Source organism: Lycorma delicatula, chromosome 10 (genome assembly GCF_047948215.1).
Source record: "Lycorma delicatula isolate Av1 chromosome 10, ASM4794821v1, whole genome shotgun sequence".
Lineage (NCBI taxonomy): Eukaryota > Metazoa > Arthropoda > Insecta > Hemiptera > Fulgoridae > Lycorma > Lycorma delicatula.
Genome location: NC_134464.1, coordinates 4,670,041 through 5,521,822, shown reverse-complemented (window position 1 = coordinate 5,521,822; position 851,782 = coordinate 4,670,041). Strand labels below are relative to the sequence as shown.

The 851,782-nt window shown below is 32.9% G+C and overlaps 5 protein-coding genes and 1 long non-coding RNA gene across 12 annotated transcripts; 2 read left to right on the top strand and 4 right to left on the bottom strand.

Annotated features, from left to right (window-relative positions):
- Nucleotides 1-51,387: 51,387 nt before the first annotated feature.
- LOC142331485 (uncharacterized) lies at nucleotides 51,388-56,000 on the bottom strand. Of its 2 annotated transcripts, none has more exons than XR_012758005.1 (2): nucleotides 55,854-56,000; nucleotides 51,388-51,767 (listed from the first exon to the last, which is right to left on the bottom strand). It is a non-coding gene; the product is annotated as an uncharacterized LOC142331485 (long non-coding RNA). The 2 variants fall into 2 exon arrangements; XR_012758006.1 differs by lacking the exon at nucleotides 55,854-56,000 and adding an exon at nucleotides 55,313-55,817.
- A 6,841-nt stretch (nucleotides 56,001-62,841) lies between these two features.
- On the top strand, nucleotides 62,842-90,325 carry LOC142331649 (uncharacterized). Its single transcript, XM_075377672.1, has 9 exons — nucleotides 62,842-62,874; nucleotides 63,998-64,175; nucleotides 71,287-71,406; nucleotides 73,926-73,986; nucleotides 78,520-78,650; nucleotides 79,424-79,484; nucleotides 80,978-81,108; nucleotides 85,632-85,768; nucleotides 88,032-90,325. Exons 1-9 carry the CDS (start codon nucleotides 62,842-62,844, stop codon nucleotides 88,191-88,193), a joined length of 1,014 nt encoding a protein of 337 aa, XP_075233787.1. The 3' UTR covers nucleotides 88,194-90,325.
- Nucleotides 90,326-147,541: 57,216 nt separating this feature from the next.
- Nucleotides 147,542-148,011, bottom strand: LOC142331196 (methylcytosine dioxygenase TET-like). The gene has a single exon (XM_075376933.1). The coding sequence runs from the start codon at nucleotides 148,005-148,007 to the stop codon at nucleotides 147,615-147,617; it is 393 nt and encodes a 130-aa protein (XP_075233048.1). The 5' UTR covers nucleotides 148,008-148,011; the 3' UTR covers nucleotides 147,542-147,614.
- Nucleotides 148,012-148,400: 389 nt separating this feature from the next.
- Nucleotides 148,401-194,933, bottom strand: LOC142331648 (uncharacterized). Its single transcript, XM_075377671.1, has 7 exons — nucleotides 194,842-194,933; nucleotides 191,522-191,668; nucleotides 187,066-187,225; nucleotides 181,148-181,337; nucleotides 164,683-166,502; nucleotides 161,312-161,446; nucleotides 148,401-148,508 (listed from the first exon to the last, which is right to left on the bottom strand). The coding sequence occupies exons 1-7, from the start codon at nucleotides 194,931-194,933 to the stop codon at nucleotides 148,401-148,403; spliced, it is 2,652 nt and encodes an 883-aa protein (XP_075233786.1).
- A 4,074-nt stretch (nucleotides 194,934-199,007) lies between these two features.
- On the bottom strand, nucleotides 199,008-628,202 carry LOC142331195 (uncharacterized). The gene is made up of 14 exons (XM_075376932.1): nucleotides 627,918-628,202; nucleotides 385,732-385,812; nucleotides 256,929-257,048; nucleotides 226,133-226,277; nucleotides 223,654-223,782; nucleotides 222,208-222,407; nucleotides 221,521-221,765; nucleotides 219,353-220,482; nucleotides 215,822-217,808; nucleotides 209,334-209,511; nucleotides 207,881-208,104; nucleotides 203,086-203,272; nucleotides 202,745-202,972; nucleotides 199,008-199,328 (listed from the first exon to the last, which is right to left on the bottom strand). Exons 1-14 carry the CDS (start codon nucleotides 628,089-628,091, stop codon nucleotides 199,170-199,172), a joined length of 5,187 nt encoding a protein of 1,728 aa, XP_075233047.1. The 5' UTR covers nucleotides 628,092-628,202; the 3' UTR covers nucleotides 199,008-199,169.
- Nucleotides 628,203-710,052: 81,850 nt separating this feature from the next.
- On the top strand, nucleotides 710,053-844,092 carry Nab2 (Nuclear polyadenosine RNA-binding 2). Of its 6 annotated transcripts, none has more exons than XM_075376949.1 (15): nucleotides 710,053-710,296; nucleotides 713,151-713,193; nucleotides 719,667-719,831; nucleotides 723,376-723,465; nucleotides 735,134-735,903; nucleotides 748,363-748,602; nucleotides 766,143-766,262; nucleotides 787,620-787,713; nucleotides 801,118-801,303; nucleotides 811,349-811,490; nucleotides 817,783-818,033; nucleotides 822,491-822,605; nucleotides 833,541-833,656; nucleotides 841,778-841,878; nucleotides 842,654-844,092. In XM_075376949.1, the coding sequence occupies exons 1-15, from the start codon at nucleotides 710,258-710,260 to the stop codon at nucleotides 842,753-842,755; spliced, it is 2,574 nt and encodes an 857-aa protein (XP_075233064.1). In that variant the 5' UTR covers nucleotides 710,053-710,257; the 3' UTR covers nucleotides 842,756-844,092. The 6 variants fall into 6 exon arrangements, with proteins under 6 accessions (XP_075233064.1, XP_075233063.1, XP_075233066.1 ...); XM_075376948.1 differs by having other exon boundaries at nucleotides 787,617-787,713; XM_075376951.1 differs by lacking the exon at nucleotides 766,143-766,262.
- The last annotated feature ends 7,690 nt before the right edge of the window (nucleotides 844,093-851,782 follow it).

Here is an 851,782-nt window from a genome sequence, read left to right as displayed (position 1 = left end):
CCAAAACCAGAACAAATATGGATTATGTATCTAGCACTGAATGAATAATTCTTTGTCATCGATAGTTCAGAGATCACTGAAGGATCTGAGTACTCTCTTTTTGAATGACAGCTTGTTTAAATTGTCGCATTCATTGTCTAATGAACATTATCAAGAAACTTCTAAGACAGTAGATCACTTCAGAATGTTCATTTGTATTGTACTGAAGAATAATATGGATTATCACTGAGGCAAAGACATAGATGGTTAATGCAATTTTTGGAAGAAACTTTTATTTTGTTTTTATAAGATGTCAGTGTTATTATTGATTTAAAAGAAGTTTGTTTCTTCTAAAAGGCCCATGTTGTAACTGAGAGAGAACCTTGGGTCTGTTTTCAATAGTTGATATTATGTCTGTTGAGTATGGATTATAATAAGCAGTATTCTCTCAAGACACTCTTATGAGATATTTTTAACCATTAATCATGATGTCTTGATCTTTGAACATTTGATTACATTCTTATTCTTGATTTTGCTCAGGAAACCAAAGATGGATATTTTGATATTAATGTAGAAGGTAATCTACCTCTGTAGGTAGTTAATTTGTTAGTTCTTAGATGGCGCCACAGAAACACTGTATTGAAATAATAAAATAAATACAATAATTGAACTAATCTAAGAATAAATTAACCTTGCTCATGTTACAATTATGCGCTTATAATTTATAAATATAATCTAACCGAGCTTAACCTATGCTCGCTCGCTAACCTAGACTAGCCAGCTTAGGTTAAGTTTAATTAGATTGTATTTATAATTTCAGTATTAATAAAAATAATTCCATTTATTCTTAAATTAGTCCATTTATTCATTCTTTTTGTAATTATTTTCTTATTTCAATACAGTGTTTCAGTGGCGCCATCTAAGAACTAACTACAGAGATAGATCATCTACTTCATTAACCCTTTTATCATATGTCATACAGGCCGCTGACATTTTTTGTCTCCCACCCCCTCCTCAAATATTGGATCAACAGTCGATCCACTTTACCTATCTTCCAGTTGTTGTGCATACTACTTGCTGTGAAGGTCGTATTTTCTTTTGTCACATTGTGTGGTGAGTTATTGTGTTTTGTTTTTTGAGGCAGTCTTGCAGATGTTTGATATCAGTTCTGTTGTTACTAACTTAATCGTTGCCGTAGTTCTTTCTTATTTTAATTTTACATTTTTCACAGTGCTTTCAGTGGTTAATTTGAATAGTTTCTGTGCAAATATATTTTTTCTTTCAGTTTTAACTTTTTATACTGTTTATTTATTTTTATCGCTATATTTTATTTATCTTTTTATTCATTTTAATAGTTTGTTTCTGGTTCTGTATAATACTTCTTACTAATACATTTTTTAACAATGGATGATATAAGTGAAATAAGCTGTAATGAGGCCATTGATCTACTACCAGGTCCTTTGTGTCATGTTGTACAAGGTACGTACCCGATTAAATTTCAAAAAGGATTTAGAAGAAATGGTTTCTAATGTTTTAGAAAAATTTGATGGGGATGATGACAATGAAGATAATCCTGATTATCTAGATAAACGAAAGTAATCACAATATAGAATTGGAACTGGAAGCAGAAAATAATGAAGATGTAGAAAACAGGGCTGAAAATGAAATAAACCAAGAATTATAGGGATAGGAAAAAATTGAGAAAGAAGCTGAAAAATTCTTACATGGACAAATTACAAAATTATTAAACGAAAAGAAGAGAAAAGTACAAAAGAAGAAACTTATCATTCATTCAGGATCTAGATATGATTGAAGCTTTCATCGGCTTGTTACTCTATAGTGCTATTTTCAGATCTAGTAATGAATCTGTTGACGACTTATTTGAAACAGATGAAACTGGACGAGATGTGCTTATTGCACAAATACTTAAAAAAGATTTTTAAACAAAAACGAAAAAAAAATTTTTATTTCTTTTGGTGTCTTTACGCTTTGACAACAATTTGGTAGATAGAGAAGAGTAAAAAAAAAGATGATGATATAGTTTCAATGTTTGGAATTTTTAATACATTTTTGGAGAATTCACAGGTTTGTAATACACTGGGTCCTACAGTCTAGTCTTCTTTCTTTTTGCTGTTTAGCCTCCGGTGACTACCGTTTAGATAATTCTTCAGAGAATGAATGAGGATTATATGTATGAGTGTAAATGAAGTGTAGTCTTGTACATTCTCAGTTCAACCATTCCTGAGATGTGTGGTTAATTGAAACCCAACCACCAAAGAACACCGGTATCCATGATCTAATATTCAAATCCGTGTAAAACTAACTGGCTTTACTAGGACTTGAACGCTGTAACTCTCGACTTCCAAATCAGCTGATTTGGGAAGACGCGTTAACCACTAGACCAACCCGGTGGGTTGGGTCCTACAGTCTGCATGTATGAAATGTTACTACCCTTTTGGGGTCGATGGAAGAGTCGCATGTACATGCCATGAAAACCAGCAAAGTACGGTGTGAAAATTTTATGTATGGCAGAGGCCAGGATCCAGTATTTATATAACGCATATATTTACTCAGGGAAAGGCAGTGATGGAAAAACTCTTACAAGAAATTCAGCATTCCAACACAATCTATACTAAGGCTCATCAAACCAATTGAAGGAACATGTTGAAAAGTCACGGCATACAGTTGGTTTAGCTCAATCGAAATAGTAAACAAGCTTTTAAATAGAGAGTTAACATATGCTGGAACTTTAAAAAAAAAAAAAAAAAAAAAGGAAATTCCTCCTCAATTTCAGTCTAGTAAAATGTGAACAGAGAAATCATCTCTATGGTTATAGTTAGAACATTATTCTTCTTTCGTATGTATCAAAAAAGTTGAAAGCTGTTATATTAGTGTCATTAATGCACCGCTTGCAGAATGATGATCGTGACACACTGATTAGCCTGAAATAATTTCATTTTACAACTTAACTAAAGGAGGTGTTGACGGAATTGACCAAAAGTGTGCAAACTATACCCAGTCGAAGGACACGGAGGTGGACAGTGGTAATCTTCATGTTTGTCTACATGGGAAGTGGTATGAATTCTTTCATTCTTCACCAGTTATTTCCCCAATCAGATAAGATAACTCGACATAACTTTATGAAGACTTTGGCAAAGTCACTTACTTACCTGTAAATACACCATAGATTTAACTTGAAAAATTTTCTACACGAACTGATGTTCACGATCAAAAGGATCCTTAAAATTTCGAGTGAGTCAGAAAATTCGCAAGAAATTCCTGAATTTTTTAAAACACGGAAGACGTGTACATTTTGCCCTCCAAAACTGAAGAAGAAAACCAAATATCCATGTCAGAAATGTGCTGCTCCAATTTGCTTGGAATGTTCTAAAAAAAATTTGTGCCAGGTGGTTATGACAAGTGAAAATTATATTTTTTAATTATGTTCTTTAGGGTTATTTTTTTTTCTTAGTTATATTTTTACAGCGAGTAAATAATGTTTATATATATTTTAGATTTTTATTATTAAATAGATTTAAAAGTATGTAGTTTAATGTTTTGCAACAATGAAGACGGGTCTAAAAAATGAAGATCGTTAGAATCAAAATGTAAGTTCTTATTTTACTTTTTCATCATTTTACTATTTAATACTTATTTATGATTATAAAATGCTATGAAAAGCTTAAACAGAAAAAATTATAAAAAACTGTTATTACAGAGAAAGTAACGGAAAAAAGGGTTTTGGCGGGAACTTATATGTTAATATTTTGTAGCTGTATTTTATTTAATGTAAATTTAAGTTTGTATAGTCATATTTAAACAATTTATGTATTATAAATCTCATGAATAAATAATGTGAAAATAATAAAAAAAATAAAATAGAGGTCTCCTGGATCACTGATATCAGTTACGTACTTATTGCTTACGATACCAGGTAAGGGTTAATACTGACATTCCCCTGTGCTAAGTGATTGTTGTGTGTAAAAATTATTTATATTATTGTATAAATGTACTACTCATAATTCATAACAATAAATATACAACCTATTTAAATGTATTATCTTTAAAAAAGTAAAATATGTATGACTGAAATTTATCAGGAGTTTGGTTCACTCCACATAACCAAATCATTTATTGTTATTTTAATTATCATCCACAACTCTCTTACAGGTATTAAAATACATTATTATTTTCACTTTCAATTGTAACCCAGAAAGTAAATAATTCCCTTTTAAGTTGTTTGAATAAGTGATAAACAATCATAACTTTATCAAACAGTCATATCATCAAATCAATCTTTGATAGTGGATGTGGTTTATAAGAATTTATTTTACGTAAAAACAAAATAAATAGAAATAAAAACTCGCTTAATACTATTAAATTCAAGATTATTACAATCTATTATATTCATGTAATTGAAAACAGTGAATCTTTATTGGTTTGGATTATAAAATTCTTTTATATGAAAGTATCTTTCATTTCCATCAGAACTATTTGGTTTATTAAATTTTTAAAAAAACTGTAATTGCATGTAAATATCATTTTAATGCAATAATTAATAATCATAATGCAGTAAAAAAGTAAGAATCTAAATTTATCTTCAAATTAAATGTTTCACAGCTCTTTGTTGGCAGTGATAAGCATGTAGTATTACTTATCTTATCAAGAAGAGTAGTTTCTGATCTTATTGCTCAATCAGAAGTAGAATGTTTTTGCTTTTTTTGTAATTAAATCTAGAATGGAATTTAATTTTATTAAAAAGATTCTAAACTATTACTTATTATAATAACGCTAAACTGCCATTAACAACTATGTAACAGGTATAATATTTTGTAACATTAAAGTATATATTTTTAAATTTATTTTGATTTTTTCAATTTTTTTAAATGTAAAAGATGTTTATTTTATAATGCTGAGAATATTTCACTTTGGTCTACATACATTGAAATATTAAAATGTGTAACTTGAAAATGAACATTCTGTTTGAAAAATCAAACTCAAATAACACATTAATGAAGATAATTCTTAATATGTATAAAATACATATCAAAAAATAGTTCATATATTAATTTCTTGAATGACTACAACATACAAGATGTAATAAAATGCTTAATGGCTGCTATATTGAAATCACAGATGATAAATTTTATTATAAATCACAGTTTATTCCCCTAGGATTTTTCTTCCCTCTACACCGGTAGGAAATCTTATTTGTACTGCTAGTAGTTGGCAGGGTTGCATAATCTCATCTGTTAAAAAAAGAAATAGATAATAATCGTGTAAAAAAGAGATTATAGTCGTTAAATACGGATGATAAGTCTCAATTACTAGTTATAAGATAATCAAGGTAGCTGTGTTTGATGTGCAGCAGGTGATGTTACATAATATTTTCACTATTATGCAAATAATTGAAAAAATACAACAACAAAAAGGTAAACTATAAACTTTTATAAACTATAAAAAGGTATTTTACTACTTAGACAGAAGCAAATTAGGCTTGTTACTCAAATAGTTTGATATACCAGAACGTTTAATGATAAAATAGCTGTACTTCAGTACCAGGATCAACCTACTAGCAGTTTGAAGCAATACTTTATAGGAAGTCTAGTGTGTGTGGTTTGTCATTTTTTTTCAAGATATTAGGTCAAAGGTAATAAAATTGAACAAAGTTATATAAAAGTATTTAATCATTTTATTATTAAACATTATTAACTGAAAACAGATTTTATAAGATACATATATATTTTATATTTTAACTTTATAACTTCTCTTTGATGGCTTTTATTTTTAAATAGAAATTTTCTTACATTTAAAAAAAAAATGCTCAGATAATCATTACAGTAAAGGTGCGGTAGCAAAAAATAAATAAAATAATTTCTTTTCATAATTATCATAAAATATAAAAGGAATGAAATAGATCAACAAAAACAATATCTGAATATTATTTTTATGTTTTACAATACAAAAAATCTGAGGTTTTTGCAGAGCAAAATTAAATTTTGAATTTTTTTGTTTAATTTAATAATAAAAGAGCGATTTCATTTTTAATCGCTAAAGATATGAATAATAAACCATCAAATTATTAATAAAATATGAAAAATTAAAGAAACATTTTTCAGTATATTACAATTCAAATGATCCCTTTTAATAATATTCACTATTATTAATAAGTAATAAATATTAGTAAAACACAAATTATTTCAGTTAAAGATACTACAGAATATTTAAAAGAATATTTTCTGCTAAATTATTATGGTGCAACTCTTTTATTTTAGAAATAAATAGCGATACAAAACTATTTAATTGAATAAAAATTGGTATAATACAATTATACAAAAGTATACAAAATAATATGTTGTATCAAATCTAGAAAAAATAAATCAATGAACATTTCAATATTGCCAGATTAGGTACCTCATATGAACAACTATGGTACAGATTACCCTCAACAAAGTAATTTAATGTATCATAATTTAATAAATAAATATATTATTAAAGAAAACAGTATGTGTTATTTTAAATATATATATATTTGCAATTGAAAAAAAGATTAATAGTTTATCCACTCCTATTAGCCTAATACTGACAAACTAATAATACTTTTATAATGAAATTCTTTATGTTTATACTTATCTAAGTGTTTACATGTCATTAGTTCCATAATATTTAATCACATAATAATTGTCTGAGGAAGTTTATATAGACATGTTGAACTAAACATTCCCTGACTGTGATGAGAAATGCTAGTGTAACCTTATTGTGCGGGCAAAGTCGCAATGGGTCTGCTAGTTACATTAACAATTTATAAAACTAGCTTTCTCTTTTGTATTGCATGTTTTACTTTAATTGTATCGGATAACAAACTACTTAGTGTAAGAGTAAGAGTATGGAATCTGTTATTTCATAAAATAACTAGGTGTTTCCTGAATTACCTGACCGATTCACTTAAGTGTATAAAACTATTGCATACTACAATTTAACTAGTTAGTAGAATAACAATTGCCATATGGTTAAAGTTTTAAAGACTGTACATGATGCTGTTTTAACTGGTTTTGGCTGATTTGCAATCAGTATGTATGCTGAATTTCCTAACCCTCTTAGTCCATCGCTAACTGTCTGTCAGAGTGCATGTTTGGTGATAATTAATTTATATGCTCATAAATTTGTTACTGGTGTATTTGTGTTAATTGATTTTAATTTGTAATTCTTGTGCAATGTTAACATGTTACGTAAGTACTACCGGTGAAGTTTACATTCTTGGTGGTTTTTTGAGAGTTCCACGGTGTAAAATTTTATTTTATTTTCAGCACAGAATTTTGATTCGATTTCTCTAAATTTATTTCTTTGGTTTCAAGCAGCTCTCATATCTTGGGCTAACAATTATGTGTCGAATAACATTTTGAATTATTTCTTTGGGTGTTTTTGTGACAGGAGTATGCTGTTCTCTTTTGTATATTTCTATGATCCCTCCAGGTTCATGTTTTTTAATTGTGATAACTACCATTGTAGTAGATATAGTTTGCTAGTGTGGTTAAAAACCATCACTTTACACACCCTTATTTTTATATCATTTTATGTTTAAAATATAATGAAAGGAATTTTGTTTGTTTTGTACAATCATTACCTCTTCAATTTTTTCTTTGGTGCTTTATTTTAAATACAGTATGCGATGAACTGTATTTTTAATTCGTGACCTTTTCTTGAAAACCAGTAAGCCGTAAAAATTTCTTCCATTGTGATTCAGTAATTTTTTGGTAACGATAATTTTACACACACATGGTAGCTTAATTTCTTAATAAGGTATTTTGTATAAAAAGTTATGGAAAGATTGTGATGAGCAAAGGAAATTAGAAAACGCAAATTTCTAAACTTCAGATAGCGCTTATATAAAATTGAATCAATTAGAATTGAAACAATACATATCCGCATAAGTTTTTTATTTATTTATTTCTCAAAGAATGAAAAATTTCATGTTAACCAAACTGCATGCACAGATACCAATAACATTTGGTAAAAACGTTGATAAACATGTGATGTTGCAATTCTAAACAAAATTTTTGTTATTAGGAAATTTAAGAAAAATTAATTTGGTTAGTTAATGATGAAGTTCATTTTATTCACTACTTTTACTTATTTTATTAATAAATTTAAAAAATATAATAAAAACTTATTTTCCTTGCATATTATACATTTTCTTATATAGTATTTTACATATTATCTACTAAACTTCATCATCATTTTCAGCCGTATCCCATGCCAGTATATTGATTTTTTTAATTTATCAACAACAGTGTATTATTGCACTTAAGATATATCCAACAATTTTTTTGAGTTATTTATTGACCCAATGGGGAAGGCTTTTTCAGTTGGTATTGTGATTGATTTTAAAATATCAATGGATTTTAAAAGTTTGAACATATGCTTCAGTAATCCATCAATGAATTCTCTGGCAATCACAGCCCCACCTTGAAAATATTCAAAAAACCACCTATTTTGAAAACAACTTTTGATCTTTTGGAACACTTTTCTACTAAGATTCTGCAGATAACACATGTTGTTTAAAGTAAGTCTTCCACCGCTTCATTAATTCATAAATTTACGGTAACTATACAAACTTTTCGATTGGAGGCATGATTTTGGTGTATTCCTTGATTAAGTAACTGCGATCTGTTTTCTTTATTGTTCGTTTAACGACTCCAAAATGCCAGTCACAAGGCAAATAACTGTGACCCCGAAGTGTGAAAAAATTGTGGATATTTTTAAATCTCTTCATCAATGTTAAACTCAAAAGAAATAGTGTTGCAGCATGATTACGGTTTTGACTTCCACATGCATCTGCAAATACATTTAATTCTTAAAATTTATTACTTCAGTTGAATGTTTTTACATATACTTTCATGGTATACATAAATGTGACAGTACCATGTTTTAAATTGTGTATGCCAAAAACAGTTGACTGATAACAGCCGATAAAATATTTCTTGTACCAAAATTTGTGGTAAAGACAAATTTTGCATAATGTATATGCCAAGTCACTTTCCTTACATTTCACCTCTACTTTTTTTGTCTTTAGCATAAAATTTATCTGTTCTTTCTAAGTACAGGATTTTTTCACCAGCAGTAGCTCTTAACATTTACTGCTGATACAGTATTATTAATTTTTAATTCTAACTTCTCACAAATGGAGCAAACCATCAACTTGTGGCCTACCAAACCGCAAGATAAAGTTCTTTTAAATATGTATAATAATACAAATAACTAACTTTACTATTTGGAAATGTTCCCTTAAATAAACTGTGCATAATTTTTACATATAAGTGAGCATCTTTGTTTTTGTATTTCTGTAATGACTTTTTTGACCGGAACAGAAGATATGTGATTATGGATTTGTTCACATATCTCAGCTGGCATAGCATGCAACTTGGGATGAAGTCCCCTTTCATCAATATGTATATATCTCACCTGACAAGAGAAGAATACTTTGAAATCTTTGAAGCCTAGATTCACCAATGTCAAAAATGTTTAAAATTGCTAACTTACATACCTGAATCAAAGAATTATTTTCCTTATTTAAATAATATTTGAAAAAACACTCTTAGCTTTTTGACTTTTTGTCACCATAACCCAATCTAGACAGTTTCTTGAAATATAATGATTTTCTTTAATGTTTGCAAGTATAAAACTATTGAATGTATAAAACCTTTTAAACAACTTTTTCCTCTCGTGATTCTTTTTGTTTTTTGCTTAAAGAGTTTTTTCTTTTTGATTAATGTGCTCATGGACTGCAAATTTTTCCTTTTTTTTACATTTGCTTTCCATGAACTCTAAACAAAAGAAATGAGTTCATGACTCATTTCTTTTGTTTTTTAGATTTATTATTTTGATTTACCCCACAAATATCACTGTCACTCATTTTCTTAAAACTATCATATCAAGATAAAAAACAACATATGGACAGCTTCATCACATGAAAAGCAGAAAAGTCTAACAAACTAGAGAAATGTTAATTTAAATAATTATTCACTGATTATTACATGGTTTAGAATCGTAACAAAAAAGTCCAGGACATGTGCTGTTTCAATTCTAAACAAAATTATTTAGTCTCCATAACTACATATAGAGTGCATAGGGACATGTGATATTTCCTTACTCATCTCTCAATATTTATCAAAAAATGAAAAAGGGGCAAAGTGGACATGTGATGTTAATGTTCTTTAGAACAGAACAATCTGTTTGGTTCCACTGATAATGAAAACTATATGATGTGCCTAGAACTGATCGATAGAGTTTGACAAACTATTTTTAATTTAAAAGCCCACATTGATAAGCACAGAAACCCTATCAAACAATCAAAATGAAAAGGTAAAAAAACAAAATCGAACAATCAAAAGGTAAATCATCTTTTTTTTGTCTTCAGTCATTTGACTGGTTTGATGCAGCTCTCCAAGATTCCCTATCTAGTGCTAGTCGTTACATTTCGGTATACCTCCTACATCCTACATCCCTAACAATTTGTTTTACATATTCAAAAACATTGCCTGCCTGCACAATTTTTCCCTTCTATCTGTCCCTCCAATATTAAAGCTAAATTGTATTCCAAGATGTCTTAATATGTGGCCTATAAAGTCTCTCTCTTAAATTTTTTCTCTTATAATAACTTATATATCTTCTTTCTCTTCTTTATTTTCCCAAATGCTTCTTTCTTCATCAGTTTGCTGCTATACCTCTTCATTAGTTACTTTATCCACCCATCTGATTTTTAACATTCTCCTATAGCACCACATTCAAAAGTTTCTGATCTTTTCTTCTTAGGTACTCCAAACGTCTAAGTTTCACTTCCATATAAAGCTACATTCCAAACATATACTTTGATGTAAACAAATTATATTTCTGACTGAAGGCTCGTTTCGCCTCTGCTATTCGGTATTTAGATCGCTCCTGCTTCGTCCATCTTTAGTAATTCTACTTCTCAAATAACAAAATTCTTCTACCTCCATAATCTTTTCTCTTCCTATTTGTACATTCAGCGGTCCATCTTCATTATTTCTACTACATTTCATTACTTTCGTTTTGTTCTTGTTTATTTTCACGCAGTAGTTCTTGCATAGGACTTCATTCATGCCGTTCATTGTTTCTTCTAAATCTTTTTTACAATCAGCAAGCAAAAAATTATAGGATTGACCTTTTACCATTTATACTACAAGTTAATCATGAATTTAAAAAAAATTAATGGATGAGGATGGGGATACAGCAGAAGAAGGTCCATTTGTGGTAGATGAACATTTTGATGATTACTGAATAGGAGTATTTTATATTTATTTATGTTATCTTAATTTGATTGAAGTTCATTATTCTGAAATTTAAAATGTTATAACTCTTATGTTTAAGAAAATTCAAATTTAAAAAAAATATAAAACTTACAATATAAAACCATTATTTTAGACATTTTTAAAAAACATTGTTATTTTTAAATAACAATATTCCAAAATAATTTTCTGATTTACAGCAAAGGACTATAAACCTCAAAACCATGAAGCTTGACTTTCACTGGCCCATATCTCAACTGTTTCAATATAAATTCTTCAAAAATGGCTTAAATTCAAAAAGGATGGTAGTTTTGGCAATTTTGAATTTAAAATTTGTTGTGGTTGTTTTAAGTATCAGATTCAGGAGTGGAGGAAGAATATTCACATTACTTCTAAAAGGTTATCTCATATCTTGAAAACCCACAGACCCAAAAAATGTTAATTTTTCTATATATACATCCCAGTTTTGATCTTATCACTCAAGTGGCGAACACAGTACCCACAATTCTTTTTGCCTTGTTAAATAACACTGCCCCAAACTGGGTTGACAGAGTAAATATTTACTTCAATAAACTCTTAGGTCCAACAAAATAAGGGGAATGAATGAGAGCTGTACAAATCAATCTTTTTTAACTTTAATTTTGAAGATTAAAAATGTAACTGTATCTGGTATTAATGTAGATGAAATGGGAATTTTTAAAAATCTGAGGATCAGATAGATTCTAATAAGAGAATTTAAACATCTTTTTGAATTTATTAAAATTTCTGATATGTTATTAAAAATTTTATACGAGACAGATGTTTAGTATGGGATGAAATAAGACCCAATTTTTTTTCCTTTTTTTGTAATTATATTCTAAATACAGCATAATTTTGATGAAATTGTCATTTGGTTAAAGGGGGTCATCTGGGACCAAACACTTTTTACTGGATATTCTGATCTTTTTTGAAAATTGCTCTAAATATTGCAAAATTAAGTCATTAATATTTGGCATATGTGAATTAAAATTCTTTCAAGGACAAAGCAGGGAAGTCATGCAGTTGTTTTTTCTTCTAATGAAAGTGGGATCCATATTCAGATTAACATAGTTCAGTGTGTCTTAACTTAGTTATTTTTTAAAAATTGACTAAAGAAAAACACTTTACATTTTTTATTAAAGTGTAGATATTTTGCAATAGATTTTTCATTATAAAAATTGCAAATTAATAATGTTTTTATGTCATTCTGGGCTTTCTATTTTGTATAGAAAAATTTCTTTTAAATACATTGTCATTTGAGTGTAACTACTATTTTGTACATGTGATGACCATTTAAATTTATAATAAACATTTCACTGATTAAATCGTTTTATAGAAATATTCTTCTTCAAACTCTCTGCTAACTCTTTCAATTGTTTACTTGTTTCCTCTTCAACAGTTTCAAACACTCTATTACAAATTGGATCTGGAAAACCTGGGAGCTGTAAATATGTCACAGGTCCTTCAAATACTTGTGATGCACCAACATTTACTACAAAACGATCATAATGGTCCCATTTATCTAACCTTACTTGATAACCAACTTTTTCAAGTCTTTCTGTAAATAATAGTACAAAATTATATTGATTAGAAATGAGTCTTAATATTTAATATTACAATAAAATTTTTATAAAATATTGTCATACTCAATCACAATAATATATATAAAAATATTAATTAATTAAAAACCACCTCTCGTTAACAAATATATTATAAAAAAAAACTATACTCAACAGATTTCAACTATTCACATTGTTATCAAGATTTTTATCTTATTCAAAATTAGTAAAAATATGACAAATGACTTTTTTCGAGAAAATGTAATACGATTGATGAAAAAAAATTATAAATGAAATAAACTTTGTTACCTCCAACATCAAATATCCTGATAACAAAAAGAATTGATGTATAGGTTTCTGAAACATTTTAAATTTTAGGGTTTTAAGTTAACAAAAAATTAAATTAAACTAACAGTAGGGAATATATCTGGAAGATGAAGATAGGGTGGATAAAGACATGATGAGACAGCCTGTATCTAAGGAAGAATTTGTCCACGCCTTGAATAACCTGAATAATGGCGATGTAGCAGGCACAGATAACATCCCGGCAGAAATATTAAAAGAAAGAGTCAACAAAGGAGTGTTTTGTATAAGCTTATCAAACATTGCTATGAAGAGGGAACGATACCGCCACTAGATTTTACAAACAGCAAAACTGTAATAATTCCTAAGAAGGAAATGCAATAGATTGCACCAATCACAGAATAATCTCTGTTATCTGACACTTGATAATGCTAAACATTGTTAAAACTGAATAAAAGTGAAAATTGAGGCAAATATGGGATAAGACCAGTTTGGTTTCAGATCTGGGAAGGGAACTAGAGAGGTGATACTAGCGCTGAGTGTTATTGCAGAGAAGAATTGGAGTTAACAGGAAGACCTTTTTGACTTTTGTAGACTTAGAAAAAGCCTTTGACAAGGTGGATTGGGAATTGCTATTTTAACAATGAGAAAAATAAAGCTCGATTGGAAGGATATTAGATTAATTCTGAATCTGTATAAAATGCAGAAAACTGAGTTGAAATCAATGGCTTAAAGAAAGAAGCCTAAATTAGAAGGGGAGTCAGTCAGGCAAGGTTGCTCACTATCACAGTTTCTGTTTAATTTGTTTATTGAAAAAGCTATTGTAGCAATGAAAGAAAAAACAAAAGGAATCAAAATTAATAGAAAATCCATGCATTGTACCATTTTGCAGATAACATTGTATTACTGGCAGAATCAGCAAGAGGAAAGGAGATTATGTTAGAAACACTATCTGAAGTACTAACAAAACTTAAACTGTAAATTAATAAGGAGAAGACAAAGATTACGATTTTAGGAAAAACAAAGGAAGATACAAAGGTTGATATTAAATTAGAGTACTGTTGTAGAGAAGGTTGACAGTTTTTGTTATTTGGGAAGCACAGATGCTAGTGATAATACATGTGCCACAGAAGTAAAAAAAAGAATAGCGCTGGCAAAACAAGCTTTCCAGGATAAAAAAAATATACCGACTGATAATCATTTCGCAGTGTTCTAACTTATAAGTGTGAAACATGGATGCTTGGGAAAGCAGAAAGAAGAAGACTGGAAGCAATGAAAGTGTGGATTTTGAGGAGAATAACAAGAACAAGCTGGGTGGATAGGAAAAGAAATTCTGAAGTGTTAGCAGCAGTGAGCGAGAGGAGGTCCTTGCTAAATGTTATACGAAGAGTGAAATTGATAGTACATGTAATACGACATGACCTTCTTGATGAATATATTTGAGGGCAAGATAGTTTTGTCCTCCTACCTAGAGGTAGACCAAGAGCAGCCATCATATGTTAAAAAAGAGATGGGCCTTGGTTTATATGACTTGAAGAGATAAGCGGAGATGAGAGTGATAAATCGACAAGGTGTAGGCCTTTAGTGAATGATAATTAAATTACATGGGGAGGAGTGTATGGAGGTAGTACTGTGAATTAACATCATAAAAAGAAGAAATGAAGAAAAGAAGAAGTAATGAGAAGGAAAGGAATTACAAAACATTTCCGAATGATGAAGCCATATATGAATGAATATGTATAAACATAAATGAAGTGTAGTCTTGTACAGTCTCAGGTTGACCGATCCTGAGATATGTAGTTAATTGAAACCCAACCGGTATCATCATCTAGTATTAAAATATGGTAGTAATTGCCATTACTAAAATTTGAACCTTAGAACTCTTCAGAATCAACTGATTTGCAATGAGTTCACCAGTAGACCAACCTGGTGGGTTAGGGAAGAAGTTTGTTTTCTTATGTCAATATCATAGAAGTGCAATTGTTAGGATGAGAGAAATGACATTAAGAAATAAGGTCAAGAAGTAATACTGAAAAAATGTCAGACTCTTGTCAGTAAATGAACCTGAGTAGCTAAGATGCCATCAATGATAACCACTATGACAGACCGATTGACCAATATATGGTATATATTAGAGCTACTCAAAAACTGCCTTCTGTCTAGTGATTAAAAATAAACTTATAGCAAGACAGTACTTATAATATAAACTCAAAAGACCCAACTTCACACCATTCTATTCAATGTTGATATGACATGGAAACTGTCAGAGTTATCCTTGCTGACTGTGTGTGCAGTGCATGTGGTGTGTGTGCATATGCAGTGCATGTGTTTGTGTGTGTGTGCACGCGCACGCTTTCAATACTTTCTTCCTGTTTAACCAATGTTCTTTTTTTTATTTCTCCTTGCATTCTTTATAACTTTTCGTATTAGGTGTTTTTCCCACTCCTAAAAACTTGTGATAAATGATTCAAAATCAAATGTATAGCAAGATTTTTCTTTTAGTCGATTATACCTGTGGTGTTTGTGAGAAACAATCATTTGGAGAAAACCAATGACGAGACATCTTGTGACGCTAGAATATAATCCCCATTTCTCTTATTCATTAAAATTTGGTTGAATAAAAGTTCAGTTTTTTTACAAAATGTGATGAAAAACTCATACTGTGAGCTGTAACAGTTTCTTCCCAGATGTCAAACTATGGGGAACCGTTTGTTTAACTTCCATCTCTATTGTACATGATGGGATTTTATGGTTTTTTCATCGACATTAAATATACTAGCAAGTTCGCTGCAAGTAAATTTTGAATTTGCCTTGATAGCAGTCCTAAATTCGCATTTAAGGAAAGTTGTCTTCTACAATGAGGTGCGTTCTCAAGGTTCTCTTAGACTGAAGTAAATATCATCTGAAACTAATTTTGATTAGTTTGTTCCTATACTGCACCTTCTCCAAATGTCATACAAATCTTCCACCAGGCTTCTGTTGCCTTAGAACCTTGTTTGAACTCTCAAATAAACACCTGTAAATGACTGTTATACAGGTTATACAGAGGGTGTAAAAAAATAAACAGCTTGAAATTTAATGCTTAAAATGTGAATTATGTAATTGTAAGGATGTACCTTATAGTTAGGGTTATTTTTCATGTAGTTCAATTTACGTATAGTTGTCACTGACCAACAAAACTTGCAGAGAACTTTTCTGGGTATCGAAAACATAAAAAGATAAGTAACAGTTTGAAAAATATTAAACATGAAAACACCCGATTTTATTAATTAGATAAATAATTTTACATTTCATATAATTTTTGTGTTCCCAATTTAAAAAACCTACCATCCAATAACCTCTATTTAAATCTATTGAAAGTTGGCAATCAAATTATGATTTATGTGTACAGAATGTCAAGGTCGGCATTGGAAAAATAAATTTAGAGGGTTTCAGTAGTTGTGAATTGGTTTCAATATCATTAATTAATGTTCTTTATGTACTGGATTTATAAGTAAATTTACCGTGAATCATGCATGCTTTGAGTATGAGGTTTAGAAATTTACTAAAAATAATTGCCAAACATCAAAGTAAAATGCTTATTGTGAATTTTCATTACATTTCATCTAAATCTTTGATAGCTAATATTACTGCAGAACCAAATTTTGAACAAAGGTTAGCAATATGGATGGCATGAGTGTTTAGGCAAAACTTTGAACACATAAAAAATTTTGAAAAATAATAAACTTACAGACATCTAATGAACAAGATGCTTAGGCAAACATAGATTTTTATTCAGTAACGCAATAACAGATTAACACGTGATATTGTACATGTTGTTCCATGTGGCCCTATGGAAGTTAAATCCCATGGAAGTTCTAGATATTTCATGTTCATCAAAGATGATTATTTTAATCGACAGTAGTGTATTTTCTTAGAAGTGCGGTATATGAAAAATTAAAATTATACGTAATATTACAGAAAGATACAGATAATGAGATTAAGTTTTAAGATCAGACAACGGTAAGGAATTTATAAATGAAAAATTAATTTGGCTATTATACTCTTGAACAGAATGGTAAGTTGAGAGATGATAAAGGCCCTAAAAATATACTACAAGCAAAATGACTGGAAAAATGTTTTTGGGTAGAACCAATGAATATTTTTTTTAATATTTTAAATAGAACCAGTACCAGGAAGAAATAATAATAAAAGTTGGGAAGCGTAATGTGCAATACAAAGCTAGGCTAGTGGATAAATGTTTCCTACAGAAGGACAATGATGTGAATGATATCTACACTTCTGTTGAAAAATTACCAATGTTTAGAATATTAAAGAGCGTGGCAAATAAGTTGGGTTGCCAACTTGATTTGCTCTTTTTTAGTGCCAGTGAAAGAGAAGTAGTAGAATGAAAATTTTAAAATTAAAGATCTGTAAGATTTATAATTTCTCAAGTATAAGTATCAAACAAGTTATAGCGGAAGGTTACATATATTGACCAAATGCAGTTCTTGAAAAAGCTACTTCAAAGTTTAATGCGATAGATTGGTAACCGATCGATAAAAATCGATCTATAAATTTTATTTATAAAACAAGATAGATCTAAAAGACCAGAAATATTAGTACAGTGCCATCAATCAGTAGTCTCATTTATGTAGCGATGGGTTCGAGGGCAGATGTATGTTTCAAAATAAATTATCGTATAAAACATTAACATATTTGTTCAGGTTTGTTAAGTTCTTTGAATTCAGGTTTTATTTACGAACAAATTGAGACCGATACGATTCTAGAACGTGCAGATGCTTTGAGGTGGTGATTATGATAGAAAATCATAATCTGGTTACACTCGACCGAAACTCAGACCGTTAAATTAAATATTAAATATATTCCTTAACAAAATTCACAGGCAATAGCAGAACAATTCAAGAAAAGCGGCCGACTGGCAAAACAAGACCGATGATAATAATGGGAAGATGAAATAATGGTTCACGTAAATAAAAAACAATATAATTTATCTTAAGAATACAAACCTACCAGAACAAATTCTTCGCGTGAGATGCGATTTACCTTCAATCATCATTCCGATCGTGCACAAACTAAATAAATTTTCTGGCTACTTTATATAAAAGCGGATACGAGCATAAAAGAATTCTAAGGTATACGATTCTACGTTCTTAATACAATATAATACAAACCAGGTTGACTAATTAAGCAATACAAAATAGATTGATCCCAACAGTTTACTTATATTGCATTTTTTCGAGAGGTTTCTCCTGACCAGTATCTGTGGCTGATAAAGTATTTAGTTTTGTACTATACCGTACACAAAGCGGCTAGATTTAAAAAAGCGTATACCTGTATAAAAGCGGTACAATTTCCACATGTTTTTCTAGCAGGCAGTTATTTGTAAAAAATGTTACTCAAAACTACAGTTTCGTTTGTTTAAAAGTCATTTTTTACGATTATTAATTCATAATATAAAACTTGAAGCGTTTAGGAATTTTTAATTCTCGTATAATTCTTTGAATAGATTATAAAACGAACGTATTATTACTAATATTATACTTTCAAAAAATGTATTTCAAGATTGAACGTAAAATTTTCAATCTGTATTTAGATGTAATAAGAGACTCAAATGAAATAAATACCTTTCAAGGTCAGCATTCTTTCAGGTCTGTGCATCGTAATGCCACGGTCATTATATGGACCGTATTTGATGATGATATTTGGTTTTAACGGCATCGCGACGATTAGATTTTTTAAGTTACATGACACTAATTGTAGTAAGAAACGGTAAAAAGATTTTGTGAATTTTAGGAAATAGTACGATTTAATTATTAATACTACATGTTAATAAGCATTTTTAACTTTGGATTTGCACGTGAATCGCACCTAAACAGCACATGTTTAAAAACCGACGATTGTTTAACACTGATGCGTGTAATTAAATCTTTGATGAATTTTAAGAGTAATAAGAACCTATAATGGAAGAGTAATAAAACCTTATAACCTCAAATTTAGTGTCCTTTCTAGATTACGTTCCTAGTGAGGGAGTGCAACGATACGAAGATTTTATCCGGCATATTTCAAAATACTAATCGTATACTGCGTCTAATTCAAGATACAATTTTTTGCTACGATAAAAGTTATAGAATATAATTTAATAACATTTTTTTAACGACTTTTGGATTTAAGAGCTCATCGCAGTATAAGTATTTTTATTTCTCCGCTAATTACCGAAGCCTTTTTTTATTATACAATTTTAAGTCGACCGACTTTATAATACAAATCGGTTGTAGATATCTGTACCTATGATTTGTTAAAATAATGATTCGCTTCATTTTAACCAAAAGGAACTATGCGTTTTTTAATCGTTTAAAATAAATCACGTTTTTTAACGCGTCGAGTTTTAAATAAGATATTTAAATCGAATCGATTTTGTAAAATGAAGTACGTTTAGTTTACAAGAACGCAGAAAAATTATAAAGTTTTCAGTCGCATAGTAGTTAAGATTTTATTTTTTATACTCTATATTTCTAAAAAAAAAGTACCGTACAATAATGGAGATTAAAAGGAATAGACTGCACTGTTTGAATCGTTTCAAAAAATAAAAAAAGTACAAATGAGACGGCTCTGGATTTTTGAATAAACTTAAGTTATTTCCGTACAAAAATAAAAGCGACAATAAATGAAATTTTTTATTAATAATGTTTTATACATGTTATTTGGCCGGAAAAGTATAACTGTTTTTTAAAGCGGTTTGTATTAAGATTTTGCCGGGTTAGGTTAAATTTAGTTTTTCTGAATTTTTTTACATTTCCGCCAAATATACATTTCAAATAAACAGTTCCGTTTTAATCGATGTAAGAAAAAAAATACAACTTTTGCTATTTGTGGAATTCGGTGTTTTGGTAAAAACAGTCGAGATAACATCGGTTGATTTGATGTATGTGAACGAGATTATCGGTCATTGTTGGTTTTACGTATAATTTCAAAGTTTGTTTTTTCTGTTATTGAAAATATACTTATTCGTTTTGTTTAAACTTGTAAACTGTATTTTTATTTATAACGATAATACTTGTTGCGTTGTTGCTTTGGTACAACAGAATTGTTTGAGCAGCATATCTGTGCCGATAGAGAGTATTTTTTTGATGAGTATGTGCGTTTTAAATGTTGTACAAAGATTTCAGGTAGGATGCTGAAAATTGACTTCATTGTAAGTTTTTCAGGTCGAGTTTTGTAATCTCAAGTAATATGTTTATTATTTACGAGACACGTTAATGCGCTTGTTTGTTGGGTTTTAGTTAAGCCGTATTTTGATGTATTTAGATTATTTAATTAAAAATATTTTTTTTAAGACCTCAATCGGTTCCTGCTGTAAGTGTTTTATTAATCGCTATATACTAACACTTCATCCTTCCATACGTAAGAAATCATTTTATTTTCTATACCCGTGGATACAATACTCACCGTAGAGGGTACATAGGCTGGGTCAAAAAGAAATCTTCATGCTCGGAAAATAGCCTTTAAGAATAATTCCTCGAGAAATCTCTTAATAAATTTAGGCGGTCATTAAGACGCGGTCGGTTTAAGAATGTTTTTGTAATGTCTGGGATTATTTCGATCGGCAGCTCAGAAAATTGTATAATGAAATAATTATACTATTCGTATTAAGAGTGCAAGATGATTTTTACAGTATCGAGTTTACGTTAGCGTAAACGCATCGTGTATGAATCGTTCTATAACTGCTTCGACGGTCAATACGAACGGTTATAATAAGTAAAATAAAATAATCTGAATTTAGAGTAATGTTACATCGTATCGTGTTTTATAAGTCGCTAACCGAACGACGATAATGCGATAATATATATAGATGTTCTTTATTTTATTTATCTCGCTTTAAGTATATAATATTTATGTTTGTGTTTTCCGGTGTCTGCTCGTGTATCGGTCAAGCTTGAGTTATAATCGCTTATACTTTTAAATAATTTTCATCACCGACCGTAACAGGAAAGACTTGGCAAACTAAACATTTATTTTCTTGTTGTCTTGCACGATAAAAAACAGAAAGTGTATTTCTCTCGGTGAAGTGAAATAAAATTCTTCAGTATTTTGGTTTGTGTATGTTCACTGTTATCTTCTTAACAGATGATACAATATTATTTACACACAAAAATAATTATTTATGAGGATTAGCTGCGTTCCGGTTCTTTTATTGAAAAAAAAAAAAACGATATGGGAACCGCATGACTTCCTTGTACGCCCATTAAATTACATATGCAGATTTTTTTTTAAATGAAAAGTACAAAAATTTTATTTTATTAATAATTTCTGATATTTTTTCAGAATTTTATTTTATTGTTATTATTGAATTATTATTTATCGTAAAACTTTTTTTTACAGAGATTAATAATTATTAATAATTCAATATATTTAAATTTAAAAAAAAAGAAAAATTAAAAAAAGGTGATGAAATCTGATCGAACCGATTGCCTTCACCTTGTAAGATCCAAATATTTCATTAATTAAAATTTCATTCGGCTATAACTCTGAAACCGATGAAAATAAGTACCGCTTATGATATTTCGTTGAAAAGCACTCGATGAGGGCTTATTAGTGCGGTTAAGAAAAAGTCCAAAATAAAATGTTTGGGGATTTTGGGCTTTTTTGGACGCTTTTGGTTCAGTCGATTGCGATCAGAAAGGGGGTGCACAACTAGATGTCACAACAGTCTAAAATCCAAAATTTTAACATCCTACGGCTAATCGTTTTTCGAGTTATGGGAGATACATACTTACACAGACGTCACGCTGAAACTAGTCAAAATGGATTCAGGAGGGATGGTCAAAATGGATATTTCCGTTGAAATTTGAAAACCGAAATTTTTCGCGATCACAATACTTCCTTTACTTCGAACAAGGAAGTAAGAAGACTCAAAGATTGTAAAGGAACACATTAATTTACTCCTTATTTTTCTGGCGATAGTTATATCGCTGCTATACAGCAGCTACAAAGGGAAAGTATATAGATCGGTCTCAAATTTTGATGTCGTGTTTTTTCGCGAACGTCGATGTTTCACGATTCCCGTAGAGATTTCTAGAAGATGAATGCACGTACATGTGTCGGCCTGTATTCTCATTAACATCACCGGACCGAATCGACATAAATTTTCCGAAAACGGCTTAAGAAATCTATACACGGGTAATCGATGGCGTTAAATTTTTGGAAAAATTTAAAAAGCAGGAGGGCTAGTTTTCACCGTTTCGATTTTTGACCTTTAGTATAGTAATTGTAGGAAATTGAACTTTCGTACGACGAAATATACTTAAGTTATTTAAAATTTCAAAATTTTAAGTCGATCCAAATTAAGGGTGGGAGATATTTAATATTATTTCTAAACGGTCTTCACTTCATATCTCAAATACTCGTCGATTAAAACGGTTAAAATTTGGCTGAAATATTTGGCTATATATATATCTCGCTTTTAGTCTGATTTTCCATCCCGCTGGACAAGAGGGGGATAAATAATAAATAACCGTATTTAAAAAATTGTTTTCCTCGACGAGATGTTCCGGTAGATGTCGGTCAGACTTAACGGACCGATTCGGGACATCAAAAATAACAAAAAAATGCCCTCTCGCTTCATTTTCCCTCTGTCCGCCATTTTTCTCCCAGCAATAGCTATACGGAGTGTCTAGGGAGATATTGGCCAAACTTAAGCGCCGACTCTGAGAATAAAAATAACAAAAACTTCATATAGATAAATCTCGGTTCGCAATTTTGTGTTTATTCGATCAAAATTTATATCTTAAGAACGGATTCGTATTTTAATGAAATTTGGTTTACAGCATACTAGACTAACAGCCTTAAAAACGGCTAAAATGTTTTTCAACCGTTATTAAATATTAGTTTTATCGAATAATGTTTTACTAGATAAATCTTTAAGCCTTTTATTATTAACAAAATAATAACTCGTTTATTTAAATCGATTTACAAATAGCCGGTATACGACTGAAATTGTTACGAGATAGATATTAAAAATTAAAAAACACGACTGTAAAATCGTTTCCGATTTGTTTGAATCGATCTATTTGATCGATTCTAAGTAAAAATAATAAAATCATTAGTATTTTTAAAAAAAGTGTTATAAATAATAGTATGTCGAAGGTGAAGCCGAGAAAGTTATGCGACCCTTTGCCCATATTTTTTTTAAAAATGTTCGACATTTATTTTGATGTCTGAAACTTCTATAACTTCTATTGCATTTTAAATAAAAGCGTTATTTAAAAATATTTTTTTTTATAAAAATGATTGTGAAATAAATCTTTTTTGCCTGTTTTAAACCGTTAAGATTATTTTTTATCTATTCGACAACCGTATATAATAATTACTTGCATATCGATTAAAAAAATATTTTAATGCGCAATATTTAAGCCCTACCCGATATCTATTATCGTACATTTAAATTATTACGTCGTGAAAAAAGATATAATTTTTATAGGATATGTTATAAAATACAACTGGTTTCGAAGTAGACCAGGACAGTCAAAGTTAGCCTGGTACTATCGTAACACTGTTCGTTCGGCTCGATCTACTTATTGATGTGCGTGCATGCTTGTGCGAGAGAGAATCACGAAGTGAAAAATTATAAGCGACGATATACGATTGTAAACTATACGCGCGAGTATTAAACTACAAGTCGACCGGTTGATAATATTACATACAGAACCCTAAAGAAGGGAATGCATCTTTAACAAATATTTCCGGTGAAACAAAGGTCGTATCTCTTAGAAAGTTTTGTTACAATCTGATAAGCCGTTCATACATGAAATGTACGCAAGGAGAGACAGATCGATTTAAAAATCATCCGGTGTTAAATATTTATATACTAGTCGAACGTAATGCGACCTATCGCAATCGCGTCCCGATCTGTTTGAAAGAATTTCTTTTATGTAGATTTTAATGCTTCTGAAATTAACTGCATAGGCCTATATATACACATGGTTGGAGGCATTGTGACATCCCAGAATGGGTACATCAAATTTACAGGAACAAAGCTATTAATCTGATTGACCTCAATTTATCGATTAACATTAGAAAACGTACACGGTGAGTTAAAAAAATATAACAAAATACAATTTTTAGTCATCAAATCGACTTCAAAAAAACCCGCTTCAAAAGTTAAAAAAAAATGTTTTTTAAAGTTGATTTTTAAATTTGAATTCCGTACCGAATTTTTTTTTTTTATTTTGCGTTGGACGAGGGAAAATCTGGTTCTAGTCTGGGTGTGTGGGGGTTTCTCGCGTGAGGCGGGACCCACTAAAAACCCTCCCTCACCCACGGAGTGGTGGCGGAACCATCTAGTGAGGTACACATACATGGTCACCACGCATGCCTACAGGTACTCCGGGTGTGGTCCTACCGCAAGGGCTTCCGGGGTCCCCCGGGGGCACCCAGCAGCGACGATCCTGTAGGACCCCTACCGGCCACCCCCGAGGTCTGGCCTTCCACCCCCACTTAGGGACTGTACCTACCCTATTCTCTTTCTTTTTCTTTTAAACCGTCTCGAGCATCTGTCCCAATCATACTCTCCATCACCTCATCAAAGGGTCGCTCCGAAGCCATCTTGAACATCTGAGAAAAGTATAGGTCGTCACAGTAGCGAAGTAGAGGTGAGCCACGCCTGCCCTTGGCACCGAGGTAGACCTCGAACGATCCATAACCCGTAAGGCATTGGACCGTCCAAAGGTCCACCTCCCCGTATCTCCTCTCGATCAAGGTCTTGATCCGCGGAATCAACCTGAAGGTCCATCTACCGGTAACCGCGTCGGACCATCTCTCTTGCCATTTCTCTATCGACTGGCAACCGCGGTGTCTCTACCCTCATATCTTTCTAGACGTTCAACTGGAGGTCCACTGGAGGCATTCCCGTTATTACCAGTACCGCCTCCGGCGGCACTGATCTGTACGCCTGCGCCACCCGAGTGCAAGCCGTCAATAGACGTTATTAATCCTACGTTTATTACGCTTAATTTTGATTTTATTACACTTTCTTTTTTTTTGCAGCACAAAACCGGTGCCGCATACGTGATTGCGAAGGTCACACGATAATCCTTCTTTTGGAGGGTCTAGGACCTCTAACATTCCTCATGAGTCCTGCTTTTTCAAATTTAAAAAATTTGTGTGCCCAAGACGAAGTTAGTGCTTCTCAAAGGTGCAAATTATCGTACAGTCGGAACCCCCACATTAAATATAAAGACAGTTTAATCGGCCAAGTTACAGTTCATAAGTACCTAGGTGTTTTTTTTATGAAAATTTGCTGTTTAACAACCACATTAAGGAAGTAGCGGTGGACGCCGTCTCAGTGATGCACAAAATTAGGAGGATTGCTCGGAATGACTATGGCTTGTCGGGCCGTCAGATGCATATCATGTACCGAGTTGTCTTTGAAAGCATGACCCTTTATGCGACGCCCGTTTGGGCGCATAGGTTGGATATGAATAGAGTACTTCTTCAAAATTTAAGGAGTGCCCAGCGCAGAGCCTTAATTGTATGCACTGGTGTTTTTAAAATAACTTCCTACGAGGCTACCATCGTATTGGAGAAGGCTCTCCCAATCGATTTAGCGGTGAAAGTTCGGGCAGCCATGTGGAAGTTGCGAAGAGGCAGGGTGGCCGAGGTATTTGGGATGCGGTTTCGGGCCGAGCCTGTGCCGGAGCGGATCGGTGATCTCAATGCATCGGTTCTAAATTTCGAACAGTTGCCTATCTCCCATCTGCGGAGGAGGGTTTACAGTTTCGCGATTGACGCATGGCAGCAATAACGGCACGCCACGACTGAGGGAAAGTCATCGTATAGATTTATACAGGACTTGGGGGGATGGTATGCCTCTCCTTTGTTTTTAAGGGCAACGGGTGGCCAGCTGCTCTCCAACCACGCGAACTTAATTCAATATTTGTTTCGGTTCCGCCTAACAGCTGATGAGCTGTGCGTCTGCGGGAGGTCCAGTCCCAACGAACACATAATGTTCGACTGCACAGCTCTTGGGGGTGGGGGGCAGAACTCAGGCCATGCTGGAACTTAGAAGTCAAGGGGAAAATTGGCCACTCATAAGCGGCGAGTCAATGTGGCGAGAGCCTCATTGTCGGACCGTGTGTGTGTGTTCCTTGATGCCGTTGCGTTGTTCAATCGGAATCAGTAGTTTTTCGGGGAAACATCACTCCTACCTTGCTGCTGTGGGAAGCTACTCAAAAATGATGGCTGGCCACCAGCCAATAAAGCTCCGACGCTTTAATGTGGTGGACAGGTACTTGCTGGCAATCAGCGACTTACGCGTGGCAGCGAATTGCTTGCTGTCTCGACGATGTAAATTAATTTATTGTGTCATATATATTTTATTAGTCGACAAGTTGCGCCTACCCATTATTATTATTTATTTTTAATAGTATATGACACGTGAGCGATGGGACACAAAACGGGTGGTGTGTGGCACCACGCTTAGTTCGCTCACGCAATTAGGTTAGCTCCAGAAGCTAGTTAGGACTGGTCGCTTAACTGTTTCGAGGCTCCGTAATCGTTTGCGGCACAGACATTCGGTCTTAATCTTTAGGGCGACCGAATGGGATGTTGGCGGGGAACTGCCATGCAAACCAAAACTTTCCTGATACTGTAACCACCGCACACGAATTGTCCGGGTTCTTATGCCATCTATCTGCCAGTACTACTTAAATTATTTATTTGAACCGAATAAACCACTCGTAAATTCTTTCCCGGCGAGAGTTAGAGTTTTCTTCCCGTAAGCTTCCCGAAGCATTTAAACGCTTCTGCCGCTGTTTTCTTTAACAGGAAACAGAATTTGATGTTGGCGCATCGTTCCTTAAAGTTTGCCGTCCAAAATCGCCGACAGCTTCGGGAGGGACTTAAGAAAATAATCATTCTACCCTATAGCAATAATGGCACGCCACGACTGAGGGAAAGTCATTGTATAGATTTATACAGGATCTGGGGGAATGGTATGCCTCTCCTTCGTTTTTAAGGGCAACGGGAGCCTGAGTGCTCTCCAACCGTGTACATTTAAACCGATATTTGTTTCGGTTCCACCTGGCAGCTGATGAGCTGTGCGCCTGCAGGAAGGTCCAATCAAATGAGCATATGATGTTTGACTGCCCTGCTCTTGGGGGGGGGGGGGGGGCAGAGACCAGGCCACCCTGGAACTTAGAGGTCAAGGTGAAAATTGGACGCTCATAAACGGCGAGTCAGTGTGGCGAGAGCCACATTGTCGGACCGTATGGGAGTTCCTCGATGAGGTTGCGTTGTACAATCGACATCGGTAGATTAGTTAAGGGTAAAGTATAATTACTCCTACGGTGCTGCTGTGGGAAGCTGATCCAGAGATAATGGCTGGCCACCAGCCAGATAAAGTTCCAAGCACTTTAAATGGTAGACAGGTACTAGCTGGCATTCAATGCCCGAGGCGTGACAGGAAATTACTGTCTTTTCAATATAATAACAAGGGGTGCGCCTCCCCGGTTTAGTTTTATTGCATGACAAGTAAGTGGTTGGGACACGTAAGCAGGTGATGTATGGCACCTCGCTTAGTCCGCTCACGCTTTTAGGTAAGCTCACTAAGAGCTATTACATTATTGGTCTCTAAAACTGTTTTTGAGGCATAGTAGCCGTTTTTGGCACGGACATTTGTTCATACGCTCTAGGACCGAATGGGATGGTGGCGGGAGAAATGCCAGTTAAACAATGTATTCACGGAACGCATCAACCCATGCCTGTAGGTCTCTTGAACGTTGGGCTTTACGACGGTTACGTAACATAGTTCTCCGCTTTTCCGTTAAGTCTTCCGTCCACCAACAAGCTGTATGTTCCCTGCCAGTACTTCTTGGAATTGCCCTTTCCGCCGAGCTCATAATCACACCAGTAAGATTTTCCACAGCGAAATCAATTCTCCAACTATTTTCCGTGGGCAAGGTCCAAAATATCTTTTCCCATTCTTGTAAGTACTGTTGTATCGGATCTGCGTATTAGAAATACGACGATACTAAAACTACTTCCATCCCAGCCTTCTATAAACGTATACAAACATGGTGCAAGGTGGAGATATTGTCCAACCTCAGCACCACAATATTGCTATGAACTAAAATCACAGACATTGCTTGACCCATTACATAAATTTTTCTCCAACCACGGCCAAATTCCGAGATCCTGGACATCAGTGTGTACATCGATTCAAAGACTGCTTCATTACTGTCAGATTTCGAAATCACCAACCAGATATATGTTACCGGCCAGTGCCTTTTGAATGGCGGCTTCATCCGCCGCCACCACCGCAGAAGTGAAAGTTTCTGCCAGACATCTAATGGCAGGCCTTCAAGGTCTCGAGAAAAAACCTCCGGTCCAGACTACAAGAAAGAAAAAAATTTCGGCCAGTCCGCCTTTCTATGCAGGAAGCGCCCCTGGTAAATAGGAAAGTGTCACTCGTAGACATCGCGTAGCTCATTCGCTATCTCAAAAAGTATCAACGGATGGTCGCTAGAGCAGTCGTCGACCACAGACCAGTTAAGGATCCTGCCGAGGTGTTCCTACCAATGGTAATGTCAATAGGCCCGTCAACCATACTGACGTATGTGGCTAACCGGTCTGCAACATTAAAGACCTCAAAATTATGTTGCGCGATGAAACTTTCAGTTAAGTTACCGCCACGATCAGTGATCCCGTTGTGCCAGAAAAGCGACTAATTGTTTATCAGTAACTCACCGAACAACTTCCTGTATTCATCCACCGTCCGCACTGGAATGCTTGTGACTTCACTTTACTCGTTCTACTACACGCCGTTTCACAATCATCTCGAACACACTTGCAGTACTACGCCTATACTCGCTTCTTTCTCGTCTTAACTCGTCGAACCAGGCCCGAATTACTTAACTGTTGAGGCGTGAGAATTGTTGTCCCTTACATTTTTCCATAAATTCCTACCCTGGTCCGGTAACTCTTCTCTCGAACAACTGCATACGTGCCATTGGCAGTATTACAAAGAACGATTGTTAAACGGACCCGTTTGGATTAGAAAAAGAATTCGTTTTAATACCCGTCTGAATTCCTTTTGTTGTTCTTTTCTACTACTTTCTTCTTAATCTGCAGGGATCCGTTAGTCAGGTCCGTTATACCGATCTTGTTACAATATGTATTTATATAGCCTATGACGCTCTAATAATGTAAGGAATCCAACGTGCGATCATACATCTAAATCGGTTCAGCCGTTGAGCTGCTACGATGGAACATAGATACCTATACCCTAAATACATTACACTCCTTTTTGGGGAATCGTGTAATAAAATAAAACTTGTCAAATAACGCGCAGAATCGAAGAGTAAACGCGAGAGATTTTGAAACATACGTTCAAAAAAAAGTGCGAAAACGATGTTCACATTTCTCCTACTTTTCACTCTTTACTGAATTATTATTTTTAAAAAACGGCACAAAGGGTAATTAAAATCCTACACATTTTTTAAATTTCCTCTCTCCAATAGTTAATTTACGGCGGAACTCTTGATATTCTTAAAAACTAAATCGAACTATTCGTAACAGGAAATCTGTAATCGATTTATTTTTATTTTTACGAATTACATTTTTATTTATAATTAGTTTATATCTTTTAAATATTCGCTAAATATGATTTCAAGTCGACAAACTTTTTTTCCATCTGTAGTTAAAATTTCCACTAAATAATTAACGTCGAAAGAAAATTCCAGATTTTATTTCCATCAGTAATATAGATAGGTTTTAAGACATCGAGATGGCTTTAATAAATAACTGCTGATCCTTTATCGATTTCTTATCGAGCTGCGATGAGGAGTAACTAATAACGATTCGATTTGGCTTTAGTACAAGGAAGTATTGTAATCGCGAAAAATCTCGGTTTTCAGATTTCAACGGAAATATCCATTTTGATCACCTCTGAATCCATTTTGACTAGTTTCGGCGATCGTTAAAAAAATTGTGTAATTTTTTATATTTTTAAATAAATCTCATCGATCGTTATGTTATAAAAAAAATGTTAATAAAAAACTTTTTTTAGGAGGGTACGATCAGACATTAGTCGATATTTGATCGGGTAAATAAATAAATGATAAAGCGAGTAAAGAAATTCCATTTAAAATAGTTAGCGTGCGAGATATAAATATATTATTATTATTACACTGATAATTAAAAGATTCAATAGAAAGGAGAAAACGGTTAAATTAAAGTACGAATAGAAAGAATGAAACTGCTAAATAGTAATAAGGAGGTAGGGAGGTAAAAAAGAAAAAATAAGAAGTACAGTTAGATGCATGTAAAGCGGGTCAATGTTCTACAGTCCAAGACAGGAGAAGCGACTAATACTCGACCGTTGTCTTCACCTCTTATCGTCGTAAGAAAGAATATTAGAATTTGATATCATCAAATGTAAATTAATATATTATTATTATTTTTTAACCGTATAAGTAATTTAAAATTTAAAGAATGTTAGTAGCAATGTGTAATACGCGATGTATTATAACAATAATATCCATTACAGTGTTTTTAAGTCTACCGAATGAATCGGCGTCCGCAAAATACGTACCCAAATGGAAAAAGCAGGTTAGAGAAAAAAAATCATACTTTTCAACTAATTTATGCATACATACACATAAGAATGCATGTACACGAACATCATATATATAAATATATATATATATATATATATTAATAATAATAATAATAAAACGGAAAATTGTAATATATATTCCTATGTTATAGAGGGTTTTAGCTAAATCGATCTATAGTAATCTCGTTACGCCGTTTCAATCGAATTCTCTTTTCATATTTTTATTTAAGATGCACGTTCTTTAGTTTGCAAATTTCTCGTAAATGTTTTCTTTTTAATAACCGATTTTTTTTATCGGCCGTTCACTATATAAATTAAAACTGAAAATTTGAAGATAAAATTCATTTTTTAACAAATAAAACTCATTTTTCGTTAAATTATAGAGATACCTGAAAAAATGGTGCTCGTATGAAAACCACAAAGGAAAGGAAGTCGCATTAGAAAAGGAATGGTAAAAACAAAAGCAAAGGGTCTGAAATTCGGCAAATATATTATCATATTTATTTACTCGAGGTTTTCCGACCGATTTTCTTGAATTTAGATCGAATACGGGAACGTTATCGAGCCGCAACAAAGTATTAGTAAAGAATTAAGACGTTTAAAAAAAAGGAAAATATTTTTGAATCGTCTATAAAAATTATATAATTTTCGTTTAAAAATCGTGAGGAAACACCTACAACCGATCGCCGACTTCAGATAAACGAAAAAAAAAAAGTCGTGGAATTAGTCCGTTTAATGACGAGTAAGGTTTCAATTACTTTAAATAAAAATGAAATACTTAGAGAAAACTTCATAAAATAAAAAATAATACTTTTTACATCTCCGGCAGCACGGAAAGTATAGCGATCGGCCAAAATTTTGGATATACGAACGTACGTTTATCGTCCTGTATTTTCATCGCTATTTGTTCGACATAAGTTCTTCGAAAACGGTAAAATAATTTTTATATATGCTGTATCGACGGTATTAAATTTTGGAAAAAAGGCAGAGGTAGTTTTCCCTTTAATTTTTTACTTGTCGGTTTAAATTTCTTAAAGTACAGTATACTTTTGACATTCAAACAGTCACGCCTGCTCTAATTTCTAATTTTTGACTTATATTATTTTTACCTCCTGATGACGGTTTGAAACAATATAAACCAAAAGATCTTTTTTGCCGGTAAGGTGGATATAAACATTTTTAATTATTTTTTATTCTATTTTTGCTAGTCGTAGAAAATTTGAGCTTTAGTAAATAAAATTATTTATTATGTTACTTAAAATTAAAAAAGTTTTAAATCGATTGAATTTAGTATCGGAGGGGATATGTAGCGTTATTTTTAAACAGTTTTTGCGTCGTACCTCAAACTCGTAGACCAAAAAAATGAAATTTTGTATTATACGAATATATATATATAAAATTTTTAAGTAACGTATTAAGTACTTTTCATAGCATTAAAGCTCAATTTTCTACGATCACATATTTACGATATGTACTTACGACCGTATATGTATGTATGTGTATATATATATATATATTTTTTTTGGCCTTCTACTGTCGACCTGATTTTTGACCATCGGACCAGGGAGCATCACCATATCCGTATTTGTTTCATTCGTTTAATAATTGCACTAATACTTACTGCAATATTAAAAAAAAAGAGTAAATAAAATAAATAATTACTGCCGTAAATAATTCTTTAAGCTCCAAAATACAAAAAGGCCGAGCGGTACCCGTACTTAAATTATCAATTTTTTTAACTTTAGTTTTCAAAATTGAAAATCTAATTGTATCTAGTATTAATGTAGACGACAGGCGAACGTTTTTTTTTTTTAAGGGGGCTAGTGAGACAGAAGTTACGAATATCAAAAAAGTTATGAATTTTTTTACGATTTCTGATAATTTATTGTTTTACAAGTTGCTGCTGTTATTGAAAATTTTATACGAAGTAGCTGTCGAACAAGGAGGGTAGGGTCAAACCGGATCCAAAGTTAATCGCTAAAACATTTGAATTGTTTTTAGTAATTACGCTTTAAAAACAGTATAATTTTAACGATAAAAATGTAATCTGTTCTAGGATTGATATTTTCTCAATTATAATTTTAATACGGCCTAATTTTTAAGGTAAAAGCGGACTTAAATTTTTTATCTTTTCCGGGCGGGTGAACCTTCTTCCTGCAACCAAATAAAAACACTATGTTCACTGTAATAACAAAATTTCAGTAACAGTAATATTTACAATTTGTATTTAAAATTAAATTTTACTTTATTTTATTATATTATTTCCATTTTAAAATTCTGTTGAATATAATGGAGAGCGCCGACAAAGTTTTACGATGCTTTCTTTTACTCCTTTTAAATCAAATTAATAATTAGTTTGTATTAATATTTAGTTTGCTTTTAAATCGAGAAAGAATTGTCTTAACGCAATACCACTGAGAAATTCTGAGGTCTGTACGTCCCCCCAGGTGTGTTTCCACTTTCAGTGGTAAAACAACATTCAGGGTTGTTTTTTAAATTTTTGGTAAAAGATTAAATTACCGATCGAAAGAATCTTCAAATCGTCGTTTAGTTACCGTAAATATACGTATTGCTGAACCGATTAATAAAAACATTGTTCGCGTGAACTTTATGAAAAAGAATTTAGCGAATATGTTAAATTTGAAAGCAGGAGTATATTTCGACTTGATCATCGTTTAAAAAATAAATTGTCATTTTAAAAATTAGAACATCCACCTACATAAAACTAGGCGACAGAGTACTTTTCGTTTAACTCGAAACACCTTACGAGAAAGGGCTTTACATGCGCTTCTATTGGCATTTTTAATAAACAACAAAAGTTCGTCTTTGTCAAAAGAATGTTAACGGCTGAATTTTAACAGTATTTTTACGCTTATTTCAAATACACAAGCGGTTTCTTTCTATCGGGTGTACTTAAAACGATATTTGTTGTAACGATATTACACATGGAATTTGTACACGCCTAAAATCTGCTTCTTTTGGATATTTTGATGCAATTTGCTGTCGGTACATCGGTCTTGAGATTCCAATAATAGTCGACCGGCATTCTTGGGTTCCATTTTCCCTGGTGGATATTTCCGGGTGAAATCATTCTCCGTGTTCGTCATTCGCAGCTCCTAGATCGGTAGGGAAAAATTCAGAAGGGAGTCTAAGTGGATCTTTAGCGACATATTATATTCGAGCGTCCAAGCGCTTTATAGTTTTTAATAAGATGGTATCGGCCGTACGATCGCCAAAGAAATAGCTTAAAAAGATTTCCACGCGTTAACCTCAATACCTTACGACGTGCGACGATTACATTTATAAAAAGATATGACGTCGATCGTACGTCAAAAATAAACAAAATATGTCGTTTGATTTTCACAAAAATTTATTTAAAAAATCACGACGATATATTCTGTTCGTAACATCCGGGGAAGTTACCGAAAAGATCGTCGTGATTTTTAAAAATAAATATTTGTGAAAATCAAATAACATATTTTGTTTATTTTCTTTTGTTACGATGGATTTTCATCGAGTAAAGGTTTCATCCGTCGATTGTCAACACGTCCATATCGTTTGTAATCGTAGCGTTAATAAAAATAAGTATAATCGTTATTATTTGTCGACTCAAATAAATTACCGTTTATTTAGCGACTTAACTGCTGCGATAAATAATACGTTGTACTTGCATCGAAATAGGAAGAGCAATTACGAAAAATCTGAGGCGGATAGGAAAGTTATCAGCGCCCAAAAATACGATCGTGAAACAAAATCACTGTCGACCGGCGTTACCGAACCGTTAAAAATTCTACTTATTAAAAATACGACTAAAAATTCTGTATAATATTATTCTGTTGATGCAATTTTTTTTTTAATAATAGAAATAAAAAACCGCGGTTTCTATATCTCCACGAAAAAATTTGCTTAAATAATCGTCATTAACACCCGATTACTATTTTCAAATATTTATATTTAAATTATTTTATTAATACGGACATAAACGGGATCTAATTTTTCATTTACAATTAGTTGTGTATTATATGAGGCCGCGCTGATCAACTCTTCATCTCACGGTTCCCTTGTACTTCCCAGACGAAATGCCAGTCGAGTCCCTATTTGGTTATCAGTAAATTTGCACACCTACACGTTCGACACGATTTACACAATGTAATATTATATACCGAAGGAAATTAAACGATTACGATTAATTTCACGGATTGAATTTCAGTTAAAAAAAAGCAGATCGACAGCGACCGCAGATAGGTAGGGGAAACAACAATCCTGTCGGCGACCGAACCGGAAAAGGTTAAGTTAAAAACGCAATAAGGTGACGTTATACTGTGTCGTCGGTTTTTAATATCGTTTTAAAGTTCAATTAATAACAAATAAACTTTAACCGTCTATAAATTTCGCTTTCCCGACTATTCGGTACTAGAGGAAAGGTATTTCTATCGTATCAGAAAAGGCTCGTGGTTTTTAATATTTTTCTTATTCGATGTCGAGATCCGGCAAAAATCGTTTATAATACGGTAATGTGTATCTCTATGTCGGCTGAGGATCGACGTACAAACTTTGATGACTTCTATATCAGGGCATCGATTTTATTAATTTCGGAAGAACTCATCGAGCGAGTTGGAAAATGGCGGGAAGGAATTATCATACCTCGATAAAAATGGCCGAAGAGTAAACGTTTTTTATAAATTTTAGTCGCCGTTTTGATACTAGCGCGACACAAAAATCTGTTAATTTTTTCTTCAAAATATTATCCTTCCTTCCTTCAAATATACGAATATTAATCGATTCTGGTCTTTATTAATCGCACTGTGATTTATTAGTCGGTTATCGATATAAAATATGTTTTAGATATCTAGTCTCATTCAGATGAATTTTTCAATTAGGCGGTACGAAAATTAACGACATTCAGTTACATTTCACATTTCCGAACCGGATTAACGTAAACGTACACTTGAAACCGGTAGAACGGCTTTTATATATATGACAATAATGCCGTTAAATTTTTGAAAAAAAGTCTGTTTAGGGCGGTCGGAGAAAACCGTAAAAGAAATCAATTTTTTCCTTACTCATCTATTACCTTTTCGATTTAAGATAGAATTTGTTAAACAAATTTCCAAGAAATCATCCCTTCCCAAAATACTTCATAATACGAATCTCGATTATATTTGTTTTCTTTACCGATTTTATTCTAAATAAATGATTAATTATCGAAAAGAAAAAGTATCGAGCGAAGAAAAACTTTGTTAACTAATTTTAAACTGATCGTATTGTATTATTTAAATTCTGGAAAAATAAAAAAAGATAACCCCTTTCCACGGCAAAGCCAGAGTAAAACGAAATCTTTTGCTCGATTGACTTCTTCAGTAGAGATTAGGCTTTGTAAAGTAACTAATGTTGACTCCAACATCTTTGACTACGCGCGCGCGCGCAAGCGCACACTCAAACACACACACAGAAAGGTACATGTCAGCAGAAAAAATAAAATGTAAGATAAGATTTCTAAAACTGGAAAGTAGTGTCATCAAAAAATCTTTAAAGCTCTTATTCACCGAAAGACTGATATTTGTTTAGTATATATACAGTACGACCATGACTGACCTTCACATTAGAATCTACCGGTAGTAACAACCTGTAATGACCTTATTTTACGACCGCACTAACCTGCTTTAAACATAATAAAAATTTCAACAACCGAAGAACCGATGAAAGTTTTGTAAAAAATTATAAATAACGTTTAGAAGGAATAAATAATTTACAGTCTCTTACTTAACGGATTCAAAATTTTCAGTTTTATAAATTAAAATTTATCGTATAAATAAAATTTACCGGGGTAAAAATCCCTTTTCATGTAAAAATACGCCGAGGCCTTAGGGAATTTTTGTTAGAAATTCTTATCTATCGTATATGAGATGAATACGAAGAACTAACTGACATTTATAAAAACGTTCAACTAACCGACAAATAAAAATTAGAATAAATACAGAATGTTTATTTTTCAAAAAAAGAAGAAAGATCGTAAGAAAAACTTCTCCCAGGCAGTGAGAAGAAAGACTGTTTCTTTGGTCGCATCTTTAGCGCGAGTAATAATAGAATACTGACAAAATTAACAAATTTATGCCGGAGAAAAAACAAAAATATATCGGAAGAAGCAAATAAAAAGATTTCCAAGATATCAGAGTCGCAGAAAAATATAATTTAAACAGAGATCTCTTTAGGATGTTAATTTATAATCGTGAGTTTCAAGAAACGTTAAAAGACGGCCGTGAAAAAAACTAGACCGAGGAAAGCAGAAAGAAAGTAAATCAAATTACGATTAAAAACGTGAAAAAATTGTTGTGAAACGTGATGTACGTGGTTCATAGGTGGTCTAAAGGACAAAAAATAAAAATTAATAAAAAAATACAATTATTTAATTTAAACATATTTCTTCCCCTTTTTTCCGTATCAAAAATTATTTGTTCACTTTAAAGAATATTTAATTCGTAAAAACTGTATTTAATCGTTTTAAAAGTATCGGAGTTTCTTCCCGCTTACATTTTTTAAATAATACTATTACAGACAGATGAAATATTTTAAAATTAATTTGAAATTCAAATATTTAAATTTATTTTGCGGTAAAATTACAAACCTACGATAAAGAGTACCTCAAACACGATATAAGAGCAACATTAAAAATAATTGTTTGCTGTACATCCTTACCCGTGACCACGGAAATTATATTTAATTCTAAATATAAATTTTTGTAACAGATAAACTGAACAAACTGTATAAAGTTTTTTTTAAAACTTACTTCCAAGATGTTTTAGCTTGTGTTCTTCTTACGTTACCGCCGGTGGGTGTCTTTCCCCTTAAATTATTAAGACTGTAGTCGTCATTTGATATATCGTCGTTTACGTTAGTAAATGTATATTTATTTCGTACATATATTTAAGCGGTTTAAGATTTTCTTTTGTTTGTATAAAATATTAATTCGGGTACGTTTATTTATTTCAACTGCAATATGAATACATACACAAAAAATCTCATCCGGACACCACACGACTTCCTTGTATGACTATAAAATTACATTTACACGTTTTTGAAAAATGAAAAGTACATAAAATTAAATGTTACGATCGGATTTAAGAGAAGATGATAAATATAAAGAAGAAGAAAACGTTAAAACCAAACGAAGAAAAAAGAGTAAGAGAAGATAAATATAAAGAGGACGGAAACGTTAAGACCGAGGAAACGATGAAAAGATTAAGCGAGGACGATGAGTATAGAGAGAAAATTTGAAAACTAGAGAACGCGTGTACAAATTAAGATTAGAAGAATTATATCAAACCAAAGAGCGATTAAATGATCGGCAGAAAAATACAAACAAACAAAATGACCATCGACTCCGACAAAGGGGAGAATATTGGACGACGATGAACTAAAAGATAAACTTTTTTTGCAATTTATTAAAGATCGGGCGTGTACATGCCTCAGTGATATGTTTTGTTCTTGCGAAGATCTATTTTTCATTCGCTCTGTAGTTAACCTTAATGTAGATAAAATTAAACAGAAATTCCATAATAATTAAAAATCGCACGGGAAATTCCTTACTTCAAACCAGCACTAAGAAAGGCCGTCGTCTTGGACAAGCTGCTGGAGTCGAACAAGAAACTTTTTTTCTTTTTCCAGTTTAGCCTCCGGTAACTACCGTTTAGATAATACTTCAGGGGATGAATGAGGATGATATGTATGAGTGTAAATGAAGTGTAGTCTTGTACGTTCTCAGTTCGACCGTTTCTGAGAAGTGTGGTTAATTGAAACCCCATCGCCAAAGGAACACCGGTATCCACGATCTAGTATTCAAATCCGTGTAAAGATAACCGGCTTTACTAGGACTTGAACGCTGGAACTCTCGACTTCCAAATCAGCTGATTTGGGAAGACGCGTTCACCGCTAGACCAACCCGGTGAGTTCGAACAAGAAAGTGATGATCGGTTTCCGCACTTGGGATACGCACGAGCGGTCGGGTGTTACATAAGCGATACAAATACGTGGACACTGCAGAACACGTTGCAAGAGGAGAAATCGAGTTATGTGATACCGGCTTTCCAAACCGAGAGAAAAAAACAGGTGACCAAAGACGTGTTGAAATTAGACTCTTGCGAGTTAAAGAATTTGAAATTCTATCTGAATTCAGACTTCTACCCGTACGATGACTTGAAAGGAGACTCCAGTAAGATGTACAGGATGTTCGTAGATTTCCAGAGATCGTATTACGGTCGAGAAGAAAGCGAGCCGGCATACAGTTATACCGATTTCAGAAAGGATGTACCTTTATATGCGGTCGATTGCTCTCACCAGAACGAATCTGTGAAATCAGGTCCTATCGATTTAAAAGTCACCTTTGAGACCGATGGCGCTATACCTGCAAATACTACAGCTTACTGTATATTAGTGTACGAAACAGTCGTGAAGTATGCGCCTTTGACCGGTCAGGTGCATCCTACGAAATAGAGTCGCGCGCCGGTATGACCTTTCATGCTACACCTCGATGTAACGTAACTTATATATTTTTATAAACAACAGATGTCGCTTATTATAGAAGTATCGTAAGAAGAAGACAATTAACGATCTAAAAGCGATAGATTTGTGTAGCGGTTTCCACGCTATCGTTAAGAAAAAAAGCAACGTAAAACCGCATTTACCGAAGAAAAAGCTTAGCGAATGATCGTCGCTAATGCGGATACAATGGCTGATCTAAAGCGAGATTTCGCGAGTCGGTTTGATGCTATTGCTAAAGTAAACAAAAGGTTACCGACGGAAAAACCTAAGGAATCGATTGTCGATAAACCGTATTTAATATCAGAAATGAAAGCAGTAAGGACTCGACATGACGTTTCTGTAGAAGGCGACGCTAAGGACCAGTTCTGCGTGTACACCCCCATTAAATCGGCTACTGTATTTACGGATGAAGAATTGCCGAAGTTTAAAACCCTACAAATGAAGTTTGTATACAAAGGTACCGTACCGTCAAAAGATCACACAGTGTGAGAATTACACCGTAATTCTGTACCGTTTATATTTTTTAAGTAGACGATCAAGAGATAAAAAAAAAAATTATATACGTATTTGATCTCTTTCTTAATCATCTACCTACTGACACTTTATTTCGGTTTTCTACTTCAGTGAATAATTTAAGGCTTTTTATATAAGCGCCTTTACCCCCTCTGCAGACTTCACAGCTAGACCGCATGAGATGTTTACTTACCGTAACACAATGACGGCAGTTACGGGCGACGTATAGCTGTGCACATTGCGTGCGAGAGAGATAGACCGATAGGACGAGTAGAACAGTAAGATAGTCACTCGTTTACGAAAATATCTCGTTTAGTTCCGTATACTTGCATAGTATGCAGTACATTGTCAGTCGTTCAGGATGGTTAATAGCACGATAAGTCAGACGTTAGCCTATGTGCACAGCAATACGCCGCCCGCTATACTCGTCTTTCTTCTACACGCCTGGCTAAAGCTCCGAAATATTTCTAAGCGGTTCGGCATAGGTAAGCTTAAATAAACGAGACAAATATATTTTAATTATAAACGTTTTATTTACAATACATTACGCGCAATACAATACATACATACATACGACCGTTGACTCCAACAATTCGACATCATATCTTCCATTAATATCTCCTTTATATACTAATTTTAGTTTTAACTCTGGTATGTGTCCCGGCTGGGACTCAGTAAATCGAGTCGCATAATGGTTCGGCTTAGTTATTCGATAAGGTCGCTACCGATGCGGTCCGTATCTAGCGTTAACTTTTGTAACCGTAACGCAGAATATTCCTTATTCGATTCCAGTTCGCTTAACTTTAACGTCGGTTTATAAGACTGTTTGGTGTTAAATAGCTGACAGATTTCTTTTGCGCTTACCGTCGTTTTTAAGTCTAACTATTTTCGTTCTACACTTGCTAGCTAATGATGCCGGCGCCTAAACGGTATTGCTTTTTGTAGGAGTGCGGATATGCATTGTCACCCAGCACTTAGCCGATGCGGCTTGGCGACCGCTATCGCCTCGATACTTCCTTACCAGGCAGCACCAAGTTAATGTTGTGTTACTCGACCGGATATTTCGACTAATGACATCACCGCAGCGAGCGAATCAGTAGGTTACCATTTCCATCCGTACACCAAATACCGGTGCAATATCGTGTATTAATTCGCCAAACGACAGAAAAGATCTCATCTCTGCTTGTGGCAAGGCTACTACGGTATCGGCTTACGTGCTGATTACAACCGATTTCATCATCGCTTTCATGCCGTATTAGACTTTCGAATACGCGTTGGTTTTGTCGTTCGTCCACCCATTCGAATTGAGAAAGAGAAAGGTGACGGCATGTACTCCAACCGTAAAGATTATTAGCATCGGGATAGGTGATATATCGATCGGATAGGCTTGGATCATAGGTCGGTTTATGAAATGGATTTTAACCTCTGCGTGTTTGTTGTACGGATCGGTAAGCAGCTCTAATTGAACTTGCGTTTTATAAAGCACGGCGTCGAATGCCAGCCCTGGAGCCGATACGTAATGGACATTTAGATTGTATGTGTTCAAGCACGGCGAAAGTTTTGAAATATGTCCGCCAGTAACAGAACGTCAAATCTCATACACATATACACGTCATGTCTGTTTCACATCGATACTCATCGCTGTATTCACCTAACGTATGACAACCGAGGTATGATTCCACACATTTTGTGCACGTTTGCAATCCTCTTTGCCTGTGTACAAGTCGGTTAGTGTGCTGTAGAACTGTTTTTTAGACTGTAAAGTCGTTTCTTCGAGTTTCGACCAGGAGTCAGTGTAGTCGTAAGGATATACACCTTTTCTTGTCACTAGCGGCAAGTCTTGTTTGCCGAAGCACTTCCGGATATGCTGGAATGCGTCTTTCGGTTAGTTTGTTGGACACCAGTTTGTTTAATCTGGCCGTCATAAACTGGAATGTGTCCACGTACTTTACCGATTTGTTTTTGCCGATGTTCTTAGTAAACGTGATGAACTTCCCGGTCATTTTCGGTATCAAGTATATCATTTTACCGTCATAATGCAGTTCTCTTATTACGAAGTGAGAATCATAGCCTGACAGATTGCGGATGAAGACTGGGATACCGGTTTCTGTAGTCCTGCACAGGTTGCAATTGTTAGTACTACTGTGTACCTTCCGGTAAAATGGCAACGGTCTTTCATCTTTTTTGCTTCAGAACCGAACGGTATCTTGCACATCTCACAGTTATCGGCCGAATTGTATCTTGACTCGCCTTCAGTTGTAAATACCATTTTTTCGTTTCGTTTCAGTTTGTCTGTCACTTTTGACGTTAAATCAAGTAATTGTTGTACAAAGAGCTGTGCAGCGTTAGGACCTCTGCACAGCAGCGGTGTTTGAGGTAAACTTTATCTCATCGTCAACAGAGTTGTGAAACACAAAGTACAGTCGGTAGCTCACAGGTTTATGTTGCCGTGCGACATGCGTGTAATTTTTGGTCCGTGATGGACAGTACGGAGTCGGCTTTAGTATACTCTCAAAGTCAGCGTATGCAATGACTAGAACGGGAAACGTTTTGGTAATTCTTAAACTTTAGTACTGGCAGCGTACCGTCTTTACTATGTTGCGGCATTTTAACATTAGCCGGTCCATTCATCAAAGGGGCGTCGGAGATAAGCTTGCATTTTCCTGTAACAATCGGCGTCTTTTCGGAAGAAGGTGAAGCATCGTTTGCATATTTTGATTGCTTCTGTATGTTTTGTTAACTGTGATCGGACTAGACGTGATAGATTTGATATGTAACAATAACGACTGATCGTTTCATTCTTAATAAACCGAAAATCGAAGGGAATGGCTTTTTCCTCACACACACACCTGTATCGGTTTCATTTCCTTGTTTGTTTTTTTTAGTGCGTATACATTTATAGAAACCTTATTAGCTTTTTCAAACTTCACTATACCTTTGATTTCAGATGATATTTACTACGCTAAAGTCATATTCATCTTCCAAAACGTAGTATCGTTCATTTACCCGATGAGGATTCGGTCTAGTTACATATTTATTTAGTATAGCCCATTTGAAGCAGCAGTTATCTTCATTTCAATCGTTGATTCCTTTCTTTAGGGAGATCGATGTATGTCAAATCGCATAAGGGAAAGTATTTGTTTATGCGGATTAACAGACTGTCTATGCTCAGCAAAGACCAACCGCTTCCTTTAGTTATAAATTCCGTCTTTTCGTTTATTATTTTATCGAAGGCTTTATCTAGTGATTTGTCAATATCGATTTTGTTGTTTACCAGTATCGTTTCTGTTTTAAAGTTTTTATCCTTTGTTTCATTTTCTTCGTTTCCTCAAGCGGTTTCCTATGTCTTTCACGCGTGCACTACAAAAATAGGTTGAATTTTATGTTTTTGTCGTATTCGTTAATCAGCTCGGTAAGTAGATTTATAACATTTTGTGTTAGATCGAGTAAGAATCGGTATATATCTTTTTCACCATTCATTTTATTGCTATCGCACATAACCAGGTCGTTATTGAGTGCGCTTTCGATTACGTTGAATAGTGACGGTTCTCACAGTTCTAACCTAGCACGTTTTTTTCCGATTCCTGAGGACCGTTATCGAGGGGGCGAATTCTACTTTGTTCTTTTCGTTCGCGTCTTCTATTTCACCTGCATCATGTACTCGAACATTACCGCTGCATATTTTTGTATCGTCTTTATTTCATATTACATTCGATTTCTATACAAAAGCTTCACGTTTCAGAACAAGGCTGAAGGTGATCAAGCCTGTCTTTCTAATTGATTTTCTATATCTTCCCCGATGTTCATCAAAAATGCGATATCGTCGTAAAGGTGTTTGTATCGATATAATTTCAGGTTACATTTTTGGGCGTCTGTAGCCCAAAGATTGAATACGTTTGATTTGCAGAGATTTAGTCTGGCAGTTTCGATAGGGCCGATTCGCTATCGTTCGGTAATTGCATTTTCTCAAAGGATGACATGATGAACGATCAAATGTCGTCGTCCTAAACTTGCTCGCTAACGATGCCACCGCGAAAAAGATATTGCTTTTTATAGGAGGGCGGATATGCCTTGCCAACCAGCACCGATCGCCGGCCTCCGAGGCGCGAGCGGTAGCAACAAATAGCACCGATCGGATACCCACTAACAGTCAGTACCAGTCTAATGTTGCGCAACTCAACCGGCTAAAGGGACAGATACACACACGCTGTCGTATCCTAACTTGCGAGGTCGGTTAGATATCCCGTCTCGAGCCCTAGCTACAGACAAGAGTTCTGATGTCGTTTATTTACTAAATCATATTTCGCGCTATTACTATTTCGATTATCGACTTTAATTCCGCTCTAACACGCCGGGGCGCTACTGTCTTCATCTAGTTCATATCTCGCCCACCAGCGCTAGTGTCTCGAGCCCCGGCTGCAGGCGCCAATTGTTCTGACGTCACACGGCCTTCAACTCTGCTAACATCGGTCCTAATAAAATACGAGTTTAAATCCTTAAATTCTATGACATCGGACCTATAAAAGATACGAGATTTAGATGTAACACACACCTCTGACGTCGAACGACCGGTAATTGTGAGCCTGAACGTCCTCAACGTTAATCTTTTTCAAATTGAATTATGTTGAAAAATATATATAATTAATAAAAATACAAGTTTCAAAAATCGGAAAGAGTTGCTCAAAACAGGCGATAACAACGCTACGGCCATTACAGATTCTGAGGAAGAATACTAACGTAATTTCACTCTTCCGACTTTTGAAATATTTTTCAAGATACTCCAATTTGAAAAAAGATTAAGGTTGAGGACGTTCAGGCTCACAATTACCGAACGACCTTCAACTGTGCTAACATCCGAACTAGATAAGATATATGATTTAGATCTAGGCAGATAGACCGTCTCGAGGCACATTGCCTGTGATATTACACCTGCCTATGACGTCACAACCCAGGCGTCCGGGCAACCACGAAGGCCTGTGACGTTCAACTGTTTTTGAACATACATATATGTATATATATATATATATATATGTGTGTGTGTGTGTGTTGCTTCTATTATTATTTATATTTTGGCTGTATATCATATTTCTGACAGTAACTCGTGCTGCGAGTAATGTTTTCTGAAAAGGTTGATATGCTGCGTTGTATGCATTTTGTTTCTGCGAGCCATCCAGCCGGAATCTTAAGATGAGAAGGTGTATCGGTAGAAGGTGTATTTTTGAGAAGGTGTATTTTTGTTTTTCATTTTTTTGTGTTAGTCGCCTTTGAACAATTTAATGCGCAGAATGTCTTTTCGTGCACGCTCAGAACGGCATTAACATTAGAACATCATGTATTTCTCGTTGAATACGTATTCCGTGAGAAGAGTGAGTACACACAGACAGTGAAAAACAAGTTTTTTGTTAGATTTCCAGGTACACCGGTCCCTAAACGACATAATGTAAAAGCGGTAATCGAAACATTTAGAGTGATGGGATCGGTAAAGGATTATGAGCAAAGCGGTTGATCGTTAATTTTTTGTAAATTTTAGACCTTTTTAGGCTATTAAGGATATGAATTTAATTGACAGAGTTTGAAACTTTTAGGTTGCTTATAAGTCCCGCTACAATAAAAAATTGGATGTCGCTTTATCGTGCAATCTTTTATTAGAATATCCTCTAAAATAACATAACACGTTATGTTGTGTCGTTTCATGTTATGAAACGATTAAAAAAATTCTATAATTTTTTATTCGGCTTCTAAACGGGATCAGACAATAAAGTTTTCGATTGCGTATATAGTAAACTCCGCTTAATAAGCTCTTTTCTGCTTAAAACACTATTTTTATTAAGTCGGTACACCGATAAGGCAAAACACATGTATATATGTGTGATATGCACTCGATCTCGCCTAACACGCTCTCTGTTTTATATCTGACGAATTGAAATTTAACAGTTACGTAAGGCTGTCTAAAAATTTATTAATGAAAATAAGATTAAACGTGAATCACCGAAAGTTTGCCGTAAATTTTCCCCTAAACAAACAGTCAGATAATAACTGTTCATCATAACAGCGGATATGAATCGTTGAATTCAGTTCAGTGCAGAGTGTGAATTCGGGCCGACTTGATCCTCTTGTTGTTTTGTCGGGTAAGAACGGTTTGAATCGTTTGTTTTTCTTTGGTAAACGTCGTGAAATCGGTATCGACTGTGAAGAACAACTTGAGCGGCATTAAAAGAAAAAGCGTTACCTGTAGATGATAAATTAAAAATTTTAAAACGTATGATGAAGCAAAAACTCAAATCGCTAAAGATTTTAACACTTCTGATTCGAATAGCTTTTAGTTGTGTGAAATACGATTATATTTCCTCCGTCAACCGAGTCGTAAAACGAATGTTCACTCCATACGAATAAAGGTTATCAAAATATTTCATTTGAGTTATGTACGGCGGGAGGAAGTCTTGAAAAAATTAAGATATTTATTGTTTTTTGTGAAGAGAATAAAAAGCTCCGTAGCCTCGTGAAATAGTTAATAATATTTACGATTTTTGAAGGAAGAAGCTATAAAATTAGGAAAATTAGAAGATGACAAACAATTAATACGTTTTTAACAGATTGTGGGATCTCAAGATCACAACTTCAAAAACTCTGACAGAAAAGCAACATCTTCTTAAATCTAAATCGCAGTTGTGCTCATTCAGTACACTAAAAAAAGTACAAACAACGTTCAAAAGCGGTTAGTGGATTGGACAATTTGATCAAGGCGTTGTAAGGCAAAACAAAATGAACTGCCTACATTAAATTACACTGAAGAATTTCAAAAGAGTATTCTATTTACAAGTTCATTAACTAGCAGCTATTTTGAAAAGCGGTGTAAAACTGATAATAATAGAAACTTTTGGCTAAGAATGAAGATATCCGGTGGAAGAGGATAAAATATTTAACAAAAATTAACTACTGCAGAAAAAACTCTTTGATTGTTTATTTAGACGAATTGTATATTTTAAAGTCCAATTCGACGAAAAAGTCGCGATTGGATGACAGTGGTGCAAAAGTAAAGTGTGCCGATTAATAAACACGGTCGGTTAACCACAATCTACGCTGGAGGAGAAATGGGGTTCATTCCGAACGCGATGTTAAGTTGGAAAACCGGTTCAAAAATTGACGATTATTACGACAATGTCAAGAAGTGGACATCTGAAAAATTAATTCCTGGTCTTCCCCACCAGTCAGAGGTTGTTATCGATAATGCGCCACACCACAATTCACTTTTAGAGAAGCCTCTGAATTCAAATAACAAGAAAAGTGACACGATTAACCGGTTAGAAAAGAACAATATTCCGTTTAATAAAGCGAGTTAAAACATAGAAATTAAAAAATAAAGTATTTCAATGAACTATTAAAAAAATACGGGCCTCAAGTTCTGCGACTTCCAACTCACCATTCCGAAAAGTACCGACCGTACAAAATTAGCTGAAGAAAAAATGAATAAGGATGATTGGAGACCACAATGCCAACACGTCAAAAAAGATGAAACTGATTATAAGATGGAATCGCTAATCGACGAAAGGACGGATAAAGTGACTGTTCCGATGAAGACAGAGAACATGATGAACTTACTCTTGAACTGGTCATATAATGCAAATTCCAAGTAATTGTTGCTAATTATAATAATAATAATAATTTGAAAATTTTAAACATTGAAGAATAATAACTGTATATCCAATTTAGTGTAGTTACCGATTCAATATACATTCAAGGAGTAGTTTAAATTTTTTCGATTAAAAATACAACCGCATTAAAATTCTTGTTTATGAAATTTTTATTTATCAAATTATCTAATAATGAGTTACAACTAATAAAACATGAAAACTGTAATAAATTAAATTTGCATAAATAAAATTACGACTATTATTATTATTGTTGTCCTATTAGTAAATGATTTCAGGTTCGGTAGTAATGCAGTCTCGATCTTCTCCACCACAAGCTTTTATTTTCATTGTACGCACTGTACGCATACTTGCTTATCCTTACGTGTATTTACAATTACTATCATTAATACGAGGGTTTATTTTTTTTTTCAAGGTCCGATCGGTCATGAAATTAAAACTTCAGTGAAAATAAAAGTTTTTTTTTATTTGTAACAATTATTTACATAGTTACGCTTTTTCTCTACATAGTCGCCACTCCGATTTAGACATTTGTCATAGGGTGGTACCAACTTTCCAATACGCTCATCATAGAGCGGAGCCGCCTGTGTTTTCAGCCGTGTTTCTACGCTGCTCTGCAGCTCGATGTCTGTGCCACAATGTTGTCCTCCTAGCCAGCGTTTCATGTGATCAAAAAGGTGAAAATCGTATGGAGCCGAGTCCAGGATGTATAGCGGGTGATCAAAGACTTCCCGACGAAAACGCTGCAGGAGCTTCTTTGTTACAGCTGTAATGTGCGGCTGAGCATCGTCATGGAGAAAGACAATGCCTGTTGACAACATTCCTCTCGAAAAAGTATAAGCGGAGGATGAAAGGCTGGCTAGGAGGACAACATTTTGGCGCAGACATCGATCTGCAGACCGGCGTAGAAACACGGCTGAAAACACAGGCGGCTCCGTTCTATGACAAGGGTATTGGAAATTGGGTACTACGTACGACAAACGTCTAAATCGGAGTGGCGACTATGTAGAGAAGTAGCGTAATTATGTAAGTGCTTGTTACAAATAAAAAACCTTTTATTTTCACTCTGGTTTTAATTTCGTGACCGATCGGACCTTGAAAAAAATAACCCTCGTATTTTCTCACATAATTCTTGTATGTTAAAACTTTTACACTCTACCGTCCTCAATAACGCTTCTCTGAAAGAAACGTTATCTTAGCTGCTTCTCAGCTACGACAATTTTCCACTTAAGACGCTAATTTGCGTCGGACACTTGAAAATCGTAATTTTCGAAACGAAAATAAATCGAACCCGTGAAAATCGTAAGCGAAGTTACTGTATACATATATATATATATATATATACACACACCTGTGGCCCATAACCCATAGACCCTGATATAATCTGTGGACTTCTTATGTGATCTTGTATTACGACCCGAATCAAATATTTATTTAAATGATTGTAATGGAGATAATAGGGTATGGAAAATTAAATTAAATATAGATTAAAAATAAGATCAACATCAAATCAAAGCCAGTAATACCAGGTTAGAATTTACACGAAGAAGCCACCATAATTACACTTCTGTCTGCCCACATACTTGTATAACAGTCAATAATTTTATTTTAATATATATATATATCAAAATTATATGGAAGGGATGACATGGTAAATACACTTTCATGACTAGTTTAAAGTTCAATAGAACAACAGAACAGTCATTAATTACCTCTAATGAGATTTAAAATACATATTTCAATCTGGAATTCCCAGTTTCCAACTTGTTTATCTGTAATAAAAGAAAAAGAGTTGAACATCCTTTATCATCGCTAATAGAGGTAAGTAATATCATTAAAATTTGCATACAAGGGGAAATAATTTTACGTTATATAAAACAAAAGTAATTACTAAAATTATAAACCGGTAATATCTGTCTCTTTCATTCTGTAGGTTATATGAATATGACCTACATAACTAGTCAGCTGACCTTGTTCCATGCATCCATTGCGACTAACAACTCATTATATTTCTAAACATATGATATTTCTTTCGATGAATGATGACTTGCTTACGTTAAAAAAATTCCTAAATCGTATATAGAAAATACTTAAAATAAAAATAAAAATAAAACTACAGCATAAACAGAGAAAAATATAAATTATATTAAGCAAACAAATGTCAATGAACTTGCCTGCAACCTTGTTAAGGTTAGAATAGAAAATTCATTTAAAAAGTCATGCAGGAAGTTGTAGCTTTCACTTCAATAGAGAGCTGTATTTAGATGGGACATATGATGTACTACTACTAACACTTAGTGAGGTGGTATAAAGATATTTTTTACTACAATTGGAGGGAGGATACGGTGTCAAATGAATTCCTCTGTTATAAATGGATAAATTAAAGTGTAATGTAGCCGATTAATTTGCTACAACAAATTGAGATTTCTACAATGTATAATTAAAACCGATTAAGAGTGAAATATATCCCTTTAATTAATTTTAATTAGGAATATATGTAACCGATATACAAAGTCTAGAATGCACAAGAGAGATATATTTGGCTTAAGAGTTTTCAGCGGTCCACTTCCTTCTTGTTTCAGAAGCATAAAATTACTGACATAATTAGCTTACCAGCCGAGCAAAATTTACACTGTTGAACCTATGTTGATCTCAGAAGTAAAGCGGTAACATTTTTGTCTTTCATCCAGAAGGTTCTTGCTTTGAATATTTCTTGGGCTTAGCATCTGTCAACCACAAATAATCCATACCGTATATCACACAAAAGATCTTTAAGCTTACTAGCTGAATTACTTGTTTAAAAAACCGGTGAAAGCATTACCAAGGTTTCTAGGCAAATGTACATGTATCAAATTTGAATGAAAAACACTAAATCTTGAGAAATTCAACATTTTAAACAAATATAATATTTACTTTTGAATTTGAAACTTATTTGGGGAAAACTTGTATAAGATAAATTTTGAATCTTATTGAACAGTTCAAAAACATACTAAAGATTTTCATTAACTCCCGTTACTGGTTCAGACAGTAATAAAGACACACACATCCTTTTTTTTTGTTGGCCTGAAGCAACAAAAAAAGAGAGCAACTTTTGTCACATTTACGATATTTTCTCCTTGTTCATTCATAGTACTGCAACCGCCAAGAAAGTATATATATATATATATATATATATATATATATATATACTTTATATATACTTTATATATAATATATATATATATATATATATATATATATATATATATATATATATATATATATAATATATATATATAAAAAATATCAATAAACAATTCCGTCATATTTTAACTAATAATCATCTTCTCAGGCAGTTTCATACTATTCAGTATAAATTTAAAACAACCTTTTGTTAAATTATATTAGCAATACTATTGGATCCTGGTATATTGGATAAATAAAATTATACGATGAAGTAATGCGTTACTGGATGCAGTTTAATCGCTTGACAGCTAACGACTATAACAGGAGTTAATGAAACTTAAAATGTATAAATATATTAAAACCTAACTAATTTATCACTCAACTGAATACGCATTAGTTTTTATTTGTTTAACAATGTTTATAAATAAAAATGGGAAGAAAATATTTCATTTGTTCTTAAATTTTTGTATGTAAATTTTGAATTGCAGTTTCTCTTGACTTTTCACAAATAACAAACATTGAGCAAAGTAATAAATACTCTATAATAATATTTACATATTTAAAAATAAATTGATCGTAAAATGAAATCATTGAAGCTGTCGGTTTAGAATGACTCAGCATTTAATAAAATAAAAAAAGGAGCTAATTGCATTACAATACACTTGAGACTAAGGACATAACAGCAACAAAACAAATGAGAAAAGGCAGAAATTATACTGATTTATCTTAAGAATAAAAACATATTTAATCAAATAAACTGCAGCTTTTAATGAGATATAAATACATTTCAAGATTGATTGATACACAAAAACTTCCTGGCCAAGCTTTTTCAATTTTCGATGGGTCGCCAAAAATGTGTGGGGTCTGGCAATGTCATGATGGAAGATGACACCTTCCTACTGATCACTTTAACTCAATTGTTTGGCATCATTTTTAAAGCTGTTATAGAGGTTAGAATCATTGTTTAGTCGAGTGGCAACAGCTCATAATTAAAAATTCCTTTAAAATTCCATATCACACATGCGCACGTGCACAGCATCACTTTTCTTGTGATCAATCGACATCATGTTTCAATCACTATGGGTTTATACAATATTGTTGTTATGTGATAAATTTTCATTCCCTGAAACAAGCCGTTTCAAAAATGGTTCAATTTCATTCCATTCATATAATGCATATTATATGAACAGAAGTATATAAGATACATACGAATAATAAATAACAAAATAAGTAAAACATAATGAAAAGTGTGATGAAATATAAAATAATGTACAAAAGGGATAAAAATAAATGGAGGATAAAACTGAGTTAAAAAAATGATAGATTTATAAACCACACCCTTTTGAAAGTTGTTTTCATTCTTTTCTTTTTAAACAGTATCTTCAAAATAATAGACTGGGTGACCTCCTTTATTTAATTAACCTCAATTACCTAATCAAATTTCAACTTGTTATTAGCACAACATACATTTTTTTTTTGTATTTAAACAAGTAGAAAAATATTTTTTTTTAAATTACAAAATTTATCATTAATACATTAACAGCATCCAGAAGAATAATATAGATCTTATTACATCAGATTACACATAAGCATTTCTACCAACATCTTTAATCAATTGGATAGGTGATTTGTTTTTGGAATTTTTAAAATAACTGCTACTTTTAACTGTTTTGGAGATAAAAAGTTATAAATGACACATCACAGCATTAATTACAAGCTGTAGTTTATACTGCACTGCTACTCAAAAAAATAAGCTGGCTTACTATTTTCTTGCAAGAGTTACTGAGTATAAACAGCACAGTTTGAAATATTTCATCACATTTTTGTTAACAAGTATCAATTCATTTAAACAAAGAGACTTCATTCTATTTTTTTTTCTTGATTTAAATCATTATTAAGCCTTGCCCCAGAAAACCATACATTGAAAAATCTTGTGAATGGGCAAGAACTGAAATCTGAAACAAGGCATATTTTTACAATTTTTTTTGCACGTTTTATGCATTTGTGGTTAAGGGGTAAAAAATAATCTGAGGCTATTTTTGTTTGGTTTTTCTTGTTTTTGAATATAAACTTGAATAATGAAATGAAATTTCCAAAGGCAACAGAAAGCTGTTGAGTTGTTTGCTGTTAGTATTTATACTAGTCATATTATATATTTGCCGATGTGTTTGAAGCTTAATAACTTGCTTCACGATAATAGGTCAAGGGTGGTCTTATTTTATTTCCCAAAAAAAGATTTTAACTTGTCTGATTAAATTTTATTATATAAGCCTTTAAGTACTGGCATTTTATATTTACTTCATATATTTTTAGTTCTTAAGGTGCTGATAATGTATAAAAACAATTTAATGACTTGTATCAGAGTTAACAACTAAAACTATCAAGTCAAATGAAAATGTTTTACAGAACAAACTGTGAGCAATATGGTCAAGAAGCTAATCACAAAAAAAATTATTACTACAGAAGCAACAAATTCATTGGTTTTACTAGAAAAGAAAACTGACAAAAAATTAACTTGCTTACCTTGCTTTTTCATGTAACGCCAATAAAAATTGGGGTTACATGAAATAAATCAAGTGGATATAAATATAAAAAAATCATGGAAATTAGTTGTAGCCCAACATTGCCTGGATATTGGTCTTGAAATTTGTAGTAAGTAACCATTTTTAAAAAGGCATATTAGAAATAGAAATCAGATTTTTGTAATTGGGAAACATATTCTAGCAACACTCTCTATTTTTCTTAAAATAGATTACCTATTAACCTTATAAAAAAGGGGTGTATTAGGTTATGGTAGGCAATCTGAGTTTGAAGTTTTAATGGATTTTTTTTAGCTAAATTTACACTTTTGATTGCGACGGCCTAAAATGAGAAAAATTGATTGAATTTTTTATCTCATTTTAAAATACAGTTAAAAACTACTAGTTTTATTTATAACGTTTCTTAAGTATTTTTTGTATTTTTCATTTCTCATTTATTTTCTTATATAAATACAATTTCCTCATTGTCTACTGATGATGGTCTTTTTAAAAATCAGAATTGCAAATTAATTTTAAATTTTAAGTAACATTCTGTAATAACTTTTGAATATTTTCTTGCTTTCCAATTTATATCAAACCAGAATTAACTAAAATGACTTTTCAAAAGTTTCCATTTATCTAGCACAACTTTGCTAATTTCAGGGACTCAGCAGTTATGCATCTTTTGTTTGGGTAGTCTACGTACTTTACAAGCTTACAACATCTATGAATTGATTTGTAGTTAATTAGAATACAATACCAAAATGGTTATCGGAAGACATCATTTAAAAGCCTTCAGCATTAAAATACAACTTATATTCAGGCCTCAAATTGTTTATTTCCTACACATCACAGAGTGGGAAACTTACTATATCAATAATGATGGAGAAATTTCATTGTTAAATGCCAAGAGCAGACTAATATTGGTAGAATTTTTAATTTATTAAAAATCTTTTTGAGACACGAGCCTTGATGAGTGTCATACACTTTGCATTGGTGCATTAATGGCCATTATAGAGTTAGATACAGTATTTTTTCTACAGCTGAGAAGGTATTGGGATTATGGGTTTAATTCAATGATACAACATATCGTTTATGGAAATTTTTTTTTATGTTTCTAAAAATACATTACCCAATACTTTTCTGTGCAATAGTTTTATTAGTCATAAGTTCTCTTTTCTTTAATATCGATCAATGTTAAAGACCTGGTACCCAAATCCTAAACATTTTTGAAGTATTTTGAACAGATTATTACTATCTTCATCATAAATTAATAAATCCATATAAGATTTATTAATTTGGTTCAAAGCACATAACTTTGAACCATCACAATCAATAGTTCAATAATCTAAAAAACATAATTTTACTGTACTTAGCAAAAACATTATAACTTGAATTTGATGACAAAATTATCCAAAAATAAAAACTGTCCCCCATTTACTCCAAACACTATTTGGTTTAAATTTATTATTTCTTTTTAGTTTATCAGTTATACATTTAGCATATTTATTAGTTTCAGATTTTATGAGTTTTACAATTGACTCAGAAAAAAACAAGACATCAAATGGTGCTGTCTCATCTATAGCAATTGTTAAGCCACTAAATTCATTTAAATCAGGCAGAAGGCGCTGATTGTCAAAAAACAACATCCCAGCATCTCATCCGATTGGTTTGCAGGCCCACTACTTCTCTTTCTTTTAGTATTTTTATTGGCCTCAGGCTGAGAAGTAGATGTAGATGGACCCTGATCAGGAAAACTTTATTGGCAGTGTTAGACCTATTATCAACATTACCATCACTGTCAGAAAAAATCTGACCCTATTTCGAAATCTGCATCATTATCCTCAATCAATTTCTCAATTCTTATCCAGAATCAAAAATTACCTCACTTAGAATTTTAAGGTGAATTTCATTTTAACTAATATTATCATCAATATCAGAATCTGAATGATCATTTAACAGTTTTAGGATCGTCTACGCAATAACATTCACTCATATTTATGTTTACTTAGTACAAGTAATAAATGTCAGAATATAAAACAATAAACGCATCTGGAAAAATCAAAACATCAACTCACATTAGAAAATATCCTAGAAAGTAAACAAAACTTTAAGGCGTATATTTTACGCCGTAAGCAAACTAACTTACTAAAAAGAATACAGTATTCATTTCACTAATATAAACGTAACATATTATGTAGATATCTTGGTGAAATATCAATAGAAACACATGACAAGGTAACGCACTAACATGAACGAAGTGCCATCACCAAGCTTTTCGCCGGCAAGAAACACATGTTGAATAAAATTACGTAGTTTCCAAAATATCTAACAGACGGCGGTAAGGGTTACTCTCATGTTATTCTGTTAAGCCTCCGGAACCACCGCAAGGTATTACTTTAGAGGATGAATGTGTATTATGTGTGTGTAAATGAAGTGTAGTCGTGGATAGTTTGAGGTCGACCATTCCTGAGATGTGTGGTAAGAGATACTCAAAACCGTTCAAAATTAATTAAGGTTAATTGCATGTATCGTATATACACGAGAATAGCCCGCGTGCCGGTTGTAATAGAATTAAATGTATAACTCGAGCTTCGGTAATCCATCCGCGTTACTCTACGTGAGCTATACCCGGTATACCATTTAAAGCGTTAAGAAAGGTAAACAGTGTAGTATAGAAACTTAGTTACCTATTAGTGCACTTTCAAATTAACCTTTGCTTGCTAACTTCTAAATCGTATTAAAATCAAAATAAAAAAAAAGTTGATAGGTTAAACAGCTGATACCAGCTTCTAATGAATAGTGGTTGAAAAGAAAAATATGATCATTGCATCATTATGAAACAGGGCCCAGCCATATAATTCAAACGTTATAATACAGCTGTTGAATTATTAATACGTGTTAAGTACGTGATACTTTTACTGTTCCTATAATAGGCCAAGTAGCGTCATCTATTGGTTAGTGTATGTATTGAAGTATCGAGCCAGGTGATGTACGGATGTGCCAAACACAACAGTATCGTTTTTTCCTTTTATTATTAGTATTAATAAATATAGTTATTAATACATTATTCATTGACTAAAACCTGGACCTCAAAAATTCAGTTTACATTTAAGATGATCTTTCAGTTGTAATAATAATGGCATAATTATAACTGGTTTTATGAAAAATGGATTTTAGACATTTTTTCTTATTATAAACAGTTCAGTTATTATTATCTTATGATATCATTAAGGTACTTCAAACAGATTATCCAGCCTACAAGACTCAAGATATAAAAGTAATTTTACATTTAGAGTTGCTGGTGAACTAATGGCTCAGCAAAGGCAACAAATATAAAAATCCATGCTGACACTTAACTAATTAAATTTCTTCCTTGGGAAGAGATTTTTTGGAAGATATGGATATTGGTAATCCACACATGATGTCTTTTCTCCACGAAGAAATGGAGAAATTTTAATGATAGTTTTGCCAAAAAATAATGAAAAAAGTTCATATAAACATGTCTCGAAATGCTTGCTTTCGAGTTATAGCTAGCGAAAGATTTTGCATGGATTTCAGCTCTTCTAATAGAAAGAAGTTCCACTGTCATTTTTGAGACCCAAAGTAAGCAGTAAATTTGGAAGTTTCTTATGTAATTTGAGCCGGAAAATAGGATAAAACAAGTCCCAGAATTATAACTGTAATAGCTTTTAAGGTATCTGAAGTATAACACAAAATTCAGTGTCGAAAAACAACTTTTTTTTTTAGATCTGTAATACAATAGCTTTGTTAAATGACTAATAAATGCAGAAGATTTAGTAATTTATAGAAAATTTAATTCTGAGAAAATTAATGTAAATACAGCCAATAAAAAGTACATAAAAACTTTTAAAAATTGATTTTTTACTGAGACGAAAAATAGGTAGAAAATCATATTATTCTGTATCTAATAAAATTACTCTTAATAAAGCAAAATAAAAAAAAATAGATTAGATGAAATGATAATCGGTAACAGAATAATAAACCTCAGTTACAGTAAGTGTTCAAAATTCCCACCTTCACAATATGCACAGTGCTCTGCCCAAAGTAAAATATTTCTGGTAGCTTTCCATATCATTTCAGGATCATTTACAGACCTATATTTATATGAAATTTTTTCATTACTTTCACCAGTAGAACATCTCCTGATAGTTTCCCTGTTTCTTCGTGGGACACTATAAAATATTAACTCATTTATGTTAACTTATTTTTTTTTTTTGTCTTCAGTCATTTGACTGGTTTGATGCAGCTCTCCAAGATTCCCTATCTAGTGCTAGTCGTTTCATTTCAGTATACCCTCTACATCCTACATCCCTAACAATTTGTTTTACATTCCAAACGTGGCCTGCCTACACGATTTTTCCCTTCTACCTGTCCTTCCAATATTAAAGCGACTATTCCAGGATGCCTTAGTATGTGGCCTATAAGTCTGTCTCTTCTTTTAACTATATTTTTCCAAATGCTTCTTTCTTCATCTATTTGCCGCAATACCTCTTCATTTGTCACTTTATCCACCCATCTGATTTTTAACATTCTCCTATATCATTTCAAAAGCTTCTAATCTTTTCTTCTAAGATACAACGATTGTCCAAGTTTCACTTCCATATAAAGCGACACTCCAAACATACACTTTCAAAAATCTTTTCCTGACATTTAAATTAATTTTTGATGTAAACAAATTATATTTCTTACTGAAGGCTCGTTTAGCTTGTGCTATTCGGCATTTTATATCGCTCCTGCTTCGTCCATCTTTACTAATTCTACTTCCCAAATAACAAAATTCTTCTACCTCCATAATCTTTTCTCCTCCTATTTTCACATTCAGTTGTCCATCTTTGTTATTTCTACTACATTTCATTACTTTTGTCATTGTTTCTTCTAAATCGTTTTTACTCTCGGCTAGAATTACTATATCATCAGCAAATCGTAGCATCTTTATCTTTTCACCTTGTACTGTTACTCCAAATCTAAATTGTTCTTTAACATCATTAACTGCTAGTTCCATGTAAAGATTAAAAAGTAACAGAGATAGGGAACATCCTTGTCAGACTCCCTTTCTTATTACGGCTTCTTTCTTATGTTCTTCAATTGTTACTGTTGCTGTTTGGTTCCTGTACATGTTAGCAATTGTTCTTCTATCTCTGTATTTGAACCCTAATTTTTTTAAAATGCTGAATATTTTATTCCAGTCTATGTAATCGAATGCCTTTTCTAGGTCTATAAACGCCAAGTATGTTGGTTTGTTTTTCTTTAATCTTCCTTCTACTATTAATCTGGGCCTAAAATTGCTTCCCTTGCCCCTATACTTTTCCTGAAACCAAATTGGTCTTCTCCTAACACTTCCTCCACTCTCCTCTCAATTCTTCTGTATAGAATTCTAGTTAAGATTTTTGTTGCATGACTAGTTAAACTAATTGTTCTGTATTCTTCACATTTATCTCCCCCTGCTTTCTTTGGTATCATTACTATAACACTTTTTTTGAAGTCTGACGGAAATTCCCCTTTTTCATAAATATTACACCCCAGTTTGTATAATCTATCAATCGCTTCCTCACCTGCACTGCGCAGTAATTCTACAGGTATTCCGTCTATTCCAGGAGCATTTCTGCCATTTAAATCTTTTAATGCTCTCTTAAATTCAGATCTCAGTATTGTTTCTCCCATTTCATCCTCCTCAACTTCCTCTTCTTCCTCTATAACACCATTTTCTAATTCATTTCCTCCGTATAACTCTTCAATATATTCCACCCATCTATCGACTTTACCTTTCGTATTATATATTGGTGTACCATCTTTGTTTAACACATTATTAGATTTTAATTTATGTACCCCAAAATTTTCCTTAACTTTCTTGTATGCTCCGTCTATTTTACCAATGTTCATTTCTCTTTCCACTTCTGAACACTTTTCTTTAATCCACTCTTCTTTCGCCAGTTTGCACTTCCTGTTTATAGCATTTCTTAATTGCCGATTGTTCCTTTTACTTTCTTCATCACTATCATTCTTATATTTTCTACGTTCATCCATCAGCTGCAATATATTGTCTGAAACCCAAGGTTTTCTACCAGTTCTCTTTATTCCGCCTAAGTTTGCTTCTGCTGATTTAAGAATTTCCTTTTTAACATTCTCCCATTCTTCTTCTACATTTTCTACCTTATCTTTTTTACTCAGACCTCTTGCGATGTCCTCCTCAAAAATCTTCTTTACCTCCTCTTCCTCAAGCTTCTCTAAATTCCACAGATTCATCTGACACCTTTTCTTCAGGTTTTTAAACCCCAATCTACATTTCATTATCACCAAATTATGGTCGCTATCAATGTCTGCTCCAGGGTAAGTTTTGCAGTCAACCAGTTGATTTCTAAATCTTTGCTTAACCGTGATATAATCTATCTGATACCTTGCAGTATCGCCTGGCTTTTTCCAAGTGTATATTCTTCTATTATGATTTTTAAATTGGGTGTTGGCAATTACTAAATTATACTTCGTGCAAAACTCTATAAGTCGGTCCCCTCTTTCATTCCTTTTGCCCAGCCCGTATTCACCCACTATATTTCCTTCCTTGCCTTTTCCAATGCTTGCATTTCAATCTCCAACTATTATTTAATTTTCATCTCCTTTAACGTGTTTAATTGCTTCATCAATCTCTTCGTATACACACTCTACCTCATCATCATCATGGGCGCTTGTAGGCATATAGACGTTAACAATCGTTGTCGGTTTAGGTTTTGATTTTATCCTTATTACAATGATTCTATTGCTATGCGTCTTGAAATACTCCACTCTCCTCCCCATCTTCTTGTTCATCACGAAACCTACTCCTGCCTGCCCATTATTTGACGCTGAGTTAATTACTCTAAAATCACCTGACCAAAAGTCGCCTTCTTCCCACCGAACCTCACTAATTCCTACTATATTCACATTCATCCTATCCATTTCCCTTTTTAAATTTTCTAGCCTACCAACATGTAAAACAAATTGTTGGGGATGTAGGATGTAGAGGGTATACTGAAATGAAACTACTAGCACTAGATAGGGAATCTTGGAGAGCTGCATCAAACCAGTCAAATGACTGAAGACAAAAAAAAAAAAAAAAGCCTACCAACCTTTTTTAAGCTTCTAACATTCCACGCTCCGACTCGTAGAATGTTATTTTTTTGTTTTCTGGTGACCCCTTCCTTAGTAGTCCCCACCCGGAGATCCGAACGGGGGACTATTTTACCTCCGGAATATTTTACCAAGGAAGGCGCCTCCATTATTACTATGTGAAAATGCAGAGAGCCACATTTTCTTGGAAAAAAAAACAGCTGTAGTTTTCCATTGCTTTCAGCTGCGCAGTACTCAGAGGACTGAGTGATGTTGATATGGCCGTTTAAGTCATTGTGACTCACGCTCCTAACAACTACTGAAAGAGCTGCTGCCCTCTTTCAGGAATCATTCCTTAGTCTGGCTCTCAACAGATACCTCTCCGATATGGTTGCACCTTCGGTCCATCTACTCTGTATCCCTGAGCACTCAAGCCCCCTCACCAACGGCAAGGTCTCATGATTCATAGAGGAGGTATGTTAACTAAATTGATAATAAATCAATTGAAAGCAGCGTGTGTTTATTATCAGCAATCTATAAGTGCAGAAAATAAATTTTTAATTATAAAATTTAAGCACAACAGAACAAGGAAATTAAATATTTCTTGAATAATTCAATTTTTATATTTAAGTACCGCATAAAAAATATTTCAGTTACTGACTGGAAGGAACATCTTTTGATATTTATTTGGACTTCAGGTTGATAAATTTTTCTACACCATCAGGATATTTTAAACAATTACATTTACTTTATTGCAATAATAAACAACATTTCTTAATGTTGTTTATTGGCTTAATGTTTCTTATTGTTGGCTCTTAATATGGCAATTTGATTCATGAAAGAAATTTTCATACTACAGACACATACATCAATTATCACCCAAGCAGGTGTAGCGATCACCAAAAATATTTTGAATTCAATTACTTGTAAGGGTCTGACTTTTTTGGAAAGAAAATAGTGTATTATTAATGAAGAATATTTTTATTTATGTTTTAATTGATTTATAATTTTTACAATCTTTTTTATATTTGGAAGATTTTTGTATTAATCTACCACTATGTCTGATTGAGGAAGCCTTTAAAAATAATTTAAAAATATATTCTTTTATGTGAATAATGCTTTTGATATCTTCATTCTTTATAAAGGTTAACCCGATAAGGCTGAATTATTTTTTTTTGAAAATTTTGTAATTTCTTAGATAATTGTTTCTATTAGTGTTAATATGTCATGCAAATTATAATTTTTCTTTTTTCAAAATATTGCCCATCCTTCCAGAAGGATTGCAGCCTAATATACCATCATGTATACTGAATATATGAATATACATTATTTACATTCTTTTGACACTTACAAAACACATACATTAAACAAGTAAAAACTTTTTACACCCTGCAATATGAAAATATGAAATATAAATCTGTCACATAGTGCTCCATTCTGTTGAACTTAGAGTCCAGCTTTGATGTATGAGATGGTTGTCCCTTTCGAGACAGAATTCGTTGAGTATTGCAGTGGCAACTTTTTGATGAAATGTTAGGTTGTCTAATCTTCCACCATCTTGCCTATTTAACTGTCAGGAATTGTGTTCTCTAACATCAATCAGGTGTGCAATTATTGGAAAATACCACTTCTTTCCCTTGATTGTAACTTGGAGAAATTTTTTGATCAGCTCTGTCGATGCCACACGTGTGTAAACTGTAATTATAGATTGATTACTTGTGGTTGTAAAACTGAATTTCACTTTTTCTCTTGTTGCGAGAAACGTGCAACCTGACGAATGGGATGTACCTGTCAAAATTACTTGCCACACAAACTGTGCTGTTGTCATTCTATACAGTGGCAAGTACATCGGCCGAGCTGTTTGATCTGTAATTATAAGTTCCTCTTGGCTCTTTCTTTAGTTCAACCACAGGTAAATCACAATAACTAATTCGGGTCTTCCATATTGTTCCTGTAGCTTGAACATTCCTTTTATTCAAATCACTTAAATGAGGAACCGAACGAAGTCTACAGAATTTTCTTTCTTGAAAAGAGTAAAATCCCAGCATATCTCATTTATCAGTTACAAAAGCGGCCTGACTGGCAAACTTCATTTTTCTCAAGTTTGTCATTATTGCAGACATGAAGATTGCCATGATGTATGATCTGTCTCTGGACATTGTCTCTGAAACCAGCATATTATGAACATCATTTGACGTGTCTCCCAATACATCTCTTTTCACGGCAAAACAACATATCCACTCAGAAGTAATATTGCAATGAAACATGTCATCTCATTTTCCATACAGTCTCTCAGCCGGTTTGTCTTTGCAGCATACTGGTTGGTGTGCTTGACCATCATGCTGATTACATCAAAGAAAAGTTGAAAATAAGTTAGTTGTGTATTTTCCTGACATTTAACTATGCAAAGCATTGGCCAGCTACTAGGATGTACTGCAAGAGGCCATTTTATCCACTACCCTTCATCAAGAACTTATCTTGAATTTGCACCTTCAGATAGACTAATAGTGGACTGGTGTCTTCTTTTAGAGTATTGAACAGAAAATTCAGATGTTGAGATAACTGACGTTGGAAATGTTGCTGCAAGAACCTCAGCGGATGGGACAAGTAAGGCTGGTGCATTTAACTGACTGGCTGGCATATTGTCTATAGTCAGGGCTTCATCACCGGAGTCCTCATCTGTAGCATTATTAGGTGGTAGCAATGAAACATCCAGACCATTAACGGGAATTTCACTTTCATTTGATTCCAATATATCTAGGAGCTCATGCAAAGTTACCGGTTTCCTAAAATAAAGATAATAATGATGTTTAAGGAATGTCAGTGGCAAAAGTAAAAGCTGTGAAAGTGTAGGATAGTAATAATAATAATTACAGTAATATAATGGTATATAAAGTGCAATCAAATGTTTAGAGTAATCAATAAAATGGTGTAAAAGAAACTTAACCCAGCGCTATGAAAAAAAATCTAATTAGGAACATGATGGGAATCGAACTAAAATCTTTGTAACTGGATGTTGATTTTGATTTGATGTTATAATGACTTGTTTTAACCTTTACTAAACAGTGAACAATAGGGTATACTCAAATTTCATGTCATTTCATTTTCTACCTGACCTGCTGCAGTCCTTCTGGAAGGAAGTCTTTAAAGAAACACTCACCGAATGCTCTATTTAATTTTTTTTACAATAAAACTATGCAGTAGTATAAAGGATACATTCTAGTTTATATATTTGTTAGATTCAGTATTAAAGATAAATAAAGATATGACATGTATCTGTCTACTTGAAGGTCAGGAAGGCTTGCCTTCTTTTTCTTCACCTGGATTTCACACAGTTGTAGAATCGATGTTCACTCACATATGGTCACTAAAAATATATGTTAAGAAACAGTTTTCCTTGTATTTTAAAATTATACAACACCATCTGTTGGATAATGAATCAAGTATAAGAAAATGTTGTTTATATAAATGCATGACACGCATCCTTCTGGAAGGTCTGCAGCCTAATCTGGGTACACACATAATAGTTTCATATATGAAGAAACTTTGAAGTTTCTTCAAAGAAAGAGTATTGAGTATTATATTCCATATGTCTCTATGTAATGTTTAATTTCTATTTTTAATGGTACTTAACTTTAGTACTGGCATGACATAGTTTTAAAAAAGAAACTATATAAATAATTTATGATAAAAAAATTAATTATATTAAATTATTTTTATTTTTTTTAAGGCATGTGAAATACCTGTAAGTCAAAATGAACACAGTCATTATACATGTGATGACAACGGAGAAGTTCGTTGTCTACCAGGGTGGACTGGTGATTTATGTGATGTACCGATATGCAGAAAAGGATGTGATCCATTACAAGGTTATTGTAAAAGACCTGGGGAATGCCGCTGTAAATTAGGTATGAAACTGCATACATTTTATTAATTTATCTACTCTTTCCATGATTATAGATTTAAAATAGTAAATTAATATTCCTATCGTCTGGTATCGACCTGATATTATAACAACCAAAACCAGTAAATCAAACACTATCATGCTGTATATTTACAAGCGTGAATTTAATTTATAGAAAGCAATAAATTCCTAACAATAATACTAGCATTTTTTAACATCAGTACTAGAAACAAATAACCTAAAATTTGTTATAATTCTACCATAAGAAAAAGATTGTGTTAAGAGCCAACAAGAATAAACACCAAGGGTGTTTGATAAGTTAGTGCAAAGTCAAGACATGGCCCTGATAGTACATTCTTAAGGTTATTTTTAGCTTCCAGCATCTTTGCTAGAAGCATACTCTAAATTGTGGTCGGATACATGCATAATGCTGTTGTTGTTGGCAGTCGTTTGAGTCAATCAAGTATTAAAAACATTAAAAAAATTGTTGATCGGTGATCAAACATTACTTTATTGAAAGGCAAAATCACAAAGGAGCCAGCCTCCATGGCGCGAGTGGTAGGGACTCGGCCTTTCATCCGGAGGTCCCGGGTTCGAATCCCGGTCAAGCATGGCATTTTCACACACGCTACAAATAATTCCTCTCATCACAAAGGAAACTAAAACCAAGCTAGATGAATAATACGGATTAATATTTTAAGTAATATGAATTCAGCTACATCAGTCAGAACAGTTAACGAGCGGTTTGTTTTTTTGGAGTGGCCATCTGAGCACAAATGTTGTTGAATGTTTGTGATGGTCTGATGAGGTTGCAACTGGAGAGAATATTGAAAAATTAATGATATAGTGACGAATTATAGAAGACTGAAAGAGTGGGGGATCATTAAGACAACAGGCATCTCTGATAATAATTGGGTGAATCATATTTTAAACGTATATTTACATATGCGCAAATTGTCTACAAGGTGGGTTCAAAATCTGTTATAAGGTCATTTGTTCACAATAAAACAGAAATTTGAACAAGTAAACATTTCTAAGCACAATTTGCGGCTGTTTCAATGTCATTGAGAGGGAGGGTGATGCTGTTTCATAATAGTAGATTTAGATTGTTCGTTCTAGCGCAGCAGCCAATCAGAGAGCAGCATTCTGATCACGTGACTTAAGCCGTGCACACTCTATTTTAGAGAAAAAGTTACATATATGCTGCCTTTTACAGGCAAAATTCACATATTTTACATTTAAAACGGCGATATGAAACGATATATAACCTTCATATCTCTATATAAGAAAAATATTTTCAAGAAAAAAGGGGGATGCGGTACAATCGGGTCAGTAATCAATAAGGCTGTAGATTTATTACCGTTTGAAGCTCATATTCCAGGTTATAATTATTGCGGTCCGGGTACGAACTTGGATAAGAGGTTGAAGCGTGGTGATAGAGGCATAAATAAATTAGATGAGGCGTGTAAACTGCCGATATAGCTTATTCGAAATATTCAGATAATAAAACAAGATCTCAAGCCGATAAAGCGCTTGCCGAACGAGCGTGGAAACGTGTGCTCGCGCCGGATAGCAGTTTGACTGAAAGAGCGGCCGTCTACGCAGTAACTAACCCGATGAAACTTAAATCCAAATTTGGCGGTAGACTGAAAAGTGGTGGTCGATTGAGGTTTAACAAAGGCGGTGGTACGGCTATGAAAAAAAAAATCGATTCAATACCAAATCGCGCTTTGTACGATCACGAAATGATTGAATACGCGAAACAATTGAAAATTCCACACTTCCGCGGTGTTTTTATGTTGGACGCTTTACCGAAAAAGATTTGGAAAAATGAATGCTCGATAGTGAATTTAGACACTTCAAACGGCCGCGGTACGCATTGGGTTTGTTTCCGAAAAATCGATAAAAATGTAGATTGCTTTGATAGCATAGGCGATGCGCATCCACCTCCAGAATTGATGAATTATTTCAGAAAATCCAACGTAACGTACAATTTCAATATATATCAAACCGACGACGATGTGATTTGCGGTCGATTATGTTTAGAATTTTTATCCGATTAAATATACGTCTTTTGTTTTATATTTTTTCTAAATAGATATGTTGTGTCTATTATCGATTGATGGCAACAGTTCGGAGATAAAAAATCATTTTTTCCTCCGATCGGCCTTTCAAAAGGCCAATACGAATTGGGTCTCAAATGGTTGATGACCGCTAACACTATCCCGAACGTCGAGGAACGCAAAAATAATAAATTTTGTTTCGCTTTGGAAAAGGATGTGAAAAACGATGAAAATAATAATTATGTGTTAACAAAAAAGCAATACATAACAATACCGACGGGCAGTTATGAAATTGAAGATATCAGTAACTATATACAGAATAAAATTAATCAAACGATCACATTGCAAGCAAACCCAAATACGTTACAGTGTGAAATTAAAAGCACCGTATGGATAGACTTTTCGGATACAGATTGCAGTATCGGCAGTCTGTTGGGTTATGGAGCGAGAGTTCTCAAAGCGAATACGACGCATCTTTCGGATCAAATAATAAATATCGTTCCCGTGAATGTAGTACGCGTGAAATGTAACATTATTTCGGGCAGTTATAGAAATGAAAATCAAGACCGCATTCTATATGAGTTTCCGCTGAGTGTAGATCCAGGCGATATGATTGAAGAATATACCCCTTATATTGAATTTCTACCGGTAGATGTGAGAGCAATTTACGATTTAGTTATATCGTTGACCGATGAAAATGATAATTTATTGAATTTGCGCGGCGAACGAGTAAACATGATGTTAGTTTTGAAAGAATCAAGGACCCATCGGAGTTTCTGAATAGAATATTGTAATTTGGTTTTTTATTTTTGTTATTTTAGATAGACATGCCGCTAGTATTTGAAAGTGATGATGAAATTGATGTTAAAAAAAGTTACAAATTGACCGAAGAAAGCGTTAAAACATTAAAATCTTTAGGTTTTGAAATCGTCGACGGGAAACTTAAAATCACCATTACGTTATTGAAATGAAAAAATTAAACTTTGTCTATAGAGATGAATTATTTAACAGTTAATAAAGTAGCGCGTTCAGATGAGTCCCTAACATATAATCAATTTCACAATCATTATTCCTTAGCGAATAAAATCGAAAAGGAGATTAAAATCCCTATAAATCACGTACGGTACGTGAATCCCTGGAACGGTACGTGTATACCGATCCAGGTGAAAGTTATTTGTTTGTTTCCGGAAAACTCGTCGGAACAGACGGAAAAAATCGACTATTTCAGAATTAGTTAATTTTGGTGTGGCCTTCTTATTCCAGGATATACGATATCTTATTAACGCGCAAGAAGTAGCTTCGGTGAGAAATGTAGGCGTGACAACGGTTATGAAAAACTCTCTTTCAATGACAAATTCTATGTCTACATCTGCCGAAATAGCGGGATGGATTAGTGGAAAAAATAAAGTCGATTTAGATGAAGATGGTAATTTCAATTTATGCATACCGTTATCGATGCTGTTGGGTTTCGCTGAAGACTATAAAAAAATAATCACAAACAACAGACAGGAATTGGTGTTGAGACGTTTTGTTAGTGATGTAAACGCGATACACGCTATGGTTCCCGACCATAAATCTAAGATAGAATTAACAGACATAGTGTGGGTTGTCCCATATCTTAAGGTAGCACCCGAATATGAATTGGAACTAGCTAAAATAAGAGATCAAAATAAAGATGTGCGTATGGCGTTCAGAGCGTGAGATCTTCATGAAAATACAGCGGTTCCTCAAACGAATTCTTTTATATGGAATGTGACAACGTTGTCGCAAATAGATAAACCGCGCTATGTTATTGTAGGTTTTCAAACCGATAGGGAAGATAAAGCCGTGAAGGACGCGTCAGAATTCGATTCGTGTAACGTTAAAAATATTTGTGTAATGAATAATTCGAATAAATATCCATATGAAGATTTACGAGGGAATCAAGCGTTGATGTATAGAATGTGTATTAATTTTCAAAAATCATATTACAAAAATGTAGATTCGCCGTACACGTTTTCCGATTACAAAACCAAATATCCCCTATATGTGATAGCCTGCTCGCGTCAAAATGAATCCGTAAAGATTGTTGTAATTGATTTGAAGATTAAAGTTGAAGCGGAAGAGAATTTTAAACCAAATACAGTAGCATATTATTTATTGATATACGATAATGTAATCGCGTATTCTCCGCTTACGAGTAAAGTGATAAAGCAAGAATAATAAGTGAAAGGTCGCAGATATTTTATTTTTTTTTTATTATCAATAGATTATTAATTTTGTATTATTTATTTTGCGCGAACAAAGGTCAATGCTACAGACGAGGGAATCCCCATGATGTCATGCACACGCTTTATTATGTTATTTGTATGAATGACTTATAGATACATTTCTGCCGTTTGATCGGTATTTTGCGACATCTCATAAATCTGAAGGAACATATACAATAAATACATATATAATTTTTTCCCTCAATAGATTTTAAGTTTTGTATTATTTATTTTCTAAATATAGACATTTCAGATGGACGTTTTAAAATTAAGAAATTGAATAATTTCGTTGATTTTCCTAAATATTTTCCTAAATTAAATAATTTCGTTGAACAAAACGCCGGTTTAGATTTAGTTTCAACGATCGATACGATTTTAAAACCGGGCGAAATAAAAATAATCGCGACCGGCATTGCTATATCGCTGCCTAAAACGTATGAAGCGCAAATAAGACCTAGATCGGGTATGGCGATGAGTTATGGCATTACAGTTGTGAATTCACCGGGCACGGTCGATGCTGACTATCACGTGAAATTAAAATCGGTCTTATAAATTTGGGCGATAAAGATTTTACGGTGCAGAGAGGGATGAGAATCGCGCAAATGGTAATATCCGAATACAAACGCATATCGTGGACGGAAAGCGAAACATTAGATGAAACCGAACGTAATGATAAGGGTTTTGGTTCGACTGGTCTGAGACAATAATCTGTTACTTAATTCGTATGAATGACCTACATATAGATACATTTATAATCAAGGCCGCGCTGTTAGATAATTTAACATTAACAACGAATATAATGTTTTTTTTATATAAAACTGTGAATATATTTTATTTTTTCGTTACATTCCACGTATATGAAATTGTTTTTGCAAATGTTGTTCAGTAAAGAATCATTAATGAAAAAATGGTGTTTGCAAAAGAGTGCGAAATACGTGAGTTTTGCCTGTAAAATTCTGCATATATGTAATTTTTTCTCTAAAACAGAGTGTACACGGCTTAAGTAAGTTGATTAATGATGATATCGATTGAAGTTGCTAACTCTACCGTCGCATAGGTGTCGGCTCTTTCCGGGTCGGCTGGCCTGAAAAAATGAAAAATATAAAATTTTTTTTTTTCAGGCTCGAGGGAACGGGCCTAACCTTTCGACGATCGCCTGCGGTCAACAGCTGCCGCAGGGACGCTCTTTATCTGCTTACCGGATTCAGCCCTATACTGTAGGATGTGGAAAAAGCCAATCTGTATATGGAGCAGTACGAACCAAGCAGCATGTCGTATGCGCGCTAAATTAATTCGATATTGTATTAGTTATTTGACTGCGAGTGGTATAAAATGTTCATATACGAGATGGTAACGTAATCGTGTTTTCTCCATTGACGCCTCTCTACTAATTATTAGTTAAAGAATCATTAATAACGCCGGTAAAAGAGTGTGAAATAGGTAAATTTTGCAGTATATATGTAAGTTTTTCTCTAAAATAAAGTGTGCACGGCTCTTAAGTCACGTGATCAGAATGCTGCTCTCTGATTGGCTGCTGCGCAAGAACAAACAATCTATATCTACAAATAATGGTTAATGAAACTCGAATACATCACTACTAAAATGAATTTTAAGGAACAGTACAAAACAATTAAGGAACAGGAACAGACAAAACAATGGATTGCAGTTGGGAAACTTGTTCCAAAGAAGGCAAAGACTGTTCCATGAGTAAAAAATATGAAGGCCACTACTGTATTTTTGAATGTTTGTGGCATATTATCTTCATTGACTTTCAAGAAAAGAGTGAAATGATAATCGGGTAATAATATATATTTTTACTGGATCTCTAAATGAGAGGGAAAACCAGATTTGATGAAAAAGAAGGTTCTTTTTCACCAAGACAATGCACCAGCTCACTGTTCTGTGACTGCAACAGCAAAATTGTTCAACTTTTACTACGACATTCTTCCATATCCTTCCTACTCACCAGACATAGAACCTTTTAGGCTTTTATCTGTTTCTAAAAAATGAAAAAGTAGCTTGCTGAAAAAAATGTACCCAGAATAATGATGTTATTGCCGAAACATCGCCTTTTTTTTTTTAATATTTAGATAAATCATATAAGGATAGAATAGAAAAACCTAAGCTTCATTGGACCAAGAGTATAGACTTAAAAGGAAATTATGATGAGAAATAAAAAAGATATATTCCAAAAAATTGTCTCTTCTAAACTTTTGCAAGGACTTCTCAAAAACCCCTTTTAAGTAATATAACTAACTTAATAACTAGGATGATGTATCCATGTGTTATCATCCCTATATCTCAAATAAATGGATATAGATTCAGTTAAGTCTAAAGTCTGATTTGACAAAATTTTTTCTGCAGTTTTAGGAATCACTAGAATAGAGTAAATAAATTAAAATGTTTTTAAAAATTACCCAACTAAACGAAAACTGATTGAACGTTCTGTATAGATGGTTGGTTTTATGTACCCCAAAATTACAATAATATCATTACAGCTGGAGACTTCCTTGTACTATACCGTATGAAAACAGGTGAGAGGATTTCCTTTAAGGAAGCCCAATACTGTTTTTTAACTGGCAATTAAAAACTTGTCAGAAAATCAATTTAAAAACAAAACTTGTTATATATAATGAGCTGCTCCATCTTGTATAAAGACGTACTGATGACCTAAAGGATTAAGTTAAGGATGACAAAAGGAAAAATAAAAGGATGACCAAATTTCCTTTAATTTTATTTTATGGTTATATGAAAAAGAAAAAATATTTTTATAAGTAGTAAACTAAAATAAATATTTTAACAGGTTTTTATGGAGAATTATGCAATAAATGTATAGCGCTTCCTGGTTGCCAACATGGTTATTGTAACAACAGTTTCGAGTGCATTTGCGAAGAAGGATGGGATGGTCTGTTTTGTTCTGATCGTAAGTATATATTTTTTAATTATTATATATCACATTCAATCAATTTAATAACACACCATATTTAATTATGAGAAATATTATTATTTAATTTTTTTTTTAAATATGAAAATCATTAATAATTCAAATGATATAAAATAAAAGTTTACCTATTATCACAACATACAGAACATAGAATAGCAAAAAGAAAAAATATATTAGATTCAAAAATTCATACAGTTGATTAACTTGTAACACATAAGACAAGAAGGAAGCAGAAGGCGTAACCTAAAAATAAATGTAGCAAGTTGCAGTAACAAAATAATTTTGTTTTATTTAAATAAAACAGTTGTATTCAGTTATCTGAATGTTTAACTCTACTTAAGCCAGGTGATTAGAAAATAATATGAAAAAAGAGAGAAATATCCTGGACCCAAAAATCAAAGATGGGATTTGATTATTGAAATTTGATGATGAAATTTACAAAAAGAACAGGAAGATATTTACAAAGTATTATTAAAAAGCGATGATTATGTTTTTCGGGACACATTTTTCAAATGGATAACAATCCTGCAAAAATTTGGGTTGTAAAATTTTTTTTTAACTTTTGATAATCGATTTCTATGTATTTTTTAGCGTTGAACCAAAAATAACCTTCATATTTTCTTTCCATCATGTAAAAGATTTTTCACTAATCGCAAATTTCAACATTTGTAAATAGTTAAAAATTGTGAAAATGCGATATTATAAAATAGATATGAAAATTTTTTATAGTAAATTAATATAATATATTTACTTTTACTGCTTATACTATGCATTCTTACAGCTAAACAGTTGAATGGTCTGAAGAAATTTTTAAATTAACTATTTAATTTATTTTTATGAGGTATGTCATGCCTTTGGAAACCACCCTCCCTCTTCTTCCACCTTAATGGTGAAGTATATAATATATTTTCAATTTTATTCTATGTGTCGAAGTATATATATACATATTATACATAGGCATCTATATATGCCTCACACAAACTGGTATAGACATAATAAATAAGAAAAGTAACTAAATAGGGGTAAAAAAAAATAAAGAAAATAATCCCCAAAACTATTAAAACATTAAAGGAACAAAATCACAGTACCCTATTTGAAAGTAATATAAATAATTTGTAACTAACTTATTATTTTACTAATCTTTTTTTATATAACATTTGTTTTATACTAATGCATTATATTTATTATAATTAAAGTTATTAACTATAAATTCAAATACATTAATGGGAATGTAAAAGTTGACAGATTAGTTTCAGTCTCAAAAACTATTTCTTCAACGATTATTTTTATTTGTATTCTTTTTCTAAACCTTTCTAAATAAAGTTTATTACTTTTTATACATTTAAATTTTATTTTGATAAAACTATGTAAAATAAGTAACTGGTTTTTTCTAATAGCTGTGGACCATATTTAAGATTCCTTGTTCATACATATTCTGTGCATTTTTGACATTCTAATTCTCAGTCTTTCATTATGCTCTTCTATGATTTTTCTTTTCTTTCTTATAATTTTCCAGTATTCAAAATTATAAACTTTTTTTTTAAATAAGTCTCTATTTAAAATATTATCAGCATAAATATTTAATTCTTGTAGGTTATTTTCTGTTTCCAAGAACCAGTTTGGTTTAAGGTTTTTGCTACTGTAAAAATCAAAAGCTTTTTTAATTAAATGTAAAATTAAAATTGTAATTAAACTCTTATTACACAAGTCTGCAATGGTTGTGTTTTTTAGTTTTTGATAATTGATTCTTTTGAAAATAACCTTCATTTTTTTCCATAATGTCAGGATTTTTTTTTCGCAAATTTCAAAATTTGTAAAAAATTGCGACTCTATAAGTGTAAAAAATCATTTTGAATTTTAATATTTTATTGAAATTCTTTGGTTCATGAACTGTTAATGACACAAATTAGGGACATACACATTTAAAAAAAAAATTGAATCAAATTTTATTAAGGTAGTTGAAAATCCATAAAAAGTTTGATGAATATTCACTACTGTATTTTTGAAAGGAGTATTTTTGTAAACAGTAAGGAAACACACTCAAAAATCTATGAATTTGTGTTTTTAAATTAGTGAAAAATATGGTCTGGATTTTTTGTTGGCTTGGGAATAACCAAAAATAACAAGAGGCCACCTAACTACAACTGATCTTCTTAAATCTGGTTTAGAGATGGAAAAGTACACTTTAATATCTTTTATATTTTAATTGTAAAGTACTAGTTGTAAATAATAAAGTATTGTAACATATTTTGTCATTGATTATATATTTGGATTGCAAAAACCTTTCTTTGTTTTTAATAACTTGAAAAATTTTCATAAGGGGTTGATATAATCTACGATTGCTTATAATGTTTAAGTTAAACATTTTTAGATATATTTTTTTAGCAAAATTAGCAATGCTTGCAAGTAGTAAAGTATGTAAAAAAATGATTATTAATAAAATGTAATAGAATATATTATATCATTATTATTTTTGACTGATGATAAATATTTTACAGCAATCTGTCGACTAGATTGTCATGCAACTCGAGGTTATTGTGAATGGCCAGCAGAATGCAGGTGAGTAATTTAATTCAATTGTTTATTTCTATATTTCATTTATGTGTACTAACATGTCTAAATTTCTAAGTGCGTATATATTGTTTACGACTATCTGTAGGGTCCTGTGGTTCTACAAAATCATCTAAAATGGAAGAAATTTCCTCATTTATTTGATAAAAAATCTTCTAGATTTGTTAGAAGACACTGGTTCTGGAAGAAAAAGTAAATATTTGGTTTCATCACGATAGCGGTCCAGCACATTTTAGTCGGTTGATAACAGATCACTTACAAGAAAACTTTTCCTGAAAAATGGATAGGTCGCGGTGGACCAGTATCCGTGAACTGTCAGATCACCTGACTTTAACCTCTTGACTTCTTTAAGGTCATTTAAAAAAAAATTTGTTTATTCTACTCCAGTCCTCATTATTGAAGATCTTAGAACCCAGAATGGATTTAATCAATAAATGAATACTTAAGAAACTTTCAAGCAGGTAAGACTTTTTCAGAAGAAAAGTAGTCTAATGGTGGTCACTTTGAACATCTCCTTTGATTACTTTTAAAATAGTCATAATAATTAATGGTATTTTAAAAATAAAAGTTACTTATATTAAAATGATCTTAATTTTCTAGTTTTGGAAATGAAATTGTTGAATTTATTTTTGGTAATTATTGTTTTTTATTTTTATCTTGACAAAATTATTACGTACTTTGAAAATAATTAAAGAAGAAGTAGTAACAATTTTAATAATAAATCAAGTACCTGATTTAATAGAGAAGGAATGATGAGATCTAGCAGAAAATTATGTCATACATTTTTAGTCATAGTTGTTATTTGTCAAATGATTTTCAAAACCAAGGTGTCAATTTGTTCATATTCTTACCCCTGTAGGGGAAAGAATCACCTGCCTTTTGACAATCCTGTTTGCTACACCACCCTGTCCATTCCTAGCTTTGATGGACTTTACCAGAGGTTGTCTTTTAGACCCTCTAAACACGGTAGCATATCATAGTCACATCAGTTTGGCCTCAGGATGCCACAATGCAAATGCCTGGGCAGATATTTTCATCAGAGTATTTACATAACTTCTTTGGCTTCTTTCAATCATGACCACCTACCATACCATAACTTACAACTCTGAACTAATAAATTCACTGATTCACAGTAGTGCGATTCCTGTGCCTTCCTCTTAACACTATAGATTTCGCACAAAAACTTTTCCCATATCTAACTTCAATTAGACTATGCATTTAGATCACATTACTTGATTGTTTCTTTAAAAACCAAAAATACTATTCGCAAAACAAGTGTTCGCAACAACGACAATTTTGTCCTACAAGTCAGTTTATTATAAGTTCTCTCGATTTATTGAAAAATCCAAAAAACAAATTCATAAATTTTTACCCTTCTCTCTATGCTTTTGGGAGTGAGGTCAATATCTGCATCCTCCACAGCAGCTCTATCGCAGAGTTCTCAACACATCTATTCTGATCCTAACAGTGAATATCTCAGCTAACTGGGGCTTGGTGCCAAAACATCTATCTTGGCGAAGTAAGCACCCAGGCAGGCCTCTAGCCAGCTGGGTTGCAATTTTATTTCTACATACATAACAGTATTAAACCCCCTCAGCCATCCTCCACAGGGCTAAGAATCTCAGGGAGCCAGCAACTATGTTCCATTCCCGTTTGGTTTTCGAATTAACGTGCAGATTAAAACCAGAATTGATCCTCATAAGCTCTCTGCATATTTTTGTTCGTTCAGCTTTGTACCTGAGGCAGATTATAAGAAATGGTGCACATTATCAGTGGTCCTGCACTCTGGATACAAGCCTAAATTAATCGTCCGATGGCCATTGGGCGATTCAGGCACCTGACCTGCATAAATGGAAACCTTGGTTGTTTATTTATTTTATGTGCCCTGAGGTAAGTTGGCCTACCTTCTTTGTATCATAATGTAACTGGTGCTCAGTCGTCGCAAGGATATGAATGGGATACTAGAAATAACAAGGATTGCATCTTGAGAGACAGTCCTATAGGCACCAGTCACAGATAACAATAGGAGACGTGGGACTTTCAACAAAATATTCTTATAACATTTGTACCTCTTTTGATGCGGTGCTCTATAATATAGAGCACCACATTTATACCTCATATATAGGTGCTATATAAATCATTATAGCTTCGCATATACCCTTACATAGAAAATGCATGATTCTGAAATTAAGCTTCCAATCAGGGTGAACTACTCTCTGAACACCAAAAAAAGCATTACAAACCTTTTTGGCAGCATATTGAAACTGCTCCTTGAATTGAGGATTCTCATCAAGGATAATACCCAAATATTTCTTCAAAGAGATGATATACCTTATATGATGACCTGGCATTTTCACATTTGAAAGTGGAAGGTTTGAAGCGGAATTCACAATAAAATGCTTGACATTTTTTACGAAAAAAGAAATACGATAAAACTAAAGATTATTGAGATATAAAGAATTTAAGAATTGACATGGCTACCATTTTCAAATTTGTAAATGTGTTTACAGAATAATTTTTTATTAATTAAATAACATCGATATAAATGTGTGTATTAAATAAAAATAATATTGTGATTCCTTTATCCGATCTTGAGATATAAATTTTTATTAATAAATGCAAAATGGCGGTCAGAAGGAAACAAAGGGGAAATCAACATTTTTTCATACAACATTTTTTGTTTATTTTTTCACGTAGAATCCAAAAATCTATCATTTAAAATTTGGCCAGCCCACCATTTTAGGTACACTATAAAGCAAAACATAAAGAAAAGAATACACGACTAGAAATTAATAAACAAAACGTTTTACCTGTATATGTAAAATAAAATAAAAATTTAAAAAAAATACAACTGCATTTTGAGTTGAAATACGATACTTTACATAATCTTATTTATTTATTGCTAAAACTGCCTGGCTGGCTGTGAGTATAGTAATAAGGTTTGGTTTTCCATTAATTTATTTATTCTTTACGTTTTTTTTCTTTTATGTATTTTAAAACAATTCCTTTATACCTATCTGATGATAATTAACCATCAAAGTGTGCATTTAATGATAAATTATTCTTTTTTTTGCAAACAGTTTTTGAGCACTTTTCTCTTCTGTCTTATTTCAATGACTATTTAACAAAAATCTCAACTCTCCTTACTGTTTAATGATAATAATGGTTTAAACAAACCATTATTATCAAGCCTTATTTAAAGGCTTGAATAAGCTGACCAGGATAGCCTAAAAATCAGATTAAAATTAGAAAAGACATCTTTGTGTTTGTCATAGAAATACAATATAAATGGTTATGTATTGAACATAAGATGATTAAATGTATAAAGTGCAGCTGTAAGAAAGCACGAATGGTACAACATGTTTACTTCATTTCAGAAATAGCTGCAAATGATAATGCTTCCCCTTCAGTCAGTATAACTCCTACTTCTGCCTACAAACTACTATTAATTTGTTTTTCAATGCTTGAAGCAATTCTACGGGTTAAGCCTTTGAGCAATTCTGCCATTCTCATCTTTATTAATTACATTAATTGAAATGCAAACTATTTTAACTTTCACTTACAAGGTCGAGTGAACCATCCTTTCAATGTTTTTTTAATTTTTAAAAGCAGATACAGTTGCTCGGTGAGAAATGTGGAAAATAAAGAATTCTTAAAGATTGGGTTGTATTTAACAGCCAAAACATTTTATGAAAAGGAGATTAACATAGGATCCACTTCGTCTATACAAACCAGTTTCTTCTTTCATACTTTTATTTTTTTTTTTCAATGCTTTCTTAATATGTTAATGTAATAATTCTGATTGCCATGTGATCCTGAAGACACAAACTATTGTTCAATCATAATTCACTATATCAAAGAAAACTTATAACTTTGCTTCTACTTGCTTATTTGGCTTTTTCATTTTCTGTAATCTTGTAGACTTCAAAAGCATGGATTTTTTTCTATTTTTTACTTTTAGTAAGTGCACACACACTTATTTTAATGGGGGAGATGAAATAAAAAAAAGAATAGGTAAAAATAAAAAGCAAGACAGACACTTTCTGGGAATCGAATGCTAAGTTCAGACTATTACACCAGCTGACTGACCTTTATGTAATTGTGTGATACTGAGTAGTCTTAAATGTCTTTCAGAGAATCCACTTGCTTTTTTATATGTAACAAAATGCTGAAATAAGTTATCTCTCTGTTACTGATGAAGATTTTTTAAATCATTCTTGTATACAATTTTTTACACTAAATTTATTCTATAAAATATATCTGCCATTTAGATCAACATTAATAACTAATGTAACTGTGATGGCTCAAATTTTGAAGTATTGTTCTTATACTATTTATTTTTTATCCATTTTTTTATTTTCACGGTTATTAAAATGTTCGTACTCTTCTGCTTTCATACTGTAACTTTACATTACAGAACTTAACAAACATGTTTCTTTATTCACAAGGTGAAAATCAATTTTTATTAAAATAAATTGTATCTGTATAATAATAATTATAATATTATTATTATGTTATAAGGTGTCGTCTCGGCTGGGCTGGAGAAACATGTAAAGAATGCCAAGTTTTACCAGGATGTCAACATGGTTATTGCACAAAACCACTTGAATGCCGTTGTCATGAAGGATGGACTGGGATATTATGTCAAACACGTATGTATTATTAAACCTCATATAAAGTACAAGTAAAATATATGATAAATTTACAAACTGTTAATTCATTGCTGATTTTTTATACGTAAGGGGAATTCAATAAAAAGTTGTAAACAGATTTGGTATAACTGAAAATAATAATGAATAGTTAAAAAAAATGTTATTACCTAAAACTCAGTTCCATGAAAATTTGTTAGGAGTCATTAGGTACCAGATACATATACTCGTGTGTACAGTTCAATTAAAAAAAAAATTACTGCTTGTGGAGTGATTCACAAAATATGTGTTATTGTCCATTTTTATAAGCAAAAGTATTTCTGGAAGAAAAAGGATATTCATAAAGATGCTTTTTCTTGTTTATAGAGATAAATGGTTATTATATAAAATAGTGCTCTATCAGGTAAGTAAAGCTCAAAGTGCACAGAAGTTATTTGTGCACCAGTTGTCTTGTGTAGACTGCAATAACCAAACAAAAAAGGAGTAGATGATTGATTCTAGCCAATAAACAATACAGCACCATACATATTTGTTTCAATTCCAGAAAGTCTGCTTATATATAGTTGCCTAGACGACCGATTAAGAAACAAAGAATTAATGTAATCTGCTTAAGATTCCAACAATATCTCTTGGTATATCAATGGAAAAGGCATACTTAACTAGATTGTCACTGGTGTGTGTGTGTGTGTGTGTGTGTGTGTGTGTGTGTGTATGTGTACATGTATGCATAATCTATACTACTCAAAATCAGCAAGTGCATTAATTTTTTTTTTCAGCAATCTGTGCTGACAACTGTCATAAGGAACATGGATACTGCAGAAAACCAGGTGAATGCAGGTTAGTAAACATATTTTCAATATAAAAAATATGTAAAAAAAACTTTTATTTACAGTTACTTATTTTAAGTAATCATGTTAAATAACAGTTCACACTGTAACATATTACCTCAGTGCAATAGATTGGTATTATTAGTATATATTTGCTAGTAAATATTTATTTTACTGGCACAATTGCTGTTTAAGGCTCTCTCTCTCTCTCTCTCACTCTCTCACTCTCTCACTCTCTCTCTCTCTCTCTCTAACACTCTCACTCACTCACTCACTCACTCACTCACTCTCTCTCTCTCTCACTTACTCACTCACTCACTCACTCACTCACACTCACTCACTCTCACTCACTCACTCACTCACTCACTCACTCACACTCACTCACTCACTCACACTCACTCACTCACTCACTCACTCTCACTCACTCACTCACTCACTCTCACTCACTCACTCACTCACTCTTCCTCTCCCCCTCATCTATCTTTGGAGTTGAGTACTGAGATTCTTGATAGTTTTCAGTTTTGATTGTATGGAGTCTTGATTCTTGTTAGTCTAGTTTGAGTGCAAGTGTGACTACAGATTTACAGACTTTTATATATATATCTTTCACTCTCGCCTCTCTCTGTGTGTGTGTGTTAGTTTAAGTCCTAGAGTTACTTTTGTGGATCAATTCTGATAACGACATCGCAATAAAAAATTCATTGATCAATAAACAAGTTAACATTTCAGTTGTCAAATAAACAGTTTTCAGGACAAAAAATATATAAAAAACAAAATGTAAGAACAATAAATAAAAAATTCATGAATAGAAGAAAAGTTCAACAGATAAAATGAAAGTCTGAAAACATATCAAATACAACTGATAAAAATATATCTTAAGTACTATATATAATTATGTATATTTTTAATAAAACCTTAAAAAACGATCAACATGTAGTACAGTTATCCTGCCGAGTTAGCCTAGTGGTTAAACTCCTCATTGCAAAATCAGCTGATTTTTGAAGTTTAGAGTTCTATGGTTTGAGTCCTTGTAAAGGCAGTTGCTTTACTGTGGATACTACTGGTGTTCTTGGTAGTTGTGTTTTAATTAACCACACGTCTCAGAGTGTTTGACCTGAGTCTGTTCCAGACTACATTTTTACCAGTTCGTTTACACATACACTACAGTTAGTCCTGGCAAGGCTGGTGGCAGTAATTGCATTTGCCTATATACACACACACACACATATATATGCACATACACATACACACACACACACACCCTCACTCACTCACTCACTCAAACCCTGCTAGCTGGAATACTGAGTGGAGAATTATATGTATGTAGTTCTACAATATCACACTCAGCCATGTTGTGTAATCGTTAATCTAAGTAAAGTGTGAAGTATACATTTTAATATTTAATATTAACATTTTATTTTACAGATTTTTAAAATTAAAATTATTAATTTTAATGAAAAGCTGAACTAATTAAAAGATTCAATTTCCAATTATTAATTTCAGATGCAAGGTAGGATGGTGGGGTCAGAACTGTGATCAATGTTATGCTTATCCAGGATGCGTTCATGGTTCATGTAGACGGCCATGGGAATGCAGTTGTAAACCAGGATGGGGAGGAATGTTATGTGATCAAGGTTAGTTTAATTAATATGATTTAAGAAGTGCATAACACAACTTTGATAAAAAAAAATATGCTTTTTAAGTAAATATATCCTTGTTAATCATGTGGCTAGTGTTCCCGTTAGCACTAATAATAATATTTCTGTAGTGAACATAGTAAAGTTTTTGCGAATGTTCTGCCACATGATAAATTTTTGTGGGCTGAATAATTTGATTTTGTTACTTTGAAGTACTTCAATAAAATACTAAACCATCATCATTATTAAATATTTATCATTAGTAGTTCTCTGATCAGTAGACCTGATTAATTTTGTACTGAATTTAGCAGAATTGAGCTTAAAACTAAGTTTAATTATTTAAAAATAAAATACAAAATGGAATCTTCGATCATAATTCACACCAAGAAGGTTTAGTCAGTCCCAAAAAATTATCTTACTGTATTAACAGTATTATAAACAGTGTTTATAATACACTGTTACACTGGAATAAGTTAATTATAAAATACTTAATACTTAATTATAATACTGGAATACTGTCAGTAGTAAAACCAGGAATACTGACGATTTTTCACAGAGTACTGTCGACAAGCTACTTTTGCCAATTTCTTATATACATATTTTTATTTTTCACATTTTTACTTCCTTGCGAAGTAAAGGAAGTATTGCGATCACAAAAAATTTCAGTTTTCAGATTTCAATGGAAATATCCATTTTGACCATCCCTGAATCCATTTTGACTAGTTTTGGTGTGACGTCTATGTATGTATAACCCACTGGGTTGGTCTAGCGGTGAATGCATTTTCCTAAATCAGCTGATGTGGAAGTCAAGAGTTTCAGCGTCCAAGTCCTAGTAAAGGCAGTTACTGTTATATGTACTTGAATACTAGATTGTGGATACCAGTGTTCTTTGGTGGTTGTGATTCATTCAATTAACCACACATCTCAGAAATGGTCAAACTGAGGACTGTACAATACTACACTTCACTTACACTCATACATATCATCCTCTGAAGTAATACCTGACAGTGATTCCTAGAGGCTAAACAGGAGAATAAAAAGTATGTATATATGTACACACATATCTTGCATAACTCAAAAACGATTAGCTGTAGTACGTTGAAATTTTGAATTTAGGACTGTTGTAACATCTAGTTGTGCACCTTCCCTTTTGATTGCAACCAACTGAACCAAAAGTGTCCAAAAAAAGCCCAAAATCCAAAATATTAGGATTTTGGACATTTTCTTAACTGCAATAGTAATAAGCCTTCATTGAGAGCTTTTCAACGATAATAAGTGGTACTTATTTTCATTGCTTTCAGAGTTATAGCCAAGTAAAATTTTAATTATGAAATATTTGGTCTTACAGGAGGATAGCATGTCAGTTCGAATCGGACTTCATCCCTCTTTTTTTTAACTTTTTTTTTAATTTAAATTTATTGTTTTATTAACCTCTGATTATAAAAAAAATTATGATAAATAATAATTCGGTAATAACAATAAAAAAAAATATGAAAAAATATCAGAAGTTATTAATGAAATAAAATTTTATGTACTTTTTAATAAAAAAAGAATGTGTTTATGTAATTTAATAGGTGTACAAGGAAGTAATGTGATGTCCACATCAGGTTTGTAAGTTTTTTTTTTGTAACAGGGAATCACAATAACATGAAAACAAATGTAACAGTAAAGATTTCTCTCAATTTGACAAAGGCATGATGCTGTTTAGTAATATAAAGAATATCCTCAGTGAGACAGTAAACTTATAGATGGATTAAAATATTTAACATGCAGCTGCTAAGAGAGATTGGAAATAGTGCATGAAGAGTTGAGGGAGATACAAGTATGTGGCTTGGCAATAGAAACTTTCCCTGCTGGCTAAGAAATGTAGCACCCTATTTTGAAATAGAAAATAGAAAGAAAAATCAGACATTTATATTGCTCCACAACGAAAATTATAACAAAATAACGTAAAAATTGGAAAGCTCATTAGGCCATAACTGTATCACAAACACATGAAATGTTAAAAGGTCAAATTAAAAACAGGACCTAATTTCAGTGTCAGTAAAACAGAACAAGGTTTTATGATAAGGGCTGTCAGATCATGTTTGGTGCCACTAAATATAAATTTTGAAGAGCATATTTAATTGTATAAATATGCTCTTTTATAAAAAAAGAAAAGCATATAAGAACATTTATCCCCAATAATTAACACTGTCCACTTCTATTAAATCAAATAATGAAAGTAGTTTTGAGTTACACAGAAAAACACTTCAGCCTATAAGCAATTGACTTATTATGTTTGTGTAAGTAAATCACTAACCATTTAAAAGATGTACTGACAAATTTAAAATTAAATTAAAAGATTTCATGATACAGAAACTATATTAGTATTTTATTAATGAGTTTTTAATTAATATAAATTAAATAAGCCTAAATTTTTTTTCATCTGCATTTATTGAGTACTGATTAAAATAAATTCAATATTTTTGAATTAATGTCTTCACATTGATTAATACATTCTGTTAAGATTTATTACTTAACTTGTTTTCTTATATAAATACAATTTACATATATTAATGTAAAATATAATGATTTCCTTTTACTATTTTAATAAATTTATACTCTTTAATTCTGCTCTGATTGGGGTTTTACGACTGTGTTCATTGATCCTTGATGTAAATAACAGAGTAATTTCATTTATTAAATGCGTACACTAATTAAGGATGAGATGTCAGTAAACTATGTCTATAAACAAAATTTATGAACTACTAACGGTGAAAAAGATAATGTTAGTGCTTAACGATAACATTGGTTATTCAGGAAAAGAGATGAGTTGGAAAAAAAATATTAAAGACTTGGGCTTTAGATTGAGAAAAACTGAAAATTACAGAAAGGTTCTCACCGAGTGAAATGCTGTGACGTAAGGTTTAGGTGTATTCAATATCTGATTACATCACATAATTTCCTTGTATGCCTATTAAATTACATACACATATTTTTTCAAAATGAAAAGTACATAAAATTTTATTTCATTAATAATTTCTGATATTTTTTCATATGTATATATTTTTTTACTGTTATTGAATTATTATCGCAAATTTTTTTTACAATCGGAGGTTAATAATTATTAACAAATCAATATATTTCATTATAAAAAAAAGGAGATGATGTCTGGTTTGAACCAATGTGTCTTCCCCTTGTAAGATCCAAATATTTCACTAATTAAAATTTTATTTGGCTATAACTCTGGAACCAATGAAAATAATTACCACTTATGATATATTATTGAAAAGCTCTCAATGAGGGCTTATTACTGTAGTTAAGAAAAAGTCTAAAATCCAATTTGTTTTGGATTTTGGCTTTTTTTGGACACTTGGTTTAGTTGATTGCTATCAAAAGTCAATTGCAGTCAAAATGGATTCAGGGATAATCAGAATGGATATTTCCTTTGAAATCTGAAAACAGAGTTTTTTTGCAATCACAATACTTCCTTTACTTCATACAAGGAAGTAAAAATGCATAACATATTTTATCACAGAAATTGATCAGATATTAATTAAAAATTTTTCAATTGGCCAATGAAATTTCACTATTTATATATATAATTAAATCAAATTAAATTTAAAAGTGTAATAATGTTCAAAATATTAGTTAGCTATATGTTGAGGTGATTAAAATTTCAAAAATTGTGTTCTGAAACCCAATACCAACATTACAATACATATTATGAAGGCCCATTCACTATTAGGTAATGAAGGAAGTTTATGCTAAACAGATAGTAAATTGTGGCTGTTACTGCTGTGGTACCATATATCAAGATTTGTTGTGCCGTCTGTACATTCAATTTAGTAATCTCCACCGGAAATATATTAATTTGAGAGATTTTAAAAAACTTAAATCTATTTTCTGCAAAGAAACACATTTTGTTCTTATCAACTATTTACTGGAAGCATAATAAATAGATTACCCTCCAAGTTGGTGTGTCTATATGTGGATCTACTTTAAGCACTAACATTAAGTATGTAAAGAAGCAAAAATGTAAATAAACAAACAGTTGAATAAACTATTAAATTTTAAATGTAATGGAATAAAAAATATATTAAAACTTAACAAAGCTTTTGAATTTTTAACCTACATACTGAAATTTAGTTGTATTCTATAAAAACATACGACACTGCTGGATAAGAGCAATAGGAATCGTGCGAAAACTGTTGTATGACATTGCTAAAAAAAAAAAAAAAAAAGAAATAACTGAAAAATATTATGTTAAGTGTAGAAAAAGTTTTAAGAAAGGTTTTTCAAAATTTTATGGAATTAATTTTATTCTTATTTGTTTAATTAAAATGGTATACAAGTTAGAAAATACCAGGAAACCATTTTTGATCAAGAAGGGAAAAAAGTATGTTTCTGTAGTGTTCTGTAGACTACGTTTGAATCAAACCAAATCGGTCTGTTAGTTTCATTAAAAATCGATCAGCTCTCAAGGCTGTACCAAGTTATAATAAGACATATATAGTAATTTTATAAAATGATTTCAGAACTGACTCACTGTGAAAACAATCCAGGAATTTGTGAAAATGGTGCTACCTGTGTCAGTTTAACAGAAGAAGATGGAAGCTATAGATGTTTATGTCCTGAAGGATTTACAGGAAGAAACTGTGAGGTCGACAAAAAGGTAAAATCAAGAACTTCCACACACTAATTATTTATATAGGAAACTTCACATTTTTATTTATATGAGTAATTAAAAATAAAGAGCTTTGTTAAGCAGTTATTGAAATAAACTGGAAAAACAGGATTGTGTTGAAAAATTGTTTTTAAACATTCTGCTTAAAATTTAAAACTAGATGACCATTTCAATTTTTTAAACAATCATCATCAGTAGCTATTTAAGAAGAAGCACACATAAAAATAAATAAATAATTTAAGAAAATAAGAAAAAAAAAACAAAAGTAGTATTGTTAGGTAGGTCTTTAGATTAGAGTAAAAAATTGAAAGTAAAGAATACTGTTGTTTTAAGGTAAAACTGTGCATTCTGTTGGCATTGACTAAAACAACAATAAATGTTAATATTTTCTACTTTAATTTTTATTCTACTGCTAAAATTTCTACCATTATAATATTTTGTAACCGCTATAAATTTGTTAGTTAATTTATTTTGTTGATTTTTCATTTTTTATTTACTTAACTTATTTTTTTATATACACAGTTTTTATGCGCTATCACAGTGATAATGATAATGACTGTTTAACAATTTATAAAGTCTTAAGAATTTAATAAAGTGTTTAAAAATACCTTTTAAGGATAATGTAGTTCTTCCAGTCTGAGTAATTCTTTAAAGTTAAAAAATTAAAAACGCATTTAAAAAATTTAATTTTATTAATATTAAAATTATTTTGTTTTTAATGACTCAAAGCTTTTTTATTATTTTATAGCCTCGTAAGCACTTTTCTAGTAATCTCTACTTCATCAGAAAAGTTGTGTTTTTATATACATTAAGTAAAACTTTAATGGTTGTAGGCTAACACGAATTACAAATCACTCCCAAAAATGGCATTACCATCTTAAAGAATAATAAGTTTCACGCCAGGCTTACTAGGAAATGTGAGGGAGAATCCTGTAACCCTGTGAAGAAGACACTGGGAAAGTGATTTCTTTACTGGGCTGAATATCATGTTTAGTGGTCATTTTGAGCAGATTATATTCAGCCCTGTCATCATACAAGTGACACTTTCACTTTGTTCACCGTCAGGACTGGCCGTATACTGAACCTCTGACTAAAGTAATTTTGTCCTCAAGTGTTTTCCAAGCTTCCCAGTCTTAATAAAGACTGCACAAATTATTACAAAAGTATAATTTAATGTATTCCTTTAATTTATGAAATGATCTGTGTATTATACTCCATTTCAACTCTGTACTTGGTGTGTTATATATTTACTATAAAATATTTTGAGAGATTATTAATTTTGTAATGTAAGAGCATGACATTGTCTTCCAGAAATTCTATATAAAGTTTTGTTTTATAAGAGTTTTATAAAATAACTAGAAAAAGATAGATGTCAAAAGTATTCATGAAAATACAATAAAGATTACAAAAATCATTTCCTTAATTAAAATTAAGGAGCTATAATGCCATAAATTAACAAAACTGCACCATAATTTATTTTTTAATAACAAAACCATGAAATTTTAACAATTAATTAATAAGTCATGATAATTAACCAGTTCAGGTTTTTTGTTGCAATAGGTATGGAAAACTGTTCCCTGAGGACTGTAAAAGAAAAAAGAAACAAATTCTGGTTGCTAATCCTAATGTGATATATTGATAATTATATTAATAAAAAGTGAATGTAACAATGGGATTTTTTTTTAAAATGTATTTAGCAGTGACGTTCGAGCACCCCCCCCCCCCCCCACCACCAAAAACAGATATTTTATTCCATTACCATGAAATTAAATGCCTGCCTTACCATTCATTTAAGATAAGGTTTTTATCACAAATAAATTTCAATTACCACTTGGATACATAACTATTATAAAACGCATAAAATCATGAAAAATAATACTGTCAACAGAAATTTAATTATATCAACAAGAAAATTTTCACATGCCAAAAAAGTGTCGCACACAAAAGGGACCAGCATGCATATAAAAACAAGAATATAAATTAAAACATTAATTAAGTACTACATACTTAAACATATAAAGTTATTAAGTACTGTCAACAGGCTATAAAGGTGTAGCTTTCAAACATGTCTGAGTAACTAATGTGGACACTAACAACCTAAATATAATGAAAACCTGAGGTATACTAATGCATATCATGATAGACAACCAGTTAAAAGAGAAAATACATAAAACAAATTTAGCAGTTGAATATTATGAGATCGTAAAAATTGTATTACTGTAGTATTTAACTATTATTTTAATTATTACAGGTTGAAAATATGTCAGGTATTGTGGATATTACAATGGGGATAACATCAACTACAACACCAAAAATTATGACTCAACGTCCAGTAATAACAACGACAATGACGATGTCAACAACAACCACTCTGACATCAACTGAAAGTGAAGCCCAAAATGAAACTGCATAATCATACTTGTATTTCCTTACATCAGTCTGTTAAAATATAATGAACTTTTTTTTAATAGTTATAAATAAATAATAAAAGAAAATTAAAACGATTTCTTAGTAGAAATAATCAGTATTTTTCTATTTTTACAAAGTAATACAAATAAAGAGAAATAATATGAAAGGAATTAAGATTTTAAAGAAAAAAAATATTTTTAATTAACAAACAATATAATCAACTTCTTAATATTTCTATTAATTAATAATAAAACCAAAACAAGATTAAATTTTTCTATAAACAAAAATTTAAATTATTTACGTATTTTAGGCTAAAATAAAAACAAAATCATTGATCTCGTATTAACATTCAGTTTAATCACAGCCATTGTGATACAGGAAACTACATGAAAATTTATATCTTGCTGGTAGAGACATTCCATTAAAAAGTATAAGTAATTTATATTGTAAATTGTGTAACCATTATAAATTTTGACTAGAATAGGCTCATAGGACTTAATTAGAGTGGTTAATTTATTTGTATTTTATAAATTTGTATTACGTTTATATAATATATATATATTTTGTTTATATATATAGTTTGTTTCATAACGAATAAATAATGTATAATTATTCATTGCTGTTAGTAACATATTTTGATGTGTTGAGTTACTGTAACTGGGTTTATGTTATCTTAGGATATAAACTTATCAAGCAGCATAGTCTTAATACATTGTTTCACAAATCCCAACATAAGTAAATTCATTTTTTTAAACAAATTAAAAAAAAAATATATATTTTTGTAAAAAACTTAAATTAGTTTAGTATAGAAGCTTACAATTGTAATTCTATAGCAAAATAATGAGGAAAATGTAGTTTCAGTTCATACTATTTTTTTTCGGCTTCATCAGTCCACTTCGCTGGGTGATGCTATTCTCATCTGTTCCAATCCATTTTGTGCTAATTTTTTAACTGTTATGTATTTACTACAGCCTCTTCGTCTTCCTCTATAGCTTTTACTTTCTTCATGTCACTTCATCGCTGAATTAATACATGGCCCACCAACCTAAACTATCTTTTGTATTAATTTTGTCACAGATTTCTCTTTTCTACAACTCAGACCTCTTCATTTAAAATTTTATTGGCCACCTATTTTCAACATCCTTTTGTACACTGGATGTCAAAGTTGTTATTTTTTCCGAATGTCTGTGCTTTGTTACAGTAAAATACACATAAATATTTGTCTCTGAACAAATATTTCTCCTTAATTCTTAGCTATGTATTTGACACTAGTAGATTATTTTCCCTTTGCTTTAAATATTTGCAGTACTGTGTCCATTATTTTCAGTTTTACAAACTACATAAAAAAAATTCTCTAGCTCAGATATGTTGTGGTTCATATCTTAATAAATTATTCGTCATTAGTATTTTAAAAAAAATTATATTTAATTTGTAAATATGGACATTTGATTATTTCAATTATCAACATAAATCTTATTCTATAGAGTAGAATTGCTTCCTGCAAATGATCAATACATAAATAATTGAATTTATGTGATGATAATAATACAGTAATGCTGATATTCGTGATAAAATAATATACAATATCAAATTCTAATTCTTTATATGAAGTATGAATTCTAATAAATGTTTCCATATGAATTCATGCATATCAGAATAGGGAATTAAAACTGTACATAAGTTTTTATCTTAAGCAATTTAATAATTTAAATAATAAAACTTTAAAATAGAATGTTTAAAATAAATCCAAAATGAAAAAATAATAAAATAAATTTAAAACCACAGAACGGTAGCATCTCAGCCTTTCATCCAACAGTCCTGGCTTCGAATCGCGATCAGTCATTTTTCATGTGCTAAATATTTTCATTTTTATTTGCCCATGAACAAGCTTCTTTGATAAATTAATTCATCGGTAAAACTTATCTATTATTTTTAATGTTCAGCTTATTAGCAGATGTTAAGAACATCTGCTAATTCTTATTTGTTTTTAACACACATTTAAAAAAAAAAAAAACATTTTTTTTTATTGTATAGCTTTTGTTGTGAAATATTGTAACACCCCAATGAAAATTCAGACCTTCGTCTTTTTTATCACTAATAAACAAAATAAATGTTTATATAATAATACATAAATGTTAATAACTAAATAGAAAATACCTTTAATAAATAAATAAAATAGCTATCATAAAACTGAATCATTTATTATAATAGTAGCCTGTAAAATTGTAATTATAGCGTATAATTAGTATTACCTATTTATTTTATCATATATATAATGTATTATGATTTATTTATTTATTAGCTTAACTTATTTATTTATAAGGTAATATCATGTACGTTTGTGATATTTTATATCTGACTGATAAATAAATTACTAATTTATGTATATTTTGTAATAAAAAAAAGATAATAAATTATCTACTTAAAATGTGTTAAAAATATTAATTTACATTCCACACATTATTCATTTTGTAAATAAGCAATTAATTAATTATTAATGAAAAAAAATAATTTTAATAAATAATAATTGTAAAAACTGCCTGTGGTTGTATTGTGTGTAGATTTTTTAAAAATCTAAATGGTTATAACTGAAAATTGGAAACTGGAATGCATAAAAAGCTTTTACATAAATCTAAAACTAGATGATTAGTTTCAATTACACTGGTCTACAAAAGAAAAAAAATTATTTTGAATTCAATAAGGAATGTTTTACAGTATTTTTTGTGCTGATTTCAAAGCTAAAAACCAAAATTGAATCAAGAGCAGGATATTTTAGTACAGGCTGTACTAAATTCGTAGATCTGTAGCCTAGATTTAAAAACAACCTAATTTTTCAAGTAATTAAATAGCCTACAGTAGGATATTATTTTAACTAATATTTGTTTTTCTCCTGTATTTAGCCTTTAGAATATCCCTTTTCAGTCTCCAGAAAAAAGTAATGGCTGTTTCAGGTCTCCGCATATATGCCAAGAATACTTTTCATTCTGACCATTTGTGTTGCATAAGCAAGAGGACTCTATGGTTTTTCATTTCCATTGTGCAGGAAGACTGTTTCGAATTTGTTTTAGAGGAATCTATAAACAATCTCCATTCCATAGGATTGTGATTGTGTCCTAATAAATCCAATAAAGGTCATCATCGTTGCAATACACCATATTATCTTGTAAGGAGAACAAGTACTGAAATTCTTGCTGAAAAACATATTTTAGTGCCATTTTCAAGGAGTTTATAAGGATAACCTTGAAGCTAGTAACTCTGATTCCATTTCAGATAAACTAAGATCACAAATCATATCGTTATGTTCTGCTTGCGTAATTTTGTGAGGTCTAGTGCTCTCATCTTGGAAATCTGGATCATCTTTTTCTTCATTACTTTCTAAGTAACCATAGCTTTCTTAATTACCAACATTTTCTTTCTTCTAAAGTCCATGCTTCTGGTGGAACTGGAACAGTGTCTTCACTTGCTGTCGGGTGCCTCTTTGTCAAAGATATCATCAATTGTTTGCTTTCTCGAAGGACCATAATTTATCAATTTCAGCTCTAATGAACCGTTTAAGTTTTGCTTGGCCGATTGGTCTTGAACATCTAAAACTTAGCCGCATGTTAACGTGTTATAAAGGGCATTACCTATCACTGATTATCCTCCATTGCTGCTGGCAGCAATATCGACGTTCTCAGACTCTGATTGAAGACTTTCAAAATTTGAAACTTTGTCTTCATAATCGGTGACCGATGGGATTGAAATTTCTCAGCTTCTCTTCCCAATGCCTCCTGCCATAAGACCGTATATGTAATACAATAACATCACATCCAGTAAACTCGCGTCTGCAAAAGTGTCATCAACTGCAGGGGGATGCTGCCCATTGGTTGAAGCAGGGTCTGCAACTCAATAATCACCTCTACGTTGAGAAAAAGAGGTCGCCTCCTTCCTTTTGCTGACCTGGAGGGATACGGTTGAGTATCTTGAAACGGTTCTTCCATCGTAAAATCAGCTCTTCTCATTGAAGAGAGTCCTACACATCGCATGAAATATCTGCAAAAAAATTACTTAATATTTTATTATATTAATTACATTGGAATTAACAATACCGTCTATTTTTCTGTTTATCCTCTGAAACCACCGTAAGTTATTACTTCAGAGGATGATATGTATTAATGTAAATGAAATTTAATCCTCTACAGTCTCAGGTCGACCGTTCCAAAGGATTCCAAAGAATCCCAGACAGGCAAAGCATTATCTCAAACGTTACAAATTTTCCATCTAATCCTCTTATGTAATACCTAACGGTGACCCGGAGGTTAACAAAAAAATCACCAAAGAACACCGGTATCCATAATCTAGTATTCAGATCCTTATAAGTACTAATAACTAGCGTTATTAGTACTGTACCTTATGCACACATATAAAATAACATATTAAGAAACTGTTCTCACCTCATTGACTGGTTGTTGCCAACCTTGAGTGACAATAGTAAATAACTGACGTTATTAGTACTGTACCTTATGTGTACATCTAAAATAAGATATTTAGAAACTGTCCTCACCTTATTGACTGGTTGCCGCCAATCTTGAGTTGCAATATTAATTAACTGATGTTGTTAGTACTGTCCGTTACGTGTACATCTAAAATAAGATATTTACAAACTGTTCTCACCTTATTGAGTGGTTGTCGCCAACCTTGAGTTGCAGTATTAATTAACTGACGTTATTAGTACTGTACCTTATGTGTACATCTAAAATAAGATATTTAGAAACTGTACTCAACTTATTGACTGGTTTTCGCCAACCTTGAGTTTCAATATTAATTAACTGACGTTATTAGTAGTGTACCTTATGTGTACATCTAAAATAAGATATTTAGAAACTGTTCTCACCTTATTGACTGGTGTTCGCCAACCTTGAGTTGCAATATAAATTAACTGACGTTATTAGTACTGTACCGTATGTGTACATCTAAAATAAGATATTTAGAAACTGTACTCACCTTATTGACTGGTTGTCGCCAACCTTGATGTGCAGTATTAATTAACTGACGTTATTAGTACTGAATGTTATGTGTGCATCTATAATAAGATATTTAGAAACTGTACTCACCTTATTGACTGGTTGTCGCCAATTTTGAGGTGCAATATTAATTAACTGACGTTATTAGTACTGTACCTTATGTGTACATCAAAAACAAGATATTTAGAAATTGTCCTCACCTTATTGACTGGTTGCCACCAATCTTGAGTTGCAATATTAATTAACTGACGTTATTAGTACTGTACGTTATGTGTACAGCTAAAATAAGTTATTTAGAAACTGTACCCAACTTATTGACTGGTTTTCGCCAACCTTGAGTTGCAATATTAATTAACTGACATTATTAGTACTGTACCTTATGTGTACATCAAAAATAAGATATTTAGAAACTGTCCTCACCTTATTGACTGGTTGTCGCCAATCTTGAGTTGCAATATTAATTAACTGACGTTATTAATACTGTACCTTATGTGTACATCTAAAACAAGATATTTAGAAACTGTTCTCACCTTATTGACTGGTTGTCGCCAACCTTGAGTTGCAATATTTATTAACTGACGTTATTAGTACTGTACCTTATGTGTACATCTAAAATAAGGTATTTACAAACTGTTCTCAACTTATTGGCTGGTTGTCTTCACCTTGAGTTGCAATATTAATTACCTGACGTTATTAGTACTGTACCTTATGTGTACATCTAAAATAAGATATTTAGAAACTGTTCTCACCTTATTGAGTGGTTTTCGCCAACCTTGAGTTTCAATATTAATTAACTGACGTTATTAGCACTGTACCTTATGTGTACATCTAAAATAAGATATTTAGAAACTGTCCTCACCTTTTTGACATGGTTGTCGGCAACCTTGAGTTGCAATATTAATTAACTGACGTTATTAGTACTGTACGTTATGTGTTCATCTAAAATAAGATATTTAGAAACTGTTCTCACCTTATTCACTGGTTGCCGCCAATCTTGAGTTGCAATATTGATTAACTGACGTTGTTAGTACTGTACCTTTTGTGTACATCTAAAATAAGATATTTAGAAACTGTACTCACCTTATTGACTGGTTGTCGCCAATCTTGAGTTGCAATATTAATTAACTGACGTTATTAGTACTGTACGTTGTGTACAGCTAAAATAAGATATTTAGAAACTGTTCCCACCTTATTGACTGGTTGTTGCCAACCTTGAGTTGCAATATTAATTACCTGACGTTATTAGTACTGTACCTTATGTGTACATCTAAAATAAGATATTTAGAAACTGTTCTCACCTTATTGACTGGTTGTCGCCAATTTTGAGGTGCAATATTAATTAACTGATGTTATTAGTACTGTACCTTATGTGTACATCTAAAATAATATATTTAGAAACTGTTCCCACCTTATTAACTGGTTGTCGCCAACCTTGAGGTGCAATATTAATTAACTGACGTTATTAGTACTGAACGTTATGTGTACATCTATAATAAGATATTTAGAAACTGTAGTTACCTTATTGACTGGTTTTCGCCAACGTTGAGTTTCAATATTAATTACCTGACGTTATTAGTACTGTACCTTATTTGTACATCTAAAATATGATATTTAGAAACTGTCCTCACCTTATTGACTGGTTGCCGCCAATCTTGAGTTGAAATATTAATTAACTGACGTTATTATTACTGTACCTTATGTGTACATCTTAAATAAGTTATTTAGAAACTGTTCTCACCTTATTGACTGGTTGTCGGCAACCTTGAGTTGCAAATATTAATTAACTGACGTTATTAGTACTGTACCTTATGTGTACATCTAAAATAAGATATTTAGAAACTGTCCTCACCTTATTGACTGGTTGTCGCCAATCTTGAGTTGCAATATTAATTAACTGACGTTATTAGTACTGTACCTTATGTGTACATCTAAAATAAGATATTTAGAAAATGTTCTCATCTTATTGACTGGTTGTCGCCAACCTTGAGTTCCAATATTACTTAACTGACGTTATTAGTACTGTACCTTATCTGTACATCTAAAATAAGATATTTAGAAACTTTACTCACCTTATTGACTGGTTGTTGCCAACCTTGAGGTGATATATATTAACTAACGTTATTAGTACTGTATGTTATGTATACAACTATAATAAGATATTTAGAAACTGTACTCACCTTATTGACTGGTTGTCGCCAACCTTGAGGTGCAATATTAATTAACTGATGTTATTAGTACTGTACCTTATGTGTACATCTAAAATAATATATTTAGAAACTGTTCTCACCTTATTGACTGGTTGTCGCCAACCTTAAGGTGCAATATTAATTAACTGACAATATTAGTACTGAACAATATGTGTACAGCTATAATAAGATATTTAGAAACTGTACTCAGCTTATTGACTGGTTTTCGCCAACGTTGATTTTCAATATTAATTGCCTGGCGTTATTAGTACTGTACCTTATGTGTACATCTAAAATAATATATTTAGTAACTGTTCTACCTTTTTGACATGGTTGTCGCCAATCTTGTGTTGCAATAATAATTAACTGACGTTATTAGTACTGTACTTTATGTGTACATCTAAAATAAGATATTTAGAAACTGTCCTCACCTTATTGACTGGTTGCCGCCAATCTTGAGTTGAAATATTAATTAACTGACGTTATTAGTACTGTACCTTATGTGTACATCTAAAATAAGATATTTAGAAACTGTACTCAACTTATTGACTGGTTTTCGCCAACCTTGAGTTTCAATATTAATTAACTGACGTTATTAGTAGTGTACCTTATGTGTACATCTAAAATAAGATATTTAGAAACTGTTCTCACCTTATTGACTGGTGTTCGCCAACCTTGAGTTGCAATATAAATTAACTGACGTTATTAGTACTGTACCGTATGTGTACATCTAAAATAAGATATTTAGAAACTGTACTCACCTTATTGACTGGTTGTCGCCAACCTTGATGTGCAGTATTAATTAACTGACGTTATTAGTACTGAATGTTATGTGTGCATCTATAATAAGATATTTAGAAACTGTACTCACCTTATTGACTGGTTGTCGCCAATTTTGAGGTGCAATATTAATTAACTGACGTTATTAGTACTGTACCTTATGTGTACATCAAAAACAAGATATTTAGAAATTGTCCTCACCTTATTGACTGGTTGCCACCAATCTTGAGTTGCAATATTAATTAACTGACGTTATTAGTACTGTACGTTATGTGTACAGCTAAAATAAGTTATTTAGAAACTGTACCCAACTTATTGACTGGTTTTCGCCAACCTTGAGTTGCAATATTAATTAACTGACATTATTAGTACTGTACCTTATGTGTACATCAAAAATAAGATATTTAGAAACTGTCCTCACCTTATTGACTGGTTGTCGCCAATCTTGAGTTGCAATATTAATTAACTGACGTTATTAGTACTGTAGGTTATCTGTACATCTAAAATAAGATATTTAGAATCTGTCCTTACCTTATTGACTGGTTGCCGCCAATCTTGAGTTGAAATATTAATTAACTGACGTTATTATTACTGTACCTTATGTGTACATCTAAAATAAAATATTTAGAAACTGTTCTCACCTTATTGACTGGTTGTCGGCAACCTTGAGTTGCAATATTAATTAACTGACGTTATTAATACTGTAACTTATGTGTACATCTAAAATAAGATATTTAGAAACTGTCCTCACCTTATTGACTAGTTGTCGCCAACCTTGATTTGCAATATTAATTAACTGACGTTATTAGTACTGTACGGTATGTGTACATCTAAAATAACATATTTACAAACTGTTCTCACCTTATTGACTGGTTGTCGGCAACCTTGAGTTGCAATATTAATTAACTGACGTTATTAATACTGTACCTTATGTGTACATCTAAAACAAGATATTTAGAAACTGTTCTCACCTTATTGACTGGTTGTCGCCAACCTTGAGTTGCAATATTTATTAACTGACGTTATTAGTACTGTACCTTATGTGTACATCTAAAATAAGGTATTTACAAACTGTTCTCAACTTATTGGCTGGTTGTCTTCACCTTGAGTTGCAATATTAATTACCTGACGTTATTAGTACTGTACCTTATGTGTACATCTAAAATAAGATATTTAGAAACTGTTCTCACCTTATTGAGTGGTTTTCGCCAACCTTGAGTTTCAATATTAATTAACTGACGTTATTAGCACTGTACCTTATGTGTACATCTAAAATAAGATATTTAGAAACTGTCCTCACCTTTTTGACATGGTTGTCGGCAACCTTGAGTTGCAATATTAATTAACTGACGTTATTAGTACTGTACGTTATGTGTTCATCTAAAATAAGATATTTAGAAACTGTTCTCACCTTATTCACTGGTTGCCGCCAATCTTGAGTTGCAATATTGATTAACTGACGTTGTTAGTACTGTACCTTTTGTGTACATCTAAAATAAGATATTTAGAAACTGTACTCACCTTATTGACTGGTTGTCGCCAATCTTGAGTTGCAATATTAATTAACTGACGTTATTAGTACTGTACGTTGTGTACAGCTAAAATAAGATATTTAGAAACTGTACTCACCTTATTGACTGGTTGTCGCCAATTTTGAGGTGCAATATTAATTAACTGACGTTATTAGTACTGTACCTTATGTGTACATCAAAAATAAGATATTTAGAAATTGTCCTCACCTTATTGACTGGTTGCCACCAATCTTGAGTTGCAATATTAATTAACTGACGTTATTAGTACTGTACGTTATGTGTACAGCTAAAATAAGTTATTTAGAAACTGTACCCAACTTATTGACTGGTTTTCGCCAACCTTGAGTTGCAATATTAATTAACTGACATTATTAGTACTGTACCTTATGTGTACATCAAAAATAAGATATTTAGAAACTGTCCTCACCTTATTGACTGGTTGTCGCCAATCTTGAGTTGCAATATTAATTAACTGACGTTATTAGTACTGTAGGTTATCTGTACATCTAAAATAAGATATTTAGAATCTGTCCTTACCTTATTGACTGGTTGCCGCCAATCTTGAGTTGAAATATTAATTAACTGACGTTATTATTACTGTACCTTATGTGTACATCTAAAATAAAATATTTAGAAACTGTTCTCACCTTATTGACTGGTTGTCGGCAACCTTGAGTTGCAATATTAATTAACTGACGTTATTAATACTGTAACTTATGTGTACATCTAAAATAAGATATTTAGAAACTGTCCTCACCTTATTGACTAGTTGTCGCCAACCTTGATTTGCAATATTAATTAACTGACGTTATTAGTACTGTACGGTATGTGTACATCTAAAATAAAATATTTACAAACTGTTCTCACCTTATTGACTGGTTGTCGGCAACCTTGAGTTGCAATATTAATTAACTGACGTTATTAATACTGTACCTTATGTGTACATCTAAAACAAGATATTTAGAAACTGTTCTCACCTTATTGACTGGTTGTCGCCAACCTTGAGTTGCAATATTTATTAACTGACGTTATTAGTACTGTACCTTATGTGTACATCTAAAATAAGGTATTTACAAACTGTTCTCACCTTATTGGCTGGTTGTCTTCACCTTGAGTTGCAATATTAATTACCTGACGTTATTAGTACTGTACCTTATGTGTACATCTAAAATAAGATATTTAGAAACTGTTCTCACCTTATTGAGTGGTTTTCGCCAACCTTGAGTTTCAATATTAATTAACTGACGTTATTAGCACTGTACCTTATGTGTACATCTAAAATAAGATATTTAGAAACTGTCCTCACCTTTTTGACATGGTTGTCGGCAACCTTGAGTTGCAATATTAATTAACTGACGTTATTAGTACTGTACGTTATGTGTTCATCTAAAATAAGATATTTAGAAACTGTTCTCACCTTATTCACTGGTTGCCGCCAATCTTGAGTTGCAATATTGATTAACTGACGTTGTTAGTACTGTACCTTTTGTGTACATCTAAAATAAGATATTTAGAAACTGTACTCACCTTATTGACTGGTTGTCGCCAATCGTGAGTTGCAATATTAATTAACTGACGTTATTAGTACTGTACGTTGTGTACAGCTAAAATAAGATATTTAGAAACTGTTCCCACCTTATTGACTGGTTGTTGCCAACCTTGAGTTGCAATATTAATTACCTGACGTTATTAGTACTGTACCTTATGTGTACATCTAAAATAAGATATTTAGAAACTGTTCTCACCTTATTGACTGGTTGTCGCCAATTTTGAGGTGCAATATTAATTAACTGATGTTATTAGTACTGTACCTTATGTGTACATCTAAAATAATATATTTAGAAACTGTTCCCACCTTATTAACTGGTTGTCGCCAACCTTGAGGTGCAATATTAATTAACTGACGTTATTAGTACTGTACCTTATGTGTACATCTAAAATAAGATATTTAGAAACTGTTCTCACCTTATTGAGTGGTTTTCGCCAACCTTGAGTTTCAATATTAATTAACTGACGTTATTAGCACTGTACCTTATGTGTACATCTAAAATAAGATATTTAGAAACTGTCCTCACCTTTTTGACATGGTTGTCGGCAACCTTGAGTTGCAATATTAATTAACTGACGTTATTAGTACTGTACGTTATGTGTTCATCTAAAATAAGATATTTAGAAACTGTTCTCACCTTATTCACTGGTTGCCGCCAATCTTGAGTTGCAATATTGATTAACTGACGTTGTTAGTACTGTACCTTTTGTGTACATCTAAAATAAGATATTTAGAAACTGTACTCACCTTATTGACTGGTTGTCGCCAATCTTGAGTTGCAATATTAATTAACTGACGTTATTAGTACTGTACGTTGTGTACAGCTAAAATAAGATATTTAGAAACTGTACTCACCTTATTGACTGGTTGTCGCCAATTTTGAGGTGCAATATTAATTAACTGACGTTATTAGTACTGTACCTTATGTGTACATCAAAAATAAGATATTTAGAAATTGTCCTCACCTTATTGACTGGTTGCCACCAATCTTGAGTTGCAATATTAATTAACTGACGTTATTAGTACTGTACGTTATGTGTACAGCTAAAATAAGTTATTTAGAAACTGTACCCAACTTATTGACTGGTTTTCGCCAACCTTGAGTTGCAATATTAATTAACTGACATTATTAGTACTGTACCTTATGTGTACATCAAAAATAAGATATTTAGAAACTGTCCTCACCTTATTGACTGGTTGTCGCCAATCTTGAGTTGCAATATTAATTAACTGACGTTATTAGTACTGTAGGTTATCTGTACATCTAAAATAAGATATTTAGAATCTGTCCTTACCTTATTGACTGGTTGCCGCCAATCTTGAGTTGAAATATTAATTAACTGACGTTATTATTACTGTACCTTATGTGTACATCTAAAATAAAATATTTAGAAACTGTTCTCACCTTATTGACTGGTTGTCGGCAACCTTGAGTTGCAATATTAATTAACTGACGTTATTAATACTGTAACTTATGTGTACATCTAAAATAAGATATTTAGAAACTGTCCTCACCTTATTGACTAGTTGTCGCCAACCTTGATTTGCAATATTAATTAACTGACGTTATTAGTACTGTACGGTATGTGTACATCTAAAATAACATATTTACAAACTGTTCTCACCTTATTGACTGGTTGTCGGCAACCTTGAGTTGCAATATTAATTAACTGACGTTATTAATACTGTACCTTATGTGTACATCTAAAACAAGATATTTAGAAACTGTTCTCACCTTATTGACTGGTTGTCGCCAACCTTGAGTTGCAATATTTATTAACTGACGTTATTAGTACTGTACCTTATGTGTACATCTAAAATAAGGTATTTACAAACTGTTCTCACCTTATTGGCTGGTTGTCTTCACCTTGAGTTGCAATATTAATTACCTGACGTTATTAGTACTGTACCTTATGTGTACATCTAAAATAAGATATTTAGAAACTGTTCTCACCTTATTGAGTGGTTTTCGCCAACCTTGAGTTTCAATATTAATTAACTGACGTTATTAGCACTGTACCTTATGTGTACATCTAAAATAAGATATTTAGAAACTGTCCTCACCTTTTTGACATGGTTGTCGGCAACCTTGAGTTGCAATATTAATTAACTGACGTTATTAGTACTGTACGTTATGTGTTCATCTAAAATAAGATATTTAGAAACTGTTCTCACCTTATTCACTGGTTGCCGCCAATCTTGAGTTGCAATATTGATTAACTGACGTTGTTAGTACTGTACCTTTTGTGTACATCTAAAATAAGATATTTAGAAACTGTACTCACCTTATTGACTGGTTGTCGCCAATCTTGAGTTGCAATATTAATTAACTGACGTTATTAGTACTGTACGTTGTGTACAGCTAAAATAAGATATTTAGAAACTGTTCCCACCTTATTGACTGGTTGTTGCCAACCTTGAGTTGCAATATTAATTACCTGACGTTATTAGTACTGTACCTTATGTGTACATCTAAAATAAGATATTTAGAAACTGTTCTCACCTTATTGACTGGTTGTCGCCAATTTTGAGGTGCAATATTAATTAACTGATGTTATTAGTACTGTACCTTATGTGTACATCTAAAATAATATATTTAGAAACTGTTCCCACCTTATTAACTGGTTGTCGCCAACCTTGAGGTGCAATATTAATTAACTGACGTTATTAGTACTGAACGTTATGTGTACATCTATAATAAGATATTTAGAAACTGTACTTACCTTATTGACTGGTTTTCGCCAACGTTGAGTTTCAATATTAATTACCTGACGTTATTAGTACTGTACCTTATTTGTACATCTAAAATATGATATTTAGAAACTGTCCTCACCTTATTGACTGGTTGCCGCCAATCTTGAGTTGAAATATTAATTAACTGACGTTATTATTACTGTACCTTATGTGTACATCTTAAATAAGTTATTTAGAAACTGTTCTCACCTTATTGACTGGTTGTCGGCAACCTTGAGTTGCAAATATTAATTAACTGACGTTATTAGTACTGTACCTTATGTGTACATCTAAAATAAGATATTTAGAAACTGTCCTCACCTTATTGACTGGTTGTCGCCAACCTTGAGGTGATATATATTAACTAACGTTATTAGTACTGTACCTTATGTGTACATCTAAAATAAGATATTTAGAAACTGTACTCACCTTATTGACTGGTTGTCGCCAACCTTGAGGTGCAATATTAATTAACTGATGTTATTAGTACTGTACCTTATGTGTACATCTAAAATAATATATTTAGAAACTGTTCTCACCTTATTGACTGGTTGTCGCCAACCTTAAGGTGCAATATTAATTAACTGACGTTATTAGTACTGAACAATATGTGTACAGCTATAATAAGATATTTAGAAACTGTACTCAGCTTATTGACTGGTTTTCGCCAACGTTGATTTTCAATATTAATTACCTGGCGTTATTAGTACTGTACCTTATGTGTACATCTAAAATAATATATTTAGTAACTGTTCTACCTTTTTGACATGGTTGTCGCCAATCTTGTGTTGCAATCATAATTAACTGACGTTATTAGTACTGTACTTTATGTGTACATCTAAAATAAGATATTTAGAAACTGTCCTCACCTTATTGACTGGTTGCCGCCAATCTTGAGTTGAAATATTAATTAACTGACGTTATTATTACTGTACCTTATGTGTTCCTCTTGAATAAGTTATTTAGAAACTGTTCTCACCTTATTGACTGGTTGTCGGCAACCTTGAGTTGCAAATATTAATTAACTGACGTTATTAGTACTGTACCTTATGTGTACATCTAAAATAAGATATTTAGAAACTGTCCTCACCTTATTGACTGGTTGTTGCCAATCTTGAGTTGCAATATTAATTAACTGACGTTATTAGTACTGTACGTTGTGTACATCTATAATAAGATATTTAGAAACTGTACTTACCTTATTGACTGGTTTTTGCCAACGTTGATTTTCAATATTAATTACCTGGCGTTATTAGTACTGTACCTTATGTGTACATCTAAAATAATATATTTAGAAACTGTTCTACCTTATTGACTAGTTGTCGCCAACATTAAGGTGCAATATTAATTAACGAACGTTATTAGTACTGAACAATATGTGTACATCTATAATAAGATATTTAGAAACTGTACTCACCTTATTGACTGGTTGTCGGCAACCTTGAGTTGCCATATTAGTTAACTGACGTTATTAGTACTTTACGTTATGGGTACATCTAAAATAAGATATTTAGAAACTGTTCTCACCTTATTGACTGGTTGTCGCCAACCTTGAGGTGCAATATTAATTAACTGACGTTATTAGTACTGTACCTTATGTGTACATCAAAAATAAGATATTTAGAAATTGTCCTCACCTTATTGACTGGTTGCCACCAATCTTGAGTTGCAATATTAATTAACTGACGTTATTAGTACTGTACGTTATGTGTACAGCTAAAATAAGTTATTTAGAAACTGTACCCACCTTATTGACTGGTTTTCGCCAACCTTGAGTTGCAATATTAATTAACTGACATTATTAGTACTGTACCTTATGTGTACATCATAAATAAGATATTTAGAAACTGTCCTCACCTTATTGACTGGTTGTCGCCAATCTTGAGTTGCAATATTAATTAACTGACGTTATTAGTACTGTAGGTTATCTGTACATCTAAAATAAGATATTTAGAATCTGTCCTTACCTTATTGACTGGTTGCCGCCAATCTTGAGTTGAAATATTAATTAACTGACGTTATTATTACTGTACCTTATGTGTACATCTAAAATAAGATATTTAGAAACTGTCCTCACCTTATTGACTAGTTGTCGCCAACCTTGATTTGCAATATTAATTAACTGACGTTATTAGTACTGTACGGTATGTGTACTTCTAAAATAACATATTTACAAACTGTTCTCACCTTATTGACTGGTTGTCGGCAACCTTGAGTTGCAATATTAATTAACTGACGTTATTAATACTGTACCTTATGTGTACATCTAAAATAAGATATTTAGAAACTGTTCTCACCTTATTGACTGGTTGTCGCCAACCTTGAGTTGCAATATTTATTAACTGACGTTATTAGTACTGTACCTTATGTGTACATCTAAAATAAGGTATTTACAAACTGTTCTCACCTTATTGGCTGGTTGTCTTCACCTTGAGTTGCAATATTAATTACCTGACGTTATTAGTACTGTACCTTATGTGTACATCTAAAATAAGATATTTAGAAACTGTTCTCACCTTATTGAGTGGTTTTCGCCAACCTTGAGTTTCAATATTAATTAACTGACGTTATTAGCACTGTACCTAATGTGTACATCTAAAATAAGATATTTAGAAACTGTCCTCACCTTTTTGACATGGTTGTCGGCAACCTTGAGTTGCAATATTAATTAACTGACGTTATTAGTACTGTACGTTATGTGTTCATCTAAAATAAGATATTTAGAAACTGTTCTCACCTTATTCACTGGTTTCCGCCAATCTTGAGTTGCAATATTAATTAACTGACGTTGTTAGTACTGTACCTTTTGTGTACATCTAAAATAAGATATTTAGAAACTGTACTCACCTTATTGACTGGTTGTCGCCAATCTTGAGTTGCAATAATAATTAACTGACGTTATTAGTACTGTACGTTGTGTACAGCTAAAATAAGATATTTAGAAACTGTTCCCACCTTATTGACTGGTTGTTGCCAACCTTGAGTTGCAATATTAATTACCTGACGTTATTAGTACTGTACCTTATGTGTACATCTAAAATAAGATATTTAGAAACTGTTCTCACCTTATTGACTGGTTGTCGCCAATTTTGAGGTGCAATATTAATTAACTGATGTTATTAGTACTGTACCTTATGTGTACATCTAAAATAATATATTTAGAAACTGTTCCCACCTTATTAACTGGTTGTCGCCAACCTTGAGGTGCAATATTAATTAACTGACGTTATTAGTACTGAACGTTATGTGTACATCTATAATAAGATATTTAGAAACTGTACTCACCTTATTGACTGGTTTTCGCCAACGTTGAGTTTCAATATTAATTACCTGACGTTATTAGTACTGTACCTTATTTGTACATCTAAAATATGATATTTAGAAACTGTCCTCACCTTATTGACTGGTTGCCGCCAATCTTGAGTTGAAATATTAATTAACTGACGTTATTATTACTGTACCTTATGTGTACATCTTAAATAAGTTATTTAGAAACTGTTCTCACTTTATTGACTGGTTGTCGCCAATTTTGAGGTGCAATATTAATTAACTGATGTTATTAGTACTGTACCTTATGTGTACATCTAAAATAATATATTTAGAAACTGTTCCCACCTTATTAACTGGTTGTCGCCAACCTTGAGGTGCAATATTAATTAACTGACGTTATTAGTACTGAACGTTATGTGTACATCTATAATAAGATATTTAGAAACTGTACTCACCTTATTGACTGGTTTTCGCCAACGTTGAGTTTCAATATTAATTACCTGACGTTATTAGTACTGTACCTTATTTGTACATCTAAAATATGATATTTAGAAACTGTCCTCACCTTATTGACTGGTTGCCGCCAATCTTGAGTTGAAATATTAATTAACTGACGTTATTAGTACTGTACTTTATGTGTACATCTAAAATAAGATATTTAGAAACTGTTCTCACCTTATTGACTGGTTGTTGTCAACCTTGTGATGCAATATTAATTAACTGACGTTATTAGTAGTGTACCTTATGTGTACATCTAAAATAAGATATTTAGAAACTGTTCTCACCTTATTGACTGGTGTTCGCCAATCTTGAGTTGAAATATTAATTAACTGACGTTATTATTACTGTACCGTATGTGTACATCTTAAATAAGTTATTTAGAAACTGTTCTCACCTTATTGACTGGTTGTCGGCAACCTTGAGTTGCAAATATTAATTAACTGACGTTATTAGTACTGTACCTTATGTGTACATCTAAAATAAAATATTTAGAAACTGTCCTCACCTTATTGACTGGTTGTCGCCAATCTTGAGTTGCAATATTAATTACCTGACGTTATTAGTACTGTACGTTATGTGTACATCTAAAATAAGATATTTAGAAACTGTTCTCACCTTATTGACTGGTTGCCACCAATCTTGAGTTGCAATATTAATTAACTGATGTTATTAGTACTGTACGTTATGTGTACATCTAAAATAAGATATTTAGGAACTGTTCTCATCTTATTGACTGGTTGCCGCCAATCTTGAGTTGAAATATTAATTACCTGACGTTATTAGTACTGTACGTTATGTGTACATCTAAAATAAGATATTTAGAAACTGTTCTCACCTTATTGACTGGTTGCCACCAATCTTGAGTTGCAATATTAATTAACTGATGTTATTAGTACTGTACGTTATGTGTACATCTAAAATAAGATATTTAGAAACTGTTCTCACCTTATTGACTGGTTGTCGCCAACCTTGAGGTGCAATATTAATTAACTGACGTTATTAGTACTGTACCTTATGTGTATATCAAAAACAAGATATTTAGAAACTGTACTCACCTTATTGACTGGTTTTCGCCAATGTTGAGTTTCAATATTAATTACCTGACGTTATTAGTACTGTACGTTGTGTACATCTATAATAAGATATTTAGAAACTGTTCTCACCTTATTGACTGGTTGTCGCCAACCTTGAGGTGCAATATTAATTAACTGACGTTATTAGTACTGTACCTTATGTGTATATCAAAAACAAGATATTTAGAAACTGTACTCACCTTATTGACTGGTTTTCGCCAACGTTGAGTTTCAATATTAATTACCTGACGTTATTAGTACTGTACGTTATGTGTACATCTAAAATAAGACATTTAGAAACTGTCCTCACCTTATTGACTGGTTGCCACCAATCTTGTGTTGCAATATTAATTAACTGACATTATTAGTACTGTACCTTATGTGTTTATCAAAAACAAGATATTTAGAAACTGTTCTCACCTTATTGACTGGTTGTCGCCAATCTTGAGTTGAATATTAATTAACTGACGTTATTGGTAATGTACGTTATGTGTACATCTAAAATAAGATGTTTAGAAACTGTACTCACCTTATTGACTGGTTGTCGCCAATCTTGAGTTGCAATAATAATTAACTGACGTTATTAGTACTGTACGTTGTGTACAGCTAAAATAAGATATTTAGAAACTGTACTCACCTTATTGACTGGTTGTCGCCAATCTTGAGTTGCAATAATAATTAACTGACGTTATTAGTACTGTACGTTGTGTACAGCTAAAATAAGATATTTAGAAACTGTTCCCACCTTATTGACTGGTTGTTGCCAACCTTGAGTTGCAATATTAATTACCTGACGTTATTAGTACTGTACCTTATGTGTACATCTAAAATAAGATATTTAGAAACTGTTCTCACCTTATTGACTGGTTGTCGCCAATTTTGAGGTGCAATATTAATTAACTGATGTTATTAGTACTGTACCTTATGTGTACATCTAAAATAATATATTTAGAAACTGTTCCCACCTTATTAACTGGTTGTCGCCAACCTTGAGGTGCAATATTAATTAACTGACGTTATTAGTACTGAACGTTATGTGTACATCTATAATAAGATATTTAGAAACTGTACTCACCTTATTGACTGGTTTTCGCCAACGTTGAGTTTCAATATTAATTACCTGACGTTATTAGTACTGTACCTTATTTGTACATCTAAAATATGATATTTAGAAACTGTCCTCACCTTATTGACTGGTTGCCGCCAATCTTGAGTTGAAATATTAATTAACTGACGTTATTATTACTGTACCTTATGTGTACATCTTAAATAAGTTATTTAGAAACTGTTCTCACTTTATTGACTGGTTGTCGCCAATTTTGAGGTGCAATATTAATTAACTGATGTTATTAGTACTGTACCTTATGTGTACATCTAAAATAATATATTTAGAAACTGTTCCCACCTTATTAACTGGTTGTCGCCAACCTTGAGGTGCAATATTAATTAACTGACGTTATTAGTACTGAACGTTATGTGTACATCTATAATAAGATATTTAGAAACTGTACTCACCTTATTGACTGGTTTTCGCCAACGTTGAGTTTCAATATTAATTACCTGACGTTATTAGTACTGTACCTTATTTGTACATCTAAAATATGATATTTAGAAACTGTCCTCACCTTATTGACTGGTTGCCGCCAATCTTGAGTTGAAATATTAATTAACTGACGTTATTAGTACTGTACTTTATGTGTACATCTAAAATAAGATATTTAGAAACTGTTCTCACCTTATTGACTGGTTGTTGTCAACCTTGTGATGCAATATTAATTAACTGACGTTATTAGTAGTGTACCTTATGTGTACATCTAAAATAAGATATTTAGAAACTGTTCTCACCTTATTGACTGGTGTTCGCCAATCTTGAGTTGAAATATTAATTAACTGACGTTATTATTACTGTACCGTATGTGTACATCTTAAATAAGTTATTTAGAAACTGTTCTCACCTTATTGACTGGTTGTCGGCAACCTTGAGTTGCAAATATTAATTAACTGACGTTATTAGTACTGTACCTTATGTGTACATCTAAAATAAAATATTTAGAAACTGTCCTCACCTTATTGACTGGTTGTCGCCAATCTTGAGTTGCAATATTAATTACCTGACGTTATTAGTACTGTACGTTATGTGTACATCTAAAATAAGATATTTAGAAACTGTTCTCACCTTATTGACTGGTTGCCACCAATCTTGAGTTGCAATATTAATTAACTGATGTTATTAGTACTGTACGTTATGTGTACATCTAAAATAAGATATTTAGGAACTGTTCTCATCTTATTGACTGGTTGCCGCCAATCTTGAGTTGAAATATTAATTACCTGACGTTATTAGTACTGTACGTTATGTGTACATCTAAAATAAGATATTTAGAAACTGTTCTCACCTTATTGACTGGTTGCCACCAATCTTGAGTTGCAATATTAATTAACTGATGTTATTAGTACTGTACGTTATGTGTACATCTAAAATAAGATATTTAGAAACTGTTCTCACCTTATTGACTGGTTGTCGCCAACCTTGAGGTGCAATATTAATTAACTGACGTTATTAGTACTGTACCTTATGTGTATATCAAAAACAAGATATTTAGAAACTGTACTCACCTTATTGACTGGTTTTCGCCAATGTTGAGTTTCAATATTAATTACCTGACGTTATTAGTACTGTACGTTGTGTACATCTATAATAAGATATTTAGAAACTGTTCTCACCTTATTGACTGGTTGTCGCCAACCTTGAGGTGCAATATTAATTAACTGACGTTATTAGTACTGTACCTTATGTGTATATCAAAAACAAGATATTTAGAAACTGTACTCACCTTATTGACTGGTTTTCGCCAACGTTGAGTTTCAATATTAATTACCTGACGTTATTAGTACTGTACGTTATGTGTACATCTAAAATAAGACATTTAGAAACTGTCCTCACCTTATTGACTGGTTGCCACCAATCTTGTGTTGCAATATTAATTAACTGACATTATTAGTACTGTACCTTATGTGTTTATCAAAAACAAGATATTTAGAAACTGTTCTCACCTTATTGACTGGTTGTCGCCAATCTTGAGTTGAATATTAATTAACTGACGTTATTGGTAATGTACGTTATGTGTACATCTAAAATAAGATGTTTAGAAACTGTCCTCACCTTATTGACTGGTTGTTGCCAATCTTGAGTTGAATATTAATTAACTGACGTTTCTAGTACTGTACGTTATGTGTTCATCTAAAATATGATGTTTAGAAACTGTCCTCACCTTATTGACTGGTTGCCGCCAATCTTGAGTTGCAATATTAATTAACTGACGTTGTTAGTACTGTACCTTATGTGTACATCGAAAATAAGATATTCAGAAACTGTACTCACCTTATTGACTGGTTGTCGCCAACCTTGAGTTGCAATATAAATTAACTGACGTTATTAGTACTGTACGGTATGTGTACATCTAAAATAAGATATTTAGAAACTGTACTCACCTTATTGACTGGTTGTCGCCAACCTTGATGTGCAATATTAATTAACTGACGTTATTAGTACTGAATGTTATGTGTGCATCTATAATATGATATTTAGAAACTGTACTCACCTTATTGACTGGTTTTCGCCAACGTTGAGTTTCAATATTAATTACCTGACGTTATTAGTACTGTACCTTATGTGTACATCCAAAATAAGATATTTAGACACTGTCCTCACTTTTTGACATGGTTGTCGCCAATCTTGTGTTGCAATAATAATTAACTGACGTTATTATTACTGTACCTTATGTGTTCATCTTGAATAAGTTATTTAGAAACTGTTCTCACCTTATTGACTGGTTGTCGGCAACCTTGAGTTGCAAATATTAATTAACTGACGTTATTAGTACTGTACCTTATGTGTACATCTAAAATAAGATGTTTACAAACTGTCCTCACCTTATTGACTGGTTGTCGCCAATCTTGAGTTGCAATATTAATTAACTGACGTTATTAGTACTGTATGTTGTGTACATCTAAAATAAGATATTTAGAAACTGTTCTCATCTTATTGACTGGTTGTCGCCAACCTTGAGTTGCAATATTACTTAACTGACGTTATTAGTACTGTACCTTATCTGTACATCTAAAATAAGATATTTAGAAACTTTACTCACCTTATTGACTGGTTGTCGCCAACCTTGAGGTGCAATATTAATTAACTGATGTTATTAGTACTGTACCTAATGTGTACATCTAAAATAACATATTTAGAAACTGTTCTCACCTTATTGACTGGTTTTCGCCAACCTTGAGTTGCAATACAAATTAACTGACGTTATTAGTACTGTACGGTATGTGTACATCTAAAATAAGATATTTAGAAACTGTACTCACCTTATTGACTGGTTGTCGCCAACCTTGATGTGCAATATTAATTAACTGACGTTATTAGTACTGAATGTTATGTGTGCATCTATAATAAGATATTTAGAAATTGTACTCTTCTTATTGACTGGTTGTCGCCAATTTTGAGGTGCAATAATAATTAACTGACGTTATTAGTACTGTACCTTTTGTGTACATGTAAAATAAGATATTTAGAAACTGTTCTCACCTTAATGACTGGTTGGTGCCAATATTCAGTTGCAATATTAATTAACTGATGTTATTAGTACTGTACCTTATTAATGTACCTTATTATCGCACTTCTTTTTTATTGCCTCTCATATTGGCCCTCTGATATCGTGCAAGTTTAAACCCGTGTTGTCAAGTTCTCCAATTATATCATACATTTGTTTTCCTTTTAGATCTTTCGTCTGTTAAGAAACCTAAAACGCTTTCGTTAACTTTAATTTCAACATCAGCGTTAAATTTATTGATTGAAACATATCTGATCGCAAGAGTCATTTGCTCTACGTTACTAATGTTAGGAGTACGGTCTAAAATTACAGAAAAATATTTGTGTTTTTTATTTCATCGTTAGCATGAGATTTTACACTTCGATGCAGCAGATCTTTTACCTCGTTTTGTATATTTTTGTTGAGATAGCTTTAGTCTCTTCTTTTTTTAGCACTTTACGGACGTGCTTTTCCATAATTGGATCTAATTCATATTAGTGGAGTTGCAATATGAATTAAAAATAGTCATTTTTTAATAAATTACTGTTATTATTCTCAAACAACTTGCCGTTTGTACCTTGAAAAGCCAGACCGCTTTTACCAAACATTTTAGTAATCTCTACGATTCTTAGAAGCGCCTCGTTCCAATGATTTGTTTCGGCATTAATAATTCTTTGAGCGATTGCATCTAGTTTTACAACACTTTAACCTTTAGTTCATTTCTAGCCGTGATTTTTGGGCCTAAATATGATTTTTGGAAATTTCATGCTCTTTTAAAGTTTCGCCGAGATGCTTCCAAATTTTAAAACCCTCCTTTAAAAGAAGCCTAACTATACAGCCGAAAATTTTGCGACAGAAACAGTAAACGCAGTTTTGTGAAAGAGAGTACGCTAGCCGGTCTCGTAAAACTTGCTCTTCATCGCTTAAAATTCGTGTATAATAATTTGCGCTAAAAATGTCGAGCAGTGTCATCGGAAGGAAATTTGTAATTGTCCAACGGTTTAGGTGGACCTTGTCTTACAAAAAATCTACTTTCGGCGTGTCCTAAAATTTTTGGCTGCAATGCGGGATCCGTACTCAAGGTTTGTAAAACGCTTTCTGTGATTGTCACATTGGTGTCGATTTTTTCAATGCTTTCATCTGGTGACGGTAGTCGTCATTTCCAACCGATTTAGAAACTTCGTCCACTTGTTTGTCTTTTCTTTTTTAACTGGACTTGATGTTGGATTATCAGAGTCGTCATTCGTTTTGGTACAGCTCTGGATATAATTTCTTAACGCGCCAGCTTGTTTTGTTTGGGTTCCTTTTCCAGCCTTCTTTTTTTGTACCGGTAACCTGACAGTTTTCTTTGACCGTCAGACACTCTGGAAGAGGCACGCACATAACTCAAATTAAACAATGTAATCTATAAAATAATACAAAAAAAAGGATTTATCCTTGTTCTAAATAAGCTAAACCAGTAATTAACGTAACTTCAAAATTATATTCCATCAATCGACATACAAAATATGTATGCGCTACACAAAATATTTTTCGTATCCTCTGAACCTAAATAAAGTCTAGTTTTAGTATATATTTTATAATAACAAATATTTCAGCAAATCATAAATAGTTATTGAAACAATTTTATAATTCCTGATTTTGAGATTTTATTCGGTACAGTTATTCAAATATATATATAAAAAAATTATTTTACTCAAATAAATAAATATATATATATATATATATATATATATATATATATATATATTTGAGTCAAATAATTATTTTTATAAAACAAAAATATAAATAATTATACCTACAGAATACATTCACATTTGATACAATATTTTATCGATTCAATAAACAGCCTTTTTGCATAAATAAAATATTTATTTTACTTAAAAACGCTTCCGTTGTTTCGATTCGATAATTGATTTACGATACACAAGTATCTATCAAACTAAACAACAGTAACAATAGATGTACTTACCTTTAAAAATTAAGAAATCGCACTGAAGTAAATTTTATGAACTTCCACTTGTTATCACTACCGAATAATCGCTAGAATAATGCTATTGTGTAATGAAACCGCTCTTTTATTATTAGGAATGGAATGCAAAGTTGGCAGGAGTCTATTACTCCCTACTTTATCGCAGAACCTGGACAGAGTCCCTTGCTGCTGGATCATTCTAATCGGGCTTGTTTTTAAAAGGGTTATTTTTTAATCTCGGATCTAATTTTTCAAGTTTTGTCTATTATTATTTTAGTGAATTTAAGACGGATTTAATTGCATTCCAATCCGTTGTTAAACCAGCGTTATCGAACCCATTTCATGGGCCGACCGCGGAAGGCTAGGCTTATAAAGCCTGTCCTCCCGACGTAATTCCCCTTCAGACCGTCCACTGAAGTCCTTTCGGTGCTAACTCTTTAATAGGCTAGCAGGAATACGCCACAACGGGGCACTAGCTATAAGGAGAGAGCAATGCGTCCCCTTTTCCGGAGGAGTCGCAATTGCTGGGATATTTTGTCTTACTGTAAGTTTTTTTTTTAAATTTAGACCGCGTTTTTGTTTTATGCGCGACTTACCGTGTTTGACGTCTTCAAACTATATAACTTGCGAAAACTTTTCACTCGCGACCCCGGAAACGCGTCTGACGCACTATTCCGTTTATGGCTCATGCGATATGGAGGCCCCTAAGCCTGGTTTGTCGATTTTCGGCTACCGCACCGCACCATCACGGTGGTTCGTCCAGTACGGCGTGAGGCCGCTTCCTTACAACTGTCGGAGTTGGGTCCTCTCGGCAGATGTCCCGAAGATGACTGTGTTCGGACACAGCCGCTCTCCCGAACAGTCTGCGCGCCTGCGCCACCCCCACCTCGGACACGGATTGAAATCTCGCATCAGATCGGAGAGTGGCGTTCCTGACGAACCACGGAGCTCCAAAGATCGTCCGCAACGCGATGTTTTGGACGGCCTCGATCTTCTTTTGAAGCGAGGAGCTCAACACTGCCCCCCATGCCGGGTAAGCATATGTTAGAATCGGCAGTACGTACAGCCGAAAAATGAGGAGCTTAGTTGCCAGTGGGTACGGGCTGGCACTGTTCAGCACTGGGTATAGCGAGGCTCTGGCGGCCTTAGCCCTCCGGGTCGCATAATTTACATGTTCGCCGAAGGTAAGCCGCCTGTCCAACACCACCCCCAGGTACTTAACTGTTTTCTCAAAAGGGATTTTCTCCCCTGAGATTTCCAGCTCTCTGGTCGGTTTACGTGTCTTGCATGTGAACATCACGGCCACCGATTTTTCACCGTTGACCCTGATTCTCCACATGTCGAGCCACGGTTCCACTAAGTCCAGCTGCCTTTGGAGCCTCCGGACCGCGTAATCCACATTTGCGGATTCGTAGAAATATGCCGTGTCGTCTGCGTAAAGGGCCGTTTTGACCCCTTCCGACAGCGGCATATCGTTCACGTACAAAGTGTACAAGAACGGGGAAAGTACTGCTCCTTGGGGAACCCCAGCGGCTATTTCTCTGGTAGAGGAAATCGTTTCCCCTACGCGCACGACAAAATGTCGGTCTAGCAGATATGACCGCATCAGTCTGACATAGCGGTACGGGATCGCCGATCGCGCTAGCTTATAAAGCAGCCCGCTATGCCAAACTTTGTCAAAGGCCTTGGCCACATCCAGAAAAACGGCTGCAGTCACCCGTTTCCTGTTCAGGCCTCCGACAAGGTCGTCTATTATTTTTACCAGTTGGAGGGTGGTTGAGTGACCCTCCCTGAACCCAAATTGCTCGGGCCGCACTTCTCCCTCCATGTATCGCCTCAGTTTTTCGAGAAAAATCCTCTCGAACAACTTAGACAATACCGGTAACAGGGAGATTGGCCTATAATTCCGTGGGAAAAGTAAACTTTTCCCCGGTTTGGGTAAACATACGACTTTGGCCGTTTTCCAACAATTCGGGAAATATCCAACGTACAAAATGGACGTGAATATCACCGAAATTGCTGTAATCACGGAGGCCGGTATGTTCCGGAATGCACGGGCGCTGATCCCGTCGACACCCGGGGCCTTGTCGGGGCTTGTGGCCTTAATGGCTGCGGAAACTTCCGCTTCAGTGACTTGGTCAATCTCTAGAGGGGCGTCCTCCACCTGTGAGAAATAATCTACAAGAAAGGATTCCACCTCGGTTGTGTGCTCGTCGTTCGGGGAGGGAGGGGGGTTTGGAGTGAACTGCTCCTCCAAGGTATCGGCGAATACCTCGGCCCTCTCCGCCTCCGAGTATGCAAGAAAACCTCGCTGCCCCACAACCGGATGGCGAGGCTTCTTCCCTTCTCGCAGTCTCCTGTTCAACCTGAACACCGAGGAGATGTCGTCAGAGACCGAGGCGAGGTATTCGTTCCACGAATCCTCTCGATGGCTTGTCAGCAGTTGTTTTACCCTGTCCGTTTGATTATAAAAGGCCCGCTTATCAGCGGGGGACAGGGTGATTCGATATCTCCTCCTCAGTCGTCGTTTCTCCGTTATGGCTTCGGAGATATGAGGAGGGAGGTCGTTTCGAACAACTGCTCGAGTTTTGGCCGATGAGCTGCCTGCCAAGGCCTCGGTCATTGACGACGTGACGCGCCCGACAGTGTCGTCGATTTCCTCCGGGGTGTTCAGGAGCTCAGGATTTACCGGCCTGTACTCCCGCTGGAGGGTCTCGTAGAACCTTTTCCAGTTGACTGACCTTCGGGGTATAGGCGGGGGATCTCGGCCACCCCCTGCCTGACCTAGTTCCAACAGGACAGGGGAATGGTCCGAGCTGAGGTCTTCTATCGTTTCAATCATGAATGGGAGGGTACCCCCCTTCATGACTGCGATATCCAGCACGTCAGGCCTAGATCTGCCTGAGCGATGCACGAACGTGGGCACCTCAGGGCCTACGACGACCAAGCGGCGGGCTCTCGCCCTTTCGTACAGCAATCTGCCATTCGGATTTGTCAGAATGCTGTTCCATGACACGTGTTTGGCATTGAGGTCGCCCATGAGTATCACGGGTCCATCCCAATTTTCCAGCACGGCATCCAGATCTGCGCCGGTTACCGCGTCGTTCGGCTTGCTATAAGCCGAAACCAGCCGATACACCGTGCCCAGATGCTCCACATGCACACACGTTTGCTCCATCACGTTTGTATGAAGAACAACGCGCGTATGCATGTGGCGTCTGTGGACTAAAACCGCAGTTCCACCAGAGGTGCGAGATCCGGGTCGAACTGGCCTATCCGTCCTATATGTAAAATAGTTCCGAAGGGTCAGTTGCTTGTTTGGGTTCAAGCACGTCTCAGACAACAGTATCACGTCTATCAGTAGATCCTCGGCCAGACGGCATAGTTCCTCCGTCCGGCCTACTACTGAGTTGGCGTTCCACTGCAAGAGTCTGAGGGTGGGCCTAACCATACCTTGACAGTACAGCCATGAGGCACTCTATTAAGGACTGAATACAGTCCTTGAGAGATTTTGCCTGGAGCAGGCGTGGCAAAACCATCATGATATCTGGCAGGATATCCTTCACTGTCATCTGCGACAGGAAGTCCATGCCAGTGGTCTCCAACGGGGTAGCCGGTTTCGGATTGCCGCTGGGGGTGCCTTTTGGCGCGGCCGCCCTTTTGGTGGGGCGCGGGGCCACAGGGGCCGCGGTGTTTTTAACAGCCTGCTTGGCCTTCCCAGCCGGAGCAGGCTTTGCCTTTCCCGTCGAGGAAGGCTTGGCCTTCTTCGCCGGGGCCGGCTTTGCCTTTCCCGTCGAGGAAGGCTTGGCCTTCTTCGCCGGGGCCGGCTTTGTCGCCGCCTTTTGTTTTACCACCTTCTTGGTGGTTGCCGCCGGTTTTGGCTTGGCGGGTGTTGGGGAGGTTACCTCCCCTTTTTTCACGACCGCTTTGGCCACGGGTGCCGGCACCTCCGGTTTGGGGACTGTTTTTCCCCCACCGGCAACACGGGCCCAGCTGCGGCCGTCCAAAGTCGCGGGCTTTTTAAGTCCCTTGACTTTGTTTGTCTGCTCCTTATAATAGGGGCAGCCCCTGTAATTGGCCGGATGTGGCCCCTTACAGTTGACGCATGAGGCTGGTTCCTCACGCGGCTTGACGCAGGCAGAAGTGTCGTGGTTTCCACCACACTTTACGCATTGCTGGGCCCTCTGGCAGTAATTGGACGAGTGTCCAAATTTCTGGCATCTGTGGCACTGGAGTGGCCCCCCTCGTGACACAAATGCAGTCACTGCGACCTTGCAGTAAAAAATACTGTCAAGGTCATAAATGGCCCGGGCCAAAGGGGTCCTCTTAAGGGCCACTAGGCAGGTCGGGGTTTCCCGACCGTCCCTTGTGAGGAGCTTCTTAACCGAAACCACCTCATAGCCAAGGGAGGTCAGTTCCTCCCTTACTTCCTCCGGGGCAGCCCCATAGGGGATCCCCCGTATAACCACCTTCAGCTCCCTGTCCTTCGGGAGCTGAAAGGAGTGAAAGGCGATTCCCTTCGAGTGCAGAAAACTCTGCACCGCCCGGTAATCCGCCTCGCTGCCCAGCTGCAGCCTTATCGAGAGCCCGGTGCTTTTAGCCACCAGGCGCCCCCCAATCCTCGACTTTATGTCCCTCGCCAATGCTGGCCACTCTTTCGGGCAGTCCAGCATTATCGGCGGGATTTTCTCCCGCCTGACGGTAGCAGGCTGTGATGGGGCCCCATCATCAGCCTGCGAGTTGGCGGCTGCTGCAGCCTTGCTACAGCCCGCTACGGGCTCCGCCTCCATAGGAGGCGCGGAGTCCCGGCGTTTCTGGCGCTTCCTAGCGCCAGACCCGCTTTCCTCTCCACCGTCGGACAGTTCCGTGGTGGGAGAACGGGGTGGAGGAGGCCTTATTTTTCCTTCCATTGAGGAAAATAAGGAAGAAAAATTTAAAAATTAAAATTAAACTTAATTTACACTTCTTAATCTACACTTGCTGTAAAATAAAATCACTGACAAGAAAATCAATTAAAAAATAAAATTATTTTAAAAGTAGCACAATAGTCCTATAATAATAGGCTATTTACTTAACGTATTCACAATGACTACAAGAGTTCACTTTACATTATTAGAAATATTGAATAGTATAAAAGTAAAATTAAGAAAAGGATTATCCTTTTCTTAATGTGACTGGCCTGTAGTCCAGGTAGCTGGCCGCCCGGCTGATGTCCTAGCAGACCCTTCTCACATTGTCTGGCGACGCAGGTAGAAGAACTGTTGAACACCTGGCTGGACTGGTTACAACTGACAATTCACAGAGCACAACAAAACACAACCTTTCACTACAAGAGCCAAGGATGGAATCCTTTATTATTAGAAGTAATAAGCAAGTCTATCCATGTTCAAACACAAGTTGAAGCAGCGCTCTGCTCGCGTGCTAATGCCAAATTCAAACAAATTCAAGCAGCGTCCTTTACAAATTCTACGTTAATTTTTCGTTAATAGTGTAAATTATCTTTTAGACATAAACAATATAAATACGCTACCCACTGTAAATTTTTAGGGAACGAAAAAATCAATTTGTGAAATTTTTTATTAATGGGTTATTTAAAACGTATTTTACATATTTCTCACAGAATTCTATACAGAGGAATTGAGAGGAGAGTGGAAGAAGTGTTAGGAGAAGACCAATTTGGTTTCAGGAAAAGTATAGGGACAAGGGAAGCAATTTTAGGCCTCAGATTAATAGTAGAAGGAAGATTAAAGAAAAACAAACCAACATACTTGGCGTTTATAGACCTAGAAAAGGCATTCGATAACGTAGACTGGAATAAAATGTTCAGCATTTAAAAAAAAATTAGGGTTCAAATACAGAGATAGAAGAACAATTGCTAACATGTACAGGAACCAAACAGCAACAGTAATAATTGAAGAACATAAGAAAGAAGCCGTAATAAGAAAGGGAGTCTGACAAGGATGTTCCCTATCCCCGTTACTTTTTAATCTTTACATGGAACTAGCAGTTAATGATGTTAAAAACCAATTTAGATTCGGAGTAACAGTACAAGGTGAAAAGATAAAGATGCTATGATTTGCTGATGATATAGTAATTCTAGCAGAGAGTAAAAACGATTTAGAAGAAACAATGAATGGCATAGATGAAGTCCTACGCAAGAACTATCACATGAAAATAAACAAGAAGAAAACAAAAGTAATGAAATGTATTAGAAATAACAAAGATGGACCAATGAATGTGAAAATAGGAGGAGAAAAGATTATGGAGGTAGAAGAATTTTGTTATTTGGGAAGTAGAATTACTAAAGATGGACGAAGCAGGAGCGATATAAAATGCCGAATAGCACAAGCGAAACGAGCCTTCAATCAGATATATAATTTGTTTACATCAAAAATTAATTTAAATGCCAGGAAAAAATTTTTGAAAGCATGTTTGGAGTGTCGCTTTATATGGAAGTGAAGCGTGGACAATCGGAGTATCTGAGAAGAAAAGATTAGAAGCTTTTGAAATGTGGTGCTATAGAAGAATGTTAAAAATCAGATGGGTGGATAAAGTAACAAATGAAAAGGTATTGTGGCAAATAGAACATGAAGAAAGAAGCATTTGGAAAAATATAGTTAACATCCTGGAATAGTCGCTTTAATATTGGAAGGACAGGTAGAAGGAAAAAATTGTGTAGGCAGGCCACGTTTGGAATATGTAAAACAAATTGTTAGGGATGTAGGGGGTATACTGAAATGAAACGACTAGCACTAGATAGGGAATCTTGGAGAGCTGCATCAAACCAGTCAAATGACTGAAGACAAAAAAAATATATTTCTCACACTTAAAGCAAAAATGCTGCCCCCAAATTTTGGCGCCCCGGAAAAATGTCAGGTTTAGAGGGGGAACTGCGTAATGACCGCCTCCTTAGTAATATCAATCATCATCTTAGTTTTGATTAGGTTAGTATGGAGATCCATCTTTAGACCTTCACATCAAAGGTCTTTTAGCATCACAAACTTTCCTTACGCTGTTTTAGCTATGAATAGAATTTAGATTATTCGACCATCTACACTTAATCAAATAGGAATCTTTTTCTCACACGTTCTACTGAACACTGTTTGTGGAACTATCACGAACGGGCTCGGTGATAAAGAGGTCAATTTTTTAATACTTTCAGTACTCTAAATGATGTACATTTTTTGGGTTATAATTTCTAAATTATAAATACCATTTTGTCACTAGCACAATAAAGATCTGATTTTTAACATTCTCCTATAGTACCACATTTCAAAAGCTTCTAATCTTTTCTTCTCAGATACTCCGATTGTCCAAGTTTCACTTCCATATAAAGCGACACTCCAAACATACACTTTCAAAAATCTTTTCCTGACATTTAAATTAATTTTTGATGTAAACAAATTATATTTCTTACTGAAGGCTCGTTTAGCTTGTGCTATTCGGCATTTTATTTCGCTCCTGCTTCGTCCACCTTTAGTAATTCTACTTCCCAAATAACAAAATTCTTCTACCTCCATAATCTTTTCTCCTCCTATTTTCACATTCAGTGGTCCATCTTTGTTATTTCTACTACATTTCATTACTTTTGTTTTCTTCTTGTTTATTTTCATGCGATAGTTCTCGCATAGGACTTCATCTATGCCGTTCATTGTTTCTTCTAAATCGTTTTTACTCTTGGCTAGAATTACTATATCATCAGCGAATCATAGCATCTTTATCTTTTCACCTTGTACTGTTACTCCGAATCTAAATTGAAAATTTAGAAAATTCAATCTAAATTGAATCAAACTTCATGCAGAGAAAGAATGAGCAGCATCTTATAGCTTGAAATAGAATCATTTAAAATTCCGGTTGAAAGGAAAAACACATTTTATTAGATTATATTGATTCCCTGTTCTTAGACATAACATGAACTTCAATTTTGGAGTCGGCATTTTTCCCAGAAATTTAAAAAATTAATAGTTAATTTTTTAAGTTATAATACAGTTAGTAGAACTAATTTGAAGTACTGTTAACTGCAGATGTATTAACTATCCTAAAAATCTACAACAGTCTTCAGTTTTCAGAGAAATGCTTATAAAAATAGGTAATACAGATAACACAAGTTTTTCTTTAAATTATTCAAACCTTTTTTCATAAAAATAGGAAATCCTAATATACTCGTGGCAATTACTCATAGGAAAAATTTGAAGAAAACGTTACAGAAAAGTTAAGTTAGTTATTAAAGAGAGAAGAGAAAGAGAACTAGGTTAGTTGTTTGAGAATATTTATTTTTAATTTGTTCTTGGAGTCCTTCAGAACTGTCCCAAAATGTAACACCATACTCAGATCATAGGATCCCCTGGTTACTTCTGAGTTTAAAAAAGCTGAATTCTGTTTTGCCACCAAACGTTGTGTTTCATTATCTTTAAATCAAAGAAAAAGCACACATTATCTATACTTGTACTGTTGGTGTAGCTAGGTAATTTGGAACCTGGTGTGGAATTCAGATTTGTCACACCTCCTAATGTGAAAATCCCAAAACTCAGCATTTAAATAATATAAGTTTTGAGTAATGACCGCATATAATGTTTAATAATAACACCTATTGGCTTGGTCTTTACTGTTTTAAACTTAAATCTTAGGCTTCCTCAACAATGCAAATCCAATTGTTGAAAAAACAATTGGATTTGTTTTGTGTTCGACTGAGGTAATAACCAAATTTGAGGCTTTTACAGGCTCACAGTGGAACAAAGATAACTTTTAATCAATTTAAGATTTGAAAACTTCATTCACTGCAAGCAAAACATATGAAAATTGTCAAACAGAGCTTAGTACTAAAGCCAAGTTTGGAACAGAATCAGAGAATTCCATTTCAATTATGAATTCCAAAGAATTTAATGATGACCACTTCTTGCAATCTGCTTGGTTGATTTTAGCTCTTGCAAATGTCTTCTCAATTACTAGATTTCAGTGATGATGTCTTTTTTGGAAAATTCATCAAATGCTGGGATAAAATTTGACATAAAAACTTTCAGAAGATCTGCAGTTCAAATCGCCCTTCCCTGATGATGACTCCTGATGGGGACTGCACCGCCACAGCTCCCTAGCTACACCAATGTTATGTATGATGAGTGCCTCATTATAAGTGCAATATTTCATAAACTTGAAAAATCAAATTCTGTGAAATAAAACAAATATCCTGATACAATCAGGTTTCTTGGACTTTTCCTGAAATCTTTCATACTTAAAATACAACTTCAGTAATAAAATTTATCTGGTTATTACAGTGTTATCATAAGCAACACACATAAGATGTAGTTACTTCTCACTCAGAATGTGTTAGAATTTACAAATGAATGAATAATGATATTGGAAATATTCTTTAACATTATAAATGGAACATGTGTGTAACCAACTTGTAAGAAAGAAATTTCTTAAGTATGATTCCAAACAATAACTGTAGAAATGATCAAACTGCATTCTAAGTAAAAAAAAAATTAAAAACTTTATGCATTAAGAACTTATTTATCTCATAATCCTCATTTATATCTTGGTTACAGAAGTAAAATTAATGTCCAAGAAAAATAAAAGTGTAAATTGACCGAAAGAAAATGAAAGAATTATGTAACAATCCTGATGTAATGCTCCTTTAATAATAATGATGATGTATAACTCCTTTAAGTTTTAATAACCCTTAAATTTCTTGTTTATTATGTTTTGTTTATGGAGTAGTATTATTCAAAGTGAAGCAAAAATCTTTATAACATACTGGTACCCTACTGGTAGCCTATCCTGGAAGCCTACTGCTACCAGGGGATTTGTGGTGATGAAATAATAATTTTTACTCACCCATTTTTCTTTTTTTCTAATAATGATGTTATGTGGATCTCTTTTTCAATGATGCTCCAACCTGGCTATGCAAACATGTTTTATTTTTTAGCTGCTGGACAACTGGAAACTTTTAATTAGCTGAATTAGTCCACATTATTCATCAGAATAATGATGATGATGAGACTTCTTTTCATAACCTGATAATTGGTTAGAATAATGAGTATCCCAGTTGGTTTCTGAACAATTTAATGTCAGCAGCTGTGACAATTTCATAGCTATATTTTTATTTTGTACCTGGCCCACCATGTTAAAAAGTTTAAGTTTAAAGTATTCTGACAACTAATATTTCTATCAATAAAAAACATTATAAGAATTTATCAATTTTTATATCATTTCAATCCAAGAAAGAACTGGTTAAAAAAGCAATAAATAAAATTTTTTAACTTATTATATTGAAATTTTAATTAATCTCTTCTGAAATTTATATCAAGTATTTCAATTATTTTAAATATATTTATTTTATATAACATCCTTCAAATTATTTTTTATTCTCAATGGAAATCTGAATTTTCAAGATGTGTTTGATCCTCATTGTTTACATTTCACTTAAACAATGAATATTGGAAAAAGATTATGCAAAATTTTAGCAGCCACTGTGCAGAATAAGATGTTATGTTGCTGATCTGAGTATATAAAAACAAAATAATAATACTAAGAAATTACTCCACAAATTTATAGCTCGTAAGAGAAAATTACATTATTAAGCTTTATTAGAAATTTTGAGCTAATGGTTTTTTTTTTATTTATCCATAGAGCATTACAAACAAATTACTTTGAGTAAACAAAGTAATTATATTTCCCGTATGCATTAAATATTTGAGAAATGTGTCTATTGTTCTTTTAACATTATTCCAAGTACACGCTTTATTATTAAAAAAACTTTATGTAATAAAGCCCTTTATGAAATAAATAATATTTTACTTAGTTTTTATCTTATCTAGTTTTTCTTATATTGACTAAACCTGCAAATTACATCCTTCAAAACATGATGGTTCACAGAACCTGGAAAATCTCAGGGAATAATATTCTAGAACCTGAAGTATTTGTAATAAGGCAAAATGCTAATGGCAGAATTGGATGGGAATACTATAGATAAATCTTACTTATTGTAGACATTTTTAATGATAATAATATATAATGCATTAGTTAGTCTGTTGGTTTTTGTCAACTGTCTGTCTTTCTTATGGCTGTGATGCATGCAAAGCACTTGAGGTACAACGGAAACTGCTCTGTCTTGCTATACAGCCGTAGTCTTGCTACGGTAAAAAAGTGAGGATGTCTCCTGAATGTTGGTTGGCTTGATACCAACCATGTATTTGGTTCAGTAAAGATGGCAAAGAGAAACTACTTCACTCCAAGTTTTCCCTATTAAGCATAGCATGAGTTCTTGTTATTCTTAGGGATAGCGATATTATTTTTGGGCTAGATTTGTGACTCATGTCTTACCATTAACAACCACTACTTAAAGAAACACTTAAAGAAGAAGAAAAAAATGATAAAAAACCATTCAATACCTACCCATGACACAAGTAAAAATAATATTTTCTGTTTGACATTGCATGTAGTTGCAAAGACTCTACTCGTACAATTAGATATTGTACAAGGTACGGTTAAAAAATAATGACAATTTTAATTTTTATAAAAAATAGTTTACTTATTCTTCTATGTTGATACTGTCATCACCTTCAAAGTAGTACCCTAGATATACAACAAACCTATGTCAGCTTTTCTTCCAATCCACAAAATATTTATGGAAACCCTTTTTGATATAGCCTTAACTTCACTTTACAATTTTATCTTCCATCTATCATCATAAATCATTGGTCTTTTAATATTCTTTTAATCAGTGGGTTCAAGAAAAGGTTGCAGGCTGCCAATTCTGCAACTTTGATTATCAAGTCTTCAGTCTTTAATTACAAAAACTGTGGTAGTAATATGGTGTTATTTATAGCTAAATAATCATGAATTAGTAAACTGTGAGTTGGGGCTTTATTGTGGTGGAAAATCCAAAAACCGTTTGCCCATATTTGTTTTAATTTTCTTCAAATTGCATCACATAAACAGTGAAAAACTGCTAATACTGTCTGTTAACGACCATACAATCTTGAAGTAAGGATTCATAATGAATGACTCAATGTAATCAAAATAAACAATAGGGAGGATTTAACATTCAACTGAACTTTGTGTCCTTTTTTCAGTCTTGGTATTTCAGGAAGCTTCCAATGGGATGATTAGATCTCATTTCAATATCTAACATTACCCAGGTTTTTCCCCAATTATGCCACATTAAAGTAGTTCTGAGTCATCCGCAGTGTCAGCTAACAATTGTTTTCTGATGTTTTTGGGATGAAAATTCAACAGTTTTGGAAGAAATTTTGTGGCTGCTTGTTTCATATCCAAAATGTCAGTCAAGATTTATTTCTCATGAGTCATAAGAGGTGATTACTAATCATAACTTTTATTTTGTCGAATTTTTCATCAGTTGTTGGTGTTTTAGAACATCCAACTCTTTTGTTATCTTCAATGTCTTAATGGGCTTCCTGAAATTATTTGTACCACTCATAAACCCTTTCTGTCAATGTAATATCTTCACAAAAGCCTTTCGCTAAAAGTTTCACTATTCCATTGCATTTTAGTCTACTTTTAACACAAAATTGAATGCAAATCCTTTGTTTTGTCTTTTTCAAACAAAGTAAATTATCACTTGTAATAAAATGTCTCCTGAATACTCGGCTGGAAAATTTGAACTATTTTCCGTGGAAAAAGATAAACACTGTCGAAAAGACATGGAATTAAAATAGTCTTGCTATTCTTTTATCACACTTTGTACAATGAAAAACACAGGAGGTAAAGAGATTAGGAACACAAGTCTCTTCTAGCTTATCAGTTCAACAACTAAATGGAACAAATTGATTTATCCAAATGGATATACTTTTATTCTGCTCTAGCAAGAAATTTTTTTCTATCTTTTACATCATACATATTTCAAGTTAACTTGTTCTAAAGTGTATAGATGCTAAAATATATTTTATTCATAATGTTAGGAAAATTCATATATATATATATATATATATATATATATATATGACATGGTAAAACCAATTTAAGTTTCCTGATGAGCAGTTGATGTACAGTCAACTGTTCAAGTGTGTCCAAGAATTATACCTTTGAAAAGAAGTAGATGACAGCCCATGTCTTCCAGGTTAAGTTAAATAAAAAAAAAACTTCAAGAATTATTCACAAATTAATTAGTATTATATTCACATTTAAAAACAATTACAATTATATTATTATTTTTGTGGGACTACACAAGTTTTCGTACTACTTAATTCTACATTCTATTTGAAAAAACTACAAACAAATTTCACAAAAAAAATTAAATGATTACATAATAATTAAAAATTAAATTATACTGTATATAATAATTACTTAATACTATATATTATAATAAAATAGACTTGAGTTTTTTCATTGTACAAAGAAATATATTATATATATATATATATTTATAATAATAATAATATATTTATAAAATAACATGCTGATGTGATAAAAAAAAATCTAATAAAAACAAAAAGAAAGTACAAGTACTGTTTTATAATTCTCTTTAAAATGAAGAGGATAAAAAAGTATTTTATTCTCTCTGTAAAGAATAAAATAATAATTTTATTCTCAATGTAATAAAGAGAATAAATATTAATAAAATAGAAGCCTCAGGAAGACATTACGATCATTTTATTTTATCTTTATTTTTGTTATTTATTACATACATATGAAAAAATAAATAAATATTTTACAGTAATAAATATTATTTATTTATATTATGCAACTTCCTTGGCTTATATTATCAGTAATAAGTAATGATTATAATAATACACATTCAACTTCTGTTTACACTTTGTACATTTCTGAGCCTTGTCCCAGATAGTATGAAATAATGAATTTAAAAAAATTAACAACACATTGAAGACCAAATTTACAAGCCCTCGGAGTATTCAAAGTAAAACCAAGACCCCTCATTTTATGCTAATCATAGGATCAAATGTTGTATTTAATTTACAACTACTAGACATTTTTATATAATATAACTGTTTCTCTGTACACTGATATTATTTAGTATTGCATCTTATTGTTTTTTTTTTTGGGACCATTTTAAATGTATTATTATTATCGATCATGATTATGAGTAATTTATTTATTGCTACATATTTGTTAGTTTAATTCTAAAAAATTAAATTATTTCATTGAAGGTTCATTAAAAAAAATTCAATAGAATTTTTAAAACTTTTTGTAATTCAAAATCATCTGTTATCATTATTACTACAATAAATTATTTTTATTTTATTCAAGCATTTTTTGTAGGCTATTAGTGTTTTTAGTAATTTATTGTTTTAAAATTATTATAAAAAATTGGTTGGCGAGTAATTAGTTAAACATTTATTTTAATACATATAATTAAATTATTTACACACAAAAAACACTGGTCCCCAGAATTAAATGCAAATAGAATAGAAATGGTCTTCAAAATGTTAATAATAATAATGATGACAACAATAACAAAAATATATTCAGGTAAAAATAAAAAACAAAATATACACACAAACAATACCCAATTAATATTATTATTATTATGTCATTATCATTATTTTTCATCACTGTAAAAATTCATTAGAACATACCAGGGTTTGTTTAAAAAAATGTATACAATATATATTATTATTTATGTAATAATAGTGAATAAGATAATGGCAACAATATTTATTATTATTTTCTTATTAATACAAATGATAATTATTATTATAATATTTATCATTATCGTTTACAATCCTCTTCTGACAAAATGTCAAAAATATAGGGCATTATTATTATTATATTTGTAAATACAGTTATGTTTTACATCTTGTAGAAATATAACATTAACGATGAATTAACATGTTTCATTTATTTAATCATATTATATTACTGTTATTTCACATTATTCATAATTATCTTAAAACACGTACAACGTCATTTTATGTTATAAATGTTATACTTTATTATATAATAATGTATAAGGTTTGGTTATTTTACCATTTTATTTTATATATAATATAACACACGCTATAAATATATTTTTTTATTATTATAAATAGTTTTTCTTAAATTACTTAATTAATATTTTTCATTATAATTATTATTATAATTACGTACTAAATACTTTTTTTGTACAATGCATTTGACTTAAAAAAATTTTTTTGTATATGTATTCATATACATTGTTTACAAATGTAGATGGACAGGATTTCACAAATATATAATGACTGTACATTATGATCTATACATAGTTTCTGTACTAAAATCAAAGGAAATTATATACTTTTACTATTAAACAAAATAAAAAAATTTAAATAATTTATGATTATCTTTCACTTATCCCCACCCAAAAATAAAAATCAACTGATGTTTCTAATATTTAAACTAGATAATTTATAACAAAATATGAAATTCTCTGTACAAAATGGTTAACTTTAAAAATATTTTTCATTTCTAGGGAGATACTAGTAAATTATTTTACATTCAAATCATTCTCTAAAAATAAAAGTTAATGAATGGAGTGACATATGATCAAAATAGCAACACATTTTATTACAGACAACAAAATCACGTAAAACAATGACTTATGCTTGCTAAAAAAATTTTTTTTAAAATTATATTGCTGACATGCTATAGTTTCAACACATACTACATTCCAATAAATTAATTCTGAAGCGAGCAAACTGAGGAGCTCATGAAGAGATTGTTTATAAATTATAAGCATCATCAAGATTTCTTGAAGACTGTTTTGAACATACAGCAATCTGATTATGAAATTTTAATAATGTGATTGTCAACTATGTATTAAAAATTAACCCTTCTCAGTATTCTGCCTTGTAGTTTGTTAGTCCAATCTTCTGTAGAAATAAAAATGCCAACAATATCAAGTAGGATACATTTGTAATGCTTTCCGATAAAATAAAACTAAAACACAACAGTAGTTTATGGGATATTAAACATATGAACCGGTTTCTAATTTTTATAATCGATTGAAATGGTGGGAAGACCAAATTTTTGATGCAACAATTTTAAATTAGTGTATAAATTTGAATGTCAGTGATCGCTCTATTTATAGCAAGAATGAGAATAATTCTGAGAAAAGAGATGGTGCAGATCCAACGGGTAGGAGGGGGTTAGGAAATGATTATGAAGATATAACCTGTATACATGGTTGGAAAAAAGTAATGCAGGGATGTTAATGTATTCCACCATTTCCAAAAAACTATTGCGGTTCAAAAATCATTTAGTAGTGTTCTGAAGTCCTTTTAGATTTCTATTCCTGATAGAAATCTACATACTTATATGTTATATAACTTAAAACTGGCATTGCCAGTTATAAGTTTAACTGGCAATGCAAAAGTCACAAATTGCAAATGCTAAATAGAATATTTCTTTACTCATACTTATAAAAAAAAAATTGATCTTCAATAAATGGATAGATAAATTTAAAAATAAATTAAGCCTTCTTATTTTTATATTTTTAGGATCTAAATACTAAAACTGATTTTAAGCTTTATTTTTCAGAAATTTATCTATATGAAAACCTTACTTTATATGTATTTTATTTGTATGTTATTTTTTGCTCTGAACTCAGCAAAGAGTTCAACTATTTTTTAGAACTTGTTAAAACTGTATGTCGCTAGGATATATTTATTTATTTTCTCCCTAACTGTTGCCTATGACCAATTACAGCTACCCTATTGAGAACAGTAGGATAAAAAATACCAAGAGTAACTAGGATCCCAGAACCATCTGAATGAAAGACAGAGACACTACCATTCAGTACAGAGATAGGTAGAAAATTTATTTTCAGAACTTGAAACAGTTTAGAAAGGGTTAAATAACCTCAAGTAACTTGTTTAAAAGGCAGTATCCAGGAGAGATGGTAGACTATCTGGAGATACTTCAATTCCTATCTGAGTCGATTATCACCATCAATCTCTATTCCTTCACTAGAAAAATCTCTTAGATCCAAAGAAGTCCTTATCTCAATTAGAAAATTTATTTTAGGGTAGGCAAAAAAGAGACTTGCTTGAACGGAAAACCCCTATTATTCAATTAACGAATAAAACCAGCTATAATTACAATAAATCCATCTAATGTGATGGAGTATATTTGACAGGAAAGAGATCATCATTTTGATGACTGTTCTATAAATAATGTAAATATCGAAAAACATAAACCTTCTAACCGATATAAAACCAAAACAACTATTTTATGAAGTTTGAATATATGAAATTCCATCTCCACCTTTTTTTAAGAACCTGTATAAACATATACGACCTATGTAATAAACATCCATTCGGTCTTTCACACACGTATCATAATTATCAGAAGAATATGAAAATCTACTTTGTACTTACTTGGAAAAGCTCGCCCATTAAAAAAAAATAAAAATAAAAACCACATAAAAATGATGATTAATATACTTTTCACAATAAATAATTAAAATTTATTATAATAATAATTAAGTCAACTTGATCCATTCTATAATAATAATTTTTTACAACACACTTACAGATGAACCACTAAAACACACAATTATTATTTGTAATTTATATAATGTAATAATAATAAATATTATAGATTTTTTATAGTAAAATATTATATATATATATATATATATATATATATATATATATATATATATATATATATATATATATATATATATATATATATATATATATCATATTGCTTTCAACTTCTTTCTATATATATATATATATATATATATATTTATTTATTTATAATTAAAATCTTTTTTTTTTTTTTTTAAATATTTTTTGTGAAAAATTATTTTTTTAATTTTATTTATTTCGGCAAGGCAAGCAACATTTTTATAGTATTTATAAATATATTATTTATATATTATATAATACAATATTATAATAATAATAATATTATACACAAACATTTTTTATTGTTTTCTAAAAAAGATACTGCTTATTTACCATTTTTTTTCATTTATATATTATATACTTTATGACATAATAATAATAAAATCTAGATAACAGTAAATATCATTTCTTCACAATTTTTTTATATTGTATATGATATCTCATACATACATACACTAAACTAACTATTCTGCGAAAAAATATATATTATCACCTATAGTCATTCAGTATTTATATTTATTATTAATTTATTTTTTATTACAATTATGAACGATACGTATTAAAACAATGGATACAGTTGTATTTTATATTTTAGTCATTAAAAAGATTTAATTTTCATGAATGATAAAACTGAATGTTCTTTTTATTATATTTTAAATTATAAGAACAAAAAGAACAACACAAATTTGGACAAATACATAATCAATATAAGAGATCATTTTTATTTTTCTTAGATTTAACAGTATTATTTTTTTGGATTATAAATGAATAGAAACAAAATAAATAAATTATATCATATAATTTTTTTTTTTAAATATGAAAAATTCAACAGAGAGAAAAAAATGGCAGTGTTAAAAATTGTATAAAAATCACAGCTTCCTGAACATTCAGTTATATCTTTTAATTAATTTACTTTATTTAATTTTTATTTCATTATATTTAATTTACTTAATATATATTACCAGCAAACCCAGTGAAACAGTCATCAAATGATTATCTGGGATATCTGCATTTTACTTGAACGTCAGGTAGATAAGGAAGTGTTAAATGATTTAAAACTCTGCTTGGCTTTCCTATAGATAATGTGATGAATGCATAACATATTCACTTAGTTAGACTGCAGAATACAAAATTTCTTGTTCACAATAACTAAAGTGGATCTAAACAGTGATTATATAGGAAATTAATTGTTAAAATTTGGACTTTACAAATTACATGCTTGAAAAATATAATTTAAATTATATGGAGTTCAATTTTTATTTTTAAAGTTTAAAATTTCTGAAGCACAATTTAAAGGCCTTTAAAATATATATATGATTTTTGTGTCAATTATCAAATAAATTGGATGCTTAAGCCTGATATCAATCCATAAGTTTTGTTAGGACAAAAACACCTACATAAAATATAACTTTACCAAAACAAGAGTTCAAATCATCCTGATCTTTCAAGGATCCCAGACATTATCCTTGATTTTTTCTTCACAGGTTAGGTATTACAATCTACCACCAAACTGGCTTTAATTATGGAATCATCCCAGTATCATATGGTATTTTTTATTTCCATATTATTAATTTTAATTTTCTTTTTTCATCGCAATATCTTAAAAGTATTTATTCTAGGCCTAACTTCATAAAAATCAACCCAGAGGTAGATTTTTTTTGTAGCATTTTTAAGCTAATGTTGTTTTTTATGGTAATTAAAATATATTTTTTCATAAATAAACATATTATAGATGTCAAAAATAAGAAATAGAGATATAGCACAAGTGGGGACTGGCCATCTTATACAGTGATGAGTGTCATGACTGATACTATACATATAGTACTCTTACAAAATTTTTTAATGAAATTATGAAATTTCATTCAAAATTTTTTCATGTAGGCCTATTACATGTACTTGAGAGATTAGGGAGATCCATACACAAAACAAAAACAACCCTTTAATTGTTTGATGTAGGTGTAAACCCTTGAGGTGCGCTGATAAGTATATATTCAACTAAATAGACAGTTGTTCCTACAAGTAGTATTAAAACATATTAGATCAATTACCTGACAGGTGGATAGTCTGCCTCACTAAAAAACACCATCATTATATGTAATGTGTATGTTGCACAGTGAAATAAAGTAAGATATTTACCTGATTAACAATTCTAACATTTCTTATGATAGTAAATCAACCTAAAAATTATCCAGGTAATCCTAAAATGGTAGTTTTACTGGGCTCTGCTTGAATCATATATAAATAAACTTGTACACACTACATAATAACCCTATATAATTCCTATTATCAGCAAGATATATGATTGTATTTGGTACTACGAATGAAAAATGAAATATTATTTTTTTTTAACAGAAAACAGAAATCAATGTAACATTTAACAGAAAAACAAGGAACAGAAATGTAATAAAAAGTTATACTTAATCTTTTTAAATATACAATGATAATAATAATAATAATAATAATAATAATAATAATAATAATAATAATACATATTATCAAAATAATTTATGTAATAATAATTTTTTTTAATAACAATAATATTCATGAGCAAACAACGTTTATTACAAAACAAGTACTTTTTATCATTATAGTATTTTTTTTTTAAATAACCCCTTTTTAAAATACAAACAACCCCTTTTCTTAACATCATAAAAGTGTAGAACTTCACTTATTATTATTATTATATGTAATATTTTCATAATTTTTTTTTTATATTTTATAAAAAGTAATGTTACACAAGACATTTTTACCTAACCTAATCAGTACTGGGGAAGGACCTATCAGCTAATTTAATAATAAATTAATATATAAAACTAAGCTACAGAAACATTAATTAGCAGTAGTAATAATAATAATAATAATACAGTAACATAAAAACTAGCTTACACTATTACTTTATAATACATAAATAATAATAATATTGGCAAAAATCTATAAAAAAGATTCATTCATACATTATTGTAAAGCATTTGCTTAAAAATGAACATATTATAATCATGCTTAAACTATATTACATATAATTTTTTTTTTTTTTTTTTAATTAAAAGAAAAATAAAACAAAAATGAACAATGGATTTCAAAAATAGATGAACACTATACACATTTCTTTTGACTAGTTTTTTGTTTATTTTTAAAAGAAATTAAAATAAAATTATCTCTATTTCACTGGTTTATCAGTTGATTATTGAACATACAATATACATATATATATATGTAACAGGAATATAAAATTCTGATTTTTGTCAAGTAGTCATTTAATAAGTGAAAGCACCTTTTTCAAGAACATACTAAAATTATACAATTTTCTAAATTATTATTCTCAATTATTTATTTTTTTAAATATTTTTTGGAGTAGAAAAAAAAAGTGGAATGCATTTTGCAGAATTTCTAATGCCAGATGTGTTTAATTTTGCTGATGGATTAAAGGATACCACCATGGAATGACATGAATTTATATTATATAATTTACATTATAATTTATATTATCATTCATTTTCTAATAATTTTTGAAGTTATTCTACTTTGTTGTTCAGTAACTAGAGTATTATTACAGCCAAACTAATCATAAATGTTTAATAATTGTAATTAAAACAAAAAATAATGGTTTTTTAAGATCGTTCTCAATTTAAGAGTGATTTTCAAGAAAAGTAATTTTAACAAAACTTGGTGTATTTATCTAAACTGAAATACTCTTTTTGTATGATAAATGAGGTACAGTTATAAAAGATTCCTTATAATTATCAACTAAACACAGCTGTGACATATTTAGTCTATAGAACTAGAGACCCTTATTCCTTCAGCGGGCTATGTAAAACTAATAAAAAGCTGGAACTTCATCCAAGCAATTACCATACTTGTAATTAATGAATTAAAAAAAATTCTTTTTCAGGATTTAAGAAAAAATACCATAAATCCTGGTGTATAAATTGATGAGACAAAAGAAATTAAGTTCACATCGGAGGGTGTTCTGGAAGATTAACTAGAGATTTACTACTGTATAAATTAAGTTTACATTATTATCATGATTAAATCAACACATACTTTTTATAAACTTCAGGACAGCGGTAATGGTAAGCTCAATTCAATATTACAAACACATCTGATGTTAATTTTTAAGAGTGTACACAATCACAACTTTTTGTAAGTATATGCTGGCATTATTAAATTTCACATTTATTTATTTTTTTTAATGATTTATTTGCCACATAAGTTCAAGGTGTGTGGACACTTGATAAGAAACTTTGTAATTATGGTATATTTGAAACGGTTAAGCCTGACTGGGAAACAAGCCTGTGACCTTCTGGATGAAGTGCTATCTGTTACAGGAGTCGTGTTTATTCTTTTTTTTTAATTTAGTCAAGCGTTCAATATTTTAAATGATGAAAGTTATAAAACATATGAAATACAATCCTTTATTTTAGTTAAAAGTTGAACATTTTGAAAAATAAAACATTTTAAACTGTTTATATATACAACCTCAGTATTTCTTTACTGAAAAACTTTTTCATGATTTACAGAAAAGTAGACTGAGAAAAATTCTTCTTTTGAATCCTAATATATGATTAAGGGTATGTGACAACTTGGATTTGAGAAGTGTAAAAAATTTTCCTGACGAGATGGTTGATAAAATAGCAACTGGATAAAATATTATTATGAGTTGGGCTATTCAAATGTATGAATTAAAATCGCAAGATAATCCTAAACACTTGGAAGATGTATAATAAAGAATTTAATAATCAAATAATTTTTGATATTATTCGCAAAAAATAAATAACAAAAGATTCTAAAAATGAATTATATACTTTTTTCCTAATAGAATATTTATAAACTCTTGTATAAAAGTTGACCCCATGTTTTTAATGTTCCATTATCTTAACTTTAAACCTGGAATTACGGTAATTTTTTAATTGTTTGTGGAATATGTTATAAAATGATATTTTGGAAGTATTCCAGGAAAAAAAATAAAATTTTTCTCTTATGAGAAAAGCAAGAAACAATTTTAAATACCTTTAATTTTTATTTTTGAAGTGATGAAAAATATTTAATAGTTGCATAAATGTACAAAAGGTTATCAGATTTAAAGGTATTTTCATACAGATTAATGTTATAAAACATTTATGCAGAGATAGCAATAGTGAAGTACTCTAATTGATTTTTATAAAAAGGATATCTAAGTTTACTTTCCTACGTAAAAGTAATCATAATCAGATAATGAATGATAAATATATTAAGTAAGGAAAAGAATGTATACAATAATACATAAAAAAGTGTTAACGGTATTTGGTGGTTAATTAAGTAATGGCTCTATCACATAGAGCCATTCTCTCAGTCATTCGATTTGTGGGAAACTTAATATTTAGCACTAAAACATATATTTATGTAAATTGGATTTATTCCTCTTTTTAATGATTATTAATAAATTTCAATAATTAAATATCTCAAACTTCAAACTTGTAACTTCTTAAAAGAAAAACTATTTATTTATTATTTCTTTATAATGTTCTTAAAATTAGATATTTACTACCATTAAAAAAAACCCATACAGATTAACAGCACATCATATATTCTAGTAGTGAAAGTGAAATTGCTCTGTAAAGGATTAATTGAAGAAAAATGGATGCAATTTTCAAATTAGAACATTTCTTGCTACAGTGCTTTCTATTTTCAAATGATTACTTTGAGAAACAGGTTTTTTCTCATCAATATTTCTAAGTTTTTCACAGAGTGCATAATTTTCCTTCTTTTTTTTGTTAATAAACTATCATGCTTGTGGATTTTCATTGATTAAATAACAAAAACTTCCATTCCATGAATTTCATTATATTTTAAATTAAAAAAATGAAAAACCATGATGTGAAAACATTGCCAATATTTACATATTTTTTATCATACAATTACCAAATGTATATAAAGAATATGTATACATATATATTGTATATCGTACAATATACATACGTGTATACTGTATGTATATATGCATGTAAATATATGCATACAATAAACAAGATGTGTTTTACTTAATATTAAATGCACTGACTAACAAACGAACAAAAAATTAGTATTAGTTAAAAATAATAAAGTATAAATATAAATAATTATTACTGTTTTAATAAAGTTACTAAATTGATTATCAATAAACAAAATTATTTATAAAAAAAACTTTAAATGACAATCAAATAATAAAAAAAATTTGGCATTTTATTAATATTATACAGAAAAAAGTAAAATACATTCTTTAAACATACATTCATACATAAAAAATCATTCAAAACTGTAATAAATAAATGATACATTCATACAAATTGGACCAACATTCAAACATATTCAAGATTATTAATTAATTAAAATAAAAGATTAAAATTTACAAATACACATAAGATGCAGTAATAAAAATAATAATTAATTACTCAAAAAAAAAACAAAAAAAAAACATTTGTTTAGGTTGTTGAACACAAAAAGGTCATTTGTTCAGTGATGTTTAAAATATTAAATAAATAAAATGATTTTTGTTTTAAAAATATAATAATGTAGGACTAATAAATATTAATAATGATAATAAAAATTAGACAAAATCTGAGATCATCTGATTTGTAAATTAATTCATTTAATACTTTTACGTTTAATAGTAATAATAATAAAAATAATCTTTCACTGTGCATTCTAATGTTATTAATGATTTAATTACGTTATCAATTTACTCAATTATTTATCAAATGTAACCGTACCATAATTAAAAAAAACGACTAGGAAGGTTATAACTTTTTTTTACATTACTCGTAAAATCTTATTCTAAAAATTCTCACTGAAAGACAAAGGCAGGATCATTTTTTATTATAATATTATTACACTTATTAATATAGGTAAAATCATTTCTCCAAATGTTATTGGTTTATTAATGGAAAATAATAATAATAATAACAATAAAATGTTTATCTGTTTCATGGCTTCCTATAAAAAAAATAAAATAAAAAAATATAACAGAATCAATACCTATAACATTAATTATCCAAAACAGAATTTTTTGATACCGTTTTATTAATTGAATAAACAGGGTTATTACTTTTACAGAAAAGAAAATATGGCCTCTTATTTCATGTAACCACTAGTATGTTTCATAACTTAAAATTATACAATAAAGTTCTCACCAAAAGGGGGTTTTGTTAGAATCTGATATCACGTTGATCTAAGATTTAAAAAAATCACAGAGAATATATTTTTAAATGTTCTGTGAATTTTGCTATATTACAGCAAAATTTATAATAATCAAAAATTGTAGTTATATGGTCGGTTAAAATGCATTTTATTCTTTTAAGAAGAGAAAAATTGATGAGACAATAAAATAAACTTCTGAAATTAATATTTAAAACTTTTCTATTGTATTTTTCCCATAAAGTTCATCATTAAACAATTAAAGGGAACAACAATTTGAGCAGATATTATTGAGCGAGAAGGCCCAGTATATCTACAACTGAGGAGCGGACATAATAGAAAGAAATCTGTACCAGTAAACCTTTCTATTCTTAAATAAACAAAATTTTGAAATATTATTGGTTTTAATCTTATGGTGCTCCCATATTTATGATCACAGAAACAATGTGATTTGATGGAGCATGAAATCAAATCCCTTTTAGATATTTTGTTCTCTTAATCAAAAAATCAATATAGTTTTGTATTTTACCGGCCATTATAGCGTGTGTTTCATTCTATCAGCCTATTGGAATCTCCAAAAAATTTCTAACCTACAGTTAACCACCAAAATTAGGATCTATAGTTACGTGAATGTCAACCAAATTCAATTTTATAAAACGGTATAATTTAAAAATTGAATCTCTATATCCAAAAAAAGGATCAAATAATATAAAATATGTAGCCCTAAAATTATAAAATATAATAGAAACCATCTAACTATAATTTATTTTGATAAAAACAGGTGAGTACCTCATTATACACTTTTATTTAAAGCACTTAAAATATTAATAAATATATAATAGATTTATATTAATAAAAACTAATTATATATTACTGTTTCAATAATGTCAGATAAGCCAGTATGCCATATTTCAATAAAGTAGTATTGTGGCTGCTATATCACAATTACATAATTGTAGTATATGAATTCATCACAGTTTAATAATTAGATGTTAGATAATCAGATGTGAGAGAAAAATAACCAAAAACAAGAGGCCAGTTTTACATAAAGTTTTAAATACATATGTATATATATATATATATATATATATATATATATATATATAAACGGTCATATAGATAAGTTATTAAAGAACTGGTAATAAAAAAATAACATTAAAGATAAAATGACCATGAAAAATATTGCAAGATGACATGTAACTTTAATTAAAATTAATAAATAAAATATGATGAAAACTATAATCATGCCTTAAGAAAATTTTACAACCTTTAAAAAAATTGAATAACGTTTAAAAATAAATACATTTTTCTCATTTTTTTAACTCAGTTATTCAAAACATACAAATTTACATATAAAATACGATATTACTGTACTATCACACAACTATTGATTTTTAATAATTATATATATATGTATATATTATACACATTCTTTTTTTACTTTTTAAAAATGTTATAATTATTTTATTTAAAGCACTGTTATAATATTAATAAATATAATTAATTATATATTACTGTTGTCACAATTTACTATTACATTATATATTTTTTTTCCCATAATACTTGTGCATAAATGAATGATTGTACTGGAGAAATATTAGCATTTTATTATAAATACTTTCTTTTTTTAATAACTTTTTCTATATTCTACTATCAAAATGTACGTACATCAATATTTTTTATTTATTTTTACATGTAATTATAATATTCCTTGTAAAAATACAAAACATACAATCAATCAGTCAACTAACACCTTCATAAATAAAATAAACAAATACTATTCGCAAACTAATTTTTCAACTTTTTTGTTTTGTTTGTAAGTATTATCTAATTTTTTCATTATCATTTAAATATATATATTATCACTGATAAATAATTTATTTTTAATTTTAAAAAATAACATATTTTGTTTTTTTGTAGGATTAAATTATCTTAAATAAAAAGGTTAAAAAAAAATGTCATATTAAAAAAAATATTACATTTGATATGATCGATAATTCTTTTGTACAGTAGAACTTTAATTACGCAACCTACTATAATATTATCAGTTATAATCAAATATGAATTACGATTGTTATTTGCAAATGTACAATTTTTATTAAACATAATTCAAAAATAAATATTCAGCTTCAGTCGATAAATACAGCATTATTATTTATAATAAAAAAAAAGAAGTTAAATGTTGTATCAAAAGAACTGATTTAACAAGTTAATTTCTCATAAAATTTATAGAGTAAAGGAATACTAGATTCAATATATTGCAGGAATAAAAGGTGAACTCATTTTTTTATGAAATTATTTTCAGAGTTAGGACCAGGGAGTAGACCTTCTGGTAACTAATCTTATAACTGAATTCTTTAGAAGAAAATACTAATCTATTATTTGAAATAAAACATTAAATACAACCTAGTTCAGTTTAACTATTAACAACTTATTTACTTAGTTACTGATTCTTATATAAATTAAGATTCTTAAACATAAGTTTCATTACGTTCTTTCTAATGCTACTCATGTGTTTTAACTGTGATTAATAAAAAAATGATTTAAAAAAGTTCATAAAATAAAACATTTTTCTTCTATACTAAGAAGACTTTATATTGCAATTTCATGATTAAAAATATATTTTAAATGGATGTAGGTAGATGTGTTATGATATGTTTCCATTAAATTTACTTATGAATTGGTCGTCTTAATGATGAAAATTAAAAAAAAAATTATTAATGACATTAAATATATTTTATAGGCTCCTTTGTTTGTTAACCTATTGACTGACTTTGACAAGTACAATTTGCCATGGATTCTCAGGCACCAACTGACAAGCTAGACTCTCTCTCTGTGTGCCTTCACAGATTTTCACAAATCTGCTCGCAATGTTATCTCAATGTATTACAGTACTTAGTAATAATTTTCTAAATGTCATGCGTGTTCATTTTCTTTATACATCATACTTTTAAAGACTGCTAATAAGTGTTGTTTTCAACATACTCTGAATAAAACCACAAAAAACTTGTCCTTTTATTTTGTTTCTTCCTTATCGTATTTTATTATGCAGTTTTATATATTTCTTGATTACTTTAACAATTTATGACTTGTTTTTCTGAAGGAATTTTCATATTACAAAACGAAATTTTATTACTTTTTTGTCATTGTGCATGCATTTACCATTTGGTAACCATACGCTTGTTATTTTTTGTTTCGTTTTTCAGTAGCTAGTGTTTAGTTGCATTATGAGTTCTGTGCATGATAATTTTGCAAATGAACCTGATGGCCGGCCTCTGTGATACAACTGGTAGCGTCTTGGCCTTTCATCTGGAGGTCCTGGGTTTGAATCCCGGTCAGGCATGGCATTTTCACAAGCTACAAAAATTGTCATTCATCTCATCCTCTGAAGTAATACGTAATGGTGGTCCCGGAGGTTAAAAAAAAGAAATGAATCTGATAATAATGAACGATTTTTATATGCAATGATAATGACGATACTGATGAGAATGATGTTGAAATACTGACAAATACTGACTATGAATCGGTCAGTAACAGTGAAAGTGACAGTGAAGAGAATGATGCAGTGAGGTTATGTTTATACTTGGAACTGGAAAAATGAAAACAGTAACATCGTTAAAATTACTTTTATTGTAATTCTGGTGTGAAGGAAGATACAATTTCAAAAAAAAAATTGTCAAATTGATAATGTTCCTAAACAAACCAAAGCATTTAGCGATATTCTTGATGATGATTTTTTCAAAATTATTATGTTGGAAAGTAACAGGTACCCTCAACTGAAAATACCTACTGTGGATGTTCAGAATCGTCAAAAATGGAGCGAGGTTACAGTAGATGAATTGAATTCAATAATTATTTTGATGTCGCAGAATCTTAAACAATGACTTGAATTATATTGGATAAAAAGAAAAATTCTTCATATGCCAATTTTTCCCAGGTGATACCCTATAAAAGTTTTCTACTATTATGCAAGTACCATCATTTCGTAAAAGATTCAAAGGAGGATAATGATAGGCTAAAGGAAATAAAACCTATTATTGAATATATAAATGTGAAATTTGCAGATTTGTACACACCAGACAAAAATGCAGCAGTAGATGAAAGTTTGATGAATTGTAGGGGATGGTTATTGTATATTCAATTCAATCCCTCAAAATAGCTTCATTTGGTGTAAAGTTTCATAAATTGAACGAATGAGAAATTTTGGAAATTTTCTGTTTATTGTAGCCAAAATAAGCATGTAAATATGTTAGCAAGTGAAGCTGTTGTAATGAACCTTGGTGAACCACTTTTGAACCAGGCTTATACTATTTTTACTGGTAACTGGTATAATTCTCCTACGTTATTTAGACTACTTTTAGAAAATAAAATGTGTGCTGTAGGAACTGTTCTTGGTCACAGAAAAATATGCCTCTAACTGGTGTGAAAAAAAACTATCAGCAGAAGTAGACATCAAAGAGCAAATAATGTCCTGAGCTTAAAATGGCTTGATAAGACAGATGTATTTATCTCAACTGTACATAACCCAAAACATTGGTTTTACCCACATTGGGTAAAATCAGAAGGGTAATAAAAAGTTAGGGATCTTAGAGAAGTAGAAGAAGTTCAAGTAGTTAAACTTTGTTATAGACTATAACAATGGAAAGTGTGGTGTATATTATCAAGACAAAGTTTTATCTTGTTATCCAGTGATGAAAAGATATTCCAAAAGTTACAAGAAAATGTTTTTTTACCTTATTGATGAAGCTCTTTATAATTCATTTGTAGTTTGGAAATCTTTTACAAGAAAAAAGAATCATTTCCAGAATTCAGGTTGAATTTTGTACAGCAAGTTTTTGAAAATATTTCACAAATACCTGAGCTGTGGGCAACATTAGGAAATACTCTATGTATTCAAGCAAAGAAGTGACCTCATTTTATTATGAAAATTCCTGCAACAGTTGCAAAACAAAACCCTACTAAGATATGTTTTTTGCAGGCTCAAAAGAAAATAAGAAATGACAGTGTAAAAAGTCACACGAAAATTGCTCTCTATATTCTCACCTGTTTTTGAGAATATAACAGAAAACTAAATTTTACAAACTAATAGGACTGTGATAAAATACAACAAAATACAGGCAAAAACTGTTAACTAATGAATTATTTAGAACAAAATTCAATATATATATATTTTTTAATCAGGTTTTCATTTTTATTTTGAGACTTAATAACACTCACTCCATGATAAAGTCGTAAATTCAGGTTTCAACAGTTTTAAGGTAATTTAAGATAATTTTTTTTTTAAATGGAACATTGAATATTTTCTTAATGCCAGAACCGTAATAAATTTTAGTTTTTACAATTATTTTTATGAATACTTTTTTCTTTTTTATGACTACTGAGAGCTAAAACCAACACGACTATTAGATACAAAAAAAAATTTATTTGTAATCATGAATGTGGGAATTATTTTTTCTATATAATGATCAACTCTGTCAGTTTACAATAAATCAGTTGTTGAGATATAAATAATAAGTTATGCTAATATAACTATAAACTGATTTATTTGTTATAAAAACTTGTAAACAATGAGTTCTTGACATAGTGTTAGTAATAAGAAACAGTTTATAGTATGTTTTCTTTAGCGAGGAAGTGTTTTGAGAATAAAGTTTATTATACATAGTAAATGCAAAATGGTGATGTCCAACGCATTGTTTACGGTCAAAATGTTATTATATATGAAATTACTGGTTACGTCAATATCTTACATTTTAGGTGCAACAATCGATGAATTCATGAAATGATTTTGTAGAACAGATAAAATATAATTAAACTTCTGTTAACATACATGTTAGAACTTCTTACAAAATCAAATGCAAGAAATTCAGCTTTAAACTGTGCCTAATAGTTTCCAAAATACCTGACAATAATCTAGTATTAATTGAATGATATTATTAAAGTAATAAAACTTTTCAATATATTTAGTAATGTTATAATACAATAACATAATATCGACATTTCTTTTTTTAAACAGAAAACATCCCATGGATCTCCTCTGCTAAGACTTTATGCAAACGTAAGAATAAACATATTAAAAGAAATTATAAAGTAAACTGAAAAAGGAAATTTATTATACTATGTAATGACTGCACTGTATTTTTACTGGTAAGGGATGTTTCCATCACGAGACAAAAATAATTCCCGTATTACAGTTATTTATTTTCTGATTCACTCTCATATATACGTTATTATTTTTTATTTACTATTTAAGACGATGATTAATTTATATAAATATTTATTAATACATATCGTACAGTTGCAGGTTACTAAATGAGGCTTAAATACATATTTATATTTTTTCAGATATTAATTTTTTCTATTAATAATTGTCAAAAAGATCATTCCGAATGTCGATAGCAAAAAAAGTCCTACTGTACTTACAATAATATTAACTAATAATGTTACCTTACATATTATAAAACTATTTAATCATATTATAATAACTTAAATTTTAATCAAAGCATTCAAAAAATATTACTACATTCTGGAAAATATTTCATACATAATTATATAAAACAGGAATGTTTAAAAATAATAATAATAATAATAATAATAATACACAAATAACAACTGATAATAAGATTAATAGTAATATTAAATAAAACACTAACTATTATTTAATACATTTACAAGATACATGAATAAAAAATTAATTTTTACATGAAAAAACTCATTATTTTTAATCAACTAGTTTTACATTAATTTAAATAAATAATAAATAAATTAATCTTAAATGTAAGAAAAATGTATATATATTAAAAAAATTATATCATGGCACAAAAATAAAACAAGATATGTATATAGTATATATACATATAGTATATATATATATATATATATATATATATATATATATACACAGTATTATCATTATTTATAATATTTTTTACAATTTTTTTATTCGTATGTTGTTTAATTTTATTTAAAAATCAAATATTATTTTTTAATTTAAAAAAATAAATAATTAAAATCTATTGTTTTTATTTTTTATTAAAAATTATAAATGAGAGTATTACTACGGCAGTGATAACAGTTTATAATAACTATGCATATATAACCACCATACACACAATGAATTTGATATTACAGTTTTTGTATTTGGTAATTTAAAAAAAAATTATGAATAAATTCCCTCGTACATTTTTAGAATGAATTTTTATATTGTTCCATTTATAATAATAATAATAAAATGTAAATTTATCATATTTTTTTAATGTTATTAAACATGTCAGCTTGAAATAATTTCTTTTTTTAAATACTTTTAATTAAATTTATTTATCACGAAAAAAATTGTGTATTATGATTTTTTAAATTTATCATTTAAAGTTAACCAACCTTCTCTCTGATATCAATAGAGAAGTAAAATTTTGTCTACCATGTAAAATTATTTTGGTCATGACAGATTTAATATAATTTGATCATGAATGATAATAATGATTATCCTTATCAATACAATAATTCATTAAACTTAATTAAATTACTCTGCACATATTATTTAATTATATTACATTATTACTGTTACGAGCTATTATTTCTTACTCCTGCAAAAATGTTCTTTAAATTATTATTATAATTGTTTCTCTGTATTTAATATATCTGATGTTTATTTAATTGTATTTCTTCTTAATATTATAAAAATAAGATTACCATATTTGTTTTTTATTTATTTAATTTTACATTCACATTAGATAAAAAGTACACAGGTTTCATAAGTTTGATCAGAAATTGTTAGATTTGTGCTTTACTTCTTATTAAATAAAGTTTTATTTACATACTGATTTCACTAAGTGAGAGCGAACAATTATTATCTCTTCATTACATGTATTTCTTATTAATTTTGGTTCAGGTGTTATAATTATATGCTTTTTTATCGCTAACAGTCATTCAATAAAATTTATTTTATGTATGTAGGACAGTAGTTTGATACTAGTAAAGTAGTAGTATCATAAAAAATTTTTATGCTGATTTTCACAGTATGTAATGGTTCAAGTTTAAACATTTTTTAAGTTAATAGTTGAGCAATTAATAACAGTAATTAATTTTGATATTTATTCTTTAAAAGAAAACTATGTTTGCAAGTAAGATATTCATTTTTATAAAAAAAAAAAGGTAACTATTAAATAATTTACTAATATAGTCCTGACATAATTACAGATTTCATATTATTAAAATCATATTATTTTTCTGTTTAAGTCTTTATAACTTACCATATTTTTTTTCTTATATTTTTTATTTCTTGTATTTTTTGTATAATCTTTTTTACTTGTACTTCTAACTGTGTACAGATGCTTTGGCATCTCTGTTAGTATGTAACCAGGTTAAATATAGATTATTAATTTCTTGTAATCATTATTTCATGTCTATATACTGATTATAAAAAATAAAAATATAAATATTGAAAAATTAAAAACGGTTACAAAACACTTTAAATTTAAGGACATTGTAAACATTTTAAAAATACAATCGCTGGGAAAAATTTGTTCTTTTCTTTAAAGTGTAAAAAGTATTAAACGGGTTGACTTAAAAAATATATGGTTGTTTGTAAGATTTAATTTCTTTTATTCTAATACATTTTACATAAATATATATGTATTATTTTATTTGTATTTCTAAATTTTATTGCTTCAACCTGTTAATTTAGACTTTTTATTAAATTGGACTCATTTGAATCAATCATTCAAAGGTTTCAACAGTTTTAAGGTAAAATAATCGAGAAAAACATAAAAGTAACGCCATGGTGAAAACCATATGGCCAATTATGTAAATAAAAACTGAGACTTTTATTGATTCACATATTACTTTTCTTTGCCTCATGATGAATCTAATAAATAATTTTTTCTTTTGCTCTTAAACCTCGTTTATTTTGGTATCATTTGAAAAATTTGAGACAGATTATGTTAGCATAATTATATTTTTAAGTTTTATAATACATGTTAATATTTGTTTTTTTATATTTTATTTCATAATAGTCCAAAACACCAGATTACACTTGTCTATCAGTTTTCTAAATAAAGATTATTTTTTTTAGGTAATAAGTCCAAAAAGATTCAAATCTTAATAATATTATAAAATATGAATGTAAAAAGATGGAATTAAGAGAAAATATATTCTTTTCTCATAACAGTAATATTTTAGATCAAGTAGCAAAACTGAGTGTACAATGTACATAAACTATACAATGTATGAATATACAATGTTCATAGATAATTATTTGAAACTGAATCAGGTAATCTGTAGAATATTTAACATGTTCTCCGACTACCTAATACACAGCTATACAGGTGAACCACTGCTCACTGAAATAGATGAGGGTGAAATGTTTATTAACTGGGATAAACTTATCACAAAATAAAAAATCTTTTGAAAAATTAGAATACGGTGTGAATAATATTTTTGAGTTTTAATTATGATGATTGTTATAACAAACAGAATTAATGCCAACATGAATGATAACAAAAAAAAAATTAATAAATCTAACTAACAGCACCTCCTTCTTGGTATGGTCCAGTAACCATGCAAGGATGCATCGGAAAAAGTGTTGTCCACGTTGTAGTAGTATAAGTAGGAGAACGCATTAAAATCTGTGAAGAATGTGTTTGTGAGCGTTCTAATGAAGGTGATGGCGGTGGATTTCCGTTTGAGCCGGATGTCGTTGTAACACCAAGTTTTCTTAATCTCATTTTTTCTTCCCATTCTTCCCAGCCGTGTTTTGGTCTATTTAAATTTCGATGTTGATAAAATACAAGACTTATTCTTGTTGGGTGTAATCTGTTAGGTCTTCTTAATGCGGTTGTTGCATGCAATTCATGTTTTGCACATTCAAATAACACAGAGCCGTGACCTAACGCGATAGCAACACCACCCATTTGGGAATCCTATAAAGAAAAAACTTTATAATTATTTATTCACCAAAAGCATGAAACATGAGAAAAAAAATTGAAATAATCTAGGAGGGAGGGTAAAGAAACTGGCTGTTGAAATCACATTTATAGATCTTCATAAGTTATTTGAAAATGAGGAATGTAAAATTTTAAGAAAAACTGTTTGAAATAGAAATTTGTAATTACACATGAAAAAAAAAAATTATCCACTATGGAAGTGAGTAAAAGATGGTTATACTTAACTACACTGTTTTTTAATATGCATGTTGAAAAACCAATAAACAAATTAAAGGAAATATTTAAGACCATAGTGATCCAAGGAAAGGTTTTCGACAAAGGTTTCGAATGGTTTGAAATTAAGTCGGAGATGTTCAAACATTATACTGGGAGGCCCAAGATAAATCGAACTAGACTCGGGAGAGAGAAGAAACCGAAAAGCGTTAGTGTTTTTGATGTAGCAACAAGCAATAACATTTCAGCATAAATCTAACAACATTAAAAGTAAAAATTATAAAAAATAATAATTATAAAATTAAAATTTAATAATATTAAATATAACGTAAATTAAATAACACTAAATTTAATTAACATTTCAAGATAAACCAAACTGATCATGGGAGAGGAGAAACCAAAATGTATTAGTGTATTTGACATGGGAACAAGCAATAACATTTCAAATGGCATGTAGTAAGCTGTGATACACACTGACCTTGAATGGCAAGAGGGGAAAATCACAGCAGGGGGAACACAAACTGTATCTGAGAAGGAATGTAGTTGGCGCACACACGAATATGCTGCTGATGAAGGATGCCAGAATATACATTATCAAGGAATGTTATACACAGGACAGGCAGATCAATCAAAGGAGTGCAAGAAAAATTCCAGGCAGAGTTCAACAGTGATTCACCTGTCAAGTCATTCATATATGAGCTCATAAAGATATTTGAATGAACTGGATTTGTGCTTGGTAAGAAGCATCAATATCCACCTGTGAAAAGGGCAGAGACGCAGAAGGAGAATATTCGGCAGCAGATGTTGCAGAGCCCCACTAAGTCCACAAGGCAACTGTGGCAACCTACAGACCATGATAAACGTGTACATTATTGCATATGGCTACTGCATGAAATCAAATATAGTTTACTTGATCCAAATCTCTATTTGCAAAATTCACAATACTAGTCTGTTGAAAATCCACAACAAATATTCAAGCAAACGCTGCATGATGTAAAGATTGCACTATAGGGTGCTGTGTTAGGGATGAAAATCATTAGACCTATTTTCTTCAGAGGCACAGTGATCTCAGCATGTTACATTAACAACATCTTCCAGCCCTTTGTAAAGCAACTAATGCCAGATGACTGGCATTTTGCATATTACCAGCAGGATGGCAGGACAGCACACAAAGCACACACTTCCTTGGAAGCAGTGCACTCATTTTCACACATGACAGGACTGTCTCAAAGGATCTGTGGCTTCCACGGTCACCTGATCTTTTCAATTGTGATTTTTATTTGTGGGGCAACCTGAAGAGAAAAGTTTATCAGAGCAATCCACGAACTACTGACACACTACAACAAAATATACGCAATGCCACTACCAACATTCATTGGGGTGAGTTACAGCAAGTCGCAGTGAACCTGATTTATTAGGGCAAACTGTGCCTGGACCATGACAGTCAACATTTCCAGCAGTGCCTGTAGAGATGAAGTAACCGATGTAAGTAGGTTTTTGTCTTTCATTTACTTGTATAATATCGCCTTACAGTTTATGTGTTCTTCACTTGCTTTGGGTTCAGTTTATTTTGGACCGATCGTTATAATGTTTAGTATGGGCAAGGGTTTCATTAAGGAAGCCTCAGCCAGTTCACAGGTGGTTGTTTTACATAGGAGTAAAGGTATTCTGCTGATCAAGGGATTATGGACAAAATAGAGATATGCACTCCATGAAGGTTTCTACGGATAAATCTCAGAGGAAAACATGGATATTCTTTCATGTTTTATAACTATTGACTCTTTCCTCCCTGTTGTTAGTTTGTGAGTTTAGATTACTTACTGCTTGATCCACATTAAGGATTTGGAACCTTTAAAGTTACTGGATCCTAAATATTTATGAGGTTTAAAGGGGGATAACTCTACTTACTGATCTATCTAGGAATCTTTTTCCATCTTCAATGATTGTAAAAAAAATCCAGCTTAAGGCTCTGGAATCCCCCAAATTTCTCCTAATTTATACATTTATAAGAACTAAAAGTATCCAAGAAGAGAAAATAAAAACTCATGAATTGAATAAAAGATTCACAGACAATATTATTATTTTAAAATAGTTAGAAGCAATATTGAATGAACTAGATCGATTGATAGGTGTATGATTAAATTTTAATATAAATAAAAACAAAAGTAATGAAATATGACAATAGATTTAAATAGATTATATTAAATTAAATATTAAGGTAGCAGGAAGTAACATAACAATAACAATAAGAGGTTAGAATGGAGTTCCATGGTGATTAGGCGTGTTTCTTTTAACTCCTTGCTAGTGTTCGTTTTTACGTTCTTTTGGTGTACTGTGCTTGTTTTTGTTTGTTATTGTTTTTTGCTGGATTGATTTGAGTTCAGTTTTCTGCTTTTGTTCCCGTTTTTATTGTTTTATTAATTTAATTAAACTTTGTTTACATCTGAGTTGTTTACCATAGCATGTTAACAGTGACTATTTCTGTTTCTGATCTTTATATTTTGTTCTGTTGGGTGTTATTTATTATTTACTTATATTTATAATAGATTATATTATACTTATATATACATTTTCTGGTGTTTTACACCAACTTTAGTTGGTAAAACTATATATTTGCATAGTTTGTTTCCAACAACTGTTTGTTATTTCTTTATTGTTGGTGTTGGAGGATTATCCTGTTCGTTTCTTCTGATGTCCGATTTTGAGGATCCGAAAAGTGAAGAGGACTGCCGTCCAGTTTTGAGGGGAGCGGGGAGGCCGTTGCGGGGTTGTAGACCTCACAAATGTTCTTCTGGTGACTCTGAGTCTGGTCTCTTAGTGAGAGGCACTGGTTTACCTTCTAGGAAGGGTCACCGCTCGAGCCTGTTGAAGGTGGTATCGGAGGATACCAGTCGGAAGACGCGTTGTAAGCGGAAGGAAGATAGGGTTACTCATTTGGAAACCCGCCGGATTGCTGTAGCAGAGTACGCTGGTTCAGACTCTTCTTCGGGGGATGACAGTCCCGATCTCACGGACCGTTGTGTAGTTGAAATGGAAGAGTGTTTTGTGGTGGGAGGCAAATCTAGCCTTAATCGACAGAAATCACTGTCTCCCCCGGCAACGTCCTCGCCTGCCATCAAGCGGAGATCGTGTCCGGATGATGGTAGTTCTATGACTTTGACTGCTGAGTCCGGTGGTGATTCTGGTCCTGATCTCCAGAACTGTGGGTCCCAGGAGGTGTGCCCGGAGCTGCTAACCACGGGATTTGCAACTGTCCTGGAAGATCTGTGTTCCCGAGCTGAGCTGTTGGATTCTCCCGTCAAACCGTGTTCTGAAGTTAAGCAGGATGTTAAGTCGACGTCTGCGGCCCTGGTTGGCTTGGTGCAGCGGGTTAGGCTGATTATTTCAACTGGTTGGCTGAATGAACTACCCCCGAAAGACCGAAGCGACCGCGCAGGCAGAGGGGTCTGAGAATCAGAGGTTATGTAGCGGTTGTAGAGCGAGAATAAGGCCAGGGTCTGATAAGGCCACCCAGACGCTCAAAAGAATAGGATCTGACGATATCATCAGGAAACTGGAGGAGGGCGTTGATGACGACCAGGTTCCTCTACTTGTTGCCCAACACTGGGGCGAGGAAGTTTTCAAGATGGTAAAAATGGCTGATACATCATTCACAGACAAGGAAGGACGAGACGTTGTATTAATACATGATTTGCGACCGATTTCAGCTAAGCGGACGAGTAGGGCTTATCGGATATTGGTTGACAGTCGAGGGGCCAAGCATGTATTCGGTGGTGAGGAAATAGATGTGGGAGGTACTATCTATACGATAGTAGTGAACTCAGAGGATGTAGATGGGATGATAGCCGACTGCTTCAGGAGCATCAGGAAACTAAGAGATATGGGAGTGGAAGCTCCTTTTGTGTCCTCACACAAAAGGAGCAAAAGACTGGTAGAACTGGAGCCGTCTTGAAACGTTTGCTGGAGTGCGATGGCAGACAGGCTGGTAAGGAGCGGATGTTATACATCGATGAGTCTACTGGACAGCGGAAGGCTACTCGACAGGGTGAGCCGTCACGTACGATGTCGATCAGAGCTGAGGGGCGGAGCTTCACTGAACTGTTCAAATGTGTAAAGGAAGGAGTGGACAATAGCGTAACTGAAGTGCTGTCGGTTAGGAAAGGGAACGCCGATGAAGTACAAATACGTGTCAAGGCGAAACAGGCGAGTCTGTTAGAGCAGTCGATCAGGCAACATGTTGATGGGGTTGCGGTCAGAGAGGTCGGTCGACGAGCTCGCCCAGCATACTATTATATAAAATATTTAGAGCGTGACGCGACAGCTGCTGAGGTGGTCAAGTCGGTGGCGGTATATGCTGGCTGCATGGAGGCGGATTTGAGAGTTACATCCTTGCGGCCGGCTTACGGAGGATCGCAGAATGCCACGATAATCGTGCCTGGATTTGTAGCGCGTAGGTTATCCGATGTTCAGAGGTTACAGATAGGCTGGATTAATTGCAGAGTGTGCCGGAGGGAGGAAACATTGAGGTGTTTCAGGTGTGGAGAGAATGGCCATATGGCTGCGAAGTGCGGAGAGCTAGACCGGTCTAGACTATGTTTTAGATGTAATGGAGAGGGCCATAAGAGTGATGGATGTCGGCAGCGGCCAGTTAATACAGAGGTCAAAGGGAAACCACGTGTCGGAGGGGGAGCTGAGGGCTGGTGGGAAATCCGCATGTTAATGCGAACAGGAGTAGCAGGGCTATGGATGCCTACTGGGAAATAGCTGTCCGCCGGGGTTGCGGGATTATATTACTGAGTGAGCCGGATCGAAGAACAATCGTCGATGACAGATGGGTGGTGTCGGCTGATTCCGGTGCGGCTATACTGGTCTCCTGTGGTACAGCAGCAGTACATAATAAAGGCGCAGGACCCGGCTATGTATGGGTGGAACTGGCAAGGGTGGTGATGTTTAGTGTATATTCGTCACCTAACTCTGACTTTTTAGTTTATGCGAGAATGGTTGATGATTTGGTGGAGGAAATTGCCAGATGGAGGTTGAAAATCGTCGTGGTGGGCGAAGATTTTAATGTTAAGGTTCGGAGTTGGGGATCAGCTATCGATGATCGAAGAGGCAGACTTCTTGAGGACGCTATGGCTTCAGTGGACCTTCAGTGCGTCAATCGAATAGGCGAAATGACGTTCGAGAGAGGAGGAGTGGGGATTTCTGTCCCAGATCTGACATTTGTGAACATGAGAGGCTTGCAGAGGTTGTTGGGATGGGAAGTGTTGGGGGAGGAGACCCTCAGTGACCACAGGCTAATAACTTTTGAAATTGGCGATATTATCCAGGAAGAACGGGCAGGCACCAGGAGCGTGAGGTTTCATACAGGCAGTGTCGCACAGTTTAACCCACCGGGTTGGTCTAGTGGTTAACGCGTCTTCCCAAATCAGCTGATTTGGAAGTCGAGAGTTACAGCGTTCAAGTCCTAGTAAAGCCAGATATTTTTACATGGATTTGAATACTAGATCGTGGATACCGGTGTTCTTTGGTGGTTGGGTTTCAATTAACCACACATCTCAGGTACGGTCGAACTGAGAATGTACAAGACTACACTTCATTTACACTCATACATATCATCCTCATTCATCCTCTGAAGAATTATCTAAACGGTAGTTACCGGAGGCTAAACAGGAAAAAGAAAGAAAGAAAAGTGTCGCGCAGTTCAGGGCGGCTATTGAACTTGGCTGTAGCGAAGACACGGATTTGAATGAGCTGACAGACACAGTTTACAGGGTGGGAGTGAAAACGGGTGTAATTAAGGAAGTGACTGCAGGGCGTGCAGGGGTATATTGGTGGACTCCCGAACTCGCCGAATTGAGAAGAAGATGTGTGGTGAGTAGGCGCTGCCTCAAGCGAACGCAGAGGCGGGGTGAGAACATCGAAGAGGAGCTCGGAAGGTTACGGCTTGCTAGACGGGAATTTCGTGGAGCAATTGCTGCGTCCAAAAAATGCAAGTGGTAGCAATTGTGTGATGCTGTGGAAATTGATCCGTGGGGTGATGCCTATCGTATCGTCACAAAAAAGTTTGGAAGACGGCTGCCACTCCTCACCGACGATGAGCTGAGGAAAGGCGTTGATGAACTGTTTCCGAAAGGAGTAGACTTTCAACGGGAGGAAACTGTGGTGGAATCAATGGTTCCATTCTCGCTGCAAGACCTGAGTGAGGCGACTAAGTTGATTAAAGGCGGCAAGAGTCCTGGGCCGGATGGAATCCCCCCGGAGGTCGTAAAAATTGTGGCTGAGACAGTGCCTGATGTGGTATTGCGTGCAATGAATATGATATTGGAGATGGAATGGATACCTGAACGGTGGAGAGGTGCAAGGTTAGTGATGCTAAGGAAGACTGCTGGTCCTACGGGGGCACAGGTTTCGTTTCGACCACTTTGTTTATTGAATTGCTTTGCGAAGTTGTTTGAAAGACTTGTTCTTCGAAGACTCAACGACGGCGTAGAGATGGCAGGGGGACTTCATGAGGACCAATTTGGTTTCCGGCCTGGACGCTCAGCAATTGATGCGATCGGTCGAGTGATGAATGTTATTCGATCAGCTTCAGAGGGTACACGGAGGTCGAGAGAGATAGGAGCGGTCATGCTGTTAGATATACGCAATGCGTTTAATGAGCTGCCATGGGAAGTTATATTTCGTGAACTAAAAGTAAGACGAATTCCGGCATACCTGCGAAGGGTGTTGCACGAATATTTCAAGGACAGATTCGTGGTGGGGAGTCGGAAGGTGGTGAAACGAAATTTCCGGTGGAGAGGGGTGTCCCTCAGGGTTCGGTGTTGGGTCCGGCCTTGTGGACCATTGCTTTCGATAATGTTCTAAGGCAGCGCTATCCGGCGGTCGTCACCCCGGTGGCGTTTGCTGATGATTTGGCACTTGTAATTGTGCACAAAACGGAAGAAGAACTGATGGTGGCCGGTGAAGAAGCGGCTGATGTGGTTAAGAGGTGGCTAATAGCTCATGGTCTGCGGCTCGCTGAAGACAAAGCGAAAGTGGTTGTTATGGCTGGAAGACGCAGACTGCATCCATTGCGTTTTAGAGTGGGACACACGATAGTCCATCCTAGTCCAGCCGCGAAGTATTTAGGTGTGTGGCTGGACAAGAACCCATCCTTTACTATATGCGGAAAGAAAGGTTCCAAGATTCTCGGGTCACTAAAACCAGGGATCATGGCATTGTACTGGAGGTCGTTAATGAGCAGCAGGCAAGACAATTGCTGGAGGCCGATGTTCTGGCCAAGAACGGGCTGAAGGCTCAGCTGTTAGCCGAGCGTAAGCCACAGATATTGGTTTATGATATGCCGAGGGCAACGCGGGTAGAGGAGCCCGAAATCCTCAAAGCGATCCACGGCCAAAATCCTGTGTTGGATATGGCCGTCGAGGACTTCCTTAGGGAAACTAAGGTGATTCGGCAGTTGGGGAGGAAGGAATCCCTGAAGAGTCACTGGGTTCTCGAGACTTCGCCAAAGATCCGGCAGGTCTTAGTGGCCGGTGGAAGATTGTTCTTTGGGTGGACGGCCTGTAGGGTTGTCGACCATATTCAGGTAGCCCGGTAGTTTAAATGTCAGGGCTTTGGGCACACCGCTCTCCGATGCAGAGCACAGAAGGAGATGTGTGGCCACTGTGCCGCTCCGGGGCACAGGGCAACCAACTGCCCTGCTAAGTCGTCGCCACCGAAGTGTGCCGCCTGCTGGCAGATGAACGGTAGTAATACTGGACACCGGGTAGGAAGTAGGCAATGTAAGGCGTACGATAAAGCCCGGGCGAGATCTGTTAACAACACAGCTTATGGCGACGCCTGAACGGTCAGAAGCCCTTGGGGACATCTTTCACCAGTTTGAACTCCTGCGCCTGGGGCAGATTAATCTGCATCATACCCGGGCGGCCACGAGTGAGGCCATGAGGCTCCTTGAGGAGTACAACCTCGAGGTCCTTTTGGTCCAGGAGCCGTACGCGGTTGCGGATAGGGTGGTCGGCTTCCACGGGGTGAAAGTTATTAATACTCGTAGCGGACGGCCGCTCTCTGCGGTCGTGGTGAGCTCTGACTCTTTGGGTGTCTTCTGGATGCCTCAGTGGTCTGATGAGCAATTCACCGTCGTGCGGATCACGAGAGGTACGCTCGATGTCGTACTTGTGTCGGGATACTTCCAGCTTGGATGGAGTATCGATGACTTGCTGGCAAAGTTGGGGAGGATTCTGGACGGTCTCCCGGGCACCAGAGTGTTGGTTGGGCTGGACGCAAACGCCAAGTCTACCGCCTGGGGTTCACCACTCACAGACCCCAGAGGCGCTGGTCTCGAACAGTTCGCAGAAGCCAGGAACCTCTACCTGATTAATGATGCGGAGCAGCCGCCAACTTTCTCCAGCGAACTGGGAGAGAGTTATATAGACGTCACTTTGGTGACGGGTGACTTGCTTCGGAAGACAGGTGGATGGACTGTCTAGCCCGAGGCCAGTGTGAGCGATCATAGGCTTATAACCTATGATATTGCTTACGGAGGCGGTCCTAGGGCATCGAATCCAGGTCGCTACAACCGAAGGGGCCTGGATCAACGCAGGCTGAGGCGTGTGTGCGATGCTGCCCTGCAGGGATTGCAGTGGCGCAATCCCTGTAGGGAGGAGGTGGAATTGATGGCGGAGCTAATCGGCCGGGCCATCAAGACTGGCTGTGACGAGGTCCTACGGCGGCCTAGGCCAATGGACGGACCAGTTATAAGCAGCCAGTCCGCTGATCTGAGCGTGCCTGGAGCCGTCATGACCTCATTTTCCGGGGGGTCGTCTGTGGAAGGCAGACGGAGGCCCGGCAAGAAATGGTGGTCCTCTGACCTTAGCGTGCTGCGCGCAAGAGTGAGGTCCGCGCGGATAAGGTTCCAGCGCTGCCCCCTATCGGGGAATATCGTTAACCACGTGCGCGCTGAGCGTCTTCGGACGGCGTGCCCGTAACACATATGTTCACGCCATCAAGGAAGCCAAACTCAAGTTTTGGAAAGACTCCATGCGCGAGTTGCAACGCGATCCCTGGAAGTTTGCAAAGACTTGTTACAAGCCAAAGCCATTGCACGTGTTGCCCAGAGTCCGGTGCGGGTTAGGTGGTCGTGACCACACTTTAACATCTGTGGCGACTTACCGGGCGTTCCTGGATACTCTGTTTCCAGATGCTCCGGAGGGTGAAGCGGAAATCGGCGTTAGGGCGGGTGAAACACCATTCCCTGGCGTTCGGACCGTGGAACCCGATGATATAGACCGAGTGGTTTCTCGAATGGCACTGAAGAAGGCACCGGGGATTGATCAACTTGACCCGATATTTTTTACCATCTACTGCCTGTCATAAGAGAACCGCTTGGCAGACTGTTCACGGGATGCCTAAGCTGGGGCTGCTTTCCGGCTTGCTGGAAGGTGGCCTTGGTAAGGGTACTCCTGAAACCTGGAAAGGATCCTGGTGAGGTCGGCAGTTATCGACCCATCAGCCTCTTGCCGGTTCTCGGCAAGTTGCTTGAAAGGCTGGTTGTGGTACGGCTCGAGGAAGGCATTGATATGAGCTGTATTCTAAATCGAGGCCAATATGGCTTCATGAAAGGGGTTGGCACCGAGGATTGCATCTTAAATGCTCTTACCGAGGTGGAAAGCGCCAACTGCAAATATGTTTTGGCTATTTTTATTGATATAGAGGCAGCATTTCCTTCCTTGTGTTGGAGTTCTGTCCTCTATGCTTTGGAACGCCGCAATGTTCCCAGATCCCTGCAGGCCGTGGTAAGAGACTATTTGTCTAACCGTACGGCACTGTTTAAAGATGCGCACCTAGTTGTGGAAAAATCCGTCACCAGGGGAAGCCCGCAGGGTTCCGTTCTCGGTCCCCTGCTGTGGAACCTGGTGTTTGATGGATTTCTGGGGTTGACATTCCCAGAAGGGGTCACGGCCCAGGCTTTCGCCGATGACTGTCTCCTTTTAGTTCGTGGTAATTCACGACCGCAGCTGGAAAGTAGAGCGCAGGCGGCTTTGTCAAACGCCGAGGGCTGGATGGACATGCAAAATTTAAAGATTTCTGTGCCCAAGACGAAGTTTGTGCTTCTGAAGGGTGCAGACAAATTATCATGCAGTCGAAACCCCCACATTAAATATAAAGGCTGTGTAATCAGCCGAGTAAGGGTTCATAAGTACCTAGGTGTTTTGTTTGATGATAAGTTGCTTTTTAGCAACCACATTAAGCAAGTTGTGGCGGATGCTGTCTCTGTGATGCACAAACTTAGAAGGATTGCTCGGAAAGACTACGTACGGGCTGTCGGGTCGCCAAATGTACTTGGTGTACCGAGGTGTCTTCGAGAGTATGATCGCATACGCGGCGCCAGTCTGGGCGCACAGGTTTGATAGAAATAGAGCACTGCTTCAAAATTTAAGGAGTGCCCAGCGCAGAGCCTTAATAGTATGCACTGGTGTTTTTAAAATAACCTCCTACGAGGCTACCACCGTATTGGGAAAGGCTCTCCCAATCGATTTAGTGGTGAAAGTTCGAGCAGCCATGTGGAAGTTGCGAAGAGGTCGGGAAACCGAGGTATTTGGGATGCGGTTTCGAGCCGGGCTAGAACCGGAGCGGAACGACTATTACAATGCACCGGGTTCAAATTTTGTTCAGTTGCCCATTTCCCGCCTGCGGAAGAGGCTATGGAGCCTCGCGATGGATGCATGGCAGCATGAATGGCACACCACGAATAAGGGAAGATCCCTGTATAGATTTATACAGGATCTGGGGGGATGGTATGCCTCGAATTCATTTTTAAGGGCGTCGGGTGCCCAAGTGCTCACCAACCATGTGAATTTGATGCAATATCTGTTCAGGTTTCGCCTAGCGGCTGATGAGTTGTGTGTCTGCGGGGAGGTCCAGTCGAACAAACATTTGATGTTTGACTGCCCTGCTCTTGGGGGGGGCCAGAGACCGGGCCACCCTGGAACTTAGAGGTCAGAGGGGGAAAACTGGCCGCTCATAAACGGCGAGTCGATGTGGCGAGAGCCGCATTGTCGGACCGTGTGGGGGTTCCTCGATGAGGTTGCGATGTTCAACCGTCATTGTTCGATTTTAAATTTAAATGGGATTTATTGATTCCTATAGCGGAGCTGTGGGAAGTCCTTATCCGAAATAATGGCTGGCCACCAGCCAGTAAAAGCTCCAAGCGCTTTAAATGGTGGACAGGCACTAGCTGGCTGACAGCGACCGAGGCGTGGCGGTTTAAATTACCGTCTTATTGTATGACTATATAGTTTTAATTGTAACAAGGGGTGCGCCTCCCCGATTTAGTTTTAATGTGGACAAGTGGTAGGGACACTTAAGCGGGTGCTGTACGGCACCCTGCTTAACCGCTCATGCTAGTTAGGAGCTCATTAGAAGCATTTAGGATACGAGGTCGCAAATCTGTTTTTGAGGCACAGTAGCCGTTTTTTGGCACGGACATTTGGTCTATGCTCTAGGGCGACCGAATGAGGTGGTGGCGGGAGAGATGCCAGCTAATCAATATACATGTTGAGGAGGCGGCGACGAAGGGCGAAAATGTGGTGAAGGCGCTGAGCAACATGATGAGAAATAAGGGCGGTCCTCAGACTGGTAAGAGGAAACTGTTGGCCAGTGTGTACTCTTCTGTGGTATTATATGGAGTTCCTGTATGGCTGGGAGCGTTGTCGAGGGCAAGGAACGTGAGGCGTTTGGTTATGCAACAACGTAGGCTGAACATACGTGTCGTTGCAGGGTATTGCAGGGAAAGGAGGCAATTGACGATCTCTACATGGCTTGGTGTGACAGATGGCGAGATTCAGACAAAGGAAGGTGGACCTATGGGCTCATACGAGACGTCAGGAACTGGGTGGAGCGAAAGCATGGTAATACAGGCTACGAATTCACCCAGTTCCTGTCTGGACATGGATGTTTTTGAGATTACCTGTACAGGATGGGCAGATGCCATACAAGTCGCTGTCACGATTGCGGCGGACTGGATACAGCAGAGCATGTATTTTTTTACCCTAGATGGCCCAACTTACGCGTAGTGCTCGAGGGTCAGGGTGTGGAGGGGGCCAACAATATAATCGAGGTAATGCTCAGCAATGGCAACAAGTGGGAGTGTGTCTCGACTACGATCGCATCAATGATACGAGAGAAGGCCAATGAAGAGCGGCGACGGCAGTTGATGCGAATTTATGGAGGCTTGGAGTTCGATGACGGGTGATCAAGGGAGGCCAGCTTCTGGGGTTGGGCGGCGGGGGCTCCTCGGTGTCGTCGCTCGTCGATCGCCCCCTGGGGTCGCCTTCCGGTCACACGGATTCGGTTAGTGGAGTGCCTGGGTGATCATGCAGGGGCTGTACATACCATATGGCTTAGATCCGGCCCCTGCATGGTAGAAGGGGAGGTTTTTTAGCAGGTGAGAGCCCCGCACTGCCGTCTGCCGTCAGTACGGGCCTGACGGCGGCTGGCAGAGCTTTTTCCTCCGCTACGGAAAGAAAAAAAAAAAAAAAGTAACAACAGAAAACTTAAGATATGGAATTAACTTTTTATTTCTTTATGCAATTAATTTATACCATCATATTAAGTTTGCTAATTATTGGAAGATGAAAAATAATAACAAAGAAAATTTTCATCTAGAAAAAACTTGTTTGAGATACAAATTTAGATCTAGCTATAAAAAAAGTTTACTGAAATATGACTTACTAGGAAAGTGTATAAAAGAATATGCCAAATTTTTAAAAAAATTTATTAAATCAAAATGAAGCAGCATATTTTCAGATTTATGGAAAAACTTAATGATTGAATATATTATAAAAGAAAACCAAATTACTGGTTCATTTAAGTAAATTACTATATTTGCTTGAAGAAGAAAGTACAGAATGAAAAAATTATTAACAAAAAGATGAACATTAAAAAAAATAAAAATTGAAGATGCATGTGTATGTAGAAATAAAAATATTACTACAGAGTCAAAAAAAGTATGTAATTACAAGAAAACATTCAAATAAAAGAAATTAATTACAACTTACCCTAAAGCATTCTTCGTTATCAATAAAGTCAGTTACCTCCCCGATAGGTTCAGCACGGGGTGGTTCTGGTACCACAGGGAAGAATGGTGTAGATCCATATAGATCCCATCTTGGCAACTGGAATCCTGACATCCCCTGTAATATTACAAATCAAAAATTTAGTTTTTCTTATTAAAATTATTTTATAATTGTATTCTAATAAACTTCTACATTCAAACTGACACCTTTTTAAATTTCATGTTTTCCACATTATTCTTAGAATTGCTGAGAGAAAAATGAATATATCGTATGAAGAAATGTTAAAGTTGATAGCAACTTTACAGTTGCTAACAACTTCTTGAATTTGGTACAAAGTAAATATCAACAACAACATTCAGGAAGATATTTAATATTTCATCAATAAAAGATTTTACAGTACATTGATCAGCTTTCATATTATCGGTCTCAAATCTGTTGTAATGTAATAACAACAGATTTGAGACAGATTTTAATCCTTCAGTGGTATTATTCCTACTATCCAACTGGAGTAATGTCCTAGTGGATTGTAGGAATATATACGCTAACAGCATGTAAAAACACATGAGGACATGACAACAGCTATAGTTTAAAATAGATTCTGAATCTACATTTACATTGTTCCTTTCAAAATAGTCTTCCTTAAGTTCAACACACTGTTCTCAGTGCTTGATCCACTTTTCAAACATGAAATCCAGGCCATCTTTCAAAAGCACTTTGCATTTCACCTCCACAATTTTTACGATCTCTATATTCATCTCAAATTTTTGCCCTTTCAGGTCATTCTTCACCATTAGGAACTGCCATAAGTCATATAGAGCTGTATCTGGACTGTGAAGTGAATGAGGAAACATTTTAATTTTTTTTATTAAAAAATTTGCTGCCCATAGTAGAGCAACATGGGGTGCGCATTACCATATGCAACAGAAGCTCTTTTAAGTTTTTCCAGGGGTTTTTTTTCTAAAGCGAGTCAGCATTATCTTCAGCACATTTATGTACCAGACATCATTTACAGACATCTCTATAGGTACCTGATGTCAGTAAATGAATCCTTCATGATCAAAGTAGATGATCATCATGACTTAACCATGCTCCATGCAGCTTAATTGATGTTCTTGAATGATCACAGCCACTTACTGAATGCAACAATCAGCTTGAAATTGTTACAGGAAGTAGACAACATATCTACTTGAATACATGATACTTGAATGCATGCAGGACTTCCACTTTCCACATTTTACATTTTCATGTGAAACTCAGCTTCATTACTTTTTGGACCACCCTTGTAAAATTGGTTTACATAGGTTCTACTTGTATATTTATTCCCATAAATTTTCATCCTTAGGTATTTAATTTTTATGAGTATATATGCTTTTTATAGAATAATTCTTATTAAATTATTTTTAATTTTCTTCTAACCTTTTTTTTATCTTATTACATTATATTTTGTGAGACTATCAATTTGTTACACACTTGATGAGATAATTAATAGATAAAAACATATTGTTCATTTTATTTTTAATGATATTCACAAAACATTTTATATATGTGATAAAAAAAAATTAAAAAACTACATTACATTACTTCTATCCCTAGAAAAAATTGTCAACTCCCTAAACAAAATTTGATAACATATTAACTTATAAAAATTATAAACAATTCACTTTCAAATTAATGGAACTATTATGAGGGCGAATCAAATATAAACCGCAATATTTGTTATAGTTGATGCACAGCTGATGGAGAGGGACGCCCCTCTCCATGGCTTCTCAGTGTTGTGCGTAGGGATCCCTGGGAGGATCCCACTCTTAGAAAGCCAGCTCACTACTTTTTTTTTTGTCAGTATCACAGTGTCAGAGCAGCAGATATTGTGCATTGCACAGTGTATTATTATTAAATTTCTCACGGCAGAGGGTGTGAAACCATCCAAAATTTTGAGAAGACCTCAGACACAGTTCGGGGACAATACACTTATACAGGCTCTAATGTATAACTGGCATAAGCAGTTTTTGGAAGGATGAGAACTAGTTGAAAATGAAGGTCACCAACATCACACAAGGACAAGTGCTACTGCTGAAAACGTTCTCACATTTCATCACCTTATCAAGGGCAATTAACAATTGCAGAGATTGCTTCTGAGATCGGAATAAGCTATGGTAGTGCTCAGACAATCATTACTGGTGATCTTGGATTTAAAAAAGTGACAGCATAATGGATCCCTCGTCTTCCCAGCGAAGGTCAGAAGCTCTATCGGCTAGATGTATGCCAGCAGTTGTTGAGTTGTTACCAAGCTGAATGAGAATTTTTTTTTCATCAAATCATGACCTGCGATGAAACTTGGGTGCACTATTACATCCCAGAATCAAAACGGCAAGTATGCAGTGGCGAAAAAAGGTTGAAACTGCACCCATTAAAGCCAAATCTTGACTGTCAGCTGGAAAGGCTACAGTATTTTTTGATTTCAAAGGAGTTTTTCATATTGATTTTCTCCAAGAACATCATACAGTGAATTCTGCATACTCTGCCAACTTTTAGATGTAGCAAAACTCGCATATCATCAAAAAAGACATCGATTTCCAATCCGAGGTGCCATTTTGCTTCACAACAATGCTCAGTCCCATACCGTGGCTCAAACTCAAGAAAAAATTGCATCCTTATTCTGGACTACAGAAATTTGAAGATGATGCTGCTGCTGAAGCGTTTGTGTGCAATTGGTTGATGTCATGCCCACCTTCATTTTACGATAGTGGGTTCAAAAAGCTACCTATATGCTGGGAAAAATGTGTTCAAAAAGAGGAAATTATGTAGAAAAATAATATTGTCAGTATATTGTCAGTAAAATTCCGGTTTATATTTGATTCACTATAGTACAAATGCCATTAACCGCAATGCTAACAGAAACTACACTGAAGAAGGTACTAATAATTAGCTTTATATGAATTTTGGAAGAATAGTTTCATTAATTTGAAAGCGAGTCATTTATACTTTTATATAATTTTAAAATTCTAATATCAAGTATATATACTTGACATTAGTTCAAGGTTAGGGGTCATAACCTTTCACTTAAAAAAAAAATTGATGAAATCAATCCAGTGGTTGCGGCTGGGGGATTCTGTCAAGTTTTTTGCCAATTATTTTAAATATATAAGATCATCTGAATAAATTTTTCGTTTTCAAATGGTGGTATAAAACCCCATAAATTAAACCAACAGATACAGAAATTTGCTAAGAAGTTGGCTGCAGAAATATGATATAATTGTCAATATTTATTTGACTTCCTGCCAGTAGTTTAAATTAGCCAACTGTTGAACAATTTACTGTTCTTTTAAATAAATAAATTATCAACTAAAACTAACCTGGTGGTAGCCATATGGTACACTGCCAGCATGATAACATTCTCTTTTTTGATAAAACTGATGATGAGGTGAATTAAAATCCATTCCATTAGCTGGTTGATGTGGTGGTGGTGGAGGGTACTGCGATGGATATTGATTTCTTGTATCAATATATGGTGGATGATTACTGCTGTTATCATGGTTCCACGTTTGATGATGATGATGGTGATGATGAAATGGTTTAGTTTCTGAGTAAGATGGATAAGATGAAGGTGTTGGTGGATAAGAAGGATGAGATGTAGGTGGTGGTGGTGGCAGCATAGGAGGTGTAGGAGGATATGTATTTTGATTATTATTACTGTTACTAGTTTGATAATCATTATTTGTTTGCCTTATATCCTCGATACCTGGCCATAAGTTTTCTTGTTTTATATTATTTGTTGATATTTCTGTTTTAATATTAGTTTGAGTGGATATTGTACCATATTCATTAAATTTATTATTATTATTACCTGATCTATTATTACTGACATCATTTGATGAAAACCATTTATTATCACTATTTGTATTGGTTTTATTATTACTGGAATCATTTAACACATTGTTTTTTATTCCTACATTATTGTTATTTTTATTTTGTATATTTTGTTGATGCTGTTGCCCATTGCTACACATTTTATCGACTGATAGATTATTTTGATTTAAATTCCAGTCTTTATTTATATTACATTTATTATCATTACTATTTATACTACATTGATCAAAATCTTTATTATTATTATTATTATTATTATTATTATTATTACACCTAGATGGTGTTATACATCTTTGACCAGTATCTAATGAATTTAAATCGGTATTAATACCTTGAGAAAATTTATTAGTTTCAAAATTTTTAGCATTTACATTGACACCAATCGATGTCGATGAAGGATTTGGATGATGATGATTATGATGGTGGTGTAGGTGATTATAATGTGATTCATTCTGATTATGATTATCATTTATTTTATTAACTTTTGATGGAAATGGCTTTAAAAAAGTTGAAGGAGCATTATCTCCCATTAAAGATTGCGAAGATGTTGAATTCGCATGATAACTTGACGAACGTGATAATGGTCTACCTTTTGGTACACGAAATGGTGATGGATATGATGTCTGTATCGCTGAATTTGATTGCGATGTTTGGTGATTATTAAAATCCCATGATTGTGTTTCTTGATGATTATATGTGTTATTATTATTATTATTATTATTATTATTATTATTATTATTATTGTTACTATTACTGTTACTGTTACTGTTACTATGTTCACTGTTTGTAGACCAATCTGACTGATTAGGTGATGATAAATTAGGTGTAGTGGATATTGCTGGACGATTTGTTTGAACTATACGTGATATATTATGTGCTGGTGGGCTTGATGGTATCGTATTCTGAGGACTCGGAGATGAAGAAAATGGACTATGTGGTGGCAAAGATGATGGTGATAATAAACTTGGATCTTCTGAAAATGGTTTATCAGTACCTTTATGTGATACTGATTTTGGGCGAACAAGAGAATTATCTTGATTCCAATTATGAGTTACACCGTTTCTATGATTATTAGACCATGGTGAATGAAACGTTCCATGAGGACTTTGAGTAGGGCTCACTTCTGATGGTATTCCAGCACTAGATTGTAAATCTGATGTTGATGTAGAACTGTTCATAGATGAAGGTGATTGGCTAACATTTGTCGTACTATCTGGAACAACTTTATCACCATTATTTCCCCCTCTACCAATCATTCCACCAACATGACAGTTTGAATTAGGATATTCTGATGAGGTCCAGCCATCTGAAAGGAAAAATTATGCATATTTTAGCCATTTAAAATAAAAATATTACTTTCCAGCCTTCTATGTAATTATAGAATAACATAATATAACATAAATACTTAACAAAATACTAATGTAAATAAATAAAAAATTTTACCCTCCATCTTAACGATGATAGTATTGGCTAAATTCCCTTGAATCTTGATTAAATAGGAATTTTTTGCTTTAGCATTTTTAAGGAATGCAATATTGTTCAAAATAAATATTGGTTTAAGAAGTACTCAGTTTCCAAATGATATGCACTCACATTTTAGGTCATTTATACCTGAATACAAATATTACCCACACATCACCCATATTACCCATAATATATATATATATATAATTAAATATATATATTTACATATATTTTTTTAATATATTAATTTTTATTAATAAATTAATATAATTTGTATAATGCAGAGGAATATGATTCCCAAAAGGATCGATTCTGGAAGAAAAAAATTTTATATTAATCCAATCAACCTAAGTACAGAATTAATAAATAAAATAAAATAGGATGAACCTAACTTATGCCATATTTCATGCAAGAGGTGCTTTCACAAATTAGTCATATCATCAGTTGCTACATATAATTTTTTTTTAAATCACTCAAATGAAATTACAAATTAAAATTGAAAATAAAAATCATCCTAACCTATAATTGAGATTTAAAATTTAAAGTTGGTAAAAGATTCTTTCCCAAATTAAAATCAAAATAGAAATAAAACTAACAATTTTTAAATTCAATTTTTTTAAATTTAAAATTTAAATTAATATTAAAATATATATATATATATATAAGTCATTTATTGAAATTAAATTAAAAGTTAAAACTAAAATCAATAATAAAAACAAAATAAAATAAATAATTTATACAAAATAGAAATCCATGTGGACTAGCTAGCCAATGTTATGTGACTGTACATAGTTGAAGTATTATGAATTATCAATGTCTTAAGAAGTGCTGCTATCTATAGCAGCTTTTATGATTGTGTCATCCTCATATGCTGTATGTAGGTTGGTAAAATTAAATTTACTTTTACATTTATAAATATATATAAAATCTTTCTAAAATGTCAAAAACCCTATTATTTGTATTAATATTGAATTTCTTAATTTCCAGTATTTTTAATTTTGTATGAATATCGGATATTGAATATGTTTTATTAATAAAATGGTCAGAAACATTAGAGAAACCCAATTTTATATTTTTATAATATCACAAGTGTTCATCAAATCTAGTTTTAAAAGATCTATTGGTTTTACTTATATAAATAAGGTCACAATCATTGAACTTTATTTTCTAAATACTACACAAATTGTGTAAACCATATGAAGCAGTACATATATTATTTTTTTATGCTTTATTAAATGGTTATTTGTCTGGTATGCAGGTTTAAATAAATTTTTATCATAAACCCTTGTTAAGTTTTCAACAGTATTTTCAGTATGTACATATTTTAAATATCCACTACCAATTTTTTGTGTGTTATGTATTGTTAATAAATATGTTTTATTGTTAATTTTTGACATTTGTTTTTTGTGAATATTATCTACTAAAGATTCATTATAAACATTATATTTAGCAATTTATTTTATAATATCTATCTATTTCTTTATTTAATTTATTATTATTATTTTCATTATACTAGGTGTAATTGATTGCTCTTATAACCATGTTCATATATGTATTAACTTTGTGTGACCATGGATGATTTGAATATCTATGTATGGTGGTTTTGTTGGTTGTGGGTTTCCTATGTACTGAAGTTATGAACTGATTATTTTTATCTTTATTACAGATTTCAATACCAACTTCTAAGTAATTTATTCTCCTATTTTTATCAATATTAAAAGTAAATTTCAATTCATTATGGTAAGAATTTAACTTGTACAAAATTATTAAATGTTAATTATATATAACAGGATTACAGACCATAAAAATACAACATCCAAAGTAAAATATCATGAATATAAGTAATGCTACAAACAATTTTACTTTCAAAACTTTGTAAAATAAATCTCCAATGACAATGGAAAGCCAAATTGGTAAGGTGTTTACTTGAGTATAAAAATTATCATCAAACTTAAAATAATTCTATTGGCAAATATTTATAATAAAATAATATTAACAATAAATAAAGGGGTCTTCATGACTGTATATTAATTTATTTTTTATTATGTTGATTTTTTTCATTTATGGGTATGCTTGGAGGGTACATGTTACTAACATCATAACTAACCATCCTGGTGTTATCCCCAATATTTAAGTCTTTTAATTTATTTAATAGTTCGTAACCATTCTTTATATTATATTTACAATCTAATTTCATTTTGATTCTAAGTATTTTATCTATTATTTTGGAGATGATGTAAGAAGGAGCGGTTGTGAAATTAATTAAAGGTCGCATAGGTATACCAGGTTTGGTAAATCTAGAGTGATATGTTAAATTATTATTGTAATCATAGGATTTGCTAGGAAATAGTGATTATGATAATTTGCAATTCGGGGATATACAAGAGAATTCAGATTCTTTTACTGATACTTGTCTTGATTTGATAAATTTAACGAATGTTAAAATATTAACAAATGTTGATAATAAGGAACAGTATATTTTAGGTAATGCATTTAAATTTAATCTGAATAATAATGATATGAATTATATAAAGAATATTTTAGTGGACTCTGAAATAAATATCAATAAAGTAAATCATAACAATAAAGCAATTTTATGAAATACCATTAGTAATAAAATATAAATATAAAAATGATATAAATATAAATATATAAATATAAATATAGTAATGATATCAAATATAAAAATTTTATTTACAAACCTGTTTTTAATTTAAAAAAAATAATATAAAATTTGAAAAATAAATTAAATAGCAATAATAGTATCATTTTAAAATCAGATAAATCACACACCTGTCATCATGTACTCTGAAAAGTATAAAAATTTAATGGAACAATATATAGAGAAAATAATTTTAAATAAATAAATAACCCTACCAAAAAATTTTTAAGAATAACTAAAACTCTAATAACAAAATACCAGAATATTTTTCATAATATTTAATAATTTAACATTAGTTAATATTTAATAATTTTGGACAAGTTAAATTCTTGCCATAATGAATTGAAATTTACTTTTGAAATTGATAAAAATAGAAGAATAAAAAATTACTTAAATGTAGGTATCGAAATCGATAATAAAAAAAAATCAATTCATAACTTCAGTATATAGGAAACCCACAACCAACAAAACCACCACACATAGATATTCAAATCCAGTGACCACTTTAGCGGTTACATCACCCCGGACAAAAAGACAAATTGCCGCCCCTTAAGAATATATATATATACTTTATAAATAAAGGTACATATTTTTTATTTAAAAAACAATCAAATCATTTTATTTAAATTTTAATATTTAGAAAGAGACATGTAATATTGGTAATCAAGCAGTACAAAACAGTAGAAATTAATTAAGAAATGTCTGTACCTAGCTACAAATTGTTAACCATATAATTTTTTTCTAAAAATTTGTATTGTTGCACAACCAATCAAAATGCCTTGTTGCAGGCTTGAACACGAATGTGGGGACTGCAGCCATTTTCTTGCATATGGCTGAACCCTTCGACAAAGTTTGTCATGGCGGCCTAATATATAAACTCGCTCACACGACGGTCCATAGCCGCCATTATGTCAAGCTAACAAGGTTTTACCTTGTGGGAAGACAGTTCGCAGTACGCATTGGGGGATCCTTATCAACTACCCGGGCGATAATCACCAGATTCCCCAGGGGGTAGTCCTTTCGCCGATTCTGTACACTGCATATAACAACTATATGCCGTTGTCGGAAGACGTCAACACCGCTTCATACACTGATAAAACGGTATATTACTACACATCCCGAAATATGGATTACGCGGTCGAGAGACGCAAACAGCAACTAGATTTAGTGGAGCCATGGCTTCATATGTGGAGAATTAGGGTCAACAGGGAAAAGTCCGTAGCCGTGTTATTCACATGCAAGCGACACGCTCCGACCAGAAGCTGGAAATCTCACGAGGAAAAAATACCCTTTGAGACAAAAGTTAAGTATCTGGGAGTGGTCCTGGATAATCGGCTTACCTTAGGGGAACATGTAAAATATGTGACCCAGAGGGCAAAGCCCGCCAGGGTTACAGCTAGTGCTTAATTGAGCCAGCCCCATTCCGCTGGCGACTAAGATACTCATATATTGACTCTACGTCTTGCCAATTCTGACATACGCTTACCCGACATGGGGGACTCTGTTGTGCTCCACGTTCCAGAAAAACCTGGAGGCCGTCCAAAACGGGGCGTTGCGAACGATTTTCGTTGTTTATCAGCAACACCACACTTCGCTACAATGCGGACAAAAAAAACCGTGATGGAAGTGGGCACAGGTGCGTGGACTGTTCGGGAGAGCGACCGTGTCCGAGCACAGCCATCTGAGGGATATCTGCCAAAAGGACCCTACACCGCAAGGTTGAGGAAAAGACCTCACACCATGTTAGATGAACCACCGTGAAAAGGCGTGACGAGGGTTTGTGTATGATAAACCAGACCAGGAGTCTCTACATCGGGAGAGCCAACAGGGAACTCACAGAAATGATTGCGGGCCTTTAAAAAAAAAATAAAAAAGAGGTCATTAAAAAGAGATGTTCACATAGAGTCTCATATTGTGCGTAAAGTTGTTACAGCTCATAAATGTATGGACATACGGTTTTTTTTTACCAAAATTAAAACAATTTTATTTATCCCATTTCAAAACTACAGAATTATAAAATATGATATAACACCCTAACTAGTGCTTAACAAATAATTAAAAATTTAGTTGTGTTATATTTTATTCAAATTAAATGTAAAGTAAATACAACAACCAATATTAATATAATCTACCCCATTATAATATTCTACAATAGTATAGATATAGACAATATCTAATGTCCTAAGGAGTGCTTAATAATAATTGAACATATGGTTTTGTTGTATTAAGCTCTACAGGTGTCCTCAATAGAAAATAGATAAGATGCTGCTATCTGGCTGGACCGTTTTCATTGTCTACAGTCAAGTTAGTGGAAGTCTTGAGTTAAAAAAACAAAATATCTTTTAAACTTTTTATTCAAAATCCATTGACTTGGTATTATGTTGATCCCAACCTAATTTAATATTCACTATTACTAACGGAAATATATCTTACCTGACTACTAGTAATATATCTGTTAACTACTAGTAGACCACTTAATTATTTAAAATGATAAATTAAATAAATTGTTAACTTTCAATTTTTATTGAAAACATCTGATTCTAAGCTCATACTATCCTAATTAATGTGTTTCAACATTATTAGCGATTTTTCTTTGTGCGCAAGTGGGAATGTTAAGAGCGATTTTGTTATGCTTCATAAAAAAGAAAAAAAAAATTAAATTTTATAAAAATTTAATATGTAGGTAGATTGAAACATGAGAGGTTTGTCATATTGTCCTTAACAAGGTTTGTATTATATGTTTCTTGCAATAAAGAACATACCTCATTTTTATGTCTGTTTCAGGTAAACCAGTACAATGATGGTATCCACACGATCCCCCAAACCCTTCTTAGACAAACATGTGTCTGAAAGCCTCCTCCAAATACTAGGGCCCCCACAGAAGGTAAATTCCTGTTTGACCAAAAGACTCTAGCACTGAAAGGGCTGAAGGGGCACTGAAGGGAAGCACTATGGACTGAAGGGAAATATTGCCAGAAGTACAAAGCATATACATGTTTTGTCTCTCTGTATCAGCTCCAGTCAATTGTTTTTCATTGGTCTACGGGACCGGAACGCAAATATGAAATCCGTCCATAAATAAAATAAAACAAATAAAATCTATAACTGCCACTAAACAGGTGATTACCCGCCAGATAAAATAGAAAGACCCAGCAGCAAGGGACATTTGTCCAGGTTTTGCAATTAGTAGGGAGAAAACAAGCTCTCATTATCCTTATGTTCCATTTCCGACTGCATCCAGAGAATTCCTACTAAAAATTCTAAGACACCTCGGACTACATATCAAATTAATAAACATGATAAAACTGACCCTCACAAACATTAAGTCAAAGATAAAATTCAGAGGCGAGCTCTGTGCTCTAGAAATGGTAATGAGGGAATGGCTCAAAAAATTCCCACAAAAAGTAAAAATTGGCAGAAATTTCAAAACAAACTGTCTTGGTTTCATCGACAACTTGGCACTGCTAGCAAAAGACATCGATGAAGCTAAATCACAGATATTAGAACTTCAAAACATTTCAAATAAAATTTTCCTTAAAATTTCATTTGAAAAGACAGAGAAATTATGCTGCAAAAACCAACACGATTAAAAGCAGTATACATAAATGGAAATAAAATCAAAATAGCAGTCCAATTTAAATACCTCTGAGAAATAGTAACAAACAACCTAAACGAAAATACCTCGATTCAAATAAGAAGAAACAAACTAGCTAAATTAACCTGGTACACTTGCAATAAAAAATGCCTATAAATAAACGCAAAAATAAGACACTGCAACACAATTATAAAAGCAGAAGCCACTTACGCAGCAAAAACACTCTTCCACCTGAACAAATAATCAAAGACAGACAGACTCAAAAAACTGAAAGAAGAATTGGAAGAACCTGTATCTATAAAATGTACCAGAAAGATGGGCAATGGTGGATTGCATCCAACAGAGTCATGTACAAAAAGTTAGAACCGATCACTGATAGCATGCATAAGAGGCGACTAGGATTCTTTGGACATATCATAAGGATGCAAGATTCAAGACTTTTAAAATAGATAGTACATTTCAATCTTGATTTGAAAAACACAAAGACAGGATGCAGATGGATCAGAGAAATAAGAGAGGATCTGAAATTGGCCATATACCAGTAGACACCACAGATAAGATAAAATTAAACAAGAAATTCAAGAACAAAATCACTCGCTTCACACTCACAAGAAAAAGAAATCGCATTTTCAAAAACATGACCATTTTCAAGACTAGAAAGGGCACATATAAAAAAGTACTGGAAGGACTGCAAGACCCAAACAGTTCCATTGAAGAGCCTTAGATAATGGACTGACTAAAGTGATCCTATGTGGTCATGAAAGATGATGACGATGATGATAACAATAAATTATTATTATTATTAAATAATAATTCATTCAAGAAACTACCCTGTATATTAATTGGAGATGGCAATTCAGGAAGTCAAGACGCTGCAGAAAATAAGTTACCCTGGAGCGAGGAAAATCGTTGGTAGTAGAACCTCTCGGCCAACAATGATATTTGCTGATCAGCTGCAGCCCCTCCGTCATCCAAAGTTAACGTGGAGCAGCTTCTTTCCATGCTTGCCCCAAGCCTTGCAACTATGATAGAAAGAATCATCGAAACAAAGATTGAATCTAGTCAGTGAAAGGAAATAATTACTCCTGTGAAAACTTATATGCAGATGGACGTTGGGATGGAACACCTTCCATGGAAAGAAACAACAAAACCCACAATCATGGTACCACTAACTGATGTGCATAAGGAAAAAGTAACATCTGAAAAAGCCAAATCCATTACTCCTTCGATCAGCCATAGGGCGAGGGAGGGTGTGGCAAGGGTGCAGAAAAAGCATGAAAATAGTCTGATGGAGGTGTAAGTAAAAATGGAGAAAGTACCAGACCTAGAAGTTATTGAATAGGCACCTATGAAACCTCCAACAGCCCTGAGGGCATCAAAGTACAGTACTTGCTTCAGCCGAGCCAAGTATACCACTAGAGGAGATTGAATCGGGTTTGGAATCAGTAACATCCATGCTGACTGCTCCGTCTAAATTATCATCACCAGATGTCAGCCGCAGAACATTGTTGGTATCTGAAAGGGAGGAAGATGTCATGTCCGAGGCTTCAGACAACATTGTCATCTGAAGTAGAAGCTGTAAGGAGGATGGAGAAAAAAATCAAAAAGGATGGCCGAAAAGAAAGCCTAGGAGGTAAGCTAACTTACATCAATCAGTATGTTCAAGAATCAAACTTTTTGTAATTTTTTTTCTTTATTTGTTCATGTAAATCAGGACTTAAGTGACAGTGACTAGTTTCATGCAAAATATCATGATTTAAATTTACTTTTTTATTTTTACTTTTTTTCTTTGATGTGGAAGGAGCTAATAACCATAGTAGTCGATGCCCCTAAACTTCAAAAAAAAAAAATAATAAAAAAATAATAATAATGCCCTGAGGTAGATAATCCCCACGTCCGGAACACAACACCTACGTTCCACGTCCAGAGTGGCAACAGCTGCACATACGTACAATACACATAGCTGGCTAACGGGGCTCCGAGTGTTTTCCTTGGAGATGCAATTTTTTCTACCTAATTACATCTACATGCTGTATTTATGGACTGAATTTTGCGGCCACCTACAGATATGAAAATTTAACTGATTAAGGCAATGGATTAATACCACCTTTAGAGCTGGCGATGTGGCGGCCAGAGTCGAAGTGATTGCGGGTGTAACAGAGGCCCTTCCGCTGTCCACATGTGCCCTGCGATGGCAAGCATGTAGTTAAGGTGCCCATGTATGTCGGCGCATGGGTCCCCGAAAACCTCGGTGTAGGGACCTGGAGTCAGTGCAGACTGCGAATTCGCTCTCTGGTAAGACATATACCGATTCCACTGGAGTACCGGACCGGACCTCCAGGGTTGGTAGTCCAGGAGTAGGGGTGTACCCTAGCAGCTAGCCTTACTACAGAAGGGATTACATAACATGCAACTTGAACAATCACCAAAGTGGCAGAGGGTTAACCTCTGGTCTCCTTTCACGAGCAGAGGTTTGCATTGTATAAAGTCTTTTTCAGTGCTATTTTTGAGCTGGTGGTTGAGTGTGTACCGTCCCCAGTTTCACAATCTTGCTGTCTGAAATCTATTGCAACGGTTTTGCACCCTTATTATTTAGACGATTCATTTCCATTTCACGGGGATTCAGAGGGTTTTGGCGCACGATTTGTTCGATCACCTGCCTCATCGCAGCGAAAAAAATGGCAATGACTCTTAGTCGCAAGTCCCTGTTACTAGCAAAAGTGCCTTACCCATAGTCCTGCTCGCACTCTTTCAGAGCGGTGACTGTAATCTATAACTGTGTGTTGATCTTTGATTTCACGCATTTGATCCAGTAGCGGCGAAGAGGTGCAAAGAGTGACAGGAGAATATAGAAGGTCTCCATCTGCCTGTGGCTCGCTGTGGGTAGTTGTCACGCTTGTGGACTTGTGCCCAATATCTCTAAATAGAATAAATACAGCAAGAATTTTGTTCATATACTGTTAGGTCAGGGATTCTCCGACCATGACTGATGTTAGGGAGGTAGGTAAGAAGCCTAGCCGGATGAGGGAGCCGGAGCTTTTTCCTTCGATCTCCTCAAACACTGGTTCTGACAATGATGGTTCAGAAGTAGATATAGGGACGGTATGAACCCACTTATTGAAGAGTTTTTTACAAGCCAGGGGCAGGCCAGGCAGCTCTGCCCTGTTGGCCCATGTTGTTTTGGTGGAACTAGATGGCTTGTTTTCCTATCTAGCAAACCCCAAGTGTATTAGTGCAGCTAGCTACCAAGAGGAGATTATTGCCTCATCTCGGATTCTTCCGAGCAGCTTTCACAGCTCTCATAGAGGGTTTTGAAAATCTTGCCTCAAAACCAAGTCCATAAACTGGCTCTGACCTCAATGCAGCGATGTAGATATGCTGAGGTGGTTATGGGCGGATGTGAAACCAGCCAGTCCAAGAAATCTGAGGTTGCGTTTGTCAGCAGAGCGCAGCGCATGACCGTGTCCAGCAATCAGCTGAAGAAAGACTTCAGGTTTCCCTTTGGGGTGACTGGAAAGGTCTTAAAATAAGAAACATCAAGGAAACCGGTAAGGGATTAGTTGTGGTAGTACAGAGATCATTCAGGTAATTAGAGATTCCACAGCAGTTAAGCGATTGAATGTAAAAATAGACCCGAACAAAACGCGTAGGCCCCGCATTAAAGTCTATTATGTTGACTGTAACCTTAACGATGAAGATTTCGTGTCCCTCATTAGGAAGCAGAAAACTGATTTGGATGAAGCCACCTTCCAGCGGGAATGCAGGTTGGTCTTTAAACCGGGTAGGCGTGATACCCAGAAATATCACGTAGTCTTTGAAGTACGTTCTGGTCTGTTTAAAAAATTTACGTCTGCAGGCAAACTATTTATCGATTTAGGGTCCTGCCGGGTAAAAGAGTATGTGGATATCCAAGGATATTTCAAGTGCTGCAGATACGGTCACAGGGCTAAATTCTGTAAGTTTGCCTTGGTGTGTGCCCATTGTGGCAAGAAGAGACACAAGCATGATGATTGTATGCATAGGTTCGAGGCACCAGCCTATGCTAACTGTAAAAGGTTGCACAAGAATCATGGGAACGCAGTTGTTAGTAAGGAGTGTGGCTGTTACGTAAGGGCCATTATGCTGTACTTTAATTCCTTAGATGGTTAAGTTCGGTCCACTAAAGTCCAGGGTGCTAATGTAGTCTAGGTGAGATTGTAGAGAGACGGAGCCTCGATGTTGTCCTTCTGCAGCACCCATATGTAATTAGGGGAGATCTGCCAGGCTTTCACAGCTGAAAAAAGGTTTGTGTAGGGCATACCTGTATGTCTGCTATTCTGTGCAGGAAGTCACTTGATAGTATCTTTATACGGCAGGTTTCTGACGCGCATCATGTTGTGGTCAGACTTACCATTCATGGACAGAACCTTACAGTTGTTAGATCATATTTCCAATAAAGGGATCCCACTGAGGAACATCTAGTGAGATGGGATAGGATCCTTCGTATTGTGGATAATGGTCCAATCCTTATTGGTGCTGATGTTAATGCAAAGTCGCTTTGTTGGCACAGTGTGGGATCACTGATCATTGTGGTGGCTTAATTGACAGTTTCATCGCGCAGCACAATTTTGAGGTCTTTAATGTTGCAGACTAGTTGGCCACTTACATCAGTATGATTAACGGATGAAGGGCCTTTTCAGGTACAAATATTGTCATCACCATTGGTAGGGACATCCCTGGCAGGGTCCTTGACTTGTCTGTGGTCGACGACTGTTCTGACGATCATTGGTTGATACCTTTTGAAATAGCGGATGAGCTGCGCGATGGCCATGAGCCATGCTTCCTGCATCTGCATAGGATGGCCTACTGGCTGAAATTCTTCTCTTTGTTGGAGTTCAGACTGGAGGGTTTTTCTCGAGACCTTGACGGCCTGGCAGAAAATTTCACTTCTGCGGTGGTGGCGGCAGCTGAAGTCGCCATTCCTAGAGGCACGGGCCGGAAATGTATATCTGGTTGGTGGTCTCGGAATCTGACAATAATAAAGCAGTCTGTGAATCGACTCAGAAGGGCTGCGCAACGAGAGGGTGATCCCAATTGGAATGCGGCCCTAACTGCGGATTTCCGCAGAAGTAGGGATAGGTACTTTTATAGCATTAGGTCCTCCAAGCGTAATTCCTGGCACCCCTTTTTTTCAGGAGCAAGGGAATAGAGACCCTTGGGGTGTTGTGTACAGAGCCCTTGGACATAAGCGCAGGAATGATGTCCTCTTGTCAGCTTTGTCAATTACCACAAAGGTGTGGTAATTGATAAGGGCTGTGTCCTTAATATTTTGCTGAATGATTTGCTCCTGGATGACACCGGCATGATTTCATACCACCGGCATGTCAGGCAGAAAGTCGCAATTTTCATGACCAATTTACAATCTTCTGAGATCACTGAGGTGGAGGTGCGCCAGATGATCTGTAGTATGGCATGGCACAAGACCCCCGGATATTATTGTGTCACTGTGGAGCTGCTCGTCCGAGCGCTTCCAATAGTCCTTGTTCCTCTAACTAGAATGTATAATATGTTGTTCTTCGCTGGCCACTTTTCGATTTGTTGGAAGCGTGGAGACTTGGTGTTGTCAAAGGTGGCAACAAAGATCTTACTGTTAGTTCTTCTTACCATCCACTATCGCTCTTGCCTGTGATTGGCAAGGTTTCTGAGAAGGTCTTATATTTGCGTATTAATGTTAGATTGGCCACTGATCATTTGCTAATGGAAACCAGTATGGTTTCTGACCGGGCAAGAGCACTGAGGATACCATATTAAAGGTAATGGATATAGCCTTCTCTAGTCCATGTAAATATGTATTAAGGATTTTCTGGACATATCCAGGCCATTTAATAACTTATGGTGGCCCTCTGCCCTGTTTCTGATGCAGAACTTAAATGTACATAAAATGAATTAAAAGTGCTCTCAAGTTATTTCAGCCATCGGACCGTTTCCCTGCGTGATGGCAGCTTGGAGGTTCGTAAGACCTAACTAAAGGATGCCCTCAGGGCTGTGTTCTGATTCTCCTTCTTTGGATCATAGAATTCAATTTCATGTTGCGTTTAAGGTTGCCATGTGGTTGTCGTGTCGTTGCTTATGCAGACAACGCGCTGCTACTTACTGATTGAAGGGGATTTGCATAATGAGATAGAGTTCCGAGCTGCTCATGCTTGTGAGACACTCCGACTGTGAAGTCTCCAACATAAGATGATTGTTTAAGGGCCGATTGGCTGCTTCCTGATGAAACCGGTTTCGGATGGCTGGTCTTCCCATTCGGTACACTACGGCTCAAAAATACCTGGGTGTTATCCTTGATGAGAATTTTTGGTTCAAGGAACATCTACAGTATGTAGCAAAAAAAGAGGGTTCACGTAAACATCCTCGTTTAGAACCAGCAGTTTCATCTGAGGCGAAACGGAGAAAGAGTGCAGAATCAAGACAGCTAGAAATTTAAGCTAAAAGCTTGCAAAGAGCTTTTTACAAAAGCAACATACCAAATCCAAAGTATTTGGTAATAATAAAGGAAGATGGAAATTTCTCCTTTTCTCATTGCTCGAGAAATAACTAAATGTGCTGGGGGCCCAGTTAAGGAAATCAGGAAAATTTATAATGGACTTCATGTGGAGACTACGAATGATGCACAGTCACAGAAGATTCTAAGGCTTAAGAATATTGGAGATTTTGCTGTACATGTCAAGCTGCACGGCACACTAAACACCTCAAAAGGTGTGGAATTGACACCACAAAGAGTGATAGAGTTCCGCAGGTTGAACATGAGGTTCTACCTTCTGCCTCTCATGTCCTCACTTTTAACCAACCAACCCTGCCAGAGAAAGTTCGAGCAGGAATTCACCGTTTGGATGTGCAGGCATTTGTCCCACAACCTATGAGATGCTTCAAGTGCCAACGCTTTGGCCACACCACTGCCAGATGCAAGAGACCACAAATATGCGTGTATGGTGAAGAGGTTCATGAGAGGAAGCCATGTAAGGAGCCTCCTACATGTGTCAGTTGTAAAGGACAGTATTCAGGCAGATCTTGAAAGTGTCCTATCTACAAAGACAAAGTAGCTGTACAGGAAGTAAAAACCCTGCAGAAAATCAGCTACCTTGATGCTAAGAAAATTGTAAACGCCTGCAAGCCTAGAGCAAGAACAACTTATGCTCAGGCTCCGGCTGCTGTTTCTGCTCCTGCTCCAGTTGCTATCGATGAGAATCAGCTTATTAGTAAACTTGTGTCCACTTTGGCTAGCATGACTGAAAGGATAACAGAAAATAAAGTGAAGCCTTTCAGTCGTAAAGAAACCATACAGCCAAAGATAACAATATAGCCTCATGATAACATGAGACTGTATTGTTTGCCTGTAAAAAAATATTGTTGTTTGTAAAAAAAAATTAATGCTGTGTTAAATCTCTAAGGGGTATCTTCTATATATACAATGGGAGTCTTGAAGCATGGCACATATAGTGATGGGAGGTAGCCCTTTTGCCTTGGCTGCCCTGGCTCACCTGCATGCATGAATAGGGGAGTCGGTGTGTATTCAGTGATAGCATGGGGGACCTTCAAGGGTGGACTGAGGGCGCGGGGCCAAGGATATGTGCAATGCATGCCTGAAGCCAAGTAGGTCAGGACCAGGAAGGACAGCCTCCCTATTGAGGGGTTCTTTGGCCGTCCTGAACAGGTGGTCAGATTGCTCTTATGACGCAGGGGGGACCTCAAGGGTTACGTCTTACGGGACTGTTTATAGGGGGGAGTCAACTGCCACGGCATCCTGGGGCAACTGATGTGCTGCTTAACGGCGGTTCTGGTCGCCCCAAGGGTTCTTAAATAAAATAAGCGAGACGGGTAAAAGGAGATAATGGTATTGTAGAGACTTATCTTTTCCATTTATATACTTGAATTTTTATTTTCTTTAATTTTAAGACCCCATAAGTGTTGTTTTAGTGTTTTGTGGTTAAATATTCTGTGTACTTTTGTGTTTTTAAATAAAATGTAAGGGCCCTTTACACCCTTACATATGACAATCCTGATGCTGATATTAACCTCTTTTTTAAGAATGTGACAAAGGCTAATGACCTTGGTAGTCGATGCCCATAAAAAAAAATAAATAAATAAAATCATATGTAAGCTTTTAATACTAAAAAACCCTCATACATCAATATAAATATTACTGTGCAACATACACATGTATTTGTATAAAAAGACAGCAGTAACTCACCGACAGTATGTTTATTCCACTCTGGTTTACGATTTTGCTCATTGTTAACCCATGTTGTAAGCCGTTGTTGATTTGAATTAGCCCAAGCTACAGCTCCACCAGTATTATTATGATACACATCAGCATTGCTTGTATGATATCCCCATGACTGGTACATTGATACTGGACTATCTAACACAGTAGACGACACCTAAAATTCAAGATGAAATGTACAAATAAGAAATATTCATAGTAAACCTAATAATAACTCACAACAATTAGTTACTTCAGAAGTTCTGAACTGGCAGACCTATTTATTGAGTTTTGAAGGGTTTTATTTAATCAATTCTGGTTATTTTCTATATAAGAACATATAGCTAGTTAAATTTATTTTTACTAGTTAATTTAGGTTAAATTTTTAAGTTATTTATTATTAACCCTTTGGAGTTAGACAGCCAGTATAGCCGGCCACAGCCCGCTCTAAGTCAGTTTGGAATATTTACGGCACTAGCAGTGCTCACAGCTTGGATGGCCAGCAGGACTGACTGCTTACCTGTTGTTGTTGGCTCGGCTGCCATCTTGACTGCTCTCCCTCACCAGCTCAGAATTGATTTTCATTCAATCTTAAATATTTACAGAAGGCATTTAATTTTAAAAAACAACACCAATATCTTATATATTTTTTTTTTTATTCACATACAAAGAATAGCTTAACATAGTTTTGATTAATTTTTACTTTACTGGATGTAGCATAATAAAATAATATTTAAAAAGAACTTTGTAGTATAAGAAAATTGTCAAACACATTTATTTAATTTGCTAGCTAGGTCGTGGTTTATTTTTCAGAATGGTATTTTTCAAAGCATTTGCCCATGTGTAGTTCAGAGTGTTTCTGATAGGTCTTGCAAAAAAATTGCTTTGTTTTCTTTCTCCTCCAGGTCTTCTGTCACTGCAAACAGCGAAGTCTTTTGTTTTCCCTTCATCCAATGGATATGGCAGGTGTAATTTGCTGTTCAACCTTTCATCTTGTTCTAGATTTGATGGTCTCCCATGTTTATTTGCATTCCTTAAACATCCCACTAATTCTGAAACTAAAACTTTTATAAATTTTCTTTGTTTTACTTTTTTTTGCTCTTGATTTATGTTGCACAGAATAAAAGAATTTATGATCGCAGTCTCTAGAAGCCAGAAGAATATCTTCTTCCACCATTACAATGATTTCCTTGTAAACACATAGTAAGAAATATAATGGTCTGAAATGTTGACCCCTCCCATTGATTTATTGTATTTGCATATTACAGTTGATTTTATAACTTCTTCTTCAATGCCCCCTTTCACAACACATTTAACAGTTTTTTAAATGCTGTCGTACAAAGTACTCAACATCATGACATCGTTACCGTTCTTCCACAAGATGAAGGAGTACTTATCCTCTTTCCTAAAAGCTTTAATTTCACCTTCTTCCAATTTTAACACCTTCTGTTCTTTTCTTACCTTATCTCTTTGGTCGCACATCTGCTGGTAATCCCTTCCTATTTCTCATGATGGTGCATGTTAAATCAATTTTCAAGTCATATAATTCTTTAGCCAGATCCATATTGGTGTAAAACTAGTCAACATATATGTGAAGACCCTCTACATTTGCAAAGGATATGTTTAGTTTATTAATAAGGTGTAAGACTACACAGCTCATGATGCCTAAATCTTGGGGATCCATCTTGTCGGTGGAAACTTTACCGAAGTAGGGCTCCAGAAACAAATATATACTGTACTAGACTCTGATAGAACAAAAATGTTAATTCCCCATTTGATGGGTTTACCCTTGTAGACTTTGAACTAGATTTTACCTTTAAAACTCACCATGCTTTCATCCACACTAACCTTTTTCTTAGGAATATAAAACATTGAACTTTCTATCCAGATATAAAGCTATGTTGCAAACTTTTCCAGATCATAACAATGTCCTTGCAACTGGTACAGTTGGGGGAGAACTAATGTGAAGATTATAAAAATCTAAAGAATCTGAATCTGATTTTCCTTGGAAAATACATCTTTAAAGAAAGGTTGGTAATCAATCCAATCAGTGGAAAAGTAGTCATCCAACTCTGGTTTGATATTCATAGCCAAGTTTATTAACATGCCTATAAATGCTTTAATTTCAACAAGTGTCATTCTTTCCAGGTTTACCACATTGATTTTTTTCACAGTGGTGTATTTTTTGTATCTTTTCAACAGAATGTACCTGCTTGTTTCTTTTACAATTTCTGACAGCAACTTGTCTGTAAAAATAAGTTGGAAATATTCCAAAGGGACATGGGTTTTAGATTTGACAGTACTTTCTAACCGCTGATGTTTGTCCATGCAAATTTAGAAAAAATAGTGTCACCTTCTATCCATTCTCGCCAATGCTCATTGGTCTCATTGCCTTCCTTGTGTGATTTTCCCTAGTCATAACCTTCCTCATTCGCACCTTTTTCCACTTATTAATCAATATTCTGTTCATCACTTCCTTCTTCGCCAAATTTGTTATAATGTATTTTTTCAAATTATTTGCCCGCATTCTAATTAACATCACTATCATGTACCAAATCAACATCAGAAATACTATCATCTTGGAACAACTCTCTAACCTCATCTGATTTTAAATCACTCATATTTGCATTGAATTATATACATTAACTATTAACATTAATAAGAGTAAAGAAAAATTAACTAAGAAACACTAATTATAAATTCACTTTTTAAAAGCAATCTACTGTGCAATAAGCGGCCCACACTAACCGAGAACGTTGCCAAAATAGTGTGAAGGCAGTATAAAAAGAGCAGGAAATGTAATACACACTTAGTTAAAAAACTGTCCGATAGGTTACAACACTAATTACAGAGCACAAAAGAAATACACTATTTCTATAGCAATATGTTTTGAGTGGCCATTACTGCTGGCCATCTGAATGTTCAAGGGATTTTAACCTGGCCACTACTGCTGTGAGGAATGCAGCTGTACAAACAATCCTGACTTGACAGGTAAAATGGCTACAGCCAGTACTACTGGCCACTTGATCCCAGTGGATTAATTTTAAGTACATCATCTGACCGCAAAGGGTTAAATAAAATAATATATCACACATTATTATGATTATTAGAATTAAAAAATTTTAAATCAGATTTAAGAATTAAAAAAAAAACATTATGTGCCTAAACAAACACTTGTTTGTTGAATCAAATTAAAGATATACAAGAATCATAAGAATAAAAAATAAGATATAAATTTGTAGGGTATGTTTTATTGATTACTTACTTAAAACATTAGAATATATGAATATGTAAAAAATTAATTATAATCAAAATACAATTAGAAGAGAAATTTTGGTGGTGTGTTAGTAGGACTAATGCCCCTTATACTAAAATCTAAATTTCCTTTTAATTTTGGTGAGATTTCCCTATTTTAAGAGTAAGTTTTAATAGCATGTATACCAGGTGATCAACTTAAAACCGAACTGCTATAAACCAAACACAATTGCTATGTGAAACATTTAACAAATGAAATGAAAAATGAAAAAGTAAATTAACTTAAATTCATATTTACATTAGCAAATGTTTACATATTTACTGTATTTTTACAAAAGATGCACAAAATCAATGCCTTATACATGATGCACTTTTGTGATCATATTAGGATCTCCTGATATGATATGACAACTTTGTTGTCAATGACCATCAAATTATTATTCAGTGCTTACCTTCACTTCACTGATACTGTGGGGATTTGATTCATTAACTCTGTTTGGCACTAATAGCGGAGATGTAGCAATATTTTGATTTTTCATTTGAATTTAATAGCCTGGTTCTTACCGGATGCTGGGTTACAAAATGATAAAACACCTTGATTAACAAATTGAGCAATATTTAATAACTAAAAAAACATGAATTTACTGAACACAATGAAGGTGGTTGTAATTATTGAAAATGGACTATACACTTGCACACACAGCTCATGAATTCAACACTGCCCTAGTCCATCATGCTCACTAACTCCCTTCCATTCTACACCGACCTGCCCAATCTCCCCACTTCAGTACTTTCTCTCCCACTCCACATTAACATACACATACAAAGGCATATGCCCCAACAAATTCTATCCTTCAAATAGGCCCAAAACAAAAAAAATTGCAATTAGACAGATCTGGGGATTCCAGAGGCCACCACACTCTCTCTGCTGACAGTCATTCTTCTGTAAGCCACAAAAATGATGCTTTTAAAATATGTTAGTTACTGTCTTATTGGAATAAACAGTACTCTTTTTCACAATCTGTTATATGAGCATAGACTTCTTCAAAAATAGTATGGTAACTTTTTTATTGACAGACCACTAAAGAATACTGGCCCTGTTATACGATTACCAGAAACAGCAGCACACCATACACCGACTTCCTCATCGTTAAGTAGACACTGAAATGACTGGTGAGGATTTTCAGATTTCCAATATTTGGTGTTGTGAGAATTAACATTCCCAGATAAATAAACATCATGCCTTGGTTGACACGAAATACGCTATTGAATGTATTTATCCATTGGCAAAGATTTTAAGAAGTCAGTTGCAGTAATTAAGACGTTTTGGTTTGTTTGTTCTCTTAGGTTATTACATAGTCATTATACAATACGGTTTCAATTTTAAATCATGAAGAATCTTATGTCAAAAAATGAATTTTACACTGATTTGTTGTGATAACTTATGTATTGATATTTTCAAACTAGCAGAAATTGTTCTTTGAATATTGGCTATGGTCTGTGGAGTGCTTATAGAAGGTCACCTATTCATTTGAAATCGACCCTCATTGTATGTGATTTTTTAGCCAAATTGTGTACTCTTAGCCAGGATACTAACATTTGGAAAATTTTCTGCGAATATTTGACACATTTCTTAAAACAATTTAGAACATATGTAAGCTTTCATTACACCAACCACTTACAATAAAACATTTTAGAAAAAAAAAAAAAACAGCTACACAGAATAATACTGTAATTAACTATGAAAAATTTTCAACTGACAACAATAGATGAGAATAGTAACATGTAACATACACAACAAATGGTGGTGCTAGCAGCAGCAGTGACAGTAGCAGCGTTAAAGGTGACAACTAACAGCAGTTTGAATCGGCTCAGTTCAGTTAAGTTGCTCACCAGGTATTATTAACATGTAAATTTTTACTGCTGGCATCATTTGAAACACACTCATACAATTCTTTAATTAAGTTGTCATCTTTGCTATTTTCTAGAATATCTGAATTATTTTCTTAATCACTAAATTCACATATGCAATGTTTTTTTTAACATTTAAAGCACATTTTAAAAGTAAAGAATAAAAAACAAGTTTTCGACAGTTGCATTTTGCAAATGAAAAATCAGCAGTTATTAGTTTCAGGATTAAAAAATACATGAGGATACTATTTTTGAATTCTCTTTTTACAAATCAACAACCATGAGCCATGCTAACAGATTTTGAAAAAATGTAGCAGAGAGAGAAAGCTCAAGGATCATTTGCAAGTAATAAAAAATAAAATTAGGTTAACAATCAAAAAAGATATATAGTTTTTAGATTTTAATATTTGTAAATGATATTTGAATCTTTTCTTTTTGATAGTTCATTTTCTCATTATATTTTAAATATAAAAATTATTTTAGGACTTTTAAAAGTAATAATGTATTTATGTATATAATATGGAAGTAAGTACAGAAAAACAGAACCATAATTTTTTTTTAATTTTGATCAGGACGTTGCTTACACGAGCCAAAAACTTGGGGGTAATGAAATATATGTGAATAAATTTCCAGGCCATTACAGCAAAATCAAGACCAAAACATCTTGATTTAGCGGTTACCATAACTGACTTTACACATCATTTAGTTGACTATTTTTATAGAAAAAAAAAGAATTTTACCTGTGAACTTTGCAGTTGAGCATCCATTCCTTCTAACATGGAAGCCATTTCAAGGGAAGACATTGAAGGACAATTTCTTGAGCCTGGATTTTGTTCCATCGGTGGATGTGATCTTTGATCCATCAGTCTATGTCCACCAGAATCAACTGTCCCAGGGTTTCTAAATTTAAATAAAATACAAGAACACATACACTCTTGAATTGTTCATATAATTATTATACCTAAAAGAACAAAAATATGACTGACTTATAATTACATTCCAAATAAAATTATTTTTAGCTTTTATTACTTTGCTGGTAGAATTCTATTGTTCTTTCAGGATATCATCTAAGAAATAACATTATGACAAATAAATAGTATTATTTAAGTTAATAAATATTTCTTATTAGATTGATTAATAACATATTAAAATTACACTGGTCAATATAAAAATTTGGAACTGAAAAGGGAGTATGTGTTCTATATAGTTGTTTATGTGCTGCATCTCAATATGTATTTCGAAACAACCCATCATGTAATGTTTTCAAGTTATAACCCCTTAAATTTATTTGTTCCATTATTCGTGGAACAAACAATACAAATAAGTTATTACTTCTGTATGTTTGCTTATTCACATCTGATTTATATTATGATGTGTGCTGTAGACCCATATTTGATATAAAACAGTCAAACAATGTCATTTATATCAAGCCGGCTATGTATAGACATGTCAGCGAGTCAAGTAACAAGTAATACAACATGATGAAATTTTCTACAATATGAGTTCAGCTCTTGGTATGACTTGCTGTGTCCTTTAGTTGCGGTAGTGATTTTATCATACACATATCACATAAAGATTGTTTCATAAGTGATGCCATAAATTTAGTGAAAGATTTTTATGGCAGAACAACATTTGGTAATTTTTATTGAACATCAAGATTTCTTACAGTGTGTGTGTGTGTGTGTGTGTGTGTGTATGTGTGTGTGTGTGTGTGTGTGTGTGTGTGTGTGTGTGTGTGTGTGTGTGTGTGTGTGTGTGTGTGTGTGTGTGTGTGTATTAGTGTGTGTGTTTCACACTGTATTTTGTTGCACACCATGGTGAAACAGTTTTAAGTAATTAAGTTTTTTATTACTTTTAAGTAATTATTTTTATAATTAAGTAAGTATATTTATAATATTTCAGATTACTTTCATTCATTAAAATATTTTGAATTTTACAATGAATAAAACTTGGCTTGTAAAAATTCTCCAAATATTAAATTCACCAGTATTAAATAAATTTGCTGAAATCTGCTTACAAATATTATTGTGACTGTCCCTCGGGAGACGAAGATAAATCCTGGGTTCCAAATGTAGCATGCATCAAGTGCTACATTACACTATCCTAGTGCTACGTTAAAAGGAAAAAAAGATCATTTGCCTTTTGGTGTACCTATGATTTGGCAAGAGCCTACAACCATTATGATGACTGCTATTTTTTCTTAACAAATGTTACTGGTTTCAATTCAAACAATAAAAGCAGTATCGCATACCCAAATGTTCATTCAGCTATGAGACCAGAACTTCATGGTGTTGATATACAGATGAATCTTCAACTTCAAAAGATGTTAATTACATTCCAGAAGAATCAAATACTGAACCTCACCTCATCACACAAGCAGAACTGAGCGACCTAATTCATGAATTGTATTTGTCTACAACATGTAGAATTCCCAGGTTCACGTTTAAAGAATGGAATTTATTAAACAAGGACACTGAAATTTCAGTATATAGAAATCGAAATGAAAATTTACTGAAATACTTTAGAAGAGACAGTTTAATTTGTTCCTGCCATGATGTTAGGGAACAAATGTCTGAACTGGACATTGAATATGTTATTCATGATCTGCATTTATTTATAGACTCATCAAAAAGAAGCTGAAAGGCAGTGTTGTTACATAACTCAAATAAGTTTTCTTCTGTACTGCTAGCACAAGTTGTAAGAATGAAAGAAACATATGAAAGCATGTCAAAAATTTTAAAAGAAGTATGATGAACACTCATGATGATTAAAATAGGGATCCTGAAAGCAATAGGGCTTCTTCTCAGTCTCCAGAGTAGCTTCACAAAATAAATGTGTTTCTTGTGTTTGTGGGATAGTTGGACTACAGATAAACACTGCGCAGTTAAAGACTGGCGAAAAAGAAAGCACTTTACCCCAGGAAAGGAAAATGTTGTCAATATTCCCCTTGTCGAAGCAAATTGTATTACTTTACCTCTATACATAAAACTAGGCCTGATGAAGGATTTTGTAAAAACATTATCAAGGCAGATGGCATGAATCTGTGATGAGTGAATACTGCTGGATGATAAAAAGAGAAGACTTCACTGAATATAAAAGGAAAATAAGAAAAAAGGAATTAAGATAAACGTAAGTGTCTGTAAAATAAAGGTAGGAATTTTAATTGTAATTATTATTATTATTTTTGTATTCTATTATTTAAGATGTTTCTCAATAATTTAAAGGGTCATAACTAAAAATCTGAGAGTGATGAAGAAAAACTGATTTCATTTTAAGATTCAGCATAAAAAATACATTCTAATGACCTACTTTTATCTTAGTACCGTATTATTATTTTTTTGACCGGTGTTACCATTTATAATAATTAGTTATAAAATTTATTTTAATTAAACATGAGCTGAACAATCAACTCATTTTTATAACAACTCTTTATAAACTTAATCATTTTTGTTTCTGCAGCAAATATCAACATTTTTGCTAAGAAATTTTATGAAAGTTATTCTTAAGAGAATCATTGAATAATTAAGAGATGATTGACAACAGTGGAAAAATTATGAAATAGAATAAATTGAGAGTGTCTGATATTAAAGTTGGCATCCCTGATGTAGAAAATATCAGCTCTTTGAAAAATTTCCATTATTACAACCTACTTTATTTATTTCATAACACCTATTAGTAGAAATAATTATGCAAAAGTCGAAAATAATAATAATAAAAAGTAAATATAAGTTTCAGCTTCATAAATTAAACTATTTTTCATATTAATGACATTTTGGGAAAAAGCACATTTTGTGGCCATTAATAATTTTCATCATACCTTTGCAGTTAAGTAGTGGCTCAACATATACCTTCATCTAAATTTGTCCCTTACATGTATTAAAAACAACTTTTCATCATAACTACAACCAATATCTGTTTTGTTTCCGCCTGGCAGCTGTGCATCTGCGGGGAGGTCTAGACAAATGAACACCTGATGTTTGAATGCTCTGTTCTTGGGGGGGCCAGAGACCAGGCCACCCTGGAACTTACAGATCAAGGGAAAAATTGGCCACTCACAAGTGGCGAGTCAGTGTGCTAGAGACACATTGTCAGACTGTGTGGGAGTTGGTTGATGCTGTTGCTTTGTTCAACCAATATCAGCAGCTTACCTAAGGGAAAAGACTCCTACCACACTGCTGTATGAAGCTAACCTATATATGGCTGACCACCAGCCAGTTAAGGCTCCAAGTGATTTAATATAGTGGACAGGTACTTGCTGGTATTCAGCAACCTAGGCGTAGCAGCGAATTGTTGTCTAGACGACGTAAATTTTATTTTTGTTTAATTTATGGATGTCATATATTTTTAGTAGTTGACAAAGTGTGCCTACCCATTTTAGTAAATATATGACAAGTGAGCAGTTGGGACATGTAAGCCAGTGGTGAATGGCATCGCACTTAGTTGGCTCACACTGTTAGGTAAGCTCTAGGAGCTATTTAGGTCACTGGTCGCTAAACTGTTTTGAGGCTCAGTAGCCGTTTGTGGCACAGACATTCGGTCTTATGCTTTAGGGTAACCAAATGGGGTGACATTCGGTCTTATGTTTTTGGGTGACCGAATGGGGTGGTGGTGGAAGAAATGCCAAGCAAACCGACCGATATATAATCTGAATCTTTAGGATAAACATAAACAAATTTTGGCATGAAAGTATTTTGTTTTAGTGGAGTATAAACTTAGCATCATCAAACACGTTAAATTTCTTTGCTTTGAGTTTAATCCATTAATATTTTTGTTCAAAATGCCTCTTAAGTGAGAAGAAAATCTTAAAAATAAATAAAATAATGGCTTTTCAAGAAGGTCTCAAGAATTCATTGTTTAATTCTTTCAAATATTTCTTATAAAAGTTGATTTACAATTAATTTTTGAATCTTTGTTCCTTGTAATTTTTTGGTTGATTTATCTATAACCAACGTGGATTAAAATTATAAAGAAAAAAATGACTACAGAAGTGGATAGTAGGTTATGTTTGGCAGGAAGAGGTACTTCTCTCATGTTTAAAAACAGATATAGTCTTCTTATATGATGAATACATAAATTTAACATAATATGTTTAACATCTGAGGAACACAGTATTGAGAAATATAATTTAAAAAAAATTATATTAAAACAGACAGATTCTATTCAGTTGGAAACATAACAATTTTAAATCTAACAAACCTATGAGGTGAATGATCAACATTAGGACTTCTATGCGCAGGTGCTTCTTTTTTAATAACAGCATCAGGTTCATCCTCTTTTCTCTTTTTTCCATGTCTTCTGCATGGCTGTAAAGGGACTGCACGAACTCTCACCTCACAGGGAAATCTAAAATTGAATTTACATACACGATTATTTAAACTATCAAAAAATATTCAAGGGTAGTTGTTTTTTTAATTACGCTCAAAAAAAAAAAAAATATTCATTGATATTTTGAAGCCTGAAGTAATTTTTATCCAGTTGTAACATCAATGATATAACAATACCTCACTCAAAACTCTTTGTTACCAGAATTACTTTTTAATAAATTTCTGAATTTTAATAAATAATTTTTAAAGCGTATTAAGCAATAAAATATGATTTTATGTCTTATAGTTAAAAGATAAAAACAATTATCGTGGGTCTTGTGAATCTGTTTATTGCGGCTCACGACATAGATGTTACCGTGATAGATAATACTACTGTCATTATGACTGCTGCAACTATTACTTAGATGACAAACTATGACGCAATATAAATTCAAATAAACTAAAAAGAAATAATGAATAAATTGACTTACTATGTTATGAAAAACTCACCCAATTTATACAGAAATATGATGCTGATGTTTTTCTTCATTATCTTCTCTTCATGAATAAGGCCCAACCTTACTGCAAGCCCACAAATTCTCTTTAACATTAATAAGGTTTACTGATATTTTGCTGGGCCTCTGAACCTTCAGCAATTATTTTCAAACAATCTTATGATTTTAATAAATTTCTTTAACAATCTTCTATCATCCTCTTCAGTGAACAGATCTCTATTTCAGCAGAAAAATTTCTTTCTACTCTTCTAATCATGTACCAAAAATCAATTTTCCTGATCCCCCATGTTTTCAGATCAATATGAAAGAAGAAAGTTCTTATCATAATATTGTAGTTTGATCTATTTATCTTCACTTATATTTTTCCTAGCAGTTTTCCTTATGCTGCAGACGAAATTTTAATCAATTCACATTCATATATGCTACCAACCCACCAGGCTGGTCTAGTGGAACTCATCGTTGGAAATCACTTGTTTAACAGTTGATTTTCAAAGTCGTAGGTTCTCAGGTTCAAATCCTACTAAAAGTTAATAGCTTTTATATGGATTTGAATACTAGCCAGTGGATATTGGTGTATTTGGTGGTTGGATTCAATGAATCAGATGTCTCAGGAATTGTCGGCCTGATTCTGTACTAGCGTTGTACAGAATCTCACCTCATTTACATATTATGTATATATATATATATATTTATTTATTTAAATTAAATTTTTTGTAGTCCATATCTTCTCTGTATGTAAAATCTAGCTAATTATATTATATAAAACTTTATCAGCCACTCCTCAAAGTACAGAATTAAAGGACATTCTATAATTTTTTTCATTAAAGCGCTTTCAGGCAGAAGCCCATCTTCAGTAATGTTTTTTTTTAATTTTACTTATTGTCCACTAGTTGACAGATTGCAATGTACACATTAGGGGAAAAAATATATGTATTCTAAAATATCAAAAAGTAGCAGTTCCTAAACACCAATTCAAAAGTTAACATCAGAATTTGCTACAATTGTGAACAATAGCATCAGTAACAAAGTTATAAAAATGTTGTAGTTGTATTGTGCATTCAGTGACATTTGGAAAACTAAAAGAGGTAATTAAAGATTATTTCTTGAACATATATACAACTGAACATATATGTTGCTTAATTATTAAACTTTACTGTTATTTTATTTTTTAATTAATTTTTTTTTGTATAATGTTACTTGTTCTGAAATTATTTGATAGTCCTGAAATTATGAAACAGTTCAATAAATAGAAATAGCTTAAAGGCTTTAGTTGGTAACTTAATAAAACAGATTATTAAAACAATGCATCATAAAAATAAAAAACTTACAAAATGTATCTTACATTTGTATATTTTTACAGATATAAAATCTAAACAATTAAAGAAAAACAAAAAGTGTCTACTTCTCATAGCTGCATCACAATTCAAAACTCGATCAGAACAGTAATGCGTGTTTTTAACAAGCATATAACACATTTCTTTTGAATTCTGTGTGGCTTCAGTGTTTCTAAAGGAAATATTATACAACTTAATTCTACTACAGTGTGGGCTTTTCTCATAATGTGTTACATGTGTTTGGAAAGAAATAAATTTTGCTTTTTAGTGTTATAACTATTTTTAAAGTAAAATTTGTCTCTTAATGCATATTGTTTTATATATATATATATATATATATTACCAATTTTAGAATACATAGGTTGAACAAAGCAAGTATTTTAATCATAAATACTGTTTGCATGCTCTTTCAGGAGCTTTATTATAAATTATATATTTAGCTATTACTTTTACTGAACTTGAAACACTCTTTTACTTCCAGTAGAACTTCCCATAAAATAATTTTGCAAAAGAAGATTAATCGAAATATATATGTAATATATAAATAAATAAATGTAACAAATTTAAATAACTTTCAGGGGAATTCTTTCTATACCCTTTTCTTTGTCATTCTTCAGGTACATGAATATAAAGGGATTCAGAAAGGAAACAGAGAGTAGTAATAAGAAATGGACAGAAGGAAGAAAGAAGCAACACAGCTTGAAAATGAAAGAAAATAGAAGATCAACAGAAATTAACTAATTTCTGTTGATCTCCTATTTTCTATTAAATGTGGTCCAATGAAACTAGTGCTATAAAAAAACAACAAAAAAATACACACACACACACATATATATATATATATATATATATAAATATTTGTCCATTGAAATATTCTGAGAAATTATAGAGAAAAAAATTAATCTGTTTTTTATTATGTTAATTAAGTTTTGTGCAACATTTGGCATTAATGGTTACAGAGCATGGTAATAAAAGTATATAAAGAATTAAATGATATCAGAATAGCAGTTTTATATATATATTATATATATATATATATATATACGAGGTGCTACCCAAAAATTCGGGGAATTTGAATTTCGCACGCGAACCATTGCTGGTACAACCTGCTTCTGCTAGATGTGGCTAACAGTACTCTGTGAATCAGTGTTCCAAGAGCTGTGACAGTGGAGGCTGCATTGTTGACTTTCGTGCGGTTATGTAACGTTGTGTTTTACTGCTTCGGTGAAGTTCTAAATGGCAGATTTCAAAGAGCAAAGAACCTGCATCAAATTTTGCTTCATGCTTAAAAAAACTGGTGCAGAAACCCATCGCAAGCATTTGGTGACAATGCTATGAGTAAAAGTAAAACTTGTTTGTGGTACAAATGATTCAAAGATGGATGAACGACAGTCAATGATGATGAGCGTTCAGGAAGACCATCAACAAGCGCAACTTCCGGTGTTGCAAATGTCATATGGGTCCGTGCAACGCATCTTGTCGGACAATTTGAACGTGAGACGCATTGCTGCAAAATTCGTACCGAGACTGTTGAACAGCGACCAGAAACAAAATCGCGTAGCTGTCTGTAGTGAATTGAAAAATTCAGCAAGAGATGACCCTAACTTCATCTCCAACATCATAACTGGTGATAGACATGGGTGTATGGGTATGACCCTGAAACTAAGCAGCAGTCATCGCAGTGGAAGTCGCCAAGTTTACCGTGGCCAAAAAAAGCATGCCAAGTTCGCAGCAACGTGACGTCCATGATGATTGTTTTTTTTTGACATCAAAGGTGTTATCCATAAGGAATTTGTTCCTGTTGGTCAAACTGTCAATGGGATGTTCTATTGTGATGTTTTGAAGCGGTTATGTGAAAGCATTAGGCGCAAACGTTCAGATCTGTGGGGGTAACAACAGCTGGGTTCTGCACCATGACAACGCGCACACATCGCTAACTGTTTGGAATTTCTTGGTTTCCAAAAAGACAGTAGTGATTCTCCACCACCCTATTTGCCTGACCTTGCACTGTGCGACTTTATTCTCTTTCCGAAAATAAAATTTCAATTGAAAGGCCTTAATTTAAACACAATTGAGAAGATTCAGGAAGAAACGCAGAACGTGCTTCAAACACTTACACCTGCAGACTACTAGGGCTGCATGGAATCATGGGAAAAACACTGGGATCACTCTATCAATGCCCAAGAGGATTACTTTGAAGGAGACAGTGGAAATTATAAGTTATGGTAAGCTATTTTATTTTTATGGTAAAATTCCCTGAACTTTTGGGTAGCACCTTGTGTGTGTATATATATATATATATATATATATTTATTTATTTATTAACACTGGGGTCATTAAAAACATGCACACGCATGCATGTGCACACACACACACACACACAATGAACAGAAAAAAATTGTAACTTAATGCATTTTTTTAATGATCTAACTATAATGTTTTACTTCTTTTTAGTTTTTCTGGATATATATATATATACACAACGATATCCTTAACTTTTAAAAAGTAAATATTTGGTGGGTTTGGGTTACTTTTAGCTTTTTAGTTATCCTTACATTTTTTTTAATATATATATAAGACCAGAAATACTAAAAAACAAAATGAAAGTTGAAAGTATAGGAGATCAACAGAAATTAACTATTAAATGTGGTCCAATGAAACTGGTGCTATCAACAAAAAAAAACAAAAAAACATATATATATGAATAAACAACAACAAGAAAAAACAAATTAACAATCTCTACAAAAAGGCAAGGAAGACATTAAAAGAGAAATGTAAAACTTTAAAAACTGAGGAAATCAAGAAAAAATTATGTAGCCACTAAATTCAAGATTTATAAATTATAAAACAGAAAAAAATATTTGAAAGAAGTAAGAGCATTACACTGATTTTGATGAAAAGTCATGAAAATCTCTACCAAAAGCAGAAATAAAATTTAATGAAATTAATTGTCAAACACCATTAATTTGCATGCCTCTTAACCAGGTGAATATTTTTTTAAAAGTCTTGTCAATATTTCAGATGTTAAAGTAATATGATAAAACTGAGGAGGTATCATATGTCAGCCAAAGACAATTTGACTGATTTGGAAGAAAAGTTGGATTACATAACTTTAAAATATTACATGGAACTGCAAGCAAGATGTTTCAACAGCTGAAAACTATTCTAATATTTTAGTTAAGGAATTAGAAAACAGTAAATACTCAGCTTGTTTGATATTTAATTTCAATGAAGCAGGCTCCAGTAAGAAATGTGTGCAATTGTGAATACATTTAACAAAACAAGGATAAAAATGCATATGTGGTTTTAAGAGTGTAAAATTGTTTTTCATGCTGTTAGAAGAATACAGATGGAATAAGATTGTTTTATGAAAATACCGTAATTTAATAGCACCTAAAAATATACTGAAGATAATCTATCTTTTGCAGCTGAGTCTGTAACACTATGGTGTGTGAGGCTTTTGGTTTACGATTGCATTCAGGAATCAATTAATTCATTATAGCATGAGATCTATTGTACTGCATATGTTTTTAATACAGTTTTCTAAATAATCTATACTGTTCAATAGAATGCTCTATTATTCTGTATTTAAATTTAGATATCTAAATTATATTTTTCTAAACAAGCTGAATAGTACAGTCTTGAAATGTGATGTAATGAATCTAGGAGAGGAGCAGTTTCAGAAATGTTAATTTTCATGAAAGGATACCTGTTAGATGATTGAAGTTAAAAACAGTATTATGATTTATCAGAGGAGATAAGCAGAAAATTGTTATAAAGAATACTCTTGAATAATTAATTAGAAAAATAATTTAAATGTATTAATTTAATGTTCTATCACGGCAAGTTTTTACAGTATGATATAAATTAAGAAAAAAATAATAGCTTAATTATTACGAGACAAAGAGCTCATGATAATAAAAAAACTATTCCATGTACTGTTTAAAAATTCTATAGTTTCAACGAGGTCCAGCTGGATTTGGACCTCTACATTTGAATATTAAAGTGCTTCAAGATGATAATAAAATCAAACAGTAAAGTAACCAAGGAATTATTTATTTTTCCTTAGAAAATGGTTTTGTAATTCATCCTGTTTCTGATAACAGGTCAGAGTAGAAAGAAAAACTGTATTTCAGCGTTTCACTAAATGATTTGCCATGTTACTGAAAATAACATTCTAAGAATTTGAATACCTTCAGACTTATTTACACATGCCTTTTACAAGCCTTTTGAGTTTGATAACATTTTGAGTTCATGAAAGTCAAGTTTGCATAACTTTATTGTAGCTTGTAAATAAACTTATAATAAACCTCCAGAAGATAAGCTGTCACATTCTACATGAACTGAAAAAGTGTATTTTTGAAGAATTATATCTAAGAACTGGATGAAAAAAAATTATGTTTTGTATCATACTAAACATTGTTTTTCTAAATCATTTTTTAAATTTTCAACTAATTCTAAGAAAATCAGTAGGAACTATGAAAAATTACAATTCCTAGTTATGTAATCTTAACATTTCATTTCTTTGCTGAATGATTACATAAAAGAGCTAGTGTTCAAATAAATTAATAACAGTGTATATAATTTACGGTTCAATTTTTTTTTTTAAGAAAATTATTATTTTTTTACAGAACCATCTATTTTAACAATATTATGAAATATACATAATTTAATGGTTCAATTAATAAAGGAGGGAAAAGGGGAAATGCACAACTTCAGATACATTACTACAGCATATCTAAATTTCAATGAAATTATTTAGTAATTTTGGAAATTCTTGTGGCACAAAATTTTATACATAGGACTATATATATATACTAAACTAATAATATATATATGTATACTGTATACTAGCAGGTCAGGGCTTGCTTCGGTTGTCCTTTCTTGTCTAGCCAGGGGACTCCACCCTCTGCATCCCCAATGTTCATTATCCTCATGGTTGTGAGAATATTTTATATTAACACATATCTATTAAAGAAAAAGTCAGTTATTTTACTTCATTTTATTTCTGTTCATGCTAATAGAAATACAATGAAAAAAAAGGATTTATGAATATCTTTTTTATCTTAACCCTCAAGGGGGCTAGGGTCTTGATGTATGAGTTAAACCTTCCCTGGGATAACATAAATGCATCCTGAAAGTGTGAAGGCAATTGGTCGGTTGGTTCTTGCTTGATGCTGTGTAGACAGATAAACAGATCCCAGCCACAAACTTTCGCATTTATATATTAGATATAAATACCTAAGGAAACCCCATTTTAAGTGAATGGTATTTTCATACCTCAAAGCGTAAAGAAAATTAATTTTCACCCCAACTCCTATAATGTGACTGAAAGTAATATCATACTTTTCTTCAAAAGTCGGCAAAACTGTGGATTTGTGCAAATAGGTATGCTCATTGGTTAATAATAAGAAAAATCCCAACGACCAGTTAATCAGTAAGATCTGCTCAAAATGACAAAATATAATAAACTGAAATAAATCAAAATACCAATAAATATATTTTTGTTATTTTTAATTTATTATTTGTTTTCAATACATAAGAAATTCATTTTTATTAAAAATAGTTACGATGAATCTACAATTAATTATTCATTTTTTTGACAATTAACATAGTAAATATACAGATTATTTTAAGTAGTAAAAAAAAAATGAAACTTCAAATAAAAAATAAAATAAATAAATAGGAGTATTTACTTTGTAAGAGTTTCAATAGCTCCCACTTTTGCTTTTGCTTCTTGGGCCTCCTTATTTCCAAATTCATCAGAATCATCCATTACATATAACGGTAATACATGAAGTTGTTCATCATCTGGTTTAGTTAAACTACGATGTTTTGTTAGTGTAACTACCTGTAATTAATTAAAAAAATATTAAATTAAATCATTTAATTTTAATAATAATTGATTAAAAAAGTAATTAAAAAAATTTCTTTGTGAAGGTTTGTAAATAATTTATAATTAAAAAAAATAATAATAAATGTTGTATAGTAATTTAAGTCCATTCGAGTATAATTTCATATTTTCTCCCTGCTTTCCTTTTAATTAATCCTAGCTGTAATGATTCATCTAAAAATGTCAAACAAGTTTTGAAAATGAGTAATATCCCTTCTTTAAAAAACTTTTCATTCAGAAGTTGTAAAAACTTTTTTATCTTCTGAAGTCTTTAATATAAAACTTCATCTAACTTTTTCCTTTGCTTCAAGGATAATAACAATGTTAGTAACTTGTGAATTTGTTAAGTATACTGTTGGGAAAAGTTACAAAATGAAATGACACGGCTCGTTTTTGCCAAAAGAAATTGGACTTTAATTTATCACACAAATAAACTGCATATAGGCTAATAATGTGAAAATCTGCAATTTAAAGCCTGAAATTCAAATTCAAAGCCTGAAAACAAAAGAACTTAAATCACCTTTTTTACAATCATATAATTATAAACATAACATCAATAAACATAGTGTAACTGGAAAACTGTTGCATTACTGATATATTCTGTAATAATAAAAAATTAGCAGTGAACAAATGTCATTAACTTAGAAAAATAAACTACAATAATTCTTATCATTGGCACTGGCCTTTTCTGATTTATGAACATCATCATACTTAGCATTAAATAATTAAAACTTGTATTTCTAGTTTGTAATAGAAAAAAGGCCACGATAATATTCCAGTATAAAAAAGAAAGTTAATTACAATATAATCAAGTACATGCAGCAGTTAATATTATTCTACATGTTTTATTCTTATTAACTAGCCATAAAGCTGAACAAAAAAAAATGTATAAGATCAACTGACTTTTAAACAAAGACTTTTAATGAACAACCTGAATATTATTAATAATAGTTATTCAATGACCTTGTCACTACATTTTGGCCATTAATAGCAATAATGCTTAAGTGATTTACTGATGATCATTTAAATAATTATAATTGAAATTATATCTCAAATAATGGAAAAGAACTGTACAATTTACAAAAAACATAAATTTACAAGCATACGATAAATAACAAACAAATAAAAACTAATAAAACATTCTGAAATTTACTTATTTAAAAAACATTATTTCATGTATATTGTAAAATATCAGAAAAATAATAATTCGAGCAATCAATACATATTGGTAATTCATTTCGCAATTAATAATTTTAATTGACCTTAATCACACATTATTTTTTTGTAGAAAATGAACTCGTGAATTAAAGTACACATATATACATACAGTTTATCCTTGGCGTAATCTACAGTGGTGTATCAGAAAATACAGAGGTAACACTTTGTTACTAGAAATTGAACAATACGGAGCATCACAAATTTGTAATAACCAGTTTGGGAAGATCCTGCTTTGATAAATTTGGCTGGTTTGTAGTAACTGAACCACTTACAACAGAGTACAAGACGATATGGCGACCGAGTATTAACACACAAAACGAGAGAGAAAACGTGACTTATTTTCAGTAACTGACTTCTGTAAGATCGAAATAAGTATAAGTCCAATATTGATTGTGTAACACATAAAAACAACGTTTCTAGTATGAACACGTTTAAGAATGCACAAAGGCTATGAATATAACCAAACTATAAGAGAGAGAGAGAGAGAGACGAAATCGAGTCGCAAGCATCCACACATCGTGGAGATTTGGTCTGGACTATACGAGAGCGAGAGCGAATCGCAGGCAACCACACATAGTGAAAGTCAGGTCCAAACTGAACTAAAGAAGTGGCGTGGTGAGAAGAGGGGGAACAAACTAGGCAATAGACAGAAGTGAGTGTGTCGACAACAAGGGGTAGTGTGCAAGTATTGGTACGAGAAAGAAATTAGCATAAACGGGAAGTTTGGGTACGAAAGAACATAACGATTATTTTTATAAGCAAGCAGTCCATTAAAAGAGTTAGTAAGACTGATAAAATAATTTCTGAATACGAACAAGTTGAGGAAATGATGTGATCGCAGACAAATAAAATTAGACTTCTAGGAACTTTGACAACATTAAAATTAGAGATAACAAAAACAGTTAAGACTAGTTTGGTTAAACAGAAATTGCTTTTATGAAACATTGCGACCACAGCAGACAAAAATAATAACAAAAACATTATTGGATTAAAACCTACTTTACGTATTGGCGTAAACATATACCACTTCTTAAAAGAAACAAAACAAATCACCTATGTAAGTTTTCATTAATTATTTAGTTGGTAGTTACACCACTTAAAGTAGGTGGAAAATTAACATATGTTTAATAAACAATTTTTTTTTATCATAATTTTATGTAATCATCTTCTTACAAAAAATTTATTTGTTTACACAGTAATTTAAACAGTTGAACAAAATATGGTATATCAAGATTTCTTGATATACCATATTTTGTTCTAATGAAAACATTCCCTTATCTGAAATATTTTTTATGCTAAAGTTAGTACTTTCTACATTTTAATTGATTTTAAAGCCTCAGACTCGCTTTGTTATTTTTTTTCATTTGCTTCATCAGTATTTGGTAGAATTAGTGTATTTATTATACTTTCAAAGAGGGGTGTGAAAAACTGGCCATCTCAACTTTATGGTTTTAAATATATATTTTGGTTGTGTTCCATTTAAGACAGCATTCTACTTATTTTTCTAGTTCAAAAATTGAGAAGATTATAGAATCTATGAATATTCTACAGTTCATACCTGACTTATTACAAAGAGCTTTTCAGGGCCATCAATATTCAAGGTGTCTCTTCTCAATCTCTAATGACACTTAAAAATTGATATCCATTTCTGCTTTTTGAAACTCATACAGGTAACAAATTAAAAATGTTTAATGGAAAGATTTCTTCATTTATTTTTTTCAAGATTATATCTCTACACGATAACAATTTGCTAGTTACTCATATCAAAGATATTAATGTCCAATCTCAAAAAGATATATGAAGTCTTATTTTTGTAAAATATATAAAATTTTAGTACTGTCATGCATCAAGAAGAAGCAAGTAATATCTGCATTTGTACAAAACACTGTTAAGCACAAAAGATAAAAGAAAAAACAGATGATGATCGGATAAAGTTATACTTGTTGAAACTGGACTTTATGATGTTATAAAAATAAAAATCCTTATCCAAATGCTTACCCAAATAAAAATAAATATAATATTTTGACTTGGATCTGAACCTTTATATCCAGAGATCAATAACGATACTAAAAATTAGTTCACTGATATATAATAACTGGAGTATTTTGATAAAATAAAAAAATACATAAAAATGTAACAATTGAAAAACTACATACCACAGTACATCCATTATTCATATTATGAAGATCACGATGTGCATGAGCACAAAAATCAATGCAAGCTGTAACACCAGAAAATGGACGTCCTGGCTTAAAACCAAGCCTACACTCAGATGCTTCTCTTTCAAATTGAGTTTGATTCTTAAAGGCATCTGGAGCAAGTGTTCGGTAAAGCGGTGATAACAATGTAGCTAACACATGCATTCTTTCTTCTACTTCTTGTTCCTGAAATATTGAATAAATACTTTATTTATTAATGTTGTAATTTTCTGCCAACAGAATTACATGAATTTATCATTTTTACAAAGTAATAATAAAAAATAAATTGTAAATCTTACCTCTGATCTAACAGATAATCTAAATTTCCTAACAGTTTTACTGCGAGCATATTTACAACCATTGTAGTACATTGACCAGGAACAGCCAAAACTGAATGAGGCACCACAAGTATCAGGATCTAAACCTTGACAAGCACATGTCCGTGGTTCATTTGTCGCACATCTTCTTGTAGTCGGTAAACCATACCTTAACAAAACCACATTCAAACAGAAGTAAATAACAATTAACATAAATAATTATGTACATATGAGGTTATCAAAAAATTTGCACATTTTTAAATTTCTCGGGCTGTATATGTCCAATTGTTACAATTCTTATTTTTGTTCTGTTGATACACTTGTCCCTAATGTATGTTTACATTGGTAGCCTTATTGGAGACCTAGTTTATTGCTGGTTGTTGAAAAGGTTACATAAGTTTTGGTATGGTCTGCAATTTTTAACTTATGGAAAAAATGGAACGAAGAATTTACATTAAATTTTGCTTTAAGAATGGAATAAAGTGCAGCACCACATTGGAAATGTTAAATGTTGCTTTTGCTGATTTTTCTATGAATAAATCAAGTGTTTACAAGTGGTATAAAAATATGCATGAAATGTTTGCTTGTAGCAATTCGAAGAAAAATTTGTGGCAAAACAATTGGACCACAATAACAGATCTGTATCCACCCAGATCTTGTATAAATGTATACAAGGACCTTCCCTTAGTCGTGGCAATACAGTGGTAGCCTCGTAGGCGGTTGTTTTAAAAACACCAGTGCTTACAATTAAGGCTCTGTGCTAGGCACTGCTTAAATTTTGAATAAGTGCTCGATTTCTTTCCAACCTATGCACCCAAATGGACGCCGCATAAGAGGTCATACTTTCGAAGACACCTCGGTACACGATGTACAAATGATGGCCTACAGTCTGTAATCCTTTCGAGCAATCCTCCTAAGCTTGTGCATCACAGTGATGGTGTCTGCCGCTACTTGCCTAATGTGGTTGCTAAACAGCAACTTCTCATCAAACAAAACACCTAGTTACTTATGAACTCAAACTTGGCTGATTACACAGCCTTTATACTTAATACGGGGTTAACTGTATGATAATTTGTCTGCACATTTGAGAAGCATAAACTTCATCTTGGGCATAGAAATCTTTAAATTTTGAATGTCCATCCAGCCCTCTGTGGTTGACAAAGCCTCTGTGGTTGCGCTCAGTCTTTCAGCTGTGGTCATGAATTACTGTGAATTAACAGGAGACAGTCATTGGTGAAAGCCTGGGCCGTGACTCCATCCAGGAATGTCAGTCCCAAAAATCCATCGAATACCAGGTTCCACAGCAAGAGACCGAGAACGGAGCCCTGCTGGCTTATCCTGTTGATGGACGTTTCCACAACTAGGTATGTATCCTTAAACAGAACCGTGCGATCAGACAAGTAGTCATGTACTACAGCCTGCAGGGCTATGGAAACATTGTGGTGTTCCAACTCATAGAGGACAGAACTCCAACACAAGGAAAGATATGCTGCCTCTATGTCAATAAAAATTGCCAAAACATATTTACAGTTGGCACTTTTCACCTCGGCAAGAGCATTTAAGATGCAATCCTCGTTGTCAACCCTTTCATGAAGCCATACTGGCCTCGATTTAGAAGTGAGTTCATATCGATGCTTTCCCAGAGCTGTTCCACAACCAGCCTTTCAAGCAACTTGCTGATTACCAGCAAGAGGATGATGGGTCGATAACTGCTGACCTCACTCGGAACCTTTCCTGATTTTAAGAGCACCCTCGCCAAAGCCACCTTCCAACAACTCAGAAAGCAACCCCAGCTTAGGCATCCTGAAAACAGACTGCCAAGCAGCTCTCTTATGACAGGCAACAGATGGTAGAAAATATCCAGGTCAAGTTGGTCAATCCCCGGTGCCTTTCTCAGTGCAATTCGAGAAATCACTTGGTCTATATCTACGGGATCCACAACCCGTACATCAGGGAATGGTGTCTTACCTGCCCTAATGACGACGTCTGCTTCACCCTCCAGTTAAAAAAAAGCGACAGACTTATAGGCCACATGGCATCCTGGAATAGTCGCTTTAGTATTGGAGGGACAAGAAGAAGGGAAAAATTGTGCTGGCAGTCAACGTTTTGAATATGTAAAATAAATTTATAGGGATGTAGGATGTAGGGGTATACCGAAACAAAACGACTAGCACTAGACAGGGAATCTTGGAGAGCTGCATCAAACCAATCAAATGACTGAAGACAAAAAAAAATACTGTTTCAAAGAGGAAAATGAATTTTATAAATATATTGTATCATTTAAAAATTTAGTGAACTATGTATGATTGGCAGATCTGCAAAATTTGGGTATGTTTTGTGTACAGTCAGCTGTTGTTTGTTTGTTGTTGTAACCTAGATTGATACTTTTCAGTTGTGGTTTGGTCATCAAATATGAGTAAATTATCAAGAAATAGTGAAATTTGTGATTATTTGTGTGAATTAGGTGCAGAGAAGATAGTGATGTGGCTATAGATGATATTGATTTCGACATTCTAAATCATTTATCTTTGGGTAGTGACGAATTGTTCAAACCTAGTCACAGTGATTTGGGAATTGAAAGTGATGATGATTCGGACATGAAGTAAATAGTGGTGATGAAGAATCTGTGGTTCAACACACAGAACCTAAGTGGGTAAGAGCATATCTTCCTGAGCCAGAATTATTAGTCGAAGAAGAATTCAAAGTAAGAATCCTGGCATGAACAACTGTCCACAGAAGAACAGTCTGCCTCTGGCACATTTCTATCTATTTTTTCTGACACAATTTGGAATCTTCTAGTAAAAGAATCACAAGATGTAGGACATCAACTAGTACTCTTGCCACGAATCAAATTGTGGTTGTGCCTGGTCTGTTCCACCCCACAGAAAAAATCCTGCAGTAATTTCTGTTGCCCAGGTTGTAACTGTGGTGTTCATCCACAGTGCTTCCATAAGTTGGAACACTTTTGGAGGCCTAATAAGCCAGGCAGAAAAATAAATCGCCCTGAAGATACAGAGGATGAATCCAGTTGGGGTTCTCTAGTGCACCAAAATATTATATAGAGTGTATGAATAACTTAATTTTTTTCCTAACAATATAAGGCAGCAAAAAATGCACATTTTCTTGATCACCAAATAATTGTGAACATTATTTATATAATAGAAGTTTAGTTATGGTCATGTTTGTTTGGTTTATATGGACTGAAACTTTTGAAAGTGAAAATGTTTTTTTTTTTTTGTGATATTTCATCAAGACTTTCTCAAACAAACAACTTTGTAAGGACAACTATTGCATTATACTATTATTCATTATTTTCTGAAAAAAATTATGTATAACATTTTATGATTTGTGAAAGAAAATTCATTTTTTAAAGAATTGCTTGTAAAACACCTAAATATGCTTAGTGGCTGAAGGTAATATAGTCAGTGGGTTTAAGGTTATCAACCCACTGAGGAGGTCAGGATGAACGAATGGCAGAAAATATATTAGATATATAAGAAATAAAATATTCAAAAACATAATGAAATTCAAGATGTGAAACAAGCTGATGTCATATAGTTTAATGGGTATATTTTAATAACATTAAATAAAAAATTATATAATAACACCCATCTTTATTTGACAAATATTCAGAGTTAAAGTGCAAAAAATTTTCGGTTGTACTTCTGATTCTGCTCTCAAACAAAAAAAAATCCTAATTAATAAAAGGTCATTTCCACTTCATTTTCTCTCTTTCTTTCTCTTTGTGTAAGTGTGTATGCAGTGGCATAACTGCCACACCTACAGACCTTGCAATACTAGGGGGCCTGTGGGCTACAGGGGTCTGCCAAACAAGAAGGGATTTTTTTTAAAGGCATCTCATTTTTTTAAAAGAATTTTATTTACTTTTGTGGTATTTACTACTGTTTTTTTCTTCTTTTTATTATAAAATAACTAATAATGAATGAATGAGATTAAATAAAATTGATATCTAGTGTTTTACATTTTAATTCTTTTCAAGTTATTTAATAAAATAAGAAAAATATTTACAACTAATTTATTTTAGTCTATAGGCCAAAAATCCTTTAAGGTCGGCCACAGGTTGAAAACACATGTTTTCTGTTTCTATTTTCTACACTTTCTTCTACATTGAAACTTGCTAACCCTCAATATCTTTATGATAACAGAGTCTTTCTTTTTGTCAGATTTTTCTACAAACACCACTCTTCTTCAGTTCAATTTAAAAATCTATTTATTAAGTACTTTATTAACTGACCTAATATTTCAAAATTCTACTATAATTATTTCTATATCCTCTATTTTTTGTTTTTCTAATTTTCTTTTTCCTTGTTTAACTGTAATGAAGTCTATAGAATATTTTTAATACATTTTTTTAATTTCTAAATATATGTTTGATATAAGATTACAATTCTTTATTACATAATAAAGAAGCGTCTTCTGGCAGAAGCTAGGAGAACATTTTAGCAGTTACATATTAAAAATCTAATGTGACATAACATTAGATTTCTGAAGTGTGTATTTCTTTTTATTTCCACTTTCTTTTAGTACTGAGATAAAAAATTTAATTTACATGAAAAATGAAAAATAAGTACATAAAAGTTTGAATTTTGTGATCATTTGTTACGACAGTTCTTACCATCCAGCTTTTTAATACATATTTTCATTTGAATTATTCAAAAAAAAAATTACAAAATTCTAAAGTGAACTAAACAAAGATTATTTGCAAATATCCAAATGCAATTAAGTATAAATAAAGCAGTAAACTTGTTTAACTAACCTATTCAGCTTATGAGAAAGCATGCTGTAGATACAATCAGCTTCTTGAGACGGCACCCCTTCCCATGCAACTAATACTACCACAATCCACGCAGTCGGACACTTATGACCTTGACGATGTTTTACTATCATCAAAACTTTCTCATCAAGTGATGCTCTTCTTATCACCCATTTAGCAAGCGGACAACCTTGAGTTGTCTTTCCTTCTTTTCCAGTATACACAACCTAGAATAATTATATAAAACTTCTAAAAAAAAGGATAATTATGTAAATGTAATTTGTTTACAGAAAAATAGAATTTTTATCTGATTTTTGTGCACATTGACTTATATGATTCCATTATTACAATGATATATCCAACTTGATGGAAGACAAAATTCACTCAAAAAAGATGACAGTAATCTGATGACTTGTTTCTGTTCAGGTTTTTTTTGTGCAGTATTTATTTTACCAAGAACTATAAATGCATTTCCACAAGTCTGTATTTATGAATGAATAAATTGATAAATATTTGATATAAATACTACTTCAAAAATATAAATTTAGTAGCAAGATCACGGACTTTATAATGAATCATAACCATCAGACCAACACGGAAATAACAGAACAAGTACTATTCTGATAATCAGTTTTTAAAGAATAGAAATAAATAGAAAAAACTGAATTTTCTAAATACTCATTTAATTTGCACTTGAATCTCAAATATTTTTCAATTAACCTTTTCAAAATTCTGTTTTCAATTAAGAGTTTTATTTAGTTACACAGAGTTGTATCACTGGTATCTCTTAAGTTTTTTTTTCTTTTACTGTAAATTAAAACCATTTTTCCTTTTATTTATTATTTTTTTTATTCTGCTCTGATCAAAATTTACATTGATTTTCTTTGGTTTTTCCAAATAAATACAACACCATAGATTTGCTCAGGTTTAGATATGATCTTTATAATAATTTATAATTATGTTTTGATCTTCATAAATAATATTTAATTAAACAAAAAAGCTGACCTTTTTTTGCCAAGGTAGTTTCTATTGTATTTACTTTCTCAGGATGCATTTTAGGGGAAAAAAGGTAAAAATCATTCAATAATAAGTGAAAAATAACTTTTTAAATTTTAAATTGGGCTCTGATTCTCTTTAGAAAAGTTTTATGTATGTATAGCAGAGCCGTTCTAGCAAGGCGCTTTTTCCTCTGCTTACAGCCATACATCTACTCTCCTTCGCAAGCACCTTGCTATAACTGCTTGGCTATAAATACTATGTATGTATTTTAGCAAAACATTTGAAGGAAAAAATTGAAAATGTTCACATCCAAAAATGAATAAAAATTAATTAATTCATTTGTAATTCATATAAATTATAATTTTTAATAATTCTTAATTTATATGAACATATTTATAAATTTAAATATGTACTTTATATGATAATTATATACATAAGTAATATATTATCAAATTACCTTTTCAATGCGAATAGCATTTCCTTTAAGTCCTGTTCTAGTTTCTAAATCATTACGAAGATCAGGTAAAGTAGCAGCAGCACCAAGGTGCGTATAGTATGAGCCAGGCTCTGGAGGACATTTATCAGGTGGAAAACAACTACAATCAGGAACTTCTGTTCTTACATTATTCTTTAACCTAGAAAAACATATTAATACATGTTTAATATGTTCAACACTTATTAGTATGAATAAAATTAACTTTCAGATGACTTATTAACTATGATTAACTTTCAGATGATAGATTGACTGATATGATATTCTGGAAGCCTCCACATATATTTTTACTCAGAGGCAGTCTGTAGGTACCAAATTATATTTGCTAATATAATAATTACCTTTATTTGTATAATGATTGCACTAATAATTTATTACAATATGGATTGCCATGCTAGGATATGTTGGTGAATGGAACCAGACAGCAGAATGATGGCTAAGAACAGTATACTGTGTCAAGGAGCCATTAGTGTTAAATTGTGACCGGTTCAGCTGAGCCTTAAACTACCAGCAACCCCTGGACAGGAGGCTGGACTGGTGCTTAACCATCTAAGATTCTGGTGCAAATTGTAATTAATATAAACTATTCAAAGAAATGTCGAGTAAACTACCAATTTAGTTGAAGTGAAATAGACTATTTGCCCTCCAGATTTTGAGGCCTGATTTGAGTTCTACATAAAACTTAGGAGGGTGTCGTTCGATTGAAGCATTGGGGGTCCTTCAAAGGGGGGCGAAGTTTAAAAAAGGAATATTTATCCCTGAAAATAAGAAAGTGACAGCTTGAGAAGGAAGTGAAAGGAAGAGGGTGAGAAGAGGTAAAGAGAGTGATAAAAATATGCCTGATTGGATTGGTAAATTACTCTATCACCCGTCCACTTGTTAAAAATGTGATTAAACTGAAAATAATCAATGTTTTAAAGATATCTAATGTCTTTTTTTATCAAATTACCAAGTGTACATCAGGAGAAGGCATTAAGGCTATATAATTTTTTCAGTTCTAAAATAATAAAGGAATTATTTATTATCCCTGCATTCAGCAATTTTACTCTAACAAATTGATATATTGGCATCTTTTGCATCATCTGACGAATTTATAACTGTGGTAATGGAAGACTGGGATTTTTTCTGTAATCCTTTATTACTAGATAAAAAGAAAATGAGGGATAGATCTCTCTTCAATAAGAAGGCTCTCTCTTTTCCTGTTTAGCCTCCGGTAACTAACGCTTAGATAATTCTTCAGAGGATGAATGAGGATGATATGTATGAGTGTAAATGAAGTGTAGTCTTGTACATTCTCAGTTCGACCATTCCTGAGATGTGTGGTTAATTGAAACCCAACCACCAAAGAACACCGGTATCCATGATCTAGTATTCAAATCCGTGTAAAAATAACTGGCTTTACTAGGACTTGAACGCTGTAACTCTCGACTTTCCAAATCAGCTGATTTGGGAAGACGCGTTAACCACTAGACCAACCCGATGGGTTTCAATAAGAAGGCTGGAATGAGATAAAATTACTTTGACTTAAATTTATTGTTCCACTAAATCTGGCTGTTGCAACAATATCTGTTCCATTAATATCATCTCTGTACAGTCATATAAATTTGGACTGTGAGAGGATTGCTTTCTAGTGAGAACTAGGATAATCATAAATAGTAATACTTGTAATAATTCTTAACAGTGGTGGTTGAAGAACCACAACTTCATCAAGGGGTTTCCATATAGTCCAGTGATATGGCTCATACTATAAAACCTCAAGATGAAACCAGATTTTGCATCATCTTGCAGTTCCAGGACTTGTAGTTCACTTAGGCTAGTAACATTTCCAAGAATTGAAGGCAACCAAACAGTACGTGTCAGTTAAGCCAGGTTTATCTCTCTAAAGACTTTCTTAAAATATTGGGTGAAATTACCATAGACAAACAGAAGCTGGCTTTATATGATTGCTAGAGACATAAAATCCCCAAAATCTAGTATGAATTAATAAAAGTTTTTCTCCTTATATGAAGTGTTCTGTTCATTTTGCCATGCTTTTAAAGCAAAGATTTGTACCTTCTTCTTCAGAGTAGTATTGGGCATTGTCCATTAAACCCTCCAATAAAATGATGAATGAAGGAACTATAAACTGATTCATCCGCACCCATTAAAATGCAATAGCTGTATTGAAAGGCGATACTGATATTCAGAAATAATAACAAAGTTTAAACTGTAAAGTACATCCTTCAAATTATGGTCTGCACTCTATTCTACAAATTATTGAGTATGCAAGGCATCTTAACAATACATCTTTTGTAGAATTACATGAAGAAAGAATGAGAAATTCTACAAGGGATTTTAAATCACCATTATTTTGTTTTGTATATTATAATTTAATTATTTCCACTAATAGATCAGAACCTTTTACAATAAGGTAGGAAATACTTATTTAAGAAAAACATTTTCCAAGACAAAAAATCTTCAAGTCTCCAAAGATATGCGTTCAATAACATAATATGTTTGATGGCTTTCTCTGAATGCCATAGTACCTAGAAGAAGGCTCTCCTAAGAATATAAAATAGTTTCTCTGAGAAAGCCAATTTCTATTTTAATTGTCCCAATGTTCATATCTCCCGTTAAAGCCCAACAGCACAATGAACAGGGGGGGGGGCAACCGGAACTAGGCGGGTGTCTTCTCCTACGGGGTTGGGATGTCCCAACATTCATAAATGATTAACAATATAGCTCTTGGCGGGATGGTGACTACACTTCCGAGGGCATGGGCATCCATGCAGCCATGGGGTGTAGCGCCATCTTGACAATGGTTGTTTTACGTGATGAAGTAAATGCAGCAAAGGCAAAAGCCGAGTTAAAAATCACTGATGGAAATGTCTAAGGAGGCATTTACATCGGTGACATCCCAAATAAGGCCTAGCTTATTACTGAGGTGTAATCAGTTAGGGGTCTGAAGATGATTCCCGTTAAAGCCCATCATGACTAGGAAGGGGGGGGGGGGGTGAAAATCGGAATCGTCACAAGGTGGGTGTCTTCCCCTATGGGATTGGGATGTCCCAACATTCAAGTTCCAGTGGTGCTGTAGTGGTCACCATAGTTGCCTTATAAATGTCCCAATGCTCAACACCACTGGTTTAGTGGGAGATGGCCTTATTTGGGATGTCGGTGACATCCCAAATAAGGCCTAGCTTATTACTGAGGTGTAATCAGTTAGGGGTCTGAAGATGATTCCCGTTAAAGCCCATCATGACTAGGAAGGGGGGGGGGGGTGAAAATCGGAATCGTCACAAGGTGGGTGTCTTCCCCTATGGGATTGGGATGTCCCAACATTCAAGTTCCAGTGGTGCTGTAGTGGTCACCATAGTTGCCTTATAAATGTCCCAATGCTCAACACCACTGGTTTAGTGGGAGAATACCCACCTTAAATTGTCCCAACGTTCAAACCTCTGGTTCCTGAGATGCGTCCGAAGGTGCTGTGGCTTTGAGTTTGTTTTCTGCGATTTTTGGACTAGTCGGTTGACCTTCTGCTAGTTTCAAGTGTTTCTTGATCACAGACTGTGGTTACAGTGTAGCATCATATATAGGCTCTACTTAGCTCCTGGGATGTGGAGGTTTAAGGCACAGATTATTGCAACATGTAGCTGCCTCACTGCAGTGAAGAGGTGGCAACGACTTTTAGTCGTAAATCCCTTTCCAAGCAAGGGAATACTCCCTAGTCTTGATTGTGTTCTTTTCAGAATGAGGGCTGTGATCTGTGGTTCTCAGGAACCGATCCAGAAACGGCTAAGATTTACAAAGAGCAACAGGAAAATATAGAAGGTCTCCAGCTGCCCACAGCTCACTGTGGGTAGTCATTGCATTTGTGGGTTTGCCCAAATTCTAAAGTAGGAGGAAGAAGTAGGAGGAATGTAACTCTGACCGTGAGAGAGGACGACATGAGAGTTAAATCCAGGTGAAAGAGGGGGATAGAAATTCCTCCTTCCACCTCAGGTTCAGATAGTGAGGGCTTCAAGTTGAAACATCCACCTGGGAAGAAAAAGGCAACCCATTGGTCAAAGAGTTTTGAGAAGCGCAGGGTAGACCTGGTAGTTCTGACCAGCTTTTGCTGCAGCCCAACATAGTATCGACAATTTATTAAATTTTGTAGAAGGCCCCATCAGCGTGAGTGCAGGGTTGAGGAGTAGAATTTTGCCCAGGCTTAAAGATGTTAGGGAAGTTCTTTCTGCTTTGACAGAAGGTTTTGAAAAGATGGCATCCCAGCCCAAGGAGGTCAGTCAAAGTAGTACAGGTACAAATTTCAGCTCCTCTACAATTGAGGCATTATGCCAAAGTAAGTAAGGAGACTGTCCGAGTCAATGTGGAGTCTCCTGCAGTGAAAGAGCTCGAGGTCAAGTTTGACCCAAAATGTAAGCATAGACCCAGATCATTGTCTACAACATTGACCGGAGGCTATCTGATGAGGATATTCTGTCCTTTGTTCAGGAGCAGAACACCGAACTGGATGAAGCTGAATTAAAGAGTGTAGGCTACTCTTCAATAAAAACGTGATGCCCAGCTGCATCACAATGTTTTTGAACTTGATGCTGGTCTATTTAAGAAGTCTGTGTCTGAAGGTAGGTTGTATATCAATCTAACATCCTGTCACATCACGGAGTATGTTAATGTGCAAAGATGCTTCAAGTGCTGTCGTTTTGGCCACAGGGCCAAGTTCTGTAAGCATGTGTTAGTCTGTGCCCATTGTACCGAGGAAGGTTACAAGCGTGACAACTGTCTGCAGAAAGTCAAAGCTCCATCTTGCATTAACTGTAAAAGATTGTGCAAAGAGTGCAGACACTTGGTCAATGTATTTCAATTCCGTGGATAATTAAGACTCCTTCTTTGAAAGCTTGATGTCTGTACATAGTGTTGGGTGAATAAGGGTTGTGAGTCTTGGGGTTGCTTTTTGCAGCACCCATCTATTAGGAGGGTGATCTACTAGGTCATGCAGTTATTTTTTTGGTTTCTTCATAATATATTATGATTCATTTGCTCTTTTATGCAGAGGGCTTTTGATTTTTAGGTTTAATACGATCATCAAATTGCTTCTTTGGCATAGTTAGGTGACAAATTCTGTAGGTACTTTTTATGGACTGTCGACCCTGTTCGCAGGGACGCTTTTGCATCAGGAAATGGATAGATCTTAATTTTTAGTTGCACTGGCTTCAGTCTTTGACTGAGGGCTGTCTGTGTAGTAATAGGGGACTTAGTAGAGTTTTACTTTACTGCGGTTTCTACCGCTGTGATGCTTCAAAAATGATTACTTAGCTAGCTTACTTTGCCTCATACCCTGCACTGGCGATTGCAGGTTCATTTTAGTGGTAGTACCCTGGGGGCTAGGGTACCGCTGGAACAGTTGATTGGCTGGAGGTAGGCATGCTTGGCACTAGCCCCAGTTAGATAATCAAGTTCAATAGAGGTCGTGCTCAGGAGTGTGATTTCACTCTCCTGGATATGTTTACTAATTTAGCGTGGCAGTTCTTGGTTGAATTGGAGTGCACTTTTAAGGGGCAATAAGGAACTGTAGTTGCAATCAACTATATAGTTCATCCAAGCGAGCCTCAAAGTTGGAGCTGAAGTGGGAGGCTAGAGGTTATATTCAGCTTCTGGACGGACCAGACCTAAGGTCCTCTGGGATTATGTTTTTGGTTTGGTTTGCACTCCAATTTATTGCTAACGTAGCATGATGTTGTACTGATTTAATTGTATTGTAAGTAGCATATGCATTTTAAGTGACAGCAAAGTTAGGCACAGGATCTTTGTGCTTCCACTGGTTGGTAGAGTAGTTCTAAAGAGCTACATGATAGTGCTAATAGGTATCTGATGCCTTCAGAGAAGGCTAAGACTGGGCGGAATTTACTAATGGGATTATCTTCCGAGTCATTAGCATCAGTGGAATCTCACCGAGGCTGGCTGATGACTGTGGAATATGATCAGTTTGACGGCTAGAAGATGTCCTCCAATTAAGCCAATAATGGCTAAAAACGAGGGGGTGTGTAGCAACCGGAAATGTCACAAGGCGAGTGTTCTTTTCCCTCGGGGTGGTGGGGGGGGGGATTGAGATGACCCAACATTCAACTACTTAAAGGAGCTTGTAATTAGAAGTTCCTTTATGCAAATTCCCAGACTTATAACCAAGAAAACCCTTTGAACATTTCTGACAGTCTTTCTATTCTAATATTACTTACATGTATCCTCAAGATCTTTTCTATAAAGGGCATGCAATGTGTGCACATTATATTATATATGTGTATTATATATGTGTGCACATTTCTGTTAAACTTTAGTGATCTAATGCAGATTAAATATGACCTCAGCCATATCTATATTTCCAATCCTTTTTCATTTTGCAAGATGATAATCAGACTGACTGACAGTTAATTATTATTTTTTATTTATGAATATTTATAAAAAAAAAGATTTACCTTTCTAAATGATCCTGGAATTCCTTGGCTGACATAGTTGTTGCTTTATTTTGTACATCATTATTTTGAGATCGTTCAGTTACAGGTGAATTTGTTTCTCTACTATTTTGATTATTACAGCCAGTAGAAGCACTGTTATTACTGTTATTATTATTACTGGTATTATTACTATTACTATTACCATTATTGTTATTGTTGCTACTATTATTACTACTATTTCCACTATTCTTTTGTTTATTACTATCTTTAACATCCGCTGGATTAGGCTCTAAAACTTCATCTAAAGTTTGTAAACCTTGACAACATCCATCACGTAAGTGTTCTGGAGTCGGTGTTTCAGTGCCACCTTTTCTACAACACCAAGAACCAGGCATTTTTTCTAAACAAGTTGGTCCACCTTCACCACAAAAAACATAATTTGGTAATTCTTTTTTAATTTTACCATCTTTAGAATCAATTTTTTCTAATACTTCATTTCGCCTAGGATCTGTACCAAACGGTATTCTAGGATAAATTACATTATCTATATCATCTCTATTATTATCTATATTATTATTTGTATTTATCTTTGGTTTATCTTTAGAATTTTTTATCTGTGATGATGGTGAAGATGATAATGATGATAACGGTGATGTCGATGCTGAAGATATTGATAACCAATTTTTATTATCATTATTTTCATTAATATTATTATTATCGACAGTAGATGCAACAGACGAAGGAGGAGGAAGTGGTGGTTTTAAATCATTTTTCCAAGAATAAACTGGATTACCAGTAGACACAGATGCCCATTGACAACTACTTCTCTCTTCTGCTTTTGTCGACCAATTTGTCATAACATTTACATCCTTTTTGTCTACAACATTATTTGTATTTAATGATGGTGTCAGCAATGATGATGATGATGATTTCGATAAAGAAGAATCGATACCGTTTGGAATTGTTTCATTAAAATTTGTTCGTGTTGTTTCGGTATTCCATTGAAATGTATTATGGTGATCATTGAAAGATGAAGTGTCAGTTGTTGCAGACATACAGATCGGTTTAATATCTTCTTGTGTCGCTTTATTACACCGTGTTGTTGTGGTCTGTTGATGTTGATTAACTGTACTCGCTACTGTAATATTCGCTGTTAAATTTTTATGATTTGGAGGCGGTTTTGGTGGAGGCTGTAAAATAACTGGTTTGTCTTCTTTATGATGATAATTATAATTATTAAAATTTAAACTTTGTTTTACATAAGATTTATCATCATACTCGATACAATCTTTCTTTTCTTTTTTGAACTTAATCTCTTCATTCACAACAGGAGGCATGTGCCAGTTACTTTTATTATTGTTATTATTATTATTATTATTATTATTATTATTATTATTATTATTATTATTATTATTATTATTATTATTATTATTATTATTATTATTATTATTATTATTGGAAATATGAATGTTATTTGCGACTGAAAGTGATGGTGGTTTTCTAGATAAATTTGTATTATTAACCGACAATCCAGGAGAAGACATATTATAATTTTGTTTATGATCATTCTGATTTACAGTATTTTTTGTACCAGGATAATTACGATGTTCAATGGAGGAATTGATATTATCCATAGATGTAGCATATCTAACAAAACTCTCCATAGCAGATATACCATTATTTTCATGTGGCGGTTCTGTAGCCATAGTATTTGTTGAATGATGATGGGAACCCCAGTCCCAAAAGCCACCACCCTCAGAAAGATAATTCCGAGGATGGTGGCCTTGTACTAAAAAATTCCCACTTGAAAGATATGTTTGGTCTTTATTTTTTTCATCGTTTGGTGACATTCCAATATACTGATGATGTTGCTGTTGGTTCTGTGGTAGTGGTGGTTGTTGCTGCTGCGGTTGTGTTAGTTGGATCTGCGATTGGTGAATATGTTGATGAGATTGATGCGATGACCTATTTGCACCATGGATATCTTGATTTGGACTAATTATCATTCCTGAAAAGTAATAAATACTTTGATTGAATCTATACGTAATGCAGTACTAAAAATATAATTATTTAGTCATCATTAGAATAGGATGATGAGATGTCTCTGTTCCAGAAGAAATAGTCCCTCCCCTATGTACAAAACAAGGAGGGACTATCATTTTGTATTCTGTTTTCTTTATTACAATCTTAAAGAATTTACTTTTATAATCAATATGTAAAAAATAGCTACAAGTTACCATAATATGCTTTATGATACCAGAACTTGCTGTTATTACTCTACATCCATAATATATGTAATAATAATGACATTTTCTCTAAACTTAAGAAAAAAAATTACATGGAATAAATCATAATTTTGGTAATTACAAAACTTATAATTTACTCTTACTCTTGTCCTTGTCTGTATCAATGAATAATTTGGTAAATATAGCAGTTTTGCACTTTTAACTGTGTGTTCAGTTGAACACATAATCAGTACAAGACATATGTGAATAGTTCATTTTTGTCATAAACTAATATGTATTTTAAGGTAAACACCTCATAAATTTTTTATATTTGTAAATTATGTTAAAAAATTTAATTGCAAATCAGATTCAAATCTATCAAAATTTGTTCTAAATCTCACGTTTGCATCATTGACTTCTCAGAAACAATTGTAAACATTAATTAAATGAGAATACACAAACAACCTGCATAAATCAATTAATAATAAATCAATATAATAATAATCTAGTTTTAAAGTTCACAGTGAATTAGCTTTCCAATTCGATACCAAAATTATATTTGGCGTATATTACCTCTAGTGTATCCTGTTTTTTGTGAAAGAAGTTTTCCAAAACTAAAATATATAAAAAGATATCTCCATTATATCACAAGTCAGATAAATCTTTTAGATCAAACTTTGTTCACAACCAAGAGAAAATTATCTAAAAATATTGGTTTCATGATGTTATTACCAAATCTACAGAACAGCAATCTTTAAAAAAATTTTTTTAATGTCATTAAGCTGTTCTTTTATACCCACAACATAATAATTTTTTTGATTTAACTATTTCACCATTTGTTATTTATAGTTAGAGTGGGCTTTGATTTCATATCAGGTGATAACAGGATTTTAATTAAATCTAATGAACTCAAACCAACGCTCTTTTTAAGAGGATAGTCCCAAATATGGACACTAAATTCCCATGTGTTCTGATAAGGCAAGAGTATGTAGTATGTAGAAATGAGTGCTTTCCTATATAATTTTTTACAATTATAATTAAATTTTCATGCGCTTAAGAAAACACAAGTAATTCAACATTTTGGTTCCAGAAAGCCAAACTTGGTTTTGATTGTTTATAGAAGATGGAAAAATATAATTTTTTAATATGAACATTTATGATATTAAAAAATATAATTATCTTTGATCAAAATCTGATGATTAATTTAAAAATAATAAGGTTCTATTTACACATTAATTAGTTAAATAAAGACTTTTGAATCTGTTCACTATAACTTATAATAGACTTATTTAAAATATATATATATATATATTATTTTGACACATACCATCATTAGATCTTCTAAGTTGTCCATTCATCGGACTTATTTGAGGTTGTCGATGTGATTGGTGACTTGGTTGAGGTGTCATATGTTGTTGAAGGTGATGTGGTGATTGTTGTTGTGGTTGATACTGATGCGGTGACTGCTGTGGCTGATGAGGAGAAGGTTGCTGTTGAAAATGTGGTGAAGGCTGTTGTTGAAAATGTGGCGACGATTGTTGTTGAAAATGTGGTGATGGCTGCTGCTGAAAATGTGGTGATGGTTGCTGCTGAAAATGTGGTGAAGGCTGTTGATGTTGTTGTAATTGTTGCTGTTGCTGTTGCTGTTGTTGCTGTTGTTGTTGCTGTTGTTGCTGTTGCTGCTGCTGCTGCTGTTGCTGTTGCTGTTGTTGCTGTTGTTGTTGCTGTTGCTGTTGCTGTTGCTGCTGCTGCTGCTGTTGCTGTTGCTGCTGCTGCTGTTGTTGTTGTTGTTGTTGTTGTTGTTGTTGTTGTTGTTGTTGTTGTTGTTGTTGTTGTTGTATACTGAGGGGTGATTGCTGATGAGGTGATTGTTGTTGTGCCGAAACTGGTGATGGCATCGGTTGCTGTTGTGGAACTTGCTTTTGTGGTGGTTGCTGATATGGATGGCTAGTTATCTGTTGTTTATTCAATATCATTGTTTTTATTCTATTGTTAAGATTAGTTCGATCTTGCTGATTATATAAATCTTGATGCTGTTGCTGAAGTTGTTGGTTATTACTACTGTTATTAGAATTCTCTATATCCTGGTAACTGTTTGGATTATTTGAATCAGTATTACCACCTCTCTGTGTAGCCTGCTGTCTTTCAGTCTCATTCCAAACTTGTGTCATTTGTAATGAAGGTGGAGGTGGGGGTAAAGATGGTGGACGTGCTGATGATTGTCCATCTATCATTCTATGACTGTGATGATCATTACTACTTGAACTATTATTATTATTATTACCATTATTATTCCAAGGTTGATGATGTAAGATAGCAGTTGGATGCTGCTGAGCACCTGAAGGTGGTTCTGTCATAGTATGATTATTATTATTTAATGATGACCTATGTTGGGTTGTTTGAGGTGTCTCCCCTAGTAATCTGCTCGATGCAGAATTAAGTTCTTGCCCTGGATACCTATAAATAAACAAATAAAAATAAAAAATTATTAAAATCAATTTTAATAGAAAAAAAATATACCGAACATATAATAATAAACTGTTGTTTGAATAATTTTTTTATTCTTTTCTAACTATTTCTAAAAAGAGTTCTCTTTAATAAAAAAAAAAGCTAGTCAGACAAAGGTTCATTAATTTTTTTTTTAAATGATGTAAGAGATTTATGCATATCATTCTAAGGTTTATGAAAATATGCTTGTAAAAAAAACACGTTTCTTGTGTTATGTCAGATAACAATTCAATTAAAACGGTGTTTTATCAATATGTTCTTATCTTTATTTTATGAAATAAAATCCTTTGATTTTTAAATGTAATTCAAATAATTAAAAATTTTCAATTTTATTTTGTAAAATAATACGTAAATTTTTTGGGTAATTTTACATGTTTTGTTTTTTGTCAATTTATTTTTTTAAGTTTTCTTCATAATTTATAATTATTTTCAGCAATCCTTTAATAAATATTGTAAATGATTGTTTAACAATAAAACGTGCATCTAGTTCCTGCACTTTTTATAAATGGATGTTGTATATCTTTGCTACTTTATTCTAAAAAAAACACTCAGCATAACCCAGTAATTCTTACATTTAAATAATATTAATGAAGTTAAAAAATCCATTTTTTTTTTTGAGAAAAAAGATAAAATTTACACGTCTGTCGTAACTAAAGGGTACTAATGAGTAATGTACTCAAAATTTAAGGAAACCGGTTAGGATGTGGAATCTTGGCAACTGAATCAGAAGGGTCTGAAGAATGAGAAAGGAAGTTAACAGATGAGATGAAGATTAGGAATTACAAGGAATGAAGGAGAAAAAACTAATAAAAATTTATGCATTGGATTACATGCAAATTACCTTGTTAACAAGGTGGAGAAATCTAAGTGTATAAAATAAAGGTTAAAGTAATGATCGACAAAATTAATTAAACTGTTTTAATTAAAAAAATTATGAAAAAAATAGATAAAATCTAACAAATAAAATAGTAGAATTTATTTACTTACCCACTAGAGTTGTGTGAACTCTGTTGCGATTGGGGAGGTGGTTGAAGTGGGTATCCAGGCATCACGTTTCCCGGATTAGATTGAGCTGTAACCGGCTGCGTATTACCAGATGGTTGTGATCCATAACTAGTCGGTGTTTTATTACCACCGCCAGATACTGAATCACCATTTGTTGTTTCCATTTGTACAGAACTGCATCTACTGTTTGGTGTAGTAGATGCTGCAGGTCCCATCGATGATACATCCTGAAATGTAAAATAAATTTATTTAATGCGATTTATTTTAGTACGCCAACTTATTTTTAATATTAAATACGCGATCCAGTAGAAGATAGTTAAACTATTCAGTCAAAGGCTTTTTATTTTACAATAAATATTTCTATTTCTTAACTTCAACCCTTATTTCTTTAACAAATAAAGCAAGAACCGTATTAGCTATCATCCTAATCCCATCTGTAGTTCTAAATCCATTTACCAGGCAGAGCAGCCGATGACTTTTTAAAGGATCAGCAGGGAGGTGACTGCTGTACAAACAGTACAAGGACTGTACAATAATCTAAATTAATGATTGAAGTGTCTATCTGGTGAAGCTAGTTCTCTTATTCATTCTAAAATCTGAATGTTAAATTTTCTGCAGCATTTTAAAAATCAAGGAATACCTAAGCAATATAGTAAAATTAAACGGTACCTGTGCGGAATGCGTGTAGCTTCCATTTATGTACTCGGTAGATCGAGGAGAAGCATCAATATATTCTACATTTGTGCCGTTGATAGATGTTCCATTACGAGGTTGAGAAAGGCTGCCGTTCATTAACGGTGATACCTGTGGAGGATAGCTGCCATTTGTTTGCATAAATGCACTTTGTTGTGTTTGTTGGTATCCTGGAACTGGAAAAAAAGATAAAAATTATTTTATACAAAAATTTGTTTTTTGTACAAATGAATTGTAAAAAAAAAAAATTGTATAAAATCTAGCAGCGAGCAAATAATTCGATAAGATAAGCGAAATAACATTCCAATTTAGTCATGATTCTAATCAGCGTCCGTAAAAAAAAAAAAGGAATCTAGATGTTGTTCGAATCATAATATTCTAAATTCCGATTTCCGTGGCAGAGCGATAGAATTTCGGCCTTTCATCCAGAGGTCCCGGGTTCGAATCCCAGTCAGGCACGGCATCTTTCGTAAGCTACAAAATTCCATTCCATATCCCACGCGCAAGCTTCAAGCTTATGCGGTGAAATCATCAAGCTAGAAAAAAAGCTCTTAGGCTTGCAGAGAGTCAATAGGTGAAACGAAATTTAAAAATTATTCTGTTTTGATGTAGTATTAACATCGTTTTTACGTGAACTATTTATTTTTACACAGATTGCTCGTTTCTACGGAGTAGAAGGGGAACTATTTGAGCAGCCGAATGCGCTGTAATTTTTTTCTTCAGTTTATTGCTCAACGACGACCATCATTGCAGCATTATTTTACCGTGCCGGTAAGTGACAGCGGCGAGTTCAGCTCATAGAAAGGAAGGGGTATGGAAATCGGAAAAGAGATTCAATTTTTTTTTGCAATATCATTTAACACGCTTAGATCATAACAACACTACTCGTTTAATAACTGTGGGTTTGTTAAAAGTAACATATATCTGTAACAAAAAAGTCCCTCTGAAGCGATTGAATGCTCAAAAATTCAAATATCTCTGGCGTTTCTTTACGTTTTAATAATGTTAGATTTGCGTGTAGGATGTTTAGGGTATAATGTTATTTCAGTAGGATAACCGTCAAAGAGTGTGCATTTTTAGTGAAGCGTGTTTAAAGTCTGATTATAAAAGTTAAAATTAAACGAATAAAATACATAGTTTTCAAAACATTCAAATATAACATTTTTTACGAGATTATAGAATTTTTACCCGAAAAAAAAAATTTATTTATACATATTATATTTTTTCTTAAAACGATTATTATTATATATTAACGATATATTAGTTATATATCAATATACTTCCAGATGTAAATAATTTGTTTTTTTTTGTTTTTTTTTTTCATTATGCCATGCACATACACCGGGTAACGTTACTTATAAATGTAATGCGATATATAAATTATAATAAAAAATACACTGGAAACAAAACCTATTCTATTACCAGGAGCTGGAGCGGGTGCGGCCGGTCCAGGCGCTTGATGGTAATACTGAGGATGGTGGTATCGCAGTTCATCCAACTGATGCGGTGGTGGTATCTGCTGAATGAACTGTCCTTGAGGTGTCCATGTACCTATATATAAATTTTAAAAAAATCGAACACAAATTAATATTATACAAAATAATTTCGCATTAAAAAAGTACAATTAATTAATAATATATCTCGTATATACACGAGTGCATCGATGTAAATAACGACTGGATAAATATCTTATAAAATGAAAAAGAAAAAACGAAATCGAATGTCGATCAGTCGATATTAATAAGATGGTGTTTTAAACTACGTACGCTGAATTAAATGTACGATTAATATTCTGATGTTAAAAAGTATTTACGTTTGGAAACGAAGAAATACGAATGATGAAGAGATAAAAACAGGGACGAATCATCCTCTCATCTTTCCTTTCTACCTCTCTTTACTCTATTTCTAATATATTATGCGATATTTTCTGGTATTTTCAATTTCCTTTCCGATTATCTAAAAGTTACATTACTATTATAGTATTACATTCTCCGATGGAGATATTTAATTTACGTAATATTTTCTAACTCCATTGCTTTTCATGTTGTATTAACGTGTAATGTTAAAGAGATTTAAAGAAAAAACAGAATAATAATACAGAGGAAAATTAAAAATGTAAAGATTTAACGATATATTGGTCTTTTTATAAAAAAGAAAAAAGAAACGAATTCAGATATAGAGAGACAAAATCACGACCGGGAAAAGAAATCATTTTGAAAAACAAAGGTAAAATATTTATTTTACCTTTTTTATAATTTTACCCTTTATAATTTCATTATATTTATAATGAAATTAAACGGAAAGGAAATACACAGTATATATTATCGGTGGAAAACCACAAGTTGCAGGATATTGAAATTAATTACTTAACTTTACGGACATCATTTTGGATGTAGACATGCGGGGTAAATATTACAAGTCGGAATGTATAAACGGAGCTACATTTTTACTAGAGTTCTACTATCAAATACAGATTTAATAATCAGTGAGAAAATCTTAAAACATATCCGTATAGACTATAGTACATTTTATTATAACTGCTCGCTTAAAAAAAGGAAGTAATTAAAGAGATTCAAGATTTTGAAGTAAATTCAATACAGTCATTTTAAACACGAGTAACATTAAGTCGTATAAAGAAATTTTTTACACGAAAAATAATTTTTGTTTTGAAATTCCTGAAAATATCAAATGTAATTCTGAACCGAATTTCTTACTTTACATAGCTAGGATGCCTCATCGAAGAATCCGAGAGAGATTTAATTAAAGCTATTCTTCGATCGCGTAGGCAGAAATCTTAGAAATTTGATCGGCCTGATTAGACAAAGTACGTTCAGGAATCGTTTAAAAATTACGGGTTTTTAAGAAGACCCGATATATCGATCGCGCTTATCCCCGCATGCGATCGATAGATGATTTTAAATATTCTTTCATCCGTGCGTTACAAAACTTCTGATGCGTTATGCCAGATTCTGCAAATTTTTAAGGGCAGTTAACCGAATTAAAAAAAGAGATCAAAATTAAAAGAATCAGAATGCTAGAAACATACCGAAAAACTTTGAAGTCAGAAGATATGCGATGTGCGAGACACACTCATCGTAAAATCTAAAATTACAATGTAATATCAAAAGGCAGAAATCTAACGTAATAAGACTTTAGATTACATAATAGCCCGATTCAAAATTTGAAAAATAAGACAGAACAGATATGTATAAAAACTTTAGAAAATGATGAATGTTTTGCTCTCTGAAATCTAGATACCGTAAAAGAGAGAACTGAGCGGAATAAAATCAACGAGATAAGATTCTCGGGATCACATAAGGGTATAGAAAAGAAGATAGGATGAACGGCGAATAGATTCTGGAAAAAATTATTTAGATGGATTTAAAGTAATAAACAATGAATTGCCTGCGGCTGAACCGTACAATAATTCAAAAATAAGTTATAGAAAAAAGTAAAGTGCTTCGTAAGTACTGATAAAGTTATATTGGAGACGATCATATGCGATAAAAGTTTATCCAAAAAGTCATCGATCGTAAAGAAATTTAAAAAATGCTCTTGAATTAAATTAACTACGCCATTTAAAGAAAATAATGAAATATGTAACTGGAAAATTAGTACAGCAGAGAAATCAAGAAAATATTATGTACAAATGTTATTTAAACAAGTTTATTATGTTTTGCGTGATCTTCTTTCAAATCTGTTTACGTGCCACTACCGGTCCCCCTACGGTAAACAAATTGAAAATCTCCCGCACGGAATGAGTATCCAAATACACCTGGGACGGGATTCTTTAGAATACTGATAATTTTTAGAAATAATTTGTGTTTATATTACAACATCTAAAACCGCAAAAGTTAAGTCGCCAACAACTACATAAAAAAAAGAATAGGTATAATATTACCGATGGAATTCGGATCGGTGGCTGATGTTTGATGCCATACTGCATTTGGAAAACGGTGTTCTCTGATCGGTGGAACAAAACCGCTTCCTTCTACCATATTACTGGGTTGAACACTGGTTCCGTAAAATGGCATCACTCCTCCAGCCTGAAATAAAGAAAAAAATTTAGATTAAGGAACAACACTGATAAGACCCTTAAAGAATAAGAGCTGCTTTTATTCTTTAAGGGTTTTAAATACGGTATAAATATTCCGATAAGCGGAAATAATAAAATTAAAATCAGCACTAAAAAAAAAACTTAATCTACAGAAACAAACTTTTTATTATAGCGGAAAGTGAGAGATACCGCGTGCTTATTTTGAAGCAGCGCCTTCTTACGTTTGGAATTTTTTAATTTCACAACACTGTATCGTCTCACTGAATTTTTCCAATACGCTGTAGAAGCATATCGCTTATTTAGATAAAATATAATCTAAATATTTTAATTTTCTGTAGAAACAATCAAGTCACGGTTACAGAACTTGACCGTGATAATCGCAAATCGAAACGACGGATTAATTTGCTTGTTTTTTTAATATATCGTAAATAAAAAGCGCTTTAATTGGCGTAAAGAAAAAATGTTAGCATCTTTTTCTGAAACGAAATGGAAATTTTACAGCGTATGAAAAATGCCAGGCCTGTGACTGGGATTTGAATCGGGGACCTCCCGATGAAAAGCCAAGACGCTACTAAGTCTAACTAACAGGTGATAATCTGATCGGACAACGTATTCCCGGAACCGGTACTTTATCTATTATCTGGAAAAAAAAAAACTATAAAAATGTCTTTAATCTATTTACATCTATTACGAAATCTACTACAAATTTTACTAGTTTAAATTTTTCGACTCGCTGAAAAACTATTGAAATACCTTCTGAATAAATAAACCGCTAAAAAATTCCTTCCGAAAGATCAAAACAGGAGAGGAGACCCTGCTTTGGAAATTAATGAAGGCTTCTTATGAAAAATCGTTTAAAATTCTATTTTAATTTCCATTATTTTTTTCTTTAATTTTCATTACTTGAATTTTTTCTAAAATCCATTCTCAGCCGGTAAATTATAAAAATTGTTTTCTCAAAAGGGAACGGAACTATCGTCTCCTTTCGAAATTAAAAAAAACCTTCCAAGAAAAGTCGTTTGAAACTTTGTTTTGTATCTTTTTTTTTTGTATCAAAAGGTAACATGGACGTATAAATTAAAAAAAAATCGCTAAGGAAGCAATTAATTAATTGATTGATTATTACTTTTTTTTAATCCATCTTATTTAAAAATTAAACTAAAAAAAAAAATTTAAGTAAATTTTTAATACCTATTGTTCCTGAAGAGGAGTTTTGCCACCAGTCGGAAAATAATTTTAAATCAACACATAGCATACACAGCGAAGCCTTCAATCGTGTAAACGGCTAGTTCCCTTTTCTCTTTTTCTTTCTAAAAAATTCATTTCGTTAAACCAGACTGCTGTCTGCGTATAACTCATCTTAGCAATATACAGAGTACAGGGAACCAGTGTTACACTTTGAATTTAAATTAAGGGGTAAATTTTTGTTTGAAACAGATCTCTTCGACATTTTTTAGAAAATTTCTGCGAAGGAGTTGAAAAACAACGCATTTTTAAGGTTTAACTTATAATAATTTCGTTAAATTATCGGTAAACAAACACTATATAAAAACATTTGTTGAGAATTTCATTTCGAGTAAGCCGATTAAACGTGCAGAAGAGTTTTTTATTACAGATCGAAACATAACAGACAAATACTGTATTATAATTTTAAACCGAAACAAAGAAAATAAAATAAAAACTGTGTTTTATACAATAGGTAAGATCATGTTCTCGACGAAAAATTACGCCAAGCTTACAAAAAAATAAAGAAATTTAAATATTTTATATCTCATGAACTTAATTTTACCCGATTATTTGTAAATAAAAAAATTCAGTCTGATTTTTTTTTATCCGTGGGAATTTAAATATATCTCTGTTAGAATACGATTTACTGACCGATTCAAAATATGAGAACACAAAGAAAAATAAATTGTCATACGCTCTCAGATTAAGCTTTACTTCTTACCCGATAACTGAACTATTTGAATTAATATACAACTAAAAGCATTATTATTCGAATCGGCTTAACGGTATTTTAAGTTTTAAGCCAACTTTATATATACAAACAGACATATATGTAAACGTAAAAGATAATAATCACGTTATACAATCATCGCATTTACGTTTGTTTTTATAAATCAAAATAATCGTTATAAAGTTTATCTGAAAAAGATAGGAAATAACAATTTCACATGTAGTCTTAAACGATAATTAAAAAAAGAAAACTTCAAGATAACACACGTAGCGTAAAGTAAGTTTTATAATTGTGGAATATTTATTATAATCGGTCGATACAATATTTTCTGCTTAGGTTTACTTTTTAAAAAATACTTAACGTTTAACTAGTTACACGTGTTAGTTAAAATACATTTTTCTTCTATTTAAAAAAATATACAGATAATATTTCGAACTTAACTATACTACCGGAAACGTAGTAATTCTATAATTATTAACTAGGGATAGATTTTTACGTATTCTTTTCGCAAAATAAATTTATACGTGTCAAAAATAATTTCAACACGATGAAAAAAATCGGAAAAATTATTCAAGAATAAATGTAGTTATGACAATCCAAAGAAATTAAAAGATATATATATTATTTCGTGTCGTAGGGAATGTGCCGGTAAAAAATCGATTCAGCCGTTTATTTAAATAGTAAAAAAAATACTGTTATTTTACACATTTAAATAAAAAACGGCGAAGGTTAGTTAAAATACTTTTTGCGTGTTAAACCTGAATAGAGTCGACTAAACCGCTAATTTAAAAAAATTGTAAAAGTTTTCGAATAGTTTTAATATTAAAATATATGTTCTCGCTAGAGATAGGCGTTAATTTACATTATGTTGTCCTATTTATTCGATCGACCTAAGGAAGAAATAATTTTGACCTTTTATATACATACTTAGGTCCTTCTGTCGCAAACAATGAAAAGTGTGATTCGGTCGAAATTATATCTTCCTTAGAGAATTTTATTCTCGGATTAACATACAAATATAGAAACGAATGAAAAATTTCAAAAAGGTTAAGTTTTTTTTAAAAAGTTTCTCTTCGCATGATTAAAAATAATATCGAAAATGGATTTTAAAAAACGTAAACATCGAACTTACTACGGTCGTACGAGTGAATGAACCCGTGTTTATACGAGAGAGAAATAAACACAAAGAGAGATATTGAAAGAGAACGTTGAAAATACGGAATGAATGAGACAGATAGATAAAGAGACTACAACGGAGGATAGAGAAGGTGTGATGGAAGGGGGAGATAGAATCGTGTGTTCTGTTGAACGCTATCAAAAGGGCTAGAAGTGGAAGAGAGGGGTAAACGTTGAAATCGGGGATGATACTACAACGCCGAGAGCAAGGTCGCCAGCCAGACAGTCAGCGTAGTTCAGTAACACAAAACGTTCTGACAGAGAGAGAAAGAGGAAATGACGACGGCAGGGTTAAGGTGGGGGTAGTGAGAGGAGTTTTCAACCGAACTGCACTTTGCACAGACGAGAATAATAAAGAGAAAGGAATAATACAAATTTCCGCAATATAACCCGAATAAACATAACATAAATATTTTTGTTTCCGCAATACCCTAAACAAACAAAAACGCATGCGCGCGCCCTCATACGCAAATAACTTAGGTATAAAATCGCCATCAAATGTAAAGTGTATGTTGTCCATCTTTCTTTTGTTTTATTCAGAACTCTCCCGCCGCATAATAAAGATGTAATTTCCCATATAAATTCGTCAAGACGAATGGTTTTTTTCAAATTCTTTCAATTATTCATGCCGGTTTTGTTTTTTTCTCAAACCAGATCGGTTTTCAAAATACTTCGACTCCAAGCCACGACTTTATTACAAAACCGGGAAATAAAAAATTAGCGTAGAATTGCTTGTAAATTAGTAAGAAAAGCTTCGTGATATACTGAACGTCAAACCGCAATTTAATACGTTTTTGTGTCACTCGATTACACCAAAATATCATTCGTTAATGGTAGATCGGTGCTAAAATCAGGTTATCTATATTCAAATATCATTTTAGTTTACAAGTTCAAATCGTTTACTTTTTACAACTCATACAGATATACATTTTACAGTTAGGAACGAATAAGGCATATATTTTCGGTAAGATGTGCTCATTGTGACGTGTATCTTACCCTATTATGTTTCTCTCTTTCTAATTAATGTGCACTTTAAAAGCGATCCATCTACTACATCTGATGTCTTCTATTCTTCGAGCTAGAAGCGCACGGTGTGTTTGTACACGACAAAACACGAATTTCTACAGACAATTCGTTTTTATATCTTACGTAAACTGTGAATTATATACGTTATTGTTCGCCTCATTTTTATAGCGTCTCGAATCATCGGTTAACGATTTTAAACGATTATAATTTAAGATATTTTTTCATTCGATCGATGCGGTTGAAATAACTTATTTTGGTGGCATTTTCTTTTACAAACTGCAGATCGTCGTATATAGAAACAAAAATATTCAATTTTTATAGAATTCAGATTTGCGAGTAGCGCGCTCTTGGAAATATTATTTAGGTGCGTAATATGTAAGTATCGGTTATTAATCCTAAGATTGATCCGAGTACCTTAAAAACTGCCACCAAAGCCTAAGCACAGCAAAACAGGTTCCACCAAGTAACCGGTTCTAAAAAGCATATATTACGAATAAATTAACGAGATAGTCAAATTAAAAAAAAAGAAGTTAATATTGGAAACACCTACAATAATTTTTTGATTAACAAGCATTAGCGGACTATATATATATATATATATAATGACATATATAATGACATATATATTATATATATATATATATACAAATGACATTTCCCTTACTTCAAAAATACGCTTAATAATATTTCTGAGTTTTATTTTTCTCCTTATTTAGATAAAAATGTGTCTTATTACCGAATTTTTCTAAATCGAAGCTTTTGAGATGCGGGTCTGGAAGAGCACTGAGAAAATAAAACGGTGGACAGAGTAGGTAACGTAGAAATATTAAGAAACATAAATGAAGATAGAAGGAGAAAAGGAAGGTTCTTAAAAGCTCCGTTGAAAGAAAAAAATTAAAGAAAAGGTTGAAGTTAATAAATGACATAAAGGGTGGTCAAGGTTATGATGATACGAAAAGAAAAACGCGGAACGGAACAGATGAAAACAAAGCAGTGCCATGGATCTGCCGTCAGGCAGAACACCACATCATGATGATATTAACGGTTTCAAATTAATTTTAAGAACCGATGGACCGATCTAGTGTTACGGTAGAGGACCGGATTTAAGATACGAGTTTCTAATAGAGACCGCCCCCCGGGTAAAAATATTACATTAAATAAACAAATATACATGTGAACTCACAATCAATATTATAAAGCCCCAGGTAGCACCTGGGGCTAAATAACTAAAGTTTAAAAAAGAAGAGTTTAATCGACACCGTGCAGGCAAATTAACGATTATTAATTAGCTAGAGAAAATAGTTTTACTTACGTAATGTCACAAGAGGGTGGTAATCGATTACAGTTTTAGTCGTTGTTTTGACTATTCATAATGGGATTGGCGATAATTAAAATCCTAACGGTAAAATATTTTTCGTCAAACGGATTAAAATCTAATTTTAAAGGTTTCATCTACCTTTACCTGTTCTTTCCCCCTCTACTAGAATAATGGAGTAAGCGGTTAATAGTTTGATATCACACTCCAACTATTATTTAGACGGGAGTTTTCAGCTTAGTAAAGCCAAATCCTGTTTTTACTCAATTCATTTTTATCGGGAAGAAAATAAAATAGACGGTTTGTTATAGCATTTACGAGTACGAATATTGTAAAAAAAAAGAAAATCTTGATTAATATTGTACTTCACTCATCCCGGATTAAAAACCCCGGATCTTCTCCTATACATTCGATAGGATAAATATTACCTGAAGAAATCTTGAAAAACTCCATCCCATGTTTTCTTTTTTTTTAATTTCGTTTTTCGAAACCTTTGTGGATCGCTTTTTCCCTCGATATCTACTTCTTTTCTTCGACTGTGATTTCTTCTTCATCGATATTTTTTATGGAATGAAGTCGGATACTTTTTGGATGTATTAAAAAAGCTGACAACACAGTTGTAGGATTTTCCTGCCACGCGACTTTTTTCTGATGCACGGCTTACACACACACACACACACACACACACACACACACACACACACACACACACACACACACACACACACACACACACACACACACACACACACACACACACACACACACACACACACACACACACACACACACACACACACACACACACACACATACACACACACATATATATATATATATATATATATACACACACAGAGAGAGAGAGACAGTCAGACAGACAGACAAACAGAGAGAGAGAGAGAGAGAGCGACACCAGACACACAAACAATTTAGTTTAAAATATTAATGATTTTATTTAAATATAATATTTTTTGTTTAATTCAATGATTCCAACTAAAGCGCGCGCGCATATCGTAATTCATTCGAGCGGTGTGGCAAGTTCTAGCGGCCGTTCTAATTACTTTTTTCCACTTTAAATATTATTCATTTATTTAATTCTACCGCTCACCTGTGACGTTACAACGTAGATCATCTGTACGTCAGCTCTACACTAGCGCGGCTTGTGGTGTGAGGGGATCTAATGACAAACTATACCCGCTTTGCCGCTAGTTTATTTAGAGCATTTTTGAGGGTGGGGGTGCGTTTTTGAAAAAAAGGTTTTTTGGAAATATTATTTCTTAATCGTTAACAAATGCGCCTAAGAAAAATAAGACCTTAATTAGGCAAAATCTCGAGTTACTGAGGGTGTCCTAGTTCTACAGCCTCACCCCCTTGACCTTTAAGTTGAATATTTAATGGGATCAATGCCGCATATTTAAAAGTAATCTGCCCGAGTTCGGTCAAAATCGGCCCGCTAGTTCTGGAGGTATAAGGTGATACAGGTGCGACATCTAACGCCGAACGCACACACGTATATACGAACATCCAGAAAATTTCCATCCGGTGTTTTGGGTTCTTTCGGTGTTAAAACGTAAAGATTCGGTGAAAATGGCATACGCCCAAATCGGACCGATTACCGTACTTTCCTTCTATAGCTGTAGTTCTGCTGTAGCGCTAGGCGGGGAATTAAAAGAAAATAAAGACCTGTAGAGTTTTCTTTGTACTTGTTAATGTTAGCTACGCTACTTCTGCTCGCCGCTTTCTACCAAGCGGCTGCACAAAAGATCCTAATCTACAATTTAGGTTTTTATTCGGTCAAATATTGTTTTTTACCGGTTCGAAAACAATAAATAAAATGTCCACGTCGGTAGAATAAACTAGTGTAATCTAGTTTGCACGAATAAATCCGTATTAGGCTGTAGATTTAATAAAATCTCACAAATATCGTAAAAAGGTTAAAGTAAAATTCTAAAAATCTTATTAATCAAGCCGGATTTCAAACAGTTTTAATCACAATCACGAACAGATTTGTTGAAAAATAATTTATCAGACAGAAATGTTCAGTAAATAAAAACGTAACAAATTTAAACAATACGGTTAAAATGTTATTTTATTTATATTTATAAGGAATATTGTTCTTTATTTTATATTCTTTTATTAACGTTTGACAAACTTATAACAAGGAATTTTATCTAAATACCCACATATCTAGATAAAATTTAAAAAAAAAAAACATTCTAGGCACGCTCATAATGTAATTAAACGAAGATAGGGTCGGTTGATATTGATCATTTGTTCTCGTAAGTTTACGACCGATAATTAAATTGTACGTTTATTATACAAAAGTTAACATCTAGTTTGACAAAAAGAAATAAAAAAATTAACTGGAATATTCAGAGAGATTACGTAAAAAAAATAGCCCATCAATAAAAAAAGAATGTACCCGTTCCCGACTTGCGGCTTACCTTTCAAATATTCAGGAGAGCAGTTTTTTTATTTGTAAATAGTAAATTACTGATTATAAACAATTTTTTTTTGATATACAATATTAATCAAATCTCAAAATTGTTTTCCGATGTTTGTAAAACAAAGTATCAATTTTGTTATTAAGAGAAAAAATGTATCCTCCGATGAATAAAACAAAAAGCAAATATAAATATCTTTTGTTTAAAACGCTATAAAAAATGTATAGTTTATACATATCAAGCTAAAAACCGTACTATTAAAATCAAGATCTGCATGATTAATTATTTCAACTTAAAATTGTTCAGGATAGATTTAATTTTTTCCGATAAAGAAATAACTGTAAGCGATTCTTTATATATATATATATGAATAATTGTCATAATTCTACTGGAAAAAAATATTTTATTACCCTTAACTTTTATTAAAAGAAGAAAGAGATTCCCTGTTTGCTAGATTTATCAAACTACTAGACACGCGCGCGCGCGCACACACACACACACACAGAGTTATTCAGAAGATAATATTAATAAAATTATTTAAATCATGGCAATATTTAAAGTCGAGTACTAAAAAAAAACAAATTGCGCTTAAACGTATGAAAATATATCGGCTTTATTTGTTTTTTGTTTTTATTTATCAAACAAAAAGAAGAATACGAGTAACAAATTTTTTTCTGATTCATCGAACGATGTGAAAAGCATATCGTATGCCGATACGCTATCGATGTAACAAAATAAATAAATATAACGTAAACAAAATAAATATAAACCCGTAAACAAAAAAATAAATAAAAAAATATTTAAAAAAATAATAATAAAACGAATGAAAGTTTGTCGTTTAATAATATATATAAAATATAAATCGTATAGGGGCTGAAATAGAAATGGTGGGGATTTTTGGGTCGTCGTTGATGACGTCACGACCAGAGCAAAGATCGATTGCGGCTGCAGCTCCCTCACGGCTCCTTAATAGTCCAGAGTTGCCAACCCCCGCTCAAAAATATGCCGCTCTCGATTCTAAAACTCTCTCGACACTTTCTTTTATCCAAATCCCACAACAAAAAAACCGTTAAACGTTTTTTAAGAATTAACTTTTAAACGTTAATTTATCGTAAATAATAATTTAAAATATTTAAATTAAAACAGCGTAATAAAACATCTATTTATATATTCTGATATTAATTTCCTTCCGCTGTAATATAACAGATAGGTCGAACTCTACGTACGTATTTTTAAACGACAACCCTGCTTTTGCCGTCGATTCCAGGGTTGACGCCCTCATCCACCTCTTAAATTAAAAAGGTCTTCTTCTTTAATATATTAAATACTTCACAGAAATCAAATCGATCGACAAATATTATACAAAGAATAACTTTAATTAGGCTTACCGTATTTTTTTGGGTCCGACCCAGAGATATTTTTGAAATTACTTAAAAATCTTGACGGTTTATTGAAACATTAAACTTTTATTCGGCGGTATTTTTCACTAGACGTGTGTTTTTTCAGAAACGGTTTATTTGTTTTAATTACATCGTAAAATTCACAACAAAAAAGTTCTGAATTAATTTTAACATTTAGCAAATGTTTAACAGTAGATACTGAAAGTCTATCCCTATCTGCAGACCAAATGTTACCCGTAATTGAAGAAACTCTTTCAACCGGAGCAGATGTCCCGGGCAAAGACATCGCAAACTAAACAGTTTTAGAAATATTGCAACGTGAAACATCAGTCTTTTGAAACACCTTAAGAATTGCTTTCCGCTTTTCTTAAATATTATCCGGTACTTTTTCAGAACTTGAACCGCAACCTAACCTTTGGTTTTGAATTACCCGGTTCAACAATCTACGTTCACCAAACAGGTCATCGATATTTACGGAATCCTTTAACAACTTGCGCACTCTCTTCTACATCAGACCAGGCAGTTTCAGTTCGTAAATTTATCCGCTACTAACCTCATCAAAACTAGTTCTCCACAACTCTAAGTATTGCACGCTAGAATTATAGAAACTGTCTACGCTGGAAGAGAATGTTTGTTCCTGAACATCATTATTTTTTTTAGAGCGCATAGCAATTCTTTGGCAGAAGACGGTAAAAATTTGTGAGTTTTAATTTCCTGAAGTCGACAAATTAATTAAAAATATGTGTGAAATGCTTCTGTTGCTGTAATAATTAGCTTCCGATTTCAGAACTACGTAATTAAATAACTGTAGAATACCGTATAAAAATTTCAAAAACTGTTCAAATAATAATTTTGGGCATTTGTCACAAGATAAGAAGTACGATTTAAGCCGTCAAAAATGGAAAAAATTTTTCTATTGCAGATAACAAACTAAGAAATCTTGCGCTGCTTTGAGATAACACTTTTTGTAATCTGTTTCCACAAATTCACAGAACTCTTTTAGTTTTGTTACTCTTACTGTTTATATATGAAAATATTTATAAATTTTTATAACAATAACTTCTACGTCCAGGGGTAGAGAATCACATGCTGTTTGTACTGAATTGTGTACAATGCGGGTTGAACAGCCGTTCCTAAAACAGGTCTATCTAAATCACTCTGAACTTTTCTGAAAGCATTTTCATTCCCCTTTCTCTTCAAACCACCAAAATTACTGTTAGTGTTATCAGCAGTATAACAAACCAACTTTTCCTCAAGTTTGTATTTTTTTCACACGCTGCAAAAGATACTGAATCAAAATTTGAGCGGTTTCACCTGACACTTCATCGCTTATAAGCGAACATTTACTTGGCGTATCGATTATTTTTAATCGAACAGTAGTTTATTTATTGAAGATTGTAATCGTGCACTATTAACCAAAAATATAGTAATAAATATAAAAAAATAATTAGGAATCGAATGGATTTAATGTTATTAAATATATATTTATTTTATTCGTAGGAGAGTTTACGTATATTTTACGGATGACAGCAAACACCTCTGGGATGTATGTACTGTTCATCGTTTCTACTGCGATATCAAATTGATTTATCTCGTGAATTTAATTTCAAATAAAAATTAAGCCGAATAAAATTCTATAAATCATTAAACATCAGTTAAACGTATTAAGAATCGTAGAAGCACCTGCTTTTACAAAAATAACGGTATCATATACGTAAAAACTAGATGAACGAACAAAAAATACATTTTCACAGAATACACGTTTCAAAATTTTGTTCCGTCATAAATTATTCCACCGTTTACATGTATGAAATTCTTAAACTGAACACAGCAACACCAGAAGCGCCGTACCTACTAGAAAAACCGTTGTTTAATTAGAATATTTTTCATAGGTTCATTTTTTACACTAGTCTGAATTTTCTTTCCTGCGGTTCGTATTTCTTATTACTTTTTTATTTAAATGTTTCGATTACCCGTTTTTATCATCATCTTTATGATAATATGCCGTTCATTTTAGTGAAAAGAAGTAGCATACTGACAATCAGTTGTAACTTTAAATTTCACCTACGGTTCAGATGTCATCTAAATACAGGATAACCGCCTCTGATCAGATTAAAGTATGTTTCCAAAACGTTCCGGCTGTTCCGCGTCTCGAATTTTGTAGGGCGTTCGAGGATTGTGAACAGAAACCCGGGTAACGAAATATCTTGATCTATTTTCATACTAACTGGAATAGGGAATTATTAAATTTTTATTTATTTACGAAATTATAATACTTCAAAAAAAAAAATAATAAACACGTAAATATGTTCTTTCGGCGCGTGCGTGTGTTACCTGAGTTAGAGTGAGCGATCGTGCGCGAGTATGTGGATACATATATACACACAGAGGAGCTAAAAATAGTTGCCAGAAAAGCTTAGGAAACTCTGAGGTCGGAGAAACTACGTACAAAATAGAAACGGTGGATAATATCAACTGCCGATCAGTATGAATCGTTTATCTAACGTCGTTGTGAAAAGAGACCTTTTTGAGATCTCTAATAGGATATCTCTTTTATCAGTGTTTGTTTAGCGCTACGAATTACACCTTGACTAGGGTACTGGTGACGCTATTAGATCCGGTTATAAGTGAGAATATCGAAAAATTCCGCGTACAGGACACAGAGTTAACTGTGCGGTCAATATAACCGGCTTTTCTTTAAGGATATTTACAGAATTTATTTCTTAGGTTTTATTTACACAGTTTACATTACTTTAAGCGTCTACTTACCTTATTTATATTAGAGTTTTACCTTTGTTTTCTAATTAAATCGATATCGATCGTTCCGGTGATATATAGTTACCTTGAAGGATCCGGGTTCGATTCCCGATTAGGATTTCTCTCTCTTCTTTCTGTTTAGCCTCCGGAACCGCCGTAAGGTATTACTTCAGGAGATGATATGTATAAATGTAAATGAAGTGTAATCTTGCACGGTCTCAGGTCGATCGTTCCTGAGATGTGCGGTTAACTGAAACCCGACCGCCTAAGAACACAGGTATCCACGATGTAGTATTCAAATCCGAATAAAAGTAACTGACTTTACTAGGATTTGAACTTTAAAACTCTCGACTTCGAAATCAGCTGATTTGCGATGACGAGCTGACTATTAGACTAGCCCGGTGGGCTGAAAAATTTATAACGAATCGACCCCGACACAGTCACTAATTACCGTAGGAATCGATGTACTTAATAACATATACATATGTATAAATCGATACAACTGTTTCTTAAAATTTAGGCTACGAATAAAACCGCACACGACTACGGATATAACGGTATACAAAAAATATTTATTCGTAGTAAAAATTTGGTTTACTGAATATCGGGCATCCTCAAAAACGAAAAGGCGTTTAAAACAGCTTAAATAAGTAATAAACAACAATTTTTGAACCGAACTAATGACGATCAAAAATATGCCATTTTTCTGAATAGGAATATTCACTAGGGTACACTCCTCTCCCTTCTCTCTATTCATCCTTCTCTTCCTGTTTACAGGTAAAACGATCAGATAATAGTACCCGTTACTGGAACATTAGTAATTTTTATAAAACGTTCAATTTCTTACCCTTTTATGTCAAATTTGAAAAATTACTTATTTTATTTTTCTTCTCAAAAAGTGACAGATGCTAAATAAAAATGGGTATCCGTTCATTCATTAGCCGATTCTTTTGTTAAAAACTTTGTTCTTCTTTTCTTACCGACCTACTAACAGGTCATTTTAATATTATTCTTCATAATTCATCCGTATTTTGTAATTTTCCGACTGTTAAGTACTAACAACTATATATACGTTCGTTTATACGAATTATTTCGTCCGTCGTAATCTCACATAATCTAACTTTTATCCACAGCTTACAAGACGATAAGCATTTTACATTAATTAAAACGACCAAAACAAAATTCTAGTCTTTATTAAACCCTTTTTTTTAAGTTTAGCAACTAGATTAGGGTCGTTCAAATTTAAAGCGATTAATCTTTTAGACTATTCCTTTTACTTTATTCAGTCGCACAAAATCGAAGGCGGAATTTGAATGCGCCCGTGGCAGATTGTACAACTAAATACAACATTCAACAGTAAAAAACATTCAAACTCTGCACGATTTCATACATCGAGCGTTAAACCGGTATAACCCGTGTGTAAGTTTGATTATTTTTATTATTATTATTTCAGAATTCTTTAGATATACGGTTAGCCGTAATATTTAATTACAAACAGAGAAGGACGTAACCGTCGAAAAGTAATGAATTTAATTATTTTTTTATCGTTACAGGTAATAACAGGAAAAACCGTCGATATCCTTTTAGGAACCTTTAAGAACGTATTAAAGCTAAACCGATACTGATCCGTCTCATCGGCACGCTTATTTTTTATCCTAAACAACCGGGCTTCGATTCCTGGTAATCTGGAAAACGTATAACGAGTTAGCCCGACACAGTCGCTAATAACTCGTAGAATAAATCGCGGATCCGTTCCTGTTCTTCCTATCTTACGACAATAAATTTCAAAACGCCGATCTCCGTGGCGGAGTGGTAGCGTCTCGGCCTTACATCCGGAAGTCCCGGGTTCGAATCCCGGTCAGGCGTGGCATTTTTTCATACGCTTCAAAATTCCATTTTCATATCTCACACGACCTTCAAGCTTATGTAGATATAATCGAGCGAATTAAAAAAAAATTCGGTTACGGGGAAAAATGTCTATTTATAAATCGGTCTATACGATTCGCTAAAAAGAGATATTTAAGGAATAAGAAAGTCCGATCTGCATTCACAGAACCAGAACGGGAAATAAAGGATAAAAAATAAAGATTAACGACGAACGCTGGGAAAATTACAATTTATTCGCGCAGAAATCGGAAGAGACGAAAACCTTAAACGAAGGTAAGCCTCACTCTTTTAAGTTTTCCAAAGTCTAAACGGCGGGCATCAATTCCTCTCACGATTCCTCGGGATATTTATTCGAACCGGAAACAGCAAAGTAACGATCGAAGACTTTAAGTATCGATTCAGTCGAGTGTGGATACTCAGCCTGAGTGGACGTGTATTTCTGGCTCTGCGTTTTATGCGGCTTTTTTATCGGACAAGTAGTGAATCATTTCGAGGTAAGGATAACGGACAATTGTGTTAAATTTTGTGAATTTTGGTGACCGGACTGTGCTGTAATTACGTTTTTTTTTTCTGTCGTAACGTTTTTCTCCATAAGAGCCAATGTTAAACTGGCCGTTGAGGTTAGCGAAAATAACTTAAGTCAATAGACAAGTAACCACAAGTTTGTGATGTCACGGCTGTTGTAGTTAACAACAACTTAGAATAATTATCGACAAAATAAGTTATACTAGTAGAATTTCTTTTTCAAGTGTTTGAGGCTCTTATAAAGAAAGGGAATGTTCCTTTCCAAATAACTCCTTCCCTGACCAATATTTTCCAAAATCCTCTCGGATCTATCCGATCCGAGACCAATACCTTCCACAGACCACCCACCCCCTCAATTTTTGGGGTGCACTTTTGGTCGGATATATATTCAACCTCCCCCCCTGACCCACGGCCCCCCCGAATTTTTCTGAGGACAGATTCGGAATCATACATTTTCCGACCCCCCTCAAAAAAAACCCGGGAAAATACAGTTAAGCTGTTCAGATATCATTTCAATAATAAGGATCGAAGTTATTTTCAGCGCCTGATGAAATAAAGTCGCACCGGATATCCCAAAAATTTTTTATTTATCAAATCGTTCGTTATGTATAATTTATCTTAAGATTAATTATTATTTGTATTCCACGGAACCGGAATTTAATCTTCGATATTAATTCCAAAGTGTAATATATTTTCAAAAATTATTCGTTACATATACTAACTATTATTATTTTTCTTTACTAAAAATTAAGCAAAAACAGCATTTATAATCTAATCGTGGACTTTTAGTAAAAACCAAGTTCCGCATTTGACTTTCACAAAACAAAGAATCAAACATTAAAACATCACAGATATCCATTCGTCGCCAAGATTAAAATCGCAGCTTATTTTACGATTCCTGATATTTAATAAAAAATTAAAACTAATATATATCTATAGACCGATGATAAAAACGTTAAAGTCTGTAATAAAAATCGGTAAATAAATTAATAAATAGATTATAATAAATTAATTAATAAAAAAGTATAATAAAGATTTTAAAGTCTGTAATATTAATGAAAAAAATTATTATAAGCGCACATAATAGAGAGAGAGAGTGTGAGAGGGGAAGAAATAAATAAAGCAAAATAGAGATGCAGGAACAGCCATCGTGTGTCAGAAGAATCGGTTTATAAATAGAACATCTCACCGATAGCGGTCGAGTTGCCAACAACGATTTGTGCCTCTAACCGAGATACAAACACACTGTGTGACAACTACCGCTACGAGCGTAGTAAAAATTTAACACGCTGATTAAAAATCGGTAGAATGTAACAACAGAATCTTATTATTAACGGCTCTACGCGAAAGAATACTTTTTTAATTTACAGTTACGTAGAAAATATTAACCGAAAAACGATTATAATCGGCTAAGTTACATCTTTTTTTAATTTTTAGCTATAAAATTTAAACAAAATAACAGATTCGGTTTATATATATTTACTGTTTGTATAACGAAAATTAAATGAACCGCTTTTTTCGATCGTAGTTTGAATTAATTTGGTTAAAACGTACGTAAGTAGTAAACATCACTAAAAGCTAGAAAACGGTTGCCTCATATAACCGCTAGTATTTAACCCCGCTTTTCTCGATTTTGAAGAAACTTGTAGTTTTTAAAGTATTTATTTTTATTACTAATAATAATATTTAAAAATTACCGGGTGAAATTTTTGCCCCGGCCTACGTGCAATAATTATGTAATTTAAGGGGCTGAATCGGTCTATATAGCACTTTTACAAAAAATTATAAATACCGATCGTCGTATAAAAAATTAAAAATCTTTAAATTAATCCTTTCCTTCTTACGAATGACGCTAAGGTCCCTTAGCTTTTACTCTTAAATTAAATTTACGAACTATAAATAAATTTACGAAAAATTTTATTAACTGTCTTATTTAAACGGAGACGAAGGAACGAGAAAGTTTTGAAAATTATTTTACGCTGCTAGCGATCGCCTGTAAAAACATTCTGACAAATCTCTTCGCTTTTTTTTTATTATTATTAAACGATTCCCCGGTAAACTTTTCGCCAAAATGAACCTCTAAATATCTTGAGACACTAGATGTAAAATAAAAGGATAAGACATTTCTTAATTATACGTTAATCAATTTCAAAGACATTAAAACGAAACGCATTCCGACACGCACAAACACAAATAAATAAATATATTGTCAGCTTAGCGGTAAATGTATGCGATTTTACCGTTTTTACAGTACAACAATTTTAGTCGTGTTTACCTCTCAGCGGATTTGTTTATCAGGACTTGATCGTTTCACAAACCTCTGTTAGTTTCTCGTTGTAACAGACTAGGACTTGGACGCTTTTACCGCTGAAAGATAACCTCATTTACATTTTGAAAATGTGCAATTTAAAAAAAATGGACTCGGTCAGTTTTACCACTAAGCTCACGATAAAAATAAATACGAGATCATGTAAATATCATGCGCGCGCGCGCGAGCGCGCACGTACGCTTACATCCATGCAATACGCAGAAGTTAATTGTCCTTATTTAATTTCTTTTTTCTTTTTTTTTTTGATTTCGGTCAAATCCAAAACCGAAATACACAAAATGCTAATTCATTACAATATTTTCCATTTTTGTACGCTGATATTGTAACAGGTAAATAAATAAACATCAAAACATTCCTAACAATAATTTTCAGGCAGTACAGTAATTAATTTTATTAATCATGGTCCGTCGGTATTGATATATAATTTATTTATATAATAGGTTCCACTTACCGTCAGTCTTTAATAGTATGTTCGAGCGCTTTCGGATTAGTAATCCATCCTCAGGAGCATTGATGTGCTATAATTATAATTATTTACTTCACTTATCGTTAATTACGCTAACTTTAATTTTAAAAACAAAAATTATAAATATAACAGTAGGATCGTGAAAAGGTAAAATAATGTAAACGTTATCCGTCATGTCAGAATGAAGGTCTCGATTGTTACGTCCATTAAAATAAAATAGTATAACCGAACTAAGGATCAAAATTATTGTTTAATATTTGTTCGAAATAATACATCATTTTCAAATTTCGTTTGCTCTTAAACAGTAATCTTGATTCTTTTAGGACGGTTATATCGTAACAATCGAGACCTTCATACTGACATGACGGATAACGTTTACATTATTTTACCTTTTCACGATCCTACTGTTATATTTATAATTTTTGTTTTTAAAATTAAAGTTAGCGTAATTAACGATAAGTGAAGTAAATAATTATAATTATAGCACATCAATGCTCCTGAGGATGGATTACTAATCCGAAAGCGCTCGAACATACTATTAAAGATTTTTGGTAAGCGGAAACTATTATATAAATAATCTACGGTAATGTAAGAAATGATCGTAAATTACCCGGTTTTAGTTTTAATTGCCGGAAAGAAACAATAAATTGTTAGAAAATCAATTTTAATTTAGATTTGTACCGGCAGCCAAAAAAGCCACAGTTGAAAGCTGCTATATGTTACTGTAAAACGGTTATTTTCTTAATAAATTTAATTTTCAGCCGATGTGATAATAGAAATAGCAGAATTTAAGGGTGTGTGTGTGTAATATTTTAAATATATACACAATATCTACTAAAAATGAATGAAAAGCTGTTATTCGGATTATTAAAAGAATTATAATAAAGTCATATGCAAATGGAAAAGCAAACCGCATTATCCAAACAGGTAAAAATAGCAACTTCGAACAATTTTTTAATTTTTTTACGTTTACTAAATACAAAACCGATAGGTTATAACATAGCGACCAACGCCGTGACTGTTTTAAAATTAAAAAAGTTTTCAAGTCGACCGAACCGATTCTCCTCTATATACATTATACTCGTATATATATGTACGTTATTCACCTTCCATCACGTTATCTTTCTCGCTCATTCACACACGGACAGACACACAAACGCACGCGTACACTTATAGTCACAGGAATAGGCGAAGCGTGTAAAACAAAATTATATGCGTGCGCAAAAGTATATTAGTAGGGTGAATTCGGCAGCAACATAAGCTTATTCCGTTTTTTCCCTTCATTTTTTTAATAATAGGAATTTATATCCTATTATAAATTATTTAATATAATAGAATCAAATAAATCGACCGTTTTGTTGTTTTAATTACAGACGAATCTGTACTGAAAACATATTATTAAATAATTATTATCATTATACGCCTAAAAAGTAAGGGTTAGATGTTACCGGTTCTGTAAAACGTAGGATTCTCCGCTGTTATGCGTGTACGTTATACAAAATGTAATGTAGAAAATACACGTGTCAAAACTTTGCATATAAACGTTAAAAAAAAGAATTAAAATCAATACTTCCTGTCGACTACGTAGTCGGGACAGCACGATACGAAGTACGTAATATTATAATCGTAAATGTCCATCTACTGATAAAAATAAAAAGAAAAGATTACGTTTTAAATTTATTAATAACGTAGTCAGTCAGTTATGCAGTAAAATTACATAAAACACAATAATGAAACTTCTTTGTAATCAGAACATAAAACGGTTTATAAATTTGTTATGAACAAACCGCGCCCGCGATGAGGTACCTCCTAATAGACTAGATGATATTTAGCTAATTAAAAAGTGTAATTCTATTAATACAAATTATATTAATTAACAGTATAAATGACATTCTTTTTTTTTATTAAAATTGCATAAAAGATAATTACTCGGTACATAATGAGATTTTATATAAATAATTCAAATTTTAATTAATGAATTTCAAATTAAAATTCGCCTATAAGGATGCCTATTAATTAATCACGAACGTCTAAGTCAGAAACAAATAATATATTTAACGTAATAAGTAAAAAATAAAATAAAATATATAATCATTTTATAGTGAAATTATACTTAAACATTCAGAAAATGAATAGGAAAGAACGAGTATTACCACACGCCAAACTAAAATTTTACAAATATCCTCCTAATCGTAAATCTATATATATGAAAATTAATGTTTGTTTGTTTGTCGGTCCCGTATGCGTACCTATACCGTTCCTACGATTGCGATGAACTTCGATGAGTTGTACTGCGCACGTCCGCGAAGGTTTCTGAATTAGTTTGGAACCGTTAGGTGGCGCGGTCGAGAAATTTCGAAAAATTGTATCTACGGTCCGATTTGACTCGTATTCAGAATACGTGTTATTTACACGGATAAGAAATATCTGTGCAAAAATGGACCCGCTGATGGCGCTGGGGTTGAGATATTTGAAAAAATTGCATTTACGGTCCGATTTGGATATTTACGAAACAGACTTTCTTCTTTATATATATAGAAAATTACCCGTGCGGGCAAGATACATACTACAAAATTTTACATTTTTTAAATTCGTCCGGAAGATCTCGCAGGCAAAAGTATCTAAGCTCTCACAGTTTTTCTTAAGTGGTCAGAAAAAGGACTGTGAAAAAGAAAATGGGTTTTTGTTGTTTGTTTTTAGCGCTTATCTGCTACGGTTGCAATGGGAAACGCAAGTAACCAAATAGCGCGGGCGAAGCTGCGACGGAGATGCTTGTGTTTATATATATATATATATATATTTGAAACTTTCAAATTATTAATTTGTTATCTATACAGGTCCACTAGAATTTTTAATCGGTCACCATTTTCGTTGACACCTCAGAACAAACTATAAAATAAATATTTCCCCTCTTAAAATTTTTTTATGATTATCGAGATACCAGTGTGCTGGTTTTTTTTTTTTGTTATAACAATCTAATTGTTTTAATTTTTAATGTCTATATAAGATCTGAATATATATATTTAATCTTAGGTTTCATCTAATTTTTTCATTACTTACTATAATATCATACAATACAGTAGAACGCACCATTATCTTAAAAATAATGTTATTTTAGGTTATGATGATTTTATGTAAAACAGCCTTTAAAGATTTTCAGTTTAGATTTTAGTCTTTTTACTGCCTTGTACGAAGTAAAGGAAGTATTGTGATCGCGAAAAATTTCGGTTTTGAAATTTCAACGGAAATATCCATTTTGACCATCCGTAAATCCATTTCGACTAGTTTCGGCGTGACGTCTATACGTACGTATCTATCTCGCATAAATCAAAAACGATTAGCCGTAGTATCTTGAAATTTTGAATTTAGGACTGTTGTAAAATCTTGTTGTACACCTTCCCCCTTTGATTGCAATCGATTGGACCAAAATTGTCCAAAAAAGCCCAAAATCCAAATTGTTTTAGATTACAGCAGTAATAAGCCCTCATCGAGACCTTTTCAACGATATATCATAATCGGTATTTATTTTAATCGGTCCCAGACTTATAGCCAAACAAAATTTTAATTAATGAAATATCTGGATCTTACAAGGAAAAGGCAAAGGCACATCGGTTCAAATCAGACTTCATCTTCTTTTTTTTAATTTAAATATATTGATTTATTAATAATTATTAACATCTGATTGTAATAACAATTTTAATAAAAAAAAAAACAAAAAAATATGAAAAAATATAGAAATTATTAACGATGTAAAATTTTATGTACTTTTCATTTAAAAAAATGTGTATATGTAATTTAATAGGCGTACAAGGAAGTTATGTGGTGTCCACATCAGATTTTTTTAATAAGGATTGAGCTCATAACTCGATTTATGTAAACTCCAGTTTATATAATAATAATTCTTTATACCATAATACATATACAAAAAAGAATGTTTTTACAATATACAGTAACATATAACTATGATAACGGAAAAATATAAAATTAACGTTAATAAACTAATTTACAAAATTTCTCTTAAGTTAATTAAAATCACAATATCCTTAATTACTACTACATTTAAACTAATTTAATTAATTAAACGTAGCGTTAAATGAATTTTCATTAAAAAATTTTAATTCTTAAAAATTAACATTAAATTCTTAAAAAAAAAAAAATCTAAAAACAAAAAAAAATAGTTTAAGAGACTAACAGAAAAACTTAGATTAATGCTTTATTATTTATTACCGTTAATTACTTAAAAAATAAAAGTATATGTACTGAAGATAGGTGCCTCGGCGCAGCTGTGTTGAGGTCACCATCAGTTCTTAAATTAATCAGTTGAGACGGATGCTAATAAGTTTCTCTAATAAAAACACAAAGATTCATTTAATAATTATTTATAACCTAAGAAAATTACACATAATAGAACTTTACCTTCGATGTTTACACGATTACTTACGACTTATTTAACACTTACTTACTCGTAACTTAATTACGATTATTCAATGACTAATAAATTAGTCTCGCTCGATGAAAAATGAAAAATTTAGTTTGTTGATTAAAAATAAATTGAATATCCTGCAACGTCAAAAGCCATAGTCTCAGCCTTTTGGAGAAGATCGGTAGAGAATTTGCGGATGTTATAGAAACTAGAAGTTTATTAAACAACTTTGGGGCACAATAAATGAAGAAGCGCTTATAAGTCTCGTTTTTCTGAAATGGAATAGCTACACTATAAATATGGCATAAACACTATTATTACCCCTCATATAGAATATCCGCAAAACCCGGTAAACATAAATATACTTTGACGGTGAGATTTGCAATGTTTGAAACAGCGGGAAGGATGGTTCAAATCTATTTACTTTAGTCATAATTCTTACGATCTTCTTTTGAGCAATCGTAACAGGATTGAGAGTACCTCCCCAACAGCAAATGCCGTATTGCAATTTTGAATTATTAATCGAATAATATATTGTTTTAAGGACAGAAATTGGACAAATATATTTAAGATAATAGAATTTCCTAAGCGCTGAATTCACGTAACCCTTCATACTAGTTATATGAGCCTTCCAGTTGAGACCCAAATATTTTAGTCGGTCAACCCGCTCTATTCGGATACAGTTAACCACAAAAATTATAATCCAAAAGACAAGGTTTACATTTAAAATAAATATCATCAACTTTAACACGCTTAGACCTAGTACTCGATGTAAAATGAACAAATTTTCCTACTTCTAATCGAGTAGAAGTTTTAGATGCAAAGAGTAAGAAATCTCCGACATACAAAATTTGGAATTTAGTATAATAGTCAAAATATTCACTTCAAAAAATAAGATATCAAAGCAATCTTCAAGTGTATACATAACTACACTTCGTATTAAAGCACGAAAAACAAAATAAAAGCGTTTTCGTGAAGAATAAAAACCGGAGTATTATTCGTCGGTACTTAAAATGCAGTACGCTTGAATTTTTGAACGCGCTGTACAATAATATGTTTAGACGAGCGATAATTTTTCTATTTTTAGATAGAATAAATGTAATAATAATTATTATTTGCTCAATAAAAATAAATAAAATATGAAGTAAGTTTCTTGTAAACGTAATAAAATATAAACTTTATTTAATAAAAAAAGAACGCGATCGAAGATAAGCGATAAAAATAATTCTTATAAAAACATTGGACGTTTAATTTTTAAACTATCATTATATTTCAAATCCAAAAGGGTTAAAGAGGATAATAAAACTACAACGTACAATATAATATATTGACGTAAGAAGATTTTAACTGAAGTCGATATAGATTAAAAACCGTTTAACTTTCTCTTAACGGATGAAACAAAGAAGTTTAACAAAGAAAGATGTTTTATTTTGTCCGACTTACAGCGCCTCAGTCGACCGCAGTAAGGCTCAGTGGTAAATTACAGCTCGTGCTGCACGTTTTTCATTTTATGCCATTACGGTAAATCGATCTATTTTATTACCGATATTTTTATTATTACTAATAGAGTTATTTATTTATTTATAATAGCTAATCAGCTATGTTTAATGTATTATCTTATAATACGAAGTTAACGGTAAGCGAATAAAATATCAAATTTTTTAAATTTAAAATAAATTTTTACCACAAAACGTCAATTTATTTACGAGCGTTTAAATGTATCTTTAAATTTTCTAGTTCTCAACACTACAGCTTGAAAAAGACCATCGCTTGTATTATCGTGTTTTTCAGATTGAGTTTTCATGTTTTCAGTCGCACCGTATAACACATTCACAAAAATTGCGGTAATTTCGTGATAGTTCTTGGACTTTCGTATTTCAAGGGATCGATCGCCGAATACTCAAATAGAGTAGACCGGCGATTCTTATCGTTTGCGGGTTTTATAGCCAGTAGATTTTCAGGTACGCTTGCATTCCGTCGTTATTATTATTATCCTGTCAGAAGCATCGTTTGAAACTAAATCTAAATTAAATCAAAAGATTTCGTCGGAAAGTTTAAATCGAACTAAATTATGTTGAAAAAAACAATTTACGTCAAACATTAAACTGTGAGAACGCGAAAACAAGTACAACGTTTCACAGATCACAGGCACTTAAACAATAGCGCACCGAAATTAGCGACGTCAAGTACGTTCTTTGTCGCCTCAAGCGGTTCCTTATATGCTGTAGTCGAGTATCGCCGCAGCTCATTATTACACTCCGTCGATTATTCTTCAACGTCGAAGTAGTTTCTACAAAACTCTACATCCAAACTTCAACGCACGAACCGATGAACCGCATCGCTCTGACGGATAATAAATTAAAATCGTATCGATCGATGTGCAGCCGTAAAAACTATAGCCGTTTTTTTCAATACTTCGATCACAAACGAATGCTGTTCACCTGTTCGATGTTCCATCGTAATTAAATAATACAGAAAACCCAAACGTAACCGGAAATAAACAATATTTGTGATCACCGTTTCAGTGGCTCGCCCGTTATTAAATCCAAATATTAATATAATAACAATTTAAATGTTATATTAAATACTATTTGCTGAAAAAAATTACCGGATGAAAAATAATTATTAAAATTTAATACGATACGGAAACTAAAAGATGACGTTTTACAATCGTATTTTACACCGTGACTTTGCACTTTTCGTACGATGCGACTTTAAATATAAGATCTAAAATAAATAATTGTGAACGGAGAAAAAATCCGGGTAGAATTTAGAAGTTATTAACGATTTCTAACGACAATGTGTTTTCAACTAGAATTTAAATTTAACGAAATATTTAGCGTACGAAATAAATTTTAGTTAAAAATAAATAAATAGCAGCGTATTAAATCTACTTAATTTACCGTTACGTTACAAAAAAATAAACTCCGCAAAAATTAACAGATTAGCTACATTTTAACTAGGTTTTTAGCTACGTTTTAACTAGAAGTTTATTAAATCTGCGAATTTGTTTCTTGATTTTTGACTAAACCAAAAGGACTTTGAGTAAATCGAATCGCAGGACAACAATGTCGTTGTTGCAATCAACAACTGTTTGTCGGTACGAGAATAGCATTTTTGGTCTTTGAAAGAGTCGACTGAGTAATGATATGGGCGCATAGTATAATTGAAGGTATGCGAAGAGTTTCTGTGAAACCTTCGGTATTAGAGAAAGGGACAGGAATCGCGTTTCCACAAATCGGATAATTTGACAGTCGAGGATTTTAAGTTACGATAGCGGGCCGTGGTCGGAAGGAAGACGTACGAAGTCGATAGTAAGATATGAGAAGCGTAAATACACTGATGGAAACGTTCGCATCGGCGGCATCCTGACAGAGACCAAACCGATGATCGAGACGTGTTATCGGGTCACCAGGACCTCCGGTAAAGCCCGTCGGAGCTACGAACGGTGGGGAGGGGGTGGACGACCGGGATCGTCACAAGGCGGATGTCTCTCTCCACGGGAGTCAGCGTGTTGATAAACGTTTTATTTTCGGCACTAAATTTAAAAAAGAAAACGACGTAATGAAAAATCAATTTAGCATATGGCAATAGAGGTATTAAATATATATTATATATTTTTAAATTATTGAAAATACTCGCGCGGGTTAATGCGATGTACAGCAGCAAAAATAGACAACAGAAAAATAAAAATGAGAAACAAACATTAAAGGAATATTCAGTATTAAATAGATCGATAAAGTTCTAAATGAAGCGATTTTAAGACAAATAGGTAAAAAAGAAAACTGCGTCATATTACACTTATAGACAAAGACAATTGTAATGTTTCTTCTAAGTGTGATACCCTTTTTTGAATTGCTTTTTTGCGTACATTACAAATCTGTAAATACAAGTTTTCTATCGCCCTTAGTTTTAAATGAATTACGCTTCAAAACAAATTAAGGGAAAATATAGTTAAAATCTGAAAAATTTATAATTTTGCACGGCCGTACCTGTGTTAGAATGATTTCGCTGACGCTTTTATTTTATAAATAGCCTCAGTCACATCCAAAATTAATGTCCAACAGTAATCGGCTAGCATGTTAGCATTCCATTTCCCTTTATAGCGGCTATCCATCACCAAAATGTCTCGATGAAAACGTTCACCGTGATCGTCACTTACATCTCCGAGGTTGTCCGCGAAAAAATCCAGATGTGAGTGGAGGAAATGTATTTTCAAAGACATATTACATAGCGTATTATATTTCCCACAGCTCTGTATGAAATAAGAAGTCGATTAAAATATCGTGGTAATTGTCGGATCTTTGTTTGCCGAGAAAAGTTTTGCAAACGTATTTAAATGAAGCGCAAGCTGCACTACTTTCTACATAATTTAACATCGAGTTAAATACATCATCTTTGACCGACTCTTATTTGAGGACCAACAAATATTTCTTTCACTTCTATTCGGAAACTTCTTCCTGATGTACAAAAATCCGGGTTCATGAATAATATTTTTCCCGTTCGGAGTTAAGTTGTCTCGTTTCTTGCACTCTTTGGTAACATAATGTTTATCCCTAGCTCGGCAGTCCCGTTCGCAAACAAAACACATGTACTTCTTTTTTCCTGCTTAGCCTCCGATAACGCCCGTTCAGATAATACTTTAGAGGATGAATGAGGATGATATGTACGAGTTTAAACGAATTGAAGTCTTGTACATTCTCAGTTCGACCGTTCCTAAGATGTCTGGTTAATTGAAACCCAACCGCCAAAGAACACCGGTATCCACGATCTAGTACTCAAATCCGTGTAAAAATAACTGGCTTTACTAGGACTTGAACGCTGGAATTCTCGACTTCAAATCAGCTGATTTGGGAAGACGCGTTCACCACTAGACCAACCCGGTGGGTTAAACAAAAACACATGTACTTAGTACAGCCTAAGAACCGCACGCCTAACAAAATAGCTGCACCTTTCAAATCACCACATATGTTCCAGCTATGTTTTTTGTAATTTATTTTTTCAAGAACGTCTTTCATCACATCGTATGTCTCTTTTAAATTAATACCATAAGCGATCGGTATCGAAGGAAATTTGTTACTGTTGTGTAGTAGAACCACTTTTAAACTATACTTGGGCGAATCTGTGAAAAGGAGCCGGTCCTCAGGTTTATGAACTTCTCCAAAGTGCAACATAAACTCATCAATATTTGTACAATAAATTAAATTATTTTAATCAATAAATTACTGAGAAAGTTCTTTTTGTCGGCTTTAAAAGCCCGACATTTTTGAATTTTTTTAAAGTAAATTCCAACCTTGCAGTCTTGATCCTAACAGTTCAGTTTGATTTTTTGATAAATTAAATCTCTAACCAAGTCATTTAATCCACCTTGTGATATACGATGTAGCTTATTGGAAGATAATTCAAAATCAAAATCATTGTCGTCTTCTTCAGTACCGACCGATTTCTTCATCGCTGGTTTCGAAACGTACATTTACAGGCGGCTCAGGAACTGGAATAATTTCACTGTGAGGTACAGTGAAATTATTCACTGAGCCACCTGTGACACACAGAAGAGAAATCCAGACGCACTTATAAACAAACGTAACAATCGGTTACATGATCCTTCGGTTCGCGCCAAACCATAGGTACACCAAATGGCAAAGCCTTCCGCGTACCTTTCAGCGGTCCTCTTAAATATACAAAACAATTAGTGCATACTTTATGAGAAGCCCACGTCTTATCCTGATCACCAATTTTACACTGGAAGTGCAAACGATATACTTTTAATTAAAGGTGTATTGTTTTTTCTACTTGATTTTACGGTAAACTCACCACATACATAACGAAAGCCATCAACATAACTAACACAATCTCGGGGCATTACGACACTGCACTGTTAACAAACTTAAAAAAGCAATAAAACTAAATAAAATTAATTCATTCCTAAATCCAATGCTTAATAAAAACAACACAGCTGTGTTTTCAGCTACATGTTTTGACCTGCACAGACATGATCGATCTTGTCCTGAAGGCTCACTCTTCAGCATTAGATATGATGTCAATATGCGACTATGATATGATTTAATTCTTTATTTAGTATTGTTTAGTTATAGCTTAAAAATTACGTTACCAAAGTTAAAAAATAAAAAATGAAGTAACAAAATACAATATAGGCGCTTAAAATGCTAATTATACGTTAAAAAATGAAAAACTCCTTAAATTAAAATTTAAAGATTTTTCAAAAGAGGAGGACGATATAAAGATTTTGAGTTCATATTCGTTTTCAACAGCAAATTAAAATCATGTATCGCGTGTTAGGAAACAAAAATTATCAGTGAAAATTTATCGGTGTAATTAATAAACTAAATATTATGTTCGATCGCGTTTAAAGATAAATAAGTCGGAAAAGGATCGTCAGAGTTTTATTCAGTGTAGTTACTGCTTACTTCTGAGAGCAATTACACTACCGATAAATAAATATATAAATTCTCCTCCGTGCAGGGAGGCGGATGACTTTAATTTAAAATTTCCACTTTTTTTAACGATCCGCTGAACTAAATCGTATAACAAATCATTTTTAAGAAACTTCAAAACGTTTTTAAATAGCCTTTGCGGTCATCCTCAGTGACCGGTTAGATAATGCGGTATGTATTATTTGAACGAGTCTGTTTTTACCACTCTTATATTAACTCGCTCTTGAACTACGTATGAGAGATTCACGGTACGGAACCTTTCAGTCGAATTTTGAAGTACTTCCGCTTATCCATTCGTTGTAAAAGTTTGCATACAGGTTTGCTCCTGATGACAACACATTTTAGCAATATTTTCAAGTCGCTATGATGCTAAGTTGCTAAGTGAAAAAGCGGCCCTTGAACTTATGCAATCTCGTTTACATAATGAAAGATAACCTAGCCTGTTTCGGTAAGTTTGGATCTAAAGTTCGCAACGTTTAAAATAAAAAAATTTACCTACTATAACAACCGACTGAAGCTAAATGATAAAACGCTATTAGTTTTACGAACAAGTCAGACATATATTAGGGTGTACAGTTGCTACAAGAAATTCTATACAATAGCGACCGAAGTTTTGCGAAAATAGTACTTTTTAACCGGATCCGATTTTCGAACAAAAATTTCAAATATCTCGAAAACGGTCGGTCCTAGAGCTCTGAAAATGTTTTCCAACCCCGCCCCTCAACGGCTCTAGTCGGCTCCCAGTGCTACCCGTCGAAAGATAATATTTTCAAGCGCCCCCGTGGCGCCGTTCGGAAATCGGGGAGGGGGTGCCACCGTAATATAACGAGCAGCCGCTCGTCCGATTTTCACGAACGATTCAAACGGCGTATGTTGATACATACGCCGTAATCAAGCGCTAATCGTTTAACGCATAGGGTACACTCTTGATCGACCGGATCTTGGTTATCCGGAAATTAAATCGTTTAACCCTATTGTTTGATTGCACTCGCCTGCCGTAAAACGTATCGATCCGATCTTTCGCTAAATACATTCAAACCTGTGCGTTAGCGCAGCTGTAAAGTATAAACTTATGAAGACTAAAAAGTAGCAAATAAAAGATAAATAAAAAACACTTTTTAAAAACCACTCTTAAATTAAACGCACTAAAAAGTAGAAAATAAAAAATATGTAAAAAGTTTTTTTAAAACAACACATAAATTAAACGCACTAAAAGGTAAAAAAGTAAAAAGTGTGGATGAGTGAGTGAGTGTGCGTGTGCGTGTACCTGTGCGCGTAGATATATATATGTGTGTGTGTGTATGTGAGCATCGAGTATTAAAGTTATCGATGTTAGTGGATTTGTAATCAGCGTCTATGATGTGATTAGCAAATGTTGCTGTTTGAGAGCTTTTTTAATTGTTCATTGTATCAACTGTAACCTGTTTGACTTGCAGAACATTGCGTAATCGAAACAATTTAGTTATTATTTTTTATATATTCCAGGGACGTATTTGTTTGCTTAGCGATTGTGTTCTGTTATTTTGAAGTACTTTATTTTTTTAAGTTTTATTACATAATTTGGTCGGGAGTAACGTTAACAAAATATAAATTTCAAATCCGTCAAATCTCAAGAGGTTTTTGGCATCGATAATAAGTCTTCGCCATTTCTCTCTCTCTCGCGCCATTATTTTTTTTGTTTTTTGCTAAAATTTTCTTAAAATTGCTTTGAACACGATTCAGCCGTCTTAATTTTGGTCTTCCTAATAACGTGATTACTTATAATTCCAGTACAATGCTACATTCACCGGTTTGTCTTCCAAATATACCTCGTCCAAACCACTGTAATCGACTAATTTTAACTACCGCTCTTACATACGAGTCGTTATATTTATTTCTTAATTTTCTTTATTACCTCTTTTTCTGCACGTTATATTTTCTAGGACCGCACCGAAGAAATTTATCAGGACTAGTTGTTTCTCTTGTCTTTTAGTAAACGCGCAGTTTTCATAATCGTAGATTACAAAAGCTTCTATGAATACTAATCACCACAGTATCAATGAAACTGTAGTTTAGAAGTATATTTTCAATTGGTTTTCTCGAATGTATACGTGTGTTGTGTGCATGCTCGCGAGTGTGTGTGCGCTCGCACTCGCTTGCGCGTACACACATAAATATGTTATAGAACATTATCAAAATTGTAAAAAAGATTTGAAAAACATACTTTCCAAAAAATATATAAATAGAATTTACAATTTTGGTGAACTTTGAACTTGAGAGACGTGAAGAAGGGACAAAATTTCATTTTCTATAGCTTCATTGATTCAATAACAAAAAAAAGTTCAACAATTTTACAATTAATAGGGCGTTATAGGACTATTTAACTACCTTTAAATTACTATAACAGAAAGTCTGTTTATAATATTTTACATTACAATTTTTAATTTACAATAATATAGTAAATAATAATAATACTATTAATTAATGAATTCACTTACAGGTGGATGTTCAGGCAATCCGGTCATCATTGTGTTTTCCACGTTGCCACCACCATTGAGAGAGACTGCAGATTGAGGAGGAGTTTGGCCGCGCGGAGGAGGTATCTTGTTACGATAAGACTGAAACAGAAATAAGAGTACAAAATAAAGTAACTATAAAACAATAAGAAAAGAAAAATAAGAATAAGAAAAATTTATTTATCAAAAATAAAAAATTTACTGTCACCAAAAATATTAATACTAATCGCTGATATTTTCGCCGACTTATTTGAAGATTATTAAACTCATTTTAAGATAAAGTCGAAAACATTTAGAATATTTACTGTAAACATATTTATAAACATTTATTTGTTTATTTCTTTATTCCTATTTATTATTTGTATTAGGATAATACATTTTGTATTAATTCACTTCGCTTTTTCTTTACCCTATGCAATTCGACTTCGTTAGTGAAATTTCAAGCCTCATAAAAACTTAAAATATACCGTTATTTTTATAACTCGACTTTGCGATCTTGTAAATTGTATTTTACAAATATCACTTTGTCTCCGTTATAATAATAGTTACTCACGAGTTCTACACAAACTTCTTGATTCGACTTATCAAATGGAGCGACAAACTATATATTTCGTTACTTATAAAAATCAACATTCCTGACTGAAATAATTGTTAATTAAAAAAACAGGTAGTAACCGGAAAATTTTCGGGGTAAAAACATCCAGACCGGGTGAGATCGGGTGAGACTAGAAAAGAATATTAACCGGTCGTTTTATAAGAAATAATTTTAGGCGTAAAGATGAGTTAGTCGTCAGAAAAGGGTGCTTTTTTATTTTTCTATTTTAAATAAAAATTTCAATAATATAAAAAAATCGGATCGATCGAATAAAAAAGAAACCGATAAAACTAGCATCACAAAATTCACAAAACCTTATAGAATGACCAAATATATATATAAAACAAGAACGGGGTAACCGAGGCGTAACACAACGGGAAGACCTGTGGTATTGTAAGCGACCGAATGGACGACCGCAGACTGGAAAACTACTAACGTAAAATATTGAGAAAAATATCAGGACCCAGAAAAAAAGAAGACGGTCGGAAACTCTGAAACTACGAAAAAACGATGAGCTTTACCGAACGGGTTTAGGAAATTCAAACTTGCCTTCCACGGACATCGTTAAGAATGGACAAAAACAGACCGACCGCAGAAACTATGAAAAGACGACTACGAAGCGGTTCAAAGAAAATCTAAAAGAAGAAAATACAGAAATACACGAAATCTCTGATAAATATACGTACAGATAAGAACTCAAAACGTATGAAAGATTCCAAAAGAAAAAAAACAGGAACAGAATGGACCCGGCAAAAGCGAAAAGAACATTATCGCAAAATGAAAAAGTACTCGGAGCAAAATAAATGACTTTCCGTTAAGCGAAACTACTTATCGTGGTCCTTCGGAGACCAATGTCGATTTAAAAAAAGAAAAGAAAATCGGATAGGTTAATAGAAAAATGACAAGACGCCACGAATAGCGTAATGCATGTATTACAGATAAAATTCAATTTCTTTCACCGTAATAATTTTCTATTGACCGAGTTAACAACTATTATTATATAAATTTTTTAAAAAATGTTTGCAATAGCGCTCGAAAAAAAAAAACCAAAAGTCCATAATAAATAATTATTAATTTTTCTTAACCTATTTAATTTTTTTGAAACGACTGAAAAACCCGGTAACCGTGACAGTTACAACAAAAAATATGATGTCTTGTTCATTTGTCCGTATAATCGTGGATTATATCACAAGCTGTTCATTATCAGAATTTTCAGTGAAAAAAATCATCGGACGTATAAAGAGCAGGAAAAGGCTAAAAAAATTTACGCAACGCCTAGGTACTCGTATAAGTCGCTTCCTGTGGGGTAAGTCTTCGTAAATAGCGACTCGACAAATGTACAATTCGGATCTGATTTAAATAACTCTTGATGGTCCTTGGACCACCTTTTTTAAAAAATATATGACATTAAATAAATTTTTATAAGATGTCTCGAAGTAAACAGTTTCACAGCTCAAAAAAAAATGGCTAACGTCGATTCAGGCCCTTTATAGGGATGCATAACCAAAAGAATCCTATAATATTTTTTTAAGTCGCAAATTTTTTTTTAAGTATAAACCAAAAGAACGAAAGAATTCACGCTAACGAGGCTTTCGTTAAAAAATATGAAATTCTCGCAAGCGTTTTAGGTAAATTCAAAAAAAATCTCGCCTGCCCTTTTTAGCAAAGATAACTTATCTCTACTAAGAATTTATACCGCAGTAGGTTTTAAGGCATCCTGTTAATGGAATTCAAACATCCCTGCATTTTTTGCGAATGGAGGAAGTCGGGGATTTAAATTGATGACGACGAAGAACTGTTGTAATTCTTTCGTTCAGAAGATTCTCATAATAATTCGTAACGTTTTTTGATTTGAGAGCGGAATAGCAAGCGATCAAATTTTACGATATTTTTGAAAATTTACTTCTAAGATAATCTACGTCAAACTTTAGAAATTCTCTAAGGATTTACGACTTAAACTGATACTACCGCTTTTTCAAAAAGAAGAATTCGATTTATCTTATTATAAATATAGATAATTTAAAACAATTTTTCCGATGTCGTTCATTTTACTAATAACATTTTCATATCGGTTAATAATACGAAAAAAAATTGATGTGGACACCAATGGACTTCCTTGTACGCCTATTATATTACATATACACATTTTTTGCCGACTTCATTTAAACTTATTTCATTTGAGTAAGATACAATTTTCCAATTCTTTAATAAATTGGTCAGTTATATAATCGCATTGTGGTGGACGCCACATTGCATCACATTTTTTTGTGGTGTCCGTATCGGCATTTTGTATTAGTTTACATATTAATTTTGTTTCGCGTCGCTCAACTAGTTGCGTGGTGCGAGTGAGAACGTGTCGGATTCATAACCGTGCACACATCGGTTCGAATCCGACTTCATATACGTATATATTTTTAACTTTTTTTTTTTTTTACTTCCTTGTACGAAGTAAAGGAAGTATTGTGATCGCGACAAATTTCGGTTTTCAGATTTCAACGGAAATATCAATTTTGACTACCCCTGAATCCATTTTGACTAGTTTCGGCGTGACATCTTTGCGTAAGTAAATACGTATTTATCTCGCATAAATCAAAAACGACTAGCCGTAGAATGTTGAAATGTTGAATTTAGGACTGTTGTAATAATATCTAATTGTGCACCTCCTCTTTTGATTGTGATCGATTAAACCAAAAGTGTCCAAAAAAGCCCAAAATTAAAAAAAAATTGGATTTTGGGCTTTTTCTTAACTGCAGTAATAAGCCGTCATTGAGTGATTTTCAACGATAAATCATAAGCGGTACTTATTATCATCGGTTCCAGAGTTATAGCTAAATAAAATTTTAAGTAATGAAATATTTGGATCTTACAAGGGGAAGGCACATCGGTTCGAATCAACTTCATCTCCTTTTTTTTTTAACTTTTTTTTAAATTTAAATATATTGATTTATTAACAATTATTAACCTCTGATTGTAAAAAAAAAAAAAAAAAAAAAAAAAATACAATACATAACATTCAATAATAACAATGATATATATATATGAAAATTATCAGAAGTTATTAATGAAATAAAATTTTATGTACGTTTCATTTTAAAAAATGTGGAAATTATTTTTGGTTCGTACCAAAAAGCACGCGATGGTATGAACCATTTTTAAGTCCATGTTTGTAAATTTTCCCGTGCTTTAGAATTTTTGAAATAAAAGGAATTATTTAGTTTCGAATGATCCTTAACGGGTTATAAGTTTTTATCAATCGTAAGGAAAATAAGTTGTGTTAAGGTTATCAAAACTTATAAAATTTCGTTACTTCACAAAAAAAGCCGTTGTTTTTCAATATTTTTTGGGTGCGGATTGGTATATTTATAATATTTAATACATATTATTTAATATATAAAATACGTCGGTTAGTAGAATACAAGGCCATCTTAAAAATAAATTTAATTGTAGAAAGTGTAGGGAGGAAATCCACTTAATAAAAAAAATATATATAATCTAAATATTTTTATTTATTTATTTATTTTTTTAACTACTCTAACATTCATAAATATAAATAAAAATATCGATAATTATATCTTTACACAAACATCCTATTTCGTCATAAATGCTGATAAATAAATTACTGACAATAAAAATATTAATGTTAAAACAATAAGAATTACATTTTTATCGGTTAATTTAAACCAATAACAATTAATATTAAAAATTATTTTATTTATAAAAATTTTAATTTATTTCTAAAAAAAATAGTCGTATTTATTTACTAGAATGGTAATATATTAAAAATTACATTGCGTTCACAGCAAAAAAAAAAAATAATATAACTGTAAAGTCCGATAAGAAATTAATTGACCATGAGATGCGCAAAACGACTAATTAAGAGAGAAACTCTTTTATTAAACATTACCGGCGTACTAAAAAATACAATTAATTATAATTTGTATTTTGTTGATATCACCGGCTTCTCGATTATTTCTACGTTTAACATCCCTTTGAAATGTACGTTTAGTTTTAATGCTTCTAATAAAAGTTTTTTTCTAAAATAGTTTTGTTTTTAGCTAATTAAGAGTGCAGTATTACGTACTGTAAGTATCGTAAAATATACGTTTTTTTATTTATGAAATATTTAATAAATATATTATTTTCGATTTAAGTTTCACTTTTATATAATTTCAAAACTTTTCTTGCCGGTCGAATTAAGCCAGCGTATGCAACGAATCGTTTGCCGACAGAAAACCAAACGATAATTCGTTTTGTTTTTACGGGTGTCATGCACATAAAGCGAGATAATATTATACGGTTAATCTTTACAGTGAACAAAGTACGAGTAGATGTCACTTGTGAGGCGAGTCTGCATTTTGGTAGGATAGACATGCTAACGTGTAATTTTTATTTGGTTCGGTAAGAAGGAAACAACCACCTCATTCCTCACTTTCCTCTAGTGAGCATTTTTTTACTCTTAAAAACTGTTATCTTGTTCTTGAATGTGATGTGTAGGTGTATCTTCACACACACTCGCGCGCGCGCGCACCAACATATAATTTTTTCTATTTTATATAATTATTTTTTCCAAATGCGCCATATTCAAACCGACTGTTTCTAAATACGTAATCAACAAAATCGAAATCGCTCGACCGGCAATTCTTTTCTATTAATTATCTTTAAATTAAAATGAAGCTTTTTCCAATATTCGTAAAAAAATAAACATTTCAAGAATTACTTATATTTTTTCTTCGAATATCTGAAAATTTTTTACGTTTAAAATAAAAATAAAGAATATATACACCGTAAAATACTATTAAATAATACATGTTTCGTAAAATTCTAAAAATAAATTTAAAAATTCTTGACGAGAAATAATTTTTATCGAATACATACGGTGAAAAAAATTCATTCAAAACGATCAGAATTTAAAGAACAAACAAAGCGTTGCCATTGTTAATGATGTTAACGAAACTGTTTACTCTGGCCTAGATAGAAAAATAATAAAAATAAATTAACATACATATACACAGCATTGACACGCCGCAATATTATTCACTTTTGACTTGATTACTACTGTATATATATATGTATGTATACTAGTACGATAAAAGATTAAAATTCAGATTCCAATAAAACACAAAACAAATTTTAACGACACGAATGTTTCAAAATTAGGTTAAAAATAGAAATACTAAATATAAAACTAATATTTCAAATAATTTTTAAAAAATATTCAGTACTAAAATCAACAAGTATAACTAATAATAATTTAAGAAAAAAAAAACACCGTAAAATTCAGTAAAAAAGAAAAAATCTTAAATCAAAGTCCAGTAAATTTTTAATGTAATTTGAAATTTTTCTAAATATGCAACCGAACATAAAATAAGTCTTCTGAAGTCTTCTTCCATCGCATCAGATCAAGACTTTTATAGGTCCTGGTATTTTCAAAACGGATCTAAACCTACAGAACCCGAAAACGACACGGAAGAGAAGATACAGAAAATCGACGAATGAAACGAATGATAAGTGCAAGACGAATGTACGTCTTGTATTTCAGTTCAAGACAAACAAAACCATCCGAAGGAGCAGCTTAACGGTTTTCTTCAATCAGCAGAAGACTATCCCGTATACAGTCTAAAAGATGTAAAAATATTTACCTACATAGAATGGAAACGGTACAAAATTAATATAACGTTGACCTAACGCACAAAAAATGCTACAATAATAATAATAATTTTTTCTCTAAAAATTAAACAACCAATCCAGAACCCTATTAAGACTTCTTGGAGAAAAATGAAGACCCTCATTCGGGATATAGACATATCAATATCTGCGACTCGACTATCTTTACGGTTCAAACCGTCTAACATAAGGAAAGGGTCTTATACAGAGTTGAAAAAATAGATTAGAGAAATAATTTCAAGGTTATAAAACATTCGAACGTATTAAAAAGGAAATAAGATCGATGCAATCATCAGAGGGCTGAACATACTGAACGAAGATACACAATGGTGACCGCTATAAAAAAAAAGTACGATGAGAAACTGAATGCTTTTTTAGAAGGTTATCTAGGTACACTAAGGGTAGGATCTTTATGTTAACCTGAATTCTAAATTCTTTGTCTATTTCATTATTTTTATTTTTATCAGTATCGTAAATCAGTAGTTCTTTTTGGAACGATGGAAAAATGTTTCATTTTTCTGTTTTGATTTAAATTACCGTCTATCCGAAAGAGATTACAGCGACCAAAGGATATTTAAAATTAATTAGCATCATTATTATTACTGTTATTATCTTTTTAACTGAATGTCCGTGGTCAACAGACAAATTATAAAAAGAATTATTAAATTGCATAAAAAAAATAACGTTTTAAAAGATCGTTTATGTTAGAGAGGTCGACAATTTTCTCCCTAAAAACTGAAAACCGATATCTTTTATTCGTTGAAATTATTACAGAAACTTTTTTATTTTTATTAAACGTTTCTAGATATATTTTATAAATAAATAAAAGTAATCAACGGTCTTGCAAACGAATGAAAACATTAGGGCAACCCGATTTTTAAATAATTACTTTTAAGTTATATTTATGGTAAATTCTAAACTTACATTCTGAAATTTATTTAGCGATAAATTTGGAAATTTGAATAAAAATTATTTATACCAAACAGAGAATCCGATATTTTTAATTTATCTCATTTTTATTTGTCGTCTGTTTACATCGCACCATTTTATCGGGTGGCGTATAACAGAAACCTTCTGTGTAAAAACACACACGCACACAAACACATGAACATTATTTTTTACTGCACTCGTTATATTATAGTTGTGCTGCATAGTCGTGAATAATATCAGGTTAGTATGACGGGTGATTAGAGAACCTCAATCGGTTTTCGGAAAATAATAACATTTTATCTTTAATTATTATTTCTATTTTAATCGGAAATAGGAAAGATCCGTTCCTAGTAAGGGGAAAAATACCAACAGGTCATTACGCTTATAACACAGCTACTAGACAAAAAACAGAAGGCAAGTATCCGATCATCTTCGCTATGAACTCAGCAAAGACCTATTTCGATCAAAAATACTAATGACTAGGAAGAAGGAAAAAACGAAAAGGATATTAGGCGGCTTTAGAGAAAGAATGATCTAACCGCGGATGAAACACGAGATGCAAACGACTTGCATTTAAAGGAGAGATCTTGGATTCGCGTTCTACCGATCTAACGCTACAAATTCTACAGAAAACAACGTAAAGGAAAAGAACAAAAGTGAAATGGGAAATGGACAAATAATGTATATGGAAAGAATCGCTAGAAGAGATAAATCGTAGAAAAATTAGATAAATAATAATCGGACGTAAAAAATTACTTTAATATTTTACGTAGTCTTTTAATCTCTTACTTTTAATCGTTATTTTTTTTTTATTATTTATTCTCTACGACACTTTTCTCTTATAACACTTAAGATAGTTGGTTTTTTTTTCATCCGAGGTAGGGGAACAGCATTAACGAATTAAAATGTAAGAAAAAAAGAAATCGTCTTTCCTCCGTACGAGAAATAGTTCCAAAAGGAAAAGTCTGGACTCATTAACTAAATTATCTGACGTCTAGAAGTATACGCCGAACAAAGATTTAATCGTATCTCCATCAGAAAGAATACTTGGGTGATAAACGCATATTTTGTTTTTTATTTTCAAAACAGTAGAGAAACATTTTTAAAAATATTAACGGTTTAAAAATATATTAACAATCGCAACGCCTTTTTTTCTAACTACGGTTTTGGATTCATATTAACAACCGTTAGAAAATCGCACCAAAACTAATATTATTGTTCGTAGTGATGTATATGCGTGCGTGGACGTGAAATTTTTTACGCGTACATGCAGCCGTACGAGAATTAATGTAATAAAAATAACCGATTATAATTATTATTCGGTGCTGTATAGCTGAACTACAAAATATTAAAAAATTTTATAGGTGTAATGATAAATTGTTAACAGAGATATACGATAAAGCACACCCGTTTTAAAATGTGAACGTGCGTGTACGAGTATTTATGCGTATACATTACTATTTGTAGTAAATCGTGTAGTAAAAATGATAAGAACCATTATCATCGACGCTCGAGTCATAAATACACACAACCTCCAACAACTACGAGAGCGCTTATTAATTGATAAGATAATACCCAAAGCATTATCTTTTTACTGACGAATTTAAAAATAATACATAATATACAATTACACACATAAATACTAACGATTATATCGAACCGTTATAGCGGCTCATTATTCTACGATGTAATATATTACCGTAAAAAGTTATAAAATTTGTAGACAGAAAATCAAAATGAACGATCCTTCAACTACAAATTAAATTATTAAAAAATAGCATACCGAATCGTATAAATTTCTACATCCGTATTAAAATTTTGATCTGCTACCGCGGTGTTAGCGTAATCCATAATTAAGAAGACCTTTCTTTATACTTAATCCTTTCTTTTCAAAAAAAAAAAAAACAGACTGCTAAGAATGATTTTGATTTTTTCTAAAGGATAATAAAAAAAAATCTTTTTCATTTTCTTCTGAAAAACAATCGAAGAGTTTTCCTTTGAATCTAATAAACGAGAATAAGTGTAAATAAAATTAGGATTATCAGAAGAAAGTACCTTAATATCTATCGGTAGATTTTATCTTTATCGCATCCGTGTACCGTCTTACTTTTTATAATCTCCATTTATAAACGACGATACGACTCGTATCATTTATTGCAGCAGAAAGATCGTAAACGATGCGTGCGATAAGCATGTAAAACAGACTTTTGTGGTTTTTACTCCGGGTTTTAACTATTAATCTATACCAAACGTTACCGGCAAGTTATTTTTTTAACGAACAGAACGACAGATCCAAAAAATTGGAATGCCGAAAAAATAAAACTCGCAGGGGAGACGGGAGCTTAAGATTATAATTTTAATTTATTTTTTTAATCTTGTACGATTCTAAAATATCCATCCTTAGGTATTAACGACCCAAATCGTGATAAAATATGTAAATAAAAAACGGATTTCTAAACGAAAGAAAAAATTAGAAAGATTAATAAGTCTCGGTGAAAAAAAACGGTCCTACCTCTGTTGTACCCGTAAGTAGAGAAATTGTTGTAATTCAGGAAATAAACCCGACTCATTATTTTAAAAATAAGAAATTAAGAACAAAAAATAAGACGATTATTTAAACGTGTAATATTACGTAAATGTAAAATAAAAATATAATAAACTAATTAATAAGCCGGCGGAAAAAAAGGATGAACAATAATATTGAAAATCGAAGTAGTTTTAAGCGATCAAATATCTTATATGTTCGGATAAATATCTAAACGTTTCACGGGATATGAAAGGAAGAAGTTATGTGATTTCCATAGCCTTCATTTTTATTTTCTGCTTGATGATTTCGCCCCGTTAACTTGAAGCTGGTACGTCGGATTTGAAATAGAATCTTGTAAGGTACGAAAAATGCCATTCTGACCTGGGGATTTGAACCCGGGATCTACGAATGAAAAGCCGAGACGCTACTACTCTGCTAAGAGATCGGAATTTTTTTATATTTTTTAACATAAAGGTATAGGTGACCGCGTATATCGCAAGTACACTTACGGGAGAAGAACAGACTTATTGAAAAAATAAAGAATAATAATATTTAAAAAAAATGTATAATAAACATCGGAATAATTAACGTTTATATTTCATATATTAATTAACCTAAATACATAAGCTATTTTTTTACTGAAATATCACAATAAATAAAAACCGTATCGCTACTAGTAAATAATAATAAAAAAATAATAATGATAATAGTAACAATAAATAATGATCTTTTGTGAACAAATAGCACATGTAATAAAAAAAATTAGACACGTCGATAATCACGTTTCCGTATCATTTTTCTTTTTACAAGTCGTGAGACGTTTTGACGATATACGATAAAGAGTTTACAGCGGAAGTACATATAAATAATTATAAACACAAATAAAATTAATAATCAAATGCATACTTTATCTGTTATACCATCATTAAAAACCTACGCACGCATACGCGAATAAATATATATATAAATATATACATACAGAACGATTCCAAATTGTACGCCAGTCTCTCGAGAGGTGCTTCTATAGCCAAAAATAAGAAAAATATTACATATAAGTATAGGTCAGAAAACGGTTCGTTAACGAAATTCGTTAACGCTCGCGAAATATTTAGCCCTGCTTTCTCCTCCCTCTGTAAAATTAAACCGTACTAAAATTCTTTGTCTACAATCGAGGGGTAAATCTAGCGTTTCCTTATGCGTTTTGATTTAATAAAAGCGATTCCAGACCTCTGTCTCGGTTACGTTTGAATAAAAACGGGGTAAAAAACGAAACGTTTTTCTCGGAAAATATACTTTATTAGGTTTGGAATAACATAACTTCATTAGTTTAGCGATGAAGAAATAAAAGTTTCTAATTAACTTTTATAAAATTTAATTTTGAAAAAATTATTTAAATAACTTCTATAAAAATTAGACGAATTTGAAAAATTCAATTTAATAAGAAACAAAACACGCAAACTGGATCGGAAAGCGACGCGATTTTAGCAGAACAATTTTCATCAAGGTTCGAACATATAACGTAAACGTAAACAAATAGAAAACTTATCGATAACAGAAGAAAAAGAATAAAAAAACGGATTTAAAAATTAAACTTGAACTTTTTTTTCTAAAAATTATTAAATATCAAAATAGTTACACGATAAAGCTGCAATCGTTTCTTCAAAGCAGTGGCCGCCATTCTGGGCAAGTCTAATAGCATAATTATTATTGCTAATAGTAGTTCCGGCTTCTGTTATACGATGTCTCGGTTCTTATAGACTAACGACTTCATCCAACCCCAAAAAAAATCAGTTGGCGTGAGATCGGAAAATCGAAGTGGCCATTTTACTGCTCCGATTCGACCGATCCGTTATTTACTAAATGTGTTATTTAAACGATCCACCGCATCACGGACAGTAGTGAACATGTGCGCCATCATTGAAAACCCATATCTGCAAACGGAATATCTTCCAAGAGTTCCATCGGATTTGTTTGCAAAAAATGCAAGTACCGCTCTCCATCGAGCCTTGGCGTCAAGACAAAAGGACCTATGACATTATCACCGAGAACAACGCACCACGCATTAAGTGAAAAAGTGCGTTGGAAATGACTTGTAGCAGCAGTCTTACGGAGATTTTCTCTGTCAGAGCGTGAGCGTTTAAATAATTTGCAACGACGTTTCTTGTAAAAGAGAATCGATAGGTAATTAGAATATTACTTACAAAATCGGGATGATGGTCGCATTTTTCTAATTAACCGTCGGCAGAATTTCACCCGTTTATGAAAATCGTGTGATAATAACTCTTGTACACGTGTTACGTGGAATCGATATTGTTGCTCCCGTTACGTTCACCTCACGCTTGATTATGAAAAGAGAAAGCGATGCGACAACCTTCTGGTGCCTGAGACGGGAGGTATTTGTACCGCTTTCAATATCGGTTCTTCAGCGTCGGCATTTCTCGCAAAACGTTCACGACCGGCATCGAATCGTTACGGTTTAAGCATACCTGTTTCTCGAACACGCCTCTCCAAAGCCTCAAATGTTTTACGATCCGGTACTCTTCGATGCGTATAATATTCCCGGTATTCAGGCAAAGAAGCCGATCCATTTTTATTTACTTTACCGTAAATTAACAACATGTCCGACGACTACCCAAACGAAAAGAAATTTGTGGTATCGCTCGTTGCGAATGGCTGACCGAACAATAACAGCACAAACACTGCTCAAATGCTACACGCTGAACTTAATTATCGTTGATCAGCTGTTATTACCAAACTATGAAAATAAATTCTAATATATTTTAGAAGTATGCCTTTCAAATGTATTTTTATAATTTTTAGCATTTGTGTGAAAAGTGTTCTGTTTAAAATCGTATCGCTTCTCCGATCTTATTTGTGCCTTTTGCTTTTTATTAAAGTTTAACTTCACAAATTTGTGTTTAATTTTAATAGACTACTTAATCTAATTTCTTAGAATTAAATTCTCTGCAGAGTTAACTAGAAATTTTATTTGTTAATCGGTAAATTAGATGTTATTTTCTTCCAGACCTAAAAAGTGTATTTTCGGGGAAACGTTTTCGCGTTCTACCCCGTTTTTCTTCAAACATAACTGAGATGGAGGTCGAGACCGCTTTTATTCAATCTCAATATGAAAATAAAAAAAAGGAGAGCGTCAAAATTTACTCTTCGATTTGTACACCAAGAATTTTAGTTCAGTTTAATTTCAGAGGGAGCAGAAAGCAGGGCTAAATGTTTCGCGAGCCGAAACTCTCCAACGAACCGTGTTCTGACCTATGTTTATGAACATTTTTCTTATTTTTGGCTAAATAATCATCTCTTGAGAGATTGCCAAGGAATTTGGTATCACACTGATATATATATATATATATATATATATATCAGTGTGATACCAGTGTGATATTGTATATATGTATATATAAACACACACACACACACAAATGTGTGTTAACATGGCTTAAATAATAAATACTAGATGGATAAATATAAACGAATATTATTAATACTTACTATATCATTAATAAAACAAATGAGTACGACATAAAGAGCACGTAGGCAAAAATCACGTAACATTCATCAAAAGAAATAAAATGGGAGAATTTATTTCCGTTTATATGTCGTTAAATTAGTTTTTTTTTATAGTTTTTAATATATTTATTTTTTACTTTTACCATAAAACTACTTTTTTTTTAAATTATTTTAATGTTGAAATAAAAAAAAATTATAGTCACGTGATTAACAAAAATAATACTAAAAAGTTATGTTATAACATCAGTTATAACATAGGGAATCTTTATAAAAGAAAAAGGGAAATTTTTCATTTTAACAAAAATTTACGTAACAAGGACATATATATATATATATATATATATATATATATATATATTTACAAGGCAAACAACTAACAAACTAAAGATAACAAACAATTAACTAACATTGCAATTAGTTGGTAAAGAGAAACAATAATTACTGTTAATAATAATAAAACAACCTTCACTAAAGATTAGACTTTAAAATATTTTTCTTAAACGTGGTTTCCGCTGATATATTTTAATAATAGAAAATAGTTAAACGTTTTTTAACCATGTTACCAGCAAAAAAGATATATGTTCTCAAGATCTTTTGGTTTTCAAACCATCATCAGGAGATTAAAAATATTATAAGTCAAATATATATATATATATATATATATATATATATATATATATATATAATTATAATAAGTCAACAATATACTGTTGACATTCAACATTCATGACTGTGTACTCGTTTTAGTTTTTGACTTATTATAATATTTTTAATCTATTGATGATGGTTTGAAAAAACCGAAAGATTTTGAGAACATATATCTCTTTTGCTGGTAACACGGTTAAAAACGTTTAACTATTTTTTATTATTAAAATATCTGCAATAATAATTATTTTAATATTACAATAAGGCAACTTTTTTATACAAGAGAAACTTTAATTAGTAAAAAAAAAATTCCTTTCGGCACGCCGGAAGGTAGATAGGGGAAGAAAAATATTTCCACCTTAAAATTAAGAAAACTTCAAATTTATTCGATACGACGATCGAATGCGAAAAAAATGTCACATGTTTAGCATACAAACCCATCTCCTTACAATTCCAGCGAAACTTTGGTCATCCCTTGCCGTAAGGGTTGGTCATATCAAAAATTGTTTCAGAAAAAAAGTTTTAGGTAATGTTTAGAGGACTAACGACCTTTAAACCGACTCGACACTGTGCCTGCTAAGGAAGTATGATTTTTTCGTCTTAGAAACCCCATTTTTTCCACCCCTTGGGCCGACAGTCGGTGTTATCAAAAACCATTACTGAAACAAGTTTTAGGCCCTTATCTAAAAATCGGTAGGAACTTTAAACGAATTCAATATTTTTCTTAATAAGAAAGTTATAGCGATGTTTTTTTTTCGAAAAAGCCCCCCTCCCATTTCCACCCCCCACGGTTCGAATTTTCCCATTAACGAACGCGGCTGAGATTTTGGGTTATTATATTTTATGTATCAATTTGAAAGTGATTGGCGCAAAATTACAGCAGTTATCGTGTCCACAAGAAAGTGAAATATATATATATATATAAAAACTTTTGAACTGACGGTGGTTCTGGGATCTGGGGTTGTGAAAAGTGAAGATCTGTCGAAATTTTCCGGAAGCAGAATCATTACAATAGGTAGCTTTCTTATGAAATCTACCTAAAACATTAGATTGTCCAAAAATATAATGAAATAAACTACTTTGTAATTTGGGGGGTTTTACCCATTTACAACCCCTTAAAATAGGATAATTCATTCGGTTTGAAAAATAGATATTTTACATAAAAATAAAAACAATAATTTATCTTTAATTATTAAAGATCTTTTACTGATTTTGAATAAAAGTCCATTAAAAACCATGACCGTTTATATTAAACATCGGACCTTTAATTATTAAATATCACGTGATTGTTTTCGTCATTTAAATATAAAGCGATACATTGATGTTAAAGTGCAAGCTGCCCTATCCTATTCGTATTGTATAATAATGTAATATTAAATTTAAACTTGTTTACATATTATAATTTATAATAAGCCTGTCATTACACGTGTTTTTTTCGTATTTTTTTAAATAAATTTTGTTTTTATGAGATAAGAATTTTTAATATTATTACATTCTATTAAATGAAAAGTTTTATCTCTTTAATAGTTAAATAGATAATTTAATTTTTAAATATAAAAAATGTATAAATATTTTTGATTACTTTAGACCAGAACACTAGTATATAATTCTATTTTGTGATATGTCGACATTAGAATATAAAAAAACAACAAACAATATATGTGTGTGTGTGTGTGTGTGTGTGTGTGTGTGTGTGTGTGTGTGTGTGTGTGTGTGTGTGTGTGTGTGTGTGTGTGTGTGTGTGTGTGTGTGTGTGTGTGTGTGTGTGTGTAACCTTTTATTTCCGGGTTATTATCTTTTTCTGTTTAGCCTCCGCAACTACCATAAAGTATTACTTCAGAGGAATAATGACGATGATATGTATGAATGTAAATGAAGTGTAGTCCTGTACAGTCTCAGGTCGACCGTTGCTGAGATGTGTGGTTAATTGAATCCCGACCACCAAATAACACTGATATCCACCATCCAGTATTCAAATCCGTAAAAACGTCATTCTTGCCTTTTGCTAGGATTTGAATCTTAGAACTCTGGACTTTGAAATCAGCTGATTTGCGATGACGAGTTAACCGCTAGACCAACTCGGTGGGTTTACCGATTAAGCCTGCTACTCTTCAAGATCTGCGAAATCGAATCGTTACAGTAGTAAATTCAATAACCAGGGACCAGTTACCGATAAAAATAATTGTTATTTATAAATCTCGATTTTTACATCCTTGTAAAAAGTAAAGGAAGTATTGCGATCGCAAAAAATTTCGGTTTTCCGATTTCAACGGAAATTTCCATTTGACCATCCCTGATTCCATTTTGACTATTTTCGACGTGATTTCTGTACGTACGTATATGCGTATGTATGCTTATGTCTCGCATAAGTCAAAAACGAATAGTCGATTAGATCTGATTGAGAGCTTTTCAGTGAGACATCATTAGTGGTACTTATTATCATCGGTTCCAGAGTTACAGCTAAATAAAATTAAAATTAATGAAATATTTGGCTCTTACAAGGGGAACGTACATCGGTTCGAATCCGACTCCATTTCTTTTTTTTTAAATGAAAAGTACAAAAAATTTTATTTCACTAATAACTTCTGATTTTTTTATTGTTATCATTGAATTATTGATTGTTGTAAAACTTTTTTACAATCAGATGTTAATAATTATTAATAAATCAATATATTTTTAAAAAAAGTTGAAAAAAGATTTCCCGGTGGTTGAGGATAAAAAAAATTTCCGCCTTAAAGTTATGAAAAACATCAAATTTACTCAATACGAAATGGCTGCATGTGAAAAAAGTTTCACATGTTTAGCATTCGACAAGCCCCATCTTACAATTCCAGCAATATTTTGGTCATTCCTTGCCGTAAGGGTTGGTCATGTCAAACATTTTTCAGACAAAAGTTTTAGGTAACGTCAGAGGACTAACGACTACTTTAAACCGATACGATGCTGTGCCTATTAAGGTAGGTATGGTTTTTTGTCTCTAAAAGCCCATTTTTTTCACCCCCTGGGTCAATGATAAGTTTACTTAGATAAGTTTTAGACGCTAATCCAAAGAACAGTAAGGACTTTGAATTCCATATTTTCCTTAATAAGAAAATTATAAAGATAATTTGTTTTTTGGTTTTGGTCATCCGTTGCCGTGAGGGTTGGTCATATAAAAAATTGCTTCAGATAGCAGTTTTAGTTAGTTTTAAAGGACTAATGACCACTTTAAACCCGTACGATACTGTGACTGTGCCAATTAAGGGAGATGATTTTTTTGCCTTTAAAACCCCATTTTTCCACCCCCTGAGCCGATGGTTGGAGATATCAAAAAACTTTACTTACATAAGTTTTATATATATATATATATAAACTTTTGAACTGACGGTGCTTTTTGTGGTCTGGGGGATGTGAAACGCAAAGATATGTCGACATTTTCCGGAAGTCGAATCATGATATTTTTTCATACGTACGTACAGACGTCACGCCGAAACTAGTCAAAATGGATTCAGGGATGGTCAAAATGGATATTTCCCCTAAAATTTGAAAACCGAAATTTTTCGGGATTACAATAATTCCTTATACTTTGCACAAGGAAGTATACTACGAAACCTACCGTATTATACGACCGCCCAAAAATAAGTGTACGTATTTAGAATGTATGTACATGTGTTTGTTTCACCGTAGCGGCTCAACGGCTGAACCGATTAAGATGTACGTCTCGCGTTGGAGAACCCTTACGTTACCGGGAGTGTCGTAGGCTGTATAAATGTGTGTGTGTGTGTGTGTGTGTGTGTGTGTGTGTGTGTGTGTGTGTGTGTGCGTGTGTGTGTGTGTGTGCGTGTGTGCGTGTGTGTGTGTGTGTGTGCGCGTGTGTGTGTGTAGTATATACATACACTTTTTTTCTGCAGTCGTGTTTTTTAATTTTTAATATTTATCTTTCTTTTGTATTTACAATACTTTCTTAATAAATCCTGAATCTAGATCGTACTTTAATACCTTAAGAAAAAACGTTACGTTTTGCACCCCAACATTACACTTAATCATCGATTAAGTGGTTTAATACTGCGTTACTCCCATCGTGAAAAATATTAGACCTTACTGAAGCACCCCTTCTAGTATGCCCATTAATGTTATAGGCTTAACAATGTAATTTTTCCTCGGTATGCAATCTTTATTATACCTTCCCTCCTGGTAACATTTTGTGAATTTTATTCGTATTAATGATATTTTTACAGGAACATATAGAAAAGTTACAGATGTACTGGCAGCGACAAAAATTACAACGATTATAAAAAATAAATATATACATGTAATCTAAATATAAATGTAATATAAATAAATTTAATGTAAGTTTTCTAATAATTAGACAATTAATTTAGGGAAAACGAATTTAAATCTATAGCTTTTGATAAAAATAAAATAAATATAAAAAATGTTATAATAGAAAAAATAAAACTATATTAAAAATCTAAAATCCTATACCGTAAATAAAAGAAGTTTATTAAGTCTGTATTGAAATTTATTATTTACAACTAATACTGTACGAAAAAAAATTCAATAGAATCAGCGAGGGGTATAAAATTTATACCTGATAGTTTAATAATAGTCATAATAATAATAAAAATAATAAAGATAGAATAAAAGAAAAAATGATTTGGCAAGGGACAATGAAATCTTTTTCATGATGCAGCATAAATGCAACAACTTCTCTTCTCGTAAAAAAAAGGCAGGTTGGCATTATATTATAAAACTGGAATCCTCTGCTGAATAATAAAACGTGTCTAATAGATCTTTTAATACAGATCATGTTACGCATACGCTATCTTTTCAGAGCAGTTCAATAATAAAAAATTTATTTTCTTATTTTTCATTAAGAAAATAAATCGACTCGAGATACAGCTAAAGTTTTCCAACATTCGCATAGAGGGTAAACATATACCTCTCATCCTGTTAAAAATTACTTTCTTTTTTAATTTTATGAGGACGCTCGTAAAAATTATCATAAACAGTTAACACGTTGTATCCTACTACTAGAATAAATTTAAGCGATTTATTTACACGTTCTTTTAAATAACATTTAATAAAAAGCATAATCTATAATATTAAAATTATCCGCGTTTTTTCTTTTTATAAATTATAGAGATATGCGTCTGCGATTGATAATTAAGCGGACCGTCCGAGTCGGATATCAAGCTGTAATTCGTTACAGCTTTAAACGATAACAATTTTTTAATCGTTTAACATTTATTAATAAAATAATATTTATTTATTCCTAACGTTGCGATCTGTTCGACTAGTGAAGAATAAGCAACCCTCCCGTGGCCGGATGAGACGATGATGACGTATGCGACACGTAAACGAGCTGTAGTTTTGTATAGACAGACCGACCGTCCCTGAATGTATAGTTAATTGAACCCCTACCGCCAAATTACACAGGTATCCCCTGTCTACTATTCAAATTCTATACCGTTTACTAGGATTTGAATTCCATAACCTTCGACTTGGAAAATCAGCTGATAACAACCGATTTGCGTCGACGAGTTTACCGCTAGCGGATTATAAAATAATAAAAAATTGTGAAATCGATTTTGATCCGTTCGATTTAATTTTAAAAAATAGGTTTGGAAAATGAAATTTACAGTAAAGGAAGGGGATTCAGATCGACAGTTTCGAACGGTATTCGGTTCAGTAAGAATCGGATCTAAGACTTTTTCTTTGAAAGGACGATATTCTTTAGAAGACCTTTTTAAAGGAGTACATATTATATTCTTAAAAAGAAATTATCTGTAAAAAAAAACGATAAAGGTCACTGTAAATAAATTTAAAAAAATTATTTTAAGTTACGAAAATATAAATAAATAAACCAAAATAATACGAATAACACAATTTTAGTGTTACAACTTTACTTTGTTAAAAGACAGAAACACCTTTGGCGATCGTACAAAGCTCAATGAAGAAAATAAGTAAAGAGAGTAGAAACAGATAGATAGAAGACACGTGACACTAGAAAATGGGGTGGGGTTGTTTTGATCGTGAAACGGCGTCAAGGGGGAATAATAGAGAAAGAGATAAATGGCGAGGGGTGGGGGCGGGGGGTTAAATAGTAGAGGGGAATGACCCGATTACATTTACGCGCGGTGCCAGCCAGCTCTCACTATTATTATTCATATATATATATATATACACACTCTCTTGCTCTCGCTACTCTAATACTACTCACTCACTCCATCTGCTATCTCTCTTCTCAATAACAACAAAACTCCACTTGTTTTATAGTAAAAAGACACAGTACAAATCGGGCAACAGAAACAAAAGTACAAACCCAAACACACACGCACACACGCGCGCACACCCACACACACCCTGGAAAGGCAAAAAAAAAAAACGACAGAGGAAAAGAAAAAGCAAAAACTTGATTTCATTCTTCCGTAAACGTTTGAAGTTCGTTATAACTTTCACCGATGCAAAAAAAATGATCAGACAAATTCAATAAAAAGTACAAAAATTTAAATCGAAAGAAATACCGTAACGAATTCATTCTTTTCTTTCAAGACGGTTCTAAAATAAATAAGGTTTCTATTTTAGATAATTACTTACTTTTGTTTACGAATAATATCTGAAAATAAATAGCATTAAGCAATTATAAACACACTGAATTATGTTATAAAAAAAAATAGAAACTTTTTTTTCAAAAACTAATTCTCATTTTGTTTTGTTTTGTAAAAAAAATGAATTAATAGTGTGTATATATATATATATATATATATATATATATATACTTTTTAATAAGTAGTAGTTCCTGATAATATAAATGTGTGATAAATGAAGGAAATACCGTTTGCCACTCTTTTTATTCGATTAACCAAACGATAGAGAAAAATATAAAATAACATAGCGATTCAGCGACGTTAAAAGATTAAATACCGAACGAGTTCCAATTTTAAAACAAAATTTTTCTTATTTCAACCTTCAGATAAGCAGTATAAAGGTTATTTTAATTCAAAAAAAAATTATTCTTTACAGCCGAGGTCGCAAAGACAATTCAATTATTTGTTGTTCTAATTTCTCTAATCGTGTATAATCAAAATCGGGAACTTTATTTGTACGCGACACCGAATACCCTTATTTCATTATATTTTGGGGCGCAATATTAAAAAAGAAATTAAATAAATTCCTTAATTTTCTTTATCTTTGAACGTTTATAAGCGCATCTTGAAGATAAGTAAAAGCGATTTTAGTTTTGATTTTCCAGCTGAAACTTTAGCCGTTTGGTGCGACTGTTTGCACCGTATGCGATTACATACATGTACGCGTAAACATTTTTCCAAAAATTTCCATTTCAAAATGACGGCGGTTGTTTCTTTTTTAAGACCGGTTGATAAGGAAGCGTGGAGATGGGGACGTTCCGTCACCGAGCCACCGTTATCGACAAATTGAACTCGTAATCTCCTTTTTACTCCTAACTCGACCCGTTTCTGATGTCAACCGATATTTTCACCGGGTCTGTCAAAGACTAGACGTTAGATCACCACTCTTTTACGTTTTATTTCACCTTTAAATGTAACATTTTTAAAATTCACAAAACTTATCAAAAAACACACGGACGTATAATGAAAGTATCTTTACGATAATCTTTAATCGACGATGTCTTGTATCCCTGAAACAAAACTTTCGATAACGCTAATACGATAAACTTCCGTATTTCAATTACGATTGAAAATTCCGTTTCAACCGGTTGAAAATGTTTTTCTGTAGAGACATCCTAACGGCCAGCATACGGGCGGTTAAAAAAAAATGGTGGCTCTCCCATTTCATTTAACTGTACAGATAAGTTGGTCGGTCTGTAGCTCGGACGAACTTCATCCTACGTCTGTAACGTTTCGCGTTAAACCAACGGCCGTGCGCCCCGACACAGCCCCACCCTATTTTTTTTAACAAAACTGAAAGTCTCCATAGGAAAATTTTAATTCCTTCATTTGGGCAACTCTACAGATAAATTGGTCGGTCTGTATGTCAGCGAGTCGCTTTTAGCGTATCGGATTGAAATAAAAACGAGATATTGACCGCCTACTAAATTTAATTTTAACATAAAACAGATGCCGAATAGTACATGATATTTATTTCGACTAATATTTGACGACAGTTTTATTGAACATCGGTCTGCGGTACGAGAAGAGACATAAGGCATAATAAGCGGCGGTATCGGTACTCGCGCTATCGGCGTCGTTCACTGAGCGCACCGTGCCAGCTTTGCGACGCTCCTGAAACGGTCTCGCTCGCTCGGCACCGGACATTGAGATATCTGTGCGTGACCCAGCGATATGCGTAATTTATATTTCCGGTCGGATGAGGGTGAGATATTGAATTTTTATACTTTTTTACGCGTTACTTTAATTTTTTACGCATAAATATCGTCCAAAATACACTTATTATTACTTAAATCGATCTATCTCGACAAACACAAACATATAACAACACACCTAACACGATCGATCTTATCACAAACACAAGAATCACCGCGCTATCACGTCTAAATCGTGAGCTACACTGAATGGAAAGGAGCGAGAGCGCCAGTTTAGGCCGATCTAAGCTGTGCCCCCCCACCCCAACATGCTAACCGGTGACGCAAACTCGAAGTCGTCTCGGCGAGCAGACTATCTATGTTATATAATGACACCGAATTTACGTCTCTGAGACTAACAGTTAGGGAGTTATTAAGGCAGGACGACATAGAATCGAACTTTTAATAACATTATATATACCAACATTGTATTAACACGTGTTGAGTCATCGACGGCAATAAATCGACACATCAGGAGTCAACATGAGGGTAAATTTGTAGCGTCTTTTGGTTTCGCTACAAATTTCTGTTCTGGTTCCCGTATGTTTCGGTGTGATTTTAAAGACATTTCACGTCAAAATTAAGAATGGAATTACGAATACGTCTGAAGCAAAGCTATTTTAATTTTTATTTCGAGCAAGGGTTCAACTCTTTCTGACGGGTAAAATTATATCGCAAAGCGATTTAAGCTATTTTTAACCGATAAATAGTAAACGTAATCGCTAATCGATGAATCAACGGTTTTAAAATTTACGTTAACGGATAATTACATCGATACAACTATATTTGACTATTGATTAAAGGAAAATTAAAAAATCAGGTACTTTTAAAATTACGATTTGCTACGTACGAATCAAATTAAATCTATTTATCGATTAACAACTAATTAGTAAGATGCGATTCACAACCACACGCCTGACTAATTTATTATGAAACAATAGATTATGCGCGATCGTACAATATTTTTTACGAGACAAGAAGGCAAAAAATATGAAAAAAAATTTAAAAAAAAGAAGAAATTAAACGGAAACGTTTAATTTGTGTTGAACAGTATAATACGATTTACAATGACGTTAACTGACGTAAAATGACTTTAACTTAATTAAATCTGAATTGGAAATTCTATTTTAAAACTGAAATAAGTATAAATTTATCTTATTTTAAATACGACTCTAAAGTACATTTTATTTAATACGACTGCAAGGTTGATTCGTCCGTTAAAAAAATAAACAAAATTTATTAAATAAATAAATTCTACTTTAATTTCTCTAACAGAATGGAGACAGCGGTTCACGCAAAGGGATGATTTGATTTAACGATTTACACCGATCGTCATAGACTTTCTTACGACTATGACGCACGTGAATCATCTGAAACATAGTCGGAGATGCTTTCTCTGAGAGTAACCGGGTTCACTGTATAATCTATATTTCAATAAGCACGGCGCGTTTACGCGAAACAGTTCATTCAGTTCGGTGAGGAAAAGCACTTCACCTTAGTAAGCCTGGCGTAAGATACTTTTTATTCCTGTACGAAAGTAAACCGTTTATTGGGAGTTGCTGTTTCTTTCACCTATACCACAGCCGAGTAAACAAATATAGAAACAAACGTGAAATATTCAGAGCGCTTAGACATAAAAAACCTAGTTTCGTCTGTTAAAATAAACAAAGACTTTTTCCGTCTTGAAATGGCAATTTCCCAAAAAACTTTTTGGGTAGGTTAAACGGGTGAGATTTACCGATATTTTACCGGCCGGATGCCCCTTCTGTCACCAAAATTTATTAAAAGAAATATACTATGGAAACTTTAGGTGTATAGATGTGAAAAATTATACGCTTTACCGGGATTCAGATGTGGAATCTGCAGATTAAAGACGAAGTCGCTCTTACTCTGTTACAAAGATCGGCTAAAAGCAGTTATAAAAAAATCCTAGTATGTTATTATTATTATTATTGTTCAATAATAAATAGGCTGATATGATCGTTATTGATTTCAAGCACGATTAAATAAAGATATCATATCGTTATTGTTGTTTTTACTTCGTCAACCTCCGCACCGAAGGAGTGGTAGCGACTCTGCTTTTCATCTATAAGGTTCTGAGTTCGAATCCCGGTCAGACTTTGAATTTTTCATGCGCTACAATTGAACTACGATAAATTAACAGTAATTAAGCATCAGCCTTTTGTTTCAGGAGTAAATAAGTATATAAAATATAGATAATATTTGTAACTTTATATGTCGGTTACCTTACGAAAAAACAGAAAAAATGTCAGGACGAACGAAAGTAAATACAAAAGGTCATATAAACGCGGGTCCAGAAACGCTTCGCTAACGATCGATAGATAACTCTGCTCCAAAGGTAAAATGAAACCGTATTGAAATTTTGGAACTAAAATTTAAGGGATAAATTTTAAGGTTTCACACGGTTTTGAATCGTAAAAATCCGATAAAATTAAGTCCAAGAATTGTTTCTTTAGTCATTTTTAAGAAAATTATCGTATAACTCAAAAATTTAGCGTCGAAAATACGATTATTTAGGTTAAATTTTCTATAAATAAATAAAATCGTCCGTCAAAATTTGTACAGGATTTTTATTTTGAGAAAATCTAAGTAAGTTACAACGACTGAATACGAAGAAAAGTTTAAAAAACTTAACTTTCGATACTTTTTTTTAATCGATCGATGCGAAACCCTTGAATACTTTAGTAATTTTACGTTTATAAAAGGTAATTCGCGTATAATGATTAAAGTAGTTGGTGTAGGTTAGGTTATCTAACTGTTATTTTTACAGAGATAAATTTCAATTCTTAAAAACAAATACGATAAATTTTAATCGAAGAACATTTACTACGATCGATTTTGGAATATAAACTTTTTCATATTTACTAGAATAAAAACGATTACTTAACTATCGATCGATCGTTAATATAACTACGCATCAAAAGAGTTGAAAGATTTATTTTTAATTGAAATTGAAAAAGTCTGTAGAATAATATTTACAAAAAAAAAAGATCCGATATGGTAGTTAGTATTATATGCCGATTTTCAGTTTTACTGTGTTTAAAAATTAAATATAAAATTTATTCGTAAAAGACAAGTTTTTCGAGGCAAAATTTTATATTAAGATTATATGGCGAGAGGTTTTCCAAGTATTTTCAAATCAGTACACACCTTGTACGTAAAAGATTGAATTTTCATCGAAGTAAAACCTATTACTTCAGAAAAACTGACCGCAGGATTAAGTACACGCGCGTTGTAAAAACCTGTTCTAAATTTTTTCACCTGTTGTTTATTTACATTTTATTTACGCTTAGTTGAACAGACAAAAATTCTAAATAACTGAGACATTCGTGCACAATAATTTTACAAGTAGTAGTTCACGATTCACCGAATAGGAACATTAACTTCTCACAATTTATATTAGCGTTTATTAAATAAACACTGAATATAATAGTATTTTATTCGATGTAAAATAGGGAATAATTTAAATAAATTCGTTAAACAACAAACAATTAAATTATATTAGAAATCGGTTTCAGATGAGCGTAAAAGTTATCGGCAAAAAAAATATCAGAAAATTTGTTTAACAAAAAACAAGGAATAAATTTTTAATATAGATATTAAATTAAATGGTGAACGACGTAAGCGGAATGACCAGTACACAAAAGACGAATAAAAAGAAAAATAAGACGGCAGGATTAGTGGAAGGGAGGTACAACGGCACAGCACGCAAGGCCGGTCGCAAGAATAAAGAATTTCCAAGGGCACACCAAGGCAACCGACCAACCTAATCTACTGTACTATAAAACCGATCGAAGAACCGACCTAAATGATGCGTGTGTCATATCTTTATCGTTTTTATTTTTTATAAACCTTGTCTTTTTTTGACAAAAACGAAAAACACTTTACATCAAATACAGTTATTTTTATTTACGTAATTAAAATCATATTACAGCCCGTACACATTTCTTGAATTAGCATTAAATAAATAAAAAGTAACACATATAAGGTAAAAGCTCTGAATACTTTTGTCTCTGAAATCAGCTTTTGACGTCTACCGGTGTAGTTATTTGAACGCTTCTCTTCTACGCTTATTTTTTCTTATTTCTTATTTGTAGACAACAGTCAGAATTACTGTTTTGTAAGTAATTATACGGCCAGACCGTAGAATGAACATAATAAATATTTTATTCGTTACCGCGAAAATTAACCGGATTTCAGTAGGCTGAACGTTCTGATAAGCGATAGTAAAAACGCTGTGGCTCGATGAAAAACGTATCGAGAAAGAATTTCCCCGTTTATTTTCCCTTATAGACTGACTACGTCTGACATATAATGAATGTTCTAGTTTCGGAAGGAAATCTTTTTATACGTCGTCGTCGTCGTCGTCTATAACAGTTTAGGTACGATAATTAACAGACAAGGGTCAAAAAACGTTCATCAAACGTTATAATTTTGCAAAGTATTTTATACGATTTAATTTCATTTAAAAACAATCGTAAGAGAATATAGTATTTTATTATGTAAAAAAATAATAAAACAAAACTAGAAATTAAAAATAATATTAAACAAGGAAACGTGTTAGAAATATTAAGGAAAAAATACCTGCTGCTAACCGCAAAGAAGGATGCATAAAAAGATTAGTAACAAATTTATGAAAAAATAATTATAATAAATACAATTTTGTGTGTGTGTGTGTGTGTGTGTGTGTGTGTGTGTGTGTGGTGATTCTCATAGCAAAAGGCACAGAATTTGTTATTTTACAACATTCGTCCAAACAACTTTTCTCACGACAATGATGCACCTAAAGGCTATGAATTGAAGGAGACTAGATAAGAGCTACTTTTTCTGAGATTAATGGTGTTCGTTAAACAACCAGACCTTTTGGAGAATCGAGTTGTTTCTGAACTTGATCTTGTCTGTTTTCTGAAGAGGGTGGTGGTTCGTGGGACAAGTGGAAAGTGAATGCTACCATCGACAATAAACTTCGTCTAATTAAAAACACAAAATCACGTGGGGCTCTTCAACCAGGAGGTGCCGTCGAGAGGAGGTTCTTATTTACCGTTAGCTAATAGTGCACTGGACTCACTCATGGACATCTCATGACTCGGACCGATACACTCGTTTGGGTTTGCTGCGACTGCCGTCTGACGGTACACCGCACGCTTGTGGATTGCATCTATTATGCGGCACCGCGTCGGAAATTTAAATTAGGAGCTAACATCCGTAATATTTTAGGGAACAATACAGCGATGTTATTCGATGTCTTCTTGTTTCTTAAGGCCGCATATCTACATTCACATATTTGATTATTTCTATGTTTCACCCGCGTATGTCTTTTACGCGCGTTTTATGCCGTAAATATCGTCTTTATTTTGGTTTTATTTCGCACTTAGCATATTTCATAGGCGTTTTAGATCTGTTTAATTATCAAGATAAATTTTAATCGTTAATTACTTACTATAGTCCGAACGCTGATAGCAACACTTTTTGTGCGCCCAGGAAAAATAACTTTTTGGAGAAAAGATAAAAGGCATCGCTTAACGCTTCATTAATCACCTGTATACTTGGGATGTCGATATGAAATGCAACTACATATTTGGCACGAGAAACCGAGATACTCTTCTCATTTTCCTTAGTAAACCCGGCACGGATGGATTTCTATACTGCTTTTCGGATGTCTTATACCAGGTTCTCTGTAACAGATGGGGTATTCATATATTAGCCGGAAGACTAGTAATTCGATCTTTATGTCGGAATCGGTTTTTGTAAAACCTAATAAGCACTGGATTTCTTTAAAACTGCGTATATGATGGATCATTTGTTAACGAAACGAAAAGTGTTTTCTACACTTTATTACGGCCGTAACGCGTGTAAAATTGTATTTAAAACGCACGAGGTGCCGGTCAAAGTTGATTATTTTGAGAGTATAATGATATTCATTACATAGTAATTTCCTGCGGTGCAGATGTCATCTGTAAGGCTGAATATAATTTGCATTTTATAAGTAAAGCAAAATTTGGTATAAAAATTCCTTAAGGTTATTCTTTTTAAGTAAATTTTACAAATAGTTTGATATTGCATCGGCCAAAATCAAGGTTTGCGTACAGTATATTAATCCCTATAAAAGCGGAATTATTAACAATCAGCATTTGGTTTTTAATTAATAAACATCAAGGATTATATCCAGAAGATGAAATTTGGAATCGTGTGATTTAGTATACTATATCGCGTTAAAATAAAGGTTTAAATGAGAACGTAAAAAATTAATTTACTACACAAGGTACAACTCCATCGATTAGATTCTTTAGGTAATCTTCAAAAAGGATAATTAGATTTTCATCAATATTTGATAGAAAGCAAAGAACTTTTTTCTTCCCATTCCGTGACGTAACTTATATAATTCAATCTACTCTACCTTTCGTATGTGTGCGCGTGCGCGTTTGTGCGTGTAAAAAACCTTTCAGAGAAATTTAATTTCATCAGTTCATACGGTGTTACATGTAGTAGCTAGTAATAATCCATCTACAAGAAATATATTTTATATTTTTACGTAAGATTTCTGATTTCTTTTTTATTTGTTATTTAGTCCTATTGTACGAAATTCTTTTATTACGAATCCGTACGAGATAGTAAATACACACACATACGTTTGTAAGTGATTGTAATTTATTTATTAAACGGCAAGAAAAATTTGTAATAGCGCAGCTACTGTCAGGCTACGGATTCGATTCTTTTATTTAAATTTTATTCTATTTCATTAAACTAGAGTATCTTAGAAATTAGAAATTCATTTTCTCTCGCGGATTGAATTTTCATTTTTTTTGTTTTAACTTTAATTAATAACTATTTTCAGTTAAGTACGTGAAAATTCTTCTTATTATCAGAAAGGAATCGCTTAATAAGGATTTCGAAAAATATTTATCGAAATCTGTATTTTTTTTCTACCGTCAGCGAAACGAAACCAAGTCGGATTTTAACTCAAAATTTTGACATCCGTTTTCTTTTTCTTGGCTTATGACCGAATTAACAGAAAAACGTTTTAGCAACAATTTTTCATAAGTTTTCCTTTTAAAAACGGGATCTAAAACTATATTTCTTAGGCAGGGCACCGGAAAGAAAAGTTTTTTGTCGTCAAGTCATCGCTGTCACAGAGCGAACATGTGGTCTTTGCCGACCAGTCCTGATGTCGTATACCGTTCCCGGTCTATTTCTCAGAGAATATGCGTTAAGTTCTTCAAATATTTCATATTTACTTCATTTTTCTAGGCAAAAGATTAGGCAACCTTTTGTCTCTAAGATCGGCCTCCTAATCTTTTTCACCATCGTGATTTTCTCAGTAAACTATAAATACTTGTGTTTCTTTTCGTCGCTAAAATAACAAGCGGTAACCCTCCCTAGAAACAGTGTTTACGATGTCGTATACGTAATAAGACTATTTTTGGCACCAAATAAACATTTCACGATCTCAATTAAGACTGATAATTCCGTATTTTATTTTACGTTCGAAGAGCTCAACTCGTTAAACTGGACGAGGTCTACTGTTCGTAGGAAAACTAATACGATTTTTTAATTTCGTACAGCATAAAATCTAGTACGAAAAAATAAATTACAACGGATAATTTAAATTATCAGGTGTGCGATACCCGCTTTTTTAAAAATATTTATTACGCTAATACCGTATTACATTAACGATTCTCGTACGGTTCACGTATAAACAAACGACAATCGAGATAATTCGTTATTTATTTATTTTTTATGGAACGTTTACGCGCTAAGAAAAAAGAGAAAAATATATTAGCGTTATTACAATAACACTATTTAATTAATTAATTAGCACGAACGATAAACGTCAAGGTCAAAAATGCAGTTTTATTATAATACGAGCGATAAAGCTATCCAGTTCTTTGACTTCGCTAAGTCGCAAAGTACAAAACAACGAATAAACGAGTTGAGGTATTCGTGTTCATGTGAGCGTGTGTTTGCGTGTTTTGAGACAAGCGTCGAGAAGAAAATGAAGAGATAGACAGATTCGGTAGAAACAGTGTGAGAGAAAGAGAGGGGGGATAGATGAGCGATTCGATGGGGAGACGGTAGGAACAGCGAGAAGAGAATGAGGGTTGAAGGTCGGTCAAACCCTTTTCAATACGAGCACCATTTACGCCCCGGTTAACCAAAGCATTACTGCTACTGCAGTCGACCTAAAAAGCCACCGCTTTTGACCTACAACTCGTCTCTTCTTCTCCGCACTCCCGACACAAAATGACTACTAAACCGTCAACCTAACCCGACCCGTTTTACTACCTTACTTGTCAACGACCTAACAACTTATACTAATCGTTTACCGATTACAACGATTCGTAGACAAAACTTACAAAATCTTTTTTTATCGTTACGACAGACCGTTTCTTTTTCAACTTTTCTGCATTTTAATTCTTATAGTTTTAATTAATTTACACGACCGTAATGAAATACGTGTATGATACACGTGTACGTAATTTCATTTGAAACAGAAAACTAGATAAAAATACAAATAGTATTTAAAAGAGATGTAATTTTTTATAACGAATATAAACAAAGAACAATTTATTCCTGGATAATAACAACGTTTAGGTTTGTATCAAACAAGGTGACAAATTTTTATTTGCATTTATCAGCATAAAACTTCGGTCTACAAAAATAAGTTGTCCTCTTCAGATGCAGTAATAATTTAGCAAAGATCTTTGATCAAATTATTTATTTATTTAAAATTAGTTAAAAATAACCCCTTCTACACAAAATAATATTACCGTGCATTACGTTTTTAATTGTAATTGCTAAATAAACCTGAATTTTCAGTACATTCGACAAACTTAAACACTTAAAGATGGATTTATATACTTTTTTTAATTAATGCCTTCAGAATTGTTATTTTATTCTGTATATATATTATTATTATTTTAACTTTACAGTTAATCGCATCATTATTATTTCATCTAATTATTACTTTTCTCTATTATTATGGACCGTAGCTTATTTTTTCAAATAGACTCAAAGAAGGAGAAGAGAAGATTCTCAAATATGTATATTTTATGAACAATTCCGGAAAATTACATGAGAAAACATCGGTTAAAAAAAATATATATATATATAATATATACATATATTATTTATATGTATATATATATATATATATAGAGAGAGAGAGAGAGAGAGAGAGAGAGAGACAGACAGACAGAGAGTCTACGTTTCATTGCGATATTTCTGAGTACGCCTTCTTTTATATATCATTTAGTTTCAGGCATTTTGTGTCTTCTCATGCGAAGGACATATTTTAAAATAGACCTCGTTTTTTATTTTTCTGTTTCTCGCTGAAGCAGTCTAATTTTTAAAAAATGAAAACAATAATTAAAAATACAATAATGTTTTTAAAAATGAAAATAAATATTATAAAATAATACATCCTTTTTTTATTCCTAATGCAAAATTTCATATTGCTCTTTTTATTTAGCGGTTTGAGTTCGAATTTGAAAGTATTATCTCTTTATAAAAAAAAAAAAAAAAAAAAAAAAAAAAACATATATATTACATTGTACTTATATAACAACGCTATAATTAAGATTCTCCAACAGATTTTTCCTTGTTATTTTCAGATAAATTTACAAGCGTTTCTTTTTTTACTGATTTTTTGAAGAAACGTACAAAATTACTTCGGTCGCATCGTGGGATCGGAGAAAATTAATTTTCTTTGAGGTAAGAGGATTACGAAACTACCATTCGCGTATAAAATTCTTTTTCTCGAAAATCTCCAAAATTATTAGACCAATTCCGTTGAAAATTACATACGGTGTAGTGGTGTACGTGTCAATTTGATGAAGACCGGTCGAGTTGTTCTTGAATAACTCTCAGTCGACGACAGACAACGTAACTTCAATTTGAGGTTAGTGCCTCAAGGTTGTTTTAGGTTAGCGCACTGTACTTTAAAAATCAGTGGTTTCCTGACTGCGAAATAGTTAGGGCGTCGAAAACGAAAAGTCAGTCTTCTTGCGCAGTTCTGCGCAAGTTTTTTTTTTTATCTGTCCAACAAACGCGTATTATTCTACATGCGATCTATATACGTCTAAAATTATATGTATTTATTTTTCATCGAACGAACGATTCGTTATTGAATTTAAACGTATATGAGCGTACGCTTTTTCTCTCGGATCTTGATTTTGATTTCGGATTCGGATTAAGCGTCGATAGAAGATTACAAAAATACACCGACGGTCGCGATCGGCCTTCGGATTCACCTCAAAACGGCCGCCAAAATTAAAATTTTGTAGTAATCACAACGCGATAACGGTGAAAGCTATCCAGTCGGCTCAAACGTACTAATGTAAGGTTTACTAAGATGCGCAAAATATATAAATATCAGCTTTTTAAATCAAGCATAAGACCCCATAATGGCGGCAAAAGGAACGTTATAATAACTGGAAAAAATGCAAAAAAAAGAGGTAAATTATATTATGTAGCGCAAGTATAAGTTAGAGATAATAACTTCGTCAGATAAATTAATATTTTGAGAAAAATAATAATAATAATCGGGAAAGACTTTTAATCGATAACCGAATAATAAATACCGTGTTACAGAAAAATAATAGAATTAAATTTTTACGGAACAATTTTTGTTTAATAAAATACAAAGTTTCCGTAAAACGAAAAAAAAAAGTAAAACACTATGTAAAAATACATAAGGCAATAAGTAACTATTAACAGACACAGAATTATTGTAGTATACACCATTTAATACGACTATCGTGTGTATATAATGTTGACACCGGATATCTTTACTCTATTGAGAAACCGATGCGCAGATAACCTTTCGATTACAACACAAAACAAAAAAACACGCATAAAATATGATTATATCTGACATAATATTTCTAATCGTTTTAGAAAGACAAGTAAAATTAATGGGAATTTAGATGTTTCAAACGCATAATTAAAATTCTCTTCGCGATTAATAAATGCACTGTAATAGTAAATCAATGTTTTTTTTTTTTATAAAGAGATTTAAAGACCCCTGTAAGACTCTATTATAAATTAATTTGATAAACGCAACAATATTTATTTACATATATTAATACGTACTTAAAATATTTGGTCTATGATAATTTGAAAACTACTACGTATGTTACAATTACTTATTTGAAGTATTTACAAACAGGATAAATTATTTAGATTTTGATTAGAATGTTAGAAACAAAATTATAATTTAAAAAAAACTTTAAGAAAAAGCAATCTATAAAAATACATTAAATCAGTTAAACCGCCAAAAAAACCTTATATCAAATTCAATGTAGTTCTAACTAAAACCCGAATAACACTACCGGGGATGAAGGGATCAAGCATTAAAAGGACGAAGTACAAAAAGAGTTCAAGGATTCTCCAGGGTCCGAGGAGTTCTTTAGGCTTTCTCCGAGCAGTAGACTTCCATCAAAAATTTATAATAGTATGGCGCGCTAAAAAGTATAAGATTCGCCCGTATTGAAACCCAGTAAATGCCGGCCGAATTTTAAATTAGAACTATTTATCGACGAGGTAATTTTCTAATCTATTCTAAAGCGTACTTAACTTTTTGGATACAAATAATCTGAAAGCAATATTAAAAAGCGTCGTACATCAAACCGGATCTTTATTAATTACAAGTAATTTCTTTAAATCGGCGACCTCGGTTATTCGGTATCGAATTTAAAAATCGATTTCTGAAATAAATGTAATAAATTGAAAATTCGAATAAAGTATAAAGTTGGATAATCGATCGTAAAAAGTTTAGCCGATGCGAAAGTTTTATTAATCGACCTTCTGCGGCGGACTAGTAATATTTTTGCCTTCGATCCGAAAGTTCGGGTTTCGATAGCATTAAATCTTGGAATTATTTCATATTCTAAAAAATGCATTCGTTATCGTAAAGAAAGCTACTACAAATTTGAGTCCGTAAATACCGGGAGGAAAATATCGTAACTGTTGTTTCTACGGACGTCAGAAATCGATGATTATAAATTTCCATATATCCCGCTTTATATTTCTTATTACGTTATTAGGTAGGGGAAATAAGGGATCTGTATTCGTTTAGAAGGAACCTACAAATAAAAATAAATACTCGTAATTCGATAAGCATAAGCAATATAATAATAATAACTTCTTACTTAACCGAACCGATTACGGATTTTTTTTTATAGGTAGCTGCATTTGTAACGATTATTATAAATAAAACTAACCCTTGCAAAGATCCATATAAAAAACAAAAACATAACACTGCTCGAATAAGAGCGCACACACAGAACGTTTACTATTCTAAAACACAGGCGTAATATTATTTATTTGCCTCCCGGAAAGAAAAAGGAGAAAGAAAGAAAGATAAAGGAGTAGATGTTAGATAATAAAACATAGAGAAAATAGGACGACACAACGCAATCGACTGACTCAGACGGGATAGAATCGAACTACTGCACCGCACGGTATTTTGCTTCTAGTTGTGTATGGAAGTATTTTATATAGGTTATTAGCGGCAAGAGCGCCGGCTAGCTTACTACCACAAGAATAGTTCTACGTCTGACCGATAGTAAAACTGAAGCGTGTGCCTGCTGTATATATAGAATATGCTATTTCGATTCTACCTCCCGCAGTTTATAATCGATGAGGGCATCGGACTATGAAAACATACATCGTACGTGCCTACCTCGTAGTGTAAAATTCCAAAAGATAAATCTTAATATTTAAAGTTTTATGAATTCAAGTATGTAATTAAGAAAAGGCGGCCGGTAGACGATAATAATATTCTTGTGTTGAAACTAACAACTTATATCTAGAAATAGTAGATCTATTTCATCGGTTTATTTTTTTCTTTTCGGCCGATTGTGGACTACGTTTAATACTGTTTTTAGCGTTTCTCTCGTTTCTTTCCTGACACTAGATCTTTTTCCTGAATTCTTTTGTCGCTAATCTCTTTCGTTTTTGCGCTTCATTTTTGTAGAAAACACGCTTTACCGAAATTTCTTTTAATTTTTTCACGATTAATTCCAGATTTTTTAAAGTCCGCAATTTTTATTTCTTCTTTGTTTAAATATTTCTTAATTTTATCGCGATATACATACTACGTTTTTTTAGATAAAAAAACAGGATTTTCTTAGAAATTTTATTATCATTCGTCTTTAAAATGTCGCCTATGAAAAATTCCCTTTCGCGATTATGTAATTAAATTTCTGGTGAAATATTTTGCGGAAGCGAAGATTAAGCGGTGACATCCTTTGAAAGTCTAAACATTTTCCTTAAAAATCAATTTTATTTCTTTTAAAAGGTCTGCGTCGATTACTGTCAAGCGTTCATCAGGGTACAACGCTTCTGAACCAGTCACAGTATTCGAATGCTTTAACTTAGTATCACGTGGTTTTTAAAATCACACGGATCGTTCTTGATATTTTACATATATTTTTTTTTTCAAAAGATATTTTAGATCTGCTTTTTCACCTTTTTCTTGTTATATCCACTTTTGGGACCGTCCGCAAAGATAACCAAACGATCCACAAGACGAAACAGTTAATAAACATCTTGCTAAGCTAATTTTGAAGGGAGTACTCTTTTTAACTTTAGAAGTGGTTTGTTTCGTTTTGCTGGATTTATAGTCCGCGGCGAATTCTTTTATTATTTCAGAAAGGGATTATCGATGTACAAAATCGTATGTTTTTTAAAGTCAACATATACCGGGACGTAGTTTTTAAACCGTCCCTTACGCTACTCGGATAAGACTTTAACAGAAAGGATTTGTTCTGTACAAGATCGGGACCTCCTAAATCCACTTTGATCTTCTTCTAGTTTTTTTTATATGTCGGGTTCGATTCGATTCTGTAACGCTTTAGATAATACATTGTATCGAACGGATAACATTTATATTCCGTGATAGTCGGTTACATCTGTACTCCGCCTTTTTGTGGCAGTGATCAAAGCCGATCACCATTAATGAAAATTTTCCGTTTCCCATATTTTTTGGGATAATTTATCAAAATTTTGGAACATTTCTGGGACGTTTTGGTTCATTTATATTAATAAAAACTTCTTTTTTTTAACGCGAATTAAAACCCTTTGTTTTCCATAATTTTTCCTTAAAGCAGACTCAAAGTTAAATACATTAAAAGAACAGGAAGCCAAAAAAACAAAAATACTTTTATAATTTCCTTTTACGATAAGTCTTTATCGAGATCTAACAGGAAAGTGAATATTTTTATAGATCTAAATTACCTTTGTACCGCGTTACGATAAAGGTCAATGAATCGATGTATAGAGTTAAATTTTCTTACCGAATAGTATTATGAAATCGGAATCGCTTACTATTTTTATTGTTAAAAACAGTTCTTATTTTGCAGTTAAATTAATCGTGCTTAATCTTTGCCGAAGAGTCTAAAGGCTAGTATCATGCTTCATAATAACATAAAAAATTCCAGGATTGTCCTATTTTTCCCCCGATCACTTTTAACCGAAAAAATGTTATTACAATTTTTAAACAAAGTTTTATTAAAAAAAAAAAAAAAAGTAAAATAAAACCTAAGAAAATTACTCGTCAATTTTAAACACTTATTCTGCTTTATTTCATGCGATAGCGCAAAAAACAAATTTAAGAGAATATTCCAAATTAATTGTATAATAATTAATATTTTTCATCTTTCTCGGCAAATTAGTGTTATTTTCTCAGACGAACAGATTTCCATTTACCGGTCCGAGTAACGCCCATTATCTTACTTTTTTAATTAGGAATAGTTTTTAGTATCTTCTAACTAATCTGTGAATGCGTATAAAATTTACTAAAACACTATAATTCCTGACAAGTCAAACGTTTATATACTTTTCACTTTTTTAAATTCAATTATTCACGGTAATACAACATTATAAGATAGCTTTTATACGTCCGATTATTTGTCTCGTGAAATCAATATTTGTTTTTGCCATTCTATTTATTATTAAAGTTTTAATAAACCTAGGTATTTCAATAATCGGCTTAAATTTTTTTTAATATTTAAAAAAAAAAAAGAAAATCAAACGATATCTGTTTTCCTCGATGAATCGTATAAACATAAAATAATACTAAACGAAGAGACATACGTAGAACTAAGTAAAATAAGGTATGCGATAATTTATTACAAATTTTAGTCGGTATAAATCGGATTTTAACCTGAATCTTCCTGACTAAAAATAGCGTTCGACTAGCTAATAGAAAAACGGGAGAAGGTCGATAGAGAATGAAAAAACAATCTTTTTACTAAAATTTTCAAAATAAATAATATTAACTTAATTTTCTGTAAACTCATCTAAAGAAATTTAGCAAACGGGTATATTTCTGTTATTTAATAAAATTAAAAATTTATAACGGTTTGATATTCCGATAATGCATTATTTAATGCTTAGAAAACTGTAAAAAGCAAGCAAAAATTATTAATATTTTTTCGAACATGTGAAAATAAATAATGTAGAATACCGATTTCTAATTGTTTAGAATAGAGGCCAAAATAATTTTTTTTAATATTATTTAAAAACAAAAAAAATCTGATGTGGACACCACATGACTTCCTTGTACGTCTATTAAATTATATATACTCATTTTTTTTTTTAATGAAAAGTACATAAAAATTTTATTTCATTAATAACTTCTAATACTTTTTTATTTTTATTGTTATTGAATTATTATTTATTGTCATTTTTTTACAATCGGAGGTTAATTATTAATAAATAATATATTTAAATAAAAAAAAAAATAAAAAACAGTTGAAAAAAAGGAGATGAAGTCGGATTCGAATCGATGTGCCTTCCCCTTGTAAGATCCAAATATTTCATTAATAAATTTTATTTGGCTATAACTCTGGAACCGATGTACGTACTTACACATGTCACGCCGAAACTAGTCAAAATGGATTCAGGGATGGTGAAAATGGATATTTCTGTTGAAATCTGAAAACCGAAATTTTTCGCGATCACAATACTTCCTTTACTTCGTACAAGGAAGTAATATAATAAAAGGTAAGAGTTACATTAAAGTATGCATTACAAAATTAGGGTGAAGCTCATATATATATATATATTATAGAGAGTTATGTTTTTCTTTTGTTTATTTATTTATTTTTTTTGCTCAAAGATATCGCCACATAAGCTTGAAGCTTGTGCGTGGGATATGGAAATGGAAATTTGTAAACTGAGAAACGCCACGCCTGACCGGGTTCCAACCGGGACCTCCAGATGAAAGGCCGAAAAGCTACCGCTCCGCCAAGGAAATCGGCAATTCAGCAGTATGTTAGTTATAAATAAGAAGATATTTTATTATTCGCGCGTGTTTTAAAACAGATTTAAATCTATTTTAAATTATTTTCTAAAACGTATTAAAACGAACAAATTTTGTCCTAATTAATCGGTAATTTCTTTCATAATATTCAGTTCTGCTGGGGCACCCTAATTTCGGGCGATTCGCTTTGATTTTTCTTATACGTATGTATTCTTCTTGTACGTATTGGATTTTCTCAAATTAGGCGTGTCGGTAAAATCTTATAGACAACCTATGTCGTCGAGCCTTGTGTCGGAAGATATTCAGGTTTAGTTAATTTTATAACTGAAGAACGAGCATAAGAGGAAAAATTATGAAGCGAAACAAAAATCGGAATATACGTAAAACATATGATCGAGGATGTAGGACGAGTAAATACTACCGAATTCCAGACGTTTAACCCTAAGCGACATTCGCATTACAGATACTGTGTTACTGATACTGAAAGAGACTCTGTGACTTATATTTCCTCCATTACACGTACGACACGAACATAAAAATTAAATCGGGTACAAATAAATTTCTCAAGAATCAATGTATTCTATAACTATACCTGACGGTTTTTCTTTAGTCATTTATTTATTAATATCGCTTTCGTTTAACATTAAGTTAATAAATTTTGTTTTAATGTCGTACCTGTTTTCCTCGACACGATTTCGTTTATAAAAAATAATGTACAATTTATGAATAAATAAATAAGCGTATTATAAATTAAAAAGAAGAAAAAAATACTAAAATAAATAACCATCTTATGAAAAACTTCATATTTTATTAACGTAAAATTATAAAGAATATTCAGATGTCTGGAAACGATGTAGAATACAAGGTACAATAATAAAAGAATGAGACTTTTTAAACAACTCTCTGTTTATTTATTTTATTTTTTTTTTCATTAAAAATGCTCGCTTCAGGACTTATATAGCCTAACTAACAGGTACGTACAAGAGGAAAGGTAACCAGAGGTAGACGATAACTTAAAAATAAAAAGAAAAAATGTATTATACAGCAACAGAGAGCTGAACAGATAGAGAGGTAGGTAGCCATGGTAAATGTTCAAAACGTGGCCGGAGGTCACAGGTAGACTGGTGTACTTTAAAGCAATAGAGTTTACGTAGAGGGGATGACCTTCAAACTGGAAGGCGGTAAGGGGAATTATGTACTGTAGTACAAAGAAGAGTGAAGAGAGAGGGGGTCCTAACTAATTCTAAATATAATAATCAACAAAAATAATTACAATCGTGGGAGTGGAAGAGCTTGCTCTTTGCCTATTCGCCTGCCTGCTTGCCAGCCTGCTTCCATCAACGCCATGTTCGCATCTTTTATAACATAAAACGTGAAATATAAAAACGTTAAAAAGTTTATTTTTAAACATTTAATTATTATCTCTTCCTTATTCATCGGTAATTAAACAGAAAAAACTTTCTTAAATTTTATTTTTATTAAATTTAAAAAGAAATTTAAGCAAAAAAAATCATAAGAATTCATAAATATTAAAAAATTTTACACGGTAGAACCGATAAATCGTTACGTTTTGTAATCAAAACAAAAAAGATTAATAAAATAACCTGAAGACGCTACATTTACAGTAATGTATCTGAAATCGATGCTTTGTAAATTTACATGTATAATGTAATTATAAATGGCCGAAGATTTATAGTTTTTTTTCTTTTAAATAAAATTCTTTTTTTATTAAAACAAAGAAACTTATGAAAATTAATTAAAAATGTGGGATAAAATATAAAAAGAGTTCCTGATATTCTTTTGTCTTTAACTTACCGTATAGTAATAATAAAATTAATTATTATAATAGATTAATTGACCGGAGGCGAAATTAAATTTAAAACTACACAAGAGTAAAGCCCCGAATAACGAAATATAAGAGAGATAATATCGATGAATACAGAATAATATTATAATACAAGAAGTTTTACGTTTGTAGAATTACAAAGTTGAAGAAATAAAAGAGGCGGAATAAACCAAAAAATTTCCATTTAGAAAATTTTGTGTACTTTATACAATGAAAGACGGTGATGGCTCGTTAGTGAAAATCGTTTTTATTATTATCTCTTTATTTATCTACAATACGCTTTATAAAAATTTCTAGTAAAACTGTAGAGCGATGAATAATGAAGAAATTGTTTCATTTTTAATCGGTTTTGTGAATAGAAATTTTAAAAAAACAACAAAGCACAAGCAACTTCCAGAAAAAAAGTCTTTTAGAGATATTCCCGCACGTAAAAATAAATAGATTTAAAAATTAGATGTGTAGAGAGAAGTTTGATTACATATTGTTATTGAATTTTTTGAGTTTCTGTGTTTCGTATGAGAATGCGAGTCGTTGGATATCACGAGTTGTAAGGTTATCGTTTCACATATTTACTTACTATTATTCGGTAAACGTTTTATTTTTCTTATTTTTAAATCGAATTTTGGGTTAACCTATTACCTCTGTTGCGGATCGGCTCTCAGCTGCGCCCATCGAAGAGAATGAGTCGACGACCGATAGTCCGGTGTAAGTGTACTGTAGACGCTTGTCGGCTTCTAGTGGAGATCCAAGAAGAAAATCTCGACGTAAACTTATCAAGAACGAAATTATATTTGACGTATCACAAAGCGAAACCGAAACTTACAACACAGACGTGCATGTAACACCTGTATCATAGCAAACTGTGCCGGGTTTGCGTGGACGTAACGCATCTCAATTCCACGTATCGACTGATGATTTACCTCTATTTAATCGATTTCAAAACCGATCGGAAGGACGCAGGTAACCCGCTACCTATAGCCCTGAGTGGCATCGATGATGTTATGCAGCTATATGAATAGATCGAAACAGTCGATAAATGCGCCTATAATATTAGAGTACTCAGCCCTAAACGACAGCGTATTTTTTCAAAGGATGCGGCAGCCTACAAAAAGATAAATGACTTGGTGAAAGACCACCGACTGATCGGCCACACCTTCACCAGGAAGTACGAAAGAGCCTTTCGAATCGTACTGAGGAACCTACATTTCTCTGTTTCAAATGACCTTATCAGAGAAAAACTTCACAGTCACGGTCACGGTCATGCAGTCCGTAGAGTAATCGACGCGAGGCACTGAATTTCAAAAGAGCCGTTATAAACTTTCCTTGTTAACCGTGAGCAAAGAGATAACAACAAGGAGGTATTTGGGTTAAAATATTTCACCTATTGCGGGATTGTCATCGTGGCGCTCAGACGGTCTCCAGGGCTGGTCATGCGCTGTACGACTGTATGCGCTGTCAACAGTACGGTCATATGAGAAATAACCGTTAACTGTATGTGACCTTATCCATGCGTGAAATGCGGTGAAGGACGTAGAGCCGATTGCACTAAATATGGAACAATCCAGCTATTTGCGCGCTATGCCGAGGTAACCATCCAAAAAATTACCGGATGTAGAGTTTTCAAAGATATCGTGGCGAGGAAACAGAGATAAAGGGTACATCGGCTAGGATGATTACTACTGCTATTGAAAGCTAGGATAGGCAGGCTACCTCCTTCAATTTTGATATGTTCTTCCCACGTTTAGGGAGGAAAAAGAATGGTGTTCCGGACACATATTCCTCAACTCACCCAAGATTTTACGCTGCGGCTGTTAGTCACGACGTCCAGAAAAATTAGGACAAGCCAGGTAAGCAGACACGCAATTTAAAATTCCTTATGCAATTAATAGAAAAACTAATAGGACCTCTTTCAAGAATAATTACCAAACTCTGTTGACGGCTAGGTTCCTCAGAGTTGCAACAGGAAATATTAATGGACTAGCAGGTCGGAGAGAAGTAGAAGCTTTATTGCTCAGTGAATCCTCAGATATTGTATTGCTTTCGGAAACGAATTTTATCGATCGGAATCGGAATTTCCTTCGTATTTAAGGTTATTCTATCTATTGCACTAATCATCCCTATTACAGAGCGCAAGGAGGCTGTTCTGCTCACAATCAATACGTTAGTAATTAAGAAGGTGGGTGATACCAACACTCCACAACAACAGAACAGCTTGGGATCCTTATCGTAACTAGACTGAGGATGAGCTGGTAGTGCCTGTTCAGTTGAGATGCTCCGATGATATCGATAATTCAATGCATTGCTTCACCTCAATTCTACAGGAGGCTGCTTGGATCGATATCAGAGGTTAAATGTGAGGATCAAATTAAGGCAGGCCATCCGAGGAGTCGATAGAACTTATTGCTAAGAAAAGGAGGCTCAGAAGAAGGTAGCAGTGTTACAGGAGATCCGAGGATAAGATATTTCTAAACAGGACAACTCATAGGTTGAAACGGCTAACGCAAAGCTATAAGAATGAGACATTTAAGTATTATCTGAAACCCTATCGCCTTTAAGTAGAGACAATTACTCTTTATGAAGGGCCATGAGGAGCTTCCGACGACCTCCATCCTCAAATCCTCCATTGAAATCGTTTGATAGGTCTTGAGCAGAGAGTAACAAGGTAAAGGCTACAATATTTGCTACTTAACTAAGTGATATCACAGACGAGGTCTCAGAAGAGCCCTGGCTTCGATTTAATCACAAACAAAATGCTACTTATGCTACCTTCCTAAGCCGTCGTATATATAACACATCAACGGCATTCTCCGGTTAACATACTTCCCAGTAGAGTAAAGGTTTTGCAGCAGCCACGCCTCCGACACCTGGCAAACCGGTGCACGATATCACTTCAAGCAGGCCTTTGACAGGGTGTGGCATCCTGGCATTTTACGCAAGGTAAAAGTGAGCCTTCTTCAAATATACTACCTTATTCTACACCGCTAGCTGGAAGGGTGTTTATCTCAGATGAAATATTACCAGGAGTTGTTCTTGATCTTCGAAATTAAGTCGGGAGTTCCTCAAAGGTCTGTCTTGGAGCCCGTATTATACTTCATCTTTACTGCAGAAGTGGTCACTGTCCCTTTCTTTGCGAATGACACGGCTATTATGGCATTTGATACCGACCCTACTGTAGGATCAAATAACCTATAATGCGAGTTGGATTTAATCAACGATCGGTTGAGTACATGGATAATAAGCGTTCTCCAAGCAAAATCAAGTCATGTGGCATTCACAGTGAGGAAAGGAGACAGCCCACTACTCCACTTTGATGGCATTCCAATTTCACAAAGTGAGAGTATGAAATACCTAAGTCTACACCTCGATCGCCGACTTACGTGGAAAGTTCATATAACAAAGAAAAGAAGACGGCTTGAGATAAAGTTCAAGGAAATTTTCTGGTTGTCGGGCAAAAGTTCTTGTTTGTCCTTGTCTAATAAGTTACTGTTACACTCGACAATTCTAAAGCCTGCCTGGACCTATGAGGTCGAACTACGGGGTACCCTGAGCAGAAACACTGTCGACATCTTACAGCGGTTTCAGAATAAACTGAGCGAAGTGTGTAACAGAGGCGACTTGGTTTGCAAGAAACAATAAGTTACAGGATTATTTAGGATTACGGTCCGTGAGGAGGAAATACAACGTTTCATTTCAAAGTACGAACGTCGGCCAAACTACCGCAGAAATCACTTGGCAGTGAACCTACTAAACAATGGAGATGATATTATGGGTTGAACCGACTGTACGTTGTAGACCCGTGTCCCTAAAGTGTATATGGTAACCTATGCGAATGATGTGAGTAATGTGCATTATCTATTCTAATCTTTCGTTACGTATACTTTTCTTTTTTCTTTACACTGTTGCATTGTTTTTTTTTTTGCTTTTTATTATTCTAGCGGTGTTGAGTGTCATTCATAATTACTAATTGTAAGTGCTTGTCATAAAGGATTTTAAAATACTAGTGTGTAATTTTTGAGATAGTTTTGCTGAGCGGTCCTTACTATGTTCAAATTTATATATAAAAGATTGTGAAAAGTATAATTCGATATTGCAAAATGAAGGGTGCTTTATTTTAATTATGACGATAAAAGTGTGAAACGGTTGAATTAAGAAGAATCCTCGATATAATAGTGCAAAAAGAAAATAATTACAACTATAAAGTAATAAATTCAAAAACTGTATTTTAGATTTAAAAACCCAAAAAGCTAAAGATTAAGATATAAACGGACAACAGAATATTAACGATATAACGTGTGTAGTAGAACGGAAAAAAATACAGAACTGGACCAAATTACGGCTGGAAAAAGGGATTTCTTTATTCTGTATTCAAGAAAGAAAGAGCCCTTCCCATTTCCTGGAAATGATAAAATTAGGGACATAATATCGCTAGTCATATCCCCCGTTACCGTAAACGTTTACGTAAATTGGAGAAATAGCAGATACGATAGTAATTTTCCCGAGTTAGTTACTCAGGAGGACCGCGAAAAAGAAAAGTTGAAAAAAATTCATTTGTATATAGTAAAAGCTGTGATGAAGAATAAAACTCTAATGCCACATTAAATTTTGTTGAGCGTTAATCCTACTTTCTTTTAAAAAAACAGGACTTTTTTTTCTACCTTTAATTATATAGTTACTAACATATATAAAAAAGGCAATAATCTAGTAGGATTATATATTAAAAATAAAATACCTATTAAATTTATAACGTTCTTTAAACGAATAAAAAAACAAAGATATATTAAAATCAATAAATTTTATTTTAAACAAAACAGTTTAAATTTCAAGATAGGTTTATTTATCTGGAAAAACATCGTACTGCTTTCCTAGAGCAATTTTCTATCCGGTACAGAAATTCTTTCTTTTTAAGCCCGTATTTCTCTTTAAAGAGTTTTATTAGATCGTAAGTCTTATTTTTTTTCATGTTTTATCGTATATCTTATTTCCTCTTTTTTTCTTATTTTGAACAAAAGAGATTTTTTTTTTTAATGAATTCATTAAAATAGATAAATTTATTAATAAAATATAGCGCATATGCAAATAGAAAAAATACGTACATAATGTATCATTAAATTATAAATATAAATTTATTTATAAAATGATTATTCAATTAAAAATATATATATATATAATAAGGAAAATTCTTTATTTGAATTGTTGGTTTTAATTCGTTTTAGCATTGTCAGCGAAATGAAGAAGAAAAAAGAAACATTAAACATTTTATAAAAATAATAAATACTATTAAACATTCATTTATTCATTAACGTATTATCGGAATGATTTTTCCAAAATTTTATCGTAAACAAAATATAGTAAAGAAGACAATAAACAAACAAGTCTTTGGCCGATGATCAGAACTTCATAACGGTAGAAACAAATTGAAACAATAGCCACATTTTTTTTTTTTTAATTTCATACAGATTCAAATGCCTTTTCTTATTTCAAGATTGAAAATACAAGTAGGTTAAACAATATTATTGTCCTTAATTAAAAAGAAACCTTTTAGATTAAATTAAATTTTATTTTTTAGTCCGGTATGAATTATACAAAATCTCTACCGACATACGCTGTCTAATACAAAAAAAAAAAAAATCTAATTAAAAATACCTCAAATACTTTAGAAAATTTGATAAAAAAAAAAATTTTTTTAAATCCAAAATATTTATTTTTACTCATTCTAAAAATATTTTTTTTTTCTCAGCATAACGCTTCATTTAGAAAAAAAAATGTTTAAACTATATCAAGTTAAAAGAATATCAATTTTCAACCCCAATTTTAAAGGTTTTTTCAAGTAAAAATTATTGTTTTTTATAAACTAAAAGAAAATCTCATAAATGTCATCCACCGTCCTTCGTTTTTTAAAAGCTTTAATCTGTTAAAGGAATTAACAGACAGGTTAACCCCAAAATATCATTTGACGAATGGAATTAGCGCTTATAATGATGCCGTCGTTATAAAAGTGAAAGAAGTTACCTCGGTTCTTCTTATGATTGTGAAGTACAAATAATATTAGCCAGAATGTGTATTTCTATAGGTGATGATAATTATAAAACGACCGTCCCTGTAAAGGCACGGTGCAGTCTCGCATAAAACTGAGCAGGCCGTGAAAAATCACTTCGCTATTCACTCTCGCTTAATAAGCCTGACATGTAATGCTTGTTATTTTGTGCCGTTTTTAGAAGAGATTCATTTTTTGCGTCAGAACCCTTACAACCGTTACGATAGGACGTTTTACACGTCCAACATTTGGACTCAAAAACTTCACATCGAAAAATATACGAGGATCAATTTTTTTAACAGTAATAATCTTCACTCCCGTCCTAGCATATATTTATATCACTATATATATATACTATATATATATGTATACATATATATATATATATATAGTACATTTACACGTCCAACATTTGGACTCTCTATTTATATATACTATATAAATATATATAGTATATATAAATTATGTATATCAATTACATACATCAATAGAACTCGTAAAGTTGACACTGCATTTTCTCTACTAAGTGTTGTACGGGATGTTTGTTATTTAACGAACGATTAATAATATTTGGAATTGCGGTTCGGATCAGATCACCAACTATCATTACGATTACGATTTTAACGTAATTTTAGTTAAGTATAGAATTAAAACGACATATGTCGGTACTAAGTAAATTAATAAAATTTAATGATATTTTTACGGATAAAAATGAGGAAATAACCTACACAAAGAAATAATTAAAGTTTAAAATTAAACAGAAACTTAAAGCTTTTCGGCAAATAAATCAATCGGCCTCGTAGAATTATTATAAAGTAATACGGTTTATTTAAAAACATAATTAAAGTAATTATTATACTATATAAATATTTTGCAAAGATTAGATTAAAAGCGAAATTATTCCGTGTAAATCGGTAACAAATTTATTATTAAACGGGAATCCATTAAAACGTTACAAATTGTAATAATTTTTTTATAATATTGTAATATAATAATGTAATGACTGACATTTTTAGTTGAAAAAATGAAATTAAAATAATTAAAATCGATAATAATTGTTACACGTTACATATTAAATAACAAGTAACGCGATACTATATGTAAAATTAAATGCGAAATAAAATTTCAACGTATTTTCAATGGTATTATATAAATATCGTAACTATAATTACATTATATTTTCCTCTGCTTCACCCTAACTGTAATTTAAAGCATCCTTTTTTGTTTACCGGTAAGATGATCGATCGATTCGTATATTATTTAGTGCACCTTTGCTAAATCGGGGCTCATAAAAAGCTCCGTTGCTTGCTTGTTTACTGAATGTTATCAGTAGGTAGTTAAATTGTTGACCGCCGCGTCAGAATGTCGTTAATTAGATTTCGATACTATAACGGTGGGTTTGCTACACCGAGTTTTGGTATTTAAAATACTTAAATATTTATTTTTTTTACAGACGTCTGTAGGAATAACGAGACTAAAAAGTAAACCTCCCGTTCGTATTAAAAAAAGGTTTATGAAATCTCTTGTATAATAGTATTTATAAAAATAAACACGATATACTCTAAAATAAATAAATTACGTTTTATTCTAACGTTTTTTCAGTTAAAAGTAATGCCTTTTCGAAAACAGAACCGTAAAACGAAACAAATAAACGTATTCGAAGGCGTTCTACAAATTTTATTTGAATAATAAGGGCCTTATACGATTTTTCGGGACGTAAAATATTTTCAAATATACGAAAATATATTATTAATAAATGGTTTTTGCATCGACCGGCTCAAATATACGTTCTGATAAAATAATTTACTTCCAGATATGACAGAATCGACCGAGAATCACAGTCTTACGCTCCCCTGAAGTTCACCCGTTCGAAATCGTATCGAGTTAAGAGTAAGAACGTCCAAATACTCTTCGAGTCGTTTGGAACGTAAAATTTTAGGTGTTTCTAAACTCCAAAAAATCTTTTTGTTAATATCTTAAATTTAAATTTTAAGGTCAAGTCGTTCGAGGTAACGTAAAATTTTAGGCGTTTATACGATCCTTAATTTTTAAGAACATCCTTTATACGTATTAACGGTTCCGAATATTTTTTACGTTTTGCAGGCGTTGTTACTTTTACTAAAACGAATTCAGTCATCTATAAAATCGATCGACAGGATTACTGAAATAGGAAACGCGAACGGTATCGTCAGTTAGTAACTGTGTAGCGATTTTTTTTTCATAGAAATCTAAAATTACATAACTTAAAAAATAATGGTAAATTAATAAAAACAAAAACACCTTTACAAACTATCCGGTGGCCTATATTAACCAAGCATCGATGAATTAATTCTCGAATTTTTACTAACACCGATCGAGTTGCTTTCTCCGAGAGTAATGATGCTCATCGTATTTTAAACACTTTTTAATTTTTAATTCGTAAAAATCAAGGATTGTGTTCAGAGGATGAGATTTGGAATCGCCCGATCAAAAATCGAGCTATATCGATTTAAATAAAAGCAATATAATATTCAAAGTATATAACGCAAATCTACTACACGTACGAGTCTATCGATTAGATACATTTAATAATCTTAAGAAAGAATAAGTAGATTTTCATCGATTATCGAAAGAAGATATAGAATCTTTTTCTTCCCGTACCCTGACGTAAGTTACATCGATTTATCTTTTGTAAACGTGTATATATATATATATATATATATATATATATGCAAAAGATCTTTCAGAAAAATTTAATTTCAGCAGTTCGTACGGTTTTACGAATAGTAGCTAGTAATAATTAATTTACAAGAAATATCTTAAACGTGCGATTCCTTTAGTAGTGTCCACTGTACGTAAGCCCTTTGTCCCTTAAAACCTTAGTAAACTATAATTTAATGTTTTGTATGTGAATTACAAGCAAAACTGTAACGATGTAAACATTTATTATTTTCCGTAAAAAAAAAGTATAATAATTTTATTTTCTTAATGCGAACGTTGAAATCTGTTATACTCATGAAGATAAGCAACCCCTCCCTCCACGGCCTGATAAGATGAGGACGATATGTATGACGTCTAAATGAAATGTAATCTTGTACAAACCCGGGCCGATCGTTCCTGAGACGTGTACTTAATTGAACTACGACCGCCAAAGTACACCTGTAGCCGCTGTCCGGTATTCAAATCCGTATAAAGGCGACTAACATTTATTAGGATTTGGACGTCAGAACTTTCGACTTCGAAAATCGTCTGTTAATATAATAATACGATAACAAAAACTAATCGGAATTATATCCCCAACGAAAAACAATTTTTTTAAATTTGACTTTTCACGTCGTACACCGTCGGTAAACAAATACAAAACAGTTTAGCTTTTAAATTTTGTCGGACCTTCTCTGTTAAAATAGACTTAAGGTATTCATTTAATATCTTAGTGGTCTATTAAAAAAAACAAAAAACTGTAGCTTTGTTTTTCTAAAGGTATAAAAAATAAATGTATAAGTATGAATTTCCATATTATTTAGCTGAGATTTTTGAGGAAAAAAAATGTTTTTAAAAAATAAATGACGACTGTTACATCGGCAAGCTGTTAATAAGGAAAAGGTGAGATTCAGTGGACTAGGAAAAATTCAAACCGGTCGGTGGAAAACAAATTTACTAAAATCATTTAATTAGGGAAACTAAAAAACGATCGGTAATGTTTTCCACTATATAATATTAACGATAATTGAAATAAACAGCGATTGCGTTACTTATATTTGTCGAGAGTAAGCGCGAAGCTGTGTAAATAATATTAAAGAATTAAAGAAACGTCATTTACCTACGCGAATGACCAAAGAAAAGCATTTTACGCTATAAATATTATAAAACAGAAATCGATTTATAGAGCGTATTAACATCATTGGGTTTTTTGAAAATATTTACGTTTTTGGATCTAACTAGTTCATCTAGACCAAAAATAAAACACACGTTTGTATCTAAGAATGCAAAAATTTGTAGGTTTGTATGTTGCACTGCTTACGACCTTACATTTCACGATTGACCAAATGGATTTTCTTCAAATTCGGCTCAAATATTTTTATGTACGGGGCTTTGATCATATTAATATTAACTTTTTTCAAAATTCGTTAAGAGGATGGGTGGATATCGTGAAAAAAACAATTTCGATTGTCTTCAAATACATTTTAAAGAAAGCTTTATTAAAGCAAATCTGTTACGTACAATGAATATATACGTACCAAAATAATATAACTCAAAAAATCATCCTCCCCTCTTCAAATTGAAATTCAAAAAAATCAGTCAAAGGGTTACATTATAAAACCGAAGAACAAATTCACAATAACGCGCACACGGAATCAAAAATAAATATCCATAGAACGACCGTAAAAAATGATGTTTTCAACATAAAAGAATCGAGTTAACAGATAAAAAACCTGTCCAAAATATAATCGATACCTTACATCGTTCGTTATTGTAATATTTTAATAAACAAATTGCGCTTATTTTGTTTTCCGAGTTTAATTAACGGCACCTACAAGGAATGTTGTCGGTGTAAAGGTGCATTAACATCGTTCGCTCGCACTCCTAACTCGCTTCCCCGTGAAACTCCGAAGAAGCCTGCGTTAATAATCCCTTTCATTTCTTTAAGGGGTACATAGAGTTTGATCTCGTACGTATATTCATCGAGTGCAGGCTACCGCTTGTTTTATATATAAAGATTAATAATTCACTTTGCAATAAGGGTAAATAATAGAAGGTAGAATATTATTTTATATCCGGATTACTTTTAATGAAATCTTAAACGATTAAATATTATTATTACTGGAATTTATCGTCAAATAATTGAACAAAACTATCCTTTTCTATACGGTTTTTAACCTAACACTATTTTACGCTGTACCGGTACATACAAAAACAAAATATGTAGAAATATGTCGAATTATTTATCTAATAATTTACTCTTCATCGTTGTCCTCGCCCGATTTCGGATTCCTGTGACCGACTGTATCGCATTTATCTACCGGTTGTTAAATAAAACTTATTTTCTAAAGAACGGTTATTCTCAAAAAACAATCTAAAAGTAAATGAATTCTCGCCGATAAAGCGAATAAAAAATGCGGATAACAAATAAAAATAACTACGAAGATGAAACGATATTTGGAAAAGTCTTTCTTTAATACCGATTAACTCCTTCCTAGAGGTGAAAGTATCGTCAAGTTCGCGGTAATACAGGCTACATCGTGAACGGTTGTTAAGAGACAAAGCCGGCTAATTATATTCTTGCGATAGTTACTGTACACGGCTCGCACCGATGAAAAATATTTAACTGCATTTTTTATTTTTTTTTTACCGACGAATTTATTTACGCAGAAGCTTTTACGTGGAAATATGAAGATGGAAATTTTTAGGATATGAAAACTGCCATGCCTGACTGAGATTTGAACCTCCGTATAAAAAGACGAAACGCTACCGCTCCGCCACGAAGTCGGATTATATGTTTAAAAATATCATTTCATTCATTACGTAATAATTTTTATTACCGTTATTTTTTATACGCATTTTTCAGCTGCTGCTTAAAAAAATAGCTGAAAACGAAAAACTGTTATTCGAATAACGTTCTAGTAGGTAAAGGACATGTGAGAAAATATCATCTTTAAATATTTAATAGGGCGTATTTAAAAATATCATTATTATGTGGCGTTTCACACCGGTAAAAGTATAAATTCTCGTTATGAAATTAAGTCGTATAATAAAATAGGATCGTTTTTCGTTATTATGAATCAAATTATCATATTTAAAAGTCATCGGTGAAGATATAATTCGATCCTATATACGTAATTACATGAAGAAACTTCCACTTACTTTTTATTTTCGATACCGTTCACTGTAGGACAGCACAGATTGGTTAACTTCTGACTACTTTTTTTAGCTCTGCGATACTCAAATCCTTTTTCCGATCGATTTAGATCAGCGCATTCATTCTTATCCTTCCGGCTCCCCTTGAATTGTAGGATTTTATTCCACCTAATTATTTAATTAAAAAAAAAAGCACAAAGCTAAATTTACCATACGACCGGTAAATTCTCATTTTTACTCTTCATAATTTTCTGATGCCATAATCGACAACCTGTCTGTCATAAGTTAAAGGTCACTCCCTATAAAAAAAGTAAACTCGTAGTAAAAAATTACAAGAATTATATATTTTGGCAAAAGTAAATTAAGAGTGAACAACTAATCCGTTTATTATATATAAATATAAAATAAATAATATTTGTATGTATGCTTTATAAAGTAAAATATTTCATAGTAATTTTGCAGTTTCTTTTTTTCAAACTTTCTTTTTTTTTAAATTACCCGATTAGAATCCTTACAGTATATTCAAATAGTATGCAAGATGCAAAAATTATTTTTGATAGGATCTAAAAACAAGTCTACAAATTAATTAATAACTGTTCTTAATCGGCATTGAAATTATAGCAACATAACATATTTATAAAACTAGAGAAGCAATTGTTACTGAAAAAAATAAATATATATTTATATATACTTTTTTTAATTGACGTTTCAGCTGCTCATGAAAAATTCATTTTTCACCAAAACATTTGAGATTTTACACTTTTTTTTTTTTTTTTTTTTTTTACTTCGAAAGCAAAAAACAAATGTTGGATAAAATAAAATTAGTTATGGATGCGTTCAGCAATATATTTATATTTTTTTAACAACCGTCCCAGTACACCGGTTATACGATTAAAAAATAAAAATAATAAAGAAAGGAATTCCCCTGAAATCATAAATATAACTTTTTATAATCTAAACCAGAACAAATAATTTTTTTTGTGTTTGTTCTCCTGCTCCCTGGGCCGGCTCAATAATACTCGGCCATTTAATGCTCGGCCCAAATTTTAATATATATATATATATTAAATATTAAACTATGAGAAATTTTTTATAAATTACTAATACATATCTATTAAAAAGAAAAATCATCCCGTAAAAAATAGCTAATAAAATAATGTCCTAACGTAATAATAACAGTTAGATTACAAATAAAATCGAAAAGAAAAATAAATACTAACAGAATAAAATACAGCGACAAAAGTACGGAATTACTTTTCATTATACAATAGAGTAGTATAACGCGTGAAATTGCAAGTTATTGTTGATTTTACAGTTACAATAGATCATGAAATAAAACATAATAAACACATTACGACTATACAAATTTATTATATCTAACTCAAATAAGGCAAATAACAATTAAATACAAATAAATGAATACTGGATAAGACAATCGTAAATGTATACTGTACATAATAGTAGAATAAAGGTTTTAATACTTAAAAAAATAATAAAATCAAAGAAAATTTTTACGTATAAAGCTAAACATTTAAAAAAGTAGAGCGAAAACAAATATCGAGAAAGATATCACAAAACACCGACTAATACAAATAAACTTTTACCGTGAATATTAGAACGTGAAAAATTACTTACGATTTTTAAGTACAAGGAAGTATTGTAATCGCGAAAAATTTCGATTTTCAAATTTCAATGGAAATATCCATTTTGACCATCCATGAATCCATTTTGACTAGTTTCGGCGTGACGTACGTACGTACGTATCTTGCATAACTCAAAAACGATTGGCCGTAAATGTTGAAATTTTGGATTTACGACTGTTGTAAAATCTAGTTGTGCACCTCCCCTTTTGATTGCAATCGACCGGGCCAAAAATGCGTATACAGTCAGACCTCTAAATAAAGCGGGGTTTCAATTTTCAAATTTTGGATTTCGGAATTTTACTTTACTGCAGTAATAAGCCCTCATCGAGAGCTTTTTAACAATATATCATAAGCGGTGCTTATTTTCATAGGTTCCAGAGATAAAGCAAAATAAAATTTTAGTTAATTATATATTTGGATCTTACAAGGGGAAGGCACATCGGTTCGAATCCGACTTCATTTCATTTTTTTTAAAATTTAAATATATCGATTATTAATTAATTATTAACCTACGATTGCAAAAAGGTTTTTATAATAAATAATAATAAAAATATGAAAAAATATCAAAAGTTATTAATGAAATAAAATTTTATGTACTTTTCATTTAAAAAAAATGTGTATAGGTAATTTAATAGGCGTACAAGGAGCCATGTGTGTCCACATCAGTTTTTTTTTTTAATTTTACACAACATAGGATGTAAACAGTAAACAATAATATATATATATATATATATATATATATATATATATATATATATATATATATATATATATATATATAGTTTAATAATGTTTACATTTATATAAAAAGCAGTCGGCCACCTACCCGTAACTATTAGTTTAATAAGAACATGTAATATATTTTAGAAATTTAAATAGCATACAAAATTGGCGTAAATAATTGAAATCAATGTTAGGTATATTTTCTGATCTGAAAGGAACCGGCTACAATTTTTCGGTCCCGAACTATCTTAGGATATTAATATACAAGAAATGTATTAATCGATGACGCCTAGGCTTTCTAAAACGCTGGTATCACTCAAAATGTTAAAATAATAATCCCAAAAACACACGTATTAGTATATAAAAATTTCCTCGAGTAATAAACCTCAAGACGATTTTTTTTAGCGTTATAAATGTGTGATAAATCTTCAGCGTACATTTTTATCTAAATAATATACCGCGTATATCGCGTACATATACCGCGCAGTATCTTCCGATACTACGGGAAAGAACTACTTCTCATCGAATAATTCTGGGATGGCTCTTAAACGCTATATGAGCTTTATATAGAAGTTAATTGCGTAAAAATGTTTAATCTTTTTTAAATACAAAATTACTTAAAATATAATAATACGCACTGTGCTGTATATATCTTGATAAAATAGAGGGGAGATATATTTTTATTAAATCGATTAAACAAATCCTAGTTAGTATCGGTAAAGCCAAGTAGATTGACAAGGGGAGTACTGTAGATGAATAATAAGCCAAGCGTTATCGGTTTAGTTGGCATAGTAACTTATTTCCGGAGTATGATTAATGAATTAGTAGAATAAAATTTAAAAAAATAAAAAATAATACTGTATAGATAAAATTGATTCTCTCTTTCACTCACTCTCACTCTCTCTCTCTCTCTCTCACTCTCCAAAATACTGATAACAATAATTAGTCTAATCGATCAAACCAACGGACATAAAACGTTTAAAAAGAAATTTATTTATTGTTATTAAATATCGTGTAAGTTTAGCGCTATATTTTACACCAAAATCGTTTATTTATTTTTCACAAGTGTTATAGGCTTTATTTTTCAGTAATAATGATGAGAAAAAATTATAAAAGATTAATTTAAAGAAAAAAATTGATTCTTACCGAGACTCGAACCAAAAACAAATAATAGGAGTAGTTCCCCTAACTGCTACACCGCAGAATCGTGGAATAATTTCTGTTATAAATAATTAAATTAAGAACAATTATATAAATAATATTTTTAAATAAGTCGTCAATATATTTACCTGTTAAAAATGTCGTTCTATCGATTGTAGATAGACTAAAACTTTTACTATTAAGTTCGATATTTTTTATATAAACACAGACATGTATCGGTATGTTAAAAACAGTATTTTAAATTATTAAATTAATATACTATTATCTAGACCGGAGTACGGTTTATTTAGATTAAAAGATAAAACTTTAAAAACCTTTGTCTATATACTATACTATAAATAAAACTCGACTGATTAAAATAATAATACGATTAATTTAAAATATGTTTTCACAAATGATAACACGCACACATTTTTGTTAATCGTACGATAATTATTCTTATATAATAATAATAACGGCATCGTTATTAATAAATATATCTATTTATTTTTTTTTGTTTTAAAACTAATAACACTCCCGTGTAATGGATAACAGAACGACTTGACTTAACGACACTCGTCACCGCGGATAGCGTACCACCTCAGCTCAGAAGTGTGCCGAAGAAACAGGCTTACATCTAACTCCCGGCGGCACAGGGAATTTTTCCCCTACTCTCATCAGTGTGTTAGCGAGCGACGGCCGAGGTTCCCCCCACTTCATTAATGACGGAGTACGCAGGCCTTGACGCATACCGTACTAAAAACATCAGACTTTCCTCTTGTCTCATATTATGCGTATCTATACCGCCGACAAATCGTTCACCTCACCTTCACTACTTTGTATATACGTAATGTATATATATGTCGAGTGTATACCACAGTACTGCATGACAGTCCCTACTCGCTCCTTTTACATCAAACCATCCGACCTTCCAACAACTCTGTGGAAACTGTTTTGTCTACACGCTACTACTATTACTCCTGACCGAATTTCTCTGTTAAACGTTTCCTCCTGTTACACTTAGTATTGTTATAAACATTAAATGCGTGAAACTCAAGGGAAAATTATTACGCGTATACAAATTACAATACCGTGAACGTAAATATTACGCGCAAAATTACGTCGTATGCTTATGTTAACACCAAATGACTATCTTTTTCTAATTAAAAAAATTCTGTTTTTTTTTTTAATTTATATTAAATATATTTTTATAAATAAAATTTTTAAAAACGACTAAAACGGGAATTTAAAAAAAATTACACAATACCTTATTTTACGTAATACCTTATTTTTATAAGATTACATAATACCTTATTTATAACTTAAAACGGTCCGCGAGAAATTTTAGAATTACTTGAAATTACACGGTAATTCTAAGCCAGTAAAACACGTTAAATATTCTGATATATGTATTTTGTGTGCGTTTTCATTTTAATTTAGCTTTGTACCTTAGGAACATAATTACATTCGGTATGTTAGTTTGTTACTTTTCTCGATATTGTAGTCTGTCCAACGGCCCGATGAGATGAGGATGTTATGTATGACGTGTAAATAAGTGAGATATAGTCTTGTACAGACACAGGTTGACCCGTTCCTGAGACGTGCGGTTAATTGTACACCGCTATCCGCTGTATAGTATTCAAATTCATATAAAAGCAATTAGCCTTTACCAGGATCTTAACCTCAAAACCTTCGACTTCGAAAATCAGCTATTAAACAACCGATTTACAACGACGAGTTCGCTAGATTAGCCCTGTGGGCCAGGAGATATACGACCGTAAAATTTGATATGTGATTCTTGTATTTGAAAAACTGATGGTAAAATAAATTTTTATTAAAGTCAAAGGGGAATTTTTCCTTTCGTTCACGATCTACCTCGAGATAGTTGAATACCGATAAAAATACCGCAGGATAACTTTTAACGATTACTAAGTGAAAAAATGTATATGATGTAGAGCCAGAAAAGACTCCCCCTTTTGGATCGGAAAATGGAGAAAACAATTAATTTTTCCCCCATAATGAACCTTTGTGTGAAGCTTACTGTGAAAGGTGAAAAAAGAAGTGCGGGTCGACTTCTTGAAATAAGTGACCGTTATCTCGACCCGGTTCCGGTACGGTGAAAAGGTCATACGGTAATTTCATTTTTAAAATACTATCGGTAATATTATAATTTCTCGTATTTCCTAGTCTCAAAGTTAAAAAGATCAGAACGCCCTAGCGGGTTTCCCCGAACGGGCGATCATACCGGAGCCTTCCGATTCACTCTTAGCAAGTTGCAGTACCGTAATCACCTGCCTGCATTCCATATCTGACAAATCCAGTGCCTTCTGTCATCTCGGCAGGCCACACGTTATCTTCTCTTTCTAAATACAGATCGCGGAACGAGATTTATTATTTCTCATCCGTCGGCATTCAGAGTAGCCAAAGCCCAAATCTCTTGAGACGCATGAACCGATCTTTCCCGCTTTAAACGGGGCTTAACACTGAGAACGACATTATATAGTCGGCGAAAGACCCGATTCGAAACTTGAAGTCGGCTACGGGCACAGCCGAATGCAATTCTGGTGCGGTCAACCGGTTCCATCCGACTCGACTCGCAAGACGGAAACTCTTCACCGTCGAGCGATCGACCGCGGGGACCTGACCTGATCGGGACGATCCGCGATTTTGCCGGGTACCCGGATTCGGCTTGTAGATTCTCAAAGTGGCGATCGCCTCCTAAAAAGCTAGGCCCCGAACGAAGGAATAACCGGGTCAGCGCAGACGCGAATTTGAAATGCGATTTTCCTGCTCGCACTAAGCGACAAGGACCATCACTATCTCACGAATCTACACCTCGATCGGTTGACACAGAAAACTTTTAGACGTCATCTTCACATCACCGGACGCTAACGGCTGCCTGCGGTATTAAAAGATTCTCCTCTTAGATGTCGAAAGTAGACCGATCGCTCTTAGACAGGGAATAATGAAAAAATTGGTCTAAATGTTTGAATTTTTGTTTTTTTTTCTTTTTTACGTATTAAGTTAAAAACATATTTATATCGAACCGTGCGGAAGTCAGAAGGAACGCAGCCCTCGCGTGTTGATTCATATTCGTCGTTTAATGTAAAACAGTTTGCCTTTTACCTTTTGCCAAATTTAATCTGTCATTATTAAACACCTACCGCAATTATGAAAACTTTAAGATAAGAGGAAGGTTTACATATAAGCGTTTATTAACCACCGGTTATTTTATTAGCGTGTTATCGAGCAAGCGGGTTGAACTTTATGAATTTTTTTCTTAATAAAAATTTCATAAAATATCATCGTAAAAATATGTTGTAAATAATAAAACTGAATTTTTTTTAAAGATGAGATATTGTAAACGTATCCTTAAAAATTTAATTTGTATAAAATAGGAATCGTATAGTTTTAACTATTTATATACTTAAATAAAGCATTGTCAAATTTAAAACAGTTCATAATTCAACTTTTATTAAAAAAAAAAAAACGTTATACCGATCTTAAAATTCTAGTCGCTTTGCGTCCTTCTAACCCTTCCAAATACAAATAATTTATCAAATAACGGAAGGGTAATAGGTGAAGAAACAATTACTTATTATTTTTTACACGAATAATGTTTTTTAGAATCTGATTTAACGATGAATATCGACGAAAAGAAAAGAAAATTTGCTTAACAATCATAATTTCACACTCGTACTCGTATAGAACCGAATCGTTAGTGTTATCGCATAATTACAAAATGCGTATTAAAGGGCGAATTAATATAGTATATTAACTTTCAGAATTACAGATGAATCTTTCTAAAAGAATAAAAATAAAATCAGAGTAAATGTTTCGTTTTTATATTAAAGTTGTACTTCAAACTTTTCAAAAGTACTTCTAACTACGCGACAAGTTTATCCGGCTAAAAACGACCTCACGATGAATCAGTTCCTTTAAAAACTTTACGTCTTCTAAAAGAAAAAAAAAACTTAAATATTATTAGCCGATAAATTTAATATTTATACATAATGACATTTCTGTGACACCTGAATTACCGAAATGGAACGATTCAAATATACAGACGCATCGACCAAGGGTAATTCAACGGCTGACACCTACTACATCGATAACTAGACTATACAAAAGTGCACGTTGTACATCTGTATAAACATACAGCGGTCAGAGAACAAGAGGATAGCAACCGATTCAAATGACGATGGGGAATAGGATAGGTGTTATTGAAAGTATACAATGTGACAATCTTGTGAGAGAAACAACATATTGTGATCTTGAAATTCTCAACAGAAATACGCATGATGATGATAGATTAATACTACGCCTAAACATATGAAGTTTAAATGCCTGAAATTTTTGTTGAGAGTTTATCGACTACGCCTTATACCATTAATTGTACTGATACTTAGAATCTTGAAAATTTTACACGTTTTTGTTCGACAGGATGTAGACATACTACGATAATAGTAGGATTAACAAATCGGATGGTGTTGTCATACACGTGAAAGAAAATTTAATGGATAATACTGAAATTATAGAAATAGACAGACTTAAAGTTCTAAATCCAAGTGTGAAAATCGATGAGTCGAGCGACTTTGAGATATCGGCAATATATAGATCATATGATATGCCTAAACTTGAATTTATCGATAATAAAGAAATTACTAAATCGGAAGAAAAATTTCAAAAATCCTTGGAGACTATAATATTGATTCGCTAGAATACGACGACATAAGTCAGGAACTTTTAAGGAATTTTCTTGGGAATGGATATATACCCGGTTTTCACGGGTAACAAGATCATCGAATACTTAAACGATATTTCAAACCGGCTAGCCCTGAATGTAGAGAAGACGGTATTTATGTCCTTCGGTACCCGTGGAAATGAACGTCAAATCAAAGGTGTTAAGGTGAAAAGAGTTGAATGTAGTAAATATTTAGGAACGATTACCGATTTTAATCTGAAACGGAATAAACACATCGAGCGCATAATCAAAAAGACTAAATACCTAGTATTTATATTTTATAAGGTATCGAAAATCGTAAACACAAAAACGTTAAGAATGATATAATACGCCTTTTTTCACCGCTTAATTAATTACGGAATTATTGCACGGGGTGGTGCATACAAAACACAGTCCGTTCAGAAAAGAATATAGAGAGTAATAAGTAAAAATACGTTTAGTGAGAAATTACCTATTAATATCGAACAGATGTTTTCTTACCGATCGTTAAGTTACAAAATGAATTCATCGATTCCAATAGTACAACAAGAAATAAATATATTCCAACGCCGAGAATAAATAAGACTATTAGCTTCGAAAGCGGTTATATCAAAGCTATAAAAATATTTTATCTGCCGACAAACTATCTCAAAAGGTTAGCAGGAAATAAGCAGAGAACTTAAGGAACGGATTATAATGAATATATAAGTTTTATTTTTTGTTAAAATACTCGCTTTAACAAGTTAAAGAGGCCCGGTTGAATTTTTCGAATTCTACGCTTAAACGGATGACGTACGGTTATTACTTTTGGAAATATTTATAAGACGTATATCTGTTGCGTTTTAGTTATTAAGTTCATTTTGTTTTACTATGCAAGTTCCAGTCCTGCGAACAGGTAGTCGCTATTATCTCTGCAGGTGTACTGATGTGTATTAACCGATGTATATCGACCGGTGAAATAAATAAATAAATCGAGCTGTATTTTTGTTCGACTAAATAAAAAACGAAAAATTTTTAAATGTTATTTACTATTAACAAGAAAAATAAAAAATTTATTTATATCGAAAAAGGTTTACTATTTAATAAATAAATAACAATTATTATTTAATTAAAATAAATTTACGGATACAAGAAGGAAGGGTGTTATTCGTACGACCTTTCTTACTAGGAGCGAGAATCAAATAATGAAAAAAATATTTTCAGAAAATATCTTTTAAATTTAATTTTCTTTAATATTTTTATTCCTGAAATAACTTACTACCCGACGTGGAAAAAAAGAAAAATCACTAAACCGGACGATTCTAAGTTAATATGTAACATATTAAGTTATTAATCGCCTCGGCTGTGTGCGCGACGTTTTTTTTTTGACTATTTTTGTGCGAGTTATTTTCATCGTATTACGATGAAAACGAATAATATTACGATACGTCGAGGGAAAGTATCGGCTAACCGCGGCGAATCCGATTTTGGAACCGGTGAGTATTTAACAGAAGTTAAAATATCCCGTTAGGGCGTCAGTAACGAACATTTGGGCTAACCCCCTCTATCTAACCTACTAAGGATTCTACTTTTATGCTCGGCCCGACAGATCGTTGTAAACAAGCGCTTTAACTCTACCGCTTCATCTGAGTACAGGGGAATAGTTTCGACAACGAACGGCACTGTAATAGTATCTGAGAAGACGCCCAAAGGTGACAGATTATAAGCCGATGGCAACCTAGCATCATTCATCACCTAATATCTATACATCCCTGTAAGGCATTCGTTCGTATAGATGTAGACATTGAAAAGGCCTATGAGACGGTTTGGAAAGAGAAACATGTTGAACTTTATGAATAATTCCCTAAGCAAACAGACGATCCGTGTTAATGGAGTATTAAAAACGGAGTCGATCAGGAATCTGTCCTCAGTGGTCCTCAGGTCTTCTTAGTGGCTAGAAATGAGGTAGCAAATGTGATCATGCGACTAACCACCGGTGAATAAAAAAGTGTCTTTGCTGACATTACTGTTATCTGATAGCGGCAAGAAGATCCAAACTACTAGGGAACAACGCAGAATTCTCTGAACTTAGTGCAAAGATGGGCGCATAGTAGCGGCTTCAAATTGCCACTAACTAAATCAGGTTTTATTGTTTTCTCTAGATAGCTAGACGGGTATAAGACACGGCCAAACTACACTTAGGTGAAGTTGAGGTAAAGGGAACAGACGAGTTAAACTCCTACGTGTGACATTTGATGAAAAGTTAACTCGGTTGAGCATCATTAAGTACATTAAGGCTGAACGTTTAAGAAGGATTAATTTAAACTCATTTTATCCTGCAACGGGGATGCTGACAAACGCACTATCCTGACCGCAAATAGAAACATCGTTTTGTCGAAGCCGAAATAGCGGTTTATTTTGTACGTTAAGGGACGAAGAAAAACGTTAAGGGCTTACTAGACTCTTTGCACGATTCTTGCGTTCGAATGAAATGCAAGGGCATTTGCCACAAGCCTTATATCCAGTACATTAACAGAATCCAACGATCTCCCGTTGTTACAGGAGGAAGTACCAGGTTATCAGATACGCGGTCGAAGTCCTCCCTCTATGACCGCTCAAGGCAGGTAACCAGGCCTGCTGGCACTCGACAATTTAAAGGGAACAAGCCTTACCCTAAGCTTTTGATTTCAGACTGCTTCGCTATCCCCAGAAATTAGGCCTGTCTGTTCCGAGACTTCTCGGAAAGGCAAAGGGATGCGGCGCTTCTTGGCCGCGCACACCTCTAAAGACTGAATGTTTACCGTCTGAAAAACGCAAACGGGACCCGCATTACCGAGCTTCTAGGGACCGATTTAGCGTGACTACTAAGAAGTACAACGGTTACACACCTATCTACACAGACGGTTCTGTTTCTGCCGACGGTGTGTCTGTTTAATAATTCTCCCTGATAACGAGATAATATATAAGCTTAGCGCCTACACCTCTGTGTTCTTTTGCAAGGCATACGCGATTTACTCCGCCTTGAAACTTGTTGTTGCCCGCGATGACGACAGCTTTCTGATAATAACCGACTCTGGAGTGTACTTGACAGCTTGGAGTGCAGACGATCTGAGCCCGTCGTTGAAATTATCTGTGACATCCTCTCTAGAGTAAACAAAGCAGCGGTATTCGTGCGGGTCCCGGACCGATGCGGTATCCTCAGGGACGAACAAGCCGATGAGGCTGCCAAGAGAGCAGCAACAAATGGCCTCCTATTGAAATTGATGCGTGAGTGCGACTTCACGAAGGCAGTCCGTATCAAACTGTGTACTCGGCGGCATAAGTTCTAATCGCTGAGTCCTCCCGCGTCCGTACATGGAATCCGGCAGAACATCTAGAAAACTTTAACCCAAATAACAGAAGAGACCGAGTCGATCTAACGCGGCTGAGGATCGGACAGACAAAACTAACCCGCGTCCGGGTATCGGAATCCACCGATCGGAAGAAAAGCGTCAAAAGACTGTTGCGGTTTCCCTGCGATAGCGTGATAGTTACGCGTTATGACATGAGTTTCCTTACGGAATACTGTGTGCATAGTGAAAACAGTCTGGCGATCATTTTCTGATTCGATGTTTGTTATCCAGCGTTTGGTATTTATCGCCTAAATATTTACGAACACTTAGTTTTATTTAAGTCGCTAATGCCTCTTATCGTTGATGCGACTATAAACGAACGATAAAAAACATTGAAAAATTTACGGCTTGTAGAAGTGTAATCAAAATAAAAACCACGAATCAAACTAATTAATTATATACAAATAACTAACTGTGTAACCCTAAGTAAATTAAACCGTTCTATCACAACTATGGTAAAACTTGAGGAAGGTCTTCATCTATGTTTCAGATCATACAATTAGCTCTCAAATAAGAAGCGATTCGTTAAAAAAATAATTTTTTAAAAATATCGAAGAACATTCTATTTTATTACGCTTAAAACGTCTTGATAGATTATTACTACTATGACCTATCGATAATATGTCGAAGTGTTACGGTAAGGTGGTCATCCGGTGAGAGTTTGCGGTCAGTAAATTCAAGAAACAATGATGTAATTATGTAGAAATACTATTCATAAGCTTTGAAAAAATAATAACATAATTGATGTTTTTCACTTCCTTGTATGTAGAAAAGGAAGTATAGTGATCGCGGAAAATTTAGGTTTTCAGATTTCAACGAAAATATCCATTTTGACCGTCCCTGAAACCATTTTGACTAATTTCGGCGTGACGTCCGTACGTACGTATGTATCTCGCATAACTCAAATACAATTAGCCGTACGATGTTGAAATTTTGGATTTAGGACTGTTGTAACATCTAGTTGTGCACCTCTCCTTTTGGTTTCAATCGACTCTACCAAAAGTGTCTAAAAAAGCCCAAAATCCAAAAAGATTTGGATTTTGGACTTTTTCTTAACTACAGTAAAAAGACCTCTCATTGAGAGTTTTTCAACAATATATCATAAGTGGTACTTATTTTAATCGGTACCTGATATATAGCCAAATAAAATTTCAATTATGAATATTTGGAACTTACAAGAAGGCACATCGGTTCGAATCAGACTTCATCTCCTTTTCTTTTAACTTTTTTTTAAATTTAAATATATTATTAATTATTATTAACCTCTGATTGTAAAAAAAAATTTACGATAAATAATAATTCAATAAAAAAAATGAAAAAATATCAAAAGTTATTAATAAAATAAAATGTTATGCACTTTTCATTTTTAAAAAAAATGTGCATATGTAATTTAATAGGCGTACGAGGAAGTCATGTGGTGTCCAGGTAAGATTTTTTTTTTTTATATAAGTAAACTGATTTTTTTTTTGAACCGCTCTAAACACTTGAAAAAACAGTTTTTTTTCAATTCTTCACTTTCTGATGTTTTGAAGTCGCACCAAATTAAAACTCCGCAATTTTCAACAATAACTTACTTTAATTTGTTATTTTTGGCCTCCAAAAAGTCCAAGTTTAAAAAAGGATTTTAAAAAACGCACTACTACTATTTGTACACATCTACCTAGAATAATTATGAAAAACGAACAAAAAATCGTTAAACAAGTGTTTCTTTCTCTTCTTGTAGGACATTTTTTTCAAGAAACAGTAAGTTAGACTGAGATTTGAAATCTAATATTACTTTTACATTTAATGTTATATTCGGGTGTCTTTTACGGTTACCAAAATGGAGGCTATTAAAACCACCATCTCACATAGCCTATACAGGCATCTGACTGGAACACAAAAGGTAAAAGTAATATTAAATTTCACATCGCAGACTAACTTATATCCTGAAAAAATGCCTGTAAGAAAAGAAAGAAAAATTTGTTTAACGATTTTTTGTTCGTTTTTCACAATCATTCTAGATAGAAGTGTACAATTAATAGTAGGATTATCGGGTTTTCTAATAATTATTTTACCGCTATTTTTTAAATACCTGCTACTACCCGATAGTTGGTTATAATCAGTTAGATCAGTGAAGTTACAAAAGAGAACAAAGAAAAATATATAATAGTTAAACATATTATCACTCCTATGAAGAGCGGAAGAGGCTGCACTCTTGCGATGGAAGCATGTCAGCTGGAATGGGACACCACGACTAAGGGAAGATCCCTGTATAAGTTTATAAAGGATTTCGGGGGATGGTACACCTCTCCTTCATTTTTAAGGGCAATGGGTGCCCGGATGCTCACCAACCACGCTAAATTGAATCAATATCTGTATCGGTTCCGCCTGGCAGCTGATGAGCTGTGCGTCTGCGGGGAGGTCCAATCAAATGAACACCTGATGTTTGACTGCCCTGCTCTTTTGGGGGGGGGGGCAGAGACCGGGCCACCCTGGAACTTAGATGTCAAGGAGAAAATTGGAAACTCACAAGCGGCAAGATGTGATGCGAGTGAGATGGTGGCGAGAGCCGCATTATCGGACCATGTGGGAGTTCCTAGAAGCGGTTGCTTTGTTCAACCGGCATCAGTAGTTTGCTTAAGGGAAAAAGACTCTTACCGCATTGCCGTGGAAAGCTAATGAGTGTGGCTGACCAGCAGCCAATTATTATGGCTCCAAGCGCAATAAAATGGTTGACAGGTACTTCTGGTACAAGCTGGCATTCAGTGACCTAGGCGTGGCAGCGAATTGCTGCCTAGACGAAATAAATTTTATTGTGGATGTCATAAATATTTTTAGTAGTTGACGAGATGCGCCTACCCATTTTAGCAAATACATGACAAGTGAGCGGTTGGGACACGTAAGCCGATGGTGGATCGCACACGCTTAGACCGCTCATGCTGTTAGTTAAGCTCTATGTAGGAGCTATGTTAGGATACTGGTCGCTAAACTGTTCGAGGCTCAGTTGCCGTTTGTGGCGCAGACATTCGTTCGTATGCTTTAGAGCGACCGAATGGGGTGGTAGCGAGAGTAATGCCAAGGAAACCAATCACTCCTACGACTTTCCCTGCAATTTTTTTTAATTCTTTTAGTTTTACAGTTTAAGATTTGATCGACCTACAAAAAACGATGTTCGAATGAAAAAATTGAGAATAATGATGTACTACCCCGCTTTTGGTAAGATTTTCTGGAATGCGGAGTTATGTATTAATTTCATCCGAAAATTTGTAAATAATTTTCTTAAATTATCGCGTGAAAATACTATAAATATAATAATAAATCACGGTATACACGTTATTCCGTCGGTAAAAAATACTACAAATAAAACAAATTTTTAAATATTTTTATGCGATTCGAATATCTAGACGATATAATTCTTCGTTTGATAAATTGTAGAAAAAATTAAGAACGAATAACCAGAGGAACTTCTTGCACAAAATTAAAAAAAAAATCATTTAAATCGATTCATTTGATGATATCAGGATTTCATCCCATTTTAAAATCGGTGAAAACTGTTAAGGTTTCACTTACTGCTTATTAATAAATATATCTGCAGAAAAACTTGACCGGTTAGTTAGCGAAGTATTACTATGAAAGAAACAGTTTCTCTTGTAGAAGGAAACTTAGAATTGAAACGGAATCGGAAACGAATTAGCTATTACAACTTTTGATGTAAAACTGTGAATTTGAAAGAGATATTTACGACAAAGTTACTCGAAACAATTTTCCTTTAAACCACGCCGAGTAGGTAAACGGAGGATTAACAAAGATTTTAATCGAATTTTAGACAACTGCGACTTTCCTACATAACGGACGTAACTACTTTTACAGTATGACGTCCGGTTGTTACGATTTTAATATTTTTTAATTTATTAATCTACTTATGCTAATTTCAATTTTAATACTTTTAAATTGAAGGAAGACTTTTCCTGATGATGGTCGAATGTCCGAAAGTACTCGAAAAACAAAAACGAATTGTCGGTAAGGTTAAATTTTAATTTATTTTATTTATACGTAAATAAAAAAAATTAGTTTAGACCACGATAAATAATTTTCTAACATTTTCTCTTTAAAATATTCAACATCCTCTGCTAAGTACGGTACTTCAAATAATTAGAATATAAATAACAGCTGATCATAAACTGTTGATATTACTTCTACGTCGCTACTTTTTGGTCTAGCTTGCGACTGCGTACTCATGCAGGCGTATCATTTTTTTTATAAACTAAACATATTAACGAAGTGCTACGCAAAATTTCCGAGATAATTATAATTTTTATACAAATTTAAATTGAATTAATTTAATAATGATAATTACTAATTAAAAAATTTAGATGGAAATGTTTTACCAGTTAATTACTGTTCACTGTAATTTAATACAATTTTAATTCCACTTAATGTCGTTTATTTAGGTTAGAGAATGAAGCAAAAAAAAAAAAAATATATATATATATATATATATGAAACAGAGTGGAAACTGGTGATTAGTTTTATCAACCAGAAAAGTGTAATCATTTTTTAAAGTTTAATTAAAATTCAATTACTACGTAGTAAGCACCCAGCGCTGTGGCAGTTGCTTGCTTCTATATTTACAATTACTGATGTAAACTTAAAGCAAAATATGAAAAAAAAGAAAAAAATTAAATCGCTTCTAAAATTAATGATTTAACCAATTTTTTTTAATTAAAGTTTTTTTAATATTTTAAAAGCGTTATACTTATTATTATTAAAAAAAAATAATAAAAACCGTACGAAATGAATTTAAATGAACTTATATACATTTTATATAAAAAGAATAGTTTTATCTGTAATTTACTTAGAATTCACGATATCCTAACATTTCATAGAACACACGACCATTATCTTAACTTAATCGGTTTAAACCGGTTTTAAAGGAGAAAATCTTTTCGCGAGTTAAATAAAAACGTTTGATATGTTACTAAGTAAAATTTTTAATCTACTTCTCGACGGAAAATACTTTTATTTAATTTTTTTTTTGTTTTAAGATACTCTTTTCAAAGTTCATTTTCCAAAGAAAAACATTTATACAACGAATATTCAAGTCCATAACGTTTTAAAGCGACTACGGTAAAAGTATTTCTACAAATTTTCACCGGTGAATGAAAATTTTTACCGACTCTAATGAAATCGTTTACATTACAAGAGGGTTGTTTAATAATTAAATTTGACAAATGTCTATTGAAAAATTATTATTCGACGCCGATGAAACTGTCGCTACTTTTCAACGTAATCATCGGCTGTATTAAACATTTGTCCCGCTTTTCTATATGCTTTCTTATCCCAGGAGTAAATAATCGTTTACTCGGTGTCTGAGACGTTCTTGTACCGTATTCTTACCTCATCGTTGCCTTGCCGAATAAGAGGACAAAAAAGCACTTCCCGACCCGAATTTTGAATAACTTTCCGTGTCTTTTGAGCGGTGTGGAGGCGGGCGATATCGTGCATAAAAATGCCTTTTGAAAGAGAATCAGAACATTTCCTCCGTATTGTGAGTTTTAATGTATTTTCTAGCGCATCACAGTACACTCGCTAATAATTTTAACTTCTTCCGAACGATCGTAATAAATTGGGCCTTCATAGTCCCAAAACACCGTAACTATAGCTTTTACGGAGTAGTACAGCTTTACCGAGTGACGGGTAGTTTTGAATTCTTTTCCTAACGGTTGGACTCTGATGTTTCCGTTCCGTATTCTGATGTTTGGATTTCAATTCGAAACTATCGCCAAGATTCATCACGAGTTATTATGCGACCTAAAAAAGCATTACATTTTGCTAAAAACCGTGGTTTAATTTCCGTACAAATGTGAATTCTGATGTCATTGTGACTTTAAGCCGTCCGTCTCGGAACCCACTTCTAGTACGTATCGGAGGGTAATTCAGCTTATCATAGACAACGTAATGAATAGTGCCGCTACTCGCACAACATACTCCGGCGATTTCCTACATTTTTATTCGTCTGTTCCTGCGATTAATGAGATTTTGCAAAGCTTAAATCGAAACTCCATTAGTACTACGATGAAGTTATCACTTGTTCTGCCTGTCCGGCTTAAACTATTCGATCCACTTATAAAGGTTTTCACGGTTAACGCCGCTTTTCACAATACTCTGCTAGTTAATTTTGGCCGGTTTTTCTACCGATCAGATATTTAAAAAAAAAAATGTTTTCGCAGACCCTGTTCTGAAGCGGAGAAATAAACAAAAGAAATTTTAATAATGGAAATTATTTCAAACAGCCGATATTTACTACGTCACGGGTATTCGATTTTAGTTTATTGTATTAAACAAAAAAAGAATGTAGCGTATTAAAGAAAAAATATGATTAGCATAAAAAAATTCCCGCTGTTCCCATTTGTCTCTTTAATTATTGAACGACCGTCGTTCATTACTGTAGACAGAAGAATGAAAAGCTAACTCGTGAAGAATTTTCTCCTATCGTAAATAAAATCAAATTTAGGTGTTCTTCAAGATAAATTTTGAAAACGGTATATGTTTTTTTTTTTATTATTTATTTTGGGTGCGTATATATATAATAATTTCATCGATTTTATTCTAAAATATTTAGAAAAAATTGAACTAACACTTTCGTTAGTTCTTCCTAAACTACAACGTTTCGTTTTATTCTTCCGTCAAAAAGAGGAAGTACTGCTCTTGATTAAAAAGTGATTTGCGAGATTTTTGCATTTTTGGCTCAGGGATTGCAAAACGAAGATATTTATGTTATAATCATAAACATATTGTCGCGTGTTCGCGATTCGACAAGGATTTTGAGCGACTATGAAAACGTAAAAATTTCTGACAAATAATAATAACAATAACAACAACGAAAAAGACAACAATAATAATAATGAATATATGACGTACATAATAGTAATTCAGATAAAGTACAAGATTTATTTAAAAACAGTTAAATTACAAAAACTAAAAACACTCTAATCTACTAAAAACGTTATAATGACCGCTAGATTCTGATATTACAATAATAACAAGATAACACTAGAAAAGTCTAAAGTTCATACGATTCAATTTCTGCAAATATTACTAATTATACTGTTTGTAGTAGAATTATCCTAGAATTTACGAACGAGTAGAATACTGTCGCTTTCATTATTGTTTACCGATAACTCGTCGAACAAGTCCCTGCATTCACCCACTGTCCACGCTGAAATCCTTGTGACGTATTCTTTACTCCTTGTTACCGCAGGCTTACAGTTTTTGCCGTCACCGCAAACTCGCGTCGAACTCGGACTTGCGAAACTACTCACTGTTATCTCTTTTTACCACGAGTACGCCGAACACAGCCTCGCAGAACTACTGACTCTCTCCGCCGGTCCCTGGTTGTAAGTATTTATATCCCCTGGCCAGCAGAACCAGTACCCGCCTCATCCCTTTAATTGTTGAAGAGTAATCATTTTCATCGTCCGCGCCCGTTTTTCTGTAAATTTCGTTCGGTAACCCTTCTGGACAGAACATCAGCTTTTGAAAGCGCTATTGTCTTTATTACAAAGAAAATTTTGTTAAAAGGAGCTGTCAGTCTGAGGAAAGAATCCCTTTTAGTCCCTTCTGGATTCTTCTTTTCGTTTTATTTTCTCTTCCTTCTTAATTGTACAAAAAACCGTTAACCTGGTCTTGTATTTTATTAATATTTGAGCGAACTGAAGAATGAAATCGTTATCGATTAAATGAAATAATTAATCGTTATACTGCTGAATAGTAGTTAAAGAATATCTTTCGGTGTAAATAAATGTATTTTTTAAACCTCAAATACCTTTAATACACGCGCGAGTCCCCTCGCGCGTGTACGGTTATGATTTTTTATGTAGACGCGATCATGATTGTATATTATTACGTACGTACGTAAATGTTTCTTATAAATTTAGAGTTTGTTTAATTAATATAATGCATTTTTATTAATTTGTAATTTAATTACTGTAATTAACGAATAACATAATTAATTTATTACGATACTGTATTTCATTATTATGGTCCTGAAAATTTATTATATGTATGACTACGGATGCTAAATGTATCGATATTTCCATTTAAATTAATATAAAAAATAATTAGTAGTTAAAGTAGACATTTTAAGAGGAAAAGGAACCGGTCACATCCCATACTTACCTACCGTTTCGATAAGAGAAAATGTTAATACAGCATACGTAAAATCGATCTTCATTTTCATACATTTCTGTAAGTCGATGTCGGTTTTCCTGAAACCTCGAATTATAAAAATATTTTTTAATAAATATCCAGTTGCGGTATGGATTACCCGTATAATTAAATAATAAATTTAAATTTAATCTATTTATAAAACTTAAAGAATTAATTTATTTTTATTTACGTCAAAAGTAGACGTATACGAGTATATTTTTTTAAAGGATAAAAATTTATTGCTTGAAAAGATACGACGGGTATGTCTACAGATTATGTTTTTAATAAAGTTAGTAACTAAGAAAGCCTTGAATTGCAACTGTAAAAAAGCTATAAAAACTTGAGTTACGATCACAGTATAGTAAGAATATATAGTTATACGAAGAAGAAACACACAAAATAAAATAAAAATTATAACATAAAAAGAAAAAAAATACATAAAAAAATAATTAAGATTTGTTTTACGTGCAAAATTTTAATTATAAATAACATAAATAAATAAAATTTAACAACAGAAATAACTTAATTTTTTAATGATTATAATTTTGTAAGTCATGCGATTTATTTAAAAACATATCCAGAATTATTTAGCGGCATTTCAACATTTTATCGTGGTTGATTTAGCTTTAATTTATTTTTACTTTAAGATAATAAATTAACGGATAAAAACTCGAAGATTTTACTTGAGAAATTTGATGCAGGAATTGTACACCGCATGAAAAAAAATCCGACCTTTAAATGATCTTATAAATGAAAGAAAAAAATTCTATCAAACGATAGGAGCATGTTCTCCTCATAGAAGAACAAATAGGAACGAAGAAAGATTAATTTAGCCTTAAAATAATGTCAACGCACTTCATGGCAAAATCCACCAAAAAGAAGACATCGGTATCACCCGACCTTTTATAAGGAGAATTTCAACCGGACCGTGTGGCAGTATCCAAGAACTATCAAAAAGAAATCCGCATAGTTAAAATAAAAAAATCCGTCAACGTTACGTCAGACAAATGTCTCGCAGATCAAGACCGACTGAAGAAAAAAACCGAAATTCCTAGAGTAAACCGTAAGCAGCTCGGTGAAAAATCTGATGAATTTCAAGAAATCTTAATCCGCCGCAAGATCGGAAAGCGGCAACAAAGAACTTAATAAATGCAGCCCAACAAGTAGAACCGTTAAAATTTAGTAACACACACGCATTGTGGAACCAAGAGAGCGAAGATACAATAAAAGAAAGATTCAAGGCGCGGAAGCTATGGAACTTTAGTAACACTCAAGAGAACTTCAAGAAAACACAAGGAGCAAGGAAAAAACGAAAAATATTCTCAAAAAAGTCAGGAGAGCATACTTGAAAAACAAATTGTAGAAATAGAAGAAAATTTCAATAAATAGGACCAACTCTCTTAAGAAAAATAAAGCATCAGGAGTGGACAGAGTCATCGCAGAACTATGGAAACCGTCAAATAAAACCTTTATACCTAGAACCGCTGAAATCTTTCAAACAATTTGGAGAGAAGAGAGGATACCAGAAGACCGGTCGGCAGCATTAATACATCCTTTACATAAGAAAAGATCTAAAACGGATGTCAACAATAACCGAAGCATGTCTTTATTACTTGTGACCTACAAGATTTTTTCCAAACTTTTACTCGATAGGCTAGAACCGATATTTCAATCCCAAACCGGTGGAATATCAGAGAGGGTTTAGATTAGGACGATCGTGTCCGGAACAGATACCGAGCTTAAAATTAATTCTCAAATATTATGCCAGAAGTACGAAAAATATACACATCTTCGTCGATTTCCAGAAAACATACGATTCAGTTGACAGATAATCTCATTCAACGTATTAGCAGAGTACGGGATAGACCGGAAAACATTCGACCTGATTAAATTGACTCTAACCAACACCGCCTGGTAAATTAAATTCCAAGAAGAAATTAGCGAAGCATTCAAAATCAGAACAGGACTTCGACAAAGAAACGGTTTTTTTCTTCCACGTTGTCCAGGACAAAGTTACGAAGATCTTTTTGGAGAAAAATAACTCAGGCGCTATAATAGAATTTCAAAATAAGGGTCTTAAAGTCAAACGCTAAGCCTTCGCAGATAACTTAGCTCTGCTAGCGGAAACCGAACTAGAAGCGACCGCTGAAATCAATGAACTTAAAGAAATTTCCGAAAGAACGGGTTTCAAAATCTCTTTTCCAAAAACCGAAACGATGACTAGCTACAGAGAACAACCAAAAACGGTAGAAACAAAATACGGAAAAATCAAGACGGTAAACCGATTTAAATATTTAGAAGAGATCGTGAATTTTAATGGAGGAGATAAATCGACAACCGAATTACGGAAACTTAACGTAGATAAGCTAAATTTCGCGACTAAGAATATTTATTTATGACAAGAAAAACCTGTACACCAACGCGAAGATAAAAAATTACAACTCTGTAATTAAGTCAGTAATCCTGTAGAGCATAGACACAGCCAGGTGACCCGATCTAGAAAATCATCTAAATCTTAATGGAAAGGATATCGATCAAAGAAATTTATAAACAAAATTAGAAAACCTGGAAACCACAGTGCAAAAGAGAGACTGGTAATCTACGGATACGTGAAAAATGCGGGAGGTTACACCAAACAAATCAAAGAAAAAACATTAACGACGAAGAGTGCTTAAATAGAGGAGAATTTAGATATCGCATTGATAAAATTAAGATTCTTATGGGAGATAAGAAAAACACACGCTGCTAACAAACGGACTGAAGAAAGAAAAGCCCTTCAAACTCGATAAATGAAAGATCTATGGAAAATGAAGAGCCAAAAGGAAACGATATTTGCGCGGTCCCTTATTCGGCATGAAAATAAATAAATAAACACAAAGTCTTTACCGTTCCTTCACAGAGGTAAACAAAATAAAACATTCACTCAGATACGATCTGACATAAAGATAACGAAACAGATCTTATATGATTTGAATAATTTTCAGAATAAATTTTTAATTTTAGCGTATTGTAAAACGTTTATTTTTATTTATTTATAAATAGAACGATGACCTGTCATTTTTATTAAGTAAGTTTTATAAAACCGGTAATGTTTAATAAAACTGAACACCACGAAATCTGCAATTGCATTTTAAATATTAAATAACAAACCGAAAAGAATACCGACATGATCCGAATTAAAATAATATAACCGTTAAGAAAACCGTGAGATCTGCTATTTCGACGAATAAATTTTAATCTTTGTCGTTTATAAATTTAATTTCTGTAGATCGTTAGTATGCGTAATAATATTGCATCATCAGACCTAAAACAGAACAAGAATAACCGCTATTTCTACAAGGGCAAAAATCATTCTTTTTTGGAAAGTATAGAAATTATGAAGAGTAAGGAAAACCTTTTTATACTAGTGAAATTTTTCAAATTATGATTATCAAAAATATATTTATTAAATATTTATAAGCGAACAAAAAACTAGGACCGCCAATGTTTATTCGCAAAGCTAAATTTTCATCGACTTAAACTTTAACTATTAAAAATTAAAACGTTTCAAAACTTTACTTCATTATTTAATATATTTATCGTAACGCATTAATATTATAAAGGAATCTAAAAAGAGGAAACAACTAAAATTATTTAATCGTACACATAGTTAACATTTTATTTAATTAAATTACCTTAAAGCTAAGTTCATTTTTAAACGAGGGCGTAATTCAGTGATACATTTTTCATAGAGGGACACTTACGAGACGCAAGCAGTTTTCTTTGTATAATTAATTTTTTGGATCATCTATTCATCGGTACGCAAACTGTTTTTGCACGATAATTCTTGAAACGTCTCTTTTAAAGTTTTTATTATACATATAGGTTAATAAATCAGTATTATTATCTGGAAGTGGTTTACTTGCGGTTGACGTATCCGGCTTTTACCAAGCGTATGATAATGAGATATGAAAAGAAACTCGATCGCACACCAAGTCTATAAAAATGGAATCAAAGTAAACCAGACCTTGCAGTAAACTCCACATGCTATGAGAAAATAACTTCTACTGCTTGGTTAAAGGACGGAAACCGAAGATTACATTTGCTTTCAGTAGAATTAAAATACTATTGTAATTCAAATTTTGGCATTTAGCCTTACATATTATTTGGCCGACAACTCAAGAGCGATTCTGTCATTTAAACATCAATTCCGGTAACATTCAAAACCGATTCGGTAAACGATAATTATCCATCGACGCCCAACTTATTCTTCCCTAGTTATATGCTCTTTCCCTACAAATTGGCGATCAGTACACACCTGGGCTATCAAACCGGAGAACCCCGAGGTAAGTTTTTGTGACCCTCGATGCTCTGAAATAAAATGAAAACAGTTCCGAAGAAAACGGCAATTAGGAGAGATCGAGGCAATACCGTACATACATCCCGACCCCGTAGGGGGAGACGCCCACCTTGTAACGTTAACGGTCATCACACCTCTCCCTCCGTTCCCAGCCCTGAGGGGCCTTAGGAGGTCGTCTTCAGACCCACTCTCTAACTGATTACATCTCAAAGTCATCGGTCGGGATGTAAATCCCTCGACAGACGTTTGCATCAGTAAAACACAAATCAGATTTCGCCTTCACGTAGGTCTCAAGCGGACATCTTCACATCCAACCTAACATGATTCCCTCAAACTAAATGACCGAAACGGCGGAAGCGCGAACCCCGCGCCTAGTCCAGATCTGACAGCACCGTCGTGACTGTGAACGTCTCAGAAAACGAACGAGTTTAAAGTTAAATCGGTGCTACACTCGTGCCGATCAAAATTTTGTTTTACGCAACATAGAAATTCAGACTTACACCCAAATAAGTCGACCGATTTAGATCACTTAACAAGAAGAACGTAACCCCATTCCGGTCCGTGCAGGTGCCGGGGACAAACCCCGCACCCCCACCCGGTCAAATCTTGGTGTCTCGCGTGGCATTACCAAGTCACGATCAGGACCGCTACCGGCGGAGGGAAGCCACGCCCCCGGTCACACAGATTACCATATCCCGGCGGCGCGGCCACCCCCACCAGCGGGAGCCCCAAAGCGAATCACAAACAATAACAATATAACCGTGGCACGATGCCAATGCGCCGACCCCCAACTAATCCAATGCCTAAGCCGGAACCCTAGCCGCCCGGGATCCTACCACGATCGAGTACCTCGATTAAACTCTCTCTGCAGACCTACAGCCCGCAAGGGCGCGAAGAAAACCAGCCGCTATAGACTACCCCTCGCGGATCATCCGGTTAATACGGAGATCCAGAAAGGAATGTATTCCCTCAAGTTCCCTAACAGCTCGTGAACGTTCGAGCTCGTATCGGGGACAGACGTAGAGGACGTGGTCCACTGTATCATCAGTCCCGCAATCCGGGCATCGACTCGAATCCACCGAACGAAACCTAGCCAAACTCGCCCGAAAGGCACCATGCCCGGAGAGAAACCGTGTGATATACCGATTGGGGGAGACCCATCCAATCGCATCTAAATCAGACGCTATAGGAAATATACCGTGCGTATAGCGACCTGTGGGGGATTCGTCCCATCTGACCTGCCGAGACGCAAGGCCCCGGTTTTCAATCTCCTGCTTTCGTTCTGACGTCAATAGGTTATTTGCCTTGGAAATGTAGCGTTCCTTACCCTCATTAGTCAAGATATCTATCGGTTTGACTCCGGCTATAACACAGACTGCCTCCCGCGAGACTGTTCTATAACCGCCTACAATAGCTAGCAAGAGGTGTCGCTGGGCCCGCAACAAAATGTCCGCGCAATACCTAAGAGCCATGCGGTGAGACCAGACAGGCGCAGCATACGGCATAATAGCTTCGCTGATACCTTTGTAAAGGATACGCATGATACGGTAATTCAACCCCCAATCGGGATGAATGACTCTACGAATTCCATAAAAAGCATCAGCGGCCTTTTTTTGCTACATATTGCAGATGTTCCTTGAACCGAAAATTCTGCGGCTTTTTTTGCTACGTACTGCAGATTTTCCTCGAACCGAAAGTTCTCCTCAAGGATAACGCCCAGGTATTTTTGAGCCGTAACGTACCGAATGGGGAGACCAGCCATCCGAACCGTACATACCGTACGGTTGTACAATGTACGGTGCACAATACCTTATATACAATGTCGTCATGTTAAAAATGAGTTAGAGCCCTCTAGATAGTGCTGCTACCTAGCGGCAGCACTAGCTAATATTTTTAGAGGGAAGTCATTACGATTGTGCATCAGCGATTCAGTGCATCCCATCTGTCAGCTGTACAACATTTTGTGTTTTTTATTAGTTACTTTGTTATATTTACAGGTCACAACATAAGAAGTAAGTGAAAATGAGTACTATTTAAACTTCGATAAAAGTTTGCGTTAAATTATACGCATCTTAAAAAAAAGTATATCGATATGTTAGTGGTATTTGATATCGTTTGCTTTGTTAGTTATACAGCACATATATTCTTTCTCTACATTGAAGCACTTTTGTCAAAAAATGTTAACTTATTTCTATAAGTATTTTATTCAAGATTCTGATCAATAATTTAAAATATTTTCGACTTTATTATTTTAATGCTTTTAACTAAAGTCATTTGCGCTGGTTTCTTTGTCTCGTTCGGCGTGTTAAAGATTTGCGGCTTGTATGTCTTTAATAACTTTTTTTTTTAAATTTAAGTAGTTGCAGTAATGTTTAAAAGTAAAATTATTTTTTTTACAGAAAATGTCACTTTCAACGCTAAATAAAGACCGAAAGATTGATGACGAGGGAAGAAAATTTCAAGAAAGGTGGGACTCAACTATTTTAAAATTACGTGCTTAATTTTAAAAGAATCGATCAGTGTCGCTAAAGAATACAACATTAAGGGGCAATATAGCAGTAATCACGAAGAACAATTTTCGTGTTTCGAAGGGAAAATAAGAGAAGAAAAATGAAAAACAATGAAGAATTCACTTAATAGTCGGCAAGGAGTGCTCATAAAATTCATGAAAAGTAACGAATCGGTACTAAGAGCTAGTTACGAAATAAGTTATGTATTAGCAAAACATTCAAAATCATTCACCGATGGTTCTTTAATCAAGGAATGTATGATAAAAGTTACCGAATTAGTCTGTCTAGAAAAGATATAGTCATTTCTAGACATATCATTATCAAGAAATACAGCGGTAGACAGAATTACTGAAACGGCAGATAACGCTAGTTCACAACTACAGGAAATATCTACGACAAAGATCAATTAATAACAAATACGTACGATGCGATAAAAAGTTTTGACCAAAAACTGACTTTGTTTAAAAATTATCTACAAAAAAAGTTTTGATGTATTTTCCTACGCGTGAGCAGTTAAAAGCGCAAAATCAAAATTGCTCATTTTCACAATATCGAGGTAAAATTGAAGAAATCAAAAACGAATTCTTTAGACGTTATAATGATTTCAAAGAGTTACAAAACGTTTTTTCTCTTTTTGTTTGGCCCTTTTCCTTTGATGTTAGAAATGCTCCCGCTTCGATACGACTGGAATCGATTGATATCCAGAACGATTCGTTTTTAAAACACAAATATCGAGAAGTAGGAATTCCCAAAATACATTCTTATCGGGTGAAAAATATCCGAAAATTAAAATGTTTGCTGCGCAAATTTTATTCTATTTTGGGAGTACGTACTTGTGCGAGCAACTATTTTTGTCCGATGAAATTAAATGAAACGGCCTACAGATAAAGATTAACCGATAAACATCTAACTGCCAAAATGAAGATTGTCTGTTCTCGGTCTTTGAATCCAGATATTGGAAAAATAGTAGGAGGAAAGCGCTGACAAGTTTCCGTAAAAAAAAATTAATTTTAGTTTTATAAATGCATTAAATTATATAAAAGCAATTATATAGCGATATTATAAATTATTACCTTAAATTCACTTAATTACATAATGTGTTTTAATTATCCTAACCGTTTTACTGAATCCTCAGTTCAAAATATAATTTTAACAAAATTTGTAAATGCGATGGGGCCGCGTGAATCTTACCAGTCGCATTAAATGGCCGGTGTTTAAATCGAGGTTGTCACACCTGGTATACGGGATCTACTTATGAATTTATTATTTGTTTGTTTTTTTTATAGTATATAACACAACTTTGAGAAACATATATCTGCATATAAATTTTAGGAAATGGTTTTTCATGTTGGTTAACGTTAAAATATTTTTATCCTTTTATACGTACTTTTACAACATAATTAATTAACAATCTAGTCCGTCCGTTACGCTATAATTGAATCGATTTGCTTATATTTTTTCAAATAAAATTTAAACTCTGTTTTTGATAGTTTTTCAACAAAATTTAATAAAGATTTTCGGGGTTTTTTAATCGTCGCAGTTTCTTAGGAGATAATAACTTTTCTGGTTGTTTACCTTAACGAAAAAAATAAAGAAAAATGTATTAAAAAAATTCTAGCAGCCGGATTTATCCAGTCGTCTCACCGCGCATCGTACGACTCGTTTGGTCGCTACGATGGAATAGAAATCGGACCTAAATTCAATCGTATCGCGACAGCAAAGTCTAAATAAACTTTCTAGAATTAACAAATATTTGTTATTAAGATCGTTATAAAGAAAGCCGCATATAAAATTAAAAAAATGAAGTACAAATCGTCGTATTTACTAAATTCTTTTAATAGCTATCGAGAAAATATTTTCGTCTATCCTGTACGAACGACAAAACTAAAAATTTAAAAACAAAAAACTTGAAAAAAATTATTTGTACCGTTATATGTTCTTTAATCGGGTCGATTTAAAAGAAAAACAATCGGCCAGACTTTATTGTGCGGCCAACGAATAAGGAGCAAGAGAATCTGAAGCGGTCCTCAGAAGCTTCTTGGATACTCGATAAAGGCACAGGAAGGACTTATCTACCTACCCCGTAGAATCTAGAATAGAATTAAAAATTTCCCGTAGAATCTAGAATACGTTTTAAGGATATCGAAAGTGACGAGTCTTAATAAAGAAAAATCTACCCTCGGAAGAAGAACAGTAATCGAGATACACGACCACGACCGAAAGAAAACTCAAAACTCGTTCGAGGTATCGATTATTCGTATCGTCTTCGCACAATTCTTCGAGAGATATGATATATTTTATCCGGACAACAGCAGAACATAACCGATCAAAACTGTTTCGTTTACCGACTTAAAAAATCGCTCAAAAATTTGCTTTACCTTCAGAAATTAAATAGTTATCCGCAACTTAATAAGTCCTAAGTTTTTAGTTTTCGTATATAACATGGTCATTGTAATACTGTATTTATTATGGAGATTTTATATACATATTTAGCTGACGAACGTACAATTAGCTAAGGATGATTACAGTTCGGTAGGAATAAAAATGTATAAATAAATATGTATATGTATATACACTAGCTTCCATCGCAGCTTCGCCTCTGCTTCGTGGTTACTTGCGTTTCCCGCAGCGGTCAATTATTTTATTTTATGTTCTTTAGTATAGTAACCGAAGATAGGTGAAGACAGTCGCACATACAGTTACGATGGCAGTGGCTGTGTTGGTTAAGCCACAGCGCCGTATACCTTCGCACCCCTTAAAAAATCGGAAATAAAAATTCCCTAAAATCGTTTTTAAATATTTATCTGAAGAGTATTTGCAAGCCTAAATCTACTGAATATCTAGTTTATTATAGTCGAGATCGGGAAAAATTTACAATCGTTGTTCAAAAATCTTTTTACCTTTCTTCATCCCATTTCAAGGTCGAATTTCAAAAATCTAGAAATCGGTTTATCGACATAAAGATTACACTTACCCAAAATAAAGTTCATTTCTTCATTTGTTACCGAGAAATTAAAAAAAAAAAAAATAACAGGGTTTAAAAGAAATCAAAAATCCATCGGCGGGGGAAACAGGGCTCGGCTATGTCGTTCCCCCCCCCACCACCAGGAACCGGGTCTCGGTCATTATGCCTTGCCTCAAACCAAAGGTGCCAGCACAAGGGCGCAAGCACCCCCAGAAAACCAACACCCTCGGCCGGGTCTCGATCTTAACTTAACCCCTCGCGAAGGCTTTCCCGTGGAGACCCCGTCCCCTCACAGGAACCCGTACGCCTAAGCATACGGGTCCTCCGAGACGGGGCTGTCCATCCTTCCCTACACTTAGCGCTCTAGTAACCCCGGCGTCGATATTCCTCCACCTTCGTACGGAGAACTGTTCTCGCGAAGTTTGCGAACCGTTTCGGTTATTTTCAGAGGCCAACATCCACTCCACAAGATTTCCCGTCGCAATGCGTTCATCTACTAATCGTTGGCGGTGTTGCGCCCATCTATGGCATTCGAACAGCGTATGTTCGGCGTCATCTACGCCCTGACAATATTCACAAACAGGCGACTCCTTCTTACCAATTCTATTCAGGTAGGTGTTGAAACAGCCACGGCCAGACATTAATCGGGTAATGTGGTAATCCATATCACCGTGACGCCGGTCCAGCCGGTTATCTAATTCACGTATTAGTCGCCTGGTCCACTCTGCTATTGATGACTCGTTCCAGACCGTCTTCCAATCATTCCTGACCACCTCTTCTGCTTCAATTTTATTATGACCAGCCGCCCTTAGCCTCCTACCTTTGACTTGTAGGTAAATTGGCGGAACCGATGCCAAAACACATAACGCGTTGTACGACATTGTACGGTAACCTGCCACTACACCTAATAGCGCCGCCCGATGCATACTTGTCAGTTTTTGTCTGTTTCTTTGTACATTTACGGCATCAGCCCATATTGATGCCGCGTATAGTACAGACGACACCATCGTAGACGCGATGAGCCTCCTTCTTGAATTTCTAGGTATTGTGTGTCCAGCAAACAGCCCCCTGATCGCTTTTACTGTCGACGAAGCCTTCTTGCATACCGTTTCTATATGCCGGCCAAACTTTAGATTCTTATCTAGCACAACCCTCAGATATTTTGTGCTAGTAACTTCAGTAATATCCTCTTCGGATCGCAATGTTCACACCGCGAAGTCTCCGTCTACCCGTGAAGAGGATACACCTACTTTTGGTAGGAGACACCTCCATACTATTTCTCGCTAGCCACTCGTCTATCAATCTAAGGAACAGGTTAGCCTTTTCATCCACAGCGTCTAGCTCCCGATCTTCAACCGGTACAGCAACGTCGTCGGCATATGCTACGATTGTAACGTTGCGATTGATCGGGTAGTTTTTTTGTATAAAAAACAACCCTCCTCTTCTTTGTATAATTGTATAGATGACTGGTTTATGTTTACATACTAAATGGATAAAATAAAGATAATTCTATAAAATTAAAAATATTTTTCAGTCAAATCCTTATGAATTACGATACTTTTATCTAAGATACTAATTCATTTCTTATTACTGATCTAAAAAAAAAAAATATTTAAATCTAAATGAGGTCGCTTACAACGTATTTCATTAATTTTAAAATGTTTGAAATTTTTTCTTTAAATACATCAAAGCGGTAATTTAAATTTTAAATTAACGCAACATTTATTTTTATCTAGGTAATAATTCTACGTGTAAATAAAAATTAGAAATTTAAAATCGTGCAAATAAATTATTTTTATTAAAAAGTAAAAAAACGTCGTTAATTTTGTAAAAAAGAAAATTTGTTTTGTCACCGCCGATCATGATTATATGGATGGTGTTTTTTTATGTAGTGTAATATTGAGATATAAAAGGCGATGGGTTTTTGACTAGTGTAACGATAAGCTCCATTCCTTTAGGTTCGGTTCCGATGTTTTAACCTCAGAGTTATTATTACATTGTATATCAACAGTTATCGTTTGTGCGTAGTATGAACTATAGCCTTTATCCAGCTTCACACTCGACCCCCTATTACCGAATTAACAAAACCTGACCGTCTTAATAATAAACCAAATTTTCAGCATTCTTTTGTATCACCGCATTTCAGTTCTCCCTATCTTTTTTCTGCTTTTCCTGTTCTACATGTCCGCCGTGTAATACGCAACTTTCCGTACAATTATTTTCAAGAATTTCTTTTCATCTCTTAGGTTTACTTGGCGCGTTCGATAAATCTCAGTAAAGTTCAAGAGACGATGCTCGTAATACGTTGTCGATGTCGTTCGCAATTTTCCTTAGATTTGCGTGGCGTTCGCTAAATATCGATCTAAAGTGAAGAGATGAAAATATCTCTAAGCGCGGTTTAGGGTTGTTTCAACATAATCGAGAGGAATTTTGCCCGTTCCACAATATTTTATGAAACTCGTACACGTTACTGCTGACCTGAAATCAAGAGACAGCCAAAATAGTCGGTTAAATTCGGAAAAATCGGTCCGAAGAAAGCGAAAACTTTTCCATTAGCAGGAAAGGCGATGACCTCGGATTTTGGGATGCTCGACTGATTTTGGCGTAATCTTTATCGACTTTCCAGAAAAGATAAAACTCTAACGGGCAATATTATACCTCTCTGTTGGATCTTTCAAATTAAGAAACGATGAAAAAAATCACCGCATTTATTTGACAAAAGAGAAGATTCTTTTTCACGGAAATAATTAACGCACCACTAACACCTCACTCTATTACGATTTTGGCAGACGAACTGTTCACGTTACACTACGAAATTCTTCCGCATCTGCTTTACTCACCGGATTTTGCACACACCTTCGAATAGTTCGGATCTGTTTACAAATATGAAGAAGTGGTTTATCGGAAAGAGATTTACGCAAAATTATTATGTTATTTACGCCTATTTTGAAGTCCCGGATAAATAATACTGTAAGGATGGGATCGAAAACCTCAAGCAACGGTCTAGACTTATCAAACACCCTCGTATATTTGATATAACAACAGACCTTTTCTTCATGAAAGCTCTCCTTGCTTCTATCTGTGTTTTCTTCATGACTGAATTAGATTGTCCATCCTTTTCAAGTACTACCTAAACAAAAAAAAAAAAACAAATATCCCGCACCGATTATATTACATTTCTCTGCCTCGCTCTTGAATTACTTACTCTATACTCCTTTTTGCCAAGTTTTGTCGACTTTGTTTTTCAATCGGTATTTAAATTTCTCTCCTACTAATACATCCGTGTCGTACAATATATCTTCTAGCACGTCTTTGATCTTTGTAAAAAGAATAATTTCCATCAGAATTTACTAACTTTATTTTTTCTTCGTCGGTTAGTGTATTTTAAAACCTGTCTTTCAATGTCTTTACCTCTTTTTTTTTATATAACCTGAAAAGATTCACTCTTTTTGAATCAGAGAGACAGATGACTTTTATCGCTGCATTTAAAAATGAATTATAATCTAAAATACTTTATACTCAGATATTACCTTCAAATCTATAAACGATCATATAGATCGCTTAATTTTTGTACTTTCATTCTGAAAAGTTCGATTTTATTTTGCAATATGACGTAAATTATACTTTTTTTTAACGCCTAAATAAGTTACAGTACAAAATATTACAAAATAAAATTGTAAAAAAACATTTAATCTTTTGAATGTGCAATAGATAATTTAATTAGATGATTAAAAAAAATATACATTTAAATTCTTTACTCGATTAATTATGCACAAATTATAATTAAAAAAGGAAAAAAATAATAAGTAACGAAGTACATTCTTTGATATAACTTAATTTTATTTCCTTTTCAGCTTATTCAAGCGTTAAATTATCTTAGCGATATCCAGTCCGATAACAAAGAAAATGATGAAGAGTGAAGAATTAAAATACGGTAGGAAAAGAAATTAAAAATTCAACCTTTCAATCTTAGACTAATCTAATTTTTATAAGAAATTTCCCATCTTCTTCCACGACGAAAACAACTATCGAGATTCTATTACAAAAAAATTACAATCTTACAAAGCGTAAACATTACATGACCGGTTAAATGCATTTATTTATTATTTTCTATTCGTTGCCGGTATATAGAAACATTTAATAATTTTCCTCTATTCTTTATCACAAATTTCATTTGTTTTAATTTTTATTTCCTTATAGTATTTTAATCGACTAAAAATAATAAAAATATTCTCAATTTGCCTCTGATATAATTTCTATTTTTTAGTTATACTGAACACCAAATGTATCAATTTTATGATTTTTAAATAAATTTTTGTATCGTTTAGAACGTTGCTCTGGTGATCCTGTTGTAAGTTTTTCACTTTTTTAGACGAAAAATTACTCACAATATTTAAATGTATGTTTTAAATAATATCTTATCGCATTTGTTATGTTATTGCGTTTGTAATACACAAACGCAATCTTATTCTTCAAATTATTTTCAAATAAAAAATTAAAAAAGTTAACTAAAATACTTAAATAAAAAAAGTCTGATGTGGGCACGTGACTTTCTTGTACGCTTATTAAATTATATATGCACATTCTTTGCTGCACTTCATTTAAATTTATTTCATTTGAAGTTTGCATACGATCCTCCAATTCTTTAATAAAGGGATACTTACAGAATTGCATTGCGGCGGACACCACATTGCATCACATTTTTTGTGGCGTCCATATCAGCATTTTACATTAGTCTATACATTAATTTTGTGAGATACGATCCTCCAATTCTTTAATAAAGCGGGCAGTTACACAATGTATCTTCCCTTCTAAGATCCAAATATTTCATTAATTAAAATTTTATTTGGCTATAACTCTGGAACCGATGAAAATAAGTACCGCTTAATTATATCGTTGAAAAGCTATCGGTGAGAGCTTATTACTGCAGTTAAGAAAAAGTCCAAAATCCAATGTTTTTTACGTACGTTCATAAAAACATACATACGTACAGACGTCACGTCGAAACTGGTCTAAATGGATTCAAAGATGATAAAAATGGATATTTCCGTTAAAATCTGAATACTGAGATTTTTCACGATCACAATACTTCCTTTATTTCGTACAAGGAAGTAAAAATGGACTATTCCCAAAATTTTCAATTATAGTAATATATTAATAAATTTTACAGACTAGACGATAACCGTAGGCACTCTTTTGGAATTTCCCTAATATTTACTAATAAAAATGTAAAATATCAAAAAGTACCTGTAACTTGTCTATTTAACCTTAATTAGACGAGGTTAGCGAGCGAAGCGAGCGTAGGTTATGTTCGGATAGATTACATCGATACCGTGTACTGACGAATCGTACGTAAATCAACATAACCTTTTTTTTTATTTTTTACCTCCAGAGAACGGGATGAATGACAATTTTTGTAATGTGAAAACGCCAAGCCTAACCGGGATTCGAATCCGGGACCTCCGGATGAAAGGCCGAGACGCTTACCATTCGCGCCACAGAGGTCGGCATATCAACATAAACTATCTGAATATAACTTCTGCTCGCCTAATTAGCGTTAAATATACAAATTATTTGCCGCAATACGTTCACGTTCTTTTGCAAATTCGCAAATATTACAAGTATACCGTTAAAAAATAAATAAAATGTTCGGTGGAAACTCCGAAAGAGTACCGTAACATATAACGTGTAGAAAAATGAATCGATTGTAACAACAGCTAAACTTTTAGCATTTTTACTTCCTTGTTAGAAGTAAAGGAAGTATTGTGATCGCGAAAAATCTCAGTATTCAGATTTTAACGGAAATATCCATTTTGAACATATTTGAATCCATTTAGACCAATTTCGGCGTGACGTCTGTACGTACGTATGTAAATATGTATGTATTTGCCTAGGTACGTACGTATGTATCTCGCATAACTCAAAAACGATTAGCCGTAGGATGTTGAAATTTTGGATTTAGGACTGTTGTTACAACAGTCCTAAAGTTGTGCACCTCCCCTTTTGATTGCAATCGACCGAACCAAAAGTGCCCCCATTCCCTAAAAATCTGGATTTTGGAGTTTTTCTTAACTGCAGTAGTAAGCCTCACCGACAGCTTTTCAACGATATATCACAAGCGGTACTTATTTTCTTCATCGGCTCCAGAGTTACAGCCAAATAAAATTTTAATTAATGAAGAATTTGGATCTTAGAGGAAGTCACATCGGTTCGAATCAGACTGCATCTCCTTTTTTTTCTAACTGTTTTTTTTTAATTTAAATATATTGATTTATTAATAATTATTAACCTCCGATTGTAAAAAAAGTTTTACGATAATAATAATTTAATAATAACCGTGAAAAAAAAGAAATAATATCGCAAGTTATTAATAAAATAAAATTTCATTTAAAAAAAAGGCGTATATGTAATTTAATAAGCGTACAAGGAAGTGATGTGGTGCTCGCATCAGATTGTTTTTATTTACTGTTTTCGCTAAACAGATATCCTGTAAAAAATATAATCGTGTTTCTTTTTTTATAATAAAAACATCTACTATTACTCCAAAATATTTTAATACATATTTACATTATATACTCCGATGAAATTTGCAAACAAACTAATACAATTAACTTATGCTTTAACTACTGCTTTTTTAATAATAATACATTAAAACTTCACTTTACTACACGAACAGATTGTACTTTAAATAATAAAATATTTCATTCAAATGAATGAAAATATATTATTATACACTTGAATATTTAGCCGATCGGCAATAATAATAATAATAATAAAATACAATTAATTAGCATCGTTATTAAATCTTGTTTATAGAAAGTCAAAAACATATATATACGTAATATCAGCAGACTCCAATATATATGTGTGCGTTTGCTCCTGTGTATTTATATATATATATATATATATATATATACTCAATACATGTACATTCATATACTTTGTGTGTACACAGATAACACAAACTCATGAATGGAATGGAACTTAATACTACAAAGAGAGTAGAATTTGTAAGATAGTGGGGGATGAGGTTATAGTAGGAGTATTAGTAGTAGTAGAGTAGTAATGTTGTGGTGGTAGGAGAAGAGGGGAAAGCGAGAGAGAGAGAGAACGAGCGAGTGAGTGTGTGTGAGTGAATCTACGTAGTAAGCGAAAAATTGAGGTAGGTCAGTGTGTAAAGGCTTCAAGCAACAAGGAGGCAAAATGCACACACATAGAGACGACTAAAAGAGAAGTGTAAGTGGAAAAGTGAGAGAAAGATAGAAAGATATAGAAATAGAAGGTGTGAGAGAGAGAGAAACGATGAGATGGGTGAATTGAAGTTAGAAAGATATATATATATATATATATATATATATATATATATATATATATATATATAGATGAAACGGCGGTCGGGTAGGAAAGGAACGTTTAGGATGAAGGGTAGGGAGGGATGAGTAAAGGAGATGTTGGATGTTGAGAGATCAAGTGGGATAGAAGCACAAGCCGAGTACAACTAAAGGAAGTAACAGAGACGGAGAAACCGGCTTAAAGATCTTCACACAGATCCCGACAGTTTGTCCTAGGTCAGTTACTCCCGACAACATTGAAACCCCCAAGAGAGAAAGGAAAAAGGAAAGAAAAAGGATAGGAGCAGGAAAACAGGGGAAAGGGAAACAGAAGAAGTATAAAGTAGAGTAAAAGCTTTGAGGATGAAAAAACACCGACCGCCCTTTTCACCGGAATGTATCTCGTAAAGTCTATTCTGTTCCGTGAAAAAAGATTTTGAAGAAGAATAAGAATAAACTAAAACAAAAAGAAGAAAACCAAAGGCGTACGCATTCTTATTGTTCTTTTCCGGTTTTTATTTTCTTTTAAAAAATACATCGTCCGTTAAACGAATATTCTTTCCACCCGACCGCACACGATTTAATTATTTACCTACAACGATTAAAAATTCTTTCGTTTTTTGTTTATAAAAGCAAAAACGTAAATTTTAATATCCATAATATTCAACCCTAAATTATTAATTTGTACTATTTAATGTGCAATAAAAACACCAGGAATGTCCAAAACTATTAATACGTTTGTCCCTTTGTAGTTTATAAACAGCCCTAAATTTTTGTATTTTAAAAGGCTAAGAGACCGCGAATGCGACTCCAAAAATGTTAAAATCTTGTTTATAAAATTCTCTATACATATGTATACGCAAAAAATATTTATTCTATACAAACAAGTTAATATTCGATAAGTAAAAAAACAAATTTTTTTTTTATTACGATTCGTTCAAGAAATTTTAATATCGTAAACAAATTACGTCCCCGTTATAATTAAAGCTTCTGTAGTTCTAATACATATTTTTTGTTTTACTCTAAGATTAAAGAAATTTTTGCATTAAACTTGAATTCTCATCTAACTTTATATAATTTTTTTTTTAAATTCGTTTTTGTGAAAACTTGATCCAAAATAAGGCGAGATACGGTTTGTAAGATAGTCATAACCGAATCTTCTTGCCCGATTTTTTGTTGATTTCAAAATGTGGATCGTATAACTCAGAAGACAAACGTTATTTTTATGAAGAAATATTTAAGGAACTTATTCCTTTCTGGCATTACAGGCTTTATTATTTTTTTCGAGTACATTTCTGTAGTTTTCATTCGCGTTAAATTGGAACTTCAATGTCTCAAAGTGTTATCGCTATATAGCAATTGATAGTCGGATTCTTTCGTACTGAAAAACACAACGCTCCCATCCGTTTCGTATTTTAGATATCGTCACGAGTCGCTGTACTTTTTAAAAATACATTTTCTCCGTTCAAATACCGTTATTAAATTTGAGTTTTCTATTCTTACACGAGCGTAGTATAGTTTGTTTATAAACCGTTTCAAAATCTTACCCGCAAGTATTTTACGACAGTTTATAGTTTTTTAAGCTTAACCGAGTGAATTTTAACGTCGTTTAGACTATAATACTTAAGCAAGTTTTTCTCAGTAAATCGATATTGGTTTCCGGAACCGGAGTTCAACAAGCTCTCTAAAGGCAGAAATATTATAAACCCTTTTTTTTTTAAAAACGAGTACTTTTCAAAGAAGCTTTGTTTGAATTACTATATTCAAATACATTATAAACGCCGATTTTAATATCGATAAAGGTATACCTACTTTTAATTTTTAAAGTATCATATCTTTTAGACTATTTAAATTAAACGTTCACGAACAATCCTCGTTATTCGACCTCTATTTAACTGTAAATTTCAGGAACCGTTTAAAAGTACATTAATGAAATTCGGTTCCTGTATCAGCCGCGATTTAAAATTATATTTTTAATTTTTTAGAAAAAAATTAAGTATTTTTTACGATACCGAGAATAAAAACCGTGGATAAAAATGACGCTACAAAAAATACATTTTGAAAAGAAAAAACCCTACTTTAAAAATTGAATTAATATACAATTTAATTAACAGTTTCGTTCTATACACCTCGATTTTATTATATTACAATTTTAATTAATACTAACCGGCAGGTTTTTACCGGGTAAGCACTGTTAATTTTATTTTAGGTAAATTTTCGGTTTTAATATAAAAAAATATTTTTATTTCGGATACTTTTATGATTTTTTAAAAACAAATTACGTAACAGAATAAATTTAAACTTTATTTTTTAAACGCATGTTTTCAAGTCAGTCTTAAAAATAAGAAAAAAATTATTTTTCTTTTTGTTTTTTTAATAAAAAAACTTTTACTAGTCGATGGATAACAGATTACCTGTATTATTTACGTTGACATTTTTCAACTGCGGTATAAAGTTATGATTACTGCTTTTAATAAAAACAAGTGAAGAAGGAAAATTTATACGAAGAAAGTTTCTTTTTTTATCATCTGAACTTCGCTGTTAAATATATGTAAAAAAATAGCAAACGTTATAAGGAAAGATTTCAAAACGGTTCTTTACATCTAATATGTAAAAAATTTAAGATTAAAAAGAATTCTACGAAGATTTTCATAATCATCCGGTTCGTAGCCGTTATTCTCTGACGGTATGCAATAATAATTTTTTTCTCTTATAAAATCGAAGAAAAATTGATAAGCCGATTATAAAAATAATAGAGAGTGTCAAAAAGTACTAGTTAACGATACTGTTATCGAAAATACGTTACATAAAAACCTATTTAAAAAAAGAAAAATATTAATTATCCCTATAAACAAGATAAGGATTTTCATCGTAACAATATATCCGATCGATTTCCGTCGTTTAAGTTAACGTACTTCATTCGGATTCTAGAATTTGAAAAATAAGATATACACTTGAATGTCGTTTGACAAAAAAAATCAAGCGTATGATTGTATTATCCCTCTAGAAAGAAGCGTCATAAACAAATAATTTTAAGAAATTCAGGTGAACCGTCCCTTAAAATCCATTAGTTTCGGTTCAGGAATGTAATCATTTAAATAACGCTTTAACCGAAAAGGTAAAAAACAAAATTAATGAAAAGATAATTAAAATAATAAAATATTAAGAGTGATGTTACTCGTTAGCGTGCGTGCGTGTCTGTGCGCGCGCATATATATATATATATATATATATATATATATATATACTATGCACACTATTTATTTATTTTTATATATTTACATATACGTTTATTTATTAATTCCTAATAATTTTTTTAGTTTACCTATCCAATTTAAGGTACTTACGCCCACGTAAAACGCCCATAATAAAAAGCGTCCTTATTTTTCAAAATTAGTATTTTGAAAAATACTAATTTTACGTTATTTTAATCAGGAACTACTTTTTTACCTTTTTTTTAAAAAAAAAAAAACAATACCCTCATTTTGAAAGATAGTTTGATTAGGATAGTTCGATTAGTTCTTAAGATAGTTCGATTATTAAAAGACTAATAATTCTCTTTCGATTTTTCGTTTTTATATTTTTAAAATTCTTTACGCGAAACAAACATTAATAAAAATTAAGTTGATCTCTATCGATCAACTTAACCGATCACCGTCAGGTATACGACATAAAATTGGATTTATTCCGTATATACAAATCGATTATAAATTAAACTTAAAACGAAAAAGTCGGTAAAGCGCTAAAGATCTTAACGGATAAGGGGTCTAATCTTTTTATATTAAACATAACTTGGTAAAACTACAAGAATTGAAATGTAAAATAGGCAATATACCAGTATACATATCGGTTAATTAATCTTTTCTTCGAGCCATCGCTATTTGACGTATTTTTCTATCTTTTATTCTGCGCCGTTCATTCTCGCATATTATTTTTATATATTCTAATATCTTTCTATTAGTAGCAAATTTACCGACATCGGTCGCGTTAGTGTATTATTCGACACTCGTTTTACGAAATTCTACGATAAAAATTTTTCATCGCTTACTGTTATCGATACGGTTTATTTTCTATATTTTCATTTAATATAGTATTTTAATAACCTATCTTGTTTTTTTCCTTTCTTATTAAAATAAAAATCACTCGTGTTCGATCATATCACGATGTTATTTAAAACATTACGCATACATTTTACCATATACACAGATCCAACTGTATTTTCTAAAAACATGCGAGTCGTCTTTTGATGGGAATTTATATAAAATAACTGCAGTCTGTACGTGCAAATAGAACGAAAAATATTTTAAAAAAAAGTTAAACCGCTGTATTTATTTTTACACAGAAATTCCACTATTTATTCAATAAAAAAGTAAAAAAGTCCAGGAAAAGTATAGACCGAGCTATTCAGGTTAAAATTGAAATAATACTTTTAAAAAACACTATCCGTAATAAACAAAACATTTAATAGTATAAAATAAACTCGCTAATTAAATCCCCTTAAGGGATATAATAACAAACAATGCGTCAAATTGCATAAATAAAATATAATATCGCCGTACATTATTATAAACATCATTAATAAAAGTAATTTATTACTTTAATAAATTATTAAACTTCATGTTTAGATAAAATTTAATTAAACTCGGATGCGGGGATGAATTAGATGTAAGCTACAGAAGCTACAATAATTAATTATCCGTAAAAGAAAATACTTAATACGTTTTCAAAGTAAAGGCCTACATAATTAATTACGATTAAAAAATTACTTTTTTCTACATAATTTAGTTTTATTTTGAAAAAATAAAAAATTAAAAAAACAGGGGAACAGTTTACGGTCGGTCGATGTTATTGGTCGACGTCGACGCAGCTTAATGGAAGAGGTGCGGGCGGGGGGAGAGAGAAAAAGAGAGAAAAACAGGGGGGAAGAGAGGGAAGACAAAGAGCGTCGTGACGTCGTCGGTGCGGGAGCAAGCAAGAAGTGGGCGGAGCTGAAAACCCATCAAAATTAATTACCCTGTGTAATTGCAAACATTCCGCCTACTGATTGGATTTTAAATTGAACGTCTACGGTAACCGACGACCGTATTATAAGCTAAAATACAAACTATATACAAATTTATAAACGATTTCGTAAAATTTTTTAAGTCGCGTATAAATATTTTTTATTATAAAAAAGATTATAAAAATTACCGATCGATTAAAAAATTAAAATTTAATAATTATTTTTTTAATTAAACTATACGAATTAAACAGTTTAATGAAGCGAATTAATTGTTAAGCGTTGTTTAGACTTCGCTAAGATCGATTATTAAAACAAAGCCGTGCCCTGCTGCCGCTGTTTCGGTAAAATGCGGCGCGGTGGGGGTAGAGTAGAAACAGGAGGAGGGTGGGTAGTTTAAAAGCACATGACGGGAGGGGAAGAGGGGTATAATGGTTGCTATGACGACCCGTAATGTAATCCAGCGGAAACGGAAACGTGACTATAGCAGCAGTTCTGAAAACATTAGACAAAATTATTTATTAACAAGCTCCCGTTCGACTTTTCGAGCGCGGTGAACAAGCGCTATGTACGTACAAAGCAACGATTCATTCCTAACCCGGAGATTCTTTTCTTTCAAATTTTTATTACGTTATTATTTATTTCGATTAATTTTCTTTCTTTTTGCCCGTTAAATCGACGTTTTTTTAATCAGAATTATTAAAATCAAATAAAAATCCAGTTTCACTGAATTTTTACATAACAAATTAACTTACACGATAGGCTGCGTCAATGCAAATTTAAATATATAAAAAAATCACAACAAATATTAAAACTGTGTCAAAATTAGACAGCTCAACTTCCAAAAAATATTACGATAATCTTTATTTAAAAAAACAATTGAAAAGAAACAGTCGCGATCCAAAATATCATTACAAAAGAAAATAAAAACGGCTCTAAAAAGTGACTCTTACTCTCGTCTCGCTCTAATTAATCTGAGAAATTTAAGTACGTTTCGTTTGTAACAAAATCAAACGGTACGGTTTTTTCTTCTTTTTTTATTGAAGCGCCTTAATAAAACGTCGATAGTAAACTTGCCACCGTTATTAAGAATTCATTTTGCTTACTGTATTCCCACCTGAAGTATAACACATACGCGCTTTCAAGATACAAAAAAACTTTTAACATACAAAATGCTATCGAGACAAAAAACGGGCTCTATATTTAATCATAAGCGCATAATTTGGCGCCAAAATCATCCATATATTATATTAACCTATCCGCATATTTATATTCATTAACGAGCAAGCTTTGCTAAAAATAATAGTCGCTTGTTTTAAAAAAACAACAAAATCTAGCTCTATCAAACCGGTTGACAAAACTGTAATCGTATAAAACACGAAAGACTTTGTTTTACGAGAAAGGACTATTACGCTTCTGTTGCGACTTTTAATAAATCACAGAATCATTTAAAAACTCTTCCCACCGATTTACTCGAAATACGAGTACTATTAAACGATCATATTTTGCACAAACAATATCGCTCTATCGATGAATTTTAATTTAAAAAATGACGAATTTTCTGCATTTCGTTCAAAATGCTCAAATAATTTTTATTAATGCTTTCCGAGTTTGAAATTATTTTTTACGCTTAACACCTCTGTATATTAACCTCCCTTAAAATAATTATTATTTAAGTAATTAATATCGACTTTAACGATTTCATCAATTTTTTTATCCTTTAATTCATTATATACTCTGCGATGCCGATCTGATGTAAGATTTATCAAGATACATCAAAGCAAACACCGGGACGATTTCACCTTTTATTTATCCATTTATATTAATGTATATTACATACCGATCTAAAAAAAAAAGATTTATTTAAAAATCAAAAACCTGCAACAGTTATTTGGAAAAGTAATTTCGGCATTAAGTAAGGAAGAAGAAAACAACAAACGATATCCGAAATCCGTCCGTATTCCTTTTAACATTTTTAAAACGGAAAAACCTATTTTAATAACGATTTGAAATATCATATTAAAATTTTGTACGCGTATTTAAACGGGTATTCTTAATTAAATAAATAAAACATCGAGTTTTTAATTTATCAAAAACCAAAATTACAATTCAATTTTAAAATCGTTTTGGAATATCTCTGTAACCTTAGTTCAAACGATTTGTTTTATAAGACAAAAAACCGAACAGTTTTATTTTCAGTAAATAGTTTACCTCCCTTATTCAAATATGATTTCAACAAGCGAGATAAAACGTAACATTTCGATGACCTCATAGTTTCAAAATCAGACTGAATTTTATGCCGGTTTCGTTTTCTCTTCAATTGATCTATTTATGGTACGTAATTAAACTCCATCTATATAAAAATAATATTTTACGACAGCAATAATATACGAATTAATAATTCATTTGTTAATTAGCAATATTATATTTTTCTTAATTAATTTATTTTTGCGAGAAGAAAAAACCCAATTTTTACTTTTTCTCGTATTTATACTACAGCTTTACGTATACAAATTAGCTCGTGTAAGAAGTGTAAAGTAAACCGAACACGTCTTATTTTATAACGTCATTTTTTGTTTAGCAATGTTTTCAGTCGTCGCTATGTAACGTACTCGTATATTGTGAATGACAGTTAAACCTTGGAAAAAGTGAAACGTCAGAATATCTGTAAGGTACTTTATTTATAAAAATCAGATGATTCATTCTAGACATCAAATACAAGAATATCGCGATAAGAAGACATCATAATTTAATTAAGAAATTACTTAATTTCATAACGAATTCCCGCGCACAAGCCTCGTGCTAACGTTGTGAATTACTGATGTAATGACGATAAAGATTGAAAAACTTACGGTTTTATCGTTACGACCGGTGTACTTTAAGATATTTTAACGAGGAAGGTGTAATGAAAAGCGAAAATGTCAGAGCTATGCGAAAATCAAATCTGAAATAACCTATTAAGAAGCCGGAATAATAAATACCGACCGGGTGGTTACACCGACACTGACGTAGTACAATGATAAAAATAATCGTTATCAATAAACATAGGATTGATTGGAGAAAAACCGTTTCAAAGAAATTCGATGGCTAATCGGTAAGTCGTAAAATCGATGAAAAGTAAGCCGTCTGATTAGGAAAACCGATTTCGCTTTCGGCGTTCTAAGCGTTCAAGCTTTCTAAGTTCCCAGACAGGCGTCGGATTATAAAATAAGAATTCCTGGTCTACAGTCAAAGCGCTATCAATACCGATAGCTTAAAACAAATTACGTGCCGGTAATTTAATGACGTTTCCGTATCCTGAAACCGAATAGAGTAAGCTCTAGGCGAAGCCTACAGAACTCTTTACGAACAGTTTTTCTTTCTTTTCTTGTCGAGAATAAATAGAATAAACAAGGGATATCTACCCGAGTAGGAATCGGGAAACGTTTTAAATTACACAAAGAAATCCTTTCGGATACTTCCAGGCAGTTGTTTGTATTCCGCTCGAAATTCTTCATAAGATCAGAGGTATCATCACCAGGAATAGAAGCGACACTAATGATTTTACAAGGGCTTAAATTATTGCCCTTCAAGTACTAAAACGACCACCGGAGAAAAGTAAGAAAGCTCGAGCTTCATTAATGGATCTCTCAACAATTTATCTGCTTTAATATTAAGCTAAATCGAGTAAATATTACAGCCAGAATCTACCTGATTTTATTTTTGTAACGATGGTGAGTTTGTACCGGACTCCTTTAATTGAAAATTATGTTTTAAAATTAAGTTAAAATAAATATATTTTCACCACGAAAAATAATCGAAATCAATCGAGTTGCAATGTCTTCCTTTAATTATTAAGGAATTTGGAGAAATTATATCGAAACTATATATATTTCGTAAGAGCAGCATTTCCTTAAAAAACCTAAATATTAAACTTAGGCAATTTCTTTACGCGCACACACACACACACACACACACACACACACATATATATATATAAGAAATACTAAAAAATTAAACAAGAAAAGATGGAAAAATATTGAAAATTTTAATTAAATAACGTCTCTATCTAGTTAAAACATATCTATTAAGAAATAATTAATTTTTTTATACTATACCTAAAAAAAAATTTGATGTTGCCACCACATGACTTCGTTGAACGACTATTAAATTACATATACACATTTTTTTAAATGAAAAGTACATAACATTTTATTTCATTAACTTCTGGTAGTTTTTCATATATATATATATATATATATTTTTTAATTATTATTGAATTATTTACCGTAAAAGATTTTACAAACGGAAATGAATAATTATTAACAAATCAATTTATTCAAATAAAAAAAACTAAAAAAACTAAAAAGGAGATGAAATCTGATTGGAACCGATAACTTTTTTTTAAATTTAAATATACCGATTTCTTAATAATTATTAACCTTTGATTTAAAAAAAAAATTACAATAAATGATAATGCAATAATAACAATAAAAAAAGAATATGAAAAAATATCAGAAGTTATTAATAAAAGAAAATTTATGTTCTTTTCATTTTTAAAAAAATGTGTATATGTAATTTAATAGGCGTTCAAGGAAGTCATGTGGTGTGCACATCATATTTTTTTAATTATCTCGCATTCTGAGGGAGAAATGTCTTTTAACAGCGATCGATATAAAAGAAAAGGCAGAACTTATGATTAATAACCTACGATCGCAGAAATGTATTGTTTAATATATTTCTTGAAAATTAAAAAAAAAAATGTTCCGTGAACAATGTTCACTATCGTCGATTTAAATCAATAATCCCAATATTTTCTCTATAATGGTCATCGATATACACTCGCCAAGGCTCGTGTCGTAACTTACTTCGCACTAATGCATCGATGGCTATCGTTATAGGGTCGTCGCATAATGTAACATTGTATTTTAACTGTTCTATAATTTACCTCAAAGGTGCAAATAAACTATACTAGTAAGGACGGGTTATTCAGTCACACCTAATCTCGCGGCATGTCGTACATGCATATTAAGGTTAAAGTTAAAAAAAAGGAAAATTAATCCTTCTCTTCTATCTACGATGGTTTACGCTAAAAATTAAAGTTTTTTCTTTTTTTAAATTTGGATTAAAATCAAGGGGTGTTTAGTTAAAATATTTGTAATAAATTCATTTTTATATCGTATCCCTTATAAAGTGCTGTTCGTTTATTTTTGTTTTAAATAATTTTTTAAAACTGAAGTCACTACCCCCAAAAAAATTCAACAGTATCTAATATATATGTTTAATGTTAAAAGTTTAACTTTCATTATTGTTTTTATTGGACATTTCATGCGGAAAATTAAGTAGATGAAACAAATAAAAATTGAATAATTTTTATATATATATATATATATACATACTAGCTACTCAGTCTAGACAGAACCTGGAACCTCGGAGTTCTAGGTTCACTTCAAACCCAGCTAACCCACAGGGTTGGTGTAGCGGTGAACTCGTCACGGCAAATCAGTTGATTTCGAAATCGGGAGTTTTAAGTTTCAAATCCTAGTAAAGGCAACTTTGGCGGTTGAATTTCAATTAACCACACATCTCAGGAACGGTCGATATGAGACTGTACAAGAGTACACTTCATTTACATTCATACATATCCTCATATCCTCATTCATCCTCTGAAGTAATACCTTACGGTGGTTCCGGAAGCTAAACAGAAAAAAAAAGAAAACGTTCAAACCCAGCTCACACAGCGATAGACTCGCAATTCACCGTTCATTAATTTAATTCATTTTGTGCTTCAACCGACAGATTTCAAGTACTAATATATATATATATATATATATATATATATATATATATATATATATATATAAATTTTTTCCGAGATGAAATATATCTAAAAGCTTTTTCAGTTATGCTAAGAAAAGTGTGAAAAGATTTGTTTGCGATCGATTAGTTTTTTGTTTATCCCGAACAAACAAAGACCCTCTTCCTCATTATATAATAGTGTAGATATACGCATAGGAAAGAAAAAAATTAAATCAAGAAAAATGTAACTTATAAACCAAACCTAATCAACTTAAAATATTAACTTCATTAAAAAGTCTTTAATTGACAGTCCACTGCATCCGTAGATTCTAAAACAAAACTTAAGCGCAAATCTAAATTTATGGACCATACGTGGATTCCTTCCTTTACATGAGTGTGTATGTGTTTCTTAATATTTTTCAAACGAATAAACGTAAAACCGAGAAAAATACCTTGACTTATAATGATAAAACAATAATACAATTAAATTGTTATGAAGATCGGTCAAGCGGATGTAGTCATTCACGACTACTAAAATAAATTAAATTCATCTCGGTGAAAACTTCAATTTGCAAATTTGAAGCTTATGAAAATTATAATAAAAAAAATTTTATAAACGTTTACTTTTTTAACATCGCATAAAAACTGTAAAATAATTTAAAGGAAATTAACATGAAAACAAATACATAATGAAGTACTATCAAATTATTATCGAAAACAAGAATTGAATTTGAATCCCTTATGCTAAAAGGTTTTCCACAGACACGTGCATTTTTTACAAAATTAATAAAACAAATCGATTACTAATTAATTATTAAAATACGGGACCTGTAACAGAAGTTTTTTTTTATTTAGCTAAAATTACAACGAACGAATGAAAATACAAAGATATCAAAAGGAGATCGGTACAAGCAAGAAAAACGTTCATCCAAAAAGGAAAATTGCTGTAATTAAGTATAAATCTAAGAATTAGAAAGACATTCTACGGCATCTGTGTGCGCTTTACGGTAACCAAACGTGGAATATAATATAATATAACCGATATATATACAAAATATAACCATCCATTAACCCGGGTAGGGTTCGGCTTCATTTTTATCCTTCCCGGATTTTGAAAAATTTTTTTGCTTATTTTTTGACTTTGAGATTTTTTTACGCGGACTGTTACGATGTCTGATCTTGAAGACTCTGAATCCGATAGCGGCTGTCATTTGGTACCTGCGAGTGGAGAGCGGCCGGTGGGAGATGGGTCGTCCCGTGATTTTTTACTCGGTGTCAATGATTCCGGGCAGCCTGTGCAAGGCATAGGTTTATCCAAGTCGTAGATCCGTAATTCGTATGTCGCTGCGGCCGTCGACGCGGAACCCGGTCGAGTCGTCGATCCGTCGCCGCTAGTGAGCGGACGCAAGTTTGCCAGGAGCAAGGTATTGAAAGTAACCGACAGGTGCCGCCTGCAGTTGCTTCCCCGAGGTCGTGCGGTTCTTTCGACGATGAGAGCATGCAACCGGGCCGCGAAGCGGATACGGGGGAGGCGGTACCGTATCGGCACCTAGGCTCAAACGTAAGAGGCCAAAGCCCTTATCACCGCAGAAGCGACAGTCTACGAAGAGGTTCTCCGCGAGTGGCGTGCACCCCGGATTTTAAGAGAGGGTTCGAACGGGGACTCACCAGATGTCAGCGATGTTAACGGCACCGTGCACCGAGATGACGGGAGCGATCGAGCGATTGATGCGGACTTTGGATCGATCGTCCGTCTTGCGGTTTCTCAAATTTCGACGTTACTTTCGCCGGAGGCGAGCAATCGAAACATCAAACGAGAGATTAAGCAGAGTGCCGACAACCTGACCAAGTTAGCAGGACGGGCGGCGGGAATCGTGCCGCCCTGCGCTATTTGTACGACCAAGTCGTCGCAACAGACAGAGGTGTCCACGCAGACTTGGAGAAGTGGACGCGACTTAAAAGCGATATTGACCCAGACGTTGACGGAGAATGAACTCTGGATGTATGTTGTGTTCTCCACACACATACATTCGATGTCGGCAGAGGTTATGAACAAAGTACGCCGCATAACGGATCTGTCAACTGTTTCGGCCGACGTATGCCGTTTTACCGACTTACTTCTCGGGTATACAGTTCTCCAAGGATCAGTTGCTGTTACAGACAGGGATCCAGCCCGGCGATGTTGTTGAGGATACCCCGAAGATTCCACGGGAGAGATGAGCGACCAGCGAGGCGGACATTTTGCCTATACTTCGATTCGGCTGCTGAGGAGCAGGCCTCGCTAAGGGTTATTCTGCGGTTTCTGCGGAATATTCGGAGGGAGTCGTCGGCTCCCGTGTTTTTACTGCCGGGAGACAGTTGGACACCGCAACGAACGGTTAGCCTTGTACGTCTTCGGGAGAGCAGGGGACCCGGACGGCGTTCTTCTCCCTCCCCAACAAAGCGCTGCTATTTCAGAGGTTAAGGTAGCGGGGATCCCCGGGATCAGGTCGACCACGGCGGGGTCAAACTGACCCCGGTGGTGACTGAGAGCCGCATGATCGTAGTAAAGGCGGCCGGTAAGACGTACGCTAAATCGCTGAAAACAATTAAGGACACCGTATCGAAGGAGGAGGCCGGTGAGATCCTCTCAATCCGGAAGGGAACTGCGGATAAACTCTGCATCCGGATTGAAACTGGTGCAGAATGCAGAGGAGTTAAGAGACTCTGTGTAGTAAGGCGACTGATCTTCAGGTTACATACAAATCGATGGGAGGTAGAAGGTCGGTCGTCCACATTCAGGACGTAGAATACGACTCCTCTGAACAGGAGATACGGTATGCGGTGAAGCAACTAATCGGAGCCTTAGAGGAGTTCAAGATAACTTCAGCGTGGCCGGCATACGGAGCACAAAAAACGCTACGGTCATTACTAGCCGGCGAGCGGCTAAGAAGCTGTGACAGTTGAACGTCTTAGTGGTCTTTTTGAAATTAGGACGGTCAACAAATTACAAAATTAGAAGGTGTTAAAACGTACAGAAGAAGAGAGAAATTTGAGCTAGAATCTTGTAAAGATATCGACTCGGTCGGTCGGCCGTAACATCAAGGTTTAGTTAATTTTCTTACACAGGAATTGTATACGGTAAAAGCCGTTGTGGAAAACGAAGACGGGAATATGTAAAACAGATAAATGAAGAAATACGGTATAGTATTTACGCTGAAGTTAAAAAATTAGTACAAATCAGAAAATAGTGACGTTTGGTGATTAATGAAACAAAATAATAAATACAAAATATATTTTTTTCAGTAATGAAAAGTACGGGAAAAATTTTAAACAAATATTAAGAGATATTTATATAATTTAACAAAGTGTGTGTGTGTGTGTGTGTGTGTGTGTGTGTGTGTGTGTGTGTGTGTGTGTGTGTGTGTGTGTGTGTGTGCGTGTGTGTGTGTGTGTGTGTGTGTGTGTGTGTGTGATAATGAAAGAGGGAAAAACGACTAGGATTTCTAAAAACATTCAGAAAGGATTTAAAAGATTTCAAGGATTGTCGAAGTTCAATTGTTGGACGAGTTAACAGATGTTGAAAAGAGTTTTGTTTCCATAAATCCCCAGTGCAGGATATTTTTAGAGAGCAAATATCTGCTGATAAAGGTAGTTAAGAGAATAAAAATTATTGAAGTTATTTTTAAATAAAAAAAATTATTTTTCAAAATAATAAATTATAAATAACAAAATAAATAATTTTAATCGTAAATTACATGAATTTACATAAAAAAATATCAAGTTATCAAATTTAAAATTGAAATTTAATTAAAATTTAGCGGTACCCGTAACAAATTACTATAAACTTTTGAAAAACAAACAATTTTTATCTAATAATGATTCTTTATTTTTTTAAAATTATTATTTAATTATAATAATAATTTTTTTCAATCTTCATTTAAATAATTTTATATATCCGTGTAAAATTTGTAAAAATGAAACAAAAATTGTAAAAAAATTATTTAAAATATATATATTAGAAAGACTAAAACTTAACATTTTATTAAATTTGAAATAAAAAAAATTACTAAAAGTAGATGTTGAAGTGCCTAAAACGTACGAGATCACTGGAAAAATATCATAATGAACTTAAATTTTAACAGTCCATTGTCGTTTAATACTTAAATATATTGACATTCAATAAAATATATTTCAACCATCGATACTGACAATTTGTCAATACCCGATTTCCTTCGATATTCAAGTTATTATTTACTCACCGTTTCATTATAGATTCTTTAATAATTATTTATTATCGGAGAGATGAACACAAAAATACCGCCAAATATACTTACGTTTATTTATAAGTATTTATACATATACAGTAAGTATCGTTTATAGTGATATCGGATATAGCGAGCTGTTATACATAAATACAGTACGTATATTGTTTATAATTACATCGGTCGCTGTGACATTTCGGTTATTATGACTTATTTTTACTACTGCGATTCAGCATTTTATCGCTTATAATGTCGGACGGAAGCGACTCGTCATTATCGACATTGTAGCTTCAGAAATATTTTGACGGTTAAAAGAGTCACATTTTCCTTTTCACCTGGAAATGTACTTTAGTTCTCGGTTTTATTTTTTTTATCGTCTTCCTGCACCGTCATAAGTTTTAGCTTGTAAACTGAAGCGACCGCATTCAGTTATTAATCTTTTACTGTGACGGTATCATACCTTGCGGGTACGGTATTTTATTTTACGTATCCTGTGTAATTCATTTAAGAATGATTTAATTAAAACATTCACGATAGAGGAAAAGGCGTACATTATCAGGCGGTTAGAGAACGGTGAAACTAATAAGAAATCGCCCAAGGATTAGGCGGAGGTCATTCGACGATATCGGTGATATGGAAGTACCGTGAAAAAATTAAGAAAAACTTTTTATGAAATCAAAATAATTACGGCCAAGTCAACAAAATGATGTAGACCAGGCGCTATTAAAAAGGTTTAAATACCAGAGGGCTAATGATATCCCTATCGGCAGCCCTATATACTGCAAACTAAGGCGAACGATTTTTCTGAAAAATTCGGTAAACCGCCTAAATAACTTCAGCTTGGATATAACGGTTCCGTCAGCGTGACGATATTGTGTCCGAGAGAATAAGCGGCGAGGCCGCAGCAGCTCCCGGTGAGTCAGAAAAACGGCTAGAAACCATTTGGCCGGAATTAAAAGAGGGCTATTCGGACGAATAAATCTATACAGGATTACTGACGAATTCTGTTTTTTTTTTTTTTTTTTAAATGACGCCAGACAGACCCTTCGGTTTAAAGCCGAAACGTGTTCGGAGGAAGAATTACGAAAGAAAGACTAACAGTACCGATCGCTAAAAATACGACTGCAACCGACAAAAAACTTCTGGTTATAGGAATAAGCGCTAAACCTGGACGGTTTAAAAATTTGAAAGCCCTTCCTGTTATGTACGAAATAACATGAAAGCACGGATGACAAACGATATCTTTACGTCTTGGTTACGAAAATGGGACCGTGAATTAAAGATTGAAAACGACAAAATACCGCTGCTCATTAACAACCGTCCGGCTCATCCACGCGCTGAAAATCTTTCGTGTATAAAATTAGTGTTCTTACCGCCGAAAACAACAGCAGTCTTATAGCCGTTAGATGAACTCGGTAAAGGTCCGCTACAAAAAACCCTAATTTTACAAACGATACTGAATTTGGATAAAAAAAAAAGGAAACGCAAATAATTAATTTGGACGCTATAATTACGTTAGAAAGATCAAAGAACGTGGTTTCTTCGTCGACTGTAAAAAATCGCTCCCGAAATGCAGGATTTTTACATAGGCTGGCGAAGTTACTGACGTCGCATGCGAAGAAGAATCTTTAGCGGAACGGGACAATAGTCTGCAAAACCGATCGTCGTCAAACGCATTCAAGATTATCGAGATACACAAACATTTAGAAACGCGTGAAACCGTAACAGATGATGTAGTACCTTCAGTACTAGCATAAGTAGACGGGGACGTACGTAATGACAACGAAGGTAACGGTGAACACATCAACCCGAAATCTTCCAAAAGTTTCAAAGGAAGGCGATGAAAACCGTTTGCCGGTTTCTCAGTTTTACAGAAATCGCTTATGAAGAAACAGAGTTTTTGTTTTGATTTAGAAAAGGACCTTCATAAACCGTATTACAACACGAAATGTTCACAACAAAGTAAAGTAACCGACGTTTTTACAGTTTTTCTCGATCTTCTTTTACTCTACCGTATTTGTATTTATTACTTTGTATTTTTGTTTTTTTATATTATTTTGTTACGGAAATAAATTATTATTATTTTTAATGATTATTACGTTATTAAATAAATTAACGATTAATATAATCCCCCTTACCAGCACGTTGATACGTTCTCTAGATCTTTCCGCTTACTTGGAAGCCATCATCAGGAGTTAAAGTCAAAGTTTAAAATTTAAAATTAGTCATGACTGTCCTGATATTATAATACTTGTGTAGATGGTTATTAAAGCGTACCGGTAATTAAAGTTAATATACAAAAAACCGCTTATCAACAGTTGTATTCGAAGTGTACAAGAGCTTTCGGAATTAAATTCCATCTTCAGGAACTCTCATATTCGTCCTATTTGTAATATTAATTAAAAATTCACAAGTAAACTATAAAAAAACGTGAAATTTGTTTAAAACATAACAGTTGGTCCTCATATTTGGTGGTCTCGACTGTTGTGAAGCTTAGTGCCACTTAACTACCTAAACGTCGGTTATAATGACCTAAAATCGTCACAAACGAAATTTACTTGTATATCTATACATTAGATTCCGTAAACCGAAAGGTTGTAGACGACCTGACATGAAGGAAGTCGCACTCGAAATAGATTTACCCGTTCTTAAGATAACAGGATCCCGTGGCAGGCGTACTAAAGAAAGTGAGGATTGAAACCTATTCCTTCTCTTAAATCAAACGTTACCTTCTTCGCTAAATTAAATACTGCTCTTTTCCCTCAAGTACAAGTTTAAATTCGTTAACAGAAATTATTTTTAACAGAGGCAATAATTTAGTGAAATATTACATAGAGAGTTCGGGGTAATAAAATTCAATTCGTCGTATCTTAAACACACAATCCGTATAACTTTTGGTTAATAAGGACCGCATTATATTTTCATTTTGTTGTATTTTTGCATACGTAAGATTATATGGGGTAAATGAACGAATAAATAAGTAAATAAATATCGGAAGACACACTCTCATCGAGGACTAATTTGAAACGGTTGTCGTTAAATCAACCGAACTTGATTTATCGTACCCTCTAATGGGTTATTCGAAAAAAAACTTCGGCAATTATTTTGTTTTCGTTTAATACAATTTGAATCTAATTCGTCAGATGATTTGCTACAAACGTAATCCCGTGACAAAATTTGTCGATTAACTACTAGAAATAGTCTTTTTTTTATAATAAGCAGAACCTTTGTAAATAAATTAAAAAAATATAAATAATTTAGTTTTGAAATATATAAAAATAAAATTTATAAATATACCTAATCGTATTTTATACGCGGCAGGAAATTTTACGTAAATTTTTAATTTATCGCGAAGGAAATACAAATTTTTAATTCGATTAAATATTAATATATTTGACGTTTTAAAATTAAAAAAAGACTGTATTTAGTTATATATTAAGAGAATCTTGTTTAAAAGGGGGCCGGCATCGCATCCGATCGATAGAACTTGCAAAAGAGAGATAGCGATAAAGAATGAGTAAGGGTCGGTTAAAGAGGAGCGGATGGAAAAGGGAAGCGAGGGAGAATTTGACAAAGAGAGATATATCGGTGCAGGTGGAATAGAGTAAGACAGAAAGTTGCGGGAGGAGGGTTAAGAGACAGAGCGAGATAGCGAGCCATTTTAACGTCGCAAATTCGTTACTCGTCCGCCAATCAGATGTCTTCCCTCCTATTGGCCGGAACCTTATTAGTTTAATAATATTCTAGTAATGGAGCAAAGGGGGGTGACAATTCGGTTACAAGTAGATTAAGTAAACATCTATCTGCATACGGTATAGCTTAGATATTCAAACTCAAAATTTTATTACAGTATAACATATAGGAATCAAACCGCTTTTTCAAGAGTAATTAATTATATTTTTCATAAGAGTATAACCAAAATTCAGTATGCATGAAAATCACGGAGTGTCAATTTCAATGTTGCTAGCGGTACATAAATAAATTTCTTAATTTTAAGTAAAAGTTAAATATATATATATATATATATATATATATATATATACAATTAAAATCCATTTTCTTGTTTATTTTATAATTTGGTATAATACAGTTCCAGAATACGTTGTTGAACGAACAACAGCTCAGCAATTTTTATCCGATTTTAGGTCGGCCGGTTCTTAAACGGTGACGTTAATTAAACTCTACCGTTAAAGATAGGTTCATTTAAAATAGGTTAAAAAGTAAACACGCTATTAACAAGCTTTGTTCGCAGATGTTGTATAAAACGATCGCTAAAATGACCGACGATCGGTAATCGATACCGAAAATTGAAACCGAGGATGAGTTGATAATTTTTTAACCGATCGCATTGTAAAGGTTATCAAAACCTTGGTGTTTATCAGAAGAAAACGAAAGAAAAAAATTTTAATTCAAATCTTATTAAAATGCCGGTAAATTACTTGGTTCTTGAAATATATCGTGAATTTGAAATACGATTTGAAAAATTGTATTTTTATTTCATCACGATATTATTTCAAATTCACGATATTTCTATATCGTGAATTTGAAAAGATTGAATTAAAGAATTATTTAGTGCCGTTAATTAATTTTCGCCAAGCCAATCGCTACAGATTACAAAGCCACTATCCTCTTTCTATAAACACGTTTGCCTCCGTCCTTACTTATTTTGATTGGATACAATAGGTGATTACAATAAATTAAAAAGGAGTAATGTTCTACCTTCCTTAGGCGAACTCATATAACTTCAAAAGTTTCCTTTCGCTTGAAAGGTCCATAGACCGATTAAAATAAACCCAATTGTAATGGAAACGACCGTCAAACGTAATATAGTAATTCTGTCAAACCGTCCTGTTTACCTTGAAAAATCAAGGTTAAAATAAGTTTATTTATTTTTCCAGATTATTTATCTAGTAAATAAAATATTTATTAAAAAAGCATCATTAATATACTGAATGTATTAGATTCTTTTCAGGAAACAGCCACGAGCGGTCACTCACATCCACTTACGCCATCTATACCAAACAGTTTGCTCATACATGAATAACAAAGATACTCGTGCAACTGTTAAGAAAGTGACACGAATACACCTGCTGTACAGTATACGTAAATTAATTCTCAATTTTTATACGGCTTCTTATTCCGGAGAAAGTATCTTCCACTGTTACATAACTCTGCCGTCTAATAAAATATATTTATTACGCTATATTCTTAGGAAAAATATAATTTATTTCGATAGAAGCTGAAAATTTTATTTAGTATTATATTTTATTATCCGTAATTTAATGAAAATGTGAAGAGGCGCTGGTCAAATTAAATTAGATACATTCAGTTACGCAAAAACGAATAAATCGATCGAAAAGTCGACAAAAGAAATTTATACGGTGACACTTCCTCTATTGTATAAGAAAAAAAAAATTTGAAAAAACTTTCGAGGGTAGGAAGCGGATCTGTTACAGAAACACGTTGCTGATTGTCGGATGACACCTCTATAGAGTGCGACAGTACTACAATGAACGGTTGCCTCGATGAACTGAATTCACTGCCGACTCTCCGATTCCTTTGTAGTTTATACCGCTTCAACGTACAACTTAAAAAAATGGAAAATATTCGTAATAAGACGTTTAAAACAATTAGAGGTATTTACGTATTCCGACGTTTGACATTCACCTAATCTGGTCGAGCAATAAATCAAAGCCATTTCTCATCTTTCTTTCCCCACTCGACGTCGTCCTCTTAAAATTTACCTCTTAACCCTCACACATATTCCTTATTTTATTCTACACCCCCCGCGGATTTACTGCTTCTTGATGTTTATCCCTTTACTTCAAATTTACTTCAAACCGATAATTAATTCGTATAAAAACCGCACTCAAAAACCATAAACAAAAACAAAGACGGTTTTTTAGATTGTTTTTCTATTTTTAGTCTTTTCACGCGATCGCTTTCCGTAGTTTAGAGTTTCATCTTTAACTTCGTTGAATAATTCTTCAAAATCTTCATTTTTTTAACAAATCATCGAAGAATGTAGCGTATGAGATAATCTAGAAAAATAAAAGAACATCTCGTTAAAGGATCGAGTACTGTCACGCACTGTAGAGGTATCATCCAAGAATCAGCGACTCGGCAATGTGTAATATCAAAACGATCGGGTTTAGTTAGATTAGTAGAAAGAGATTTTAACGAGAGTAAAAATCGTAAGGTAAGACGCAGCAAACTCTTCCAGAAAGAAATTCACGAGCGGTTTATAATTCAGTCGTTTAGTTCCACACGCCATAAAAATCCAAGAACGGATGAGAATATTTATACAGGAATCCTGAACCGTTTCTCAGAATGGCGTTTTAGCGTTTGGATGAAAAGCAATATTTCAGCCGGACGATGCAAAATCGTTGAGCAGTCAATCTAAAGATAACGATCAAAAAGAGAAAAATACCTCGATCTTACGAAGAATTTTTTTCAATATCTCGAGGGAGGGATTGTAGAGAATGTACGCGCCGACTACATGGCGTCTTAAAGATATTGTCGCGTGTTCGCAGTTCAACAAGGATGTTAAGAGACTAACAATCGTAAAAATTTATTATAAATATAATTTATTACTTTAAGGTCATATGAAACGAAATAAATAATAATAACGATAATAAATATACTGTATATAATTTAAATAAAATGACAAAATTGACAGTTAAATTATAAATACAGTTCTATCTACGAAAAACATTATAATATTTGAAAGAAGCTAATATCGCATTAACAAGCATATTACAATAGAAAATCTACAATTCATAGGATTCAATTTCTGCGAGTATTATTACAAACAACCTCCCACTTTATGAACGAATACAAAACTTCACTTTCACTCCTATTTACAAATAACTCATCGAACAGGTTCTTTTTTCAATCGCTGTCAAAAATGGAATTTTCCTCAGACGCCTTGTTTTGTAATCGTACGCTTACTGTTATCACACGCTGTGCCGAACTCGGTCTTGTAAAACTTCTGACCTCCTAGCTTGCAGAACCAGTACCCGACCGTCCTTTTGATCGTTGAAGCCTAATAATTTCATTATCCGTAGAATAATTTTCATTATTCTACGCTTTCCTATAAGTCCTTTTTCCGGTCCAGTAAACCTTCCGGTCGAACAGCAGCTTGTGGAGGTGCCATGGTCTGTATTATAAAGAACAAATCGTTAAACGGACCCGTTATTGTAAGAAAAGGAACCCGTTTGGTTTCTTCTAGATTCTACTTTCTTTATTTACTGTCCCTTTCTTTTTTCGTTACACCGACCCGGTTACAATATTCTCCAAAGTGGGTTGTTCGTCTCCTGTTGCGGTTTCTCGATAGATAGATAGATCTACATATATATATATGTTCCTCCATAGGTAGATAGATTTTACACTTGATCCCTTCCTATTTTTTATGTTGTATATTACAGATTCCATTAATTTCATATCGAGGAAACCAAGATCTTAGAGTCGATTTTTCTTGGTGAGGATAGAGAAAAACAGTCCGTTTATCGTTATCTCAGATTTCTAAAACGAATAAAATATAACCGTTACTCCAAGCACGCTACACTCAAACGGAACAGGGCTTGTTTTTTTAAGTACTCTTTTTTCCTGTTTAGCCTTCGGGAATCGCCGTCAGGTATTACTTCACAGGATGAATGACGATATGTATGAGTTTAAGTGAAATGTAGTCTTGTACAGTCTCAGGTGGACCGTTTCTGAGACGTGTGGTTAATTGAAACTCGACCGCCAAAGAACACCGGTATACACGATCTCGTATTCAAATCCGTATAAAAGTAACTGTCTTTACTAGGATTTGAACTTTGGAACTTCGAAATCAGCCGATAAACGAAGACGCGTTCACCAGCAGACCAACAGGTGAGTTATGTTTTAAGTACTCTAATTCGCTCAAAGTAAACGCGCTGCACCTTCTCGATACTTCGATAAGATCACCGTGTCTGTGACACAGCCGGCGGATATACTGCGAAGGCCTTTGATGATTTAGTAAGCGACTGTAAGAACACCGGTCCGAGGACTTCTTCCTGCTTCGTACGACCGTTTTATGTCTTATACACCGATCGAGGAAAATCCTTTGTAAAAAGTAATAAAGGAGTAAATCCTTTGTAAAAAATAAAATGCATCGAAAACTTTGAATTCCTTTACGTTCTTTTTGTAATGAAAAACTACGGATTATACAGATTAGAACGCTTGTAACCGATGAAGTTACAAGTTTTCTTAAATTCGTATCTTTTCATACCCTAATTCACGATGTAATACTGAAGTCGTTATTTTACATAATGACTTTTTCCACTTTTATTTTGTTTTTTAAAGCAAAACGTACCTACTGTTACCTCATGATTTTTTTCGACTGACCGAAATGATAAAGACTACAATAAAATATAAATTACGAAAAAGCGCAATCAAACAGATCAATTTTTCTGGTAGATTTAAATAAATCTATTAATTCGTAAATAAATACCGCTTTACGTTTTTAATGTTTTATTTTTTTTAAAAACTTATAAATTGTACTGACAGGATTTGGTGATAAAATTGCGATAGAACATTGCGAATAAAAATAAAAGACAAAATCATTTGGGATGATTCAACAATAACGTTCTGATGAATAAAAACAAACAAAAAAGCAAAATTTTATGAAATATTTTTATAAAAAAATACAGTATAATATAAATAATATATTTTTTAAATAAATAAATTTAAAACTGCTAAAATTAAAATAGACCAAAGGCAAAACTAAAAGACCGTCATTAGCGTATTATAATATACACTTGCTGTTATTAGCTCGCATCGATTAAAACGGATTATGCAAATTCAGTGAATATAAGCGCAAGTGTAGCTTAATGATGAAAACTTTCAATTTTTAAATGAATCTGAAACGTATATAAAACAGTATCGACAAGTTTCATAATTATTATGATGTTTATGCACCGTACCGGCTAAGAGGAGAATCGTTTATTCTTCGGAAGAATGAAAGAAATATTACTCTTTTAGAAAGATATTTAAATATATAGCGAAAGGAAATAAAAACTCGCTTTTGATTAACAAAAGAAAGTCAATTAAATGACCAAAATAACCTATAAACCTTTTATCGGTTTTCTTTTTCTAGAAAAAAATAAAATTAAAATAAAATTCAAAAACATTTACCCGAAATATAACAACGCTATAAATATATTTCGATTGTTCGACTAGAAATGCGGGAATTATCAGAAACAAATAAATAAATAAAATCCCTGTTTTATACAAAAACAATATTACAATGAAACGATTAACCGATAAACCTGAAACGCTGAATATTTCTATTTATAAAATATAACCGGCTTTTGATTCAAATTACACAAATAATTATAAATAATCAAGGTAAAAATCAAAAAATCAGCTTAAACAGCTTACGCTACTCGCATGAACCGATCAGCACGTCCTAATTCACTCCCATATAGTAATAAAAATATTTATTTTAATAACGCAAAAATATCTCGGTTAAACAAAATTTAAACGACTGAAGACAAAGAAGATCACGCTGAAAACCGGTTCGCAAAAACCTTTTATTTATTTTTGTAGAATCTAAAACTTGATTTACCCAGTTTGACCGTTACAGAATCATCACCGGTAAACATTAAGGATGAAGTATAAACGATAAAGTAAAGTATACATTTAGCGATAAAAGAAATGTAAATAAAAAAAGATTAATAAATATGAAAAAAAACACTTATAACGCATTATTTTTAGAACAAGAATTTAAAAAATTGCCAAAATTATTGTTGTTTTAGACGATCCCGATAGAAAACGTGAAGTTAGAATAAAAATATCAAAACCGTTGAAACATTTCATCAGAGTGCTCGCACCAAGACCCGATTGTATCACTCTTAAGTTAAAAGATTCAATGAATTAGACAGACTTTTTAAGAAAAATTTATCCTTTCTATCGGGGTCGCCTAAAACGACAACAGTTGTTTAGATTTTCTATTCTTATTCAAAAAATAGTGTTGAAAATTTTTTTTTTTTAAATTATTTTCTGAGTTTTGTTTATTTGTAAATTAATACTTATTGTCGCTCGATTATTTTAATTATCGTTTTATTTTATTTTCTTGATGTCTACCGATGATCGTTTAACGATCGACAAGTTTTAAATTTTGAATTAAAAGTTTTGCGGAAGGTTTTTGGCCGGAATATTATTTTCCAATTTATTTTAAAAACTGTTTTTCGTACATCTTTTAATCGTTTGTAGTTTTAAATATAAATCGGGTTAATATTTTTAATTTTCTTCGAATAAAAGAGTTTTTCAAGGATTTTCTGTTTATCAGTTTACTTAAATACGTCTGTGTACTTATATAACTCGTTTAGTAGGAATCAAGAGAAAGTATGTTTACTATCCGATTAATATTATATTAAATATTTTCAATAATTTTTGATATATCGGTGATGGTAGCGAGCAAGAAACTAAATAAACCGTATTTAATAAATAACTATACATATATATACACACATACTATTTAGAAAATAACATTCATACATAATAATAATAACAATACAGATAAAGGCCGGAAGCTTCGATCTCAGTCAAATTATCGAAACGTGCTACAATAATTTTAAAAAATATAAATACTTTTCGGCTACATATTACTTATAATCAACGGCTTATTTATTCATGAAATACAATCCGTAACAACAGCTACAGAATCAGAAAAGTACACGTAACCGACAAATCCGACTGCTGCAATCAAAGAAAAAGATGGATTCTTTCTAGATATAACATAAGGCAGTCGAAAACCGATATCGGTTATACCACTGACTTTCTTCGGGTAACTTAGAAACACAAATGCATCCTGAAACGACCACCGATCGCTTAGGAAACTAAGACCTTCCAAAAATCATACCGGGCCTCGTAATCAGAAGGCGCTTCACCTAAACCTCTGTATGTCAAAAAAGAAAGAAAACACACGCCTCTCAACGGCTTCAGTTAAATTACAAGTGTAATCTTTATCGTATAGAAATGTAGTATTCAAGCGCTAGCCTAACCGTTGTCCTACAAAGACGAAGGATCGACCGAATACTTTGAAACAAGCAACGGACTCACAAAAGCAGTCTAACTTCCTCTATTCTTTGGACGCTGTCGAGAAACGTGTTTGTTTAAAAAAAAGTTAGTGCTCAAACAAAACACCCGAGTTCTGCTTCTCTACGTATCTACTACACCCGCCGACTTCGTACAAATACTTCCGATCTCTTTCTACGAGGCGTGTGAGAAAAGTAATGAGATTGGTAACACTGCGAGCGATCTGGCAACGCTGTGTCTACCGATCTGTGCTACACCGGTTGTTCATCCCGTCCATATGCTAAGTACGAGTTTCGACTCCGTTCAGCCAACACATTATTTTTGACAGCGTTATCGGTGAAGTTGTGTGTTACGAAAATGGAGCGTCGGAATTTAGAGCGACGTTGTGCGATCAAGTTTTGCGTTAAACTCGGGGAATCCGCGAATGTGACCTTTGAAAAGTTGAAACAGGCATGCGGGGAACATTGCTTATCAAGAGCGCACGTTTTCCGCCGGCAAAAACCATTTTTGGAAGGCCGAGAACACGTTGAGGATCGAGGTCGCCCAGGGAGACCTTCGACTTCAAAATTTAACGAAAACGTTGAGCGTGTGAGGTTCTTGTGAGATCAGACCGTCTATTAACAATAAGGACGATGAGTGAACGGTTAAATTTAAACACTTTCACCGTACATTAACATTTTGACAGACGATTTGGACATGCGAAAGGTTTGTGCGAAATCGGTGCCGAAAAACCTCACGACGGAACGCCCATCGAAGAAACGTGTGCGTTGATCTTCTTGAGAGGATTGACAACGACCAAGAATTCATCAATCGTGTGATCGCAGGTGATGAATCCTGGATATTTGGGTACGATTCTGAAACAAAGCGGCAAAGCGAAGAGCGGTACACTCCGTCATCTCCTCGACCGAAAAAATGTCGAATGAGCAAATTAAAGATGAAAACCAGGCTGATTTGCTTTTTTGACAGTAGGGGTATCGCGCATAAAGAATTTGTTTCTCCAGGACAAACCGTCAACCGAGAGTTTTACAAAGGTGTCCTTGAAAGGCTCAGGAAAAGAGCGATTCGCGTGAGACCAGACATCGCAGACAAGCGGATGCTTCATCATGACAATGCCCCGTATCACACGGCCATTTCCATCAGGGGAATTTGACCTCAAAACGCGTTCCTACGGATCCTCAACCCCCCTATTCACCCGGTTTGAGTACTTGTGACTTTTTCATTTTCCCGAAATTGAAACGTGTCTTAAAAGGACGTCATTTTGGAACTTTGGAGAACATTCAAAAGACTGTGACCGACCGATTATAATCCCTACCGGTTGAAGCCTTCCAGTGCTGCTACCGGGAGTGGGAACAACGACTCCGCCGGTGTATAGCTGCCCCAGGGAGCTACTTTGAAGGGGATAATATTGTTGTTTGACAAAAATAAAAACTTTGGTAAGTAAAAAGTCAGTCTCATTACTTTTCTCACACACCTTGTAGAACACGTAACGGGTTTTTTCTAATTAAGGTACGTTCTGTAAACTACAGTCCGTTGAAGTACTCGATTAACATCGCACTGCAAAATCAACAAAGGTGTCCTACTTTACTTACGTTACTTACGTAACGGGTTTTTTCTAATTAAGGTACGTTCTGTAAACTACAGTCCGTTGAAGTACTCGATTAACATCGCACTGCAAAATCAACAAAGGTGTCCTACTTTAACGTAAAGTAGTGTCCTACTTTACGATCTACTTTAACGAAAATAGTAAAAATAATAATAATTTAATTCTAATTTTATATTCACAAGGTAACTACGCTAATAAAAAGTACATTTTTACGCGATCGGACACTATTTCAATCGTTCTGTTGAAAACTATAGTTTTTTAATCGAAGTTATTTGAAACGGATAAGTCGTCGTAGCGGTAAATATAATTTTCAGAATATCGACGATGTAGAGACCCGCGAACAGTAAAAAATTAGATATTCATAAGATGAGGAAAAAAGTAAAGGCAAGAATAAGCTATTAAATTTTAGTCGTATATTAAAACCGGCATCTACAAATGAGAATTGTATTTTTTGTACGCACAAATAATATTCACTTTTTACTTAATAAGGTGTAAACTGCAACGGTAATAAACTTTCTAAACAATTTACGATTAAGAAATTATAAGTACCATTTTGAAATTAATATCGACAAGCGAGTTCATTTTACAAAAATCGAAGTTAAAATAGAAATGAAAAATCGTGCTAGTAAACATACGGATCGATTAACACGGTTAAAACCATTACAGTTGAGTATTTTTATTATAGTACTCCAGTTGCACTACCGCTTGGTTTAATTCCATTGAAAACGTATATTTTTTAAATGTATTGTAATATTTTCTTTACGTGCTACAAATTTAAAGTGTGGGTTATTATACAATCAGTTAAGTGCGATATATCTGTGTAGTGTTATTCAATTATTCTATACGAGTTTTGTATGTCTTTGACATTTTGCTGTAATATATATACACACATATAAACCGATCTTTTCCAATGAAAAAAATTCAGGGAAAAATCGAATAATCCCCAATTATATGCCGGAAACATTTATTTTCAAATTACTGCTAGCTAATAATTTTTACTTCGATAATAAATTGAGGCTACACTGAAATTTTTGGGAGACAAATTAGGGATATAATCATAATAAAAACTACCGATTTCACGAATACTTTAACGTGCAAAGATAAAAAAAGGGTTCCAGACCTGTGCTTATACGGTTAGTTACACCGATAGATTCTGAGAGAATTATTGTAAAGAAAAAAAATTAATCGAGTAAAATTTATTTTTAAGTTTGGCGTTAATTTATTTCGTTTCATTACTAATAAAGAAAAAAAATTGTAATAAAATTTAATTCTGAAATAATCCGGTATAAGTAGAACGGCTGGAAATTGATAACAAAATTAAGAAATTTAAGTTTATGCGTTAAACAACGCATAACAAACGAAAACGAGACGGAAAAATGTCATAATTTTAAATAGACTAAAAATTCTTTTAATATTCCAAGAAATGTAAAAACGAATTAACTGCTCAAAACGTTAAAATAATAAACGGTGTAAACAAATAAAGACTAATTTAATATAAGTTTTTAAAGTTAATTAATTTTTTTTTAAATGTGCTCCGAACCGCGCCCAGACGCCTCGTTTGCTGATGATACAGCAATTCTAGCTAGTGAAGCCCGACAATCAGCCTCGGCGAAGGTTTAGTCGGTATTAGATTTGATCGGCGTACGTTTAACTAAATAGAGAATAAAGCTAAATCGGAATAAGTCAAGTCGTATTATGTTTGTGAAGAAAGAGGTGACTGTCTCGGGGCTAATCTTGACGGATTTTCATCCCGCACTCTGACCGCGTACGGTACCTTGATCGTCGTTTACCGTGGAAGTACCGAGTGCTTCCGCTCGAAAAAAGAAAACGAAAAAAGGAAATAAAGGAAAAGAAAACAGGAAACGATTAAACAGGAAGTATAAGAAGCTTTATCGGTTGTCAGGCAGGAATTCAAACTTGTCGCTGTCCAACAAACTTTTAATATACTAGGCGATTCTAAAACCGATTTGGATGTACGACATAGAGCTAAGGGATACGACGAGGAAGAATACCGTTGAGATTATTGAACGTTTCCAGAATAAGTCGGCGAGATCCGTAACAGAGGCGCCGAGGTTCACACGGAACGAAGCGATTCACGACTACCTAGAATTTACCTTATGTTCGCGAAGAGGTAAAACGATTCGGTTCAAATTAAAGACGGCGGTTAGATAATCGCGTGAAATTTCTAGCAGTTATTCCGTTAGACAAAAACGAGGATGTACGGCTATTGAAACTCCTGCACGTGCTGGAATTGAGGAAATCCAAGCGATTCTTTAACCGGTCCTATATCATATATGCGACGAGCATCTTTCTTTGCCTCGATGAGAAGTCTAGCCTCTTTCAATTTACGTCCGTGAACTTGTCATATTACTATTTATTTGTTTTTGTCTATCGTTTAACGATGTTATCTTTTTTGTTTTAATATATATCTACTTCATCCAAATCTTTATGTACATTACGTTTTATCGGGAGTGTTCTTTGAAAACCCTCCTCATGTACTTTTTGTAGTAACGTAAACTTGAGGTTCCTTACTCGGAACCGATTGTAAATAAAGAAATTGCGAGGCGAAGAAAAAAGAGTTTAACAAAATCGTTTAAAATTTTTAAAACCTTTTTATTTTAAAATCGGCACTATTATTTGAATATCAAAAATCACGTTTTTTATACTTGAATAAACAATAAAATATCTGAATGTAAATACAACTAAATTTTCTAACGAAAAATACATCGACATAATTTTTGTTCGGAAACGGTTTTGCATTGTGATTATATAAAAATTCGTAAGAAAGAGTCGGTCATGAGAATTTTGCAAACCCGTCGAAGATGTACGAAATAATCGTTACAATTCTGAAACGCCCAAAGAATTTTGTTTCGAACGGAGCGCTGTGGAAACAGCGTCGGAAGGCATTTCGAACAAATTATATTATTACAAGTTTTCAATATTTTGTTTTTATTTATTTACGATTAAATTATTTTTTTAATGTTTTTCTAAAAAATCCTCCTCTTTTAATAAAACAAAATTTCATATTTTTTTTTTTTATCTGCCTTTTTCATCGACATTAACGGCACTAGTTTTTCAGAATTAAATACCTACAAATCGTTTTAAAAAATTTAATTTATCGACGATTTATCGACAAATTTACACCGAATGTAAAAAAGGATGTTCTTTGACTCCGATTTTTCGGCTTTAATAGAATTTCCTGGTAATTATTAGAAATACAGTTCTGTATTTTTTTCCAAGTCAAAAGCCAACACCAATATTACTCCATATTTTTTGCCCCAAGAAGTTCAGTAAAGTCAAATGTTATCGTTTTAGCAAAATTAGGGCGAAATTTTTAACTAGCCGTACTCGAAAACTAAGCGTTTCCAGCTCCACGTTTATCAGATCGATTTTCATTTCGTTATTCCGAGAATACGCCGGTATAACGTAACATAAACGTTTTGGAAGAAATAAATTAACCGACGGATAAATATAACTTGTAAAAAATAATTATTCGCCTTTTTTTATTTTTAATACGGTACGTAAACGGTTTCTCACCGATTTGATAACGCTTTCTTTGACCTAAACAGCGGCCAAAAAGTACTTCAATTATTAACGAACTTTATCCGACCGTAATCAAACACGGATCGAACAAGAATAACACAACATAAAGCTTACATCGCTACCCAAGTTTTCCAAATATTCTATATTTTAATTTCTTCGGTATATATATATAAATATCAAAAATTATAAACTTTAAAAGTATAAATTCATCTATGCGTCAGTCAATTCAGAAAAAAAGATAATAATTCTTGTATAAATGAAAAAAGTATAGAAACCTTGATATAAATCTGTCGGTTACACATAGCGCTGATAACAGAAGACCGATTTTGAATATATAATAAAATGTTATAATTAACAATATTATCTTGACGATAATGCGAGGATGAAAAACGCTGGAAAAGCATTAGTGAAAATATACGTCCACGGCCGCCGGGTTCAGTTAACTGTAGGAGGAAGGGAGGGATTTTTCCAGGGGGTTATGGAACGGGTTATAAATAGTACGACGGACGGGGGTGAAGGGCGGGCAGGAGACGAAGGGGGAAGGTTTGAGGCTTTATTATTTTAGTGTAATATTTGCATGGGCAGCTTTACCTCCCTCTTACATGGTATTGATTTGTTTTTACAATTTCTCGAGCAAGCGCACTTTTAAGCCGGTGGAGCAAGCACACCACGGGCACGGGCACGGCGATGGAAGAGGAGAAAAGCGAGCGAGCGACGGTAGTAGGGACGGGCGTGGAGCGACGATGCGGAGAGGGGTAAGCACCTTCGTGCTGCAAACATCCGCCGCTGACGGCGCGGCGGCCTCGACCGACACGGTCTCAATTCTGCTATACCGATCGCACTATCCTTTTCTGTTTATAGGGGTGAGTTTTGTAAGGGTATATACGGCGGACGAGCGGGTCGAGCGGTTCGCCGCAGGAATTCTGCCGGCAGGGTCGTCACCTTCTCTCCACACCGACGACCTGACCTCTCTCTTTCTGGCCGCTCTTCTACAACCAAAGATTTCACTTAAACGCCTCTCTTATCCCGTATATTACTATAATACTTACAAGTAATACCTTCGTGCTAGCAAGGCATCGCATCGCATCTTTCGGTAGCTATCGCAAACGGTTCGCTTAACCGTACCGTTCGCCGCGCTCACTTACTCTTCGCTGTTACCGACGCTTTGTATTTCTCGTATTTCACTCCGTTAACATCGCTTAACGCTTTTAAACGACAAACACGCTTAGATACGACTTTAATAACCGCGTAAAAAAAGTGGAGTTAATCCAAACAAAGTTTTAAAAAAAATTCCGTTTTACAAATAATGGATTTTCGATTAAAAAAAGCAGTTATTTCGACTGCAGTAAAAAATAAAGACAAAAATAATGAGTAATAAGTAAATATTTTTACGAGATTCATATTTATGCGCAAAGTATAACGAACAATTCACTTTACGCTTTTTGTTTCGATTATATTTACGCGTCCATTGAATGTTTTACGAGGTTTACTCGTTATAAAAAAACCATTACTACTTAGTTTTTCTGGTTTAACCTCGTTTATTCGAATAAATTCGATCGCTAAAATGTTAAATACAAATTAAAATAAAATTATAAATATTTTTATGAGATTTCTGCACCCTCTTTCTTGACGTTTTAATTTTATATTTTGCCGAGTTAGTTATTTCATTTACTTCTCGCAGGATATATATTTTATTAGAAGATTTATTAATTTTTCTTTTGATTAAGGAAACTGTCGGTCAGAATTAAAGAAAAATCTTTTCTAGAAAACACATAGCTAGGAAAAAATCAGGTTATTCGGTTTTCTACTTAATACGTTTAAAAATAGTCGATAAGGTAGGTGAAAAGAAAAGATTATGAAATAATTTTCAATAATAATAACAAAAATAAATAAATAAAATACATCCAAACAACATCGTATAACAAAATTATAAACAAAGGACAAAATAAATAAAAAAAATTATTTTTTTAAACGTTATAAAAATATAGTTTTCTACTTCTTTTACCTTATGAAACCCTTTCCCTTATGTTTTCCCTCTCATCCTAGGAGACAATTCACGGTTTAACCGGGCGTTCCCTTGTTACACGTTAAGGTAATGAGATTTCTTTGTGCTGTTTGTCGGTTACCGGACGATGGACCGTTTTATTTGACGGTTGTATTAAAAACTCGGCCGAGAGTTGAAAATCTTTTACGTTAAAGCCGGGTCTCTTTAATTTTAGAAAAATTATAAATAGATAAAAATCTTAAATCTAAAAAAAAAATTATTTTCTTATTTTTTACAGGGAATTACTATTTTTAGGGTAGACGAGAGCAGGTATATTTATGTGACAAGTATAAAAAATTATCTCTGCCCTAAATTGATTGGAATCGAAAAATTAACTATAAATCTATTTATTTTAAAGTTATGAACTTTTTTTTAACAGGATTTTCAATATAAAAAACAACACATTTTACGTTAAGCCCGACACTAGTTTTTTTTTTTTTTTTTTTTTTTTTTTTTTTTTTTTTTAATTTAAGACAATAAAAAAAATTAAAATTTTCATAACTTTTTTAAGTAAAGCGGATGTCATGATACCTACATCAGAATTTTCTTTGAGAAAAAATAAATAAATGTCATTACTTCTGTCTTGCGATTACCAAAACAAAAATTAATCTTTGTTCTGGAAAACAACATAAACAAACGTCGATAGAAATAGTATGTCAAAGAATTTTAATAAAAGCCAGAGGTTTTCATTTCGTCCCGTACGTAGTTGAAAATTTTTTTTCGTATGTAAAAACATTACTTATGATCGACGGATCATTCTTTTATTTTTTACATAATATCTCGCCGATCATCCCGGTATAAATATTGTTATTCTAAATGCCTTAATAGGACATTTTATTTTTAATGATATCGCGTATATGGAAGATTTGAAATATTTTTTTTCATAATTAGAATCGGCTACTCAAAACGAGAATTTGAAAAATTCGGAAAATTTTTAATAAACAAAATAATATAGACTTTAATAGCGATATAACTTTAGCTCGTATCCCGTATTATACTTACATAACTTTTCTGTATTTTACGTCATTTATTTCAATCGGGAACAGGAATCCGGTCGTATTTTATAATAAATTCTGAAAAAATTCGGTTAGCGTTTTTCTTAGGAAAAATTGAAAACTAAAAAGACTAAAGACTAAAAGACTAAAAGACTAAAAAGATACAGATATCTCGGGACGGTACTGAAGACTGCAGGGATAAAGAAGAGAATAAGACGAGAATCGCAACGGCAATTTATGAAAAAGAAAAACCTACTTTTTGTGCAGCGACGCGGATTTGAATCCGAGGAAGATATCGGTAAAATGCTACGTTTGGAGTACACTTTTGTACGGTAGCAAAAAACGGACGCTGGGGAAAAAGGAAAAAGAAAATATCCAGGTTTTTGAGATACGGGTCTGAAGGTGGATGGAGAAGGTAAAACGGGTGGACTGAGCAAGTAACGTACAAGTTTTATCACAAGGAGAAAAGAAAGCCGCATCGGACACATAAAACAAAAAATACAATTCTGGAAGGCTCCGTAGAAGTTGAAAAAAGAAGAGGCTGGAAAAATGATAATGAAATTTATGATGAGAAGAAAAGAAAAGCGAGGGACAGAAAACAGATGGAGACGACGCCGGTGCCAGGGACCTACCGACAGACAGAACATCGCGCGATGATGATTTAAGTGTTAAATAACAATATTACTAACGCGTTTAAAATAAAATGAGCTTAAAAGAAACAACCGTTTTTTTAATTTTGATATTTTTCTTTCTTATATTTAAATGAAAAAAAGCTAAAAAAAAAACAGGAAATGAAGTCTGATTCAAACCGATGCGCCTTCCCCTTGTAAGATCCAAATATTTCATTAATTATAATTGTATTCGGCTGATACTCTGGAACCGATGAAAATAAGTACCGCTTATGATATATCGTCGAAAAGCTCTCGGTGAGGACTTACTACTCCGGTTAAGAAAAAGTCCAAAACCCAAATTTTATGATTTTGTGCTTTTTTTGAAACTTTTTGTTCCGTCGATCGCAATCAAAAAGGGAGGTGTACAACTAGATGTTACAGCAAAAATATCCTAAAGCAAAAATTTCAACATCCTACGGCTAATCGTTTTTGAGTTACGCAAGATACATACGTACGTACAGACGTCACGCCGAAACTAGTCAAAATGGATTCAGGGATGGTCAAAATGGAAATAATACATTATAATATATTCTATTATTATAATACGCCGTTTTATATTAATTTACGATGGAAATTTATTTGTCCTTAAAATTTGATGTAAAACAGTTTTATGAAAACTTAAACGGATACTTTCCTTTTTGCATTCTTGTACGTTACCTTTATACGTTGTAAAATTATATCTTTCCCTTACTTTACAAAAGAGAGATACGTATTACTTATATTATAAAAGAGCGGGCATCAACGGCTACGGTCTGCCCGTTGGAAACCGGTAGCTGAAAAGATGCCGTTTTTGATCGCTATTCGAACACGGGACCTCCGCGTGAAATGCCGAGACGCTACCTACTCGTCTGCGAAGGTCGGCTTACGGATTTTATTACGGATCTTATTTATGAAATCGTAAAACGTAAATAGTATCGCTATATAATTATTTAGAAGCGCGTAAGTTTCCGCGACTGATGTTCAGTATAGATTATAACATTTTGCGAGTAACAACGTAAACCTCGAGTAAAATAAATATCCACGTAATACTCGGGTAGATTTTTAAGCAAAAGAAAATCGAACGCTCGATTAATTAACGCCGAAGTTATTTTTAAGTAAAACATAATCACGAATTTTTATACGGTACAGAATAGAACGTTAATCCTATTAAATTTATACGAGACAATGAGAAGGTTGTCGGGTAGCGTTCCCTTTTTTATATCAGATCGCTGGCATCCTACGGCGGTTGAAATCAAGAGAGAGGGTTTCAGGGCCGGTACCTAAACTGAGAAAAACTGGAAAAAATCGGCTCCTTACGAGCGTAAAATTTACACGAGCGGAAAAGACAAGCAACCTAACAAATTTGAAGAAACTTGTTTCAGACGATCGTAAAATCTTTTAAATCCGTTGTAGGTCCTCTAACGGTTTCAGAATTGTTTACCGTCTATCGGATTATTTAGAGCCTATTAATTAAATCTAATGTTTAAGAGGTCATTCGGACAAAATATTTAAATTTAAAAACGTGTACGAGGTTAAAGTTCGCACCCGTATTTATTACCGGATTTTTTTTAACAAAGAAGGACCGGAATGAAACCGAACGATGAAAATTCTTTAATTTTTATAAGAAATAATTTGTTTTAAATAACGGATCCGACTTTGCCCTACGGTAAATAATTTACGTATTATTTACACGCACTGATAAAATATATGTGATTATTTTTTGCTGGGGATTTAAAAGTTTTTAAATTCCAATTTTAAAACAAATTGAAAAAGCATAATTTTTTACCTGTAGTACGTTTTTTGAAGCCGATTCTTTTTACTTCCTTGTTTAAAGTAAAGGAAATATTCTGATCGCAATAAATTTCGTTTCCAGATTTCTACGGAAATATCCATTTTGACCTTACCTGAATCCATTTTGACTAGTTTCGGCGTGACGTCTGTACGTATGTATGTATCTCGCATAACTCAAAAACGATTAGCCGTAGAAAGTTAAAATTTTGTATTTAGGACTGTTGTAACATCTAGTTGTGCATCTCCCCTTATGACTGCAATCGACTGAACCAAAAGTGTCCAAAAAAGTCCAAAATCCAAAAAAACCTGCAATTTTTTACTTTTTCTTAACTGCAGTAATAAGCCCTCACTGAGAGCTTTTCAACTTATTTTCATCGGTTCCAGAGTTACAGCCAAATAAAATTTTAATTAATTAAATGTATGGACCTTAGGGAAAGGCATATCGGTTCGAATCAGACTTCATCTCCTTTTTTTAACTTTATTTTTTTAAATTTAAATAATTAAAATTTTATCGATTTAAATAAATTGATTTATTAATAAATATTAACGTCTCGTTGTAAAAAAGGTTTTACGATGAATAATAATTCGATAATAACAAAAAAGAAAAAAATATCGTAAGGTTCTAATGAAATAAAATTTTACGTACTTTTAATTTAAAAAAACGTGTAAATGTAATTTAATAGGCGTACAAGGAAGTCATTTTTTGTCTCCACATCAGATTTTTTTTGGTAAAGCTTATCTTACATTCTTTAGTTGTTCTTTTATATAAAAAGTACGGTTATATGTTTAATAAGACAACCGTTAATATCTGGAATGTGGGAATATAGATTTTTATCCTAATTTTTCCAACCGATGTTTTTATTTTTATTTTTGTATATCAAAATGTTTAATATCAGATCAACTATGTATTATTAGACTATAACAAATCAATATTAAGCGATCGTACAAGTAGATTGTCAAATTGTATTCCGTATATCTAATACACCGTTTACGGTGTATTATATGTAAACGGTGGAACTCTTCGTTTAAAAATACTTTCCCTTACGTTGTCTGGGAAAAATATATCAGGATCAATAGAAGAGCTTCCTTACAAAATAAAACACGGAGTACATTACACCAAATTCGGTTTACCGGGTAAACAGTAAAAAGTGCACAAAAAAAATACTGAATTAAAAAGAGCCTTTTTCTGGATAAGGCCGAGTTAGAACTATTTACCCGTTCTGTCAATAAATGAAATAATTAATAAAAAATAAAAATAAAAACCGACTTCGACAAATATAGTACTAAAAAGTTACAAATAATTATATTTTTATTTACTAACTAAAGTAAAAGTATTTACAACAAATAACTATTTTTGAAGTCTGTGCTAGTCGACAAAAATTAAACATAAAATTACGTAAAGTTAGTACCTCAACCCACTGCTAGGCGGCTAAACGCAATTCCCACATGTAAAATGAGATCTCAAGAGCGTCTCATGACCATACGTCATCTTGAGTTTGCTAAGGCGCATATACTTGGTGATAGTATATGTACTATGCGTCTATAAGTAATTTTATATTCTTGTATGTATGTCGCTTTTTATTGTCGGTCTTAGAAAGAAAGAACGAAAGATGTTGACGGTTGCGTAGCCATTTCACCAGTTAGTACAACATTCCAAGCGACAAAAGAATACGGAGATTTCGAGTGCAGAATGCTACCTCTTCTAAATTAAGCCGAGCTGTAACCGTTCACAAACAACAGGGAACAACTCTTTACAGGGCAGTAATAGACCTCGGCAAGAAAAATTTTGCCATAGGGTATATTTATGTCGCTCTTAGTCGAGTTAAAACTTTAGAGGGCATCGTCTTGTCTGATGCGGACCCAAATAAGTTATTAAATAGACCACGTGGTGAGCAAGCGCTGACAGAAACGATAAGGTTGCGTAATCTATTCGATTTATAGGTTTCATTATTGCAAGTAAACATTTGGACAAGGTTTGCGAGTATCCGGTTAAAAAACGTATTTTTATTAACTGCGGAATATTATTTATCGCAAAATTATAATATTTAACTCGATTCGTGCAGAGTGATGTCGATCGGAAGCTTGTTGTATGACTATTTAAAGAATAGTGATTGTTTCAGGAAGAAAAATAGAGAAAGAAATGCCATGAATATTTCCACGGAGACTAAACAACGATAATATAGATCGTTAATGATATCCTAGTCATACAGGGAACAGAGCAACACGGTACTGGTGCGAGCGGTCAGCGGGTAAGCGTGTCGAGCCGTTCGGTTTTTTTGGTATTTTTCCTATATCAACGCATTTGTTTAAAATTTATATGGGACCATTCCGAAAGTATACTCTTTAGATTAAAAAAAAAAATGACCAAAATCGGTTTATAAACGTCGGAGATATTGCGTAACACATAAAAAAAAATAGTCTATTGATAACCTCCTCCTTTTTTGAAGTCATAAAAATTAATGAATAACGAAAGAATGTCAATTAAGCTAGCGATTTCTATTCATCTATTTTCTAATTTTACTGAACGTCAAAATAAATACATTACTGATAAATGTTTAATCGGCAAAAAGTTTCAAATATTTAAATATAAAAAATTCTGTAAGAATTAAATAAGTCATTTTTAAGAACCATTAAAAAGATGAAAATAAGGGACTGATTTTCATAAATGATTATACACGAAGCATATTTGATCGTGTGATAATCGACAGATCTTTCACGATTATAAAAGTAACTTAAATTAAATTTAAAAAAAATTATATTAAAAATAAATCTTTCAAATGTTAATAAATAATAAAAAAAATTATAGGAATATACTGTAATAAAAATGTCAATAACTGAATTAATTAATCGACAATTGAAATAATAATAGTAAAATTCTTTCTTTTTTTTCTTTCTTTATAAAAATAAGAAAGAAAAAAGTTACTCACCCCTCCACCTCGGCTACCTTTGCCCCTCCCTCGACCTCTCTCGCCACGGGGATATTCGGCATGATTCAGGTACAATAAGTGCTGAAATAAAAATATAAAAATATATTAATTAATCGTGTAATTCTATTAATTAAATTTATCTTAAAATAATACCGGGTAACATGCAGATTTATGGTTCAAGTATTCTGCACATAATCTCGGAAGCTGTAGAGAAAATGTCTTCACCGATCTCTGCTCATCTCATTCCCTACGAAAAATTTAAAGCTTTGTTGTTCTGAGAGGATCTGATGGTCTGGATCGGGTAGCGATTACGAACATTTGTTTTTTAAAATAGTAAGTAGATCGAAAGGATTTTTAAATCAGAATAATATTTTAATAAATTTTATTAAATACGCCAAACCGAAAATCGGTAGGATTATTCCCCTGATAGCACGAAAAATTGGTAGAATCTTAAAAAGACATCGTGAAATATTTATAAATAAATCCTATTGAATTTAATACTTCGAAAAACTTGAAAACAAAAACGGATATTTTTTAGCTTTCTGGCAAGCGTTGATTTCCTTTAAATAATAAAATGGAAAATTATTGTTATCTTTACAGTCACACTTATTTCCTTTTTTAAATTTATTTATTTTCTCTAAAAAGAAGAAAAAAATAATCAAAATAAAATAATTTGTTAAACCAAGGAAAAATTATAAAAATATCACAAATTCAAGTCTGTTCTATGTGTGTGTGTGTAAAATGTTAATAAGTTTGGCAGGCAACCTTTAGATAGCTTTTCAACTGTTAAACATAGAAAAATAAAATGTAGTAAATCCTCCTCTCTCGAAACGATAGGCCTCACCACTCTCCAAGCAGACGCACCCGAGCGACAGAAGTTTTAAACGGGAAGGGTAGGGTCGTGACAAAACATCTTAAAGGACGTTATAAAACAAACATTTTGATGCAACAATCCGAATTTTTTTTACGACAAAACTAATTGGTGTGTACTTTTAGTGTAAAAAATAAATCGTTTTGAGGTCAAAGAATTTGCTAAAATTTTAATTGTTTTTTATCGTTTCAGTATTTAAGAAGAACCGATAAACGATTACTGAAATTAACTGTAAAAAATTAAATGACCGCCATTTTTGTTAGGGTTGTTATAGCAGATGGGTTTTTTCACATCTTCTACCGAAAAATAGATCTTTTCAAGGGAGGAGGGTACACTAAATTTCATTTTTCTATGTTTAATTGCTAAAAAGTTATTTAAGAGTCGCCAAACTGTCTGCGTATATACATATAAACTGTTTTTTTCTGCTCTTCTGTATTATTAAAAAAATTAAAGTAATTCACCATCGGATAAAGTGTAATGTCGTACATATATTAAAATTTAACCCGCCCTTTTCAAAGATGTTAATAAGCGGATCCCAAAACATACATGCATTCACATAAATCCGTACTTAGAAAAGAGAATTACCCGCTAGTTTTTTTTTTGCATCGGTGAGTTTCAAAAGTACGAAAAAACAAACAAATACTGGTACTAAAAACGTTGACCCATTTTGTCTAGATTTTTGTGTTTTCTTTATAGTTTTCAATAATATAACAGCTTGGAATGTAAAAATCGATGTATACAAAACACACACACGCCCGCGCGCGCGCACTCAAAATATTTTAAGCTAACCATTTTGTTTTATATTTTAATAGGGATTAAGTTAAGGATTAAAGGTACAAATCTTTGTCGTACAACAATACTTGTTAAATATTAAATACGTATTGTAGCAAAATAGCACGCTTCAGATACTCGATAATGCTGAAGGACAATTTTCATTTATAATAGAAAAAGGAGTGCCGTGAGGTACCTTATTATTTTCTTTTTTAATTAATTTTGTTCGACACACTCGATCCTTTTGTTCTCGTTTTTTAAACATTTTAATTAATTATTATCCAGAATTAATACTTTTAATTAAAAACGGACGAATAAAGATGAGAAATTTAATTTTCTTGTAAAAAAAATATTTATACGCGGTAAACTAGTAGTCGCAAATAGTCGTAATCATCAATAGTCGTAAATCAATTTTTTAACAGCTAATTTTCGAAGTTGAAGGTTCTGAGGTCAAATCCAATGGTTTTGGTTAATTTTATACGAATTTTAATACTAAACAGCGTATATCGGTGTACTATATCGGTGATCGGGATTCAATTAACCAGACCTCTCAGGAACGGTCAACCTGATTCGGTACAAGACCTTATTTTCATGTTATACACACGACATGAAATATACACGTGATATGCTTATTGTTCGCTAATCGAACCGATCGCAACTTATAACAATATAAATCAGATAACTAAAAATATTTTTAAAATAATAATAATAAAAAATTCTTGTATTTTTATTTTTTCTTTTAATTTTAAAAGAGAAGTAAAAAGAATCCTCTGATGTTCAACACGCGCGCGCGCAAGCACACACCACACACTCACAATTGTGTGTAAAGTGTTTGTGTAAGTGTATGTGTGTATAAAAGCATACTCTTAGTCAAAATGCCGTTAAAGATTTTTCACGTGAAAATAGATTATTTTATTTAATTGGCGTCCCCTGAAATCTTTATTAAAATTCCCTTATCCGTAAATATTATTTAAAAATTTGTTCCCCGGATATGGAGGTGAAACTCCTGTTTGAATGTTCAAATAAATTTCAGTCGACGTTCTGAGTATTACGTTCCGATTTCATCGCTTGAAACAATCGCTAAACGAATCTTAAGTGTACGTATAAAATAATAATTTTACAAAAACGGAAGGAAGCGAGTTTAACTTTTATAAATTTTTTTAAGCGCATTCTGAGAAAGTAAAATGTATTTTAAGTCGAGGTTGTACGGTCTACCGGTAAATATTTCAACTGACAAAGTAACAGGCATTACTAAGACTTCAATCGATAGGAATCGCTTTACCTAATTTTTGTTAGATAATTCATCAAGCTTCGTTAAAACAGGATATGTTGTTGTTCGTACGGAATTAGGTACGAACAGAATTGAATCAAAAACGTAGTATTAAATGAATTTTATTAATTATAGATGCAAGTTAATTTATAAAATATATAGACAGCGCCCGCTACGAAAAATTACATCGATCGCCTACCTAAGAAAGTTGTGCTGTAAACATTTGTAAATGAGATCGATATCCGGTTGAAAAGTTTACCGGATTTGTATAAATAGAATACAGAAATAAAATTCAAAGTTTTATTAGCGAACAATATATATTACTTTTTACAAAACGTGATACGGTCAGCGTGAAAACTGTAAAGCTGTAAAGTACGATATGCTAAACGTTATTGCTTCACCGAAATTTAAATTTATAACGGATTATAAATAAATAATTATTAATAAACTTTTTTTGGAAAATTTTTATCGATTAATAGATCAATTTTAATACGTTGTTATTAGATAATATAATTCTCATTTTAGGAAAGATATACATATCACATCAAGGTACATTTACTTAAGCTTAAAGGAGAGGGGGCAAAACCCTACCGGTTAACGATTTTTTGGTGACCGGCTGAAATAAATCCTTCAACAAATATTTTTTCTTCGAGAGAAAAAATTATTGTCAGAATCACCTGAAAACAGGATAAAGTAGTTTTAAGGAATTCCACAGCCGATTCAAGAACAGTGGGCTGTACGGAAACATCCCAAAAGATTCGGCAAGCATTTAATTAGAAAATAATTAAAGAGGTATTCGAGATCAAAATGAACAAACCGAAGTAATCCATCACCACTATTCTTAATAAGTTAGTCAAGGTAATTTGAATCGTGTATACGAATTAGAAAAATTTGATGCGGACACCACATGACTTCCTTGTACGCCGATTAAATTACATATACACATTTTTAAAAGTATATAAAATTTTATTTCGGAAGTTATTAAACTTCCGATATTTTTTCATATTTTTTTTTTTATGTTATGGAATTATTATTTATTCTAATCTTTATTTTTACTCAGAGGTAACAATTATTAATAAAACAATATTTAAATTAAAAAAAAAAAGGAGATGAAGTCCGATTCGAACCGATGTGCCTTCCCCTTATAAGAGCAAAATGTTTTCATTAATTAAGGTTTTATTAGACTACAACTCTGGAACGAATGAAAATAAGTACTGCTTAACATATATCGCTGAAAAGCTCTCGATGAGGGCTTATTATTGCAGTTAAGAAAAAATAAACGATCCAATCTTTTGGATTTCGGGCTTTTTTTGGACGCTTTTGGTCCAGTCGATTGCAATCAAAACGGGAGGTGTACAATTAGATGTTATAACAGTCCTATATTCAAAATTTCAACATCCTGCAGCTAATCGTTTTTGAGTTATGCGTCATACACGCATACTTCACGCCGAAACTAGTCAAAATGGATTCAGGGATGGTCAAAATGGATATTTCCGTTGAAATCTGAAAAATTGAAATTTTTCGCTATTACAACACTTCGAACAAGGAAGTAAAAAGATACATCAACTGAATCGGTCCTCTGTTAATTAAAACAAATTTTTTTTTAATACTTTAATTCTTCTCTGTTAATAAGCAGCAATGTTTATCATTGAAAGTTTAAACACTAGTACATTCTTGATTTTATTTTAAACCGCCTTACTTTTTCTTTACGTTTTAACGATTATTTTATACAAAGTAAAACTAAACTTTATATAAAAATAAATTTGTATTGCACGTACAATACCGCAAAAGTAACAACAAATTCGTAAACACGCAAAATAGAATCGGAGATATATAACTTCGAAAACTAATTAAAGATCCCGGTAATTTTAATCGCTTGTTCTAAAAAAAAGCGTTACCGTTATTTGAGCGTAGTTTATATCGAGGTTAAGTAAAAAACGTGCAGAATCGGGTCAAAAAGAGATCGTTTTGTGACGGAGAAAAAGTTGCGCGATAAATAAAAATGTTGAAAAGTCGTCAGTCGTAGTGAAAAGTACGAACGCTCGTATATGAAAAGAGAGAAAATACGGTTGAAAGAAAGGGGTGTTAAAACCACCCTTCTGTTTCCATCATTGACAACACTAACACCCTCAGTAAAACGGTATGTAGCTCGATTGTTTGAACTGCGGTCCGGTATTACACGATGTAGGTAGGTGTCGCGACCGGCCGCATCCGTGTGTGCTAGTCTCTTGTCAAAGAGCATCAATTGACGTACCGGTATCTGTCACACACGGTAATAACCTCCCCTCTTAGTTCCCCATCTCTCTTTAAAATCTCTCTTTCCCCTAAACCGGCACAATCACCCGCAAATATCTCTGGCTTTTCTCTTGTCCCGTTAAATAGCCCGTCATACACTTTGTGGTGTAATTCAGTATTGTGAACGAAGTGAATAATTTAACATCGCTTAACTTTTACTGTATTTAGATTTTAAAAATATAACAAAGTCATTTAAACGTATATAAAATAACAAACCTTCATTATTACAATTATATATATATATATATATATATATATATATATATATATATATGAATATTAAATGTAATTTAAGTTTATTTTCCTCTTGATCGGATAGAATTAAATATAACAAGACACATTTTACTTAAAAATATTACTTTTATTAATCTGTTGGGTTAACAAATCAACTATAAAAACTTATAATTATCTTCAATACGTTTCACATAGAATTCTCTAAGCTTCTCACGTGACAACAGATTTATACACACGTCACACAAAATTCAGATAAATATTAAAAAATAAAAAACCAAAAATTAATAGATCAAGAATTAAGAAATACAGTAAGCACCGCTTAATACGCTGGCTGATAAAACGATTTTCTACTTAAAATGTGACTTTTACTAAGTCCCTAGACCGATAAGACAAAACACGTGTATATATTTCCTCTTAATATGAACTGTTTTATATCCTGTGAATTGAAATTTAACTGTTTCAGTTAAATTCAGTTCACTGCTTATGTGAATTTGAGCTGACGCGACGCGCTACCCTCTTGTAGTTTTGCTGAGTAACAACTGTTTGAATCCTTTGATTTTCTTTCGTAAACGTATTTTTTAGCATCAGTCGTGAAATTGGTGTATAGCAATACGAGGAGCATTAAAGTAAAAGCGTTATCGGTCAACGGTAAATGAAAAATCTTCATAAACGTACGATCTGTGGTGAATCGGAATAAGTGAACGAAGAAGATGCTGCGTCTTGGAAAAATAATACTCTGGCCGCTCTGCTTAAAGACTAAACCCCGCGAGATTTTGTTTATGCGGATGAATTCAGTGTCTTTTTTAAAGCGATGCCAAACAAATTCTTAGTTTACAAAAAAACAAAAAAAAAAACAAATATCACGGTGGCAAAAAAAGTAAAGAAAGACTTACGGTTTTAGTTTTTACTAACGCAAACGGTACCGAGAAAATTAAGTTTGTAGTCGTAGAAAAGGCAAGATCACCAAGTTGTTTTAGAAATATTCGATCGTTCCCGTGCGGTTACGCTAACCGACCGTCGAGCTCGAATGACTTGTGAACGTTTGTCGTGCTTTGTGAGCTAAAGAACCGAATGCGATATTTCAAAGACAAAACCTAGAAATTCTTCTCTTTATCGTATCCAACAGCATTTTATCGGATTTTTGAAATTTTTTTATCGGATGCATCTCCATTTTTCAAACGTAAAAATTGATTTTCTACTCCCAAACGGAACGAGCCATCTATAGCCTGCGGACCGGTGTGTAATTAAAGCGGTGAAAGAATGGTATCGCAGTAGAAAGGTCCGACTTGTTTTACGCGCTCTGGATCAACGTACCTTTTCCCAGTGTAACCGTTTAGAATGCGATGCATTTTGTTACTGCGGCGTGGATGCAGTCACCTCCAAAGTTATAGAAAACGTTTTTATTAAATCTGAGGTAAAACGGTCAAAAGAAGAAGAACCGGCTGTGCTGACGTCGAAAACAAAGTCGAAAAAGATACCGATGTAAGACGGTTTCCGGAGTACGCTTTCGTTGACGACGACTTACTAAATGCGAGGAGAGAATGATGCTACAAATGAAACAAGAAGCGAGAAATGAGGAAAGTGATGATGATGACCCTGCGCCACCGACGAGAGCTACCGCGTTAGAAGTGTTAGTGAGGTTAGGCGTTATGTGTTCAGTCTGTCCGAGTTACCGGACGAGACTACAAAAAATAAATTTATTAGAATGTTTTATTTTGAATTCACGTTTTAAAACGGCGAGACAATGCAAAATTGACGATTTAAAAAAAAAGTAAGAGAATATTCTGATATTTATTACAGTTTCATTCGGTGATTTGAGCTTTTTTTAATTGCACAGTGGCGTTCAGAAAAAAGTTACGTACGATGAAAATAAAAGCTTGCTTGCAAAAGGCAGACGATCGCTGTGCAGGGCACTATACTATTCTTTTCTCGTAACATTAGGCTCATTCGCAAACGGAGTATTCTGCAATACAGTGCGTTTAACTATTCTGATAAATAGTAAAAATTCTTTCCACAATTAAAATTTATTATCATATTGTTTAATTTCAGACTGCGGGTGGAAGCCCTGAACAAATTTAAGATATCTATTGAACACGTTGTTTATAAAAAAAATAAATAGCTCTGTAATCAAGCTCGTGAAGTTGTTAATAATGTATACGATTTTAAGAAGAAGCTATAAAATTAGAAGACGACAAACATTTAATACGCATTTAAAATGTGAAGAAAGAACCGCTGCAGCTGTAGCTTGTGGGATCTCAAGATCACAAATTCAAAAACTCGGAAAGGAAAAGCAGGATCGTCTTAAATCTAAGCCGCTTTCGTAATCGTTCAGCATATCAAAAAAGTATAAACAACGTTCAAAACCGGGTTGTGAATTAGACAATTTTGGTCAAGGCCTTGTAAGACGAACAGTTTACGCGTTTCACGCAAAACATAACGAACTGCTTGCATTAAATAAATTACGTGAATAACTTCAAAAGAGTATTCGATTTAAAGGTTCTAGAAGTACAATAGCAGCTACTCCGATAGAGTTAGAGTTTAAGCGGCGTAACTATTAATAATAGGAAACTTTCGAGCGAGAAAGAAGGCATCCGGTGGAATAGGTTAGAATATTTAAGAAAAATGATCGATCGCAGAAAAGAAGATTTTAACGTCACATTCGACGACAAAATCGTGATCGGATAACAGTGGTGCAGGAGTAGAAGTGCCGTTTAATAAATGCGATCGATTAATCCTAAACCACGCCGGAGGAGAAACGAAGTTCTTCAACGTTGACATTTCTGACAAAACGTTCACGACCAGTATCGAATCGTTGAGGTTTAAACGTACCTGTTTCTCGAACTCGCCTCTCCAAAGCCTCAAATGTTTTACAATCCGGCACACTTCGATCTGGATAATTTTCCCGGTATTCGTGCACAGCAGCAGATCCATTTTTATTCACTTTACCGTAAATTAATACGTCCGTTAATATATTAACGGTTCATTCGTATCCACGATTCATTTCTCCGAATGAAAACAAATCTGCGGTATCACCTACTGTGAACGATTGATCGAACAATAATAACACAACACCTCTGAAATGAATATTCAAAAGACAGTAAACTTAACTGTCGATCGGTTTTTATCGCCGACTTATGAAAAATTAAAAATTTTTAATACGTTTTAGAAGAATTACTTCGAATACATTTTTATAATTTATAGCGTTTGTTTGTAAAGTGTTCTGCTTAAAATCGTATCGCTTTCCCGATCCAGTTTGTGTGTTTTGTTTTTAATTATAATCGAACTTCTCAAATTTGTGTTTAATTTTAATAGATCTTATTTACATTGATTTTCTCAGAATTAAAATTATACAAAGTCAATTAGAGAATTTTATTTGTTTATCGATAAATCTACAAAGTTATTTTATTATAAACCTCCGACAAAACATTTTCTTGTTTTACCCCGTTTTTCTTAAACCTAAGTAAGGTAGAGGTCCGAGACCATTTTTTTTCAATTTCTTAGACAAGAACTTTTTTCGTTATTTTTGGCTGTAGAATCATCTCCCGGGAGATTTCCGTGCGATTTAGAATCGCTCTGTAGATGCTAGATTTTTCAGTCGTCGAATATTATTCACAGAACGATGGGGTAAATCGTTTCGACCCTTTCTTTATCGTTTATAAACGGATATCTATAACAGATGCTCTGCCTAGGAAGGGAGCAGAAAGATTAATCGGTCAACCAGTCAGAATGATCTCCGTTAACAGGTGTGCCAACATTAGAACAATAACCTTATAACCGTTGAATTAGACAAATAACAATTTATTACTTACCGATCCTTCATAACAATCCTTACCCTTTTTAAACGATAAAAACAACACGATTTCAAATACATATATTTATTAGATAAATTCCTAATATATTTTTAATTTTAACTTTTATAAGTCAGTGCCGATTTCAAACCGGAAGCTATGCTCCCGCATCTCTTAGGAATGACCTTTGAAACGATCCATAACATCATTCGGACAATAAATAAATATTCGATTCCGATCGGTATGTATTATTAAAAAATCGTATCGGGATCGGATAGGTACGACACTCCACGGTTAAAAAAGGAACCGTCCCGATATTTGCCGGATAAATTAAGGGAAACCGTGATAAAACCTGGGTAGGTAATGTTACGTTTAAAAAGTGAGCTAAAATCCGTACAAATATTTAAAATTAATAAAAACATGAAATAATAGTAAATTAAGTACGCGAAAATATCGTGCAAATAAAATAAGTAAAAATCTAGCGCGTAACAGATTTTTAGCCTGAAAAAAGTCATCAGAAAGTACAACTCGGTGAATTAGAGATTTTAAAAAGGTCTACGATTTAGTCGACCGGAAAACGTTGTTTAACGTCGTTAAAGAATTGGAAACTAATAAAGATCATCAAGCAGACTCTTTCAGACGCAAAGTCCAAGATTAAATTTAAAGGGGAAATATCTTCTTATCCTTTTGGAATCAAGACAGGAGTCAGGCAGGCGGACGGACTATCTCCTTTCCTCTTTACTGCAATTTTGCAAAACATCGTAAGAGAATGGAGAAAATTTTGCCGAGATAAAGGCCTGCAGCATGTCGAATTGAAATATGCGAAGAAGAATCTGAACACCGTCGTCTGGCTTTTGTAGATGATCTCGCTCTCTTCAGAGAAGGTATAGAAACGACAGAACAAGTAAATGTTCTAAAAAAGAAGGCTAAAAACGGAACGGCTAAAAAGGAAGGCTTACAAATTTACATTTAAAAAACAGAGTATACGATGAATACCAAGAACGCACCGAAATTGTTACGGACAGAATTCGGAAGAATTAAGAATGACGAGCAAATTTAGATACTTATCTTAAGTTATCCGACCAAACGGAACAGAAGAGGAAGCAAACATCTTCGGGATCAGTAAGATTCTAAAATCCTACGGCCTAACGAAGCACGTTTACAATAAACAAACGGATCTCAAGGACGGGCAAGATCAGACGCTATACGACGGTAATCCGACCAGAAGTTTTATACCCGGCAGAAGCAGCTCTGAACCAAGAGGAAATAGATGAAGTGGAAGTCGCTGAAAGAGAGACGCTAAGGAAAATCCTAGAGAAAACCTATCCTAGGGAAAATCCTAGGAAAGACTATCGACGATTGCGAATTAAGGAAGAATGAGGAACTTTACCCGGAGTTAGATAGAATCACGGAAGCGAAGGCTGGGATTTTACCGACAACTGACACGAATGGATTCAAACAGCCTTACGAAAAAAACTTTTGACAAGTGTAACGGTGACAAGACGAACGTAAACGGTTCAAGCAAGTTAAAGTGGACCTAAGAGTAGCAAACATATACGTGACGGATTTAAAAGACAGAAGGACGATTAGGAAATCCTCTTAGAATTTAAAGGGATTCAGAAGGAGAAGAAGAAATGCGCTAACTAAAGCGGTCGGAAAAAAGAGGAAGCGTCACAGTGAAAGAATGAAGGCGAAATACTAGCCGCAAGTTAACTATTCTACGCGGTCCAAAAAAAAGTAAAAAATAAATAGCGATATAAAAGTCGTTAATAAAATTATTTGAAGGAATTTTATTAATTTTAACGGCAGAAAACGTTTAAAAAGGTCGGTAACGTATTAGAAACGGTAAGAAAACCATAAAAAAGTCCCTTTCTGCACTAAAGGATCGCGGTTAAGTATACAAAAACATATCTGTTTTCTAAATCGTCAGAGGTGGATGTTATTATTATTTTTTTTTAATGCAGCACTTTAGTAAATATAAAACGATAGATAAATCAGAATTTTACCTTACAAATATCGAAATACACGATTCACATTTACGAGCGTTAAACGTCAATTCGATAGACAATTTTCGAATCTTGAAAACTCGTTCAAATTTTTTGTAGAAGTCCCGAAGTATGATATTTTATTTCAGATAAAAATGTAGGATATATATATATATATATATATATATATATATATAGAAAATATCGAATAACGGTGATAGAAGCTACAAGTCAAAAAATATTTGATTTTTTGATCGTTCTAATAAATTTCATAATTTAACAAGATACGTAGATATTTTAAGAATTACTGTCATTATCGTTCGTGGAAATACATCCATGCGATCGCAACACTACATTTACCTAACAAACACGATTCCATTTCAAGTGTTTATTCACATTTAAGGGTAAATAGATACAATCCATCCACGGAATAAATCTTTGCCCTTTAAAAACTGACTGTGGACAAACGCATATTTGTATCATCTAATCAAAGAGGGATGCCTATAGGTAAATGTACGGAAGCATGTTTGTGTTTGTGTGTGTACACATAAAATCACGATGCAGTGAAATCAGTTCATTTTTTTTTCTGAAGGAACGGAAATCAAAAGCTATGGTCATTATTCCGGTGGAAATTGGTAGCGTATGAAAAGATACCGTGCCTGACCAGGATCCGTACGAAATGCAAAGACACTACCTACTCAGCCAGATAGGCTGACAAGTATATTCATTATTATTGTCCTGTCAGATGATGAATTTGCAGATTTACCGATAAATTAATCAAATTTTAAGTCGAAATTTTACAACATTACAGTCATTTGCATTTGGACAGTGGTCTCAGTCTAACCTATGTCGATTATTCTTATGCCGGTAAAGTTTAATAAAAATTCGACGATTTTTTATTCAAAAATGAAATTCTTTTTACACGACTGCCCAAAAAGGAATGTAATGTATTTAGGGTGTACGTATGTAAGTTCTACCGTAGCAGCTCATCGGCCGAACCGATTTAGGTATATGACCTCGCGTTCGAATCCCTACGTTACCGGGGTGGCATAGGCTATATATATATATATATATATATATATATATATGTGTGTGTGTGTGTGTGTGTGTGTGTGTGTGTGTGTGTGTGTGTGTGAGAGTGTGAAGATTTGTTGGTTGGAACGCAAACTTCAATGAATCGGATTAATGAAGTATTAACTGTGAGCCTTTATCACTGCGTGAGCTGGATTTGAACCGAATGATTGGAATCAATCGAAAGAATAATATTACAAAAATAAGAGAATTAAATTTACTTTAAATAAAATAAAATAAATTTAATAGTAATATTGGTTTCTCGTGGGAACTGCGTGCGAAGCTAGAGTTATGCGGTGATGCGAGCACCTTGTGCGAGGCTAGACCGATCATCATCATCAACCGGTAACAAATAGGTGCCCTTAGCGCGCTGTTCTGGGAGGTGCAATGGGGTGCACTTTCAATATATCTGCAAAGAATCCTCCGATTTCAAAATTCAAACGGGGTATTTGCTAACAGGTTGAACGCTAACTTTTGCACGCATCAAGTACACTTTCAATCTAACAGGACACGGTTATTCGGAAACTTTATATCTCCGCAACCCGACTAAATTTAAAAACTTATACCGTATCAAATATTGTATACAAAATTGTCATCGGCACGCTCTTTAATTATCCTGTATTAAAGAGCGATGTTTATTAGCGATGGAATTTTTTGACAGTCGTGTCTATTAATTTTCAGTATCTCTCTTGTTTGATACGAAATTCAAACAAAAAAGTGTTCGAAATTTTGAATTCGGCGCGGTTTCATGGCAAATTAATTTTAGTACATACGTGACGCGAACGCAAAGAGGGCGCCATCAATCGAGTCGAAGCAGCAGCTTATTCACCGGTTACATCGACTACATCCACACTCTAACGGAGATATAGAGAACTATTATAGCATGACGTACAGGGTTGCCATCAAAAGGTAATGTTAGGGGAAATAATGCAAAAACCTGAACTACCCTTATAAATGAAAGTTAACAAGAATGTACATAATGAAACATTCAACATCCATTATAAAAGAAAAATTATTTGTAACTTTAAAGTGAATAATTTTCTTTTAATTAGTCTATTATAATAAAATTATTGAAATAAAACGTTACTTAAAAAATAATAATAATGGTAGAACACTAATCCTGTTGTAGCAAATCAATGTAAGGTGTAGTTATACTCTATCATTAATATATTTATTTGATTTGTCGGATATATTAAATATATATGTAAAATTAAATTAATCCGTACAGGAATTTAATATTTCGCAGTAAAAAGTTGTTTAAAAAATTATTTTTACGCTACACATGTTTTTAGAAGTAATTTTTATATATATACTTACAGCTTTTGCTCGATTTGAATTTATAATCCGTTTTTTATAATTATTTTCATTCGTAGGATAACATAAATCATAAAATCAGTCGGTCGATTTAGCGGTTTCATCCCGTTGCCGGTACCTAATTCGTTCGGTTTTAAGTTTCATTCCTGGCAAGCGTCTGATTTTTCCATTAAACGGTACTCCATCTCATCACCCTAATTAAAACGGGTTATATTATTCCCAAAGAAAAATAATAATTTGGAAGTACGGTACAATAATACCTATATTATAATTCGACGTAAACAAGATTGAGAATGGCATAAATTTTTTTACAACAAAAGATAACAAAAATCAGGAATGTCGGATCGTAACAGAAAAAATTCTGTGAAACAATAAAAACTAAAAAAATTGACGACAATGATAACCGGTAAAAACTTATGAAAATAAAAGAAATTCAATATTACACTAAATTTTCGTTTTTAAGGTAACAACTTAGTTAAAACATAAAATAACAATAACAATAATTTAGCACCGGAACATAAAATTGATTCTAAATTGTTTTTTTATTTAATTTATCTTCTATCTCTGTCATAAAAATGAGTAACTGTTTCGGTTTTATTAGATTACACCGACTAGAAAAAACAAAAATAAAAATTAAACCTACATTTAAAGTCGATACATTGAAACAATCAAAAGTTATATAAACTTATATGGGTTGCGTAATTTTTCCAAATTATTGTTTTAATAAAATAAATAATATGAATTAATAAAGAGGTTTAATTTTTAACCAAAAATTATTATTTTTGATATCAGTAGATTCAGAGTTCATGGAGTAACATTTTTTAAATAATAATCGTACTTTTCTTCCGTTAAATCAAAAGAAAAAAAATCTTAAAGGCTAATAAGTAAAAATTTATCATTAAAAAAAACATAAATATATATTAAGCAATTTATAGCCTTATAAGAGTACATAGTGCATTATTTTCTACAGAACGAGGTAAATTAAATTGTTTCCTTCTAGCCTTTTATATTATTACAACGAATGTAAAACATCTAAGGTATAAAATTATCAGTCCTAGTTTAAATTTACTTTCTCCGAAAGAAATGTTTAAGTCGTTAGAAAAAATTAAAACTTTATACTAAAAAAAAAAGTTATAAAATTAAAACCTTTGGTCAATTATTTTAACTATCTCTAGTACTATAATATTAGCTCCAATTTGTAAATATATATATAAAGATTGCTTATTATTTAATCATATATTGTTACTGAAGACGTAGAAACGGCAAAACAACAAATAAATGTTCTGCACGAAACGGCTGAAAAAGAAGACACAAATTTACATTTACAATACAGAGTATGTGACGAATACTAAGAACGCACCGAAATTGTTCGGAAGAATTAAGAATGACGAGCAAATTTAGATACTTGTCTGAAGTTATCCGACCAAACGGAACAGAAGAGGAAGCAAACATCGTCGGGATCAATAAGATTCTAAAATTCTACGGCCTAACGAAGGACGTGTACAATAAGAAACGGATCTCAAGGACGATAAGATCAGGCTCTATACGACGGTAATCCGACCAGAAGTTTTATACCCGACAGAATGCGTGGCTCTAAACCAAGGGGAAATAGATAAACTGGAACTTGTTGGAAGACGGATACTTAGGAAAATCGTAGAGCCCAAAGAAACTAACTACGGTTGGAAATTAAGAAAAATTGAGGAACTTTACCGGGATTTAGATAGAATCACGGAAGCGGTAAGTAAGCGAACACCGAGATTCAACGGACACCTCACAAGAATGGATTCAAGGAGAATTTTTGACATCTGTAACGGTAACAAGATGAACGTTAAACGGTTCAAGCGACTTAAAGGGGATTTATGAGCGGCAAACATAAATGTGATGCACTTAAAAGTCGGAAGGGAGCGTAGGAAAAAATTCTAGAATTCAAAAAGATCCAGAAGGAGAAGAAAAAATACGCTAACCTAAATCGGTCGAAAGAAAGAATGAACCTCTAGCCACAAGTTAACTGTTCTATGCGGTCCTACAATGACCGGTGTCCAAAATTATTTATATATATATATATACACACACATACTCGCTCACATCGCTTATTATTATTTACGATAAAAAGCAATAATTAGGGAAGTGAAATGGAAATGAGCTATTGTGCATTTTCAGTAATGTTTTGTAAACAGAACTTTACAAACTTTGTCGAACGTGAAAAAAGTTGCATTCTTTTAAGTTAAAAATTATTTCTCCCTTCGTTGTAAACTACGGTACTACTTTTCTATTTACGCAGTTTCAATTTTTTATCGCAAGGAAAGCGAAAATAAATCAGAAAAACCGGAAATCTTTATTCTCCGATCGGTTTTTAGCCGAACAGTTTTTTTTTTATAATCCGCAAGGTAATTTCTAAGCGTTACTTACCTTTGGGAATAGGTTAGGAGCTCTTCTCGAGCACTTTTTCGGAATTTCACAACTAAAACTTTTCACCTTCTTGACGGTATTAATTATTTCCGAAAAAGTACCGTAATTTGTATATTTTTTTATATCTAACGCTAATTAGACGAGGTTGGCGAGCGAAGCGAACGATAGGTTGTTAAGTTAGGTTAAATAACGTAACCGAACCGAACGTCGTACGATATCGACGTAAACTAATCAAACATACAAACACAAACACGCTCGCTTCGTTCGCTAACCTCGTCTAATTAATATTAAGGTACTTTTAAAAGTGAAAAGTTACGGCTGTGAAATTCCGAAAATGTACCTGTCCACGTTAAGAAAATCTAAACCTGTCCTCGGATGGCTGTTTACACAGAAGAAAAGTACGACTAATTTGTCGCAGCGAATCGCGAAATCGTTGATCTTTTACGCCGCTTCTACCCCGAGTAAAAGTGCCCGCATCTTTTACAGGATTTGAAAGAAGATATGTATTTATACAGGTAAAGAAGACATATATGGACGTCCACTACCCAGAAGAACTACATCGAACCAGACCGACTGGTGCAGTCGATTGTCTTTTCTCCCGTAAATCATTCTGTCGATCGCTTTTCGTTATCCACCCTTTTTCCCTACCCGTGATCACCTCCTTTCCGACGATGTTCAGTAAGATTTTTACTTATTAGACGCCTACTGGACGCGCCTACTAGAACGTAGAGGATCTCAGAAATTCGGTACAGACGGCTCTGCGTAAAAACTTATCCGGGATTGTAGTTCCTAATCAGTAGTCGAATAAAAACACCGATTTTAGAATCGAGGTGTTTACCGGGTTTCCTTGGTCAAAATAATCGCATATAAATAAAAAAATTACGCGAAATGTATCTTTTTTTTTATTAGGCTTTTTCTGGGCTTAAACGGAAGGGATTTATACGACCTCTTAGTGACTTTGACCGCAACAGTTCTCGATCGTCTTCCTTTCCGCCATCTCCATTCCGCTGATTACAACCGTCTATCTGATTTTTGGGCTTCATCTTTTTACTTTTTTCTTCATACGTTACATTTGTTTTTATATTTCCCTCATTTCCTGTTTTCATTTTATGTCGCGCGATTTGCCCGTCTCATATTTTTTCCTCTTGGAAACTCACGCTCTTCTACGGTTCCCGTACGAGTCATCCGGTTCGCTGTTCTTTCTTATTCGTTATTCATCTCTTAACGGTCTGTAAATATTATTTAGTACTTTTTTTTAAAAGCCATCGATCTCCTTTTGCTTCCGATATTTACACGCGTAAATCATTACCGTTAGTATTATTATTGCATATATTATTCGGCTCCCGAATGAACCCTTTAGAATAATTGAAGAAAACTTTGTCAATTCGTACCGAAATATCTAGCGTTTGTTGGAACAAATCCTTAACTCTTGTAGAGAGGATTAAAAAAAAAACAATCCTACAACTTTAAAACTTTATATAAATACTATATTTTATTGTGTAAATACGCTTAATCAAATAATAATAATTACGCTTGCACGAGATATGCTCTAAACTCTAAATTTATTAATGGAAGCTCTTCGAAAAAAAAAAATGAAATAATGTCAAAACCGGGTATGTTTTCTTACAATAATGTTCGACTACGTAAAACGTTTACGTATTCGAATCGTTGAATTGTTGAAAATTATAGCGATTTCACTAAGAAATCTTTTATCGCACTCCGTAAACCCTTTCTCTTTTTACTTTGAAGTGTAAACAGCTCTGGTTAAGCTTTATCCACTGTTTCCGTTGATACTTACAGCCAAATACCGGAGCAGTGACCTCTTTTTTTTTTGTTCGAAAAAAGTATCTCACCCGCTATTCCCGATTTATATAATTTGAAATCGGTCCGAGTAGAGTAAATATTTAACTACTCGTGTAATTTATACGGCCCCGAACTCACAACAAGCGAATACAGCCGTTTTCTAAAACTAAATCGTCTCCGAGGTTAGAAGACAATTTTATTTATCTATAATTAATTAATTAGCCGTAATTTTGTATCGGTTTCAAAACAAGCGTAAGAAACCGGTAGTAATATTATAAATATTTATTTTGTAACTGCTTCGTTTCACGCCTTAGTTTTTTAAGTACTCGTTTAACGGGCGGTAAAAAAGATTTCGGGTTCAATTATATAAATGAGCTTAATAAGATATGTAGGAATCGTTCGTAAAAATAAATTATAATATGTTTAAATAAATACGGTGTTATAATTATTTTTAAACTTTTTCTCGGACCGATTTCCAATTAATTGGATAATTATTTTAAGATACCGGACCGGTTTAATAATTTTTGCACCTTTAAAGGAAGTATTGTGATCGCGAAAAATTTCGGTTTTCAGATTTTAACAGAAATATCCATTTTGACTAATTTTGGCGTGACGTTTGTACGTACGTATGTATCTAGCATAACTCAAGAACGATTAGTCGTAGAATGTTGAAATTTTGGATTTAGGACTGTTATAACATGTAGTTGTGCACCTCCCTTTTTGATTGTAATCGACTAGACCCAAAGTGTCCAAAAATGCCAAAAATCCAAAATATTTGGATTTAGGACTTTTTCTTAACCGCAGTAATAAGCCCTCATTGAGAGCTGTTCAGCGACATATGACATAAGTGGTACATATTTTTATCGGTTCCACAGTATAGCGAAATAAAAGTTTATTTAATGAAAAATTTGGATCTTGCAAGGGAAAGGAAATTTTTTTAAAAATTAAAAATATTGATTTAGTAACCTCTAATTGTAAAAAAATACAATAAATAATCCAATAATAACAATAAAAAAAAAAAAATATGAAAAATATCAGAAGTTATTAATGAAATAAAATGTTATGTACTTTTTATTTAAAAAATAAAAACCAAAAAAAAACTGTGTACGTAATTTAATAGGCGTACAAGGAAGTTATGTAGTGTGTCTACATCAGATTTTTTCTTCATAAGATATTGATGTATAAATATCGAAGACGTACGAAATCGTAGATCTTCTAGTCGTCTTAGTCGAAATAGTGATTTCGACTAAAACCTTTTCATAAATTTTATTCGAAGGATTATTTGTATAGTTAAAAAAATACACATTATTCACGAAATATATTTACTAAAGAAAAAAGGAAAAACGGGGATATTTTATAATAAAATAACGTCGTAATTACGGTGTAACGCTCCAAATAAATTGAATGAAATACAAGCCACAATGAATAATATTTTTAACTGAAGTTAATATAAGTCAATAAAACTTTAAGTTATGTAAAAAAAAAACTAAAAAAAATTAATTACAAGTGAAAAAACACAAAACCGTTATTATTTATTTTAGTTATAATAACAGACCGATAGTATATAGGGTAGTTAAGTAACAACCTTAAGTTGAAATAGCAATTTATCAGTCGGGAAAAATACAGTACTACACTTGCAACCCTGCGATCGTGATTTTCAAGTTCACTCGGACAGAGGGCGTGCGCAATACGATCCAAACAAACTCTGAGAAGGAAAAAATGGAACAGGATTGGTTGACAGTTAGTAAATGGTGGGGTGAGGCCAGAAAGGGGGTAAAACGTTGTAGGGTCGGGGGTAAAAGTGAAAAAATATATCGATCTTTTCTCTTCCTTTGAATCAGTGGCAACGTCGAGAGAGAGTGAACGGGGAGGGTTAAGCGGGGAGGTGAGTGAAACAAGGGAGAGGATGGTAGTAAAAAAAGGGGGGGTGGGCTTAACAAGCTTAAGGGTGGGGATGCAAGAGATGAAGTGCGTACGGTACATATGAACGCGCGTGTATATATACGTGCGTGCGTAGTGATATTTTGAATATGTATTAGTACGTGCGTATATTTACTAAGGGGACTGCATAGGCCTATGTAGTCGAGAAAATAACATCGCACTTCATTTTGCACATGCACTTTGAGATTTTTACTCTTTTATTTTTAAAAACTGTACTTAAAATCTTTCTACCATCTTCAATTACTAATGTTAACATAATTTACAAGACAATAATTTACGAAAAAAAAACTCAACGGTCAGATATACCGCTAATTGCGATTACCGTGCATTTTTACTGAACGATAAAAAATTAAATAATAGGCAAAACTACTATCTTTAAAACCACAATAAATTCGTACAAAAGTACGAATGAGGTACTTCATTTCACTCATACATTTTAAAAAGTTCAAAGCTATGTTACGTAACGTTTTATGAATCCTCACTCAAAAATTTTTAAAAGTATATAAAATTTTATTTCGCTAATAAATTCTGATTTTTTTATTTTTATTATTGAATTATTTTATCGTAAAAGTTTTTTACAATTGCATGTTAATAATTAATACTAAATCAATATATTTAAATTTTTTAAAAAAGTTAAAAAAAGGAAACGAAGTCGAATTCGAACCGATGTGACTTCCCCTTGTAAGATTCAAATATTTCATTAATTAAAATTTTATTTGGCTATAACTCTGGAACCGATGAAAATAAGTACCGGTTATGAATATCGTTGAAAGTTCTCAATGAAGGCTTATTACTGCAGTTAAGAAAAAGTTCAAAATGCAAATTTTTTGACTTTTTGGACGTTTTTGGTCAAGACAATTACAATCAAAAGGGGAAGTGCACTACTAGATGTTACAGCAGTTCTAAATCCAAAGTTTCAACATCCTAAGGCTAATCGTTTTGAGTTATGCGAGATTCATACATACGTACAGATGTCACGCCGAACCTAGTCAAAATGGATTCAGGGATGGTCAAAATGGATAGTTCCGTTGAAATCTGAAAACCAACATTTTTCGCGATCGCAATACTTAGTTCCTTTATTTCGTACAAAGAAGTAAAAACAGATATAAATCTAAATCGTTAGCTGACAAGGTAGAAACTGAAATAATAAGCTATCGTTTTAGTTTTACACGAAATACTAATGTAATACAAAAATAAAACAATTTTTAACAATTTTTTAAAATAGTAGAAAGCTTTTTTCGTAACTGCTACGAAACAAATTAAGAAAGAAATTTACTCGACGTCAAAAAATTACTGTACGGAAAACATCGGTGTAAATACATTTACATTTCGTTTAACCTTTACTACTCATCCGATAGTAGAGTTAGTAAATTATGCTTAAAATTAGTTTCAAAATTTAAAATATATAAACAGTTTGTAAAATAACCGTTCCAAAAGGGTTCAGCGGAAACCGAATTTAAACGAATATCGGGTAGATAGATTAAAATAAAGATAGAAATACCCAAATCTTTTGATTAATATTGTTGTTTTCTCCAACCAATTTTACAGCTATAGACCGGCTTGCCAGACCTATTGTAGCCGCATTTATAATTCAACGAAAGTGTAAATGTACCGGTAAACATGTAGTCTGGGAAAGAGTCGGGTCTACCGCTCCTGAGACGTGCGGTTAATTGAAACCCGAGTCGGGTTCTCAAGAACAGTTGACCTGAGGTTGTACAAGACTACACTTCATTTACATTTTCGTACACATTATCCTTATTAATCTTTCAAGTAAAACCTTATGACGGTCCCGGAGGCTAAACAGAAAGAGAAAGACCGACAAAAAACACCGGTATCCATAGTCTATCGTTCAAATTCAGATAAAAGCAACTGCCTTTTCAAGGTTTCGAAGTTTAGAAATACAGATTCCGAAAATCAACTGATTTTGCGGCTACGAGTTTAACCGCTATACCAACCCGGCGGTAAATTATGATAATGTGTAATATTAATCATCTGCTAAAAATCGATGAAAGGTTATCGGTAATTTTCAGAACTCTAATCGTGAGATATAAACTTTTCCAAAGATAAAATTACACCTCAAACTACGTACAATAGTTTTGAGATATCTAAAGTAAATCTACTACAAAAAAAAAAAAAAAATAGAAAACTATCGCCATGATAAAGGTTGAAAATTCCTAGCCCGATAACGCTTTATTAAAAAAAAAAATATATATATATTTCGTTAATATTCGGCGTCGATTTCAAAATGTAGAAATTTAAAGAAAAAATTGAAAATACGATTTATTATTTTTTTACTGATCTTTTTACATTATTTTTTAAAGCCTATTTGAAACTTTACTTTACTATTTATTTTTTGACGAGAAAAATCTTCCTGCGTAAAATAAAATTGAAAATAAATACAAAAATCAATAATACTACGTTTCTTATAAAAATACGAAAAATATTGTAACAGTGACTAGGTAAAGAAAATATCGCCGAGTACGAATTAAGACTATCATTCTAGCGGCGCACGAAAATCCTCGTGCTACATTTCAATAAAGACTACAACAGTTGCACACGATATAAAATAGGATAACTGTTGAATAAAATCAAACGAACAGAAGAATCTATACGACAATTTTAACTAAAAAAATAATATACCCGTCGGCGTTATGATACAAAAATACCGCGATCGGCCGCGGCCAAAATATCATAGCCTTACCTTTGACCCACCGCGCGACGGCGCCTTGTGTCGAAGACATACATACGAAACGAACGGAAGCGGTTTGACATACCATTAAGGGCTCAACGCCTAATATTATTACCGGTAACAGGTGGTTACCGTACTATTTCACGAGAGGCAGTCTTGGTGACTGCAGGCGTGAAACCGATAGACTTGATCGCTCTGAGAAGCAGCAGCGGTATGTTGCAAAGATGTCTGGTGAGTTGACTTCGGATAAAGTTCGAGAAATTGAACATGACCGATGCCTTATGGCAGGCCAGATGAGATTAGACAGAGGGCGGGTGTTGTACGTATGATCTCTTTCCGAATGTTGGTTTGCGGGACGCCTCTTGAGTACACCCTAATAAATGTGACGCAATTTCGTTTCGGCCATGGTGCTTTTAGGGACAGACTGCAGAAATTCGGCCCGGTAGATTCTGGGATGTGTCCTCAGTGTGGACGATTGGATGATACCTACCGTATTCTTTACGAGTGCTCAGCTTGATCTTATCGGGTCGGCGTTGAATCTCCTGGTAAACTGGAGGAGCCAGGCCGAATGGGCAATAGTGGAACGTTTTATAGTGTACTTGGCAAAGGAGAGGTTTGCTGAGGGGATCTAGATCCCTGCCTGGATTTCTCTTCCATTCTGTAATATTTTTTTACGTTTGGTTTTACAAATTACGCTTTTGTTGTTGTTTTTATCCTTTGTTTTTTCCCCTCCCCCGGACCGAATTTTACAACGTAGCACGACACAGTCCGGGGATGTCCATTTACTCTAACGAGCCTCCCCGTGTACCGGCAGGACAGGTCGCCTCGCCGGTCAGATCTTATGCTATCGCCTGCCTTGATGCCTTCCTGGCATCAAGGCAGGAACCGGGACTCGGCATTGATGCCTTCCTGTCTCTAACAGAAACATCCAAAAGGGCATCTCCGCCGGGACTACGGTCTTTTCCATTCCCAACACAAGAGGACAAGAGAGTCTCCGTGTCTCATCACTGCCATCAATCTGAGCGGCACAAACGAATGGCAGCTCAGCAGAGAGCTGTCCCCTACCCGCTTATTGCTCCAGCAGTACCATCCTTCAATCGAAGGACCCGATAAGCAAAAATGTGGAAAAATCCCATTAACAGGTCGTACAACCCTCCAGCGTGCGACTCTTAAAACTACAGCAGACAGAACACCTCCGCGAAGCAGGATTTTAGGTCCGCTGATGATCATCCTGACCAAAATTAAAGCACAGTTCGGTGCGGTCAGGACCCGTGCACCCAAACGATATGGCCACCGCCTCTAACAACTCCGCGTCAGACAGGGATCGAGAAAACACGTCCTTCAGGTCGTGGTCCCTCGGGGGGATCTGAGTCGCAGTCTCAGTCCGCGACAAGCAGGAGCCACCCTGCAACTGCAGACGCCTTCAGGGCGTCCAGGCCACACCAAATAACCGCAACTCCACGACCGACATCCGGTCCAGGGCGCTCTTGATTTCCCGTTTGGTAGTGGGGCATTCTTGCACAAGACTATATAGCCCCTTGACCGCTTCAAAGAGCTCCCGTAAACCCGACACAGCCGTAGAACCTGCCAGGCCCTGGGACCGCTCCTTACACAAGGGCTGACGAATGGTACTGTCCGGCCCGGCCGAAGAGACACTAGATCCCCAGTCTGCTCCAACAGTAGCACAATCGTCCACTCAACGCTTCCTTTTCGGGCCAGATAACGGCGGGGATTGTAACTTCGGACGCTTGTTACCCGCCTTCGTCTCTTCCACCAAGTCCTCCTCCATGCCCTCCACCTGAGAGTCTGAAATCATGTTAGACAATTCACCGTCCGAGAAGCAATCTGATTCCGAAGAACGCACGACCAGGCAGCCTCTCCCACACGTAGTCGGTCCCCTGTCTCGTCACCTCGTTCCGGCCGCCACCCTCCACTAGGCGTAATTCTCCCGAAGAAATAGACACGATCCTGGCCGCCAACGAGAGCGAAACATTTCCCCGCTTCAGAGACCCCTCCTGGGGCAGGGGCAAATAATTCCGTTCATATACGTCCTCCTCTCCACCCTCCCCGGACGAACCGTTCGGAGAGCAGTCCGTAACCACCACTCCTCGCCTAGTACTTTGTCAGCAATCGCGAGAAGCCTGTCGCAAAACTTTCTCCATTTTTAACACAGATCCATTACGATTCACCGGTAACGTCTCCGACTTACTACCGCAACCCGACATCGTCAATTAAATATAGCGTAAATATAGCTCAAAGAAATAACGTAAACCTCGAAGAAGAAAAAGAACACCGTCAAAATACAAACAAATGTTTTGGTAACCACGTATACATACGTGGTTACCAAAACAAACAATCCGTAGCAACGCTAGGTTAAGATTGAAAAACTAAACTAACAAAAACTCAACAAAAAAGAACAAAACGATACGCAAAAAAAAAACTACAAACAACAAAAGAAAATTATAGCAAAAGGTCTTACTTAAGACTCGGTAAGATGTATTTTGTTTTTAGTTCATTAAATAGTAGTTCACCGATCGGAATATTATTCGTGCCATTCTCATCGGTGACATCCTGACCGAGGCGAACAGAGGCGAACAGGAATATGTCAAAAACCGAGGCTTCGAAGATGACCTCCAATAAAGCCCATAAGGGCTAGGAACGGAGCGGGTGGTGGAGGCTGTCTTGCCCTACGGGGATCAGGCTGCAAGTATAAAAAAAAAAATTTTGGACATTTAAAAAATAAAAATCATTGAATAACAAATTATTAATATCGAGGAAAAAAGATCGTTAAATCTTGCTTGGATGTAAGAGATTCAATACACCGGGTTGTGGCCGAGGGGTTGCGAAATATTCATTATATATTTTTTTTTTACTTTTTGGATCGAGAATCTACTTTACTCCTGGATCGAGAAAGTAGACGACAAACATGACCTACACGCACGTATTTAGATAAGGAATTAGGCCCCCCCTCCGAGCTTACGTTTTCGATTTTGGACTTAGGAAACGTAAAAATATTTAAAAATGCGAACGAACGGGTATCCGAAATTTTAATTTTCTACGACTGTTTTTCTATTAAAATTCAACATTATAGCAGGTGGGAAAATTAAAGCCGTATACGGAGACTTATTTTTCGTTTCGCAAGACTTTATCTTTCCCGTGATTACGATGCATACAAATCGGCACTTAATTTATCACTTAGGGGTGGACTTTGTAGTCAGGGGCTGATCACAAAGTCCACCCCTGTAACGAGGTGTAAATCGACGTCGCCGTTTGTACAAATAGTAAACGTAGCCGGTAATATTTCAATGCGGTTATTATATATCGATATATAAAAATGTCGGCTTCGTTAAGAAGTTAAAAAACTACTTTATACCTCGATTCTTTTAATACGGTTAGCTCGGCACGGGTTCTTGATGTTCTTAAGCGTTACGCTATCTCATTCAGAAGAAAGTTTATCCGATCAGCCCTTCTTTAACCCCTGTATTCTAGGATAGCTTATTCAATTAGGAAAGAAATTATTATTATTACTTTTTAAGACGTTTTCTATAACGGCAAGTGTCGTTTTGAAAAAAGTAATGTAAGAGTAAAATAATATTAAAAATGAAGATAACGTTCTTAAGGAAAAAATTTAATTTTCGTCGATTATAAGTTTTTAATCATTAAATGGCGTAATTAAAACACCGATAAAATTTATTTTAAAATCGCAGGAAACCGATGAGGTAAGTTCAGTTTTTTTTAATGTGAAATTGTAGTGACAATTGTGTTAAATACGCTGTTCTCTCTCTTTTTCGCGATTACCAGAGTAAGCGATTAGAATGCAATTTATATAACAAACTAAACCAAAATCTGTTGAAAAGTTACCGAATTGAAACGAACTGAAATCTAATTTAATGTCGCGATAAATCGTATTGATTTTCGATGCGAGAAAGATGGCAGAATCGAAAGAAGGTAACAAGTAAAGGTACTGGAAGAACGGAAAGGATGAGTCGAAGGGGGTAGGAAAATAAGAAGAAAAAGAAGAATGATAAAAGGGTAGTAGAGTGGAATGATAAAGAGGTGGGGTAATTACAATGACGTCAACAGAGGAACAGTGAACAGCACAGCACACGTGGCTTTTCCAAACCCCCTCTCATTCTCTCAAACTACTCAATCGCAACAATCCTCTCTCATCATTTAACCCCTAACTCCTCTCACTGTGTCACACACACACACACACACACGCGCACAAACTTGAGCTGTACTAAATATATATGTATATGAGAAATTAGGTTATATTTTCTGTACACTAATATATTTTATATCCGATAAAATATAATACATGTAAATACGCATGCAACAATATTTGTTATCCGTTTAAAATACGGAGCTATCGATATTTGTAAAGTAACAATAACTGTTATTTGTTATCGATAAACGATAAATTTAATTTTGCAAATAATGAAGTACCGTATCGAACGACTGGAAATTTCGTTTATAAAATACTAGGTATACATTTTTATTTTAATAAATCGATATAAAAAATAAATAAGAACTTTTCTTAGAACATATTTCATTATTTAAAAAAATAAATACAATATTGCAAAATTTCTGGATAATTATTGCTAATTTAAAAAGCTGTTTTTTATTTACTTTTATTATTTCTAAAAATATATATAACTCTGAACGAAATACTTATTACGCGTAAAATGAAAACGAAATATTAATAATGGAATAAAGAGCGATAATAATGAAACGGACGATTTATTAATATCATCGACCGGTTTGGCTATTAACTGTCAAAGTACATCGTTGAACTTATATTTGCTCATTTTACCCTAGGGGGGGGGGGGGGAGTTAAATTACGTAAAAAGTAAACAAAAAGAAACATTACATCTTTTAAGTTTCTTTCAGCTTAATTTTTAAAGAAAAATTTGAGTAATTACATGTTACGATAAAATTATCGGAGAATAAAAATAAGACCGCATCGGATTTTCTAACGCGTTATTAAAAAGCGAATTATTAAACTTAAAAACTTCACTGGGAAATATATAAGGCGATAAATTATCGCTTTCCAGTCTATTATATTATAGAATACAAAAACAAACGTATCGGTAACAGCTCAACATTTAAAAGTGTAAAAAAACTAAGGTGCAATTCCGTATGTGAAGACAAAAGATTTCATATATCCTGTACGTGTGTATCTGCATCTGCATCGCTTAAGCGTACAACTAATAACGTATAATCACGAAAAATTTGTATAGAGACCGTAATGCCGCTATACGTTTTTAAAAAACGTACAAGCAGTTACCCTAACGGATAACAACTATTAATTCCAGATAAAATCTACGAGTATTTTGGTGAAAACTTCACTTTTACAAGGAAATTGTAAAGTAAAACAAGAGTAAAAAAAATTTAAGATTTTCTTACTTCCCGGCTGGAAAAAATTCAACCCGGACGAAATTTTAAGGTGAAAATATATATAGAAAAAGGATGGTGCGAGTATAATCTTCAAAGAAAGTTAGTCGCTAGGGTGCGATGGAAAGAGAAAGAAGGCTAATTTCTTTTAATAGCCGGTCTAAGAAGAACTTTTTTTGTGACGATTCGGACAAAACGATAGTCGATAAAAATTGGTCCCGCAATCTCCACCCGGCTGCAATTGTCAAAATTTAAAAATTAAAAAAGAAAACGCTTTTAAAAAATGTAGTAATTACGACAAAAAATTAAAAATACTTGCCTCACCCGTTTCTACAAAAAAAAAATTAAATCTAAATTTATAGAGATTTACAATTTTCGGAATTTTTAAGCGGAAATAAATTAAAAAAGTTGTGTAGAGTCAAAGGATGAGCAGTCTTTCCTTTAATCCGGATTATGTAGGGGGTATTTTAAGATTTATCTCTGAAACAAAAGTTTTAAGCTCTATTTAAACGCCAGCAAATGTCAGCAACATCGTTGTAGCTTCTTTTATAGATGACGTCAACGCTATTTTAATAATAATACATATAAATCAAATATTGACCTGTTTTAAATTACATAAGAAGTCAACAACAGCAGATTAATTTTAATCGCGTACGATTTCGTTCCCATAAGAAACAGCAAGCCCATCCGTCTTCATTCATAGTGCAGGAGAAGAGTCTTGAGCCGACCTTAACACGATGACACGATGCGGTCGGTCAACTTACATAGTAATAACAATCTACAATAGCGTAATAAAAGAGTGTAATATAATAAATTATTTAAAAACAAAAAGTTTATTACAAATAATAATTTTGAATGAGTTTTATATAACAGTACTGGAATATAATCTAGGGCTTTATATCAATCTCTTTGCAACGCAAGTGAATTGCCTTATTGTTATGCAGCGTACAATCTGTATTAGTGGATTGCCTAGCAACAGATTAGACTTGTAGCCAGATTGACAAAGCCTAAGCCAATCTGCGTTATTATATGCGAATTGCTTTAATGTATTTCCTGCGTAAAATTTTGTTTTATATATATATATATATATATAAAACAACTTACCTACAGATGCTCTATTATTTTATTCATCAATTAAACTATACTAAAAAAAATTTAATATAAAAAACCGGAAAGCAACAGGTTATCCAATTTATTTTCTACCAAAATTTAAGAAGCGATTTTCCTGGTCAACCGACTGTTTACTTTGGTCGGCCAGCGTGTGAATTACCGCAACGTATAACATAATGTTTCCCGTAAAAAAAAGGGATAGGCTATATTAATTTGTCGCTTTACACGATCTTTCTTGTTTCCTTGAAGCGTATAAAGGATCTGAGGTACAACGGCAGTAATCGTAGTCGATTTCTCTGAAAGTAATATCGTTTATCGTACAATTTATCTTTGCGGTGAATAGAGGGACGATGTTGCTTGTACTTGTAAATATCGCCTGAATTTCAGCGAGCTTGACATCTTGACGATATATTTTGGTCACAGAAAACCCCTTTATTCCAACTCCCCTTTATAAGCCTGACCGGAAATGCTTATTATACTTTACTCGTTAATATAGTTACCACAATCTTGGAGGTGATTTTATCTTGTATCAGATCTTCAACAATCAAGTTTATATATATATGTTAAGTTCGTTTGTGTACGACTTCAAAAACTCAAAATGTTCTGGACCGATTGAGCTCAAATTTTAGCACGATATATAACCCGCATCGATGATTGTTTTCATCTATTTTTAATAAATCTATTTATCTATTTTTAATTTGTACAATTTTTTTAATAAATAGGAGGCTAATAAATCAGATGGAAATGTAAACAAAGGAAAACCAATCAGATCAATGCAAGATGGCCGCTGTCAAACACAACGACCGATCACAAAGAGCCCGTATTGCCGTTGGCAATGAAAACAAAATCGCAACTGATTAAGTAACAAATTTCTTTGAATTATATTTAACAGCTACAACATCTGTATTTTATTAAAAAAAGACAAAAAAACACCAAAACAAAAAGAAAAGCCACCAAGAAGGACAACCGCAGTCGGTGATGATATGAATGATTTATAGCGCATCAAAATGCCATGCCCTACCGGGATTCCACCGGATTAAAGTCCGAGACGTTGCCACGGAGGCCGGCAAACATATTCCTTAGGAGCCGAATAAAAACACGACTTACCGATATGGCGTTGTGTGTCAAACCAATTTTATACGGACTAAAATTACTTTTAATACGCGAAACTCTTTGCGATGATTGAACATTAACTTAAACCTCTTCAAAAATTATTCCTTTTGAACTAAGCCGCATTTTGATATCATTGTTTTTCTATAAAACGGCTGGAATTCTTTTCGTTTAATGATAAGAAGCGTTGTCGAAGACAATAACCGAATTCTCTTCCAAAGGAAAAAACTATTTCTAAATAATTCAAATTCGTGTAATTTTTTTCGAATCGCGTTTTTATCAAAATCTCACCTTTTTCTCAATTGACCTGCGGGGTTTTGTTTTCTTTGGAGACCTTAATTCATTAGTAGATTCATACTCGAGAATCACGTTGTACACTGAAGCAGCACAACTTCTACTTACGTTAGCAGTTTATTAACATCTGAAATCAACACCGTTTGATTATTATTTTCTTTTTTCTGTTTAGCCTCCGGTAACCACCGTTCAGATAATACTTCAGAGGATGAATGAGGATGTGTATGAGTGTGAATGAAGTGCAGTCTTGTACATTCTCAGTTCGACCATTTCTGAGATGTGTGGTTAATTGAAACCCAACCACCAAAGAACACCGATATCCACGATCTAGTATTCAAGTCCGCGTAAAAATAACTGGCTTTACTAGGACTTGAACGCTGGAACTCTCGACTTCCAAATCAGCTGATTTGGGAAGACGCGTTCACCACTAGACCAACCCGGTGGGTTCGTTTGATTATTCTGTAATTTGTAAGCATTACTCTGCTTTTATAAGCATTTAAAATGATGTGTTTTTTGGCACGACTTAAGGGCTTTTTTTCGCAGCCCACAAATCTTTATATATAAAAATGTTAAGTTCGTTTGTGTACGTTTCAAAAACTCAAAATGTTCTGCATAGATTGAGCTCAAATTTTAGCACGATATATAACCCGCATCAAAGATTGTTTTTATCTATTTTTCGCATCAGTCACATACCCGCAACCGCGAGAAAACAGTTTTTTTAACGGTCAGCTGTGTACCAGTGACCGCGCTATCTGCCGGAAGCGAGGGGAACACTCGCCATACTAGCTAACGACAACCGCAGTCACATGTGAAACAATACCTGTTCCCAATTACATTGTTTATTAACAAAAAAAAAAAAAATTGTATCCACTTGCATCTGATTCAGATTATTATACAATCTGAATTAAATATTCACTTTAATCGAGATACTTTTGTGTGATCGTGTCGTGATTGAGCTGCGCCTTTCACCAAGCTCTGAATTTTTAGAAAACGACCAACAGTGGGATATATGTATTAATGACGCGTGCAACACTGCACATCCAAACCAAATTCGCGCATTATTCGCAATTATATTGACCGCTTGCTTCTCTTCATCTCCCACAGAGTTATGGGAAAGATATCGATCGCATATGGTTGAGAATATTTTGCATACAGTACGCCTAGAAAATACCAATATGACCGTGGAATTTACAGAAGGCATTTACAACGAAGCATTGATAAATATTGAAGACAAGTGCTTAGCTATTGCAAATAAAGTTCTTAGTCGATCGCCTAGTCTTAGTCGGAATGCCGGCACCCACCCGAGCTGCGATTGCTTCATTTAATGTGGATTTACGCCGTGAACAGAGTTACAACATCGGTGATCTTCAGTCATATGTCCGATCAAACATTCCCAAATTAACGCGTGAACAGAAAGGCATTTATGATGGCATAATGCAAATGATAAATGACGGAGTTGGGTTATTTAAAAACACCATCTTCTTTCCAAAAATGCACTGAGCGTTACGATCGCTTTGTTACGGCTATCAGAAGCAGTCTATTGCATCGGTGCGATTTGTAGAACGAGTTCATTCCAATCAAACGTAGGAGTCGAGCGGCTGATTCAAATATTTAGAAGGCTGATCGGCGATTTGCTTTTTAAATGGGACACTCTGTATATCCAGTATTTGGTAAAAATAAGTGGACTCTACATTTATTCTTCTCGATATCGATATAGTTTGGTAAGCTAAGACTGTAACATCCACGGGCTTGTTCGGGATCTGTTTTTTCCGATCGCTTAGAAGAAGACAAACTTGAGGCTGAGGCTTATAAACTAAAACCGAACCTTTTAATTCATCCAACTGGTATAATTATACTCCCTACAGGTTTTTTGCTGAAGATAGGTACCGTTAATTATAATAATGGTGACTGTAAACTAGTGATAAATTCCAATTTTTTTTATTATTTTAATCCTACTTTCGATTGTGATAAATACTGCTATTAAGTGTGCAATATTAGGTGATGTCATTTGATCTTATAAATTAATAATCTTATAAGCATAGCCGGTAAAAAAAAAACTACAGCTTAAATAAATGAGCTTTATAAAAAAATCGTGAGAATGTAATTAATGTAGTAAAGAGAGAGAGAGAGAGAGAGAGTTTTACAAGGAGAAAAGAGACGAAAGAAAAGGAAAAAAAGAGAAGCTTGCTAAAGTTAATATGCCCCGGGTCAAATTAAAAATGAAACTATTATTCATTCGTTCTTTTTAAACGGTTAAATACATCTGCTGTAGCTCAGATATGCATACAAACACACACATGGAAGGATTCAGAAGAGAAAAACGGAAATAGTTTTTGTTTTAGTTTTGTTTATTCACATTCCCGATTGACCAAAGATTTTTTATAAATTTTGCATCTCTCAATGGTCTGTAGAATAAGGAATACTTTATAAATAAATACATATTTTCGCATCTGTTTTGCTGAATCCTTATATATATATCACGGAGCCACATACTTAGTTATCCGCCCGCTCTCAATTTCCGTGCAAATATTAAAATTTATTCGAGCCGGTATAAACAAATAGGATTAAACATTTTTCTGCCGTATTTTAAGATTAACTTAGAGAGTTTCAAATTATATTACTCGTTTATATGCTTTAGAATGAACAATTACGAATTAATATTTGTACGATTCAGTCAGACTTTGCCCAAGACTGTAGGACAAAAATAATAGGTAATTAAGTCATACAAAGAAAAAGTCCACGAAATTTTATCAAACCCTTTCTTTTAAAGAAAACGTTTAAATTTAAAACACGGTAGAAGAAATGTTTTAAAGAAAACTTCGCCTTAAGAAAAGTCTCATACGCTGTATCGCGTTTCGGCGGATGATACATCACTAAAGCTACGTAAAAATGAAGACGTCTAGATCCTTTCAAACCGCGACAAATTTTTCCAGCTTTCAAAGCGATCTAGTCGATGAATCTTATGCCGGTGTAGGGATGATCTGATCGAATAAAAACCTGATGTTGAACCCTCCTGCTCTTAAAGAAAGCTTCTTCTTTTTTTTTCTCTCAGCTCCCCTGGGCCGGACCGACTTGTTGGTATTACGTCACCCTGGGCAGTGTCTTTAAACTCAAATAGGCCTCCCCACCATGGCAGGTCGGCCGACCGGTTAGCTCTTTTTGAGAGTTCCTTGTTATTATTATTGCCCTTTTGGATACCACGCCATACCTAGTGTGTCGTGACGTGGTGCCGGGTCTTTTCGGTATTCAGTGTGCTGTTACCTGACTGTCACCCACGGAGTCCTTGGTGGCTCATCAGTGCCGACACACCGCAGCATGTTGGACCTCACCAGCAAGGCTGTCCACCCAGTCCTATTCTAGTCAACACCTTGTCTTCTCTCATCGGAGTATTTCTGTAGTACGACTTGTCTAACAAAACTAGCAACATTATTCCAGTTTAACTCGCTTCTTAGCATGTATTCAATTGTCGTCTCTGGAGTTATACCTGTGAGCGCCTTACTATGTATAAGTGTGTCCCACCTATTGCACTCAAAAAAGGTGTGCTCAGCATCATCTATCTCGTCGCAGTAGTTGCAAATCGGCTCTTCTCTCTTGCCTATTTTGTGCGGGTAGTTATTGAAGGAACCACGTCCTGTAAAATACTGCGATAGGTGATGATCAACCTCACCAAATCTTCTCGACAACCGCGGTTTGATGTCGGGGATGAGGGTTCTCGTCCATCGATCCGCACCTTCCTGCGACCGTCTTTCCTGCCAAATATTATAAACAGCATCCCTGACGTCTTGTTCTGGCTTGCCTTGTGCCCTCTCCACCCTCTTTTTTGCGATTAGGTCAATAGGAGGTGCACCCGATAACACGCACAGGGCGGCATAGGACACCGTCCTGTATGCGGACACGACACCTAGGAGCACACGCCTGTGCGTCCGCTAGTCTCTCCTTGTTGCGCCTGATGGCGATAGAGCGCCACCAGGCCGGAACGGCATACATAAGCGAAGACACGACTCGCCGGTAAACGGCGCTTTGAGGCCCTAGGGGCGTTCTAGAGACCGAAATCATCACCGGCTACTTCATCGCCGGCGGAGGGTAATTACTCTCTCGTTATAGCGAAAATATTGCCGGTCTATTTGGGATCTCCTCGATGAAGATCCTTTATTCGACCCCCGTCAATAAAATCAGAAAGCCTTGATTCTTCTGTAAAGATGGATAATCCAGTCGCCGATTAAACTCGACTCGGATGATCGTAACGGTGACTCGCGTAAGTAACCGTGCGGCTGAAAGACTGCTCGTTATTTTAAACCGGCCGATTTACCTAACGAAAGAAGCCTATCCGGAGTTATTTTCAATTTTAACTTTATTTTATTTATTTATTTATTATTATTATATCGATACGAACCCGGATTACGCACAGTCGACTAGCTGCAACCAATCGGCGGACGACTAGTGGACGGTGCACGATTTTTCCTGGATTTTGTTTTCTTGGATAAAAGCTTGAAAAAAGGAAATTATTAATAGATTATTAATCTTCAGTAATGAACTAATTAATTATTAATAGGAAAAAATGACTTCCCTCCGCTAGATTTCTCGACATTTTGAGAGATCTGATCCAAAAATATTGTAAAATCTAAGTTAAAATTTCTATTTACGTATGCGTAGTATATCTTTCTTTTGTTTTATTTATATTTTAGGTACAGGAGAACCAAAAATTATAAAAATTGTATACAGAGCTTTTGTACCTACGGGGATAATTTCTATCAAAGATTTACTTTTCCGTCTTAAAAAGATACGAATAGATTAGGATTTTAGGTGTTAGTTTATATTTATTAACGTTTCCAAACAGTCGTATGAGTCCAAAAATGAAAAAAGGTGTGTGTTGTGTACATTAACTATGTTGAATTTTTCTAAAATTACCCTTCACACCATCGAACCTAAGAAGGAGTTGTTCCCCTGTCTACTGCTCCCCTTTAAAAATATTGAAAATTAACACCTCCTGATCGTTTAACTAATTTTCCAGCCGCTTTATGTCTCTGAAACATATCATCACGTCAAAAAAATTGTAATAGGGCATTGATATTTACAAACGTTTAAGAAAATCTTATAGGGTTAGCGGGTATTTTCTCTGTAACCCGTAAAATATGAATTTTGCTGAAGCCTTAACTCGTGATCTATCTCGATCCAGATGAACTTTAGTGTAAAGCGCCAGGAAAATTTGTAAATAGCATCGATAATATAATGTAAAAAAAATCAAAAAAATTCGCTCCTATAAATCAAGATATTCTTCCCCCAATTTTTCCTAGCTTTTGAATATTTTCAATTTTTAAAGTTAAAAATACACGTAAATAATCTTATAAGAGCAAAAGGGGAGGATAGTCCTCTATAGATCTAAAAAAGGCAGCGGGTCATTTTTAGAAAATCTCTAATCCTAGTATACAAATCCGGTAAGAGGTAGGATTTATATAAAGGACGATGATATTTTACAATTTATAAAAGTCAAGCGGATCTTTCAACTAATTAACTGTTAACAGTCGACTATAATCGTAAATTGATACTTTAAACAAAATAATAATAACGAGGCGTTTTAAAATATAGAATCAAGTTTTACATTAAAGTAGATAGCTAGTTACTCTTTTTTTAGTTAAGAACAGTTAAATATCCGATCGGTAGAGAGCGGTTTTTTTTTGTGGAAACGTTCAATTTATTCAAGCACATCCGTTGACAGATAAAGGGGTGAGTAGGAAGAGATTTATTCTAATGAATTGGCAACTGCATGTGCTAATCGGTCTCAATTAAGAGTCGTTAATGACGCCATCGGTACGTACACTGTTCCCGTCTACACTCTGTACTCTCGTTCTCGATCGGCAACCCGGTTCTGATTTATCGATATCGCATCGCTTCAAAATTAGCGGTGATGACATCTGTACGGTCCTATAACGACGATCGAAATATTAAGGTGTATATCATTAGATTTCGTAGTTAAGATAATTTAAACGATCGATTTCACGATTTTATTTTCTTATTCCTAATTCTATTAATTTTTTTGGAAAAATATAATATTACAAATTAAAAAACTATTAACACCGATAAGAAGGACTTGACTTATTATAAGATCATCGTCTATAAATCCAGGTATAAAATTTCTGTTGTAATGAAACATTTAAGAATTAGAAAAGATAAATTACAGTCTAACAAACCGACCAAAAAATTAGGCTTATTATTGAAATTAAATTCGGCTTATCCCCATCGCTGAATGAAAATAACAAAAGCGATATACTAATTGAACGGGACCGTATTTTAGGACAAGAACGTGATCTCGAGTCCAGAAACGATAAAAAAAGTTTTTCCCCCGCATCTTCACGAGGGTTGGAGTAAGATCAAATACCGTCGGCCAATATCTTAGTTACGTAACGGGTCGTCATTAAATTATGTGAAAAAATTTACCATCCCTTTATGTAAAATTTTGAGTTACGGGACCCGTAATATCTGTATCTCTTTTCCCCCTTGACCGATCGAGACTAAAATTAAATTCTGTCGATGTCCCGTACACAGAAATCATGCTATTCCAAATTTCATCAGGATCGGTTCATCCGACACGGAGATATCGACCAAAAAATAGGCCAACATGATTTATACAAGTAAATCATAAGTACTTGTGGAATTTATTTAATATTAAAATTGTGTTTTTTCAGTTAAAATAAGTCGTGAAACTCAAGATCTGAAAAACCCCGACGTACAAAATTTCAGCATATTATTTGTTATGTAGTATACCATCGTTTAACTAAAGCTGGAAAAGTAAAAAATGTAATCTTTCTTTTAAATAAAAACAACAGAACCACCAAGAGAATCTTGGAATCTATCTGTTTGATGAAGAAAAAGCCTTGAGAATGCTACATATATATGTTTGCATAAAAAATAATTACTACTTTATATATAATCAGTTTCCACTGTGTAACCGTAAGTAAATCTTCTAATAATAATCACATGATAACAATTCGATCGATGCATAGGATAAACAAAAAAAAAAATAACAAAAGTTATTTTATAGTTATCTCTGGTCTCTGCAGCTAACAACGCTGCTTGCTCTCTTTCTTCTAGCTGCGGTCGTGAATTACCACGAATTAATGGAAGAAATTCATCAGCGACAGCCTGGGCCGTGACCCTCAGGGAATGTCAATCACAGAAATCCGTCAAAAATTAGGTTCCACAGACCGAGAACGGAACCCTGCGGGCTTCCTATGGTCACGAACTTTTCCAAACTAGACGCGCATCCTTAAACAGAGCCGTGCGGTGAGACAAATAGTCACGCACAACGGGCTGTAGGGCTTCGGGAGCATTGCGGCGTTCCAACACGTAGAGGACAGAACTCCAACACAAGGAAGAAAATGCTGCCTCTATGTCAATAAAAATTGTCAAAACACATTTACAATCGGCGCTTTCCACCTCGGCAAGAGCATTAAAGATGCAATCCTCGGTGCCAGTCCCTTCGATGAAGCCATATTGGCTTCGACTTAGAAAACAGTTCATATCGAAGTTTTCCCGTAGCCGTTCCACAACCACCCTTTCCAGCAAGTTACCGATTACCGGCAAGAGGCTGATGGGTCGATAACTGCCGACCTCACTAAATCCTTTCCCGGTTTTAAGAGCACCCTCACCAAAACCACCTTCCAACAAGTCGGAAAGCAACTCCAGTTAAGGCATTCCGAGAACAGTCTGCCAGCGGTTTTCTTATGACAGGCATGCTGAAAAATATCCGGATCAAATTGGTCAATTCCCGGTGCCTTTCTCAGTACCATTCGAGAAACCACTCGGTCTACATCAACGGGATCCACAGCCCGCCTTCTTCTTATTGGAGCCTGTCATTATAGCCCTCCTCATAGTGGTCAACTGTTCACGGGGAGTATCCCTGTTATCACCAGGATAGTTTCCGTAGATACGGACGAATAGGTCGTTGCTACGCGTAGTGGCATCCGTCATTGGACGCCTTCTAAAACTCGCCACAGAAGCTAAATTGGAATTCCATAACCGCATTGCCGTTATCACTAGGAATCCCCGATAAATTGTTCGCTATGTCAACTCATTTCTGATAAATTTTCTGTGAATCACATACCCCAAGTCTCTATTTAACGACGTCAGTGAACTACGATTTTAAGAAGATAAGTGAAAACTCCACAATTAGACGTCTGATCGAATCGTATCAGCCACATAGGATCCATTCTCTATCCTAAAGTTTAGTCGGACCGAAGCCGGAATATAATTAAAATACTGTATATAAAGGAATAAACTTCTCAAAAAGTTGTCCAAAAAGTTATATTTCTCTTATAGTCCGTGAATAACATCGACAATAATCCCGTACTAATAAATAACTCACAAATCTATTTAAAAAATAATTCAAATTAATAAATAAACGTATAAAAATACATTCGGATCGAACGAGAATATCCTTCACTTGTTTTGAAGCCGGTTAAAAATAATTTTACTTAAATGTAAACGTACGAGTGAACAATATGTAATTATGTTTTTTCTTTTAATAAATGAATAAACTACAAGAAAGTGTAGTAAATACATAGAAACGTGAGAAGTTATATCGGTTGAGAAGAAAGTGTAAGCTTAACTGTTAAATGTATTACAGTATCAACTCGAAAGAAGAATCATTGGAAATCCACTTCCGTGTTGTGGAGTCGAGGGGGGTCAGAAGAGAACACAGAGGTTTACTTACTCCATTCAGTGTGCAATTCCCCCTCCGACCTCCACGCGCCATACCTAAAACTGTTGTGTGTCCCCCGTCATTCCAACTTATCCGCCACAGTCTATCCGGTTTCCCCCCCGATCGCTCCCGGCGTTTCCCTCTTTCCTCATCGCCTTTACAGTAGTCGTAATGCCACCTAGCATCATCCTCTCTTTTCTTCCTACCGCTTCCACTTCGGTTTTCACTAACCTTTTCCTTTCTCCCTATCTAATTCATCTTTAAAAATAAATAACCTTGGAAGGACTGAGTCACTGTTCAGTACGTTGGGGCTTCCTTTTGATTCGACATCCCTTCCACCTCTTTCCCGCCTAACTTTTCTAAGAGTACTACAAGCTTATAGCCGTTTATTGTTATTTCTTATTACATAGACCTACGCAACATCCTAATATAACATAAGTTTTTAATTGACCGATAGTAAAAAAATTTTTTTTTTTTTTTAAATTACTATAACTACTCCAAGGTATCGTTTCATTTTTTTAATCTCAAGATCAACATTGTATGTATGTTGATTCTGCCGATTCTGGGGCATATTTTTTATTAAAAAAAAAAACCATTATTTACTTCTATGACTTCTGCGATTATATTACTTTAAACGTCGGATTATTATTTTTTTTTTGTCTTCGGTCATTTGACCGGTTTGATGCAGTTCTCCAAGATTCCCTATCTAGTGACAGTCGGTGTCTATTGCCATTTCGGTATACTCCCTACTTCCTGCATCCCTATCAATTTGTTTTACATATTCCAAACGTTGCCTGCCTGCACAATTTTTCCCTTCTACCTGTTCCTTCAATATTAAAGCGACTATACCAGGATGCTTTAATATGTGGCCTATAAGTCTGTCTCTTCTTTTAACTATATTTTTCCAAACGCTTCTTTCTTCATCGATTTGCCGCAGTACTTCTTCATTTGTCACTTTATCCACCCATCTGATTTTTAACATTCTCCTACAGCACCGCATTCCAAAAGCTTTTAATTTTTTATTCTCAGGTACTCCGATCGTCCAATATACTTTCATATAAAGCTACGCTCCAAACATATACTTTCAAAAATCTTTTCTTGACGTTTAAATTAATTTTTGATGTAAACAAATTATATTTCTGACTGAAGGCTCGTTTCGCCTGTGCTATTCGGCATTTTATAATGCTCCTACTTCGTCCATCTTTATTAATTCTACTTCCCAAATAATAAAATTCTTCTATCTCCGTAATCTTTTCTCTTCCTATTTTTATATTCAGTGGTTCATCTACATTATTTGTACTACATTTCATCAGTTTCGTTTTGTTCTTGTTTATTTCACGCGGTATTTCATCCGTAGGACTTCATCCATTCCGTTCACTGTTTCTTCTAAATCCTTTTTACTCTCGGCTAGAATTACTATACCATCAGCAAATCATAGCATCTTTATATTTTCACCTTGCACTGTTACTCCGGATCTAACTGTTCTTTAACATCATTAACTGCTAGTTCTATGTAAACATTAAAAGTAACGGGAATAGGGAACATCCTTGTCTGACTTCTTTTTTTTTATTACTGCTTTTTTCTTATGTTCTTAGATTATAACTGTTGCAGTTTGGTTCCAGTAAATGTTAGCAATTGTTCTTCTATCTCTATACTTGAATCATACATTTTTTTAAACGCTGAACATTTCATTCCAGTCTGCGTTATAAAATGCCTTTTCTAGGTCTATAAATGCCAAGTATGTTAGTTTGTTTTTCTTTAATCTTCCTTCTAGTATTAATCTGAGTGCTAAAATTGCTTCCCTTGTCCCTATACGTTTCTTGAAACCAAATTGTTCTTTTTTTTTTTTAATTTTTTGAGTTTCTTCAAAAGCTTAAAAGTTTATATATATATATATATATATATATATATATATTTCACTTTCCTGTAAACACGATAACTGCCATAATTTTCGCCAATCACTTTCAAATTATTCCTTTAAAAAAATTCGACCCAAAATCTCGGTCAATTTTGTTAACAGCCAAAATCGGACCATGGGGCTGGAAATGGGAGGGGGCTTTTTCGAAAAAAACAAAGTTTCGCTGTAACTTTCTTATTACGTGAAATATTGAATTGTTTTAAAGTTCGTACTATTCTTTGGATAAGGGCCTAAAACTTAGCTGAGTAAATTTTTTTATACCACCAACCATTGGCCAGGGAGTTGAAACAAAGGGGTTTAGAAGACAAAAAAGAATCGTACCTCCCTTATTAGGCACAGTATCGAATCGGTTTAAAGTGATCGTTAGTCCGCTAAACACTACCTTAAACTTTTGTCTGAAACAATTTTTGATATGATTAACCCTTACGGCAAGGGATGACCAAAATGTTGCTGGAATTGTACGAAGATAGGGCTTGTCGTATGCTAAACATGTGAACATTTTTGTCGCATGCAACCATTGTCGTATTGAGTAAATTTGAAGATCTTCTTAACTTTAACATGGAAATATTTTTTATCCCCTACTTGGCACCGGTGAAATCTACCTCCGCCTTCCGGCGTGCCGAAAGGGATTTTTTTTTTAGTTTCTGGTTCGAATTCCCCGTTAAAAATTCATTTATGTTTTCTTAAAAAAATCAATTAAATAAAAATAATAATTAATTATAATCGGGTGATGCCCCTGTAAATAAATAATACATTAAATCTAAAAAAAATTTAATAATTTTGATTAGTTTTTATAACGTGTCACAACTTAATACTAATTAGCCGGACCGGAAATTCAATTCCTAATTCTTCGATTATCTACAGCAAGAGCGCAACGTTAAAAAATAATTGAATTGTAGAAATATTATGAAAACTTATTCCAAGCCCTTCCGCTGTTGTCGCGTGCTCTTACATTAATATTAACGATCAATATGAAGCTTTCTATACGTAAATTTGTCGTTTGTTACGATAACAGAATTTACAATAATTCGTTAACGTATATGTTAAAATTATTTTTATTCGCATAAAATTGCGTACATTATTTGCAATAATGGTGAATTTTGATTTTTTCCTTTATTTAAAATTTAAATTACAGATTAATGGCGCAATTTTATCTGACGTTTACAAGCAGCAACGGTATCTGTTTATATTTATGAATCTGCACTCTTTGTTAACAAAAAAATTCAGCGGTGGCTGTGTCGGAGGTACGGCCGCAAACTTTTAGAACAGAGAATACAACGCGCGTGCGGTGTAGGGTCGCTATTGTGCTACGAAAGAAAATGAACGACGACAAATTTAGTTTTACATACACGATTTTATTCGCAATCATCATATAAGTTAGACGGTCAATTCAAGCGAGATATTATTTACAACGGATCTACGATACGAGAAGTACCGGATATAAGGCGAGTGATCGACGTTGATGTTTTTGATAAAAATCAAATCTACGGCCGTGTTAGTCGGCGGCTGGTTGCGGTATAAATTAAAGTGTACTTTCGTGAAGTCCCGATGCATTTAAATTAGTTTGTGCGTCGACATTTCCCGGCGTTCACCATTAGCGCTTCGGAAACCCACCTGTCCAAGTTTTACTGAAATTATAAAAAAATATTATTCTGTCGATTATATATATATATATATATATATACACACACACACTACTTACGTTAAAGAAAAATAATAAAAATAAATATTAAAAAAATTATACACCTACGTTTAACATGTATGTAAATATGCGCTAAAATAAGTTTTATTAACGCATTTCTGAATTTTAGTATTATTTAATATAAATATTTAGCGTCTTCGTGTATTTACTTTAATGTTTTTTTACGTATTTATAATTTAAATAATTAATATAGACTTTAATTACATGAACTTTCTATTTTATAATTAATTATGTATTTTTTTATCCTGCACTGATCAAGGTTTCCCTTCAACCAATATTTTTTTTAACAGCGGGCTAGAATACACCCATTCTGGCGCGAGTGGTACGATCTCGGTCTTTTAACCGGAAATTCCCGGATTCGGAAATGGTCTTTTTATCTAATCCTCTGAGGTAATACCTAACGGTGGTCCCGGAGGCTACAAAAAAAGCATATACCCATTCTAAAGTGGTTTATATAATAATACATTTTTTTATAAATCGACCGGAATAATAGATTTACTATCGCTCACAATTTTTTCAAGATAAAAATATTTATCATCATCCTAATAAGTTCTAAAAATAGGTTCGATCGTTTTTAAAAAGGAGAAGAAACTTGACAGTAAATCGATATTTCGTTTCAGTATTTAAAACCGTGTAATGCAATATATTACAGTAAACCGATTTACATTCATCAGTCAAACTCAAAACTTATCGACGAATAATAACTATATGTACATATCGATAGATCGATTCGAAATGGACCCCCGTTCGGATTTCAGACGCTATAAGTTTTACGAAAAAAAACTTTAAATGAGGAACCTATCCTAGTTTTTTCCGGTCATTAAAAATACAGTGTTATCATTTTTGAAATCTTCGCCCCTTTTCCCATATGGCGGTTAACTTCATTATTTGAAATGGAAATGCCACATTTTATCGCGTTTTTTCGGTAGAAAATATTATTTTAAAACTTTGTTCTTGGTTATTATTCTCTAAATGCAACCGTTACAGAGCTACAGGCCAACAATTGTATATTTCTCCTTTTTTTTTTAACCTCCGAGTCCACAGTTAAGCATTACTTCAGAGGATGAGATGAATGATTTGTAGCGTGTGTGAAAATGCCATGCCTGACCGGGATTCGAACCCAGGACCTCTGGGTGAAAGGCATTGTAATATACAATTGTATATTACATAAACAATAAATACAATTTTAACGCTAGATAATAATCAGCTGTTTTTTGTATCATTGAAAAATATTTCGAATTCAAAAGTACACTCGTTGTCACTCTTATTCATTAGTCGTTTGAATTGTTGTCAAGAAATTAATAAATATTTCGGTTTTTAATGTTCTTTATTCGTGGTAATTTTTGTTTTTTTGAAGTGTTTATCGGTTATTTGTATAAGTTTTTTATTTTACTAATGCGGTTTGATAATAACGAAAAAGAGGATATCCTGAAAATTTATTTTTTAAGTAACAAGATTTCAAAATTTGCGTGAAATGCAAATGTACAACGATACCCTGATAGACATCCGCACCACCGTAAACTATTTACAAAATTAATTGAAATCTACAAAACAAAGGGTAATTTCAGAAAAGAACGACATCGCTAGAACTAAAATATTGAGATCTATATTGTGGCCTTTTTTGAAGCGTATCCTACAACTTTCAAAATAGAACCGGCGCAGTTGTTATCTGTGTCTTTTGGCTCAATGGCAAGTGTGTTGGGGAAGCACAGTTACCGCGCATATAAACCTGCGGTTCTTCACACTACGATGCTTAATGATGAAGAAAGAAGGCTTGGATTCGGCGGCTGGATTGTAAATTATCCTAATTCTTGTCTAATTTATTCGGTGCGACGAAACCGATTTCTCCAGTAATGTCATTAATTGTCAGAGAAGGACACGATCGAAGAAGATCTTCCACGAACTGCTAGCACGCTATCATCAACGATCAAACTTTGGCGGTACATTTCTACGAGGGAAATCTTACGGGATTGGATAGAGTAAATTGCTGCAACTCGCCTTTAGATTTGCGTACGGAAAAGTATTTCCGACAAGATGGAGCACCGGTACACGACTGCGGTGAAGTAAAGCGATTAAATGCTCATCGAAGGAGTTATCGCTTGGCCGGCGAGAAGTCAGCCGATTTTTGAAAATTAAAATCGTGTATTTTTTAATATGTGTATAGCATAAGACGAGCGCTAAGAACTCTATTTCATTTATACCTGCAGCTACCGGACTGCGTTCTACTAATTTACAATCGCTATTTTTATTAAACGTCATTTGAAATTATAAACAAATTAATATCTAGATTAAGCTGTTAAACCGTTTTACATTCGTTTATTATTAATAGTTGTCCTTGTTAAAAAAAAGATATCTTTAATTATTAACAGAAATTCGTGATTTTATTATATTTAAGTAATAGATTAAGGAATTTACATTTATTTTCATTTATATACTTGTTTTTTGCGTATTTTTTGTAATTAAAGAAAAACAAGTTTGTTGATAACAATGATTTTCACATTTGTTTAACGAAGACTTTTTATTTTTTGTTTAAAAAAATAACCTTTTATCTAACGATCGTCGGTAAATGCGTACAATGTCTGTCTTTTGGTTGGATTTTTAAAAAATTTTTACCCTGAAGAAAAATTGGAAAAATAACGTTCTCATATTACGGCAGTATTTCAAATCATTATTATATTGTGCTAAAAAAAAAGGCGGCCCTAAGGCCCGAATCGAAAATGTTACACGGTCTGTTTCATTACACACGAGTTTGTTAAATGCTTTTGCCGACTGTGACTAAATCGCTTTTCTGAATGCGGCGTACTAAACAACGAAAAGCTTCAAAACATTTTCGGCTGATTCTTGAACTGTGATTTTTAACGCGGGTTTAACCCCGATGTTTTCCTTTTTTACACCGAAAACAAATATAATTTTGGTTAAATCGTCCGTATAAAGAAATGTAGATCGTTTCGACGAATAAATCGTTGTGCGCTGCACGCAGACGGCCTGCTGCCCGGCGCACCACATGGTCCGCACTGCGCTGATAGCGGCTAAAATAAAATTGCGAGCGCATACATCAAACAAACAAACCCACGCACCGTCCAGTTTTACGGGAAAGACTGGAAGGTTAATATGTTTTTGTTCGTTTTAAAAATTTGATTAATGAATATAGGAAAATGCGATAAGGAAAAAACAAATACATCAAATTTGGATCGATATACGAGTCGGCGAAGATTAGAATGTTGTTAGTTGTATATTTGTCTGTAAACGAAAATAAAAGACGTAAATAGAGATGATATACCCGATCCTATTCGACATATGTACGGTGGAGCTATCACCGTAAATTTATAACAGATACTTAGTGAAAAAATCTGTACGATAAACTGAAGTTTCGAAGTAAGGAATCGGGCATCCGACAAAACTTATCCGAATACATTTGATCACCGTGTTCGCAGCTAAAACTTGATGAAATATCGGTAAATACGGAAGGAGGGAACGTTTAAGACTCGAATCTACTTTTACGTTTCTTTGATACTCTGTTTTTCTAGATGTAGAGTGATCGCGAAATTTTGTGGAAGGACGCCCTAACAAAATATTGCGACGTACAAGAAGATGACAGCAAAACGTGTCGTATACTCGTATTAACCAGTACCGAACCGTTTTTAACCGTACGATGTTACTTGTCGAATATCTCTGAATATTAAAACTATTTCACGATACGTATTGCTGTTCGTCGGCAAAAATACTATAACTAATTCGTTTGTTACTTCTGAATTTTTAATTTTGTTTTTTAAATAAAATAATTATACGAATTCTATAACGATATTAAAATTGTAATAGTAACGATTAATTATAACATCGTTGTTTGTAAGTTATATATTCAGTGAGCGTAGTAAACATCGCGTGCAGACCTTTTTTAACCTTGAAAACGTAACTCTTCCAAAAGAGGGGAACAAAACAACGATAGACCTACATTGATCAAACTACAACCCCGTAACAACAGAACGTACTGCGTAAATTTATATACATATATAAAATATATTATTAGGCTGGCGGCCATTTAATAACAATTCAATGTTACGGTAGATTCTCCCACGCCCATTTCCATTCCAAAATAAACCCCGTATCAAATGTTTAAATAGTTTGCTCACTTACTGATGGTTGTTGTAGTTAGTTTTACACACACACACACATATATATATATATTCAGAAAACACGTGCGCATTTGAACAAATTACGTTTGTTTAGGTCTCACGCATGTTTTACACACGAAACAATCTATTTATAGCCGGTTACACTTTCTCCCCTCCTATAAACAAATTCAATATTTAATGACCACCGGTCAACTAAACCGATTTTGTCCAGGTCTAGGTCCTAGCACTATAACTATTTATTATTATATTTTGTGAATTACTGACTTCATCGCTCTCATCTACAAAAAAAATAAATAAATAAAATATTACGGTAAGTAAACCGTAATAGTTACATTACGTTTTTATTACTCTACATCTACATTCTGTTAATCGATGCAATCTCGTTTAAGTACCGAAATTTATCTTCAGTTAAACTAAGTAAAATTACTGCTTTTAATTTTTTTTCCCCCAAATAGTTCACCTTGGGTCACACCATTTATTTATTTGCGGTTTCCTTTTTCTGTTTTTCTATCTGTCCAGTACTGTTCGTTCTTTTTGATACCTCTTACCTTCGTTCTTCAGAAAGTTTAGCTTTGTTTTTCTTGCGTTTTGGCGCTTCTCGAAACCTTTTATTTTCATCTTTTAATATTCTCTTTAAAATTTCTGTTTCTCTTTTAATTTCTTCAGTTCTTTTAGGTCTTCTTGTGAACAGTTTGTTTTATTTTGACTTTCTACTTTGGAAGAAATCAGAAATTTTTTTAGTCGACATACTGTTTCTCGTTCTAAATAAACGGGAGTAAAATGCAATTCGCCATTTCCTTAATCGTGTCAAACAGTTTTTAGATTTTAATATAAAGTTTTTTATTCGGAAATAGCTTTACCTGATTATTTTGAAATTTAGGACCTAACGTTTTTTTAATAATTTTCCTTTATTTTTTTCTATATTTTCTAGTAGATCGTTGTTGCACTGTCTTAGGGTTTCTGACGCATCGGGTGTTTCGGCTTTATCACGGCTTTATAGTGTAGAAATTTTGAGTTCCACGATAAAAAATGTTTGTTACATGTGTTTTTTCGTTTGCCGAAAAGGTAATTCCATTTTATTACATCTAACTGTTAACGATTTTTTATCTAAAAAATTCCAACCGATCCGTTTTCCGAGATATTTGAAATTATCCGCTTTTTCTATTATTTATTATTTATACTAAGAAAATTCGGGCGGTTTTTATCATCAGTGAAAATTTTTATTTTCTCAAACTCGAGTTTTAGCACTTGTATTTCTAATTGTTTAATTTTTTGTTCGGCTTCTTTCCCGTTTTTAGTTAATAATACCGTACCGCAGCAAAACGTAAACGGTTAATCTTCGGTCCTTTAGTTTTTCAGTCTTATTCCAGTATTTTTGTCTAAATTTTTATTCCGTTCTTTAACTACCTTTTCAAGGGCACAGTTAGAAAGTAGTAGAGAAAACCCCTAGTCTTACGCCGGTTTCGATTGGAAAAGGATTAGAAACATTTTTCCAGAAATTTTATTTTAGAAACGGTGTCAGTTAATGTCACTCCGATTAAGTTTGCGATTTTGTTATCTAAAATTAATTCTGTTAATGTTGAAAAAAATTGACGTTCTATCTACCGAATCTTATACTTTTTGAAAATTAATAAAAATTTCAACGTACGTTCTATTTTGACGTTTTCAATATTTCATAATATTTTCGAGATTGAGATTATAGATTTGCTCTGTCCAAGATCTATTTTTCCTAAACCCACGCTGATATTCACCCGGTTGTGGACGGGCACGATTAAAAAGAGCTCTAGATACAATTTTGTTTGCAACTTCCAAAAGCGAAATTCTACTGCAGTTATTCGGGTCTGTTTTGGATCCTTTTTTATGAAGCGGATGGATGAGCATCCGATCTGCTTTTTATTATCTTTTAACGTAAAATTTTTTAAATTTTACCACGTGAAAATACAAAAATAGAGATTTTAAAAAATATCAATTAACTACGTAGTAAGTAAATCTTTCGTCGACAAATTTCGGCGAATTCTGAACAAACAGTATTTTTTTTTAAATCATAATTTACCACACAAGTTCGAATTTGTACGGAGAAATACGGAACGGAAATTTTGTAGCGTATAAAAAAACCGTACCTGACCGGGGATTCGAATCCGGAACCTTCCGGATGATGGTTGATATTCTACCGCTCGGCCAAAGTGGAATTTCGTCGCTAAGTTTGTATCGACTACATTTTCGTTTAGATTACGGGTAGCTAATTAAATCATGTAAAAAGTACGGGGAATTATATAGTTATATCTTAGGTATTCGTGTAATTTTTATCGATCCGGTGACGTTTGCTGTTTGTAATAATGTATATACATATGTTAATGGTGTAAGATATATCTCGACAGAAAAGAAAGAATGGAGATAAGCGGTCAAATCGTTAACTGTTGGTTATACATCCTAAATTTTTGTTGTTTCTCCGTTAAATTAAATATTGAGCAATTTATTTTAGCGTAATGAGATCGGTGTCTGTTTTAAAATAAATAACCGTAACCTCGATAAAAGACAGATTTTTACGAATCCTAAAGAAACTTATACGGTATATGTATCTGTTGTGTTTCTTACGCGAAAGTATTATTTCTACACCCCGAAAATTTATTAACAAAATGAGAAATATATTTATTTTAATAATATATACGTGCATATTAATAATTATTTTATCGGAGGCTAACACATTTTGGAGTTTTAATTGTACTAACGTAACGCGTCGTATTCCCTTAACGAACGGAAACGATGTATAAAACGGATTGCTTTCCGTAGAAATAAATACGTTAATTAACTGTTTTACGCTGTGCCAAAATCTTCTTACGGCTGCATATAAAGAATCTAAAGTATAAGCGAACGCTATTCAAGTCTTATTTTCACTTAAAGTAACGATGTTCCCAGTGACCCTGACGAAAAAAATCAAGTTGTTACTTGAACGACTGAATATTACCAAAATTTGATGTATGTTTTTTTATTAAACGCAGGATGCGACGGCAAATTAATTAATTTTTCATTTTACTCAGCAAGACGGCAAAGATGTTCGTTAATCGTGAAAATAACTGGCTTGTCTTAGATTGCAGTAACCTATCTAGGTTACTGCATCCAACATACATATACAATCTGTTCTAATGAAAACGATTTACTATTTCAAACAAAATATACTACAGACCGTACAGGTCATTACACCTGTATTCAACACTGTCTGAATATAGAATATTTGTCCTTTTTTTATTATTCTTACAATTATTCTGAGGAGATTAGATTAGATATACCGTGAATTCTATTAAGAATTATCCTAAAATATGCGTGTAAGTTAATGAAAATGTTTCTTGAACCGTTTTCGACTCGACTTAGATTAAAGCGTTCTCATCAAAAGCGTAACATATAACAATTTCTTTTAAACATCTTATCTAAATGGAATAGCAAACGTAAAGCCAATTTTTGCATCCAAACGATACAGCGTTTCGATAAACCGATTCAAGCATTTGTAGACATTACAATTAAACAAATATTTATACATTTTTAAGCATTCTGAAAAATGAAAATTGAAATTTAATTTAAATATTTCGCGGTATAAAAATGCTTTACCTAAATTAAGCTATTGCTTATTATATTATTGTTTAAGCTATTGTATTAATTTAATAAAACAATAAAAAATATAACTATAAAAAATATAAAGAATAATTACTTTTGGATGCTTTTGAAAAATTACAATTTTTAACGCTACTAATCGGTAAAATTAAAAAAAAAAGATTATATACGTATGTCAGGAATAAAAATATCACTATATCCAAAAAAAAACTCGCCCGTTAAAAAATATTTTTATATATAATTTCGCATATTCTTTTTAAAATAAGAAAAACGAAAACTTTATTTAAATGTATAATATTAATACGGTTTATACGTCAATACGACAATAAGGAAATAAAACAGAAAGAGGAAAAAGGATTATAATAACAATAATAATAATAGTAAAACTGTAGTAGTATTGATTTTTTAAGAAGCCGCAGGCAGTTAGAACCTGCATGTTTTCTTCTCGGATAGTAATTATTTAGTTACGCTTGCTGCGAAAAAACTCATTTCCGAACCGCCCCTCCGCTACCCTTTCACGAACTCGTACCGTGCCTTTCCTACAGTAACTTTCGCTTTCAACCCCCTCTTCTACTATTAAACAGTACAACTCTATCTATCTTTCTCTTTTTTTCACTCTCTCTCGCTCTTAACTACCCCTTACTCGTTTCTCCGCCGTCTCCTTCTGAACGAACAACACTACCATCTCTCGGATCCGACGCAAGCTATCGCTACCGTTCAGGGTCTGACCTCTTGTTACAAATACTACCGGTTATATGTTGATACTTTCTCCCCTTTTATATAACGGTTTACCAATAAATAATGTATTCTATATATATATACGATCCGTTATTAAAAATTTTTCCGATCGAAGCAACATATGATTTTCAGCATATATTGTAAATAACTTGTAAGTTTGTCCTCCGTTCTACTAATACTTGGGAAGTTAAAGCTTTGAAAACTGAACGCTTTTCATAATATATAGCTTTCAAAATCTGCATATAATTTATCTTTATAGAACATTATTTAGCTTTTATTTAAATCCCAAACGTCTCTTAGCTTACTAATAAGACCGCCCGTCAGATATATTCTTGTAATTATTAACTTAAATTCATAACGATACCTTTACAAGATTACGTAATGTATTTAGGGTAAATGTATCTTCGTTTCGCCGTAGGAGCTCAACGGCTGAAACGATTTAGATGTACAATCCCGCGTTGGAATCCTTACGTTACCGGAAGTGTCATAGGCTATATAAATATATATATATGTTTTAAAAATTAAACTATACACAAATACTACTAAAAAATTGTCACCCGCCTGCTATCTGTAGAGAGCTGTAGTATCCTATAGTATCAGTAATAATTCTGTCGCGTGTTCGCGGCTCGATCAGCATATTGAGAGATTGACAATTGAAAATGTTATATAATTACAATTTATTAGTTAAGGAACATAAGTAAAACAACACAAATCAATAATAACGATGACAATAAGAGTAATAATAAACGGCGATAATAAAACATATAATAAAAATAGTAATCACAATCACGATAATAATCAGAATGATAATAATGATAACAACAGCAGACAATAATAATAAATGTCAGTAATAATAACAGCGATTGAATACAAACAGAACTTCAAATAATTGTCAGGATTTATTCACAGATAGATAAATAATTAAAATCAGAATTCAGTCCCATCGGTAAAAGACAACATGACCGCTAGTCTTAACGCTTTTAACGACTAGTCTTGTATTAACAACAATAGTAAAATAGATAAGACATATATAAAGTTCTACAAATACCTTTGCTGTTAACAAATAAAATTTAGCACGTTATTTCTTTCACTTATAGTCTAACGGTAACTCACCGAACCGTTTCTTGTTTTCATGTACTGGAATCACCGGTGACGCCACCCTAATCGCGTCGAACGTGTTCACTAGAAATTCGATTCTTCATTGACATCTCGCAGAATTCTCATCGCAGACTCGCATCATAACGTCTCCCGTAGACTTATGTTGCAGAACTCTCCTCGCCGACTGACATAATAACGTCTTAAACTGATTTCGCACAACTGATTTCAACCGGTCTTCCCCGGTATTTATACTCCTATTTTCTTTACCTGCCGGACCACATCCTAGTTGAGCATGAGAACGATCGACCGAGTCCTTTCGTTCCCGCGCATTCCTAACCTGGGTCCGGTAACTCTTCTCACAGATGAACATCTGTTTACGTGTGTATCAGCGGGCAGTATTACAAAAGACGATGGTTAAACGGTTACTTTACTAAAACGGTTCCTTTTAGCCATTTTCTGGACTCCTCCCGTTATTATATTTTCTACTCGTCGGTAACAGTCCGTTATATCGGTGTTGTTACACTACATTAAAGACATTTTTTTTGGCAGTCGTGTTTTTACTTCCTTGTACAAAGTAAATGAAGTATTGCGTTCGCGAAAAATTTTGGTTTTCAGATTTCAACGGAAACATCCATTTTGGTCATCTCTGAATCCATTTTTTCTAGTTCCGGCGTGACGTCTGTACGTACGTATTAAAAACGATTAGCCTTAGGATATTAAAATTTTGGATTTACGACTGTCGTAACATGTAGTTGGCACCTCCCCTTTTGATTGCAATCGACTGGACTAAAAGCGTCCGAAGAGCCCAAAATCCAAAACATTTGAATTTTTGACTTTTCTTAACTGCAGTAATAAGCGGTCATCAAGAGCTTTTCAACGATATATCATAAGTGGTATTTACTTTCATCGGTTCCAGTGTTATAGCCAAGTAAAATTTTAATTAATGAAAAAATTGTATCTTACAAGGGAAAAGCATATCGGTTCGAATCACACTTCATCTCCATTTTAACTTTTTTAATTTATTTTTTAATTATTTTTTAAATATTGATTTATTAATAATTATTAACCCGGGATTGAAAAAAACATTTTTACAATAAATAATTATTCAATAAAAACAATAAAAAAAATCAGAAGTTATTAGTGAAATAAAATTTTATGTAATTTAAAAAACGCGTCTATTTAATTTAGTAAGCGTTATTTCATATGTGTATATGTAATAGATTTGGTGAAACATCTGATTATTTAATATTAATTGAAAATTATAATTCAGAATCGTATTATTTTTGGATTTTCTAGTTTAATTTTATATACGTTAAAGTTAGCTAAAGAGTGACTGAAAATAGACCCTCACAGGAACAACATATACACTGAGGCTTACATTCCCGATCTTTAATAAATTGCAAAAAATTCTTTTCTTTTAGTTCATTAATCCTCTGGTATTGTCGGACAATATTCTCCTTGTCATAGATGGAAGTCGTGGGATGTCCACCTCCGATTTTAAAATTTTTAATATTTATCTCTTGTTATTCACATATTGTTCGGTGTGTTGAGGAATCGATACCAATATTATTATGAAGCGGTCACGATGTAAAATATTTCAGTATGATCCCACCAGTTTTCCTCCTTCAATGTTCAAGAAATACATTTTTTCTTTTAATATGATACAATACATTTTTTTCGTATTCCATACGTGAATGTGTGTTTTTAATTTCTTCCTTTTTTTCTTTTTTATTAACATACCGCTCGATAAAATGGTAAGGTAATTTTAGAGTCGCTAATCGATTTATATTCCTATTCCCTGTGGTATCTTCCATTCTGTTTCCATACATTCCCGTTAGAAAATGGTATCTACTAAACCGTTCCGGCTGCAGTTTTGAGGGAGATGAAAGATTCTATTTCCTTTATATCAGGCATTAACCGGTCCTAAAGTAATATTATTACGTGAACGGCAGAACCAGAATATAAAATATCCCAATATTTTATATCTGAATGAAAATCATTATAACTTAGGTTTCTTGCCTTTAAGTAAATATTTATATACATTAAGAAGTATATAAAAAAATCAAGGTCAAACCGGAAACGGTTTAATGAAACATATGTATAACTTGTTACGGTACACTCGAACACTGTACTACATAACAATTTTGTTAGGAGTAACAAAAAACAAGTAACGTCGTAGGCAGTAATATATTCTTCCGCGCACACATGATATACTACCGTATCGTTAACTATACACAAAAAAAAAGTATAATAATAACAAACATAAAAACTCAGACTAACGAAAAAATATTTTCCAGATTAGTTTCGGTTAAACGATTCGGTTGCAGGTTAATTTTTTGTCGGAAAATTCTTCTTTATACACTCAAATCTACAAAAATTAGAATTGTAATAGCGTGAAAAAAATGTTTTTAATTTAAGATTCTGTGGATTTTAGTGTAATTTCATGCGATTCCTATTTTTATTTTTTATTCTTTTTCATTTGTCGTTCTTTTACATTTTACCGCAAAACCGTTAGCGTATCGTTTTATTAACAATTTTTTTTTACGGAAGTTCCTAACGCCTTTAATGAAATGTAAATTTTAAAAGGTGTCTTTTCTTACGATAATACTTCGTATTATTTAGTAAATTTGCCTTTAGATAGATAACAACTGGACTTTTACTACTTTGTTTAATTCTGAGCCTACCTTTATTTATTTATATAATCGTTCTTTCTTTTTCTTGTCGGTTACAACTCCTAATCTTCTTCCTTTTCAACGTATACCTTCTAGGTCTTGCTCTCCTTTCAAATCTTCTACGTTTACGATATTTCACTTTCCTCATTATTCTGTACAATTACATACCTACGTTATCAAAATAACTCTTCTTTTTGTATTCGACCGTCCAAGTTTTAGATCTACACGACAACACACCGGAAGAAGCGCTTCATAAATTATTACAAAAAAACATTACAGAAAAAGATTAATTTTTCCCTTAAATGTTTTAGAAATTTTAAATGGGATTATTTTATATGTCTACTGATGAAAGGTTTTTTTAAAAATTTTATCGAAAAAATTTTTATCTTAAAACAGAACAGAAAGATCATTTTTTTTGTAAAAATTACGGTAAGTCTTGTTTAAATTGTATTCTTACAGTATTGTAAAGAGGTATACCTTTTATAAAGAAATGAGATTTCTCTTACATTTTAATTAAAATATATAGTATATATCATAATATCTGTATTCTAGCTAAACTTCTAATATTTCTACCGTACCTAAATTTATCCTATAGGCATTTCAGATATTACGCTACTTGTCCGGAAAGCAGAATCGCTGATACTTTCATCCCAGATAGATCTCACCGGGATCACCAGAGCTTTACAGATCCTTTAATCCTCGACAAGGATCTAATAGTATGTGAGTTACTCCCGTATAACTCGACGGGAACTAAGGATATTAGGGAAACATACGATCGGTGTAAAAAGAAAATTTACCCGCGAAGGAGAACGACATTTTTACCCGGAACGGGAGCAGTAAAGCGATTTTGCATCTATAAGTTTATTGCGGCGAAGAAAAATTACTTTCTCTCCAGAAATACCGGTATCTGTCTTAACGGATTCAAGACTACCACAAATTTATATCGTGTACGCAAGCGTTCCGAATAAAAACTGTTCTTACGGTTTATTAAAGAGTAAAGTCTTACAACTTAATACACGTTAATGAAAACGGTACTTTCAATCGATGTTATCTAAAATAATCGTTTGTATCTGATCGATTAAGAATCGCACGCAGTGAATCGAAATACGACAGTTTTTAGTTTTTATAACTTTTGTTAAAGTATCGATTTATTTTCGTTCAAGGAATATTTTATCGGCTAAATTATCGAAATATCACAGGTTATCAAAATTTAAGATATATTCGACATTTATAATAGCTAAAAAATTACAATTTGTAAATAAATAAAAAACAAAAATCGTCATTTTGAAGATTATTAACTACACAGAGTAAGTTAAAGACTAGACTTTTAAGTACAGTGTTGTCTACTAAAGAAAATTAAAATTTCAATTTTTTTTATCGTTAAAAAGCAACTTATAGTAAATATATCTTATAAAAAATGGAAGAGTAATATTACTTTTAGAGGTAAATAGTAATTTTTTAAAAGATAAAAATAAAGCAAGATGTTAAAAAGTAATGTTTCTTACCTTTCATATTACTTGATACAAAAAAAAGAAAAGGTTATCTTTTTAACATAGAAATGGGTGAAACAAGTTTTATTTTTTTAATCTATATGCAGTATTACAAAGGAAGGAATAAAGGAATAGAAAGGAAATATCGAGAGTAAAATAACTATTTAAGGGAAAAGGTAATAGGATTCTGTGATTTTTTTTTAAGAAAATAAAAATTCTTTGAATATAAACTGACACGTGGACCTTTCGAACAAACATGTTTAAGTGATGTGCAAATCATAAGCTAACAAAATTTAATATGACATAAATCAAAGAATTTTATAATTTAGTTAGTAAAATTAAAACCTCCGATGAAATAAACCAGATATACTATAAAAAGTAGAATAACATAAGCGATGAGATCTTTTATGAGTAAAATAGATCCTCTAAAATCAAACGTAAATTAAGAAATTAAAAATAACTCTTAATTCATTTATAGGTAGAGTAGGACTTTACGGGGTAGAATATGAAAATAGAAAAGCCAGAAAGGAAAATAGTAGCAAATTTCCATACGTCGAAAGTTATAACAGAATTCCATAAATTATAGTCGCGGTTTAAGTTAGAAATAAAGAGATTTTTACCGTAGACCTAAACTGAAAAAAGAAACTTTAACGGTAAAATTTTGTGAAAAGAACAAGGTTTTTAGCGACGTATTAAGGGACATTAACATTCCCGTAAAGGGTCTGACTGGACGGCTAAAAATTCAGTCGAAATTTTCTTCCGTATGCCGTATTGAAAACGGGAGAAGTTTATTCTTAAAATCAAAACCTAATACTGATCTCGAACGGCTGTTTAACGCGGATAGGAGAATTATTTTGTTGTAGCATAAATTCCAGCTATTTATTCCCGTCTTTAGTAAAGATGTCACGATCTCCCTTGGAATTATAAGGGTCATCTACCGGATAAAAGAGCCTTGAAATACTCCTTTAGGTAGTTGGTAATCTTTTTTAGCGGTCTATTTTTAGATAGATCTATCTTTTCTTATTATTAATTCCCTTTTCCCCGTTTCCCTTAACTTCGATTTTTCATTTATATAATTCTAGAAATTTTTTTTATCAGATATCTAATCTATCAGTACACAGTGAACGTAGACATTAATGTTTTTGTTCGTTAAACAGATTATTCGGATCTGTTTTATATTATACTCCACTTTATGGATTTTGGTGCGGCGAGGAACGGGGATCACCTCAAAAGTCTTAAATGAGAACCAGGGTCGTTTGATATATAATTTTAAAGAGCTCGATGAGATGAGCTAAATAATACAATTAAAAGTAAATTCTCATCAACCGATCCAAAATGGCGGCCAGCTCCTCTTTAAATTTTGTTGTTGTTTGAGATATCCCGACATAAGAGAAGCTAACTCAGTAGCCCAATTTAGAGTCCTATCGGCTTTCAGGGGGACGGGGACGGGGCTGCTTAAAAATTTTGAACGGTTATATTTTACACGGCCGTAATAATTTTATTTCATTACGGTCGTATGATATTTGATTTAAAGGTCTTTCCCAGACGATCAAAACCGCATCAGAAAAATTAAATTCTAACTATTTAAACCAAAATGACGACCGAAAATCTTACTACGTTAATAAAACATTGAAAAAATTAATTATTAAAATTTATTTTATATTAAAAAAAAATAATGGTAAAATTTAAAATTTATTTTTATGTTTTTGATGAAGGAAGCATGCCGCAAACCGCATCCAATTATCTCAATTATAAAAAAGTTAAAGGTAAGTTTTCAGCCACCCGGATGTCAGATCCATTTTTAGATTACAGGCCGATTGGTCCTGAGGTAAAACCATTAATTTCTTATAAATTTGCGCTAAAGTAAACTGATAACATGGACAATAACCTTGTTAAAAGTACAGTCTATTTAACAGAAATATATATATATATATATATATATACACACACACACACACACACACAGATGTTCGGAAAGTAGCTGTGCGTTGTAATTATGGAAGAAGTATAACAATGAAACTTTCTTAATTACTTTGTATTTTTATTTCATTTTTTTTATAGAAACGCAAATACAGTATCTCGAATAGTTTATAAAAGGTGTTGAAAATGACCTCCTCCAACATCAATACAACACTGCACGCGTTTAAATTTGTTTTCAATCGCTCTAACCCGCTGATGTACTGGAATTTCTCGTACGTATGCCGTTAATGCGGTTTTTAGCTGGTCAATCGTGCGCGATCTATTGCGATACACTCCTTGTTTCGCTGCCCCCAAAAAAAAGTAATCTGGGAAAATCAAATCGGGCGATCGTACACGCCACAAACCCCTTGAAATGATCCGTTCACCAAAGACATTTCGTAAAGAAGTCATCGACTTGTTAGCCGAGTGCGCTGTGGCTCCATCTAGATGAACCGATTGCGATTGATTTCAACTTCAGTTAACCGAATAATGAAATTTGTTAAAACAGCACAATAACGATGACTGTTAACTGTATTTTCAAAAAAATTGTACCGACTATGCGCGTTCTCCTCACATCGAGCCAGACTCTAATTTTTGCTTCGTGTAATTCATGAGGGGTTAGTTGTTTCCCACAGTCGTGGATTTTGTGAATTAATATACACTCCCGGATGAAACCACGCTTCTTCTGTAAAAAAAAAACGTAATGTCGAAGATACCTACGTAATTTTTGTAAATAAAAGGTTTAAACTATTGCCAGTAATGCTAGACTTTTGAGATGATCTCTAAGGTTCAGATGTTGAACCCAGATTACTTTGTAGAGGAATAGTTTCAGTTCTTTTCTTACGGCTTTATGTGTGGAATCAAGTCCGATATCTTGTTGCCGTGCTAACGTACGTATTAACTTTGATGGACTTTAGACCATATCATCCAAAATATCAAGCGGCTTTTGTCGGTTCAGTTTCTGTGGTTTTCCACTTCGATCGGCGTCTTTAATGAGCCTGTTGCCCGAAATCTTTCGATAAGTTTTGGAGCTGCATTGCGGTGAGGTACAAGAGTGTTTCGAAGTTTTTCAGAAAATTGTCCTTCACTAAATCAGTATACCAGTCACCTTCACGAAAGACATGTTCAACGAGATAAATGCGTTCCTCTTCCGAGAGAACCGTTACGTTTCTCGCGCGATTATCGATTCCGATTAACGAAATGAAACGAAGGACCTTCGATCACAACTCGATAACTGATATCTTGGTTTATGACCGTGCAACGCCCATCGAACCCAAAGGGCTACCGACTTAACGCAGAAAGAGCAGAATGCACAACATACCTCTAAAGCCTACTGCACAGCGACTTTCCGAACGTAATGTATAATAAATAAAAACGACTTTGATAGGTATTGCAACGAGGTGGGCCACTAGGTGTTCGTCCGACTATAAAATTTGGAAGGGAAACCTAACTTAAAATTCCAGAAAACTATTTCCTACAAAAATTGTTTCAGATTTTAATTTTTTAAATGTTTATCCTCAGAAATATTTTGCTAAAATTCATCTACGGCCTGAGTCACAGAAGAATTTTAGTAAACGAGCGAAGACCTCCATTTAAAATTTCAAAATGTTTTCGATAAATTTGTTTTGTATTCTATTCGGTTAAGTTTTTATCGGTCGAATTTGTTTTAAAAGAGCATCATAAGAGTGAAAATTTCATAAACGTTTTACCAAAAGAGGAGAAAGTAATTTTCCGAATTTTCTTTTTAATTGCATCTGCGAGTAAATTCTAAAAATGTATGTTTCTTCTAAATATTTTAACTTAAGATATATTTCAGCCGACCTTTTTAAGGTTTCGATGGAGTAAATCTTACGTCTAGTTAAAATAAGCTTATTTTTTTTAAATTGTTAAAAACGTTTTATACCGTTTACATACGATGCCATAAAGTAGAAAAACAAATTCAAGTAACAGAACCGTCGAAGCTAAGTCATTTAGCTTTAGTTTTATTTGGAACGCAGATAATATGAAAATAAAACACATCTTAGCAACTATTTGCAAATATAACTTAAATTACGAATAGAGAATAGAATACTCGCTAAGAAAACTACATGCAATTCCTACTTACGAAAGTAGTGGCGATAAAATTTCAATTTAATATCGTACCCCGAGAACAGCGGACCCGATTTTAATAAATGAAAAATCAAGTTTCCTTTTTCTATAAAATTTAATTCGTAGGAACCGTGAGATTATCTCAGATTGTTATTTAACCAGCGTGAAAACTAATTCTGTGAAACACAACACCGTTTAACTTTACAACTTACCCCAGAATAAAGTTATATGAATAAATTTACTCCTAAAACCGTTCTTAAATCTCGATAAAAACCTCTTCAGATCGGATCAGTGGTTTTAAGCGAATATCGATTCATACATACATACAAATGTATAAACTACCGATATATACATATAAATATATATAAAGATACCGTATTAAAATGAAAAGTGTAAGTATTTAAAGGGTAAACGAAAGGGTTAAGAGGGAAAATTGGTACTATTAGAGATAAAACAAGAGAAAGGAGAAAAGTGAGGGGTATTTGATTGTAGTGTGGTCATGTGGCCAAAGAGACAGACCGTAGGTGGAATGAGGTGGAGGAGGAGAGTAGTAGTAAAAGGGGGTGTTAGTGGACAGACGTAAAGACATAGAGACGAGTATAGTAGTAACGTAGTTGTCACAAATGAATTGAATGAATGGTTGTAGACGACGGCGGCGTCGGATAGAAGAGGTTTTACAAAAAGAAGATGCGATAGATATAAAGTGAATGTACACACACACACAAACATATATATATATTTATATGTGAGTATACGTAACTGTTCTCTATATGTGTAAATGTGAGGTGGATATAGAATACAGGATAGTGAAGAGGGGGTTAAAAGGAAAAGAGATGAGAGAAGTGCGGTAACGGAAGGAGTATGCGTTTAAGAGAAGGGGAGAAGTTGTATTCTCTTGGTGTAGACACAAAGTTGAGCTGGTCATGGATTTAGCTCCTGGTCTTAGGGGGATCACCCACTCTGTTTTGACTCGTTCACTCTTCCCTCTAACTCACTCACACTCCACACACGCGCGCGCTCGCTCTCTCTGCTACTCTCCTCAGTCAAAAGAGGGCTACTGTTACTACAATACCGTTCTACTACAAACGTATAACCTAACCGAGATAAACTACATCGTTCTGTTTTATCTATTTCAACTCTGACAGACACATTCACTCGAACCAACACACACACATCCGAACAAGAAATCTTGTCTTGTCTTGTCTTACTCGTGTGTATCTTGGTTTCTTTGGCAACTCGCTCGCTTACAATCCCGGTTGCCTATTCAATGCCTTTCTACTTTATTTAAGAGATTCCTCTTTATACGGTAACAAGTTCAACAATTTCTTGACTATAACTACGAATAAATTATTAAAGCGTCTTGTCCAAACGATTACGCAAGAGGAGTTAAATAAAAATTAAAAAACTAAGGGATAGTTTTAGAACTTTATTTAATTATTATTTTACTTTATAAAGATACGACTTGATTATGTAGGCGCTTTATCTAAATGCTATTACTCGATCATTCGTTTACTATAAACTTGGTGAAATCTAAGATTATATAATTACTATAAAAAAAAGATTCGACCGGTCGATTATTTTTTTTTATTTTTAAACTCTCTTGAAAATATTTTTTTTTTGTGATCGTACTAACGATCAGAAAAATAAATAAATAGAACCAAAAAGGAAGCGACTATTTAAAATAAAAATAATTAATAATCAGTTTCACGTTCATATTCATGCATCTTTTGGCAATAATTGCACAGGTCTCACTTTCGTTTAAGTTGAAAATGCTCAATATTCATTAGAGTGGAACTATTTCTTCGATTAAAAAACCAAATTAATTATGGAAAAGTAATTAGAATTTTCTTTCACAAAAGTCTAAATTTTTGGAGTATATTTGATCGGTTCCATGTAATTCTTTATTCTATGCTAACTTTTTAATCTCCTAATAATAAATCAAACATCTTCAATTTCTCTATACTATATATACATCTTAAGTTTTTTATATTCTATTTATTATATATATTTGTTTTGCTTTACTTATGCTTTTAAACCGATAAATTGTAATTACTTGTATATAAATATTTTGAATTGTCAATCTCTCAATATCGTTATCGACCCGCTATACGCGACAATGTTTTCATATCGTAAAAAGTTTTGAAAAAGCTAAACAGACTCCAGAATGAAAAAAATTCGCTGAAAAGGAAAAAAATAATTTTTCTACCGCGTTCTCAGTTTTTTTTCAAACTTATTACTTGAAATCGGAGCCAAATTTTAAATGAATTACGAGCGCACGAGATACAGATTATGAAATTTATTTGAATTAAATCTTCGTGCTAATTCTAAACTTTGGCGCCGACTTCCAAAAATAAGTTTCAAAGAATGTATTGAGAACCGAGCGGAAAAATTATTCTTCTTTTTCAGTGCGTTTTTTTTCGAGTTTGTTCATTTTCAAACGCTTTTTTATTTTATCTTTTTACTTTTGTAAATTTTTCGTAGCGGAAATACGAGTAGGACCACAAAAGACACTGCTCGTAAAAAACATAACGTTTTCTTGAAATAAAACAGGCTTTTTCAAAACGACTTAAAATCCAAAGGGAAAAGATGTGTAGGATTCAAGAGTCTGATATCTGATATTAGTACAGGCTGTCTAGAAAGCTGAAATATATGAAATGTAAGTAGTCGAAAGAAACGCGTTCTGAAAGAGAATAACGACACATTTTGATCCTGAAACGCCTTTCAAATGAGACTCAAGAACAAAGATCATACTTTATCTGCAATGAAACGTCTGAAGAACGCTTCACATCGATCGACTATAATAGAAGAGTGCAGTCTTAAAAAACTGCGAAAAGATGAAAGATGCATTCTTTTACGGAGAATGCGTCAAGTATCGAATAGTCTAAGGCACGTATTCGACGTAGAAGCGATAAAAACGTTCTACCGCTTAGGTTGCAGTTTTTTGTAAGATAGGTTTTTTCAACCTATAGTCCGGTATCGCACCATAACGGCGTAGTAGACCGTCCTGCGACGTTAAAAAAAAATTTCCAAATCGGTGTACTCGATGAAAAATTACGCTCAAACAAAAAAAAAGTGTTACAGTCGAATTGAGAACCTCCCCCTTTTTAAGACGGTTAAAAATATACTTTAATATCATTTAAAGAAATTTGAGTATTTTAAAACCCGATTAAGATAATATTTTTGATAACTTTTTTTTTTAATTTTATTCAATCGCATAATGTCATAAAAAATTGTAGGACTATGCTGTACATATAACTTATAAATAATATCTCGCAAAAAGCTTGGAAAAAAGTATAGAAAGTTGTAAGAAATCAGCCGCTTAAAAAGAAAGTAATTTACACATCGGCTATATGCTTATATTACATTTAATTACCGAGTTTTTAACTAAAGTTAACGAAACACCTACAAAATTATTCAAAAGTCGCGATAACAACTAATCGATAACGATGTTTATCAGATAAAAGTAAAAATAGATAAAATACGGATTATCTGGTTATCTCTGTATGAAAAAGAAAAAAGTAAACTCGCGAATCTAATAACTATTTTCACGTACATTTACGTTAAAACAAATTCTACGATATGTTTTTACGTTTTTGTTTTTCTTCTTTTTTTTGGATACGATAAATCTTTTCACGGTAACAATTTATCGGGTATGAATGACAGGCCGATGAACCCTGAGTTCAGTAAAGGGCGGTTTTATATGGTTAAAAGGGGTGAGGGGTGGTTGGTTGAAAAGAGATAGTGGTTGTCACCAGGGAAAATCCACAATCTGCATATAAGTGCTGTTGTGTTGTACCGTTTGTGTTACCTAACCCACATATTTACTATATATATATATATATATATATATATATATCGTATAAATAGATATGTAACCGAATGTCTATTTAATAAACTGACTGCGGAGTGTCGAAAATAAACTCGCATTAAATGGTATTAGATTAGATTAACACATACGTTGCAGGTCGCATACGATTACAAATTATCACAGGTGTTATTTCCTATAATCTTGACTGTATTTCGTGTTAAAATTTATTTTGGTTTTATATTTATATATCGATACGATATATACATTTATATCTTATCGTTAAACGTACGATTTATAAAAAAATAAAATAAAAATTTTGCTAAATACTTTTACCGTTAATGATACGTACGATGAAAATCGAAACGGCTGAAAAACCAACGGAAAATCAAAAGATAAAATACATGTAAAAAAAATAATCTACATTAAAATAATCCACAGTAGGTTAATTAAATAGATTCTTGGTTACATACCTATTTATATGATATATAAATAGTGAATATGTGGGTTGGTAACACCGATAGTACAACACAACAGCGATTACCCCGCTAATTACCCTACGGATATTGGAGATCATATTATCCCTTTTTACCTTAAACAACGGGTAATCAAATTTTATTCGCAACTCATATAGTAAAACTCTTAAAACCGATTACAGTCGTTATTTTATCGCGAACGCTTTTCCAATCGAGAGAAATTTTCAAAGGAACCGTCCGTTACCCTGAGAAGAAAAAATACCTTGGAAATGAATAAAAAAAAAAATTTTTTATAATGTGATCATTGCAGCAGGAAAGGGTAGATATAATATTCCACGGATGACAAAAGGAATAGTAATTTGTGTGGATGTAGATAAAAGAAAATCTGATGAGAGCAACGATATCGCAAAATACGCGATGAATTATTATAAAATAAATAAAAAATCCATATTAATTAATTAAAAATATAATCCCGTGAAATAGTATTGAAGTAAATATAAAAACGATTACTCTTTTTACTTCTACAGGTGAGCAACATAAAACCTAACCCGTACGTAGCCGCTGCAGAATCGGTAGGTTGTGTTGGAATGAAATTTTATGAACGATACGGATAAATTAAATAAGAAAAACGTAAAACGTAATTTAAATGTTGCATTTATTTACAAAAGATGTTCAAAACGACCATCCTGGGTATCGATGCACTTTTTGCTCGACTGATCGTACCGAGACACGTCTGACGCAAACCGTTGTTGTCAGTCGCGTTGATATCTCGTTGAATGTTGTACTTCGGTTGATCAATATTGTGGGGATTAGATGCATAAACTAAGTAGACAACTCTATCTGTCCACCGACAATCTTTTCGAGAAGACGGTCGCAATAATCAAGTCGTTTCGGTCTGTCTGTCTCCTTCAGTCGTAACGCGGTATTGTTTCGACTTTAATTCGTGAAGAATTTTACGACAAGATGTGTATTTAACACCGGATTGTCGGGATAACTTGCGCGGTGATTATTGAGCACCGGCAGTAATTCTCTTTTCAATATCGGCAATGGCCGGTGGAGTCCTAACGGAAGGTTATTTGTTTCGTTTTGCATTTGAAACCGAACCTGTTGTACGCCATTTTTTAACTAAATCGTGTACGCTACGAAGAGCCGGTATACAAGCATTCGGAAATTTTACTACGAATACTCGGCGCGATTCTTCAAACGATGCAGAACCGATACAGGCCTCAGTTATAGCTCCTGGATTGAAAAGGCGTTTTACACAAACGCAACTGCACTTACAATACCGCACCGCAACAAAACATATACTGCACTGACACGTAACCACCTGACAAACGACAGCAACAATCAGTAGTAACATATATATCCACTAGTCGCGCTAGTCGTGCGAGTCTTTCATAAATAGTGTTGGGTAGCGGTTTCATTACGGGTTCGGTTTTTTGTCGCTCACCCTGTTTTATAAAGCTCCAGACCGCTTGAATTATATAACGTTATTTTACCTAGCCGATAGCTTTAAAAATCTACTTCCTCTAATACAAAATATCACAAAAAATTTAACGATTATAAGTAAAACGTTTCTAAAAAAAAAAATACTGAAAAAAAGTCCGCAACCCCAAAAATAGATACATATACCGAATTTTTTAAACGGTATTTTCTTCTATTTTAACTCAACGGAAGTAAATTTCTCAAAAGCGGGGTAAAAGTGAAGCGAAGGGAAAACCGAGACGGTTCCTACTAGCTCGGGCATAAGATTACAAATTATATATTCAAAAAGACCGATGGTTTTTTAAAGATAAGATTATTCGGCTCGGCGTAAAACCGAACGAAGGTAACGACTGCATTTGCATTTATATTACATAGCGTAAAAAAGGCCGACCGGAAAAGGAGTGTTCCAATAGTAACACAGCCGTCGGAAAGACGACGATGTACTTCGCGCATTAGTTGAAGTCGAAATGAATCTATTGTCTCAAGAAAATCGAGAACGAAAAGGAATTTAATAGATAGAGATTTTTCGGAATAAGGGAAATTTGCGAGAAACCGGCCGTCAAATACCACTCGTTCGTTAAACTGTACGTCTTTCTTTCTCTTTTTCCCGTTTAGCCTCCGGTATCACCTTAGACTTTGAAATATTACCTTTCAGATAATACTTCAGAGGATGTATGGAGTGTAAATGAAGTTGTAGTCTTGTACAGTCTCAGTTCGAGCGTTCCTGAAATGTGTGGTTAATTGAAACCCCGACCGCCGAAGAACACCGGTATCCACGATCTAGTATTCAAATCCGTGTAGAAATAATTGACTTTACTAGGACTTGAACGCTGTAACTCTCGACTTCCAAATCAGCTGATTTGGGAAGACGCGTTCACCGCTAGACCAACCCGCTGGGTTAAACTGTACGGCTGGATTATAAGTATTTAACATGTTATTAAGTACTCTTTCCTAAAGGATCTCATAAATTAAAAAAATACACTTTTACAACGTATTTGTAATATCACAATTAAAAAAAAATCTTACCTAGAAGTCGGAATAATAAGAAAAGGCTAGACTAAAAGATCCACGTGAATAAATTTAAAAGTTTGTTGGCTTTTTTAAAAGATAATTTGTACATAAGTTAAAATCGCATTTAAAAAAAAGAAAACATGTAACGACAGGTTCTACCTTCCCGCATAAAGTAAAAACGGTTCAGAATAAAAGAAAAAACAACGGTTCTGAAGAGAGCGATGTAAAACTAGCACGATTTCCGGCTATCTTAAATTTCCTGTATTATTTTTGACGGTAATCCGATCGGTTTGAGTCTTTCAGATTTTAAACGTTCAAAATCAAATTTAAATCATAGACCGCGATTAGAGAGCCGGTTATCTACCGTCGAGCAATCGCAAACTCCCTACTAACAAAAACGATGCAATTTTTTCAATAAATTTTACTTTTTACAACAATTAAAACGTCTACGTTACCGAAACTTTATTATACGTAAAAAAGGAGATATTAGTTTCGATGTTTTAATTTTTCGTGTAAAAGAAGGGTTGTCTTTATAAACGGAGGAAAACAAAAGAAGCGTATAGAATCAAATGTAGGATTAAAAAGCCTCGAGATAAAATCTGTAAATAAGGATAATTTATTCATAGAAAAGATTAAAGGAGGTAAAAGTCTTTCTTAAATTTGTTAAATACCCGGTTTGTATAACGGCTTAATTTACCCTACACGTTAAGAAACATATAACAATTATTTCCGCCAAAAGAATTAAGATAAAAGGTTAATTTAATTTATATTTTTAATTTTAACAAATGACTAATCTACAATTAATTCTTTAATCGTCGCTTATATCTTAGATTGAGAGTAATACGACCGTATATTTTTAAAAGATTGAAGCTTGTTTTTCTTTTACTTAACTTTGACTAAAACGACTAAGTTCTACAGTTAAATGCTCGCTGTAGTTTAATGCCGATTTAAATAAAACGTAATTTTTCCAGAATTTTCCCATTAAGGATATATTTTACTACGAAAAAGGTAATCGGATAAAAAATAAGATAGTAATATTTTTAACAAATTTATAACAAAAGTCATTGAAATTCTGAATCGAGGCTTTGACCTCAAATTCTACTGAAGCTAACCGATATTTCAGAAAGGAAATAACCCTTAGAAAGAGGATGTATAACTTACGCACGAGAAACTTTACATTATTTTATATTTTTTTATCGAGTTTTAACAAACGGCAACGGTCATTATCCCGATGTAAATTTGTAGAGTATGAAAAGTACCACCCGATCAGGATTCGAACTCGGGTCCTCCGGATGAAAGACCGCGACGGTACTGCTCCGTCACGGAAATCGACAAATTAAACAATTGTAAACCGTACACAAGTTTAGATGAAAGTATCGGTCGGAATAATTATTTATTCACCGGTAACAACACTTTATTGAGCCGAAAATCTTTTACACTTGTAAATTTAAATTTAAATTTAAATTTCTTCGGTCCGGCAATTTCTGATACGTCAACAATATCAAGTAAGTAATATAAAGTTCGTGATATCGGGATTATTCATAATTAAAAGGGCCCGGATCGACTACCACGGTCTTGAAGACTTGTATTTAATTCTCTTTCCTAGAAAATCTCCTGGAAAATTATCTGCAAACAGGATTACTCACAGCCGATGTTTTTAGAACGAAAGAATATTAAAAATCGTACGCTCACATATCTTTCACGACTCGAAATAACCGGACTGTGAAAACGTTTTCAGTATTGTCGTCGATTTCGATCTTTTACCGATGGTGAAAACGGAATCGAAATGTTAAAGAAATTATTTTAGCGATGCGGTTTATTTTCAACCGCCGATTATAAGAACGGTCGAAATCAACGATTATGAAACGTGAAACTCCTTACGGTCTTTATCGTTTACGGGTTCGGTAAACGATAAGAACTAAGAGCTGTAGTAACGTAGGAAACTTTTGATGGCTCCGTAATAGATGAAAGGAAAATTTTAATAAAGAACCACCTCTTAGTTTAACAGGTAAGGCTTGTACATTCGATCGCCGGGTTTGTTTTATAATTAATGTTTTGTCAACCTTTTAAGAATGTTATAAAAATAAATAAAATTACGATATAAATATTTAACTTACGCGAATAAATTTAATAATAACTTTCCTCCCTTAGCGTGACGTATTCGATGAATAATAGGTGTCGAGTGATATATTCGGACAGACGATAGGACTGATTATAATATCTAATGCCGTAACTATATGCGGGACAGTGACATATTTCGGTCTACCGCTAATCTCGGCGCAGATCCGAAGTCACAACCCGACCCCCGTTCTCCTCGCATCATACCTTGCCGCACACAAGTTATAGGCGGCGACCTGAATAGAGGGAGGAACCACTAAATCTAATGCGATTCATGTCCGAATACATATCTTAATCAGAACAATATTATATATCTCTAGCAGTACCCGGTGGCTATTAACCTATTCCGTGTTTTAAGCGAATGTTTGTGCGTACGTATACGTTCGAATTTTTGCACGCTAATATAAATAAAATTTATATACGTTTGCGTAAAAAATTATAACAAATTAAATTTGTTACGATCTATAAAAAGAATTAATTTCTGAAACACGGAACCGCTGATATGTTAAATGAATAAATTAACAATTAATGTAATCCACCTTAACGGCACGTTGATATGTACTCTAGATCTTCCGGCTACTTGGAAAGCATCATCAGGAGTTAAAATTAATACATTTAAAGTCAAAATTTTAAAAAATCATAGATAAAATTTAAAAACAGTCATGACTGTTCCGGTCCTACTAGTATACTTATCAGTATTTTTAGTAGGACATATAGTATAGTCAGTCTACAGTATACTCATGAGTATACTAGTAAGAAATATAATACAGTATTTAGTATATAGGACATAGGATAGTATAGTATGATTTTCTAAAATTTTGACTTTAAACTTATTATTTTAATCCTGATGCTGGCTTCTAACTAAGCTGAAGATCTAGAGTACATATCAACGTGCCGGTAAGGTGAATTACATTAATTGTTCATTTATACTATAAAAGAAGACGGAACGATAAAAAAAATTTAGGGATAATATTAAATAAGGAAGCCGTTTGAAAAGAAAACAACGTAATAGGATCGAAAAAGGAACAAAGATTACGTAGATGTTAAATTTAACTTTTTAGTTAAAGGAAATTCGGAATGAGACTAAAACAACAACGGTAAATGCCATCCGGAAGAGTGCGCATCCGCATTTATTACGTTGAAACACGGAAACTACCAGAAAAAAAGAAAAAAGAAAGGATTCGTTTATCCAGAGAGGTTTCTTGAAAAACCGTCTAGTTTCCAGATTATAGCGGGGAAGGAAAAAGGAGATTATAAGAAACGCGGGTAAACAAGGAATACAACGGAGGGTAATGAAAAGAAGAAGGTTACAATGCTACGGCCATCTACGAAGGACGAATGGAAGAAGACGGTCTCTTATAATTTTCAATCGGTTTGCGCCTGAAAGAAGACCAGTGCTCAGCGGATGGATGGTGTCGTGGAGGCGATGGGAAAAAAATTATAAGATAATCGGAAAAATAAATAAACATGTCTTCGAAGAAGGATTTTTCAACGTTAAAAAATCGGTTAACGTTCAAATCTCTTTACTATCTGAAAATGTATACATCAAAAAACGTAAATTATTCCTTAAAAAAAGCGTAACACTAACACGTCTAAAGACTATTTTTCCGAATCTGAGTCGAGTTACCTGAGAAAAAGAGAAGGAAATAACCATTAGGCGTTCCAGAATTAACAAAACTAAGAATCTAGTAGAATCTGACTTATAAGCTCCTAAGTTAGGCATATCGTCAGAAAATAGTTAAGACGATCGTCCATCAGCAGCTCTAGGATGTTACAAGATTCATAAGTTTAATAAATAACGGTTTTTGAATTACCATTATGATGGTGATTCTGATCGTTTGGGTTTAACTAAAAACACACGAACTAACTACCTTCTACAGATTTACACACCAACGACCGAAAGGTTTTAAGGCGATATAATTAAAACGTGCAAATAATTTTAAAATTACGCCGACGATAAATACATCGCTTAACTTTCTTTAAATTAATTAGCGATTTTTCTCGATTAATAAAACAAGTATTTAGAATATAGATAAAAACCGTTTTGAATTTAAATAAATTAGATCGCAGCAACATTTGAGATATTATTCAAAAAATTTGGTCAATTTATTTTTAAAAAATTTTAAAGGCGTAAATATTAAAGTACATAAAGAAAAAATGGGATAAACGTGTAAAACGTAACCGATATGTTTTTAACAAGAATAGTACGGAGAAACGCATCAAAAATATCAAATTAACGATAAAAGAAAAAAACGAACGAATTCATCTAATTAACTGTTGTCATGGTGATATATCACCCTTCTGCGGGTTCAAACGAAAATAAAAAAGCGTATGATGAAAATAATTTCGAATATCCGGAAGTAAAAAATCTAGATATCGTAAAAAAAAGAAAAAATATATTAATTTAAAACAAATAAAACACAATCTTCTATAAAAATATCTTAGCGAATTCCGGAAGATAAATTTAAATATCAAATATATAAATTTTCAAAGGGCGGTTAAAAGTGAAAGCGTTAAAACGTTCATCGGAACGCAGAAATACGAACACAACAAACCCGACTCGCAAAGCATATAAAATGTGGCGGAGTATTACTTGAGATGACTGTACTATTATATGTACACTCGCTCGCATTCAGGGTCAGGGGAAAGAGGATGAGGTTTAGAGGGACGCTTGGCCGTCGCGACGCGCCGTTACAGCTACCGACGCCTCTAAACTCTCTCCATTATCGATTCACGCACGTCTCGTGCCGTTGTACTGCTGCTGCCGCCGGTTTCTTACACGCACTAAACAGAATATCTACGTGCTTTAACTGTCTACGCTGAACCGCTGTCCTCGAATTATAGGTACAGGAAATACTTACCCGAAAAAAGATTCCGTACCGTTTTCAAAACGGTAACGTCGATTTACCTTAAATAATAACGACCTTATAGTACCTCAAAGCGGTATACAAATTTTTAACTGATATTTTAAACCCCCTATATGAAGCAATAATGCGCAACGATTAACGGACCGACAAGAAAGCGCTTAATGAAAGTGAAACTACCTTTTAATAACTTACCGCATTATAACGAAGGATATCATTTCTTCTTGATTTCGTGAAATTATTTATTTCCCACGATCAGATAGAGATCACGATTGTTAACTCGCTTTCTTTCTAAATCTTTACAGACAGAATTTCCTAAATATTTTAAGGAAAACACTTCTCTGTTAGTCATACGCTCGTGTAGTACTTGCCGTAACTGTTAAAACAAAAAATGGAGCGTACAGTCAAATCCAAAATATATAACTTGCATAAAAGAGTACAAATCCGACCAAACTTAGCATTTTGACCTTAAATAAATATCCTGGCTAATATGTAAACAAATACGAACGGTATATAATAAAATATCAGTCTACCTGAAACTCAACCAAGTTCTCAGTAACGATAAAGATTTTATGCCGGCCACACGGGAGAAAGTGAAGAAGGAAGTGGTTTCTCTTCTCCTTTTCCAGTGAGCAGAATGTCCCTTTGGACATCAGCTCGCCGAGCTCAGTGAAGCTTGTCTGTTCCCGGGTAAAATATCCCGACGGAGATTCGGCGATAAAGATCCCAACTGACTGCAGGAGACCTGACGTACAACCTTACGGGATTGTTTGTTTTATTTGTTAGTCCTTCTGAGGGTGTATCAATTTTTTATCATCATCCTACCCGCTCCTTTATCCTTGATCCTTTCCGGCTCAACGGTCTTCTGCGGAATTACGCTGGACGCCCGTCGGATCCGTGTTAACAATATGAAATATTTTTGTTTTAATGCGTTCTCGATGAACGTTCGTTATGAGGATACAATAGTATCAGCAGATCTTATTAAAGATTTTGTTTTCTATCCGGTATCCGCACAAAAAGCCTCAAACCTGAAGGTAAGACGGTTATCTGGTAAATTCATACCTCCTGTTCCGTCGTAACATAATAAACCGCCAAATCGTCAAAATGTAGGTGACATTTACCTTCATTTTTTCACCAAAGTGAATATCATTGCTTTAAAAGAAAACAACTTTAGCCCGCGATTCGAGTATACGAGGTCCTTCGGTACCGTGAGTCCTTACATCTACTACAGCCACAAAAAAGTTTGTAACAGACACTATAAAGCGACAAATTACATAATCTGTTTTGTCGTGAAGTAATCCAAGATAGGCTCAGTCGTCTCTACTCGACAGAGGTAATAGCCGTATTAGCCGAAACTATTAGAAAACGCATGAAAAATCAAAGTAGTATCTTTTTACGATCGGTTAATCTTGATGTAAATCTAATTTTTGGATCGACATTTTTACAAAGAGCTAAATGAGCTAATAGAAAATAATATCAAATATGTGAACTTATTTATAAGGAACAATAATTCAACGTTCTATTATAAATCGCCGAAGCCATTTGTTTTTTCTTTGCGAGAACAATCGATTTTATTTTGTTTTCATATAACATTTTATTTTCAGATAATATTTAAAAATATTATCTGAACCGACAATTTACGCTAGAATCGTAAAAAGATCATAATTGCCTAATGACAGAAATAAAATATTAATCGATCCAGCTGCAGATTTAACGATCAAAGTTTTTGATAAAAAACTTTATTAATTTTAGAAATTTGAAAAAGATTTTACTCTTGCAATACATCAAAGTATCTATACAAGTTACACAAGTATTTAAAAAATTTAATTTAACGTTACGATTTTTTTTCGTACGCGAAATAAATTAAGAATAAAAGATTACTTAATTAAGCAAAATACGAAGTTAAAAAAATCATAAAATAATCGGTTATTGGACGTAGAAAAGAAACCAAATAATGCTTCAGGTAATAAATATCTCGGAGGAAAAACCGAAAACTGGAGAGATTTCCCGTGAAATTAAGTAGAGTGAAATCTTATTTTCCGTAAAATTTTCAAAGATTTTTCCTTTCTTAAATTTTAATTTTAATTCCTTAAATATAAGAATTTTACGGAAGTACTTCATATAATGCTTGCCTAACATGAATTTCAGAAATGAAATTTAATTCATTCGTTTTATAAGCATTTTACGGAACGGCTTTGCGCTTTGATTAGATTTTTCGACTGACTATTTAACGTATAATCATTTAATTATGCCTAGAAGATTCCAGATACGTTTCCAAAGGGTTTAGTTATTATAATATAGAAGGATAATCCTAGAAAATCTCTAACAATGAAGAACCCGTTTGTATTTTAAGGTAACGTCAAACTTAAACCGCATCAAATTTTTTGTTGCGTTTCATAACTATTAAATACTATCGATTAATTTATATTTCGGCAAAATGAATAATAGACCTTCTTATGTATACGTGTATTACACTCGTATATTTGGATTTTCAGTCGATAAATCTATAGAACCGGAGAACGGTAAATTTATAGCACACTTATCTCATCGATAGTTTTCAATGCGTAGCGAAACAAAAATAACAACCGAATACGTAATCTTATGTTGCCGAAGGGGAGGAATGATTTTCCCTTACAAGGAGAAGAGATATCTAAAATCATAAAAAAAAATACTTAATTAATTCTTGATCGGGCCTTGAAATGAACGTATAGCGATCGTTTTATTTAGTCGATATGGTAAATCACAAGAGACGAGTAGTTTTGTTTCGATTCGAGGCCAGTAGGCGGCTGAGCATCGTTCGGTCATCTAGTAAGTGTACCTACAGATCGTTACATCCTTGGATGGTCGGGTCGGTATGCGTTTTCATTAAAATTGAAAATCGAAATCGCGGCCGGAAAATAATACAATGAAGCCGGTTGCGTTAAAAAAGAACTTTTGTCTGACCGGGTATTTCGGCGCTGAGAATAAGTTTTATCCTCTTCGCCACCTCGATATCATTAATTATGAGATCGATAAGAAGTAGAATATTACTGAAAAAAATCCTATTCGAAAGGTTAAAAACTATTTATATATTGAAGGAAACGAATTAAACAAATAGATTGTGATTTTTTCATTTCGACCGTAAACAAATAAAAACAGATTTAAAACGAGGTTTTAGAACGAGATTGTAGGAAGTGATTTGCAAGCGTTAAGAAGGATGAAATAAGAGAAAGGACTGACGAAGTAGAGTAATAAAAAGTAAAATATCATAAGGGTACTCGTAGGAAGAAAAAACAGAAAGAATAGAAGAGGAAGAAATGATTTTGAATGCTACAAAAAACATCACAGAATAGAAGGAACGTAAATTATAAACAAACGAAAGATGTCGACGGCAAGAAAAATTAGATCGTCCGGTATTTATTTAACACTGAATAGATTAAAAGAAGTTTAAGAAAATAATAAGGAATAATTTTTTTTTACAAACATCTGGATTTTCAAGTAAACCTTTAAAAAATATTACGATATATCATTTATGTTACATATATAACAATTATAAAAATCAATCTGAAAAAATCTGATATAGACACCACACGACTCCTTGTACGTGCACATTTTTTTTAAATGAAAAGTACGTAACGTTTTATTTTATTAATAACTTCTGATATTTTTTCATTGTTATATCGAATTATTATTTATCGTAATTTTTTTTACAATCAGAGGTTAATAATAATTAATAAATCAATATATTGGAATTCGAACCGATGTGCCTTCCCCTTGTAAGATCAAAATATTTCATTACTTAAAATTTTATTTAGCTATAACTCTGGAACCGATGATAATAAGTACCGCTTATGATTTATCGTTGAAAATCACTCAATGACGGCTTATTACTGCAGTTAAGAAAAAGCTCAAAATCCAATTTTTTTTTAATTTTGGGCTTTTTTGGACACTTTTGGTTTAATCGATCACAATCAAAAGAGGAGGTGCACAATTAGATATTATTACAACAGTCCTAAATTCAACATTTCAACATTCTACGGCTAGTCGTTTTTGAGTTATGTGTGATACATACGTACGTACAGACATCACGCTGAAATTAGTCAAAATGAATTCAGGGTTGGTCAAAATGGATAATTGCGTTGAAATATGAAAACCGAAATTTTTCGCGATCACAATACTTCCTTTACTTCGTGCAGAAGTAAAAAAAAAACTAATAAAATTAAATAAAATAAAAACCGTTTAAGTAAAAAAAAAACTAAATTCGAATTTTATCAACTTGTATCGACTTAAATAAGACGAAATTTAGTACCTATCCAAAAATGTTCTTTTTATTTGATGATTTTTTTTTCAAACCGGTTTTATTTTATTAAGAAGTTCATTTTACAAGTACGTTACTTTTTTTTTAGTTTTATTGTTATTTTAAATAGGGATGCATAAGAACGATTCGCTTATAAAAAGAATAGTTTTGCAAGAAACATAAAATGAAAAATTGCGTCTTATTAAAAAATAATAATAATAACGACGTAGACTACTAACGAGCGCGAGCAAAGGGTCTCTGAAATGCAAGAATCAGTACTATTGTTACCTACTAAGTTTAGTAACTGATTTTCAAAATTCTCACTATTTATCGATTACAGTAAATCAATGCGATAATTAACCGACGAAAACATAAAAAAAAAAAACAAATGTTGGAAGCAGATTTACGGTTATATGGAAAAATCTCACAACGGGAATGCTAGAAGTAATTTTTTACAAACTAAAAAACACAAATAAAAACATCAAAATCGATCCGTTTAATAGAGAGTAGGACGCGATGCAAAATATTAAAACATACGAATCAAATTGTAAAACTTTTTTTTTAATCGATAAAGAAATATAATCTTACGGATAATAAAGATGTTTGCTTGTATATTCACTTTTATTTATAATATAATGTACACTTTTTTTTGTTAAAAAATAAGAAAACCCTAAATCAAACTCGCAATATGAAATTATAACGGAAAGATTTTTAATTAAAAAAAGGAACCCTGTAAAATAAAGGCGGTGATTCAATCCTGGAAAAAATAATTACTTCTGAAACGGAGATTGATTTACATAAAAATTTCAATTCCTTTTTCTAACGTTACTTTCTTTTTTCTTTCCCTTTGTCGATCTTCTCAATTTTTTTTTTTTTTTTTGAAATAAAGAGAGAAATATTTTACTTCAATAATGTAAAAAAAAAATTATTTAAATATAAAATCGATATATATTTTTTTAAATTAATTTGTTTTTATGTAATTACATAAAATATTTAACAAAATTATTGTAATTTTTATTTTTTTTGCTTGTAATAAAAATAAATTAAAATTCGTTTTCAAAATAAATAAATAAACATATTTTCTAAAATTAAAAAATCCATTCTATTATTCAAAAGACAATGGAAAATTAACAAAACGAAAGACAGCTGTTAATATTAAAAAAAAAATTGTTTACAACAATTTAATATGCTTATAATAAATAATTAATAAAATAACTTAAAGGAAAAATCTGATGTGGACACCACACGACTGCTTGTACGCCGATTATATCACATATACACATTCTTTTTAAAATGAAGAGTTCATAACATTTTATTTCATTAATAAATTCTGATATTTTTATCATATTTCTTTTTTTAATTTTTATTATTGAATTATTATTTATTGTAATTTTTTTTTACATCAGAGGTTAATAATTATTAAAAAATCGCTATATATTCAAATAAAAAAATGAGATGTAGGTTCAAACTGATTTGGTGCCTTCCTCTTGTAAGATCCAAATATTTCATTAATTAAAATATTATCTGGCTATAACTCTGAAACCTATGAAAATAAGTGCCGCTTATGATATATCGTTGAAAAGTTTTCAATGAGGGCTTATTATTGCAGTTAAGAAAACGTCCAAAACTCAAATGTTTTGGATTTTGGGCTTTTTTGGTCCAGTCCATTGCAATCAAAAGGGAAGGTGCACAACTAGATGTTACAACAGTTCTAAATCCAAAATTTCAACATTCTACGGCTAATCGTTTTTGAGTTATGCGAGATACATACGTACAGACATCACGCCGAAACTAGTCAAAATGGATATTTCCATTTTCGGTTGAAATCCGAAAACCGAAATTTTTCTCGATCACAATGCTTCCTTCGTACAAGGAAGTAAAAATATTAGAACCGATTCAGATTACCGGATAAGTAAAAACATAGGACTAAGTATAAATTAAGTAAAAATGAAGATACGACTGCATTCAAATGATGTTATTAAAAATAATATGATGCAAACAACAGAAATTGCAGCGGTAACGAAAGAGAAGAAAAATTACGTATGAAATAAAATAAACCAACTTATGAACTGCTGAAGGAATAAAAAATTATTAAAAAGGCCCGAGTTGAGGATGAATATATCAGTAATGAAGAGATTATTTGTCGCGTGGACACATGATCTCTAAAAATACAGATTCTACAATTTCTGTAATTCAGTTTTTTTCATCGCTTCCTTTTTGATTAGACAACAGAACCGTTTCGGATATAACTAAAAAGACAGCATTTTCTTATGAAAAGTAAATTTCAAAAACGATCTTCTAATCCGGAAGGAAATTTTGAAGGATTTTTTTTTTTTTTTACAGACATTCTTTAAACATTAAGTTTTAAGCCTTCTTTTGACATCGGATCTTCCATTTTCTGTCAAAATACAGCGGTGAATACGAATCAAATGACACTTTTTCTAAGAGGATTAATTTACTATCTAAAAAAACAATTTTATTATCAATATTATTCCGTTGCAACAAATTTTAGGAAAAAGATTGCACCGTTTAAATCGATAAGATACCGTTTTGAATCGATACACAAAAACAGTTCGACAAGAAGTCAACAACAAAGACGATCGACAAAATCACTAGTCTGAATATAATGACAGAATTTTTGTGTTACTACTGTATTTTAAACGAATCCTATTTTCCGTAGAAAGATTATAGTAAAGTATTTTTTTTAATCGTAGGGTTGTACCGGAACATAAAGAAAATATAAAACATTTGGAGAAATCAATCGAACTGTTACTCGTTCCTAAAATACTGTTATTCGTAAAATATCTAAAAATAAGTCGTATTTGTGTGAACAAATCCTAAATAAAACGTATACTATTATAAAACTAATCTTTAAATAACAATTAATCGGTAATCGTTTATAAATATAAACGAATAAACTAAAACGGCCACGATATCGTTAAACTCAAACGTGACATTGAAAATTACAGCGACCGAAACAACAACAAGAAAGATTGAAGGTCAAAGCCGAATTGAGCCCAGCGGATTACAGAGTGCAGTGTGCATGTGTTGTGTGTGCCTTTCACGGTATACGTAGGAGAGATGGATAGACAGGGTACAAAGGGGGGGTAAGCAGCGATGTGGAATGACAAGCGGGGGGGGGGGGTTTAGATGGTGGAAGGTGGTGGATGACAGGAAGCGGCTGGCTCCAGCTGCTTTAGTACAAACTACCACACGCACTCCTCCCATCCATTTCACTAAACACACACTCACACACACACACACATGAACAACATAGCTACCCCCACCAATACAACCGCCCAATTTGGAACTTTATCCGATTCTCAAAGACCTTTTGAAAGCTAATAGCTCTTTCTCTTTTCCCCACCCCTGCACCGTCACCAACCGATCAAACATTCTCTTTTTGTATATAAACTGAACATTTCTGTTAATAACTAACTACTGGTTGTGCTCGCATATATTATAATAGAAAATGACATTTCACACAACGTTAATATATTATGTAACAGTAACATGTGTCCGTCTGGTTACTTCTACTAACAGATACGTGAATTTATTTACTTATTTATTTATGTTATTCAATATCGTACTATACGCATTAAATATACGCACAACACATGTTCTGATAAATTATTTACAAGTAAGAACTATTCCGATATTTGTTTTCTATTTATTATACCGGTTGAATTATTCAGCGTTTTTAAGGGTAAATTACAACTGCGATTAAATAAATATATAAATATTATAAAAACCGTAGACTTATTTATGTTTAAAATATACTTATCGTTCGTATATTAATATACTGTAGGACGAAAACGTTACGGCAGCGTTACGGTAACCTTCGTTTACTTTCGTCATCAAATCGTTGACCGAGTATGACAACTTCTTCAGCTGCCTTCAGCTGCGTATAATTATCTTGGTGGCTCACTGGATCGGCTCAGACTTTAAACACAGTCGTCGGCAAGTCGATTATGTTTCTGTGAGTTATTGTACTCTATTCGCACACGCGCAAGTTTGTATTTGAGTATATTAAAGTAATAATTATAAATACAGTCGTACAAGATTTTGTGGACTTTTTGGACGATCTGGGTGAGGAGGTCACCGAGAACAGTAGACGTGTGCTGGTACTGGGAGACTAATGCGAAGTCTACTCGAGACCTTCACTTAAATAAGAGACTAAGTATGCTAGGGCTGAGCTGTACAATAGGGAGGCTGATACGTTCATGCGGGGAGAGTCGCGGTCGGCTATAGAACTAGCGTTCGTTACGGAAGGCCGCATTAACGATTATTGCAACTGGAGGATACTGGAAGAGGAGATTCTCTCGGATCACATGCTAATTATATTTAATTTCACGCCAAGACACAGAATCGACCCTCTGATGAAGTCGGTCGCTACCAAGATGGAGTGTATTGAATTTTCATAGAAGATCGGTCAACGCCTGATAGGGGTTAATTCTCCGGAGGAACTGGTGGAGGTTGTGGCTGACGAGTGCAGACTTTCAAGAGTTTGGCGAGGATTCTACGAATAAAATAAAATAAAATAAGATCAGGAAACAAGGGGGTGAGAGACAGGGACAGCCCCCTGCGGAGGTGGCCGTTTGTCCGTGCTAGTACGGGTGGGCGGTAGTGATGAAGCACGGGGACTCTCGAAACCCCAAGCTGAAAAGACTGAGTCCCGGCGAGCCCCCTCTGGGGATGTCCCTATTAGAGGTGAGGCGCATAGGACCGAGTCCGGTTGCTGGAATGGGGTGGCTGGGAACGGCATAACCGGGCCTTCCATCCGGCGACTAGGATTGCAGGCACCTCCCGGGACAGTGTTGATGCTTGTATGCGAATCTGGTTCCGGGGGTCAGGGGTAAAAAAAGGTAATAACTATACTTCTATTAAAATAGCGAAGTAAGTTAAATCGATGTTTAATTTTCGACATAGATTTTTTTTTCATATCTCGACAACAGTAAGGTTAAACGAAAGAATATATATTATCGCATTAGAGATATATCATATGTTGTAAAATTATTTACATATTTTAGTTTCCGAAGTCAAAAAAATAAGTTTAATAAAAAAATTATCGTATTCCATATAGAATTTTTGACCGACTTCAAAAAGTAGCAGATTCTCAATTTTACCCGTGAGTAGTTTTTTTTAAATATAGATTAAGCTTTAATGTCAACAAATCAGGACGAAGTCTATTATTTTTTATTTTGTAGATCCCGTTACAAATATTTTTCCAGGTAACGTTAGCGGAAAACGTTTTTAACAAAAAATTAAATCGCTTATACAGACGTTTAATAAATTATTAAGTAATGATTTGTTATAGTATAATTATGCGCAGCTTGATGGCACTTAATATTTAAATTACTTTCGAATAAAAATTCAAAAAATGATTATTAGGTTAAAAACAAAAAAATAGATTTTTTGGAATTTCTCCACCGGAGAGCCTAAGTTACTCTATATCTTTTCTCTACATTCCTTACCTTATTTTTATCAAAACGGAACGCAAAAGATCTCAGGCCTTTTTTGTTTACGTTAGCTTATCCGTACTTTAAACAAAAATAAAACTAAAAACTATGTAACAAATAGAATTTAAAAAAATACCGACTTAAAAAACTATAAAGAAAGATTACTTATTAATTTCTTCTTTCTCAGATAACAAAAGACGTTACGCCGACCTCCGCGGCCGAGTAGGTAGCGGCTCGGCATTTCTTAAGGGGGTCCGGGTTCGAATCCCGGTCAGGCACGGCATCTTTTCGTACGCCTCCAATTTCCACCGGGCTAATGATCGTAGCTGTTGATGTCCGCTCTTTCATAAAAAAGACCCTACCGTCCGATCGTAGCTGCTGTATTCCTTACTTAAAAGTCGAGCCTCATTGGGATTCGAACCAAGAAACTTATATTAATTTATATTTTAATGTAAATAATAATATATTTTCACTTTTATTTAAATTACATCTTTTATAAGTCGACCCGAGTCAAAAAAAAAAGTTACCGACGAATTTAATTTGGCTCCGACTTCAAAAATTCAATATTTATAAAATTAGTTGTTTTATAAGTTTTAAATCTGTTAAAAATTAAAAAACAAGTCTGCCACAAAAAATTAAAAAAACCGGATGTCTTCTGGGTACGGTATTTGAAATTGGTATTTGATTTTCAATTGAACGCATTCTGAGCGCATTAGGAATACGGGTGATAAACATTGCTATTTAATATAGAATAATTGAAAAGCGTGCGGGTGACAATTTTGTATATAGTATATTTAAAAAAAATTTTTTAATTTATTTAAACATATATACGAGTATATATAGTATATGACACTCCCGTTAATGTAAGGATTCTAAGGTCATACATCTAAATCGGTTCAGTCGTTGAGCTGCTACGGTGCAATAAACAAACGAACATACAAACATACATCCTAAATATGTTACACTCCAGATTCCTTTTTTAAATATTTAGTACAGTTTTTTAAGTTCATTTCATTTTCACCGCATATCTTTAAAAATTTGTTTAAAAAAATAAATAAATGTCGCAAAAATTTACATTTAAAGTTTAAAAATTGAATTTATAAGATTTTCCTAGTGATATTTATTTTATACATAATAAAATCTGATCTAAAAAATATTTTATTTTTTTAAATCTAGTCGATATAATTGAACTATAAAATTATTACAAAAAAATAATTTAAAAATAAAAAAAAATATCGTGAACTTAATTCCCCCTCCCCCCATAACACGATAGGTGACACGAATTTGTTACTCATTCGGTAACATTAAACTTTAACATCGACAGAAAGCGGCTAGGGAAGTTTGACTTACATTATATTGTTTTGGAACCACCACATGTACAACAGTTTCTTAATTTGAATAAAACGTATTCAACATCAAACAAGAAAATTTTACAATTTTAATAAAAATTCATTAAAAAAAAATCGTAGGGTTTGGAGCTACATCGACGGAATTTTGAATTAGTTTTACTTATTCTGCCGTTTTAAAATATATTACATCGATGCAAAACTAAAATTTATAATTTTATTTTTTTTAATAAATAAATAGGAAAATAATAAATTTCATCCTTGATTTTAAGAGAAAATTTCATTAGTTTTAAGCTTTATGAAATTCTATGAAGGTTAACCGACGGCAAGTTGTTTTCTTATCGGATGAAAATTAGGAGATACGCTAAACGGTCATCGAAATAAATTGAAAAAAAGGAAACGCTCGAAAAACTGTTTATAAAAATTTTACTTAAATTCTAAAACTAAAACGGTACTAAAAGGGAATATACAATCGTAAAAATAAATAATATATATGAACTGACGGTTGACAAATAAAACTGTTTCGTTGCGTTGCTGTCAGAAAGTCGGGAGGAAACCAAAAAAACAAATAGGAACCCTCTAAAACACAGTAGGCAAAGTAGGATTGCAAATATCCTATGAAAAGACTGAAATAATGCCCGTCAGCAATAAACCGAATCGCATCACCTTTAATGAGCGACAAGTAATAAAAACCGCAGAGGAATTTAAATACCTCGGAGAAATAATATCCAGAAATATAAATGAAAAACCAACAATCCAAAATAGAATAGATAAACTCACACGGCCCGCATACAAAAAGAAGTTCCTCTCGATAAAGACAAAATTTAGACGCTACAACACAGTAATACGACCGCAAGCAAGAAAACTACGCATGTGAAACGCTATTCAGTCTTAGAAGCAAAAGCCGGAACAGAAGAACTTCAGAAAGCGGAAAGAAGAATTCTAAAACGATGAGGAGTATTAACAAAAATCATATAGTAGATGGAAAATATGGAATTCTCCCTAATGGAATCGTATATATCAAGAGAACGAAGTCTTGCTGAACATCACGAGCAAGAAAGGCTAACCGACAAACTACCTACCGATTGAAAAGTAAAGTAAAAAACAACCGGCTAAAAGAAATAGAAGACCTAAGAGAACTTAAAATTACAAAAGAAAAAATTATCCTTAAAAACAAGAAAACAGAATTAAAAATCAAAACTCCGAAAGAAAGAAATTACAATAGTGTAATTTCAGCAAAGAAAAGAAATTTCCAGAAATTATCTCGAATTCAACATCGACTAAAATAGCTCCGATAAGGTTCTTAACCGTATAAAAAAAGCGACCGTTAAAAGCTATAATACATCGTGTGTAAAATTATCGGCAACAATTTCTAAGCGTTTTTCAATTTTCTTATCGGTCAGATAAAATATACGTTCATAGCGATGTTATAAAATTTTTCTTCTAGTATGACGTCTATTTCTTTTATTTATACACCTAAAAAAAGGCAGCGGAATTCTGATAGGGTAGAACAGTTTGACAAGTGTATAGGTGACAAACTATATAAGATGTAGTATGCGGCTGTAATACTCTAGTAATACCGCTGTCGGTTTGGTAATATTGGGGTTGATAGGTGGCGTAGGATGAGGTGGAAGGCGCATTCAATATTGTAGGGGTTGAAATGTGTTGCACCCTAACCCCAAAAACGCCCCCCTGTAGTTACGTTAGCGTCGTATCGTACACCGACTGCTATACAGTTACGTATTGGGCGACCCCTTGCCTCATTGCCCCTAATATCCCCGCTTAAGATCGTGTTGTTGTTATAAGTCGTTGTACCCCTTTCTCTTTATTCTTCTTCTTCTTCAAGCTATTTTCACCTTGCAGTGACATCGACGTAAACGTTTTAAAAGTAGGGTGAATGTGTTACTACATTAAAAGTGTTATTGTTAAAACAAACAAACACCTGTTATTCAACCTGTTCGACATATTCTATCGTTTTTCATCAACCTATTTCAATTTTCTAGGAATAATTTTTGCAATATATTATTTTAATCGATTCTCATTAATTCCAAATTAAAAGTCTATTACAACCGATAGGATTAGGTATCCTACACCGGAAAGAAGAGAAATACCATTTAAACTCGTGAAAATGAGTTATTAAAAGTTTATATGATGTTACTACGATACCAATGTCTCAGGAAAAAAAGGCGTTCACAGACAAAGGCTATCCTTTATCGTCTACTATTATCAATTTTTATTTAAATACGAAATTCACCGCTTACTGTGCACAAGTTTTATAAATTAGCGAGAAGTTAAAATTTAATGCTAATTCTACGGTGATGAATCTGTAAGATATAAAATTATGATCTCTAGAAGATTCAGATCTAATAATTTTATTATATAAATTTCAACTTATCTTCTTTTTTTTTAAAAAAAAAAAAACCTAACGAAATCGATTTTTAAAACTGCCACAAAATTTAAAACCGCTTGCAGCACTATTCGACAAAACGTAAAAAATAAGTTTCGTGTAGCTAATAAAATAAATTTATAAAAACTCGTTTCCTTTCTCTTATGTAGAAATGAGGCTTGGAAAAATCCTCATGATCTTGAACGATTGCAACCTATAGAAATGTTCTTTTATAGAAGTATCAAAAACGTCACCCGATAAGATACGATATGAAATGAACCGATTAAAAAAATCCCTTCGGGCATGCCGGAAGGCGGATGTAGATTTCACCAGTGATAAATAGGAGATAAAAAAGATTTCCACCTTAAAATTAAGAAAAACTTCAAATTTACTCAACACGACAACGGTTGCATGTGAAAAAAAGTTTCACGTGTTTAGCTTACGACAATCCCCATCTTCTTACAATTCCAGCAACATTTTGGTCCCTTGGCGTAAGGGTTGGTCATATCAAAAATTGTCCCAGACAAATGTTTTAGGTAACGTTAGATGACTAACGACCACTTTAAACCGATTCGATGCTGTACCTATTAAGGGAGGTTTGATTATTTTTGTCTTCGAAACCCGACTTTTTCCACCCCCTGGTTGGTGATATCAAAAAACTTTACTTTGATAAGTTTTAGTCTCTTATCCAAAGAATATTAGAAACTTTTAACGAATTCGATATTTTACTTAATAAGAAAGTTATAGCGATATATTGTTTTTTCGAAAGTCCTACGTTTCCATCCCCACGGTCCGACTTTGCCCATTAACGAACTCGATCGAGATTTTGGGTCGTTATATTTTATGTATCAATTTGAAAGTGATTGGCGCAAAATTAGGCAGTTATCGTGTCCACAAGAAAGTGAAATATATATCTGTGTCTGTGTGTGTGTGTGTGTGTGTGTGTGTGTGTGTGTGTGTGTGTGTGTGTGTGTGTGTAAAAATTTATATATAAACTTTTGAACTTAGGTGGTTTTGGGGTCTGGGGGATATGAAACGCGAAGATATGTCGAAATTTTCCGGAAGTCGAATCATGGTACCCGTGTAACGGGTAACTTTCTCATAAAATCTACCTAAAAGATTAAAACATTTATGCCGTACACGATAACGTTCAAGAGTGCAGATAGAACCGGAAGGTTTAATCGTTTTACGTACAGATGATTACGTAATACAAAAAATGGCTTTGAATTATATACCACCTGGACGGAAGGAAGACCGAGAAAAAGACGAAACAGAACCATGAAGAAGAGTGGAGTGGACGGTTACAAGCCGGAATAGAGCGCAATCGAGGCTCACAGTTGAGAACAAGCTTCATCCGGGACTTAGTGACGAAAATAAAATCAAAGTTAGAGTATCACACAGGATAAAGGTGTTATTGAGATGAAAAAACACTTCTATCTTACGGTTCAGAATCTCTGTCGATTACATGAAGAAATGACAGTAAAATTTAGGTGACTGAGAATAAATGTATTAACAGGTACGCTAAGACAGAAAGAGAGAAAATCTAGTAAAATACTCCTGCGACAAGAAAGAACAGAACACGGTAAACTAAGATAATTTTTTCGCCATTGGAAGAATGCCTAGCGGGAGAGTAATAAAACAAGCGTTTGATTTAATTATAATAGGAAGAAGATGTAGATGAAGACCGAGAAAAGAACGGTTATGTAAAGAAATATCTGAATAACAAATAGATAGAGAAAGTTTTCGAAAAAAACGGTGCGGAGATAAAATTAAGTCGAGGTCCATGAACTGCAGTCCGACCCTACAACAATTGGATAAAACGAAATGATTATTAACCTCAAATTGTACGTAATGGTCGTCAATTTATATAATAAACAAGAAGAGATTTCGCATTGCCTTTTCCCCTGTCTCCGACAACACCTCGACCGTCCGCAAACAAAAATATAAGAACAAAATAATATATTGTTCGTACAATTTATTTCCGATAATATTTCTAATTAAACGTTCAAAATGTTAAATTTTGCCTTTGCCGCCTTGAATAACCTATTTACAAAACGAGAATTTTTAAAATAGCGATATTACGCGTAAAACAATCCGTAATATATTTAAAGGTTTTGGCGAATAATAATTTTACAAATTTACTTAAAAAACTAATTAAATTTCGAATTTTAGAAATTTATACCGAATTAAAAATAAATAATTACCACCGATTTACAATCTTTCATTTGGCGCCGACTTAAAAAAGTCTAAATTTTAAATAAGAATCGAGAAAATATTACTTTACTTTCGGATGTATTATTTTTTTAAGCCGGGTTTATTTTTAATTTAGATGCGGTTAGACGTACAAAAAAACTAACTGTAGAAGAAAAAGCCTTTTGTAAGCAAAGTCAAAGACCAGAAGCCTATATCTACATAGAAATTAAAAAAAAGGAATCCAGAAAAATTACATGAAGAAAACTATTACTTGATGTGAACGTCCTCAGCAGTAAGACTCCGTCCCTCTTTTGAGAACCTGTCTGGGATAAAGTAATGCGTATTACTTTTAACCAAAATTTACAGACGTGTACCTTCATATAAAATATAAACATTTAAATAAATTTTCAACTTCTTTTCAAATCGATTTTTTTACATTTACGGAATAACGTACAAACTTTCCTAAGGTTTTAGGTGAAAATACATTAAATATCACATTTGAACAAACCTTCCCGTGATCGCGTTCATCGTGGGGAAAATCGCACTGCTTCGAGTAATATCGGATAAATCTCATTAATAAAATCACGTGTGTTAATATCTACGTAAATCGGGCTATTCGATGCAACAACTACAAGTTTGGTGTTGTTTAAAACATTCGATTTGTTCTTTTTTCTGGAGACCGTTTTATCCATTCTATTTAAGCTACAAAACGCTTAAAATGTTATTTAATATTTCATAAGATAATTTTATAAATATAATAATTATAATATTTATAAGGTATGAAGCTATATAAGGTATAAAACCGGCAAAAAATTTCACAATTTTCTCGGCTTAGCCTTTAACAGATTTTAGTTTTAAATATACCGTAGGATTTTAAAATAATTGCGACTTAATTATGTAATACAAGCCGGCCGGTCTAACCAGAACCTTTATTCTCGGGGCCCAGGCGAACCCCGAAACCAACTGAGGGGCTCCTCGGAGCCTCCCGGGGCCACGGTGCCTACCCCTGAGACGCAAAGCTCGTTTTGCTCGCCATTCCGTGTTGCAGGAACGCCTTGGACACCCGCAGAGCTCGCTTCAGTCGCCATTCCCGTCTACCCGGAGGGCTCCGCGCCCTGGATCCCGACACTGTTCGTTATCCTCATGATAGTGAGAATAATACTGGCAAATAACGATTAAAATATTCAGGCTTTATAGAAACCTGAATAATAAGACAGAATAGTAGTAGCTACGGTAACTAAAGTACACACACCTTTGAAGAGGAAAACTTCACGATTTATTTCTTTGCCGTGCAGACAGAAATATAAAAATAAATAAAAAAGATTAATCTTTTTTTCCTTAAAAGATATATCTTTAATTTACAACTTCATCCTCCTTGGAGGTGAAGAAATAACGAATATTTTTAATATTTTAACCTTCAAGGGAGCCGTTCATAATACGAATGTATTATGAAAATTTGAAAGCAAACAATCGGGTGGTTCTTCGAAATTTTTCGAGATGAAATATATCTAAAAAACTTATCAGTTATGAAATTTGGTTGCGATTGATCGAGTAGTTTTAATTATCCCGAACGAACGAAAACCCTCTTCCTCTCTATATAATAGTATAATATGCATTACTCATCAAAAAATGTAAAAAGATCAATTTGACGCGGAGAGTGTGGACGGATTGCCGGACCAGTGACTGTTTTTTGCTGTCTACGACGTCATGTCGAGGTTCACTATCCTCCACCGTACCGACAATAGCTCAAAAACAGCAGGTAAAACTACTGCGCATCTATCTGTCTTTAAGCTTTCTAAACTTTGACGAGTAATACTATCCGGGAGGATTTTTGTACTTTATTTTATTTATTATGGTATCGTCAGTTTGAATTCATATATTTTATAATAAGATTTGTTCAAACTATATTTTGATCGGTAAACTTTGTACGAGTATAAAAACGTTTTGCATTCTTTTTAGTTTTCTTTAAGTATTTTTGATTTTGAATGACTTTTAAGGTTAAATCGTTTCTATATAAACATTTACGTTAAAAAGAAGATAAAAATAAATAAATAAATTATACAAACCCCGCAATCCTTTAATAATCATACACGCGCATACAGAATAAAGTCAATTATTAAATGAAGAAATGCATATTATATTAAAATAAATTAGGATTATTTTTAAAATATTTTTTTATTACAAACGTTTAGTCGAATAGACGTTTAGTCTATTCGACTATGTAAAACGTTTGTATAGATTGTACAAAATTCGTCGATTACATTACTAAACAAAAGAAATAGCTAAATAACATCTTTAAAAAATGTATTAAAAAATTTAAAAAACGTAGGAAACTTTATTAATTAATAATAATTGTAGTGAACATAGGATAAAAGCTAAAAGAAGTTTTTTTCGCCGTCCTCCAAACCCACCTCCCCTATTGAAGTCGGCCGATCCATTAAAACAAACATTCAGTATCGCCCTTCTCCTCTCTTGTTACATTTCAACCGATCCTACTATCACACCGCAACGCTTACTTGATATAAGCTACTTGAATCGATTTAGTTTTAACCACAAACTGAAATGAAACACTGTTTTAAACTTAAAAAGCAGGTCCTGCCGTTTTCATTGCGCTTTATTAAATCTCTTATTAGTTTCGTTTTAAATAAAAATCTTCACTTTTTGAAAAGTTAATTATTTTTTCAAACAAGTTTTATTTAACGTGAGTTACACTAAAACATTACGAATGGGTTTTTTAACTCTCACATCAATCTAAAAGTAATTAAACATTCACTCTGTTTTACGCGTAACATGACTTCCACCGTTTCGATATAATTTACACTCACCGGTTCGGCAGAGGGTCTTATTAAACAGTCTAATTCGGTTTCAGGTAACCGAGCCGGTAAACCTTTACTTGTTTTCACATAACTTTAATTCTACAGGAAAAAACAATTTTTTACAGCGTTACAAGTTATAATCACACGCCGCTATCCTGGATAAAGATACCCTGATTTCCCTAGCGACTGCGGTTTGAATCGACGACGGAAAGCACATCTTTAAGGGATGTTATTTGTCTCTGTTTATAAGTCTCTTTGTCGAAAGATCATCCCTTCTTTCCGTTCGACCGTTTTCCCTTATTTTTAACCCTGAAGCCAGGCTCATTTGTAAATCTGTTAACGTCTGTACAGAAGACCTAAAGCATAACTTAAAGCATTTATCGGGTGAATCTGACCTCCTAATGTAACGATATTATTAAAAAAAAAACATTCTAACAACTATTAAATTCTGACATTTTTAGGAATATTATCAAACAAAATATGTATTTGCTGTCGATTAATAACCGATGATGACAATACTAGAGGCGAATAGAATCGTATTAACTCGTCTAGTACAGGACTGTCTGCGTAAGTCGTAAGGGAGGCTTCAAACGAAATCCATTACCGAATGAAAATAATCGGGAATATTGATGTTTCTGGACCTCGAGATGAGAAACATTGCTACATTAGACGATAGAAACATTTACACTCCCTTGCAAAAGAAATACGTATAAGTTATTAAACAAATTTAATATGCCGGTTCAGCGTGCAAAATCCTTGTATTAGTTGAAAATGTAAAGTTTTTTTTGTAAATACATAAATCAGCGACCGGTGTATTATTTTGTTAGCACGCACAAAGGTGTTGCAAAGTGCGTTTGAATACCGTTCCCTGTTATACCTAAAACATTCAAACCGGTTCTAAATTTGTTTAAATTCTGGTATTCGAAAAGTTTTTACTACGATTGCGAATACTGTATCTCGCAGTCTTCCCTTCCCCAAAATAATATTTATGAAACCGCTATCAAAAGTCCCCTACGGTTCAAAAAAAATCTGTATATTTGTAATATGACAAGGAGGACATAAAAAAATCACATATGAATTTACCAGTTATGAATGAATATAAGGATGTCTTTGACTCTAAGACCGAGCAACAGAATGGGCTATTCTATTTACTATTACAAAAAATAAAAATAAAAACTGAGAAAAACTTCTAAGAAACACCGAGTAATATTATTTTTTTTTATCCCTACTTCCCTGGGCCGGACATAAAATTAAGTAAAGTTCGCCTCAGGACAGCGTTCTTTTATTCTAAGGGGGCCTTCCCACCTACCGGCAGCACGTTCGGCATGGCAGGTGAGCCTCCAGATAGGATCTTAATCTTGCCAGTCTCTAATCACCAGGGTAGTAACCGGGCCAAATTATGTAGTTTCCGGCCCCCCTCGAGGAACCGGGTCTCGGTCTTTATGGCGGCTGCCTCAAACCTCCGAGAGGGGTAACCGGGCCAGACTATGTCGTCCCCGGGTCCCACCCGACGGCCGGATCTCAGTCTTAGATTTTTCCCCTCTTAATCTCCCACGGAGTCTCCAGCCGTTCATTGGAACCGGCGTACCTGAGCATGACGGACCTCACGGCAGGCGCTATTTGCCCGTCCCTAAATTAATAACCCCTTCTTCTGGCTTCCAAGTCTTTGCTGCGTAAAACTGTCACCGCGAACTCCTCAACGAGTCTCTCCAGTTGGCTGCAGTTGCAAGCATATATATTCAACCGGGTGTTCTGGATCAAAGCCTATTATGCCAGCCAGTGACCCTCGTTCGACCCACTCGGGACGGTAAAATAGCGTGTGTTCAGCTGCGTCATCAAAATCGCAGTACATGCAACGAGAAGATTCCCGCCGGCTTATTCGATGTAAGTATGCTTCAAAGTCTCAATCCAAGACAGATCGAATCAAAAAAAAAAGAAAAATTTACAAATTTATGGAATCTAAACTACAAAAACATTCGGCTTTAAGCGATCAACGATAAAGAAAGTTGAATAATAAAAACAATGAAGATCTATCGATCGCGAAACTATCCGTAGGAGTTTTTAAGGTGCGTTAAATAGATCCTTCATGTTGTCGGGATAATGAATGTAATAGAAAGAAAGAATCTTTTCCAAAACGACCTCAAGATGAAGAAAATTACCGATGAGAGAAAATGCAATCTATAAAGATATAAGGGAATTTTGGATTTACAGGCTTTAATCCTGCTTAAATCTAAAAAAGTCTGAGTGTACTCAGATTATACGGATGAATTGAAATGTAATGCTGACTATCGTACGGTCATAAATATCAAAACCTTACTTAACTTAAGTATCTGTTACTCTAGTTAAGAGATAAATTAACGATCAACATTTAAATAAAGTATTAATTTCTATACGGAACAGTGTTAAGCGCATAATATGATGCATTAAGCGCATAACAACGCACGGAACAGTGCGATGTTCTATGCATAACTAATAAATGAAACAAAAAAAAACTACCGACTTAATTTCCTTTCAAATTTCACGGTTACGTAGAAACGAAACACGGTTTATTAGAAACGGCGGGGCAGATGTTCAACTCTGTTCATTTAGAATACAATGTACACAATGGTGGAGAGGGAGGTATTACTATTATTAACAGTTCAAAAAATGCAGCAGTCAGTCGTAAAAAAGAGTATATTTTTTTATCGTAACACTAAATAATGGCTATATTAATAATGAACAAAGCGTAAACAAGATATATATATACCGTAACTATAACGTTATGTGAAGCGTATTGGAGTATAGCGTGTTGGCACATGCATCGCCTTAATAATCTAGGTACACAAATAAATTAATAAACATACACCGAAAACAAAACTATCTGTCGAGCCAGGTTTTACAACGACGGAAAAAAGTATTTAAATATATATCTCTTATTAAAATAAATTACTTTAAATCGATTAAAAATCTCGACCTTACAAAAAACGTTATGTTATCCTTAATAAAAAATAATGTGAATAATTAACGACAGGGTTTTCGGTAAAATAAAAACAAAAAAGAAAACGTTTTCAAAGTTAACTTAACAGTTAACAATAGAAGATTAAAAAAGTCGTCCTAAAAAGGTGCACGATTGCTATTTCAGGAAAATCCCAAAATCGAAAAGGTCAAATCAAATTTAAAAATATTAAACAGATTTAAAATGTTGTCTTCTATTTTTTTTTTTTTTTTTTTTGTAAACAGTCACTAATAAATGCCGATAAAATGTAGTAAAATTGCACATAAATATTCACCTACAGTTCATTAAGCCCGGTTTAAACCGCGTTTAACGTATTATACTTATTTCATAGCCTTAAAGTTGTAGTATGATACATCCTGAGACGTTTCAAGATATTATCAAAACATACGGTTACAGCAGCGGCTTTAGTTTTAAACTTACTTCGTTACCCGTACATATAAATACGATTTCAGTGAAACGAAATAGGTCGATTATTATTCTGAATTTGTTTCTACCGATACAGAATCTATTTCTTGATTCTTAAGTAAATTAAGAGGACTTAAGAGTAAATCGAATCGCAAGACAAAATTGTCGTTGTTGCGATCAACACTTGTTTTTTCGGTACGAGGATAGTAGTTTGGTGTTTAAAGACGATCAAGTAACGATCTGAACGCGTAGTCTAATCGAAGTTAGAGTTCTGCGTGAAACCTTCGGTATTAGAGGAAGGGGCGGGGATGAATCGGTTAATTTCATAGTTGAGGGTTGTAAGTTACGCTAAACGGTCGCGGTTGGAAAAAGCCACAAGAAGGCGATATTAAATTGTGTAAATACACTGATGGAAATGTCTGCCGCCGAGGCGTTTGCATCGGTGGCATCCTGACAGAGGCCAAACCGACGAATGTGATGTGTTATCAGGTTTAGAGGGTCTAAAAGACGACCTCCGGTAAACCCCATTACGGCTAGGAACGGAGGGGGTGTTGTGGCGACTGGGATAGTTACAAAGCCGATGTGTTCAACTACGGGGATCACAATTCTACTGATATGACTGGAATAAAAATGAAATTTCTAAAGAGCATTTTTTTTTTTTTTTTTTTTGTTAAACCCTTAATTTTTAATAAATTGAATAAACAAGATCAATAAAAGTAAAGAACCGTTTAGAAAAAAATATCTGAACAATTTCGACAGTTAATCTTCTCTCATTAACGATAACAAATATGTAAAAAAAAGGTGGGGGAAATTAATTGATAAATAAACAAATCCTATGAAATACAAAATAAATATTATTTTTAGTCAAATTAAAAAAAAAAAAATACAAATAACAATTTTCATTTTAAGCGATTAGCAATAGAAGCGACATCTAAAACGTTTAAACCTTGTCCAAATCGCCACAACTTATTATACGACTCATTTGAAGGTAGGATAAATAAAAATTACTTTAAGAAGTGTGTAAACCGATCAGAGATATCTCCACCTATAAACAACATTTTAAGGATGGGATTACCAATTTAATGTTCTTATCGCTCACTAAAAGTTTTTCCAGAGGAATTTTTAATAGTTTAAAATTTATACCGGCTATTGAATATCGGTCCACTATCATCGTTCAACAATTAAGTCTCTGTAACAGTACGAATAAAGTATTTTTCCCGTTTGTTACGTAAATTTTATCTTTTTTTCTAGTTTTCTACATTTAAATCGCTTCTTTAAAAATGCTCTTTTATTTATTTTGTTTATTATTTAATATTGTCCTAATTATCCTTAATTATTCATTTTATTAGCAAGTTTAAGCAGTAAATGTCCGCTCTTCCGGTTTCCTAGAAGTAATCATGGTGACGTTAAATTTGTAATCTAAAAAAAATATTTTTGCCTTCCTGTTTTGTTAAAAAGGCCACATACGCAACTTTTACCCGTGCTTCCTTCGTTTTTCTTTTCTAATATTTTGATGAAAAGCTTCCTCTATAATTCTATAGATTACAACTTTTCAGTCATGAAGGAAAAACTATTTCTTCCGATTTTTCTCTTGCACGCGCGCGTGCGCGTGTTATGTGTGTGTGTGTGTGTGTGTGTGTGTGTATATATATATATATATATATATATATATATGTGTGTGTGTAGCAATTATTTTGGAGACGGAGTGGAAATGATTAATTCACTATTTCAGCTCAAACTTCGTTATGGAATTATGGATGAAAGAATGAGATTACATATTTAGCGCATAAAAAATCCCATGATTGACCGTGATTCGAAAAGGCTGAAAAGCTACCACAGCGCTACGGAGATGTCTATATCTTGATAATAATATAGTTAATAATAATATAACATTATTATACATAATAATATATAGTTAATAATAATATAGATAATAAAAATGTGTGATTCACTTTTATGAAAAAAGGTTATATCCCGAAACCTCGATACCTTAAAATCTGAAACATCTGTGTCCAAAAATTCTTAAGAATAATTAAACAAAGTGATGTATTTAAAATATATACGGTAGTTGAATATCACGAAACCAGACTTCTGGAAATGTATACTCCTCTTTAACGACTGATTTATAAATTATAGTAAATTAAAATGTGAAAAAAGTTGAATGATAGAACAAAGTGAACGGTTTCACTGGAAAGTAGAAAAAGAAGATATCTAACGTTTATAATTTTCTGTCGTTGCACTACACACGCGTTTATTTCGGTATGAAATAGCATTAAATTTCTTTTTTATACCCGTAGGATAGAGACAGTTTAAAAAATCGGAATCGTTTTTTGAAAAACGAATATTTTTACATGTACAGGTGAGTTACAAGAGAAACCGGTCAACTTATTCTTTCTGAGACTAATGGTGTTCGACATACAGCCCTAATCCCTACAGTAAAGAGAGAAATTGTATTAATATCAGTTGCAGGGATGAATATCATCTGCGATTCGTTCGGTAGAGCGTGTTGATATACGATAATATATTCGGTTCAAAACGAACAGGAAATCACTTCACCGGTCCGGTGAGCGGAAGATCCGTTGTGCTTGAACATATCTACAAAATTTTCAAGATTAAAATCGTGTCGTATGTGATATATCGACTACGTACGTATGTTAGGTACCGTTTACGTAACAATTTTTGCCCCCTGGACCTGAAATAGCCGCTACTAAAAAATGCCATAACCGTTTTCAAGGATAACAAACACCAGATGCCGACTTGCAGAAGAAAGTGAGATATACTGCGGTTTTATTAAGTCAAATTTAATTATGTATCTCTGCATTCCAAGCCCGCCTGAAAATGAAGTGGTATTCGACCTTACAAGTAACGGTTTCGTTCTGTTTATATAGGGATTGAATGTACAAGGAACATCATCGTTACTATCACGAAAATAATTCTGACTTGTACCGGCTATTCAGCAGCTGGGATTTATATACCTAAAATGAAAATAAATACCGTTGCCAAGTAGTATATACAACAAATCAATGACTAACATATCGGATATCAAACATTAAAATCGTGAAATTTATGAAAATATAAACGGATTTCAATGTAGGAATATTGAAAACGTAACGTATCCCTGTTTTACGTAAATTAGATGTACAAATTAAATAAAAGTTTTATAGGAAAATAACTACTCGAGAAGAGTAAATAAAGATAAACAACTAAATCGCTTCGGGGAGAAGCCAAAGGTATAAGAAAAACATGAATGGAGAAAACGTCTTGTTTACATATTCTTCTTACTGCGAATAAAAACTTATATTCCAAACAAAATACTTTCAAAAAGAAAAAAACATAAATTAAAGACAATATCATCAAGAATGACAGAAATAGAGAGAGAGAGAGAGAGAGAGAGAGTGAGAGAAAGAGAGCGAGTGGTTGGTGGTCGAGAACATTATAAGTGGGATAGATTCATATTCAGTTCGGATTCTACCTGATATTTAATTCAAACGGGTGGTTTGGTTTAAAAAATATAAGTACTGGTACAGTACATACAAAGAATGAAATCACTCGCAGAATAAGGCGATGATAATAATAATAATATAACAGAGCTATTCACAAATACAGACGCGAAGAATCTATGTGGCAAACATAAAACAAGAGTATAGCTTAAAATGAAACGTACGTTCATAGATAGAAAATTGAAAGGGGTACGCTCTTTCATCATAATGAAATGTTTAATGAGGTTTTCTTTGGAGGTGGTCGGTACGACTATATAGCACACGTTCTAACAGAACGGACACTAATCGTGGTGGCACCGACAAAACCATCAGACTAGCTATAGTTTGTCGGTAGTTAGGTAGAACACAGACAGACAGATGTAGAACAGTCGCATTTGGATAAGCCGCACAGTATACCGTATAGCAAAGCGCACCAAGGTTTGATGACTATAACGACAGATGTTCATTTTAGTTCGTAACATTCGTCTATACTGGACTACCGTACTACATAATCTACTAATGTAAAAACTGTTGACGAACAAACGTATGCGACAAACTTCTTTTTATTTTATTATTATTATATTTAATACACATCAAACCATAACCCTCTCCCAAAAAAAAATCAGTCGTTTATAATTCTACATTGTGTTCATGAATAGATAACATAAATTCATGAAATATAAGTTTGGTTTTTCAAGGCAAATTATTTTTAAAATCACGAGTTTTAAAGAAGGTTATTACTTAATTATAAAATCAACATAATTACACGATTTTGTCCAAATTAATTAAATCGAAACGGTTATAAATAATGAATAGTATACAAAATTATTTACGCTAAAATTATTTCCGTAAATTAAAACACATAAATACGAATAAGTGTTCGGATGCTGCTAAAATTAACATTCAAAATTTTGTAATAAATATATCCGTTTAAAACACCTGAGATTATTACAATCGTTTTCTGAGCCGGTAATGATATCACAGGATTAACTGTCGATCCTTAAGGAGAACATAATAAAAGTACCACTCGCATGGCTAAATATCCTACTAATTTTCGACGGATTTGGCAAGATAATAATCAGAAATATACTTACTACAAAGAACAAGTGGAAAACTACATTTTTCATAATCCTCACTTTGTAAAATAGACCTGGCGTCGGATGCACGTTATTCTTGCCAATTTTCATTACGGGCTATTGAGGTGTCGGGTACCACAAAAATCGTTATAAGGCATTACAGTACGTACAATTAAAAAAAAAGCTTTTCCTACAATTAAAGTCTAGGTGAACGGCTTAAATGCGCAATTCCGTAGGATGCTACCACACACCGTACAACTCTGGGGATGAATGCGACTTTTTTTTTTGTAGGAAACCTAATCCTGCATCAGTACTGCGATGACTAATTTCTGAAGGAAAAACAATTTTTATTGTAGGATAACATTTTCTTACCCGACTTAAAATGCCTTTATCGTCCGAGCGATTAAGGTTAAAATAGGCGCTCAGAACTAGTCTCCGAATCGATCCGGAAACAGTTCTCCCGTAACAGATCGCTCCTAGGGTGTGTTAGCCGTGTAGGCGTCCTCGACACGGAGGGCTCAAGGGTTGAGACCTACATGTATAGAACCGAAAAAGGAAGAAAAAACATTAAGAATAAAGAAAAAGGATCGTTAAACTGGCGTGAAACATTCTATGTAACAAACAATTCCTCGCGGAGGAAAGCCGAAGACCATAATTAAGGCGTAGAAGGCCTTTAAAGTTATTTATTTCCGGTGAACGATAATAATAATTTTTCAAGAATTTCATACCTGTTTGTAGAATAAAATTATAAACAAATTATAATTATTCTGATAGAATTAAGCCGTATCGCTTTAAGTACTTTGACATTTTTAACGACTCATCTCTTTTACGTTTAGATCTCGTATAATAAAAAAAGTGAAATGTATATCAAGACGCATATAAAATTACAGAAAAAAAAATTATTCACGTTCAAAACCGTTTACGTCTTGATTTCAGTAACAATTTTACTTTCGACATCGGAATAATAAATAATTATAACTAGTAAGTAGTTATAAAACCGACTTCCAAAACCATCGCTCTAAAAAAAATTATTTCTTTAAATTTCAACTTTTAATTGAACCAAAATTAATAACTGTAGATAGCTTACTTAAACTTCAACTTTTCTATTCTTAAATGAAATTTTAAAGAATTGTAAAGACACCATTATTTTTTTTAGGAATATAGTTTTTTGTTTTTACTTCCCCGTCTAGCGCTATAGCTTCAATAGGGAAAGTATTTTAATCGGTCCGATTTGGGTATATGCGGTTTTCACCGGATCTTGACGTTTTGAGATCTAAGGAATCCGAACCAAAAAACCGGATGGAAGTTTTCCGGATGTTCGTATGTACGTGTGCGTTCGGTCTTGCACTCCTTACGTCTCCAGAGTTACTGAACCGATTTTGACCAAACTCGGTCAAATTACTTCTATATATGAGGCAATGTGCCGTTAAACTGTCAACTTAAAAGCCAAGGGGGTGAGGCTGTACAGCAAGGTCACCTCAGTATCTCGAGATTTCGCCTAATTAAGGTATTATTTTTCTTAGGGGCATTTGTCACTGATATTTGCAAACAATTTGCAAAATCGCACCCCCACCACAAAAAATTGTCTAAATAAACTATCGGCTAAGCGAGTATACTGTCTAAATAGTACCCCTCTCACCACAAGGAGCGCTAGTGTAGCAATGACGTACAGCTGCTCTATGTTGTAACGTCACAGGTGAGCGGCTGAATTAAATAAATGAATAATATTTAAAGTGGAAAAAAGTAATTAAAGCTGCCGCTAGTACCTACACATTCGCGCGAATGGAATACGGTATGCGCGCGCGCTTTTTTTAGAATCATCGAATCAAATAAACAAAAACGTCGTGTGTGTATACGTGTCTAAGTTGTGCATCAGATAAAAACCGCGTGACGGGTAAGTCCCGCAACTGTGTTGACAGCTTTTTTTTATTTCTATTTAAAATTTGGATATGCTCTACAAAGATCGCTTCTGGGCATCAACAGCTCGGTAATCTCCGGAACTCACAATGAATACGAGTACATACGTCATTTTTTTGCCCAAATTAAATCCACTAATTTCCTTGATTTTATACGATTATTGATTTTATATAATTTCTTGATTTTATTTTAATACAAAAATTGCATACTACGATTCTAAACCGTGGCAAATATCTTCTGATCTACGTCGGAAAAGTAATTTTTTCGTTATCCGGGAAAAACTTAGAACCACCGAAGAAATTTCCACTACAAAAAGAAAAGGATTGTCGAAATCGACTCGCTGAAGTCTTTGTCTTTTTGTTCTAATTTATTAAACGTCAAAGGAAAATTCACGATTTTGCTGAAATCAAAAATATTAACTTTTACAATCGAAAACACGTTCATCCTGTTAAGAAAACTCACCCGAAAAAACCCTGCATTAATCTGAAAAATATTTTGATTAACCGAACAATATTTTAACTAAATCACACCTCATCGAAATATTTTTTAACAAAAAGACACGTAACAATATTTCTCAACTCAAATCAATCGAACGATAAATTTTTTTTTACTACTCATATATCTGGATGCGTTCGTTACGGGTATAATTTAGCTTTTTGGATTTAATTAACGAAAACCGTTTTTCAGTTATAAAATACTATAATTATGCTTACAGGATGCAAGACGATATCACAACACATACGCGCGCGCGCACAGAGAGAGAGACAAACAAATATATATATACAAATTAGATAAGTTGTTTAATTTCTTCATTTAAAAAACAAATTATTTTAACATTTCACAAATTTAAAAATAATAAGCAGTCAACTCATAATCATAATGTATCTAATTACGTACAGAAATACTTTAGCTTCAGAAATTCATTTTGTTTTTTAAATCGTGTCAAAAATAGAATTATTAATATTACAAACAAAAAGAAGGGAAAGGTTAAATACAATTTATCTTAAGGATTTATTAAATAAAAAATGAACGACAAACATAGCTACAAATTTTTGAATTAAAAAGGAATACGGGAGGTTTGTTCATGTTATTTTGCGAACGGCCGATTATGTTTACACACGGGGATCTCGTAAATTACACTGTTGCTCGCCACCCGAACCAGGTTTCATCGTAATCGACGGAACGATACTGTTACCTATTTAATACGTAGAGAGAGAGATAGAAAAACACAGTAAGCAAATTATTATAGCAATAATTACATATTTTTAGTCGATAAATCTAATTTATCTCCGGAACTGAATTAAAATAGTCGTACTGCAAACAATAACCGTTTTAAATAGAAAGATACGGTAATTATTTTTTCGTTTTCGTATTATCTGAAAATATCGATGGAATAAAGAGAAGCCGCGTAGCGTTTTCTACCGAAATTAAATTTAGGTAAAAATAAATCACGAGTGTATTGGCCGTAAACAAACGGAAAGCAGAATCGCAGTAATAACATACGTTTGGCAAATGTTTCTCCTTAAATTTCTAACTTCGTCGGAAACTTAATTAAAATCACATCCTTATTTGAAGTTCATCTTTTAATCGATACTCAAACATCCACATTAATACTCGATTTTGATAGTTACGATTTAATTTATCAGAATCTTATCTACACCCGATCGAATATTATCAGAACGTATTTTTCTACTCGACAGAATTTTCTTAAAATCAAAATTCGATATATACAAAAATTATTTTTATCGTTATGCGTATCGGACAAGATCGTATTGCAGGAAACCGTTTAAAATAAATATTAAACTTTTAAGTTACGCGAAAGATTATTTAAGATAATTTCAAAAAGAAATATTCTACGCGAATTAAAACGGAATAAGGGCTTAACCGGATAAGCACTCGCTACACGTGTGATTTTAATCGAGCCACCGGATAAAAATATTAGGGAATCTACAGGTAAATCTGTTTTCAAAACGTAAATATAAAAATTAAAGGAACGCTATTCCGGTCCTCAAATCCTCAACGAGGATCTTATCAAAGTTTAGCCAAAATTACAAAATATTGATAAAAAGATTTAGGGCTACAGTAAAAAGAAAGACGATCGACACGCCAGGAACCACCGATAATCCACAAAAAGAAACGCTTCGAGTAACACAAACGCAGCCGCATAATTCCTGGCGAGATCAGTACATCTCTACCCGAGGCGGGTGCGACGCATTATTTATAAACGTTTTTATACCGTTTTAAGATGCTTGTTCTTCCAGATATTAAAAACACCGCCTGGGAGCAGACCCAAATTTTCTGAAAAACTTTAGGGTATCCGCAAAATTAAGATATGTGGAAGTACGTTAAAGGAGACATCGACTAGATACTACGAAAGATTATAGTTTATGCGATATAAAATTCCCGCGTTATGCAGTTATTTATAATTTTTCATACGCTAAGATCAGAAATACATAAAAGAAAAACTATACGATCGCTTTTCTATTTCCTATATTATTAACGTAAAAAAATTTGTACTGGGTTTTTACACTATTAATTAGTAATCTAGATAAATCGTACACCGTGTATCTATAATTTCATCTATTTTTAGAGAAAAAAAAAAGATACAAGCGGTTCTAGTTAATCGGTAATTTAAAAATATATTAAAAAAAAAAATTTTATGTAGCCATCTTTCATAGTTTTACCTTTTTTCTGCAACGCTATTAATTTTTCCAAGCCGGTAAAACAAATAATATTAAAAATATATTTAAATAAAGTCTCGATTATCCGATGTTTCCGGTATATGAACACGAACATAATAAACTACTTTGGAAAATTAATGTCATACCGAACCAAAATAATGCATCAAATACAAGTCTATTAGAGGCGTATGCTTTACTAAAATTTGTAGGAAGTAAATTTTTATATACGAATAGATTTATAAAAAAAATAAATAAAATAATAATTTTCTTTACGCTATAATACGATTCCTTTTAATTATAACCTAATAGAACCGATCTTTCATAACTTATTTGAAACTTATTGTGCAGCCTATATAGTAAAGTTAATATAAACATCTTGGGAGATAGATAACAAACTTTGTATGTATGTATATATATATTCACAAACTTAAGTTTTGTCAAGGTGTTTATATCAAATTATTGTTATATAAGTCAAAACTGTCAGTTTGAAACTTTGTTGTTTCTTATCTAAAATTGTTGTTTGACATAAACGACATAAAATCAAACGACGTTTTAGAATAGCGTGCAACAGTTACTATCCTTCCCGATACAATATATAATAATAACATCGTTGGGAAAGGACTGTGCATCAGACAGGTAGACGTCTACCACCGGTCCGCTGTTTCAATGTAGTATTTTACAAAAAATTTTGTTTGCTTGTTACAAGTATAATATCGTTAGCCTTTGTTAGGGCATATCAAACGTTCTATTTTACATACTCGTATAGCAAACAAAAATATTACGGCTTTATTAAACAGAACGAAATTCACCGCTACCGCTTCGCTTAAAACCTAGTAACGCGAACGAAATTTCCAAGTCGAATCGAGAATATTCGTAGTAACAAATCGAGAGTTTCAGTTACGATTTAAAAAAAATACATATCGCAAGTTTTAGTCATCTGGATTCACGCACAAAAAATATAAGTATCTTTTAAAGTTTTCTGTCGCGATAAAAAATTACGAGTACCATCAGATCATTCAGAACACAAGACGATACGCAATTAAAAAACAAGGAAAAAACACCATTAAAAAACTGATTTTAGATTAATATTTCGGCGGCGAACTTCTGCGCATCCGATAAACGGAGCTATTCTAATTTCGCTACTTGAAATCTTACTGATAAAAAAATACGCGTAAAATAGATTTCCTATAGATAAGGTAAAGTAGTGTCTGATGCCGTACCTTATCCGTACGGCACAAAGACACGGATGCTTACCGAAAAGGATTTAAGACGGTAGCAGCCTAATCGAAAGAACCTAATCGCTCTTTCTTAAAAGCGTCAAAGGAATCGCCGGGCATGATACGATATGAAATGAAACGATCAGATAAAATAAGAATTAAACGTTTACGAAATACTCAAATATATAAACGTAACTAGAAAATCTATCGTACCGATGACGATCCGATTCTAAAACCGGTTTTGAATTACGCATCGCAAGGACGGAAGCGAACAGGAAGATCGGGAAAAAGATGAAAACGGAACAGGTTAAAATAATTAACGTAGAACTTACAGATAAAACTTAAATAACTATAAACTTGTATTTAATCGCTTATACTCACATTTGTACGGATATTCATATAAATTAAAGACCAATTTTAGCGTCTAACCTGCAAAGAAAAATAAAACGATAAAGAAAAAAATAATAAACCTTACATAAAACGCAAATACATACTTTAATATAAGTACTACAAACTATACCGTGATCGGTTGTTTTGTAAAACTGCAGAACTCGGTCGTGAAACGCGATTACTTTTATTTAAAATTTAAACCTCGTAATTAATATTTTAGTTTTTTAGTACGGATTCAAAATCGACACTGTTTCAGAAGTAATCAGCCTAAAACGAGCCTTACATCTTTTGTGTTAATAATCTGTTATCGAACTGTATAATAATAACCGAATTCGAAATTTAAAGTAAACTTAATTATCGCAAACTAAATAAAAAATAACGGGTTCTAATCTCAGTTTTGACATTTATCATACCTTTTCATAGTAATCCCGCGCATAATATTTGAGCTTAGTCGGACTTCCACAAATCAAAGTATACCGGTAACGTAAATATACGGTACGTAAATCCTGATAAAAATAATTATATAACCTTATCGGATAAATTTTAACGGTTAAATTTTATATAAATAAATAATAAACGTTTATACATCAGAACGTCGAATAAATTAAACGCATAATTAAAAAGGATAAAAGAAGATCTCGTGAAAATGAAACCGGTTAGTTCTGTGAATCATTACCGGTCTAGTGGTTAAGAATAAAATAAAATGCGACGTAGAATACGAAAAAAACATACAGAATAGACAATACGAACAATAAAAAAAAAAACATGAAACCAAAAACTGGATCGGCAGGACTTTAGAGTCGCAAATCCAGATCTGTCTAGACTCCTAAACCGGGTACAATATTAATAATACAGAAATACATAGACAACTTTGCGGGTTAAAGTTCACGGGAACTAAACCCGAATAACTCAGCTTCCAAAATAATATATTACTTAAGATACGATTTATTATCGGTTTAACCTTATAGTAGTATTTATGATAATTTTTGTTTTGTGTACGTATACAAGTAGAGTAATAAAAACTTCCCTTAGAATATCCCGTAATTTATAATTAAATAACGAAATAAATTTTCACGCGTACTCTATTAAAAGGACGATTTAACCGGTAAATCTTAAAATTTTTCCCGCTGTTGCATCCTTGTAGAAAAAAAATTCATCGACTTTAACGCCCTCTCGCGAATCACCTGCGCTTTAACTTCGTCTCTTCATAATTATTTCTAGAAAACTTTCTCCGCTTCTGTTCTCTTTCTCGGGTTTTCCTTTGCGCAATCTAAGCGTCTTTTTCTCCTTTTTTTCTTGTCGACAAGGTTTAACCTTTCAGGTTGTTCCGGTCCTAAATTCAATTTTCTCAAATAAAATCCGTCCACCGTTTTCATGAGCCCCAACGTCTCCGATCTGCAGCTTACGTTCCGTGTTTTTCTTTGGAATTATCTCTGGCGGTATCCTTTACGCATTCTCCTTCTGCTGTTTGCCGCGTTCGAAAAATCTTCGTTTTGCATTAAAATTTTCTTTTTCGATATTATACGGGTACACGGCATCAGTAAGTTTTCAAAGCATCTTATCCTATCCTGTTCTCGTACTTCCGTAAAACTATACGTTCTAGGTTTCTCCTTCGGCGGTATTTCTTACCGGATCTCGTTTCATCCAGCCGTATTAACTAAGAACTTCATTTCTGAATTTAATTTCTTTTACTCTTCTTTCAGTCGCCCTAAAATTCTGGACCGTATGTCGGAATAGGGATATAGTAATTCGTGGATAATGTCCGCTTGCGATTCGTTTTACATTAAACTTGGATTTTTCTGAGCCCTTCGGCTCCGTGTGAGTCTTCATCGCGTTCTATTTTTTATCGTCTCGTCCGTTACTCTCAAGACTACTAACGACATCGTCATTCATCCTTACCGGTTTTCGTCACGAGTATGTATACAGTATATAAAATTTAAATAAGTATAATATTAAAACTACCAGGTACATTTAGAATAAAAAGGTAAGCGTACTTAACTGCAGCGTTTTCGGAGTGTCCACTCCATCTTCAGATTTTTATTTATAAAAATGTAGATTACATATTAACCGATATAAATTTCCTCTTTATGTATATACTTGTGCGGATAAATTAACGATAAGATAACGAGCGGTATTTCATATTAAATCGCGTCTACCGATTTAAACGTTATACTATCGTATCCGATTTGCTTATTTATAATTTTATATTTATCGTTTACCGATACGTGAAACTCATTACGTACGGTCGAAAAAATCATAAATATACCGAGAATTACATACAAACTAGACATATTAAGATAAACATGTACACTTGCTAAACAGCTTGCGTGAATAACATATTCTGATAATATAAAAATAATTATATTACAATATTAATAAACGCGTTAAGAAGAATAAGAACCGAAAACTAGATACTTAAAAATTAAAAAACAATCGCAAACGAATACACACGAGCCAATATAAAGTATTATACACGTTTATATCTTTTATATACCGGCTGCTCCAAATTATTATTTTCATTAAAGGAATCGCCTAAAATTCATAAACTAAATTTCCAATACGCCCTTTTATTAGTTTTCGCCGTCGCATTACTCGGCCAAAATAATGGATGACATTCAAAAAAATAAAATACACCTACCTTTTACTCGTATCGTATGAAAAATGGTTTTCAGTTAATTCTGATAATTAAAAATACCACAAAAACGGTATCTTTTAATTTATCAAATACGTACACGAATAAACCCGTAAATGAAACTAAAGTGTTAATAAAATATAGTTTTATTAATAATAAAAAAAAATTTGTAAATGCGAATAACATAATTACTACGATACGGAATATATGGATGCAAATTATTTTGAATTCGAGGGTAAATTGTATCTTCAGACTAACGGTCTGTCGACGGGTTCACCTTTACCGACGGTATTATCAGAAGTATATATTTAACAGTTTGAAAAAATAACAGTATACGGTATTACGTATACGCATCGTGTTTTATTACCGGTAAGATATGTTCGCGTAAATAATGAACGATTGACTACAAACGAACAAATGAAGTTTACAAACGAATCGAAATAAATCGCAATATCAATTACTTACATATAAATATTAAAATAGTAAATAACAAAATTATAACTTAAGTTTACAGAAAACCTAATTCACAAATCTCCGATACTCCTTGGATATACAAAATAATTATATATATATATATATATATATATATATATATATATATATATATATATAGAGAGAGAGAGAGAGAGAGAGACAGAGAGAGAGAGTGAGTGAGAAAGCGAACACATTAAACTGTTGTTTAATGTGTTCGCTTTGTAGAGAATTTTATGAAACTGTGAACACAAACTCTCATAAAATTCTCTACAATTAATTCCTGATTGATCTCTTTCCATACGTACATATTTCGCACCTTAAATTAAACTTTTAATAATTTCTATCGACTCTCCTTACAGCTATAGACTTCCTAATCTAAATCGATAATTTCTTGTCGGTATCGTTTTGTTTTTTTCTATACTTCCTTTCATTCTCAACTTCAGCGATAAACGTCGTTCTTGTTTCTTCCCTTACTAATTTCCTAATGGATCTCGTAAATTAAAATTATAAATAAAAATGTAACGTGTGAATATTAATTTGGATTAAGAAAATTTTATACTTTTTTTTAAAATCCGATAGTAAAAATGCAATTTAATATTATTTTGTTCTGAAATAATACTATACATGAAATTTAAAACAAAAAATAATCGATTAATAAAAACAATCACGGAAATGCATTAACATTAGATGGTGAATCAATAAATATGAATTTAAAATAATAAATTACGGAATTATTTTATACATAATAAATCAAAATCGGAATCGATAATTGCTCTTTTTGCGTTTTTTTTTTTTATGTAAGCGATGAAACAAAAATCTCATATTCTCTCAATAAATTTAAAAAAATGACGATTAAAATTTTAATCTGTAACAAAAAGATATAAAATTTTGGACAATACAGGAAAATGTTTTGTTATACGGATCGGAATAAAAAACCAAAAAAGAAAGAACAGAATAACTATAAATAAAGAGTCCACCATATTAAAGAAAAGACAAACCAAAATGAATATAAAAATAAATTCAGCCGGAAAAATCGAAGGAAAAATAATTACGTATAATATTCGTATATCCAAAAATATAAAACATCGTAAGATGAAATTTTTAAATATAAAAAACCGATTTCAAAAGATTTCAGAGTAAAAAATTAAATTTTTTTATAAATTCTTCTTTAATTTCAAGTTTTAAAATTAAAAAAAAAAAAAAAAACCGAACATTTTTATTAACTTAAATTTGTGGCAGACTTAAAAAAATAATAAAAATTTAAAGAAGGATTGAATTATATTCTTTTTTATATGGTAGCGACTTTTCAAGTCATATTATTTATTTATTCTACTTAAATGTTATTAATTTTATTTAAAATACGGCTAGACAACAAAATAGATTGTTTGTATTAAAAAGAACCGTTTACATGAAAAGCGGCGGCGGAAAAACTGTTTCTTGATAAAAATAAAAAGAACGCAGAGAAAAAAGTGTAAATAGCCTAGCGAACTAATCTTCTTTGGAACTCGGAAACGGGGTCGTTTTACTTTAACTTTTTCTGGGGTTTTTGTATTAAAATACTTTAAAATAAAATTTTGAATGATAATCGACTAGAATATATAATCCGAATATAGAATACATAAAAGCGACGGTGCCGGTGACAAAAATTTAGACATTGTAACTTTTAGTTAAACAATGTTTTTACTGAAATTCTCATCGAAGAAATTTGCTCCGTTAAATAAAATAAAGGAGAATCATCGAAACAGCCCGCTTTGTGAAAAAATATTTTTATACAATACATACAATTCTATAATAAATACGATTTAAGTCGATCTGAGAATTTCCTTCTTTTTTTAAAGTTGTTAAAAAAAGTTCGAATTTGTTTCGGCGCCTTTATCGTCTTTTTCGACTACATCACCTGAATATTATTATCGGTTAACGTTCAGAAAGCTCGGTTGACGGGAACGGATCGCTAAACCGGCGATTAGTTTCTTGTTACTTGTTCTTGACGTCCTGTCGCGGTACACTCTCCCATCCCGCTGTACTTTTAACAGCGTATATACGACTTCAGACGTACCGAGTAGGATTATTGCGCATCTATTCGTTTACACTCGGTAAACTTGGACGATTTTTTTACGATTCTAGTTTATCGTTTCGATAGAATTCCGCACAAGTATACGGTCGATAAAAGATGCGGCGATTCGTCACACGGCAGTTATTTCAAAAGGATGTTAGAGGAAGGTCTAGACGATATAAGAAATCCTCGAATTAATGTGTTTTGTTTGCCCCAAAATCTAACGGTTAAGGATGACTACTTTTTTCTCCTTTTACCCGTTAATAATTTCACAAAAAAAAATTAATATCTACGCTTTTAAAAGCTTTAATTTCTATGAATATCAACAGCTTTCATTGTATTACGTAAAGGGCGATTTGAATATCGGCGTACGACTAGCTCAAATATACGCTACGAATTGTTTTTTCATCGAATACGAAACGAAGAACGAGTTCAGGATTTTTAAGGAAACCCTTACCGATTGCCGGCACTCAGGATAAAAATCGGCCGTTTGTTGTAAACAGTCGATTAAAGCCATTACAGATGTAAACAGTAATATCCAGATATTACGACATCTTCATTTTTCTACATTTTTTTATTAATCGAATAAGTAACCGTTAATACAACTAAACTATGAGGGTTATCAGAAAAACGGTCAGAACTATCTATATCTACAAACTCATTAAAATGAAAAAAAAAATTTTAACATTTTTGTTTTTAAGCGTTATAAAAACGCTTGTTGTGATTTCTATTTTCGCAACACCACAAGGAAAAGTATGGGGCGCGCTTTCGTATTCAATATCTACATAAATTCTTTAAACATGATAAAGGTTTTGATCCAAAATGGAAACGACAGCTTCTACATTTAATATGCAGTAAATCTCTTCGGGTGAAATATAGTTGAGGCCCAAAATAGAACCGAGGTTGCGCCCCTGGCTTTTTATCGTGGTCTTGCGAAAACGCACAACTTCATAAATATTATTTTGTTGAAAAAAAAAAGTTTAAATCGTGTTTTTAAACTTTTTCCATGATATCTTTGACACCTTTTCTGTAAGCTAACTTCACGCTGCTCCGGAATTTTGTTCCCCGAACATTTAAAGTAGCGCTGGCGGTCGCTTTCCAGTCGAGCCTCGTGCTCTTCGGTTGACTTTGTTGCACGAATTTTAGCTTTAAGCTTTAAATAGTGCTGGCGTTCACTTTCAAACCGAGCCTCGCTCTCGAAAGAATTTAGAAGACGGGAAAGAATTCAAAACTTTCTTTTTTTATTATCCTCAAACCAAAAATATTATTTCAGATAAATCGCTTATATAAAGAACTATAAACGGTTCGTGCACACCTACCTACTGCGCATGTGTACTACGCCGTGGAACGAAAACGTTACCCGGAGAACGAAAGCGAGTTAAAAAAAAGCATGTAAAAAAACGTTAGTGTTACCGCATCGTTTTGAATTTAATACAATCAGTTTCTTAAGTAACCGAATGTGCCGATAAAAAAGGAAAGAAGCTTTTACGAAAAGTAAAATCTGAGATTATCGATGTGTTTTTCTTTTTTATTTAACCTCCGGAACTACCGTTAAGTATCGTTTCAAGGGATGAGATGAATGATTTATAGCGTGTGTGAAAATGCCATGCCTGACCGGGATTCGAACCCGGGACCTCCAGGTTAATGATCTGTTATTGATTTAATTAATCTTAACGGATATAATCGTAAAAGTAAATACATTTTATGTCTTGTTCCTTTTCTCCTTTAATTTTAAAGAATTTATGTAATTTTTTTATTATGATAGCACAAAAACACAACAAAATTACTTTTTTTGAAATAAATTACCGTAAAAATAACTATAATACAAAATAACAAAAATTAACTATAAAACCCGAATTATAATTATTATAAAATTATTTATAAAAAAAAAAATTGTTATAAAATAATTAATACTAAAAAAAATATTTTTATTTATAAAAAAACCTATTTGTATAAAAAAAATAGAAAGTTTTATTTTTCACCGGATTTATTACCGCTTTTTACAAAGGTTACGAAAATATTTACACATTTATTTATGAGTCGTGTTTAAAAAGAAAACGTAACATTTACTCTAAGATTTTTTTTTGTTTTTAAAATTGAAGATGATAAAAATAAAATATGTATCATACAGATAAAAAAAAACCATTAAAAAACAAACAAACAAATTTAAAAAAATGAAAAAAAATAGATAGGTTATCAGATGGGAAGTTAAAAATATCACACTTTTAAACGCATACCCTATTACAAAACGACTGAATATCGGAATATACATTGGAACGACGCGTAATATTTTACAAGGGTATTTCTCGGTTAGCGTCCCACCTAACACGATATCTTTCTTTTCTGTTTAGCCTCCGAACCACCGTAAGGTATTACTTCAGAGGATGAATGTAAATGAAGCGCAGTCTTGTACGATCGCCCGTTCCTGAAACGTGTGGTTAATTGAAACGCAACCACCAAAGACCACCGGTATCCAAGATCTAGTATTCAAATCCATATAAAAGTAACCGCCTTTACTAGGACTTGAACCTTAGAACTCTCGACTTGGAAATCAGCCGATTTACGATGACGAGTTCACCAGTAGACCGACCCGCTCGCTAACCTCGTTTAATTAACCTTAAATATTAAATACCGGGAGACTAAAACGAAACAAAACCAAATAACAGCGAAAGCAAGAAAATATAAGGTTTCAAGTAATAATGCAAAATCACGTTATCGCAATAATATGAAATTACATGATGTTTTATATATATATATATACAGCCTTGTCGAGTCGATGGAAGATCAAAGCTCAAGTGGTTTGGGCGTATTGAAAGAGTGGATGAGTTAAAATTACCGAAGATGATGCTGCACGCAGAGGAAGCAGGCAGAAGACCAAGGGGTAGACCAAAAATGAAACGGTTAAATACGGTGACGGAATAAGTGCACAAGAGAGGGATATAGTGAGAGTAACGGAAGAGAGATGGTTGTACGATCGAGGCTGGTGGAGTAATTTTGTAGAAGGCCCGACCCGAGGAAGCTTGGATTAAAGGTAATCCAAGACGAGGATGATATATAAATTTGTTAATGTAACCTTTACATTAATAACGACATTTATTATTGTAATCTTCTTACACCGGTGTTTTTTCTTCAGATACCAGATCGTAGCCGTTTTCAAGAACATAACCCGGAAACAAAAAAATTATCATATTTAAATAGAAAAAAACCATATAAAAATTAATACATATATATTCGTTTCGTACATATAGATTCCTTTTTACTTTAATTCGTCCCCTAAAACATCTAATAAAAATATTTGCTCTAAATATTCACTTAAAAAGCACCCTTTATTAAAACTTCATCCGTCGTTCGAAATTAATAAGAATTTCAAAGAAAAATTGTTTTAGATGTTTTTTAAAAAATGTTTTAAGGATTATGCGACACGTTATTTCACTTTAATTAAATAATTAAAAAAATTAATTAAATACAATATAATTATACATCGTATTTACGTTTGTGTGTATTTCTTTCTATTTGTACGTACGCGCACGTCCGTTCTTAATTACACGAATAAAATAGAGAGAGAGAGAGACATAAACTGGGTGAGAGAGATTTGATATAGGCACCTTAATCTACTACAGAATAATCAATTTCAAAAGGGGGGATATAATATACCACCTACCCCTGACCACCCTCATCATGTAGATGGTAATTACTCTCCCGATTCGAACCTCGGGTGAACAACCATGTTGCAATGCCTTTTGTGTTCAACTGAACATGCGCAGTTCAATTCGATGTACAGTAGACTCTGCTCTATGTCGTATAGGACTATACAATACATTCAAATAAACCGTTAAGTAATAATGCATTTACTATTTTTGTCGTTAATATTTTATCAAGTTTACTTTTTTTTAAGTTTTTGACTTAAATTGTAACAATAATATATATTATTCGCACAAAAATAATAATTAATTTCATATACGACCATATTTAATTTTTAAAGAATTAACTGTTTGCAAATTTACACAAATTCATTATTAATATATTAAATTTGACAAAAAAAAAAATTAAGCAAACAAAGATAAAAATCGCTAAAATCTGTCTTGTAGAACTTCAGAAATAATAATCGTGTTTTTTATTAAAAAGATCTTATCCTTCGTTATAAGAAATTTAAAGGAAAAACTTGTAAAAGATTCCGTAAACGTACAGGTGCCTCGTCGAGAAAGGAAACTGTGCAAGAGTATTTACAATACGAGTGAAAGTAAAGAAAAAAGTTCATATAAACAAAGGACCGAAAACGCTTCGTTTTCGAGTCAAGATTGAGAAAAATTTTGCCCTAATTTCTGTTCAGAGGATAAAATGAAGCCGTAAAAAATTCTTAGAACTTAAATCGACAAGTAACCGACAGTTAAATGTATTTTTTGACCGGAAAAATCGCATAAAACGGGTTTCAAAACAGTATATTAATAAATTTGTTGCTTTACGCGGTTTTTCATACGACTGTAACGTACGGAAAGCATCTTAGATGCGAGCGGCATTAATTATATTCACTTTCTCTGACAGTAATAAAGCGAAAGGTGACACCTTCTCCCTACGGTGAACATAGAGAGGAGTCGATCCGATCGTAGGCTGAATATACGTATCTATATTTCCGTGAGCTCGGTGTGAAAATATGTAAAGTATATTCGGTTCAAAAGAAACCGAATGCCGCTCTTTATCTCATTCTGCTTTGTAAGTCTGGCGTAAAAATTCTTACAATTCATCGATGCGGGGAATAACTACCGTATTTTTGGGACCGACTATCTCGTGCCGGGTCGCATAAAACAATTACGGTTATGAAATTTATAATATATAAAACACCCGCATCTTTCTTAAATAAAAGACTTGCTGTGATTAACAAAGCCAAATATCAAAGTTTGAATCGGTTAACGTGCAAGTATTTTATTTAAGTATGATCTGGATTAGTAACTAACATTATTCTTACATTTATACATATTATTTTAAAAGCTGCTTGCTCTATATTTTAATTTAGAATAAATTTTAGTTTTTTTCTACCTATTTGCCTAAAATCTTACATTAAGTGAAAAAAAATATTCAATAAATGAAAAAAAGATTTTTGTGGTATTTAAAACTAATAGCTAATAATTTATTAAAGTATGACTTCAAGAATTATAAAAATGAAGTTATTGAAAAAAAAAATTATATAATTATATTTACTTCTACTTAGTAATAGTAAAGAAAATAACAAAAAAATCCGTATAATAAATAAGTAATAGATTAAAAAACTGTAATTTTAAAAGGAAAAAAATTTTCAAAATATTAAGCAAAGATTTTTAGTTTTTTCAGAAGCATAAATAAGGTAACTTGGAATAAATGAATTTCTCTTGCTATATCCTTGTCTACGACGGTTATTAATTATTCAATACATATAACAACGGTAGTTTCAAAGATGGATAAATTTTTTGAAAACATTTTATTGTGCGATTCGCTTTAGTCTGACGTTTAAATTTAAAATTAAGAAATTTTACGTTAAATTATTTTAAGTTATTTATTTTCTTCTACTTAAATAAGTCTTTTAATTTAATTCGATTTGAAACTAAAATTTATTTTCTAATAATAATTATAGTAATCTGTTTATTAGTTTAATAAAAATATAATAAACGTAACAGAAGGGAGGAACTGGAATGTAATATACCGTATGTAACCGAATCTTTTTAAGCAAGAAGTAAATATAAAGAAAAATAATGTCAAAAGCGAGGAGATCGTTTATACAAAGAAGAATTTAAAAAAATATGTGAACTGTAGTTTTAAGAATTAAAATGATATTCTTCAAAATACCGAGTGTTGTTGAATGTAATGTTTTATGTCAGCGAAGTAAGAATAACTGGAAAAATCGAAAGGAATTGCTGAAAACGAGATGGATCGATGAAGTACAAAACGAGGAGGTATTAAAACTAATCTGAAAGAAGAATAATTTGCGATAGCATCTCGAAAAAGACTGCTGTAATTTGTTAGGTCTTACATCAAGGCGTTTATATTTAGTCGATTTTATCAAAGGTGGTAAAATGCGTAAAGGAAAGCAAACATCGAAATATACAAACGCATAACTGAGGACGAATCGTAAAACAGAAAGGAATAATGAATAGCATCAAACAGGTCAAATCATTAACGATTCAAAAATATATATTTTTAGCGTAACTTTTACTATCCCGTCTAGACAGCACTATAATAGAAGGGAAAGTACGGTAATCGGTCCGATTTGGGCGCATGCGGTTTTCACCGGATCTTTACGATTTGGTACCTAAGGAATCCAAAAAACCGGATGGAAATTTTCCGTATGTTCGTGCGTTTGGCGTTAGGTGTCGCACCCTAAATTACCTTAGCTAGGTCACCCTTAGCATCTCGAGATTTCGCCTAATTAAGGTCTTATTTTTTTAGGCGCATTTGTTAACGATTAAAAAAATATTATTTCCAAAATAAATTTTTTTGTAAAATAGCATCCCCGCCCGAAAAAATGCTCTAAATAAACTAGCGGCTAAGCGGGTATGTGTGTCATTAGTACTTCATCTCATTACAACGAGCGCTAGTATATCACTGACGTACAGCTGCTGTAGTCGTCTCCTGTGTTGTAACGTCACAGGTGAGCGGTAGAATTAAATAAAGGAATAGTATTTAAAGAGTAAAACAGTATTTAAAGCGGCCGCAAGTACCGCCACACCCGCGCGAATGAAATTCGGTTAGTTAGAATCGTTCAATTAAATAAACAAAAAATACTCTATTTAAATAAAATTATAAATATTTTTAATTAAGTCGTGTGTGTAAGCCGTGCATCAGAAAAAAAAGCCGCGTGTAGGGAAAGTCTTACGACTGTGTTGTCAGCTTTTTTTAATTATTGTTTATCGTACCTTCAATAACATGTATATAAAATGAAATATATATTTTATAATACAATGATAAATTGTGTGTGTGTGTGTGTGTGTGTGTGTGTGTGTGTGTGTGTGTGTGTGTGTGTGTGTGTGTGTGTGTGTGTGTGTGTGTGTGTGTGTGTGTGTGTATATATATAGTTAGTTTAAAAAATAAAATACATTTTATTTTATTGTAAGGTACAGTGAAGTAGGTAGCACAACCATCTATATATTCAGGATACCATCATTGTCGTCATAATAATAATCACCATCGTTATAAAGTGTTTGCGCTTCAAGAAGCAGTGGCAATAATATGATTAATTTCAAGCGGCTACGCTACAATAGCATCGGAAGCGGAAGGGCAAGGAATATCTCAGAATGGAAATTTTCGGCAACGAGCAGAAGGCAGAAGCACTTTATCTAGTTTCCCATCGTGAACATCATTTTATCTAAATAGCGTAAAACAACGCGTTTCCGAAATATCCTATCGACTGGAAAACGTTTATTTATTTATTTTTTATTTAACTTAAACGGTTTTCAATAGTTTATCGCTACTATAAAATACGTAAATAAATTAAACAGCGAATTAAAAACGATCGTACACATAACTATCCTAACAAAACGAATGATTTTGTACATACCTTCTTTATAATCCGGAGGCATCTTGAAATCATAGAAAAAAATTAAATATGATTCTAGTCGAGGACAAAAAATTAACATTAAAATTCACTGTAACTACAATTCAGTGGTATCTACACCTAAAAAAGTGTTTTTACTGTAACGTCGATCGAAATAGTTTTACTACGGCCGATTATACGGTAAAATATGCAAGCTTTATAAACAAATTAAAATAATCTGCTTTCATTGAACATTGAAATACTACCGTACAATACGATTTGATTGTTGTCGAGGTGATTTTGTTTGTCATTTTGATGGTCTCATTGCTTGTTTCGCTGTCCCCCTTTGAAAGTAATCTGAGGGAGTCCAATCGGTCGATCGTGCAAGCCATAAACCCCTCGAAATGATTCGTACACTAATGACATTTCATAAAAAGTCATCGACCGTATGTTAGCCGAACATGCTTTGACGCCACCTTATTGGAACCGACCGCAAACGATTTCCACCGGTCACCGATTATTGAAGTTTGTTAAAACGGCACGATAACCATCACTATTAGCCGCATTTTCAAAAGAGATTGGACACATGATTCGCGTTCTACTCGCACTCGCCCGGACTCCAACGTTCGCTTTTTGTAATTCACAGAGATCAGTTCTCGACCACAGTCGTGTATTTTGTGAATTAATATACCCTCCCGGATGAAACCACGCTTCACCTGTAAAAAAACGGAATACCTACGGAATTTTGGTCGATAAAACGTTTAAACCGTTGAAAAAATTTAGTCTTCTGTTACTATCTGTTTTGCGGGAGAAAAGTTTCAGTTCTTTTCTTACGGCTGTGTATGTACGGTAGAACGTCCGATATCTTGTTCTTATAACGAACCCACCGGGCAGCCGACCTAACGCCAAAAAAACAGAATGCACCGCATAATTCTAAACCGTACTGCAAAGTGACTTTCCGAACGGACTGTACGTAGGAAATTAATAAAGAAACAACAGCTGTTTTAACTTTTTTTTCTAGAGATGTCTTAAAATTTAAAACTGAGATACCACCGAAAAACTATTCGCGTAAAATTTAACGTAAATTTTTTTACGTTGTTATAAAAAACAAACGATTCGGTTCGTTAATTCAAACACCATTGTTTAAATATAAATAAACATTAAACGGTGTTCAAAAAATCCATTAACATTTCAGCGGTTGAAGATAAAAAATATTTATTTTTAATAGCCGTTAGGATAGGTTATAGTATTTCTATATTTATCCAATAATCAATTTGCTTGATTTTTCAGAGGTTGCACGTGAAAAAGAATCAAAAATTGTTGATGGAAAAGGGTATTGTTGAACACCGATTAATCTGTTTTATACGGACATGAAAATACTTACAAACATTTTCAAAAAAATTAGCCTCGATTTGTTTTTTATATCTCTTTGCGGGACAAAATAAATATTTTTACAGAACTCATTATATCTCTTCTAAATATACGTATTATCTACTAAAATAGAGCTAATTAAATCGCTAATATTGTCGCAGCATTTTCATAATCTTTGTCGGCAAAATCCATTTACTTGAAATTTTAATAACTTTAGAATTTAATATCTTAAATTTATGTAACTTTCGTGATTACTTTGTCTTACACGTATTTTTATTTTTTGTTAACTATTTCGCCGATAATAAAATGGAAGATTACGAAAGCGCTACCATAATGTAATACAAATTATTATAAATAAAGTAGATTGAAATATTTTAAGAATTATAATAAACGTTTAAAATATTTACTTTATTATCGATACCAAACAGTAACTAAAGTATGTAAAGGGTACAACACAAAAAGCGAGTAAAACCGCTGCAAAATGGTAGGGCGCTCTATATTGAAAACAGAAGGGAGGGAAAATTAAATTACTTATCTTAATTTTTTTTATTTATATTACATCGGTTATTCTTTTTAAGTTCAAACAAAGGATATTTGAAAATATTTTGCGAAAGGATATCGTTTACACAATATTAACGACAAACAACGTAAATAAACTTTCGTATATTCATTTATATTAATCATGTAAAATGTTACTGAACTCCATTATTTATTTGCCAGCATTATTATTTAGTAATTTTTAAGCGTGAAGGGAAAAAATGTATCACTTATGAGAGAGATACTTGTTTACGTACATTATCGAATATGTTAGACGTAAAAAAATGTTATATAACGTTGTATTCAAATATATTATAAATGTTTTACACACACACACAAACACACACGGGTCTAGCGGTAAACTAGTCGTTGCAAATCAACATCTGATTTTCGAAGTTGAAGGTTCTGTCGTTCAAATCATAATTAAAGTTAGTTGCTTTTATAAGAATTTGAATACTAGACAGTGAATACGTGTATTTTGGTGGTTGGGGTTCAATTAACCACACAATTCAGGATCGATATCATTTACATGTCATACAAATCATCCTCATCTCATTGGGCCGGAGAGGTGTTGCTTATTGTTCACCCGCTGATCAGATTGCAACGTAAAATAATATATATATAATATATATATATATATATATATAGTAAATGTGCAGTTAAAAGCAATCTGTTGTTATTATATATATATATATATATATATATATATATATATATATTTTTTTTTTAAAGTTTTAAAAAGTATTTATATTCGTATTTTACTATAAGTTTTCCAAATGAATATTCTTTACGCTATAATAATAATCAATTATTAATCATTGAATACGAGAAATGAAATAACAAAATTTCGAATCCTTTATATAGAAAGTATACTATTATTCGTTTAAAATATGTTCCACTTAATTTACTTGGAAATAACTACAAAACAAACAAGAAAAGGGTCCATTTTTTTTGTTAAAGATTTCTTGGAAATATGGAAAAAATATTAAGAAAAAATAACTACATTCTTCGGGTCTGTTTGAAATTCTCCTTTTTTGAAATCGATTAAAAAAATTGAGATATAAAAAAAAATTACATCAAATTATACCGTAATTTGCTTTGTATTTTAGTAGAGTGTGCGTTTGTTTTTCACTATGTTCTCGTTTTTAAACATCGTAACTTCAGTTTTTCTGTAATTTCAGGTGGCAAATTACAAAATTAAATGCTTTTGAATACCGATAATAAAGTCTATTTTAAATTTTGTTTTTCAGCATCCCTGTAAAACTAACAGCTGCATGAACTACGACAACTTACCGGCCTCATATTACAGCACAAGTCTATTTCCATGTGTATGTACACAAACATACGAATAATTTTATACGATTAAAACATAAATCCGTTTTCACAGGCGCTGTTAACAAAAAGCAACATGTTATAATTATAATTCTATTCGTACATTTTGCTTTTAATGATGCTCTTAAATTCGACATGTGGAAGAAAATAAAGAATTTTAAGAATATGTTAAACGATAAATATCCTGTTTCAGGAGTTTAAGGCTCTAAATAATAATTTAAACTGCAATGACGAAATGCAATAATACTTTCAAACCGCGTAGAAATTACTCTCCTTATGTTGCAACTTCTTTTAAGAAGTAAGACCTGAAAAAAAATGTATTTTTTATTAATTAGTTTACAAAAAGAAATAAACGCCTCTGGTGATTGCTTGCGTATTATAAACCGTTCAGGTATTATCCGTTTACAATGAGTATTAAAATTCAAATGTTATTAATAAAACAATATCATCCTTTCGTATTCCTATCTAACTAATACCTCCAGTTTACAAATTTTATTTCACCTCTTTCCAGACGTTAAACAAATAACAATACTCCAAAATATAATGCATCACCTCTTACTGATTGACAGATTTTCCAATGACAAAAATAATATTTTTCTTTCAACTGTTGATAATATCGCAAATGCTACAGTTTGTAATAAAATATTGGTAATTTCATTTACTAGAAACAGATTTTGATCTAGATTACTGCTATTATTATTATATATATATATATATATATATATATATATATATAAATATGGTGGATACTAGGACTAACAGCTAGTACGGTTACGTTAAAATACTGCTTGTATTCGTTGGTATTGTCATGCTAAAAGCGGCAGCTGTAGGCCAGATGTGCACCCTACAACACACCTCCCCCCGCCTAGCCTTCACTTTCCTACGTCCCTTTCCTTCATCTACTGACACATAGCAAGGCTGCCTAGTACTACTCAACGCACATACACACGCACACGCAGTAGTTATCGCAGAGATCTCTCCTCGCCCGAGGTTCGGACTCCAGAAATCGATCGCTCCTTGAATTTCTCACCGACCTGTACCCTCTCTCCCCGTAACTCTCTTCCCGCTTCTCTTAATATCTTCGTCGTAGTACTGTGTTGTATACATAACATTATTCCATTGACTGTACGGGTGGTGTCTGTACACAACACACACACACACACACACACATATATATATATATATATATATATAAAGAAATAGTTTAGTCATAAAGCTTAGGAAATAGTAATTATTGTAGTTCATGATTCATAATAATTTCCTGACAACAATAACGCAACTATAATGTGAGATGAGCTATAATCAGTAAAAAATTCAATAACAAAAAATATTTAAAAATTTACATGAGGATAGATCGATTTTAAAAACATCTCACGAGAAAAATTCGTTTAAATATTTCTTAATATAATGTTTTTTTAATTAAAAGCCACGCAAGTGTTCTAATTCCTCTTTAATCTAATTCTTTATCTAAAATTCTTTAATCTAAATTCTATATGAATTTATGGTATTTGAAAAATTTGTAATTTTTATCGGTCGATACGTATAAACATAATTTCGTATTAGAGAACGACCGGATAATAGAGATATTATTAAAAAAATCTACCTCGACGAATGTCTGGATTATACGTCATCACAATGTTTATGAAATATACAAACCGGATACGTATCGGTGAATTTATAAACAGGATATATTGAACTCCAACAAACCGAATTACACAGAATTAATTATCTCAACCGCGTTAAAGAAAGAAAAGTATTATAGCAAAGATTTATACGTTTATCGGCACGAGAGGAAAACGGGATATAATGTAAATAGACGTGTTATCCGAGTCGCGTTTGAAAATAAAAATTACTGATACCTGTATTTTATAACTTCTGATGAAATGTAAATTAGTGACGCGTTTTGAGACGTAATGTTCCGTTACCAGACAGACGTATTAGAATAATTGCGTTATGAAGGTCTCCCATATAAACAGTAAACGTTCTAAAATTAATAAACAAATATTTATCGCGCATTAAAACATTTTAAATTATAATATACTACAATTTAAATATTTTAAATCGTTTAAATACCTGAATGTCCGACGATGGAATGAATATACATTTTAAAAAGCGTAATTTTAATGTACTTTTGATTTTTAAAGAAAATACAATAACTTAAAATAAAAATTTATATACGTAAAAAATTTTTTAAATAAATAAATATTTTATTCAGAATGCCATAGCTTATGTAAGATCAGAACAGCAAGTCTAGGAAAACTAATCAAGGATAATATGAACTTTTTCAGTATTTACCTTAAACGATTAAGAAAAACTGTTAGAAAACCTTAGAGTAAAATCACAAAAAAAATAATAAATAAATAAAAATAAAGAAGAGATTAAAATCTATAACAACGTAGAAAAAATCGGTTGAAAAATATTTGAATGTATTTTTAAACACATTTTCATTACAAGGAAGAAAATTATAATCTATTTAATAGTATTATTTAAGAAACCTCTACAACCGGGTTAATCCCCCCGCATCGAATAACCCTAAATTTGATTTTTTGGAGCTTGATAATACAACTAAAACATTCTATCGAGTACAAGGCATCTGAAACTAAGATCGGTAGTCGTTCGCCTTCTGTTCTAATCGTATTTTTGTTTCGTTACACCTGACGTAATACACCCTTATTGTTAAACGGTACTTCATTTAATAATTTCTGTAAGATAATTTAGCCGTACCGTTGTCTGTAAGCAAAATTATACCACGATCTTACATACACAAATATCAGCTGAACGACCTTATAAACCGTTAAAGTAAAATAACATTAGTGTCGGGCGAAAAATATACGAATAAAGATTTACTTTTTTTAATTTACAATCGGTTACATGTAGGAACCTTAAAAAAATTATATCGCAAACATACACACGATTAAAACGAATCCTTATAGAAATACCTTAAAAATTACATACCGATACTATATAAAAATTCTGAGGGTAGAACGTAGAACGTACAAGGTTTCAAGAACTATTCTATTAGTAGTATAATGGAAAACGACAAGAATAACAAGAATCGTAAAAATATCAGATGATGAAAGACTTACAAAGAAAAAACCGACAACACAGTTGTAGGACAATTCCGACGGGCGGCTAAAGACGCGTTCCGGGAAATTCCTAAACTGTGCGATGTTTCTGATGTACGGCTTACACATATGTATGTAAGCCAGAACTTAATTTAATATATATATTATTTTATTTAAATATAATATTTTTTCGTTTATTTATTTACGATTCTAATCTTCTGTAATACGGTAAACGCGCACGCATACCGTATTTAATTCGTGCGGGTGGGACGGTGCTAGAGGCGACGGTCGACACTAACTAAACTAATGTAATTTCACAACTTACACAGAATAAATCGGCAGACTGTTGTAGCAACGAGGCTTAACGCATCAGTTACCGAATCAACCGGGCGATCTAGTTAGAGACACGGCCTGACCGAGTTACGTTTTTAAATATTATTCATTTATTTAATTCTACCGTTCACCTGTGACGTCACAACAAAGAAGAAGTTTTGAACATTTTTTCGGGTGATGGTGCGATTATGCAAAGTTTTTTCAAATATTTTTATTTTGTCATCGTTAACAAATGCGCCTACGAAAAATATGACCCTATTTAGGCGAAATTTCGAGATGCTGAAGGTAACCTGTTCTACAGCCACCCCCCCCCCCCTTACCGTGGATCTTTTAAGTTTAAAATTAAATGGCATCACTGTTCCGTTATAGAAGTAACCTGACCGAGTTCGGTCAAAATCGGTCATGAGGTTCTGGATATGTAAGGTGATTAAAGGCCGACACCGGACACACGCGTACATACGAACATTACGATCCGGAAAATTTCCAACCGGTTTTTAGTTTTTTGTGGAATAACATGACTTTAAATTTATAGGTAATTGATTTACAGCTAAGTAAATTAAATTAGCGATTCAAGTGTAGCATTTTTTAATAAAACACCGTTTGGTAAAAGGGATCAATTGGGACTCAATTTTTTCTCAATTATACTTTTAATACTGCATAATTTTTAAATTAAAAACGTCATTTAATCAAATCGCAATAATTTTTTTTTACTTAACGTTTTGATGTTTTCCGCAATTAAATATTGCACAATTAAGTCATTAATATTAATAAACTTTGTGACGTATATGAAATAAAAATGTATCAAGGGAAGAGTTTGCCGTAACAATATAACAAGCAACTTTTGGTTTTGGAACGGCTTTTTTTTAATTAGTTTATATTTTAAGTCGATTTCATTACTATTTTTAAAGAATGCACTTTTTTCATTATTTTTATATTTGTATTATGTAAAGATAAAGCAAACCGTCCTCAAGAAACAAAAAGAGAAAAAAACTACATGCCGGTAAAAATAGGAACAGATAAAGAAACAATACCGTTTGCTATTGAATTTTACGTCGAATTTCAGGAATACGTGTACATTTTTTCTTAAATTTCCAGTAAAATTTCCTTAAAAAAATATCAGAATATACCGAATATTAGAACGATTACGTAAAATCGTAGTCGATTAGATATTCATTTCAATCCTTTTTCTTCTTTTTCATTTCACCCGACTTGGTGGTCCTTGGATCAATCACCTTTTTGTGTTATTCGCCTTTCTTTTAGCTCAGTATTGTTTCGTTCTTTCCGATCCTACTTTCCTTTCTTCTTGGGAGAATTTGATCAGACGTTTGGTTTTGCTTTCAGCTTGGAACTTCGTTTTTTGTCCGGTAATTGTTTTGGCGGGTTTGACCAGGAGCATGCTTTCTGTGATTTGGAATGCCGTTAGATCGTTTTCTCTTTGATCGAATCGATCCGATTTGGTTTTTTGTTGTGGAAATAATCAAAGATCGGTTTGGTTATCGGCGCTCATTCTGAGGATGCGTCGATTCTTCTTTTTCTCATTGCATCTGGCAATTTTATTTTGTGTGTGTGTGTGTGTGTGTGTGTGTGTGTGTGTAGAGTTTCGTTTTTGACGGGGATTAATTTGTTGTTTTGGAATTCGGGGCCTAGGATTTTTCTAAGATTTTCCTTTCTTTGATCTGCAGTCTTTTAATCGGACCGTAGTCGGTGATGGATTTTTCGGCAGCATACAGGGCTCCCGGTTCGATTACCGTGTTGTAGAGTTGTATTTTTGCATTCCGGGAAACAGTCTTTTGTTGTAGCTGGTTTTGGCGAATCAAGAGACTAGTTCGAGTGTTTCTTCCGGTTTCCATTGCCATTTTGAATAAAAGAAAACTTAATATAAGATGTTTTTAACAAAAAAAAAGTGGAACGGAAACTAGAAAATTTATATTTTTACTGGTAGCTTTTAATTTAATATATATTTATATATGCACACATCCAAAATTAGGCTCCAAAAGAAGTCTATCTAAAGCGTATCAATCGGATAGTTTTATAAGCCAGATAATTCTACGCTTTCCTTTTAGGAAAAGCATACAAACAGCGTTACAAAAAACAGCGTTCTCGCTGTTTTTATTATATTTCTGAACCGGTAAACATCGTTTATTGGCGCACAAGTTATATTTGGCACTACAAATATAATTGTTGCAACATACAATTATAAGATCATCGACACAAAATTGTCGATGAGAAACATGTTCTTTTCGTTAGGCTAAAGTACCTCGATTTTCCGAAGGGTTGTGGAAAGAAGCGATGCAAGTTGTCCAAGGCTGATATTCAACATTTTTGTAGGAATGCTTTTTTTATACTGCATTGCGTTCCTATGAGTATTTATTATCTTTTCTCGCCGTCTTTTCCCTTACTATTATTTCCTTCTTCCCTATTTTCGATTTCCTCGGATATATTAATTCTGCTAACGTTACGATTTGACTTATAGAACATACACGTCCTTGATCCGGTTTGTTAATCCAGTCCGATTATTCGGAAACTCTTTCCTCTCAAGGTGCTACATAACAGACCTAATTAGTGAGTTGCCTTTCGTATAAATTTGACTCTTAATACCTCCTGAAATGCAGTACGTTCGGAAAGTTGCTAAACACTGGAAGCGTGGAAGTATAATGACGAAACTTTCTTAAATATTACTATCTATTTCTATTTCGTTAATCAATAGAAACAGATATTACAATAACCGAAATAGTTTATAAAAGGTGTTAAAAATGACCTCCTTCGACATCAATACAACGCTGCACAAGTTTCGATTTGTTTTCAATCGCTCTAACCCGCTGATGTACTGGAATGTCTGGTACGTATGCCGTTATTGCGGTTATTAGTTCGTCATTCGTGCGCGGTCTGTTGCGATACACTCCTTGCTTCGCTGTCATCCCGTAAAAAGTAATCCGGGGGAAATCGAATCGGGCGATCGTGTAGGCCACAAACCCCTCGAAATGATCCGTTCACCAAAAACATTTCGTAAAATAGTCATCCGCTTGACAGCCGTGGGCGCTGTGGCTCCATCTAGATGGAACCGACCGTCATTGATTTCCACTTCTGTTATCCGACTAATGAAGTTTGTTAAAACAGTACAATAACGATCAACATTAACCGTATTTACAAAAAAAAAATGGGCCATAATGCGCGTTCTACTCGCACCGATCCAGACTCAAATTTTCGCTTCGCGTAAAGATGTTTCATTAAATTCATAGGGGCTAGTCGTCGACCCCAGTCGTGTATTTGTGAATTAATATACAGTCCCGAATGAAACCGCGCTTCTTCTGTAAAAAAACAAAACTAATGTCGAGGTTACCTACGGAAGTTTTAACGATAAAACGTTTAAACTGTTGTCAATAACGCTGAGCTAACGTATGCGTTGAATTTGATGTACTTTCGGTCGTATCGTCCGAAACATCAAGCGGCTTCTGTTCGTTTGGATTATGTGGCCTTCCCCTTCGATCAGCGTCTTCAGTAGAGCCTGTCTCCCTAAATTTTCTGATAAGAGTTCGAACCGCATTACTGCGAGGAACAGCAGTATTCGGAATCTTGTGCTTCACTAAATCAGTATACACGTCGTCTTCACGAAAGACGAATTCAACGAGAAAAATGCGATTCTCTATCGAAACGACAGTTTCTCCCAACCATCGATTCCGATAAACAAAACAACGATACTAAACGCGTTAAGTCACAACTCGACGACTGACATCTTCGTTTATTATTGAGCAACGCCCTACAAACCCACAGGGCGACCGACCTAGCGCCGAAAGAACAGAATGCACAGCATAATTGTAAATCGTACTGCACAGCGACTTTCCGAACGTACTGTAAAAGTATGCGCTACCGAACGGCATTAAACAGATTTTAATCGGTTATGTCGGTCTTGTTATTATATCTACTTTTCTTTTACACTTGTATATATTTTTACCCTAATAACAATAAAATTCGTGAAGTTTAATCGATTGTTGTTGGATAATAATAATAATAATAATAAGCAATTAAACCAATTTATATACTAAAAAGAAATAAAACTGTCTTTACAAAAAAATACATATATATTATATATATATATTTATATTGTAGGTAAAAGTGATAGGTCAGTAACATTAAAACTATTTGTAAAAGGTAACAGAACCACGATGAATATTTTCTTTCTACCTGGAAGAAGAACCTTTAAGATTGTTATACAATCTAGAGACATATATATATATATATATATATATATATATACTTTCAAGGTCAAAAGAATAATAACGCCTATCTAAAACTAATAGAAGCTGAAAAAGAGGAAGAAATACAAAGAAAACGTATTAACAATACAGTTTATTTTTAACAAATAAAAATCTCATATATATTTCTATAAAAATATATATTAGTGGACATATATATATTTAACTAAAAAAATTTATAAATACGAATAATAACGAAAACTAAACATATACTTTTAAGGTAACCTAAAATCTTAGCACCCGATAATCTAACCAGAAAGTTTTTCTCGGTAAATGTTCTATACGTAAATCCCGTTTTATCATCTTGCAGACCGACATTTAGAAAATTAAAAACGTTATCTTATCGTGTTTTTATATTGCAATAAAGAATAGTCTTAATCTTAAAAAGAATGATGTAGCAACGTTTACTTATATCGAGTCAGACAACTGCACACTATTTTCAAGTAATTCGACTTACGAAAAAGGGCCTCTACTGCTACTTCAATAAATTTTCCGACAGATTTATTTAAAACACAATCGAAAGATTATTTATATTTTGACAGAAACAATTTACTCTTTCTTTCTTAAATTTTATGCGGAGCTTTATTTTTTCCGCTCAGCCTATCGATAAAAATATATCGGTGTTTTTTTTAATTTTAAAGATAAGAATTCATTATTTTGCACAGTTTTTTTACCTTTAAAATGATGACCGGAATAGCTGATCTATTTTATTTTAAATCTACGAAATATCAAGTAACAATTATGACGATCACGTAAAATATATTTTTATGTATAACATAAACAGATATTTTGAGCTCAAGCATTTTATGTATACACTTGTGTGTGTGTATTTGTGTGCGCGCGCGCGTGAAGGAGAGAGAGCGATGAACAACTTTGAAAGTTTAATATCAGCGGGCAAAGTCCACTTTGCTTCACTAAAAGCAGCAATAATGGATTTAATGAGAGAGAGAAGCTTCGGTCTGCACACGTAGACCTTATAACAGGCCCTGTCTACTTAATAACCACCCTAACTCGATTTAAACTTGTTCAGTTGAGTAACAGAATTTAATATGATATTGCGTATGTGCTCTCTTATTATACGTGTAAATTAATATTCTGTACACTTAAAACTAACATGAATTCGTTACTATTCATATTCTATACGCTAAAGCTAAAATCAAACCGCATTAAATTACATTTAATGCATTTACGCATTCGTCTACTTGGAAGAATGCGCTTACCTAGTATAGTAGTGAATTTGTGCTCCCCGCTGTTTTTTTATTTATTTTTATTTTTTTATTATTTCTACCATCAGTGGCTATAAAAACCCTATATAATACCAAATACGCGTATTTCGATGTAGGTTTAAGTCGTGGCCGGTTTCTTTTGACCTCATAGGAATATAATTTCACAAGTAACCTGTAATCTTCTAGTTTGTTTAAATGGAAATAATTCCGTATAACTTATTTGATTTCTGTTGTCGAATAGCATATTGGCCTCCAAAGAATAGTTGGCGACATGTCATAAGTATATACAAGTAGAACGTATATACAAAATTTTATGTATATATATATATATTTCTCCAGTTTTTCTAGCTACTGCCGGGTCTGTGTGTGTGTGTGTGTGTGTGTGTTGTGTGTGCACGCGCGCGCATGTGTAAGTGTATGTGCGCATAGACAAATGCAATTACTCCTACCGGCTTACCAGGCCTGACGTAGCTGCAAATGCAGTGCGATCAGGTACAGAAATCAGACCCGACAAAAATTTCTATCCTTAATTAGCTTAAAAATATAACTAGATGCATATTAATATTTTGGAATCGACGACCGTAATTGCTGTTGTCAGTCAAAAATTCATTTATTGTAGAGCATAATAGGTTTTCTTTTGGAAAAGATTAAGATTTTGAAATCGTTAATTTATTTCTATTTTTATATCGATTAACTTTTTTTACGACTCGCAAAACGTTTTAGATGTTTTTTTCTTTCTAGAATTTTAAAAATTTTAATTCAAAATTCGTTTGGACTATAAAATTCTGATTTCTAATGAATTCTTTCATCAGTCGCTTCGGGCGAAATTTAAAAAAAGCGTCGAACTTTATTTCTGTTTATCGAAACCACATCGTTTCGATACATCGATACCGCTTTTTTAAGTACTTATATGTCATTTAAATGAATAAATGACAGATCGTACTTTAAAACGTTTCGTTTACATTCGTAAAAAATAAATGCGATAATACAAAATAAAAGGTTAGAACGACATTATTTTGCGCTAATATCGATATAATAACGGCGATAAAGTTTTAACAAAAAGATATGACGATAGACAAGACAGTTTACAGGAAAGAAAGTGCAGTTGAAAACGTTACGAGATAAATCGAGTACGATAGTGAAAGACGAAGGGTAAATGAGAGTTGTGCACCGTTAGAGCTTCGGGTCGGGACTCTTCGCGCGAGTGTGTGTGTTGTATGTCGAGATTGGGGTATAGGTTGCTGCCGCGCTCTAAGCTCGGTCGTACTGTAGCTCTGTACCCGCTGTATAGCAGCGAGCATTGCCTAGGTCAGGGTTACAAGAGCACTCTCACTCGACATAACTCACTGTGTCTCTCTCTTTCTAGCGAAAGAACATTCACTCCGCTATCTTTAGCTTTACCACCCCCTCGATCCTGCCGTCCCGCCCTTCACGTTCCCTTCCACCTAACGCCTATCAATCTATCTTGAAATATTCTTCTTCTCGCTTTTTTTCCTTACTATCTTCCGTCAACCGCCGACGCCATTTTCCTTGTTTACAAGGGAAGAACGACGTGCTTCATCCTTACCTCCGGTTATTCCTACCTCTACTTTCCCGTTCGACCCCTTATATAAAAACCCCCCTGCTTGTTTTGAGTCTCTCTAGCTAGCTCTTCCTCTTCGTTTTTACTCTTCTCCCATCCAGCTCTCTTATTATAGAATGACAAAGTAGAAGTTTCCGTGAATCGGTAAAATAAGCAATATTTTTTAAGTTCCCGTCCGGTATCGTTATGATTATTTCTTTTTTAATTTTGTATGTTCGGTAGAAACGTCCTTTTCATTACCGGATTGTTTTGGTCGCATTCCCAGAGCATCAACGAATGCGGTAATTGTTATCGTCATCGCTAATATTTATGTTCGGGGTCGTTCACGAAAAGTAGTCGGTGATAGCGTGTACGATTTAATAATAGTGCGATTTGAATTAAACGTTAAAATTATCGAATAAATTACGCTCGTAATTTTTTATTTTTTCTTATTCTGAAGAGCGTATGCGTGCTTTACGTATTACTAGAGAAGCTGATGATATGTGTAAATCGATTAGTATGAAATCGACGTTAATAATTGAAAAATGCTATTAATTAAATTTATTCCTTTTATTTATACATCTCGTACCGTTTTACAGCGCTCGTTTTGTCTTATCTTCTTAGCCCTTCGGAAATGAAAAATTTAGTTCGTATAAGATCTTTTAAATATTTTCTAGTTATCTTTTTAATTAACCGAAGAGATATATTCGTCTTGGACTGGCGATCCACGGATGTAACAAGCTGCAGGAACGTTCATTATATTAACGAAAGATGCAATCGTGTACGGGTACCCGGTTTATTTTTGCAAGAAATAATATTGAACAACTTATGTATAATCGGTTTTTACCGATCACGGATTACTATCATTTATTATACTTATTTTATGAAATCGGTGAGGAAATCTGAATTACGGATTACATTTACATAAAGGTAAATTATTTATTAATAAATCGTTGCGATGAGACCGATATCTTTCACGCTTACTTATTGTATCGATCAAATAAACGCTTTTACTATTGTCCGTAACAAAATAACAAAAATTCCGGCTGGAATCCTATAATTTTAAACTCATTTCATTTAAGAAACTTATAGATTAATTAAATAATGTGAATTAAAAAATTAAAATTAAAAACTGAATAATCGATAAACTAAAATAAATTTAAAACTATATATATATTTTTCGATTTTTTGTAATTTCTATGAAATATATTTTTATGAGACACAGTAACTTAATTGTACTTCTCTTCGATAAGTTTATTATTATAACTATTTTTTAATATTTTTTTAAAATCATTTTTTTTATAAAACAGTAGGGTATTAGATTTTAATTTCTTTCATATTATTTTATAAATTTTAGAATCTTTTATTAGAAAAATTTCCAATCGCTATGTATTTTTTTCAACGCGTGTTTTTCATTACATTTTACGTACGTTTTGATTTTTTTTTTTTAATTTTCCTGAAAGACATGTATTTTTTTATATTTTCGTCTTACATACTATAAACACTTTATAAATTTTCCAATTATTCGGATTCGGCCTTATAAAGGTCAATCCGGATAATAGACGTCCCCTGTAATTAAAAATCTTAAGTGTGTTGTTTAAGAGAAATCTACAAAACACTCCCCTTTGTTTGTTTCTAAGAGACTTTTTAAGATAAGAGCGAAAAAAGAAAAAAATTAGGAGTATTTCATTAAAGTGGAGTTGTCTAAACGGGAGCACTTAAATCTCTTAATGAATAGCGGAAGCGAATGAATTGTAGTCGGGCGTTCGGTAAATTACTCTAATTAGGTGTTTTTGACAACTGATAATAGGTTGAATGTGATAAAAATAAGCTTCACCACAACATTCCACCCTTATTTCAATCTAGAGTTAACTAGATGCCGAGTAAACATTCTTAAGATTTTATTATATTTTGGATTCAGCGGCTGAAATCTTTTTTATTGCTTTTTTTAATAAATACAAAAATACGGCGGGAAGTTAGTTTTTTTTTAAATCGATAGCTAAAAAAAAAAAGTAAATTTAGCACATCACAGAGACCAGTGCTGTGGAATAGGACATGCCAGAAGGTGTGGAGACGGTGGCCTACGTGCGGATGACCTGGCCCTCGTGATGACGGCCAAAGAGGTAGGGTCGGTCGTGGAAAGGGCAGGTAAGGCAGTTCACCTCATCGACGATCGGTTCCTAGCGACGGAAAAAACGACAGCCATCTGCATCAACGGAAGGAGAAGCCTGGAGGGCTGGAAATCTTGTAGCCCGTGTAAAATGTCATCCCTGACCGGGGGATTCAAAACCGGAATCCCTGGATGTAAGACCGACACTCTGCCGCCCCGGAACGGGGAGATCGGCGGATTTATTATTTATTAGTAAATAAAAATTCTGTTAAATATTTTGCACCGCTGCGAGCGACAAAAACTGATTAACCGATTCGTTATCTTTTGAGAGGTTTATCCGTAAAAAACTACGTAGTCTAAGTTATTTCGTGATCGCTACAATGACTCCTAAATGTTGAATACTACATCGAAAGATTTACTTTTAAATACCTTTCCCCCTATGTTTTTTTCATTGCTGTATAAACGAAAATGCTTTTTTTAACAAATTAACAATTCCTGAATAAACAGATGTTTTAGATAATAACTGGAAATTCTGTCGGTCAAAAAAAAAACAAATTTGTGGAAGAATAATGGGAAAATATGTGTTATTGTTTAGTTAATATATTACACTCGTATTTTCAGTGTTTTCTCTTTTACATTTTTACTTTCCCGTCTGGATAGCGCTATAGCAGAGTTATAGGCTCTAGAAGGGAAAGTAATGTAATCGGTCCGATTTAAGGATATGGGTTTTTAGCGGATCTTGACTTTTGACATCTAAGGAACTCAAAAAATCAAAAACCTGATGGAAATTTTCCGGATGATAATGTTCGTAAGCACGTGTGTGTTCAATGTTGACTTCTAAATCACTATATCTCCTGAACTACTGGACCGATTTCTACCAAACTAGGTCAAATTACTTCTATATAAGGAACATTGATGCTGTTAAATTTCCAACTTAAAAGGTTAAGGGGTGAGACTGTAGAGTAAGGTCGCGGTGAGTAATTCGAGATTTCGCCTAATTAAGGCCGTATTTTTCTCAGGCGCATTTGTTAACGGTTAAAAAAATAAACGTAACAGCAAAAAAAGGTTTTTGCATAATCGCACCGCCAACCGAAGAAAATTCTCTAAATTTCTGCTATGTTGTGACGTCACAGGTGAACGATAGAATTAAATAAATGAATAGTATTTAAACTGTAAAAAAAGTAACTCGGTCTGGTCGGGTCTCGAATTAAACTGCCCGGTCGACTCGGTACCTGGTACGTTAAGCGTCGCGGCTACAACAATCTGCCGATCGCACAAGCAAAATTTGTTCTACGTAAGTTGTGAAATACCGCTAGTACCGTGCCGCCACATCGAATTAAATACGGAATGCGCGCGCACTTTAGTCGGAATCATTAAATTAAATAAACGAAAAAATATTATATTTAAATAAAACGATTAATATTTTTAATTAAGATGTGTGTGTAAGCCGTGCATCAGAAACAACCCGCAGTTGTAAGACTTTTCCGGAATGTGGCTTTTAGCCGCGTGACGGCTAAAAGCCGCATTCCGGGAAAGTAAAATTTAATTTTATACTTTTTTACACGAGCATAAAATTTAACAAGATAATTTTTTAATTTAAAAATAGTCAAAAAGGGTAAAAGTACCTTTCTTTAATTTATTTCAAATTAAATTTAAGTTATAAAATAAAATTACGTTAAGAGAAACAGAAAAAAGGAGTAAGATAAAGTTATCTTCAATTTTTAAAGCTTTAAACTCATCCGGCGTATAGAATAAGTAAAATTTTATTTCGTTCATCTTAAATTACTTTTATAAATAAAAATAGTTTTAAAGAAAAAATTGAAATCATTATTAACAATTAAAATTAAAATCGTATTAACCTTAAAAATAATACACAAAGCACTTTTTTTTGGTTTACCTCAGCATAGAAAAGATAAACAAAACAAAAAACTAAACCGACATCGATTTAATTTTTAATTTTTTTATTTACGTGACGAGCGGGAGAAGTAAAATAAACTTACCCTATATATGTAAATTATAATACGCGTTTAATACAAGAAGATGATTAGCGTAGATCGAAAAAGTAAGAAACGAGGTAAAAGAAGAATAAAATGTCGGACAAAGACAGAAACGGCGATCACTTGTGTAAAGACAGAGCATTATTCCTTTGTATATAAAGAATAAAGGAAAAGAAAAAACTAGAAAGAGAATGAAAATATAGATATGTAAAGGTAAAAAAGGAGAGATAGATAATCCCGCGGGAGATATAAGGAGTTACAATTTAACGTGAAGAGAAAGGGCGAGAAGCCAAGGGTTGCCGCTGCCGATGCCAAGTCTCTTCAATCTGTTTAGTTACGATATACCTCGCTCTGCATAACAGTACAACACCGTGCGGCGGGCACCATTCACGTACACTGGCAGTAACGATAGAGTGTGAGAAACCCTTTGATTTCGCACAGCCACTTTGGCAAACCGCCTCTTCCACCCTTTATCCACTTCTCTACTCTTTTTCCACAACAGCCACCACCTTAACCGAGAATTCATCTCTATCCATCTACCTTACTTACCGCTTTAATTTTAGATGATGCTTTACTCTATTACACCTGTATTTCTTTCATATACACATATATATAAAATTTGGCGATGTGATTTTAGGTAATACAAATTTTAATTAAATGTTTACATCGTGAAAATGTCGGCAGGTAAAGTAGCGGAAATTTTGAAAAATTTCATCGATAATGTTAGTTTTATCACAATCAGAATTCTATGTTTCAATGAATTGCCGCTAGGGATGCAGGACAAGAACGTTAATAAATTAATAGCTTTAACTAGCTACTTATATAATCTAATAATTTTAATACGACTATCGATGATTTTAGTTATAAATTACTTTGTAATATTAAACGCGAAACTATTTTTATTTAAACGATGATTTATCTACCGAGTAATGTAACGAACACCCGGATTAATTTTTTTTAGCGATCGTTACAAGGTGAAAGGACGATTATAAATTTTACAAAGTATTTAGTTTGTTTCTGTGTCCAGAGCGCATTAGATTTGATTCTTAGAACTTGATTGTCGTCGCTCGTATCGCGTCTGCGCGGGTACAGGAGTCGTTAAAATGCACACTAGAATGTGTTCGTAATCCTGGATCGTCCTTAGCGGCATCTTGTGCTACCCTCGATTACCCCGCTTACCGATATTTGTTTTGCTATTCGATATCATTACGTCCTTCGTAGACGATTTAGAGCTCACCGACTGGCGTACGGTGATTACGAGCCCGGTTTGAGATTTTATTGTACTGTCACGAAGGGTTGTAAAATTTGTCTTCGGTACATCTTTAGTGTTTGCGCCTAGGAAGAGATAAGAAGCGATTCTGATTCTGAAGAATGAAAAAAGCTCTTTTTCGACTTCAGGCGGGTGTGTCTTTCTTCATGACAAAACAGAGGATGACGAGGATCTAAAGTCTATTTTTCGCTCGCCTTCTGTAGCTACTTTTCTTCGTATTTTTTTAAACAATTAACAAAGTTAAACGATGAAAAGAAATTCAGTACGATAAAAACCTAAAAATTTTAAATAACGATCTGAGAAGTCACCGAATACGAGTTGCTAGGTGGTTACGCTACCTAGGTATTCTCGTATAACAATTTCTATATTTAAAAAATGCGAAATATTTAAAGCTAGTAGCAACTTATTCGTTTAGGATCATCCAGCTAACGTTCGAGAAAATTACTAATTTAAATTTTTTCCCGTTGAACCCCGACACAAATATTACAACGTAGGTAAGCAAACTTTCTTTACTGTTATACACTATACAACAAACAACTGTAAATATCCATTCGATAATTTTTACACGTACGAGTACTTTTTAATTTAATATTTTCACCGGAATTAAAAGTATCATTATCGATTTAATCGCAGTTAGATTTAATATGAAACTTACGGTGATTCTAAAAATAGATTCCCGTATTTCGGTTCACACAATAACACAATAGGTACGCTAATCGGTTGCAGATTGCAGACGTAATCCGTTAAAATATAAAAGCTAATACAGTATATTTTAAAAACAAATATTATAATGTTTATTTAATCTATTATTATTTCTATCGATCGATTTGCTATTTCGGTTTAACAATAACACTAATAAACGTAGTAGTAAACATTCCTATTAATAGAAAACTTGCTTATTACGAAAATTCTAATTATTTATAATTTATAATTAATATTAAAACAAATATTTTATTTATGTTTCTTTTTTACACCCGCCTATTGAGAAGAGGAAAAATCGTTTTGTTATGAGTAACAGAAATAGTTCAAAATAAGGAAATGTTCAAAATAATAAACTTCCAAGCCGTCACGAAGGAGTAGAGTAAAATCAAAACACGTAAAAAGAGACTTTGTCAGAAAAATTTAGCGGAAAAATGAAGATGTTATAAAAGAATCTGATGTGGATACCATACGACTTCCTTGTACGCCTATTAAATTACATATACACATTATTTTTTTTTTTTAAATGAAAAGTAAATAAGATTTTATTTCATCAATAACTTCTGATATTTTTTCAATTCTTTTTTTGTATTATTATTTAATTATTATTCATCGTAAAAAAAATGGTCAAACTGGTTATTTCCGTCGAAATCTGAAAACCGAAATTTTTCGCGATCACTACTTCCTTGTAAGAAGGAAGTAAAAAAAAACTCCTTTGTAATGTAAAGCACGTTCGTTGAAAAGCCTGAATACAGAACCGCATAACAAAACCGGTAAATATTTAAAAAACCTACCGAGCGGCTACTTATTCCGCGTCGAACTAATAGATTATCCTCAACGATCAGAAAATTAATAACGATAATTTTAGGCGACAAATTAATATTTATTTACGTTAAGTCTCATAATTGAAACGGTTGTAGACGACCTGAGTCACGATCGTTATCGAAAACGGCACACCCAGACTTACTACTGAAAATAAGAAGAGAAGAGAGGTTTCCGGTCGTCTTGTTAACAGAGTCCAGTTACGGCTCGCGTACAGGTACTGTGGAACTGCAGCACCCGTTATTTCCGCTCGATATTATCGATAATATTTAATATATAAAGTCTTTTTTTCTTTAATTCTTGCTTTATACTTAATCCTTAAGCTTAATGTCAGTAGCAATCCCCCCCGATTACGAAAAAGATACAAAAATCTTTGAATGGAACTGTGCGCTTCACAGTTCTAGGCGTGGTGTTTGGGTGTTGTGCACGTGCGCTAATAGGATGCTGCACGCGAGGTTGCGAGGAAGAGAGAGCACTGTCGGTCCCTTAGTGTCGACCCTGGCGTGCTGCTGGAAGGTAGTTTTTTCTTTACTCTGCGTATGTACGGAACCTTAATTATTCGTCCCTTTATCTAGTTTAGTCGATGGAAGGAATATGAAAACGGTTTCCTTGTTTTTTCAATTGCGATCAGAAGATGGCGGAAAGGAAGGGCTCTTTGATCGCCAAATCTGTCAAAAACACGTTAGAAGGGCGAAAGAGAAGGTAATTAGTAAAAACTAATTACGTATTTGTTTCTGTGTACATAGAAATTTAAATTAAGCACCGTTGGACTATAGTGTTTTTAAGCGGACATTTTATTAAGTTATTATCTTATAATAATTAAAAATATTATCTGCATTGACATTTTATTTATTCGGTTAAACCGTGTACCATATCCATCAATTCGATAAAGAGTAGAATTAGATTATTATCCTGCCCACGCTTATTCTATTTGATTCATTTTTTCGGTTCTTTATTTTACAGTAAAAACTTTAACCGTGCCCTTGAAAAGGCCCAGAAAAACGGTTTCTGGAGCAGCCCCACTAATTTTTGCTATGAGCCGCCACTGACCGAGTCGAAATATAATTTTAAGTAAAGGTATTCTAAACTAATCGAAGCCAAATCTACACCTTTATACGGCTGAATAACGAATAACGTTATTATTAGAGGAAGCGACTCTGACCGGAGCCTCATATATCATATTTCCTTTTTTCCTTTCGTTTCTTTGTGAGACATTCCGTGTGCGCTTGTTTTGTATATAATATAAACATAAAGTTAGTTTTATATTTTATTTTTTACCGATTAATAATGCTAATAAAAATTATAAGATTAACTTTAATTTTTTTATAATAATTATGTAGCGATGGTTTAGTGTAATCTTGAAAGGTTGATAATAACTTCATTGTTAACGCGACTATAAAAAATCATAAGAAAATTTACCTTAAATTATAAAATATTAAAATTATCTAATTTAATAAATTAATTTTAAAAATACTCAACATTTTTGGTCCGGAAAATTCGACTTAAACGCCGTAATGTAACCCGTAAAATTTTATTGATTAAATTTTCAATTTAACATTTTTTCTGGAGCTCTTTTAATAATTTAAATGAAATTATTAAAACCGTTTATGAAACCGCAATAATTGAAAGAAATACAATTTTAAAAAGGGTAAACACAAGATGTTAGTAAAAAATATATAAAAGATTTAATTAACTTTACGCATAGTGTGTGTATATATATATATATATACTCGTACACGTATATCGTATTCTGAGCGTATATATAGAAAATTAATACTGAACAAAATGTTAGCGGTTCATTTTCATTTATACAACAATATTCACATGTAAAAGGGTACAAGAATATCATTTCATTCGATTTCTATGTTAACTGAAAATCAGTACCGAAATACAAAGCGAAGGGATGTAGGGAGTGTGAAAGAGCGAACGCGGACAGGGATAAAGCGACAAACACGCGGTAGAATGCGGAGCTAAATGAAATCGTATGTGTCGCGTCCTCTCTCGAACTCTCCCGCAATCGACTCGATTCCTCTACTATTTCACCCGCTAAAATCGAGTACATGTAAATTTCATGAATGCATCTCTGAGTTCATATACTTTTATACATGTACGACACAAAACCTAGGGAACAATTGTCATAATTCCCTTTCAATATCGATACCGATGACGCTGAAATCGTCCCAAATTTTTACTTTCACTTTCAATTCGCAAACTAAGAAAACATTCAAAAGAGCGTCGTTATACTTTTAGTAGTTTCAATAAAAATACACCGACCCGCTTAAGCATATATAATAAAAAAATATTCATTCCCTAGAATATAGAATATAGCGAGTGCTTTTTACTTTAAAATAATTGTCATCTAACGTATAAAATTATTTATTTTCTTTTTAATGTCGATAAGTTTTTAAAAAAGCGGTCTACAAAGTAAAAAATAAATACTATTAAATTTTTTTTAATATTTATTCTACTTTCTGACGTTTAAAAAGATTTAATTGCCCTTATTTTACGCCAACTTAAACAGAAATGAAATTAAAAGAACTTAATAATGTTTTTTAAATAATACTTGTTTTTTTTTAATTTTTCAGAACGTAAAAGTAAGTTTACGACTCCGTCTATATTCACGGAAGAACTGCAACGTTTCAGTCTTTCGTCCGGAAGATCCCCCGTTCGAATCCCGATCGGGCATTTCATTTTTATACGCTACAAAATTCCCATTTCGTATTTCCTTGCGCAAACTTCGAGCTAATACGGTGATTTAATCGTCGATTTAAAAAAAAAGAATACATATTTACAACCGAATTTGATAATGCATCGATAAAAATGTAAAATGAGATGTCTATTGTCATACTTAAATACAGTATAAGCGAAAATTAAAGTAGATTTTAACTGAAATACCTGTACACATTAAAAAAGAGTGCAGGAGGTTTTTTAATATCGTTTCGGTAACAGAAAATTTCTTAAATGGGATCGGTAATTTGCTAAAACTTTTCCGTTAAACCGTACGTGACCCTTCCTTGTAGATTAAAATACTACGAAATTGTAAAACTATGCGCGAAAACAGTTTATTTGTTTGATCGGATTGGAGCGTATATGGCCATTTCCGTCCCTGATAGTATTTAATTTAGAAAAATATTTAACAAAATTTTCCATCCTGGTAATTCTTAATCGGATGAAAAAAACAGTAAAAATAATTTCCAAGTCGACAGACTAGAAATTATTAATCGATGGAACGCTTAATTTACGGAAGAGATTCTTAAGGATTGAAAACTGTTCTCCTTCGATTAACTTCTCGTTTAAAAGTAAATAATAGCAGTAAAAGTCAGTTTAATACGTTAAAAACATAAAAAAATAAATAAATAAACATTTTTAAAGTTCGGTGTTTTAGTTCTTTTTTCAAAAACTTTTCGGCATTAATACTTTCAGCGGTATTAATTTTTATAATAAACTATTTACTTAAAATCAAAACCGGATTTCAATATTTCTGGACGCATGAGAAAATGAAATAAACTCTGTATCCTGAAAAAACGCCATACCAGACCGGTACTCGAACCCACAATCTGGATTACATAATAATAAAAATGACCCGATAAATAGCAATTAATGTTTAATATTTCGACTTTTTCAAAAATAAAAATTAACGTCGAATAATTTTTTTTTGTTAATTTAAATAACGTACCGTAATTTATTTATTAAATTAATAAAATTTTCAAAAAGAAAAATTAGATGTTAAAAAGAGGAAGAAGATGGAATCGAAAAGGTGAAAGAAAACGACGCTAAAAAGACATGACTGTCACGGGATCACAACAAAATTGCCTTCTAAGCAGAACTTGAAATTCGCTGAGGTTTGCTAGAAGTATACCCGGATCGATAGAGAGAGCGGGAGAGATAGTCGGAGTGTAAGAGAAAGACGGAGATAGATGTCGGTCCGTCCATCTTACTCGACAAGGTGAGATGTAGTTCGATCGTAATTTGATTTACCGTTAACTTATTTATTTACCTGTACTTTAATTTTAAAAAAACCAACCTTATTATAAAAAGTTATTAAATTTGAACAACTTCAAATGGAGCCGTAATAGAACACATTTATTTTAGGTAAATTATTTTATATATATATATATATATATATTTTTTTTTTTCTTTCCCATCTATACACGAGCAGCAGCTATAGCTATATAGAAGAAAAAGTATAGTGTCAATCAAAACTGGGCATACGGTTTTCACCGAATCTTGACGAATTAACCCCTAAGAACCCCAGAAAACCGAAAAACGGTATCAAAATTTCTGCGATATATGTATGAATGTACTGTGTATGTATGTTGGCGTGTAAATCGCCTTATATCTCCAAAGCTACTTGACCGATTTCCACCAAACTCGGCTATAATATTTATATAGTAAGAGCACTGATGCTATTAAATTTTCAATTCAAAAGCTCACGCGGTGAGAGATACAAAGGAAACACGAAATCGTCTCCAGATTTTGCATAATTAAGGTTATATACATATATTAGTTTTTTAGATAAATTTGCGAATACTAACAAAGTAAACAACTTTTGTAAAAAAATATTTTTTGCTAAATTTCATCCCTCTCCTAAAAATGGGTTCGGTGTCGGCCTATAAATCATCTTATATCTCCAAACTACTCGACCGATTTTGACCGAACTTGGTCAGATTACTTCTGTTCGTATACGGACATTGATACTACTAAATTTTTAGTTCAAAAGGTCTTGGGGTGGGGGCTACAGGGGGAAAAGGAAATCGTCTCTAGATTTTGCATAAAGATTATTTTTTTTATATATAATTTTGTGAATATGAATAAAGTTAACAACTATTGTAAAAAAAATTTTGTTAAATTTCACCCCACCCGTAAAAATGGTTTTAATTTTTAAGTTATAAAACGCAGTACAAGGGGTGATTTTCGTTACATTTTTAAAAAAATATTTTTGTCAACAATTATAAAAAAAAACATCTTTAGCGTAAAACATTTTTTCGCAATTTTCACCCCCGCTCAAAAAAATAGTAATAATTTTGAGTCGTTGTAAAAGGCAGTAAAGCGGGTCTTTTTCGTTGCAGTTTTTTTTCTATTAGCATCTCGTTGGATCCACAAATTTGTTCCCCGTCGTGTGGTCTTAACCCAACACCCCACTTAGCGGCCGGACTACTGCTGCAGTCGACCGCTATGTTGTGACGTCACAGGTGAGCGGTAGAATTAAATAACTGAATAATAACAATTTATAATTTTTAATAGTGTAACAATTTATGTAAAGCGGCCGCTAGTATATATCACACCCGCGCGAATGAAGTACGGTAAGCGTAGAATCGTCGAATTAAATAACCGAAAAATATTGTATTTAATAAGGAAATATAAAGTTATCTATTAAATTAAGATGTAAATCGACTAACGTATCGATCTGCGTTTGTCTTACTGTTTTTACGAAAATATGCGTGAGCCTATTTAATGAAACTCGATGAATAAACTTAATGTAATCATAAATAATCATCTACACATGATTAAAATCATGTGCGGGCAATCTTATGAAACTACGAGTGTACTAGTATAACTGCTTCACGAAAAGCAGAGTTTTAGTATTTACTCGCTAGTAATGAAATTTTCAATAAACAAAAGTATAACGAAAAGCCGATAAACTGTTAAAATCGTTTCCCTTTAGGTGTTTTTTTGTTTTTTAGTTTACACACTCAGGACAAATTCTATTAAATATCACTTAAATTCTGTTCGAAGTTTTCTTCTTTTTTTTTTAAATTAGAAAAATGTCTAATAACATTCCCTTTTTGACAAAAACGGCTTTTTATTATTTTCCAGCACGGATCATTTTATCAAACGATAAAAATAAAGAAAGCAATAACGTTTTAAATAACTTTCTTTGAAACTCTAAAACCCAGGCTCTACCCCCATCACACATTAACTATTTTTTTTTTTTTGTAATTTACTCACCAGGAATGAATTTAAAGAGAAGATCCGCGGAATAAAAATAAAATCGATAAAAAATTTTAAACTAATTCGTAGGAATCATTATTTGAGCGGAGGTCGGCATTAGGAAAAAGAATTGTTGGATTTTATACAAACATCGAAATAAAATAAGAAAGAAAAAAAATACGAGTAAGATTTAGACAAAATTAAATTTTTTATGCGATTTATTTGTCGATTCAAATTATTCCGGTAAGGTTTTCAAACCGCATAAATTACAGGAACTCTTAGTATATATTAATTACGCATCGACAAATCTTTTGTTTTATTTAAAAATTTATTATAAAACTGAACTCGGATAAGAAATAAAATAAATTTTGGAAAACTAATAGTTTTAACACAAATTTTTCTGCCAATTTTATATTAACAATAAACAAGAATACAATTTAACATTACGCAAATAAATAATAACGATACTCGTACTGACAAATTAATAGATTAATACAAAAACAAAAAAATATAAAGCCGATATATAAATTTATACATAATAAATAGGGCGTACGGTCAAGCCGTTAAATAACAATGATAGGTTACCAAAAAAAAGCTAAGCTGTTAGAGTAACGTAAACGTAGAGAACGTATAAATACTGGTGTATTTATATTAACGGGTCCAAAAGTCATTTATCAATTCTCATGTTGCAACAGAAAAATAAGAGATTGTCTTTTTCTTTTTTTTAGAAGACAAGCGACAGGATTGGTTATAACATCATTAAAATCGGTCCCCTCTGCCACAAACTTAACTATAACCGTCTACAACACAACGTATAATAAAATTTAAAAAACAAAACCGACTATCAGTTCGGTAAAAGAAAAAACTACGAATTTTAATTCCGAACGTTAAAATAAAATACGGAAGATAAAACAAAAAATATATCTACAAAGCATTGAGGTTAGATACCTGTAATCAAAACCGTTTTGAAAATAGACAAAAGATCCGGCAAGTTGCTCGATATGTTAAGCATTTCCAAACTACCCATCTTGGTATACATTTTTTCATTAGAGTTATTCGTCGATATTTATCGATGAGTTTTTACATTAATCTAACCTTTTTATCCTGAGATCGGTGTTTCTTCTTCTTCACCAACAATTTCATGTTTTTATCCTCGATTAATATTATTATGATGTCAAAAGTAACGGAGGTGGAACATTCAAATTACGACACCGACTTGCGCCACTCGTCTACATCGTGCTTTATACGTGACGCAGATGTTTTTTATTTTCTACAATACGTTACCTTGACAACAGTCTCCCCTTCCCCGTAAGTCACATCACATAGCCGATCGGCATCGTTATAAAACACTGAATCATCTGTTTCGTAAATTTTCATAACGTTCGGTCATTTTATATATACGAGTATATCAATAAAAACTCTAATGAGCAAAAAGACAATAGAGTAGTGCTGAGTAGGTAGCGTCTCCAGGATTTGTTCCCGGTCAGACACGATATCTTTCATACGCTACCGATTTCCACCGGACTAATAACCAAAGCTGTTTGATGCGCGCTCTTATATACATATATAAAAAAAATGAAAAGTATTGTTAAACACTTATATGTACCCTTAAATTAAGCTTATTCTTTAATATTTAATAAAAAAAAAAAAATGAAGAGTCCCAGAGGATTAAGACCATCTTATAAGTTTAACATAAACTATATTACTGTAAAAAAAAACTTAGCGTGTTAGCTCTAACGACAACTAAACTACTAGGGGTATGCGCCTAATAAATCGTATACTTTAAAACTTACTCTTGCGATGTTAGAAACACGGATATTCGGGTTAGAATATATTTTCGAAATTAAATCATCTTAATAAATAAATAATAATTTTTTTAAATCTATAAACCGAGAACCGGAACAAAGAAACCGAAAGAGAAACGGAAGAACTACAAAATAACACGAAAAGACATCAACGTTCACCATCGAGAAAGAAACAGCAAAACATCGCAGGTCTCCAAAAAAAAAAAACAAACAACGGAAGAAGTATACCCGGACAGAAAAAAAAGACACCGTGAAATGATGAAGGAGGAAATACGAAAGAAAAAGACACTGAAAAAGTAAATTAGTTGAAATAAGGTCGTCCATACCGGTTAAAACGAAAAAAGTAAAAACTAGAAACAAATGCAAAACGTAATGGTATAATTATATAACTGTTTCTTTTTTAATTAAAATATATGTACATCATACGCGTACTAAAAAATATTAGGGTAGAATTAGTTTTTCGTTATCTTCTTCACCAAACATTTTGTTGCGCAGGTCATGCCAACCCCCATCAAAATGCAGAGGATATTCAACCCTTTTAAGAAGCACCTTCGCTCTTTATACAAAGGGACTAGCTGTACGCTGGACATCATTATTGTCGGAGAAATCTGCTCTGGTTAGTACCTCTTGTATCTCAAGCGCATAGCCGTATTTCGAATAATCTGAACAGTATGATATCGGTACATCCTTTTGATCTTAAGGAAACACTACAATATGATCGTTGCTTCTACGCGGTAGGGGTTATATTTTCAATATATATGTATATATGATACTGGGGGTCCGAAAGAGAACTTCGGGTTTTCAGAAACAAATATAATTTTTATTTTACAGCACTCTCTGTAGTATTTTACGCTTAATCTTAAAGGGAAAATAATTAAATTTTAGTTTACATATGCTCCGACAGACAGCAGCTGCGTCAGACTGTCGCACAGACCAAGCTGTTATGAGTCCGGGTTTCAGTACGATGGCGTCGTCACAAGAGAAAGCACAGTACGTGTACCGGTTCGCAGAAACAAGATTAGTAACTGTCGTTTAAACAAATTATAAGCGAGTAGTCGTGGAAAATCCCCGCATCGCAAAACTATTATCCTACGCGATGCGAACAACTTTTGGAAAACGAAAACATTTTGAAAGGACACTCACCGCGCAGGCCGAAAACAGAAAAAATTCCACTGTCTTTTCCCAACGAAGTTCAAAACGATCGGTTCATTGCCGTCGATTAAACGTCCCTAAAAACACTGTCTGTGATGCTGTTCGCAAGCGATCGAAACTTCGGGCCTGCAAAACCGCAGCCGGTAGATGAATTTAAACCTAACGAGAACCCACAAAGAGCTCAATTTGTAACGACCTTGTTGCATTTTATTTCTGCCGGTGAAAACTACCTGCAGCGCATTTTATTTTGCGATTAAACGACATTTCTTCTTCGTGGAGTCGTGAACTACCGTAACGGTCGAGTTGAAGTTCAGAAAATTCATACGAATAGGTGTAATTGGTCCGCAAAGTAAGGTTGTCCGAAAGTAAATATCGGGTACGGCATCAAGCGTAATTTAATTTTTGGGCCGATCTTTTTTCCGAGTAGATTATTACGAGCATAACGTTTGTTTTTCCGCAGATTAAAAATACGGAAGTCTAATTTTCCAACAGAACGGAGTTCCTCCACGTCGTGCAAAAGTCGTCCGGACCGGTTCGACGACAGATTCCCAGAAGCCTGGATCGGCGGAGAAGGGCCTGGCTTGGCCGGCGGGAAGTCACGATTTTTCGCCGATTTATAGCTAAAAAAACTTTAGACTTTACACTTTCATGTCGTAAAACGCATACATTTGTAATTCTAAATATAATAAATTTAATTTCGGACACCCTATATTTTTATAGAATATCCTGAAACGCGTAGTATTTTATAATTTAATTTTAATAATTTCTTTTAAGTTGTTTTATCGTTTGTGTTTATAGATAATCCGATACTATTACAATAGCTCTAATTCGAAGAAAAAAATAGCCGTACATGAAAATTTAAAAGAATCAACTGTTTATCGGTAATTTGTTTATTCATTTTCCTTTTATTTATGTTTTTTTTATTTTTATTATTTCATTATATTTAAAAATAAGTAAATAACGATAAAATATACTAATATAAGTTTTACGACTATTTCTTTTTTATCATTATTTTTCTAACCGTAAAAAACTATCGATGTAAAATATACGTATAAACAGTTTTAAAAAATTTAATTTAATAAAAAAAGAAAGAAAAAAGTCAATTGTTTTTAACGTTATACGCATTAGGATAAAAAGTATTACGTAACAACATAACGAGCTAAATAGTGTAAAAGAACATGTTACTATTACGTGTGTTGTATATGTTAATATATAGGTGTTGTATATGTACATGTATTTGCGTGAATCGGAGCGCAAGTCCTGAACAATAAGTACACTCGTGACACGTGGACGCACACTGCAGTGTATCCTGGAAACCTTAAAACTGCACTGCAGGAAATAATCGAGTGCAGCTTGCGATCAATTATTTTACACAACATTACGTGTACGTAAATGAATATATGATTTACGATATAGACTTTACGATGATGGAAGAAATCAACAGATACGATGTGACGGGTAATGTAACGACAATAATTTAATACACATATTTTCGTTACACGTTCACGTTTTCACTTTATTATTCGCCATAAAAATATTAGATTTGTAAGAAATAAAATAAAATTGTAACTTTTTTTTACTTTTAATTTTTTGTAGCGCAATTTATATAAACGCTGGAACCGATTTTTATGAAACCTCGATTATATAAAACCTAGAAGGTAATAAAGGCTAAAGTAGATTTGAAAAAAGATAAATAACTGGAAAGACCAGTATCTACAAAATTTAAAACTTGTATTTTTAAAATACAGTTCCATTTTTATGAAGTTTTTATTGTAAATTAATACATTGTTAAATAAATCTACGTTTTTTTTTTTACATATTTCCAATGTAATTTTCATGGCCTTATTAGAATCACAAATATTAATAAATTACATAATCGTACAAATATCATTGTTATTATTATTTGCCGCCATATCACTCCATTGTGGATTTTTTTTCCTACATCCCCGAGCCGAACATCCAATTAAGTATACTCGACTCGGGGACGTGTCCTTTCCGGATCTTTTAATTGCCTGCCTCTAATCTCCAACGGGAGAACCAGGCCCGGCTATGACGTTTCCAGCCCCCCCCCCCCCGCCAAAAACCGGGTCTCGGTCTTTCCTTTTGCCAGCCTCAAACCGACTGCGCAGGAGCCGAAGCCGCCAAAGCGTATCCGGGAACCCACACCGCCGGCCGTGTCTCGGTCTTTTCATTCATTCACACCTAACGGACCCCAGGAGTCCCCGCTCCCTCATGGGAACCCACACACCGGGGCATGTAAGCCGAGTAAAAATGAACCCTAACTAAGAAAAGTAATGTATTTATTTAAAAGTGATTCATGTAAAAAAGTTGAAGTTATTTTTCCAGACTGCATGCAAACATTAGAAGGTGGGAGGTTGAGGGCGGTTTCCCCGTCAGTAAAAAAAAAAATTAAAAATCAAGTTGTTTTTTCCAAATTATCTACCGAAAATGTTTTCACAGTTGTTATATGGGAGTTATTTTTTGAGGGGGGTTTGGGGGCGCAGCCCCCATGTCGGTAAATTAAAAAAAAACTGGATTTTCTGTTATCGTATAACGTATCTAAATTGCATGAAGTTTTTCTAAAAACATTAAGCTCTTAACTTGGAGTAAAGTTGATAACGTCAAAAATTTTCCAGTTGAAAAAAGAACTTTGGAAACCTGGGAAACCAAAGCGCCGAGCGAAACGAGGCCTGGAAGGTCCGGCGAAGCCGGGCAGATATATATATATATATATATTGTGTGTGTGTGTGTGTGTGTGTGTGTTAGCTACGAATGAAGAGGAAAAATTTGTTTCCAAGTCTGTTGTTAATATACTATTAAAATGTTCTGTTATTGTAAAATATATAAAAAGGTTTGATGTTGGGGCCCCACTTTTAGGTACAATAGCAGCAGTTCTTGGTGTTAAATAATTAAAAATATTATTACGCTAAGTATTTATTTATAAATTAAATTACGAATAAATTTCTCTCTCTTTTCTTTAATTTAAAGCGAACGTTTAAAAAAAAAGTTCAAGTTAATTTTTATTAAAATTAACGATACAGTGAAGAGCATTAAGTAGGTTAAATTGAAGCTTTGTTAAATAATTTTGTAAAGAGGTATTATGCACTCGAGCGTAGATGCATTTCGTATGTATTTTGTATTTCAGAGAAGGGTATTTAAAGTGAAAAATAGTATTTAGAACGAGTAACTGAACGGTGCGATCGTTTAAGACCGGGACAGAACAGAGGGGCGGGCGGTTTGAAGAGAAATCGTGTGAGAGAAGCGTCCAACAGTTTCGTAATGTAGGTTATGTTTACCTGCATGTCGCGTGCAGCGAGAGCTTATCTGCTGCCAGTCCACTGTACTTCGTCATCGCCTCTTCCCGTCGGTTTCACCCCCTCGTCGTGATGAGTTTATCACGTCGGGGATGATAGCCGGTGTAGGTCGGGGCTTTTGCAGGAAGTCGGTTGGCAGGGGCGGCGTAGAGGCGACGGTACAAAATTTTAGAGGACGGGTCGTCAGCCTAGTATACACACAAAAGCCTCTCAAAGCCGTCCGCCCGCTCGCCTGCGTACACTTCATCCCGAAGCGTTCACCTCACAACACCTCCGCTTACTTATCGCCCTCCGACCGCTTCTCTATACCTCTCGCTCAGAAACTCGAGTTCACCTTTTCCCATTTCATTCACCTTTTCGGCAGTCGTTAAATTTAAACATTTAACTTCCTTACTGCAACCCTTAAACGATTAAAAGAATATCAAATAAACCCTCCAACGCTATTTTATAAACTCTCTAAAAAATTACGTAATATTTAATTACCGCACTTCTATAATCTAAAATTACAATATTTACCGATTATTTTTATACGTCTCTCTGGAAATTATAAAATAAATACGGCGGTTCGTAATTTTTTTCCGCGATAAACGCGCGCTAAGCGGAACGTTCGAAATACGGAAATAGGGAATATTTTTAAACTGAAATATTTAAACAGAGCAAAAAAGGAGGAGCAATCTCATTAAACCTATCGTATAACCGATGACAAACACATACATACAATTTGAAAAAAGCGGCTTCCGTTCAACAAAATTAGTACTGCGGAATACACAGTTACTAATGTTTCGTCGGCTCCCGACGGTAATAACTACCGTGCGTTAACAAAAGAAGACACCAAATTTAATAATTATCATCTATAATAATCCGAGTTTTATAATTAATAATATAAAACGAAATTTTTTTTTTTTTTGACGCTAGCGATCCAATCTCTGCCTTTCATCCGGAAGTCCCGGGTTTGAATCCTGTTTAAACGTGGTATTTTTTATACGTTATAAAATTTCATGTCCGTATTCCCGCATATAAGCTTCTGAAAGCTTCTGCGGTTAATTAATTCATCGAGAAAAAAAATTAAAACCTGTTCGATTTATTGAAAATTTGTTTAAATAGAAATAAACGGGCGGTGAAGATTTTCAGAAAAATTCGAAGTAATTTTTTTTACGAAGTAACATCCTGTTTAATAATCGCTATTTACTTTAATATTTACGAATCTAATATTTTATAAAATATGAACTTTTATCGATATCTCATCAAATTTTACAACGTATCGCTTGTTATTTAAACCGTAGCAAAAGTTTTTTTTTAAATCGATATATCCATCGCTAATTGTCGTATTAAACTTATATCGTAACAGCAAGTAGAATTTTTTATAACAAAAATTAAAATGATTTCATCATTTATAAAAATAAATCTGAACAAGCGATTAGATTAAAGTATTATGAAAAGTAAATTTTCACTCCCTAAATTTTAAAAATATTAAGAGTTTCTTTCAAATGTCCCTAAACCATATGTTTTATATGAGAAAAATAATCTATTTCAAGTTGTCAATTTTTTTATAAATTCTCAACTTTAAACTCTTTGAAATATTTTTGATTCTGCAACGGATGATTTTTAATCAGAATCGATGTATTTAGTTAAATTAAAATAATACGTTAAATATATAAAAAATTATAAATTAATAAATAGTCGACTGTTTATGAAATAATAACGTATAATAAAATACGTAGTTAACTTTGATTTTTATTACGCAGTCAACGTTAGTTTCAACAACTAACTGTAATAATATTATAAAACATAGAACAAATTACTTTAAACCATTAGTATTAAGTGATGAGAAAACAACAGTCAGGATGCATCAATTCGTCCGCAGTTACCGGATACTCACTCTAACCAAAACAAGCCGACCGACCGACGAGCATGTATTGGTACATAGGCAGTACGGTATTCTACAGCCTAGTTTGCTACTAGTAGATACAATATTACGAGTATATAAACTATATTACGGTAATGTAAACAGATAATGACGTCATACGGTCGACATTATAGGCGATATACCTGACGATGTACTCGTACGGTTAACGTAAACTTTGATTATATGTTTATATTCGAACCTAGTAATTAACTCGAACGGACTCCGCGTCAATCCTCTAGTCGCCACCAATTTTTATAAAATACAGAACCGGGAGCGCTGATCGAGATCAGAATTTTAAAACGTTTTTCCCAAGAAAGTTGTATTTTCTTTAGTCAATGGTTTTTTTTTTTATTTATTTAAAAAAGCATCCAGATTTAATCACTCGAAAATTTCTTTGTTCTGCGAATGAAAGTTTTATTTTCAGATACAACCGATTAATGAAACAGCATTATTATGAATTCATTACTTAGGTTTCATCGGCTGTACCGTTTTTTTAACTCGCTAACGATAGTTTTTATTTCTATGATATTGCGTTTAACAAAAAGACTGAAATAAACTATTTCTTTTATCAGGGATTTTTGCGGTTACTATCGTCTACTTTACCTACGTAAAACGGAATACGTAATTAATTAACAAATTTAATAACAATTAATTACTTTAGTCAATAAAATAATAAAAAACAATATACACTATAAAAGGAAGAGAAACAAGGAGTTTAAGATGGTATTACCGTAAAAATGACGTATATAACTTAAAAATCGGTTTACTTACCGTAAGAGGGCGGGAATTATGAGGGCGGGATGGTTCTAAGACGAATAAAAAGTTCTATCGGGCATTTTTTGATCTGGAGAATAGTTTTTAAAATGTTTTTCGGTAAACGTTTGAAATTTAAAGAGAAATTTGATCGAAAGACAGGTAAAGAACACATATATAATCTACTGGAATAAGATAGAAGATGAAGAAAAGGTAAGTTTGATTTAAAAACGATTTTGAAAAGGGTAATCTATTTCCATTTTTTCCAAATTTTTACGTAGAATAAGCGATATAAGAATTGAAGTACGAATTTCAAACTATCCGAGGAGATTATAAATAAAAGAAATAAAAAACGGCGTCATCTCAGCGAAACAGAAATTAGCTTATGACGCAGTTCAATTATTAAAACCAAAACTGATCGCAAGAAATTCTGAAATCATGCAGATTTATTAACGGAAGAGCTCAAACACATTGCTCTTTAATTATCTTATATTAAAGTTAATGTTTGTCATCCGCACGCCTAACGCGCTCATTTGAAAATCAAATGCAAATTTCAAAAACCGTGGTCAAAAGTTTCCGATTTCGGCCGCTAGGTGGCGAGATTTACTTGCTACGATGCTAATAAAATAAAAAAGGCGCTCGAACGGCTCTTGCTTAACAATCACTCGTATGCTGACGTGCAAGTTGATTTCGAAACGAACGTAATCGGTCACCGGACAGCAAAATCAATATGACGTACGAAATGAACGATGTTTTTTCCAAGATATAGGCGGCGGGAAGTTTATAGGAAGCGGGCATTTTAACCGAGGTAACGATCAATTTGGAGCTGAAATCACGCGGTCGCCGGTGTACGGCAAATGCTACGACAGCCACTGAAGCCTCTTGCCCGAACGGTCGTATGTAAATTGAACAGAGTTTTGGTAGTCGGTGACAGTTACTTCTTGCGATGCTTGTGTACGCCCTCTCGATTTTAGAGTTGCATAAAGCTCAGCAAAATGTTTCTGTTTGCGATCGCTTACGTCGAAATAAGGTCGAGCCTAATAATGCCGTTCGAAACGTTCATCTTGCGATACTTAACATTCGAGAAACTCAGTCGTATCGGCATAAAGCTTTCATAGATCTAATGGCAACGGTTCAAAATTTAGGGGTTCTGCATTTCAACATTACACTGTCGTGTAATGATCTACACTGGCCCGACATCCTATTTTTTTTCTCTTTGGCAGTCATGTTTTTTTAAATTTTTAACAAATTTATACCTGCGATTAAATCATATTTAATGTCCCCCCAACCTTATCGGTCATTAGCGACACCTGATGGGTTACATGCACGTAATTTTAAATTATAGAATGCTGCTTGTAGAATCTGTCATCTGTAATTCACACTTATATATAATGTTGAAAATTCATGTCCAGATAATTGAGAGTTTTTTACAATTTGTCGTATTATTTAAGCACTTTTCTAGAATTTTCCGTTTGATAGTGTGGACGGTCGGTAATAATACGTTTTACTGATCGATACTGCTGGCAATACTCGCATAGATTTCGCACCTTTTTCAGTATGAGATACACGTGGCTGAAGTTAGCGTGTTCTATTCTCAATCGACTTATGATGATTTGATTCCCGGGAAACGAGCGTACGGGATTTTCTTCAACTACTTTTTCGTATTCGATGAAGTTTTTAAGGTTTGATCTGTCACCAATTTTCGTTCCAGCTATCGATCGCTTTATTTTCGGATAGTTTTTTAGCTTCCTTAAGCGTCAGCAAAATATTCAATCGCACAATGCGTCTGTGAGATTCAGCAGCTTGTTTGACCGACTTGTCTGCTTTTTCATTCGGTTCAACGCTTAAACGGGATGGACGTATTTGGGTATACATTTAAATAATCTGCGTAATCGTCGACTAGCAGTCTACGTGTACGATAGTGTAATCCGTAGTCACGCGTCATCAAAGATATTTAATCTGCAGTAAATATAATAAGTCTCATAGAAAACCATTAATAAACACAATTCTTTTTAAAAAAGCGGTTCGACAAAGGTGTACATATTGAAATTGAAATACATTTTTTCGAGTAGAAAAACTAGAATTAATACATTCGTTCAATAACCTATTTTTACTTGGATCGATTCGTTATTAGTTTTCAATCAGAATTTTATTTTGATTTCTTTTAAGAAATATTTAAATTAAAATAAATATTAAATTTTTTTTTTTAAATTTGGGAACTTACCGCACAAATATTCATAAACAAAATTTACAAATAGATATTAATAATCGACCACACTGTTGAAATGTCTGTTAATAAATAATCGATGGCTGATAAAATGTTATACAAATCGACAATTCTTGGACGGTAACAAATCAAAAAAGAAAAAAAATCGTCAATTTTTTTTTTTTCATTATGTTTACTATCAAAAAAGGTAAATTCTTTTTTACGAAAGATTTAACAAATTACCACGCTTCGTTTTTAGGATTATTAATTAAAGCGAAAATATTTACCAGAAAGGATTCATTATGGTAAACATAACAAGAGTTTTTATTTCTTTAATATTTTTTATGTACAAATTGTATTTTTTAATATTACAAATCGATTGACATTGTTGAGCTTTTAGAGGTTTTATTTATCTGGGTACCATTGAGGCTTTGAAGCGTAAACGTACTAATAATTTCCCGTCGAAATTATCTATTCTCTTGTAAAAACTTATTCTACTGCTGTAACGTATATACGAATATAATTAGCACACACACAAATTTATTATTTGTGTGTGAATTATTTATTATTCACAAATAATAATATTTATTATTTGTGAAAACAAATAATAAATATTAATCGAATCAAATTCTCGTTCCGACGAAATTTTTATCCGCGAGTACAGATTGTTTTTTCTTTTAATTGATCGATCTGTTTCTGGAATTTGGGGTGTTGAAGACACTATCGGTTTTTCCTATTTTCCGAGAGATTACATCCCCCTGGAGACGACACCGCACCCTGTTTGATTCATTCCCTCCTTGAACCCCCCCCCCCCCCGCCTCGATCATCAACAAATTTATGTCGATCGATAAAATCCTTCTCTCAGTTATATAAACTAATAAAAAAAAACAATAAAATCAACTCCTACACTTTTTTCTTATTCTTAATTTCGAGATGTAAAGCAAGTTACGCATACCTTTATAGTAATTTATTTTTATACTTTTATAAAAATCGGTAAAATAATAAATCTAAAAAACGTCGTATAAAATGATACAGTACTCCAGTAATTTAGATTGAAATCGGTTTGAAGCGATCTTTTTCAAAGGATTATAGAATAAAAAAAATTGATTACGGTAATTATAAGTTTTAAATCGAGGTGTTGAGAATCAGCTCTACTTTTTACCATTATTTTTAAGATCATGGTTTTTTTTTTAATTTTACGTAACCTGAACGGTCATCCTTTATATTTTCCATTAATCCTGTCGTTATCGTTCTAGACTTCGGTAAAAATTACATATACTCGTAGTAATTTTTGGGGAAATAACTGGTAGAGTTGTCATTACACGTAAATTTTATTACCGTTAATTAAAAGTAAGAATGTACGTTAATTTTTCCATATTTCGTAAAAATCATCAAATATTAAATAAAATAAAAATAATAATAATTGTTTTCGGTTTTAAAAGATAAGTAAACGTTGTTTTTTAATCGCTAGTTCACGTCGAATATGATGTTAATCCCTACCGTATATCTCCAAATAAGCAGCAGCTTTTACGGAATAATTTTGACCTTTGTCATCCCTTATGTTATTTAAGTCGACTAGATTAATCCTAGATTGACTTCTGTACTCTCACAAATACAAAAAAAAGCTATCTCTAAATAAGAACCGAATGAAATTAACGGTATATAGTTCGGTGTTACGAGTAATTTTTTACTTCCATTAGATCGCATCGTACCCTAACGATGAATAATTAAATATTAGAAGAACGAAGTTAAAGATTAAATCGATTTAAATTTATATTTGGCCGAGGTAAGGCGAATCAAATCGACGACACAGTTTTATAATTTGTCCGACCGTATACTAAACTGGACCGACGGTTGTTTGTCAGTAGTCGTATAACTGACTACACCACTAAACACGGTCTCTTGAACAGAATTAAATTAAAGGCAACAACTTCCCTCGAATAAGCCGCGTATCCGCCTCTCGCCGCCTGTGTTATTGCTGGTACGGTACGGGTAGCTTCCGGCGTTGTCGCTATCTAGCTCTACGTTCTCTAACGGCGTTGTTGTCGGTAGTCGTGTATGCGCTCGACTCCGTAGAGCAGTAATATAACCGTCTCTGTCTCTGTTTAATCGACCAACACTTACTTCTTTCTGAATCGCTACGGCACACAAAAGTCGATGTTATACTGTTCCTAGCTCGCGATCCCGAACGTAAATAATCGCGGATCTGTGAGTTTCTGACGGTTACAGTAGGCTAAGCTAGTTTTTAAAGCGACGATACCGTACCGTACCGTAAGCTCGCATTCTTTTTACCGTATTATTTAACCGACAGACCGATACGACCATCTGCGAGCGGAACGGTTTCTATTTTGTAATACGCCTCGACTAGGTTAACCGACAACGATACGGTACGGTGTATGTATATTTTTGAAACCGAGACAGACGTCGTCGGACGTAAACGGCCGATTTTCTTTGTCACCGTAAACACTCGCATTACTATTATCCGTATAATTATTATTTATAACAGACATAACGTGCAGGAAAAAAACTTTACGTCTGTTCGAAAATATATAGAAGCGTACTCGCATCGAATATTTACAATATTCAAGACAAACGATATATAAAGATCGTTTGTAACATAATATGACTGTCTACGTTAAATTCGTAAACAAATCGTTTACTATAACGTATACGTTAATCGATTTTACATGTAAACAGATCTACATTATAAACGACCTATTAAATCAAAATAAATAAGCTACCGCATTTTTTAAAAGTAAGAGATGAAAACGTTAAAGAAAGATTCAGATCGGATAATCTATGAATTACTTAGCGCAATCTGTACTATCTACTATCGTAATACCGATAATCGTTATCAAAGTATATTATTTGCTTATCTATTCGCCATTCTCTCTTTATTATTTACTAAATACCATTTTTCAATAAAAAATATGCTCTAAAATTCTTCGTTAAAACGGTCAATCGGTTAAAACATTATTATTAGCCGGCACTTTACCTTATGACAGCAGCCCGAAATAGCAGTTATGTATTTACTTAATAGACGATTACCGTCGTAGTTTCCTATCCGCAGCACGTAAAGTAGCGATTCCTTTAAAGAATAGAATAAAACTACACCATCCCCGTCATATTATCAGAACCGACATTATATATATATATATATATATATATATATATATATATATATATATATATATATAAGACATCCTCGATAAAAATAGTTGTTAAATGAAAAACGGCCGTTAGATCAAAAACTTCTGAATCGGGTGAGGAAAACGAAGAAAATATTACAGGTTGTTAATAGGTTTTTCGTTTCATTCGTCGAGTAAAGTCTTACAAAAAGGTATTTCCTACTATCTACAGAAAGATATTTTTATTTATTTTTGTTAAAAAAAATTAAAATAATAAAGTAACAGAAAGGAGGCGCGGGTAGAGGAAAGGATATTTCCATCTGCAGGCCGCGCGCGGCTTTCCCTTCAATTCTAATGCGAATCACCGTTTCTATTTTTTCTCTCGGCTACACATAAGACAATTCAATCTTTCAGGTTTTACACATTTTCAAGACTGAAGTTTGTCTTTAAGACCGTTTTCCTAATATTTGTAGTATTTTATTTTATTAAATACGCTATTACTACTCGATCGTATGTTAATTTTCGGTAATATTATTTTTTTAGTTTTTCCCTCGAGCAGATTTATATATATATTCAATTAAAAAAGCTCACTGGGAATTAGTAGAAATATCTCTCCTCAACAGTCATCAATCCCTACAGACAATATATAATGCTAATGGAGTAATATTATTTTGCCACTTAAAAATGTTCTATATCTAAATCACAAAATGAGCTAGTTCTACTGTTACAGAACCGGTGGTACTAAATACACTTCATTTTCAAATAAATCTTAAATATCATTATAAATAAAAGAAAAATAATATAAAAAATATGATTTTCTTCCTTATTTTATTTTAAATAAACGATAATAAAATTGTGGAACGGTAAGAAACACGACTCTGAAGAAGAAAAACGAAAAATGTAAGATATTTGCAAGATACATGTATACTACACGTATAAATGCATGCAAGGCCGCTAGAAAGCGAATAAAAATAGGGAAAAAGAGAAATTCCATCGGTTCAACGGCGAGCAAAAAAGTATTATGTCTTTTGTGTAGGCTTGACATCGGGTCAGTTCTATCGCATTCATTTCAGGACCCCTAAAGATAACGTCTGCTCGAGTTTCTTAACCGTATTCTTTTTTCCTTTCTTTCTCTTTTTTTCTCTCGACGTCGACCATCACCTTTTATTCCAACGCTATTACTATTCTTATTTTTAATCGTAAAGGTAAACGACCCTTACGCGTAAAAAAAATTACTTTTTATTCGTAAAACAATTAAATTACGTTAATAAATTATCACTTGTATACGGCATTTCAAGTTTTACAGTAACAAAAATCAGCATTTTCTTTTGTTTTTGAATAACTTCTTATAACTACGTCTTGTTTTTTTTTGTAAACTTATTTAAGACAATTTCAATACGAATAAAAAAGAGTCGAGCGATTAAAAGGTAGTTTCTCAGCCGCTTCATATCGGGAAAAAATAGTCGGCACTTTTATTTTATTTTCCGATCGGTTTTCTATTAACCTACAAAACTGTGTACACTTAATAAAATTTGTTTCAACGTGCTGAAGAAAAATTTAAAAAACTTTTTAATTCGGCTTTAGTATGGGTTTCAAGTTTTTTCCGTATTATACCGGTCGCACTACATCTTTATAATAATAGGGAAAATAAAATCTTATTTTATTCCGTTTCCGCTAATTTTAGTAATTCCGAAAATAATCGAATTTTATTTTCTTATTCATTTTTTTATGAAAAATATATTTACCCTTTATTACGAAAATAATTAAACCTACCGCTAATCGACTTCAGGTGAAACGGGCAAAAAAACGACGTTTAACTATATTTTATTACGTATCAACGATTAATTTCCTCTCGTAATCTTGGTCTAATTTATTAACGACTTTAGACCGCTGATTTTCTAGTAGTTATTTTTTAAGTAATAATTTCAACCGAGAATAGTTACATGTTTTGTCTTATATATTTATGTATGTCTCGTGAGGTCTGTTCTTTCAAAATAACCGAAATTGAAATCCTGTGATATTTTTTACACAGTTTTTGTACCGTAGCCGGATTTTTCAACAAATGTTTTGGGAAACTTGGTTTTTGAAAGTTAATTTAGATCGCGATTAAAAGTTTATTTTATTTATTAACGTAACATTTTTAACGGAGGGAGCATTTCCTTTTTGTTTTTTATTTTTAATTAATTGCATTTCATACGGTTAATAAAAATAATTTAAAAGAAAGAACAAAGCGTATAAGATCTGCATAATGCTGGCAAGAACATTTTTTTAAAATTACTATCAAGGCCCTGCTCTTTGATTAAAAAAATACAACTCTGTCTCAAAATTGACAGATTAAAAAAGATTTTACTGCAAATTTAAAATGGAAAAAATGAAAAGAAATACTACAAAACAATTTTTGTCGGATGGTCCTTTATTAAATAATTCCTTCGGCGCGTAATTAAACTTTAATGAAAATTACACTTTAAATCTATTTTACCGGAACAGTTTTTTGTAGGACAGTATTTACCTCAATCCCCGCTACAACGAACCCGGGTTTAGCGGTTTAGCTGCGATTTAAATTACATACCGCATAAACATCTACGATTCAAACGTATTACTTTTTTTTAATCTTCATTTTACAATAAGTTTTTTCATCGCTTCCGAGTTTTGCGGGAAGAACTTGGTCGGATTTCCTAAGCGACGCCGATGTGCAAGAATTGAAGAATTTTTAAATTTTTTTTAATTTAACCGGGATAAATCTGAAATCTTTCAGGAAGAAAGGCAAAGACACGAAGTCGGCAGAACGGTGAGTTATCTATATATAAAATTATATAAATTGTAATTACTTTTCGTGTTAAATAAGAAGAAACGTTTACTTAATTATTCGTTAATGTTAGACATTTATTTTTTTGAATTTTAATGGAATACCCTTATTAAAAAAAAGTTGGTAAATTTTATATCAGATATCTAATACAGAATTTACATAACTGAAGATTAAATCGGTATCAACTTAAATACTATTAGTGTGTGTGTGTGTGTGTGTGTATGTGTGTGTGTGCACGCGCGCGCGCGTTTTAATTCAGAGGGTTATAGATTCATTTCCACTAAAGACCGGTTAGATTTTGTAATTTGAGGGATGGCTCTTCAGTCAACCGAGTCATAACTTAATCGTCGGTGAAGTTAAAATCAGTGAAGCGTGTTGTTAGTCGAATCGACCCCTTAAAATATACTCTTGCGCACGTAAGTAATGAGGAGTAGCATAAGGGTATATACAGGGCGCGAACTTTGAATTCAGTTTAAAACGAAAAATGACTTTAGCGATTTAATGATTTAATGATCTAGCAATTTTTTTCTTTCCAGATAAGTTTCTCTTAAAATTATTTTCGCTGGATTATAAAGGATTAGGAGACACACACACTACAACCACGTTTGAAACAAGTTATTCACTACTATTTTTTTATAATATAATACAAAAAGTTAATACACTATATGCTACACTAACTACAATTAAATTGCAAAACATAAGTGACCGTTTAAAAATTAAATATATACGTATTGAATTTTTTTAAATTATAATTCTTATTTTTTAATAATTATGTATTAGATAGAACAAATAAAATATATAAAAAATAAAAAAAAACATACCAAAATGTTAAGACGATAATTTTCTATAAATATAACAACACGCATTGATTATACGTAAATTTAAACCTTGTTTATAGTGCGTAACGGTAAGCCACTGATCCACGAGTTGCTGTGTGTACATGTTCGTCAATCTCCGCGTACAATCGGTGATCTTCGGTGTATGAATACACGTCTTCGTAACTTGTGCAATATAGATTAATGTTACGGCTGTTGATGTTTTACTGTTTTGTATTATGAAATACGTAACACACGTACGCGCACCCTCACATATACACTCAAGATCTATTTAAAACATGTAAAATAGAAAAATAAGTATTAAAATAGCTGTAAAATAAACTGTTAAACGTAATTTAAAATTACGGTTTATTATTTTTTTTAAATAGATTATTTAAATTAAAAACCGTTTAGAAATCGTACTCAGGTTTAAGAGTACGTACTGATATAATAAATTAAACGTACTACCCTTCTGATTACCGTGACGGAGCGGTAGCGTCTCGGCATCTCATCTCATCTGGAGGTCCCAGATTCGAATTTTCCGTATGCAAAAAATTTCCATTTTCACATTCCTTTGTAATAACTTCTTTGTAACCTTCTACGGTGAATCGTTCATCAGTTACAGTATAAAGAATCGATACGATTGAATCGCATTGAATTTCAATTAAATTTTTATCTTCCCGGTAATGTATTATCTATTACATATACAATTGTTTATTACATATACATAGCGTATCAGGAATTTCTCCCGGGAATTTCACAACTTACTCTACTCGCGAAGATAATGGAAAAAATTCATAATAAACATTTGTTCTAAAACGCTTCGTTTGCGGGTTACGTCGGATTTCATCTACCCCGGCGAAATAATGTCATACTGAAATTTTTAATACGTTAATTGAGATAAAATTAGCGAATTGTTTTGTTTTTAACCTGAAAAAAAAGGAATAAAATAGGTCCCAGAACCGTATCTACAGTAGTTTTAGAGAAATCTGGTGTGAAATTCAATAAATTGGGGTATAAACCCTGTTTTTTATGTTAGACATACAGTAACTGTTAAATGAGTAATATGCACGTAAAACTTTTAAATTCAACTCGTAGAGAATTTAATTTTCCATTCTGAACGAACTGGAATAGTAATTTAAATGAAACAAAGAAAAACTTTTTCACGCCTCTTTCACTAGCCGTAAATCGCAAAGAAAGCATTTTAGGAAAACATGTTTATGTATAAAATACGTTCATAAGTTTATATTAAAATTTTCATTATTTTAACGAGTGAGATACGGACCTTAGCGGTATCTCAATTTTTTACGTCTGTTTGTGTTTCATATTATTCTAAACTTTAAAAAGGAGAAAAGGGGGGCAAAAAGGGCCCCAAAAAAGGGGGTTTTCTCTTTTAAATCTCTCTACTGAAAGTCAAAAAGTCTTGTACTAAATAGATCATTCCATTAAATCAGTAGTATGTAAATTTTCTTATGTATTAGGGTACAATCATTCTAGGAGGTGGACAAGAAGTATAATTTTTACCCCTTTTTTTCATCAATTATAAGTTTGCTCACTGTCTTTAGACTGATGATTTTTTAATATCTGTAATCGGTGTCATTTAATTTTGGTCGAAATTTTTTAAAGGGGTGGGAAGATGTATTCTCCTTGGATGCCAAATCTTAAAAATTTTCACAAATAATAGAATAGTTTTTTAATACAAATCTTTACACGTTTACTTACATATTTTAACGTTCCACTTAATTTTTCCTGATAAAGTATTTCTCTTTTGAGAGAAAACACTTTAGTAACTTGAGATCCGACAAAACGGGGAAATTATATATATATACTATATACGTACGCTTGTCGGTATTTTTACCGAATTTTCGAAGAAAAGTACGGTATTATTTTCGGTCGCACGGTGAGAGTGAGAGGTGAAAATTAATTTTCTTCACGCTTCGATGTATGAGGAATACGAAAATACCGATCGTTAAAAACGATTTTCCTTTTACATATATGTATATGTAGGCCGACGCGTAAAATACTTACACTCAAAAATCTTCAATGCTACCGGACCGATTTCGTTGAAATTTAGACATGCTGTAGGAATGTATCTAAAGTTGTGCACGAGAAAATTTGATGAAGATCGATCTAGTCGTTCTTTAGTTAATCTCAATTTAACGTCGAAAACAAACAATTTAATCTCAAACTTACGTTAAGTCGACCGAGTAGCGGTATACTTTTTATTTGTATTTCTGCAATTAGTAACAGCGGTGAGCGATTTCAAACTACATGCTTGAGGCCTTTAGAGTCACCATATATAGGCTACACAGGCACCTGACTACAACATCAAATATAGAAATAATATTAAATTTCACATCTCTAACTCGCTATATCATGAAAAAGTGCTTGTAAGAAAAGCGAGAAAAACAAATACTTTTTGTCGTTTTTCATAATTATTTTAGGTAGATTTGTACGATTAGAGTAGTCAGAATTATTTTATTTAGACTTTTTTGTTGTTTACGTAACTTTACCTAGCGTACATTTTTTTATTTTTACCTCAAAAATGATGAATTTTTCTTTTTTTATCGTTTTATGCAATACTATCATTATAATTTTAAAATAACAAATTTTTTTTATTTTGTCCGCCGGTGTAGCACCCTCTTCTAGATATAATAATTTAAGGTAGTCTACATTACTCTTACTGCCAGATCAAGGTCCTGTAATCGGTCGGATCTGTAAGACAGGTAACAAACATACATAACAGTTAAATACTTACCGCTCCCGTGGACGTATTGGGTAAAAAAAAATGGCAGTTACCGTATATATATTTTTTTTTATATCGTTATTAAATTGATATTCTTTACGTAATAATCAAATTCATAATTCCATTATTAATTGAAGAAAGAAATGTTTAATAATAATATATCCTCCTTTTTTACACGTTTCGCCTGAAAAAAGTTAACACATTACAAAAATACAGAATATTTTATCACCGAATTCAAAACTACGATTACACTGAACAAAAAAAAAAAAATTGGAACTGAGATAAAAGTAGGTGAATTAGAATTTATTTTTTATGCTGAATCTTAAAATGAAATCGGTTTTTCTTCATCACCCACAGACTTTTAGTTATGACCCTTTTAAATATTGAGAAACTTCTTAAATAATAGAATACAGAAATAATAATAATTAAGATTAAAATTCCTATCTTTATTTCGCAGACATTTAGTTTTATCTTAATTTCTTTTTTCTTATTTTTCTTTTGTGTTCGGTGAAGTCTTGTCTTTTTATCATCCGGCAGTAGTAGTCGCTCAACACAGATTCATTCCATCTGCAATATATCTTGGTGGAACCAATCTCCTTGTTCGTCGTTGATGTCCTCCGAGTTTAAAGGGTAAAAATCCAAACGAGAATGTAAAAGATGAATTTTCAATGGCGTTCTGTAGCCTACATTTTTGTAGTTCGCTGACTGTTCGTTTACAACCTCATGGTGATTTTCAGCTTTTTTGTTTCCAAGAAAACCGATAACGACATCTTTGAATGACGTATGCTGCTAGTTCTTTAGGATGTTCACTTTGCTGTCGATATATTTTCACAAATGAATTTTCTTATTTCTGGCCCTAAGAATATTCCCTCTTTTAACTTGGATTCACTTAATCGTGAAAAAACCTCGGCTAAATATTTAAAGCCGTCTCCATCTTTGTCTAATGCTTTTACAAAATTCTTCATCAGCCTATTATGTGTGGAGGTGGTAAAATAATACGATCTGCTTCGACAAGGGAAATGAATATTGACGACATTTACCTTTCCTGGGATAAACCGATTTCTTTTTGGCCAGTCTTGTAGTGGTTTTCTGTAGCCTGACTATCCCACAAACACAAGAAAGACATATATTTTGTAAAGCCACTCTGGAGACTGAGAAGAAGCCCTATCGCTTTCAAGGTAATCGATGACTTGCCGTGAGTATTCGTCATAGATAGTAGCTTTTAAAATTTTGTAATTAATATAGAAATGAAATCGAAACCAAATTCAATATACGTCAAAAAATTATTCGACTCTCATATTCGCCCTGGAACTCCCAAGTTTGGATAGTACCGAAAAATCTGACGCATCAGGAAAACAAAAATTTAGATTAGCGATAGATTTTATGGAATTAAAATCAAAAACAATAGACGATAAATTTCCGCTTCCAAATAACAACAAACATTTTAGATAAGCTAGAAAGAGCCCGCTATGGATTTCATCAGGTAGAGATGGGCCCGAATAGCGTAGAGAAAATAGCGTTCTCCACCGCAGCAGGACACTATCAATTTTTAAGGATGCCGTTTGGATTTTAAAAAAAATCCCTTTCGGCACGCCGGAACGAGGAGGCAGATTTCACCGATGCTAAGTAGCAGACGAAAAAGAATTCCACCTTAGTTAAGAAAAACTTCAAATTTAGTCGATATGACTGGTTGCACGTGAAAAAGATTTCACATATTTAGCATAAGACAAGCCCCATTTTCTTACAACACCAGAAACATTTTGGTCATCCCTTGCCGTAAAGGTTGGTCATATCAAAAATTGTTTCCGACAAACATTAGACGACTAACGACCACTTTAAACCGATTCGATACTGTGCCTGTTAAGGAGGTATGATTTATTTTGTCTTCGAAACTCCATTTTTTCCACCTCCTGGGCCAACGGCTGGTTACATCAAAAAACTTTACTTATATAAGTTTTAGGGCCTTATCCAAACAACAGTAGGAACTTTAAACGAATTCGATATTTTACTTAATACGAAAGTTATAGCGATATTTTGTTATTCAGAAAAAGTGCCCCCATTTCCACCCCCGTGGTCGGTTTTTGCCCATTAACGAGCTCAACCGAGATTTTGAGTCGTTATATTTTATGTATCAATTTGAAAGTGATTGGCGCAAAATTATGGCAGTTATCATGGCCGCAAAAGTGAAAAAAAAATTATATATATATATAAACTTTTGAGCTGACGGTGGTTTTGAGGTCTGGGGGATGTGAAACGCGTGGATAGGTCGAAATTTTCCGGAAGTCAAATCATGGTACCCATTACAATAGGTAGCTTTCTTATGAAATCTACCTAAAATATTAGATTGTCGAAAAATATAATGAAATAATCTATTTTTTAATTTGGGGGGAGGGGCTAACCCATTTACAACTCCTTAAAATTGGATAATTCATACGGTTTGAAAAATAGATATTTTACATAAAAATAAAAACAATTTATTTTTAATTATTAAAGTTCTTTTACAGATTTTGAATAAAAGTCCATTTAAAACCACAACCTCGTTTATATTAAACATCAGACCTTTAATTATTAAACAACACGTCATTATTTTCAAGTCATTTAAATATTAAATGATGCGTTGATATTAAAGTGTTGTAAGCTACCCTATCTCATTCCTATTGTATTTTAATATAATATTAAATTTAAACTTTTTTTTTTCATATTATTCGTATATTTTTATAAATTTTGTTTTTATAAAATAGGCATTTTTTATATTATTTTTTTATTTAACATTTTTAATAAACGTATTACTTCAGACAGCAATACTAGTTTATAATTCTATTTTTTAATTTATCGACATCAGAATATAAAAAACGACAAATATATATATGTAACCTTTTACTTCAATGTTATTATCTTTTTTTTTCTGTTTAGTCTCCGAAACTACCTTAAGGTATTAATTCAGAGGATGAAATACATGAACGTAAATGAAGTTTAGTCTCGTACAGTCTCAGGCCGACCATTCCTGAGATGTGTGGTTAATTGAATCCCAACCACCAAAGAACACTGGCATTCACTATCTTCTGTTCAAATCCGTAAAAACGTTATTCTTGCCTTTGTTAGGATTTGAACCTTAGAAAATTGATTTGCGATCACTAGTTAACCGTTAGACCAACCCGGTGGGTTTACCAGTTAAGCCGGCTACTCTTCAAGATCTGCGAAATCGAATTATTACAGCAGTGAATTCAATAACCAGAGACCAATTACCGATAAAAATAATTTGGGCCCGATTAAAATTATTAACTGTTATTTAAACATCTCGACTTTTACATCCTTGTACGAAGTAAAGGAAGCATTGCGATCGCGAAAAATTTCGGTTTTCAGATTTCAACGGAAATTTCCATTTTACCATCCCTGAATCCATTTTGACTATTTTCGGCGTGACGTCTGTACGTACGTCTGTGCGTATGTATCTCGCATAACTCAAAAAATATTAGCCGTAGAACGTTGAAATTTTGGATTTAGGACTGTTGTAACATCTAATTATGCACCTCCCCTTTTGATTGCAATCGACTTGACCAAAAGCGTCCAAAAAATCCCAAAATCCAAAACATTTGGATTTTGGAGTTTTCCATAACTTCAATAATAAGCCCTCATCGCGAGCTTTTCAACAATGTATCACGAGTGGTACTTATTTTCATCGATTCCAGAGTTATACCTAAATAAAATTTTAGTGAATGAAATATTTTGCTTTTACAAGCGGAAGGTACATCCGTTAGAATCCGACTTCATTTCATTTTTTTTTTAATGTAAAGTACATAAAATTTTATTTCACTAACCTCTGAATTTTTTAATATAAATACTTTTTTTAGTGTTATTATTGAATTATTATTCATTGTAAAACTTTTCTACAATCGGAGATTAATAATTATTAATAAATCAATACAATTAAATTTAAAAAAAGTTGAAAAACAATTTTACCGGTGGTAAGGAGGGGATAAAAAAAATTTCCACCTTAAAGTTAAGAAACCTTCAAATTGATTGAATACGACAATGGTTGCATGAGAAAAAAGTTTCACGTGTTTAGCATACGACAACCCCCATTTTACAATTCCAGAAACATTTTGGTCATCCCTTGCCGTAAGAGTTGGTCATACCAAAAATTGTTTCAAACAAAAGTTTTAGGTAACGTTTAGAGGACTAACGATCACTTTAAACCGATTCCATACTGTAGCTATTAAGGGAAATATGATATTTTGTGTTCAAAACCTTTTTTTTTCACCCCTGAGCCAACGGTTGGTGATATCAAAAAATTTTACATAAATTTTAGGCACCTATTCAAAGAATCGTAGTAACTTTAAACGAATTTAATACTTTACTTAATAAAAAAGTTGTAGCAATAATTTGTTTTTATTTTTAGAAAAGCCACCCCGTTTCCACCCCGATGGTCCGATTTTGGCCGTTAACAAACTCGACCGAGATTTTAGGTCTGGTTTTTTTAGGAAACAATTTGAAAGCGATTGGCGGAAAATTACGGCGGTTATCGCGTCCACAAGAAAGTGAAATATTAACTTTTGAGCTGACGGTGGTTTTGGGATCTGGGGGATGTGAAATGCGAAGATATGTGGAAATTTTCCGGAAATCGAATCGTGGTACCCTTTTCAATAGGTAGCTTTCTTATGAAATCTACCTAAAAGCGGGCAAAGGGATACAAAATTTTCCCCGCTTTGCTCCTTGACAATTTTTTTTTCAATAATAGTAAGGTTTTAAATTATTAGCGATTTAATTACGGTATATTTAGAGTAAAATTATTAGAGTAAATTATTTAGAGTAAAATTTTCAGTATAAAAATTTAATCAAATTACGTTTTTACCTTAAAAATTATGCAGTATTAAAAGTCTAATTGAGAATATAATCGATTGGAAAATTTTGGGTCTCAATCGACTCCCGTGACGAAATGGCGTTTTCGTCATCAAAGTATACTGTATTTACATAATAACCGTTAAAAAAAAAATTGTTAAAGAATCTGGGTTCCATTTTACCTACTTTTTCTATAGCAGCTCGTATTACATTTTTATACTAGCCGCGACTTGAAAAAGAGATAAAGGATTAAAATTATTAAAAATGAAAATTTTTTTAAATTCTTTCTTTGCCGTCATTATTAATACTAGAAAGTAGGATTTTCAATTTTGAGAATTAAACTTAAAAAATTACCGATATAATTTTAAGTACAGCTTTCATTAAGTTCCCTAGTCATTCGGCGCTTAAAAGTTTATTTATTGGAATAATTACTTATTTCTGTAAGCTGGGCATTTTAAAAAACGGTTACTGTGATGCCTTTGTTCGATGGAGTCGAAAATTAGACCTAAGCTGGTATGTATATAAATAAATTTTCGGATTACAGTATTTATAAACTGTGTATTTCAAAATTTTTGTTTCACATTACAAAATGTTATTGCGATAGTAACCTTCAACACGGATTTATCTTCAGAGGGTAGGTAAATTTTCATACCAGTTACACATTTCATGTTATACTGCGTAAATTGTTATATTGAAATTTCTTTTTTTATTATTATTATTAAAAATAAAAAAGTAATCGCGTCATTGTTTTGTAATTGCGAGTAAAAATAAAAAATAGATAAAAAAGTAAAAGTAAATACATATACTAGCTTACAAGGAAACGTTTGTGAGAAGTTTCGGCTTTCTAATCGACTGCTTTTCCAGATATACATATAGCAAAAGCTGTTTATAAATAATGCTGAATTATTTCCCCGAACTTAAAACTTTGCAATTTTAATTAAATTAATAAAATACTTTCATCGTGCTAAAGTTCAACTTTCTACGACAGCTATACTAAAAAAAAGAGGGGGAAACCATTACTCGGCTTTTTATAATTTTTTCCAAAAATTAATAATACCGACGCCTCATATATGGAATTTTTTCAGTCGTTTTTAAAAAATGTATGTCGAGCAAGTTCAGAGATATTAATAAAAAATATATATACGCACCTACATCTTTCGGAACTTTCTATAACTTTTTTTGTTTCTGGACTAAGGAAACTCGATACGTCGCAAAAACCCATATCCAAAAGCGTTAGAGAAAATAAAAATTTATCGAAGGTATTCGTTCATACGTATTTTACCGGTAGTTAAATATCAGCGTAGAGTAATTCGGTCAGAAGAATAAAAAAAAAAAATTCGCAAGTATATTTAATAACATGATTTTATCTTGAAATACGATGTTTAAATTTTTTCCGGAAAAAATTGAGTTTTCAACTTTCGGTAAAGAAAACGCTTTTCACTGAAACATTTTTACGGTATTTAAACTATAACTGAGATGCGTAACGATAAAATTTTTCCATAATACACTCGTAAATTAGTATCAGCATGTAGAAAGCGTTAAGAAAAAATGAAAAATTTCCATTAAAACTGTTAGCGAACCCGGTTTTCTGTTTTAAAAGTGTAAAGAAGTTTCAGGAACCTTTGTATTTATTTGGGTATTAGCTCGCTTTGAAGAAGCGATACGGTATTAAATACTCTTAAACGACTTTCCTTTAAGCGGTTTGTAAAACGTAATTTCTCGCGTTCGTGCTTTCGTATCGCATATTATACTTCCGTCAATACTATAGTTTAGTATTACATTTCTTTTCAAAAAAATAAACTCTCTAAACAGCGAAAAACGAAATTCAAATTTTGAAAACTACGAAATTAGGTTTAAATGGAAACTTTTTTTTAAATTTCAAATCGTTCACATTTTACTAAAAAATATATTCAAAAGGAACCGTAAAGATGTTTATAGAAATCATTGAGGTTTTGAAAACAAAAAATTATTAAAATGTCATCCTTTTTATCGTTTCTTGCGCTTATAACAGGTCCAGTAACCGTAACAGTTAGTTATAGGTCACTCGGAAGAAGATGTCGAGAGAACAGCTAACAAACAGCAAACGTGAGTGTTTGGCTGGCGAATAAAGGACTGAAGTTAGCGCCTCAAAAGACGCAGGTCGTGGGAGTAGTCGGCCGGCGAAAAATCCGACAGATCAACATCGCCGTAGATGAGATCCGAGTGGCCATGCAGCCCCATGAAAAGTATCTTGGCTTATGGTTTGAACAAGCAGGGCTGTACAATAAACATATTAAAGAGGTATCGGGCAAGGCGGAGCTTGTGGTTGAAGCTTTTTTTTTATTTTTGAAAGACCGGGTATCATTAGCCCAGTGGAAACTGGTCGCGTAGAAAAGACGCCGGACCTGACCGGGGAATTCGAATCCGGGACCTCCGCACGAAATTCCGAGACCCGTGGCATGTTTGATACGCTACCGATTTCCACCGGGCTAATAATCCTAGTTGACGCCCGCTCTTTCAAAAAAACAATCTTTTTAATAAGTACTTCATCGTGTATCGATTTTAATCTAAAATTCTATTTAATTTGAGGTAAATCTGGTCGTTGTAATTATAATTTATTTCGTTAATGAGAAATAAACAAAATGAATATCAAACAATTTTTTTTTTTCATACGACGAATCTAATTACTGAACTCGATACGGTGAATTATATAGCACCAAAAAAAATTATTTGTCAGCTAATGTCACTATGTTTCTACCGAAACAAGATTTTAATAAAAAAATTCAGTCATATTAATTTAAAGAAAAAAAAATTAATTTATTGAAAAATATTTAACCGTTCGTAAATGAGTATAAAAAAGTACCTTTATATATAAAAAATAAAGTATTAATTCTGTGTGTATATGTATTACAGACACGCGCGCGCGCACATACACAGGACCAGCGTATAAACAGTAACCGTGAGAAACATTGGTTTTCAGTTGGATCGCAAACGGCATTGGATTGTGTAAAGAGACGTTGGTAGGTCTTTATATTACAAAAGATGTACGCTGAACAGAACTAGGTCTACTAAACGAACAATAGGCGCTCTCCCGAATAAACTACACGCTGCCCTGTAGACCTTATACATGTCTACTAAGACTTGTAAAATATTAGAGCTGTACTAAATAAAAGCTGTCAATAAATTATATATATATATATATATATATATATATATATATATATGTATGTGTGTGTGTGTCTGTGTGCGTGTGAAATATTTATTAATCGTTAGATTGATCTTTATAATAAAAATTTGACGTGCTCGAATTAAAATTTACAAAAGAATTAAAATATCAGTGTACCTACTCGTATCTTGAGAATCGGTCACTTAGTGCTCTTTCTACGCGTACGTTTTTCTAATATATCTATGAATTAAATAAAACTGTAGCAAATTACGCTATAGTCGCACCACATCTTTTTCGACGAGTAAATCTTAATACTTATTTTACAATCGACGATGAAGAATCGATTGTAATTTTATTTAACCGGTTGCAATTCGATTTATTATTTTTTTTTTTTTAATGAAAAAATTTCTTTATTAATCAGGCCGTAATCCTAAATGGAACTCGCAATAAAATTCTTAAAAAATATCCATCTACCCCTGTCCTTCAGGGTTCTCCTTCGACTAGAATATTTTTGAATCGACGGAATCGTTCCCCAGAAAACTAATTTTTTGTAAAGATATAATTTTTCTTTTATCGATTAAAACTAATAAATAACGGTAAGTTCGTTTGCTTATCCTTCAGAACTAAGAATTAATTTATATTTATATTAAATAATAAGTCGACGGGTCGGTGTAGCGATTAAACTCATCATCGGAAAAACAGCTGATTTTCGAAGTCGAGAGTTCTAAGGTTCGAGTTCTTGTAAAGGCGGTTGATTTTACGCGGATTTGAATGCTAAATTGTGAATTCCGGTGTTCTTTAGCGGTCGGGTTTTCAATTAACCACACGTCTCAGAAGCGGTCAATCCGAATGTGTTCCAGACTACATGTTTACCGGTACAATTTACACTCATGTCGCACTATAACTGCAGTTACGTCAGTTCTGCTAAGCCGGTAGCAGCAATCGCATTCGCTTACATACACACTCCCAGACCCGGCAGTAGCTAGAAAGCCGGTCGGAGAAATATATAATACGTTAAATATATATATAATTATGAATGATTGTTTGTCCCGTATGCGTTCCTTTCCATCCATCCGATTGCGATGAACTTTGGTGAGTTTTTGTGCGCACGCCCGCGAAGGTTTCTAAATCAGTTTGGACCCGCTAGGTGGCGCTGGGATTGAGATATTTGGAAAAATTGCATTTATATTCCGATTTGGCTCGTACACAGAACGTATATTAGTTACGCGAAAAGAAATATTTTTGTAAAAAATGGACCCGCTAAGTGGCGCCGCTGTCGAGATATTTTCGACACAAACAAAGAAATACACAGACTCTTCTATAACTCTTCTAAATTCGTATATAAAAGGCGATGTTCGTACGCGTGTCTGCTATAGACTAATTAAACTGCTGAGCCGATTTACGCGCTGGGAAAAAGGTAAAAAGAGGAAAACGGAAATATGGGAAGAGGAGAAAGAAAAAAGTGGAAGGGAAATAGAAAAGTATGGAAAGGGGGAAAGGAAAAAAGGGAAAAAGAGATAAAGTGAGAGGTTAAATTTTGTGAAGTTCTGTAATATTCATTTTAAAAAAATGTTATATCGAACTTTCAATCGCGTTCATTTAATCGATTTATATAGATTAAATGAACAAAAATCTAGCAATATAGCAAAAACATTTTATACTCAAATCTAGCAATAGCAAAGCATTGCCGGGTCTGCTAACATTAAATAAATATCCTATATATAAAAGGGGTTTAATTATTTATCGTTCTCGTTAATAATTATAATTTTATATGAAAGAAAACCGACAAAACTAAGCCTATTTTAACGACGTAACTTCATAATTTCATAAACCGAACTTTTAATTTGGAAATTAATTATTATTAGAGAAGTTCTACAACTACGACAAAAAAAGAGATAATAAACACGAAATGTTCAATTACAATTTTTTTCTTCAAAACGCTTCTTCGATGAGCAGCGATTTATTTAAAATATATATATATATTTTCGGCTGGATAAGTAAGAATCTATGATTTTTCTTTCTTTATTTTAACCTCCGGGTCCACCGTTAGGTATTGCTTCAGAGGAAGAGATAAATGATTAGTAGCGTGTGTGAAAATGCCATGCCTGACCGGAATTAGAACCCGGGACCTCCGGATGAAAGGCCGAGATGCTACCGCTATGATTTACGTTAAATATGTTGACGAAAACGAATTGGAAACCCGGGACAAAAAATAAATGTAATTTTAAGTATTTTTACTTCCTCGGACGATGTAAAAAAATATGATGTGGACACCACATGACTTTCTTGTACGCCTATAAATTACATATTTTTAAACGCATTTTTTTAAATGAAAACTACATAAAATTTATTTCATTAATAACCTCTGATGTATTTTTTTTTATTCTTAATATTGAATTATTATTTATCGAAAAGTTTTTTTACAATCAGAAGTTAATAATCTTATATATATATATAAATTAATTTGTTTGTCCCGTATGCGTTCCTATGCCATTCAACCGACTGCGATGAAACTTTGGTGAGTTGTGCGAAGGTTTCTGATTTAGTTTGGACCCGCCAGGTGGCTCCTGGGTCGAGATATTTACGAAGCAAACAAATATACAAGCAGATCTTCTTCTATATATATATATAAAGGCAATATTTGTATGAGTGTCCGCTATAGACTAAAAAACTACTGAATCGATTTACGCGGAAGGAAAAGGGGAGAAAGAGAAAAAGGAAAAAATGGAAAAGAAAAAGAGATAAAGGAAATTGGGAAAGTGAGGAAAGGTAAGAGGGAAATAGGAAAAAATGGAAATGGGAAAATCCAAAACAATTTGGATTTTGAACTTTTTGTTAAATGCAGTAATAAGCCCTTATTGAGAGCTTTTCAACCGTATATCATAACTGGTACTTATTTTTATCGGTTTCAGAGTTATAGCCAAATGAAATTTTAATTAAGGAAATATTTGGATCTTATAAGGGGAAGGCACATCGGTTCGAATCAGACTTCATTTCCTTTTTTTTAAATTTAAATATATCGATTTATTAATAATTATTAACCTCCGATTGAAAAGTTTTTTTCGATAAATAATAATTCAATAAAAAAAATTAAAAGATATCAGAGGTTATTAATGAAATAAAATGCTGTACTTTTCATTTAAAAAAAAAAAAAATTGTATATGTAATTTAATAGGCGAACAAGGAAGTCATGTGGTGTCCACATCAGATTTTTAATAACTCCTGACAACGGCATAAGAACCGAAAACTCTCGAGTTACAATTTTGGGTTTTCGTTAGTAAAACTTTGATTTTTAATATCGTTCATAATTTTTTAAATATATATTATTAACCGACCGATTACTGATTATTAAATACCGTAAAATATGGTTAACAGGTCTATTTTGAAAGTGTAAAATGACGAACAAAATGTTATCGCGGAGGTGAGACAAAGATTTTTTTTATATGAATTATCGGATATTTGAGTTTTTTGTTCAAAATAATAAAACAATTTTTTTCATCCCTGTAATTTTAATTTTAGAAACCTAAACTGGATTTTATAAACGAACGAAAGTTTTATTAAAAATTGTCTATAATCAAAATAAATATTTTATTATTCGAATAAAATTAAATATTTAGGCCTATTATAAATTAAATGACAAGTTTACAAACTTAAAAACACGGTAAGAAGTAAACATAATATTTTTGTAATTTTTTAGAATTTTTTTTTTTAATTATGATTTTTGAGTTCAGTTCTGAGATAAAAATAGATAATTAACGACAACTTGGTAAGATTTTTTTTTGCCGTCGAATTAAAAAAGAGTCAAACTCTTTTTATTTGTAATATTGTTCTTATTAGTATTTAAAGTTAGAAATTTGTTTGTTTTACGTTATCGGTATTATTTTTATTTTTAGTATTTTAAGCCCGAAAAACATCGCTACCTGTGTACAAAATAAAAAGCCTTCGTAAGGTACAGTAAAAGTATAACCCTGCGTTACGAAAGGAATAAAAAAAGGATACACAGTCGAAGTAAAGACACTGAACTGAACGTAAAAGAAGGTTCTTTGGAATTAGGGTATATTTCATATTTTATTATATTTTTTTATATTAACATAAAGTACAATAAAAATAAAGTAAAAGTAAAACTAAAATTAACATAATATAAATATATAATTAAATTTAGGACACTTTGATATAAAATTTTCCAACTAACCGTTCTGTAGTATCATTCGAAAACATTTTGGGTATCTAATTCAATTCTTTTGACTGTACATCATTATGCAATAAATAATGTAGAAATGTATTAATTTTTCGTTTCAAAGCCCTAACTTAAGTTTTTTACGGAACCGCTTCAAGAATTTTCTCACCATAATTAAAAAATCAAATCGTTAAAATTGGTGAATTTTGTAAAAATTAAGGCTAAACGTACATTTAAAAAAAATCATACGGCACGAATTACATCTTCCTTTTCTTTTAATCTTTTAAAAATAAAAATAAATTCAATTCGTATTTGAATAACACGCATTTAATTTATTCAAAAATACCCTAGTCTTGTTACCGGTACGATTACTTGACGTCCGTTACATTTCACGACGGTACAGTAACACACTTATCTTCGATATATTTTTTCCTATCTGATCCTACAACAGAATTGGAAAATGATAAAACAAGTTTTAATAAAGCTACATAATAGCGATGTGACGGAAAGAAGATTGTAACGTATAAAAGAGGAGAGATGTAGACGAGCAGATGAAGTCTTACGTTGCCGGAAGCGGTGCGGACTTCCGCCCCGATGCTCTATACACGCGAAATACCACGTGCATTCGTCGCCCGCCACACCGCAATACATCGCCACCCACCCGTCGTGACTACCACCCTCTATAAACACCAAACTATCGTACAACCCCCGTCCAGCACTTATTTCACGTACACTCATCCGATGAGTTTTCCATTTCATATGTGTCGTCTCTTGTTATGTATTTACTTTTTTCACGCGCTCGGTTTTGATAATTATATAAACGTTATAGAAACGAGATCAAATTTTAAAGAAAACATTTACTTAACGATAAAACTAGATTATACTAAAATCAACCTTTTTAATTAATAACGAACGAGGATTGATTATTAGAATTTAAATTAGCCGACTTAGAAAACGTATGTAATAATAGATAACATATTTCTGTAATATATGTATTATATTACGTAATACATTCACCTGTAATAACAGATGAAAATATATTTGTAAATAAAACATTAAATACCGGGGATTCAAAAAGAACTTTACAAATTTAAAAGCGTACAAAAATTTACGAGGTAACTTATAGATTCGGTTGAGGTTTCATTTTACAGAAAAACACATCAAGTTTGTCACCCGACATTCGCTTTGGTTCGATGCGGCTTCCGTTTTTAATTCGACATACGTCCCGCCGGAAATCGATTTCATTTCACACTAGCCGGCAAGTCGGGCGTTACCTCTGCAGCTGCGGCGTTAATTTGAAGTCTTAGCTCGACGAGATCGGCAGACGAAGACCGATCTCGGCCTTCGTAGGCGATTGGCCGATTTCACAAAAACTTCACGACAAAAATCCATCGGGATCAAATCTGGGAAGAGAGTGAGCCGTGCGATCGGAGCTCCACGACCGATCCACCGACCTGGTAATCAAGTATCAAGAAAATCTCTGACTTGTAGGCGGTAACGGGGGTGGTGCCCCGCCTTGCTGATAGTAATGGCGTCCATCTCGGTCATCATCGTCTAACCGAATTAAAACAATTGAATTAAAACAATTTTGAAGCGCGTACAGATGGACAATACCGTTTACGGTCGATTCCTGGAAGAAGAACGGGCTGTACTGTCTTTGTTTGCTTAGGGCTATAACGCACGCGCTGCAAAATTTCATGAGGGTTTTACTACCCCATATTCGGCAGTTATGAGTGTTTGTCCGCCTTGCCGCTGATGTAAAACGTTGACTCATCTCTAAAAATTACATCGATTTAAAGCGTACCGTTGTCTGAAATTCTATCCGTCATTTCATACAAAACTGCAGCCGAGCAAACTTTTCTTCGTTTGTAATCTGTTGAACCGCGTTCAACAGAACGGTTAGTTTGTACGTAATGCGATCTTTTACGATATACTCGCCAACCAGTCGTTTGTGGAATGCCAGTCTCGTGTGACGCGCGTCGAGTTGATTTCTTCGGACTACCTGCAAAGCTTCCTCTGAGTTGTTCCACACCAGCTTCAGGGACGCGTGGGCGTCCTGGTGATTTTGTGTGTTTAACAGGTTTTGTGTGGAGAGTAAATTTTAAGCCTCCTAGGAGGCTCCCTACACACAGGGAGCACGTTCCGCGCCAGTAAATGAATTCATTTTTAACGACACCGGTGAAAGCACCGGTAGGCGAATCGGTAAATGAACTACGTGAATCAAAACTTGCTGTGATTTGCTATGAAATAAGACCTCAACCGAATCTGAAAGTTATCTCGGTAAATTTTAACGCTTTTTTTCCTTCTTCAAATACCATTTTGATCTCGCTGTAACAGTTTTTAATTTTATCTACCGGATCTCCGATATCAATAGGCGTATGCTCTATTGCATACTCCTACTATACTCCTATACACTCTATTGTATATCCTACTCTGTGTCTTTTATGATAATAAATGAATTTTGCATAAAGAAAGAAAGAAAGGAGAAAAATCCTAGCGTGATCGGTATTCTAATTTAAAAACTTCCGGATGTAAACACGTCCGCTCTACCGGGGTGGTAGACGTAGGGCATTTTTTTTTATTCGATTATTTGTTAAGACGAACATATATTTTTTTTTTAATTACTTTTTAAAATATTATCTATAACATTAAAAAGGCGTGTCAAATAAAAAAAAGTTCAATCCGGGGAGAAAAATAAGAAAAATTTAATACGATATTTTTTCATGCGTTTTTCATATCCGTGTAAAATCAAGCAAGCTTTCAAAAAAGTATTTTTTTTTTAATTTTGTAAAGTAAATGAAATAAAATTGAATAGTTTAATCGAAAACCGATCGAGAAATATAGGGTTGTTATCGTGAAGCGAGTTATTAATTTTCAAATTAATCGGCAATGACACGGCATACCAAACAAGTACAGGCACTTATTTCAAAACTTTATTGATTATTTAAAGAAGAAAAACTTCACCGCTCAATAAAAGTAACTCCTACACCTCGTTAATTTTCCGTTCTTAAAATACATACGCAGAGAAAACGGTACAGAACCGGATACATTACGCACAAAGCGTGCTTAAAGTTAGAATAATTTGGATAGATATTGGTAAAGTTTCTTACAGTAACTGTTAAACATTATCAGTACGAAGAAGCTTTCACAAACTGAAGATCAAACGCTAACAATCAGACAGAATTCACAGGCAAACAATCTCCGCATAAGTTATCAGTCGGTGAACAGTGTGACAATACCTTGGTGTCAGCCGTACACCATTCCAAATCAACTATTCACTGTTTTTCCAATATATTAAATTCTATTTTGGCAGTTTATTTCTCGTAATTAGTATTTTTTTTTTAGATCACCTTTAAATTTGATGTGTACAGGTAAAACAAATCGGTCCATTACATCGATTTATTTTATATCGGGCACTGCAAAACATATTTGCTTTGTTTTTCTACACGCTATCAAACATAACCGCCATTCAATTTTAAGGTAGCTAAAAATATAATAATGTTACCGCTGATTTTATTATTTCACCGTATCCAATTTTGTTTTTTGAAACTCTAATTTTTTTAAGCTTTGTTGAATAACAGTGCGCCAAATCGGGCCGACGTATTGAAGTAAATAATTACTCCAATAAATAAAATATTTAAGTCTCCCCCCCCCCCCAAAAGAGGGGGCTGAATGGGACCCGTACTTAAAATGCCAATTTTTTTTAAACTTCGATTTTCACGACTGAAAATCAACTGTATAAAATAATTTAAAGACGTTCGAACCCGACTTAAGAATTTAAAACGTTTTTGAATTTTTATGATTTCTTACTTTTATCTATTTTTCAAGTCACGGCTGTTATTAAAAATATTATTTCAGCTAGTTGTCGAACAAGGGAGTCAATGGGGGCCCACATTTTTATTTATTTATTTTTTTTTTTAAGCAATAATTCCCGAAATACAATAAGATTTTGACCCCATTTGTCAAGGGAAGCGATTGGGATCCAGATTTTTTTAAACAATTTTAATCTATTTCTCAATTAATGCAAAATTTAAAGATTTTAATTGATCAACGGGTTCAAGAGAGACTTAAACGTTTTGAACTTCTTCGCAACTGTACTCTTTATATCGCGTAATTAAATCGTTCATGTTTAAAAACCTTATGGCGCAGTGAGAAAAAATCTGTCAACGGCATAACCGGGGGAAAGTTATGTAACCGTTCGCCGATCTTTTTTACTTAACCCACCGGGTTGGTCTATTGGTTAACGCGTCTTCCCAAATCAGCTGATTTGGAAGTCGAGAGTTGCAGCGTTCAAGTCCTAGTAAAGCCAGATATTTTTACATGGATTTGAATACTAGATCGTGAATACCGGTGTTCTTTGGCGGTTGGGTTTCAATTAACCACACATCTTAGGAATGGTCGAACTGAGAATGTACAAGACTAACAGTTCACTTCATTTACACTCATACATATCATCCTCATTCATCCTCTGAATAATTATCTAAACGGTAGTTACCGGAGGCTAAACAGGAAAAGAAAGAAAGATCTTTTTTACTTAGTTGTAGGAAAAGAACCCGAACAAAAACGTTTAAGTTATATAAAAATTTAAATAAAAATCAACCTCACCGACAAATTTATATTAATCATCAAGTACCTTCAGTCATTCGACCGTCTTCAGGAGAGAATCTTTCTAATTTAAAACGTTAAATTAAAATATGTAAAATAAAAATTGTAAAATATTAAAGTCATCGCAACCGATCGTCAACGTATAAATTAATTACGTCCGTTACGTAAGAATGTCTCGCTTGTTACGAATAAACCCACCGGGTCGGTCTAGCGGTGAACGCGTCTTCCCAAATCAGCCGATTTCGAAGTCGAGCGTTCCAGCGTTAAAGTCCTAGTAAAGGCGGTTATTTTTACGCGGATTTGAATACTAGATCGTAGGTACCGGTGTTCTTTGGCGGTCGGGTTTCAATTCACCGCACATTTCAGGAACGGTCGAACTGAAACCGTAAAAGATTACAATTCATCTACACTCGTACATGTCCTCTGAAGTAATACCTGAACGGTAATTGCCGGAGGCTAAATAGGAAAAAGAAAAAGAAAGAAAAGTTGTTATGAATGATAACGGTTGGAGAGAGATAATCGGGTTAGGTAATTCGAATAATTATGAATATATATGGTAATATATATATTAGGTAATTCGAATATATATGAAATTTTTCAAGAATAAAAACGATAGGAAAAATCGAATATTTTAATAAAATTATCGCGTTTATTTTGTAAAATGCGTTTAGCACAATCGGACTTATCTAAATAGCCTTTCTTTATATTATTAATATGTTTCTTAGTTGTAATGGAAAAAGAACGGTTGGTCATACCAAGCCGTTTTACAAGAGCGATTCTATTCCGGTAAATGCCATTATATTAAATGTCGTTTTCTATAATAAAAAAAAAAAAAAATCAATCGTACTTTTTTAAATAAAAAAATTAAAAATGTTAAATGTTTTCCTTTTTTTCAATTCTTAGATTACGACTTTTGTAATGTTAAATCGAATAAAATATAACCGTCGGAAACTAATTAATTTTAACCTCAGCACCGATTTCAAGAAGTAATAATTTGAAGATAAAAAAATTATATTTAACAGTTTAATTTTTATTTAATATATCGACAGGCCTGAAGAACACGTCGGTAGTACGAAACAAAGCCGTTCGTAAACGATACGAAATAAATGATATAGAGACTGCTACCAAACAAGTGCAAGACCGAAGTATATTTTATCCTATACTTATAAAACACTATTTTTCGAATTTTTATGCGAAAACACTTTGAATATCTAAAATTTGTATGAAAATTCAACAAAAATAATCTGGAAACCGAGAGTAAAAAATTAATAGGTATTCCCGTATTTAAAAAAGCCGTAACTCAAAGCCCGTTAGCTTTAAGTCGTTTCTCTCCATTTCTTCTCGTTTTTATCTCGGCTGATTTTCGAAGTCGAAGGTTCTGAGGTTCAAATCCTAGTGAAAATAAGTTGCTTTTATACGGATTTGAATACTAGACAGCGGATACCGGTGTACTTTGGTGATCGGGGTCCAATTAATCACACGTCTCAGGAACGGTCGGCCTGAGTCTGTACAAGGCTACCACCGCAATTACATGTCACACATATCATCCTCAACTCATCGGGTAGACATTGGTTGGGGGGGGGGGTTGCTTGTTGTTTACTAGTTGCATATTACAACGTATACATTAGGAAAACAAGCGAATAATATATTTATCCGATTTTGTTTCTATTTTTTTTCGTTTCTTGCAAATGTTTTTTTTTGCTTATGTCTGTTTTTATCATCTTACTTATAGTTTAAACTTTTATAACAGTAAAAAATACAAATTAAATAAACTATTAAAACGCCAAATTCGTTAAAAAGAAATAAAAAATGTTTACCTAATTTCGTCATTTTGAAATCGGTGCCGCGTTACAATTTTCTGAGTTGTTATTTTTTTCTGTTTAATTTAGCGCCGACTTAAAAAAAAATTAAAAACAACCGAATAACATATACTAAATCAGAAAATGTACAATTATCTTTCAGCAATTTTGTCCAGCATTAAACCGGTTTTTAGTTAAACATTGTCATTAATTGAATCGTATCATTAACAATAAAGAGCAGTAACGCCGGCATTCAAACCCGGTATCTGAGGTCTCCATCGTTACAGAAAACGTTCTATATTATTCATCGCCGGTAATATGATACTAACCTCTAAATAAGTTTAATTTTAATTTCTGCAAAAATTAAAATAAGTTATAGATAAAATATAATTTGAGAAAATAAACGTTAAAGAATGGGGTTTTACATAGTAAAAAAAAATCTGCATTTTTAATTTTTGTCCGTCACCTTGGATCCGCCATATTGAATCAAAGTTAATTTTTTTTAAATAGGAAGGTGGACGTATGACACGTGATTCAATTTAAAATTTTACAAAAAAAGAACGATGGTGAAAACTTTTCTCTGTTAATACCTTCGTTACCGAGTTATAAGCATTCAAAGCTGCAACGACGGAAAAATCGTGTTAACAATAAAACGAGGTAAAACGCGCTGCATGAACGATTATATTGCTTTTTACATTCATAATGCATACTTACACAGTTATAATATCGATAATAATAAACGATAACTAATAATTAACCCCCACAGCTATACCGACCGATATTATTTCCTGTAAATATTACAATATTTATTTTAAAATTTTAAATAAATATCTTCGATCGTAAACGACTAATGAAACGGCGTAAACGGCTCTTTGTAAATTTTGAAAGCGTACCGTTCTACAATAAATGCTCAAAGTGGTTCCCCTCAACAGCTCAGCAGTGCGCTAACCTCGACTAATACCCGTTTATAACTTGTATCGTGACCGGTGGTACACGAGTAGATTCGTCGATATCTGCAGGTTTTGTTTTGCAAACATTACGTTTCAGGTACCCCAAAAAAAGTAATCCAGAGGAGACAGGTCTGGGGATCCGGCAGGATATTCTACGGCTCCTCTACGACGTATCCGGCGATTTGGGAATCGTTAATTAAAAATTTGCCGTGACTTAGATAATAACGAGGCGGTGCCCTGTCTTGCTGAAATCACACGTTGTTATTTAATTTTTGTCCGACATTTTACCGGATATTCGGTAAAATCCTATCGGCTAACGAGTTACAGTAAGCGTCTCCGGTAAGATTGTCATCTAAAATAAAAGGTCCTACCGTACAATAGCCGGCGATTCCCGCCCAAACGTTCACTTTCTGAAGACGCTGTGTATGAGCTTCCGACATCCATCTGGGATTATTATCGCTCCTATATCGACGGTTTTGCTTATTCACGTGGCGATTTAAAATAACAGTCGCTTCATCAGTAAATATTATTGAATTAGAAAAATTTTCGTCTACGTTTAATTTTTGCGTTATAACATCACACGATACTCGCGGTGAAAATCATCTTCCGAAAGTTCTTGTACCAGGTGTAGCTTATTTAGGTCAATTTATTTGTTTCAAACATTTTCTAAACTTAAAAATAACCGATGAAATGTCGAACAACAGCTTTCCGAATCGATGAACAAGGGTCTGCAATACATCTAATGGCTTCGCATCGGTCGTGACAGTTCTCGGTCTACCCTGTGCGAGGACGATTCTTTACACTACATGTTTTTTCAAATCGCTGTACTGTCTTGATCACAGTAGATTTACTTATCGGTTCTCGGTTTGAAAATTTATTATTAAATAAATCACGTACCTCTTGTAAAGGCCGAACTCTGTCACCGTACCCGTACATCTTTTAGTTTCACATAAAGAAGACGTTGTTATTTAAAGGTTTAATATTTAAAAAAACTAAATAAACGAACGAGGAAACTAAAACTTTCACCGAAAAACAAATTTGCACCGTTAGGCCTACAACTTAATTTTTACTAGCGCTATTAAATTTTACCCTTACAAGTACGTTGAAGTAAAAAAGGTGAAATGAGACGTTTATAACTCGCATTGTTTCAACATAATACAAGCTGCATCGATGTAAATTAACAACTGATTTACCGAACCAAATTTGTAATACATTTTAAGGTAAGTATTTATTTTATTTACGATAAGTAACAAATATCGGCTGATATTAATCTTAATTTTTATTTACAAAATAATATCGGTCGGTTTAGCAGTTTAATTTGTTGAATTGTTTTTATTATTATCAGTATTATGGCGCTGTTTAAAGTTGCATTATGAATGTAAAACGCAATAAATTGTTCGTGCAGCGCTTTCTTCCTCTTTTTATTGTGAACAAGATCTTCCGTCGTTGCGACTTTGAATAACTCGAAAACGTTTATAACTCGATAACGAAGGCACTAACGGAAAAACGGGTTTCACCGTCGTTTTTCTTGTAAAATTTTAAATCGAATCGCTTGTCATATGCCCGGTTCCCTATTTAAAAAATTAAGTTTGATTCAATATGCTGGATCCAAGGTGACGGACAAAAATTAAAAACCCACCGTAACCATAATTTTTTAACTATGTAAAATCCCATTTCTTTCTCCCTAGAAAAACTTTCTCTGGTATCAGCCGGTATGTATATATATATATATATATATATGTATCTCAAAATTACAACCGGTAATAAATGCGCATACTCTAAGTAGGAGACAAGTAAAACGGTTTACGATTCAAATAAATATTCTCCCAAGCAAAAATGGGTTCTGTGAACAGGCGGGGGGACTTTCCTAGAAACACCTGAGCCTGATCTCTACTAGCTGTTTAATATCTAAAGAAAAAGCAAATATTTCTAATTAAATTTGAGGCGCTAAACATAATGTCGTCGATCGATAATTTGCTACTCCTATCTCGTAAAAAGATATCCCGAATTTCCAAGGATTAGTGTAAACGCTCACTCTCAGGACCCGAGTCTAGATGAATTCGTTCCGGTAATTTTGTTTCTCTTATTTCGTAGTCCCTCCGTAAATAGATCGTCATCCTTTTTTTACCCTATCCCTTATCTCATACTTATCCTTTTTCGTGATTATTTTTTGCCGATCCGCATTAAGGATTCTAGACGGTAATTTATAACATCGATCTGCCCTTAGTAAACAGAAGAAAATTTTTAAGGCTAATAAAAATGAAAAACAAGAGTATAATAACAAATCGGTTTACACTATTTATTTATTTAACGCTCGGGAAGTGTACAGTTATATATTACACCTCGTAAAACTGCGATATATATATATATATATATATATATATATATATATATATCTGAATAAATCTTTTTTTTTCTTCGGAATCATTAATGATCTGACCGATTATTTATTCTCCATTTCTTTCCGATGAAAAATAATTTTATAGCCGCAACACAAGATATTTACTGAATCGTACATACTGAAATATCTGTTTTATAAATTTCAATTTTTGTCTTCCTCGATACATTTTACGTTCAATAAATTCCTCTTTTACCTAAGTAAACCCGGATCCGTTAATACTCGACCGTTTTACCTAGTTATTTTATTTACAAATACTTATCGAATATTATAATATTAACCGATTAGAAAAAAATTATCGCTGTTATATTAAAATTTAAAAAATCATAAGCATATTTGCATTAAATAGTTCACATTAATAAGTTAAAAACTTCTTAGATCTATGTGCGAGGCGGGCGACCGAAACAGAAGACTTTAATTAATATCCTTCCGTATATTTATATGTATTGTCAGTTATATTTATCCTTTTTATATGTACATATAGATATGTGTATGTGTGTGTTTATGTTTCCCAGCATATTTGAACGGTTGAGCTTTCACCGATGTGATCCCGGCATCGGATTTCTGATGAGACTTTGGGACCGCAGGTTTGCAGTCGACCTTTAACGTTCCGGTTAAAAATATCATAGAAACCCTCAAACGAGATCGCATTTTTTTTTCATACGGATTTGTACTCCGCTCTAATTTGGTAGTATTTAGAAGATAATTTAAGTTAAAAGAGATGCGACGACTTATTAGTCGATCGTAAGTACGTTATTTACATTTTTGAAACAGATGTTATCGATCTGTAACCGGCAACTCTTTACCCGAGGATACTCGTACAGCGGCGAGTAAGTTTTTGATAGCGACTGATGCTTAGTAACTTGTAGGTGAAAAATCTTTCGATCGTGTACATAAATTGGATGTAGGAATAAAAACTTTCGTTTGTTATAGCAAGATAACGACTGTACATTCCGCAGGAACGTATATCTGTTTAGAAAATGATAACGGTAACCAAAAATGTTCACAAAAATAACAGTTAACGGGTTACCGATTAAATCAATACCGTAAATTATGTACGGTAGTAGCATCTGCTGCTTAAATTTATACGGATATATTTTTTATTAATCTGTCGGCCAACAAAATAATTTAAAATCATTTTTATATGCTGATGTTTTATCTGTGATATTTTTTTATCTTTATGTTTGTCCTGTACCTGCAAATAAACCGTAATGAAATTATAAACATTCTTTTTAATCTCTTTTTATATTTGAGCAAATATAAAATATATATTTTTAATAATTTATTTAATAGACAATAAAAACAACGTTTTATATCAAAAATACAATATGCACATTAATTTCCTCAATTCTTTAATTTTACACACACACACATACATATATATACACACACACACATATATATATATATATATATATATATATAAATGAAATTTAATTATTTTTAAGGAGGCTGTACAAAAACACACACATTCACAAGTTTACCGGTTTTCGTAACCATTGAAAAGATTTTCAACCTATGAAAAGAGTAGGATGACCTTTGTATCCATACTGTACTGACTATGCCAGACAGCTTAGGCTGGAAGGAACAGCGTATAACAAACGCTCACACAGCAGGCCTACAATACGTACAGTAGACCGAGCTACCTTTTAATACAGAGCGCACCTGGCTTGTCTTGCTTGCCTGCTTTATAGTATTATATTTTTAGTTTAGGTTCCCGGTAGAATCGTTTTTATCGCTTGCGAATAATTTTACGTTGAATAATAATTATAAGAAATATTTACGTTTTATATACCCCGACAAATTTGTAATCTAATGTTTAACTATAATTTACGTAAGAATAGAAATATTATATAAATATGTCGGGAAAAAATTTGCCTTAAAATTATCAGGAATTCTTTTAAAAAATATACATCGAAAACATTTTGTGAAAATAAATAATACTAACACAAAATTTGGTGTTGAAATAAAATTAAATTTTAACTTATTTTGTTATGATAAATCGACCGATTTTTTTATATTTTACGATCCGATAAAAAACGTAATAACCGTTTTTCCATCTTTCACGCATTAAAATTTCTAAAATTATAAATTTTTTAAATCGAAGGTTCCGAGGTTCGAATCCTAGTAAAAGTTAGACGCTTTAATGCAGATTTGAATACTAGACGGTGGATATCGGTATACTTTGGCGGTCGGGGTTCAATTAACCGTAAGTCTCAGAAACGGTCGGCCTGGGGCCGTATAAGACTACACCTCATTTACATGTCGTATACAATTATTCTCATCTGATTGGGGCGCAGGCGGGTTTATAGTTGATCACTAGTTGAACAAATTGCGACGTACATATTAGGAAAAGTAATAATAATAAAAAAGAAACGATTTTTTTGTTTATGAACACTTAATTGTCTGTTACGAAAAATAAGTTGATTTCTAATACCAAATTAAAACTGTAAACGGAGAAATGAAAAATTTGGCAACGCGATCGTGAAAATTCCTCTGCTTTATTTAACCTTATCCCTCGTAAAAAATATTATACGAGTATTATACAGGCGCTTTTGATTTAGTATCACTCGCCCGTTCCCCACCGATTCTATTGAAACTTTACAGACCTTTTTCTGTGAAAATTTCAACCTTTTAGGAGTTATAGAAACAAAATGGCGGCTTTCAAATAAAAACATCGATTTCAGATAAACCAAATTTTTATTCGTTACAAAATAGCTGGTAAAACTGAATAAAACACGATGTATTGTTAAACAGCTGTTCAAATCGAGAGATTCGATTGTAACTTTACGTAAAAAAATCCTAGAAGTTACTAATCTATAAATTTCTATTTTAATACGAAAAAAGGAAAACCTTGAATCGGAATAAAATATTAACGATTAAAATTTTTCTTTTAGATAAAAACGATTCTTTACACCGTAATATTAGCTAATATTGATGCTTAAAAGTTCTTCGGTTACAGTTTCACTAATTTACAAATATACAAAAATTTCACTGTTTTTTTTATTATTATTATTATATATTTTTCCCAAGCTGCCTGTCTCTTCTTGGTGGTCGTCAGGAGTGGTGTTTTAGTTGGTAGTCTGGTTTTCCAGGAGTCCACAACACTAAAAGACCGTACTTTCAATTTTTATAATAATAAAAAAATTATTATTATTATTTTTCTTTTGAGTAGTAAATTATGTTTCTACGATTTTTTTTATATTATTAAAAAGATTTTTTGTTTGATTTTAAAAATATAACATTTTTCTATCCCCACATTTCGGTCTGTTTTATTTAAAATAATTATCGAATTTTTTTTAAACTTTTAATTTGTTTTTAATCGACTCAATCGCATAAATATTGTCATAATTTCTCCGCTTCACTCAAATCTTGTCTTCGATTATTGACGATCTAATAAAACAAATTTGGATAAAGGTAAAACTAAACCCGGGAAGAGACTTGTTTTCGTTAAACACAACGCATCATACTGCCACAGAAAGGACCTTATACAGTATTATGCTTCCTTTGAATCTTTTCTTTTTTTTAATAAATTACCAAACCCAGAAAAGTTTCATTTCATTTTATAGCAGCAGAATTTCTCTTTCGGTGAATTTTTAAATAATAGGAATAAGAAATTTAAAAAAAAACACTGAATTTCCTGCATCCGAGTTCAACGTTTACATAAGAAGTATTTAGCCTACTCAAATAATTTTCATTAACACCTAATTTTTTATTCATTTTTTATATTTATTATCTTCAAGTAGCGTTTATATTTTAATAATTAATACGGACTTCTAATTAAGTTCATATTTTATTTTGCGATTAAGTTTAGTATATTTTACGATCAAAGTTTTATCACCACGGTTTTCCTTGATCCATCCAGGCAAACGAGAAGCAATTTTTTTGTTTTTTTATTTATGAAGTAGCCTGTCTACCCATCCCTGACGTGGTCTATATATATATATATATATATATATCGATCAGAATACAAAAGATTTATGCATATAATCGAGAAAAAACTTTCAAACCCGGTAAAAATAAATTTGATTAATTTTTTTAACACATGAATAAATACGAATATTAATAACCGCTTGAAGATCATCGTCACAAAAACTTGAAGCTGATGTGTGGGATACAGAAATGGCAATTTGTAGCTTACGAAGAATGCCATACCCGACCGGTATTTTAAACTCGGGAACTCCGGATGAAAAGCCCAGACGCTACCGCTCGGGCCACGGAGTTGTATAACCTATCGTAATTGAATTTTCATGAAAAAAATCTTAAACTTTTTATCCTCGGATTCGTTGTTTAAAAGTAACGATGGATATATGAAGATTAGGAAAAAATTATTTAAATTTTAAAAATATTATTTAATACGTTTTTAAATTCCGTTCTCAAAAAGAGTACGGTTTTATTTCCTCCTCTTTGTAAAATAAATATAATTAATTTATACTTTCGTCAGATACGGTTACGTAATTCGATTACTGATAACGAAAGTATACAGATCGAACGTAATGGAAACTCGCGGCGTAAATCAAATTCGCAAAACGAAAATAAAATGGGAGTAGCCTAATAGCATAAGAAATAACTGTGAAATTTTTAATTTTTATGCTAATTTTGAAAATCATTTATGCGTTTAAATTATCGACCAGGACGTGCAAGAATCGGAGGCAAAAATCACACGTTTAAACGAACAAACGTACGTATAAAGACGGTTGTTGCTCGTAATACGGAAATTTCTGAGCTACTTCTGTACTCAAACCTAAAGATTTTTTTTTTAATCGCCGTATGATATTATTAAGATAAATTTAATAAAACATACGATTCTAACTTTTTGTTTAAAAAGTTATTATTTTTTTAAATAAAATTTTTATTTTGAAGTTCTCGTACACGATTTTCCCTAATAAAAAAGTAATAACAATAATAGTAAACCTTAATTATAACACCGTAATTAAAAAAGAATGTTATTTGTTTGTGAATGCCTATCGCTCGATTATAAGGAAGAACCGTTAGAGAGAAGAATTATTAGAAAAATATATGTTCCGCTAAAAACCAATGAAGGCTGAAAAATAAGAAGCGACGCTGAAGTATATAAAAACGTGAAAAAAATTTGGGAAACGATGAAAAAAGAAGATTAACTTTCTTCTGGAATTTTCATACAACGAACAGGTTAACGAAACAGATTTTCAAGTACCTTTGGGAAAACAAGTTAACGGCGATCGAAAAAGATTTACAAAGAAACGACATAAAAGAGGATGAAATAACAGAAAAAATACGTTTCTTAGGAAAATGAGAAAAACAGAAGGATTCCAAGGTAGAAAGGATAAGAGAACCGGAACAAAGCGGTCAGAGGAAAGGAAAAAACGCATAGCGAAAAGCGAGATAAGGAAACGACAAAGAAGAAGGAAATGAGATTGTTACGTGGTCCTCAAAAAGAAAAAGAATGAACCTTAAAAATACTAAGGTTTATTTTATTTTTAATAAAACTTTAATTAATAACAAAAAAAATTAATACAAAAAATAAAAGGGAAAAGCAATACGTTTTGAAAGAGATAAAGGAAATAATATTTCTAAAATAACTTACACGTAATAATAAAAGCGAAACGTAATCTATATATTATTAACAGAAGGGGATGGATTCAAACAAACACGCGTTTTAAAAAATAAAACAAGCGCGTTCATTCTAATAGGAGTACACGCATGCGTAGATACACCGGTACACGTACCACGTAAAACGTATACTGCACGTAATAGCATTAGATGTATCATAACGTAAAGAACACTATCGAATAGGAAAATTGTAATACAAAAAAATATAGGAATAAAGGGTATAAATATTAAAAATACGGGTGAATAAAAGAAAGAGAGAAACATTAAAGGGTCACAATAAAGAAGGAAGGGTACGGAGAATTGCGATGAGATATTTCTGAAACAAAATATTGCCGAAGTACTTCGTCGTGAGTAAAAGGATAAAAAAAAAGCTTTTTGAAATAATTAAAATCTACGAGGGGAGAAGAAAGAAGTAAAAGACTGAAAAATATTGATTTATACAGCATATTGTGAAAATAAAACAAAATTCGATCAAATTTTACGCGCATCTACAAAAGAAGAAATTATTATTTCTAAAACGTTGACAAAAAACACGAAATCAAGTCTTCACAAGTATCGAATCAAAAATAGATAGGTAGGTACTATTCACGATTTAATAAGAAACAGCGGGGGGCGGTTTATTTAAATTTCACCGTTTAAACTATACGATTCCATTTCATTAATGAAATCGCTATTCAAAAAACTTAAGGAAAGTAAATTAAAAAAATGCAAACCGATTTTTTACGCAGAACATATCTTTTCTCAAATACGATCGACGGTTATCTACTTATCGAACTTTTTTCATACGATTAACATTTATTTAACTGAAGTACATCTATTTTTATAAGCCGATAATAACAACGGTTAAAAAACCAACGGTCCAAAATTAATCCGATTTTTATTTCGCCGCAGTTTTTAATTTGCAATCGGTTCCGGTTTACCGCATCCGTAAGTAAATTTGAATAGCAGAGTGGGGTTTCCGAGGCTGTGATACCTAGGACCGCATGCGTATCGCCGTCTGACGCGGAGGAGTCGTATTAGGGGGAAAAGTACGCGGCTTAACGTCACATTCTGCTCGCTAGCCGGGGATTCGCTACTATCGTTATCTAACGAGCGACTGCTGTATTCGGCAGTCCTGAAACCGATTTTGACCTACGAAACGCAACCGTCCGGGGGAACGTCCAGCGAGCTTAACGCCGAAGTCGTACGGCGATTCCGGAACAAACTATCCAAAAATACAACAGAAGCCCCGTGGTTTGCGTAAAACACCGAAATACACGATTATCTGAGATCACCGACCGTTCGAGAGGAAATACGGCGATTAACCTTACGAGGACGTCAGGCGCCTGCAGCGACTTCATATATTAGATCGGTAAGATTTCCGACATTTGAGGTGAATCGGCTACCGTAGGGGGTGTTGGCGTCGTCAATATTTGTCATTTCGTTTCGCCAGCTACTTTTGTCGCGCTTTGTTTCATTTCACCGTTTCATTGCCGATCGATATGACTATTTTTGGTATTTTCTTTGCTTTTTATATTCTGAACTACGGGCTTCGATCGATATTCTTCGGACTGTTTTTTTTATATTTTACTTATTTATGTTTATTATATATTTATGTATACTCCAAATTTAAAAAAAATCTGATGTGGACAACACATGACTTCCTTGTACGCCTATTAAATTACATTTACGCATTTTTTTAAAATGAAAAGTACGTAAAATTTTATTTCGTTAAAAACCGATATACTTCTGATATTAGTTTACTTCTGATAAAACTTCTGATATTTTTTCATATATTTTTTTTATTGTTATTATTGAATTATTATTCATCGAAATTTTTTTTTATAATCGGAGCTTAATAATTATTAATAAATCGATAAATTTAAATTTAAAAAAAAAATGTTAAAAAAAGAAGGAGATTTAAGTCTGATTCAAACCGATGTGCTTCCCCTAAGGTCTAAATATTTCATTAATTAAAATTTTATTTGGTTGTAACTCTGGAACCGATGAAAATAACTACCGCTGATGATATATCGTTAAAAATCTCTCGATAAGAGCTTATTACTGCGGTTAACAAAAGGTCCAAAATCCATTTTTGGAGGATTTTTAAGCTTTTTTGGACGCTTTTGATTCAGTCGATTGCAATAAAAAGGGGAGGTGCACGACTAGATGTTACAACAGTTCTAATTCCAAAATTTCCACATCCTACGGCTAATCGTTTTTGAGTTATGCGAGAGATACATATGTACATTCCTTGTACTTCGTACAAGGAAGTAAAAAGAATTAATGAAAATAAAAAAATATTATTTATTAAGCGAACGAGTAAGCCGTATTTTTTTAATTAAATTTCTTACGCTTTTCGTGCAGAGTCGAATGGATTTTAAAAAAAATCGAAAAGAATTTTATTTAAAATAAATTTGCAAAATTAAATTAAATTACAAGTTTAACTGAGAAACAATAAAACGTCTTTCTCGATTATTTTATCCGTTACCAACACTGCTCGTTATTAACGAATATGCTTTGAACTCATCGGTAAAGATGAACCGTGACTAATATATGTTATACATTCGCAGAGGATTTTCCGATTAATTTTAATAGTATCGGTCGATTATATACGTTATTTTACAACACGCTATCAGACGATGGTAATTCCAACAGCTAAATCTTTACTTCTAAAACAGACGGTGTTATTCGTATCGGACACGATCGGGAAAAACCGATGAATTTACGCTTTGAGTTATGAGTAATATATATACCCTGCAGTAGCTTAAAAATAATTTAAAGAGTTCAAATCGTATCTATTTTTACATAAAATTTACATAGCAATTTATTATGAAATTTTATAAATTAATTTTTTTTTTATTTCATTCAAAAACTATAAGAAATAAAAATAAATTTTCAGTATTCTTGTAAATAAAAAATATCGTAACGAGAACTTCGTATCAGAAAATAAAGTACCGCCGCATAAGTATCGTTCTTAACGTCAATATGCTTAAAGCTTTCGTTCTATTTAAAACTCCAGATTTATGAAACCTTTTTCGGCAGAGAAATCTATTTCGTTTAAAACTCTATCGTAAGAAAAAACAGCATCGTAAATCGAGATTATTAAAATAACTACGCCGATGAACCCGTCAAAAACAAGGTGGCAAATGTAATATTACATTTGTAAACTTACGTATTTTGTATGAAGCTGAAATTTACCGTATAAAATAATATTGAAAGGATGAATTAAATCGAAACTCCCAGACTAAACAGACCTATCAAAAAACACAAGTGAAACGAACAGTAGTATCGTTGTCAAAAAATACATTCAATTAGATAAGTTATTTATATAAATTAAATATAAATAGCCTTTATTCCCCGTCGATCTCCTCAAATTTTTTTAAGTAATTTTCAGCGTTCGTTATTTCACTTTAACAGTTATTAATTAAGTCAACAAGTCCAAAACATAAATGACGACTAAAACACAAACTTTATGGTGAAACCGGTTAAATAAAAACACCGTGTGTTTGTTGTATAGGATTTTATAAACAACTACAATACATTATAAATTCATGTAAAACGTGATAATTATATAATATTAACACGGTGTTGAATTATAAATTACTAAATATATTGTTTTTGTCAAATTTAGCAGGTTTTTTTTTAATTCAAGGATTGCTTAAACGATAAAAATTTTATAAAATTTATTAAAATTGTTTACAATTTATCGCTTTTCGTCAGTGTGTTTACCGATTTTAAATTGAATTTACTTATAACGACTTAAAAAAAATAATGAAAATAATGACGAGTTAGAGAGGTACAAAGATGTATAATATTAATAGCACAAAAAAAATAATAAAAATTTTCATTTCAAAAAAAATTATAACGAACGTAAAATGATTTGTGGGTCGCCCATTAAAGCGATTGCGCGTATGTATGTTAACAGCCGGCAGGGATAACCGTGAGTTTTTAGTAATGTTGTGTATATATGTGTACGTGTAAGTTTTTAATGTTGTACGGTATGACAGCTGTTGGAAGCACACCTGGCAGCCGGCAACAGCTGATCTCATCGCCGTTCTCCATCCGATACACATGCGCACATACGCACGCACAAATACCACTGCGTTTATAATGTTGTAACGGTCACCCAAGGTGTACAAATGTATACGGTATAACATTATAAATATGTTTTACATATATATATATATATATATATATATATATATATATATATATATATATATATATAATTAAAACAATTGAATATTAAATAAACGATTCAGGTTTAACAACCTACCGAGTCAAAATTTATTTTTAAAATATTTATCTTGTGTACATACATGCATATGTAACTGAATTGATAAATGTAAAAAAAACAATAAATTGTTTTTTCTTATCTTCCTAAATGGATCACGCATCTTAATTAATATTAAAACACTAATAACTTTTTTTTTCATAGAATATCGATCCAGACTCTTTTAAAATACAAGACAAAAATAATAAATTAATTTTTTTAAATAACTTCCACAAACTTTCTCTAAGCAAAAAGAAAAAATCTGATGTATCCGCATCTTGTTTATCCAAACATGTCTTCCTTGTACGCCTATTAAAATACACATACACATTTTTAAAAATATATAATATTTGAATTCATTCATAACTTCTGATATTTTTCATATGCTTTTTATTGTTATTATTGAATTATTATTTACTGTAAACATTTTTTTACAATGACAAGTTAATAACACTGATAGACAAAAAAATTTTAATGTTTCTCTAAGTGTGATACCACTTCTTGAATTGCTTTTTGCGCACATTACGGAACTGTAAATAAAATTTTCCTGTCGCACTTAGTTCTAAATAAATTACGCTTCAAAAAGGAATTAAAGGAAAATATAGTCAAAATCTGTAAAATTTGTAATTTTGCACGGCCATACTTGTGTTAAAATGATTTTGCTGATGTTTTTCTTTTATAAATAACCTCAGGCACATCCCGAATTAATGTCCAACAGTAATCGGCTAGCATGTTAGTATTCCATTTCCGTTTATAGCGGCTTTCCATCCCCGAAATGTCTCAGTGGAAACTTTGTATGAAGTAAGAAGTTGATTAACAATATAGTGGTAACTGTCGGATTTTGTTTGCCGACCTAACAAAATAGCTATAACTATCAAATCACCACACATGATCCAGCGGTTTTTTATAATTTATTTTTTCAAGAACGTCTTTCATGACATCGTATGTCTAAAATTAATACCGTACGCGATCGGTATCCAAGGATATTTGTTGCCGTAGTGTAGTAGAACCACTTTTAAACTATAATCGGACGAATCTGTGAAAAGGCGCCAGTCCTCAGGTTTATGAACTTTTCCTAAGCGCAACATAAGCTCATCAATATTTGTACAATAAACCAAATTATTTTCATCAATAAAGTACCGAGAAAGTTCTTTTTGTCAACTTTGAAAGCCCGAAATTTTTGTATTTCTTTGAAATAAATTCCAAACCTTGCAGTCTTGATCCTAACAGTTCAGCTTGTTTTTTTGATAAATTTAAATCCGTAACCAAGTCATTTAATTAATTTTGAGATATAAGATGTGGCTTATCGAAAAATAATTCAAAATAAAATCAAAATCATTGTTGTCTTCTTCAGTACTGCCTGATTCTTCATCGCTGCTTTCGAAATATATATTCATGGGTGGCTTAGGAACTGGAATAATTTCACTGTGAGGATCAGGCCCGATTGCAGATTGCAATGAAGGATATTTACACACTTGTAAATCAAAAGTAACAATCGGTTACATGATCCTTTGGTTTACGCCAAACCATAGGTACGTCAAACCGCAAAGCCTTCCGTGTACCTTTCAGCCATCCTCTTAAACACACAGAACAATTAGTGCGTGCTATATGAGAAGCCCACGTCTTATTCTGATCACCAATTTTACACTGAAAGTACAAACGATAAGCTTTTTGAAATAAAGGTGTAATGTTTTTTTTCTATTTGATTTTACAGTAAACTCACGACATACATAACAAAAGGCATCCACATCATTTATACAATTTCGAGGCATTACGACACTGCACTGTTAACAAACTTAAGACGGCAATAAGACTGAACAAAATTAATTCATTTCTAAATCCAGTGCTTAATACAAACAACACAGCTATGATTTCAGCTACATGTTTTGACCTGCACAGACAAGATTAATCTTGTCCATCAAGGCTCGCTCTTCAGTATTAGATACGATGTCATAATATGTGACTATGATATGATTTAATTCTCTGTCTAGTATTGTTTATGTATAGCTTACAAATTATGTTAACAATGTTAAACAATTAAAAATGAGCTAAAAAAATATAATATAGGAGCTTAAAATGCTAACTTTACGTAGAAAAATGAAAAAAAACCTTTAATTAGAATTTAAAAAGTTTTAAAAAATGGTGGGTTGTAGAAGTATTCGTTTTCAGCATCAAAAATCAAATTAAAATCATGTATCGCATGTTAGGAAATAAAAATTATGTTTATCAGTGTAATTATTAATAAATCAAAACATTTAAATTAAAAAAAGTTAAAAAAAAGAAGAAGATGTAGTCCGATGTGCCTTCCGCTTGAAAGATCCAAATATTTTATTAATTACAATTTTATTTGGCTATAGCTCTGATGAAAATAAGTACCACTAAATATTTCGTTGAAAAGCTCTCAATGAGGGCTTATTGCCGCAATTAAGTATCCAAACGTTTTTGGATTTTGGGCTTTTTAGGATACCTTTGGTCAAGTCGATTGCACTCAAAGGAAAGATGAACAACTAGATGTTACAACAGTCCTAAATCCAAAATTTCAACATCCTGCGGCTAATCATTTTTTAGTTATGCGAGATATATACGTACTTACAGACGTCACGCCAAAACTAGTCTAAGTAGATATTCCCCTTGAAATCTGAAAACCGAAATTTTTTGCAACGACAATACTTCCTTTACTTCGTACAAGGAAGTAGAAAAGGCTGAAAAATTAAAAAAAAACTCTTCGTTTTATTTCTATTGAAATATGTAGATCCGTACTGAATTTTTTTTCGTTAACAAAATTCAATAAAAGGAAAGGTTCGTTCGACTCGACTCCAGCTACATTTTTATGCTCACGCCTCATTCTTTTCCCCGAACGCATCGATTTCAACTATTCTTCTTTCATTTATTAAAGTTGTCGTATACGTTAATAATACGTGTTGTATCAACGATTTCAAGTTATTTTTTTATTTATGTTTTGTCATCTTTGCACAATAATGAAACTGTATAACGTAATAATATACTTTGATATGTAAAGTATTTTTACGTGAAAATTTGAGAAAATTAGTAATTATTACCACGTTTTCGGCAACCTTATCTCATACTAGATAATAATTAACGAATTTTCTATACAATTTTTTTTTTTATTATTATGAGAGAGTTGGAATCGACAGCTTTGATCGTCATCCCGGTGGAAATTGATAGCGTACGAAAAGATGCTACGCTTCATCAGAGGATTCGAACCCCGGACCTCCGAATGAAATGCTGAGATGTTACCTACTCAGCCACGAGGTTGGCTAAATAGTTTTTTTTTAGACGTTTTATGTTTCCTATGAATGAATTTATTTGTATATAGTCGTAATATTTTTGTAAAATTAGCCTTATTTTAAATAAAAATAAAATCAAAAATTGTTAACAAATAAGCTTCAAAACTAATTCATAAGAAAATTACTATTTTTTTTTTTTTTTTTTTTTTTTTTTTTTTAATTTTAAATGTTTTGTAATCGGTATCAAATTACTGGCTAATTTTATTCTTTATTTGGCGGAAATTTAAAAAAAAATTGAAATTTAAAAATTGAAACGCATTTTGCTTTTAAATCGGGGAATTTTTGTAGTTTATCTAATTTTTATTTTTACGCGCGATCTGTTGGGATGTGTAAAACAAGATTATAATTTATTTAAAAAATGAAATAAATGTAACGAATCGTTAACGATTTAATTGTTAAATAACATATTTTCAACAACACAACAATGAAGTAAAGAGATGATAAAATTTGTAACGGTTAAGTAAATAGAGAAGAAACAGATAAGCCTAAATCAACAATAGGGTTTAATAGTACATTTTTTGCCACGTTTTAAAAGAAAGAAAGATCGGGAAAATAGAGTGAGAGGGGGGACGAAAGCGAGACGACCGTTAGTCATCGGCGCAACTGACAATGGACGGTAACGAGCCCTACTATTCGTTTAGAAAACATTTGTCTCATCCCTTACGCAATGCCATACTATATACCTCATCTTCACCCCGTCGACCGTCTAAACATTTCTTCTTTACCCGTCCTCATATCCCTTTTCTCTGACAGTAATTTTTTTTTCGCTCGCACAAAATATCTCTTATCTCTTTCACTCTCGCTTTCAAGCTCCTACACCTCATCAAAACACGTTATTTTATCCGATCACGGAGCGATTTCAAATCACGTCCCTTCTACGCTTCAAGTCATCACATTTACAACCGCCGTCCTTATACTACGCTAGAATGTCGATGTAGTAGTTGTAGTTTAACTGTTAATATCGCTCCTTGTTTCCTTCTCTTGTATCCTCCTTCCAGCCTTCCTTCCTGCTTTACATTTACTCAGAATTACATTATTAAAGGGTAATTTAAAATTTTAACTTTTTTATTTCGTTTACTACATCTCATCATCATCATCGTCAGTAACAACATAATCGACGTGTTTTTAATTCCCTTCTACCTAGTTCTAAATAAATTACATTTTCACATTTTTCATTACCTGTTTAATGAAAAAATAGAAGAAAAATAACTTTCATTAAAATAGAAATTAGTATTTTCTGAACGTTAAAATAATTATTATTTGTTCATTATATATATATATATAAAATGAACAAATAATAATTACATAGAGAGTGAGAGATAATTTATTTTTAATTTCTTCAAAATTAAAAAATAAATGAATAATCTCGATTCAAAACAGTCGGTGAAAGTTAATATGAGAAATATCCTCCAGTTTGAATATAGCTGAACGGTTGATACACAGTTCGTTTGGAAACGTCTAAACGAACGATCGTGGATCTTTCTCAGAGAATTCTTTGCCTCTCTTAGTAGGTCGGCTCTTTAGTATCTGAATGAAAAGTTATATGTAATGGAGTAATTCGGATCCAGTAATGTAAAATCATCGATTGATCGCATACCGCTTCCGTTCTAAATAAAAATATGATGCTCTCTGGAAAGATTACGGGCAGGATGATTACCAACTTTTCAGGAGGAACCTCGAAACACTCCTTCGGTTAGGTTTTCTTTCTGCGGACCCTCGACGGGTAATCATCCGTATTTTATGATTCATTCTATTCCTACATCCTTGATTTCTTCCCTAGAATATTCGGTGTGTTTTACCTAGACGCCCGTCGTATCCTCACGAAGAATTTAAGCGCTTGTAAAATTATTACAACCTCGATTTTGTACTTCGATATGAAGAGAACAGCCGTTATCTGGGAACAACTTTTTCTATCCGATATTTTTTTATAAGAATCCTATCCGGGATCGAGATACTTAGCGATTAAAGAGTAAGCGCTGCGTAAGGGTACGGAAAGGTTTTTCTTGGATTTTATTACAGAGACTGAAAAATATATTTAGAGCGGTTATTTTAAGTTTTTCCAACACGGCAACGTCAGTACAAAAAAATATAAAAAGGTAAGCTGTTTTTAATATTAAATATCACATAACCGTGTAATACAGTTCTTTTTTTTTAGATATTACTTTCAAAATAAGCTTGAAATTTATACGATGAAATATCATTCTTTATATTAATTATAGAAAACGGGAAGCTTGGCCGGGATTCAAACCTTCAACCTTCCGAATGAGACAAATTCGATACTACTCCCGGACGACAGTCGGCAAAGAAATCACCGTGTTTCTGAACTATCCTCGTTTAAGCGTCCAGCCGCAACCCAAAATAATTTTTTTTTTTTAATGTAATCAAATTTACCGCTGACGTTAATAGAAAATTTATTTGTAAACTCTGTTTTATTCGTCGAAGTAATTTTTAAGATATATTTTAGCTTAATCGACGATATTTGTACAAGAATTAAAAATCTCGTTTGAAATTAAACAGTAAGAATCGTTCAAAGAGGTACTTGGATATCGGAACCGGCAGATCAGAAACGGAAACGAACAACAAATATTACGACAAAAAAGTCAAAGCGTTTCGTCGCCGGTAGAAGAAAAGAAATGTAAGCGCGAAAAAGGTCGACGTAACACAAAACGTGTCTCGATATACAGACTTATAAGACGCATAATGAGTTGTTAAATAAAGTAAAAGAAGTGTAAGTGTTTACTACGTTTAAAAATTTTGAATATTCCCGCGTAAGGTGTGAAACTTTCCGTTTAATAAAATTATCGACGTGAAAAATATTACTTACGTAAATGAATTGTATAACATTAGCCGAAATATGCGAGTTATAAACCCTATCGAGAAAAATCATACGGATTTTTCCTTTACCCTTTATAATTTATTAAAATTTCTTTATTTATTTAACTCATGATGTTTTAAAATACTTTTAGCTAGTAGACGCAAAATTCTAAATAAAAATATTCCCTGCTTCATAAAACTATTTAAAATCGAAACCGAGAAAAATTCTAAACGACTTAAAATATATTTTATTTTTGAAGAAGGAAATAATAATGTAATTTCTTACTTTTAAAGCGGCTACAATTTTTAAACTATAATATACTATTGTATTTATATCGCTTACAATAAAACGTTGAACTTACGAATAAATTTTGTCGTAAAGAAACGTAAAAGCTATTTTTAAAACAAATAATGAAAAAAATGTTAATGTTCGTATGTACGCAAGTGTGCTCGGTATCGGCCTCTAAATCACCTTATACTTCCAGAATTCCTGGACGTATTTTGACCAAACTCGGTCAAATTACTTCTATATATGGAGCATTCGTGCCATTAAATGTTCAACTTAAAAGGCCAAGGGGGTGAGGCTGTAGAGCAAGGTCACCCTCAGTATCACGAGATTCGGCTAATTAAGGTCATATTCTTCTTAGGCGCATTTGTTAACGTTAAAACATAACAATATTTGCAAAAAAATTTTGCTAAATCGCACCTCCGGCTCAAAAAAATGCTCTGATCTGAGCAGTAGAATCAAATAAATGAATAATAATTAAAACGTAAAAGTGTAACTCGGTCTGGCCGGGTGCCGAACTCGATCAACCTCGTGCGTTAAGCCTCGCGGCTGCACCAGTCTGCTAACCGTTCAAGCGAAAGTTGTTGTATGTAAGTTGTGAAATTACATAGCTTAGTTAGTGCCGACCGTCGCCGCTAGTACCGCAAAAACCGCGCGAATTAAATACGGTAAGCGCGCGCGCTTTAGTTAGAATCATTGAATTAAATAAACGAAAAATATTATATTTAAACAAAATGATAAATATTTTTGATTAATTTGCGCGTTTATGTGCGTGTAAGCGGTCCGAAACAAACCGCTTAGCGGGTTAATAATAAAATTACATGTAGTGAACAGAATAATTGAGACACGAACGGTAAATCGGTACCGGAAAGGATAGGTTTTATAAGGAAAATAAATCTCCTTGCGTCAAATAACTACGAATGAAAATTTTGTGTAAATTGTAACGCTTTCGGGTGATGAATTATGTAGAACAGGAAAGCAGAAAGAAAAGAAAAGAAAGGTCTTTGAAGTGCGGTGTTGCGTGAGGATGTTGAAATCGGTTGATTCGGAAACGCACACGAAAAGAAGAATTACGGCAATATAAGAAAATATTATATTATATTTTACGAAAACATTTGCGGCCGAATATTATAAAGAACTAGATCGATGGAACGTATAGAAAATAAAAATCTTAGTTAAAAACAGCCGCTGGAATACCAGAAACAAATAATTCAGGAAGTAAGCTTTAATAAACGTATGGAAGTTAAAAGATTAGCGTAGAACAGAAAAGAATTGAGACTAGTGTCAAATCGATCGACCGATCGACAACTCCAAAAAAATTCCTTTTGTCACTTAAACTTTTCATTAATACACCTAATTAATTTTTTTCTAATTTAAATCCTTAAACAGTATGTAGGAGTAATTTAAAATAATCGGTAATTATTACTCGTTATCGTCTACTTTTTCATCGCTTAACCTGTTAAAATAAAGCGCGTTATTTTTAAATCTAAAAACGTAACGAAGTTCCAGCTAAATATAATAAATAATAATTACGTTTAGTTTATCACCGATGTAATATCCGTTATTTATTAACGTAATTTATCATTAATAACTTAGATAATCGATTACCAGAATTACCTTACGATATTATTAATAACGTATAATAGACTAGTCAGAATATAACCTAGTTGAACAAGAAGTATTTTGTAACACGGTTACTTTAGGAAGGTTAAAGTAACCGACACAGAATATAACACAGCCATCGCTATATATTACCTACCCTTTAGCGAACGTAGCCCACCTTTACCTTTGCAAACCTAATAAACCAGGGAAGAGAGAAAAGATGAAGTTATGGTTCTACATACCAGAAATGACGATGATGATGATGATGATGTAGGCGTATATATATATATATTATATTTATATATATATATATATATATATATATATTTACACACGCACATTCATATAACGTACATTAAAGAGAATGAGTTTAAATGGAAAGAGAGAAAGAGTGCAGCAATATAAAAAAATAACTTTTATATTACTTAATTATTTACGTAGTCTTTATTCCTTTATATAACACACTGAATTTTTTAATAAATATTTATGAAAAAAAAACAACTCCTTAATGTATACAGGTAACACACAATTCACATTAAACATGCGTATTCGCAAAGGGACTCGTACCCGATTAATAATGATAGAGGCAAGAGAAAATTTGGTTGATACGAAATAAAATCCGATTTTAACAATTCAATATTATTATTTTTAACTTAAATTATATTTGTTGGACATTTATACTTTTTGAAACGACACGGCGAACCGAATCGTACGACTGATCGTTAAAAATATATTTTGTTTTTTAATTTTAGTCGAGTTTTAAACATTCTTATAATTTTTTCTTCTATTTTTACCTAATTTTAACTGACGTTACTGCCGGCAGTTTTATTTACTTTTATTTTTTGTTTGAATACGTATCTAGATAAGATAAAAAAAGAAATGGAATCGTTTTACGTTCCCGGCCCTGAGAAGGCAAAGCCGATTTCGAAAACCGGTTTCTAGAACGATTTCAAAATTTTCTCTTACGATTGTTTCGATTTAAACAATTATTTTCGCAAAATAAATAAAAGATTTATCTGAAAAATTATTAAATTATATTTTTAAGTAAAACTAGCGAGTGGCCTTTGCTGTTCTGTAGCGATATATTTAACTAGACCACCTATTCCGTTTACAACACGTCTCGACTCCAACCGCTGTGTTTTTTCTTTCCTTTCCTAAAACGCAGATAAAACGCGTGCTCAGAACCCGATTCCACTCCGTCCACGGATCGGACTGAGATTTTTATTCTGCTCGGAGTGTCACCATCGACAGACCTTCAATGTAATAACTTCGGAAAGCTCCTCGAATAAGTAATAAATAAGAATTTTTTGGGGAATTGTCAGAGGAGACTCAAGTTTGGCCTCCGAGGACGATTGATGACGTAACTGTGGGTCATTCTGAGCCGAATAAAGAAAAGGCAACCCGATTCGTCCAGTAGAACGCCCGCGATCGGAAATCGGTCTTCAACCCGATTTTTTAATATACAATATCGAATTACATTACAAAACCGAAAAACTTTGCTTAACTTAATCGCATAATATTTGCAAATTACGGAGTCAAATCCTCAAAAGTTAAAAAAAAATCTGTAAACATATACGATAGACAATTAAAGTGTTCCGTAGTGATTTTTTTTATGTATTGCTCGTCCGGCTGAGATATTCTAAAAAAATAAATAAATAAAATTTTCGAGATCGGGGATAAAAATTTTGCAAATTATTTCGCTGAATGTTTACGTATTACCAAAGCGCAATACTTTTCGGTAAGAAAAGTATAAACATTCCTTGAGCTCTTGAGAAATTGTATATAAAATGAGTTTCTACCGCTTTAAGAGGACCTTGAATTATCATCTAGGCGGATATCCGTCTCCTTTTTCTTATTATTTTCATCGACATCACCCATCACCCCTTTTTTTTTCTTTCCTAGTTTTAGAAGGGTGAAAGTGTGACCTTATTATGTCCGTTCTGACGAATTCAGGACCTATATAGCGCAGTGTTTCGTTAATATGATCTATTAAACGGTGGATAAATCCGGTGGTTTTATTTCTCCACCGTTATTAACACGTTAAGCTTATCGGTCGAAGTGCGTTTCGGATAGTTTATTACCTTTTATACTTTTATTACTTTCTCTTAAAATACAAAATATTAAATTACGTCAAAAAATCTATTTAAATATAAAATACTTTTTTTTTCTGTAAGTACGAGCTGATAAAGAAAAACTATATGATCGTACATACTCTAGATTAGTTAGCGTCTACTGGAGCTTCGTAAATTGTTTTTTTTTTTTTGTTTTTTAATTAGAATTAAGCTATCCGTTATCAATCACTGATAAAATGCAGACAAATTATTTAATAGCTTATTCGAGAATTTTTTTTTAATAACGTAAAAATGTTCAAACTATATTTACCGACTTCATTTACAAATCAAACTATAATAATTAAATCGTAATTGTGTGGAGGAGCACAGGTCCACTAGGTTTTTAGCCGATTTTTAAAAATCGATAACATTACTTTGTAATAATAACGCTGCGACGCAGCAAGGGAACGCTGGTTCATTTTTTATTGCCGCCGACTTTTACACTCCAGATTTAACGATTAAATTGAGAAAAACTAGTTTCCTAATTTTTTGCGCGATTTTTTAAAAGTTTTTTTTTTCATTTTTAATGTAAAGTTTTTTATTTGTTTAAATAATTATATTTTTTTTAAGTTGAGATTAGTCGGGAAAATGTTATCTTTCCTTTTCCAATTTACTTTTTTATTTTTTTTTTATTTCTCGAAGATTGCTGCATTTTCCATTAGATTTTTCCATACTACTTCCTGACGTAAGTAGCCGCTTGGATAGTACATTATAATATTTACTATTATTTTTTTTAATATGTCCGACTAATCTTTTTACTACAAATGTTTGAATCGCATCAATCAATATATATACTTGCATTATTAGGCTTAAAGATCTAATACTCGTCGACAGAAAGATGAAAAAGTTGTTTTTAAATCGTTTATGAAGACAACGTAATTTTTAGAATAATAGATTTTCAGTTTAAGTTATACGGGAAAAACTTAGAATGAAAACACCAAAACAATTCAATACAAAATAAAAATCAAAAAAAATCATCGAAATCGGTCGGTTCGTTTAAAAGTATAGCTTTCAGAAAAAAAATGATTGAACTAGAGGTCTTCCCCCATTTTCGAGTTCACTTAAGATAGAAATCAATCGATCGTATTATTACAAGAAATAATATCTTGGTATGTAATCGGGTCAAGTTAATGAAACTTAGCGACTTCATAGCAGAAGCTAAGGTGTAGCGATAGCTTTGGAGTGAATAAACAAACGCTACATTTTGGTAGTTATGTATCCGGAAAACTGAACGTACAACTACGGGAAGTCATAATTATAGTGCGACAATAACTATCTTTCAAGTTACAACCTGTTGGTCCTATCTTCTACCTCCCAGCCCGCACTGCACCTCGTTCCGTGTCGATCTTAGTTCAGCGTCAAGCCTCGGCTCATAAGAGGAAGATTCTTTTATCGTTCTAGAACATTCATCTTATTTTAACTTGTCGTAATCGAAGACGAAGGGGATGTTAAGAACATTGCGGACAGACAACATTTATTCGTCAATTTACTCGCTGAAACACCCGGTGTTGTCTGAAAAGTCAAAAGTTGTAAACGGAAAAAATAAAGCGCCGGAAGACGTATGTAGCATATAGTCTCGAGGTACCGGGATTGAAATCTCCGCGGCCAAAATGAAGAAAACGCTCCAAACAGGAAGACCAAAGTAGAAAAGGACACCGACAAAAAACAACGGGAAACAAGAAGATCAAACTTAAAGATCAGGAAAAAATGTTTTTATCGGGTGAAACAGAAAATCAAGTTTTCTCCGAAGCGCCAAGGTTTTTTAATCTCTACGCGATTGCAATCTAATGCACCGATAACGGTTTGTAAACGATAGTACATTTGCCACAGTAACATTGCATTATTCTTCCGTTGCGCTGTACTAGGAAAATGAATCCGTTATAAGTTCCTGTAACGTTGTTAATACTTTTCAACAATGTTTATCGGTCTGCTCCAAAATCTTCTGCCGGTCCGCTCTGAAATCTTGGATCTGCAGTATAACGTAAAAATATTTCCGTGCGATCGGTTAGTGTTTTTCCCCGAGTTTCACCGCTATTCGGTATAAATTCTGAGGTCAGCAAATCAATACTTTCAGTTTCAAAACGCATCGGCTCGTCGCATCTACTAATAACTCTTCTTTCCTTACATGTTTTTCCCACCCTCACGCGCATGAACATCAGCATGTCGATGAAAACCGACTGACAAAGTGCAGTGTGTCCGAAGTAATGAAGTTTTAAGTGCACTTTATTCACATCAAATGAAGTTACAACTTAGAAATACAGTAGCGGTACCGTCGACTTCATTGTATTCACTTTACCGGACGATGTCGCAAATTTTAGTTTTATCTTATTCGGTATCACCTACCGTTATTATCATCAAGATTATAAAATACCGACAAACAAACAATTTTTACTTCCTCGAACGAAGTAAAGGAAGTATTGTGATAGCGAAACATTTCGATTTTCATATTTCAACGGAAATATCCATTTTGACTATTCCTAAATCCATTTAGACTAATTTCGGCGTGACGTCTGCACGTACATATGTATGCGTGTATAGAAGTGCGTATTTATCTCGCATAACTCAAAAACGATTAGCCGTACGTAGGATATTGAAATGTTTTATTTTGCGCTGTTGTAACACCTAGTTATGCACCTCCCTTTTGATTGCGATCGGAATAAAAATAAAAATTTGAATTAACGAAATATTTGGATCTTAAAGGAAAGGCGCATCGGTTCGAATCAAATTTCATCTCCTTTTGTTTTTTTTTAACTTTTCTTTTTTTAATTCAAATATATTGATTTAATAATTATTAACCCGCGATTGTAAAAGCATTTTTAAATAAATAATAATTCAGCGATAATAAAAGAAAAATGAAAAATTTATTATAGAAATAAAATTAGAAGTAAAATAAAATAAAAATAATATATTTGGTGAAACATCTGATTATTTCATGTTAATTGAAAATCGTATTATTTTTTGATTCTCTTAGCAAAATCTTATAAAAATTGTATATATTTTTTTTTTAAATCATTTTATTTAATTATTTCACAGAAAAGTAAAAGAAATTTTTGAATTGTACGCAATGTAAAGCGATTGTTGAAACTTTCTTTTCACTTTTGCGTAATACGCACAAGATTTCTGGTATGTATTTCAGATTTCTGATGTGTGACGTATAAATAAAAGTAATAATTAATGTATTTCGTTTAGTGAACTTACGTATATCTGTGACAAATATTAATTTTGATCTTACGGTGTAGAATAATTAGTTTTTATTATTAGATTATTTGGTAAGCAATTTATTTAAAGAGTAATCACGGGACTTTTACTCTATCCTAATATTTCAGGTAAGACTGTTGTTGAATTAATGCATAAATATTTGATGTTAATAATAACTAATATTTTAGCAATCGTGTAACTGCCCACTTTCATTAAAGGATTGAAGGATCGTATCTCACTTTCAAATGAAATAATTTTAAATCAAGTGCAGCAAAAAATGTGCATATGTAATTTAATATGCGTAAAGGAAGTCATATGGTGTCCGTATCAGATTTCTAACATAAATAAATTGAGTATACAATATATATTTCAATATATTATTAAGCATAATATATATATTATTTTTGAGAATATATATATATATATATATATATATATATATATATATATATATATATATATATATATATATATATAATGTGTGTGTGTAAGAGTATACAATATACATATTAACAAAACAAAAAAAGGATGGGTATTTTCTTATGACAAAAAAAAATCAATGGTTATTTTCAAACAATACTAACATTACTGTACAATACTTAACTTACTATACTGTATGTATGAGTCACCCGCGCGGCAACGTTTTAGCGATCACATTGTACGTACTCCCACCCCACTCACTACTACAAATACCCGCAGCTGAATTCAAAGAAAACAAAATAGATCAATAATTCAACTCTCGTCTAAAAAAACAGTTCCTAAAATTTAAAAAAAATAAAAATAACATAAGAAAATACAGCAAATCTCTTCATCATCAGTACCTCTATTAAAGAACCGTTTATCGATTCGTAATGACATCTATTATAACATTTTTAAGTTAATTTTTTTATTTCTGTTAAGGAATAAAAAATATCCCCTACCCTAATTACAATCATCATCTACCCCGAAGCAACCTGTACGTCGTATCTTTTCTTCGGTGTAGATATTGATTTTTTTTTATTTATACCTACACTAAAATTATCTTTCTTTTGATTTTAATAATAATATAACTTAAATAAACTATTATTATTCTGCTATCGTATCGTATTTGATGTCTCTTGTATTTTAATGTTCACTAATGAAAATAAGATTATTTAAAAATCTAAATCTTTAAAAAACACAAATAAATATACGTTCTTTACTGGATTCTAACATCAGACTGATCCTAATTTCTATTTTAGTGACTTTTTTGTTATTAAATTAGCCTTATTAAAAAAAAAAAAAAAATGAATGAATGTATATATAAATATATATAAAGAAAAATATATAGAACCGCATTCACAATAAAAGGACAAAATGCAAACAAACTTTATAAAATGGTTTTACTGCTGTCGGTTTTGTTATATACACATGTATGTTTTTATGTTAGATGGTACAACCGTAACGGTTTTAGTTGAACCGATGTAAGTCATACTATTAGAAAAAATCAAGAATAACAAACATCCCGTGCTAGGCTTGCTGGATAATTTGAAGAAAAATTAACCGGTTTCTAGATTTCTACTTCGCTGAACCCGATGTTACGCTGCTGCTAGCCGCTCCACCAAAATTGAAACGCCTAACAAACGCTTCGATTTCTATTCGCCGTAACTATCGATTACATAATTAACATCATTAATGTTGGAGAAAATAAATCCGATTAATGTTTTTTTGCGTTGTACTGTTTGACGATTACACGGGTCGTAGCAACAATAAAGCGGGAGACATGGTGTAAAGAAAACGATTCGTTCAACTCTTTAAATCGATGTATTATAAGTTACATTTATTTTTAAAAGAAAAAAAAAATATTTTTTTAAATTATTTGATTTTAGTATTAAAATATATAAATTTATTTTTAACGTAAAACTAATGTAGAAATTATAGCCTATTATAAATATTATTAAAAACTAAAAACTTTAATTTATTTGCCGCGAGAAAATCAAAAAACTAGTGGTTGTTAGCAGAAAAGAATCTGGAATATAATAAACCAAAGAATATTTGATTAGAATCTATTAATTTTGTCAGAATTAACTAAATAATTTTCATTTTTTTATTAAAAACTTATACGATCTTAGAAAACGCTTACGTTTATAAAATTCCTAAAATTAATATAAAAAAATAACAGTATAAATCGGAATAGTGAGATTGTTTCAACTTTATTGGTTTCATAAATCTGACAAAAAAAAAACAAAAAAAAAATTTTTTTACTAATTTTAACTAATTAATCAGTGTATATCAAAACAGAAGCTTTCTTTTTATATAAATACATTCTGCACACTGCATATATATATATATATATGTGTGTGTGTGTGTGTGTACATATTTGCACACATTACGCCTCAACATGCCAACCTCCATGGCAGATTGTAGCACTAACACCTTTCATCCGGAAGATCTCGGATTCGAATTAGGATCAAGCATGATATTTTTCATACGCTACAAAGATTTTATTCTCTTAGAGATTACTGCATCGCGTGGATTTCCGTTCTCTTACGTTTAAAATACTTGTACGATTATTACGTATTTTACTACAAAAATAACTAACGTTTAATAATGTATAGAATAACCCAGAAAATTATTTCAACACATCATTACGAATTAATTACTGATTATTTATTACGTTACAATTATAAAGTGAATTTTTTAAATTTATTAATTATATAAGTAGCAATTTATCGTGATTCGCTTTAAAAAAAGTTTTTTTTGTTGTAATACAAAAACGTATAACCATATGTTAAGGGAAATACTAGTAAGTAGTAGTCGATAATGTATAATTAAATTGTTACCGCGAGTGTACCGGTGTGAGACAACACGGGTCGGAAGGAAGCTCGTCGCACAACGCCGCGTCACACCCATACGTTAATTCATAATCGACCGATAATTCAAATATGTTCGGTTACCTATCGCCGAATTTTTTCATTACTTTTTCAGATTTTACTATCTGAACAGAGATTTCTTAAGTTAACAACTGACACACGGTTTTTAATTTCATTAGCCCTTTCCCCACCCTTAAAGATAGCAAGAAAATAAAACAAAAATTCAAATAAGTGCTGATGATTATCATTCATAAAAGACATGAAAATGAAGTAACTTTTAATCAAAAATTAAAAATAAATAAGATGGACCACTGTATGTGAAAATAAAAGGAGAAAAGATTATGGAGGTAGAAGAATTTTGTTATTTGGGAAGTAGAATTACTAAAGATGGACGAAGCAGGAGCGATATAAAATGCCGAATAGCACAAGCGAAACGAGCCTTCAGTAAGAAATATAATTTTTTTACATCAAAAATTAATTTAAATGTCAGGAAAAGATTTTTGAAAGTGTATGTTTGGAGTGTCCCTTTATATGGAAGTGAAACTTGGACAATCTGAGAAGAAAAGATTAGAAGCTTTTGAAATGCGGTGCTGTAGGAGAATGTTAAAATTCAGATGGGTGGATAAAGTGACAAATGAAGAGGTATTGCGGCAAATAGATGAAGAAAGAAGCATTTGGAAAAATATAGTTAAAAGAAGAGACAGACTTTACTAAGGCATCCTGGAATAGTCGCTTTAATATTGGAAGGACAGGTAGAAGGAAAAAATTGTGTAGGCAGGCCACGTTTGGAATATGTAAAACAAATTGTTAGGGATGTAGGATGTATACTGAAATGAAACGACTAGCACTAGATAGGGAATCTTGGAGAGCTGCATCAAACCAGTCAAATGACTGAAGACAAAAAAAAATGTTTGGAATACGAGAAATAGGTTATATATATGTATAGATTAAATGAACACAACTGAAACTTAAAAAATATTAAAAAACTGAACGTTACGGAATTTCACAAAATTTAACGTTTCACTTTATAACAGTCAGAATGTAAACAAATCCAATCGTCAAAACAGCACTACCTGTCGGATTTAATTCAAACTACTCGCTAAACACAGAAGTCAATTCAAAATACCCCTAACGTTCTTTCTACCGGTCAGATCAGGATTTCAATAGCTTGAAGCCTTCTCCGGACAACGCGGACCATTTTGCAAAACCCGCGCATAAATCGGTCCAGTAGTTTTAATTTATAGCGGACACACATACGAACATTGCCTTTTATATATATAGAAGAAGAAAATCTGTTTGTATATTTGTTTGTTTCGTTAATATCTAGATACCAGCGCCACCTAGCGAGTATAACTTTTGTAAAGGTGTTTCTTTTCACGTAACTAACATATATTCTCAATATGAACCAAATCGGTCATAAATACAACTTTTCTAAATATCTCAACCCCAGCGCCACCTAGCGGGTCAATTTTTGCAGAGATATTTCTTTCCATGAAAGTAACTCATATTCTGAATACGGACCAAATCGGACCGTAAAAAGTTTTTTCGAAATATCTCGACCCCAGCCTCACCTAGCGGGTCCAAACTAATACAGAAACGTTCGCGGGCGTGCGCACAACTCACAAAAGTTTCATTGCAATCGCATGAACGGTATAGGAACGCATACGGGACAAACAAACATTCGTTTTTATATATATTGATTACAATTAATTATATTCCAAGTTCAAAAAATTCCTTCTTTTCATCTAAAGCTCTTGAATTTTTAAATCCTTTCAAGAGGGCGGGGCTGTTAACTGGATTAAAGAGTCAAGTTTGAGAAACATTGATCTACACACATCCTTCTCTATAATTTTTCAAATAGTGTGTAATGTAATGAATCCATCAACCTTAATTAATTTTCACCAGACATCTAAAAGGTTTATCCCATTAGTATTATTATTATTTGCGATTAAATATAATCAACGCCTGCAAATTTTCTTTAATTTAATTCAGAAACAATCTCGACAATAATATATTTCGAGACTAATTTATCCAACTATACTGGAAACAAAACTTCTACCTTATATCAAGTTGTAGAATCCGGATTACATTTTAATATCGGTCTTATCTAATTTCAAATATTTTTACGATAGTGCTATTAAATGAATCCCAACGATAGAACAACATCGTTAATATAAGGATTTAAATTCAGGTAAAATTATTTGCATCATTAACTGAATTAAAACGATTTTACGTTTGATACATAAAGAAGAAGTCGTATATTCATAACCGACCTTCTGTTACGGTTAATCTTAAGCCGATCAAACAAGCACGATCTCCGTATAATATTAATCCAGATAAATTTAATATTCTTTAACTTGTTAGTTTTACGAAATAAAAAAGAAAAACTAAATTAATTTACAATATATGATTATATTAATTGATTTATAATAACCGTCCACGATCCCTGTAGCGGAACGGAAATATCTTTATTTTTGATATCTGACATTCTGAGTTTGAATCTTGATCGAGAATATCATTTTTCATACGCTAACAATATGAAATGTAGCCGTACATATTAGGTTTATTAATATAATAAAAAAGAACGATGCTGAATATAGTATATAATATTTATTATAAATTTATATAATTAAGTTTTTCTTTCATATCAAAGTGATTTTTATTCTCTGAATAAATAAACGGTCGATCCTTCACGACAGGCAATTTTCAATGGAAGAATGAGAACGCGTTTACTAAAAGCTTACCGTTAATGAATGTTAAAAGCAAAAGCATAAAGTTAAAAGAGACAAAGCGAAAGAAAAAACCACGAAAGTGTTTGATCGGAACGAAATCAAACTAAGATACGTAAGCGAGTAAAGGACTATATTAATCGTTAAATAGTAGACACCGCAAGAAACGTGAAGGTAGTGTAGTGTAAGATGAAGGGCGTTTCGGCCGGCTAGCAGGAAGTTAATGGTAATAACTGTGAACAGGGCTAAAACTCGGCTTGGCGGCGTGTGTTCAATAACCTAACCTAACTTAACAATCCCAACTAAGGATGACTCACAACATCCTATACTCTACGTACAATATCGATCCTATTTTTCTTTCTCCAGAGTCCTGCGTACAAATTGCAACCCCCTTCCCTTCCCCTCTTCCGACAATATCCCTCCAACTACTACCCCTCTTACCCAGGACATGCGTCTTCACCCTAACGCACAAACACACACACACACACACACACACACATATATATACACAACTATGCATCACGCACTGTGTACAACCATTTTTACCCTTATCCAACGCTACTGTGTAGCGCGGCGCGCTGAGTTGTATGTTAAAAGCTTTGCTCTCATCTTCCTGTTACCATACTCTTATTTTTATTTTCTCGATCGGTTAAGCGTAAATATTTACAAATAATAATGCAATACAATACAATAATAGCAGGTAAATCGTATAATACTATTTCAAAATCTTGGTAAATTATTTACGTAAACAGAAAATCATACGTAAAACCTAAATTTTTTAAATAATAGAAGTAAAAATAACCGTACATTCTTAAAAAAAAGTATTTCTTATTTTCAATTCTTTATCTTTGGTTTTTTTGTTTTTGTTTGGAATAAAATTTAAATAACTTTTAACGGTGATATACTAATCTTTAATTTGGCGCCGAATTCAAGAAGTCACAATAAAAAAAAAATTGATCGTATAATTTTCCAGAATTTAGCCGTACAGAAAACTCGGGGTTCGTGAGGAAAAATCGTTTGCAAGAAATGTAAAAAAGCTTGAAATCTGCTTCTTAATAAAAAATAAATAAAAATAATAATAAACGATTAATTAAATGGAAATAAACAAGGAAACTATTATCGAGAAACAGCTGAGGCGCTCTGAAATAAGTGAATGTATATTTGTTTATTTATTATCTTAAAAAGCACAAAATTAAATGAGCGCGTAGCAAAGGAAAAATTATGAAAGCGTTCGGTCGGATTTAACAGAAAAAATAGAAAATCATTAAACGTATGTATTTACAAAGATAAAACAACTCAGTCGATCGAGAATGTTATATTTTTTATATCGGTAAGAAAAAATCTAGTTTTAAATTAAAATTATTTATAGTTTTTCCATCTGCAAAATGCAAAGAGTAAGTTTAATTTAAAATACACGCTTGCATAAAAAATCCTTTTTTTTTGTTTTGTTATTGTTTTTGTTATTTGTAAGAAAATATTTATCGCTTTCATAATTAAAAGTAGGTTCGCATCGATCAAAATACGAAAGTTTTAAAATAAAAAAAAATAATTAATTTATTTAAAAAAAAAGAAACAAATTAGATAACAGAGAAATAAACATAAAGGTCTGAAACAATCAAAACAAAAACAAAACTGCGTTAGACATTGTTGTCTACATCTGAGCCGTGCTTTCTTTGATCTATTTCGCTTGAAAAAATATATATATGCAATATGTAATATACTTTAATTTTTACCGATGTAGAAAATCTATACCGATTAAAATCTCTTCGATTAAAATAACAACAACAAAATTTTAATTCTAGAAAATGATTTTATTAAACTAAATACAAAATTGAACGCTTAAGAAATATTACTTAATTACGTTAGCGAAATTCTTAAACGTTTTAATTATTCATCTGTTTTAATATATTTGTCTTTTAATGTAGGTAACAGTATATTAATCGTTTTAACACCGATAACGCAGTATTACTTCGAAAGCGCTGCTTATTCCTAAGTTTTCTTGATTATATATTTTAGCGGTTTTAATAAAACGTATAGCTTTGTATAAAATCCGACTGACATTACTTTAAATCGATTTAAAATCTTACGCGTAAAATTTATAGAAATGAATAACAGAACGTAATCGTTTTTCCTGAAATAAAGAACATAAATGAACGTATTTATGGATAAATCTAAATATCGATTTGTTTTATCTCGTGTAAAAATTAAGTCGAGAGTTTAAATAAATTTACTGCAATGTAATAGAAACAGCTTTACTGTTAAGAACTTCATGTTGCATAATCGACGCCGGATTTCAAGTTTATTAAGAAATTTGTTATAAACAATTTTCTATATTAATTAATTATATACACAAGCGATTTATATATTTTTATCTATAAAAAAAAAAAAAAAAAACGGCTTCAGTTATGTTTTTATAACATTTACGATGTTAATGTATTAACATATCGATAAATTATTCATTGAATAATTAGCATAAAAGATAATAATAATACCATTTATGAATTCTTTTAACGAAATATTATCATTAGAAAAAAGCTTGCATTGATGTAAATTTATATATATAAAAAAAACAAATTAGTATATTTTCTTAAGCTTATTATAGTAACCCTACATACACACTGTTACAAACGTCATAGAACGGGTTACTGCTTTATATATACAAAAATATTACGTCTTTTAGGTTACGAAAATAATTTAATATGTGATAAAGTGATATTTAAAATAATAATAATTAATAAATAATATGCAGTAAACAGAATTCAGTTTTTTTTTTTGCTAATAAATAAACAATGATACCTGAAAAACGTTTCGCTTAGCGATTTTAATGCGCTGAAGAATAAGTTACTGTGACAGCGGTTTTTAATTCTGTTTTTGAAACGAGCTATATCGAAACCGAGAATTAAATACCGTGTCGCCTATTTAAAAAAGTGAAAACATTAAAAATAAAGTAATTCTCGCTTAAATACGCTACGAGATCAAATTGTCGGTTTGAAACCCAGAACCGCGTAATAAAATGAAAAGCGACTTTTTTAGGTACAAAATTATTACGCATTAAACCGTCGTTTTTTGTACGCTAAATTATGAGCAAAAGTCTCCTCTTAAGACGAAATCTAAAAATATATATTTATACTCCAATCAGATTTCAATACCACCTCGATATCGAGTCTATACATGAAATCCATTCGAGTAAATTTTTCTGGAACGGTAGACACGTTTCAATTATTTTTTTTAATATACGTAAGCCATTTGTAAAAATTAATAGGAATTTTGGGTGAATCGGTACCGAGTGCTAAAAAATTGAATGTAATTCAGTATTCTACTTAACGATGAATAAACTTTATCAAAATTACATCGACCTTTTTTTCCCAAACTTCCAGTTTTAAATTTATAATAAAGAAATTCTGTCGCAATAAGCGCGTTAGAAGTGCAGATTTCCGTTTTTTGCTGTAACTCGGGTTTCCGCCAACCGAATCGCTTAAAAATCAATCGGATTTTATTTCTACTAGTAAAACGAAAGAAAGCCGAAAATGTACCCAAAAACTAGTTTTTTGGCTCTAACGCCGGTTCCTGTGAACCGATTCGTTTGAAACAAATAGCGTTCTATACTCGATACGTTTACAACACCCTACCGAGTTTCGTCAAAATCGGTTTAGATTTGCGTTCGGTAGAACGGACGTAAAGATTTACACATACATACGTATATAAAAATAACCGAGCGCAGTAGCGATTTCAAATTTTTTTTAAATCTGTTAAAAAGGAGGTTATTTTTAATTATTATTAAAATGTTGCAAGAAACTATACGAATAGGGTTTGAGAAATTCAGCTTTAAAATTTAAAAAGACATATTTTTTATCGAAGAAAAGCAACAGCTCTTTAAATGTTTATTTTATAAAGCGATTTAATTTGTAAAACTTTTATTATACCTTAATATTCGTTTATTTAAAAGTATATTGTATTATTGTACAGGTACAACAGATCAGATAGGATCGCATAAATAAGGATTGTATTTAGTTATTAATATAAATAAATCATTCAACGATGCAGAGCAAATGAATAAAATTTCAATGCATTTTTGATACGTTGCAGTAGTACCGTTGCGAGTGCAAACACAAAAATGGACAAATACACCTATACGAAGTAAATATACATATATATATATATATATATATGTGTATATATAAAATAAAAGAACCGCCGGAATAACGTAGCCTTACGATCAAACTACAAATAAAAATATATGAGATCGGAAACGATTCAAAAAAGCAAAAAAAAGAAAACGAAACTCGAAAGATTGTTACATGCAACATAGAAACATACGCGCAGATATATGTACTTACACGATAAAAAAGTAAAACAAAACTATTGCTTTTGACTGATGCCGTCTCAGTTTTGATCTATATGACTCGCTTGGGGCCAAGTACGAGAAGATAGACAGAACACGTATTTTACCTCCGGTCTCGATTTAAGGTGAAATAGAAAATATTTTGTGAGTGATCGAGTGTGTTTGTATGTGTGAGTATATATATATATATATATGTGTGTGTGTGTGTGTGTATTTGTACGAAATGGGCGTATTTGAGTGTATGATTTATTAATATTTTTCACCAGAAAAATAAATAATAAACAAAGATTTCTTAAAATAACTTTAAATATCGTTATTTAATGAAAACAAACTGAAAGGATAATATTAACGACTCTTTAAATCCTGACTACGGAAAAGAATTCAAAATTTCAGCCGTCCTTTACAAAATTACATCCAGACATCAATAATAATAACAATAATAAATAAATACGCGTAATTTTTTTTTTATCTTGAAAGAATACGAAGGAAAAATAATAGGATATCGGATGAAACGAGTATACAAATTTCGCAAATATTAAACTTTCAATTCTATTTTCTAAATTACCATTTAACAAGTATCAATGAAGCGATAAGGTTTAAATATATTTTAATTTGTTTTGTAATGACTGTAAAAGATTTTCAAATTTTCCTCGACCACTTGAAAACGTTTACTCCAGTAACTTAGAAGGGTAACATCGAATTTTATAAAACATATAACAGACGAACCGTCATAATTTCGCGATTAAAATCGGTATACATTTACATTTTTCTTTTTTTTGGTGTATTGCATTATTTACAATCGGTTTCCTGAACGTTGAAACTATAACTAAATTGTACAGAGTAATAACGACGTGAAAGTAAAGATAAAGCTTTCAACAAAGTGCGGTATAATAAAAAATATAACTAAGCGTAACAAAGTACACAAAATTCGATAATTAAATGTTAAGAACAAAAACGTTAAACGGTAACGTTACTCGACGTAGGTATAGAGAACAATAAAATTAAATAATTAATAAACGGAGCTCACAATCGAGTATAAAACTGTCACAAGTCGTATATGAGAAACAAAGAAAACGCCAATAAAAAATTAACCGGTAATGTATAAGAACCGAAGTAGGAACCGAGAAACTTAAACGATTCGTAATTCATAAACGACAAAACAAAATAATTCATAAGGACGATATTCAACGCAAAATCCAGTACATGCGACTCTTCTGTCGACTCGTACCTTCGCTATTATCCAAAAGGTTAACGGCCAGTAAGCTTAAGTACATACTTTGAACTTAACCGGTAAATTTCTTCACGAGCAGGTGGCATTCCTATCAAACGGTGAATCTCCTTGTTCTTAGAAAACCTTCGAGGAACGAGGAAAAAACTTCGAGGAACGTCTCCGACATGTTCCTCGGCTCTTTGTTCCGGTACTTTTGGATAATATCGATATCGCTATCGCTTATCGTACCCCGAAGTTGTATCCCGTAAGCGTATCGGCTTTAAAAACCCCTTATACTTTTCTTATAATTCGTGGCAGGGGTCCTGCAAACCAAAATCCGGGAAGATAAAAACTGATGGAAGGTTCAAGGTGGACCTTCTAAAGAGTACCACATTACATAGTCCTCAGACTGAGGCGGAAGAACATGACCGAATGGTCGGTCATGTCAACAGACCAGAGGTCTGTTACGAACCTTTTTCCTAACAACCGTTTCGACCGTCTAAGTTTGATATTTATTCGTTTTCTCTTTTCTCTCTCGTGATTTTTCCGCGTTAGGCGGCCGTCTAAATGATGTCCTAGGTACCGTACGTTGTCCGAATGAGGGATGTGAACTCCATCTAAGCAGACACGCGGGCAAACTCCCCTCCTCATCGCAAACGTCACACGACTCGAATTTTCAGTACTAACATGTACCTTCTATTCGGCCAGCCGTTCACCGAGAAGGTCTAACTCCTATCGCGATTAAGTCAACCGCCGTAATAGCCGTGTCACGAGCTAAGGACGCAAGAGCTATATTTTCCGTTCTAAGAAGATCATCTTGACCCCAGAGAGAATACACCCCCGTGTGACGGATCCGGCCGTCACGCCGCCCCCTTCGCACCTAGACCTCCAAAAAGTCTGAGGTCATACCAGAGGTCATCTTCAAAAAGCCTGAAGACATATCCCAGTCTGGCCGCTGGCAAGATGAGAATGCCACAAGTGACATTCCCATCGGTGTACCGCGCCAAACGCATATGCAAGCGACAACGATCTTAATAGGTCCTAAACACCTTCCGATCGAGCTGACCTACAATCCTAACCGAGCGAGGGTGAGCCCAACGCTCAAAACAGGTTCTAACTATTACCGAAAGTAAAAACGTAAAACAAATTATAAACGACAAATATAAAATCGTTAACTAAAAAAAAATCGACAAAACGAAAAAACCTAGCTCAAACCGAAACGCAGAAAATCTAGGCCAAAGGTAATCGGTAAAATAAACACGCTTGAAACAAACCCCAAGTAATAAAAGTAAAACAAAACGCTAAAGAAAACAGGCAAACTTTAAACGCCGATCCGAGAACAAAAACATTAAATGCAAAACATAAAACGAGCAAACAATAAATATAACACTCTAATCTAAGCAGCAGAACAGATCGAATACAAAACCGGCCCAAGACTGACTCTGCGGAACACCTGATTTCGTAAATAATAAACCTGATAACTCTTGGCCTTATTAAACAGAATGCCACAAACGCTTGTATCGTCATCGATAACTCTTGGCCGTATTTAACCAGTGAGAATCAAGGTAGTCGCCTAATATCGAATAATGTGGTTGCCACAGGCTCATTAACGAAGAAGAAAAATATTTGACCCTTCCAAAAATTGAACCGAGATCACACGCCGAGATCTAAGTCGATCGGCATACCCCAAATACTATAATATCGCATTTATATTTCGAAATAATATAATAAATTAATATATAAATAAAAAAGTAAGGGAAATATATATTTTAAAATAAATTTAGATCGAATCTGTGAACATTTTATATAATTAATTATAAATTAGCGATTTAAAATAATTAACGAATAATAGATTTTATTTTTTAAATATTTTTATTTCATTAAAACTGTGTAGAAGTTTTCACCTATACCGTTTGAGATGCTGCAGTAGGTACCGATTTTAAAAGAACACAAATAAAGGAAAATCAAATACGATCAAACCTACTACAATAAGTTTAATTTTTTCCCAAAATTATTACCATCAAAGTTATTTTTCTTGTTTACCTCCGGGACCACCGTAACGTATCGCTTCAGAGGATGAGATGAATGATAACGCGTGTGAAAATGCCTTGCCTGATCGGGATTCGAATCCGGGACTTCCGGATGAAAGGCCGAGACGCTACCACTCTCGCAACGAAGGCCGGCAACCGTCAAAGTTTAAAAGGCTCAATAGACACGCAGGCGGGATGGATCGATGAGCCGGTGATCGGTTTCTCGCTACCTACGACGTTATGGTACTATTAGGGACGCCAGCGCTACTTCATACATCCCCAGGTAGAACTACCGAACATATATGGGTTTACAGTTTTCTAAATTTTGGCGAAAATTTAAAGAAAAAAAAGTAATTAGAAATTTAGATATCGTATCGGATTTTCGGGAAAATTTTGTTTGTTGTAGACCCATCTCAGCGAGTAAAATAAAAATCCATCGTATTCGTCTGTACGTCTTTAAGCTTGTGGTTCAGTTTCACCAAACTACTGAAGAATTCTTTTTTTTTCTTTTTTTTCATATTTTAATTAACTCGATAAAGCATAGCTAACCGATTTTCAACTTCATCCCTTTCGAACGGTTTGAGCTCCTTTGAACCCGCTTAAGAGTCAGTCGATCTTTTCAAAATACTTAAGAAGCGATCGATAGGAGTAAAGCGTAATAAAATATCAGTTCGTGAAGCCCACACAACCGTTCATAAATTTGAGCTAACATTAAAATCATACGGTTTGTTTATCTTCATTTCTTTTGTGATAAACAAGATTTTACTCTTCCTATGATATCTTAATTTAATTTATTAAGCACACTCTTCGACGTGGAAATTTTCACAGTCGAATTTCTCTAGTTAATGTTTTTACGATTTACTTATCCAGGTATTTTCAACAGATATTCCGTCAAAAGATTTTTAAAACCTTACTTTTGCGATATCGATTGAAAAACTATTCAGATAATATCTCGCTTAAAAGTTAATAATAAAAGTAAATTTTCGAGAAAGATAGGTTTACACAGCGACACGGTGAATTTTCGAAAAAATATAGAACCCCTATTTTTTAAGGACGGGGTGATTCTACTCTTTTCGATAACGCTTGAAAATAATTCTTACCGTGTCAGATCAAAAAAATTGTTTCAATCGAATAGTTTGCTGCTTTTCTCCTTCCTTTCTATTATTTTTACGCTAATCTTTAAATCTCAACGCGATTTACTTCATTCTACATCCATAATTATCTGCATTCTGTTGTGCGATCTTTGCCTTATCGAACAGTTTTTACTTTTCACGTGTTTCTTTAACGCTAGAAGTCTTAATATACGGCCCGAGGACTCTACAGTTCGACGGGCCTTTTTAAAAGTTTGCCTCAAATTTCAACAGGGACGGTATACGCGTTTGGGGTAACAGGTTGCGTGTGTGTTTGTGTGTTATCATTTTCCTCAAAAACTACTGGACCGATTTTTGATGCGGTTTTTTGTATTACAGAGGTCACTTCAGGGTAGGTTCTTAGATTAGTTTTACGGTTATAAACCGCCAGGAAGCACTGCAGTAGATATGTTTCTTCAAAATGGCTTTTGAATGATTCTAAGTCTTTTTAAACTCCAACAAGGCTACATTATGGCTTACACTGATAGACAAAAAAAATTTTTAATGTTCTTCTAAGTGTGATACCCTTTCTTGAATTGCTTTTTTTCGTACATTATAGATCTGTAAATACAAGCTTTCTATCGCTCTTAGTTTTAAATAAATTACGCCTCAAAGTAAATTAACGGAAAATGTAGTTAAAATCTGTAAAATTTATTATTTTGCATGGCCGTACCTCTGTTGGAATAAATTCACTGACGCCTTTATTTATAAATAACCTCAGCTACATTAGGCGGCTAGCATGTTAGCATTCCATTTCCGAAATGTTTCTGTGGATCACGTTGAAACGTTCAACGTGATCGTCACTTACGTCTCCCAGGTTGTCCGGGAAAAATCCAGATGTGAGTGGGAGGAAATGTATTTTCAAAGACATATTACATCCCATAGCTCTGTATGAAGTAAGAAGTTAATTAACAATATCGTGGTCATTTTCGAATTTTTGTTTCCCGATAAAAGTTTAGCAAAGGTCATTAAATGAAGCCCAAGTTGCATTTTCTACATTATTTAACATCGAGTTATATACATCATCTTTGACCGACTCTCTTATTTGAACAACAACAAATATTCCTTCTTTAATTTTTCCTTCGCTTACATTCGGAAGTTTCTGCCTGATCTACAAAAATCCAGGGCTATCCTTCTTCATTGCTTTTACAAAATTTTTCTTCAGTCCTACCTTGATTTGGAGAGGAGGTAAAAATATTTTTTTGGGTTCAACTAAGGGCTCGTGAATAATATTTTCCCCGTTTCGAGTTAAATTTTCTTGTTTCTTCCACTCTTTGCTAACATAATGTTCATCCTTAGCTCGGCTGTCCCGTTCGCAAAGAAAACATATGTACTTAGTACAGCCTAACTACACACCTAACAAAATAGCTATAACTATCAAATCACCACATACGATCCAGCTGTTTTTTATAATTTATTTTTTCAAGAACGTCTTTCATGACATCGTATGTCTAAAATTAATACCGTAAGCGATCGGTATCGAAGGATATTTGTTGCCGTAGTGTAGTAGAACCACTTTTAAACTATAATCGGACGAATCTGTGAAAAGGCGCCAGTCCTCAGGTTTATGAACTTTTCCTAAGCGCAACATAAGCTCATCAATATTTGTACAATAAACCAAATTATTTTCATCAATAAAGTACCGAGAAAGTTCTTTTTGTCGGTTTCGAAAGCCCGAAAGTTTTGTATTTCTTTGAAGTAAATTCAACCTTGCAGTCTTGATCCTATCAGTTCAGTTTGAATTTTTGATAAATTTAAATCCCTAAGCAAGTCATTTAATTCACCTTGTGTTATAAAATACGGTTTATCGGAAGATAATTCAAAATCAAAATCACTGTTGTCTTCTTCAGTACTACCTGATTCTTCATCGCGCTTTCGAAACATACATTCACAGATGGCTTAGGAACTGGGATAATTGCACTGCGAGTTACAGATACCTGATTGCAGACTACAATGGAGGATATTTTACAGTAGGTTTAGATTTTTTGGAAATTCCAGACACACTTGTAAATCAAAAGTAACAATCGGTACATGATCCTTTGGTTCACGCCAAACCATAGGTACCCGACTGGCAAAGCCTTCCGTGTATCTTTCCACCATCCTTTTAAATATATAGAACAATTAGCGCGTATTATATGAGGAGCCTACGTCTTATCCCGATCACCAATTTTGTACTGAAAGTACAAACGATTTGCTTTTTTAATTAAAGGTGTAATGTTTTTTTCTATTTGATTTACGGTAAACTCGCCAAATACATAACAAAAGGCATCCACATCATTTACACAATTTCGAGGCATTACGACACTGCACTGTTAACAAACTTAAGACGGCAATAAGACTGAACAAAATTAATTCATTTCTAAATCCAGTGCTTAATACAAACAACACAGCTATGATTTCAGCTACATGTTTTGACCTGCACAGACAAGATTAATCTTGTCCATCAAGGCTCGCTCTTCAGTATTAGATACGATGTCATAATATATGACTATGATATGATTTAATTCTCTGTCTAGTATTGTTTATTTATAGCTTAAAAATTACGTTAACAAAGTTACACGATAAAAAATAAGCTAACAAAATACAATATGGAAGCTTAAAACGCTAACTATACGTTGAATAATGGAAAAAAATCCTTTGCTTAAAATTTAAAGATATTTTAAAAACGGTGCTTGATAGAATGATTCTGAGTTCATATTCGTTTTCAGCAACAAGAAACAGACTGAAATCATGTATCGCACGTTATGTTTATCAGTGATTTATTAAATAATTTGCACCGGTCAAATATAGTAAACTTTCATCATCATTAGCCTATGAACGTCCCGCTGTTGGGCGCTGGTCGACTAATCTTTAATAAGTAATAAAAACAAATAAAATTAAAGATTTTAAAAATCCACGACGAAAAAAACCTTAAGAACGTGAAGTAATTAAATAATTGTATTTTTACTTTATAATCCTCTGTGATATTGTAATATTGTTTTTAAGGGAATAAAATTTAAGATTTTGATTGGCCGTCGTGCGTGACCCGTAGGCTACACAAATAAGCTTTAGTTATCATCATAGTCACGCATGACGGTTAATCAAAATCAAAACAGAACTTGATCAAAGTAGAAAACTTGGAATACGATTATTGGGCGAATAAGCGACTGGAAATCTGTTAAAAACTAATTTCTCATTCAAAAAATTTAACCTAGCGCTCAAGAAAGGTTCAGATGCTTAGTCTAAATTAGAGTCGACAATAAAAAGCAAAACGAATAAGTGAAAATGACGACTGTTACAACTAATACTGTTTATCTAAAAGCAATGAAATTTAAAGAAATAGTTTCCTTCAACATTCGAAAAAACTAAAAATAAAGGCTTTAATTAACAAATGATCATTTTTGTTTTGCATATATCTATAAAATGATCGTTTATATTACTATTAGTGTATTAATAAGCCGACCTAAACATTTCAGAACATTTTAATTTTAGCCCCGATGTACACGTATTAGTCGATTTCTGATAGTTTTTTTTTTGTTACATTTTTGGGAAAAAATAACTGCACTAAAATTACCCATCGCCTGATTTTATCATTAGGCTAATTTAATAATGTCCCGTAGATTTATTAATAGATTACTTTTAAAAAAATAACGTTTAATTAAGAACAGAATTTTTTTTTTTCATTTTGAAATGAAGAATTTTTTTTCATTTTTTCATTTTAAAATTCCGATGGTTTTTTTTAAGACGTTTGCTTTAAGTTGAAATTTTGATTCCTGAAAAGGGTAAGAATAATTTTTTTGTTCATTAAATTGTGCATTCTTTAAACGTTTATAGTCATATTTTTAGAAAAAGATTACTGTGCATTTAACATAATTTCAGGTAACGACGGAATCGAAAAAGTTTTACAAAATCTGATGTGGACACCAAATTATTTCCTTGTGGGCCTAATTAATTAGATATACACATTTTTTTTTTTTTTTTTAATGAAAAGTACATAAAATTTTATTTCGGTAATAACTTGTGATATTTTTTTTATTGTTGTAATTAAATTATTATTTATCGTAAAACCTGTTTTACAATCACAGGTTAAGAATTATTAACAAATCGATATATTTAAATTTAAAAAAAGAAAAGTTAAAAAAAAGGATATGAATTCTAATTCGAACCGATGCGCCTTCCCTGCGTAAGATCCAAATATTTCGTTAATTATAATTTTATTTGGCTATAACTCTAGAATCGATGAAAATAAGTACCGCTTACGATATATAGTTGAACATTTCTCAATGAGGGCTTATTACTGCAGTTAAGAAAAAAACCAAAATACAATTTGTTTTGGATTTTGGGTTTTTTTGGACGCTTTTGGTTCAGTCAAGCTTTTGGAGGTGTTACAACTAACTAGATGTTACAACAGTCCTAAATTCAACATTTCAACATCTTACGGCTAATCGTTTTTGAGTAATGCGAGATACGTACAGACGTCATGCCGAAACTAGTCAAAATAAATTCGGGGATGGTCAAAATGGACATTTCCTTGAAATCTGAAAACCGAAACTAACAATTGAAGTATCGGATTATTACAGCATTTTGATTTATATATCAAAATATTTTCGAGAGAACAATCGAGAAAATCAATTAAAAATATATTCCGCTCAGCCTTACTTCTTTTACATCGTTTTTTCAATCCTTAACTTAATTTTTATCAAAACCAAAGATTATTTGGTAACATTAGGATTGTTTTCCTACGGACAACTTTTTGTACGCCTATATATGTTTTTAATAAAAATGAAACTAAATTTTAAAAAAGATTTAAAAAAGTAACAATTTTCAGATTTTTAGACCGTGCCGAATTAAGGGTTAACTTTCTTTTTCTTTAAGTTTCTTTTTTTTTAATCTAGCGCGGACTTCAAAAAGGTTGAATTTAATGTCACTGGAAAAAATTTTAACATTTATTTTACAGGAAGATTTTTCAGAGCTGTTTTTGAGTAATTTATAGCCCACCGGGACGGTCTAACGGGAAACTCGTGATCGCAAATCAGCTGATTTATAAGGATCAAATCCTAGTAAAGGCAGTTATTTTTACACGAATTTGAATGCTAGATCGCGGATAACGGTGTTCCTTGGCGGTCGGGTTTCAATTAACCACACGTCTCAGAAACGGTCGACTTGAGACCGTAGAAGACTACCCTTCATTTACACTCGTACTTATCATCCTCTAAAGCAATACCTTACAGCGGTTCCGGATCGTATACAGAAAAATAGAGTAATTTATAATTAATTTTATGCATTTTAGTAAAGAAATTTCTGCGATCGGATACAGTATAAGGGTATCGCGGACAAAGGAGCACCGACGAGCTCGAAGAGAAGCGACTGTAACGCAGGAGTATTCGAATATTTTTTCTGAAAAGTCTCCTGAACGAATAAATTCCAAAAACCTATTTTGAAGTTGTAAGAAAAGGAATTCGATTATTTTAATATAATAAATTTTAACTGAAGATAAATAAACTTATCCGAGAAATTTCATAGAAACCGAGATAAGATATTAATAAGAAATCGGCAACAAAAACAAATAATTTGAAATAAGGTCTGTTTTTTTTTATAATTAGTAAATTCTTAAGATAAAAAACGATTCGACTTATGTAAATTTATTTCTGATCTTTTAAAATTAATTTATAATTTTAAAATGTAAGGTTTTGGGTTTTACCGATAAATAATAATTTTCTACAAAATATTAGTTCGGTTGTGTTTTTCTACTTTAGTTTTTTAAAACATTAAAAAGAACGTTTTAGAAAAACGAATGTTATATGTCTGGAACACTATTCTCTGGCCTCTAGTATACATAGTGTCGGATGAAACCGGAGGTATATACAACTCTCTCGGCTTCACATTGTTTACTGTACGGCTGACAGATGCGGGGTGTTTGTACGTATCGGCGCCATCTTGCGCCCCTAGACCTTCCCAAACATTGCCGTTCCTGCGTATCGTGATACTCTACGGTAGAACACACGTCCGTCGCCGTAATACTGTACGCAGGCCGATGATTCCACCATAACCTTATATTTTGTTCAGTTTTATGTAATTCTTTCGTAAATATGGTATATACATTTTTCTCACGATTCGTAGATCGGGTTCCTTATTTTTTATAAGCGTGTGCGTTAGCGCGTATGTATTGTATTCTTTTTCCGTAAATTTCCCGAAATACATATTTTTCATTATGAAAACTTTCATTTATTCCTAAAAAGATAACGATATCCGACTCTATCGAACCGGACAACAGCACTGTTATCGTGTAACTCGACGTAATACGTCGGACTACGATGAAAAAGAAAGGGTTTCATTACACATCCGTTGCCGTTTTTAATAAATTTTAAAACCATTAAAAAGATCTTCTCGCAGATTAATTTAAATAAAATAAAAAATAAATATTTTCTTTTAGAGAAATTATTGCGGCGTTGAACTTTTACTTAATACTAATTTAAAAAAAAAAACCCCTAAAGTTTCTCTAACTTCGTTTAAGTACACAAGTATGTACCAAAATAATTTCATTAACGCTTTTATAAATCGAATTTTATTTGTTTAGTGCTAACGCGTATTTACTCCATTATTGTTTCATTAATTATATATTTTTTAAGAATTAATACGGAATTTAATTACAATTTATAATTAATTGTCTATTTTAGGATGCTTTTCTGATCAGCGTTATCCTTTTTCTGCCCAAGCAAACGGACCGGCCTCCGTAGCGCGTGTGGTAGCGTCTCGACCTTTCATCCGGAAATCCCGGGTTCGACTCCCGGTCAGGCGTGGTATTTTTACACACGCTACAAATCATCCATCTCATCTTCTAGATCAATACCTGACGGTGGTCCCGGAGGTTAAACACAAAAAAGTAAACGGAGCAGTTTCTACTTTTTTTTTTGCGCGAAACAACATCAGATTCTTGATGTAATCAACAGAATGTACTATATAGCAGTCAGAATTAAATATTTATTTATTTACCAGAAGTATAACATGACGTAACGAAACATAATATTTAAAATTTAACGAAGTCGATTGCGATGTGTAATGAGAGCATAAAAAGGTAGTAAAATATTTGCGTAAATTTCCTCGCATCAATAAAAAAACAAAAAATACGAAAAAAGAAAAACAATCGTTTGTTCACGTTGAACTATCTTAAGTACGAGCTCACGTGCACCGGCACAGAGAAAAAGAGAGATTAATAACTTTAGTAATTTACTAAAGTTAAAATAGTCGTTCCGTCTATTCGAGAAACATTTTTATAAAATTTCTGATATTTGTTAAACGTATCTCGACTTTTACGAATGAAAAATTAAAAATTATCGTCTAAATTTTAGTTATAGGAAGCATTTAGTATTAAATATACAGAAATTCCAATTCGCACAACAATCTGTCGGGAGATGATTCTATGGCGAAAAGTAAGATAAAATTCATATAAACATAAGTCAGAAAACGGTTCGTAAGCGAGTCTCGGCTCGCGAAACATTTAGCTCTGCTTTCTGCTCCTTCTGTAAAATTAAACCGTACTAAAATTCTTATAATTTTTTGCATTTATATGTAAAGCGTTCGTTTAAAAACGTATCGCTTTTCCGATCCGGTTTTGTTTCTAATTAAAGTTCAACTCCTCAAATTTGCGTTTAATTTTAACAGACGTTATTTACATCCATTTTTTCAGAATTAAATTTTCTACGAAGTTAACTAGAAATTTGTTTATCGGTAAATTACCAAAGTTATTTTATTCCAAACGTAAAAAAGCGTATTCTCCGACAAAACTCTTTCGTGTTTTACCTCGTTTTTCCTAAAACCTAAGCGAGTTTAAGGTCTGGGATCGCTTTTATTCAATTTCTTAGATTAAAAACCATTAAAAGGACCAATTTACCTCCTCCATTTGTACTCGAAAAACTTTAGTACGCTTTAATTTCACTGAGGGAACAGAAAGGAGGACTAAATGTTTCGCGAGCCGAGACTCGCTAACGAACCTATGAATATATGAACGTTTTTTCTTATTTTTGGCTACAGAATCATCTCCCGAGAGATTGGCGCGCAATTTGGAATAATATATATATCCTTCTAAAAACAAAAATGTCAGAATGAATATCGAAGATACAAAAAAGTAGGAAATCGAAAGAATAGAGAAAGTCACGACTTGGCTTTAAATATGAATCGCTCAAACTGATATTTATAAATTAAAAATTATAATTCTTCCATGTCGCTTAAAACATTTCTCAAGAAAATCAAAAGAATACCTCTCACTTCAGAGGATCATGTGTATGAATGTAAACGAAGTGTAGTCCGAACTGTACAGTCTCAGGTCGACCGTTCCTGAGATGTGTGGTTAATTGAAACCGAACCGCCAAAGAACACCGGTATCCACGATCTAGTATTCAAATCCTCATCCGTTGTCTTTACTAGGATTTGAACCTTAGAACCCTTGACTTCGAAAAAATCAACTGATTTGCGACGGCGAGTTAATCACTAAACCAGCCCAGTGGGCTCATAATATCTTTTTTTTTACTTTTTTTTAACCTCCGGGACCACCGTTAGGTATTACTTCAGAGATGAGATGAATGATTTGTAGCATATGTAAAAATGCCATACTTGACCGGGATTCGAACCCGGGACCTATGGATGAAAGGCCGGGACGCCACCACTCGCGCCACGGAAGCCGGCATCATAAGAATACCTACATTTTTCAAAGCAAAAACAAAATTATTTTCGCATAACAAAACAGTAATTCAGCCCACGAGAATCTTCCTTTTTCTATATTTTTAATAAACAAATAACCCGTTTAAAAGAATTATCTGACCACTATTATTATGTTTTAGTCATTACTTACTCTATCGACGAAATTAAAAGCAATACTAATTAAACAAATCTGAATTTTGAGATTTTAGTTTCTTATAATGCTGCCTATAATCATTTGTACGACGTACATGTTGTTGAAACATGTACAATACCGACAGGACATCTCCAATTTTGGGAACGGATATGTTTCAGGTACAATTTCTGGTAGAACCGCATAGAAGCTTATTCCGCTTATATTTTTTAAAATTTTTAATTCATATCCGAAATTATAATTACAAAAATAAATATCCAAATTTGGGCAAACATCTAATATTCTTATGAATAATCTCCACTCTAGAAAAAATCGATATGCTGAAGTCGGGATGTGTTGCGCAGGACGAAAATGAATTGCTGGAGCGGCGACTATCCTATCGCTGTTCTCTACCCCTTCCGTGTATTATTAGGAGCGCCAACATTATTTCAGATATCTCAGGTAGAACTACTGCGCATCTACGTATTTAAACTTCTAAACTTTGATGAATCCTGCTCATCAAACATTTGCAGGACTGCATATGCATGCATTCCGGCTGCATATACGCTTCTACTAAAACCGGTTTCAGATAAAGTTACAGCTAATACGACGATCTTTTATTTCTGAAACTGAAATTTTAAAGAAAATTGCTATTAGGTATAATTTTATTAAGGATCGTCCAATTTTTCTTTTTGTAAAGAAATCATTTACCCTTAAAATAATTACGGTATCGTATATCCACAAATATATCTTCTTTATTTACCCGGTACGCTTTCTTCAGTCGTCTTCACTCTAGTTTCATCCCGTTTCTGCAGCATTTAAGCGAATGCATAACGAACCTTTTTTCAAAAGGGTTGCGAAAGGGACCCTTACGTATGAACCTTTTTTCCGTTACCGGGCGTAGACCAATTCCCAGTCTATAATCGGATGATATTCTATCGATCTCCTGAGACTACAAAACACATCGTCCTTGAATGAAGGCATCTTCTCTATTGAAGAGCTTCTTCTCGTCCTCGAGAAGAAGCTCTTCCAGATAGACGTTCCTGATTTGTCGAAGAAAATTTTAGCGCTCGTAAAATTTTCCGAGTCGGATAAAATAAGTTATATTTTCCAAGAGAGCCCAACTAATCTTCAGGCTGCAATTTTCTGGAGATATCTGTTCCATATCCTCTAAAATAAATAAAATATCTGCTTTACCCTTTTTCATATCGTATAGGCTTAATATTTTACGTTCTATACTTCCAAGACTACATTAAACGTATCTAAATTACATTAAGTTATAATAGTAGTCTTAGTCGTTACAGTAGTCTTTTAAAAAGATTCTACCGCAAAATGTTTCTTTTCGAATTCAAAAGACAAGGTAACCCCTAACAAATTACAAATTTAAGAAAATCTTATACATATCTCATGATTTTATAACGGAAAAATTTCCTTAAGGAAACCTGAGCCTATTCTTAAACGTTTATAGAAAGGATGTTTGTTTCGACCCGTACCGAACGGTTAACCCCAAATCGTCGAGCTTCAATTTGCTGTTCCTTTTTAAAATAAAGAAATTTTGAACCCTGGAATCGTTTGCACTGCTGTCTACAGAGGACTTAACGCATTCCTTCGAATGAGGTAGTATAATTTTAAAAAACGTGAGAAAGTGGATCGTTCTTTTTTTACTACCCGACATTTCCGTTATCGGGCATCTATTCCCGGCGGGTATTATTTTATTATTTCGGATAGATAGTCTGTTGGTAAACGAGTTCACGTTCAAAATACGAGGGGCTGCTCAATAGCTCGGTAGCTATTCGAAAAGATAGAGGAATACAAAGTCGAGAGCCGGTTCGGGTACCAGTCGTTCCAGCAGTCGTCCACGACTTTGAGAATTGAAATAACAAAAGATAATCGATGAATTCGAAACGTAGGCCTACAGAAGAACACTTCGCTTCGCACGTACGGGAAAGAGAACGAACGACTCGGGTATACAGAAGAGTTTGTCCGAAATATGCTTCCGGCACATCTTCCGCTTTTGCGGCCGTATAGTCCGTAGACCCGGCGAAAATCTTGAGAAGCTAGTCGTATAGAGAAAACTCGAGGGCGGCAGGTCACGCGGAAGACCGCCGAAAAAATCGCTAGACCGAATAGAAGAGACAAATGGAAAAACTTTCGGCGCATCGATTCGAACGTCAGAACACCGCGAGATACGGCGGGAAAATATCAGCGGGATACGATCGGGTCGCCGGCTCTCAGACATGAGAGAAAGGATCGCTGATGACGAGATGTAAAACGAAACGACTAGTGTTCGTCGCGAAAGAAAATGCCTCGAAGAGTCGTAGACTATGAAGTTTTACATTACTTTCTTTAGTTTTACGTTACCGATCGAGTTTTAAATTACTTTCTTTTTGCGTTATCGTTGAGAATTTCTTGTTTTTGAACAAAAACTATATTACGTAACACAGTCGCTTTATATAATACAAACCTTTTACTTCTCTGTAAAAGTGATTCTCCGTAGAACGCTGTCGAGTACTGTATTTTTCTTTTACAAACGCTAAAGATCGTCTACGCTTGAAATCGTTTCCTTTAAAACCTTTCTTCGATGTATTATTTACTGAAATTTATAGGACTAGATACGTACATTTTAGGATCGCTAAAACGTAAAATACACGCTAAAAAATTCCTTATATGTATTTAGGACCGAATTATTGATTTTTTTAAAACGATCACCGTTTATGAACGATTAGAAAATATTTTGTTAATGCTTTAACGAAATAATAAGCTTTGTTGTTTAATGTAATTCTCTTAATGACGTTACGGATGTTTTAAAAGAGTATTATTTGGAAAAACAGAGAAAAACGGAATAAATATTAGCGTTACTTCTTTAAATTGTTAATTCTTCATTTAGTAGTAATACGTAATTTAAAAAATTAAAAATCTTTCTTTAAATTAATTTAAAACGATAAAATATCGGCAAATATAATAATAATAATCGACCTAAAATAAGGAAAACAAAAAATATTCTTCATATCGAAGACTACCAGGACATTACAATAATTTCGTATAATTTTTTTTTTAAGGGGAAACGGAACTTACTATCATAATCACACTCGCATGAAAACAATAGCAGCGATAAGCGTCCAGCCAGCCGACTGCCTTGTAGCCACACTCCGATGTATTGTAACAACAAATAAAGAAATTGTGTATTTACCGATACTATTGGAATTATGTGAAAGAAAGCATTCGGTAAGAAAAAAATACTTTTCTAAAAAAAAGGAATCGATTGAAATATGTTAATCGATAAAAAAATGATTAAAAAAAAACAAGCGATACTTAATTTGGCACTATAAAATAAAATTAGTTTTTTAAGCCCCTCATAACTCTTTCTGTATTCATCCCGACACGATTTATTTTAATATTAAATTGCGGCATTATCGTATGGATTCCACAGATATCAATATTTCCACGGATACTTTGCTAAAAAAAATCTGTTTACATTAATCGTTTCGAAAAGAAAAAAAATGAATTGAGAAAGATGTTGAACCGGTTTACTTACGGCTTAAATACCGCGTAAGAAAATTTTTATATTTTTACTCGATCAGAATAACGATCTACGTAATAAAAGGATATTACGGGAGGATCGTTTATATTTATGGTTTATTACAATTTTCCTATTGATTTTTACAATTTTTATATATTTTTAACGAAATTTTTAATTTTCCACAAATTTCCATTCGCCGATATAAATTACAATATTACATTCAACTTAATACTTTAAAATAATATATTTAATTCTCATTATACGCTTGACGCTTTGATCGGTAAATTACTCTGCGTAAAGAGTAAATAACTCTTTAAAAAATAGTTCTTGTTTTTACTTCCTTACTCGTTACGTATTTCTTATTACGTCCCGTTTCATAATATTTGTATTAAACAAAGGAATTACAGAATTTCAGCTACGCATAAATAAGTTACACCGAGCGTTCCAGAGGTGTTACCGAAACCTAAGAGACGTATTCAGGAGACAAAATAAAAAAAAATTTGTACAACTCGAACAAATCCCCTATCGCGCTTCATTTTCCCTCTATCCACCGTTTTGTTTTTTTTTTATCGGTAAAATTTATATATTATGAAAGGGTCGAGATATTGTATCAATTTTTGGTCGGCATTTACCCGACATCTATAATATAAATAAATTTGAAAATATTTCTTAGAAAATTTCACAAGTATAAGATTCAAAACGATAAAACCTCCGACGTTAAAAAATGCTGTAAAAAAAATAAAAAACGAATAATAAAATTAAAAATCTTTAAAGTTTATGACATTTATCGCTGAAAATCTTCGGGGAACACGATAGATAATTTTGTGAAAATAAGTCGATAGCTACGATAGGTACCTGGAAAATCATGAACGTATACCGCTCGGGTGAAACTCACGATCCCCCGTTTTTCGCTTCCCTACGATCGGGTATTAAAATTTGCACTTCTTTTCGCTTCCTTCGTTAATTAAATTTCTAATCGTTTTTACGATTAGATATGATAGACGGGCAAATAATTGTAAATCAAAAAACGTTTAGCGATCCGCTTTAACGGTTTCGGTCACATCTGAGCCGCGTTTATCGACCGATTTGAATAATTAAGGGTGTCGCTTTGTTCTCGATAAAAAGTTTAACGTTTATTTTATTTAATAAAACTTAATTCGATAAAACCGATATTTAAGGATCTATTAAAGAACGATTACAAAATTTAAACGGCTGCCGTTTTGAAATTTTTAAAGGTAACATTTTCAAACTTACCTATTCTGTAAAATATACAATCGGATACACGTGTAGACTAAATTATATTAAAATATCTCCATCTGTTCTTAAGAAGTTTATTTCTACTGAAAAAATACTAAATAGCAGACCGGAAAGAAAATGAAGCCGGATAAGGCATCTGTCCTCGTGAACTTATTTTTTAATCCAAAAATACCGATTCGGTCGATCGTGTTCGGCCTACGCCTCCGGGAACGCTCCGAATAATAAATTATTATTCTCAAATAACAAAATATTATTACTTCTCTGCCATCGTAAATCGGTTATAATAAAAATCTGTCTTTCATTCGGAAAGGTCTGGATACGAGTTCCGGTAAAAGTTGGAATTTCTGTTACACGGTATTCAAAGAATTAAATTTTCATAGCGTAAAATTTAACCCCTATTTTATTCGTTACTATATATAAATATCTTGTTTGTCTGTCTTAATGATAAAATATTCTTTTTCGCTATATTTCATTCCCGGTTTTTTTTAATGAAACTTTCCAAGCGCTGAATTCTTACTATTCATTATTTAATCGAACGCGATCGTAGTTCCGGCTAAAATAATAATGTAAGCCGCGGTTAAGGAATCTTAAAAAAATTTAAACTATATTCGATTAATCTATCTATTCATCTACCTGAGTTTTGCGTCTATATATAGGACCGAAAATACTTTACCAGCAGCAAAACCGATATTGATATAATATTATGCGATTATTATTTCTTAAACAGGATGAAAAATAATAGATTCAGCGGTTTAAGCATCAAAGCACCGCTAGCTATCATCCATAGACCACGCCCGCTAAATATTATTCCTTTTTTTTCTACTACGATCGTTCTATTTTGTAATATGGAAATAACCGTAAACATTTTTTGTTTTACGGTTTTTTGTCGGTTATTTTGTTTAAGAAAATATTACCTAAAAACGGCTTCTAAGCCTAATTACGGATTTACCTTTGGTTTTCTCCGATCTCAGTTTGTCGATTTCTTAAAAAAATAATCCATTCGATTACTAAAACAAGAGTTAATCGATAAACGGACATTTAAATGTAATAAAAATGTTAAATTACTACGTTAATTTCAAATCGAATATATTACGTATCGTTACGTAACAACTGATCGCCAACGATAATAAAATTCCGATAAAAAGATAGGTTCGGTGAGAATCTATAATTAAAATTACCTGTTGTTAACGTATTAATATTTTTATAATTTCAAATCCATAAATAAAAACTGTTAGTTTTATTTTTCCGTTGTATTTAATAGATCTTGTACAAATTATTTATTTAACACGCGTTTCAGTGTTTCAGTCATCGTCAGTTAGTTTCTGTAACGCGAAGTAAAACACGTTTATTTTTTAATAAAAAATAAATATTATAAATATTTTTAATAAATAAGTATTCGTTTATTTCATAATACGCGGTCGCGCTAATGTTTTCGTGCCTAAAGTACATTCAAATTTACTAACGAAATTTCTTTCTAAAACGTAAAAAATATTTTAAAAATTTAATAAATTCAAAAACAACATTTTATTTCCGTATGTAACTAACGGCAATAAAAAAAATATACGAGCGACCGAAAAATTTAATATTTTTAATATAAGAAAATAATTTTTAACGTTAACTTCTACGACTATAAAGACGACACAATACGATTTAATAAAAAAATTACGTTTGTATACGTATATAAGATCGCATGAATTATACTAAAAAGAAACAACAACATAGTTTACTTTATTTTATCCAAAATTTCGAGTAGATTTTATAACCGAATAGAATATTTCAAATTACGAAAGAAATATTAGATTAAAAATACGTACGTCGTATCTTTCTCTGTCACTCTATCTCTCTCTCTCTCTCTCTCTTGCTCGAAATATATACGTATACAAATAAATTTCAAGACTTGTATAACGCTAAAAACGTTCTAAAGAAATAAACTGCCGATGTATGTTACTTAAATTGTTCATGAAAAAATTTACGATAACACTTCACGGTACCGACCGTTTTCATCGTAGCAAAGAAAACTTTTACAATAATTCGCACGGTCGGTGTTAAAAGAAAAGAAAACTTTCACAGGTAATAAACTACTTTTGGTAACATTTAAAGTAGAAAGAAAAAAATAAAATAATAATAATAATAATGCAAGAACAAAGAAAAAAAGAAAAAGTCGCACCGTATTTTCTTAACAAATTTGAGAACACGTCGAAAAAAAGGAAAGAGATTAATTGTATATGTAGTACGTAAAAAAAAAAAAAAAAATGGCAACATGCCCGTTGATAAGACTTCATATTTTCTGTGGTAAGTTTGGTTCGATGCTTTAGACGGTCGGTTAGTTGGCTTTAGGCCCGGGAAATTTTACATTGTAATGTTGGCAACATCAGTTTTTTTAACCAAAGAAATACTTCCGTTATTTCTTTAACGAAATGAAACCGACGTGAATAAAATTTGTCTTCTGAATAAAAAAAAATGACAATAAAAACAGAATACTACCGAAATAAATACGCCTGCATCTTAAAATTAACTGTTTTAATTCAAAATTTTGTAATTTCTTCAGTCTTTGAAAATTTTATTACGCAAAAAATATATTTTTATATTTTTCTGGACGGTAAAAAATCATACAGGATAATTGCCTTGATACGGTAACGCGTTCTTTTTATAACAGGAACGGGTTTTTTATTATTCAGTTTTTATTTTTTTTAACCAAACTACCGACTAAATCGTGAAACAGAAAAATGAAAAAATTTTTCTTTAAAACTCTAATTATTTACGCTCTCCTTAAACAACTTATAAAATTATAAATTATATTAAGTCTAAATAAAATGATAAAATATCCGCTTACTTTTGGTAAATGCAAACAACATTATCTATAGTCCGATTAATATATAATATATAAAAAGTGCTATTGGTTCGATAAAAATGATGATAATAACAATAATATTGCTGATCTCCGCGGCAGAGCGGTAGCGTCTCGGCCTTCCATCCGGAGGTCCCTGGTTCGAATCCCGGTTAGGCAGGGCGCATTTCATACGCTACAAAATTCCATTTTTTATCTCCCACACAGAAGCTTCAAGCTTATGCGGCGAGATCATCGAACGACAAAAAAAGGAATGATTTTTCTCTAACTACAGAAATTTCTCTCTGCGTCCAATAAAAAGGGACTGATAGTGAAATAATTTGGGGTGTCATCACACTATATGGAATTTATTTACATTAGTGAACAAAAATATCTTCTTTTACCATCTCAAAAACAAAAACCACAACCGGTGTCAAATTATTATTTATAAATAATAATATTAATCCTTTTTGTAATTATTTTATGAAAATCGTTTAGTTATATTAGTCGACTTAATTCTTGATAAATTTACAGTTTTTGAGAGATTTTTATTTTTTCCTTCCTGACTGTAAGTACCAAAAAAAACTTTAGTATATTTTATTTTTATTCTTAAAAATGTATACGCTTAAATAATAAAAAAGTGAAATAATGAAGAAAACTTTCGACGATGGTTAACAGGAGAATAAAAAACAAAAAGACGCGTTTCGATTGTAAAACAATCATCCTTAGTAGCGGTCGATTAATTGAGATAAAATAAATTACATTATACAAAAAACAAAACCTGAAAAATAAATACGGTAAATTTTCTATTTTCTAACACTATCAAATCGTACTAAAAATACTTTCATTAGATTTACAGTATATATATATATGACACCTTAATGTAAATTTTTAAAAGATACCGTGTTAACTAATTATATTTATTTTAAAGCTACTCGACAATAAATCAGCTAGCTGTTTTATGAAAATTAACTAAAACTAACTGTAAAATAATTAACAAAAATAGAGAAAATAAACTGCAAACAATTTCTTTAACGTGTTACGCGACATGAAAAATTACTGTTAAAAATGAATAAAATACTACCTATTCGAAACGGAATAACGTAAATCGAACAAAGAGATTACATTCTATTTAAATTTTGATATTAACAAAGTATTATTATTATTTTTGTAAAAGAAAATACGGTAAATAAGTCTATTAAGGAATTTCATGTCCCCGGTTAAACGTAAAAGAGGAATATAAGAAAAAAATTTCGCAGCCTACCCCCAAATTTTAAAACGTAAAAAATAGTACGAACATAAATGAATAATACGTAAAAAAATAATAACCGGGGAAACCGAAATAAATACCAGCGGTTTAAATACACTCAGTTATAATATACAGCGAGACAGCTAAAAACTGTTTCTACATGCGGTACACATTCTGGTCAACCGATGAAAGGAGTGCGAGTGTTTCCAACCGATTGAAAATTTACCTAAATTTATTATAATTATTTGTAACTTAAGTCAAAGGTAACTAGAAAAACATTAATTCATAAAACCGGCTTTAACTGCCGTTTTTTTCAAAACCGATAATAATTAAGACTAAAAAACTTACAAGGTTTTTTCTGAAACAAAATTGCGATGTGTAGAAATAAATACTTTTAGAATTATTGTAACGTTTTACACGTCGTTACACCGTGCGTAAATAAACAGGTTACTAAACACTATAGAAAGGTTTTTTTTTGCTTTTAAGATTTAAGTGAGAAACAACGATTACAAATAAAATTTGCAGTGCTTACCTTTTTCTCGGTGAGCTTTTCACAACGTCTCATTTTGCATATCTGATGACTCTTGTCGTTGCGGCACGGTGCACAATCTCCACAGTTGTCTTTTCTTTGACATCCGATACACTCTCCACAACGTTTTCTCTTTTTCTTAACCGGTTTTTCACTGCTATTTTCGCAGTCTTCCATATCACCTCCGGTAGGTCCGGTTAAACCACCCCCGATATTCTGATGCGATATCAACGGAGATTTAAAACCCGCGGTCGACGAAATGGCCGCGACTTGTCCGGAAGATTCGACGCTCGAACTTCCTACGCCGTCGCTTTCCGTTGAACTTTCCAAACTGGACGCGCGTACTTTTCGACGTTCTTTTTTACGTGAATCAAGGCCTCGCGGTGAACCGGCGTCCTCCATTTTGAGTGCCGGGTCTTGATCGAGCCCGGAATTATGGTAAATACCACCGCCCTGTAATTGCGTAGTAACGATTACGGGCTCAGTCTTAACGACGGTCAATAGAGTCGTCTGCTGGGGGTTTTGATAGGCAGGCCCCAGCTGGTGATATTGTCCTGGCGGACTTTGGAACAAATGGATATGTCTTTCGTCCAGAAATTGTTGTTGAATAGCGGGTATTTCCCTAGCTTGTACCGGAGCCGGTACCAAAGGATATCCTCTAGGATTGACGTTAACGGTGGATAACGTGTGGAAGCTCGGAAGACCGGAGGAAGAGCTCGAAGGCGAAGGCGGTGCGGGCGTAAGAGTCGTCAAAGAGATGCTATCTCCGTTTTGTTGGTCTTGAGAAAAAGAATTGAACTGAGATTGAAAGGAAGGAAGTTTATTCGGTGATAATCCGTCCTGAGAGGAAGAGTTCTCCATCGGTTTGGTTTCCCAAGGACGGTACTGAGGCTGAGGTATGATCATGGGGAATCCGTCTCCTCTATCTAGCAGTCTTCCGGTCAAACCTTCCCCGTAGTAATCCCATCCGGATAGATCCAATAACCTTCCGGTCAAGGTCTCGGTGCCGAAAGAATCCCCTCCCAGTCTGGACCCGAGACCTTCTGCTATGTCCGCCGCAGAGAACGAACTGAACGGTGGAAGCCCGGAGGAAGACGAAGACTTGGAATTGGGATCTGCGGGAGCCCCGGCATCCGGGACCGTGGACGAAGGGGTGGGAGGCTGCGATCCCGAAGGGGGATAGCCCCCTCCGCCCCCGAACGGGGCATCGCCGCCGCCCTCACTCATCGCGTTGTCATAATGGCCCACTCTGTCTGTTGATGAGCATCCACATCGCACGCTAACACGGCACTCACTGCACGACCGTCTGCCTGTAAAAAGAAAACAAAAATAAAATGTTAAACAAGACATTTTAGATTAAAAAAGTACAATCAAAACAAACTAATTTTATACATCGTAGTTATTACGCCGCAAAACAAATATTATATTTTAGAGTATTCTCCCTTATCGCATTTCACGATTTTATTAAAAAAAAGTTCGTTTAAAGTTACAATTGTTTTTTTAAGTTCTACATAATTATAATTTAGAGAATCCAAACGTCTTAGTTTTAACTCGCTCATAATCCGTCGGTAGTGTCGATCAGACTCGAATCAAAGAAAATACATATCAGACTCTTGTGCGGTAAGCGATCTAAACGACAGGCGATCCGATCAGCGACAAAAAAGTTTCAAAAAATTTGAATATGTATTCACAAGAATAACAAGTATTACGCGCCAGGCTTTCTAAGAAAAGACGGAGTAAAGCGGCTTTCTGTTTTCTTCGACGAGCCGAATAACGATATTCGACTTTCTCTTCTTAAATGATATCCAACTAAGCGACACAGACCGGCTGCATAGAACGTATCTCCTGTCACAGTAAAATACCTCTAACCGGAGTTTCTTCTACTTCAGGTGTATTATATTTGTCGCAGCCGAAAGAAATACGGGTAGCGTAAAGCAACAGAATTAATGTACAGTTCCTGTCGAGAAACAACGCAAATGTATACGAGTACTGTCACTCGATAGGGAAAACAAAATAATATTCGAGTGTTTTTAACGTTAATCATCAAGAAAACGATGAAAATAAAAGTAAATTTCTATTTATTAGACTTCGTCCTTTTTATATTATTTACGTTAAGTGATTTGAAGAAAATGAACTTAATACATATTCGACTATTATATCGGTATTAATCTCATGACAGCGTAACGCCGAAAGCGCTCGACTATTTATGTTTTTATTAAAATAGGTCGGTAAGAACAAATTTAAATTTGTTTTTATTTATCACTTATTACTTACGAAGAAATTTGGAATATATATCTGCAATTGCGATAGATATTGTTATTTTTTAATTCGTGAAGACAAAAAAAAAATAGCGACTTTAGAAAAACATTTGTTACGCTATTCTTTTTTCCGTAGCCGTTTATTCTAAACGGAAAAATATATATGTATTTCCTACAAAAACAAACTTCGTAATTGTTTTTTTTAAAAATATATAGTTAATATTACAGAAACAAATAATCTGATATTTTTATCTGCACTAAAAAAAAAAAAAATTAAAAACATTAAATGAATTTATCGATGCGCTTTTGTAATACAAAAACAAACAAAAAACATTCCCCTGTAAAAAAAAAATCAACGTTTAAAACTAATTTTGTTTCTAAAAAAGTGATAGTTTATTTATATATATATATATATATATAATAAATAAAAAATATATTTTAAAGAACAATTTAATTAAATTTTTCGTAACAAAATTTGCACTGTGCAGCGTAGTATGCCGTCGTATTGGATTAAAGAATATAAATATGCAAACACACACACACACACACACACACTTATACACTATAAAATCTACGTCGATAAATATAATATGTATAATACGAACTCGCACTTCATCTCTAAAACCGGTTTATTTGTAATATCGATTTTCCCTTAGACCTTCTTCTACCTCCCCCCCCCCCCCAATCACCCTTAACTAACACAACACACAGCACGCCTTGCTCCTCTGCTATTGCGTCCCGATACGACCCCCATCATCACACAGAACCTTACCGCACAGGGCGGTTCAAAAGTTAAGTTACTAAACAAAACTGCTAACTTCTTTCTAATACGGTTAACGCAGTTCTACGATTTGTCACTACACCAAACGGATAATTAACGCTATTCTCATTAATCAACCACCTGTTACGTATCCCTCCTATAGTTAAATTAATTTATTCTAAAATAACTAATTATATTAATTCATAACCGTAGGTTTGTTTAACGATAATAACGGCTAATTTAAATTATTATTATATTGAAACTGCCGAAGTAATGAAAAGGTTCCTTTAAAAAAACACAATATAATATTCTATCGCTTTATTCTAATGTTATTCGATTTAATAAATTTTCTACATTCTCCGTATTTAATGGTTATTGAAATGTATTAAAATTAGCTCTTAAGGAATTTTTTTTTTTTACTTTGATAATCTATTTTATTTGTTCATTCATTTATTAATCGCGTATTTACTTTTCTTATAATTATTTTATTTTTACGGATTAAGAACATATTATCTAGAACCGTTTCTCATTTTTATCTATCGTTTACATTTTGATCCTTTTTTAATTAAAACAATTTATCGTCATCCTTCCAGACAAATCGCCCTTTAGAGGGACAATTCCTTCTTGTTAATTAATTTATATAATTTACAACTATTCGCGATCTAAATAAATTATTTCCTCCTCTTAGCCCTTTTTACGTCATCGGTATATTAGCGACGTAGACCTCTTCATGATTTTTCCGTTCCTCGCGATTTTGTGCCGCCCAACTTCAGTTCTCCCACCCGCTCGCCACCCATCTCTTCTCCGGTCACCCTCTCTCGCTCCTCCGGTCGTACGGTTCCCGTCTGAGAATTCTCTTCGTCCAAAATAAAATATCTATTTTGTATTAAATCGCTACAAAGAAAAAATTAATACAAAAGCCTTCTGTACGATGAAAATCGTAATAAAACCGATTTAACCTACATTTTTTTATTTTAAGTGAGATTTTATATTATTTTTAACGATGGATTTTCTCAATTTTTTTCTAACCGATGGCGACTCTAATTTGGATTTATATTTTTGTTTATTCGTATAACGTTCAAAAATGACAAAACCGATTCGTCAAATATTTTTTTTATAAATCCGCATCTAAATTCAGATCAGAATGTACTTATGCAAAATTAAAACTAATGATCGCTTAAAACTGAAGAACTACTGGCACGATGTGAATAATTCTTTGATCGATATTTTTATATTAAAATTTCAGGCGTATATCGGATATTTTAGAAATTTATTAGGATAACTCAATCGTCTAGAAGCGATTAAGCGTAAAAGGAAAGTTATCGTATTTTATCGCACTAGTTTTTTTATTTAGTCTAATATTTTAAATCGCGTTTCATAATAAGTAGTCGTATAGCATTTACAAATGAAATTCAGATCTAACAGTAAACTGAAATTTATCTTAATAATTAAAATGAAGTAAATTTTTCTAAAGTTATCGAATAATTATTTTGTACCGCAATTTTTATTAGGCAAAACAAATATCTGTATTCTATATATGTAACCTAAATTAAGACACCTTTCTTTCAGATCGTCTTTGCATTCAGTACAAACAAAAAGAGCGTCGGTTACGATCGATTTTTTAATTTCCATCTGTAATCATTATTTCTACTACGAGTAATAACTATTTTATAGCTCGTACCGGACTACGCGCAAGCGACATACCTTGTTTTATCAAAACTTGAAGAATGAAATTATTTTAATCGGACAAAACCGATTAAAATTTTGAAAATATCTGAAATTTCTTCGGTTAAAATATTTACCGGTAGGTTTCTTCCTCTTTTAACGAAAGTAAAAAAATGTAAAGGATCAGATTAAACCGGGCCCGATTTGGGCATTTTTTTTTTTTAAAGAAAGCTCTCAGTAGTATTTGCGAAAAGAAAAAAAAAGTACATTAACCGATAAAATTATATGAGTATATAATACTGAACGCTAAACGATAATAAAAATGAATCGTAGGCGTGCCGTTCGGTACACTACTTTGAAGTTTCAAATGAAAATTCTTCTCTCGTCCTGAGGGGACAGATTTTGTCATTTACATAATTTTAATAAAAATAAATTAGGGGGCGAATAGAAATCGAAACCGTTTTCGTATAAATATTATTTGAAATTTTACGTGAGGATTTCCTTCTAAAAATCACATGATAACCGATATCTGAAGGTAATGCAAATATTTAAAAGCCGAAAAGAGCGGATCGGAAAGGTGGAAGATTAATTACAGAACCGTTCCCGAACCAGAAAAATGAAGTATCCTCAAATCGAGCCGTTTGACCGAGAAAACGAATAAAGCAAGGATGCCGCCTATCTTCGTCCCCGTTTAATATGTCGAAGATACGATCAAAAATGCGATCTACTGAAAAACGTAGAAGTAATGAGAAAGGCGAAGGAAAATAGACGCGGAAAAGCTAACCGGCCGGAATATACCGATATAGCAGAAGCGTCGATTAAAATAGCGAAAAAAGGAGGAAAAAGAAAGATTACAGAGGATCTGAATGGAAACGGGAGCTACCGAAGATTTGCCAAAGGAAATGAACGTATAAATAAATATATACGTTCACAATCGTCGATCGACTACAGGCACAGCCTATCGTAAACAAGAGGGACAAAACAGAATCTTTCGTGTGTGTACGTATACATTTTAATGCTTACACAATAGCATTAATGTTCACATCCTTCTTGTTATTTAGTCAATTAAAAAAATACTGTCTCTTATTATAGTGACGTTACTCCCAGATAACACAGCTTAATAAATCGACTTACTGTATTACAAATGTCATTCGATTCTACAACTTAATACATTTTTATACGTGTTAATTTTTTCATAAAAAATTATTAAAATTTAAAAAGTCGATAGTTTTATTGAAGTTTGAACCGACAGGATACAAAATTAATACAGAATATTAATATTATCTTACTACCATATAGTATTACTATAATATTTAATTAATATTACCGTACTATCTTACACTATTTCAAAGTTAAATTACACTAAAGATATTACCGGCGATTTTATCAAATATTAAATAACTTTATTATTTACACGCAATTATAATTTTTAATTAATATTTTTTTTAAAGATCGTACTGAAAAGGAAGAAATAATTTTTCCACTACGCTCTCGGTACGATCTTTGAAACTTATATTTTTAAACAGACGTCAAATTCAAATAAATATCTCAAATTTGGCGCCTAATTCAATTAATGGAATAATTATTCGCTTTTCAGAAATATTTGCTTAACTTTTTTCTGTTTGGAGTCGGTTCAATTGTATATATTTACTTTTCCGCCTATCGCTATAGCTGTAGAAGGCAAAGTATTGCAGTCGGTCCGATTTTGGGATATGCGGTTTTCACCGTATCTTTACATTTTGACACCTAAGGAATCCAAAAAGCCGGATGGAAATTTTCAGGATGTTCGTAGGTACGTGTGTGCGTTCGGCGTTAGGTATCGCACCCTAAATCACCTTATATCTCCGGAACTACTCGACCGAGTTTGAGCAAACTCGGACGATTTACTTCTATATATGGGGCGTTGATGCCGATTAAATTTTCAACCTAAAAGGTCAAGGGGGTGAGGCTGTAGAGTAAGGTCGCCCTCAGTATCACGAGAGTTTGCCTAATTAAGGTCTTATTTTTCTTAGGCTTATTTGTGAACGATTAAAAAATAATATTTCAAAAAAAAGGTTTTGCAAACTCGCACCCCCACCCTAAAAAATTCTCTAAACTAGCGGTTAAACGAGTAAAGTGTGTCATTAATACCCCTTCTCGCCGCAATGAACGCTAGTGTAGCACCGATATACAGCTGCTGTAGTCGTCTCCTGTGTTGTAACGTCACAGGTGAGTAGTAAAAGGAATAGTATTCAACGAGTAAAAAAGTATTTAAAGCGGCCGCAAGTACCGCCACACCCGCGCGAATGAAATTCGGTATGCGCGCGCGCTTTAGTTAAATCATCAAATTAAATAAACAAAAAATATTATATCTAAATAAAACGATGAATATTTTTAATTAAGTCGTCTGTGTATGCGTGTGTAAGCCGTACATCAGAAAAAAGCCGCGCGGCAGGAAAGTCCTACGACTGTGTTGTCACCTTTTCTTCTTTAGTTTCGAACTTCGTCGGAAGTGGAAATACAGGTGTGAAACTTCCTTTCTGTTTTTAAAAAAAACCGCAAACATTTTTCCGGACGGATGTATGTACGTTCATACGTGGTGCGTTTATCGTGCCGACATGTTTTGTAAATTTTGAAAGGAGGTTGAGGAAATTAACAAATTTTCAAGTTTTTAAGTAGCTTAAAAAAATCTGTTAACAAAATATTAACGCTTTCGAAGCGGATATTTAATTTTTTTTCTTTAAATAATTGTTTAAATGAAACCTTGAAATCGAACGATTTCAAGGTTAATAAGCAGATTAATTATAAGCACTGGTTTAGTACAGCACATAGGTTCACCGCAAAAAAAATATTTAATAAAATACGGTATATTTCCTAATTTACTCGTAAGCGCTTACCGAACTGTTTGATTTAAAAATTCACTACAGTACGAACTGCATTAGAAAACGGTATGACATGTTCAAATCGTACTCGGTAATCGCCTTAAAAAGTCAAGAAAACAGCTCTACAGTACTACGTATACTAAAACTAAAATTTACAAAACTAACTGAAATTTTGGACTGTATTTACAAAAATTTGAAATTTTTCCTTGTCTCGCTCATGTTTTTAATTCCTTATGAAGTTGTGAGTATTCCCGCATGAAATCTTCAATTTTGCGTCAAAAATTAAGATTCTATTCAAAGATGGATCAGCATCTATAAAAATCCGGGTAAGATCACGAGATAGTTGAATACCTTAATCTATTTAAGGTGACGTTAAAGTATAGGTGATAGTTTAATCGCCTACCGTGGTGAACGTTTTGACATTCAACTGTTTTCCGGGGATCGTATCTTCTACCTCTTCACGTTCATACGCTACCTGCGCCATTAAATCTTTTAATATTTTCATTTTTTAAATTTAATGTACACCAATACGGAAAATTTTAGTCGAGGATACAGAAAAGACATCGCAAAATATTGCGCCTCGAATACCAGAAACACGAATAAAGAGATTTCACTGTATATAAAAAATAAATAAAAGAAAATATAAGTAATTATAATAAATATTAATAGTTTTATAGTAGTAAGTATGTCGGTTAATATTTATTATTTCTTCTTTTTTCATTTAATGATTTACCGATTTTTTTTAATAATTTCCACAGCATTCGCTGACGGTGATTAACAATCGAAACAGCCACCTAGGTTTAGAGTTAGGTAAAATCTTTGAAGTGTAATCTTGTTTTCCAGTTTATTTTGAAAACCGTTTAGAATAGGTTTATTTTTAGGTGTTTTATTTTGGTTACGGTTTTCTTTTTGCCTGTTTCTTTATTTACTTATCCACCTATATTTGTTTGAATACAGGAAACAGAATTATCACAGTTTATCGATAAGCCGATGACTCTGTACTGATGAACCGATGTACTGTATTTATTATTTATTTTTAGTTTAACCCGGCAAATCATAATTATTTACAAAAGTTATCGTTCGCATTTCCTACAGAGATATAATCAACGGCAAAAATGTAATTCTTTCTTACGCTCCTTATACGGGCGATCCCCGTCACAAATACATCTGGAAGAACATTAAATTCGTGCGATTTGAGAATTAAAAACGATTTATTACAACCGTTGTTATTTTTTAGCTGTAAATTAAAATAACCAATTTAAATTATAAATCAAAAGTTAGGTGTATATGTTTACTTCTTTGTACGAAGTAAAGGAAGTATTGTGATCGCGAAACGTTTCGGTTTTCAGATTTCAACGGAAATATCCATTTTGACTAGTTTCGGCGTGACGTCTGTACGTACGTACGTATCTCGCATAACTCAAAAACGATTAGCAGTAGTATGTTGAAATTTTGGATTTAGGACTGTTGTAACATCTGGTTGTGCACCTCTCCTTTTGATTGCAATAGACTGAACCAAAAGCGTCCAAAAAAGCCCAAAATCAAACAACTTTGGATTTTGGGCTTTTTCTTCAGTAATAAACCCTCATCGAGAGCTTTTAAATACGATAAGGGGTACTTATTTTCATCGGTTCCAGAGTTATAGCAAAATAAAATTATAATTAATGAAATATTTGGATCTTACAAGGGAAGGCGCATCGATTCGAATCAGATATCATCTGCTTTTCATTTTTTTTAATTTAAATGTATTGATTTAGTAATAATTATTAACCCGAGATTGTAAAACGTTTTACAATAAATAATTATTCGATAATAACAACAAATAAAATATATATGAAAATAAATCGGTAGTTATTAGAGAAATAAAATTTATCTGCTATTAAAATTGTGTATATGTAATTTAATAGGCGTATTGCATATGTGTATATGTAATAATTTGGTGAAACATCTGATTATTTAATAATATTAATTGAAAATTATAACTTAGAATCGTATTATTTTTCGATTTTTAGTTTAATTTCTGTTTAATTTTATTTAATTATTCTGGAATTTCTGATTAATTTTATATACATTAAATTTAACTACAGACTGACTGAAAAATAGACCCTCACAAGAACAACGTATACACCACTGAGGCATACATGCCCGATCTTTGGATAAATTTCAAAAAATTCTTATCTTTTCGTTCATTACTCCTCTGATATTGTCGGACAATATTCTGCCAAAACCCGGAGTTTATCATCATTTCGTTTATTGTTTTTATGTTTTCATTTAATCGCTGTTTGGTTTGATATAATTCTTCTAATCTTAATTTGTGTACACGTTCTCTAGTTTTCAAATTTTTTCTCTATTTGTATTTATCATCCCCTCTTCATCTTTTTATTCTTTCCTTTGTCTTAACGTTTTCTTCCTCTTTGTATTTATCATTTTCTCTTAATCTTTTTATTCTTTCTTTGCGACATTTTCTTCTTTTCCTTTTTATTAAACTTTTTTTTAGTCTAAATATATTGATTCTTAATAATTATTAACCTGTGATTGTAAAAAACTTTTTTTTTTTTTTTTTTTTTTGTCTTCAGTCATTTGACTGGTTTGATGCAGCTCTCCAAGATTCCCTATCTAGTGCTAGTCGTTTCGTTTCAGTATACCCTCTACATCCTACATCCCCAACAATTTGTTTTACATACTCCAAACGTGGCCTGCCTACACAATTTTTCCCTTCTACCTGTCCTTCCAATATTAAAGCGACTATTCCAGGATGCCTTAGTATGTGGCCTATAAGTCTGTCTCTTCTTTTAACTATATTCTTCCAAATGCTTCTTTCTTCATCTATTTGCCGCAATACCTCTTCATTTGTCACTTTATCCACCCATCTAATTTTTAACATTCTCCTATAGCACCACATTTCAAAAGCTTCTAATCTTTTCTTCTCAGATACTCCGATTGTCCAAGTTTCACTTCCATATAAAGCGACACTCCAAACATACACTTTCAAAAATCTTTTCCTGACATTTAAATTCATTTTTGATGTAAACAAATTATATTTCTTACTGAAGGCTCGTTTAGCTTGTGCTATTCGGCATTTTATATCGCTCCTGCTTCGTCCATCTTTAGTAATTTTACTTCCCAAATAACAAAATTCTTCTACCTCCATAATCTTTTCTCCTCCTATTTTCACATTCAGGGGTCCATCTTTGTTATTTCTACTACATTTCATTACTTTTGTTTTGTTCTTGTTTATTTTCATGCGATAGTTCTTGCGTAGGACTTCATCTATGCCATTCATTGTTTCTTCTAAATCCTTTTTACTCTCGGCTAGAATTACTATATCATCAGCAAATCGTAGCATCTTTATCTTTTCACCTTGTACTGTTACTCCGAATCTAAATTGTTCTTTAATATCATTAACTGCTAGTTCCATGTAAAGATTAAAAAGTAACGGAGATAGGGAACATCCTTGTCGGACTCCCTTTCTTATTAGGGCTTCTTTCTTATGTTCTTCAATTGTTATTGTTGCTGTTTGGTTCCTGTACATGTTAGCAATTGTTCTTCTATCTCTGTATTTGAACCCTAATTTTTTTAAAATGCTGAACATTTTATTCCAATCTACGTTATCGAAAGCCTTTTCTAGGTCTATAAACGCCAAGTATGTTGGTTTGTTTTTCTTTAATCTTCCTTCTACTATTAATCTGAGGCCTAAAATTGCTTCCCTTGTCCCTATACTTTTCCTGAAACCAAATTGGTCTTCTCCTAACACTTCTTCCACTCTCCTCTCAATTCTTCTGTATAAAATTCTAGTTAAGATTTTTGATGCATGACTAGTTAAACTAATTGTTCTGTATTCTTCACATTTATCTGCCCCTGCTTTCTTTGGTATCATAACTATAACACTTTTTTTGAAGTCTGACGGAAATTCCCCTTTTTCATAAATATTACACACCAATTTGTATAATCTATCAATCGCTTCCTCACCTGCACTGCGCAGTAATTCTACAGGTATTCCGTCTATTCCAGGAGCCTTTCTGCCATTTAAATCTTTTAATGCTCTCTTAAATTCAGATCTCAGTATTGTTTCTCCCATTTCATCCTCCTCAACTTCCTCTTCTTCCTCTATAACACCATTTTCTAATTCATTTCCTCCGTATAACTCTTCAATATATTCCACCCATCTATCGACTTTACCTTTCGTATTATATATTGGTGTACCATCTTTGTTTAACACATTATTAGATTTTAATTTATGTACCCCAAAATTTTCCTTAACTTTCCTGTATGCTCCGTCAATTTTACCAATGTTCATTTCTCTTTCCACTTCTGAACACTTTTCTTTAATCCACTCTTCTTTCGCCAGTTTGCATTTCCTATTTATAGCATTTCTTAATTGCCGATAGTTCCTTTTACTTTCTTCATCATTAGCATTCTTATATTTTCTACGTTCATCCATCAGCTGCAATATATCGTCTGAAACCCAAGGTTTTCTACCAGTTCTCTTTATTCCGCCTAAGTTTGCTTCAGCTGATTTAAGAATTTCCTTTTTAACATTCTCCCATTCTTCTTCTACATTTTCTACCATATCTTTTTTACTCAGACCTCTTGCGATGTCCTCCTCAAAAATCTTCTTTACCTCCTCTTCCTCAAGCTTCTCTAAATTCCACCGATTCATCTGACAACTTTTCTTCAGGTTTTTAAACCCCAATCTACATTTCATTATCACCAAATTATGGTCGCTATCAATGTCTGCTCCAGGGTAAGTTTTGCAGTCAACGAGTTGATTTCTAAATCTTTGCTTAACCATGATATAATCTATCTGATACCTTCCAGTATCGCCTGGCTTTTTCCAAGTGTATATTCTTCTATTATGATTTTTAAATTGGGTGTTGGCAATTACTAAATTATACTTCGTGCAAAATTCTATAAGTCGGTCCCCTCTTTCATTCCTTTTGCCCAGCCCATATTCACCCACTATATTTCCTTCCTTGCCTTTTCCAATGCTTGCATTCCAATCTCCAACTATTATTAAATTTTCATCTCCCTTTACGTGTTTAATTGCTTCATCAATCTCTTCGTATACACACTCTACCTCATCATCATCATGGGCGCTTGTAGGCATATAAATGTTAACAATCGTTGTCGGTTTAGGTTTTGATTTTATCCTTATTACAATGATTCTATCGCTATGCGTTTTGACGAACAATAACAATTATATTCTAATTATATTATATATTGACGAATAATAACAATAACAACAACTATTCGAAAGTAACAATAAAAAAAATATGAAAAAATCAGAAGTTATTAGTGAAATAACATTTTATGTACTTTTAAAAATTTGTATATATAATTTAATAAGCGTACAAGTACAAGGAAATACGATGTGGTGTCCACATCATATTTTTTTTAATTTTCTAAACGTACCGCATGTATCTTTCCATAGACATGGGAAATTATTATATAAAAGAAAAAAAAACAAAAGATGTACGTTCCTATGTACCGAGGTAAAAAAGAATTAAAAACTTTTTTATATTGTTAATTTTTTGAAATTGTTTCTTCTTTATCAATAAAGCATTAAAACAATATGATAATAAGAATAACAAAAAGAAGTCTGCGAGTTTTAAAAGTATACCGGAACAAGACAAGTTTTTTTTTCTCAAACGTGTATGTGTATACATGTCAATACGTACGCACGGACAACACCGTCCACGCTATACCGTTTTGTACACTGGATCTGATTTCATAACGTACGACGACCGTATCTTGAGGGTTCTTTTTTAAATTAAGTTAAGGAACTGGGTTTGGCCTATTTATTAAGGATAATAAAATTTAAAATAAAAATCGCTTTAATAATTTTTAACTTATATTTAAGCACGAAAGATACAAAAACTTAATATTAAAATTAATGGTTTGCTCAAGTGAAATAGGAAAAAAGATGTGTACCGATTAATAAGACGATTTTACGATCCTGGAAAAGTCCCTTTTGATTTTAATACGAAAAGAAACAAAGAACAAATAAGTATATGTTCTACAAGTGAAAATACAGAGAAACGCTCGTACAACGTGGGTTCGGAAACGATTCGTTATCGAGTAACAGCTTACAAAAACTTTCGCCCGGATTCTGTTTCGAGGATAAAATGAAACCGTAACGAAATTCTTGGAACTTAAATAAACAGCTAAATTTGACGGTTTCATGTGATTTTAAACTGAAAACTGAATAAAACAGGTCCATAACCGTACCTTCTGTCAATTTTTAGAAAATTATTGTCAAAGATAAAAAATTGACGTCGCAAAACATAATTTTTTATGTTTCACTAAGTCCGTAAAATTGCCGATAAACTAAAAAAAATTGTAGCTTATTCGATTTTGAGAAAATGGAAGTAACTGTCGACCGAGTACTAAGAAGAGTTTAAGAAATTTTACTTTTATTAAAAACAAAAAACACCGAAACGTGACAGAAAAATACTATAATTTTAATCCGAACCGAAAATCATATCGATATTTTGAAATATCTTGAAACAAAATCGATTATTAAAAATAAGCAAAAAGAAGAATTAAATAAGCGAAAGTAGTTTAAAAACAGCTGTTCTTTGAGACAGTCTTGTGTTTGTGTATTCTACCTAAAATTTATTTTTGTGTTACATTGAGTTATGATCTGTTCTGTTTTATATCCTCGGATGCGTTTTAGAAGTTAATTCTCATTAGGTATAAGTTTTATTTTTATTTTTTCTTTCCGATTATAATCTTGGAGGATCTTTTCGTTCCACCTCTCCGTTGCTAAGGAGTGTTCTTTGTTTCTTTACTATTTTTTTTTACGTCTTTTACTTTTTACGGTTTCTAGTTTCATTTATGCTTATGTTCGCTTAGTTCTTGCACGATACGGATCAGCTGCCTTCGGCAGATATGGTAGACGAGGGGGTCATCTGATATTGTAGGTTGTCATGTACCGTTCAGGAAACGTGGTCCGCTACCGTCGTTGGATAGGGACCCGAGGAGGGCTGCGCGCAAGAAGCTTATTAGACACGACTTGGCGAACAATCTGTCAGGTGCTTCGAGTGATAACGAGAGTGTAACCACGGAGTCCCAGCCTGGTACTAGTCGGTGGAGGCCGATACCTGTGCCAAGGAGGCAAGCGGTGAATCGTGGTCCTAGGAATGGCGACTTACCACTATCGAATAGGTTTAGCGGCCTCCACTAGACGATATAGATGTTGTGAACCGACCTGAGCCAGTCAAGCCTCCTCCGATTGTGCTTTACGGAATAAACAAAGTGCTGAAGCTGTACGAGCGGCCGTGTGCAAGAGTTATTACATCATTCGACTGGTTGGGGGTAAGCAGTTGAAAATAATTTCTAGAGACATCGAGGCGTACAAGAAAATTAAGCATGTTGTTCGCGAGCACGGTCTGATAAGTCATACTTTCATAAGAAAGGATCGACGATCCTTTCGTGTTGTAATCAGAAACCTGCACCGCTCTATTTCACTGGGGATGATAAAGGATGAAATCGAAGGCCACGGGCATCGGGTGAAGGACTTGATAAATGCACGCCACAGGATAACTAAGGAGCCCACATCGATTTTCTTCGTGAACCTGTAGCCACAGGAGAACAATAAGACCATCTTTGAATTGGAGTACATTGCCGATTGCAGAGCGTCATTCGAGACGCCACGGAAGCCTACAGGCCTCGTGCAGTGCATCAGGTGTCAGCAATATGAGCACACTAAGAACAATTGTATGAGGCCTTTCCGCTGCCTGAAATGTGGAGAGGGTCATGGACAGCTGACTGTCTCAGGAAGGACAGAAGCAGTCCTGCAACCTGCGCCTTGTGTCAGTCCGACCATCCGGCAAACTACCGAGACTGCAGACTATATCAAGAGATATTGGAGAGGAAGAGTAGGCGGAAGGCGAATTGGAACTCGCAGCTTGCTCCGAGAGTCGAACCCGCTAGCTGCAAGGTGGCCAACCCCGCACTTGATGATAAAAACTTGCCTTCGTTGGGTCGTGGGGTGCCGAAAACGGTTAACGTGAAGCCTGAATCTCTCCACTAAACGTATGCTGCGGCAGCTGGACGTGCTAGTAAGGGTAGTGTGAATAAGTTGGACAGGCTTTCATCAAATATAGACTTCCTGGTACAACGGATTGGGAGTATGATAGCCTTGCTCACCCAGGTGCTCCCCGAAATATGTTGATTTCCAGATTTCTACGAATCGCTGAATGGAACATTAACGGCCTACTTTCTAGTCGCGAGGAGCTAGGGGTTGTGGGAGTTTCCTACTCCCTGAACGTAATTTTGATATCGGAAACGCACTTTACTGACCGGAACTAACTCTGGCTTCAAGATTATTCTGTGTATGTGACGAATCACCCAGGTGGGAGAGCCGATGGAGGAACCGCGATTCTGATTCAGAGTTCTGGGGCACCTGAATGGAGACGAATGCTCCTTATGGAAGCCTACGAAGGGACCGCAAAGATCACCAGTAACACTCCCCTCCCTTCAGAGGCGTACTGAATCGTAGGCGAGGACTGACAAAGAGAAGGCCGATTTGTTTGCCTTAACCTAGAGCTAACGTTCCGACCCCACAATGAAGAGGGTCCCGGTGATGTGGATGTTAACGACTTCCTTGAGAGCCCGATGCTAATCAGCTTCCCGATTAAACCGATCTCTGCAAGGGAGATACTGAAATTAGTCAACCGAGGAAGACGACTAAGGAAGGCCCGGGCTTTGACTTAGCGAAGTACAAAATGCTTGTCATGTTACCCCTTAAAGGGTTTGACCTGAAAGTATCACGTAAGGATAAAGAGGAAACGGCTGAACGCAAGGTACAGGGAAGTTCATCGGCTACTTCGGAGTAAGTCAGGCCTCACGTTATCCAACAAGATCTTAATTTATAAGGCTATCCTGCGCCCAATCTGGACGTATGATGTAGAATTGTGGGGAACGGCTATTATTAGTAATGCGGAAATTATTAACAAAGTAGCGAGGGTAGTAGCCGAAGCGCCATGGTTCATGCAGAATGATGAGATTCACGATTATCTAGAGCTCCCGTCGGTTCATGAGATTGCCCAACAGCGCACTGTCAAATGCCTGCAGAGGCTTGAGAATCATGTAAACTACTTTCCAATTAATCTACTCGATAACAGCAGAGACGTCCGGCGGTTGAGACGTGTCCATGTATTCGACTTAGGGTCTGCGTAAGAGTTTGGAATCTAACACTGTCAAGTTTAGTGGTGTCGTATCTAATTTCTTTGTTACTTCTCTTTATTTCTATTCTTTTTTTTATTCTATGTTATTAATGTTTGTTGTTGTGGAGTATACGGTGCTGAAATTAATGGTTTGTGATTTACGACCGAGCTTGAAATTTCATATTGGACTTTTAGTTTACTTGCAATTGTTTATTGTGTATTACTTATTTTGGGGGTTTCTTAAGGACTCTCTTATCACGTGCTTTTGTCAGGAAACTTACTTATGGGTCCGCAAGAGAGCCGATTGTATTTATAATTATTATTGAGCAAAAAAATAAATAAGCGATAGTTTAATACCTCATCTTGTTGTAGTAAAAATATCAACCGACGAAATTCATTATTAAGAAATACATACCAAAAATAAATTGAGAATTTGTTTATTTTATAAATCGGGAGTATCAACAACTGAAATTCACGTATTGAGATCAAATAGCCACATTCTAGACAGAAAAATGTTTTACTGATATTAAACGTAAATTTAGAAATTACAAAGAATATTTTCAAATTTATGCACTGCTTTATAAAACAGCTAACAATAAAAATATTAATCGGAGAATTTTATTATTAATAACTAATGATTTTTTTATCTTTATTATTAACAAAGTCATTAACGATTCATAAAATAAGAAAAATGTTATAAAATCCCTCCGGTAAAGTTATGGAGTGTTTTCGTAAAACAAACCAACTTGATGATAATCTATATAAATTAAACTTATATATATATATATATATATATATATATATATATATATATATATATATATATATATATATATATTTATATATATATATATAAATATATATATATACTACGGAAAGAAACACTGAAAGTAACGGTCACAAGGAAAAAAACTTTGAAATTCGGTTTCAATGTGTACTTAAATGAAATGATAAAGAAAGTTCGAAATAAAGAGCTTTTAAGGCGAATCTGAGAAAAACGTTTACGATTAAATCTTATATAAAGTAAGGTCGAAGGTAAAGTACATAAACAAATAAATAAGTATTCGGTCCACAACATAATACAATTGTACATTAAATAAACCACAACGAGAACGGTTTTTTTATTCACGGTCAATAAAAAAAAACTGCTTCTATATTTGTCTGGAAGGATCAAAAGAAATTTTTGAAAGTCGTGAAAAAATTACAAATAGAAAATAAAAGAGAAATAATAGAGTAAATAAACCCGAAAGTCTTTATTCGTCGAAACGTTTAAATTTAAACAGCGAAGGAGAAATGAAACAGAGAACGAATAATTTTAAGAAAAACAACTTTTAAGACCCGCAACAAAGAACAAAGCCTGGAAAATGAAAAATTATTCCAAAATGTTCGAAAAACTTTCCGATTCTATAAGAAAAAAAAACTTTTTATGTTTTCGAAATTTTTTTAAGAGCGGACGCATTAACGGACCGACAAAGAAAATATTCGAATTCTTTAAAAAGAGAAACGCTGAATCGTCTCGGTTCTCAGAAGTTAGAAAACGTTTGAGAGAAAAACAGAACTCTGAAGACAAAATCCGATACAGGAAAACTTTTATTTAAAAATAAACCAAAAATAGGAAATGTTTCGCGCCTAAATAGAAAAAAAAACTATGAATTATGATCCGACGATCAGAAGGTAAAATGAAACGGTGAAGGAATAATAGCAGAAAAGAGAGACCAAGAGAACGAGGCGAAATAAGAGAGAAGTAATCATTATCTGTATTAACACTAGAAAAATCAATTTAAAGAATTATTAGTGATATGATGATAATAAACGCATAAATAAAATTAGTAGTAAATACAATTATAATTTACAGTTGTTACTTATTTATAAATTCATAATTATTTTAATCGATAATAATTTAATTAAATCTCAGATCGATTCTATCAGTATCGATTTAAAAATTTATATTTTTTCTATAAAAGGGAATCTTTTAAATCTAATTGGAAAATCGCTGTGTAATTTATTAAAGATAGAACCGGAAGGTCCTTTTTCGGAGCCCAAATTAAAATATTGTGTAACGTGAAAATAGTTTTTCGGTTTGCGATTTCTTTTTTGCCGGTAAAGTTAGTTATATTATAATTCGTCCCGATTAGCCGGAACCGTAAGTAAATTTGATTACAATAAACAAATGTAACGCGAACAGAGCTCTCCACTGAAACCTCTCAAAAATTATTTATAAATGCTATACACATGTATGCGTATGTATGCGTAACTTATACAGTACACTCAAGTACATACAAAGATAAACAAGTAAATGCACTGATACGTTCAAAGAACATGGAAGAAGTCCGTAACGCGCAAAGAAAACATCAACAAGTATATTTCACGATTACAAAAAAAATCACAAAAACGGGCCGAACCAAAAAATATCAGAAATAGAAAACATAATTAAAAATAAATAAAAGAATGATGAAAACAAAAGGATATATGTTGATAAAGGATAATGTCCCGAGTGGATTCATGCAAGTCTCGAGCTTTACAAATCCAATACGTGCAGCTGCTTTAAGCTATTATTCAAAAGGTTAACTGCGAGCTAGCTCACATGGGTTTTCAGTCGCATTTTGTATTCGATACTGAATAGTTGTACCTTTTCTAGAACGCTCAACACTCCCGCATAACCATATACCTCAGTGTTTTCTTATAAACCTCGGCGCCACTGTTATAATTCTCAATGATTATTCTGAAATCGCTGAACGATGACGATGTTACACTCGCTCGTAGTACCCAAAAGCTGGATTCCCCCGGGTCCAACGTTAATTTCACGATTGTAACGTACAAAAAATATTTATTCAATAATTATAATTACGACCCCCTGCCTAAAAACCAGTATTATCTCCCGGAACTTAACGTTAAGCTGTTTCCGTTCCTCTCTGACGTGAGTCCTCCATGTCAGACGGCGATCAAGGTTCACATCCAGGTACCGCACGCACTAAGAATGCGCAATAAATACGTCATTCACTTCAACTCGAGAGCAGTACCCCTTCTCGCTGCAAAAGTAATAATGCGTGTCTAGTTTGCCGGATTTACCTTCATCTTCTCGCTTCTCGGCCTCCGACCCCGTACTGCAAACTCGTGTTGCATTACCGGTTGCGTTTCTAGAAAGAGCAGAGTTCTACGTCCACGTTTTCGAGGCTGTACAACGACCGGTGGCGGTTAGACGACCTACGTTCCTGCGGAGTGTAAACAAAACAGCAGCGTAGGGTGTTGCAATAGTGCCACCGTCGGCTAAATAAGACGATTCCTTTGTTTATCGGTGTCCTTAATTCGTAGTTCGTGAGGCGAGTAAATTTTCTGATCCTCCGGCAGGTTCAGGAATCGATTTCGCTCCGATGTCGCCGGTGGTCTGCATTAGGAGCTTTCAGCTTTTGACGTTTAGAGCAAGACTCCGTCAGAACAGGTAGCCTTGCTCGGAAAAGAGATCGCTAAACGCTCACCTTGCTGTGTTTTAGGTGATAGTGTCTTTCAGGCTGTGAACGTAGTGCCTGGCGTCAGAGTCGGTGCTTTTTTCATTAAGCTGCTATGGAGCAATCCGGAGGAGGTCAAAGACTTGGTGACCGGTGACCCCTTCAAGACGAGAAGGTTGAACAGCAGGTCTCCGCCGAGACCCCCGTCCTCAGAGAAGGAAGTTTCGGAGGTCTCCATACGGGAAGTACCGCCCGAGTGCACCGGCAAACAGCACGAAAACTTCCGCCGAAGCCGCAGCGTCGAGCTGTGCGGGGAACACCTCAAATGGAACCGTGCAAGGAAAGCAAGTCTGTGGAAAGCGCAACCAGTCGGTGGAGCGCCTCCTCACGAATTCGAGGGCAGCCAAGGAAAGTGGAAAGCGGAATGGTAGTCGGTCCTACGCCGGAGGTCTCCGGGACGAATCCTTCTCTAGGGAAGTCTAGCTCTGGGGCTGAAGGTTTGGGGAGGATCGAGGATATGCAATCCGCATGGACTAAATTCTCCTCAAAGAAGGAATCTCGGATTTCGATGGAGTTTCGCTAGTTAGTTGACTCCTACCTGTCCGAGTGTACCTTGATGGTCTCTGAGCTGGCTTTAAAGTGTGAAAGCCTCTAGGGCGCCAACCGGGCCCTTGATTCAGACGTGTCAAAGCTGTCTGGCAAGGTCGACCAGGTGGTGGAGGAAGTCACGGGCTTCAAACCGGGACGGGTGAAACGCTTGGCGAACTTCACAAGACCATTAAACGGGTGGAGGAAAAGGTTAAGAAGCCTATTTCCTTTCCGCGGTAACTGCCGCCCCTGGACCAAAGCGAACTAGTTCATCGTTGCTAGTCCAGGATCCTGCTTCCAAAATTAAGAGAGTCACTGTCAAGGTGGTACCGATCACATCTGGTCCGGGGGCTTCGTCAGCAATGACGGAGCTAATCCTGAAAAAGGTGCTGGACTCGCGGAAAGAAAGGTTCCAGATTACCCGATAATGAAAACAAGGGACAATGGCGTCGTGCTGAAGGTAGTAAATGAGCAGCAGGTGAAGCGGCTGCAGGAAGCCGACGTTCTCAAAAAGGAAAAGCTAAAGATTCAGTTGCTGGCCCAGCGGAGGTCGCAAATATTGGTCTACGATTTGTCGAGAGCAAGAAGGGTAGAGGAGCCCGAAATCCTCAGGGCCATACACAGCCAAAATCCTGTGTTGGATATAGCTGTCGAGGACTTCCTAAAAAAGACCAGGGTGGTCTGGCAGTTGGAGGGGAAAGAGATCCCACAGGGTAATTGAGACCTTGCCAAAGATTTGACAGGTCTTGGTGGCCGGTGGTCAACCGTTTCTTAGGTGGATCTCTTGCAGGATCGTTGATCATACAGAAGTATTACGGTGCTTCAAATGGCAAGGCTTTGGTCAAACCGCTGCAGAGCACAGTCGAAGATGTGTAGTCATTGCGCCCTTGCAAAGCACAGGGCATTAATTTCCCTAGTAAGACCGCGCCTGCAAAGTGCGCTCCTTTTGCCTTGGTGAAAGGCTTTGATTCCGGAGACCGGGTCGAGGGCAAACAATGCAGATCAGACGACGTAGCCCGGGTGAAAATCGTGCATAATACGGCGTATGGCGACGCTTGAATTGGGGGACGCTTTCGAGGACGGTCGTCTGCGCCTGGGACAATAAAAGACAGCGAATTTCTGTCTTTGACGAGATAAATTTAATTATTGATAGTCATATTTGTTTTAGTAGTTGACGGGGTGCGCCTACCGATTTTAGTGATATATGACAAGTGGACGGTGGGACACGCAAGCGAGTGGTGTATGGTACCTCGCTTTTAGGTTAGCTCTAGGAGCTAGTTAGGACACTGGACGCTAAACTGTTTCGAGACTCAGTAGCCGTTTGAGGCACAGACATTCGGTCTTATGCTTTAGGGCGACCGAATGAGATGGAGGCGGGAGAAATACCAGTAAACCAACGTTACCTTCATCTTCCATTTAGAAAAATTCATTCATTAATCAGATTCAATATAGTCTACAACTTATTAGAACCTGCGATTGGGTCAGCATCCATAACAAGGAATACCGTGTCGTCCACAAACGTCAAAATCGTGACGTCCTCAGGAGTCGTTAGGTCCGCCGTTAAAATCGAAAATATAACGGATGTTTCTCCCAAGAGGGGTACAATCAGGTTGTACCCCACTTGGGAGAAACATCATTCCACGTAGTTTTGCATGATCAAATAATACGGCTGCGGAAGACTTCTTTTCAACTTATACAGTAGGTCAGGACCTTATCAAAGGCGTACTGAACGTTTGGAATCGGCCATTCCTCCCTTCTTGCTCCTCCTCCAGAAACGGCTATAATAAGAAGTAGTTTTTCAAATAGAAAAACTATTGCCAAGTAGAATTGGCAATAGGCTTATCGGTGGTCTGTATAAGGCTACATTGTGCTTCGGTTTACCCGGTTTCCGGATCATTACCATTTATGACATCTTCCATTCCGTCCGGAAATACGTAGCTCGAAGAATATTAAGCAGATGTTTTGTATATCGGATGATTTTAAGCGGAAGCATGAAGAACATTTTGTTTGATTTCGAGTCATGCCAAGGAGCTTTCTTTCAATTCCGTACCGTCTTGATGGCTTGCAAAACCTCTGCCGACGGAAAGGGGTTTACTGGAAGACTCACAGGATTAGGGCTATTCAGGAATTCTTGTATCTCTTCTTCACCAGTCCCGTATATCAAATGGCTGAAAGACCTTGCCAAGATGCCTATTGAATATTTCTGCTTTCTCATTGTTGCTCCAAGCCCATGATCCATCCAACGTTTTAGAGGAGGCGTTTGTGAGGTCGCCGGGGTATTCCTGCCCCTCTGGGAAAACCCGCAGTTCTATGGCCCTGCACACATTTTACACAGAGATAAAGCCTCATACATAATTTTTTGTACTCCATATTGCCGGCATCTCATGCAGCGGACTAAACCTGGAAGTTTCCTTGGTGATTTGAACCTAAGTATACAGTCGACAATATTTTTAAGTATAAATATTTCTTTGACGTTTTCATTTGGTTCTAGATCGATAAAGAACGTCGATAACGGTTCTTTTATCACCCGGTGGCGTACCTCATTACCCACCCGGCCCATTACCCTCGATTTTCTCCTCGATGACTTCGGTCGGCATCGAAGTCTACTCTGAATGGCCTCTCGTCCTTTCGAGTGAATGTGTGACCGATTAATCCTTGTACACACACCAAATCGATAATTTTGTTGTAAGGAGAAATATTCTTTGAGACAACACGTACTCGCTTAGCATTAATCACCCTAACGCCCTAATCCCTCTTTGTCGGTACCGATTCGAGTAACTTGCAGCCTTAAAGCATCCGTTATGCCGTATAGTACTATCGACGGGGGTTTAACAGAATTCTGCCGGCTCGATCCAACGATTTCATCTTCCATCCGTCCCGTTTGATGCAAGCAGATATTATTACAGGAAAAGATGACTTTTTTTATTTGTTTTTAACAAACGCATTCGTAAATATGAATGCAAGAAAGTCAGTTAATTCATTAATAAAGGATATGCAAAGGACAAAGAGTGTGGACATTAATAAAATATCGATAGAGCACAAAACCGAACGTATATTTTATCGACATTAAAAGATCAGTACAGAACAGACCGAAACAAAATCAAAGTAAAGCTCTTGCTGAAACATCGTGCTACATATTACATAATAATAATAATATTACATAATAAAGCGGTAAGCGTTCGAACTTCGTAATAATACTATTTCTGTTAGGAAAATAATAAAAGCTACGTATAATGTTTCTCTCTGCAGTATACTTTTTACATCCGATATCTGTACTACCGGTCCAGAATATATACCAACCGATTTTTAAACCTCGCTTAAATTTATCGCGATTACGAGGTAAAATTTACTCGAAGGTAAAAAAAAATGCGTAAACATGTACGAGTATATACATAGGCGATCGTATTAAGAGTGTCCCTGTACGATTAATCTCAATGTACTGTAACTTCCGAATCGCAAAGTTTATTTGCTGCCTGAGCGCTAAATTCTTTTACCGGCTAATTTTTTTTCTAAACCGTCGAAATAAAGTCGAAATGAAAACTTTGCAAATAGCCCCGACCCCTTCGGAAAATGTTCACAATAACACGTATAAATACCTACCGATCAAGTTCGAAAAAGGTCTGTTCACCCGATCTGAAGATATGTAGCAAAAAGCAGTGCGATTTACATACATCCATCCGGAAAAATATTTACTTTATTTTTTGTCTTAATGGACTCGGTAAAGTGTGAAACATCGAGATTTGTAAAAAAAACCCGTTAGGTGAATTTTTTACTGATCACCAACTTTCCCTTACTTAAATCCCCTCTTCGTCATCCTTTCTCCCCCCTCACTCACTCTCTCTCTCTCTCTCTCTCTCATATATATATATATATATATATATATATATATATATATATTACACCCAAACAACTAAACCGCCTAACGTTTATTATTAACAGTTTTTTCCTGATGTGTGCGTTGCAATCTGTTCAACTAATGAATAATATTTTCTAAATTATTCAATCTTCCCACGGCCCAGTGAGATGAGGATGACATTTATGACATGTAAATGAGGTTAGTCTTATAAACTCGGGCCGATCGTTCCTGAGACGTGTGGTTATTAAACCCAAACCGCCAATGTACATCGGTATCCACCGTCTAGTATTCAAATTCGTATAAAAGCGACTGCTTTTTACTAGGATTAGTGGGCTATTAACACGTAACCACAAATCTATGACGAGAATAAGTAGTATTAAAATTAATTTCGAAGGTTACAGTTAGCGTTTCCGACCTAACTTATTGCACTAAAAACACCTGTTTTCGATATTTTACAAATTCATAACATTTTCTGTTTTCTGTTATAATAATAACAGTTGATTTTTTTGTTTTTCTTTCATTTTATTACATAAATTTCTTCAGAATTAAATTCTCTACCGATTTTGATAATAAAATTTAAGCATTTTTTAGCCGTTTAACAAAGTTATTTTACTTCAAACCTAAAAAAAAAATGTTTCGTCACCGAATTATTCTGTTTCTCGCCGGATATCACAAAAACTACGGCAGGTGCAGTATGACCTCGTTTCTCCGGGGGAATTGAAATTCGGGCGAAACATTTCGCTAACCGTATCTCGACGACAGAGTTTTCGGACATACGTTTGTATGAAATTTTGTCTTTAATTAAGCTCTTTAAGCTCTAGAATCGGTTTCCGAATTATTTCTCTTTCCTGCTGAATCACCCTGCATGTAAGTATACGACCTTTTATTCCTAATCTATCTTATTTAAAAAATCTTAACCGAAAAGATACGCAATTTAATTTAAAAATAAAAGAAAACAAAATAAAAGTTAGTGAACACGTAAAGTCTTTACATGCAAAAAAAACAAATAGAATTCTCTTTTAGAAATATATATATAAATATTTTTTCTGTTTTTGAGCGTATGAATGTATATACATTTAAAAACTATATATAGAGGGTGGGAGGAAGACCGGTAGAAAAGTTAAACGTATAGCCTTATAAATCAAGTACGGTACGCCAAATCCCAACACCCACCTCGCTTTACCTACTCTTTCGTCTTTCTCTATTTCGCCCCTCCTCCCGGGCATACTTTCCAACAATCCCCCAAACTCCCGTTTCCCATTTTATTCCTCTTCTTTCCCTATACAGTTACTCGTTCTCATAACAACTGATTTCTTCTTCCCGAAGGACGTTAAAACAACTAAACATTTTAGTGAAATATATATATATATATAGTATGTAAGCCCGTAAACTACAACAAAAAATAAACTTTAAAATAAATAAATAAAATCTTCTAAATAAACCGATTTACGTTACGAAATAAATAACACTTTATTTAAATTTATTACTAACATTATAAAAAATGTAAATTTTAATTTATTACGAAAACACGACGTAAAATACAAAAAAAGTACATATATCAGAATTACAGTGATGAATCACGATTGTAAAAAAATAAGAACAATAACACGATTACAAATGAAACTTAGGTATTTTGTAATTTATTATTACGATATATTTATTTGTTAATCGCTTTTAAATAAATATAAAAAATAAGCCAATTTAAACATCATTATAAGAAATTACGATGTACCGAGTTAGAAGTTGCAGAATTAAATCGCTTAGGTAGTTCAACATCAAAGATTTGAAATCAGAAATAGATCGGTAAAGATTAAACAGAAAATAATTCTGTTTCGAATACATAATTACAAATCAAAAATAAATTATTAGAAACGATAATCGTTTGGATTCTAACATTTTCTAGTAGCGAAGTAACAAATACAGAATCAAGAACGAGAAGAACACAGATTTGTATAAATACGGTGTTAGACATAAAAGAAAATATTAAATATTTAAACGTTTGATAAATTATAAAATTAAAAAGATTAGTTATATATTAATATATAAGTTTTCTTTTTATTTTCTTAATACGTATGTCGCAATCCTTCGACCGGTGAACGATAAGCTACCACTATAGCTACCGCTTAGTGAGGAGGGGCCTCACTGTGACCCGATGAGATGAGGATTGTCGCGTAAATGAACTGTAGTCTTATACGGACTCAGGCCGACCGTTCCTGAGCCTTACGGTTAATCGATCCCCGACCGCCGAAGTACACCGGTATCCACCGATACTCGAAACAGTCGTGCGATCTTATAAAACGGATGAGGGTAGTAATCGACAAATTTAATACGATTCGAACAATTAATTCGGTATTAAAAATAAACAGGGGTAAAAACTATAATGAAGTTAGTTATATATGAATCGCATACGATATACGACGTAATAAATGCGTTTTTAATCGAACGATTAATAAATCAGAAAACAAAACGCTCAAAGACAGCTATTTACAAAAAATTATACTTAAAATGTAAAATTAGATACTCTTCGTTATTACGTAATCGTTGTCGCTAAACGCGGAGGATAATAATATTTTTCCAGATAAATTATAATAAATCTTTTCAAATATTTATAAAATCGACTTCAAAAACCGCAATAAAATCTAACAAAAAATTTCTATCGACGGTTTCTTTAAATTTCCATGTTTTACTCGGTTCTTCTGATGCCGACAGAACTATTGAACCGTAGCGGTTTTACTCGTCAGTACGATTACTTAAAGCCGGTTTCATACGCGCACACACTCGCGCACTTATTTCTATAATAAACCTTATTAAATTTTACATTTAAAAAGAAAATCTTAATTTTCATCAAAACTTAAATAAATTTATTTTTAAAAAACGTGTAAAAAGACCGGCCATTAGGTAATCAACATTTCGTTAAAAGAAAAGAAATACAGAGGGACTAGAAGTAAGTTAAGGCTGTAATTTTACAATTATATTGACCTTACAGAAAAATAAATTTAATGTTAACCGTTAATATAAAACGAATTAATCGACTGAAATTTAAAAAAGTTATATTATGCGTATCTATGCGTGTACGTATCCGCCTGTGTTATAACGCGAATATCCTTTGACAGTTTTTAATTACGTCAAGCTGTATACATCGTTAGGTTATAACAACCCGTTTTTAAATAACGATAACGTTAGAACAAAAATAAAGATATCTTCAAATCGTTTAAATAAACTGTAATTTTTCATTAATAAAAAGATTTCCCGCTTCGGTTAAATAGAAAAATCGTACCGCGGGATAATCAGAAGAACTTTATTAACAAATTAAATAATAGATTTAGAAAACGGTTAATTTACAGAACAGTAGAAAATAATAAATTTGAAAAGAGGATATTTTTTTCAAAGACGATTAAAAGACATATAAATTAAATAAATACAACAAAAAGTTTCCAAAAAAACCATATATAAACAAAAACGTTTTTCCTCAGCGATTCCATCGAACGGTTTCAATAGGAAAGAACCCCATGATAGCCTCATTAAAATCGACCTAGGGTACGTTTCGTAAATACCGTTTAAGCTTCGTGTAAAAATACACGGTAGCACTCGAAATGTTAAACAGAGCTTACCACACGAATAAAGGAAAAGTTTTTTAAATCGATTGGATAATTAATTTTTTGTAATTCATCGGTTATATATCTAAATACAATTTAAAAAATATTAAAAAAAGAGGTTTTACGTATATTTTTAATGTCGGCTATATTGTTTTGTCAAATTACGATAAATATGTTGTAATCAGACTGAAACTTCGGCGTTATTATTAGAACAATTAAAGGTCGGGATCGTCGCTTTCCTTTAAAATTTTATTTTGCTTTAAAAAATATCTTAAAACCGGAAATATTTTCATAATTTAATCCTATTTTTTAATTTAAAAATAATACAATCGCAAGAAAATAATTATTTAACGTAGGTTATAGTACACGACAGGGGATTTGCGTATATATTTATCGATAAATATAAATACTTGACCGTATACAACTTACATTTAATTCCAAAATGTATATTAAAAAAATTCCCAGAAAAATTAACGGAAACTGTAAAAAATTAAACACGATACTAATATGTTTACTAAAAGTATATATGTATGTGTACTCTATTACTCTCGCCTAATATAAAGCGTCCGTTCTTCCATGTTATTACGCAACACTATATAATACAGTAATTAACAAGGCTCGATGACAATAATTAGTTAATTTCACTCGAGTAACATCGCACAGCACAATTTTATATAAATATTTTGTTAAAAATTGTTTTCAATTAACAGTTATGAAAACAACGTAAAACAAGTTAATCGCGAAGTCTAAAAATTTATACATCCGGTGAGTTACAAATGAATGTCGGGCTTTAAGTAAATAACGTACACGAGGTAACGTAAAATTACAAATATTTTTATTTTTTAACAAAACCCTAAATTAAATCAAATTTAAAAAAATACAACTCGAATTAATAAAATTAGATAACGTTAAATGAATTTAAATTATTTTTTTTCTCTTTTTATTCGTTCTGAAAAAACATTTTAATAAACAAAAGTGAAACGAAATGAGATTTTCATAACGCTTAAATAAACAAACGTTATGAATTTAATAATAATAATTTTAAATTTAATTTATAAAAATTGTAAAACTTTCCTTAGTAAAGTTATCCCAAAATACACAAATATTTCAGTTTTTAAATAAATTAATTGGAAAATATCGTTTTCTTTTTTTAATCTACAATATTAATCTTGTAGTATCAAGTTAAATAGAAAGAAGAAAATCAAAAAGTAAATCTACTTGTACTAATATTAAGAACTTAGCACGCGTTTTATCGGTTAGAAAATAAAATTAATAATAAAACGTTAAATATTTTGTAATAATCTTCACCGGGTATTAAATAATTGTTCTATAAAATAAATCGAGTGATGAATAGAACTTTAAAAAAAATTATTAATTAACTTTTATTTTTATGTTATATGCGCATTCACAAACTAATAAATTAAAAAAACATAATATTTACTACTCGTAAAACAAATTGTAAACTAACTTGTAACTTGTAAATTAATTGTAATTTGTAACAAATTGTAACTACGGTTTACACGTTACTTTCAAATCTTTAAACAAAAGAAAATTTTATCGTAGCCTATATACTGTTTTGAATTTTCAAGTAGGTTCGCGGAAATAACATTAAATTAACATTATTTACAAAATAAAACTTAGTAGCGCAAATAATAGTACAGCCGTACAAATTTAAAATAGTAAGTATTATTATATTATGTACCTAAATTTGTTATCTTGAAATAAAATTAATCTAAGTAATAAACAAACAAAGAAACAAAAATATTAAACTTTAGATAAATTTATAATATCAAAAAAGATAAAAATATTTATTAAATAAAGATATAAATGCTTACGATAATATACTTACATTTTACAGATAAATTTAAATAATTGCAAAACGTGGCACAAGTATACGTAAATAATAATTTATTTTTAATAAACTTTACGTTTATTATAAACGTTAAGCTTATTTTAACTAATAACAGTAAATAATAAATAAATGAAGTATAAGAGACAAAACGGAATTTATAATCGAATTAAAATACCGTATTTATCCACCACATGTCAGTACGATGTTTACACTTTGAACGACGCTGACGGTACTACTCGCGCTGTTGAAACGTCGAGTAGGAAAACGATGCAAGCAGACCACGTTGCCTGTAGTGTTGTTGTTTCCCGCGAGTCGAGACAGAAGTGCGCGAAATCCATTGATGAAGAAAGATATATATATATATATATATAGTAAGATAAAGATGGAGCGAGTAAACGCGTTAGAGAGCGTGAGAGAGAAAGAAAGATGATGCGACTCGATATCGAGCGAGTGACGACTACAACACAACCCTTAAAACAAGCGCGCTTGCCGTATTATTATTACTTATATCGATTCGTAGAAAAAAGTTTCACTAATTTTTTTTTATTTTCTTATATACGTTTTAAAAAGAAAGACACACTTCTGTTTGTCGTAAAACACATGGTACATAACCGAGTCGACGCGGTTTAGGTTACACTTTTAGCCCGTTGTACTCGGTTTAAAATGTCCAGAGTACATAATACGTATAAAAAAAATAGTAAAAACCACGTTGCCGCGTGAAAATTTAACTAAACACACGAAAACGAATTTAATAAATTATTATTTGTTAAAAAGATTATTATCGTTTCGTACGATAAAGAATTTAAATAAACTCTTTTGTAAACAAACACAAATAATATAAACGATAGGTACCATATATTTACCTTTAAATGCGTCCTGCCCCAACGAGGTAGGCCTTCTTCCCTATCAGTCCTGCGCCTTAGGGCCATCTGATGCGGTTGTTTTTTGTTTGGATTTTTCGCTTGCCGATGCGTGAGGTAGTTCACCGTATCGCCACTGGAGTGCGCGCTATTACAGGGGTGGGGGATAGCGACATCATCGGGAGTAGTAACGTGGTGGGGAGAGAAATTGTACACTTAACGTTAGCACAGAAAAACAACCCCGGTACTGCGAGCTGTAGTATTATAATATTTTAATCTCGACACTGAATTTTTAAATATTGTTTCTTCTATTCGTTTTTTTAACCTTTCTTCCCCTTTATTTCTTTTCTTTTTTAATTATTTAGTTTATTCGTTAAACAACAAATATATTATTTAAATTTTTAAATAAGAAAATCTAATACCCGTTAATATTTCGTTACTTTTTACTTCATTGTACGAAATAAAGGAAGTGTTGTGATCGCGAAAAATTTCGGTTTTTAGATTTCAACAGAAATATCCATTTTGACCATCCCTGAATCCATTTTCAATTACAGACTAGTTTCTGCGTGACGTCTGTACGACGTACGTATCTCGCATAAATCGAAAACGACTAGCCGTAGGATGTTGAAATTTTGGATTTAGGACTGTTGTAACATCCAGTTGTGCACCTCCCCTTTTGATTGCAATCGACTGGACCAAAAGCGTCTAAAAATCCAAAACATTTCGATTTTGGACTTTTTCTTAACCGCAGTAATAAGCGCTCACTGTGAGGTTTTCAACGACGTATTATAAGCGGTACTTATTTTCATTCCTTCCAGAGTTAAAAACAAAAATAAAATTTTAATTAATGAAATATTTGGATCTGACAAGGGAGGGCATCGGTTCGAATCAGTCATCTCCTTTGTTTAACTTTATTTTTTAATTTGTTTTAACTTTTTTTTTTATAATTTAAATATATTAATTTATTAATAATTATTAACCCGCGATCGTAAAATATTTTTACAGTAAATAATTATTCAATACAACAATAAAAAAAATATGAAAAAAAATCAGAAGTTATTACTTTTTTTTTTTTATAACGTTACAGTAACTTTATAATCTTATCGGTTAAAATTGAACAGTACCTAAATAAGCTAAATTTGGAATGAACATTAAGAAGCTACCCCTTGTTTTGTAACTTAAAAGTTAACCTCGAAATCAAATGAAATTGAAGAGGACTTCGTAAACCTGGTTTATAAAACCACTTAATTGAATCGATATACCAAATCAAAAATATTATTTCTCGTTAATATTAAAAATCGTCGAGAGTATTATCCAATAAATTGACTGCCATTTAATTTGGATGCCGATCCAAGCGATTTTGATATCGTTGACTGATGAGAGAGATTTCTTGCCTAAAGGTTCGTCGCAATGTTTTTGTCTGATAACGTTCAAGTATGTAAATCTTGGAATTGCTTGCTATACCCCACAATTCAGGCCCATAGATCAAAATTGGTTTTAAGATGTATTTATAAATCAATAATTTATTTTCTACTGAGAGCCGATAGCTGTGTCCTATTAGCCAGTACATGTTTTTAAACATCAGGTCTAACTGCATTCGCTTAGATTGGATATTTTTTACCCGAATAAGACACCGGTCAAGATGAAAACCTAAATATTTACGTTCTTGAGAACTTGGAATCGGAATATTAAAGATAGAAACAGTTGAGCATTTTTCCTTTCGAAGGGTGAATGTGACGTGCTACGACTTTGTTTCATTTACCTTTATTTTCTAACTTGTAAGCCAGGATTCGAGAAGAGTGAGAGAATCTTGAACGTAATGAGATACAGTAGCTGGATTATCATGGACGGCAAGAATTTCAGTATCGTCAGCAAACTTTGCAACGGTTGTATCTGACGTGATTGGCAAGTCCACAGTAAACAAAACATATAGGATGGGTCCGAGAACGCTTCCTTGAAGTACCCCTGATTTTATTGCAAAAAAATCAGTTAAAACTTAAAAATATCTATATTCTTGGTAAGATTTTAGCACTACACAGAAAACATGCGGTAATACCTTTTTTAATTTATAGAGCAATCCTACGTGCCAAACTTTGTCAAAAGCTTGACTGACATCGAGGAAAACCGCTGCAATAGTATTTTTTGTTGTCTAGAGCATGATTTATAACGTTAAAAATTCTGTTTACTTGCTCCACAGTAGCGTGTTTCTCCCCAAGCCCAAATTGGTGATTTGGAATTTGATCATTTACAAATTGCTTCATTTTTTTTAAAAAGAACTTTTCAAACACTTTAGAGAGCACTGAAAGCAGGCTGATAGGTCTATAGGATTTAACATCTGTTGGTTCTTCGCCCGGTTTTGGTATAAAAATTATTTGTGAAATTTTCCACGTACCAGGAAAATTACCAATTTGAATAACAGCATTAAAAATTAGAGCGATTAAAAGTATCGCTTTTCTAGGTAATGCTTGAAGAACCTGACCGTTGATTAAATCATATCTCGGCGCCTTTGTTGGATGTACTTCGTTGTTAATCACTGAAGAAACCTGCTGAATTAAAAGTCGTTTAATCGGTAAGGACATTTGAAAAGGAGAAATCAAATATTCGAAAATTTTCTTAATTTCATTTGGATCCTATTAGACATTATTGAGCTGTAATAAGCCTGAAAAGTACTTAGCAAATAAGTTCGCCTTCTCTTGAAAACTTCTCGCCCATTTTCTGTTATTTTTACGGAAAGGAGGAATAGACGGCTGGGGTCTCTTGAACGTCCTTGCAGCTTTCCATAAAGTATATTCAGAAGACTGCCTATCAGAGATATCTTCAATATAAAATTGAAACGAAATATTTTTAAACTTTGAATTATCTTTTGAATTCTTGAGAAGCCTTCCCTTACCGGCAGGGTAGCTAGTTCTGTGCCATACGCGTCGTAATCTTGGGCGTTCTTCTATCTTTTCTCTGATGAAAACCGGAAATGTATTTTGAGCTGGGGGAGCAGAATCAAAATTGGTAGTGGAGGCCCACGCCGCTGACCGAATCAATTTGGTCAATTCGTGTACTGCATTATCCACATCGGCCGGTGATTTTAAAGGCACGTCCAACCTTGTCCATTTTTCTCCAAAAAGTCTTGAAAACGTCGTTTATCGGTCAATTTATTAAACAGAGTGGGAGATCGAACAGTTATCATAACGTCAAAAGATATCGTAAGCACAACAGGTGTATGATCTGACGCAAGCAAAATGCGGTTCAATATGTAAATAGTTTTCAGAAATTCCTCTGAAAATGAAAAAAATCCAGGAGATCTGTCATTTTATTAAGATCTGTAGGCCAGTACGTCGGTTCTTCAGAAGACAAACATTCCAAATAATTGTCAGTCATCGATCTGAAAAGTTGCCTGCCTTTTGGTGATGTTAGTCGCGATCCGCAGAGTATGTGCTTAAAATTCCAATTCCACCGCAGATGAAAAGTCTACAATATGTAATTATTAATACATATTAAGGTATTAATACAACCAGGTATTAATAATACCTGGTTGTATTCGGTATAAGATAAATTTTCACTAGAACTCACTAGACACGTCTGTCTTACACAAAAACAGCTGTTACACTGAAGTTATTAGCGAAATAAAATTTTATGTACTTTTAAAAACGTGTATATGTAATTTAAAAGGCATTATTATATATGTGTATGTGATTTGGTGAAACATCTGATTACTTAATATTAATTGGAAATTATAATGTAGAGTCGTATTATTTTTCGATTTTCTAGTTTAATTTCTGTTTAATTTTATTTAATTTTCTTGAATTTCTGTTTAATTTTATATACATTAAAGTTAACTACAGAGTGATTGAATAATAGACCCTCACAAGAACGACATACACTGAGGCATACATGTCCGATCTTTAATAAATTGCAAAAAAATTCTTATCTTTAGTTCATTACTCCTCTGATATTGTCGAACAATATTCTCCCTAAATCGGAGTTTATCATTTCGATTATTTGTTTTTTGTTGCCAGTCATTTTTATTTCAGCAGTCCACTTTATTATATCTCACTTTCAAATGAAATAAGTTTAAACGAAGTGCAGCAAAAAATTTGTATATGTAATTTAATAAGCGTGCAAGGAAGTCATGTGGTGTCCACGTCGGTTTTTTTAAACATTCGAAAATAAGAAAACGAATATTCGTTTCAATCGTATTAAATTTTTACGGGTAATTATATATCATTATTAAAAGACTTAAAAAACGGTTGTCATTTTTATTTTACTTTTATTTATATAACTCCTTGAGCGACTTGAAAACTACCGAATGATACTTTTTTAACAATTTTTGTAGTATTTGAATAAATTTAAGTTAAAACATTATTTATATAATTTTCTTGTTACAATCCATAGTATAAAAAGCAAGATCGATAGAAAGATAGAAACTTAAAAAATAAATTAATTAAAAATGGAGATTCTTAAATAAAATAAACTAAATAATAAAACTAACATTTCAAAAAAGAACCGCACAATAATTACAAAATAAATAAATATTAATATTGTAGCATTCTTCTTTAAATTTTGACTATTTGAATACTAAAATAAAGGAGATGCCAGTCTTGCTGTCATCTCATAAAAATTTAACAGATGAATCATTTTATACATCCGGTTGATGAAATGTCCCGATATTTCTTCTTCTGCTTTTGGCAAACGAACCGAACATGAACTGTAGATATATCAAATTCTCCATAATTACGACACGATTTTCATTCGACCGATAAACATAATTATGTCGGTTTACTAGGATATTCAATTTGAAGCAAGCTTCATCAGATCGTGTAATCGAACTAGAGAAGCGAGCATTTTTTCAAAAAAATAATAAATTCCTCACAAAATTCCACTTTTTTGGAACAATCATCTTCACGAAATATTTGACCGCTTAAATCCGGGTCGATATCGCTTAAATTTCAAACCGTTTAAAATTTTCCAAAAAGTAAATTATTCTTAGTATTTCCAGCTTAATCGAAAACTTTTCCCGACAGAAAAGTCTTCTTTAAGTTATGACTTTAAATTACCGTACATCGGTAAAGAATCTTCAAAGTCGACACTTTGAAGAGTCTTTACCGATGTACGGTAATTTAAAATAAGTTAGTGTTAAATACTGGAAATTCTAAAAAATTAGTTTGAAATTAATACCGGGAAAAAAATTAAAATAGATTAAGTTAACAAATACGGTTTGGGTATCGATTTTAAATTTTTTTTTAATTTTCATAAATAGTGATACCTATTTATGAAAATTGAAACTTTCTTACAAGGTGAATTAACCCGATATTCCTTCGCGTATCAGATCTCATATGTTACTCGGAACAGAATTCTCAGTCTCAATTCCCCCTTCCAAAAAAAGTATTCGTTTTTATTTATTTTAATTGTCTTCAACTGTCTTGATCGACTTCCTGTATATATTTAGCATTTAGAAGTGCATCGATAGCGCCGAGATACTCTTTCCACTTTTTAGAAGATCTGCATGGAAGCGATCATTTCCCGGTGCGAATTGTAACTGTTATTACAAGAAAAATGCATCCTATCTCCAAAAGATGGCTGTTTGATAAGGAACATTAGACGAGCTTCACAGCTAGTACGTTACTCCCTGAAACAACTGGAGTTATTGAAGTCGATGTCGATGCTATAACTAACGCCATATTTGACTCGGCATCAAGATATATTTCCAGAACAACCGGGAAATTCAAGAAGAGACCCGTTTCGTGGTGGAACAATGAAATAAGTAAAGATATAAAAATAAAGAAAAAAGCATATAACGCTTTTAAGAAACGTCCAACATTAGAAAATCTAATTACCTTTAAAAGATACAGGGCGTATGCAAAAAGACTTATGATAGATTCTAAAAAACGATATCGGCAGCAATATGTGTCATCCATTAACAGAAACACGACTGCAACAGACGTTAGAAAGAAAGTGGGCGCACAAACTTTACTCCCATAACTTGCCTTCAACATGAAGATGAAGTTAGAGAAGTTAGAGAAATACTCCAAACGAAATTGCAGAATTACTTACCGATCGTTTCGAAGAAGCCAATAAAATTGCTAACTATGATAAAATTTTTTAAACGCGGAAAACGGAACTTGAGGGTCTGCTAAATTTCCGTACTAAAATGAATTATTCATACAATGTACCTTTCAAAATAAAAGAACTTGTGAAAGCGTTGGAGAAAGCAGGCAATACAGCTGCTGATCCGGATGAAATTCATTATGTCATGATCAGACAGCTGAATGCCACTGCAAAACGTTGATTGTTAGAACTACGTAATAATCATATTTGACGGAATGGAACAACCCACAACAGTGGAAAAAATCACATATTTTTCCAGTCCTAAACAAGATAAAGATTTCACAGATTCTAATAATTACCGTCCTTTTCTTTGACGTGCTCTAAGGAAAAATCGTTGAAAAAATTATAAATAATCGACTCGTTTGGATTTTAGAAAAAACTCTTTTATCCTCACATCAAGCAGGTTTCCGACAATACCACTCAACTATTGACCAAATGATTAATTTAGAGAATATCATACGTAACAGCTTCATCGCAAGAAAACATTGTGTCGGAGTCTTTTTTGACTTGCAGAAGACGTTCGATATGACCTGGCGTCATGGAATAATGCTTGAATTACATTAATGGGACATTCGCGGCAATCTGCCAGTATTACTTAGCAACTACACTTTGATCTTAGCCAAGAGGCCGAGAAGCGATATTACTTAGCAACTATATGAACGACCGTACTTTTCAAGCACGTGTTAACAATGAATATTCTTCAGAAAAAAAAATATTGGAAAATTGCATACCACAAGGCTCGCCGTTGAGCGGTACCTTGTTCACTATCACCATCAATAACCAAATATTAGCCGTTCCAGCAGAAATCAGAAAATGTGACTATCTGATGATCTGGCAATTGTGTATGCCAGCAAGACTACAGCTATGGTGAAGTACAAATTGCGACGTACGATAAACGCCCACAACGAAGTTGCGAGGAATAATGGTTTCAAATTTTCACCAGAGAACACGTGTTATGCACACATCTGTAAAAAGAGAATTCTTCACCGAAATCCTGTTTTAACCGTCGATGACCATCCGATAGAATACAAGGATAATGTACGATTTTTAGGTCTATTACTAGATAAATCCCTTACATGGGGATTACGTATACCGGTGTCGAGTGATAGATGTAAAAAACAAGCTCTAAACGTTATTAAATATTTATCCAACATCAATCGGGGCTCAGATAAAGAAATACTACCGAGGCTGCCGTCGGAAGCCGGAATAATGCCACTACGTTATAGATGACAGATCCTATTGCTAAGATATGCGGAAAATGTATGGGCCTTTCCTACCCGCATAAATAATAAAGTATTTAACAATCATCAATCATTCCTTGACTGCATTATAAGAACGTCATAATATCTATTGTAGACCTTCCAGAGATCACTTATTCCAGAGAACGCTTACGGTGGCGTTTCAAAAGCTCCACATTCGGGACGCTATAACCTAAGGGGGCTGGATCAGGACAGGCTGCGGCACGAGTACGCGGCTGCCTTACAAGGGTTGGAATGGCGCATGGAGCACAGAAAGGAGATGGAATTGATGGCTGAGCGATTCGGCGGGCCATCAAGACTGGCTGCAATAGGGTTCAACGGCGGCCTCGGCCGATGGACGGACCCTTAGTTAGTGACCAGTTCGCTGATCGGAGAGTTCCTGGAGCCGTCATGACTACTCCTTCCGGGGAGCCGTCTGTTAAACGCAGGCGGAAACCTGATAAAAAGTGGTGGTCCTCTAACCTTAGTTTGCTGCGCGCAGGAGTTAGGTCCGCTAGGAAAGATACTAGTGCCGCTCCCTACGGGGATTATCGTTGACGACGTGCGCGCTGAGGATCTGCGGATATACCGGTGCGCCCGTAATGAGTATGTTTATGCCATCAAGGAAGCCAAACTCAAGTTTTGGCAAAACTCTATACGCGAGTTGCAGCTCGCAAAGTCATGTTACCGTCCAAAGCCATTGCACGTGCTGTCCAAGGTTCGATGCGGGTTTGTTGGTCGTGACCACACTTTAACATTTGCGGCAACTTACCAGGCGATCCTGGATACTCTTTTTCCAGATGTTCCGGAGAGTGAAGCAGAATTGGTTTGCTTGGTATTTCTCCCGCCACCACCTCATTCTGTCACCCTACCATAAGACCGAATGTCTATGCCACAAATTGCTACTGAGCCTCGAAACAGTTTAGCGATCAGTGTCCTAACTAGCTCCTAGAGCTAACCTAAAAGCGGGAGCGAAATAAGCGTGGTACCATACACCATTCACGTGCGTGTCCCACCGCTTACTTGTCATATATTACTAAAATAGGTAGGCGCACCCCGTATACATACTAAAATACATGACTAGTCAATAAAAATTTATTTCGTCAAGAAAAGCAATTCGCTGCCACGCCTAGGTCGCTGAATGCCAACACGTACCTGTCCACCATTAAAGCGCACGGAACCATAATCTGGCTGATAGCCAACCACATCTCTCGGTTAGCTTCTTACAGCAGCGTGGTAGGGGTCTTTTCCATTAGGTAAACTACTGATGTCGGTTGAATAAAGCAACCGCATCAAGGAACTCTTTCACGGTCCGACAATGCGGCTCTCACCACATTGACTCGCCGCATATGAGTGGCCATTTTTCCCCTTGACCTCTAAGTTCCAGGGTGGCCTAAGTTCTGGCCCCCAAAGAGCTGGGCAGTCGAACATCGTGTGTTCGTTCGACTGGACCTCCCCGCAGACGCACAGCTCATCAGTTGCCAGGCGGAACCGAAACGAATATTGGTTAAAATTCGCGTGGTTGGAGAGCAATTAAGCTCCCTTCCTCTTAAAACGAACTAGAAACGTACCATTCCCCCAAGTCCGTATAAATCTATACAAGAACCTACCCTTAGACGTAGCGTGCAATTCTTGATGCCATGCTTTCATTGCGAGGCTGTAAAGCCTCCTCCGCAGGCAGGAGATGGGCAACTGTTCGAAATTCAGAACCAGTGCATTGCGATCACCGTTCCGCTCCGGTACAGGCCCGGCTCTAAACCGCATCCCAAATACTTCGGTCTCCCTACCTCTTCGCAATTGACGAAGATGTAGACATGGCAATTGACATGGCCGCCCAAACTTTCACCACTAAATCGATTGGCAGCGCCTTTCCCAATACTGTAGTAGCCTCGTAGGAAGTTGTTTTAAAGACATCAGTGCATACGACTCTGCGCTGGTACTCCTTAAATTTTGAATAGGTGCTCGATTTCCTTCCAACTATGCATCCAAACGGACGCTGGATAAGAGGTCATACTTTCGTAGACACCTCGGTACACCATGTAAAAATGACGGACCGACAGCTCGTAATCCTTCCGAGCAATCCTCGTAAGCTTGTTCATCACACAGACGGCGTCCGCTGGTACTTGTTTAATGCGGTTGCTAAACAACTTCTCATCAAACAAAACACCTAGGTACTTATGAAGTCAGACTTGCCTGATTACATAGCCTTTATAACTAATATAGGGGTTACGACTGTACGATAATTTATCCACATTCTTGAGAAGCTTATACTTCGTCTTGAGCACAAAAATCTTCAAATTTTGCATGTACATCCAGCTCTCTACTGTTGAAAAAGCCGCCTGCGCCCGGTTTTCGAGTTGTCATGAATTACCACAAACTAATAGGAGACAGTCATTAGAGAAAACATGAACCGTGACCCCATCTGGGAATGTGAATTTCCAGAAATCCGACGAAGAACAGGTTCCACAGCAAGAGACCTTTAATGAAGCCTCGTTTTATAAAACAGTTCATATCGATGTTTTTCCAGAGACTTCCACAACCAACCTTTTCAGAAACTTACCGAGTACCGCCAAGATACTGATGGCTCGATAACTGCTGACCTCACTCGGATTCTTTTCTGATTTTAAGAGACCCTCTCCAAAGCCACCTTCCAAAAAGTCGGAAAACAACCAAATCTAAGTCACCCCGAGAACAGCTGCCGGCTTTCTTATGACAGGCATCAAATGATATAAAATATCCGGCTCAAGTTGGTCGATCCCCGGTGCCTTCCTCATTACCGTTCGAGAGACCACTCGGTCTACATCTACGGAATCCACAGCCCACACGCCAGGGAATGGTGTCTCACCCGACCTGACACCGACTTCTGGTTCACCCTCCGGAGCATCTGGAAACAGAGTATCCAGGAACCGCTGATGAGTCGCCACAGATGTTAAAGTATGGTCCCGACTTCCAAACCCCCATCGAACACTGGACAGTGCGTGCCAGTGCTGTCCAGTGTTGCTTTGGCCGGTAACATGACTTCGCGAGCTGCCAGGGGTTGCGCTGCAACTCGCGCATAGAGTCTTGCCAAAACTTGAGATTGGCTTCCTTGATGGCATGTTCGTACTCACTACGGGCGCGCCGATGGATCTGAAGACTCTTAGCGCGTATGTCATCAACGATAATCCCTGTTCGGGGACGACGCTGGTATCTTCTATGGGCGGTACTAACTCTTGTTCGCGGCACGCTAAGGTCAGAGGACCACCACTTTTTCCCGGTTTTCCGCCTGCATCTAACAGACGACTCCCCGGAAGCGGAGGTCATGACAGCATCAAGCACTCCCGGATCAGCGGACTGACTTCTACCCAAGAAATTGTTAGTCAACCTTGCCCAACCACCTTGACACAATTGAATTCAGGGCCCGGTTGGTGCCCTGGAGGCTTTCACACTTTAAAGCCAGCTTAGCGACCATCAAGCTACACTCAGACAGGTAGGAGTCGACTAACTGCCGAGACTCCACCGAAATCTGAGACGCCATCTTTGAGGACCGCATCTCTTCGATCCTCCCCAAACCTTCGGCCCCAGAGCTAGACTTTCCTAGAAGGCTTCGCCCTGGAGACCTCCGGCGTAAAGCGGACCACCACTCCACTGTCCTTCGCTACTCTCGACTTCGTGACGAGGCGCCCTTCCGACTGGTTGCGCCTTCCACAAACTAGCTCTTCCTGCACGGTTTCAACCGTGGTCTTCCTTACACAACTCGACGCTGAAGCTTCAGCGAGATTTTTTGTGCCGTCTGCCGGTGCACTTGAGCGCAAAATTTCCCGTATGGAGACCTCAGAGACCTCCTTCTCGGATGATCGGGATCTCGGCGGAGACCTGCCGATTAACCTTCTCGTCTTGAAGGGGTCACCGGTCACCAAGTCTTTCTCCAAACCGACCAATTCGTCCAAGCAAGCTCCTCCAGATTGCTCTACAGCAGCTTAATGAAAAAGGCACCGACTGTGGCGCCAAGCACTACGTTTACAGTGAAAGAAACTATAACCTAACACAAAGCAAGGTGAGCGTTTAACAATCTCTTTTACGATTAAGGCCTCCTGTTCTCACGTAGCTCCGCTCGAAACGTCAAAAACTAAAAGCTTCTAATGCAGACCACCGTCGTGGTCGGAGCGAAATCGCTTCCCGAACCTACCAGAGGATCAGAAAATCTACTGGCCTCACGATCTACGAATTGGGGACACCAACACACAAAAAAGGTTCTATTTAGCCGACGACGGCACTACTGCAACACATTACGCCGCTGTTTTGTTTACACTCCGCAGCAATGTAGGTTGACTAACAGCCACCGATCGTTGTACATTTCAATTCCCCCCCGAGGGAGAAGAAAACCCGCCTTGCACCATATCATATCGCTACACCACCCCTCCGTTCCTAGCCATGAGTGGCTTAATCGAAGGACATATTTTCCCCCTCAAACTGATCAAATTCCACAGGCATCAGTCCGGCCTCGTGAGATGCCTCGAGAGACATCCACATCGGTAAATTCCGCCATAGTCAAGTTTGCCTTCAAAAGAGACATCAGACACCTAACTCTACCACATAGCTCTCAGGAAGTAAGCTAAAAGCCTACATGCAGAAGATTAAAGATCCCGCGCCTAAGTCTACAAGTTCTATCACCACCTAACCGTAAGTACCCACAAACGATTTTACAAACTATTGCAATAAAATGTTTATGCCACGACGGCAAAACAAATTCAGCAAAAAATTCATTTCCACGTCAGCATGTCATTATAATGAATTGATTGGAGTGCTACCAGCCAGAATAAGTAAATGTCCTAGACAACCTCAAGCCTGGTCCGTTCGGGAGCTGAGTATAACCTCTAGTCTCCCACTTCAGATCCAACTTTGAGGACCGCTTGGATTTGCAGCTAGGTTGATCGCAACTAACAGTTATCTTATTTGCCCCTTAATGAGTGTGCACTCCAATTCAACAAAACGCCGTGCTAATTCAGTAAAAACCACACCCGGGAGAGTGAAAATTACCCTCCCGGGCACGATCCCTATTGAAACCTGAAACTGCTCTAACAGAGGCACGGTGCCAAGCACGCCTACCTCTGGTCAGTCCAACTGCCCAGGCGAAACCCTAGCCATCCGGGATACTAGCCGTGACATAGTACCCGCAGACGCCACTGTAGGTTATGAGAAGTAAGCTAGTCTAAAATTTGTAGTGGAATCATACCGGTAGAAACCACAAGGAGATTAGAAACTCTACCGGGTCTCACAACTATTAAACTACCGCACTCAGTCGAAGGCTGAGACTAACGCAACTAAAAGCAAAGACCCATTCGAGTTCGATGCGAAGACGACGATGCAACCAGAGTCAACAGCCCGCAAGAAAAACCCACCACAGTCATCACCTAACTGTCGCCAAAGAAGCGATTTGGCATCGTATAAATATCTTAAATCTAAAGCGCTCCGCATCGAAGAGCAAATGGATCACAATAACACAGAAAACTTAGAAATCGCATGACCCGGTAGATCACCCGGCTTTTTGATGGGCGTTGCCAAAAGTAACCCCGAGACTCACAACACCAATTCACCTAACACTACGTACAAATCAAGCTTCAAAGAAGGATACTTACTAACTATCCAAGGACTTGAAATACAATTCTACCGCACGTAAGTAACAGCCAGAGTCCTTACTCCTGACCGCATATTTGCACTCTTTGCGCAACCTTTTACAGTTCATGCAAGATGCAGCCTCGGCTTTCTGCGGTCAATCGTCGCGCTTGTGACCTTCCTCGCCACAATGCGCGCAGACCGACGCATACTTACAGAATTTGGTTTTGTGGCCAAAACGGCAGCACTTGAAGCATCTTTGTACATCCACGTACTCCTTAACCCTACAGGACGTTAAATGGACATACCATTATGTATACCAATGGTGTACCCTCAGACACAAACTTCTTAAAGAGACCAGCGCCAAGTTCAAAAACGCCGTGATACAGCTGGCATCACGGTTATCAGTCTTGAACAGTAGCCTACATTCTTTCCCCAATTCGTCCTCATCCATTTCCGCAATCGTTGTACAGCCCGGACGACGTGGATGTAGAACACTTCGCTTGATAGAAACGCAACCGGTAATGCAACGCAAGTTTATACTAAGAGGCCAAAAGCCGCGAAGCGATCTAACAGTTTGAAGCTTAATAAAATGTCTCATAATACGTAACAATAAAAACATAAAGGTAACAATAGCCACGTTGTAATAATTAACGCCGCAGTTATATTAAAAAGATTAAAACGAATTTTTCTATTATTTATAATATAAACTGCTTACCCAAATACATTCGTCTTTTTAACCGAATATATTATTCGATTTATTTTTTTAACCGATTTCAGAAAAAAATAATTCTTAATCTTTTAATTAAGTTTTTAATCGAGCTCTTAACTAAGTTTTAAAACCGATTAAACGATTTTTAACAAAAAAAAAACTTTTCTTTCTGGACAAAGAGAGTGCGAATAAAAGAAGGGAAAGTTGAACGAGTTGAGAAAAACACATATTTTGTGAGCGGTAATCGGAGCGGTACAGAAATTAAGTTAAGAATAGCCGCGGCAAAGAAGAAGAGACTGCTTTGTAGCAAAACAGACTTGGATCTAAGGAAAAGGCCGGTTAAATGTTACGAATGAAGTGCGCTTTTATACGGATGCGAAGCGTGGACTTCGGGTAAACGAGAGAAGGATAAGATGCAAGCTATGGAAATGCGGTGTGGAGAAGACTGGAGAAGAGTAAACGGGGAAAGGAGATGAGGAGGAAGAAAATTGAAGTCGATAGATGACATTAAGGACAAGGTATAAAGATACCGAAGCGCTGGTTTGGTACAGAAAGAACCGGGTCAGAGGTTTCAGGGACCTGCGATGGGCAGAATACCTTAATAATGATGATGATGATGATGATGATTATGAAACAATTTTTAATTAATTTTTATTTTTTTAACCGATTCGGTTAAGTTCATAACTTTTTTTTTAAACTGATTCTTATTACTTAAAAATGACTGAAAAGTGTTGGTTCAAGAAACCATTCTAACCGAGCGAGAACAACGAAATGAGATTGTTTATTTTTACGGTTAATAAGGAATATTTTTTAGAATTTTTTGCGTATTTTACACCCCCGTTAATTACAGTTAGATTAACATGTCGTCAAAAAGGGGTATTCTACTTCGTGTTCAATTTTCTAAGATACGTAGATTTTAATAATGGAATTAAATCGCATAGAAACGTGATAGGGAATAAAATATGATCGCCATAGATTTTTTATCTTTTTATTACGATTCGTGCACGTCAATAAAGATTGAGCAAACTAAATATACTATCTGTATTTTTTATAACCCTTTTTTGGTATTGTAGCATCTAATTTTTACAGGCTATATCCGAAAACGTAAGAGGAATTTCGTATATAAATTATTTAAATAAGTAAAAACGTTCGTTTTAGTTTTATTTAAAAATTACGACTCTCACTGTTCGTTCGGCTATTTCGTTTTTTTATGAAAACAGTTACATTTGTTGCAGTATATATAATAAAAGGAAACTTTTAAATTTCCATCGTAAAGTTCCAAAAAGTCTTAACGTAAATTATTATTCGAGTCTAATATTAACCCCGTTTTTAATACGGTAGTTTTTGTTATTTTTAAAACTATAAAAATGTTATAAATAAATGAAAACTTCCCTATGTTTACACCGTATAGCCTATACAATTTTTAATTTAATGTAACTTGTGTCCGATATCGTTTCTTTACTGTAAAAAATATGACTTTATATAAGAACCTATCAGAAAAAACCGTTTGACCTTTGTCATCGGTACCGTAAATCGTTATACAAAATCTTTTAGTTAGTTTTAGATTTTCGTTAGCCGGTTCCGTTCTCATAAAAGAATTTTAATACGATGCGTAAAGATTAATCGTTATAAAAAATAGTTAGACGAAAGTCTTACTTAAAAAAATTCTGATGTGGACACTACATGACTTCCTCGTACGCCTATTAAATTACATATACACAATTTTAAAAGTACATAAAATGTTATTTCACTAATAACTTCTGATTTTTTTTTGATTTTTGTTTTATTGTTATCATTGAATTATTATTTATTGTAATTTATTTTTACAATCAGAAGTTAATATTAATATTAATAAAACATCATATTTAATTTTTTTTTAAAAATGTATGAAAAAAAGGAAGAAAATGTTGCAAACAGAGAAAGAATAAAAAGATTAAGAAAAGATCATAAATATACAGAGGAAGAAAACGTTAAAACCAAGGAAAGAATAAAAAGATTAAGAGAGGATGATGAATATAAACAGAGAAAATTTGAAAACTAGAGAATGTGTCGTGTACACAAAGTAAGATCAGCCGAATTATATCAAACCAAACAGCGATTAAAGGATCGGCAACAAAAAACAAATAAACGAAATGAACAACTCCGACTTAGAGAGAATATGGTCTGACAATATCACAGGAGTAATGAAGTAAAAGATCAGAATTTTTTGCAATTTATTAAAGATCGGGCGTGTATGCCTCAGTGTATATGTTGATCTTGTGAGGGTTTATTTTTCAGTCACTCTGTAGTTAGTTTTAATATAGATATAATTAAACAGAAATTCCAGAAAATTAAATAAAATTAAATTAGAAAATCGAAAAATAATACGATTCTAAATTATAATTTTCAATTAATATTAAATAATCAGATTTTTAATCAGAAAATTATTACATATGTGTATATGTAACAACATACACACATATGTAATACCGATTTATTTTCATATATATTTCATTTGTTTGTTATTACCGAATAATTATTTATTGTAAAACGTTTTACAATCTCGGGTTAATAATTATTAATAAATCAATACATTTAAATTTAAAAAAATGAAAAGCAGATGATGTCTGATTCGAATCGATGCGCCTTCCCTTGTAAGATCCAAATATTTCATTAATTATAATTTTATTTGGCTATAGCTCTGGAATCGATGAAATAAGTACTCCTTATCATATTTCGTTGAAAAGCTCTCGATGAGGGTGGTCCGTCGATTGTAATCAAAAGGGGAGGTGCACAACTAGATGTTACAACAGTCCTAAATCCAAAATTTCAACATACTACGGCTAATATTTTTGAGTTATGCGAGATAGGTACGTAGATACATAATACGTACGTAAAAACGTCACGCCGAAACTAGTCAAATTTGGATTCAGGGATGTCAAAATGGATATTTCTGTTGAAATCTGAGATCCAAAATTTTTCGCGACACAATACTTCCTTTACTTTGTACAAGGAAATAAAAATAATACGCTTTTAACGCATACGTAATAAAAATAGACTCGATATATAACTTAACCTTTATATCAGGTGTAAGTCTATTAAAGTACAATATATAGTTCTGCATTAATGCTGTACTCGAAAAAAATAGGATCGATTATTTTCTTTCGCGATATCGCGCACCACACGCCCGACTTCTGCGAGTGTAATTTTTTCGTGATAAACGTGGGGATTTCCAACACTCCATATTCTACTGTTTTGGCTGTTTACGTAGCCATCCAAATGAAACCGTGCTTCATCTGTGAAAAATAACGAATCCGTAACATTAATTCCCTCACGCAGAAATCGACGGAACCGTTGACAATATTGTAGCCGTTTTTCTTTGTCGGGCTCAAGAAGTGGATGAACCGTTTGAATGCGATAAGGTCGTAATTGTAATCGTTTGGTCGCCCGATGAACAGTTGATTTAGACAAATTCAGCAGACAAATGTCTGATCGATTTATTTGGCGAGGCGAGTAATCGGTCTTCGATTTCACTGACTGTATCTGTATTCAACACAGACGCAGATCTTTTGTGTTCTTTGTTATTAATAGAACCGGTCTCTCTAAATTTTGCGGCTAACCTTAATACAGATGTTTTGTTAGGAGCTGGTTTATCCGGGTACTTATGGCGAAACAAATCTTGCACTGCAACCACTGATTTCGTACTGAAGTACGACTCGACAATGAAAACACGTTCATCTAGCGAAAACACCATCTTGCCTCTACCAATACGCTGAACGTTATGATTGCATGGTTATTACTATCGGTAGTGTTCTACTGCGTCTCCGCGATGTTCAGATGTTGGACGAGTCCATTTCATTAACGAGTAGGGGAGTAAGCTTGACTTTTGAAATTTCATGGATGAGTGATTGATGGGTTGCGTTTTATATGGGACACCCTTATATATATGTAGAATCGAGAACCTCGTGATTTTATTAAAGTCGGTTAAAATATAACTAAATACAATATGCCTCTGAAAATATCACGATTAAGATTATATTATTCGTGTTTAATATTTTTGAATGTCAGTAGCTTCATTCTTTAACGATGTCGATTTCAGCCAGACGTTTAACATCGGCAAGAAAAAGGTTTTAAGAGCGACCTCCTCCTATCAAACCGTAGTCAGGACCCATCGCCCTCAAACGTTTATATATTCTCAGGATGAATATACCGGAAACCTGACCCAAACCCGCAGAACTCGAAGTATGAAAGAAGGATAAAAAAAGGATGCAGAGTGTACTCTCGGAGGATAAATTTAAGGCACCCTCTAGGTAGCGTATTCTGATCCTATTCTCGATTCCCTTATAGTCGGGAGCAGCATGTTATTTAACAACGTTTTGATTTATTCGGCTTAAATACATACTCGAACTAAAAACGTGTTTTCCTTTTTTTAATTAAACGTCTAATCGAGAACAGGTTTAAATTTCCTAAGAGGGATTAAGCGAATTATATTCCTAAAGGAACATCTTCTCTCATCCCTAGTATTTTTCGCCGCCTAGAAGTACTCGACCGAACTATAAACGTTCAGACCGACCCCCAAGTGCTGAGTTATTTTTTTATAAGACGATAAGATATCTAGTTAAACTGGGGTTCTACTGCGTAAAATAACTTCGTTGTAAGTTTCGTTAAATCCGAATTTGTTATTCACGTGTAACCCTGTAAGCCCAGAAAAATATACGCGAATCCCGATAACGAAAATAACATTAATAAAAACCACGCGTAAACCTTGTAATTTTTTAACAATTTTTTAAGTTATAATTTTAAAGAGAAATTCATTAATAATATCGGGAGAAAATGGTTATTTATAATTTATAAAATTATAGTGCAGCGGTTATAATAATAGAAAAAGGGGAAAAAATTATTTATAATTTACAAAGAAGTGATATAAGGTTGTAAACTATTTCCTGTTACGATACAAAAATCGAAGGGAAAATTTGAAAGTGAAGGAACAATGCACGGAGAAATTATAAAAACGCTTCGCATTCGCAAATTACATTATTAGGAAAGTATTGTAATCGGTCTAATTTAGGCGCGTGCGATCTTCACCGGATCTTTACGTTTTTTCGGATGTTAAATTTTCCGGATGTTAATATTCATATGTACGTTTGTCTGTTCGGTGTTGGCCTCTAAATTACCGTATATATCCGGAACTGCTGGGCCAACTTTTACCAAACTCGGCCGGATTACTTCTATGTATGGAGCATTGAAGCCATTAAATTTTCAACTGAAAAGATCAAGGGGCGAGGCTGTAGAGCAAGGTCACCCTCAGTATCTCGAGATTTCGCCTAATTAAGGTCATATTCTTCTTAGGTGCATTCTTTAACGATTAAAAAATAACAATTTTTACAAAATCGGACCCCCACCCCGCATCCAAAAAATGCTGTAAACTACTGCTATGTTGTGACGTCACAGGTGAGCGGTAGAATTAGACAAATGAATTACGTTTAAAGTGAAAAAAAGTAACTCGGTCTGGCCGGGTCTCGAACTAGATCGCCGGCTCGACTTGATACCTGATGCGTTAAGCCTAACGGCAAAAACTGTCTACCGATCGTGTAAGCGAAATTTATTCTATTTAAGTTGTGAAATTACATAGTTTAGTTAGAACCGACAGTCGCCGCTAGTACCGCTACACCCATGCGAATTAAATGCGGTTTAGTTAAATGCGCGCGCTTTAGTTAGAATCGTTAAATTAAATAAACAAAAAAATATTATATTTAAATAAACCGATAAATATTTATCTTAAGGTGTGTGCGTGCGCCTGCGCGCGCGACCACGTGCAATCCGTGCCACAGAAAAAACCCACAGTTGTAGGACTTTCATGAATTCATCGCTAGGAGAAAAATTAAATTCGAAATAAACACCGGTGAAACAAAGAAAATTAAATATAATAAAAAAATAATAGGTAACGAGAGATTAAATAATAATCAGAGGATAATAATACACCAAAAAATGAAGAATTTTATTATCTCAGCGATAAAATTATAAAGAACATGTCGAGCGATGCAGAAAACAGAAGATTGGCGCAAACGATAACAGCTTTAATACAAAATAGAAATCGGCCAGTATAAACTGTAGATCAAAGAATTATAAAAATATTCCTAAAAAATATATTTCCGCTTAATGTAGCCCTTTATAGCAGCTATCCGCGAACTGCATAGAAGAAGTGTGTAGAAAAGAAAAGATTAGAGAACTTTTAAAAGCGATGTTGAAAAGCAAGTAGACGATAAAGTATGAAAGATAAGTCTTAGACGATTAGGTGAGGAAATAGATTTACGACAGAGATTGAAAGGTTATACATTAAAAAACTATATGTAGAAAATAAAAATTGTGAAGGGCAGACAAAGATCGGAGTGTACGAAACGTGTGATGTAGTAATATGTTGAAATTTAACGATTAAAAATAATTAAATAATCGCATAAAAACTTCATATTACAATCCGCGACATAATACTTCCATATAAGCGTATTTTTAAAATAACTTTTGAATTTCATTACAATTTATTTACAGTGATCGTTCGGATATCATTTTTTATTAGCGACATCTTTCGACCCGCATTACGGTGTAGCCTACATGAAGCGATAAAGAAATTGAAGAAAAAACTCCTTTAAAACGGAGTAGCAATTTAAGTAATAATAAAGACTCTTAATTTCGCTATTCTTTTGGAGATAAGTTTTAAAAACGTACGACGTAAAATTATTCCTAAAAGATAAATTAAAATGAACGGTATACAATAATTTTTCTATTAACACGTTATTAATTATTACGTACAACGCGAACAAATAAAATCGTTTTATTTTTCATAATTTATATTTTTTATTCTATTAACGTATTTTGAATAAAATTACATATTAACTTATTTAACTCGACCGTAAAACGTTTCAGAATATTAAAACTATTAATTTTTAATAGTTAAGTAAAAATGAAAGTAATAAAAAAATTATTCGCATTTTTTATAAATAATTTATAAAAAAAAACAAATAGAATAGAATAAAAACATCTGCTGTTAGTTTAGTAGCTCGAATAAAAATATAAGCTTTAATAATGGAGAAATCAACGAGCTGAGGGTTAGGGGGTTGGGAGGAGGGCAGAACAGGATATTTAAAAAAAAAACCTAGCACATACGACTACAGAAATCAATACTCGCATAAGCCTATACGTTCAGTACGGTACATGAACGTAGAAGGCTGTATCTTATATATATAACTGATGGAAAAAAAACCGATTTGTCGGACGATAGTAAAAAAGTAATACTCTAAAATTTTTAAATAAACATTTAAAGAATGGAATACGCGCGTAGCACGTGAAAATTCCCGTAAAATTACAGCAGAATCGAGATTATTAAGTTAAAAGAAATTATTTCCTCCAAAGATTTTCTACTTAAGATCGGAAGCTTTTAACGATATTTCTTCTTTTTGATAAAACACATTCAAAAAATTAACGGCGTCTAATTTATAAAAATTATGACGATTCGATTACATGATATTTTGAAGGTCTCCAGGTATCTATTGCAATGTTCTCGATTCGGGTCTTGTTCGTATAACGAATGGATACATACATAATTCTTTACAACCGTAAATCGCTTAGTTAGAACAGTTGTTAATTAGAACCCGGCTAAAAGAAGAGGCCGAGAACAGTATAACAAAAGCCGTTAACTTTAAAACACAGCCGGTTCTGCCGGGTCTCGAACTTAATTGTTATAACATAGACGTAATAATATTAAAAGAAAAATCGCCAAACTTAGGTTAAGTCCAGTTTTTTAATGCGTTAAATATATATATATATATTTTTTTTTTTTTTTTTTTTTTAATTACATTTAAATTTCCATTGTAACCGTCTAACTTTAAATATGAGTAAAATCGTTGTTAGTGCTTCTCAGATAGACGAAACGTAGCCTATCGCGCGGATAGAATTTCCGTTAACGATAACAATAGTATTTCCATCCCTCATAAAGCGAAGTTTTTTGGCGTGTTAGATGAAAAATTATCTTGGGATGATCAAATTGATTTCGTTTTTAATAAAATCAAAAAGTAAACGGGCTTTTACACCGATATATTTTTGATAAAGCGCTAAGGTTAACTCCGTTATTAAATATTTATTATGCTTATCGTTCCAGGCTAAAGTAAAATGTCTCTTGGACCTGCCTTAACGAGTTTTTAAGATGCAAAAATGGGCGTAGGTATGAACCGTGCAGACCATAAATATTTAGAAAATTAAATACGTTAAGATTTTTGAACGTGCAGTCTTTGCTAAAACGAATACACACGTTCTTAAAAAAAATATTATAATAATAATCTAAGGAAGATTATAAGATTTTAGGTCCTAAATTTCAAAATAATGAGATAAAATTAATTCCAAGTAACATAATTTATACTAAAATTCAAAAACTGTTAGATACGATAAGGAAATGACGAATTGCATTTTCCTCGCATTTATTTAGAATGAATAACAGTACATCGACTGAACAAATTTTTGATTTATTCCAAAGTAAAGGCAAACGGTTCACACGACTCCGAGGAGACCTAAAATAACTGAATATAACTGAAGAAAGAGAAAAAGAAATTTTTAAGAAAATATTAAAGGTTCCAAGAAACGCCAAAATCATGTAAAAATATGAAAAAAACACTTTTAATAATAAAATTTCAAATTTTTTAGTCGCCTTTACGATTATCTACAGCAACTGATGCTACTCTTCTCAACCCGGTGTCGGCTGATATTGTTACTGAGGGGTTTTTGAATTAGGTAGACTTTTTTCAGTTCCAAAAATTGTTTTTTATTAAAATGAACTACAACTTTTATTTCCATAAAATGAACGAAACGATCTTCGGCCCTTCAGTGTAAAGCACATAGAAGCGGCGAAAACTTATAGAAAATTAATACTGATAACTAAGAAAGCAATGAAGATGATTTGAAATTTTGGAATAGTAAATTAAATGGATTACAGAAATTTCATGAAATTCAGAACGGGTAGTGCGTTTTTTTTGCACGTTTTCATTCTTACCTGGGCAATGTATTTTTTATTTTTCTGTTTAGCCCCCGGAACCCCCGTAAGGTTAAGTCAGATTTATATGAATTTTTGGTGATTTTCCCGTTTAAAAACAGTTATTTCTTATTAGATTTAATACCGATATTTCTGTATTATTATTTTTTAATGAAATTTGAACGTAAAGAAAAACAATTTTTTGTAATTTTTTAATTACGTTTTCCCTTGACTTTTATTTGTTGCAGAATAATATCGCTTACTAAATTAAGCTTTTTTTAAGATTTAAATTAATTATATCGTTTAAAAATATATTACAATTTATAAATAGGTTGTTATACCCGACGAATTAGTCTAACGGTTTATTAGTCTAGGAATTAGTCTAGCTGCATAGGTGTAAAGAACATATAGCGGCCGGCCAAAAACCTTCAGTACCGGAGGTTACTGCAAATGTCCATAGTTCATTATAAGATCGCCTTATTCCAAAATACAGAACAATAAAAATTTCCGGAAGATATAAAACCTATATACGTGTGTTGGCCTCTATTTTGATTAATATTTCAGACCGGCTGGAAATTTAAAGAATTCAAAAATGACCCGTGGAATTCCTATGTATGGAAGCATTAATGGGATTAAATTTTGGAAAAATCAGAATAGTGGAGGGGTAATTTTCGACATTTTCATTTTTCGACTTTTTTTGCGGCCGTAGTACGATGAAAATATTTAAAATACCGAAGTTTCAATTCGATCGATCGATATTATCTTTAAACTTTTTTTTTTGTCTTCAGTCATTTGACTGGTTTGATGCAGCTCTCCAAGATTCCCTATCTAGTGCTAGTCGTTTCATTTCAGTATACCCTCTACATCCTACATCCCTAACAATTTGTTTTCCATATTCCAAACGTGGCCTGCCTACACAATTTTTCCCTTCTACCTGTCCTTCCAAAATTAAAGCGACTATTCCAGGATGCCTTAGTATGTGGCCTATAAGTCTGTCTCTTCTTTTAACTATATTTTTCCAAATGCTTCTTTCTTCATCTATTTGCCGCAATACCTCCTCATTTGTCACTTTATCCACCCATCTGATTTTTAACATTCTCCTATAGCACCACATTTCAAAAGCTTCTAACCTTTTCTTTTCAGATACTCCGATTGTCCAAGTTTCACTTCCATATAAAGCGACACTCCAAACATACACTTTCAAAAATCTTTTCCTGACATTTAAATTAATTTTTGATGTAAACAACTTATATTTCTTACTGAAGGCTCGTTTAGCTTGTGCTATTCGGCATTTTATATCGCTCCTGCTTCGTCCATCTTTAGTAATTCTACTTCCCAAATAACAAAATTCTTCTACCTCCATAATCTTTTCTCCTCCCATTTTCACATTCAGCAGTCCATCTTTGTTATTTCTACTACATTTCATTACTTTTGTTTTGTTCTTGTTTATTTTCATGCGATAGTTCTTGCGTAGGACTTCATCTATGCCGTTCATTGTTTCTTCTAAATCCTTTTTATTCTCGGCTAGAATTACTATATCATCAGCAAATCGTAGCATCTCTATCTTTTCACCTTGTACTGTTACTCCGAATCTAAATTGTTCTTTAACCTCATTAACTGCTAGTTCCATGTAAAGATTAAAAAGTAACGGAGATAGAGAACATCCTTGTCGGACTCCCTTTCTTATTATGGCTTCTTTCTTATGTTCTTCAATTGCTACTGTTGCTGTTTGGTTCCTGTACATGTTAGCAATTGTTCTTCTATCTCTGTATTTGAACCCTAATTTTTTTAAAATGCTGAACATTTTATTCCAGTCTACGTTATCGAATGCCTTTTCTAGGTCTATAAACGCCAAGTATGTTGGTTTGTTTTTCTTTAATCTTCCTTCTACTATTAATCTGAGGCCTAAAATTGCTTCCCTTGTCCCTATACTTTTCCTGAAACCAAATTGGTCTTCTCCTAACACTTCCTCCACTCTCCTCTCAATTCTTCTGTATAGAATTCTAGTTAAGATTTTTGATGCATGACTAGTTAAACTAATTGTTCTGTATTCTTCACATTTATCTGCCCCTGATTTCTTTGGTATCATTACTGTAACACTTTTTTTGAAGTCTGACGGAAATTCCCCTTTTTCATAAATATTACACACCAGTTTGTATAATCTATCAATCGCCTCCTCCCCTGCACTGCGCAGTAATTCTACAGGTATTCCGTCTATTCCAGGAGCCTTTCTGCCATTTAAATCTTTTAATGCTCTCTTAAATTCAGATCTCAGTATTGTTTCTCCCATCTTTAAACATCCATCTTTAAACAGTTTTTGCTTAATATATCGAAAAACCATCGACCGAAAAATTAGATATATTTGACTATATACTGTTGCGTGTCCGCGGTTCGACAAGGATATCGAGAAATTAACAAACGTAAAAATTTCTTATAAATACAGTTTTATTACTCTAAGGTCGTAATAAAATGAAAAAAGTTCTAGAGTGAAATAAAATAAAGAATAATAATAATGTATAGAACATACTCGTACAAAATAGTAATTCCAATAAAAAGACAAAATTGATTTACCGACGATTAAATTGTGTACCAAAATACATTCCGATTTGCTAAAAAAATGACTGATAGAAACTAATATCTCATTAACAACAAGATAACGATAGAAATATCTAAAGTCCACACACTCTACTTTCTGCAAGTATAATTACTTTTATTGTTTACAACAGAACTACACTACACTTTACGAATGAATCGAATACTTCCCTTTCGCTACTGTTTACCGATTACTCGCCGAACAATTTCTTGTATTCACCCGCTGTCCACGCCGGTATACTCGTTATATACTCTTCCCTCATAATTACACGTTTACTGATATCGCTGTTATCATGAATGTGCCGAAAACGGCCTCGAAAAACCGTTGACTGTTTCCGGGTCTGGCAGTATTTATATCCCCTGGCCGGCAGAAACAGCATCCGACTTGTCTCTTTAATCGTTGAAGCATCATTTTCATTGTAGGCGCCTTTACGTTTTTCTATAAGTTGTTATTCCGGCCCGGTAACATTTCCGGTCAGACAAGAGCTTTTGGAGGTGCCAGTGTCTGTATTACAAAGAAAAAATTGTAAAACGGACCCGTTATTTTAAGAAAAGAATCCCTTTTAGTTCCTTCTGGATTCTTCTTTTCGTTATTATTTTCTCTTTCTTTCTTCTTAATCGGAAGAAATCCGTTATCCTGGTCCGTTACACCGGTCCTGTTACAATATATGCCAGCTTTGACCTGGTTTTCGTCTCTATCAGACAAGGGTGCTCACGGTATCAGTATCTTTTTAGTAAGCTGTAATTTATTTAGAATCGTAGAATAATTGTTGCAAAAAATCGGGGCGACTTATTGAAGTGATTACTCGATAAATAAGCCTCTAAGCCTCGAAAAACAAGGAGGGTGAACGTGACCCGTACCCGTACTTAAAATATCATTTTTACATGTTTTTCTTTAACTTATAATGATTTAACCGTATCCTCAATTTTGCATCGTTATTTGAACTCGCTTCCCGTTATCATACGTTGATGAAATTTCACACGGCGACGTAAGTCGGCTGACAATACAATATTCCATTGTTAATTTGATTTCGGCAAGCATTTAGGAAAGGAAACAAACAAATTTCTTCAACGATGAAGAAAGACACAGCGACTCGGCGAAAGAGACGACTAGAGGAAGCAAATGAAGATAAAGGAAGCCAAGCGGGCAAGATCGGATATTCATATCCGATACAAAGCGCGGTTGAGAACTACCGGAACACCAGAAAATGTACATACATTCAATGTTATATAAACATCTATGTGTGTATAAAACATATATACATACTCTAGCTCCCCGTCACAGCTTCTACTCCTGTATGGTTTCTTGCTTTCCCGTAGCGAAAAAGTGGAGGAGCCCGAATTCCTCAGGGCCGTGCACGGCCAAAATCCTACATTGGATATGTCCATCGAGGATTTCCTTCGGGAAACCAGCCATCGGGAGGCAGCTGGGTGGAAAGGAAGCCTCAAAGATTAACTGGGTGTTTGAGACCTCGCCAAAGATCCGGCAGGTCTAGATGGCCGGTGGACATTTGTTTTTCGGGTGGACCTCATGTAGGGTCGTCGACGATATAGAGGTCGCCCGATGCTACAAGTGTCAGGGCTTTGGTCACACCTCTCTCCGCTGCAGGGTGCAGTCGGAGATGTGTGGTCACTGTGCTCTTCCAGGGCACAGGGCAGCCAATTGCCCTGCCAAGTACGCCGCCTGTACCTTAGTGAAAGGCAGCGATGATGGGCACCGGGTCGGGTAGGAAGTGCAGGGCGTATGATATTGCACGGACGATAGCTGTAAAAAATACAGCTTATGGCGACGCCTAAATTGGGGGAACCCTTTGAGGACAAATTTCACCTTGTTGAACGCATACGCATGGGGCAGTTGAATCTGCATCATGCCCGGGCGGCCACCAGTGATTCCATGAGGCTCCTTTAGGAATACAACCTCGAGATCCTCTTGATCCAGGAGCCGTTCGCGGTCGGGGGTGGGTGGTCGGCTTCCACGGGGTGGATGTTACTCTTTCTCGTGGGGGACGGCCGCTCTCCGCGGTCGTGGTTGGCTCAGACTCATTGGGTGTCCTTTCCTTTGGATGCCCCAATGATCGGATGAGCAATTCACCGTCGTGCGAGACACGAGGGATATGCTCGATGTCGCACTAGTGTCGGGATACTTCCAGCTTGGATGGAGTATCGATAACTTGCTGGCGAAGTTGGAACAGGATTCTGGACGGTCTCCAGGGCGCCAGAGTGCTGGTTGCTCTGAACGCTTATGCCAAGTCTTCCTCCTGGGGTTCACCGCTCACTGACTCCAGAGGCGCTGGTCTCGAACAGGTCGTGGAACCTCTACTTGATTAATGATGCAGAACAATCGCCAACTTTCTCTTCCGAACTGGGGGAAAGTTACATCGACGTCACTTATTACTTGTCGACGTCACTGGTGACGGGCGACTTGCTGTGAAGTATAAGTAGTTTGACTGTCTGGCCCGAAGCCAGTGTGAGCGATCATAGACTTGTAACCTATGAGATCGTGTACGGAGGCGGTCTAAGAGCTCCAGATTAGGGACGCTATAACCTAAGAAACCTGGATCAGCACAGACTGCGACTCAAGTGCGCGGCTGCCTTGCAGGCGTTGGAATGGCGAATGGAGCACAGAACGGAGGTGGAATTGATGGCTGAACAATTCGGCCGGGCCATCAAGACTGGCTGCGATAGGGTCCTACGGCGGCCTCGGCCAATGGACGGACCCTTATGTAGTGGCCAGTCCGCTGATCGGGGAGTGCCTGGAGCATGACCACTGCTTCCGGGAGCTGTCTGTTAAACGCAGGCGGAAACCCGGGAAAAATTGGTGGTCCTCTGACCTTAGCGTGCTGCGCGCAAGAGTTAGGTCCGCTAGGGAAAGATACCAGTATCGCCTCCTAACGGGGATTATCGTTGATGACGTACGCGCCGAGCGTCTGCGGATCTACCGGCGCATCCGTAATGAGTATTTTCATGCCATTAAGAAAGCCAAACTCAAGTTATGGCAAAACTCCACGCGCGAGTTGCAGCGCAGCCCCTGGCAGCTCGCATAATTATGTTACCGGCCAAAGCCATTGCACGTGCTATCCAGTGTTCAATGCGAGTTTGGTGGTCGTGACCACACTTTAATATCTGAGGCGACTTACCAGGCGTTCCTGGATACTCTGTTTCCATTTGCTCCGGAGGGTGAAGCAGAGGTCGGCGTTAAGGTGGGGGCTACGCCCTTCCCTGGCGTACGGGCTATGGATCCCGTAGATATAGACCGAGTGGTTTCTCGAATGGCACTGAAATAGGCTCGTTAAAAAGAGTTTTGTATCACGATGCGGAAGGCGTCTGGCGACACACTGAATTTCATAATTGTGACGACGTACAGGACTGCCAATATGTTGACTAAGAATCGAATACCTATAGGGTGGGTCCATTGTCGGGCCTACATATGGGAAGAGAGTAATAGGTGTTATCGTTGCTGGAGTGTTGGGCTCAGGAGTGCTGAGTGTCGGGGGCCCGACAGGACTGAGCTTTGTTACAACTGTGGCAGGAAAGGACACCAGATAAGACAGTGTCGAGAGCCGAAATTATGTCTAGACTGTGTGAGTAGAGATCACCGCACCAGAGGCGTGACGTGCGGCTCTGCTCGCAATGCTTAGGATAATATTATCCAACGCAAATCGCAGTATACTCTCTCACGATCTGGTGGGAGAGGTAACTAGAGATCTTTGTGTAGAGTTTTTAATTACTACAGAGCCGAATAGACATACGGCAGCCAGGAGCGATTGGAGTGCCGATGTGAAGGATGACGTTGCGGTACAGAGCATCAGTGGCAGGTTGGGATGCTAGCTTTTAGTTAGAGATCCAGGACAGGTTGCCCTCGAGTTGTCGAATGTAGTAAATATTGGTGTTTTGTGGCTTAGTCGAGATTGAAGAACATATGACTAAGTTGCACGAGGTCATAATAAGGTCGCCTAAAAAAGTCATCCTGATGGATGATATGAATTGCAAGTCAGTCATTCCAGGCAGCCGGTACACCAATCGAAGAGGCGAGGTGCTGGCAGACCTAATTCAAATGACACGGATGTTTTGTATCAATGACCACATGCCCATTTACAAGGCAAGAGGCCATGCTTCTGTGCTGGATCTGGCAATCCTTGATGGGGCAGGGACCATAATAGATGTCACTGGAGAGCCTTAAGTGAGGAGACAACAAGCGACCACTTGGCCACGCTTTTGGAGATAGACGATGTATTGTTTCATACGTCCAATATCCAGAGATCCACTAGACTGACACAAGTGCAAGTGGCTATATTGCGGCGAAATCAGGGACGGGAGACTACTCACGCCAGATGTTCTGCAAGAACTGATAATCCAGGAGATATCTCAGATACCTAGCAGAGATAGAGGATATAGATATGCATACTTACGCAAGAGTACATTAATGGCCGTTGTAGAGTCGCTACCGTATTTTTTCTACGGCTGAGAAAATATTGGAATTACTGATTTAAATCGACGATAGAATATTACATTGTTTACGGAATATATTTATTTAATTATTCAAACGATCCCGTTTCTGTGGCGATAGGTTATTAGTCATAAGTTCTGCATTTTCTTTAATATCGATCGCTGTGAAAGACATTCTTCCTCAGAATCTGACATTATTTACAAAAGAATAAACAGTGCGATAAAGAAACTGTATTACCTATGTGTGTATTTTCAAATTGCTTGCTGACTACTAAATATAATTAAAATAAAAATAAAAAAACCGTTGATACATAAAACAATACGCGCTTCTGATCGGATGATCAACTGTATTATAATGAAAATCTGTTTCATTAAGAAGCAGGTTCCAGCTGCGTAATTTAAACATGAAAGTGTATTATTATGTACTGATCGTTACAAAAAATTTATTTAAAGATTTTTAGCGCTTGTTTCAAAATTACGTCGCTGCCTACTTACGAAATTTGTAAAATAATTTGTATTAAATTTCTGATATCGTGTTAACAGTTACCGGATCTTAGTAAATAAAAACAAAAATAAAATTCAGGAATACATTTTATAATTTCATTTCTGAGGACGATAAAGCTCTACCTTAAAACAGATTATTTATTCGGTAATTGAAAAAGCTGCTACCCTAAAAATATCCCTGTAAAATAGGACACGCTTTCGATTTAAGACTCATTGTTCACCCGATGTTTTTGAACAAATTCACGCTCTGCATTCTTTCTCAAAGTCTATTAAATACGATAAAATAATTCAATAACTACGTATGAAAGAAACATCAGCGATAAAAGTAAGAATACGACTGATCGGTTGGATCTACCAAGTAATAGAACAAGGATGTTGTCTTTCGCCGAAAATGTTCAACGTTTACATTGAAGATACAAATAAAATGTAATTATATAAATAATTTGTAATATGAATAAGTTGAAAATTTAGTTGATGGCGCCCACGCGCTTCAAAGAAGGAATGAAGGAGTATGAAATAAAAATAAATGTAGAAAAACTAATGCGACTAAACGACCCATTACTTATCAAAAGCGATGCAAATAAACAGCAAACAGGACTTTGCGGTGACAACAAACTGAACAAAGAATAAAAAAAATCTGATGTGGACAGCACATGAGTTCCTTTGTACGCCTATTAAATTACATTACACATTTTTTAAATTACGTAAAATTTTATTTCATTCATAACTTCAGATATTTTTTCATTTTTTTATTGTTATTGAATTTTTATTTATGATAAAAAATTTGTTACATCAGAGGTTAATAATTATTAATAAATCAACATATTTAAATTAAAAAAAAAAGTTAAAAAAAGGAAATGAAGTCTGATTCGAACTTATGTGTCTTCCCCTTTTAAGATCCAAATATTTCATTAATTAAAATTTTTTTGGCTATAACTCTGGAACCGATGAAAATAAATACCACTTATGACATATCGTCATTTTTTTGGATTTTAGGCTTTTTGTTCAGTCGATTACAGTCAAGAGGGGATGTGCGCTACTAGATGATACAACAGTCCTAAATCCAAAATTTCAACATCCTACTCCTAAGTGTGTTTGAGTCATGCGAGATACATACGTACGTAAGTACAGACGTCATGCCGAAACTAGTCAAAATGGATTCAGGGATGGTCAAAATGGATATTTCTGTTGAAATCTGAACACCGAAATTTTTCCGATCACAATACTTCCTTTACTTCGTACAAGAGAGTAAAAATAAACAAATTAAATATATTTGGGAACGACGGTGACAGAGGATTAGAAGATCACAAAGATGGAATGGAATGGAATGCAAAGTTGGCAGGAGTCTATTACTCCCTACTCCATCGCAGAACCTGGACAGAGTCCCTTGCTGCTGGATCATTCTAATCAGGCTTGTTTTTTTTAAAAGGGTTAATTTTAAATAGCGGGTCTAATTTTTACAAGTTTTGTTTATTATTATTTAGTGTTTTAAGGACGGATTTAATTGCATTCCAATTCCGTTGTTAAACCAGCGTTATCGAACCCATTTTACGGGCCGACCGCGGAAGGCTAGGCTTATAAAGCCTGTCCTCCCGACGTAATTCCCCTTCAGACCGTCCACTGAAGTCCTTTCGGTGCTAACTCTTTAATAGGCTAGCAGGAATACGCCACAACGGGGCACTACCTGTAAGGAGGGAGCAATGCGTCCCCTTTTCCGGAGGAGTCGCAATTGCTGGGTTATTTTATCTTATTGTAAGTTTTGAAAAGGAGAGGATGTTTAGAAGCTCTTCATCCGCTTCTGGTATGGCTGCCCTTCAGGACGCATCTCTGCTGGGCTCTGTTCCGGACTCCAGTCCGTGATGTTGAGACGAGTAGATCACAAAGAGGATTAAACAGTAAGAATAAAATGAAAGAAAAATAGAAAAAAATTACAGATAAAAGATGACAGAGAAGTGAAAGATTGCAATGGAAATAAATGGAAGGATAGCGATCGATAGCAAAGGAAACCTTCAGAAGGAAGAAGGAATTATTATTAAGTAAAAGTCTGGAATTAGAGTTAAGGAAGAGGTTAGCCAAATACTGTGTATGAAGTGCCTTCTATGAAAGTAAAGTGAGGACGATGAGGAAGAGGAAGGGACTGGGTTGTGGCTTTTGAAATGAAGTTTCACCCAGAGAGACATTTCTTTATGTTTGAGAAGAGCCAAATCCGGTGCATGGGAAAGCACTTCAAAATATAGATGATGGAGTCAGCGTATGATAGGCAGTAACAACCCAAGACACATGTGTAGGGACATTATCGTGGTGAAAGAGCACTTTATTTTTGGCCAGATAAGGATGTTTAGTCTCATTATCTTCCTTCAATCGGTCAATTACTGAAGCTAATTCTCCCCGGTGATGGTCTTGCCTTTTACAGGTAGTCTACGGGCACCGCGTCATGAGAATGCCAAAAAACCATACCTGTGACTTTTCCTGCAAATGTAACTGTTTTCGATTTCCTTGGCATATTTTCAGCTGCTCCCATCCACTTTTGGAACAGCCTCTGGTCTTTAGCATGTAATGGTAAATCATGTTTCATCTACTGTTATAAAATGTTGAAACTCAGCAAATTCACATTTAAATTAGTTTAAAACTCGTTGAGAAGTATTCAGTGAGACACATTTATGTTAACAAACACGGCACCCGTCCGGCAGAAAGCTATTTCATACTCAAAACATTGTGTAAGATGTAGCAGACACAATCTATTGAAATGTTTGCGATGACAGCAAGCTTACGTACATACATAGATTCTTTAACATGATGTTGTGCATTTTTCTGATGATTTTGTCGTTCATTGTGGGATTTTGGGCATCCCAAACAATCATCATCTTGAATGGATGTATGACTATTATTAAATTAATAAATAAATAAATAATTATAAGCAGTCCACTTTTTCTCTTCGAAAAGGAAGGGAAAGAATTGTTTAAAGTGGAATCTAACTTTTTTTGAGTCTCCGTTGAAGTTAAAACTTTTAAAACTAAGTACTTTATAACAGCTCAAACTTCTATTTTAGCCATTTTTCAGAAAATGTAAAACTGTGTGCTTTACTAGATCACTCAAATAAACAGTTGCACACATGCATCGGAAATTTCACAGCATACCATGTAAAGGATCATACTTTACAAATACCAGAGTTATTTGGTCCTATTTGCCTTATCTTTGTGACCGAGAATTTTCTCAATTATAACATAATTTTACTATTTTTGAACTAAGAGGATTTTAAAACATTAAGTAATACTTAAATCTAAACAGGTTTTTTAATATCAGAAGTCAGAAAAATAAAATATGAAAAAACTGAAAAAATGAAGTCTTTCATAAAAATAACATAAGTTAAGTTACTTCACCGGTAAATAATAACACGATGAATTAATCATTGAGAGTGGCAAGGAAGGTGACAGAAATAGTGTGAGTGAAAGGGGGAAGAAGGAGAGATGTTGAGAGAATGAGTGTAAATGGAGAGTTTGTAGATAAGATATACAATGGATGATAGGTTCACCTTCAAGTATAGTAGAGTAGAGCAGAGTAGTGGAGCAAAATCACTGGCTTGTCATGGGATATTCTGTTTACCTCAGCGTGTAATTGTCATAGGGGAAAGGTGTTAGGACCTAAGGTTATATACAGTGAGTGAGTTAATGTAATATTGTAAGCTCATACCGTACATTGCTTACATACGTATCGTTACATCATGTAGACTAACAATGTACATCGCTTATGTTCATACATAGATACATGTATCCAGTGTTAGCCACTACTACATGGAACGTTTACGAAGTAAACCTCCATATAACTTTAGCTAACTAATCAGAACCCCCTCCACCCTCCCATCCATTTCTAGTAACAATAACTACTGCATAACACTTCTACAACTAAACTGTAGAGCTAGCTACTGGATTATACAGGATCAGTAACATGGTTTCTAATACAAATCTATATGTATATTACGTGAGGTAAGGAATATTAGCAAATAAATAATAAATTGATCTTCAAATCCCATGTTAATTTATATGTGTGCACATAACATCCTAATATACTGTTAATGCGTATAATATGACAGTCAATTGTCAATAACATCAGAGTACTGATTTGTAACGTAGATTATAATATTAATACATAGATGTCATTACTCTCCGAATGATTCAATCTTATAGATGTGACTATAACACAAGTGATAACCATCGATGAATGAGAAATATAATTTAAAAAATATCCTTTAAAAATATACCTCAAATGGGTTTTTTTAATTTCTGGAAGTAATTTTGTTATAATTAATATGATAAATACAAAACAGTTGATCAGAAACATACTGCTAGCATCCAGGTAAAAATACCTTGTTCTCTTAATGGTTTGAGGTGAGGCTTTTTCTTTTTTTTTTTGTTTAACCTCCGGGACCATTGTTAAGTATTGCTTCAGAGGATGAGATAAATGATTTGTAACATGTGTGAAATTGCCATTCCTGACCGGGATTTGAAGCCAGGATCTCTGGATAAAAGGCTGAAACGCTACCACTCACGCTTGTTGCCTGAAACAATATCCCTAAGCGAGGTTGTTTGTCTTACACTATGGTTCTCTGAGTGTAGATGGTCCATTCTCATCATCTAATCCTATTCCTTATTATTGATCCATTCCTCCCTGTTTTTGAGTTCATCAGGTAATAGATCTTATCTATGTCATGTGCAGAATGCTAACATATGCTCTGTGGGTGTAATCTAGCAGGAGCTGAATGTAGACCAACCTGAGGACAAGAAAGACAAGACTTCATTTCCTGACTAGCGGTTGTACAGTAAGTCCAATGGCTGAAGCATCTATTAGGTAAAGTCAAACCTTGTAATTTTTCAACCCTCTTAAAATTTAATATAAACTAGGTTTTCTTTGTTCTTTGTGTATAATTATTATACTTTGTAGCTGGCATAAAAAAATATAATATTACTATATTATTTTAACCTCTTGCTGTCATGGACAAAAAGTGTAAAATACTTTTTTGAAACAATATCAGAATCAATTTCAAATAGATTGACTAAAAAGACCAAAAGATTCCTTTCATATTATACAAAAAAAATTTTCTTTTTTCTTGCAAGCCATTTAAATGATTTAATATCATTATTCATTATTACAGTTGCAACCTAATATTTTAATCTCAAAAAACTTAGTTCAATACAGATGAATTGAATATGAAATTTAAAGAAAGAAAGAAAGGCATAGATTTAGTCAGGTGAAGTAAATATCATATTGGTTATATGGTTCTAAAAAGATGTGATTCGCTCATTACCAACAGCAAACTGAAAGAATCATTCATTTTAGAATTAAAAGTAAATAGGAAAATTTTAAATGCATTACAAAAAGTGTTATCTCATAGATAGTTATTTGACACATCATCACAATCTTGGACCCAGAAATTGTTGCAAGATATATTTTTGATTTTTTTTTTTTTTAAGTGTATTAAGGAAGGCAGAAGAAAAAATGAAAGATAAGAGTGAATTGTGACTCTTTACACCAAGAAAAAGGAAAGACTTCTGAAATAATGTACATTTTGGTTTTATAGTTTGGTCATACTTGCATTTATAGTTTTAAGACCCAAACTATAATGAGCCCTTGAATCCACATATACAAAAAAAATTATTGAGAAGTTTATATATGAAGATTACTAATACAAAATTGCTTTAAGATTAGTATCTTAAATCAGGATTACTAGTACTTTCTAAATGAAATGAAACCATCTCTGTTCTTACAGTGACCAATAAGGTTTGCATAAGCCTTCTCTAAACAACACTACAGATTTGATATGAGCTGTAATTTGTTGTACTCTGATAAGTAATAACGTAATTCAATTAGTGTGGATTAATGAAAAGTATATTTATCTTAAAATAAATTCAGGTCATAAATACTTTAAATAATAGAACCTACATAATAATAAACGTGAATGTACGTTTAGCTGCTAAATATTTGTTGACCACCATCTCCAAATATTAAACCTTCTGTTCTTTTTCAGTATATTACAATCACATTTACTATTAGAATTACAACTCACTTTATGGTAACATAAGAGCACATCAAAATTGAAGAATTTTTAAAGGGAAAAATTTTTCATAATTTTATTGTATTAAGAACTTATTTATTGCGATTGAGCCTGAGTACCAAAGAATGAAGGTCAGATTACATATAATAAAATTTTGACTTGAACAGAATACATCATAAATGAATCCAATGTCATCTGCAAATCTGTTATGGAACCCAGTAACATCATACTTATGAAGGCCAGTGATTAGTTATTAATGAAGTAACACCAATTTTAAAAACCCAGAATTTTCTACACTTTTGTCATTATGTAAAAATAATTCATGCTTAATAATTTCCATTAATATCTTCTAAAATTTTGGTTTATAATTATTACTTTTCTTCTTTTCAAGGATTAGGTATTACTAGAACAGTAATTTTTTTATTATTATCTTTTACATATTTGTTTTACTATATTATAAATTTATTATTTTTAGTATTAATACAGACTTTTATGTAGATTTGAATACAGGGGATACTGGTGTATTTTGGTAGTGGTGTTGCATTAATTACATGTTTTGGGAATGGTCGACCTGAGACTATTTAAGACTATACCTCATTTACATGTCACACATTTCATCCTAATCTTATTGGACCACGGGAGGGCTACTTATTGTGCAATAGTTGAATAGATTATACACAATGTACACATTAGGAAAATAAATAAATAAAATATAAAGTTAATACTCAAAAATAAAGAAAGAATTAGTAAAGAAAAAATTATAATTCTACTACAGTATTTAAATCTTTATCTTAAAATAGACATAACTAAACGAATTTCAAAAAACAAATTTAATCTAGGAGGGCATGACATTTGTTACAAAAAATAAAAATTTTAAAGAAGGTAAATGATTTAAAAGACCCTGAACAACAAAAAATCTACATTTACCTAAATGATCATAAACGATACCAGTTAAATCAAAAAGACAAAAAGAACCAAATCCATGAGCAACTGTAAAAGAAATAGCTCCTGACTAATACTAAATTTGTTGTAGTAAATTAACAACAAATAAATAAACTTATATAACCAACCAGAGTAAGCTTTTCTGAGATCTCTCTAAATCTCTTTGAATTAAAAATTCAAAGAATTATCCACATTATCTATGTTATCCACCTTAAGTTAAAATTTCCAAATGAAATAAAAAATAAATAAACAAATAGAAATTCTTCATTAAGTCAATTTCACACATAACCAAATATAAAAAAAAAATTTATTTCAAAAAACCCCCAAATTTATATAAAAAAAGATATCATTTAATGATCCATGATTTTCTATGATTCATCCATACAAATGGTGTGGTAGTTAGTTCCTTTTGTTACCCACAGAAAAGCCTGCCTACCCACTCCTGATACGACCTACACAATGTATGTTGCTCATGGATTAGTCAGGGGCTAATTCTTCTGTAGTTGCTCATGGATTTGTTTCTTTTGGTTTTTTTTCTGTAACTAATATCATTTCTGATCATTTACATAGGCATAGATATTTTATTGTTAAGGGTCTGTGATCAGAATAAAATAATTATTTTTTATATTCATGAAAACTTACAAACGAGAAACAATATGCAATGGAAAAGTGTTAATGAAGGATTTTAATATCACTCTCTTTTTCTGTTTAGCCTCTGGAACCACCATAAGGTATTATTTCAGAGGAGGAATGAGGATGATATATATGAATGTGAATGAAGTCTTGTACAATCTCAGGTCAACCACTCCTAAGAAGTGTGGTTAATTGAAACCCAACCACCAAAGAACACCAGTATCCATGAACATTCAGAAGCTGGAAAACCTGGTAATTTTCATTGTAGACATATGTGAATAAATTTTTTTATAATGTAAAAAATATTCTTACAAAGATTAAAAGTTTTAAATATTTTTTTATAAGCACTCAAATCTTATTAACGAGCAATTTATTAACTTAACTAATGTGTATATCAAGGAAATTTCACTTCACCAGCTGAATGAAATATAATGTAAATATGATTAATTCACATTCAGAATATATAAATATTATTCTTTTTATATTCCATTGTAATAAAAAGAAACATATCACTACATAAATTAATTGTACATTGTGTAATGTAGATTCTTTGATAAATCAATAATGAACATAAAATAAATAATCACAGACATTTTCTTTCAATAAAATGAATATTAATTTAATGATAAAACAGAAATTTATATATCCCCGGTAAAGTGACCTTAAACCTCCCCTCTTTTCAACATAATTTAAATGTCTGATACTGACCTTTACTTTTACTGTTGAAAAGGGATGGACAAGTTTTATTTTATTAAAAAAAAGAAATCGATATCACATTGCAAAGTATGCAGCATATAAATTTAATGTTGCTCAGTTAATGAAGTTTTAATTACAGTAAATTTTTTATGTAAATGGAATAAAAACACAAAATTAGATTTGATTTACATAAAAATAATGATGTATGTGTTTTGTTTGGTTTTTATGCTTAAAAATCAAAACTTTATTAAATAATTATAATCTGGATATTTTTGTGATTAGCCGTTTTAATCCAAGTAGTTTGATTAAAGCTAAGACTGGTTAACATTTGTAATCAAACAGATGAGTGCCAAGCTAACTCTTCTGTAACAAGAATGAATTTCTCTTTTATATTTTTAGCAGAAATTAAAAACAGTTGGGCTTCATCCTAGCTACTTCAACTCCTTTGTGTCTCTAATTCTTAAAGATTTTGATTAAGGCAAACTTAATTAACTTTTGAGTCGTAAATAATTTATTTATTGTGAAAAACAATTAAAAAAACTACAAATTATAAGATAACCTGCATAGAAAAAATAATTATAATGTATAAATACAAACTTCAAGTTTTTTTTTTTTTTTGTCTTCAGTCATTTGACTGGTTTGATGCAGCTCTCCAAGATTCCCTATCTAGTGCTAGTCGTTCCATTTCAGTATACCCTCTACATCCTACATCCCTAACAATTTGTTTTACATATTCCAAACGTGGCCTGCCTACACAATTTTTCCCTTCTACCTGTCCTTCCAATATTAAAGCGACTATTCCAGGATGCCAGTATGTGGCCTATAAGTCTGTCTCTTCTTTTAACTATATTTTTCCAAATGCTTCTTTCTTCATCTATTTGCCGTAATACCTCTTCATTTGTCACTTTATCCACCCATCTGATTTTTAACATTCTCCTATAGCACCACATTTCAAAAGCTTCTAATCTTTTCTTCTCAGATACTCCGATCGTCCAAGTTTCACTTCCATATAAAGCGACACTCCAAACATACACTTTCAAAAATCTTTTCCTGACATTTAAATTAATTTTTGATGTAAACAAAATATATTTCTTACTGAAGGCTCGTTTAGCTTGTGCTATTCGGCATTTTATATCGCTCCTGCTTCGTCCATCTTTAGTAATTTTACTTCCCAAATAACAAAATTCTTCTACCTCCATAATCTTTTCTCCTCCTATTTTCACATTCAGCGGTCCATCTTTGTTATTTCTATTACATTTCATTACTTTTGTTTTGTTCTTGTTTATTTTCATGCGATAGTTCTTGCGTAGGACTTCATCTATGCCGTTCATTGTTTCTTCTAAATCCTTTTTACTCTCGGCTAGAATTACTATATCATCAGCAAATCATAGCATCTTTATCTTTTCACCTTGTACTGTTACTCCGAATCTAAATTGTTCTTTAACATCATTAACTGCTAGTTCCATGTAAAGATTAAAAAGTAACGGAGATAGCGAACATCCTTGTCGGACTCCCTTTCTTATTAGGGCTTCTTTCTTATGTTCTTCAATTGTTATTGTTGCTGTTTGGTTCCTGTAAATGTTAGCAATTGTTCTTCTATCTCTGTATTTGAACCCTAATTTTTTTAAAATGCTGAACATTTTATTCCAGTCTACGTTATCGAAAGCCTTTTCTAGGTTTATAAATGCCAAGTATGTTGGTTTGTTTTTCTTTAATCTTCCTTCTACTATTAATCTGAGGCCTAAAATTGCTTCCCTTGTCCCTATACTTTTCCTGAAACCAAATTGGTCTTCTCCTAACACTTCTTCCACTCTCCTCTCAATTCTTCTGTATAGAATTCTAGTTAAAATTTTGATGCATGACTAGTTAAACTAATTGTTCTGTATTCTTCACATTTATCTGCCCCTGCTTTCTTTGGTAACATGACTATAACACTTTTTTTGAAGTCTGACGGAAATTCCCCTTTTTCATAAATATTACACACCAGTTTGTATAATCTATCAATCGCTTCCTCACCTGCACTGCGTAGTAATTCTACAGGTATTACGTCTATTCCAGGAGCCTTTCTGCCATTTAAATCTTTTAATGCTCTCTTAAATTCAGATCTCAGTATTGTTTCTCCCATTTCATCCTCCTCAACTTCCTCTTCTTTCTCTATAACACCATTTTCTAATTCATTTCCTCCGTATAACTCTTCAATATATTCCACCCATCTATCGACTTTACCTTTCGTATTATATATTGGTGTACCATCTTTGTTTAACACATTATTAGATTTTAATTTATGTACCCCAAAATTTTCCTTAAATAACTTCAAGTAATGTTTCATATTAAGCAAAAAATTATTAAAAATTACACATTTTGTTCTTTATTGGTAAAACTATCTTTTGACAGTTTACAACTAAATATCTTTGATTTTTTTTCAGTCTGAGCATCTACCTTCATTTCCTTATGGCTTCTCCCTTCCTAATGTCTGCAACATCCTAATCATCCTAATCATTTTTTTCTTCCGTCGAACACCAGGTTCCACAGCAGGGGACCGAGAACAGAACCCTGCTGGCTTCCCCTGGTGACTGATTTTTCCACAACTAGGTGTGCATCTTTAAACAGGGCCGTACGGTTAGACAAGTAGTCTCTTACCACGGCCTGTATGGCTTCGGGAACATCGCGGCGTTCCAAAGCATAGAGAACTCCAACACAAGGAAGGAAATGCTGCCTCTATATCAATAAAAATAGCCAAAACATATTTGCAGTCGGCGCTTTCCTCCTTGGTAAGAGCATTTAAGATGCAATCCTCGGTGCCAACCCCTTTCATGAAGCCATATTGGCCTCGATTTAGAATACAGCTCATATCTATGCCTTCTTCGAGCCGTTCCACAACCAGCCTTTCAAGCAACTTGCCGAGAACCGGCAAGAGGCTGATGGGTCGATAACTGCCGACCTCACCAGGATCCTTTCCAGGTTTCAGGAGTACCCTTACCAAAGCAACCTTCCAGCAAGCCGGAAAGCAGCCCCAGCTTAGGCATCCCCTGAACAGTCTGCCAAGCGGCTCTCTTATGACAGGCAATAAATGATGGAAAATATCCGGGTCAAGTTGGTCAATCTCCGGTGCCTTCTTTAGTGCCATTCGAGAAACCACTCGGTCTATATCTTCGGGTTCCACGGTCCGAACGCCAGGGAATGGTGTTTCACCCGCCCTAACGCCGATTTCCGCTTCACCCTCCGCAGCATCTGGAAACAGAGTATCCAGGAACGCCCGGTAAGTCGCCACACATGTTAAAGTGTGGTCACGACCACCTAACCCGCACCGAACACTGGACAACACGTGCAATGGCTTCGGTCGGTAACAAGTCTTCGCGAGCTGCCAGGGATCGCGCTGCAATTCCCGCATGGAGTCTTTCCAAAACTTGAGTTTGGCTTCCTTGATGGCGTGAACATATGTATTACGGGCACGCCGGTAGATCCGAAGACGCTCAGCGTGCACGTGGTTAACGATAATCCCCGTTGGGGGGCAACGCTGGTACCTTATTCGCGCTGACCTCACTCTTGCGCGCAGCACGCTTAGGTCAGAGGACCACCATTTCTTGCCGGGCCTTCCACAGACGACCCCCCGGAAAATGGGGTCATGACGGCTCCAGGCACGCTCAGATCAGCGGACTGGCTGCTTGTGATGGGTCCGTCCATTGGCCTAGGCCGCCGTAGGACCTCGTCGCAGCCAGTCTTGATGGCCCGGCTGATTAGCTCCGCCATCAATTCCACCTCCTCCCTAGACTCCATGCTCCACTGTAATCCCTGCAATGCAGCATCGCATACCCGCCTCAGCCTGTGTCGATCCAGGCCCCTTAGGTTGTAGCGACCTGGATTTGGTGCCCTTGGACCGCCTCCGTAAGCAATTTCATAGGTTATAAGCCTATGATCGCTGACACTGGCCTCGGGCCAGACAGTCCAACTATCTATCCTTCGAAGCAAGTCACCCGTCACCAAAGTGACGTCTATGTAACTCTCCCCCAGTTCGCTGGAGAAAGTTGGTGGCTGCTCCGCATCATTAATCAGGTAGAGGTTCCTGGCTTCTGCGAACTGTTCGAGACCAGCGCCTCTGGGGTCTGTGAGTGGTGAACCCCAGGCGGTAGACTTGGCGTTAGCATCCAGGGCAACCAGCACTCTGGTCCCCGGGAGACTGTCCAGAATCCCGCCCAACTACGCCAACAAGTCATCGATACTCCATCCAAGCTGGAAGTATCCCGAGACGAGTACAGCATCGAGCGTACCCCTCGTGATTCGCACGACGGTGAATCGCTCATCAGACCACTGGGGCATCCAGAATACACCCAAATCGTCAGAGCCAACCACAACCGCAGAGAGCGGCCGTCCCCCACGAGAATGAATAACCTTCACCCCGTGGAAGCCGACCACCCTATCCGCGACTGCGTACGGCTCCTGGACCAAGAGGACCTCGAGGTTGTACTCCTCAAGGAGCCTCATGGCCTCACTTGTGGCTGCCCGGGAATGATGCAGATTAATCTTCCCCAGGCGTAAGCGTTCAAAGTGAAAGATGTCCCCAAGGGCTTCTGACCGTTCAAGCGTCGCCATAAGCTGTGTTGTTTACAGCTCGAGCCCGTGCTATATCGTACGCCTTGCATAACCGGCCCCCTACCCGGTGTCCAGCATTACTGTCTTTCACCTGGCAGCAGGCGGCACATTTTGGTGGCGACGATTTGTCAGGGCAGTTGGTTGCCCTGTGCCCCGGAACGGCACAGTGGCCACACATCTCCTTCTGCGCTCGGCATCGGAGAGCGGTGTGCCCAAATCCCTGACATTTAAAACATCGGGCTACTTGAACATGGTCGACAACTCTACAGGCCGTCCACCCAAGGAACAATCTTCCACTGGCCACTAAGACCTGCCGGATGTTTGACGAGGTCTCGAGTACCCAGTGTCTTTTCAGGGACTCCTTTCTCCCCAGCTGTCGGATCACCTTAGTTTCCCTACGGAAGTCCTCGACGGTCATATCCAACATAGGATTTTGACCGTGGATCGCCTTGAGGATTTCAGGCTCCTCCACCCGTGTTGCCCTTGGCATATCATACACCAATATCTGCGGCTTCCGCTCGGCTAGCAGCTGAGCCTTCAGCCCGTTCTTAACAAGAACTTCGGCCTCCAGCAGTTGTTTTGCCTGCCGCTCATTAACGAACTCCAGGACTGCACCATGATCCCTGGTTTTCGTGACCCGGGAAATCTGGAACGTTTCTTTCCTCGGGTCCAGGATCTTTTTGAGGGTTAGCTCCGTCATAGCCGACGAAGCCCCCTGACCAGGCTTGATTGGGACCACCTTTACAGTGGCCCGCTTAATTTTGGCCGGCGCCTGTGCTAGCGGCGGCGGACCTACCCGCTTAGGCGCAGGCGCGGCAGTTACCGAGGTGAAGGAGATAGGCTTTTTCACCTTCTCCTCCACTCTCTTAATTGACTTGTGGAGCTCGCCCAAAGCCTCACCCGTTACAGGCTTGAAGCTTCGAACTCCCTCCACAACCTGGTCAACCTTGCCGGATAGTCGACTGACGGCCGAATCCAAAGCAAGGTTTGCACCCTGGAGGCCCTCGAATTTTAATGCCAGCCCGGTTACCAACAAAGTACATTCGCTCAAATAGGAGTCCACCAATTGGCGTAACTCCAGAGCGACTCTAGACTCCTTTTTTGAGGAGATTTTGGCCCACTCGGCCCTCATCTCCTCAATCCGTTCTACACTTCCAGCCCCCGAGGCCTCCCGTCTTTCGACAGGTTTAACCTCCGGAGCCTTAGGCGAAGGAACGGATTTGGCGTCTCCGCTTTCCACCTTCCCAGACTTCGTAGGGCGCCGCACTTCTGACTGGGCGCCCCCCTCGTTGCCTGATCCTCGCTGAACGGGCCCGGCTTTCGCCTTCACCGGACAGCTCGAAACCGCGGTTTCGGGCAGGATTTGCTGCAATGCCGCAGCGCTCGGGCGCTCCACTGCCCGAGGGGCTTCCGTGACCTCCTTATCGGTGGACCGGGGCCTCGGCGGTGACCTGCCGAGTGACCTCCTCGGCAAGAAGGGGTCACCGGAGACCAGGTCCTTGGCCAGACCGACCAAGTCATCCGTGCAACCTCCCCCGGATTGCTCCATCGCTGAACTTCTAGCAATACACCAACTGTGTTGCCAGACACTACAACCACAGTTTGTAGGAAACTATCACCTACCACAAGTCCTGGGTGAGCGTCAAACTTCTTATACCCCGACGGACAGTCTGTTTGGCAGCCCAATCGAGGAGTCGAAGAATGAAACACTCCTACCACCGGCTAGGTCGGAGCGGAAACCGCTTCTCGAACCTGCCAGAGGATCCGAAAGATTTCTGGCCTCGCCAACTACTAAAACGGGGACACGTTGTTTCAAAGGAAACGTCCTTGTTTAGTCGACAGCAGCACTACTGCAACACACTACGCTGCCGCTCGGTCGTAACTTCACAGCAACGCAGGTTGACTAACCGCTGCTGATCGTTGTCAACCCCGACGACGTGAACGTAGGACACTGCACTTGCAAAATCAGATTGCACCGGTTGCAAAAAACACAAGTTTTACAGTACGGCGCCAGAGGCCGAGAAGCGATCATAGGTTTAGGTTGGTTGACTCTAGCTTGTGTCTGGACTGTAGGGTCAACGACACAGTGGACCATGTCCTATATGTTTGTCCACGGTATGAAGCTGAGCATTCCAGAGTTATTAGGGAACTTGAGAGAGTAAACTCCTTCTTTGATCTGCGATTTAACTGGATGACTCGTAGCGACTGGACAATTGTGGCTGGCTTCCTTCGATTCCTCGCCCAGCGTAGAGCGGCCAAAGGAATATAGTAGAGTAGGTACCCGGGCGGCTAGGGTCCACCTGGACAGTTTGATTGACCGAAGGTAGGCACTTTGGCAGCGAGCCCGGTTAGTTAGACAAAGATAATTATGATTATAAAGCTGTCGGCGGAATGGCGACTGCACTGCCGAGGACATGGGATACCATGCAGCCGTGAGGTGTAGCGGCATCTCGACGATGGTTTATGAGGTGAATGTCACGCGGTACTCGGTGATGGAGCCGAGTGGGAGTAGGAGGTCTGTCCGCCTCTCCCTAGTGGACCAGACCGGAGTCCATAATTTAACCTGTCTGGGGTTTGAACTAAGTTGAATTCACTTAGGGAACTAGGACTATATTTTCGTTGTTGCGATCAACATGTTTGATGATAAGTTGTGTTCTTTTTGCCTCAAATTACGAGAAATTCACGAAATTGGCTCATAATAAGTAGAACTAGGCGCGAGGTTCGCGCTTCCGCGAGCTCGGTTAGCTAGTTCAGAGGGATACGATGTAAGACATTCAAGATGTCCAGACGAGGCCTACAGGGAAGGCAATAAGCTGAGTTATTAAATCACCGATGCAAATGTCTACCGAGGCATTTACATCGGTGGCATCCCAACGAGGCCAGACTTATTACTATGAGATGTAAAAAGTCAGAGGGCGATAGACGACTCTCGTTAAAGCCCAGCAGGTCAAGGAACAGGGTGGGTGGTGTGGCGACCGGAACGTCACTAGGCGGGTGTCTTCCTCTACGGGGTTAGAATGCCAACTAAATGCCGGACGTTTCCTTTGTTTGAATCGTGTCCCCATTTTCATAGGTTCGTGAGGCCAGCAAATTTTTCTGATTCTCTGGCAGGTTCGGGAAGCGATTTCGCTTCGACCTCGCCGGTGGTCTATATTAGGAGCTTTTAAGTTTTGACTTTTTCGAGCGGGATTGTGTGAGAACATGCGGCCTTGCTCGGAATAACTAAGCCGAATGCTCGCCTGTCTTGTGGTAGGTGTTAGGTTCATTCAAACTGCAGCTGTAGTGCCTGGCAGTGCAGTTGTTGTATTGTTTTAATAAGCTGCGATGGAGCAATCTGGGAGAAATTGCCTCGAAGACTTGGTTACCGGTGAGTGTTTCCTGCCGAGAAGGTCACTAGGCAGGTCTCCGCCGAGGCCACGGTCCTCTGTTAAGGAGGTCACGGAGGTTTCCACGAGAGGGAAGTCCCTACCCTCTTGTGCAAAGGCGGATTGCACGAAAAATCCGTATCAGCGTCTCTAGGGTCAGTGAGTGGTGAACCCCAGGCGGAAGACTTGGCATTAGCGTCCACAGCAACCAGCATTCTGGTGCCCGGGAGACCGTCCAGAATCCTGTCTCACCTTCGCCAGCAAATTATCGATACTACATCCAAGCTGGAAGTATCCCGACACTAGTACGACATCGAGCGTATCCCTCGTGTCTCGCACGACGGTGAATTGCTCATCCGACCATTGGGGCATCCAAAGGAAAGGACACCCAATGAGTCTGAGCCAACCACGACCGCGGAGAGCGGCTGTCCCCCACGAGAAAGAGTAACATCCATCCCGTGGAAGCCGACCACCCTCCCCCGACTGCGTACGGCTGCTGGACCAAGAGGACCTCGAGATCGTACTCCTCTAGGAGCCACATGGCTTCGCTAGTGGCTGTCCGGGAATGATGCAGATTTAACTGCTCCAGGCGCAAGCGTTTTACATGGTGGAGATTGTCCCCAAAGGCTTCCCCCATTTCAGGCGTCGCCATAAGCTGTATTTTTCACAGCTCTCGCCCGAGCAATTTCATACGCATTGCACTGCCTACCCACGACCGACCCGATGTCCAGCACCATTGCCTTTCACCAGGATACAGGCGGCGCACTTGGTAGACGCAGACTTGGCAGGGCAATTGGCTGCCTTGTGTCCCGAAAGAGCACAGTACCCCTACATCTCCGACTTCGATCTGCAGCGGAGAGACGTGTCCCCAAAGCCCTGACACTTGAAGCATCGGGCGACCTCTATATGGTCAACCACCCTACACGAGTTCGACCGGAAAAACAATCGTCCACCGGCCACCAAAACCTGCCGGATCTTTAGCGAGGTTTCTAACACCAGTGACTCGTCGGGGAATCCTTCATCCTCACCTGCTGAACCACCATGGTTTCCCGAAAGAAATCTTCGGCGGCCATATCCAACAATTGATTTTGAATCTGCACAGCCTTCAGGATTTCGGGCTTCTCCATTCTAGTTGCACATATCATTCTTAGCATATCAAACACCAATACATGCGCTTTCCGCTAGGCCAGCAGTTGAGCCTTCAGCCCGCTCTTCACTTGAACGTCGGCTTCCAGCAGCTGTTTTGCCTGTCGCTCACTTACGACCTTCAAAATGACGCCATGGTCCCTTGTTTTAGTAATACCCGGGAAATTTGGATCTTTTCTCTCCTCGACCTTCTTTAGGGTTCTTCAGAATCGATAGCCGTCGCTATCGACGAAGCCCCCGGACCAGGCTCACCAAAGCCACCTTCCAACAAGTCGGAAAGCAACCCCAGGTTAGTCACCCCGAGAACAGTCTGCCAAGCGACTCTCTTATGACATGCAGCAGATGATAGAAAATATACGGTTCAAGTTGGTCAATCCCTAGTGCCTTTCGCAGTGCCATTCGAGAAACCACTCGGTCTATATCTACGGGATCCACAGCCCGTTCGTCAGGGAATGGTGTCTCACCCGTCCTAAAGCCGACATCTGCTTTAGCCTCCGGAGCATCTGGAAACAGAGTATCCAGAAACGCCCGGTAAGTCGCCACAGATGTTAAAGTGTGGTCACGACCACCAAACCCGCATCGAACACTGGACAGTACGTGCCAGTGCTGTCCAGTGTTGCTTTGGCAGGTGAGATGACCTTCGCGAGCTGCCAGGGGTTGCGCTGCAACTCGCCCATGGAGTCTTGCTAAAACTTGAGTTTGGCTTCCTTGATGGCATGAACCATTGATCCATTGGCATAACTTGATGAACCATTGATCCTTGATGGCATACCATTACGGGCGCGCCGGTATATCCGCAGACCCTCAGCGCGCACGTCAACAACGATAATCCCCGTTAGGGGACGACCCTGGTATCTTCTCCTAGTGGACCTTGCTTCTTCTTTCTTTAGTCTCCGGTAATTACCTTTCAGATAATACTTCAGAGAATGAATGAGGATGATATGTATGAGTGTAAATGAAGTGTAATCTTGTAAAATCACAGTTTGACCACTCCTGAGATGTGGAGATGTGTGCTTAATCTAGTATTCAAACCCGTGTAAAAATAACTAACTTTATTAGGACTTGAGAGCTGGAACTCGACTACCAAACCAGCTGATTTGGGAAGACGCGTTCATCACTAGACTAAGCCGGTGGGTACTCTCCTAGCGGACCTAACTCTTGCACGCAGCACGCTAAGGTATCGTAAAGAAATAGAAAACAACATCAGATTAATAATAGTCAACTAATTAATTAAGAACAAAAAGATAAGAAAATTATGATGTAAGTTACATACATAACAAGCAGGTTTATGAAACCACAGAACTACAGAATATAAGTCATGTACATAAGGCTAAAACTCATAATGAAATTATTCCAGAACATTAATACTTTGATATATTAATATTGTTATCAAAGAGCTGAAGTAGTTTTTAATGGTAAAATTAACAACTGGGTTATAAAAATAAATTTAAGCATCATTATTCATTAAACGATAAATTTTCATAAAAGAAATGCCATAACCACAAGGTTGGTCTAGTGGTGAACTCATCATCGCAAATCAGTTACTTCTCGGTTACTTTTATACGGATTTGAATACTAGATTGTGGATACCGGTATTCTTTGGTGGTTGGGTTTCAATTAACCATACATCCCGGAATGGTAGACCTGAGACTGTACAAGACAACTGCACTTCATTTACATTCATATATATCATCCTTATTCATCCTCTGAAGTAATAGCTTACCATGGTTCCACAGGCTAAACAGAAAAATGAGAGAAGAAATGCCATAATTACAAGAGTAAGTCAGTTAATATCCACAATTTAGTTATGTATTTGTTTATGTTGGTAGTACTGTCGTGTTGCGTAGATGACGCATGCGTGGTTTAATTGTTGGTATGTCTGTGCAGGTTTGGTGCTGCTAGGTTACTTCCATTATCGCTGCCCTGCCGTTAACCATAGCTGCTCCGCTTTCTGTTTGCATTAAAGAAGAGCAACGTTCAGTGATCCGTTTTTTGGGGTCGGAAGGTGTATCAGGGGCCGAAATTCATCGAAGACTTTTGATACAGTATGGAAACAGTGTGTTGCCACGAAGTGTCTACGAATGGATTGAAAAATTCAAAAATGGTCGCACAAGTGTTACACACAACAAGCCAGACGACCGTTTACCGCCACAAATGAGGAAAACATTGAGCGTGCATGTGACATGGTTTTATTATTGATGAAGTGGCACATCGTCTGCAAATTAGTCACGGTTCTGCCTATGAAATTATCCACAACAGACTTAGTTTTCATAAAGTTTATGCAAGATGGGTTCTAAAACAATTCACAGTCGCATAAACAAATGCGCTTGGACATCTGCCAAAAACATTTGGATTGCGAACATCTTCTTAGACAGAATCATCACTGGTGACGAAACATGGATCTATCATTACAAGCCGGAGGGTAAACGGCAGAGTATGGAATGGAAACATCCAAATTCACCCTGCAAAAAAAAGTTCAAGACCCAACCGTCCGCAGAAAGACTGATGCTTACGGTTTTTTGGGACTCACAAGGCCCAGTACTGGAACATTATGATGAAAGGGGCATGACAATAAAGAGTGCACGTTACAGTGAGATGCTTACTGCCAAGCTGAAGCTTGCAATTCGAAGCAAACACAGAGGACTGCTGTCAAAAGGTGTTGTGTTGTTGCACGACAATGCCCGTACACATACTGCTGCCCACACTGCTGAAACGCTCCAGAAACTCAACTTTGAAGTACTGGCTCATCCTCCATATAGTCCTGATCTTGCCCCTTCTGACTACTACTTGTTTGGTCCACTCAAAGAGGCATTAATGGGCCATCGATTTACCTCGGACGAAACAGTGAAAGAAGCAGTGCATTCCTGACTCGCAGCTCAACCGAAAACCATCTTTTATGAGGGCATCAGGAAGCTTGTGCAACGATGGACCAGTCCGTTGAAATGCAAGGGGACTATGTTGAAAAATGATGTACATGTAAGTTTTCTATTTGTATTGCAATAAAATTTATAACTACATTGCGGATAATAATTGACTTACCCTCCTAAATAAAGACTGAAAAAAATTATTGTAAATGAAACAATATCAACTAGGTTAACTAAAAAAACGGGGGGAAACAGTATTCAGAAAATATTTTTCCATTGTAGCAATAAAATGCTTAACAGAATGATAAAATCATTGAAGAAGTCAAGTTAAATATTTACATTACAATAAAAGTATAAGATTATTCAAGAACTGCGTTAGACAAGTTAAATTATTTTTACCTGGTATTCACTCTAAGGTGTTGAGTGTTCAATTCAACTATTGTAATTAACCGCCAAATTTCTCGCCCGTTGAATGTTAAAATTTATTTAAATATAAAGTTAAGGCGGGAAATTTGGCGAGAAATTGCTTCAACACTCAACGCCATTCTGATTTCATTTATATTAAATATATAATTAAACATTAAGTGCTAACAAACGATGAATTGAAAAGTTTTTTCATCAATCAATTTTATTATTTAAAATTAAATAATATCGTATTATAATAAATAGATAATAATAATTAATTTTTAATCAAGATAACTGAAAATGTTGTGTTTCACCTTGTTGATATTTTACAGTGTTTGCTGTTGGGTTGGTACGGTGTGTGATTTAATAATAAACTTGTGTCTATTTTTTATGTCGAACTGTTAGTAACGGTAGCATTGCTTTATAAATTGAGGATTTACCTCACTAACCTTTAGTATTAAGGAGGAATTTACTATACTTCTAAAATAAATGAAAACCACTAGGCATATCGTAGACTTTTGCATTTGGTTTGTCTGAATAGTTCAAAAAGAGATCCTGCAATGGAGGGTCTCGGCGCTGAAGTTACCCAGAAAATTAAAGTAAGTTTGCTACTACTTTATCATATTTACTTATTCTATTTGTTCATAAAAAGAATCTTCGCCCGTTCTATCTTGGAATTTCCATTTTATTAGTAAAAGTTATGTTTCGCCGGGTTGTGTTGTAGCCTATTGAAAACCTAACCTTTTAGCGGTCATCCTTTTTCAATTTAATCTGTTCAGTTTCCTTTTTAATATTAATCATAACAGTTTTTAAACCGGTAATTTAAATAAAAATATTTTGAGAATATCGGAATTAGTGAATTACATACATTAGTACTGTATTTCACGTTTTAATCATACTTAAGATTAATTAACACTGTACACTTAATTAAATTGCCTAGCTGTAGGCTAAGATCATTTTATTTTCTGACAGATTGTATAATAATTAATTTGAAAGTATTATGTTGTGATACTTTTAACTCCGTACAAATTATCAGTACATTGTTTTTCATTGACAGAAAGGGAGAAAACTGAATTCATTTTCCGCCGTTTGCGACAGCCTTACCCGTAAATATAAAATCAGTTTAAAATTAAATATTATTCAGATGTAAAAAAATGACTTTGTTATCAGATGATCAAGTGAAGTAGAAATTTTTTCACAGTGCAACACGATTATATATTTTGCTATAATGTAGTGTCGTTTATACTGTGATAATAGAATAATAACAGTGTAATATTTTTTTTTAAATTAGCACTTTTCTAAAACTTGAAGAGGCATCATTATAATGAACAAATAAAATATAGTTATACAATGTAAGGGAAAAGGCACCATGAACATGTATCATACATTTTTGTAATATCCATTTGTATTTTTTGCAGCTAACATTTTATAAAGATGTTTTGTTGCATGCCTGATTATTGAGTGGGAAAACTTAATGGTACAAAAGTCAGAAATTAGCTTGACTGAATGTTTAAAATCTTTGAATCCATTTTCAATTGTAATTAAACTTTAGATTTTAGTTACAATATTGTGTTTATGATACAGGCAAGTTTTAAGTTGGACACTTAGAATAATTTATTTAGACCTGATTTAAATTGTCTTCATTGGTAAGAATCTAAAATTAAAGCTAGTTATGAAACTTAAAGTAAAGCTAGTAAGTTTTTACCCCATTCTTTCAATGAATTACTTCAATTTAGCTACATGACACAATCATTTAAGCTAATACACATTTTTTTAGAAGCTCTTTTACCTTCTCATAATTTTTACTAATTTAGTTCAATTTCTCAAAATTAAAATTTTTTCCATACTTAAATATTTCATAGTAGATTTGGTTAGGATCAGGAAACAAGATCAAATATCAGAAAGCAGGTTTGGAAGATATACCTCCAAACTCAGGTATAACGAACTCGATCTGCATTATTATTTTACTACTACGGTAGTAGTTCATAAAGCTGCATCATATTATAAGTAATGTAGTCGATAAGCAGTCAGTTTTGTGAGTTATAGCGAACTGTTCAGATGCTAATCCATTCTATGGAGAGAGGTTAGGGTTTAAGTTTGAGTTTTGTGGAGAGAAGAGTAAACCTCACACTAGCCTTAATAGTTGTCGGAATCCGCTTTTGAAGATTACTTGTAGTGCTCTTCATAAGGTGATTATCTGTTGTGCATATGACTAATATTACAGAATATGTGGTGTAGTCTCTGTAGTGACATTTTTGTTTAAACATAAATTAAGCCAAGTGTTCTACAAGATAGTGAGTGTTAAGTATTGCCATACCTTGGAAATTTATCCCTAATTTCTCTTTTTTTCCTGTTTAGCTTCCAGAACCACTGAAAGTAATACCTTACGAAGATGATATGTATGATTGTAAATGAAGTATAATCTTGTACAGTCTCAGGTCGACCACTCCTGAAAAGTGTGGTTAATTGAAACCCAGCCACCAAAGTACACCGGTCTAGAATTCAGTTCCACATAAAAGTAACTTTTTCTAGTGAGTAATTTCTCTCCATGAAAGTTGACTATAAAACTAATAGCCAATTGACTGAGAGTACTGATAATACAGTGTAGATTTTGACCTTGCCCTGGTCATCCGCTATCTGAACTGCTTTCCAACATTTAGATCTTGTGTTTTCTGAACCTAAGCATATCCACTACTGTGTAATAAATTGAACAGAACTGAATGAAGTTGATCGAGTAATTGCTTAGAATTATTTAATTTGTATGTTATTGATCTACTTGGAAGTTTTTCTTTTTTTTCTTTTACTTCCGAATTGTCTGTTCTCATCTATTGCAGAATGATATTTTTCTGTACCATCTTTTTAAAATATGCACAATTTTCAAGGACTACTTTTTGTTGATTAATGTTCTTATAGAGAATATGTTGCTGCTCTTCAATTAATGTCCTCCCAGTGCCCACTTCAGCCTAAACAAAAAGTAATATGGAGATAAATCTGGACTGTACAAGAGATCTAAGGTTTCCCAGAAAATTTAGTCCAACAATTTGTCATTATTTCTAATAGCTGTGCGAGACCTGCCATTGTTGTGAAGGATAATCACATGTAATTGTCTGATGATGCCTCTTATTCTTTTATTTTCTATAGCTTCACCCCCTCCCCTTAAATTTGTTGGCCCAGTCATAGATTTGGGTACGTGATAGTGTCATGTTCTCAAACTGTGCACACAGTCTAGGCAAAATTTTGGAGGATTGTGAGAAACTTCACAATAGTTCACTGCACAAGCAGCAATGGAACCTTTAATAGCTGTTTTAACAATATCTTTATACCAGCAATACTGTTCCTCTAACTCTTGGTCATTGCTATATTAGTTATTTTATTATAACAAAGTTGTATAATAAAAAAAGCTGTAAAAAATGTTACATACAGTTATTATATATCTTTTTTGTTTGTTTTTAGAGTGCTATCCAAGCAAAATTAATGGAGCTTGGAGTGTATGTTGGTAAGTCATTTTTTATTTCTTGCTTACTATAATTAAAAATTATTGTAATTATATTTAGTTTCTATTTTGTGCTTCCTGATAATTATTTTATACCTTTAATATTTGGTAGTTATAAAGATAGAATAATTAATTAAGAATTGAAAAGGGACATTCTTCAAGATAAGAATTTAAATATTCATTAGTAATAAATTTGGTAATGTTGAAACTGAGAATAAATGTAGATTGTCATAATTTTATCTTCTGATTAGAGCGTGGATGATTATCTTCTGATTATAGGTGTGGATGAATGATGAATACAGATGTGTTTTTATGATTTCATAAAGCTGGTTTAAGACTTATCAATATGAAACTGATGATATTTCAAATCGTTTAACAGAAAGTTGAGAAATGTTATGCAATAATTTTATAGGCTTTGACATACAACTTGATGACTGCAAGATCAAATAACAGAATATCTTGACTACCAAGCAATTACGAAAATAGGGTGAAAAGTTCTGGGCCTGGATAAGAATACAACATTTTACTGAGTACATTTTGATTTATTTTTTCAAAGTCACCATTAAGATCTATACACTTTTCCTAGTGTTCCACAAGAGTACTTAGGTCATTTCGGTTGATTTTTGCCATTGCAATGACTGTAATCTGAGCTGGAGCATTTTCTTGATGAAAAAGCACTGCTTTTTTTGCCAAGTGCGATCTCATTTTTCCTAATTTCATCACAAAGATGCTGCAGTAGGATCACATAATATTCATCATTTATTGTTTCACCTCTTTTATGATAGTCAATAAAAATTATTCCACATGCCTCCCAAAATACCAATTGCCGTAACTTTTTCACACGAGTCATTTTTGTTTTTTTTTAAGCAGGTTGATGTTTTTCAACCCATTGTATTGTCTGGAAGTGTAGTGATGAACTAAAATCTCAACTGTCACAAATTAACATAAAAGTTCCTCTGGATTACGCCAGAAGAGCTTGAAACAATCTTTTGAAATGATTGTTGGCACCGTTTTTCGTCGTACATTAGCAAATGTAGCACAAATGTTTTGTTGATATGCTTACAGACAATGCGTACTTATTCTGTCACTTGTCAGTCTGCTAGAACGATTTTATGCACTTTTCTATAATTTCTGGCGTATTCACTTCAGAAGGACATCCATTGACTGTATGGTTCATCGCTAGTGTGTTTGACCTATTTTAAACTCAGCAACCCAATGTTAACTGCTTTATTTGATAGAGAAGAGTCTCCTGATGTCATATCAAGCTATTCTTTAATTTCCTTTGCGCTACAGCTTTTCAGACTAAAGTATTTAATCACTGCATGAATTTCCAGTTTTACATTTTCCAAAAAAACACCCTAATTCTTCACCTTGACAGACTGTAGATACTATAATGTAGGACTTGAAACCCCTACAGTAAACTAATGAAATATGGAATCATGTGATGCCGTCAAGAAATTAAGTGACTAATGCCATCTCAGTGAGAAGCCTGGAACTTTTTACTCCACCCTTGTTTTTGGATCAATCTATATCAAATCAACCGATGATGGTTGTTGACAAAATTTATTTTTTTACCTAAGTTTGTACTATACTCAGAGAGTTGAAAACAGATTTTCATTAATTTTTTTAGATGTTCAATTTTTTTTGAGTGGCCATTTTGTATTGTTGCGTCAGCCTGTTTTTCTTTTTACAGAGGTTTGTGTTTAACGCTTCTTGGTTTTTAAAGATATTCAATTCAAACAAAACCCATGTTAAAGGGCATAAAATGTACAACATTTTCTTCCAGTATATATTTATTTAACTGTAAATAAACAAAAAATTGGTAAATGTTAATGTTTTCAAACTAAAAATCTTCTCTATTAAAATTAAATATTTTAAAGATAAAACTAAGACTCACCTTCAGCTTTTTTTTCTGAATATAGCCTTTACAGTATACTACTTCTCTAAAAAGTTTCAGGCCTTAGAGTTACATCCCTTTTTTTATGGGTTTTCAAATATTACAGTTTTTCTAAAATTGGGTATTTTCAATCTGAAATATCTCAGAAGGGACACACATAAAATATCCAAAATTTTCAGGAAACATTCTTTCATTGGGTTGTAATAAGTGTTTAAAATTTCATCACTGAGACTTTAGTAGTTTTTTAGTTAAAATTTTTAAATACAGCTAAAATTTCAGGAAGCTCTATTAAGTGCAGATATTACATATTTGCTTGTAGCAAAAATCTGAAAAACGCATAATTTTTGTTTACACATTGTTATACTTTTGCTGTTTACAATCTTATCAAAAGAAAAGCCACAGTGTGTTACATAATTGTCATTTCATAGCTGCTCTTAAGAAATTGTCATAAAAAGTTGACTAATTTTTATACACAGTTTTTCACTTACATTGAAACTATGACCTGTTACAGTTGTAGATTCTGTTGGCGTAAGTTTCCATAGTACTTTACTGATTGGAACCCACACTATGTGATTTTTAGAGGCTTGGAAAAAGTTTCTTGGACCATAATGATGGAAGAAGTGAATAAAGAGGTCATTGTTTTCCTCCTCTGTTTCTTCAATTCTCCTGATCCACCATTATTGTCATAAATGCATGCTACTGTATCATCTTTTTTCAAATGAAAATACACACTGTCTGGAAGTATTGAAATGCTGTAATTTTTCTGAGTCTGAGTACATGTAACGTCTGATCTGTGTTTGACTTAAGAGGTACAAATCTACGATATGACTTTGTATTTGGCATTCCAATGCAACTATCAAGCCTTTACTGTAATTTCACACTGTTCGATTGAACTTCTTCTGATGTTACATAGATAAAATTTATGTCTGGTACATTATCAAGACAAAATCTGCATATATCTTCAGCTGCTAAAATTTGATTTCTGTATGGTCATTGCAAGCTAGCCTTGGACACAGCTCTTTTTGTGGAGCCACCGATTATATCACAAGCATTCTTGCCATCTGAGGAAGCAAAAGAGTTGCACTCAACTTCTAGATCAAATTCAGCCTTGTGGTGGTGATAAATGTTGCTAAAGTTTTTTTTTGTTTTTATATTGACTGCTGGCTCCATCACTAAAATAAATTATTTTTTACTTCTGAGGCTTCTTTCTTAATGTCTTCAACGAAGTATTTTTGTAAAGTGTGTACAGTAGCAGTGTTGTGCTCCAAGTTGTCACTTATAACACACAAGCCCTTGCAGTAAATCTTGTCTTCATCATCTTTTCCGTAGTAAAACACAGGGATGTAAGGTTGCTTGCGGATTGGACCGATGAAAACTTTGAATTTCGTCTTGTGAAGTTCTCTGCGAAATCACATAGTGTTATGCAAATCTCTTGATAAATTTTCCTTGAGTTCTTTTAAGTATTTTGACTGTGCTTTTGAAATAAAGTGATGATTCTTTAATGTTAACAGCTTTTCAACTAAGTCCTCAAAAAATTAACAATAGGCATAACCCGAGTTATTAGCTCGGTTCTAACTCGCTGCATAAAAGTAACATCATCAGGAAGATTGTCAGTTTCATCCCTTAAAAGCTGAAGAAGAAATTAGTTTCCTGGGCAAAACCGACAATTATCGAGCATACACTCGCTATTCTGAGAGTCACAAACCAGTAAATCAATTAAGTGTTTATAATCTGTATTCATTTTTGCCCCTGCAAACTTAAGTTTAACATTTTGGTGGTACTTATATATATGTACATTGTGTGTACCAGCTGATCCAGATAACACACACCACTTAGGCCTTAAGGAGCAAAAAGCTGACCTACCAATTTTATGATCAGGGTATTTTTGTTTAAAACTAACAAATAACTCAAAGAATACAATATTAGTCTTATTTGTTTGTAAACTTAGTGACCCAAAGATACACATTCTGTTTTTTCCAGTGCACAATCGACTACTGTCATCATCTTCATAAAACTTATGACATCACTAACAACTTTGTCACTTAATTTGTTGCCATCCTTCTTTTTTAAATCTGGCTACGCAGAGTTTTCAATAAGTTCCCTGATAACCGTACTTGCTACTCCATTACATTAAATTCTTCACATATCCTTTGATTAGATAAAGAGCTTGGTAAAAGACTGGTTCTTTATTTTTTAGCTAATTTACATTTTTCTTTTAACTGTTCAATCGTTTCTTATATTAATTTGATAAATCTTCTTCACCTTCTTTATCATTTTCCCCTTCACTGTCAAACTATCATTGAAAGAGGAAGCCAATTTTCTTTAAACAGCTGAACTTATTTTTTTCTGTTTTAGTTTTTACTGCTGTCTAATGTTTTCTTTACTCAGTTTTATTATTTTGGATGCAGGGGACAGATTCAGTGAGTTGTAAACTGTATCTACTACATTTAAAGTACTTCCTTTGCTAACAAAGGATTTTTTAATGTCTCTTTCTGGTTGGTAATCTATGTCGATGTCACTTGTCTTTTCTTCTATAACTACACCAAAAATTTTTTTCTTTTACATGTAGAACAACGTGATTACCAGGATTAAATTAACGAGAACATTTTGCTGTTTTTTTGTAAATGTTCAAGAAATATTTCTCTTAAACCTCTTCTTATAGGCTTTTTGTGAATACTTAGAGGATCACTACAGTTTCTTCCAAATATATGATGGTACTTAATTTTATGATATATACAAATAGTTTCTAGTTCCCTTTATAGTCAAAGTTCCAATAATAATTGTTCACTCTCCCTCAAATCACTTAATTTATGTATTTCCTTAGAAAAAGGCTGTTAATCAAGTATATGACACAACTCACTAGTTAATAATCCTACACAGAGCACTCCATAATAATAAAAAAGTCACATAACTTGAAAAAAAAAGATTAATATTTCACAAGTCAGCACAACAGTTGATTGCACAATAAAGATAAAAGCAGCATAAATCCTTAAGATGGCCATAACCATAGTCTCTACCATAATTGTGTGTTGGAAAGTTTACTTTATACTATATAGCTAACAATCAATGCATTCAGGTCTGAACTTGTAGACTCCCCACCAGTGCTAATGCATCAGGTGTATGTGTGTGTGTGTTACTCAAGATTGTGAACTATAAATAAGTTAACAAAAAATGGCTTATTATTTTCTATGTTATTTAGATTTTTACTACTAGCAATGTAATACTGCACTTAATAGCGCTTCCTGAATTTTTAGCTGTATTTAAAAATTTATAACTAAAAAACTAATAGTCTCTGTGATGAAATTTTAAACGCTTATTACAACCCAATGAAAGAATGTTTCCTGAAAAGTTTGGATTTTGTAAGTGTTCCTTTTGAAATATTTTAAATTGGAAATACACGATTTTAGAAAAATCTCAATATTTGAAGACCCATTAAAAAATAAAGGGTGTAATTCTAAGGCCTAAATCTTTTTAGAGAAGAGTATACTATATCCAGAAAACAAAATTGAAGGTGTGTCTTAGTTGTTTCTTTAACATTTTTAATTTTAAAAGAGAAGATTTTTAGTTTGAAAACATTAACATTAACCAATTTGTTGTTTATTTACAGTAAAGTAGGCCTAAATATATACTGGACTCTAAATATTGTACATTTTGTGCTCTTTAACGTTGTTTTTGTGTGAACAAAATTCTGTAAAAACCAAGAAGCTACAGCATTTAACACAAACCTCTGTAAAATGAAAAATAGGCTGATGCACCAATACAAAATGGTCGCTCAAAAAAAAAACTGAACATCTAAAAAAATTATGAATACCTGTTTTCAACTGTCTGAGTATAGTACAAACTTGGTAAAAAAATAAATAAATTTTGACAGCAACCTTTACAAATTAAATTTGTTGATTTGATATGGATTGATCCATTAACAACATAATTTGCTTAAACCATTGCGAGAAACTTATAAAAGAGAGTTTATAAAAGTTACAAAAAAAAATATTGTGTTATGAGGAATGGTTAGTCTCTATGTGTTGAAAGTATGTAAGAATGAATTTTTTTTATTTTACACAAGCTTGAAACTTGTTGAAAAGTTGTTCAACTGTACTTTTAGAAACAAAAACAATTTTAGAATAAAAAATAGAATACAGATTTTTTCAAGCGATTGATAGCTAATTTCTAAAATACCTTAAATACTGTAATGTAGCCCTTCCTTTTATTTTTTATTATAAATGCTATCCATAAAAATAGTTTTGCAGCTGTTTGTTTTACCAGTTACTTTTTAACGTCGCAAAAAAATTTACTTCATGTATAAACATCTTTTAAAAATGAATGTATGAAGTTTTTACGGTATGCTTTTTGTCAGTGTTGAAAAAAGTTTCTCTATAATAATTTTTTAAGCCACTTTTGTACAGTCAACTATAATTTAAATTTTTTTGATTATGTTGGAGGTGCCTTTTTTATTTAATGACTATTTGGATGTAAAAGTAAAATGATATATATAATTAATAAACAAATTATTTTTCAGCATAATTTAATTTTTGCTGGTTCATAATATATCAAAATGTTAAAGGTAATGTATTGTTTACAGATGATGAGTTACCAGATTATGTAATGGTAATGGTAGGAAATAAACGGAGTAAAACTCAGATGGAAAACGATTTACAACTATTTCTTGGTGCTAATACTATACCATTTACTAGCTGGTTGTATCAAGTTCTTCAGAAACTACAAGAAGTCACTGTAGCAAGCAAAAGTGAGTTTTTATTTTATTAATGTATTATCATATCATATTTTATTTCTTTATTAATTTAGCAAGAGCTTTCTGCACCTTGTAACCAGTTACTTTTTCAATTTTTTTTAATTTTATATTTCGACTCAGATTATGTAATAATGTTTGAAAGAAGAATTAACTCCTCTTTATTCCTACCCAGGTCTGTTTTTGCTATTACTTAGCCATTCCCCATAATAGGTGAGAGTTATGCCTTATAAGCTTGGTATAATTAAAAATTAAAATTTTTTGAAATTGTTTAAAGGGGTTATGTATTTTTATTTTTTATTTTCTGACTTTGACCTCACATGCATTTATGTTAGTGTTCAAAGTTTCTCTTATTTTCAATCGATAGGTTAGCAATTGTAGCTTTTCTTCCATACTTCTTCACATAGAAGCACTTTCTATAGCATATATGATCTGCTTATACTCTCTCTTCGGTCTATCTGTGTTTCTTTCATTCTACTAATTTCATTACGGTCTGTAATGAAATCTCGTGTTTCTGTGCGTACTAACCACTCTGCTTGTCTTCTCTTGTAATCATTTCATTGAGTCGGCGTACCACCTGTGCTTCTTAGTACTTTATTTGTTGTTTGTTTAAAATTATGTAGTGCCACATTTCATTTTAATCTACTGTATTTGGTTCTAATTATCCATATTACACGTCCAGAACTGTGTAAGACTACAGACAAAGGTCTTCTTCAAATTCTTCTTCACCTTTAAACTTATATTGTTTGAAATCAGTACTCTCCTTTTCTGATTAAAAACCAACTTTGGTTGGTTTATTGTGCTAATTACTTCATTACACCTCCCAGAAATAATTAACATAACTGAGATTAAATAAAAAATAACGTTAATTAACAGAATTATTATTTTACTTTCAAGATATAAGAGTTCTTAGACACTTTCCAATGATTCAGATGAGTGTGTGTATATGTGCATGCACATGCCTTACTTTTCTACCACAAGAATTTTCAGTTTCTCATTATTTATCTTCATTTTGTACTGCTTTTCCAAAGTACTATCCATTTTTTCCAATATTCCAAATCATTTCATGATTTGGGATAATTTCATTTCCATATAAAAATCATTTTCATGTTCTGTTACGAGTAATATCATCTGTAAAGGCAGCACAACGATTACTTGGTGTCACCAAGTCAATGATGTACTTGGTGTCACAGCAGCAACAGGTGCAATTTGAATCATTCTACTATTCTTTTAGCATAGCATTTGCTGTTAGCGTTTATTTAACATTTGTTTTAGCATAATATTTGCTTCATTACCTAACAGCAAATGGGTCTTTGTAAGATATATTGTGGTATTAGTGTTGGATTGCAGAACACAATTTTTTGAAATTTTAATCACCTTAATATGTAGATAATATATTGAAAATTATTACCTTTTTATTTGGCACTCTTACAATAGGAGGCCTACACATAAAATGGACATAACACATAAAAGCCAAAGTGTATTACCTTCATTTATTGCTAGTGTTCAATTTTATTTTCAAACAGATATTCAAAAGTTAATGCAAGATAAGAATTAAATACACTCAATAATGGAATCGTAAATTACAGCAGAAACTAATTTTTAAATGTTAGAACAAACTAAAACTATTTTAATTAAAGAGGGTGAACACCATCCATTTCGTAAGAAATATTATAATTTCTTGTTTCATAAACTCATACATACTATTTATTATTTCCCAGGTCTGCCATTTTAGTTTTTGTTTTTTACTATAGACTTTACTTCACTTGTAATTATAAAACACCAAAATACACTATCATCAGAGCCATCATCACTGTCACTTTCACTATTTTCTTGTAAAGAAATAATAAACGATTCCACAGGATTGTTAATATGTTCTTGTTACATGTATTCAGTTTGTTTCCTTAAATTTTATCACAACACACCTTCCAGTTTTTTCATCCATGTCAGCCGCTTTATTTTTAAATAGCCTTTTAACATCTGTGATATCAAAAGTTATGTTATGGCATGCTATATATCCTTTAACTTCTGACCAAACAGCAGATATATACTAAATATGCTTAAACCTCAATGTCACATCACTCAGTGAGAATCTTCCTGTTGTTTTGGTTTTTCTCCACCTACAGCCCATACATCTTTTATTATTTATCTCAAACTCATCTCTTTCCTGAATAACCAGTGGCATCTAAGAGCTAACATTATTTTTTCACTGTCGGCAGTTGTTAATGAATTTCATGAAATTCTTTTATAGTCCATCTCGCCGCACACTTTTCAAAGTCATCAAGTCCCATTGCAGGCTTTTGATGGGGTTTGTATTTTATTGGAGTAAAGAAACAAGTCTCTTGTCAGATTTTCAGTTACTTTTTCTAGCAACTTCTTTTTCTCTTCTCATTCTTTGGACTTGGGATCATGACACACCCCGCATGCAGCTGCTATTCTTTCTTCTCATTTTTTAATGTGAATTGGGTGTTTTATCTTCTTCCAACTTCGGAAATATCACTTTCTTGTTTCATAAACTCATACATACTATTTATTATTTCCCAGGTCTGCCATTTTAGTTTTTGTTTTTTACTATAGACTTTACTTCACTTGTAATTATAAAACACTAAAATACACAACCGATTATAAAATGTGATTTCTTTTTCAAACAAAACTTGAATAAAAAGAAACAGAATTTGCACAAATGCTCTTACAGGATTATCAAATACAAAACTAGTTAATTTGAAGTCTTAGGGTGAATTATTTATTTTTACATTGTTCTGGTAGATTTTAAGAAAGATGACTCATTTCCTGAGTTATAATACTTAGTTTGTTCATGTTTATGTTACGATGAACAAAATCACAATAGATTATAAACTATATTTACGTATGTCAGACAATTGTGTAAGTTAATTTATCATTTAGAATTGTTTACTAACATAATTATAATACTTGCTGAGAATAGGCCTATAGTTTTATAGCATTTAAAAATATACAATAACATTACTTTTTATGGGAAAATGATTTTTAAAGTATAAACAGCAGAATTAGAAAATACTTAAAAGTAATCCATAATACCATTTTAACATAAAGTAATAAGTTGTATTTACATGAAAGCAATTTGTTTCTTTGTGTGAAAACTAAATTGAATGTTTTCAGTTTGGTTAACAGGCATGAACACCGTTATATGAAGGTTGTCTTCCCCTACGGGGTCAGGATGTAAGGGGGAAAAACAAATGTCATCATGCAAATTTATCGGTACCTTTTTTTAATTGTTTAATTGTAAATATACTTTGCCTAATTATTGTACAATTTTCACTGAGAAGTTTTCTTTTTGTATTTCATTTTAATTATAATTTTGACATATTTATTGTGTACGTATGTGTGTGTGCTTGCATAACCACTTTAAAAGGTTCATTAATGTTTTTGTATTTACAACAGTGTTTTGAAAATAGTTGCTAACTGATTTAGAGATTGCTGACTTTTCTGTAGCAGAGGTAGTTCTCATATCTGTTAACAGTGAATTAGTACATTTTGATTAAATAATATACTCTTGTTTTAGGTAATAGCATAAAAGCAAAAAAAAAAGAAAGGACTCCAAGTATTGAAGAAGATCAGGATTTTATCAATATTAAGGCAGAGACTGATGGTGGTAATGTACATTATTTGTTTTGATATAGTTTGTACTTTATAAGTATATTAATCGGTACTTGATAAATAAGTACTTTAATAAGTATTGGTATTTTATTTTATATTAACTTCAAATCTCTGTGCGTATTTATATTTCTATACCTTCTTCCAAAAATAAAACTTACCATTATTTCAGCTTGCATGCTAACTTCATTATTTCTTTTACTTGCTAACTCCTGGTTGTATCTGTTCTTTTTTTTATCGCTTTACTTTTGTATGTAACGTTCATAAAATGTAACATTTTGCATCATATCATACAACTAGGTTAATTGTATGATTTTGTTGTCATTCATTTGATTTTATGTTGAGAAATTTTGATTATATACATACACAGGATATACTATGAAGTCATAAAAATTGTTAATTAAAATAAGTTGAAACAAAACAGAGTTTAAAGTGATCTGAGTAAGGATAAAGATTATTATTCTCTTTTATATTTAAAAAAAATGATTTTGTTGATGGATCCGCTGAAAACATATTTTAATTTCAGTAACTTTATAAAAAATTATTTTTCGTTTTATTTTAAGTATCATTGTGGGAAAAAAATAATGATGCATTTTTATCATTAATGTAAACACTTAGGAGACATTGCACTGATGAAATAAAAGAAAAAATTTCTTATAAAAATAACTTTGTTTTAAAATTACTACTGTTGAAAGATTTATTATACATTTTTTAAAAGCATTACATGTTTCGGTGAGTTCAGTATATGCAGTTTTAAACAGAACTAGCAATTACAAAGAAAAAGGCATCTTCATCTTTAGGTTTGTAATGCACTAGAAATAGAAGCCCATTAATGATTAGAATGATGAAAGATTTCCTGTTTGATTAGAAGATCGTAATAAGTAATAAAAAAAGCGTATTCCTATTGACAGAAACAATATCAAGAAAATGATGAGCTATATGCCTTTTTTCTTCACTTAAAGAAAATGAATATCAAAATAATACTGCCACATTTAATGCAAGTAAGGACAGGTTAGAAAATTTCAAAGCTTGATCAGGCTTAAAAAATGTTTTACAGCAGTGAGTGCTGATAAAGATGCGGCAGCTGAATATCCTTAAGAGTTAAAGAAAATGAGTATAATTTTCATCAAATCTTCAATGTCGATGAAACCGACCTATTCTGGAAAAAAATCCTAACAAGAACATTTTTGCCAAGAAAAAGATCGACGAACCAGGTTACATGAAGCATCCAGGGATAGATTAAATTAACGCTAATACTCATAGGTAATACTGAACGTGATTTCAAATTAAAACCGACCTAATTTATTGTACAATGAATGCAAGGATATTAAAGGCTGTAACAACCAATCCTTAAACTAATTTGGAAATCAAATTAAAAAGCTTAGGTGACAAAGCAATTGTTAGAAGAATGGTTCAATTTTGTCCCACAGTTGAAAAATACTGTTAGGAAAATAATTTAGACTTTAATGTTCTTTTAATTCTAGATAGTGCTTCTGGGCATCACATTTCAATTATTGATTTAAAAACTAATGTTAAGATTATATTTCTACTATCAAATATGACTGCTTTACTACAACCAATGGACCAAGGAGTTATTTTTACATTCAAAACATATTATATGCAAAATACCTTCCCTCAAGAATTCAAGTTACAACTGAAACTTGCATTTCAGTAGGATTTTAAAGAAAAAATTTTGGGTTTAAAAAATCCAAAGGACTTCGGAAAAAATCTGATATTAAATAAGCGATTAAAAACATTCATGAGTCTTAGGAAGAAGTTACAGACAGCTACATAAGAGCAGTCTGGCAGAATCTATTACCTGAATGCATCATTGATTATGGTGGTTTCAGTATTCCAGTCAGTGATGTTATTGACAAAATTACTACTTTAAGAAGAGGGGGTATTTCATTTCAATTCAACAAATAATCACAGTGCACTGTTATTTTTGATTTTGATGATATTTGGTATATGATAACTACCTACCTTGTATTGGCCAAAAAATATTTTCTTGACTATAGACTGTTTTCTAACTTGCCAACAGGTAAAAATAGCCATTTTCATCATTTTTCCACGAGCTGTACACCTTATTTTCATCATACTGAGGGTCTTAAAGTGCTTTTTGGAAAGAGTAAAGATGGAACTTCATCTTAGTGTACTCAAAATTAATTTTGTTACATAATAAAATCTTGTATAAAAAGTACTTACTGTTGTAAACATTACAGATTTTCACCACCTATCCCACAAGTGGTTTTTGGACCCCAAATATGAGATATTTTCAAAATCTTGAGATATGGTGGCATTTTTTTTAATGAAGGACACGGTAGCAGTCCAATTTTTTTAAATAAGTACCTGTTATTTTTAAAAGGTAAAAAACAGGTTTGTTACCTTAAGCCCTCATTACTTATTTTGGGCCCAAAATTAAAAAAAAAAAAAATTGTAAACGTAACTTCAGTAAACATTACAAAATTTGGTTATGTAACAAAATGATCCATCTTTATTCTTTCCAAAAAGACCTTTTAGACCTTTGTATGATGTAAAATAAGAATGCTACAGCTCATGAGAACTGTGATGAAAATTGCTGTTTTTGCCTGTTAAATTAGAAAATAATCTATACTTAAGAAAACATTTTTTTTTAAATATTTTTTGGCCACTACAGGGTGGGTAATTGTCATATACCAAATATCATCAAAATCAAAAATAGTGATGCGATAAATTTTTGAAAATTTGTCGAATTAAAATTGAATACCCCAGAGAGCTTAGCTTTGAAGACATAGATTCACAAAATGATAGAGAATGATTGAAATCAATTCAAAAGAACTAAGCAGTGATCTTGAATTTGAGCATATGAGGAAGATGAAAGGGAAGTAGAAGAAATGGAAATCACTCCCAAAGGAATTTTGTTCAAAAAACTTGAATTCTTCAAAACTATTGAAGAAGCAATATCATTTTAGAAATTGATCCAAAAGAAGAGAGAAGCATGAATCTTCAAAAACTCCAAGGACTAGATAAGCAAATCGATTATTATGAAATCAAGGAGAAAAGCTCGTAGAAGCTAGTAAAGTTTTTTGTTAAAAAATAATTTTTTTTGTAATAAGTTTTTGAGGATAATTTTTTTTTTTGTGGAAAATAAATTTTAATTCTTACTATAAACATTTAAATATCTACATATTCATATTACTCAATGATTTAAAGTACATGTAATGCAATATAAGTACATTTTGAGAGAGAGAGAAAAATACAAGTTTATAATTTTGTTATTTTCCAGGATTAATTATATGTATTCCCATTTGTTTTTTAGTTTGATTGGTGCAGTTTTGATATACGCAGTGAATTGCAAGGATTTATAACTAATCAAGGAATTCCTGTATAACTTATGTAATTTATTACGAAAAATTATAAATAATTTATTCACTTACTAAAAATAATTTTAAAAAACCCATCAAAACCAGGATCTTCTGGACAAAAGGCAAAGCACTATAATTTGCCATGGAGATTAGTGGAGTGTTAAATTGATGTAAATAAAATTAGTGAAACAAGTTTTAAAACTGAAAAGAAAAATTTGTTTTTATTTTAAATAAATAATGATGCAAAAAATGCTGAGATATAAGTATGGTTCTAGTAAAGTAGTTATTTTTTATAATTTACTTAAATCTAAGTAAATTATAAAAAATAATTTTAAAAATTAACGGACTACAGAAATTATTCAAAATAATCCTCCATATTGTAAACATACTGTACCAACCAATTTAAGGATCTTTCGATTGCTTCTGCTGTAATGTGGGGGTAATTTTGTATGAGTTGCATTATAGATTCCGATTTTTTTTTTTTTTTTTACTGGCATTTCTCCCACCACCTTCGATCGCCCTATAGCATATGACCAAATGTTCGTGCCAGAAACAGTTTAGCGACCAAGAATCTAATAGCTCCTAGAGAGAGCTTACCTAACAGCATGAGCAGACTAAACGAGTTGCCATACAGCTCCTGCTTGCTTATGTGTCCAAACCGCTCACTTGTCACACAATAAAACTAAACCAGGGAGGCGCACCCCTTGTTATCATATTAAAAAAACAGTAATTTCCTGTCTCGCATCAGTCGCTGAATGCCACCTAGTACCCGTCCACCATTTAAAGCGCTTGGAATCTTATCTGGCTGGTGACCAGCCATTATCTCTGGATTAGCTTTCCACAGCCAGCATGGTAGGAGTCATTATACTTTACCCTTAATTAATTTACCGATGTTGGTTGAACAACACAACCTCATCAAGGAACTACCACACGGTCCGACAATGCAGCTCTCGCCACACTGACTCGTCGTTTATGAGCGGCCAATTTTCCCCTTGATCTCTAATTTCCAGGGTGGCTTGGTCTCTGACCCCCCCTTCACCTCAAAGAGCAGGTCAGTCAAACATCATATGCTCATTTGACTGGACCTCCCCGCAGACACACAGCTCATCAGCTGTCACGTGGAACCGAATCAAATATTGGTTTAAATTTACATGTTTGGAGAGCACTCAGGCTCCCGTTGCCCTTAAAAACGATGGAGAGGCATACCATCCCCCCAGATCCTGTATAAATCTATACAAGGACCTTCCCTTAGTCGTGCCGTGCCATTCTTGCTGCCATGCTTATATCGCGAGGCTGTAAAGCCTCCTCCGAAGGCGGGAGATGGACAACTGTTCAAAATTTAGGACCAGTGCATTGAGATCACTGATCCGCTCAAGTACTGGCTCGGCTCGAAACCAGATTCCAAATACCTCAGCCTCCCTGCCTCTTCACAATTTCCACACGGCCGCCCAAACTTTTACCACTAAATCGATTGGGAGAGCCTTTCCCAATACAGCCTCATAGGAGGTTGTTTAAAAAGCACCAGTACATACAATTAAGGTTCTGCGCTGGGCACTCCTTAAATTTTGAATAAGTGCTCGATTTCTATCCAACTTATGCACCCAAACAGACGCCGCGTAAGAGATCATACTTTTGAAGACACCTCAGTACACTATATATAAATGACAGCCCATCAGTCCGTAATCTTTTCGAGCAATCCTCCTAAGCTTCTGCATCACAGAGATGGCATTCGCCGCTACTTTCCTAATGTAGTTGCTAAACAACAACTTCTCATCAAACAAAACACCTAGGTACTTATGAACTCAACAGGACTGATTACACAGACTTTATACTTAATACAGGGTTTACGACTGTATGATAAATTGTCTGCACCCTTGAGAAGCATAAACTTCATCTTGGGCACAGAATTCCTTAAATTTTGAAATATAGATTCTGATTTTCAACTCTTCTATTGCACACTAACGTAACGCTTTCTGTGGGAAAAGTTTGTTTCCATTGTGAGCATGATGTCATTCTATGATAAAATTTTATCTTTAGCAAGAATGTGCGATAAGAATTGAATTATGCCTTGATTATACACAATCAGTCTTCTCTGAATAAATCCATTTATCCTTGCATTCTAAAATCGCCTGTCAAGTAATACAAAATTTGTAAGATAAAAAGTACATAAATACAAACAAAGTAACCAACTTAATTAAGCCCTATAAGCCTATTTTAGTCAAAATTTATAGCGGTTACAATTTTTTTATTTTAAGTTTAATTTCATATTAACTTATTTTAAGAAAGTAAAGGATAGCAAAATTATAATGTTTTATCTTAGGCTTTAATAACTCCAAAATTGGTTTTACTGTTATAATACTTGCAGCATGAATGTTAAATCATAGAGCAGTTAAAAAAACAAATGGCAGCGATTATATTATAAGCTGGTGTCGAAAAAGCATTATTCTTACATGTTTGGTATTGGTAGGGAAAATTTACTCAGCACTCCCCACTCACCATATTGAAAGTATCACATCTCAGGCTACAGATTCAAATTTAAATTGCTTGCGTTTTTATGTTAAAATATGGACAAAATATTTTTGTAACTATAACTTAAAAAAATCATTTTTAAACTTAAGTTTATAAAAGTTTTTTTCCCATAATTTTTATCAGAAGGGCATCTCCTAAAATATTTATGCTACTTTGTAATACATCCTATTTAAGTAATAATTAATGAACAACCAAAATAGCAAGATTAATATTAACTTATCAATTATATATAAGATTTTTGAACCCATAATTGGTTATAAAATACTATAATATCATGTAATGCATTATTTTATGTATTTATTTTTTTTTTTTAGTTTAGATCTAAGGCATACAACATGTTTATTTCATATGATCACTGAATTGTAATTTGAACTAGTTTTTTATATACAAAAAAAAGCTCCACAGCTCGTAAGAACTTGGATATGGTTCAATCTATAGCCAGGTGATCATTTGCAAAGGTTCTTCCATTATGTTACCTTTCAGTCCATATCTGGACTTCAGATGTGTATGTATATTACATTCTTCAATTACATGTTTCACCATCAGTGGACCTCCACAAGAATAATATGCTGTTGCAGTACCTAGAAAAGGTAGGATGAAGTTATTCTCGTATGCCCATTTCTTAGCCCAATGATGCAAACTTATTCACATCAACTGCACTCACCAGCCATAGGCCACTTATTTACACTTCACTTGATGACGTGTAGTTTTGTTAGTGTTGCAGCCCAGTTCTGACAGAGATGATGTAAATTACAGCTGCATTCTTCACATCTTCTGGTCTTATTGCAACATCCTCTAATGTCACGTCCTTTGCAGCAGTCTTAGCAGTAGCATCTGTTTCCTCATTGCCAGCATGGCGGCCAGGACTCCAAATAAAAATGAGCGAGGTGCCTTGGTGTCTTAGTTGTGGCATAGATCGAAGATCTTCCTGAGCAATGGATTAGTTGATTTGTAGTGTAAGGCGGATAAGAAACTCCGTGAGTATAGACAGATGACGAATTTGACAGTACCATGGGTTTCACAGCAGCACAATGCTTTCCACAAAGCATGCATTTCAGCATTGTATATGCTCGACCCACTGGGTTGGTCTAATGGTGAAAGCTTCTTCCCAAATCAGCTGATTTGGACTTCAAGAGTTCCTTTCGGGAACACTTCGGCATCCTGATATTGTAGCATTGTCAATTCAGTAAAATGGATGATGGCTGGAAGAGTTTGTATATGTAATTGGTCGTAAATTTTTTTCAGCTTTGGTCATATACTTGATTAGGGATAGATAAAATTTTCATAGTGTATTTTAGTGTCGTCTTGTTCCAACAGATGTCTATTGATATAGTACCTGTTTTACAATACAGGTGAAGAAGGACTTATGCAAAATGCTACCAATGCATACTGCAGGCCTGCATTGTTAAGAGTGTCTTAACTTTTTTAATTACAATTTTTTGGCTGATGAGTATGCTACGCATACATAGTCAGTCTTATTGCTCTATGGAAACATAGTAGGACCTCTATCAGGTCTCCAATTTATATGGTAGATACACCTCACAACATTCAAAGCAAATTTTCATCTAGATGATAGGTAATCTATATGTGGTGTCCATATTAATCTGTCGAAAATTAGACCAAGAATTTAACGCTGTCTGTACATATACTGTAGCCGAGTGCCATTTAAAGTCAGGAGTGGGTCCAGATGCTGCTTCCTTTTTCAGTAAAAGTGAACACAGGCAGTGCAGCTATTTAAAATAAAAAACTTATGTTTGTGGCATTTGACTCTAATTTGTCTATTGCACCTTGCATTTTCCATTTAACTATTGTGTGTGATATGGCCGAATAGAATAGAGCTTGATCATCTACATACACTCATTTTCCTACTGACACTTCTATACCGTCAAATATCTGTCTTTGAGAAAGCTAGAGATGAATTTAGGCGAGTTACCTCTAAACTTCCATTCATGCAGTCGTCTGAGAATGTTAAATGTCCAAGTTTTATCAAATGCTTTCTTTAGATCAAAGAACAGAGTGACCATGTGCTTCTTCTGGTCAAAAGAACTTTGAATGGCTTTTTCCAGACAGACCCAACCTCGATGGTGGAATGATGTCTGTGATACCCACATTGGTGTACTTGTAAGAAGTTGTGTTTTTCAAGACACCTTTGAGCAGAGAGTGACTATTTTTTCCAGTACTTTCCTGAACAGCACGTTAAAGACCCAGGATATTAGTTTTCCATTTTCAGGGGATCTTTATGATCACCACAGCTTTTCCCAATCCTTGGGATAGTTTTCCTGTGTCCAAATATCATATATATTTAGTAATATTGTCAGTACTGTGTTTAGAAGTCAATGCAATATAATGTAAGGAATGTTATCTAATCCTGCTGCTGCGTCTTTAGAAACCTGGATGGTAGATTGCAGTTTGCTCATTGTGAATAACATGTAGGCATAATCTGATTTTGTGTTAAAATTAAGTTCACGTTCTGCTTCTTGTTGTTTCAGAAGGAAAGCCTCTGGGTAACTGGTGAATTTACTAACGTAAGCATACTGTGTAGCTAGAGCATTAGCAATTTTTTCTGCTTGCAGATTAATTCCCCTTTGTGCTCTATACGTGTAAGGGGACTGAATACTGATTTGCCTGCTCAGATTTTCCTCCATACATCTGCGACTAGGGTGGACTTCTGTATTACTGATATGTATTTCTCCCAGCTAGACATTTTCACATCTAAATCTTCCTTCAAGCTTTACCAACATTAATTGGCCTACATTTATATCTATTAAGATCCCTTCATTTTGCTCTTACTGTCTGCCTGATCTCCCCATTCCATCATGATGCCAGGATTCTGGATGGACAACCACCTGCGTTGCAGCGGATGTGATAAGAGGAAGTAAAATTTATTATGTCTTCGACATCACTGGCGTCCTTGAATAGTTTGCTGCAATTGAATCCCTACCAATCAGCCCGTCTAAATAACACTTTGTTGAGCACACAATCTTCTTGGGGCTATCTGATGATATGAGTAGCGGAAATTGATTGCTTCCGTAAAGATCTGGGAGCACTGTCTATGATGATTGTGGGATGGAGCTTGGACTAAATTGAAAGTTCTATGGCCAAGAATGTACTGCTCCCAATATTGAAGTGTGTGCTCATTCCATTGTTTAGAAGCAGAAGCTCATTCTCAATCATGGATCCAGTTTTGTTAGTACTACTGCGTTTCCATGTCAAAATTTGGCCATTGAATACCAAAATTCTTTTTGTGTTCAAGAAACAGAGGAGGTAGCCTCTCCCTCATTAAGTCCTCACAGCATGCTTGTTGTGTTAGCAACTTCTTTAGATCTGATACCAGGTTTTACAACAAGACAAACAATTTGATGAATCCTCTCAAGTTAAAATGTCCATGTGGCTTAAAGTGGATTCCTTGAGGGCATACACACACACACACACACACAAAGGTGAATGTGTCCAGTAAGCCTTCAGTTCACAATATTGCGAAGTGAGCCGTTTATATTCCATTGAAGGATGTTTTCCATTATTTGTATCTAATCCAGAATGTGACATAATGAGACAAATGTTCACTTTCTTGATTTTCCTTTCAGCCAACTTTCTTTTTTCACCTTGGTTCATGCACATATGCGATGTCAGCAAGGTCAGAGCGTTCACTAGCACTAATGATTGATCCTTGCTCTGAACCAGAGCTTGCACTGTGATCGACAGGGTCAGTTGTCCCTTTTCTTTGTTTTATGAAATCCTCCCAGGTGTAGTTAGGAGGATGTCGCAGTCCGTGATAGTTACTTGATGAGCCGCAGGTGTAGTTAGAAGGATGTCACGGTTGGTGATAGTTACTTGATCCACATTGCTGTTACTGGATGTGACTGCAGTGGCAGTTACAGGTGGTGATTCCGCCTCTATTGGTGGGAGTTTTGTGGATCGTATGGTGTGATCTTCCCGTGTACTGTTCTGTTTGCAGACCTCTGCTAAGTATTTTTCTATAAAATTTGTTACTACTGGCATCAGATCTTTTACTATGTGAGCAGTCAAGGATGTGGTTTTAGTTGACTGAGCATAATTAAGCTTTCCTGCATTATTTGGGCAGATGAACCCCTTTGGCCTCAAGATAACTGACTTTCTGCAAGCACTTCACTTTTTGTGTTGCTACTTCCTGTTTATATGTTGGGTAGTATTGCTTCCTTGATGATTGTTGCCCTCCACAATTGACTCACTTTATCATTTCCAAGCAGGGTTCATCACATGCACAGATTTCCCACAAAGACATATCTTAATTTTGACTGCAACAAAATCTTCACCTTTCAAAAAATCTTGACAGACAATGACACCCTTAGTGGTGCTAAGGGTATTAATGGGGATTCACTACAATGTCTATGTTCTGATTTTTCTCATTTATATTAGCTTCTTGCTTTGAAAATCTGTTAACGTTTCTATAAGGAAACTATCTCATGTTTTCCTTACATTTTTAATGGCAGACCCGGCACAAGCATTGATTGACAATCAAAAAAGGACTGATTTGTCTCAAAGTTCCCCTTGGTTCGTTTGACAGTAAGATATTTTGGTACAATGATTGCATTACTTGTTTGGAAGAGCTGATCAGGATCCATAACTGCTGACTGTCTTCTCTTTACCCTGCTGGGAGGGCCTTTTACTGGACAAGGGTTTTTAAGGGGTCCCTCAACCCTCAGATATGTTTCTTGGTTGATTTCCATTCAAATTCTACGAGTACCAGGGAAAAGTCAGACCATTGCAGCTGGGGTATGCAGTTACAACAGGGTGCACTCTGGTGTCCTGAGGCCATCATTTGTGATTGTAACATAGTCATTCACCTATTAGCATGATCAGTTCCACCGTAGGTTATAGTTGTTTGGTCCACGGGTTGTATTTTATTTTCCCCACCTACCTCGCATTTCTGCCAAGCATTACCCAATCTGGCACCCGGGAACATGCCTGATGGAGGACAGATAACCCCACTACAATTCAGTAGTGGAAAGTGAATTATTACAATTCAGTATTATTATTATTACTACTACAATTCAATAACTTCTGAATTAATTCAGCTGGATCATGATACCTAGCTTTTACAACAGTGCATTACATATTAGTATAATGATATTATACGACTTTATACCTGATAATGAATCTGTAGGTTCAAAAAGCGTATTATATAAATTTATGAATTTATATTGAGCTTTTTGATATTTTGATGAGGTTTTTTTATTAATACTTAATTACATCATACTTATCAATGTGTTCAAGAAAATCAATTATATTCATTCCGTGGTCAGTGTTGCTTTCTCGGCCTTTCATTTTGAAAGTTCAGGTTTGAGACCTGTTCAAACATGGTGAGAACTTTTTAGGGATGATCCAGTTATAAAAAAACAAGTCTAGGTGAATTGGGTAAATCATCTGTTAGGGAGATATAATTTTAAAAGAAGGCAAACTTCTTTTTCACCCATCAGAGAAAGTATAAAGTTTATAGCACCTGAAAAGATCTCATCAGGTCTGAGCAGAATTCAAACCTGAACTTTCTAAATGAAAGACTGAGAAGCAAATGCTCACCATGGAATGAATGAAAATAATCATTTTCTTGTACATGTTGTAAAGTCTGATGCAATTAAGAAATAAGCATAAATAAATTTGATATTTACATAAATAATATTTATGCATAATGTTTTATACATATTCACTCACATTTTTTGAGTTTGTGGTAAATCACAAACTGTATATATATATATATATACACACACAATAACAATGTGATTAAATTTCTTACTTATGTTCTTTATTTTGTTTCAGATTTAATTGAAGAAGAGATACCTGTAAAAAGAAAACAACTAGAAAAGACTGTTAAAACAAGGACTGATAGATCATCTGAGAAATCTGTAGAATATTTACCAAGTAAAATTAAAGATAGAGTTAAGAGTGTTGAAGATCATAGTGAAAGAAAAGTTGAGAAAATAAATAAAGAAACTAATACCATAAGGAAAAGGTCATCAAGAGATGATCCTATTATAAAAAAATCAAGTCTGGGTGAGTCTGGTAAATCATCTAGTAGGGAAGATATAAATAAAAAAGAAGAATTAAAAAAAAGACAAAATTCTTGTTCACCCATCAGAGAAAGAAGTAGTGATAAAGTAATTTATGATGCAAGAGAATTGTTAAATCGTAAAAAGGCAGAAAAACTTGCATCATCAAAAGATAAAGATATATCGAAACAAAGTGAACAAGTTAAAAGAAAACGGGAACGATCATCAGAAGAAAGGCATTCAAAAAGAACTGTCTCTCACAGTAGTGATGCCAATAGTATAAGTCATAGGTTAAGTGCGTTAAGAGATAATGAACGTGAAAGAAATGGTAGAGATAAGGACAGTTCTTTGAAAAGTACAGTTCATAGAACGGCTCTAAAAAGGAAAACATTAGATGATGATAAAATCGATGATCGATCTGATCGTAGGAAAGATGATAAAAGATCTGATATTATGAGGTCAAATAAAGTTATTAGGATATCTGAAACCGTTCAAGCTGAACAAGAAATACTTAAACCTCGTTCTTCTTCTAAGACTGTGGTATGTTGAATCATTTTATTAAATAATTTATCATACTTTGAATATTTTTACAAAGTTTTAGGTTGCTGATTTTTTTTGTTGTATTCATTTGTGATATTGAAGTTGGAAAATTGTTGAATTAATTGGAAACATATTTTTCTACAACAAGCAGCCTTAGCTCACACACAGTAATAATTGCATTTTACTTTGCATTCCTTCTGTTTTTTATCAAGATGCAGATTTCTTGGCTATGCATTTCTTGCATCAGTTTTTTCATATAGGCAGTGTTTTAATTAGTCCATTTTTAAAAATAAATTGAATTAAAAGATGTTAAATAGTAGAATTTATTTCTAAAAAGAGAGTTTAAAAAATAAATTAAAAAGTAATATCAAATTATTTAAACTTTTTAATTTATTTTTGAAATTATGGCAACTTAAGTATTAGCTTTATAAGATGTCAGGGCTCACTTTGCTCACCCAGCCATCTAGCCAGAGGCTCTGGCTTCTGGACCAGCTGGGGCCCAGGTCATTCCAAGCTAACCCAGGGGCTCCCCGGGACCATGAGTCCTTTCCAAGGGCCGCAAAGCTCACTTCGGCCATCATTCATGTCTAGCCAGAGGGCTCCACCCCCTGGATCCCCACAGTGTTCATTACCCTCATGGTTGTGAGAATAATACAGATAAAAAAACAAAGTATTCAGGCTTTATAGAAATCTGAAAAAGAAACTAAATTACCAAAGGCAAAATAATAGTAAATATGGAACCACATGCCTCTGACAATGAAAAATTCATAACTTTTTTCTGTTGCCATTGTGTCAGAAATATAATAAAGTAAAAGGATTAATCTTTTTTTTTTTCATTAATAAAGATCTTCAATTCACAACTTCATCCCCAAAGGGACTAGGGTCTCGGACTGTGGCATAATACCTTCCCCAAGATATCATGACTGAATCCTGTAAATTTGAAAGCAACTGGTCAGTCAGTTCTTGCACCGTGCTGTTACAAACAAACCCACTGACAGGCAAAATTTTGACTTTATATATAAGAAGATATATATACATACACGATCAGAAAATAACCATAAATTTATCTCTGCGTGCTATTTTCTTTTGACTGATTTAATTTTTTCTACATTAGGTGGCAGCACAATGTATAATGTTTATCAATATGTTTAGCCGTATCATATGCGTTGTTGAAATTTGGCAGCCTAGTTTCATGTGTTGTAATATATTTTGTTTGAAAATTATGGAAGAAAAGATTCGCATTAAAAATTGAATAAAGTGTATTAAAGTATTGAAGATGATAAAGAATACTTTTTGCTAGGTTATTATGACGACACCAAGGGTTTACAAGCTGTACATACAGTTTCAAGAATCCCGTGAAGTCATTGAAGATAAAAGAATTGAGTTTTTCCTAATGCATCAATAACCATGAAAATATAGACAAAATAAAGGACATGTGATCAGTATATGTGTTAAATCGCTGTTAGAGATGTTTCTGAAGAAGTGGGAATCTCGTATTCATATTAAGTGATTCAGGTATGAAACTAGTAACAGCAAAATTTGTTCCAAAAGTGTTGAATTTTCAACAAAAGCAGCATCGCAAAAAAAAACTAGCAAATATCACTGATGATTCTGAATTAATCAAATGTTTCACATCAAGTGGCAAAACATGGATATAGGAAGGGTATGGTATCAAATCGAAGATCAAATCATCATAATAGAAGCTTCCTGAAGAACCAAGGCACACAGAGTTTGATCCAATGCTAAGGTTCTCCTTATTGTTTTTTATTATTGCAATGCTGTTGTCCATTATGAATTCTTTCCACAAGGTATTATGGTCAACAAACGGTATTACTTTGCAGTTTAACATCGTCTATATGTGAAACGGTGAGGGCAAATAAATCTTTGATTTTGCACCACGATAAACACTCCAGCTCACACTTCACTATTAATTCAGTTACTTAGTCATAACACCATACTAATACCACAACCTCTGTATTTCCCAAAATGGAATCCTACAGCTTTTTCTTATAATATTGCCGTAACTATTATATATACTTATACTTAATTATGTGCTTATATTACTTTTTTTATAATATTTAATTTATAAACTTTTAAGAATTACTTTTTAAAGTATAGTACCATCACTCATATTTATTATTTTTATTTAATACAATTTATAGATTCCATAAGAAATAAGATTGTATAGAATACATATAAAACACTATAAATAATTAGCTTGAAAAATGGACAAATTTGGCTAAAGATCACTTTTTAGAATGACCGGTTGATATTTTTAGTAAGCTGCATAATATCAAAGCTTGTGTATCGCGGTTTTTTTTTTGTTTATGAACAGAACACTGAGTTAATGTGTCGGATATCTCAAGTCATTCGGTTATGTACCTTGGACAATTGTTATATAATACTATAAATTATTCTCATCCTTCATATTCATTATACGGTAGTATCTGAGATTCAAATTAGTTCACAGATGTGGAATTATTTTAAGTGATTTTATGACTTAAAATTAACTGTTTGTAGTTTGGAAGCGGTTAGGTTTTTACTTGAAATTGAATATATTTGGTGTATTGCTTTTCCATTTTGGTTGGAACACTTTACTCTTTCTTAATGATAACTTCTACTTGAATATAAGTTACTGCTCATTTATTTTTTAATTTCATTAAATATTACTATTTTATAAATTATATGATATTGATGTCCCATCAGGGACACCAGAAAGGATTGAAGTGCATTTATGAAGTAGAATTGATAATTCTTCAAACTTAAGGAAGTTTTGTAAAAAATATAATTTCCAATAAATATAGCTTTATAAGACTTCAAAAATAAACAGCATAATTTTTAATGATAATGGCAAAGACACACTTAACTGAAAATAAAATTAATTACAAAAACTGTATTTACTACAAATTTATGAATTTATAGTGTAGCGTACAATCAGTATATAATAATTAATATCAATAATAATAAAATAAAAAAAATCAGTTACAGCTAATTCTTCTTAAAATTTCATATGTTTTCACGGTGCCCACCACGTCATCAGATGTATTAAAAAATTTTATAAATTGAAAAAAGAAGAATGTTACCTCTTCTTGTTAGTCAGTTTGTTAAATGGTAATTTGAAGAAAATTTTCATTGATAATAACATATTCTTACTTATCAGATGAATTTATAATCATGAATTCTACTAATTCTTGAATTCATTCATCATTTTCAAATTTCATTTGCTCATTTATAATATTAATATAATTGTTTTTTTTTATTATATGTATTTTTTCAAGACTGTTTTAATTTATTATTACTTATTACTATTACTTTTATGTTCTGTAAATTTAAAAATGTATGTTTACTTTATGTGATCTGCATCGTTTGATTTTTGCTTATTACATTTAAATGTTTGTAAGTGATTTTTAAATCTTTTTAAACGGTCTATTTGTCATTTCTCTAAAGAATTTATTACCACAATTAATTGTCTATGTACATCTGGTTTATCAAAAAAGTTTTTATTCATTATTAATCAGGCTCTTTAATTTAATTTCTTGTTATTAATTTTAGGAGCTGTTTATAAAAGTTGGTGAGATGTTTTTTGTGAAGAAGTGAAATTTATTATTATTTGTTAATAGGTAGAAAACTTTTATCATAATTAACTATAAGGGTAGAGAATGTTTTTTCACAGTTGTATTTGAATATTAATTTATTTATTAAATTATTAATGAAGTTTTTATCATGTCCATTTTCGATTGCTATATGTTTAATTGCATTTAATCCAATTTTTAATTTTATATGATCAGCATCGTAGTTATTTGTAAAATTAATTTCTGTCATACTTCTAATCTTAATCTTCCTTTATCCTTTTTAATATAAAGAAAATTTACAATTTTATTTATTATTTTCAATTTGTACAGTAAATTGTTATATCTTTATGGAAATCATTATTCATTAATAATAATGTGCTCGAAATTTATTTTTTTATTAAATATTATGAAAATATCTACATATGTAATCCAAAGTTTTGTTTTGTGAATATGTGTAATAATAAATATAATAATCTCTACTATATTTTGTAAAAATATTTCTGATAAAATATTACTTAATGTGGATTCCACCGATATACCTTCTTGTAAGTAAAATTTATTATTAAATGTACAATAATTATGGTATATTTCTTCTAGAAATGTTTATTTTATTTTTATGTAATAGTTCTTGTACGATATTTAAAGTGTCTTTTATTGGAAGTTTTGAATATGTGTTGTTAATTTTGTTTGAAACTAATGAACATTTTCTTTGATTTTTATAAGACTTGAAAATTAAGTTCATTTAATGTTTTTTTTTTAATTTGAAATTTAATTTTATTTTAAATTTAGGTCATTCAAATTGAAAAAAAATTTAATACATTAGATGAAGTGTTGCAAACCGTGATTAGAATGATAAAGGACCGATATAAATGATTAAAATTATGATATGCAGAAAACCAATTTTGGCAATAACAACTATAAGAAACCTCTCCTTCCATCAAAAAATAGCCGCATTCAGTAGTACATAACGGAACTTTGATATATTGATCATTATATAAGATTAAAAATTAGATTGAATTTAATTAAACATATAACAAATGAAAATAGAAACGATAAAAACTTCATTAATAATTTAATAACTAAATTAATATAAAAATACAACTGTGAAAAAACATTCTCTACCATTACAGTTAACGATAAAAATTTTCTACCTATAACATATAATAATAATAATTCATTTCACTTCTTCAAAAAAAACATCTCATCAACTTTTATAAAATATCTCCTAAAACTAATAACAAGAAATTAAAGAACTAATCAATAATAATTAATAAAAACTTTTTTGATAAACCAGGGTGTATAGAATTAATTGTGGTAATAAGGATTGTAACAAATTCTTTACAGAAATGACAAATAGACCGTTAAAAAAAAGATTTAAGAATCATTTAAATCACTTACAAGCATTTAGATGTAATAAGAAAAAATCAAACTATACAGATAACATAAAGTACAACAAACACACTAATAGTACATTCAATAATAGACCTTCAACTGAACATCTAAATTTGTACCGCAGGGCTAGAGCGGTATGCCGTCGGGTTTTCTTGAACACTAGGAGAAATTCATGGATGAAATATGTGAACACCATCTCACGTACTACTCCCACATCTACTGTGTGAAAAAAAATCCATGCAATTTTCAGGTCGCCAAGGCAATCTATTCTCGGTCTCATCGATGAAGGAGAACTCCTTACATCATCTTCGGCTGTAGCAAATACTTTAGTAAAATCTTTCCGCTCGGTGTCTCTCACTTCATCATATAGTAATGACTTTCAGAGGTACAAAGCACGGATGGAAATATTGGTGTTTCGGTTGGTGAATTGAACACTCCTTTCTGACTTAAAGAATTGATGTACGCACTTAAGAACTCACGTGACACTTCCCCTGGACCAGGCAACGTTCACCTTTATATGCTTTCACACCTTCCTAAATCAGCACTACAACATCTTTTGAGTATTTATAATGATTTATTCTCCGAACAAGTCTTTCCGCTCGGCTGATCAGAAGCATTTATTATACCAGTACTAAAGCCTGGTAAAGACAAAACCGATCCCTCAAGCTACCGCCCTATTTCTTTAACAAGCGTGTTGTGTAAAATAATGGAGAAAACTATAAACCGCGGGCTTGTATGGTACTTGGAGAAACATGGCTTTCTTTCTTCGGAACAGTGTGATTTCTGACAAGGGAGATCTTCCATTGACCATTTGGTGTCAATAGAGATAGCCATACAAAAGCCTTCCTGAACCGCCAACAACTCGTTGCTATCTTCTTCAATATAAAAAAGGCGTACGACACAGCCTGGCGACGTGGCATTCTTGACACCTTTAGGAGGTGGGGAATCAATGGCAATATGCTTGCTTTTATCCGGGGATTCTTAAATCACCGAACGTTTCGTGTTCGTGTAGACGATTCACTTTCAGACAGTGTCGTCTCGGAAAATGGAGTACCTCAAGGTAGTGTATTAAGTGCCACCTTGTTTTCTGTGGCTATAAACAGCATTACCAATTATGTACAGGCTCCTGTCTCTTGTTCTCTTTTCGTTGATGATTTTGTTATTTACGTTCGAGTCTCTCTACACGCTCTGTGGAGCGACTGATACAGAACACTATATTTCGCCTTGAGGCTTGGTCAAGAACTACTGGTTTCACATTTTCACCCAACAAAACGAAATTTGTTAGTCTTTTCTTGGCTACGGAACCTTTCTAATCCGCGGGTTTTTCTGAACAGGGAGCTTATTGCTTTCTCTCCTTGTGTCAAGTTTCTAGGTTTGCTTTTTGATAGCCGTCTTACCTGGATCAAACATATAAAGGAATTGAGGACAAAATGTTCCAAACTTTTAGATATGATGCGGGTCCTTAGTAACACCAATTGGGAAGCCGATCGGTGATGTATGTTACGTTTTTACTATTCCCTTGTTCGTTCCCGTTTGGATTATGGTTGTGTCGCCTATTCTTCAGCTCGTCAAACCGTGCTTAAAATGCCTGGACAGTGTACATCATGCTTTTCTTCAGCTTGCCACAGGTGCGTTTAGATCGAGCCCTATCGCCAGCTTACTTGTAGACAGTGGCGAGCCGTCATTTTGGGATAGACGAGACCAGCTTTTGTTATCTTATTTTGCTCATCTCAAAGGACAGCAAAATCACCCAGTTCTTAAGAATCCTAATTTAAGGAAGTATGAAGACCATCCATGTTGTTCTGCGCCTGTGGGTGTCTGTACACGACGTCTGCTGCAGCGTATAAATGTTGAGACTCCCTCATTCTTTCCATCATGTCCGTGCTCGAATCCTCCGTGGAGGATAAACCTTGTAAATTTTACATTTGACCTTACGATAAATGATCAATACCACCTACTGTTTTCCAGCAGATGTTTCAGTTTATTCTCCCCAAGTCAAACCCAGACGCAGTGATATACACTGATGGGTCGAAACATGACTGTAACATTGGTTGTGCTTTTGTTATCAATGAAAAGACTTATATGTTTGGCCTACCCGGTATTACGATTGTGTTCATCGCAGAATACTCGTTATGAATAGGGCTCTTAAGTATCGTTAGCCCTAAATATAGGAGCATTTTTATTTGCAAAAGAAAACTTTTATTCCAAACATCCTGTCGTCATTGACATTTATGATAAAATCGCTGAGTTAGATAAACACAACAGAGAGGTAAGTTTTTGCTGGATCCCTAGCCACGTAGGGATTCTAGGTAACGAAAGAGCAGATTCTGCTGCCAAAGAAGCGTGTATTCAACCTCCTTTCAGCACCCAAGTTACTATCTTTGATTTTATCAATCATATAAAACAATCACTGAGAGCAAGGTGGCAAAGTGACTCGACGACTACCGTCGATAATAAACTCTGATTGATTAAAGATTCAGTGTTGCCATGGGGCTCCTCTTGCAGAAAATCTCATCATGAGGAAGTGGTCCTCTGCCAGTTATGGTTAGGACATACGAGGATCACACACGAATATCTAATCTCAGGAGAAGCCCCACCCCTATGCACATGATGCAACTGCCGCATGACTGTGCACCACATTCTCGTGGACTGCATATGTTATGCGGCGTTGCGTCGTCAGTTTAATATACCTAGAAACATCCGTGATATCTTGTGCAATAATAACGGAATTTTAAACCGGATGTTTCTCTTTTTGCATAGTACCAGGTTACTGCAAAGAGTTTAATATTATCATATATGTTTTTCTGTTAGAAGAGTTTTTTTAATAATTTTAAACTTTACTTTCAATTTTGACTTATTTGGTTCTATATATTTAATTTAACTATCCGGGGAGGGGACTTTTGCACAACCCATCGGAATTAGATAAGTTTTATATAGTTTCTTTATTTGATTATTTTAACTTTTATATTTTATCAACTTCATCTGTGGTATTAGTTTAGAGTTTTATTTTGCCTTCTTGACTTGTTTTAATAAATTTTTATTATATGATTAATATTACATTTACACCTTATAAACTTTATTATTTTGGAATTATTTTACCCTTTTATTAATAAAATTCCGAGTAATGATAACGCCCAGGCGTTTTTCACCCACCAAAAAAAAAAACATTCTAAAATTTACAGGACACAAAAGTAATAATAAATAATAAATTAAAAACACAGTCTCTTGAAAAAATACATATAATAAAAAGCTTATTTATAATATATTAATATTATAAATAAGCAAATGAGATTTGAGAATAACAAATGGTTTCAACAATTAGTAGAATTCATATAATTATAATAAATTCATCTGATAGTTGTAGTAGTAGTAGTATATATTGTCAATGAAAATTTTCTTCAAATTACCATTTAACAAACTGACTAACAAGAAGAAGTAACATCCGTATTTTTTCAGTTTAAAAAATTGTTTAGTACGTCTGATGAAGCGGTGTGCACCATGAAAGCGCTAATGTGAAGGGATAAGCTGTAAGTGATACTTTTATTTTATTTATTATCAAATAAATAATTACTATAAATTATATTTTTTTAAAAAGAATTGAATGAAAATAATCGAATCCACAGAGTGACCACAAAATCACTTTCCATATAAATTAATAAACATGAATTCTTTATCATTTAGTTAATTTAATATTTTTAGTTGTAAAATATACTTTAAATTACAACTGTGTATGTTACTTCATTGTCCATACACAGTTTTATGTCACCAAGTACATTTGACATTGTCTTTTATGTTGAAGGATTAAAGTTGTAAAAACAGTCTTGACAACGGTTTTCTCAACATTGCTTAGTTGCAAATGGGATATTTTGTTCTTTTATTATGTCTCAAAGGGGTATAATCAAGGGGAGTTTCATAGGTTAAGTTTGTACTAGTAGGTAGCCACTGAATTTCGGCAACCCTGCCAATACACCATCCATCAGAAAGTTAATTTAAAACGTCCCTTATGACTGAGCGTAACAAGGTGGAACTCCCATTTTGCTGTAAAAACGCAGTTAATACAAATCGATCGAAGCCGAGGAATAAAGATTTTATGGTGTGAAATGCTGTTAATAATTTCTTTAAAAAAAATTTGTACAGCCTTGTTGGATGCGTTTCAGTTATCGCGGCTTGCATCATTATATTTGGCTGGTCTGTGATTTCTTTATAAAAGTGAGTATTTTCTTTACACTAAAAAATACATGTTCCAAGATCTGTTACTCAGGTAAATGGCACACTTGTCAGAGAAGAAAACCGGTTTCGTGATTGAACATCCGGAAGACACCTTAGAAGAGCTTTACGGTAAGTTTCCCTGAAAGCCATTGTCTGTGTCAGAAAGCTTAATAACACATCAGACTTAAAAGATTTAAGCCTGAGATTTTTTTTTCACTCTTTTCTGAAGCATTGAACAGGGAATAATTACCTCTGAAGATCTTTTCCCGGTTGACTTAAGATGGATCGTAAACAGGATTCCCTAATGATATCAGAACTGTTCGATTGACTGGAAGGATAGCCAGATTATTTTAATCAAAGACTGACCTGGTGGAAAAGACCCTTTCCCCGCTTACAGAGTTACTGCTGATGAAACTTCCTTACCAAAACGCTGAATAAATTTGTCTCTTGTGTTTTCATTTCCATTTGTACTCTTCTGCACCTGACCGATAACAACAAGCCTTTCTTCAATAGAATACTCTCTTGTGTCTGTCATTTTAACTTACCGCTGCACAAATGAAAGTTCTCATTAAACATGTGAAAAAAACAGCAACTTCAAACAAACCTGGCACTTTGTTGAGTAAATGAACGCTGTTGATTTACCTTTACAATCACATCATGACATCCAGCATTACCAATCTGTATATTATATCATGCAAACGGATTTTGTGGCTGCTCTTGGATAAATACAACAGTTCAGATGCAAAGCGTCCTGATTGTGATTATAATTATTTAAATGAAAGTATATCTCTTAAAAAACCATTAGTAGCTCTTTATTTTTTCACATGGGAAAATAAAACAATATTTTTAATATGGCTTACAATATATTAAATTATAACCACGTTTGTTATAAATTGTGATAATTTTATGATAGTTAAAATGTATATTTAAGTAAGAGTTTTAATATGAATGTTTTGAAAACTTTTTTTAAAAGAATTTACTGGAAAATAAAAACAAAATTATTCAGTTCGGTAATGATTGTACATTTAACATTTAATTTAAGTAACTTAAATGTCTATTCATTATTTTATAGATATGATTACTTACTTATAGAATAGACTTGTTTATTAATAATTTTTAACATTTTTTTCATTCTTTTATGATCCAACATGACTGTTGATTGTTAGATGTGACAAAAAGGTATGCAGTTTTTTTAACATTTTTTAAATTTGTAATTATTTTATGCTATTTTGAAAGATGAAACATGCCATTGTTTATCGTTAATCTGATAACATCTACGTATATATATATATATATATATATATATATATACACGAGGTTTTTTCAAAAAGTAACAAGAATTTTTGTTTTTTGGAATGAATTTTATTTATTCATCTACATTAATGTTATCCCCTTCAAAATAAGTCCCCATTAGATATTATACACGTGCCAACACTTTTTCAGTTCAGCAAAACACTTCTGGAACTCGATCTTTGGAATAGTCTTTCAGGTATTTCCTTTTAATCTCATCTATGTTTGTAAAACGACAGCCCTTTAAGGTTTTTTTTATTTTTGGGAATAGAAAAAAGTCACACGGGGCCATGTCTGGCGAATATGGCAGCTGGGATATCATTACAGTGTTACAGCTCATTATCATGGTGTAAAAGCCATGAATTGTTTCACCACAAATCTGGTTGTTTTTCGGATTGCTTCATGCAAATGGCACTGAACATGTAGGTAATACTCCCTTATTGATCGTGTGACCTTGTGGCAAGAACTAATGATGCACTATGCTGTTAAAATCGAAAAACATGGTGAGCATAACCTTCATATTTGACTGTACTTGTCGAGCTTGTTTTGGCCTTTGTGATCCAGAATGCCTCCACTGGGATGATTGAGCCTTAGTTTTGACGTATCTGTAAACCCATGTTTCATCACCTGTTATGACACATTTCAGTAGTTCTGCATAATTGTTGACTTCATTCAGCGACTCCTGAGCAACTTCCATTTGCCGCTATTTTTGTTCAAAATTCAACAATTCTGGAACAAATTTTGCTGTCACACGTTTCATATCCAAAATATTTGAAAAAATTTCATAGCATGAGCCAATTGATATACCAATATCATCAGTGACTTTTTCATGTTTTCATCAGTTGTTGATATGCTGGGGCGCTCGTCATCTCCAACAACCTTCTTGGAATGCTTATACCACTCGTAAACCCTTGCTTTACTCATACCAGACTCACCAAAATCAATATTTAACATTTTTAAAACATTGCTACGCTTGATTCCATTCTTATTGCAAAATTTAATACAAATTCTCTGATCTATTATTTATACAAATAAAAAATCACCGATCATATCAAAGCATTTGTTATCCTTTTGACAACAGACTGAACATCCAATATGGCTAAAATTGTATAGATAGTTTTCAGACATGTTTACCAATACAACAACGAAAAAATTTTGATAATCAGACTAATACAACCCGTGAAATTTAAAAATTCTCATTACTTTTTGAACCCACCAAGTATACATTTTTAAATTATTTTATTTCTTATTAATATTGATTTTTTTTTTAAATTAGTTTTATGATTATTTTTTTTAGTGTTTTATTTTTCTAAGTGAGCAATTTTTACACCCATTTCAATTTAATTCATTCACTTTATGGGGTCCCTTACGACTATTATGTGTTTGTTTTTCTGTTTGAATATTTTCATAAATTATTTTATTTGGTATTATGGTTAGTTATAATTTATTCAGTTTTGCTTTAAAATTCAGTAATTGTTTTAAAACTTATTTTAAAATATATCTTATTAAAATATATATTAACATTCTGAATAGGGGATGTTATGCCATGAATTTTTGTGGGAATAAATAATCGCTTTGGTTGTTCTATAAAAAAAAGATTGAGAATTATATTCAGTATTGCATTACTTAAAAAAATTCAGTATAAGATGGGCAGTTTGTTATTGCTCTTGGTTATTTTAATAAAGTAGGTAATGAGTGCATGTGATTTATTCAAATAGGTCTGTGGCCATTTTTATGATCTTAGGCAAAGGCGTTTTGCATCAGTAACTGTAGGTTTAAATATTACAAAATTTTTTAAGATGCATTAAAATAAAGTACCTAATTTAAAAATATTTAAGAAGAAAAAATAAGAAAATAATAATAGAAAGTTTTGAAGAGTAAATTTACAGAGAAAAATAAGAACATAAAAAATATAGTCAAGGTTCTAGTTAAATTTTATAATAGTTCTCTTATTCGTAATATATCTCATCAATTAATATATATTTGATGTTCATAGATTCCTCCTGTGGAAAGGAAAAATGTACATTCTAGAACAGCTGTTCCTAAAGAAAGTAATCGTGATGTCGAAAGGGATAGGGAAAGAGAAAGAGATAGTGGTGTGTCTAGTGTAGTAAGAATTACACCACGTCCCAAACGACCTGCATCTCAACAACCCAGTTCCAGTTTAATACTGAAAGCTGTAGCTGAAGCAAATAAATCACTTGCAGCAGCACCATCAAGACCTCATTCTGCATCAGTCAGTATTTTTTTCTTGTATTAATTTTGTTTTTTTTTATTTATTATCTTTGTTTACATGATTGTTACACAGATGAGTCGTTTGTTTATATTTAATTCTTTGAAGTATGACAGAATTTTGAATTTTTTTTAATAATCCACTGTGCATTAAATTCTAAAAGAGGTGTTGTAGAATAAACTTGGCTTCTTTTAATTTTAACTTCTAAACTATCTGTTTGTTACATGACAGGAATGCTTTCGGCCATTTTTTGTTTTTATTTTAAATGGAATGGTAAGGAATACGTTAGAGAAAAGATGAATATGTAATCGGGTGGACTAATGTTTTTTAAATATGACAGCTCAGCCTCTGCCTATTTTTACTCAACATATTTCACTGTTTAATACATAAAACAAACATTGATAATTTGTGGATGGTACAGATAAAATAAAACAGGTACTGAGTTCAATTCCTGGGTCAGTATTATGACTTAAATAAAATGAGTAAGAGTGAAACGCACTAATTTATTAAAGATTAACATATATAACTATAATAACAAAATATGGAAAACAATCAATAATTAACTTATAGTACACACTCATGTGAGTAGGCACGACTTAATATTTTGATCGCACATCCATTCAATTCGAACATAACTTTGTGACTGACTAATACATTAAAAAACTATTACGTAACAAAGAGACTAGTGGTGGGGAGAATGTCCATCAGTAACTGGCCGAACCTTCCCAGAAGTGTGATGAAAGTCAACAGTGAATCATCCTAATACAAAAGCATATTAACACGTGTAGATAAAACATACAGAAACGAAACTACAAATAAATGTATAACAAAATAAACCGTTGATAGTAACATAGTCTAAATGTAATGAATAAGACAATAAAAAATAATGTAGAGTTCATCGAAACCACAAATATTAAACATTTGTAAAAGTAAATGTAATTGTTCATTATACTAATTAGTCTTATTCAGAAAAAGGATAAAGTTTATGTATGGGTTGCTTCAACAGACCACTGTTTGTTGGCAAAGTTACCACTCACACTAGTCCATCTTCACCAGGATGGCAAGCTTATGTAATACCAGTTCACCAGCTTAAAGGTGGAGCCTTTTCCTTTATAAGCACAAGAGTGCCCGGTTTCAAATTTCCCTTAGGGTTTAACAGTTTCGTGCACTGTTGAAAACTGTGTAGGTAAAATCAGTCGGTTGACCAGCGTTGCCGAAGGTGCTGCATCACCTGCTGAATTTGTTGCCAGCAATGTAGCCTGTTAACAGAAACATTAGTACGATCAAGATCAGGAAGTAAAGAAGGATGTTCTCCAAATAGGAAGCAGGCAGGTGTAAGAAATGCAAATTCATTGGGATCATTAGGTAAAGGTGTTAACAGTCTAGAATTAAGGCATGCCTCGACTTGACATAATAATGGTTTTAAGTTTGCAACACTTAATAAATCTTGAGCAGTATGCTATAATGCATTGTAATTTTATTAATTTAGAGAATTTAGTAATTATATCCCGTTTGGATTTTTCAGTACTGTGAAGTGCTATGGTTTTTCGTTGCTTGGATAATGCATGTTAAAATTTTGAACTTTGTTTACATTCCAAAAATTTAATGGTAGCAGAATTTAGCCACTGAGGACCATTCCACCAAAGTCTAATTATCCTTGAGATGATTATCTGAAACACCTCTGGAAATTAAATCGCTTGATGAGATATGATGTCACGTAGCATTGTCAGTTTTTTGGTGAATTTCTAAGACATTGTTCACTACCAACATTTTCCAGTTCTCAGGGACCGCTGTCACCCAAGCCAAAACTACAGTTGAGTCTATCCAAAGATGAACTTCTAAATTTTCATTTAAAATATCCTTTGTCTTATTTAATAAACGCAGTAGCAGCAAAGCACCATATAATTCCAGTCGTGGAATAAAAACTTTTTTCTGTGATGCTACTCTTGATTTTGAACATAATACATTCATACATTTATTTCCTCTTTCATCAATTGAATGAATATAACGACAGGCTCTATAAATCCTTTCAGACGCATCTGAAAAACCATGTATTTGTATTTCTGATTGTCTGCCTGGTGCAAGTACTAATCTGTTAATGCAAATTTTATCAATATACTTTAGTTTAAGATGCATTGTCCCAATGTTACGAAATTCTTCTGGTAATCCAACATCCCAATCTAAATTCGCTTGCCGAAGACAATGCAGAAAAATTTTATATTTAATTACTATTGGGCTTATTAAGCCTAAAGGATCAAATATTGTAGCGATTGTTGATAGTACTAAATGTTTTGTGATGTTTCACTCCTTGTTGGCATATTGTACACAATTTAAAACTTATCAGATGCTGGGTTCCAAATTAAACCCAAATTTATTGATGTTTTCTGTCTTTAAATTCTAGAGGAATCGTAGTTTCTCAATATTCTTAGAGTAAATTTTCAATTACCTCAGTGCAATTTGAACACCATTTTCTTAAAGGAAATTCTCCTAAATTCAGTGAGCTGTGTTTGAGATTCAATAGGTTCTTCCATTGTTTCATTTCCGGATATGCATCATCGATGTACATATCCCTGCACAAAATTTCAGACACATCAGGATATTTATGGCCATCATCCATAGCAATCTGCTGTAAACACCTCATTGCAAGAAAGAGCACTGAAGATGTACCACATGTAACTGTTGATAATACGTACTCTTGTATTGGTTTGCATGCAAGAATTTTACCAGAGGATGCATTGTAGATGAGTATCATGAGGATCGACCTTAATTTGCTGGTACGTTTTTGCTATATCTGCTGTAAAATACACCTGATATGTTTGAAAGCATAGGATTATCGAACATATGTCTTGTTGGATGGTAGGACCAACACACAAAATGTTATTTAATGATGACCCTGACAATGTCTTATACGATGCATGGAAAACAACTCTGGTTTTTGTTGTTGTACGTTCCTTAAAAACTGGATGATGGGGTAAAAAAGTACGGTTCCTTCAGTTGTTCCTGTCCTTCAGGAATTCTCCTCGTATCCCCCATGGCCTCATATTCTTTCATGAAGTTAGAATAATTATTTTGCAGTTCCTCATTATATGTCAAACGTTTTTCTAGTCGTTAAAATCTGGTAAGCGCTCCAGCATAGGATTGATCTAATTTGTCTGTATCTTCCTTGAACAGCAGGCGAACTATGTACCGCCCGTGTTCATTACATTTAGTATGCTTTTGAAAATGTTCTTCACAAAATTGCTCTGATGATTCACTACTCTGTTAGACACTTCTATTTCCCAATATTTCTTCACTTCTTGGATACTGTCATTACAAGAGATAAAACTCTTCTGACATGTAAATGGAGTTATGTTAACTTGGTCAGGCAAGGACCCCCAGCACGACCCAACCGACTTGTGTATTAACCAACATTGGATACCCTGCCTTGTAAAGCAGTGGGTCTGTAATAAGAAGTTCAAAAAATATTTCCGCACCAATTAAGATATCAATATTTCCTAAAAGATTAAAGTTGGGATCTGCAAGCACTATATCACCAGGTAGTCTCCCCTCACTAATATTTAATTCGTGAACTTGGAGTATTACTGGTTATTCTTAGTAGGACTGAACAATTAACAGTACGTATGTACTGGCTGCACCTAGAATTAAGTTACAGTAACACAATGTTTTGTTTCGGATTGGAACATTTTTAATCCCATGAATAAGTACAGCATTACTCTGTTTTTCAGGCATAATCTATTCATAAGCAATTCTGAAATAAAGTTGGATTGAGGTGTACTGTCTAGAAATGCTCTGCTGTCGTATATTTCACCCAGACGTTCTCATATTTGATTAACTGTGTCATTGCAAGTAAAACTTATGTATTTGCATTTCTGATACAACAAAAAGTGCATTGAGAAGAATTATTGTGGTCGGGCTGGCTTATCTTAGGTGACATATGACCTTGCGAAAATTTAGGTTAATAGTCAGTTTTATTATTATTATTATTAGAAGTACCTTCCGATATTATTTTAAAATCCTTGGACTGGGTATCATTACTTAAATGCCTATTAATTTCAAAGTGTAAAAAAGTGTGATGTCTAAGGCTACATTTCATACAGTCTTGTTTAGAATTACAGTTACTAACATGATGTCCAACGAAGACAATTAATGCATAGTGTGCATTCCTTCATGATATTCTATCGTCCAATTTTGAAAATTCCAGACATTTAAATAGTGGGTGTGGTTTATCACACAAAACACAATGAGTTAATTGTTTGGTTAAAAAGGAATAATATTGACAGGTTTAACTTCAGAATTTATATAATTACCTTTAGGTAATATATAAATAATAATACCTTTAGGTATTGAGTTTTATAGACCAGATTGTGAATTTCGATGGCCCATTCCACGTTTGTGATCACTCACATTGAGTGATTCTAAACCTCAGCATCTGTCTTCAAGAAACGTAAATAAATCATCCAAGGATGCTATACACCAATTTTGAAGCTCTCACAATTTTTTTTTGTGGATACATCCACATTTTGTAGTAAAAGATTACTAATAAATAAATCATGTAGTGGAACAGTTATTTCCTTCAATGCCTTAACTGCATTTGTATTATCCTTAACATGATTTGTAAGACGACTCTTTTAAGTACTGCAGGCACCAAAAATAAGGCCTTGATATGTTCTTGAACAACAATTCGAGGATTATTATAATGCGAGTAAATTAAATCCCAAGCAACACTAAAATTGTCACCCATTATTGGTGGTATATTCGACATTAGGTTCATCGGTTAAACATGAATTTAAATAATGCATACGCTGTATGTCCAATAAATAACTATTTTTTATAATTAAGCTTTCGAATAGATCTTGAAAATTTATCCATTCAGTATAGACCACTAAATTTTGGTAAATTAATAGCAGGTAACTGAAGCCACATTAAGTGATTAGCATTGCTGGAGCAGTTTGAGCTAGTTGATGGATTCAATAAATCATCTTCTAGCCTTTTCGAAGACCTTTCGCAAACATATTTATCTAAAATAAGTTCCATTTTAGAGCTAACAGAAAAGTATTGCTCCTTAATAAGCACCAACTCATCATGATGTGCTTCATGGTTTATTTCTAGTTCTTGAAAAGAATCAACATATATTTACTTCAATTTTCGTGTAAATATTCTAATCGCCTTCGATATTCATGCCCATTACCAATTTCAAAATTAAAGTTTTTAATAAAGGTTTCTTGTCTATTAATAAATGACTTATAATGATTATACTGTTTTTTCAATTTATTTAACTCATTTTTCTTCATCATAACTAATTATGAATTATAAGCGTGCAAATAAAATAAATAAAAATATCAATATTATTACATAGAACTAAGAATTACACAATAAGATAGGGAAAAATAAAATAAAACAGGTATTGAGTTCAATCCCTGGGTGGTACTATGACATAAATAAAACAAGAACGAAATGCACTACTTTATTAAAGATTAACATATATAACTATAATAACAAAATACAAAAAACAGTCATAATAATTAACATTCATGTGAATAGAATCTGCTTAATATTTCAATCACATGTCCATTTAATTATCAATGTAATATTGTCTCAGATTCATCAACAAATTACACACTGACATATATTTTAATACAGAATATGAATGCTAGAATCATTTTCCTTCTTTCACCTAATCGTACTCAAATTAGGTTTTAAAGACATTAAGTAGCTAGAAAACTGACTAAAATTAGCACATTTATCTACATCTAATCACCTCGTTCGGTAGCTTTCTTATACATCGCTTAATATTCATCACCGTGTCTGCTAACAATTGCCTTAAGTTAATGAAATATATATTTGGCATGGATTAATAGCTGCTGATCGACACTTTTAGACAACATACTGCATAGAAAAAATTTAAAAAACACTTAATGATAAAAATATTTAACACTAACATAAGACAATAATACTGTATTTACAAAAACGTAAGGTTTTTTATCACTTATATAAAATGAATAAAATGTACAAGGTTATACAACAAACTAACAAAAAACATATTAGCAAATGCAACCAGAAGAATATAAAAACTATTTCGATGACAATAAATACTTAAGCTAACCCCCACCGGGTTGATCTAGTGTAACTCATCATCATAAATCAACTGATTTTGAAGTCAAGAGTATTAATGTTCAAATCCTAATAAACATAGTTGCTTTTATTTGAATTTGAATGCTAGATTGTAGATACCTGTCTTCTTCAGCGATTGGGTTTCAATTAATCACATGTCTCAGGAATGGTTGGCCAGAGTCTGTGGTTTACCCAGGTACATTCGCACAAATATTGGGATTCATTTATTACTCTTTTACTTTTAATACAACTGTAAGTAAAAATATAAATAAATACTTTAATCTGACAGATTAAAGGTCATTCAGTTACAGATTCAAAATATATTAAAAAAAAAAAAACACTGCAAACAGCAAAATTAACTTTTACAAAAATCACTTTATGAATAAAATCTCAATTGTATTTGAATAATATATTATTTACAAATTAAACGTAACTAAAACATTGAATTAAGAAATACATCAAATAAGATTTTCTTACTGATTTAAAATAGGTGTTATTGTACGATTACCACTTTTGTTTTCACTAAAAAAGAAGCCAGATTTTCAGCTTTGAAAAAACCTTATGGAACTACTTCCTAATTAATAAAAAAAAAAATATATAATATTGACAAAAATTTTGTAACTACATTTTTTTATGAGACGCTAATGTTTTAACACATTTATGAATTTTCTGTCTCTATGTGATGAAAAAACTGTTTAAACCAACTGGAAATGTAAAAAGACTTTGAATAAGTTTACCTGTTTGCTGCTGTAAAAAATTTGTAATGATATTTATTTCTTTGTGTTTTCCGTTACTTTAAATATTAACTTACGAGTTACTGCTGTTTCAAGCTAGTCGTAGCTGTTTCAGTACGGTAGTCGTAGGCATGTTGCAGTGAAGGTGAACATTTTAAATGTAACCAGAAGGAAAACGCATCGGTTAATTAAAATTTTTGTTATGCTTTGAATTTTTTTCCGTAAATTTATCCCGATTAAAAATAATTTCTTAATTCTGTTTGTTCGGTTTTTTTTTTAGGGGGGGATGCAAGGATTAGGAGACTTGAAATTGTGCATTAGACACTTCAACCATTAGGCTTTTTTATATAACGACCAGACAACATCTGGTAGGTACTAACCTATACACCTGATTTCTATGAGATACAATTCATTCTAACAGTTAATTAGCTTATTTTACACGTCCAGCACTTAAGTTGTTTTGTTTAAGTTAATTTTCCACCATAATGGTAACATTGATACATAAAACAGCAAAAGTAGAATACACGAATGAAACTTCTCCAGACATCCTTTTCCATAACAATGTCACATTCTCCTTGAACATTTTATGTTATAAGGCAATCTGTTGGTGGATTTTTTAGGTGATGATTTATGTATGAATTTTATTAAGTTTTTCTCTGATGTTTAGTAACAAAGATTTTGTTTTATATATTTCAATAAATATTCAAGTGAATTGCATCCTAGCAGCAGAAGTTAATTACTTACAAAACAAACTTTTCCATTTATTGCCGGTTAATTTTTATTGTTTTTGCTAAAATCTTCACTTTAGCTAAACGTTTAGAAATTTAGATTATAAAGCAAGTTTAAAAATTTTAAGTATACACTGAAGGTCTGAAAAGTTTCCAAACTAAATTGATACAAGTAGTATCATCTCTCAGACAACCAAGGAACTATGTAGTATGATGTCTGACAAGTGTGTATAGAAAATTTCATCATGTTTTATCCCTCCAGTCTTTAGTTATATTAGGCTGCGTATGTTGTGTTCATGTGACCTTGTGCAAGCTCATGACATAGAACAGAGTAGCGCAATAAAATTTTATGTTCAACTTCAAAAATCTTTTGTTGAGACTTATTCTATGAAACAGCAAGCATTCAGTGATGAACCCGCATGTCATACTACAACATACAAATGGTGAAAGCAGTTTAAAGACAGTAGAGAGTTATTGGAAGATGACAAATGAAGCAGGAGGCTGTCAACAGCTGTTCACGACAAAAATGTTGCGAAAGTGTGCGCGCCCCTGCTTGAACAACCTCATCTTACCCTTTGGGCCGTAGCAGAATAGCTAAACATTGGTAAAGACGTGATATGTACAATTCTAACAGAAAAAATTAACCGACAAAAAGTGTGCTCTCGTTTTGTTCCGTACTTCTTGACTGAAGAACAAAAACAGGTATGTCCGTCTTGCACTCATCTTCATTCATTGCTATTGAAATTGCCAATAGCAACCTGAATTTTTTGCAAACTATTGTAACATGGGATGAAAGCTGATGCCTCATGTATGTTCCGCAAATGAAGCATCAATCCGCTGCTTGGTTGAGTCCTGGTGTTCAAAGACCGGTGAAAGTCAGCACTAACTCTATAAATTATTTCTACCGTTCTTTAATTCAACTGGTTTATAACTATCAGTATTGACTATATAAAATAGGCTTAATGAAATATTAAAGTGTATTTTTAATACAGTTATTTGTTTATATTGCATTATAGTGGTATTGAATTACAATTTGAGCCATAAACGTACTTTTTTTTTGTATTTAGTAGATACTAAAACTAAATTGATTATATTCCTTTGAATTATGAAAGTCGAATTTTATCTTTTTTTCTATTTCATGATATGCTAAATTACATTTTAATGCTTCTATCAAATAAGTATTAATAATTAGCCTGTGATAACTTATAAATTAGTTAAAGTATCTAATAAAAAATGATTTTTATTAACAAATAAGAGTGATCATTATCAATAATAAATGAGTTTACTTCTAATTTTAACCGAAAATAATTAATTATTAGCTGTAGTTGATGTATTTGTATTTATATAAAGAAGGTGATTACATACCGAATTATTAATAAATAATTTGTTAAATACATTATAATATTTATAGACTTTTTTTTTAGTGCTTTCATAAGATGCTCGCTTCATCAACTGAATATAATAATGTACAGATGATTAAAAAAATTCATTTTTAAAGAATACTGGTCTTTCTTTCTTCAGTCGTAAATTAATCCTTCCATATTTTAAAAAGATTTTTGTGCGGTTCTGCGCAAGAAAACCAACTTTTTGTTTCCAGTACCCTTACTATTTTGCAGTCACACACTGATTTTCAGAGTACAATGCACTGCTTACATTTGAGTAGTGTCCTAACAGAAGTAATAAAGTTTAAACTTGCTCACCACTCTGACTCATTGCTTATCAATGAATTAAAAATTCACCGATACAAAGTTGCCTGTTGTCGATTTTAAATTGGGTGTAACTAAAGAAGGACTTGACAGATCTTCATCTAATTCTCACATGCATAACTTCTGATTCGCTACTACAGCATATCTAAAATTCTTTGAAATTTGACTATTAGTTTTGGAGATTTTTGACCCACAGAATTTTATACATGAATATTATACATTAATTGCATTTTTGTAATCCTCATACTTTAAAATATGAAGAAATTTCAATTTCATCCTCCAATCCCACCATGCAACCAAAAATAATAATAAATAAAATAATAAACTTTTCTTGGAAAAGTTCTGTTTATATTATTGTATTTACTTTGTGAAAAAAGGGGGAAAAAACAGCAAGTACTATGTCGACTAATAATTTATACTATATTATTTATCTTAGGGAATGTTTTTCTCATAATTATGTTACATTTGTTGAAATTGTTTTTAAAAGGCCATTGCAGCAACACTTCTAACCCCTGCTTAATCTATCTCATGCTAGTGCATCAGTTAGGGAGTAGTCATCAAGGTAACATTCATTGTTTTCCAACATAACCGTTTTATAACTATCCCATAATAGACTATATGAAGGAGTGAATGTAGTGTTTGTTGATTAAAAATATTGGACTTGAATTGTTATATTTCATTTTATAATTTTTGGTAAATGTTTATTTAATCGATAATATTTGACAGTACATTTTTATTGTTATTATTTCTTTATTCTGAATAATGATAATACATAGAAAAGGCCTAATGATTTAAAATTTTTCAAAAATAAAGAATTTTTATATTAGAAATAATTCGTAAAAAGTAGTCAATTAATTAGTTTGTAGAGTTAGAGGGGGGGGGGGGGGGAATCATACCCAAACTGTCCTACATAGACCAGGGAAAGGTGTTTGATGGTCCATTCTTTAAGTATCAATTTTGGTGTACACATTTATTTAAAACTAGCAGACCCGGCAATGCTTTGCTATTGCTAGATTTGAGTATATATATATATATATATATAGATTAAACACAATTGAAGGTTTGATACAACGTTAACAGAATGAACGGATCTTCACAAAATTTAACCTTTCCCTTATACCCTTTTTCTTTCCCCCTTTCCCCTTCCTCATTTTCATCTTTACTGTATTCTCTTTCTCCCACTTCCTCATTTCCTTTCCCTGTCCATTTGTCTTTCCCTTATTTCCCTTTCCCCCTCCTCTTCCCCTTCCTTTTTTATCATTTTCCCTTTCCATTTTCTTTACCTGTTTTTCCCTTTTTCTTTTCTCCATTTTCCTCCCCTTCTTCCCTTTTTACCTTTTTTTATTTTTCTCTTCTGATTTTTGCCTTTGTCCATTTTTCTCTATGCGTAAATCAGTCCAGTAGTTTTTTAGTATATAGCGAGCACACATATCGGAAACATTGAACTGGAATCGTAAAACATTTAGTATAGCGTGGTTGCTTTTACATCCAACAGTGCTGTTTTTCAAAAAAAGCATGTTTTTACCTGTCACAGGTGTGACATCTTAGGTATATATAAAAATATGCGCGTATTCGAATGCAATGTTGTCACCCTTTCTCTTACAAGAATACAGCATCATTGATTTTTACGATTAATTTACTTCTAAATAACTCAAATAATATATTTTTCTGCAAATAATTTGTTATTGAGATAGTTTTTTGATTGATACATATATAATAAATTTTTTTCAAAATTCTAAGCCGTGAAATTGGAGCTCTTTTATTTTACTTTTTTAGTAAAAAGAACACTAGTTATATACAAATAAGTACCAGAGTCTCTGTCAATTCATCCTAGATTTCAAATATTACTTTTTTTGTTAGTCGACTATATTGTACATAAATCCTGATAAGTTTTGTAAAATAATAGGTCGTTAACAACCAGTACTTCACCCAAATGTTCTATTTAGGTATGATCAATAGTAGCAGGTTTTTACTTGTATTGTTATTAACTTTCAAAAACATATTGTTTAAAACTAATGATGTAGTTAATTAATTCATAGGGCTGCCTTAATATTGAGTAGTTTCTTAATGTAGGAATTGTTAGAAAATTTGTGAATTTAGAATTTTTTGGGTATGTTATGCCACTCAAACTAGAAATAGAGTTTGCGGGTAAATTTTTGTCATTGCACAAAATTGTTTTAGTAATTGTTTTAACATGTAGATTTTGTTTTTAAGGAAAGGTGATAGGGAGTTGAAAGGCCTACAGAAACAATAGTTATTACTCAATCAGCTAATCATTTATACTTGTTAGGTGTGTTCTAGCTATTATTTTATTAAATCATATCATTAATACACAGTGGGAAACTTAATTAATGAAAAAAAATGTACATATTTATTTTATTTTATGTAACAATTATTTATATTTATAAATGTAAATCTATTTTATACTGTAAAGTCCGGTTTATTCGGCCAATTCGATCGAGGAAAAAAAAATTAAAAAGTGATCACAAAAAGTCTTGTACTTGTATAAAACCGGCAATATCTCAGCAATACCTCAATACTTTCATGTACTCATAAAAATTGCAGGTGTTAGGTCGTACGGTGTTGTAACTCGTTCTCTTGGGGTCTACAAGGAGCACTAGCATATGATCTGTATTTCACGCGCTTTCTTCTGTTTACATCAATTCAGTTGTCATTGTGCTACTGTGTTCTAACTGAGATTATGCTTTGCATATTTAATGACTTACTGTAGTGCGATAGCTTTGTTTATTGTGGAAGTTAAACTGATCGTGTTGAAATTTTGTAAGTGCAGATGAATGGTGGCAAGAGAAAAAACTCATAACAATTGAACAGAAATTTAATGCTGTTAATAGATTTGATGCTGGACAGTCAGCCAAGAAAATAGCTTCAGAATTGGGATTAGGTAAGAGTATAATTGGCAACTGAAAGAAAAATAGTGTTCAATTAGAGAAATGGTGCCTACAGCAAGCTTCTGGAAGTGGCATAAAGGTGTGTAAGACAGTGAAAAAACACCCACATTGTAAAGTTAGTGAGGCATTGTTTTTATGGCACGAAATAATGAGGGGGAAAGGTGTGCCGTGCACACCCGATTCTTACAATCCTTTCCTGATTCCAATAAGGGTCCTGATTCTTGCAATCAGGACCCTTATTGCAAGAAAAAGCACAGCGATTAAAAAATATGTTAGAAGACAAGAGCAGTGAATTTACAGCCCGAGCAGTTTGTTAGATCGCTGGAAGAAAAGGTACAGCACATGCCAGATCACTATTGCCGGAGAATCTTGAAATTAAGAAGGATTTCTTTCATTAAATTGATAGTTGGCATGTCAGGTGATAAGACAGGGCTCAATTACAAAATGATGCCTACAAAACTCTAGCTGCAAAACAAGAAGCTGGGACAAGCAGCTACAAAAGAAGCAAAGAACGAGTCATGTTGCTTGTTTGTAGCAATGCAAGTGGCATCCACAAAATTGAGACTCACACTTGATGGAAGGCTATGAAGCCCAGGGCATTTAAAAAACTGACTTCAGAGTCACTCCTTCTGAGGTATACTGCACAAAAAAAAAAGCCTGGATGAATGGCTTTATCTTTTAAGAATGGTTTTATAAAAGAGTTTGTTTCATCAGTGAAGTTTTTGAAGGATAACAACCTTCCAAGAAAACCCTTGCTTCTTATGGACAGTGCACCTTCACACCCTATCAATGACGAGTTGCAGGATGGTAACATTAAAGTCCTTTTCTTCCTCCAAATGTAACATTTCTGTGGCAGCCTATGGACCAGAGTCCTCCAAATGTAACATTTCTGTGGCAGCCTATGGACCAGAGTACTGGAGGCCTTAAAAAAGAAGGCAGCTTCTCTCTTTTTTGATTGAAGGTATCGAGAACAACGAGGAATTTGTTGAGAGACTGAAGCAGATTTACATTCTTGACATGATTAGATGGAGTTCTGAACCCTGGGAAAAGATCTCGCAAATCACATTCATCCAATCCTGGAAGATCTTACTTGATCACCTGGATGATAAATATGGACAGATAGAAACAGATGAGATTGTTTCTCTTCTTCAGGTTATCCTTGGATGAAGACATAGCACATATGGTGTCCAATGAATCTGCAGAAGATGAAAATGTCATCGTTACTTCAAGCTCAGCTAAGATTTCTCTCAGACGCCTTAAAAACCATAGAAACCCTCCTCGATTATGTGCCACAACAGGATGAGGGGACTGCAGCTGACATCTGGTTACGAAGATGGAGAGAAACCACAGCAAAAAAGAGGTCAGAAAATGAAAAACAAAAAACTATAAAAGACTTTTTTCTAAATGAGTAAGAATTATAACTATATTTAAAAACATTATTTCACTGTACAATAATGGCATTTGAAAAGATAAAACTGTAGTTTTAATTTTATGAGATATAATGACTAATTTAAGGTTTAAAATTGTATTACATTACTGTACTGTATTTTTATTTTTGACACTTTACCGTAGTATATCAGGATGCACTACATTAAATTTAACTAGGGAAGGTAAAGTTCTTTCAGTTGTTTAATGATCTAACCCACCGGGTTGGTCTAGTGGTTAACGCGTCTTCCCAAATCAGTTGATTTGGAAGTCGAGAGTTACAGCGTTCAAGTCCTAGTAAAGCCAGTTATTTTTACACGGATTTGAATACTACTTCGTGGATATCGGTGTTCTTTGGCGGTTGGGTTTCAACTAACCACACATCTCAGGAATGGTCGAACTGAGAATGTACAAGACTACACTTTATTTACACTCATACATATCATCCTCTGAAGAATTATCTAAACGGTAGTTACCGGAGGCTAAACAGGAAAAAGAAAGTTGTTTAATGATCATTAATACAAATAATTTGTTATTTTATTTCTGAGCATTCCGGATTATCTGGCTTTTTCACTATTTGGCCAAGTACACTGCTACATTAGGCCAGATAAACTGGACTATACTAATATATATATATATATTCATATATATATATATGAATAAATTTATTTTTTCCTCGATTGGGTAGAATTAAATAATAAGACATATTTTACTTAAAAGTATTATCTTTATTAATCTCTTGGGTTAACCAGTCAACTATACAAACTTATAAATTAAATACATTATGTTTCAGTTAGAATTCTCTTTGTTTGTAGTATTAATGGTGTGGTAAGTGACAATACACATTCATACCCACAGTGTATTTAATTTATAAGTTTGTATAGTTGATTGGTTAACCCAAGAGATTAATAAAGAATATTTTTTAGTAAAATATGTCATATATATATATATATATATATGTGCATGAAATTAATTTGTTCATAACAGAATATTTAATAGAAACCATGATGAAGGATGTTTTTTTTCTATAAAGTTATAAATAAATTGCTGTTTTATTTTTTAAGTATTATGAAATTATAAGATCTTAGCTGCATTAACAGTAATCAAAAGTTCTCATTCCAGCCGGTTGCTATTTATACTATTTCATTTTAATATATTTTCCCTTACCGAATGAAAACTGTTTATAAAATGGAGTGTTTCCTACTGAAAGGGAAACATTAATTTGCTTTTTATATTGCCTGCCCTCATATATGTAAAGCATCTAAGTTAGTGATCATTGTTGCTTTCTTTGAGAGTTTATTTATTTATTTTTTTTTGAGGCAACAGCTTGGTTCTGTGGTGGAAGAGTAAAGGTATTATTGAAGGCCTATTAAACTGAACATCACTTATCTGTATTTTAATTAGCTTTTATGTATGTACAGGATGTATGACTTAGTGAAGAAGGTAATGGGGCATCGCTTTACTTGGGGATATTTTGGATTTTTTTTTAATAAGCCTGCTAAGGATACATTTTATCTTATCCTTGAGAAAGTGAAATTTTTAGGAATGACTAATATTTTATCTCTGGTCTCTTTGCAACTGTTTGGCTATGCCGTTTAACATTCTGAATGGTGTGATAGTTTTATTACTCATATTAAACATATTCAATATTAAAGGAAAAAATACTAAAAAAAATGAATTTCATTCATTTAAGTTTAAGTAATCTTAGATGTATTCAACTCACCTGTTTTTATTTTTCTGCAAAATAACAAATTCTGTGAGAGTTTTTTATTCTCTAACAAAATGATTTTTCTTAAAACAAGATTATTAATAATACAAGGTGCTTTATTTATTCATGGCACTATGTTTTTGACTTTGCAAATTAGCTATCTACCAATAATTACTGTTGATATGATTGTGCTGGGATTCCACTTGTTTTGAACAGGGAAAACATTTTTTACTTGTAAAATGTGATCAAAACTTTCTGTTTAATCCAGAAATTCTACATAAATACATCTCGCACTTAAAGAGCATGAAATGCAACTAAATTTCTGACATCTTCATTTTCAATTCTCTCTCAAACGTCTTATCGCTTTCAAATTATTTATTATTTGACATCTTTGAACCAATTCTTATGAATAAAACCATCCGGTCAAAAAACGGTCATGTGATCTCGCTGTTGGAATAATTTTGTCTTTTTGTTTTAAGTGTTCAGTTTTACAAATACCCATATTTTCTGACATTTTAATCAGGTTGCCAGTCATGCTACCTTGATGTTTAATCAGGAAATTATATAAGAAATTATATTTTCTCAAATCTGAAATTATATGAGCACAAATAACACTATTTGTAGCTGATACATTCTCTCCGGTAATCTTTTGTAACATTTTCAAATTCCTGTGAACACTTCTCTGGATTTAAAACAAAATTTAATAGTGCATGTATCTTTCATTTCTTTTGTTAAAATATTTTTTCACCGTAAACACATGTTATAATCTCGTTCATCCTGCTACAGCGTAAACTAAGAATGATAGTACTGTACAGTATGAAAGCATCGCTAAAGAATGCAGTACGTTAAGGTGGGTGGCACCTTGCCATCACATTACAGGGCTTTTTTCTTCTAAGCTCAATTTCATTGCAGACAGTTACCATACATTTAAGTTCAAATGGCAGCGTTAATTTTTATGAAATAAGCATGATCCAACAAAATTTGTTAGTGACATTAGATGAATGCCTCATCTAAAAATCTAGAATTGTAACAGTAAATGTTATTTTCCCCAAACTGAAAAACTAAAATAAAAATTCATAAGTTGTAATAAATAACTAAGATGTATTTTCTTTAATTTAAAAATGAATGTAGATAGAATTTCTGATAACTTTAAAAACAATTGAAATTAGTTACTGAGAAAAAGCAGAAGGAAAAGCTTTAACTATAAAAAAAATTATTATTGTTACTATGACTGAGGAAGTATTGATTTTAATTGAGAAATTCCCATTTTTATTAATATGTTAATGAAATCTTCATTTCTATGATCGATAACTAGTATAAAAAATATGAAGAAACTTTTTAAAAATATTTTAGCATTTGTCAACCTCCTATAGCTGCACGAGACTAGAGAAAAGTCTCAGATATTAACCATTATATTTTACGTATAACTTCATATTTTGTTCTTCCTCTCTATAAATGTGCCAACATAGTTGGTATGTTGTAGACCTGTGTGTATTATAGTGTAAAAAAGTACATAGGAAAAAACTAGAAAACAAAGGTTATAATGCAACAATAATAAAAGAAGAAAGTATTGTTTGAAAGTAAATAACATTTGGGAGAGAAAACAGCAAAAGATTGTTTACGAGCGAGAGGTAGGTGATGCTCCCTATATATTTTTAATGTCGCATATCATATAACGTAGCCTGATTTTGAATCATCGGACCTGAGAACAAATCAATTTTTCACCCTTTAGTTTTTTTTTTGCTTTTTTTTAATAGACGTTAAAGTGTATTATCCATTCAGGAGCAATGAACATACACAGACAAACAGATAGACTTAATTTCTATAAAAGTTAAAATAGTTCGTCTTAAAAATAAAAATCACATTATTAAATTTTAACTGCTACCCGGAAAAGAAAAAAATCCTAAATTTATCGATTTTCTCATGATCGCTCTGCGGCTACATAATTATATTTTGCTTGAGAATGATTTGAAAGTTATCCTATCTACCAAAGATCTTATATAATTGAAAGTGATTGCATATTTTGTAGATTATTAAGGTCAGAAATATAATTTTAAGTAACATATTGAAATGGTTTTCCATATGTATTTCCCTATGTATTGTATAAATTAATTTTATATGTGTAATGTAATTATAAGACTTAACTGTATTAATGTACAATTAAAAAAAAGTGAATTATAAAAGTTTTAAAAAGTGAAGTATGAAAAATGTAAAATATGCAGGATGGTGACACTTCAATGAAAACTTCAGTCTCCGAGAGGCTAGTAAGTGTGAAGCGAGTCGAGTCAGTCGAGGTGAATGAAGAAGATGAACAACTAATGGAAGGACAGAGCGGTGAAGAAGTGAGTAAAGAGGAAAGCGATCGTGATTGTAGCAATACGAAAAATAATAGTAATAAAATTGTTGTTATTAATCATTCAGATGCCATTATTTCTTTGGAAAATGTTTTATTGTATATAAAACAACAAAAAGCAACAAGAGATGACTTGAATATTATTGAGAAATGGATTAGATATAGTAAAAAACATAGTGGATTATAATTAATAATAATAATAAATGATTTTTAGTAATACACATTGATTATTTTATAGCGGTCTGATGGATTTTTATAATCAGTATTTTGTAAACATCTTATAATAGAGCATTTTAAAATAGTAATATAATTTTTTTTTTAATTATAAATTTATGTTGTGGGTATGAGTATTTTCTAAATATGAGTTAAGGGATGTTAGATGTTGTATATATAAAAAAACATTTTTTTAAATTTGGAATGTTAGACTGCTTCATACTGAAATATAAAAATTTAACAGTCTGTAAAATTACCTAAATTTTTGTATAGTGATATCAAATTTATAAGTTAAATTTTTTTTATTAAAATACAAGTACCACTAATCAACATATCATACTAGAAGATGCTTCTCAATAGTCTATGGATTTGAAAATTGTGCACGTTCCGTAAATTATAATATATAACAGAACTTTTTACTCCCCAATAGAGTAGACTCCTAAGAATATATTTTTAAACACTTGTGTATTATAAAAGGATTTTTTATTAATTTGCTGCGATGGATCATTAGAGAAAATATTTGAAACATGATTCATTATAATTATGTTTTCACACTATGATTAACTTTTCTTGAGATTTCCAAACGAGATTCCTGTTTTTAATCTTCATTCTTTGTTAATCAAACTTATTCTTGGCTGCTATTTCTAACAATTTCTTGTAGGAAACTATAACTAGAATTTCAGCTTTGTATTCAGGAAATTGAGAATTTGTGTCCGGTCAATAAGAACTTTGTAATTTATATAGTGTCTAAGATTTACTAACTTAAACAGTATGTTACTGCTTATTTAAATGTTTCTGCAACTTTCAGAATATAAATGAGAAATGCAAAACCTCTTTAACCAGTTTCACTCTCTTAAGGATGTTTTTAAAGAGAATGCCCAAAACATTAGAATTTTGTAATTAAATTAAACATTCAAATTTTGAACTTTGTCAAATTTGAACATACTAGAACTATTCACTCAAATTAGGGAATCCATATGTAATTTCTTTAGTGGGTAGTTAATAGCAAAACCCCAAATTTCTTTTAAATTTGTAGTGCTTTTTTCATTCGCTTAAAATGAATGAGAAAAGTTGCTTCTTAGACTTCTTAATTTCTCTTAGCTTGTTAATGGAATATACGAGTATCCATGTTAGGTTTTAAATTTCCATCTGTTTCAGTTTCGGTTCCCCTTCTTCAACTCAGTAGGAGTGGTTAATTGAAATAATTTTGATTACTTTTTCTTACAATTTCACAAAGAGATCTTATTGCATCATCCCAGAATTAATTTAATACACTGAAATGAAGCAAGATGTTAATTGTAGTTAGCAAATTGTGGTGGTTTTATGATTGTTTTCTATCTGGTGTTATTAATGAGGTTTATACAAAAGGTAAGAATATCACTAAATCGTTTTAAATGTAACGATATAATTTAAAATATTACAGTGAAATCTCAATATTACAAAAACCTTGATTTTATAAATTTTTTTACTGCACTGTGACATTTAATAAAATTACATATAGATTTACCTCTATTTAACATATTCAAACCTCTATATAAGAAAATGGTGACATACTGCATATTAACATAATACAGTATTAGTACATAGTACATACATTAATTTTTATGAAATTGTTTTTTTTTTATTTTAAATAATGATATTAAATTTTGGACATCTCCATGAGTTTAAAGTAGTTATTCTTTTGATTTCTATACCTAAATTGTATCTGTATACAAACACAACGTATTCTTGACAACATTCAAGAATGACAGTTTATTTTTATTAAACTGGTAAAGCCAAAATTCCCAAGATTCTCTTATAACCCATTAACAATAAAATTCTAACAAAAGATTTACCTCGTGTTCTCTGTGGTTACTGTCTGCATATGCATTAAAGTAGTGGAATTTCCTGAAATCCTGAACTAACGCAGAGCACTAAAATTAATGTGAAAAATTTTATTCGTTTTATTTTAAACGAGACATTTATCTACAGTTTATAGACACATCAGATAGAATTCTTAGAAAACATTTAACACATATTGTCCAGTGCATACATACAGTTCAGCAATAATTTTTTCTGGGATTAATTCAGTCCATCTCTGTCTTGGATTGCGTTGCTCATGTTATACAGTACTGTACCGTGCTGTTTCTTTATTGTGCCATATACAATGTCAAAATGGAAGTGCCTAGTGTTTTGGAAAAGAATTAGCTTTATACACAAAGTTGACAAAAGATATCGCGCAAAAATGTTTAATCCTACTGAGTTCATTGTCAACAAGTTTAAAAAATCAGGACATGATGCTACAAGACCTAGACCGCTATCAAGAAAATCTGGTGAGAAAAAAATTAAAAGGTAGCATGCATGATGATATCGATAAAGCCATTTTAAAATGGATGACAGTGATATGAGAAATAAAACTTCCGTTATCCAGGACATTAATTAAAGAAAAAGCCCCGGAATTTGAAGTCGCATTAGAACACAAAGAATTCCAGGCCAGCAATGTTGATGGTTAGAGAAATTTAAAAAAATATTTTGTTATTAATAAAGTAATTTCTGAAGAAAGTGCAAGTGCCAGCGTAAGTGACTGTGAAACTTGGAAGCAGACTGTGTTGTAAAGAATCTTAGAAGAATATCTGTGTAATGACATTTTCAATGCGGACAAGACAGGTCTATTTTTCAAACATTTACCCAACAAAACGTTAACTTTTAAAAATGGTCCGTGCTTGGTGGTAAAGTAAATTAAGAATTACGGCGTTAGTAGCTGCAAACATGCTAGTACTGATAGGCTTAAAATGTTGGTAATCAGGAAAAGTAAAACTTCACATTGTTTTTGTTGAGTTTAATCTCTTGCTACACATTTAAAAAAAAGCTGTGGATGACTACAGACTAGATAGAAAAGCTGGACAAACAGATTACCAGATAAAAAAGAAATATTGTGCTTTTTACTGATGATTGTATGGCATATCCTCAATCATTAATTCTGTATTAAAAATTGTAAAAGTTGTATTTTTCCCGCCAAACTTAACGTCAGTTTTACAGCCAATGGATCAGGGTGTAATTAAAAATCTTAAATTAATACCAAAAAAGGTTCCCCAAAAAATTGTAACCGCAGTTAAACGGTAACCATTCTAACCCTTTTAATCATTTTTAAGAGGGACAAAGACTGTCCCTGGTAATAATGTTGATCTTCAGTAGTGCATTTCTTAATTATGAAAAGTATGAACCAATGATGTTAGCAATGAAACAGTATTCCATTGTTTTACCACAATGACAGAATGGAATTGTGGAACATGATATGACAGATATGAACATGATATTGTGGAAAAAGAATGGAACATGATATGACACTAGTACACTTAAAAGTCAGTAGAATTTCCTCCTAACAACTGGAAATGTCAGTAACAAAGTTACACTGGAAGATTTCATCACGGCTGATGAGCAGGTTGCTGTTTTTTATTTTCTGGATGATGACGACATACTTCATAGTGTTAGTAAGTCTGTGAACCAGTAGAAGAAGAAGATGATTAACATTCCAAAGACCAACAGGAGGAGAGTAAACCTACAGACAATGAGATTTTAGAGTCATTTAAAACCATTAGGTTTGGACTACAGCTCAAGTACTTACAGTATTTTTGAGTATTTAAATAAATGTAAACTTTTTTTGAATGGTAGTACCTTATTCAAAAACAGAAAATTACTTATTTTTTCAAATAATAAATTAATACTGTATTAAAAATTATTTACTGTAAACAATTACCTATCAATATCTACTAAAAAATAAAGAATGCATTTGGATTAATGTTTTTAATTGATTTAAAGAAAAGTTAGTGTATTCATTTGTTATCGTGAAAAAATATGTGTTAGAAATAAAAATAGTGTGTTATTTGACAATCGAGTATAACAAGCTTTTAAGTAGTTTACATCCATGCATGAAAAAAAAATACATTTACATTTTTTTTGTAGCGCTCGCTATTAAGAAAAATTACTCTACTTAATTTTAATTCATCATAAAACTGGATAAAATGTTCATAAAAAAGATTATGTAGGGAATTCTTATTACATCTGTGTAATGAGAACCTCTATTTAACAAACTTTTTCCCAGGATTCTCGATTTCACTATATAGAGGTTCGACTGTAGTTCAAAATTAATCGGACACTTTCACCCTGCTTTGGAGAAAATCATGACAATAAATACAGTTCAGTTTTTCAAACCGATCTAGATCAGAGTTTAGTCTGCAAATATCTGTTTATGATTCTTCTGATCTCAGGGTACCAGCATAAAAAGACATCAGTAGAAAAATATTCTTATCTAAGAGTTAGGGTAGGTTCCTTTCCTATAATGTTGATTAATATTGTTAAACAATTTTTTTTTAATTTCCCTATGAGCGACTTCTTTTTCCCCATATTGTTTCTATTCAGATTATATACTAACAATTAGAATTTTTAAGAAATAAAACATTAAATTTTTTAAAGGTCATATTAAAAGTGGAAAATAGTCTCATATATAAAATTCATATTTTATAGGTCTCGTATAATAAAACTTTGTAGTTTTATTGTTATTCTATTTCTGTTTGTAGTCTTGGGTACATCCAGAATTAATGTAATAATCTGCTAATAAATTTGTGCTCCATTACTTTTGTAGCAGTATGCTACCACATTTATTACTTGCTGCTCCAAAATTTGAGTGAAAGAAATCCCCAGATGTAATTATAGGAAATAACATATTACATTCCATCACTGTATAAATCATTTTATTCACAACATCCAGCTTATTTTGTGATTTATAAACCATTCTTTATAAAAATTACTACTTTTAAATCTCTACACGCATTTCACAGATACTTTCAGTAATTGTTTTTTTGAGACCACAGTCGACAAATGTAGTGTATTTATTAGCATAATGAAGCAGAACTGCTTTTAAACTATACTTGGACAAACATGTAAAAAGATGACTCATGAGGTTTAAATCGTGTCCATGCAAAAACAGAATTATTATCTTTTTAAATTATCTTGATGGTTATGCAAAAGTTAAGCTTGATTTTTTTTATAAGTTTAAATCAATTCCTAACCAAATAATTTAGCTTGCCTTGCGATTACACTATTTGGACAAAATATCAATCGGTAATGTAATTTATTTGTTTACGCCTAATGATAGTAACAAGTAAATAACTAAGCTTTTTGTTTGCCTTTAGCCATTCTCTTAAATAGATTGTATAGTTAGTGCATAGTAAATTAGAAGGTCGTGTCATAAACCGGTTACTGTTTTATTGTCAAAATTTTAATCGAATACTTTTTTTAATAAAAAATCAATTTTACATAGTTCTATTATAAACTTATTGTACACAGCAAAAGCTGCCTAAATTTGTAAAATTATGAGGCATTATAAGATTTTACCATTCGCTCATAGCAGTATTGTGATTTTCCCTGCAGTTATAATTTTAGATTAAATTAAAATCCTGTGAAAAGTACTGAAAAAAAAAACAGTAAACATGTTCAAACTTGTTTAGAGATACTTCATTGAAAATATTATGATGTCATTATACATGATATTTGCTATAATAAAAGTTACATTGCTTTCTCATTTATACTGCTTAATAGTGATTAAAATTATTAAATAATAAAAAAAATGAAAAAATTAACATTATAATAAGAAAAAAAACATATTCTATTAGATATATATGGGAAGCATATATTCCTAACATGATGTATTATTTGCAAAAAAAAAATTGTCTGACACTGATTAGTCTCCCATTATTTTCTTACATGCTTAATACATTAACATTTTCTAACTGTTAAATTTAATAAAAAAATTAATGATCTGTTGAAAATGAATAGCTGCATTTGATTGTCCATAAATAAAGTAAATATTTATACGTTTAATTTAATTTAATTGTCCAGTATTTATGTCCTCTCAGTTTACATTTTCCTGATGACATGAACGTTTTGCCTCCTTAAACACCCCAAGAGATATTCTTTCTCTTCATGTTATGCTTTCTACTTCAAAAGAAACAGTGGTAGAGAGAGAGTGAGGTTGCAGTACTTAGACCTGTTCTCAGCTTGAACTTTTTTTTCTGAACATATTGAGAACTTTTTTAAATTCCCTTAAGTAATCTATTACTGGAAAGTTTTTCTACTTTTTTTTTTTTTGTTAATTGCTTTCCACTAATCTATCCAGAGATAAGTTTTTGGTTGGAAATTTTCTTATTCTTGTCTAATTACTGAAACAGTTGTTGAGAATATACTGTTCAGAAAAATCCACTTTCCATTGAAAGTGGGTTTTTTTTTCATTAGGATCAGCAAGAAAGACTGTTTGACTCTCAGTAAAGGTTTAAAAATGGATCTTGTTGAAACAGATTGACTAGAAAGTGTTGAATGTTATTTTTTCTTGTGTTAAACTTATTTTGCCATGATTGCAAAATTTTGTAAGTCATTTGTGTCTATTTCTTTTATAGTTTTTCTGAAAAATTAACGTAAATTTTTGTGAATAGTTGAGTTATAATGTGGATTTTGTTGGTCATGGTTTTAAGATGATAATATCAACCATTTGTACATTGTTATACAAAATCCACATATCTTCTAGCAGCAGTTTGAGGTTTTTTTTTTATTATTTATACAGAGATGGATTTTAAAATCGTAATAATCTTAAGATTTGGTTTATAAATTGTATAACCCTTTCTTATATATTAGTAAAATTATCAGCCTCTAACAGTAAACCAAACCAAATTATTAAAATAGCATTCCCAAAATTGATCCCATAATTATATAATTATAATCCCATACTGAAGGATAATTAAATTTATAAAAGCACACCAGTGTTGTATCAATGAACAAATACAATTAAAATCCAACACCCTTTTCTAAATGCTGCCTATCTTCCTAACTCAAAAAAAAAGAAAAGAAAACGAAAGCTGTAATAAAACTAGCCGTCACCAATGTGAGAAAAGCAGTACAAGACACTGAATATGAAATAAATAAATTTGTTTTGATTTGTCATAAGAAATTGATAACTGCCGTTGCTGATAGTCATGGACAAAAACTTAAGTAAATATATATTTTATACTTTTTTCTTTTCTTCATGTAAGCGCTTTCACAGAGATCTCTTATTCATCAGAACATGTACATTATGTTATAAATATAATATCTTTTATTAGATGTTAAAACAAATATTAAATTCTAATTAAATTTCATACATATAAGTACAAATAATATAATATATTTATTTTATATTATGTATTGATATTAAATTATACGCCATTGTTGCTGTTATGTATTTTTCTATTTTAAACAATGGATGTATGATTATTAAAATTACTTTTTTCTTCATAAAATTGAAGAAAATTGTTATTAAAAATGTGAATATTATAAACAATATGTAAAAAATTACTATTAAAGTGACTTTTTATGTAATTATTATGTAAATTGAGGTACACAGTAATTAGTTTAATTTTCTTTTATTTATTATATATTACTAGTTTATATTTATCAGTTCGCTTTTAGTTAATCTATTATGTAATTTTTTTAAATATTAAAATAAATTGTAACTTGCATTAGAATCATTTATTTATATATATATATATATATATATATATATATATATATATATAATATTCTAATATTAACATTATACACGTTTGTATGTGTGTTTTTTTAAACAGTGGATGGATATATAATTTTATGATTACCTAGACCAGTGATTCTCAACCTTTTTAGCTCCACAATTCCCAAAAAGTAAAAAAATGTATAATGAATATTTTGCAAAAACCCCTCAACCCCAACCCAATGAAACCTAGTTTAAAACTGTAATTGCATTGATAGCGATGGATATGAACATCCACGTATGACGTGTACAAACATGAGCGATTTACAGGTTCCAGCTTGATTTGTATGTGCTCCTTGTAATTTGGTCTGCTTGCATTGTGAAAGCGTCATGTTCAAACATGAATATGACACGTTGAACACATTGTGCTCTCAGCAGTATAAAAGGGGCATAAGGGGTTGCCGAATGTCAATTTAGTTTTGAATGTGAAGCGTGCATCCGGTGCCTTTTTTAAGTTTTTAAAAGCATAGTTTCATTGAAATAATTGAAGTCTCTGTTTTTTAGTGTGCGGTCAAACTGTGTCATCGGTCTTTTATTTTTTTTCAATTACATTCTATGCAAAATTGATAAATTTGTGGAAAAGCAAAGTGAGCCATCTACATCCAGTGAATCGATCGGTAAAAAGATGAGATTGTACAATGACAGTTGTTTAAATGATCGTTTTACTTCATCGGGTGGAAAGCCACAGTGCATTGTTTGCATTCAAGTCTTCTCCAATGAAAGCATGAAGCCATCAAAATTAATTTGACCCTTGGAAACTAAATATCCGGATCATAAAAACAACACCTTGGAATTTTTTGAAAGAAAATTACATACTTTTAAAAATCAACAAGCTTCTGTTTGTAAATCAAGCCACACCGATAAAAGTACACTTGCGGCACCTTATCACGTAGCATTAAGAGTAGCTAAGATATCCAAACCCCATACAATCACAGAAAACCTCATGTGGTTTCAATTGATATGGTAAGTGTTCTAATAGGTGAGGAGAAGCAAAAAAATTGAAAAAAAATCCACTTTCTAATGACACAGTATCAAGGCTAATCTATGACATGGCTGTTGATATTGATGATGAGATAATTCAGTGAGCGAGTTCAAGTGAATTTTTTAGTATTCAATTTGATGAATTAAGAGATGTGGCAAACATTTTCTCGGTTCTTATGTTTTGTGAGATATGAATGTGATAGGGATGGATCAGTCTAAGGAAATATGTTTTTTTGCAAATCAATAACAGGTCAATACCGGACAATGTTTTTATGAAGCCAGTAAAAATATAACATATATAACATAGAGTGGAAAAAATGTATTGCAATATGTAATGATGGTGCAAAGATAATGATAATAGGAAAGACAATGGATTTTTGAAAAGATTAAAAGATCGTTTTACCAAGGGCAGAATAGATGCACTGCTTCCTTCACAGATATGCTGTTGCCACAAAAAATATGCCAGAAAATCTCAAGAATTTAATTCTTTGTAAAACTGTAAAAATTATTAATTTTATTAAAAGTCAGCCATTACAGAATAGGATGTTCGCTAAACTATGCTATGATAATGGCAAAAAGAAAAAATCTCTTTTTCATATGGAAGTCAGATGGTTACTTATATATATATATATATATATATATAGATGGTAACCCGGTTATTGAAATTGCAAGATGAGTTAATAATATTATTCCAGGATAAACAAAAGCCATTCTCAGTGTTTTTACAGAATAATGAGTAGTGTATATCTTGCTGTTGGCTTACTTAGCTGATGTATTTTCAACGATGTATTTAAACGACCTTTGATGTGAAAAACGTTTTATTAATGACAAAGTTCATGCTTTCATTAAGAAGCTTTATATCTGTGGATTATTCGCCTTCAAAGCAAACATTTTGTTATGTTTCCACTCTCGCTTCTGATTATATTGAGAAAAATTTGCATGAAGAAGACTCTTATTATTCACCACAGTTTGGATAGCTTGAAAATGCATTTGCGTGAGCTAAAAATTCAGTTGATAGAGTATTTCCCAGAAGATAAAAATGATTTCTCGAAGAGATAGGTACTGAATCCATTTAGTGAAAACATTGTTGCAACTGTTAAGTTAGCAGTTGAAATTCAAGACCAGCTCATCGAAATGTCTGCAGAAAAAATGTTACAACTACAATTCACGTCTGAAGATTTAGATATGTTTTGGCTTGCTCGTTGAAGTGAATATGGGAATTTAGTCACAGAAACATTACAAATATTAATCATTTTACAACATCTTACTGCCATAAAAAGGGTTCTTTTGTGTGTTTCTAACATAGATTCACGTATGGAGAAACTTTTAAATGAAAAACAAACACAACAATCTCATTAATATATTTTCTTTACTTGTGTACTTATAAATGTAACTAAAATGTTTATTATAAATGAGTGGATTTTTTTCTCATAAAATGATTTTATTGATGTTTACATGTAAAGTTTTAGGCTAATTTCGTGAATCCTTTTTCATTTCTCCACAACCCCCAGGTTGAGAAATGCCCTAGACCAATGAATCATGTATAATACTACGAACACAAGGTTTCTCAGTTCAGTTTAAAAATTTAGTAAAATTTAATAATCAAATTATAAGTAGTTTAAATTAAATATCCAAGAAAATCACCTGTGATAGTTCTCAGTAGTTTCCTATTGACATCTCATGTAGTTAAGGTCCTACCAATTTTCCAAGAAATACTTCAAATATTACATATCATTCTTCTCACACAAGCCGTGAAATTAAATGATGAATTAATTACCTAACTGAAAAATAAAATTCATTCAGTTTTGCATAACCTGGATGTGGGAATCTGCAGCTAAATATTTATTCTTACGTGCTGTATATTGGTATGAAGTAATCTGTACAAAATATTACTCATTAGTATCATCAGTTACATTCAAAATAATGAATTCATTAGTTTTCGCATCATTTTTTCAGACGATTAATACAGCAATTTCATACTTTTTACCATTAACCTTTTTAATTCCCCTTTAAAAAATGTTGCTTTTATTATCAGAGCTACATCTTTTTTTCTATTTTAACAATATGCTGATATCTCATTTAAAGATATGCCTAATGGAAAGTTTTTAAAAATAAAATTGCTTTGCTGGAATCAGATTAATTACATAGAAACTTATACCCAACAGTGCAGTTGTAATTGATTACAGAGTTGTAAATATTTGTATATCAGGTACTATAACCACAAATTTGTAGATTACTTGATGTTTGTTACAAATCATTCGGCCGACATAGAAATTGTTAAGAATAATAAACATCTCATGCTGAGCTTGTGAAAATTTTGTGGAAGTGACTTCTTTCTTCACTCAGCAAAACATAATAAGTGGTACCTTTCTTTTGTCAACAGCAATGACACTTTTGACTGCAATTATTGCTTGACTACTGCATTCCTGTATTTGTATAAGTGATTTATATATGTCACAGTCGTAAGAAAGACTTGAGACAGACTAAAGCAACAAATTAATGCATTCTCTTTCTATTACTGGTTTAATGCAGAAGGGGAAGCATTAATTACAAAAAATACCACAAATTTGAATGTAGTTTCAAATTGGGAAGACCAAACCACTTAGATAGAACCCATAATAGGGTTTAATTATTTTTGCACAGTTTTCCTTTTACCTTTTTTTATGAATAAATTAAAATTGTTTATTTTATTTTTTTTAGTGTTTTTTTTTCTTAGGGGAAAAAAATTTCATATGTTTGTTTATATATGTAATACTTAGTTTTATAATGTAAATTTAAAAAAAAATGTAGTATTTTTTAACTTAGATTATTTATTGTGTTAATAGTTTGTATGAAAGAGTAATATTACAAGTAAATATGTTGAAAAAGTTTACTGTGATACTAAAAAATTTAGAAGGAAATTGTACGGTAAATAAATTATATGTTTGAAAAGATCTTTTTATAAATTGAAAATATCCTACCACTTAATTCCTTTCTTTAATTAGATTTTTTACAAGTTATCAAAAAATTGTTTTAATTTTGCATACATACTTATGCATTAACAAGAATCTACAATTTTTTTTCATTAAAGGATATTATGTAACTGCTTCCATAAGTTGTATGTTTAATTGAATTGTTTTCTGATATTTATTTATACGAGGGCTGTCCAGAAAATAACATTTTGAAATAGAAAACCAACCGAGTAGAAAAAAGAAATTTTATTATATACATTTGAAAGGGACAATCTTAAACTATTTTTCTACATAGTCGCCATTTAAATCGAGGCACTTATCATAACAATGCACAAACTTTTTAGTTCCTTCTCTGTAGAAATCTGCCACCTTAAATTTTTGGCACCCATGTTACACAAAACTTGTTATAACCAAGCTTTCCCGATACAGCAATAAATTTTGTCAAATTTGGGGGAAATGAAGCGAGAGTTCTGTAATCGTAATGTGGTGATTTTCACAGATTTTATCTTTGATTTTCATCGTCAGTTAATCAGTCAAAAGACTAGACCGACCACTGCGGTCCTCATCATGAAAATGGTACGGCCATTTTTAAACTGAATGCACCACTGCTTCACTCCACCTTCACTCACTATTCCATCTCTGTGCACCTCACAAAGTTACCGATGAATTTCAATCGGTTTGAGGTTTTTTGCCGGTAAAAACCTAATCGCTGAACACACCTCACAACTCGCAGGCCTTTCTATGGAAGTGCACATTTCAATAATTCACAATGAACAATGAAGAAAAATCACAGTCCACATGCTACAACAGCTTGATGCGTACAAGCTTTTGAATAATATAAGTAATGCGTACTTTATTATTTTTGAATAATAATTGAGCCGCCAAGATGGCGGCTCTATCCCTACCCATCTCCACACTAGACACATAATGTAAGTTACTTTCTGGACTGCCCTCGTATTATTAATTGTATGACAGCACTGGAAATTTTTATTAGCAAAACAGACTCTTTCTAAGGAGAGAGTCATCCAAATTATGTGCTATCAACATAGGACCTCCATTAAGTATGAATCCAGATGTTGTCGTGCTGTCCCTCATTGCTGCTTGTTCATCATTTGGATATCACCCTTGATATTTTGTGTATATACTGTATATTAATGGTTGAATTGTTGGAATTCAGTTTTTTCAATTGTTGTGATACAATTCACTTGTCAAATATCAGAATAAATGAGAGATCATCCCTCCTTTATGAATGTCATTTTGATGACATTCATTGTTGCACTAAATTATGATCTGTCAGGAAAATTTGTAGAAAGACTCTTCGTCTGTAAATTCTAGTAGGCATTATTCTTCCATTTCATAAATTTGCTTCCATCAACAAGACCCGTTGATGTAACACATGTAAATATATCGTAAGCTATAGTTTACACTCTTTGAATATATTTTTTTAGACATAAATGTCTAGAATTGAAAGGCATAAATTCTCTAAGAAATTCCCAATTTGTATGTTTTGTACAAAACTACTTAAAGCAGTCCTCTGTTAATGCATAAGTACGTTTCATATTTTGTAATTAATAAATAGTAAGTTAAAAAAACTCTACCAAACTAAAAATTTGTTCTGATTTAATTTAAAGATAACCTTTGCTTTATGTTATTTATCACTGTAATTTTTCATGATCAACAAATTATTTTATGTAAATTTTAATTTTTATCGATTAATCTATGGAATTTTTCTCTTGGATGCAGTTTTTTTTTTTCATTTGCCCTCATTTGTATAAGATTTTTATTTCAAAATAATGTTCTCATTATATGTTTGTCATATACCCTGTTAATTTCTTCTTTTGTTCCTTTATGGCAATTTTATGATGTCTGTTTGAATTAATAGAGCCTAGGTTCAGATTTACTTTTTTCAGTTCCTGTACTCCTGCATCTTTATTTTTATTATTTATTATTTTTTTTTGTGTGGGGGGACTAAATTTTCATCTTGAACTAATCATTAAGATCCTCCAACAGAATTCATTAATTGCAACTGGTGTTCTGCATTTGTTTGTTATGGACTTGTCTGTCACATTGCTTTGTTGCATATTTGATCAGTGTTTGTATGTACTCAAACAATTTTATATAGATTTTTTTTAATAGCAACACTAGCTCATTATTTATTTGGGATATTTTCTACAAAAGATTCTTATTGCCCTCTTATAGCCATGTACCTTATCTACACAAGTTAATATTACTTGCTCGTGGTATGTTGAACGATTTTACTTCACAGTTGTTATCCGGTTTCTGATTTTTTTTAAATTTATTCTTTGTGAAATATTTATAGTTAGCACTACATATTTTCTAATCGTAACTTATTACAATTAATCACCCCCCCCCTTCTTCCAGACAAGAACTTGAATGTCTAATGATAGTTAGTCGTAACATGATTAATATATATCAATTCTGTTGTGGTTATTTGGATTCACTAATCAACCAAAATGATGCTAATTGTACATTGGTAATTTAAATTTACATTTAAGCCCCCTCAGCAACTGCTTCCTCTATCCTTCCTACCACAACGAGGATGAGGTTGTCTGCATAAACATTGGAGTCACGCCGTCTAGATAACACAGCTTCAGAACCCCATCATACACCATCTTCAACAGCAGGGGACCCTGGACTGATCTCTGGGGTACCCCGCGTGTGGAACGAAACCACAGCTCCAAACTTCCAAGTTTATAGATGAGATTCCTTTATCTAAGTAGTTTGGACCATTTTTCCCATGTACCCATTTATGCCCCACTCCCCCAGCATCTGAAAAAATGACTCCCAGCTGAGGGAGTTAAAGGCATTTCTTACATCCAGGAGAACCATTACTTTTTTCTTCCTGGTCCTCCAGGTGCTGGCTGCTTCGTAATCCACTATCCATACGACCTTGACTGTGCCGATTGTGGACCTCTACACTCTGAAGCCATATTGTCCTTCATGAAGTCCTCCTCTGGCCAGTACTGCCTCTTAGGCGGCTCTCCATCATCCTCTTGAGTAATTTACAGATGTTGTTAATTAGACACATTGGCCTAAACAAAGACGCTCCCACTGCATTAGTCTTCTTTATCAAAACGAGCCTCGCTCGCTTCCATTGCTCCGGAATGTGTCCCTGTCTTATTACAGCATTCATCGTTCTGAGGGTCTACTGGTGGCTTGTCTACCAAAATATTCACAATTTCTACCAGGATCCCATCCGAGCCCAGGCTTTATGTAACTTCATCCTACTGCCTGCCCGGATGAGCTCTTCAGTACGGAATGGCAGGATAACCACCACCTCTGTCTCCTCTCTTGAAGTGATCCTCCCGATCTGGAAGCAGCACACCCTTACTGCTGTCCTGACTTGCATCCCAGTTAATACCAGCAAAGATTGACAAAGTTTCCCAACCACTTGTTGATAGCCTCGATCCCAAGGATCATTGTCGATATCAAGGCATAACTCCTTCCAAAATTTCCTCTTTGTCTGTTTAATTGGTGCTTTCAAGGCGGCACAAGACGCCATATACTCTAAGCAGGTACGTCCCATCGGTACAGGATCAAATTTATGTACTACGTATATAGCTTTATGTACTATCTAATGTTACCATTACACTGATCAAATCTACCTTCAGGTTAATTATTGTACAAATACACACTCACATTCAAAGAGAAATTGTGCTCAACATTGTTTTTCTTCTGTTATATGTCAAAAAAAAGGTTTGCCAGTTTTATGTAGGTTTGCCAGATAGAATTTTACACTTTTTTAATGTGTTTATTTACATATAGTATGCAGAGATTTTGATGTAGAATAATCAGATTATAAAGGCTGCAGTTTACTACCCAACCCAAACCCGATCATTTTTTTTTGTGGAAAATTAATAAATATAACAATGTAAAGAATTATGTTTGCTGATCTTAAGAAATGAACTTAATAGAGAAATTGTCAGTATAAAGAATAACTCTAAAATTAGTATAGAAATAATAAAATCATCTCTTATTGATGAAAAAGTAGTGTACTTATAAAATAATGGAAAGATTTCAAGCTCAAAGATTTGGGACAAAGTATAATTGTGGATATTTCTATTGTAGACATGAACTATATTTCTAATGAAGAGAAACTCTCTGAGAATCTTACTCATTCAATAGGTTTTCATACACATTCCTTTAGTTGCCCTGCGTACATCAACACATTATTAGCATCTTATCGTGCATGAAAGAGAACATGGAGTGTGATAGGTGAAACAGCTTCATTGGTCTGTTAATGGTGCAAATTTCTTATTTGAACAAAGAATACTTGTGTCTTTACATAATTGCATTAATAAAAATTCATAGAGGTAAGATTTGGAGACTGTAGAAGCCAGGTAATCCACTCTTCTTGTCCAGTTCATTCTGAAGAAATGTTTACTGTAGGTAATCTTACGTGAATTGGCAAAATGTGAAGGAACTCTCTGAATAGAGAATAATGGAATTCTCTGGTATTCTGGGTTCTGCATTCCTTCTAAAATATCCAGGAGGTTTTTTCCATCATATTTTTTTCAGCAAAAAAATAATACCATCTCGATAGTACACCATAGATTAACTTTTGGCCTGTCACATTGACATTCCTTCATGTTATATAGGGTTCAGTTCCTCGCATTCAAACATAATGCTGATATTGCCCTCCAGAAACATGAAATATAGCTTCATCAGGGAAAATAAACTTATTTAAAAACTACCCATCACAGTCCCTAACCAGAATGCCTGTTGTAATTTCAAATTGTTTAACTTTGTTCTTTGGATTGATTTCATGTAACACCTGAATTTTAAAATAAGTAAAGCGTTAATATTTTTAAACACCTATCTCTACAGAACTATTTTGCAACAATTTTTTTGAGTTAAGCAGATAACTCAAATAACTTATTTGCACAGCTTCAGTGGTCTCATCAGACACTAATGGTTGCCCTGGGCACGACTGCTTCAGTAGGCTGTCTGTTTCTCAGAGTTGTTTGCAAATGCTATGTTCATATGGAGGTTCATAATTGAACATGAAATGATATTCATTCCTAACAAGCGTAACCAATTCAGTTAGCAAGCCACAAAATACACTCAACCTTCCTCTGCACGTAATCATGGTGACTAGCAAGCTTCATGTGGCTATTGATCTCGTAACACAGCATGCGTGCACAAATTCTACAAAATGTTTACATATTGAAAATTTGGACCATTTTCTTCTTTTTGATATTATTACATGTCTCTGTCATGTTTTTCATTCTTTTTTTTTATAAAACTATGACTGAACTCCTCATTATTTTACAGAGACTATATGACCTAGCACAAATTCTTGTTCTATAATCAAAATACATAAAAAATGTTTTTACATTTATATTGTTATTGTCCAACATTTCAGTTATAGAACTAATAAAAAAACATCATAAAATGATTATAATCATTTCGTTATAGATATTCTTATATAGATTAAACAAAGCCACCTCTAAAAAATACACAAGACCTACCATACTATAAATGTGTATGAATTTATATTATGATTTGTACGTGCGAGTTGTGTAGATTGTTTGCACCTTCCTGTATAGGAGGTTAATATTTTCACCCAGACAGTTACATTTTAATTGTAACGACCTCTCAATGCTCACCGACCGGTATTCTGTTGTGTTCTAATTAAAAAAATATCCTGTTGTGAGAGTTCATGGATGTGTAATAAGCTACAGGTATATTCATTACATTAAATAAGGATGACATAGCTGCCTATGAATCTAATTAAAAATATTGACTTTCAGAATATCATGTGAATCAATTAATAAAAAAAATTATGTATATAGTATTTACAAAAGCAATAATGTAAAAATTTCTTGTACAAATTATAAATCTTTTTTAATTTGCGACAGCCTCCAATCCTCTCTACACCACTAAGCAACCAGAGGAAGCAGCTTATAAAAACTACAGCATATTACCATAAGCATTTTAAGAGAATTAATACAGAAAAAAATCATTTAACACAAGATGAATGAGAAAAACATATAGGAGAGAGATTACGTAGAAGCACAAATTCATATGAAACTTATTTTGTAATAAAATAGTAACTTAAATAAATTTTGTATTATTAATGGATAATGGGAGAATATAGACTAGCTTGCTTATATAATAAATCTTTTTTACGAGTATCATTTTGAAATATTGGTTCATAAAAAATTATAATAAACAAAAATGATATTCAGTTTTTATCCCCTAAATATAATCCAGATAATTTTTTTAATTATAAAATACAGTATTTATTACTAAAGCAATTATTTTTAAACAAAAATTGGCATTGAAAAACATGTTTTATTTTATGCAATTATACAATTAATATAGTTTAATAAATAAATATAAAACATAATTTGTTCATATTCCATGTAATAGAAAATAGTTATTTTATATAGGAATATTTAAAGTCGGTAATATTATTTATTTGATTTTATTTTACATTTGCGTATGGTATATCTGTTAAAAATACTAAAATGTTGGACGGTAACAACATAAATATGATTTTAGGTAAATTTTTACGTATCCTAATAATAGTATAAAAGTTGAAAGCATTAGAGTACATTTTGGGTGTTTGTCAGAAAAAAAATGTTTATTATTAGAATTTTTGAAATCTTGTCTGCTTTTTCTTGGAATACAATTACTTAATTAAATAATATATGTTGAAAATGGTTTGTGGAAAGGTAATTAACTACGCTGACCTCCTTAAGAACTTTCTATACAGCTTGATCATTTTTCCCTGTACCCTCTCCTTTGTTTCTTATCTGGAGATTTCATAAAACTTATTGCATGGTAAAGTCAGGTTTCTTATTACACTAATAAAAATTCTAAAAAAAAAATTATACAATCAAGATATGTAATTTGAAAATCCTTCAAAGAAAGAGTTAATTATTTAATAAAGAATATAATTTAAACATAAAACTTTGTTGTTTAAAATGGTATATTAAGATTTATAAATCAGTTTTATTTAATAATCTTTTGTTTTTGTTTATTTAAAAGTATAATTTTTTTGTAACTAAAGGTGTACAACTTAAAAGAGGCCTCATCACTTAGTTTATAAATAATAGTTTATCGGAAAACATGTTTGACCATATTCCTGCCTATTCTTGTTAGCTGTACCCTGTTTTATCTCGTGAATGGCATCACTAATGTTTGTTTCCAATTCTTGCAGGGTTTGTGGATCGCTCCTGTAAACAATTTCTTTTAAGTAACTCCACAGAAAGAAGTCTAGACTTGTAAGATCAGAAGATCTTGGTAGCCACAATCCTTTAGAAATCATTCTTCCACTAAAAAAATCCTGTAGCATCTCTGTAGTAGACCTAGCCGTATGGCAAGTGACACTGTCTTGTTGCAACCAGCAGTTATGCTCATTCATCCTTTTGCAGTAAGGCTGTGAACTGTTGGATGATTTCTTGGTAGATGAAACCATTCACAGTTTTTTGAAAAAAAAAAACAAGGGTCCTGTTATTCATCTCGTTGAAACCACTTACTATTCACTTATTTTTGACGGATGTAAGGGAGATTTAAAGAAAATGTGCGGGTTTTTAGTACCCCAGATCTGTAGTTCTGACTGTTAACATACACACTCACCGAGGTGAAATCGCACTTCATTTCTAAAAAACACGATATGAAGTGCCTAAGTTGCCTCTAATGAAGCTCTTGAAGTAGTGAATCCTTTTAGCATAATCAGCATTAGCTAGGCTCATGTAAAACCATATTCAATACAGACGGATAACATTTCAGTATTCTCCTCGTTGCAGTGTGGCTGAACCTAGTGAAGTGGTCTATTCCCAGCTTAGTTTCCGCAATAAAAAGTTTCACTTTTTTTTATTTTTCTTAGTCAAGTTTTTTATGATCATACATTTTTTAGCATTTATAAATGTATATTTCAACCCCTATGATACAGGCTGAAAGTGATTTGATAAAGCATCATTTAGAAGAAAAAATGTATGAACTGTTAGTGGGAAACTCAATAAAAATTTTTAATTTCCAAATACTTTTAACTGTATTATTTACTTTTTAAGCTTGAAAATTGTGATTGGAAATATATGTGAAAATTTCATATCATAATAATGCCAAGCAAGACCATTGATAATTTGCACAGATGGCCTTTCTGGATGAAGGGATTTCTCTACCATGGATTTCAGAAATTTTAGGAATAAATTTATATAATCCTTTGATCCTCGTATAGGGTTACATTATCTCATCTAAAGACACAATTTAAAAATAATTATTTAATATATATTTATATGTATTTCACCTGCAAGATTGTCATAATTTTTGTATTGAATACAATTATCTATTTTCTATATATTCAATTTTCAAAACTGACAGTGAACGTTTTATTTCTATTTTTTTTGTTTTAATACCTTCTCAATAACCTTCAGTCCAATTCATGTTTTAAACTAACCTAAAAAAAAGGAGGTAACAGTTTGACCAATAAAACAAGGTAGATGCCAGCATACATACATATACATAACAAATTTTTTAAACCAAGGTCTTGTGCATCTGGATTCAAGACAGTTCAGAACATTCAAAATCTGGGTGTCTTATCAGCCCAGAAAGTAAAATTTAATCATTTTTGCTTTAAAATCATGTAAAACTTTTTTTCTAAATAAACTATAATATGATGGGAATATATACATGTCACTAGTACCACTAATTGCTCTTTTATGGTGGAGGACTTTAAGAACTATAAGAAAACTAAAAAATAGATATTTTAAAGTTATGTAAGAAATATTTTATCATATAAATTCATTAGAATATTTATCTTTTTTTTCTGTATAATACACCAGAAAGTAAATAAATTTAAGGGAAGGGGACTTTCCTTGTACAGCAAATTGTTTTATTAAAAAGTACATTAAAAGTATCTAATTGAAACTTATATTTTGTTAAAGTGACTTGAATAAGGAGTGACTTTGTAAAAGGAAGCTTTGAACTTCCTCTAATGTGTGTAGTTATGAATACTTACTTATCTGAACACGAAAACAGTTTATTTCTTAAGCTACCTTATTTCACTTATATTTTTGTTTTTCTTACTTAATTTTCAAATGCTACAAAAGCATACTATTGTTTATAAATTAATATATACGACATGTATAAATTGGAATACTTTTTATCACACATATCATCATGTTAGTGCATATTTCTTATAATTATATTAACAGTTTTTGAACTTTATATGTAAAAGTATCTTATATTATAAAATATATATTTTGGTAAATTTCACTGTATAATAATACCATAGTTATATAGCAAGTGATTAAGAGGACATACATTTGGCATTATGAGACTTGTATTTTGTTACTGTTGAGTGTTTAGGCACATACTCAAAAACTTTGTGAATTGTAGTCAAATATGCAATATTTTGACTGTTATTCTGTAATTATTTAACTTACAGCCTTACTAAATCTATCAGATATTTTATATCGATAAATAAATATCATTTAATTTAAAAACATAAAATAATATTAATTATTTATATTTTTACATTCCTTTTATAAATGTATATCAGGGAAAGGGTAAATATTATTGACTATTGAAATATTTTTTTCTTAATTTGCATTATAAGTATTGTAAGTTTTAAAAATAGTTATGTATTCAGCAGAATCGCAGTCTGGAGAGACCTGTGCGTGGAAAAATTTCACCTGATAAAATCACTATTACGTTACCAAATCATAGGGTACAACCTGTTACAAAAGGTAAGAAAAATATTTTTTATTTTGTTTAACAAGCTTTATTTATTTAATTAGTAAAATGTTAATGAAAGCCCCACACACACACACACACACCATACCTTTTATTGTAATTTATACTGCTGAATACTTTCTTATTCATTACCAAAAAGAATCCTAAATCACTAAAATGTTTGTGTTCACATTAAAGGGGAATTAAGACGATTTTAGTTATGCATCTCCAAAAAAAAAAACTTGTTCTTCCAAAACCCTTTCCGAACTAATTATCAGCACCTTCTTTATATGAATTTCTGGTAACATTTGCTAACAGTGAACTTAAAAAGATTATGAAATCCCCTTTAATATAATAATAAAATAAACAAAATGCACAAGATCATACAACAATCTTACCGTAAAACACACTGTCAAATACATCAATCCAGGAGTATGTAAATTGACAATAGTGATTGTGCATCCAATCTGTCCTATGTAATATTTTGCCTGCATGTACAAAAAAAATATGATAAGGGACTATAAACAATAAAAACCATTTTTTAATAGTCTCGTCGAAATAGGACTTTTAACAAATATATAGATCACTACCTGCAAATTTTTTTACACATAGCACATAAAAAGCAAGATTTTAAAACACTTGAACATTATGAAATTTACAAATCACCTAAATTTTACAAAGCATCATATTAAAGGAAAAATATCATAGATATTTTTCATATGATTTTTTGTATATCGTAGATTGAATATAATTTGATTAAAGATTCAACATATGTTGTGTTTTTTCAGTCTAATAAAAAGAGCTTTCTAACCTTGTTAAGATCGATGAGTGTGGTAAATATACAGTAATATATTAGCATAGCAGTAGGAGCTGATAATTATCTCTGGAAGGCTTTCTTTAGAAGAGTAAGTTCATTCTTTTGAAAATATATCTTGTATCATTCTTAATAATTTGTCTTATCACATTTGGTCATGCTGTTCAAAGACAGATGATGATAGAATGCGTTTTGGTCATGCATCCAAACATAAATGTTATATTTAATGAAAAGTAACTTTATTTAGAAAAAAAATCATGCCTGTTCAATTTGTGAGTACCTAGTAATTAATATGGCCTCCTACATGATTTCGCATCAATTCAAGTGTAATGCACATTTGTTGGATTTTTTTCATCATTAAACCATTATGATATTGCTTTAATGAGTTCAATTTTTGTGATGCAATTCATTTTTAAATTTGTTTTTTGGCTATTACCTAAAGATTTTCAATCTGTTTTAAGTCTAGGGAGTTACCTTGATATCCAAAAATAATGAACAAGGGACTTGCAAATGTGAAAAATCCCCAAACATTTTTTTCAGGGGACTGAAAACAATTTTCCAGTCTTCTTTGTTCTGGTTAGCATGTGCTTTGGCCCACAAGAGCTTGGTTTTGCACATTGTGGTGTTAAAAGTTGCTTTTTAGCTGGCCGATGAACTTTCTGTCCAGGTGCAAGAAGTCAGCTTCTAAATTTGTCATATGTACATCAATTCCACCGGCTGCTAATTCTTGATTTAAGTCCACAGCAGAGATAATTTTGGATCAATTTATGTTTTCTCATTAATAATCAATCCTGTGCTAGAGTAGTTTTTCTTTTACGGCCACATTTACCTTTGCTTTGAGGTGAAAAGGAACCAGTTTTTTAAAATAGCATTGGTTGTCCCTAAACCAACAGCACACTCAGAAGTTATTTTTTGTTGTGTCGTACTGGTATGTTCAGGAAGAGAAATAATTTTTTATGGCGTTCTTTGAGTTATGTCCATACATTCAAGACAGAAATAAACATTCACAAAGCACTATTTATAACATACAAATTAAAGAATGGCTGTGGTCAACCAGTGTAGCCACAACATAGAAATAAACAAAAAAATTCCAGAGTTCAGATTAATTTGCATGCCACTGATCATTATTAAAACTTTTCATATGAATTACATTATTGAATATAAAGAAGTCATATTTTTCTTAGCTGTTTGTAATGATACCATTTTTTTTTTAAGCTTTGAAATACAATTGCAGGTCCAAAAAATTTCATGTGGGAGCGGACCAGTCTCTTGTGATTGCCGTGCCTTCTCATAAAAATCTTTAAAATTTCTTTTGTAATACAAGTTTGGGAAAGCTTTAATTATCAACAGTTATTTAGATTCAAGATTATAGACAAAATGTAGTTCTCTATGATGTGAGCATTATATATAATTTACAGTAAATTACAATTACCTAATTATTAATTGTTGATAGTGAGGCATTTTAGAAATTATTGGTTGTGTAGGATGATTCAAGAAAAATATTTTTTGATTTGTTATTCAAAATTTAAATATTCAATTAATTTTTTCCTGATGGGACAGTTCTCTCTTATACATCACTGATTGTGGTCGCTTAACACTTTGGTTCAATATTGCATACTAGTTTTTGTTCTTTACATTCACCCTCGTGTTTTATTTTTATATAAGTATCCATCTCTTTTTCTTCTTTACTTTGCTCATCACTAACTGTATCACTTTGATGTACAGCTGCAATAAGATGAAACTGTAAAATACTGGATTAAAAATCCAGTATTTGGATTCTTTTGTGTTTTTTAAAAACCATCTTTTTAAAACTATTAGCAGTAAATTTATTTTTAATATTCTTTTATTTTTATCACATTATACCAATAACATAAACCAAACAATAAACTTGTTTCATTTTTTTGTGTTCTTCAAGCCTTTTAACTGAATTTTGAATTATATTTGATTTGTACATAGACACTATTTATTGATTAACTTCCATCGGGTGTTATAAACAAACCAATCTCCATAGGGTCAATCCATTTGAAGTGACCCAAGGTTGGTTGCTTGAACAATTCAAAAAAATTGAAACTTACCCACTTGTTTTCTACATATCTCAGGACCTTAAAAATATTTTCTTTAAATTTTTTATTTAAGCAATTTACCTGTGGCGGCAGTTTTGTTACGGTGCACACACCTATTTTTTTATTGTAAGGGTTTACGGAAAAAACCTATTGGTCCTGGAAAGATAAAAAAAAGCAATCTATTCATATTTTCTCAAGGTAAAAGATTGGTCCAGTGGTTTATTTACCTATCTCTCTTCTTTCTATGAGAAAATTAACAATGAAGTTGAACATGAAAAACCGTGAAATTTCACTTTTGGTAATTTTTTTCAAGAGGCAGGGATGGCATACACAGTTTGAATTATTTTTTATTTGTAGGTATATTAGTAGTTTTACCATAAATGGTGATATACTTATCCCCAAATTGTTATGAATTTCTTAAAACCAATTTTTTTTTAAAAATTCAAATTTTGGCTTCAAATAACTCTGATGGGTTTGGTGATAAAAATCTCAAATTTTCATAACTTACAGTGTTTTTATAGATGTTTATAGCAAATAAAAAAGTTTCTTGTATATTGTATTAATAAAAAAGTTAAAGCCTCTCAAAAATCATGAAAAACCTGTTAAAAGCGATACCATTTTGACTCACTAATTTGCTCCAAGAAGGTTTCTTGTCTTCTTGGCAACTTTAATAGTTTTATACTTATTACTATAGTTGAAATAGACTTGTTTGAACTATTCAACTGCAGCGTTCATGTTATAACAGGCACTTGAAGTCATTTCCAGTCATCAGGAAAATTCATGTTGCAACATGCTCATTTACACTTGTTGCATCATTTAGCTTTGCAGTTACAGACTGGTTAGTCTGACATTAGTCAGTGACCTGTTCACATCTGTACAGAATGTCTCAAATTTTATCCTGTGTTTATTAAATATAAGTTTTTCTTAATAATATTATATTTGAAAATGTTTAAATCAGTTAAATGTTTATATTATTTTCAAGTAATTTCATACAAAACAATGGAAGAACAATGTTCCATAGGAATTTTTGTAAATGAAGACTGTCCTAAAACAGTGTACAGAACAGTACCAAAATAACTTTAGTGATGAAATCAACAACTTATTTTTTTACGTGTTAATTCACATGTCACTAGTGTTGTAAATATCATGAAAAAAAGTTTTTGTCAAAATTCAGATACCTGTATGGACAGTTCTGTTGTGACCCTTTGAGAATTCATAAAAAAATAGTTAAGAAAAACCTAAGACAAATAACATTAGAGCAAGATCATAAAGAACACATTTTTCTGAATTTAAATTTAGTTCCTGGAAAGTGTCTTAGTGTTACTGTTTCAAAAGTGGTAGATAGTAGCCTCGAAAATGACGATCTGCAGGTTCACTTTTTCCACCCAGCTGCATCACTTCATCAAAAATCTCAACAAGACAAAGTGTGTAGATACTGATCTGCAGTCCTGAGAATGTTGACACCACTTGAAATGACTACAGTGACAGGTTGTTCTCGCACAATTTCGAGAGAATTATCAGAAGAGATGTCACAGCTGTTGGTTAACCACACTAAAAATGAACTTTTATTGCATTGAAGAATAATTAAAATTTTGTTAGTTTATTTTTTTCTTTGATAGTGTTTACTAAAATAGACCAATATAAAAATAAAAATGAATTTTCGAAAAAAAGATTTAGACTACTCATTGAAATCTCAGTTTGGGTAAGTTTTACAAGCATTTTTGAAGCAAAATTGTATTGGTAATGGTTAAGTTATCATTAAATTACAACTTTATTATTAATAATTTAAAAAAAAAATCATTTTAAAAACATTGAAAACGTCAACTTCAACAATATAGGGGCTAAATATAAAAAATTTAAAATGCAAAAAAGACAAGAAAACTTCTTGGAGCACTTAAAATGGTATCGCTTTTAACAGGTTTTTCATAATTTTCTGAGAGGTATAACTTGTTTATTATTTCAATACATAAGAAACTTTTTTCTTCCATAAACCCTTACAATCACAAAAATAGGTGTGTGAACTGTAACTAAAATGGCCGCCACAGGCGCTTGAAGTCATTTCCAGTCATCAGGAAAATTCATGTTGCAACATGCTCATTTACACTCATTCTCATTTATTAGTTATTAACTATTGTGAAGGCTGTTATTAGTGTTTCAGCCATTAATTTCAGCAGTATCTAAAATTTGTTACTGGATGTAATTCTGAAGGTAATACAAAAATAGAAAAGTTAGTTTGGGGTGGTGTTTTACCTCGTTTTATTATTACTGCGATTTTTGAAACTTTGAATGCTTACAACTCGAAAACAAAGGCATTTACCTAGAAATGACATTCATCATCGTGTTTTTCTTATAATATTACTATGAAATGTATCAAATGTCCACTTTACTGATAAAAAAAATAGTTTTAAGGTCCTGAAACATGTAGATAACAAGCGAGTAAGATTTTCAATTTTTTTTGAATTGGTCAAGCAACCAGCTTATGTTTTTTTGGGCCACTTCAACTGGATTGACTCAATAATAACTTTAATGTACATTTAGATTAATTACATTTTTTCATAAGATAATACTGACGACTATTATTATTATTAGAGTGTATAAGAGTAAAGTATTTAAGTTAACAGACTATGTCTATATTTTTAATAAGGTAGTTAAAGTTAACAAAGATAATAAAAAGAAATGATAATAAGTTATTATTTGAATTACCAAGATTAAAAATTAAATAATTACCAAAATTAAAAAATACAAGACACCTTGTCTTGTATTTTTTAATTTTAAATAAAATAAGATTTTACATTCTTTGATTTATTACTGAATGCCATTAATATGTAATTAACCATTAAAAGGGACCTGCATTCAGCATTCTGTTGGATTCCATAATATCTGGAGTGGGTAGTAAAAGATGTTGATTATACCATCTTGTCTAGTACTTCAAATTAGAAAATACCTTCTTAAATTTTGCTGTATGTGACAGTTACATAATCAGAGTGAGTTTTTGATTTGATATACTGCCTCTCAATAGACAGGTTATTACATAATAAAACAGTTTTGTCGTGTCTTGACTCAACCATATTGAACCTTAACAACCGAAGTGCGTCAGTAACACAAGTATTAATACCTTATCTTTTTTTTTTTTTAAATTAGTAAACTAAGTCGCTTGTTTTCTAGGTTGTTCTCATGATCATCTTTATTCAAAATAAACAAAACTTAGTGAACCCAGTACAGTGGCATCATTTTTAATTATATGAATATTGAAACAACACACTCATAAAATATAACATGAGTAAATATGGATGATCACATTTATTTTTATTCAGCCTTTATTTACTTTATGTGGCAATTTTTATTATTTTTCTTAACTCACTGTTTTTAAAACTGTATTGTCCTGGTTCAGTAGAAAACAGCATTCAGTAATATTCTTGTTTAGAATATATAGCAACTTATTTATTCCATGATTTTTTTTTTTATGCATACATTAAAATGGCTGGTTTTGAATAGTACATTCAATCATCATACTTAGCAAAATATCATACAGCTAATATTCTTAAATTGTAGGAATTTTTTTGTATTATTTTGGTGTATATACAATGAAGTATTTTATAAAGTCATAGTGATTCTCCACAAGCTTGTACTCTCCTTCTTCCCTCCCCTTTCCTTATCCTTAAATAAATAAATCTTTATTCTATCGGTACTTTATAATATATTATATAGATTGCATCATTACAAGTATAAAAGATAAATTATAAATGTAAAAACAAATTGCAAGATAAAAAATAGGTATAATTAAAGTTTGTATTAATTATTTAAATACAAACATTAATTTTTTTTATTAAATTAAAAAATGTCTGCAAAATAATTCAGAAGGCGCTATTGATAGTTAATTTGAGTGCACGTTTATGTACACATGAACGAGATGCAGATAGTTTTTTTTTTATTTATTAGCATTATTTAAAAATTCATTGGCAGAGTAACATTGGTTTCCATAAAATAAAATCTTTTTATTGTATTTAAAATAAATTGGTGGGAAGATTTTCCAAACGGTTAGCAATATATTTCAAGTAAATGACAACAGAAGCGTAATAAATTACCCTTTCTGATAAGCTAAAGTATTTTTTGAGTTACATCAAAACAGTTCCTTTCTCAGATTTGGTAAAGGTGGATATTATTTTTTAAGAATAAGTAACTGTTCTTTTTAGCAATGATTGGACATTCATTGTACAATGATAAGTTAGCGTATTTAATTTCCTAAATATCAGTCTACATGATTCATTGGCAGCCCATTTTTGTACATCAAAAACTCATTCAAATTATTTAAGAGCCCAAGAGATGGTATAACTTTATATGGGAATATATGTTGACAATAAATATTTAATAGTGAAAGACAAGCTTAGCGTTTTTAAGGCGTTTCAGAGCAAAACAGTACGGTTTGAAACCTTTATTTCTCCATCCTCGTAACTCCCAAAAACTGTCTTTCCTTCCCAGTTTTTTTCATTTCTTTTTTGGTGGGAGCCCTTCATAATTCTATCTCTGATATATATACATAGTTTATTTATTCTTTAATACTTATAAAGATTGTTATGTTGGTTAATGTTTTGTATTTGCTGCACACCACAAAAAATATGTTGTAGTGTAATAATATCAAGGCATTACAGTATTCTGTTGCGCTTTTTATTGAGGCGACAATCATAAATTTGGTTATTTGCCCACAAAAACATTTTCTACCTAGGAGTTGCACAAAAATCCGTAACTAGAGGCTGATGTGTCTACTGATATTAATCCATATCCTATTCCGAATTAGTCAGTTAAAAACATAAAAAATGTCATAGTCATTACATGTTATTTTGAAAATTCCATTTTTTTTCTTTTGTTGGTGTAGATTTGTTTTGTTATGATATTCTTTGTACATAATTATCTTTTTGGAAGCTGCAGTAATGTTGATTCTATTGTTTATATGAGTTAGCATGTTTAATAACATTTGTATTGTGTATACATTTAAATGTATATCTTTATTTATATATATATATATATATATAGTTTTAATGTGATTAACTCCGTGGAATAATTTTCTGATAAATTTGATGATTAAACATATATATTGAAGCGTGTATTATTAATATTATCGAGTCACATAACTATATATATTTTTATTCCGAAGTTGCTTTGATTACCATAAGCCAAAACTTTTATGTTTTTTTGTTTTATTATTTAAAAACTGTAAAAGACTTTATGATTGTAAATATAATAGCGTTTTACTTAAAAATCTGTATATGATTTTCTTTTTATTGAGAATGATATAATAAACTTTTTTTTATGAAAATAAAGTAAAAATGTTTGTATGAACAATATTTAGGTTGATTACTTTGCACCAAAAGTAAGAAGAATGACTTGATCCTGAAAATATTAAAAGACATTGTTCCCTTTGTTTTTTTGGTTTTTTTTCTCTTTATCATTCATGTTGAGCCTAAAAAAAAAAATTACAATCCAAAAAAGTATTATTAGTTCATTTATTTTTTAAGTTTGTGTTTTATTTCAGAGTTAGTTCTGCCTAACCATGTGAAGTAACATTTTGCATTCATTTTTCTTTCTTTTGGGCATTTCCTTTTGTAGTCTTTCAAAGTACTTGGGTTTTGCTTTCTGTCTTCTGACCAGAGGTTGTCAGGTTCTTTTTTCTTCTCTTGGAAATCCTTGAAATCTTGTTCCAGTTTTTTGAATGTTGTTTCTTCAGATATTCTTATTTCTTTTACATCCTTTTATACGGCTGAGGTCTATTGATTCCCATTCTTTTGGTTGTAAATGTTGGTTGAAGATTTTTTTGTGAGCCTGTTATAATTCATAAGTTGGCTGAAGAACTTAACTTGGTTCTTTCTTTTTTCGATGGAATCTAACATTTTCTCAGTTTCATTGTATTTGTAGAGATTTTATTACATCCATTTTCACTACCTTTAATAAGTCCTTGGATTTTTAAAAATTTTTCCTTCTTTTTTCCAATCGCACTCTTTCACCTGATTTCAAACTGAAGATGTATTGCGATGTGTACAGGTCTTCTGGTTTGATGACTGTATTGTAATACCTGATTTTGGCCAATTCCACTTTTCTCTTCATTTGTTTATCCTCACTATCTAAACCAATGATTTGAATTATTTCTGTCAAATATTTAAATTTATTGACTATTGATTTAACCATATTTTATACTTGAAGACTTAGAGAATCTTTGGTATCAGTCGTGAATTACTTATTTTCAAAGGAAATTTTTAGCCGAACTTTCTATACGATTTCTTTTAGATGATTTACTTGTTCTACTGCTGTTTTGAGATTTCTCCGAGAAAATTGCAATATCTTCAGTTAATAGGGCTAGGCAGTTAATTTCAATTCCTTTTAGTTATGTTTTTGTGGTAGATTATTTTTTATCGCTTGAAAATTTATATTTTTTCCTTACTTGCCCATCCTTTTTAATCTTGATGACTAAATATTAAAATGTACATTCTTTTGCATTATTTCTAATTATTGTAACTAAGTAACTGATGAATGTACTAAACTATTTTGTAGTTTTTAACAATTTTTTTCCTTTTTAACAATAGATCTGTTCCATTTTATTGGGAGGATTGTATATATTTCAGATGATTGTTGGCATTTTAAAGAGTAGATATAGTAAACAAGAGTAAGAAATAAACATCTGATTTTTATTTCTCATCCTTATCAATAGATTTTATATAAGCTGATATTGCAAGGTATTGTACACATTTATTAAAGAAAATAAATATATAAATTTATTTGCTTATTAAGTACTAAAGGCCTGTTTAGTAAGTACTAAATACTAAAGAGATGAATTTTTATAACATGTGAAAAATATCTAGCTTTACTCGGATTTAAACTGAAAACATATCATATGAGATACCACTGCTCTAGATGTTATTGGTGAATAAACAATCGTAAAGATGACATTAACTCCTGTACTAATTGTGTATACCGCAAAAGTATATTAAGTACATTTTTTAAGTGTCTTTAATCAATTGCAATTAAATATTCCTAATAATGTTAGTAAAATGGTTTAGTTTTTAAGTAAAGAAATATTACTGAAAAGTAGAGATGGGCAATTTTAATACCCATTTAACACCGCATGTATAAAATATTTTTTTTTTTTTTTTTGTCTTCAGTCATTTGACTGGTTTGATGCAGCTCTCCAAGATTCCCTATCTAGTGCTAGTCATTTCATTTCAGTATACCCTCTACATCCTACATCCCCAACAATTTGTTTTACATACTCCAAACGTGGCCTGCCTACACAATTTTTCCCTTCTACCTGTCCTTCCAATATTAAAGCGACTATTCCAGGATGCCTTAGTATGTGGCCTATAAGTCTGTCTCTTCTTTGAACTATATTTTTCCAAATGCTTCTTTCTTCATCTATTTGCCGCAATACCTCTTCATTTGTCACTTTATCCACCCATCTGATTTTTAACATTCTCCTATAGCACCACATTTCAAAAGCTTCTAATCTTTTCTTCTCAGATACTCCGATTGTCCAAGTTTCACTTCCATATAAAGCGACACTCCAAACATACACTTTCAAAAATCTTTTCCTGACATTTAAATTAATTTTTGATGTAAACAAAATATATTTCTTACTGAAGGCTCGTTTAGCTTGTGCTATTCGGCATTTTATATCGCTCCTGCTTCGTCCATCTTTAGTAATTTTACTTCCCAAATAACAAAATTCTTCTACCTCCATAATCTTTTCTCCTCCTATTTTCACATTCAGCGGTCCATCTTTGTTATTTCTATTACATTTCATTACTTTTGTTTTGTTCTTGTTTATTTTCATGCGATAGTTCTTGCGTAGGACTTCATCTATGCCGTTCATTGTTTCTTCTAAATCCTTTTTACTCTCGGCTAGAATTACTATATCATCAGCAAATCATAGCATCTTTATCTTTTCACCTTGTACTGTTACTCCGAATCTAAATTGTTCTTTAACATCATTAACTGCTAGTTCCATGTAAAGATTAAAAAGTAACGGAGATAGGGAACATCCTTGTCGGACTCCCTTTCTTCTTAGGGCTTCTTTCTTATGTTCTTCAATTGTTATTGTTGCTGTTTGGTTCCTGTAAATGTTAGCAATTGTTCTTCTATCTCTGTATTTGAACCCTAATTTTTTTAAAATGCTGAACATTTTATTCCAGTCTACGTTATCGAAAGCCTTTTCTAGGTTTATAAATGCCAAGTATGTTGGTTTGTTTTTCTTTAATCTTCCTTCTACTATTAATCTGAGGCCTAAAATTGCTTCCCTTGTTCCTATACTTTTCCTGAAACCAAATTGGTCTTCTCCTAACACTTCTTCCACTCTCCTCTCAATTCTTCTGTATAAAATTCTGGTTAAGATTTTTGATGCATGACTAGTTAAACTAATTGTTCTGTATTCTTCACATTTATCTGCCCCTGCTTTCTTTGGTATCATGAATATAACACCCTTTTTTTGAAGTCTGATGGAAATTCCCCATTTTCATAAATATTACACACCAGTTTGTATAATCTATCAATCGCTTCCTCACCAGCACTGCGCAGTAATTCTACAGGTATTCCGTCTATTCCAGGAGCTTTTCTGCCATTTAAATCTTTTAATGCTCTCTTAAATTCAGATCTCAGTATTGTTTCTCCCATTTCATCTTCCTCAACTTCCTCTTCTTCCTCTATAACACCATTTTCTAATTCATTTCCTCCGTATAACTCTTCAATATATTCCACCCATCTATCGACTTTAGCTTTCGTATTATATATTGGTGTACCATCTTTGTTTAACACATTATTAGATTTTAATTTATGTACCCCAAAATTTTCCTTAACTTTCCTGTATGCTCCGTCTATTTTACCAATGTTCATTTCTCCTTCCACTTCTGAACACTTTTCTTTAATCCACTCTTCTTTCACCAGTTTGCACTTCCTGTTTATAGCATTTCTTAATTTCCGATAGTCCCTTTTACTTTCTTCATCACTAGCATTCTTATATTTTCTACGTTCATCCATCAGCTGCAATATATCGTCTGAAACCCAAGGTTTTCTACCGGTTCTCTTTATTCCGCCTAAGTTTGCTTCTGCTGATTTAAGAATTTCCTTTTTAACATTCTCCCATTCTTCTTCTACATTTTCTACCTTATCTTTTTTACTCAGACCTCTTGCGATGTCCTCCTCAAAAATCTCTTTACCTCCTCTTCCTCAAGCTTCTCTAAATTCCACCGATTCATCTGACACCTTTTCTTCAGGTTTTTAAACCCCAATCTACATTTCATTATCACCAAATTATGGTCGCTATCAATGTCTGCTCCAGGGTAAGTTTTGCAGTCAACGAGTTGATTTCTAAATCTTTGCTTAACCATGATATAATCTATCTGATACCTTCCAGTATCGCCTGGCTTTTTCCAAGTGTATATTCTTCTATTATGATTTTTAAATTGGGTGTTGGCAATTACTAAATTATACTTCGTGCAAAATTCTATAAGTCGGTCCCCTCTTTCATTCCTTTTGCCCAGCCCATCATATTCACCCACTATATTTCCTTCCTTGCCTTTTCCAATACTTGCATTCCAATCTCCAACTATTATTTAAATTTTCATCTCCTTTTACGTGTTTAATTGCTTCATCAATCTCTTCGTATACACACTCTACCTCATCATCATCATGGGCGCTTGTAGGCATATAGACGTTAACAATCGTTGTCGGTTTAGGTTTTGATTTTATCCTTATTACAATGATTCTATCGCTATGCGTTTTGAAATACTCCACTCTCCTCCCTATCTTCTTGTTCATCACGAAACCTACTCCTGCCTGCCCATTATTTGACGCTGAGTTAATTACTCTAAAATCACCTGACCAAAAGTCGCCTTCCTCTTCCCACCGAACCTCACTAATTCCTACTATATCCACATTTGTCCTACCCATTTCCCTTTTTAAATTTTCTAGCCTACCAACCTTTTTCAAGCTTCTAACATTCCACGCTCCGACTCGTAGAATGTTATTTTTTAATTTTCTGGTGACCCCTTCCTTAGTAGTCCCCACCCGGAGATCCGAACGGGGGACTATTTTACCTCCGGAATATTTTACCAAGGAAGGCGCCTCCATTATTGCTATGTGAAAATGCAGAGAGCCACATTTTCTTGGAAAAAAAAGCAGCTGTAGTTTTCCATTGCTTTCAGCTGCGCAGTACTCAGAGGACTGAGTGATGTTGAAAATAAAATAATTACAATTCGGGATTAATGTGTAACTCAACATATTTTACTTTTATTGCAATGCCAGTCATCAGTAACTTATCTTTATCCTCCCCCCTTGAAATGTGCCCTATTCTTCCATTGCAGCTTGGCTTTTGTGGTTCTCTAGTATTATTTTTGTGCAGGTTGTAAACAAATTTTGACATTCAGTCCTTCAATTAAGAGTACCCCAGATAGCAAAACTCATAAGTTCAATGAGTATTCATTGTTCTATTACTTTTAAACTTTAATAAAGATAAACTATTGAATTAATTTTTATTAAACTAATGAGATTTGGTTTTACAGGTGATACAGGCTTATATAGTATACATTCAACTTTAGAAAACAGTAAATCTCATTTAATGGAAGATATAAATGAAGATCTAAATAAAGAAGAATCTCAAAGTAGTGTTGTTGATAAAGATGGTGCTAATTTTAGTACTAATGCATCTTGTAGTACAAATTCACATGTTACAACTATATCAGATAAAGGTAATTAACTGAACTGACATACTTTTATTGAAATTTTTCAGCTGTTATATGCTGGATGAGTGACTTAAAACCGATTCAATTCAAAAAGCCCATCTTCATATGGCCACTTCTCACAACACATACAGCGTATGTTTTTTTTTTTTTTTAGTATTAACATAATACGAGGATTTTTTTTTCAAGGTCCGATCGGTCGCGAAATAAAACCCCATGCAAAATTCGAATGAACCATTGCGCATATGTGTTGTGCAGCGTCTCTAGTATGGCCTTCAATCACTTCGTTCAGTTCTGAACACGCAGCTAGGATGTAAACATGTCTACAACAATAGCATCTCCCGCCAAGTGTGAAGTGCGTGCGGTAATTCGATTTCTTCAGGCTGAGTGGTGTAATGCGGCTGAAATTCATAGACGAATAAGTAATGTGTACGGTGAAACTTCAGTGAGTGACAGCAAAGTACGACAATGGTGCAGGAACTTTAAAGCAGGACGTGCAGATGTTCATGATGCAGGCGGTCAGGGATGGAAGTGACTGTCAACCGATAATCTTGTTGAGCGAGTGGATGAAGCAATTCGAGAAAATCGTCGGTTCACAATTTCTATATTGAGTGATTTTTGTTTCCTGAAATTTCAAGGTCAGCTCTCTACACCATTGTGAGTGAGAGACTTAAGTATCACAAACTGTGTGCGAGATGAGTTCCCAAAATGATGTCTGACCGTCACAAAACAATGAGAATGGACGCCTCCCTAACATTTCTCCAGCACTACCACAATGAAGGAGAAGGTTTTTTTGAACAAAATTGTCACGGGGGACGAGACATGGGTCCATTTTGAAACTGAAGAAACAAAAGAACAATCCAAACAGTGGATGCATTCTCATTCTCCCAGTAAACCAAAGAAGTTCAAGCGAACCATCTCTTACAGAAAGTGTATGGCTACTGTGTTCTGGAACCGAAATGGAGTTCTCTTCATGGAACGTGGCACGACCATCACTGCAGCCTCATAGTGCATGACTCTTCAACGTCTACGAAGGGCGATTCAGAATAAGCGGAGAGGAATGTTGTCATCAGATATTGTCTTTCTCCATGACAATGCTCGGCCGCACACTGCAGCTGTAACAAAGAAGCTCCTGCAGCATTTTCATTGGGAAGTGTTTGATCACCCACCATACAGCCCGGACTTGGCTCCATCCGATTTTCACCTCTTTGCTCACATGAAACGCTGGCTAGGAGGACAACATTTTGGCACAGATATCGAGCTGCAGACCGGCGTAGAAACATGGCTGAAAGCGGCTCTGTTCTATGACGAGGGTATTGGAAAGTTGGTACCACGCTACGACAAATGTCTAAATCAGAGTGGCGACTATGTAGAGAAATAGCGTAACTATGTAAGTACTTGTTACAAATAAAAAATTTTTTATTTTCACTGTGGTTTTAATTTTGTGACTGTTCGGACCTTGAAAAAAAAAATAACCCTCGTATATGAAATTAATTTTTATTCTATAATTTTACTCTTCCAGAAGTTTTTTAAAAGTTAGCTCCCTGTTCAGTGATTTAAGAAATAGAAGAATATGGTAATATAGTAGAACATTAGGTAGATATTAGTTAGTAGAAAATAGAGTATACAAAAACAGGAATTTGAGAATAAATTAGCTATGGGTTTATGTAAATAGATTGCATATATTAGAGGCATAAAAAGAATTGTAAATGGACCACACAGCATTTATTTATTTATTGATAGGTACACCACAAAAGAAGAAAAGAACAGAGAAAGAATAGAGAGACTTGAAGTCTGAAACAGACAAAATATTAGCACAATGTCACATGTAGAAGTACCTGAGGATGCCAGAGAATCAGCGACTGATTGCAACATGCATATCAGTTGAGTTTTCGAAGAATGCTGAGGAGGGACATCTATGCCCAGTGCCAAGTGTAGTGTTGTACAAGCAAGGTGTAAGAGCTTTAGAGTACTGCTGAGAAGAGCCTATGGCTTAGAAGCAGCAATAGTGGATCTACTGGAATAGTTTCATAGTGGGAAACTCTATACTTCATAAAGATGTTCAGTGACTTATATTTTTTGCTTTAGTTTGGATTGAAATACATTCAATAACTGTAAGTTAGTAGTAATGCTTTTAATATTTGTCCTTTAGTTCATTCAAAGTTCAGGTTTTTACGCAATAAACATTTTGCTTTAAGAAGACTAATAAGTAAAAATTAAATTTTTTGTGAATCTTGTAGTGAAAGAAGCAATTAAATTTCTTCGTAAATCCTGAGGTTCTTTGAAAATTTTCTGCATTATATTTAATTTTAGAAGGAGTATAAAGCCAAGCTTTTTAAGGTGAGCATCTGAGTCAGATGTAGGATATTTATGTTGGGTGGGAAATCCCTTAACGGTAGTTATGAAATTTTTAGGATAGGTGCAGCTTATCTTTTATGGATCTCCAAGTCCAATTCATCTGCAACAGATTATCAGGGGTTTTCATTTTAAATGCTGACCGAATGTCTTGTAGCTGCTCATTGTTGACAGATCTGCATTTTTGGATCTCTTCTTTTACAGAATCCCAGAATGCATTGTCAGGTGCAGTGAGGTCAGAGCTTCTTCAACTTGGCCAAGGCAATGGAGCCGATAACTCTTCTGACCCATTCCCAGCAATTTGGAAAAATTTCATCGAGACATCTGCAGATGTTCAATGCAAAATTCACTGGCGCATCATCTTACTGAAACATAATGATGTCAGCGATCCATTAATTCTGGAAGCAAACAGTCGTCGATCATTCTCAGATAACTGCGTTATCTGAGATTGGATTAACTGTGGCATCAAAAATATAAGAACCAAACAGATATGTTTATCAGTCATTTCAGCCCAAGATAACGCAAGGCAAATGATGTTTGATTTCCTCAAAAAAGTGAGGATTCTCTTTCACCCAAAAAAAAATCTATGCCTCTACAGCAGCACATGTCGCTGCTCAAGTGCTCAAGCCTCCCACCATGTGGCGCATCAAGAACAATCCTTTCTGGAAAAGCCTTTCTCTCCCATGTTAGTAACATTTGCCATGATGGGATGATTTTCCAGAATTTTCAAAGAAGTCATTCATAATGTTTTCCAATGTTTTACTTTGTGAGGACATTCATGGAACCACATACAAGCTAACAAACATTCTTTGACAGTGAATGCACTTGTATCCACCATCGCTTCGCACTTGACCATGACTAAAGTCATCCCCCATGAATGTATAGATGATTTTCACCATGGTTTATGCTCCCCACTTTTTCCAGCAGCAGTGAGCGATATCATTGGTGAGAATTGGCAGCAGTAGAGCCCAATTAAACTGGATTTATTGTAGCGTAAATGAACTTCCCACTCACCTGTATAACTCCCAGAGAAGAAAGTATTACATTCCCCACTGAGAGATCTCATAAGAATTAACAGTCCTGCCAGAAAGATAGTGGAACAAGGCACTCAACTGATAAAGGACCTGCCCCTAATTTGGGTAAATCAGAGTAGTTTTTTTCTTTGTATTAGCTGGTTTTATCAAAAAACCCCTTGGCCCCATAATTGTTAACAGTTCATCATATGCAAGTTTTCTCATAACAATATGGTTTCAATGGCAGCTAAGAAGTCTGTAAGTTAAAATGTTCCACCGAGATATGTGAAAACATTCTTTGCCACTCATAAATACAGCATTAAGTCTAATTCACCAACAGTAATTTTTTTGGAAAACTAGTGAAAGTATTTATAAAGTATTTATCTTGTCTGCCTCCGTCGATACTTGCACTGACGTAATAATTCCATAAAGTACAGGAAATTAGGTTCTGGTATGAAGTAGTTTTTTATTTGTGTGTGTGTGTATGTGTGCGCACGCACACGCACAATTACAATTTTTTTTATACTTAGCATATACTTTCTTTTTATTGGTAATTTGTGCTACAAAGTGAAACAGAACCTTTTGTGTCTCTACGACACGTTAAGATAGATTTACAAAGAAGTTTCTGTGATAATCTTAGTATTTTAACTTAAAATACTTAAAAATATTTCATAACTTAAAAGTGTTGTAAATACTTCCCGTTTCTGAATTTGTTTATTCAGAAAGAATATTTATTTTATTAAAAATTTTAAAAACGTTTTTGATAGTTTGATTCCACTCCCTCATGGAAAAATATTTTCTGACTGGATAATTTTGTAAAATTAAATTAAATATAGTAAAATCTATAATAAACTTTGTATAAAAACTTTTTTTATATTGATAGGAGGCTCTGATAATTTATTTACAAAAGTTCTTTTTATGATTTTCAAAAAAAAAAAATGACGTTTAAACCATTTTTCTGAGATCGCTGAGAAAGTTAAATGAAAACTATTTTAATCTTGTTACTTCTCAGTTTTTTGCACTGCAAAGCTGAAAATTTGTTGAAATGCTAAAAGGAATATTTGGTATTATCTCCTTTAAACAGCAATCTTATATTTGGAAGTTACACATGGTGGATGGTCACCTTAAAACTAACCATGAATCAAATTTTTTGCTGGTAGAACTTCATAGCTCTGAATACAGTCATCATCTTTCATAGGATGGTGTAAATAAAAAAAGTTTGTGATGTTCAAATTTTAGTGGTTAGTATTTCTTTCAAAATGAGCATGTATTATATGAATTTTTACAAAAATTCGAAACTGCACAGCCAGAGGAGTATCACAGTAGTAATTATAACTTTAATATCATCTACTTTTCTAATCATTAATCACATTAGAATTAATATTCATGTTAAATTTTATTTATATTGTTATCACTGTATAATAATTGGTGAGAGTATATATTTTTGAAGGTATTGAGGAATTAAGTATATGTTTTATAGATACAGTAAATACATTTTAGTGCATCTGTTTGGATAAGCTAATAGAAATATTAAAAAGAAAAAGAATAGATTAAAATTGATTTTTGAAATGAAATGTTATCAAAATAAAGGATACGAGTGGTTTATCTAGTAAGAGAATAAGACAAGGTTTTGGCTATTTCCAACCTTATTTAATAAGTATGATGAAGATAACATCAAAATCAAATGTGCTGTAAAAGAGAATAAAGAAAAATCAACTTAAATAAAGAGAAAAATAAAGTGCAGTATGCAAATGAAGCGGTGTACAAAATGACATGTTTGAAGTATTAATAGTAATGAGGAGAGAAGACACCAATCCCAATTGGACATTAACGCAAAATAATAATAATACCATAAAGCATTAAGGCACTATATTTACAGCAAATTTCAAAAATAAAAATGAAATAAAGTTAGAATATCAATAAGACATAGAGGTAACAATTCTAATGAGGGATTCTATAAGAACAGTTTGTTTCTTTTTTTTTTGTCTTCAGTCATTTGACTGGTTTGATGCAGCTCTCCAAGATTCCCTATCTAGTGCTAGTCGTTTCATTTCAGTACACCCTCCACATCCTACATCCCTAACAATTTGTTTTACATATTCCAAACGTGGCCTGCCTACACAATTTTTTCCTTCTACCTGTCCTTCCAATATTAAAGCGACTATTCCAGGATGCCCTAGTATGTGGCCTATAAGTCTGTCTCTTCTTTTAACTATATTTTTCCAAATGCTTCTTTCTTCATCGATTTGCCGCAATACCTCTTCATTTGTCACTTTATCCACCCATCTGATTTTTAACATTCTCCTATAGCACCTTGTACTGTTACTCCGAATCTAAATTGTTCTTTAACATCATTAACTGCTAGTTCCATGTAAAGATTAAAAAGTAACGGAGATAGGGAACATCCTTGTCGGACTCCCTTTCTTATTAGGGCTTCTTTCTTATGTTCTTCAATTGTTATTGTTGCTGTTTGGTTCCTGTAAATGTTAGCAATTGTTCTTCTATCTCTGTATTTGAACCCTAATTTTTTTTAAATGCTGAACATTTTATTCCAGTCTACGTTATCGAAAGCCTTTTCTAGGTCTATAAACGCCAAGTATGTTGGTTTGTTTTTCTTTAATCTTCCTTCTACTATTAATCTGAGGCCTAAAATTGCTTCCCTTGTTCCTATACTTTTCCTGAAACCAAATTGGTCTTCTCCTAACACTTCTTCCACTCTCCTCTCAATTCTTCTGTATAAAATTCTAGTTAAGATTTTTGATGCATGACTAGTTAAACTAATTGTTCTGTATTCTTCACATTTATCTGCCCCTGCTTTCTTTGGTATCATGAATATAACACCCTTTTTTTGAAGTCTTGACGGAAATTCCCCTTTTTCGTAAATATTACACACCAGTTTGTATAATCTATCAATCGCTTCCTCACCTGCACTGCGCAGTAATTGTACAGGTATTCCGTCTATTCCAGCAGCCTTTCTGCCATTTAAATCTTTTAATGCTCTCTTAAATTCAGATCCCAGTATTGTTTCTCCCATTTCATCCTCCTCAACTTCCTCTTCTTCCTCTATAACACCATTTTCTAATTCATTTCCTCCGTATAACTCTTCAATATATTCCACCCATCTATCGACTTTACCTTTCGTATTATATATTGGTGTACAGTCTTTGTTTAACACATTATTAGATTTTAATTTATGTACCCCAAAATTTTCCTTAACTTTCCTGTATGCTCCGTCTATTTTACCAATGTTCATTTCTCTTTCCACTTCTGAACACTTTTCTTTAATCCACTCTTCTTTCGCCAGTTTGCACTTCCTGTTTATAGCATTTCTTAATTGCCGATAGTTCCTTTTACTTTCTTCATCACTAGCATTCTTATATTTTCTACGTTCATCCATCAGCTGCAATATATTGTCTGAAACCCAAGGTTTTCTACCGGTTCTCTTTATTCCACCTAAGTTTGCTTCTGCTGATTTAAGAATTTCCTTTTTAACATTCTCCCATTCTTCTTCTACATTTTCTACCTTATCTTTTTTACTCAGAACTCTTGCGATGTCCTCCTCAAAAATCTTCTTTACCTTCTCTTCCTCAAGCTTCTCTAAATTCCACCGATTCATCTGACACCTTTTCTTCAGGTTTTTAAACCCCAATCTACATTTCATTATCACTAAATTATGGTCGCTATCAATGTCTGCTCCAGGGTAAGTTTTGCAGTCAACGAGTTGATTTCTAAATCTTTGCTTAACCATGTTATAATCTATCTGATACCTTGAAGTATCGCCTGGCTTTTTCCAAGTGTATATTCTTCTATTATGATTTTTAAATTGGGTTTTGGCAATTACTAAATTATACTTCATGCAAAACTCTATAAGTCGGTCCCCTCTTTCATTCCTTTTGCCCAGCCCATCATATTCACCCACTATATTTCCTTCCTTGCCTTTTCCAATACTTGCATTCCAATCTCCAACTATTATTTAAATTTTCATCTCCTTTTAAGTGTTTAATTGCTTCATCAATCTCTTCGTATACACACTCTACCTCATCATCATCATGGGCGCTTGTAGGCATATAGACATTAACAATCGTTGTCGGTTTAGGTTTTGATTTTATCCTTATTACAATGATTCTATCGCTATGCGTTTTGAAATACTCTACTCTCTTCCCTATCTTCTTGTTCATTATGAAACCTACTCCTGCCTGCCCATTATTTGAAGCTGAGTTAATAATTCTAAAATCACCTGACCAAAAGTCGCCTTCCTCTTCCTACCGAACCTCACTAATTCCTACTACATCCACACCTATCCTATCCATTTCCCTTTTTAAATTTTCTAGCCTACCAACCTTTTTTAAACTTCTAACATTCCACCCTCCGACTCGTAGAATGTTATTTTTTAATTTTCTGGTGACCCCTTCCTTAGTAGTCCCCACCCGGAGATCCGAACGGGGGAGTTTGTTTCATAAATATGAAACATGAAAGCTAAGGAAAGGGACAAATAAAGTATGTAGGCATTTGAAATGTTAACACAGGAGCTAGAGAAAAAAGTGGACAGGTGGGATGAAAATGAATTAATGAGGAGAGTGAATGAGAAAACCCTAAAATGATTAAATAGTAGAAACATTAACCTTTTAAGACGTACTATGAAATAAATAATCAATAGAAGATGATAAATACTTAATAAAAGATGATCTCTGTCAAGTACTCAAAAGATTAAATGGAAATAGAGGAGAATGGATACAGATTCTGAAAGGGAGATGCTCCAGGGCAGATTAACTTAAATGTAACTATTGTAAAATAATTGTTGTTAATACTTGTAGTAGTATTGACATAAAACAATACATAAAAATTTAGAGATATACTGACCATGATTATTTATAGGTACTTCGCGATAGGTATGTATGTTTTATCTTACAATAAACTTCGATCAATATAAATAAAGTTAATTGTTAAATTAAGTTTATATTTAAATTAAATTAATATTATTAAAAACTGTCACAGAACAAAAAAAAAAGAAATTCCTATTTTATAGATTGTTCTCTAATACAGTGCAGTACCGTTCAGTTTAAATTAACACTGTGAAAACTTAGAAACTCTTCCAAAAAATACAAGTAGTTATGATATTCTATGTTTTCAATGTTCACAAAGTCCAATTGGAGTTGAATAAAAGTAGTTAATTTTAATTTTCAACCATTTTTATAATAATTGTCGATCATGTTAAATACCATAACAAAAAAAAAGATAGGTGATGTCACGTGAGAAAAGTCACTCGACTAGCATAACTGTTCTCAAGTTAATACATATACAATGCCACGTTTTCTGAAAAAGTGAGCACTGAAGTGAGTTTCAATCGTCTTCTTCATTGCACCTACATACTGTTGCTTATAGGCATGCTGATCCTGTCAAAATGTAGTAGATGTTCAGCTCTACAAATGACTCCATTTTTTACTAACCATATAGTGAGTGTCATTTTTCTCATGTGATTTAATGTGTCATAGCCATAAAAAAAAAGACTGGAATAGATAGTGTAAAGTAAGGACTTAATGTATTCCTTTCTGTTTTGAAACAATGCAAAATATTTATATTACTTTACTGAATTTAATCTTTTTAAAATTCATATTATTATTATTAATAGAATTTAAATGTATATATTAATCATCCATATCATTCTTTTAATAATGATTAATTTGTGATTATTTAAAATAAGAGCTTTTGTAGTTATTCATACACATAATTGTACAAGGGGAAGTCAAAAAGTAAAGGGAAATTTTTGTTCTTCCTCTCAATCTCATCTTGCACAAAATTGATTGTTCTGCTATAAATTATTATGTCTATCATTGTTAGCTGTTTGTAGTTTAAAAGTCAATTTAAAATGAGTTTCCCATCTTCCAATTCACATCACAAAAGAAATGCGAGTAGCGATGTAATTTTTTTCAATTTTGAAGGAGTGAAACCAGAAGAGATTATTCAAAGTTTCACCTGCAATATGGATATTTGTTTTGAGTGGAAGCAAGATCTACGAATGGATTGATCTGTTCAAAGATCTTTTTATTCATCAAATAAAGAAATCTTCTCTTTGATGAACAACAAGAAAGTCATCTGCTTCAAAGAATAAGGACAACGTCAGGCAGTTAGACAAAGATTCACTGGAAAACTGTATTTATTGAAAATTATAGTATTCACTGAAGCAATAAGTCAAAATGAGCAGTAAACTTTCTAAAGGTGTGATTTTGCTTTAGGAAAACACTGTTCCCATAAGGACAACCAAGCAATCCTTTACCTTCAAAATCTCACTGTTGAGTCATTCGACTGTCCATGACTGTATAGTACTGATCTGATCACAAATGATTATAATTTTTTTAGTGCACTGAAAGAAGACCTGTGAAGAATTTTTTTTCATGAAGAGGTCATAGAAGCAGTACAAAATTGACTTGGCACCAGACCAAATGGTTTCTTCAAGGAAAGGATTTAAAAGCATGTTACAAGATAAAGACAAAGAAGCTAAAGATGTGATTAATGGTTTTTTTTGTTCGTATTTTTGTATTTTGTGATTTTTCTTAGAAATTTGTGACAGTTGAATATTTTTTTTTATAGCAGATAATTGATTTGATTTATTTATTAACTTGTGTGTAACAATGTTATGTATAATTTTTGCATACGTTTATCATTAATATCAGCACAATTTTTACCAGGAAAAGAAGTAGATGATGCTATAAATCAGTGGTTAAAAGGAGTTGAAGAAGCAGATCCAATAAAACCATTACCGGATTCATTCAGTTCTCAAGAAACAGATCTTGATTCTGAACCGGTATTGGAAATTTGTCAAAACATGTCGTACGTATATATTTTTTTCTTATATTAACTTATTTAAATTATAAAAATGTTCTTACATGTTATTAATGTAATTTTTATGTAATTACATGTTCTATGTAATAACGTAAAATTTGTATTAAGAATTTATATAAGGATATAACAAATTTTATTATAAAAGAGTGAAAATTAAAGAAAAGTGATCTGAAATCTGAAGACATTTTAATTAAAAATGGTTTTAGAGTAAAATGCTTAAAATGTTCTTAAAGTAGATGATACTTTTTTATCAACCCTCTTAACTAGTTAATTTCCAAACACTTGATCGATACACTTAATGATGTTCGTAGTAAACATCTGCTGAAGTATTATAAATCTTACTATTGAAAAGTGAATTTATTCTTTGTTACTTTCTTTTCGATAATAATTTTTTAACCTCAAATATTTTACTACATCTTACATCCTCATTTATCTGTTTCATATATTTCAGTCTTTGTCGTCTTGTACATATTTTACTTTTCACATGTCCCTTTATCACCAAATTAAATAAGCATGTCTTAATATGCAGCTCACCAACCAGTCTAGTTGATCTCTTAAAGATTGTGGCATAAATTTCTCTCCTCACCTATTTGTCTTAGGCTCCTTCATGTTATGCGTTTATCAACCCATCTAATTTTCAACATCCTCTTTTAACAATACAATTCAGACTTCTTTTCTTTTACTTTCTGCTTTTTCTGTTGTCAGTTTTTTCCCTACTGTAATTACTTTTGAAAATATTCAAATATTTTTAAAAATTTCATTAATTCTTAGATCTACATGTGATATCGGCAGCTGTCTATTTTTGTTCAAAAGCTCTTTACGCTAGTCTGCTTCAACCTCCTACTTCATTAATCCTTTGAAATTTTACTATCTACATGACCAAATAATGTGACTTCAGTATACTTTGATCCTACATCTTAATATATAAATCCTTATTATCTGCCTTTCTATAAATTTTATATGTCCTTTAGATCTTCATCCTTATAGATTTTTATTTTTTATACATTTTTACCCTTTTAGATTTACAGATAGAATTTTTTCCTAATATGTGCTGTTCACAAAAAGAAATCTTTTTTATGTATATTTATTAAAATTAATTAACTGATTTCATGAGTGCAGCACTCATTCGCCCAAAATAAAGGGATAATAGTATCATTAAATTGAGGCTTTTATTTCTGATCGGAGATTTTCTGTTATTCCAACTTATTTTTAATTAGAGATTTCTGTTTCTTATTAGTTTAGAAAATAGTTTACTGAGACTTTAGTCAGTAAACTGTTACTATATTTAGTGTAATTTAGAGTGATATTGTATTGTTTTTTGTTTTTTTTATTTTGAAAATTCAAATAATTCATTAACATATTGACTACTGTGCTAATAAAATTTAGTAGTAAATGAAATTTTAACTACCAAAACACAGCAAATAGATAAGTTAAACTTATCATATTAATTACCAAAACTATATATTATATATGTAGGGTCCACCACGGGAAACGGACGTTTTACAAATTAACGACACTCCACTATTTTAAGGTTAAAAAATAATTTATTGGCAGAAATAAGTTTCTGAGAATATGCAGTTTGACGCTCTCTGAAGTTAGCCTCCACTCTCTCCAATAGTTGACGATCGATCTGAGCGATGTACTGCTCTATCGCTTGTCGCAGTTCGGCCAATGTACGAGGTTTGGTTTCATACACCAAAGACTTTAAATACCCCCGCAAGAAAAAATCACACATCGAAAGGTGTGGTGAGCGAGGGGGCCAATGCAGATCACTGAATCTGGAGATAACGCGATTAGGGAACATTTGTCTAACAGCAGCCATCGACACTTGGGCAGTATGGGCCGTAGCTCCATCCTGTTGAAAATAAACATCTGGCAGATTGATTCGTCGTCGTCTCAACACAGTTTTCAAGAATGTTTGCACCATATTTACGTAACGATCAGCTGTTACGGTTACAGTGTTCCTGTTTTCCTCAAAAAAGTAGGGCCCCACGATACCAAATTTCCCGATGACGCACCACACCGTAACTTTATGGCTGTGTAATGGTAATTCATGTAAAGTGCGTGGATTTTCACAGGCCCAGTATCGGAAGTTTTGACGATTCACAACACCGTTGAGATGAAAATGAGCCTCGTCGCTCATTATTAAAATCGCATTGGGCTCATCTAACAAAATTTGGAGCATTGCTTCAGCAAAAGCTGCACGTTGTGGGTAGTCGCCCTCTGTTAACTTGTGCACAACTGACATTTTATAAGGGTGAAAACCTAAATCTCGGTGTAGAATTTGCCGCACTGAACTATTGGATATTTGTAGTGCTGCAAAATGCCTACAAACTGAACGTCTTGGACTAGTTAAAACAGCCTGTCTTACACGTTCCACGTTCTCCAGAGTTCAAACTGTGTGACGTGGTCCCGGTGGCTGCCCTTTCATTAGATTACTTCCACTACGAAGGGCATTAACCCATCACAAAATGGTGTTTCGGCTCGGTATATCTCCATGCTGAGGAACGTTAAACCTTCGACAAAATAGACGTTGAACTTCCGTAACTGATTCGCCGCTCCGCACAAAACTGTCATACACGAAAACGCGATGCTCTACATTCCATAGAGGCATGTTGGCAACTAAACAATGAACAAGCATAAACTGCAAGGTCAGACGAGTGACGCGCCGGCCTTGGCTCCCCTCTCCAACTCCAACCGGATGCGTAATACCAACTTAAAAAACGTCCGTTTCCCATGGCGGATCCTTTATATGTATATATATATATATATATATATATATATATATATATATATATATTAATTTAGAAAAAACAATTCTTTTGTTATTTGTCCATATTCCCCTCTGTACTAATATCTCAAAAACAAAAGTATAAAAACCATTATCGATAATGCTACTTACCTTATGCTTATTATTTTTTCTAATAGTGCTTTCGAGGTTTTCCCTCATCGTCAGTTAAACTTTTTCTTCCAAATCACACATTAAATTCAAACCATTAAAATTATAACATATAAAAATATATAGTCATAAATATTAAAAAATATAAAATTAAAATTTTTTTACTTATGTGTGGCTAGCCACACGCATATATATATATATATATATATATATATATATATATATATATATATTAATATTATATGAAATATCCACACCAAAATGCAGTAATATTATTTAAGTTTAACTTACCATATTAATTTCCAAAACTAGTTTTTACAGTATCCTACATCTTCAGTCTGTATTAAATTCGATATCTTATTACATTAAAACATATTCTTTTAGTTATCATTTTATTTGAAGTTATTTTTATATTTTGAATAATATTATGAGTATATGTACCTTAAAATTTTCGACGGCAAAGAAATAAATAGAGTTCAAAAATTAAAATATTTAGGAGAAATCATAACATTGAATCTAATTGACAAAAATGGGATGAAGAATAAAGTAAAAAAAATTAAAACCATCTATCATCTCACGAAGAACATTTACAATAAAAAATCCCTGTCATATAACTCCAAATCGAGGCCCTATAAAACTGTAGTCCTATCCGAAGCATTGTGCAGGACAAAATGTCTACAAATTTTTTTTTCAGAACAAGAAATAGCAAAAGTAGAAAAAAGGTATTTTTAGAAAAACTTATGGACCAAAACATGAAGATATAATTTACAAATTGAAAAAGAAATTTACAAACATATAGAAAAAATAGAGGACTTATTAAAAAAAATCCAGAAAAGAAGATTACAGTTATATAGACATTAATGCAGAATGAATGACCAAAGATTGACAAAACAGATATTTCATTTCTACATAAATAGAGCCACAAAAACTAACCGGTTTAAAGAAACAGAACTAAAAGCATTAAAAATTTCTAAGGATTTGTGTAAAGACAGAGAAATTTAGATAAGATAAGTGATTAGAGAATCTAAGTTTTCAAAGAGAAAGAAAAAGAAGGGTATAGACCTGAATAGATGGGCGGAAGAAAGGCAAAAACAACCAAGCAGCATAAGAAGAAAGTAAACCTTTTGGGGAAAGAAAAAGAAGTCAAAACTCTGTAAACATGTTCTGTAGTGGTTGGAATGAGAAGAAAAAAAAATTATGAGCATACTTGTAAATCTTACTATCCAATATTAGAACGATTTAACCTTTTAATTGTAGTATTTTTCTTTGTTCTAATAAGTCATTATTGCCTGCCAACTGTTAGATTGTATTTTTATTATGTTTTTAATTAATCATCATCCTCAAATGCGATTTGGTGCTTAATAATTTTATGTTTTTGTTTATATTTATAAATGTAATATTCTTTGAGTAATCATTTTTTTATCATTATTACAAACCTTTTATCATAGTTTTATTATTATTAAGCATATATATATATATATATATATATATATATATATATATATTACATACAGCCCAGGCTGCCAGTACCGGAACAGAACAGCAGTCATAATGCACCAGATCTAAGTTTCATTCAGTTGCTCATCTACCGCCTGCAGAAGAGGCCTCGTGATGGAAACATGGGGGACACGACTAAGGGAAGATCCCTGTACAAGTTTATACGGGATCTGAGGGGATGGTATGCCTCAAGTTCATTTTTAAGGGCAACAGGTACCCAGGTGCTCACCAACCATTAATTTGAACCAATATCTGTTTCGGTTCTGCCTGGCGGCTGATGAGCTGTGCATCTGCGGGGAGGTCCAGTCAAATGAACACCTTTTTTTTGACTGCCCTGCCCTTGGGAGACCAGAGACCAGGCCACCCTGCAACAGAGGTCAAGGGGAAAATTAACCACTCACAAGCGGCAAGTCAATTTGGCGAGAGCCACACATTGTCGGATCATGTGGGAGTTTCTTGATGCGGTTGCTTTGTTCAGCCGACATCAAGTTTACTTAAGGGAAAGACTCCTACCGTACTGCTGTGGGAAGCTAAACTAGAGATATATGGCTGACAACCAGCCAATTAAGGCTCCAAGCGCTTTAATGTGGTAGACAGGTACTTACTGGCATTCAGCGACTTAGACGTGGCAGCGAATTGATGTCCAGACAAAGTAAATTTTAATTTATGGATGTCATATATATTTTTAGTAGTTGACGGGGTGCGCCTACCCATTTCAGTAAATGTATGACAAGCGAATGGTTGGGATAAGTAAGCCAGTGGTGTATAGCACCGTGCATAGTCCGATCACGCTGTTAGGTAAGCTCTAGGAGCTATTTAGGACAATGGTCGCTAAACTGTTTCAATGCTCAGTAGCCATTTGTGGCACAGACATTTAGTCTTATACTTTAGGGCGACCAAATGGGTTGATGGTGGGAGAAATGCCAAGCAAACCAGTATCATATTTTATTATTATATAGGTGATCTCATCTGTAAACCTTCCGTTTGTAAATAAAAATTATTCTCGTATTAAGAGTAATTTTGAAGACAAATATTTCTTATAATAATGATTAATGCAATGGTTTATTCTAAGGTTTCATTTAATCTGTTTTTTTATTATTTATATTGTATGTATTTCCTTGTCTTGTATAAAAATTTACAGAAAAAAGCATATAAACCGAATAATCACATTATGAATTATTTAAAAATTAACAATTATAATTATAATAGAGGGGAATTAAGAGTGCAAAATTAAATCCAACGAATGTAATACTATTTTTATGGTAAAATCAATAATCATTTAAAAAAACACTTTCAGAACATTACACAGCATACAGATACAAAAAATGATATATCTAATGTAGTTGACTATCTATTAGAATGCTTGTATTACAGATTACAAAAATAATTTAGAGATTTTGGAGATTTGTAATAATGATTAAATAAATGAATTTACACAAGAAGTATTACATTTATAAATATAAAATGATTTACCACCAAATTGCATTCAAATATCATGATTTAATTAAAACATAATAAAAGTACAATCTAATAGTTTGTAATAATGACATTAGAATAAAGGAAAATACATGTTTTAAAGATTATATCATTCCAATAACTAGACAGCAAAATATACACATATGCTCTGTATATTATTCAAAATTTCAAAATATAAAACATAATTTCAAATAAAATGAGAAAAAATTAGAAGAATACGTTTAAATGTAATAAATATAGAATTTAATACCGACTGAAGATGCAGGATATTATGAAAACTAGTTATTGGACATTAATATGGTAAGTTTTAACTTACCATAAAATTAAATTAAATTAATGAATTATTTGAATATTATAATATATATATATATATATATATACGTTGCTTGCTAATTTGTTTATTTATAGAGAACTTGAACCAGAAGAGGAACCAGAATTTGTTGTTACATTACACGGTTTAGATCCTGATATGTTTCCTAAAGTGAATGATAATGAAGATGAATTTGATGAGAAAGATTGTAAATTAGAGGAAGACATTGGTAATGAGAACGATAAAAATAAATCACTATCTGCACCTTCATCTCCTACTGATTCATCTCCCAACAAAAAAAAAAGAACTTCTTCGCCTATTATTATCGTTAAACAAACTAATAATCAAGGTATTCATAATTATATTAATTGTAAAATTTAACTTTTGAATTTATTTTCCGGATGCGATTAAGTTCTTTATTTTAAAATTTTTCAATAAAAGTTAATACAATGAAATCATTATCTTAACACATATTTGTTAGTTTGTATAAAAGAGACTAATATTTCTTTTTAGTCAAACAGATTGGAACAGAATGTTATAGTCAATGTAAATGCTTAAAGATTACATCTAGTTTGATGACTGATGTCTTACCCATGTTTCTACACTTTCAATTATAGCAAGTGTTTTTGAGGTATCAAGAGATCATAGGAAATAGGGATTAAATGTATTGATTGAACGCACACTGTACCTATGGATCTGTTGGTTGTAAATCAAGATACGTGATATAATTCATAATATTTGTTAACACTCCATCATTCATTCATTTTGCAGTATTTTTTTAATCAAAAAATAATATATTAACTATTTGATATAGTTAACAAATGATTAGAAATGTAAATAAAATTTAAATGATTAATGATTAGAAAATTAAATACGAGGTGGGGTTCAAAAGTAAGGGCTGATGAGTTATAAATAGCGATTGGCAACATTGATTGGTTCATGTATGCATAGTAATTAAAAGTGGTTTGTTGGGCATATAACCTCCGCGTTGCCGTCAGTTCATTGTTGCTTCCCTTTGTGAGCCATGTGTTAAAATTAGTGCAGTAATAACAAATCCCACCAGTTGTGAAGTTCGATCAGCAATTTTGATTTCTTAATGCAAAAGGACATAATGCTGCTGAAATTCACAGTCAATTGTATAAAACATATGGCCCTACCTCATTGATAAAGGAAAAATGAGGCGACGGTGTCATGAGTTTAAGGAAGGCCATTCAAATGTTGAGGACAGAAAAGTGGTAGGCCTAGCAATCACATTAAAATTGTATGCAAAAAGAAAAAAGAAAGTTGTTGCTTTATGATTAGCAATTTTTCTCTTGAATTTCCAGAAGTTTCAAAAACAACATTGTTGAGAATCGTGACTGACACTCTAGATTATCATAAACTGTGCCAAAAATGTTGACAAGTGCTCACAAAGATCACAGATTGACATCTGCACGTGCTTTTCTAGATCGCTTTAACCATGAGGAAAATGAATTTTTTTCCATATCGTCACTGATGATGAAACATGGATTTCTTACATCAATACTGAGACGAAACAACAGTCCGTGTACTGGAGTCGTTGCAGTTCACCTAAAATGAAAAAATCAAACAAGCCCAGTCTTGAAGGAAAATCATGACAACTGAATTCTGGGACCAGAAAGGAATTGCTTTTGATTGATTTCATGAAACTCTAAACTGTATAGTGTCATGAAAATCGTAGATTGGGAACGCTGAGATCAGGAATTGAGATCACAATAACTCATGTCCACACATGGCTACATGCACAACAGAAGCAATTTAAAAATTTGGATTGGAAATTTTTTATTATTCCCCTTACAGGGGGATTATTTTGCACCCAGTGACTGCCGTCTCTTCCTACATCTCAGAAACTAGCTTGTGTCTCAACGACTTGAAAAAAATGAAGAATTGAAAGCCTCAGTGCAAAAGTGGCTACAATCCCAGGCGGCGGAATTTTATGTAGTGTGTTTGAAGAAGCTTGTTTAACATATCAAAAGTGTTGACAATGAAATTGAGATTATATAGAAAAAAATATTTGAAACCATTAAAAAAATTGTTACTTTTTCAACTGTTCTCTTTTTGTTTTTGATCGGCTCTTACTTTAGAACCACACCTTGTACAATTTAATTTTAACAATCAGGGACATGAGCTTTGGATGTTTGAAATATTGTATACCTAGATTGATTCTACAATGTTCTAGATGTAGTGAAACAATTTATGTTATTAGAGGATTTAAACATTTATTGATTATGCACTGTTGTCAATTTTATTTTGTTTGTTTTATATTGATAAGCATTTAAACATCCACCCTCACTCCTTGTAAGATTAGTAAGTAAGTTTTTCAATCTTATCAGTTTATTCAGTTTTCTGTGAATAGGTAGATGTAACATATAATCTATATTAATAATCAAATTACTAAATTACTGTTGAACTAGATTTATCTTAAATTTTCATAACATGGCATCATTGGTATTTTATATATTACAAATAAATAGTGAAAGTTTAGTTTACCAACAATTATAAAATGTTTAAGTATGTTCTAGCGCTTTCAAACCTTTACCTATCCTCAGGAATATCCATATAATTAAATATACAAATTTTTACATCTATTCACTTAAAATAGTAAAAAACAGAATAGAATAAAATAAACCAAAACTTTATATATACACAACAATCGATAGTCATTGTAAAATTATAGTAAGTTATAAGTATAAACATGCCCTGTCAGTAAAGAATCTCAATTGTTATGATAATTTGAAATGAAAATAGTTTGGCCAACCTAATAATCAATAATTATTGTTTATAATTTGTTTAAATAGAATGTCATTATCGAATTTAGGTTGTTATGTAATAAATGTAAAATTTCTCTAAAATATTATTGTATATAAAAATCATTAGTATATTCCAATACATCAATAAAATTGTTCGTATTATAATTATGTTTCTATTCCAAAATATGTTTAGCAAAATTAGAACGATCTTTATTTTCTTTATTTTTCTTTGATTCTAACTGAAATTGATCGATTAGTCAAACCAATATATTTTAAATCACAGTTTCCTCATTTTAAGCTATGTCCTCTTTGTTTGTTTAAATTATATTTGTTATGTTCTATTGTTTTAGAAGGATCTTTATTTTTATTATTTATACAGTTTATTATTTTGTTATTAGTTATATATGCTGTTTTTAATTCAAATGATTTAATTATTTTATTAAATTTTCTATAATTATTTATATTCAATTTTAACATATTATTTTCCAATAATATTATTTGTTAGTTTTAGTTTTATATTGTTTGTTAGTTTTTGTATATATATTTTATTTTTTAGTTTGTTTTATAATTTGTTTACTAAGTTTACATTATATCTATTCGTTACAGCAATATATTTAACTTTATTTAATTCATTATTTAGTTTTATATTATTAAGTTTTAAATATTTTATCGCTCTCAAACTAAAGAATTAAAAGTTGCTATTTTTTTATTCCAAGGATGAAAAGAATTAAAGTGTATTATAGTATCTTGTTTAGTTGGTTTTCTGTATATGTCTATGTCAGATTTATTATTATTAAAATTTTTATTAATTTTTTTATCCAAACAATTAATACTGCCTGATTTAAAGTAAATTTAATATTATTATTATTATTAAAGTGTTCAGTTCTTTAATTATTGTTTCCTCTTCATTATTAAGTTGCTGATTATAAATAATTAAGATATCGTCCATATATCTTTGGTATAATATACTTTGGTGTTTGTTAATTTATCAGGTAGAATAGTGTTTTCTAATTCATCCATAAAGATGTTAGCTATTATAGCAGAAAGGGGTGATCCCATAGCAAGACCTTTTTCTTGTTGATAGCATTTATTATGAAATTTAAAATAATTAGATTTAATACATAATTTAATAAATTTATTATTTTTAAAATAAATTTATTTAATTATATTTGTAGTTTTTTAGTGTAAGTATTTGTATACATATCTTTTATGTCAAGTGTTATAAGTTTAGTTGTTGTATTATCGGTTTATATTATCAATTATATTTATTAATTCATAGCTATTTTTTAAATTAAATTTGTTTTCAATGTTAATGTATTCTTTTAACGTATTTGATATGAATTTACTTAACTGATAAGTAGGTGAGTTAATATAATTTATAAGAGGTTGTATGGGCACGTTTGTTTTAGGAATCTTAGGTACTGCCCTCAGTACTGAGGCATTGGTATTAGTTAATTTAAAACTTTGTTTCTTATGACAATCGATTGTTATGTATATATAAAATTTTGGTTTATTTTATTTTATTTCATTTTATTGTGTTTTTTACTATTAAGTTAGTATTTTTACTTAAGTAAATAGTTGTAAAAACTTTTATACTTAATTATATGGATATTCCTGAGGATGGATGAAGGTCCGAAAGTGCTAGAATATATTTAAACATTTTATAATTCTTGGTAAGCTGAACTTTCACTATTTATATATTATTTAGATTTATCTATCAAGATTTTGCTATCCATGAGGGTCCTGCCCGTAACGTTAAGAAATTATTAATATATGCTTGTAAGGAAAAGACAAAGTAATTTATAAAACATTCAGATTATTATGTGTACATTTGAAGTTGAAACAAAATATATTTATTTTTGCATTGTTTGTTTCCTGTTTATTTTTATACATAAATATATTTTTCAATAGATTTTCTTACTGTCTTTTTCTTTATATGTCGCATTCACTCAAGAGTTTCTGATCTATGCTGTTGTATGGTATCTTCTCCAAAGTATGGCAGTTTGATTTTATTTATATGTATATATTATTTTTTCAGTTAACAATGAAGGAGTTGATACGGTGAAATTGAAAAGTTTAGAACGATGTAAATATTGGCCAAATTGTTTATTAGGTGATAAATGTTCTTATCATCATCCTTCTACGATGTGCAAGTAAGTTCATTTAATTTTAGCTCATGTCATTTTAATTACTGAATGATTATTTAGAGAGGGAGTGCTCAAAATTCTGAAAAACTTCAGTGAGGGTGTTTAATAACTTTAGTAAGGGAATTGAATAAAATGATGATAAAAAATAATAAACTAAATTTACCTCTTGCAAAACTTTTTCAATTTGTATCACAGGTTTTCTAAAATATAAAAACCATTGTAAATAAAAGAAATAATAACAAAAAATAGAGAAATGCATGCTGCTCTAATCTGTAATTTTGAATCTCTGTTCTGTGATATACAGGAAACCAAATATAGTAAAAGATTCTATATTCAGCACACCCAACAGAGCTACCTAGTTACCAGTTATCAGATTTTTCTAGTTATAAAATGTGTTGTACTTTGATAAACAGATTATTTTTGTTGTATTCATGTATCATAACATTCATAGAAATATATGCATATGTTTACAAAATGATCAATACGTTAACATTCTGGAATGGTTTTATTTTTAAAGAAAATCCAGACATGATTTTTTTTATCATTAATTCTGTGCATACCGTATTGATTCATTACATAGAACTGTAGTAAACATTTTCTTTACTTTAAACATGGCAGCTGTATTTCATGTTCTCATGAAAATGTCTTGTCAAGCAGTCCCACTGTAAACCTTGTTTGATTTACATAATAAGAATGAGATAATTACATTATTAGTCTGAAGTGTTAAACAATTCTCATCGACTAATTGACCAAACGTAATATGAACTCGCTGTTTTTACTGAAGTTTGTTGCAGTTATTTATAATTTGTCAATATTTTATCTTGACAGGTTGTCATTTTATCCTGCCTGTCGTATCCATTAATGCTATTGTGATAAGTTTTTTAAAATTCCCAGTAATTTAGTTTCTTTATTCTATAAACAAAGTAGCCAACAGCAAATCTAATATTCTCAACTACCAAAAGTGATATCTATTTTTGCTGAAATTGCTTTAAAATATAAACACAATAAAAAAGAGTTGATATGTTCACGTTAATGAAATCTCAACAGGTTCATGTTTTGGCTTTATTAGCCTTTGCACCAAATTGGTTGTAATTGACAGATAAGACTTGATATGGTATCCGATTGGGATGATGTATACTGTTTGTAGGATTCTTGTTTATATCTAGGTTCTTACTACTGCTATACAGCAAATGATGAAATTCTTACTATGTAGTTTCTACAGTTAGTTTATTCCTATCAATTTTTGTATTGTCGGCTTGGTGGTAAAACTTACAGACACATTTGCATAAGTTTTGGTAAGCAGTTTTTAATTGTTGACTTCTTGGACTTACAGCTGTTCATAAAATCTTTTTGTAAATTGTGCAGCATATTAGAGATTTTCTGTAATCTGTTCTTTGTTAATTTTATTCAAGCAATTGATCTATTTTTTTTACTTTTCAATTTTTTATCAGAAAACTGTAGACTTGGTCAATTGTACCCTGCTTGTTCTGCCACTAGCTTTAGGAAGTGGTCATTATTACAGTTTTTTTTTTAAAGACTTATTTTTTTATTAGAAAAAATGTAAACATATACGTTAGTTCATTTTTCTGTAAACAAAGTGTTCTGGTATACTTCCATTTAAAACACATAACACTGCATACTACAGAAACAATGATAACCCATGTAAGCTTCTATACTACACCAAATTAATATTTGTTACAAAAATAAAAATTTTTAAAGAATTTGTTTTAAAAAAATTTTTTAAATGAATTTACTAATGTTGAGATTTGCGAAAAAATGTACTAAGACTATGCTGCTTGATAAGTTTATATCCTAAGATAACACAAAACCAGTAACTCAACACTTAAAAAAATGTTACTAACAGCAATGAATAATTTACACAATATTTATTCATTATGAAACAAACTATTTATATGTATATAAAAAATAACAAATAATAAATTCATTAAAAAAATGTATAAAACAAACTCTTTTGCTTAGTGGATATGTGACTCAGAACACCCTTTATTAAAGTACATGAAACTCGTAGAACCCTTATTATTTATCTACTTGAACTTTAATATTTGCATATCAGAATTTCCCGAATCGTCTTAATACATATACTAAAATGGAATTAGCCGATCTGAAATTAATTCTAGTTATAATTTTGAACATAGTTTGTCATTATAACAAGTAACATTTTTAATAGTTCTTTATTAATTAGTCAACGGATTACTAATATTGCAATGGATCCGTTGAAGTATTTTTCATAGAGGCCTTTAATAATAGTTTCTCATATCTGTATCAGAATAAAACATAAATTGCTAACTTCCTGAACAGTTTTCCGAACAAAGTCACTGCACTCAAGCTCCCTTAAACAAATCCGAACACAAACTGCGTCTTTTGATGGTCTCCCAGTCTAACCCACCACCGTCATTCCTGAGAATTACTCAGTTTATGCGAGTGCATGTATGCACACTAACGTAACGCTTTCTGTGGAAAAGTTTGTTTCCATTGTGAGCATGATGTCATACTATAATAAAATTTTATTTTTAGCAAGAATGTGCGATAAGAATTGAATTATGCCATGATTATCCAGAATCAGTCTTCTCGGAATAAATCCATTTAACCTTGCATTTTAAAATCATCCATCGATGTAATATAAAATTTATAAAATAAAAAGTATATAATATAAATAAAGTAATAAACTTAATTAAGCCCTATGAGCCTATTTTAGTCAAAATTTATAATGGTTACACGCATTCAAAGCTCAGTTTAGCAATAATAAAAAACCAAAATGATAAAAATCTAAAATGACAAAGGCAAAAAACCTTGAAACAAGGTATCTTAACAACCTAATAATTAAACAAAAAAATGAACTTTTTTCTTTTGTTATATAAACAAACAATAAAAATTTATACAAGAACATAAAAAATGTACACAGTTTAGGTAATTAAAAAAAGATACATTGGTCATTTTCTTGTTCACTTTCATACAAAACATCTGGTTCAAGATTAACACATCTTTTTCATTTTTGATGTTGATATGGTGTCATATTAGTTGTGGTATTCCTTTGGTATTATTTTGTTTACATAGTTTTAGTAACTCTTTTTTCTTTATTCCAGGAATAGAAATGTTTTTACAATAGTCGTTGAATTTTTGTTGGTAAAGAAAATGGCCTTTCTTCTCTATTTATGTTAAATTTTCTGTATTCACTATAGCAATCATAACTACAAAGAATTATATTTTTATTTTTCATAGTGAATCTTTTGATTTTAAACTATTGCACTCTGTGGTTCTTGGTATCAAATTTTGTGTTATCAGTTACCTGCTTGGCCAGATATTTCAGATCTGTGAAGTCATTGTAGCGCAGTTCTTAGGTAATGTGTGGATCTTTTCTTTTTGTTTTTGTACGAGCTAGTTCAAATACGTTCAACCAGCCCTTTATAACATAACCCACCGGGTTGGTCTAGTGGTTAATGCGTCTTCCCAAATCAGCTGATTTGGAAGTCGAGAGTTACAGCGTTCAAGTCCTAGTAAAGCCAGTTATTTTTACACGGATTTGAATACTAGATCGTGGATAACTGTGTTCTTTGGTGGTTGGGTTTCAATTAACCACACATCTCAGGAACGGTCGAACTGAGAATGTTCAAGACTACACTTCATTTACACTCATACATATCATCCTCATTCATCCTCTGAAGAATTATCTAAACGGTAGTTACCGGAGGCTAAACAGAAAAAAAAAAGAAAAAAAAGCCCTTTATAACATAAACAGGGATGCACCTTTTACAACTTTCTATGGCATTTTGCGTAGAATCACATTCTAAATATGTGTACCCTTTCTCTAGGAATTTATTTCAGTAACAGCAAAATAAAATTTTTGAACTATATAAAAAAGAACTGCTATAAATTGGGTTCTATTCTGATCCCCACATGAAACAAAGAATATTGAAACCCCTGTAATTTTATCAGGTAAAATCAAGAACCAATTAGTAAAGCAGTATCTACCTTACAGCTTTACCTCTTGACTATTCACTTCTGACCAGGCAAAGCAGTATGCTTTACTAGGCAGAGCAGCTTCATTAACAGTTAAATTGTATGTAGTGAGTTTTCTGTAGTAATATAATTACGCCACTTCTAAACTGGGAATTCGTAAGACACTTTGCAGGTCAAAAGTTGCATTCGTAAAATTTTCCTCTTTTGCACTGCTTTCCTTGTCATTATGTTTGCTTAAGTGCAATGCATTCTTAATTTGTTGGTGCTCCTGTTTTTCTTTTTCTAGAGCCGCTTTTTCATGATTGTTTGCTTTGTTATGTTTTGTGCAGATGACACATTGGTCATTATTAGGTTTAAAAAATTAAATATTTTATTCAGTACAAAATACATGCTGATGTGATTTGACAGTATATTTTCAACATTGTTTTCTATACACCCATTCTAAAAAAGTTTGTATGTTTTTGAAATGGACAACTTTTCATCGAGGTATTTTCTTTAAGTCAATTTTTGGCAGTAGTGGCTTTCCTGAACAGGAAATTTTTCTATATACTCTCTAATTTGGTTCAGTACTTCTGGGATTGTCTTGTTTGAGAGAGATTTTCTTCCTCTTACCAAATTTATCAGTCTCAGTAAATAAACAATAATATTAGACTTTTGTATAGCATCTACTGAACCATGACTTACAGATAATGTTGAAAAAAAATTTTACAGACCCTTCTTTTCTTTGTCTTTTTCAAAAAAAATATTTTTTTAATCAAATTTTATCACAACCTATTTTTGTTTACGGTCCACAGGACCAAACTTTACAAGCTGTAATAGCCTGTCTTCCTATCTTTCTTGCGGTAAATTTTGATAAGAGCAACAAAGACTTGATCTAAAGTCATCACTAAAGTTTACTGAACATTTTAATTATATTTACTACTGTCCACTGGCTTGGGAAGTTTTGCAGCTTGAAGGCATTTTGTTTTAGACAAGTACTCTTGCCCTGATTTAAGTAATGATTTGTTTCTATTAATTTTCCATGATGATAGATCAGGTTTATTCCACCAATAAACCTTTTTATTGGATAGATCAGGTTTATTGGTGGAATAAACCTGATCTATCTATAAAAGCAGGTGGTGCTGTTGCTTTTTTTTAAGAAAATAAACTTACAAGGTTTTCATTATTTTCACTAGTTAACAGCCCATTTGCTTGTGATGAATAATTATTTATCTTCTGATTCACAGTCAAATGATTGCGATTCATAATTTAGATCTGCATCCATATGATCTCCAGAATTCATTCAAAAATTATCTATAGGCTTTCTTACGTGCTCATCGTCTTTCAAAGAAATACCAACCACATCATTACCTTCAAGAACTTTCAGGTTTTCATGGCACATTGCATCTTCAATCCCCATTGTAGATGCTGGGCTTCTTCAACAGTTGAAATAGTTTTCAGACCATTACATCTACAGCAGCACAGTATTTTAAAAAGGTCATATACTATAAAATTAAAGAGATAAGTAATAATTTCTACATTAATTTGTTAAAAAGAATGTACTATAAAACTGTAATTTTCTTGAATGAACTGCAATCCAATGACTTGCAAAATGTAAAACAGTTGAGTATATGCCTACAATAGTTCCTACATAGAAATTTTGTGAAAAAATAAATCAGAACAGTATGTTATCCACTGACTTTGTTACTTTACACATCTGGAAAAGTATTTGTATTATACTGCAATTTATAGGCTAATTAACATATGGTAACCAAAAATACTGAATTTTATTAAAGAGGATGAATATTACTTTATGAAGGAAAAATATAAAAAACTACTTTATTCACATGTTCCATTTCATTGTTTTCATCTGTATTTCCTGTCTTTTTTCTGAAAGGCTCAAAATATATGCACAACTGTATGTATTCCATTTTGGGAAGTGAAAAGTGAGGTATGTAGCCCTGCTGATTATTAAACTTCCAATTTACCATAAATGAGAAGTAAAATTGACTAAGCAGGACTTCAACAGTTTTACCAGTTTCAAATGTCACTCGTAAGAAAAAACTTGAAAGTATATTTGACCAAATGCAAAATAAACAGTTTTACTGCTAAAAATAAAGTTTTTTGCAGAAAGAGAATTGTCCAAATGTCAGTATAACTTTTCAGCAGGTTTTAAAAAAAAGACAAAATTAATAGTGGTAAAATTTTCAGTTTCATACAAGTAAAATATGGTTGATTTGGACTTTGGACATTTGTACCAGTAAAAGATTATTTTGTTTGAAAACTGCCTAGCGCACTTAAAACATTTTGTGAAAAAAATGGACTTTGTAAGTTTTATCATCTAGCCAACGATATATCTTTTAAGATTTCACTGTCTGATTTTTTCATCATTTAAAATAATCAGATTATCTTTTTTAATTTTCTGCATTAATGTTTTATGAAATATATTCAAATACACTTTTATATCTGTAAAATTGTTTTCTCTTTCTACCACCCTCACCCTCTCTCACTTTTTCTTTCTATTAAACTTTTTAATGGCCTTTGTTATTATTTATGGTTTGCTTTACTCAACATAACATGATTTAGAATCATTACAATAATTATTGCTCTTTTTTTAATATTTATTCCCTTATATTGATGAATTATTCCAGATTTCATTACAGTTGCTCTCTATTGCTTAAATTTTATCTTCAATTACATTTTAATTTCATTGCCAGCTTTTCCTATTTTGTGTACAAAATTACTGAAAAGAGAAGAATTCTCAAATAAAACTTTTTAATTTACTTCTGTTATTTTTCTTCTATTTATACTTCTCCAAGAATTAGTCATTATTGCTTTAAAAAAACAATGAAAATTTATGAGTTACCTTATGGATTCGTGTTTATAGGGAAGGCATAAGTTACTAGAATTTTTGTGAAAAATTGATCACGAGAATTTTTGTCATATTGTCATGGAGGTTCCAATTGGTGTAATTACTTATTTCAGCTAAAATCCCTCGTTCGTACTTAACTGAAAAAATTATTTAGGTGGATTAAATTAATGGAAAAATCACGATAGTGATTGTGTAATGAAACGTATCATTGGCTAATTGGATTTCAGTTATCGGAGCATTTACTAAACTTGTCAAATTAAGGATAAAAAATAATACTTTATAATGATATGCGTAAGTATAAAGATTGAGTGAAAATAAGGGATTCTTAATAATCTTTCGTTTATGGTCGGGAAATAATAGTGCTTCACAGAAAAAATTTTAAATGTATTTTTTATATCATCTTATACTCCATAGTAAGCTGTTGTTTTACTTACTCCTTAGATCTACAACCTATGTAGGGCCTTAGCCTCCATCAAAATGCCATTCCACTCCTCCATATCTGCCATTTTTCATCTGAGTCCTCTATCAGTTACCCTCGATTCATCGCCTCCTTGGTCTCTCCCTCAATCTGTACCCCCCCCCAGGGTATCCTCTATATATTCTCTTCACTTCCCTTTCTTTTTCCTGTTTAGCCTCCGGTAATTACCGTTCAGATAATACTTCAGAGGATGAATGAGGATGGTATGAGTGTAAATGAAGTGTACTCTTGTACAGTTCTCAGTTCAACCATTCCTGAGATGTGTGGTTAATTGAAACTCAACCACCAAAGAACACCAGTATCTACAATCTAATATTCAAATCCGTATAAAAATAACTGACTTTACTAGGACTTGAACGCTGGAACTCTTGACTACCAAATCAGCTGATTTGGGAAGACGCGTTCACCACTAGACCGATTCAGTGGGTTAGTTCACTTCACTTCACTTTCCTGCCATTGCTCATCTGCTCAAAGTGTCCTAGCCAACTCAACCTTCTCACCAACAATATCCGGCCTGCCAAAAATTTCCTGCAATTCCTATTGGGTGTGTATTCTCCAGTCCCCCTTTTTACACACCAGCCCATATATTTTCTAAAATATTTTTCTGTCCCAGACATGCAGCATATCCTCATCTTTCTTTGTCAGAGCCCTTGTCTCCAAACCATACAAAACCACTAGCTTAATTATTGTGTTATACATCTGTATTTTAACTTTCCTTGACACTGTCCTAGATGACAGAAATTTACTAAATCCATAATAACAGCGATTTCCACCTGTTATATTTGTTTTTATATAACATATATGCCACCTTTGTCAGTTAAAACAGCACCCAGGTACTTGAATTCACACACCCTTTCAAACTTATCATTTCCCAGCTCTACAAAACAGTGCATTTCTCCTGCTGCAGTGCATGTATTTAGTTTTGTTGATATTCACAATGAGCCCAATGTGTCTTGATCCCTCCTGTAGTTGCTGAAAAACTTCCTCCAAAACTCTCCTATTTCTGGCAACCAAGACAATATTGTCAGTATATGCCACATACTGCAGCATCCTACTGATGATGTTGCCAACTGACTCATCACCCTCTCCAGGGCAATATTAAAACTTATGGTCGATAACACATCATCCTGCCTTAGCCCTGTATTAGCCCAAAAAACTGTCAGGCTGGATTCCTTTTATGTTTACTTTGTATTCAATAGTCCCTAGCATAATCCTAACCAATCTCATAAGCTTTCATGATATCCTGAATTTAATCATATGTTAAACACTATTCCTTTTAACACCTATCTAAAGCCTGCTTATAATCAACTTATAGATGGTGCAGGTCTACATTACATTCGTAACACTCTTCCAGCATCATATGAATCCCAAATGCATGGTCTCTATATAATCTATTCTGCCTAAATCCACACTGGTAATCCCCCAAAATGTAGAGTGCCATTCTACAAACAATAATCTTAGTAGACACTTTACATTTAACAAAGTTGTTCCCCTGTAATTTGAGCAATCTGTTTTCTCTCCTTTCTTGTGCTCTGGACACACAACTGCAGAGCCCCAGTGATACCTTCCAAATTTTCTCCAACTGATGTAAAAATTTAACTAGTTCAAGACCACCAGCCTTAATCAGCTCAACTGTAGTTTTATCTTTCCCAGTAGCTTTATAGTTTTTTAAATATACAATAGCTGCCTCCACTTCATTAACCCGAGGGTCTTCCTGAAAGTCTAGTAGGCCAATAAAATCTTCCTCCTCTCTTCGACCCCCTTACCATCACTATTCAGCAGGTCACAAAAATATTCCCACCATCTTCCAACAGTCTGCTCTGTCCCTTCTATCAAATTCCTTTTTATCCTTACAAAAAGCTGTTCCAAGGCTGAAGTCCAGCGTTCCTATCCTGTACTCTCAAAAACAATTACTGTACATTTCCTGCTCCAGCAGGTATCTCCAAATAAATCTCCTCCACCTGCCACCTTTCTAACACTTTTCTTTCTACAACACAGTTCACTGGCATATAACCTCTTCTCCCTGTTGCCACCAACACTCATTCTTGTTCACGGTTCAGCATCCTTGCCATTAAACACTCCTCATCCATCCAACCAATTCTGACATCTATCCTCTAATATGCAAGTTTCCTCTGCCGCCTTGTCTCCCTGAATTCATTACTTTCTCCTCAACTGTTTTCCTCTCTGTATTGTTCCTGCCCCTTTCCAATTCTCCTTCCACCTGATACTTCAACTGATACTCCTTCCTGACCACATCGTCTGTATTACTTTTTCACTATCGGATTTTTTTTGCTTCACTCCTAAAATTCCTCACATTTACGCATTCCCTGTCTGCATCTTACTCTAATCAAGTAATGGTCAGTATCAAAATCTGCACCTATGCAACTGTGAACATCCATTATATCTGATCTGTGCCATATATCAATTACAACATGATCAATCTGATTCTGTGTCAGTTCGTAAAGTGCAACCCAAGTCATTTTATGATGCCTTTATGATCAAAGTAGGTAACACTAATTATCAGATCTTTCCCACCAGCAAAATGAACCAATTTCTGCCCTTACTCTTCATCTAAACTCTGAGATCCAATAACTGATCTGTTATACCGATCCCTTCCCAGATGAGCATTAGTTTCTCCCGGAATGATTTTTCACATAATGTTTAGGGGCCTTGTTGTAAACTTCAACTTCTCACTAAAGTTGTCCTTGTTAGAGCCTTCAGTATCATTTATAGGGACACATACACATATCATAGTTAAAGAATCTCTCTATAAATCTCAAAACACGCACAATCTTTCATTCACTGGTCTAAATCCTAATAATTTTTATATTAATTTCCAATCATAAAATCAGTCCTAAAAGTGCTGTGCACACTCCACTGTAGAAGAGAATGTTAGTTGTCAGATTCATAATTCCATTTCCTTTCCATTTGATCCCCTGCAGTGCTAGCATTCTTATTCCAAACTTCCCCAGCTCCCTTAATAGATCAGCAGTGGCACCAAGCCTATTCATACTAGTCACAATCCATGTATCCAACCATAAATCCCTATTCCTGCGTTGGCATTTATCTGCTTTCTGATTTCCACTTACTTCATTATTCATATCCAGTTTATTCTTGCTAGAGTTCCTATCTGATTCCAAGGCAGCTTTTGGTTTCATAACAGTCATTTTTATACAGGATCGAGTTGTTAAACGTATGCCTAACCTCCCAACCTGGAGGACCAGAGTTTTTCTGTCAGGTATTTCCTTCCCTTAGTCTAGAGGTTCCAGCTTTGTCCTGGAACCTCTAGTTTTAAAAGTACTGGAAACTCACCTCAGCCATCCACTACAAGGTTAGGATTACTGGTTGCATAGCAATTAAATCTCAACTCGAGCATTTCTTAGTATTTAATTATTATTATTATTAGAGAACATACCTACATCAGTGCACCCACTAAGACTCAAAAAGAAGCCATTTACCTAACTCCTTTTTCAACACAGGCTTGGGACCACCTTTGGCAGAGTTTCTGTTGTTTTACAGCAGTAATATTTTTTTTTAAATTAGGTTTATTGTAAATTGGTCCAATAAAAAGAATTGATTTTAGATCTTTTTATTTGAAGTAATTATTTTTTTTTTATTGATTTTTATATTTTAGTGCTTTTCCTGCCTGCAAATATGGTGACAATTGTTTGTTTATCCATCCTCCTTGCAAATTTGGACTGGCATGTACCAGAAGAGATTGCTTATATATGCATGGGACTCCAACTGTTGGTGAGTTTTTACATTTTTCTTTAGTGGGAAATTTTTTTTTATTTAATAAAACTTTAAGTAGTGTTATTGTATTTACAATATATCTAATATAAATGAATATATTTAATAGTATGAAAAATTTGATACAGAGTTAAATTCAGATTTATAGAATAATTCTGTAAAATATGAAAATAATTTTTTACCCAGAACAAAATGCGTATCAAATTTGACTAAAACAGTTTGATCGATTGTATAAAATATCTACTAAACCTATTAAAATAAAATTTTATAGAGGGAAATTTATTAACTCGTGTGTAATATTTTCAACAAAAAATATTTTTATTAATATGAACAGTTTGCGAGTTTACATACTATGCATTAAATCATTGGTCTGATATATTAAAAATAAAATAATGGTGATAATACTGTTGTTCAAATATTTTATAGTTTTATTCTTTCAGTGAAATTATCAGCAATTACACAAAGGATGCATTCTACAGTGAAGTCATGTAACTCGAAGTAGATAAATGGGGATATCTAAAATTAGCTGTAATACAACTGGATAAATAAAATACGTAACATATCTTATTGAATTTAATTTATAATTTACTGTATTTTCTTTTGTTGGTTTTGTTGGAATGGTGATACAGATGGTTATATACATCTGTGCTCATGTTGGAAGTAGAGACTTTGGTTATGATCTGATTAATTGTCAGCAACAAGTTTCTTCATATTGCCTCTCTGCCACAATTCTATTCTTGAAACTTAAACAATGCTGGCTTGCAGTCCAGAGATGTCAAAGTTAAAAGTATATTCACCATATTTTTTTTTTTGTCTTCAGTCATTTGACTGGTTTGATGCAGCTCTCCAAGATTCCCTATCTAGTGCTAGTCATTTCATTTCAGTATAACCTCTACATCCTACATCCCTAATAATTTGTTTTACATACTCCAAACGTGGCCTGCCTACACAATTTTTTCCTTCTACCTGTCCTTCCAATATTAAAGCGACTATTCCAGGATGCCTTATTATGTGGCCTATAAGTCTGTCTCTTCTTTTAACTATATTTTTCCAAATGCTTCTTTCTTCATCTATTTGCCGCAATACCTCTTCATTTGTCACTTTATCCACCCATCTGATTTTTAACATTCTCCTATAGCACCACATTTCAAAAGCTTCTAATCTTTTCTTCTCAGATACTCCGATTGTCCAAGTTTCACTTCCATATAAAGCGACACTCCAAACATATACTTTCAAAAATCTTTTCCTGGCATTTAAATTAATTTTTGATGTAAACAAATTATATTTCTTACTGAAGGCTTGTTTCGCTTGTGCTATTCGGCATTTTATATTGCTCCTGCTTCGTCCATCTTTAGTAATTCTACTTCCCAAATAACAAAATTCTTCTACCTCCATAATCTTTTCTCCTCCTATTTTCACATTCAGTATTCGCCATATAATAAAGAAAATAGTATATTTACCATATAATAAACTAGTCCCTTGTTCAGATCTCTGGGTGGGGACTACGAAGGAAGGGGGTCACCAAAAAATTAAAAAATAACATTCTGTGAGTCGGAGCATGAAATGTTAAAGTCTAAGAAAAGTTGGTTGGTTAGAAAATTTAAAGAGAGAAATGAATAGATTTAAATATAGATGTAGTAGGAATTAGCGAGGTTCGGTGGGAAGAGGAAAACAACTTTTGGTCAGGTGATTTTAGAAAAATTAATACAGCTTCAAATAAAAGGCAGGCAGGAGTAGGTTTCGTAATGAACAAAAAGGTAGGGAAGAGAGTAGAGTATTTAAAAATGCTGAGTGATAGAATCATTGTAATAAGAATTAAATAAAAAAAAAAACCGACAGTTATTGTTAATGTCTGTATGCCTACAAGTGCCCATGATGATGGTGAGGTAGAGTGGGTATACAAAGAAATTGACAAAGCAATTAAATACATAAAAGGGAATGAAAATTTAATACTAGTTGGAGATTGGAATGCAAGTATTGGAAAAGGCAAGGAAGGAAATATTGTGGGTGAATATGGGCTGGGCAAAAGGAATGAAAGAGGGGGCCGACTTATAGAATTTTCCACGAAGTATAATTTAGTAATTGCCAACACCCAACTTAAAAATCATAATAGAAGAATGTACACATGGAAAAAGCCAGGTGATACTGCAAGGTATCAGATAGATTATAGCAATAGATATTGCTATATAACAATATATAGCAATCAGATATTTTTAAGCAAAGATTTTAGAAATCAACTCGCTGACTGCAAAGCTCACCCAGAAGCAGACATTGATAGTGATTATAGTTTAGTGTTAATGAAATGTAGATTGGGGTTTAAAATCCTGAAGAAAAGGTGTCAGATGAATCTGTGAATTTACAGAAGCTTGAGGAAAAGGAGGTAAAGAAGATTTTTGAGGAGGATATTACAAGAGGTCTGAGTAAAAAACATAAGGAAAAAATGTAGAAGAATAATGGGAGAATGTTAAAAAGGAAATTCTTAAATCAGCGGAAGCAAACTTAGGAGGAACAAAGAGAACTGGTAGAAAACCTTGGGTTTCAGACGGTGGGTCTGAACTGACCTTGGGTTTAACTGGATGTTAAAGGATATATTGCAGCTGATGGATGATCGTAGAAAATATTAGAAAGCTAATGATGAAGAAAGTAAAAGGAACTATCGACAATTAAGAAATACTATAAACAGGAAGTGCAAACTAGCGAAAGAAGAGTGGATTAAAGAAAAGTGTTCAGAAATGGAAAGAGAAATGAACATTGATAAAATAGACAAAGCGTACAGGAAAGTTAAGGAGAATTTTGTGGTACATAAATTAAAATGTAATAATGTGTTAAACAAAGATGGTACACTGATTTATAATACAAAAGGAAAGATTGATAGGTGGGTGGAATATATTGATGAGTTATATGGAGGAATTGAATTAGAAAATTGTGTTATAGAGGAAGAAGAGGATGAAATGGGAGAAACAATACTGAGATCTGAATTTTATGAGAGCATTAAAAGATTTGAATGGCAGAAAGGATCCTGGAATAGATGGAATATCTGCAGAATTACTGCGCAGTGCCGGTGAGGAAGTGATTGATAGATTATACAAACTGATGTGTAACAGTTACGATAAAGGGGAAGTTCTGTCAGACTTCAAAAAGAGTGTTATAGTCATGATACCAAAAAAGAAAGCAGGAGCAGATAAATATAAAGAATACAGAACAATTAACTTAACTAGAATTCTGTGCAGTAGAATTGAGGGGAGAGTGGAAGAAGTGTAGGGAGAAGACCAATTTAGTTTCAGAAAAAGTGTAGGGGCAAGGGAAACAATTTTAGCACTCAGATTAATAGAAGGAAGATTAAAGAAAAACAAACCATCATACTTGGCATTTATAGACCTAGAAAAGATTCGATAACATAGACTGGAATAAAATGTTCAGCATTTTAAAAAAATTGGGTTCAAATACAGAGATAGCAAGAACGATTGCTAACATTTCCAGGAACCAAACAGCAGCAGTAATAATTGAAGAACATAAGAAAGAAGCCGTAATAAAAGAGGAAGTCCGACAAGGATGTTCCCTATACCCGTTATGTTTTAATCTTTACATAGAACTAGCAGTTAATGGTGTTAAAAAACAATTTAGATCCGGGTAACAGTACAAGGTGAAAAGATAAAAATGCTACAATTTGCTGATGATATAGTAATTCTAGCTGAGAGTAAGAAAAAGATTTAGAAGAAACAATGAACAGCATGGATGAAGTCCTATAGAAGAACTACCGCATGAAAATAAACAATAACAAAACGAAAGTAATGAAATGTAGTAGAAATAATGAAGATGGACCACTGAATGTAAAAATAGGAAAAGGAAAGATTATGAAGGTAGAAGAAGTTTTTTATTTGGGAAGTATAATTACCAAAGATGGACAAAGTAGGAGCAATATAAAATGCTGAATAGCACAGGCAAAATTATCCTTCAGCTAGAAATATAATTTGTTTACATCAGAAATTAATTTAAATGTCGGGAAAAGATTTTTGAAGGTATATATTTGGAGCATATACTTTATGTTGAGTTGACTGTATTGGAACTCACCTCGAATAAGTTTTCTGGTAACATAGCTAATCATGGATAATGGTAATCATGATAACGGGCAGTCATGATATTCGCACTACAAATTTCAGCAATTTTACAAATTTTTATTTGTCCTTACAAATAAGATTATTAGTATGATTTTCTAAAGCATCGAATTTTCTATTGGTCTGCTAGAATGAAAATCGGTAACATTTGTTCTGCCAGATTTCAACTGTTCAATCCAGTATAAAAAAATTTGCACAGTTAATACACTTTTTACCATGTGTTTTAACATCTGCAAATGAATCTCTCCTAGTTCAATACCTTCAGAAAGTAAAAATCATATCACAGCATGTTGTTCTTCCACAGTACATATTTCAAGCAGAGCTGACATTTTAAATAAATAAAAGAGATTATATTAATGGAAATTATTTTTACACAGTTGAGGTTTTCATTGTAAGGGCTGTCAACTTGAATTTAAAGACAGTTTCAGTTCAACTTAGAGCCCTCCCTCATTGTGTTCCGCATAACCTCCTCTGTAAGCACACATTCTTGGATTGCTGATATCTCTATCGTGTAAAATATTTTGTGAAACTGGGGGAAACTTTCACAGAATGTTTCAATTTTTGAAACAAGCTTATGGAGATGATGCTCCGAGTTGTACGCAATGTTATGAATGGTTTTCATGATTTAAAAGCGGTTGTCAGTCGATTGAAGATGACTCTGGACCAGGAAAGCCTTTGACTTAAACTGATGACACCCGCGTCAGAAAATTAACAATCTGATGTGTGCAAATCGCCGATTGACTATCAGAGAACTTGCAGAAGAGGTCAGCATCTCGATTGGATCATGCCATGACATTTTCACTGAAAAATTGAACATCCATTGAGTCTCAGCAAAGTTTTTTCCTCGTTTGATGAGCGAACAGCAGAAAGAACATCGAGTGTATGTTTTTCGGCAACTTCTTGAATGAGCCGATGAAGATGAAACATTCATGCAAAGGATCATAACAGGAGACAAAAGCTAGGTTATGGCTACAACATCAAGACAAAAGTTCAATCATCTGGGAAAGGATCTGCACACCCCAAGAAAGCACCTCAGTCGATCCAATGTCAAAGTGATGCTGCCTGTTTTTTGATTTTAATGGAATTATGCATTTTGAATTCTTGCCTCAAGACAAAACAGTGAACTGTGCAAACTATAAAGGCATTTTTACAATGATTACATGAAAAAAATCTGCAAAGAGAGTTGTGGGGAGGGAACTCACAGTTCCTTCACCATGACAATGCTCCTGCTCACTCAGCTTTGTCAGTTCGTCAGTTGGCTTTGCCAAAAATCAGATGACTGTCCTCCCTCAGCCTTCCCATTTGCCAGACCTGACACCATGCGATTTTTTTCTTATTTCCGAAATTCAAATCAGTACTGAAAGGATGCCGTTTTGAGACTATTGATAACATTAAAGAAAATTCATCATGAACTTAATGGCCATTTCAAATGCAGCAGCTATCCAGTACTGTTTTGTGAAGTGAAAAACCACTGGGAAAAGTATGTGAAGGGGAATATTTTGAAGGGTATAAGGACTAGTAATCTGTAAAATTAATAATAAAAATTAAAAAAATAAAGTTTTGTTATATTCTGATTAGACCATAAAAAAGAATCCCAGCTTCCTGTAGTTGAATCAGCAGAGCTGTATTAGATATCTGGACACTGTAGTAGTAAATGAATCAGTCAGTCAAAATAATTTTGATTAATTCATTAAGATGACTGGTGTTTTTTCAGTACAAGAACTTATATTTTAGAAGAAAGAGGATGTAATGTAGGTCAAACACTGATGAAAATTAAAAAGTCAACATATCTAATTTTACATTTAGTGTTAAAAATAATTTTGAATTAAACTATCTTAGTAAGTTTTAAATGAATGAGGGATTTAAATACACTATACAGTTGTAAAGCAAGAAATACAACCCAAAGTAAAATAAAAGAAAATCTAATTCTCACAATGTAAGGTTTTACTCTATTTTTTATGCACTTTTTAATATGTATCTAGTGTTATAAATTGTTTTAGATTAAGGGTGCAAATTATAAAATTAATGGTAAGGAGCTTATTTGGTGCAAACTTTATTCTGAAGAAATATTAGTTTTTCTAACATGGCATCATTTGATATAATAATTATTATATATAATTTTAAAAAGCAGCTTACCAAATTCCAGCTTTACCAGTTTTATTAAACCGGTAACAGTTTTAGCAAATTAAACTGGAATTTGATAAGCAGTTTTTTAAATTATGTATAATGAGGAAATATTACTTAAAAATTTATATTATAAGATAATAATGCTCATCTACTGTGTATCATTCATATTAATTTATAACATAATTCCATAACAAAGTCATTAATTTCCTACCTTTTCCATCAATATTTACTTGAGAAAAGATCTTCCCCAGAATAATTTAGTTCATTTCTCCCATGTTTGTATCTTGTTCCTTTCTAAATACAAATTTGTTTAATGGAAAAAAATTAAAACTAAATATTTTCATTCAGGTAGAAAAACTAACCTTTATATTAGTAGTTAAATAATATAAAGAAAAATTGTATTATATGATGCATATTAATAGTGATTGTATGTAAAATAATAGTAAAACTGTGTAGTTTGTTTTGGATCATTAAAAAGCATGAGCCAATAAATTTAATTTTTTTTTTCAAATTATAAATATATGTAATATGGTCAATGTAATGACGTAGATGTAATATGGATGACGTAGATGTAATAAATGAAAGTTGATTATTATACCAAACAAATTGAGGTCTTTAAATTGTATTGTATTATTTATGTTTCATTACAATCATCAACCGATGTAAGATAATGAATTATTCCAATGTTTCAAATTTGTTTCCAAATTTTTGTTTTTAAAATTATAAGATTATAATGAGTGGTTGAAATGTAATGCACCCTGGAATGTAACTGAACAAAATGTCATGCAAAGATGATGTTATCTTGTAGTTTCATTCACCTACAACTTTGAAAGTTATTTTTAAGAATTAACTATATTTAAAAAAAAGAGAAATATTAAGTGAGATTCAGAACTCATTGACCTATGACCTCTCCTTTTCTATCAGTCACCATTGTTTTAAAATTCAGTACACCTGCTATGTCGATCCTACCTAAAACAACTTACAGTAATTTGAAATTTTAACAGTGGTAAAAGCAGACACTAGTGATATACATCGTCATCTAAAGCCGTTTATGGTGTTGAAATGTTGATCAAAATGTGAGTAGGTAGGCAAAATGTTTTTTGCATCAGAAGCTGTTAAAGGGAATAATAACAATGAACCTTGTAAAGTAGTCTCAATAACATTTCATTTTTGACTTTCAATATTGTGGTGGGAGATAAAACTGTGATACGTGTTACAATCCAGAAGAAAAACTGCAGACCATGGAATAGCAGCATTGTGGTTCACTGCAATCAAAAATATTCAAAACATCCCTCTATAAAAAAAATTCCCTTGACAATGTTCTGGGATTCCAACATGTGCTCACAACTGAACTCCTGAAAGTCGAGTCTAGAAGCTGGACTAAGCAAGTTCTCTCTTGAAGTTGTCTACATTATTTTTATATGTAAATCAATAATTTATTGATTTAAAAATATTATATTTTAAAAAAGTTGTGTTTGAAAATAATTATTGGAAATATAGAAAATTTTCATTTCATTCTGTATGATTACAAAAATATAATAAATGTGTAATGTATTGTATTTTATTCTGTAACTTATGAACAGAATATAAGCTTAGAACCTGGAATTTTATCAAAATGTTCAGTATGATACTCTTACATATAGATTTAATTAATGTTCCTAAATCTTATTATGAAGTTATTTTATCTAAACAAACAAGGTCTATGATAAAACATTAGGTTTTTGTTGATGTTGCTGCTATTGTACAACTCATGACTGTGTATTATACAATCTTCCTTGCACCGTATTAAACTTACACAAAATGATACCTAATATGCACATTTCATCTTATAAAATTAATTTTTTGTTGTATTTATTCCTGTACATATTTATCATTACAGGTATTCCAAAAAGTAAAATTAATCCTTTGGCTGGAACAGTGCAGTATTGCCGATTCTATCCAAATTGTAGCAATTTAAATTGTCAGTTTTATCATCCTAAAGTAAGTATGAACGTTTCCTTTTTTCAATTATTTTTTTATTATTAGATGGTAACTAGAAAATAGAATTAAAATTTCAGTTCTGATTGGATAAAATCTGTCATTGAAAATTTTTTTTCTCATTTAAGGATTCATAGATGTAAAAACAATAAATTAAATACTTTAACATATTACATCCAAAGTATTTCTACATTGTATTTATATTTTGGAGGAATTAAGAAGTTGAGAAAAATTAGCTTGTTACGTCTTCAGTGCAGCTGTTGTAGTAAAAATATTCTCCAAAATGAGGCTGGTCAGAAGCCACTGTCCTCCCCAACCTACCAGATGACACTTATGAATTAGAGTTCTCAGCACAGAACGAATAGAACCTCTTGTATTTTTCAAAACTCAAAATTGGAAGAAGAAGAATATTTCTAGCAAAAGGAAAGGGGTGTATGGTTTAAAAAAGATGATATACCAATGATGAACAGTGTTTAGAAATAATCTCGCCGTAAGAATAGCCATAGATATTCTTCCTTCCCGCAATCCTTGACGAAATGTTATTCTCCTCAGAAAAAACTGAGCCGCTGCTTAATCCTCTTAGTCCTCGGACTCTAATCCCTTGAACTGAATTTTCTAGAATGTTTTATCTTACACCGCTTCAAGAGCCGTAATTTATAATATCCATTGTGACACAGCACTCGTTTACCGCATCACATCCTAAGAATTGTACATACTTATGTAGAAATAGTGTCCACTTTATTTATGATTCATTAATTAACATTTTTGTTATTTTCAGCCTTGCAGATTTGGAAGATATTGTACAAAAAAAGATTGTACATTCGATCATAAAAAGGGACCTACTAAAGATAAACATAAGTGGACTCGTTTACAAACATAATTGTGAAATGTTTTATAATATTATTTATGAATATAATAGTGTCTGATATTTAAATAGTATCTGTTAATATTTATATTAAAAAATAAATAAATAACTTGCTATTTAAAAATGAATGCAATATTTTTTGCATTAATTTATTATTGTTTGATGTGTAATTGCATCGTAGTTTTTCATTTTATTGTAATAGTTGTTCTGTCACATATTTTTATTTCATGGATGTTTATTTCCTTTTTGTTAATTATAAATTTAACAGAATTGTGTTTTTTAATTGTTGTTTTGTAAAATAAGAATGTTTTTCAAGTTAATGGGTTTAAGTAGATTATATAAAAATCTAGTAAAATGTAGAAAACATAAAAATAATTTATTGTTACGATTATTATTGTTCACAATTTACAATAAATAGTTTTTTTATTTTTTTTATTTTATTGTCATTACAATTCTGAGACTAGTGTAAATATATGTATATAAAAATCACAAAATCGTACAAACAATTAGGTTCCATTAATGGAAATATTAGTAAAAAAAAAAAAAACATTTTTTTTTGGCTTTTATTTTTTTTTTTAAATAATACATTATTTAATTTTATAATTAATTTTGTATAAAGCACATGAAAAAGATATTAAAAATATAAATGAAAATGTTTTATGAAATATTCTTTTTCTTATTTATTTATGAAAATTATTCATTTTTATTCATTAATAAATATATTTATTTCTGATATATAACTCATTCACAGTGATATTATTCCCCAGAAAAATTTTTTCTATGATGATCCCTTTTGTTTTTTTGCCTGGTTGTCCCCCTAGAAGCAGCAATTTTCGCCAGGAAGTTAATTGATTTTTATTAAGGTTGTGGTTATGTAAATGATTAATATGCTATAGTTATTTTAAATAAATTACAACTATATTTATTGTGCAATTTATGTACTCCGAACGTTTTAACTGATTTAAGGAGAATGAGTTTTGTGAACAATTTTTTAGAGTAAAATTATACTGACAGTATTCTTTTTTTGTTTATAAATATGTATATGTATTCATTATTCTGTATTGTCTATTGTTACAAAGGAACATTTATATTATTTATGTAACAGGCTGCGAGTGAAATTTCAGATGTGTAGTACCTAGCATTATAAGCAGGATTTTATTGTTTATTATTTAAGCAAAGTTTTAAAATAAGGTCATCCTTTTCATATCCGTAGTGATATATCTTGTAGGCTGTTACATTGAATTCAAATCAATCTAATTACAGTAATTTTACAATAGTCTTTGTGATTTTATGGTTGATGGTAATTGTGATAGCAGAAAAAATATAGTTATTTGTTAGTAAAAATAAAAAGATGTGTTCATATTAATACCATTAGAAATAAATGTCCTATTACTTTTTCTTTTAAATACAATTTTTTTTTTCACAAATTGTGTTTCAGTGTTAACTTTCCACAGAATCTGTATCCGTATAAAATCAGTAGATTCCCAATAAATTACATACATATGATTTTTTAGTGAAATTTTGTAAAAAGAAAAACTGCGTAAATTACATTAACAAATATGGTAGTATTTATATTATTCTGAAGATAATCAACCTCTTGAATGATAACAAATAGTAACTGTGCAAATAGTGTATTATGTTTCAATTTACGAAGTAAAAGAAAAAATGTATATAGAAATAAAGGTTTTTCATTACAATTCAATTTTTGAGTTAAAGATTTTTCAAGTTAAAAAAGAATTTAAAAAATTGCATGCACTTTAAATAGTATAGGTTTTATGACAGTCAGTGTCTAGAATTTCAGAATATTTGAAGCATGAAAAAGATGTTATATAGTAGGAATGGAGCTTGTTATTACTAAATTCCTTCTGTTCTGAAATTTAAGTTTTTTTTTTGGTAGGAGTTAACTTTATTTCAAGTATAATTATACAGTATTATTATTATTAATTTAAAAATATAAACTTGCGATGGCAAAACAAACTGAATTTTATTATAAAACAATCTTTTAAATTATTATATATTGACTTTCTGGGTGGAATGATAGTATTCTTTACCTTTCAGACTGAAGTTTCTAGGGACAAATCAGGTTCTAGGATCTACCAGTCAGGCTTGGCATGTTTTTCATATGCTGCTTAATGTATCTCATCCAGAAAACTATGGGAATTGTAATCAGGCATCAGCCTAAATAAGTAAGTTAATGTTGTGCGGCAAATTTTATGGAGCATGTTCAGAAGTAATATGTACTAAATTTATTTGATAAGAGTTTGAAATGTCTTGATATTTGTTAACACTATCATGATTTGCTAACTTTTTGGAAATGTGATTTGTTACTTTTTTCATTCATCTACAATGAATTCAATAGCACTTTCTTTTAAAGATGAATAAAAATAATAATGAAATGTAATTAAATGAGATACATACAAAGTTTACTTATTTATTCAAGGGTGAATAAAATATAAACAGTAACTTTTTTATAAATCTATTGATTAATAATACATACAATGCATACGTTAATCTTTTCTCTACATACTCTCCTGCTCGATCTACACACTTTTGCCTACGATTTGGAAGCTTGAATTCCTTGTTCATAAAAAATTATTCTTTCAAGGGCGCAAACAAAAAATAGTCACAGGGGACCAATGTGAACTCTAGGGAGAGTGATCGAGGGTTTCCCAGTGCATTTTTTCTAATCTATCCTTTGTCAAAATTGTGGTGTGTGGCCTGGCATTGTCATTGCCAAGGATGATATCTTTGATGGGCATACACAGTCTTTTGTTTCAGTAGGCGGTTTTTGTTGACTGTAGCAGCTGGCATTAGTAACCATTAATTGATTGTGGAGAAAATTAATGAGTAAAACCCCTTGAATCAAACAAAATTGCAAGAACTTTCCAGGTGACAGACGGGTTCTGGCCTTCACTGGGCAGCCCTAATCCTTTCTTCGCCACTCCTTACTTGTCATTTTTGACTCCGGAGTGTAATGATGGACCCATATTTCATCACATGTGATGATGCACCTCAAAAGACATCCCCTTCTTGCCGAAATCGATTCAGAAGACTCTCTCACAGATCTCCAACCTAATCTGTTTTTTTTATTTTCGGTTAGCAACCTTCAGAACCCATCGAGCACAATTTTTTCTCAAGTCAAGTCAAGATGATCAGTGATAATGGATTGAGCACTCCCATAGCTGATATCCACTTCTGACACAATTTCTTCAACCATAGGCGATCACCTTGTATAAGCTCTCGAACGGCATGGATGTTGTCAGTTGTGATACTTGAACTTGGGCGTCAATCATAACTTTCATATTCTACACTTTCTCGGCCATCCTTAAATTGTCTGGCACATGTATACATTCAATTCTGGGACAGTGGAACAACCCCAAACTGCATCTTAAAATGAGTTAAAATTTCCACGGGTTTTAACACCTTCATTAGTTAATTAGTTAAAAACTTTATGCATTTAAGTGCACTCACTCACACACTCTCTCGCCCCCTCTCGCTCCATCTGTCTGTCTGTCTGTCTCTCACTGTATATGTGTGTGTGTGTGTGTGTGTGTGTTTTCCCTTCTGATATAACTTACTTATGATTTCACATAAATTTTACAGTCTCTCAGCGGTTACATAAAGGGCCATTCAATAATTAAAGAGACAGATGACTAGAAAAATTTATTTATTCAATAACAATGAAACAAATGATACTTTTCAATATAATCCTAGGCTACATGTAGTCCCTTGTGCCATTTTTTGTGACCTCTCTTATTCCATTTGTAAAGAATTTCACTAATAAACAAAAAAAAATTTTTTTATTCTGTAAGTGCAATACCATTTCTTGAATTGCTTTTAAGTGTGCATTACAGATTTGTAAATACAGTTTTCTGTCAGCCTTAGTTTTAAATAAATTACACTTTTAAAAAAATTAAGAGAAAATATAGTTAAAATCTCTAAAATTTATAATTTTGCATGGCCATACCTGTGTTAAAATGATTTTGCTGATGCTTTACTTTTATAAATAGCCTCAGTTAAGTTCCAAATTAACATCCAACAGTAATGTTGCTAGAATGTTAGTATTCCATTTCCCTTTATAGCGCCTTTCCATCACCAAAATGTCTTTGTGGATCGTTCACCATGTTTGTCACTTACATTTCTGAGGTTGTCCAGGAAAAAATCCAGATGTAAGTGGAGGAAATGTATTTTCAAAGACATATTACATCCCATAGCTCTGTATGAAGTAAGAAGTTGATTAACAATATTGTGGTAATTGTCGAATTTTTGTTTGCTAAGAAAACTTTTGCAAACATCTTTAAATAAACCCAAGCTGCACTCTCTTCATTATTTAACATTGAGTTAAATGCATCATCTTTGACCAACTCTCTTATTTGAGGACCAACAAATATTCCTTCTTTAATTTTTTCTTCACTTACATTCGGAAATTTCTGCCTATGTACAAAAATCCAGGACTATCCTTCTTCATTGGTTTTACAAAATTTTTCGTTAGTTCTAGCTTGATATGGAGAGGGGATAAAAATATTTTTTTGGGTTCAGCTAAAGGCTCATGAATAATATTTTTCCCATTTGGAGTTAAGTTGTCTCGTTTCTTTCACTCTTTGGTAACATAATGTTTATCCCTAGCTCGGCTGACCCATTCGCAAAGCAAACATATGTACTTAGTATAGCGTAACTGCATGCTTAACAAAATAGTTATAACTTTCAAATCACCAAACATGTTCCAGCTATGTTTTTATAATTTATTTTTTGAAGACATCTTTCATCACATCATATGTCTCTTTCAAATTAATACCATAAGCAATTGTTATCAAAGGATATTTGTTACAGTTGTGTAGTAGAACCACTTTTAAACTATACGTGGGCTAATCTGTGAAAAGGAGCCAGTCCTCAGGTTTATGAACTTGTCCTAAGTGCAACATAAGCTCATCAATATTTGTGCAATAAACCAAATTAATTTCATCAATAAAGTTCTGAGAAAGTTCATTTTGTCGGCTTCGAAAGCCCAAAATTTTTGTATTCTTTTGAATTAAATTTTCCAACCTTGCAATCTTAATCTTAACAGTTCAGCTTGAGTTTTTGATAAATTTAAATCCATAACCAAGTCATTTAATTCAGCTTATAATATAAGATGTGGCTTATTGGAAGATAATACAAAATCAAAATCATTGTCTTCTTCGGTACTGCCAGACTCTTCATTGCTGCTTTTGAAACATCCATTCGTGGCTAAGGAACTGGAATAATTTCATTTGATGTGTACTGACTTGATTGCAGATTGCAATGAAGGATATTTTACAGTAAGTTTAGATTTTTTAGAAATTTCAGACACACTTGTTAAAATTAACAATCTGTTACATGTTCCTTTGGTTCACCCCAAACCATAGGTACATATATCATAATATTTGACTATGATATGATTTAATTCTTTTTCTAGTATTGTTTATTTATAGCTTACAAATTATGTTAACAAAATTAACATTATTCATCTCAATGTTTGAGCCAGTTTTGTACAACATTCTTCATCTGCTCAATGCTGTCAAACGTGGTGCAAGATCATTACTGTAAACTGGATGTGGCCATCACCTCCCAAGCACAACTATTGTGTGTCTTTTGGGCGGTATGGGTAGGCATTATAATGCAGAAAGATTATGCCTTTTGAGAGAGAACCCTAGAATGTTTCCTCCTCTTTATTGTAGGTTTCACCATTTGCTAGCATCTCACCATAGTATTCATTATTGATTGTACCCTCATCTAAATAACAATAAATTGTACAAGGTTCATTTAAATATAAACTGGAATTTGTTTACTTAGCTTTATTGATGTTTTTAAAATAACAAATGAATTATTTTTACATAGTTTAAGTCTACTGAAATACATTTTCTCCACCAGATAGGTAGCTTCTGGATCCTCTCATCAAAAAAAATAAAGATGTCTGCCCTAACAACTAATTGGGCACTTAATGCTCAGCTGCAGTATCATCTTTGAATCTTTCTCTCCTAAAGCTTCTTTCAGGAAACCAAACATGTGAAACTCATGCGGTGACAAGTTTGGACCGTAGAGTGGGTGTTCAAGAGGTGTCCAATGAATTATATCCCGTTCATCATGAATCTAAGCTATTGTATGCGGCTGTGCATTGTACAGAAGAGGATATTGCAAATTACCGGTGTTATTTGTTGTTATACAACTCTGATATGATCCAACAACTGACAGTAATATGCTGCATTTACTATCGTACTTGCATACAGGAAATCAGTCAGCAGCACACTTCTGAGTCCCAAAACACAGTTGCCAGCTGACAAGAGAACAATTGTTTCTTGTTCTCTTGCTTTCCAGGGTGTAGTAGTGACCCACGTTTCATTGCAGGTCTAAAACTGTCCAAAGATGCCTCTCCTTCCTCAAAGCAATTCAGAAGCCTCTGACAGACATCTTTCTGCACATTTCTCAGTGCCTCAGTGAGAAGATGTGGAACCCACCTCTCCAACACTTTGTTTTATCCAAGAATATCTGACAACATAGTATGACACTACCAACACTTATGCACACCTCTAATCCAATTTCAATGATGCTTATGCAGCAGTCAGTCACCTTCCACAAGGTCATAAACAACCTGAATGTTGTCACTGACACTGGTCTACAGATGATGTTCACGAGTTTCATTCTACACTGCATCACGGCCACTTTGAAATTTTTTGACCCAATCAAACTCTTGAGTTTTTGGTAGCGTAGCATCTCTAAAGTGTGCCTGGAATCGTGTCAAAATTTCAGACGATCTGACAGCTTCGTTGGCAAGAACAGATTATAATTCATTGCACAACGGACGATGGTATCTCCTATTCAGATATTCTGCTGCTAACATGGTGGGACATGATCTTCGGGTGTGGCTGGCCGATTGATCCCCTCCATACATATAATGGAAATTATTTTCAAACATGATATTTTTTGTCAGGTGAGCCAATTTGAAATCTGACAGTTTAAATTTGTTCTATTAAACATTTTTTTTTTGCTGTTGCCATTTATCTCTTTTAATTTATGAGTGGTTCATATAATTCTCAATTGGTAATATTGTAAAATATTTATATAGTCCGTGCATGTTGGAAATACTGCAATTAAAAGATACTGAATAATATATAAAATAGCTACTTAAAATTCATTAATGAAATATTTCAGCCCACATTTACTAGTATTTATAATGAATAGAAGTGGAAAATACTCAGATTTAAAAATCTGTTTAAAAAATACAATTATTAACTCTCATCAACATAGTAGTATTCCTTCAGTAAAAGAAAATATTTTAAGTAAATTTTTAGAATATCTTTTAAATGAACAGATAATTTATTAAAAATAATAATAATATAGCATATTAACCCTTTTTCTTAACCCAAAATATTGTAGGAGTTATATAAAATTACAAAAAATGGTTCTTATGATTTAACCATATATTAAAATATTTTTGAATAGGTGTAGTAGGCAAAGATTTTGCCTGGTATGCAACTCAGTCAGTAGTTTGACTACAAGAGTATGTGTAAAGTACCATTTGCAGAACTGATATACGAATGAGCTTCATAAAAATGTATCTATCCTGCTGGCTTATAGAAGATGCTACCAGCAACGGTGTATCAGTGAAAAGCCAAGGATATGATTGTAACATTTCCCATGAGTCAAGAGTAATTGATAAAACTAGTGGAATGATGTAACATATTTTATTCTTATTTAAACCAGATTCTAATCTTTACCAGCATCATAATTAAAATTAACTGGTTGATATTTTAAATAGATTTTTAGAAATAGATTATCATAAAACTTTTCAGATAAATTAAAAAAAATCACATCGATTACATTTGTATAAAAATTAGTATTTTTTTACCTATGAAATTAAACTTATTTTGTTATTTTTTTTTTCTGTTTTTCTTACCATGTAATTCTTGGTTGTAGTAATTTCTTAATTAAATTTTCTAAGAAAAGTTGTTCTTAAATTTTTGTATAGGTGTATGTATGTATATATATATATATATATATATATATATATATATATATATATATATATATATATATATATATATATATACATACATACACACACACACACGAGGGTTGTCTGAAAAGTTTTGAACCTAATATAGACATATTTTTTTGTCAAATATAGTATTATTTTTCAGCAAAGTCTCCTTTCAAGTCTATACAATTTTTTCAGCGATGCTCTAACCTCTTTAACCCTTCCAAATAGCAGCTGGTGTCTTTCTCTGCAAAATAGGTTTCTATGTATACGATAACTTCCTCGTCCAATGAAAATCTCTTTCCTCTAAGCAAAACTTTATGGTTAGGAAACAAGAAAAAGTCACTTGGGGCCAAATCTGGTGAATACAGTGAGTGGTTAACCAATTCAGAGTGCAATTCGTTTAATTTTAGCCATGGCGACTGTCAAAGTGTGAGCAGGTACATTGTCCTGATAGAAAAGCACTTTCTTCTTCTTCAAATGTGATTATTTTTGCAATTTCTGCCTTCAATGATGAATAATACTGTCCCATTATTGTTTTACCTTTTTGAAGATAATCGATAAACAAAATTCCATTATTATCCCAAAAAACAGTCACCATCACCTTCCTGATTGATCGAACCGTCTTTACCTTTTTCGGAGCGTTCACTTTTGCAGACTACTGTTTTGACTGTTGAAGAGTGTAGTGGTGGATCCATGTTTCATCTACAGTTATGAATCTATGCAAAAAGTTTGACTTGTTTTGCTTAAACTGCTGCAGCAGGGCCTTGGAAATGTTCATTCGAATGTGTTTCTGGTCCATAGTGAGCAAACGCTGCACCCAACACGTGGATAGTTTATGCATATTGAGTTCTTCAGTTAATATATGACAAACACATTCTTTCAATATCCTCATAGCCACTGCTATCTCTGTAACCTTAATTCGTCGGTCATCCAGTACAATTTTGTGAACTTTTTCAATGACATCGCTGGTGATTGCAGTTTTTGGCCATCCCAAACATTCATCATAACCAAGCTGGTACGACTATGTTTAAATTCAGCTGCCCATC

What these genes read in the sequence shown, in the direction of transcription:
- LOC142331649 (XM_075377672.1), top strand. Translation starts at nt 62,842, where the DNA reads ATGTTGCTGCAAGAACCTCAGCGGATGGGACAA. An exon ending in GAATGGCCAGCAGAATGCAG is followed by an intron (nt 73,987 to 78,519) that starts GTGAGTAATTTA and finishes TTATGTTATAAG; the next exon opens with GTGTCGTCTCGGCTGGGCTG. An exon ending in AGGAATGTTATGTGATCAAG is followed by an intron (nt 81,109 to 85,631) that starts GTTAGTTTAATT and finishes AAATGATTTCAG; the next exon opens with AACTGACTCACTGTGAAAAC.
- LOC142331196 (XM_075376933.1), bottom strand. Translation starts at nt 148,007, where the DNA reads ATGGGTGGTGTTGCTATCGCGTTAGGTCACGGCTCTGTGTTATTTGAA.
- LOC142331648 (XM_075377671.1), bottom strand. Translation starts at nt 194,933, where the DNA reads ATGACATTTGCAACACCGGAAGTTGCGCTTGTTGATGGTCTTCCTGAA. An exon ending in GTGGAATAAACATACTGTCG is followed by an intron (nt 166,503 to 181,147) that starts GTGAGTTACTGC and finishes TTTTCCTTTCAG; the next exon opens with ATGGCTGGACCTCATCAGAA. An exon ending in ATAACGAAGAATGCTTTAGG is followed by an intron (nt 148,509 to 161,311) that starts GTAAGTTGTAAT and finishes TAATGTTGTTAG; the next exon opens with ATTTATGCTGAAATGTTATT.
- LOC142331195 (XM_075376932.1), bottom strand. Translation starts at nt 628,091, where the DNA reads ATGGAAGACTGCGAAAATAGCAGTGAAAAACCGGTTAAGAAAAAGAGA. An exon ending in TTCCAGGATCATTTAGAAAG is followed by an intron (nt 209,512 to 215,821) that starts GTAAATCTTTTT and finishes ATGTTTTTCTAG; the next exon opens with GTTAAAGAATAATGTAAGAA. An exon ending in TGAATAATGGATGTACTGTG is followed by an intron (nt 199,329 to 202,744) that starts GTATGTAGTTTT and finishes AATTAATTACAG; the next exon opens with GTAGTTACACTAACAAAACA.
- Nab2 (XM_075376948.1), top strand. Translation starts at nt 710,258, where the DNA reads ATGGAGGGTCTCGGCGCTGAAGTTACCCAGAAAATTAAA. An exon ending in CATCCTTCTACGATGTGCAA is followed by an intron (nt 822,606 to 833,540) that starts GTAAGTTCATTT and finishes TTTATATTTTAG; the next exon opens with TGCTTTTCCTGCCTGCAAAT. An exon ending in GTCAGTTTTATCATCCTAAA is followed by an intron (nt 841,879 to 842,653) that starts GTAAGTATGAAC and finishes TGTTATTTTCAG; the next exon opens with CCTTGCAGATTTGGAAGATA.